This window comes from Lepidochelys olivacea (genome assembly GCF_965140295.1).
Source record: "Lepidochelys olivacea isolate rLepOli2 genome assembly, chromosome: 2".
NCBI classification, from domain to species: domain Eukaryota; kingdom Metazoa; phylum Chordata; order Testudines; family Cheloniidae; genus Lepidochelys; species Lepidochelys olivacea.
This window is the reverse complement of record NC_140412.1, coordinates 215,878,375-217,031,807: the sequence shown is the minus strand read 5'-3', so window position 1 is coordinate 217,031,807 and position 1,153,433 is coordinate 215,878,375. Positions and strand designations below refer to the sequence as shown.

General features: G+C 41.3%; 2 protein-coding genes across 6 annotated transcripts; both read right to left on the bottom strand.

Annotated features, from left to right (window-relative positions):
* Positions 1 to 314,705: 314,705 nt before the first annotated feature.
* Positions 314,706 to 388,692, bottom strand: ETV1 (ETS variant transcription factor 1). 4 transcript variants are annotated; one of them, XM_084620504.1, is made up of 13 exons: positions 388,566 to 388,692; positions 387,987 to 388,121; positions 387,136 to 387,223; positions 385,322 to 385,369; positions 375,334 to 375,387; positions 351,299 to 351,428; positions 349,486 to 349,674; positions 344,542 to 344,789; positions 328,392 to 328,458; positions 327,764 to 327,834; positions 323,505 to 323,674; positions 321,261 to 321,362; positions 314,706 to 317,297 (listed from the first exon to the last, which is right to left on the bottom strand). In XM_084620504.1, exons 2-13 carry the CDS (start codon positions 388,029 to 388,031, stop codon positions 317,076 to 317,078), a joined length of 1,434 nt encoding a protein of 477 aa, XP_084476630.1. In that variant the 5' UTR covers positions 388,032 to 388,121; positions 388,566 to 388,692; the 3' UTR covers positions 314,706 to 317,075. The 4 variants fall into 4 exon arrangements, with proteins under 4 accessions (XP_084476630.1, XP_084476631.1, XP_084476632.1 ...); XM_084620505.1 differs by lacking the exon at positions 388,566 to 388,692 and adding an exon at positions 388,255 to 388,328; XM_084620506.1 differs by lacking the exon at positions 375,334 to 375,387.
* An 83,702-nt stretch (positions 388,693 to 472,394) lies between these two features.
* DGKB (diacylglycerol kinase beta) lies at positions 472,395 to 976,878 on the bottom strand. Of its 2 annotated transcripts, none has more exons than XM_084618553.1 (25): positions 976,715 to 976,878; positions 910,525 to 910,792; positions 865,760 to 865,836; positions 860,928 to 860,948; positions 838,488 to 838,641; positions 830,013 to 830,153; positions 824,285 to 824,334; positions 820,932 to 821,006; positions 819,609 to 819,728; positions 796,707 to 796,824; positions 790,512 to 790,600; positions 790,314 to 790,430; positions 774,977 to 775,075; positions 761,720 to 761,836; positions 752,791 to 752,864; positions 744,332 to 744,406; positions 733,953 to 734,038; positions 730,873 to 730,962; positions 721,207 to 721,367; positions 640,708 to 640,772; positions 576,077 to 576,167; positions 569,761 to 569,956; positions 485,453 to 485,573; positions 481,083 to 481,143; positions 472,395 to 473,618 (listed from the first exon to the last, which is right to left on the bottom strand). In XM_084618553.1, the coding sequence occupies exons 2-25, from the start codon at positions 910,592 to 910,594 to the stop codon at positions 473,511 to 473,513; spliced, it is 2,376 nt and encodes a 791-aa protein (XP_084474679.1). In that variant the 5' UTR covers positions 910,595 to 910,792; positions 976,715 to 976,878; the 3' UTR covers positions 472,395 to 473,510. The 2 variants fall into 2 exon arrangements, with proteins under 2 accessions (XP_084474679.1, XP_084474678.1); XM_084618552.1 differs by lacking the exon at positions 976,715 to 976,878 and adding an exon at positions 912,028 to 912,123.
* Positions 976,879 to 1,153,433: the final 176,555 nt, after the last annotated feature.

Below are 1,153,433 nucleotides of genomic sequence, written 5' to 3'. Positions count from 1 at the left end.
AAGAGGTAGCAAAAACAAGGCAGCAACATAGTACCTGTACATGAAAGAGTAGCCTTCATTAGAGAAATTAAGATTCTTGTGACCCAAAGTTAACCACATTTATGGCTTAAATTTTGGAAATTAAATAAGCAGTACTAGAGCCCTCTACATAAAAGATGTTACTAATGTCTATTCTAAATAGCAGATTTGGGTGCTTATAGGGGTAAATGAACGCACACCTGGGCCATGTGGAAAATTGGGTAATAAAAATCTTTATGAACTCTACTATAAAGGATTAAAAACTCCTGAAGCAGCAATTGTGAAACAGAAAAACACAGTATGAAGAATAACATAGGAGCTTGTGGGGTATCAAGACAACATTGTATAGAAGGGCATAAAGCAGACCCTCCAATTTGAACACCTTTGAATTTTGGGGATGTGCAGCAGCCCCAGAGCTCTGTATCCAAACCTAAACCCATCCTGCTTAAAACCAAAACTTTAAGGGATCTGGTGATGGGGTGTGTAACCCACACAGGGGCTGAAGGGTTAATGTGGGCCTGAGTGGCCAGTTATGGTTCTTGGCTACACTGGAAGGGAGAATCAGGCTTAACTGATGACCCTGCTCCTATCCAGCTGGGCTTCATGGTTGGTATAAAGCCAGGAAGTTGAGAGTAGAAGAGGACTGTAGGAAGGGACTCTGCAGTCTCTTTCTGGTTACAGAGAGGTGGAAAGGAAGACACCCACGGCATGAACAAGCCCTGGGATCCTAGCCCCGAAAGAAAGATCAACCCAGAGAAGTTACAGGGAAGAGAGCCTGAGAGAGGCTGTGTAGAAGGCAGCCCATGGAAACAGCAGCAAGGAGTAGGACTCTGCAGACCTTGGCTGCTGGTTATAGGGTTTTTGGGCTGGAACCAGTGCTTAATTTGTGCCAGGGCTTGGCAGTTCATAGCCCTGGCACCTCTAGGCTTGGCAGTTCATAGCCGTGGCACCTCTTGGCTTGCTGCATCAGTTATGAATGTAAAAAAAAATTACTTGAGCCCCGGCATTTAATTGCTCAAGCCCTAGTACCTTTTTCTGGAACCCAGTGTAGTAGGGAGGGCCTGGTTCCCCTGTTAGCCCTGAGGAAAGTGGCACTGGACCTAGACTTGGAACTGAAGACTAAGACAGCATACAGATAGTTTGTCTGGTGGGACTTTGTTGCCCTGGAATGGGAGGACTATAGCGACCTGGCTGGAGGACTGAGTCACAAAGAGGGAGCACCTGAGTCCCAGAGAGAGAGAGACTACAGAGCAAGTGACAGAAAGGGAGCATTAGACCAGGTGAGAGCTGATCCCCAAACCCAGCTATAAGGAGGCACGACAGCGGTGAGTGAACCCCATTACTCATCTGTTTTCTGATTTAGATATGAATGGAGCCAAAATCTTATGAGAATGTCCAGCCTCTTTCCTATTTGTGACTTTGCGTATGTGCAAACCTCCTCCCCAGGCTGCCAAGCAAATACAAAGGCTGATGACCTATACACCTAATAGGGCCCCTATTATTACTTAAGTCAGTGCGAGTTGCTCAGTTCCTGCAGGGGCATGATAGGGCTCTAGGGTCTCATCAAGTGAAGCAGGGAAAGGGGCCAGAAGTAAAATATCTTTGTTGCTCACTGGCCCATAGATGCAAACCTCAACCACTGAAAGCTGTGAAAAAGGAGTGGTGAAGAGACACTGCAAGATACCAAAAGAACAGATAGTTAATCAGCAGCACTTTTATTGGAGCTGTCATAACTGGGCAAAGGAGTATCTATATGGAGGTGCAAGAACCTATGTAACTGCATAGCTCTGAGGCCAACACTGTCAGAGTTCTTTAGTGCTTCACATTTTTAATAACAATAACCAGGAGGTAAATTGCATGGACAGTCCTGGTAATTTCTACTGTTCAACCACTAGGTGGTGAAGTTAGCTAACAAACAGTTCAGAGACGGTATATTTGCCCACAATACAGTGACAGCAGCAGAACCAATAAAATTTTCTTCCATGTGTGAGGGTGTGTGATTCATTCCTGTGCAGAATTTTTTTTTTGCACCATGTAAATTCAGGGCTTAAACAGAAGATAAAGGGCACATAAGTCTTGTGGTTCTCTACAGTATGGGCAAACTCCACACTTACTGGAAATCAACAAGATCCCTCTAAATTACTATGCATAACTTGTACAAAATAGCATTTCATTAAGCAGTTATTTCTATTTCTCCTGCATTTTAACCTCTTGATAATTTTAGAAGTTCTAAACTCTGTGTACAATGAATTACAGTTGAATACGGTGGGAGAATGAAAGCTAAGCCTATTTCTGGCTTTCTCTGAAATCTCTAATTTAACTTAAATCTCTGATTTAATTCCTCATCCATTAAGAAAATCAAAAGAAAACAAATACAGCAAATAGGAAATGGTTAACCACCTTATTTTTCCTAAATTTCCTGCAAAAATATTTGTTTTTTTTTAAAAGGAACCCCCCACTCCTCCCCAATATCCATGCAAAAACCTGACAACATTGCAGGGCTGTTGGGGTTTTTTTTTTTTTTGTTTGTTTGTTTTTAAAGCCTAAAAAAAATGACCATGAAAAGAAAACTGACAAAAGATTTTGCTGCTGGAAAAGTGAGGGGGAAGGGGCAGAGACAAAACACCAACACACTCTTTTTGTCAGTGGCACCCCTCAATTTTTCTGGCAAATGTACATGTCATTTAAAGCATTGATAGAATAAGGGAACAACACATGCACAATAGCAATACAAATTATGAGTAGGGTTATTCTTCAAGCTTTTAAGATAAATTACTAAAATATTAATTTTTGGTCACGATGTAGCACAACCGACAGTTGTAGAGCTAAAGCAATTTATTTTAAATACAAAGTAGAAAATACAGTAACAAGCTAAATAATAGTTAATATAATTTAGTGACTGTTGTTTCAGATACTTTTTATTCACCTATTTTTGCTGTGGGCATTTTTCTGAACTTCAAAGCAATACAGAACAATTCCTACCTTTTTGTGCTATTGTTTTCTTCCTAGCTTTAAGCAAACTAAAGTCAGCAATTAGGACATCAAACTTAATTTCTTGGACCAACTCTGGTTCTACTGCTGGGGGGAACAAAGAGTGCAAGCTGCTTTGCTGTATTGTAGATCTCAGTTCACATTTTAATGTAGCTATCTTCAAAAGGACCACTCTCCTTCACATTTGGTCACGGGTAGGGTGAGAGAAATTCACAGGGCAATGACAACATTAGGAAATGTAGATTGAAGACAACTGTGCTGTAGCATCTAATGTCATGCATTTGGTGGCTTGGCTTATCTGTCTCATTTTGCACAAAGAACTGAAACAGGTTAAGTCCAAGTCTTGAGGGTAAACTGTAGCAAGTTCTGCTGCACATCTGTGAACTTCATTGATATCCAGTGAACCCAGGTTAAACTGGACTCCAAAGCATTCATACAACAAACACCTTGTAGGCACCTAGTCAGTGATGTCGACAAACTGTAAGTTTGACAATTATGACAAAATGTTTTAATGCAAAATTAATGACTTTCTTCAAGTCCTAGGTTTACTACTTTTCAGGTTGATCCTCACACCATTTTCTTTTATGAGGATGATGCAACCCATGTTGATAGTACTGAGAAGTAGCACTGCACATTTCCTTTGCACTGATTTCAAAATCCTCAAACTGGTCATTCAACACGGCAACAAATGTTTCCCAAGAGGGCAATAAATTAACAGCAGTACTTAAATCTATGTCCATTTCCTGCAGCTGGAAGCTGCTCAGGTTGAACTGCTGAAGCAGCGTTTCAGAAGTGTGCCATGAGAACTGTCTCAAAATGTGCCATGTTCTTCTGAAGAGAAGTTGCATATAAACAAGTGGCGGGAGCCTGACTTGTATCTTTTGACATATCTGCCAAGGCTTGTCAAATATAGTTTTGACACAGTCTTGATAGAATCAGCATGTCTGCAGTACACCATCACATTTCTGACAGACTTTTGAGAATCAACAATCTGTGGCTAGTGTTAGCATTCGTGGAAAATCGTTTTCCATCAATATGCTGAGCAAAAAAAAGGTATAGTGACTGAGTCTGAGCAACCGTTTATGTTGTTGACTCCAACTACATTTAGGGAATGTGCAGCACGGGGCACATACTGTTATACTGGGTTTTTACGTGACATATGGGCCTGCAGACCATCGTAATGAACAGCCGAATTACTAGTATTCTCATACAATTGTCAGTGACAGTTAGATGCATCCAACCCCAGCTTATTTATCATAGTCAGTTCAGCTTCAGCCAGTTTTGCACTTGTGTAATTCTCAAGTGGCTAAAACCCCATCAATTGCTTAATTATTTGCCCCTCTGAATTAAGAAATCAGAAGATAAATGTAAGCTGGTCTACACATGCTACATCAAGCATAGAATTAACCATATTACAGAGAAATACTTGGGTTGCTGTAATTGTCCTGTAGGGATATTTTAAATTTTCTTTCCCATCAATTCAATTAATTTATCTCACATAATTGAGAGCAAGTTACAAGGTTTACCTTTCCTATGTTGTTCAAATTTAGCCAGGTGCGCAGCCAAAAACAGATCAAACTGTATTTGGGGCTTTTGGATGTCAATTTCCATCACTTTCAGATTCTAATAGCTCATCCAGGATAGGAAAGTCAAGCTTGCAAGCACTTAAAAATGGGAAGTGCCACCACACACTGAAGAAATTATCTCTCTCCAATCAGTCCTGGGTTTACAGTGGCTCCATGAAGCGAGGCCCATGCTCAGAAGAGGCCCTGGCCTGGTCCACTTGCACTGCGTCCTGAGACCCTCTGGCTCCCCACACCCACCACTTGCTCCTCTTGGCCTGCCTGCCTGCTGCCTCCTCGGCCCCACTCCTCTGCTCCTCTCTGCCCCCTGGCCGGACCCCAGTGCACCTCCGGCTCCGGGCAGTCTGTGCTTCCCACCACCTGTGGGGCCCCACCTGTCTCCCTGGACCTGAGCTGCTTGGGACTGGTGCAGAAGCCAGGATGAGATGGGTGGGGGAAGTGGGCTGGGCCAACCTGGGTCGCCCCTGCCATGCCATCCCCCATTGCTCCTGGCTGGCCCCTCACTGTGGGGACTGACTTCACCACGCCATGCTCCATTGCTCCCATGGGGGCCCAAAAATAGGTCTGGCACCGGTCCCACAAAAGGTTAATCTGGCCCTGATCTGAATAAACTTGGCATGCCAGATCAAAGTCAAACCTTTCAGATGATTTTGTACTTGTTTATCCAAGACAACATGCAGTTTGTGTTCTGTACCCCTCTTATGTTTGGAGAGTCACTCAGGATGTTTCCAATTGCTAAATCTTTCTGTAAAAACATGCAAGCTACTACAAAGAAGCTTACATACAAAGCAGTAAATATTCCAGTAGATGGAGAATAAATAAGGCAATCATAGAATCATAGAATATCAGGGTGGGAAGGGACCTCAGGAGATCATCTAGTCCAACCCCCTGCTCAAAGCAGGACCAATCCCCAACTAAATCATCCCAGCCAGGGCTTTGTCAAGCCTGACCTTAAAAACTTCTAAGGAAGGAGATTCCACCACCTCCTGAGGTAATGCATTCCAGTGTTTCACCACCCTCCTAGTGAAAAATTTTTTCCTAATAGCCAACCTAAACCTCCCCCCTGCAACTTGAGACCATTACTCCTTGTTCTGTCATCTGCTACCACTGAGAACAGTCTAGAGCCATCCCCTTTGGAACCCCCTTTCAGGTAGTTGAAAGCAGCTATCAAATTCCCCGTCATTCTTCTCTTCCACAGACTAAACAATCCCAGTTCCCTCAGCCTCTCCTCATAAATCATGTGTTCCAGTCCCCTAATCATTTTTGTTGCCCTCCGCTGGACGTTTTACAATTTTTCCACATCCTTCTTGTCGTGTGGGGCCCAAAACTGGACACAGTACTCCAGATGAGGCCTCACCAATGTTGAATAGAGGGGAACGATCACGTCCCTCGATCTACTGGCAATGCCCCTACTTATACAGCCCAAAATGCCATTGGCCTTCTTGGCAACAAGGGCACACTGTTGACTCATATCCAGCTTCTCGTCCACTGTGCAACAACTTGTGCAACAACTTCATCATTGTGCAAAATAAAATAAAAAGTTATTTAGAAAACATTCATTTCTTCCCTTCAATTACCTGTACAGAAGTCAGGAATCTGTGAACATGTATCTAAACCACTGGCAACTCTAAAGTGTTGTTTTTCATCAGATTTTTCCTCACAGTGCAGGATATGTAGGAACTCAGTCAGTAGTAGATACATTTTCCTTTTCTTCTAGCACGACTTTGAATATAGCCAGAAAATGGTGTCCTACAGCCTTTTCTTCCGCTTGCCAACTTTCCATGTTACCAGCACCAGACAGGCCCCAGTGAACCTGCCCCTTTTTTCAGCCACTTCACAACGCTCTCTGTTTTCTCGGGTTTTCAAAAAACATGCTAAAGCTTTGAAATTTTTTTCTAACAAAGCTGCTTTTTTTTTTTAAACATATTTTCTTTATTGTTTTCTGTTGCGGGTGTTTCTGATTAGCACTTCCACTTGAGTAGCAGAGTAATGCCACTCGCTGACACATCTGTCAAATGTGGAGGCTGAAATGAAAGGACAGTGAACTTCACAATAAGGGACAACATACCTTGAAATCAGGGACCTCACTTATTTTTATTCAGCACACTGTTTATATATAAACAAGCATTCACAGGAAAAAGGAGAGACCCAAATCTCTTCCCAGCACCCTGACATGGAAAAAACATGGGTGCTCTCCCCATCCCCACGCACAGGGAACTGGGGGCTGCTGCTTCTTGCACCTAGAGTGACCAGGTATCTGGTTTTTGACCGGAACACCTGGTTGAAAAAGGATTCTGGCAGCTCCAGTCAGCCCTGCTAACTGGATCATTGACTATCCGGTTGGCAGCGCCATGCAGCAGGACTGGCAGGCTCCCAGGAAGCAACCAGCATGTCCCCGCTCCGGCTCCTATGCGTAGGGGCAGCCAAGGGGCTCTGCACGCTGCCCCCGCCCCAAGCGTTGCCCCCGTAGCTCCCATTGGCTGGGGCAGCAGGGCATGAGTGGTGCCTCAGAGTAAGAGGTGGGGCAGGGCAAGGGGCGGGGCAAAGATGTTCAGTTTTGTGTTAGTAGAAAGTTGGCAACGCTACTTGCACCAGGGTTGTGGCAAAGGGATTAAATTTCCTCCCCCAAAAAACTAAATTGCTGACCTCCCTGCAGAGCCCCATGCAGAGAGGGGAGAGGACTAAACCCAAGCCCTGGACCTGCGAGGTCTTTCCATCCAGCTGTCTGGGCCTGGGTCTGATCCCAGTGAGGGAAAAGAAATCAAACCAGCAGCAGCACTGGCCTCCCCTATTGATTAATGTTGGACTGCCAGTCCCCATACTTCCCTTTGTGATTGGCCAGCTCTGTCCTGCTTTTACCAGCCCTAGCCACAGGGGGTGGGGGGAATTGCAGGATAGCAAAGAGGGTGGGCCCTGTATGATATTTCCATTGGCATATTTGTGTGATTGGCCGTACGTTCCGCGTTGTCAGGTAGCGAAACCACTCATTCTGTGATAGGGCAATGGGCAGAGGAGGTTCGGTATGGGAGCTTCCTGATTAGCAAAGGCAATATAATTTTGGCCTTGCCAGCATGAATTTCTAATTGGTGGGTGAGATGTGTTGTTAGGCAGAGTAGCTGGCCCTGGGACATCTCAATGGCAATGGGGGAGAGCAGGCGCGTGCAGTGTTGTCAATTTTGTAATTTTGTTGTTAGATTTAGCGACGTTTTGGGTTCTCTTGTGCAGCGAAATAAGTGTCAAAGCGACCGGCAACAAATCTAGCAACTTTCACTGCCAATTACAGTGATATTGAGAGAAAGAAGCGATCGGTTGCATCACAATCATTCACAAGCAGCTCACGAGCGTTACTAAAATCCATTCCATGCTCTTATTACATTCTGTGGCACACCAAGTCAATGTCATTACATCTAAGCAATCTTAACCAGCCGCAATGAGCACTCTTGCATTTGGGGAGGCTGGACAGGAGTACTGGAAGCTCCCTAGAAGGGGGAGGAGGGCAGCACCTGGACCATGGCCCTTCCCCCAAGACACCCCGATCCCACCCGCCACTTGCTCCTCTCCCCCCCCACCCCGAGGTGAAGAGGAGCGAGTGGCAGGCGGGGGCTTTGGATGAGAGAGTGGAGAGGTGGGTGGGCCTCAGGGGAAGAGGCAGCATGGGAGCTGGAAGAGGTGGAGTGAGGCGGGACAGGGGCGGGAAGAGGCAGAGCAAGGGCCGGGCCTTGGGGGAAGAGGCAGGGTGGGGCCTCAGAGCGGGGGTGGAGCACAGGCAGGGCCACCATCCAGGAGCTGGTGTTCCCCCACATGTCTTGAGAGCTTCTGGTGGTAGCACTCCAAAGGCAGCAGGCCTCCAAAGGGAGGTGTGCCGCATCCAGCATTTCTTGCCCCATTTGGGGAGGTTTAGCTTTCCCAGGCCTCTGATACCCACCACCCATGGCAATGTGAGCGACACTCACCCGATGATGATGGGGGTATTGGTGTAGTTGCCTGTAGGCAGCAGTGGCACTTTGGCAGTTATGGAAAGTAACGCGCAAAAAGCGAAGGAAGGGCTGGAGGGGCAGCCAAATGCCTGGTTAAGAAGTAGGGGGATCCCAGCCCTACCCTGTGTCACTAACTGTTTTTACTAAGCAGAAGATCATAACTTTTCTCCTGGGGCAGTTGTCTCCTCCCCCACTCATTAGATCTGGTTTTTCGCCCCCTCTCTGCCACCAAGGAATTGAAGCTGAGCCCCAGGTACTTGGTAAGCTTTTATTCTGCCACCAGGAGCTCAAGTCAAACCCTTCCTCTCATTCACAGCCTCTCAGCCCAAGCCCTGGAATGCGCTTCCTTCTGAGGACATCCCCAGTTATGCTCCTAAAAACTCTATGACAAATACCTATTGGAATACGACTTACAGTCTAAAAACATTTTCAGTGATTAGTGTGTATAGAAATTCTATAATGTTTTATTTCAGTATTTTCTTTGTAACAAAAATTTATCATCCTCTGTGTGCGTGTGTGTGTATATAGATAGATAGATATAATTCTCTGTGGAATTGTGTAGAAATTTTGTTTATTGACATTTTTGACGCATTTTGAATGCTTAAATAGCGACATCTAGCAACTTTTCAGGGTTTCTCTGACAACTTCCTGCTATGTGGTGCAACGCTGGTATGCATGTAGCTGGGCTGTCCCTCCTGCACAATGCAGGGCATCTGGGAGGTGTGCTAACTGCAGGGGCTTGTATGCCTCTAGTAGTCTGGGGGTGGGGTGACCAGACAGCAAATGTGAAAAATCAGGACAGGAGGTGTGTGGGGGAGGTAATAGGAGTCTATATAAGAAAAAGACCCCAAAATCGGGACTGTCCCTATAAAATTGGGACATCTGATTACCCTATCTGGGGGCTCTGTGAGGGAAGCAAGGAATGTATCGCGTAACAACTGTATTGGATTATTTCCTTTGGGGTGACGGAGCGTTTCTATTAGCTCATTTTCTGAAGTCACACAACAGTGCTAATTGCAAACTTTGCTCTCTTGTCTGTCTTAAGGTACCCAATTTGCACTGCTGGATACTGGGCTTTCCAAGTGAAACTGCTCTGGGTATAATGTAAACTAACCCCCTGCCTGCCAAAAGATGTACAGCCCCCTGCACTTGTGTAAAGCCAGTGGCACTCTCTGGGTATGACTGCACTGCATTATAAAAGCTGGTCTGTGGACTCAGTGTTTCCAAGCTTGCACGTGAGTGTCCATGCTGCATTATAAACCTGGGCTTACAATTGCTGGATCCAGGCTTCACAGACATGATAACACATTCATACTGTACCGTGCAGAACTTCTGACTCATGTCTGTGGCTCGAGCTGCATCCACACTGCAAAATGACAGGGTCTGGATCCAAGTGATGTCAGTGCTCGGGCTCTTACCCTCCATCCCCCCAGCAGGATCCTAGGACCTGGGTCCTGAGGGCTTGCTGACCCAAATCAGACTGATTTGTGTGTAGATGGAAGGAGGAGTCGGTCTCAAACCTGAGTCACAGCCTGGGCTTAGTGTGCAATGTAGACATATCCTCTGTGGGCACAGTTGGGAAGAGGGTCAGCACTATTTTTGCAGGATCAGAGCCTAAATTTTTGTCTTCCAAAAAATGAAATAGTACCCGCATGGGACAGAGTTAGCAGTATTACTTGTGAATAAGTATGATTAATGCCACTTTGGCAGGCTATACGTTATTAGTATTTTATTTAATATTTCTATTGCAATAGCACCTAGAGGTCCCAATAACAATCAGTGTTCCATTGTGCTAGGTGCTGTACAAATCTGTATGAAGACACGGTCCCTGACCCAGAGGATTTACAGTTTCATTGTGATGTCCAAGACGAATTAGAGGAAGGTGTTTAAAAAGGCATCTCCACGGGTTAGAAGAGACAAATCGGAGTGCAAAATCCCACAGAGGCAGTAAGTCAGTATATACACACTTTTATTGCTTTTGTGCTATATTTCTTTTTCAATTTAGATTTTTGCAACCCTAGCACTGAGGGATGCAGGCTAGCCCTTTAAACTGAGGATCCCTTACATTTCAGTCTGGGTGTCAACCCTTCGTATGCTCGAAGCTCCCAGAGACCCTGAATTTCAGCCACAGACAATTTTAAATTTGTGGGAAAGTGGGCAGGCCTATAAACTAATTAGAACTATTGGTATCTATGCAGATATTTTCGTAAAGCAAAACTCAGAGGTTTCACTTAACTCTAATGGATGCACAGTGTTTAAAGAGTTATTACTTGTAGCCTTATGCAAGTTTCTACAAGAAGACTCTAAACTGAATCACTTTCATATCTCTAGAATTGTGGAACTCTTACTAGAAGTTCTGACTTCCAGTTCTATTTTGAAGCCAAAAACTCACACCTCCCAGTTACACATTCACAAATTATTGTGAAGAGCAGGAATGCAGAAATAACCTATAGGATATTTTTTTACATTTGTGTGTTTCAATGTTATGAATTTAAACAATTTATTCTGGATGACAAACTTTTGTTTTGCCGCCTTCTCTCATGCTCCATGAACTGAGCACCACAGAATTTTTTTTTCTGTATAGAAAATATTTGTCTCCCTGTCTTCATCCCAGCATATTAAGGTTTGCAGAGAGTTTGTCTCCAAAGCCTCAATAATACTGTATTAGATATATGGTCCTAGTTTTCAGTGAATGCTGTAGCCACTGGGTGGAGAACTTGTCTAACAAACTATCAGATCAAGCCAGGATGAAATCAATCCAACTTTACTTTGCTGCAAGGCAAAATTTGCTAATACAGGTCATATATTAGACTTTTCTTTTTCAGTGGTCACCGTGGTTCAATTTCCAGCTAGGACATAATTTGCACAATAACCTGAAGTTGAAATTAATACTAAGAAACAAGCTGTACTGTACTTAGGAAAAATCCATTAAGCAGCCCGCATTAGAGGAAGAAGCTGCCCAATGGGGTTGAAGCGCATTTGTTACGCTGTAAGACCTGAACTGTTGAAAAAAGTTTCAGACAAATTTCACAGGAACCAGGAAGACGCTCCAGTGATGTAAGTTTAGGTTTGATCTTAATGGCAAATGCAAGTATTATGATGATGATTTATTTGTACTACTGTAGTGCTTAATGGTTTCAACAGATCAGGGCCACTGCAGGTATGTCTAATCGGCAAGCAGACGCCTACGACAGTGAGTTTCAGAGCCCAGGTCTATAGACTCAGGCTTGTGCTATGGTGCTAAAACTAGCTGAGTTAGTCATTGGGACTCGGGCTATGAAGCCTACCTCCCTTCCTAGGCTTCAGAGCTGAATTCCAGCCTGAGCCCAAACATCTACATAGCTATTTTTAGTGCCATAGCATGAGCCCTGTGAGCCCAAGTTTGTAGATCCAGACTCTGAGGTGGTTTCTGCTTGCCATGTAGACATACTTTGTTTGTAAAGTGCCTAGCCCACTGGGTAAGAGACAGTGCCTCCACTGGAGGCTTACATTCTAAGTGGATAAGACAAGCAAAGAATGGGAGGGAAAAACAAAGGCACAAAAAGGTGAAGTGAGTAGCCCAAGTTTACAGTGAGGTTAGTGAAAAAGCTAGTCTCGAACCCAGGTCTCCTGAATTCCAAGCTGGTCTAGCCATTAGACCATGCCACCTCTCAGCGTGAGATTGTTCTGTACAGCGCATTGCTAGTGAGCATATAAGTTTTGGGGGCATAAACAGGGCTCTTGAGTCTTGCCACAGTAAATCAGGTAACTCTACCAAAGGTTCTCTACTATCAGAGTCTGGGATAAGACAAGCTGATTGTTTGCATACTTCTAGTTTAAAAAAAAAATCAACTGAAATAGATGTTAGAGAACTTCTGTCTCTACTAATTCTCTGTAGCAAGTGGGAAGTGTATTATTTTGGGGAGCACTTTTGTTACTTTTATTGAGCTATAAACAAAAAACAGCTTTGACCAGACTAAAAAATATTCTTTACATGTCATGGAATTGTATTGTATTCTGTGTTTGTGTGTCAGAGTAGAAGTGAAGCAGAAGGTAAAGTTCAACTAACGCTTGTAGCATCAAAATACTGAGCTGAATGATGAGTGTCTGATCAACAGGGCTTTCTGACACAATGCAAAAACTTTAGCAAAAGCAAGAGGATGGCTGGTGCAGGGATGGAATATGGAGAAAGTAATAAAGCTCCCCAAAGTTGCTTTTTAATTTTCGTATAAGCTTTTGTAAATATATCCAATATCTGTGTTTTGGAGAAACCTTTTCATATCATAATTGAAACCAAAGTATTACCATAATAAAAATTGTTTTTCAAAAAGTGTCATGTCAGTGAAAATACTAAATTATTATTACAGGACATTTTTTGTTTGTTTATTGCATTTAAGTTGTAAAGATGTAAAGTACTCTGGGCTAAGTTCCACCACCTTAACTTCCATGAAATAATAAATAACTCTGCAAGAGAATCTGTAACAGAGTAGCTTGCCCCCTTAAGGGATGGAAACATAGGGCCAGCCAACCATGATCACTGAAGGAGCCACCTGTGCTGTATTAGATTCGATGGGGTCTGTCAAGGTTCCTCCCCCACTCTGAACTCTAGGGTACAGATGTGGGGACCTGCATGAAAAACCTCCTAAGCTTATCTTTACCAGCTTAGGTCAAAACTTCCCCAAGGTACAAAATATTCCACCCGTTGTCCTTGGACTGGCCGCTACCACCACCAAACTAATACTGGTTACTGGGGAAGAGCTGTTTGGACGCGTCCTTCCCCCCAAAATACTTCCCAAAACCTTGCACCCCACTTCCTGGACAAGGTTTGGTAAAAAGCCTCACCAATTTGCATAGGTGACTACAGACCCAGACCCTTGGATCTTAAGAACAATGAACAATCCTCCCAACACTTGCACCCCCCCTTTCCTGGGAAATGTTGGATAAACAGCCTCACCAATTTGCATAGGTGACCACAGACCCAAACCCTTGGATCTGAGAACAATGAAAAAGCATTCAGTTTTTTACAAGAAGACTTTTAATAAAAAAATAGAAGTAAATAGAAATAAAGAAATCCCCCCTGTAAAATCAGGATGGTAGATAGCTTACAGGGTAATTAGATTCAAAAACATAGAGAACCCCTCTAGGCAAAACCTTAAGTTACAAAAAAGATACACAGACAGAAATAGTTATTCTATTCAGCACAATTCTTTTCTCAGCCATTTAAAGAAATAATAATCTAACACATACCTAGCTAGATTACTTACTAAAAGTTCTAAGACTCCATTCCTGGTCTATCCCCGGCAGAAACCAGCATATAGACAGACACACAGACCCTTTGTTTCTCTCCCTCCTCCCAGCTTTTGAAAGTATCTTGTCTCCTCATTGGTCATTTTGGTCAGGTGCCAGCGAGGTTACCTTTAGCTTCTTAACCCTTTACAGGTGAGAGGAGCTTTCCCCTGGCCAGGAGGGATTTCAAAGGGGTTTACCCTTCCCTTTATATTTATGACAGGGTCTGATGGAGGACAGTAGATTCTCCAATAAAGGGCAGCAGGACACTGGAGAGGGGAGAAACTCATGAAGAGGCTGCAGAGAATGAGGAAAAGCTCCTACAGGGAAAAACCCCTGACAGGGGAATTGTCCCCACTAGGAGGACTGAGGGTAGCTTGCTAAGGCAGGAGGATGCTGGAGCCTGAGCTCCAGTCAGGTAAAGCCTGGGAGTGGTGACTGAGTTTGGACCCAGCTCTGGGAAGGATGATTGGGAACAAACCCCACCCAACCCACACCCCCAGGGATGGGTGGGGGATGGGGCAGGAAGAGACAGAACTGGGGTTAGGGCCCAGAGAGGGTCAGACTAAATACATTCCAAGGACTAAATAAATTGGACTCCAACAGGGGAATGTTTTAAATTACCTTTAGACTGGTGGTGTGCCATTCTTAAGGGGCCCTGAAGAGGCGGAAACAGAGGCAGGGTGCTGTACAGTTGCCTCTGGCCATGAGGGAGTGTTCAGGAGTTGGCTGACTCTGTTAAAGAACGCAGTGGTCAACTGGACTACTTTCGAAGTAAGGTACTGTGGGAGAAATTCTGGCCCTAAGTCAATGGTAGATTCTCAATAACTTGAATGGGGCCAGGATTTCATGCCATGTCTAAGCAGGCCTCTGTTAGTAGAGGACCCACCCTATACTCTGGGCATTCAGATATCTGCTATGTTTTGTACAAGAGAAGCGGGCAGGGGGAGACAGATTGGAGAGATATACTAGAGAGCTCAAAGAAGATTTTAAAAAGAAAAGCCTTGTAAAAGATGAAGATAAAAAGTACTGGGAAAGGGCTATATTGGACAAACAAAATGTGTTAATGCTGCCATCTCCAAGTAATGAGTTTACTTATAAGTAACCTAGACTGGGGAAGATTCCATAAGTGGTGAGCACTCAAGCAACAATTTCATGAATCTGAGGCCTATTTCCTGATGGAGAAGCAACATGCAAGTATCCTCTCATCCTGATCCCAGTGTCACCTAAGACCCTTTTGTAATTTCTTTACGTAAAGTCTTGTGTGCTAAAATTGAAAGGAGAGTTCAGAACACACAGCATTAACTAAAGGACAATACAAGAAAAAGCTCTTGACTCAACTGTAATCAAGACACTAAGATATAGGAGTTGTAGTATCCACCACAGAGGACATATGCTCTATGGTACTTTTCCAGTGGAATAACAGTAGATCAATTCTCATATATTGATTTTTTCGCATGTGTCTATATCTCATATCTATCTTATCCTACAGTGCACACGACACTATCCCACACATGGGCACATATATTAATTCCAAAGGGATAGATGATTTTTGTGCCTTTGTGGGTTTCATCAAGCTGTGACTCATGCTTCCTAGAAGGCTCCAGCCTTAAACTTTGGCAGGTAAAGATGGGGTAAGTTTTTTTTTCTGAGCTTCCTCCCCAAAATCTCAAATGTTTTCACTTAAAATCAAACCCAAGATTTTCCATCATTAAAACCCCATAATGATTATCCCTTTTTACTTGATCCTCTAATTTGTTGCATGTGAACAGACTGCTGTGCTCATGTGCAATGAATTGCAGAATCAGGGCCCATATTATCAATATGTAACATCACTAAAAGGCAGGATCCCCAACTACTGAGAGCAAAAAATCCCAATATCTTCACTTCTCCCTTTTTCAACAACAGATACTGTTTAAAAACTGGACCTCAGTGCACAAAAAATGAACTGAAAATTACAACAGTGGAGTAAATTTGAGATGTCATTTGAATAATTTTTTACGTAAATGCTACGTTTCTCATGTAGCTCTGTTACCTTTCTTCTTTTTCAAGTATTTCCAAGTGCTGTTGATCACTAGCGCAAGAGCCAAAACAAGAATTAGTGTACGCTTTCAAAGTCCAGACTTTAAATTTAGGTATTTAAATGTGTTCGTAGGTAACTGCATATACATTTTAGATGCCCAGGTATTCATTTAAGCATCCATATCGGGATTAGGGGCTGTGTTCTGCTCCGATTGAGGTTAATGCCAAAACTCCAATTGAATTCAACGTTCTAGGAGTGAAATCCTGGCCCTTTGAAAGTCAATGAGAGCGTTGTCGCTGGCTTGAAGCTAAGATTTCATTTTTACTACCCATGTTTGAAAACTGGGCTCTGCATGAGAAAAGCGAGTTCTGTCTTTCTGTGCACACAGGTTCCCCATTCTTCCACCGTAAAGTTGTCATAAACATTCTGCTGAATATTTCCTCCACCTGCTTCAAAGAATTAAAAAATCATCTCTTAAAAGGAAAAGTAAATGTACCAAATGTTACTATGCCTCAGGGGGTTGAGAATGATGAAGGAAATGTTGTAATGTTTTATATTTGATCTCATGGTATACACATGGAATTTGTGTGTGTGTTATATATATGTGTGTGTGCACCTACTGTCATATAATCAATCCTCATTATTGATGCTGTAGGGTAAAGGTGAGATTACGGTTTCATCATATTTTCTAAATACTCAAACTTTCTCAGTATTATTTTTTGGAGGCTGAAAATTTCTCCTGCTCGTTCTTCAGCCAGTGTTCAGAAGTGCATTTTCATGGAAGGTTTCATTAAAAAAAATTTGTTTTTTGAATTATTAAAAAATAAGAAAAAAAATCACCCGTTGACATTTTCCGAGATTTTTTGTGTGCTTCCACACCACACAAATTGCATGGACTTGGGATGTGGACTAGAAATATGATCTACAGCAATAAAAATGTTTAACTTCTATGATTTTATAAAGAAACTTTTGAACAACAGATTTGATCATTTTACTTTAGAGGGATTCTTATGGTATAATGCAAAAATCTGAATACGTTGGGCCAGATCCACACCTGGTGTAGATCAGCACAGTGCCACAGAAGTCAGTGGATCCTTGTTCAGCTGAATTAGGTGTCTTTTTCAGGCTGAGGGCTAAATTTTGGGAGGTGCTGAGAACCTGCATTCCCCACTGAAGTTGAGGAGTCCTGTGTTAGCCCCTTGGTGAAGGCCAGGTGTTGCCCTTCCACAGTGAAACCTGTGGAAGGTGATTCAAAGAGGGAAAACAAAGTTTCCTTCAGTTTCCTCTGAAGTTTTCCTTTAGTTTGGGCATGGAGCAGAAGACTTGCTTCTCTGGAAGAAGGAAGTACAGTCACCAAACAGTATGATCTGCTAAGATCACTTAGATCTTTGAGGAATTTCTCAGAGGCCAGGGCTATGTACGCTGTGCCATGGCACTGACTGCTAGGCCTCCTGTAGCTCTTTCCTGCTCCTTAGCTCCACAGGACACCTAAAAGATGGTCTCTAAAATTACATTTTCTGTCATGTTAACTTTGTTCTCTCTCTCCTCAGTTCCTTTCACTGATTTTTGTATACACACTTGCTGCTGCCTTTTACAGATGAGATGTTTAGCAGGTTAAGGCAGGGATTGTTTTGTTCAGTGTTTTTTTCAGTGCCTACCATATTAGGGCATGATTCCTGCTCAGGGTTTCTGGTACTACTGGGATAAAATAAATACTTTTTAGTGAGAGACAAACTGTATTTAAACTCAAGTTAGCCATAGCACATAGAGGCCGGATGGTATTGTGTTGAAGGCACTAGTCTGTGCCTCAGGAGACGAGTTCACTTCCCGGTTCTGCTCTGAACTTCCATTGTGATCTATAACATGTCCCTCAGTCTCTTTGTGCCTGAGCTCCCCACCTGTAAAATGGATATCTCATAAAGTGGTTGTGAGGATAAATATATAAATGTTTCCGAGATGCTCACATACTGTGTTAATGAGGCAATATATTTACCTAGACACAATGCAAAGGGGGATGCAGTCTTATACAATGGCAGTGTACAGCAATATTAATGCAATGGGCTTTCTTTTTTATCCCATACCTAGATAATCGCATGTATGCTGCCATCATTTGAATCAATAACACGTTATCCCTTTTCAGAAGAGGGATCATTCACAAATGGAAATGACAGTGAAAGCTAAAGTGGACTCAGCATTCCTGTCAGTGACATTAGGTGAGCGCTCAACAGAAACCTCTTCCTCAGTCTCTTTTGAGTTCCTTCTCATGTTCCCAGAAGACATCAGGCCTCTTGCTAGGTGCTCAGTTTGAAAGCTAGCCAGTCTCTTCAGCTTTCAGGTTTTATTATCTTATTTCTTCAGAATGTTCTACCAACCTGTCTGGGTTGTGTGAAGAATGTAAATAAATTACAAGCTCATAACATTTAGACTTCATTATCAGGTAACATCCTCCTGTTGCCCTGTTCTTGACTCCTGATACCTGATGCCCCAAAATGTGTTGTCTGATGCTGAAGAGTGAAAATGGGGATGTCTTGCTCCTTTTTTATGGATAGAGACTAACTGGTCTATGGGATAAAAAGATGTCTGATTAAAGCACTATGAGACCCAGAGGATCCCCTAATATAGAAACTCTTTGGACCTGATCCAGCTCTCATAGAAATAAATGATAAGATTCCCACTGGCTTTAAGGAACCTGGATAAATCCCTTTTATAGCACATAATTATTCCTGTACTCCGTATACTTTTAGTGTTACAGCTGGCACAGTGGATCTTCCAAAACAGCAAAAAAGCAGAATGGATTTTCATAACCTTTTTCTGGCTTTCTGATGTTGCTAGCAAGTAAGGTTACAAATATTTGGTCCAACTGAAGATCTGATCCAAAGCTTGTTGAAGTCAATAAGACTTTTACCACTGAATTCAGTGGTATTGGATCAGACCCCAGGTAAAAGTCAAAAAGATACTTTTCCACTGGAACAGGAGTGGAGACGTTTAAAAGAAGGGTAAAAATCTGTAGTACCTGATGCTTTAGGATGCATTACTAAATGCACTCCAGCTTCATCCTTACAGGGTTGGCTCCATTTTCTAAAGCTTTTAAATAGCTAACAAATGGCTTTCCTATGTTGCCTGGTTTTCTATTATATTCTTTCTGGCATGTATGATATAGTGGAATGACATCATATCCATTAAATCTGTCTCTATTCTAGAAACTTGTTTAAGGTTAACTGAGGCACAAGGGTTTTGTTTCACATATCTGATGTGATTCAGACTGCACAGCTCTAATTCATAATGCCTTTAAAACTATGAAAGAATACCCAGTAAATGGGTCACTCAGTTTGATACATGGATTCAGCACTAACAATACCCTAATTTATATATTTAATACATATATAAAAGATTGAGGGCACTTTTCATTTCCTGAACTCTTCATAGTTCCAAGGAATCCAATCCGTGCTTTGCTCTCTACAACGTAAGTTTGGGGTTTTAATGAAGGCTGCCAAGTTGGCAATATGTAAGTAAATTAATGTTAACACATGTGTTAACTATCTGACTGATGACAACTACAGGACTTCTCACCATTAATCTTTCATCTTAAAACAGACTATAAACTGGGTTGGAAATAATAATAATAAAAAAATACCAAGAAGTATAACAATAGGAGAAGAATGTTCAAGTGCAACCCCACCATAAAACCCACTGAGCATAACTCATTATAATTTTCCATATCCCCAGTCATGCACAGTAAAGTAGACTAGCCAAAACCTTGAAAATTAACAGCATCATCCATCTGAACCCCTCCATAAAGAACAGTCCAGTTTTTTAAAATATACCTTTAAAAAGATCATTATGGATCTTAAAATTAATAAGAAAATGTCAGTTATAGGTCATATCATTTACGCCTCTCAGACAGGGAATTATAAGTCACAAGGCTGAATCAGTTCCTTTCTTAACTGTTGTCTGTTGTGCAGCATTGCTATACTGTGTTAAATGGCTGACACATTCCCCCTTCCCAGAGATGGCCACATTTCAGAGGGAATTAAGTTATTCCTGTATACACTAGGACACGATGATGTCTTTGGATACCAACAGCAACTCCAGTTGTAGATAGCTAATAGGGCCCGATCCTGATGACAGGAGCAAAGACTTAAGGCTACTGTATTTTACAGCAGCCGCAAATGGCCCAAAGAAACCCAAACCATAGCTGGGCTCAGGGTGGCCTCACTTCTTTTCCTCTAGCTGGGTCCCCTTTCTCCTGTGACACAGGACTCAGGGAAAGATTTGGTTCTATCACATCATGGTATCCAGCCTGCATGAGAATAATCCTCCTGAGGCTTGTTAAGCTAGCACTGTGGCTGAATTCCAACAAGGGTGTAGCACAAATCAGCCACATTTCACCTGACAATCTGCCCCTTTCACTGCAGACACACTAGCTAGACCTAGTCAGAAAATTTCCATCAAAAATGTTTTGAAAGGAAAGTTTAAAAGGTACCTTGAATTATCAATCACCTGATTTTAATAAGTTTCACAGTCCACAGTTTCACCTTATTCCTCTGACGAGCTGGTCAGAATTTTTCATTTAAAGCTTTTTTACCTTTTTTTAAAAAACAAAAAACAAAAAACCCTTACAATTTGTCAACAAAAATCAAAATCTTTTCCATTTGCTTTGTTTTTTGTTTCTCCAATTCCCCTCTTCCTCTCCCCATTGCACTGGCAAATGGAAACAAATTGAGTGGAAGGGGAGAAAAGAAAGGGGAACTAAAAGGGGGAGTGGAGAGGAGAAAAGAATCAAATAATTATTTTATTTTGAAAACCAAAAGAATCATTAAAAATGAGTTTTTTAAAAAAATCTTTTTAATGAAAAACATACTTACTATTTTCCAGCTGGCTCTTTTCCTTAGAAATAGGCATGAATCATGGTGGGTTTTTTAATAGTAGTAATCAGAAGGCTTTGCAACTGAAGCAAGTCAAATTATGGCTTCTAAATGTAGAACTTTTTTGTTATGTGGTTGATATAGTCATTCAAATGAAACATAATGTGATTCGATGGTAGCTAGTGTAGATTGAAGGTATTTTTCAATCCCCATGTTGAGTTGTTGTCTGAAATCCTTTGTTTATTTTATCCTATTTATACACACAAATGAACTCAATTTTAAACTTGTGATATCTCTGAAATAAAGGGTACAGAGAGATCCTGTTATAATTTGCATTGCATGGGTTCTGTGTTCAATTTTGTTTTCTATATCAGTGAGATTTGCAATGAAAGCCAATAACAGTCATTTACTCATATTCATGTATGTCTATAAGGCATACACACAGATTTCATACTGGTATATCTATGTAGAATAGGTGTGCAAATTTTAACCAAAATAGTAACCCCTAGTATTGATACTGTTATAACTTTATAAGGTGTCTTATACTGGTATAATGTATTGCACTTCCCCTATGGGAAGAGCTTACCTGTATCACTGCATCCACACGCTGATCGGGGGGAGGAAGTGGGGGAGGGAATACAGTACAACTTTTTGAGTAGAGATAAAAGCTTAGATCCCAATTTTCCCCCTAATCACAATGTGGATACTAAAGTACAGGGTTCAAGACTTTAAAAACTGGGTACCTAAATTCTGGCTCCTACATTAAGTGACCTGATTTTCAGAAGTGCTGAACACCCGGAGCTCTGACTGGGGTCAATGGGAGCTGCTAGGTGCTCAGTACTTTTGCTAAAATTCATGATGTAAGTATTGAATTTAAAAGCCTGCCTTCAGGCATCCATTTAGGCAAATCTTTGTCAGGACCAGCTCCAGGGAGGTTCTGAACACCTGCGGTAATGAGCAAATGGGAGTCGCCCAGCCTTTCTGTGAGTTGGCCCATAGCTCAAAGGGAAGTCAGAGCAGCTCATGAAAGGATTGATTCAACCTGAATTTATATCAGAAGGCACTCTCAGGTGAAAGGCTGAGAACTAAAATGTGAGGGGTATCATCACTTTCTTCTAGGAAAATGGAGTACACAAGCATGAGAATGACATGAACTGCAAACTAAGGCCCTGGTCCTGCTTACAGGTGTGCTGTTTGGCTGCAGGAGTCTGCCTGCCTATGTTACACTGCAGTATCGGGGACCGGTATCAATGCAAGAGTAGGATGTTCAGTGTCTTGAAGGAGATAGTCAGCACTCTGAAGAGTAGAATCTGAGATTTGCATGTGTCTCGTTTATCTGCTACTTCATACAAATATGAGCAGCCATTTTAAAAAAAATACAACACATCCATTACTTATTACATAGCATATAGTAAGCACAGGCATAATAGCCAGGGACTGAGGGATTACCCCAAAGTGATTAAACAATCCTTTGATCTCCCCTAAAATCTCACTCTACCTGTGGTACACATGGCCCCCACCCCCATAATATCAGAGTACCTCACAATCTTTGATTTATTTATCTTCCTGTAAGGTAGGGAAGTGCTATTATCCCCATTTTATATGTAAAGAACCCAGGCACAGAGAGTTAGGCCTAGCATACACTAGGAAATTAGGTTGGTATGACTGTATTGCTCAGGGGTGTGAAAAATCCACATCCCTGAGCAACGCAGCTAAACTAACCTATCTGCTAGTGTAGACAGCTAGGTTGACAAGAGAAATTCTCTCATTGACCTAGCTACCACCTCTTGGGGAGATCGTTACCTATGCTGATGGGAGAATACCTTCCATCAACGTAGGTAGCATCTTCACTAAAGTGCTACAGCGATGCCAGTGTACTGGCTTAGATGTAGATGAGCCCCAAGTGATTTGTCCAAAGTCACACAAGAAGCCTACAATGGAGTAAGGTACCCCAGGTATCCCAAGGTCCTAGGCTAGTGTCCTAATCACTGACCATCCTGCTTTCTCCTGTGGTGGCAATGAGCTCATTATGCAATGTTGTTAATAATAAAAAGCAAACCCGCTCACCAAGTCTATTCTCAGTCTCTCAGTGCAGCATATCTCTTCTGAGGGCCCTTTCAGGCCAAATCCTGCAAACCTATTACTGAAAGTAGTTCTTAAAACCATGAATTGTCCCACTGAATTCAGTGCTCATGCAAGATTGCAGTATTTGACAGCATTCACAGGCTTGGATCCGTGGATTGTAAACGCTTGGGGCATATACTCTTTTATTTCTCTGTCTTGTACAGTTCTGCATGCATTGTCAACACTTAGTGCTTAATTACCCACCATTTCAGTTAATGTCAATAGGAGCTGTAGGTGCTCAATAGCTCTGAAATCAGGCCCTTGATAAGCAACATTCAAAAATGACATGTCTGGCTCCTTGTTTTTCTCCAGTCATTGAGTTTACATTAATACCAGTCTGTTAGCAAAAGAGAACTTAATGTATTAGGAATTATCATTTGTAGCTATTTGTAGGCAAAAAATAGGCTATTCTTTCGTACTAATGGGAATATTTGAAATGCATAGATTATATTACATACAACTACTCACAGGCAAGGATAGGAGTACAATATATCCATGCACCACTTACCTCCCTCTCCATTCCAATCTCATTGTCAAGTTTATGAGTGGAATTAGATGACAGGGTTGCTTGGGATAGCAGGAGAGTAGACTCAGTGACCCTGGAAATCCCTTCTAGTCCTATATTCCCAAGTAGTGACTTGTCCATAACTCTCACTAGTTTCCATACTCCTAAATCAAAGTGGGCCCCAAATGGAAATACACCAAACCTTTTATTCTGAGAGACCAGACATCTTAACTTTTAAAAAGGCGCCCAGTCATCCACCTTTTCAGTGCCAATTTTGCAGCTGAATAAAAGCCCAACACAGTTGGTTTTAAATTCTCACATGCTAACAGGAAGCCAATATAATTGTATAAAACCACTTTGTTACTCAAGATTTAAAACATGATGGAACACATAATAAATATGCCACAATATTATTGAATTACGAATGTGATGAAGAGCTGCACCTAGATCAAATGCTTGAGAAACAAGTCCTTGATACGCAACAGTTGATGCTAATTTGCTAATACAATATGGGGCAGATTTTCAAAAATTCTGGGGAACTGCATCTGGGGACAGATTTTTCAGAAAAGCTGATCTCCCATTTAGGCACTGAAATGAATTGGCCAGATTTTCAAAGGTGCTCAGCAGCTCCTACTCCTCTCAATGGGAGCTACAGGGTGCTGAGCACATTTAAAAATCTGTCCCATAGCATTTAGGTGCCTGAATGAACTATTTTGAAAATCCAGCCTTATTTGATCAAATATTCTGGAGCATCAGATAATCTATCTAGCCACATACTTGTACTGTCCATGTCGCTGTCATCCCTGTGCTAGAAAAATTGGAGAGTTCAGAGAAGATAAGGTCTGACTTCTGAAATTAGAGGTGAAAAATAATGATTCTGTTAGCCATCAGTGGTGATCCCATTTGCCATCAATTACTGTTTAAACTTCAACTTCATAAATCTTTGGGGATTTTACAAGTGAAGCACATGCAGCATTGAGACTGATTTATTTTATCTGATTATTCACAGCTTGCTAATTTGTAATTGGACTTTTACAACTTGAAAACCTCCAGATTTCAGAAAAACTAATTTATTTTTTTCTTGGGTTAATTGCAGCATTCACACTCAAAACAGTGGAGTGAGATTACTTCTAGTGGGTTGTGTGCAGTGTTCTGGAACTAATAAAAGATATTATTGATTGCCTAATGAAAAGCACCACATTCACACAAATTTACTGTGGCTAAGCATGGATACAACAGCTACTTCTCATTCTGTTTTGAGGATCACCTGCCATTTTACTTGGGTATATTGCTGCACATGAAGTGTGCTTTTAAATTAAGTTAGGGTTGCCTACGGGGCACTATGTTGGGTGGCTCCATTAAGGTGCCCTTATACTTTTTCTTCCATGCAGTGCTACCCATTGCTTTTAATTTAGCTTAAGATCATCAAAATTAATTATGATGGAGTGTATTAAAAGTTGAAACAGCAAGTCAGAGTTTTATTCAGTTAAGTGCTCTTTACTTTTTTTGTTTGTGTTTGGTGGCTTTAGTGTGTTGTTTGTTCATGAGCGTCTAACCTATGCCATTCTGAAAATAATTAGTAAAGTAGAACACAACAGTTGAATAAGACACTCAGGTACTCTCCTTTCTGATCTGGCTAAGACATGGATTTTAAGACCAGAAGGAACCATTATGGTCAGCTAGTCTGAGCTCTTGCATAACACAGACCAAAGAGCTTCACCCATTAATGTCTACATCAAGCCAATAGCTTCCAATTGAACTGAGGTATATCCAGACTTGACTTAAATAAAGTGATGGAGAATCCACCATATCCCTAAACAAGTTGTTCTAATGGTTAATTACCTTCTCTGTTAAAAAATTGTGCCTTATTTCTAGTCTGAATTTGTCTAGCTTCAGCTTCTAACCAGTGAATCTTATTATGCCTTCTTCTGCTGGACTAAAGAGTCACCTATGATCAGAAAACTTTCTTCCATGTAGTTACTTAGTCACCTCAAAACCTTCTCTTGGATAACCCAAATAGATTTGGCTTCTTTAATCTCTCACTGTAAGGCATGTTTGCCAGACATCAGATCATTCCGGGAGATCTTTTCAGAGACTTCTTTAATCTCTCACTGTAAGGCATGTTTGCCAGACATCAGATCATTCCGGGAGATCTTTTCAGAGACTTTTCCAATTTTTCAATATGCTTTTTGAAGTGTAGACACTAGAACTGCACACAGTATTCCAATAACAGTTTCACTGATGCTGTATTTCCTTATACCTACCTGATAGTCTCCTGCTTATAAATGTCTTAAGGATCACATTCACCCTCTTAGCTACAGCATCATCCTGGGAGTTCATGTTCAGCCAGTTATCTGCCTTCACCCCTATACATTGCATCTGGGAGCATGCTTCCCAGAGTAAGTAGATGGATGCACTAGCTCTGCTTGAGCTAGTGCACTAAAAATAGCAGTGTAGATGAGGGCTACATGGGTGGTGGCTCAGGCTAGCCACCTTGTACATACCCAGTGGATCTGGGTTTGTACTCAGGCAGGTAGCCTGAGCTGCCACCCATGCTACCCTCATCTACACTGCTATTTTTAGTGCACTAGCTCAAGCAGAGCTGGCTCGTCTGATTACTCAAGCTGAGAAGCACGATCCCAGCTACAGCGTAGGCATAACCTGAGTTCTTTACAGAGTCACTGCTTTCCAGGATACAGTCCCTTATCTTACAACTGTGACCTACATTCTTTGTTCCTACATGTAAGATCTTGCATGGCTGTGTTAAAACTTGTGTGGTTCAATTGTGAGCCCACCTTTCCAAGTGATCCTTGTCAGACTGACTTGTCTCCATCATTGTTTACTACTTCACTAATAAGTCAAACCTAACTCTGTGATCCACTGAAAGTGAAAGGTGATAGATATTTTTTTCTTTGTAAGTTAATTTAATGTTTGAGTGCCTCATCCAAAACATATTAGACTCAATGGGAATCTTTCTATTGACTTCAATAGGCTTTGGATCAGGTCTTGAGACATTTACAGTGCTGTTGCTTTAAAAGTATCATGACTTTTAAGACTGAGTGCAAAGTATTGCGGGGTTTCACAATAACCTCAAAATTCTGTCCATCAGCTTGGCTTATTCCTGTTTAAAAAAAAACCCACACAAAAAAAAACCCTACTAACAACTTTTGGTGGTTTTGGCTCAGTTTCTCCATATGTAAAGTGAAAATAATACACACCCATCTTTGTAAGGCATTTTAAATTCTCAAATGAAAGGTTCTTTGCAGAGTTGGTCAAAAAACTTTCAGTAGATCAGTTTTGTTGAAATGGGAGTTTTATGGGAGCATATTTATTTCAACAATTTTTTGATTGGGAGTGAAAAAAGTCCAAATGTTTCATTTCAACAATGTCAACATCAAATTCAATATTATGTTAAAATATTCATGTGAATGTATTCTATTTCTGCATAATATGTCTGTTTAATATTTTAATATAATATAAAGGTAAAAACAAAATGAATCAAACTAACTCTATCAAGATGAAGCATTTCAACAATACCAAAACACAACTTTTCAATAGCTCCAAATTGAAATTTTTCAGATTTTTCATTTCATTGGAAATTCCTACATTCTGACTCAGATGAAAAATACCCAAACTTTGGAATTTCCTGTGGAAAAAAAATTCCTGTTCCCGAACAGCTCTTGTTCTATGCAAAGTGCATATTGTGGTTAATAAATATTCTTTAATGAGTGAGAATAGTCTTGTGGTTATGACATTAGTGTAAGAGGTGCCAGTTCAATTCTTCACCTGTGCCTCAGTTCCCAATCTGTGAAGTGAAGATATGACACTTCCTTTCTCTCCTTTACCTGTCTTGTCTATTTATGTTGTAAACTAATCTGTGCAGGGAGTGTCTCTTACTATTTGTATGTATGGTGGCTGGCACAATGGGGCCCAGATCTCAACTAGAGCCTAGATACTACTGTTAAAAAAACAAAACAAAAAACCAACAACCCTAATAACTTTTCAGTACTGATCAAAGCTATTCCAAAAGTATCCAGAAAGTATTTTAAGGTTCCAGTCCGCAAAGGTGGCTACAAGCCAGTGTAGGAGGACTTTATGGTATGTGTTACTTTTGTTTCATATGTGAGTGCTTAGCATTCAACGACAAAAGGATTTTTTGGGATAACTTTTCAAATGATGCATTAACATGTAGAGCCCAAGTGTACAATTTTTAGTATTGGAATTTTAAACAATAGTAAATGGATAGTTTGTGGTTATATTCAGTCTTGTGCAGGGGACAGTGTGAAATCACACCAACACAAAGTTCTGGGAGAGATTGTGCCTCAGGACATAGCGTGATTCCCAGATTTTCCCACAACCGTAATTATTTGGGCAGGGGGAGGGGGCTCCCAGGAACTTTTACATCAGTTTGTTCTTCTGTTAATATCAATGGTGGCTCCTCCCACTGATTTTTCTCCCAGTGACTGGAGACTGAGAAATTTGTTTATTTTTGCTTTACCTGTTCTGATAACTCCAAAGTTGTGCCTTTCAATATTTTGCTTTTATGAGTAAACTATTTAAAATGATCCTGGAAGATGTAATGCTTCCAGTCATCACTGCCTGAGAAGCATGCCTCTTCTCTCTTTCCAATACATCGCTGCAGCCTAGGGGACATAATTTTGTTGAGAATATATAAGGTCACACACTGTATCACAAATTAATGTTGTCCTATGAGATTATTGTGCAGTTTGGGTTCTAAAACTCTCAGTCAAGATTCTAACTAGAGAGTTTGAATGTCTTCATGTAGGAGGGTGACCAGCAAGAGACACCTTAAAAGGTCCTAATTTTCAGAAAGCATTGAGCACCCACTTCTGTCAATTCAGGCCATTTTGTTGTATCTCAGGTTTGGATACGCACAGTCACTACTCGCTCTTGAAAATCTTGGCTCTTTTTAGCGTTTTAATCTTGAAAAATATTGTGTCATGCCTTGTTGGGTGAGTAATGGATTAAATATAACGGCCAGATCTGAGAGTGCAATCCTCAGTGACTTCAGCAGTGGTTGCAAGTGCTTGGCATCTTGTAGAATTGGGCTCAATGTATCTAATTATAGAGTTAGTATTTTGTTAACCTGCACATTTTATCGCAGACAAATGAACTCATATTCTTTCCCATCAGTGTGTAATTATGTTGCTCTGTCTGTAAATGTGTGTTTGCCCTTTAGATACACTTGATTTTTGCCATTAGTCCCATGCAGGCTGTGAACACTGCTATATATAGTCCTCTTTTCCATGTTGTCTATTCTTTGCAATACTTACATCATACATCAACAATGTTTTATTTGGATTTTTCTTAAGTGTTACCAAAACATATTCTTTTCTAGGCTATTATTTTCTGTGAAGCTTTGAGATGTTGGAAAAGAGAAAAAATGCCACAAAACTATGAGGAAACAATTGCAGTTTGGCTGTTCAAAATCCCCATAGGGGTATTTCAGCAGAAACTTCATGGGAGTAAAGCAGTGAGATCAAGAAAGGAACAACTTAGGCAGAATGCCAGGATCCTGTCTGTGAGAAACATAAAGGTCCAATTCTGCAAACACCTTTGTATATTATTTTGGGGAAGTTCTATGGTCTTTGTTACACAAGAGGTCAGACTAGATGATCACAATGGTCCTGTCTGGCCTTGAAATCTATGAGTAACTCTACTGATTTGAGTAGTTCCATTGAAATCAAGGGAACTGTGTACAAAAGGAAAGTAACTGCTGTGCTAAAGTGTTTGCAAGACCACACCCTTAGATTATAGAATGATCTCCCTAGTGAATTAGTTGAAACCCCATCTTTAAAACTAGACTTCACAAAATACTCCAAAATGGGTTGTAGGGTGGTGGTTTTCAATCTGTGGTCCACAGACCCCTGGGGGTCCGCAGACTATGGCTAAGGGGTCTGTGAAAGGTTGTTGTTACCATGGAACAGTGGTTTTCAAGCTATGGTGGGTGGACCCCAGGGGGTCCACAGACTATGTCTAAGATTTCCAAAGGGATCCATGCCTTCATTTGAATTTTTTTAGGGGTCTGCAAATGAAAAAAGTTTGAAAACCACTGTTGTAGGGAACAATCCTGGAATGGCAAAGATATGGACTGAATGATCTAATAGGTCCTTCCCATCTCTCACATCTGTGATTCTAAGTGTATGTCTACACTAGAAATGCTGCAGCTGTAGTGTAGACACTTAGTACAATGATGGAAAAGGGGGTTCTGTCGCTGCAGTAAATCCACCTCTCTGAGAGGTGGCAGCTAGGTCAACAGAAGAATTCTTCCATTGATTTACCAGTGTCTGCATCAGGGCTTAGGTCAGCTTAACTATATTGCACAGGGCATGCAATTTTCCCCAGCCCTGAGCAATATAGTTAAGCTGACCTAACTTTATAGTGTAGATAAGCCATAAAATCTAAAAGGGCAAGAACCTTAAGCTGTAACTTTAGGCACAGCTTAATTTCTATTTTCCATTAACCCTGGTTGAGCAGAGAGTTTTTTCCTTCCCCTTTGTATATTTGAAAAAAAGTTATTGTTTCCCTTGCATTTATTACTAATCTTCACCCTACAACATGAGTACAATATTGGAGCAGTGGTTTGATGGCAGGCTGAAAGCAGCCACTAGGAGGAGCTGATTGCTTTATTGAGAAAATCTGGGATTGATTTACTAACAGTTCTAATAAAAAGTGTTAATAAATTGCGTCCAGTACTAAAAGCAGTGCTAAGCTAAGATAAAGCTGAAGTATTTATGTATTATTTACAACTGTTACATAATAACTTGTGGGATAAATGCTCTGTTTAAGACTAATGTACTTTCAGGCCGCAAAGAAAGTCAGGGGCCTGACCGAAAAAAATTGAACACTTTCCTTTCTAAATGAAAAAATCTGATTCATGTGTGTGCCTTTAAAAAAACCCCAAAACACAACCTATGTTTGATGCACCCATGGGGGATGCAGATGAAATAGAAGATTTAAAAAGAAAAATGAAAGGATACACTTCTGTATGTGGCTGAATATCAAAGTCTGCTAGGGGTTTAGGTGAGTGCATAGATACTGCATGGGTGAGGAGATGTGACCCTTGTTCATAAACAGGGATCTTGGAGAGAATAGCTACTCATTCTGCAATAACATAATAGCCTTTTTTCTGCATTATAATATATTTGTGTATTTTATAACATAAATAAAATAGTGGCCTTGAAGAGAACTATAAATAAAACAGTGGTAGAGAGGGAAAGTGCCAAAAGTAATTTTTCATACCAATTTCTTAAAGAAAAGAAAAGGTCATTCATTGCCATAGTGCATAAATTTGGGGGTGAATTTTGTATTCCTGCTCCCAAAGAGATGTGCTTGTGTCCAAAGAAAGCGGTTGCCAACTGCACCACTCCTAATGATTCCTATCAGTTAGGGCCTCTTTCTCGTGTTCCTTCAAAGTGAATTCAGAGCTGGTGAAAGGTGCCAGATTGATGTCACTGAAACAGCATTAATAGGAGTTTTGGAAAAGGTTGCATATTTCAGCCAGAGAGTAAGCTCTATGAATGAGGTATGAGGTATTGTAAATTAGAGAAGACGAGCAAGGCTTGGAATGAAGAGGTGGGTTTGGCCCATGGTTATAATTAATTATCTACTGTCTGGTAAAGTATAATTCACGGGATGCATGGAAAATGCAAACTAGAGTGGGGGAGACTTTTTACTTATTTAAAAAAAAGGAAAGAGGAAAACATGGGCTAGGTGGGCAAATCTGAGGTAGTAGCATATTTTCTAGCTCTTACTTTTAAGAAAAGAGCATCTTAAAGAAGTCAGAACAGTTTCTACTTATCATAATCCACATAGCAGCCAAAAACATAAGAGAACTCAATGAACGGAGATTCACCAGAGCAAGGATCATTTTAGGGACCTGGAAGGAGAATGGAGGAAAGGTAATCTCAGATCCTCTAATGCCAAATGTCAATGAAAATGGGGAAGGTTGATGTTCGAGAACAGCCAAAGAACATCCTTTGGGAAAGGGCTTTGTGTGATAAGGACAAAACAAGAGGGTATGGCGCTATCATCTATGCTGAACAAAAGATGAGTTTTTCTTGATCAATCATGACATTCCTGTGTAAAGGACACTTTCTTTTAATGCTACAGCAAGATGGATGAATACAGGAAACTTGTCCAATGTCTCTTCATGTTTTTTATAAATAGTGAAAGCACTGTATAATCCTGAGTAGAAACATAATTTCCAGACTCCAGATTTATTTATTTTTTTAAGAAAAACAAACAAACAACTTACTCCCTAGCCAGTGGTTAGGGAATTTACTTGGGATCTGGCAGGCACAAGTACAAGTCTATGCTCTGCCTGATTCAGAGGAGGGTCTTGATCCTGGGTCTCCTACATTTGAGGTGAGGGTCCTAGTCACTAGGCTATTGGCTATTCTGAAGTGACTTTCTCACAGTTTTTCATGAAAACTTTCAAAAGGTCTCATTTTTGTTCTGATGCAGAATAAAAACTAATTTTGGAATCTCAAATTTTTGTGAAACAGATTTGTTATTTTCCAGACAGCCCTATTTATGACCCAATGAGGAGGTCTTACAATTTTGGGTCTGAACTGTAAACAGCCTAATGCACCTGCAGTAAAGGGGCAAAAAACGCTTCCATCAGTTCCTGCAAGCACTGCCAGCCCATATGCTGTGGGGAAAGCAACTGCTGCCAGACTGCTGCTTCCCCGCCCATGCAGGTGGATGTGCAATGTACTGGCAGGATGGGAAAGTAAGGTGTATCTGGAAAAGGGTTGTTACAGCTTGATTCTCCCAGGTCAGCTTTCTGTGACATTCATCCTATGTCAGCTCTGCCTTGTAAATTGACAGCTTCTCCCTGATGACAGAACGCTTCACTGACATTCTCAAAGGAGACTGTGGAGAAAACCAAGTATTAGCAGGAACAGAGTTAAGCGATGATACTTTGCACTCCTTTTCAAACAAGGTTGCTTGATTAGCTGGATTTTGTGTGTCTGTTTATATTAAACTGTTTTTATTCAGTTGTTGATCCAGTTGTATGGATTTTCATATTTCGTTAAATACAGTTTTATTGCTTGTGACAGATGCCAGATTATGAACTCTCAGAGGTCTCCAGGGTTATTAGAGTCTGATGAATGATAGATAAATGAAAACTTCCCCTTCAATGTGCCATAACCATGGTCTGGAAGAACTGCCTCTGATGGTAAGAGAGTAACTAATTCTCTATCGAGACTGCCAATGAGTTGTAATTGTGATGGTATTTTTTTTTTTTTTCACGGATGTGGAAACTACCAGCATATTTTGCCTGAGCCAAGCAAACCATCAGATTGCCACAAACACAGGGCAGAGTCAAACTGTTCCTCTAGAGGTGAGAGTTTTGATAGCCCATAACCAATTCCTGGAGCCATCCAGCTCTTCGTGGCTATGAAGCTGAATAAACTTGTATTAAAAAGAAACATGCTTTTTGGCTTAAATCTGCACCCTATTTGAGTTGAACATTTCTCATGCTGACAGGAGATGACAGGTATCCACTTATAAATCAATTTAATCACAAAATAGTGTACTTTAGTTCCATACTAATTCAAACCAGTGGTCAGTATTCACCATAATTTGCCATAGAAATATCCACAGTCTCATCCGTCTAGTGTGGGTTTTTTTTCCTGCATGAGTTGTTTTTTTCACAAATAAATACCTCATGTTATAGTATATGTATCCTTCCCTCTTCCTCCATTTACCCTTTGGGACACTGCTGTATAACTTGACAAGCTCTGTTGCTTGCCAAAGAAAAAGGCGATGGGCTAAAATCACAAAATTAAATCTTATTGGACTGCAGCATCAACAGTAGTTTACATGCCTTCAATGTAATGCAGGGTTCCTACTATTACCAAGTCCCATTTAATATCTGTTCATGTTTTCATGGCGAAAAACAAAGTTACTTGTTGACGTCTATGATTAAAGTGCCCTTGTCTTGTGAACTTGTACTGACACTCCAAGAAATAAAACTGTAAACAAATTTAACCTTGCCTATGTGAGAGCTACATATTCTGACTATTGGTCCAAATTGCAAATTTCTTATTTGGGCAAAATCCCCATGCATCTCAAGAATGACTGAATCAATAAGCCTAAATCCCGTTGTAGGAAAACAACACAAACTCCCTGATAAATCCATCTGGGAGCCCATGTAGTTCATGGCCTGGGAAGTGCAAACCTCTCCAACAACTGATCCTTGACACCACAGTCAATCAGGCACTCTCTCATTTAAGAAGGGGCTCTTTAAAAGGCGCATGATAGACTGCATTCAAAATCTTTTAGCAGTCATTCCTCTAATGGCACAATGTTTATCTGGTGCAGAGCAGCAGCTATTTCCAGTATATTGTTCTTGGAAGTGAACATGGGCCTAATAAGGGGATCAGAGTTTTTCAACTAATGAGCAAGTTATGATATTGATTATTAGGTTAGGTGGAAACTGTCCAGTCTTTGTGGCTAAATTCAGAACAATGAGTTGATTTTAAAATGTTTATTAATCAGCAGGAGCTCAGTCTTGCAGCCATTAGTGATGTGAAATCAGTGGAACTATTTACAGGAGTAAGGACTGCAAGACTGGGCCCCAGCAATGCAGTGCTCCCCTTTGGCTTCATTAAATCTATTTTGTCCCCTCACGTTTTAGGTTATCATTAGCGAGGAGTAAGTTCAGTCATCTTAACCTCTCCTTTAAGATTTATAAGAAGGTACCAACTGGGAGAATGACTCTTTGTCATCTGAATACTTGTCTAGTAGCAGAGCAGGATGACTTAGTTTGCACCAAACAGGTCGGTGGGAGGGTGGGTGCACCAAAAAAATTACTTTTTTAAAAAAAACAATGTTTTGCAAAACTTTCCAATGTCATTGACTTTTCTGCTTCCCAACATCTGCCAAAATATAATTTAATTAAATTTTAATATAAATTTCTATCAAAATCATTAGCAACATTTTTATTAAAAACCAAGTTTTCAGTACATTAAAAATGTTACAAGTTATTTTGATAAATTCATTAAAAATATTGGAAAAAATGACAACTTGACATAAGAAGAAAATGGGTCCATTTCAAACCCTGCATCTTCTTAATTTCAAAATTTGTAATGGAATTATTTCCCCATTTTTTCACCATTTCTGTCTAATGGCAATTTGACTAGACTTAATTTACAATTACAAAAAAAAGTTAATAAAACACAGTCATTACCAAGCTAGAGTGTATGTCAACTGGGATTTATAGTGAAAGGCTCTGTGGCACATCTCCAATCTAATCTATATACCTAAAAAATGTCATCGATGGGCAATCTTAAAAGTTTTCATCATAGGTCAACTCCTGCTCCTCCTTCATGTGTATGGAATACTCTGGTTGCAGCAAAACTATTGCAGTTCCATTGCACAGTGAAGAAGGCAGGATTTGGGTAGCTTGAAGGCTCTTGGCATGTAGCAAGAAGGAGATGTGAGGGTGGCCGATCCATGACTAGGAGATGGATGGGTAAATGTAATTGACAGTGTGGATTTTCTCCTAGCTTTCTGTTGTGGGCAAGTGGTATTTGAATGAGTCCTGAACATTAAAGATGCACTGATTCACCACTCACAGCACATCTCAAAGGTTCACAACCCTCCCTGATGTTCTGTCCAAGACGTAGATGAATTATGAAAGAGTGAGGCAACTGATGTAAATGTGTTGGTGAAGAACTTCAGCTTTTGGCTGGGGGTGGGGGGAGGCAGATCTGACTGCAAGTAAAATGAAAGACTGCATGATGGCCATTGTCTTGGTCAATGTACCGGAGATTGACTTAAGAACATAAGTTTGAAAAGTTTGAACTAAAAAGCCAGGCTATGTAGCTGGGGGCTGCAATTGACTCTCCTCCTTTGTGGAGAGGGAATAGAGAGGTACATGTAACTCAGATCTGACATGGGTTATGAAGGCATTATTTTTCACTGTAGAATGTTTGACAAATCTTCATTGATTATATAATCACTATATGTACTATATTAACTATTATAAATAAACTATATTATTCTATTGTAACAAATAATTCAGTTGCATGCAGCAGAGGACCAAATGTTTATATTGAAAAACTTTGCTATATGAAATAAAAATAGGTGTCAGACTTGTGATTCTAGAACTATTTTAAAAGATGACAAAATCATGACAAGTCATAAGCTAGCACATAGAGTTACCATAGTATTTAATCAGGACGGTCAGAAAATGTACGGGACCAAATTCCGTTCTCGTTTATACTAGTGTAAATCCAGTGTGACTGGGTTGACTAAGATTGTGTTACTCTGGATTTACACTGGTGTAACATACTTGTCCATACTGTTTATGAATTGGCAGGAATGTGTCATCCTCCCTTCATCTGAGTGTAAGAGAGGGTCTCAGATTCCAGGCCATACTAAGTCTCCTTTCAGAGCCTGCTGACTAGTAATTTTAATAGTTTATGTTTCTCTGACATCAACTGCAGCTCTGCTAAGGCAAAGTAAATGTCATAAAATGTTTTGTTCTTCAGCAGCCATTGGCAAATAATTGGCATCTGTTTTCTGTTGTCTATCTGAAAGAAGACGTTTCCATTTCTCATCTAATTCCTTGTTGATTTAGGGTCCTTGAGGGATTGAAAAACTTTTAAAAGGAAAAATATTGAGAACATTTTCTCTTTGGAAATGTGAAAAGATTCTAAGCAACTTTCATCCAATTATTGTCTGGACGAGTTGGGATCTCTGAAAACAATTCAAAACAACACTCCGGAAATCCTTTCTTTTGTTTAAAAGGTGGTTAACATAAAAACAGGAATCAGACATCTTCATTTGAATGATTCTATTTTCATTCATCATCAACTGCTGGGTGACCCCAGCAAAATATTTACCAGAATAAAACATAAGATTTGTGTGTGCAGTAGGTGTACTTTTCCATAGGATCCAATTAAACATTAAATTAAGGCTCATTTAATTATGATTTGTGTTTTGTTTATGATGGGGGAAAAAACCTCCTTGTTACTCACGTTGAAAAGCAGATAAAATGCCTCTCTGACTTCAGGAATTCTTTTGGCTGAGCATGAGGCCATTAATAGTCATTAACACTCTTTCAAATGTATTGCCAGAGTGGTAATAAAATCAACACCTTCTAATTTTTATATTGAAACTGCGCCAAAGTGCATTTGGTCTTGTCACTACACAGCAATGTGCGTGATACTTAAGATATCAACATAAACACTGAATAAAAACATAATTTCTTTATTAAGCGAAGACATGTTGCAATGTCATCATAAACGAATATTATTCAAGTGTATCAGCAAAAGGCATGATAAGGAATATGAGATGGGCAACAGGTTGGCAAAAAAGGTGCAATCAGCTTTTATTTTCCATGCTTGAACGTTTTCATGAGTGTGTTAAACATTAGCTGCAAAATTGTACTCAAGAAAGCTAATTCTAATGTTTGTATTTTCTACTTACCACTTAGATGCAAGTCTCAATTGGACAACACCTTGTCTAATCAACACAACATCTGATAAATTTTCCCTACTTTATTTCAGAACAGACTGACATATTTACATTGGAATCTTTTTACAGCAAATTTGGTTAGAATAAAACTCAGTTTGAAGGGCTGTAGTTCCAAATTCCGTCAGTGCCTTGAAATGTGGGAAATGCAATTCTAGATGTGCTGAACCTCTCTGATCCTCTGTTAATCAGGCATTAAGTGGATAAAGGGCTGAAAATAGGATATCAAGACTTTTGTTTCTGGGGCTAAGATCTTCCATCCTGCTCTTTGGGGACTGAAGGATCTGCTCATCTGGAGTTCATTACAAGATCAGGGACTGGCTCATTGGTTTGGATTTGGCCGACAACATCAGTGTTTGGCTGTTTAGTGACGTGTAAAATGTTGGTCATCTCGGTCCTTTTCTTAGTGGACAAAGTCCCCATCACTCTAACCGCTATCACACTTTATGATGTCGTTGTTGGCAGTCTTAATAATGAGGCCAAGGATTGATTTGGACAATTAACATGAATGAACAGAGATTTTCCCATCTGGATCATGTTCAGAGGCCTTGACCTTTGCTGGAGAAGCCCGCATTGCTATAGGTCATGGCTGTACCTAGTCTGTGGATAAATGGAAATAGGCCCACTCTACAGTGCTCTAGATTAACATCAATATTATTGGTGGTACTATGGTCTACTTTCACTCTTTGTTGACTTTCTCAAATTAGGTCATTTCCAAATGCAGAGAAAATGTTCTATTCCCTTGTGAGTCTAGTAGCTTGAAAACTGTTTTGCTACATACTTGGAAACTCTTGTCTATCTTAGTTTTGCCTTTCAGTTGTTAGCTGTCTTTCTGAGCTATCTTATCACAGCATGAATGCATCCCATTATCATTCTGTCTGACACTCACAGAAATAGCTGTAGCCAAGCCTCAGGGAAAGATTTCCCTGTAGCATGGTCATTTTATTCTATAAACACACTAGTTAGTTGCAGATGCAGTTGCATATCTTTCTGAAAGGTGTGAAATCACACAGAACAGTTACTACCTTGTGACCCAGTGGCCAATTAACTACAACATATTTAAGATGTGCACCAGATTGCCTTATTTTCTGATAAAACCGAGTCCATGAAAGGAAGCGTCATGTAGTTTAGGTAGTTGGGATTGCCGCAGACTTCAGTAGCAGAACTCTCTTTTTATGGAGTCTGAGGTGCTGTCACCTTCAGTGTATACTGAACCCTCAAGCACATAAGTAGTCTCACTGAAGCCACTTGAAAAATATGGAAGTTTAGTCAAGAATTCTCCTCTGGGAAAATTTAGGTTTTGTCAAGTTACATATTTTTGTTTGGTTTCAGAGTAGCAGTCGTGTTAGTCTGTATTCGCAAAAAGAAAAGGAGTACTTGTGGCACCTCAGAGATTGGTTAAGGTGCCACAAGTACTCCTTATATTTTTGTTAGGAAAATCAAAATGAAATATCATTTTATGTTGGCTTGACCCAAATCAGAATATTTCAATGTTTTGTTTTGAATCAGTTCAATAAAATATTAAAGTGCATTTCCCTGTTGTGGTACATTGCCTTGTGGGAGTTGTAGTTCCAGCCCCAATTTTCTTTTATAAGCCAGGTTTCCTGGAGAATTAAATCTCCCATAAGGTAATGTGCTCATTTCCCTCCCATTGAGCTGTGTGGTGTATCATGGAAGTCACACAACTCTGGGTGGATTATGGGAGATATAGTCTGGTCAGGGAGCCTGGTCCAAAGGGAAGAATGGGCTCATCAGGCTCCCAAATTACAACTCCCGTGAGGCAATACACAGTTATGGGGAAAATCCAATTTAGTGCTTCATAGCAAAGCATTTTGGGTCATTTCAATAAACTAAAATGATACATTTCAATTTTGGGAAATCATTTTTTTCCCCAAAAATGTTGAAACATAACATTTTGGCATTTCTGAATCAAAACTTCTTAGAATTTCTGTTCCACTGAAAATTTTGAAATTTCAAACAAATATTGAAATGTCAGAATTTCCCGTGGGATAGAAATTCCAAAATTCTCTCAGCACTAATTGAAATTAGTGGGAGTAGAGCTCATCAAATGTTTTCAAATCAAGTTTCAATGAAGGTCTGCCACGCCACTGGGCAGGATTTCTGGCTCCTGGATTTGGAATGAAAATAATTTTGGAAATTCAAAATTTCTTGTGGGATGGAAATTCTGCTTCCTGAATAGCTCTAAATGGGCCTACTCACATCCTTAAAGTTAAGTATGTGCTTAAGTCTTTTGCTGGATTTGAAGCTCTAATCATATTTTGTATTGAAAAGGAACCAAACTGAAAGTTGTTCAACTTGAGTATATGCCCTAAACTGAAAACAAATCCAAACACCAAGGTTCAGAGAGTCTTTTCCTTTTTCTATTTCATTTTAATTTCATTCAGTGCAACCATCACAGTTGGACTAGTTTTAACTCTGCATGTGGAAATTTTAGGGGAGTGTCTGTTCCAAAAACTGAATTGTTGTTTTAACACACCTCAATAAAGGTATTTTCATGGGCAGTGTAGGAGAGTGTCAGTATTTACTTCATCTAACATTTCCCCAGATTACAATTGCTCAGTAATTTTGTTAAGATAAAATTATACTTGTTGGCAAATGACAGGAAATTTTCATCTATTTTTTGTTTACATCAGGACTGAGAACAGACGTACCAAAATGCTATGAGTGTGGCTATTTGTGAGCTGAGTTAAGCCTGGCAGTATGTGGAAAATCTTATAAGAGAAGTTTCTATCTCATTCTCAGACCACAGATGTTCAGGTGAACTTGGGCATGCTTTAGCCAATTGTTTGGATGGTCATCAAAATTAAAATGAGCCTTCCAACTTGTTGACATTTACCTATCACTGATCTGAATCTGGTTGCTTGATATATGCAGGAAGCTTCTCTGCTACCCTACGAAATGAATGAATGTGCAACTTCAAGAGAGGAAGGAATTTGCTATGTGCAGAGCTGATGTCATTTTCTTGCAGATCAGAGTTCCAATATGGCCATTTTGTCCAAATGGAAGCATTAAATACACAGCTCATTTATCAATCCTAAAGAGTTTAACTCTGACCTGAATCTTTGCTGCTGCTTGTTACTTTAATTGAAGCTACACAAGATAACTGACCCTTATTCTGTGATCTAGGTATCTATCTGATAATGTTCTCACTTTGTCCCAAGGTTTAACAAGTGTTTACTTTTTAACCAACTCTCTGATTACATGATTGTTTCTCCCTCTCCCTTTTCCTTGACTCTCTTCCTTTATTATGTGATATAGCTTCTTAAGTCCCTGACATTTCAAGTGAGGGTCACTGTATTTATGCAGTGCCAATAACTCGAGAATGTAGTCTTATGTGTTGAGTGTGCTCTTCACCATTGTTTTGCAAATTAGTCAACATGAAACCAAATAGTGATAATGTGTTGTTATGATTAAGGTTAATAAGCTACTGATTATCTCCATAGAATAAAACTGCAGACACATTATTTAAATGGATTGCTTTGTTGAACTAATTGATAAAGGATCCAAACTTATCTCTGTAGTTTTAAAGACGATGGTGGGTGTGGGGGGAAATATTAAAGAACAAAAGCAGTGTGGGTTGTGTAGTTGTAGTATCTGTAAGTCATAGCCCCATGCTGTAGCCCTAAATGTTTTGTCACCCAAGACAGAAAAAGGTTTTGGTGCCCTACCCCAGACCCTGAATGGCTGAGCCAAAAAAAACCCCCTAAAGATTTGCATCCTGGGCATCCCCCATAACAAAGATCAGCCATAGTGTGGGCAGTGTGCCATGCCATAGCTACAGAGCAGTCTATCTAGCAGCAAATGTCTTTGAGGCTACTGGGCTACCCTTGTAAACCACTTACCTCTGCAAAATCCAGTCTTAGAGCAAGTGAAATATCAGATAGCTAATCCTTGGGCGGTGGGTATAATAGGCCTGGGGAGGTTAAGCCTCCCCTGGCGCAGTTGCCTTCAGATGCCTGGGCCATGGTGGCCGTGCCTGTGCTCCACCTCTTCCCCTCCCTGCTCTGCCCCTTCCCCAATGCCCCCACCACACGATGCTGCCTGGTGAGTCCCTCCTCTCCTCTCCTCCACTCCACACCCCCCCCTCCGGAGGTCTCCAATGTCCCTTCTTTCCTCCACCCCCCTTCCTTGCAAGACCCCCCTCCCGCCACATCCCTTCTCACCTATGAGACAGCTCCGCTTGCTGTGTCCCTCTCTCCTCCATCCCCCTCCCCAGTAAGATCCCCCCGTCCACCTCTCACCATGCCCCTCCTCACCGCGTCCCCTCCACAGGGGTGGGCAGGTGAAGGAGGTATGTGATGAGTGGCAGGTGTGGGGGGGGGCTTACAGGGGTGGAGGATAGGAGGGATGCAGCAGGCAGGGGGAGTCTTGCAGGGGGAACAGGTGGAGGAGAGGAGGGATACGGCTAGCGGCAGGGGTCTCGCAGGAGAGGAGGGCCGCGGCGAGCGGGGGCAGCCCCAGCGTGGGAGGGGGTGTAGTTACCACAAAATTTAAACTAAACTGTCTTTTTAATTTAAAAACCTTTATTCTCAATTTATCTATTTCAATATTAAAGGTTGTGGCCCACCCTACAGATTTCTCCAGAGAAAAGCCACTAACCAAGGCCAGCTAACTTTCCCCTTGAAGGACACGGATACAGCCCTCCGATCAAGAACAGGCAGCAAGCCGTAAATTTTTCTAAAACAAAAACCATATTTATTTAGAAGTAAAAAGTTACAATAAAAGAGGAGAGAGAGAGAGAGAGAGAGAGGTAAAAATAAAAATAATAAAACAGTAACGGTTACAGATACAGTGTAAAGGAAGCGGCGGGAGAAATAAAGACACAGTACTACAATCACAATTTAGAACAATATAATCATTTACTTAATGCTCTACACCTTATACCAATATCTGTTACAAATTAAACACATATAACATGTCAATTAACATTCAATGTTAAATACTTAATACTAACATCCAGTGAGCGTTGGCCTTCTGGTCACTGAATGGGGAGGGAGATCTCCCTCAAACCACAGGCATTCAGCTTTCTTTATACTTGAAACCCAGACACTCCAGGACAGTGGGTCTCAGACGTTTGTACTGGTGACCCCTTTCACACAGCAAGCCTCTGAGTGCGACCCCCACCCCCCGCCCCCTTATGAATTAAAAACACTGGTTTGTATATTTAACACCATTATAAATGCTGGAGGCAAAGTGGGGTTTGGGGTGGAGGCTGACAGCTCGCAACGCGCCCCCCCCCCATGTAATAACCTTGTCCCGACCCCCAGTTTGAGAACCCCTGCTCCAGGATGTGACATAGAAAAGATTTTGACTTGCGGAGGCTTTTTAACAATCCCTCTGAACCGTCCAGCCAAGGCCCTTCTGCTCCGTCTGCTGCTGGCGCGCGATGGCCCAAGGGGCGTCGGCGGCTGTGGCGAGCGGGCCGCGCTGCACGGGGCGGCTGTCTGCCGACACCGGGGCAAAGTGTCTCCTCAGGTGAGAGAGCCGGAAGCCCATTGGTCGCTGCTGCTGGGCTGCTGCGGAGGCCTCCTGCTGACTGGCTGCCACGGTGGGCTGCTGCTAGGATAGCTATCCTCCAGGCAGCCGCTCTTTCGCTGGGTTCCGCGGGAGCTGCTCTCACTGTTCTGCAGGCGTCTTCTTCCTTTCAGCATTCCTCTCTGGCTGGTCCCTGTCTCCTGCAGACCTTTAGCCTGCTGGCTCCTGCCTTTATATATGATTTCAGCTCATTAGCTATTAATTTATCATCGCAATTCAACCAATCAGCTTTCAAGGATTTACATATGCTAATTTATATCGCACGTACTGACACGACATTCAAGCTCAGGCAGTCGGCTTCCAGAGATTAGCATGTGTTAATGCTACTTATCATGTGCTAATTAGTTACCTGTACAGAAAGCTCCTCCCCTGTCCCATAGACTTCTATGGGCTACACTGTATCCGGGTGGGATTTTGCTGAATCATTGTGAAGTAGCAGAGGGCTGCTGCCCATGATCCCCATTCCAAGCCTGGCTTGGAAAGCCCAGGTTCCCAGTCCCGCAGGAAACTCCCAGGTGTGTCAGAGTGCCGCTGCTTTGACTGGAGACAATAGCAGCATGAAATTGACAAGAAAGTCAATTTCACTGCCGGTAGGCTCTATGCTGTGAAATTGAGCCAGGGTGGGGCTCACAGCTGAGGCTGTCACCCAGGGGCGGATGGTGGGTTCCAACTGTGAACCCCATACGGCTGTCAGTGCCTCACAATGCTCAACTTCAGTGGGTGCAAGTGCTCCCGGTGAGGACACGCTCCACCAGCAGATGGAGGGTAGTGTGGACACCAACAGCTGATTGAATTACTGTGGTGGCTGTAAATCGACCTAAATTAAGTCCACCTAAATTTGTAGTGTAGACAAGCCCTAACCCTATATATCATGAAAGAAAACTAGCTTCATATAAGGTTTGTCTTCACTGGGAAAGAATGGTGTGTTCTTTGTTGGAGAGAGCCATCTGGAGTTAACTAATTGGAGGTAAAATCCTAGTGAAGACAAGGAAGTTTGTCATATTTATTTCAGTGGGAGCAGAGTTAGGAAAATGCTGAGCATTTTTAAAAATCCAATTATAAGTGTATCTGTTCCATGTTCATTAGAAGACCATCGCTTTTGAAAATTCCACCCTCTATTTTCCTGTAAGGGCCATGCCTCATGCCATTTTCCACTGACTGTGGGAGAGTGTTGTCATAGGCACAAAAGAAACATCAATATTATATTACACTTGGAAAAGATTAGCACTCTCTTTGACTTTCTGGCCCAGAGATGTGAGTACTGCCAACTGGGTCACTACTGACAGTTTTGTCTATTTATGCTTGTATTCCCCCCAAAAGAATATCTGAACATTGAAATAAGGAAGGGCACTTCTGCCAAAATCAAAACAGAACAGTGTGGATTGTGTAAAAGTGACTTTGAAATCTATTAAGAACACACAGATGGCAACTCATACACATATATAGAAATCTATAACCAGTGGATGCTTTATCTGCACGGGTCAGAGCAGACAATGGCAGCAGAGGCCAACCTCAGTGATAATAAAGTTAAGGTAATTAAGACCAAAATTCAAGTTGTGGGCTAACCCTAAGAAGTGAGAGATTTCAAATACAGCTGGATGAAATTTTTGGCCAATTTTTTGGTGAAAAATGGAGATTCCTCAACACCAAAATGTTTTTCAAATTTTGAGTTGATTTTGCCAACTAGCCTCCCCCCCCCAAAAAAAATAAAAATTTGAAACATTTCAAATATTTGTTTGAAATAATATTTTGTTTCAAAATTTCCATTACTTTTGTTTTTTAAAAAACTAAAATTATTTAAAAATTATCAAAATCTGAAGTTTCAGTTTTGTCAAAATAAAGTGTTTCATTTGGCTCAAAACTAAGACATAAGACTAATTTTTTTGACCTTTCGATAGACTGAACACTTCAAAAAAATTTCATTTTCTAGCCAGCCCAAAACTATTTCTTGCAACTTTACAAAATTGCCAGTGAACTGAAAAATCTGTTCTAAATGCAAGAACTCCAATTACTATAGTACTTGGGTTCTCAATCTAGGTGGTCATGAATAGGTTTCAGTGGGTCATGACCACTCTCCTTTTCCTCATGGCTAGATGGGAGAGGGGTTCTGAAACTTTCTGTTGTCTCGTAATGTGAATCACAGCATGGAAGAGGTGAGTTACACATAGTTTCTTTGCCCTAATGTCTCTTACTTGTGTATTAATTTTAGTACTTGCTTGCCTCTAAGCTTTATGTGTGATTGAATAAAGCTTCATTCTGAATACAGAAGGGATGTCCAAAAGACTTAAGCTCTTATTTGCAGCATTGTTGTAGTCATGTTGGTCCCAGGATATTAGAGAGACAAGGTGAGTGAAGACCATCTTCTATTGGTGAGAGAGACAAGCTTTTGAGCTTACACAGTGACCTGAAGAAGAACTCTTTGTAAGCTCAAAAGCTTGTCTCTCTCACCAATAGAAGATGATCTAATAAAAGATATTACCTCACCCACCTTGTTTCTTTGACTCTGACATGCAGATGGCCCTTTTTCAAAGTTTACTTGCTGTCATGGTCTTTTAGTTTCCATTCCAAGCTGAATGTGTATGCAGTTATTCAAATGACAGCAAAAGGGAGCCTGATCTTTAGCTCACAAACTGTGAGAAATATGTTTAACATTAAGGAAAACAGCTCACATGCCAATTACAAACATTTGTGAAAAACTGCTTTTTGCCAAGTGAAATTGGAAGCTGAGTATCTCATTGCTGAGGGTGGAAGGTGAAAAGTAAAATTCAGCTTGTATCATTTAGGCCCAAATTTTCAAATTTAGTTGCTTCAAGTTAGGCACCCAACTCCATATTTAGGCACCTAAATAAAAGTGGTTTTATTTTCATAAAATTGGCAGCAGCTCGGCATTTCTGACCACCTGATTATTTTTATTTGGTGTCCCAATATGGAGTTAGGTGCCAAGTTTTAGGCACGCAAGATTGAAAATTTTGGCCTTTGTCTTGATCCAAGATATGGGAATAACAATGCTTGTTCTGTCACTCACATTTGGGATTAAAAATTATTTAACTGAAATAGAAAACTGATTTTTTAAACGTGTGCTCGGAAATGTTCGTTGTGGAAACGGTATACAGATCACTTCTCTACTTGTACTTCTCTGAAAATGGAGCCCATCATTATTTCATTAACTATATTACGATAGTCACAGATTCCAAGATCAGAAGGGACCATTCTGATAATCTAGTCTGACCTCTTGTGTAGCACAGGCCATAGAACTTCTACCCTCCCCTCCACCCGCCAAAAAATAATCCTAGAACAGATCTTTTTGAAAACCATCCAAATTGATTTTAAAATTGCCAGTGATGGAAAACACACCTTAGTAAATTGTTCCAGTGGTTAATTACCTTCACTTAAACTGTGCTTTTATTTCCAGTTTGAATTGGTCTAGCTTCAACTTCCAGCCATACATTAATGCACAGGCTGTTGGGGGGGGGGGGTGAAGAGGGAGTGAGAGAAACCAGGCATGTTGAGGTCCCTCAGAGTACTGAGCATGGAATCTGCTAGAAGTTTAGAGGGCTGCTAATGCCCAGGATTGAATTTATCTTCACTCTAATGGTCTTCCAACTGAACTTCTTTGGCAGCTAAATTGAATCAGCCCCTTAAAATATACAGACCAATACAAGCCAATCCTCTATATTTTTTCTGTCTAAGATCAGTACCTGTCCTCCTCTGAAAGGAGTAGAGTTCACAGTGGATTTCAGAGGGCAAATGTGAAAAGCAGTTAAAAATCTCATAGGAAGAGGGCAAAGGAAATACAGATATGTATTGTTATAATCTGGCTCTATCACCTGTGAAAACAGTAAAAGATTGTTTTATAGAAAGAGAAACAAAAATGAGGATTGGTGGTAGAAGACTAAAGAAAATAGCTATTGTGTATTTATGTCATTGTCGTGTTTTATTGTTTTAGGGAGGCCATATACAATATACCCTAAAACAATGGGGGAGGAGGGGAAGGATGGTAACTCTTGCCATTATCATTAGTTCTCTGGCCAACTTGTGGGATGGGACAGCTACAGACTGGTCCTTGGGAAAAACTAATAGATTTTAAGGCCGGAAGAGACCATTATGATCATCTAGTCTGATCTCCTGCAGAATGCTGGCCATATAATTTCATCCAGTAAAGTTACAAACTAGCCGATTATGGTTATGTTTATGTATCACAACAATTATCTGTGCCCTTAATAATCCCACAGTATAATAATAAATAATACCATACTATTCCACATTCATAGTCATGAACACTGCAACTTACTAGAGTACTACTAGTGTGCATAGAGAACAGTGTTATTTTTTTAATAAAAGTAAAGGAATGAACTAGATAAATGGGAAGAACAATAGACAGAATCCATCAAAGGCTCCAAACTTAACATGTGTAATAGGAAATGGACAGGGGGTAGGGGACACATGGTAGCGTTATCCTCTTCCACTTTCTCTTTTATTTGTGGGAAGTATCTCCATTCCCTCATGGGAGCTGGCAGAGCCCTTTGCCAAGTTTCAGTGCCAAACGCGTATGAAAAGGGGCACAAAGGAGAAGCAGAAGTGGAAGTATCATTGTGGAATTTGAATGTAGTGGCACTTCTAATTTATTTAGTATTCAGCGTTTTGACTTTAATTAGAATTCTTTTGTCACATCATTCATCAAATGCACTTGAAAGAAATGGAAATTAACACCAAAGTTTGGGTTGCCAGCAGCATGCTTGTAATACTTTTACTCATTTTAGTTTATTGTTCAGTTCAGTTCAGTTTACTTGCGACGGTTCACTTATCTGTGACTGCATTAAAAAAACAAAAGGTTAGAATGAATATACACTCTTTAAAAGTGTTGTTTTGTGAGGGACTCATAGCTCTCAACACCCTCCTAATCAGCTGCCAGTTTTTTTCTGGTTCTTTCGTTTGCTGTTGCATATAGAAAAATAGTACAGAAGCTTCTCCATAAGAATTAACTGTGCAGTTGTCCAGGACACTGAAGCTTCATGATGCTCTTGCAACACTGGGAAGTTATTGACATTTGTGTATTGCCTGAAACTCAGTTAAAGTGTACAGAGAGTGGAATGTCACCTAGTTGCTGAAAGCACTCCTGGTTTTGAGGTGAAGCAGAATAATTTTATGCAAGTATTGTCTGCAGGGAGAAAACGTCCACAGGTATCACTTCAACTGCATGATTATTTATGCACCAGGATGGCAGTATTGCCAACCTCAAGTGCTCAAAATTCATTAGTTTAGGCCCCAGAAAATCATGTAATTGGTTTAAAAATCTAAAGAGTCTTTAAAAAAAACCTACCAATAATAAATTGAAAGTTGTTTTAATTTGGTTTCTGAGCCTCTAGGATACACTGAGGGCTTGTTTTCTAGCTTTTTTTCCGGGTCAGTGGAGGCTAGTTTGTTTTTTTTTAATGGAAATCAAGATTCTCACATAATCTCATGACTCCTGAAACTGGAAGTTTAAGAAAAAACGTGAAATATCACAAGATTCAGTATAAAATTATAAAAGCAGGAAACACTGAGTTGTACACATCTACACTGAGTAACAGGGTCGCTTCTCGTCCCATCTCCTCCCTGATATTTGTCATCCCCCTTCACTGTGTCACACTGCGAATATACGCTGTAAAGTCTTTTGGGCAAGGACAGTGGCTCCTTTTTGACAAAGGGCTTAGTACTAACTTTGGTGACTATAAAATATTTATTTATAATACAAGACCATGTTAATCGAACTAGTTTATGGCCTGATCCAACTCCCATGGAAATCAATTAATCGATTCCTTACGATGTCAGTGAGAACTATCTGTTTGAACACTTATGAAGACGTAGGATGCCTTTTTACACTATAATTCAGGGCCATATACTTTAAGTATCATAGTACTTTCTTCATGCTTATTGAATTCTGAAGTATGTCTGCTTTGCATTTTAGTAAAGGTAAACATTTTAATAAAGTGTATATTTAAGCATGCTGCGATCAATATAATACAGTGTCAAAGCATTCACTAACACTTTGCATCCCCTTGTTTTAATTATAACAATGGTTTCAGATAACTGGCACATCTAACCAATAATAGGGTACTCTGGTTTAATCATTATGGAAACACAGTAACACAAGAAAATGCAATAGTGGCTAAAGGATCCCCATTATAGTGGTATACCACACACACAGATTTTGTGGGTGCCTAATGCCAGCTCTGAGTGTAAATAAATTGCAGCTCTGAGAATATTATCTGTGCCTTGTACTTCAGAGCTGTCAGTCAGTATTTTTGATCATTAGCCATCTGTGATTATTTTAATTTTTGCCAGCAGGAGAAGGAACTCTTTTCCACCAGGGAGCTCTGCTATTACAATATAATTTATATGTAAAGAGCTCATTTCATTAGTGCAAAAAAACTTTTTATATAGTTTTGGGTTTTTAGTTTAAAAGAAACTCCTGGCACTTGTAAAAACACCCACTGAAATATTTATTACACCGCTTATTCTCTTCTATTGATACTTTTGTACATTCTCTCTACAGAAAAGACAATTAGCACCTTGCTGGATTGGATGGCAGTAACCCTGCCACTATAGCACCTTTACTTGTGGGCAAGCAATATAGTACTTTTGTTTCTTCAGTTCCACTTGAAACTACCACATTTTTAGGCTTTGTCTTCGCTCAAAACCAGGCATTAGCCAGCATGTGGTAATACCCTAATGAATACAAGGCAGGTGTTTTTTTAAACACGTGTTAGCAGGTTCACAGAAAGGCTTTACAACTGTCTTTGTCTTTACTGGGATTTTACCATGTTAGTTGGCACATCACATTAGCTAAATTGGAGTAAAAAAACCTCCCACTTACTTCCTAGTGTAGATGCCCCCCTTAGTGAGAGACATATGGGCATTCCTCACTAACGTGCCATTGTGTAGACACTTCCTTATGCAACTGGTTGAAATAAAAAGGTTCCATCTGCTTGATTTATAGAGCTAAAACTACCCCCAGTCGTACAGTAAAAAAGCCTTATTTTTATCACTGTTATAAACTACTGACATTATAAATTGAGTTGGTGACGTTCAAGTTGCTCATACAGATACTTATAGCGAAAATAACTTCTTGTATTTAAAAATCATTTTGTTATCCTGATTTTTTGTGAAAAACACAAACACCTGATTTTCAAAGGTGCTGAGCTATTGTTGCCATTGTGCTCACTGGATTTCAGGCTCTTAGTGCCTTTTAAAATCCAAGTCTCCTATGTGAACCTTAAAGTCGTCATTCAACAATTTACATGGCTGAGGGATGTGCTGTTTTCTACATGCTTCATGTGTGTTTAATGCCCTAAACATGATTTGGAATCATGTGCATACAGACAAGAGCAAAGAATAGATCTTATATTTTGTGACCACATCTTTTGTTTCATGCACTATAATTATAGTATAGATAATGTTAACACTTTTTTCTGTCCTGTAGCAAATAATGTGTAGGATACAGCACTACTTACTTTTCTCCTTCTTACACAACTCATTGTAGTTGCATTTCATTTCATAATCCAGTTTTTATGCCACCATAGCATGTAATTTACACTAATTAATGACCGGTTAATTAATTTACACTAATTAATGACCAGTTGACCATGTGCAATTCATGCCAACATTTGCCTGACTTCTGAATTTGAGCCAATGAATCATAATTTCTATTGCCGAAATGTAAGGGCCAGATCTGCAGCTGGTGTAAATTAGATAGATGCTTTGAATGTACATGTTGAACGAACATATGCTGATTCACAACAGCTGAGATCTGGCCCTTTACTACACAATTATACACTGTACTGCACTTGGTGCAGTGATAGTTCCAATTACACTAATCACCATAATGTAAGAATATTGATAAGCAGTGTAGCAGCTAATCAGATGTTCATGTGACCCTGTTTTGGTGGATCCTCTCCAGTTCTGAACTCAGCACACGTCCACTTCTAGTTCAAATCCGGAACTTAATTTGATTGTTGAAGAATCAGATTTGAAATTAAAAATTATGATAAAAAGGAATAATGTTGATCCTATGATAGAAACCATTCCAAAGTCATGATAAGTTTTGCACAAAATCACACTATAGCTAGTAGAAGACTGCTACAGTTGGTAAACAACTTAAACAGGAAAACCTATTGTATTTAGGTTTTTAGGTCTTCCGGCAAACTGAATTCATGAATGACAGTTTCCATTTAAAAAAATATCCTTGGGATACATGAAGTACAATTTAATTTTTACTTCTCTATTGCCAAACTTTGATTTGATTGAATCTATCTTTATCCCCATGTGGCTGCTGGAGCACTCACTTTACAGCACTCACTACCTTTCATAATTCCAGACTATCAAGACAAATCTGCAAGTAAAACACCTCACTTTTATCAGCAGGCATTCAGAGAATGACAGGTGGCAAATAAAGCACTTAGTGGATTGTTCTAATTACATTTTTCTCCTGCCACCAAGAACTTGAGAAAGTTTCAGGAAAATCATATCAGAGAGGTGGATATATTTGCTGCTTTCTTTTTCTTCAAACACCACTTAATTTCTGTAAGGATTCATAAGAAGAGTTTCAGCCCTGATGTTATACAGTCATAGAATTTAAGACCCAAAGGGGCCACCAGATCATTTAGACTGACCTGCTATATATCACAGTCCACTAACACCATTCAGTAATTTCCTGGTCTTCCATGGAGTTACTCCAAGAATGAACCTGTCCCTACTAAGAACAAAAGAGACAACAATAAATACAAAAAAGCGAGATATTCCAAAAGAGCTAGACTCACTTGGATTTATGTAAACCTAGAGAGAAAGTGAATTTAATCCAAGATCTCTAAAATAACGTTCAGAATAAATCCCTTTCACTTGAGAATTAAAAGAGAGATCATGGAAAATAGTGCTCTCAGGTTTGCTTCTGGTTCTGTGTTCCACCCTGGAGTCACTTCACTGGAGTTATTATGGATATATACCCAGTGATAATCCAGTATTACAAAAGTCATTAGGTTGAGTGCTTGTATTGACTGACTCTTCAGCTCAAATGGGAAGTTGAATTCAGTGGGTGCTCAATACCTTGGAAAAACCTAGCGAAAATTTGACCATGTGAGCTAGGTACCAAATGGCTTCTGTGGCCTCACATGTTTGGTGGTGGAGTATGTTGCATTGCTTCCACCACCCCACTTCTGCAGATTGTTCCGACTCCTTTTTGCTTCCTTGTGTGCAACACAGCTGAGGGACAAATACATACTCCAAATAATAGAGGATCATATAAGATTGGACTGAGATGCTTTAGCAGACCTGAGTGAGCAAACCTGTAGAATACCCCAATGTGTTATCCCTATCTTCAGCCAGTTCTATTAGTGTTTCACTTCCGTGAGCACCTTGTTTCATGATGACCATCTGTAATTATTTTTAAAGCCTTTTGACTATAATCTCTAGCTTGGTAGGGCCACACAAAAGCAGGTGGATCTGGCTACTGGAAGATTTCCCCTGTGTAGGGGATTTCTAGAGTGGTGTAAAGCTGCTGTAGTGGCTCCTACACCACTTTCATCAGGATCCCTGATTCAAGGGGCATATCTAGGAGGCATCTATATAACTGGCAATTAACGGGCGCTGGGGTACCCCACTGGGGCCATTAGCAGCTGGTATAGTTCAGAAAGCTGAGCAGGTTGAGGATCAGGGGTCTGTGATTCTACTCCCAGCTCTGCAAGATTTAACCTGGTGCAACTTCTCAACTGCCTTATTTGTAAAATGGGAGAATGGTAGTTGCTTTGTAAGCATGTGAGGCCTTGAGCAGTAAGGATGGTTGTGAAGAGCACAGAAAAAATAACAGTAGTCAATAGAAAAGGTGAAAATGGAACTTGAGTTCTCCTGGCTTCCAAGCCAGACCATGTTCCCTCAAACTAAAAAGGTACGTAGATTTGGATGATGAGTGCTCTCTTTTTCTAAAAATAAGAGTGCACCAGCATGCCTGTACAACAGTGCAGGACAATCTGCCCAATTTAGAGATTGTCCCATAACAATGAGGATGGTTGGCAACCTTAATTTTTCACTTCCCCCAACAATCTATATTCATCACAGTATCAGCTCAGAGCATTCAGACTTCGACATAAAGTTCGAAACAATATTAGGGACTAAATGTGAGTATTTAAAGCTCTATTTTAATATTACTTTTAGCAATTCCACTAAAGGACTAACCAGGACTCTTCCTGGGGTTTGGACCCTGAAATAATAACCTTGGGAAGTCATGGAAACTCCTTCACTGAAAGTTTTCAAAAGGATACTGGACAGCCATTTGTCTTGGTGGTTTAGACACAACAAATCCCGCATCTTAAGAACATAAGAACAGCCATAGTGGGTCAGACCAAAGGTCCGTCTAGCCCAGTATCCTGTCTTCTGACAGTGGCCAATGCCAGGTGCCCCAGAGGGAATGAACAGAACAGATAATCATCAAGTGATCCCTTCCCTGTCGCCCATTCCCAGCTTCTGGCATGGGTTAGACTAGATGACCCTTGCGGTCTCTTCTGACCCTATGATTCTATGGCACACTTACCAAATGAAGCTCATCTTCTGGCAATGCCTGTGCTAGAACATTCTGGATATGTAGCAGTACTTTATACAAATTCTGTTGAAGAACATAGTCCCTGGGCTGAGTCTGGAGAGGCGCAGACCATACCCTCTCGAGGGCTCCAAAACTGAATTTCATTGTGATGTTTGCAGTAACTCAGAATAGCGAAATAATATTTAACTCAAAGAGAGAAGGGCTGTGCATGGAGAGCTTTCGTATTAGCATTTTCTTTATACTTCCAGGTAGCAGTGTAATTAAAGATGGAGATCTGTTTCCCATGCAAAGACAGATGGATGGTCTAGGGATTAGGGCAGTAGCCTGGAACTCAGGAGTTTGGGGTTCAATCCTTTGCTCTGCCAAAGACTTCTTGTGTGACCTTCAGCAAGTCACTTCACCTCCCTTGTGCTTCAATGCCTCAGCTGTGAAATGGGGTTAATAGCTAATAGCACTTCCCTACTTCATGGGGTTATGAGGTGATTATGAGGTGCTCATCAATTAGAGGTGTATCAATTAGAGGTGTAGCATTTTAGAGTCCCTTTATGGTCTTACTCTGTAGCCTATACTTAAGCTAAATACCTTTTAATTATAATAGAAGTCTTGCCTGACTAAGAATGCAAGATTTGCACCTTTTGCTGATAATTTTGAAGATAGTTTGGTTCCAACCTCAAGGTAAGTGTAGAAATTTAGCTACAAAGAAGACAAATAGAAGCCAAGCATATACATCAGAAGGAAAAATCTTGGCTGTTGGAAATTTAGTTGCTTGAAAGGTGGTCTTTTTATTTTCATCTACAGATTAGTAAAACATCTTCCTCATAAATCACTTAGGTAAACACTTTCAAGTGTGCAACATGCCCTACTCCCATTGCTCACAAGAGAACCGATACAGCCTACGATGTGTATGTGGTATGATCGCTCACAAGAGAACCGATACAGCCAATAGTAAGCCTCAGTGTGTATGTGCCACTAGTTCTTGATGACTTGATCTAATTTGCAGTCATTCTATTAATTGGTTTGCCTCCTAGCACCATCAAATCTTCACATTCTAGAAAAATTTCCCTCCCCCTGCCTTTTTGCTAATGAATTCACCCCTTTAGGGCACTATGCAGTCCCATTTCTCACAGATAAATGAATCCTGAGCTGCTTTGTGAGTCTCTAGATAGAGGAATAAGAATGGCATAAGGTGTGGGGGTTTTTTGGAGGGGGGATGGATATAATGGGGAGGCTTTTAAAATATCTCAGGTTGCTCCATTATCATTATGAGCAACAACAAAGAAAATATTTACCTTACTTTACAATCTACTATGCATGGTTTTGCACATTTCCATTTTTCAGTGTTTCCTCGGCAAGAACACAATTCTCCAGTCAGCTTTCCTAATAGAGTCCTCCTTACTATGCTGGACAAATGTCATGTCCCCTGGCTCTCTCCATCCTGTAATGAAAATAGACCTATTGCCAGCTACACCTTGCTGATTGCTTCCTACCTGCTGCTAAGGATAATTTGTGCAGTGTAAATGAAGACTTCAGTAGTTGCTGAAGGGGAAAAAAAGGTACAAAAAGGAACTGCTGTGCCATATCTACATAAAACAGCCCCTACAGAAACAGTTCTGATTAGTCAAAAATGTGTAAAGTGTATAAAAGATCTTTAAGTTTTCACAATACTAATTACACTAGACATCATAAACAAGTGTTTCACCCTGAAAAATGAATCACATCTGTTGTATTTTTATTTTTTAATTTGCTCAGACCTGGGCCAAGCGTGCATATGTAATTTTTCCCCCATTTATTCTTGCGGCCCTGATTTTGCAATATTTAGTCTTAGCACTTCTACTAGGTGTAGTGCTTACCACACCAAGTAAGTCTTGAACACTACACCCAGTCTTACATGATTGCAGGGTCGAGCACACAAATCGGAACCAAGGCCTTTGAAAATCTGCCAGGTACCACAGTTTAGTTTGTCAACATTATTTATCTCTAAAAAGGGCTCTAGAGAGATCCTAAACTTAACAGTGTAACAAATCAGTGGGGCTCCCTAGGAAGTTTGCCGTTGTTTGCTATGCTGCACACTATGGACATTCAGAATGTCACAGTGTCAGTAAATGTTGCTCTGAGCAGCACTAACTGTCCTCAAACGCTATCTAACAAACCCCTTCCCTCACCAGAGAGAGAGTGAGTCGATGGCAGGATGGCAAAAGAACCAGCTTGGAGCTGGGATCTCAGAGGTGCACACAGTTAACTATTGTGTGTGTCTGGCTTGGGCTGCATGTGGGTTGCCTCACATCTACCATTAAACAGGTCACATGCCTTCTGGTTATATGCTAAGAGAAGCAGATGGCACATAACTTCAGAAGTTGAAGCATTGATCTTGTATTTTTTTTTTCCTTTCTGATCATTTTGATGCAGAAGGGAACCATAAAGGCCCTGGTTGTTACAGTACTGATATTGTACTTGGTCTCAGTTTCTCTGAACACCTTGGATTCACCTGGGAAATACTGGGACCAGAGGAGGAAATAACGAAATACCACAAGAAAAATTATTCCCATTATAATGACAGGTTTCAGAGTAACAGCCGTGTTAGTCTGTATTCGCAAAAAGAAAAGGAGGACTTGTGGCACCTTAGAGACTAACCAATTATGGTTATTATTATGCTCTAATAAATTGGTTAGTCTCTAAGGTGCCACAAGTCCTCCTTTTCTTTTTCCCATTATAATGCTGATCCAACTAATGAGTCTGATTTCTAGACCAAAGCAATCCAGATATGTTTAAATAATTAAGCTTTTATCTGCATACTATCTAGATTCCCCTCACAACTTTTCCACCTTCTTCCTCTTCTGTAAATACATCACAAAAGAACTACTTAACAAATCAGCATATTCTTATATATCCTGTCTCCAGTTCTCTTTATTGTTTGCTAGTGGATCAGGGTTCTCTTCTCCCTCCTCCCTTTGTCTATTCTGAATAATATTTGAAGAATCTGTTATCATTAGTTTAAAATATCCTTTGAAGGTTTGACAGTTAGTATTTCTTTTTGATCCTCTCTAATTATCCTTCTAAACTTGCTTCTCTTTCTTTTCACAGCTCTCGCAGTCCTTCTGAACAAATTGTAGATCCTGCTGCTTCTCACTAATACTGTGCTTTCCATCTCTCTGTTCTCTCTTTCCTTCTCCAATTACTTTACCTTGTGTTGCTCTTTTCACCACCAAAGATCTAATAATACTCTTAATGCTTTCTGTCTGTCTATTTATACAATTTAAACATAGATACACTGAAGCCGAAAAAATGTTTCCAAACAATGAGGCTGGATTGTGAACCATTTACTTACCTGAATATGGCAGTGGGTAACTGCTCACCAGTGTGAGTAAGGGATTCACATTACGACCCTATCTGACTAAGCCTTACAGCATCTCTGCGAGGCAGTTTACAGATCAGGGGAAATGAGGCAGCGAGGGGCTCATTTAGGGTCTGATCCTGTAAGGCGCTAAGCAATGCCTGGTGATGGTCCCATTAAGACCAATGAGGGTTGTTATGCCTATCATTTTTCAGGATTGAGCCCACACGTACAGTCTGGGGCATAGGTGGGAATGGAACACAGAGCTCCTGGCTCCCAGCCCCTCTGCCTTACCCACAACACCATCTTAAACCAAGCTGAGTTTAATGTTCTGTACTTACAGCTTGTTCTTGGTTCCTTGCAGGAAATTTTCCATGTGTGTTAGGATTCCTGTAAAGGTTACTGAAGGCATTTTGAATTTTCCAGTTAATCAACTTTGTTACTCTGTGTTTGAACCACCCAGAATTTGTGCTGTCGTGCTCCAGCTTTCTGCCTGAAAGCTCTCAACCCCAGCAGAGAGCAGGCAGCAGTACCACTGGCAGTCTATGCCAGTGGGACACCTTCAAATTCCAGCTGAGGCACCATAGGAACCCCACTGGGAAAGGCTGCCCAAGAGATGTCCTCAGTCAGCCCTATTCTCATACCTACCATATCGACTCTACCTCATCTTCAGCTGCCACCAATCCTGTTCTGTTCTGACCCTGGGCCTTCTGGGATTATGAAAGCTGACATAAGGGCAAAGTTTCAGAGTAGCAGCTGTGTTAGTCTGTACCCGCAAAAAGAAAAGGAGGACTTGTGGCACCAAATAAATGTGTTAGTCTCTAAGGTGCCACAAGTACCCCTTTTCTTTTTATAAGGGCAAAGGTAAGTCTCCATTGTCTGCTTCTCACTTTGCCATGGAAGGCTCTTGTCTATTTCACTTTTTTCCTGCAGGCAGAATGTGAAAATGATGAGTTGTCCAGGTGGGCAGCTAGAGACCTTTCATTTTGATCATTCATAAGAAAATCAAAATTTTCCAGCAAAATTGAATTTCCCACAGAAAATTTTGATTTTGCAAAAATGCCAGAAAATCATTTCTGCCGGAAAACCATTTTGGTGGAAATTTCCTGATGAGCACTAGATAATATACCTCCATGATGCATGTTTCCTCTGAAGCATAGGGTGCTGGCTACTACTGAAAACAAATCTTGGAGTAGATGGACTGCAGGTATTATCCATTATGGCAAATCCTATGTTCCTATGAAATCTCATGAAAAAGAATCTGGTGAGATTTTCAGTTCAATATTACAGATGTCAGAGACTCAGACACATCTCCAAATTTCCCCCAGAGTCTCATTTATAAGAGTGATTTAGGCACGTAGGAGCCAAAGTCCATTAAAAGTGAATGGCACTTGGACTCTCAAGTGCCTAATGACCAGATTGACAAAGGTATTGAGGTGCTCAAAGATGCAAATATGCAGCTTTGAAAAGCCTACTAGATGCCTAAGTGGTTTAGGTGCCTAGATCCTATTGAAAGTCAATAGGAGTTGTATGCCTGATTCACATAGGTGTGTAGTGGGATTTACAAGTGTCTATCTGCATATTTGGGAACCTAAATACCAATTCATAAATCCAGACCTAAGTCCCTGTTGAAGACAAGTCTTAGGCCTTTCGAAAATTTTGCCTTTTGAATAAGGCCTGAATAAGCATCCAAAGTCCTTGGGGTGTTTATACTTTCTGAACTGGGCTGGGATGATTTAGTTGGGGATTGGTCCTGCTTTGAGTGGGGGGTTGGAATAGATGACCTCCTGAGGTGCCTTCCAACCCTGATATTCTATGATTCTATGAACTGCATTTGCAAGCCTTGTCAGGCTCCGCTCTCAGCATTCACATTTTTTAAACCCTTCACCTCACTTCCACCTTATCTGCTAATTTTACATCACTCAAATCCTTGTAATTCTCCACATCGCCCTCTATTTTTGTAAGTATGGGACAGTGAGTTGAAAAGATCAAATGAAATATACAAATAAGATGGTATAATCTAGCACTGAGCAAATCAGGAACCAAAATGATTTCAAGTAAAATAAAATGTACCGTATAGTAATTCCGTAATGAAGATACTGACATGGTATATTGTGCAAGAGAGATCCAGAATAAGCTTCTAACCAAAGGGAGGGCAAAGGGGATGGGATGAAGAAGCATAGGATGACATAAAGGGAAGTTAGGAAAGTGAAGTGAACAGATATTGACGTATTCCCCCACAGGGCTTGGTGATCTCTCTCATGTAAACACTTGAAAATACATTGTGGACCCAACTGCAATTAATGCTGTACAACAAGAGCCTTGAATATACAGACCTTGATTCAGGAAAGCAAGTAAGCACATGCTTAATTATAAGCATGTGCTTGCTTGAATCCCATTGATTTCAATGCAATTTAGCAACACTTAAGTGTTGTCCTGAATAGGGTTGGACCCTCAAGTGTCCTAAATAGGGATACTTTATTGAATCAGGGTCTTGAATCAGTTTAGAAGAGGAAGAACCAAAGGGAAAGGTCTGTAATGAGAAATTCTGATGATAGTTTTGGAGGCTAATTTTTACCCCTGCCTTAACCATACTTGCAGCTGTTTGCAGCTGCAATTTTGCAGATTCTCTGAAATCAATAAAGTTACTCCTGCAGAGAATTTGGCTCATGGACTTAGAGCGAGCTAAAAGAAAGCTGATTAAATCTGATTTTTCAGGGGCTAAACTGATTGCTGGAGCTGATAAAAAAAATTTCTATCGAAACATTTTCTGTGGAAAATGGCTTTTGAACAAACCTGAAGTTTTTGTGAAAAAGATAGTTTTTGTCTGAAAGTTTTTGGTTTTATACTAAAAACCTGAAAACTGATGATTTTCACTTTTTTGCAATTGTTTTTGACAAAATCCCCAAGAAGGTTAAAGAAAACTTTTGACAATCATTTGAAAAAAATTGCATCAAAGCTTTTCATAGAATAAAAAATAATTTCCTGACCAGCTTTACTGATTGCATTTGAAAGTCAGGAAGGAATTCTTACTCGAATAAAAAGTACTGCAGAATTGACAAGGAGCGCTATATGGGATGGAGGATCATCTATATCAGGTATTGGTCACTGGTAGCTGCAAAATATTGGACCGATGAGCTGATCTAGCACAGCAATACTGTGTTTCTAGTGGTAATATTAGTTTAGGCTATTCTATCTCTTGTTCTGATTATCTCTGAAGTACTTGAACAGTACTACAGACCGAATGGCTAGGCAGCAGTTCTGCAGAAAACGACCTAGAGTTTACAGTGGATGAGAAGCTGGATATGAGTCAACAGTGTGCCCTTGTTGCCAAGAAGGCCAATGGCATTTTGGGCTGTATAAGTAGGGGCATTGCCAGCAGATCGAGGGATGTGATTGTTCCCCTCTATTCGACATTGGTGAGGCCTCAACTGGAGTACTGTGTCCAGTTTTGGGCCCCACACTACAAGAATGATGTGAAAAAATGGAAAAGCATCCAGCGGAGGGCAACAAAAATGATTAGGGGGCTGGAACACATGACTTATGAGGAGAGTCTGAGAGAACGGGGATTGTTTAGTTTGCGGAAGAGTAGAATGAGGGGGGATTTGATAGCTGCTTTCAACTACCTGAACAACACCACCCTATACCGGAAACCTACTGACCGCTATTCCTACCTACATGCCTCCAGCTTTCACCCAGACCACACCACACGATCCATTGTCTACAGCCAAGCTCTACGATACAACCGCATTTGCTCAAATCCCTCAGACAGACACAAAGACCTACAAGATCTCTATCAAGCATTCTTACAACTACAATACCCACCTGCTGAAGTAAAGAAACAGATTGACAGAGCCAGAAGAGTACCGAGAAGTCACCTACTACAGGACAGGCCCAACAAAGAAAATAACAGAACGCCACTAGCCGTCACCTTCAGCCCCCAACTAAAACCTCTCCAAAGCATTATTAAGGATCTACAACCTATCCTGAAGGACGACCCATCACTCTCACAAATCTTGGGAGACACGCCAGTCCTTGCCTACAGACAGCCCCCCAACCTGAAGCAAATACTCACCAGCAACCACACACCAGAACCACTAACCCAGGAACCTATCCTTTTGACAAAGCCCGTTGCCAACTGTGCCCACATATCTATTCAGGGGACACCATCACAGGGCCTAATCACATCAGCCGCACTATCAGAGGCTCGTTCACCTGCACATCTACCAATGTGATATATGCCATCAAGTGCCAGCAATGCCCCTCTGCCATGTACATTGGTCAAACTGGACAGTCTCTATGTAAAAGAATAAATGGACACAAATCAGATGTCAAGAATTATAACATTCAAAAACCAGTCGGAGAACACTTCAATCTCTCTGGACACTCGATTTCTGATCTCAAAGTGACTATCCTTCAACAAAAAAAAATTCAAAAACAGACTCCAACGAGAGACTGCTGAATTGAAATTAATTTGCAGATTGGATACAATTAACGTAGGCTCGAATAGAGACTGGGAGTGGTTGAGTCATTATACTAAGTGAAACTATTTCCCCTTGTTTATTTCTTCCCCTCCCCCCCCTGTTCCTCAGACATTCTTGTTAACTCCTGGAAATGTGCTGGAAATGGCCCACCTTGATTATCACTTCAAAAGGTTTTCTCTCCCCCGACCCCACTATCCTGCTGGTAATAGCTCATCTTAAGTGATCACTCTCCTTACAATGTATATTTTTTCATGGTCTGTGTGTATATATAAAATCTCCTCACTGTACTTTCCACTTTATGCATCCGATGAAATGAGCTGTAGCTCACAAAAGCTTATGTTCAAATAAATTGGTTAGTCTCTAAGGTGCCACAAGTACTCCTTTTCTTTTTACTGAAAGGGGGTTCCAAAGAGGATGGATCTAGACTGTTCTCAATGGTAGCAGATGACAGAACAAGGAGTAATGGTCTCAAGTTGCAGTGGGGGAGGTTTAGGTTGGATATTAGGAAAAACTTTTTCACAAGGAGGGTGGTGAAGCACTGGAATGCGTTACGTAGGGAGGTGGTGGAATCTCCTTCCTTTGAGGTTTTTAAAGTCAGACTTGACACAGCCCTGGCTGGGATGATTTAGTTGGGGATTGGTCCTGCTTTGAGCAGGGGGTTGAACTAGATGACCTCCTGAGGTCCCTGCCAACCCTGATATTCTATGAATATTGCAAAAGGTGTCATAAAATTTAATTGTAATAGTTACCTAAACACATGACATGAAATGTAATGATTCCACGTAATAATGTGATTTGTGAAAGTAGAGTAGTATGAATTGTTTGATCTGTAGTTTAGTCTGGTAGAGTTACTTCTATATGTTTAGAAAGATGGACCTATTGAAATACTACAGAGTTATAACATTGACATTCTTCCCATTTAATTCTAAGTTTCAAAATAGAGAAGAATTGTAACCTTTTTTTTTGTATATCAAAAGAGTAAAGTTATATTTATGCATTGTCTCATAATTCCATAATCTTGTCCAAATTAGGTATAATTAATGGTATCCTAAACTACTGTAAGGACAGTGTTTAACTATTTTCCTTGTCTAATTCTCCATGGTTATCTTATCTTAATTTCATATGAAAGCACATTATAAAGACAAAACTTTATTGACAGCTGAATGGTTGCATTCGATTACAACTTGAAAACAATGTGGAGAATTTTTACAAAAAAAATTTAAATGTGACTGGCTACTTTTAAGTACACCTGACTGAAAATAAATCACTCAGTGCTGTTGCTAGTTACAAAAGAAGCCATTGTCGTTGCTTACAAATCCAGACATGCATATTCCCTTTGTGTAGTTCTGTTTCTGAAAAAAGTGGAAAGTCCTAAGTTACTTGTCAGCAGTAGTCTTGATTTAACTGGAGAATTTCCGTGTGCAAGGAGAATTCTGTAATAAAAATGTGCCAATTCTGAGCTGTCTGAAAATGTGTCCTGTCACTTTGCCAATGAAAAAAATTTTCAAAGTCTAAAATAATGAAAAAGACCAGTAAGCACAAGTTCCCCATTTAATATCTGGTCTATTGCGAGTTTTTAAAGTGTAGAACTGTTGTACTTTTTATGGTCTGAACCAGCAGATTCTCAATACTCATGTGAGTAAGGGTTTTCTGAATCAGACCCATATTTTGTACAAAAACATGCATATGTAGCCTCCCTGGTTTGCATTGATTTGCATCATATTTGCAATTTTTAATTAAGTTTGTAGTCTTCCCCCCCCACCCAAGTACTTCTTAGTTTGTTATTATTATTTAATATAGCCCATGGAACACCGAACACTGATTAAGTGTTGTATGCTTTGTTTTATCTCTGAAGCATAAACTATCAAGTATTGTGAATTTGGCACTGTGTAATGTAACATTTTGCTTGCTGTGCAGCACTAACAAACAACACATCAGTAGTCATGCCTGTCTCTCATTTAAATGCAACCTCACAGTCACACTGCATGTTACAAATATCTGGGAGCTGTGTGATTAGTTAACATCTTGTGCATAACCCTTAAAATTATAGCAAGTTCTCAGGAGATAATTAGCTCACTGTGTACCTCTAGTGAAATGAACTATGGCTCAGCAATGGTAAGCATTGTATGTTCTGTGACTCCAAGGAACAGTGGCAAGGAAGTGCCTTTAAAGCAGAGATCAAGTGACTCCTACGTTTAAAAAAAAAAAATCAAATAGCTATCTGTGCCTTATCATGCCCATTATTGTCTTTCTGGTACAGTCTCGCAAGCATAATGCTACTTAACAGGCAGCTCCAAACAGATAGCACATTTATTTATTGCTTGTTATCCAGTTCCTCTTTGCCTCACAATTTTCTCTTTCCATTTTTGTCTAATGGTCTTTTCACTTCTAGCTGTTCCGCAACTGTATATAATAGGTGCCCAGTCAACACTGGGCTTCTCTCACTGGAGTCAACTCTCACAGCCTCTTTAGAGTTTATATATCAAGTTGATGTGATCTAAGTGGACAGACGAAAAGCATCACAATGGAATAATCAGTCTGTAGAAAGGATACGCAGCAGCCAAAAGGAGGCACATTTAAAAAAAAGAAAAGAAATACCCCACTGCTTTAGTGTCTGGATTTGTGACTCTTTGGGAAATCCAAGCATGGTCTTTGTGCTTTCGGTTTCCGGTCAGATTGAAGTGCTATTATTATTATTATTATCATTATCATCATTATTTTATTTTAGGTTTGCTATTTCCTCTGTATACTAGTTTCCCTTCAAAATATAACTCCTGTTGTAAATGCATCTTGTGCACTCTGGTCTGACTTGTGATCTATGCAAAGTCCCCGCTGAAGATTTTTGAAGGCCATTCTGTATGTGACTGTAGTTAAGTTGTCTTGCTGCCCACTAGCTATCATAATCATTATCAACGATAGTGTAATACACTCTTTGAGATAAAGAGCTATGTGATGTTTGTTACCTATTTCATACAGGGAGATGCGCTCTCCCTCTCCCTTCCATCCAAATTAAATAAATAAGCAAGGTATAAAAAACCCCTAAGACTTCGAACTCCAAACATGCACAAGTGGCAGTGAGGCAAGCTAAATAAATTTAAAAAAGCAAAGTGAAAGAGACCTAAAATGAGATGTAGAAATGAAAAAGAAATATATTTACCTTTTATGCCTTTCACATGGCCTTGCCTAAGACACTCTTGCATGCTATATTCATTGCAAATGTCATGTACCTTTGGCAGCCTCACCTGTACTCTGCACACTGATCTTTCTGTGCTAACTGCTTAAATGTTTCTATTGACACAAAGTGGAATTACTTCCGAAATTTCATTTTTACACAAAATTTCAAAAGCTTTTGTTTTCATTCCAATTCAGAATGTTAGAATTTCCTGCAGAACAGACATTCCAAGTTTTGATCAGCTCTATAGACTTTCTCTGTTACAAAATCTTGTACAATTGGATTGATGGGAGCTGACCTGGCAAAGACTTAAGGGCATGAATATCTTTAGTCATGTGCATCCTCATCCGAAGCCTGTTTATGTCAAAGGAAGGACTCTCGTTGGTCAGGCTGTAGCTTTGGATCAGGGCCGTGCAAAGTGCCACTCTCTTTCACAGGATGGCAAGGTCAATAATAAGCTCATGCACATCCAATGTAAGGCACCTGGTTCAGTTAAACTTTAGTTAATTAGCTTTTATATCCATTATTTCTTGTAAATGAGATGGCTGAAAGAGTTTTTAGAAATAATTTCAGTGATGAGGGAAGCAACTTTATGGACAGGTTTGAGCGAGTGTTGAAAACACAAAGTACATCAAAGGCACAGAGGCATTTGCTGGAGATGAAGGAAAGGGTAATGAAGCTAGTAACATTGAAAGAGTAAGACTCATAATAAATATAAGACAAATATTATATATACATATTGAGTACACCCAAAGAAATAGATATATAGAAGTGCAAATGTGAATGCAACATTGATTAGTGCCTCATGTGAATTCTGCTACAATACTGTATCCAGTTCTGGTGTCCACAATTCAAGAAGGATATTGATAAATTGGAGAGGCTCCAGAGAAGAGCCATGAGAAGGATTAAAGGATTAGCAAACCTACCTTATAGTGAGCTTGATCTATTTAGCTTAATAAAGAGCTTGATCAAAGAGCTTGATCTATTTAGCTTAATAAAGAGAAGGTTAAGGGGTGAGTTGATCAGAATCTGTAAGTACCTACATGGGGAACAAATATTTGATAATGGGCTCTTCAGTCTAGCAGATAAACATATAACAAGATCCAATGGTTGGATGGTGGAACAAGCCTGGAAATAAGACATATTCTTTTAACAGTGGGGGTAATCAATAATAGGAACAAAGATTATGGTGGATTCTCCATCACTGGCAATTTTTAAATCAAGATTGAATGTTTTTCTAAAAAGTTATGTTATAGGTCAGACCGAAATTATTTTGGGGAAGTTCTATGGCCTGGGTTATACAGGACATCAGACTAGATGACCACAATATCCCTTTCTGGCCTTGGAATCTATGGCCTGATCTACACTGGGGGTGGGGGGGGAGGGAATCAATCTAAGATACGCAACTTCAGCTACGAGAATAGTGTAGTTGAAGTTGATGTATCTTAGATTTACTTAGAATCACTTACTTCACGTCCTCGTGGCCTGGGATCAACGGCCGCTGCTCCCCCATCGACTCCGCTTCCGCCTCTCACCGTGGTGGAGTTCCGGAGTCGACAGCAGAGCGATCGGGGATTTATCATGTCTACACGATCCCCGATAGATCGATCACTACCCGCCAATCTGGCGGGTAGTGTAGACGTGGCCTATGAATCTATAAATACACTGGTTTTTAAAAAATGTACCTTGCTTTGAGCCATATTGTGACCTCAGATTTTAAGCAGACCTCCCACTGAAATCAATAGGGAGCTCTGTTTAATTCTCAGTGGCCTAATATGGCCCACTGTTTTTTCATGCACAGCAGTTGGGTTGCTCTTTGATTAGATTTTCATTGTACGGAATGTTGTTTTCCCCCCATAATGTTAACACTGATGTATTGAAGACGAACAGCTTTTTCAGTCCCCTCCTGTGTATTAAAAAATAGAATGCTCAAGAAGAAACGTTATACTTAACTGACAAGCATTTAAAAAAGAGAAAGGGAGTCCAAGACATATATCATGGTTTTACAGCTGCATCTTTCTGGTCTTGCATACTCTTGGTTTCTCTAGAATTCAGTCTGAACACAGCAATAATTGGAAAAGATAGATAGATGGGAAGGGATAGGAATTTTTTCAGTAATAACTCACCTCTTTGACTTAAAAAAAAAAAGGAGGGGGTTCACTCCTTGTTAAAGGTGCTGAATTGACAGCTCTGGAGCTGAATCTTCTGTTAAGGAAAGATGGGATTGTCCAGTGGTTAGAACACTGCCTGGGACTTGGGTTCAATTCCCTGTTCTGCCTCAGAATTGCTGCGTGACTTTGGACAAATCACTTAGTCTCTCTGTGCTTCAGTTCCCTATTGGGGAAAATGTGTATAATAGAACTTCCCTACCTCACAGGGGAGTTGTGACGATGAAGATATTAAAAGATCATGAGGTGCTCAGACAGTATGGTCCCTGGGCCATGTAAGAACCTTAAATAGAGTATTTCCCAGAACAAGGAATAGCAGTGAAAGCTTCAGCACAGTGCACTGCGAATATGCCTAAAACTCAGAGGGCACTCCAAGGCCAAGATGGTTGTTCAATCTCCATGTCTATTCAAAACTTGACCTCTCTATTGAGACTGCCAACAAGGGTGCTGGTTAGAGTGGTGGGACTTTGGTGATGTATCCAATGTCAGCTGATCTGAGATCAGCAAACCCATTTCATATAGGCGAAGAAGCAGCTATGGAACGATGCAATTGTTTTGCTCAGTATTGGCCGGGTCTGGAACTGAACTACTAAACTAAACGCTCTATAATCCATTACCATCCAGTCCTTCCTATTTGTATTTACATGAAAATACAGGGTGAAATTCACCCCTGTGCATCGAGCCAGTATGAAGACTGCCTCCCTAACCTCCTGGGACAGAATATCAACCTAACAGAATGCACAGTGTTAACATTTAGAATATGTGACATTCTGAGCCTACATGTCAAACATGTACGGCCAGGTTCTTGACCCTAACTCTGCCAGCTTTGCATTAGTGAGGCAGAGCAAAGCAGAGAGAAAGCTTCCCTAATGAGGCAGCTGATGGTTTATTCCACTGATAGAGATGGCAGAGTTGTGGGCCGCTGGCTGCTGTGACCAAAAGCACCTCTGTATTCACACCTTACACAATATTGTTGTAATCTTTGTATAAAATATGCCTTGTGGGATATCATTTGAAAACTACTAACTCACTGGTCAATAATATCATGGTGAAATGTATATAGCAACATTATATGTGAAATCCTCCTGTATGAGGTTGTTCGCTTATGGTCAAATCCACACAGCCCTGACTGGGCAAAAGTTGTTAAACAGGTCTATCCTAAACAAAGGTAAACACACATTTACCTCAATTTACATATGAGTAGTAAACAGGGTCCTCAAGACAGTAGGGGGAGGAGATGGCAGAGACAAAGCAAAAGTACATTTCAGCAAATGCAGGAGGAGGAGAAAGACCATGGATCCTCCTTCACCATTAGACTCCATGTTGCCTTCTTTACTCCTTGAATAAACTTTACTTTGAGGCATAACTCTCAGAAGAATCCATTTCAAAGGTTCACTGGACTATAAAAGAAAGGGGCAAAGAGCCCCAAGTTCTCTCCCTTTCACATGAGAAGACAAAGACAGCAGCACCTTTGGGTCTCTGGGAGAGATCCTGACCGAGGAAAGGATCAGCCACCATCTTGCTGGAAGACTGGGGATGAGAAAGGCCATGTTAAACAAAGCCTTGAGCCAAAACTTGCTAGATTAAATTTTAGACTTTTAGATGCGTGTTTTCACTTTTATTTGTTGGTAACCACATCTAACATTTGAATACACTTAAAATTCTATCTTCTTGTGTTAATAAACTTGTTTTATATTTTGATCTAAACCAACCCAGTGCTGTGTTTCAACTGAACTGTTTGGTAACTTCAGTTAAAGAAGCACACACTGTTGAATGTTGACTCCTTACGGGGGTAACAGATCTTAATAACTGAACTGCCCAGGAAAGGGCTGGACAGTGCAGAACACACATTCTGGGGGAAATTCGGGACTGGAAGTGTGTTGGGGTCACCCTGCAAGTAGTACCCAGTACTGGTGGAAGCCAGCATGTGACTGGTGTGTTTCTGACAGGCAACTGGGGTCAGATCTGTTGGGCCGGAGCTGCTGCTATACGTAGGACACTCAGGAAGGGACTAGCATGCTGATTCGCTGGTTGTGAGCAACCCAGGTTGGGAGCTACAACAGCAAAGCATTCAATGGCACCCAAGAGTTCAGGGCAGGTGGTGACACAAAATAATCCACTGGTCTGGATTGCACCCCAGCATGTGACAGCTGCCCATATGGGAAAATGTGGCTCAATGCATCTAATGAAGTGAGCTGTAGCTCACGAAAGCTTATGCGCAAATAAATTGGTTCGTCTCTAAGGTGCCACAAGTCCTCCTTTTCTTTTTGCGAATACAGACTAACACGGCTGTTACTCTGAAAATTGGTCTGGTAAGGTATTGAGTAACTCCAATTACACTTTCAGGTGCTGAATGCCTTCAGCCTGCATTAATGTCTTGACTCTAAGACAGCTGCCAACTTTCATTATATAAAAGTCAAATCACGCATTAAAGTTGAACAAAAATCCTGGCTGGATTCCTAAGGGGGTGGCACGAAACAAAGTTTTAACAGAACTTTTAGAAACTGGGATTAATAGTTGTCTTCTGAATAGGAAGTCAGGCAGAGAAGGATGTGCTTCCCTAATCTCTGTGGGAGTGCTATTGGGACCATAGTCAGCTGGTATGATTTAGCTTAGTCCCAAGATTGCTTTTACCAGAGCAGATGGGGAGCTGTGTCCGTCTACTTGACAAATCCTGTCTTTTTTGCTCCGATTAGAAGTTTTACATGGCGGAGAATCTGGCCCATAATAAACATTCTGTGGGCCAGATTTTCATTTACATGGAGGCCCCATTACACCATGCTGGCAGTGTAAAGTGTGTTTTAATATAGTTGGTCCTTCTCTGTCTAATATTCAGTAAGTTATAAGGTAGGCACTAGTAAGCAGCAATTTTTGTGTGAGCCGGAGCTTTCAGCCGTTTCTTAAAAACATAATGTACAACATTTTTAAACTCAAAGACCTTGCAATGCTATACATTAAATTACAGCTTGAGTGGGCTTTTGGGATAGTTATGACTGCTACAGGGTGCCTTGTCTCACATCAAAAAAATAGTAGTGTGCCAGGTATTCCAAACTGGTCACCAGCTGCTATTCCTGAACAACACTTGTGCTGCTGCAATGGAGATGATGTTCTGGCCAATTCTGTAGGAGATGATTCACTGCAAAGTAGCATTTGTGGCTAATGATCACCTGCAGTGTTAGTGTTAATAAATAAATAAATAAGGGAAGAGAGAAAGAAGTTCCATGCTGGAATTAAAATCCTCAACGTTTTCAACTTTAAATCTGTTTTGTTGTTTGACTTTCAGCGATAGAAGTAGGTGTGTGTGTGGGTGTGTGTACACTTTTTACTCTGGCAATTCAGAAAGTCACACGGCTGAACTGGGAACAAGTTCAAGCTGCTGGAGGAGTTTATAAAGGAGTTCTTGAAAGTGATCTTCCCCTTGCAGATCTCAGCTGTTTGAGAATTGGGCCCCATAAGTCTTCCTTCTACAATTATTTTGGTTTTGTAAATGAATGATCTAAGTGACTTATTATTCAGTTCTTCCACTGATGCTTTATTTCTGTTGATCTTTGTTTTTCTGCTTAATTTCTATAAATTACTGTACAGTTTCCCATAAGGTATAATTAAGCAGAATTGCTAAAGTTTTAATTATTGTGTATTATAGATGTTGAAAGCAACATTAGCACTTAGCTTTTTAAAATGTGATAGTATATTTATAAGAGAGCATTTATAAACACATTTACATATAGTTAAGATGAAAAAGGTATTTGAATTGTAGTCATTAGCATTTCTTCAAACATATGGCATACCAGCGGAGGCCATGGGCCATGCCTTCATTAACTGAACACTGTTTCATCAGTATCTCAGCTTCCTGCTGTGCTACCCTGTGGCGTACCCTTCTGTCCCTAAGGTTTCAGAGACAAGGGACAATATGTCCCCAAGGTGAAAATCTGGAAAATAACGCAGATTAATCCTTAGAGGAGTTGTTATGATTATTTAATCATATTTAGGAAAAAATACACAGTGCCACTAAAGGATTTTTAAGGTTTTTTTTTCTATCAGCCTACTACTTTCTATATCGCTGTGCATAACAGTGTCTTCAGGGCACCATGAATGTATCTACAGTAGAACATGACAGCTTTATGCTATGTGTTATAAGGCTGACCTGTTTCAAATTTGCTGGTGTAATAGGCAAAGCCTACATTGGAACTAATAGGTATCAAGGGTCAATTATCATTCATTGGCTATAATGTTTTTCAGATGATGGCTCAAGATGAAACTTTTCTTAATGAGGGTACGTGTCGCTATTTAATTTTATTCCCTAATAAAAAATGGAAAAGGAATAAAAACATTGTCTTATAAATGTCATGGTCATATTTTATTTGTGCATTTCTCAGGTATATAAAGAGAGCTTAATATGACAGGCAAAGACATTTGTCTTACGGCATTAGTCTCTCTTGTATTGTGCCTGCCATATTCATCACTCTAATTTAAGATCCTTTGCTACAAAACCTATATTTTGAACATTTTTAAATGCCGTGAGATATGGATTTTAAAAACAATTATAATCTTATTTTATCAAGATGATACTCTAGAAGGTTTTTATTTTTTAGAGGCATCTTTTCAATATTTCTTGTTTAGCTTTTCATACTGTTTTGGTGGGTGATGAAGTGCTGGGAAATCCTCAGAAAATCAGAAAATATTGGTGGTGTTTTGTTTTAGACAATGGGCCTGTTTGTTCTTTCACTTATATTAGTTTGAGAATGGTTAGAGCTCCACTGACGTCAGCAGAGTTATTCCTTATACCCCAGGTCAATTCATGTCTAAGTAGTTGCTGAACAGAGATCTTAAGCATGTGCCTAAAGAGCGCTGCTGAACTGGGGCCTTGTCTGGTGTTAGTGGGAGTAGAATCAGGCCTTTATTTTTCATTGCCCCTTTGGAAGCAGCCACATGTAACTCTCTTATGGCAGATGTCCGTGAAATTCAAAACTAAACCATGAGACCTACCATTCTACCAGGAAGCACTGGGTCTGATTTCATACTTATATCGATTTTGCCTGAGCGGAATTACACTGACTTCAGTGAAGTTACTGCCAGTTTAAACCAATGTAAGTCAGATCAGTTCCAAGGAATCCTTCTCGAACTTCTAGATTCCAGAATTTTATATTTGGCTCTGCTACTGACTTGCTATGTTACCTTAGGCCAGTCAATTAAACTCCTTTTGTTTCAACAATGTCTTTACAATGGATATCATAATAGTTACTTCTAAGTGTATTGTTCACAGAGGGTCATTATTCTCAGTGATCAGACTCCAGCTGTGGAACTCCCTTCTGGAAGAGGTAAGACTTAGCCCATGCTTGAAATCGTGGGTCCATTCAAGTCAATAGGAGTTGTGACTTGGTTGAATGGGCCCAGGATTTCACCTAAATATTATATAGGCCATTTTGAGAAAACTTTCCCCCCCCAACAATAATTACTGTAAAACACACATGGTGGCATTCTCAGAGAGAGAGAGAGAGAGAGAGAGAGAGAGAGTGTGTGCATCTGCCCATCTATAAAACACACTTCAATTCACAAACCATTGCATATGAAGGAAGAGAAAGAAATAACATCTCTTCTGTGGACTTTATTGAAATTTTGGTCCACTCTTAGATGCCAAGGTTACAGAAGCTTTAGAGATCCCTTGGATGGAATGGATAGATGGCCAACTGGAGAATATTAAAAAAAACAAAACAAAAATCTACTGATTTTAAGGATTGAATCCAATCCTCTTGCTATTGAAAACTCCATCCATAACTAATCGGTGGCAACATGGAATACCCTCATTAACTGTATCCCACAGACCCTGATATTATTCCAGTGTTTACAGTACTCCTGAGCAAAATCTAAAACCATCAACCAGGATATCTATATTTTAATAGTGTTAATGCATTCACTCTATTATACACAAATGTCAAATATGACAAAAATCACTCATCTTCAGATATATGCATAACAGATTTTGGTACATACAGTTTTTGTTGTTCTCACGCGACAGCAAAATTAAAGATGCAGAGCCAAGGGGGCCCATACCATTTGCAATCTGTAGCATTTCAATGTATTTTCAACACTGTTGTAAATATGTATGGAGTTTTACATAGACTCTATGCTTGCTTCTGTTTGTGATGCATCGACAAGACACGGTAGGCTATCATAGGCAGATATTTACTTTGGGGAATTCCCTTTTGGGCTTTTTTTGGTTGAAAACTGCTTCATGACATACAGTACTGCAAATCCCCAGAAATGTACTATGCTATTATTGCCAGCTGAGTTCTTCCAAGCAAAGATGACATCAGCCATCTGTCATGTTATACTAATCCTGGGAAGGAAAGCCAACTGTAGAGAAAATAAATACCTTTCATATATATTAGCCAAATATTTATGTTAGAAATGAAATGATTAAAATCTCATTAGTCAAGCTAATTATTGTAAGTGAATAGTCCTTTCCAAGTAACCTTCACACCAAAAATGTATTTGTCTTTTTACTTACCTAAAAGCAAAATGTATTATGAACATATATTTAAAATGATGGGCTCCTACCACATATTGGAAGGTGATGAAATATGCCACCTAATAGTGATCTTTTTGCCTGTGGATTCTTCCCTTCTGCCCTTTGCTAGACCTATTCACAAGGGTATGCCAGGTACTATATAGTGGTTATGATTTTTTCGGTATTTCTGTGATTATGGTGAATGGACCCTACATGGGATCTAGCAGAGAAGAAGCTACCTCCTTCCCTCCTCTCCTCATCACAAACATCTCTATAGTTCACTAAGGAGGACTGGTAGATTAGCAAGAGCTTCATGAGGAAATGTTAAGAAACGATTAATTGGCAGCAGGCACCTAATTCCCTAGAGGGCAGGGAAATAAACTAGCATCAGTGAATAAGGGTATGTCTACATTTACAACACTACAGTGGCGTAGCTGCACCACTTCAGTGTAGACACTACCTACGCCTATGGGAAACTTCTCCCATTGGCATAAGTAATCCACCTTTCCAAGAGGTGGTAACTACGTTAGTTTCTTCCATCAACCTAGTGCTGTTTACTCCAGTGGTTAGGTCAGTATAGCTTGTGTGATTTTTTTTCACACCCCTGAGAGATGTAGCTATACTGAAGTAAATTCCAGGCTTAAGACTTACTTTTATGGTAAGTCTCAGGCTGCAGGTTGCCTTTAGATTATATGGAGATCAACCTCTGGTGCGCTATTTCTGTATTCCTTTTGCTACCGTGCCCTATGGACGCATACCCCCAGAAGTTTTTTAAATATGGTTCTGATAGGAACCATTTATAGAGTACCCTCATCACAAACCAATTAAGCACTGTGCAATAAAAATCACCGTCCAAAACATTAAAAGTCAATCAAAAAGAGCCAGCCAGCCTACTTCATGACAACTCAGCAACCTGGCATGTGAAAGAAAACTAATCATAGTGGCCAAAAATATTCCATGTAATAAACAAATATTGCAAAAGAAAGTTGACAAATATACATTCACATTTTTGTCGGTTATTGCCTCCTCTTTGTTTGCTTTCTTCATATTCTAGCAAATAAATTTACTGTTAAATAGAACTGGTCAAAATTTTCTTTTAATGAAAAATAGTTTTTTAACAAAATGGAAATTTTTTCCAGAATTTAGTTTTTTATCAATTTTTTTGGTTTTCCAAAAAGAACAAAAAAATTGAATTTTTTCAGTTTGGTTGGAAAAATCTTTCTTCCTTTCACTTTCTTGCATGTTTTTACTTTCCCTGTTCTTTTTTCTTTCGGGGAGGGAAAAGGTTGAAGGAAGTTGCAAAGAGAAGGTTTTTTTTCTAACTAAAAAAATTTAGAAAGATGTTTCTAAATTGTTTTATTTTTGATGAACATTTTGAATGAAATGGAAACTTTCCATGAAACATACTCCTTATTTTTTTACAAGCTGTACCGTAAAATAATTTTGAATAATACATAAATTAAGACAATCTGATTACATAATTCATGAACAGAAAAAGAGGGGAAACTAAGTAAATAAATAATTAGTTACAATTATTCACCAGTGCTACTAAGAAAGTCAGACCTTCCATTGATTCCAGTGGAGCTACACTGATTTACAGCCTCTGGGGAACTGGGGAAACACATTTATTTTCCTCTCGTCGTGGCGTGTTCTTTGTTTTTCAGCTTGAATGGATGCTTTGGCATATGTCTTTCAGGCACAAGCTTAAATTTGTCACCCTTCTCTCACATTTTCAATTTATATTGGACAGTCAAGGTTTATATTCTCACTGAGGGTACTGTTGCCACTCTAGTATGTGTTGTAACAGCTTACCAAGTCTTAATTCCGGAATTTGTGACAATTATTTAAATATACTAGCAGCTTTGACAAACACGCTTGCAAATATGAATAGCAAAATATTTATATAAATTACATTGATTTAAATATTAAAGGGGGTGAGCCCATGATTATTTCCTCAGAATACAAAAAGTTTTATCTTCTTGTAATGGGGTTCAAAGTTGCATCTAATTTTGCTTTCAGCACAGTCTACTGCAGGCAGTAGAATAACATGCATGAGTAAAACATTCACAGTTTGGGCCCTACTTTCAGATGGTGAATCATCTGTCGAATCCCCGTTTCCAATTCAGATTTTATTATTATCCTGCTAAATCCCTGAAAATGCTAAGATCTCTACTTGTCTGTGGATTTTTCATCAAAAACAAAGTGCTTTACCAGCCTGCACCAGGAAAAATATATTCTACCCCTGAAATTATGAAATAATTCAGTAGAAATGTTTTGCTATCTTAGCAGCACTTTATCTAATAATGCCACAATCAACGATGAAATCACACAGTGCATTTCTGAAGCCACTTCTGCCTATGCTTGACTTTGTCATCACCTGTGAATGTGAGAGGCATTCGACCTCAGACCCAGATTAGTATATATCATGAAATTATGTTAAGCACTCCTCTGTCTAGCTCTGGAACGTGGGCACTGTAGCAGACACTCGAAGCAACTAGAACATTTTCACATGCACTGTCTGCAACTCATCTGTACCATCAAGTGGTCAGACAGGATACCAAACATTGAAGACCTGGACCAGTGTTGCATGACTAGCATTTGAATCCCTAAACATACAGGAGCAACTTTGCTGGGCTGGTCACCTTGTCAATATGGATGAAACATGACTCCCCAAAGCCATATTTTTCTGGACAGTTGAAAACAGGAGCATGTACACTGGGACAGCAATGACAACGATATAAGGAAACTCTCGAATCTCACCTAAAAGCTGGTTAAATTGACCTGAACACATTGAAAGCTTTCAGAGTAGCAGCCGTGTTAGTCTGTATTCGCAAAAAGAAAAGGAGGACTTGTGGCACCTTAGAGACTAACCAATTTATTAGAGCATAAGCTTTCGTGAGCTACAGCTCACTTCCTCAGATGCATATCGTGGAAACTGCAGCAGGCTTTATATATACACAGAGAATATGAAACAATATATGTTTCATATTCTCTGTGTATATATAAAGCCTGCTGCAGTTTCCACGATATGCATCTGAGGAAGTGAGCTGTAGCTCACGAAAGCTTATGCTCTAATAAATTGGTTAGTCTCTAAGGTGCCACATTGAAAGCTGTTGCTTCTGCCGCTGGATCAGAATGGCAGCAGACATGTTGTTCTGCAGTTAAAGGCATTGAGAATAGCAGAACAGAAAAAGCCAAAGAGAAGTGTGAGTGAAGAAACCAGGCTGTGGCAAAAACATGCGGCCATGTCTGTCTGATGTGTGGATGCATCTGCAGATCGCCTATTGGCTTACAGTCACACAAGAAGATGCACCGAAACAAACTGTCTTTTGCACATCGACCATGATGGGAAACTCCAACAACAATAACAGATTTTTCACCATCTCTACTTTTCACTGTACAACAGCACTTTCTCCAAGGGGGAGAATGAACACTATAAAGTTCAGATTTAATATGTTCACATTATGTATTCATGGCGAGAAGTCCACCATCTCTTTGTTCCAAATGTGTCTTTAAGTTAGAGCATTTGTTCTCTCAGCATCTAACTTAAAAATCAAACCTCTGCTTTATTGTCTTTATAGTAAGCGAGATTCTATTCATAGTTCTGAAGGCATTTCTGCCCTTCAGGAATTCCCAGGAAGTAATGCAGTAGAGAACGGGATGCTTTTGAGTTCCTATGGGTGGCTTCTATGAGAGGTTTCCTCCCTTGTTAACCAGAAATTAAACCTAAAAATAAAATTCTAGTGGCTTCTGCTTCTTCAAGAACCATCACAAGATCCCAGCTTTTTACAATAACACAATGACATTATAGAAATTAGAAAACTTCCAGGAGGAAACGTGCGTGCATTTCCTGTTAACATGCCTTACTTTACTCATGACAGGAGTAAGGCATAAGCTTGTGCTTAGGGGCCCCTGTGCCCGGAGTCATCTGCTTGCATCAGAATCTCAGCTTTCTTCCTGTTTAAAAGGTAGTTTCTAGCCATTAGAGTTGCAAAGAAAGCTTTGAAAGTGTGACCCAAATTTACTTCAGTCAGTGACTTCTGCCTGAGTCTGTAGGAGGCCCGAAATAATAGTTCTGAGAGGTGTGAACTGCCACATATGTCTCTACCATCCAAAATTAAAAGGCTAACCACTCTTTAGGACAAGAAAGCCAGACTAATAACTGGAGAAAGACAGTAGAAAAGCAAAGCTTAAAATTTCCATCCTCTTTACCATTTACCATAGTTTTCCGATGACCTGCACAAGCTAAGAAAGGAAACTCAAGTGGTGTGGGCAGAAAACATAATCTGATGCAGACAAAATCCAACAGAAGTATTACTAAAACCTTGCACTATAGCAATTGTAAAGAATGTGAGGGGTTTGTTGTGGTGGTGGTGGTTTGATTTTTTTGTGCCACTGCAGCTAAGACTCACCTTAGAGTACATTCCAGACCATGAATCACTTTGTCAACCCAGACTGCCTCCACAGCATCCCAGACACTAGCTCTGCATAAAGTGCAGAACTGACAATATACTTCTTTGAGCAGATCGCTTGCTTTCTTTGGATAGTAACAACCATATACTGAGTCCAAGATACAATAGACAGACACACTCCAGTTTTGCCAAAATTTGGCTCATTCACAGAGCAAGATGCCAGAGTTGCCATGTATCATAGTTAACACATATGACTGAGACCCTCTGAGGTTAACTAAGAGATACTCTGGATCCTCAAGGCCTCTGTTGACAGATTGTCAGCACATCCTTTGAAGTGGGAGACCTACTGCCTACCCCAAATCACAACTCATTCCCAATAAACCACTAATGGACCCAGAAGCTCTTGTAAACTACCACTTGGTATCCAGACCCTTATTCATAGATTTGAAGGCCAGAAGAGACCATTTGTCCTGTTTGCTCTTGCCAACTGATCAAGTCAGCAAGAGCAAATGGGACAAATGCCTCCTTTTGGAAAAAAAGTCGGGATGGCCAGGACAGGGCTAAAAAAGGGACTGTCCCAGCCAAAATGGGACATATGGTCATGCTACCAGTAAGGGGTAGGGGAGGCTAGCAAGTGCTAGAGACAGAACTTTCAGACTATGCAGCTTATACAGCTCATTCCCACAAGAGTTAAGAATGACTGTGAGACTAATAATTTTCACACAGACCTATGTGGTATCCAGACACAAGCACAAACATAAATAAGAGAATAAACAAAAACATCAAGCTATTTCTCCTACAGGCTGAGAAAGAAGATAATTTTAGGATTATTAATATTTTTGTATGCATGAAAGCACTACAGTGACATGAATCTTATCAGTTCCTAATAGATAACAGCAAATACAAATAATAAAATCTTTGCCTGTACACACTAGGGCACTCTTTGGTCCAAATTTTCACCCCAGTTATCTCACACACACAAAATCATGTCCATTTTTTTTGTGCTGGCAACTTGAATTGTGAGCCTGAATGTTAGCACCTGAATAGCTTGCTACCTGATTGCACACACAATCAGTTATACTACTTAGTGATGCTTCTACGACTAAAACTTAAATTCAGCAAGTTACAATCTTTTCCTAAGCAGATTTCTCACCTATATTCAGTTCCCAGAGACTTCAACCCCCTTGGCTGAAGGATCCAATGTTCTATGATTTCAAGAGCTCTGAACCCTAGAACCCACCAAGTGATGGATAACTATGGGGTTCTCCACCTTTTCTTCTTTGTCCAGTAAACCTTTGAACTGTATTCTTCGAAAAATAGGCCCAGATCAGTCTTGACTCTTCTGCTCGTGGGTAGACATCATGCTGTCTTCTCAAAGTTCATCAACCCTGCTTCAAGAGGCAGGAAGGCTTTCAGGAGGTGCAGTCTCCATCCTTCTGCTGATGTAAATGGGGCTTCCATTATTTTGATTTCACACTGCTTAATTTACACTGGGGAGAGGTAGATAGCTGCCTTCCTTCATGTCTGGGAAAAATCTGTTTCTTCTTATGTTTGGTCACTGACTTTACAGCAAAATATCAGTGAATATCTATAATTCCTTGTACAGTGTTAATAAAATATTTCACAATGCTATGAATCACCAATGTGTCACAGGCTTTCATAAAAGACTTTACTTGATACACTTTTATAATACAGTAATATTGTATACAATCAATAGATTCAATTACTTATCATTTGAGGTTCTCTTGTCTTTATAGTTAAGAGGCTACCTCCCCCACTTGCTAGTTAGATGTCTTTGTATACCTTTTATGTAAATGTTCCTTCGTTGTCTCTGCCTGACGACCAGGCTGGTCAGACAAGCAAATACACATTCCTTTGTCTAAGGCAGACTGGGCTTATGCATTGCATGGCAAACACATTTTAAGAACATAATTCTAGCACATATTTATAACTCTTTGTACATGATCAGTGAGTTATTAGTCTATATTTCATGGCACCTTTTGGGTATATGTCATGAGAACAGTGTTTAAGGTATAATGAGTACGCCATGCCTGACAAGAGTTGCTGACACAGAGTAGTGAACCACCAATGGGCCTCTATGTCACACTAAGATTTTTCAAATGTGTGCAGTGTTGTCCTGACTCTGCTGCCATTGAAGTCTATGGGAGTTTTGCCAATTAGAGCAAGGCTAGGCCACTGCTGAGCCACTTTCAGAAATACCTGCCTGTAAAGTGCACGTTAAGGAGGACTGTGCTACATGTATGTCTGTTGCCAGCTTTGCTGTGCAGTGAAAAATGTACTGAAGGTGAACCTGGGCTATGGCAAAGGATCCACAGGAGATGATGGTCTTCATTCTGGGCTCTAAGATGTACCCAGTACTACACTGCCCTCCACCTCTATTTGTGATGTGTGTCCTTCCATGTTCATGTGGCAGGAGTTGCTGGTCAAGTGGAGTGGACAGATATCTAGAGAGGTCAGTCATTGCTGACCTATTGTCAGAGAGGTTGTTTGAGACAGAGATTGAGTTGAATATGAATAAGTTTGTACGCACAGGTTCTTTGTACTTCCACTCAAAGAATTTGGTGAAGCATGAGTTAGCTGGTCAGGGACATTGCAATACTGGTATATAGAGGCACACGTACCTACCATATATTTACTGTTGTAGGAATTGGGTGGAAAATCAACCAATGAGAGGAGTGAAAGCCAAGGTACAGGCTAACAGTCAAAAGCATTTTGGCCAGAGAGTCAGAAATAAATGATCTGATGTTATCTTCAGGGACTACAGTAGTGTCCAGGAACTTGGTAGTATTCTTTTAAATAGTTTGTGAGCCCTCTAGTGGACCTCTCTCTCCTCTCCATTTCAGAAGCTACCAGAACCCTGTCAGAGCAGCAGTTATGTAGTTAGGCCTTGTGTTTTGTAAGTAAACACAGGCAGTTGGGCCCCACTGTGCACACGTGGATCCTTCCAGTTGCATTTGTTGTGTAGAAGAGAGCACAAAACACAACTAGGTGGTAATAAAATTAAGAAAAATAGCAATGCTTTTATTCCCTAATGTATAAATAGCATAAACTAAGAATATCAGTGTTGAGACCTGCAGTGAGGATCTGAGATCAGCATCTTGCTGTGGCTGTGAAATATATTTGAAATATACTACTTGTGAAGAGAATTTAAACAGATTGTCAACAAAGGGACATCAGTTCTGATTGACTATATAGTTGATTATTTTTACATTAAAATACAGCTTTTGTTTCTTTTTAACTAATTTAACTAATGTTTGTAAAGCATCCTCATGCCCAGAGATTTCCCTACACCCCCCTTATGGGGAGTGTACACCCACTCTGAATTTCCCCAACAGCCCTCCCGCCCTCCCTCCCCCCCACCCAGTTTTGTGAACTAATTACATGCAGTGTTGCCAGTTTAGTGATTATTTGGAAATTCGAATTAAAATTGAAACATTAATACACACTTTAAAAGCATATAAAGTGTATGATAAAATACATGTATCTGAAAAAGTATAATAGATTTGAAAAGTATGAACATAGATTAGCTTCCTTATACAGCTGTTGTTTTTTATGACAATTTCAGTGCATTCATTTCGGTGATGTTGGCCAACCTAATAATTTCAAATTATGATTTGTAAGCAAAGTCTAAATGAACTCTCCCTGAAAGCTAGTGATGAGCTGGGGGGAAAGACTTCAGGACCAGATTGTATTTACATTCACACCTAATCTACCTAGGTATCCAGCAAACAGAGCTGTGTTGCCCAAGTGATAGATTTTGGCTGGGGTTGGGTTACAGATCACTTGAATGCACGGGTGGGGAGTGGGGGAATGAAATGTTGTTATTGTAGGAGTAAAGGGCAATAGAACTGTACTTAGCCTGTGCTGACAGAGGGCATCAAGAGAGAGGGTGGGGACAGGTGTTTTGCTTGATGGCCTGCCTGAGTCACAAGTACTATCTGACCTGCCCCTCTCCACTGTTTAAAGACAGAGCGGATTAGGCTCCATAGAGAGTATTTTGTTTTGTTAAGTGACCACTACAGCTGAAATCACTGATAATCAGGTCTAAGTGTTTAGACCTGCTGTGGGGACAGTGTTTCTGAGGAAGAGACGGCCCAGTCTGCACTAGCAGCGAGGGTCCCCCCCTGAGAGCTCAGCTGAAAACACTGAGAGCCAGGGGAACCTCAAGAGACCAACGAGCAGAGGTCACAGTGGCAGGGGGCAGCAGAAGGTGATGGCGCGGGGCCATTGGCAATAGAGCGGTGGAGTGAACGGTGGCACAATGAACAGCAGTGGCCAGAGTGAACAGTGAACAGCTGGAGGAATGAGCAAGGTGCCTTCTTGCCCCCCACCTGGGAGGTGAACTCATGTGAAAGCACCTCTGAACTCTGAGTCTCCACTGACCAAAAACAACACCAGTCAGTAGTAACGAGGCCGTTAAGAATGCTGGAGACACAATAGTTCATGTGAACAAACATCGCTGTGGCATCCTACTTTCTATTTAAGCAAGAGATACCACACACTACAAACTGGAGGCCAACGTTAAGTGCATTGTCACTGGTTCATCCTGAAGCTGAACACCGGTTCTGAACAAGACCAGCAGACGCTCACTGTCTTTCTGCAAGAAACTCGACTGACTGGCTAGACGCATGTGGTGCAACAGTGAAAGGCTCAACAGTTGAAAAAGTGAAGAACTCTCTCACCACAGTCAAAAAATTTGCTGATGAACGCACCAATGCAAATGGACATCAAGTATTAAGTCATTGTGTACGTTATCTTGATGTCAGTGGTAGGGCAGTAGATGCATTTCTAGATGTTCACCTTATAGAAGACACATCGTCTGCATCTGTGACAACCCACATCTCAGAAGAGTTAAATGCTTGTCAATTGGACCCCAAACAGATGGCTGCTTGTGCATTTGATGGAGCTGCAAACTTCTCTGGAAGACATGGTGGAGTACAAGCTTTGCTCAGAGAAAAGTGTAACCTTAATCTCTCCTATACACACTGCAGAGGCCATCTACTCCAACTAGCGCTAGTACAAGCTGCAGACTCTTCAAAAGACATTAAAAAGCTATAAATTTAATGTCTTCATTATATTCTTTTTTCAGCAAGAGTACAAAAAGACTGAATATCTTGGAAAATATAGAAGATACACTGGGACTGAAGTTCAAATTAGTCCAACCTGGGTAAACCCTCTGGCTTGTTCATGAGCGATCCTTGGCTGTTGTCTTAAAATTACTCCAGCCGTTATTACTGGCTTTGGAAAGTATCTACCAAGATGGGATGGATCTAAGTAGTGAGGCTGTTGGATTACATTTGCTATTTTGTTCAGAGAAGATTCTTGCCATTCTCTCTCTTTTGTAAGTCTACTGTTGAAACCACTTGGGTCATTAAACAATGCCATCCAGGCATCTGCTACAACAGTAGTAGATCTTTGTCCAGAAATAGAAGCTACATTTGGATCAATCAGAGAGCTATCCACTGAAAAAGTATTGGAAGAAGCAAAGACTTCAGTCCAGTAGTTGACTAATGAAGGCATTTATATTGAATCCTTAAGTGAAGAGGACAAGAAGTGTTTGTTAAGACAACTGAAAAAGTACACAGACTTGATTCTTAAAAGTCTACAACAGTGACTTCTAGATTCTACTCAACCTCTATGTAGCTTTTGCAGATCCCTGTCCTATGAAACACCGACAGTTGAGTGGAGTGAGGCACTACCAGCAATAGGGCTGCCATGTGCTCAGGACAGAATAGAGAATTTGAACACAGAGTAGAATAGCATATGACGAATGAATGAAGATTTGACTTCAACTTCTTTTTTTATTATCACTAGTGGCTCGACCCGATCTTCATGCTATGTTTCCTAGGATGAAAGAAGTAGGAATTCATCTCTTGCTACTCCCAGTCACAACAGCTACAGTTGAGCATTCTTTTTCATCATTGAATAAAATTTTGTGTTCTGAAAGAAGTTGCCTTCTGCCTGATCATGTGAATGAACTAATGAGCATATCAGTTGAAGGAATGGAAGTACTAGACACACAAGAAGCCACCAAAGATGAACCCATTTCATTCAAGAAGTTCATTAACAGAGTTGTGCAAAATTATAACAAGAAACTGGAAGTCCTGGCACAGTCAAGGAATTATGATGTGATTGTAATAACAGAGACTTGGTGGGATAACTCACATGACTGGAGTACTGTCATGGATGGATATAAACTGTTCAGGAAGGATAGGCAGGGCAGAAAAGGTGGGGGAGTTGCATTGTATGTAAGAGAACAGTTTGAGTGCTCAGAGCTCCAGTATGAAACTTCAGAAAAACCTGAGAGTCTCTGAATTAAGTTTAGAAGTGTGAGCAACAAGGGTGATGTCATGATGGGAGTCTGCTATAGACCACCAGACCAGAGGAATGAGGTGGACAAGGCTTTCTTCAGGCAACTAACAGAAGTTACTACATCACAGGCCCAGGTTCTCATGGGAGGACTTCAATTACCCCAATATCTGTTGGGAGAGCAATACAGCAGTGCACAGACAATGCAGGAAGTTTTTGGTAAGTGTAGTGGACAATTTCCTGGTGCAAGTGCTGGAGGAACCAACTAGGGGCAGAGCTTTTCTTGACCTGCTGCTCACAAACAGGAAAGAATTAGTAGGGGAAGCAAAAGTGGATGGGAACCTGGGAGACAGTGACCATGAGATGGTCGAGTTCAGGATCCTGACACAAGGAAGAAAGGAGAGCAGCAGAATAGCAGACTCTGGACTTCAGAAAAGCAGATTTTGACTCCCTTGGAGAATTGATGGGCAGGATCCCCTGGGAGAATAACTTGAGGGGGAAAGAAGTCCAGGAGAGCTGGCTGTATTAAACAATCCTTATTGAGGTTGCAGGAACAAACCATCCCAATGTGTAGAAAGAATAGCAAATACGTCAGGTGACCAGTTTGGCTTAACAGTGAAATCCTTGCTGATCTTAAATACAAAAAAGAATCTTACAAGAAGTGGAAGATTGGGCAAATGACCAGGGAGGAGTATAAAAATATTGCTCAGGCACGCAGGAGAGAAATCAGGAAGGCCAAATCACACTTGGAGTAGCAGCTAGCAAGGGATGTTAAGAGTAACAAGAAAGGTTTCTTCAGGTATGTTAGCAACAAGAAGAAGGTCAAGAAAAGTGTGGGCCCCTTACTGAATGGGAGAGGCAACCTAGTGACAGAGGATGTGGAAAAAGCTAATGTACTCAGTGCTTTTTTTGCCTCTGTCTTCATGAACAAAGTCAGCTCCCAGACTACTGCACTGAGCAGTACAGTATGGGGAGGAGGTCACCAGCTTTCTGTGGAGAAAGAAGTGGTTCGGGACTATTTAGAAAAGCTGGACGAGCACAAGTCCATGGGGCCAGATGCACTGCATCCAAGGGTGCTAAAGGAGTTGGCGGATGTGATTGCAGAGCCATTGGCCATTATCTTTGAAAACACATGGTGACCAGGGGAGGTCCCAGATGACTGGAAAAAGGCTAATGTAGTGCCCATCTTTAAAAAAGGGAATGAGGAGGATCCAGGGAACTACATGCCAGTCAACTTCACCTCAGTCCCTGGAAAAATCATGGAGCAGGTTCTCAAGGAATCAGTTCTGAAGCACTTAAAGGAAAGTAATCAGGCACAGTCAGCATGGATTCACCAAGGGCAAGTCATGCCTGACTAACCTAATTGCTTTCTATGATGAGATAACTGGCTCTGTGGATGAGGGGAAAGCAGTGGATGTGTTATTCCTTGACTTTAGCAAAGCTTTTGATATGGTCTCCCACAGTATTCTTGTCAGCAAGTATGGGCTGGATGAATGGACTATAAGGTGGATAGAAAGTTGGCTAGATCATTGGGCTCAAAGGGTAGCAATCAATGGCTCCAGGTCTAGTTGGCAGCCGGTATCAAGCGGAGGGCCCCAAGGGTCAGTCCTCAGGCCGGTTTTGTTCTTCATTACTTCTTCTTCTTCATTCATCTTCATTACTGATCTGAAGGATGGCATGGACTGCACCCTCAGCAAGTCTGCAGATAACACTAAACTGGGAGGAGTGGTAGGTACGCTGGAGGGTAGGGATAGGATACAGAGGGACCTAGACAAATTAGAGGATTGGGCCAAAAGAAATCTGATGAGGTTCAACAAGGATAAGTGCAGAGTCCTGCACTTAAAGGACGGAAGAATCCCATCCACTGCTACAGACTAGGGACAGAATGGCGAGGCAGCAGTTCTGCAGAAAATGACCTAGAGGTTACAGTGGACGAGAAGCTGGATATGAGTCAACAGTGTGCTCTTGTTGTCAAGAAGGCTAACGGCATTTTGGGCTGTAGAAGTAGGGGCGTTGCCAGCAGATTGAGGGACGTGATCATTCCCCTCTATTCGGTATTGGTGAGGCCTCATCTGGAGTACTGTGTCCAGTTTTGGGCCCCATACTACAAGAAGCATGTGGAAAAATTGGAAAGAGTCCAGGGGAGGGTAACAAAAATTATTAGGGGGCAGGAGCACATGATTTATGAGGAGAGGCTGAGGGAACTGGGATTATTTAGTCTGCAAAAGAGAAGAAGGGGGGATTTGATAGCTGCTTTCATCTGCCTGAAAGGGGGTTCCAAAGAGGATGGATCTAAAGTGTTCTCAGTGGTAGCAGATGACAGCACAAGGAGTAATGATCTTAAGTTGCAGTGGGGGAGGTTTAGGTTGGATATTAGGAAAAACTTTTTCACTAGGAGGGTGGTGAAACACTGGAATGGGTTACCTAAATAGGTGGTGGAATCTCCTTCCTTAGAGGTTCCTTAAGGTCAGGCTTGACAAAGCCCTGGCTGGGGTGATTTAGTTGGGGATTGGTCCTGCTTTGAGTGGGGGTTGGACTAGATGACCTCCTGAGGTTTCTTCCAACCGTGATCTTCTATGATTCTATGAAACCAAGAAGGATGTAGATGTAGCACTTCATAGAAGGCTTGAGTAGCCAATTTTAATTTGTGTGATGATTTTAAAACATGAGTTATATCTAATAAAATGGTCATGAAACATTTTTCAGTTTTAATAGGGTGCCATACAGCCCACCTTCACCCTCACGGTCTCACCCTCATCGTCCCTGTCCGCCGCTCCCCCCCCCCCCCCCGGTAAATTCAAACATCCTCCCTAATTTCAATTCCTGGGGGAAACACTGCTCATGCCCCATTTAAAGTATGTTGCATCTTTAAATATGACCTATGGTGATAGATGTCTCAAGTATGTCCTCCTTTGTTTCACTATTCACTTTCCACTGTGCCTGACCAATTGTTTCAAATAATTATGTGTCTAACTGAAAAGGCCTTTTGCACACAATCAAGTAATACTGGATAAATGTGTGATCCTCTCTCTTCCTGATCTTTAAAGATTGTCAAGGCACGAGTTGATAGATCTAAGCTGAATAAAAAATCCTCTTCTGTGCAATTTATAAATCAGGACATTTGGTATTAATCTGTCTTCTGCAAATGGAACCAATCCCAATTTTTGGGAAGACATCCACATTAAACATAGACCTTTTCTGTGTAAGCCACAATATGTGGTTACAGCCAAGTTAGGTTCAAATCCAAATGCTAAAATGCTCTTCATCCAGCTGAAAGGAGGACTTTTATTTAATTCCGGAACATTTTCCCTCTGTAATCTTCACATAAATGTAAACATCAGCTGTTACTATGCCCTGATTTTATTTTAACCTGAACTCTATTTACTATACCTCAGGATAATTCACATGGAGCAAAGAGCCCTAATATTTGTATTTTAGAATAAATATTAAGAATATCTCTCTCAGGGGAAGAAAATGTTTAGATAACCTGCCTTTCACACAGAAAAGCTGGCTCCTCAACCTTCAAGCCAGCAGTTCTTTCCTGTCTTTCTAACCAAGAGACAGTACTACAGTATAAAAATTCAGTGCCTCCTGGCCATAGTTAAGAATCCCCTGTTTCTTTGCAAAAGGGAGAACGTATGGAAGCTGTAAATAAATTATGATTGCCAAAGATCAGAGGAATTTTTACACAAGACCAAAGCAACTTAAGCTCATGCTTTGATACAGCCTGTTAATAATTCAGCTCAATGGTAATCTTTACATCCCTAGAATTCCTAACAATTGAAATGTTCTTCAGGGTATTAGCAGATGATTAACAGTTGTTTTAAATAATTACTAGCTGACCTCTAGAGGTTGCATAAGGTACATTGTATAATTTAAATAGTAAATCTAACAACTATTCCTTCTTAAATAGGTTCTGTAAGTCTCCTTTGAAAACAAAGTGCCCATTTGACTACCAAGACATTAGATATTTCCTTATTTAACTTCTTCTCCTTGCTGTTTTTCCTAGTCACACAAAACAACCATGCTGAGCTGTTCTTATTCTTTTGTGAAATATGCATTTTAAAAATGGCCTTAATTTAATTTCCTTTGCAATTTCAAGCTTGATTCTAAAGCAAAGAATTAAACAAAAGTCATTGTTGTGATCTGTCCTTCCTGAAGCAGGCAGCCAGCTCAAGCTTTGACACATTCAGGAAACTTGCATCATAACACCATCCCCATTAAAATTTTAAGCACACATAAAAATAGTCTTCTGCCTTTATATAATTAGAGATTATCAAATGTTAATATATGTTGTTATTTCCAGGAGGAAAGTTTTTTGCATCCCATCAATATAATTGATAAGTATAACTTAAAGTAAAATGATAGAACCTTCACACATGGACCTATTAACAACCCAAAATTCAAAGCATTACCTGACCAAAATATGGGGTCATTGAAAGTTATTGAAGCTACTCCGATATATACCAGCTGTGGATTTGGCCTGTGGTCATTATAGGAGCTAGGTGATTTCTCTGAAGGTCAGTTATCGGGCCAGATCCTCAGCTAGTGTAAATCAGCATGGCTCCACTGAAACCAGGGGAGTACCTCTGGGCAGCTGAGAATCTGGCCAATTAAGTTTGCAGCACATTCGCAATGTTGAACATTTGCAATGTTGAACCCCATTTTCTCCTTCATTCTAATTATTTTTCTGTAAATCCTGAGTGATCAGTAGTTAAATGAAATCCCAGTTAAGTAAAAGGTGAAAGAATCTTACTGAAACGGCTTGCTTAAAAAAGAAAAAGAAAAAAAAAGAGTAATTCATAAACATAGAAAGTGAAAGTGCACTTCCAGACGTGCATTAGCTTGTATTTTCCAGGGGCGGGAGGTCAGTTAACATTTCTATTCTAGCATGCACATTCACCTTCTGAAGTGCGTGGAAATTCAGCATAACGAATAACTGATCACCATTACTAATAAGCCAGTACTAATGCCGGTAAGATAGACTCTAGTATTTTCTTTGCTCTTTCATAACTTCATAGTGTATATTGCATTTAAGTCCAAACCAGTGAGTTCACATTCAATGAAAGAAAACATCTCCTTCATTCCTTTCACTTTCCTCACCAATAACTGGCTTCATAAAGGAACATAGTCTATTATTCAAGGATGTTTTCCAGCATGGTTCACAATAGGTTAATGAAAGATATCTAATACTCTTATTAGACCAATCATATTAATAACAGAGACAGGCACAAGAGGGTCATAATGCTAATTGCATAGGAGGTCCAGCCAGAAGGCATCTTTATCTTAGAATTCAAGACACACCAAGTTTGACTAATCACCCACAGTGTGTTTGCAATTAAAATAACACTGTGTTAACCCTGCCAATGTGAGGTATCAATATTTTATGTGTGGCTTGACAGGTTTAAGCTGAACATTTGTGGTGCTTGATATCATGTTCACTTGTAAAGAGAGAATTTCTTACTCCGGTTTAGATGTGTAAACAAGAAAGTTACAGAGGAGAAAATATGAAGGAGAATTTTTTTAAAGAAAGCTAAATTGTTCCAATTATTTCACAGAGTTTCATTAGCCACTTTAAAAAAAGAAAGACTTTACAAAAAAACCACTTCTCTTCCTACAAAATCAAAATCTGGGATGTTTGTAGAAGGTGCTGACCCACCTCCCCAGGAAGGAAGGGCTTGATCCAAAACGTATAGTAGGCAGTGAAAAGACTCATTGATTTCAATGATCTTTGGCTCAGTCTCTAAATACAGGAAATCATGAGGAATGTTTTGTTACTTTATATATGACCCTTGTTTGATTGTCTGGCAGCTAAATTTGAGGCTTCTGCATAAATTAGGCTATTTTGAATGGAGGAATATATGATTACTTCCAAATAGCTTATTAGTTTTATGTATGAGGAAATACTCATCTGGTGCAGATCAGTGCAGTTCCCTTGAAGTTAACAGAATTACGTTCATTACACCAGATGAGACTCTAGCTCTGTATGCGTATATTGGCTAATCACCTTGGTATCTGAGCACCTGGTTTGTATTGTATTGTATTGCACAGTAAAAACTGCTAAGGCATTACTAACTTTGTGCAGCAATCGAGCACATTTTGCTTCATTCCTACCATTCTTATTGACCCTGTATAATACATGATGGTTCTGGTTATCTGAAGGTGACAATTGTGGACTCTCTCTCTCTCTCTCTTTCACACACACACACACACACACACACACTCTCTCTCTCTCTCGCTGGTGTACTTCTGATATTCATTTGCTCCAGTGTTGCTAAACTTGTGACAGTCCATCTGTAAGGAACACAGCTGCTGCTCTTCTCTTTGTCTGAAAGCCCACTCAACCTTCATAATTTACAAAGTCAAAAACTTTTGATAAGTGTTGTGGCTTCTGCAAGTGTACAGACTAAAATCACTGCGTACCTTTCTAGCTCCCCTTACAAGAAGCATTACATCTTAGAGCTGCTCTATTCTAGTAAATATGTTCAAAATCAAAATAGAAACTGCAGGACTCTTAAAAATGTATGTGGACTAGCACTTCTATACCGCTTCTTTGTTATATCCCAGATGTTTTATTATAGGTTTTCACTCCAAAGCTTTTTAAAAAAAATTCTAGTGAGTAATATGAACTCCTGACGCTTCTAAATATTTTTCAAATGATGGTCTATAAAAAAACAGGAACAATTCATGTCTAGGTCAGACCTTTAGATTTAGGCACAGTAGCTTAGTTCTTTGTTGCTTGGACTTTTTCATAAAATAGATCTTGTAAAATGTAAATGCTATCAGATAGATTTAAATATTTTTCTCTGAACTTTTGGGAATAGTTCTGGTACTAGTAGATCTTTGATCTGCTGCAGACAAAATTACAGAAAGTCCCTGTAGTACTGAAACAACCTGTTATTGTTTGTGAGACCTAAATCTAATAATATAAATGATAAATGTGGGACTTACCCAACAAAACAAAAGGAATCTCTATTCACTTCCTTAAAATGTCTAGTAAAAATTACTGTACTTACAAACCTAATCAAGTGGGGTTTCAGCTTTTAAAACCCCAGTCCTGAGACTATACATATTGGAGTTTAAAAGCCTGATGGATCAGCAGTTATTTGATCATGCTACTGTATAAATGTAAGTCCCAACTGGTGCTGGATGGATACCAACAATTCCATTTTGCAAAGACTTTTGAGGTCTTGAAATTTGTGTGTGTTCTACAATGACACAAAACTCAGGCCTTTCAAAAGTTTTGTGAAATGGAATTTTAGTGAAATGTCCATTTTCAGTGTGAAAAGATCAGATTATCTATTTGGGTCTCTCTATCTCTCTCGCATTCTGTCTGGAGCTGACCAAAAAAGTCCATCCTAGACCTCAGGAATCTTTCCATTGAAAAAGTCATCTTAATCTGTATGTCTCCACAAAATGTTTGTTTTTAGAAAACTGCATTTCCCAACAAAAACCTGCTTTGTCAAAAATGTTCTCAACAGCTCTAGTCCCAATGCATGTGTACCCAAATCTCTCACTGAAGTTGAGGGCGAGTTGTGGGTGCATAGTCAGCATCTTTGAATTTACATGCCTATCTCTAGGCAGCTAAGTTTGAAAATTTGGGCCTCATCATTGAGGGCCTGATCCTCATTTGCACTAAGGCCCCATTTACAGTTATTTAACAATGTAAAGGAGCCTTCAATGTTTTCACTGCCAGAGTGGTACAAAGAGAGAATCTGGCCCCAAATGTATACAAATTGTAATAAGCTGCTCATTATTATTTTTTTAAAAACCACAAAAATATTAAATGCAAAGAAAGGGAGCCTGTTTCAAAATATAAACAGTACTATAAAAATTTATATAATCCTCAAGGATTGTGTAGTCTAAATTTATCTACTGTTTTATGAAGGATCATATATAGATAGATATTAGTGCAGATAGATAGACAGATATTAATGCCAGATTGTGCGCAGTACTTATGTGAGTAAATAGTTCTGAGGCAAGATGCCATTCCCATGCTGCTTGTGTGCCCATGCAAGGGCTGGACCCATTCACAAACTTTGGGTTCAACCGAGCACAAGGACTACACAGTATTAGCACCTTGGGTGTTGATAGCCATCCAAAAGTGAAAAAGGAGAAGTGGGAGGGAATGGCTCTGACTGCCAAAGCCTGCACTGGCCATCAGAGCTACATCACCACATATATAGTGCACACTGCGGCAGCCACTTAAGAGATGGTGGAAGACTTGCACTCCCAGGAGCTCTGTGAGCTGTTGAGACTTCTTGAGGAAGAATGCCTCCTGGAGCTCCTACTTGGAAAATGGAGCTCAGTATTGGTCAGTGCTTAAGAGGCACAATGCCAGCCAAATAAACCATGGGTCTCCTAATGTGTACTGACATGTCAAGGAAAAATTGAGACTCAGAGACCTCGTCAGTGCAATACGCACATGCAGCTTCCATTGTCCTATGAGGTAAAGTATTTTCTAGATAGAGCTGTACAGTTTTTTAAAAGATTGATTCAGGGCTCTGTTCATTTTTTGGTAAAAGTGTTGTGCAAAAGCCTTACAAGTTATTTAATCTCTTTAGTGGAAGACCCAGGACTAGTAGACAGTACTTAATCCTTCAGCCCATATAGAAAACTGTCAGGTACAACAGCAGACAAATATAGAGCTTCTCATTGTAACCTTCGAGTGAAAGTGTCAATGGGGGGACTAAAAGGCCCATTGCTAATGCATCCACCGTGCCCTTTAGAAGCCTATATTTAAGTTCACAAACGCACAATTTGAATGCAGATCAGGTTAATTTCACGGTAGTTTTCAAGTTACATCCATTAACCCCTCCTTTTCAGTGGCTGACACTTATTGTCTGCTCATCAGGAATGCTAACCAGAATGAGGCTGGTCTGCTATTTAAAATTATAAAGGCCTCAAAAAGGTTGGTCATCATCTCTCTGTTTGAAAAGCTGATAGTTGCTACTGTCACATGCAAGCCCTAAGATCAGGATAACCAAGGAGAACAAAAGGAAAAACCTCCTTTTTTCCATTTTTTTTCTTTTTTTGCTTAACACAGTCATCAATTTCCTGTTTGTTTGCTGGAACATACCCTTCCCCAGGCGCTGCAAGAGCAGTAATGGCAGCAGCAAGCCTGCAGGTGAAACTGAAAACTAACAGGCCGCAACCGGGTACTAGCCCAGAGAAAAGGGAGGGGAAGTGGGACAGATCATGTGTCATGGTGGTGTTCTCATGTTCTTGGGAAAGGCTTGTCGAAAAATAAATGGGGGAGTAGAAAAACCCTTCTAATAAAAATATATATCGGGACATGCTATTTATTTGAAGTCTGCTTTGCCACAAAATTGAATTATTTTAAATAAGACAATTTGGGGGGGAGGGAGGGGAAGGCAAATTGGCAACGTTGCTTTCAACTACCAAAGGCAGAGAGTCCTCCAAACCAATAGAGGAAGAAGTGTCTAGCAGGCAGGAAGCCAGGAGTTTGAGGTGTTTTTACATTTCATTTATTAATATGTACTCAAGCTTCTTTAACCACAACCATCCAGGGGGCAGAGCATATGCCAGCCTTGAGCTAAAAAATTCAGTGTGTGGCTGTTGATGAGCTGATCACACTTTAAAGTGCCTGATGAATTAGGCATAAAGATCCGAATGAAGTGGAGAGCTCATTAGCATGAGCTCTCTCACCCCTGTAGATCGATACATCTACCATACACTGAAGGGGGAAAAAGGTTTCCATGGACCAGCCAACATCTCGCCAATTAGGCTGTGCTGCTGAAGAGCTGAGATCTGCTTTTTCTGTGGCCTTTCATAGTGTAGCAGGCTGTGGATCCTGAGAGATGAATTCAGCCCTCAGTATTTAACCCTATTTTTATAATCCAATGTGGTAAAGCTATGGTGAGGCTGAAAGGAATTGTTTATAATTAAAAGTTTGGTAGGTTTGGGTCCAAAAATATCTAATGAAAATTTACTTAAACCTCTTTGGTCTGGAAACCTCACTGATCAGGATTTCGTCTGTGCTTTGCTGTATTTCCTGTTTCACCAGACCAGAACAAGAACAGTTTGGGGGCTTGAGTCACCCTTGTTGGCAGAGGGGGTGCAAAGTACACTTCCTGCATCAATACCAGTGAGCCCTGGGGGAAATCAGCCCCAGAAACTCCAGCAGCAAATGGCAGTTTAAAAAAGCTGGTGCCTTCCCTACTAGTGGAGGCAACTCAGGAGATGTTTGGACTCAGTTCATCCCTTAGAAACCCTGATCACACACCCCTCTCCTCTAAGTAACAACTACTTTTAAGCTGTGCTGATTGGCTTCAAGTCCCCACCTGAGCAGGGAGTGCAAACACCTAGTGCTGCTGCAATCCCACTCCAGGAAGATAACACCACAGGGACTCTGTACCCTAGGATAACTAAAGCTGTAGCTCACGAAAGCTTATGCTCTAATAAATTTGTTAGTCTGTAAGGTGTCACAAGTACTCCTTTTCTTTTTGCGGATACAGACTAACACGGCTGCTACTCTAAAGCTGAATTAAACTCTTTCTCCCTTTATTTTCCACTTCCACTTCAGTGTCAGTCTGGAAACATTAATTGCACCTAAACAAATACAAAGCAAAAAGTTAACCAAATGTTTTAAAACCTCAAATGTTTGGTTCAAGTTTAGACTGAAGGTCTGTGTCAGACCTTATAGCCAAGTTGGTTTGCCAATCCTGTGTTATATCATCATCAAATTCTGGCAGGGTGTTACATATACAGTGCCTGCCACAGATGTTATGACAGTGTAAATCAGGACTACCTCCAATGAAGTCAATGGAATTATGCAGGTATAAACCAATTTATGAGAGAAGGATCAGTCTCAGAGTGCATTAGCTTATATCTGGAAATAAGCAACTTTTCATCGTGCTATAAACACTTTTTAGAAAACTGGACAGTAAAGGAGAGAAAATTCCAAATTGAAAACATTCAAAAGGGTATGTGAAATGATATGAACTATCAGAGCACATCAGCAACATATGAGAGAACTCTCAAAACAGAATACCCTGCTTACATGTGCCATGTCAGTGCTAAAATGATATAGGAAAAGGAAACACATAAAGGGCCTTTATGTTCCTGGCATAACTTCAGTGGAGTTATGCTAGCTTGGATCAATTTGGTCTCCAAATCAAATCCTCATTAAGATGATCCATTTTGATACCCTCTGAATCCGATTAGGCATATTTGTACAATTTGTATTTTTATGCTACACCCTTCCACCTCATAATATTTGGTGCTTGTCTCCCACTAGCTTCAAATATCACTTGTCATTCATTGAATTGTGTAGGCCAGTTTTAATCTACTTTGATTTATATTGGTTCTGTCAGGAGGAGGAATTGTTATCTGGTGGCTAGAGAAAGGGACTGAGAGTTAAGACTCCTAGATTCTGTTCCCAACCCTTCTGTGACTTACTGTGTACAAACTGTCAGAAGGCACTGACTCTGGCAAATAATGTAGGTTCTTCTCTGTTACACTGGTGTAAATGAGAAGTAACGCCATTGAAATCAATGGAGTTACACGGGTATAAAAGCAACATACCTGATATTAGTAATTAAACCTCTGTTTCTAAATTCACCCATCTGTAAAATATTTATAATTATATGGTAGTAAGTCCTATATTTAGATTACGTAGCATTCTCCATTATAAAGGTTCTTGCAGTCTTGTTCTGGAGCTCATCTACACAGCCCCTCAGTTCAGACTCTGGGGAGTGAATTACACCAGGCGCTAGTGTGCTGCCCTGTAACTCCCTCATGTGCATGCTGCAGGCGCAAACTAAAAACTACCTACTTCACGTTAACATAGTCCTTTTTAAAGAGGCCTACAGTCAAGTGAACTACATACTTTTAGTTCACACCTGCAGCATCCACATGGGGGAGTTACAGCACAGTACACTAATGCATGCTGTAATTCATACCCCCATAGTCCAAATTTAGTGACTATCTAGATATAGCCTTCATCTCCCAAGTAACTAAATCACTTTTGAAAATGGGACTTAGGCTACTAAGTCACTTTGGTACTTTTGAAAATTTTACGCTGGGTGTCTAATTCCCATTAATTTTCAAGGGAGTAGGGAACTTAAATACCCTTTCTGCCACTGAAAATCTTCCCCTTTGGTTTTAGTGTAAACTTAAAACACAAATGCAGTATATAAACTCCCTGCTCTGTGGGTGTTTTTTGTCACTGTGACAGAGTTTATATATTCTGTAGTAGATTCATTTTTCCAAGAACCATGGCCAGTTATAGAGTCCCAGGTTATTTCATGTTGTTTACATTTGGATAGTTTTGTTCTTAGATTTATTTCAGAACTGTTTTCTGAAGTGGAGAACATGGTTGGCTTTTTTCCCCCAATGTGAATTCATTGTGCAAGGCCCTGGATAGAAAAACGTGAACCCTGAGATTTTCAAAATTATTTTACAGATTAGGATTCCCAATTTCCATTCATTTTTAATTGGCATCCAAATTGCTAAGAAGCCTTTCAAAATCTCAGTCCAAAAGTAAATTCCTCTGTTTATCTACATAGCAGGTACATAGAGGGAGCCATGCAAGCCTACCCACATTGACCTGCCGGTGTGCCTCATCTCTGATCCGGTGAATGTCTAGAGGGAGAGGATAGTAGACCTTTCTCTGTGCCCATGAAATCCTTTGTGCATCTGCTGAAACTAAGTGCCAACTCTGGGGTCAGTTTTTGTGATCTGGGCATTCATGATTTCTCAGTGAACAGACAGTGGTAACTTTGCTCACTATCAAAGTTGGGTATGAACCAGAAATCTAGTGGCTCTGTTCCTTCCAGCCTCAAGGGCACTGGAACACTCGGGGCTGCTGTTACTGTATTTAGTAGCACTTTGTTGCTGCAAAAGGAAGAAAGTGGGAAGATGTAACAGAGTTCAAAACCCAAGCTAATTGAGGATAGTTTCTTAGGCGAGACCAACTGAACTCTGATAAAAGTGAGGATGGTGATTTCCATTGGGAAGGTTTCTCAGGTCCATGACAGGGTGGGGAGAGATAGACCATGTCCCAAAACAGCCTCGTGGTTAAGGCATCTGGAAAATTCAGGTTTGAGATTATTGATCTACCTGATTTGGAGCAGGGATTTGAAGCTGGGTCTCCCATATCCCAAGCCAGTGCCCTGACCACCAAAATGGAACAGCTCCAAATCTTGCAGAGCAGGGGCTAGAAACTGGGTTTCCCCCCATCCCCAGCTAGTGCCCTAAACAGCAGCAGTTGGCTTATCTGCTGTGTTCATAGAATCATAGAATATTAGAGTTGGAAGGGACCTCTGGAGGTCATCTAGTCCAACCCCCTGCCCAGAGCAGGACCAATCCCAACTAAATTATCCCAGCCAGGGCTTTGTCAAGCCTGACCTTAAAAACTTCTAAGGAAGGGGATTCCGCCACCTCCTTAGGTAACGCATTCCAGTGTTTCACCACCCTCATAGTGAAAAAGTTTTTCCTAATATCCAACCTAAATTTACTCCACTGCAACTTGAGAACATTACTCCTTGTGCTGTCATCTGCTATTACTGAGAATAGTCTAGATCCATCCTCTTTGGATCCACCTTTCAGGTAGTTAAAAGCAGCTATCAAATCCCCCCTCATTCTTCTCTTCCGCAGACTAAACAATCCCAGTTCCCTCAGCCTCTCCTCATAAGTCACGTGTTCCAGAGCCCTAATAATTTTTGTTGCCTTTCGCTGGACTCTCTCCAATTTCTCCACATCCTTCTTGTAGTGTGGAGCCCAAAACTGGACACAGTACTCCAGATGAGGCCTCACCAATGTCGAATAGAGGGGAACGATCACGTCCCTCGATCTGCTGACAATGCCCCTACTTATACACCCCAAAATGCCATTAGCCTTCTTGGCAACAAGGGCACACTGTTGACTCATATCCAGCTTCTCGTCCACTGTAACCCCTAGGTCCTTCTCTGCAGAACTGCTGCCTAGCCATTCGGTCCCTAGTCTGTAGCGGTGCATGGGATTCTTCCGTCCTAAGTGCAGGACTCTGCACTTGTCCTTGTTGAACCTCATCAGATTTCTTTTGGCCCAATCCTCTAATTTGTCCAGGTCCCTCTGTCTCCTATCCCTACCCTCCAGCATATCTACCACTCCTCACAGTTTAGTGTCATCCGCAAACTTGCTGAGGGTGCAATCCACACCATCCTCCAGATCATTAATGAAGATATTGAACAAAACCGGCCCCAGGACCGACCCGTGGGGCACTCCGCTAGATACCGGCTGCCAACTAGACATGGAGCCATTGATCACTACCCGTTGAGCCCAACAATCTAGCCAACTTTCTACCCACCTTGTAGTGCATCCATCCAGCCCATACTTCTTTAACTTGCTGACAAGAATACTGTGGGAGACCGTGTCAAAAGCTTTGCTAAAGTCGAGGAATAACATGTCCACTGCTTTCCCTTCATCCACAGAACCAGTTATCTCATCACAGAAGGCAATTAGGTTAGTCAGGCATGACTTTCCCTTGGTGAATCCATGCTGACTGTTCCTGATCACTTTCCTCTCCTCTCAGTGCTTCAGAATTGATTCCTTGAGAACATGCTCCATGATTTTTCCGGGGACTGAGGTGAGGCTGACCGGCCTGTAGTTCCCAGGATCCTCCTTCTTCTCTTTTTTAAAGATTGGCACTACATCAGCCTTTTTCCAGTCATCCGGGACTTCCCTCGATCGCCATGAGTTTTCAAAGATAATGGCCAATGGCTCTGCAATCACATCCGCCAATTCCTTTAGCACTCTCAGATGCAACGCATCCGGCCCCATGGACTTGTGCATGTCCAGTTTTTCTAAATAATCCCGAAGCACTTCTTCCTTCACAGAGGGCTGGTCACCTCCTCCCCATGCTGTGCTGCCCAGTGCAGTAGTCTGGGAGCTGACCTTGTTTGTGAAGACAGAGGCAAAAAAAGCACTGAGTACATTAGCTTTTTCCACATCCTCTGTCACTAGGTTGCCTCCCTCATTCAGTAAGGGGCCCACACTTTCCTTGGCTTTCTTCTTGTTGCCAACATACCTGAAGAAACCCTTCTTGTTACTCTTAACATCCCTCGCTAGCTGCAACTCCAGGTGTGATTTAGCCTTCCTGATTTCATTCCTACATGCCCAAGCAATACTCATTATATACTCATATATATATATATACTCATCCCTGGTCATTTGTCCAATCTTCCATTTCTTGTAAACCTCTTTTTTGTGTTTAAGATCAGCAAGGATTTCACTGTTAAGCCAAGCTGGTCGCCTGCCATATTTACTATTCTTTCTATCCATCGGGATGGTTTGTCCCTGTAATCACAATAAGGATTCTTTAAAATACAGCCAGCTCTCCTGGACTCCTTTCCCCCTCATGTTATTCTCCCAGGGGATCCTGCCCATCAGTTCCCGGAGGCAGTCAAAGTCTGCTTTTCTGAAGTCCCGGGTCCGTATTCTGCTGCTTTCCTTTCTTCCTTGTGTTGGATGCACATGTGTTCTGTCTCTCTCTCTCTCTCTCTCTCTCTCCAATTTTTGAAAAAACATTGAGAGGTCGTAGTTTTGTTTTATTATTCCTCACTGGAACAAAAACAATCTCTTACTGGTGAGTATGACAGGCCTCTAATGGGAAGGATGCTCTCGCAGCACTGGATGCATGTCTCAGTGGCAGAATTGACACAACATGGAATTCTCAGTGGAGGGAAAATTGTACGCAATTCCTTACATCCTTATTTTGATTTATTTTTAATTGGCTAGCAGACAAGACAGAAAGGGCCAATTTTTATAAAGCTTCCTTTTGTCTTACAGAAATATATGATCATATCACCAGCATTTCAAAGGTATGTGGATAAGCAAAGAGAGCTTTAAAAGCAGTTGGTGGAATGTAATTCCCAGGAACATTTCCAAAATGGCAGCTACTGGTCATTCACTACATGGTAAACCTGCCTTTGAAAAAACAACAAAAGTTCCTAAAAGCCATTTGAGTTCCTAATTGCGGGGGGCAGGGGGGGCGGGCTGTTCTACTGCAGTCTTAAAATTGCACGAGTCTATGCTCAGATATGTATTTGTATAAGGAGTAGAGCTTTAATTGCTTTAATGAGAACCTCCCTAGCACTCTTCTAGGCCTACACGACTGCAAGGTGGTAGCTATGAGCTTGTGTGGTAGGGGTATGTCTGCAACCACACTCTTAAAGTGATAGCAATTTGTGTTGTCATGAGAGCTATCTGTCACACAATGGCCATGTTCAACCAGTCCAGTTCATAAATGTCTCATCATATGTAGTTGATATAAGGACCCCTCCTACACTTGAGAAAATGAATAGGGGTACAACCATAAATGTTTTTTGGTATTTTTTATAGTATTCTGTGTTTGAAAAATCAGATAGGGAATAAGGAACTTTGTGATTATGGAATTGTGGAAGAGAAATAAAACAGCAAATTAAATCTCGGAGAGAGTGTTTCTTTTTTTATTGTACCTAATACTAGTCAGAGAAAGTGTGATACTTTTATTAAACTAAAGTAAAACAGCATTCATATATAATTCTCAGCTTAATACAATGATTTCAAAGAGCCACAAAGAGTATCTAAGTATTATTTTTGAGTTATCTCATAAAGCACGGTGTTAGTAGTGAGGTTTCTCTCTGTATCTGTGGTCTTAACAAGAGTGGCAGCCTGGTATGATATGTGATAACTTACTGATGCTGTCAAAATACACTCAGCAGGCATATCTTCCTAGCAAAATTCACAGCACAATATTTCTCACTGCAATTTGTCCACTATTTTGTTTTTCTGCATTTACTTAGGACTGAAGAAGGGCAGTATTCTACTGTTATGGCATATTCTACTATGCTACCCCGTTCAATAGTGATGCTGCAGTGTTGTGAGCAATTACTGCTGTATTGGTTTTTTTATAAGGGTATTTCTTATAGTTCAGCTCTGTTGCTTACAGCTCTTGAGTTACAAGCCTGGACCAAACTTAGGGCATGGCTACACTTGCAGATGTAGAGCACTTTGAGTTAAACCAGCCTTCGTAGAGCGCAGTAGGGAAAGCGCTGCAGTCTATCCACACTGACAGCTACAAGCGCACTGGCATGGCCACATTTGCAGCACTTGCAGCAGCATTGGGAGCGGTGCATTATGGGCAGCTATCCCAGCATGCAAGTGGCTGCAACATGCTTTTCAAATGAGGGAGGGGGGAGTGTGACAGGAAGTGTGTTGTGTGTATGTTGGGGGGGAGAGAGTGGGTTTTTGGGGGGCTGAGAGGATGTCAGCATGCTGTCTTGTAAGTTCAGACAGCAGCAGACCCCCCTCGCCCCTCCGCCTCTCTCTCTCTCTCTCTCTCACACAGCATTCCACGCTAATGGTTGCTTTGTCTCAGAGCAGATAAGCAGCCGGATTTCAGAAACTGAGCTTTCAAAGGGCATTTCCATATTCCTTCAGCCGATCCCAAACAATGACAAAAGTGGCCACTTAAGGGGATTATGGGACATTTCTGGAGGCTGATCAGAGCACAGTAAAGCAACACCTCATCCACACTGGCGCCTCTGCGCTCCAGCAAGGGCACAGCAAACGTTATTCCACTCACCGAGGTGGAGTACCAGCAGCCTGTAGCCACGGAGTCAGAGCACTCTACGTGCCTTGCCAGTGAGCTTGTGAGCCCGGGGCTCCTTTATTGCGCTGTAACTCGCAAGTGTAGCAAAGCCCTTAGTTAGACCCAGCATGGAATAACAAAATCACCACATTCTGATCTCAGTGGCGCTGGGATCTGGGATCATTCTCTTCACTTCGGTGGTCTTACATCAGGTGTCACTGGGATCAGAGAGTGGCTGAAGTCATTAACAGTTTGGATGCTCTAGAATTCCCAGATTCTACAACACCAGCAAAAGTTCGCTGAAGTCTGGGAGCGAGGACAATACTGACACTTCCTCTGCTGCTGATGAGAAGGTCAATGCCACTAGAGAACAGTCCAACAAAACCAAAGGCACAACTAGAATTTTGCTAATTAGGGGGCCCAAGTTACCTGCCTAACTACCCAAATTTGAACAGTGTTACTTAGTGCCACTCAGATTTGACCTAGCCACCCCTCCGTGATGCCAGCAGGAAAAGGGTTCCATTGCTATGCCACCCAGCTCCGGTGAAGGGCCAAGGGGTGCAAAACGCACCTCCTGAAAAGGTGCTTAAGCTCAGCCCGAGGCAAAGAAGGTATATAGCACAATGGTTGGTACTTCCCAACATCATCCCTCACTGAAAAAACCGTTAAGAACAAGAGCTGCTGTAAGAAACCAAAAAGATTAAAGACAACTGCCAATATCACATTCAGTTCTTACAACCCTCTCTCTTAGGGTTTCTTTAAGGGGCATGATCTCTACCAGGAGCGGGATGAGGGCTCTGACTGGGGGTGAGGGCTGTGGGGTGGGGCTGGGGATGAGGGGTTTGGAGTGTGGGAGGGGTCTCAGGGCTGGGCAGAGGGTTGGGGTGCAGCAGGGTGAGGGCTCTGGCTGGGGGTGCAGGCTTTGGGGTGGGGCAGGGCTGGGGATGAGGAGTTTGGGGTGCAGACAGGATGCCCCGGGGCTGGGACCAGAGAGGAGAACTCCACAGTCCCCCCAGCCCTCTCCCCGCTGGCAGCAGCAAGTTCCGGGGGCTGGGCCCCTCTCAGGTCCAGGAAACCTCCTCACCTCCCCTGTGGTGGGTGCCGGGGGGAGGGAAGGCTGCCATCACACGTGTACCTCCGCCCTCTGCAGGCTGTGGCTGTGCCCCCCCCTCAGCCTGCTGCTGGTGCCACTCCCTGGGGAGAGACCCAGCCCCGAACACTCGTGGAGCTGGGCCCCCGGGCCCTGAATTTGCTGGAGCACTGGCACCATGGGCCCATATCACTCGCCGCCCCTGACCTCTACTGCTGTCTCATTCTTAAGGCATTTACTGGTCTAGCACTGCGTCCGTACTTCTGATGTGAGGGTATGTCTACATTCCTGGCTTGCATAGATGTTCCCACATTAGCTGTGCTCAAGCTAGGGCATGAAAAATAGCCATGTGGCTGGGGTAGCATAATGGTGGCTCTGGCTAGCTGCCTGAGTGCAAACCCGCCTGGACATCCAAAGTACGTCCTCAGGTGGCTAGCCTAAGCTGCCGCTCATGCCCTTGCCACAGTGCTATTTTTAGTGTGTAGCGTGAGCACACCCAGTGTGGGTACATCGTGAGCTGGGAATCAGCCCTCCCAGCTCAGATGTAGACATAGCTGTCACCATAGCCTCTGTTCCTAAATTCACCCATCTGTTAAATGTTTATAATTATATGGTGGTGAGTCCTATATTTAGATTGCGTAGCATTCTCCATTATAGAGGTTCTTGCAGTCTTGTTCTGGAGCTCATCTACACAGCCCCTCAGTTCAGACTCCAGGGAGTGAATTACACCAGGCGCTAGAGTGCTGCCCTGTAACGCCCCCATGTGGATGCTGCAGGCGCAAACTAAAAACTACCTACTTCACGTTAACATAGTCCTTTTTTTTAAAGGCATATTTAGCAAGGGAGAAAGGACCCTTCATAGCAACTGCTAGTGTGCCTCATGGAGAAACGAGGAACTGAATGGGACGTGTATTAATTGACATACGCTGGGTATTGAAGTAGTTCCTGTTTTAAGTAGCTGTACTGTTGTTTCTAATGTTTACAAATATGTAACCAGAGAGAGGGAGGTTAAGTGACTTGGCCAATGTGGTTAAGTTACTTTGTCACATAATGTGCCAGGGGCAGAGAAGGAGATAGAGCCCAGCTCACCTAACTTTCCATTATAAGCCTTCACCACTAGACCAGCTGCTGTGCTGTTGCTTTACTTTTGAACTCCTGATGTGGCCCTTGGAAGGACCATGTTCCCTCTAACATTTTAAACAGGCAATCGTTTATGAGAAGCATTGTGGTACATTCTTTTATATTCTTCTGTCTGCCATTATTCTGCATCTCACCAGGATTCTCATTTCCAATTTACCCTGGATTCAAAGTTGGATGCGCAGCTGACAGGATTTTTTTCAAGTCCTCACACATACCAGTAGCATATTATTCCACCTGCAGTCATGTTAGTTTTCAATTCAATGTTATGTCATTATTAAGGCTTGTCAACTTCCCTGCATGTTTCTAAGGAGGCAAGTCCCAGGAACATTCTTGGTCATTGATTGACTGATTCTCTGGAACTGCTTTGTGGGTTGCACAAGCTGGTCTCCTTGTGCCAACAGTAAAACACTTTGCAAAGGCGTTTGCTGTCACAGCTTTTAATTCCTCCCCTCCTCAAAAAATATGCTCTTTTCTGATTCTTTACCCATATCTGCCAAAGAGACAAGCTCTTTGAATTGAAATGGTGGTGGGGGGGAATGACTTGTTTTCTCTGGCTTTTGGTTGTGAGCTTAGCCCTTGCTTTGTTTGCTTGTAATCTGATGCTTTGGCATGAAGGCTGAGTGTGCATCCAAGAAGTATATTGCGGGACTTCTTAGTGGCATATCAAAGAGACTATCGTTTGGGCTGTCCATTAGCAAGCAGCCAAGTAATTAATAATACCACACATGGAAGCAAATGAATGTTTTGCTTGTTGAAAAAGAATGAGAAAGTCAGACAAAGGCCTGGGATCCGTGTCCTTGCCCTCAGCAGCAGCAGAAATAATGTTATGAATAGCATTTAACTTGAATTTGTAGCAAACTGCTGCTTTTATCATAAACAATTGCCAGATGGTATACATTATCTTTCTTTTTTCTCCTTTCACAAAAGCAGCATTAATTGCAGAGCAGCCCAGGGCTCCACTCAGCTCATCAGTGTGATAACACTTCATGACCCTGATTAGCCGTCAGTCTACTCAATTAAAAAGATCATTTAGACATTCACCCAATCATTTGCCTATCGAGCCACCTGGGCCTCAACCAGGGGCTCCATTTTTAACATTCTCCTGCCCTCTCTCATCTCGCCTAGCTTTTTTACATATCTCCAAAAGACGTAATTGAATTAAATAAAGCGTCTCAGGGGCAGCTGCAACATCTGCTGTTTGTGGTATGTCAAGCCTTCAGCATTAAAAACAGTTACATATGCTCCAAATTAGCAGGTCGCAGAGATGAAACAGTCGATGATAGTGTTTTTGTGCCAGCGTGCGAAGCAGCTCACAGCTGTGTGCAATTTACAATTAAAGGCTTTATCAGAGCTCAATTGTACTAGTGAATCAAGTGGAGAGAGGTCAGTTAGTGAATTAGACCAATTAGAGCTTGTACAGTTAAATTATCTGTCTTATTACCTACTGATAAACAGCCTTGTCATATCTTCACTCAGATGATGAAGCTGGAAGTGTTTTATAAGTGATATGGTATTTTTTGGTGTAAGGGAACTCATCAGCTCAGCAAATGTAAGGTCTAAGGCAACAAGCAGATAATAGATGACTTTTTTCTTAAAACCCAGAGGAAAAACTTGCAGTTAGAACAATTTAAGCAAAACTGGCTGTGATCATGAGTTAAGATTGCAAATGTTGGCTGAATTTCAGGAGGTATTTTTTCTGCTCAGTAAAGTATAAAGTCATAAAGTTAACTGGGGGAAATGCTATGCTTCTGATTCCTAAGTCTTTTTTAATTATTGTGAATTGCCCAGTGCACATTTCTCTCTATCTTTCTCTCACTCTCTCTCTGTGAAGAGGGGGAGGAGGAAATGGGAGTAAGGGAACGGGGAAGAATCTAATAAAATCAGTACCTGATTTCATATTGTAAAGCAATGCAGAAACTGTGGGCAAGTTTAGGTAAGTTAGCAAAACCTTTTTCAACTGGGGCGGGGGGGGGGAGATTTATGTTGTCATGATGGTTTTGTTTAATTTTAAGTATCTTACAGCTACATACATTTGACTGAAGGGGAGGTTAAACTGAACAGAGGTGAGCAACTAGAGTCTGTAGTTTAGTCTTGTGCTCTGCAGGCTGCGCTGGTTATCACAAGATTTAGTCATGTGGTCATTTATTACATAGCTTGCATGGTAGATGTATCTGAAATGTGGGTTCTGCAACACAAGTAGTTCAGGCCTCAAGCAGATGCACTGAGATCTTATTAATCATCATGTCTGAAAAAATGAAATGAGGAAGGCCATGATTCTAGGCTTTCACCTACTAGTTTCTTTGTAGCAATTAATAGCGTTGGTAATTTTTCTTCCCAGTTCAGTGTTGGTGACTTGCATTTTTCTATTTTAAGCAGCTCTCATCAGCATGGAAGTGACCATCTTTGAAAGAGCAGTTTTAACATTTCACTACTTACTTTAACTGTTTTGAACCCATTGGCAAGCTTCAACAAAGATTTTTTTAACAGTTGAAGAGGAATTTTTGAACTTCACGGGGGTTGGGGGGGAAAGCAAGATAATGTTTGTGGTGTGTGAATCAATGTGTTTTGTCTGCATTCTTGTCTTTTCAGTAATAATGGAAGTTCAGGGCATGAGGGGAGACCAGAACACAGACTTTGATCCTACATTCCTTGCACATTTCAGAATAACTGATGAACCATCAGGCTCTTCGTCTCTCTCCTAAAACTCAGCTAGTTCTGAATGGATAACAATATTTTTCTTTTCTCTTTCTCTCTCCTCCCAGCTTCTGATATTCAGAAATGCTGATTTATTTAATCGTATGTTTTGGTACTAATCAATAGTCTTGTTCTTTTTCAAATGGCAAGTTCCCTGCAGATCCAGTTATGTTTATATTAAATTTTCTTTTGGTGTTAGTAATATATATGAAAAGAAGGATAGTTCAGTAGCTGGGGCACTATCCTGCGTGCTCTGTGACAAGCTCCCTGTGTGACCTTGGGCAAGTCACTTAGAGTGGGATTCACAAAGGTACGTATGTGTCAAACTCTTATTGAAAACAATGGGAGCTAGGCACTGAAATACCTTTGTGAATATTCAAAAGAATCGGGTATGACTTAGGAATCTAAGGCCCTTTGATTTTCAGTTAGACTTTTCAAAGGTGGAATTAGGCTCCTAAGTCACATAGGTGCTTTTGTGACTTTTACTTCTAGTCTCTCTGAACCTCTGTATCAAATGGGGAAAACACATTTAAGATTGTCAAGTGCTCAGAGACTATGATCATGGGGCCATAGAAGCAGGTAGACATTTTTACAAAGGCAACATTAAAAACAAGTCAAACTTTGTATGTAGTATGTAAGAAGAAGGAGCCACAATCCAGGCATCAGCATTGGTGTATGACCAGCACTGTTTATCATCTGATTGCTGAAAGAGGAGGAGAGGTGAGGGTATTGTATCACCCATCAGGCTGTTTAACCTTCACTTGGCAAACCAGGCTTTTCACAGCATAACAATAATGAAGCCAACCATGGACTTGAAAATGCAATTAGAAAGGACACTGTCAGGCTAAGAATCTTTTAACATTTCGTCCTTCCCTGTGTTACTAATAGCAGCCTAAATTATTAAAACTGAAAGAATTTTGAAACTATAATTTATTTCCCTCCGTTTACTTTTTGTACTTCGTTCCGTTTGGATAATGGAACTACACAGCTCTATTTAGTTAGTTTCACTGAGGGTTCACAGACAAATGAGAGCAGCAGCAACCAGATATAATACCTCTGTATGTAAGAATATGTAGCCATAATTGGTTATTGTACTTAACTTTTAAAAAATATAGCTAGAGCCCCCGTGATGAAAAATTTAAAATACTGCCTGCAAACACTTCCATTAACATTAGGTTTTGTATAACCTCCCTCCCCCCCGCCCCCATTTTAAATATCATTGCAGTTTAAATGGTTACTTATTTCTTTATGTGAGAGACCCTTGCAGAAAACAATTTAAGCCCCATCTTTGTACACCTTGCAGGCCAGACACAATTTTGCAGAAAGAGTGTGTTACAGAGAAAAGACTGTTTAATGCCCTGATGGTCTTGCAAAATTTAAGAATGTTCTTAAAATTAAGCATGAGAATAAATCTTTGCAGGATTTGAGCCTAATACTGCCCCATAGCATTTGTCAAATAGAGTTAAATGAACCATCCAGAAAGTGTTGCTCTTATGCTTACAATAATAACTTCTGGTTTTTCAGATGCTGTGCTCCCATCTTAAATCTCTGATCAGTCGTTACTCAGGCACATCTCCTATTGAGGTCATATGTGTGGTACCTAAAAAAACTGGTAATAAAATACAGTGATTCAAGTAATTTGGTTCTATGTGTATTTTTTGGCACAGGAAGGTTTGGATTTCAGATCTATTTTCTTCCACCATACTATATTAAAGCCATATCTTCAATAAACCTAGTTTAGAACAACTATTTTTTCTTGTTCTAAACTCTAGACATTCTTACTTTTCTCCCAGTGTACTTCCCTTTACGTTTTCTACAGTAATTTTGAGCTGTCTAAGGTGCTGTAACTTAGACCAAATTCTCTTCCTCCTATCTAGCTCCCTGTTGCTCCTTTACTTATTCCAAGCAAGTGTTCCTTTCCCTCCTTCATTTCTAGGATAGTCCTTCTAATTTATCAGGTTTTTTTTTTCTAATCTATGGAACCACTAGCCTCTCAAAAATCTTTTTTTCTAGTCTTATCTTGTCAGTGACACTCATAGATTTTGTTTAAGGTTAATGTAAATCCAGGGTATTTAAAAAAAATTCTATAGAATTCTAAGAGGAACCAACGGATATTAATTCAGACATGGCCAGAAAGTCCCCACTGAGTCAAGAAGAGCATGATTCTATAAGAAGTGGAGGTAGAGGAGACAATTTGCCCCCAGATTGTTTTAAAATATTGTAGCAATATTGTGTCTGCATTGTAATGCACTTGCCTACTGATTGTTTTACATAGTGATTCTTTCTAATTTCTTGGTTACTATAGCACATGGAATAGACTGTAATACAGTTTACTTGGAAGTGTTTTTTGGGGAAAAAACAATGGAAAATATTTTATAGTTCATAGGCCAGCTTGATTCCTAGTGTAACTTTTGTGAGCTACAGCTCACTTCATCACTAACACGGCTGCTACTCTGAAACTTGATTCCTAGTGTAACTCCAGTGACTTTGGTGGAGTTAATTGGGGGATGAAATGACCGCATATGGTTGCAAAGTGCTGTGAAAATGAAAAGCATTCTATATATTCTAAGCAGAGGTGGTGGTGTTACTCCCAGTCTCTGATTCTAACTCCAGCTAAAGCTATTGGAAAAGTGATACCTCACTAGCCAGTTATTAAAAGAAACAAACAGAAAACCTAGTGTCATAAAGTGCAAATTGAATCTAAAGAGGATCTTTTGACTCAGAACACACCTTTGAGATCCACAGACTCCTGGATTATAATGGATCAGTTACTTATACCTTGAAAAAGACATCTCCGTTTTATATCATTTGAAGCATTTAATCTTATGGCGAAATGGTTTGGAATTTCACTGTAGATTTTTTCCTAATTTCATTTGCTTGAGAAGGAAATCTCTCTCTCTCTCTCTCTCTCTCTCTAAATTCAGTTGTTTCTTTTGTAGGCACAGCACCAGAGCTTCATATTGCTCATGAAAGATTAATCCTTGATCCATTATTATTTTCACTCTGTGTTAATAATGCATTAGATGTGCTTATTGCATAGCTGTGGATGCATAGATGGGCACGCTTTGGTTAGACCAGTCAGAAGGGTTGCTGAGATCACCCTTACTCCAAACACATTTCTAATGCTTATTGGTTTAATGTTTTAAGAAAAATTACTCAGTGCATGAAGGAGTTTTATTCAAGATCTACTTACCAAATGTAAGCTTAGTGGAGCTTATACTTCGGATATTGATTGAACCACTCTCCCCTGGTGTACAGATGATTAATTCACTATTAACTCCTAAGATATGACTAAACCAAAGAATACATTTTAGCAAGTGGCACTACTTCCTCCAAAGTGCAAATAGAAGCCCCATATTTGAGTCAACCCTGTGTGAGATTTTCTTACCTATTCACACTGTCTTACCTATTCCTGATGTTTGGAATATATTTTTCTTTTCTTAATTTCATCCCAGTGCTCCCAGTTACACTCTTTGTGCTGTACCCAATTACTTTCCACATATGGTTTCTATACACTGGTTGTATTTGCAGATGGCTGTTGTGTTCCCCCAAACACTCAGCACTTCGCCAAGCTATGATCTGAACCATGCACTCAGTTGTGACATTGCCATAGGCCCTGAGTAGTGGGCAATGAATGGGCAGCTGCGCTTGCTCAGGAGCCAGCCCAGAATCAGACTGTGATGCTGACAGTCAGAGTCTGATTCCTGGTCTCCTGCTCCTGCCCCCCGACACACACAGACACACTCCTTGTTGTGGGTGGCAGGGGAAAAGAGCAAGAAGTGAGCTGCACTAGCCCTATGGCTTACATAGAGTGCTCTCCCCCTGCACAGCAGTTCAACTGTACTGGCTGGCATGCTGGAGAAGGGGGACTATTGCTCTGCCCCACCCTCTTGCCTTCCCATCTGCAAAGGAGGGTGAGTAACAACCCCCTCTTCCCTTACCCTGAGCTACTACCTAGGAGCCAAATATGGAGTTACCTTATGTGCTCTCACTCCCTTGTGTGAACATGGCCTGGGAGTTATAATCTCACCATGAATTTGTTAATTGCTCCTCCTAATTCCTTCAACCCCTTCATCGTTTCAGTTTCTCTCCTCTAAACTCCCTTCAGCTTCTGTTAAGAGGTACCCAGGTTTGCAACACTCCATGCATGCTCTCTCCTCTATGTCAACCCCAAAACTGCACTGACTTTTGTTTGTGCCTGATGCTATTGAAAATGTGGATTTAATTTGCTGTCCATTATCACCTTTGAGCTCTTTTGCCATTACAGATTTCTCCCTTGGACTGATAAAGTGTGTTTGACAGGTTTCCTCTAGATGTATTAATCTGGATTTTTCTAAGAGACACATATAGTAAGTAACTTTGCCCCCACACAAGTATTCCCAATGCCTCCAATATAATAACTCAGGTGATTAGAACTACCCATGTGTAAATTTTTGTGGGATCTAGCTTTTAATTTCTAATCTCTCTCTAAGCCCCTTGGTATTATTTCTCTGCCATTACTGTTCTTGGTAATTACCCCCTCACACACACACCAGTTTATTATCTGTGAATTTCAAAAACATGCTGTTAGTTTCCTTTTTGAGTCCAGATGTAAATGAGCCTGGTCCTATCACTGATCCTTGTGGCATCTCACAAGTCATGAATGCACCAAACTCTAGGCAGCTGTCTGGCTCAGTCATGCCTTTTCTTAGGGATGCCTCTGGGATAAGGTGTGCTAAGGTTGCTTTTAAGGGGTGCTGAAAAACTGGCACACCCTATCTCATACACTACATAAGTAATAATCAAGATGGAACTGACAGTAGCACCGGGAAGAGTTTCCTTTTTATTTTAACATATTACTGAACTAAGTGTAGCAGAACAAATCTAGTATCACTAGTTAAGATGCCAAAATTAAAACCAATCTCTTTTCATACATTGCTTACTACTGTCTCCTGGGTGACCTTGGATAAGTCACGTCCCTTCTCTGTGCCTCAGTTTTCCCATCTCTAAAGTGGGGATGATGATACTGACCTCCTTTATAAAGCACTTTGAGCTCTACTGATTAAAAGTGCTATACAAAAGCTGTGTATTATTATCTAACTCTTTGGAAAGTTGCTGGAATTAATAGCTTGGAAGCTACACCTCATTGCCTTATTGGATGGCTAGAAGCCCCATCTTCTCTACAGAATATTTGTTACCCAGGAATTTAAAATGAAGTGTGTACTAGTTATGGTAGTAAATACTTTGGACAGTATTTGTTACATCCAGTCAGAATTCCTTTAAAATACCAGATGTACAGCTAGGCTAGTAATTCAGAACAACTAATTTAGCGGATGAAACACCATCTTTCTTCTGTTTGTGAATTGACTACAGAGGGACTGTGTTTGTCTGTCTTTTCTTTTTTTTCTTTTCACTATATTTTGCCAAATATTTTCTGCAAATAATTCTCAATCTGTGGATTGTTTGAAAGCAGTTCATGGTGAATTTTCAGTATTCAGCTTACTCTATTTTGCGATAGGATGAGCTCACAGATTTTAGAATGAGGTTTCTGGGACAGATACTTACCATTATGAATTGGAATTTAATTTTCAGGAACAATCTGCAATATTTACAAAAATATCAATTTTAAGAGAACATTCCTACCTGTAAAGGAAAAGGCTGCAAAAGAGCTAAAAACAGAGTCAAAGTGAGCCCATTAAAATGTTTGTAAGCATACGTGTAGAATAAATTTTGCAGTATTCATCCAACTTTACCCAGATTTCTCAACAGTGGACTAGGCTGAGAGTGGGCCCTGATTCAGAAAAGCATTCCAATACAAAAAAGGGGGTTAAAACACATGCTTAACTCCATCCCTATTAAAATATGTACGGTATGTGATTTCCTGAACAGAGGTGAACTCAAGTATACACAAAAAGAATAGGAGTACTTGTGGCACCTTAGAGACTAACAAATTTATTTGAACATAAGCTTTCGTGAGCTACAGCTCTGCATCCGATGAAGTGAGCTGCAGTTTATGAAAGCTTACGCTCAAATAAATTTGTTAGTCTCTAAGGTGCCACAAGTCCTCCTGTTCTTTTTGCAGATACAGACTAACACAGCTACTACTCTGAAAACTGTCAGGTATACATGTAAGTGTTTTCCTGAATCAGGGCCATAGACAGTGGAAATAAGGTTTTCCCCACCTCATATACAGTATAACTTGGACAGTATTTTCTTTAACCAAAACTGATTTGTAAGTTTGAAAGGTTTTAGTAAAATAAACTATGCATAAAATGCAAGAACATGAGTACCCATATTTATTTGGAAAACCACAGTTCCTTTAGTTGCAAAGTACCTGAAGGTTGATTTATCTTTCTTCTCTATTGCTGACTTTAACTGAAGACACTGGGAATGTTTCTTTAATTTTGGTTTACTACAAAGACAACAACTATCTTGTTGGGTTTTCTTTTTTAAAAAAAATGCTGTTAATTTGAGTTGTATAGCAATAGTATTCTCATATTTTATTTGACCACAGAATCCAGTTCTACACTGTACATGACAGGTCTGCACTCTGATTCAATCCAGGGGAAGGAATAAGATTTTTTTTCTGTTGATTATTGTCTAAATGTGGAGGCTAACACAAAGCCTAATAGGTTGAGGAAAAACAAAAGCAAAGAAGTAGTTTCATGGTTCTCTGCTTCAAGGAAGCTTGAACAATTTGAGCCTGGTAACCTCAGACATTCCTCTGGTGGGAGTTCAGCCAGGGGGGTGTGTCTAATCTTTTTTGTACTTATAAGATAAGTAGGGTCAGGCTGGGTGAGTACTTTGATAGCAGAGCACTAGAGAAAATCAAGGTGTGGCAGGAAATTATGTTGGTGGTTCAGCAAGTTGGATTCTGTCCTTTGAGCCAGTATCAAAATAATGCCCTCAGCACTGTATTAGGGTTCCCATGCCACTGTTTTAGGTGCCATCTTTTGATAAGACCTAGAATCAATGTCCTAAAAACTTATAGACCATTGAAAATAATATACCACTTTCTGCAAGTATAGCAATGTGGACAGTGGTGGATGACTTCTGCAGGGTTCATTTGCAATAAACAAACTCCTGCAATTTTGTCTGAGAGCTCAGACTCTACATAGTCAAAGCTTATAAAAAGTCCCTCTTCTATAGTTTCACCCTAGCATTCTCTAACAAGACCTGTATCTGGAGGAAGGGGAAATAACCTTTACTCAGGCATTTCAAGAAGACACTTTTCTTTCTAGTGCTGCTGCCGGAAGAGATGAGGGAGTCTATCAATGTATTGTTTCTTCACCGTCCAACCACATGGCTGGAGAGCGTAGGGCTGGGCCATGAACTGCAGAGCTGGCAATGGATGAAAAGCTTCCAAACCAGCAGCCCATTATTTTGCCTGTGCTCAGCTGATATAGTACAAAAAATCTGGAGGGGGCTGCATATTTGCAACAATGAATGTGGGAGCTCCTACAGCACTCCAGGAAAAGATTCACCATGGCAGAAGTATACGGGGGAGGGATAAAAGAGGAAGGAGAACTGCAGCCATGGCCCCTGCTTAGCTTATAAGCAGCATAGGGCTTCCTTTATTAGGAAGGGAGGGGATTGATGATTACTCATTTTTGTCTTTGGCTGCTCTTTTACTATAGCAATTCCTGGCTTTTATTCCCCCTGTATTTTAATAATTAGTACAAATTGCTCACAGTGAGAGAGAGTAGATTTAAAAGAGTATATAGAATTTTGAGGCTATTGTTGGCTATCTTGCTGATTTTAAGCCCCAACCCCTGCACAATGGGGTAGTGTGCATCCTTAAGGGTAGTGGTACTTAGAGGTCAGCCCATCCCCATCACATGGTATAGCCCGTTTAAGATTTTGGTAGGTCTGATATATACAAGGACATAGGACATAGGACATATTGGTAGAGAGGAAGTGGTCCTGGGAATAAATACTGTTTGGGAGGAGATCTTCTTACCGTTCCTTTAAGGATCCAGGTCTGAGAACCTTACAGAGTAGGTTCTCCCAGCTAGTTGGGATGAGATTTAGGAAGGGGACCAGCATACCTGAGAGACACCAGCACAAAGCTGCATGCTGAATCCTCTGAGTCTGAGGACTGACTTGGGGGAAAGGAGCTAGCTGAAGGAGAAGGCCCTGCAGTTGGCCTACATTACTGTTGAGCTCTAGAGAGAAAAGCTGAGGACTTCTGCCTTCAGGAGAGGGACTCCCTATGTCACAAGGCAGCTCCAGGTAAAATTTCTGGGGACTCCTGTTTGGAGAGAGTGAGTGTTTAAAATACAGCTCCAGGAAGGGGGTCTGGGGAGCTTCCTGACCAGCAGCAAGAAAAACCTATCAAGACCAGAGGGGGCGTGAACTAAAGAAATTAATTACAAGCTAAAAAAAGCATTACTATACAGACACTTCCCTGCCACACACACGTGAAAGTCGGGGGTGGGAGATGTGTTCTGAACTACTTGGCTTTGGGTAACTGACTGGAAGAGTCAGAGTGGATGCTGTGAGCAGCACCCTTCCAGGGCCAAAAGGCAGGTGCTCTGAAGGTGGTCACCCCATAACACACTGGTAAGGCAGAGGAATACCCCACAAGCAACCCAGGAGTTTTTGTGCCTAAGGCTCAGTAAAGAGCAGAGAAAAAGAGGGCAGGAGTAAAACATATGGCCTTTATTTTAATTGGAAAGTATGGTCACCCCATGCAGACTTCACCCCCAACCAGGTGCATTCAGAATAGGTTAACTACAGAGTGGAGTTGCATCCTCTAAACTATGATTTTCCTTTTTCCTTCCAAGTATTGTAGCTTGGCAAAAGATTTTGAATGGATGAGCACCTAGGCTGCCATGAAGTCAGGGTAAAGTTCACCTCCCCACCCTATCAGAAGACCAGCAAAAGGCTTATGTGCCACTTAAATCCCATTCAACCTTTCAAAATAATCTTAATTGGGACTAAATTGGTGCATAAGTCTTGTGCTGGCTCTCTATACGGGGTGAATGTCACCAACCATGACCATACTGTAACATAATACACCCTTTTGATCACTGAGACATCTTTTGAAACAGCAAGATCAATTCCATACAGATACCTCGGAATAATTGCTTAGCCTGTTTGTCCCTATTCAGAGCACCTCAGTGTTAAGTATGAAATAAACCAACGTTATGCTGGCAAATCAATTAAATCAAAGGATTTGTAATCTAAGCCTTAATTAGCTTAACCAGAGCATGTATTTCTCTGGAACTAATGAATTGAAGTATTATTGGCTTTGTTTTTTCCAAAGCTTCTGGATACATTAAATTGTCTAAATAAAGAAGAGTAAATATCATATTTGTTAACATGCTTATAAACTAGCTTTACTTTTCTGATCACATTTTATACTTTGGTTGGATTATGACATTCTCATTATTGAGCCTGTGTCCCGTCATTTCCCTGTCTCTGGGATAACTATGTCTAGTCAACTAATTCTTCATTTCATGTTTTGGTTGGGTCACTTTATCTCAGAGTACTGGGGATGTGTAGAGGAGAAGCAATCAAAGTCAGCACTTTCCAAGGTCAACGTTCGCCAATTGCAACAACATAGTTAACACATATCTCCTATACTAATTATAGAGAGGATTATTGTAATCTCAGATACCACTTTGTGGAAACTCTTGGGAAATGCTGATTTTAGGCCTCTGGGCCCAGCTTCCTATAAAGATGGGTGGGCAGCTCAGTGCTCTGGATCACACTTTAGAGTTTGCCTGCAACAGTAGATGTAGCCTCCACCCCAGGAAAAGCAGCATCCAAGTTGCGAAAGAGAAATAACAGACGGGATTGCAGTTGACAAGTCTCCTCCCATAGGATCCTATGTTTGCAGGTTGAGACTGGCTACTGTCTTGTCTTAATGCCACAACTCTGCTTATAGCCAGGCCCTGGAAAAGTAGGAAAAGATGACCCTCAAGCAAGGGAAGAAGGGACTTTTTAGAAGGGAGATGATCTTTTCAAAGATGATGATGGAAGTTAAGGCCATCTTCTCCTATTCAGTTGTTTTTGTCCTTGCATGCCCTTTGGGGGATGCTGCTGCCTTGAATTCCTTGGCTCAATTCAGCAAAGCGTTCAAGCATCTTGTCAACTTTAAGCAGGTTCTTAAGTCCTATTGAATGGGATTTCAGTAGGACTGTAGTATGTGTCTAAAATAAAAGGATGTTCTTAAGTAGGGATGGACTGCTGAATCAGGGCTCTTGTGTGTTGTATATCATTAAGACCTCTGGCCCTCCCTCCAAGCAAGCCCGTATTTATCCTGTTCTAAATATATTAAGCCAAACCTGGGACTGAAACTTTGATTCAGGAAAGCACTTACGTTGATGCTTAAATCCCACTGAAATTAACAAATCATTCAAGTCAAGTGGTCACTCTTCTAGCTAAAGATTTTAACCCATAAAACCCAGGCAGTGTTTTATGGGTTAAAATCTGAGATTTAAAAATCAGTGCATTGATGCACTTAGAGCCAATGCAATAGGCAGAGCATAGAGGTGATGTGATTAGATGATTTAGGCAGCCAGTCTTAGAGATATGACTGAAACTGCTGAAGGGAATGCAGAGCATTTACAGGAAAGTTGGCATGAAGAACATTGCAATAATAAAGCCTGCTCGTGATGAATGCCTGGATGAAGGTCATAGCACTGTCCTGTGTAGCAGAACACCTTATCAGGGCAATAATTCTAAGGTGCTTTTCAGAAAAAGATGACCTAGTGGTTGTAGAGATGTGTTGAGTAAAAAGAAATCGTGTGTATCTGGACACCACCAAGATGCTTTATAGATTTTCCTGGAATAACATTTACTCCCATCAAAATGCAAATATGGGAAGCTCTTCTTATTTATTCACTTAGCCGCCAAGCAGCCTTTTCAGCAGTTAGTCACAGCCAAGTTGTATGCATGTAGGACTTTTCAGTTTTTTCCTGCATCATTGACATAATGCTCCTATGCTGACTTTGTGTCCACTAGAAATTTGGTTGATCCTACCACCGTTACTGATGTGAGTAGTGTCATTTACTTCAGCAAGGCTTCTCACATAAGTAAGGATTACTTATAAGAGTAAAGGGTGCAGGATCAGTCCCAAATTATGTATGTGTGGGTAACAGCTGAACGCAAAAAAACAAAAACAAAAACAAAAAAAACCCCCAAAAACCCAACCCACCAACCAACCCCCACATCAATTAACAGACCTACTTAATAGTTCTGTGAAGTATAGTGACACATAGACGTAATATAGCATGAACTCCTATATGGATAGCTGTGGACTTCACATTACAATTCTGCAGTAGTGGAGTTTTGCTCTCCAAAAGTCACAAATTGAGGCCCTGATCCTGCAATGAGATACATACAGCATCACCTCTGTGCCTGTGCACAGAGATCATCTGTATTTATACCAAGGCCCATGATGTTGAAAATAGCATGATCCAGAAATGACAAATTATCCAGTATTCCAAAATAGTTGATTATGAACTTCATTAAACAGTAGGGCTGAGGATCAGACCGGAATGTATCCAGAAGTGTTTCTTAAATAAAGTCAAAAGAAAAGGAGTACTTGTAGCACCTTAGAGACTAACCAATTTATTTGAGCATGAGCTTTCGTGAGCTACAGCTCACTTCATCGGATGCGATGAAGTGAGCTGTAGCTCATGAAAGCTCATGCTTAAATAAATTGGTTAGTCTCTAAGGTGCCACAAGTACTCCTTTTCTTTTTGCGAATACAGACTAACACGGCTGTTACTCTGAAACCTTAAATAAAGTCCAGGCTGGTTTCCCACCACTTACTGAAAAATCTTGTGCAGAACTCAGAGACTGCCAACAAAGAGGTATCCAGGCAAATAGTCTGAAATGATGAGTTTCTTTAAAAGAATAGTCAAAACTGTTATTCCTAGAGCAGGAGAGACATAACCTCTTAATCACAAATAAACCATGAAGGTCCTGGTCAACACACACATGACAGGATGTAACTGAAAGACCACTTCAGTCAACTCAGCCTCAGGAACAGGGGGGGAAATGTACTGATATGTCAGAAGGCAATAAAGGACCAGAAACGCCATCAGCTTTGGGATGACATTAGCAGAAACCTGCGCTCTGAGACCATTGATCTTGTGTATAAAGGCAGCCAGAAAATGATTGCAGTTGACAGAAGCTGTGAATTTAAAAGACAAATCCTAATCCGGAAATAATTAAACTGATAGTGCCTGAACCCAATGTATTGTACATGTATACAACATCCTCTGATATGTGTGTGGCAGCAAGACAACAGCAGCTGAGTTTCAAATAAACAAGAAAATAATCCTTGATCATGTGTTAGGATGTTAGCAAGCAACATGTTCTAAGTGAAATCCTTCCAAGGGAAAAAATACCCTCTGCTGCTGAGTGACATCTGGAACCTCCATTACAAATTTATCTAAAACAAATTTTAAGATGAACCTAAACTCAACCTGTCATTTTTTATATATACTCAGATGTGGGTACAATAATCTAGGGATGCAAATGACCCAATTTAGGTACCCTGCTAGCAGGCTGAATGGAACAAACAGAAAGTTAGATATCTAGGGCTGGATCCTCAGCTGATGTAAACTGGCATAACTTCATTCAAGTCAATGGTGTTACACCAATGTACACTCAGGACCAAGCCCCTAAAATTTCATTACAGGTGTCCTCAGATGCTCACCCTCAGTTGCTTCCAGATGCAAAATGATAGAGGCAGTTCTGAAAATTTGTCCCTAACTGTTAAAACCAGAAAAGATTTTGAATTACATATACATTCAAAAAAACATAGCAGTCAGATTGCTCAGACACGTCCTATCAGTGCCATCAATAAAAATCCAGGAAATCACTAGTTAATAACCAGACCATCATGAATTTTCGTGTCTTATTACCCAGAGATTATAATACCAAAACATACTCAGTCTTCACAGATCCATAACAAAGTCCTTTCCAGTTCCTATATTCACTAACCAAAATACACACCACCAGTTCCTCACAGTCATACTCAGAAGCATCAAGGATGAGTGGCTGCCAAGGGCTATAGGCAAGAAACAGGAATGTGGACGAGGCAGGAGGGCTATTGAAGAAGGCAGACAGCACGGAAAATGGCAGTAATTAGTGAATCTGTGGTGATATTTTCTGTATGGAGCTTTTTAAGATATGATGAAAAAGGGAACGAATGCCTAAGATGTCAGATTTGAAAAGTAGACCAGAGTTGTCCTGATCCTGTTGCCATTAAAGTCCATAACAAAATTCCCATTCACTTTAATGATGAAGGATCAGGTCCCATGTCTGAGGTACTATGATAATGTGTGTGTGTGTTAAGTTTGGAATTTGCAGTAATTGTGGTTATTTAGCTACAGGGAGCCAAAAATGTGAGATATAAGGCAAAAAGTAAAAGAAGATCATTTATTTTCCAATGGCTCCTCTGTAAAACTAGTAAATATTTTACCATGCAAATGCTGAGGCTAAATCAAACTGTTCCCTGAAGAGGCACTTTGTTAAATATGAGTATAAAGTCAGTCATTAAAATGTGAAGGAGAGGGATTTTAAAATTCCTTGAAGAATAATTTGCAGTCTACCTTAACTCTGGAGGCACTACTGGTTAGAGCTGTGTGAAATTTTTTTCCCTATACTGTTTTTGGCTAAAAATAAAAATTCAGCATCACGTAAGCATTTTGTGACTGTGTCTATCAGTTTTGCTGGATTGTTTATTTTGAGCGAAAGAAATTTGTAAAAAGTTATGAAAATATCAAAACATTTTGTTTCAATATTTTCAAAATGACATTTTAATATTTTGGATTAAAATTACTTTTTGTTTCAAAATATCCTTCAATTGTATTTAAAATTTTCAGAATGTTTTAAAAAATGCTCAAAATTGACATTCAACATCTTGTTTCGTGTTAAATCAAACATTTTTTTCCACTCAAAATGAACTTTTTTTTCTACTTTTTAATTCACCAACGTGTTTTGATTTTGGTCCAAGTTTAAACAAAAAAAATTTCCTGGCTTTTTGAAATTGCCAGTGAAGTGAAAAATCTGTTATTCACCCAGGTTTACTACCAATGCCTCCATAATCTGTGAACAATCTTTGTTAAAAGTCTAACCGGTCACAGAAATATCAAAGCTAGAGAGAGGACCTATTTGGATTAGTAAATCCATGTCACATCCAATGCAGGATTGTCCTCTTTAGTATTGTAAATTTTCTAAGGATTTGTCTACAGGGTAAATTAGTAAAATTAACTTAAATTATAATTTTAAGCACTTGGTGTTTAATACTCATATTATGTACTTAATATATGGTTGTTTAAAAGGAGTTCAGGACAATACTTTTCCTAAATGGGATCCAGTTGCATGACATTTGTGCTTGTTCTCCCTGTTACTGCTTTGAAACATGTTCAGCAAATCACCAGCCCAGTTTTATGTCAAAATGTCTGAGGTTCAGTAAATGTGGAAATAATTGAAAGTGCTGCATGTTTGACTGGAGATGTATGTACTCATGAACATGCTTTCAGTAGTTCTTGTGCATGCATAAAATCTTCTCTGAAACATTTAAAAATGTATCTCAGTATCATTAGGTGAATTTTAATTTCCTTGTTATTAATGCTTTACACAAATACAGTGTCAATAGCACAAAATAGTCAGAACTGAGCCAGCAGAACAAAGTGATGCTTTAATGAAAAGTGTAACACCTACAGATTCATCACAATTGAGTTGAAAAGTGCATTTTAAATACTAGAGTTAAAATCAAGTAATGCCACATTATCTATTTGACTGCTACAGTAAATAAGAAAAAAAATGCAGCCAAATAAGGGAAAATTGAATGAAAAGTAAATATAGAAGAAAGGCACAGAAGATTACAGAAAAATTATATGTGGCATCAAAAGTGATATATTTTACTAGCCTAATGGATTAAAAGCTGCTACTCCAACTCTAAACTTCATCAGGTGCTTGTCATACCAAAGAAACTTGACTGGCTTTCTGCATACAAACTTGGTATAAGCTGTGGGCAATGACTGCAGAACCATTGTCAAACACGATGCTAAAAGCTAATCAACACTGTTCAGCCTATAATTGCGAAATGGAATTTCTAGAGAGAAAAGATGCCACCTTGGAAATTATACAGTTGTGCTCCTTATTGAAAGTGCTGCCATGCATGGAAATAGAAATCTGGCAATACATTTGCAAAAGCAGAAAGAAAAGAAGTGTCTCTTAAAGCAAGATGTCACAACATGGTATCTGGATAAAGTTTCCTTTTCTATAATTTGGATAATGTACTGAGTGCAACTTGCCATGGTGTATGTTTGTGGTGTTTAAAAAAAAAAGGCAGAAAAATGAATACATTGTTTCTGAAGAAGGGGGAAAAGGCAACTTGAGTAGTATCATGAGAAGATAATGATGTTAAATGAGCAGCCATTCTTATCTCTAAAGCTTCCTCCCTGGCTGTCCTAGCTGTCAACATGCTTAGAGAGTCTCAGAAAATTAATTCCATGGTTTGTTTTAATGAGCAAAATAAAGATAGTTTTTAACTCTCAACTTCTAAAACTGACAGCAGTCTTGAAATTCTGCAATTTGAAAACCAATTATAGGTGTTATAACAGACAACAATGTAATTGAAAATGATACAGGTGTAAAGGGATCCCTGTTCAGCACTGAGACTAAAGCCTGAGTTCTGTTTAACTTCACAGTTTACAAAGGTTCTGTCTGTTGAAAGAGGGTTAAATAAGAGCCTGGTATCCTTCGGTTGCCCTGCTGGCTACAAAACTAGAATATTTCCTGCTGCCCTTGCCGAAATAAATGTTTTGAAAACCTTGTAGTTCTCAGCTCTGGTTGAAAGTGATGGTATGGGGAGTCTGGCAGTGATAAAGAGCTGAAGCACTGATGTAAGGGAAATCTTCCAGAAGCCATGAGACTGCTAGTGGGACAGGCATCTTTAAATCATGATTTGAGGACTTCAGTAACTCACCCAGAGGTTATGGGTCTATTCCAGGAGTGGGTGGGTGAGCTTCTGTGGCCTGCAATGTGCAGGAGGTCAACTAGATGATCATGATGCTCCCTTCTGACCTTAAAGTCTATGTAAGAGAAACTAGTGGATTTGTCGTTTTTCCACTTTACATCTTGTGTTAAAACTTGCAAGGCCCTAGAGAAACTCAGAATCTCTGCCTGCTCCTAAGTACATTGAATTCAATGGGAGTTTTTCCACTGATTTAATTAGGCACTGGATCAGGCTCCTAATGCAGGACGCTATAGTCACCAAACCACATGCTAAATAGGAAAAGCTTGAATAACTAAACTAATTTGCCAAAAATATAAAAACCTTCCCCAGCAAACCAGTTGAAATGAATAGCGAAGGGCAACAAAAATAATTAGGGGTCTGGAACACATGACTTATGAGGAGAGGCTGAGGGAACTGGGATTGTTTAGTCTGCAGAAGAGAAGAATGAGGGGGGATTTGATAGCTGCTTTCAACTACCTGAGAGGTGGTTCCAGAGAGGATGGTTCTAGACTATTCTCAGTGGTAGAAGAGGACAGGACAAGGAGTAATGGTCTCAAGTTGCAGTGGGGGAGGTTTAGGTTGGATATTAGGAAAAACTTTTTCACTAGGAGGGTGGTGAAACACTGGAATGCGTTACCTAGGGAGGTGGTAGAATCTCCTTCCTTAGAAGTTTTTAAGGTCAGGCTTGACAAAGCCCTGGCTGGGATGATTTAATTGGGGATTGGTCCTGCTTTTGAGCAGGGGGTTGGACTAGATGACCTCCTGAGGTCCCTTCCAACCCTGATATTCTATGATTCTATGAATCTCTTTTTCCAGCCAAAATATTTGGGGCCTGATTCTGACCTCACTTCCTCTCCATTGACTTGAATGGCATTAGTCCTGATTCTCAGACTCAGACCCTCAGCTTTTATTTATCACCATGGTTATAAAATTTGGAAATTCTAGGATAGTCTAAAATCATGTTGCCAGATTCTGCTCTCAGTTACATCTGTATAAATCCAGAACAACTGAGATCAGACTTTGGCCTAGTCTTTAGGCATACTGCAGTATACCAAAGAACTAATTAAAGGTAGTTGTAAGAGGAATGAATAAATATGAATGAGGCTAAATGGAAAGGAGGCATTGCTCAAATGAACTGGAGATAAGGAGGGAGAGGGGACTTTTTCATAAAGCAGAGTCTAAAGCATACATAATTTGCATGTATTAAAACCTTTTTTTAACACTCCAATTTTTAAAAATTAAAACAAACATACCTTTAAAAAACTTCTGTAACTTCACAATCATTTCACTTCATGACCAGGATTGGAATTAATTCTCTTTTGAAGGTTTTATCTTCATACTCATTCCTCTTGTCTTCTGGCTTTGACAGGACTTCAGTGTGCCAACAGAGGGCAATAGTCAAGCTAGGATAGGCTGCATCTATCATTTTTGCAACTTCTAATGAGTTAGGACGACACATACAATCCTCATCTGCCTTTATGGATATTGCCGTGTAATTGCTGTATAATTATGGCGCACAACAGCTCCAGAAAATTATCTTAGAAGAAAACAGCTGGTTCTCTTTAACAAACAGATGAAATCTTGTCAATTTAAAAAAAATTCCAAAGAAAAAATACTAAAAATATATACCGATAATAAACTGGCAGCAAAAAAAGAAATAACGAAAAAATTAAAATGGATAAATCAGAGCAACTGCTATGAAAATTAAGACTAAAGTACACAACACTAGAAAATTACAATGATGTGGAGGTGCTTTCATGATATAGGTTTATATTCCAAGGCATACTGACTGTTTCTTCTTTCACTCATGTAACATGTAAAGCCTCAATCCTGCAGATGCTTTTGCACATTCTAAACTTTGATAGGGCAAGAAGGTCACTTGACTGCAATGGGATTATTCATACAGTTAGGACCAGATCCCCAGCTGCTATAAATTGGCATAGTTTTGCTGAAGTCAATGGAACTACACCAGCAAAGGAAAGTAGGTGTATTGGGTGTATAATATCTCTGAAATGGAAGTAACAGAAAAGTAAATTAAAATGCTGCAATACACTTAGGGTGAGATTCACAACGAAACATAGGAATGAGAATTGCCACATTGAACTTTTAGGGGCCTAGAAAATCATTGGCATTCACAAAGTCTGAGTTAGGTGCCTAGCTAAGCGAATGGGGGAAAGAAGTACCTCAGAATTGGATTTTAAAAAGCCAGCATGCATGGGATGTGGGAGTTCCCCAGTTCAAGTCCCCTCTCCACCTGAGAGGTACAAGAGATTTGAAGTGGTATCTACCACCTCTCAGGTCAGTGCCCTACGACCTGAACTATGGGATATTCTGAGGTGGGGTTCCCTCCGTTTCTCCTGTTGAAGTTGTTTCACTGTGAATAAATAATGAAAAAAAATATCACTGGGCCAGAGAGAGAAAGCATGAAAGTTACTCTGGAGTCTGGGCGTAGGATAACTCATGTGGGAGACCCTGGATCCAGTCTCCCTGCTCGGATGACTTTTAAAAATTATGTATCCATAGTGGAACAGTTTCAATAGGAAAGATTGGGGAATCCTATATCAGAATATCCCATAGTCCAATGAATATTGTACTCTGCTGACAGGTGGCAGATCCCAGTTCAAATCCCTTCTTCCCCTCCGGTGGAGAGGGGCCCTGAGCCAGGAGTCTCCACTATCCCAGGTGGGTGCTCTAAACACTGGGCTAAAAGTTAGGAGGGAGATCCTCCTCTGGCCATTTTGTGGCTCACCTTTAGGGGCCTGATCCAGTAGATAAGCTCTGAGCACACTTACAGGACTGAAATGTTTCATTTTGAAAATGTTTAAATGAACTGTTTTGACATTTCTGAATTTTTTCTTCTTTCCCTTTGACCAAAACAATTCACCAAAATGGATACACATTCGCAAATTTTTTTGGTCAACCCAAATCTGCATTTTTCTGCCCCCCACCCCCCACCCCCAAAAAGAGTTTTGGCCAAAAATTTTTGCACCATTCTGTTATGAGGTGTTACTTTCTTATGCTACTAGTTGCACAGTGGCGGAACCAAGAATTTATAAAATACATCCTAGAGAAATATGTAGAAAGTGTCAGCTGTATGCATCCTTTCTGATAACGGAAGGTAAGAGAAATATTTATTCATATAGATAAATATTTAATTTTTGCCAAGAGGACAAGAAAAATTAACCAGAATGATGGCCCTATTAAAATACATTTGAAATGATGCACAACTGTTGTTAATATTACTTGAGAGAATATAGGCAAATGGTGTAATTGAATAAAAATCGAAACTTCATAAAACTACACAGTTCTAAAATGTTGACGTCCAAGTCAAATTTTATTGATAAAACTAAAGCACTTTCATTGATAAATTATGATGCACGTGTTCTAGAATAGGGTACACTGGGTATTTGAACAGTGTTGCTTGTTACAATGAAAACCATGAGAAATGTTGTCAAACCAGTCTAAGAAATGATAATTCACTGTTGTGACTCTAGAAGAAGCTTCACTAATGGCAGTAGAATTTTTTAATTTTTTTTAAATTTTTTTCTTTAAAATATGGCATGTGAAAGGTGCCATGTTGATTACCATTATTTATTTCTGATCATTACTTGTTATGTGGTAGACACTTTGCAGATATTCAAGAAAGAACACTTCTTGCTCAGAGGAGTTCACAAGTCACAGATAGACAAGTACAGAGAGGTTAGGTAAGGGGAATGAGAAATTGATAGCCCTAAAGACTGTAAACTTCTGTCCAGTCCCCTGCACTCAAGGCGTAGACAGTTGTGACATACAGGGGTGCATGGGTGCCGACTTTCTAATGTGCTGGGGAGTGCTTGACCCCCTGGCTCTGCTCTAAGCCCTGCCCCCACTCCACCCCTTCTTCCAAGACCCTGACCCCACTCCGCATCTTCCCACCCCCACTCCATGGCCACCCTGCCCCATTCCACCCCTTCCCCGCAGCGTGCCCCATGCTCAATTCTCCCTCCTCCTCCCAAAGCCTCATGCACACCAAAACAGCTTGCTGCGGGCAGGAGGTGCTGGGAGGGAGGGGGAGCTGCTGATCAGCGCAGCCTGCCAGCAGGTGGAAAACACTGGGGGACAGGAAGGAGCTGATAGGGGGGCAGCTGGTGGGTGCTCAGCACCCACCTTTCTCCCCCACCCCCCCATGGGTGCTCCAGCTCCCGAGCATCCACGGCGTCGGTGTCTACACTGGGGCGCAATCCAGATCAATGGGGGGCTGTCACCCCTGCCCTGGGGTGCTTTACAATGTCTTGGTGCAGTAGCTCCCACCTGGGCTGCTCACAAACAGCCTTGCAGCATACAGCTGATACCCTGAGTGTCTGTGTGTAACTGCAGCCTGCTAGCTACACTTGGGTTATGCTCTGGCTTTTACTCCTGCAGAGTAACCCCAACATACTCTCAGTCCTGGATTTTCCCCTCAAATGTATGTTCTGTACCGTCCAGCCCCCTCCTGGACAGTACAAAGATATTAGGTCCGTTGTCCCTCTAAGGGGACAATATACAACAACTTGCCACCTTAAATGGAGTTACCTGGACAATTTAACTTAAACACACTGGATTAGTTTCAGTGAAAGAATAAAATAAGTTTATTTAACTTCAAAGAGATTTCAAGTGAGCACAAGTAATGGGGCATCAACGTCAGAAATGCGTACAAGAAAAATAAAGGTAAAATACTTCCTAGAGCCTAACTTAACACACTATACTTGATTCAAAGTATAGTCCTTACCACATCCTTCTAACAGCATTACTGACCAAACCTTTTGGGTCCGGACCTCTCCCCCAATGTCCAACGGCTGTTTCTTTTGTCTTCTTAGCTACAAAGAGGGAGGTGAACAGGGTGTTTGCCCTCACCTTTAAAGTTCAGCCCCCGCTCATAAAGTTCTATTCAGTTGAGCATAAGGAGACATGGAGTCTAGTAGGAAAGAAGCTTCATGCTGTTTTCTTTGTCCCCAGATTTCCTTTGTCCCCTTTCTTTTCCCTCTCGCTGTCTGAGGACTCTGTTTACAGCTTACATGCAAATTGAGGTAACCACACAGCCCTTTGTTTAAGACCTGCTTGACCAGTTGCGCCTAATCAAGGCTTCATGGGTTTGAACATATCCCTTTAACTACTTCAGTTTGAACAGGTGCCTTTAATGTTGTATAGGGGGAATTTCATAACTTAACATGCACAACTGGGTGACTGGGCAACAAAATGGCAGATGAAATTCAGTGTTGATAAATGTAAGGTAATGCACATGGAAAATATAACCCCAACTATAGAAATAAAATGATGAGGTCTAAATTAGCTGTTACCACTCAAGAAAGGGATCTTGGAGTCATTGTGGATAGTTCTCTGAAAACATCAACTGAATGTGCCGTGGCAGTCAAAAAAGCTAATAGAATGTTAGGAATCATTAGGAAATGGATAGATAATAAAAAACAGAAGATATCATAATGCCACTATATAAATCCATGGTACGCCCACACCTTGAATACTGCATGCAGTTCTCATAGAACAGTAAGACTAGAAGGGACCTTGAGAGCTCTTCTAGTCCAGTCCCCTGCACTCAAGGCAGGATTAAACTTTTAGATGGTCACCCCATCTCAGAAAAGATACTTTAGAAATGGAAAAGGTACAGAGAAGGGCAACAGGGTATGGAACAGCTTCTGTATGAGGGGAGATTTAAAAAACTGGGACTTTTCAGCTTGGAAAACAGATGACTAAGAGGGGATATGATAGACTGGTGTGGAGAAAGTGAATAAGGAATATTTACCCCTTCACATGACAGAAGAACCAGGGGTCACCCAATGAAATTAATAGGCAACAGGCTTAAAACAAACAGAAGGAAGTATTTCTTCACTCAATGCACTCTGGAACTCATTGCCCGGGGATCCTGTGAAGGCCAAACTATAACAGGGTTCAAGAAAGAACTAGATAAATTCATCGAGGATAGGTCTATCAATTGCTATTAGCCAAGATACTTAGGGATGCAACCCCATGCTCGGGGTGTCCCAAGCCTCTGATTGCCAGAAGCTAGGAGTGGACAACGGTGGATGGATCACTTGATGAATGCCGGTTCTGTTCATTCCCTTTGAAGCACCTAGCACTGGCTATTGTTGGAAGACAGGATATTGGGCTAGATGGACCATTGGTCTGACCCAGTATGGCTGTTCTTATGTTCCTATGTAATGTTGCTAAATAAATGTTGCCATGATATTATTGAATATAGGGGTGTATTTGTCACAAAAGTGGCAAGGCAAGCCGTACCATCTCACTGCCCCACCATGATGACTTGGAATGACCATCTCTGGAGGTGAGGGGTCTGGCCATGGAAACTACATGAACTTTGAGCCATTGGTCTGGCTCCAGAAACTGTCATCAAAGTTGGCAACTAATAATTATGATGCAGCTTTTTGCGGGGGTCAGATCTAGTCCTTCAGCAGAAACGTGGGTGCAAGTGGACTTCAAAGGCTTTTTTCACACTTTTTTCTTCCTAGTATTTTATTGTTTGATCATGACACATTCACTGCAGTGGAAAACAAAAGAGATTTGTGTGGTCACAAGTGATATAGTAGCATTTCTGTTCCCTGATTGGATGAACTTAACTCTTATAAACAGGAAATTGTCCGAAGAAGTTGCTGGCTCATAGAATCATAGAAGATTAGGGTTGGAAGAGACCTCAGGAGGTCATCTAGTCCAACCCCCTGCTCAAAGCAGGACCAACGCCAACTAAATCATCCCAGCCAGGGCTTTGTCAAGCCAGGCCTTAAAAACCTGTCAGGATGGAGATTCCACCACCTCACTAGGTAACCATTTCAGTGCTTCACCACCCTCCTAGTATCCAACCTAGACCTCCCCCATTGCAACTTGAGACCATTGCTCCTTGTTCTGTCCTCTGCCACCACTGAGAACAGGTGAGCTCCATTCTCTTTGGACCCCCACTTCATGTAGTTGAAGGCTGCTATCAAATCCCCCCTCACTCTCCTCTTCTGCAGACTAAATAAGCCCAGTTCCTGCAGCCTCTCCTCACAAGTCATGTGCCCCCAGCCCCCTAATCATTTTCGTTGCCCTCTGCTGGATTCTCTCCAATTTGTCCACATCCTTTCTGTAGTGGTGGCACACTGTTGGCTCATATCCAGCTTCTTGTCCAATGTAATCCCCAGGTCCTTTTCTGCAGGACTGCTGCTTAGCCAGTCAGTCCCTAGCCTGTAGCGGTGCATGGGATTCTTCCATCCTAAGTGCAGGACTCTGCACTTGTCCTTGTTGAATCTCATCACATTTCTTTTGGCTCAATCCTCCAATTTGTCTAGTTCACTCTGGACCCTATTCCTACCCTCCAGTGTATCTACCTCTCCCCCAAGCTTAGTGGCTTAGTGGCTCTAGTGTATCTACCTCTCCCCCAAGCTTATCTGAGAACTTGCTGAGGGTGCAATCCATCCCATCATCCAGATCATTAATAAAGATGTTGAACAAAACTGGCCCCAGGACTGAGCCCTGGGGCACTCCGCTTGATACTGGCTGCCAACTAGACATCGAGCTGTTGATCACTACCCATTGAGCCCAACAATCTAGCCAGCTTTCTATCCACCTTATAGTCCATTCATCCAATCCATACTTTTTTAAACTTGCTGGCAAGAATACTATGGGAGACCGTATCAAAAACTTTGCTAAAGTCAAGATATATCACATCCACTGCTTTCCCCTCATCCACAGAGCCAGTTATCTCATCACAGAAGGCAATTAGGTTAGTCAGGCATGACTTGCCCTTGGTGAATCCATGTTGACTGTTCCTGATCACCTTCCTCTCCTCCAAGTGCTTCAAAATGGTTTCCTTGAGGACCTGCTCCATAATTTTTCCAGGGACTGAGATGAGGCTGACTGGTCTGTAGTTTCCCGGGTTCTCCTTCTTCCCTTTTTAAAAGATGGGCACTATATTTGCCTTTTTCCAATCATCTGGGACCTACCCCGATCACCACGAGTTTTCAAAGATAATGGCCAATGGCTCTGCAATCACATCAGCCAATGCATTAGATCTAAATCCATGGACTTGTGCATGTCCAGCTTTTCTAAATAGTCCTTAACCTGTTCTTTCACCACTCAGGGCTGTTCACCTCCTCCCCATACCGTGTTGCTCAGGACAGCAGTGTGGGAGCTGACATTGTCTGTGAAGACAGAGGCAAAAAAAGCATTGAGTACTTCAGCTTTTTCCACATGATCTGTCACTAGGTTGCCTCCCTCATTCGTTAAGGGTCCCACACTTTCCCTGACCTTTTTCTTGTTGCTAACATGCTTATAGAAACCCTTCTTGTTACCCTTTACATCTTTGAGGATCTTTGAGTATGACACAGGACTTTGAACAACTAAAGAACAGATTAGCCCCAATTAATCCCCAATCTTATCTAAAACCCAGTACACACTAAGACAGGAACTTTAGAGAATTAGATAGTTTAGTGTCAATGCCCATCCAAACCATGTGTTCAATATACTTTATAGTTCTTTAAACAATGAGTCACTGAGTTTTAGGGTCAAATTCTTCTCTCAGATCAGCACAAACAACAAGCATCCCAACCATTTATGGGATTACTCATATGTACATTGAAGGCAAAACTTGCAATTGGCCAATGTATATTATTTCCTGGCTTTCATAAACTTGTGCTACTATAAGCTGAATGAAACATTATTGCTGGTTACATGGGAATTTAAAAATTCTGACTTCTCTTTCCAGACTACCTTTGGTGTCACCAATGATAAAACTCCTGGAGCACACCTATTTTAAAAGAACACACCTCTGTAAGCACATAGATCCCCATGGGAAGGTTACTTTGAATCTAGTTTATCAGACCTGGGACTCTGAGGGCTTTTTTCCATTATGCAGGAAGAAGGAATTGTGTAGATGCAATTTTGTCTCTCATGTGATGATGGGAATGTCAGGATTCTGTGGTTTGTTGTTGGCAGCTCTACTAAAATAGCTCTCGGCAGCTCTCAAATTAGTTTAAACATTGTACTAACAATGTAGAGTTTAAAAAGCCTCCTCTTTGATTTCTACATGGTTGTAGCAAGCTTCCAGTTGTGTAACTGTTTCTTTCATGCTTGTATATTTCAAGGTCAAATAGAAGATGGGCTTTGTGTTGAGCAACTGAGATAAAAAGCAGAAAAGAGTGCCCTTCTTTGAAGTCCAGACTTCTATAAATATTTAGCATAAACTTCATAAAGATCAAACTAGTCCATTTTTCATGCCCATACTTAACCCATAACTTCAAAATAGGATTGGCTAACATAAGCAAATCTGTAATCTTGACAGTTTTGTATTTTAGTAACTTTGTTTGGTGCAGGGTAATTCCTTGGATCTTAATGATCAAAGTCTTTTCACTTTGCCATTCTAAGAAAGTACATAAGTTGAATTCCTCCTTTGCTATAAGAATTGAAAAATACGTCATATTTCATTTTAAAGGTAATTTTCTCCAAATTTGCAATAAACTCTCAGACTTGTTTAATATGAGTGCTGGGCAACCTATGTTGCTTCCATATAGCTTGAAGAATCAAGATTTATTCACTGTGAAGCATTTTCTTGTTATTTTGCAGATAAAATTTCTCTCACCCTTTCTGAGCTACCTTCCTCAATGGTAGCAAAGCAGTTTATGTCTTCCCTCCATGCCAGTTCAGTTGTGCTAGCCAGCACTTTGCGGGTTGAGGCTGAAGTCAGAGCATCTCCTATTCTCCACCTGTGCTTGCCCACATCCTGCCAACTTGCGCAGGAGAGTAAGTAATGGCTCCACAGAGCCACTTTCCCCCTTGTACTGTGACCCATGATGTGGGTTGTCCATATAGGGCAAGCTACAATCTTGTCCAGTGTCTTTAAATCACTTATTGCCATTGGATTCTGAAGTTAGAACAGAACAAAAGTACCATACAGTGAAAGGTTCTGTGTTCTCAGGGAATTCTAACCAGTGATAAGAACTGTACTGTAAACAGCACATGAATGTTCTACTGCCATCTTAGAAATCACCAATAAAACTCAAAACATCGCAGTTTCAAGTTACATATATGTTTCAGCTAAGCAAATCTGTTAATTTTACAGTCAGAGTTGTTTTTCAATTAATCCTGGTTATTCAAGGGAACAAAATATGTATGCAGGCATTTTCAGTGTATGCCTGCCACTAAACACCACCTTCTCCAATCCAGTTTTTTAGAAGAGGAATCTATAGTTGGCTATGAGCCCTGTCTCTGAGGGATCTTCTTCACCAACATATGGCTGTGCTCAGAATGATTGCCCTGGCCTTCAGTCTGCTCATTTAAGTCTAATGAGGTCCTCAAAGGTGACTGTATGACTCATACAATGAAGTCATTTTTCCAATTAGCATTCTGACAAATGCATTATAAGTAGAGCTGCTTCAATAGGTCTTCACAGCTGGAGAAGAGATCAGGTATCACAAGATTTTTCAGTTACTTTCTGCTGGTGTGGTCAAAGAAATCCTATTGATTCTGAGTATGACTCTTTGTACAGCTGATGGATATCACATGTCTTATGTGTCTGACCCTTTCTTAAAACAAGTCCTTTCTACGATTCTAGATGGCAGTATTTATACAAGGCACAGAAAATAACTTTTTCTTTTCTTAGATGTGAATGATATCCACTACAAAACATCTTCCCTTTAATCTTCCTTTTAGATTTATAAACAATTAATTTTTAAACAACTAATTAGAAACCATTTCCCTGTATATGCATGCCTCTTTGTTTTGCCATTCACAAACATTCACACAAACAGGTTTATGTTTGCATGAATGTTGGGGGAAGAAGGAATCAGAAATCAGTGGGGGGGTTTTAAAAAAGTATTCATTATTTACTATACAGCATTTGTTATTTGCCCACCATTATTCATTATTCTCCTGTTTTTAAAATTGATCATCCAATGGGGAAACAGCACCAATAGCCTGTGACACAGGTAAACTACCATACACGTCAAATAGTGAATAGTCAAAGTGAACAGTTGGCAAAACAGCCCAGAGACTGAAATTTGGCAATAACAATTTGGGAATCCCAGAACAATTACAAACAATGAGTACACTCATAGAAATCCAAGTCCTTTACCAAATGATTTGCGAACAGAAAAAAAGGAATATATCCTTTTAGATAGTATATTCACTCAGCCAGCTCTAACTTTTTACATTTTACATATACAATGTAAAAAAATCAACTTTGACCTTGTTTGGTAAAAGACTTGGATGTTTGTGAACAGTTTATGTGCCACACGTAAACTTTTGTTCAGCGATATAATCTACAACACTACCAAGTATAATCTACAAAATGTGTACAGTAGCCTCTTCATAGGGAAAAAGTCTCAGAATTTATTCCAAGAGACAATAAACAAGTTTAACCTTCTGCTGCATTCCTTTAAAATTTATTTGGGTTTCAACAATATTATGTTTGCGTTTCTGAGGACTCAAACAAATGCTTTCTCTTTGTTTTATTTTTTAAACTATTATATTATTTTGCTCTTTCCATTTCCATGGTGGAAGTTAGGGTGTAAAGAAGACATTCAAAATGATGTAAAGAGGAAAATAATTAAAAAAAAAATTAATCAAACTTCTTCAAAGCTTGAATAAAGTTTTGTTCCTGTGGGGCAAAGGTTCATGTGACTTCTTGTTTTGTTGAAATCTTTTACCATTCACAAAATCAATAATCAACATCTATAATTATGTGAGGTTGTTATATTTATGGCTAACGTGAAATAGATGTTAAAATGTAATTATACACACATATATATGGTAAAATTTTCCAAAGTGCTTAAGTCCCATTTTCAAAAGTGACATATGCACTGAGAACCCTAAATCTCATTGATATTTTTGTTCAATGTGACTTAGGTTCCTAAGTCAGTTCGGTGCTTTTGAAAATGTTTCTTCTAGTAAACACGTTTGCTAGAACATTTAATGAAAGCATAAAAATGGTCAAAGTGGATTATTAATTTAAAGATTCAAACAAAATATTCATGGCTATTGCTTTGTAGTATACACCTAGCACTACTTACAGCCCACTGATCTCCATGAATGAAGGGCGGAGGCAAACAGATCAGAATTTATGGGAAATGCTTTTTGGAAAGTAAGATTTTCTCCATATAAAAGGGTAGAGTGTGATTTGGACTATGGTGTAAAGGAGAGTAGGAACTCTACTTTTGCCCCTGTATGGGCTACCAGGACCTTGAGTCTGAATGCACCGTAGTGCAGACAGTGCACTTCCCATTTATGGCCCACCTTGATTATCATGCACATTGTGAAGAGAGTTGTCACTTTGGATGGGCTATTACCAGCAGGAGAGTGAGTTTGTGTGTGCGGGGGGCAGAGGGTGAAAAAACCTGGATTTGTGCTGGAAATGGCCCAACTTGATGATCACTTTAGATAAGCTATTACCAGCAGGAGAGTGGGGTGGGAGGAGGTATTGTTTCATGATCTCTGTGTGTATATAATATCTGCTGCAGTTTCCACGGTATGCATCCAATGAAGTGAGCTGTAGCTCACGAAAGCTCATGCTCAAATAAATTGGTTAGTCTCTAAGGTGCCACAAGTACTCCTTTTCTTTTTGTGTGTCTGTGTGTGTGTTGGAGTACATTTTACTTTAGTTTGAAATAATAAATTTTATTACCTTTTTATTGTGAGTAATATTTTATTTTCTATCATTTTTTATTTTTTTGTTTTTGTTTTTTTGCAGAGCAGGGAAAATGTAACCTTTGTTTCTTTGACTCAGCAATACTTTCAAATAAAATGATTTCCTATCATTCCCGGTTATCATAATCTGTTTTTAACGTTGTTGGTTACTGACACAGCACTGTAATTCTTAACAAGCTGGCAATCACCAAATGGCTTTCATGGTGATTTAAGAGACACCTTCTATACCATTTTTTCATTGAACAGTAAGTCCTATTTTACTTTTTCTCCCTTACCCAGATAAATTGATGTATTTGACAGATACAGAAGCCTGACAGAAATATCAGGCTGGAAAGAGTGGAAAGAGTGGAGGAGGAAAAAAAGAGTGATGTAGTAACATTATACGATTCCAGGGCAGACAGTATATTTGATGATCTCATCATGAAGGTTACTAAATAAATGAAAGTAAATGGCTGGTTTAATTCAACATGTGGTGCAGACACTTCCTTCCCATTCCCCCTGTACAGTACATTGGATAACATTAGGCCTGACAATACAGATTGATATAGTGGTTTTCGGATCTGTGTAGTGATTTTGATTCTTTGTGTAAATGATTTACTGATTATCAGACTGTACTTTTTACCTCTAGTTTTTGTTAAGTTTTTTGGAAATTCTTTGCTACAACACACTGAGTACTAATTTTAAAATCTCACAGTTGCTACTTGACTACTATATTTGAACCATATCACTGACTTTTTCACTCAGTCTTTCCATGGAAGCAAAGATTGTACTTGTCAAGGGAAGTAATAGATACCAAAGATACTATTGCATTAAGGCAGGTATGAATTTTAAATTGTGTTTGACTTAAAGCAGGCATGAAATACAGATGCAAATATTCCCTTGTGTAAAATAACGGAAAGTGAAAGGAAATGAACATAAAGTACTGAGTCAACTGCTCACAATCAATGCTAGTGAGGATGTTGGGATAGATGGTTTAGAATTTCTGAAGATGGTTACACAATGTTAATCCACTATCTTGAGTTATTTAATACGTACTTGACAGATACTCAGGCACTGGTGAGGCTTTGCATACATCCTGGAATTAGTGTCATTTAAAGAATTATCAGTTTTTATCACCTCTCTTGCCAGTCAGTACAAGTTAACATATTAGACTATAAGAGACAGAGAAAGATGGAGATTACAAATTCTTTTGACAAATTACTTATAATCATCTTTTCATTTGCCTTTCGTCCTTATTGTTTTATGGCTATGAGCCTTTCCAAATTTATTAATGATAGAACTTTCACTTCTAAAAATTGGTTGACCCAAGTAAGTCTTACAAATTTCTTCAAATTTTTTTTTCTGTATCCGATTTAATTAATAGGTCACTATAGACTTTTAAAAAAATCATTATATCTGGGCTTTTTTTTTTACCATTATATATCTTAGCAGCAAAGTGAATCCATTTCTGGTTTATATTATTAATATTGATTTACCTTCAATTTCCAAAAATATCCATCTGATAGCACACTGCAGTGGGGCTTGTATTACATCAGGTTTAAAGTCAGCTTTGCAAAGAGATTTGATCTTAGTCAGGACTGTTTTGACTGAAGTGGGCTGATAATCAATGGTTGCTGTGCTTTTGGAACATAAAATTGAAATTCAATCTATATTTTTAAGTAGGTAAACCAAGCAACTTCTTCCTAATTTGTTTTTGCATGTGTTGTACAACAGGAATGCATACCACGTTCCGTGGGATATTTAGTTTATCATGAGCATGCTATCTATTCTCTTTTTAGCTAACTTAATTTCTGGAGCACCGATCACCCTTAAGCCCCATTCTGCCACCCTTGCATATGTTGATTATATTAACTCATTCCATCAGTAATTATTGAAGCCAATGGGACTATTTGTGGAATAAAGGACTACTCAGCATGTGTAAGGATATCAAAATCTGCCTCTGTGGCATCTAAGCACCAAACAGGAGGCCAAGTGTGTCTTCCTTAGTCATAGTCTGTAGCACCTGACTGAACAAGCACTCCCATTGCTCTCATCTATTTGCAAAATGATAACTAGGGCTGTGCAAAATGTCCACAATGAATTATCAGACAATGAATAATTACGTGCTATTATGAGAGCTAGGAGAAATTTGGGGATGTTTGGTTCACAGAAGCTTGCATGAACGCTAGCTTTGTTTTTGACTAGCAAGGGGTCATGCCCCTCTGTCAAAAACACCAAGGTTTCATCCAGGTTTGCAAAACCATTAATAGGGCATGCAATAGGTTTACAAATCTTCCCACAAACCCTTGGCTCAAATGCATGCAAGAAATCTTGGCTCAAATGCATGCAAGAAACAAAGAGAATTTTCTTGTTGCCCTAAAACAAACCTGAACCAACCCAAACTCATCTGTTTTCAGATTCTTAAAATTCAGACCAGGGTGAAATCCCGGCTCCACTGAAGTCAATGGGAGTCTTGCCGTTGACTTCATATGAGCTAAGATTTCACTGTGGGTTTGTGGGAAGATTTGTAAACCTATTGTGTGAACTATAACCCTATTAATGGTTTTGCAAACCTGGGTGAAACCTTGGTGTTTTTGACAGAGGGGCATGATCCCATGTTGGTCAAAACCAAAGCTAGCATTCATGCAAGCTTCTGTGAACCAAACCACCAAATTTCTCCTACCTCTCAAAATACAGTAGCAGGAAATTATTCATTGTCTGATAATTGTCTTAGAGCAACAAGAAATTTCTCTTTGTTCTTGCATGCATTTTGGATGTAGGAATATTTAGGCCTAAGCTGTTAAAAGATAGAGACTGTCTCCAATATTGTCCAGGCAATTTTGTACCTGCATAATTGTGGGTGCAAATAAGTCCCCTGCTTGCATCCATTGAGATTACTATCTGACTGCATACACAAAGCATGGAATTAGGCATCTAAAAAAGTGAAACTGAGGGAGCATATTAACTGCAATTTGACACTCGCATGTGACTGTGGAGACTAGGCTGAAGAATGGCTTTAATTTGGAAACTGTGAATGTACCTTTTGCCCCAGGACATCAATGGACAGATTTCATATTTCAGAAATGTAACCTCCGGTCAGAATGAAGACACAACAGAATGACGGGATCCTCTGATATGGTAAGCATGCTCCATTCTGCAGACTGGTGGAAAGGAGAATGACCATAGAGCTGGATTCTGTCTGTGGAAAAAAAAAATGACTGTGAACCAAGGATGTAAGCGCTCCTTCTCTGGTGCTCCCCAGGCAGGGCCCTCCAACAGTTTCCATACTGACACTATTCTGAGCTCAGGGATTTTGTAGATCCCTGTGTGGAGACCACAAGGGAAAGATTCCGAGTATACTTCACTCCTGTCACCCCCTCAAACAGCCACATAAGGGCCAGGCACAATCAGGCTTTATGTAGCAACAAATTCTGCTCTGCCATTCACAAAGGTGATCCCCATTGATGTCAATGGGATTGCAGATGTATGAGCAGTATTTGGTCCTAGGGATATAAAGATTTTCCAGAACTGATTTTAAAAAGTAATCAGAGTCCATGGTCCTAAATAAAACCTTCGTCTCTGCTTCAAAGTTCTTGGTGCACTCACATTACTGAACATTTGAAGAATTATATTCAATTACTACGTGCATGAATTGGATTCATTTGCAAACAGTGAATTAACTCCATCTCTCTCTCTCTCTGTTCTCCATCTATTGATAATTCTGTCTCTATCTTTCAGCATATCAAAAACCTTGGAAATAGAACTGTTCATAAAAATTGAATGAATAGATTTTTACTCCAACAGAAGATATGTAAAGATATTATTTCCACAAGGCAAAACTTATTACCTACCTGGATCTTAAAGCAGTGATTTCCAGGATATGATCTGAAAAACCTGATGTAGAAAAGCCTATGACTCAACTGTAAGACATTTCATTACAAGAGCGCTTCCATGTGCCATTTAGAATGTCTAAGTGTCATCATAAACCTCCCACTCTCCTAAGAATAGAGCTATCGCTGGACCCTGTTATCTCACAACCCCAAGGTACAATATGATAATGATACCGCTTAACATCAGTGCAAAGAGAGAAAAAACATTGGAGATGCCGGAAGCATCTCAACTATAAAGAAAATCAAATTAAAATATTAATTTACTGATTAATATAACATTAGGTGACCCATTTCTCCAGCTTGTTAAACAACAAAGACTTGTGAAACTAAACAACTGCCTCAGAGATAAGTGTTTTAAGAATTCCCATGGAGAAGTTTAGCTCCTTTTTAAACATCATTAAAGCTATGCTTTGCATATAACAGACTGTTTTATTTTCTGCTGCACTGAAAAGTCCTGTTTGTGTTTATTAATATACACTTTTTTAAAGGGTCACAAAGAGTTTTTTGGTTACAGAGTTTGAGCAAGCAGAGTGAATCTTAAAATGCTAAACAATATGGGGTGATGGGAAGATGATGGCCTTGTGGCAAAGAAAGGAAAGATGAGCTGGTGGTCAAGGGATGGGGTGAGGACTCAGGAGCTCTGGGTTTGGTTCCTGGCTCTGTCACAGACTTCCTTTGTGACTTTGAGCAAGCCACTTGATCTCTCTGTGCCTCAGTTCCTTATCTGTCAAATGGGGATTATAATACTTCTTTCCCTGTCTAGTTTATTTAAGTTGTCAGCTGTTTGGGATGGGGGGAAACCCTGCATATGGCTTTCATTTTCAAGGTTCTTCCCTCAACCATTAATTCTAGAACTGTCTCAAAAAAAATGAAAGGTGAGATTCTGTAGTGAATTCTGTGCCCACAGAATCACAGACTTTAAGATCAGAAGGGACCATTATGATTGTCTAGTCTGACCTCCTGCACAACACAGGCCACACAATCTCACCCACCCACTCCTGTAACAAACCCCTCACCTATGTCTGAGCTACTGAAGTCCTCAAATCGTGGTTTAAAGGCTTCAAAGTGCAGAGAATCCTCCAGCAAGTTACCCATGCCCCACGCTGCAGAGGAAGGCGAAAAACCCCCAGGGCCTCTGCCAGTCTCCCCTGGAGGAAAATTCCTTCCCAACCCCAAATATGGTGATCAGCTAAACCCTGAGCATGTGAGCAAGACTCACCAGCCAGACACCCAGGAAAGAATTCTCTGTAGTAACTCAGATCCCACCTCATCTAGGGCATATCTACCGCTAATAGTCGAAGATCAATTAATTGCCAAAATTAGGCTTTCCCATCATATCATCCCTTTCATAAATTTATCAAGCTTAGTCTTGAAGTCAGATATGTCTTTTGACCCCACTGCTTCCCTTGGAAGGCTGTTCCAGAACTTCACTCCTCTGATAGTCAGAAACCTTCGTCTAATTTCAAGTCTAAACTTCCTGATGCCCAGTTTATATCCATTTGTTCTTGTGTCCACATTGGTACTGAGCTTAAATAATTCCTCTCCCTCTGTAGTATTTATCCCTCTGATATATTTATAGAGAGCAATCATGTCTCCTCTCAGCCTTCTTTTGGTTAGGCTAAACAAGCCAAAACTTTGAGTCTTCTTTCATAAAACAGGTTTTCCATTCCTTGGATCATCCTCGTAGCCCTTCTCTGTACCTGTTCCAGTTTGAATTCATCTTTCTTAAACATGAGAGACCAGAACTGCACACAATATTCCAGATGCGGTCTCACCAGTGCCTTGTATAATGGTACTAACACCTCCTTATCTCTACTGGAAATACCTCACCTGATCCATCCCAGACCGCATTAGCTTTTTTCATAACCATATCACATTGGCGGCTCATAGTCATCCTGTCATCAAAAAGAATCCTGGAGTACACGGGATTCTAATTACACATGACAGCGTTAAATGTTCCAAATATGCCATATCTAACAGGAAAAAATTGTTAGGAATATTGTATAGAGATTTTAAAAACTGTATTATTGTCATTTTTCATCTCTCCCCATTTTAGAGCTGGGGGAGGGGAAGGGAGCAAGTCACGTCACCTGTCTGGGCTGAGGATACCCAGCGAGGCAGAGCTGGGTGTAAATATCAGGTCTCCTGAGTCCCAGTCCAGTCCTCTGTCCCATTTGCCACACTGCCTCTCTCATGGTACTATGAGTCCTACTGTACAGATATCGGAGGCATCTCATGGTTTACAAGGGTTAGAAGCAAGTCCTTTTTCCATTGGAACCCTGGGAATCTCCCTTTCCCAGGGATGTAAAACTACCATTTCTATCCCTGATGGGGCATGAGATATCAGCCCTTAAACACTCGATTGATGTCAGCCTTGCACCTCAGGCCATTATAATGGTTTTTGAGCATGTGTGGTTGTGAATTCCAGATTTGCAGGGAAAGAAACAAATATTTGTCTGGGAGTTTTTGCCTGTTTTGTTTTGTTTTTTTAACATTGGTTTTTGGGAGCTACTCAGGCATCTGGAATGCTAGGCCCAGGGAAGAGGTGTGTGTGATGGGGAATGTGTCTTACACACACTCAATATTCCAAGCTTTTGTTTTTTTCTTTCTTTTTTTTTTTCCTTGCAAAGTCCCAATTGCTACTTCCAGGCTGCCATGTCTGCTCTCATGGTAACTGTTCTCTGCTTCAGAAATGATGACTGTGTATCTTCTGCCTATGATCCTCTCATCTGCAAGATTCTATAACATAGATGTTGCCAAGATCTCCCTCATCAGGCCCTTTCTTTTATTTACCAAACTATCTGTTTTGTGCCAGGCCCTGGGCCATATGTTGTCTTCAAATATAGAGGCATAACTTCTATGTGCAACTCCCATCAAAGTAAACATATAACTGCTGGTTGAATTGATCTCTTTCTTTCTTTTCCCAGCACTTTCTCCTCCAATATAATTTTGCTGTCTAGAAAAGGAAAATAGCATTATTATTTTTTAAACATTGTCCTCCCCCATTTCTGTGTCTGGGGCAGCATGAATTGAATAGGAGCAACAATATATATATATTTTTTTTAAAATGAAAATTATATTATGAAAGTGTAGTGTTATGTCTGTTTTAAAACATTCCAACTTGTGCTGGACAAAGATTTTATACAGTTTACATATTCACAGTTTACGTATTTTATACAGTTTACGTATAGAAAAGGCAAGATGTGAATTTAAAAAAAAAATCTGCTGGCATCAACAAATTGGGGAAAAGATTTCAGAATTACCATTTTCTTTTATTGCTGTTTGGCTCCTTAGTATGCTGGAAAGCTTCCACAACACAAAATACTCACTTGGGACTAACATTCAGTTGTGCCAACAAGCCAGTAAAAGCTAACAGTTCAGAAGCAATATGCAGCCATTTAGTAATGCCAAAAGTGCATGGTCCCCAATGATAGAAAACATGGGATACAAATTTGATGATGGTGGGGTGGAGGGAAACTAATGGGGCTGTAATGCAGAACCTGACTAGTATATGTAGCACTAGATGCTTCATTCTGAAGTCCACTTATTGGCTTGTGATCATGATTGTCACTGTTAATGAAGGGATCTTCCTACGCTGCAGTGCATAACCAGATGTTCATTTTTCTATTTCTAAATGATTTGTTTAAAGCTTCAGTAAACTTTCCCCAGTATTTCTTTTTAAGACCATGGACCCAATACTCACTGCTGCTGTGCATTGCAATTCCCATACACCCCAAAGGGAGTTGCAGGTGCTCAGCAGTTCTCAAGACGCGGCCCCTTATAGAGATGGCCTTGCCAAACACCGTTTCACTGAGAAGTAATTAGCCATCTCACAGCCAATCCCTAACCCTATAAAGCCTAAATTATGACTGTGTATAGATAGTGTTCATCAAATGCTAATCTTGTTCAGAGTTCCTGGGTAAAGCTTTAAACAGGAGAGCTTGGCAGCTAATTAGAAAACTTTGAACACAATGTCAAAGGTGATAAAACAAAGGAGACAACACTGGATAATTCACTTAGACACGCCACTGTGACCTTTGGCAAATGATGTAATCTCTCTGTGCCTTGGGTCTCACAAAATTCCCTACTTTGTATAAGTGTTGGTAGGATACATTCATTAGCATTTGTGAGGTGCTCGGATATAAAACCAGATCTTCCGCTGGTTTCCAAAGAAGTTTTGCTGATTTATATCTGCTAAGGATCTGACCTCCTATGTTGATGGAAGGCATGTGAGCACCTAGGTAGAATATTTCCAAGAGAAGAGCTAATCCCATGGTGCCACACCTTCCTGTGAGGCATGAAAACCTCTTGCTAGCTAGCTAGATATAACTTGTTTGTGGTCCATAAGGTTGGTTTAATTATAGCGAATGACAAATGCCTGGAGAGAAGGTAGAAACACGTAAGTCCTGTCTTGTGGCAGGAAGTAAACAGCTCCATTTTTATCTCAGGATCTTCTGATGGTCCATGAATTGAGGCATAAGTGCTTGATCCGCCCCTAAATGTCAATATTATGTCCAAGTCTTTCCCCCATACTCCTGCTTGTGTTCCAGGTGGATAGCTCTACTTTGTGAGTCTCTTGAGACGCAGTTGGTGGTAGTTCAGTGTTGTGTAAGTTTTCTGTGATGAGATTTGTGTTTATAAGCTTTAAATTGCCTTCCTGACAAAATATGCATAACCTGAAAGCTCCTGCTCTTGTAAAATTGTGATAGATAGCATTATTACAACTTATTTTAAATAGCTCTTTCATTTTAAGAAACACGCCCTTTAAATGCCATAAGAAAGAAATGCATGTATGCAGACACAGCATGCAACTGTGGAAGGCTTACTCATATTGCTGAATGTGTGTGTGTGAGTGTGTGTGTATAGACACACATACACACACTCAAGATTTTTTTTAAAATACCATTTTGAGTTGTATTTTTTGGTGCTAAGTTTGACACTTTAAAGAAACCTGTTTTTTCAGTTGTTGAGGACTCAGCCCAGGCCCCAAGCTGAGCACCCAAAAAACACTTATTATATGTATGTGTGTGTGACCACATACACAAATACAGTGGTCACATTTAAAATTTTTCTTTTTTCAAGAGAGATTACAGTATTCCTTATTTAAACTGTAGGGCATAACCGTCAATCCAGTGGAATCTTTCAAACCAGAAGTTACTTTTCAAATGTGTCCGCTGTGTGTGTGTATATTGGGGGGGTGGGGGGAAAGGGAGAGAGACAGAGATGTTTGCAGATGTTTGTCTTCTTTTTTTCTTCCTGACTAAGAAATTTGTAATAAGAAGGGTTAAATGTCAGCTATAATTAGATAATTAGACTGTTGTTTAAAATGCAAAAGAAAATAGCAGGTATTTGTGAAGACTGTCTTTCAGAAACTTGAAAAAGTAGTAGTGCATAATTTATCAATGTTAATAGCCCTAGGTGCATTTGTAAGGGAATTAACCTAAACAGTCAAACTATTTATCACATCACAATACATAAAATGTACTTTTAATTAATAAATGGACATTCTATTGCCTCTATGACTACAGCAAATCAATCTTTTTTTACCTTTTGTCTACAGTTTGGGTTCCTTTAATGGGTTTTAATGGGTTTTGCTCAACACTCACAGAGCAAAGCTTATGCACTTACTTCCTGGAAGACTTTCTGTACTTTGTGGCATAATCTCATAGCCTCTTTGGTATACTTCCATCAAGATATCACTAGATATGTAAATAATAATTATTTTTGCTACTTTAAAGTATCATTCATTACTCTTGAGTTGACCTCACTGGCCCAACTCTAGCTTGAAAGTAATAAAGTTACTGTAATGTAATGTAGTTCTCGTCAATAGCTTAAGTCTGTGAGGTCCTTTTGGTTAAAACCATTATGCTCAGGAAAATAGAGTATATTCAGTTGCTCTGTACTGTTAATAATATTTAGCTCTTATATTGTGTTTTACACCCATACATCTCAAAGCATTTATCAAAGGAGATTTTTATCCCCATCACCTGATATGTGGTTCTATACCTGCCAGAGATCATCTTCGTACAGGTACCATATCTCTGCATATAGAGAGAGAAATTGATATATCTCCAGTATCTACAGATGTCAAGTTATTTTTGTTTGTTTGTGGGTTTGTTTTGAATTGGTCTCCAGAGTACTTCCAAGATGACATCAGAGTATTGTACAGCACTTGACACCCTTCCCAAAAATGCTTATCTGACAAATGTCTCTGAAGTTAATATGAATTCCTAAATCACTAATAGAAATATGAGTGCATGTGTTTTGGAGACAGATGGTGAAATCCCGGCCCCACTGAATTAAATGGCCAAACTCACTTCAGTAGCAACAGGATTTCACCCAAAAGGCCTGATTCTGCATGGCCATCATCTTGTGTAGTCATTTAAACTTGAGCAAAATGTGTGTAAAACATTACCATTCTGATTTGTACAGACTTAAATGGTATCATGAAGTGTAAGGCAGCAGAGAATTGGCACCAGAATCATCACCACTCCAGTCAGACTAACACTTGCTATTTGTGTATTGTCTACTTGTACCTTTTCGCCAATGCACTTGTATGAAGTACAGTATAAGAAAATACTTAAATCTAATGCATCTTATCATTGGAAGATTCCCCTGGTGGCATAGCACTCTGCTCTCTGGTAATCCCTAGCTGCCAGAACGTTGCCAGAAAGTCGCATTTGTTGGTAGGTAAGATCCCATGGGAATCAAGTCTAAGGAGAAAAACAATTGAAGACAGCTGGCTGTTTTTCAAAAAGACATTATTAAGGGCCCAAGAACAAACTATCCCACTGTATAGGAAATATAGGAAGTATGGTTAGAGATCACCGTGGCTTAATCAGCACATCTCCAATGATCTAAAAATAAAGAGTCCTACAAAAAGTGAAACTAGGTCAAATTACAAAGGATGAATATAAACAAATAACACAAATATGTAGGGGCTAAATTAGAAAGGCAAAGGCACAAAATGAGATTAAACTAGCTAGAGACATAAAGGGTATCAAGAAAACATTCTACAAATACATTAGAAGCAAGAGAAAGACCAAGGACAGGGTAGGCCCATTACTCAATGAGGGGGGAAAAACAATAACAGAAAATGTGGAAATGGCAGAGGTGCTTAATGACTTCTTCGTTTCAGTTTTCACCAAGAAGGTTGATGGTGATTGGACGTCTAACATAGAATCATAGAATCATAGAATCATAGAATATCAGGGTTGGAAGGGACCCCAGAAGGTCATCTAGTCCAACCCCCCGCTCGAAGCAGGACCAATTCCCAGTTAAATCATCCCAGCCAGGGCTTTGTCAAGCCTGACCTTAAAAACCTCTAAGGAAGGAGATTCTACCACCTCCCTAGGTAACGCATTCCAGTGTTTCACCACCCTCTTAGTGAAAAAGTTTTTCCTAATATCCAATCTAAACCTCCCCCACTGCAACTTGAGACCATTACTCCTCGTTCTGTCATCTGCTACCATTGAGAACAGTTTAGAGCCATCCTCTTTGGAACCCCCTTTCAGGTAGTTGAAAGCAGCTATCAAACCCCCCCTCATTCTTCTCTTCTGCAGGCTAAACAATCCCAGCTCCCTCAGCCTCTCCTCATAACTCATGTGTTCCAGACCCCTAATCATTTTTGTTGACCTTCGCTAGACTCTCTCCAATTTATCCACATCCTTCTTGAAGTGTGGGGCCCAAAACTGGACACAGTACTCCAGATGAGGCCTCACCAATGTCGAATAGAGGGGAATGATCACGTCCCTCGATCTGCTCGCTATGCCCCTACTTATACATCCCAAAATGCTATTGGCCTTCTTGGCAACAAGGGCACACTGCTGACTCATATCCAGCTTCTCGTCCACTGTCACCCCTAGGTCCTTTTCCGCAGAACTGCTGCCTAGCCATTCGGTCCCTAGTCTGTAGCTGCGCATTGGGTTCTTCCATCCTAAGTGCAGGACCCTGCACTTATCCTTATTGAACCTCATCAGATTTCTTTTGGCCCAATCCTCCAATTTGTCTAGGTCCCTCTGTATCCTATCCCTGCCCTCCAGCGTATCTACCACTCCTCCCAGTTTAGTATCATCCGCAAATTTGCTGAGAGTGCAATCCACACTATCCTCCAGATCATTTATGAAGATATTGAACAAAACCGGCCCCAGGACCGACCCCTGGGGCACTCCACTTGACACCGGCTGCCAACTAGACATGGAGCCATTGATCACTACCCGTTGAGCCCGACAATCTAGCCAACTTTCTACCCACCTTATAGTGCATTCATCCAGCCCATATTTCCTTAACTTGCTGATAAGAATACTGTGGGAGACCGTGTCAAAAGCTTTGCTAAAGTCAAGATACAATACATCCACTGCTTTCCCTTCATCCACAGAACCAGTAATCTCATCATAGAAGGCGATTAGATTAGTCAGGCATGACCTTCCCTTGGTGAATCCATGCTGACTGTTCCTGATCACTTTCCTCTCATGTAAGTGCTTCAGGATTGATTCTTTGAGGACCTGCTCCATGATTTTTCCGGGGACTGAAGTGAGGCTTACTGGCCTGTAGTTCCCAGGATCCTCCTTCTTCCCTTTTTTAAAGATTGGCACTACATTAGCCTTTTTCCAGTCATCCGGGACTTTCCCCGTTTGCCACGAGTTTTCAAAGATAATGGCCAATGGCTCTGCAATCACAGCCGCCAGTTCCTTTAGCACTCTCGGATGCAACTCATCCGGCCCCATGGACTTGTGCACAGCCAGTTTTTCTATATAGTCCCTAACCACCTCTTTCTCCACGGAGGGCTGGCCATCTATTCCCCATGTTGTGATGCCCAGCACAGCAGTCTGGGAGCTGACCTTGTTCGTGAAGACAGAGGCAAAAAAAGCATTGAGTACATGAGTGTACATTGAGTACAGTCCAGTCCAGTTACAGTTACAGTCCTCTTAACTTCTGTTCCCAGAAAGATAATGGAGCAAATCACTAAGCAATCAATTTGCAAACATCTAGAAGATAATAAGGTGATAAGTAACAGTCAGTATGGATTTGTCAAGAACAAATCTTGTCAAACCAACCTGATAGCTTTCTTTGACAGGTTAATGATCCTTATGGATGGGCGCGGGGGAAGTGGTAGACATGGTATATCTTGACTTTAGTAAAGCTTTTGATACTGTCTCACAGGACCTTCTCATAAACAAACTAAGGAAATGCAACCCAGATGGAGCTACTATAAGGTGGGTACATAACTGGTTGGAAAACCATCCCCAGAGAGTAGTTATCAGTGGTTCACAGTCATGCTGGAAAGGCATAATAAGTTGGGTCCCTGCAGGAATGGTGAACCGCGGCCACTGGGAGCTGCGGGGGGGCCATGCCTGCGGACGGTCAATGTCAGCAAAATGTCTCGCAGCCCACAATCAGATTACCCTGATTGGCCGCATGCGGCCCATGGACCACAGGTTGCCCACCACTGGTCTAGATAATACTTAGTCCTGCCATGAGTGCAAGGGACTGGACTAGATGATTTCTCGAGGTCCCTTCCAGTCCAATGATTCTATGAAAAAGAATTATTATTTACATATTTTGTGAGTGTTGAGCAAGGCTTGAGGGTCATTGGCACGTGGTATACTTCAGAGAAATCTTGAGGAAATGAAACTGAAAATGACTCCTTTGCACCCCTCACACCTCTGTTAGCTTTGTTCAGCACATATTAGGTGTAGCTGAGAATCTGGCCTTATCTTTTTCCTTTCACATCATGGGAATCAATCCGGCGCTCCATGGAAGTGAATGGAAGCTTTGCTTGAGTAGGGAGTACAGAATTTAATCCCAATTGGAAAATAACTGAAGTATTTTTCCTCAGATTTTTTTTTAAATGTTGAATCCCCTTTTTTATTGTGAGCAAGCATAGAAAATTTCAGATCAAAAAGGAGAATTTTTGAGAAAGTTGTCCTGACTGGCTGAAAATCAGAGGGTGTTATAATAGAAGTCCCCAAGGAACCTTAACATTGGTCTTTACTATTGCAAAAGCTATAATGCAGTGCTCCAAAATTCCTCTTAATTTACAGGAACAGAACAGATGCAACTTGCATTCTTACAGAAAACTGAAACGCTCCTAACTTATTTTAAGTTCATCTCCCAGACAGCCTCTCATCTCTCTCAGGGAAACTGGCTTTTCTGAAAGCCCCACCCCTCTAGCCCCCCCATTTGTGTCTGGGTCCAATTACCATATTGCTCAATGGTGACAAATGATTAATATGCACAGTGGTACTGCTATTGATGGGAAAGGAATGATATCTACAGAAACATATACAACCAGTACCAGATAAAGCAAAAAATGCAATCTTTATCTTATTATACTAAATAACTAATGACAGAAAAGAATAAACACTCTCTGTTCAAAAGAAGGAGGAGTACTTGTGGCACCTTAGAGACTAACCAATTTATTTGAGCATGAGCTTTCGTGAGCTACAGCTCACTTCACTGTCGCTCACGAAAGCTTATGCTCAAATAAATTGGTTAGTCTCTAAGGTGCCACAAGTCCTCCTTTTCTTTTTGCGAATACAGACTAACATGGCTGCTACTCTGAAACCTCTCTGTTCAGTGATTCCACACCTGAAAGCAGATGCATGTCACAGGTAATCAGGCCCTGACAGCTGTTTCTTGCCTTTCACAACTCCCCTTCCGATATATTTTAAGGTGAAGTGACTGTGGCTCTTTACTATTTATGGAGACTCAAATTTCCCCTACTACTTCTATAGAGATCATTCACTGAACCAAAGGCCCAAATGAAACTGACACCCAAATGGTGATTCACCTGCAAAAATTTATTCCAAGAACTTACAAATACTGTTCTAGAATTTAACCTGAAAAAACCTGGGCAGCTGTCAAGGCAAAACCTATATGTCATCTGAAGAACATTCAGAGCTTCAGATCATATGGGGACCCTGCTATGTTATATGTAGGATACAGGAATAAAATTCATCCTGAAAATGAATTCTTATACTGTGTTCTTCTTTATTTGTCTAGCTATTTATCTTGGGTTTTGCACAGACAATTGTAATCAGAAATTACAAAACAGTATCTTAGAAACAGAGAAATTTTCCCAAAATACAACTAAACATACTATTGACACAGCACTGACAGCCATGATAAACATGGATAAAAGTGGTGGTTTGTAGAATACATTCACCCTGCAAATGAGAACCTTTTGTCCTTAAAGGACCTCAAAGTGCTACTGAGGATTATCATGAAAAGGCTGGTGAGGCCTGTCCACATTAGCAAACATTGAAAGATTCGTCATTATAAAAAGAGGACCAAATGCTGCTCTCAATCCTACTGCTATAAAATCTGGAATAACACACAGCAGACTCCACTAGAATTTGGCTGTTGCAGCCTTATTTCAGAGAAGCACATTTATCTTTACTGCATTGCTTTTTCCTTTAGCGTTTCCCCATTTGAAATAAGTTGCCTCATCAATTTCAAGGGGAGCTTATTTTAGGCTACAAAAACCCAAACATCATTTTCATGAGGATCATGTGAGTAAATTTTCCCCAAAGCCATTTGGCTGTTGGGTATTTCAGTTTTATCCCATGTACACACATAATCTTTAAAGTTAAAGTGCATTATAATGATATTTGAAGATATTTAGCACAATGCTGTTTTAAATGACTTCTTCCCAGTAGCAACTGTAACTAAAAATTTACTTTTCTTAGTCAAAGAAAGTAGCTCCTTTTAATTTAATGTCATTTGAAAGGGCCTTTTTCCCACAGCAATTGATTCAGATATAATTTTTTCCACCAGTGATCCCATCCAGGTGTTGATATTGACATTTCAAAGCCTATTCACTTCTTGTATGAATCACTATATAGTTTTCTTAATGAGCCATGTACACTTTTAGGAACAATTTGGATTATCATTGGACCAAAATCAGCCACATAACACTGTAAAAGAATGTCTCTTCTTTCAAGTTTTTAAACATTAATAAAGAAATTACAAAAACTTATGTTTATTCCCTCTAACCATAGATTAATGCCACTAGATGAATCCTCTCTTGTAAATCAATATTAATTAAAAAATATTATGATCAGGAAGCTAAACAAAGGGCCTGTGCTACTAAAGAAAGGGTATGCCCCAGTGACAGATAACTATTACAACCTCTCATACCATTGGGTGATATTTACCATATGTCCTATGATTGATAGTAAGATTTAATGAGTTCTTACAAGCAATTAAATAATCAAGGGTTCCTGCTGTTACATGGCATAGCTTGATAGAACAGTGACAAATGAGAGAATATCTGCAACCTAATCAAAGGGACATATTTCCTTGGGAACAAAATAATAATATCCACCAGTGCAATCAAAGGACAAAAGAACACAGAAAGGATGCAACAGAATGAGATAAATTTTGTGCTCTTTTCATTATTCTGGACACACAGTTTCCATTTATTGGGTTCTATTAAATCAGAAAGAAAATTAGGCTTGTTAAATATGTTTCATTTGTCATACACTGTTCGTTGGTGTGTACATATCCCTGAGTTTTAGAATGTGTCTACCATTCATTATCCAGTCACATTAACTCTTCTTTCCCCATAAAATAAACCTCTCTTATGTTCTTTGTTCTTTGTTACTGTTTGCTCTTTATTTTTGTTGTGGTAACTGAGGTCATCTTATAATTATGTTCTAGTTTTTCACTTTAACTTGAGAGGAATACAATTACATTTACTGCTCAGTAGCAGATTTGTCAAGTGTCTTTGATTTATTACCTAACTGTACATTCCTTATCATTAGTAAGTCTGTATTAATGTTCACTAATAGTATTTTATTTGAAAACAATAACCTACCCTCATGAAAGAAGGGGGAGGAGAGAGAGCTTATTTCAGAACTGTTTAGATTCAAACATAAAACAGGCCTGTTGAGAACGTTATTACATACACTGGCCAGTTTTCTTTCCGTTTTAAGTGTCGAGTGTTACTGTAATTCAGGCACCAAATATAGATCAGCCTACTTTTGTTTTGTTTTTTGACTCCTTACCTTTTACGGAAAAAATGTTTGATAAAAGGATCCATTTTGACCCTGATTAATCAAGTTATTCTAACTTGTGACTAACTTTCAGTATATTATTATTTGTGGTTAGCCCTATTAAACTGAATGGGTGAAATCCTGGCCCCATTAAAGACAATGGCAAAACTCCCTTTGACTTCTGGGGAGTCAGGATTTCACCCAGTAGGACCATTCACTCACTTTCAGTTAGGCATGTGGTTAAGTACCTTGCTGAATGGGACCTTCGTTTCCACATAATTTGCATGGTAATGATGCCTCCATTTGGCTTTCCCTAATCTTAAAGGGATAGTGCAGTATTTTTAAAAGCAATGCGGTTCTTGAGTACCTGACTAAAAAGATATAATAAGTAACACGTGACAAAAAAAAAAAGATTTAACACTCTTTGCAAGCTGCAGCTGTATCAATATAGCTCTCCTCATCAGAAAATGTAACCATTCTTTGTGGTTGTACTGCAGCTACTACATCCAGTATTGTGTTAGGTGATGTGCAGGTTAAGGTGGAAAGATTGCAAAGAAAATTGATAAATCAAGACTCAACCACTGATCAACAGGTGTATTCAGATACTTATTGCAAACATATGATCCGTTCTAAGAGATGTACAATACATATGTGTCAAATCTTGATTGACAGGTAGGCTTTTCCGGTCTTTAGTCAAGACTGTGTGGGTAGGTAGCATGTATACGCTCCAGTACCATTAATCCACCTACTCTGCTGCCATGTGGGATCAGAGTATAAGCTCTCCCAGGACAGGCTCACTGCAGGAAAAGGTCAGCTCTCTGGAGATTCTGAAGTTCTCTCATATCTTCCTTGGGGGTGGAGCCAGTCAGGAATTTTTGACATTTCATTGGAAAATGCTGATTAATCAAAACCAAAACTTTTCATGGAAACATGCTGGTTTCAATTAAGTTCTTCTCAGGAAGGTTTCTCAGTTCCAGGTTGGGCCTGCATAGGGCACTCAGCTGTGACGTGTGGAATGCAAATTCAAGTCCCTCCTCTGCCAGATTGAGAGCAGGGACTTGAACTTGTTTCTCCCAGATAAGTGCCCTTACCATTGGGCTATTGGCTAGTCTTAGGCCAGTCTCTCTGCTTTTCCATGAAAAGTATCAGTTTTGTTCTGATGTGGAACAAAAACCAACCGTGAAACCTCAATTTTTTTCACAGGATGGAGTTCTTGTTTTCTGGTCAACCCTACTCGAGGGTGAGGGGCACCTCTTATATTCTTTGCACCCTGTATGCCAGTAACACATCTGATGTATTTCTCCAAAGACTGAGCAAAAGCCAGTGTAAATGACTCATATTTCGGATGTTAGTCATGTCACTTAATGCACTAATGGAAGCCATTCAGATACCACAGTGATGAGACTGTATAGGAACCTATATTGAATTGAATAGAATTAAGGGAAAGAAAGAAAGAAAAGATCTAGCTCAATTATTGGTGAATTGGACTTTGTTGTAAGATTCTGGCTCAAAGGCCATGTCATACAACTCCCATCAGTGAATAGCAGACTCACATACAGCATTATGAGCAGTAAGGCCCCAGTCCAGGGAAGTCATTAAGACAATGGTGGTAATCATAAGGGTGGGGTAGTATATGCTTAAATGAAGGCCTATACTTTGGATTAGGGAAGCCCTGGTGAATTTATGTGGGCCTTAAAGGTGCAGCACTTTATCTGTAATAAAGCTCAAGGAGGGGTTTTGAACTTTGTCCAGCTGCTGATTATATAGATTGAGGAACTGTTTAGCATTTCTGAGTAAAGAAGGGTAGTTACTGGGCACGTGAGGCACAGCATGACCTGTGCTGCCATTTGCCCATACAGCCAGAGCATGATTTAAATGAAAGCAGTTGTAGCAGCAGACATGGTTTTACAGGGCCGTCCTTAGGATTTATGGGGCCCTACGCAGTATTATTAAACTGGTGCCCCTCTGCTCCACTGAAGGTGGTCCCCAGCCAGCAGCGCTGACCCCAGTGAGTCGTGGTAGCCCAGCCACCACCTCCGCCCATGGACCCCCAGAACCCTCCCACCCCCCCCATTGCTGACACACACTGAACTTTGTACACAGCAGACACTGCGGCAGTGGCTAAAGGCAGGCTTCATGCTGTCACGTGGGATCTGCATCTTGCCAGAGCCTATGGCCCTCCTGCAGCCCCTAGCTACTCCTGGCTCACCACAAGCATTTTGACAGGAAGTACCAAGCAGTAATAACAACAATAATGTGTGTATGTGTGTGTGTGTGAGAGAGAGAGAGAGAGAGAGAGAGCGTGTGAGATTCTGTGTGTGTGACGCTCTGTGATGGGGGACTGTGACTCGAGAGGTAGAGTGTATGTGGGTGTGAGAGACTCTGTGTGTGTCTGTCTGTCTGTTAGAAGTGTGAGAGACAGCACATTGTCACTTTAAGGCCCCCCCCACCTTCTTCCCTCCCCTGCTCACCCCCCCACCCCACCCCAGCTGACTCAGTGGAAGTTTCGCTCCTCCTGTTCCTGGCCGCAGCCTGGCAGGCAGGGTCCAGGGAGGGACTCCACTCTGGGTGGCAGTGGGCTGGGCTGCTGCACTGCCAGGGACCGGCCGCGCTGCTCTGGGCTCTCCGTGGGCCCAGCATAGAGGGAGGGGCTGGAGATGAGAGGATTCCAGCAGCGGCCAGTGAGGGGAACAGTGCCCCAAATATTCAGGTGCCCTACGCAGCCGTGTATGCTGCGTATGCCTGAGGATGGCCCTGTAGTTTTACATGCTGGACTGGGTCACATCAGGTCTCTGTTTAATTTGGCCTATTTGAGACCAGTGAAATTAGTTTCATGTGTAGTGGCAAAAGTCAACAGTTCATACTAAAATAGTATAGTATGTGTAGTAAGTTCTTCATTAAAAAAAAAAACCTGGGAGAGAAATGCTAAAAATTTGGCAGCCTTTAATTCCTAGGTCTATTCACAATAAATTCGCAAAAATTACACACCTCATTAGGTTCCACGCAGATTGCAAAGCTAGCTATAATGTAAAAACAGGCAGACAGTCTGTCTCAATATTATTACAGGAAGGGTTGGTTAAATTAATAGCTTCTCATTGATTAAAAAATCTTGCATTTTACATGTTCTTAAGTTGGTTCCCACCATTACCTTTCAATAACAGAATATGAGTCTTTTGAGAAATGTGGTTCTATTGAACTACTCTGTCGAAACATAAAGGTAGGCAAAAAAAGTTGTTTACATTAGCCTGTCATTGTTTCCTGTCATAAAGTCCTGTCTACCTGAAAGGAAAAGACAATTCCTTCAGTGTGTCCTAAGGATTTCTTTTATGATCTGTCCTACCCTGCTAAAAATGTATTTAGCTTAGAATGGTCACTAAACATAAATCCTCCAAGCCAATTCAGTAATAATTATAGGCAAAAAATCATTACACCCAGGTAGCATCTCCCATTGTATTTGATAATGTTCCTCCTCTTTTTGTCTACTCTTAACTACTTTATATAATCCCATCATACTATATATGGAATAGGTTTCAGTTATCTGTGAATAAAAATGTAGGTCCTCATGCTGCAATGAGCTCTGCACAGATGGCTCCTGTACAGAGTCCTACAGATTCAGGAACAAGAGCCAATCTGCATAATGTTCATTCCGGGACTGAGACCTTGATAATAGCCATGCTCCCAATACTTCATCAAAAATGATTCTAACAGCTTCCAGAGCACAACAGAAAGAAAAGTGTTCAAATGGCGTTTGCTACAGTACAAGGATAGTGGTGGAAGAATTAGCTAAGTGACACCGAGAAAAACCAAGCCTGATTTAAACTGTACAAGTTATCCAGAGGAAATTTTTTTTAAAAAGTAAAACTACTCTTAGTTGTAAGTTATCAGGCCTAATTCTCCCTAATCCTTTGCACTAAACAGTTTTCCCATCCTGTGAGAATTTATTAGATTTTTGAACATTTTTTCCAAATCAGGATAAAGACAGACTGTCTCAAAATTGTTACAAACTCCATTAATCTATCTATATAGAGATCAACATAAATATTTGTTTCAGTAATTTCAAAATGTTTCATTGCAGTTTCAACTTTTTTTCTTTTTTGAACATTTGTTAGTCTAACTTTACTAAAATTTCAAAACAAATAATATTTCTGACTCAAAAGTTCAGGATATTTTTCTCCCATTTGAAAATGTCATAACAGGCTGTTTCAACTATTTCAAAACATCTTGTCAAAAAAATGTTCAGTCGGGAAATTCACCAAAACTGATCCTGTTTCATGAACTTTTTTGACAAATCAGCATTTTTCATTAAAAAAACCAGTTGGTTAAACAATTTCCAAGCAGCTCTGCCTTTCACCTATGCAAACTGGCTATAAAACATAATGACTCTTCTATAAGGATTCTTAAATCTGCCAGACAACGAAGAAATCAACATACCTTCCAAAATATTTTATAAATATTTTGAGATTTTTTTTGTTCAGACATAATTTTGCTTCCTCTTTCAACATCCACATTACAGCAAACTCTCCCTTTTGTCCTTCATCTCTGAAGACCCCCTGAATTCAGCAGGACCATTGTGAGATCTGTATGGGGAACACATAGGTAACCCAAGTCAGGGATCCTTACCTCGTGGGAAGTCATGAGGTTTTCTTGTTTGCTTGGGGTTTTTTTGTTTGTTTTGTTTTAATATCTTAATATAGTGGTTGTAGCTCGGAGCCAGGAGATCTAGATTCTATTCCTCTGTCTGCAACAGATCTTGCAGTGTGACTTTAGGCAAATCACTTAGATCAATATCTTCAAAGGTGGTCAATGATTTTGGGTGCCTCAATTTTTGAGGACACCAGAGGCTTGCTTATTAGAATAACTGAGCACCCACACCTCCTTTTGACTTCAGCTGGAGTTTTGGGTGTTTACCATCTCTATAATGAGGCTTCAGTGTGGGCACCCCAAATCAGAGGACATATTTGAAAATTTGGCTATTTAATCTTTTGTGCTTCTGTTTCTCCGTCTGCAAGATAGAGATCATTAACATTTGAAAGTGTAAACTTTATCATCACCAAGAGGCAGGGTGTTAACTATGTACCTGGTGAGCCATTTCTATAATGTGCACAGCTTGGATTTGTACCGTGATGTGGGCTTGTGGGAAGGAGAGTCTATATACAGGTCAAGTCAATTTTCCTATCTTGTATCTCTAGTAATAGGTATGTAAATCTATCATGTCATTTGCCTGACACTTCATGGGAACAATTGCTCAGCATGCTGAGTCATTATCCACTTCTGTCAGCTGTCCACTAACATATGCAAAATTTTGCACTGTATGAAAGAGTGACTTTTTCTTCCCCTGAGACTAAGAACCTGCTAAATCCCAGAGCAAGGATGTGTCCCCTTCCCCAGTTACTCCCCTTATTGGCTCAGTCTCTGCTGATGCCTCTTTTTTTCCCTGTCTTTTTAGTGCATCAGAGCCCCTGCTGTGCAATCAAAAGACAGTGCCTGGCTCTCAATGAATTCTGTTGACGTACCAAAAGGCAAGAGTAAGCATCTGTATTTGGAATAAATCTGAACTATTATGAAAAGGGTTTTTGGAAGTATTTGTTATTTATCTGCACAGATCAGGAGCAATAGAAAAGCATATGGGTGATAAACAACGTAACCATGGCAAGGTCTTTCCTGTGTCTGTTGACAAGTAATGTGCACCAGGAGGGCAGTGCCATATGTTTGCATGTACATTACCCCAGGAGGGCAGTGCCATATGTTCACATGTAAGTCACCCCTCTGGCCTGCTATCATAAGGTTGCTTCCCCAGGGACATGCTCTCTTGAAAAAGGAGGAGGAGAGATAAAAACCCACAAATGTAAGTCTTATACATTTTTCTTCCTTACTGACGCATTCTGTAAGACCAGCACCATATTCGTGAGCTGTCAGAACAGCTGCCTAGCCCCAGAGCAGAGGACTATATAGCCCTACAGCTATTCCTTGGAGAGAGTGGCAAAGAACGAAGACAGTCTGCCACAGCGGACTTCTGACTGAAGTACCAAGAGTAGCACCTGGGAGCCTCAACTGAGACTGAAGTCCCATTGTATTAGCTGCTATTCAGACACATAACAAAAGATAGTCTAAATCAACAAAGAATGGGGGAGGGGAAGAAAGACACAGAGAGAAGAAGAGATTTCCCCAAGGTCATACAGTAGAGCTGAGAATAGAACTCATGTCCCTTGAGTCAGAGTTCAATGCCCTCTCCACTGGACTGCATTGTCTTGCTAAGAAATAATGTATCTCTTCTTTTCCTCAAACTTTCCTTTCCAAAGAATAGCGTTCCGATTCTCTTAAGGCAAACGGTGAAATGATGTCCCACTGAAGTCAATGGAAATATTTGCCTTTGACTTAAATGGGGTCTGGATTGTATCCAAAATATTTAACACTGATATTTTATTTTTGATTCCTGATCCTGCAATTGTGAAAGTCTGCCTGAGTGGCTGACTAGGGCTATAGGTCTGAGTAGTGAATATTAAAGACTTGCACAGATCTTTTCATGATCAATCCATAGAGTTAAAATATTTCACACAGAAAAATACTGAATACTTTCAAATAACAAATAAATTAGAGGGGAATGGATATTCTGCAACAGGAAAAAAGGCTGAAATTGGCTAAATTATTTATTGCGAGGCATTTGCTTTGTGGAAGAAGTAGATCATGAGCAGGGATCTGAAAGAGGGGAAAGTAGGTGCTTGATATACCTGGCTAGAGAGAAGAACCCAGGTATAAGAGGCAGCAAAGAAGAAGGTACGGAAGTGGCCACGGGAGAAGGCTGTAAAGAAGTGATTAGATAGGAGAAGTTAGTGGAGCAAAGAGGATGGGTTTGGCAGTAAGAGATGAGACCAGAGATGTAGTTCAGAAAAGAGCTGTGAAGAGGTCAAGGACTTTTAAATGTCATGGGAGCCATCCTGTGGTGGTATTCAAGAAGATAAGTGACAGTCATATCAACATGCATAGAAGATTCTTGGTGGCAACATGGGTACATAGAATCATAACATCTGGAGATGGAGAAGACCTACTAGGTCACCTAATGCCCCTCACTGCCAATGCAAGATTGTTTCCTATTAAACACTAACTAGTGATGTAGTTTTAAATATCACAAAACAAATTTTCCTCTGGGGATTTTTCTCCCTCTACCCTTTTCTGATACATATTACTACAGTGCCCAGAGATTTGTGCTTTTATTATTTATTATGGTGCTTTCTAAAATTTGTTTTGAATGTCTCTGTCCCTAGCAAAGGCAAAGAGAACTGTCATATTATCATATTAGTTTTATATATTTGCAGTTTGAGTGTGTGTGATGAATAAAAGGGTTGTTCAATTCCACACTGTTAAGCAAATTCACTGTAATAATTCATGAATTATTACATGAATGTAATTAAACGTACAGCCCTAACCTCAGTTTGTAATTTTATTCTGAAGTTCTTTAGAATAAGCTTATTTATATCAAAATCTTATTCCAATTTCTTCTCCCCCCTACTAACCCCCTCCCCCCCCCAAACTCATGTTTTAGGCAACTCTCTCTATTGTCTTAAATCAAATTGATAGCATACGTCCTCCCTGGCTAAACAGAGTTGGTGGCCATGTATGCCACAGAGAAAGGACTAAACCCTGACCACATTTCCAAAACACTGATTTCAAAAAGGACAACACACCTGAGAAAGGCAAGCTAGATTTTGTGCGTAGTGCCTAGCTCCCTATAAGGACACATGTCACAATATTATGCTCATGGACACCATCACTAACTCCAACTTCGGTTTTATTCATCATGTCTGGTTTCTTTCAAGTTATTTGGCTTAGGGTCAGAATTACTGGGAGTACAGTCTTTCCAACCATATTCTGGCACTTCCAATTCCAGACCCAGCCACAGCTTGGACATGCAGAGGTAAGCTTAAAACTGCAAATAATACTAATTTTGCAAAGTTAATCTTTCTGGAGCTTCAGAACTGTTTAATTGTGGGATTTGGTTCAAGAGATGAACAAAGATTCAGTAGGTGGCAGGGATTTCCCCCCAACTATAAGACTGTGCCTGGCACATACTCTTCTCATCCCTGCAATGAGTACGGCATAAGTGCTCCTGATCATGTCGGTAACTTGTGATCAAGAACAAGAGATGCAGAAATCTAATGAATAAATTCAGCCTCATCTTGCATAGGTCTTGGCAGGGTCTTGAGAATATACAGAACCTCTGGGCCTATGCCAGCCATGCTCCAGTAGGAGCCAAGCAGATTTGTGGCTTGCCTCTCCACTGGGCCCTAAGTCAAGGGCCTTCTAATACTCCTGTCTAACAGCTCCTCCTCTCCAAAGGGTTCTTTTGGTGACTTGGGTTTTGGTGAGGTCACTTCAGGCTTCCTGTCACCTGGAAGCAGGTGCTGGAGGTAACACGTTTTCCATTTTGAACCAGCAGTAATGATCACTGATTCCCACAGCTCCTCTAAAACCATTCTGTGATGTAGTTAAACTGACCTAACCCCAAGGTAGATAGCACTAGGTCACCAGAGAATTCTCACCACTGTAACATTTTAAGTGTAGACAAGCTACAGGGGGTTCGAGCAGGGGGTTGGACTAGATGACCTTCTGGGGTCCCTTCCAACCCTGATATTCTATGATTCTATGATTCTATGAAGCTCCGAGTCTACCCTACAGATCCATTTCTCCCCACCCCCAGTGCCATTTTGGCAATACACCTGTAAACCAACCTCAACTCTAAATTTGCCCTTCCTCCTTTTATTGTGATACAAGCATAGCTCTGGGGTTTTGCCCAGGACAAAAATGAACTGTCACTTATTCTCACAACTAGAAGAAGGGAAACTAAAAATAACAACCACCTGAATTGGAGAGCTTTGCTCCATGCTTCTATCTACAATAAGATCCTGTATCACTTCTCCATGCAATCTTTGGGTGTAACCACCAACCCTATTTCTGTGATACAGTAGGTGCTCCAAATTCCTAGATGTGTTCTTCAGCTCTCCTTAGTATAATGGTGGCCTGACGTTGATGCAGTTCCCTAAATTCCGACCTCCTAGACATGCCCCCTCCCCACCCCCCAGCTTTAATTACTCAGTCCTTCCACAGCCCACATGTACGCTCCAAGTTTGGTAGCCGTTCTTTGTTTTTCATTTTGCTGTTAGAAGAGATGGGTTGTTAGCAGCAGTAGCCATGCTATTATATTTGTCGGAGTGTGAGATTCCTTTGTCTGTCTGCCTTGGCATTCCTTTGGTTAGTTTGCATAGAGGGAGCCTGGATTGCTGTTTTCGGGATGCAAGTGGCAATTAGTGTTGCTGAGCTATAGTTTTGTTTTGTGACAGAGCTGCTGAGTTTAAAGAATGCGGTGCGCAGGGAAGTGGTGGGAGCCGTCAGAATCTGCCTAGGCAGCACAGGAGCTGCTATTGCAGCGTAGACCATCTCCATTCAATAAATGTCCATTTTAGTCTGGTTTTTGCAGTCAAGTGTGAAGAAAAGTCATCTGTAATTAATAACAATGAAAATATCCACACGGATACAGCCCAGCCCCAGAAATGAAGTGAATAAAAAACAGGACAAGACAAAAGCACCTCTCTATTTTTTAACATAATGAAAGCACATGAGTATTCAGGACATGAGGTGGGCCCAGGTCTTCAAGTACCAACTTTCAGAGGTGATCAGTTTCTGGGTTTACTCAGCCCCATCTGAGGACCTATGTAGATTGACAATATATGATGGGATAGATTCTTCCTGCCCATTGCAGCGTGTATGTATGGGGAAGGGTACAAGGAATCATCTTTCTAACAAGGAATCATCTTTCTAACCCAGGATTCACCAACCTTCAGCACTTGGCCCATTAGGGTAATCTGCTGGCAGGCCGTGAGACATTTTGTTTACGTTGACTGTCCACAGGCATGGCCCCCCGCATCTCCCAGTAGCTGTGGTTCACCGTTCCCAGCCAATGGGAGCTGCAGGAAGTGGCGGCCAGCATGTCCCTGCGGCCTGTGGCTTCCCGCAGCTCCCACTGGCTGGGAACGGCAAACCGCGGCCGCTGGGAGCTGCGGGGGGCCATGCCTGCGGACAGTCAACATAACCAAAATGTCTCACGGCCTGCCAGCAGATTACCCTGGTGGGCCACATGCCGAAGGTTGCCGACCCCTGTTCTAACCGTGTTTAAAGCAAGTCTAGATGATAGGCAGGTAGAAACACCAGTAGCCCCTGGCACCTTTACTTCACTAGCACACCCATCAATTCTACCACCAGTGGAATTGCCCTGTTGGAAATGTTAGGGATAAATGTCTAATGCAGCCACAACCATTGACAGGACACTGATGATGTGGCTTTACTGGCCACTGTAGGCCTATAATTGTTAAATTGTTTTATATTACCTTTCTATTTAGGACCTGTACCTTCCTTCTAGGCCCTGATTCTGCTAACATTTAGACATATAATAACTTTATGCATGCGAGTAGATGCATTGAGTTCATAAAGTTATTCAAATGCATAAGTGTTTGCAGGACTGGAACTTTAGGATTTAATTCTGCTCCCATTTAACCAATGAAAGCTTTGCTATTGACTCTTACTGAAGCAGGATCGGTATCTATCTGTCACATAATATTTTCAAAAAGCCTTTCTTACTGATATTTTTGCTACTGCTTTCTCATCTGATGTGAGACAGCCAGTTTTATTTAATTCTAAAACTATTTGTTTTTATTTATAAGGAGCTCCTTCTACCTGTTTTAATAAAAGATTAAATATAGTAATTTTTCTTTTTTAAAAAAAACCCTGAAATTTTAGAAGGCAGTAGCTTTGTGTGTTAGACTATTGCAGTTAATGGAACATGTACAATCCTCATCCCTGGAGCTCTAAAACATTTCAGACTGGAACCCCTCAAAGTTACCAACTGTAGGATTCCAATTTCCCTCAGTCCCGTTTGACTGTGTATTAGCAATTCTTAGCATGATCTATTGAAACTATCCAGTCCATTCTTAAAGTGTTGTTTTTAAAATGAAAAATGCTATGATCTTTTAATGCCTGCACCATTATAATATGTACTAAATTAGCACAGCCCTGATGCTCTGATCATTTATACCACAATATGCTATTTAAAGCGGGAAGCCCCGCAGGAGACTTTATTTGTATTAATTTAGTATAATTTTAAACATTACAAAAATAGCTCCCTTACAGCTTCCCTGCTGAGTCCTAGATTGTTGCCACAGCCTTCTCTAATACTTTATCAGGAAAGTGACATCACTCTGTAAATATCATATACTTGATTGTGATATCAACCCAGAATACAAAGGAGTGGGAAAGGGAGAGGGAGAGAAAAAAATTAGCTTTTTGTTGTTTTTGTTTTTTACCTTGTAATGTCACATATTCCCCAAAATATGTTACATCCCTTCTATAACTGGAGAGGTGGCTTTACTGATCTAAGTCTGGGGTCTGAGGTTCTCATTCAGTGAAGCAGTTAAACAATGGTTAATGTTAAGCATGTGTGTAGTCCTATTGCTTCCACATGCTTAAAGTTCAGCATATGTGTAGGTGCTTTGATCAACTGGATCCTGAAAAACTAGACTTCCAAGAAATCACTATGCCATTTACGGTGTGTGGGTTTGTCATATACACCTTATAATCTCGGGGGCGGGAGGGGGGAGGTATACACCCATATGCAATTATATCCTCACTTCATCACGTGGACATTGGGCCTCTCTTCTCAAAAATGTAGCCCATAAAATCCAAATAAGGGCAAAGAGTGTACCTTGGCTTTATAAGATCTCATCTATTTTACAAGCCTTTGCTTGACCAACCACCCAGTTTGTACATGCAGCCATGGTATTATGCGCTCAAATATGGGGGCATACAATTATATGCATTTCTGCCTGCAGATCTCAGGTCTCCTTTAAAAAGCTGTGGCCCAAAATATCCCATCAGATTTTTCAAGAGTAAAGGTTTCCACAACATCCACAGCCAAATTTCTTGGGCCCCCCTAAAAACTAAAAGCCCAGCATTATCTCTAGTGTAAAAGCCCAATAAATTGTAAATATAATGATATACATGGAAGCACTCAGAAAGTTAAGGCATATCTACACTGAAAAAATCCACAGCTGGTCTGTGCCAGCTGACTTTGGCTCGTGCGGTTCAAGCTAAGGGGCTATTTAACTGTGCGGTAGATGTTTGGGCTCGGGCTGGAGCTCAGTCTCTAGGATCCTGTGCGGTGCGAGGGTCCCAGAGCTTGGACTGCAGCCTGAGGTCGAACATCTACACTACAATTAAACAACCCTATAGCCTTAGCTTGAATATCTACACCACAATTAAATAGTCCTGCAGCCCGAACCCCATGAGCCTGAGTCCAGGGGCATGGGCCAGCCGAGGATTTTTCATTGCAATGTAGATATACCCTTACAGACCCATTTCCACAGCCCAGCAGCATCTCTGGGGTTTCTTTCATTGAGAAGCATGAAGAACACTTCAAGTTGTGCTGACTTGCACTGTGAGACAATTCCTGCAGTTCTAGGAATAAAGAGTCAGATTCTATAGGATCTTTGCAGACTCTAGCCCTAACCCCCACCGCAGAGGACTCCCTGACTTGTTGAAGTCCTCAGTGTGTATAGATGAGACGTAATTGTTTCCTGTGCCAAGCTCTCTGCAGTCCCTGGGGATGTATTGGGGGCAAGAAGGGATGGGTACGAGGAGTGGCTGGAGTGCTCTGGCTATATTCAGCTAGTGGGATAGTTCCTTAGGGACTGTTGCCAATGGGCACAAATTAGAGTGGCTTCCAGGCTGCTCTAAACTGATCTAGGGTGGGGCAGAGAATTAGAGAGCCATACTGGCTCCTTGACCTTCTATTCACCTTCTCTCCTCTCTGCAATCAGCTGAGTTCAGCAGAAACTCTGACCCAGAAACTGCATTTTAAACTGCAATCAGGTGTTCTAACTCACAATAGCAATCCCAACTTGTGAGGAGTGGCTCTAATTTTGTAAGGATGGCGGGTGTGGCTGCAGACACCAAAGTTCAGGGGTCGTGCTAGATGGCAGAAGGCAGAACAGACTTTGGTTGGCTGGAACTTACAGCAGGTCCTCATTTCTGTGTTACGTTTAGATAAAAAAGTCATTGTTAAATACAAACTCTATGCCTTTATAAGAACACCGCCATGCTATCTCTGGTGTAATGTGTGCTGAGGAAACCTTTAATATCGATATATATTAACATTATAATTTGTATCACAGCTCATTTACATGGCCCATTTATATTTTTACTCATATTATCTACACTGTAGACAATTTAAATGAAACTTAATTCAAAACAGTTAGAGCTTATCATGTAAATATATATTTAGGAGCATTCTTAGCATGTGGATAATTGATTATCATTCAAATCCCTCTTAGCTTTGTTGATCTGATAGAGCTATTGTGTAAATATGATTGGCACACATGCACACTTGGGGGCCTTCCCTTCATAATCTCCTAACCCATATGGGTTAAGTTTTATATAGATATTGATTGAGTGGCATGTTGGCAACTCAACAATCTCCCAGACAGTGACTGCATATAGGTCTGTCTGGGGCACCAAGAAGCAGGGAATCTTCCTCTTTGATGACCCCATCAATTAACCTTAATTAAATCAATAGTATTTTTCTTGGAAGCACATCTATATTGCCTAAAACTCCTCTCCCAGCCCTCACCACATACACATGTTCACTGGCCAACTTCTCATTAATTAGCTAAAACCCTTCTGTACATCTCAAAAGGATGCATTGTAAGGTGAGGGCTGATATATCACTAGTGTCATGTTGTTTGCATTTGTGTGTCCACACAGTGAAAATATTAATTCATTCCGTAAACCTCCTCTTTCTCTGTAACTGCTAAGAAAACATGCTTGGGGTAAGTCCATGCAAGGATATTGGGACAAATGAGGCATGAAATAAAAGCTTTCCTGCACTCTCCACCAAGCCTCATGAATGCTTGGCAACTCATTGCAGAGGAGCACCCAGGCATTAAATAAGGCACTGGGACAGTGAGGGGACTGAGTTCCCTGTGTGACACTCTACTGAAGAGATGACAACATCAATATACTGCTCAGTCATTGTTCTGAGTTCATGCAGTCCAGGTCTCACTTGCCACTCTTCCCTTGGCATTGCCAGAGCAGTTCACCTGTAGACCTGAGAGCTATAAAGACCTGGTGAGAGAGATGTTTGTGCTGGTAGGGTTATAAGTACCTGGGGTTAAGTAATTCTCTCTTCCGGTTTTATTGTTCATTGTATTAATTAAATCAGCTAAGATGTTATTTCAGCTAGTTTCATGTGTTCAGTCACTTAACAAACAAAATCTGAAGGAGGCTGAAACAGTGGAGGGCCTGTACTGAGCAGCTTCCAGTATGAAGTGGGATTTTCTCTCTTACTACTGGGGTGAATTTCCCTGTCATTTGGAGTAATCTCTCCCATATTTTGCTATTTTTAATAGTTACTGTGCCATTGACTGAAGCAGGGCCACATGACATTGTGACATAAATAGAGAACCCTTAACATGTGTCTTCTCTGAAGCTGTTGGTGTAGTAAACTTGGAAGAAAAGATCCTGAGTCAAGTTATCAGACATAGTGAGATCTAGCCCTAAAGCTAACTTAACTGACCAAAGGACGATCACTGCAGTATAATGGTGATCCACAATACGGTCAAATTGTGTGTCAACCAATCCTTGGCTGCAGTTTTTTTTCCCTTTGTGGCTATTGTTAATCCTATTTACCTTCTCCTTTCAATCCTTTCACTGGCCCCATCCAGACATCTTGTTCCAAACTTCAAAGCCCACAGTTGAACTTATGAGACTTCTGCTACCTTTGGGAATAGAACTTTTGTGAGCTAAATTGTTCTCATGAGGCATTTGCCATCTTAGGTTGAAATCTCATTACTGCTTTTGTGTGTTTTCTTCCATATCTAAACTAGAAGAGGAAAATAGGCACTTTGCAATATTGATCTGACCTGAATGAGCTTATATACACAATTCTATTTTGGCTGATCTCTACACCAAGCTAGTTGTCTGTGGCTGTTTCCACTGAAACAAATTGCAAAATTCCCATAGACTTCAAGGAACAACCTTTTGAGAATGTCCCAAACCAAGGATATGTATACGTGGTATCAGTTTTTTAAGCTGCCACCTGCTCTCTCCTATCCAGTTTAAAATACTGCAAAAGGAACAAATGTAAAAGTGGGGGGTCTGAAGAATGTGGTATGGAGCCAGCTTTAAAACCAAGTGCTCACAAATTCACTTTATTTATGTTGTGTCCTTCTTAGACAAATATAAAATAAGTGTCTTTCAGATTTTGGCAAGTAACACCTTCATCCCTCTTTCCTTTCTTAATTTGTTCAGATCTGGATTTCTACATGAGCACAAATATGAACATTATGCCATGAGCTCCACTCCATTCACTATAAAATCCTGTATGGTTTGTTTTAGTTTCATCATTTTACAAAAGAGTTTGATTCAATATATTGCCCACTATAAATATTAGATTATAGCTCCCAAGGAGTAGCTGCGGAGAATAAGTTATATTGTCACTTCACATGAGGTATTTATAGAAGATTTTTCATAAACCTTTTATTTATTAACTATGAATCAGTTTTGCAATAATCTATAAGTAGATAATAGTGTAGATATTGAAGATGGACTGACTTGAATGGAAGTTGGAGTTGAATAAATAGTGTAAGATATAAAAAAATATCCTGGATGTATTACAAACTGCTTCAAACCTTTCCCATTGGTACTTAGTAAGGCACATGCAGCTTTCTATTAAATTATTTTCCAAATGTTATTAAATTTCTTTACCAAATAAAATTTACTACTCTGCAATCCATTGAGCACTTCCTAATTTAATTTTCATATTCTGCATTTCCTGGGATTTACAATTAAAATTGTGATGAGCCAGACATTCACATTCTTACATGTGAGATTTTTTTTTAGCTAAGCAATATCGAAGGAATTTTGTTTTTATCTATATAAAAAATTAAAATAAAAACCACAAGCAAAAGAGACCTTTGATATAGTGACTGTAAAGTTTTTACTAAGTTTGGCAAGCACTTTCCCTTTCTTTTCCCACCTCCCTTCTCACTCACGCACTTGGCGATGTTGACTGCTTATTCCAATACCAGATACAGTTAATAGAAAATAATAGTTCTGACATTTTATACTCTCCAACATTGATCAAATTAGAAAAAAAAAAACTATTCTCCAGAACAGACATTGTCATTAAAATTCTTGCAGATTTTTGTTTGTAGTATGCAGTGGTGACCTATATCATTATGTAATTACTGCAAAATTCAGCATGAATGCCACCAAGTAAGTACAAAATAATGAGCCACTGTTTCCAGGGAGGTCGCTCACATTATTTCTGCTTTATTATCCAGTGGCTTCTGGGACCAGTATGAGTATATTCTGTTTAACAAAACATTTTGAACTTTGTAGTGGGCTTAAAGGTTTGTGCTGATTATATTCTTCATATTTATAAAGGGCTAGATTGTGGTTTTACCACTATCCCAGAGGAAGGGACAGTGCATAGTTAGTGCTGCCCCAGGAGCCGTCTAAGAGTATGTCATCTTTGCTGCTGAGTTGCTGCTGGTCAGTTAAATTGGGTGTTGCCCCCAACCTTGCTCCTGTCCATGCACAAAATCCTCTCACCTGAATTTCATAGTGCTTTAATCCCAGGTTAGTTGGCCTTGCTCTAAGTATAGTCCAAAACTCGGGAGCCACTTTCACTTCAACTGGTAACCCACCCACTTTGCAGACACAGGTTAAGTAACTCAAGTGCTGATAGTCCTTTTGTGCCTTCCCACAATTCTCCCTGTGTGCCTAGGACAGACAAGTTGTTCCACAATCACTAGGAAAGAATCATACAGCTCAACTTACTTAGCACAAAGAACCATGGGCTGTGCCCCCGGAATCCCTAAAGACACACACTGTTGGCTGCAGCACCAATGAGGACACACTAACTCAGATAGGGCTTTGCAGCATGGCTGCTTACACCCAGGTTAGGCTAACCGGGTACTCAGTCCCAAGTGTTGAACACCCAAGTTAACTGTGCAGTGAAGATACACCCTAAGGAAGAAACTGTGAGTTTAAGAGTCTTGGTTCCCCACTCTGCTCCAGGGGTCAGTAATCTGCTATTGGCCTGTATTAATAGCTGATTACTTCCCACTCTGCTGTGCTTGCAGGTGTGTTGGGGAGTGAGGGGTGGACTAAAGCTCCACCTCTGCTTGCCTGCTCCTGACACCTGCCTGGGGGATGCCCTGTGGAAACAGCTGTGCTTTTGCTGTCTTACACTGATAGTAGTCCACACAGGGCAGTAAGGGGGCTGGTACTTGTATGCTCCCTTACTGCCCTGGCCTAGGAGGCTAGGGAAAGAGACAATCTTACCCAAAATCATAGATTTACTTATGTGCTAGAAGGTGCTTTAAGGGTTAATAATGTAGGTCTGACTACACCTGCAAGTAATGTTAACTCTAATGTGTCATTTCTGGAGCTTTATTAAGACCTGATCCTGTCTCATGACCTGTTAACCTGGACCACTTTTGTAGAGTCCAAGTCATTTGGTACTGTGAAAGTACAGACTGATCAGAGCCTAATCAAGCATTTACTCCTCAGTGCTGCAATTTCAACTATGATTATCAGGTGTAGAGCTGGTCTAATTTTTGTGAACAAACCATCAGACAAATTTAGCCCTTTCCCCTCTTCATGAATTGTTTTTGAACCTATCCTAAGTCTTTTCCAAAGAGCTTCAATTTCAACCTAAAGCATGTTTGCGAATTGTAGCCCTGGAGGGCTACAAGTTATGTTACTCTTCTAGTATCCCTTGTGGCTGCTGTTGAGGAGCCATGAGATCTTCAGGCATCTGTCAGTTGGGTGTCATGTATGTTGCATCTTTAAAGAGATGAAATTATATGGGGAGAAATAGTATCCCAATATAGGGGGTGGAGGAAAAACCTAACCAATAAGTTCATCTATCCCTTCGTTCCGCATGAAATATTAGAAATCGCTAAACTGTGTTTAACAAATAGAAGTAATAACAGCTTAACTATATCTATAGACTAGAATAAGAGGAATAGTCTTGTACCACATTCATGCAATTAAAATGAAATACTAATTATTACAAGAAAAGTTCGTGCCCGCAGAGTATAACTCAATTCTAACATAATTCATGTTGTCTTTCTTTATACTGAACAAAAGTATCGCTTTAGTCAACACAGGAAATTTTTATTCACTTCTAGGGTGATATTGCAGTGGCATCATGATTTTCACAGACAGCTTTGTTAATCAGCAGAGTACTTCAGAAGAGAGCTTTCTTGGCAAAAAGCAAAGTCATAATTTTTAAAGCAACCTTGTTCTAAGAGTCTTATGGGTCAAGGATGCCTACGCTACCCTTATTCCTACCATATGGAAGGAACAAGTGTAGTGGAAATTACTCCATACAAAATAACAGTTAATCCAAGCCATTACCATAGCCTCAGATTAAGCCAGAAATTTACTAGAAGTTCAAAAGAAAAGAGAAGTTTGGTTCTAAATGTTCATAGTCCTCTGCTTTTCCTAGTTTTGGCTAGGATTGCATGCAGTAATACTAAAATACCAGGAGGCGTTCATTGTAAAGGGGTGTGTGACCCTTTTAAGAGACAGTCTGGAGTTTACAGCCAAAACAGCCTGGGTGACATCAAGGAGCCCAGTCTCACCATAGCCTGCTAGAGCTATGTGAACAGGAAGAAAGAAGAAGCTGAGCAAGGGAGCAGAAATAATTCTGGTTGCTACTGGTCGCAGGCCCCAGATCAACAATCTGACCTGGGCCCTGGAGACATTGTTTTTCTCACTGTAAGGTGAGTAGTTATGACTCAAGGCTCTGAATCAAGGGCCTTATGAACTTAAGGTTAAGTAGCTTCTCTCCTGACCTGATTCCTAGGAGAAAGGGAAAAAGCCTGCCTGCCTCGTAGCACGTTAAGTAAGCTAGGAAGTCTGCTATCTGGGGTCGGTTTGCGGGCCTTAAAGGGGAAACATTTTTCTGTTAGTTTGATGTTGGCCTTACCCTTCTCAGATCCTGTATATTCACAATACTTTCCAAGTTCCAGTCATTCACAAACAAATCATTTGAGCATCTCACCAATTCCTGGGTTTCACCATTTCCCCCTGTGTGCAATTATGCACATGCAGTGAGTCAGTACCTTGCCAAATGTGACCAGACCAGTACAAAGGAAGGAATGGCTAAATTAGTGTGTGACGTTGATACAGATCACAAAATTGTGAACGGTATATTTTCACTGATTCACTGAGTGAAACCTCATGTTTGTTTTATATTTTCTACTGTTAAGTCTACACGGATTCAAATCAAATGACCTTTCAACTCAGAAATGGGAGGAAAATGTTACATTGTACTGTGATCGTAAGAAAGTACTTAAATATGATTCAGGATCATATAGGAGTTAACTATTTGAGATAGTTTAGTCCAAAGCTGTGAAGAGTTACAAAGTGATCTCACACAACTGGGTGACTGGGCAACAAAATGTCAGATGAAATTCAGTGTTGAAAAATGCAAAGTAATGCACATTGGAAAACATAGTCCCAACTATACATATAAAATGATGGGGTTTAAATTAGCTGTTACCACTCAAGAAAGAGATTTTGGAGTAATTATGGACAGTTCTCTGACAACATCCACTCACTGTGCAGCGGTAGTTAAAAAAGCTAACAGAATGTTGGGGATCACTAGGAAAGGGACAGACAATAAGACAAAAAATATCATATTGCCTCTGTGTAAATCCATGGTACACCCACATCTTGAATACTACATGGAGATGTGGTTGCCCCATCTCAAAAATGATATATTGGAATTGGAAAAGGTACAGAAAAGGGCAACAAAACTGATTTAGGGGTATGGAACAGCTTCCATATAAGGAGAGATTAATAAGACTGGGACTTTTCAGCTTGGAAAAGAGATGACTAAGGTGAGATATGATAGAGGTGTGGATAGAGTAAATAAGTGTTATTTACTCCTTCTCATAATTCAAGAACTAAGCATCACCAAATGAAATTAATAGGCAGCAGGTTTAAAACAAACAAAAGGAAGTATTTTTTCACACAACGCACAGTCAACCTATGTAACTCTTTGCCAGAAGATGTTGTGAAGGCCAAGACTATAACAGGTTTAAAAAAAAAACTAGGTAAGTTCATGGAGGATAGGTCCATCAATGGCTATTAGCGAGGGTGGACAGGGATGGCATCCCTAGCCTCTGTTTGCCAGAAGCTGGGAATGGATGACAGGGGATGGATCACTTGATGATTCCCTGTTCTGTTCATTCCTTCTGAAACCCCTGACATTGGCCACTGTCGGAAGACAGGATACTGGGCTAGATGGACCTTTGGTCTGACCCAGTATGGCCGTTCTTATGTTCTTACTCCTGTTGAAGCCACTGGGGCTCCATACATGTGCTGAAGTCTGCCCAAACAGTATCAGTTAAAGAACATGGGGAAAAGTCCACGACCTTATCCTCCCATCTCGAAACCAGTAAAACCGGGGTCTATAATTTTTTTTATTGCAGTCATAGTCTTATGAAACATCAAGCAGCTATGTCTATAGCCTTCATTGACCTTAGTGATATATTTTTATTTACTATATTTATTAACTCAATTGCAGGTAAAGCAATGCAATTTTTTAAAAAGGAAAATGCATACTTGTGATACAGTGGGACTATAAGTACATATGAAATTGTTTCTGTTTTCTTCACATGGGATTCTAAACATACAACGCTAGCATCACAAATGTAATCTTCTGCGGTATGAGAGAGAAGCTATTTATTTTGCTTCTGTGGGGGAGATTTTCATTAGCACAAATGACTATTTGTCACCTGACTCCTACTGAAAGTCAATGGGAATTATGTGCCTATCATTTGTGCCTTTGAAAATCTCCCCCTGAAATATATCAGTACTGTTTATCTTCAGTCTTCTCTTTGCTATTAAAAAAAACAATTATACATCACTTTGTGTTTTAAAATATATGCAATATTGTTTTCTTAAAGAAACCCATCTATATTTTATGGGTGAAATCCTGGCTCCATTTAAATCAATGGCAAAACTACTATTAACTTCAGGGGAGCCAGGATTTTACTATGAGTATTTCAGTACAGGTTTCTTTGCATCAGTTTGTAGTGCAGTGATTTTGTAATTCCTTTTTTTCCCCCCTTTACTTTGTAACATTCTTTACATTGGGTGTAGTTCTATGGGGGTTTTGTTATCAAACAAATTCCTTTCAATAAAACACTTTGCTTGAAAATAATAGAACGCATGGTGTCTTGGGATAATTGATTTTCTGATAAGATCTCCAAAGTGAGTTGTATTGTTTAACCTGCCAGTCAAGCTTTACATTAGAATAAGCCCTTCTGTGTCTATTCTTTATAAACTGGGTCTCATACTGTGATTGGGTTGTTGGGTTATTAAATAAAGTAGATAGATAAAGTAGACAGTAAAACAAGGTATTTTATTTTACATCTCTTTTCCATGGCACTCCAATTTCTACACTCTCCTACAGAAGAAGATGAGAGTAAATTACTCAGGCAACATGTATTTACATAGTGTTAACCTATTTTAGATCTAGGTAGAATTTGGTCTCTTGCTATACATTTAGTAAGATAGTCCATATGGGATGACCAGAAATGTAATTCTGTGTTCGAGAAGCTGAATCTACCTTAGTGTTCCCCTAAATTTAAGGTTTTAAGAAAAAGCTTTGCACTTCCTATCTTGCCATAAAAGAGAATTAAGGGTTCTGCTTAATTTATTAAAGAAGATGGGCTTAAATTATCACTAGAACACTTGCATTTGTTATAGAAGACAAGGAAGGATGTTTGTTTTATAAAGGCAACTTTTCCCATAATTTGAAATGGTGGTAACAGATAATGAATATTTAAAATATGGTGTTAGTCATCAATTTACATTGTGAGATATGGTAAAAGAAGTTGAACGTCTCACAGTGCATTGATAGGATTCCATGTGATCAGAGTGTAGAAAAAGAAACATCTGGTGAGTTTGCAGTCTACTTAAGTTAAAATATAGCCAAATCTTAGACTTTGTTTAAACTAATAAGCAATCCTGAAAGTGGATGATTAACAAATAGAGGCGGATTAAGATTTCCTGGGGCCCTGGGCCAGAGCAAGTGGGGGCTCCCTCCCCAGCCCTTCTGCCTGCAGCCCCACCTCCGTTCCACCCTTTCCTCCTGCAGCCCCACCCCTTCCTGCTCCTTCTCTGGGACCAGCAACTGTTCCACCCAGGGTGCCCCCATTCCATCCCCCCACAGCAGCCCCACAACCGCTTTTGCTCCTTTCTGTCCCACACTCCGGCCCCTAGACTGGAGAAGCTCTGTCCCCGGACCACAGCCCCTCGGCGCAGTGAGGGCCTGGGGCTTTCTCCGACACTCCCTGTGCTTCTGCAGGGGACCAGAGTCAGGGCACTGGGACTTGTCCCACCTCATCCCCCCCCCATGCTTCTGACAGAGAGCAGGATTGGGTGTGGGGGCTTTCCTTGCCTGGGGCTTCTGGCAGGGATGGGGTTAGGGGCTGCTACCGGGGGGGGACTTCCCCCAGCTGGATACTTCTACTGAGGAGGCAGTCAGGGCCATGGGGGCGGGGGGCTTACTGTGGCCTCTTCCAGGTATGGCTTCTGGCTGGGGCCGCTGGGGGTGGACTTCCCCCATCTCACAGTTTCTTCTGGGGATGGGGTAGGGCTGGGGCCACTGTGGGGGGCGCTTTCCCCGCCTGGTGCTGCTGCCACAGAGCGGGGTCGGGGTGCAGGGTCTTCCCTCGCACACCCGGCAGCCAGGGCTCCAGACTTCCGCTACCAGCAGCGATTTTTTTTCTGGGGCCTCCCGGTTGGCTGGGGCTCCTGAACATGGGCCCTGTCAGCCCAGTGGCTAATCCGCCACTGTTAAAAATACTTCTATTTGATTGTATCCTCGGCATATGACTTGATGTGAAAAAATGAAAAATCTTAGGCTTACCATCAGGAAATTGGAAGGATCCTTGAACTCCTCACTGGTCCCATTTGATTGTTTTAATAAAGTTTATTGAAGACCTGTGCCACTGTCAGACTAGGCTCACGTTTTTGCTCAGAAATAGGTAAGAACGCTTCAATAGCTGCTCATGGGTAATCTGCACTAGATAAGTCATGTTAATAATATGTACGTTTACCAGCTTGTAATTAGAGATCACTGGCTGAAAATGTTGTCAAATAACTGATTGAATCTTCTCCTCTAGAAGTCTGAAGAAGAGAGAACTATGGCTGTTCCACCCACAAAATAGTCCAGGAAATGCGCACTAGAAAATATAGAATTTAACTATCTAAATAGTTTGCTCAACAGTTCAGTTAAACTCTCTTCAAATGTGATTAAGTGTATCAAAAACACCATGATTAGCTGCGTTTCTCCATCCTCTTTAATTAACCAACTAGAATTAAGGCTGGAGGATGAGAAGCTACGAGGCAGCATATCTTGCAGTTGGTTACAACTATTATTGTCCATCAACAATTTGAAAGTAATTGTGTTTTTGCAGTTGTGTTACTAGTATTTCCTGTCCGACTCACTAGCCAATTGAAGTCAATGGGAAAAGGCACTTAAGCCATCACTCTCCCAAGCCATCCAAGTTACTTTTGAGATGTTGTGAAACCACTGCTGCCTTGTGTTTCTCATTGAGCAGTGTCTATTGTGTGAAATCTTGTAAATCCTAATGAAACAGCAATACAAAGATGTCTGAGGTGGCTTTGCTATCTATTGGAATGGTTTTCATGTTTAAAAATAAATGATCTGATCTGGGCCTTAAGATGTTTTTTAATGCTACGTGATCTCAGATATATTTTACTAAATACACTGTCTGATGACTGTCAGGTACAGTCTTTAGGTGCCCAGGAGCTACTGATTTGGGGTACCCATATTGAGAATAAAGAGTCTGATTTTCAAGGGGAGGGTGCTCACCTCTTTCTTAAAATCAGGGATTTTAAAGTCTCTTAAGTTAGCCAACAATAATCAGTGGTCACTTTTGAAAATTCTGGCTTTAGTAAATAGTTACATTTAAAAAATGGGGGGATTTAAGGGGAGGAGAAAAGAAAAAAACCTTTTTAATTTCATAAATTATTATTTATTTTATTTTATTAAACACCCTGGTGCCAAGGGGCACTAATCATGGACTAGGACCCCATTGCGCAAAATGTCTTATATATTACAGTTCTCAATATTAAATTTAATACATTTCTGGATTCTCCTATCAATACCACTCTTGAGTTCTTTCACTATTCAACTTTTGTAAGGCTTGAGTCCTTCTGTAATTACTTTTTCTAGGACCGTTCGCTCAATTAGTATATAATTTTGTGAAGCAAGAAGCCCAAGAGAATCTTCTGTCTGAACAACCTGCTCCCTTCCTTCTTCTTGTCCCCATTTTCCTTACACACGCACGTACCCACACCCCCCCTTCACTCCTGAAACACATCATTTGCTAAGCACATTCAGCCTGACAATAACACTCTTCACTTTTAAAGAAGTGCCGCCTTTAAAAAAACAAAACAAAAAACCCACCACCTTTTCTTCGTCAACAATACAACTTACAAACTGCATGCACGTGCAAATAAACTATATTAAATAACAAAGCCTGCTGTTAGCGCTTCTCATAAAACCTCTGCTTGTAGGTACACAAAACATACATGCTATAAATAATACTAAGAAAGAAAGGAGGCATAGTTCTGTCTATCTATCTGTAATATATAATGTACCAATGAGGAGACGCTCTCCTTTCAAGCCTTCTCATTTGGAGCAGCAGCATGTCTACGTGACACACATTGAACAGGGAAGTCCTGTTAACACATTGTACTTGAGTGTTAAATGAAAGCCCCTATGGCAGCCTGGTGTGTAGAGAAATCACTAGGGATGGCAAAAATCTGGTTATATTATTTTTTTAATGTATTTGAATCTGCAGTGGAAATGTGAACAAAGTTTCTAAATGTTTGGCTATTTTTGGTTTGGTTTGTTTGTTTCATTTTTACCCCTCATGATCTTTCCCTTCCAAACATAGCCAAAACCAGAAATAAAATAAATGTCAGGAAAGAGGCTGTGCTTGTGGGAGTTCGAGCTCCATTTCTACACGGGAAAGGTCAAATACACTTCAGAGAAATATCCTAACTTTAGGGTCCTCTGAGTAGGGTGACCACATAGCAAGAGTGAAAAATCAGGACACTTTTTTTGGAAGGGGGTGAAGGGGGATTGTTGCCTATAAAGTTTTTTAAAAAATTAAAAATAGAACACGCACATACGCCTGCCTTGTACTGTAGATTATACAGCTCTCAACTTTCAGCATCAGCAGTCTCGTTCTTCTTGGATGACTCTTCAGCCCAGTGTGGCAAGGCTCAGGCTGGGGCTCCTTCAACCCTGAGCTGCGCAGCTCGGGCTTCGCCTCCTTGAAGGAGCTTCAGGAGCTGAGTGGGGTTGAATGAGACCAAGCCCTGTGGCAGGGCTTGGGCTCCTTCAGCCCAGTGTGGTGGGGCTCTGCCTCCTTCAGCCCCATGAAAAATTGGGACAAATAATATTCCAACAGTACTTTGATTGGGATGAGGGCAAAGCCCCTAATATTGGGATGATCCTGCTTTTATTGGAACATCTGGTCACCCTATCCCTAAGCCTTTTAAGCTTGCCCCTTCAGGGCTAGCCTAAGAAAAAGTAAGAGACAGTAAGAGAACGCTGGTCCAGGGGTGAATAGCACCTTGAATTTTATTTCTCATTTCTTGATATTTCCTAAAGCCTGCAAAGTCTCAGACCTGTTCCTTTCCACACAGTGCAGCCCTTACAGATGTAGTGCTTGGGTTTGATTTTGGTTTGGATCATAGTAGTTGGGTTTGGTTTATATCATCCAAGTGATATGAATCTCTTTTTTATTTACTTGGATCCAGCTTTTGTAGGTGTGTCATTCCCAGGTCAGTTGTGGCCTGCAAACAAACACAATCAGTGTCATTAGAAGTAAGAGACCGGGGCAGCAGAATTAAAAAGTTAGGGTGTAAGGAGCATCTACAGCTGGGCATTTGAGACAGTTGAAGTGAAGACAAATTTATTAACATCTTTAGGAAAGTGGACTAATCTACTAGTATGATGAGGACAAGATGAAGTTGCCTGAGAACTGACGAGAGAAGTTGTCTTTGGAAAGGAGCAAGAACAGTGCAGGGAGGGTGGGCAAGGGAAATTATTTTGTGTGTGGTATTATTGGGTTTGGAGTTTTGGTTCAGTTCCTATAAGCATTCTGTACTGTGGTACTTATCTGAAATTCTAACCATTGGTCCCCTACATACTCCCACCCACAACAAACATCTCTTTGCTTGGCACTTTTTTCTTAGGAGGAGAGGGCAAACAAATCAGCATCCTGATAACTCCATCGGATAGCCTGATCTTCAGGTGGTGGCCTGATGGTTTACTCCCACGTCTCTGGCATAAAATGTATTTATGGGTGGCCTCAATGGGTCCACTACCCATAATCCAGACAGTTAGTTGTTGGTTTATGTCCTGAAGCCTGGGGGTTTAGATCTCTTCTGACAAGATTGTTTTTAATCCTGTGTAACATAGCTATGGGTGTTCTCATCAATATAAATGTTTAATTCTATTTTAATCCTACTAGCCTCATGGACTCAGTGATATTTAGTAGCAATGGATCCAGGTTAATTATGCCCTACATATAGAGAAAAAAGAATACTTGTTAGTCCATTTAAAATCTGTTGCCTTGCAACTTCATTGAATATCTGCTTGTTCTGGAGTTGTGAAGGAGAGAAAATAGGAGGGCCTGATTTACAATCTCAGTACCAGGCATTATTTTATATACCTCTCTCATGTCTCTTCTAATACATCTCCTGTTTTACCTAAACTACCCCAAAGGTAAGTTAGATAACATGAAAATTGCCTAGTTCTCTACAAATTGTTCATTTTGATTGCTATTTGAATTACAGCACTGATTATCTGAGAATCCCTGCTGAAAGTAATATATAAACAACTGAAATATGGGGACAAATTCATCCCTGCTCCAAAACCCAGTGATATCAATGCTTTTATACCAGGGATTAATCTGGCCTACTAGAAATCATAGAAATGTGGGACTAGAAAGGACCTTGTTAGGTCACCTCGTCCAGTCCTCTCCACTCAAGGCAGGACTAAGTATGATCTAGATCCTCCATGACAGGTGTTTTCTTCAAAATCTACGACAGAGATTCCACAGCCTCCTTAGGTAATTTGTTCCAGTGCTTAACTACCCTGACAGTTAGGAAGTTTTTCCAAATCTATAATCTAAAGCTCCCTTGCTGCCATTTAAACCCGTTACTTCTTGTCCTGCCCTTAGTAGTTAAGGAGAACGATTTATCACCATCCTCTTTATAACAACCTTTTACATAGTTTAAGACTGTTATCATGTCCTCCCTCACACCCACGCACCCACCCCCGTCTTCTCTTCTGTAAACAAACTAACTAAACAGACTAAATAAACCCAGTTTTTTCAATCTTTCCCGATAGGTCATGTTTTCTAGACCTTTAATACTTTTTGTTGCTCTCCTCTGGATTTTCTCCAAGTTGTCCACCTCTTTCCCAAAGTGCAGTGCCCATATCTAAGGTGAGGCCTTATCAGTGCTGAGTAGAGTGGAAGGATTACTTCTCATGTCTCACTTACTGTACTTCTGCTAATATATCCCAGAATGAAGTGCACTTTGTTGTTTGTGTTTTTTCAACAGTATTACTAATACCTTTCCTAGGAAAATGTACCTCATACAGCAGATGCATATGTTTTGCTCTGCCATTCCCCAATTGGTAACAAAGGCTGGCTAGTGACATTTCATTTAAAAATAAAATAAAAGAAGTTTCTCATGCATGGGAGATTTACTGAAACTTTAGAAGATGAGCAGAATAAGCGTGAGAGAACATATCAAAGTTCTTCTGGCAACAGCTTAGATATCTCAAACTATTGTCATCGTGACATTTTACTCTGATAAACATGCTATGCACATGAAAGCACAATCAGTATGAAAATGTGCCATGTGACAGGCCTGACCTGTATTGAAAAAGGCAATCCTCTTTTCCTCTATTTTTTTAAATTGAAAAAAATATAGCAGCAATAATATGAGTAAAAAGCTCAATAAAATCTGTCAGAACTGATTTCTAGTGACACATAATGTCTGGCAATTTAAAGCTTTATTTTGCCAACTGTTTAATCTGCACTACAAGTAAAAGTGTTCCATATGCATAATTTCCTCATTTCAGTGATGATCCTCTTTAAAGATTTGTTCCAGCAGCATTTATTTAATGACCTTTATAAAGAATTTTCTCATTCTTCTACTGGTTATATTTAAACTTAGCAGTAATAAAAAATAAAGTGCACAATAGGAAAAAATACTTCCACTCTACATTACTTAATTTTTAAAAAATTTAATTACTTTTAAAAATTAAGTTAGTATTAATGACAAAGGCTGGGAATACAGAAATGCTAATAGAAGATTCTAGTGTTACCCAGTGGTTGATACTTGCACCCTTATTTTATTAAATTGTATTTGTTTAAAATGAAAACTGGGGGAAAATATCTCAGACTCCCTGCTGTCTTTATGATCTTGGTTCTCTTATTCTATTGATTTAAATATTATTTTGCTTCTCTCCTCCTCAACAGGAAGTATGAGGTCATTGCTGTAGCTCAAACACGTCTTGTTAGAGCACTATTCATCCCAGATACACTCTGTACTTTATTTCATATTTTGAATTATTTATATTTCATGGGAGTTAACATGAGGGGAAGGAGTTAGCTGGGTGATTGAACTGAAGGTGGCAAATGCCTAACATGCAGATCCAGCTGCACAAAATAAGATCATCATGTATACTGATATAAAGGTTCAGAATCAGTGGTAGCAATGGATCGCTCAGTAATACCATAGTAAAGAAGAAGAAAGTATCCTCTTGGGAGCATAAGTAGGGCAAATGGCTTGAGGTTTCAAATTCTATAAACTAGGTGAAATCCAGTGTTCATTTTCTATTTACTGGAGATGAAGGCTGCGTGAGACATATTTAAATCTGACACATGCATACAACCCTGACTTTCAAGGACAGCCACCCATATATAGTATGGAGGAAAAGGTGAATCAAGAGAGCATAAGGAAATGCATAAGGTAGCTGACTAATTCAATTCATATATCCCAGTGACAAAATTCTTTCCTGAGATCCATAATGTCTGGATTCTTAATTATCTGGTCTTTTTTGTGTATTAAAAAATGGCCAATAAAATGTCAGCCAAGAAACACACTGTTCATTCCTTTCAGGTTTATTTTAAACCTATTGCACTTAGGCTACAGCTAAATCAATTTTTCATGAATATCTACCCTAGTAGATTGCACCTCAAGCCAGTTCAGGTCTCCAGAGAATTTTAAAAAAGAGATTTATCAAGTAACAAGTAACACCTCAGGAAAAAGAAACAGGGTTTTTAATTGCTTTGTGCGCTCCATAATTGAAGGCAGGCACCTTCTTGAGGCACTCACTGCCAGGAGGAGTGTGACTCCACTTGGCCCTGCCTAATTAATCCTGTGATACAAACCTTCTGGCTTCAATTTTCACATTTCTGTCTCTTTTTAGAGGTGATAATAAAACTAAAAATTTATGTTGGTTACTGTATGGCTATAACTGTGCCAGCGGCACACAAATAAAACCATATGGACTAAGGAGACCTTGTCTTTGTCCCATTTCTGGCTTTTCTGTTTTGTGGGGCGCACAGGGGTGTACTTCGTGCTAACAAGAAAAGATAGAGATTCAGTAGCAGGAAGGAAGTGCAGGTCAACTGATCCCTGTGATAGTTTGCTCTGCTGAGATGACTCACTGAAGCATATGTCTTATTTGTTTATTGACAAAATCTCAAAATAGAAGTATACACTCTGGAAGCTCCACTGAGCTGGCTACAAATCACAAAACTGCACAACAGCTCTTAATGAAAAACAAATTGTGCAGCTTAGCCTTTAAAAAGCAGTCAGAGCTGCTTGTGCAGATGACTTCAATCTTAATAGCTTACACACTGTGATCAGTGCATAATATCTTCCAGTTCCTACTGAATGCAATGGAAGGATCCATATTTCAGCAAGAATGTAACTGTCCTGCTATCCTACTTTGAATCTTTTAAATGCTATAATTCTTTATCTTAGACACTGTATGTGGCAACTATATAATGCAGTAGGCCAAATTCTGCTCTCGGTTAAATTGGTTTGAATGGAATGCATATTTATACCAGGGTAACTGAGAGCAGAACTTTGTCCAGATTGGTCTGATGAGGTGTTTTTTTTATTTGGGCAAATCTAATTGGAGGGCTATCTTCGAGGTTCCTCTTTAAATATTTCCTCAAAACTCACTTCTTTCCACTTCTATTGTCCAGTCAAGAACTTCCCACTACCATGACCAAACATTGCAACGTTTGGCCACAATAAGATATTACCAAGGCAACTTAGTGAAAATAGAGGAGAACAGAGGAAAATGCTCTCCCAAATGCAATTCTTCTTCTGTACTGGTTTTGTCCATTATACTCCATCCTCATTCCATCCATACAGCATGTGTTGTATAACTTGCATGGTAGCTGTGTCTAACTTCAGGGTACATCTCCATGTGAGCTGGGAGGTGTGCTTACCAATTTGCAGTAGCTGTGCTTGAGGTAGCCCCTAAAAATAGCAGTTTGTCTGTGGCCGCACAGGCAGCTGCTCTGGCTAACCACCCTGAGTACAATCCCATCTGACCCCACTGGCTATGCATCCCATTCTCCTTACCTAGCCAGTTCCAGTCTCCAACTGCCACAGGCTCCTCATCCCAGTTCCAGTCTCCTTGGGCAGCCAGTACCAGTCTCCCACTCCCAGTCTCTACCAGTCATCCACATGAAGGACCATTGATATTCAGGGATAATGAGTTCAATTCCAAGTTCTAGAGGGGACTGTGCTTTAGAGGCTATACACCCTTCTGCTCTTCTCTCCCTAGCCCCTTCCTGTCTCCTTGTGCTCCTATCGCTCCTCCCTAGATCCTGACTCTGTTCCCACCTCTTCTGCTTTCCCTGCTGGCTCCTGTCCATGCCCCCCGCCATCCTATTCTCTTATCATCTCCATCTGCTACCCTTCTCCCTTACCCCTCTTGTTCAGATCTTCCCTGTCTTCTGTCCCTTTTGCTCCTGCACTTGTTCTCTTTTCTCCCAGCTTCTGCTCCTAACGCCTGCATTGTTCTCAGTTCATTCTGTGGCCTGTTGCCACAGGAGACAAGAGGAGCAATTGCAGGGAAAGTCCAGTTCATCCCCCAAAACCCTGAGATAAAGCATGGTCCATCATTCTCTGGTGCATGTACAGTCCAGTCAATACATAGCAGCAGTGGGGGATGGATCATGCTCAGTTGCAGATGGAATCTTCAAAGAATTTAGCTACCAAACTCTAATAAGTCTCTACTGAGCACGTACAATCTGAGATTTTTCAGGGGCTTACAATTTGGACTAATTTTCGCTGAGGTGATAAAAGGCAGAGACATCTTTCAAGTCCTTCCTCCAAAGCATGGAGATGTTGGAGCTTTTCAACTAAATGGTTGTAAGAATTTTTTTAGCAGGGCCTAAACAACGTATTTGTCCCTAACCTTGTTCATGGAAATGGCTTAAATATTTCAGTTAAAATTTTTCCAAAAGCTTAAGCCTGAGGTAGACACCTCGTATGGAAAATCAACCCAGACAGTTATAGTTTGGCACAGTTGTAAGCAACTTCAAGGAGGATGTTATAATGGAAAGTGTTGGGAACATTAACTTATAGGTGGGGCTACACATGCCTCTTCGGGTAACTAGGTATTCGGTTTTCGACTGGAACACCAGGTTGAAAAGGGATCCTGGAGGCTCCGGTCAGCACTGCTGACTGGGACATTGACTGTCCGGCTGGTGGCCCCACGCAGCAGAGCTGGCAGGCTCCCTGCTAGCCGCCGTGCCACTCCCGGGAAGTAGCCGGCATGTCCAGCTCCTAAGCTTAGGGGCGGCTCCATGTGCTGCCCCGCCCCCCCGCTGCAGGGTCAGCTCCCATTAGCTGGGTCAGGGCAGGGGACAAACTAGCATGACTCGTGAGAGCTCAGCAGGTGGCTGTTGAGGGGTCGTGGCGTGCACCTCTCCTGCTGCTGTTGGCCCTCTTCTCCTCCTTGCACTCCTCCTGTGGCTGCTGGGCTCGAGCTGTGGCACATGCCCTGAAGCAAACTGCAGTCTGTTGCCCCATCGCCAGCACCCAGGAGTTAGAGAGGTATGTGTATCCGCATCTCTGAGTGCTGGAAATGGGGCTGCACCCCCATCCCCCTCACTGCATCCCTCCTCATCGCAACCCCCCCTGCACCACCATCCCCCCTGTCATTGCATCCCTTTCTGTACCAACCTCCCCGCACCCCTATCCACCTCACTGCATCCCTCCCTCATCCCATTCTGCCCTGCCCCCACACCTACTCATCCCAGTCCTGTACCCCTTACAGAGCTCTCCCACCCATCCTCTCCACCTCCCAGAGCCACCACCCCCATGTCCCTCACCCCCACAGCCCTGCACCCCATTCACCTCCATACACTGCTACTCTCCCATTATGTCTCTATACACCCCTGTGCTCCCCACGTCCTCATGCACCTCCCCCTGCATCCCCATACAACCCACATACCACCCCCCACTCCGCCTCCTCTCTCCTTCACTGCCCCCTTTCACCTCCACCTTGCTCTAGTCCTTGGCCTTTTTCCCTCCCCATCCTCTCAGCCCACCCTTCTCCCTTCCCGGCTGGGTGATTTAGGCAGCCCCTACACTGATGACATAAAATATGTGTGTATTCATTTCATAACAAGTTTTACAAGAGAAGGGAACTCTAAAAGAAATTTATTATTTCTTAAAAAGTGAATGTTGTTGACTAGTAATTGCAGAAGAGCCAATGTATCAGACATTTCTCTCCACCTTTGTCTCACTACATTATAAACTCTTTGTTGCAGACTCTCTCTTTTTTTGTGAATGTCCAGCACCTACCACCCTGGAGCCCTGATCTTAGTTGGGGTCTTTAGACACTAAATAATAATTGTAATAATAAATAATGGGGAAGTATATGTGAATGCTAGATGTGCATCCATGAATACCTGGGTGTGTCTGCATGTCGGTGTGGGAGTCAGTTTCTTCAGATTTATTTATATAGGGATCTGGATAGGTGTGCATTTCTGTGGTTGTGCTCTATGGGTTTGTATTTTGGCTTCAGGAGTGGACCTTTAATGGACCTATTGCAGATGTGATAATGTGTGGTCCTAATACCACACACAAAATTACAATATAGGCATTTATGAAACAAAATATTTATTGGTCTATCATTTCTACAACTTACCACCATTGACAAATCTGAATTGTAGTCCATTTTTTCATAGATGGAACAGAATTGTTGCACCAATGTTGCATTATACAAAACATTTATACAGATGATGTGACATGAACAAATCAGGTTTTATACTTGTCAAGAGCAATATCTGACAAGTTATTAAAAAATTAGAGATAAGGGTGGATCAGATTCTTAGTTTCCCTTTTGGATTATCCATTATGCCCCAAGAAAGTAAAATAGATCCCCAATTTCTGTTTTACAAGTTAAATTCTTACTAGCTGTCTTACTCACCTGCATTTGAAGCTTAAATTCACTTTGACCTGTTCACCCTTTTATCATTCATCCATTTTGGAGAGCAATACCAGAATGTAGGAATATATGTATATGGCATTGGTGAAACAAATATTGGAATACTGTATCTTTTTCTGGTATCTACATTTTAAATCAGATGTTGAAAAACTGGAGAGGATGTAGAAGAGGAAGAAGTTTAAAAAGTTTAATTTTCCAGTAGTGTTTAAAATCTCTCCCTGATGAGGTGAAGGGTATTTGAATTACACATTCCATCTCCCACATTCAAACTGTTGCAGCTCCTGGCCTTTTCCTGGTGCCTGTTTGGGCCTTGCAGTGAAAATGAGCATGTGAGTGAGGATGGAGGAGAGCAAGTCATGGAGGGAGGGGGGATAGAGTGAGTGGGGGGGCGGGTCCTCAGGAAGGGGGGAGCAGAGGGGAACCTCAGGGAAGGGGCAGGGCAGGGGGCGGGGCAAGAGTGTTCGGTTTTCTGGAATTAGAGAGTTGGCAACCCTACATGCCTCCTGTACTACTAATTTGATTCACCCAACTATATTAACCATTGCACCATAAGCCTGGGGCAAGGGCTTTTTGGGGGGCCATGCTCGGAGACGTAATAGTTGTCTGAGGTAACAGCAGCATGAAGGGGAGTTGGGCAGACAGAAGGTCCTTGCAGAGTAATTGGCATGCATTCAGCAGGCATAGCTGAAGTGGCCTTCTCAGGGGAACAGTTGCTGAGGTATGTCACCAGTACACCTTGGAGAGGATTAATAGCTTGGACTGGCAGCCAGTGTGGAATTGGGAAGGGAGAGACAGCATAAAGGCAGACATTATGGGGGGAAAATGTATCAAACTTGCTGGAGAAAAGATAGGTAGGGTTCAATGAAAAGAAATGATACAACTGGATAAGAATATCTGAGGAAGGGGTGTTAACACAAAATTGGGGACTAATAGTCTCATTAGGTAGGTGGAGCTAGCCCTGTTCTCACCAAATAAATGAAGTATATTCTAGAGTGAAAATTGTGGTACTTTTTCAATAATTATCAATTATCTTTTTCAAAATGCTTTAGGTTTAACTGAATATTAAAATACACTATTTCATTCAATTGTCATGAGTTTTGTAGGTATATTGTAGGCAGTCAGGCTGATGCAGCAGGAAACATTGCTTTGAACTTCCGATGCTTTCAGTTACAATTTTTAAAATGTTTCCTTCTGTCTGCCAATATGTTTTGTATTGAATTAATTGTAAAAAATATGGGAGCCATCTGGTGGCCAGATTAATACCTATAAATCAGGGCTGCATTGCAGTGCTCCTTTCATATGTTAGGCAAACTGAATCCTGCTGTGTGAGATCTGCAGGGGCTTGGCACTGGGCAAACCTCTGCTACTTCACCTAGTGGTTTGGGCTCAGCTACCTTTGCATTCATGTCTTATCTCCTTCAATCAGGCCACAAGACTTCACATACAACCTTTTCCCTTAGATGCCTTCAGGGGCAAGGTGCTCCAACTTGTTTGTGTGAGGTCTGCAGGTTTGGTGCTAGGGGTGGGGGCGTCTCTCTGACACAGGCTCTTTAGGAAACTCCAAAGTGAGTTATTGTTTTTTATAATCCACAGTTGTATTTTCAATGGGCCAGGAGGCAGCCTAGCCCCACAATAAGGCAGAGGGACTCGTCCAGAACCCCACCTCCCAAAATGGCGGATGACCTTTGGTCTCTGGATCCACACCCCACATACGCAACAACAACCACCACTCCACATAGGTGAATTCCTAAAAACATTTCTGTACATCACTAGGGCACACCCAGCAGACCCAGATGCTAGAGAATGCCTTGTCTGTAATGGGTTCCAGGTAGGACCCGCTGATCATTTCCCATCTACATTGTTTTGTTTTTAATGAAAATTTGAGTTTTCAATTAAACAAAGATTTCCACAAAAAGCATCTGCTTTCCACTGACAGTTCAGAGTCCCCAAAACTGAAAAATTGAGGCATCCAAACTACAACTCCCGTGAGGCATTCCAATGGCACTTCCACATTAAAATATTGTCTGTTTTGATTTTTCTCTGAAAAGTGACATTTTCTTTTCTTTTTGGGGGGAGGGAGGGGGGAGAAGAGGGACCTACTTTCCAACCAGCTCTACTTCCAGGCTCTCTAGCTACTTGCACAGAAAGACTATGGGGCTTTATCTGTCCCTAATCAGCAACAGCGTTGCTAGTGGCGGGGTGGGGGTGGGAGGGGATGTGACTGTTGTAAGGCTTCCATAGGCATGTAGGGGGCCCAGGCTGTCTCCTAGCAGGCCTCCTGTAAACTCTGCTGTGGTTTAGGGAAGGCAGTGGCCTAGCACTGCAAACCCCTAAACATCCTACATCGGAGTAAAAGAAAGCAGCCTGCAGCTGCCCTCTGAAAAATCCAGTGGTGAGAGAATTGAACCATGTAGCCTAAGGTACAAGGAAATCAAACCCTCTCCCCTTGAGAATAGCTACATTTTCTGCTGCTTCCAACTGACTTATCTCCCATTGACAGCAATATATCTGTGTCAATTCACACTAGCAGCGAACTTGGTCCAGTGTCTACAGTCAGGGGCACAGGGGTCTCAGAGGGGAAAGACCTAAGGGGCCCACTGTGGTAAGGCATGCCAAGTGTGAAATCTGTATACTCTGCTCAGCTCAGGTCTACCCACTGGAATTTTAAACCCCTGATTGTGGGCGGGTTGAGGATCCTTGTAGAACTTTTCACATTACCCTATTTTAAAATGTCCATGACTGAGAAAATTTGGTGAAGCCTAATGGATAAGATAACTGCATTATATTTCAGATGCTAGAGCTCAAATTCTTTACACTTGTACTTTTTGTTTAACATTTCCACTAACGCTTTCCATCTACGCCATTACAGATTAATGCTTAACACATTTCTAAAATAAAACAAAATTTAACAGACAGTGATGAGCCTTAAGTGTCGTTTCATATGACCATTTAAACAGCTAGCTCTTTCTCACATGGTTCCTTTGTTCTATTAGTCACAACTTTTTAATGACTGTTCTTTCAACTTCTTATTATTTCCATGGACATGTTTTGGAGCATATCATATTGACACCATACTTCAGTGACTGTCAGGGCACTCAGTAAACATTTTAAAGCAGCTGTAGTTGCTCATGTTAATGCAGTAATATTTAGTTTTTATTCGCAGACAAAACTACTTTAGGATGGTCATAAGCTTGAAAGAAGAGCCAGTCAGGAATTTTTTGACGAAACTTCTTTTTGTCAGGAAACACTGATTCATCGAAACCAAAACATTTAGCAGAAACAGATCAGTTTCTGGAAAACTTTTATTGAGAAGGTTTTTCAAATACAGGATGGAATTTCAATGGCAAGAGACCAAAGCTTGTTACAGAATAGCTAAGTGGATAGGGTATTAATTTGGGATGTGAGAGATGGAGATTCAAGGCCCTGCTCTTCCTGATTCAGGCTATAGAGTCAGTCTCTCTCTGGATTGATTAATTTTTTATTACTTATATGAAGTGGAACAGCTTCAACAGGTAAGACTGAGAGAGAGAGAGAGAGAGAGAGAGAGACTGACTCTGTGGTCTGATGAAGTAGACATTCATCCAATTCAGAGCAGGGACATGTGCAAGTCTTGAAAATATTGGGGTGGGTGTTTGTTCTCTCTCTCACCTTCTTCTGTTTTTGCACAAAATTTTGAAAGGTCTCTTTTTTTAAATTTCTTTCTGATATGGAATGAAAACAAATTTTGAAACCTCCAAGTTTTTCACTAAACAGGATTCTTGTTTTTCAACCAGCACTAACTGAGTTACATATAATAATTTAGAGTAAAATACATTACAGGGATGTTGTAATTATCCCACAACCAAGCATTATAAACCCAGGAAAATCAGAGCTAATCTTAAACATAAAAGAAATCTATACATGTTAAAGTATAGAACCACACAGGTTATCTAAACAATTTAATTCTGCCCTAGAGTGACACTATGCAATAAATGTGTAATTACGATAAAGACATTTTAGTGTTTGTGATCCCAGTTTACACTGTGTTTTAAAGATATACTACATTTTTTCTCCTCATGGTTAAAATCATTTTACAAACATGGTCATTCTCTGAGTGCTTTTAAAGCAGCATAGTTCTATTTAATATGGCTTAGTTTACAATAATATACTTTAAAATGTGTGTAGATTAGAAAGTGCTGAAGAGGCCTAAAGGTATTTTACAAATTGTGGGTCCAAATTGTGCCCCATTTGTACATCCATGCAGGGGAGGGGAGTGCAAGAGAGACCCCTTTATTACACACAGCATGGGTAGTTGAAGAAAGGAGAAAGAGCAGCTTTCATAACGCCTTTATAAACATTCCCACCTCTGATGTGTATGGGTGGGAAATGGGTCGAGCCTTGCACTAGATAACTTAGCATGTGCGGGGTCATACAGTCTGGCAATGTATGAAGCAAATGGGTAACGAAGAGGAAGATTCTGATTCTGATTCTGATTCTGATTGTGTGTGTGTGTGATGTGTCTGCTTTCTGAGAAAAAAAGTGGCTATTTTACCAAAACATTTTTGCCCAAAAGCCAAAATATTTCAATTTCAAAATGGTAGCACTATGCTTCATAGAAGTTGTAATATGGGTGTCTTATTGTCCCATTCTCTTGTATAGGCTGGACTTCCTGGTTGGACTACATCTTCCATGATTCACCACTATCTCCCTTCTTGTTGAGGAGAGAAGGTGTGTCATAGGAGTCCATGGCCATGGTGCATCATGGGAGATGTAGTTTAGCCTGAGAGTCAGGCCAATAGTAGGGAGAATAAGGCATGTGAACTACAGATATTTTTGCAGAACATTTCAATTAATTTTTTTTTAAGTTGGAATTTTCCATAGACAAAAAAACCTTTCCAACAAGCCCTGCTCATGACCATGATTTAGCCCTGTACATAAATTATTTTTTATGGACCACGAAATCCAGCTACTTCTGTTGTACTTGAAAGCTAAAATGCAACTTTGATGTGAATCTGTGGTATACCAGGTGATATATACAGCAGCTTAAGGGGGCAATTTAAAAAAGAATTTAGCATGACTGATCATCCACTAATACTGGTAATTGATAATAGCAACATAGAAGCCTAATAAGATTATCAATATATGTATCCAGACCCTTTTTAAAGATTTAGTACTATCAAATCCTGTTGATAATTTGGCTATGTAACTGCATATTTTTATTACAGTAATTCTTATGAATTTAGTGGGTTCTCTGCATGCTTCATGAGCCTGCCACTGTAGAACAGTTTGTGGAGTTGGGAACTTAGACTGTAAGCTCTTGAGGATGGGGAATCTCTCATACTATTGTGTTTGTACACCACGGAGCACAATGAGGCACTAAGCTGACTGGGACTTCTAAGATTAACTGTAATACAAATAATAAGTAATAGAACAGTTTGCCTCTGTGTCTCTCATAAAATCTTGACATTCCTTCAAGCAATGCACTGAGAAAATCAAAGGTATAGACTAGCTGAGCTACAGCCGAACTCCAGCCGTTTGTGAGTTTCTGGTTAGAAGACATAATATATTAATGCCCTGCAACTTGCACTGGGTTCACTTTAAAATTTATATTAAGTAGATTGTTACATTATGGTAATGTACTAAATTACCTACAGCAAAGTAATACAATGATTAACTGACCATAAACATTGCTTTATGGTCAGTTTATAAAGTATTACAAATATTAACATTATGCATTTTAATAACAGAGGAAAATTGCAGGATGAAGTTTCTGTGGATTGACTCATGCTATTAAGAATAATAAAATAGTGGTGTAACTCACAACAATCTCAAGTTACAGCTTGCAAGTAAATTTTGGTTTAAATCATCTTTGAAAACAGCAGAGATATTCATCGTTTAAAAAATGGCCAAAGCTTTCCAAGCATAGAATAATGGTTTCCAGTATATGTGTTCTAATGTATAATATATTACAATGGTTTTTCTCTTTATTAAACATCAGGGGCTAAATTCATACCTGGTGTAAATGCACGGCAATCAAAGGAATTACACCACTTATACCAGGGCAAAGCTGTTCCTCTGTTTATCAAATTGTGTTTTTCCTCAAAAAGCCAGCAGACATCAAAGCACAGTATGACACTTTGGGAGTCATTTTATTTAGCTATCACACAAACACATGGATCAAAATGCTTTTGATTCATTTATTCAAGTGATTGGTTTGTTTGTGGATTTAACTCTATATCTTGCTGTGGACATAGATCCATATTGCTGTGGATATAGAACTGTTAAGAATTCATTTGGTTAACAATACTGTAAAATTCCAATATTTAAAGGAACTATGAATATTCAGTATTGTCAAGTATTCCAAAGTCCTAAATCAAGCTCCCAAGATCAGGAGATTGTTATAAAAATAATGAGTTTTTTTTTAAAATCGGTTCTTTTTATTTGCCTTCTGGTTTCAGAGTTGTTAAATGCGTTCAGTTTCATGTTTGCTCTATAACCAGGAAGGCTAGAAACTCATTTTTGTTTATAAATGAAAGCTCAGATTCTCAGATAATCACTTGTCTCCAGAAGCAGGGGCTTTAAGGAAAACATCATTTACCATGAGATATGTAATAAAATCTCAAGAGTTGACAACACTAAATATTTGTTATGGATTTTGTTTTCTCTCTTTTGTTTTTAAAGTTTATAAGCTAAAAAATTCTATAGATTTTTTTTTCTCTAGCACTAGTTATCCTCCATCTAGAATGTACTGATTCTCACTATTTTGGTAATATTTTTACTTGGTCACTTTTTATATTGAGGTTCCTTTTATAAATAGGTTATAAAGGATTAATAAATATTATATGCATGTGTGCAGTGGTGCCGTAGCTGTGTTGGCCCCAGGATATTAGAGAGACAAGGTGGATGACATAACAGAGCTCTTCTTAAGGTCATTTTCTCTCTCTCACCAGCAGAAGTTGGTCCAATTAAAGATATTATATACAGGTCACAGACAATAATACTACATATCATGGCTGGTTATAAGCACATCAGTAGACTGTGATAGATGGTTACGAACCATGGTGATAAGCAACCTGTTGGACTCTAACAATCTATAACATTTGATTAACCCTTTAGTAAAACAGCTAATAATCGTTTATTAACCCTTTATAAATTGTTTGTGCAGCTTTAATATAAATTTTAGCCATTTATTTTTATCTACCTGTCTGTTGGGCTGACACTAACCCAGATGCCATTTCCTTACTTCTCTGCCTATGTGTTTTGATCTTGCTCCCCCTGAAATCAAGTGTAAACCTCCCATTGACTTCAGTGGTTCAGGATCAAATCCTATGGGCTGTGTACTGCAAGGTGCCGAGCAAGAAGTGGGAGTTGCAGGCGCTCGCACCTCCAGGAGTCACAGTTCCCCCTGCACCAGCAGAAACGTAGCTCTGGATATAGTGTGTGATAGTCATTTCCTTTCTACAGTCAAGAGCCTGAGCCAAAGACTACTGAAATCAGTGGAAACAATCACACCCCAGCAGAGGGAGCTCACACTTTTTTGTTTGTTTGTCACGTTTAAATAATAAATTATTAACAAAAAGATGCATGGATATTGCTGCATTTATTTTTATATTAATTCTTAAATACCAAAATATTACAATATAAATGCAAATATATTTTGAAAGTTACATACTTATTATTTTTATTGGACCAACTTCTGCTGGTGAAAGAGACAAGCTTTCAAGCTCCACAGTACTCTTCTTCAGGTCTGGTTCTGTGGAGCTTGAAAACTTATCTCTTTCACCAGCAGAAGTTGGTTCAGTAAAAAATCTTACCTCATCCACCAGTCTCTTTCATATCCTGCGACCAACACAGCTACAACAACACTACAGACATATTATTTGTCCATCAAGGAGTAATACCATATTATTTTTCTACAGCTGGATTTTCATTTGAGATTCTCTCCTGCCAAAGGTTTGAATAATCTCCCTCAGTAATAAGGGGTTCCCCTTCCCATGTATGGATGCTTTTTTTACTTGATAATGTCACCCCATCTTCCGACATGAGTGTCCCGTTTCTGACTCCATCTTCACCTTTCTGATGAGCAGTAGCAGATGTCTGGGATCTGGTAGGTTGGTTTTCTAGTGGAGGAGAAATCAGTGACATGGAGTCTGGGTATAGTTGTAACATTTTTTTTCTTTACAAATATAAACCAGTTCTGGAGCAGAAGTGATCAAACAGAATGCAGGGAAGTCCCTTGTTTCAGGAACCTCAGCCCAAGATCAATGCCCGGTTCCCAGGAAACAACTTTTCCCAAGAGCTGAATCTAATCAGAGACCAAGGCAGAAACCATTCTCTCCCCATGCTTCCACAGCTCTATCTCCCCAAAGTGGCCTTTAAAGTGAACCTTGCATAATCTAAAACTAGCCACAACAGAGCATGTCTTCCCAAGACTGAACATTTTCTCACACACTAAGAAAAAGAACATCATCCAGCATCCGCCTGTCATACTAGATCTGTCTAGGAGCATCCTACTTTCTGTCCACCCTTTCTGTCTAACACTTTATGGTAGGGATGGAAGAAGTGCATGCCTTAGGGGACTTCTACATCTCAGCTGCTTTGCTTATCCATCAATGGCTTTCCCATAGGGAACTAAGGAATGCTTATGCCTCAGCATGTCTGGGAGATACCCATAAAGCTGGCACCAACCTTTAACACTGCCCCTGTACAGGATACACCACTCACAGCTTCTTTCTGACCACCTGTCTTACTAGAACCCAAAGTTAGAATACAATGAAAAAACTGTAGCGGAACAGTCAGCACCCATGAATTTGGACTACCGCATACATCACACTTGGAAGAGTCATTCATTCAATTTTTAATATTCAGGAAGACAATTCCTAATAGGAAGGAAAAGGAATCCAAATGAAGTGGAATTATAAGGATAAATTTGCCTGTAAGAGAATTTGGTCACATGTTGCAGGCAGTCATGTGAGAGGCCGCAGAAACAGTAGGAGTCCTTCTGAATGTGCTTGATTTTTCTGGCAATCTAGCAAACAACTGCTAAAAAGTGTACTCTACCTGAAATCCAACTGTGGGTGACAATTTTAACCTTTGCAAAATGCAAAGATATTATAGGTTTAACCTACTGAGTGTTGTATTTTGTCCCCAGCTATGATGATGAGCCTGTTACCATCTTGGCCAATACATCTGGTCTTTTATTTCAAGCAGAAGTAGTTCAGACTTTTAGAACCAGAGGTCTCAGGTTCAATTTCCACTGCTGACAATACACCAGGGTTAAGGCATTACAGAGGTAAGACACAGACACATTGTTGGCTTGCTGTTGCCTGAGTGAACCAGGTAGAGTGGAGAAAATGCTCTATTACTTTGAGGTAAGGTTGTCCCTAGGGGGCGTGCGGGGTCCAGGACAAATCAGCCCCTGATGGCTTGGGGACCCTGCTCTGCAACAGCAGCCAGGTCCCTGGGCATGCAGCAAAAACCCCAGGTGCACAGGACAAAAGCCGAGACCCCCAGCACCCTTAGTTCCTGCACCTATTTCTTCCAAGACTGACCACGCTGGCCAATTGCACCGGCCTGCAGGGTCTCCCAAAGCGTGGGGCCTTGAGCAGTTGCCACAATTCGCCTTACCCAAGGGATGGCTCTGCTTTGGGGTCTCCAAGCTCAAATAGCAACGATGTCCTGTGCCAAAGTTACATACCGGAAGTAAAGAATAGAAGCAATATCTCAAAGATGAGGATGGCAAGTAGATGCAACTCCACATGCATCTGAGGAAAAGGAGAATGAAACATCTCCAGAGAGACATTCCACTGAAAGGCCCCAGCTCCATAATGAGAGGTAATGGTCCCCACTGAGTGTTGGCAGAAGGAAGCAATTTTTTGTTACTATCTCACAAGCTAAAAAACTAAAACCTTCACAGCCCTATTGGGCTTCTTCTAACCACTACACACTACAGTTCTTTATTCAGATCTGGGAAAGATTTTTATTCCTCCCCCACTCCCATGCCCCTCACCCTGCATCTAGTCTAAAGTGGGCTAAAACTGTATTTCTACTTTATCTAAACTGTATCTAAACTTTACAAAAAGATACCTACAGTCCAAAGATTTTACCAGAGGAAAATAATAGTTTTTGGTCTGTGGACCTCCACACCTCCAAATGATGATGGTTGTAGACTCGTTATTCAACCATTAAGATCACTGGATGTAAAAATGGTTATTTACTTAAATGACATTTTGATTGCAGCAGAGTCAGAACAGTCCATAAGACTTGCTTGGCTTAGCCACAGATCATGTTTTAAAGGCCTTGGAGTTCTTAATTAACATTGAAAAAAGTGTTCAAACCTTTACTTACTGTTTAGGCTTTGTAGATACCACAGACTGTCCCTAAACTTTCTCTTGTCCAAGAGGGAATCCACAAGAGACATATGTCAGGTGGAGCTGTCTGCTCCCTCCATCATGGAAAGGAACTTTGCAAGGCTTATTGGTTCTCAGTGTTAGAGATCTGTACTATGGGAGCAAAGAGAACTTATTTCTATTCTCACAACTGTATTGAACTTCTGAATGGCACTGGCAAGGAACATAGTAACAACAATGATGACATCCTAAGTGGCTGCAGGTTAGTCACAATATGCCCAGCAATAATTTTCACTGACTTCAAAACTTCCTGAGATAAACACATTCTATCTATGTTTAGGATTAGAATCTTCTCATGCTAATGTTCCACAGAAGTTATTTTAAAAACAAAGTTATATTTATTATCTTTCTGCCACATTACTGGAATTCTCCCTCTCATTCTAGATATTGAATTTGTCAAGTTTTACAGGCACCTTTAGCCTTTTTCATGCATGCATCTGTTCAAAATAGTCCATGATTAGACAGTATTCCCTTTTATAGTGTAAGGAAACTTGAACTTTGGCATGAGGATTCCCTTGGCCCTGCCATATGTCATTTAAAGAGACAGACTATAACCCAAATATAGAAACATAATAGAGGCTCAAATTAAATGTATACCCCAAACAAAAAACAGCAAGATTAACAAAAAAAAAATAAATGCTATCATGGCTACACTACATAGTAGAAGAGGTGATTAAAGACAAAAAGGCATCCTTTAAAAATTGTAAGTTAAATCCTACTGAGGAAAATAGAAAGAAGCATAAACTCTGGCAAGTCAAGTGTAAAAGTATAATTAGGGAGGCCAAAAAAGAATTTGAAGAGCAACTAGAAAAAGATACAAAAAGTATCCACAAAATTGTTTTTAAGTACATCAGAAGCAGGAAATTTGCCAAGCAATCATCAGGGCCATTGGACAATGAAGGTGCTAAAGGAGCGCTCAAGGAAGACAAGGCCACTGCAGAGAAGCTACATGAATTCTTTGCTTTGGTCTTCACTGCAAGGATATGTGGGAGATTCCCACACCTGAGGCATTCTTTTTAGGTGATAAATCTGATCAATTGTCCCAGATAGAGGTGTCAATAGAGGAGGTTTTGAAACAAATAGATAAGTTAAAGAGAAATAAGTCACCAAGACTGGATGGTATTCACCCAAGTGTTCTGAAGGAACTCAAATATGAAATTGCAGAACTATGAGTTCTTATATGTAACCTATCACTTAAAATCAGCCTTTGTATCAGATGGCTGGAGGATAGTTAATGTTACACCAATTTTTTAAAAAGTCTCCAGAGGGGATCCTGGCAATTACAGGCCAGTAAGCATAACTTAAGTATCAGGCAAATTGGTTGAAACTATAATAAAGAACAGAATTATCTGACACATAGATTAACTCAATGTGTTGGGGAAGAGTAAATAAAGCTTTTTAAAAGGAAAATCATGCCTCACCAATTAGAATTCTTTGTGGGTATGAACAAGGATGATCCAATGGATATACTAAGGTTGGACTTTCAGAAAGCCTTGGACAAGGTCCCTCACCAAAGGCTCTTAAGCAAAGAAAACAGTCTTGGGATAAGAAGGAAGGTCCTCTTATGGATCAGTAACTAGTTAAAAGACAGGAAACAAAAGGTACGAATAAATGGTCAGTTTTCACATTGAAGAGAACGAAAAATTGGGGTCTCCCAAGGATCCATATGGGGAACAGTGGTGTTCATCATGTTAATAAATGACCTGGAAAAGAGCTAAGCTGTGAGGTGGGAAAGTTTGCAGAGAATACAAAATTACTCAATATAGTTAAGTCCAAAGATTCATTGAGAAGAATTACATAAGAATCTCACAAACCTGGGTGATTGGGCAACAAAATGGCCGATGAAATTCAGTGTTGATAAATGCAAAGTAATGTACATTGGAAAACATAATCCCAACTATATATATGAAATGATGGGATCTAAATTAGTTGCTACCATTCAAAAAAAAAGATCTTGGAGTCATTGTGGATGGTTCTATGAAAGCATCTGCTCAACGTGCATTGGCATTCAAAAAGCTAGAATGTTAGGAATCATTAGGAAAGGGATAGATAGTAAGACAGAAAATGTCATAATGCCAGTGTATGAATCCATGGCACTCCCATACCTTGAATACTGCGTGCAGATCTGGTCACCCCATCTTAAAAAAGATATTTTAGAGTTGGAAAAAGTACCAAGAAGGGCAACAAACTGATTAGAGGTATGGAACATATGAAGAGAGATTAAAAAGACTGGGAGCTTTTAGTTTGAAAAAGAGATGACTAATGGGGGATTTGATGGAGGTCATACAATTTTGGATGGGGTGGAGAAAATGAATAAGGAAGTGTTTTTACCTCTTCGCATAACTCAATGAAATTAATAGGCAACACGTTCAAAGCAAACAAAAGGAAGTAATTATTTACATAACACACAGTCACACAGCCTGTGGAATTTGTTACCAGGGGATGTTGTGAAAGCCAAAAGTACAACTGGGTTTAAAAAGGGATTAGATAAATTCATGGAAGATAAATCCATCAATGGCTATTAGCCAAGCTGGTCAGGGACGCAACCCCATGTCTGGGTTTCCCTAAACCTCTGACTGCCAGAAGCTGGAACTGGATAGCTAAGGATGGATCACTCTCTAATTGCTTTGTTCTGCTCATTCCGTCTGGAGCATGGGGCATTGCCCACTGTCGGAAGACAGGATACTGGGCTAGATGGACCATTGGTATGAGCCAATATGGCCTTTTTTAGGTTCTTATGTTAAAAATATTGTGTTATTCATTTCAGATATACTAATTCTCCTTAAATTCAAAGGGAATCTTTTTATGACATTATGCCTGAAGAAAGTTCAAAGTCTATAGTTAACTCACAATGATTTGTTCAACTATTACAGTGCTGTTAAATTAACAAGTGATATTTAGTGCACTGTATTTTGTAAAATCCCAGCAAGTGTAATATCAATATCATGGGGTTATCAGTCAGGATATAAACAGGTAGAACTATGCTGAAGTCAGTGGAAATGCACTTGCTTACACGATGTCTGAATTTAGCCTGAATTTAGTTTTCTAATTTAAATTGTGGCAATCAATTTACTGGGAGTTTGTGTGTGAAAGTGTAGTGAGCAACAGACTTCATAATAATGATGGTTTGATGGTCCATAATTGCTCTTTTTTTGATAACTTCCATGTCATATTTACTCACCAGATAGAAGATTTTTCTCACAGTCTGCCCTGCGCACAAATACCAGTCTGTGTTCTTTCTGCTCCATCATTACCAATGATAAAGATTCTTAAATCAGAATGTAGCTGGCAATTGCTTTTTTGCTGAAGGCTGGACTTTTCTCAGAGATGTCATGGGAGTCTGGGATTTCATGATTTACATGTGTTTATAACACGTGTCCATGTCTTTTGACATTCTGGAGTTTTGCGTGTGAGTCAGTGAATTCCGTGAACGTAATTGTACATAGTGAAACAAATTTCATTAAGAACTGTAAAGTTAAAATAGGGCTGCATGGGAGGCTAAGGAATATCCTAGTCTTGTGGACTCCAGCTGAAGAGTAAGCATGATTGTACATAGTGGAACAAATTTCATTATGAGCTTTGAGATAAGCATTTTTAAGAGTATAGTGAACTGGGTGGAGTTTACAAAGATAATGTGCTTGCTAATAAAACATGTCCATGATTTTTGACACTCATCATGACTCCTCAATTCCTTTCTATGCTGACAAACCTCCAGCCCTGTCATGGTATAATTCACCAGGGTCACTAAAGTGTTTTATTGTGCAAAGCATCAAACTAGGTGGACAAGTGCACAACTCCATGCTGACAGTTCTCACATTCAAAAACTCACTGTGGCCACAAACCATGTGCTGTGCTTAGCAGTCACTCTGACCATGAAGAAAAAAAGGTTTATTTTGGATGCAAAGTAATTACAAATAGTCCTCAAAGGGACCCTGAAACCAAATACCCTGAATTTTGTTGGTTGGGAAGGAGGAAGATGAAATTTGGATCTAAAAGCAAATCTGACTTTGAACTTGGACAATTCTCTATGATTAATGGGCCCGAACCTCAGCTACTGTAAACTAGTGTAGCTTCAGTGATTTTTCTGGAGCTAAACAAGCTGAGCATCTGGCCCTCTGTCTAGAATTTGATATTCCCTTTCCTTTTTTTCAGTCTATTTCTTGCCATTTTCAATACAACTTCTTTTGAGATATTCTCTTTTAAAGAGAGAAAGTGAAGATGTCAAGAGTAGGTCTCTGCTTATGATACATACAGTATAACAGAATAGCTCTCTTTCCTGGTTCAGTTGGTCTGGCACAACTGACAGTGATAACAATTTTGTTTTTAAGAGTAGATGAAAGTGATAAGACTCAAACAACAAAAGAAACTAATAACTATAGCAGACATGGCACATTTTAGCTCTGGCTGAACTCCCACTGTCTATTAGTCACCCATCAACCACAGCACAAGGGGAAGGAAAGGTTGTGTTTGGGGTGGGGAACGGACAGGACAAGAATGGGAGGAGCCAGAGTTGAGTAGTGCTCCACTATGCACAATCCTCCATTGGGGTAAGGTCTCTGGTCCCTAACTTGTGCTGGGACTGAAAGGCCCTGACTCAGGAAGCTGGAATTTGCTCCTTCTGGCCATCCTTACTGCTCAACTCAGATGTAGTAAAGAATTGGAGCCACGGTACTTTAGCTCTTAATATAAGACAGGGATGGCCCCATATGCAGTGAAATTGTTCTTTCTTATTTAGTACTTTATATATTACCCTAATAAGAATCAGTTTCAATAATGGAATCCATCCCTTTACAGTAGGATTTGTGGGTGCCCTCTCTCAATCTGAACGATATGCGTAAAACCTTCCTTATGGCACATTCTAGTACAAACAACAAATTATCATAACACATCTCCAAAAAAACAGAGATCTATGCCCAGAAAACATTCTTTCATCCATTCTTTGGAGACCGAGATACTTGGATAATGCATATGCCTTGTGTGCTGTTCACTCCCTCAACACAGCAGCTGGAATGAGACGGTCTTTGTAGATAAAGTAGATGTTATATTTTTTTTTACTCTGAAGGACAACATACAATGTAACTTTTCAATTTTCATTAATTGTGGCACAGGTTGCCATGGGCTAGGCTCCCAGCTATGAATAAAAGTAAAGCAATGAAATCCTACAGAGAAACGTTTTGGCTAAATGCTGGCTTTGTGACTATGCTAAACTTGGATGGGACTAGACTAATTATGGAATTTCCCAGCTGTTCAAACAGTACATAAGAACATAAGAATGGCCCTACTGGGTCAGACCAAAGGTCCATTTAGCCCAGTATCCTGTTTTCTGACAGTGGCCAATGTCAGGTGCCCCAGAGGGAATGAACAGAACAGGTAATCATCAAGTGATCCATTCCCTGTCACCCATTCCCAGCTTCTGGCAAACAGAGACTAAGGACACCATCCCTGCCAATCCCAGCTAATAGCCATTGATGGACCAATCCTCCATTAACGTATTTAGTTCTTTTTTGAACCCTGTTATAGTCTTGGCATTCACAAAATCCTCTAGCAAGGAGTTCCACAGGTTAACTGTGTGTCGTGTGAAGAAATACTTCCTTTTGTTTGTTTTAAACCTGCTGCCTTTTAATTTCATTTGGTGATGTTTAGTTCTTGTGTTATGAGAAGGAGTAAATAACACTTCCTTATTTACTTTCTCCGCACGAGTCATGATTTTATAGACCTCTATCATATCCCCCCTTAGTCGTCTCTTTTCCAAGCTGAAAAGTCCCAGGCTTTTAATTAATTAATCTCTCCTCATATGGAAACTGTTCCATACCCGTAATCATTTTTGTTGCCCTTTTCTGAACCTTTTCCAATTCCAGTGTGTCTTTTTTGAGATTCTGGGATCACATCTGCACACAGTATTCAAGATGTGGGCAAACCATGGATTTATATAGCAGCAATATAATATTTTCTGTCTTATCTATCCCTTTCTTAATGATTCCCAACATTCTGTTCACTTTTTTGGCTGCATATTCTGTATATTCACCAGGAAGATGTTCTCTTTCCCCTGTCTCTGCCCTGCAAGCCCCGACTGACCAGAATTCTTAGTATTTCTCAACTGAAAATGCTAAGGAATCCGATCGGTTACATCTCAGAATATTGGGATGACATTAAGCAAAGGAAAGCTTTGGCTGAATGTTGGGGGGATAAGACCTAACAGGGAGATCTGTTAGAGTGTGAAATAGTCTCCAAAGGCACTATTACATGAGACATTTAAATGTGAACTCTAGAAAGCACTAGCAAATCTCCTGAGCAATTTTGCATCGTGGGGTGTTAGGCTAGAATGTCTGCGATGTTTTTTTCTATCTCTAAGGGCTTGTCTAGATGAAAAGTTAGCAAGGAGCAAACTGGGGTGTAAATCTACAGCGCACTAGCCTGCCATGCACTAAAACTTCCAGAGTGCAAAAGGACTTACTCCTGTTTCAAAGTGGAGTAGGTCAAAGTTCATTAAGGAACTTTCAGTGCGTGGTAATAGGGTCCACATCAACAGTTAGTGCATGGCAGGCTAGTGTGCTGTAGATTTATATCCCAGCTTGCCACGCACTAGCTGTTCATCGAGACAAGCCCTAACTTAAATAAATCTAGAAAGCACCCATAGACATTTGGCTTTTTAAAAAATTTATGATGTAATTGAATTTATATATACAGAATATTGTTGGAGTATCACTGACCTGCACACTAGCCAGGAGACTGATTAAGTCATCTTTCAATATTCAGTATGTAAAGTTTCCTTGACAGTCTATAATCTATAGGGCCTACTAAATTGATGGCCATGAAAAACACATCACGGACCATGAAATCTGTCCCCCCCACCAAAATCTGGTCTTTGTATGCTTTACCCTATACTATACAGATTTCACGGGGGAGACCAGCGTTTCCCAGATTGCAGTTCCTGACCCAAAGGGGAGTTGAAGGAACTCACAAAGTTATTTAAGGGAGGTTGTGGTATTGACACCCTTACTTCTGTGCTGCCTTCAGAGTTGGATGGCCAGGGAGCGGCGGCTGTTGGCCAGGCACCCAGCTCTGAAGGCAGCATCCCACCAGCAGCAGCGCAGAAGTAAAGAAGGCAATACCATACCATGCCATCCTCACTTCTGTGCTGCTTCCTTCAGAGCTGAGCAGCCGGAAAGTGGCAGCTGCTGACCGAGGCCCCAACATTGCAGGCAGCAGCACAAAAGTAAGGGTAGCAGTACTGCAACCCCCTGCCCCCCACCCGCACACGCACAATAACCTTGCAACACCGCCCCCCCCAACTCCTTTTTGCGTCAGGATCCAATTACAACACTGTTATCAAATCATTGCAATTTGTTTATTTTTCTAGTATGATAGTGTATATTTACTCTATTTGGTTGACTTATCTATTTATAATGAAGTATTTTGTTCACAAGCCATGGGGCATTCTTAGAAACATTAGGATTTCAGATTCCGCGAAGTCTGCTGAAAATTAACTATGCCTGTACCCGTGACAAATCAAAAATCTCACAGTCTCTTAGCATTCCATAGCGCAGTTCTCGGAGCCAAAACATGCCCGCAAGATGCAGAGTTTCATATATTCCATAGTGCAGTTCTCAAAAAACTTTCCTCACACCACATTCTGACATGACTTACGATGATATCACACTTTGTATAATGTACTTTGTAATACTATGTATTGTGTATATGTCATGAAATAATGTAAAACTAATCGAAATAACATAAAAATAAAAAAAACCCTAAAGGCAATTTTGTTTTGAAATTACATTTTGAAATTTTTCCAAAATGAAATTTTCGATGTGGAAATGGTTTGGAATTCTCATTTCATGGGACATTTTTTTAATTGTTTTTTTGTTGTGATTCAGACTGAAAACAAATTTTGAAATGTCAAAATATCCCATGAAACAGAAATTCTGAGTTTCAACCAGCTCTAGTTATAAAACCATACCTTGATAATTCATATTGTGTGGGCCTGAGTCTGATCTCACTTACACTGGTGTTGATCACCAGTAACTCCATTGAAGTAAATGAAACAGGCTTTTTTCTGCCCTTCAAATGCTCTGAAGATTCTGCAGCTCTTTCCCACACAATTCCTATCATTGGCAGTTCCAGGCACACAGCAGCTACAGCACTGGGGGAAGATTCTGTGCCTGCAAGAGGTGCAGCTCAGAACTCATGACCTGGGTAAAGACAGGGGCTAACATGAGTTGAAGCCACCTTTCTGCTCTCCTGAGCCTTGGGTGTTCCAGGGGCTGGTGCGTCCGCTGGCATAATTCAGACAGCCTTGATGGCTTGCCTAAGTTACAGTGACAGCCTCCAAGGGCTGTCCTCTAGGTCAGTCAACTGCCTGGAAACCCAGCAATACTGTGCACTACAGATCTGCCCCAGACTTCTACCCCCAAGCCAGATGGCTGTCTTCTGCAGGGCCTGCTCTGGAATAAGCTTCCCCTGTGGATTTTAGAGCCTCTCACACCACTCTGGCCCTTTTACCACCATAAAGGGGCTGAAGCAGGGTTGATGATTTCACCTTTGCTGCCTGAGTTGTTAGTGGCAGAATGGCATTGGCACTGCATTCATCTCTGACATAATTTCTTGGGTAATAGATACAGGTGCCTGTTAACAGACAGATGTCATTTATCAACTGCTCTCCATATTTGCCCTTACTGTATGGCCTTTGGTTAAGCTGAATATTATCAAACATTGTAGAAATGTTAAAAGGGAATTTGTATGAAATATATTAAAATATATTTAAGGTACATTAGGTCCCTGTTGCCTGCCTATGAAGGGAATCCAGTGGTTTAAAAAAATCAGACGCTTTCCAGACATCCACTGCTCTTTCTGAGAGTCTGTGTCCTTGCAGGCTTTTTCAGTAACTATCGGGTTTGTGAAAAATATAAATAAATGGTTCTCCAGGAAGACAATGCCATTCTTTCTGGAACTGCATCAGTGCTGGGTCAGCTTTAAATTACTATGCAGCATGATTTTAATATCGTTCTGCCTTGGTTTAGGTATAATCAAGTCTTCTGTTGAGACAGCTCTTGCAAGGCACAATTAAACATTAGTACTTTAAATTATGTCTTGAAAGTTAAGTATCCGGAATCATCTTAAATCTCACTTGAATTTTGGGTGGTATTGCATTTTGGAATTATACTGAGGTATAAGACAGTCTGGATGGCTTGAAATCTTATTTTTTATTAGTTGTTCTATACACAAGTTAGTAAGGCCACTAATAGAGTCAGGTGATATTATTTATGATGACAGTGTCTGGCTTTCAAAAAGAAAAGAAGCTGAACATTTAGCAGGTAATTTTTAACATTTTCATTGAAAGTGTTGCAGTTAATTAAAAGGTTTCAGGGTATTTTACCACATGTGTACAGTACATGATACTTCCAGCTATTGGCTCAATCGTCTTATTTTCACACTAAGCCTGGAAGAGCCAAGGAGCTCAGGACTGGGATAACACTAAGGGTTCACTTTGTCTATGTCACCTGCCCTATGCATGGGCAACTTTGAGTTGTGTTGCCCTAGGAACAGACTCACGACCAGATTGTGACTGAGAGTAACAACATGGTTCCCACATGAGCCAAGAACTGCCCTACAGCAGCTGCTGTCCATCCTGTTCATACACTAAGCCAGGGATTCTCAAACTTCATTGCACCGCGCCCCCTTTCTGACACCAAAAATTACTACATGACCCAAGAAGGAGGGGGAGGGCAAAGCCCAAGCCCACTGCCCCGGGCAGGGGAGTCAAAGTCTAAGGGCTTCAGCCCCAGGTGGGGAGCCTGTAACCTGAGCCCTGACACCCAGGGCTGAAGCCCTCTGGCTTTGGCCCCAGGTGGTGGGGCTTGGGCTTCGCCTTCAGCCCTGGGCCCCAGCAAGTCTAATGTCAGCCCTGGCGACCCCATTAAAATGGGGTCATGACCCACTTTGTGGTCCCTGCACTAAGCCTGTGCAAGGGAGTAAGAGGGTGCCTTGTTTGCCCATATTCTTGCATAAGGTGGCTCACAGCTAAGCCTTAAATTCAAAATCTTTGGGGCTAGGGAAAGGCTTTGTCCTGTGCAATGCCAAGTAGGTGTTTGCTGGTAAATTTGCTTCGGCATAAAACCAGATCAGTTATTTATGTTTAATGTCCTGTGTGAAAACAAATTTAAGTATTTATATCGATGCAGTTTGGATCACTGATGGGCTTGTTTTCCTATCAGTGTGAAGGAGACTATGCATATCCAAGAGCATTAGATGGGTGCATTTTAAAAAATCCAAATAAATAAATTAAATTAAATGTCAATCCCACTCATAGTAATGGAGGTTGCCTCCCTGTGATGCTCTGTACCTCGGGGGAACACCTTACACTCCCATGTTCATCTTTATAAAATGATTGTGTGGTATCCAATGCAAAGTTTGGAATGTTGGGTGTCTTTGGAAGGCTCATGATGCACTGAGCATGGTTGTTATAGTGATGTTATAGTAATTGTTACAATAAGGTTATACAAAGGTTATAAGGTTATACCTATATATAATTATAGGTTATAATTTCATGTATATAGTTATGAGACTGAAAATATATCCTCATGGCTTAAAGAAAGCCAAGGCAAAAACTCCCCAAGAACAGAGAGGCAATTCACACCTCACCAGGGCATGTATGGGACAAACCCAGCCCAGCCTCACAGGAACAAAGGACGCTAGCCTAAGCAACAACAAAAGAATCTGTTAGACTCTCAAGGGAGTCACTCCCCCACCCCACCCCCCATCCTTTGGTCAGTTTGGGACTGTGATGAGGTAATTCTCACCTGACTCTGAAGGGGGGGCAAAACCAAGAGGGAAGAAAGAACATGATAAAAGGGAGAGACGTTTTCCATGCTGCCTCACTCTCTTCCATCTCCATCTCCAGACACCACACCAAGCGACTGAAGCGCTGTTCAAAGGGGATAGCCTGGCTGAAGAGCAACCAGCCAGCCTGTGGTGAGAAGTTTGTGAGGACATTGAAAGTGTTAAGATCAGTTTAGAATGCATTTTGGTTTTATTTCATTTGACCAAATCTGACTTGACATGCTTTGACTTACAATCACTTAAAATCTGTCTTTTTAGTTAATAAAGCTGTTTGTTTATTCTACCTGAAGCAGTGTGTTTGGTCTGAGGCATGTCAGAGACTCCCCTTGGGATAACAAGCCTGGTATATATCAATTTCTTTGTTAAATTGACAAATTCATATAAGCTTGCAGCATCCAGCGGGCATAACTGGACACTGCAAGATGGAGTTTCCTAGGGTTGTGTCTGGGACCGGAGATACTGGCTAGTGTCATTCAGTTGCAAGTAGCTGGGAGCAGTTTACATGCCAGAGGCTGTGCATGAACAGCCCAGGAGTAGGGGTTCTCACAGTAAAGTAGGGTAAGGCTGGCTCCCAGAGTCAAGGATTGGAGTGACTTAGCAGATCACTGGTCCAGATAACACCAAAGGGGAACGGCACATTCCCTCATAACTTTTAGCCCAGTCATTACAGCACTCATACAGGATGTGGGTGACCTCTGTTCAAGTCTCCCCTCCACCTGCTGAAGAAGAGAGATTTGACAAGGGATCTGCTACCTCTCAGGTGAGGAACCCAACCTCTGCACTATTCAGATGTGGCAGTCCCTCAGTTTCTCTTGTTGAAACTGTTCCTCCTTGTCCCTGTTCCTCCTTGTCTATACACATTGTATAGAATATGGGCTTTAGATCAGACGTGAAAATCTGAGTAAAGGCGCAAATTTCATTGGAAAAAGTACACCCTTTCTGACTTCCTTCTTCCTTGTCAGATACTGCACAGGTATAGAGGAGTGCTTACCTCTATTAAATAAAATAAAATAGAATTTAGCATAAGAACATAAGAAGGGCCATCCAGCCCAGTATCCTGTCTACTGACAGTGGCCAATGCCAGGTGCCCCAGAGGGAGTGAACCTAACAGGTAATGATCAGTGATTTCTCTCCTGCCATCCATCTCCACCCTCTGACAAACAGAGGCTAGGGACACCATTCCTTCCCATCCTGGCTAATAGCCATTAATGGACTTAGCCTCCATGAATTTATCCAGTTCTTTTTTAAATTTTATATTGTATGTATCATTCATTTAAGCAGTAATGACAGGTTATGGTACATGCCACATTGAGACTAGAGGAAAATAATGACATTTCATCAGAACAAAAAAAGAATATTTTTTAAAATATCCTATTTAGGAAAAAATTCAACATTTTGTTTCAAAATGAAAGTAATGTCTAGAATTTTGAAAATGTGTAAATTACTTCTTTATTTGTACATTTCAGGACATTAGTAATATTAGTGCATAATATGACATGTCATATGTCAAGTCTTGTCAAAATATATGGTCATGACATGTGATATAATAGTTTTTTTATATATTTTCTGTTTTATTTTTTAAATAATTAAGGGCAGCTATTACTTAGAACTGATTGAGATATCTTGTTTTATTGTCTAGATCAAAGTGTGTCCTGCTTGTGTTGTAATGGAACAGTACTGACATTTTGAACAAGAACAAGAACACTTTTTCAAATGTGTTTACCATAACTCCATACAAAACAGTCCAGTCTCATGTTATTCACCACAGGACTGCAATAAGTAGGTGTGAATATACCATCAACTCAGCACCCATTTGTTAAAGTTACACAACTGAGGATATATATACAGTTACTTGAAATTTATAGAAGGAAGTTAGGCTGTAGGGAGCTAGGAATGTTCTCGGCAGAGATTGTAGGATGATTTTATTATTTGTATTACTGTAGTGCCTACGAGCTCCTGTCATGGACAAGGACCCCATTATACTAGAAACTGTACAAACCACAGAACAAAAAGATGATCCCTGCTCCGAAGAGCATATGGTCTAAAATAATCTCAGAAAATACGTTTTCTCTCGTATGGTTCTTAGTTCAATGTCAGAAGAAAGTGACTCTTTCTGTTATTCTTTTTCATTGTCACATGACAATTAATATTCTTGAGAAGAACAGGGTTCCACAACATTCTAATGGCATCAAGGTTAGTTGCCTTTGTAAATTGGGGTGGGTGGGGGGGGGGAGAGAAGGACTATTCCTTTAATTTGGTTGAGTTCCTAAACCAAAAATAGAGGGACTTGAGTAGCAGCTCTGTAACCCTTAAATGTCTAGCAAACCTGCAATATTGCTATGAAGCAATGTTCTGAGGCTCTTTAGGCCTGGGCATGTTCTGTTTGTTGATTAACTGAAGCTCAAGAAACAGTATAAAATGTAGCCAGTTAAGTATAATACTGCACATCTCAGATTGTGAGCAGGGGGATGTTTTCCTCCCTGTAGGCTGTTTCCTCAAGTCCTGGCTGCAGTGGAATCGGTACTTAGATGGGCAGAGTGTGGAGAGGGATCCCAATGTAATTCTGAGTCCACCATCATTACAGACCTACAGAAAGGAATCGTGAGGGAATGAGTCAGTGGTAGGGTCCAGTGCTTGGCCAATGGTCTGACCCTGCATGAGGCAGGAGCTAGATTGGTGCTCCAGTGTTATCCCCAGGGTGAAGGAGAGGTTTCCGATCCACCAGGCTTCCACCAACTTCCCCTCATACACCTTACATATTTGACCTCAGGATGCAGAATAGAGGTTTGGTTTGATTCTTTTCTCAGGGATTGTGAAAATAATTCTCTCTTCCCTAAAATCTAGTCCTAAGGTAAAAGAGGGAAGTTTGGGTTGGGAGCTTATGAAAGGAAGTTAAGTACTGTGATTCCTGTAGAAGAAAAATATTGAAACACAGAGTATTTCTCAAGAAAAGGTTTGGATGAAGGAATATTCTCCAGGAAAGTAAATTGTGATTTGCTGAGACTAGCAGTAAATCAGGAGGAGTAAATCCATTAGCGAATATGCAATAGTGTAAATAAGTGAATATGTTCTAGTGTAAATAAGATCAGAATCAGGTCCTAAGAGTTTATTTTTTGTTATGATAAACTGAATAAAACTAGTGAACAAGGAAGTTAAGTTTTTGTAAAAGCAATTTGGCTAAGAATTTCGCTCTCTGACAGTCAGAAAAGGAAAGAGCTATTAGTTGTTTTCTTAGTTAAGTGTTTTGAATTAAAACCTTGCTGCTGATTGTTTTTTGCTTGATGGTAGAGCTGAGTGAATTATTCACAGTGCATAATTTCTTTGACTAATTTGGCCTCTTTTTTTTCCCTCATGGAATATCCATCAGAAGATCATGATTTCCTCAAACTTATCCCTCATTTAAATAGACTTCAATTTTTAGTCTGTAAACTGATTGCAAATACTTGAAATTCAAACTGTGTTGCTTAGTTGTGATTGATCAAACAGGTCATATGATATTGTCTATGTTCCCTAACTGGTTGAGTATGAAAAATAAAATAAAATTAAGTTTCCACAAATATTCATGCATGAGACTTCACTATTTGCTTTCTATGAACATTTTTGCCAGTAAAATTCAATTGCTTGTATGTTTATATTAAGTAAACTCAAAAGGTTTCTGAGTGACAATGGCCAAAGAAAATTAATAACTTTAATGAATATTTGTGGGCATTGTCTGTATTATTAAGGAATCACTATTTTGTAGAGAGCTAGGAAATTAATTAGATAGAAACTACCTGCATAAGTGAACCAAACCACTCTAACTTTTGCCCATTGGCAACAGTCCCTAAGGAACTATCCCACTAGCTGAATATAGCCAGAGCACTCCAGCCACTCCTCATACCCATGCTTTCTTGCCACCAACACATCTCCAGGGACCGCAGAGAACATGGCACAGGAAACAGTTACATCTCAGCTACACTCACTGAGGACTTCAGCAAAGTCAGGGAGCCCTCTGCAGTGGGGGTTAGGGCTAGAGTCTGCAAAGGGCCTATAGAATGTGACTCTTTATTCCTAGGACTGCAGGAATTGTCTCACAGCCCAAGTCAGCATAACTTGAAGTGTTCTTCATGCTTCTCAATGAAAGAAACCCCAGAGATGCTGCTAGGCTGTGGAAATGGGTCTGTAAGGGTATATCTACATTGCAATGCAAATACCTTTGGCTGGCCCATGCCAGCTGACTAAGGCTCACGGGGTTCGGGCTGCAGGACTATTTAATTGTGGTGTAGACTTCCAGGCTTAGGCTACAGGGCTGTTTAATTGTAGTGTAGATGTTCAGGCTTGGGCTTCAGTCCAAACTCTGGGACCCTCCCATCTCACAGGATCCTAGAGACTGGGCTCCAACCCGAGCCCAAACATCAACCCTTAGCCTGAACCCCACGAGCCAGAGTCAGCTAGCACAGGCCGGCCTTGAGTTTTTCATTGCAGTGTAGATATGCCCTAACTTTCTGAGAGCTTCCATGTATATCATTATATTTTCAATTTATTGGACATTTACACTAGAGATAATGCTGGGCTCTTGGTTTTTAAGGGGCCCCAAGAAATTTGTCTGTGGACGTTGTGGAAAACCTTTACTCTTGAAAAATCTGATGGGATATTTTGGGCCACAGCTTTTTAAAGGAGACCTGAGATCTGCAGGCAGAAATGCACATAATTGTATACCCCCATATTTGAGCGCATAATACCGTGACTGCATGTGAAAACTGCTCAAGCAAAGGCTAGTAAAATAGATGAGATCTTAAAGCCAGGTACACTGTTTGCCCTTACTTGGATAGACCAGGGACAGCAATAGGAATTCTTAAAAGAATCCAGAGTTCAAATTGGGAACTTGGAATTCTACAACAAATGCAACAAAAGCAGCAAACTGATAAAATTAAATCACTATATTGTGCACAGTTCTTCATATACTGCACCTTAATAAGCCAAGATTAAGAATCATACAAGTGTAGGACTGGAAGGGACCTTAATAGGTCAACTAGTCCAGTCCCCTGCACTCAAGGCAGGACTAAGTAATAACTGGAGCATCCCTGACAGGTGTTTGCCTAAACTGTTCTTCATAACCTCCAATGACAGAGATTCCACAGCCTCTGTAAGCAATTTGTTCCAGTGCTTAACCACCCTGACAGGAAGTTTTTCCCAACGTCCAACCCAAACCTCTCTTGCTGCAGTTTAAGTGCATTGCTTCTCGTCCTGGGAGGTTAAGAAAAAAAAAATTATCCTCCTCCCTGTAACAGTCTTTAAGTACTTGACAATTGCTATGATGTCCCTTCTCCGTCTTCTCTTCTCCAGACTAAACAAACCCAGTTTTTTCAATCCTTCCTGATATTTCATGTCTTCTAGACCTTTAAACAATTTTGTTGCTCTCCTCCACACTTTCTCCAATCTCTCCACATCTTTCCTGAAATGTGGTGCCCAGAACTGGACACAAATGCTCCAGTTACAGCCTTATCAGTGCAGAATAGAGTGGAAGAATTACTTCTCATGTCTAGCTTACAACACTCCTGCTAATACTACCCAGAATGATGTTCACTTTTTTTGTAACAGTGTTACACTGTTGACTCATATTTAGCTTGTGATCCATTATAACCTCCAGATCCCTTTCTGCAGTACTCCTTCCTAGGCAGTCATTTCCCATTTTGTATGTGTGCAATTGATTGTTCCTTCCTACATGGAGTACTTTGCATTTCTCCTTATTGAATTTCATCCTGTTTACTTCAGACCATTTCTCCAGTTTATTCAGATCATTTTGAATTATAATCCTATCCTCCAAAGCACTTGCAACCCCTCCCAGTTTGGTATTGTCTGCAATCTTTCTAAGTGTACTCTGTATGCCATTATCTAAATCATTGATGAAGACATTGAACAGAACTGAACCTAGGACTGATCCCTGTGGGATCCCACTCAATATGCCCTTCCAGCTTGACTGTGAACCACTGATAACTACTCTCTGGGAACAGTTTTACACTAGTTATGACCCACCTTATAATAGCTCCATCTAGGCTATATTTCCCTAGTTTGTTTATGAGAAGATCATACAAAACACGAGCAAAAGCCACATCTACTGCTTCCTCCCATCCACAAGGCTTGTTACCCTGTCAGGAAAAGCTATTAGTTGCTTTTGACATGATTTGTTCTTCACAAATCCATGCTGACTGTTACTTATCACCTTATTCTCTTCTAGGTGTTTGCAAATTGATTGCTTGATTATTTGCTCCATTATCTTTCCAGGTAGTGAAATTAAGCTGTTTGGTCTGTAATTCCCTGGGTTGTTCTTATTCCCCTTTTTATAGATTGGCACTATATTTGTCCTCTTCCAGTCGTCTGAAATCTCTTCCGTCTTCTGTGAGTTTTTGAAGATAATTCCTAGTGGCTCAGCTATCTACTCAGTCAGCTCCTTGAGTATTCTAGGGTGTATTTCATCAGGCCCTAAGTAATTTTTAACATGTTCTTTCCCTATTTTAGCCGTAGATCCTGTCTTATTTTCACTGGCATACTACGTTAGACATCCTATTGCTACTAACCTTTTTGGTGAAAACTGAAACAAATAAGACTTAGCACTTCCACTGTTTCTACATTTTCTGTTATTTGTCTTTTCCCCCTCATTGAGTAAAGGGCCTGTCTTTTCCTTGGTCTTTCTCTTGCTTCTAATGTGTTTGTAGAATGTTTTCTTGTTACCCTTTATGTCTCTAGCTAGTTTAATCTAATTTTGTGATATGGCCTTTCTAATTTTGTCCCTACATGCTTGTGTTGTGTTTTTTATATTAATCCTTCGTAATTTTAGTTTTAGATCATTGAAGATCTACCAGTTAAGCCAGGGTGGTCTCTTGTCATATTTCCTATCTTTTTCCTATGCAGTGGGTTAGTCTCTAAGGTGCCACAAGCACTCCTTTTCTTTTTGCTTTTGTGAACTTAATAGTGTCTCTTTGAAAAACTGCCAACTCTTTCAAACTGTTTTTTTCCCTTAGGCTTGCTTACCATGGGATCTTATGTACTAGCTCCCTGATTTTACTGAAGTCTGCCTTCTTGAAATTCATTATCTTTATTCTGCTGGTTTCGTTCCTACCATTCCTTAGAATCATGAGATCTATCCTTTCATGATCACTTTCACCCAAGCTGCCTTTCACTTTCAAATTCTCAACCAGTTCCCTCCATTTGTCAAAATTAAGCCAAGAACAACCTCTCCCCTCGTTTCTTTCTCCACCTTCTGAAATAAAAAAAATGTCTCCAGTGCATTCCAAGAACTTGCTGGATAATCTGTGCCCCTGCTGTATTATTTTCCCAACTGATGTCTGAAGTCCCGCATCATCACCAAGTCCCGTGCTTTGGATGACTTTTTAAATTGTTTTAAAAAGACCTCATCTACCTCTTCTTCCTTGTTAGGTGGTCTGTGGTAGACCCCTATCACGAAATCACTCTTGTGTTTTACCCCTTTTATCCTAACCCAGAGACTTTCAACAAGTCTGTCTCCTATTTCCATCTCATCTCTGTGAGGCCATCTATGTCATAGTTGTGTTTATTAACTAGCATGTCTGGTTCTTCCTGCTTATTCCCCATACTTTTTGCATTTAGTAGGCAGACAGCTAAGATACTGGTTCGATTTCCCCTCTGGGTTCCCACTTATCTCTCCTTTGTCCCTGCTATAATTGCCCATGGTCACCCCAGATTCTGACCCTTCACCCAGGTCTCAATGTTTTTGATTTACCTGAGGGCTTTTGTCTCCTGCCCCCATCAAACCTAGTTTAAAGTCCTGCTCACTGGGTTAGCCAGTCTGTACTAAAGATACTCTTCCCCTTCCTTGGTACGTGAGCCCTATCACTACTTAGCAGTCCTTCTTCCCAGAACAAAATCCCATACTCAAAGTTATCGAAGACTTCCCAGAAACACCATCCGCGCAGCCACGCAGCCCTCTCCAGGATGCATCCCTCTCTGCCTGGGCCCCTACCCTTGACCAGAAGGATTGAAGAGAACACCACCTGCATCTCCAGCTCCTTCACCCTTAGTCCCAGAGCCCTGTAGTCACTTCTGATGTACTCAGGGTCATACCTCGCAGTATCATTAATGCCCACAAGGATGAGTAGCAGGGGTAGTAGTCAGAGCGCCAGATGATCCTTGACAATCCCTCTGTAATGTCTTGGATACAGGCCCCCAGCAGGCAGCACACCTTCTGGGATGCCATGTCAGGCCGACAGATGGGTGCCTCCATCACCGTCAGAAGAGAGTCACCAACCACCACTACCCTACATTTCCTTTAGAGAGTAGTGGCCATGATCCTCCCAGCCTTGGGGACACAGAGCTTCTCCTCCTTCACCTTCGGGGGAGATTCCTCATTGCTAGGATAGCACAACGGTTCTCCATCACTATGTAATAGGTTAGGAGCAGGGGTGGAGCACTGCCTGCCACCAGAAGTAACTGGGAACCAGTATTCTCCCTGTGACAGAGCTGTATCCTCCTCTCCCCATGGTGTGACAGCAGCTGTCTCTATGTGGATAGCTTCCTCAGCCTTGGCGGTCTCCATATGAATATTCTCGATGAATTTCTCATGTGCACAGACACTCCTCATCCTATCCATCTTCTTCTGAAGCTCTCCTACATGCTTCGTGAGCTATTCCACCAGCAGACACTTTTCACACTGGACAGTCTCCCCAGCCTGGCTTTCTGTGAGTGGGAAAAGCAGGCCACAGTCTGTGCAAATCCACATCAGGATCTGGGTAGAGGCATCCATGGTCAGGGTCTCTGTCTGTGCAAGTGGAGGAGACGGGGCAGCATAGCAATTATATTATGTCTCCCTCCCACAAACTCCCACTCACACTCCCCTGTTTGCTGTCCCCTATCTGCTAGCTCCCCTTGGTCGTTTGGCCTCTGGCTTTTAAGCCCTTCTTTCTTAGGTCAGCCCCTCGTTAATCACACAGGAGGAGGGTGATCACAAGGCTGATCCAGGGTGATCGAAGATGATCAAGGGAACAAAGGATCAAACAGTCCCCAAACAGACAATCTCAGCTGACACTGTAACTTTAAGTGACCTGAAAGAAAGGAAGAAACAAAACAGTCAAACAAGCGCATTCACCCCAAGATTAGTACTCTCACCATGTTCAGCAGGTTGGACCTCCTCCTCTCCCACTCAAACTCCCCTGTTTGCTGTCCCCTGACTAAGATTATGTCTTCACTAGAGATCTGACAGTGGCACCGTAAGATCTCTCATCTAGCCACTCTATGCCGACATGACTGGCTCTCCCATCAGCATAATTAAATCACCCCAAACGAGCGACAGCAGCTACGACAGCAGAAAACGCTCTCCCGCTGACATAGCCCTGTGCACGCTACCACTTATGTCACTCAGGGGAGGTGGTTTTTCACACCCCTGAGCGACATAAATTTTGCCAACACATGTGGTAGTGTTGACGTGGCCTGAGATGCAATCTGCAGTTTTGTTTTGTTTACATACAGCAAAAGGACTCTGCTTACAGGGGTTCCTAATTGCTAGTCCGTTTGTCAGCGTTCGTTATACTTTAGATGTGTCAATTGTTCTTACATGACAGTTCCATCTATTCAGATACTCCACTGTTGAATTGAGAGTAAGCAAAAGGAAGGAAGGAATTTGGTCATTTATTTTAAAAGAAAGTGGTTTAATTATTATCAGTGTAAACACACATTTCCCCTCTAAAATGTGGATAGCTTGGATAATTCTTTGGGACCCAAGTAGACATTGCATGCAGGCAGTGAGGTGGGAAGGAGAGTTTATATGCAAATGATATGGTGATCAGTATAATAGAAATGCTTAGCTAAGCAGAAAGACACACATTATCCTAGTTCGTAGCTTCTTGGAGCTCTCTTGCCAACAGACTCTCACATTCTTCTTTCTCCCTCTGACCCCCATTTCCTTCCACTACTTGTAAAGCAAACAGTGCCAAAGCGTCTGAACAGAACCACATGACTAAGAGTGTAGTTGAACATGGGGTTGGTTGGGCTTCATAGTTCCACCCCATGTGGGGAGAAGGGTGGAGCTGCATTGTGCCAGGAGGAGCTCCAGGAGGCATTGGAGAGAGTCCAGCGAAGGGCAACAAAAATGATTAGGGGTCTGGAACACATGACTTATGAGGAGAGGCTGAGGGAGCTGGGATTGTTTAGCCTGCAGAAGAGAAGAATGAGGGGGGATTTGATAGCTGCTTTCAACTACCTGAAAGGGGGTTCCAAAGAGGATGGCTCTAGACTGTTCTCAATGGTAGCAGATGACAGAACGAGGAGTAATGGTCTCAAGTTGCAGTGGGAGAGGTTTAGATTGGATATTAGGAAAAACTTTTTCACTAAGAGGGTGGTGAAACCCTGGAATGCGTTACCTAGGGAGGTGGTAGAATCTCCTTCCTTAGAGGTTTTTAAGGTCAGGCTTGACAAAGCCCTGGCTGGGATGATTTAATTGGGAATTGGTCCTGCTTCGAGCAGGGGGTTGGACTAGATGACCTTCTGGGGTCCCTTCCAACCCTGATATTCTATGATTCTATGATTCATTGTGCCTGCTTTAAGCACAGAAGCAAGCACCCTCCCTCCTAGAGTGTCCTAATGCACAGGAGGAACACAGCCACTGCAACATCCCTTAAGAGGGTCTGACATGCAGACCAGTGTAGAGGTGGGGCAAAGATCTGATCCCTCTTGGGACCAGATGCCTGCATGATGGCTGTAATTTTGATTAGCACATGAACACAAGCACAAGAGGGAAAGGATTTTTGAACCCTCCTTCCACTCTCATGCCCCTGTGCCCACAGGGTAGCCCCAATGCTGAATCAGGCTTCTAAAGCCCATATTTTAGTATAAGTGTGATTCATGAAAACAGCTAGGGTGGAGTGTTTAGTCCACTCTACGAAAGCAGTGGTCACAATTATACACCCCTAGTGTAGGTAATAGGGATGGAAAGGGCATCCTGGGTCATCTAGTTCATCCTCCTGCTCTAAGGTCTGCTCCTGTTCCCGCTGAGGTCAATGGCAAACACCCCATTGAGTTCCAAGGTACAGGACGAATCTCTCATACAGGACTGTGCTCTTTCCTGTTCCCTTAATGGTGACATCTACCCCTGTGCTGAGGGACAGAACTGGTAGAATCAATTTTTGACTCAGTGAATTCAGTGGGGCTCCATGCAGGCACAGAGCAGATTGCTTGATCTTGCCTTAGTATTTGTCTACCAGTAAACAGAAGCTTCTTAGCAAATGAAGCCAACTGCATTTTAAAACTATCCCCTTTGGTCCCAATTCAGAAAAGCATCTAAACATGTATGTAAGGCCATCCCTATTCAGGAAAGTACTGAAGCATGTACGTAAGTTTAAGTTCCTGAATAGGAACCCTGGAGAGCATGTAACTTCTTTTGTACACTATTTCAATAGCACAGCTCTACTCCTGAAAAATGTCAAAACTGAGTGTTCAGTCTGTCTCTAACCTTAAGTACTTCTGATGTTTTAAAAAAAAACAGCATTGCAGAAATGCAAATAAAAACACTTCACAGAAAGTCACAATAGAAGCAAATTTTTTTATCAGCATCTCTGGCTTTCACATGTTTTTGCATAATGAAAGGGCTAATATAACATAACAAATCCTAAACTGTTTTCTCAAGGAGTAGAAAAAAGATGTGTAAAAGTATGCTCTGTCTTGCTTCCTTCTGTTCACAATGTATCTAAATACAACAAATGGTGTTCTTGCTCTTTCTGTCTGTTTCTCAATCTGTTTGGATAGTTGCCATCATTCTGAAGCCAACCATAATATTTGACACTTCCTGACATCATGAAAGCCACCATCTGTCTATCATTGAAGCCCTGTACTTTTTAAAGACTGCTTGGCCTGATCTTTAATGAAGCTTCACTGTGAATGCATAGATCAGTTTAGATGGAATACTGGGAACATCTGACAAAAGGAATCTGTGTAAAATCAAGTTTTAGTTAGATTCTGTCTCAAAGCAAAAGGAAATATCAAGACCTGCTTGCAGGCAGGGGTGAGAAAACTTGGGTCACTTTCAATTAGACTGAGGTTCAAATTCACCTCAGAAGGTTTGTAGGATGAAGTTGAGCTCTAGAAACTAGCCTAAAACTTATATCAAGCTGGAAACCTTTCTCCATAGCCACCTAACTGCAGCCTTGCAAAATCAATTACAAAATGCCAGTGTTTATAAAGGATATAAAATCTAGAATGGATTATCAATTTGAAATTGGTAGCAATACTACCACTGATGTTCAGAGTTCATGTTTAGGACTTATATAAAAAAAATCCCTTCACAATTTTTATTTGTTGAATTTTTTCCAAGAAGCTGAAAAATTCAAGAGGGAAGAAATCTGGTTCTAAATTGCAACTATGTTGCAGGAGTGAGAAATGATCTTGTTGACCAAAACATACCTTAAACTGGGCAATGGATTATCTCTCTTTGTAATGTGTGGGGCTACCATGTGCAGTAAGCGTCCCTTACAAAGTCAGTTCAATTCAATTCAAGCTATAAGAGCACAATACTTCTGAATTTCAGGCTACTTTTATTTGCTTCCCTAAGTATGGATTTAGGGACCCAATCTTCTGTCATCTGAGTTTGAAAATTTTGGCCTTTGATCACCCAAATCCAATGTTCTCTTCTGCAAAATTAGAATAAGATTTATTTGTTTGCTTGCTTGGTTAGGGCTAGAGATGCAGAATGCGTCACTGAACTCTCTAGCATGCAGAGGGAGTGTGTCTGCTACAAATCCTTCATGGGGTACAATCTGTCCACCCCTCATGGACTGGTCCCACACAAAGCTGGTGCAGGTAATGGAAGGAAGGTCCTGAGTGGCACCTGGGCACTCTTTTTCTCTATTCCCTTCCCACGCCCTTCTCCCTGCCTGTCCACCCCTATGTTCCTAGAGAGAGATGCTGTACTCACCTGCACATGGGCCTGGCTCTTAAGCAGGCCATGCAGGTGAGGGGAAAGTCTCCTTGTGAGCAAGATGTGCAAAGGCCAGGCAGAATACGACTGTGAACGAACCTCACAGGAGTGCAGTGAAGCCTTATGTATTCCTTAAGGCTTACGTGCTTGAGACCTCAGATGGAGGTGCTATAGAAGAGGTAAGTGATAGTACTTAATTTCACATATTGCCCATCAGGAAAATGATACAATATAGATGTGGTTAATGGCCATGTGCTAGTGATATAATACACCTCAATTACTTCCTATATCTGCTAGTAATCAAAATAATAATTTAATATCCAGTGTGATACAGCATGGCCAGAGGGTATCAGGAAAGTGTTTTTTTTTTTTTGAAGTGGAAAAGAATTTTATTTGTGTAACACTTACAAGGAATCACCAAAAAGGATAAAGCAAAACTACGCAACAAAAGCAAACACAAGGTATAACACAGCAGCCTTCAGGAGGGAGAAGTGTTCAGGCTAGCCTGGGCCCAGAGCGGGGGGGCTTCCTCGACACTCATGGTCTTCCACCCTCCTGAGTTACCTGGTGGCCTAGAGCGGGGGGGAGGGGCTTCCTCAACACTCATGGTCTTCCACCCCCTCGAGTTACCTAGTGCCACGCCCAGTGTCACCGATTATTCCTCTCCTGAGAGTGCCCGACAAGATGGGCACGGCTGCGGGGTGGGCGGTTTGGGGGTGGGGAGGGAGGTACACCCACGTGTGATAGGACCCCTCCTAGGTGACAGTAATGATGGTATCCACAGCGGCAATGGCTGGGGTCTCTCGCTCTTCCCCTCAATCAAAGGGTCAGACGGAGGGAACCGAACGGGGTCACTGAGCAGAGAACCTCGGACAGCGCCCACCACTCCTCGAAGGTGTCAAGGGAGTCGGTGGACGCCGCCCAGAGGAACTCCGCCCGGATATGTGAATGTACTAAGGATCGGAAAACGGCCCTACAATCGCAGGACGCTTCATTAGCCAACCTCCCCTCTCTGGTTTTATAAATGGCTGTTTTCGCTAGGGCTAGGAGGAGGTTAACCGGGAGATCTTGCGATTTGGTGGGGCCACGGATGGGGAGTGTGTAGATAAAAAGGTGAGGGGAAAAGTGTAGCCAAAAGCGTAATAAAATATTTGTAAGGAGCCAGAAAAGGGGCTGCAGCCTGGCACACTCCAAATATACGTGCGCCAGGGTTTCCCTCACATTGCAAAAAGGGCAAGTATCCGGGATGGGGGTGAACCGTTTCAAAAACACGCCCATGCTCACAGCTCCGTGAAGGAGCCGCCAACTAATGTCCCCGACGGGCCTTGGGACCAAGGTGGAATACAGGCTGGCCCACTGGGGTTGCTCACCCTCTAAAGGTGGCAGGAGGTCCTCCCACTTTGTATTAGGGCGGGACACCAGGGTGTGGGCGTGAAGGGTGTGAAGCGTGAGTGTGTATAGATATTTCCGTGGCGCGATTTGGAAGCTGACCAGCTGCAGTTCATGCAGCCGGCTTGCAGTGAAAGGGTGAGGGGTTTGTTGGGATCTATGGGGTAGGGGCCCAATTGAAAGGTCCGGTGGCCTGGGGTAGAGGGTGGGCGGGGTGCTCCTTCGCTCAGGGCTTGGTTGAGATAGCAGCGGGCGTCAAGGTGGCCTTCACCTCCTGAAGTACGCGCCGGGGGGTACGAGGTCTGGAGAGCCCCATGTGCTGAGTGAGCGTCGCGGGATCCAGCCAGTCTCCCCGGTCGTAGTCCAGGAGGTCTCCGACTCTCTTGACTTCTGCCAGGACCAAACTCTGGCGCACTGAGCAGGACTCCGCCGCCTGCACACGGAGCTGGGGGTTGTGTAGCAGGGGCTCCGTGAGGAGATCTGCTCCCATGGTGGCCACCACGGACCTGGTCGTTGAAAACAGTTTCCAGGTCCGGACGAGGTCCTGGTAGAAGACCGGCAGCCCGGAGAGGTCTCGCGGAAAACCTCTCGGACAAAGATAAGGGAGCTGCCAGTCGTATCGGAGCCCTTGGAAGCGGCGCAGGAAGGCGTGTGCCAATATGCTCCACGTCGAACTACCTGCACTATAAAGGAGCCTCTGCAAGGCCTGGAGGCGGAAGACACGGACCTGAGTGTGCAGACACTTCAGGCCCTGCCCTCCTTCCTTCAGGGGTAGATGAAGAACCCCAACAGGGGCCCAGTGCATTCCTGACCAAAAGAACTCTAGAATCGATGTCCGGAGGTCGGTCAGGAAACCCAGGGCCGGGACCAGGGTGTTGAGCCGGTACCAGAGCGTGGACAGGACTAGTTGGTTAAGCACCAGTGCTCTCCCTCGGAGGGAGAGATATCGGAGTAGCCCTGTCCATTTCCGGAGCCGTTCTATCACCCCACCTTCTAAATTTTGCCAGTTCTCCAGCGGAGAAGGGTGCATGGCAGAAAGGTAAACACCTAGGTAGAGCAGTGGACCCGCGCTCCACCGGATGGTCTGAAGCGCGGGGGGGAGGGAGCTCACCTGCCACCAGTCCCCCACCGCCAAGCCAGAGCTCTTGACCCAGTTGACTCGGGCAGAGGAGGCTGCCGAATAGATGGTCTGGCAAGCCTCCACCCGCGCCAAGTCGCCCGGGTCCTGGACCACGAGGAGCACGTCATCGGCGTACGCCGACAGGACCAGCCGCAGCTCCGGCTCCCGCAGCACCAACCCCGTCAACCTCCTGCGGAGGAGACAGAGGAAGGGCTTGATCGCCAGAGCGTACAGCTGGCCCGAGAAGGGGCACCCCTGCCGTACTCCTCGCCCGAAGCTGACCGGTTTGGTCAGGGTCCAGTTGAGCCTAACCAGACACTCCGCAGAAGCGTACAGCACCTGGAGAAAACTCACAAACTGAGGTCCGAATCCAAACACCTGCAAAGTGCCCAGGAGGTACCCATGGTCCACTCTATCGAACGCCTTCTCCTGATCAAGAGACAGGAGGGCGAACGACAGACCGTCTCTACGGCCCGAGTTCCAAAAGGTCTCGGACTAGAAATAGGTTGTCAAAAATGCTGCGACCTGGGACAGTATAGGTCTGGTCTGGGTGGATCACGTCCGCCATCACGGACCCTAGCCGCAGTGAGATTGCTTTCGCTACGATTTTGTAGTCCGTGCTAAGGAGCGAGACGGGACGCCAGTTTCGTAAATCATGGAGGTCCCCCTTCTTCAGCAACAAGGCAAGCACTGCTCACCTGCACGAAAGAGGGAGGACCCCGCCCTTCAAAGACTCAGCCCAGACAGTGGCTAGGTCTGGGCCAAGGATGTCCCAGAATGCGCGGTAGAACTCCACTGTCAGCCCGTCCATGCCCGGAGATTTATTGGTGGGCATGCGATGGAGGGCTTCCGAGAACTCGGCCAGGGTGAGAGGCAGCTCTAGTCGGTCTCGGTCGCTCACGCTGACCATGGGGAGTTCCTCCCAGAGCACCCTGCAAGCATCAGGATCGGTCGGATCCGGGGAGAAAAGGCTTGTGTAGAAGTCACGGGCCCTCCCACACATCTCCACCAGATCCGTGAGGGGGGCGCCATCTTCTGCTAGAAGGCAGGTGACGTGTTTCTTGGCCCCCCTCATTTTCTCCAGGGCATAGAAGAAACGGGAGCCGCGATCCATCTCCCGAAGGAGGCGGATGTGGGATCGAACAAAGGCACCTCGGGCCCGATGGTCCTCGAGGGCCCGGAGCTCCTCCCGCTTCTCCCGGCACACTCCGCAGAGGAACGGGTCCTCGGGGCTGGCGGCCAGACGCCTCTCCATCTCTAAGACCTCCCGTTCCAACTGCTCTATCGCTGCATTTCTCCGTCGGCTGGTGCCCCGGGTGTAGTCACGGCAAAAGAGCTTGACGCTCACCTTCCCTAGATCCCACCATTGCCGTGCCGAGGGAAAGGCACGCTGCTGCTCTCACCAGGCCAGCCAGAACTCCCGGAAGGACGTCACGAAGCCCTCATCCTCCAACAGGCTGTGGTTAAAGTGCCAATAGGCCGGTCCCGGCCTCTCTGCACGGAGGGAGGCTGTTATGGTGGCTAGATGATGGTCGGAAAATGGGGCCGGCCAAATGTTGGAGGAGTGGGCCTGTGAAAGATGGACATGGGATAAATAAATACTGTCCAAACGAGAGTGGTGTGACCGATGGGCCTCCACCCGGACAAAGGTGAACGTGGAAGTGTCATCTGGGTGGTGGTCATGCCAGACGTCTACTAGGGAGTGATGTTCGACTATTTCTCAGAGAATGTTCGCAGCAGCCGGGCTCAGCTCGGCCCCTGAGTGGTCCTGTTCCTCGAGGGTGGTGTTAAAGTCCCCTCCCAGGACTAAGCACTCGTGAGAATCTAGGGTGCTGAGGAAGTCGGACACCCGCTGATAGAATTGCGGCCGCTTCGGGCTCATTGTCGGGGCATAGATGTTAATGAGGTTGACCACGAGCCCCTCCATACAGACTCGGAGATGCAGCAGGTGGCCCGGCATGGCCTCAGTTACCCCTAGCACCTCGGGCCGTAGGTTGGGGGAGAACAGGGTCGCCACTCCAGCTTGTCGAATCATGAAGTGGCTGAAGTAGACCCCGTCCCCACACTCCAGCCGCCAGCTGTCCTCAGCGGTCGGATTCGTATGGGTCTCCTGCAGGAAAACCACAAAGTACCCCCCTTCCCAAAGGTAAGAGAGCACCTGGGACCTGTGGAGAGCCATCCTACAGACCCTGGTGTTCAAAGTTGCAATAGTGAGGGGCGTCATGCGGAGGGCTGGGGGGGTAGGAGTTCCTTGTTGGCGGGGGTGTTCGCAGCCCCCGGCAGGTCATGCAACAATCCATGACCCATCCCGTAAGTGAGTAAATAGTCACGGAAGCTGCGGGCCCGCCCGTAGGCCGCGGCGCCGTGCCTTCCCTTCCCTTTACCCTCTTTTATAAGGGCCCTTGTGGCCTGGAGGATTTGATCAAAGTCCCCACATAGCTGGAGAGCTAGCTGTACCCTGTTGTGGAAGCCACAGATGTCTTCTAAAAACTCTCGCAATGCTTTTTGCAGCTTATGGGGGGGTGGGGTTGCGATATCTGGGTTATTCCCTGGTGGGGCTCTTGGTGCAGCCTCGTGGTCTGCTAAGGCGGGCAGGCAGGGTGCAGACCACCGACGGGGCGTCTGACAGGCTAAAGTTATTAGGTCTGTCTCAAGCCTTGGGGTAGAAGAGGATGGCGGAGGGAAAATTGCAGCTCCTAGTGGGTCGCGGCAGGAAAATGCAAAGACTGCTCCTTTGGGGGGATCCGCAAAAAATGGGAAAGAAATAACCCCAGGGGCAGCAATAGCATTGCAGGAGGAGGTGGATTGGGCAAGGACAGGGGTGGGGGTGGGGGCGGGGGCAGAGGCGAGGCTCTGGGCTTCGGGAGGCAAGCAGCTAAGAGGTGGTGCCTCCCGAACAGATTCGGGGGTTAAGGGGGTGGGGAGAGGGCTCCCAGTGATGCTAGGCGCAGGCTCTGTGGTGGATTTGGCAGCCATGGCTTCAGGTGGTGGACCACCTTCTGCAGGGTGCTCGCCCGGGAAGGCGGTTAGGGGGAGGGAGCATGGGGAAAGGGGGACTGGGGTAAGGTTGCCCAGATCGAGGCCAGCCGGCAGTAGGTCATTCTCTCCCTGGATGACCGGGGTCAAACCTAGGGCCTCGATCTCCTCATATATGGAGGAGAGGTAGTCTTCTGCCACCCCGGGGGACTCCCCTCTGGCACCCGCTACGACGGTCGCTTCGGGGTTCGCAGGGGGTTCGGGTGATATTCGGGCAGAAGGGGCTTCCTCAGGGGTCTCGGAGGGAGGGTCTCCCATGGATGGGAGATTCTACCTTCCAGTGCTATTTTGTCTTCCCCTCCTGACACCGGCGGATGGATCTCTCTCGTGGGCATAGCGGAAGGCTCAGTGTCAGTGCCTCCCTTCCTGGTCTTCCAGGGGGCCTCCGCATTGGATGGGTGCAGCGGAGCTTGAGCCTTCTGCTTGCCTCACTTTCCCTGGACTAGGGTCCAGCCCTCCATGGCATCGTCTGGGGACTGGTTAGCAGGGGTCGTGTCGGGAGGCAGAGGCGATGGTTCAGGGGCTCGGGGGGGTAACGGTGAGGCAACATGGGGGGGGCGGTTCTCCTTGGGGCGGGCCCTCTCCTATGCCTGGTAATATCTTTGCTGCACCCTCCTCCATAGGCTCTGCTGGATAGTTAACAGCAAGGGAGAGGCTCCCTCGCTCGTCTGGGCGTTGTAGGGGAGGTGTCTCTTGGGCCCGAGCAGGAGCAGCGGTGGATCGAGCAGGAGGAGAGGTGGTTTCAGATGTCAGGCGGCCAGGGGCACCGGCAATGACGGAACCGATGTCCTTCCGGGTCTCGGGGATCTCGGGTGCCCCTCCCCGCCGGGCCAAGGGGCAGTCTCTTCGGACATGCCCCACTGATCGGCAGAGGTAGCACCGGGCCTCTCCTGTGGAATAGTAGACCCGATAGCGGGCTCCCTGGTAGGGGACTAGGAAGGACGCCTCGAGCGCCTCTCCGTCACGCACCGCCGGCGGCGGTAGAAGCTGCACTTGCCAGCGGAACGAAAGGACGTGACGGAGGGTGGGGTCCTTGCAGCCCAATGGGAGAGGGCTGATGACAGAAACGGGTTTCCCCAGGGTGGAGAGAGCGGGTAACAGGGCGGCACTGGGTAGAAAAGGAGGGATGGAGGTCAGCACTAGGCGGAAGCCCAGGTCTTCTAGTGGCTCCAGGGGGATAAACAGCCCCCCACCGCCAGGCCCTTCTCCACTGCCTCCTGGGCAGCAGCCTCCGATGCTAAAAAAAAGACGACCTTCCCATACATTTTGGAGGCCGCCACAATGGCCGTGGGTCCTACCACCCTCGTCAACGCCTGCACGTATGTCTCCACGTGGGGCGAGGTGGGCACCAGGAGGCAACGGACGCCATGCTTCCTGGTCATGGTGGGAAAGGGGCCTTGGCCGCTATTGACGGTAGCGGAGGCGGTAGGTGGGCATATGCCCTGGGGGCCGGGGGAGGGACGCTCGCAAAGTTGGTGGAGGGAACAGTGGGGAGGGACGCCATGGTCGATGATGAGGCCACAGCGGTGGGGATAGCTTCTGCCATGGAGGGCTTGGTGGTTGTGGCAGGGCCCTTTCCCTTCTTTGCACCCTGGCCTTTCCGGCTAAATGGGGGGGCTTTCCTAGAATCTGGGGGGGCGGTGGGCGTAGCAGCGGTAATAGTCGCCCCGGTGCCTCCGGCTGCCAATGCCCCAGCGGGGGCGATGGCAGGTGTTTTGGCAGCAGTGGTGGGGGGGGAGACTTGGGGGTTGGGCAGGGGCGTAGGTGGGGGAGGGGCAACTGAGGTTGTTAGAGGGGCCTTACGCCTCTCATACCCTGCCATCGTGAGCAGGGAGAGACGGGGAGACACCGGAAGGAGGAGGGGGAAGCAGATTAACCACTTCTCCCTGTTGGGCTGCAGGCAGGGGCGGGGCCAAATGGGTCAGACTGGACAGGGGAAGGAAACAGGAGTGGGGTCAGGCAGTAGGGGCAAACTGTGGGGTGGGCAATCCAGGGGTGGGGGGGGAACGCGGACCCACGCGCGTTTATCCAAAGAGTCTCGTTTGGTCGGCTATTGTGTCTGGTCTGGATGATGGAATTCAAAGCAAGCAATTGAGGCTAGAGGCAGATGGCAGGTTGCCAGCAGGGACGGACGGCGGGGGGGGGCATGATGGTTGTAGTAGTGTTGGGGGTCACCGATGGATCGGGGGGCAGCTTTCCCAGGCGATGTCTCTGTCAGCTGTCTTCTCTCCCGGTCTTTGTGGAGCATTCCAAAAATGCCAAGATGATTAATTGCGGGTCCACAAACAAACAGCAAAACGGTTGGGTCTGGGGGCATCCACTCCCCTCCTCCGGGGAGCGGGTTGGCAGTCCTCCCCCCTTCTCCGGGGGTTGCAACTGAAGCAATAGCAGCGTCTGAGGGCAGGCGTGGGGGGGGCTAGCAGGCAAGCTGGCAGCCGACCAGCACTCGAATGGCAGCAAAAAAAAAAAAAAAGAAAACAGCAAAAAAAAACAAAACGAAGGAAAAGCATCTGGCCTGGTCGCGGGGGGGGGGGGGGACTGAAGCAGGGGCAAAAAGCAAGGAAAGCCCAGGCCAGAGGGCAGCAGGAGAGTGTAGAAGGGAGCCTTGTTCCCTGTAGAGGGAAGAAAGTTTGCTATAAATTAATTAAAGCACCTGAAGCCAATTAAGGCACTTGAAGCCAGTCACATGATAAAACCTCCCTGCTCCAATCAGACAAGAGGAGGAGTTGAAGCAGAGTGGATTGGTGTTGGAGCAGAGAGCGGTTTGGAGGAAAGCAGAGGAGAGTTTGGAGAAGTGCTGCAGTGGGCTAAGAAGACCAAGACCCTAGGTAAAGAGACACCTGGTTTGTGCAGAGGGAGGGCAGGAAGCCCCACAAGCTGAAGAGCAGGAGAGGGAAGTAGCCCAGGGGAAGGAGCTGCTAGTTCAAGTGGTTTACCACTATCCCTAGGGCTCCTGGGCTGGGACCCAGAGTAGAGGGCGGGCCCGGGTCCCTCCCTCTCCTCTCCCTTCTCTAGGACACTAGTGGGGCGTTAATACCCCAGTTCAGGGGCAAGAAATGGTACCCCTAACCACCCCCCTCCCCCAGAAGAGAAAGCATGAGACCCATTGTAGTAGTGCCGGCAATTTGCCACACCAGGTAACTATATGCATGGTAGGCCCATGCCAGCAATGTTCCCTGTTGCTAGCTTGCTGAGGGGGTGGTATTGCAGTTGCTAGCCCTGTGTAGCTGTCTTAGGCACTTATATGGCTACAGTCTCTGAGCACCTCGCAATCTTTGATGTGCTTAGCCTCACATCACCCCAGGAGGTAGGGAAGTGCTATTATTCTCATTTTACAGATTGGGAAATGAGGCTCAGAGAGGTTAAGTGGCTTGCCCAAAGTCACACAGGAAGCCTGTAGCAGGGAACTGAAGGCAGGTCTCCCAAGCTATAGGCCATTGGATCATTCTTCTCTCTCCTTCCTGTTTGCCTGCTACTATTTTAACTGCTGACACGGTACACTGAGAATTAAATTGTCGGAGCTGGGACTTTGAAGATCAGTTCTTGCTAAGGGCAGGTTTACTCCTTCCTTGGTTTTCTTTCTATTATGTGTTTAAGAATTACAGAATTGTTCACTGTTAATGAGAGATCCCATGCTGCCAGCCATGAGTAGAGACAGGTGGCCCTTGGAGCTGGTTTGACTAGTAGGAGAACCTCACTGTAAGCACACGAGGCATCAAAGTTCAGTCACAAGTAGCCAGTTCAATGAGTGGGGAAGTCTTTCTCCAACTGAGAGTGGAGTGGACACAGAAGCTGATTGCCACATTCCAGCAGTTCCCACTGGCATACCACCTGTACTAAGGATTATGAATTGGGGTGGGGGAAGGGGCATATGCACCAGTCTCTCAAGTTCCTGCACCAAGGGAGTTCTCTCCTAAGCTGCCGCTGCCTTATTACCATCGCTGTATTGTAGCCAGTTGAAACTATAGGGGGATTCCTAAAATGGCATTGTCACTGACACCTTTTCCTCTTACAGAAAGTGCGAGAGGATCTTAAAGGACCGTGAGCACTTGGTCCTTTATTTTACATTTCATCCAAAAAAGACTCTAAGCCCCAAATGGCACATGTGTTGGTTAAGACACATTCTACTGAATCACCAGCACCAGTTGCTGCAGCTTTGTATTTACTTTGTCTAAGGCCTCTGACCCAAGGAAAGGAGGAGGAAGAAAATATAAAAGGTAAATTGAACTATGTAAGAAAGCAAGTGAGTCATCCAACCACATAGATAATAAGTACCCTCATCCTCTATAAACTCTTCATTTCCATCACTCAGCAGAGTAACATTCAGTTGTCTCTAGACTTTCATTTGCAAACCAAAAGTGAGATGTGATTTTTCTACAGCACTTCCATTTACTGTGGAATTAAGACTAATGCATTTAAACATGGGCCCAGCTTTTAGATCAGTAAGCTGCATGGGGAAAAAAAAAGAATGTACATTGGTTAAATACGAAATAAATTATTCGGAGCAGCTGTTCTGTTTTGGAGACACTTTTTCAATATTGATTAAAACCTCTTATTTTGTTTTGTGTGCCCAAAACTGGGGCAGAGTAATCAGTGTGACTCAAAGACCGTTTCATGCCAAAAATGATGTGGACTAATAAAGTTAGTCATGGCCATGAAGGGCTGCCATACCTATAACGCAGCTTTTGGTTACCCAACTGACCACCAGGCTATTGCCAGATTTATCCTCACAGGCTCCTATGTCAGGGAAAAAACAAACAAACAAACCCTTCTTTGTTGGCAGGGGTTTGAAGATAGGCATGAGTTGCCATTAAAATAGAGGCTGTGGGAAGTTATTCAGTTGTGGGTCATTTGATTTGTTAAGAAGGAAATTTAAGTAAGTGCTGCATGTGGTGGGATTGCTAAAACTGAACCCCCATATTATTCTTTTTGATTTCGCTAAAATTCCTTCTTGTTTTTGAAATAGTGATGGCTACATTTGGAACAAAAGCAATAAACCAAGAGAAATTAGAGAAGCTCTTAGAATTATTCTAAATCCTTGCCAGTCAGTCAATATCCAGGGTTTCCCAATAATCTGAAGCACTGTCATTTCAGTATGTTTTACATTCTTTGTTATGTATTTATTCTTTATAGCTTTCCATGGGGAAAAATGCTCCTTAAGGTAGTATAAGACAGTCTTACTCTTAATAGACTACCCTAAAAATACTGTAGCCTGGCTGCAATGAGAAGTTAGCTAATTGTTAAGAAAATGTGAAGAATAGTCCTTGTACAGCCTTCTACCTTAAATTACAGAATGGCTGCACTCATTTTAAGTCTGTCTCCATAGATGAAAAATATCATAGGAGTTTGTTGCTGACATACAGTGGTGTGTATTTCATGTGTAAGAAGAGGTAACCCCCTGGGACTCAGGCGATCTGGGTTCCGTTCCCATATCCACCACAGACTCCCCATATGACCTTGGGCAAGTCACTCCAGCTCTCTGTCACTCAGTTCCCCACCTATAAAATGGGAAATAATACTACTACTTTTCTCTCTCTTTGTCTCTTGTCTGTTTAGATTGTAAGATCTTCAAGGCAAAGATTCTCTCACACTTTGTGTCTATACAGTGCTTAGCACCGTGATCCCTGACCTCACTGGGTTTTGTAGTGTTACTGGAATACTACTACTAATAATAATTAATATAATATTTAAGTTCTGAACATAACATGACACAGCTCACAGAATATTAGGAAATCATGACGAGCTTTTGAGAAGGCTAGTTTTACTGTTCCTTTATAGTAGGGTGGATGGATGGAAAAAATATTAGAATTATTGATAAAGTGATTAAGGGTTCTGCTTTATGGTGTAAGCGTGTCATGTTCAAAGTCTGGTTTTGCTTATCATACCTATGCCTCTCATTGGACAGTCTTTTCATACAATAAGAGAGACTCTTGATGCCCTGTATTGATTCTTAATATAGCTGCTTGAAAAACACTCTTCCTGAATAAACTGTAAATGGGGGGAGGGGAATGCAACTATTGAAGGCTGTAGAATTTTTCTCCGGGGTTTGTCATTTTTGCCTCCATCCCCGCTTAGTGTGTTTCGCTTTGTTCCAGAACTGTAGTTATATTTCACTGAGGTTACTCAGTGGATCAATTCCTGTGATCTTTGTTCTCTGTCTGCCTGCCTTCCTTCCTTTTTCCTTTGTAACTATTCAGCTCGGAGCCTTTGCTCCCATTAAGTCTATGGGGCTAGTACCTGTTTGAATGTTAGAAAGTGAAGGACTTGATCCACATATTCTGAAAGAAAATGTAAGGAAATGCAATGAATACAATTTCCTCAATGGATAAGAGTCAGGTTATCTCTGAGCCCTACCTTCATTTTATACTAACGTTCAATGGTAGTTGAAAGTTCTGACATCAAAATACCTCACAGGATCAGGCCCATACAATGTGCAATATTCTGTATTTACGGATAAGAAACGTTACATCCCATCACCACACTGACTAATCTATTGTATTTCCCAATGAGCCATCCCAGCAGAGATGCATTTATTATCTCTTTTCCTGTTTAAAGGAGTCAGCCTAAATTCAAGCACCTGTCAGCTACCCACTGGGCATGGCTCTTCTCTAATCGTTCATTGTGCCGGCACCATTGATTGGGGGTGCAGGCTATTTGCATAGTCCCTGCTTTGCAGACAAAGAAAGGAGAGGAAAAAGTATTAATTATATATGTCAGACCCAACAAAAGAAACTCAAAGCTGTCTATCAAATTAGCTAAGCACATGTGCTTGACTGGTAATGGTCTACTATATATCTATAATGCAAGGACCAGGACAGTCAAATAAAATAAAAATTGGTTTTAAGTAGTTTGTTTTCAGATTTGTCTCTGATTCTGGTTAGTCAATTAATTATAAATGATGTTCTGATTATACCAAAACCATTCAGGGAAAATCATATCAATAGAAATGTCAGCATTTAGCGCCACAAAGGACAATTAGATCGTCTAGTCTGACCTCCTGTATTTTATGGACCATTCAATTATACCCAGTTACCCCCGCATCGAGCCCAACAACTTGGGCTTGTCATGGGCTGAAGCATGTCTTCCGGAAAGGCATTCAGTCTTGATCTGAACAGGCCAGAATAAGAGATGGGCAAAGCAACTGCATAAAGTAAGAAATGACACAAATTACAAAACTCAGACCGAAACCAAATCAAAACTTTTTTGAGATTTTAAAAAGTGTGACAATTTTAAAGAAATGATTTCTCAGTTGGTTCACCAGAACTCAACTCCATTGTCATGCCCTTGTGAAAGTGAATGGCTGCAGTATACGGTTTTTAGTAAAAAGACCCTTTGTACGTTTTAACAGTGAAGCATAATCTACCCTTCTCCATAAAGGTGGACAACAATTCATGGAGGTCTGGCTACCACTACAAACACAGTATACTAATGCAAGGATGAGCTGCTCGGTTTATAAATATGGCATTTGGGGCATTTCATGTTTACGCTCATACAATTTTGTTAGAACTCAAAAGGACTCTGAGTCAAGGCCCAGCTTAAAATTTCTCCTTTATGATAGTGAGCCATCACTCCACCCAAATGCCAGCAAAATGAAATGAATCATTTTAGCCACTGTCAGAATTAGAATCTGATTCTTTCCAAAAGAACTAACTAAAATAAGTCCTTCTACAGATTCAAAGAACTAAAAGATAAAGCTGTAGGTTCCTAAGTCACCATGAGTAAAAACAAAATATTCTAAGTTTTTACAGGTAACTCCTATGCAACCTCAATGATGTTTCATTGTATACCTCAGATTTGCTCACTTTACAAGAATAAAGATGTTGTTCCTCTAACTGCCATCGCTGCAAACTCAAGCTGGGTTTTTTCTGGCTCATGCATCTTCTTCCATACCCCAGCCCAGTTGGTGTATACACATCATTACAAACTCACTGTAATGACAGTCATAATTTGGTTTTCTCTTCTGTGTTCTATCGGCAGAAGACAAAATATTTAGTTTCCATTCTCTGTCATAATATTCCACAGCAATGTTGAGACATTGATACATGGCTTGCTAATTGTTTGAGCACAGGTGAGTGAGCCAATTTTCATATAATTTGTCTGTCACACACAAGACACTTATAAACTAGAGCTGTGTGAATAACTATTTTGTTGGTTCACTAGCGGTTCCTAATTTAAAAAAAAAATAGTTTGAGGTCAAATGAAACATTAGGTAAACCTGAAACAAAATGTTTCATTTCAATATTGAAACTTTGATGGTTTTTAAAATAAAATTGAAGGACGTTTCTAAATGAAAAATTGTTTTGAATCAAAACTGAAATGTTTTGTTTTGAAAATGTTGAAAGGAAACGTTTTGATTTTTCAGAGTTTTCTTCATTTTTCAACTGAAACAATTAAGCAAATTCTATATGAATTTGAAAAATGTTTTGGTTGACTTGAATATGAATTTTTCACCAAAAAAAAGTTTTAGTAGAAAAAGTTTTGCCCAGGTGTATTATAAACCGTATTGGCAAAAGCCATTCTAACTGAGCAATTGGAATTCTCATTATGATCTATTTTCTTTGTCATTGCTGTACCCCAAATACCCCTAAAGATGTTGACCATTTTGGTTGTGCTTTCATGATTTGACATGGACTTGAGCAAAGGTTAAGTTTTAAAACATTGGTCCTTTACATGTTTATTCTTGCACTTGAAGTGCAAAGCAAACTTTTCAACTTTAATTTTAACAGTTTTACCATAGCAACAACTCATTTTTCCTTTTTTCTTAATTAAATCAATGTGAGCACTTGTGTGTGCGCCTAAACCCAGGACTTGTAGCCATGAGCCTGAAGGTCCACAACTTCCCTTGCCTTCAGAGTGAAATGTAAAGAGTAAAACTTGTCTGTTTGACAAAAGGGTGATGGGGAGAGAGAAACTGTGTGTGTGACTCTTACAATTTGCAAAATATTATCATTTATACTCCTATTAGATAGTGTGTCAGTGTTGACAGCCATATAGTAGAAAAACCACACAATTTTTCCTGCTGAAAAGCCAAATACCATCTAGTTTTAATGACATTGATTTTATTAAACCTTCTTTAATTCAAAAGGCCTTTGTGCCTCTCACTCTAGGTTAGAAAGTGGTATTCTTGAGTAGCCCCTTACTCCATGAGACCTTCCACTGAAGTCAATGTGACAATTCACAAAGTAAGGTGCTACTGAATGTGAGTAAGGGTATTCAGCCTTCTTGATTCTAAAAAACCCTGATTTTATAAAGGTTTTGGGTGTCCCCAAAGGCTTTCATAAACCTAAGGTTCTCTGTCCTGGAAAGCTAACAAAGTTAAAACATATTACAGGAAAGTGTAACAAACTAGGCAACGTTTCTTGCTCTTCCCCCTCCCCCCTTCTTCCCTTTCAGAGAGGACTTGTGGTATTTGTTTTGGTACATGCAGTTTCTTTTTGCAAATCAAACTGATTGTTCATTGAGCTTTGTGTACAATCACTCTGATTTGAAAGAAACTGCATTTTCCAAAATAAAACAGGAGGAGAGCAGAGAAAGAAGACAAGCAGCTGCCTGGAGTTCCATGGTAATAGCTAGTAATAGCAAGTTTTCTCTCCCTTCTCTACATTAGCTGACATTACCTGACTCTTGGCTTTTTTCCTAGATTTTGATTTTTTTTCATTTTTAGAGCAGGAGCAACTGTGGGGGTTGTTCTCTACCCTTAAGGTGTTATCTTTGTCTAGTAAACTTTTTAAGATTTTGTTTTGCTATACAAAATCTCTTCTATTAAATGCTGCAGAGATCAGCTCTTAGGAACTGCTCCAAGAACATAAGAATGTCCATAATGGGTCAGACCAACAGTCCATCTAGCCCAGTATCCTCTCTTCCGACAGTGGCCGGTGCCAGATGCTTGAGAGGGAATGAACAGAACAAGGCAATCATTGAGTGATCCATCCCCTGTTGTCCACCTTCTGGCAGCCAGAGGCTTAGGGACACTCAGCATGAGGTTGTGTCCTTGACCATCTTGTCTAATAGTCATTGATGGACCTATCCTCCATGAACTTATCTAATTCTTTTTTGACCCAGTTATACTTTTGGCCTTCACAAAATCCCCTGGCAATGAATTCCAAAAGGTAACTGTGAGTTATGTGAAGAAATACTTCCTTTGTTTGTTTAATGGGCATCAGGTTTAAGTTTATTGGGTGATCCCTGGCTCTTGTGTTATATGAAGGGGGAAATAACACTTCCTTATTCACTTTCTCCACACCACTCGTAATTTTATAAACCTCTATCTTATCCCCCATTACTCATCTCTTTTCTAAGCTGAATAGTCCTAGTCTTTTTAGTTTCTCCTAATGTGGAAGCGCTTTTATCAATGATGCCAATGGACTACAAAAATGCACAAACCAAGTAAAAAGTAATGGAGAAGATAGGTTTGAGATACAATGCAAGGAAATGTAAAGTCATGTTAACAGGGACAGAAATCAAAATTGAAGAAGAGAAACTGGAGAAGGTGAACAATTTTACCTATCTTGGAAATACCATCAGCCAAAATGGTACTAGTTCCGAGGAAATAAGAAAAAGAATCAGGAAAGCAAATGCTGCATTTGGAAGACTCAAACATCTGGCAATTCAAAAACATCTCCCTCAAGACAAAACTGAACATGTACAAACCAATTGTCATTGCCATCACAACATATAGCAGTAAGACATGGCAATTTACCAAGAAAGATGCAAAAAAGCTGGATGCATTTCATCACAAATGTCTGAGAAGAATATTGGGAGTAACATATTGAGATAGGAAGATGAATGAAGAAGTCAGAAATTACTGGACAAAGCACTCTCATAAATTTGCAAAAGAAGACATCAGTGACTGGGACGTGTGCTGAGAATGGAAAAAGAACGCTTACCAAATACCGCCCTGGAATGGAAGCCAGAAAAAGCAAGAAGAAAGAGCAAATAACATGGAAACGAACAGTTCTGAATGAAATCAAGCACCTCAACATGAAATGGGAAGATTTGGAGAGAAGGGCAGTTGACAGGCAAGGATAACAAATGTGGATAACCCAATGTGCAGCAAAGCATAGGGTGGACTAAGGTTTAAGGTAAGGTCATGTGGAAGCTGTTCCATACCTCTAATCAGTTTGTTGCCACAGTTCGTAGTTCTGCAATTTCATATTTGAATTCCCTCAAGATGCTTTGATTAATAATACCATCTGGATCTGGTGACTTATTACTCTTTAATTTAGGTATTTGTTCCAAAATCTCCTATTGACAGCTCAATCTGGGAGATTTTCTCAGATTTGTCACCGAACAAAAATGGCTCAGGTGTGGGAATCTCCCTGACATCCTCTGAAATGAAGACTGACATGAAGAATTCATGTACTTTCACTGCAATGCCCTTGTCTTCCTTGAGTGCTCCTTTAGTGCCTCGATCATCCAGTGGCCCCACTGATTGTTTGGCAGGCTTCTTCTTTCTGATATACGTAAAATAAATTACAGTTAGGTTTTGTGTCTTTTGCCAGGTGCTCTTCAAATTCTTCTTTGGCCTGCCTAATTATACTTGATTTGACAAATTTATGTTCCTTTCTATCTTCCTCAACAGGGTTTGACTTCCAGTTTTTAAAGGATGCCTTTGTGCCTCTAACTACCTCTTTTACTGTGTTGGTTAGCAATGGTGGCTTTTTTTTTAGTATACATTTAATTTGAGCCTCTCCACTTGTCCGTTCCAGAACAACCTGCTCCAAGAAACAGTCATTAATGATGTCTAGAAATTTTATCTCTGCATCCTGTCCTGAGGGGATATGTTCCCGGTCAATATGGGGATAGTTGAAAACCCTCATTATTACTGGGTTTTCTTTTTCTGTAGCCTCTCTAAAGTCCCTAAGCATTTCACAATCACCATCCCCAGGTGGTCGTTAGTATATTCTTACTACTATATTATCATTCAAGCATAGAATTTCTATCCATAGAGATTCTATGGTACGGTCTGATTCTTTAAGATTTTTTTATTACTTTGACTCTATGCTTTCTTGCATATATAGTGCCACTACCCTACCAGCATGATCTACTTTGTCATTCCTATATATTTTATACCTTAGTATTACAGTGTCCCATTAATTATCATTGTTCCACCAAGTTTCTATGATGCCTGTTATATCAATATCCTCATTTAATGCCAGGCACTCAAGTTCACCCATCTTAGTATTTAGATTTCTAGCATTTGTATACTAGTAATTATAAAAATTGTCAATATTTAGTTGTCTGCCTTGATGTGATGTAATTGAATGGGTCTCTTCCATTTTATTGTTTCTCTTCAACTCCTACCTGTACTTTATCAACTTCTATCCTCTCCTACTTACAAAGACGTAAAGAATTCCTGTTATTAGAGCCTCCCAAAGGGATGTCTCTGTCCAAACTGCATGCTCCTTTGCACTTTTTCCCCCAGACCTTAGTCTAAAAACTCCTCTACAACCCATTTAATTTTACAGGCCAGCAATCTGGTTCTGTTTTGGTTTAATTGGAGCCCATCCTTTCTGTATAGTGACAGGTTTCAGAGTAGCAGCCGTGTTAGTCTGTATTCGCAAAAAGAAAAGGAATACTTGTGGCACCTTAGAGACTAACCAATTTATTTGAGCATAAGCTTTCGTGAGCTACAGCTCACTTCATCGGATGCATTCAGTGGAAAATACAGTGGGGACATTTATATACATAGAGAACATGAAACAATGGGTGTTACCATACACACTGTAACAAGTGTGATCACTTAAGGAGCTATTACCAGCAGGCAAGCGGCAGGGGGTGGGGGGGGGGACCTTTTGTAGTGATAATCAAAGTGGGCCATTTCCAGCAGTTGACAAGAACATGTGAGGAACAGTGGGAGGAGGAATAAACAAGGGGAAATAGTTTTACGTTGTGTAATGACCCATCCACTCCCAGTCTCTATTCAAGCTTAAGTTAATTGTATCCAGTTGCAAATTAATTCCAATTCAGCAGTCTCTCACTGGAGTCTGTTTTTGAAGTTTTTTGTTGAAGAATTGCAACTTTTAGGTCTGTAATTGAGTGACCAAAGAGATGGATGTGTTCTCCAACTGGTTTTTGAATGTTATAATTCCTGACATCTGATTTGTGTCCATTTATTCTTTTACATAGAGACTGTCCAGTTTGACCAATGTACATGGCAGAGGGGCATTGCTGGCACATGATGGCATCTATCACATTGGTAGATGTGCAGGTGAATGAGCCTCTGATAGTGTGGCTGATGTGATTAGGCCCTGTGATGGTGTCCCCTGCATAGATACTAATAAGCGATGGTCACATAAACACCACCCTATACCGGAAACCTACTGACCGCTATTCCTACCTACATGCCTACAGCTTTCATCCAGACCACACCACACGAACCATTGTCTACAGCCAAGCTCTATGATACAACCGCATTTGCTCCAACCCCTCAGACAGAGACAAACCCCTACAAGATCTCTATCTATATCTATCAAGCATTCTTACAACTACAATACCCACCTGCTGAAGTGAAGAAACAGATTGACAGAGCCAGAAGAGTACTGAGAAGTCACCTACTACAGGACAGGCCCAACAAAGAAAATAACAGAACGCCACTAGCCATCACCTTCAGCGTCCAACTGAAACCTCTCCAGCGCATCATCAAGGATCTACAACCTATTCTGAAGGATGACCCATCACTCTCACAGAACTTGGGAGACAGACCAGTCCTTGCTTACAGACAACCCCCCAACCTGAAGCAAATACTCACCAGCAACCACACACCACACAACAGAACCACTAACCCGGGAACCTATCCTTGCAAGCAAGCCCGTTGCCAACTGTGTCCACATATCTATGCAGGGGACACCATCATAGGGCCTAATCACATGAGCCACACTATCAGAGGCTCATTCACCTGCACATCTACCAATGTGATAGATGCCATCATGTGCCAGCAATGCCCCTCTGTCATGTACATTGGTCAAACTGGACAGTCTCCATGTAAAAGAATAAATGGACACAAATCAGATGTCAGGAATTATAACATTCAAAAACCAGTTGGAGAACACGTCAATCTCTTTGGTCACTCAATTACAGACCTAAAAGTTGCAATTCTTCAACAAAAAAACTTCAAAAACAGACTCCAGTGAGAAACTGCTGAATTGGAATTAATTTGCAACTGGATACAATTAACTTAAGCTTGAATAGAGACTGGGACAGGATGGGTCATTACACAACGTAAAACTATTTCCCCTTGTTTATTCCCCCACACCTCCCACTGTTCCTCAGACATTCTTATCAACTGCTGGAAATGGCCCACCTTGATTATCACTACAAAAGGTTTTTTGCCCCCCGCTCTCCTGCTGGTAATAGCTCACCTTAAGTGATCACACTCGTTACAGTGTGTATGGTAACACCCATTGTTTCATGTTCTCTATGTATATAAATGTCCCCACTGTATTTTCCACTGAATGCATCTGATGAAGTGAGCTGTAGCTCACGAAAGCTTATGCTTAAATTTGTTAGCCTCTAAGGTGCCACAAGTACTCCATTTCTTTCTGTATAGTGTTCTCCTTTCTCAAAAGACTCCCCAGTTCCTAATAAACCTAAAACCGTCTTCCCTCCACCTTAGTCTCATCCACGCATTGAGGCCCTGCAGTTCTCCCTGTCTGGCCCTGTGCATCGAACAGAAAGTATTTCACAGAATGCTACCCTGAAGGTCCTGGACTTTAACCTCTTACCTAGCAGCCTAAATTTGATCTCCAGGACCTTTCTCCTTTCCTTCCTTATGTCATTGGTACCTACATGTACCGCGAACTCTGGTTCCTCCACAGCACTACACATAAGTCAGTCTCGATGTCTTGAGAGACCTGCAACCTTCATGCTTGGCAAGCAATTCATCATATCATTCTCCCATTCATCAGAAACCCAGCTAGCTATATTTCTAATGAACAAATTCCCCATTACTTTTACCTGTCTCTTCTTAACAACTGGGGTCCCCTTGCCCGGAAGGGGATCCTCACTGTGAAAGGATATTGTAAGGTTAGCAAAGTTTTGTCTGGTGCAGGCAGGCAACATTAGAATAGTTTGTGGTTTCAGCAAGGACACCTTCAAAGAAGTGTCACTTTTTGTATTCTGTAAACTATCCTTTTAGATCTGTGTGTAGTTGGCACCTATGCCTCCTGAGAATGGTGTACCATCTTTATGGTAGGCACAATGCCATCTGAACAGATGGGCATGAGTGTTGGCATGCTGAGAATCAGTATGTGCATCACGTTTGAGTACAATAGGCCAGCCTCGCATCCAAGAATGTGGAAATGAAAGTGTCTGTGCAAAGCTTCTGTGCCAATGGTTAAAGGATTATACCATCATTCATCAAGCTCAAAGACAAATTCACTTTTACAAATAAACAATGTTTTCCAAAACTTCTCTCTGGAGAATTATAATTAGTGTTTTGCTGGGAGAAGGAGGAATGGGAAGAATAACATTTATAGCTCAGCTTGGGAGACACCCACATATATCAGCAAAGATACTTTTTGGGCCCATCCAATTTCCCTGCTGAATGGCTCATCTAGGTACAAAAGCCAGATCTATGGAAGCCAGCATATAATTTCTGCTGAATAGAGCCCTACAGTATTTGGCGTGGAATTTTGCTCTGGAGCCTTCTCACGGGCTTCCCCATCTTGGAACCAACAGAGGCTAATTTTGATTCAGTAGCAAAAAAAAAAAAAAAAAAAATCCACCTCACCAACTCTACAGAACTTAATTTTTCAAGCATCAAATTAAGTTTTTTATTAGCAATTGTATATGGACGGTGAACCATGCCAAAAGTCATTCTCTGAACTTTGTATGCTCTTTTACCAAGGATCTCATTAAGGAGATCTGGGGCATTTAGGTACTGTGAGTATTGTCTCACCATTACCTTTTCCTAAATAAAATGTGAAGATTTGAAACTACTTGACAATGGATTTGATTGTCAATGCCCTCCAATAGTTTCCTGAGCAAGGGATATATGCCAGTTTCCTTCAAAGGAGACAGCATCCTGTAAGAAGATGTTGACAATAACCAACAATAATAGACCCCTGGGACCTTCCCCAGCCTAGAGGGATATCAAACTAAATCACAAATGGTCTGAAGTTCACCCAAGAACTCCATTGCCTCAGTGCACAGGCTAAAACTCAAGAACTGAATACATTGGTTTACATTGCAATGCATCACTCTATTACAGGGGTCAGCAACCTTTCAGAAGTGGTGTGCTGAGTCTTCATTTATTCACTCTAATTTAAGGTTTTGCGTGCCAGTAATACATTTTAACATTTTTAGAAGGTGTCTTTCTATAAGTCTCTAATATATAACTAAACTGTTGTAAAGTAAATAAGACTTTTAAAATGTTTAAGAAGCTTCATTTAAAATTAAATTAAAATGCTGATCTTGTCAGTTTAGTGTGATCCTTGCCATTGCTTTTCCTTGCTTAGTTTTCCAATGTCTGGCACGTATTTGGATACTTTAAGTTGCACACAGGCTTCTGAGTGATCAGTTGTGAACCGGCTCTGAGAGGGAGAGAGGACAAATTTCATGTTTGAAAATACCTGTTCACGCAGGTATGTGGAACCAAATGCTGAAAACATTGCAATCACAATTTTCTTCAAACAGTTACATTTCACTGGCTGGGACGTCCAGCAGGTCAGAATAGAGGCCCCATGATCTCACTCGGTAGCTTCAAGTGCACTCCGCAGATCTCCAAACTTTGATGCCCACAGTTCTGAGCTTTTTAACTGAATGAGCTGCATTTCGAAATCTTCAACACCCATTCACTGAAATACAGACAAATCCAAGTCGCTTTCATTGAACTTTTTCAGGATTAATTAGAAAAGAAAGCATTGGGCCAAATCGCTGGAAATCTGTCAGAAAATTCTGATTCCAGTTCTTGCACGTACATTCTAATCTCAATGTTAAATGCAGTGCGCTGTTCCATGTGGCGTGATAGTGATGTAAGCAGCAAATCAGGACTTAAAAATATCCCAGTACAGTGGTGCTAGAACAATTTTTAAGGTGGGGGTGCTGAGCTGTGCCCCCTCTTGCCCCTGTCTGCACCCCTCACTGCCCCAGGCTGGGGCCAGTGGGCCACAGCTGGGGGCAACTGCAGAGCCCCGGGCCGGCGGCCAGGACCCCAGCCCAGCAGCAGCCTGAGCGGGGCCGGCGGACGGAACCCTGGCTGGCAGAGGGCCAGTGGCCAGTACCCCAGGCCAGCAGCGGAGCCCCCGGGACCGGTGACCAGGACCCAAGCAGCGTGAGTGCCACTGAAAATCAGCTTGTGTGCCGCCTTTGGCACGCGTGCCATAGGTTGCCTGCCCCTGCTCTATTCTCACAAAAGCAGATACTTTGGCTCAGATCTGAACAGTTAATCCTGCTGTTATCAACTTGAAGTAGATCTCCTAACGGGGATTTTGTGTATGCTGTAGTGAAGACAAAGAAGCTCCTCTTTGCTCCCTGTGTAGTCAGAAACATTAGTTGTTGTGTGTTGTTGTTGTTGTTTTAACCATCTTTGACACAATCATTATTCAGCCAAAGACTTCTGGTACTGGCACTCTAGTTGTTTTCGTGAAGCTGAGTGAGACTCTGACGCTATACCAGGGTGTTTAGGGTACTGGCCTGGGAGGTAGAAAACCAAGGATCAAATTCCTACTTTGCTGGATATGGTGTTATCTGAGATGAGAAACCCTCAGTTCTGAATCTGAACAAGGATTTGAGCCTGGATCTCCCACATATAAAGCCAGTGTCTTTCCCAACCCATGAGAGAGAGAGAGAGAGACACACACACACACACGCCCCCTGGCCCAATTCCATTTTTTCAAAACCATTCAAAGGGTTTTGTTTTCATTCCAATGTGGAACAAAATTAAGATCTAAAGCTTGAATGTTTCCATGAAACAGAATTGTCATCCCCCAGGCAGCACCCATTGCTTTATCCTCATTTAACTTGTCCTAGATGATCTAAGAGAAAGAAGTCATGGCAGAGGACACGTAGAGGCCATCCTGTTGATAACAGAAAAATACTATTTTATATTGAAGTTTAAACCTGAAACTGCTAGACAAGCAAGGATTAACTAGATATCTAAGACCTATTCAACAATATATTTGTACAAGGAAGTTTTACAGATTTATTTAGTGGCAAATGTAATGTAAGAGGAAAATTCACACTTCCACTGCCATGTCTATGGTAGGATGGTTTAGTTAAACAAGAGTAAGTTAAAGTAGATAATTGTTGGCTTGAAATTCCAAGCCCATAGTGCATGTGTCCCAAAGTCCAATCTTAGGTAAAGTGAAACTTCACTAATCCACAGTTCACACTAATGATGGCTAGACTTCTTAGAGACAAGGTGGGTGAGGTTATGTCTTTTATTGGACCAACTTCTACTGGCATAAGAGACAAGATTTCGAACCACTCACAGCTTTTCTTCAGGTCTAGGAAAGAAACTCCCAGTGTCACAACAAAATGCAAGGTGGAACAGATTGTTTAGCATAAATAGTTAGCACATATTGTAAAGGACCAGTTAAAGTAGAGTGGCCCATTAACACCTCTGTCATAGGACAAAAAGAGGGGGGTAGTGAATTACAGATTGTTATAAAAAAAACAAAAATCCAATGTCTGTTCAGTCCATGAATTTTAGTGTCCAACAGAGGAATGAATTTAAGCTCTTGTGAATTTAAGCTCATAAGTATTGTGCAGGTTTCCTGGCCCTTAGAGTTTTGGAGAGAGAGCTAACTATGTGATCTTTTTGTCTTCGTTCTTTAAACTTGAACATCTTTCCTTCTGGAAGGGAAAATATTGGTGGCTGCCACTGACTTGCTGTGAAATTTTGGACAAGTCGCTTACTTTAGTGAGTGCAAGTCACAAAATGCCTAAGTGAGTTTGATGCCTAACTTTTTTTTTTTTAGATACTTTTGAAAATCCCACCCAATATCCCTTAGTTTAGCCATTATTATTTCCATAGTATGGATGGGTATCTACTAGAAACATTGTGCGTTTTTTAATTCATTATGGGCAAGACTTTGACTACTTCTACCATGCCTACATAGGGGATCAAGGGAGAGTAAGGGCTTGTCTACACTGGCAATTAACAGCGCTGCAACTTTCTTGTTCGGGGGGTGAAAAAATGAGCTACATCCCTCTTGAGGTGTGTGTTTTTTTGTTTTTTTAGAGCTCTCCCAGAGCTGCACCACAACCACACAAGGCATGTTAAAGCGTTGCCAGTGTAGACTAGCCGTGGGAAACACACTGTCCTGTATGGCCTCCCTGTATCCCAGGTTTAGCGTATTGGGAAGAAAAAGAAGACTCCAAATGGCTCCTACTACCCCCTGCAAGCTAGTGGGCAGAGAATAGCTGGGGAATGGGGAGGAGCCCATTACTGACTCCACCCCTCCAATGTACAGGCCAGAGCTGTAAGGGGAAGTAATTTGCACCTGGTAAGAGACAGTAGCAAATTGCTTCCTCCTGGAGTGATTTGGGAAAAGGGAAGGAATTTTTGTGTGTAGTTCCATTCTGGGATTGATCGTTGGGCAGCATGGCTAAGCACTATCTGTTTTATATAGTTGTGCCTACAACATAGGCTAGCCTAGAATATTTGGAAAGCACTTTGAAGATTCTTGGAAGTACAAGCCCCAGAGCTAGAAGGTTTAAAGCAGTGTTTCCCAAACTTGGGACACTGTTTGTTCAGGGAAAGCCCCTGGCGGGCTGGGCCGGTTTGTTTACTTGCTGCATCTGCAGATTCGGCCGATCGCAGCTCCAACTGGCCGCAGTTCGCTGTGCCTGGCCAATGGGGGCTGCGGGAAGTGGCGGCCAGTATGTCCCAGTATGTGGACGTGGCAGGTAAACAAACCAGCCCAGCCCACCAGGGGCTTTCCCTGAACAAGCAGCATCCCAAGTTTGGGAACCACTGGTTTAGCGGAATGGATTCTCTGCTTCCTCTGTAAGGTAAAACCCAAGGACTCCTGCTTGCAAGTGGGAAAGAACCACCTGCAAAAGTGACCAAGGAGGTTATGGGCTGGTCTACACTACAGCGTTAGGTTGACGTAAGGCAGCTTCAATTGACCTTATTATGTCAGTGTTGTATACATACTACAGTCTTGCTTCTGCTGATGTAAGTGCCCTATTATTCCAAATATCACAGGCGCCAACTTTTGTCGGTGCTGGTGGGTGCTCGTGCCCCACCCCCCAGCCCTACATCCAACTCCACCCCTCCCCGCCCCACCTCCTCACCAAGCACGCCGTGTTCCCCCTCCTCCTCCCCCCTCCCTCCCAGGCACGCTCAGGGGAGGAGGCGGAGTGGAGCAGAGGCAGAGGTGAGCTGGGTCAGGGAGGCGGGGTAGGGAGCTGCCAGTGGGTGCAGCCCCGGAGAACCCACGGAGTCGGTGCCTATGCCAGATATAATAACTCCACCTCCACGAGAGGCATAGGGCTTATGTTGGTGTAGTTAGGGTGATACAGTATCTTACTTACTTCTACTGGCTGTCATTCTTGTCGATGTCACGGCTCTGAAATTGACAAGAAAGCTGGCTCCAGGCTCCCCAGTCAGACTGCTGCCTAGTATCCGCTCCAAGCTGGGCTGCCACCCAGGCTCCCGGCTCAGGCTAATGCCCAGGCTTGTGGGAAGCCCTGCTGCCCCGTGGGGTCCTAACTCTTCACTTCCAGCCCGGCTCCCCCTACACACATACTCTCTGTTCCCTGCTGCCCACCGGCAATGGGCCAGCCACACCAGGCTTCTCAGCTCCCCACTCCCCACCAGGAACGGGACAGCCTCACCTGGCATCTTGGCTCCTCAACGGGAACAGGGCAGAAAACCAGACACCGGGCATGGATCTCCCTGCTGGGACCCTGGTTGTTGCCCTGGGTTCTTGGCTCCTCCTTCCCCTGCAGTATCATGGCAGCTGATGGACTCCGAGCACAGTTCTCCCTGCCAGGAGCCCAGCTGCCCCCCATGAGCTCTTGGCTCCCCACTGGGAGCACGGCTGCACACGACAGGGAGCTCCGCACCTGGAGTCCAGTCGGCTGCTGTGCTCCCGGCATGGAACAAGGAGCCAAGAGCTTGGGAGGCAGCTGGGCTCCCGTCAGGGTGTGGGGAGCCTGGCTACCATCAGGGAGGTGCATGCAGAGCTGAGAGCCCTGGCTTTCAGCCCTCCACACTGCCCTTCTTAGGTCTTTGGCAGTGCTCCTGGTGAGGACTTGCACCATGGACAGAAGGACAGTGTGGACCTAAATTCCCTCTAAGCTGCAGCATCTTTTTAAGGAGAGGGCTTTTGTTATTACTGCAAGTATCCGCTTTGGGTATAGAACACCTCATCCCTGCTTATTTAGCTAGCAGATAATTAAGACCCTTCATTATCAGTATGCACCATTTTTTCCTAAAAAAATTCCCGGGTTTTTAAAAAGGTCAGTATTTGAATTTTACTGATTTTTGTTCACCTGAATTTTGGCTTTTTTTGCAGGGTGAGCTCAGGTAGAGTCTCTGTCCAGCACAGAGGGCAGTATTCATGGATTTCAGCCTTCAGCATGGCCCCGTTTGCTTTCTGTGCTCAGAGGGGGAGTGAGACTGGTAGGAGTCTGGGTCCCAGAAGCTGAGATCATCCCACCATGGTAGGGAGCAGAAAACTTCCTCAACTGCCACATGGTGAGTACCACTCCCCTCTTCCACATCCGCTGTGAGTACCAGACACCCCTTCACCTCTATGTCCCAGTCCCCATGAGCACCAAACACACACACCCTCCTACCGCCCTTCGTTTTCAGTTTATACTCATTTTCTCCCATTTATAAAATTTTTGAATAAAACCCAAGAAATTCAAAAATAAAAAGTGAAAACGAAGGTAAATAAGGTTACCAAGTTATGTAGTTATTTGACCGTAGCAGGTCTTTCAGTGGTAGTCACGTTATTCTTTTTACGCTATAGTTACTCTGTATTCTATTTTTCATGAGTGCTAAACATTCCTTTCAGACCATGCGGTCTTCTAAAAGGTCTAAAAAAAATTTTAGTTACAGAACCAGTTGAATGCTTACATATGTGAAAAATATGATTAGCTCCATATGATTAGCATCAAGCTAAACTATCCATATGTTAATTAATAGATGTGTGTTAATTGCTAATTTTCATTTCTTGCCACAAAGGTGTAAATTGTGGTATCATCTGACCTTCAGTGTGCACATGGTCCTGGTAATGCTTTTTTTTTTTTTTCATACTAAGTTGTACAACTGCTAAAATTAATTGCCCCCCAGGGCTATCTTAGTATGCATGAATAGTCACCCAAATGACTGACAGTGTTTGCGAGAGAATGAAAGAATAGGGATTTAGATGTGTTCCTGATTGCTGCCAGTAACATGATAACTGACATGGTACCCAATTACAGGATTTCTAATTAAGGCTATCAAAGAGTCACCATATTTTGCCTATCAAGCTTTTTACTTCTACTTCTAGATGTTCCCCCAGTGATCAGAAAACTGTGCTCTCTAAGTGGAGTTTATCAGTATCGTTAGGTTGGTGTCAGAAGATAATTCCCAGTAGGGTTCCAGAAAATAATCACCAATGATTCACCCCTTTCTGTTTTTAGAGCTGAAATTTCAAGACTCTGGCTGAATTGGCAAAGGAAATGCTAACACTACGAAAGCTGCAAAATAAAATGCAGTTCTAGTCCATGGAAGTGGCATTGAGGGGTTCTCTGTTCATTGTGAATTGATCATTTCCGTATCATGTGTGCCACATCCAGAAGTAATTTTATTTTCTGACTACCAGCCTTGCAAAATGTAACCTGACCTCAGAGGACCCATTCAGGGATACCAGGGGCCTATGTTGTCTCTGGCACAGGTCAGGGCAGTTATGAAGGCTGCCCTAATTTGTTCCCTTACCACTCCTCCTGTGCCCAAGGCCCTTAATAGGAAGGCATTTCTGGGGGTCAGCCCTACAGCCTCTTATTAGCCCGTGTGCACAGAGGGGCCATAGTTAACAGGGTGAATTTCCCTCAGAAGATCATGCCTTCTCAGACATTATCAGTCTCTGCCTCAGACTCTCCTCACTGGCAGTTCGCTGTTCCTTCAAGTCAACGGCACTGTTATGGGTACCCCCATGGCCCCACAGTATGCCAACATCTTTATGGCTGACTTAGAACAATGCTTCCTTAGCTCTCCTCCTCTAACGCCCCTACTCTACTTGCGCTACATTGATGACATCTTCATCATCTGGACCCATGAAAAAGAAGCCCTTGAGGAATTCCACCATGATTTCAACAATTTCCATCCCACCATCAACCTCAGCCTAGACCAATCCACACAAGCGGTCCATTCCCTGGACACTACTGTGCTAATAAGTGATGGTCACATAAACACCACCCTATACCAGAAACCTACTGACCGCTATACTTACCTACATGCCTCCAGCTTTCATCCAGACCACACCACAGGACCCATTGTCTACAGCCAAGCTCTATGATACAACCGCATTTGCTCCAACCCCTCAGACAGAGACTAATACCTAAAAGATCTCTATCAAGCATTCTTAAAACTACAATACCCACCTGCTGAAGTGAAGAAACAGATTGACAGAGCCAGAAGAGTACCCAGAAGTCACCTACTACAGGACAGGCCCAACAAAGAAAATAACAGAACGCTACTAGCCATCACCTTCAGCCCCCAACTAAAACCTCTCCAGCGCATCATCAAGGATCTACAACCTATCCTGAAAGACGACCCACCACTCTCACAGATCTTGGGAGACAGGCCAGTCCTTGCTTACAGACAGCCCCCCAACCTGAAGCAAATACTCATCAGCAACCACACAACAGAACCACTAACCCGGGAACCTATCCTTGCAACCAAGCCCATTACCAACTGTGTCCACATATCTATGCAGGGGACACCATCATAGGGCCTAATCACCTCAGCCACACTATCAGAGGCTCGTTCACCTGTAACATCTACCAATGTGATAGATGCCATCACGTGCCAACAATGCCCCTCTGCCATGTACATGGGCCAAACCAGACAGTCTCTACGTAAAAGAATAAATGGACACAAATCAAACATCAGGAATTATAACCAGTTGGAGAACACTTCAATCTCTTTGGTCACTTGATTACAGATCTAAAAGTTGCAATTCTTCAACAAAAAACTTCAAAAAAAGACTCCAATAAGAGACTGCTGAATTGGAATTAATTTGCAAACTGGACACCATTACATTAGGCTTGAATAAAGACTGGTAGAGGATGTGTCATTACACAAAGGAAAACTATTCCTCCTTTCACCCACCCCCCCCCCCCGCCCCACTACTTTCCTCACACATTCTTGTCTGCTGGAAATGGCCCACCTTGATTATCACTACAAAAGGTTTTTTCTCTCCTGTTGATAACAGCTCACCGTACCTGATCACTCTCGTTACAGTGTGTATGGTAACACCCACTGTTTCCTGTTCTCTGTGTATATAAAATCTCCCCACTGTATTTTCCACTGCATGCATCCGATGAAATGAACTGTAGCTCACGAAAGCTTATACTCAAATTTGTTAGTCTCTAAGGTGCAACAAGTACTCCTTTTCTTTTTGCGGATACAGACTAACACAGCTGCTACTCTGAAACCTGTCAGATAATAAATAGTAATTAGTAATAGTGCCCAGCTTCAAATTATTACATGCATTGGAATCACTTCACCAACTGCAGAAATGCAGACACTTCTGGAGTGGAATGCAGCTGCTGTGTAGTAACTCACAGACAGAATACACAACACTTTGAGAGAGGAAGTGGAGAATACCGTATTTGGTTAGAATTTACACAGGCAGAGTGTCATTACCTGAGCTGAAATTGGATCAGTACAGTGGGGTTAAACCCCTACTGGTGCAAAAGGACCATGGGATCTTTAACTGCACAAGTGATCAGGTCTTCAGTTATACACCTGATCTAAAAGGTGTATAATCCAGCATCCCAGTACAGTATTTTAAATATATCCTAAACATTCTAACTTTGTAAAAGAGGATTGTCATACTAAGTTTATTTAACTTAAAAGGTGGAACTAGCAGGTCCCACACTTCTTATTTAGGTGACCCACCATCTGCATTTTTTCTTTTTTAGCGACTCACTCAGGGTCCAAATTCGGGGGAGGAAGGGAAATCACAACACTTTGAGAGAGGCAGTGGAGACTACTGTATTTGGTTAGAATTTACACAGAGTGTCTTAATGCCTTAGCATTTCTTGAGCTCACAGATAAATATAAAAGTTCCCTCCACCTTAAAGCTCCTTTCCCATATCCCTTGCAAATAGTCACATATTTAGTCTGATCCAAGATGGTTACTAAAGCAACATTAAGGTGGAGACCAGAATTTAGAGCTAGATTCTGCTACTTTACTCAGGTTGATTAATACCTTAGTCCCAGATTGTGATACCCTTACACTGAATAGCACCTTATTCCATGAATGCACTGGGGTTGTCACTCAACCTGAGTCAGAGTGGCAGAATCTGGCCCTTAATATGGAAAACTTCAGAGTAATGAAATCATTATACCTGAGAAGTGTAATTGGCCAGAAAGCTTTATTTCCCTAACATATAAGGGAGGAAAGGGAATGATCAATAGTAAGTTTGGAAGCTGCCATTTTAGCAAGTCTAATGGCGTAGTGCAGGACTGAAAAAGTTGGCTTCCCCATTAGAAATCAGCTTCCCCATTAGAAATCGGCTTCAGCGAGCCAGATTCTATCACCCACCTTTTGGCCTCCTTGAGGGCACCTACTTAAGGTTTCAGGCTTGTTAGTCATCACCTCTCTCAGGCAAAGACCTGTCTCTCTCTCCCTCCAGACTGGGGGTTTAGGCTTGTAGTCCCTTTCCACCTTACTGTGATTTCCTCAGCAAGTCTCACCGGGGTCCAGCACTTGTGGTTCACTCTTTCTCCAGGGGTTACACCAGTCATCCTTCACAAATCCAAGGACTCTTATTCTTAGGGCTAAAGAATCACAGAGAAAACATATTAAAACAAATAAACAGTCCTACACACATACTAAAATCTTAAAGAGGTCACCCCTGCTCCAATCTAGGGCTCTGGTAAGTGTCAATCTTTCAAACCTCTCAACCAGGTTTTCTGTCCTGGTTACAAGTTCATGTCAGGTTTTAGATCAAGAACAGGAACCATCTTGGGATAGGTTTCAGAGTAGCAGCCGTGTTAGTCTGTATTCGCAAAAAGAAAAGGAGGACTTGTGGCACCTTAGAGACTAACCAATTTATTTGCTTGCTTATGCTCAAATAAATTTGTTAGTCTCTAAGATGCCACAAGACCTCCTTTCCATCTTGGGATAGTTCAGCTGTCTCTTTATACAGTTTGGGCCTTTGATCTCTGGCCTCCTCCAACAGGTAACCGCAGTCCGTGGCCCTCTGCACAGGGGCCAGAGTTCAAAGGCTGTTTTTTTGTATAACCAGTGTTGGGGAATTTACATTACCCTCCCGCCCTTCTCCACCCCAAGGATTCTCCAGGAAACTAACTCAGCAAACCAGGACTCCAAAAACACGCTTTATACTGATTGTCACAAAAATCCATGTCAGTCTGGCACATTTCAGTATAATAGTCCTTTTAAGACCTCAAGCTTCCCAGGTCCCACAGTGTCACAAAAAGTCTGTAATACAACAATGTCATAACCTTACCTACTTTAAGATGTGCCCCTACTAATAATTAGAGACGGTCAGGACATTTTCAGCTCATTTACTTTTTGCCCAAAATGCTGCTTCATCAAAACCAAAGCTGTTTCCTAACTAGTGTTGGATTTTTCAACACCTCCAACTTGAAACATTTTTGGTGCAGTTCAAAAGAAAAGTTTTGAGATGGTCAGGCTGGAAAGTTTCGGGAGGGGTGGGGAAGGGCAGATTGAGCAGAAACAGCTTTGTGTTTCAAAGTTTTAGTGAATTCACACTAAAAAAAGTTTTTTTTAAAAGGGAGATAGGTTGACATCAAAACAAAACATAATTTCAGAATTATCTAAACAAAACATTTTGATTGATCTGAACTGATATTTTCACCTGTATTTTCATTTTGCAAAAGTTTTCAAGAAGACTTTTCATCCCAGTTCAGGAGGGGAGAAGCTTTTGAAATGTCAAACAGTCTCACAGGATGGGAAAACTGTTTCCTCCCAAACCCTAATAATAATAATCCATATAATAACTGCTAACTCAGCTTATTCAATAGCTTCTGTAAAGGAAAATGTACAAAATAACTAAGGGAAATTGCAGTACCTGGTGGCAATTACTTTAATCATTATTATACTTATCTCCAATCTTGTCCATCTACTTTATTACTTTATTATTTATTATTTTGCCCTTCAAACCCTCTAACTGTTGTGACAGTTCCTTTAGATGTGTTGGGATCTTGTAGTTCTGTGTGTCCTCGTAGAAAATAATTATCTCAAATGTTTTTGTCATATACGTTGGTTAAAATAGACTAAACTAACTGGTGGGGAAATGAGGTTGAACTCTACGATAGTTTATGAATAGCATTTATTGGTTTGCAAATTTAACTGTAATATGAGTGCTAAAAATGGTGGAAATCATTAATAAGTTCCATGTTCATCTCTGTTTACTTATCACACTGCTTTGTATCTCCACACTCTCAAAGGCAAGCCAACAACATTTCTCTCTCACCAGCTTCTGTTGGTCCAGTAAAGGCTATTGTCTCGCCCACCTTGTCTCTATAACATTTCATCATGTCCTACTTCATTCATTCACTTTGGGTGGTGGCACATCAAAGGTCAGAGTATTAAAAAAAAAAAAAAATCTACCCAAGAACAGTAGATTGTAATATCGCATCTCTGTTCAAAGAAAGAAAGAAAAAGATAATTAGTGGATAGGGTAAACAGAAGTTTTTATCTCTAGAGAATCCACTCCTCACAGATCTCTAATTAAATCAGAAGAAATTGCCCCATGTGCCTCTGCTGCTCGTGGGCTGGTACAAAGTGGTGTTGTGGAGTAGCAGGGATTTTTTTGTTTGCTTGTTTTTCATCAATCCTCGCTGAGGCTTGTACTACTCTTGCTCATCACCATGGCTGTTTTCTGTTTCCACATGGTTGATCTGGTATGGATCCTTTACTCTAGGGTGACTATACGTCCTGTTTTGGCCAGGACCATCCCTTTTTTAAGCCCTGTCCCAGACGTACTGACTTTTTTGGCAAAAGTGGGCATTTGGCCCGTTTGCTCTGGGCAACTTGATCAGTTGAAAAAAGCAAATGGGACAAATGCCCACTCTTGTCAAAAAAAAAAAGTAGGGTGCGGAAGAACGTGCAGAGGGATGAGCGGCAATGCCAGCCCCGCACAGGTGGGGGAGGCCAGCAGGGCTCGATCAGCAGCAATGCCAGCCCCAGCCTTTGGGAAATATGATCACCTATCTAGTATATGCTCACTGCTCGCCTGAGCCCTGCCGCCCCCGCTCCCCACCCCAGGGTATCCCATTTTCACTTTGGGAAATATGGTCACCTCAAAACATGAACCAGACTCAGACCTCAGCTACATCCTCTTACTTCTGTTCTATGGTTCTTTAAATATATTTTGTGGTATGTGTCAAAATGACTTAGAGCTAGATTGTGCCTTAGACTATGTGGATGTACATGGGAGTACGGATTTTCCTTTCACCTCTGCATGGCCTACCTGGACCTAGAGAACAGGCGTTTGGGGTAAGCAGGCATTTTATTTATAGATTGTTTTTATTATTTGAACCAATGTGATACCTAGGAGCTTCGGTCATGAACCAGGACCCCATTGTGCTGACAAAAAGATAGTCCCTGACCCCAAAGAGCTTATGGTCGAAGTAGTATGTCGTGCATACCTGCTTACTTCTGTTGCTGGAGATGGTGGATGGGTGGTGCTCTGTCTCCACTCCTGCTTGCTGTCTAGCACAGCTGAGCGGACACAGGGGTCTGTTGTATTTTGTTGTTGTTATACGCCAGCACCAAATTGCTAAACGCCACCCCCCATAAACAACTCTGGAGCAAATAGGAAGCTGGGGAGGAATTATGCCTCCGACGGGTAACTGTGAATCAGAGCGCTTAGCATAGCTACTCCTGAGGTGATGCATCTTATCTGCCACCCTGTGTTAAGGCTGTGCCAAACGTCACAATCAAACCCAGTATGAACAGATTTTAAAATGACTCAGTTGAACTACACATTCAGGTTTTCATTCCATTTTTTATGTTCTGTCTCTGCTATGTCCTGGTTTCCTATCTCTTCCTGTCCTCTAAAGGTTATGAAGTTAATTTATCAAAGTGGTTTTGAACCAGACAATGGGTAATGAATATTTACACACATTATGGCTCTCTTTGATGAGACAAAATACAAGGATTTATTAAGTAATTTTCCAACTAAAGGTGAACTGCAAAGAAAAAGGGGGAATATAAGCATTGTTGGGCAAATTGAGACATTTTGCCACTGTGTAGAAGACCTGCAGAGCTGCCCATCCCATGAGAATATCAGGGACTATGGGCCTCAAGAAGACACATCTTTTCTGAGTGCCCCAGCATGTGAGGGGACTGCACAGGCTGTCCTGTCTTTGGGAATACCACAGTCTGTTCCCCTCTCTATGGGCCTGTGTTGTACCCTTTCCTTGACCCCATAGCAATCAATCCCTGCACTTCCCCAAAAGCTGGGACTGCTATTGTGCCAGATCCTGGAGAGGAGGTTCTCAGGATGGTCTCCACAACCCCATGCACCCACATGAAGGTAATCTGGGCCTGTGGTTCTTTTGTTACATTAGAAACCTAGACCTTGTCAATTCCATCTTTCCTAAAAGACACTGGAGACAGCTGGAGAACGAGTAGGATTATGATATTACATTACCAAGGCAGTGAATCCTGACTGACAGAGTAAATCAGCCTACTGAAAACCTGTAGATTTCTATTTGTTGTTACCTGCTTGACTATGCTAAGAGCTGAAGTGGAGAGCAGCCAGTACAAAGCAGCACGTTTTATTGGCCCGACAAAATAAAGGAACAATGCTACATATTCTTGAGCTCCATCTACTGGCCCCTCATTTATTAACTATTAGCATATACACAGAGATAGACCACTCCTGAATCACCTTTCCTCCTACCATGGACCCTGAGTAATGTCAATTAACTATACACTTTTTCACATAAGTAACCAACGTCATACCGCTTCCATTTTGCTTGGTTCCACTCTGAGTCTCTTCCTTCTACTCTTTATCCTCAGGAGATTTCTTTGTCACTAGATTTTTCTGGCTTAACTATTTACATACACACAGATATACAGCATTCCTGTAACACTTAACAAACAATTAAAAGAAAATAGATTTTCTGTTAAATATCCAACACTCTCCTTGTTGACTAAGGGCTGAAAACACTCCCATTCCACCTCTGTAGGCCCTCAAAGGAAGCCACTGCTAAAAACAGGAAAGATAAGACTTGAAAATCCTGATTTTTCTTTATATATCATAAAGAAGCAAATAAAAGGGTAAAATTCTTTTTTTCCCCCTCCTTTGTAGGTCTACTTTAAACAACAGAGCCTTAAATATGATTAATACATTAATTTTTATTTTCAAATCTCTGACAATTGATCATGACGTGAGTTTAAGTAGAAATAAAGTTTGATTCTCTTACAAAGGTCGTCCTGGTGAAGAGAACCATGTAATTAGAATTCTTTTAAAAACAGGTTTAGTCTTTTCCCCCCTTATTTTCAGCCAGTAAAGGCAAAATTCTGATGTCAAATTGGCACATGCTTGTCTGAAGGGGACTTAAAATAAACCAGTTATAGGCTCTGGGTGGAAGAAATACAACTAGACCATCTGGCTTTCTGTCAGTTGTGGATGAAACCCTTAACTGATGCCATTCAAGATTCATGTACAATCCAAAATGTGCTTATATCTAGATTCACTTACAGGTGATGGAGCACAAAATGAGGTCATGATTTTAAAAGGGTTATTTTCAGCACAACGAATAATACTTGCACCTTCTACCACCTTAAAAATGGCTTAAAAGAGGTCCATACACCATTTCCAGTGCTCAATTTAATCCACTCCTAAGGAGAAGTATATAACTCACTCTACACTGTCAGTGGGGAGACAATTTTCAACCTGTGTTTGTACTAATATATTTACTAATGTAAAGATACCAGGACAAATGTATGCACTCTGAAACCTCACCTGGAGTTGGGATGAGTCCTGGAGGAGTTTGAGTCTATGGAGACAAATGTTAAACTGTGACACAGACTACCCACTATCCTGTCTCAGGGTATTTGCCTCAGGCCAGCACAGTATGAATCTCACTGCAGGGTTATATTCCAATACATAGTAATAGAGGTTGCTAGCATTCTGTGACAGGCAGAAATCAGAATAGGCTTGGAAGGATTCGACTTTTATCGGTAATATCAGTAAATGCCCATTTCACCATACACACACAAACCAACAAAAAATATTTCCGGGAGTAATAATCTAAATGTACAACTAGGGAGATTAAGAAAAATACAGCTTGATTGAGTACATATTACAGTTTGATTTGATATATACTTTGTATTTTTTGACACGTGAATTTGACAATTTGTGTTTTAACATTTATACAGCTTTACCTTTTGAATCTCCATGTCTACTGTTATTAAATAATTATTGTTTGATTCCCTCCCCCTTTTGCCAGACTCTGACAATTTAAACAGATAACAAAAAATTTAAAATGCTTAACACCCCATAATTTGCACAACTGTGAAAATTTAAATACATAAAAATAAAACATTCTTAAAAATAAACATTGATATTATTTATCAACATTATTAAAAAAAAATTGAATTCTGCCCAGCCTGACTCTGAGAGAGAGAAGAGGAGTGAGTTAATATCTTTTATTGGACCGACTTCTGTTGGTGAAAGAGACAAGCTTTTGAGCTCCATGGAGCTCTCCTAGAAGTTAGTCTAATTTCCTGGGCCCAACATGGCTATATGGCCGAAGTACAAAACGTGTTACATGCCTGTTTTTCAGCTACAGCCACTTTCAGATGACATCTTCTCGCTGCTAATTTATAGTCCACATTTGAGAAGCAGAAGACTGACCTTTCTCGCACTGTAATGACCCCGTGCCTCAAAATGCAGCACAACTTCTTTATTTCATAAATCACCTTTTGTATAAAAATATTAATATGTATAAACGTATTAATAGTAATATTAAATATCAATGCTAAACAAATGGAAATAATGTCTCTTTTTAGGTACAATCAAAGAGACTTGAGAATGAGTCCAGTACAAGAGTTCTCTGATACTTGACTTTCCTATGATATATGACTTTTGGAAACTATCCTCACAGATACTATCATTATCATCTAGAGTCTCCATTGGGAAACTCTTCTTTCAGCAGAAACATAAATATGCATGAGATTGTATTATTCCAAACAGGGAAGATTATTGTCATTATACTTCCAGGTAATGAGGTGTACACATGGGGCCAGATTCAGCTGCTGAAATTCACAACCAACTCCTCCAATTCAAGTCAATGGGGCAGCATTATGTTGTGCCAGAATCTCCATGGTTCTGAGTGGGTTGGGAGGGGTACAAAGGATGGTCTAGTACAGGGACCAGCAACCTTTGGCATGCGGCAGGCTGAGGGATGTGCTGGCTGCCACTTCCCCCATTGGCCTGGCATAGGGAACCATGGCCAGTGTGAGCTGCGATCGGCCGAACCTGCAGACGCTGCAGGTAAACAAACCATCCCGGCCCGCCAGCAGATTTCCCTGGCAGGCCGTGTACCAAAGGTTGCCGATCCCTGGGCTAGTAGATGACAGGGAACTGGCATGTGACTCGAGAGATCTAAGTTCAATTTCTAACTCTGCCACAAACAACCTTAGTGACTTTGGGCAAATCACTTAATCTATCATGTGCATCATTTCCTCATTTTCAAAATGGGAAGAGTACTTCCTGGCTTCACAGGGATATTGTTGAACGGATAAAATCCTTAAAGAGTGTGAGACACTCAGATGCCACAGTGATCGGGACCATATAAGAACCTAGATAGAGTAGAAAATCACTGGCCAGCTGGCCTTACACCTTCCCTGTCCACAGCTTGTCTCCTCACAACCACTCTCCCTGCTTTTAACATCCCATCTGACTAGCTGTGTCCACTCAGAGTCTCCTCTGTTCTTATTAGCAGAAGGAAAGATTGGGTCCAGAAATAGAAGTACAATCATGTATCCATTGAATTCAATGGAAATATTGCCATTCACTTTGGTGGGTACAGACTCAGGCCCTAATATGTTTAGTCATATATTTAATGAGAAAACTCTAGATCCTTGTGATGCATTGATACAGTTTTTTGCATATAATTTCCTAAGGTTATTAAGGAGAAGAAAGAAAGGAAGCATCTTTGCAGCTCAGTCATCAGAGAATTGAAGCTCCAATCCTGAAAGACTTCTAAGCTTAACACACCTGGAACATGTCTGCCGCTCAGGGGATCAGAAGTCTTTAATTTAAGTGCATTAAGATAGTCCAGTCTCGCTAAATTGCTTTATTTGAGGCCTGGGATTGTTCCTGAGCCACTTAAACCTTGAGGACTAGCGAGTACAGGTTAAAGAATAGAAGGCAGGCCAAGCCTGATTGCCACCTTCTACTTTAATTTGTTTCCAAAGGCCATACCCATATAGGTCCATGTATATCTGTTGGGTCATTTGCCCATCTGTATATTTAATTTATTTTAAATTACTGCTCCTTACTTTGAAAGATCAAAACCAATTTTGTTTCAAGCATAGCAAAGCATAAAATCCACGTGTTTGTGTCAGCTTTTAAATGTCAGCTGCGTTCCCCCCCACAGCCCTGTTCAACAGAGGATGGTCAGTATTCTTTTTAAGTGGGAAAATTGTGCTTTGCACTTAATCTAGTATCCTTCATTGGAGCATCTCAGAGCATTTTACAAACATCCATTCAGTTTGCCTCATAACATCCCTGCAAAATGTATATGTAATTATCCCTCTTTTACAGTAACTTTCTCAAGATCTTTCAGGAAGTCAGTGATAGGACTAAGAATAGGACTGCCTAGTCATATGATACATCTACCAGTAACATGCAATCCTCAATGCTATAAGACATTCAAGACAGGACAAAAAGAGGACACTGGATACATATATAAAGTGTGAATCTGTCAGTCTGTTCTTTCCTGATTTCCCCATTTTTGGCGGAAGTTTTTTTTTTTTCAGCCTTTTCATTGTAGTGCTTGGAAAAACGTATGTAGGAAAGTAAAAGTTTCTTCTGTAACAGGCAAATATTTAGCAAAGTGCTTAAAGCAACTTCGGGCTCCTGTAAATCTGACTGAAGCTGTTCTAGCATTAAGTAGAGACTGTGGAACATGAAAGCATTAGAGGCATATATCTTAGCAACTTGGGTTTTTATCTTTTGAATTATTCCTCTAAACTGATGAGCATATTCCAGAGCACTCAGGGCGGACTTTTTTGTTTCCTTTGGCGGGGTTTATGGGTGTTCTTTCTGTTATTGTTTTTTTCTGATTAAATTGCAGCTGAAACAACATATCGTTAAAATAACCTGTGTAACCTGTGGTTCATAAATGTGTTTAATAATTTAGCATAGGGATTTCTATCTGCAAGGGACACAGCGTTTTTCTTAACAGAATGTTAGTATCCATTTTTCAAAAAGAGTTATCATAGGTCGGCAGCTAGGGAGTCACTGAGCTCTCAATTTGTTATATCTATTGTATTACCTGTACTTCTCTGTGCTAGTAGCGAGGTTTGCCAGCTGCTCCAGCTACCTTTGGGTAGCTGCATGCACAGCTGCTATTAAATACAGTTAAATTAAAACTATTTTCCAGCCTCAATCACACGGTCTCCATCACGTATCACCCAAATAATACAGAATTCATTAACATATTTTACAGTGCAGTCATGTTAATGAATATTAAATAAGTTTTAATAAAATCTTTAAAAATAACATGTTAGATTTAATACCGAAACCGAAAAAGCTTGAAAACAGAGTCATCTGCCTCCTTGTCACTGTGTGAATATGAATATTCTGATGAAACTGGTATAGCTGTTGCTTTCTGTTGATCTCTGTTACTCAGTGTTTTCCAGGCCTGGGAACAGATGGTGCACCACCTGACTCTGAACAGTCTAATGTAAGATTCATTGTGCTTCACAGGAAATCAAAGATCAAGCAGCATTGCAGAAGGTGAAGCAGCACCTCAGCAACCAGCCACACAGTATGATACAGTCAAGTGGTGGAGCGAGAAAGAGAGGGAGTGAGAGAGAGCACAACTAAAAGGAAGCCAGAAGCCAGCGAGACTTAGCTTTCCTTTTCTTTACAAGGATCTAATTTTGTTAGTTAAAGAACATTTGGTTCCGAAGGACAAACCTTTACCCTTAGAAGGTTGGAATTTCCAGCTGGCCAGGCAAAACCCAAATGATTAGCAAGGGAGTGAGGCAGAACTATTATGTTTTTGTTCCAGTTTAATAAATGCCTATTTGGAGCTCTAGGTGCTTTACAAGTATAAACATATATACAAAATTTCTGTCGGATTCATAGCCATCAAGTATTATCCACAATTAATATTCACCCCCTAACATTCACTTACTAGTCACAAAATATTGCCAAAAATTCCCCACCCGCTCAATTCACTCCTAGCCTAACCAACCTGCCCCTTCAAGGACAGTCTGGGAGATTAGATAGGCCTTACAAATAGGTCAACAAATCCAGGCTCTGGGAAACCAAAGAGGGAAATTAACTCTATAGCTGAGGGCCCTTAACTTAAAACACTCCATCACTAGCTCCTTCTGTTTAAAACTGAGGGCTTTTAGTTTGGTCCCTCAGCTTATATCAACTGTCAACGATGAGGACACAGGCTGTCACCAAAGTAATGTAACAGGGTGGCTCACCCCTTAAGGGATGGAGGGCCCAGGGCTTGCCAACCCAGCTTACTAAAGAAGCACAACTGGGTCTGGACCAGGTGATTCCTTTATAACAGCATCAGGAAGCTGCATGCAGTCAGAGAAGCTCCTACAGGGGAAAGCCCTGACACGAGGAGGATTTGGGAGCCAGAGCCCAGCAAGCAAGATGCTTCTGTGGGGAAACCTGGACAGGATTTGGGCCTAGAGGGCAGAGTTAGATGGCTTAGCTAGAGTTTGGAGGATGGGCTGTGAGAACAGAAGAGCCCTAGCTGTGAGAGAAGACACCAAGCGAAGTATAGATTTTTTTTATGTGGTAATGGTCTGTATTTTGGGACTCTGAGGAGTGTTAAGAAACACTCGTGTTATTAAGCTAGTCCCAGGCAAAGGTGGCAGTTTTCATGTGAAAAAGCCTGTACGCCATTCTTAAGGGGCCCTAGGAGGAGGTGGGGAACAGAAGCAGGATGCTGCCGAGTGACTTCTGCCCAATAGAGGATGCTCAGTAAACAGCCACCTTGCTACAGGTAGCGAGAAGTCAAACCATTTAAAGGGTTATTTTAGGGGTCAAAACCAATACCTTAAACCTCACTCAGAAATTTGATGCCAATGCTGACTACAGAGTAAAGGTGCCATGTGCATGAAATGCCATTTAACAAGCATGCTGTCGTGTTTCTACCCCACCTGAAATTTTCAAACGCTCTTAAAATGTAGCATAGGGTTGCCAACTTTCTACTTGCACAAAACCAAACACCTTTGCCCCGCCCCTGCCCCACCCCTTCTCCGAGGCCCAACCCCCACACACTCCATCCCCCCTCCCTCTGTTGCTCACTCTTCTCCACCCTCACTCAGTCATTTTCACCATGCTGGCTCAGGGAATTGGGGTGCAGGTAGAGTGAGGGCTCCTGCTGGGGGTGTGGGCTCTGGGGTAGGGTCATGGATGAGTGGTTTGGGGTGCAGGAGGGTGCTCCAGGCTGGGACCGAGGGGTTCAGAGGGCAGGAGGGGGATCAGGGTTGGGACAGGGGGTTGGGGCATGGGAGACGGTCGGGGTGCAGGGTCTGGGCAACGCTTACCTCAGGAGGCTCCCAGAAGAAGCGGCATGTTCCCTCTCTGGCTCCTCCATGGAGGCACAGCCAGGCACCTCTGCGCGCTGTCCCATCCACAGATGCCACCCCCGCAGCTCTCAATGACCATGGTTCCTGGACAATGGGAGCTGCAGAGCCGGCGCTTGTGGTGGGGGCAGCGCACGGAGCCCCCTGGCTGCCCCATGCATAGGAGCTGGAGAGGGTACATGACGCTGCTTCCAGGAGTTGTGCGGGAGCCACGGCAGGCAGGGAGCCTGCCTTAGCCCCACTGCGCCACCAACTGGACTTTTAACAGCGAAGTCAGCAGTGCTGATCAGAGCCACCTTTTCAATCGGGCATTCTGGTCGAAAACCGGACCCCTGGCAATCCTAATGTAGCCCCATGTAGGGCACGTTGCACCCAGTCTGGAAGTCACCAGACATGGATAAATGTGACATGGTCAGCATCTCATAGTGTCACCCCCTATCTTTGCATCACATGAAAAAGTACGTAGTGGAAAGTAGTGGAAAGCATTATGCAGAAAGATAATTTTTTAAAATACACACTCGTCCCCTTGTGTAAAAAGACACCTAGAAGCCTGCACGGCTGATCTAAAGCCCAGTGGCGTTAATGCATAGCCTCCCTATGTGTATAAAAGGTCCTAGGGTTGTTGGTTTTAAATGTGTATAAGTTGTGGTAGCACCACATGTCTGAAGACAATAACCACAGTAAAAAGGGATGGGGACCACAAGGTAGGGTGGAAGGATGAGGTATAGAGCTAACAAAGTGAATATCAGGTCAGTAACATTATAAAAGACCATCCAGTAATATACAGAAAAAGGTATAATCACAGAGGGATGAAGCAAAGATCCATGATGAACAGACATAGGTGCACTTATGAAGTGACATAGCTACAGACATGGGGAAATTGTTTAAAGGGGAGAACACAGCTACTTCCAGTTCACATAGCCACACATTAGACGCAAGACTCATGCAAGTGGAAATTGCATTAGCTTACTCAGTGGTCACATTAGCACACCACAGAAATCAAAGAGCACAGAGCAAAGCATGAGAGCACCTAGGCGGAGGAAGCGGAGACAAAAGCACAGACAACAGGAGCGTCAAGACACACTCTTGGCCACAGCAACAATTCCAAGGCACAGAAACAACTGCCCATGGGTATCAGATCACTCCCGTACTGAGGAAGTGACCACTCTGACCACAGCCCACACATCACAATACAGACACAGGAAATGGATAGTACAAATCTGTGGTGCTTAGAAATTACAGTGATGAGGGCAGTATAGAAGAGAATGGAAGCAAGAACAAGTGGTCACAAGAAGAGCAGGTGCTGACAGTGAGAAACCCTATTCCAGCTGTGCCAAATCCCTCTTTCAGGCATGCTGTTCATTCCTAGCTGTATATTTTACAGATGTTTGTGTCTGCTTTATTGCATGCTGTTCTGGCATCTTTATAATACCCACATTTGTGGGAAGAGCACATCTCTCTCACTTAGTATTGTGCATGGATTAATTGCTGTTAATGTGTTGTGTTGTCCTCACTTCACTGCACATGGGTTGGATTTGGGATACAGCATAATAGTGTAACTGGCCATCTATTTCTGCCAAGTGATGCAACATGTGCCAAGGTACTATGTAAATCCAACATTATTTGCAGATGAATCACTGCTGTATGTCACGAGTAGCAGAAACAATATTTCTGCTACAAAGAGCAGCAGACTTGAAACTCAGCCTTCAACATCAAATTGATGTTACCAGTGCACATTACCTAATACTCTGTATGCTTTTCACTCCAGGCGTATGCAATTATAGTCCAGGATTTTCAAATAGCACTTTACAAATCACAACATACATGGGTCCTTGCCTCTGAAATGTTACAGGGTTGAGATAATGATATTTGTGTATTTTAATAGCAACTGAAGAATAAAAACTTGAAATTTATAAGGATTCGAGATGAATTTACTCTGGCAAAATCCAAAACATCTGGAACTACAGGTTTCTCAAGCACCTGAACCAAGTTTTGGATCGCTCTTTTTTTTTTTTTTGGATCAGTTCTGATAAAACGTTTATTACTTACTTCTGGTGTCTTGGCAATGACTTAGTTTGACTCCAGTAACTGAAGAGGATATCTCATGAGCGAGGTCATTCTAGGTTGAGCATTCCAGTTGTTGCATCATTTAGGAAGAAAGGTGGGTGAGGCACAGAGAAAATTTTACAAAATCTCTTCAGGTTAAAAAAATCAGAAGACTAACAAACCGAGGAAGGGCCAGGAGCCCAAAGGGATGCAAAGAACTAATTAAGAGCCTGATTGTCACCTTTATTCATGTTGTTTCTACCTTACTCTGCAAGTAGCCCCATGGTAATAAAGGGGAGTACTCATACAGTATGGTACTACTCTATATGGCCGCAGGTGCTTAAAAATATGCCTCACTTTGACAACATGGGACTATCCATGTTAGGCACCCATTTAAGTACCTCACTGACTCAACACCAATATGGGCAAAGGAGGCAGAATCAGGCCTTAAATGAAGAAGCATCCCTACCTCCATCCAGTCCCCAAAGGAATAATTGTGGAGGGACTCTATAAAGAAGACTTTGCAGAAATTGCCTCTCTACTTGATCCCTCCTCCAGAAAATCAGGACCTGCTTTACCACTATCCTATTTCTCCTATCAATTCTGATTACTCCAGAACTGTTGGTTCCAGCTGATGCAGATGGTCTGTCTCTATTGTTTGCCACTATATTGAGTGGGGGGAGAAGGAATTAGGTCTTGATTTTCACATGTCAAAATGAGAATAATATTTACTGTATCTTCCAGTTAAGTGTTTCTGTTCTCATCCATCTTTCCCTATTATATGGCACTCAGTACTCATACTAATGGATGTATTCTCATGCCAAAGATGCCAATTCTCAGTGAGTCCTTGCTCAGGTAAGTGTGGACCTCTGGCACATTGGTATGGATAATAGAAAATAGGGGGAACTCCTTGACCAACTCAAATTTCAAAATGGTGGTTTTTCAGCACATGCTGGTCATAGCACCTTGTTCAGTACTGGCCATATATCCGTTCAGAGCTCTGGGAAGGACTTACGAATCAGTATGTGCTCTTTTACCAATCTATATTTAAAACCTAAGAATATTAAAGGACACTGATAGTTTACAGATTGATTCACAGCTCCTGAACTGTGTTCCTGGAAACAACAGATTTTTACAAAACTACCACATAAGCTCAATCACTAACCTCAACTTTCAAGTGGAAATTCATTTACTTTCCCCAGTTCTGACCAGGAATATATTTATTACCACTGCAAAGCAATTTGCACATATCAGCTTTAAAGTGAGTACAGAGAGGACTGGACTTGCCAGAAAGCAGTTGGGCAATTGTCACCGGCAGGAATAGTTATTCAATCCAAGGGTGGGGTTGTTTTATCCTTATTGTGGTCTATAAAGATGAAGCTTAAGTGGTAATAGGACCCTGGTTTCCTTTAAACTAAGCTGTGTATGCAAAGGATAAGATGATTATAAAACAATATGCTATCATGTTGCCTACTTGACCCAGGTATATATCAGGCGCATCCTCTTACTGTGGTACCAGGGGATTGACTTTGTATTAGTTTACACAATTATTTCTGAAGGGACTGCTGTGTAGAGTGGCTAAAGTGGAAGCCTGTTAGGCTGATGCTGGATTGACAGTGAGAGTTCTTGAAGAATGGAGTTGGAACTAAAGAATTTTTGGTTATGGAGCTATCTCTGTTTCCTTCTTCCTGAAGTGTATTAGGGGTGTGTGCTATAGAGTAAGGCCTTCAGGAAGTGCAGGGATGCCACATGTCCTGTGCATTCTTTGGTTTCCTGGGACACTTTGTGCTGGGGCAGATGCAAAGCATTCCACGACAGGGCACCGTAGGCTGCAGCTACACAAAGTATTAGTAGGTTTATGACCTCACTTCTGTACCTAGTTCCAGTTCCTAATAAAGGGTTTAACTTGACACCTCTCTGCTTGTCAATAAAACATTAGCATGAGTGCAGAGTGCTGCACCCAAAAAACCAATGCAATGATACTGAAGAATAAAGAGAGCAAACATGGACACTGCATGTTCCACAGAGTTTTGCAAGCAACTGTAGTCTCTTTTGCCATTGGGCGATCAGGGCAGACCGACCTCACATTGTTTTGCACTAGGAGAGGAGCACTATGGAAGAGGCCTCCGTCTCTTTTCTCACGTTATTGGCAGACACTTGGTTTACCTGACCATCCTATCAGCCCAAATGCCGCCCTCCTACCCACACCCTATCTCATCCAGGATCCCACTGACACTAGCACTGCTCCTCATTTTCCCCTCCCCATGATAGCTTCCCCCGGCAGTCTGTCTATCCCCTCTAGGCCTTTGCATTATCTGACTCCTCTGTGCCCTATCAGTGACCCACTCCTGGCTTGGACATAGCTGGCTCCAAACATTATCACTCGTCCTCCGCCCTCTCTTCAGACCCTGTACCTCAGGTCCAGCTTTCTCCTCCAACTATTTGCCATTCTCCCCATCTTGCAGAGCAGAACCAGTTTCCTTCTCTAGGACCTTAGCACCTGTCCTGTGCTGTCCTGTGATCCCCTGCCCTGATCCAGATCCTCACACCTGCTACGTTCCACTACCATACCCACAACCCAGATTGACTCACCTACCCAGGTTCCCAGCACCTGCATTATGTCGCTCCACTCCCCACCCTTGTAATAGACCTGGTCAGCTCTTCCCAGGTATTAGCACTTACCCATACCATTCCACACCCAAGCCCACAGCTCAAGCCAAGCCATATCTCAGGGCTGGTCTAAGTATGTCTCGGCTGGTATCAGCCCCAAAGGGTAGTTAAACTGGCTGGGTGTTTCCAGGGCAAAGTGGCACTCCAGCTGTATCCCTGAACATTCCTCTACAATGAGGGCTATACCAGCTCTGTGTCAATCAAGGAGTTTCTCATGTGGTTGGAATATTCAGCTACCTAGTTAGGGAAACTTTATGGCCTCTTTGCTCTATTGGAGCAGTGCAAAGGCAGGATCTGGTCCAATTTCTTGTACTCATGTTACTGTTGATGCAACAGCTATTGTTTTAAAGCCAGACTAAAGCTTCCTTTTTCATATATGCTGGCCTTGGAAAAGGGATGTCCAGTGGGGTATAACCGTAATGCCAAATTCTAGGTCACTGACATCCACATAGTTCACAGCCCACAGGTTTTCGAGGACTAGGTCCATGAGAGAAGTGTTCTAAGGTGAGACATGGAACTTTGTGAGAATGGGCTGTGCATTTTGGTTTGAATTCTTGTTGACCTTCCTGCCCTTTTCTCATACAGATTACTTTTCCCCTGTCAGGAAGAAACTGCACTAATTGAAGATGGAGGAGGGAGAACTCATGCCAGCAACAAACAGGCCAGAGCAGTGGGAGCCACTGGAGTAAAGCTAATGTAGCCACACTTGTGTGGATCCAGAACTCATAAGCTTCACATAGGGAGTGTGAGGTTGGGAGCGTGGTGAGTGAATTTTATCCATAGAGAATTCATTCCTGGGTACGTAATGACAGCAGTCAACCAGATGTCTAAAGCATGGCTTCACACAATGCTCTATAACCTAAGGGTATAAATATCCTGATCCTTTTTAGGAGTAAGGGCTTTTCAGAATCTACAGCCAGAAGCTAAGATTTATGTTCCACTTTTCTCTCCTCTTGTTTTATCAATTCTCTTTGCAGTATTCAAGGTTGCAGTATTCAAGAATAAAATTGTTCCAGAAGAAGCTTCTGTTTCCATGAACTCCAAGACATGAAACTGCTGTGAGCAGGCCTTGTATTCAGACTTCAGTCACTTTGTCTGAGCTACAGAGAACAGCTACTGTAACCAAAGTTTATCTGTTATGACAGTTTTTTCTTGGGGATTTTCCCCCCAGTTTCTTTCATCCTTTCCTTGCAAAGATTTGAAATGAAAATACCTACCATCTCTTATTCTGAAAGCCCCTGTCCGCTTGAGATTGCAGTTTAAATCTTGACTTTGCTAGTTATGTTGTCACTGTATTCTCAGAGTTGAGTGGAGACTTGCCAATTTTGTTTCTTGGGGAGTAATGAAGGAAAGCAGCTGAACAGCAAAAACAGAGCTCATGATGAGATGGCCATTTGAGTTTACCAGCAGGGGCCCTGAACTTGTTAATCATTACCACTGTCAAATCCGCTACATGTGCTTCAGAAGGCTGTTGGGCATATAGCTAAAAGGGCATAATAAAAATGATGTCGGGGTTTTATTTTTTAAAAAAGGTCAGTGTTTTTCTTTGATAAATGGTGCTGGCCTACTAAAAGCACTATGTGTAGCTATGCTGGAATCCAACCTTTTCTCACAACAAAAAAATAGCTATTTGAGCCTACTACAAGTTTAGAAACTCATTGAGAACACTTGGCCCTTTAACCATCCAGAAAGAGTTCAAGTTATGTGCTTGGGATTTTGCTGCATGACTGCCAACAATGTTAATGAGAGAGCTGGTCTCGCCTCTGAAAATATAGGCCTACCTTTGTACTGAAGTAATTTCCTCCACCATTGGTTTGAATGCTTCATGCAAATTTTTGTCCTCAGTTAAGTACATAAAAACAACGTCTATTTGGCTTTGGATCCATTTTTTTAACGAGCCCATGTCTGCAGACAAAGTTCAAAGATAAACCAGCAAAACTGGGACTAGTGCCTTAGTCTTTATTTGCTCCTAACACACATGTTTTTACCACTAGAAATCTCTATATTCTCTAAGTGAACCACTAGAGGAAGACATCACACACACACATACAGCATGTTAGGACTCTGAGAAATAATTTTGCTGACAAAACAGAAGTGACAAATATGGGGACTGCCAGGTGACAGCACAGCGCCAGTCTGTAAGATCCCATTTTCCAGTGCTGTTCCTCAGGTGCGGCTGAGCATCAAAATTTCCACCCCATGGGAAATTCTGATGTTTCCACTTGTTTTCATTTAAATTCAGGATGAAAAATTGAAATAATTTTTCACAGCTCAAAGTATTCTGAAAAACGTAATTCTGAAATGTCAAAAGGAAACATTTTGACATTTCTGAAACCAAAATATTTCACTTCCATTTGTTGAGCTGACCCAGAATGTTCAATTTCAAGTCAATTTAGCATTAAACTTCATTTCCATATGGTGCTGAATTGCATCATGGGAATTGTAGTTCAGGAGCCTTTTGCCCCATTTTCCGTTATTGGCTAGGGTCCCTGGCTGAACTACATCTTCCATGATGTACCACACAGCTGAGCTTAGTCAGGGCGAGTCTGCATTCCAGAAAAGGAGATGGGATCCCAGCCCACAGAAGAGAATGGGGACCTGAGATGCCCAAACTACAGTTCCCATGAGGCAATGCATTACAATAGGGAAATGCAGTTTAATGTTGAACTCACTTGAAATTGAACCTTTCGGGTCAGTTAGGCAAAAGGAAATATTCTGATTTGGGATGAACTGACTGGAAATGAAATATTTAATTTTGTTTTTCCTGCAGAAAATTTTGACTCTGCCAAAACTGCATTTGCCTTCAGAAAATTATTCCAGTGGAAAATTCCCATCCAACTCTAGCTGATGTGCACTAAGGGCTTGAACCTAGTGAGCTGCCTGCACTCCAGCAAGCGCTTGAGCTTATGTTTAACTTTGATGAGTTTGAAGTCGTCCTACTGACTTCAAGTGAGTTGATCCATCACGGAATTAATTAAAAAAAATTGCTGGGTTTTGAGTTTGACAAGTATCTGCACAATAGCTCAAACTTTGTGGAAAATTTCATACTCTGTGTTCATTTTTTAGCAGAGGAAGTAGTCAGGAAGATTATTTTGGCAATAGTGTTAGGAATGGATTTAGAGGTGGGGTTGGGTTTCAAGATGGCATTTGCAAAGGCCAGAAAAAACATAACATAAGAACGGCCATACTGGGTCAGACCAAAGGTCCATCTAGCCCTGTATCCTGTCCTCTGACAGTGGGCAATGGCAGGTGCCCAAAGGGCATGAACAGACAAGTTATCATCAAGTGATCCATGCCCTGTCACCCAATCCCAGCTTCTGGCAAACAGAGGCTAGGGACACCATTCCTGCCCATCCTGGCTAATAGTCGTTGACGGACCTATCTTCCATGAATCTATCTAGCCCCCTTTTGAACCCCATTATAGTATTGGCCTTCACAACACCCTCTGGCAAGGAGTTCCAGAGGTTAATAGTGCGTTGTGTGAAAAAATACTTTCTTGTGTTGTTTTAAACCTGCTACCTATTAATTTCATTTGGTGACCCCTTGTCCTTGTCTTATGAGAAGGAGTAAATAACACTTCCTTATTTACTTTCTCTATACCATTCATGATTTAATAGACCTCTATCGTATCCCCCCTTAGTCGCCTCTTTTCCAAGCTGAAAAGTCCCAGTCTTATTCATCTCTCCTCATATGGAAGCCATTCTATGCCCCTAATCATTTTTGTTGCCCTTTTCTGAATCTTTTCCAATTCCAATATATTCTTTTTGAGATGGGGCAACCACATCTGCACGCAGTATTCAAGGTGTGGGCATACCATGGATTTATATAGAGGCAACATGATATTATCTGTCTTATTATCTATCCCTTTCTTGATAAGTCCCAACATTCTGTTCACTTTTTTGACTGCCGCTGCACATTGAGCGGATGATTTCGGAGGACTATCCACAATGACTTCAAGATCTCTTCCTTGAGTGTTAACAGCTAATTTAGACCCCATCATTGTATATGTATAGTTGGGATTATGTTTTCCATGTGCATTACTTTGCATTTATCAACATTACATTTCATCTGTCATTTTGTTGCCCAGTCACCCAGTTTTGTGAGATCCTTTTGTAGCTCTTTGCAGTCTGCCTGGGACTTCACTATCTTGAGTAGTTTTGTATCATCTTCAGATTTTGCCACCTCTCTGTTTACCCCATTTTCCAGATCATTTATGAATATGTTAAGTAGGACTGGGCCCAGTACAGATCCCTGGGGGACTCCACTATTTACCTCTCTCCATTCTGAAAACTGACCATTTATTCCTACCCTTTGTTTACTATCATTTAAGCTGTTACCAATCCATGAGAGAACCTTCCCTCTTATACCATGACTGCTTAATTTTGCTTGAGAGCCTTTGGTGAGGGACCTTGTCAAAGGCTTTCTGAAAATCTAAATACACTATGTCCACTGGATCTCCTTTGTCGGCATGCTTGTTGACCCTCTCAAAGAATTCTAGTAGATTGATGAGGCATGATTTCCCTTTACAAATCCATATTGACTATTTCCCAACAAATTATGTTCATCTATGCGTCTGGCAATTTTGTTCTTTACGATAGTTTCAACCAATTTGCCTGGTACTGAAGTGAGGCTTACTGGCCTGGAGTTGCCAGGGTCACTGCTGGAGCCCTTTTTAAAAATTGGCATCACATTACCTATCCTCCAATCATTTGGTACAGAAGCTGATTTAAATGATAGGTTACAGATGACAGTTAGTAGTCCTGCAATTTCATATTTGCGTTACTTCAGAACTCTTGGGTGAATACCATCAGGTCCTGGAGACTTATTACTGTTTAGTTTATCAATTTGTTCCAAAACCACACCAAATTGGGACAGTTCCTCAGATCTGTCACCCAAAAAGAATGGCTCAGGTTTGGGAAGCTCCCTCACATTCTCAACAGTGAAGACCGAAGCAAAGAATTAATTTAGTTTCTCCGCAATGGCCTTATCATCTTTAAGTGCTCCTTTAGCATCTTGATTGTCCAGTGGCCCCACTGGTTGTTTAGCAGGCTTTCTGCTTCTGATGTATTTAAAAAATGTTTTGCTATTACTTTTGGAGTCTTTGGCTAGCTGTTCTCCAAATCCTTTTTTGGTCTCTCTAATTACATTTTTACACTTCATTTGCCAGAGTGTATACTTTTTTCTATTTTCCTCATTACGATTTATTTTCCACTTTTTAAAGGATGCCTTTTTGCCTCTCACTGCTTCTTTTACTTTGTTGTTTAACCACAATTGCTCTCTTTTGGTCTCTATGTTTTTTAAATTGGGATATACATTTAAGTTGAACCTCTATTATGATGTCTTTAAAAAGTTTCCACGCAGCTTGCAGGGATTTTACTTTTGGTGCTGTACCTTTTAATTTCTGTTTCACTAACCTCCTCAATTTTTGTGTAATTCCCCTTTCTGAAATTAAATGCTACAGGAGGAGGTTGCAATAGTCAAAGCTATCATGATGAGGGGAAAAGTTATAGTGTATAAATTGAGAAGAAAGGCTAGATCTTAGTCATGTTGTACAGGAAGACACAGCAAGATTTTGCCATGGCCTGGATATGTGGGTCTAGATAAAGGGCACAGTTAAAGATGATGCCTAAGGCCTGAGTGACACAATATTTATTTATTTGTATTTTATCATTTAGGAGCCCCAGTCATGGACCAGGAGCTTTTGTACTAGGTGCTGTGGAAACATAGACCCAAAAGACTGTTTCTGCACCAAAGAACTTGCCATCTAGTAGTGGGGTCCACGGTGAAAAAAGGGAGAATCCTACCATGTAATGTTGCTCAGCAAATTTTTTAGGTGGGAGAACAGTGATACTAAACTTGTCAAATAGGGAATCTGCATTCTGCCACTTTCTTATCTAAAACGTGAAAATACAAGTCAAACAGTTCTGAGCCTGGCAGCAGAGGGACCATAATGTCCAGAGGAGGAGGGTGCCTTGTACCTACTGATGAAAGATGAGATCTTTGGTCTCTGGTCTTTTTAAAGTATGTTATTTATGATTTTCTTTCATGTCAATCCTCTTATCTCATCAGGTTTCACATGAATTATTCACAGAAGCTCTGGCTATATGATCTGATTGCTTTTCTGGAATGTATGTTGAATATAGTTGCTCTGCACTTCTCTTAGTAAAGCCTTTATTACTGAAACTCTCTGGCTAGAGAGATACAGTCTTCTGCCCCTCTTTTACACAATGCCACTACATCGGTGCCTTCACTTTATAATAAAACTACTTTTTTTATCCAGACTTCTGCATCCCTGACTGATATTATCTCTTGAAATGTGCTTTATTAAAGGGTATTTCTTGCAGGATGCCAGGTGCTTTCCTGGCATTAGGCGTGGATGTTGAGGCTAACACTATTGCTAGCATCCTTAATGCCATCCTCATAACCCTGACCTCCAAGCTGAATTGAAAAGTATGTTGTAGATTATTCTTGTTCTGGCCTTTTTGAATACATGCTCCTTTGTCACTGTTGATTGTATTGTGTTAGATAACTGAGCTGATTGCTGTTACTCAGAAATTTCATGACTTTGCATGCAGTGGCTTGCTGTCTTCCTTTCAGGACAATTGATATCATCAGATGTTATATATCCAAGACTGTAAAAATGAATGTGATTTTAAGATGTTCTTTCCAAAGGTGAAACACAAAGACTATGTGGAAGGGCCTAGTCTACTGACTGACCAATGAGCATCTTACGCTGCCAAAGTAACATGTTAGAAAGACAAGGTGGGTGAGGTAATATCTTTTATTGGACTAACTTCTGTTGGTGAGAGAGACAAACTTTCGAACCACATAGAGCTCTTCCTCAGGTCTGGCAAAGATACTCAGAATGTCCCAGCTGAGCACAAGATCAGATAGGTTTCAGAGTAACAGCCGTGTTAGTCTGTATTCGCAAAAAGAAAAGGAGTACTTGTGGCACCTTAGAGACTAACCAATTTATTTGAGCATAAGCTTTGGTTAATCTCTAAGGTGCCACAAGATCAGATAGTTTAGCATAAGTAGTTAGCACATATTCCAAGGGACCATTCAAAGTGAAGTGGCCCATTAACATCCCTGTACCTATAGGAAAAAAAGCGGGGTAGTGGGTTACAAGATTGGTGTCAAAGCCATAACTCCAGTGTCTTTATTAACACCATGATTTTGTGACTAGCAAATTTAAGCTCCCAGGCTCATCTTTTGAAAGTGTTGTGCAGGTTTCCTTTGAGGATGGGAACTGACAGGTCAGTTATAGAGTGATCACTTTGTGAAAAGCATTCACCCGCAGATGATGTGGTGTTTTTGACTTTTATCGTTTTCCTGTGTGAGTGCCTTTGAGAGTGTCGTGATTGACTGGTTTTACCCAGAAAGTTTTTATTGGGGCATTTCTTTCCTGAACCCCCTCTTCTGGCCCTCAAACCACCCCCCTTCACACACACCTCTTCAACCACGTCATCAGAAGGAAGCTCCCCACAGACCAGCACACACCAAGTCAAAGCAGCACCAGACCCTGCCAGAACAACAAATGCAAAACCTGCAGGCATATCTCCACTGCTACAGTGATCAACACCCCACCTCTCAAGATCCAAGGGTCCTAACATGGGTCCTATGCTTATCGTAACGGCGGTGTGCCTCATCCAGTGCACTGAATACACCAATAAAAATGATGTGGGTGAAACCAGACAATCACTGTGTTCTGCAATGCACTCACACAGGAAAATGACAAAAGACAAAAACACCACATCCCCAGTGGCATCTTCATTAAGCGCTACAGTGGCGCAGCTGCATCGGTACAGCTGAACCACTGTTTGTGGGGACAAGCCCTTTGACAGCAGCAATACGACACACAAGCTTTGGCCAGGAAGCGGAATGAGCGACGTATCCAAATGAAACTGCAGAGCCAATTCAGGTAGACAGAATGTAATCCACCGCTGGAATTGACAAAGCTCTGGCTGGGACGATTTAATTGGGGATTGATCCTGCTTTGAGCAGGGGGTTGGACTGGATGCCCTCCTGAGGTCCCTTCCAACCCTGATATTCTATGATTCTGTGATTCTATGAATTTGAACGGCTGATCAGACAGTTAGCCATCAACCTAATGCTGTCTATGGGGCATAGGTTGGTATAATTGCATCACATGGATTTTTCATACCCCTGAGTGATGTAGTTATACCAACATAAGCGTGGAGTGCAGATCAAGCCAAAGAGAGACTTTGGGGTGGGGTTGGGGGGCGGGGAGAGGCGGCTGTGTGTGTTGGATTTTTTCCTTAAAGAAAAGAAAAATTATTATGTACTGAAAAAACATTTTGCTCTTTGAGAAAAGGTAACAATTTACTGTGAAAGCTGCACGTAGCAATTCACTTGTAATTAATAGCAGAAGTCTTTAACTTTATCAGCAGTGATTGGAATATGGTGTGTTGCAAAGCTGTTTGCAAGACCTCCAGGCATCACTACCCATGTCGCATAATTAAAATGAATTATTACTGATTATAACAAAACTGTTTAGCATACCGACACATTTGGGTTTTGAATGCTGGCAAAGTATAGAATTATGAAGAAATAGATAATGCCCATCAAAAATGCCACCTGAAACTTTCTTTGGTTTAAATTATTTAACACAACTTTCTTTTGTTTATAATTCCAGTTAGAAATCATGAACATCTACAACCCCAAGCATCAATGCTCTTCAATATCTAATTTCACAGTTTTCTTAACACATATCTCATGTTATTTATTATAGTCAGTGTCATCCCAACACCTTTGTCTACTCCTGCTACATTTTAAATGGTTTAGCTGGCAAACCATCAATCATAAGTCATGAAACATATTTTAACTTCAAGTAAGATCAGTTTAGAAAGAAAACAAGTCCTGTATGGTCTAATTGGATACATTACTCACATCTATAAGTGATAAATGCCTGTCCTGGGAAAGAATTTTTTTTCCAGAGTCTTAGTGTATAATATGGACAGAATTAAAAATCTCCAGTTCCCTTGTAACCTGGAGCTACCAAGATATTGATAAATCCAATGCCTTTAATGGGAGAAAGGATCTTCAGAACTGAGTCTCAAAGTTCAGAAGTATATTTGGTGTTTCACCAATAAAATAAAAATATTTTTGTCCGACTACATTAAGTAAACTGAGAAAGAACTTGTGCACATTTTGCCGGAAATCTGTAATATTAGTGGGTATATAATATAATTATTATCTATAATGGATCAATATAATTTTCCTCTCTCTTGGTGTAAAAGGGCAAGAATGAGTTTTGTGGGGGTGGGAGGTTAGGCTTATTTAGGATATGTTAAATCCCCTCCAGAAAGTTTTCATATCCAGAATATTTCTTCAGTTGGATCTGGACTAAATTTATTTCTGATACTTGACAAATTATATTTAATACTGTTATTTAAATATGAACCCATAAGTGCATTGATCATGTGGTTTTTTTCTGCATGTCATTAAATAACAACAGCAACATTACATTAATAATAAAGTCACAGCAGAAACTTGTTTAAAAAAACCAACCAATTAAATCACACACAAAAGAAGGAACCAGAAAGTCTGCATTTAGCAGAGATGTAAATCATTTCTTTAATGTCATTTTAATTCAAAAGAAAATAGATAATTTCACATATTCCATGAGGTCAATTGCAATAACCACATTAACCAGGTGATGTTCATTTCACTTTACAGGTAATTTATTGTAGCTGCAACACGGACTCTGAGATGGTTCACACAAATAATTTACCTTAAGTAAACACCATTTGCCACTAATGATAGGGCAAAACAAACGTAAGGAGCATTTATGAAGAGTAACGTCTCTCTCTTTCAGTACCCATTTGCAAACCGATCTCTGTTGTTTGCAGATGAATTAACTATGGCTTGAAAAATCATTAAAGCCATCTGCTTTGATGAGAAAAAGAACTGCTGTGATCATTTTATTGTACTCACAGAGGCCAGGGACCATTTTACAATATTGTTAGCATCATTTACCCTAAATTTGACAGGCTGTATAAAAAATGAGCAGTATTATCAGTTCTCATTGTGCCTATTTAGAAATACATTTACAGAGAAACCAGCTTATACAGGTAACTTGAGGTAATTGTTTTGTTGGTCTCTAACAGATGGATGACCCTGTTTTTCAACCATTAAAATCTGTAGTTTATGGTTTTCAAGGAAAGCTTAATCTCCCACTGAAATATGGTCTAATAAACATAAAAATATCATCACTGTTTCACTTTCAAATTAGTTTCTGTGGTCCACTTAAATAAAAACGAAGTCTTTTTTTAGAAAGTCCTACAGTAAATAAAATGTAAGAAACCATTTGGTTAATACTACTATTTGTTACTTTTAAAAGGCTACATACTGTACTCCTTTGACCAAAGAAGTCTCACTTAAGAAGCTGTAAGTCTTAATAACTTTCTGGATCATACATGTTCCCTTTGGCCCATGTTTTTCTCTGCCTTTTAAATCTCATTTGATCTTTGTTGTTTTCTGTAAGTTTTACTCAAATATACAATCGAGCCTTTTACTGATATTTCAGGTACTGACCTCATCTTGAATGGCTCAAATGCACAATTGCACCATAGATATAATATAGCATGTCTCCCCCATAAATAATATACCATTATATCAAGTACCGAGCTTCATCTTAAAACTCCTCTACTTACTGTACATAAAAGCAACTACAGGATCTTGTCCATGCTTCTGTAAAATGGGACAGAGATTTAAAATATAGCTACTGTGTTGCTGATAAAACACAAAAATTGATCAAAAGCATTGCTTAGAAATTATTAATCATTTAATGTGTGCCACAGGGAAGTATTGCAGGCTACTTCTTTGGCACAATGGGTTGTAAAATTGTTCTAACTGGGCCATTGAGGAATAGGGTGAACAGACAGCAAATGTGAAAAATCGGGCCAGGGGGTGGGAGGTAACAGGAGCCTATATAAGAAAAAGACCCAAAAATCGGGACTGTCCCTATAAAATTGGGACATCTGGTCATCCTATTGAGGAATCCCCTTGTCATAGGGGAATCTCCCATTATTTGCTGTATATGTGTATGGGACATGTCATGGATAAACAGAGTCAGGAAGGGAAATAGCAATTGTAATAGTCTTTAGGACTGTAACTGCTGGGACAAATTAGAGCAGCCCTGGGCCTACTGTGACTTGTGTAGAGGGCACCATTCCAGGCATAGGGGGAGCATGAAGGTGACATATAACCAGCATTTCCACCCCCTTGGGTCCTTCCGAGATGTAGCTCAGCTAGACTCCGAGTCTGGGGTCTGTTTATTGTCATGACTTTGTCATGGCAGGAGCCACCTATTGGTAATGGTATCAAGACAAAAAGAAAAGGAGTACTTGTGGCACCTTGGAGACTAACCACCTTGGAGACTAACCAACTAACCATAAGCTTTCATGAGCTACAGCTCACTTCATCAGATGCTCAGATAAATTGGTTAGTCTCTAAGGTGCCACAAGTCCTCCTTTTCTTTTTGCGAATGCAGACTAACACGGCTGCTACTCTGAAACCTGGTATCAAGTCTTGCCGTTGAATAGAGTCACTATTAAATGAAGAGTAACAACCATCACAGTAGTGCACTGTTTCAGTTGGAAGCTTTGGAAGAGCTGTTTAGTCACAAAGTATTTCCTTGGGAAGGTGAATTAGAAGATGTTAGAAGACAATACCGAATTTACAACGAAACCAGATAATCCTTTGATTGGTTTAACACAGCTTGTAGTTTTTATTTTAAAGTATGGGAAAGGAAACTAAATATTCAACAACAAAAAAGCTGATCTTTAGCAAGAGCACATTATTTAATTAAAAAAAATCTTGCACTTCCCGCATTAAAAAATTCAGGCCTATTGACTCTGGCCAGATATTATTGGATACTGAGATTGAGAAATCCCATATTTTACACTACTCTGAAGTTTAATAATTCCATGTTGCAGGTAACCACTCCCAACACAGAAACATGTAGAAAGTGTCCATTTGCCAAAAAGGAATATCTCCTTCATTTTGTGGGTGGGTAAACTGAAGTCCAGAGAGATTAATGACTAGCCCCCCTCAAGTCACAAAATAGGAAATTAAATCCAGGTACCTGACTTTCAGGTTATTTTGTTATTTTTCAAAAAATATCTTAAATTCTTACGGGAAATATTTTATAGTACTTTTAAAATGTATCTTGTCCTTATAAATATAAAACAAAAGTTACTCATGCAGACCAACACACATGCAGGTGAAAATATATCTTTCAGAGCTCACCTCCAGTCTCTGGTATAAAAACACATACTGCATCACAGAACCATGAGAGTTAAATTGACAAGGAACCCAATAAATCAACCATACCCACTTATGTTTCTGCAATAAGAACTGATCCCCCAATCTCGTTCACTGTAATCCTTTCGCAGATGTTTGACCTATAATTGGCATCATTCTGTCTTCCAATCAGGAGAAAAACATCTGCTGACACACTCACACACAATGTTTCTTGAAAGGTTTCATAACCTTTTAGTCATATCTTTATGTTTACAGAGGACAAGAAAGAGATCACTAGGGACGTCTTTGGTTCCGTAACAGACCACATGAAATGGCTGATGACCACGTAACAGAGGATTTGACATTTATCCAAAAAATGCTTGTAAATAGCAGTTGAATTCTTGGCAGCACCAACTGTATTAGCACAATGATTTCTACACAATATTTACTACATGCTCTGTACTACTTCTAAGCACTAGATACCATCCTCTGTACAGTAACATTCTCAGTGGATCCCTCACCACAATTTTAAAAAGTCCAGATGTTAAAGGATTGCCTTCTACATTGATGTATTTTTTGCACTGATTCTCTTCTTATATGCATGTACTTTATGCTTGTCTAGCACAGACATCTGTGACTAAAATAGTCTTCTCTGAATAGCCTTTGACTGAGGAATAGTCGCACAAGACAAATGATGGAAACACCATTCTTGGGAAGCTTAGAACAATACTTTGCAAAGAAGTAGAAATTGTACTGAAGGGCACACCCAGGCAGTGGGAGGTGGTTGAATGACCATCTCTGGTTTTCCGTCTCTCATTATATATGTTTCTATGACCATGCTTCCATCCAGGCTGGCTACATAAAAAAAGGGTTTGTTTCCCAAAGATCTTAACCTAGCTGTGAAGCTCTAACAACTATAATAATTAGGTGAACTATTTTGGACCTAATTGCCCTTATCCCACAGCAAGCACTGAGAGGGAGATAGTCTCACTCTTCTCTAACCTCTCACTATGCACTATTGTCCCATAGAGGAGGTGGTCCTTACAAAACCTGGGTCTCAAAATCTTAGCAGAAATCAGATCTACAGAAAGCCAGGGCTGTGTATACATAAGTCCTGTACATCTGTACTACTCTGAGACATTGTTCTAGGGGCAGTGGCTTGTGTGGGAGATGAGTGGTCCATGCAAAAGTTAGTCTGTTTCTCTCAATATTAACTGTGCTTTAGAACCCCTTAGGAGTTTATAAGGGGAAAATGGGCCTAACACCTCCTCAACCAGTCTCTTCCTCATGAACAGATCCCACCATCCTAAGGAAGACCTGCTTCTGGGAATGGGGAAACTATGCTGCAGAGGCAACAGTCCCATCTTCTTGAGTCCCAGGCGAGGATCCATAGGGTTTTGCCCCATTGGTCCAGGAGGCTTTTGGCCTTTATTGTGATTTAATTTTTCTTCATTAACTAAGCAGTTAATATGCTTCCTCATTCATCCATCCAGCATTATATGCAGATTCTCTCTCCAAGTTTATGTTCAAAGCCAAATTTTCTGGTCAGTAAAGAATTTAAGAAGTACTGCCAACACGTCCTGATTCACAAAGTGATTTTAGTCTCTGCTTCTTATTCTTGTCCTTTTCATTTCCCTGTGCATTCTGTCAGAAGCAATGGCCTTTTGCTACCCTTGCATATTTGATCTGAGAAAATGTTGCTGATGCCTTTGATGGTTACTGGAGGTTGATTTACCTTGAAATATTTATTTAATCTTTGTTTCAGTAACAATAACTGTATTCTGTTTACTTCTTTTTCCCCATCCTGATTCCTTCCTAGCTACCCTTCAGCAACATGCAATCACATGAATGCAAGTTGGGCTCACTTTTGGGAAGGATATGTCTGAAATTTCCAAGAAGTGATGTAGCTTTTTCCATCTCCTACTCAATTACTTTAATCACTGTTTTCATGAGAGGGATTTATGACTATTGTGAAAGGAGAGCAAATGTTTATGCTACTGCTGTCATGGGCTTTGGAACCCATGAACATTTAGTGGGGCTAGCATAAAAGAGAGCAATATAACTTTTATGAGTTCAGGCAATTGTGTGAGAAACAACAATGAGTAGAGCTCTGTGAGCAGTAGGGAAAAAAACTACCCATAAATATTTAATCCTAGTGGAAAGTGAGCTCTGTGAACAGCAGGGAAATACTGTCCACAAATATTAATTCCTCTTGGAAAGTGAATGTTCATTCAGTTGTATTTGTGATCCTTTCCTATTCACTTTTCACAAACATTTACGCAATTGAGCTTTACTAGTGTAAATACTTGTGAAAAGTTTCAAAGCCTGAACATTCTGTCATCACCAAAAGCTCATTTTGAATTGTAGATTCACTTTTAAAATTAGCAGTTTGCAATTCCCGGAGTGGTGGTGGTTGTGTTAATTTTATTACAGTAGCACCACCGAGATTAGGACACCCCTGTGCTGTATAGCTGTAATGTAACAGGCAGTCCCTGCATCAGATGTTTTACAGTTTGAACAGAAAAGGGCAGTTCCAGCTCTCATGAAAGTCAATGGAAAGATTCCGATTGATTTCCATGGGAGTTGAATTGAGTACTGTACACTGGAATTACAATGGCCACTGCTAAACTGCAGCCACATCTTGAGTGAAACAAGGGTTCTGTTAGCAACACTAAGACAACGAGACAGATATTGAACAATATGAATCCAACTGAATTCCCAGTGGGAATTTAGGAGGGAAGAATGAAATTTCCTGTGCTGGAATCTGTCAGAGGTACTGGAGTTTACAATTCTACGCTTATGAACTGTACCTGGAATAGTTAATGGCTACAAGTGGTCTGAACCTTAGATACTAAGGTCAGAAGGGACTATTATGATCATCTAGTCTGACCTCCTGCACAATGCAGGCCACAGAATCTCACCCACCCGTTCCTGCGATAAACCTCTCACCTGTGTCTGAGCTATTGAAGTCCTCAAATTGTGGTTTAAAGACTTCAAGGAGCAGAGAATCCTCCAGCAAGTGACCCATGCCCCATGCTACAGAGGAAGGGGAAAAATCTCCAGGGCCTCTTCCAATCTGCCCTGGAGGAAAATTCTTTCCCGACCCCAAATATGGTGATCAACTAAACCCCGAGCATATGGGCAAGATTCACCAGTCAGATACCCAGGAAAGAATTCTCTGTAGTAACTCAGATCCCATCCCATCTAACATCCCATCTCAGGCCATTGGGCCTATTTACCATGAATAGTTAAAGATCAATTAATTGCCAGAATCATGTTATCCCATCATACCATCTCCTCCATAAACTTATCGAGTTTAATCTCGAAGCCAGATAGGTCTTTTGCCCCCACTGCTTCCCTTGGAAGACTGTTCCAGAACTTCACTCCACTCCTCTGATGGTTCGAAATCTTCATCTAATTTCAAGTCTAAACTTCCCAATGACCCGTTTATATCCATTTGCTCTTGTGTCCACATTGGTACTGAGCATAAATAATTCCTCTCCCTCTCTGGTATTTATCCCTTTGATATATTTATAGAGAGCAATCATATCTCCCCTCAACCTTCTTTTGGTTAGGCTAAACAAGCCAAGTTCCTTGAGTCTCCTTTCATAAGACAGGTTTTCCATTCCTCGGATCATCCTAGTAGCCCTTCTTGGTTTTGTATGTCATCTGACATATGGGAGCTGCAGCATTAGCGCACCCTCTGCGCTTTGGTGCTGACTCTGAGACAAGAGCACCTCCTATTGAATCACCAAACACCACTAATGTAGCACCTGCCGTGTGTGAGATCCGATGAGCTCCAAGCTTAAGTCTCTATTAAGGCAAATAGATTCTATGTCTATTACTGTCTTCATGATGATCAGTGCCTCTTGGGATTAGGAACAGAGGATATTCCATTCTTGACCCTTATGGAAAAGAACTTCATAGACGTTTGAGTACCATCCTATGGAATTCAATACAGAATTATATTCCTATTATAGAAATGTAAACAGTTTAAAAACCCTATAGCCAGGATTTCTTTCTTTGTTACATTATAACATTTGTATATTGTATTAAGATCTCTAGAATCCCAATGGTTTCATCCTGGTTAAATTCTATAGGCTTTTGAATAAGGAGAAACGTTGTCAAATTTGTCTTTGAGAAATATTTAAGATTATTACAGTAGTTTGCATGTGGCCACATGAAAATGTAGAATGTGGTTCATGCTTTTTCTACCTAAATTTCAAAAGGTAACTCTCTAGTCAGTAACTTCCCTGATTTCCCTTCCCCCCGCCACGCACCCAGCTAAATGATAGAGGTGTGAAATTTCTGAACTAAAAACTATAACTAATTCTAGTCAAGTAATTAAAATTATTTTATTACAATTAAGAAAATACGTAATTTCAAGTTCTCAAGTGACTATGGGTTAAACATTCTGTGCATCTTGATTTGAACTAAATGTTACACTTAAATACACCTCTGCAGTTGAGTTGATTTAATGAGCAGGTGGCTTCACTGGGGTTGCATGACTGTATATGAGAGCAGAATTTGGCCTTGCAACTTACAGAACCTCCTCTGAGTAACTGTATTAGAGTGTTTATATATAGTATGAATGGATGTTTATTGAAGACTGAGGGCCTGATCATGTAAAGTTTTGTATCAGACATGTCTTATAGGGCTTTGCAACATGACAGCAACCACAAAAACGATTAAAATCCCTTTGTAACACACACACACTCACATACACACAAATCAAACTTGAAGAGGTGCCCTCAAGAACAATCAATACACACTCGTACAGCAGCATGTAAGATGCGTGAGCTATTTTAAACCTTGTTCTGTAAAATTCACAAAGTGCTGTTGCCTTTCATTTTTGCTGGATTGTGCCAAATGACGATGTATTTTTGAACAAATTGCCAGGGCAAACATCAGTTACCCCTGTGCAAATTTTGCATTCAGTGAGGTTGTATAGGAGAGTATTTGACTCATATACTACCAGACATTGTTGAAGAAGGTGGATTTTGTTTAGTGTGTTGAGACTTTTGTGGTAGTTTTATTATAGATCTCTGGATATTCTTGTGTTGTATTTTGATTCTAGTACTCAATCCAGAGAGAGCCTGGTGTACTACAATGATCAGCACAATGAATTCTAGTAGGAGGTTTCATCTGTCTCTGTATTATTAATTATCAGCATTAACTCAAGCTACCATTGACTAGTAAATCCAAACTTTTCCCAAGATTAGGGATGTTTGGATCAGGCTCACCTTCTATCTTAGGGTTTCTATTGTGCCTATCACCATACTTTCAATACACATGTATTGTGCAAGAAATTCTGCAATAATTTTCTGTTGGGTCATCAATAAATCAGTAATTGCCCCCAGTTCACTGACACCCTAGGAATTTGAGAAGTGGACTAGTCCAGCTCTTAGTTGCATCCAGATACTCTTAATCTGCTTTATGAAAGTTCTTTTTTCTGTTTAGTATCCCTTGAAAACAGTCCAAATGAAATCTATAAGGATACAAAGCACTGTATTAACCTAAGTGGGCATCTGTGGCAGTCACTAGTAATAAGAAACAGAGACTAAGCAAAATGCTCCACTATACCAAAAGGGCATAATATACCTGCACGTACATTTAATACAAAAAGACATTTGATAGGATGTTTTAGTAAAAATTTAAACAGTGTTCTCTCATTCTTGTGCTACCTTTCTTTGTGCAACAGACACCAAACACTGTGACTGAAACAAAATCCAACAAATTCTCGTCCAAACAAGTCCAGTCAAATCAAAATCCCTTTCATGGAAATCAACCTTCCAACCAAATAGGCATCTGCATGACATTGTAAGTTAGTACATTAGCCTTTCAGCCTGAGGAGGAGAGGTTTAATGCCTGGCATTACGTACAAAGGCAAACAAATGTTGAGGTCTCTTCCAAGTCCGTATGTGTGCACACAAACAAAACACACCATACATTTGATCATTAATGTTTAAGGGAGGGCCGGGCCTGGAAGAGCAGGCTTGATGCAAGTAAGGACTGAAGTGCATTGACAGACCTCTGTGGGGCAGTTTGCATAATGCCTACAGCCATGCCTGGCTCACATCAATGTTAGTTAGTCCCTGATTTTGGTGAACACTAAATTCATTCACTCGTTGATTTAAAATAAGCTAAAATCAAAGGACCAGATTGACTCCTCCTCCTTCACAAATGAAGAGCACAGAGAGGCAGCAGATCCCGGTCTGGGAGTCACTGAAGGTGTGGATACCACCTTTTGCAGTATCATTCTGCCCTTCCTTTGTCTCTACAGAAGACCTACATAGGGCTTCAAATGGGGATTACGAGCCACTGGCATAGGTGCTGGAATTAGGGGTGCTACCACACCCCCTGTCTTAGAAGTAGTTTCCACTATATACAGGGTTTACATTTTGTTTCAATGGCTCGCAGCACCCCCACTCTACAAGTTGTTCCAGCCCCCCTGTCCACTGGTGGTGAAGGAGTGGAGCAGAAATGACATGCTGACAGTATTGTCTATCTCATGAAATCCACAAGACTTCTCTAAATAAGTTTACGTTGATCCTGACAGCATTAACTTGACCACGCTTCTCTGGGACCTCAATTTAGGAATAAATTTTGAGGACAGTGACCAAGAGCTTCAGGGGAAAACCTGTCAACACAGCCCTTGCAGAAAACATGCTGGCAGATCACCATAGAGGGGTTAGGATTCAGTGACAGGCCCTAGGTCTCTGCATGAATGATCTGTACTTCAACAGACCCCTGAGATACTCCTGGGTCTTGCCTGAGGAATGCACTGGAGACTCTCTGAGGAGAAGGTAGGAAGGATGGCCTACTGAATAATACACTAAACTGGGACTCAAAATCTGGATTCAACTCTTGGCTCAACCACAGACTTCCTCAGTGATCAGGATTAAGTTATTTAATCTTCCCAGTGACTTAGTTCCCTCACTGTAAAATAAGGGAAATTATTTCCAATCCCATGGGTGTTGGGAGGAAAAAACTGTGAGGTGCTCAGATACTCCAGTGATCAGGGCCATATATTCCAAGATAGGATAGGAGAACTTCACAGAGTTTCTTGTCTCTTGAATGAGAGTAGCTTTCCACAGTACCTTTGCATTTACCATTGCAAATCTAAGATTTCTGCTACCGTTCACAGCTATTATAGTTAGCCTACACTTTCTTTTCCCATAACTCTTAGGAAAATATAATTTTCTTTGCTTTTAAAGCCACACAGATAGTTGAAAAAATGTCCTATTACTCTTAAAAATCTTGGAGCAAATAAGTGGATTGTCTCACTGTGGTAACAGGAAACTTTTACATGATCTTCACTTTAAATATGTTTCTATGTCCTTTTCTAATTTCCACTACCATTTTTTACCATTGGACAAGGGATGAAGGAAAAAGTTGGATTTTTAGTGTGAATGCATGATACATTTTACTTGTGCAGTAGCTGATCTATTCTGTTCCTGGAAAAATTGATTTTTATTACCTTATTTTAAGTTTAAGTGATCCAGTTCCAGATCTTATATACCTACCTCACCACCAGATTAGTTTCTGATACTCTTTTTGACACTGAGATTTTATTCTTCCTTTAACTGCTCCTGAAATATGAATTATGAACATGATTGATTTCATTTTGTCTTTTTGTCTAGTTTTGTCTGACTTCAATAAATGTCTTATTTTGAATACCACCCTGTGAAATTACATGACTGAAATTATTAGATACAAACATTAATAGAAACACTTTTATGTATGTGTGGCAATGTATAATATATAATGCACATGTTTATATAAATTTGTTATTACATCACATCCGTGAGTGTGTGGGTGTGTAACACACAGTTCTGTGATTTATCACATGGACAACACCTCCCTATAGGTAGAGTGTGTGTATCTGTGTGTGTGTGTATATATATATATGTGTGTGTGTGTATATATATATAAATACACACACACACACACACACACACACACACACTACCTATAGGAAGGGGATGTCCATGTGATAAATCATAGAGCTATGTGATAAAAACGTTTATCATACATCTTTGACCTTCTCTCTCCCCTTCCACTAGAACATCTCACATTCCAAAACACTGGACACTGACAATCTGCACTGACAACCAAATCGCTGCTCTGCAGATCTCCTGAATAGGGACCTGGGCCAAGAACGCTGCTGACAAAGTTTGTGACCTTGTGGAATGGGCAGTCAGGATAGCTGGTGACGGAACACCCTCCTGTTTGTAACGTGCGAATGCACAATGTTATCCAGGAGGAGATCTTCTGAGCTGAGATGGGAAGGCTTTTAATCCTATCTCCTCTTGCTATAAATAGCTGAGTGGCTCTATGGAATGGTTTGGTCCTCTCGATATAGAACACCCGGGTGCATCTGACATCCAGAGAATGGAGACGTTGTATGGTTTTGGGTAAAAAAACAGTAGGAAAATCACTTGATTACTGTGAAACCACTTTTGGGAGGAAGGCAGAATGAGGGGGCAATTGCACTTCATTCTTAAAGAAGACCATGTATGGTGGCTCCAATGGAAGGGCACGGATCTCTGAGACTCTTCAAGCTGAAATAATGCCCACCAGAAAAGTCACCTTCCATGAAAGGTATGACACATTGCCAGTGGCTCAAACGAGAGGCCCATTAGCATCAACAGAACCACTCGGGGGGGGGGGGGAATGGAATGCAGAAATTGCTGTGAGATGTACCTTAATTGATGATAATACTAAACTTTGCTTTTCAGGTGTAGCAAATACTCAAGAACAGTCTGCAGAGATGATTGTGTGGGCAAGAGACTTTGCTAGGAAGACCAAACTGAAAAAATGCTTCCACTTGGCAAGGTACGTAACTTTGGTAGAGGGCTTCCTGATACGCAGTGGAACTTGGCAGACCTGAACTGCACAGGCCAATTCTGTGCTCTTCAGCCATGGAGCTTCCATGTTGTCAAGTAAAGAGCACTGAGGTTCGGGTGGAGCAGGCCACTGTGGTCTTGGGAGATCCAGTCTAGAAAAAGAGGGAGCGGCATTGGCATCGCTACAGAGTAGTCCAGAAGTGTGGTGAACCTGTGCTGATGGGGCCAGGATGGGGCTATGAGAATTACTCATGCCCTGTTTGATTTTCAGCAGGAGCTTCTGTATGAATGGAATAGGGGGGAAAGCATATAACAAGAGTCTTGTCCATGGGACCAAGAAGGTATCCAATATTAAGCCCAGGCTGTGGCCTTGCAGGGAGCAAAATTGGTGACACTTTCTTTTGTGTCTGGTCACAAACAGATCTACCTGGGGAGTCCCCCACCTCTGGAAGACGACCTTTGTGATGTCTGGGTGAAAGGACCATTCATAGTGATTGGAGAAAACCCTGCTGAGGTGACCCACCAGTTGGTTCTATGCCACCAGCTGGTGTATCGAGTAGGCTATACAAACCTCCCATAAGTTAATTGCTTCCTGACACAGGGGAGAGGCATGAGCTCCTCTCTGCCTGTCTAGTTAGTACATGGCCATGGTGTTGACTGTGAACTAAGACAATCTTGCCTGGAATGTGAAGGAAGAATGTTTGATAAGCCAGGTGAACTGCCCTGAGTTCCCTGACATTGGTGTGCAACAAAAAACTCCTCTGAGAACTACAGGCCTTTGGTTTTGAGGGACCAGATGAGCACCCCAGTTTAGGGCCAAAGCATCCAAGACCAGGGATATGGAAGGTTGAGGCCTTGTGAAGGAAACATCTTTGCTGACCCATAGATGGTCCCACCAACAGTTGAGGGAGGCCAGGACCAAGGAAGGTACTATGAGCACTGAGTCCACATGGTGGTAGTTTGGTGAGCCGAAGCTATCCAAGCCTGAAGTGGCCAGAGGTGTAGCCCTGCATGCTGCACCATGTACGTGCATGTGGCCATATAACCTAAATGTCTGAGGCAGAAACAGGCTGTCGTAATGACATGTGATGTTCCTGACATGCGCTATTAGTGATACCATTGTCTGAAACGGGCCCTTTGGGAAGAAGGCCCTGGCCTGGGTGGAGTTAAGCACACTCCAATTAATTCTATTCTTTGCACTAGAGTGAAAATAAACTTCTGATTGTTTATTAACAGGCCCAGAGCTTGGAAGGTAGACTGTATAAGGCGAATTTTGGATTCTACCTGAGCCATCGACTGGCCTTTGACCAACCAGTTGTTCAGATACAGATAGACTTGCACATCCCATCTTCTCAGGAATGCTGCCACTACCGCCATGTACTTCGTAAAGACCTGCGGGGCCACCAACAGGCTGAACAGGAGAACAAAGAACTGGTAGTGGGCTCTATTCATGACAAACCTGAGAAACTTCCTGTGGCCTTGGAAAATTGAGATATGGAAATAAGCATCTTTTAAGTCTAAGGCGGCATTCCAGTCCCCAGGATCCAGGAAGGGGATGACGGAAACCAGGAAAATCATGCAGAACTTTAGCCTCCTGAGGTAGCAGCACAGGCCTAAACAGCACAGGCCTAGAATAGGTTGGAGACCACCCTTCGCTTTTTGGATTAGGAAATAATGGGAGTAAAACCCTTTCCCTCTTAGGTCCTGTGGAACCTTTTCCACAATCTCCACTCACAAGAGGGCTTGCAACTTCTGCACTAGAAGTTGATTATGAGAAGAGTCCCTGAAGAAACCATAGAAATGAACGGGAGCATGTAACCCGCCAGCACTATATTCCGCACCCAACAGTCCATGGTGTTGAGAGACCACAGTGAGCTGAAATGGGACAGGCAGTCTGAAAATAAAGGGGACACCGGATCCGATAATGCAGGAACTGGTATAATGTTCTCGGGTGTACCATCAAAAGGGGTGTTTCAGGCCTCCTGAGTGCCTGGGAGGGCCTGACGAGAACACTGAGGTGGGCAGGGGGCCTACCTATGCCTAAAATCCCTGTTGCATTTCTTATGCAGGCGTTGGCAGGAGAAGCAGTGCCAAAAAATGGTCAGGCTGCTGAGACCTGTAACGCTTCCTCAAAGTTGAGAGAATATAAGGTCCAGGGACTCAGAGGCACTGGGGGCCCCAGGCCTCATCCCCATTCCACCCCTTCCCGCAAGGCCTCACCCCAACCCCACCCCTTCCCACCCCCACTCTATCCTGCCCCGCCTCTTCCTGCCCTGTTCCACCCCCTCCCCCAAGCATGGCACACTCTCGCTCCTCCCCCTCCTTCCCAGCACTTCCTACATGCCGTGGAACAGCCGATCACTGGCAAGTGGGAGGCTCTGGGAGGCAGGGGAGGAGCTGATCGGGGGGCTGCCAGTGGGTGCTGAGCACCCACGATTTTTTTCTGTCAGTGCCTATACAGGGACTTGAGGGTATCTCTGGAGTCCTTCACCCATGGAGCTTTGTGTCCATCTGCTCCGAAAAGAACAATGTCCCTTCAAAGGGGAGGTCCTGAAGAGATTGCTGGACCTCAGCTGGGAGACCAGAGGACTGTAGCCACAAATTCCTACTCATGGATACTGCTGAAACCAGGGATCTGGCTGCCAAGTTGGCCGTATCCAGGGCAGCTTGCAAGGAGGCTCTGGCAATCATAGAATTATAGAAGATTAGGTTGGAAGAGACCTCAGGAGGTCATCTAGTCCAACCCCCTGCTCAAAGCAGGACCAACACCAACTAAATCATCCCAGCCAGGGGTTTGTCAAGCCGGGCCTTAAAAACCTCTAAAGATGGAGATTCCACCACCTCCCTAGGTAACCCATTCCAGTGCTTCACAACCTCCTAGTGAAATAGTATTTCCGAATATCCAACCTAGACCTTTCACACTGCAACTTGAGACCATTGCTCCTTGTTCTGTCACCTGCCACCACTGAGGACAGCCTAGCTCCATCCTCTTTGGAGCCCCCCTTCAGGTAGCTGAAGGCTGCTATCAAAACTCCACCCCCCCCCCAACTCTTCTCTTCTGCAGATTAAATAAGCCCAATTCCCTCAGCCTCTCCTCATAAGTCATGTACCCCAGCCCCCTAATCATTTTCATTGCCCTCCGCTGGACTCTCTCCAATTTGTCCACATCCTTTATGTAGTTGGGGACCCAAAACTGGATGCAATACTCCAGATGTGGCCTCACCAGTGCCGAATAGATGGGAATAATCACTTCCCTCGATCTGCTGGCAACACTCCTACTAATGCAGACCAATATGGCATTAGCCTTCTTGGCAACAAGGGCACACTGCTGACTCATATCCAGCTTCTCGTCCACTGTAATCCCCACGTCCTTCTCTGCAGAATTGTTGCTTAGTCAGTCAGTTCCCAGCCTGTAGCAGTGCATGGGATTCTTCCATTCTAAGTGCAGGACTCTGCACTTGTCCTTGTTGAATCTCATCACGTTTCTTTTGGCCCAATCCTCTAATTTGTCTAAGTCACTCTGGATCCTATCCCTACCCTCCAGCATATCTACCTCTCCCTGCAGCTTAGCGTCATTCGCAAACTTGCTGAGGGTGCAATCCATCCCATCATCCAGATCATTAATGAAGATGTTGAACAAAACCGGCCCCAGGACCGACCCCTGGGCACTCCGCTTGATATCGGCTGCCAACTAGACATTGAGCCATTAATCACTATCCATTGAGCCCAACAATCTAGCCAGCTTTCTATCCACCTTATAGTCTGTTCATCCAATCCATACTTTTTTAACTTGCTGGCAAGAATACTGTGGGAGACCGTATCAAAAGCTTTGCTAAAGTCAAGGAATAACACATCCACCGCTTTCCCCATATCTACAGAGCCAGTTATCTCATCATCGAAGGCAATCAGGTTGGTCAGGCATGACTTGCCCTTGATGAATCCATGTTGACTGTTCCTGATCACCTTCCTCTCCTCCAAGTGTTTCAAAATGAATTCCTTGAGGGCTTGCTCCATGATTTTTCCAGGGACTGAGGTGAGGCTGACCGGTCTGTAGTTCCCTGGATTCTCCTTCTTCCCTTTTTTAAAGATGGGCACTATATTTGCCTTTTTCCAATCACTTGGGACCTCCCCCGATCACCACAAGTTTTCAAAGATAATAGCCATTTGCTCTGCAATCACTTCAGCCAACTCCCTCAGCACCTTCGGATGCATTAGATCTGGACCCACCTTCCCCTCTTCTACCAGTGAGGAGAACTCCCATCTGGACTCCTGGAGAAGCAAGTTTTTGAACTTTGACATGGAGTCCCACACGTTAAAATCATATCTACTCAGCAATGCCTGCTGGTTGATGATACAAAGCTGTAACCCTCCCATAGAATAAACCTTTCTGCCCTAAATGTTTAGTTTCTTGGAGTCTTTTGATTTAGGAATTGCTCCTTGCAGGCTCTGCCTTTCCCTTTCATTAGCTGCTGAGATCACCAGGGACCCTAGAGGCGGGTGCGGGCAGAGGAAATCACACCATTGGGTGAGCACAAAGTACTTAGAATCATAGAATCATAGAATATCAGGGTTGGAAGGGACCCCAGAAGGTCATCTAGTCCAACCCCCTGCTCAAAGCAGGACCAGGGCTTTGTCAAGCCTGACCTTAAAAACCTCTAAGGAAGGAGATTCTACCACCTCCCTAGGTAACGCATTCCAGTGTTTCACCACCCTCTTAGTGAAAAAGTTTTTCCTAATATCCAATCTAAACCTTCCCCACTGCAACTTGAGACCATTACTCCTCATTCTGTCATCTGCTACCATTGAGAACAGTCTAGAGCCATCCTCTTTGGAACCCCCTTTCAGGTAGTTGAAAGCAGCTATCAAATCCCCCCTCATTCTTCTCTTCTGCAGGCTAAACAATCCCAGCTCCCTCAGCCTCTCCTCATAACTCATGTGTTCCAGTCCCCTAATCATTTTTGTTGCCCTTCGCTGGACTCTCTCCAATTTATCCACATCCTTCTTGAAGTGTGGGGCCCAAAACTGGACACAGTACTCCAGATGAGGCCTCACCAATGTCGAATAGAGGGGAACGATCACGTCCCTCGATCTGCTCGCTATGCCCCTACTTATACATCCCAAAATGCCATTGGCCTTCTTGGCAACAAGGGCACACTGCTGACTCATATCCAGCTTCTCGTCCACTGTCACCCCTAGGTCCTTTTCCGCAGAACTGCTGCCTAGCCATTCGGTCCCTAGTCTGTAGCTGTGCATTGGGTTCTTCCGTCCTAAGTGCAGGACCCTGCACTTATCCTTATTGAACCTCATCAGATTTCTTTTGGCCCAATCCTCCAATTTGTCTAGGTCTTTCTGTATCCTATCCCTCCCCTCCAGCGTATCTACCACTCCTCCCAGTTTAGTATCATCCACAAATTTGCTGAGAGTGCAATCCACACCATCCTCCAGATCATTTATGAAGATATTGAATAAAACCGGCCCCAGGACCGACCCTTGGGGTACTCCACTTGATACCGGCTGCCAACTAGATATGGAGCCATTGATCACTACCCGTTGAGCCCGACAATCTAGCCAGCTTTCTACCCACCTTGTAGTGCATTCATCCAGCCCATACTTCCTTAACTTGCTGACAAGAATACTGTGGGAGACCGTGTCAAAAGCTTTGCTAAAGTCAAGAAACAATACATCTACAGCTTTCCCTTCATCCACAGAACCAGTAATCTCATCATAAAAGGCAATTAGATTAGTCAGGCATGACCTTCCCTTGGTGAATCCATGCTGGCTGTTCCTGATCACTTTCCTCTCATGCAAGTGCTTCAGGATTGATTCTTTGAGGACCTGCTCCATGATTTTTCCGGGGACTGAGGTGAGGCTGACTGGCCTGTAGTTCCCAGGATCCTCCTTCTTCCCTTTTTTAAAGATTGGCACTACATTAGCCTTTTTCCAGTCATCCGGGACTTCCCCGGTTCGCCACGAGTTTTCAAAGATAATGGCCAATGGCTCTGCAATCACAGCTGCCAATTCCTTCAGCACTCTCGGGTGCAACTCGTCCGGCCCCATGGACTTGTGCACGTCCAGCTTTTCTAAATAGTCCCTAACCACCTCTATCTCCACAGAGGGCTGGCCATCTCTTCCCCATTTTGTGATGCCCAGCGCAGCAGTCTGGGAGCTGACCTTGTTAGTGAAAACAGAGGCAAAAAAAGCATTGAGTACATTAGCTTTTTCCACATCCTCTGTCACTAGGTTGCCTCCCTCATTCAGTAAGGGGCCCACACATTCCTTGGCTTTCTTCTTGTTGCCAACATACCTGAAGAAACCCTTCTTGTTACTCTTGACATCTCTGGCTAGCTGCAGCTCCAGGTGCGATTTGGCCCTCCTGATAACATTCCTACATGCCCGAGCAATATTTTTATACTCTTCCCTGGTCATATGTCCAACCTTCCACTTCTTGTAAGCTTCTTTTTTATGTTTAAGATCCGCTAGGATTTCACCATTAAGCCAAGCTGGTCGCCTGCCATATTTACTATTCTTTCGACTCATCGGGATGGTTTGTCCCTGTAACCTCAACAGGGATTCCTTGAAATACAGCCAGCTCTCCTGGACTCCTTTCCCCTTCAAGTTAGTCCCCCAGGGGATCCTGGCCATCCGTTCCCTGAGGGAGTCGAAGTCAGCTTCCCTGAAGTCCAGGGTCCGTATCCTGCTGCTTACCTTTCTTCCCTGCGTCAGGATCCTGAACTCAACCAACTCATGGTCACTGCCTCCCAGATTCCCATCCACTTTTGCTTCCCCCACTAATTCTACCCGGTTTGTGAGCAGCAGGTCAAGAAAAGCGCCCCCCCTAGTTGGCTCCTCTAGCACTTGCGCCAGGATATTGTCCCCTACGCTTTCCAAAAACTTCCTGGATTGTCTATGCGCCGCTGTATTGCTCTCCCAGCAGATATCAGGAAAATTAAAGTCACCCATGAGAATCAGGGCATGCGATCTAGTAGCTTCCGTGAGCTGCCGGAAGAAAGCCTCATCTACCTCATCCCCCTGGTCCAGTGGTCTATAGCAGACTCCCACCACTACATCACTCTTGTTGCTCACACTTCTAAACTTAATCCAGAGACACTCAGGTTTTTCTGCAGTTTCGTACCGGAGCTCTGAGCAGTCATACTGCTCCCTTACATACAGGGCTACTCCCCCACCTTTTCTGCCCTGCCTGTCCTTCCTGAACAGTTTATAACCATCCATGACAGTACTCCAGTCATGTGAGTTGTCCCACCAAGTCTCTGTTATTCTGATCACGTCATAGTTCCTTGACATCACCAGGACCTCCAGTTCTCCCTGCTTGTTTCCAAGGCTTTGTGCACTTCTTCTCAGCCCTTTTTGAGATGGGAGGAAGGGCAGCTGGGGATTGCCACAAGGCTTTTACTTGTTCCATAATGGCCTCATTCAGAGGAAGAGCTACTTTAGATGGTCCTGCAGTGGCCAGAATGTTGACAAGGCTATGGGAGGATTCTTTCACTACCTCTGCTTTCAAGTCTACGTTTGAGGCCACCCTCTTTAGTAATTCCTAGTGGCCCTTGAAGTTATCCTGGGGAAGTGACAAGCCCACAATTGACACTGCCTCATCCAGGGAGGAGGAGGTGAAGGCCAGCACCAGTAGGGAGTCCCCATCATCTTCCTCCACACTGACTGGATCCCTGAAGTCCATATCTGGAAGGTCGGTAATGGGCTTGGTACCAGAGTCCAGGTTGGGTGCCACCCAGTGGTATGGTGGCATCCTTCTATCCAAGGACACCAAGAAGGAGCACCTCAAATGGGTTCCTGGCGTCCGTCTAGAGAGTACCATTGGGCCTCTAACTGGAGAGCAGCTAGGGGCCACACCTCTTCCTTTTCACCCACTGGTACCACCACCTCTTGTACTGCTGGCGACAGCAGAACCGGGAGCACCAGTAGGTCTCTGGCTGCACCAAATGCCTCCGAGGTAGATGGCACCACTACAGGGTTGGCACCACATCAACCTTCTGGTACTGATGGCTCATCAGGGACCAGACTCAATGGAGGCTGTGAAGAGCCTGTAGTGCTGCTTGCGGAGCTGAGGCAGAGTCATGGCCTGACCTAGGTCGCACTGCAATCTGCTCTTCATGCCCAATCTTCTCCTGGCTTTGGGAGCGGCCCCTCTCAGCCCTGGACTACAGTGTGGGAGGGGATTGGGCCGGCTCCAGGCACCAGTGTTCCAAGCGGCAGCAGTCAGAAAGGGGAGGCAGAGTTTCTGCAGCAGCGGCAATTCAGCGGCAGCTTCTCTCTCCTGCCATCCGCGACGACAATTCGGCGGTGACAGGTTTTTTTCACTGCTTGGGGCAGCAAAAAGGGTAGAGCCGGCCCTAGGGGGGATTGATCTAAGTTACGCAACTTCAGCTACATGAATAACTTAGCTGAAGTTGACATACTTAGATCGACTTACCGTGGTATCTTCAGCGGGGTGAGTCGACTGCTGCCGTCCCCCATCGACTCTGCCTGAGCCTCTCGTGGTGCTGGAGTACAGGAGTTGACGGGAGAGCGCTCGGGGGTCGATTTATCACGTCTAGACTAGACACGATAACTCGATCCCCGCTGAATCGGTTGCTGCCCACCAAGCTGGTGGGTAGTGAGACATACCCTCAGTCCACTGTTTCTTGTGTTTCTTTCTTGACACCGGGGCTGAGATTCCTGCCTGGCAGGAGGAGCACTCTGCACCAATGTACTCAGTGCCGAGTCTGACTGGTTTGGCTCGGAGGAGGGTCTGAATGCCACTTCCATTAATAGGAACATTAGCCACTTCTGATGTGAACCTTGCCCAAGCACTTTAGGCAGCTAGAGTGCAGCTCACTCAAGGGCATAGCCTTGCTGCAAGAGGCACAGGGCTTGAAGCCCGGTGACCAGGGCATGCCTCGGCAGTGAACAACACACCACTACTCGACAAGAGGTGTCAACTATGCTAACTATTTACACTAAAAGTATATGAAATTTCAGAAAAAAATAAAGTCCACTGAGAACAGCTTGCCACAGCAAGGAGAGCAGTTCCAGTGACTGTCACAGGTGGTAAGAAGGAACTGAGGGGGCGCAGGGTCGGCTGGGCCCTCTATGGCGGCACTAGGTGCACATGGTACCAGAGGGCACCAGAGCCACCTCGACGGATACCATAGAGCAGGGGTCGGCAACCTATGGCACTCGTGCCAAAGATGCACGCAAGCTGATTTTTAATGGCATGCTGCTGCCTGCCGGGTCCCAGCTGTCGGCCACACTCAGCCCACTGCTGAACCCAGGCAGGCAGCAGCATGCCATTAAAAATCCTGCCCGCCCACCCTCCACCCCCCTGCGGGGGTAGGGTGAAGAAGCTTGGTTCTGCTGGCTGCTGGTGCAGGGCAGGCAAGCTCCCCCTCCCCCGCCTCTTCCCCAAGCATGCTGGGTTCCTGCCCCTCCTCCTCTCCCTCCCTGCCGCCGATCAGCTGATGGCCCTTGCGAGGGAGGCGGAAAAGTGAAGCCACAGCCTGCTCGTTGCTTCGGGGAGGAGACGGAGAAGAGGTGGGCACAGGGCCTTGGGAAAGGAAGGTGGAATCAGGGCATATCCCCTCCAGCCCCCTACCGTGAGCCGCTCTAGGCAGGGGGCTGGGAGCACCCCCATGACCATAGCCCACACCCCCAGCCCTCTGCCCTGACCCCTACACCCCCCCACACACCCCAGGCCTCTGCCCTGACCCCTCCACCGCCTCACACACACCCAGGCCTCTGCCCTGACCCCTGCAGCCCCCACAGATACCCAGCCCCCCGCACACCCCATGCCCTGATTCTTGCACCCCTCCCCACATTCCCACCCCCACCGTGAGCACCAAATGGGAGCTCCTGCACACACACACACACACCACATTCCCACCTGCACCCCTCGCACCAAATGGGAGCTGCCCAGGTAAGTACTCCACACCTAAACCTCCTGCCCCAACCCTGAGCCCCCTCCCTCATTCTAGCTCCCGGCCACACCCTACACCCCAAACCCCAGCCTGCTCGTTCACCCCCAGCCCTGTTGTCAGTGCACTCCCACCCTCAGCTCAGTGCAGAGAGAGAGGAAGAGAATGGGCTAGAATCAGGGAGAAGGTAGGTACCCACTCTACGTGGGCAGGGCCGGGATCCCAGACCAGCAGCAGGGCTGGCAGCCGGGACCCTGGCTGGCAGGAGCCAGTGGATGGAACCGCAGACCGGCAGCGGGCTGAGTGGCAGTGGGCTGAGCTGCTCAGCCCACTGCCGGTCTTGGGTCCTGGCCGCTGGCCCTGCTCAGCCCGCTGCCGGCCTGGTGTTCTGGCTGCCAGCCCCTTGCCAGCCATGGTCCCGGCCGCAGGCCCCCGCTCAACCTGCTGCCGACCTAGGTGAACAGAACCCCAGGCTGGCAGCGGGCTGAGTGGGCCGGCGGTGTAAGATCAGCATTTTAATTAAGTTTTAAATGAAGCTTCTTAAACATTTTGAAAACCTTTATATATGACAATAGTTTAGTTATATAATATATAGACTTATAGAGAGAGACCTTCTAAAAAACGTTAAAATGTATTACTGAAACGCGAAACCTTACATTAAATAAAGTGAATACATGAAGACTTGGCACAGCACTTCTGAAAGGTTGCCGACCCGTGCCATAGAGGGAAAAATTTCCAGCAACTGTGCTCCAGGAGCACACACACATGTGCAAGCACCCAAATAAGAAATGTCATATCTTTGGGGGGGCTAATATTTCACAACCCTTTAGTCCTAGAAGCAAAAGCTTTAGATCATGAGGAAGGGGAGGTAGCCTTTAGTCCTGGAATGTTCCCAGATTACAGACTTCAAAACGCTTACACTTTTAAGGTATAGAAAAGCAAGTCAGGAGAAGATCGGGCTTGGAGAGCAGAGGCCTCTCTGCTCTGATGACAGAGGGACTCTGATGGCCCCTAGACTTCCAATTTTGTGCATTGCCCTTTTAGAGGCACAATTTAGACTCTCACCCTTGCTAACCGAGGGTATGTCTACACAGGAGCTCAGAAGTGTAAATTCCAGCTTCAGCAGACATACTTGCATGCGCTCTGATGAAGCTAGTACACTAAAAATAAAGGTGTGGTTGCAGTGTTATGTACGCAGGATGCACTAGCTACCCCAAGTACAGCCCTGGGATTTCAGAGGGGGCTGTACTTGGATTGGCCACCCTGTCCTCACCACCTCAGCTGCACTTCTACTGTTAGCTCACTCAGAGGTAGTGCACTTATGTCTACCCAAGCTGAAAATTATGCCTCTAGCTCCAGTGTACACATAGAAGCATAGGACTGGAAGGGACCTCGAGAGGTCATCTTTTGCAGTCCCCTGCGCTCATGGCATGCCCTCCGGCACCTGACATTACAGGTAGAGACATACCAGAAATTGCTCTAATGCCCTTATTTTAAACTCTTAAACAGTCTGAAAATAGTTTTTCCTGGGACACACACAATGTATGCTGGCATGGGGTTGTGTGTGATCTAAAAGTTCAGTTGATTAAGAGGCACTGTATAACTCACTCATGACATTGCAAACAAACAGCATGGAAAGACCAGTGAATACATGTCTGGAGCTCCGAGGTCACTTGTTAGCATGCACATGTGAGATGCTGCTTTGCCAGACTTCACGTGTGGCCCTTTCCCATAACGATGGTAGCAGTACGTGTACACCCCATCCAAACATCACATGAACAAGAGAGTCCCAGTCCTACTCAAAGCCTTTTGAGCCCCCCATTTGTTGTCTGGCCCTAGAGACTGTATGAAAGGGAGTTCCTGTCTTTGCCCCCATCCTGATGGTGACACTCATCACAGTTGCCTTAGGAACAGGTTGGGGTGCCCACTTGAACCATCTGCCAATACAGGAGACCTAGGCCACGGACAATTTGAAATTGCACACAAGGGAACGTCTATGCTGCAAATAAAATCCTACAGTACCAAGCCCTAGAGCCTGGGTCAATTGATCTGAGCTCTGATCAGGAGTGCAAGTAGGGTGGTACGCTCCAGTATGCAGTACTGGCCAGAGCATTTTAGCAGGTACAGGGTACCGGAAGGAGCGGCTCCCCCGCACCCCACCCCAGAGGGTGTGTGTGAAGCTGCACTCTGCTCCTTAAAGGAGCAGGATGTGGCTAGGGAGGGCATTCATTCTTTATATGGGTTTAACAGCACAATACATATGCTAACAAACTTAAACAAAGGCTTTGTTGGATGGACTAGGCTGCTTTTGGATGCTGGCACTGAGGAAGAATTTCTGTTACTCTTTTTCTGATGAGTACCTGACTGCCTTTCCTTTACCAAGCTGAAACTAGGGACCAGCTGCTGGCTCTCTTTGCAAATGGACTCAATCATGTTGGTAGTGAACACATACCCTTAGATAAAAGTAAGCTGGCAAAAGCTTAGTTTAAGGGAGGTACTGATAATGTTGTGGGAAAGTGGGGTGATTGTCCTTCCTATCCCTCTTTCATTTTATGGAGTTTTCAATTTGGGGTACTGCTGGATCCTCACTGACACCTGGAAGTACAGGTGGTACCAGGGCCCCAAAGCATCATTTTATAACTGCATCTATTTAACAGATGCAGTTGTAAAATTTTGGACAGGTAAGGGGGGGTGTCGGAGGGGAGGGGAAAAGCATGGGGGCCCTGGTCTGGGGTGGGTTGGGGAGGAGTCACATGGAGGGACATGTAGGGTGGTCATGTGCCCCTCCTTGTGTCCCTCCCATGAGTGCAGTACCAGCAAGAAATTATTTCTGCTTGCACCACTGGCTCTGATGCTCAGGGCTGCGGGTTTGTCTTCGCACTGTAGAGATACCTTGAATGTCCTGGAGGTCAGGGCCATCTCCCTGTTCTGTGGCGCTCCTAAGTGCAGATACCGATGGACAACACCTCCACAATGCATTATATAAACAAATGAGGCCAAACTTGGTCATCCCCTTTCTGCCAGAAAGGCATCAGGCTGCGGATTTGCTGTCATCACAATGGGGTAACCTCACTAGCTCTGAACCTTCCAGATGTGATAGTGACCTGCCACACTTCTTAAGCAGCCATGCAATAAGCAAACACAGGTGGTCACTGCTGAAAGCCATAACTGAACCAAAATATTTGCCACAGAGGATGGCACCAACTGCCTGAGTTACTGCTCCAGAGGAGGCGTGAGCCAAGTCTCCTTATCAGAAGCCTTACTTGCTGCAGTTGTCGGCAGGCTTTCTATATGCCTCGTTTCTTGAGTAATAGTCAACATCTGATGGGATGTGTGTGTGGGGGGGGGGGGGGCACACAGATCCTGATAGATCCCTATTGGTTGAAATAGTTCTGGCTGCCAGACCTCTTGCACATGCCCTTTTGGCCTCCAAGTCACCTCCCGGTCTGCACAGACATGTCATCTGAGAACATGGGAAGCATGTGAACCTCCCTCCTTTCAGGGAGGCTAGACCCCAGCCCCACCCGTTCTGCCCAAAGCCCTGCCCCTCTGCCACCCCTTACCCTCCCCCTTGCCGACCGGAGCTCTGAGCCTCTCTCCGTGGCTGGAGGAGCCCTGGCCAAGCAGCGCCAAGCCTCAGCCTGCCTGCCTTAGCCACCCCAAGTCCTGGGCCATCAGCCGGCCCAAGTACCCAGCCACCCCGAACCCTGAGCTCCAGGCCACTGAGCTGAGCTGAGCCCCCCTGCTAGCATCAGGGGAGAAGCAGAGCAAGGGTGAGGCCTTGGGGGTGGAGAATGGACGGGGCTATGGCCTGGGTTTGGGGAGGTTTAGCTTCCCCTGGCCTATTATACCCACCGCCCATGCCTAAGCATGATGGTGAACTACTGCCCCCAAACCTGCAGATGCTGCACCTGATGGCTAGGATGTTCGCTGGTTTGACAGACACTATTCTCAGCTGATTAAAGAAATTCTCATACAAAACAGGAAGCCCAAGTTTTTCAAATGGCAATAGTTCTCCTTGTGGGCAGTCCAGCATTAGCGGGACCCAGGGGAAGCCCCAATACCAACGTTCCTTATGAAGCCTGCTGGACTAGCAGCTAGTTCAAAGGCCACCTTACAGAAATACTGGTGTGTCATGTGCCAAAACAGTCAAAGGGTTTACCTTGAAGCACAAGTTTGAAGCTGGGTTATATGTTGTATTGTATGCCATATGAACGTGGAAAGCCATGCAAAAGTTTTTCTTCTGTAACTTTTTATTTTTCTGCTTCTGCATTTTTGGAGGGATGGGGTATGTCCTGTTGCAGCTGTAGCTGCCACTAAATTTGTGTGTGTTGTTATAAGGTGTTGGAGTTCAGGATGGCTGTATTACTCAGAAGTGGCTCTTGATTTTTGTGCAAAAGTCATGCATTTCCCCCAATACATAAATGCGGCAATTTCATTTCCCCATAAAAATAAATTTAAAAAACCCAATGTCAGCAGCTTAGCAATCACGCACAAGCTTACAATAGACCTTTGTAAGGACAGCATTTGATATAAGGGGGAATCAGTAATGAAACAGATTCTAGTTTAAAGTTTGCAAGTACTTAATGAAAAAACAACATTCCACAACAGATTTTTGTGGAAACTTCCACTGTTAAAAAAAAAAAAACAAAAACCTAGATGAAGAAAGCTGAAATCCTGCTTCTTCCCCCCTGACTTTTGCTACCTGATCTGTTTTTTTGCCTTCTTCTTCAGTCTTTTATAGTCCCATCCCCTCTTCCCCCTACTCCCCATTTCTAACCTATCAGAGGGTCAGGAGAAGATCCTATGGTCCAAGAAACCGTCTTCCCCATCATTTATGTTAACTGCCTGACCTAAAGAAATAATGGGCCAATGCTGAAGTGGTGAGTTTGTGACTGTGTCACTTACTGAACCCAAATTATAATTTTAGGGCTTGTCTACACAAACACTTACTGTGTGGCAAGCCAGCCGCCAACTGTCTGTGTGGACCCTGCTGCTGTGCACTAAAAGTTCCATAAGGAGATTTGATCTACCCCGCGTTGAAATGGCAGTAGGGAACTTTTAGTACATTGCAGAAGGATCCACGTGGACACAGTGAGCAATAAACTAATGGGGGGGGGGTAGCTTTATGCCTCAGCTTGCTGCGAACTACATGTTTGTGTAACCAAGCCCTTAGAATCCACCCTTTTAAAGGACTTGTGTAGCTGAAAAACAACCTATCCTGTTGCTGCTGTTGCTTGGAGAACGGCAGCTTACTTCCTCCTGTGTGTATAGGTAGCTACTCTGGCCCATGAGTGCAAAGTGGAGGGGGCAGGGCTCCTCCTACTCTCTAACCCCCTCCCTGCCCACCAGCTCCCAGTGGGCAGCCTTGGGTGAGCAGCCCTGCATACCCCTGCAGCCAGAGTGGGGATGCGAGGAGGAGCTTAGGGGGTTAGTCCCTGTGCAACCAAGCTGGCTACTCTAGCCTGGCATGATGGTGACAATCTAGCCCTGAGTAAATAAGTTTGTCTGGGTAAGCACTGTACAAAAATAGTGTAAACAGGACTTGGTCCACAGCTAGCAAATGAGATTCTTAACACCATTCTTTGCTGTGGTGCAGCATCTGGTCTTGTGGCTTCATTTCAGCTCTTGGGAGTTGTTCTGCACTTCCTCTGGCGTTCGGACCCCTATGCTGACCGCTATACTCAGCTATCTGTAAACCTCTCCCTGACTGCAATGAGAGGTTTGTTTGAGCAAGGACTTCATGCCTGAGCCCATTAAGTTTGTTATTTTTGTGGCAATTTAGTCCTGTCAGAAATGTAAAGGGAAGGGTAAACCCCTTTAAAATCCCTCCTGGCCAGAGGAAAAATCCTCTCACCTGTAAAGGGTTAAGAAGCTAAAGGTAACCTCACTGGCACCTGACCAAAATGACCAATGAGGAGACAAGATACTTTCAAAAGCTGGGAGGAGGGAGAGAAACAAAGGGTCTGTGTCTGTTGGTATGCTGCTTTGCCGGGGATAGAACAGGAATGGAGTCTTAGAACTTTTAGTAAGTAATCTAGCTAGGTATGCGTTAGATTATGATTTCTTTAAATGGCTGAGAAAAGAATTGTGCTGAATAGAATGACTATTTCTGTCTGTGTGTCTTGTTTGTAACTTAAGGTTTTGCCTAGAGGGATTCTCTCTCTTTTGAATCTAATTACCCTGTAAGGTACCTACCATCCTGATTTTACAGTGGTGATTCCTTTACTACTATTTACTTCTATTTCTATTAAAAGTCTTCTTGTAAGAAAACTGAATGCTTTTTCATTGTTCTCAGATCCAAGGGTTTGGGTCTGTGGTCCCCTACGCAAATTGGTGAGGATTTTTACCAAACCTTTCCCAGGAAGTGGGGTGCAAGGGTTGGGAGGATTTTGGGGGGAAAGACGTGTCCAAACTACGTTTCCCAGTAAACCCAGTTAGAGTTTGGTGGTGGCAGTGGATATTCCAAGGACAAAGGATAAAATTAATTTGTACCTTGGGGAAGTTTTAACCTAAGCTGGTAAAAGTAAGCTTAGGAGGTTTTCATTCAGGTCCCCACATCTGTACCCTAGAGTTCAGAGTGGGGGAGGAACCTTGACATGGTGGCAGAGTGATGGGATTAACCTGAAATCATTTTGAGGTCAATTTGAGATTTTTTTGAACTAGAAATACAGATTTTAAAAAGGAATATTTTTTTCCTTTGGGGCTGCTGGAAAAGAGTTCCAGAAAGCAGCTGAAACTGAAAGCAGCTTGTTTTTACTCTGCTTTGGAGCCAAAGGAGAGACAAAAGGGGATTATCTTTGTGAATTGCAGGTTTTCTTTGCCTGGAGGCAGGGTACTTAACTCATGCAGGGAAATTCACAGTCTTCCAAACCAGAAGGGTTTTTTTCCCCCTAAAAGTAAATGGGGGGGGTGTTCTACCCATTTGCCTGGAGACAAAAGTGGCAGGGTTTTGTTTTTTGGGGTTTTTTTTAGGATTTTGATATTTTTTTCTACAAGGAGCACAAGTTTGAAAAGAAATTTTTCCTTTGGGCTGCTGGTAAGCATGTTTCCAAGTAGTTGGAGGTTTTTTGCTTTGATTTGGGGCCAGAGCAGAGACAAGGGAATTGTCTTTTTCTGTAGGCTGACAATCACTATCAGAGAATAGGTATTGTATTCCAGCACAGCAAAATTTTACAGCCAAGTTTTGTTGGTTTATTTCTAAACCTCGGGTGTAAAGTTAGTTAAAAAACAGAGAGGTTAGGATGACAAAATCCACGGCTTGACAAAAGCTGGAATTAGCCAGATTTCAGGCGAAGGAAAAACAAAGGGAACATGAAAGACAGATAGAACTCATGCAGCTGAAGAAGGAGGAGAAGGAAGAAGAGAGGAAGCATGTGGAAGAAGAGAGGAAGCATGTGGAAGAAGAGAGGGAAAAAGAGAGGAAGCATGCACTGGAGATGGAGAAGGTAAAGGCTCAGCAGAATATACCAACAAACCCCAGCAATCCTTCTCCAGGTACCACTCCCTATCCCAGAAAGTTCCCCACCTACAAGGCAGGCGATGATACTGAGGCCTTCCTAGAAAACTTCGAAAGGGCCTGCCTTGGGTACAACATCTCTACTGACCAATACATGGTAGAGCTCAGGCCGCAGTTCAGTGGACCCTTAGCTGAGGTGGCAGCTGAAATGCCTAAAGAACACATGAACAAGTATGAACTGTTTAAATCCAAGGCGAGAGTCAGAATGGGAATAACACCCGAGCAGTCTCGTCAGAGGTTCCGAGCCCTAAGGTGGAAACCAGACGTGTCATTTACCCGACATGCCTACCACATTGTGAAACATTGGGATGCCTGGATATCAGGAGCAAGTGTTGAATCTCCAGTAAATTTGCCCTTCCTAATGCAAATGGAACAATACTTAGAGGGTGTTCCTGAGGAAATAGAAAGATACATCCTAGATGGGAAGCCCAAAACTGTAATTGAGACAGGAGAGATTGGAGCCAGATGGGTGGAGGTGGCCGAGAAGAAGAAAACTGGTCGCAGTTGGAGCGGAGACCAGAAGGGACAACCCCAGACCACACCCTATCACTGGGGGCCACTCAAAGCCCCACCTAACTCCCAAAGAACCCTCCAGACCCCTTATCATCCCACCACCCCGTTCTCCAGCAACCCACCTCGCCCCAGTGACCCGTCAGCTGCATGATGTTTTAAATGTAACAAGCTGGGGCATGTAAAGGCCAACCGCCCCAAAAACCCCAACAGATTATAGTTCATTGCACCGGGATCACACCAGAGGTCCTCAGGCCCAGATACCTCCCAGATACCCTTGGAGTGGAGGGAAACTGTGAGTGTGGGCGGGAAGAAGGTCACCGCGTGGAGGGACACCGGAGCACAAGTGTCAGCTATCCATGCTTCCTTAGTGGACCCCAATTTAATCAACCCAGAGATCCAAGTGACGATTCAACCCTTCAAGTCCAACTCTTTCAATTTGCCTAGAGCCAAGTTGCCTGTACAGTACCAAGGCTGGTCAGGAACATGGACTTTTGCAGTCTATGATGATTATCCCATCCCCATGCTGTTGGGGGAAGACTTGGCCAATCATGTGAAGCGGGCCAAGAGGGAGGGAATGGTCACCCGTAGCCAGGCTAAACAAGCCGTGGGGCCTAGCTCTATTCCAGAAACTTCTATCAGGACCCAGCCAGAGGTGATGGACCCGGACCCCAGGCCAATGTCTGCAACAGCAGTAGTGGATTCAGTCCCAGAGACCCAGACGGAACCAGTCCCAGAACCGGAACCAGCGGAACAACCAGCACCAGACCATTTGCCAGCACTGAATCCAACTTGCAACCTCAACACCAGAGGGCCCCACCGAACCTGAACCGGCAGCAGCCCATAACCCTACACAAGAGGCTCAGCCGGAGCCTGAACCCCAACATAGTGTCCCAGCAGAGAGCGGTTCACAGTCAACGGAAACAGCTCCATCCCCTACATCACTTCCAGAGGGACCAAGCATAGGTCCACAATCCAATGAGGAACTGATGTCTCCAGCATCAAGGGAACAGTTCCAGACCGAACAGGAAGCAGATGAAAGCCTCCAGAGAGCTTGGATGGCGGCACGGAGCAACCCACCGCCTCTCAGCTCTTCTAATAGATCCAGGTTTGTTGTAGAAAGAGGACTTTTATACAAGGAAACTCTTTCTGGTGACACCAGGAAGACTGGCATCCTCAGAGACAGTTGGCAGTTCCAACTAAATACCGGGCCAAGCTCTTGAGCTTAGTCCATGATCACCCTAGTGGCCATGCTGGGGTGAACAGGACCAAAGACCATTGGGGGGGGTCATTCCACTGGGAGGGAATGGGCAAGGATGTTTCTACCTATGTCTGGTCTTGTGAAGTATGCCAAAGAGTGGGAAAACCCCAAGCCCAAGTCAAAGCCCCTCTCCAGCCACTCCCCATCATTGAAGTTCCATTTCAGCGAGTAGCTGTGGATATTCTGGGTCCTTTTCTGAAAAAGACACCCAGAGGAAAGCAGTACATACTGACTTTCATGGATTTTGCCACCCGATGGCCAGAAGCAGTAGCTCTAAGCAACACCAGGGCTAAAAGTGTGTGCCAGGCACTAGCAGACATTTTTGCCAGGGTAGGTTGGCCCTCCAACATCCTCACAGATGCAGGGACTAATTTCCTGGCAGGAACCATGGAAAACCTTTGGGAAGCTCATGGGGTAAATCACTTGGTTGCCACTCCTTACCACCATCCAACAAATGGCATGGTGGAGAAGTTTAATGGAACTTTGGGGGCCATGATACATAAATTCGTAAATGAGCACTCCAATGATTGGGACCTAGTGTTGCAGCAGTTGCTCTTTGCCTACAGAGCTGTACCACATCCCAGTTTAGGGTTTTCCCCATTTGAACTTGTATATGGCAGTGAGGTTAAGGGGCCATTACAGTTGGTGAAGCAGCAATGGGAGGGATTTACACCTTCTCCAGGAACTAACATTCTGGACTTTGTAACCAACCTATAAAACACCCTCCGAACCTCTTTAGCCCTTGCTAAAGAAAACTTACAGGATGCTCAAAAAGAGCAACAAGCCTGGTATGATAAACATGCCAGAGAGCGTTCCTTCAAAGTAGGTGACCAGGTCATGATCTTAAAGGCGCTCCAGGCCCATAAAATGGAAGTGTCGTGGGAAGGGCCATTCACGGTCCAGGAGCACCTGGGAGCTGTTAATTATCTCATAGCATTCCCCACCTCCAACCAAAAGCCTAAGGTGTACCATATTAATTCTCTAAAGCCCTTTTATTCCAGAGAATTAAAGGTTTGTCAGTTTACAGCCCAGGGAGGAGACTACGCTGAGTGGCCTGAAGGTGTCTACTACGGAGGGAAAAGTGCTGGTGGTGTGGAAGAGGTGAACCTCTCCATGACCCTTGGGCGTACGCAGCGACAGCAGATCAAGGAGCTGTGCACTAGGTATGCGCCAACGTTCTCAGCCACCCCAGGACTGACTGAACGGGCATACCACTCCATTGACACAGGTAATGCTTGCCCAATTAAAGTCCAACCTTACCGAGTGTCTCCTCAAGCTAAAACTGCTATAGAACGGGAGATCCAGGATATGTTGCAGATGTGGGTAATCCGCCCCTCTGGAAGTGCATGGGCATCTCCAGTGGTTCTAGTTCCCAAACCAGATGGGGAAATACTTTTGCGTGGACTACCGTAAGCTAAATGCTGTAACTCGCCCAGACAACTATCCAATGCCATGCACAGATGAACTATTAGAGAAACTGGGATGGGCCCAGTTCATCTCTACCTTGGGCTTGACCAAGGGGTACTGGCAGGTACCGCTAGATGAATCTGCCAAGGAAAGGTCAGCCTTCACCACACATGTCGGGCTGTATACATTTAATGTATTCCCTTTCAGGCTGCGAAATGCATCCGCCACCTTCCGAAGACTTGTAGATGGTCTCCTAGCGGGATTAGGAGAATATGCAGTCGCCTACCTTGACGATGTGGCCATATTTTCGGATTCCTGGGCAGACCACCTGGAACATCTACAAAAAGTCTTCGAGCGCATAAGGGAGGCAGGACTAACTGTTAAGGCTAAGAAGTGTCAAATAGGCCTTAACAGAGTGACTTACCATGGACACCAGGTGGGTCAAGGAACTATCAGCCCCCTACAGGCCAAAGTGGATGCTATCCAAAAGTGGCCTGTCCCAAAGTCAAAGAAACAGGTTCAATCCTTCTTAGGCTTGGCCGGTTATTACAGACTATTTGTACCGCAATACAGCCAAATCGCCGCCCCACTGATAGACCTAACCAAAAAGAAACAGCCAAATGCCGTTCAGTGGATCGAAAAGTGTCAGAAGGCCTTTAACAAGCTTAAAGCGACACTCATGTCTGACCCTGTACTAAGGGCCCCAGACTTTGACAAACCGTTCCTAGTAACCACAGATGTGTCCGAGCATGGTGTGGGAGCAGTTTTAATGCAGAAAGGACCTGATCAAGAATTCCACCCTGTAGTGTTTCTCAGCAAAAAACTGTCTGAGAGGGAAAGCAACTGGTCAGTCAGTGAAAAAGAATGTTACGCCATTGTCTATGCTCTGGAAAAGCTACACCCATATGTTTGGGGACGGCATTTCCACCTGCAAACCGACCGTGCTACACTGAAGTGGCTTCTCACTGTCAAAGAAAATAACAAAAAACTTTTTCGGTGGAGTTTAGCTCTCCAAGATTTTGATTTCAACATCCAACACATCTCAGGAGCTTCTAACAAAGTGGCTGATGCACTCTCCCGTGAAAGTTTCCCAGAATCAACTGGTTAAAATCGTCCTTGAGATGTGGAAAATATTGTTAGTCTTTATGTACTTGGTAGTATATTTAGAGATGCATGTGTCTTATTAACTCTGTTTTTCCTAGAGCTCCAGGAAGAAATCCCAGCCAGTGTTTCACCCTAGCTGAGATTTGGGGGGCGTGTCATAAATGTAAAGGGAAGGGTAAACCCCTTTAAAATCCCTCCTGGCCAGAGGAAAAATCCTCTCACCTGTAAAGGGTTAAGAAGCTAAAGGTAACCTCGCTGGCACCTGACCAAAATGACCAATGAGGAGACAACTTTCAAAAGCTGGGAGGAGGGAGAGAAACAAAGGGTCTGTGTCTGTTGGTATGCTGCTTTGCCGGGGATAGAACAGGAATGGAGTCTTCGAACTTTAGTAAGTAATCTAGCTAGGTATGCGTTAGATTATGATTTCTTTAAATGGCTGAGAAAAGAACTGTGCTGAATAGAATGACTATTTCTGTCTGTGTGTCTTGTTTGTAACTTAAGGTTTTGCCTAGAGGGATTCTCTGTTTTGAAACTAACTACCCTGTAAGGTACCTACCATCCTGATTTTACAGGGGTGATTCCTTTACTCCTGTTTACTTCTATTTCTATTAAAAGTCTTCTTGTAAGAAAACTGAATGCTTTTTCATTGTTCTCAGATCCAAGGGTTTGGGTCTGTGGTCACCTATGCAAATCGGTGAGGATTTTTACCAAACCTTTCCCAGGAAGTGGGGTGCAAGGGTTGGGAGGATTTTGGGGGGAAAGACGTGTCCAAACTACGTTTCCCAGTAAACCCAGTTAGAGTTTGGTGGTGGCAGTGGTCATTCCAAGGACAAAGGATAAAATTAATTTTGTACCTTGGGGAAGTTTTAACCTAAGCTGGTAAAAGTAAGCTTAGGAGGTTTTCATGCAGGTCCCCACATCTGTACCCTAGAGTTCAGAGTGGGGGAGGAACCTTGACAAGTCCATACCCCAGCCCCCCTCAAGAGAAAGCAACAAACTTTTTCTTTGATCAGCGGCTTAAAATGTTTGGGCTAGATCCTTCATGCTCTATGCAGGGAGAGAACGGAATGCTGGGGCCATTGGTTAGGGAGCTGGGGCTGTGTGGGGGATCAAGTGTCTGCTCTACCCCAGACTTCCTGGAAGATCTTGGGCAACTCACTTAGGGCTCGACCTACAAAGGGACTCGGGCAGCTTTGTACATATCCACCTGTGAAACCTTAGGTGCCTACAGGGTTGGGTTGCAGCTGAGTGGGGGTTATGAGGATCTCAGTTACCCCCAAAGTGTCAGTGAGGCTGTGGGACTTAGGTGCCTATCTGAGCACCCTAACCACTGGATCATTGGTCATCATGGAGTGGCTGTCTCTCTAGGTATGCCTACACAGCAGGAAAAAAAAGACCTGGCCCCGAGAGTCTCAGAGCCTGGGTCAATTGACTCAAGCTCGTGCTGTAAAGCTAAACATAGCAGTGTTGATGTTCAGGAGCAGGCTCACCCGCCACACCAGGTTTCAAAGCCCAGGCTGAATACACTGACCAGAACTGCATATCATAGGCCACAAATAGGGCCAGAACCTCAGCCAGTGGCTCTGTTGACTTCACTAGTACTAAGCTGATTTACGGCAGCTCAGCATCCGGCCCACTGTCTTTGCTGACTTTTTTAATACTGTGTGACAATAATTTCTCTGCATTTACATCCTGTAAGTCGAGGCATATGGCAAACTCTCATTTGCTCTTTTAACAGCTACCAAACACTGTGCAGGGAGGTAACTACATTACCATTTTCCCGCTGATAATAGCTCATTTAGATTAATTAGCCTCTTACAGTTGGTATGGCTACTTCCACCTTTTCATGTTCTCTGTATGTACACATATATCTTCTTACTATATGTTCCATTCTATGCATCCGATGAAAGCTTATGCTCAAATAAATTTGTTAGGCTCTAAGGTGCCACAAGTACTCCTGTTCTTTTTACATTATAAACAGTCACTTCAAAGTCAGTTCTCATCTTTCTGGCCTCAGGGCTAAAGTTACTGGGCCAGACTCATCATCCTTACTGTAACTCTGTTCATCACAAGAAGTTTGGCCTACTGACCCCCAAGCACACTGCTTCGAGTTATCTCCTCCCCGCCCCTCCCTCTGGCTCTTACCTTGGTTTACTGCTTCAGCACTTATCTGAGTCCTCTACATCCTTATCTAAAACACCACCAAGATCCAGCTCCCCTAATGTGTGTCATGGTTTTACTGCTGCTGAGCTCATCTACTGTCACTGTCCCGTTCTGCATTTTGCTGTCTTTTGTGATTCCCTCTCATTTGCAAAGCCCTGCCTGTGGCCATTGGTGCCAGAAGTTCATTGCAGGTTCCAGGAGCCTCTTGCTTGCCAGCCCTTCCACTGTGTCTCCATTTAAGAAAACACTCCATTTAGGAAGGAACAATCTGTTGCACCCATGCAAAATGGGAAATGATTGCCTCGGAACGAGTACTGCAGAAAGGGATCTGGGGGTCATAGTGGATCACAAGCTAAATATGAGTCAACAGTGTAACATTGTTGCAAAAAAAGCTAACATCATTTGGGATGTATTAGCAGGAGTGTTGTAAGCCAGACAAGAGAAGTAATTTTTCCGCTCTACTCCACTCTGATTAGGCCTCAACTAGAGTATTGTGTCCAGTTCTGGGAACCACATTTCAAGAAAGATTTGGACAAATTGGGGAAAATCCAGAGAAGAGCAACAAAAATAAGTAAAGGTCTAGAAAATATGACCTATGAGGGAAGATTGAAAAAATTGTTTAGTCTGGAAAAGAGAAGACTGAGAGGGGACATGATAATACATGAAAGGTTGTTACATGGAAGAGGGAAAAAAAATGTCCTTCTTAACCTCTGAGGATAGGACAAGAAGCAATGGGCTGAAATTGCAGCAAGGGAGGTTTAGGGTGGACATTAGGAAAAAATTCCTAGCTGTCAGGGTGGTTAAGCACTGAAATAAATTGCCTAGGGAGGTTGTGGATTCTCCATCACTGGAGAATTTTAAGAGCAGGTTAGACAAACACCTGTCAGGAATGGTCTAGGTAATATAGTCCTGCCATGAGTGCAGGGGACTGGACTAGATGACCTCTCAGGGTCCCTTCCAGTCCTATGATTCTATACATGTTCCCCCTCACCCCACCGGCCGCACCATCCTTCAGTAATTAGTTAGATCAGGAAAGCAGATGTACACATCTATTCTCCCATCTATATTTTCTTCTATTTTCCAGCACCTTCTACTCTGGATTTCCAGCTGGTAAGGGCCAGATTATAGCTGACCCCCTGCTAGGGAAGGCAGGGAAACAATATAGCATCCCCTTTTGTCCCGCCACCCCAGAACAGGGCTAAGATCAGGCCTTTTAGTCTTCTATGTGCAATGACTGCTCTCTGCTAGATCTCCTGGGTCACAATTCACCCCCAGGGGAGCAGGTGCGAGTGATGGCCCCCACCTTACCTCCCCACCAGCCTTTGGTCTTGGTTGGCCCTACAGTGGAGCAAATGTTACAATTTCTAAAGTAGGTGTGCTCCCCCCTGCGTAGAGGGGAGCTTTGGGAGAGCAGTGACTCCTGGTGGTCCCACTGCGGTGGTGTGGCAATTTAGGTACATGCCATTTCCAGTGGAAGGCTTTGGATGAAAGTCACAGCATAGTTCTTTGCAGTATGTTCAACATGCTACTGAAGTGCAACTGCTTGGAGTGCCATAAATGCCACAGCACTGGCAACAGAACACACTACTCCGTGAGAAATCGTGGGAGAATGAAGAACTACCTTAACAAGACTTGAATAGACAAATGGATCATCAGTCAGAAAAATTAATGACCGAGATCCCTCAACTCTCTGCTTCTAGCATTCTTTCCCCAAGTAACGCTTTCAGTAGCATAGCATATACTGCAGATTGCGTAGTAATCATATTAATTAGGTCCAGAGGGGAGGACTTTGAAATATCTGTGGCCCCAGGTGTCATGCTGTTCTGCCACCTTCTCCTCAGGGTAAGGCAAGGCTGACTGTGGTGTCAACTGGCAAAGGGCATGGCCTATGGAACTAGCATGGAAAGCAAATAAACAGTGACTGAGAATCACCAGGAGGAGCAAATGCAAGCCCGGATGCTCTCAAGCACCATCACTGTACCTCTCAGGTAGCTTCCTCCTAGCACTATGGCAGGCTCTATTCCTCTGCTATCTATGGTGTTGACTGCATGTTTCTGACTCCCCACAACAGGGCTGAGTAACAGAAGATAATACTTTCTGTAACAACATTAGTATAAAGTAGGTTCTCACAGTAAGAGATGAGCTAGTGTTTTTTGAGGGTAGACATATAGCATTGGTCTGAGACGGACACCTACCCCTTGCAGCCTACGTATGCCCTCTTTGGCAACTCCACTCTGGTCATCTGAATGCAGGGGATGGCTCAATGGGAGCGTACCTTGGAGGCTTATTACAGGGATTTCTTGTAACAAGTTGTTACAAAATTCTTCTTTCCACAGCAAGGAATGGGGCATCCCATTTACTAGGGAAGTGAAATGGCCCCAGCTCATGCAGTAAGACAGGAGAGTAACAATTTTTTTAGCTACCCAACTCCGACGCACTGGCAAGAACTGGTGGGTATGTGCACCACTTCAAAGATAAAAATAATAAATTATATTTGGCACATCTAATGCCGTACATTTTTAAAGTGCTGAAGTAATGAAACTTCATCATCCCCGTTCAGAAAAACACTTTTGAAAACGTGCACAGTACTCCCTGAAAGTGTTAAGTAGGACTATTGAGCAATGGTTGCACTTACATGAAGAACCTGGCCTAACATCCTTCATGAGAAGCGACAGTCGACACGTAGAGCCATTAACTAGTCAAAGACTTACCTGTGTCTTCCCTATAGTAGTTCATCTTTTGCACATGCCACCGAGGTGTTGTCCGCTATTGAAAAAAAAAACAAGCAAAAAAGATGCACTTTAATCACTGCAACTGTTCTTTAAGGATGGACTTGACCCAAGTGCAGTCAGGCATTTCCCCACCCCTCTGCCAAATATACTTGCTTTGGCATCATAAATATTGGTTAAATTTCATGATATAATCACATACACACTGCCTGCTCGCTTTTTTTTTTTGCTTTAACGTTTTGTGAGAAGCAACGCTAACCACTGAAACAGACCCGTCAGTTCCTTTCTTCCAAAAGGAGAACTTTATACCACATTGCAATAAGCTCCTCTCCAATTAAAATACACAAGAATCTTGCAGAAATCAGCTGCCAGATTTATTAATCTACCTGAAAACAAAACAAAAAAATGGAATAAAACCAGAACTTTAAATAAGCCTTTTAGGTACAATTTCAAAAGGGTTAATCAGTTCAATGAAAGCCTTTCTTCTTTTGCTGGGAGATCATGTAATGTTGGGCTGAATGCTTGTTTTGTTCAGTGAGTCACTACCATACACTGTGTGTATATATATACACACACACACACATACATATATATTCTCTTTAAATATTACACATTTGATGCAATGTCCTCTTCTTTTTTTTTTTTTTTGACCCACCCCCTCCCACCAATGCCCTGCTCCAGACAGGAAGTGCTCCACAATGACATTAATGGAATCAAAATGGATCAAAGGACTTTTAATCAAAACGTGTTTCCTTCGAACCTTATCTCAATGGAAGCCACAATGTTCAAAGTTCTGACTTTTCCCCTTCTTGGTGAAAGCTTCAGTGGTCTTGCTTTGATTTTGTTGGGTTGATCATTGAAATTTTAAGTGCCATTGAGACCTATAAATTATTGACAGAACAAGTTGGCATATTAAGGCATATATACACCCATAAAATATGTTGCCCTATGGGATTTAGGTGAATTAGATGCATGCCCAGAGAGTTCTTCTGCACCTTTGGTCTCTAGTAGTCGCTGCTTTTTAATTTTGAATGAATTGCATAAGATATCATTTATAGCTTACTGGTTTCTTGATTGACATTGAGTGGAAAATTAAGCCACCACCAAGGGGTGTCTTTGAAATCACATCTATTGCAATTATTGTCGTTTTATGTTTATGAGTTCATCTTTCCTCCCTCTCCTAGATTTGTTACAGAACTGGAAAGTGAGGCACTCCTGTGAAGTAACAGCGTTTTTAAATTTCATTGGGCTGTTCAAATCCTGGTTTTCACCCTCTTCACACTTGGAAATGTTACATTTCCGAAAAGGTGCTCATAAATATTTAGAACTTATTTTTTTTCTTTTTGTTTTACACGTAGAATAATGTGTCTTGCTTTTTCACGATTACCCCCTCCCCTAAATAGAATGATTTAAAACAAAACAGAAAAACAAACCTCGAAACTTTAAATTGTCTTCCAACCATATCCGATCACATTTACATTTAGTGTCCCAAACAAGTTGGTTGATAACATCAGTGCCAGCACTACAATGTCATACAGCGACTTCATTGTGTTCTTTGACAGTTCGCGGAAGTCTCCGTTCCACCGAAAGTTACAAAAGGTTCCGCAGAGCTTCCCTTAGCAAGCTGAAGCTTACTATTCATTTGTCGATGCGCATAAAAGCTGCTTATAGCACAGCTATGGCGTAAGCTATTTTCTAAGCAATAAATGGTTCAAGTCATCTATTTTGTCCTGAAATGCTATCTGTAGTTACAGCATTGCTTATAAATGGTCATAGTAAATTCAGCATCAAAGAGAATATTACAGAAAAAGACAGCAGCAGAAGCATTAGCGTTATCTAGTATTTATATATGTTATCAACATAACACAGCAGTAAAAGGTTTAAATGCATATTAATGGGTACCGTGTCTAAAAATTACTAAAGTACCTATTTAGTGTATTGGATATTTTTCTCAAGGAGTGCTTGCTGTGTCTAAACAGCATAATTAGATATGTGACTTAGTACAGTTAATTCCTATTGATTAAATAACTTATTTATGTTGCAAAGGAAATGGAAGGAAAGAAAATGTTTTCCCCCTGATCATGATCCTGCATTTAACGCTGACATGATCATGAGAAAAGTCCACCATATGTAATTACTACTCTCAACTGGACTTTGAAAGGTCGAAAATAATAGGATGGCCTGTATTTGCATAGCAAGGTGGCACTAGATCAACATGCTATGCTTCAAGTTTGCAACTCGCAGTGTGAAGTCAGGAATTGTGCTCCTTGGACACCAGTAATGGTGTGTGCTCTGCCTAACATCCAAGTAAATGGGCATCTTCTATAAGGCAGGAAAAACAAAAATATAAAATGCAAACAGAATGACAAAAAGATGTTCAAATGTGTAAATGAAAGATGGACAGTGTGTCACGTCTAGCTTCTACATTAAATCCTGCAATCTATGCTTTGATCCTCTTTATAACTGCAGAAAGACAATTAGGAATGATCAGAGACAAATGCCCAAGGCATGTTACTCTGATAATAATATCCAAACAGTTAATTTACACAATAAGAATTAACTGTACTATGGATACCCAGAGAAAATGTACAATATCTTATGCCAATATGAAACAAAACAGACGATATAGCTTCATTGTACTTAAAACCTGTATGTTCCCTTCCCAAACTTAGGTAAAAAGTAAACCCACCCTTTTCCTCCTGTTGCACAGAATAAATGTTTAGATTCCAACCCTCTCCTTTCAAATAAAGTGCGCTGTCCATGGCAGAACATAGGAGTAATGCAACAGGAAAAGCCCCTTTTAGTGTACTATTTAAAAAACAAACTGAAGTGGATTCTGCTCTCCTCTGGATCTTGTGATAGAGGAGAAGCACAGGGGAGGATGCCCCCTTTTCTGTCATTGCTATTAATACACATAGCCTTCGTTATAGGGGTGGGTGTTACAGCAGCCACCCTCCTGCATGTAGACCATGCTCTCGTCAAAGTGGGACAGTGGCACGGTATCCTCCTCGTTGATGTGCCGCTCCATGTCCGTCTTCAGCAAGGGGCGCTGGTTGTCTGGAAAGGCCATGGAGAAAAGCGCTTCGGGATCACAAACAAACTTGTAGACATATCTCTCTCCGGCAACCTTAACACAAGGTCAAAAAGGAGAAGGAAAGAAAAAAGAATAGTGTAAGTTTTAGCACTTTAACAACTTGTAGTTACAGATTTCTGAGGAATCTGCTTTCACTAGACCATGAAATACTGTGCCATGGGAGTTCTTGGGCACCAACATTAGGAATGAAATCCTGGTCCCATTGCGACTAGTGGGAGTTGTGCAAAAGCAGACTACATAAAACACTTTGGGCTTCAGGACACAACACAACCCTGATTTCCTTTGGGAATGGGGGTGCAATGAATTAAAAGATTCTATTTCTAAAGCCTATAACCTGAGATCACTTTCTGTACTTAACCAATGGCCAACAATGTTGTTCTGTCTGGGGAAAGTAAATAGCTTTTTACCACAGTAGTACGATCAAACCACAAAGTTACGCACCCTGTTGTGTCAACTAAACTATAGATAATCCATGATAAAACAGAACTGAATTTAGCTTGATATAAGTCAAGTCATACTCAAGTTATCTCAAATATACATAATTTGTAATGTATTGAGTCACAGCACATGTTGGTAGTAGAGGGACTGCATGCAAACAAGGTGTCTTCGTGTATTAAGCAGCAGCTCCTGCAAAGGCTAAGACATTTGGATTTGTTTACTGAGTGAAAGCCTGTTGGCCTAAGACACTTGGGTTATCCTTCTTTTCCAAAAGGTGTTGCGGGCATCTGACTTCTATCTGCATAGCAATCAAATATGGGCAAAAATGTGCTAGATTTAACATCTTACTTGAAAAGTGGGCTTACCTCAATCCCTATCAAGTTTACAGTGCACTATTTAAAAATTCCTTTCGAATTTAAACTATATATTTTCCTTTAAAAATGTAATGTTGTTTTTGAAAGTGAATAGGAACATAATCCTCATTACATCCATCTTTGCTTGGTTTGGAACAAACGGTTTTAATTTAACAGAGATGCATATTGAACATGGAAAAGAGAACACTGTCTTAAGTCTGCAAGTACCCACTACAACGTAGGGCTTATCTTCACGAGTTTTACCTCAAATTAGTTGATTATCTGGGGTGATCCCCAGGGTAAATTACAAACATTTTTACCCTAGAACAAAGAAGCATCCAGCCTTTACAAACTTGTTAAATACTGTCCAAAAAACTCTAGTGGAGGCATACCTGTGAGGCTGAATGGAATCTGGGGTATTTGAGGATAAACTTGATGATATTATCAATACCAATATTATAAAACTGCAAGGCGTTATGCTAGATAGTCCAGGTAAGATATCTGCAAAAATGTTATAATTTTCCAGATATAATCATCTAATTTATGTGTTTGTATCACCTTTGCATTTTGGGTTATAGATATGTATGTCTGTATTTCAAAACTTGTGCTATGCTTCTGGGTGACACCCCCAGACAGTTTGGCAGCAGCACTGCCTAGCCTGTTTGATGGCCCGTTGAGGACCATAAGCTATACAACTGACCCATTGAGAGAAGGTAGATACACCTGATGACTCAGCAAGGCATGCAGGGGCATGCCTATGACAGAACTCTAAGGCTTTCAAGCCATGTGCTGGGAAGCTTGTGTTTGAAACAAAGGAAGCACAGACCACATGGCAAAAGACTATAAAAGGCAGCTCCATCTTCTCCATATTGTCTTCAATCCTGCTTCTTACCTCTGGAGGAACTTTGCTACAAACTGAAGCTCTGAACAAAGGACTGAATGACCCATCCAAGCTGTGGATGTGTTCCAGAGGGACTTTCAAGCCAGCAAACTCACCAATACTGCTTAGAACCTGATATATGGACTTTGGAGTCTTTGCATGTATGTGACTCTTTTACCATTTAACATCTCTCTTCTTTTTCTTTCTTGTTTCTTTTTTTATAAGCCTTTAGTTTTTGGCACTAAAGAATTGGCTGGCAGTGTTGTATTTTGGGTAAGATCCAAACTTATACTGACCGGGTAGTGTGGCTGACCCTTTGGGGTCAGAAGAACATTTTGTATAGTGTACAGAGTTTTTAAAATAACTTCTCACTGTACAGGACCTAGGTGCTCATTGGGCCAGAGAACTGCAATGCAATAGAGGAGGACTATGTGATTTCTTTTTTTGCTTCTTGATAACCAGTATGGGGGATCAGAAGCACAGTCTGTGACTGGCTGGAGAGTTTAACTTCAGTGTTACTCCCAAGACTGGTCTCCCAAGACTGGTCTGCTCTCCCTTTTGCAGCCTGCCCTGACCTTGGCATTTCCAGTGAGGACTGTCCCAGGCACCACTGGTCACAATACCCTTAAAAGCACAATGTGCATATGTGCAGTTAGGTAAGTGGCTAGCCAGCTAGCTGCCAGAACGCTTGTAAACTGTGCTAAGTGGACCAATAGCAGATGAGGAAGAAACTAATATGTTCCACTGGCCAGGCCAGTAAGGTGCACAGTCTAAGCTAGGACTATACAAGCTCTGCTGGGAAAGCAAGTTTATAAATTGTTTGGGCGAACTGCCTTTTCTTCTCTTCCCCTGAAAAACCCCCAGAAACACCTAGAAAAGTAAATGCTAGCACAAATTAATGGAGTGAGCTCAAAGGGTCAGAAGTCTGGAAATTCCAAAAGTGACGTTTGTTCAATTATACTATCTTCTGCGCAACATGGCTAAGTAAAGTGTCCTATTCATCTTTGCTTATAAAATATGAAAGTTAGCCGTGGTTATTAATGGATACTGTAAAACAGACAGGATGTGCAATGCAGGCAAGTTAACACTGCTGTAGCAGCTTATGGGCCCCCTCTGGTGAAGCAGGGGCTGAGCACCTCCTGTGAGGGGCTGAATTGAATTAACTGAAGCTGAGGGCTCTCGACACTTCACAAGAGGCACTTATGGCCAGATATTTGAAGGTATTTAGGCACCTAAATATAGAGAGACTCACCTAGTGGGATTTTTAAAGATGCCTATGCACAATCCTCAGTTACTTAGGCACCAAACTGCCACTGGAATCAATGGAAGTTAGATGCCTAAACACATCTGAGGATCTAGGCCAAAGTACCTACCCTTATATCTAGGCTCCTAAACACCTTTAAAATCCTGAACCTTAGTACTTCACAGAATCAGTTCCTGACATTGAAACTTCCCAACTTTGGAAAGCTTGATCTCACAAGCTTAATGCCGCAATAACACAAGTGTTGTACTTTGTAGTTGTAAAAGCCCTCTCAGATCATTGGATTGCACAGTGCCAATTCCAGGTTTAAACTTGTTATCTGTGTGGATTCACAAAGTTAATGTGAATAATAGATAAGGAAGCAAGTAATGCAAGAAGATAATTAGGATCTTTGGTAACATCAAGGAACACAAGAGCCTGATTCAGCAGCTGCTGCAAGCAGGGAACTCCTATTGACTTCTGAGTTGAATGCACACAACAACTTCAAATACAATCAAGTCCACAGGAATATGGGAGTGGTTTGCCACTGGGACCATACTACTGCATATCAGTTATTTTAAATATTAAGTGTTTGTCAGTATGGTTGTTACACTACATTCCAGAATCCATTAAAAATCACTATCACTGTGATACCGAACCAATAATATTGTAACTATCGATGATTCTTCTATTTTGCAGTTACTAAAGTATCTATTTGCTGGACAGGTAATTTAGATCTGCAAAGCACTATTCATAGTATATTCTGTACTTTGCCTCTCTCAGGTTCCACAGGCATCCCTTCACCTATTTTTTGCATGCTGGTTTTTATCCTTGCATTATGATCAGCTCAATGTGAATGATCAGAAAACATTTGTACAAACAATGACACATTAACACAGTGTAATAATTATATGTATACACATACACACAGACCTGTAGCATGTAAAATTCAAAATCTCAGCATATGTCCAAAAGAGTGAAAAACCTGCTTGAGCAATGCAATTACCAGTGTTCCTTCTTATAACATGACTTATGGATTAACGTGCAACATTCCAGTGAAATTTAATGCTGCATTAGCTGCTCACCTTTTGCATGATTCCCTTCTCATAATAATAGCGAAGTGAACGGCTAAGTTTATCATAGTTCATAGCTGGTCTGTTTTTCTGAATCCCCCAGCGACGAGCCACCTGCCACAGAAATGGATTAGCAGTGATCTGTTAAATGCATTTAACAAGCAGACCTTAGCATCAGATTATTTTTTTAATACAAAAACAACCACTGCAGGTGGGAGGCATAAATAAAGGAGAAAAGGTTCGTGTGATATCTGAATTTCCTGTGTCCTAGCATGATTTTTAAACCATGCATGCAATCTTTTTACTATAACACGACAACAGGTCTCTTTATTTATCAATCTGGTGGCTTAATTAAAAAAATAAAATAAAAATGAAAAGAAATAAAGAGAAACACATTGAAGAGTGGGTAGACCGAGCCTCCCAAAGACAAGGAGAAAATTCTTCTTTCATGCTACTTTGTAGATGAGCTTCCTGCTTTTCCTGCATCATTTTTGTTACTGAAACGTTGTATATCACAAAACCTTTCCACTTCAGTTCAGGAAGTCATACAGATTGCAGCTGTAACAGCCATAGTAGCGAGGCTATTAGAAGATGCATGATAAAAAAAACACACCTTTCCCCATGTACATGCTACTATAGCTGAAGAAGGCAGAGAAACTAAAAAAAAACAACCCCTATTCTGCTACTAGAGCTGGTTGGATAACCAGCTTGGCGAAAAAAATAGATATCAAACATAGGCAGCTCAGACCACACCCTAGAAACCTGCCTGTTTGTTTATTTTTAGATGAATTGCAGACAACTCATGGAAAACTATGGAAGCTATTCTATGGAGAGTGATATGCCTGCTGCTGTCACCTTTACTTTTTGTCTGTCTTTATGCCTCTTGTTTTATTACCAGATGCACTTCCATGAAAGCAGGCTTTTTGTTACTCGTTCTCCACCTGAAGTCATAAGCCACTGTTTGTGAAATCACAATTACTTGCTGGACAGGTACTCCACATGAGGCATAAGAGCAGAGCCTCAGCACACTCGCTGCTCTGGGGAGGAGGAGGAAGAGAGGAGAAGGGAGCATGGCCTTGGGGAAGGGGATGTAATCAGGGCATACCCCCTCCAGCCCCTGCCATGAGCACCCCCAGCCCTCTGCCCACCCTGACCCCTGCACCCCCTCACACACCCCCAGCCTCCTGCACCCCCTCACCCCCCCGCCCCTGCCCTGACTCCTGAACCCCGCTCACACAAACCCAGCCCCCTGCCCTGATCCCTTCCCCAGCGGTCCCCCCCACACCTTCCTTTTCAGCCCACAGCTGTTTCGGCGGGGCAGCACTGAGGAAGGAGGGTTTGTTTCCGCGGGGTAGGTGGCACTGGGGGGGGTTGTTTCTGCGGGGCTGGGCAGCACTGGGGGGGGTGTGTTTCAGCAGGGCCGGGGGGTTTCGGCTCTCAGCTGTCTTCTTTGGAGTAATATGGCCCTCGCCGCTTTACGAGTTGTGCAGGCCTGCTCTAGCTAGTGAAAAGAAAGTTTATTTATAAAACAGCCTATTAATTATTCCTGTTCCTTTCGTTCCACACATGATTTAAGCCCCCATTCAGCAAATATTTATGCATGTGAGTAATGTTATATCCCTGACCAATCCTGATTTCAGTGGAACTATGCGTGTGCAGAAGCGTTCGCAGGATTGGAGCCTCAGCTGGTGGCACATGGGTGAGGATTTTCAAAGGCGTCTAACTCGTACTGAAACTGAATGTAAGTTTGGTGCCCATCTCCTTTAAGCTTCTTTGAAAATTCTAGCCAGAGACTTTGGACCTCCCAGGTTAAGGCCCAAGCCCTTTAAAGTTTCCTTAGCGTTCTTCAATTCGAAGATACAGGGTTAATAACCTTGCATTTCATAAACACACGGGGGTGGGGGAGCACATTTTCAAGACAGCTCAGCACCCAGTAGCTCCCATTATTTTCCATGTAACTCATCTGAAATTCTGGCTTCCAACTGTGAGTGCTGAGTAGTCTGAAATACGGCACTTAAGCTTCCATTTGTTTTAGGGATTGTCTGTGCATGATTAGTTGAATCAAGACACTTAAATTAATGTGCACCTATTCTAAACCTACCAGCACGTACAGTACCTGTCCTCTCTATATTCCCAAAGTAAAGTTTCAGAAGGAGAGGAATGCATCTCTCTAGAAAAGGAATACAATTCATTTGTAGGACGCATAAATCTATTTTGAGACGTGTTGTCCTTCAAACAGTAAACTTCCACACCCACCTCTTCTGGCTCAATCAGTTTGAATTCCATGCCTCGGCCAGTCCAAGCAATGAAGTGAGAGTTTGATGGGTCATCAAGAAGGGCTACCAAAAACTGCCAGAGCTGAAGTGAGCCCCGCCGCTGATATGTGGGTCCCTCACGGTACATCCCTGGCTCTTGTTTGATGTCACCTACACACACACAAAATAATGTCAAATATTCATCAGTGATCAGTTTGTTAGATGAAATGCCAAACCAACCAGTACAGTTCATAAAACGGTACAAAAAAAATTCTTATCACCTTACAAGTCTGCATATACTACCTTCCCTTCTTCTTGCTGATTATATATAATACATTCATACAGGTAATTTACTAGCAAATTAAGACAAAAAAGTAGAGTACCTAAATTCAGTCACGCTTCATGTCAGTCTTTGTTGTTTTCATCTAACTCTGATATATGCAAATCTCACTTGCAAACAACATTTTGCAATACCCTATATCTGAAAGAGCATGAACTGTTTTTGTAAACAACTCTGATGCCTGAAGAATTTCATTTGTATACAATACTTTGCACAACCCCATTTTGAAGATTTAATGTATGCTTCAGATAGCTGCAAAACCCCATTGACTAAAACTTCTTTTGCATGCAAATACTTCTAAGGGAAATTTGACAGAGCATTTGACTTGGACTTAAACAGCATAGGCTTTATGTATAGGCATGCAAATCCTGCAGATATGTGAGTTCCTCTGTGGCATATTGGACTTGCATACAAGATGGTTCATCTTTAGCACGCTTTATATTTACTCATACCAACATATGAGATTAGCATTTCCCCTTGAAGTGCTCTACATTATTTTTGCTTAAAGTTCAGACCCAAGGAAATCTATCAAATAAACAACATTCTGTTAACTGCTCTGCACAAATTGCTAATGAAAAACTGTTACATCCATACTGTGTATTTGCTTGTTTTTAAATTGTATTTCTACTGAACAGCTCATGGAAACAACAGCTAAAAGGTCTGGGGCTAGAACAGAGATTTAGTTTCTGCTAATGATGACAGCAATCCTCGGTCTACTGGTAAAACTCTATTCCCCACTTCACCACCAGAACAGCAACTTTTGCCAAGCAGCCTGTCCTGGCTAGTGCTGTACACAGCAGTGTTGTAGCTGTGTCTGTCCCAGGATATCAGAGAGACAAGGTGGGTGAAGTAAGACCTTTTATTGGACCAACTTCTGTTGGTGACAGAGACAAGCTCTTGAGTTACACAGAGCTCTTCTTCAGGTCTGGGAAAGGTACTAAAGGTGTCACAGCTAAATACAAGATGGAACAGTTTAGCATAAGTAGTTAGCACATACTCAAAGGGAACATTTAGGACACTGGATTTATGGTTTATTACAACCATCTGTAACCCACTAATTCCCCTTTTTGTTCTATGACTACAGGGGCATTAATGGGCCACTTCATGTTTAATGAAAAGGAGGACTTGTGGCACCTTAGAGACTAACCAATTTATTTGAGCATAAGCTTTCGTGAGCTACAGCTCACTTCATCGGATGCATTCAGTGAAGTGGACTGTAGCTCACGAAAGCTTATGCTCAAATAAATTGGTTAGTCTCTAAGGTGCCACAAGTCCTCCTTTTCTTTTTGCGAATACAGACTAACACGGCTGTTACTCTGAAACCTGTCATTCATGTTGAATGGTTTCTTAGAATATGGGCTAACTACTTATGCCAAACTATCTGTTTGAACTTATATATAACTGTGACACTCTTAATACCTTTCTCAGACCTGAAGAAGAGCTCTGTGTAACTCAAAAAAGTTTATCTGCCTCAGCAACAGAAGTTGGTCCAATAAAAGGTATCACCTCACCCACCTTGTCTGGCTAGTGATGGAAGTCAGGATTTTACATTAACCAAAAGCATAAGGATAGCCTCCTTGCCAATATAGAAGGGCTCAATGTAGTCAAAAGAAAAAAAGAGTATTACAAATAGAATACATCCTTTTATAAAAAGGAAAGAAAACTAAGGCAATACTTGGCAAAAACAAATTAAACAACCCTTGGCTCATTGATTTGTGTTAAATCCTGATCCTGTAACCACTTATTTTTCAAGGACAAGACTTTTCTACTAACTATAGTTGAGTAACATGTAAACAGCAAGTGCAGTATTCCTGAGGACCCGATTCTTAGTTAGTGTAAGCTGGCAGAGAGTGATCTACTGATTTCAACAGAAACAGCACAGAATCTAGCCCCAAAACTTGAGGCACATTGCTGGGTCTATCCCACTTTTACCCTATAGGCCACATGCAGCGAATAGTCAATACCATTTTTAGAACGATGGGCGATTGTGCTCGTTTCTCTGCACCCACCACATTAGAAATATGTACAAACACACAGATTCTTATTATACCTGAGCCTGATCTCGTGAAGAGCACTGCACTGTCCACCTACAGCAGCTTCCAGGCAATGGCTTCTCTTGGAAGAGCATACGTTATTTCCAAAGATTTATTTTTTTGAAGCAATTTGCTCCACCTTTCGATTCTTATTTTTTTAACATAAAATGTGCAGCTGTTCAGGAATGAACTAGATGGATGTTGCTCCTACAGATCATTTTAACTGTACGAAGTAAAGAAACAGAGGGCCCAATCCTGTTCCCAGTGATGTAACCAGAAATTTGTCACCGGTGCCCATGGAAGTAGGAGCAGACACATAATGTTTCTTGTTTAGAAATAAAGATCTGAGTTGATGTGCAAAATAAAAACACAATTAGCCTATGTTTCATCACCCACAGTACAAGGATGACTGTGAGTAAAACCATTCCTTCTGCGAAAGCATCAACCCCGTAACACTACTGTGCTGGATTTACCAATCATCAGAGCTTAGGTCTAATAGCACTCAGAGTCCTCCATTTGCTTCTTGCTATTCCACAGCAGCTCTGATATGCTGGTGGCACCTCAGTTTCAAAGGTACGTAATTCTTCAGGTTGATTTTAATTTGAGCCCTCCCATTCATAAGCAGATGCAACCAGTGTTAGACATGCAAAGGTTTGATAACAGGCACAGATGTCCTAGGGAAAAATTTGAGCTCTCCAAACTCCATTAAGAAAGGTTCAGAGAGCCTTTCACAGTCAATTTATCAGAAGGACATCCCCTCAGTCCTGTGAAACAAGCAAAGATGGATATACAGAGACTGAGTCAAAACAGCAACTGCAGGAGAACCTCAGAGTTACGAACACCTCAGGAATGGAGGTTGCTCGTAACTCTGAACAAAACGTTATGGTTGGTCTGTCAAAAGTTTACAACTGAACATTGACTTAATACAGCTTTGAAACTTTACTATGAAGAAGAAAAATGCTGCTTCCCCTTTATTTTTTTAGTACTTTATGTTTAACACAGTACCCTACTGATGGTTTTTTTGGTCCCTGATGGCATACTTTGGGTTCCAAATGAGGTGTGTGGTTGACTGGTCAGTTCATAACTCTGAGGTTGTCCTGTAAAACAGTTAGCTGTTCAGTCTGCAAATCACTTAGCCAAAGTTGCAGACCATCACATACTGGGCCTAATTATTCCTTTGGTTACAATGGTACAGAACTATAGTAAATCAGAGTTGCCCCAGGAAATCCATATACTGAGATGACTTTGGGTTATTTTATCTGACATGACCCCATTAGTCATCTTTGGAAAATGTTTGTTATACTGGCCAGTGCTATGAAAAGGTAATTCTTTTGGTATGAAACCCTTTCAACAATTACCAAGTAGCACAATGTTTAATACAGACATCTCTCTAGACAAAAAAAGAAAAAAAATACATCAAAACCTGAATTGCTCTGTTGCACTTATGTTCAATAATTCAATTCTTCATGGACAATGAGACACAACAGGCTGCATTAGTCATCAGTAAATCCAGAGGAGCTGCTTTCTGTTCTGCTTTGTTAATTACAGGATCAGCTTTCAATAAATCTCTAATAACAAGCTGTATGTGATCATCAGTGCAATGGAAATCCTCCTATTACTTCTCAGCACAGCCAGAATTGTGCTCCTCTAACATATCTCTGGATACAGAATCTCTCACTAGCAAAAATAGACTAACATCCTATTGAAAAGGAGACTTTGGTTTCAAGAGGCAAAGGTCAGCTTTGGTTGGGTGCACTGCAAATGGTGTGTTAAGGAATCTTAAATTGGAATGTTACTGACCTTTTTGATCAACAACTCCCTTTCCAACTCTCCACACCAGGAGTGGGGGCGTGGGGGGGGTAGGAAACAGAAATATGGAATACATACCATCAAACTTCTCCGGAACAACACAAGTGTCATCATAAAACTGTCTAGGTCCCTTTTCATACATACAACCTGTAAATTGAAGAGAAGAGTTTATTTGCTAGATGTATGAGTAATGAAGGGAGAAAACACATTGTATACTATCTTAAAATATGTGTTAAAGCAGAGGACTGGGAAGCGAAATATCTGTCTTTTCCTGGTAATTTCTTCTAGTTCTGGACTACTTTCATTACATGTATGAAATGTCTTTACTGCGCACTAACAAACTTCATTTTGACAAAGGTGCCAAAGCTGCACCTAGAAGTCAGAAGTCTGCCACTTTAAAATTTTACCAGGCAGGGTGCAGGGGGGCAAATTTATGAGAAGTGCCCATTCAATAGCTAGTGCCACTGGAAAGAATGTTGAGCAAGACCACCTTTCAGCTGCTTGTATCCTAGCTAACCTTTGGTACTAGTCCAGGTTGCAATGTTTTTGCACATCAAAAACACAGGGATAGAGCAGGGGGAAGCAGAGGATGGAGTTTTCCAAGCAGGACAATAATTCGTCGTGTGATCTTCAAATTTCTCCACTAAAAAAAATCCCAAAAAGTTTCTCTTGTACAAAAGTGACATAAAAAATAGAAAACTTAACTTCTGTTCTGTTTGGGTGAGCCAGGAAGCCTTCTTGCCTCATGTAAATGGAATGGCAGCTAGGCACTTCTGAAAGAAGAAGACGACAACGCTAGTCAAAAGATTGTCTGGAATTGAAAGTGCGCAGGTTATCAATGAGACAGGCGACAGACAGAAGAGTAACAGAAAGGGACATAAGTCACAGTGAGGGGGAACCTGTCAACACATAGTTAGCATTTCAGAGCAGCATGCACAAAGCATGGCAAAAAAGAAAACCATATTGCATGGAACATTGATCTTGTCTAACACAGGCATTTGAACTCAAATTTTTATCATAATTAACCTTGTTAAAGGTCAACTCCCAGGGCAATCACACTTCAGTGTGATTACAGACCAAAATACACAAGTCAGAATTAATTTTTTAAACCCCACACTTATGCATCTAGGTCTTTTGGTAACCAAACTGACATAGCAATGATTTTGAAATCAATAGCTTGCCAATCATAGCAGAGACTAATAAACCACAAAATATGGCAGAATTACCACAGGGAATGCCAGGCTTCTGAGCCTGGGTTCCAAGATCTGAAAGTTTAAAGGCATTTTCTCTAATTGTTAAGACACTTTAAAACACATTTAAGGAATTCAGGGGCATTGATTACCACTTTTTACAGCACTGTGCACTTTTAAGGCAATACAAATGCATACAGAGTTTATAATTTCTACTGTCTACATTGCCAATGTTTCTTTAAGCAATGAAGAGGAAAGAGAAAACCAAACAATACTAATTAAAATGGTATGCTCCATGCAGGCACCCATCTTTGTACTTCCCCCTCACCTGACTCTATCCCTAGTTATACCCCATGCAAACAAAACCGGACCACAAATGGTTGCCCTTCTAGTCCATTTTTTGTACCTGCCTATTGAATACTGAGAGTCCACTTGATCTTGTGATAAACTCCTACCCTAAGCCATGCAATCTTATAACACATCACTCTGGAAAAGATGCAAAGAGAGGTCAGGAGAGAGGGACATTATTCTTCTAACATTGTCTACAAACTCTTTTCAGAATGCAATTCTAAATTTCACTGCTCACTGACTGGTGATGAGTATCAAGGGCTTGGCAGGATAAGAAAATGAGGTTTTACACTGAATTCCCACAGCAAGCACAGCACAGGATAGTAATAAGTTTCCTCTAACTGTCTGAAAGCCCCTCCCTCCTTTATTACTTGTTTTCCCTATCAAGCATTCAATACTTGTCTCCTTGGGCTCTAGTATTTCAAGCATCTTTTACAACTATGCTAAGTAATCACAGAAATCAGTGATTCAATGTTCAGACAGGTCAAGTGTAATTTTGTACACCAGAAGTCAAAGCTGCAAGCAGTGGTTCACAAGCAAAGAATCACTCGGGTTACCAAACAGATTAGATTGTAAGAGAACGGAAAAAGAATCTATGTAAAAGGAGGAAGCCTGAGAATTGAAACAGACATTTTCTATTTTAGGTAAAAATTCACTAATATTGGCAGCAAAACCTATTTGCAACTCATGATGCTGGCTCTTGCAAAATAATCAAACTGACAGCACAAGGGAGCTATGCATGTATCTATCGATACAGTTGTGTTTTTAGCCAACCTGGGTAATATCTCTTGTGCGCCAAAGTCAATTATAATTAACATCTGGAGACTATTTTTTTTTAAAAGACAAGTCTTGTTTGTACCAACATTGTTTAAATGCAACCGAACCCTAAGATTAAATACTCCGTAGAGGACTGAAAAATATAGCAGAGAAGAGTCTATTCCTCATAAAGTAACTAAAGTCTTGTTATTCTAAAGTGCTATCAGTTAATTTATGACTATCAGAGTGGGTCAGACTCTAATCAAATTGTAGAAACATTTCCAAAGTGATTATTCAATCAAATGACTAACATGGTTAATTAGGAGCCATAAACATTGCTCTGAAGTTCATCAAAGTAATGACTTGCCCAGAAAAATTACTCCTAATTAAATTGCCTGCTGCTTTCATTTCAACCTTATCTAATAAAAAGTCCAACCAATGAAATTTAACATTGCAGTTTTAAATTGTACTAAATGCTTAACTAAGACCCAGAAGTATTTTAACTAGCTAAGCGGAGTTACTTCAAAAGCAAACATTTTAGAGCAGAAATTGCAGAGCAATTGTGTATTTTCTTCTTGTTAAATTATGGTCTCAAGAAGATAAACGCAATAGCACAAAGGCATGGAGCTACTTTCAGGGCATACTGCAAATAGCTGAGGTGAACTGGTTGTATCACCTTCAGATCTTTTAGTGGATTATAGTAATTAAATAAATATGCCTGGCTTTTGGATATGCAACACACATATGGCACATTCTTAGCTCACATTATAAAGTTATATCACCTTATGAAGGGCAGAGTCCAGCGAAAAAGTAAGGATGCATAAGGAGTGCTATTAATCTGGAACACTCTGAGGTCATGCTGGTCTCCCTTAACCCTAAGAGCAATTGAGTAGTCATCTTAAAATTGTGAAACTGGACTTATTTCATATTGTCCTGACACCTTCCCCCCCCCCCCCCCGTAAGTGTTATTTTAAAATATATAATCCAGAGACTGCAGCAATGCCTGCTCTTCGGGGCATGCCAAGGAGGAACTTGATGAAGTATGCTGTGCTTTCATCAAGAAGTACAAAGTAAGAGCCCAATCTTCCTCCCACTGAAAACAACGAAATCAACTACTAACTCCAGTGGAAGCAAGGTCATGTCCTAACTGAGCAGCTCATACTGGATTCTGGATTCTATACTCGAATAGGGCATAAGATTAGACCCTCCTTGTTTAGCACAACTCTCATATTAATATACTGCAACCTGAGGGACTGTCACAGACACAAGGGGAGTGACTCAGCGCTCTTGAAGTCCACTGCTCAGACCATGACTCTGACTGAGATGAGGAGAGTAAGGGCTACTTGCCCCCAATACTCCCTGTTGTGAAGAAGTAGGCAGAGTAGGAAGCATTCTAGCTCCACCCTCTCCCGCAGAGTAGTTGGCCTGCTGTACAGGGGATTGTAAGGTTTGCCATGAGAAAGGATGAAGTAACTTCTCCCTCCCACAGAGCAAGGGGGAAGCAGAGGAGGAACTGGGAATTCGAATCACAATTCATTCTCAGGTCTCCTCCTGGCACACTGCAACTCCACAGCACCCCTTACTCAGGGCAGGCTGCAAAACTGCAATCTAGCCCCTAATGATTATTACTACCTATCCCAGAATAAATGGATTTCTGGGACAAAATGATAGTGCTATTAGAAACGTGAGGTTCCAGCTTTCCTGGAAGAAATACTCTGCGCTGAGCTCCATTGCTCTAAAAGGGTCAGACCATCTGGCTCACACCTGTTTACAACCCATGGCAGATAGGGGCCTGGTGACAACGATAACACAGCAGGGATTAAATTCTGTACAAAAAACACAAAGCAAGGAAGCACAGATGTGATTCTGCCCCCAGTGGCAGTCACTTATATTGAGCCTGCAAACAAGTCTCTCGCTTTGATCAATAGACCCCATCCACAGACAAAACCTGTTTTCTTCCTTAAAGACAGAAAATAAAATGATAGTATTGGCATTGGGACCATGCTCTTGTCTTCCTGTTTACTTGCCTAGTTCTTCTCTCACTTACCCTCTGGGACTGAATAGGATACTATTATAAGAATAGGTTTCAGAGTAGCAGCCGTGTTACTCTGTATCCGCAAAAAGAAAAGGAGGACTTGTGGCCCCTTAGATAAATTTGTTAGGCTCTAAGGTGCCACAAGTACTCCTTTTATTGTAAAAATGGAAGCGAATCACTAGAATTTCAAGGGGTCTGGCTAGAGAAACAGCCAATCATTTAACTTGACCTGACAGCATTTCCTTCTGAACTGTCCTTTTGGTCCTTAAAATAAATATAAATCCATCAGCCCTTCAAAAGAAGGGCTGTGATGTAGGTCAAATCCCAGGCTTCCATGACAAGGGCTCAATACACCAAATCCGTAGCTGTATTTGGTTTCACAAGTACACACACACACTCTGTCCCTCTGCTCCGCCTGCCGTTCTCATAAGTGGGCAAGACAGAAAAAAAAATCAATAGAATCCTGTTCACCTTTTCTTTTCTAGGCTCAAGAGCCAACTTAAGTTTTTAAAGAAAATGTTAAAAGTTAGGACAGGTTATATTTTAGGACTCCCAATCTCAACAACATCTCATTTTAATAAAATAATAATGTACAGTATACGTATATAGCATTTATCATCTCTACTGAACCAGGAGCACTTAAAATTTAAATTAATATACTGCCTATGCACCAGGGTCATTACATCCACCACTAAAATGCAGCCAGCTCCAGGATGGAAAGTAACATCTGTTTAATACAGCAACTTAACCCAGCTGTTTAGCGTGTGAGGCGAAGAAGAATACAGTAATCAGCTGAAACCACAAGGGGAATTTTTAGGTAGGCAGCAGGGTGGATTTGATTTAAATCACTAGTCAGGAAGACTCGATTTAATAATGTTTTTCTACATAAAAGTGCATTCTTGTTGGTTGTTATAACCTTAATACATATTCTTCACAACTCAGAGATAGATGTAGGTTTCATTTTTAGAAGGTACACATTATACATTTTTAAACAGTGATTTATTTGGAAAATTTTTCAGATTTGTTTTACAGCTATATCAGAAAATGAATGAGTGTTTGGTTATTTCATTTACCAAAGGTAATTGAAGTAGATATTTATGAAGTCATTGGGAGGTGAACTATCTCCAGTTCAACAGGTTAATCATTAATATGTGGAGGATTTTCTTGCCACGCTGTATTAGGAGGAGAACATCACCAGACAGATATTTAAATTGTTTTATTTAACTAAAACAACAACGTTAAGTATTCTGGATTTTTTTCTCCAACAGCAAGCATATAATATTTTAACAAAACAAGCATATGTCCCTCGCTTCTCACATTTATCTCCATACTACACCCCCAACAAACTTCTATTCATGAACTTTTTGAAACTTTGCACTTTTAGAGAGGTAAAGCATTGACTCTGTGTACACAAATTTGCAGAGAGACAACAGAGTTGAGGTCTGTTATTTCTCATCTCTATATATTATTTATTTTTTAAAAAACATTTTTGCTGTTAACAAGCATGTTACCTCTGGAAACACAAATCCATAGTTTGAGACGTGCAAAACTAAGGATCTCTGATAGTATCTTCTAGACCAGGAGTCGGCAACCTTTCAGAAGTGGTGTGCGGAATCTTCATTTATTCACTTTAATGTAAGGTTTCGCCTGCCAGTAATACATTTTAACATTTTTTAGAAGGTCTCTCTCTATAAGTCTATATATTATATAACTAAACTATTGTCCTATGTAAAGTAAACAAGGTTTTCAAAATGTTTAAGAAGCTTCATTTAAAATTAAATTAAAATGCTGATCTTACGCCGCCGGCCCGCTCAGCCCGCTGCCAGCCTGGGGTTCCATTCACCTAGGCCGGCAGCAGGCTGAGCGGGGCTTGTGGCCGGGACCCCGGCTGGCAAGGGGCTGGCAGCCAGAACCCCAGACCTGCAGTGGGCTGAGTGGGGCCGATGGCCGGGACCCCAGACCAGCAGTGGGCTGAATGGCTCAGCCTGCTGCCACTCAGCCCGCTGCTGGTCTGGGGTTCCGTCCGCCGGCTCCTGCCAGCCAGGGTCCCGGCTGTCGGCCCCGCTCAGCCCACTGCCCATCTGGGATCCCGCCTTGCCCACATAGAGTGGGTACCTACCTCCTCCCTGGTTCTAGCCCATTCTCTTCCTCTCTCTCTCTGCACTGAGCTGAGGGTGGGAGTGCACTGAGCACAGGGCTGGGGGTGAAGGAGCAGGCCAGGAGCTAGAATGAGGGAGGGGGCTCAGGGTTGGGGCAGGAGGTTTTGTGTGTGGAGTGCTTACCTGGGCAGCTCCCATTTGGTGCGAGGGGTGCAGGTAGGAATGTGGGGGGGGGAGGGTGCAGGAGCTCCCGTTTGGTGCTCACGGTGGGGGTGGGAATGTGGGGGGCGTAAAAGTCAGGGCACGGGGCGTGGGGGGGCTGGGTATGTGTGGGGGTGCATGAATCAGGGCATAGGGGGGCTGGATATGTGTGGGGGTGCTGGAATCAAGGTTGGGGTCGTGGGGGTGCAGGGGTCAGGGCAGAGGGCTGGGAGTGTGTGAGGAGGGTGCAGGAGTCAGGGCAGAGGGCGTATGAGTGGGTGCTGGAGTCAGGGCATGGGGTGTGGGGGCTGGGTATGTGTGGGGGGTGCTGGAGTCAGGGCTGGGGTCGTGGGGGGATGCAGGGGTCAGGGCAGGAGGCTGGGGTGTGTGGGGGTGCAGAGATCAGGGCAGAGGGCTGGGTGTGTGTGGGGGGGGGGCAGGGATCACGGCAGAGGGCTGCGGGTGTGTGCTGAGGTCGTTGGGGTGCTCCCAGACCCCTGCCCAGAGCGGCTCACGACAGGGGGCTAAAGGGGATATGCCCTGATTCCACCCCTCTTCCCCAAGGCCCTGTCTCCACCTCTTCTCCATCTCCTCCCCGGAGCATGAGAGCGCTCCGGCTCCGCTTCTCCCCCTCCCTCGCAAGGGCCATCAGCTGATTGGTGGCAGGGAGGGAGAGGAGGAGGGGCAGGCATGCAGCACAGCGGGGGAAAGTGGGGAGCTTGCCTGCCCTGCAGCAGCAGCCGGCAGGACCAAGCTTCTTCACCCTGCCCCCGTGCCGGGGGTGTGTGCAGAAGAGCGGGCCGGGGTGGGCAGGATTTTTAATGGCACGCTGCTGCCTGTCGGGATCCTGGCTTGGGTTTGAGCGGGGCCGGCAGCTAGGACCCGGCAGGCAGCAGTGTGCCATTAAAAATCGGCTGGTGTGCTGTCTTTGGCACACGTGCCATAGGTTGCCGACCCCGTTCTAGACGGAGCACTGAGTCCCCATTGGCTAGATAGAAAGATTAACCTAAATAATCTACACAGAAACCTGTGGGACCCCACACGACTGGGTCCCTAGTCCATGAACTATTGGAACTCATTTACAAAACTTTTCATTAACATTACATGACTATATTGTCTCCTACTATAGAATTAGAATTTATAATCCTTATTCCATGATGAGATATCTTTGAGCTATACTGTATTTTAATCAAAACTATCTTTACATAGGTTTTTTCCTCAAAAAGCACTTAATCAAAAAAATCCAATTTAAATTAAAAAAATCCGATTTTTTAAATTTTTATCCACCTTGGTAGGCAGAATGCAACGATTCCAGCCGCAATACAGCTACATCACCTCTTGCTTTTTGGGGCCTTCACATACCACAAGTGTGTAGGGCTTCAGTTTTACATCTCATCAGATGGACAGCACTTCCAGAGTGCTGTTTAAGGGACAGATTCTGGAAACAGATATACACATGTGGACCCCAACTCTTGCTGCCCAGCAGTAAAGATCCTTGCACACAGATCTGTTTGAGGATCAGCTGCTAACATCTTACTTACTGTGGGATTTGTTACAGCGTTGAATGGGGCCAGGATTCAACCCAAAATGTAGACATGTTGCAGTTCAGACAAATGCCTGATGTTCTCTCTAAAATCTTCATTTAAAATGACATAGATTACTTTCATCTGACAATTCTACTACAGCGCTTCAACCCGATGTTGTTTGGTTTGGGCAAAAAAATTGCACAAGAGAACAAAGTAATTTCGTTAAATGAGAGCCTCTGCATTTCTAGTAGCATTGTTATATATCAAATAAGTGCTGTATTTGCTCCACCAAAAAAAATCTAATTTCAGAATTTATGGTGACTCACTGTTACAATATTGTTTATAATGCAATTTAGTTTTCTGGACAATGAAGACACACCAAGTGGAAAACATAATGAATAATTTTTTCATTCTTCATTAGACAGATGGTAATTGCAGAGTAAGCTCTTCCTCCCCACCCCAGTCTGTAGCTTATCTGTCCAGGGATCTCACTTATATCCTGATCCTGCAAACACCTGCGCACAACCCCATAACATTCAATGGGACTACTCTCATGCACAAAGCTAAGCACACAGGCAAGTATTTGCAGGGTGCCACCACGGTGCTATGAATAGGAGCAGGGATAGCAAGACTTAAATCTGTGTGCAGAGCTCACAGGATCCTGTTTGAGGAAGATTCAAAGAAAGGCTCATTTCTCCTTCATTTTCCAAGGCTCTACATTTGAATTATTCATTATTTTCCACTTGTATCCCAGTATTACAGAAACACTGTTATGACACACACAAAAATCTTCCTAAAAGGTAGCCATGGCAAGATTAATTCCTATCTATAACCCCTGACATAAACCTACCAGCTAGAATCAGATTTAGTCCAAGTAGTTTACACCTAAGCAAAAATAGTTAAAAAAACAAACTCTAAATAAACATCTTCCTTTCCCCTCTGAAATGCAGCAACTTTGGTTTCTATAGTGAAACGGGGCTTCACTATGACAACATCATGACATCTGGTCTCTGAAAATACATTTTTAAGACAACAGTCTGCCAGGGCAACATGTAACTTTATACATCAGAACAGAAAACAAAGGCTCCGATATTAAAATCGGAATTTAAATTCCACATAGATCCGGTCTTTGAAGGATACTTTAAAATCAGATATTCATTTCTATCACTTTCATTAACTTTAAAATTTGTTTTGAGTTTAAGCATAACTTTCCCTTTAAATTCAACGAAAAAGCAAAACGGATTTTTTCTCTTTTTTTTTTTTTTTTGGTGAGCTTACTGCAAAAAATGTCTGTGTTGCTTTTTCTCCCCCGCCTGGTTCCCTGCCTGTAAAATCTAAGTTGGACAAACACTGCATGGCTGAAGTGACATATTTGAATGGAATTCAGACCAACCAGTTCCTGTTTATGTTTCTGATTTGAGAATGTAGCCCTCTCATTCACTATACATTAGAAACACACCAAGGCCATAAATGGTGTCAGGTTACATGCAGGCAGGGCCAATGGGCATTAATCATTACTTCAAGTCAACTGGCAAAAGCAGCAGCTGATGGAACACTACACTCTTTAGTTCTATATAAATGAACATTCCAGGGTTTGTTTTTTTTTCCCCCTTCAGCATCCATTTTATGAATGAAACTTCAGCCTGTACAGAGTCCATTCATATAAAAGCTGCGCTCACAGGGTTCAGCCCCGAGGGATCAATTGGTCTTGGGTAAGGCTGATGTGATTGGTTTAAGACAGGCTTCAGCCTTCCATTACTGATTTAAAATGCAGCCTGTGTCCATCTGACCTGCGTTAATGCACAAAGAGTAAATCCAGACTGTACTCTCAATTCTCAAATCAAATCATTAGCCACTGCCACTTACTGTAACTGTAGATTTAGAGGATATTTATCCATTTCTTTGAAAAACAGCAGCCAGAGGACAACTTTTGAGATTTTTGTTGTCTGCTTTGAAATGAAAAAAATACACATTTGATATTTTGCTGTACACAGGAGAGAAATATGTTGCTGAGATTTACCTTATTTTATGAAGAAAGAGTAGGAATAACTTAGTAAGATTAGCTCCTAGCTTTTGAAAGACAGAAATAGCAAATATTTAGAGGAAAATAGCTACCCAGAAAGCAAGTGAGACAGTAAATCTGCTGCTTTAACAATGACCTCTCAACAAGTCCAAGTATTTCCTGCACCTCAATTAGGTCATCACATTATTTTCCACTGTTGTACACATCCGACTGAGGATATGGGCACTCATTGTTTTAGGAGCAAGTTCTACACAGAGCATTTAAGTAGGAGAATGAAACCCAAGCTCATTTACTTAAGCAACACAGCAAAGACGAGCTCCTGAAGCAAGAGTGTCAGGTATTTTAACCATGGTCATGTATTCCAGGAAGACACTGGGGAGAAAAGCAGCAATGCTGGAAAATATATCGGGTGAAATCCTGGTGGCAAAACTCCACTGGGGCCAGCATTTCACCTGGAGCCATGGTCGTGAACTGAACATTATATATGTTGTTGCACAACAGTACGGTGATTAGAAAGGACATAATTTTGAGCTGCACATTCAGAAGCATTACATCACATTCTAGGAAAGTATTACTTCCACTTTATGGAACACTGGTGAGACTATGCAGAAAATATTGCAGAGTTGTGCGCAGCATAATAACAGAAGGAGGGAAATCATAGCATATTTGAGGAAAAGCAGGATTAAGAGCTAGAGGATTTATAAGGCAAGATTTCAACAACTAGAAACACAGACAGACTAGGAGAATACATGCAAATTGCCTACAAAGACTTAGAGGTGGTTTGTTAATACCAAGGAATTGTTTAATATGATTCAAGGAGGTATAACTTGCAGCAATGGAATGAAATTGAACAAAAGAAAATTTAAGCCCATTATTAAGAAATATTTATTAACTGTGAAGTCTGTTAGACTATGGAATAATTTCCGAAGGGAATGAAAACAACAGTAGTAATAATATTTAACACGTATATAGTTAGGCTTGGCAGAATTCAATTTTTATTTTTTTATAATTTTGATGGATAGTATCAATATTTATTTTTAAACATTTTTCCCCGATTTTTATCCATTTAAATTTTCACAGTGGTGCGAAAATATGAAGGTGAGGTGTGGCAATCATGGGGGGCGGGGTGTGTGTGTCAGATAATAAATTATTTAATGACAGTAAACAACATTTACTATCATTAAGATTCAAAATACTTAAGATTCAAAAAGTTAAAGCTTTTGATTTAATTGGGGATCGGTCCTGCTTTGAGCAGGGGTTGGACTAGATGACCTCCTGAGGTCCCTTCCAACCCTGATATTCTATGATTCTATGATAAAACCATTAAAACACAAACTGCCAACGTCACATGTCAGAATATACACAGTAAATATCCTCAAATCAAAGTCTAATAGGTGAAGTAAGAAAAGTGTTATTGGAGCACTTATCTATAAATTTAGATGATTATTGATGGAAATCAACAATATCATTTAGGGAAGTAGTAGAAATCCCAACAGTTGTGTCACTTAAAAACTAGTCTGCACAAAGCAATTGAGAATATCTTGTAGGGAACAATCCTGCACTGGCTTAGATTGACAATTGGATTTCTCTCCTTCGCTTCTGTCTTCATCTCCAAAGTGTTCACAGACCAAAATCTAACCCAATTTAAAAAACAACCATACAGTAGAAACACATAAAATTATTATTTCTTCCCCAAATAAGTTAAAAAAAACCTAGACAATAAAATAAGTCCCCAACAAATACATTTTGCTTCAAAATTTAATTCAGCATCTCTACCAGTGTGGCTCAGCAGACCTCCAAATTTAAACAATGTCACCAGCCCTCTCCCCTTCCCCAGTGATGGCCACAAATGCTGAACAAAGCATGGGAAGGAATCTTTTTCGTTTCACTCACATTGACCTAAGTCTTTTAAAAATGACAGTGACACTTAAACACTATTTGGGGGGACGGGGAGGATGTCTAAAAGGTTTTATTTTGTTCCCATTCTATCTTTAAACACACACATATAACACTGTAGCCTGGCACAAAAAACTAAGTTAAAAGAACATTCAGGTTGTAAAGTCAAGCACTCAAAAAGTTAGGACATGTCAGAATTAAGGTTGCCCCTTCTGCCCTGCTACCTCCACCCTGTCCCTATTCCACTCCTATCTCTGACCAGCCGCTGGCTCTTTGTCTCAATCCCATTCTCCTCATCTAGCCAGTCTCAGTCTCCAGCCCTCAAGCTTCTCATCCCAGTCCCATTCCCTCCCTTCTCCAGACACTCATCCAATCCATCTCTCTCCCCTACAATGGCTTCCAGTTCCCCGCCACCCACAACCTCGCTTCCTGTCCCCATTGGCTCCCAGTCCCAATCTCCTTCTCCAGGATACTCATCCAATCTCTGCCTCTCCATGGCTCCTTGTCCCAGTTCTTTGCCCAGCCAGTCCCTGTTCTCCCCCTACAGCCTCATCAGATCTGTCTCCCCTACTCCTCTCACCTCTTTGCCTCAACACATTGGTTCTCACTCCCCATCTCTTTGCTCAGCCAGTCCCAGTCTCCCTCAGGCTTCCAGACCCAGTCACTGCCCCTGACTTGGACATCTAATCCCAGTCCCCTAGCCCACCCAGTCCATCCCCACTCCACATCCCAGTCCCTGTCTCTTACTGCTTCCTTATCCCAATCATCTCCCTATCCTATTCATAGAGGTCATAGACCATCAGAGTTGGAAGGGACCTCAGGAGGTCATCTAGTCCTATTCTCCGCCCTCTCCCCCCCTCGGTCACACACACTTTGCAGGTCCAGCTCTTATCCCCTCTGTGTATGAATCAGACAGCTTCCTCCTCCACACTGCCTGGGCCCAAAGGAGTCATTGAGAGCACATGAAAGATAGGTTCCCTGCTCTCAGTTCCAGTACTTGCACCCAACCTGGCCAACAGCTGCCCAACGCTGCAAGTGCAGGGTTGCTCCAGGCTGCTGCATGCCCAGTGCTAACAAAATCTTTGGGGAATTTAAGTGCTAAAATCTAAGATGTCTCCATTGAGATATAAACTGTGGTTTTTCAAAAGCTTATAACGTGGCCAGCTTTGGGCATATTTTCACTTGGATGGCAAAGGCACATCCGTGACTCAAAGGCCACCCCTGACAAATTGAAACTCCCTGCTCCACAGCATGGAAGCACTAGAGCTTTTCAAATAAAAGATTGCCAGATTTTTTTTTAACATGGCCAAAACAATGTATTTTTCACTAGCTTTCTCTCTCAGAAATGGTGGAACTGTTTTAGCTGAAACATTCAGCCTGAGGAAGACACCCGATATTGAAAATTGCAACCCAAACAGTTAAAGTTTGGCAAAGCTATGGAGAAATAAAGACATTGTCTTATAAGGGTAAGTGTCAGGCAACCTTAATAAGAATACATTTTGTATGGCATCAGCATAGCAGGCAGCATGACAGAATGAACCGTGCTCACACTTATTTGTTTTCTTTGAATAATTCACTGGGAGTAGAAGGTGAAATTTATATTATTTTGGAATTGTAAAAGGAATCATTTTAAAAGCAGATATTTAATACTGCACACATACGTAGGCACAATTGTGGTCATATTCAGTGTACCTCCTGGTATACCACTTAGGCTGTGCTGTTGTCATATTTCATAAGATAAGAACAGGGTCATGCCCTGATGGAAACTACCTAGAAATAATAAGGCCAAGTTTTCAAAAAACGGACATCGGCGGCTAGACTCCTCCATCTATATTTGAGTACTTATATACATGCTTGGTTTTAAAAAGGGACAAGCACACAACAGAACCCATTGAGATGCCTATATATATATATACACACACACATATACAGCTTCTAAAGCACACTGGGGCAGAGTCTCAGCGGATGTAAATTGTCATAACAAAATTGTCATAGCTCCTTTGACTTCAACAGAGCCGTGACAACTTATACCAGCTAAGGGTCTTACTCTTTGAGTTAAAAGGTGCTGTATAAAATGTACAATATTATATACATCTATTAAGTGACAGCCAGAAGATTTAGACTTAATTTTCTGCTGCAATTCAACATATGCGAGAAACTGTATTTTCCAAGAGGAGGAGGAGCAGGGGGAGAGGAGAAGGGGGGGAGGGGGAAGGGTAAAGAGCTTCTGCTCTGTTGACATTTTTCTTTTTTTCCCCCCTCTTTCCATTATCTCAAACATTCTGCAATAGAAATTGCATACCTGCAATTATAATTACAACTAATTGGTCTGCCATTTCCCATGTCATAATTAATGTCATGTTTTAATAGAGTTATAATCATTCCATAATAATGCTTTTCATTCACCAGATTTCCACAATGTATAAAAGTATAGTGCACAAAAGCAATGAACTTTTATGAGGCTCCTTTAAAAACATCCCAAAAGGAACATCTTCAGTGAATTGCAATGAACTTTTTAAATATGTTTCAGTATTCTTATTTGAGCTGCAAGGAAATATCATGCAAAAAAGATTTTCCACTATGGCATTTGCTCCCCTCAACATCCATAGGTGAAAAATGAAATCAATGATTCAGTGACAAATACATTATGTTTCCTAAGGGGTTATTTAATGTACTCTTAGCAAAGATGGGAAAATGATGGTTTCTAGAGAACAGATGGCAGCAAGACAAAATATCAACAGCCCACAGTTGTTGACTGCAATTTATGGAGTGTACAGATGTGTCAACTTAAATGCAGTGATTCTAAGGCCAATAAAAATACTTTCTGATACCAAGAGATTAATTTTTCATGACCACTGGTTACACAGCTATTACATTTTTAAAAATCCTAATTATTCATCTACAAACGAAACAACAACTTTGCTTGAATGTCATTACTCTAAAATGGAACATTTCTGTCACTGGCAGTGAAAAAAAGAGAGAGGTAAAAAACTGCACTTCTTTCAGATTAAATTTCACTTTTCATCTCTAAAAAGAAAATTTGGAACAGAAATGAAAATTAACCCTGCCTCAGATTTAAAGTAACAGTATGCAATAAGGAGATCCCTTTCCCTTGCCGAGTATGAAGCATGCATACAAAAGAGCCTTTCTTTAACCCTTTAATTTAGTAGGCTGAATAATAGTGCTTTAGAAGATTGTAAGGGACTTGTGAAGTCCTCTATTATCCGTGGCCATGTTAACTGTGCAGACAGTCTCTCTCGTGCTGCTCTGATAAGAACAGAGGCACATCAGAACCAAAACCAGGGATCTCAGCAACCCCCCAATTATGGAGAAGTTCAGAGCTGGATCTGATCCTTTGAAGTTCAAAGTGTCTCTACCTTGTGCTAGTTGACTGTTTGCTCTAGCCCCCAACTGCCTCATCCCACAGTTTCTCCACACTTGTCCCGTACATCTCCATCTCCTCTTTGTACCTGCTGTCCTTCTCACCAGTCCCTTCTCTTGTCTTTCAGTTCAGCTAATCCCTTCCTAAATAAACCCCATCCCCACCCACCCCTCAAAAACCAAAATAATCCTGGCACTAGCATGATGTCTTCATATTATTCACTTTGCTTGTGTTTTCTACCCCTTCCCCACCCAGTGTTAGTCTTGTCTATTTAGACCAGTGGTCCCCGAGCTGTCAAACTGTGGGGTGCACTCCCTTAGGGGGTGTGTGGAGGAACGTCTGGGGAGGGGCGCAGCAGGGCCTAGGCCAGCCCCTATAGAGGGGTGGGAAGGTAGCGCCACCCAGCCCCGCTCTGCCCCCAGTTTCGTTCCTTTCTGACCCCGCCCACGGCTCCACTCCCTGCTTCCGACAGCAGCCCCAGCTCTGCTCCTGGCCACAGCCCCGCTCCTGGCCCCAGCTCCCAACCCTGGCCCGGGCTGTGGTTCCACAGCCACGGCTCCTGACCGCAGCTCTCAGGGTAGGCACGGATAGGTTGCATTATGGGTTAGGGGGAGGCGTGACAGAAAAAGTTTGGGAACCACTGATTTCAACTGTAAGCTCTCCGGGGCAGGGACTGTCTGCTACTATATCCCATGCCTGGCACAATGGGACCCCATTTGTGGTTGATCCCTAGGCACTACTGGAATAAACATGATTAATAACAATTTATCTTCTACATCAGCAAATTGGCATCCACAGGTTATTTGCTTCCACAAAACACAACAGTTTACACACAAATTGAGAAGTCAGCACTGATTTGCCTAATTCGTATCCCTCACTGGTTTTATAGTAGTGTAAACCCCATTGGACTTTAATGGAGTTACTCCTGATATAAAGGAGCATAAGTAGCAGGAGAATCAGGCCCCTATTCTTGGCAGACAAAAATGAATGTGCTCATAAAATTGTGAGCACAAATTTAGAGGCCATTTTTGAAAGTGTGATTACCTATAGCATATCACAAATAAAACCCATCAGAGGTAACCCACGTAAGTTTAAAAACATCAGTTTCTCCTCTGCCTTTCATATTTAATTTCTAGATAGCTCAATAAACTGAAGTCTTTTACAGACCAAACATGAGAAGGCAATTGCAGTGCAAGGTTCACTACACTGCTTTATCAGCATTATTATCTAAGGAGGCTACTTTGCCAAGCCTAAATGAACGAAAGGGGTTTAAAATCCTTCAAAAAGCAAGTCTGAATTCAGATGCATCTAAACATCACTGAGAATAAAGACCATTTGGCCTAACCCTTGTTAGGCTTTATTATTTTTTTCACAGAACTAAAGAAAAAAGTCTTACCTACCTGAATCATATGCAAAATCTCTAGGTTCCTGTTTAATCATCAGCGGAGGGGGGAAATTTTGATTGGCTGCATTGCCAACCATGGCGTTGTGTTCATAGACTGGATCATGGTACTCCTGCTTAAAACCTTGAGGTGGGAAAGGGATGTTTGGCTCAGACATCTGGCGTTGGTATATTGGGCGTCCTTCCCTTGACATTGCAGGCAAAGGCGGGAAAGAATTGCAAGGTTCGGAGAGCTGGCGGCGAAATCTATGACACAAGTGAGAGAAGTCACTCAAAAGTGCAATGGCAGAGTGACTTGGTAACTCAAGAGACAAGATGGTAAAAAAAAAAAAAAAACCAAAACCCCAAACCAGGTATAATTTTTAAATTTTTATCCTTAATCAACAAAAGATGGAATTAAGAAAAAAATAAAAAAAGAGCTCAAATTTTCTGGGCCCAATTCTCAATTACTCTGTTTCTAAAAACAGGACAGGAATTCAGAAGAAGAAAGATGGGTTTCAACTGCCTTTACATTTTCCATACGCTGGGGCTGTTTATGGTCCTGCCTATTTCCAGCATAAATTAGAGCCGCCAAGGGATACTCTCAGCTATACTCTGCTTCCCAAGGCCCTCTATGGGACATGGGAAGCAGAGAATAGCCCTATCATTTTATTAGTAGTAAATATTTATATTATGGTACTTCCCAAATGCCCCAGTCAGGATCTGAGCTGGGCATTGTATAAAAAGACTAAAGACAATCCATGTCCCAGAAGGATTACAGTCTAAAAAGATACACACTTCCTCTGCTATTCCAACAGGGACTGTGCCTTACACCAGCTCTCCACATGCTGAGGAAGGGGGCAGGCCTGCATAGAGGACACTCTCATGGGGGTGGCCCCTGTATGCTGCCAGCACGGCATAAAGGCACCTTAGCAAATCAGGTCTTATGAAAGAATAGAGAGTTGTATCTGTTTGCTTACAGATGCCATCTCCAAACAAATAAAGATGTCAGTGGTAAGATCTGGGCATCATTCCACAAAGTTAAAAAGCCTCAATTGTCTCCTCATGGTGAAAAAACCAAGGAGCTTCACCTTGCAGACTTGATGTCACATTCCTGTCTCAGTGGGGAGGAGTTCTCACCCCTCTGGAAAAAGGAATGGTGCACCTTGCAAATCCCACAGACCTAACAGGTTTACTGGGAGACAACACCCAAAAAAAAAAAAGAACACAGCCCCAAGGATGGCCTTCTACTCATACTGCTGTCATCGAAACAAGGTGCTCATAAGAGTTCACTGCTCCCCCAACCATTTGTACACAGTCTTCCTCTCCAAGGGAAGTGGAAGCTATGGAGGGGAGTTAGTGCTCCATGTAATGCACCAGAATGGAAAGGAGCATGGTCCACGCTCTCCCCTCCCCCAGCTCTGGCATGTTTCCCCTCACAAAACCTCAGAGCCCCAACTATGTGTGCTGAATTTGAGCAGTTGGGCTTCTGCACGTTCAGAGGTATGAGGAAAGAGAGGCTCAGTGGCATGCTTCCCTGGTGAATTATACATTTTCACATGGCTTCCCCACCCCTACATAAAGGGAAGAGATCAGCCAGCCCCAGGTGGCTTGGTTTTGAACAATTGTGGTGGAGTTGGGACCTATTGCCTCTGTGCTGATCCACAGAACAGTAACTGGGATATTTTTGAAGTAAACTGTTTGTCCTGCCATCCCTCAACCACAGATATGTCTATACTTGGAAATGGGGGTGCGATTTCCAGCTCGAGAAGACATATTCACCCCTGCTCTGACTGAGTTAGAGCACTAAAAATAAAATGTAGCCACGGCAGCACAAGATGGGGAGGGACTAGCTGCCCCAAATCCCTGCCCATCAAACACCCTAGGTATATACATGCTGTGGCTAGCCCCTACCGCTGCTTGCACTTTTCTGGCCACACTATTGTCAGCACACTAGCTTGATCACAGCAAGCACACAATTGTCTTCCTGAGCTGAGAATTACACCCCCAGCTCCAACTGTGGACACACCCTAAAAGAGTAAGACAAGCTGTTATTTAACACAACCATCTTCAAGAGAGAGATGGAAGTTTCCCTCTGTCAAAATATACACGACCAGGAACCAATGATTTTTCAGTTTCTTGTACTTTGGGAGTGAACTGACGCGGTTCATGCAAGTAAAATCAGATGCTCACTTTGAGAAAATTGGCTGGAGAAGGAGAGTAGGATTTGATCGTTAGGTCAATACATTCTTCAATATAAATCTTATGAAGTACACATTTCAAACACAAATTTTAACATCTATTCAACTTTCATCAAAACACTGCCATGAATCCAAATATTTACTGTCATGTGTAGAAACAACTGAAGAATAAGATAGCAATGGAGACTGAACTTTAATTAGTTTAAAAAATTGAAGAATATTCCACTCTGGAGTGGCACACGGTAACATTAGGCTTTGCAATTCCACCTACACCTGCACAAAATAAACTTAGAAACTCAAACATATTATGAAATAGTTAGGCTGACTGGCACTGCATTCATTTCCCCTCTCTTCCTTTTTTCATTAGCCAAAAAAAGAAGCAGAAATTATCATTAAGAACTGTCAAGGAGTGAATCAGAAAATTGCAACTTGAAGTTAAAATAAGAAACAGGCTCACTTGCAAAGCCTCAAAGGAAGTTAATAATACTTGTTGTACTGGAAGCTTTGTATGGAATCAAGCCATTTGTTTATACAAGTGAATTTGATTCCTTTTGGTACTTGTTAGGACTATTTGTCCCCCATACACTCATGCCTTGTATGAAGCTGAATGTTCTTGAGGCTGCTGTTATCCTAAGCCACAGAATGTATGGTCCAGAGAAATGTACACACATTTTATATAGATGCATATAATCACATTCAACCATAGAACTGATTTGTTTAAAACAACAGTATTTTTTGAATACACTAATAAAGGAAGCCTGCCTCTCTCCTACCAGACCTGTGCAGAATGCAACAGATCATACTGCAATCCAGACCTTTCCATATTCTTCTCACAAAAATATTTACAAGATCTGCGTACACACCACTGAGTTCAGAAAGGGAAGCAAGGAATGGTAGGAGGAGACCATGAAACAAATTCAGGATTAAAAACAAAGGAAAAAATACCTTCCACAGCAAAATGTACCATTTTTTGGAAATAAAGAAGAATGGAATTTTTAGCCACACAACATTAGCCTTACTCTTTGAGTTTATTACTTGGGGCTTTGCTAAAAGGTTGTTCACTAATTATTCCTTCAGTGAAGGGAAGCATAATGCAAAATGTCCTTAGGAGGGTGTGCATCAAACCATATGGTAAATATAATGAAAACATCATGTGACAAACCTATTATAAAGCGAAGTGTCATGAGAAACTATACACACTGGAGAAAAGGTATATGTGAGCCCTCCAAATGTATATGTTTAGGCTGAAATGCAGCTTCCGCTATAACCTTCCTTTTCAGTTGCTCCCAAACAAAAACCTGTTAATCTGAAATAGTCCATCTTGCTCTCTGAATAGAGACCAATTTAATGTTTAGAAAATTTCAGACAAACCTGCTCAGCCATCTGAGTTTGGTGTTCTTACAGAAATACACTTGCCCGATGTCCTGCAATCAAAACCACAATCTGCCCTCTATTGAGGGCCTGCACAGTTCCAACACAGCCCAAGAAGGATGGGGCAGGATCTTGGTGAAGGCAACTGAATGTGTTGATTCAGTGCCGCCTTACTCCATCTCCTGCCAGTGAGGCTCATATAGTCTCATGCAGAACTTAAAGTTTCCCCAGCAGAACCCAAAATAGGCAGCAGGAATGGAAACACCACCATCTCTCCCTAGAAATGAGGCGAGGGACCTCTGCATACAGCTGAGCTTGCTGGTGCAGGAGCATATAAACTGCATCTCCTGGCACAGCAGGGGTGAATCTGAACCCATATGCTCTATGGAGTAAGATCTTAATTTTATTTCAACATGGATTGTTTTTTTAAATATATTTTTGAAGCGCTCATGTGTCACTCTGAACATGTGTGTACTTATGGGTATGCACGCTATTTAACAAACAAAACCATGTTCAAATAATAAGGTTAAGATCTTACTTATACTCGCATGCAAGCAGGTAAACTGACAGTTGCAAAAATAAGAAACTCCATCCTGAGCATATGTGTTGCAAAACTTAGGCAAAGGGGAGTGAGCTAAGAAAGATCATCCATTGTCGGGAGACCTCTAAAACAGCAAAACAGAACAGGGTGACTTAAGGGCACAGTTTCAGTTTTAATTCTGGATTTTTTAGCTTTTGTGAGTTTTATTCAGTCTAATATTGTTTGAACATGGTTTATTTTGGCAGCTTAATTTCCTTTTTATAAGCTGTTGTATTTCAAAAAGCTCTCAAAAAATAATACTCACCCTTTCAGGGAAGAGTATGCAAAGTGACACTACACTCTCTAACAGCAACTCCAGAAGATACCCATCCTTCTATTCAGATGTGTATTAGACAATCTTACATACTTATTTGTTAGCATGGGGCCAGATTCTGATACCCTGGTCCATGCCAGGTAGTACTTCACTCCTCAGGTAGTTCTGTTGGCTTCAGTGGAATTACTTGAGGAGTACGGTACCACTCATGGTAAGTAAAGGTGGCAGAAATAGGCCCTGATACACTGTAGTTGCCAATCTGAGCTTCCACAGCAGAAATCTCAGGCTGACAGACCCCTATAAAGGAGTTCTAGAAATGCAATTACGAAGGATGCTTCTGCCACTCTTAGCCATTACTGACTAGTATCCTGGTCCCACTGATTTCAATGGGAATAGCTACAGAGTCAAGTACTACTCAACCCAAAGAAGGGTAGCAGAATCAGACAACAGCCTTAACTATCAATGCCAATATCTTTTATTGCCAACCCAATATCTTTTATTGTGGTCATTAGGGTATTGGTTTTCTGTTTTTTTTACCTGTGATCCATAGGGAAGCTGTTGTCTTGAATGGACTGGGATGGAGGGAGGTGAGTAGGAAAAGCCCGGTCGGGTTTAGGAGTCTGAGCTGAGTTTGGGGATGCATGGTGAAGCGGTGACACTGGAGTGCTGGATGGCGTTGGTGGGTTAGAGGGCCTCATTCCAACTTGTGGCTTCTGGTCATAGGCACTAACAGCAGGGTGAAAGGTGAGAAGTTAATTTCTCTGCAAATAAAATGTAGTACCACAGAAACATTATCCTATTCATCTTCCTTTTATTCTGAGAGCACCTGGGGGAGTTCTGGGGGAGTTCTCTTTTCTGTACATGGAAAAGCACACAGAAAAGTTAGCTAGCAGTTACACATGGAGGTCATGTTCTTTGCCTCTGTGGGGCAGAGATGTATTTTTAAAAGGATTTGGTGTTACAGTGAGACACTAACAGGAGACAGGCACAAAGAAATTTTCAAAGCATAGGCAGCTGGACCAGAGTAGAAAGAGCCTGCCCTGCTTTCCGTGGTCTGCACAGACCTCAGAGTGAGACAATAAAGAATGCAACTGGAGAAAAGGAATCTGACCCAGAAAAATACAGCTCTGTTAGTTTATCTACCCACACGCAGATGTTAGCAGCTTCCACTGACGGACTTTTTCCTCTCTCAAAACTGAAGCACTGATCCTGCAAACACTTATGCGTGTGCTTAACATTATTCACATGTTTCCTGATTCTGGAAAACAATAAAGCATGTACACAAGTCCATTCCTATTCAAGAAAGGACTAATGCAGGTGCTTAGAGTTAAGCCCATGCATAAGTGTTTTCCTGAATCAAGACCACTGCTAGTCCAGCTGAAGTTAGTGGAATTACTTGCCTGCTCAACGTTTCAGCACACGAGTAAGCATCTATGGGGGATAAAACAATAAGGGGGTCTAAAAGGGTACCTAATAGGTAACAAGGGTCACCTTGGTAAGTAAAGCAGAAATCCCCAAGATCATTCCTCTGTGACTGAGTTTTATCACGTTTGCAACAGGGGTGCCCTGTCTGTCACATGAAGAGGCAGATCTAGATGGTTTTGCTGATACCTATAATGGTAGTGTACTTATGAGAACAAAAATTCTGTGCTGACTGGGTTAAAGATTCCCAAATAGACTAAAACATCAATAAGACACCCAGCAACTGCTAACATTTGAGGAGAAAAGGAAGACAAAAATCTGAACCAAAATAACATGCATAAAGAATGAAATGATACCAAACTCCATTTTTATCTCCTAAAATAATTAAAACATTTACTGTCTATCCTGATTATCAGAGGGAGACCACTTCCTTCTAAAAAAATAAAAGTATCTGCAAAGCCTAATAAAATACTATTTGTACACTGTAATTGTCCATGAATGCACACATATATCATCTGCAAAAGTTGTCAAATACCTAAAGTGTTGCTAAGACCTGCCAATCTCTCGCCTGTTACCAGGAGCTCTCTCTCAGCCTAAAGTGCATAATGCATTTTAAAAGTACTTTCAACACAGCTCGCAGTAAACAAGACTCCCTCCCCCATTTTTTAAACTATAGCTACATCCAGAGGAGAAGTGCAGCCACGAGTATTTCAATGAAAATTATTGCTTTAAAATGATTAAGTGCTTGATAGGACTGTAAACAGTTCCATCAATGTTCAGCTAAATGCATTATCTCATGAGTGTTATCTGCTGAAGAGGTAACTTTTATAAGATCTCTATTTTGGTTTTATTTCTCTTTAATCGGTCCTCATTTAAATCTGCAGTCCTACTTCTGAAGCTACTATAGAAGTACTCCTTGTTGCTTTACCTGACATTGTACAGGCACTTTTCCCCATAACTGAACTTGAATGGCTGTTCTTGACTACAAGCAGAGCCAAGTTCCGAACATGGACTGTGGGGTTCTTTCTTGATTTTCACTGGGAGACCATGAAAAGCCACTGGAAAGGAGAAAAAACAACAACAAAAACATGGAGTTAGAAACCAAGCATGGCATTAAACAGTGTGCAGTATCAAGCAAGTTAGATGCTGCTAATGAAACACAATTAATTAAACCACTGTAATAATAGACACAGTTGAAGAAATGAACATTTCAGGCATTTCTTTGGGTGTCAAATTGAGAAACAGACACCAGAGATCCTTTGCATTGGCTATTAGCACTTTTATTGTTTAACAGAATGATGGCCAGGCTCCCATCTCACTAGTAGGAAAATAACAGCCCACTTCTTTTTGGCTTAGCTACTGTAAATGTTGTCAGAGGCAAAATACTTCCCAGGCACAAAATGCTTCTAAGTAATATTAGCGTGGTAGCTTTCAGCTGTAAAGGCATAGTAGTTCACTTTAAAGAGTAACACACCTATTACTGCAAAATTAATTTCTTATGTATGAGCCTCAAATACAGGACCTCTAATTTTTTTGGTCTCACAAAATATGTGAAAACTTGTAATAAAATTTACAAAATTAGCGGATTACAGGCTTAAGAGTTGATGTTATAATAACAAAGTAATGTCAGAAACGTACACAATAAAAAAGCCTTATATAGTTCACTAAAAGATTTATTAGCTGAAATCCTGGCCCAGCTGAAGACAATGGGAATTTTGCCATTGACATTAATGGGACCAGGATTTTACCCAGTGTATTCAAAGGCAGCAAGAGGAAGGGATGGGACAGAAATGGAATATGAATGAGAAGCACAGGTTTATCTAAACTGGGCAAAGAGGTCAAAGTCAGGATAGGGCTAGCTTGTTAACCTCAACCTTTTCTGTAGTTCAAGGTCGACCTTAGCCAAAATGAAGGTAAAAGATGCTCATCTGCATCTACATTGACAGCTCAGAATTACCTCAACCCCTTTTGCTAATCCAATAAGGGGCAACAGAATAGGGCTATGGGAGTACAAAAATGTTGGAGAAGAGCAGTCCTAAAAGACAATTTTTAAAAAAAATATTTTTAAAATACAGTCCAATACACAGCGAGGCTACAATTCCATCTCTGGACTCTGTTAGCATGCCTAAAACCTTTCATCTTAACTCTTGTGGTCGATGATATCACCAGAACATCCTGTTGAAATTTCAGCTTTCGACACCTATATCACATTGGGATCCTCCTACAACCCTGTACGTCTGGGGAGTTTCAGTGACTTCTGAGGGACTCCCCACACATTCTGGGGTCCACATTAGCAAATGTCAGTGCAGCATCAGAGCATTATTATGTACCCTTAGGCTTTACATCATTCCTTCACTTGCATGTAATCTTAAAAGTGATAGTTTGACATATGATAGCTCCAAAATGTGGGGGTGGGGAGGTTGTTGAGCATGTGCACACACATATACATTTTCCTAAAGTAATATATATTGCAACAGATCATGCAGTCTTCTTAAAAGTGAACGTGCACTGGAGGAAAACCAAGGGAAAGTTTGAATGGACCTCTTCAATTAAGGGCGCCAAAATTTAAATGAGAGGTCAAAATGTGGTCCATGGTCAGGCTTTCCCTGTCATTGCGGGGTAGAACAATGCTGATATCCTACAGGATTTTATTGCTGGTGTACTGTACTTTAACCACAATTTCTATGATGTAAGTACAACAGTTGTGTACATTTATTTTTAATCAAAGGATTTGGGGCCAAATCTAACTCTCATTAATCAGGTGAGGAGTTGGAGGAAATGAGACTCCATGTATGATTATGATGAGCAAGATCTAGCCCTTTATGTAAATATATATGCAAATTAGTTGTGGCCCCAGAGCTCCTGATTAGTTGCCAATTCTCCCCACTCTATCACAGAGCTCGGACAAATCTGTCTTAAATGAAAAAAACAACAACAAGAAACTCAATATTTCTTTAAATACAACTTTCTCCCCCTCTTAAGGCTTGACTCTTCTCTCAGTTACTTACACAAGAAGAAACTGATGTAATTCCGTTCACTTCAACAGAGTTACATCTGAATTTACACCCATGTGAGAGCAGGATCAGATCTTCAGCTGTGCCAACTCCTACAACCACCTATCCACCCACCAGGAGTCAGCATGTCGGTTCAGACTCCACGTATGTCTCCACCACAAAAAAAGGGTGTTCGCAACTCAGGTTAGCTAGCCCATGTTAGCTAATTCCAGTTAAAATAGCAGGGAGGACACAGCAACTTCGCTTTTAACTCGAGTCAGCAGCTTGAGTTCAACCCCAGGCTTCCCTATATAACTCTAGCTGCAAACCCAAGTTAAAAGCTGAGTCGCTGTGTCTTTACCACTATTTTAACCCATGTTGCTAACCCAAGTTAAGGACAGGGTGCAAATTAAACTGCAATTAAAACCCATGGCTAACCCATGCCAGCTAACTCTGGCTCATGGGACTTGGGCTGTGGGGCAGTTTAACTGAGGTATAGATGTTCGGGCTTTTGCTGGAGCCCAGGCTCTAGGACCCCGCAAGCTGGGAGGGGCCCAGAGCTCAGGCTGCAGCCCAGCTTGCCCAGACATCTACTCTGCGAGCCTGAGTCAGCTGGCACGGACCAGCCACAGGTGTCTAACTGCACTGTAGACATATCCTGTTTGTCCTGGCCACAGAGACTGTGTTCCCCCTCTGACAGGCCCAGTATCTCTGGCTCTTACCTTAAGTCTGTGACTTGTTCTGATTTGAATCTATTGCAAGTTAACCTATGAATGCAACAGGTTTTTTTATTTTAAAAGCCAACAATTGCATAGTCGCACAAAGGCCACACGCTGCTCTATTTTCTCTTTTTGACTTTACTGCTTCCTCAGAGTTAATCTGTTATGAAAAATGACTTCCCTTATTTATTTTGAAATAACGGGAGTACAGAGACTCCCACACCGCAGCCCTGCATGCAGAACGGGTTGGGTATTTCATCACAGTGCTGAGAGCCTGAACCTCGGCAAACAGGCAGTTTTCCAGCTCACCGGCACAAGCACAAGTGAAAGCAGCACATTCATTTTGTGCAATTTGCTTTACCTTCCCACACGGAGTTGGTGCATGTAAAAGGCTGTTAAGTACTAAATTATTCCTTATCAAATCACCATCATCTGGAGTCATGATCAACACTAATTAAATTACTTTCACTGAACACGGCTCCAGCCTGCTGCCTCCACTGAGAGGTACATTTTATTTTGCTTACAGTACAGTCCTAGCTAGGCCCAGGGCAGAGCACTAGAAGGCATCTGTGCTATAGTTTTAATTAAAGTTTACCCCACCTTCTTCCAAGTTTTATGAGCTAGGGTGAAGTGTATCAAATGAAACAGGTTAACTCCTTCCTTTCATGTAGGGAACACAGTTCAGTCCATAGCGATTTTATATTAGATCCATACCTTAACTATGGCCAGGACAGATAACATAGCTGTAAAATGTAAAGCCCTCCTGAGGAACACCCCAGATCCACTTGTCATGTAAAACTCCATCCACCACTCCTTAAATGGGCACTTTAAGGGGAAGGAAAGGACAAGAGATCCTGAGAATATACTTGTTACATTTTTTCTGTGATGGCTACTTGACCTTTCAAACCACCCCTTGAGGCTGGCTGATGAGGACTGAGTGACCACAACAGACACATTTTAAAAAGAAAAGGAGTACTTGTGGCACCTTAGAGACGAACAAATTGCATCCGATGAAGTGGGCTGTAGCCCATGAAAGCTTATGCTCAAACAAATTGGTTCGTCTCTAAGGTGCCACAAGTCCTCCTTTTCTTTTTTGCGAATACAGACTAACACGGCTGCTACTCTGAAACCAGACAAATTTTAAGCATTCAAAATGCCAATACTTATTTATCTTCACTGCCATTCCTTCCCCCCCCCACACACACACACACTACAGTTCACTGTAGGTAGCAACATTTTTTTGTATCTATTTAATATTATTTGTTGTTTTGCTACACTGAATTTAAGTTTTTTTAAACCATGAAGTACTTTTGGGGAAAGTGGGGTTGCTTTTTTTTTTTAAATATTTGTATTCTTACTGGAAAAGAGCAAGGTACCCATACATCCAAGTTAAAAAAATAATGGTATTTAAAATAACCAAGGCCTTTTCTCCCCAAAACTCACCAGGTAAAATCCAGAAATCCTGACCCCATTGAAATAACTGGAAATTTTGCCAGTGACTTCAATAGGGCCAGGATTTCACCCCAAATACTTAATTACTCATAGATGGCCACCTCCAAACTAAAAAAATAAAAAAATAAAAATGACCCTTTATAAAACAAGGGCCCAATCCTACAAACTTTATTTGGATGAGTTGCTGGGATTCTTTGTGAGCAACTGGTCTACCTGTGAGAGTAAGGTTAGTCCGGATTAATCCTGCTCAGTGCACTGCTCATGTTAGTAGTGGTCCCTTTGAAATTACCATGACTGCTGACATAAGACAAGCATGATCTGGCTCATTGTATTTAGCAGTAAATGGATCACTGTGTAAGTCTGGTGTGCCTTTATGTGCCTTATAAAAAGATACACGTTTTTGATATGTAATGTGCTAATTTGTATTCTCTTTATGTTTGCATTCTATAATGTATCCCTGGGGCGGGGGGGTGTGTGTTAAAAAGTGCTTTTTTTGTGGAAAAGTTAGTAAAGCAAACAACTCCACTGTGCTATAAACTCATAAATGGCATGCATATATAAACATGCACACATATACACTACAGGCCATCGCCACTAGGTCTGAGGCACTGTCTTCCTTTGACTATTGTCAGCAATCAACACCTTGATCCCGACTACCTTACTCATGCAAACTCGCCATTCAAGTCAATGAGGCTTGTTCTGAGTGAAGTCTTCGTGTTAGGACCCAGTGGAGACTTATTTTATTAAAACATCTGTAAGTGATTAGAAATCACCTTGCCTTGACTAAGACTTATATGTTGGTATCTTTAGTGCCCTGCTGCCTGAGATAAATAGGGCGGTAAGCTTCTCTGCACATGGTCAAACTGTAATTAATTTGGGCCAATTTGGTACAATAAGTTACTTTTCTTGGGAAAGCCCAAGGAAGGAGCTGTGTCAGATAGCAAGCGCTGGCTATACAGACAGTGCACATTAAGCTGGACTGTGAATCTGCAGCACACTAGATTGCCATGCACTAACTGGCCACGTGGACCCTGCTACCATGCATAAAAGGTTCTGTACTGTGCACAAGCAAGGTCCATGTGGCCAGTTAGTGAGTGGCAGGCTAATGCTCTATAGATTTATAACCCAGTTTACTGTTCACTAACTGTCCATATAGACAAGCCTTTAATTACTTCTATACTACGTGAAACCATTGATTCAAGTCAATCGTGAGTTGAATACTTGAGATGAGGAAGAACTGGGAAAACACCTCATGAAACTGGCTGTAAGTCTTTCACCTTTGAATGCAAAGCTAATTTTTAGTTTGCAGAGATGAGACTCCTGCTGCGATCACAAGGACAAAATAAGTATGCTTTTCAGGAAAGTTGTGTGTTGAAAAAACCCTCATAAAGCGGGTAATTGTAGGGTTTTCGCTTTCAGCTTAGTGTCTAAGTGTTCACTTTCACTCTATAGACCAAAGGTTATCACTTTATTATCCGCATGTGTATGGAGACAGTCATGTACTAGCTGATGTAAAATGGTGTCAGGATCAAATCACTGACACCTGCTAACTCGCATGCTTTAGAGAACTTCCAGTCATTTAGTAATGCTAGACCCATATGTATAGGTTAGAGGATTTTGTGCACCACCAGAAAGATAGTAATGGAGAAGTCACAATAAGTCATGTTCTGGACATACCCACTGAACACATTTTTGGGTTGCTTCTCACCTTAATGTCATACAATCATCTCGAAGTGTATGTCTACACTTGGAGCTGGACGGTGTAATATCCAGCTCCAGGAAACACATCCATACTATCTCTGATCGAGCTCGTGCAGTGCGAGCAGCAGGAGAAGCTAACCATTCCAAGTATGATCCCACCTGAGGCCCAGGTATGTTCTTGGGTCAATCCGCCTGTCCCACGGCTAGCATCACTGCAGCTACACTTCTATTTTTCGCATGCTAGCTCTAACAGGGCTAGTGTGGGTATGTCTCTTTGAGCTAGAAATTATGCTTTCCAGCTCCAGTGTAAATATACCTTCAATCAGATTTTGTATGTGATCTCATTCGCTTTTAGGACCAATGAAATACATGTATAAATAGGTGGCATGGGGTTTTTCACACCAGCGAGAAGATGAAAACCCATTCACTTTAAGTTAAGGTCACTTCAATTCCAGGTGATAAACTGATTGAGATGACCTCAGTTAGTAGTCAGTTAAATTCCAGAAGCAAAGGGGAAGGCCCTGTGTACTGATAAAGCCAACAGTGTCACAGACTCTTTAAATTCATCTTCCCATACACACACAGAAAGCAGCAAACACTTCAGATACATCAGAGCCTCTCAAAGATTCTTTTCCAGTACATTTACCTCTGCCAAGCCCTCCCCATCCCCCAACACACAAGACTCCATTACTAAAGGGTCTAATCTCAGCTATCAGCAGAGAGTGGCTTTTATGGAGCTATTAAACCATTTCTCTTGTTTACAGTGCCTGAAGAAAGATGTGAATTATGTCTGTGACAAAACAGGCGATAACATTTCTAAACTGGTATCAAAATGCAAACTGAAATACATTTAAGGGCAGGGACCCTACTTTGTGTTTTTTGTGATTTCCCTCATCTCCTGGAGAAGCACTCACCTGATGATTCTAAGAAGGGACTTATTCTGTCACATAATAGGTAGACTTTTTTGAGACAAAAAGATTAAAGTCTACTAGTTACAAAATGGTACACTCAAAAGAAGGCAAAATGTTAGTTACTTCTCAGCTGAGAAGATGTTCTACAAAGGCTCTTACTAGCAGACATTAAAAACAAACAAACACTGGGTTCTCATGAGGACTGTAACACTATGATGCTCCAACAGCTAGCTACTTACTGTTTAAATACACAGCCGGTAAACTCAGTATTCATAGTCCCATATCAAGTACAACAGAACACAAAACTAAAAACTTATTGGACAGCATTCAAGGTAGGAATGTCAGTCTTTATAAATGTTTCTTTAGTATCTGTGAAGACATGAGCTTCACCTCGGAACAGTAAGTGCCAAAATTCTGGATGGGTGAAGGTCACATGGCAAGTCAGAGATAGAGATCTTTTTGGATAACTTTGGTCTTGGCCCAGTTTGTAGATAGTGGCCCAGTAGCTGACGGGGATACAGTGCAGACAGCAGATCCTACTTGTGGTATGCTCTTATCCCACTCTGCACTAGCTGAAAGGGTTTACAGTTAGTCTAGTTTAAAAGGTGTAGATGACAGAGGCAAGATCTTCATCTGAGAGGACTGGGTGCAATCTCTTGGAAAAACAGAGATGAAAAAAAGTGTTTCTGACCACTGATACAACTGTGGAGAGCAGAGGAAGTGACAGAGATGAGCCAGGTCCCAAGATTGTGGATTGCTCGGAAATGGTTGAGCAGATAAGATCAATATAAATTTCACTAGATTCTCAAAGTGCCTGCCCATCAGAATCATCTCTATCTGATCTCATCTGAGCTCCAGTCAACTGGATTTCATTTAGGTCCCAATCTCTACCGGATATCAGGCGAACATAGTCAGAGACTGGATATCTAACATACTGATGAGTTATATCAGCATAATCTCATGAGCTTCATATAAAAATTGAACAGAAGAGATGAAGGACTGAGCCGTGTGGAACTCCACAGCTTAGGAAAGGAGTTTTCTAAAGCTACTTTGTTGATGGTTCTTAAGTAAATTTGTAGAACTCCATACGGTAATTCTTTCCACCCTGTGGCAGTATCTGCAAAGCCTCATAAACAGCAGCATCAAAACCCACTGAAAAAAGTAAAGCAACAGTACTCAGGACATATGGCCTCTGTCCATTCCACTAGGGTGGTTACTGGCCATCATGATTAGCTCTATTTCTATGCAGTGATCCAGTGTTAAGACAAACTGGAAGGGAACTTGAGGATATCCAGTGTCATTGGAGTTGACCTACCACCCCGTTCTCAATGATCTGTCCCAGAAATGGGACCTTCAAGAACTGGGAATTGCTTGGCATACATATTAGATATTATCCCATCTGATTCAGTTTTGCTTTGGCTTCAAATCCAATCCCTCCAGCCCTCACCCAGTCCAGTGGATAGAAACAGCATGGGACCTCATTTTTGGAAGCTAATTCTGTATGATGAGCCCAAGCAACAGATTTCAGAGCCAACTGGCAATAAGGAAATATGTGGGCAAGATGGAGCTATTAGAGAACCTCATCAAACAAAAACGAAAATAACCAGCTTTGAAGTGAGCTGCCACCTTTATACAAATCACAAATGCACTTTAGCAACATTTAAAAATTCAGTCTATATGACAAAGCACATGACTATTCTGTCTCCCTGCCTATAACACATAGTGTAATGCACATTGATTCATGGTCCAGTGGAATATGCAAAACCATTTTAAACACTGCATTGCATAAATGCTACATAACACAGCAAGAAGCAGACTAAAGCAGTCATTAAAGTCCTCTTTGGACAAAAAAAATGTCAGAATACATGGGAGTCTCTCTTCTATTTCTACCTTAATTGCTCTCACCATGACAAGGTATGACAGGAGAAAAAATGTTGACTATAAATCTGACCTAGATTTATAACAGATCAAGATAAAAATGCATTGTAAGTGAAAGTTTATATCTGTTCCACTGAAAGACTTGGGAAAGGAGAAAAAACAGAAAGGTAATTTCCTCTGGTTCTGATACCTATGGAAATACTGAATGCTTATGGCCCTCACTAAAATCTGTAGTACCAGAGGAGTTTACATTAGAAAACATTGTCACATTAGAATCATTTTCTCTAGCTGCAAGGGTGACATTTTAAAAAAAGAATTGCAAAGAAACAGGAGATTAATGACGAAGAAAGGTATCAGTAAGCACTTATTTAAATTAGCTAATTAATTACATTGACCTTTCCCCTCTAGGACATTATAGTTCTAAATTTCCACCACAGTTATTCCAAATGTTTCAGCATGAACTGTCATGAACAAATAGCCTTTGAGTAACACAGGTCCAAGACTAAAAAGAGGTTTGACGTGCAGTGGCTAAAGAACGGAGTGGGGTTTAGTGGAGCTGGGCACCACAGTTGTGCTGGATCCTTTGTTGAACGTTATGGCTCATCACCACCTTATGCACTGAAAAGAAATGCCACGTTACTTTCCATGGAGCTGATATATACTATGGCTTGTCTACATGAGGAAACTGACCGGCACAGCTATAACTGCAGTATAATTATACAGCTATAGCAATGCTCGTGTAACTCCCCATGTGAACACTCTATTCCGGAATAAAACTGACTTTATTCCAGTACAATTACAGCAGACCTGTTATACTGGAATAAAGTCAGTTTTATTCCAGAATAGAGAGTGTCTACATGGGGAGTTATATTGACATTGCTATAATGGTATAATTATGCCGCTGCTATAGCTGTGCTGGTCCCCGTGTTGACAAGTTCTTATTCACCAATTTCCCTGCGTATCAGGCTGCTGAAAACAGCCCTCCTGTATCCTTTTAGCAAATAGGATCTTTTCTGCATTTTTCTATTCATGGGAATAATATAACTGATTAATTACTTAATATCTTGCTTCTAAAGCATGGATGTGAAGGGGACACTTGGAAAGGTTTGCTGGCTTAACTACACTGGTATAGCTAAACCAGCAAAACCCTCCTCCTGTGGATGCAGTTATATCAGTTTCTGGCATAAGCTATACTGGTATAAAGCGCAGTTACACCAGAACAATTTTGTCCACACTAGGGCTTACATTAGTATAGCTTAATAGATTTCTTTTAAAATTACAACATTAATAGACTAGTTGTAATTTTTCTAGTGTAAACAAGCCCCTATCTGTATGACCATGCAGTCACTATAGTACAAAATGCTACATTCAGAATTAGTGGAGTACACCTGCAATGTTCTGATGATGTAATTCTACCGAAGGCACGACTGAGATCAATCCAGATACATAGCTTCTTGTTCAAAAAAACCCATCAGTAGCCAATCAAAGTTGCAAATATTTTCTGAGTATCAAAACTAGGTAAGCTTGCCCAAAGGGGAAGCCAGCTGGGTGGGTGGGGTGGATGGGGGGGGAGGGGGGAGAAGGAAGTTTTCAGTAAATGCCAATAAAAGTTAACCTGTTTCTAAAATAAAGACTACGCAATTACATAGCAAACTTTTCAATGGCCTGCCAGTAAACACCTTGTTAGGACACTATTAGTCATTTGGTCTAAATTGGTTTAGCTACAAATAGGCTGAAAATCCACATTATTTGGGGAAGATTCTGTCAACACTTAAAAAAAAAGAAATTATTAATTTGGCACGTGGTTTCAGTTAGTTTACATACCCCTAGCGTCTCACCCCCATAAGGTTTCAACATCTAGTCCAGAAATGCATTGAGATATTTTATTCAGTATGCGCTACAGCTGTTGACGCAGTTTGCTAGTCTCTGAACACAGCAATCTTGCAGAAATGCTGTCACAGGCAGTATTTTACACTGATTTATGTTCCCCCTTCATGTTTCATTCGAGACATTTACCTGTCTGAGTTTATGAGACTTGCAATTGCAGGCGATGGAGGGAAGAGCATCGGTACTCGTGGCAGATGCCCTGAATTCAGTACAATAATTGCTCCAAAGCAAACATCTTTGGAGCAAGTTAACTAGTTGCTAAATACCAGAGCGCTAGAGAACTATGGGGCTAATGCAGCAAATTTTTCAGACTGTTGATAGGAAGGAAGGGACAGAGTATGAAGCAATTAGGGCCAAATTTAGGCCTTTGGATAAATAGGAGCTGCACTGATGGATCCCCTTATGGAAAAGTCCTAATTTAATTGGTATGAAACCAATTGGGTTCTACATAAATTACTCTGAAGACCTATGGAATTTAACAGATAATGGATTTATTCTTTAGAATGATTAATTCAATGGTACCAGGATGGCAGCCCCCAAGACTATAGAAATACAAAAGACTCTTCTTTTTGCATCACACTAGACCCAGGTGCAAAATCATACATTAAGATTTAGTGTAATTACCCCTGACAGTCATGCTAGTATGTGGGTTAAATGAGTCCAGACAGGGAATGAGAGTGTCTCTTTGCGATTTAGGAAACAAAAAGAATGTCCTGGACGAAAACCTTCGAAACAGCCAAGCTTGAGGAGGAAGTTTAAGCTCTTGTGTTCTTGTTTGTGAGTTATCAATAAAGCCAAATCCCAGGGAAGAGAGGAGTTTGGGCACTAAATCAGGGCCTGTGTACTCTGCTGAGGACAGGATAGGTATCCAGCCATTCACACTAAGCTAGAGAATGTAGTAGGCATTCAGATATTATGATGATGGAAGCCATAAGCACATCTATACAATAAAGAGTCTAGAATTCTCACCCGGAAGCCTAGAATGTCTGTTGAGTCAGTGTGAAACCATGGACACAGCTACAAGCATGGTTGAGAGCTCTGTGAATCCACTCAAAAAAGGTACTTGACCAGGTTTGCTCCATTCAAGTCCACAAAACTCCTGCCAAACCCTGTAGCTCCTAAAGTCACCTGCTAACTAAGTGTTCAGGGTAAGAGTTCCCTAGGCACCTACGTTTCTGTCTCTGAGAATGCCTACAGCTGCCTCACTGTAGGCATCTAGATGCCTATCTCCAGCTTAAGTCCATTCGTAAAGTGGGAGAAGATAGGCGCTTGCCTGTCTCACATGGGTAGATAGATAATATCCCTGCTGCAGTTTTCAGTAAGTAGGTTTATCATTTCTGTATTTAGTGCTATACATTTCTTCCAGAAGAGCTTTAGGGGCAAACTTGGCAACTTGTTATTTTTTCTAGGGACAACTGGTGTCTGAAGGAAACTTTGGGAAACTTGGTCGAGACTTTCACCTGAACCCCTGAACTAACCAGAACGTTTCCTATATTTCTCTTTTTAGCACATCATTTAATGAATAGATCACTTAAATGCAAAACCTATAAAAATTATTATTTTAAAGAGACACTGTCAACTTAAAATTTTGTCAATTTCCCTCCCTCCCCACCCTCAAAAGAAAAAACAAACAGCAATTAGCAGGACATAGAGCAGGACCTACTCAGGCCTGCCAATTCTGGGGAGTTTCCAATCACATTTTTCTAGTTTTTTTAAAAAAAAATGTTTTCTCACTTCCCAGTAGCTTAGTGACAAATCCACATAAAGAACAGGGCAAACGGGAGAGGGAGGCTGATCTTGTATGTAAGAAAGTGGACTGGGAGTCAGGAAACTAGACTCAGTTCCTGGTTTTTGTGTAAACCTGAGCAAGTCACTTGGACCTACATTTTCAAAAGACGGCCTCTGATTTTGGGTACCTCTGTTTTGGTAGCCCATCTTGAGAAATCTTAATCATTGTGTGTTAGTTCCCACACCTGAAAAATTGGAATAACAATATTTCCATATCTCACAACCATGTTGTGAGGATAAACACATTCATATCTGTCAGGTGCTTAGATACTATGAAGGGAAATGCCACAGAGAAACCTATAAACAGTAACATTGACTACACAAAGTGCTGCCCAAGGCACAAAGTAAACTAACCGGAAACAGTCTTATTTTAGCCTCTCTCTGTTGTAGAGAAGTATTAAAAATAACAAGAGAAAGTACATTTTCAAAGTATGATTTTTAAATTGACTGTGTCTTTTTAATAGCGAGATAAAATAAAATATGTGTCAACAAAACACGCTGTAGCTTAACTCTAAATTCTACAAACATAGGGTTGCCAGGTGTCCAGTTTTCGACCGGAAAGTCTGATGGAAAGGGGACCTGTACAGTGACCGGTCATATGTACTGACCAGACCCCAAAAGTCCAGTTACCACAGGAGGGGAGGCCAAGGGAGGAGCCGCTGGGTCATCAACCCATGCCAGCCCCTACTCATCTGGGGCTGCCTCCTACCTGCATCTTGTGGGCGAGCAGGCAGGCTCCTGGAGCAAAGGGAGCCCAGCTGGTAGGGGGGAGGGAGGTAGACAGTACTGAGCGAGGGGGAGGGGGAAGAGCAGTGAGTGACAGGGGTGGGGCCTCAGAGAGAAGAGGCAGAGCAGGGGTGGGGCCTCGGGGGGAAAAGGGGGAGGCTCCAGCTTTCCTGCTGTAGGGTCCAGTTTTCAGAAATTAAAAAGTTGGCAACCCTAAGCACACAATGCACATCAAGTTTTATAAACAAACATAAAAGTAATTAATCAGATTCTAACCCGGTTAACCTTGCTCAATCATATACTGTAGTTCCAAGAAAGAGAACAAGAATTCCTGAACTTGGTATGCATTTTTTTTTTCAAAATTTGCCAAATCACTGAGGCCTGTATGCAACGCAGCAGTGTCAATTTTGTTTGCTGACTTCGAGTGTTTAACTATTACTCTCTAAGGATCAGCTACACCCAGGTAAAGCCCAGGCAGAAAGTGGCTGCTCTCTTTGTACTCCAACAACACATGGTTCCCCTCCCTTTTGCACTGGCCAGCAGAGCTGATCAGGTAAGTAAGATACAGTCCACAAAGGGATGTAAGTAGTGGGTGTGCTGCCTTTGCATACCTAGGAACTCAGGAGTGTGTTTTCCTTGCACAGTTAACCCATTAATTGGCACCAAGATTAGCCTAGCCCAGATGTGAGCATTCCCCCAGCAATGCTATATTCACATAACTGTGTCTCCACTCACCCATAGGTATCTGGGGCTTATCCCTTGATTCTTTGTGATGAGTAACAGCCATTTGTATCAACTGCAGGGGAATTGTGGGAAGGGCTATTTGGACAAGTGATTTTGCCTACATCTTCACTGCAACGTGTGTGTGTTCCAGCCCGAGATAGTTGAGCTAAGGCTCTAATCCCCACCCCCAGCCTAGTAAAATAACCTGGGCTTAAAGCACCTTCAAACGCAGGTCAGAGGTTTTTCTATGTGAATGGAAGGCAGAGTTGAGCTAAATATGCAATGAAGACATATCACAGTGACTAACCTCCTGTGAGCTGTGCATGCAAGGTGGTGTTGGGCTTTTGGTGGTTAGACTAACCTACCATTTTATTGACATCCTGGAGGGTTGCTGATCCCACCTACAAGAAATTGGGGGCTCTAGTGGCAAGTTTGTATAGAGTATTAGGATTGATTATATGACAGTTTACTTCCTCCAAAAAAATAGAGCACTATGGAACAGAACCATAACATATGCATCAAGTCATCATTAATCCTTGCACTGTTCCATAATAGTATTGTTGCACATCTGAAGCCTGTGCATTCTTCCAGGAGACTAGGAAGTTGTCAAATAGATTTTCCCCTGAAATCAGTCTCAGCCTTAAATCAATGGGAGATCTGTTTACAGACCTCACTTAGGAAAATGTGCAAACATTGTAGACCCATTACAAATGACACATGAGCAAAAATACTCATCCTTTAGGCCGGGGTGGCCAACCTGAGCCTGAGAAGGAGCCAGAATTTACCAATGTGTATTGCCAAAGAGCCACAGTAATACATCAGCAGCCCCCCATCCGCTCCCCCTCCCCCAGTGTCTCCCACCCGCCAGCAGCGCCGCCGATCAGCACCTAACCTTCCATCCCTGTGCCTCCTGCCCGCCGCGATCAGCTGTTTTGTGGTGTGCAGGAGGCTGAGGGGGTTGGGGGGGGAGGAGGAGCAAGGGTGCAGCAGACTCAGGGGAGGGGGCCTTGGGGGAAGGAGTGGAGCGGGGCTGGGGCCTGGGGCAGAGCCAGGGGTTGAGCAGTGAGCACCCTGTAGCACATCAGGGCTGGAGCTACAGTCGCCAACTTTCCAGAGTCGGCGCCTATGCAAGGAGCCGCATATTCACTTCTGAAGAGCCGCATGTGGCTCCGGAGCCACAGGTTGGCCACCCCTGATTTAGGCAATAACTCAACTTAAACAACACCACATAGTAAAAAGGAAGACTGAAGCTCAAATCTATGTCTGTAGTCCATTCTGTATTCAAGTCTGTTCTGACAGACTGTAAAAGTCTAGCCATTGCCAAAACAATCTATTTAGTCTCCACTGGACAAGACGTAGGTCACTGCAGTGACTCAGGAGAACTTATTGCCAGCTGATTATTACTATAGTTGCATAAGCAGTTCAACAAAGAAGCCATCATGAAAATTTTCAGAGATACATAAAATTAGAAATTTAAATAAGCGTTCTGATCTTCAGAGGTGCTGAGCAATGAGATCCCATTGAAGTCAATAGACTTGCGGCTGCCTACAGAAAAAGAGGCCTAATTCTCATTTAACTAAGGTCACTTAAGACTCCTTTACAAGCCCAGAATAGTGTAAAATGACCTTAGTGTAAATGAGATTCAGGTCTGAATTTACACTTATATTTCAACATATGCCTGAATGCAGTTGCTTCTTAAGCTGCATGTTAAACCTTTGCATGCAAACTCACAATGTACATAAATACATCAGGTATGTACTGCATACATCCAACAGTCCCAAATAGTTTCAGCTGTGAAACTTACTGAGGTAGTTAACACCTTAGCTTCTGCTAGTGGTTTGGCTGGATGAAATGTTCTTCAAGGCTGGATTAATAAGAAAACATCACATCAATTTCCATTCTGAAGATTTTCTTTGCAGTGGGATAAAAGTCAGAAACATTTTCTTTTTAAGCCAAAAGTTAGTCTGTAGAAAAGCAGCAACATTTGCATAAAGACCCTAAAATTTGCAAAATTGGCAAGTTTCTTGCACATGCAAATTTCCAGCATCCTTGATCATGACCCATAATGCTTAAAGTTAAAATCAAAGAAGACAAACCCGGCCAGTAAGCAACCTGCCTGTTTAGTGACTCCATGACTTGGCAGTAAATGCTATTACTCTCAAAATATTTCACCACATTAACTTACTGGTAACTACATTTCCTGAATAAGTTCACAAACAGCAAAATAGCAAAAAGGAGGAAGATGACCAGAAATAAAGTTGCTAATGGTTCACTCATTTCTAACACATATAGCCCTAAGCATAGAGAACAGGTAGATACACAAGAATGAAAATGTTCTACATTGCTCTAATTTACTCATGTCTTCACCTTCACTCAAGGTCAATCTAACAGCAGATAATGCTAAGAGGTGATGTGCGAAAGACACAAAGCATGAGACGGGGAAAAAATTGACCTAATCCTTTCTCAGGCAAAGCTTCCATTCACCAAATATAAACTACGAGTTCAGAGTCTCTCTCTTTAAAAAGACTCCAGTATTCTGTCCACAAGTTTTAAGACAAATTTTATTTCTACAGCTTTAGACTGTTAGTATACAAGTATTCAGGACTGATGAAATGGACGACCACTTAATTATACTTCCTTCATAATATATGTTCAATTGTTATATACCAGTGCCATTTGATTTATCAATCCAGTAAGACTACTTCCCAATAATGTGAAGAAAGAGATCGTAAATGAAGGGACATGGAACCTTGAAATCAGGGATATTATGTGTATTTCATGGGCTTTAAGGGTTGTCCTGAGAGGATGTGGATGCATTGTGCATCTCAGCCTCTCCAAGCTGTCAATACTTAATGTATCTGGGATATTCATTCTTTCCTTTTCCCTTTCCCTCCTCCACTTTCCTATGAAAAACTCAGATTTGACTGCTGAGGACTGTGACATTTGTCTTAAATTGCTGATGCAGCCAACAGACGGAAGAACAAAATGAAATACATTTTAAATATATATCTATTTTATCTATGGAAACAAACACAGTAGTAGAGGTGGGCCCAAGTTCCAAAATTGGATCTGGGTTTCAAACACCCCAAAAAGTTAATGATGTTCACATTCAGGGGTTTAGTTTGGGCCCCTTCTCCAACACGAAATATGTTCTCCAATGAGACTGTATGGGAAGTAGTTAACTTTAAGGAGCACAAATGTTTGTGTCAAAATAGATTGACAGTGTCCCTTTAATTTGCCTTTTTGCTTTGTTTGTGAAAAAGACAGGAAAACAAATCAGCCACTTTTCAACTTACATTCATTAACACAAACAAGATCATAACAGATACTTCATACGTTTAATCCTATACACAAATGACTGTCCTTTTAGACATCAAAATAACTAACTGTCAGAAAGACTCTGGCAGGGGCCTAGAAGTTGCACTGTGTGGATGACTTGTGTATTTCCCGAACTGGAAGATCGGTAGAATTCTAGACGAAACTTCCTCAGAGAGGGAACGAGAGTTTTTTGTAAAACTGAAAATTCCTCATTTTGAATAAAATATGTGGGTTTTTTTTAATGTAAACAGCCCTCAGGAAGTTATTTGACAGCCTTAAGAAATTACCATTTCAGAGGGGAAAAGGTTACATGCTTCACCTTTGACCTAGGAGACAGCTTTATCACAGGATGGGAAGACTGAAGTTTATTCATTAGCTGATAACCTCCACATGCAACTCAAACCATTAATCTGCACTAAAACCATGAATGAGAATGGGGCTTTGAGGAAGAAAAATTGGGTTGGACTGGCCTGGAAGGGACAGACAAGTGCCTGGAGGGCTCTAGAGGGAGCCAAGACAACATAGAGATGCTGTCCATTTACTTGGATTGTGCTCCCGCCTCTAGCTCGATGGACTATCAGGTCACTTCACATCTGGGCCCCACTGCCAAGCACTACAAAGTCAAACCACCTCAACATAATAGGACTGCACTCTCCGCTGGGATGGTGAAAGGCAACCTTACGCAGCAGTAACTGTTCACTTCACCGCACAAAGGCCATTTCAAAAGCAACAGCTCAAACTTAAGAGATTTGGCTGCAGCAAAGTCCATCTCTGGAAAAGAGCTAGCTACTTGTTTCACAAGACTATTGTCCCAATTGTACTGACTTAATTTATTATCAATATCACTGCAAGAATACATAATAAGGCTTTATTATTCTTCAGAGCAAGAAATATAGTATAAAAATACAGTGAGGTGAGAAAACAAAATCTACTTACTAAAATCAAAACAAATCCATAAGCTTTCAAGATTTTATAAGGCCCACAGACGAAAAGCATTACGGACTCAGAAAGGCCTCATGGTAAAACTTTTCCAAGAATTAAATTTAGTAAAAGTGAGAACAGGCTGGGCTGGGGTAGGTTTGAATAGTCCCAAAAATCCCCTAGAGGAAGGAGAAAACCCTGCTTAGCACAGGCTAATTCCCAGGGCTGAACCACAAATGAACCCACAGCGTTCTCTAAAAGGCACCATTCACAAATAAATTTATTTTAAATGATAATCTAAAAAAAAAAAAAAAACACAAACACAGCATCTAAAATGTAATGTTAGTGAGTTCCAGAAGAAAGTCATTGTGAGGGAGAGACTGAAAGAGGTGAGGACATGTGGGGAGGCACGAGGTAAGGGCCAGTCAATAACTGTTAACCTGACTCTGTAATAGAAATATAGTAAATAAATAATAATAATAGTAACAAATGCTTTGTGCTACATAAAGCCTTTTATTTGGGAATCTCCAATCATTTTACAAGAGATGATTAAGGGAGCTGTTCCACCTCACTGTGAGGGATGCATGCGTTTTTGTATCCACTTCAAACTGTGGTAACAGCAGTTAAGCAACTTGTCTGAGATCAGAGAGAGCCAGAGGCAGGAATAGAACCATGGAGTCCTGATTCCCTGACCTTTGTTCTGATCACCTAAAAATATCCCTCAGAGTTACGTTCAAGCTAAACAAATAAATTCCATCAGTGTTTTGACAAAAAAAAAAAAATCTGACCTAACAGAGGAAGTAGTTTATAGCAAAGCACCAAAAAACAAAGCAAAATCGCTACAGAAAGCATTATTAGTAAGAGTTATCTGAGAAATCTGGGCTAAGACAGGAAAACTCTTAAAGCCCTATCATCTAGGGTATTTGTCAAAGTGTTCCAGTACTGTGCCTGCAGAACTACATTGAAAGAAAAGGCATTTCTAGCAAGATTGATATATCGCAGGAAAATTGTGCATTTGTGTTAGCCATCTAGTCACTGCACCTTGAAGAACCAAAACACTAGCAACTGCACTTTCTAGGACATCTTGTTCTAGTAATACACAGTTACCAGCTGCCTAGGCAATGAATCACCACTTAAAATCAGGGGACATAATGTTGAACTTAAAAAATTGGATTTTTTTTTCAGGCCACTAATGACTTTCTTGAGGATGCAAACTTACACGCCAATAAACTACACAGCATCATCAATATAGACAAAAATGAACACAGGATATAGTTGCTCCTTACAAAGCTCTTGTTGACTTGGATGGGAGCCGGATCGGGCTTAACATTGGAATTTACATTACACTGATATTTCCAATTCTGATTTAAAAATATCTTTCGCATCAAATAGCAGAGAATGAAATGATAATTAAACATCCAGGAACTGCGCTCACAAGATATGCAAGGGTACATAGGAAAGTGTTACAGTTGTGTAAACTGTAGTTTGTGTAATTTGCTTTTAATATTTAATTCACCAAAAGCACAAGAAGAAAAAATAGTTCTCATTTCATGGTGCAGAAAAAAACTAACCATGATTCTGTGTATCACAAACATGGATGCAAATATTTTAGTACTTCTCCGACTTACACAGGAGATAGAAGACACTGTGCCTTTGCTTAAAATGATGGAAGAACACAGCTACCTGAAGCCTATGTAAAAGATCTCTCTTTAACAGGCTTTTAAAGACTGCAAGCTGGAGAATCTAAAAAGCACAGTCCCTGAATAATTTAAGGATCCTGGCATCTGCAATGAAAGAACTTCTTTGCTAAACCTGGGGGAAAAAAGGTCTTGAAAGATCACATGCAAAATCATTACTAAAGAGTATTTTTCTTATCTTAAAGTTTAATCGGACACTGAGTAGAGAGAATTTTATAGCCAGCCTTACCGATTTACTGTCAACAGCTGAGGTCTAATATTAACATTTACCCCTTGGCAGTATTAAGCGAAAGCACTGAACAGTCAGGGAAAAAATACATAATCAAAAACAAAATGAAGAGAGAGCCTGGGCCACCTGATAAAGCACAGCACAAATTCTCATTAGAAGAAAATTCAATAATAGACAAAAGAAAAGTTTATCATGAATCTACATTTTAAGGGATAGAGAAACACCAAAAAGCAACAATGTAAATAAAAATTCTGAAACAAAAAGCCAATGACACAATTATGGCATTAAGGGACCAGACTTCCTAGTTTGATGCAGCAGTAATCCCTGTTTATAATCAAATGAACCAGGTTACTTGCTGACAGTATGAGTTTTCACTGCCAGCTACATCCTTTAGCCATCTGACAATTTTATCAAAGCCTGCCTACCTCCTCTTGTGTCTTTCATAGATAACATCAAACAATGGGAGGAGGCAGGGTAAAGTTTTAAAATCTCCACTCAAACGAAACAAGCTTTCAAGCAAATACAATTTTAGCTCCTACAATGGCAAGTCTGGGGCCCACTCTCCCTCAGCCTCGCATCTCTGAGATCTATACCATTAATTAAAAGGGTTGCAGGATCTGGCCCCTGTCATCAGTACGTGTCAATGGACTTTAAACAATAGGAAATCTTACCCCAGAGAGATAACAGGGGCCACTTTTTCCTGGCATGTAATTACACATTGGAGGTCAACACCAAAATAGGTTTATTGAAATCTGAGGAGAGCACTAGTCAAAAATATAGACAACATTTACAGAACACTGGGTGGCATTTTTCTCATTTTTGGAGTATTTTTTTGTATTTTTGATATATGCTACTTCTCATACACTTACCTTAAATCAAGCCACTGTTCCTCAAATATAGAATAAGCAGAAGAGCTGTGCAAAATACTAAGTAGGAATTTCTCTGGTGTTGTATGAAGCAACGAAGCAGGACACTCAAGCTTAGCTGTAGACATAGTTGCAAAGCAAATAATTTTTCAACTAATTTTTTTAATGAAATTTGCCTGTTTCACCCTGTTTTTTGTGAACAGACAGTGACATTCTACCGTGCTGCGCCATGGCATGTAGACATGCACTTATTCAGGCGAGGTGGGTTGTGTATCTACAGCAGTGTATTTTTGACAAAGTTTCCCACTGTCATAAATACCAGTGCAGTTTCAGCAGCAGTAGCCCTAACAAATAGAGGGATGCAGGCACCCAGTGTATTTTAAGTGCCATGTCATCTAAGCCTGCTTAGAATTGGTCAAAAGACATGGTCCTTAAAAACACCAGCAACTGCCAGCATCTCTTCTACATTAGCGCTTCCATCATTGCCAACACTGACGTTTTCAGCACTAGAAGAGTTTTGCCATCATGCTACAATCTTGGGGTGTGGCTGGGAATAGTTTCCCCATCTTGCTTACTGCTGCTATTTGATTAGCAAGTGTTTCTCTCATGATGGAGTTAACACCACAAGTTGATACCATATCTGAGGGCTATCTTTGAGTGGAAAAAGCTAGAAAGAAAATGTTACTACTTCTTGCACCTAAACTGTTCTCCTTTCTACTATCTGTAGATTATAATTCTGCAGGTCAGAACCTTGGAGGTTTTTTTTGGTTTTTTTAATGTTTTCTAAGCAACTTGGATGAAATTCTGTCTCTCTCTCTCTCTCTCTCTCTCTCACACACACACCCCCTTTGGTATAAAGCCTAACTAAAGAGGCTTTGTTCAAGGAACCTCACTGAAGTTAGGCCTATGAAATCCAAACAAGCATGGGGCAGCTGCCTCTGGGATGGCATAGTGGCCACGACCTCCATTCCAAAGGCCACATCTCTGTCCTTCACCTCCACTATTAACTCAAACTACATACCTGGCACAGAACCTACAGCTGACTCTACCTCTCGCACACAGTGAAACTTGGGTGCTCCTGCCTTGCTCGGGGGGTTCATTATAGAGCTATAAACAACAGAATAAATACATTGTAAAGGCAAGTTCTGAACCGAGAGGAAGTAGTCATAATTGTGGGGGAGTGATGTTTCGCAACTGTACTTTTCTTCTGACTTTGCTTATGCTGTTCCCCATTTCTGTCTGAATAGCTCAAAGCTATGTACATTATATCCAAGTCTATGTTTGAAACTCTGTAACCTTTGCTAGAGTACTCTCCAGGAAGCTTGCCTGACCTTTACTTAAGATAAAGAAAACAACTGAAATGAGGAAATAAATGATCCTTTGATAACACTGTGTAAGCTGTGGCTAAAGAATTCTGAAATACAACAGCATTAATGAAGTATCCATGTTAGGTGAATTTCTTTATCACCAGAAGCAGTGACAAACTTTGATGGGGTTTTTCATTCACAGTTAACAAATTATTCTCCAGGAATCATTGACTTATTTTGGAACAATAATTGTGGGTTAATAGAAGCCCTGGCAGAACTTTGCACTCTTATACAAGAGATCTGTGCTGTGCAAATTTTATGTGGACACAACAGTGTATGTAGGATGAAATTTATAGACAAGTTTTGCACTGGTATTATACTAGACAAATTTGCTATACGAAGAGAGGGGGAAAACTTCATACAAATAGTAATTTCAAAAGGATTATTATCCATATTCATTTGTGTGTCTTTAGGAGTTAGTGCGAGGAATTATTTGAGGCAACTTATTACAAAAATAAAAGCAATTTCAGTGTTGGAATAAAATCAGTCCAGGAAAATAAATCCTGTTTTGCCAGATATGTATGTTATGTGCACTCGATGGAAACTATGTTAAGGAAATGTATCTAAGTATCTTGAACAATCTCAAGAAGTGCAGGGAAATTAAGCGACTCTGGAACTACATTACCTTTACTGTCCTTTTTTAAAATTCTTCTAATTTGTTTGAGATCTCTATTATAAAATTGCTCATGCCTTCATTTATTACTACTTTTATGAACATGAATGTCAGTTTTAACAGGTATTCAGTTTAGCTGATTGCAGCAATTTTCTCTAGTAGGATCAATAACAGAAGTTATTTAGCTCAGTGGAAAAGCAGCCCTGAACTCTACTGCCATAAGCAGACAAGTGTCTAGAAGTGACCTTTGATGGAGACCAGACTTGCCATAGATGAGTGATATGTGTATGGTGGGGACAGAGAGAGGATGAGAGACAGTATTGGCCTCACCAGGCAATGTCTCTCATGCCACTGCCTTCATGTATCCTTTACCAGTCAAACCTCAGAACAGCACTAGTGGAAGGGACTTCAAAAAGGAAAGCAGAAAAGTAGGACACTGGGAACTGCAGCAAAGGAAGAGTTGAGGGTGCATGTGTTAAAAAATAAATAAAAAGTTTCTGGCATGAATAAGATAAGTGGCAAACCAGACAGAATGCCCATCACACACAAAAAGGCTCAGAAAAAGCAGGTGGATTAGCACAATATAGGACTAATTCCTGTTGTTCTAACTCAGGTAAAACTCCTACTAACGCCAAAGGAAATTTTGCTTGAGATAGGAATGCAACATATGGTTCATGGAGCCATGCTGTATATATTAATATAACTTAACATACTATGTTGACAGAGACTAGCTGTATTTGGTAAATACAAAACAAGAGGGCTGTTTAGAAAACCCATAGAGAATCTCAAGTAATTTTTATGCGAGGGACTAGTTGCTTATATTTTACACTACTTGGATCCATACAACGCTTACCATCCTTCTCCCTCTATTCAAGAGACACAGAAAGCTCCGCTATCTTACTGAGCTCATGAGAGAGAATTTCTCTGCTTCAGTGACAAACAAAAAAATGGGGCCACCTGCTAAAGGTTACACCTTCAGCAAAAACAACCTTTGCTGGCTGCACTTCAGAGCCCTACTTGCTTCATCTATTCTTAGTGCTGATGTCACTGACAGGCAAATAGAATGGCCACATGACTGTCACATGACCATGAATACTAGAAATTGAGACAATATATATATATATATATATATAAATATATATTTTAAGAAAGCGATGAATCATACTATACTTACAACTTTCAGCCTGATAGTCTGGCACAAACTGCTCGTCATTGTCAGGTACCTGAGCTGAAGAAAGGGGGAAAAAAAAGGGGGGGACAAATTAAGAGAAGCCACTAAAGCATAGTGAAGATTATTGTGCTAACCTTGAAGCACAGCCAAGGTCAAAACTAGGATTTTGTTGGCTCAACTATAATTAGGACTGAAATCAGGCATGAGAACAACCTCAACCAGTATTAAAACCCGTTAGCATCAATTTTCAAAGTGGTATTTGGGACTTCTGCACAAAAATAAATCCCAGTGTTTAAACCATCTTTGTACATTTAACCCCCTTTGTTTCTTCTCCGGGAGAAACTGGACTCATTTACGGGTAACGCTTGCAGCCAAAATAGCAGAAAACATTTTTATTTTGTTTTTTAAAGGGTCAAAAGAGTCTTTGGCTGGACCATAGAATTTTCATTTCAATCTTTATTTTCAGATGGGCTCAAAATACGTACCTAGCATGAGAACCATAACCAGAGTCCCTCTGCCTTCTGTAATATCTTTACTTTTAGGAAACTTTATGACTCAACTAACACTATAACTCCAACTGCATCTGAAACATCATGGTTGTCACCCAGTGATAATACAATGCCATTTTGTTGCATAGTCAAGATATTAACAGTCTCCCCAAATTATCTTAATGCCTTGTAAACATCCAAGGCTTTAGCACAGTTTAGACATATAGCTGAAATACTGTTTAGTTTAATTGTGTAAGGTGGAAACTAGCAGAAACCAGGTCATGGGACAGCCATGGTGTAACCTTTCTAGATACCTCCATAGTTAGCAAAATCTCAGCTTACCATAATTTAAAAATACCGCTCTTTTGTCAAACTACCTCATCTAGAACTTCCATGGCAAAGTGACATGAAATGAACAGTTTGAAAGTATGTAACAAGTCTTGTCCAAAGAGAAGTAAATCGAGAGTAATCTGCAACTGAAAAAAACATCTTCCATGACCTGGTAACCCAACACGCTTCATCAAAAAGTAAACAGTGGTTATATACCTATTTATTGGAACACTGAATATCAAACTATTAAAAGCAATAAAGAAAAATATGTTGTTTGATCATTTTAGAAAGCTTTCCAAGTTAGGAACTATTAAGGGCTAAGTATATGTATAAAAACAAACCAAATACCCGCTAATATCAATGGGAATTACGCATGTGAGTCAAAAGGTAAGAATATCTCTTTAAACTTAGCCACTCTTGATCCTTTAGTGCAAAGGTATAAGATATTCTGTGGACCTGATCCTAAACTCCTTAATTCCGGAAAAATTTCCACTGACTTTACTGGAAGTTTTTCTTCAGTAAGTATTTCAGGATCAGGCCCATATTGCAGTAAAACAGTACTCTCAAGATTCCAAAGACTATGTTTATAATCTTACCTAATCTATTACAGCAAATGCACCTTAAAAACAAAATAATTTTGGGTAACTATAAACAAGGGTGTAGCTCAAGTGTTAAGACAAATATGTGAATGGCAATTAATGTTAATATGAGGCAAACACAGATGTTGGAGTTTTTTCTAGCATTTACATTACCTAAAACTAGCCCTTTAAGAAGAAAACTGTATATATGAAGACATTTTAAATTAAATAATAAACAAGAATTAAAGTTCTTCATAATGCACATCAGATTTACCAAATCAAATACTCAGAGTAATTTTTTGATGAATTAAACTTGTCCTCCCTCCAAAGAAACCTCAGCATCCTTACCAGTGATGAACTCAAGGGCAATGCAAAGCCCAAGAGAGGTAAAGTCAAACAAAAATTAACACTCTGTAAATTTCAGTTGGTTCATTCAGATCAGTGCATGTAAGAACTTTAAAATTTTCCCTTCAATATGCCAAATATTTGACTGCTACAGGAAACTCCAATCTTGAAGTCAAGCTCTCCCAGTTAACAAACTTTACTATAGTGATCTTTTACTTTCCTAATTTTTTTTTAAATTTTGGAGCACATATAAACTTGTAGCATTTCTATTCATTAACTTTATTGTTTATAAATAGGATATATCCATGTAATATCCCTTGTCCATGAAATATATATATATATATATATATATATATATATATATATAAAATTTTATGTCATATTTAAATGCATCTAGCAGGGGGTTAAATATCGGTCTAGTTATGAAAATAAATGGGCTCTCCACATGTGAATATCTCCACTTAAGATTGATCTGTGGTGGTTGCAGAAATGGGCCCACCATATTTTACATTCTTCGCAGCAAATTACCAACTCCAGCCTCTGGGCCTGATTCACCACTGCTTTTTGCCAGTTTGATTGATTTCAGTGGAGTCACCAGCATAAAACTGGAGTAATACAGTTGTGAATCAGGTTTCAGAGTAGCAGCCGTGTTAGCCTGTATTCGCAAAAAGAAAAGGAGTACTTGTGGCACCTTAGAGACTAACCAATTTATTAGAGCATGCAATTTATTAGAGCAAGTACTCCTTTTCTAGTTGTGAATCAGACTCTTTGTTTTCCTATCCAGAGAATGAGAAATGTAGGACCAAAAACTTCTTTTAAGGTCCAGTTCTAGCCGCTACCTGTAAACCAGCATAATTCCACTGACTTCAATGGTTTTATCCCCCCTAATTTGCACGGGGGTGAAGGAGAGAAGGATTGGATCTGACTACTGAAAGGTACTACTGAACACCTAATAGTTAAAAGAACCTAGTTAAAAAACCCAAACAGACCGCTTTAGAAAAGAACAGTAAAAATAGGAGGTGACTAATGTAGCCAAAACTATAATAGTTTTAAATACATTTGCCGGTATGCGCTTCTCGAAAAGCTACTACGCAGGGTGGGTGGGAGGGGAGGGAAGAACATAGCAAAGCTGGCAATTCCTTTTAACATAAAAAAAAATGCACAAAAATTGTCAGACACATAGTTCCGTACATTTTTCTTGGGATGCTTAGAAAAACCACATAGCACCAAAATAAAACAAATGCTGTAGGAAATAAATCTGTGAGCCCATCCCGAAAACTACACAAATAAGAGTCACCGATCCGCTAGCCATACGACCCATGGCAATCAGAACTGTCAATTTATGCCCCTTTTTCAACTCTGTTTTTTAAAAAAAAAACAGAGCAGAATTGAAATGCATGCATTCATATTACAGAAATTCAAGCAACTGTCCACCCAATACACGGACTTTTTACAACAGTAGCTAGCTATGAGAAGGAAATGGATTGAGTGCACCACCACATTACTCAAACAGAAGAGGACTTTTGTTCCCTGAGTTTTGATAATTAAAGGGAGTCTTTGAAACAAGTTAAACCAGCAAGTACACAGTTAACGTCAGCTTAACTTGGATCTCTGAAAGGAAAATGTGACTTGGGAATGTTGCAACTTCATGCACATTTATATATATATATGGATATATCATTCGTTTCTTCTTTTCGTTAGTCATAGACACTGCAATTCGACAAGGCTCTCATAACAGCTACAGCGGTCTTCTATCACCACATTCAGGACAAGACACAAGTCAACAAAACTTCTTCCCTCTGCATTTAGCAGACTATTAGAAAACATGTCTGAAATGACCACGCAGAGAATGAGACTATTTCCCTACACTACTTAATTAAGGAATCTAGAGAAAAGGAGGAGGGGAAAAGCCCAATAAAAGGCTTTTAAGGAGATTAAGCATGTAGATTTTATTGGTAATAGCAGAAGCAGCTCTATCAGGTCATTCCACATTAATAGACAAGCTGCCATCAAGTCTCAGACTCTCATACTTGAAGTGGGCAACATCTGTACTATCAGCCAGTCGCCTTAGCTGAGATTATTACCCAAAGTTTTTTTTCTTTCTGACTACAGCACTATGTCCCGGGGTGTGTGTGTGTGTGGGAAATGCACAATAATGTTAATTATAATCCTAGTTTTACAGGGAATGTATCCGTTTGGATTGTATAGTCTCATCACCTACTCAATTAAAATCAACTTGCCAATAGCAACTGTTCAAAGCACAGAAATACTTATTACCTGTTTTTGATTTTCAGAGATAATATTAACACGTTACTTTACAAAGCTAAACTTAGAATATATCTTGCAAATGGAAAGCAACTTGGAAAAGCAATTTAACCTGACACTGGAGGGCAATTTCCTCTCTTTCACTGCAAACAAAAATTTTTTAAAAAGTCACCACCAACAAATATCCAGTACAAAAGGAGTTAATATTTAATTAAAACCAGCTCTAGCCACTGTAACAATGACCTGGAGCCAAACAAGGAAGAAGATGTATGAGTCATTCTTTCTGCCAGTGAATGAGACAGCTGATCTCCTAAGCAATTCCTCAAGACAAGCAGTCAGAACTGGAGTTCTGCCTCCATTCACAAAAACACAGTCCAGCATGAACCATGTGGCCTCAATCACAATCTTTTCATGTCACACCCTTCCAGAACGCAACAGCAAAGTAAACTTGAACTTTCTGCATAAACACACCAATTCCATTGCTTTGTCTCAGAGGTAGCACAAACCCACTAAGGAACATATTTAATAAACGAAAAGGCAATAAAATTTAACCCTTCATTTCCCAACCAGAAACTTCTGCCAGAAATTCAGCACTGCATGCATGTAAGGTTGCTGGATAAGTAGAGAGCTTGCCATTTCTTCTTGAGTCACTTAAGAACCTTATTTTAGATATTCTAACATTTCCTATACTACTCCCCTCTCAGAACTTGAGGCTCACTTTTGACTTAGACACAATTTGTTTCAAAGCAACAAAGATTTACTCAGTGTGGCAAAATAATCTGAAATTGACAGGAAGAAATCTGAGTCGTACTATTTCCAGTTTACCCTAAAATAAAGTTTTAGGCCCCAAAACAAAGTAATGAGGCCCCTAAGCTTTGTTTCATTCAATATCTGTTTTGAACATTTAGAAGGTTATATAAAGTACAGACATTAATACAAAAAGCATATTTTTATTTAAAAAAAGATGAAAAAAGGATCAACTGTTGTTAATATAGAAGTACTCATAAGGCATGACAATAACCATTTTTTGAATACTAAACGGCAAATATCATTACCAAGTGAACACTAGATGTGCTGTCAAAGCAACTAAACTTTTGTTTTTTTCCAAGTGACCTGCTCTGACATATAAACGTATGTGTAGCTTAAAAACTAGGGGCCAGATCCTGCAAGCCATTCTTGGTGTGAATGATCTATACTAAGATGAAGAGGGGTTTGCAAGATCTGGCCTTTGTTTTTGACTTCAACTTTTATGCAGGATAATATAGAAGTTGGTTTAAAATGCACATTCACATTTTACATCTGCTATGTCCTTCATAGTCAGTAAGTAACTATGCAGTGGGACAAAATTACTAATCTGTTTTTTTCATCGAAGAAGAAACCCCCAGATTAGTAATGGGCACACCTTTAGGACCAACAATTTTATAAAAGATTAGCACCATTTTGCCAAATCCAATTTTTCTCCATTTGTTGTGCAGAGATTTTTGAAATCGGGCATTCACTTCAAGTATTTAAAAGTCAAATCCACTAACTGTCCAGAACTCCAAAAAAGGGAAATGATTCACTGTGCTACAAATCTCATCTTTAACATGTTTTTATTCCCTTTCAGAACATTCCCTAGCTGGCAAACTTCAACCAAGATGTGAAGCGGTTTGACCATGTTCGTTCACTAAATACATACATATTCAGATACAGTACTTAATGGTTGTATACCCGACAGTCAGATTAATGTTCTTACCAAAGGTGGGGTTCATTATAGGGCAGCAGACAGCTAAGAAGCCAGATCCACAGCTGGTGCAAATCAGCATAGCTCCACTGAAATCAATGGAGCGACTACGATTTATACCGGCTGAGGGTCAAGCCCTAAAGTTTTATATTCTGTTAAAAATGGGAATTTGAGCATTACTGAACAATGCAGATTAAGTGATCGCTTTCATATATGTGCATTTAGGGATAATTCATTGGAAAACACCAAATCATGTGTACACAGACTTGACAATGGTAGCAGAGATCACGGAAACCATTTCTTGGGAGTTCATCCCAAATTTAACCATTAATTGGTAGCAGAAATATAAATGTTTTACAGAAATCAGTGTGGGGTGCCTTCTTCAGTTTGGAAAACTTGGGAGAGACACCCCTGCTGTGCCTGGCTAGCTAGAAACTGCGGTGAGAAAACAAACCCGTTACCTGCATCTTTTATTGTAAAGCTATTACCTTGCACTAGATCAAAAAATACAATAAATATTAATGAGTTTTATGTGATAAATTCTCATTGTTACTACCAAAGAAGGGACTCCATCATATAGATCTATTGTTTTAAAAAGTTAATCTATTGAATAGCTTAGTTACCTATATTGATTTTGGAAGCCTTTTACTCGTCTCTATCAAGTTTCGGCCAGGAATTAGTGACAGAAATACTAGAATAGCCATTTTTAATAAATACTATGCTTTTCTGTTGTCTATTATTCTCCCACCCCAAGTGCTTCCACAATGCATAGCAGGATTTCCGTGGCGAAGAGTTTCTTTTCTTTCCTGTTTGTTCCAGAATACATAGAAGCAACCATGATGAGATAGCATTAGATTAATATTTGAACCAATTTATCTCAAGTCACTGAATAATTGCTACCTGCCAACTGCAATATAATTCCAAATATACAGAATCAATAAAGGCATTATACAATATTATCATGACAAAATGTAGCTGCCACAGTACTTAAATAAAAAAACAAAGACATTATCTGAACAATATTTGTCTTGGCTGGCAATAAGCAATTTTAACTCTTCGTTTCCAAGTTTAATAGTGGAAACAATTATTAAAATCCTTCCACTTGCAAATTATGGCATCAGAAAATAGTTCAAAATTATTTTCCATCCCCCATCTACTGATTTTGGGAAATGACATTCAGTTTAAATTTTACCTCAGAATAATGCGGGTGTTCTTCCTGATGCATTTAATAGACCATGAAGAAAAAGCTACTTATTTTGTAGAATTCAAGTACTGCAGAAGCAAGTATAACACATCATAACTTTTCTACAAGTGGCATTTAGTTTCTGGGGTTGGGGGTGGTAATAAATATATTACATAAACAAACTAATACAATAATCTGTTTACATTTTGTACTTTGGATTATTTTTGTCCTTTAATATACATTTGCAAATCCTGTTATTTACCATAGAAGTTGTGTACAAGTACTGAGAAGAGAATAAACCCCTTTGTGTTTAGTTGTTTATTACTAAGATTCTTCACAGAAAACAACAAAGCACCCTGTTCCATAAAAACATGCTGGCTAAAACGTCCCAAGTTCAAAAGGCGCCTTGATAATTTTTTGCAACATTCTTCGCGTGTGATACATTGTAACTCCCTTGATACATTCTAACTCCCTTGACTCTCTTTATTTTCTGACCTGGTTACTCCCCAATGGGGTTCTGAACTCGCAGGAGAAACCTGGTCAGTTGCCATTGCTCTTAAAATTTCATGGTCACTTTCCTGGCTACAGAGCATCATGAAAAGAAATATGTAAACATTACTGATGCTGCCAAATTGGCAGATTTCTAGTTTATGAAGGTCCAGGAGGACATAAATGAACAAATCTAGCAATGGGTAAACAAGTCATCCATGCAGTCATTTCAGCAGAGCTAAAATATAGCATCCTTAACACCGGTATATTGTAAATACTAGTGCAAGTTTACAAACTTTTATTTATGAAGATTTTTTTAAAAACATCATAATTACAAAAGGCGTCAGAGGCTATAAACAGGATCAGAAACAGGGTCCTGATTTTTTGTCTTAAGCTCTTACAGATTCTCTGCAAAGCCTGTAAAGCTGTGGGGGGGGGGGGGAGGCAGATTATTTTAAATGAGAATTAAATGGTAGTGGTCTGAAATTTATAGTTTTGCTAAAACATTTTCATAATACTGGAATACGTATAATATGTAAGTTTAATACTCTGTAGAAATATATAATTAAATATAAATGTAAAACTCAGCAGTCTGGGTATTTCTTTCCTGATAAAAAGTAACTTTTTATACTTACCGTATGATATTAACAATATTTACAAGCTGTCCTCAGCCTAACTTACAAAGGTCTAGACACCTCACTTTGATCTGTCAAACTAGTCGCTGTTTAAAAACATAAGGGAAAACTTAAGAGCACTGAAAAAAATTCATTTACTCTTAAGAAACAAAAGTAGTTCAGAAGTAAAAATCACCACTACAACCCTTTGTATACCGACAGAAATGACATAAGTCTATCTTGATTTCCATTTTTTTTTTCTATTTACTAAACGGCTCTGCACATACATTACCAACCTGCCAAGAATCTTTTTGATTTAGAATAATTTTTTTTTATCATTTCCAGGAACAAAAAGAAGTTTCATGCCACCAAAAATAAAACTAAAAGTTGTTTTATCATAAAAAAATCATACTTTTTAATTAGTGTTTTGACAACCTTCTAGACTGTTAAAATGAATGAGATTAGACACAGTAACAGATCCTTGATAAAATTACCATTTAAGATAGACAGTCACTGTTTTATCTGATGATTATAGTATAAGACTACCCTGTTGCAATACACCCTATTTTCAGTGATTTAAAAAATATACTAATACTTATATTCCAACTCCATTCCATAACTTCATTAAAGAATTTTTGATTCTATCTTGACAAAGACACATACTAAAGGCAAAAATTCATGCTAAGAGAATTAAAACAATCAGTAAAACAAACAAACTTACAGGCTAACAGCTTGACCAACAACATGCATGGTTATCAAAAAATCAGCCTGATGCCAAGTAGCCACCAGCAATATTTCCTTCTTTCCATGGTAAGCAGTCGTGTGCAATTCTCCCCTCTCCCAGAGAAACAAAACATCTATTCAGTAAACAACAATAGTGTATAATCCTAGTATAATATGCTAAAAATAAAACACGTGCACACCCACAGTGCCTAAATCAGGGTAAATTCACAGAAATTATGTTAGTTCAAATCAAAATCATGTTCAATTTGGCTATAAAAGTTTTCCATTTAAAGTTCAACCAAAAAAAAATCTTTAATATAATATGAGACAGACAATGCATAAGAATCTTCATACTCAAAATAAACAGTATTAAATAATAAACATAAATTACTGAAGTGAACAAATACACCTCGAGCAGCAGAAAGCTCCTCTAAATTTTGTTGAAGTTCTCCTGTAACAGTATGTCCTCCTTTTTATTACCCATATCTCAATAGCTAATCTAAATTCAGATTTCAATATTAGTGTTTTTAAAACCATCAATCTCAATCAATATCATGAGCCTTGAAGGGTTACTTGAAATATCCAAAAATGTAAAATGACAAATCTCAGATTTCCAATTAGTTCCCAATATACAGTCCTATAAAAAGTAAGACATGAAGAAAAAAAATTAACTTATACACAATATCAAAAGGCTTATGAAAAAAGAAATCTTTCCTTATTAAGTATTTGATACACACCTAATGTTCTGTGTTGTGAACAAGGTGGAAAGAAGACACTTGCACTTAAATCTTGAAGCATCCCGTCCCGATGAACCCAGAGAAACTAATTTCTGCCATCAGAAAAGTACTCCACCAGAACACCAAATAATTATATGTGCTGCTGTAAAGGAAACAGCAAGCCCAGTTCTGGCTGTATGCAGTCTCTCGAGGTACAATAATATAAACCTGATCAATTGCAATTAAAATCTGAACAGAGACTTAGAACTTGAAGTCTTGGTGCATTAGTTCTTGCCAAAAGCAGATGTGATTGTGAGCTGGAAGCAATTTCTCCTGGTAATTTGTGATGACACTGGGTAGAGCAGCCCCAGAGTCCCCAAAGACAAACTCATCAGAGGCTCTAATGTATGCATGACACATGAGGTGGCTCTTTTAGAGCTCAATTAATTGGGCTGAACATTAAGACAGCAAGTTCAGGACTTTTTTTTTTTCTCCAGAGTTGTTTTTCCTCTTTTTACAAGCAGTTTTCCCCCTTACCTTCTGCAAGCCATGTCTCCTGTAATTGGCTCAGATCTTGAAAGAGTTCTGAAGAAAAAGAAAGACACATATAAAAGATGCACACCTTTAATCTTCCCATAAGATGAAACCACACTAGAAAAAATATTTTCCTGAAGAACAATGTCTGTGAATTTTACTTTGGCAACCTTACATACTGATAAAAAAAACAGACCCTGATTGCAATTAATGATTATTCTACTCTTTTTTCCATAAGAGGTATACACACTACAGTAATATTTAATTGACTCCTGAAATAATAATCACAATCTTTTAAGTTTGCTTTTATAGCAAATAACGCCTATTAGTAACTCAGAGAGAAGTTAAGATGATAACCTCTCATTCAAATGATCTATTTCTCCTTACACAATACAGGCCTCTTCCTGCAATCTTCACTCCGGCAAAACTCTAATTGACTTCTCTGGGAATTTTGCCTAAGTAGGGATTCGATTTTTTAGAACACCATATCCAAATAAGTAAAGGGCAGAATACAGCAAACAAAATGTAAAAGGAAAGACACCTAACAGCTCTATTAAACATGGAGTTAAGTAAGGTGTTAGTCTTTTATGTTTTAGTGATAATTCTGCTTTGATACATATTGATTCCACTATATTAGCATCATACATAGATTTGAAATTAAAGTGGCACCACCTCGCCCATGGACAAAATGTTATGCTGCTTTACATCCCATGCAATCGTACTGACATGCATGGGGTCATACTGGGTGTAAGTCAGGGCGGAATCTGATCCCATTTGTGGTCCCTATTTTCAGAGATTTTAGCAACTCAGTATGAAAATTTACCCTGAGCTAAAACTTAGCATGATGTCTGAACCGATGAGCCAATGTTTTTGAAGGTTATTAACTTTTGGAAAGATACTTCCTTTTCCTATGATATTGGCAGATATGTGTTTAAATGTTACAGGCTATTAGTCCACATGAGGGGATGATGCCCTGTGTTTATTTTGGCACTAAGGAAAAACAGCAAGTGGTTTTGCTTTAGATGTGTGCTGTGAACGGGCATTTTTGCAGGGATTTTAAGCACACCGATGCAGGGGTCTCTGCTCATCTTACTGTGAGAAAGGTTACATGGGTGCACACAGTGTTTGGCGAGTGTGTGTGGAAGCTACACTGACCCTTGTCAAGTAGGAATACATCACGCTCACCTTACTCACGCAACTAGTGCCACTGACTTTAACATGGCTGTTATATGAGTGCGGACTACAAAAAGTTGGGCCCTCCCAAGCCTGGTCCAGACTAGACTTTCTTGCTTAAATTTCCCATGGATGGAAGGAACCACCAGCACCAACTCCACTGGTGGTTTCAACAGTGCAAATGCCAGTGTAGGGGACAGGCCAGAAGAAACGGCTGGTGTTCTGTCTTGCCCTCCAGCCCGGCACAAGCACCGTGGTTAGAATACCAGCTGCTGGTCTACACTAGTGCTGGCCCTCTTGCTATCACTAGTGGAATTGCACAGTGGTGGAAAATGTGAAAGAAGCCGAGGGTAGGCAAGGCCTGAAGGTGAAGATGCTGGGTTGTAGCGTATCCTTCACTTGTGGTACTGTGTCAGATACTGCAAAATTCTCACCTCAGGGAGTGACATTTATGAGCCATATGTGCAACAATATCTAAAACAGAACAGGGTGAGTCAGGAAGGAATAGCAACTTTACCAGTTAATTGCCTTTGCCAGTTTGTGTCACAACCGTAAATGCAATTTTCTTGTCTTATTTAGCTTCTCTGCATTATTAAATTAATCATGGGCGGGGTGGGGTGGGGGAGAAGGGAGTGAGCCCTCACCTTCTGAATCATGAGCCAGGTCTCTGTTAATGAATTTTCTTTTCCTGACATTTGTTGGTCTCTCATTGCAGTTTCTCCCACGCGGATTCTATAAACAGGAAAGATCAGTTACTTTAAAACACGCACACACACAACCCTCAGATTTCCACATTTAAACAAAACCTACATGGATTCTTTACATATTCCACAGAGAAAATGACTATCCTACAGTTTCTATCTTAATTTCTACAGACAAATTTACAGCACAGGATTATGCTGGGTACCTAACATCCTTCCTACTTGTGCCTAGATGCAACACATTCTTATTTATCCATGTATACCTCTACCAGTATAGATACATTTGCAATATGCTCCGGCTGCAACACAGTACTAAAATATATATTTAGCAATCCGGCACCCAATAGCATAAAAATGCCCTTTGCTTAAACTGTTCAGGAGAATTCGGATAAGGACATTCTAGCAGGCTGCTTTGTTTCCAAACGTTATTTGTAAAATAGCTTGCAAAAATCCTGAAAACAAGAAGTGTTAACGTTTGCCTCAACTTCATTCTTCTCGGTGTTGCAGGCAAACACAGCCAGAAACTTTGCATGCAGCTGCTGCCGGTGCCCTCCTCTTCTACTGATCGTGTGCATGGTTTTACTTTTTTGAAAAACATGATCCAAAAATTGGCTTTAAAGAATATTTTGCGTTATTCAAATAACTAGACGATAAGCCCATCTTGCAGGCACGACCCCTAGATGAAGAGTCGTCCCTACAGCGGTAACAAAGCAGATACTATGGACGCAAAACTCCCCCAGAGAAATAAGTCGGAGTCAAGTTAATAAACACCAACTTTTGAACTGATCACTCACGTTGGTGACCATGTAAGGCACTTGCTGGTCATAAAATCCATCCATTCTGCGGCTCTTCCACAAGTCTTAGCTCAGTGTTTTTATTTTCTGGGCATTTGCCCTGAAGATTTCCTCGGGATCTGCTCTCCAATCAGCCTAGAGGGGAATACAAGATGGCTTTTAGATTTAAAAAAAAAACGAAACCATGAATGAACTGCTTGAATTTGCATAGCTAATTAACCTCAAAGAGTCCCATTCATAAAAACAACCCTCCCTTCCCTGCTTTCACCTGGGTTCTAAGCAAGTGCCAGGTTAAAACACGGAGCAAAACCCACTTTTTACAGCAGCGGAAAGCAAAACAAGAGGCTAGGTATTTATTTACACTCCTGCTGTATCCCTAGAGCGATCTGTGTAACTGGCAGCTCTGATTCGCAAACGGGTGCAGAACTAGTAATGGCGAACAACATGACTCGCTTTGCACCTAACGGGAGTAGCGAGCGAGCGAGCGAGCCACAGCTATCCTGGTTTAAAGGATCATTTTTGCAACCCACAACCATGCAATTATCTGGAGCTACGTAAAAAGTTGCTGGAAAGACCCACCTGAAGGTAACGCAAGGCGATCGGCTGCAAAAAATTCCCTCCAAATTTAATAAAAACATTAATTATTTCCCAGCACTTCCCCCTTGGAAGCAGTAAGCGCCACTGACAGAGCTCAATTCGGTGGTTTTTCCTCTGGTTCTCCTCCAGGGGCCTCCAGTCCAAACTGATGGATCTCTGCCTCCCATTGGCTCTCTGTGTCTTTCACAGGATCAGATTTCTGCCTGTCAGTCAGGCTGCCTCTCTCCCTCAGGGAAAAAGGTAAAAGCTGGATCCTGCCGGATTTTGGTGGGTCCACCCAATTTTTGGTCCTAGCTCCCTTAAAGCTACTACATAAGTAAAGAACAAGTGCAGCTGCTTGTTTTACACTCAGAAAGAATCCAGAGCATCCCAGTGCAATAGTGCCACAAAAACCCATATCCTGCACCTGGTTCCAGACAGTTTTTTGCCCCCAACCTGCAAATGCCACTGCTTCAATAGAGAGCCAATTTGGTTCTCTCTTATTCCAGGAACAAAAAACATTAGATGCAAATATATCCCTGCACAGCAGTGCCACAAAAACCCATGACCAGCATCTGGATCCTGCTAAATCCTGCCAAGACTTGGCCTCAAACCCCTGAATTCTACTGCCTAAATACAGAACATGCTTGTCCATTTCTATAGCACACCAAACACCAACACCTTCCAGTACAACAGCAGCACAAAAAGCATCAGATCCAGCATTTGGATCCTGCCAAATTTTGGCCACAAACCCAGAAACTGTACCATCAGATTCATACATAGGGATCTGGATTTTTTGATGGATTAGGAGAAACTGCATGTGTACTAAATTTAGACTATAAGCAGGGTATGTAGCCAAAACTTAGCTGGATACAGCAAGATATCAGCGCCAAATTAGAGTTTTTGCATCTTTCCTTTATCGGGATTTATCCAGGTCCAGATTTTTCAGTTGATTAGTAGAAGCAACACTTGCTTTTTATTTTGATGACACCATTTCTGGGATTTGTAGCCAAAATTTAGCAGGATCCAGGTGCCAGAACTGGGTTTTTGTGGTGCTGTTGTGCTGGGATTTCTGAAGTGTTGTAATAAAGACTCTCTTTAGGCAATGGGATTTGGAGGGTTGGAGTCAAAAGCTGGCCAGATCTGTATCTTTGCTGTACCAAGATCCATTGGCATTCTGAGAGCGTCAACACTTGTTCTCTACTGAGAAAGTTACATTTGCAGAGTGGGGGGAATCAACATTTTCTGGTATGGCAGGAACCAGGTGCTAAATCCAGTTATCTGTGGCACTGCTGTGGTGGGATGCATCATGATTCAGACTTTTAAGGTTCAGTCAAAGCAGCTAAATGTATTCTCTATTTAATTAATGGAGCCAAAATCTGGAAGGATCCAATATTTACCCTGACTCCTTTCTCAGGTTATTCTAGATGCTCTGGTCTTCCTGCAATTGGTGTAAATGCAACCAGTGAAAATGGGTTTGCACAAATAGTCTGCAGTTATTAACGATTTGTATGTTACTGCTTCCATCTTAGTATAGTTTGTTCTGAAAGTTACTGTAACTTTATTATACTCTACTTTGGGATCAAGAAAATTTGTCTCACTTTTCTGCACAACTCTTTCCCTCTTTCTTCATTTTTGTATTTCTTTGGGATTCTCTTTGGCCTTCTCTCTCTTGCTTCTGAGAGAAAATATACTATCACCAGCAGATTCTACTTCCAGACTTTTACTGCTTTGGAGTTTTTGTTTATTTTTTGTTGTTGTTTTTTTAAACAGGCCTGGGTTATAGGAAAGTACTTTATGATATTGTAAACAGTTTATTTGTCCACTATAAGAGGATAGTCTTGTGCAAGTGCTCAACTTGTTGCTGCCAGTTTAAACTGCTTCAGTGACATAGTTGTGAAACTGATCACTGGAGAATAATCTGGTATAAGTGGGATTCCCTGGTGAGTGTAAAATCAGGAGAATGGTTCCACCATCCTCCTCTGCAGCCACCATGCAACAGCCAATAGATTGGGGATCATACTAGAGGTGTGGCCAGGGTGGGGGTGTGGCTAAGGTGCTCCAGGTGTTGGATTTTGGAGGCCCCTTTGAGGCCATTTCAGCTAAGCATAAATTAGAGCAGCTTTAGGCAGGGCCTCAGCATGACTGAGAAGATGGGGAAATGCAGATATGGCTTAATGCCACATTCCCCTCCCCCCTCCACAACATGTGCTAATTCCGTATCAAGTGGGGCTCACTGCAATTTCATTAACTATTAAGAGAGAGATACTCGCAAGCAAGAAACCAACTTTCCTTCAGTAACACACACAAACATCCATGCGTGGTGATGCAACTTCATTAACAATAGCCAATAATATATTACACTTAAAACTGGTGGGACAACACTAATTATGTTTATAAGGTTTTTTTAATTCCACATTTTCTTTTTAATTTATTGTGTATTTTTTAAAAGTTTTTGGACAACTACATGAAACCAAAAAAAATTTGATTGTCAAATACCATTTTTGATAAATACTTCAGGTGTGGGGATTTTGCAAACCTTTAATGAAAAATTTTTGGTTTCCAGATTTCTGTGAAAACCCTGAAAAATTTGAACAAATTGAAAATTTTCCACAACAATTTTCAAATTGGTAAAAAGCCATTTTTGTTTTTGTTTTTTGGTTTTTTTTAAGTTCTACAAAGAGAACTTCAACCCAGCTCTAATTACAAGCTTTACAGTGAAGACATTCAATATTCTTTTGGAAACATGCTCTCTCATATTCAAATACAGCTTCATTAAGTATTGCAAATTATATATTATTTCCAATATGTAATGAAGCTACTCACTTCACACGTGTGTGTAAGGATGCGCAGGACTGTGTGCCACTTGTTTATTATAACACACTGTGAAAGCACAAATCAGTACTCTAACATAAAACACCCCAGTACAATTAAAGCAAGGAATTTGATAAACACCAGTTTCTTCTGGCTAATTTGAAAAGAATTTAAACACATTTTAAAAGAAGAAACAAACCCCAGCAATCATGAATGACAAAATCTGTACAGAATATGGCAAAATAATCCAAATTGCCTTGAGAACAAAAACAGACAATTATATCTGAGGACACCATTAAAACTACCAACCCACCTGGACACCCTTATTACAATACGGAAACTAAAGAAAATCCTTCAGAAACAAACACAGAAAATTATGGCTTAAATAAGATATCAAAAAAGATTTTGAAACAACACTGAATACAGTACATCCAGTTGCCCTTCTGAAGTTATTTAACCTAACTCTCCAATCCAAACACTTACCTGATATATGGGCAGAGGGACTAATTAACTCAGTAAATGCAAGCATAGATACCCAGAACCCAAACAATGATAGAACTATCTGGGTTAGCAGCAACATCAGAAAACTACTCTGTAGCAGCCTCAATAAACTAGTAATACAATGTCTGACCGACGGTAGTATAGTCCATGAAAACCAAATTCAATTTCTCCCTGAGAAATGAACTGCCTGCCACATTTTTAACCTACCAATGCTTGTGTCTTCCTGTGTGGACACAGTGCTTAGCACATTGTGATGCTGCCAGAATACAACAAAATGATAGATAGATAGATTAGATAAGATAAAAACAAAAACTCAGGGAAGATATTTGCCTGCTTTGTAAATCTGTATAAAGCTTCTGATGCAACATGGCACCCAGGATTGAACCTTAAATTGCTACATAGTAGTATTGGTGGGAAAAATATATGACAATTATATCCATATGCTAAATATCAAACATAGGTTTAAAAATAAACAACATCCAAACAGGGGTCTTCAAGAAAATAAGGAGAGAAAACAGGGATATAATTGGACCATTTTCATACATCAGTGATCTAATAACCCTCCTGGAACAATCCCCAAACATGGGACTCCCACTAAATGATTGCTATGTACTGATTACCTGGTCATATTAACACCCATTCAACATAGCCTTCAGGGAAACTTAGATGTACTGGAAACATACAGCAATATATGCTAGCCAGGAAAAAAATCTAAATATTTCAGAAAGAATCCAGAAAATAACCAGCGCAACCTAATATTTTACTACAGAGAGTTGGAAATTGAACACACTTGAAATTATATATATCCAGTCCTTATAATAAAGATATTAGAAAACCTAGAATGACGCTAAAAGCATAAAAAGAAAAAAAGGCGTGTCAGCCCTGGAATAGTGTGGTCTAGTGAGAAAAATCATTGGACCGGAGCTCAGGAGACATACCACTGGCCTGCTGGGAGACCTTGGGCAAGTCATGTCACTTTTCTGTATCTCAGTTTCCCCAACTGTAAAATAATACTGAGCTCCTTTGTAAAGCACTTTGAGATCTATCAATGGAATCACCTATATAAGAGAGCTAGGTGTGGCTATTATTAGTTATTCAGAGTGAACAGGCTTGGACCACAGGCACTCTTCAGACAGCCTAGAAAAACAGGAGCCTGACCTTTGGGACTTCCAGCAAGCCTCAGATTCCCTCCTATCGATCTTTCTACCGACCTATGTATATGGCTTTCATCCTCATGATATCTGAGCTACAACGGGTCAGAAAATGTGTGTGTGGGAGGGGAACTGGGGGGTTGTTTGTTCGTTTGTTTTGTTTTGTTTCCCCCCTTGTGGAAAATTTAGACAACAAACAAACAAAAATATAACTTTTGTCAAAAATTTCCACAGAAAAATGGAAAGCCGAAATATGAAATATATTGATTCTGAAATGAGGCTACAATACCTCATGGGAGGTATAATTCAGATGTCTCATGCTCCCATTCTTGTCTACAGAATGGGCTCCCTGGTCAGATTATATCTCCCATGATGCACCACACTCTTTCCTCTTGCTCCTCCGTCTCACCCAGAGAAGCAAACATTTCCTCCACCGCAAAATACTAGAGAATAATTCAAATGACAGCACGTTCCACTCCTACATGTAATTACTTCCCAGGCTCAACAACACAAACTTCCTGACCCAAGAGCAAAATGTAACCAAAAATGAGAAACAGCTCAAGACACTAGACTAACACCTAAAACAAGTAGGTAAGCGTTAATATTACCACTTCACAGAAGGGAATAATGAAGCTCCTGCCTTAAGCCAGGGGTTCTCAAACTTATTGCACCACAACACCTTTCTGACAACAAAAATTACTACATAACCCCAGGAGGGGGAACTGAAGCCTGAGCCTGCCTGAGCCCCGCTGCCTCTGGTGTAGGGGCCAAAGTCGAAGCCCAAGGGCTTCAGCTGCAGGCAGGGGGCCTGTAGCCTGAGCTCCGCTGCCCAAGGCTGAAGCCCTCAAGTTTCGACTTCAGCCCAGGGCAGTGGGGCTCAGGCTTCAGCTTCAGCCCAGGTGAGTCTAAGACAGCCCTGGCAATCCATTAAAATGGGGTCATGACCCACTCTGGGGTACCAACACACAGTTTGAGAAACACTGCCTTAGACCATGTACAGGCCAGTGACAAATCCAGTTGATGTGGCAAAACTGATTTCAAAATTGAAACTTTTTTATTGAAATAAAATAGCCAAAATGGGGTCACCATCCAGAAATGAACAGCGACTCAAAGTACACCCAGCCCAGAATCATTAACAGATGCATATTTTGTAGTGCTGAAAGGACTGCAGTCATGTTCCATGACTTTGCTGCTTCCGGGACTCTGTTGTGATGGGGTCACCAGACCCAGCTGTAATTCTGAATGAGCCTTTCTACGGAAAGTGCACAAGGCAGTGGGGTTCAGTGATCCAAGCTAAGGTTATTTGGAACACCGTGTTTCATTCTGCTCCAATGTTTCCAGGAGGAGGGAAGACAGGTGGGAAAGGATAGTCTTACCTTTCCATTTCAGATGTGTTTTTTAATAAGACTGTTTTATTGAGGTATTTTTCTTTTAAATTTTTGATACATAATTCCGTCTTCATGGACCTAAATTCCACCCTAATGGTATTTAGTTTTTAGTCTGGGAATAATCACATTTTAAAATCTCCTGCAGTCAAACGGTCATTAGTCTTTCCCCCCATCTCTGTGTAAAAAAGGAACAAGTAGACCCCGGGAATTGGAGGAAAAGGGTAGTTGGGAGAAAGGGAGAGAGAGAGATTTTTTAGGTCTGCACAGCTACTGAATTAATTAACAGGGGATTCATTTTCCTTCATTATACAAAAAAATCACAGCCACGTATCATATAGTGCAGATTCTTCCAAAATGCTACTGCTTTTTACCAGCTAACAGCATAACTGATGGGGATTCCCCAACTCAGTACATCACCACATTGCTCCTCTTCAAATCAATGTCACAAACTTCAGGCTGGAGAGAATTCTCTCTACAGTTAACATCAAAGGCTTCTTTTACATAAGGAATTTCCCATAAGCAATTCTGCTCCAACGCTTTCCATGTGCATATTATTCTAGCTATTCAATTTAATCATTAAAAAAAAAGTGAAAAATGGTGATCTCATATATTAGTAAAAGCAGAGAGATGAAGCCAAAGTCTGCACAATCTCTTGTTTTTCTTTCAAAAGGGGACGGGGGAGGGTGTGGGGAAGGGGGGTAAGATTTTAACAAACTTGCCACTGATCTTATTGACTCTGTTGATTATAAGTTTCTCTTTTCTCGGCTTGGCATGGGAGTAAATTGGCTGGTACTGGCTTTTTATGCATGTTTGGCACCATAGAGAACCAAGATTAAAAAGTGGTTCCAAAGTTTTTTTGTGGGGGTTTTCAGAGTATCCATAGGACAAAATGTACCATTATGAAATAGATCCACAGAGGCAGCTGCTCTTAAAATTCCATGCATAAAAACAGCAAAAGTTGCACAAAGTTTCCACTATTTTTGAAAATAAGTGTTAAAGAAAAAAATCAGTTCAGCAAATGCCAGTCAGTCTGAATGGAAATTTTCAGTTTGGCAGAATTTCAGACATGGAATGGCAGAACAGAGGCAGAAAGGATTTGACATTTATTTGCTTGTGTTTCAAAATCACATCTTGGTTGTGAAAGAGGAAGCGAGGAAAGAAATAAACATCTCTAACAAAAATACAATATAAAGTTGCTGTTCTTATTTGGTAACATTTAAATTATGTACTTGCATTATGCCATTCCTGTCATGGTCCCTTTCATTTTATTTTTTTAGAGATGGACCCAGGTAACAAGAGAATCAAATGCCAGTTTTCATCACCTCAGTGTTCAGGGGTGATCAGATTGTGGATTTTGGTTTGGGTCCATCTCTAATTATTTTTAGTTTCAAATGCCTTCTCTTAGTTTATCTTGCTGTGTTTATTTAGCTTGTTTGTTTTAGAGGTTTGTGGTATAAAATGCAAAATTCTTAATGCACAACTCCATTCAATTTGGGCCAAGGAATTCTGTTTAAATTAACTTCCTAGTAAAGCTGATTCTAACATGGTATGTCTGGCCCTTGTGAATGGGGCCAAATTGCATTTAGAAACCATATTTCAGCTGAGTTGGATTGCAGGCTTTCTGCTTCAGCAACAACACATGTTCAGCCAACATGGAAATACCTGGTGTATTATGGATTATAGACTTGCCTAGGGTAAATCATAAACATTATTTTAACCAGCTAGGAGTCTAACGGTAGAAAATTTTCCAGTGTCCTTTGTCATTTCTTAAAGGGCTACTCTTCTCAGGAGGTGCCTGATCCAAAGCCCACTTAAGTCACTGAGAATCTTTCTATTGTCTTCAATGAGCTTCAATTGTCTTGGATGACGCTCTGCTGAAGGAAGCTGACTTCAGCTTGCCTCATCTGTCTCCTAGGTTGGAATATCTGAATCTTCCAGGGATATACCCCAGAACCTCCACTGAGATATTCTTTCCACAAAAGAGGTACAAAAGTATTCCTACTTTAAAATGTTTTGTGGGTTTTTTTATATGGACTCTTTGAAGTATTACTTTTTTCTGTGTATCTAAAAATAGCTTTTTTTAGGAACATGGAATCATAGAATTGTAGGACTGGAAGGGACCTCAGAAGGTCATCTAGTCCAGTCCCCTGAACTCATGGGAGGACTTAGTATGATCTAGATCATCCCTAACAGGTGTTTGTCTAAAGTGGGGGGAGGGATAGCTCAGTGGTTTGAGCATTGGCCTGCTAAAACCAGGGTTGTGAGTTCAATCCTTGAAGGGGCCATTTAGGGATCTGGGGCAAAAAATGGGGATTGATCCTTCTTTGAGCAGGGGGTTGGACTAGATGACCTTCTGAGGTCCCTTCCAACGCTGATATTCTATTATTCTAACCCGCTCTTAAAAATCTCCAATGATGGAGATTCCACAGCCTCCCTTGGCAATTTATTCCAGTGCTTCACCATCCTAACAGTTAGGAGTTTTTCCTAATGTCCAACCTAAACTGCCCTTGCTGCAATTTAGGCCCATTGCTTCATGTCCTCTCATCAGAGGTTAACAAGAACAATTTACCTCTCTCCTCCTTGTAACAACTTTTTATGTACTTGAAAACTGTTATGTCCCCTCTCAGTCTTTTTCAGTCTTAACACACCCAATTTTTTCAATCATCCCTCATACATCATGTTTTCTAGATCTGTAATCATTTCTGTTGCTCTTCTCTGGACTTTCTCCAATTTGTCCATATTGTTCCTGAAAAGTGGTGCCCATAATGGAACACACTACTCACGTTGAGGCCGAATCAGTGCATTGGCAAATGCATTCATGGATTTCACATATTGTATGTTGTAGCCTGAGCTTTGTCCCCAAACTATGTAGCAATGACAATTCCCACTCTCTACGCTGGCTTCATTGAATTTTGAATTGAGTTCAAGGCCTCTGTCATTGTCTTCTTGGGGTTCAATGACCTGGGCCCAAGGTTAACTAAGGCTTCAGGATAAAGACCATTACCGACAACTCACTGCTCTGGCACAGTGGAACTCTCTATATTAAGAAAAAAGCTAATTTGTGCATGAGATAGAACTACCTTATGGGCCAGACTGAGGCTGTGGAACGAACTCCCCCAGGAACTAAAAAATATCACAAACCTTCCACTGTAAGTGCAAGGCCTATTTCTTTGAGCTTGCCTTCTCTAACATAATCACATGGCAACACACACACACACATCTCTACCGGAAAAACCAAAACACTACACATGCACAACTCTCCCATTGGGGAAAGGCTAAGAGAACAAACCACACATGACAGATGTGAGTCACGTTGCTTAATGCACTACTGGAAGGCATGCAGATACTACAGTGATGTGAGTGGTGTAAGAACCTATATAGACTAGAAATCAATAGGAGTTTTGCTATTGACTTCAATGAGTTCGCGATCTCACTCACAGAAGCCAAATTATTTTGAGAAACCATCAAAAACTGTATAGCAGAAAATACTGAAATATCTAAGAATTTCCTTTTGACACCATCTAAACCACAAAAGAAAAATATCAGCCTCCAAGCAAGATCATATACTATTCCAGAGGTAAATATTGGAGTCACCATTGTAGAAACAAAACCAGACAGAATACCAAGAGTTCTGGGAGGCCTGCATTCTGGAACCAAAGGATGCATCTCTGGCATGGAAGTTGGTCTATCTTACACATCTGGAGAAAAATGACTATAGAGAAAGGACAAAATGTTTTTTCCTGGAAATCACATCCTTCCCACATTTTGTCATACAGTCTCCCATATCAACACGTTTTTCAAACATCAAACAGCTGAAATTCTCCCATATAATCCTCCTAGGAGCACTAGAATAAGTATGTCCACAATAAATGTTTTCTGACTTATCCTGTGTATTCTTAATAGACCAAAAGAAGGGAGGGATAAGAGCAGTCTAAGAGCTTATCTACATGAACGTTTAGTTCATGGCAAGTGAGTACTAGTGAGCAGCAGGCTAGTGCAGGTAGATTTACAGTCTGGGCAGGACAAGGGAATTCAGAGTTAGAGACTCTCAACAGCTCTAAATCTAGCCTTTGATGTCAAAGCATTGCAGCAGCCCACCTCGATCACCTGGTTTTGGTAATACTTACCATGTATTCTACATGAAAATGGTAGAACAGAGTTCTCATTTGTTGCAATGAATAGTGTCAAGGAAAATAAATTCAGACAATATACACTAAATGTCTCAGGAAGGGCTTTCATGGTCCCACTGTTAAAACAGTTGCGATATGGAGGCATTCTTTTTCTAGATCACCTGCTAGAGACTGAGCACCTCTTCGACAGAGGCTCAACTTCAGGGCCAGGTGCTAAAGAAAATGAGCGGAGGCACTCAGTCTAGCGCCTAGTGGACAGGTTCTTTATGAAGAAACCCACCAGCAAAAGTGGTGTGAACCAATTGTTTGTGTAGGCAAGCCCTTAGACAGCAAACAGATGAAGATATGGACATTTAGGATAGAAGGTGGGATTTTTCAACAGTGCTTAGCTGGGTTAGCTTTTAGGATATTAGAGAGACAAGGTGGGTGAGGTCTAATAAAACATATGACCTCAGCCACCTTGTGTCTCAAAGTTAGTTAGGAGCACATGGGTACATCTTTCAAAGGCACAACTAGGAGTTTGGTGCCTTTGAAAAATTCTTCCACAAGTCCTGTTGATTTGTACCTCTAAATCACTTAGTTGCCTTTGAAAATCTCACCAGGAATCTTAGCTTCCCTCTGAACTGATGTATTTCCAAGACATTTACTCATATGGTTAGACGTTGCAGAAGCCTAGCTACATATACAATTTTCCTGTGCCACCATCATTTTCTAAGGCTTTTGTATGGAAATCATCAATACAAGAACTTTCCATTTGAATTGTCACCAGTCCCCAGGATCTTAACCCAAATATTATGGCAGGCTTCATCAGGTTAAGGTAAAAGGAAATTCCTATTATCCCTTTCTCTATAATATTCTGATCTACGCATCCTCTCTTCCCAATTTGCAAGAGCAGTCTGTCTTCTACGAATACCCTAGACTCATGCTAGATTTCCAGAGCATCTAAAGCTTTCCAAATAATAACCCATCTTGGGACATTGCCTATGGAGCAAATTCTTGTACTCATAAAAGAGAAATTTGAGCTACAGGCATACATTTAACAAATAAATAGAAATCAAGTATTGTTCATTCATCTTCACTCACAAATCTTAGGCGCCAGAGACTCCTGCATCAGAATAACGTTTTGTGTTTGGCTTCATATGAGAGAAAAAGAAAGATTTCTTCTTAAAACTTGGAGCCATTTGTATCAGTGGTGTACAACCTATTCAAAGTTCCCCAGGCTGTCAGTGGTGGACGAGGAGGTGAGATAGTCTCTAAATATTCTGGATTACAAAACAATCATAACAGTCTCTCTGGCTGGGGACCTCTCTTGGAATTCCCTGTGTGAACTCAATGTTAAGTTTGGTTTCTGCATAGTGACCCCAGATTTCCTGTATTGCAGTCTAGTGCCTTAACTGCAAAGCCTTCCTTCCTCACCAAATAAAATTTAGGATTAAAAGTGAAATTTAAACCTGAAAATGAACCCAGAATAAAATTAAGATTAAACACAGAAAGCCTCAAAAGCAGAGATGCTACAGCACAGCTCCTAATTCATCCTTTTGAGTTTAGCTGTGGGACACTGAATACACTTTCCTCTGGAGCCAAACACCTACTGGTTTGTCAACTGATCATTTCTTTTGCCTTTCATTCTTTTGTTAGACTTGTGTGAATACACACTGAGTATTAGAACACAATGTACCAACAAAGCAGGAGCACAGTCTACATTTCAAACACTGCTATAGTCCCAGGATAGGAATTGCACATAAGACTCCTGCAGCTGCCAATCTGCTGGTTCACATCCATGCTAAATCACCACCCCCTGCAAGCAGCACCTGTTGTCCACCACCATGAGTGGCTGATGATGATTTAGCACAGCATGGGTTTTTTTAGTCCAGTGGCAGTAAGGTAGGAAGGTTTAAAATACATAAAGGAAAAAAGTTATAGTGCACTAAAGAGAAAGGGGAAACATAAGAAAAAATAAGAGGAGAAAAAAAGCGACTTTAATATGCCTTTTCTCGCTCACTTGGCCTTTTCTGATTTTTCCTTCCTCTCATTTATTAAAAAAAACTTCAGTGGTGGTGAACTGACAGTACTAGAGAGTAAACTCAACTGTTAATCCCCTTTGCAAGGTTCCCCACATTATCCTCCAAAGCTGGCCTGCTTTGACCCACAGGGGTCACAGCTTGGGATAAAGGTAACTAATTCTCCTACATTCATCCAAGCCTTGCTTCTCTACTGAAACTGTCCAACGATGCCACTTTTGCTGGTGGGTTTCTTCATAAAGAACCTGTCCACTAGGCGCTAGACTGAGTGCCTCCGCTCATTTTCTTTAGCACCTGGCCCTGAAGTTGAGCCTCTGTCGAAGAGGTGCTCAGTCTCTAGCAGGTGATCTAGAAAAAGAATGCCTCCATATCGCAACTGTTTTAACAGTGGGACCATGAAAGCCCTTCCTGAGACATTTAGTGTATATTGTCTGAATTTATTTTCCTTGACACTATTCATTGCAACAAATGAGAACTCTGTTCTACCATTTTCATGTAGAATACATGGTAAGTATTACCAAAACCAGGTGATCGAGGTGGGCTGCTGCAATGCTTTGACATCAAAGGCTAGATTTAGAGCTGTTGAGAGTCTCTAACTCTGAATTCCTTTGTCCTGCCCATTTGTGACTGCTCTTAAACCAGACTTCAGAGCTTAGCCAATTCACAGTATTTATTCTGTACAGTCTCTCAAGCAATTATATTGTTTCTCTGTATTCTCCACAATATTTTAGGGTCTTGTACTCAGTAAGGGGCAAATACTGCCTCTGCTTCCATGGTAGCAGAAACTCTCTTAGCAAAGGAAACAGTACAGCTCTGCTACATAAGCGAAGGGGCAGAATGGCACAGAAGATGGCAGGGTCACCAGTGCATCATTCTATAGGGGTAGATGGGATTATTGCTGGGCAGGTCCTGAGATTTGCTAAGTGATCCTCCTGTCCTCTCCCTTCTCTGTATTAAGAGACCCTAGCCATTCCACAACCATTCAACGGCATGACTGGGATACAGATTCCTCAACTAGCCCTCCTGGAACAGTACTCCTGACTCTGTTTTGTTGCCCAGGATTTGTGCCTAGAAGAGGATGCGTTGGAGAAGGATTGCATGGATTGACTTGGTGCATCCCTTTTAAACGCATCAGGGTGGAATGTTCACACTGCAACATCAGGGTGGACAGGAACACATCTGGTGCCTTCTACACTCAGCACATCTTATATCTATTCTCAGGCCAGTGAATTCCAACATGTCTGAAGCATCTACCCCTAGTGAGCAGTTGCTGGAATCAGGGATTTTAGGATATTTTCCACATACAAGGAATAGCAATGCAGGGTGGAATTGGGAGGATTGGTGCAGCTGCAGGTGTTTTGGCTTCTGTATACACTGGAGATAAACCATTGGAGACCACATTGTTTCATTCAGACCTGAATAAAAGACTTGTTTGCCGGTGTGGTAGTCCGTCCATCAGTACAGCCAGTACTTGTAAAATGCCTGGAACTACAGTTGCAAAAGCACGGTACTGCACAAGTGATCTGAACTCACCATATCCCAGCCAATGGTTTCTTCCAATGGTTTATTATAGCACAGCAATACTTTTTGTATATATCAGGTGAGCTTTTGTCCCTCCAATAGCCCATCTCTGCCACCTTGTCTGCAGTAACATGGCAGGCCAAGAACTTTACAGATAATTTGTTATAACTCCCAGATGTTTGTTCCTTTACACTGTACCATGATTTAGCTCCCCTGAGCATGAATGCATCACATCCATCTTCACTTTTAAGATCAATAAGTAAATATCAAAATAAAGACTAAAAAGTTTGAGTGTAAACCAAATCAGTCATGTCAAGCAATTGTAAGGGAGTCAAGGAGTTTACCAGTTTCACTGCATATCCATGCAGACGGACATTGGTTGGTTGGGTGTGATCAGAACTAATTTTGTCCACTCCCCTTTATTTGGGAGATGAGACAGACCCAGAGAAAGGCATTCATTGGTTCCACTGGCCACATCCAGGGTCTCACCTTGAGAACATGGTATGCTAGCTGATGGAAATCCTGCTCTTTAATTCATGTTTTGAAATAGAAGGTCAGTGGCTAGTAAAGTAGCTATCATCTATGTTTGAATGGTAAGTTATTTAATTAGTGCTCAATAGCAATTTTTAAGCCACCAAGACTAATTGTCCTGTTGTGGCTTTAATTTCCATGTGGATGACAATTCCTGTGAATCAGCTCAAGCTCTCTGGGCTAGCATGACAACCATAGGGCTGTCCCAGGTGATTTCTGGCTTAACTCATATTCTTGGAAAAAGAAAAGGAGTACTTGTGGCACCTTAGAGACTAACCAATTTATTTGACCATGAGCTCACGAAAGCTCATGCTCAAATAAATTGGTTAGTCTCTAAGGTGCCACAAGTCCTGCTTTTCTTTTTGCGAATACAGACTAACACGGCTGTTACTCTGAAACCTGTCATATTCTTGGGGCACTCTAGCTCTTGATGTGGGATTAGAGGTAAGAAAAATGGAAAATGTGCCCTTGGCATGGATAAGCCATTATCAAGTCTGTATGGAGGCCAACAGTCACCTTTCCTGTGGGCGGTGACAGTCCCAGGCCAGATCTGGGCCTTTACTGTAGCCCTTTTGTGCCACTGACGCATGGAAAAGGGACCATAAGCTGTCCTAAACGAGAAAAATGGAAGAACAAAACCTCTCCCCCCCACACACTCACAGTTCTTTTCCACGAGCAGAAGAATGAAGCAAGAGCTACCTGTGCCAGATGCTAATCACATTGTCTCATGCATTGTCAGACATGGTGCTGGATATGGTATAAGAACCTGAATTGAGCAAGAACTGCTTGAAAGCTTTCAAATTTGAAATTTCACTGAACATTTTCATGTCGACTTTGAAATTCCAGTGAAAAAACGAGGGAAATATTTTAATGAAAAAATATAGAGGAATATTTTCATCCAACAATAGAAATGCATTTGGATAAATTTTTAAATTTCACAGAAAAGAACCTTGAAAATTTTACATATTTATATCATTATAAAAGGCAGCTCTGATTAGAGAAGAGGATAGGATGGTGGCAGTGTCTGGAGTGGGGGTGAAATTTTAGAGTTCTGTTTTTCTTTTTACATTCTGCTTGATCTACTGAGATGAGTATGTACTTTAACTGGCTTAATATTTCTAAAGATTGGGATAGGTAGACATGTAATATCAAACTGAATATATTTGTAAAATAAATTTAAGGATGATATATAATATGGTAGGTTATGCTCCTACCATATACTATTGCTGGAAGGAGTTTAGCAACTTTGAGACATAAGGAGGCCTAAAGCAATAGTATTTATTTGACTGCCTGTTGATCATTTCAAACTGAGCATACTCCCAGGATTTTATCACCATTCCTAGACTCATCCTAGAACTGGTAACCTGGGATAAGGCTTTGCTGGGACCTAACATTTAAAGGCGGTGGCATTAAGGTTCATTCAACAGTCAAGCCATTTTTAGGACACTGCATACTCTAAGGTAGTGTCTGACAAGAGATAACCCAGGCACACATTCTTAGATGTAAATTTATTTTCCTGCATCTGTGGGGCTTAGTTATAAATTTGCAATTGTGAATGTGTCTGGCTGATGGGCAATTTTCAAGCCTAAGTCATATCAGTAACTGGAAAAATGGTAACCCACAGAACAGCCACTTTAAATGCTAATATGTCATATGGTGACTAGATCTTAGTAACCCTGCTGAGTGTTTTAGATGAAAATTGGCTGCCAACAGTTGCTGAGCTTCCACTGACAGTTTCAGATGCTCAGCACCTCTGAAAAGCCATCATTTATGCCTCAGTATGGATTTCAGTTGCCTAATTTTTAACATTTTTGCTTAAGCAACTATTTAGGGTCATTAAAGTCTATTCATCTGACAGAGCGGGAAGGTCTGAAGTGAAACTGCCATAAGATAGAAAAGTTGGATCCAGGGTAGTTGTAACTCTGTTGGTCCCAGGAAGAACAACTCTGTTGGTCCAATGAAAGATATTACCCCAACCACCTTGTCTCTCTCATAAGACAGAGAAAGCATTTGAATGACAATCCAGAAGTATGGTATTGTTCCTATTTCTATCCCTGGAGAAATAAAAGGGAACACACTAGCAGAGAGGCACAACTGCAAGGTCTGGGGAAACACAATTCCCATTTTGGGGCAGAGAGAGAACAGAAGGAGTTGTAGGGCCAGAGATCCCATCTGCCATGGAAATGGATCAGAAGTGACCATGTTCTCAGCCAAGTGTAATCCCTAAAGAAGGCTAATAAGGGGCAGATCTGTAAAGGTATTTAAGCACCTAAAGATGCAGTGGAACACTGAGTGGTATTTTCAAGTGTCTAGTGCCATTGGAAGTTAGACGCCTAGACACTTTTGAAAAATTCTACTAGATGTCTATCTGCAGCTGTAGGTACCTAAATACCTTTAACTATCTGGCCCTAACTGCCTTTATGTAGGTTTCTTTTCTGTAACTTAAGGCTACACTTTCACAAACCATTATTGGAAGGAATAAGTGGTATGTTAAAAAAATCTATGCTATTCTATTTGTTTCCTGTAATCTTTAAATAAATAATAATTTATTTTTATATTCATTAAATTCAATCAGACTGTTGTATCTGGGGACAAAGAGCCATATTCTCTAATGCTAGTCTATTCCCTTTGTGGCACCTGTACACAATGTACAACCCATTCTCTGCTGAAAATAATCAATGCAAAAATCAATTGTATGCTGTGATATTCATCAAATATTACTACAACAAATTATTTTGACTAAAAATTATGACAGACTACAGCATAAAGAGAAATGGTTACAGCTCAGTATTCAAAAACCTGCACATTAATAAACTTTAAAAGTAGCCCACGGCTTGGATTTTGGAATAATCTACAAGCGACATCAAAAATTGTGTCAACAACTCAGTCATCAAAGGTATTTAGTAACAAACATTGCCTCAAATCCATTTGTCATCATCTCAATATTGCACATTAAGATCTGCTAGAGGGATCATCCATAAAATAGTGAATAGGATTTCTGTTTAAATGGTCATCTTTAAGTTTGAGCCAATTGCTACACTGAGATGAATGGGACTGTCAAGGTTCTTTCCCCACTCTGAACTCTAGGGTACAGATGTGGGGACCTGCATGAAAAAACCCCTAAGCTTATTTTTATCAGCTTAGGTTAAAACGTCCCCGAGGTACAAACTATTTTACCTTTTGCCCTTGGACTTTATTGCTGGCACCACCAAGCACCTAACAAATATATAACAGGGAGAGAGCCTGCTTGGAAACATCTTTTCCCCCCAAAAAAATCCTCCCAAACCCTACACCCCCTTTCCTGGGGAAGGCTTGATAAAAATCCTCACCAATTTGCATAGGTGAACACAGACCCAAACCCTTGGATCTTAAGAACAATGAAAAAGCAATCAGGTACTTAAAAAAAGTATTTTAATTGAAGAAAAAGTAAAAGAATCACCTCTGTAAAATCAGGATGGTAAATACCTTACAGGGTAATCAGATTCAAAACATAGAGAATCCCTCTAGGCTAAACCTTAAGTTACAAAAAGACCCAAAAACAGGAATATACATTCCATTCAGCACAACTTATTTTATCAGCCATTTAAACAAAACAGAATCTAATGCATATCTAACTAGATTGCTTATTAACCCTTTACAGGAGTTCTGACCTCCATTTCTACTCTGGTCCTGGCAAAGGCAACACACAGACAGAGAGAACCCTTTGTACCCCCCCCCTCCCACCTCCAGCTTTGAAAGTATCTTATCTCCTCATTGGTCATTTTGGTCAGGTGCCAGTGAGGTTGTCTTAGCTTCTTAACCCTTTACAGGTGAAAGGGTTTTTCCTCTGGCCAGGAGGGATTTAAAGATATTTACCCTTCCCTTTATATTTATGACATGCCCCCCAAATCACAGATAGGGTGAAACGCTGGGTGTGATTTCTTCATGGAGCTCCAGGAGAAAACAGAGAGTTAATAAGACACATGCACCTCTAACTATACGACCAAGTATATAAAGACTAAAAAATTTTCACATCTCAAGGACGATTTTAACCAGTTGATTCTGGGAAACTTTCACGGGAGAGGGCATCAGCCACTTTGTTAGAAGCTCCTGAGATGTGTTGGATGTCGAAATCAAAATCTTGGAGAGCTAAACTCCACCGAAGAAATTTTTTGTTATTTCCCGTGGCGGTATGAAGCCACTGTAGCACAGCATGGTCAGTTTGCAGTTGGAAACACCATCCCCAAACGTGTGGGCATAGCTTTTCCAGAGTGTAGACAATGGCGTAACATTCTTTTTCACTGACTGACCAGTTGCTTTCCCTCTCAGACAGCTTCTTGCTGAGAAACACTACAGGGTGGAATTCTTGATCCGGTCCTTCCTGCATTAAAACTGCTCCCACCCCATGCTGGGACGCGTCTGCGGTTACTAGGAATTGTTTGTCAAAGTCTGGGGCCCTTAGCACAGGGTCAGACATGAGTGTCGCTTTAAGCTTGTTAAAGGCCTTCTGACACTTTTCGATCCACTGAACGGCATTTGGCTGTTTCTTTTTGGTTAGGTCTATCAGTGGGGCGGCGATTTGGCTGTATTGCGGTACAAATAGTCTGTAATAACCGGCCAAGCCTAAGAAGGATTGAACCTGTTTCTTTGACTTTGGGACAGGCCACTTTTGGATAGCATCCACTTTGGCCTGTAGGGGGCTGATAGTTCCTTGACCCACCTGGTGTCCACAGTAAGTCACTCTGTTTAGGCCTATTTGACACTTCTTACCCTTAACAGTTAGTCCTGCTTCCCTTATGCGCTCGAAGACTTTTTGTAGATGTTCCAGGTGGTCTGCCCAGGAATCCGAAAATATGGCCACATCGTCAAGGTAGGCGACTGCATATTCTCCTAATCCCGCTAGGAGACCTTCTACAAGTCTTTGGAAGGTGGCGGGTGCATTCCGCAGCCCGAAAGGCAGTACATTAAATTCATACAGCCCGACATGTGTGGTGAAGGCTGACCTTTCCTTGGCGGATTCATCTAGTGGTACCTGCTAAGTCCAAGGTAGAGATGAACTGGGCCCGTCCCAGTTTCTCTAATAGTTCATCTGTGTGTGGCATTGGATAGTTGTCTGGGCGAGTTACAGCATTTAGCTTACGGTAGTCCATGCAAAAACGTATCTCCCCATCTGGTTCGGGAACTAGAACCACTGGAGATGCCCATGCACTGCCAGAGGGGCGGATTACCCCCATCTGTAACATATCCTGGATCTCCCGTTCTATAGCAGTTTTAGCTTGAGGAGACACCTGGTAAGGTTGGACTTTAATTGGGTGAGCATTACCTGTGTCAATGGAGTAGTATGCCCGTTCAGTCATTCCTGGGGTGGCTGAGAACATTGGCGCGTAGCTAGTGCATACCTGCTTGATCTGCTGTCACTGCGTACGCCCAAGGGTCATGGAGAGGTTCACCTCTTCCATGCCACCAGCACTTTTCCCTTTGTAGTAGACACCTTCAGGCCACTCAGCGTCATGTCCTCCCTGGGCTGTAAACTGACAAACCTTTAATTCTCTGGAATAAAAGGGCTTTAGAGAATTAATATGGTACACCTTAGGCTTTCGGTTGGAGTTTGGGAATGCTATGAGATCATAGAATCATAGAATCATAGAATATCAGGGTTGGAAGGGACCCCAGAAGGTCATCTAGTCCAACCCCCTGCTCGAAGCAGGACCAATTCCCAGTTAAATTATCCCAGCCAGGGCTTTGTCAAGCCTGACCTTAAAAACCTCTAACGAAGGAGATTCTACCACCTCCCTAGGTAACGCATTCCAGGGTTTCACCACCCTCTTAGTGAAAAAGTTTTTCCTAATATCCAATCTAAACCTCCCCCACTGCAACTTGAGACCATTACTCCTCGTTCTGTCATCTGCTACCATTGAGAACAGTCTAGAGCCATCCTCTTTGGAACCCCCTTTCAGGTAGTTGAAAGCAGCTATCAAATCCCCCCTCATTCTTCTCTTCTGCAGGCTAAACAATCCCAGCTCCCTCAGCCTCTCCTCATAACTCATGTGTTCCAGTCCCCTAATCATTTTTGTTGCCCTTTGCTGGACTCTCTCCAATTTATCCACATCCTTCTTGAAGTGTGGGGCCCAAAACTGGACACAGTACTCCAGATGAGGCCTCACCAATGTCGAATAGAGGGGAACGATCACGTCCCTCGATCTGCTCGCTATGCCCCTACTTATACATCCCAAAATGCCATTGGCCTTCTTGGCAACAAGGGCACACTGCTGACTCATATCCAGCTTCTCGTCCACTGTCACCCCTAGGTCCTTTTCCGCAGAACTGCTGCCTAGCCATTCGGTTCCTAGTCTGTAGCTGTGCATTGGGTTCTTCCGTCCTAAGTGCAGGACCCTGCACTTATCCTTATTGAACCTCATCAGATTCCTTTTGGCCCAATCTTCCAATTGGTCTAGGTCCTTCTGTATCCTATCCCTCCCCTCCAGCGTATCTACCACTCCTCCCAGTTTAGTATCATCCGCAAATTTGCTGAGAGTGCAATCCACACCATCCTCCAGATCATTTATGAAGATATTGAATAAAACCGGCCCCAGGACCGACCCTTGGGGCACTCCACTTGATACCGGCTGCCAACTAGACATGGAGCCATTGATCACCACCCGTTGAGCCCGACAATCTAGCCAGCTTTCTACCCACCTTATAGTGCATTCATCCAGCCCATACTTCCTTAACTTGCTGACAAGAATACTATGGGAGACCGTGTCAAAAGCTTTGCTAAAGTCAAGAAACAATACATCCACTGCTTTCCCTTCATCCACAGAACCAGTAATCTCATCATAAAAGGCAATTAGATTAGTCAGGCATGACCTTCCCTTGGTGAATCCATGCTGGCTGTTCCTGATCACTTTCCTCTCATGCAAGTGCTTCAGGATTGATTCTTTGAGGACCTGCTCCATGATTTTTCCAGGGACTGAGGTGAGGCTGACTGGCCTGTAGTTCCCAGGATCTTCCTTCTTCCCTTTTTTAAAGATTGGCACTACATTAGCCTTTTTCCAGTCATCCGGGACTTCCCCGGTTTGCCACGAGTTTTCAAAGATAATGGCCAGTGGCTCTGCAATCACAGCCGCCAATTCCTTCAGCACTCTCGGATGCAACTCCGAGACCTGGACCGTGAATGGCCCTTCCCACGACACTTCCATTTTATGGGTCTGGAGCACCTTTAAGACCATGACCTGGTCCCCTTCTTTGAAGAAACGCTCTCTGGCATGTTTATCATACCAGGCTTTTGGCTCTTTTTGAGCATACTTTAGGTTTTCTTTAGCAAGGGCTAAAGAGGTTCAGAGGGTGTTTTGTAGGTTGGTTACAAAGTCCAGAGTGTTAGTTCCTGGAGAAGGTGTAAATCCCTCCCATTGCTGCTTCACCAACTGTAATGACCCCTTAACCTCATGGCCATATACAAGTTCAAATGGGGAAAACCCTAAACTGGAATGTGGTACAGCTCTGTAGGCAAAGAGCAACTGCTGGAACACTAGGTCCCAATCACTGGAGTGCTCATTTACGAATTTATGTATCATGGCCCCCAAAGTTCCATTAAACTTCTCCACCATGCCATTTGTTGGATGGTGGTAAGGAGTGGCAACCAAGTGATTCACCCCATGAGCTTCCCAAAGGCTTTCCATAGATCCTGCCAGGAAATTAGTTCCTGCATCTGTGAGGATGTCGGAGGGCCAACCTACCCTGGCAAAAATGTCTGCTAGTGCCTGGCACACACTTTTAGCCCCGGTGTTGCTTAGAGCTACTGCTTCCAGCCATCGGGTGGCAAAATCCATGAAAGTCAGTATGTACTGCTTTCCTCTGGGTGTTTTTTTCGGAAAAGGAACCAGAATATCCACAGCTACTCACTGAAATGGAACTTCAATGATAGGGAGTGGCTGCAGAGGGGCTTTGACCTGGTCTTGGGGTTTTCCCACTCTTTGGCATACCTCACAAGACCGGACATAGGTAGAAATATCCTTGCCCATTCCCTCTGTCATAAATATAAAGGGAAGGGTAAACCCCTTTAAAATCCCTCCTGGACAGAGGAAAAATCCTCTCACCTGTAAAGGGTTAAGAAGCTAAAGGTAACCTCACTGGCACCTGACCAAAATGACCAATGAGGAGACAAGATACTTTCAAAAGCTGGGAGGAGGGAGAGAAACAAAGGGTCTGGGTCTGTTTATATGCTGCTTTTGCTGGGGATAGACCAGGAATGGAGTCTTAGAACTTTAGTAAGTAATCCAGCTAGGTATGTGTTAGATTATTATTTCTTTAAATGGCTGAGAAAAGAATTGTGCTGAATAGAATGACTATTTCTGTCTGTGTGTCTTTTTTGTAACTTAAGGTTTTGCCTAGAGGGATTCTCTATGTTTTGAATCTAATTACCCTGTAAGGTATCTACCATCCTGATTTTACAGGGGTGATTCCTTTACTTCTATTTCCTTCTATTTCTATTAAAAGTCTTCTTGTAAGAAAACTGAATGCTTTTTCATTGTTCTCAGATCCAAGGGTTTGGGTCTGTGGTCACCTATGCAAATTGGTGAGGATTTTTATCAACCCTTTCCCAGGAAGTGGGGTGCAAGGGTTGGGAGGATTTTGGGGGGTAAGACATGTGCAAACTACGTTTCCCAGTAAACCCAGTTAGAGTTTGGTGGTAGCAGTGGATATTCCAAGGACAAAGGATAAAATTAATTTGTACCTTGGGGAAGTTTTAACCTAAGCTGGTAAAAGTAAGCTTAGGAGGTTTTCATGCAGGTCCCCACATCTGTACCCTAGAGTTCAGAGTGGGGGAGGAACCTTGACACCCTCCCAGTGGAATGACCTCCCCAAACGGTCTTTGGTCCTGTTCACCCCAGCATGGCCACTAGGATGATCATGGGCTAAGCTCAAGAGCTTGACCCGGTACTTAGTTGGAACTACCAACTGTCTCTGAGGATGCCAGTCTTCCCAGTGTCCACCAGAAAGAGTTTCTTTGTATAAAAGTCCTCTTTCTACAACAAATCTGGATCAATTAGAAGAGCTGAGAGGCGGTGGGTTGCTCCGGGCTGCCGTCCAAGCTCTCTGGAGACTTTCGTCTGCTTCCTGTTCGGTCTGGAACTGTTCCCTCGATGCTGGGGACATCAGTTCCTCATTGGATTGTGGACTTAGGCTTGGTCCCTCTGGAAGCGATGTAGGGGATGGGGCTGTTTCTGTTGACTGTGAACCGCTCTCCGCTGGTGCACTATGTTGGGGTTCAGGCTCCAGCTGAGCATCTTGCGTAGCTGCTGCCAGTTCCGGTTCTGGGACTGGCTCTGTCTGGGTCTCTGGGACTGGATCCACTACTGCTGTTGCAGACATTGGCATGGGGTCTGGGTCCATCACCTCTGACTGGGTCCTGGTAGAAGTTTCCAGAACAGAGCTAGGTGGGACGGCTTGCTTAGCCTGGCTGCAGGTAACCATTCCCACCCTCTTGGCTAGCTTCACATGATTAGCCAAGTCTTCCCCCAACAGCATGGGGATAATCATCATATACTGCAAAAGTCCACGTTTCTGATCAGCCCTTGTACTGGACAGGCAACTTGGCTGTAGGCAAATTGAAAGGGTTGGACTTGAAGGGTAGAATTGTCACTTGGATCTCTGGGTCGATTAAATTGGGGTCCACTAAGGAAGCATGGATAGCCGACACTTGTGCTCCGGTGTCCCTCCACGCGGTGACCTTCTTCCCGCCCACACTCACTGTTTCCCTCTGCTCCAAGGGTATCTGGGAGGTATCTGGGCCTGAGGTCCTCTGGTGTGATTCCAGTACAATGAACTGTAATCTGTTGGGGTTCTTGGGGCAGTTGGCCTTCACATGCCCCGGCTCGTTACATTTAAAACATCATGCAGCTGACGGGTCACTGGGGCGAGGTGGGTTGCTGGAGAACGGTGTGGCAGGATGATAAGGTGTCTGGAGTATTCCTTGGTGTATAGTTGGGGCCTTGGGCTGCCCCCGGTAGTAGGGTGTGGTCTGAGGGTGTCCCTTCTGGTATCCGCTCCAACTGCGACCAGGGTTGTTCCTCTCTCCTCCCTCCACCTGTTTTGTTCTGGCTTGCCCCGCCTCTCTGGCAGTCTGGGACTGCTCATATCAATCAGCATAAGAAGCAAGACTTTCTGCTGAGTCCATTTCCTTATCCCATAAACACTGTTTAATTTCCTCCTTGGACATATTCAGGAATTGCTCCTGAGCTATCAAATCACACATTCCATCAAAGCTAGTGACACCCCTTCTTTGGACCCATTTATCTAACAGATCCTTCATCTGGTTTAGATAAGCAACATTACTTAGTCCAGGCCCTCTCTTAAGGGTTCGAAATTTTACTCTGTACATTTCAGATGTAATTTGAAATTGCTTTAAAACAAAATCCTTGAACTTATTATAGTCAGAAGCCTCATCAATAGGCATCTTATTGAATATGTCCAGAGCTCTTCCAGTTAATTTTGGGACCAATATGGTCATCTTGTGAGCTTCAGGAATTTTATGGAGAGTGCACAGTCTCTCAAAGGTGAGAAAATATTCAGCAATATCACTGGATTCATCATACTGTGGACATAGTCGCTCCCATTTGTGGATTGTTGGGGAAGGATGGTTAGGATTATCCAGTAGATTCCGCTCAGCCTTTGCCTTCTCCATCTCCAGTGCATGCTTCCTCTCTTTTTCCTTCTCCTCCTCAGCATGCTTCCTCTCTTTTTCCTTCTCCACCTCACCATGCTTCCTCTCTTTTTCCTTTTCCTCCATTTCTTTTTCCCTTGCCTCCATAGCTCTCCTATGGGCAGCCTCTTGTTTTTTTTCTACCTCCATAGCTCTCCCGTGGGCAGCCTCCCTTTCCTCCTCAGCATGCTTCCATTCTTTTTCCTTTGTCTCCATAGCTCTCCTGTGGGAAGCCTCTTGGGCTTTGTCCTTTTCCTCCATTTCTTTTTCCTTTGCCTCCATAGCTCTCCTGTGGGCAGCCTCTTTGGCTGTTTCCTTGGTTTCTGTCATGTTTGCCTCTCTGTTTTTAACTAACTTTACACCCGAGAGTTAGAAATAAAACAAACAAACAAACAAACAAAAAAACTTGGCTTGTCCAAAAAAAAAAAAAGAATATATATATATAGGTTGTGCTGTAATTGGATACCTATGTTCTCTGATAGTGATTGTCAGCCTACAGAAAAATCCTTTAAAAAAAAAAAACTAACACCTTTGTCTCCAGGCAAATAGACAGAAAACCCCTCTAGATGCTCTTAGGTAAAAACAACTTCAGGTCTGTGAAGACTTGTGAATTTCCCTGCAGGAGGTTAACTACCCTGCCTTTAGGTAGAGAAAACTCCAGCTCACAAAAGACAATTCCCTTTTGTCTCTGCTCTGGCCCCCAAGCAGAGACAAAAAAACCTCTAATTGCTTTCAGCTTAAAACCTGCTTTCCAGCAGCCCAAAGGAAAAAAAAAATTTCATTTTAAAAAATCTGTGCTTCTTGTTCAAAAAATCTCAAATTGATCTCAAAATGATTTCAAATTAATCCCACCACTCTACCACCATGTCAAGGTTCCTTCCCCACTCTGAACTCTCAGGTACAGATGTGGGGACCTGCATGAAAAAACCCCTAAGCTTATTGTTACCAGCTTAGGTTAAAACTTCCCCAAAGTACAAACTATTTTCCCTTTTTCCCTTGGACTTTATTGCTGCCACCACCAAGCACCTAACAATATATAACAGGGAAAGAGCCCACTTGGAAACATCTCCCCCCCAAAAAAAATCCTCCCAAACCCTACACCCCCTTTCCTGGGGAAGGCTTGATAAAAGTCCTCACCAATTTGCATAGGTGAACATAGACCCAAACCCTTGGATCTTAAGAACAATGAAAAAGCAATCAGGTTCTTAAAAGAAGAATTTTAATTGAAGAAAAAGTAAAAGAATCACCTCTGTAAAATCAGGATGGTAAATACCTTACAGGATAATCAGATTCAAAACATAGAGAATCCCTCTTGGCTAAACCTTAAGTTACAAAAAGACCCCAAAACAGGAATATACATTCCATTCAGCACAACTTATTTTATCAGCCATTTAAACAAAACAGAATCTAATGCATATCTAACTAGATTGCTTATTAACCCTTTACAGGAGTTCTGACCTGCATTCCTGCTCTGGTCCCGGCAAAAGCAACACACAAACAGAGAGAAAGAACCCTTTGTTTCCCCCCCCCTCCAGCTTTGAAAGTATCTTGTTTCCTCATTGGTCATTTTGGTCAGGTGCCAGTGAGGTTATCTTTAGCTTCTTAACCCTTTACAGGTGAAAGGGTTTTTCCTCTGGCCAGGAGGGATTTAAAGGTTTTTACCCTTCTCTTTCTATTTATGACAGGGACAATTCAATGATCTCAGAGCTCCCTTTCACCCTAACTGGAGATCCAGGCAACAACACTGCAGACGTTTACATGTAGTTCATTTTTGCAGGGTTTTCTTTACAATGATGAGAAACATTTTTAAAAATTAAAGCTTATACTAATAATCTTACATTTGATGCTTCATCTTTTTATCACTGAATATTTTTACCTACGATCACTGTGAAGAACATAGCAATCGGTATGAACATTTATATTAATAAAAACACTATTGCACTTGAAGTCATGTTTGAATTTTGTTTATTTCTCAACTGTGAGAAAATTTGTCTTAAAAAAATCTGAATTCCACATGTGGGCCTTAATTCTTATAAACCAATTAAGTTTTATTTACAAACTTTCAGAAAAGTCATTCTGTACTTGGTATACGGGCCAGATTTTTCAAGGTATTTAGGTGCCGAAAGATACACATAGACACGTAGTGGGATCTTCAAACATACTGCAGTGAATAAATCTTACAATACCCATTTGTATCTTTAGATGCCTAAATATCTTTGAAAATCTTTGGCCCTAAATTATGTAAATTCAGGAGGATGCACAATGCTATCTATACATGACAAAGAGGTTTAATATCTCCTTTAGAGGCTTGATCCAAGTCCACTAAGGGTATGTCTACACTACGAAATTAGGTCGAATCTATAGAAGTCGGTTTTGTAGAAAACATTTTTATACAGTCAACTGTTTGTGTCCCCACACAAATGCTGTAAATGCATGTAGTTGGCGGAGTCTGTCCACAGTACCAAGGCAACCGTCGACTTCCAGAGCGTTGCACTGTGGGTGGCTATCCCACAGTTCCTGCAGTCTCCACCGCCCATTTGAATTCTGGGTAGAAATCCCAGTACCTGATGGGGCTAAAACATTGTTGCGGGTGGTTCTGGGTACATATCGTCAGGCCCCCGTTCCCTCCCTCCCTCCGTGAAAGCAAGGGCAGACAATCGTTTTGCGCCTTTTTTCTTGAGTTACCTGTGCGGACACCATACCACAGCAAGAATGGAGCCCGCTCAGCTAACCGTCACCATATGTCTCCTGGGTGCTGGCAGGTGTGGTACTGCATTGCTACACAGCAGCAGTTTATTGCCTTTTGGCAGCAGACAGTGCAGTATGACTGGTAGCCATTGTCGATGTAGTCCTGGGTGGTCTTTTAACCGGGTGCCTGGGCAAACATGGGAGTGATTCAGCCAGGTCATTTCCCTTGTTTCGTCTCATAGCGATAGAGTCCTACCAGTAGTGCACTGTCTTTTAAGCTGCAGCTAGCAGAAGACAATGGCCAGCAGTCATACTGCACTGTCTTCTGCCGAGCACCCAGGAGATGACGATGGCTAGCGGTCGTACTGCACAGTCTGCTGCCAGCAAGATGTATAAAGATAGATGAAGTAGCTCAAAACAAAAAATAGACCAGATTTGTTTTGTATTCATTTTCTCCTCCCTCCCTCCCTCTGTGAAATCAATGGCCTGCTAAACCCAGTTTTGAGTTCTATCCTTGAGGTTTTGAGTTCTATCCTTGAGGGGGCCATTCAGTTTCTCACAAAGCCACCCCCTTTGTTGATTTTAATTCCCTGTAAGCCAACTCTGTAAGCCATGTCATCAGTTGCCCCTCCCTCCGTCAGGGCAACGGCAGACAATCGTTCCTCACCTTTTTTCTGTGCAGACGCCATACCACAACAAGCATGGAGCCCGCTCAGATCACTTTGGCAATTAGGAACACATTAATTTCCCTGACCGGGAAAACCGAGAAGTCTGCTGCTTGCCAGGGGCTAAGATTCGTGATGTGACAGAGAGACTGCCGAGACTCATCAAGCCCTCGGATCGCTACCCCTTCCTGCTTCTCCACGTGGGCACCAATGATACTGCCAAGAATGACCTTGAGCGGATCACTGCGGACTATGTGGCTCTAGGAAGAAGAATAAAGGAGTTGGAGGCGCAAGTGGTGTTCTCGTCCATCCTCCCCGTGGAAGGAAAAGGCCTAGGTAGGGAGCGTCGAATCGTGGAAGTCAACGAATGGCTACGCAGATGGTGTCGGAGAGAAGGCTTTGGTTTCTTTGACCATGGGATGGTGTTCCATGAAGAAGGAGTGCTGGGTAGAGACGGGCTCCATCTTACGAAGAGAGGGAAGAGCATCTTTGCCAGCAGGCTGGCTAACCTAGTGAGGAGGGCTTTAAACTAGGTTCACCGGGGGAAGGAGACCAAAGCCCTGAGGTAAGTGGGAAAGCGGGATACCGGGAGGAAGCACAGGCAGGAATGTCTGTGAGGGGAGGGCTCCTGCCTCATACTGGCAATGAGGGGCGATCAACAGGTTATCTCAAGTGCTTATACACAAATGCACAAAGCCTTGGAAACAAGCAGGGAGAACTGGAGGTCCTGGTGATGTCAAGGAACTATGACGTGATCGGAATAACAGAGACTTGGTGGGATAACTCATATGACTGGAGTACTGTCATGGATGGTTATAAACTGTTCAGGAAGGACAGGCAGGGCAGAAAAGGTGGGGGAGTAGCACTGTATGTAAGGGAGCAGTATGACTGCTCAGAGCTCCGGTACGAAACTGCAGAAAAACCTGAGTGTCTCTGGATTAAGTTTAGAAGTGTGTGCAACAAGAGTGATGTAGTGGTGGGAGTCTGCTATAGACCACCGGACCAGGGGGATGAGGTGGATGAGGCTTTCTTCCGGCAGCTCACGGAAGCTACTAGATCGCATGCCCTGATTCTCATGGGTGACTTTAATTTTCCTGATATCTGCTGGGAGAGCAATACAGCGGTGCATAGACAATCCAGGAAGTTTTTGGAAAGCGTAGGGGACAATTTCCTGGCGCAAGTGCTAGAGGAGCCAACTAGGGGGGGTGCTTTTCTTGACCTGCTGCTCACAAACCGGGTAGAATTAGTGGGGGAAGCAAAAGTGGATGGGAATCTGGGAGGCAGTGACCATGAGTTGGTTGAGTTCAGGATCCTGACGCAGGGAACAAAGGTAAGCAGCAGGATACGGACCCTGGACTTCAGGAAAGCAGACTTCGACTCCCTCAGGGAACGGATGGCCAGGATCCCCTGGGGGACTAACTTGAAGGGGAAAGGAGTCCAGGAGAGCTGGCTGTATTTCAAGGAATCCCTGTTGAGGTTACAGGGACAAACCATCCCGATGAGTCGAAAGAATAGTAAATATGGCAGGCGACCAACTTGGCTTAATGGTGAAATCCTAGCGGATCTTAAACATAAAAAAGAAGCTTACAAGAAGTGGAAGGTTGGACATATGACCAGGGAAGAGTATAAAAATATTGCTCGGGCATGTAGGAATGTTATCAGGAGGGCCAAATCGCACCTGGAGCTGCAGCTAGCCAGAGATGTCAAGAGTAACAAGAAGGGTTTCTTCAGGTATGTCGGCAACAAGAAGAAAGCCAAGGAATGTGTGTGCCCCTTACTGAATGAGGGAGGCAACCTAGTGACAGAGGATGTGGAAAAAGCTAATGTACTCAATGCTTTTTTTGCCTCTGTTTTCACTAACAAGGTCAGCTCCCAGACTGCTGCGCTGGGCATCACAAAATGCAGAAGAGATGGCCAGCCCTCTGTGGAGATAGAGGCGGTTAGGGACTATTTAGAAAAGCTGGACGTGCACAAGTCCATGGGGCCGGACGAGTTGCATCCGAGAGTGCTGAAGGAATTGGCGGCTGTGATTGCAGAGCCACTGGCCATTATCTTTGAAAACTCGTGGCGAACCGGGGAAGTCCCGGATGACTGGAAAAAGGCTAATGTAGTGCCAATCTTTAAAAAAGGGAAGAAGGAAGATCCTGGGAACTACAGGCCAGTCAGCCTCACCTCAGTCCCTGGAAAAATCATGGAGCAGGTCCTCAAAGAATCAATCCTGAAGCACTTGCATGAGAGGAAAGTGATCAGGAACAGCCAGCATGGATTCACCAAGGGAAGGTCATGCCTGACTAATCTAATTGCCTTTTATGATGAGATTACTGGTTCTGTGGATGAAGGGAAAGCAGTGGATGTATTGTTTCTTGACTTTAGCAAAGCTTTTGACACGGTCTCCCATAGTATTCTTGTCAGCAAGTTAAGGAAGTATGGGCTGGATGAATGCACTATAAGGTGGGTAGAAAGCTGGCTAAATTGTCGGGCTCAACGGGTAGTGATCAATGGCTCCATGTCTAGTTGGCAGCCGGTATCAAGTGGAGTGCCCCAGGGGTCGGTCCTGGGGCCGGTTTTATTCAATATCTTCATAAATGATCTGGAGGATGGTGTGGATTGCACTCTCAGCAAATTTGCGGATGATACTAAACTGGGAGGAGTGGTAGATACGCTGGAGGGGAGGGATAGGATACAGAAGGACCTAGACAAATTGGAGGATTGGGCCAAAAGGAATCTGATGAGGTTCAATAAGGATAAGTGCAGGGTCCTGCACTTAGGACGGAAGAACCCAATGCACAGCTACAGACTAGGGACCGAATGGCTAGGCAGCAGTTCTGCAGAAAAGGACCTAGGGGTGACAGTGGACGAGAAGCTGGATATGAGTCAGCAGTGTGCCCTTGTTGCCAAGAAGGCCAATGGCATTTTGGGATGTATAAGTAGGGGCATAGCGAGCAGATCGAGGGACGTGATCGTTCCCCTCTATTCGACATTGGTGAGGCCTCATCTGGAGTACTGTGTCCAGTTTTGGGCCCCACACTTCAAGAAGGATGTGGATAAATTGGAGAGAGTCCAGCGAAGGGCAACAAAAATGATTAGGGGACTGGAACACATGAGTTATGAGGAGAGGCTGAGGGAGCTGGGATTGTTTAGCCTGCAGAAGAGAAGAATGAGGGGGGATTTGATAGCTGCTTTCAACTACCTGAAAGGGGGTTCCAAAGAGGATGGCTCTAGACTGTTCTCAATGGTAGCAGATGACAGAACAAGGAGTAATGGTCTCAAGTTGCAGTGGGGGAGGTTTCGATTGGATATTAGGAAAAACTTTTTCACTAAGAGGGTGGTGAAACACTGGAATGCGTTACCTAGGGAGGTGGTAGAATCTCCTTCCTTAGAGGTTTTTAAGGTCAGGCTTGACAAAGCCCTGGCTGGGATGATTTAACTGGGAATTGGTCCTGCTTTGAGCAGGGGGTTGGACTAGATGACCTTCTGGGGTCCCTTCCAACCCTGATATTCTATGATTCTATGATTCTATGAAATACCACACACATTATCCAGCAGTATATGCAGCACCAGAACCTGGCAAAGCGATACCGGGCGAGTAGGTGACGTGAGCACGGTGACGAGAATGATGAGGACATGGACACACACTTCTCTCAAAGCACAGGCCCTGGCAATGTGGGCATCATGGTGCTAATGAGGCAGGCTCATGCGGTGGAACGCCGATTCTGGGCCTGGGAAACAAGCACAGACTGGTGGGACTGCATAGTGTTGCAGGTCTGGGACAATTCCCAGTGGCTGCGAAACTTTCGCATGTGTAAGGGCACTTTGTGACTTGATTTCCCCTGCCCTGAGGTGCAATAATACCAAGATGAGAGCAGCCCTCACAGTTGAGAAGTGAGTGGCAATAGTCCTGTGGAAGCTTGCAACACCAGACAGCTACCGGTCAGTCGGGAATCAATTTGGAGTGGGCAAATCTACTGTGGGGGCTGCTGTGATGCAAGTAGCCAACGCAATCAAAGATCTGCTGATATCAAGGGTGGTGACCCTGGGAAATGTGCAGATCATAGTGGATGGCTTTGCTGCAATGGGATTCCCTAACTGTGGTGGGGCCATAGACGGAACCCATATCCCTATCTTGGCACCGGAGCACCAAGCCGCCGAGTACATAAACCACAAGGGGTACTTTTCAATAGTGCTGCAAGCACTGGTGGATCACAAGGGACGTTTCACCAACATCAATGTGGGATGGCTGGGAAAGGTTCGTGACGCTTGCATCTGCAGGAACTCTGGTCTGTTTCAAAAGCTGCAGGAAGGGATTTTATTCCCAGACCAGAAAATAACCATTGGGGATGTTGAAATGCCTATAGTTATCCTTGGGGACCTAGCCTACCCCTTAATGCTGTGGCTCATGAAGCCATAAGCAGGCAGCCTGGACAGTAGTCAGGAGCTCTTCAACTCTTCAGCCTGGACAGTAGTCAGGAGCTCTTCAACTCTCTTAGACCTCAGCGAAACCAGTATTCCCACAGTTATTACTGCTTGCTGTGCACTCCACAATCTCTGTGAGAGTAAGGGGGAGACGTTTATGGTGGGGTGGGAGGTTGAGGCAAATCGCCTGGCTGCTGGTTACTCGCAGCCAGACACCAGGGTGGTTAGAAGAGCACAGGAGGGTGCGGTGCACATCAGAGAAGCTTTGAAAACCAGTTTCATGACTGGCCAGGCTACGGTGTGAAAGTTCTGTTTGTTTCTCCTTGATGAAACCCCCCGCCCCTTGGTTCACGCTACTTCCCTGTATGCTAACCACCCTCCCCACCTCCCTTCGATCAACGCTTGCAGAGGCAATAAAGTCATTGTTGCTTCACATTCATGCATTCTTTATTAATTCATCACACAAATGGGGGGATAACTACCAAGGTAGCCCAGGAGGGGTGGTGGAGGAGAGAAGCACCTGGAGGGGTGGTGGAGGAGGGAAGGACAAGGCCACACAGCACTTTAAAAGTTTAAAACTTTAAAACTTATTGAATGCCAGCCTTCTGTTGCTTGGGCAATCCTCTGGGGTGGAGTGGCTGGGTGGCCGGAGGCCCCCCCACCGTGTTCTTGGGCGTCTGGGTGAGGAGGCTATGGAACTTGGGGAGGACGGCGGTTGGTTACACAGGGGCTGTAGCGGTGGTGGTGCTCCTGCTGCCTTTCCTGCAGCTCAAACATATGCTGGAGCATATTAGTTTGATCCTCCAGCAGCCTCAGCATTGAATCCTGCCTCCTCTCATCATGCTGCCGCCACCTTTCAGCTTCAGCCCTCTCTTCAGCCCGCCACCTCTCCTCCTGGTCATTTTGTGCTTTCCTGCACTCTGATATTGTCTGCCTCCATGCATTCGTCTGTGCTCTGTCAGTGTGGGAGGACAGCATGAGCTCAGAGAACATTTCATCACGAGTGCGTTTTTTCCGCCTTCTAATCTTTGCTAGCCTCTGGGAAGGAGAAGATCCTGTGATCCTTGAAACACATGCAGCTGGTGGAGAAAAAAAAGGGACAGTGGTATTTAAAAAGACACATTTTATAGAACAATGGGTACACTCTTTCATGGTAAACCTTGCTGTTAACATTACATACACAGCACATGTGCTTTCGTTCCAAGGTCGCATTTTGCCTCCCCCCACCACGTGGCTAGTCCCTCCCCCCTCCTCCCGGCTAACAGCGGGGAACATTTCTGTTCAGCCACAGGCAAACAGCCCAGCAGGAATGGGCACCTCTGAATGTCCCCTTAAGAAAAGCACCCTATTTCAGGTGACCATAAATGATATCACTCTCCTGAGGATAACACAGAGAGATAAAGAACGGATGTTGTTTGAACGCCACAAAACATACACTGCAATGCTTTGTTCTACAATGATTCCTGAGTATCTGCTACTGGCCTGGTGTGGTAAAGTGTCCTACCATCGTAGATGGAATAAGTCTGCCCTCCCCAGAAACCTTTTGCAAAGGCTTTGGGAGTATATCAAGGAGAGCCACGAATGCCAGGGCAAATTAATCATTAAACATGCTTGCTTTTAAACCATGTATATTATTTTAAAAGGTACACTCACCAGAGGTCCCTTCTCCGCCTAGCAGGTCTGGGAGGCAGCCTTGGGTGGGTTTGGGGGGTACTGGCTCAGGTCCAGGGTGAGAAACAGTTCCTGGCTGTTGGGAAAACCGGTTTCTCTGCTTGCTTGCTTGCTGTGAGCTATCTACAACTTCTTCATCATCATCATCTTCCTCGTCCCCAAAACCTGATTCCGTGTTGCCTCCATCTCCATTGAAGGAGTCAGACAACATGGCTGGGGTAGTGGTGGCTGAACCCCCTAAAATGGAATGGATCTCATCATAGAAGCCGCATGTTTTGGGCTCTGACCCGGAGCGGCCGTTCGCCTCTCTGGTTTTCTGGTAGGCTTGCCTCAGCTCCTTAAGTTTCACGCGGCACTGCTTCGGGTCCCTGTTATGGCCTCTGTCCTTCATGCCCTGGGAGATTTTGACAAATGTTTTGGCATTTCGAAAACTGGAACGGAGTTCTGATAGCACGGATTCCTCTCCCCATACAATGATCAGATCCCGTACCTCCTGTTCGGTCCATGCTGGAGCTCTTTTGCGATTCTGGGACTCCATCATGGTCACCTCTGCTGATGAGCTCTGCAAGGTCACCTCTGCTGATGAGCTCTGCATGGTCATCTGCAGCTTGCCACGCTGGCCAAACAGGAAATTGAAATTCAAAAGGCTGCAGGCTTTTTCCTGTCTACCTGGCCAGTGCATCTGAGTTGAGAGTGCTGTCCAGAGCGCTGACAATGGAGCACTCTGGGATAGCTCCCGGAGGCCAATACTGTCTAACTGCTTCCACAGTACCCCAAATTCGACCCAGCGAGGCCGATTTCAGCGCTAATCCCCTTGTCAAGGGTGAAGTAAGGAAATCGATTTTAAGAGCCCTTTAAGTCGAAAAAAAGGGCTTCATCGTGTGGACGGGTGCAGAATTAAATCAATTTAATGCTGCTAAATTCGACCTCAACTCCTAGTGTAGACCAGGGCTAAGTAAGTAGAAAGACCCCCATTGACTTCAGATTGGATTGGGTTGGATCAGATCCCAAGTACAAATCTTAAATCATCTTAAACTGTAGCACTATTACAGTGCCATCATCATTGTGTGACTGCCTGTAAATGCCTTTAATACTTCCACAGCGCTGTGAGGACACTGCATTAGAGGAGAAACCTTTGACAAAAACCTTCAAAATCTGCCAACAAAATTTGCCAATTTGGGGGGAAATGAAACTGCTAAAAGAGAGGAAATATTATTTGAACTTCAGATTGTCACAGTGGTTGGGCTATAAAAACTGAAGAGCCGCTTTGAAAGTTATATTTTAGTATTAATTACTTTTAGAATGTTCGTCCCTTTGCTTGAGACTGCTTTTCCAACAGAGGAATGACTCTTTGGAAGGTCACTAAATATAACATACAACTGCAAATACTTGGCAAGCATTCCAGGGAATTTGCTGTGGTGCGCTTCCTGAACTATGCAGGCATATCAACGGCTCGTGAGGATTTTAAAGGTTCTTAAAATCAATACCTGAGTTTTTGTATGAGCATTATTATCTCACTTGTGGTGGATTATAAGGTCTTTAAGAGACGGACATTGTGTGATGCTTCAGAAGAGTAACTCCTGTTGCTTTCAACGTTAATAAAGACCCATCCAATTTTAAAACAGAGTTACATAATAATTCAAACACAAGGTAAGTGATTTATGTCCTAAAATAGAGAAAACTATCAAATAACGTCAATAAAGTGGACAAAGTTTCATTATGGCTGAATGATATAGATGTCATGCATGGGTGAATAATTTTTAGCTGTAACGTTAGTGATGGTGTTCTGGGAACTGCATAATCTCTGCACATTTAGAGCCAGATCCAAAGCCCAGGAAAGTCTATGAGAGTTTTTTTACTGACGTCACTGGATTTCAGATCAGTACCTTAACATACTCTGACTCCAAGATATGCAGGAACAATCCTTATTTCTCATTTTTAAAATTATTTCCAGTACCATGACATTTTTTTCCAACGGCACATTTATTCAAGGTCATATACAGTGAGGTGCATACATATTATCTTCTGTTTTCATGATAGCGCACTGTCTGGTTTATCTGTAGCCTCTAAGCAGGTATTCTCAAACTGTGGCACATGTACCGCTGGTCATACATAAGCTTGTTGCGAAGTGAATTGGTAGAACATAACTTTTTTTTTTAAGTACTGGTACATAGACCAATAAAGGTTGAAACCACTGATTTAGACTATATCTTGTAGTCATAGTTTTTTTTTTTAATTTAAAATTATCTAGCACTGGCAGTGGGTGGGTGGAGTTGCTTGTTTTAAACTAAATTGGAACAGAAAATATATTCTTATGAGAATATTAAACTTTAGTGGTCGATTAATAATTAGATATAAAGGACTCAGTGTTTTTTTTAAGTTTCACACTGTGCCTAATTCATGCTGCAATTTTTTATTTTCATAAAAACATGAGTTGAAGATGGGAGGATCAGCCTTAGCTTTGCTAATTCTTGTTTAATTGGTATGGTACATTAGCCATAATGATGTGAAGTGTGTTGTATTATTATTCCAAAACTTTGCTCCTTTGGAAGAGCCATTTTGACACACAGAGATTCTCACATTCAGAAAGCAGTTCAAGAACGTTCTGCTGCACTGGGGGTGAGGAGAAAGGGCTAAAGTGGGCCCAGCTGGCAGGGCCAGCTCTAGGTTTTTTGCCGACCCAAGCTCAGGTGGGGCTGGGGCTCGCAGGCAGCAAAAAACCTAGAGCTGGCCCTGAGGGGGCGTGATGTCACCTTCTCCCAGTGCCTGCCGGGGCTTTACCCTCTCCCCTGCCTGGCCACGCTGGGAAGTCCCGCTATAAGGGGTGGCACAAGGCAGCGCCGCAGCCAGGGCGCAGATGTGACGGCACAGCCCCGGCTCCCGGGCAGGACTCGCCCTCTCCTCCCCAGGTAGCGGCTGGGCCCTGGCAGCTCAGCATCCCGGGGCTGGGGCTTCCCCTTCCTGCTGCGGCCGGGGGCGCGGCGCCCTCGCCCCGTCTAAGTGGTGCAGCTCCGAGAGCGCAACTGCCCTGAAAAAAGGATGGCCGGAATGCCGCCCCTGGAAATGGGCCGCCCCAAGCACGTGCTTGCTTTGCGGGTGCCTAGAGCTGGTCCTGCCAGCTGGGACCAGTGGACACTGATTCTTCTTCTTGTCAGGGCCTCAGACTGCTTGCCCGATCGTTGCACTCCACCAGGTCACTGTAAGAGCATTCCTGCTCAAGCAGCTGGCACCACAGGAGAGTCTTCCTATGTTGAGGCTTTCGGCGGCAGTCACAAGTACAGTGATGTAGCCCCAGTTGACCATTGCATCTCTAGACCAGCCAACTCCAGTGCAGATTAAGGCAATGCTATGTAGTCCAGGGCTGCTCTGCACCAAGTGGTAGGTGCTCAATTGGTGGGAACTGGCATACACAGGCTTCAGGGTCATTCTCTACTTTTGTTTGCCCTAACTGAACCCTTGTCTGATGGGGTGACAATCTTAGGGGTTTAACGGTGTCAGGAAAACTGTGTTTTGATGTCAGTCAACTTAGCGTCAGTGTTATATGATATAGCGGATGTCGGGGATCTGGGCATTGCCTTGTGCTCCCAACTCGACTAGCAACTTCCTGGGGTATATCAGGAGCAGCATTACCTGATGGGATGTAGAGGCTGTTGTTGTGGGTAGCCTTAAAGCATCCTGTGATACAGTGGTAGGCAATGTTAAGCACAGGGCCTACCTTCTTTGTATAAAGGGATTGCTTCCACACTGCACAGTATTCAGCTGAGTTGTAGCAAAGTGCCTGTCTTGCTGATCGCAGAGTGGACAGGATGTAACTAGCTTGCTGAGACTGTAGTTTTGTATGCTAACCTTGGCTTTAGTTTTTGTGATGTGGACTCTAAAGATTGATAGAATGGGTGAGTTTTGTCCCAGGCCAGCTGATGCTGGGTTTGCATTTGGCCTCTCAATTTTTGAGATGGAATGCATCGACTTGCATCTTTGCTGGGGTTGCATGCAGTTGGTTGCCTGCATAGTCTAGGGTGTTAAGTGCATTCACCAGGGTATTTTCTAATATGCCAAACTCCTTGTTCTATTTGGTGACGCACAGATCATCTGCACCTGTGCTTGGCTTGTTATTTGTGTAAATGGGCACTGATGATGTCATTCTACCATTTTTACCTTGAACTCTCTCCTTCCCCGGCCCCCTGCTGATTGGCTGTTTGCTCTATCCCCTCCTGCTTCTCCCTCATGGTCTCCATTCCCCACCCTTCCTTTGTCTTTCTGACTAGCTAATCCCCTCCCAACATAACCCCCACTGAAAGATTTCCATAACAAGAGAAAAAACAAAATAATTGCAGAACATGACTTTACAGCCATCACATTGTGCACTCTGCTTCTATGTTCTATCCCTTTCCCCTACCCTGTGTCTGTCCTACCTATGTAGACTGCAAGCATCTGGGGGAGGAGATGAGCTCTGATTCTATGGTTGTACAGTGCCTAACACAATGGGGCCCTGCTCCCAGCTGATCCCTAAGCACTATTGTAATATACATGATTAACAATAAAAAGAAATTGGTGACCCATCAGCTGCATGCACCAAGTGCTTCTTGGTTTTTACCATGGTATCATTTATATTCCTTTACCCCATGGCCCATTCAACCACTGGGCTTGCCACCTGTATAAATTAGAGCAGCTTTAAAGCTGCTCTGTTTTACAATGGCTGCTCCTAACTCCAACAAGTGATACAGCAAGCAAGCAGAGTTATAGACAAACAATCTTTATTGAGCATGCATACAGGCCAGCGTTACATGCTGGGAGGGCTGTGTTTGTCTGGTAACAGCCTAGCCCAGCTTGCACGCTTGAGGCCCTGATGTCACACCGGACTAGATCCCTCTTGGAATGTGATTCTCTTTCTAGTTTGACTCTTCATAGTACTGTACATGGACTTTTTTATTTCCCATTAAAACTCCCAGCTCCTTTCCTGAGAAATAACACACAAAAAAGAGAGAGAGAGAACTCTAAAGTGAATTTAAGTTTATTTCTTCAGTAATTCACAGGTATAACAATTACACTGTCAGACTGGTACACCACCATGCAAACCAACAGATCCTGGCAGTTATATTATAGTAGGTATATTTTAATCCTCTTTTTTGTTCTATTATGCTTAAATTTCTTTTCTGCATTGACTGATGCAAAACAATAGAAAATCTTTCCATAATATACTCTAATGTAAATGACACACGGATAAAAACATCACAATTGATTTTTATACAGATTTAGTATACAGAAATGAATGGTTCTACACACAGAGATTAACACAACAGTTCACACAGATTAACACAACAGTTTTAAAGTAGCGCTTCCTGAGTAACCAACATATGAACCATAGCTAACCTGAATGCAGAATAACACGTTTACATAACAAGTATTATTTTTGGATTAGAACAATAGAATGCCTACAAAATAACTGGTCTGGTTTAAGTGGCTTGCTATGATTCATGCCAAATGTGCAGGAGTAGAGCTGGACAAATAATTGATTTGTTATCTCACTGGCAGTTCCAAAAAAAACCTTTTTTAAAAAAAGATCAGTTAGGGTTGATCCAAATCTGAATTTTTTCATAATTTTTGAGGAATCAAAGAAATTTTCTTCAGGCCTTTTCCAGAGCAGGGATTTGAACCTGAATCTCTCATATACCAGGGTGCAAACTGTAACCAGTGGGTTAATGGCTCGGGGAGGGTTGTTCAGGGAAAGATGTCAGTGTCACTACCACTATCTCCTTTTTCTTGTCCTCTGGCTATTTTGTGAATGATCAAAACTATTCAAGTCAAAATAATCACAAATTTTGGGGTTGACCAAAATTACATTTTTTGTCAAATAAACTATTTGTCCAAAAAAATTCATCTAACTCTACACAGGAAGCCAATAGCCTGCCTAAAGTTCTTCTATTTGGAATAGGATACATAAAAAGGAACCCTAGGTTTACAGCTGTGTGCCTGGCTGATGGTATCTTGAGAAAGCTACATCCTATAGCCCAGTGTCCTGCAAGGAAACTACAATCTATCAACAAGGGTGTATATATTTGTGCAAAGTGGGTGTAAAACCCCACCCAATGAGAATGTAAGGTAAAGTGTGTCTAATGAGGTGAAAGGCAGGTGAGAATCTGTCCTAAACACTGTAATGGGCTGTGAGGAAACTTAAGAAGCTGGGAATTGGAATAAAATAGGCCACATTGTGTGTTAAATTGGCTTCAGGGGGTTAAGAATGGGTCTCTTCCTGAAACTCAGAGGCTGGCATTGACAGAAGAATACGATTAAGCTAGGGAAGGATAAGGTTATCTACACACACCCTAGCATGTACCAAACCAAAATAACTTGTAATGCAATTCTGATTTTTTTCTTTCAGTTATTTTTGTTAATGAATGTTCTTGTTGAAAGGGCAGGACTCCTTGTGGACACTTGCTTTTGTCCACAAAAGGTACACCACTCACCCAATAGCCTTAGTATAGGAAAAATAGATGCAAGTTGGATCCTTAAAAGATGCTCTCCATTTTCGGGTTCGCTAAAAAAGAAGCAGACTTGAATTGGGGGACATTTCTCCTTTTGTGTTTGTGTTAGGAATTTTGTACATCCAGCCAAGACAATTTGTTCTTGGCGTTTTTTCCCCCCGTTAGCTTTGGGATGGCTGCCATGCAATGCAACACTTCCATTTCTTGGAGGACAACAAAAAAACTCATCTCTACGCATTACAGATAGCACCCATTCGATTGTAGGACCAGTTCCTACTCCCTTCTCTGCAATTGCAGAGGGCCACAAATGAAGTCAAACTAGCGCAGATCCGTGTGGGGATAGGAGAGGTTATGTGGAGCCTACACAGGGCAACTGAAATCCCTCTATGCCACGGAGTGCTGCTCCATAGGGACTCCTCAGCATTCCACACTGTGAGGTTTAAGGTTAGTGGCAGACCAGGAAAGAAACAACAACAACAGGGCTTGTGGAATCACTACATGCATCCCCAGGCAACTGCTCCCAATGTAAGAAATGAACAGAAGTAGAAGGGGCTATAGCAGAGGCATGGCTCACCTTCACTGCTGTTCTGTGATTTGGGTGTGAAGAAGATTCCTTATCCCTCCTGAGAGGTCAAATATAAAGTAATAAAGAGATCAATATGGAAACTCTTAGGAAAGAAACACATCATGAGTGATCAGTGACAAGAGTTAAGAATAAAAAAGCCATCAAGCCACAACCACAAGAAAGCCCTCTGAAAATATTCTAGGTTTTTTAATAGATGAGCAAAAGTGGGTGTTTATTATAGATGGCCAAAGAGAATGTAGTGATCGTCCTAGACTTTAGCAAGGGTTTTCATACAAACTAGTTTAGCAACTTTATAGGAAAATTGGAAAGCTGCTGTTTGGTTAAAGATTGGCCGAGAACAAACCGAGTAATTTTGAAGGGTACATCATCAAATGAGGGAGAGATGTGAGGTGGATTACCATAAGGATTAATATTGGGACCAGTATTATTTAGTATTCATAAACATAAAATCAGCTTTATCCTTCAGAACATTGTGTTCAGATTTGCAGATGAGATAACAACCTAGAAGGGACTGCAGCACCCCCTCTGAACTACAGAGATCTTGAAAATAGTTCAGAGAAAGTGACCAAAAAATGAAGGAAGGGGTAAGCATTTCCATGGATCCCATTGCTGAATTGTCTCTGGGCCTTGTAAGCCTCAACATCCCTGTGGCTTAAGGAACTATTGTTATCCCCATTGTACAGAGAGGGAAGTTGAGACACAGGGAGGACAAGACCAACACTTTCATTATTCCATGCTGCCCAAAGATAGGCAGCACAATCTATACTTAGGGAGCTGGATAAAAGTGACCTGACTTTCAAAGGTGCTGAGCACACAAAATTGCCAGTAATGTCACTTTAGGCACCCAAGTTTAACTTTTTTTGGTCTGGGCAATGTCCTCAAACACTGGAGTGATCTATTGCAAAGCTGGGAATGAGCCCAGATCACTTGCCTTAACCACAAGGCAAGATTACGCTTCCACTGAGGATGCTTCCACTGCTGGATGCAGTGCCACAGAAATGACAAAGGTTCAGTGTCTCCTACACTTCCTTTGATTTCCAAGCCATTATGTAGTCAATGGAAAAGTCTTATATCTCCTACCTGAAAAGAAAGGGAAAGAAAAATGGACATTATTTTTAACAGCATATTTTATATTTAATGTTACCTGTCCATTTAATGGAAAAAAGCCAGGATGTATTATCCATGATAAGAAGCTAAAGAAGCTTAATGTACTGCTTAGACAAAAGTCGACCTCACAAACATTTTTAGGACAAAATATTTCAGATGTAAAAATATAATGGAGGCCCAGAGGTTATTTACAGCAGCTGAGAACTGCATAACCGGGAACTACAGTTTGAAACTATAAAACCATAGGTTAGTCATTAGAAAACATTGCTTAACAGCAGGGGCAATTAGAAAATGGAACGACCTGCCTAGGGAGATCATTGGGGTACCATCTCTAGCCTCATCTGATTCCGCGGAAGGTAAAATTCATAGTATAAGCTTCGCTGCACTTGAAGTTTACCCTTTAATATTATAGCAGCTTCAAATCAGAGTGAGTTGAAATTTGACATGTAAGTTATCTGTCACAATGGGTTTTTTTCTAATGTGATCATTTGGATAATTTTGTTTGATTGTGGAGCAGCCAAAAGTAGTTTTAGATTTAGTTTTACGACTAGCTCCAACTAAAAAGCTGTTGGATTCCCCCCCCCACCACACCCTCTCTTCCTCTTTTCTTGAGAATTTTTTAATCACATAATTTGATTGATGCCCCCACAGGGTCCAGTAGTGAAACCACCATTGAATGTGAATAGGTTTATTCATGTGAGTAGTCCAATTAAGTTCAATGGGAATACTCATGAAAATAGCTACTCATATAAATGTTTGAAGGATCAGTCCTTGAGTAATTAAACACAAAAATGTTATGAAAGCCACCCTAGCACACTTTGAAAAACAGCAACTACACAAGCACTGTAGACACTTTTTATAACTCTTTTATGGGTTATGTTATTTCATTACCATCAAAGACAAAGACTAACAATAAAAAATGACATTGAATCTGGTCCACCCATAGAACTATCCTATGCATGTCAATGAACAAATCTCGCATTCGTATAAAGTGACTTCTAAATGTCCATTGAAGATGCCAATTGCAGTGTTTCATACACTTCCACTGATATTATAATGGATTAGTGTCTCCTGCATTTCCTTTGACATCTGAGCCATTAGGATGTCAATGGAAAAGTCTTATATATATTCTCCTGCTGGGGAAAAAAACCCAAAGGACATTATTTTTTAAGATCTTATATTATATTTAAATGTTACTGGCCTACCTAAATGGCAACAAGCCATGAAATTCAGCGTGGCCACTTGTTTTATATGTTTCACTTATTCTGCTGTACTGAGGTATAGAACACTTGTATTGTTTTTGGTGTTTTTGGCAGGGAGGGGTTGCCTGAAGAGTACAAACATTGAGTGAATTTCCATGTCCTGGAACGCTAGGGCATGAATTGTGATTTGGGCTACATGCTCATGCAGAAAAAAAGTAAGAATGCTCCACTAGTCTGGGCTCCCAGACCTTGAGGCTGAACGTGCTGCACACCTCCTTACTTCCTCCACCCACCCAGAGCAGGTGGGCAGAACCTTGGCTTTGTTCTCTGCTCCTACAATGTACCATGTCACACACCTGAGCCAGTGTAAACCAGCAGCGAATCTTACACCCTGGAGCAAAAGGGAAGCAGTGAGGGAATTTTGCTTCTGAAGCTCAATGTCTTCCAGGGCCTCAAGGCACAATCTAAACATAAGTGATCCTACATATTTTAAATGCTGCAGTACTTTGCCTTGAAAGGATGAGCTAAGAATGCTGTGGCAGATTGAACTCTGAATCTCCTTGCTTTTGTTGGTTTAACTGTGACCTTTAATTTCATTTTAATTTAGGATTTTTGGTAGTTAAAGGCAGTATGCTAATAGAGAGCTATGTGGAGATCTTTCACCACTGCAAACCTTCAGATATAGTCCTTATACTTCAGATGCTAATAGTCCTGCCTGCCTCTTAATATCCAGCAGCCTTAAGCACTTTGAGGTGATAACATACATGGAGACGGAGGTATGACTGAAACTTGAACCATGGTATAGATCTGTCTGCTTCCTACCTTATTGTTAGTTTTTCATGTCTCAGTTCTCTACTCTTCAGAATGTATCTCACTAGACTCTTACTTTCTTTAGATTGATGGAGACCATGAAAGCCAAAAACCACTACAAGGGCAGGAAATGCAAAGTGTGGTCACTTTCTGCAACCTATTATAAAACAAAATTGCTTACCATCCTTTGTGTAACATGAGGTTTCAGTTATTGATTTGGAGTATGCATCACTATACTAGCAAATACTTTAATATACTGTGACCTTTCAAAAAAAAAAAAGACAAATATGGCCTGTTAGAGAGCTTATTCCTTCCCTCTCCCAGTTCCCTGGTCCTTCTTGCATGAACAGAGAGCAACAATATCCGAAGTCCAAAGATGCAAACAATTCAATGTTTATTGGGGTGAACTTCCTACCTTCACTCTCCCACTTCCCTGGTCCTTCTCGCATGAACAGAGAGCAACAATACCCAAAGTCCAAAGGTGCAAACAATTTGATGTTTATTGGGGTGAACTTCCAGCAAGTGTAAATCCAAGTTCCTTTTCCCGTATTTTTGAATCCCCACTTACTTCCTGTTTGCCCCTAATTTATATAGTCTATAACTTAACCAATCGTTCTACTGAAATTTACCTAACCAATCCTAACATATTGTAACATGATTAGCTAACCAATTATATCTCACCACCTTAATTAGTTTACACCCAGCAAAATTAATTATACAGCAGACAGAAACAATCACAGAACCAGACAGAGACCATGCCAATAAACAATAGCAAAGAGGGAACTATAATGATAAAACAATATAGAACTGAGGCTTTCACAACTACATCTATAAAGACATAAGGATTTCCCAGCTGAGTCTATTGATAAGTGAGTTGTTACCAAACAGAAAACTATCAAACTAAATTTCCTTTTACATCCTCTAGGCTCTTCCCTTTCTCTGGAGTTGATAGATCAGATCACCCTTCTAACAGCCCCAGATTGCCTTATTTCAATGTGACTAGTTTGGAATGTGAGGATGTGACCGTACGCTTCCCGGCTTATGGCTGCCTCTGCTGCTTGACCAAAGGCATTAGCCTACGAACAGGGCCTCAGACTGTCACAGTGAAAGAAGGCCCTTACACAGATTCTTTCTTTTATACTTCTATAACTAGCTAAATGATAAACATATACCTAAATTCTTAAAGTATAGGCCTTTACAGACAGGCCTGAATATCTATGTTCTAACATGGCCTTGTTCTCCCTTTATTTCCTATAAAGAATTATCAACCCAGACATGAACTTTTCTTTACCTCATGCAGACTTTACCTTCCTGTGGATAGGCTGCAAAAGGATATGTCTAGTGAGCTCGTCAGGTCATATCTTGATTATTCTATTGAAACCTAGGCATGTTATTCTACATTCACATCATATCCTGTATGATCAAGACACCTGTGGAGGTCAAGAAATACTTCAAATCTCAGACCTATTTCACTGGGCCTCCTCTGTTGTTCCATAGAACAATTTACCCCATCCTGGTCCATGGCTAGGGCTCCTAGGCATTATGTGAATACAAATAATAATTAATACATAACAAAAATAAGATGCTATAATAACCTATAATGATTCACGGTGATAAGCAGAGTAGATAGGGCCCTTCATTTGTCTCTTATACATCAGGTGCCAGAAGACACACACAAAAACACCTTCAGTTAACATTCTAAAATCATTTTTTCACTAACTCCTTTCTCCTCCTCCCACTACCAAAGAGGCCCTCTCCCTCCTTGATGGATAAGACTCTGAAGATTACCTCTTCAACTTAATCTTCCTTTGCTTTGTCATCGCTGATGCTTATATCGTGACCAGCATGCAATCCAAGGAGAACAAGACAAGATTCCCTTTGGGAGCTGCCCTAAGACTAATGGAAGAATGGTCTTGTATAGGGCACTGGAGAGCTGGGTACAATTTTTTCCTCAGCAACAGGCTCCTAGGGTGTCCTTAGTAAGCTCATTTAGAGCAATAGCATCTTGTTGCTCTTGTTCTTATAATTTACCTACCGGTAGTTCAGTTCCTGAACTAGAAAATGGGGATAGCACTTCCCTATCTCATCATTTGAAATGTTAAAATCCACTAATGACTGTCTTTCCCATTGCCACCAGAAGTGCTGAACATTTTGTAATGCTCCTGATGCCTGCCAGACAAGGACCCCACTCATTTATAAGAGCAAAATTATTAAAAACGGATCATGCACTGCATTGACCTCAGTTATGCAATTTATGGTACATAAAGTTATATCTTGGCTGCAGTGGCTCAGGACCTTTCTGTATCCACGTGATTTCCCTGCTGGGGTTGGAGTGGGGAGTGGGCTTTTCTAAGATAAACTACTAAACGCATTTCTGTGGAGCAGACGTTCAGGATAGAAGTTTTGATGCTGATTTTCAAGGAAAAACATAGATGTGCTCTAGGCAATGTCACACTTGATGTATAGAAGGAGAATAAATAAGGTGTCAGTTTTGTATTCGGTAGCCAAATCAACTTACTGTGAATCAAAACAAATCCAGCACCATCTATACAGGTATGTATTCACACACAAACACACACACACACACACACATACACACACACAATTAGTTATTGGTTGAAGCCTGACCCTGTGCTATAGGAGTAGTCAGAAATCAGAAATTCCCTTTCTTCATCAAGAGCCTCTTAGCAACTTGTGGGGTTGGACTTATTTTTACTATCATGCTTCCACTCAGCTCTACAGAGAATATGGAAATCCACCCACTGGATCACACTGACAGAAGAATTTAGCCTTGTTTTGCTTCCTCAGCTATAAAAAGGGAAAGATGGCTTTATGGCTAAGCACAGGAGGAGATGCAAAGAGTTCTGAGTGTTTCTTAGATTTCTACTGTGACCTTTAGCAAGTCACCTTACCTGTCTGTGCTTTAGGTTCATTATCTGTAGAATGGGGATAATAATATTTACCTAGGTGTTTGCACTTTAGAAGTGACTAAGATAGATGTAACTGCAAAATATTGTTAGTATTGGGAGTAAAGAAAGGGGGAATCGTTTTTGTCCAGTATGAGCCAAAGAGCATTAAGGACACATTTATATTGTTTCAAGAACTTTTAATGAATAGTTCAAAGTGGTGTGTGGGATTTTAGCATTAGGACTCCCAATGAGTGCCATGTGGCTAAAAGCTGCTGCATGATGCCCAATGGATCATTTGGCTAAAATCTCCACAGAATTATTTTGAAAAGGTTCTCTTTAGTTTTTAGATTTTGCTGTTGTCTTTACCACTAACCCATAATTTATCAAGATGTTCGTTGCAGTCTTACCTAATGTTGACCTCATGCCTGAGGTTTTATCGATTAGCAATGTTTATTCACTGAAAAGTATGGAGATGAAACCATAGTTCCTTGCAAGTTCTGTTCCTGTCTCTGACAGCAGTCAAATGTACCTATGTCTTTTGGGGAAATATTCAAGCTTTATATTTCCCCCCTTTCCTAACAGATAAAAGCTGCTTTGAAAGCATTTATTTTGTATTTTTCATATTGGGTATACCATTATCATCCACTTGGCTTATGGGGCAACTACAAATGCACATCTCCTGATTCTTCTAATTTGAACTGCACACCTAATTCCCTATACACAATGAGGGAGCACTGACCTATGCACTATGCATCAGTGTCTGCATTCAGTCATACAATGCATATAAACCTTAAGTATAGATCTCTAGGCTATTAATCTCTTGCCGTTCATATAAAATACATAGGTTAAAAAGATAAATACTGTGCCATATGTAAAGGACTAGCAGAAAATAAAACAAAATCCTTGTAATTATCATGAAGTTATAAAAGTTACTGAGCACAGTTCCAAAAAGTTGTTTCCACTTGGATAGCAATACATGCTACAGTCGTTGCTTTCTAAGCAGAGGGCACGTGACCTTTCCAGTGAATAGAGTTCACTAAATTGCTTCCTGTTTTGGATCTGTGGAACCACAGGGCGTGTGTCCTCAATCAAGCTGTGTGGGTTGAATGTGGACAAAGTGGATGCTTCAGAAGCTGCTCGTACTAGAGGAAACATGGTTTTTAGCTGAGTAGGGGTTGAAAGATCAAAGATCATGACATACAGACAAAACAATAGTACAAATAATAACTCTCCTGCTTCAAGAGTCACAGACCCGAAAAGAACAGAAGATATCTCGATTCATCTCCTGTATTGTGGTTAGAAGTTTTATAGTGGGAAATGTTTCTCCTTAAACTAACAATACTTACACAGGGGGACAAAAAATATGCTAATCTGTTACTGAATCTATAGGATTGAAAACAAACTCCCTTGCATGAGCAATGGAATAAGTTGTAAATGCACTAGTGAGGTTTAAAGATACAGGAAAAACATATTAAGTAATTATGAAACTGAAGTTTCACGTATTAAATAAATTCTCCTGGGGGTTTGTGCCTCTCTGTGTGTTTTGATGGATGTCATGTGAACCATTAAATGATAACCATCAAAACATATGGAGAGTTCATAAAAACAGAAAGTTGAACTGTAGGTCACAGTCTGCATGTAAGTGAATGAAATGTTTTCTTTTAAGGCACGTCCTTTTGTTGTTAGCAGATAAGCTTTTTTTGACCACAGCCCAATTCTCTGTATAGAAGTCCGAGTGCTGAATGATACCCAACTCTACAGAAATATTGGCAACATCACAGAGTGTTAAAGACCAGCAGACACATGCATAGTTGTATTTAGATAATTCAGAATCTCTTATTTAAATATTCTGACACAACATAAGGACAGGTTTCAGAGTAACAGCCGTGTTAGTCTGTATTCACAAAAAGAAAAGGAGTACTTGTGGCACCTAAGAGACTAACCAATTTATTTGAGCATAAGCTTTCGTGAGCTACAGCTCACTTCATCGGATGCATATCGTGGAAACTGCAGCAGACTTTATATATACACAGAGAATATGAAACAATACCACATCCACCAATGTGATATATTCCATCATGTGCCAGCAATGCCCCTCTGCCATGTACATTGGTCAAACTGGACAGTCTCTACGTAAAAGAATAAATGGACACAAATCAGATGTCAAGAATTATAACATTCATAAACCAGTCGGAGAACACTTCAATCTCTCTGGTCACGCAATCACAGACATGAAGGTCGCTATCTTAAAACAAAAAAACTTCAAATCCAGACTCCAGCGAGAAACTGCTGAATTGGAATTCATTTGCAAATTGGATACTATTAATTTAGGCTTAAATAGAGACTGGGAGTGGCTAAGTCATTATGCAAGGTAGCCTGTGTCCTCTTGTTTTTTCCTACCCCCCCCCCGATGTTCTGGTTTAACTTGGATTTAAACTTGAAGAGTGGTCAGTTTGGATGAGCTATTACCAGCAGGAGAGTGAGTTTGTGTGTGTATGGGGGTGGGGGGGATGTGAGAAAACCTGGATTTGTGCAGGAAATAGCCCAACTTGATTGTCATGCACATTGTGTAAAGAGTTGTCACTTTGGATGGGCTATCACCAGCAGGAGAGTGAATTTGTGTGGGGGGGTGGAGGGTGAGAAAACCTGGATTTGTGCTGGAAATGGCCCACCTGATGATCACTTTAGATAAGCTATTACCAGCAGGACAGTGGGGTGGGAGGAGGTATTGTTTCATATTCTCTGTGTATATATAAAGTCTGCTGCAGTTTCCACGATATGCATCCGATGAAGTGAGCTGTAGCTCACGAAAGCTTATGCTCAAATAAATTGGTTAGTCTCTAAGGTGCCACAAGTACTCCTTTTCTTTTAACATAAGGACAGACATTTGCAATGGAAGATAGAAGTTTGTGTACTGCTAAGTGGGGATATTTAGGCAGGTATTTAGTTTCCATGTGTTAAGCAATTGCCTCTAGCAATGGGGATAGCAAGAAAAAGTATCACATTACATGAATATAGGTACTCAGTTGTTCTTGACTTGTTCACTTACAAATTCATTTTCTCAGTTTATGTTGATAGATGAGCAAGGTCCACAAAGTTCTCAGTCACTGAGGACAACTTATTCACAGGTTTCAGAGTAACAGCCGTGTTAGTCTGTATTCGCAAAAAGAAAAGGAGTACTTGTGGCACCTTAGAGACTAACCAATTTATTTGAGCATGAGCTTTCGTGAGCTACAGCTCACTTCATCGGATGCATACCGTGGAAACTGCAGCAGACATTACATACACACAGAGATCATGAAACAATACCTCCTCCCACCCCACTGTCCTGCTGGTAATAGCTTATCTAAAGTGATCATCAAGTTGGGCCATTTCCAGCACAAATCCAGGTTTTCTCACCCTCCACCCCCCCACACACAAACTCACTCTCCTGCTGGTAATAGCCCATCCAAAGTGACAACTCTCTTCACAACTTATTCACAGAAGAAAATAATTCATTTCATTGTTCATCAGGTAAGAAAGCATCCTTTTGCCCAATTTTCCAACTTTTTAAATTTGCTATATTAAAACCCTCACACATCTATTAAATTCTTTTCTGCTAAGATTAACAGAGGAACTGAAGTGCTTGTTATCATTTGGATATGGATGGCTAATGTGTGGCCAACGCTAAGAAACTGAACTTTTCTTCATTGGTACTTTTGACCCAATGCCTCTAGGATCTCCTACTTGGGTGGTGCACATTCCACCTCCCCCAATTATGGATTGTGGCTTAAAGGCACAACTGAGCCCATAAAGTTTCTTGAACACAACTCTTGGGCTGGATGCTTGTAGAATAAGAAATAATTAATGTCTCTTCTCTAGACAAGGCATAGAATTTACTTTAAAATTGTGAGACTCATTTGCTTGGAAGTTGTATGCTAAAATGATAAAATTACATTTTCAAATGTGGCTGCTTATAGTTCAGCCACTAAAGTAAGGTGGACTCAATTTTAGAAATGCTGAGTACCCTTAACTCTGCTTGAATGACCGAACTCCTGGTAGCCCTGATGGGAATTTCCTCCTTGAAATTCTCTAGCATAGACACCCAAAGTGGCATAGTCAGTGGCTTAAAGGGCACTTCCAGTCCCATTGGCTAGTATATACACGCTTCTGCTCACAGAATCAACAAGGATAAACTTGTGTTCATCTTTATGCCCTGAGGAACCCTATTCTGGCTGGCAGGATTCCTGAAGCAGAGGAAGGTCTCTGCAGTGCGCCTGTTCCTCATCACTGAGTTCACCCAAGTAGGCCTAATGCAACTTCCATTAAAGCCAAAGGGAGTTTTTCCACTGACTTCAGTAACAGTTGGGGTAGGTCTTTAGCCCATAATATGCCAGAGGCATATGTCATGCATTGCATATTTAGAGCATGTTGTCTATGGATCTCACTGTATTATGCTACTCAGTGCACTATCTGTCCCTAAATGAGAAAGCTATTTTGATAGGTAGTAAGATCCTTTGTCCTTTTCACCTGTTACATTTTGACTGTACGCTATGTATCGTTCTCATCATGAGTAAGAGTGGCTCTAAGAGGTGGGGACTACATTTAAAGTGTCATTATACTCTGAAAACTAACTGTGTAATGTTGCCATCATGTGGTCTGTCAGGTTTGGTCTACACTGAAAAGTTACATCGGCATAGCTACGTCTCTCGGGGGTATGAAAAATCTACACCCCTGAGAGACGTAGTTAAGCTGACCTAACTCTTGGTATAGACAGTGCTAAGTCAATGGAAGAATTCTTCCATCCATTTAGCTACTGCTGCTCCGGAAGGTGGATTACTGAAAGCGACATGAGTACTCCTCCTGTTGTTGGAGTAAGCGTCTACACTGAAGCGCTTCAGTGATGCAGCTGTCATATTTTAAGGGTAGACACAGCCTCAGTAACTTCCAGGTCAAGTTTACTTACTTAGACTATAAAGATATGGCATATTGTAAACTCAACTAGGGATGTGACAATCAAGCTATGTCCTGTTCAGTTCACAACTCATCACCAGTAAAAAAGATGTGATAATCAGATTCTGTTGGTATGTGACCAAGAAAAGAATTCAGCTCACTGTGCCCTAACTGTGTTGACTATGCAGCACAAGCTGGAGTTAAAAAAGTATTCTTTGGGCAGGTCTACACTACAAGGTGCAGCTGTGCTGCTGTAGTACTCCTGGTGAAGACGCACTAAGCTGACAGGAAAGAGGTCTCCTGTCAGTTTAATAATTCCATCTCCATAAGAGGTGGGAGCGAGGTCAGCAGGAGAAGCCCTCCTGCTGAAATAGTGCTGGCTATATTGGGGTGGTGGTGATTAAGGTTGGTATAACTACGTCGCTCAGGGGTGTGGATTTTTCACACCCCTGAGTGACATAATTATACCGAAGTAAGTGTGTAATAAGTGGATATGTCTGAGTTTACAAGGAGCAGATCTGTTGAGTTAGAAGTTATCTTTCATGTTTACAAAGTTATAGTTTAGAAGCTCAGGTTTGCAGTAAGTACAAATAAGGTTGTAGTCCTTCAAAGCAGAGGTCCTATAGCAGAGTTACTGGGAAGGGTCTGAAAACTTGGTTCTGGAAATTTGTGTATCACCAGTGCCACCAAAGAATGTAAACCTTTCATAATGTTTTAATTAAATCAGAAATACAATAATCATAATGGTTTTCCATTCTTATTTTAACCAAAAATACCTTGGGTTTTAGCTCTTCACCTGTTTAAAAGTTACTATAAACTAAGCAAAACTGAACTGGTCCATACGCTGTGCCATTTGAAGATGAAATCAAACCATCATGAAGAGAGAAAAACGACTTGAAGGAACACTATTTGGCAGCCAATCAGAATTGCCAGTTAAATATCCCTTTGTTTACCAACAGAGTAAAAATCATTAGGGTTGGGAGCTGTGATGGGTTCCGGGATTTAGGAATTATAGAAGACAGACAGGCAGGCAGATTGCAAAGAGAACTGAGGAAACTCTTAAGAAAATGGGAAGTGAAAAGTTGTGCCCTGATTTGATTTAAGGTACTTAAGAGTTGAACCTTCCATGAGACTTTAGACTGAAATTGTATACGTCAACCATGGTGGTTTATGATATCAAGACCTGATGCATTTCAAGGGAAAAATCTTGATCTGGAATTTTGTAAAATACTGTGAACTTTGTAAGTTATTAAAGTTCATATTCAAGGTACATCATTCCTTGTGGACATTTGCTTTTCATTAAGAAAGGACGTGTTTGCTGCCAGAAGATTCTTGAACCTAGTAGAAAAAGGTTACAAAACATTTGACTGAAGAAGAAGAATAAAGAGTATTTTACTGAATAATAGAGAGCTTCCAAAGATAGTGCAGTGTGAATTACTGTGTTCTTTACAATAACAGGCATGTATTTAATGCAAAGAGTGAAGGTCAAGCTTACATATTAATGTCAAACATTATCTACAGCTGCATATGTAATAGAACTTAGAAGAAAATAAAACCTGAGCTGCCAGTTACAGGATTCTTTAATTAGGGATAGAATAGATTGCAGAATAATAAGGGATCTAGTTAGAGCCTGATTGTTAAGAAAAACAAATGTAAATGCAAACAACATGGAATTTTCAGAACATCAGAAATTAGTGATCTTTTTGATTAAACTGCTAAATGAGCTAAGGACAGATGTCAGATCAGTTCAAGCCAGATCACCTGACATGAAGAAAATATATGGAAAGGTATTGGCAACATGTAAATCTACGTATAAATCTACTTATAATCTACTTATAAATACAGTAAAATACATTAGTTTACAACGCAGCTCAAAGTCACCACCATGGCACATTTGATGGCCTTGTTGGCCGTCACAAAATAGAGGCCAAAGACTGAACTACTCTTCTACCTTAAAAGTGGTCTCCGAATGGAATCACAATTGTGGGTAGTGCGAAGATTGCAATGCTTGTTGCCTATGCGGTAACAAACTACTCTAGGGATTAATAGAGGACTTAATTTTCTAGGGCAGTCAAGATGACACCTTTCACAAGCACTAAATTCATGCACACAAAAAAACAGAGTAAACACTCTGCACCACTTAAATCTGTGTTAGATCCCCAGTAAAAAATACAACAAAATGTTCATTTTACTGAGTCAGGCCAATGCTCCTACTGAGATCAGAAGTACACGGTGTGCAAAATTAAGATACAGATGAGTGAAAATGTATTTTTTCCCAAACATATTATAAGTGCTGGAAGGAAAAGTTTGAGAAAGAATGGAGATCAGATTTGGAAACTGAAAATTCAATAACAGATTTTATATTAGATTGAGGGATGTATTGTAAGTAACAAAATGTCCAAAGCACTGATTGGTTAAAAATAACACCCCAGAAGAAATCTCAAGTAAACTAATTTGCCACTCAAAACATAGCATAAGGTGAATCGAAAACTTCATTCTGTTGGGGTGCTACAAAATGTTTTAGTAAATGCCACATAATAGAGACTACCTGTATCTATTATCACAGACGTACTGGGACAGTAGCAGTCACTGCTGTTCCTACAATGTCTGTGTTCATACACGCACATATTGAGCTAGCAATGCCTAGCCCAGTCTGTCCACACTCTCCTTGAGCCCCTTCATACCTGTGGACCTCTACATCAGGCCAACACTGTGGACTCCTCCTCTCAACTGCCTCCCTAGCCCCAATCTCCCGACTACTACAATCCACCTCCCATCTGCCTATCTGGCATAGGACTGCCCTATACACACTGTCTTTCTCATCACTGAGGTCCACCTCATTTGGCCCTACTCTAAGTGTGACTACAGCTACAGGAGGACGAGAAGTGACTATTTGCCTGATATGCACCCCTGCTAGCAAGTGGGCAGGGAAAGGCCCAATGGGCAGGGAGAACGGAAGGAACTCTGGCTCTATCTCCACTCCTTCCTGAGCAGAGCGGTTGGCCAGATGTACATCAAACATAAACTGCTCCACAAAAAGGAGTGAAGTTACTCCTCCTCCAGAGCATGGGAGAATGGGGAGGAAATTATGACTCTGGGTCAAAGCTGGGGTTTTAGTTTGTTCTGGGGGCCATCCAGCTAGCTACGTGCTGCCCCTTACTCAGGGCAGATTGTAAAGTTATGATCTAGAAGTGACAGATGGACAAAAAATTGGCCTGAGCAGAATCAAAACCAATAGAATCATCAGCCCTATCACCTGTCAGGATACTTCTCTGTATGTATGTATGTATGTATGTATGTATCTATCTTCTTATTCTATGTTCCATTCTATGCATCCGATGAAGTGGGCTGTAGCCCACGGAAGCTTATGCTCTAATAAATTCGTTAGTCTCGAAGGTGCCACAAGTCCTCCTGTTCTTTTTGCAGATACAGACTAACACGGCTGCTATTCTGACACCTAACTAGGGTGACCAGATAGCAACTGTGAAAAAACGGGACAGGGGGTGAGGGGTAATAGGTGCCTATATAAGAAAAAGTCCCCAAAAATGGGACTGTCCCTTTAAAAATGGGACATCTGGTCACCCTACACCTAACTAGTTCTGAATACAGTCCCTTTGTAGGATTTAACCAGGTGCATGTGGTGTAGTATGTAGGCTGGGAAGATAGCAGCTGGCATGGACTTTGGCTCTCTAGAAATGACTGAAGAAAACTGTTCAATTTTAAAGCAGAAGCAAGAGTGAATCATATCATAAACAAACTCATTAACACATTTCTTAAAGGTTGGTCAGAGAAAAAAAAATCTGCAGCTGATTCTGAAACAGAGGCGTACTGAACAGAGATGAAATAAGCAGCTGATTATTGCTGAAAAGAAATGTGTTCCTATTTCATTAGGTTCTAATGGCTGAATGAGAAAACACAGTTTCCAAATGTGGTACCTGTAATTTAAATGTGTGAAGGAAAAAAGAAAACCTCCTGGCCTAGAAAGTCCACAGCAAGAGTTTCTTTTTTGTTGGAGAAGAGCAACTACCCAATAAGTAATATCTTTTACATTTATATAGACACATCATTCAAACTTTGGAATTTTCAACCTTTAAATAATCATGTTCATTCGCAAAATGAAACATTTTGCATGTTGTGTACTATCTGAGAATTTATCAGGTAATGTTTTTCACAATGCCAGCAATAAACACCATAATTTATCAAGAAGATATTACCGTATATACTTGTTCATTAGCCCGTTCGTTTATAAGCCGACCCCCCAATATGGATAGGTAAAAATAGTAAAAACCGTATGACCCTTTCATAAGCCGACCCTATATTTCAGGGTTTGGCAAACTTCGGCTCCCATCAGGGTAAGCCGCTGGCAGGTCAGGATGTTTTGTTTACCTGAAGCGTTTGCAGGCACAGAGCTCCTCAGCTCCCAGTGGCCGTGGTTTGCTGTTCCCAGCCAATGGGAGCTGCGGGAAGTGGTGCCACTTCCCGCAGCTCCCATTGGCTGGGAACGGCAAACCGCGGCCATGGGAGCTGAGGGGCTCCATGCCTGCGAACGCTCCAGGTAAACAAAAAGACAGCGTATTAGATATTCAATTCAATGATTTCATAGAGTTTAAAATCATCAAATTTTGGTGTAGACCCGTTTATAAGCCGACCCCCCGCTCTTTGATGCGTCACTTTTTTTACCAAAAATATTCGGCTTATGAATGGTACGGTACTTTAAATACAGTACAAGTTAATCCAGATGGAAGATAATGTCCGAGTGAAACATGTGAACTACAAAGACTAAGGCCTTGTCTACACTGACACGTTACAATGCTGCAACTGTCTCGCTCAGGGGTGTGAAAAAACACCCCCCTGAGCACTGCAAGTTTCAGCGCTGTAACATAGCTGTAAGGTAGACACTCCCCTTGTGGAGGTGGTTTTTTCAGAGCTCTCTCCCAGCGCTGGTGCCACGGCTACAGAGCCACGTTAAAGCACTGCCACTAGAGAAGACATGCCCTAGGTTAAAATAATTTATAAATGACAAGGATCCATCACCGGCTTTACCGGATGTGAAAGCCACTCCGCGGAAGGACTCAGTTGTCTACTTTTCTCCATCTGAAGCTGTACCAGACACATTTCTACCACAGAAAATCATATTTGTTAATGTTAGCACCAGCAGGTTCACAGGTAAGCGATAAATTGAAAACCTTTCAACACAAACCAGTGCAGTCCTGTACAAAAATTGCTGAGCTCCACTTCTACAGGGAGAGGTTCTGAGCCTGAACAGTGGAGATGATAACACATGGAACTCATTTGCAGTGATTAAGTAGCTCAAGGAAACTTGTTGTTTTACCACAGTGAAATTCAATTCCATGAACATCTGAAAACATTGGCGAAACACGTTAAAAAAACCTTAGATTTATTTTTGGAAATACAAGGAAGTGGTGCTCAAGACTGACAGCCTGAACGTGATGAAAATGTGATAGTTAATCGCTAAGTTTTATTTCCAGATGTTAGAGAACTGAATGCTTCCAGATAGCATGACAGAGAAGCACCTATTAAAATAAGCAGAAATGTCATTTAATAGTAGCTTCTTACTCTTCCAAAGTCTGAATGCATCTTTGCCTCAGTTTGCCTTCTGCTGGTCAGTCTGCCCTTTGTTGGAGGTTTATTTGATATGGTTTGAATATTTGGACTTCCAACCAAATAAAAATTTCTCCCCTTGCCAGAAGCTTTTCCATTGCCCCTCCTGAGTGGATTCTCTCTCTCATTAAAGTGTCCCCACCCCAAGGCTTACCTCATCCCTGGTCTCAGCAGTCTAAGAAAGACGCTTGCATTATGCAGTCCTGCTTTTCCCAGCATTCCTTGCTGTCCTAGCTCCAATTCCAGTCTGATGTCAGGAATGTGGAGCCAGTACACACTATACAGAGATTAAAGCAATATCTATATTCATGGAATAACATGAAATTAGCCTGATGATAAATATATTTTTCCATACAGCTACCTCCCATGGGCCCAAAAATGCCAGGACCTCTGCCTCATTGATCCTGCATTAATCAAATGTGACCGATAAGCTCTTCACCATCCATTAGCTTATCTCTCACAAATCACCAACCTGGTCTGCATCACAGAAACCAGACTATCATTGAAGAACTTGTGGTAGCTCATTTCATCTCATCGAGATACTGTGTTCACCACATGCCGAGACCTAATAGGGAGGCCAAAACTGGAGGCAGAGTAGCTATTCTGTTCTTGCTTAAGCTCAAATGCAGGGAAAGCTCACTCAAATCAAAGTCCTCGGAGAGTCCTTCAATCTGGAAGACCAGAGGAAAGATTAACTTGGATAGCATTTTGCTAATCTCTGAACCCATAGACACCAAAGGCTTCCTAGAGGAGCTAACACAGAGACATGGTCTGTCTGATGATGAAGTTCACTAGACTCATTGTTGTGGGTGACTTTAATATCCAGATGTATGCCAACTACTCACCTCACACAAACAAGAAAGCAAATAATAATAAAAAAAGATAAATGAATACAGCAATTTCTTTGTAAGTACTCAGAAGGCAATCAGATACTACAGTGATAGGAGCCTTTGAATTAGCTAAATACATAGAGTAGAATCCACCCAGAAAAGCAGCTAAACACGTGCTCAACTTTAAGCAGGTTAGCAGTCCCATTGTCTTCAATGGAAATATTCACACACTTAACATTTTAGCATGTGTTTAGGTTCTTTGTTGGTTGGATCAGGGCCATAAATAGTATCATTTATATAACTACAAATTTCACAAAGCTTAGAAAAGGGGAATTTGGTGTTTTGGTTTTCTCGTCTCTCTAATTTTTCAAATCAAAAAGTGCAGATGAGGTTTATACCTATATTAAAACAGTCTTGAAACTAACAGGAGTGCAGAGTTTTCCATTCATAGCAGACAATTTCCAGGACTATTTCCAGAGTTTATGAATGTATAGAAAAGATCACCCATAAGGTCTCTGTATTTTGTGGCTCACCAATTTAATCTTACTCTTGATGAGACTTGCAAATTCAACTCTGGCCCTCAAACTGTTGTCATTCTTTGCAGTGTTAATTGAGAAACCCTGCCTTTGTAATACCCCAAGAGATCACACAGGCTTCTAGATGGACAGCAATTGTTAGGATGAAAGCTGTGAGCAACTGAATAGTTATGTGAAACACAAACAGAGGAGGGTGAACCATCAGTTAGTTTCTCCAAAACTCAGTGATCCAGCTGTGAACTTATCTGTTGGAGAATTGTGGCTCCTTCAGCACATAAAAATCACTGCTGTCTCATATCATTTTCTAGGATTTACTCAGGAGCATTTATCTGATTTTCACCATGATGATGAAAAGCAATTTTCAGTCGATCAAAAATGATCTCAGCACATAAAACAGACATTCTTCCATAAGAGATATGAAATATAATACATAGTACCCTACAAGATGCCACAGTATCATGCCTACTCACACACTACGTTTTATTGACAGGACAAAGTTTATAGTTAATTAGCTGTGGAAGCAGTTGGAGTTCCAAGTGAAGGGAAATAAAAAGCAAACGATAACAAATAATATTAATACATGAAACTGAAAATGGCTATGAACTCTCTTAGAGAGAGGACTCTTTTGAAAGATCAGAGGCACTGAAAAATGTTAAGGGGGAAATCTCTTGAAGAAAAGGAAAAATAAGAATCAAGATGGGGACAATTTTATTGCCATAAAACAGACAAAATATTAATTAGCAATAGGTATATTTTCTACTCTGCCCTAACTTAAAAATCCAGTGTGAATAGACTCTTGTGAGAGTCACTGACTCCACACCACAATTCTAGTGATGATCTAGTCAGAGGCTGAACTGAAGGTGAGGCCATTGAGCAATAAAAGTAGGTAACTTATCTCAGCAGGCTCCAAGGACACCCATTGCACTTAACTCTTCAGTCCCTCACAGCTTCCCCCCTAACAATTGCATCTACAAAAACTTCTGGGATCTCCTGGGATAGTACAAAAGAAATATTTCGCAATTACACTGAGAAGTTGGCACTTGGGTCAAATCACTTAAGCAGCTTTAAAAAAAAATCCCAGATTCGATGTATTTATTTTTTTATTTTTGCCAGCCCTACAGGGTATGTCACAGTGCAGAAAGAAGTGTCCCAAATTCCATATCCAAACAGTTTCAAATGGCTTCATCTGTCACTTGCTTTGACTATTGGCATTGCCACAGCAAAAAGAAGCCTTCCTGCCATGAGATGAGTAAGGAATTGGGTCCAATCGAGTATGCTAGCAGACTGATTTTCTCTCTCTCACACGCCTTCATATTGAGTGGGACGTAGTTGCCAAACCAAATTCAGAAGAAACTGTGGATCTGAATGTTAAAGGAGAAAAAAAAAAAACCACACACCACCATTTAAGCTGTCTGCAGTTCTAACCTCTTTTCAAATTCTGAGCATTTAGTTCAGGTATTTTTTGTGATGTATTTTCTCTATATTAAAGAAAAAAATATGCACAGCTTTTCTTTCCTTACCAATGAAGTTAATGACAATATTTTAAGGATGAACTGAAGGAGGGAATAATTGGATTTAAAGGTTAGTCAAACGGTCACTTCAGCAACATTACTGACTCTAAAGTTCGACTTCATTGAGCTCCTTCTCCTAATTGGATGTTACACTTAAGCCCATAATAATAGGTACCTATATACCACTTTATCTTCATAACCCTTTACAGATTTAACTTTTCTGCCATGTGTTGTTGCCAGCAAAATGGGCCAGGTTCTGCTTATTACCAAGCAGTTCCTTCTGAAAATGTAACAAATACCACCAGAGCTGTCACCCTGAAATGTGGGAAAACTAAATTCCCTTCTGGGTATTTCCTTGATAGGCAACACTTCCCAACTCACAAGTAACGAGTCTCAAAAAGGGAAAACTTTACTGGGGGCGGGGAGGAAAGAGGACACAGAATAAACTTGGGAAAGCCAGTAATAATCAATCAACAATATATGTAATAATTATAAGAAGACACTTTCACACATGCATCCCAGGGGGTCTTGATAATAGTTTTAAATTTAGTCCTCCACTTGCAGTGTGACTGCTCAATAAGGCAGAGTGTTCTGGCAATAGCCACTTCCATCCTCCCTATCCCCTACTTTACCTCCATTCACTGTTTATTGTAGAGGGTTGGCAGAGTCCAGAAGGTTCATATTCAGCACCAAAGAGAAGTGCTCCCTGATCAGCTCTGAGGGCTGTACCACCTAGCCCAGCTGCAGTGAGAGCAGCCTTATTAATTGGTAGAGAGGCCTTCATCAGAGTTCCTCAGCTATGCTTCTGCCTTCTGCCACTTCAGCAAAAGCTGCCACCACAACACTGCCTCTGCACCATTGTGCACCTTCACAACATCTTCTAAAAAGACTCAGTGCATGTAAGACACTGATCAGTTATCTTGCCACCAGGGATACACTTCCACCCTTTATCCTCTTGCTTTTAGCTTTGTCCAGGCTCTGCTCCGCAACTATTACAGAAAGTGGTTTTGGTTAGGGTGAACTCTCACCCCAGGCACATTTGACGCAGTTTTCTTGCCCTTTTGTTCTCGGACAGCAATAATGATGTTTTATTACCTCAAACTTGAACCTTAACTTAATTTTGACCAAAATGCCCAAACTGTGACTTAACAGATATGCAAATGAGACCTGGCCCATTCAGTTGTTCCCCCTTGCTCCCTTCCCTATAGGGAGGCCACTCATCTAGTTTTGAACCTCTTTTTGGGTGGTTTGTCCCACATCTAGTTCTGAGACAAAACCAGACGTGGATTTGTCCGGTATTAGATGGTGGATGCCATTTTTAAGAGCACACTGCTCCACCCCCTCCAGCGTGATCTCACATGCATCATGTGTGTAAGGTCACACTGGCAGGGATGGGGAGGCCTATGCTGTTCCCAGAAGTACTGGAATACCCAGTATGTGGGGAATGCATAAGTTGCCACCCTACTCCCCTACAGAAACTCTGTCCACCTGGATGTTCTGAAATATCTCTGGGGTGTTCTTCCTCAACAGGTGTCAATAGAAAGCTCTCTATTCCCTAAGGCTTTAGGCCATGGGGATTACACAAACAATAGGTAATACTCAGCAAAGAGATGACAGAGGTCAGTATAATAATAAAAATATAAGTTACTTAGGTAATGTTAGATGGGGTGGGACCTGAGTTACTACAGAGAATTCTTTCCTGGGTATCTGGATGGTGAATCTTGCCCATATGCTCGGGGTTTAGTTGATCACCATATTTGGGGTCGGGAAAGAATTTTCCTCCAGGGCAGATTGGAAGAGGCCCTGGAGGTTTTTCGCCTTTCTCTGTAGCATGGGGCACAGGTCACTTGCCGGAGGATTCTCTGCTCCTTGGAGTCTTTAAACCACGATTTGAGGACTTCAACAGCTCAGACATAGGTGAGAGGTTTTTCGCAGGAGTGGGTGGGTGAGATTCTGAGACCTGTGTTGTGCAGTAGGTCAGACTAGATGATCATAATGGTCCCTTCTGACCTTAATATCTATGAATCTATCCCTTCCCCACTTTAAATTAGCTGTTCTTCTTCAGCCCAAAAGTAGAGTTATAATAAAATACTAATACCTATCTGTTATCTAGCACTTTTCATCAATAGATCTCAAAGCACTTTACAAGAGTCATTATCCCCATGCTACAGCTGGGGACAATCTAAAGGTGAAGTGACTTATCTAAAGGTCACCCAGCAAACAAGCTGCAGGACGAGGAATAGAACCCCCCATCTCCCAGTGCTCTAGCCACTAGCCCACTTTGCCTCTATGAAAAGCTTTAAATAGTAGCAAAGATGCTTATTGGGAAGTTGAGTACTGATCTAAATGCAAATACTAGGTGGTATTAACTAGCAGCCAGGATAATCTGTCTTTATTCTTGTCAGGATTATTACATCTGTACTCACAAACTGCTCTTAACTTTATAGTTTGTGCATTTTTCCATGTATTGGAAAAGGCTTAAAAATGAAGCCCTAACCATTGTATTTACTGGAAATACTACAGGTGTTTCAAATGAGTAGAAACATTATAGTTGTAGGGCCAGTCCCTCAGCAGATATAAATCAGTCTGGCTCTGCTGATGTCAACTGAGCTATGCCTCCTTTCCTTACACGATAATATGGCCCAAGTGCAGAATTTATTGAGGGCCCAAGGCCCTCTGCAGAATCTGTTGAATATAACGTTCATCTCCATTTCCCACGCTAAATTGTAGTACAATGTTGCTAAGTTGTATTAAACATTTGCTGTGTTTCTCTCCAGAGGAGGCTGAATTCCTTATTGTATAGTTTGTGTAACAATTTAAGTTTGTTAAGGCTGTTTCGGATACTTCAAAATGAAAGGTGGTGCATAATGATATTATTATCAAATCAACTTGACTGGCTAAGAAATTTGATTAACTAGGTAATAGCTTTAAGAGAAATCATTAAACACAGCTTTCTCCCTCCAAACTGAGCTGCGTGTGAATGTGTATAGTAGCACTCTGCAAATATTTAGCTTCTTTTTTATACTAATGTCAAAACACCCATGCGTAATTCTAGAAATTATGCATCACTTACAATGTCAGACATATATTTCACATCTTATTTCAGCTGAAGTTTAATATCCGTTCAGAGTGGCTTGTTTGGGCTGCATTTATAAGAGGGATTTGATATTTATCTTTATTTTTAAAACTTTTTCCCCTTTATTAAGGAACCTGCTCTTGAAAGTGATCTCAAAAGGCAGCAGAAATTAATAGTAATGAGGTCATTTAGCTAGAGAGGGGTTTGTTATCATGCTGACTTTAAGTTCCCTTTTCAGTAATCGCTCTCGTGCATTATTTTAACATGTTTTGCTTTTGCAATGTGTTAAGCACAGTTTTTCACTAAAATAAAGTTTGTGGGCTATGGACAAAAAGGAAAGGATTATATTATGCAAAAAATTTAATCTTGCAGCTACACCAGTAGAGTAGGTTTGTACAGCTTCTTCTTCGTCTTCTAGATCTCTACCCTTATGCTCTGTCTAGATAGCAGCATGTAGAGTACAGGCCCTACACCTGACATGGAGAAAGGCAGGCTTCAGCCACACACTTCCGTGAAAGGTTCCAGCAGTGGAGAGGCAACAGGGAAAAGCTCGGGGAGCGTGGAGCTGCCAAAGCCTTTCACTGTGGTGAGGCATGGCTGAGACTGCAGGGAAAGGGTCCAGCAGTTGCAAGCTGCCAAGCCCTTTCCCTGCTGCCTCCTATCTGCCAGACTTTTTCTCCGCTGACTCCCCCCTGCCAGAGCCTTTCCCAACTGCTGGTGTCTTTCACTGGGGCAGGGAAAGGCTCGGGCAGCAGGGAGGCAGAGGAACACTGCAGTGCTAAAAATAGCAGTGTGGATGCGGGAGGCCCTTCTTGGGCACGAAGAGAGCTGTGTAGGGTACACAGCCTGGGGATGCCGGCATGTGGGGCACTCCACGCACCATGCTGTTTAGACCTGTGCTAGCTGGGCATGCAGTGTCTGTACTCGTTATGCTGCCCTAAGTGTAGATGTAAGCTTAGTTGGACCCCAATCCAGCAAGGCACTCGAGCACCACTGTTCCTAGACATATTGCCTCTCTGATGTCAATAGAAATAAAAATAGTTTTGGTCAGTTAAAGTAAATGGATGTAACTCTAAATACACCCAGGGAGCAGAACTTTTGATTCTGAAGGCCCCATTTTTGAAGTAATTGCTTTTCTTGACCATAATTGCACTTTAATGTAGTAGGTGCTACCTGCATCTGCTAGCAACAATGTCTCATACACCCCACTAAAAAAGAGTATGATCTATTTTTAATGTGTAGGGTTTGGCTTTCTTGCTTGAAGGAAGTTATAACAGAGTGTGTTACTACCAGGCACGATAAAATGATGTACTTCATAAGTAATAGATTGTGCATATTAAGGGCTAATCCTCAAGTCCTTAGTCAGACAAAAACCTCTGTGATTTGAATGGGAATTTTGCCTGAGTAAGGATTGAGAGACCCAGATCCTCATACGTATTCAGGTACCTAACTCCCATTGAAATCAGTGTGAGTTAAGTACCTAAGTATCTCTGGGCCTGCCTCCCCACCTCCCCAGCACTATTCCTCCTGTTTGCCGTTATAAGATACCTTTAAGCTTGTATGCTATTCTAATAGCTCTCCTGTTAAACTATAGAGCAATGTGAGTTGTTTTATGCATTATGTTATATTGTGGAAACATTAGTAATCAAATAAATGTGAATTTGGCTTTCTGGCACTTAGAAGAAGAAGAAGAAAAATTCACTTTGAACTCTAAATTATTTATGGCACTCAAAGAGACACATAGTAAATAACAGGAAAGCATGAGAAATCAAATGCAGATTGTGGTATTTGGTTTTGTCTTACCATCTTTAACCATTGCATTCCCACAACAGGCCCAGTGAATCAACTGTGTCATTTGGACCCTTCTCCTGAAGGAATTAGAAATCAGCAGAAATAAATGAAGCTGTCTGCAAGTGACAGCTACAAAGGGAAACCCACGGAAAAAAAAGTGCTCCTGTGAGCAGATGATAAAGCAGATGCTGTAAAACAACAGGGGGGTAGCACCATTTCTTCTCCAGAATTGATGATTGTTTGATAAACAGCCAGTCATGCTCCTGGAAAATCCTGTCCATCAGCGCATATCAGTACAAATTAATGATGACATGTCCTGATTAAACTTGCTGTGCTGTGAAATCCATTGCATTATCTGCATGACAGTAAATGAACAAATGCTCACAGGAAAAAAAAACCCACATATCTCAGGTTAGGGCCATATTCCTAGCTGCCTGTGGTGAAGTAGTTGTTTAACTGGCAAAATAAATCTCACACTGCAGGTTTTATAGGCAATAGATTTTGTTTTTAATATCAGGAAATCCTTAAACTTTGCATCATGAACTACAAATACTGCGACAATGGCATCTCTGTACAATTATAGCACATCAAATTCAGAGGTACTGAGTCAAGTGTCTTCCCCATCCATCACCAGAGCAAAGTCTCAAAGGAGCCAATAAGTCTGAATCTGGTCTCATGTTGGTGAGACTCAAGTGAAGAGCTGTTGAAGTCCATGGAGTACAAAACTGGTGAGAGATCACATTTTGGCCCAGTGAGAAGTTTGCCTAAGAACTAAGTAATTGCTGAGTAAAGATCGCAGAACACAGCTGGATAGGATTAATTTACAGTGACCATGGAAAGCCAATAAATATAGACAGGAATAGCCAAAAACAGATACTCATGGAGTTGTTCATTTTTATTAAGATAAGATAGCGTCCTTTCTAAAGTCTTCACTTCAGGGGAAGAGTTAAGCCTTATTTGTTTAGGCTTTAATTTGATTGGGCTTTTTCTCCATCTATAAAGTGGGGACAATGATACTTATCTCCTTCGTAAAGTGCTCTGTAAAGCACTTTGAGATCTATTGATGAAAAGCACTATCTTAAAGCAAAGTATTATTATTTTAAAATTAAATCTACAAATTTTACAGTATTTCAATTTACAAAAACATCCGATGTATAAGTGACAAATAATTCTCCATCCAGTTGAATGAGCAGGGCTGTTCAATGAAAAGGCAAGCTGAACAGAAGGCCTCTTCCAGAAAAGGAAAATTCGATGTTAAGGGCCAGATTCTATCACCTGTACTCATTTTGAATTCAATAGGATTACTGTATAGGAGGCAGAATCTGGATCTAGGGGTCCAATTCTGCCCTCACACAGTTGCAGCCCCCATTAATATAAATGGTGGATCCATGCAAGATATGGCAGAGTTGGTCTTTTCCAGGGCAGTTCTGTTTTATTTTACTTTATTTACACAAAATATTCCAGATCAGATTCCAATCTCATTTACACCAGTGTAGACCTGGATTAACTCTATTGTACATCCGATGAAGTGAGCTGTAGCTCACGAAAGCTTATGCTCAAATAAATTGGTTAGTCTCTAAGGTGCCACAAGTACTCCTTTTCATTGTACACTACAGTAAGTGAGATCAGAATATAGTCCATCTGCTGTAATGGAGCCGTGCCTATCCAGATTTAGGGCTACACTGTAGCTTGACAATCTTTCCTGGGAAGGGGTGTCGCTACTCTGGACCAGACCAAGGAATTTAGGTTGGTATAACTACATCACTCAAGAATGTGAAAAATCCACACCTCTGAGTGACACAGTTAAACTGACCTAACACTGTCTACAACCACAGCCCGCCTCTTGGGGAGATGGATTCCCTATGCTGACAGGAGAACCCTTCCCGTTGGCCAAGGTAGTCTTTACTGAAGCACTACAGCATAACAGCTGTGGCGTTTTAAGTGTAGCCAAGCCCTTAGTTTCTGTGTGGGGTCTGTAAATTCCATCACAGCTCCCTATGCAATGAATGGGGAGGTATACACGGTTTAGAATGCGATCCACTAAAGCCAGCAGACAGGGCAGGGAGCCACCTAAGTAGTGAATGGGAGATGCAGAGGAGAGAGGTATGTACTAAATCCTACTGCTCTGATGGAGTTACGTGCCTAAGTCTAGGTGGTAGGGAGGCACCTATCTTTGCTAGGGATCCGTTAAGAGAAACCCCTTGTCATAAATATAAAGGGAAGGGTAAACACCTTTAAAATCCCTCCTGGCCAGAGGAAAAACCCTTTCACCTGTAAAGGGTTAAGAAGCTAGGATAACCTCGCTGGCACCTGACCAAAATGACCAATGAGGAGACAAGATACTTTCAAAGCTGGAGGGGGAGAAACAAAGGTTCTCTCTGTCTGTCTGTTGCTTTTGCCGGGAACAGAAAAGGAATGGACTCTTAGAACTTAGTAAGTAATCTAGCTAGATATGCGTTAGTTTCTGTTTTGTTTAAATATAAAATAAAAAATATGTAAAAATATATCAAATATAAAATAAGCTGTGCTGAATGGAATGTATAGTCCTGTTTTTGTGTCTTTTTGTAACTTAAGGTTTTGCTGAGACGGATTCTCTATGTTTTGAATCTGATTACTCTGTAAGGTATTTACCATCCTGATTTTACAGAGGTGATTCTTTTACTTTTTCTTCTATTAAAATTCTTCTTTTAAGAACCTGATTGCTTTTTCATTGTTCTTAAGATCCAAGGGTTTGGGTCTGTGTTCACTTACGCAAATTGGTGAGGATTTTTACCAAGCCTTCCCCAGGAAAGGGGGTGTAGGATTTGGGGAGGATTTTGGGGGGAAAGATGTTTCCAAGAGGGTTCTTTCCCGGTTACATATCTGTTAGACGCTTGGTGGTGGCAGCAATAAAGTCCAAGGGCAAAAGGTAAAATAGTTTGTACCTTGGGGAAGTTTTAACCTAAGCTGGTAAAAATAAGCTTAGGGGTTTTTCATGCAGGTCCCCACATCTGTACCTGAGAGTTCAGAGCGGGGAAGGAACCTTGACACCCCTCTCCTGGAGTCAGGCAGCTTAGGCGTCTAAGTTGTTCCTCATGATGAATTAGGTACCTGCCTCTGTCTACACAAAACAGCTAGCAGAGGAGATGGCTGCCTTCTAACTTTTAGCCCAGTGGTTAGAGCACTCACCTGGGATGTGGGAGAGCCAGATTCAATTCCCACCTCTGCCTGAGAAAGGATTTGAACAAGGGTCTCCCACGTCTCAGGAGCCTGCCCTAATGAATAAGCAATGGGGTATTCTAATGTGGGGCTCCTTCTATCTCTCCTGTTTAAGCTGTTACACTGTGTATAAATATTTAGAGTCATTGTGTCAGAGAGAGAGAGAGAGTGAGTGTGAAGGCTCCAGGCCCCCTGCTCCAATCACTCTTCAAATATTTACATACAGTGGAACAGCCTCAACAGGGGAGATTGAAGGAGCCCCATAACAGAATATCCCATAGCTCAGTGGTTAGACTAGAGCACTCTCCTGAGAAGTAGGAGACCTCTGTAGAAATCCTCTCTCACCCTCAAGCAGAGGAGAGAAGTGAACCCTGACTCTCCCACATCCCAGGTAAATGCTCTAACCAGTACGCTAAAAGACTGCCCCTCCTCCTGTAGCCAGATTTTGAATTGGACCCAAGTCTGTAGGCAGCCTCTGAGCATGCCTACTGGATTGGGCCCTGCACTCGGGATAGGTGGATGAATGCTTATGTTCCCCTCGTTCATGGACTGCTCTGGGGCTTAGGCAGGAGATAGGTGTCTGGACACCTAGGGTGAAGCAGCAGTGTGCATACTCAGAGGCAGAAACCTGACATTAAAAACGTAGGTGCTGAATGCGTTTAAGTGCCTACAGGGTGTGGCAGGAATTTTGTGCATCACAGTAAAGCCTAAAACTGGGATTTAGGCACCCAGTAGTACCTTTGTGGATCTGAGTCTTACTCCTCCTCAGTCCTCGAAATGGAGGAATAAGGGCCGTAACAATATAGGGGGAGATCAGTGGTGCAAGTAGAGTGGTCCGGTCCGGTATGTCATAGCACTAAGATAGCTATAGCTGGTACTCTGTACCTTAAAGACACAGGAGGAGCAGAACATGGGGCCACCAGGCAACCCCATGCTGGCAGCTCCTCTGGAGCAGCTGTACCGCCCTCAGCCCTGTTGTCCAGTGGGGCTGCTGTACAGACCCCAGACAGGACTCAGAAGATGCAGCTGCATGGACCGGCGGGGGGAGTACAGCCGCATTGGAGGAGCCGCCGGCATGCCACTGCAGTTCCAGAGAGCCCTCCTGTAGTTCAGAAGTCTCCGGTGCGGCAGGAGGAGGCCAGAGCCTCCCCAACTCCCAGGTAATGTGGGATGGATCATGGGGAGGGTACGGGGAGAGCATGGAGACCCCGCGAGCTATGGGCGGGGCCAGGAGGAGCCACATGGGGGGGTGTCATGCAGGGAGATCAGGTGACCGCCCTTTCGCTGGTGCCCCCCCCGCCCGTTGTCTCTCCCCCATGAATGCAGCATACCAGTAAGAAATTAATTCTCCTTGCACCACTGGGGGAGATCCTCACTTCTGCTCCAGCCCCAGTGCCCTAGAGTGGCGTAACCTGTCCTAAAAGCCCAGAGGCCCCGACTCTGTGATTTTCCTGGAGGTTCTTGACCCCTGCTTCGCCCCAGGTCCTGCCCCAACTCCACCCCTTCCCCCAAACGCCTATCCCTGCCCCTTTCTGCCCCCGTGCTGCCCTGCCTCCGCTCTGTCCCTGCCCTGCCTCTTCCCTCTCTGTTCTGCCCCCTCCCCCGAGCGTGCCCTACCCCTCTCATCCCCCCCCCAGCGCCTCCTGCACGCTGCTGAACAGCTGACAGCAGCAGGCGCTGCGGGGGGGGGGGGGCGGAGGAGCTGATCTGCAGGGCTGTGGGTGGCCCTGGAGCACCCACGGAGTCAGCACCTGTGTAAAAGCCCTAGTCCAGTTTGGGAAGGTTTTCCCGAACACAAGCACTGTGGCAGAAAGCCGTCAGGCTGTCTTCTGAGGACCCCTTCACAAGCCCTGGCATGGGGGCATGTCAGGAGTGGGACTGGAACAGAGAGCGCTGTGGAGGTCCCAGGTAGTGCAGCAGCCCATAGGGCAACTGGAGGAGATGGCAGTAAGTTAGACAGCCTAAGTTATGCATGGGCCACTGCTCCTCAAGCAGCCCAAGATCCAGAAGGCACAGAGGAGGCTTAAAGCCACCATTGCCCTGCCTTCCACCTGCTGTGAGGTTTTTGTTGCACCTCGTAGCAGCACAACACAGAATCTCACCTTGAGCCCTTAGACTCTCTCAGATACAAAAATGCAAGACAGTAGATAATACCAGCTCCAATGTTTTTTTTTTCCTTCCACGTGGGCTTCAACCTAATTTTTCATTATTTCTGAAATACAACTTTTAATTAAAACCACCCTCCATTCAATGTGCTGCACTTCAGCTCTGTTGCAAATAACATATTAATTTCCCCTGACTCCAAGTAATCTTACTCTGTTTTATCCTGTTAACATCATGTCCTGGCAAACACCAATGGGAAATAACAGGTGTTAGTAGGAGAAACAACAGAGGCAGCTTACTGGGAGTTACAACAAACTTTGCTCCTTGTTATTTGTCCCCATTATTAATATTTTTTTATTCTTGCAAACGCCCTCCCTCTCAAGTCCTGACTTGTGCCTTATAGACACAGTTCTCCAGTGGGGTGATCCAGAGCCACACCACCTCAGGATACTCCCCACACAGTTGGGGGAGGGGGAGCACAACCGTTACTACACTGTCAAAGGAGACAGCACCTGTTCCCTTCGGGAACTGGCCAGCACTGCCTGCTACTGTGGAGGCCAAGCTATGGATGCCTCTTTGCCACTCCTTCTGGGATGCCAAACCCCATGCAGTCCTCATGCTCTCACCTTTCATGGGGGTAACATGGTGAAGGGAGACTCCTTGCACCTGCCAACCAAAATCAGAGCCATTAAAAGTAATCCCTTGGTCTTTCAGTTAAAGATTGACTGGGGTTAAGCTTGTTTGACAGGTTCTTTGTGCCTGTGTCAGGTGTAAGGTATCCTGGAGCTTGTCTGCTCACCCTTTGCAAGAATGCAGCATGCACTCCCCTTGCCAGGTCAGATCCCCTATCTGGGGCATGTAAGGATCGAGTGGAGCAGGAGTTGGCCTTTCCCTACCTTTCAAATTTGGGGAAGCTATTGATGCTGCTGGCTCTGGGCTCATGCTTGAGATTTGAAGAAGGGCACAATATTGGCCCAGCTCTTTTGGTTCTCGCTCCAGTTAAAGATAGTAGGGGTTTACCATTGACTTAGTGAAAGCAATGTTAGGACTTCTGCATGCATAGCGCCTTCCAGTGACAGGGAGGATGAGAAAGGCTTGGGCAAAATTCCATCCAAAGTTCAGATGGAAAGAAAAATACTCAGAATATTTGAAAACTGCCATCTCAGCCAACACACTGAGGATGGAACTGAGGGCCTCCAGAGCTAAAAGCATGATCTACTATAACATGCATTAAAGCCGAGCTCCGTAGATAGACTCATAGCCCCTGCTAATTTGAGCACAGAGGTAGACCTGTAACACACCCAGCAGTGGGTTACATATATACTTGCCAAACAGACACTGAAGGTACAAGAAAGGGATCCACAGGAAACATCAGCCATTCTCACTCTCTGAAAACTAAATCCATATTATTAAACAAGATTCTCAAGTCCCTGGCACTTCATTGCAGCACTAGTAATGGGTGATGTTGGAAGAAGTCAACACCATTATAAGCACTTAGCTGACTTTGCCTATAACATTTCTTTGGCGAAGGAGTAAGGACAGTGGCTTTTTCCTTGTGTCTGGGAAGCAGCTGCTACTCTTTCTTTGGAGAATGTGTCTGGAAAAAAACTGAGCACCATACATATGGTTTACTATAATATTCTATCCCACGTTATTAATTCACAACCTAATAACCTTGAAATGAATAGTAATTACCAGGAATGGAACTTGTACCTTAAGATATCAGAAGCGTAAAGAAACACACTGGTTGTGCAAGGATGAAAAATAGCAGTCAGAGTGCATATGTAAGCGCTACGGTAAATGAGAGGCTGTATGTCTATACATAATAATGAACACAGATGCTGCTCAAGGAAATCTGCCACCTTAGGCAACACTTTTTGTGCTGCCGCCCATGCCACTCAAATCTGGCCTGGCCATCCCTCTTTCATGACACAGAGAGGCCAAATCTGAGCAAGTGGCTTTGTGACCTAGCCCACGGGGTTACAGCACCATGATCATGATGGAGGGGCAGCAAGGCCAAATCTGCAGCCATAGGTAGCTGCCTAGCTTCCTGATAGCCAGAACAGCCTCGGAGTGAACATTTTGTGAGTGAGCTTGAGAGTTTGTAAGAATTTTGCACACCCCTTACATATTGCATGCTAAATCAGGGTTTGCATGTGTCTGGCTGTCTGGTGTTTCTATATAGCACCTAATATCACTATATAAGCACTGACAATGCACCTGACTCACCATTGCATTACTGCTGTTTTAAGCATATAAGACTAGGAATCCAGGAACTGCAGCTACTCTAGGCAGAAATAATCATGGAGGGAGTGGGTTGTAGATGGGACTGTGTCTGGCCACAGGATCGTCTGGGCATACTGCACATAATGCTGTTTCGGCTGCACCAATATGCATCTGTTTAGGGGCCCTTAAAGCAGAGGTATAGAATTGGACCCCAAATCATACCCTGTAGAACACATAAGAGCTAAAATACCATGGGTGAAATCCTGGTTACAATAGAATCAATGGGGATCATAGAATCTTAGAATCATAGAATATCAGGGTTGGAAGGGACCTCAGGAGGTCATCTAGTCCAACCCCCTGCTCAAAGCAGGACCAATCCCCAATTAAATCATCCCAGCCAGGGCTTTGTCAAGCCTGACCTTAAAAACTTCTAAGGAAGGAGATTCTACCACCTCCCTAGGTAACGCATTCCAGTGTTTCACCACCCTCTTAGTGAAAAAGTTTTTCCTAATATCCAACCTAAACCTCCCCCACTGCAACTTGAGACCATTACTCCTTGTCCTGTCCTCTTCTACACTGAGAATAGTCTAGAACCATCCTCTCTGGAACCACCTCTCATGTAGTTGAAAGCAGCTATCAAATCCCCCCTCATTCTTCTCTTCTGCAGACTAAACAATCCCAGTTCCCTCAGCCTCTCCTCCTAAGTAATGTGTTCCAGACCCCTAATCATTTTTGTTGCCCTTCGCTGGACTCTCTCCAATTTATCCACATCCTTCTTGTAGTGTGGGGCCCAAAACTGGACACAGTACTCCAGATGAGGCCTCACCAACGTCGAATAGAGGGGGACGATCACGTCCTTCGATCTGCTTGCTATGCCCCTACTTAAACATCCCAAAATGCCATTGGCCTTCTTGGCAACAAGGGCACACTGCTGACTCATACCCAGCTTCTCATCCATTGTCACCCCTAGGTCCTTTTCCTCAGAACTGCTGCCTAGCCATTCGGTCCCTAGTCTGTAGCTGTGCATTGGGCTCTTCTGTCCTAAGTGCAGGACCCTGCACTTATCCTTATTGAACCTCATCAGATTTCTTTTGGCCCAATCCTCCAATTTGTCTAGATCCCTCTGAATCCTATCCCTGCCCTCCAGCGTATCTACCACTCCTCCCAGTTTAGTATCATCCGCAAATTTGCTGAGAGTGCAATCCACACCATCCTCCAGATCATTTATGAAGATATTGAACAAAACCGGCCCCAGGACCGACCCCTGGAGCACTCCACTTGACACCGGCTGCCAACTAGACATGGAGCCATTGATCACTACCCGTTGAGCCCGACAATCTAGCCAGCTTTCTACCCACCTTATAGTGCATTCATCCAGCCCATACTTCTTTAACTTGCTGACAAGAATACTGTGGGAGACCGTGTCAAAAGCTTTGCTAAAGTCAAGAAACAATACATCCACTGCTTTCCCTTCATCCACAGAACCAGTAATCTCATCATAGAAGGCGATTAGATTAGTCAGGCATGACCTTCCCTTGGTGAATCCATGCTGACTGTTCCCGATCTCTTTCCTCTCATGTAAGTGCTTCAGGATTGATTCTTTGAGGACCTGCTCCATGATTTTTCCGGGGATCTCGTCATTGATGTCAGTTGAGCCAGGATTTCACCTCATGTTTCTATTTCACCACTGCATTAATCTTGTTTTAATCAAGGTTACGACATCTGAACGCTGTTTTACAGAGCTATGACTTAGGGTCACATTCTGTACCATGCCTTTAAGTGACCTCAAGTGGGTGCACCTTGGTGCAGCAAAAGCAGCACGGTGCACAATATATTTAGCTAGCTGCAGGTCCGCAAAACATTCACCCCATCCATGCTGATTATTCCTGCCTAGAATAGTAGCTATTGCTGTACTGTGCGTCTTGATGTGGTAGGACAGTGCTTAGGAGATTGTGGGACCTAGCAGAATACAAATAATGGCAATAACTGCATGAACACACAGGCTACACCTTGGCATGTACGCCTGGTTCTAGAATGTCCCTCTTGTTAGAGAGGCTCTTGCTAGAGAGACCCTGCAGGTCTCTGCACATTTTAGAGGAATCAGAAAGCTTTCAGGCCTCACTCCCGCTGCTGTGTGTGAGTTTACTATGTGCAGTGCCCGCTCCAAAATTTACCTGTCACAAGGTACAATGAAAGGATCAAGAGTACATGCACCCTACTGATTAGTTAGGTAGAATTCACATCTGTTGCAAATTAATACCGAGTTCAGCTGGGAATGATGATACTTCAGCCTTCTGCGGCATCTCTTAGATCTCCACAGCCACCCATGGCCAGACAGTATTGCAGGGTTCTTGGGACTGTATTTTACTGCATTTTCAAAAAGTGCATATCTTGTAGGAGTCACCAGGGTGCCCAGATGGACATATACAGTGTCAGTCATTAAAAGTAAGCATTTACCAAACAATACCACAGTATAGTTGAGATAGCAAAGTACACCCCCTGTACTCCGAGTATGAATTAACAGTGGTATCTCTTTTTCACACGGTTGGTGATTTCTCATCCATCTAGGTCCTTATACTTTCAGTGTATGGATTATCAAAGTTTAATAAGTATCCAGGGTTCTAATGTTTTGGTTGTTCTTTCCTATGTCAAACTACCACTTTTCTGTGTGCTCTCAGCTACTCCATTATGCCATTACTGTTAAAAAAAACATTGTTATTGCTTTGACTAGCTATCATATTATTAGATATCTCTAGAGTCAAACCAATAGGGAACAACTGGCATTTGCCATAAGTTATATTTTTATCCAAGATTCAGAATGCAGCCTAAGGGAAAACTAGAAATCATTTCACATGGACCAGGAGCTGTGGCAGAGAAAGCAGTTGTGTCCGATAGAGCAATAGGATTCCCATCAGATGGAACAGAGCCTAGTCTTGCATTAAGGGGACGTAACATTTTGTCAGAGATCCATTAACCTTACTCCCGTCTAGTCATCTCCTGTCCCACGACGGTAAAAACAAGGCTGCTGAATGGCTTTGCCCAGTTTCCTAAAGCAATGACAAATCTAGGTAGCCAGTCTAACCTTAAATAGTGATAATGTTACAGCCAGCAGAAGAGAAATGAGAAGAAAAATTAAGCAGTCATAAAAATTTTAGGTCACCCTTAAGCGAATGGACACATTCTCATATCAGCTAACAAGAAGTAGCACCTCATTAATTCACACAAAAGAGCCACTGAGCACCAGAGTTTATACAATTCTGATTTCTGGAGAGCAGTAACTGCTCAGATTCACTTGCAACCTCAGCAGCATTCAGCCGTACAGCTGAAGGGAAGCAATTAGCTTAGCCATGATGCTCATTGCCTGCCTCATTGGAATTAAAACATACAAATGAGCAGGGTGCCACTGTTGATACCGTTAACAAGTCACTTCCCCCCCTTTAAACTCTCTGAATTTAAGGGGATAAAATGACAGCCCTGGAGACTGAACTCTTCTACCAAACAGGTAGAACCTGGCTGGTAGCAGCAGAGGGGCCACAGGGGGGCGGGGTGGGGTGGGGAGCAAAGAGGAGCAAAGCTCCCCTCTGCTTCTGACACATTTGGTAAAATTGTGTTCCCTGGCTGGTAGTGCTGCTGCAGCCCCAGAGGCAGCCCAGTGCCCACCTGTAAGTCTCCTCCTTCTGCCCAAAGAGACTGGCAGAGGCCGAGCAGCTATTCCTGCTGGCCAGTGGGGGTGCTGCTGCCTCTGCGGGTCTACCCACTGGCTGCCTGGGTTGAGAGGGGATGCTGGCTCTGGGGTGCTATGGGGGAGGGGGGAGACGAAGGAGCTGGCTTTGGAGGTGCTGCTTGCAGGGAGGCAGCAATGGTGGCCTGGGGAACGGCATTGCCACTGCCAGGCCTGTTGCACTGCACAGCCTGCGCAGGCCCCATCCAGGAGCCCAGACTCTGCCACCATCTCCTAGTAATGCCTGAGGCTGCGTAGGGCAGGGCTCGACTGGCTCAGTCCCAGGAATCTGGCCAGAGCGAAAGGCCCAGGCTGGGCACCAAGGGCACTAACGTGGAGTGGGGTGATGGCACAGAAAAGCACCAAGTCCACCCAGCAATTTAACTGCATGGCTCTGGGTCAGATCTGGTAAGGCCTGTCCTCCCATCCTCCTTCACCCACTTGACTCCAAGCTCCTAATCCCTCCCTCTCCTCAGGGTGTCGACCACAATCTTTCCCTCTGCACCTGATACTATTTGGTAAAATTTTAGGAAACGATTGGTACATTTTTTAGACTTCCATCCCACTCCCCCACTTGAGGCCCCAAGTGGTACCCCTGGATAGTAGTGTGCCTCAGCCACAAAGAGGGAGGAGTTCCTAATCCATGCTCATCCACTCCTTGGTCTCACTGACAAGACCACCAACAAGGCTGCCAGTCAGTGCCAACTGTGTTGTAGTTTCTTGTTCCGTCGTTTATCATTGGAATGGGAACACAAAATTTATTTCAAATTGACCATCGATCGGATAGTATCAACTTCCAGTCACTAACAACTTTGGTTAGATTCAAACTGGTGACCTAGAGGTGAAAGACTCTAAATCTTATTTCCACTTCCGGAACCATCCAGTCCTGGTGAATAATGTCCCAGGTTTATTTGAAATTGAATTGTGCTGCTCTATCAACATGGGTACAGTTTTTCTATAAATAACAAAAACAAATAACAAAAAAGAGCATTACTTAATCTTTGTCTGAGTCATTCCTGAAAAGCTCCCCATGGTGCTTCTCAGGTAATCTCTTTGAATCATGAATCAAAGAGAGAACTCAACTTCTGAAATGCCACCATAACAAGAGATTCTAGATATCTAAAGAGAAGAGGCTATTGTCCCCTATCTATAGCTTCAGGCTGCAGGGCAATTTGACAAAAGGGAAATGAATGATTATGTAGAAGTTTCTCTGCCTCAACTGTTGTTCTTGTTGAAAGGAGAGGGTCTGAGCACCCTGTTTCTGTTACTTGCTTGCAATTACTACCACACAACACATGCATTGTTCAATACTAAACTCCTGGTACACAGCTTTATATATCTTTAGTGTACATGTTTATGAGCCATAAGCTCGTTTTCCATTCTTCAGAACTTTCTGAAACTGGTCTCCAATTTTCCAAGTTTTCTGCCTGAAAGGAAACTACTTCTCAAGGTTTAAGCAAAACCATGTCCAGTGTTTGAATATGACAATATGAGAAATACACATTCCCTGTTATAAAATAGATGATCAGCAACTCTTTTTGAGTAGCTGTACTGCTGAAGTGACTACGGGTAGAAGGTGGAAATTCAGCATGAAAATTGCCCTCAGTGTGGAGCTGTGTCTTTGCATGTTCCAGTGAACACAGGGTTTTATTTAACTGAAGCCATTGTCTACACTGGCAATTGAATGACAAAACTTTTGTCTTTCAGGGGGGTTTTTTGTTTTTTTTTTTGCCGGTGACAAGTGCCACTGTGAACAGTGCTTTGTTGGCAGGAGCGCTCTCCTGCCAGCAACGCTAATGCCACTCATTGGGGGTGGCAGGAGAGCCGACAAACAGCGGCTACACTGCGTGACTTTTAGTGGCACGGCTGTAGCGAGACAGCCATGTTGCTAAAAACTGTGTAGTGAAGATTGCCTGAGAGGCACCACGAGCTCTGCCTTAGCAAGGGGGGCCTGCCCATATTTTCTTTACAAATCCTATTTGCAGAGGTTTATCACTTGACTGTCATAGGGCAAACTGTCTCTTTAATAAGGGTTCAAGCCCCAGCTTTGACCTATGCCTTGCTTCCTCCTTGTCACGAGAATTGTAGGGCTTTTACCCTCTGGAGCAAACATGGGATTGCAGGCTATAGCAAAGCCTTCTGGGAAAGGGGGCAGGGCTACAAGAAGCGCTAACTTCTCCTCAGAAAAAAACATCGGGGAAAGGAGCGGTTACCTTGCAAGCTACTGCCAAATGACCACAGTCCAGACAAGACCAGCATTAGTTTCCTGTAGAGAAAGAGCTATGTTGCTTACCTCTCCCCATCCGCATGTGTGGCTGTGCCTCAGGTATCCCACCAGTGCATCAGGTTTTTTTTGCCTCTGCTGCTGATTCAATGCTTTTGGCCTTCCAGCCAAGGCAGGAGTCCTCCTCTTTCAGCATAACAAAGTGTCCAGAAGTAAGCAAAACCCCACAGATTTTCCACCTTCCCCAGCCAACCTCCCAGTCTTTATGAAAGCCCTTCCCTTTGCTTGCAGGGGTTACCAGAGTCCCTTTTCCCCTTGCTGGTGGTTCTTCACTCTGTCTGGGCTAAACCTCCTATGCACTTTTACCCCTAAGCAGCAGGCATTTCCAAGGACAAGGGTCTCTACACCATCCTGAGCTGGCACCACTGGGCCTAGGCCTGTGCTCTTAACTACAAAGGAGATGAGCGTTCTCAACCAAAACCCAACCAACTTCACTGTTTCTCAGTATTCTTTCTGCAGTGCCCATCTTTTCTAGCCTTTCCCCTAGGTTTCTTCAGCACAGCCCTTCCAGGCTTACTTTTAGAGCCCCTTAGCACAGTCCTCCTGGCCTCCTACCCTGGTTCTCTCTCTGCAGGTAACCACTGTTGATCTTGTACCGATCCTGGTCACCAGCAAGCTCAGCTCGCTCCTCTCCCCTCCACTGCTATATTTCCCTTAGTGACTTTCCAAGAGAGCATGAGGAAGCTCTTTGTATGGACCTGATCCTTTCCCAGCAAACCTTGTTAGCCTGCAATCACATGCTTGCTCTGGGGACTACAAGTCCCAGAATTCCCTTGGCTTGGGAGAAAGCAAGTCACAGATTAGAGCCGGCACTGAAATTCTCTTAAAGCACCATCTCATTCTGTGAAATTGCTCATAAAAAGGTTATCAATCTATAGGCTTAGCCCACAAGCCCCAATCTCTGGATCAAAAATATTTTTCCTCACTCAATTTGCTTTAAAGTGGCTCTATAATTTTTATGTGGTTCAATCAGTATCAAAACTAGACATTTTCTGATTTTAAACACCTTTTTTTACACCAGTATATCCTTCAACATCCTTAACTCATGCTGTGGGCCTGTCTGTATTCCGGCTTTGAAAAATGGGCACTCATTGTTGATGTCTATCTTTCTGAAATACACTCTGGCACAAATCTGAGAAGGGTGGTAGATTTAGTGTCTGCTCCTGTTTCAGAACCTAACAGTCAAGGAAATTTCAGTACTTTCTAGCATATCAGAGCCCTAGGTGTAACACCCAAGTGTCTACCAAACACAGGGATACAGAGTAACCATAAAATATGAGTAATAATCATGTAGTTTTATGAATGGATTTGTAAAATATAGAACAAGTTAAACATTGGATTAATTCTATAAGTATAGGTGGCCTATTGTTAATCTCAGTGCTCAGACTGGTTACCCTCTTGCTTTTCACTTTCTTGGACACAGGTGGACTCAATCAGCCAAACTCTAAACTAGATTTCTCCCTAGAGTATTATAATGAAATGTTTCCTGTATACATTACCCTGCAGTGCTTCTACCAATGAAATCCAGGGAAGAAAAGAGGTGAGTAAAGGAAGCAGTGAGTGAATAAAAGATGTCAAGAAGAGGGAGAAGAGATGTTTTTGACTGAACATTGCTTTGAGCAGCTGCAACGTTCTAGCAAGTCAATGCCAAATTTGCAAATCCAGTGCGAATATTCAGACAGTCTCACTTCATGTATTGCATATCAAGTTAGTTTGCAAAAACCATCATAGATTGATTCCTACTCTGTGCCCACTGAAGTCCATGTGAATTTTGTCATTGATTTCAATGCATGCAAAATCATCTCTGGAGTCTCTGTGTGTGTGTGTTCACTATTTGAAGATAGCCCCATTTATTCTTTGCTCCAATCGCTATAGCACACACCATTATTTTATTTCATTGGGGATAACAAAGAAGATACTGAAGGTTTGTGTGACATTCTATACCTTGGGGGAGCGTGCTGTAACCCCCATATTCCTCATTTTCATATAATCATGATCTTACGTATAAAGCATGCCTTGTAAGGTATCAGGGGAAATGTTATATGGATAGAGAAATTACTTTCAGCAGATCATATGTATATCATTAATGCATATGAAGTTATGAGAATTATGTAGTATGGTTGTCACTAAAACATGCTGTAAGTTGGGGAAATCAGCCAGATATTAACTCTGCAGAGGCAACAGCAAGGAAAGTAACCAATCCCCGGGTGGGGTGTCAATCAACCCATCAACTATTGTCCAGCAAGGGAGCTACAATACAATGACTCACCTGCATGAGGCCACACCAAGGAAATTGCTCGACTTTGCTTGGAGAGACTCAGTAATGTTCACTTGACTCTGAAGGGGGCATGGGACAAATCCAAGAGGGGAGAAAGGACACGATAAAAGGAAGAGACATTTGCCATGCTCTTCCTCTCTCTTAAACCTACACCTACAGACACCACCACCACCAAGCGACTGAAGTGCTGATCAAAAGGGAGAGCCTGGCTGAAGAGCAGCCAGCCTGTGGTGAGAAGCATCTAAGTTCGTAAGGACGTTGAAAGTGTTAAGATCAGCTTAGAATGTGTTTTGCTTTTATTTAATTTGACCAAATCTGACTTCTTGTGCTTTGACTTATAATCACTTAAAATCTGTCTTCAGAGTTAATAAGACAGAGTTAATAAGACTGTTTGTTTATTCTACCTGAAGCAGTGAGTTTGGTTTGAAGAGTGTCAGAGACTCCCCTTGGGATAACAAGCCTGGTACATATCAATTTCTTTGTTAAATTGACCAAATCATATAAGCTTGCAGCGTCCAGCAGGCATAACTGGACACTGCAAGTCAGAGGTTCCTAGGGTTGTGTCTGGGACCGGAGATATTGCCTAGTATCATTCGCTTGCAAGTAGCTGGGAGCAGCTTACACGTCAGAGGCTGTGTGTGAACAGCCCAGGAGTGGGTGTTCTCACAGCAGAGCAGGGTAAGGCCGGCTCAGAGAGTCAAGGATTGGAGTGGCCTAGCAGATCACCCGTCTAGATAACACCAGAGGGGAATGTCAGAGTTTGACAAAAAGTGTTGTCCATTATTTTTTCATCAAATACATTGCCTTCACTTCAGGTCATCTTTCAATTGCTGCAAGCTTTTATCCTTGCCTTCAGACTATCATATTCTTTCAATGCCCAGAAATCACAACACAGTATTAAATTACCAATAGGCTACATTAAAAATCCCAAAACTATCCCTATGATTAATACATAATACATTAATACAAAAACTATCCCTATGATTAAAAAAAACAAACTGATAGTGTAAGTATCCATGTACAGTGAAGAGACTGTTTTGTTATATTTATTTCATCAATGAGAATGTCAGTCATGAGTTAGCCTCTTGAGCACAGATACCATGAGAGATATCAGCTGTTCTGACGGAGGTATGTGTGGGGAGCGTATATATGAGCCCATCCATCCCTCTATATATGGAAAACCGTATAGCTGACAGTTACCTAGTCATCAGGCACATTAATAATGGCATCCATTGTTAAAGAATAGCCTATGCACCATTTTATTTGTTTTTCAGAGAGACAGTGTTCAAGAGATAATCATCGGGGGCACATTATATAATGGTATCATTCAACATGTTTTGACGTAAAAGGTTGAATAGCAACAGTAGAAAATTCTATGTCAAGTCATGAGCAAATATTTATTACCTGTAACCATAATTTCAGAAAGCCAGTGTGCGCATTATGCCAGCAAGGTCTTTCTTTATGCAAATACTTCTTAGCTTGTAATTACGGAAATCTGCAGTCACTAATGCATCAGAATTTTTTGTGTGCGTGAGAAAGTGCATGTAATATACAAGAACAAGGGACATTCAAATCCTGCTGTAACTGTTAATATCGTTGGACCCAGCAATGGTGAATTATGTCTTAATTTTAAGGAATAATTGTCATCTCATTTTTCTACCTGATGCTGAACTTAATGTTGGTCTTTGCCTAGAACATTGAGAGCATATTTCATATACATAATCCTCACCAGCACTATGCTGCCTTTTTCTTCAGGATCTATTATATACAAAAGAGATGCTGAATACTCATACTAAGGAACAGAACGGTAGCAGCTTTACTTAAATCCATGCACAGTACCGTGCACAACAGAATGATTAAATGCTATTTACTTTTTAAAGATGAATGAATCAATTAAAAAAATAGATTGGATAACTCATTGGCACTTTAATGTATCAATAAAGGTGGGAGGAAACTAATAAATCATGCATTTCAAGCAGTTCCCCGCCCCCCCGATGGAATGTTTGAGAACATAAAACATGCAGCGAAGATGTGCAGGTTATTTTGTACAACGAACAATGTCAAGACTGCATAAAAAAGCATTTTACTGTAGACCCATATTGTAAATTTATTGCAACACTGAAAAAGGTTGCCATTCTTGGACCTAACCATTAGACAGTCTGACAGTACCATGCGAGCCGTAGACAATAAAACCTGTGCTGTGATTTCCAAGCTGTTAAGAAGTCTCTCAGAGGACTGAGAAAATGAAGACCTAAAAAATTGCCTCCCAAATTATTATAATAGGAATTGTTTTGATTTCAGGTAACAATGAATAGAAAGGGAACTGATAAGAGCATGTCCTTTCCTGAAGGAGACTAATTTAAAGCATGAGAAAATGAGGGATGTTGCAAATTTATAAACAACAACAAAATTAGAAATGGTTTTAATTGTGAAGCAACAAGTTTGTGTGTCAGTCTATTAACGTATGAAACAAATGAAAGGTGAGCATGAAAACTGTAATTAATAGATTGTTTTTCCTATTCCAGCATTAATTTGGACATTGCCAAGGTAATCAAAGAACCGTAAATTTTCAGAAATAAGTCTGCTACAGTGTTCATGATTAATTATGCATTAAACCATTTCTCTGAAGCGTCCTTCACTAGATCTTTGGTGGGAAATGCAGTTTATAAGACATGTGGTTTGGTTATTTGTGTGCATACATACTGCACTCTTGGCCAATATGCAAGATGATTTAAAGTTTGGTATATTACAAAGATTTACCGTTGAGTAAAATGTTTTAATGTTTCAACAAACAACACTGCTGACTAGTTTTGCAAGTATCATTACCTTTATTCGCTGTCCTTTAACCTTTAGCCCTGTAGTCCTCACTCAGGCAATCCTGCATTGACTTCCCATCTTGCAAAAACTTACACATGTGAGAAGTTATCTACATGTGAGTAGTACCAGTGATCCAGTGGGACTTTTTGTGTCATGCCTCAGTGTTTGAAAGATGAAAGGTATTTTAGCAAAGAAAAAGTATTTTAATACTCCCCAGTGGGGTTAAATTGCTGAAGAAAAATATTCACAAGAGTGGAAAGAAATGTTAAATGTAAAAGGCCAAGTTAATGGGACCTGTGAACTTCCAAGCTCTGTGATACAGGTCAAATCAATTGCTGATCTGAAGATGCTTGGGTTCCAGGGGCAACTACAGAATCTCTGGATTATGATCACTGCATTAGAATTAACTACAAATAAAATCTTATGAAATAAATCAAATTACCAAGAGCATTCCCTCCTCATGTTCCATGGCAGAATTATACCATAAATTAGTAAATGGTAATGCATGCAACAAAAATATGCCATATCACTGTATATAAACATCTGCTTTCCTCATGCAAAATTGCCTTAAAAAGTGACAATAAATTTTTCTAATAGCATAATTTTACATTTGCTCAGTCACAGAAACTGTTATGCCAAATTCCAGAATTTTGTGAGTCGAGGATATTCTAAAACTTTTGAAAGATTTCTGGCATAAATATTCCAAAGCCCAGTGCTGCTAATTTGTTTTCTCAGAACTAAACTACAGAGGCTTATTCCTTGCTGTGGTTCCTTGTTCTTCTGATAATGGAGGAGAATAGACCGGTTTTTGGAGGAGGTCCCACCAGTATTGGGGCTTGATTCTTGTGGGTAATTTTTATCTGAGGGGAGGGAAAGAAAAAAACAAACAGTTATCCCTTTAGCTAACTCAACTTCTTTATCATATTTTTTACAAATATACAAAGTGACTGAACCATTTAAAATCTTAAAATGTAACTTCTGAAACTTCAGATGACCAAGGATTGAAAAGTAGCTATTGAAATAAATTTTGTTACAACTGACATTTGCTTATATCATAAACAAATTCATTTATAGTCATAGTTACAACACATACATTGTAATCATACAGGAAATCCATATTATGAATCATATATAATAGGAACATAGCAATATGCTCTCTTACTACAGGAGCATGAGATTTATAACCTGCCCTTTTATCACTGCTTGTCACTTGAATATTTTGTGTATCCACGTAGTAAAAAGGAATTCAAAAGCAGGAAAGGACACACTGTATGTTGGGGACACCAAGCTGGTTTCCCATTATTAAGATATACACTGTATCATAACATGCCTTATTTATTTCCCTAATCAGATGGTTCTTCTCTTTTAACACGAGCCATGATACTTAATTTCAAAATAACCATTAGGAATAAAAGTCAAAAGTTAACATAGAAAAAAAGGTCAAAAATGATGAACTAGCATTCTAATTTGTTAATTAATTGGTAATAGAATAGAATCAAATATTGAAAAGCCTGTTTAAAACACTTTGAAAGACTGCTCTAACGCCACTCATTTTGATTTCTTTGATATAAAACTACGAATCACCTTAAATGAGACAACCTTAAAGTATATTATGTCTGCAATTTTCTCTAATTCAAGTCTAAATTAGAGAAGACATTTTATGAATGTATGCTATGCTCAAAGCTAATTGAAAGCAATTATCAAAGTGGCATTTTGTCTGTGACTTTAAGATACATTGTAAGATAATAAATGATTCTCATTATGTAATAAAAAGGTCACATCTTGCCTTTGGGCTAGTGACACTAAGGGTTTTTCAAAAGCAATCTGAGACATTTTCTTTAGTGAACTACAACTAATACAAGAACCATCACTTATTAAATATCAGTTGTCACCTGCATAGTATCCACATCAGAAATGGGTATTTCTTTCAAAAGAAACACCGCCTCATTAAAAACTGCAAAAAAACCCTCTCTCTTAAAGTGCATACCTGACATTTTCAAGGTAAAATGAATATTCTTCACTTGTCATTCACTAATAGTAATGAAACAAAAATGTACATCACGTGGAGAGGCTCATTAAAATCTAGAACAATCCTTTTCTTGGGGGTGGAAATTTACTTTACAATCTAAGGAGACAGAAACATACAAATCTCAACAGGATGAGGGGGTTTATTTAACTCTATGGAAATTTTAGCTTACTCTTCACAAGTTCATTGCACTGCGCCCTAATATGTAACTTTAGTATGTTATTGTTCATTAGCATGAAATTTAGTTGTATGATTCTCTTTCCTCACAGTCAACCTAGCTTCAGGCACCAATTTGGGGACCAGATCAGCATAGCTCCATTGATACTAGCTGATGACCTGGCCCTGTGAATTTATCTCATGGGTTGCTGTCACTCATACATCATATGTAGGTGTTATGTTTAATAATGGGGGCGGTGGGATGGCCCCTTTTAGGAACACACACTGCATCTGAGACCCAAATCCTCTTGACTTTCACGGAATGCTGCAAATGCTATTTTCTCATGCTTTCCTGGAGACCATGGGTTCAACATGAACTGAAAGCACTGAGTGGAGAAACCATTTAGTTATGTTGGGTTGGGAGAATTTAATATGACTATTGGGTCAATTTGAATGTTTTTGTGATTATTTTGAAAAAGCAATGTACGTGGAATGATTATCAGAAAATTAAAGAAAAATATTTTTAAAAGATGCAAAGTTAAGTTGCAGCTATAGGAAAAACATGAGAAAATGTTTCTGCTTAGAAAACATTATAGTTTAAGAAAAACAAAAAACAACAGAAAACAAAGCTCCACCCAAACAGAAACTGCAAGCAGCCAAAAGTATTCCCAGTAGTTTATGATGCATTTGATGAAAGGTCAGTATATAACACTATGGGTAAAATTCTGACTCCACTGAAATCATTGGCAAAACTCCCACTCAATTCAATGGAACCAGGATTTCACCCTGTAAGTTTGTAGTCCTAATGCAGAAGTTTTACAGGGCTGAGACATCAATAAATGGCTCCAGGGAAAATGTAGCATTAGAAATTTTAAAATAATTTTTGCAGCCCTAAGAAGTGCAGCTAATGATATACTTGCTAAAAGGAAAACCATACCCAATTTAAAGAAGAGCATAACTCTTAAAATTAGAGATAGTAATTGCTCCTTATTTGAAGATAGGTTTCAGAGTGATAGCCATGTTAGTCTGTATCATCAGAAGATAGTAATGTTTGCTAATACATGAGAAGTCTGAGTCTGTCATATTAAAAATGTTTATAAATGCATAAAATGGACATTTATTTTTTCAGGAGCACGTCAGAGCTTCAAAAAGTGCCTTGAAGCCACAGTAACACAATGCATGCAGTAAATGAAATGCACTAGGGAGTAATAAGTTTAATGTATTAACTATGTTTCTTAGATCAAATAGTTTTCCTTTTATGTTATTGGACTCTACAATGTGTGCTAGTTATATGTGTGTTCCTAACATCATAGTACGCTTAAATAAGAGGTCATCGTTGCCCTTCCAATGAAAACAGAATATGGTGTTATAAATACAGGAGCTAATCAAGATGCTAACTAATAAGAAACTATAAATGATACTCCCAGTTTATGTTAAAATATTTCGATTAACAGTCAACTCTACACCTCAGAGGATACAAAGTTAAATTCAAATATGAACATACTGAGCCATATACATGGGCAACAGGTGGCCACTTGGCTTCACACTATCAACAGGGAGATTCACAGGATTACCCACAGTCTAGAGGTTTGTATGCCACTCCTCTCCCTGCTGCTGGGGCAGGAGTGACTGGGGCAACACTACATCATAACTATCCCCCAAAACGACTGAGGCCAGATGCAGATGTGCCAGAAAGAACAGCCCTTAAGGGTGCTCTAACACCATGGGTGGTGGGTATGATAGGCTGGGGAAGGCTGAGCCTCCCCAAACAGCCAAGTGTGGCCCCACCCACGCTCTGCCCCACGTTGCTTCCCATTTTGCAGCTTAGTCTTCACCTGTGCCATGGCCCAGGGGGGGCACCACCCACCCACCCAGTGCTGCGGGGACTGGGGCCGTGCTGCCCACCCATCTGGTGCTCCGGAGCTGGGGCAGTCTGGGGTGGGGGGTTCTGGGCTCTAGGGGCAGGGCTTGGGGGCTAGCCTCCCACAAGAGGCAGTTCACACGCCTCCCATGTATAACACAGTGCAGAGGACTACCTTGCATAGAGAAGCCATAGGATAAGAGAAGTGCAAAGGTGAGTTTTAAGCTCTCTTTGTGTCCTCTCTCCTGGCTTGGGCTGTGTACATTTGGGCCAAACCTCTCTGATCCAGCCCAATGGTTTTAAATAGAGCTGTATGTGGCAGTCCTTTTAAACAATTTCTTAACAATATTATTGTGCAAAATGCAATCACATCTAATCAGTCTGGCATTAATTAAGCTCTAATAATAAACTCTAGTATCTCTCTTAAGTAGTGTGATCTGTTTCCCCTTCACACTGGTAGATTGGAAAACATTATGGTGTCACCATAATTCTTAAACATACTGTGAAAATGACAGAGCTGCAAAATTAAAATAAATGATTAATAGCATTTTTTTCATGTTTTGTACTAATAGGTATCACTGAGCTTTTAAATTAATAGAGCTGTCAAGCTCAGGGTTGTTACAGATCCAGCGCAGAACTAAAATGGAAATTATGTATTCCACAGACACCTAAAGATGACACGTTGGAATATTTTAAATTTTAATTAGTAGGTGCAATTGTTCCCCCTCCCACAAGTTACTGCAAATTAATTGGCAATTAGTCACAACTAATTTTTTCTTAACAATTTGAACTGGAAAGATAGGTGCATTATGGTAGCATACTTGTCTGAGGTGCAGAAAGCACACATGCAGGAAATTGCATTGTCAATTACAAAAACGACTATTGTGAAATTAAGAAAAATTATGCATAGGTAAACAACACTAATGTGCAGTGTAGCAGTGAACGGAAAAAAGAACACCCAACTGCTGCCCCTGAACCAAAAACACAACAGCAGCACAAAACAAACAAACAAAAACCAATCTCCCCAAACCTCAGGGCTAGAAACAGAAATTCATGCAAGTTGTCATTATAACAAGAGAAACTTTTTACAGGCTGGCATCAGTTTCTATGTTAACTATTGAACTACTGCTGGACAGTTTCCCCTATCATCAACTGCTATATAGAGCCAGGACACAATCCTGCTGCCGCGGAAATCAAGGACAAAAGTCCCATTGCATTCAGTGAGATTAGGCCCGAATGGCTTGAGAGATTTATGGGATGGAGTTGCAACTAGAGCTCCTCTGTGCCCGCTGCCAGGGGTGTTGAGGCCAGTGGATCTATGTAAAAGCTGGTCTGTGGCCCCTCTCTTAGCTACGCATAGACTCTTTCCACAAAGAGTAAGAGGCCCAAGCTGTTCAGCCCTCAGTCTCCCTGCCCCTAGGTGGGGGTTAAGTAATGAGGTAGACCTTGTGCTGGCTCTCTGCACAATGGTTCAATTACACTCTTAAAGAGTATGAGAAAGGCCAGGGAAAAAATTCATACATAAATTCATTCAAACATAAATATTCAAACCTCTTTTCCAGGGATGATAAAAGCACCTGTATAATTTTCTGGTGCCATGTATTATGAGTTTTTCTAATAGGAAAAAAAAATCATGCCATTGTAATAAATGTCCTGTTGTTAAATAAACCTTATCAACACCAATAGACAGAAAGTATGTCACATGTTTTGTGACAAATACCAATGATATTTTTAATTTCTTGCATTCCATAAAATGGCCCTGCCAGTGGACTAGCATTTCCATTTCTTCACAGAGGAAATATTCTTGCATCTGCCATAAATGTCTCTTTTTTCCATTTTTAATCTAGTGATACTGGCTGCTTGAGATTCACACTTGGTACTTACCAAATCAAGAACAGACGAAAGAAGTGAAATTGCAGTTTTTTGTAATTAAGACAGATATTCTTTGAGATTTTTCAAAACAATGCTAAAGACAGTTGTAGGTAAATGGAAATATTATTTTTCTTAAAGAAATACTGGTGCCTGAAGACAGAAGTTTATCAAATTAACTCGAGAGCCTTTGAAGATTCTTTACTATTAATGACCTGTTTGGAGATCAAGTGAGACCATAAATATATTTTATGTCACTATATTTTGGCTGGGTGAGCTGTGATAGAATTTCCTCTTCAGCTAATTATCAAAGATGTTTAATGTAACCACTCACGTTATAATTTTTTCTTCACAAAAAGAGTTCTATATGAAAAGATGATGAAAGCAATAAAATGTAGGCCTCGATCATGCAACTTGTGCTTTTTGGGCGGCCTGCAGTGGATCTCCAGATAAGCATAGCAGCCTGGCTATGTGCAGCATAATGCTGCAGAATTGAGGCCTGAGATTGTAAGATATTTAGGGCAGGAACTGTCTTTTTTTATGTATGCATACAGTGCCTAGCACAATGGGGCTTCCATACTTATTGGGAACTCTAGGTGCTATCACAATACAAATAATAATTTTTAGCTTTCATATTCTCTATGTTATTAGAGCTATAGGGTGAAATCCTGGCACTATTTAAATCAATGGCAAAACTTTCATTGACTTCAGTGGGGTCAGATTTCACCAAAAAGCCATTGGCCCAAATTTTAAAAGATATTTAGGTGCCTAACTCCAAAGGCTCCTAAATACCTTTAAAAATCTGGGCATAAGTAACTCAGATGGCTAAGTCAGATTTCAAAAGTGACTTTGGCACTTAGGATCAAAAGTTAAAAGTATTTAAGTGCCTAAAGACGCAGCCATGTGCCTGATGTCAACGCTGGAGGGATGGGACTCACTCTGTGTGTGTGTGTGTGTTGAACTCCTCTTCATCTTAAAAGAAATGATAATTTACTTTTGGTTAAGTCAGGGGGACAACTTCAAGGCAAACTTTATTGAAGTCTGTAGTATAGGCAAAAACTCATGATTTCTATACTAGTCTCCTGATATTTTTTTCTGAAGTTTACAATCCTGGGGCTCAAACAGTTTGTTCACACAGTTACAGTCAGTAACACTTTTTTTCGTGCACGTGCTTGAATAGAGAAAGCTACATAGTCCATGAACAAATGCTCTCTGATTTCCAAAAAAAAAAAAAAAATCTTTCTGAAGCAGAGCTTTGGAAATATGATCTCAAAATCAAACAAAGATATCTAAAACTCCTTCCTCGAATGTTAGCCTTGGATAAATATTTGACCACTTAGAACCAGGACAAGGAGAAAGTCTAAGAAGATTTGTAAATTTTGTTTTTGGTGCACAAGTATTTTCTGTGCATGGAGACAAAGGCAAAAATTATGAAAATGCAGGGAGCAACAGTACTCTTTCAGCAGAAGAAAAAGGGAAAATATTTCTTGTAATATAAATGTAAAAAATAAAATCAAATAGAATCATTCTTCTGTGACTAAATGTATAGAGATTCTGCAGATACTCGCCTTTATGAAGCTTAAAGTCTGTGGATTAGTCTGCCCACAAAAGGGAAATAAACACGTTCCATAGTGGGTTTGTTATAGAGGACAGAGTAGTTTATTTTAGGAATGATACAGTAAATCTGGGAAGGGGCTGCACACAAGAACACATGCATTTTATGACCACTTTTAAAGGGTAGTTTGACTAGGCAACAAAACGGACTATGGTGTGTGGTGTTCTTGGCTGTAACCATGGGTCAGATGCTCCATGGATCAGACATTGGGGTGATTGTAAAAAACAGTATGGCCAACATCCTTCCATGGGTTCTGCAAGTCCAGTGACTGGGAAATCACAGGTCCTGTTGCTCTATAACCACAGATTTATGGCTGCAAGAGGTTATGCACAACCTCTTCACTCCGAAAGATTTTGTGACAAATCTCATGAGATTTCCCACTGTTCTGTGCTCACACATCCATCTATTTATATGGCCCTCCCATCACTATAGTATCTGAGAGTCTCCCAAGTATTCAGAATAAGAAATGTAATAACAATCTCTTTCTTTTTCTTCCATCTCAACCTGTAGAAGAAATAGCATGATTAAATTACAGGTTTTGTTTCTTTATGTTCGCGTGAGAGAGTGGGTGTGCTGTGTATCTGTGTGGGTGTACAGAAATTATGGAGCATAAGCTAAGTCAATGTTGATAGCTACAGTTGTCTCTAATTGAAAAGGAGCAGTTTCTAACATTTAAGGAGATCCGAAATGAAAGTTTGATCATTAAAACTGATTGCCATTTTTTATCATAGAAAAAATATTTCCCCCTCAAATTTCTTTTCCAGTTCTATTGGATATGTTGATAAAAGCATACTTACTGTACAAGGAGTCTGCATCCATGGTTCTCCATCAATCTGCATGGGCAGCGACTTGCTGGTTCTAAAGTAAAATATTTAATTATATGAATAAGAGTGGCTGGACAAAATTCATCAAACTTCTATTTTGAACAGAGATCTATGAGGACAGAACAGATGTGTGCAATCATCAGGACATTTATTGCCTACAAGTGTGCATGCAACTTCCACTGTTATTCCACCATAGATCAGGTATATGACCCAATGCCCCTACAAAAAAGTAATGCCCTTATTTTAAGTACTCTTCTGTAATGTTATGTGCAAACATATATACTGTCATTCAGGAACAGTCCCAAGTGTACTTTTAATATGCAAAACAAAAGTATAACAAACAGGCACAATGTGCTAAAAATATGCAGCTATTCCTTCATGACAGAGCAGAGTGCAGATAGTGGAACTTGACTTCTGCATGAACTTAGGGTATGAACCTACTTTATTGAATAAGAACACAGTGAAGCTCTTTGGGGCAAAGAGTACCTTTTTGTTACATGTCTGCACAGTGCCGAGCACAATGGGACGGGGTGCCTCGATGTTACCACAATACAAATAATAAAGAGAAGTCCATGCTACCCATAACAATTTTCAAACTACTGTTTATGAACCAAATAAGAAAACTCTTTCAGCCATACTAGTATTTTTATTAGCACTGGGAGGATATTCTGTTGTTTGCATCTATTCTGGTACCCTGCTCATACTCATATAGCAGTAAAGTCAGTTCCAAGGAGGACTGTGTTCAGAGGCTTTGCCTTTAAGGATAAAACAGTTAGAATGTTTAGTGCTCTAATATGATTTGCAGAATAACAGTTTTATAGACCCAGCACTACTGGAAATGATGCACATCAGATAATTACATAAGCCTACAGGAATGTAAAGGCAGGAATCAAGATAATAACCTTGGGCACATCCAATTCTGCACCCATTTAAGTCAAGGGAAATGGAAGGCAAGTGCAATACCCTCAGCAGAAGGTAAACTTTCACCTTCAGAAATACCTACACTTTCAAGGGAGTAACTGCTGTAACTTATGGCCAGGGTGCAACATGTAGAAACAGAAACGGAGACCATGCAAGTGGCCTCACCCAAAAGCTGAGTAAAAGTGTCACATTTGGAGTCCCGACTTGTAGGAGAGCATAGGTATTGTTTCTTTGGTGTGCACCCAGGCACATGGCACTCCAAAAGAGGGAGGGGAGATGGCAAGCATTTCTTCTCTGCATCAACCGAGATTGGATGCTTGCTACCCCAAATCGGGAGCCATCCTGAATTAAACACCATGGGTAAGATTTTCAAAATCACCTAAGGCACCTTGGAAAATCCCACCTTATTTTCTTAATGTTTCTTAATGGTTTTCTCTCGCACATGAGGTGAGGTGGGATGAGGCAAGCTTCACTGGGGAAAAATTGTACAATTTTGTAAAATTGTCAAATATTTAAAAAAACTTTTTTGGAAATATAGAGATTTTTCTGGTTCTGTTCAGCACTTTGTCATACCAATGAAAACTGTGTTCACTTTTAGCTCAGTAAGTCATAGAATCATAAAAATATAGGGCTGGAAGGGACCTCGAGAGGTCATCCAGCCCAGCACCTTGTACAAAGGCAGGACCAGGTAAACCTATACCATTCCTGACAAGTGTTTGTCTAACCTGTTCGTAAAAACCCTCAATGGTGGGCACTCCATAACCTCCCTAGAAGCCAATTCTAGAGCTTATAGTTAGAAAATATTTCCTAATACCTAATTTAAACCTGCTGCGTGGAAGATTAAGACAATTACTTATTTTCCTATGTTAGGAGACATGGAGAACAATTGATCACCATCTTCTTTGTAACTGCCCTTAACATATTTGAAGAATATTATCAGGTCTCTCCTCAGGCTTCTTTTCCCATCACTAAACATGCCCAGTTCTTTTAACCTTTCCTCCTAGATCAGGTTTTCTTAACCTTCTATCATTTTGGTTGTTCTCTGGACTCTCGCCAATTTGTCCACATCTTTCTTAAAGTGTGGTGTCTAGAACTGGATGCAGTGTTCCAGCTGAGGCTCACCAGTGCCAAGTAAAGTGGGACAATTACCCATATCTTAGGGTATGTCTACCCAGCAATTAAACACCCCTGGGTGGCCCAGGATTGTAAAATTGCAGTGTAGATGATTTGCCTCAGGCTGGAGCCTGAGCTCTGGGATCCTGTGGAGCGGGGTTGAGGAGAAAGGTCCCAGGCTCCAGCCTGAGCCTGAACATCTACACTGTCATTTTAAAGGCCTGCAGCCCGAGCCTGGCAAGCCCAAATCAGCTGACCTGGGACACCTGGTGGCCTTTAACTGTCGTGTAGCCATAACCTTACATATAATACACGCCTTTTGCAGCTCCACCTTGCTGCCCCCCCAACCCCCAATCATGGGATCCCAGAGCTCAGGTTCCAGCTTCAGGCAGATCATCTACACAGCTGACCTGGGCCAAACCTGATCTAGGTGGGAAAAGAAGACTGAGGAGGTGCCTGATAATATTCAATTTGTGACTGACGATAACTCCCAGATTTTTTTATGAAGTACTACTTCCTAGTCAGTTAGTCCCCATTTTGTAGTTGTGTATCTGATTTTCCAAAGTGTAGTACTTTATACATTAGAGTGACAAGATGGGTGAAGTAATATCTTTTATTGGACCAACTTCTGTTGCACATCTTTATTGAATTTCATCCTGTTTATTTCAGATCAATTCTCCAATCTATCAAGGTTGTTTTGAATTCCAATCCTGTCCTCCACAGTGCTAGCAACCCCTCCCAGCTTGGAGTCATCTGCAAACATTATAAGTGGACTCTCTACTCCATTATTCAAGTCATTAATGAAAATATTGAATAGTACCAGATCCAGGACAGAACCCTGCAGGATCCCACTAAATACATGCCCCCAGTTTGACAGCAAACTATTAATAACTACTCTTTGAGTTTGTTCTTTCTACCAGTTTTTCATCCATCTTATAGTAATTTCATCTAGACCGCATTTCCCTAGTTTGGTTACAAGAATGCCATGTGGGACTATGCCAAATTCCTTACTAGAATCAAGGCACACCATCTCTACAGCTTCCCCCTATCCAATAGGCCAGAAATGCTGTCAAAGAAGGAAATTAGGTTGGCTTATGGTGGCTATTACTTATGACTCCATTATCCCTTAGGTGCTTACAAATTGATTGTTTAATAATTTGCCACATTTATCTTTCCAGGTATTGAAGTTAGGTTGACTAGTCTATAGTTCCTCGAGTCCTTTTGTACCCCCTTTTAAAGATAAGTACTATGTTTGTCCTTCTACAGTCTTCTGGGACCTCACCCGTCCTCTATAAGTTCTCCCAGATAATTGCTAATATCTAGTTCCTTATGTACCCTTGGGTGAATTTTGTCAGGCCATGCCAACTTGAATGCACCTTACTTATTTAAATATTCTTTAATCTGTTCTCTCCTTATTTTGGCCTTCATTCCTTGCCCCTTCTTGTTAATATTAATTGTGTTGAATATCTGGTCACAATTTACCTTTTCTGTGAAGAGTGAAGCAAGATAGACATTAAACCCCTTAGCCTTCTTGATGTAATCCATTATTAGCTCACTTTCCCCACTAAGGAGAGGGCCTACACTTTCCTTTGTCTTTCTCTTGTTCCTAACGTATTTATAGAACCTCTTCTTACTGTCTTCTATGTCCCTGGCTAGTTGTAATTCATTTTGTGCCTTAGCCGTTCTGATTTTGTCCCTACATGCTTGTGCTATTCTTTTCTACTCACTCCTAGGAATTTGACAATGTTGTCCAAATAATACAGCCCAATCAAATTAGCCAGTTCTCCTGTTTCATGGCTAACTCATACCAATGCATTTGTTCATGGTGACTTGTCAGTGCTCAACAGACAGTATAACAATAACGTGTGGGTTTTTTTGCTCCTGAGAATCTTAAAGTGCTTTACAAATACTAACGGCAATTTATAACTCCCGGGTGAAGAATATATTAGGATACCCATCTTATGAAGAGATTGAAATGTGTCAAAGAAATGTAAATGACTTGTCCAAGGTCACTCAGAGTCAGTGAATAATAAAACCCAGGGGTATCAACTCTCAGTTCTCTTCTCTCACCACTAGATAAAACCTCTTCTCACAATGAGGTGAGAGATGACTATAAGGCGAGAAGACTGAAGTTAAGAATTTTCCTATTCACCCTATCATGTATTTTAATGAAAGAAAAACACTTAAATACATGAATTCAGTAAATACCTACAAATTCAGCAAATTTTCATGTGCATTTAATATCTGATTTTTATTCAATATGTAGCAATACAAAATTTTATAACTAGAAGGTACAATAAAGTGTTTACCTGATGACAACAGACGAGCACTGTGCAAGCCGCCTGCCAGCACTTTTCAATCCTGTGTATATCTGACCCATCTCCATGGCTCCCTCCAGACCAACCACTTCCATCAGCTGATCACTCAGATCTGAAACAATTCAACACACTTCCCTTTAGGAAGACATCAACTCTTCAACTAGAAATTAATTCTGAAATGGTGTAAGAGCTAGGACTGACTAGTAAAAATGACAGCAATAGGAACTACTAGCATAAGAAAAGATAAAAGGTAGTAGGAACATTACTGGCAGAGAAGTAATGGCAACATTATTTTCTAAACTGACTAACAGTTGTCAACTTTCAGGATTACTATACCTGGACTCACTGTCATCTCATTCCAAAACATCATGACAAAAATGTCTCTAAAGTCTAATAATAAGCATACACAGGTCTGGTAGCAACCTCTATATTTAGATTGCTTAACATCATAAAAGACTCCTTCAACCTTTTTTTTTGAGAAGCTCTATACCTCCATTGTTTGTAGCAGGTCTTTGAAATTTAAGAAGGGAAAGCCCTTGGGCTAGAAAAGTGCCTTTTATTTGTCCCATAATCTTCCATTAAGTGGCCTAGGCAACTTTAATTTGGCCTCTTTGTGCTTATGCACTTTGATACAGACTTTATTTACATGATCATACACTATTTTTTTCCACAGGACTTTTGCCTCATTCATTGCACAGGTTGAATGCTCAAGGGGATATAATTAAAGTATGGGCATTAATCTGGCATTTCCTATTTTGATCACTTGTTTACAATGTAAATATTTTTCTTCTCATGTAGTTCAGTGCCAAAATATTGTGTAATAAAACTGTAAAATATCATTTAAAACAGTATTATTCAAAAAGAAAAGTTAAAAGTTAAATAAATACTAGTTGCCTTGATCTCAAGGAACAAGTATAATATAAATTCAGAGTCTTCAGTTTACAAGACAAAAAGAGTCTCTAACCATTAATACATCAGACTAGTTTGAGGGGCAACCAAAGTGAGTTAAATCCTCTCTGGAACCCACTAGGCTTGTTTTTGTGTGAACCATTTTACAAGTTCTAGTGAAATGTATGCTGCCAAGAACAGATGGACAAGGAACAGAAACATTTTCTTTCAGCTGTAGATTATGTTTAAATGTCCCTTGCTTTATAAAGTGGCTGTTAATATCCTTGTTTCTCAGAGATTTGCTAGCCAATGAACTAGAGAGAGGAATGCTAAAACCTCAGGTGCAAGAATCATGACATTGACAAAAGAAAGGAGAAAATATTGACATGTGTAGCTCAACCTTCACTGTAGGTGGAATTTCATGCTATTTTTAACTATGGGGTTGAGCGAAACTGTCAAAGGGAGTTTTCTGTTGATTTCATTGCGCCTTTGGATCAAAGTAGTTAACTGAAATCTATGTATTAAAGAAGAAATTGAATAAAGAGTTGGAGTATAGTTGGGGTGTGGTCCTAACTATTCTGTTAACACCCAGAGAATTTGCTTCTGTCCACCACGCTCATTCTTATTTTCCTCCCTTTCTTTATTTCCTTGCTATTTTCTTTTTCTCAATGCTAAAATGAGAGAGAGAAGTCAGTATCATACTATGGAAACTAAACAAAAATGAATAAAGTTCCCGACTATTATGGGGGGAGGGAGGACATTAGGAGGGAAAATGGACAAGAATGTAAGTTCTTTGACAGCTCCTAACTCTGTATTTCAGTATTTTCCATTCTTTAAAAAAAGTGTACACATAACTTTGATAGAGAGTAAGAAATACAATTGATGTGTTAAAAGGACAACATTCTTAAACACCTACAAAATCTCTATCAAGCATTCTTAAAACTACAATACCTACCTGCTGAAGTGAAGAAACAGATTGATGGAGCCAGAAGAATACCCAGAAGTCACCTACTACAGGACAGGCCCAACAAAGGAAGTAACAGAACGCCACTAGCCGTCACCTTCAGCCCCCAACTAAAACCTCTCCAGTGCATCATCAAGGATCTACAACCTATCCTGAAGGATGATCCCTCACTCTCACAGATCTTGGGAGACAGGCCAGTCCTTGCTTACAGACAGTCCCCCAACCTGAAGCAAATACTCACCAGCAACCACACACCACACAACAAAAACACTAACCCAGGAACCTATCCTTGCAACAAAGCCCGTTGCCAACTCTGTCCACATTATCTGTTCAAGGGACACCATCATAGGACCTAATCACATCAGCCGCACCATCGGGAGCTCGTTCACCTGCACATCTACCAATGTGATATATGCCGTCATGTGCCAGCAACGCCCCTCTGCCATGTACATTTAGGGTGACCAGATTGCAAGAGTGAAATATCAGGACACCTTGGGCAAGTGGGGGGGCGGGGAGGGAGAGGAAGGAGGAGAGCCACAGGTGCACAGCCCCGACTGGAGCCATGAGAGGGGGTGCACAGCCCTAGGAAGCTGCAAGAGGGGTGTACGGCCCCTGCTGCAGCCCACACCACAAGCCATGGGGCAAGGACTCAAGGACTCTTGGCCCCAGCTCCAGCCCCAGCCCCTGGCTGAAGTCTCAGGACAGGGGCGCAGGATCCTGGTTGCAAAGTCAGACCCAATTGCAGGGCAGGGGAGCGAACCATCCCAGATCTAGCCCTGGCTCCAGCCCCAGCTGCAGTCACAGAGGGGAGGCCCACCATCCTGCCTTCAGCCCCAGCTTCAGCGTTACACCTGAAAACAACCTGGAAAACCACAATTGCCAGTAGATAACAGATCACAATCAGGTTCAATGGGACATTCCCAATCGACTAATTTTCTATTTGACTACTAAATTTAAAATGTTACCTGAATTCCGGGACAAATGGCGTCCCGATTGTACATCGTGCAGATGTCCGCCGCCAGGTGCAATCCCTGCTTGCCAATGTGGGTAAGTGAACTGGGCAGCAGCTTAGCAGTGCGCAGCCCCGGCCTGCCCTGGGGGAAATCAGCACACGCAGAGGCAGGTGCCTCCTTTCCTCGGCTCTGCCATGAGCTAGGTGGACCAGTCTGCACAGACTTTGTTGCGGGGAGCCCACTGCTGGCTCAGCCCAGCGACACTCACCTCAGGGACCTGCCGGCTGCTTCCCAGGAGCCGCCCCAGGTAAGCACTGCCGGGACCTACCCCTGCACCCCCTCCTCCCGCCTTCAATTGAGGAGGTGAGCAGTGGGAAGGGCGGGGCTGGCCAGGGGCAATGGGGTACACTGGTCTGCCTGGCCCTGTGCTACCAGCATGCCCCATCCTGCTGGGGGTGGTCCCATGCTGTGCCACACATCTCCCCTGCCCAGCACCCCCTGGATCCACTATGCCCTGCATCCCCTGAACCCACTATGCCCAGAGGGCCCCCCCACCCACATTTCCACCACAAATGCACAGTGTGGTGCACACCACCACCCCTCCCCAGCGCCCCCCCCACCCACAGCCCCACCATAGCTGCCCAGCACCCCATACAGAACCCTCCACTCACTAGTTTCCCAATACACACAGATTTCTCCTCCCTCCCTCCCTCCCAATGCCCTTCCCCACAGCCCCATCACCACAACTAAACTATGCCCCACACAGACCCCCACTGCCCAGTGCCCTGACACATACAGATCTCCCCCACTGCCCAGCACCCCCCAACAGGCCCCGACTGCCTAGCACCCCAAAACACACAAACCTCCCCCACTGCCCAGTGCCCTCCACACCCTCACAGCCCAGCACCCCACACACATCTCCCAGACACTTACTCCATCACACCCTGCCCCCTTCCCTGGCCACACTCACCAGCCCTGCTGGGAGCTCTCTGGCTCCTAGGGTCAGAGCAGTGAGGGGGGGTCTCCAGACTCCCCACGTGCTGTGCCTGCCACAAGCGCGAGCTCCGTGGCTTCCATTGGCTGGGAAAAGCGTCAATGGGAGCTGCTGGAGCCGCAGAGTGGGGCTTGCAGGCACCAGCAGTGCACAGAGAGCCCCCTGCCCCCGCCCCCCCCCCCCCGAGACCCAAAGAGCCAGAGGGACCTGCTGGCGGGTAAGGTGGGGAGTTCCGGCGGTGTTTACCTGGGGCGGCTCCCGGGAAGCATCTGGCAGGTCCCTCTGGCTCCTAGGGTCGGGTCGGGGGGCGGGGGGGTGGCGGAGGGCTCTCTGCCCGCTGCCGGTGCCTGTGAGCCCTGCCCCCGCAGCTCTGATTGGGCAGGAGGGAGCCAGTGCAGCACACAGAGACCCCCTGTGCCTCTGTGCCGCCCACACTGCAGGCTCCTGCTGGCGGGTGGGCATTGGGAGCTGCCCAAGGGAGCGCTGCCAGCCCTGGGACTTTGGTGAGCGCGATGACTCATGGTGAGCAGTCCCCGATATAGGGACAAAGGGCGTCCTGACCGATGTGTGGTTGGGACACGGGACAAATGTCTTAAAATTGAGACTGTCCGATAATATCAGCACATCTGGTCACCCTATGTAAATTGGCCAAACCGGACAGTCTCCGTGCAAAAGAATAAATGGACACAAATCAGATGTCAAGAATTATAACATTCAAAAACCAGTCGGAGAACACTTCAATCTCCCTGGACATTCAATTACACACCTAAAAGTCGCAATTCTTCAACAAAAAAGCTTCAAAAACAGACTCCAACAAGAAACTGCAGAGCTGGAATTAATTTGCAAACTGGACACCATTAAATTAGGCTTGAATAAAGCCTGGGAGTGGATGAGTCATTACACAAACTAAAAACTATTTTTCCAAGCTAATTTTTCCCCTACTGTTACTCACACTTTTTTGTCAACAGTTTGAAATGGGCCAGCCTGATTATCACTACAAAAGTTTTTTTCTCCTGCTGATAATAGCCCACCTTAATCGATTAGTCTCGTTAGAGTTGGTATGACAACCCCTATTTTTTCATGTTCTCTGTATATATATCTATCTTCCTACTGTATTTTCCACTGCATGCATCTGATGAAGTGGGTTTTAGCCCAGGAAAGCTTATGCCCAAATAAATTTGTTAGGCTCTAAGGTGCCACAAGTACTTCTCGTTCATTTTCCCTGAAGTTACTCATACATATTTTCAACTTGAACTCTAAGCTTAAACATATTATATTTTTCTCAATTTCCACACAGTTTTAAAAAAGAAAAGTCTTACTCATTTGCCAAACTTCTTCGATTGTAAAAGGATACAGAATTTTATAGACTATTAAATTGTTTAAACATTTCTGGCCAAAGCAAACATCAAATTCTCATCCACGCAGAAAAAAAAAATTAAATGGAAGAATAATTAAGAACAGATTTGTATTACTGACAGCTCATGAAACATATGCAAGGATTCAGTATAGTGATTTTCAGTGACTTAAATTTGATGTGTCACTTTTCAGTTGCTGTAAACTTAGTGCCAGCTAACAGCAGGTAACTAAAGGCCAATTCCTGCCCTTTGAGCCACTTTGAGCCACATACCAAACACTGTGGTATGTTAAACATTTGAAGAGATGAGAACAATTCAAATGCGTATACAGTACGTTAGAATCCCACAATACACTTCTACCCTACAAAAAGTGGGGCCTCTTCAGAACCCTCACATTTGTTATGGCACATTGACAAGTCATGTGAGCTTAGGGCAAACATGAGAAGTTTTAACAGTAAGCTTAAGTCAGTCATAGTCTACCTTCAGAAAAATCGGAGCTAAAGCCAGCTTAGTGAACATAACATAGTTGGTTTTGGAATGCTTAATTTATGCTCTTGACCCTGCCTCATACATTTGACCAGTAGGGAGCTGTATGGTTACATGCATTTCAATATATTTCATGTAAACTGACTTTGATGATGGCTTAGCTTGAAAAAGAACCGAAAAGGGAGTGAAAGTTTTGGCCCCAGGTCTGAAGGATGTCACATGGATATGTGATACTCCCCTTGAGGACAAAAGGTCCAAATGTCAATGAATGGATTACACTAATTGATAAACTTTTGGTTTGATATATAAAAATATTGATATTGTCATTAGAACACCATCCATGAAAAGAACCACTATGGAAATTGCTTAAGTGAGGTGGTCGAACCATTTCATGGCATTTATGGGGCCTCAAAGGGAAGTGAAAAGCATGTCACATATTGACTTGCCGACAATGCATGACCACTAAAGTCGTGTTTTGTCAAAGCAAAGGTGGTAGCCACAACAACAAGGCCAACACTGGGCATACATTCCCTTTAAAGAGACACATTCTGAGGTCTTAAAATGCTGCATGCTTCTACTTCTGCAAAGATTCTGAATGTTACTCCAAAGAAATAAATGTTTGCTCTTTAACAATCAAACAAAAAAACCCTCCATCATTTTGAGACTAGATTATAATGTGGCTCTTTGCTACATGATGTGTCTGAACTGTAATGTTAATCTAATTTAGAGTGTAATCTTTTTGGGACAGTGGCCACATTAACCTTTAAGTTATGTACTGCTGCATGCACGCTGATAGCACTCAAATAAATAATACAACAAATATTTTCAGGTATATTGTATTGCTGCTGCATTATATGTATTTTGTAACTGCAAAAATGACAATCAGAAATGCCAAATATATTAACGCAACATTTTTTGCACTCTAGATGCATCCTTCATTCAGTAGAGCAGGCTTTAATCAATGCTAAGAGGTTGAAGATCAGATTTTCAAAAGAGCTCAGCACCCAAAACCTCCCATTGAGATTGAGAACTGCCAGGCACTGAGGACTTTTGCAGTTCTGGCCGCTTCATTTAGGTGCTTAAATGGGAGCTGAACTCTTATAGCAAATGTGGCCTAGAGAGTACTTCAGCATCAGTGTGTGAGAAGAGTGTTTTTTAACTGTTGCCTTTGGGTTCTTGAGTCAGTTTGTTCTATTTTAAGCTTTGTGGAAGAACTGAAGGTTCCCACTTGTTTTCTATATCAATGAGCCAGTAGTCTGTGTGGGAATGTTTTCATAGCACCATGCCTCTCCTGCCCTCTTCCATAAACCAAACTACTTCACGTGTCTCCTCATATTAGTACCACCAGGAAACAAAGCCAGCTCTCACGATGGAGTGCTGATGTCAGCAGATTCTGAATAGCATACACAGGGACTTCTGACCCCTGGCACTCATTCCTGATTGGGGGGGATAAAGTCACTAGGGAGATTGCCAGCCCACTTCTTATGATCAGGTTGGGAAAGGGGGAGAGGGGAAAGAAGCCCAAATCAAAATCTGCTCTGGTGATAGACAAAATGACATATGTGAATATGAGCCCTTTATGGTACTTCTCAGCCCCAGAAGATACATTCCTGAAGACCTTAACGCTATTTAACAAGAAGTTTATATTGTCCCTTAACTCAATATTTCAATATTCAAAGTGAATGTACAATAGAATAATACATTTGGAATTCATCTATGCATTTAAAGCAAAGAAAGCAAACTGGGAGAGGGGGTGGGGAGGTATACAGTGTGATTAGAAAAAGTGATTTACATAGAGAACTTTCCCTCTGTAATGGAACTGTTTTTGATGTCCAATTTATCTTCATAATATATAAATATTGCAGTCCTGGAAAGAGATTGAAAGACACTATTATATTTGGGGTTACTGCACTTACTCAGGCAGATTTGCATAAAAACATTGTTGGTCAGTGGTAAATCGGTCTCTGGCGGCAGTTTGTCTTTGGAAAGAAGGGACTACAGGGCTGACTAAATTTAATTAAATCCTAGTAATCATCATGCTGCATATTTTTTGGCTCCAAAGTTAAAATATAGAATAAGAAGTTGAAAACTGGTGACTTGCCAGAGATCCTTGAAAACCTGCTGAGTTCAATGCTCCACATGACATGAGTCTCTAGTATCTGCTCAGAACAGTGCATGTATCAAAAGTACAATTTTCCATTGCGCAGGAATGTGAGGACACTTTCATATACAGAGAGAAGAAAATGCTAAAGATATGTTGTATAAAGTGCTAAAGATATGTTTGATGTCACAGAGTATGTATGATTTAAGATGATCAGTTACTGGATTACTTGGTGTATGTTAAAATAAATCACCAAAATCATTGTAAGCTGTGCTTTCTGATTTTAAAAAAGAAGCCAACAGCAGCTAGTAGACAGACATACCACAGCATTTATAATTATTTAGATGAGAGCCTAGTTATTCTAGTGCTTGTACAGAGAGACAGCCCATGCCTCCAGGAGTTCATAATCTAAACAGACAAGATAGACAAAGAGTTGGGAAAAGGAAATATTATTACTCCGATTTTATAAAAGGACAACTGACACACAAACGGATCAAGGACCTGATCCTGCAAAAGATGTATATATATATATATATATATATATATATATACTTAAATTTACAAACCATGAGTTGTCCCACCACAGTCCACAAGGTTATTTACCCTGCACAAAGTTAAGCACATTCAGGATCAGGGCCTAAATGACTTGACCAAGGTCACAGCCAGGAATTGAATCCAGTTCTCCAGAATTCTAATCCAGTGCCTTAACAAGACAATATTGATAATATTCCTCTCAATATTGACGTCATGGGACTACTCATGACAGTAAAGTTATACAACATGCATATCTGCAGAATTTGACACAGTTCTGGCTATCCTGTGAATTACTATGAATGTCTTTAATACACACAAAGACTCAGGTGCACATTCTACGGTATCCAGTCCCGGGGATGTCCTTTTTATTTCATGAAGATATGGGTCGTAAACCCATTTTTTTGCCCAAGATTTTGTGTAATAGTATACAACCATATATAGAGAGAAAGTCTTTTTGAGAGCCTCATGCTAGTCTAGAAATGTTTCTACACACACACATGCACACAAAGACCCCTAGAGAAACCAAGAGAAGAGGCAAAGAAAGAATATATTTTTGGCTTACCATGTTGAACTGGTGTTGACCTAAAAATAGTTTTATTGGTATAGGATTTTAAAATTAATGTAATTTGTATATACAGTACTTTAAAGGAACGTAATGAGTGAAATCCTGGTGCCACTGAAGTTAATGGCAAAACTTCCATTTACTTCAGTGAGCCCAGAATTCCACTCAATATTTTTGTCTTGCATCAGGACAGGTTTCAGAGTAACAGCCGTGTTAGTCTGTCTTTGCAAAAAGAAAAGGAGGACTTGTGGCACCTTAGAGACTAACCAATTTATTTGAGCATGAGCTTTCGTGAGCTACAGCTCACTTCATCGGATGCATCCGATGAAGTGAGCTGTAGCTCACGAAAGCTCATGCTCAAATAAATTGGTTAGTCTCTAAGGTGCCACAAGTCCTCCTTTTCTTTTTGTCTTGCATCAGTTTAACACAGAGATTCATTCCTCAGATGAAATCACGTAGCAGATCAGCCTACAATTGTATATTGGACTTTCTGTACATAAGCACTTCCTGACTCTTATCAATCAGGCAGTGTGACAGACTTCCTAAGAACTAGGTGGTGAAAGAAGGAAGAATACAGCTTTATAATCAAATATTTTGTGAATCATTTTAATGTGCACAAAAAGGTCTTTATAACATTTTTTTCTTAAGTGAACTTTTTTTTTCTTAGATAAGTTCTTGATTAATATTAAAGGAGAAAAAATGCAGGATTCTAATTAAATCGCTCTCATCCTCAGTCACTGCAAATAGGACATTCAGAACAAATACCAGCATTCACATTTCTAATATTTTGAAACAAGAGATGCCATCTTCTGCTTCAGGAGATCATTATGGAAAAGACTTTCATGGTAAAGCTTGGCAGACAAAGTGTATTCTTTTTAGAGATTTATTGTTTAAATAGTTTGAGGTACAACGGCATTGAACATATCAGTGCAGCAAAAAACAAAAACAAACAAAACCCCCAGCTCACCCTATTATTTTAATCTGTATACTTTAAAAAGTTATTTGTTTAAAATAATTTCTCTGTGTTACTCTTGTATCCCCTTCATCCAACAGAACAAAAGCCATTCTATGAAAGGAGTCTAAACTTGGACAAACTGTAAAAAAAGCAAAGTTCCTCTCTGTTTTTATCAAATTTGATTGCTGCAGCTGTTCCCAGTTTCTGTATTTTAAAAATAGCCTTATTCAGTGCCTTGTTGGCTAAAGGCCAGAATACCATTAGAACATGCTGTACGGAAAACCTCTATTCAGTTACAGATACAGAAATATATTTAAGATCAGTGGGGGTCATCTGCAGCAAACACTTGTAGGGGGAACATGGAATTTTAATGTGCTTGGACTGCTCACCACTTTTAACAGATATTTAAGAACTTCAAACCGGATATCCTTCCATTTGTATTGGGGCTATCAACTTACTGGGCATCAGGTACAATATGAACAAGTCAAGATCATTTCAACTAACAAAAATAGATCTAATTCTCAGATTACTTTCTATGTAATTCTGGCATTCACTTCAAATGGCTCCAAGTAATATTGGATATTTGATTAGCCTATAAAAATGCCACTGCCCAGAAAGGACAGATACAGTAATATTGATGGAACAGTAGAAGTTTGATCAATGTAATCCAGCTTTGATTTGTACATTTCTAAGACTACTACATACTAAGAAGGGGAAAAATGTTTCCCTTCCAAAAAATGTACAAGTGTAGTTACTGCTGCATCTTCTTCTCAGAGGAGGGATTTTATAGTTTTGCACATGAGGTGAAATTCTGGCCCTACTGAAATCAATGGCAAAACTCCCATTGATTTCATTGGAACAGATGCACAGCACAGAACCCCACAGCACCAGGATCCCCATCTCTCTGGTGCATAGCTCTTTGGTGAGACACATTCCTATTTGTGCCCCCTGCTCCACATGCACTCTGTGATGTTTGGAGCTCTGAACCTCAGCAATTTCTGAGGCACTTCCTGGTAGAAAATCCACTTGCATTGCAGGTGAGAAAGCCACATATAACATGCGCTTAGCATTTCAAAAAGTTTTGGAAGCAAGCCGCGAATGACATATTTCCAAATCCAGAACTGTTAGCCATTTCCAGCAGTGTGAAAATTCCATGTTAAGATATTTAAGGGGGAAAAAAATCTGTCCATGCCTTCTTGTGCCCAAGAAGAGCCACCAGGCAAGTTAAGTCTGATCTATTACCTAACACTCAACAGAGCATGCTGGACACTCTTCTGCCTAGCTCCTGTACAAGGGATAGATCTTGCAAGGTGATGAGCACCTTCACTTCCCACTGGCTTCAATGGTAGGTGAGGGAGCTCAGTACCTCTCAGAATCAAGCCCTGAGTAGACTAGCAACAAAGACAGATTTCCCACACATTCTTCCCACCTAGCATGTCTAGGAAGTGGCAGCAGAATTTAACTGCTAATTTGTTCCAGACCGATTATTTACTGTTGTGCCTTGGGTTTCTTTTGTTGTCTAGGCCTATTACAACATAGCTGCTATTCCCATTAATTTCTAAACTGAATACCTTGCAAGAGATCACTAACGTATTACTATCAGAGACATCTGCAACAAATCTGAGGCTCAGAGACGGATATAAACATAATTTGAGAAAACTAGAGTACTTTGAAGTATGATTATATTAATTTTCCAGAATTCGGATATGTGTAGGAACCTCCTTTCTTTGTCACTGAATTTAGAAACAAAGGGATAGTGCCTTTGGAATGAATACTAAACATCTGTCCAAACGTGTTTCATTTGGCAAGGAGCTAAAGAAACATCTTTAAAAGGTTCACAGAGAAAGGAAAAATGAACTTCTTTATAACCTATTCAATATTTACAGTTTTAATTATTGACATAAAGCTACCTTATTATAGAGAGGTATTTACATAGGCCAAAGAAAAATACCAACAACAAAAATATCTATCTCTCTGTATAACCACAATCAAGTTAAGGTTCCAGATTTCTCCTTCCCTAGGACCAAAAGAAACACCATCAGCTGGAGTTGGCTTAGCAGATAGGCCATTTAAAGTTCTTTCCAATGCCCAGGTTCTGGATACTACTAACAAATCCAAATACAAAAAACAACTATTTCATTCCAAACACCCAAGGAAACTTTACAAACAAAACTTGATTTGTTTGATTGATGGTCTTCCACAAATGTGAAGTTTGGTTTTGTTTAGCGAAGATGAGATTTTAGTACATATTATTTGTTCATAGTGCTGCTAGCAATGGGAGAAACACAGATGAAGGCACAGCCCTTGCCCCAAAGAATGCACATTCTAAGGCCCTGAACCTACATGGGTATCCATGGGCATTGACTGCTATGCCCATGTGGGTTCCCACCAACTTTGTCTTCAGTGAGATTTGGCATGGGCACAAGGGTCCATACCAGTGGATGCTGATGCAAGACAGGGCCCTCAAAAGACTGAGGGCCTGATTCTTATTTACATTAAGACTTCAGTACACAATACAGCACTTAGATGGTGTGAACAGGCCTTAAAGTAAATATATATATTTTTCTGTATAATATCATTTACACCAAATTTAAGGTCCCTTTGCATTTCCAGAGAAACATACAAACAGAGACATGGAGAGTAGGGGAAAGGGAACAACAAACCCATAGGTGGTCAGGTCTTTTTTAATGTTACAAATATGTATGCATTTTATTTATGTGCGTTATATGTACAAAGAAAGGTCATGAAAATAAAGGATATTTCAAATGAATAAAATACAAATCCCACCTCAACTCTGATATCTGCTAGTAGCTATAATGGTCAGGTTGTAGGGTAATTTGAGATTGTCTGCACATTTTGGACCTAATTTTCATTTACACTAAGTCTGCTTTATACTGCCTTGGCAATATACAGATGCCCTAAAGCCAGTACAACTGTAATTTACACCAATTTAAAGGATCCTTTAAACTGTCAGATCAGACATCTTATATCTCAACTGAAATTAATCTATGATCATGCCATTACAGTTACTTGTAGGCATTGTGATATAGGCGGGTCTTCAGAAGGAATTTGTATTTTACAAGACAACAGTCAGTTCTTTTTTATTAGCTTGCTTTTGTTTGCATTCCTTTTCTATTTCTCTCCGTATCAAGGCCTACATTGTAGGCCTAAGTCTATATATAGGATATATATTGCCTTTTATTGCAAATGTATTTGTTAGTGCTTCTGAGAATACATGAGGACCTGAGGCTTTGGGTAGAGCACAATGGGACATTCTGTTGGGCATATCAGCTGCTAAAGTAGTGTATACTGTGATAATTTTTAAAATATACCATTTACTTTACATGGTAAGCCATGCACAGTAAAGTTAGATTAATATTTTTACCTTTTGTTCCTAGATCCTGTTTGCCTGCACTAGGCTCAGCAACGTTAAGGGTTGCAATGCATTAAAAAGAATTAAAGAAAGTGGAAGATGCAGGTGCACTAATAAACGGGTGGTCTTTGGATTACAGTATTTATGTGTACTATGCCAAGCTAAACAGAAACCTAAATGCTATACATACAAAGTGGTACAACAAGCACATCTGTGTTGGGGGACTGAACTGGCATGGCTAATACCTCCAGTGCCAGGTGCAAAGGAAATTTCAGCACAGCTTGAGTAATCTTGACTGCCAGCATCTGCATGCATCAGATTACCTCCTGTGTTCCTAGTTCACCAATACCCACTAGAGTATTTATATTTTACATCTGGCTCTGTAATGGCTATAGGCAGGTTGCAGTCCTTCCATTACTGACTCTGAGAATGATGATGAAGAACAAACTCTTTTTTCACAGGACTATTAGCATTACTAACATTTGTATAATGTTTATTGCACTGTTGGGAAGACGAAACTTTTTGCATAGAAAATAAAAAAATAATGAAATGAATGACTCTCCCTATAGAAAGAATCATTCATCTTTTTATTTATTTATTTATTTTTATTTTTTATGCAACAAATGGTCATCAAATCAGTTTTTTCATTGGCATTTACATTTTCCTGTGAAACCATATTTCAATTTTTGCAGAGGAAAATTGTGATGAAATTATGAAAGTTTGCTTTTACCACATTTCAAAATGAGCTAAACCTATCATTTAATTTTTACCTAAAATATCATTTCTAATGAGTTTAAAACTTCCAGTGGGAAAAATCTCAATGATTGCCAGAGGATGTTGTGAAGGCCAAGACCATAACAGGGCTCAAAAAAGAACTAGATAAGTTCATGGAGGAAAGGTCCATCAATGGCTATTAGCCAAAATGGCAGGGATGGTGTCCCTAGCCTCTGTTTGCCAGAAGCTGGGAATAAGCGACGGGGAATAGATCACTCGATGATTCCCTGTTCTGTTCATTCCCTTTGGGGCACCTGGCACTGGCCACTGTCAGAAGACAGAATTACTGGGCTAGATGGGCCATTTTTATGTTCTTATTTTTTTGTCTGAAATTTCTCACAAGAAAAATGTTGGTTTTCAAACAAGTCTAATTTTTTTTTTTACAGAAAGAGCAGCTACAACCTCTATATTTAGAATTTATAATATTGTCCCTTAAAAAAATTCCTCAGACTTTTTTTTTTAAAAGAACGTTCATGCCAGTTTGCAGCAGACTTTGAGATTTAGCAACAGAATACTGGGGTCACAGAGGTGCATCCTACAGGTCCTATGCCACACACATAGGACACAAATATAGTATGAAGTGATGTTGCTGTCATGTTAGTCCCAGGATATTACAGAGACAAGATGGGTGAGGTCACATCTTTTACTGGACCAAATTCTGTTGGTGAGAGAGCCAAGCTTTTGATGTTACACAAACCTGAAGAAGAGCTCTGTGTAAGCTCCCATGCTTGTCTCTCTTACCAGCAGAAATTGGTCCAATACAAGATATTATCTCACCCACCTTGTCTCACAAACATAGTAAACAGACAAGATGCATCTTCCCCGCCCCCCCTCTCCATTCTTGCTGCTTGGATGTAGGAGACCAGGAGTTCAAGTCTCACTTCTCTTGACTATTGCTGATATAAAAGATATAACCTCACCCACCTTGTCTCTTTATTACTGAACATAAGAATGGCCATACTGGGTCAGACCAAAGGTCCATCCAGCCCAGTATCCTGTCTACCAACAGTGGCCAATGCCAGGTCCCCCAGAGGGAGTGAACCTAACAGGTAATGATCAAGTGATCTCTCTCCTGCCATCCATCGCCATCCTCTGACAAACAGAGGCTAGGGCCACCATTCCTTACCCATCCTGGCTAATAGCCATTAATGGACTTAAACTCCCTGAATTTATCTAGTTCTCTTTTAAACCCTGTTATAGTCCTAGCCTTCACAACCTCCTCAGGCAAGGAGTTCCACAGATTGACTGTGCGCTGTGTGAAGAATTTCCTTTTATTTGTGTTAAACCTGCTGCCCATTAATTTCATTTGGTGGCCCCTAGTTCTTATATTATGGGAACAAGTAAATTACTTTTCCTTATTCACTTTCTCCACATCACTCATGATTTTATATACCTCTATCATATCTCCCCTTAGTCTCCTCTTTTCCAAGCTGAAAAGTCCTAGCCTCTTTAATAAGGCATTCTACTCAATATGCAAGAAACAGAACTCTAATCTAACCCTGCTTATTCATATGGCAGACCCATTTAGCCACACTGCCTCTCAGAAATCTGCCTTACCTAAGTATTCAACTATGCTGTCTGTAAAATGGGTCTGCTTATGTGTATGTAACCTATTTTTTCAGAGCATTATGCATCTCCCTCTAGTGGCTGATCCACAGAGGAAAACAGACTACTCTTGCTGCCCCTGATGTAGTTAATCCTTCAGGTCCAGTTGTAATGGTCTGTGCTGCAGTGCTGAAAGTTCAGGGTTCAAACGTTGCTGTTGATAAGAAAGAGCAAAGCCTTTAGGAAGGATGTATGGCATGTAGGAATGAAATCAGGAGGGCCAAATCGCACCTGGAGCTGCAGCTAGCGAGAGATGTCAAAAGTAACAAGAAGGGTTTCTTCAGGTATGTTGGCAACAAGAAGACAGCCAAGGAAAGTGTGGGCCCCTTAATGAATGAGGGAGGCAACCTAGTGACAGAGGATGTGGAAAAAGCTAATGTACGCAATGCTTTTTTTGCCTCTGTCTTCACGAACAAGGTCAGCTCCCAGACTGCTGCGCTGGGCATCACAACATGGGGAATAGATGGCCAGCCCTCTGTGGAGAAAGAGGTGGTTAGGGACTATTTAGAAAAGCTGGACGTGCACAAGTCCATGGGGCCGGACGAGTTGCATCCGAGAGTGCTAAAGGAATTGGCAGCTTTGATTGCAGAGCCATTGGCCATTATCTTTGAAAACTCGTGGTGAACGGGGGAAGTCCCAGATGACTGGAAAAAGGCTAATGTAGTGCCAATCTTTAAAAAAGGGAAGAAGGAGGATCCTGGGAACTACAGGCCAGTCAGCCTCACCTCAGTCCCCGGAAAAATCATGGAGCAGGTCCTCAAAGAATCAATCCTGAAGCACTTACATGAGAGGAAAGTGATCAGGAACAGTCAGCATGGATTCACCAAGGGAAGGTCATGCCTGACTAATCTAATCGCCTTCTATGATGAGATTACTGGTTCTGTGGATGAAGGGAAAGCAGTGGATGTATTGTTTCTTGACTTTAGCAAAGCTTTTGACACGGTCTCCCACAGTATTCTTGTCAGCAAGTTAAAGAAGTATGGGCTGGATGAATGCACTATAAGGTGGGTAGAAAGCTAGCTAGATTGTCGGGCTCAACAGGTAGTGATCAATGGCTCCATGTCTAGTTGGCAGCCGGTGTCAAGTGGAGTGCCCCAGGGGTCGGTCCTGGGGCCGGTTTTGTTCAATATCTTCATAAATGATCTGGAGGATGGTGTGGATTGCACTCTCAGCAAATTTGCGGATGATACTAAACTGGGAGGAGTGGTAGATACGCTGGAGGGCAGGGATAGGATACAGAGGGACCTAGACAAATTGGAGGATTGGGCCAAAAGAAATCTGATAAGGTTCAATAAGGATAAGTGCAGGGTCCTGCATTTAGGACGGAAGAACCAATGCACAGCTACAGACTAGGGGCCGAATGGCTAGGCAGCAGTTCTGAGGAAAAGGACCTAGGGGTGACATTGGATGAGAAGCTGGATATGAGTCAGCAGTGTGCCCTTGTTGCCAAGAAGGCCAATGGCATTTTGGGATGTATAAGTAGGGGCATAGCGAGCAGATCGAGGGACGTGATCGTCCCCCTCTATTCGACATTGGTGAGGCCTCATCTGGAGTACTGTGTCCAGTTTTGGGCCCCACACTACAAGAAGGATGTGGATAAATTGGAGAGAGTCCAGCGAAGGGCAACAAAAATGATTAGGGGTCTGGAATACATGAGTTATGAGGAGAGGCTGAGGGAACTGGGATTATTTAGTCTGCAGAAGAGAAGAATGAGGGGGGATTTGATAGCTGCTTTCAACTACCTGAGAGGTGGTTCCAGAGAGGATGGTTCTAGACTATTCTCAGTGGTAGAAGAGGACAGGACAAGGAGTAATGGTCTCAAGTTGCAGTGGGGGAGGTTTAGGTTGGATATTAGGAAAAACTTTTTCACTAGGAGGGTGGTGAAACACTGGAATGCGTTACCTAGGGCGGTGGTAGAATCTCCTTCCTTAGAAGTTTTTAAGGTCAGGCTTGACAAAGCCCTGGCTGGGATGATTTAATTGGGGATTGGTCCTGCTTTGAGCAGGGGGTTGGACTAGATGTCCTCCTGAGGTCCCTTCCAATCCTGATCTTCTATGATTCTATGATTCTATGTGGACAAACTGGAGAGATCTGAGAGGAAAGCAAGAAAAATGATAAAAGGAAAACCTGACTCATAATGAAACACTAAAAACCCTGAGCATGTTTAGTCCTGAGAGAAGAAGAGGGTGGGGGGGACCTGACAAGTCTTCAAATATGTTAAAATCTGTTATAGAGAGGATAGTGATCAATTGTTCTTCATGTCCACTGAAGGTAGCATAAGAAGAACTCGTCTTAATCTGCAGCAAGGAAGATTTAGTTTAGATATTACCCAAACCTCTCTCACTATAAGGGTAGTTAAGCTCTGGAATAGGCTTCCAAGGGAGATTGTTGAGCCACACCTCTCTTATTGGAGGTTTTTAAGAACAGGTTGAACAAACACCTGTCAGGGATGGTCTAGGATTATGTGGTCTTGCCCCAGCGCAGGGGGCTGGACGGGATGACTTCTCCAGCCCTGCTGTACTACAATTACAATTGCACATAAAGTAATTTGTTTTCTCTTTTTAAAAATCTAAGACATTACATAGAAAAAAAGTCAGCAATGACTTTACAACCTAAAGAACAAGCACACAAAAGTTCCAGAATTAAAGCAGCAACATCACATTAGAAGGCAAAATCATCAAGAAAGCAGAACAGTTCATCTACCTGGGCCACACCATACTAGCCATAGGAGACCTCATGAAGGACATGACATCAAGGATAGGAATGGCATCCACACTGTTCACTAAACTCAACAAGGGAGGTAAGTCAAAGATATACAATACTGGAACAAAACTGAGAATGTTCAACTCTAACAAGATCTTAGTGTTAACACACCACTGCGAAAGCTGGAGATCTGCCAAAATGTTCGACAGAATACTGTACACCTTCAAAAATAAATGCCTCTGAAAGATTCTGGGCGTCACCAGTGAAGAAATCCAAGAAATCACCAACAAGTAGCTCATCTCCACCAGAATCTGAAAGACGCTCTGGATATATTTGGTGTATATACTGCAGATGCCAACACACAGACTCCCACATGAAGCCATCACATGGAAACCATATGATGTGAGGAAATGAGGGCACCCAAGAGAAACCTCAAGAAGAACCCTCAGTAGAGAGGGCAAAACAACTGAGCCCAACACCACAGAGCAGATGGAAGCAGTGTGAAATAACAGGGAGAAATGAAACAGACTTGTTTCTCCACCTTGCGTACTGACATTGGCGTTGGAAGGATCTGTGCAAAGTTAATACAGCCCCCTCATGTGTAATGCATTGGGATACAGTATTTAATTGCTTGATCACACTCTATTTTTTCCACACAATCCCTGCCTCATTCAGTGCATGGTGATAAAATGTTAGGTAAATGCACTATTGTCAACTTCAAGCATTCAAAAAAAAAAAGTCAAGTCCCCCAAAATCATGAGACCCTCTTAAAAATTATGCTATTTTTGAAAAATAATACCTTTGGCTGTCTTTTTCTTTGCCTTCTTGTTTCTCAGCCACCTTTAGGGTGAGCTCATTTTATATTTTCAAGCTTTTCTTCCCAACTACAAGGGCTATAAACTTATTTTTTTAAAAAAGAAAAAAGAAAGATGAGATTCTCATGCAATCTCGTAATTCCAGCAGATGGGACTAAGAAAAACATGAACTATACAAAGACTTAAAAAAATCATTGGATTTGGCAAAACTGTAGATGGATAAAATGATTGAAAAAGGGAGGACTGGATGGCTCTAAGGATTGCTATAAAATGCAGAGCCTTTCCCTTCTGGATTGCTCATCTGAATCCAGTCCAAGGCTCTTTTCCTACTCCTGCTGAAAATCAATGAGAAATTCTCATTGAGTTCATTGGGAGCATGATCTGTTCCTCCATCAGTAGTGACAAGGGTCCCAATCCTGCACTCCTTACCCAGGCAAACTCTCAATGGTTATATGGTGGAAAATGTTTTTAGTCTTATGCCTTGTCTAGGCTTATGGCACCATGTAGAGTATGGGCACTACACATGTAGCTACATGACACATTAAAAGCAGGCTGCATGCGTAGTGACATGATGCAATGAAAGGCTCCGGCAGGGGGCAGGCAGTGGGGAAAGGCTCCCACATGAGGGAGGTGCCAGAGCCTTTCCCTGGTGCTGGACCCTTTCTTCATTGCAGGAGCTGTTCACTGAGATGAAGAAAGATTCCGGCAAGTGGGAGGCAGCAGGACACAACACTAGTGTAGAAATGGAAGGAGGCACTGCTTGGGCCTGCAGAGAGCTGTCTAGGGTATATACCCCTTGGTGCAGGCACTCTACTCACCTAAGCAGTGCGTCACTGTCTACACTGCTATTTATACCCATGCTAGCTGGATATGCAGTGTATGTCATCTACACACTGCCATAAGTGCAGACGTAACTTTAGGACATTCTACATTACAAAAAACCACCACTGCATTTGGCACCCTAGGTGGAAATCAGTGGCCTGATTCATACTTGTGACTTCAATGGGAGCTGGATCAGGCCCCAAGAGAGGCTAAAAAGTGACTGAACGTGGGGAGTAAGCTATGCTTTAACCTTGGCAGAGTAGAATGACGGGGCAGGGCTGGAATGCTTGAACTGCTGCTGTCCACATTGTATTTGTCCTATGGATAAGTTGAATTCTGTTAATCCAGTACCTTTAATAACACTAAATTACAATTAAAGACAAAGAAAATGTTGTCATCAATACAGTCAGACAGTTTGAGCTTTTAGTGAATTTCTTCAGAAACATTTTTTTTGAAAAACTATTTCTTTCTCTTGGCAATTAAAATTCTACAGCTTCTTCCATCCCGATCGCAGATTAAGCTTCTCACATATTTCCAATAAATAAACTAGCAAGTGAAGGTCCAATTATTGCAAATTATTTTTTCTGGGGATTTGGAGCATGTTTCATTGCCTCATAAAACAATCTTTTATAACTGTAACAAGGTGTGGCAGAAATGCCATAAATACAAATAAATCCACAAAAAAAACCCACACCCAACATCAAAAAATGAAACAAAGAGTTGCTTTATAAACAATTGCTGTTGCAAATTTGTAATCTCTTGTTACTCATCTTTTCTTGTTACTTCAGTTTTAAAGCCAGATTCCTTCATTAGTTTCTGACCCGATATGAAACACCATCTGGAGTGAGCATGTTGAGATTCTACATGAGTGAAATAGAATTATTTTTCTTGAGATATATTTTTAAAAAATCATTTGAGACTATTAAGATTAGTGTTTAAATGAATTTTAAAATAGGCTGCAACAAAACGTGTGTGGAGGTAAGTTTAATCTTTTACAATTATCAGTAATAATTAAAATATTGTATAAATGTCTTTCAATAGGTCTATGCCAGAGATCTCAGTGGTATCTACAGTTCAGAATAGAGATATTTCCTCTAGTGTAATAAGATTTCAAGTTCTATGAGCTTATATCTATTTTACACGTCTATTATTAATTATTATTATTATTATTAATCAAATAGGTTATGATACTGCCTCGGTCAGAGCCAAGGCTTCATTCGGGTTGGCAGAGCACAGATATATAATGTAGGGAGAGTTTACAGTCTAAGGCAATGATCCTGTAATCGGATCCATGCAGGAGGACCTTTGCGAGTGCATAAAGTCTCATTGAAGTCAATGAAACTCTGGATAGGTGCAAGTGTTGCCCTGCACAATTCTTATTGCAGAATCGGAGAGTAAAAAGACAAAGATGAAGTAATAGACTAATTGGACACGTATTACAGTGTTGTTGCTCGACAAAGTCTGACGAGCTTGGCCTTGAACAATTGGTAGCAGAAAAGCAAATGCTTAGTATGTGATGAAAAGGTACAATACATTCTTTATCAGCGCAGAAATACATCTTGGACAAACATTTTGCAATTATAAAAAAAACCCAACTATTTTGACTGATTAAAATGAAAAACTGGGACATTTCAGGATTCCTGAAAGAAGATCATTTTCCCACAGATTGTGAGATAGTATGAAAAACCAGGACTCCCCTAGTAAAACTGGGATATATGTCCTTTATCTATAGGTCTTTTCCATCTCTGATTTCTGTGACTCTACAATTCTACTGAAAATTATTTTACTAAAATAAATGAAAACCCACTCATGGTAATTTAAACCAGTTTATATTCCTGTGACAAAAGAAGTCACTTAAAAGTTTCATTTGATCGTTCATTACAGAAATAAAATATTTGTTAATTGACACTGGAGTTATAAAAAAAAATCTAGCAAAGTTTTAATCCTCCTTGCCATAAATAGAACACATTCAGGGGAAAGGTAACTCATGCTGATTGATGGATATGGGCAGTGCAGACTGATGTACTTGAAGAAAAAGCAAACAATACCAAGAAACTGTGAGCGAATATGCCCAGTGAATATTTAACTATGCCATCAGTTTTTGTTAGTCACATTTTAGGAGTTGGGTTGAACATGCTGTAAATTGTGTCATCAACCTACATGAATAAAAGCTTTATTTAATAATTGTAAAAGCTGCCATTTACTATGTTTTACAATATCTCATTTCTCATAGCCTTTTATCTGATAATGGTCACTAGAGTTACAAAATGCTAAAAATATCAATGGTCTTGAAAACCTTATTTGAGTACTTATGGGTGAAAATGAAATATCTATAAAAGTGTATAGTAGACTGTTATTAGCTTGTTGCAATTTCTGGGAATACTCAGTTAAAAAAGCTTTTAAAAATGCAAGTAAAAACTACTTTGTATACAATTCAATTCTGTTTTTGTTGTAAAACTATCCCCAAGCTCTTACAAAAAAAGTATAAGTATTTCAGGTATTTTATTTTAATTTGAATGGATTTTTTTTTAAACCCAAACAACATACCTTCCTCTGCTTTGTTTGCAGCTCAGAATTGATAACATTTTGCTAGTGCCTGAGAACCTGACCATGAAATTGACTAGAAACTGACTAGAAACAAAAGTAAAACCAACTAGTCTAATTGTATTGTCTAGCTTGTGAGAAATGCAAAAAACAAACAAACAAAAAAAAAACAGTGGGAAAGAGAGGGGGAAAAAATTGAGCATCAATGTATAGTTAGTATAAGGAAAAAAACAAAACAAAACTCTTCCCCTTCTTGAAATACCCAGGGAAAACAAACAATTTGACTCATCTGGTATCCTCTTACCCAGCCCAGGCTGGCTGGACAAGATGACTGGGACTGGGAGTTCATGAAGGGTGGGGAGTTTCTGCCTAGCTGGAGAAAGAGACTGGGAGCCACTAGGTGAGAAGACAGATTGGAGGAGGAGCCAGGGGAAACTGGGCAAGGAGATTGGAACTGAGATCCAGTAGGCGTGTCAGGGAAGACAAGTTCCATAAGGAATCAGGGTGAGGAGAGAGAAGTGGCACTGGCTGAGACAAGAGACTTGGACAGGAGTCCATGGAGGGAGGGACACAGAGTAGATGAGGCGCCTGAGAAAGGAGATTGGGACAGGGGGGCAACTGGAAGCAAAGGTGGGGAGAGAGTAAGATCAGTTGCAGAATCAGGTGGGGCAGACTTGGGACTGGGAGTCTGGAGGAGTAAAACTAGGACTTGCTGTCAAGGAGATTGATTCATAGATTCCAAGTCCAGAAGTACCATTGTGATCATAGTCTGACCTCCTGTATAACACAGTCCACAGAACTTCCCCATAATAATTCCTAGCATGTAGCCACTAGGAAAATCATAGAATCATAGAATACCAGGGTTGGAAGGGACCTCAGGAGGTCATCTAGTCCAACCCCCTGCTCAAAGCAGGACCAATCCCCAATTTGTGCCCCAGATCCCCAATGGCCCCCTCAAGGATTGAACTCACAACCCTGGGTTTAGCAGGCCAATGCTCAAACCACTGAGCTATCCCTCCCCCCCAAATATCCAATCTTGATTTAAAAATTGCTAGTGATGGAGAATCCACCATGACCCTTGATAATAGGGAACATTATTGCTGTTCTCCCGACACACACACTTCAGGAGCCTGTAGTGGAAGAAGTTGCCAGTGCGGTTCCCTCATCCTTAACATCTGTCCCTCCCCATCTTAGCACTGAGGTTGAGATTTCGTCCTTGGTCACCAGCGGGTTGACTTTATGACTGGGGGGCTTCCCAGACAGCTTGGGGGAAATTGGAGCCCTGGGTCTGACAACATCTCCTGACCCAGGCAGGGACAACTATCTCCCCATGGCCCCCAGCCTGAGCGCTTAGCTTATTTTGTTGCCCCCACCCATTCACCTTCTGCCCTTGATCCTGCCCCCAGCCCAGTCAATGACAGCTCTGACCTCTTAGCCATCAAGCCCAATGTGCCAATGGTATTGACTGGCACACAGCATCTAGGTACTGAGCCTTTTGGAGTGTCCTCTGAGACAAAGAAGTTTGGCCCTGGGCCCGTTCAAAATCTAGGCCTCGGATTGTAAACTTGCTCAGGAGAGTGCTAACACTGGGTTGGCAGGCACCAAGCCTGTTGAGGTTGCCCTAGCCCCTGATGTCAAGCCACTCAGCCACATTGTTGTGGCAGAGAAAGTTGGAGCCATTAGGTCTGTTGAACCTGCCATGGTAGTTTTCAGAGTAGCAGCCGTGTTAGTCTGTATTCGCAAAAAGAAAAGGAGTACTTGTGGCACCTTAGAGACTAACAAATTTATTTGAGCATAAGCTTTCGTGAGCTACAGTCTGATGAAGTGACCTGTAGCTCACGAAAGCTTACGCTCAAATAAATTTGTTAGTCTCTAAGGTGCCACAGGTACTCTTTTTCTTTTTGCCATGGTAGTGTTGCCCTTTTGAGAGGTTTTACCTGGGGGGACCTGGACTCTCTACTTTCTCCATAACTCTTGGGGAAATCCCCCAACTGTCATGTGGGGGTGAGCCCCAGGAGATGGTACTTATTGTGTCTTCCCTTTCCTCTCCCTCTGGGGAGGAGTTCTCAGAAGCCCAGCATCTGATGCCCACCAACAAATCTCTGGGCATCAGCAGGCTGACCGTAGAGTTCTACTGTGCATTCTGGGACTCCTCATCCTGGACTTCATCTTCTGGGCCGAATCCCTGGGGATCTGGGGGTTCCTCCTGTTATGCAAGTGGGCCGTGCTTGCTCTACTGCCACAGAAGGGAAACCTCTGTGACCTGAGGACTTGGCACACAGTATCTCTACTCAGTATGGACTATAAGGTTGTAGCAAAATCCCTCTCACTGCGGCTGAGGTCCTTGCTGGTGGATGTTATCCACTCTGACCAGATCTAAACTGTCCTGGACTGGATTATCCTTGATAATCTGTATCTCATCTGGGCCCTTCTCTATCTGGTACGTAGACATGATTTGTCTCTCATCTTCCTGTCCTTCGACCAGGAAAAGGTGTTTGATAGGGTGGATCATGGGTATCTTATGGGAACCAGGTGGGCATTGGCTTCGGTCCTTGTTTCGTGAGGTGCCTCCAGGTGCAGTATGCCTTTGCAGAGCGTATGGTCAAGCTCAACTGGGCCTTGACTGAACCTGTCATCTTTGGTCAGGGAGTGCATCGGGGTGCTCTCTTTCTGGCCAGTTATATGCAATCACTGTTGAGCACTTCCTTTGTCTCTTACACAAGCAATTGACGGGATTGGTGTTTGGACCACCCCAGCCTTCCGGCTGGTCCTGTCAGCGTATGCCAACAACATGCTTTTCGTGGCCCAGGACCCAGAAGACCTGATGCATATGCATGCCTGCCAAACCATCTACTTGGCCTCCTCTGCCTGGGTCAACTGGGTCAAGAGCTCTGGCCTGACTATTGGGGATGGGTGGTAGGTTAGTTACCTCTCATCCGTGCTCCATGCCATCCAATGGGGCACAGGTTTGCTGCTCTAACTGGCTGTTTACCTTTTTACCACAGATCCCTGCCTACCGGAAAACTGGATTGCCTTGGAGGCCAGAATGCCTCTCTAGTTATGGGCATGGATGGAGCTTCTCCAGCGCCTTTCTCTTTGGGGGAGGGTGCTGGTTGTTAACCAGCTGGTCTTGTCATGGTTTGGCACTGGTTCAACACCCTGAGCCCAGCCCGCTGTATCCTGGAAAACCACCAGATAAAGGTTCTGGAGTTCTTTTGGCTGAGGGCAGGGTCTGGAAGAGGAAGGGCAGGGTATGATATGCATTCTCAGATAGGTGCATACTTTCTGTCTTCAGGCCCTGCAGTGGCTCCTTTATAGTGGTCATAGTCCAACCTGGAACCAGTTAGGGCATACCTTCCTACACCATCTCTGAGAGCTCTGATATGTCCACCAGCTTTTATATCCTTCCAAGAGGTCTCCCTTGAGACCTCCCTGAGCAGCCAGTCTTTTACTGGTACCCCCTCAGGAACTGGAAGTTGGTCTCCATTGCCAGGTCTGTTATGGCCACTGAGGGGGCAGACTGCCTTGCTGAACCTCAGTTCCACAATCTGCATCTTGTGGCACAGGTAGTAGAGGTCCCCTCAGTGACCTGGAGATTGGTCCTACCTGGTGTCACCAAAGTTGGAGACCTCTTGGACTATTGTTGGCAGATTGGGTGGACCCCACGCAGCTTGCTGAGCATATGGGGCTTCCCACCCCACGCTCTAGGAAGTAAAGGCAGTCCTGCCCCCTTCCTCTATAACTTTCCTCGAGTGAGTCCTGCAGCAGGTGTTTCCCATCTGCTCTTTCCTCTGGCCCTCCAGAACTTGATGCTGAGCCTCTGCCCCATAAGCTCCCCTGGCTTCTTCAGACCTCCCATCTGAACTGACTTAGTAAGATCTAGCCAGTCCACTTCTAGGCAGCATCCTGGGAACAGCTATACATGCTTGGGCTCCATATTCTTCATTTCCTGCCCTCCTGTCCTGCCCTGATATGAAATGGTGAGACCTGTTGCCACCTATGGAAGGCAAGGAGCCCAGGTTTGTCAACCTGTATTCCACCTTGGTACGATGGCCCACCGGGGATATAAGTTGGCAGCTCCTTCACAGGTCCATGAGCTTGGACATGTTGTTAACATGGCTTTCGGATTCCCTTGATCTTTTTCTTGTGGTGCTGCATATAAATAGTGCAGTAGGAGACCCTGGTGCATGCATATTTATAATGCACCAGGTTGCAGCCCTTATTCTGCCTCCTCCAGAACCTCTTGTTGAGGTTCTGGCTGCACTATTGTCCATATCTTTTTATGTATGCACTCCCTATCTGTGACCTCAGAAAGTCATGGGACCTCCTTGCCAACCTCCTTCTGGCATTAGACAAGTTGGCCATATAGCAATCAAGAAGGAGGAGGGTTGGATGGTGGGGCTCTCTGTAACCATGACTGTGAGGCTCAATTTTGTATACTTGTCCAGTCACGTCTCTGGGCAGAGTTTTTCTGGGTGGCATCCACTAACTCCCTAGACTCTTTCAAGGAGCAGTGGGCACTTTCCGGGGGTCTCTGCTCAACGTCCCCTTCTGGAAACCGATCCTCACTCCTGTTTCTGTTTTTAAATTTGTTGTCCCCTGGAATCAGTTGATCTCTATGTTTTTTTCTGGTCTTTCACATCTGAAGAGGGGAGGCCCTTTCAGTTAACTGGATGGATCTCTTTTGGGATCCATCATGTTCCATGGGAACCAAATAGGCCTGTGCACTGAATGAGCCAGGCGTCCTATGAAAAATATATCATGTGGTAATGTAATTAAAGACTGCATATGCACAAGGCGGGTTGCACAAGCAACCTTAATTTTGGCATTTCTTATCTTAGACTTCTTGACTTGGCAACCTTAATAATGTTCTTTTAATAGTTTGTGCATAATATATAAATATATTTGTAGGTAAAATAATATCTATGGATGTATAGATCACATATATACATTAATTATATTAACTATCACTTATTACTTTCTTTTAAACATTTTCCCCATCTTTTAAATGGTTAAATTTAAATACACAGTCTTGGTGGTATAAGTGTCGGTCTTCATTTGGGAACTGGTCTAATCCTCATTGGTTCTTTAGCAATGGCCCACCTACCACTTGTTTGGCATCTTCACTTCGTGAATGGAGGAATAACTAGTCCCTGAAAGGAATGGACATTTGAACACATTTTAGTTTTATTTTGATTTAAAAACAAATTGCTTCATGGAATGTACCACTCTTGGAAACAAGTGAAAATAAGGTGGCCTCTAAAACTTTGTTTATGAGAACTGTCTTTGTTCCAGCAATCTGTGTGTGAATGAAGTGGAAATATGTTTCCCATTATGTCCTAAAGATGTGTTTCCAAGAGTATAATTCTCTTTCAAATATTCCATTGATTCTGGAGTATTTTTAGAATTTCTGCTTTCTACTAACATGTCTTTAGTCTTATAGTTGACTTGCACCTCTATCAGCAAGATGTGCAAATGCTAGATAAATGGCAGCAAGGTTCATATGCACATTAGGGGAGGAATGTCTAGTGGTTAAAGCACAAGGATGGAAGTCAGGAAACCTGGGTTCTGGCCAGCTGTGCCATGTAACTGCTGTGTAAGCACTGTGTAACTTTGGTCAAGTGAAGGTAAACTGTAATAGGACTGTTAGATTTGTTGTGGGTCTGGATTTTTCTGGATTCATAGGACTGAAAAAAGTGTCAGTTCATATGCATTCACTTGGAATTTTCCAGTACCACATTTTTCACACAGGAAGTCACTGATCAGCAATTTTAAGATATGTGCCAAGTAGCTTGTGAACCCCAGGACTGTCTTTGTGTTATTTGATAGCACAGTACTCAGACACCTGATTAAGGACCATGGGTGCTACTGAAATATAAAGAAATAATAACAAAAACAAAAGGAGGTAACATTTTAAAAAAATGATCACTGTTAATCCATTTCTCAGAGACTTCGAAGTAAGGCACACTCCATATTGGTGAATACTAATGTGTGGTGCTTTTCAGAGCATATCTGTCTGTCTGTCTGTCTCTCTCTCTCTCTCACACACACACACACGTTTGTGTAATGTTGACCCATTAACAGCAGTATTCTTATCCCATACTATTGGACAATTTACTCTGTACTTTATATTTATGGCCACCTTTTCATGAAGCATTGCTTGCTTTGGCTCAGTCATTCAGTCCGGTTGCAGGAAAGAATCAATGAATGCTTGCTTATTTTTCACAACCATTTTTCCACCCACAAGAGTTTCAAATAAACATGAGTGGACGAGGACAATAATGAAGGACATTCAAAATGCACAGGAAATCTAACTAAGCACCTGATGCTTCCAGCCTCGCTCATGCTGGGTAAGTCTTACTCCCTCAGATAATCCCATTGAGCAACTTCCATGCAGACCACCCGAGAGTCACTTTTATACAGTATCATGGCTTTTCTCTGGTCTCCTGAATGGTTCTTCAGCTCAATGGGCCTATTCACATGAACAGATGTTACTCAGTGTGAGTACTGCCTGCAGAATTAGAAGGAAGAGCAAGCACAGGGCCTAACTGCAAATATCAGCTGCTCAGCCATGCAGGCTCTTTGCTTTATGGCTTTTTGCCACTGGCACCATTAACTACCCATCCATGTATTGTATGTAGGTATGTAGACAACAATCTTCCCCATTTTTTACCCTCCTATCGTCAACTGGCACTTTTAGAGGAAAGCTCTTTCCATATATTTTCTGCATCAATGTGACAATAAAATAAAGACAGAGTTAGTTTTTTGGCATTGAATGTTATGGCAGCCACTGATAATGAGAGAGATATTTGTCAGGACATCTTTGGAGTATATATTTGTCTAAGTGTGGGATATACAATAAACACAGTGATTTTTATTTTCATATAATAGAATCAAAGATAAGCCTAGAAATGACTTCTTGATTTATATATTCTATCATCGTTACATGACTGTCTTCTACACCAAATTCATAAATGCATTTTAAAATTATCTAGAATGGACATAATGCCCTCCATTCTGTACTACTTACTTACTTATCCTGACTTGTTCAATTCTCTCATAATTTAGGCCCTGATCCTGTCTTGACAACTGCACAGGTGGACCCCCATGGGCCTGCACAGATCCCCAGTGATTTTAATGGGCTCTTGCATAGTGTGGGGACAGTTCTCTGTGCAGCCCTGGAACCTTATTTTGCTTTTCCAAGTACCAATTCTCTCTTAATATGAGCTTGTACAATGCCAATACAAAGGGACCCAGATGTGACTGGAGCCTCTGGATGCTACAGGGCTCAAAATACACTTCGAAATGTAGAGTTAAAACAGAGGGAATTGTTCAAAAGAGGCTCACTAAGAATCAGACAGAGCCTGAGGACACAGAGCTCCACACCTTGCAGCTAAAAGCCTGCATTTAAAGCCCCAACTGGACTGCTTTTGCTTTTCTGTTTATGTAAAATCCTTTAGTTGTTTCACTTCGTTGCAGCCAAAATCTTGAGAATAAGTTCTGGAAGAAAAACTCTTAGTGAAAGACACTTAGTTGCTGTTTGCCCAGGTGGTCCAATCTGCCAGTTTACACCTAATTGGTAATACATTTGCTCTTCTTCAGTCCTCCGGTACATCACCTGTTCTTAATAAGTTGTCAAAATTATGGCTAGTGGCTCCACAATTTATTCTGACAGGTCTTTAAGAACCCTTGACTGAACATCATCTGGCCCGGCTGATTTATGTATATATTTAGTTTGTCTAGGTGTTCTGTTACCTCCCTCTTACCAATCCTCACCACTGCCTTGCCCAGATCCTCATTAACTATTAACTCACTGTGCTTTCCAGTCTTTGTAAAGATTGAAAGCAGAGGGAAAGAGAGCTGAAACACTCACCTATCTCTGAACCCGCTGTTTCCCCTCCTTGTTTAGGGTGAAACTGTGCTGTTTAGGCAAAGCCCTGAATCAGGGAAGATACACAACATACTGTCCAACAGGGACCACCAGGAGCCCCCACTGTGCTGGGTGGGAGGAGGAATTTACTCCTCTCATTTAGAGGGTGTAGCATATATTTACCAGCATATGGGGGCAGAGCCATGGCTCTGACTATTCCACACCAATTGTAACCCAGGAATAGCACCTACACTCCTCCCTCAAGCACCAGGCCTGCAACTGTGGTCATCTCTTACATTGCCATGCAAGCAGGAGGGAGAGCTTCACTCCATCCTGCTTCCCTGCATGGCCACAATTAGGCTACTCCGAACTGAGTCCTTATCGACTACCCTGTCCCTTCTTCTCTTTATCCCCTGATTTATACAACTTCTTTTTGCTCCCATTTGGTAGTATTTCATGATGTAATATTTTCTGCTTGCAGCAATCCTAATTACATCCCTCCCCCACCCTTCCCATTACTCTTCTCCTTTTTCCTATTTTGTATATAGTTCGTTCTTACCCTTTAGCTTCCTGAGAGCCATATTGGTATTTGTGGTAGCAGAACTGCCATCTGCTGTGCCTTTATTATTGTATCCTTTACACCATCCCATCTTCCATGTACTACTGCCTCTTAAGAACACTACATCCGTTCCTGCCACGCTGATTCTGTTAATGCCACAAGATTTTCCTTTTTGAAGTGAAGCACATTTACCCCAACCTTGCTTTACAATTAACTGACTGTCTTTACAGGGATTTGAACGGATTCTAAAACTGATATTCTGCTATAACTAGTTTAACAATTTGGGCTCTGATCTTGCAATGAGGATTGTGTTAGTAGACTCCCTGCCCTTACAGAGCCCCATTGATTGCAGGGTCTGCTGACGTGGTTCTCAGTGCAGGCATGGGTTATAGATCAATGAATTTTAAAAAATCCGTAATTAAGCTAGCATCCTTAATTAAAAATAATCAGTGAGCTTATCGTGAACTACACCAATGCAAAAATAAAATAAATCAAAATCTAAAACCAAATTGATACTTGTTATATATATATATATATATATAATACATTTTAAACAACCACAATGTTTTTGTTGTTCTGTTTTGTCCTTACAGAACCTTCAATGTCAAATTCTGGTCTGTGGGAATTTCTGCATCCGGATTATAAACCCTGAAGGTAGGGTGATGAAAATGCTGAATGACTGTGTTATGCACAGTGATACTATAATATACCAGTGATCCCAAAGAGCGCCACACCCTATGTTGTAAACAAAACCACTTCTTCACTAAATACTGAATGAAAAAAATAAATTACACTGATCTCAAAGACACTAGGAGAGCCATGCTGGAAGTCAGTTTCCCATGGTAATGTGCAGGGCATGAGGATTTATCTTATTTCAAAGCAATCACTCACAGATATTATCTTTTAGGTTACCTGCACTGTTTAATGTTCTATGTTTTTGTATCATTGTTCCTTGGGCCCAGTAAGGATCCAATAAATTCTACATTATGTAGCTACTGTACTGTGTATATAATTTTTCTTTTCCTAAATGGATCAGAATGATCCATTTGCTCAGAAGACATAGGGCCATATTCTGACTTTGAATTCATGCACAAAACTCCCATTGAAATACATGGGAGACACTGGTATGTTCAAAGCTAGAATATGACAGCAAAGCTTTATTTTACAAGAGCATCCTGCAGAGATGGAAAGCTGATCTAAAAGAAGCACTTACATAGGATGGGTGTATTCATTTCATATGGAAAATAATTCACAAACTTCTTGAATTGGAAAGTCGTTACAGAGAGTAGTGAGGGGGTAGATGGCTCCACTTCACTTTCACAAAAGAAAAAGATTTCAGTAAAGAAAAGAGGTTTGATCTCCTGGGTGATCTGGGAAACAATTCAATTAAAATAGTCATTGTGCCAGATCTCCCTTCCTGATTTGCTTAAGTACTCTTGTATTTGCAATAATAGAACTAGTCTGTGTATATATGCAAGTTGTTCAGCAACCTCACTTCCTCTGAGAACATTCAAACTTCTAATAAGTCATTTAGCAAATGACACAGGGCTTTAAAAAAAAAAACCCTGAATATATGACTACATGATGTACAAGCATTAAGGGCCAAACCTGGCCCAGAGTTAATTAAGTCATCTTAACTGATCAAGAGTTCAGTGGAGTCAAGTGCAGAGTTGGGCAGGAGCTCTTGACTTTACTCCACAGTTGCTGTTATTATATTAGTTATTGTTTTATTATTAAAACTTGCTTGCAAGAATCCAAAAGTGGAGAAAATCTCTGTCCTGAGGGGTCAGAGCTGCAGATTTCCCGGTTTTCTCTGCCTTTGAGACAACTCCCTTAAACAAAAGGACGAAAAATTCATTCTATTACATCTGCCTTCAAAATGACTAAATTACTCACATCCACACGCAAATACAAAAAGTAAACTGCCTACCCACATCTGGAGAATGAAACATGGTGCATGAGCATTTCCTCTAGTTTATAACTTTAAAAAAATAACATTTCTTCATACTTATTCAAGGTCTATGACATCACTGAGGACTAAGCTCATGGTGACAGAGAAATTAAAATGAACCAGATCTAGTTCATGCTCTGTAATGGAAGAACAGAAAGGTATAGAAATAGCAGCTAGAGGGTGTGCAGTTCAGATTGCTGTGGATAACATTTTTCATGCAGAACACTGCACTGTGCAGACCTGGGAGCTATTTTCCGCTAGAGCAGAAGACTCAGCAGGAATAAATTAGGAGTTTTGTATGCTTTACGCAGAGTTGAGTTTTATTTGATTTATACTAGAGTTAGGAGAGATTATAATAGGGGACCGCACTAGAAGAATGACGTGAGAAGGACTTTGACAGGACAAGGGGCATTGAGGTATGGCTATAAATAGAGCATGGGGAAAAATGAAACCAAAATTACATGAAAATTTTTGAAATTTCAAAGTGATCAAAATGGATCAATTTTTCTGAACTTAATATTGTTTATTTAAAATGCTATCAAAACCATTATCAACAATTTCTGTTTATTGAAACTAAGGTTATGGTTTATCCCCAAACCTGGTTTTCAGTAAATGAAAAGTGTTAATAATTTCCATGATGTTTTAATCATGTTTTGATAAAAATTATATTTAGAATATCTCAAACTTCATGAAAAATGTTGACTACTTTTTTAGTTATTGGAAAAAGGCCATTTTTCAAGGGAAAAAGAAACATCTTTTGATTGAAAAATTGTGACCAGCTCGAGTTATAAACAAGTGTGTTATCGTGTGCTAATAATGTTAGGAAAAACTCATCTGTGGGCTGGAAATTTCCATGGTCTCTGGATCAAGGTGAATTTTACTAGGAAGTTTGAACAAAATCCTATTTGCTGTTTTCCCATTTAAGACCATTAATAACCATTGATATTTTTAGATGGCTACAACAAAAACAGCTGAAGATGTAAACTTGAAACTTGTCATAAACCTTGTCCTCCCCTTTGCTTGGTTTCAAACAAAGACAGAATTGAAAATTGAGTGCCAACCATAACAGTAGAGAATATATTAATTAAATCTACAGATGTGCTTAAATGTGCACTGTGAATGCACGTACAGCTAGTTATGGACACGGCTAATAGAGTGCAGACAGTTCAGCCTGCAAGCTTCTCAAGGGCCTGAATACAACCTCCTCATCTCCAGGTGTGGAGACTCTGCCAGTCAATAGAACAACTGTCATTCCACTGTTCAAGGTGAGGGCAGGATTCTTTGTATCCTGCGGGTGTTAAGCTCAGTTCTGTGATGCTCCCTTCTACAACTGTGCACAGAAAAAGGGGAGGTGCTTTAAGAAGAGCTGTCACTCACAGTCCAGACTTTCCTGTCTCCTCTGGCAGTGCAGGAATGCAACAGGGACTGTGAAAGTTTTGTCCTGCTACCACTGGCAGAGGAACAGGGAAGTTTGTAACTCAGGACCTGTCTACACTACAAACTTTTGCCACCGCAAGTTATGTTGGCATAAAGCCACCTCTGTTAATCTATCGCTTGTATGCACGTATACTTGGCTCCTTTCATCGGCACTGCACATACCCACCAGAAATGCTTGTGTTGATCCACAGTGCAGTGCACCATGGGTAGGTACCCCAGTGTGCAACTTGCCACCTTCCAGTACACTGCCTTTTGGGAAGTTTTGGCAATACATGATGGGGCAGAAACAATCCACGCAGGAGTGACTAGGAATGCGGGGTCAAGTTACCATCATGCATCCCAGTCCCATAATTTGGGTGCCTATTTTTAAAATGCTAATAACCTGGGTGGGACAAGTCACTGTCCTCCATCTCTGACAGAAGCATGGGCCAGAACAGCTCTGCACTATTGTCATGGCGTTGCAAGCACAGGACGCACAATCCTCCAGTACTTGTGGAGCCACAAAAACAACTAGAGGAAGAATGAAGATTTCCTGGAGGATAGACTGAGTGGGATATAGCAAGAACGAATTCAAGGTTGTTGTTGGGATTCACAGAGCAGCAGCAGATGGTGGAGCGCTGCTTCTGGGCTGCAGAAATGAGCAGTGACTGGTGGGGTTGCATTGTAATGCAGGCTTGAGATGATGAGCAGTGGCTGCAGAACTTTCAGATGCGCAAAGCCAAGTTCCTGGATGGGTGTGCTGAGCTCACCCCAGCCCTCCAGTGCAAGGACGCTAAAATGAGAGCTGCACTAACAGTGGAGAAGCAAGAGCCAATTGCACTGTGGAAACTTGCAATGCCAGATTGCTACCTGTCAGAGGGAAATCAAGTTGGAGTAGGAAAATCCACTGTGGAGGCTGTTGTCATGTGAGTTTTCAGGACCATTAATCATCTTCAACTATGCAAGACTATGACTCTCGGCAACATGCAAGACATAATAGATGGATTGGCAGCAATGAGGTTCCCAAACAACGGTGGAGTGATAGATGGCATGCACATCCCTATTTTGGCAACAGACCATCTTGCCACAGAGTACATCAACAGAAAGGGCTATTTTTCTTTGATTATGCAAGTATTGGTGGATCACTAGGGATACTTCATTGACATCAGTGTTGGCTGTTCAGGGAAGGCGTATGATGCTCACATCTTTAAAAACACAGGACTGTTCAGAAAGCTACAAGCAGGGACTTTCTTTCCCGACCGACGGATTACCACTGGTGATGTTGAAATGCCAATAGCGATCCTGGCAGACCCAGCCTACCGTTTGCTTCCATCGTTCATGAAGCCATACACCAGCCACCTCCACAGCACCAAGGAAAGATTCACTACCACCTCAGCACGTACAGAATGACAACTGAATGTGCTTTTGGTAGATTGAAGGGATGCCAGTGTTGTTTACTCACAAGATTGAGTGAGAAGAATATTCCAATTATTATAGCTGCCTGCTGTGTCCTGCATAATATCTGTGAAAGAAAAGGGGAAAAGTTGCCATCAGGGTGGAGAGCAGATGTGGAGTGATTGTCTGAGCTTAAACAGCCAGACACAAGAGCTCAGTGTGGAGTTCACTTCCGATGAAGTGAGCTGTAGCTCACGAAAGCTTATGCTCAAATAAATTGGTTAGTCTCTAAGGTGCCACAAGTACTCCTTTTCTTTTTGCGGATACAGACTAACAAGGCTGCTACTCTGAAAACAGCTCAGAGAGGCTTTGAAAGAGCACTTTAGCAGTGAGCCACAGTCATGCATTGTGGTGTACTATGCTTTCCCTAGCCCTGCAATTTGGGGGCTGTTAGGAATTGCATGGTGCTTGGTGTACCTCTATGAATTTAACATTAACAATGCATCTATTAATTTTTGTTGTACTTACATTTATGATTATTACATTGTGTATCAGTCATCCTGTAAGTTGCATCACACTGCACAGCAACAAGTAGTGGGTGCTTTCACTATCACTAGTCATTTTGCAGAATATGTTGTAAACCAATAAAGATGAATAATTTTCCAAACAATAGAGTTTTATTAGTAACAAAAGTACTTCAAAAAATCTGTGCAAGCTAATAGCAAGTACATTAAACACTTAATAAATTTATGGAGCAGAGCTTAAGAAGGGGAAAAAACATTCATATCCATTTTGTGGCTCTCACAGGTCAGCGTCTGTGAAGCTGTAGTTGTCTTTAATGTCCCCAGAGGTGGAGTGGTAGGTATAGGGTTGCAGCCCCTGATGCTATGTGGACTGTCAAAGCAGGTGGAGGGAGGTTCTGTGATGAAGTTCTCCATTGCCTGCAAAGAGAGGTGATCCTGTCATTGAACCTGTAGGTCCTCAAGAGTCTGCAACATCTTTGTTTGCTGCCAGAGAAGCCCACGGCCATCTCCCTATCTTTTTCCTGCTGGTACTTTCTCCTGTCCACTCCTTCCTTCTCCACACAGTCCACAATGTTCATCCTCCAGGGGTTTTGCTCATAGTCTGATGCAGCACTGGCTTGCATGATATCACTGAACATGTCGTCTCGAGTCCTCCTCTTTCTCTTCCTTTCTGACTCAGGCATTAAGAGGGTGCAGAGGGGGAACCCCCTTAAGGCTGCAATGGAAGCAGCCACAGATAAAATACACACAGGTACCATTCTGAGTATAGTCACAGCATAAAGTGAAACTTAAGATTCAGAACTCCCTTCCCTTGCTGCCCTAAAGTTTTAAACAAGACATGATTATTCACACTCCTGCTTGCGAATGCTTGTGCATGGCTGTACTCACAGCACTAGCCATGGTGAGTAAGGGCCACCAGTGGTGATGGAAACGAGGAGGAAATTGCTTGGTTGCATGAAACTATGAGTAGAGGGCAATGGCACTGAATACTGGCACCATTTTCCATAAGCAGTGGTGATTTTAGCTGTTATCTCACTCCTGAGGGTAACAACTGCTGGTGGTGTCCCAAAGCCAACTGGACCCATATGGTGCTAGCCTGTTTACTGCAATGGTACCTGCCAAAGTTATCGCTGACTGATATGGGAAAGTGTCCTGTGATGGAGGAAGAAATAAGGCTGCCATACCTAGAAACCTTTGGGAGAGGACGGCAGGGTACCTCTATGAATGTTTTGTCAAAGCCTCTGAGGAGGATTCAAGGGACATCCCTGTGTACATGAACAAACTGCTCTGCGTGCTCCTCTTGCCTCCTGCCTAACTCTAGAGGGGAATAAAAAGCAGATAATAATGGTACCTCTTTTTTTGCACCGCTACCTCTTCTAGTATGAGTAAATTAATTAAAAGTCAATAGTTGTGTCCTTTTAAGTTGGGGACACCATCACTGTAATGGGAAATAAATTTATACACTTACCCAAGGTTGTTTCCCCTGCATTGGGCACGCCCGTGATCAACTGCTGGTACTGACTGGACTGCGGTGGAGTCTCAGACGGGTCCTGGCTTGTGTCATAGCTGGATCCCCTTGGTTGCATGACCCCCATTCTCCTCCTCATCGTCACTATACTTGCCAGGGCCTGTGATGTGGACTCCTCAGAGCTATCTATGGTGGTGTGCTGGGTGGTGACGAGGTCTCTGCCAAGTGTGGCATGCAGCTCTTTTGTAAAATCGGCAGGTCTATGGCTCAGCACCAGATCAGTTGTTGGCCTTCTGACATGCCTTCTGCTTTCACACAGCACCGCTGATGGTCCATCTCCTGAGCAATCTGCTCACAGATGCCGGCATTGCTACGGCTGGTTCGGAGCTGTGTTTGTACAACCTCTTCTCCCCACAGGCCCAATACCACTACCTCCTGCGTACTCCAGGCCACAGCGCGTCTGGATTGTGTAGCTGGCGTGGTCAGCTGGGCAGTTGCGTGCAGCAATGGAAAGCTGCTGGGTGTGCGCTCACCAAGATAGGCAATCAGGAAAAGATGTTACAAAAATTCACAGAATGTTAAAGTGGGGGGAGAATTCCAGTCTTCATGACCCCTGGGCAATGGAGTTCATAACTGAGACCAGAGTGGTCAGTGTCGGGCATTATAGAACAGCTGCTGGAGGACTGTTACAGCCAACATAGGTAATTCAGTGTCTACACTTTTATTCTGTCAATCTCATGACATCAACCATGGCTCAACACTACTTGAGGAGCTGGTGTTACTGTGTTGGCACAATGGGGTGCTTATATTGGTGGGAGACAAATTTAAGTGTAGACACCTGCACAACTAGGTCAACCTACCTTTGTAGTGTAGACCACGCCTTAGATTCTGAGGGAGCCAGTGATGGGTTTTGTTAAAATACAATGCTAATTCTGGATCAAATTATGAATTTTAGCCAGTTGTCTCAGTAGAATGTGCTATGCGTTACCTAGGGAGGTGGTCGAATCTCCTTCCTTAGAAGTTTTTAAGGTCAGGCTTGACAAAGCCCTGGCTGGGATGATTTAATTGGGGATCGGTCCTGCTTTGAGCAGGGGGTTGGACTAGATGACCTCCTGAGGTCCCTTCCAACCCTGATATTCTATGATTCTATGGAGTCGCACACCCAATGGAACACTTGGGGAGGGAATGTGCCTCACAATCTCCTCTCAAGCAGCCCAGTGGGAGTGTGGGGCTGCATGGCCTTGCTCCCACCAGTATAGCTAACCCACAGAGAGCTGGAAGAAAGGGCCAGGACCTCGCCTCCTCCTCTACAATCCCCATTGGAACATCCTTAGGAGTGTTCTAGGGAACAGGCCTTCCCCTCCCCCATGCAATTGTGGCTTTGGACTCGCAAAGAGGGGTAAAGGAGCCTTGTGTGCTTCCCCTGTGCATCATGTAAAAGCCTGTCATAGTCTGGTCCTTCAGTTTTAAAGCAATGATTTCCCTCCACATAACTATGTCATTTTAATTTTCAACCTAACCTATACAACATTTTTGGAGTGCAGTTCACAAAACTATGGACAAGGACTCCAATTAAATCTACAAGATTTAGCTCCGGAAAATTTATAATCTCAGAAACAGCTGTCACAAAGTAACCATCTCAAAGACATGAGAATTATTTGTGCATACAGTCTAGATTTTATAAAAACAACGAGGAGTCCGGTGGCACCTTAAAGATTAACAGATTTATTTGGGCATAAGCTTTCGTGGGTACACTTCAGATGCCTTCAGATGGTGGTTTCTTACCCACGAAAGCTTATGCCCAAATAAATGTGTTAGTCTTTAAGGTGCCACCGGACAACTCATTGTTTTTGTGGATACAGACTAACCACGGCTACCACTCTGAGTCTAGATTTTAATGGTCCACTTCTAGATCTGGCCAGCGTACAACTTCTGGGGTGCTTGGGAGTTCCACATGCAGAAAAACTCTGTTGGGCTTTAAAAAATATTTACCACCAAAAACTTCAGATACTGGTCATGGAACAAGAGAGGGAAACTTTTACCATTTTCTGTGTACTTTATTTTTATTTATTTATTTATTTTTTAAATTGTAAAACAGAACTCAAACCTCCACTCGTAGTATCTTATTGCAGGCATGGACACTTTTATGTGTTAGAGCAGGAGAGAGACAGTAAAAGGTACCAGGTTTTCCCCATCAAGCAGAATTTCTGTTTTTAAAGCCATACTGTATTATGTCATAAGCTTCTGTGTTTCACTAATTCCAATGACGGCAGGCTTATTTGTGATTTTGATTTTGCAATTGAAACTGATTGGCTGAAAGACAAAGGAACAGAAACAGCTGCAGCTGGTATTAGTGATTATTTCCTCAATTTGAAGGAAGTAAACTAGGAGGCTAACAACATTGGAGGACAAAGGCTAAGTTGTTGCTCTACATCTCTGGCTAAGCTAGCCACTGCCCACTGCAGCTTGCACTGAATTAATTCAGAAAATGTAGCCCTTATTATTTAATGTGTAGACTTCCGTAGAAGTCATAGGGCATTGTCTGTTGTGATGGGAAGTTTTTAATCTTATTACTGTTTTAGTAAAAACTGAAGCCTCTAATATGAAAAAGACAGTAAATCCAATATAAACATTCTGGAAACAGGTTTTGACTTATATTATCAGTTATATTAAAACTTTATAGCATTACACTGTGCTCATAATAATTAATGCCACCCTGAGAGTCTGCCGTCTAAAACAGAATTGTGTTTTTCCACAGAAAATGAATAAAGATGCTGTAAAGCTGGCAGACTGTGGTGATCCAGGGCCCCCCAAAATGTATCACATCCGGAGAGGGCACGTGAGCAAATTTACAAAACAAATGACACCAAATGTTATTTGTTGTGATCCTCTTCTTGTCCGCACCCACTCTTTTAGTGTTGACAGGCACTAAATAAGCCATGAAGGAAATTTGCATCAGTGTAGTTGCCGTGGTGGAACCCCCTGAAGTAGACAAGCTGTACTGGCATAAAATAGAACTTGCACTGCTCAGACTCCCTGAAATGAGTTACTGAAGTAAGACCTGGACTACACACAAAGTTGCACCAGTTTAAGAGCTTGTCGACTCTTGAAACACAGCACTTCAGTGTAGACACTTACTACAGCGACAGGAGGGGTTCTTCTTTCACCATAGTTCTTTCACCTCCCCAAGAGGCAGCAGCTAGCTTGATGGAAGAATCCTAACCAGGGGTTAGGTCAGCTTAACTATGTTGCTCAGGGCTGTAGACTTTTCAAACCCCTGAACAACATAGCTGGGTCAACTTAACTTTTGAGTGTAAACCTGGGCTAACTAAAAGGGTGATGTTGCACTGATTTAGGCTTGGTCTACACTTAAAACTTATACTGGCATAGCTATATTGGTCAGGCTTGTGGAAAAACCAAACCCACTAGCAACACAGCTAGACCAACTAAATCCCCAACGTAGACTCAGCTATGCTGACATAAGAATGCATCCATTGGCATCGCTGACATCGATCAGAGAAGTGGTGTTCCTACACTGGCAGAGAAGTGGTGTTCCTACTCTGAGTCCACACTTGGGTAGACATCGCTTTGCTGGAATAAGCTCTGTAGTGTAGACATAGCCTTAGTTAAACTGGTGCAACTTTGGGGCAAGTTAAACCAAGGTAAGCATGTCCACACACAAAGTTACACTAGCTCAATTGCATCAGTGCAACATCACACTTTTGGTAAACCAGTGTAACTTCTGTGTTTAAGGCATTATCATGCAAACCCTGTTTTGGGCCAAAACAGCCCATTTTACAATACAAGTTGGCACGAATGTAGTCACATCGGTCTAGCTACACCAGTGCAAATTTCCTTAATGTAGATAGGGGTTCTTTGGGGCAAAAACATATCTAATAGTTTTGTAAGAGGCTGTATATACCCATAGTGCTGTACAAATAAGAGGAATCAAAAAGGTGTAGCCAAGATTTTAATATCTCCTTTGCAATCTACATCTTTCCAGTGAAATCTCAAAAATATCTGATCTGTATATTTTCAAAGTAGTGGAGAGCCACGTTACTCACTGATGTTAAAGTGAGTCTAGCACCTTGATCACCTCATACTTTTTTGAAAAGTTACCTTCACATAATATCCAGGAGCCAAATTCTACCCTGAGTTAAACCTGTGCATTCCTACTAACATAAATGATAATATGCACATTAATGCTACTGAAAGATTTCTTTCATGTGGCTTTCTTCAGTCAAAACTCATTTTTTAATCAAAGGCTCCATCTACACTACGAGCTAGGCTTGTGATTCCCAGCTGATGTAGACATACTCATGCTTGTGCTCACTGAGCTAGCATGCTACAGATAGTAGTGTACCCGCAGCAGCACGGGCAGCAGCGAGTGACGGCATTGGCTAGCAGCCCTGAGGATGTAGCCACAGGGTTCAGGCAGGTTTGTTCTTGGGACAATTAGAGCAGTTCTGCCACAATCTGTGCTACCAGAGATATTACTACTACTATTTTCAGCATGTTACCTCAGATGAAAGCTAGCATAAGTATATCTATGAGAGCTGGAATTCACATCCCTTGCTCATAGCGGAGATCAGGGTAGTCAATAGGCGGACCGAGGGCCAACTCAGGATCGTCATATACTTTTGAATGGACCCCGAAATCTTTTTATTTACTTACGATTATCATTATTGTTTTTATTATTATTATTTTCTCTGGAGTCTGGACCTTGACTATACCTTGACCGAGAGACGTGGACCTTGACAACAAATAATTGACTACCTCAGTCATGAAGGAAATTTGCATCAGTGTAGTTGCAGTGGTGTAGGTGTAGCCAAAATGATCATGTTAGGCTGAAAGCATTCCAAAGACTTCTGCATTAGTTTTTGGGGTGGGGGGGGGGAGGGCTAACTGTTTATACATGGAAACATTGAAAAGGAAATAAGCACAAAGTGCTATAAAATGTACAAACTAAGGAAGCTGGAAAAATGGGACTACTGATGTGACTAAAGTTAAGCATGTGGTTAAGTCTTTGCAGGACCTAGGTCTACGTTGTTACTTAGAAATGGGTAAGAAATTTTTTAGACAGAAAATGTGATTTTCAAGTTGACACTTTTATTTTAAGTACTTCATTTTTCTTTCTTACTCCTAAAAGTATTGTCCCCTATTTGCTCTATATTAAATAGCATAATTTACACTTCCTTCCCTACTGCACCTCATATAAGAAAAATTTAAAGTTCTCTAACCAGAAGTTCTGATTCCACAACTGAGCAAGGACAATTGTAGTAGAGGACAAACAAGCAAAGAGAAATATCCAATCTTTTTTCAAGAAGGTCAATACTGAGACTCATTAAGGCCAGGAAGCATCTCCTTTTCTGCTCTTTTGGATTCTGGTGCAAGGCTATTAGACAGCCTGCCAAAACAAACAACATTGTAGTGTGGTAACAGATAAAGAGAGCCAGCCACAACCACCACAATATGTCACAACTGGCTGCTGTCTTTGCTCAGAAAAGGCAAAGAGCTGGCACAGCAGGGTTGTTTCATGTTGGGATTAAGGCACATTGGCAGGGCTGAGGAGAAAAGCTCGTGTGCTGGGAGCAAGCTTCTGAGACCAGATCCACAGACTTGCTTTAGCACTCTAAAAATAGCTGTATAGACTTTGCAGCTCTGGCTGGAGGTCAGGCTCTGAAGCCTGGTGCGGGCTTGAGAGACCGAACTGCTATGTCAAATCACTGTCTACACAGCTATTTTTAGAGCAGTAGCATGAGTCTGTGGACTGGGGCTGGGAGGCTTGCTCCCAGAGGCAGTGTAGGTACGCTCTGGCTGTCCTCACTATGCATGCTTGCATATGTCGAGCGTCACTCCCTGTTATTGGCACCAGAATTCCCTCCTCTTGAGAAAACAACAGAACCAGCCAATGGCTCTGTTATTCTAGCACTTACATGTGAAACTGAACTCAAAAAACATACTGCAGCTGAGTGATTTTTTTCACTGGAACCGCGACAGATGTCATGAGGCTACAGCTTCCCTCACAAATTGCAAATGAAAGACCTGATAACATAGACATGCCGCATAAGCAAACAGGAATATCAAAATTATTCTTCTTCTTTTTCTTTTTTTAAACATCCACAACTTCTGTGGCTAAAAAAGGTTAAAAATCTTTTAGCACCAGCTTGTTTGAATTTTGTTCCAGGGATCAAAAGTCTTTGGACAAAAGAACTAGGCCTGCGATAACTGTTGCATCCCTCTGATTACAAGTATTAAGTTCAACATACTGCATTACATGCGTTAGATAACTTGAAGCTGTTGAGTAATTCTTTAGTTTCACAGTGGAAAGAAGGAGAAGGATGGGTGAGTGGCTAGACCCAAATATATGTTCAACATATAAAACAAACTCAATATTCCAGTCCAGAAAACACTGATCACTTAAACACTGAACTAACCTAATTTCCATCCTTTCCTCTCACTCAGTGGAGAAATCTTCAGAAATGAGAGAACCTCCAGAATATAAACATTTTTTCCATCTCTGTTCTCAGAATGCCAGAGCTCAAATCAAGGGTTTTGAATGGAGTATGCCTGCTCTGTCTCACTGCATTTTCTACATTATAACAGCATTTTGCTTCAGTGTTTCATGAGACAGTTAAGAATTATTTATGCTATTTTCCAAGAATTATGTAATTTACATAATAACGTAAATTGTCATAATTACTAGAAAAGGCCAAAAAAGCATACAGCGCTTTGGGAATTTCAGATTCAGTCTTTGCAATCTGTTGCTAAACCCAAGGGAAATGCCTTTCATGGGGAAAAAAAACCAAAACATTGCTTTCTGTGAACTAAAAAGTCAGTAACTTAAGAAGAATTAGATACAGTCTGGTCACTGCCCAGGAAATGGAAAGGAGCTGGAATCTGGCCGTAACTAAAAATTTCACTGGCGCAGGAGGGCATTCTCAACTGGTGGAAAGCTCCTACAACAACTACCACCCCCACCTGTTTCAGCAGGGAGTGTGTGTGTGTGTGTGTGGGGGGGGGGGGGGTCAGAGAGAATTTTTTGAGGATGGGAAGGGGCAGGGCAGAACACCGCAGTACTCCACCAATTTTCAGGGCACCCAGGACTGTGGGTTTCCCCCCTGCCACCAGTGTGAGGGAGACTTTTTTGTGATTAGCTCCCTGACACCCCCAGCTTATTAGACACCAAAGCATTCTCCTCTGGGCACTGCTAGCCCTTACTTGGCCTTGGAGGTTAACAGCAGGTGCAACCCTGACCATAGCTTCTTTGAAACATTCCCATGTAGTGTCCAGGCCCTTCTCCACTGAACATTCACAGAAATACCAGATCTGCTGTCCCCAAAGGAACAGTGTACACCCCAGCTTGTATGATTCAACACAGGATCGGCACCTTATATAATACCACAGCACAGAGATATATTTATAGTGAAAACAAAGAAACTTATTACCAAATATTCAAAATTCAAGAGATAGCGAGTAAGGATAATGGAATTGAAATGCTACGGATAAAGCAAAATCATAACACACTTTCTAGAGACTACACTGTACAGGTTAACCTCCTGTCTAAAGAAGTTTACCTCACCCCCATAGTCCTCTGCAGCATTTCAACCAAGGCTGGCTGTGACCCTGTTTTCATGAAGGAAAATGCACTGCCTGTTTATTTCCTAGATGCAGGATGATGGGGTTTCTTCTTTGTTCCCCAAATATAGTCCAGCAAATCTCTGATGTGTATCTCAAGATAAGGTTCTCTTCCCTTGCTGTGTTGAAATACCTTTTAGTTCCTCTCTGAAATTCTTACAATCCTTCATTTGCATTCAGGTAGGATGGGTGATGGGAGACCCATTGGGAATGAGATAATACTCTATTTATATTTCCACAAACAGGTGAATAAACATCCCTTGTCTGGGTAACAGAAAACCTGTTTGTCAACTCTGCCTCGACCCAGACTTCAAAACATATTTTTGGTCTATATATGTAACTCCTTCCATAGTATCTGTACATACTTTTTGCACCAATATTAACGACCCAGGTGACCCCAGCTTTCATTTAAGACCTCACGTGACATTCTTTGGTGAACTAAATGTACACACCAGAATCAGGACGTTCCTGTAACCTCCTTGCCAGATGGCACTGAGGGGTTCTTGAGTCACAATCATCCCTTTGGAATCATATGCAGCTGGCATGTTAGAAATAACAGAAAAGACTCTTCTAATTTGCACCAGGACTAGAGGAAGGGCTGGAACAGTTGTGGTTTTAATCAGGGAGCCAAGTCGACCTTGACATAGGAAAGAATCTAGCCCAATATATTGACACATTGTACATCCAATCTTCACTAACAACTCAGTCAGGAAGATGGGGCTAAATCCTGTGACATGCTAAGTGCTTTTAACTCCACATTTACCAACCTGAGTCCACCCTGAAATAAAATGAATGACTGAATAGATTCAGTGGATCAAAGGTATCATTCAGTACCCACTGAAGTGAATGCCACAACTCCCCTCGATTCAGGGGCAGGACTGGGTCCTAGGTATATATGCATGTGTGACTATAGCTTCCTTTGTTTAACTATACTTTCACCTCTCCTGGAAAGACATAATCTATTCTTGCATACTTAAAGAGGAATTTATTAATGTTAAGCTTCCTGTAGCTAATTTGCCTACTCTATGCAGCTATAAAATTTTATGACAGTAAACATGAGAGATGTGCCTTAAATTGCATAGAAATCTTTCTGGAATGCCTGGCTGTTTTATTTTTCTTTCATAGTGTCAGTGCTATTAAATTTCATAATGATGCTAATTTTACACCAAACTTTGTGTCAAAATTATTAGGATGACAAATCTGCTGAGTCAATTATTTTAACCATATCTGTTATAATGACCGCATACTGTAGCCCTGCTCTAGGATCTGAACTGTATATGTGCTGAAATTCTACAGCAAAGGACTGCCATGCTTCTCAAATTACCACAATCATTTGAGAGACCAATAACGACAGCAAGAGATCGTTAAAATAGCATTTTAATTGTTCACATTTCAACCTGACCTCCCAAGCATGATGCCTTTCAAAACAGAAAAGCTGCTTACTTCTCAAAATCTACAATAAGCAGAGAAGAGAAATAGCTATTTTAATGTAAAATTGAGCTGAATATTATACTACAGAGGTAAGAAGAAAAATCAACTACTGGACCTTCCCAGGTATGAAAGCAAAATAAAAAGCAGTGCAATTACAAGACTCACGAGAATTACAAGAAGAGCTATAAACCATTTCTGAATTAACCTCTCCCAGCACAGATAATTTTCTATAACGTTATTGGAGAGGGATTAAGATTCGGAAGAACAGAAACGGAACAATATGTTCTTAGATGAAGGAAAATTTCCATGTGTTGAATCAAGGCTAAAACCTGAATCAAATTGGGGATTAAATTTTATACAGCCTGTTACAGCTAACATAGAAGAGTGCTTTCCGTGCACCTTTAGACGAGCATTTCCAGCCTGAAACTCCTTAACTGAAAGAAATAGTATAAAGTTCAACAAAGTTTTGTACAAATCAAAGCACTTTCTTTACAGACTTATTCTTGAGACAGGGGTGGTACAACTCCAAATTCCTTCTTCCTGATAGTCACAAAAAGACATTCCAATTAATAGTTTGACCTAGTCTAGTGCATCCTATTGCTACACAAAGCAATACAAGCAATGCAATCAGCTTGCCTATAGCGCAAATGAACTGAACACAACAGCATGATGGAAATAAAGATACAACTCAGTACATCAGGATTTGAATTAAGTAATTCTCTTATTTCGTTTATCAAGAAGTCCCCCCCTCCACTCATCCATTATTTTTCTACCTCCTTCCGTTATGTTTCTGTCTATCCTCTTTTCGTTTCTCTTCATGCTTTGCAGTGCTGCTCATGCAAAGGAAACGGTACTTGCTGCAAACCCGTGCCAAAATTTGGGTAATAACTTCTATTATCGAACATCTGACTCTCACTTTTCAAATACCAGTTACTCAATTAGCAGATATGACCATCCAGTTACCCACAAGCATTATTCTTCAAATCCTGGTAAAAAGGTTTTGATTTGTCTCAGTTTCATAAAGCAAGCCCTAGTTTAGGGTACATCTAACACTGCAATTGAAGACATGATTGCAACTCAGGTAGGCTTACCTGCACTAGCTTTAATCTACCTAGCATGCTAATAATCACATCGACAACCTCCAGCCCTGTCTTCAGTATGGGCTATACAAGCCCGCCCAGTCTCCCAGGGTATGTACTTGCATTGCTAGCCCATGCTGAATTCCTCACCACTGAGTCTTCATTGCTGCTTTTAGCACATTAGCTAGGCAAAAGCTACCATAGGTATGCCTACCCGAGCTGCAAATTATACTTCAACTGAAGTGCAGACGTACCCTTAGTCTAAAAACTCCATTAGATTTCTGTTCCACAGTTACTCAATTTTAAAAAAGTTCTCACTCATGTGTAGTTAGATTGTCTTCTCTTTGTGAGTATCGAAAGTGGATAGATACTTGGAAAGGAATGATTATATGAGAATAAGGAGAGAGATTTGTTCTGTCAGCAGTAGAGCATCTTCCCAAAGAAAGGATTACATACTCTCAGTGCCTAACTTTCCAACTCCTTGCTGTTTGCTTCCCCTCGTTCATTTTGCATTCATGTTTGGCTTGCATCCACTCATGTACTATTCCATTATTTATCTACACTGTAGCTGTCTAGCAGTCATTGCATCTTTTCATATCTTCGCCCCAGCTTTTGTTTCCAACTTGTGTTTTCTTTAAGCTCAGTCAAATCAAGCAAGTATATAAACCCATAAAAAAATGCAGTTTGAACATCAGGCTTTTATAATCCACATAGCTCAAAGGTATGATAAATGAGAAAAGCTAGGAATACAAGACACAACAAAAATAAAATAAAATAAAATAAAATAAAAATCCAAGAGCTCTCCACTGCAGAAGGCAAGGAATTTTAATCACACTCATGTTTGTCTTTGTATTTTCATGTCAAATTATGAGAGACATGAAAGCCTGGACCCAGATTTTTCCACTATGCCACAGACATTTTGCCTTGTGCTGCCAGGGGGCTGTTGGGAAGTCGGAGTCAATACAGAGGCAGAGGGCCTCTCTGGGGATAGCCCTGGTCTCCTGGCAGTCCCCTGGGATCCATGTGGACCTCTGGGAATCCTGTTGTTTATGGCAGGTCTAGAAGCCTATGTTTAGTCAGGGCAGCAAACCATGCCCCCCAACAGAACAAAGGACAAACTCTCTGAAGGTTGCAGAGATTGCCACCTCCTCACCTGAGTTCTTCCACAGGCAGCTATTTGGAATCAGTAGTAAACAACAGTGATCTTACAGATCCTTCAGTCTCTCCATTCATAACCTCCTTCCATCAAGAAAATGGGCCATTTATTCATATTGTTTTTCTCTCTAAGATGTTATTGCTAACTTTTTCTCTGACCACTCATGACATCTTAGCTTCTTTACTAACCCTGTACCATTTCTCATAATTCAAAAACATACACACAATTAAATGAAGTGAAAACAGACAACTTATGTATAGAATTAACCTATGGAACTCACAGCCAAAAAACAGAGGGAAAAAAAGCATATTAGGATAAAAAATGTAAAAATATTATCCATTAATCTAGTTACAAAGAACTATCATACTTCAGAACATAAGCGAATCACTAACTATCTCAAATAAGGAAGAAACCTCCAGCTTAGGTGTGTTTGTGCATAAATTGTCCATTATGGAAGGTTTATACCTTTGACTGAAGCATACCCTATCTCTAGACACTCAGAGAGGTGACACAAGATGGACTTATGGCCTAGATGGGTCTGTGGCAATTACTAATGTTTATTTCTAGACACTTGGTTTACCACATCTCAATTCCACTGTTATTACTATTTCCTTATGGGAGAAAACACATTTCAGAAGTAGAGTAGAAAGTGTTCTGTTTTGGAGATTTAAATTCTGTTGTTTTTTAATAACTGAAGACCTTTTGCATAGATGTTTCTTTATCCCAGAATGTGCTAAAATCAGTGACATTGACTAGTCATTGCTTTAGGAATGTTTAGAGACACCCCACCACAATAGCATTGGGATCACACATTCAAAATCTATGAAGGAGGAGAGGACAACCATATATTTGGGGAGGAAGAATGCCATACATCTTCCAAGTACACTAGAACAAGAAAAAAATATAAAGGAAATAATTAAAAAGAAAATATGGTGTACTGAAGTACATTGTTATCAGCAGATATAACATAATTAGACAGAAAAATAAAACCAATTGCAATGGGTTATTGTACTGTTGCAATTTGTATGTTTCAACACACATCTACATAGAAGGCCAAGTGTGGGGCAAATCTACATTCTCCAGTTCATATTTATCAAACAGAGAGTATGCAGGCAACTAAACATCTGTCTGTCAAATGACCTGCCTGCAGGCTGACATAATTTTTCAACTGTTCCCAGTCTCTGGTGTATACCAGTCTTGATCTCATCTACTAGGGTGAGGTTTCTTTGAATTACTGATCAGTCCAGATGTGCGTTAGGCTGGATAAATCAGCAAAATTGAAAACCAAAACAGTGCAAAGAAATAGAATGGCACCTGTCTTTATAGTGCCCTGACAGTGATCTCCAATTTGACTTTTCTATAGGGGAAAGTTAATCCAGTCTCCATGCTCCTTATACTTGCACCACACACAGTATAGATGAGCTGCTATGACAACTGACTACACTTGTGGGGTGAAATCAGTGGCAAAATTCCCATTAATTTCACTGTGACCACAATTTTACTGGAGATACAGATTACTTCTTGAGAGAGGTCTGAGAGCCATGAAGCTTGTTTCCCTTAGGAATCTATGTCAGGCTTTATCCAGTACGTCACCCAGACTCTTCAAAATAATATCTTATTGGAATAAACTAAACAGTAATAAGTCACCAGGACGAGGTGGTATTCACCAAAGAGTTCTGAGGGAACTCAAATGTGAAATTGCAGAACTATTAACTGTAGTCTGTAACCTATCATTTAAATCAGGATCTGTATCAAATGACTGGAGGATAGTTAATGTGACGCCAATTTTTAAAAAGAGTTCCAGAAGCAACCCCGGCAATTACAGGTCAGTAAGCCTGACCTCAGTACCAGGCAAACTATAGTAAAGAACAAAGAATAAAATTGTCAGACACATAGATGGACATAATTTGTTGGGGAAGAGTCAACATGGTTTTTGTAAAGGGAAATCATGCCTCACCAATCTACTAGAATTCTTGAGGGGGTCAACAAGCATGTGACAAGGGGGATCCAGTCGATATAGTGTACTTAGATTTCGAGAAAGCCTTTCACAAGGTCCCTCACCAAAAGCTCTTAAGCAAGGTAAGCTGGCATGGGATAAGAGGGAAAGTCCTCTCATGGACTGGTAACTGGTTAAAAGATATGGAACAAAGGGTAGGAATAAATGGCCAGTTTTCAGAATGGAGAGAGATAAATAGTGGTGTCTCCCAGGGCTCTGTACTGGGACCAGTACTATTCAACATATTCATAAATGATCTGGAAAAAGGGGTAAACAGTGAGGTGGCAAAATGTGAAGACGATACAAAACTACTCAAGATAGTTAAGTCCAAGCAGACTGCGAAGAGCTACACAAGTATCTCTCAAAACTGGGTGACTGGGCAACAAAATGGCAGATGAATTCAATTTTGATAAATGCAAAGTAATGCACATTGGAAAACATAATCCCAACTATACATATAAAATGATGGGGTCTAAATTAACTGTTACCACTCAAGAAAGAGATCTTGAAGTAATTGTGGATATTTCCCTGAAAACGTCCTCTCAATGTGCAGCAGCAGTCAAAAAGTGAACAGAATATTGGGAATCATTAAGAAAGGGATAGATAATCTGACAGATAATATCACATTGCCTCTATATAAATCCATGGTAGGCCCACATCTTGCATACTGCATGCAGATGTGGTCACCTCATCTCAAAAAAGATATACTGGAATTGGAAAAGGTTCAGAAAAGGGCAACAAAAATGATTAGGGATATGGAACGGCTGCCATATGAGGAGAGATTAATAAGACTTGGACTTTTCAGCTTGGAAAAAGATGACTAATGGGGAATATGATTGAGATCTATAAAATCATGACTGGCGTGGAGAAAGTAAATAAGAAAGTGTTATTTACTCGTTCTCATAACACAAGAACTAGGGGTCACCAAATGAAATTAATAGGCAGCAGGTTTAAAACAAACAAAAGGAAGTATTTTTTCACACAGTGCACAGTCAATCTGTGGAACTCCTTGCCAGAAGATGTTGTGAAGGCCAAGACTATAAAAGGGTTCAAAAAAGAACTAGGTAAGTTCATGGAGGATAGGTCCATCAATGGCTGTTAGTCAGGATGGGCAGAGATGGTACCCCTAGCCTCTGTTTGCCAGAAGCTGGGAAAGGGCAACAGGGAATGGATCACTTGATCATTACCTGTTCCGTTCATTCCTTCTGAAGCACCTGGCATTGACCACTGTCAGAAGACAGGATACTGGGCTAGATGGACCTTTGGTCTGACCCAGTATGGCCATTCTTATGTTCTTATAATGTGAGATATGAACAACTGTCAGTATTCATTACTGGTATAAGTTACATCACAAATGGAATAAAAAAGATTACCCATAAAGCTTAATTGGTGACCTCAGAACAGTTTAATATCTGAAATACAAACAGTCCTCTCATGCCTTCCCAGACCAATAATAATGTCCGAATATTTATTTAGACCTTCTAAACTCAATAGAAGTGTCAGCAGCAGTAAATTTAAAAGAGCCTCATTCCCAAAGATATGAAAGCGTCTCTATAAACAAAAACAAGACAAAAAAATACCTGTTGATTTGTCCCATGTATTGCAGTGTTGCCATCCCCAATTGTTCAAAAATCATAACTCAGGCCTCCAAATATTGTGAGATTAGTTTAAAAATCGTAAATTAAAAAATAATAAATTAAGATTCTATTTATTGGGCGTTTGAGCCTTTGAATGTATTTTTTCTAAGTTTTCCTCCACACCATTCAGACTAGAAACGTACTTTTAAAAAAAATGAAGGAGGAAAGATTCTCAAGAAATCATGTGACTCTAGAATCTGGGGATTTAAGACAAACACCAAATGGCTTGAGGGTTGGCAACACTCTAAGTGTTACAAAACAAGTCCCTGAGCCAGCTAGACAGAGAGATGCTGGACTCACACAGTTGCTACAACATAAAGACAAATGTTTAAGTTAAATGTCTATAGTACAAGAAAGCCTCCTCTGACTTCAGATGTTTATATGAAAAACACGAGGATAAGAGCAGGTGCTATGCTATATAATGTTTAGGAATACAGCTCTCATTGAAAAGATTCCCTAAGAGGGAGCAGCGAGTAGGCATAGCCCTGGCTCTGTCTGCATTATTCTACAGCCCTCAGATCTGGATCGCAGCTTGATGGGCACTGGTAGAAGTTGGAGGAACGAAGCATAATGCAACCCCTTAAAGGCATGTTGCAGTTTGACTGTGCCCCTGTGCATTGAGGATCTCTGAGAAGAATTCTGCTTCTCTCAGGCAGAATGCTCCTGCTTGCTCTGGGTAACTGCTGCTCCATGCAGCTCCCAGTGCTGAAATGGCACAGTCTAGATCTATATGGTTCTGTGAATCTATGTTGCACAGAATTTTGTTTCAGTATATGTGGAATGGGAGCACCAGCTGCTGTCCTTCAGTAAAAACTATATTAACTCTTAAGCATTTCCTAAAATGCATGTTACAAAAATGCAAATGATATTTCCTTTTAATAAGGATATTTAATTCCTGTGTTTGATGACTTGAGGCCAAATCCTGCTCCCCTTACTCACATGAACAGTTGGTATTAAAATCAGTAGCACTGCTCACACATCAGTAAAGTGAGCAGGGTTTGGTTCATCCTCTTGTTGACTGAAGATCTACTAGATGGATTTATAGGCTGTGTTACAGCATAATTTATTTGCACTTTGTTATACTGATTGTACACTTGTACCTGTAGTTACAATAAATTTACATGCACTACTTTTGAAAGGCAATTTAGACCCCAATTCCTAACATATCAGCCATTTTAATAACCAAACAGCAACAACAAAAATTAAAAATAAACAAATTAGAATTATTGTATCATGTATATCAATTTGTACATCATTGTTTTGGAGTGAAGGGAGACTTGCCCTGGATTTGGGCCATTTCACGTGTACAAGTTGACAAGAAAAAGGTAAGTTAGCAACTAGAGCTGGTTGGATAATAGAATTTCCACCCTATGGGAAATTCCAACATTTCAAAATTTGTTTTTGTTCCAAATAACACAAGTTGAAATTTTTCATGGAATGGAAATTTTGAAAAATTTTGATTCAAACTTCAAAACATTTTGTTGAGATAATGTCAAAACATCACATTTCAACAGAGTTGAAAAAATTGTACTATAAAATTTTAATGACCTATAAAATATTACAATTACATAAGTCTAAAAATAAATCATTGAAAAGAAACAAGGAACTTGAAAGGATTCATTTAGACACTTTTCCATCAAACAATTTGTCAAAATCTATATGATCCCATGAAACATTTTGATTTTGACAAAACTGCATTTTCTGATGGAAAATGGTTATGTTGAAATTTTTTTGACCAGCTCTTCTAGTAACTATGGTTTCACTAGTTTTATTAACAATCTAAAGTGTTTTGTTAGTAGGTTTCTTAGTGATATGATGAAAAACAGGAAGCAAACGTGTCTTCTTTTATCGTCTGCTGTTGATCACTCTAGAAGATACTTCCCTTGCTGAGTTACTTTGATCAACTTCATCTGGTGATAACTGCCTATACTCAGAGAAGAGAGAAAATGTTGGAGAAGCAAGTTCATTTCTTTTATTCTAGAGAAGTAGTTTATGGCCCTTGCTATCAAGCACCACAGTATAGCCTCATCACAGAAAACACTCTGGACTGGATCTCATGTGAACTACAGTCTAACACTGAAGTATTTAATAGCTAGTGGATAGCACTAGAATAGGACTCAGGATATCTGGGCTCTATTGCTGGATCTGCCACAAAACAGATCTTGGGCAAGTCATTTCACAGTTCTATGCCTCTGTTTTCCCATCTGTAAAATGGGGATAATGACAGTGACCTCCTTTGGAAAGCACTGAGATCTACTGATGGAAAGTGCCATGTAAGAGTTAGGCATTCTGCAGACATAGTGTGTTATTTTCAAGTGACATCAACAGGTTTTCATCTCATCAGATTTTCTGAGGAAGGAGGGATTCAGCTACACTTCTACACGTTAGAGATCTTTTATTTTAAATTAGGCATTAGATCAATAATGTGTAGTCAGAACTATGCTTGTACAACTAGATATCACTAATGATCACACAAGGTCTCACAGACTAAGGCACCAATTCTGGAAACGGATAGTCAGACCTTCAATGCTCTCAATCCACTGCTGATGTCTGGCTAAATCTAGAAATTCTGACAGGGCCTTAGCAATCTGTGGGCTGCCCGACTGGTGTACTGGTGGTGCAAGTCGTGGGTCTCTTTTGTTGCAGTAAGGCCCAGACATGGTGACTAGAGCGTGTGAAGTTCAGACACGCTGCGACACCGGAATGTTATCACCGGTCTGTTGGCCTCCTGCTGCCACCAAGAAGAGTATCCCCTGGGGCTTCCAGGAAGAATACACCCCCTGCTTCAAATGAAAAATTGAACCCAAGAACACAGATGTCACTGGAAAATGTTCTAATGAACAAAGTTTCAGAGTAACAGCCGTGTTAGTCTGTATTCGCAAAAAGAAAAGGAGTACTTGTGGCACCTTAGAGACTAACCAATTTATTTGAGCATGAGCTTTCGTGAGCTACAGCTGTAGCTCACGAAAGCTCATGCTCAAATAAATTGGTTAGTCCCTTTGGTGCCACAAGTCCTCCTTTTCTTTTTTCTAATGAACAAAGTGCATCAAGATAGGTCACCCTCTTCCACCTCCTCCCCATGTCATCCAAGCACATTCTGTCAAAGTTTGTACAAGGGCAAGAGAACTAAAATGTCATCTGGGAATAAAAGGGTCATGAAAAACAGCAAGACCCACAACAGCAGCAATCTCTCCATCAGCAACTTGTATTGCATTGTACACCTGAGCAGGGGATTTTTGCTATCAACGCACAGTAGAGCAGCATTTTTGCAGATTTAGGCTGCCCATGTTTGCATTAGTTTAAGAATGTATGATGAGCCTTGACTGGTTTACCAAAAAAAAAAAAAAAAAAAAAAAAGACTCTTAAATTGGGAAAGCACCATATAAGTAATTCACCCATTCATGAGAAAATCTTACCAGGGCAGACCTACAGCAGCAACTCTGTCATCACCTCTCAGACTCTATGGAATTTTTGATTATTTTGGAACTAGAATGTCCATGAAAGACACCTTAGACTGACATGTTACATATTGTGCTTTCTAAAAATTTCTACAACCAGCCCTATGATGTAATGGTATTTCAAAGCAGCTCAGATACGTTTTGTTTGGAAATTAATGTCTTGACTTTCAAACTTCATGGTAGATAAAAAACACGGATTATAAAAAAAAAACAAAAAAACCACACTTGAGTTTACTTAGAAACTCCAAAATAAATAATTCATGTTTGGATGGACTGAATTCTAGTCTTTTAGAAGGTGCCAACAGATGGTTTACATTTATAGAAAGCACACTTGCTGACTTCCAAACAGAAATTAAAATTCATAAAGTATATCATTAGTACTTCTTTAAAGCACCATTATGCTTATAATGTGAATTTGGATTTTCCCTGGTGAACAGTTTTCAATCATAATTTTACTTAGGAAAAAGTGCAACAAATTACCTTCTAGCTACTATCTTGGGCTTGCAACTGCTTTGGTGATCAGGCCATAGAATAAACTGATAAGCAATGGAAACCAGAGGAGGCTAGTATTTTCAGCTATTCTCAGTTTAACAGTAATTTAATTCCCCTTCTCCCCCCCCCCCCCCCCAATTGCTTAAATGAAGGAGCCTGTACTGTCAGTCTTAATACATTAGAGAGTCTATGGCCTCAGTTTATAACACCTGAAAACTGTAACTGACTATAATGAGTTTGCAGCTCATGAAAAGGCAGGTAAGTAACTGTTCCCAGTTAGTTTTAGTAGCCCCTGGGTATAAGTACAGCCAACATAATAGTCTGGTATTATAGCAACATTTCATTTTTAGCCAGACTTGCTGCTAACCGAATGCTAACATTTAACGTTTGTAGGGTTATGATTAAGCTTTACTTTAAGCCTCTAAAACATACAGCTACTAGCTTTCATTAAGTGCTGCCATAAATCTCTCTACTCTAACCTTACCAGATTTAATGTTTAATCTTTTCCTCGGATACAGCTGCACAACCCAAGATTATAGCTAACCCTCCTCTAAAAGGATGTGGGAAGAGTCTGCAGTCATAGTACCAGATGTGGGGGAGAAGTGCCCGCTTTCCCAGAAAAAGGTTGATGAATTAGAAAATATCCAACCCTTTCGTGAGTTTCATATTGTACCAAGTGGCCAAAGTGAAGCCTGCAAGCTAAATGTGCCCACCCTTCTTTATATTACAGAGATTTTACTAAGCAGCATCACATTCTTATCTAAATTGAACCCACTTCAATTTAAATTAGACATTGCCTAGTAGGAACTATAATTTCCAGAGATGCACAATCACCTTACAACTGAGGGTGGCTGCAATCTATTTCCTTTCCATAGAAATCAGGTAATCTCTTAGACCTTTGTAAATAATCAGCGCAGCCCTCGGTTGACATAGTTTGTATGTCCTGTACATAAACCAGATTTCAATTACTTTATTTATCTGTATTGCCCAAGTACTTATAAGCCCCAGTCATGGACCAGGGTCCCATTGTGCTTGGCCTTGTGCAAACACAGAACAAAACGACAGTCCCTGCCCGAGAGAGCTCACAATCTAAGTATAAGACAAGAGACACCAGATGGATACAGACAGATGTGGGAATACAAAGAAATAAGGAGATGATATTGGTCAGTATCACAAGCTGTCTCAGCTCACCAGCAGCCTAACTGTTGTTAAGTTTTTTGCAGCCATCACAGCAAAGGAGAGTTTTGAGAAGGAATTTGAAGGTGGAAAATGAGCAGCTTTGTGATTGTTCAGCAAGTGAGAGGTGGCTGCAAGAGTACACGCACAAATGTGCTTGTTTGAAAATATACAAATAGGTGATGGAGGCTGGCATCATGGGCTGATTGTATTGTGTTATTATTGTCATAGGCGCAGAGTTTCTAATCTGCCGGCGGGGCGAGGGGTGCTCCCATTGGCTCTGCCCAGGCCCCGCCCCCACTCCACTCCTTCTCCCAATGCCCCTTCCCCGTGCTGCTTCTTCCCATCCCCACTCCATCCCTGCCTCTTCCTTCCCCATCCCACTCCGACCTCTCCCTGGAGTGTGCTGAGCCCTCACTCCTCTCCCCTCCCCTGCCAGCGCCTTCTGACGCCACAAAATAGCTCATCCATGGCAGGCAGTTGGTGCTGTGGGGAAGGGGAGGTTCTGATAGGGGGGCTGCTGATGGGTGCTTAGTATCCACCATTTTTTTCCTGTGGGTGCTCCAGCCCTGGAGTACCCACTGAGTCGGCACCTATGATTATTGTATTCATGCTGTTATTGTTGTTATTAATGGTGTGTTCCAGGTTAATGGTACAGTTGGTGCTGTACAAAGAGAAAAGGGGCCTGAATCAGCTTTCACACCAGCGTAAATCAATGTAACTGCACTGAACCCTTCTTCTAATCAAAAGACTCAATGGCATTTGAGCTACTAAAAATGAGCAAATAGAGGCATTCCACACTTAGTTGAGAAACATGCTGCATACTGTTTGAAAACAATCTTCCTGGTGTTTTTATTTGACTAAATTTACATAGAAATAATGAAAGATGTCAATACAAATCTCTATTGAAATTCATACATATAAAATTATGCTATATTTAAGTCTACCTGTTCCACCCAATTTTGGGCAGTGAAGAAGTGGTGCTCTAAACATGCATATCATATATGCACATGTTTCAACTAGATCATATGCACCTAATGCTTGGCATATCTATCTGTGCTCTGGAGTTATGCACACAGCATGAGTAAGGAAAGGCAGGTGAGATGCACACTTCCCCTGCATGTGGTGCACCATGTTTGTCTGTCACTAGGACCAATTCTGCCAGGTAATATCTCATCACTGAATTTTGTCTGCATTTTACGAGTTTTTTGGGCTAGAGTTGGTATTTTTCTCCCCTGCAAGTTTATTAATTGACACTGCTCTAAAACACATATTCCATAATTCACACACACAAAAATAGTGCCTCTAAAGTATTCTGGGGCTCTGTAGCTTATGGGAACAGAAAAAAAAATGTTGATTCCCCTCTGCAGGAGAAAATAGTGTAGGGAACAATATGGGCCTCAATAATTGGCAATGGGTTTCCCAGTCATTACTGTGAATTAGTGAGGTTCTACTGTATACTGATACGGTATATTGATCCCACTGAACATTAATCCACCTCCCACAAACAGGAATGCCTGAAACATTGTTTTGCACACTTGAAGGATTTATTAGCATTCCTTTCAGTTGGACAGTCAAACAAATGGAAATGAAATACCGACACATTAAAGAAACGTACCTGGGGAAGGGGGATTACTACAAGAAAGTCTTCAAGGCTCACCAAGGGCACATTTTATCAGACTGCCTAGTCACAACTGCTTTGGGGGTGTGATTATTACAGCACCCTTTGTTGTTGCCTTCTATTTCTGAGTAAACATTTCTAAAGGCAGCTCTCTATCAAGAGCTAACCTCAAATTCCCCAGCTATTCTAACTCCACCTCTGTTTCAACACTCAAATTTTCCTAAATTTTATCCAAATGCAGTCTCATGTTCTGGGAGCATTATAGGTCTACTAGTGGCAGAAGGGGATAGAGTGGTCCTTAAAACTGCTCTGATTCACTGTTGTGCTTTCATTTAAATAGTAATAGTAAAGGGGGGGGCAGAATCTATTTGCGGTTATTCTGTTTTTTAACCGTCACCAAAGTATTCACAAGGCAAGATCAGTATTGGTTTGAATGTGGAATTTAAGTAGCTTGATGGAAAAATATTCCTTTGTACTGGATATTAAATTTGGATCTGGATGGCACATAGAGGACTATAAATTATTCTGAACTAAAAGTTGTGTGAAATGGTTGCGATGGTACCCATTTCCACACATTCTGCCAAAAGTCCTGTTAACAGATCCAATTGTTCATTGATAAAATACAAATTAACAACAAAACTTTGGTATTTTAATTGATATATATTGCCTCTACTTAGAGAGACACTGTGTTCTGGAGGACACGGCCCTGGACTGTGATTCAGGAACCAGTGTTCTATTCCAGACTCTGCCTCTGAACTATTGTATGAGCTTGGGTAAACCTTTTCACATCTCTGTCCTCTGTTTCCCTTCGCACTTTTTGTCTGCCATGTCTAGTTAAGGTTTGGCTAGAAAAAAAGTGGTTGAGTTTAGATTGGTGTTACTCCACTTCCAACTTGATCTTCTCTGTGCTGATGCAGGTTACCTTCTACCTCAGTTTAGCTTGTTTAAATTAATATTAGGGAGGGCCCTAAAACATGATAGCTAATCTTGACGTAGCTTTTCCTAGTGTAGACACACACTTAGATTGTAAGTTCTTTGGGACAGAGACTATTAGTGCTTGATCTATTTAAAAATAAGAATGGTTGGTCACAATATAACCAAATTGCTTACGTGTTTATTGTTTGCTTACTTTTATTTGTACATATGTCCACTGTGAAAGAAATGGCAACCCCTGCCTTTCGGGCCCCTTCATAATTCCTTAAACGCACAGCTATAAAATACACCACTCTGATAAAGGCACCATCCTGTTCAGTTGAAATCATTGCATTTGCCTTTGTTTTCTACAAATCTTTTACTATTTTGATTCTTAGGGTTCTTTAACACACACCGATTCACACATTATACAAACACATACACACACAAGATGCTAACAGAGCATCATTTAGATGCAAAAGTCTGTGCCAATATAAAGAGAGAGTGACCCCTGAGCAATTCACTTTCATACCAGTTTTAATAATTTGAAATGACTGCCAATATCTTAATTTTGAACCAAACTGTTAATTAACATACAGGCCAAATCCAGTAGTCCTCACTAAAGACATAATCCTGCGTAGACTTCACAGAGGTGCTTAAATTTACACACTGTGATTAATCCCATTGAATTCAATGGGACTACATATAGTTAAGCATGTGGGTAAATCCTTGCAGAAGCTGGCTTTACTCCTTAATCGGGCTAAACTCCCATAGAAAGCAATTGTTTAAACCTATTAGGAAGACCTAAAGCAAGTTTAGTTTGAGCTTTGTCTGAATATGGAGTAAAAAAAGCAGGAGATTGGGCTGTGTGAGTACATGTAATGTTATCTCCATGTATTTGCAAAATTTAGAGTTACAAGACAAATCATACATAAAACCTGATAATTTCAAATGTTTTTGATAAATCTACATTAGCCTAAACTAACCAAAAAATCTGTAAGAAAAGGTAGTACTGTTTGTAAGTCGTTTGCAGATAAATGGAGTTTTCTGAAGTTGTGTTTCCACACAGTTGTTCAGAGACCTCACAGCAGTTGCCAGCTAGATTGTCTCTAACTACTGTCATACCCTTAACTGTATCTACTGACATCCCACTTTTGTCTTCAAACCAGATGTCATCCATTACTGAGAACATTCTCACCACAGGTGCATTAGGGGCTCCGTATGCCAAAACAAATTCAGTAAAGAGCAGGAGATTTTAGAACGCATGTTATTTTTTTAAATTATTTAAGATTTTTCACCCATGTTTCAGCCAGCTTTCCTCAGCCAAAACCCCATGCCTGAGACACAGAGAAAAGACTCCAGTTAAAAAGGGGCTTTCATTTCAGACAGTATAATGGTTCCATTATTTAAATAAATAAGAATCTGCAATCCCTGTAGTTTTGAGGCGGTGCTCTGGCATGTGATCGATAGGAGCATCGTGCTCTGTTCAAGAATGACCTGAAGTCTCTTTACCGCGTCAGTGGCACTTAAATGCTGCAGAGCTGATATATTTGGTACTGAGAAGAAAGTTTTGATGGGCAGGCCTGTGTATATCTATGTAACTAAGGCTGCACTTAAATGAGTTTCAGTGCTACAGCTGAGGGTTGAAATCGCCATTGCAATGCAGAGGATCTGAAACGCCGTTATAGTTAATCAGGCTGCTGCTCAGGCAGCTAAATCAAGTACTTTAATTAAGCAGCCTTAGTGACATTAGTATCTTAAACACAAGGGGGGAAATCCTCAGCTGGTGTAAGTGATCATAAACCTATTGAAGTCAATGAAGCTATGACCATTTATATCAGCTGAGGATCTGGCCAATTGTGCTGTAACAGGCTTGCTCATAAGTATCTAGTTTCCTGTTCCCTCCACTTTCTGAGCTGCTAGAACAGTTACTTTCTGCGTAGAGGCCTGGGATTTTGCAGCTATTGCTGATATTTGTGATCTCTGTATGAATGTGAGCATAAATTGTAATTAGAAGATGGCTATTTCTGAGCAAGTGTTTTTTTCTTGCTGACTGTCAGAGGCAGGGCTTTAGAAATCTCAGCACAGCAGTAGGAATTTCTCAGGTGAAAACTGGCAATTTCACCTTTCATTAAAATAAGTGGTAGCCCATATGGTTGTGAAGAAAGCCATCCGGAATGTGAATGGAGCATGCACTGCTGTCTTCCAAAATCTGCAGAAAGATGCTCGCTTCTCTTTTGTTGCTACTTATAGGTTTATTGAGCAGCACCACAGACAGTATTACCAACCCCAAGCTTTCAACAATAATAAGGTAGCACCTCTCCCAAAAATAAATGTTGGGGTTTTTATGTGCCTTCTAGTTTCAGCGTTTAGGATTCACCTTTTCCAAGTTTTTCACACTGGCTGTGCACCCCCCTATCTATGCTACTTTTGAGCCAGCTGAAAAACATGCTGCCTAGCAAATACTTTACTCTAAGTGGGTAAAATAGGATTAACTAAGTAGTATTAGAGAATAAATATTTGATTTTTATTGCCCTATTTATTTTTTTAAACTCCATCTTACACTTTAACTTTGTGTTGCTTTTGCTCACTCAAATCTGAAATGTATGGCAAATTTTAAAAAGCAACCTTTGTTTTCCAGTAGTATTCCCAATTGTATGATGATCACTGTGTCAATGGCTGTTATGAGAGCTCAGGAGTAAAAGACGGGGCAAAAGTGGCCGCTGAAATGACAAGATGGTGTTTCTCAGAACTCATCTCGACTGGTATTCAGGACATGTGTGGCTGGGGAGAATGCACTACTTGATGGGTACCTGTATTTATACATTAGTCAGGTTCTTTGGATTCTCAAGTATGTATGAAATATTTCTTGGGAGGTTTTCTGATGATGTCCTACAAAAGCATTACTATAGGTTTCATAACATTGAAGAAAGAAATGTAGTCTATTTATTGGTTTAATTAACATTTCAGATTAGGAGAACCTCCACGAGATTCAAGTTCCAAAGAGAGCAACTGTAAGCACACACAATACAGCTTAACATCTTGCATCATCATAATCATGTAAATCTATCACAACAACAAAATCCAGACCAGATTTAATGCCTTCCTGGGGTCTTAATACACTGTATGAAGCACTTTCTAACGAGGGGAAGAAGCACACACTTGGCTGATTTCCTATCCCTCCAACATAACCCAACTCTGATACTTTACGTACTTTCTATCTTTTTGGTGTGTGTGGCTAGATATATAACAATGTTATTCAGCATGCTGTACAAGCAGTGCATGTTAGTTAAATGGATTTTTTCTTTTTCAATTATCTAGCAACACTTTTGTCAATTATCTAGCAACTCACATTGTCCAAACTTGTCATAATCTTCATAGATCTGTCAGATTCCTATAATGATGGAACATATGTTAAGAAGACCCCCAAATCCCTACAAGAATCAAACATATGGCCCAGACCAAAAGATATTTAATGCATGTGCCATGAAAGGAATTGAGTGATTTTCTGAATTCAGTGGTCACAATGTCACCTTCCCTTTCAAGTTGCTGCGAGTAGTTCCTTCTCTTATACAGCTAAAAGACCACCTTCTCTCCTATTAGCTTTTGTTTTAGTACAATCCTTTACTTCCACAGATGAGCTTTGCTTTTCCAATGTGCTGGATTGCTAAATGAAAGTCTTTTAACAGCCTTTCTATGAACTCAAGCCAGATCCTAGAATGTTACTCTAAAAGAACATCTGAGAATTATGGGATTGTCAGATTTTGACAAGACATGCTATTCTAAGACAGGTCTTAGAAGAATTCAAAACAGATTCCACACAATCCCCTTGTTAGGCCTCATACAGGGCAGATATAACCTTCAAAGACAAACAAACATAAAACACAATCAACAGAGGCAGCCCAGGGAAAACGTCTGTGAAATACTGTTTAAACAAAAATATGCAGTTACACAACACATTTTGTTGCTAAATTACCTAACATTTCCATATAGTTTTGGTGGTTCTGTTTGAGCAAAACTTAAAAAAATAGTAAGCGCTTTTTCTGTGAATTTAGTGCTTATGAATACAAGCCATACAGAAAGCTGAGAAGACAAAAGGCCTGAATGACCATTCTGTTACACCAGTTTTACACTATTGATTTCAGTTGAGTCACACTGGTTTACAGGGGTGTTGAATCAAGGTCTGGAATATCTATTTACCCAAAGAACAAGTCCTATATAGATGCTGCTCCTCTAATGCACCTACACCCTGACCTGGAGGGACTTGTGCCCGGGTATTCAGTCTCCAGACCCATCCAATTCTTGTCCTCCCTGGTAAGACTACTAACAAGTGTACAGTTGTGGCATCATTCTTTGTGACATATGTCTACGAAAAAGACCACAAAACACATTTCAGAGACAGAAATGAACAGCCCAAAAGACGCTTCAAACAGACACTTAAGAGATGGATATTAAAAGAATCGAGTGGAGCAGAAAATGTTTCACTGGAGCACACTAATGAAAAGAATAGATTATTTCAAAATGTTAGGGTCAAATCCAAGCCGTCCCAGTCAGGTGCATATAACCCAAGAGCTGTATTTCAGCTTCTCAAGAGTCAAAAATAGCAGAGACCCTGAGCAGCACGATTGCGCCCTCCTGCACACTGCAGTGATCACCACAACTGGTCCTAGCTGTTCAGCTTGGAGGGTCAGCAGAAGTAATTTAGATTGGTTTTGTCAGAACTTTTCAAGGAGGGAGGAGATACAACCTGAGGGCTCAGAAACGACAGGCTACCATTCCTCTCCCCAAAGACGACAATACAAGGTATTAGTCTGTGAAAAGCAAGGCCTTTTATGAGATCTGGTGCAAGGAGGGGCACTGAGGAGATGGAAGGCCCTGGTTTCAACCTTCCAAATCCAGCTGATAGTATCCCTGTAATGAGATGGTCACTTATCAAGTGTTCCTTCATGGCCAGAGGTCACTCTGCAGTTCCCTGCTACCAATTACTCCCATCTGCAGGGCCCCTTAATAATTCACAGTGAACATGTAATTAAAACATTCCCCTCCTGGGGTTTCATTTATTCAATTCATTTATTCAAACTGGGCTCCCCAGGCCCCAACCCTAGGTCATTCACTCTCCCTGGGAGGCGGGGGGAGGGGGGTGTCTACAGCCCTTCTTCCCAGAGCTCGGTCCCAATACTAAATCTCATGATTTACCTGGATGGATTTCAGCCGTCTTCAGCTCTCTGGCTTCCAGGCCCCCAAAGCTTTCTCCCAATAAGGGTTTCTAGCAGGAGCTTGGACTAGAATTCTCAGGCTTTCCCTGGCTGAAGCTCAACTTTCCTTAGCCCTCTGGTTCTGTCTTCGAGGTCCAAATCCTTCTCTCATTCTGGAGCCTCCTGCTCCATGCAGCTCCTCTCTGTCCAGGGTCGGCTCCAGGCACTAGCGTTCCAAGCAGGTGCTTGGGGCGGCAGTCAGAAAGGGGCGGCAGTGTTTCTGCAGCAGCGGCAATTCGGCGGCAGCTCTTCTGCTGTCCATGGCGGCAATTCGGCAGCAACAGGTTTTTTTCACTGCTTGGGGCAGCAAAAACGGTAGAGCCGGCCCTGTCTCTGTCACAGCTCCTTGATCTCAAGGCCTTCTCTACAGGAGCCTTTCATACTCTCTACAGTCTCACCACCATTTCCTGAGCTTCCCCCCCTTCATTGCAGCCTTCTGCTGCTCTTTACAGGGCAATCATCCTGCTCTCACTCAAGTATGGCTTATTCTGTGATCAGGGTTGGCTACCCTCAGCTCTCCAGCCCTTATGGGGTGAGCCACCCTGTTACAGTACCTCTCTCTCTCATTCTTCAAATGTGAGTCATCTTTGAAGATTGAAAGCTCTTCAGCACAGAGAGCCTTCCAACCAGTGTGTTTATACAGAACCTACCCAAATGGGACTCTGATCCTGATTCGGGCTTCTGTGTGCTATTATAATACACACACTAAATAATAAATATTATTCAAACGTTTGGATGCTTTTCTGAATTGAACTCCAGGTGTTTTGAGTAGGAAGCCAATCCAGGTAACAATTAAGGCAACAGCAAATGTCACCTTGGCTTTCAGGGGCAGTATCAAGCCCTAGTTTTTACAGTGGTGGATGTTGCTTTACTGCACACTTTAGTTTTGCGAAGTTTTTATATCTAATCTTGATTTAAACCCATAAGAGTTCAGACTAATATCTCCATTGCTTTGTCTCATACACGGCATGGAATGTAACTTATTAAGAAGTGACTATGGCTATATTACAGGTCCAACATACTGTACAGTTAGGGCCAAATATGTGCCAAGCATCACTTGACTGAAGATTATTTAATACACAAAGACATGATCTGTGCTGCAATTCTTTTACTAAACAGATTATATATATATATATGTCTATAACTCTAACTGAGAATCCTGGACTAATGCACTGAAATGCCTTAATCAAGGTCACCATCCAACATAAAAATAATCGAGTCATCTTTTACTTTAAGCATTGTAAATATTTCATTTCTTACACTGCTCATCACAGCAGGAACACTTGGTTTTGGATTTGTAGGGCTTCATCTTTCATGAAGAAAGACTTGCAGAATGTTCTGACTAAAGAGCCTTTTTTCCCCCTTTTGTGTTCAGCTCATTTCTTTTGACATAATGAAAGTCACTTTTAAGCAGAGAATTCATCCAGCAAAAACACCAGACCAGATTATGTAACTTTTACCTTGCGTGGACACATCATTATGTCATACTTTTCCTGTGGGTTTACTGTCATCGATATAATGCTCTCTCTTTCAAGCGATGGTGAGCCAGCTCCTGAGTTCCAAACATGGGGCAGAAAATGGGTGGCACAACCCACTACTCACTGGGTTATATTTACTCCTGTGCAGAGAATGCACATGAAGCCTAAGTTCCACTGAGTGCCATTTAAGTCTTATCCTGAGAATTTTTACATGGGCCTTCAGCACAGAGGTGAATTTTACCCAATGTGATGGCTTTTGAGGCTTTTGCCTCGGCGTGGATTGTGGTAAAATACTTTTTTGAAAGATAAATCAGTGTTATACAGTGTGCCATGTCTTAATTTGTGTGCATGTTCACCCAGATGCTGTTTTGCCAGGTGATGGACACCATTTAAAAAAATATAGATACATGTAATTTTATATGTGTTTTAACGGTATTACAGTGATACTACTGAACCCATGTTTCTCACTTCAGAAACTTGAAACATTCACAGTTTTTAAAGGAATTTTTCCACACAACTTGTAGGAAATTGTTGCCCATGAAAACCTTCTTCCCCTGACTGTAGTTGGTCTTACAAATTCAAAATAGCTTGTAAGGCAAAAAGTGCTTGCTACTTTTTCAATGATTTGTGCACTGTTTCTTGGAATTAAAAAAAGCAGTGACTGGACTAGGAAAGAGGAAAAACAAGAATGAAACAGTAGAAGTGTGGTAGAGTACAGATAGCTGAATAGGACATATGCTACATAAAGGTCTGATTTAGGAAAGCACTTTAGCATGTGCTTAGCTTTAAGCATACAATTAAGTTCTATTGGCGCCAATCAGATTTAATCACATGTTTAAGTACTTTCCTGAATAGGGGCCAAAGAGAGAAGGGAAAGTGTAGAGAAGAGAGTATGGAAATAAGGCAAAGAAAATATAAAGAAGAGAGAACACTGTTGAACCTAGCACCAACCTAGATTTAGACACTTAACTTTAGATTTTAGACTCTTCAGCCAGGAACGATATTAGTTACGTATTTATATTGTACCCAGCGCTATGGGTCCCTGATCCATGATTTGGCCTGCTAGTGCTACCACAATACAGATACATAATAATCACTAGATGCTGATTTGTCAAACATTATCACTCTTCCTACAACTTGTTACAGTTCATGAAGTATTCTGAGGAATGGTTTAATCAGCCTCAGTAAAGTGTCACTTGGGCTTTGAAAGACTTGTTTTATTTACTTATCTTGCCCACCTCCGCCCGCATCCCCTATTTTTCCCCCCCATACCAAATGAGACATTTAGTGCCACACAAAAAAACGACCAATAGACTGACAATTGATTTATTCCAAGTCTGGTCTCACTTCTACTTTTTAGAAAAGTTTTCTTATTGGTTATCAGCAGCTAAAACTACTAAGTTTCAGAGTAGCAGCTGTGTTAGTCTGTATTTGCAGAAAGAACAGGAGTACTTGTGGCACCATTACAGCAGATGGACTATATTCTGATCTCACTTACTGTAGTGTACAATGAAAAGGAGGACTTGTGGCACCTTAGAGACTAACAAATTTATTCGAGCATAAGCTTTCGTGAGCTACAGCTCACTTCATCGGATGCATTCGATGAAGTGAGCTGTAGCTCACAAAAGCTTATGCTCAAATAAATCTGTTAGTCTCTAAGGTGCCACAAGTCCTCTTTTTTTTTTTTTTTTTGAAACTACTAGAAGTCAGCAGCAAGCAAGAGCTTTTCTGAGAAGCTAGAATTAAATCAGACTGGGAAGTAAGCAGAGTCAAACATGAAGCCAGACAGGCAATTGGAGTCTATTATTCAGCTTTATAGGACAAGGAATCTCTCCCAGAGGAGATAAAAATCACACCAGCCAAGTTACAAAACATGGATTTCAATGTGATCACCAGTAGGATTTTTTAAAAGAAACTAAAAGAATGCTGTTTTCATGGCTGTAACTCAGCAAAGCAAGCACTTCTATTTGATAACTGCTCTAGTGAGAAAAAAATAGGGACTTTCCGAATAGTGTACTTAGAGAGCAGTTATTAACTGAAAAATGCTATAGTGCGTTTCGTGTCTATCATCTTTCAGTGATGTCCATTCCAAATGTGCTCAGTTTACAAGTCAAAAGAAACCTCATAAGCCAAAATGAATAAGTAATTGGAGATCTGAAAGTCAAAATGTTCTCTCTTTCTGGTCATGCACACAAAACAAGGATTCTGCACTCAGAAGTTTATGGACGATTCTACTGAGGATGTGTGAGTCAGAAAAGAATCCTGCTTACTCTCCGATAGGCGTGCCAGCTCCGTATCTAACGCTAACATCTAATAAAGGAGTCAAAATTTATTGTCAGTAAAATAAGCGATGTGACTAAATACATAGCGGGAGCAGATCCATTGTGGGAGATGATGATGAGCCAGTTCCTCGGCCCTGCTGTAGCCCATTTGAACTGCTCCAGAGCCACAATGGGGCTGTAAAGTTGCTTAACCAGCCTCCTGAGGATTCCTCCAATGTGTTTAAAGCTGACTTAGCAGCTCTAAGTCAGCCCCTTCTAATTTCAGAGACAGGGACGTAGCTGGAGGAGCTCCTCACTCCAGGAATCCCTGGCTGCTGGAACAGCCTGTTAGGGCCACAGATAGCCTGGCAAGGTTTAGCACAATCACAAATCATGGAGTAGACAATAAACGGGAAGATCAGTACCTCCCTGGATTTTACAAGCACGCATACATCTCTGCATTACTGAATTTTTTGTAAAGTCCAGTTTCAAGGACTTCTGATGATAAAAATGTCTTCTGTTGACATATATGAATGACACCCAATATGTTAGTGTCCCTGTTGTCTGGAAATAGTTGGTACAGAAATAGTTGGCACGAAACTTTAACTAAAATTATAGAACTCTTTCAACCTTTCCACTCTCACTGTGTAAATGTGAAAATATTGTAAATCTTGTTGACAGTTATTGCCATATCTATTGGCACACAGTCAGCAGCAGTTTGAAAAGTATGTGCAGCATTGCTAGTGCCCATTACCTTTCTGCCTATACTTTTTTACAATTTATATTCACCCCAGCAGGCAGCTCCTCAGAGCGCCATTAATTTGTTAGGCGGCTTATACTTTCCAATACTACCCACTTTATAACGTGCTCTTACAAACAGCCTGGTGGTTTACTGGCAACACTTTACAGACTTAGGAGGGAGACCACAATTTAAAGGCAGCAGGTAAAAATGGAACAGGTCACTGAAGTGACATAGAGGGCCTCATTCTGGTCTCACTGAGGCTGGCTTATCTGTGCAATTGCATTGACTTCAGCCAAGTGACTCCTGATCTATGCCTGGTCTCTGCAGAGGGAGGATGGAGACATTATCTAAATGCTCCCTTTTTTGGTGACTGCAGTGGGACATTTGCTTACCCCCACTTCCCAGACACAAAACAAGCTTTGCAGGGTCTCTACTTGCCAAAAAATAATAGAACTAGATATAAGAAATATTTGTATGATTAAATGGGCTTACATTTGGTGAGCCTGATTCTTTCCAAACAAAAGAAAATCCAAAAGAACTCAACTACTCAATAAAAGAGAGACTTAACATATGTATGTGCATGCTCTCAGTCTCTTCCCCTGCTCTCCCGCCCATTCTTCTCTACAGTGTTGTGGCAAGTGAGCAGTGCACTAGCGAGAAAATAGCACCTAACTTGCAATTTTACAAGACTATAATAAAATTTGTTCACATCACCAGTATTTTCAGATAATTGTATCTATTTTTTTAATGATTGGCATCATCCTGTATAAAATCTGAAATTGTTACTCAGAATTAAACTGCTGTCAATATGACACCTTTCACAAACACTCAAAGAACTGGACATTTTCTATTAACAAGTAATGAAAAACAGTAAGTTTGTACACGAATGGATTGGAGAACACGATTATGTGAAATAATAGCCCAAAAATGATCTGCTGGGCTACCCTATTTGTATTTCTGAATGTTTAGCCCTACGCTTCAGGCATCTAGGGCAGGGTTAAATGGGAAAATGGTTTGGGTAATATACTATTGGATGTTCAATGTCTGCTGTTAAACAAATTGAACATGAAAGATGGATGTTGCTGCCTTTTCATATAAAGATCACCATGAAAAAGCATCTATTTGGCAGTAGAAAATATCAATGTGTATTTTAACCATACCCACATACACCTGATTGCACTTATGTCATGCCTTTTTAAGGCACTTTCATTAGTAACAATTATCCATAACGTTCATAGATCGCACAGCCAAAAAGACCTAGAAAGGGTTAACAAAGTCTCAGTCGTAAATTTATCCAACCTTTCTGCCTAAAAGCTGCATATGTATTATTTTCTGTGCACTTGCAGTGTTTTCGAACAACAGAACAATTCCTTAATTCGCAAAGGAATCTAAATTACAATAATCAATATGCATTCTTTTCCACAAGAAAGGAAACACCTGTTATAGTTAGTTAATTGCTGACTTTTTTGTAAGCATTTGGAAGAAAAGTAAATTTTACAAATAATTTATATCTGAAAAACTTCTGAATCAAAGACAAGTGTATTATAAAAATGGTATGAAACCAAAAGAGCTTAACAGAGAAAGCAACAGATGTTTTCATTTTGTTAATTAAGGGAAAAGTCCTTACCAAAGCACTTGATAGAATATGGTTATTTTACAATTAAGACACAGATTGGGGCCTTTTTCTATTCTCACACTGATTTAATGTTACTGCAACAGTGCAGTTACTCCTGTTCTCCATGAGTCAGAGATCAGATTTAAGCCCCAGAAAAAGAGTGGAATGGAGCAATTTTTTAAAAAAATTACATTTTATTATTAAACAAAGAAAACCTCCATCAGAGATTTTTTTGATTTATCTTAGAGTCCTCTATTCCAGCAATAGCCCCATTTCAAAAACAGGATTTTGATGGGACTACAGCCAGAGTAGGGGGGAAAGTTGCATATTCATGGGTTTATCAAAAATATCTCTATTAAAGAGACTTCTTATATATTAGCATTTCCTCAGCTACAACTTACCAACTTTCTCAGCTCCACATTTAGGAGTGCAGGATGTGCAAAATTCTGCTTTTAGTTAACGTGCTGCATTATTCGTCTGTGGTATAACTCTGGTAATTTCAATGGAGTTACACCAAGGGGAGTTACATCCTAGGGTGTTTACATCACACATTACTATACAAATATCTACACGGCACAGTAAATTTTAAAGTAACAATTATTTGTCTCTTATTTTAGCTCACTTAATTCTAGATTGTCACTACACTGTTCTGTATTTCCCAGGCTGCCAACCTACACCACTGAAATGCTGTCAGAAAAAAAGACTGGTGTGTGGAAGAAACAGGAAAAGAATCTCAGAGCTAAAATTTAGCTTTCCCTGGGTTCCACTGAAACATGCAAGAGCTAAATATGAGACAGTTTCACATTCTGCAAAGTATGTTCTCAACTCAGAGCTCAGATCTTCACATGGATAAATACCAGCAATGCTAGTGTCTCAGAAATGGGGGGAGGGGGGGAGGGAAAAACAGGCCATCTAATTTATCCATCTTCACATGGATAAATACCAGCAATGCTAGTGTCTCAGAAATGGGGGGGGAGGGGGGAGAGGGAAAAACAGGCCATCTAATCCATCACCCTGCCAATGTAGGATGAACTGTGGAAATTGTAGGCATCACTGATTATGCATCACAAGTACAATATATTAAAACCCTTTGGAGATCCTGGACATATATTATATTGCATATCCCCTCTTAAGTATTCATTTGGCTGTCAGTTTAGAAAATACTAGTTTACTTAGAGTGATAAGGCATAAGAGTCATGGAAGGCCTCTTTGGCATATAGCCCTCTGCAGGGGGAGGAAATGACTTGGTCCATAATTACAGAAAGCAAGTGGCCACATGCCTTTGCATAGGATGTATATAACACTTGCATCCCCTATTGCAGGCCAGAGTCTGGAGTAGCTGATTTAGATCATAAAGAACTGCCTATTCCCCATTTTTGGGTTGGTGCAGCACATGGCTCTCCCATTCCTGCCTAGTTCCCATTTACTTCCGCTTCCTTACAGAGTAGCTAGAGTGAATTTCTGTTTGAAACCATGGGAGCTATGCATGCAAATCCCTGTACTTAGAAATAAGATAGTCCTTTATGCCATTTTAATCAATCTCTGCCATATGTGTTACTTAATAGCTCTGTCTTCCTATAGAAAATGAGCAACTTAAGGGAAATGAAACTTTTCAACGATACATTTTCCTTCTGGCAGCCTATGAAATACACCATAATTATCCTCTTTTCGATGAATAACTCTTGAAATAAAAGGAACATTCTGTGGGATAATACAAAGGAATAATACAATGGTAATCTCAATTGCCTTGTAAATAAAAGGATTTTTTATAATTATAATATATACTACCCAGAAACATATATACATACTTTATAAATATAAATCCAAATCAGATTGTCATTCTAATTCTTAAGAGGCTACTACTTCCCAATAATAAGAATAATCATCACCATTTTGCAATTATCACAGATAAGACTTTTCATTCTATGGGATTCAAAAATGTGTTACTCTGGGCTCAATTCCTGAGGTCTGTGGGGCTACTTGCATGAGTGAAAACTACTTAATGTGAGTAAGGGCTGCAGAATCAGACTGCATAAATACAGTGCCACAGCAGTGAAAAGTTGGTTTCCAGGAGGAAAACTGGCACACAGCCTATTGTACAACAATGGAGAGGAAAGGGGGGAAAAGATATTTTCAGCAAGGACCCCAAGACATCCCTTTCTCTTATGAAGACGGTCATCCTATCTTTAATGTCCATGTAAAGCAGACAGGATTTTGATTTTAAGAACTCACCAGATGAAGCACATGGTATACAGTTTAGATATGTCAGCAGGATAAAGGACTGAGTCCTCCCTGTTGGTATTTTAAGCAGTCATTCTGGTGAGTGTAGGCATTGAAAAAACAAGATGCTTAGAACACTGGGCCATCAACTCCAGCTCTTGTGAAACTGCTGAAAAAAGATCAGACTGCAAAGGTTTACACATTACAATAATTATTTGATTTTAACACTAAGATCTTTTCTGACTTGTCACCTTCAAGTATGTCCATGATTAAGCATTCTAATGAAGCATGAAAATCTCTCAAAACAGTGATAAACCTGGAAGGGACAGCTCTTAAAGGGAAAGTTCTAATTTCTAAATAAAACCTCAGAGTTCTAAATAAAATTGTTATTTTGAAACTAGTATTTTGAATACTAAAAACTGAGTTTTGTTACTCTAGCCAGTCTCTCTCAGTAAATTCTCCCAAGACCCGTCAAGGAAAAATACCAGGAGAGTCTCAGCTGGAATCTCCTGCTTTGAGCGGGTGGTTGGACTAGATGACCTCTTGAGGTCTATTCCAACCCTAATATTCTATGATTATATGAATCCAGGCCTAACCTGAATGCAATATTGGATAAGGAATTAAACTTTTGAGTTACACCATTAGATGATGATGATGTTGATGTTTTCATTACTGTGCTTTTTGTTCTCATACTCTCCTCCCTCCTCTTCCAGCCAGCCTTTTTCTGTCTTTTTCTTCTCTTCTGCACTCTTCTTTACACATTTTCAGCACTATACATTTATTGACCCTGGGTTAATCCTCGTCTTACTTACTCTGGGTCCAATTTAGATCAGGACTCTCCCAAGTTGAACATTTCTGAATTTTTACCAATTTCACCAGGTTTTATTTTAAATTTTAAGTTACAAATGTATTTTGAATGTGCTATGTTTGTTGAAGCCCTTTAGTTCCTATTTGAGACTGTTGAAAGTAGAAACTTACACACACATCTTTAGAGATGGGAAAACTGGTTCAAATAAAATTAGAACTAACTAAAATGAACTCAAATCTTTTATGACATCTGAAATACTCATGTATCTATTTGGGGGAGTATTTGGGGGAGGAGAGGGCTATTAACATATATTGATTTTCTGTTTGCTGAGTATTTTTGCATTCCTGGTTTCACTCAGGGCCAGAAGCTGAAGTGAAAAAAAAAATCAAAAAACCCATAAGAAACTATTTCCTTAATAGTATTTTCAGAACAGCTGAAACTAGAAATAATGGAAATCTCCTGACAGATTAATTTGTGAAATTTTCAAACCAAAGAGATTCAGAGAAGCATCCAAATCAAATGGTTGTTTGAGCCACACCTTTCAAGCTTTTGAAGTTCATGCAATGATATAACATATTGTATCAAGTGCACGTGTGTGAGAATTAACTGCACAGAAATAAGTTCTACAGGAGGTGTGCAACACCGTGGATATCATATATTAGCGTTTCCCTTGAAATACTCACGGCCCCCAACACTGAATTTCCAATCAACTGATTATTTAACCACTCTACATTCAGTCAATGAAGCTAATCCAACATCAGTATGCATAGCTCTTCTATGAGCTGAGACACTATCTGCCATAATCCTTTTTTTCCCAATATTTTTTTACATTAAGGAATAATATGCAATTCTTTTCTTGCTTCAACATTTAATTGATTTAGTCACTGAATTTAAATGATTGGAAATTTTTCTGCTTACTGGAAATTGGATGCCAAGTGTATCATTTACGGTTCTGAAACAGACACTTGAGTTATATTTAGCCAATTTAAAACAAGTTCCTCTAAATTATTTCCTCTAAATAACCCAGAAAACTGACTAATAATATTGGTGAAATAGACAACAGCAGGTGTGTCTATTTCTATCAATCCATATAATAAGTGTATGTTCTAAAGTACCTAGATAGGAGAGTCAAGTCATATATTCAATTAGCTTTAGCATGCAACAAGCATCTTCATAAAGTATCTTCATCTCATTTTGTAGCTGAAAAAATAAAAATAAATGTAACAAGTGGAAGAAAACAGAAGTTGATAATAATTAATATAAACTGAAACTAGGAATTGTAGAAAATTGATAAGGGAATCAAGGAACACAAAATGAAATCTATGGCCAGCAGAGTTAAGGACAATAAGAAGGATTTTTTAAAAGTACATTAGGAACAAAAATAATCCTAACAATAGTATTGGTCCATTACTAGATGGAAATGGTATAATTATCGATTATAATGCAGAGAAGGCAGAAGTGTTCAATAAATATTTCTACTCTGTATTTGGGGAAAAACTGATGATGTCATTGGATTATATGATAACAGTCTTCTATTCCACTAGAATCTCAGGAGGATGTTAAACTACACATTTTTAAATAAGCAGATCTCGATAACTTACATTCCAGAGTTTTAAGAGAGCTGGCTGAGGAGCTCGCTGGACCATGAATTCTGATTCAGTAGTCTTGGAACACTGAGGAAGTTCCAGAAGACTACAAGAAAGCCAATATGCCAATATTTAAAAAGGGTAAACAGGATGACTTGAGCAACTATCAGACTGTCATTCCCCTTCAATCCCCATCAAGATAATACAGGACTGATACAGGACTTGATTAATAAAGAATTAAGGGAGGATAATATAATGTCAATCAACATGGATTTATGGAAAGTAGATTCTGTATCTTTTCTTGGATGAGATTACAAGTTTGGATGATAAAGGCAATAGCGCTGATGTTATATAATTAGACTTGAATAAGGCATTTGACCTGGAACCGCATGATGTTTTGATTAAATTAGAAAGATATCAAATTAACACAGTACATATTAAATGGATCAAAAGCTGTCTAACAGATAGGTCTCAACATGTAATTGTAAATGGAGGCTTATCACTGGACATGTGTTTCTAGAGGGGTCCTGCAGGGATTGATTCTTGGCCCTATGTCATTTCACATTTTTATTAAAGACTTAGAAGAAAACATAACATAATTAATGATATATGGGGCCCTACCAAACTCATGACTGTGAAAAATGTGTCACAGACTGTGAAATCTGGTCTCCCCCATGAAATCTGATCTCCCCTGTGAAATCTGGCTAGTGTAGGGGGGTTCATGGTATTGCCACCCATCTGCTCTGCCTTCGGAGCTGGGAGGCCAGAGAGCAGTGGCTGCTCCCAGGCATCCAGATCTGAAGGCAGCGCCGCCACCAGTAGCAGCACAGAAGTGAGGGTGGCATGATATGGGGGGGGAAGAGGGTCATCACTTTTTTGCAGGGGGGCAGGGATTGCCTTATGAGTGGGTGACATGGGTGACTGCCCAGGGCACCATGGTCAGCGGTGGCATTGTGACACACAGAGGCAGCCCAAGGATCCTTTAACCCCTGAGTGCTGGGGAGGGGCAGGGTTGGGGTCACACCAACCGGGGGCTCCTACTGTGTGCCATGCTTCAGCTGCTAGTCCCAACCCGCTTGCAGAGGGATGGGACTTCCTCTTCATGGGCCACTCCTGGAGCCAGGTCAGATCCACCTCTGCTGGGAGCACAGAAGTAAGGATGGCAATATCATACCATACCACCCTCACTTCTGCACTGCGGGTGGCGGCAGCACTGCCTTCAGAGCTGGGCTCCCATCCAGCATCCACCACTCTCCAGCTGCCCAACTCTGAAGGCAGCCCTGCCGCCACCAGCAGTGCAGAAGTAAGGGTGGCAATACCATGACTCCCCTACAATAACCTTGCACTGCCCCACCCCCATAATCCCCTTTTGGACCGGACCTCCATGGTTACAACACTGTGAAATTTAAGATTTAAATACCTGAAACGATGACATTTAAGATTTTTAAAATCTCATCACTGTGAAATTTACCAAAATGGACCGAGAATTTGGTAGGGCCCTAATGATAAAGTTTGAAGACGATACAAAAATTGGGGGAGTGGAAACTAATGAAGAGGACGGATATAGAGTGATCTGGATTGCTTGGTAAGGCAGGCACAAGCAAGCACTATGTGCTTTAATATGGCTAAATCTATGAACCAAAGAATGTAAGCCATATTTACACGATGGGGACTCTGTCCTGGGAAGCAGTGACTCTGAAAAAGATTTGGGGGTTGTGGTTGATAATCAGCTGAATGAGAGCTCCCAGTGCAATGCTGTAGCCTACAGGGCTCAAGCATTCCTCGGATGCATAACCAGGGGATTAGGAGAGGAGTAGGCATAAAGGATTTTACTGCTGTATTTGGCACGGTTGCAGCCACTGCTGCAATACTGTGTCCAATTCCAGTGTCTACAATTCAAAAGGATGTTCATAAATTGCACAGAGTTCAGAAAAGAGCCATGAGCGTGATTAAAGGTTTAGAAAACCTGCCTTACAGTGACAGACACCAGGAGCTCAATCTATTTAATTTAACAAAGAGAAGGTAAAGGGGTGACTTGATCGCAGTCTATAAGTACCTACTTGGGGAACAAATATTTGATAATGGGATTTTTGATCTGGCAGAGAAAGGTAAAATATGATCCAATGGCTGGAAGCTGAAGCTAGACAAATTAAGAATGGAAATAAGGCATGAATTATTTGAACAGTGAGAATAATTAACCATTGGAACAACTTTCTGATCCAAAGTCAACACTCTGATTCAAAGCTTGAAATTCAGACAGCACTGAAAATAGCCATGCAGTAACTTAAAATTTCCCCCCAAAACAAGGCTTGTTGAGGATTTTGTAGACCCATTAAGCGTTCCAAGCTTACCGTTGAGAATTCCTGCCATTCCTAGCTCTTTTGGATGCTTGGATGGGTTTGTTACCTTGCTGTTGGCATGTTAGCTGTACTGAGTATTCTTTTTTCTCTTTTTATGGCTTACAGCAGGGCCGCCTTACCTGGTCTAGCTTCAGACTAGCTATTGCCTCATCTTCCCCTAAGTTCAAAGAGCTAATCGCTTGCCTGTATTCTCCACCACATGTAGGCTGCTGTCCTATCTCCCCGTCCCATTAAAGACTCACTGCCACACAGAGTCTTTGAGGCTCTTGCTCCAGGGCACTACTGTATTAATTCAAACACAAAACAAAGTAGGTTGCCAGGACCCAGAGGCCTTTCACTCTGCTACCCACTTCCTCTGCTCCAGAGCTACTCACAGGAGCCAACTTTCCTCCAACAACCTGGGTCAACTGATCCCTTTATAGAGGGCATATAACCCCTTCTCATCTGGGTCTGATAATCAAACAGACTGGCCAGCCCCAGGCGCCCTGGCCCTTAAAGATGCAGGCCAGCATGTTACATGGCTGCTGTTGAGTTCCCCTGCGGCCTTGTCACTTTCCCTTGCTTCAGCATCTTCCCATTTTTGTGACTGTGCATATGTTGTCTTGGCAGATGTTGCTCCATTTCTATGGCTTCTGCTTTTCCATCCAGAAACTCATAATAAAGAAAGCACATCAACACAAATTTTCACCCAGAGTTATTGAATCATAGGCCATGAGCTTGGTTTATATCTAAATGCTGAATTAAGCCATGAACATGCATTGTCTTAAATTTAAGAAGCCTCTGGCTAGTAGCTCACTACAGTTTTGCTGTCAAGCTGTTCAATTTGATTTCCCTTTTCTTAACATTTTGTTAAACATCAGTATGCGGGTTGCTGTGCAAGGTGCACAGAAAGAAATGATCCTATCCTGAAGAGTTTATAATTTAAGACCTTAATCCTGTAAAGACTTATGCTTATAAACTTTGCTCACATGAGCATTCCCATTGAAGTCAATGGGACTCCTCATGTGAGTAAAGTTATATGTGTGTGTGCGCGCACGTAGGGTGCGTGTGTGTTTGAAGGATTGGGCCCCAGGGTGTGATTCAGTGAGGTGCTTAACATAATCCAGCACCAAATTAGGCTCCCAATAAACTTGAGCAGTTGGGACTGGTCTCCAAATAAGATTCAGCAAAGAAAACAAATATTTTTCCTCACCCAAAGAAAACTTTGGCAGTGCAATTCCTATAATAATATATTTCCTTCTGTCAGAAATACTAAAGAAAACAGGGAAAGGTTTGAGAACTTGATTTAACATTTCTGGCAGGAAGAGAATTTAATATATAATCATTGTTGTTTTATCACCTAACAGAATTGGTGTATCTTTCATGGAAAATATAGTGTCTTAATATAATCTATATTTTGAGAGAGTGTCATTTGCTAAAAAGCAGGTAGCTCAGTTGTTTAGTGTTATACGTCCAAGCTCATATTTTAGTCTACATGCCATAGGTTCACCTTTTGTAAAACACTGATTCTTGGCTTTTATTAATATTTGTGTATATTCATAAAGAAAAATCTTGGCCAAATAATGTTAAAGGATTTTGACTAAGCTCCAGAAAGAAAGATGGTTCACAGTTACAGCTAAAATGCTGTCCTTAGAATAATCAGTAATGTGTAGACATTTCACAGATCTGTTAATGCCTGGGGATCTGATTGGTAAAATATTGCATATGAAAATTTTGCCAAAGCAAACTGTTCACCAAATCCTCTAGCTGTTCTAGACTGCCAACTAAATCGGTATTTAGGTCTTCATAATAAAATGGATTTTGCACAATAGAAACTATAATAATTATTTCCTAACTCTATCATGTATTAATAAGCATGTGCATTTCTGCTCTAGAAACTTTTCTTGAAATATGCTATCTATATCTATCAAAGCCAGTTACAAGTAGAAAATATTAGTGCCAAATGTCACTTTCTGACATCCTTGCACAACTCCCATAGAAATCAGTGGGAGTTGCACTCATGCACCCAAGTGAAGAACTTAGCTTTTCAATTTTTGTTTCATAGATTTTAATAATGGGACTGTTTTGCAAATAAATTGGAGAAAGTCCAGAGGAGGTCAACAAAGATGATAAAAGGTTCAGAAAAATCTGACTTTTGAGGAAAGGTTAAAAAAACTGGGCATGTTTGGTCTTGAGGCAAGAAGACTCGGGGGACCAGTCTTCAGTTAAGTTAAAGGCTGTTATAAAGAGGATGCTGATCAATTGTTCTCCATGTTCACTGAAGATAAGGCAAGAAGTAATCAGCTTAATCTTCAGCAAGAGACATGTATGTTAGATATCAGGAAAGACTTTCTAACTCTAAGGATAATTAAGCACTGAAATAAGCTTTCAAGGGAGGTCGTGGAATCCCCAAAACAGGAGGTTTTTAAGAACAGGTTAGACAAGCAATGGTTAGGGATGGTCAAAATATACTTGGTTCTGCCTCAGCACAAGGGGCTAGGCTACATGATCTCTCAAGGTTCCTTCCAGCCCTACGTTTCTTTGATTTTCTTCTTCTTTCTAGTTAAGGGGGCAAATTATGGCCTGGCTAGTATGGCAGCACACAAGTAGTATAAGGTGACCCCTTACTCCCTTATGCTGGCTATCTCCATCACAAGTAGCAATGCAGGAGAGGAAGCAGTCTCCACAGAATAAATACATCCCCTCCACACCCAGTGGGCAGGAGGGGCCAGGAGTAGGTAGAGCTTTGTCTCCTCCCCCTTCAATAAGTGGTGTTGCTGCATGCATGAGGCCACATATTCTGCACCAAACAAACCTAATGCAGTTTAGTCCCACAATCTATCTCCTGGCCTGCTTCAGGGTAAGTGAAGCAATTCAGGAAAGATTGGACAGTCACAATCCAGTCTTAAGTGTTGACAGTGTTAATCGTTCCAGGATTCAGATTGTGTGCGCCAAGCTTCAGCCCAATGCACATTTTTATGGTCAAGTTATAAAATCACAAAAGCAAGGATTTATAATGAAACACAGATTGATCCACAGTTTTAGTGACACAGTTGCATTGCTATTATTTGATAATACTAAAAATGAGCTTCAATACTGCTCAAAAGTCCTAATTAGGAGAATTAGATTTTCAGGAAAATCAGATATGTATCCTTATAAAAGCCTTATGTTAGCTAATATTTTCATATAAAGTGTGGCTGTTTAGTTATGTCTTGTGATTAGATGCTGTGTTTGGATATAAAACCAGCTGAAAGGATATTTATTCAGACTAAGTAAATTAATGAACAAAGATTAACATGCAGGTGTGTATTTGGTTCTCAAACTACCAGTACACACTTCAGCAGAAGTCTAACATTTTGTGAAATGTTTCCTCCAAACTAAAAATACACAAGCCTTTAAGTAACTAAAATGTATTTAAAAAAAGACACTAATCTAAGACAAGATGTGACTCAAGGACATACTATTTTCAAGCTAGCAAAGGAATCACATTATCTGAGAACAGACAGGAAGTCAGCTGTTTTGATAGCTGATTGACTTAAACTTTTCACCTTACCTAACCAAAGCTCTTTATAAATTCTAAATGTATAGTCAAAGTACTTCTTCATACACTTAAAAAACCCTGTCCTTTAAAAGAAGCTCTTTGAAACTTGAAAATACATTTGTTCACCTCACAAATTTGTTTTTTTCCTATCTGGTAACCACTAGGGTTTATCCACTAACTATTTACCTTAGACTTAAATGTTTAAGTTAATACAAGGCTTGGGAAAGGTACTCAATTGAGATTGGAAGCAGAGTCACAGAAACAACAACACAGCCAGTGACATTCCAAACTTCTTCGCACTACCCAGCAACATTCCTGAACATTGACATGGAAGGACCACCTTTAAAGGTAACTAGTGTTCTTCATTCAGTCCTTGATATCTCTGCTGAGACTGCCAACAAGGACGTAAACAAAGGGTAATAATTACTATTGTAACATGGAGACAAATCCACCAGTCACTAGACTGAAACTGCTATCCCATTCGATACAGATCTTCAAACACCTGAGAGGTTACTACAGTTTTCACCCATACCAATTTGAAAGGCATGTGAATTGCTGCCCTTGATATGAAATCCCTTTGTTTGTTAGGTTATGCCTACACTACGGTTGGACCTTACAGTGGCACAGTTGGACCTTACAGCTGCGCCGCTGTAAGGTCTCCTGTGTAGCCTCTTTTTGCTGGCAAGACGGCTCTGCTGCCGTCATAATTAAACCACACCCAACAAATGGTGTTAGCTATGTTGGCAGGTGAGCCTCTCCTGCTGGCACAGCACTGTCCACACCAGCACTTTTGTTGGTGAAACTTATGTTGCTCGGTGGACCAAGCACACAATTGTGATCTTTTTTTTCTTGGTTTTCAAGAAACAAGGGATTCTAGGATTGACAGCAGCAGTAGAAACTCTGTAGTTGGTAGGAAGGTGTGGTAGCACCATGGAGCTGTCCCAGCTCCACCTGGACTATCAGAGCAGCGCTAAAATGAGTACGGGGTGAAGGAAACATGCTGCACCCTGCTAATGGGCACAGGAGATACCATTGTTGTGGCCAGTCCCCCAGCAATCCCAGAGTCCTTGTGCCTTCTTCAAAGACAATGCCTCAGTAAATTTCTGCCAATACACATTGCCTTCTCATCCCAGTCAGGTAGTGGTTTAAAGCTACAATATATCCCATACTAGTGTCATGAACAAACAAGGACTTAAAAAAAGTTTGATGTCTGAGTACCAGATCTGGGGAAAAAAACCAGATATTTAGAATCTTTAGAGAAGCAGCAAAAGTAAAAGGATTGAAATAAAATCAGAATGTAAAAATCCTGAGTTTTATCAAGCTTACCGAGAAATACACCTTTTGAATGTTTTAACCCATTGGGGTAAGGGATCTTTCTCTTTGAAAATGAAAAATACAAAGAGAGCAAAAGAAGGAGTACATAGATAACTGTAGGCCAATAGTATCATACTGTGGTCTGTAGAACCCTTCCATGTGGTCTGTACCAAATAATATTTTAGACCAAAATGTTGGAGGGTTGTGTGGGGAGGTAGGTTCATAAGAAGTTCTCTTTAGAAAGTGGTCCACAAAATGCAAAAATTGGAGAAAAACTGATTTAAACTTCTTAACTTGTAATATTTAATGTTGTGTTACAATGAATGCTGTCCAGCTCCCACCAAGTAAAATGGACACTTATTTACTACAATGATTGTCAGAAATAACTTTTAATAATGAAATCTTAGGACTGAATCCTGAGATCTCTATAAAAATGAGTAATGACTAAATAGAAGGGAAAGCTGGCAGGCAAACTGCAGTGTATATAATCAGGGAGTGCAGATAGGATCCAGGTATGGTAGCAGATCCTCATTATTACCATGATGAGACAAGCTCAATGGCTATGGAGGACAAATTCTGTCAGAATAGGGGCATGTCTGTCCCTGAAACCAAATTGTATGTAGAGTGTTATTCATGAGTAGCTTTTATCTGGCTTCTGTAGCATTAAGCACTTTTTCTACAGAATAGAACAGCAGTGCTCCATGTTGTTGTTTAGTCTGCTTCACATGTGACGTCCTATCTAGGTTTGCACACAGATCGCAATTATCAGTGTAGATGTGTTTATGCCAGTGCACTGCTGCAGCATTTTGTGTTTGTGTGTGTGTTTTGTTTTTTTAAGCCACACTTAGTTTCGATAAGGAGGAATATAGCATTATAGTTTTATAAGTTATTTGACTGTCTAGAACGAGCTACTCATTTTAATCTGAAGATTACCTTGACATGCAACCTTCAATTCCTTAGCATCTGTGACAATGGTTCTTTTATCCAACCTCTTCTTTTCAGTTCGACGATGGCTACGTCTTTTCTTCGTCTCTCCCCAAAGATTTGATCCACCGTGCATGCTTGGAATATTCAGAATGGCAATTCCTTCCAGAGAAATATTGATTAAGTCTAGCTGAATTCCATCACACTGATTAGCAAAGGAAACAAAGAAATAAAGAGAGAAAGCAGTAAGACAGAAAGAGAAACCAGAATGTTCTACCTACCAGTTTTTTTTCCTTCATCATTCCTCCTACTGTCAAATACATACTCCTGTTTAATACTAAAATATATATATCATACCTGGAAAGGAACTATGAGCTGGGAAGAAGAGTACAAGGTCCTGGTTCAGAAGGTGGAATGTGGATATGATTACTATTCATCCCCAGGTTGCTTGCTTAAACATGGAACTATTTGGCAATGAAAGGTTGTTATCTGATGGTTATGCATTGACTGATGTGAAATGTGTTCATGATCTCACTACAGCTCTTATTGGACAAATATCCATATGGCAAAAACTACCTTCACAATAATCTGTCTGTGCCAGAGAAACACTTTTTCTATTTTAGGGTTTTATACTGCTGCCCAGCACCATAGTATCTGAGCACTTTCCATGTAAGATCAGTAGCAACTGTGGAAGTCCCTGCGTAGACTTCATGGAGTTTCTGACACCTCCACTGCTGGTAATCAAAACCCTTTTCTGAACATTAATTTACTTTTAAAATTTAAATTAACCTTTAGAGCAATGTTTCTGAAACTGGGGTCTGCGGGCCCACCTGATCAACTCTTCCCTTTTCCTCCCTCACCTCCTCCCATCTGTCCCAGCGCCTTCTGCATGCCAGGGAACAGCTGTTCAGCAGCATGCAGGAAGTGCTGGGAGGGAAGGGGAGTAGCTGGGATGGGGTGGAAAGAGGCAGGGAAGAGGAGGGACAGGGGTGGAGTGGGAAGAGGTGGGGTAAGGCCTTCAGAAAGTGGGGTGGGGCGACGGCCTGGGGCTGAGTGGGGGAAGACTTGGGGGTCCCCAAATTTTTAAAATCAAAATGGGGGTCTTTGGGTTGCTAAAGTTTGAGAACCGCTGTTCTAGAGGACTTAAATTTATCACCACATCTGACAGACGAATAGCACACACCTGCTTAGCACTATACAGCAGTCAAATCATTGGGAATGAGCCCATGTTGGAGATAAACCAAAGATCTTCTTGGCCAGGAGCAAAGTGCTACCAGTAGAGCCATAAGGAAACTTCTATTCTGCTTTAAAAATCAGTTTCTTCAATAATATAATAGCTTTCCTTGAAAGTGATATAAGGAGTCCCACTTTGGCTTCTTTGCTATCTCTTTAGGAAAGTTAGTGCTGATGACAGATGCCAGATGGAAAGTCCTAAACAGAAAACTCCCCCTATCCAGAGAACAGGAAACCTATTTAGAACAGGAGTCACTACACACTGTCCTGTTTACATCTCCTAAAGATGAGGTAGATTGAGGGGTGTGAAGATAATTTAGTTTCTGTGCTCATTCAGTCCTTGGCCTCTCAGCTGAGACTTCCAATACACATACAATGTAGTGCCGGTTTTCCTATACGGACACACATTCCCTTAGGAACCAGACCGAAACCACTAACCCATTCCATCTACAGCAAGGAACTGAACAGCAATCGGATAGAAAACAACCAACTTTTGGTTACTACAACTTGGATTATATTTGCACCCATTACTAGGGCAAAGGCTTCATATCCATTTATTAATTCATTGAGTCATCCAAAGTCCCCAGGATCCACATTCCCATATTGGCTGAAGTTATTTGCACACTAGCCTCATGCCTCACAACACATCCTGGCATAACCACATGCTTTATTATATATTGCATGAATATGTTAGGTCCCGGTTCTGTAATTTACAGTATGCTAGGGGATGCCTGCACTTTCATCAAGCCCTTTCAGTGGGGTTCTGCATAGCTACAGGGACCCACTTGTACATTTTAAATGCAGGATTATGGCCTGAATTTGGAATGCCAATATATAATTACCAGGAAGAAATCTAGAAAAAAAATATATGGTTCAGTGAGAGTTCATTGACATCTGGTAGCTCACTGCTCTACAGGCCACTGTCATTTTCTTTCTCTGCTTAACATTAAGCCTTTATTAAGGCTTTTACCAAGAAAAAGAACCCACTACATATAATTATGATCATCCCTGCCCCAATTGTTCACTTATCCTGTAACTCACCCAAAGCACAAAACCAAACCATACTTAGCGTATACCCCTCTGTCTCTTTCAAATGCTTTTAACAATATTACAAATCTAGAGAAGAGACAAGAGCAATCACAATAGAAAGGCTTCCTTTCTATATTTTCTCACACAAAATTAAAAAGTTTAAAGCCACGTAAAATATTCAGTGAGGGAAGCTGGTAAGATGCAATGACGTCTTGAAATGACTTGGCAGTTGTGGAAACAAGTATAACAGAAATGGCACATTTTTATTGACTTTCCAAAAAAGGTGATGAGTGTCTTCAATGTCATTTTGGAAGAAAACTCATGGTTTTTCTATATTTTATATGTATTAAAGATAAAGATTTATTTTACTAAAAAATTCTGCTCATGTGTATACTTACTTACTGCTACACATTCTAGATAAACAGATATTAATTTCATAATTAAAAGTAATCTTGTGTAAATACCCTGCAGGCCTCAATGAATCAAACACATACTGTGTGTCAGGCCTCCCACTGTCTTCAAGTGGAATGTACTGGCTGGATAATTAGATAGTACATATTTTTTAACCTTATTTGCATGCATATTATATCTTTTGCACACTGACAAGCAGCAGTAACAACAAAAGTCAGATTACCACAGGGAATTCCCACAAAGAAGTCTTCATTCCTTATAATTTGCAGCCTAAATTAAAATAATTTGATCTTTGACAAGGATGAAATGTCAAGCAGAAGGGGGTCCTCTACAAGCCACGGCCTGTGGCTTCTGAAATCTGCCTAATTTATGTCAGTCACTTCTTAATACATATTTAAGTATTACACGAAAAAGATGATAAATATGCAATCTGACACCTTTGGTATTTCCCTGCTGTTAATTTATAAAGGTCTGGCGTCCCCCAAACCGACTGGAATTATTTAAATAAAAGAAGAATTGTAAAATAAGATGGTGCCGGGGCCTCACTTCCATTTTCACTCAATATTGAACACAGCAGGTAGTACACTAAGACAATTATTTGACTAGGCCTCAGAATCCCACTGTGATGAGTTACTTTCGGAATTAGTAAAGAAGGATTTCTTTTGTTCATACACAGAGAAGGAGTTTGCTCTATAGGTAGCTTTGTTGCCCTAATACATTCATATTCTAAAATAACAGATCACATTTGTATTCTGTTCCTATTTTTTCTGTTTCATATAATGTAAAGGTATTGTTAATATAACAGCATGCTTTTTAGATGTATATCTTGTCTATATCAACTAGAAAATAGTAGTTTTTTTCTGGTTCCTTTTGGGTCCATTCTTGGATGCAGTCTAATTTTCTGTGTTAGCGTTTCTATTACATTCATTAGCCTGGAACATTTTAGATCTGTCTTAGAGTGAAGCTATCAAGTGTGATTTAGTTTACTGAAAAGAACTGAGAATGAAGGCTATAGAATCTGAATAAGTGCAATACTGTGCCACACCATACTGTCACTTAATCTTGCTCATTTTTATATAAAAAGGTATTTATGGAGGAGAAGCTGATAGCCCAGGACACACTATAAAGGTTTAAGTCTAATTTTGGTAACGACTCAAATTACAAAGGAAAGAAAACTAATTTTACAGATTGCCATTTTCCTCCATAAAATTGCTTTCCTTCTCATTTAGAAGACTTGTCTTTTGGGGCCCCGATTCAGAAAAGTATTCCTATTCAGGACAGCGCTTGAACATGTGCTCTTTTCCTGAACTACTCACTTTTCCTGTCACCTTCACATGGATTTTCATGTACAAATTTGAGGTTTAAAATGTACTATTCATCTTGTACAGAAAAGAAAGTACAGGACTTAAGAAATCAGAGTGCAAATTAGGAAGGCTAGGCTTAATTAAGTTAGAAACCAAATATAAGGATGAACTAATATTTGCCTGTAAAATGCCTGATTACATTCTCCCAGCTCAGAAATACACATCCTTAATCTTCGTGGGCTTTGTTCACGCAACATTTGGCTCTGTAGCAAATGCACTCTTTGTGTGTTTTATTCACAAAGTGAAATGTGGTATTATTCATCAAGGTCTCATTTGCAGTGAGATCCTTGAGCAAAGGGCAGCAGGTAACAAACCAGATGAAAACACATTGTAACATAAATGCTTATAATATAAGAACAAAACAGAAGAAAATACAAATACATGGTTAGGTATTATTAGTGTAAGAGAAACCTATTTTTCAAGGTAATAGCTGTGCATAATTTATTCCCACTACCCAATTTTAAGGAGTCCATTTCTATTTGATTTGCTCAGGTACCTCTCTTGAGCATTAATTATATTAACCATCATGCAGTAAGTGAATAAAAACAAGCACACACAATATAATGAAACTCTAATGTCTTGAATTTAATAATAATAATTTAAAGACTCCAATTTACCACCATTTTGAGACTGGATGGAAATTCATTTAACTTTGAATATGTGGGATGTAAAAATATATGATCACCTATATAGCTTCTGTGTTTAAGGAGATCACCTCTTACTAGGCACAGAGCTCACGTAATGGCTGGGTGGAAAGTTGTTCATTGGACAAAAACCTGCTCCTGTGCTTTATATTCTGCTAAATTACAGTATATCTGAGATTTAGATACCAAGACCCACATTTAAAAATCAAACCTGCTAGTCAGTTCCCCAAATATTTAGGAAAATGTTTCTCAAGTTAATTGTATTTAGAACTGAATATGAAGCACTTCCTTAAAAATCAAAATTAGGTATAAAATATCCACTTCAAGAGCAAGATATAAATACTCCTAATTTCAGGAGAAATGGCAATTTGGCAGTAACATCCAATTTATTTTTCTGAAGCAAAAAAACTTTCACGAGCAAAAAATCTGCCTTTCAACCTAACAACAAACTAAGCAAGTCCCAGGCCTCGTAAGCCTCAGAAATTCAGTCTTAATCTTTGGTGGTGTCCTGTAGACATTTGCTACAGTGATGGAAAGGACTTTACCATCACTGTAATAAATTTACCAAGAGGTGGTAACTAGATCAACAGAAATATTATTCTGTCAACCTAGTGGTATCTATACCAGGGCTGAGGTCAGCTTAACTATGTGTCTCAGCGGTATGAAATTTCACACCCATGAGCACCATAGCTAGGTTGACCTAAGTTTTAGGTGTAGATAATGTCCTAGTATTCAAAGCCCATTCAAATCAAGTCAATGGGAGTCTTTCAATTCACTTCAGCAGGCTTTGGATCAGGCCCTAATAACCTTTCATTACACATTTTGGGCCCACGCATCCTACCATCAGTGGCAAAATATCTCATTGACTTCGCAAAAAGCGAGTCTGGGCCCTTTGCCATTATTATCAGAATAGAAAAGGGGCTCAATCCTCTTGAGGAATGTTTGAATTATTATAACTTACATCCTCAGGTTTATATTTCTAATTATATTATTTTTTTTCACCTTACTTTTGTAATGTGACTAACAGCCCCCATCAGTCACTTACACCATAGACTATCGAAACTCCCTGATCTAACATTTTTAATGCCTATTCTGTCCACATCTATCAAGGGTGCCTTTTCAGATAACCTTGGATGTATAATGGTAAGATGGCCCCTTGTGCAAAGAGGAAAAAGTAGTTAATGAAGGGGAATGATTAAAAAAAAAATGTATTCTTTAACCTTTATCCAGGAAAGCAAGTATAATTTTAGTGAATTGAGTTTTAAAGGTTACAAAAACTTGGGACCTAGAAATAATAAGATTTTTTATTTTAATGCTGCAACAATTCTCCCTCCCTCTGACAATCTTTCATTTTTCTATCTGACCCAGAGATAGTAACTTCCCTATTGATTTCTAATGTTATAGTTCCCCTCTTGCCCTCTTCTACTGTATTAAGACCTCACTAATCATCAAACTGAACTTTGTCCCACACCACAAATAGACTTGACAAAAATAATATTTTGGGATCTGAGGTCAAAACCTTGTGCATTCCTTTGTCTTATTGCATCTGGGCACTCTGCACTGCCCTCCCCACCCCACCACCCCCTGCATTCGAGTCAAACCAGAAACATTTTATAGCGTAACATGCACTAATTAGTTCCTTACTTCTATTTCTACAGATTCGTGCAGCTTCTTGCAGGTGGCCGAGAAAGTTTCTGAAGTGCCAAATTCAAAATACCAAAATTTGTTCTTCATTCTGAAACAGGAAAAAAAAAGAAGAAGAAGAAGAAGAAGCTTATGCAATATCAATATCTGAACAAAAAAGTGATCATCCTGTCTCCCATCATAAGTAATGGCAAAGTCTTGGGAACATGTGCCATCCCATTTGAAATAGATGAGCTCGTAATTTTCAAAGCTTAAATGTTGGTGTCAAGTTGTATGATATCCCCTAAAGCGATAACAGGAATGAGTGGAACTGACAGGTTCAAATGTTCCTTTGACTTTTCTATTTTAGTGACAATCAGAATTTTTTTTGTCACTTAACCAGTGACATGCCTCAGAAAATTTACTGATTCTTATTTCATGTCTTACACTCTGGTGGTTTAGAGTTCAAATCCCTATTCCACAGAATTCTAGCATATGGAAGTAGCGGAGATCCTCAGGATGAAACAGAGGTAAGACAAGAATTAAGTCTGTCCCAAGCCACTTGAGTGATTCTAGTTCATTATCACAAATAAGATATTGAAAGAAAATCAAAATTCCTGCCCTAATATCTCCTCAGATATTTTGCTGTTTGACAGCTGACACATAAAATGGGGCATGGAATTTGCATTTTGAAGTTAATTACTGGATTCTAGGGTAAAATAAAAGCAGATGAAAATCTATATTGAAAATATACAGGATAGCATGAAACCTGTGGGGACATTACACCTGTGTAGCCTCCCAAATGTATAATGAAGCTCGCACTTCTATTTTAATAGTTTTATTGTACAGTGTTAAATATAATCAGTACATCAGTAATACCACTTCATATAACTAAAAGCAGTTTTGTATAACCAGAATGAAACTTTAATTATTCTGTGACAAAAAGAGAAACTATCCTTCTAAAAAAAACCCCAAAACCCAAGTTAGACTTCATTATTCACATTTAAGAATCAGACATGAATATAGTGCATTCAGCTGTAATTGTCATTCTTTGGTACAAACACAGTACACTGCACTTTGAACTAGAATTTGGCTAATCCTGCATCAGTGCAAAAGTCAGAAGGTGGATATAGATAGATCAAGTTATAAAATCTGCCAGCTATAGTGTTGCTCTCACCCGACCAGCTCCGTAGAAAGTGACAGCCAATTAAAGGCAATGTGGAGGGATACTACATTAGTTGTCATTCCCAGAAACCTGCTGATAAAAGTGTTAGACAGAATCCTGCCTGGTGCACCAGGGGAGTGACACAAGAGTGTCCCTACTAGAGTCTGGAATAGGGTGTAGAGATCTACTCCAAGATACCAAACTATAAGGAGAGCGAGCTGACATATTGCTGTAAAACAGTGTAACCTTTTTCAAAAAGGGCTTTTACATGGATGATTTGAAAGTCTTGGAAAACAATTTTCAGCACTGAACTCTACATTAAATGTCAATCTGCTCTGTCTGTGAGAACAGAGACATGCTTCAAAGAGCAACTCTAACAAGCAGTATGAAACTATTTCAGGTGACAGTATTTTCAGAAATAGCTATATGGCTAGATTTTCAAAAGAGCCCCTATTTGGTACCCTTGTTTGTAAGCACAAATGATAGATAATAATATCCTCAAAATAATACCTGTCTCTTACATAGCACTTTTTATCAGTGGCTCTCAAAACGCTTAACAATCTTTAATGTATTTCTCCTCACAACACCCCTGTGACGTAGGGATGCCTTTTGTGAGCCACAATGGGGACTTAGGTTGGTTTAACAATGTCACTCGGTTGTGGATTTTCCACACCCTTGAGCAACATAGCTGGGTTGATGTAATTTTCTAGTATAGAACAGCCTTTAGTTTCCCCACGTAGTCAAGCCCTTTCTCGCCTTTGTTCCTTGGAGCCTCGCGGCTGGTGAACACCCTTAAGAGACATAGCTATGCCAGCCTAATCTCTGGTGTAGACAACAATAGGTCAATGTACGAATTCTTCTGTCAATCTAGCTATCACCTCACAGGAAGATGGATTAACTACAGTGATGGGAGAACCTCTCTCGTCACTTTAGTGAGTGTCTACAATTGAAGTGCTCCTGTGGCACAGCTGAAGCGCTGCAGCTGTGCTGCTGGAGCATTTTAAGCATAGACATACCCTAGTACTGGAACATGGTGTGATAAGTGGGACCATCTTCTAAAACATGTTTGAAACAAGTTGGCAGCACAGCATGGGAAAGCTCGCACTGACATCACCTGTACTATTCTTGTACTGGAGATAAATCGCAGACTTTTGTCTCTAGTTCTCCCAAGCCAACACCTTGCACAAGAGCTACATTCACTTAATTAAAAAAGAAAAAAGCACAGAGCACTATTTTCATCCAAGAATCTAGTGAGTTTGCTTAAGCTGGCTATGCTACAGCTTTGCATTATTATCAGTTAATTAGAAACCCCCAATTGCTAAAATTATTTTATGTAACCTTTCTGATTAGGAAATTACAAGGCATATTATTGGGAAAATAGCCCTATATCTAAATATGGAAATAATACATGTTTTATTATACACCAGAAGAGCACATGCACTGCATCTCATTATGCAATCAGTCAAACAAAATGGATTAATACATTAATTGTGTTCATAAAAAGGGGTCAGCCAATGACAAAGTATATCTTCAAATTAAAAAAAAAAATACAAAAACCCCATTCTCTGACCTAAAAAGTATTATACACAAGGCTATTAGCCTTGCCTATTATTAAGGTTGCCTAAGAATTCCCATTATAAGACCCTATTTTTAGTTGCTTACAACTTTGCCCAACTTTAACCATTTGGACTGAAATTTTCCATACTGGGTGTCTGCCTCAGGCTAGTATTGTTTTGTTTTTTTATTTCAGATAAAATGGTTCAGCTTCTGCCAGTGAGGCTTGGGACAAGACGCATTTTACTCATGTTAAAAAATTCTGAAGACTTTCTCCTTGAAAAGCTATAGTATCTTTCTTTGGAGCAGGGGCTTCAAATTTGTCACAGCAGTTGTCTTTGTGGCAGGAATGTGTCTTTTGCCATCTCCATGAAAATCCACTCCAAATTTGACCAAGTTATAAGCATCTGAAAAATTGCAGTTTGCACATGCTCAGTAGAAATTGCTTACCTTTTCGCAGTTATACTCCCTGAAGATTCCACCTACACTGAGCCTAGGGCTGAACAGGACTTTTCTTGAAATTAAAGCTCTGGGATGCTGTGGCCAAAGCCAATCAAGGAACCTGAACTGAGAGGAGGGAGACTCTCTGTCATGAGCTCTCAGTGGCCCCTCTGCTGGGGCCAGGCAGTCTGAGGGAGGAATTTTTCTGATTCAAATGCAGAGGGAACAAGAGCTACTGAAGTGGAAGGTGGCAGAGTAAACAAGAACAAAGAGGGGGAGGAGGAGGGTCAGAAACTTGTCTATGTCTAGTTGGCAGCCGGTGTCAAGTGGAGTGCCCCAGGGGTCGGTCCTGGGGCCGGTTTTGTTCAATATCTTCATAAATGATCTGGAGGATGGTGTAGATTGCACTCTCAGTAAATTTGCGGATGATACTAAACTGGGAGGAGTGGTAGATACGCTGGAGGGGAGGGATAGGATACAGAAGGACCTAGACAAATTGGAGGATTGGGCCAAAAGAAATCTGATGAGGTTCAATAAGGATAAGTGCAGGGTCCTGCACTTAGGACGGAAGAATCCAATGCACCGCTACAGACTAGGGGCCGAATGGCTAGGCAGCAGTTCTGCGGAAAAGGACCTAGGGGTGACAGTGGACGAGAAGCTGGATATGAGTCAGCAGTGTGCCCTTGTTGCCAAGAAGGCCAATGGCATTTTGGGATGTATAAGTAGGGGCATAGCGAGCAGATCGAGGGACGTGATCTTTCCCCTCTATTCGACATTGGTGAGGCCTCAACTGGAGTACTGTGTCCAGTTTTGGGCCCCACACTACAAGAAGGATGTGGATAAATTGGAGAGAGTCCAGCGAAGGGCAACAAAAATGATTAGGGGTCTAGAACACATGACTTATGAGGAGAGGCTGAGGGAGCTGGGATTGTTTAGTCTGCAGAAGAGAAGAATGAGGGGGGATTTGATAGCTGCTTTCAACTACCTGAAAGGAGGTTCCAAAGAGGATGGCTCTAGACTGTTATCAATGGTAGCAGATGACAGAACGAGGAGAAATGGTCTCAAGTTGCAGTGGGGGAGGTTTAGATTGGATATTAGGAAAAACTTTTTCACTATGAGGGTGGTGAAACACTGGAATGCGTTACCTAGGGAGGTGGTAGAATCTCCTTCCTTAGAGGTTTTTAAGGTCAGGCTTGACAAAGCCCTGGCTGGGATGATTTAACTGGGAATTGGTCCTGCTTCGAGCAGGGGGTTGGACTAGATGACCTTCTGGGGTCCCTTCCAACCCTGATATTCTATGATTCTATGAAACTTGTACTGGAAGGTAGCAGGGGGGAGAAGGAAATTGGGACTGGAAGTTGGCACATGAGGGAGACTGGGACCAGCTGGGTAAGGAGACTGGAAGCCAGAGGCAGAAATGGAGATTGGATGATGAGCTCCTGGGAGACCTGGACTGGTTGTGCAAGGAAACTGGAGCTTAGAACCTGAGGGGGCAGCAGAGGAGGTGAGGGGAAGAGGAGACAGATCTGATGAAGAGCTGTTGTGTGTGAGGAGAAGTAGGGCTGGCTGGGCAATGAGACTAGAATAAAGAGCCAGAGATGTGAGGGAGACTGAGAATGAGACAGAGAGCCCGGCAAAGAGCAAGAGGATACGAAGTGGCAAATTTCCATAAACGAGACACCTACTTGAGAGAAGTAGAGCTATGGCGGAGCATTGTGGTGAAAAAGTGGAGGCCAGAGTGAGGGAAAGAGGTGAATATCAGTAAGAGATAAGAACTCCAAAATAAATGTAAAAAGAAAAGGAGTACTTGTGGCACCTTAGAGACTAACCAATTTATTTGAGCATAAGCTTTCGTGAGCTACAGCTCACTTCATAAATTGGTTAGTCTCTAAGGTGCCACAAGTACTCCTTTTCTTTTTGAAAATAAATGTACACAATTTATATCATATTACAGAGAGAAAACAAAGATAAAATAGGGAGAGGGAAAAAGGCTGAACCAGGGAAGTTAAAGAGGAGGGAAAAATAAACTGAAAAGACTGAAGTATGAAGAATTTTTGTTTTGGTTCGGTTTGTCTTTAAGGTCTGAAAAGTGAGAGTAAAACATTAAAAATTAACATGGGAATATAGAAATTGCCATACTGCAGCAAACCAGTGATAATGTATCCCAATATTCTGTACTTAACAGCGTCCAGTACCAGAGGCTTCAGAGGAAAGTCCAAGAATCTCTCTAGTGGACAGTTACGGAATAATTTGACTATAAGAGAAGTTTTTCCCTAACTTCAGGCAGATAGTAATTCGCTTCGACCATAAAGCATGAGGGAATATAAAAAGAGATTGTAAAAAACTACGGGCAATCTTTAATTTTATATTTTTTTGGAAAATTTGTTACCAAGTGATAATCTACGTGCGTGTGCACCTCATGCAATTCCGCTGACTTATCAGAATTTGGCCTCTTACATCTCACTGTATTTTTATTTTATGATATCTATTGTGAACATTAACACCACCCATCCAGAAACTGTAGTGCTGGCCCCTAACCCAAAGAAGAAGAAAATTCTGAAACCTAAGCAGCTGCAAAACCTTCCATCCCCAAACGTGAAGGTTATGGGAAATGCCGAGGGCCTCAAACATCTGAATGTACTCAAGATTCTGCAAACGCTTTCCAGCTGCAGTTTAAGGTGTTGCAGGTTTGGGATCGGGCTACCCGAGTGACTGGATCTGATAAATTAAAATACATACATGGATAAATAAGTAATATAAAACCTACAGCTAACACTGTATGACACAACTATCGTGTTTTATATTTTTGGTAAAATGACTTAAGTGATCATTTTTATTTCAATAAAAAAACCAAATACTCTTCAGCTGCTAAAAATTAATCAATATTTGGTCATTTCATACTTATAAATGTTAAGGATTTTTTTTTTAAAATAGTCCTGACTTTCTTATAGCAGTGTTCAATAGACAACATATTTTCCATCTTTTCTCATTGTTCATAGATCTATTATCTAGGTAATTTTATACTTAGGTAAAATGATTTCATTGTAGCACATAATATATATTAATAAGATTGTATGACTTTTTCTAATGTTCTTCTTTCCAGTTCTGTATTAACAATCATATAATTCCTGTTCTCCTTTATAATGAATCATATGCAAAGGTAAGGAAATAGCCAGTGGAGATGCACATCCATAAAAGATTTATGGGTGTCTGGCAAGATTTTAATAGGTACCTCTTTGCCAACTTTTTCTTTCCCATTACCAACTACACTTATGGCAAATCAGTGTTAATCTCCTACAGTATATAGTATAAGCATAGATTGTACAGATACATAGCTAAATTCCTAAGCACTATGCAGGGACAGCTGCAAACTAGATTTGCACAGTACACAAATCAGTCTAAGGCATCCATATGATCACAACTATATTATAGATGATCAGATGTAAATTTACCATATAAAAATGGCTATGCCATTCAAAAAGATTATGCCATTGACTTATGCTATCACTAAGTAGTCCCACAGCTGCTTTTTCAGCAATTTATCAGTATTTCACTCCATAACTATCTTACATTGCAATTTATTTTGTTCTGTAACCTGCATTTGTATATTCTGCTCTTTGACAATCCCTGCTATACTATGCACAACCCTGTCATCTTCCCACTTTTTCCAGCTCTCTGCCCATCTCCCTTCTGTTCCTGTGATCCACACCTCCATATATCACCAATTAACATCCATTTTCAACCTCCTTACTGATGGAGGAGGCCCTGCCTCCATGCTTGTTCTCACACCCAACCATGATCTTCCTCTCCATCACTTTGCTAACTCCAATAGCTTCTTGGTCCCATACGTATTTCCTCTTTTGTTATTTTACTCTGAGTTGCCTATTCCTCCTCAAAAAGCACGCTGCCACCTGTGACCTCCTCCCATCCCATTCCTTCCATCACTAGCCATATCTGAAACCCAACTGTTACCCTCTGTCTTACTTATGAGGCTTCCCACATATTCTGCTCATCCTATAGTCTGAGAGACTTAAGTGGTGGATAAGACCAATGCTGGCCTCTACGTAGGAATGAATTTTATCCTAAAATACTATTCAGAAAGTAGGTATTTTAATAGATAAGCAACATGGGTCAATCATTATAAGATTTGTTGTGCAGGATACTGGAACTTTTCTAGTCACCGGATGGCTTGACGATTTCAGAGTCATACCTCTGAATACACCAGTGCTGTGTTGATATGCAACATGACACATTGTGTTGTTTAACTGGGAAAAAAGATGACATCTTTCTCCAAGGATTATAGAGATGTGTTACTCTCAACTGGCATAAGTTAATAGGAGGTTAAACTAGAGCACCTGGCATATAAACCTGTAATGACAAAGCAGTATGGTATCTAAATGATAGGATTTTAACAGAGACTCCCCACATAACCAAACTGGCTTTCTGATCTGTGATGTTACCTTCAGAAGCAAATGCCAGGATTCCTCATTTCAGTCAGATATTTATTTCAGCCTTAAAAACAATGATCAATGTGGTTGAAAATGTGTGTATATATATATATATATATATATATATATATATACACACACACACACACACCAATAATCAATACGTTTACTGTGTTTATTACTATAAACTATATCATACACCTTTACCACACTATAACATGCTCTAACTATTCTGGGTCTGTTACCCACCACGAAGATTCCTACGCCTTACAATTTATATATATTTATCCTGATATTTCCTGTTACTTTCTCTCCCAATTCCCTAGTCTTGGGAGCAGATGCTGATGTACCAATGACTCATTAATCTGAAGAGGTTTTTAATATGAACAAAAATGAAGTCTGTAAACTAATTCACATTTAACAGGCCTGTCTATACCAGAGAATCAATAAAGCACTGTTTGAAAACCTCTATGTGTATGTTATAATAGACCAAATAGTTTAGAACAAGGTACAGAACTACACATTTCATCTTTAAATTATGTCAGAGGACTAAAACAATTTTCCTTTTTTTCACCCTAATATCCTGGTATGTAAAAGCAGATATGACACTGAGTACTACTTAAATTCATGAAACCATTGTTATAGTTCTCCAAAGGTTTAGGGACAGGTTTATAGGAAGAATCTTGTGGCTGGCTGCTGCAGCTGCATGAAACTCACTATATTCTAGAATTAAAAATGCATAAAGCAGTTTTATGAACTGCTTCCCTGTAAAGTAGGTCCATATGGAATTCATTATTCCGTCCCTCTGCCCAGCCGTGTTTAACTCTCATTGATGAATTTAAGTAGCCCAGTGATGTTCAATTGGGAAGAAAGGTTAAAAGATCTGAAACACCTTTAAAAAGGATTGACAGTCCTTCCAAATAGAAAACAGAACAAGAAAGAAAAATTACTGAAAGGACACAAAGCAGTTACAGCAAATTCCAGGACCTAGAAAGAACCCCTTCCATATACACAAGGGGGCATCCTCCTCACGTGTACCTCCGCCAGCCTGTATAGAAGAGGAGGAGGGCTGCCCATGGCACTATCTCTCCGCTTTAGGATCCCTGCAGAAACTGCTTTGGAGCTTGACAGGGCTCGAATTCTGCTGGGCTTTGGTGCAGGCCTAGGGACGTAGCAGGAGAACCCCCAGCATTCTGTCTGAGAGTTAATAGACCCTTAGAGCTCCATTATTCCCTTTGGTCCCCTCTTGCCCTGCTGCAGGGGAACTCAGACAATAGTGAACGACTTCCGCAGGAGCGATGCAGCCAGGTATTGGAGGGAGGGGGGAAATGTTGCTGGAGTACGGGGCAGGTATCCTTGTGGATGGGTCCTGCACCACTGGACTTAGTGAATGTGTCCTTCTCTGCAGATTGTGTGGTTATGTGGGTTTGGGAGGGTCCATCACCTTGAAGCTCCATTGCCCCCAGGTCTGATCCCCTTGAAAAGATGATTTAAGGCAGTGGTTCTCAACCTATTTATCATTGTGGGCCACATATGCAGCCCACAATGTGTTATGTAGGACACAGGTTGAGAACCACAGCGCACCCCTTTCCCCCCGCTAGTTCCTCCCTACAGAGACCCATATGCCCAGCACCCCGCCCAGAGACCCCTCCACAGAACTGGACTAGGAGTATAGGCCCAGGTGTGGGGCCAGACAGCTGGTCTCCGCACCCCACCACTCAGAGCTGGGCAGCCGAGACCCAGACCACAGACATCCAGGATCCAGATTTTTTTAAACCACACAGCTGGGCCACAGCCATGTGTTAATTGGGCCGCATGTGGCCTACAGGCCGTGGGTTGAGAACCACTGATTTCAGCAAATCTCTGCAGATCAGCTATGCCACGGTTCTTCACTATTTGTAGTTTGGTAGCACATAGAGGCTCCAGCTAAGATCAGGACCTCTTTGAGCTGGACACTGTACAGACACATAGCAAGAGACAGTTCTTGCTTTGAAGGTCATACAGTCTAAATACACAAAACAGTCAAAGAGTGATAGAAAGGAAGAATTACTACCCGCAACCCTCTTTTACAGATTGCATACTGAGGCACAGAGAGATTAAGTGATTTATCACAGAAGGCATCTGAGGCAGGGCTGGAAATTGAACCAAGATCACCAGAATCCTAATCCAATGCTTTATTCACTTCCTCTCAGAGCTTTTCTTCCTCTCTAGCTTTCTCCCATGGGTTTTCCCAAAAGGGGGTGGGAGCTGACCCTTATGTTCTGGGAATTTATGGGTTGTTTTGCTTTACTGTTTCCTAGAACATAGTTTTGGCTATTTCTGAGATACAGAACACTCCTTACAGGAATGACAAATGAACCATGTTAGAAAGACATGGCTACAATAACACTGCATACAAATAAACCATGTTACATATAAAAGTATGTCATATAATTCACATGAATTTCTTCAGAAACAAGCAAACATTATCAATAGATACCCCTTTGAGTAGTGGGTCCCAATAATTTTAAGCAATAGTTTATTCTGCAGTAATTTAAATACTCACTGTGTGGCCAATTGTGGCCCAAAATACTGTTATATAAATATTCCCCACATGCAGAGTTATTCTGGGCATCTTCAGTATGACAGAAGGTCTTTACTTAGTGAAACCAAAGCTTAGCACCATATGTGTCCATGGTGGCTATATAAATAATAAATTCTTCTACTACAGCTCTTTACCACATCACTGTTTGAAATAAAAAATCTCAAAAACTTCCCACACTTAAATGGACCTTATAGGATGAGGTAAAATGACAAGGAGGGAGTAAAGCACAGAATACCACAGTTTCTCTCTCTCTCTCTTTATGAAGCTAAATGATTATTAGTGATTCTCTCTCTTGAAAATCTAGTTGTTGGATGGTTGACAAATACATGCTCAAACAACTGTCCACTAGATATGCACAGCTGTACATGCACCGCTGTTAATTCCTCTACAATCTACACCATTTCGCTATTGCTTTGTTGTTACGTAGGGTGGGCTTGGAGGGTATAACAGATATGTAGCCACCTAGTATTTCACAGTTGTCACTGTAATGCACCACATTGGAATCACACCCAGATACCTACACTCCCTCTGTGTTCAAAGAGAAAGGAGGACAAGCCAGCTTCCTGATCACGCTCTACCCATTCTTCTTCCCACATACACATCTGGTGGGGGACAGGGAAGGGGAAGAGTCATAGAAATCCCACAGAGGCAGACTGCTTTCCCCTTTGCACTGCTATGCAGAGCATACGCATAGGGAGCACACTCTTACTTTACGAGTGTGCATGCATAGGACATGCCACATCCAAGATATAAATTGAGCCCTGGTGCTTATCAATTATCATCAATCTATAAAGTGAGGACGTTCATTAACCCTTCTGGCTAAGAAAGTATTAAAGAGACAATGCTATGTTTATCCTTATGAAAAAACTCTATAGAATGTGAGAGATGAAACCAATGGGGCTCATGTAAGATGGTGGCCAGATCTACCTGCCCAGCTACAGTTCCTTTGATCTGGGGTTTTCTTTCTTCATTTAGTAACACTGTTTCAACCAAAACCATCTCCCAAAAGTCCTCATTGTCCCCAAAGGGTCTTCTCTTAGCTCTTAGTCCCCCGGGTTTCTCAGCCTTCCCCAGCAGAGGCTTCCACCCGAGCCAGCTCCTTCTCCCTCCAGATGTCCTCCTCTCAGGCCTCCTGCCTGACAGGTGCAAGAGCCATCTTCCAAGTCATTCCCCAAGCTTGGGTCTCTTGTATCTGCTCTTCTGCCTAAAAGCCAGGTAGGTTTATAAATGATTTCCTGTGGGGCACATGACTAAGAGTAAGCAGATGATCGGAAACTAGAGTTCCCAGTTTTAAAAGGCCATCACAGGATCACTGGGGCATGGATATGCACCCCGAAGCCCAAGCTCTGCTATAGTACCATAGAAATGACTAAAAAATAGCCCTATATAAATTGCACAGGAAATGATATCTTTTCCATTGAAGTCTTATACCACCCTACAGAATGTAATAGGGAACTACCTCCCTGCTATGGAATTGTATAGGCTGGTGAAACAATTCTATACTCTACTGAATTCTTCAGGACTTTTCCACAAGTATACAAACAAAGATCAATTTTTAGAAAGCTACTATACTTCTAACTTTTAGGTAATCATATACTGAAGGAATGCTAAATGTAGTTTGAGTGTCTAATGGGACTCTTTTTGCAGCCAGAGTACTAGTGAAGAACCATCCTTTGTGAGAGATAATTCTAAGCTATCAAGTAAGCCTAGTAATTAGACCTGTGCTTCTACCTAAATTATATTTGTCTTCTTCAGTGCCTCTGTGGTTTTACTTCTTGTACTGTAACTCCATATTGCATTTCTAATCATTACTTCACCCCTGCTTTTTAAAATGTATCACAGCTCTGTGATACCAGCTGTTGTTTTCTTTCCTAATGAACTTCACTTGCAGAAAAGGATTTAAATTTCTTTGAACCTCATACTTACTCACTGTGAGTCTCTCTTTTTAAGCTCCCAAGACAAAAGGAAAATGAGCTGTCTCACACTTAGCCCTGAAGCCAGTGATACTTTGGGAGTTAAACTTGATAAAGAACTCATGCATTAGGTAATGGGGCCACAATCACCTTTTAATTCTTTTCCAGCTTAGGAGATTTAAGGTTTATTTATATGAAATTTATATGCACTGGTGTAACTTAAACTGGTTTTTAAACCGAAATAATTAAAGCAGTGCAAAGGGCTGCATGGACATACTTAAGCACTGATCCTGAATGGAACTATGGTACTACACAAAGTTAAGCACATGCTTAAGTGGGGAGGATCAGGGCCTTATTTCAGTGGAAGAGTGACTTGTTTGGTTTAGTTAAACCAGTTCCTAATTGACTTAAGCTAAACCAAAACCAAACAATTCAAACCAAAATTAGAGTGTCCACACAGTCTTTTGCACCAGTTTAATGATATAAGTTTAAATAAATACATTAAGTAATTCTGGTGCAACTTTCCTGTTTAGACAAGCCTCTGTCCACCACAGGATAGAACCACATACCAGTTCCTAACATACATAGTTCTTAGTGAACAGTCGCAGATAAGCAAGAAAGCGTAAATTATCAGCACATAAATTACTGCAGTACTGGCCCCACAGTAATTACATGAGAGATGCAGCAAACGGTCCCACTAGCAAAAATAGCAGTGCAAAGCTCATAGAATTTAGCTTGCAAGCTTACAGGTTTGGCCTTCTTTCAACAAGTCAAAGCTCAAAAGGAAATAAGTATATATCATCTGAGCCTCTAAAATAGCTCTAAGATATTTCTCTCCCCATAAGCTTTTGAAATAATTGTAGAAAGTTTGTACTTCTACTCTCAGGTGTTCAAGGGTGCACTATTGTTATTGTTTTGTGAGAGAGGTGCGGGTTTTTTTTTAAAAAAAATATGGGTCTTCCACCATTAGCATTTAATGGTGGATTGGTTGATGAGTAGGTTGAAATGTATACTCAGATTCTTAGCTTCTCTGTTGGTGCTTTGCACCAGCCCACGGGTGCAAAGGGACTGTACGCTCAGCAGAGCTGACGATGGGAGGATTCTTGTTGAAAGCAACTACTCGAATGGCTTCTAGGCCATACAAATGCAACTGACTGATTATGTGGGCATAGACAGGGAAAAGGAGTATGGGTGAAGCATGTCTGTGCTCTGGCAATCCCCAGTTGACAGATATGGCTGTAGGGGACTGCTCTAAATTATGTTAGGGATTGGCCCATCAAATGAATGGGCCCAGGATCAGCAAGAGAGGGGTGTGTGTGTGTGGGGGGGGGAGATGGTGAACTTAGCTTAAAACAGTCAGACACAGACCAGGATCTCAGCTGTAATTCTTAGATTAAAAGCATCATAATTCACAAAACTTGCTTATGTTTAAGCCTCAGAAGTGGCCAATCCTAACTATAGACTTCAGGTAAGCGAAACTCTTGTGTTATATAGCAGACATGGAAATAAGAGACAAATCACATTGGCAAAGATGGTTTAAAAGAAAGTTAAGAGTGAAAACTGGAGTGAGAAAAAAACAAACCAAGAGCACTTCCAGGAAAATAGAAATATTAGACGCTTCTTGGGAAAAGAAATAGTATTTAATGGACTGCAGGTGGAATATTCACAAATTACTTCCTACAAGCTTTCCTAAGTAGAAATTGTAGGCTGTGTGTGTGCTATTAATATAGAAATAGGAGATTTGTATATTAACATTCATGCCAAGCTCCATAATAAAACTTCAAAGAACTTTTTTCTTCCATTGACTTTTCTTACATACCCTCTATGTTCACAATAAACTTGGCAGTTTTTAAATAAAGCTGATTCACTTGCCAGCCATGTTCTCTGTAGCTTTTCCAGTGCTTGAAACAATCACCACACTTTTTTCTTCTTAAGAGCATTCAGTGCTTTTACAAACTTCGTGCTCAGTGAGAATTTTTTAAAATTTGTCTGTGTTAATGTTTGGGTCCTCAACCTCATCCCACTTTTTGTCTGAATTGTTCCTTTCTTAGAGTTACATATTTTCTGTATGTGAGTCTGAACTATCATGGACAACTGTCATTTTTGTGATAAATTACTGTTTTTATCCATCAAACATTAAAGTTCCTCAATGCTAGCCTTGAACACAATTTTTGCTATCCTATCCAAGGCCCTTTCTAAGTCAGCAGGGTGCATTTGGCTCAAAGTCAGCTGGACAATCAGGTTTATATTAGTCTGAAAAACTTGAGACTTTTCAAAAGCGCTCTGTCTCAAGTAATACAATTAGAGTCTTGGCCATTCTTTGGAAAGGTGTCTGACACCTGACTGTTCCTTGTGAGCTGTATTACCTGCTCACATTGATTTGCAACGAAGTATTTCTCAATAGGTATTTCCACTTAACATTTACTCTCAGGGAACTTGTGTACTTGGAGATATTTACGAGTTGCTTTCATCTTAAAAATAAATCACTTCTAATTCCTCTAAGCGAAATCAATCAAAGTCTGTAAAAAATGGACTGGTTGTTTGGTCGATTCTGGCAGAAAAGTAAACAGCACTTCAGCTTTTCTCCACCATTAAGGTCTAAATGGCCTAGAAAGTAAATCAATATCTCCAGTCAGCCTTCTGGCTATTGTTTAGCCAGTAGATATGGATTTTCTCTGGCTTACTGCACTCCTTTGGGACTAAACTACAATCCTCAGAGAGTAATAATAAGTTCGTTATCTAGTTCAGCTCTCTGTTGTACATTTAAATGGACCACATCCATCAGCAGCACTTGTTAAAGTTAAAGGATGATGATATCCCATTCAACCTATTTCACAGTGAACAGTTGCAATATATCGCGGGGAAAATGAAGATTAAAGTCCTATTTGTTATCAGATTATTAAAAAACAAAATATCCAAAGTGGGGTCAACATGGAAAGGGGGTGGGGGTTAAATCCCAATTTCTAGATGGAAAACAATTTCTTTGTTAATGAGTTAAATTGCGGTGCAGTTTATTTTTGTCATACATCACAAAATCTTTCATTATTCATATCAATCTGTTTCAAATATTTCTGGTTAAATACTGCTGTGAAGCAGACAGCTGTCAGAACCAATCAGTACTTTTTTTTCCCCATTCCTGAGCTACCAGATGTTTGCTGGACCAAATGTTTTGCCCTCCTCCCATCTAGAAGTGAGCAAAAAGCTCGCATATGGTAAGACACTCTGAAGTATTACAGGCTCCACTCCGAGATAGCAGACACTTTACTATGTTCTTTACTAGAGATAGTTATAGGCCATGACACTGAGTACTCCCTTTTGTGGGGTACACACATTTTCTTTGATTAAAAAAAATAGTCCATCAAAATATGACAAAACCACACTTTTTTTTAACTATCAATAGTTTGTTTTGTTCTAAATATTAAAAAGTCCCAATACCTAGTAACTAAGCTGCACTTACTTGCAGAAGTGAGCACATAGAAAACAGCTACTTACCATGGTTACTGTAGTTCTCTGGGAGGATTGCCTGCATGGATGCATGCTATAAGTGACACACTCCTTGGGTACATGAGCTTGGAGCATTTGAATAGCAGTATCTGCTGGGGATGAGAATGCACCTTGTCTGTGTTCTCACACCCAGCCCCAAACACCACCCAAGTCCTTCCTGTAATTCAAGAATGAATAGTAAGACTCTGAATGAATAGTTGGGAAGAGGGGTAGGGGAGTGGCACCAATGAGGCAATCCTCTTGAAAAACAAGAGTTACGATGGTAAGTAACCATTGTGTCTTCTTTGAAAACTGCCTGCATTTATCCCCACTGTACATAGGCAATTGACAACACAGTCCTCAGGCCAAAGGGAGGGTCAACAGAAATAAAGATCGGAGAATTGCTCTCCCAAACTGAACATCCACTAGGCAATATGGTATAAGGGGGGGCACCACCACCATCTGTTCCTCATATTTTGTTCAGCTGGTAGGCATGCTCTAAAGTGGCCTCTGAGAATGTCTACTGGACTAAGCCCTGCAGGCAAGACAGGCAGGGGAACACCTAACCTGAGGATCTTACCAGGGCTTCAGCATGAGCTAGGCACTGAGCAGCTTGGAGGTGTCAGGACTCAGGCAGCTTTGTGCATGCTAACTGGCAAAAATTTAGGCACCCACGGGACATTACCCGTGGAAACTTAGTCACCTAGGGACTTTAGAGACCTACAGGGTTACACAACAGCTGAGCAGGTGTTTTGAGGACATACATTTTGGATTCAGGCATCTAAATGTCTTTGTGGATCAAGCCTTTGGGAGCCTACATCTTGCTGAAGACCAGTGGGCCTTAGGCTCCTAAGTGCCTTAGTCACTTTTGAAAATGTGACTTAGGCCTTACAATGCTGAGCAGAGCACCACCTAAATCATTTTAAAAATCTAGGCCTTCGAGCCAGTCCTCTTAATGTGTAATGTAACCTAGCCTCCTCCTGCAGTGAATAGGGCTTTGTGAAATGCCTAGGCAGGTTGAATATTTTAGGTGGAAATCAGAGCCACTTCAGGGTATAGATGAAGAACTACCCTATCCTTACGAAACACTGTACAGTAACATCTTCAACCTGTTTTTGGCCAGCAAAACATAAAATGGTGAAAAAAATCACCCCCCTGCATACTGAGCTCTGTGGGATTTGTGTCACTGGTTTGGTTTTCTGGGTGGGTATGCTGATGTAGGTGAGGGTTCATGGGATGGTTGCTTGGGAATGCTGTGCCCTGCATTGTGGCACTGAGTGTTTGTGGAGGGGAAGCTCCTGTGGTAGTGCAGTGGGGAAAGAGTTGTTCCAATGGTTAATTACTCTCACGGCTAAAACGTTGCTTCTTATTTCTAAACTGAATTTGTTTAGCTTCAGCTTCCAACCAGTGGATCTTGTTATGCTTTTGTCCGCTAAATTAATGTTTGTCTGCTATCAGAAATGTTTTTCCTATGTAGGTACTTATAGAATGTGATCAAGTCACATCTTAAATTTCTCTTTGGTAACGTAAATAGACTGAGCTTCTTTAGTGTCTCATCTAAAGGCAGGTTTTCCAGACTTCAAATCAGTCTTGTAACTATTTTCTGAACCCTTTCCAATTTGCAAACATCTTTTCCCCCCTCATTTGTTGGTCTCATTAATACCATATACAGTGGTAATAACATCTATTCTATTATTCCCCTGCTTATATATCCAAGGATCGCATTTGCTTTCTTTAGCCATCACCTCGCACTGGGAGCTCATGTTCAGTTGGTTATCCACCATAACCTCTATGTCCTTTTCTGAGTCAATGTGTTCTACAATATGGTCCCCCATTCCATAAGTGTGAACTACTTTCTTGGTTCTTAGATGTATGACCTTGTATTCCCCTGCATTAAAATACATGCTGTACAAGTGAGCCTAACTCGCCATGTGATCCACATTGCACTGTAGAACTGACCTGGCATTATTGTTACTTACCACTCTACCAATTTGTGTGTCACATGATAATTATACCAGCAATGATTTTATGTCTTTTTCCAGATCACTGATAGAAATGTTGAACAACATTGTGAAGATTAGCTATTTAATATCTGTAAAGTGCTTTGGACACGTAAGGCATGATATTAATTATTATTATTATGGATACATAAATTTCAGTGGCTGCATTCCTCTGACTTCCTTAGCGGGTTTTTTTAGTATGTTCATAAGAAAGTGGAAACACAAAACACAAAAAAAACAAAGTTCAGCGCTTTGGTATGGCATATTATAATATTCACTTCAATCAATATATTTCTAATGTCCTGTTACATAAAATACATTAAAACATAAAAATGAAACTAAGGTCTATAGAAAAGTGTTTGTAATCAATTATGTCTTTAGTGTTCTTCATATTTTTTATCTTTATGTTACCTCTCTGGACTATGTTCACATGTAGAGCATAAAAACGCAAAATGAGATAAGGTTTATTTTTAATTTGGTAATTGAAAATAAACATTCGTAAAGTGTCTGTAACTCAAGTATCCGGGCTCCTTGGATAAAATCTGGCACCACTGAAGTCAATGGCAAAACTCTCCTTGATTTCAATGGGTCCAGGATTTCACCCCTAATAAAATATTTAACTGTAGCGCTATTGAATGTCTGGTTTTAGCTGTACTCTTTTTATAATGCATATGTTTGTGATCACATTTTGGTCTTAGCCTGAGAGCAAATTAAAAAAAAAATCAATTTGGCTATTTTAATATGTGGTTATGGTAAGAAAATGAACTCTGTGAAAACAGTATGTTGTTACTTAACTTATCTGCTCCCTGTGTACCTGGGGCCAAGGCAAAGTGGCCGATCCAGACCAGAGTAATTTTCCTAGCTTTGCCACTTACCTGATCTATGACCTTGGGCAAGCAACATAGGCAAAGTTTTTTGTTTGTTTTGGTTTTTTAAGATGGATACCTAAAGTTATCCATATTTAAGCACCTCAATAAGTGGTCTGATTTTCGGAGGTGCTGACATTCACAATTGCCAATGAAGTCATAAATAGACAAACAGAATCCCTGTAGTGCTATTAAGGGAATCAACAGAAACCTCAGCATCTCTGAAAATCAAACTTCTCACTTAGACGCCTAACTTTAGGCACCTAAATTTGAAGAAAAAAAAAAGACCCTTAATTGCTCCATATCTCATTTCACAATCCATCAAATGAGGATGAAAATTCAATTCTACAAAGTGTTTTGAGATCTATAGATGAAAAGCACTATATAGTATCAGTCCCAACTATTATCAAAAGCAATGACAATACTCCTTAAATGGGAGCAAGGTATTAAGACACATAAGGGCCATATTCTAGTCTGCACAAAGAATGCATAGCAATGTTTTAGAGCTGATATAACCAGATTTGCCCTTGTGTGAGGGACTTCCAGAGAGGTGTAGTCAATTCCAATCCAAGACATCCCTCTTCCCCTTTAGAGTGCTTAGTGCAGTGGGCATGATTGGCACTTAGCCTATGGAAAAGGTGGTATGTTCCCAAACTCTGCAACCGCCTGCTGATCAGCTGCTGCTGGAATGGTCTCCCTTCTGGCTGAGCCTATGCAATGAATCATGAGAGTACCATGACCATAGTGCATAATGGGATATGTAATCTGGCTTGGTAGCCTGGCCCATAAGAAAGAAAGGTGGCATGAGGCATTCAAACTACAAGTCCCACGAGATACCATGCACCTCAAATATATACAGTTTAATAGTGAACTAAACCAAAATGAAAAATTTCAATTCAGGAAGGTTGAAACATTTAGTTTGGATTGAAAAAGTCAAACTGTTCCAAACTGAAAAGTTTTTGTTCAATGTAAAGTTTTGATATTTCATCCCAATTGGGAAGGAAACAAAGGTCAAAATATTGGATTTTCCTACAGGATAAAATTCCCATTTATGATCAGCTGTAACATCTATCTTTGGTATTTATATGTCCTCCATTACCTTAGTATCTGAGCACCTCACACTTTTAAATGCATTTAGTCTCACAAGCCACTTGTTAAGTATGGAAATACCATTCTTCCCATTTTACAGATTGGGAACTGAGGCCCAGAGAGACCAGGGTCACACAGGAAGTCTGTGGTGAAGCAGGTAATTGAACCTAGGGGTCTCACAAGTCCTTAGCTAGTGCCCTAACCACTCGACCACCTTTCTTCTCTGATTGTTGGGCTACTTTTTAAACTAGTAAATTGCTTTAAATCTGAGGTAGCAGGTTAAATTGAGATCGTAAGTCCAGAAACATTTTTATTTCTGAAAATAAAGTTGATGAACACTCCCATAAAATAACCTGAAATCCAAAAAGGTGTAGATTAAAAGGCACATTAGGAAAATCCGGATGGCGAAGTGAATCCATCAGTGTTACACATTGATTAGGATCAACTGTTTATAGAAAACAACATTACCAGGATGTAGCCATGACCTTCAACCTCTACTAGAATTGCAACAGGAAAAACTAATGACAAAGGAAACATCCAATATTACAGCAAATAGACTGCTAATCAAAACATTATTGATCCCTCATTTTTGTCAAGGTCATTTAGTGTTTTTAAAAATGATCTCACACTAAACCTTTATAGAAAAACCAGGCTAATTTGATTTACAGAGTAAAATGCTATTAATTATGGAAGACAGTCAATAAAAAAGCTGATTCTGTTAAACACCAAGGCAAATCTTATGGTGTATTTGATTTATGATGATGGTTATGACGATAAAATATTTGCAGTTCTCGACATCCTCTCACTTTTGTTAACTGGACAAAAAATTCAGGTAGGACGGTATAACCAGAGCATAAGTAGAAAAGAGCGCAAGAAAAACCAGCATCTTCAGAGCAGTAACTGGTAAACATTTCGATTTAGGAGAGTAGACAGAAAGGAACATAATTGGCCTATTGTTTCTCTTCCATTGCATAGTACGTGAACCGCTACTTTTTAAAAATCATGGCCAGAGTTCTGTCTTGTTGCTGCGTGCTTCTTTTCTGCATCAGCATCACTGAATGTCTACTTTACTTAAACTGACAATTCACCAGCCCATAGTATATATTTGAAAGGTTGTATTCATTACAAGATTTCCCACTGTGAAGTATGAATTGATCAGTAAAAAACTGCTATTGTGTACTGTAATTAAGGCAACCCAGAATTACATTGCAGAACATAATTAAAGACATTCAAAGGCTGAACTCACACACCTTTCACTTTTTATTGGTTGAGACAGGGATATTGTAGTGCCTTTAAGATTAAAATATATAATACGTCATTCATAACCTTTAAATAAAAATCATAATAATATATCACAAAACAGCATTCTTGCGCACGTGGAGGAGCTTCCCCACAAAAAATGACTCCAGAAAACCAGAGTCTGGGGCCAAGACTAGGCATAAGGAGGCCTACCTTTGCATCTCTCTTTTTGTACCCTTTCGCTCCGTGATATAATTTGTGGTACATGGGAAGCAGGACAGGTGTGTGCATGTATCATGACCCAGTCAAGTAATGCATACACTAGCACTGTCTTTTGTCCAACTGCAATGGTGCACAAGTCTCTCCTACTCCTTTTCAGTGCTGCATAAAGTGATGCAAGATCACACCCTTAAAGGGACAGTGTCAGGCTAAAATGCATGTACTACTTAAAATAAAATTTACTTTGTAATCTAAGTGTTTTCATAATAGCTAAGAAAAATGAGAGAACTGGAAAAGTCAAATACATCTATCACTCTCCTCCCTACACCCCATCCCTTATTTAATTAAATTAATTTATTTATTTTCATTTCTTAGTTTGGACAGTGGGAACCAGGCAGTTCACATTTTTCAGAGCTAGTGTCTCAGACTGTCTGTAAACAAAGGTAACTCAGTGTAACAAAGTAACAAAGTGTAACTCAGCATTGGTTACACTCGGGTCATATTTTCAAGGCTTTTCTTCGCAACCACAGCAACTAGAAACTGGCTTTAAAAGAAAGAAAGCAAGCTTAGATGCTGATGCAGTCAAATTATTCCAGAAATCAGGGCCCTCAGTATGGGCCTATACGGCTTATGCCTTCATTTGGACCTGCCTACAGCTAGCTTCTGTGACAATGGACAGGTTCCTTTCCAGTCCTCTCTGCTGTACTGTTTCAAGGCAGCAAAGGATGCATGTTTGAAAGAGCTGTGCAGATTCTGGTCACCACAACCAATTTTTCTGCAAACAATTGTTTCAATAAAGCATTCAATAAATACATAGTTGCAAAGTGCAAGTAAAACAGCCCAAACCAAAAACACTGCTATCACAAAAAGCTTTCATAATGCTTGCTCTTTCCGCATGTGAACAACATGGCACTTAATTCTGACATTCTGTCATTTTTCTAACATGTTTAGACGCAGTCAGAAAGGGCAGTACTTTTATGCTTTCCATCAAAAGCCTTACGATGCAGAACTGCTAGTCTTGTATTAAACTCCTTGTCAATCCAGTGAGCAGTTAGGCTGAGGAAGGATTTGTCTCATATTGCTCTGAGTCCATACGTCAGCAAAGAACGATATAGATCTAGTGGTTTCTATCAGCATTAGTGCTTGCTTGTGCACTCACATACACCATCATTGTTTGCAGGAAGGGATTTGATAATGTGGCTATGTCAGTATGAGTAATCCAACAAAGCTTCCATTTTCCAAACCATTAAATGGCTGCATGCCTGATTCTCCACCACTTGCACCCTGAGTAGCTATTTACCCTTGTAGAAACTGAGTAAATGGTTGTACAATGCTGCCAAATCAGAATTGTAGCATCTTATATAAGTTTGTTTGCTTTCCAGACTATTATTCATTAAGTCTTTCTTATTATGTGTAGGTCTCATGGTAAACTATCTCGTACAGTAAATTCAAAAATGGTGATTTGTTTTCACTCTTGAATCATATCATCATAGAAATGTAGGACTGGAAGGGACTTTGATGGTCATCTAGGCCAGTCCCCTGCACTGAAGCAGGACTAATTATTATTAGACCATCACTGACAGGTGTTTGTCTAATCTGTTCTTAAAAACCTCCCATGAGGGAGATTTCACAACCTCACTTGTTAATTTGTTCCAGTTCTTAACCACCCTTACAATTAATTTTTATTTAATGTCCCTGGCTGTAATTTAAGCCCATTACTTCTTGTCCTGTCCTCAGTGTCGTGAGTAACTCAAAAACAAGTCACACTGTTTCTACTGAGACTTTCCACAAAAATTCGATGGAAGGCTCTTTCCAACTATGTGACATTTCAGCCCCAAAACAAATCTTCTGAGATTATTACCAGCAACTAGAAGTGGGGATGTACATCAGTTTGCTATTCTCAGCCTTATCAGCTAGCTGCAAAACAGAGGAGTAGGGAATTGTGTTTAATGTCAATTCAAACTGCCACCAGTAACTATGCAATTCACAACCTAAAATAAATGTTGTACTGAGTATGCACCACAGCTAGTTTTTAATTACTTATAACTTTTTCCACTTAAAGCTTACTAGACAACTGTTCTTGACTGGAATCTTGTCATGTGCAAAGTTGTGAATTCTCTGTGCCAATCATTTTTAGTTATATATGGGGGGGAAGAGGGGTGTGTGTGTGTATATATATATGTAGATAAAAACAACTTTATCTACAATTATATTCTAATTACATGTTTTTTGTCTTTTCCTGGAGATCTGACTTTTTAACAGTATTGCCCAGGTATAGATATTGTAAAAAGGCATTCAACTATCTTATAAGTAAAAGAGAAACCAACTGAGCTTGCTATAATCAAGGCACACTGGGGTCCAAGGACACCTTTGAAAATTACTCCATCATTACTAAGAAGCCTAAAACTACATAATGATTTTGCATTATTTATCTAAATAATTTTAAAAAATGTTATTTTCTGGCAAATATATAGCCGTTTTTGGCTTACCACCAGAAATAACATTAAATTGAAATTCATAAATCATTCTTTCTGGTGTTAAACCTCTGTTAATAGCCTTTAATGCACAGATGATACTATAAGCTAACTTAAAACCAGAAAACCCCATCTGGCTTTAAATCTTTGTGAACCAGAGGCCTGATGTTAGCTATCATTTGCTGATGGGTTTTCTTTAAAGTGCATAGTAATCAATTTAAATTAATTGTGTAAAGATTAAAGCAGGTAGCACATGTTAAATGAATTGATGTAGCAGTTAAAAAGTGCTATATGTTCCCAGGTTCTAAGTATCTGCTAGCCACAAATTACTCTAGGTTGACATGATGTCTCCATTGGTGCAGAGCAGCTCCTTAGTATAGTGATGAGTTAATTTAACCTTGGATACATGCTCTCCTATTTTTGTTTGCCCTTATAAAGAAAAGTGTACACCTATGCTTCAAATGGATGTACAACAGAATTCTGTAGGGAATGGGAAAATGGTTGGGATTCTCTCCACAGGGAATACATTCATTCCATAGCCTCTGAGCTGCATCCAGCCAGAAGAGTGGAAGCAGAGATTTTGGCTGATGCATCATAGATCCACCAGCCATGCCTCAAACTCACCCCTAAAACACCCCTCTGTTTTCTGTCCAAACAGAGCCACACAAAACTATGTTCAGGGGTTGCAGATGCCCTGTATCTTTCTCTGCAGAGCGGAACTACACTAGATTTAGTATATCAGGCCATACATGTCTGCAGGGTGGGTGTATACTACCGAAACAAATGGTGTGATTTTCAAAGCGGCCTGACTTTCAATGGGAGTTGCTGAGTACACAGCAGTTTTAAAATTGAGGCCACTTATCTAAACACCTACATTTCATTGTATAAGCCTAATTAAGGAACTCATTTTTTTAAATGGTGGCCCTAGCTTTTCGATAGGTCTCTAAGTCATGACAATAACTCTCAAGTCAGGACTGACAAGAATTTCAAATGTTCATCTGTGCATTACTACTATTATTTTGGTAGCACGTAGGCAGCTCAGTTGTGGACCAGAATCCCTTGTGTTAGGCATCAGGCACAGAACAAAAAGACGCTCCCTTCTCAAAAAAAAAAGTACAATCTAATAGACTCTATTGTCCCACCTCATTGGTCAGAGAAGAGGGTGCTATTATTTAGAAGGACGGAAGATTCCTGAGAGAACGTCAATAGTGTTTCTTATACAATGATGTTTTCCAATTCAGAAAAACACTACTGCCAACCACAATGTTCAATGAGATTTGCAACAAAATTCATTTTATATTCCTTGTATTGGTCCTTTGGTGTTTAGCCTTAGGGGTGCAGTTGGGTCAAGTGATGCCTTTCTTCACAACCAAGAGGGGTAGAAAATTAGGTTGTTGTTTTTTAAATGAAAAACAGATTTTATACACAGACCAAATCTTAAACTATAAAGATTTCTCACTACTTCATATTCCCAGAGCAAAGGGCACTCAACTAGCCCGCTCCAAGAACAGCTAGCCTTTTAAAAGTATGTGAGATTCCCCATCTCCTGAAATATTACTAAATATTGTTATTTGGTGTCCAGTTTATTCATGAAATCAAAGCAAGCATCTGCAAGCTGGAACATGCAGAGACCCAACAGTAACCACAGTAAATAAAAAGAAGCATGTTACAATGTTATGCCACATGCACTGGTTGGCATTCGTTCAGCTCACTGTAGCTGAAAAATAACTGTGAGCATCTCTGCCCTATTAACACTATGTTAATTATTGTCATTGTCTCCTCAGTGGTTTGTTTATGACAGCTCTGGGTGTCAGGGATATTGGGATGTTCTGTCAAAGCCATCACCTGATGCGATTTTTATTGGCACAAGATCTTTCTTTCCTCTAGCTAGCTACGTTACAGAAAATGGTGTGTTTTGTTAAATCTAAATGCTATTGCTTGCATTGAACTACTCTGTATATATTTCAGATAACTGGTATAATAACCCTGTTCTGGCACTTGTGCTAACCAGTTTCCCCTCAAAAAAGGGATGATCTCTCTCTCTTTCTCTCTCTTCTGAAGAAGTTCACACTATGGTAGTAAAACACTGAGATGGACATAAAGAACAGGAGTACTTGTGGCACCTTAGAGACTAACAAATTTATTAGAGCTTAAGCTTTCATGGGCTACAGCCCACTTCATCTGATGCATAGAATGGAACATATAGTAAGAAGATATATACAGAGAAGGTGGAAGTTGCCATACAAACTGTAAGAGACTAATTAACTAAGGTGAGCTATTATCAGCAGGAGGGAAAAAAAGACTTTTGTAGAGATAATCAAGATAGCCCATTTAGACAGTTGACAAGAAGGTGTGGGGATACTGTTCTTTTTGCGGATACAGACTAATACGGCTGCTACTCTAAACCTGAGATAGACATGTTGATTTTCCTTTGGCAAACCTTTTATTGTTGCTGAGATTTCTATCTTGTGAATGAATAATGCAAAACAAATTGCCACTCTCTGACCCAAAATAAATTCCCCAGAAAAAGCCAGTACTGAAGGGGTTATGACTCATCCTTCGTGACTGATCAGTTAAGCTAGTCCCCTCCTTAAAACACAGGGTTCGGACTCTTTTAATGCAAATTAATTCACTGAATATTTAAGGTTTTACTTAAAGAAACAACTTGAGAAACATGCCATTTAATTGAATTGCATTCCTGTAACTATTTAGAGACATTTACATGGTTTGCCAATAAATTATCTTAAAATTTTGTCTTTTTTTAACTTTGAATTACCCATGTTATTAAATGGTTGTGTTGTAATATCTGAACTGTGATAAGGAACTGACAGTACTGTAGTGCAGATCATTTATCCAAATCATGTTCCTAAAAAAGCCTATTTATTAAACTCCCACCTAATTTTACTTTCTTCTCTCAAATTTGGTGTTCCTTTTATCTATATTTATAAATGAAGATTCTACAACAGCAGGTAGCTGCCATGCTAAACTCTAGTATGAGCTTCCTCTCCACAGTGCTTGGCAATGAGTTTCAAATAGTGATGTTATCAATTTAAAAGTTATTTTATTCTTAGAGCCACTTGCATCTCTTGAACTGGCATTTAAAATCTGCATTGCTCCACTAAAGTCAATAGATATGTGCCATTTTATATCAACTCAGGATCTGGCCCAAAGTTCTAGTTCATCATCAAACATAATGGTTGTCCCAACAAGTGCCTTCCCAATGTGTGTGCTCAGGAAAATGTCCATGAGATCAATTAATTAAAAGTTTGGTTGTTTCATTTGTTCACACCTATTTAATATTACATTATTCATTGTCTCACATCAGGGGAACTTGTCACAATCAGTATTGCAAAAAACTTCCTTTCTTGAAACATACTGAGCATTTCAGAACCCTCACAAGAAGGTAAGAGTGGCCTACATGGTAAGCAATCTATTTAATGTAACCAGGCTTTATTTGCACTATGTCCTTGAAAGGGTCAGTGAATAACAAAAACCTACATGCAGGTTCCTAAGAAAATATTAGTATTAGAGCATTTATAAAAATCAAAACAACAATGCCACTTAAATAAGACAGGTTTCAGGGTAGCAGCAGGTTAGTGTGTATTTGCAAAAAGAAAAGGAGGACTTGTGGCACCTTAGAGACTAACCAATTTATTTGAGCTTAAGCTTTCAGGAGCTACAGTGAGTGAGCTACAGTGAGTGTAGCTCATGAAAGCTTATGCTCAGATAAATTGGTTAGTCTCTAAGGTGCCACAAGTCCTCCTTTTCTTTTTACTTAAAAATATATATGCTTTACAATTGTTAAGGTTGGGAAAAACCCAGAAGTTACACCACAAGAGAAAGGTGGTGTCAGGAACCAGAGTCTGCGGCAGAGTCAGTCTCTGGGTAACATAACCAGTGCAGCCGGCCTGCAGTAGGCTGCCTGATTGGCTACACCACCTAATTGGTTGGAAGACTCAGCAGACCATCACTTAAGCCCAACAGCAGCAGCTCTAAGCCTTCACTTGTGGTTGTGACAGCTCCTGTGCCTTGCCGCCACACTCCATGTTACCTGATCCTGACCCTCAGCTCCAATTTCTGACTGACTTCAACCCCTGGTTCTGGCCTCTGGCTCCAGTTCTGACATTGCCTGTGATTCCTGACTACCGACTCAGGCTTTAACCACTAAACGTGACTGCCCACATCCTCGTCACTGTCAGGAGGGATCCAGAAGACATGTGACATTGCACTGGAGCCAACTACAAATGGAAGTATTTGCTCTCCCTACCAGTACTCTCCTTACATATATTTCCAGGCACTGGGCTCAGGTTACATCAGGAATCAGGTTAGAAGAAGGCGCTAGTATGCTATCCAATTATCACTGAGTTTACATTTGTTGACTCATTCTCATGCTTCTTTCTTCATTCTGAACAGTGGGTTGCAAGTTTTCCACTTTACCTTTGGCTCATATTGAAAGCACCTCAACTCCATTTTTCACCATTATTTAGTCTTACATGATTTCATCTGGTTGCTCCCTTTGGAGGATAAATTCCACTCTTCGCTATGCCATTCTAAGACTAGGGTTACTCTAGTGAATTAACCAATGAACTAACTCCAGGTGCAGAAAGTGGGCAAAGTGCTCATTTGACTTGGCTTTTTTGTGGCTGAGCTCATCATTATCTAGAGATAATAATTTGTCAACAACTTAAGGGTCTAATCTGCACCTTTGAGCTCTATGGAAGCTTTGCCATTGACTTCCAGTGACACAGGATCAGACTCAAAAAGAACACGAGACTATTATTTTGACAACCCGAATCTTAAAAGATTTCACCGGCACCTGTGATGGCAGCTACAAGTGGCTGCAAATGATATCACCTTTTCTCATGTGCAGAAATACAAACATACCTATATACACATAAATTCTCTTGGTATTGACGTGTCAGATGTGATCTAGTGTAATTAAGAATGTGCAGAACGGCCTAAGTACTAAGAAAGAGAGACTTTGGCACTGTTCCAAAGTCAAATGAAAGACACCCATTGCCTTCAATGAGCACTGGATCAGGCCCTTTCTGAGGAAGACATGACATTCCCAGATTGATGTGGTCTGTCCTTCTAAGCTTGTTATTAAGACAGGTTAAAGATTCATGAGCAACTACAAAGCCAGTCTGAGATTCTGGACTGTCCAATAGATTAAATTGTCTCTTTCTCTCCTCACAGCCCTGCAGTATTCAAAAATGTATCGGCACTTTCTTCCATGGGGGCCTGTGATGGGGTTGGGACTCACCACCGCAGCATCTCCTGCTGGCGCGTCTGGGAATTAGCTCAGTCCATGTGGAGCACCCTCCGTTGGTGGCGTCCCATCCATCTTTCACCCTTTGTTGGCATCTGGACCCACGTTGCTCCCTTCTCTCGCGGCGTCCTCTTTAGGACACTGGCCTCCGGCAGTGCCCCCTAGTACACGCTCACCCCTTTCTGGGGGGGAGGAAGGGGTTAACAGCAGTCCTTCCACTTCACCCCAGCCACAGTGGCCAACCACCCCACCGAAGTCTAACCCCTTCTGTCAGGGGTCGGGTGCAGTCTTCTATGGCTGCTCTAGACATTGGGTGTAATATAAGGGGGAACCCCGGTCCACCCTCTACTCTGGGTGCCTGCCCAGGGACCGTCTGGCAGCAGCCTCCCTGCCCTCCTTCATTCCCCTTGTCCACCTCTCCTCCCTGGGCTGCTTCCCCTTTGCACCTTGTGGTCCCTTCTATCAGGGCCTGCAGCCTGGCAGATACATTCCCATCTGCTCCCCTGAGCTTACCCAGCACTGCGCTGTCCCAGGTGCTGGTCTCCTTGCTCAGGAGCCAGATCTTCCCCTTTGAAGGTATGGGAGAGACTGACTCCCTGCTTCTCTCCTGGACAGCCTTTTTATAGGGCCTAGCCTGGCCCTGATTGGCTGCCGTTCCGTGCAGCCGTTCTGGCCTGTTGTAGTCCAATCTTACCTGGGGGTGGGGCACCGCCCCACCACAAGGCCCATTACCATTTTAACTGAGCTACTCCATGGATGACCAGGGATGACCATATACTGCCTTTGGTACAGAAGGAGCCCAAACAGATCCAAGTACCCAGACTTGTAATCCTAGGGTTACAAACCTGATTTAAGTATCTGCTGTCAAGAACCCAGCACCGGACAATGGTAAATTATATTCAAATGTTTAGCCTTTAATATAAAGTATATTGATAAAAGTTGTGGGTGTAGTTTTACTCTACTTGTTTTGTATGCAAAAATATCTAATTTAATTTATCCAGTTCTGCGTTAATGATTTTTTAAAAAAATTAACTTCTTTATAACATTTTATTGGCAAGGGATGGTTTTTGAGTTATGAGGGTTTTTATTTATTTTTGTAAATATACAGTGAGATTTAAAAAATATGAAGACCAACATAAAATAAGCCACCCCAGATTTTCATTCAAGCTCCCAAATTCTACCGTTCTAACAAATTAATATTAGAAAGGGAGCAAGTAAGTAAAAGCACATATTTGAAGATTGACCCAACCTGCTGCAGGATTCAGAGGGTTTAGGGGTGGATCCTGTGACCTGTTTTGCAGGCAATCCCCAATCCTGATGAAACAGTGTGGAGGAATTTCAGTGAGCGGAGCCTGCTGTAGATTTCCTTTTCCAAGCCTTCTCCCATGGCTTTTACTGTGTAATTGACCAATCAGTTTTTGAATCCAAATGTATAAGTCTCAGAGGAAGATGCTATCTGTGTTTTCTCAGAGGAAGATGCTGTCTGTGTTTTCATAGGCTTTGAATATATGGTTAGCTAGGGTTAACAGTTATATGTCAAATGGACAATCAGAAGAGAGTGAGAGAGAGAGAGAGAGAGATGCAAATGTGTTTACTAACCATCATCTAATCTATTTATAACTTATCCTAAGGACTGTTGTAGCTTTTTCAGATTTCAAGTTTGAGCAAAAAGTGAATTTTATGGTCCAATTATAAACCCATTAAAAAGGAATTTTACTATGGAAAAACCAGCAGATGTGTATTTCCAGCATTACAAAAAAAGAGTTTAGGACTCCTGTGAGAATGTGTTTTGTTTAAAGAGAGTCAGTCTTCAGTACAATTTGGCATTTTTTCCAGGAACTCTATATTCTGTTTCTTACATTTTCTTCAGGTATATTTGTGCTCTTATAAAAGTGCCATTTGTCCAAATACACTCTAGTGAAGGTCTGTCTGTGTTTTCATTATCAATAAATTCTTATTTTTAGCCCTTTAAAATGTGTTTTACATTTAAACTTGCCACTAAAAGTTGGGCTTCTAAAAATTTGTTTGCAAAATTTAATAATGAAAAATATGTAACTATTTTTGAGACATGAGTGCAATAAAATGTTGGAATGAATGGCTTAAAGACAAAAAAGAATTGATTTTTTAAAATGGATTTTTGGAGGCAAATAATTTGTAAACTGGACTAATTGATTTGCTATTTTGGAAAAAAAGAACAGATGGTTGTTATTAAAATAGCTAGTGTGTATAAGCCCTCTGTCATTGAAAACAGTGACATAACATTATTTTGTGTGTAAATAATTGTCAGTCACTATACTGCACTTGTAAATCATAGAAATAAAGACTGTTCTTACTGTAAATGTGTCACGCTTACACTGAGCTGGACTATATTGACAATGAAGAACCACTACTAGTCATCAGGTAATACTTTACTTTGGTAAAACTTCCATGGAGTTTAATAGTAGTTTTGCCCTGAGTTGAAATTGATGAGGACTCACAGGCAGACAAAACACAGACACAGGAATAGATTTCAAAGTGAGAGACTATAACTTTAATAACTTTAACCAAAGGTGTGGAGAGAGGCAGGGGGAATGTGCTATTAGGCCTCCACCCTTCTGTCCCCCTCTCAAACACCAGGTGTTTATTTTGTCTAGTGTGGGGTTAAATGGCCCCACATCATATAATCCAGCAGTGGGCAAACTACGGCCCATGGGCCAGATCCGGCCTTCCCATGCCCCAACCCCCTGCCCCAGCCCTGCCCTCCGAACCCCTCGATCCCACCCTGGAGCACCCTCCTAAACCCCAAACTCCTCATCCCCAGCCCAACCCCGGATCCCACACCCTACCCCCTGTCCCGCCCCAGCCCAAAGTCCACTCCTGCCCCCTGAATTCCTCATTTCTGGCCCCACCCTAGAGCGCACACTCCCAGCCAGAGCCCTTACCTCATGCTGCACCCCAACCCCAATTTTGTGAGAATTCATGGCCTGCCATACAATGTCTATTCCCAGATGTGGCCCTCAGGCCAAAAGGTTTGCCCACCCTTGATAGAACCAAACCACTGTTGGATTCCATTTCTCCTAGGATGTAACCACCTCTGAATCTTGTCACTCCTCTTCCCATGAGGGGAATGAGGGTACTTTAGTCTGTGAAGCCCTAAATTCACTCCTTTTTCCTACAGGCTAACAGGTCCACTAGCCACCTCCCAGTGCTCTTACTCATGTTTACCTCTGGCCATTTTAATCTTTTATCTGCACTGGCCACAAGCTGTGAGAAACCAGACATGCCCATATTACATCCTAACATTAAATTCCTATTCTTACAAATATAAATTATAATCCAGGCCTCCAGGATAATGCAAAGTGAAACCCCCTGGACGTCCTGCCTCCTTGGCCAAGAGGGGAAAAAAATCCTTCCTGATCCTCAAATGTGTTCTGGTCTGACCCAAGGCATCCTGGAAATGCAGCCAGCAGTTCCTCAAACATAGGAAGGGAAGATGGGCAGCAATAGTGGGATGATGGCCGTTGAACACCCAGGATCAGTTTAAGTACTAAAGTGAAGAGCTGAGAGAGCAATTGCCTGCCCAAACCCTGACTGGCCAATGGGAGGTGGAGAAGGGTGGAGAAAAAAACCTGCTTCCCTTCCCAAAGCACATTCACCATAAGCATTCTGAGGGGAAAGATTCTAGGCCATCTGATTACAAGTGCTCTCCTTCCCAACTACCATCAGGACCCTAAGGATTGGCCATCCCACTACTGGTCTAACCAAATTCCCCCCAACTGAGATGGGTGTACATCTCTACTTTCTATATATCACTCTTTTGTACAGTCTCTTTGCAATAGCATAGAAAAAACAAACAGTCATCTTATGACAATTAAATTCAAGAGTCAATTATTTTCAGGCCTTACAGTTATATCACATATAATACGTACATGGCACTGCTTCCACATATAATACATACATGGCACTCCACCAACATGGCACTCTTTCCACATATAATACATACATGGTCCTCCACGAACACACTGCCTGCATATAAACAGTGTAATAACTGCAGTTTAAAGGGAGTTGTTTTGCATGTTGCTTAATTGTAACAAGGCCCAGAAACCTACAGCTAATGCAATATAGAGTTTTGTATTTTTAATTGATCATTTAATTCATTATAAACATATTTCCCACCATCTGCATGCCATCTTTAACAATTCTGAACAGCATGCATGCATCTAAATTTACTATGTAGTGTGAATGAAATATGCCACTAGAGGGGTATGTTTACTGCCCTGAAAGGCTGCAGGAATGTCATGCTAGGTAGTTCTATTTTTTAGTATTGAGTTTATCTATGAGCATGCAGTGACCCACACATTTTACCTAATATAGTGACACTATAAATGATTTTTCTTAATAGAAGTACAGTACACATGACTGAGTACTTATAGTCCAATAAAGGATTAATGAGACTCTGTAAATGCACACCAGATGTATTATTTACAAATGTTATATCTTGCAACGTCTTGACATTTGCCAGTTTCTAAAGGCTATGACGGTTATATCTCAATGGATAATAAAATCACTTACTCCTGTACCACTAAAAGAAATAAGATGACTTACTAACAGGAAAGATTGTAATGGGTTATTTTTCATCTAATTTCTAGTTATGTTCAATGTATTTCCATGTTTACATTACATTTGGGTTAGTGGAAAATAGGATCTAAACGACTAGATCCTCAGCTGGTGTAAACTGGCATTGCTCCGCTGAAGTCAAGAGAGCAATGCTGATTTGTAGCAGCTGAAAAGATGGCCCAAACAATAAATCAAAACTTACTTACAATGTGACCATACCTCAGAGGGAGGTGGTGTCCCCATGGAGCATTTCTGATTTTTGAAAGGGATTGTTCGATATTTTGTAGTAATCCCAGCATAAAAAAATGGCGTGTTATTAGCTCTATGTGCCATGACTCAGATAAAATTTGAAACTTGATTGACTCATCCACATTTTATCCAATTTAGTTTCTGCAACTGATAGGAACAAAGCAGCCAAAACAAGAGAGTGCAACTTTGTAAATAAACTGCATGCTGGTGGAAGTTGCCTGTAGGCAGTTGTGAGAGGCAGGAAAAAAATACTCAGATATTTAAATGACATGAGCGAAGACAAGGATGATTGTCAGCTGAGTTGATGAAAGAGTGATTAGATGTGAACAGGCATTTGTTGTAAGGAACACTATGACATCCTGCTGTAAAAGAATGGTATTGTTACCTGAAGTTCCTTTTCATGGATTCAGAAAGCACATGCAATATTCATGAGCAGTGGCAGCAGAGCAGTTTTCATTTTGGAGGGCTGACCCCCCAAAACATTATTTTAAGACATCTCATAGACTACAAATAGATGATAATTATATTTCAAGCATCACAATGAGCCTATGTTAACCTACAGTCCTATTGTCAAGAGCAGTGTACTGTTGCCTTGTGCTGGGTGTGTTCCATCATTTTCATTTAGCACACCACTTCAGAAATTCTTTGATAGACCCATATCCCCACAACCCCCACCCCCCACCCCACTTCTTGGTTCTGCAACCAGATCGTTCTGTGGATCGCCAATGTTGGTCGAGGAACAAAAATAGTAGGACCACTACCCCAAATTGTTTTTCCTCATGTAATTTTGCAATGATGTTTTTTGTATCTACAATAAAAAGAAAATGAAAACTACGGGCTTTGGGAGAATATAATTCTGCATACCCTGATTCAGCCATCTATGGGGAAGGTGAGGATGGAGACCAAAAAATAGATGTGAATAGGACCAGTGTAAAACAAAACAAATAAAATCTCTTTAATCATGGCCTGTCTTCCTAGAGAACACATACATTGTCTATTATGTAATGCAAAAGGAAAACTATTCACCTCTCAATATAGTCAGCCACTCCTTCCTACTGGAATCAAAGCTTGTATTGCAGCAGCCTTATTAAGAATCCTCCTCAGCGTCTACTAGAAATCAGCTTTCCATATCTGAACCAATAATACACTCCACTGATAATGTAAGACAACCCAGATTACAGTCTGCCTTTGACACCAAAATAGTGCATATTCTAAATTGCTGTTTAAACCAAACAAGATATGAGAGGAGAAGAAAGCACATTTTTCTAAAATTATTTAAAATCAAACTTATTTCCTTAAAAGGAAAGAAAATAAAAAAATATCATAAGGGTAGAGAATTCACATAGCAATTCTGGCTTGGCTTAAGCAAGGAAATGCTGGGTGAAAATTCATGAGAAAGCCTGTTCTCAGATGTCCAGCCTGGTTTATTTTATATCCAGAAGGCTTAGAGGGACAGACTTATGGCCAAAGAGAGGAGAAACAGGGCCTTGAAACAGGGCAGAGCCTGAGGATCTGTGGGAACTTTCCTCTCTCCATGGATCCCAAGACATTAGTCTGGAGATACTGCTCCAATGCTTTGCCTTCCCACTGGCTACACAGATCACTTAGGAGCTACAGCTGTGGTTCTCAACCTATTTACCATGGTGAGCCGCATCCAGTACTACCTATATAGCCCTGAGGATGTCACATGGGCCACATCTCTGTGCTGACTGGGCCGCAGGTTGAGATCCACTGAGCTACCGTGACACTGTGCTCACTTCCAAGGCTGTGCACTATCCTCTCTCTCCAAGAAGCATCAATAATACCTGCATGGATTTTGGTCTCAAAATGAAGGCTCCTAACAGAAGTATACAAAATACAATGGCTGCTCTTTTTGATATGCCCCTCTTCCAGAATTGACATGCTCCCCCAAAACTCATAGTACCTCCATCATGATGTCTGCTTGGAGAATCTTCTATAGACTCCTCCACATGTCCTGCTTGGGCCATTTCCAGAGCAATTCCTGCTTCTTCTCCTCCCTTTGTGCTATGCAGAGTAAAGGAGAACTTGGTTTTTAGGTGGGATGTTCTGCTGTATCTATATTAGAACTGACTACAATCTGAATTCAAATCTACACTCAGCAAACCTTGTAAAGTTCCTCATTAAGAAATATTTATTATTTACCAAATGTGATTGCACATGCACGCTTTAACTAGTTTTATTATTTTGATTGCATACCTCTGAAATATGTTTTCAGCAATGGTAATTGTGTTAATTTGCATCTTGAAAGGGCATCTTTGCAAAACTGAGAATTTTATCAAGGTTATTTCTGCTGAATCAAAATAAAACCACATACACAGAGCTGTAATTATTACCTTCAATATTTAACAGTCACTAGTAAAAGAAAAAAACCCAACAATCTTTTAATACTAGTGCATACAAATTTTAAAAGGCTAACAGGTTCTCAGCACAATATTAAAATAAACCACCTCTGGTTTTCAATAAATTGGAAAAAAGAAGGTGGAGGAAATTATCATATTTTTATGTCTATGTAAAGTCTGAGTATATATTTTGATAGCAGGGCAAAGATAGAATGCTTTCACCCCATTAAGATCAGAGCAGCTACACATCTAGTCCAAAGTTGCTACTTCAGTCTCTAGGTATCTGCAACTTATTCCACATCCTTAAAGCCTGCACTACACTGCTTTAACTAAAGAAGTGCTCTTGCTCCCATTTACTTAAATCTCAGCAACTTGTGTGTGAATTCTTATCGTTTAACTTATCCCAACAGGTGGTATTTCAGCTGTATGTCTGGCATTCTTTTGATTCAGCAGAAATAACCCCTATACAATTCTCACTTTTTCAACTGAGGCAAGCTAACTGACGTAAGACAACTTTTGACCATGTGAGCGTGTCCACACACAAAGTAGGACTGGTTTAACTAAATTGGTAAAAACCTTTAGTTAAACCACTGTGACTTCTGCATGCAGACAAGTCTACGAGACAATTTTGATGAGTGGACTGCTGCCAGAGATGGTGCTAGCCCACTGGGAATATTTTGCCCCCCTAACACATACTAAAAAAGTGAATAGGGGGCCACCTTGAGCTGCTCAGGGCCCTAAGAAATTGCTTAGTCTGCTTATGCATAGTGCAGGCTCTGACTGCTATTGCCAGAACCACTGGTCAAATCCTTGCTCCCCCTCCCATCCCTGTGCTGCCATGGAGAAGGCAAAGAATCTACTAGCTCACAGCACACATGTCCTTCTCTGTATTTTGCACACTCATGCACCTCCGTGCAATAGAACTACAGCAATTACACTGATTCTTGGATTTTGTGTGCCCAACCAAGATTTTTTGGGGGTGGGGTGGGGAAGGGATGGGACACAGGATTCTCTTTTTACAGAGTAAAATTTTTCATTTCAGTAAAGAAAGTACAAGAAGACTATTTTAACCCAAGAAAAACATTCACAGAAATACACAATAAAAATCCAATAAATATAACTTCTCACTGACAAACTCAAGAATAAAAGTCTAATTTGGTAACACTAAGATACCTGAATCTTCTGGATAATTTTACAGGTGACTTTTTAAATTAAATAAATAGAAAAGGGCACTAGTACAAATTAATTCACATTATACCAAATTGCTGATCAGATTTATCAGTATAATGCTAGTCCAGTCAGGATTAAAAAAATGGGGATGTAACTGTCTGCCTTGTTATCAGCATGTATGTTGCCACAGCTCCTCAGTGAACCGAGACTGAGATGTATTAGTAGGTTAAAAGGGCAAAGCTCTTCAATTTTTTACAGTCCTAGAAAACAGATGACATTCAATGAAGAGCTTAGTCATAGCAGGGGACCAACCAAATTGTTTTTTTCCCCACCCTATATTCTAAAAGAGGGGGAAAGAAAACAAATACAAGCTCTGTTATTAAAAGACTCAACTTCATGCCAGGCTTCTGCTATATGTTTATTGTGTAAGATTTACTGCCTAAACCCCCTATAAGGTTCACATAATGATTTGGATAAAACCAGAAAGACAAGTGCTATGAATCTTGCTTCCTGGAGTGGCAGAGGTTGGGCCAGAGGTGAGGATTCAATGAATTACACTCACAAGTACCCATGAATTATAGATGACAGCATAGTTAGAGGCATTATTTTATCTCAAATTAGGGCCATGCAATTGGGTATTCAGAAGAGCTCTCTCCAGCAGCCTTATGCAGGTGTTGGCAGCTGAACCAGGTTGGACCTGACCATATCTTCCTTGAGGAAACATAATTAAGTATCTCCTAATCATCTAGCTTCTCTTTCTGCCTTTTCAAAAGGTTAACACTTGAAGGCTTAAAATCCAGATAATAAGAAAAAGATGTAGTGACCTGATAAACTTTTTAACCTTTACCACTCTCTATGCTATTTTTTTAACATTTAAAACCCCATAATAATTTTGCTAACCCTGAATATTTCCCCCTCTTCAGAAGAATATTCCTCCTGTACTCAGTGGCAATGTGGAGACTCAGGACAAGAAAATACAATGTAATATATGTAAGAGCTGCTTCAGTAACTGGAAAGTTTGTTGCAACAGAAGAAGGGAAATGACTGGTTAGTATTTCCTTTTTAGCAACCACAGTGCCTATTGCTCTATATGGCATGAGATTCTAGCATTCATAAAAAGAGGAAAGACTGGGTAAACCTCTGGACTGGGATTCAGGAAATACAGTGTTAGTTCTACACTCTGTCACAGACTTCTTGGATGATCTTGGTTAAGTCACTTAGGCCTGGATGCACAAAAGGAGTAAGTCATTGTGACACTGAGCACAACAAAAATCACTGAAATTCACAAAGCCTGAATTACGTGCTTAGGCTCTCTATAAAATGACTGAGGAGAGATAGGTGCCCCAAAATGTGATTCACAAAAGCCATCCATCCAGGTAGGCAGAACTGAACTAGCTGATGAACATTCCGATCAGAGGGGTGTGGGCTAAGTCTTGCTCCTCGCACAAAGTTAGGCACCTAAGTCTGGGCTGCAGAGAGATGCCTGCCTCAGCCAGGAACTCTGTGTGGAGTTAGATGCCTATGCCATTTTTGGAAGAAACCAGAGGTGGACGGGGCTCCCTTATTAAATAATAATTGGAGCAGGGGAAGTGGATCCTAGATCTCCCACATCCTGGGTGAGTGCTCGAACCACCAGGCTATAGTGTCATTCTCATGTTTGTGTTCTCTCGCGCTCTCTCTGGCCCAAATAACTCTTTAATTATTTATCCACAGTGCAACAACAGAAACTGAGGAAGCCCCATGTATCCTCAGATCAGGATTTCCCAATGGTTAGAGCACTCCTCTGAGAGGTTGCAGATACCTGTTTTTAACCCCTTTTCCCCCTCAAGGTACATCCATCTTCTGGTTTGCGGATTGCTGCGGGACTTCAGTAGGAGATAGCGGGTCCAGGCGCCTAGAGTGAGGCAGCATATCCCCGGAGGCAGGAACATAAACACCTAGGGAACTTTTACTGCAAAAACTTAGGTGCTGGGTGACTTTAGGCATTTACAGAGTTCAGAAGGAGTTTTCTGAATCACAGTGGAGCCTAAAATAGGACATAGGCACCTAACCCCAGCCCTAAGTACTTTTGTGAATCTAGGCTTTACATCTTTATATGCCTCAATTTAGCTATCTGTACAATGGGGATAATACTACTTCTCTAAATAACGACACTAACATTTATAAAGTGGTAGGGTGAAGAGTGCCAGAGACTAGTACATAAAAAAAATACATGCAGGGTATTTGCAGGGCCCTATCCAGCTCATAGCCACACATCTATAGCACTGGTCAGGGGGTAAAGGTGCCTCCTTATCTACATGCTACAGAAATCAAGGACATTTAATTCCTGCTCTCTTATGTTGGTATGCATTGTTTTTATATGGTATTTAAGTGCAACATATTTTAAAAGTGAATTTGTAACCACACAAGACAGGTAGCATTAAAACTATAAAACCAGACATTGGGAGGCAAAAGGAGCATCTTTTCCCCCATCTGTACCTCATTAGTCATCTTCTCTTTCTGCCCAGTTCCCACCTACCCTAGCTCATGAGAGTGCAGCTCAGAGATCAGAATATTTGGTCCTCCTTGGGTTGTGTCTTCTGACAAGTATTTCATGTCAAACCAAGAAAATCTGGAATGAAATACCCGGGCAAACATGCCATTTATTGAAGCAATCTACAGTGTTGTTTGACATGAATTGTCTATTTGGAAAGGAAAAGCTGTGGTCAATTGTTTTTAAATTACTGACCTGTAGGCTTGTAGAGTCATTACTGATCAATTTCTGGAAAACAGCACAGGGTAATTTTGGTCATGTGATTTATTTAAACAGACTGGAATATTTGGTTACTATCCAAGGATGACCGGAAAAAAAGAATTAGCAATATTTTAAAATACATATTTTATCAACCCCTTTATGATTTTAATGGTTAATTGCAATCAAAAGAAGTCTATCTACCATCCCTTCAAGTGAAGGACTGTACAGTTGTCACTTCTGATAGGAATATTTTCCAATCCAGACACAAACTATATTCCCCCCACCCTTTACTATCATGATAATGAAAAAATAAATAAATTTTACTCACTCATAGACAAAATTAGTCATCAAAGGCAAATAGAATTGTGCAAATAGAATTGTGCAAATTGTGCAACCTGGTGAACAATTATCTTCTGCTAACATAGTACAGTTTATTCTGCAACCAGTAGTTAGTTACTTTGGGCCAAATTCACTTATGGAGTCAGAGGATGCAACTCCATTGATGGTAATGGGGATGAATCCTCTATCTCATTGGTGTGGTGGATCCTCATCCTTTGTATATATACTGCCCATAAAAATTGTAACAAAACAACTCATACTGGGTGTTTATAATCAAATGAAGGAATGGAAAAAAAATTTACTTGTGAGAAACCTTTTCCCCACTAGAGAGGTCCCTTTTGTATCGAACTAATTTCACGGTGTTGCTATGTGCTTCAAGTACATAAAACAAATTCTCAAACTTATTAAAAGTAATGGAATAACAGCATTTGAAGCTATTTGCCATGATCTTCGCCTGCACAGTGCCCACCTTGGTTCAGGTCAGGAAGTTAGTTTTAAGAAGTATATAATCCCAAGCAAAGGAAATTGGCTTTAGTGACTTAACACTGAAGATACAGCGGATACAACTCTGATCCAGTACAATACAGACAAACTTTAAACTTTGAAGACTTTAGACGTGAACAACTCTCACATTCATTGTTATTTTTCTGCTGACTTTATCCATTTCTAAAATTGTCACGCAATCCTGCACAGACTCAATGAGCAAGGTTTCAGCTGTAATATTATGTAGTTAAAATTAAAAAAAAAATAATTGGCAATATCTTTTTTATAGTACTTCAAGTCTGCAGCAGCATTAGAAAATGATTGTTAATTTACACATACAAGCTAATTTCATGTAACTTAAGAAAGATTAAATGGAACAATCAGCAGTGACAGTGAAAGAAATTAAATCAGGATATGAATGAATGCTGTGTTATACTGTAGGTGTTCCAGCAAAACCCAATGCTAATGCTTAAACTCATCAGTTAATCACTTTCCATATTCTTTTTTAAATATTAACCTTTTAAAAAGTTGAATTATCTTAAGAATAACTTGATATATTATTAAGATTTGTTTGAACATTCTATGCTGAAAAAAGAAAGATTCTTTTTTTAAAAAAACAGGTTTTAATTATTACAAGGCTTATATGAAGAGGAAAATATATTTTAACAAGCACCGACACAAGTGGTCTGATTATGTTATTCTAATCTGCAAACCTAATTATCACCTTCTTATGGAGTTCAAGGAACTGCTTTAGAAGCAAATTATTGTATCCGATCAGTGGGACAGTTTGTCACTTTATTAAATAATCATCTTCTTTGCAAATAAAATTGTTAGAAGCTTCATTGTATTAAGGAAAAAACTAAACCCCCTCATAACCATTTCATATTAAAATTAACTTCCCACCATTTCTTGAATGGTCTATTAAGCTTTCACTGTGGTGGATCATGAAGCATAAATGAGGATATCAACAGTTTCTAAAACGGTAAGAAACAAATATGTTCCATGTGCATTTTATATTACTCTGCATTATAATTTAGCAAACACTGAAATTATTTCCACTATTTCTTGATCCAGTCAGTGTATATTCAACAAATACAGTGTGGATTTTTTTTTAATCAACAACCAACCAGTAGAAACTGATTTCTCTATATCAAATATTTCTGTAAAACTGGCAGTTCCTGTTCTACACCTCATCTTAAGAGTCTGAGAAAAATGCAATCAGAGGAGTTACCACAGCCACTCCTAGAGATCATCTTTAGATGGTCCCATGGGATAGTAAAATAGGGCCCTGAAATATATAGTTTGGTAATGCTATTTCTGAAAATCTATAGAATCTCTAGAGAAGAAATCCCACATCTGAATCTGCAAAGGATCCCTGCCCCTGTGGCAATCAGTGCTGTCTGCTGCTCAAAGGGATAGGACAGGATTCCAGCCATGAGTGCACCTCTCCTTCAAGGGACAGCATGACAGTGTGACTTCTACTGAGTCCACATATTATTCAAGGTTTTCTTCCACTGAGATGAACACTTTGCATCCCAGGACTGCAATGCATTTTGAAGCCTATCCATGTTTTGTTTTGTTTTTTGCATGACATACATCATTAAGTCTCGTTTTCCCATCCCAGAGGATGCAAATCCTTTCCCTCATGGATAGCACAGAGAATTTACATTTAGGTTTATACTCTTTTCATGGCTTCACTGAATGGAGCTTTCTCCTGCTCTATATGGCTGGATGTAAGTCCTGAAAAAGTAAAGCTTTGAGCCTTCATAGAAAGTTTCTTACATCAGTCTGAAAACTTTCAGACATCCTTTCTTTGTTGTTAATGGCAATAAGACCACATCTGTGATGACATCCAATTTTATGAAAATATTTACTACATAAAATGATTTTCACTACTTCCAAATTTCTTTCTAATGAGGAACAGTTTTCAGCTACAAGACAAACTTACCACCGTTAAGTGCTTTCTGACACTTCTGAATGTTGGCCTCTGTAGCTCCAGGCTACAGATAAATCCTGTATGCCGCTACCAGGAATGTCCACATTACGGGACAATGTAATGTACATAAAACCCCACTCACGAGGAACTTTATTAGCAATCTGTAAAACCAGACATTTCCTCAGCCTAAAATATTAGGTTACTTAATTTAGGTAGTACAAGTTTGTACTTGAGCCAATTAAACATATCTTAAAGTCAAGTTTTAAATTAATTCTACCTCTTTGCATTTCTTTGTGGTTATATATGTGGAAACTAAAATCATGCCTATAATATAATAATATAATATAATATAATTAATATAATATAATATAGATCAGGATTTCTATGGAAGTACAGCCTGATCTACTAGAGCTAATTTTAAAACCAACAGATTCAGACTTAGTCCCAAAACTAAATTCTTGTAGAGCAGAAAAAGATACTTTTCATACTTTGGTATCTCAAAGTGCTTTTAAAAAAGCTAAAAATTAGTGATTCTGTGGACAAATGGGACTGTAATTATGTAGTCAACAGCAGCTAAGACATAGCCTCACACTTAAGGCCTGGTTTTACTAACAGAGCGAAGGCTTGTCAGGAAACTGGGGTTATTTTTCCTTACTCTTTTCAAAAAGTACATTGGTTTCTTAACTTCCACCTGCCCAGACAACAGGGATAGGTCAAAAGTATCTTATTTTGACATCAAGTCTGAAGAATGCCATCTCCAATAGTACAGTCAGCAGCTCTGGGCGTGGGTCTTCAATGTCAGAACTGGGCATGTTCTCAAGTCCTGATATGGAACTTGAACGTGTGACCTTTCTGCCCAGAGGCGAGAGGTCTACCCACTCACTAAAGTAAATCTGTTATTTTATCACTTAACCTCAAATTGACACAAGAAGTCTGTACTAAGTATGTAAAATACAGCTGTATTGTTAACATTTAATAGTGAATAAGAACTTAATGACAAAAGTATATACCAAAAGATAAAGACATGAAAAAAATAATAAAAAAAATAGTCCAAACACCACAACACTTTAAACTTCAAGTAGCAGACATGTTCATTACAGCACTTCCCTCTGGCTCTGTCGGCTTGTCAGTTTCATTTTTTATTAAAACACTAAACCAGGAGCATTAAGTAGCTCTTGATTTAGTATTATAATAAAAATCGAAATCCTGCTTAGCCCACAGTGTAGTTCTGTTGAACCTTACAACCTTGATTATTCTATGGGGTCAAGTAACAAAATAAAATCTAGAAAGGCAACAGAAGGAGGGAGGAGTCAAATGGAGTGGGTGAAGAGAAGAAAGGCAGGCTATAACAAAAAGAGAAGAGAAAAACAGCAGAATAAAGGTGAAATACATTTTGAGCATATAGCATATACTACGTTCAGGAACTGATTGCTATATTTAATAAGATTATAATTCCAGCTCTAAAACTTCTCTCTTTAATAAGTTGTAGGTATCATGAGAGAAGCAAAACACTGACAATGGTCAGGAAGTGGTGTGCTGTGACTGCTGCTGGGTGTTAGCTTGTGTTCCCATGTCTGCTTTCTAACCACACTGGTGGTATTTTCCCCCTATACTTAGGTTCCTATCCTGCAATTAGTTAGCCATGGGCACAGACACACCTGCAGAGATCCATTGAAGTCAGTGGGGCTCTGTTGTGCCTATGTAGACTGCTGTTCCCACACAAGTTGCAGGATTAGGACCTTATAAGCTCTTTAGAGCCGGGTTTATGTTTTCATTATGTGTCTGTATAAAGGTTAGTACAAATGGGTCCTGATCCCTGAGGTACTATTCCCTGATCCCTCTAGGAACTATTGTAATACAAATAAATAACACCACCACTGATTTTCTGAATGGGTGTATTCATTTGTATACTACATTTTGCAGTTATGGAAATTCATAGTAAATGAGAGATTATGTATTAAAATCTTCTGATCTTCCATTAAACTACAAACTGATTTATACTCTCACTGAATGTACAAAAATGACTTGCAATCACAGCAGATTTTGTAGCTTACATACTGCAGGTAGATTCGTTATTATTTAACTTCAAAAATGCACAATTGTAATTTGTCCTCCAAAATATAGATTTTTTTTTTTTTACTTTAGAGATGGGGTATTTCTTCATTAAAAAAGAATGACTGGGACAGCAACTCTTGCCATCATATTATCTAACAAGCACATACAGTAAGATGGTTCTACGCTGCGTGTTAACAAACAAGTAGTGTACAAGGTGAGGAGACAGAGTGCAATGCCAAAAGATTAAAAGTAAAATGAATCCTTAATGGACTGTCTAACCAAACCATTTAATATGAATTTAATTGAAATAAATTTAAATTTCGGAGGCATCAGGAAGATATCACTGTAATTTCTGAGATTACAATTCAACTGAGTTAGGTTCAGCTAACAGTGACTAGAAAATCAAACTATATCTCAGAGCTTTATGTAGTACCTGGGGTGAAGTTCTGGTCCCACTTAAGTCAATGAGAGTTTTCCTATTGACATCAATGTGATCAGAATGTCACAGCTCCGACAAAGTTGAAGCACAACTAAAAAAAACCCTCTTATTTCCCAGAGCATTCAAGATTATAAAGACATATTGATGGAAGACTTTTTCATGCATTTTTGTCCGATATTTAAGCATGAGCATGAAGAGGGAAAGTTGTGGGGAGAGTACACCGATCACTTGTCCAAAAGAAAGCCACTGGTTCAAAGTGGTCTTTCTTGTTCTATAAACTCATAGTTGGAGATTGAGGCCAATATAACTGCATCTGAGACTGCCAACATTTGGCATATGTTTGGAGAAACTCTCTCTTTTCCCTTTTAACACTTAATTGTTTCAGTGAATATTTTACTGCAAGGCTGGGCTAGTAGATATTTTTTCTTGACAATTTTGCAAGGACATCTGTTTATTACAGAGAAAGCTGAGTAAGTTCTGGAAAAGATGATTGAAAATATCTATTTGAATTTGTGAACACACATTCTTTTGTACACACTCAATACTGAATTTTCACATACATGATTTTATTGAGAGGAAGGCTTGATCAAAAAGCAAATTTTAAGAGAATATTGTGGAATATTTGTGGAAAGATATTTGAATTCAAAAGCATTAATATTTATTCCAGAAAACTATTTATCAGAAAGCTAGTTAGGGTATGTCTACACCTGGTGCAATAAAACCTCCTGATTGCAGTGTAGACATATCCTTAATGTTATGATGTGTAATCTGTGCTGTTAGGTATCTTCCTATACAGCATATGTATATGGCTCTACATATAAAAAAATAGTGGGCTCACATCCTCCAAACATTTATACACCGAGTACTTTTACTCTCATGAACAGTGCTATTGGAGTAAGTGACTATTTGAGTGCATTAAGTTATTCATCTAAGTATTTGCATGATTAATCTATGTGTGTATCTTGCTGGTCCCTATTTTCATTTTAGTACACCATTTTCTTTAGATCTGCCTTGTTTCTGTGATATTACAAATGAAGAACTTTTGTTTTTGTGGTGATCTAGGAACATTTCTTCTGAATTCCCACCCTTTAAGTTCACTTACATTTATAAAATAATCATATTCAATATTACTTGTTTATATGCTTTTCAACACAGCTCCAGATTTACAAGGGCACGTGCAGAAATACTGATGCGATCACAAAGCACATGGCAGAAGGAAATTTGTTCTCAAAAATTGTCCAAGCAACAACTCAAGTTCATCAAGTACTAGCCTTTTCAGACCATGATAAAAATGATGAGGTGAATGTAAATACTAATACAGGTAGCTTTCATTAGATGTTAGACCTGTCGACAATAATGACAATTCTAAAAAAAAAACTTTAATTCAATTTAAAATATTCCGTATTGCTCTCCTGAATCATAAAATGAAATGATGATGTATTCTGTGAAAGAGGTAGAATTATGCCAGCCCTGCTGTTTGTGCTCTGCTATTATATGTGAGAACCTTCTCACCACAGTCTCTTGTTCCCTTTGCTAGTTGGTATCAGCATCATTGGTAAGAAAGGAGGAGCTTTAAAACTGGTAGGTATGGGAGCATCCCTCATTGCTCCATCAGGAATGCATAAGATACATCCCCTCCTTCCAAAAAAGAAGTGAAAGAGTTAATAGTAAATTAAATACATGTGAAAATTAACTAAGAGAAAAGGGTAAGAGAAAACTGCTGTGTTCATGAAATGTTTTACAAAAAGTATTTATACTAGAATCCTTTGACCAAACCATGATCTTCATGATGGTAGGTCCATTCAAGAAGCTAGGACTGGGTGGGCTGTGTTAAATGCCAAGAGTAGATACGCTGTAGCCTCAACAGATCCATGTTGCCAGAGGTACAGCTCCAACTTATATTATCTTTCCTGCAGAATCCAGCTGAGCTGGAAAACTACAGAGATTCCAAATGACTCTAAAGCCAGTAGACAATCTAGTAATATATTTCAGTTGCCCTGATCTTCCTGAAGAGCTCCCAGACTTCACCTGCTCTAGAAACAGACCCACAGTTCATTCCATGGGGGGCCAGCCCTAGCCATCCAAAATGATTTGGGGAAAACTCCATGAAGGCATCTTCTTATGGTCTCTACCTACTCTCCTTACCCAAAGGTCTTCTCCCATCAGCTTTTTTGCTTAGAAGGATTATCTGGCCCCCTTACATTCTGCAACACAGAGCCTCTGGATGCTAAAAAGGTATCACTATACACAAAGATCTCTGCGGTAATGAATTAGGTCAGATTTACAATGGGATCTATTTCATGAAGGTCCCTTAAATGTCATAAATCTTTTTTGTTAAAGACATTTTTCCTATCATTAATGTTCATTGTTGGGCATTTAAAGTATATAACCTAGTAGTTATCTATATTTATATGACTAATACAGAATAACTTTTTCTATCATAGAGTCAGTATATTGTATGTTCTCATGGTCTGTTAAATATAAATAATTCTTAGTGACAAGACAAAAACAACAAAGAAACAAAAATAACCCTTACAAGTGGAACCTACAAAATGGACACAGACTGTGCCCAACTGGTAGACTTAATTAAACCAGTGTCAGCTAACTATGATAATGTCTATGTCTTGAAGAAATGAGTGATGTTGAGACAGTTTACTTTCAAGACAGCTGCTCTGCACCCACTGATTTTTATTTTTGCCACTGTTACTGGGAACAGTTTCAGGGCCTTCGAGAATTGTTAAAGAAGACAGAGGGACATGGTTCTGCCATCCTGTCGAAAAAAGTCACTGGAAGTGATACTCCTTGTGAGTGAAGAGAAAATATTCTTGATGTGTTGTGTAAAACTAGTTTTTGTGTAAAACTAATTTTTCAAAAGCGCCTAAGCCCTATTTTCAAAAGTGATAGGCACTTGGGAAACAGAATTCTACATATACGTAGGCACCTAAAGATTCAGACTAGTTGAATTTTCAAAACGATCTACGTGCCTAACCCACACTTATGCTGCTAAATTCCTAAGTTCCTTTTGTAAATGGGACTTAAGCGCCTAAGTCAATTAGGCATTTTTCATAATTTTACCTTCGATTTCTTTGGACAATCAATATTGAAGATTTCATTCAGAATGACTTAAATGACATTTCACACCAGCAAAAAGTTCATGTTTCTATGTTTAACATGTCTTTTTCCCTTGGACAAACAAAATCATGATCAAGAAGCAAAGATTACCAGTTTAATACAATGCTAGAGGCTTTATCATCAAAATCTGAATCATTCATAAATTTAAACTTCTTCTATAGTATATTGCTACTGTACTAATTAATGTCACCATAACTAGAGGAGGCAGAAGTCCTGGAAATCTGTTTAAACTATATAAAAAATCCTCAGGACTACCCTTGTTTATAATATGTTGTAGTACAAAATATTCCAACTACTGAAAAACTTCTTTAGATGTCCATTATGCTCCCAAACCAGAAATTACTGTTCCAAAGAGCATTCAAAGCCTTTAGAATCTCCACAACTGGCTCAGAAATAGCATGATGCAAGGAAGGCTACCAGACCTTGTTCCTCATATGGATTTTTTTAATAGTTCCCAGAAACACTAAAACTGAAAGGTTTTCAAGAATGAGGAAAATATGTTACTAACTGCTGTTCCCTAAGTCTCATTTGAGCAAACAATGGCAAAACTAACACACAGACTCTTCGTCTGAATAGCAACCGTAAATAGTTTGTGACATATCCACCTTTACTACAGAGAGTCAAATAATAAATTCAGGGCTTCACGAGAAATTTTTTTCACAAATTAATTATATATTTAAAATATGTAGGCTTGTAAGGATTAGATTTTTATCAGTAAATGTTGATAAATATCGATTCTGCCATACACACACAGACAAAAGTATATTTCCATCGGTAATGATTGAAATGTACAGATAGGCAAAGTAAGAAAAATGCTAGCTGACAACTTATTAGAGTCAAAATCCAGTACTGAGACTTTTGAATTAGACTTGTTACAAATGTACTAGAGAATGAATAGTAAAAAGGTATGATTTGTTGATTTAAGTATATTTACTTTGTATAGTTTGACATATGAGCTCTGGATGCTTGGCATGTGCATTCTGTTGATTTATTGCTAATAAATACAGATTAAGGGTATTATTGTGTGAAGGCTCTTTCACTGGAAAAAGGTCCTGCTAACCCCTAGAGGGTCACTGGACAAAGGGAAGGGGAAGGGCCCTAAATTGTGTGGGTAACAATATGATGTTGATAATCTGTGTTTTAACTTTTTATAAAGCTTTAACTTTTTGAATCTCAACATCTACTGTCATTAAAGAGTTGTCTTCACAATTGCATAAAATTATGGCAAGGTCATATTTAAATAAATACAAATCTAAAAAAATTCTTAAAAATAAACCTTAATATTATTCATCAAAATTATAAAAAAATAAATATTGAATTCTGTCAAGTCTAAAAATATGTATCTCCACGTTATCAACTTGTTTGTCCTGCACTCCAGTAATGGTATTAGCACTTCTATGGCATAAGGATATCAAAAGTATACCCGATATGTCATTTCTAGTGTTTCAAGTAATACATTATTTAAAGTACATGGAAGAGTTAATAAACTCTCAGAAATTGCTAGGTAACAGAGTTCTGACCTCAGTATCACTTCATAGTCAATGAGAGTTTGTTTACATGATTTAAAACTTCCATCTTTTGTTTTCTTGGTTTAGTGAACTGCCATTCCATAGCCTGGGGTAGGAATTGTGGCTACAGAATGCAGAGGGAGAGCAGATGCTGTCTCAGCAGGAGGCCAAGGTAGTTGACATCACCCACAAGATGACAGTGTATGGGACTGGTGGTGTGGACACAGTGAAGATCAAGTTTCAGAGTAACAGCCGTGTTAGTCTGTATTCGCAAAAAGAAAAGGAGTACTTGTGGCACCTTAGAGACTAACCAATTTATTTGAGCATAAGCTTAATAAATAAATTGGTTAGTCTCTAAGGTGCCACAAGTACTCCTTTTCTTTTAGTGAAGATCAAGGTAATGTAAATAAAGTATCCCTTTTCTGTGTCAGTGTTAAAATAAATGGATATAGCCGTCAGTATCTTCCCTCAGGCTCAAGAATGCAAGCCTTAGTCAAATGTCAAAAGCCAGAAGCAGGCTATTTCTGGTTCTTTAACATTTTCCATTGCTTTTCTGGGAATGACTAGACCTGCCAGTCAACATTCTGCCCCCCTTGATGGAATCAGTGACCAACCATTGAATTCAGAGGCTCCACCAGTCACAGTTTCTTGAAAAACTGGAAGATACCATCAAAATGATGACATGGAATTCCATACTATTCTCTTTCTCTCCAATCTCCTGTTGACCTTGGTCAGCTTGAGAAAGGGGGAGAGACAGAGAGAGAGAGAGAGAGAGCGAGAGCGAGTTGCTGATTCCCAAACCAGCAATCCATAAACCCCAGAGCATGAATTTCACAGTTTTATGACTCTTTCAGAACTCCAGCCCCACAGCAGCACGAGTGTTATGGAGCTATAGAACCTGCCAAGAGGGCAGGAATAGATGACATTTTTGCACTACAAGAAGATTCTGCAGACCTGCGTAGAAATGAAGGAGGAGTTTACTGAACTGAGCTGGCAACATTTTGCAATTTCCAAGAAATTCCTCATTTACACCATGTAAGTGCGAAAGCTCAGACTAGGATGGCTACTTCCCTGACCACTGCTAGAATACCATCACTAACTCCTTTAAGTTGTTGATTTAGAACCAGATGCAGCTCAATGTCTCTCAGGGGCTGTCATTCATGAAAAGCTGGCATCAACTTCCATATAGAGTGGTGAGGACAAGAACTGAAGGGAAAAGAGGGTGTAATGGCCCTAATGAGAGTTCATAAATAACTTTAGCAAAAAAGGAACCTTGCTAACCAAACACATTTTTACTTAAGGTATTGGGCCCAAGACTGGGGTTCTTTCTCTACCAGACTACAATGATAAGACTTTATAATGTCAGTGTGTCAATATGGTATTGTATATAGATGCTTTCTGGAACAGGGTATTGTGAATGTTTCTTTACAGATTACCTAGGATGAAGTGAGCTGTAGCTCACGAAAGCTTATGCTCAAATAAATTGGTTAGTCTCTTAGGTGCCACAAGTACTCCTTTTCTTTTTGTGAATACAGATTAACATGGCTGTTACTCTGAAACCTAGGAAATTTTTGAAATTATCCAAGAAAAATTTTCTTCTGGAGTGAACTGTGCTCCTTAAAAATGACAGCTGATAAAGGAACATGGTTATAAGAGAAAAATAAAGAATGCCATTTGTTCAGTGACATATTAGGGTATGGAAATAAATCAGAGATGCGTAAGACTCTTGTGGATCAGCTGCTACAGCAGCTAGCAATTTGGAAGGAACTAAGCAGTTTGCAGGAGCCAATTTGATAATGTCTGGCTGAGATGGACGTTAGTTACAAACTTTTCTAAAAAAGTCACAAATGAAAACTGAAGTGTCACTAACCAACTAAAATAGGAGATTATACCATGCCCAGACATTGTATGTTATTAAAATTAATGTCTGAAGCCTACAGATAGGCCAAATATAAGGAAACCAAAGAAAGAAGTACAATACCATATATATTAGGAGCTTTCTATCTTCTGAGTGTAAGTATATAAAATCTAGTTTCATTCTTTATTACCTATTCTCCTTAGAAACCATAAGTCTAACTATACATTGATTTTTAAAGATAATGCTAAGAGGAGCTAATTTGTTTCAGTGTTAGCTATATAGTTATGCTTTTTTATGACTGCAATAAAAATAATAAATACTGATTAAAATTCATCTAAAGAAGACATGATCACCTGTATGACTGTAACAATAAATACAGCACACAAACATATGAATTCACTGATATATATATATATATAGTGGCAAATTGCTGGCACTACTATGATGGGTCTCGCGCTTTCTCTTCTTGAGGGGGGAGGGGTGGTTTAGGGCACTGTTTCTTGCCCCTGAACTGGGGTATTAACTGCCCCACTAGTGTCCTAGAGAAGGGAGTGGAGAGGGAGGGACCTGGGCCCACCCTCTACTTCGTGTTCCAGCCCAGGGGCCCTAGGGATAGCAGTAACCACTAGAACTAGCAGTTCCTTCCCCTGGGCTGCTTCCCACTCCTGCCCTTCAGCTTGTGGGGCTTCCTGCCTGCCCTCTACACAAACCAGATGTCCCTCTACCTAGGGTCTTGGTCTTCTTAGCCCACTGCAGCACTTCTCCAAACTCTCCTCTGCTTCCCTCCAAACCGCTCTCTGCTCCAACACCAATCCATTCTCCTTCAACTCCTCCAAACCGCTCTCTGCTCCAACTCCTCCTCTAACCGATTGAAGCAGGGAGTTTTTATAATGTGGCTGGCTTCAAGTGCTTTAATTGGCTTCAGGTGCTTTAATTAATTTATAGCAAACTTTCTTCCCTCTACAGGGAACAAGGCTCCCTTCTAGCACTCTCCTGCTGCCCTCTGGCCTGGGCTTTTCTTGCTTTTTGCTCCTGCTTTAGTCCCCCCCAAACGGACCAGACACTTTTTCTTCGTTTTGTTTTTTTTTTTGCTGTTTTTTTTTTTTTTTGCTGCCGTTAGCGTGCTGGTTGGCTGCCAGCTTGCCTGCTAGCCCCCCCATGCCTGCCCTCAGACGCTGCTATTGCTTCAGCTGCAACCCCCGGAGAAGGGTAGAGGACTGCCAACCCGCTCCCCGGAGGAGGGGAGTGGACGCCCCCAGACCCAACCGTTTTGCTGTTTGTTTGTGGACCCGCAATTAATTGTCTTCTTATCTTTGCTTGGCATTTTTGGAATGCTTCACAAAGACCGGGAGAGAAGATAGCTGACAGAGACATCACCCGGGGAAGCTACAAATCATCGTGGAGAGGGCCGTAAGACTGAGTAACTTTTGAACTGTACTCTCATGTAGGGGGAGTTTGACTGTATCTTAACTGCGTTTGTAGGGGCACAGGAGATGTGGCACGAAGCTGCCCCGCGATCCATCGGTGCCCCCCCCAACATTACTAGAATCGTCACGGCCCCCCTGCTGTCTGTCCCTGCTGGCAACCTGCCATCTGCCTCTAGCCTCAATTGCTTGCTTTGAATTCCATCATCCAGACCAGACACAATAGCCGACCAAACGAGACTCTTTGGATAAACATGTGTGGGTCTGCGTTCCCCTCCCCACCCCTGGATTGCCCACCCCACAGTCTGCCCCTACTGCCTGACCCCACTCCTGTTTCCTTCCCCTGTCCAGTCCGACCCATTTGGCCATCCCCTGCCTGCAGCCCAACAGGGAGAAGTGGTTAATCTGCTTTCCCCTCCCCACCCTCCTTCTGGTGTCTCCCCGTCTCTCCCTGCTCACGATGGTGGGGAATGAGAGGGGTGCGACCCCTCTAACAACCTCAGTTGCCCCTCCCCCACCTACCTCCCTGCCCAACCCCCAAGTCTCCCCCCCCACCACTGCTGCCAAAACACCTGCCACTGCCCCCGCTGGGGCATCGGCAGCTGGAGGCACTGGGGTGACTATTGCCGCTGTTACGCCCACCGCCCCCCCAAGATTCTAGGAAAGACCCCCGGTTAGCCGGAAAGGCCAGGGTGCGAAGAAGGGGAAGGGCCCCGCCACAACCACCAAGCCCTCCATGGCAGAGGCTGCCCCCACTGCTGTGGCCTCGTCATCGACCATGGCGTCCCTCCCCGCTGTTCCCTCCACCAGCTCTGCGAGCATCCATCCCCCGGCCCCCAGGGTGTATGCCCGGGCGGTGGCAGCCCCCCCTGCCTGCCGCCTTGTCATCTCGCCCACCCACTGCCTCCACTACCATCAATAGCAGCCAAGGCCCCTTTCCCACCATGACCAGGAAGCATGGTGTCCATTGCCTCCTGGTGCCCGCCTCGCCCCACGTGGAGACATACGTGCAGGCGTTGGCGAGAGTGGTAGGACCCACGGCCATTGTGGTGGCCGCCAAAATGTATGGGAAGGTCGTCTTTTTCTTAGCATTGGAGGCTGCCGCCCAGGAGGTGGTGGGGAAGGGCCTGGTGGTGGGCGGGGGGTATTTGTCCCCCTGGAGCTGCTAGAAGACCTGGGCGTCCACCTAGTCCTGACCTCCGTCCCTCCTTTTCTACCCAATGCCGCCCTGTTACCCGCTCTCTCCACCCTGGGGAAACCCGTTTCCATCATCAGCCCTCTCCCATTGGGCTGCAAGGACCCCACCCTCCGTCACGTCCTTTCATTCCGCCGGCAAGTGCAGCTTTTACCGCTGCTGGCGGCACGTGATGGAGACACGTGAACACTTCTCCCTCCTGAAGGCTCCTGTGCTATACCTTGTGTTTGCTTTTGTTTTGTTGCATAGTTTTGCTTTATCCTTTTTGGTGATTCTTTGTAAGTGTTACACAAATAAAACTCTTTTCTGTTTCAAAAAAACACTCTCCTGCTGCCCTCTGGCCATGCTGTATCACAATATATATGTATGTAGATGCGTGTACAGATGTTTTCTATTTTTATGAAAAAGTTAATATTTTCACAGCATATTTATTGGAGGAATATGTGTTAAATCTAAGTAATTTATCTGGAATCTTCAAAAGCTTTGATTGAGGGAAGTCTGCAGGATTTACTTTATAATTCCTTCACAGATTATTATTTGCTATACATTATATAATAGGAAATGGTTTTCATTTTGCATATATCAAATTTGAAAAGCCATATAAAAATAGTCCTGATGCTGTGGAATTATAAACTTGTAATCAAGTCAGCAAGAAGTCTGGTTATTTGCATGAAAGTGATACATGGACTAAAACAACATAAGCAAGGCAAGTGCATTCAAATGCAAGTAGGAAGAAAAAGGAAAATGTTGTATAAAAATGTGGCAGATATTCACATAGGGGTTGGTGGGGGTGGGGGTAGTTGTTTTGTTTTTTTAAGTAAATTTTAGGATATGTCAAATACCTAGAATGTCTCATTCACATGGTTAGCAAAGACAAGAGTTGCAGGAAATTGAGTTAGGATCGTGGCACGCTGGCTAATATGAACTGGTTTTCTGGCAATCTGAATAAACATACATGCTGAGCACTAGTGATTGAGAAATGTTAAAAGGTTAAGCGGTTAGGGCTGGATCAGCACCAAGTTTTGGTTGTTATGTGAAGTTATAGATACCGCTCCAGTCTGAAAAACTGGGTTGCAAATTTAGTAAAAACAGGTTGTCTGAGATTTCCAGTTCTTCAGCATCTAGGGTCTGATCCAAAGCTGTCTTGCTTATGGGCTAGGTCACAGACCAGGATTTAGGCTGTATCTCATGTCAGTCCAACAGCAGGTGGTCTCCTCATTACCAGCATCTGCTTAAGAGCTGTCCTGAATAGGATGCTTTCCTGAATTAGGGCCTTAGATACTGGAATCAAGGTAACAAAAATAATCCATAAAACATCTATGGATCAGAGTTAAGGTTCTGTGTAGTGATTAAATTTTCATTTCTTTGTACTTAAGAATAATGTGTTTATCTGAATAAGATTCCAGGATTGTCACCTGTCTGTGTGTCACTCTGAAGCCTAGAACGTCTGATGAGTCAGTAAAAAGCCATAGAAACAGCAACAAACAGGGTTGAGAGCTCTTTTTGTTCAGAATATTCCCAGGCTCAACCATCACTGGGATCCACGGTCTGTTACAGTCCAATTGTTAAGTTCTCAGCCATTTTTGACTTAATAAATTATACCTGTGTGACAGCCAAACACGTATATATGATATGCCAAGAGCTCTAGATCATTATGATATTAGTGGTAATTCGACCATTCACCACCCTTACTCTACAGCTAATTTGCATGCAACACTTTCATTGTTTGTCTGAGGGAGACTGCATAGATGGTGGATTACTTGGCCCAACTGCCACACCCATGTAACAGCATGGACTTTCAGCTACTAATATTTATTAAATGGTAAGTGTAAAAATTATTACATCCTTAACAATTCACTTCATTTTGCTTTTAACAGCATAGGCTTTGTGATTGGTCAGACTATTGTATTCACTCAGAAATCTTAACCGGTTTTTTACATGAAAGTTGGCTGTTTGGGCTTTTTTTTGTTTTGTTTGGAAATATATATCAGAAATGGCTGCTATTCACCTCTTTATGCAGCTCAGGAACGGATATAAACGTTTCTTCCAAGACATAACCACTCTCATCTTATCATAGGGATGCAGACTTTATTTTGCATATCTGCCAAACTAGCTTCAGAACCAGTTTTGTACCTCCGCTACACTATTCATTGACTCAGATGTTCTATTTCTCTCCCTGTACAAAATCAACAGCCCACCCCCCCTCCACTAAAAAGATATTTTACCAAGAATTGTTAGCACAATGTTGGTATATTTGATTCAAAGTAGACACTTGAAAGCTGGGCAAAATCATTTTATTAATTCAAACAAAAAACTGCAAATATGTTTTATCAGCAGGCAACAATTGTCAAATTAAAGCCTTCTGGTTGTGGTACACACTCTCATATGTTATGTGAGAGCTTTGGGTATCATTTTCTGTTTTATTACTTCTCATTCCAAATGACCAGATTATAAATGAAAAATTCATAGATATAGTTCCCATATGCTGATCTTCATTTAATAACTGAGATCAGCCTTAAAACTACTATGCAATAAGAGGCAGTGGTTTTAATTAATTAAAGAATGTACCAAATATCCAATTGGTATTTCAAAATCCATAAAAATAGGTTCATGACCTACTCTGAATAATGAAATATCTTCTTCGATAAAATAAGTTGCCAGCTTGACATCATTTGAAGAGAATTAGATTTTATTGACCTTGGCCTATAGCACATGGATAGATCTGTTATGAATCAACAGTTTCTTACTTGTAGAGTGTGTGCTGGGCCATTTTCTACAGTTCAGTATCATAGCTTGCTAAATAATACTGAGATGCTAGATAGCTCATACAGCCTGAGACTTTATCTCTCTTAATTTCATAGTTATTATTTTATACATGTTTCTAAGACAACCATTCTTCTAATAAACTGGATGCCATTATATATATATATCAATTCCCTCAAGAAAAAAAACCTCCTATCCCCTCTCACAATTAACAGCACACAATTTTCTAGAGCACACAGCTGGAGACACTTCAGAACCAACGTCTTAGGTGAAAGAGATGAGTCTTACATTGCATTATAAAAGTGGAAAACCCTAGCTCACCCTGATCTCCAGCAGTAGTGAATTCAAAGCTGAGAACACTACAATGAGAGTATGAAATCCACTCCTGTGCTGAGGGTCAGCATACCGAGTACATACTGCTTAATTCCCATCTAAGTCATACAGAAGTGATGCGGGGGGAGAGGCAGCTCATGCCATCATGCTCCCCAGATTTCTGCCAGGGTTTGCTGGCCTCTCTTGGTCACATGGTGTGGCTGGGCCACCTCCCTGCATGCCGGAGCCAACAAGCTGTACCACATGGGGAGAAACAGGAGCAACAGCTGGGAGCTGTAGGGAGGGGCTGCTGCTTTCCAGGAGGAAAGACTGAGGGTAAGGGGGGAGACCAGCTTGGGGAGAGGTCTGATTTGAGCTGTTCCGGGGCAGCCGAACCTTTAAATTGTGATCCCCACTATCAGCAGGTACAGGTCATCTGTGAAGCCATATTTTGAAGTCTTAGGTAGAGCAAAAGACTTGTGCTGGCCCTCTATGTGGGTGAATTTCCTCCCAGAGTATGCTGCCAGCAGCCCCCACAAGTTTGACCACAAGTTCCATCAATTTCAGCCTCCCAGATACCCTCTGCAGCAGCTGTGTTTAACAGTGAGAGGTTGTCTTTTAAGTAGCTCGTCATTAGCCCATTAGAACTTCCAAGACAAAGAACAGAATTTTGAGATGGTCCTGTCATGGGGTGTATGTACCCCACACTGGCCCAGCAACCAAAGTGTTAATATAGGCATTGCCAGCACTGCTGATTGGAAGCCCCGCAGCAGCTGGGAGGATCAAAGGGATGGGAAGCAAAGGAGTGAGCAGGCTGGAGAAAGGGGCTCCTGCCAGTAAGCTACTAAAGAGCTGCCCAGAGGCAACAGCTCAAGAGGGGATGAACTGATCAATAGGCTGGAGAGGCTGCAGAGACCCAGGGGAAGGTAGGAAGAAGCTCAGGGGCTATGCCATGCTTGGCCAGAGAGTGGATTCCCCTGCACCACCCCGTAGACCCCAATGTTTGATAGATAGCCACTAAAAGGTGCAGAACATTGGTGACATATGCTTAGATAATTATGCCCTTTAGAAGTTGGGCAGCTGCATAATGAACCAGATGTAGGTTGCATATGGATTCTGCAGAAAGTCCCTAGTGGAACAGCACAGTTTTCACCTCCATGATGTGAGAGAAAGAAGGCCCTTGGTAGTAAGGGATGGCCTTGTTGTCTGATCAGAGAACTTGATGGTTAAAAAATTACAAGCACATTTGCTATACCATTGATGTTCTGACCCAAGCAGCATAAACTGTATCCAGCTTTGTGACTCAGTCTGGAGACTATCTGAGAAAACCTCATCTTAGTCATTGTGAACATCAGATCTTGGTCTAATGTTTTAGAAATGTTATCTGTGCTAATGTTGATGTTCTTTAAGGTGAAGAAACATGAATAATTACTCAATAAGTTCCCAATGGAAGCCAGTAGACCTGAAATATAGTCTGGATGGCACCAGGATACCCACATTGTCTTTGTCCTAGGCCAGTGCTTGCATAGCATGTGAGTGCACCAAAAGTATTTGTTCGGGGGAGGAGGGCATTCCTGCATTTGAGGTCAGATGCAAGGGGGCTGCCCCTCCTCCCTGGCCTAAATTCATGTTATAACCGGAAGCCAACTGGGCCAAGGTGGGCCAATACAAGCCAGCTTTTGATTGTATATAAACATTTCCGGTTCTGTGTCAGAAAACAGATTCTCTTGCTCTGCTTTTGTTGAGGATTGCTATTACATTAGCAATTATGAGCCTGAGTTCAGAGGCGTAGTTCCATGGAGTCTTATCCTTTTGTGAAAAAAGTAATCAGGCAGGATCAATGAGACAGGTAGTAGATGTCTGCAACCTGCTCTCTGCATTGGGCTGGTGTCTTCTGACAGAATCTTCTCATCCAGCCATAGCCAAAACAGGGAGAAGAAGAGAGTTCCTAAAGTGGTTGTAGTACTTGCTCTCAGGAGCAATTGTTTTTGCTCTGCTTTCAAAGCTGCAAGAACAGCAACTGTGTTCCGTTATCTTTGCTATCAGGCAGGACTGGAGCCCACAGAGGGACATACTTTCATAGCAGGATGCCTGTGTAAGATAGCATTATTAATGGGGTGAGAGACTTTTTTTTTTTTTTTTACAAAGGATATCTAAGGTGAGATAAGGTGATGTGCTATGCTGACCTTTGTATACTGCAGTACTGGACCAGGAGGAAGAGGGAGAACTGGCTAAAAATTCAGTTATTTTCAGTATCCGCTTTCTCTTTCTTCCCAGAATAAGTCCACGTCATATGGTTTACAGGTTATAAGCTAATCACAATTATGTGCATATTATTCATTAATAGAGGGCTTATTTTCTTGGAGGTCACTTGCACAAAGTAAATTTGTATTTAATGGGTTTTTTTTAATACCAGTGTCTTTAGAGGTTAAGTGCATAGATACTGGCACAAAATAGAAGCATAATTCAACACGATAAAAGTAAATTTGTAAAATATAAGGTCAAGTATTCTACACTAATCAAGTTATTAGGAATAGGAGATTGTTTTTGTTTTAGGATTTCTTCATCATAAAACAGCTATACATCAAGAAGAGAAACTCGTGTTTGAAAATCTCTAAAATGATGTACTTAGAACTGTAAATGCAAGCTATAAATTCTACTTTAGTTTGCTGAACCTCAAAAATATCTTGTGCGCTATTTGGTGCCAGATGGTATGTCCACACTACAAAGAAAGTCTAAGCGGCTCAGGTCAATTGACTTGGGCTTGCAGGGCTCGGGCTGTGGGGCTAAAAATAGCAGTGTGACCATTCCCATTCACACTGGAGCTTGGGTTCTGCCAGCCTCCCCCTACACTGGGTTTCACAGTCCAGTCTCCAGTCCAAGCAGGAACATCTACACTGGTATTTTTAGCACTGCAGCCCAAACCCAAGTCAATTGATCCAGATTCTGAGATTCAGTGCTGCGGGTTTTTTCCTTTGCAGTGTAGACACACCTAAAGAGTCATGTTAGCAAACTTAATTTAATCAAATACTATTTTAGACTATTTAATATGGACTTGAATGATTTTAGTAAAACATTTAGTTTGTCTCCATATGCAGGTTCAATTCACATAAACCATATATCTATTTTTCTCAGCACCAGTCTATGATGTATACACAGATTTCCCTGCAGGGGCATTCTGACCAAACTAGATTACTTTAACAGCATCCCAGTTTAGTGATACTGTGTTACTTCAAATGCTGTCCTCTGCAAGTTTGCAAGGGTTAACTACTAGACACTTGCTCACTGAAATCAAGAAATTTGATCCTGCTCTGTACAGGAGGTACTAGGAATTGAACCATGCTTTCTCAAGTGCAGTAATCTCAGCACTTCAATCCACTGGTGTTTGGCTACTATGACAACTCAGATTCTAGTAGTTATGAATGCATTTAAACACTTACCTCCTTAAGTGTCTGTGGAATGGTAACAGTATGTATCTTATCAGTAAGACCATGGGACACACTTGATCATTGAAAAGAAAAATATCACACTAAAGGACGCAACTCTAGGTTTTTGGAAGAGTAACTTTAAAGATTACTGTATATCTATTGCATACATTCTTTAGTTATGTGCATTTCTTTATTTGCTATGTATTTAAGTTGAGGTTTTGGGGGGAATTGGGTGTCCAAATCCCTTGGGTGACTTTGAAAATCTCAGTCCTACCTTATTTTTTGTACTTTTGAGAAATTAGCAATGTTAAAGCTTTGTATGAAAAAGAAAATCATTACTCCTGTCACATGTTGAATAGAGGAAGGAGTTCCTAATACTTAATTCTATTACTTTGAAAGCATTTTATGAACACTCACTAAACAATCCCTCCAAATCCAGTGAAATAGAAACATTTTTTATTTCTATTTTATACACGGTGAAACTGAGGCAGCAAAGTTGTCCTCTGAGAAGTGACAATAAAACTGGCATGGGAGGGGCACTCCCATAGTGGTTGCATCTCCGTGATTTCATTTTCCTATCACATCTGCTCAGTTTACAAGTAAAAATGGCCAGCCCTACCAATATAACCTGGGTTCAGACTGTCGAGTTGGATTCTTTCCAGCTTATGAGTCATCAGTAGTTCATTTAAAAAAAAAATCAGGCCAAAATCTGCCCTAATTTACACTGTTGCAGCTACAACCTGTTTTAGTTTCAATGGAATTGAACAGGTGTATTAAATGAGGGAAGAATTATCCTTCAATGTGGATCTTAGTTATCAATTTTATTGAGGTGCATGAGCGAGGATGGAATCCAGCTCACACTCCCCAACCTGTACTGTCTGTTTAAAGTAACAAAAACTTATTTTTGTCACTAAAGTGATATTCAGAGCTTATTCCAGCTATTCTAGAAGAGGTTTCAAAGAGAGGTTGTGGAATCCCCATCATTGGAGGTTTTTAAGAACAGGTTGCACAAACACCTGTCAGATATGGACTAGATTTACTTGGTCCTGCTTCAGTGCAGGGGAGCTGGATTTGATGACCTCTTGAGGTTCCTTCCAGCCCTACACTTCTATGATTCTATTCTGTATAACACAAAAAATCAGATTCTGTTTAGCAAGGAATTCCATCTTAGTTGTGTAACAGATTGTTACATAGGCATTTCTGAAAGTAGAACTGCAGTGCAATGGTCTGACTTACAGAAATGTTTAATCTCTCACTTAGTTTAACAGGAGTTCTTGGTGCTCATCGTCTCTGAGAAATCAGAACTTACTAAGCGAACTCCAAGCCTGAGATTCTTGATTCTTTTTTCAGAGACAGGATAAGAATTTAGGAATTCAGGGTGAGATTTTTTCAAGAAGCTAAATGGCTTAGGAGTACAAGTCCCTTTGACCTTATTGGGATTTGTGCTCCCAAGTCACCGAGATGCTTTTGAAAATGCCACCTTCTAGTAAATTACAAAGTTTATAGCCACTGGCTCAGTGGAGTTCTAAAATGGGATTTGTTTTCACATAATATCTTACAGCATCATTATGGAATGTCACCATATGCAAACTGCTGTTAACAGAACAAACTACATCTGAGATAATTGTATGTAAAATTACATTAGCAGGGTTTGTCATTTTCCCCCTGTATGCAAAATAAAACAAATATTTTTAAAATGATAAGCCTGTAGCAAAATGCTTCAGGAAACTATCTGAATAAAGATATGTACTGTCTTTGTCTAAAATATCATACTTAAAGATAGCACTCTGGCTATCTACAAATGACTGGGTTGACATTAGAACTTCTCTATTATAAACATGCTAGCAAATTATAACTTTTAACAGTTAATACTTAGATTTATTTTTGATAAATATTATATCATCTGAATGAGAGCTCTTCTAACCCCTGGAAATATCATTACCTTTTCAAGTTCTTTCAGTATCTCAGTAACAAGAGGTGTAAAGATTGGAACTATATATTTTTGTAATTAATTTCCTTAAGATAATGTTAGAAACATCAGAATCTTTAAAATATAGATGAATTTCAAGGTGAGCCTGCAGCAGATGTTATTAATGGCATATAATTTATTGTGACATGAAATCTGATCTGAAACTCATATTATTAGCTGAGCTTTTTATAAATTAAAATTTCCAATTGCTGAAAATACGCAGAAGGGCCACGGATAAACCAGCTTCACCTTCAGAGTCTAGAAAACCTGCATTGATAAGTGTCTGATAGCTCCAGCAATATGTCTTTATGAACCACTGTATTCTCTTCATTATATATTTCTTGGGAGTGAAAAATATATGAGCTTTATGAAGAGGAGCGATTATAACAGTGGTGGGCAACCTATGGCCGATCAGGGTAATCTGATTGCGGGCTGCAAGACATTTTGCTGACATTGATCGTCCACAGGCATGCCCCCCGCAGCTCCCAGTGGCTACGGTTCACTGTTCCCAGCCAATGGGAGCTACGGGAAGTGGTGGCCAGCACATCCCTGCGGCCTACCGCTTCCCACAGCTCCCATTGGCCGGGAACGGCGAACCGTGGCCACTGGGAGCTGCGCAGAGGGGGGCGGCATGCCTGTGGATGGTCAATAGTTAGCAAAATGTCTCGTGGCCCGCAACCAGATTACCCTGATGGGCACCGCATCTTGCCCACCACTGTATTATAACATGGGCGCTTATTGCAGAATTTATTGTAATATATCTAACCCTGGATCATGATAGATCCTCACAGATGCTGAGGGGTACGGAATGTGTAAGAAGCCTCCTGGTGTATGGCTTGTGACAACCTCAGTCCCTGTGGTTGGGTGAGCACAGTGTTTTCGGCCACACTGCAGTGGTTAATGGCCCCACTCACATCACTCTGTATTGGTCCACAAAGCAGGACAGCCATACTAGGGAGAGCATATCCACTATCCCATAGAAATGGCAGCCTGTGTAACTCTCATCCATTAGGGCAGCTTGCTTACCTGAGGCACAATTGCTCCAAGATCTCCCTATGGAGCATAGCAGCTCCACATAGGCCCCAATTCCAGTCAGTGGGTAAATGCCACAATTTGGCCCAGAGAGAGAATATATTCATAAGTATATAAATAAATATGTGCAGTATATATTCCTATATATTGTATTGATTTATTTTCCTCTCTTGTGCCTTTAAATGTTACTTAAGACTTCTGAAATGTTGCCATTCCCCATCATTGTTGATCTGTTAAATTACCCTAATATGAGAGACAAACAAGCATTGAATTATGGATTTTATCTACTCAGTAAGCAGTCTATTGAGGAAAGATGTATTTAGAGTACATGTTAACACATTTTACATTTCCAAAAAAACTTTGGAACAACAGTCCATATCAAACTCAAAAAGGAACACATGGATATACGCAAAGTTTCAGTTCGCACATTTTAGACATTTCCCAAGCTTCTTAATGATAAGAAGTATATATTTATAAAACAGCATTCAGTTGCCCTTCCTCACAAAGAATATATATGGAAGAGTCCCCTGTCAACATACCAGTGTGTATGTAGGAACGAAAGATAAGGACCCCCAGCTGCAGCTGTCTAATAAGTGCTCTGCAGTTCCTAATGGCAAAGTGTCAACTCAGGGATCCTCAGATACCACAGTGCATCATCTCTATCATGCTAATCTTAAGAGTCAATCATTTTGGATGTGAGAACACTTTATTTATAATGCTGCTCACTTCAACTGAGATACCAGATATCGCTGATTTTAATCGGAATAATCTGGAACCAGATATTTAAAGTAAGATGCAGTGACATTCTGTCTTGTAATAATAATCAATATATTGAAGGAAAATGCAGAATTTACCTCCTCATGGAACATACATCTTACCCATTTGAAAACAACCTATTCACATGCAAATATTGTTTATGTTCTTACCTACTGTTGAACTTCTCTGGATGTTTTTCTCGCATGATGTGGAATCTGTGGGCAATTGAAGCATCCTAACAGGAAAAAAGAAATGTGTAAATCTATCATCATGGGTAAAACTGCAAAATATAAAATCGAAATTCTAACCGAGGCACATAAACCACAAGATGTTTTGTGTACTATCATTATACCAGAGCAGTACCCTGATAATTTTGAAATCTCAGATATACAATATTCCAACAAGCAGATATAGCTCCAAATCATTCACCTACTACACATTTTACAGTCTGTTACATCTTTTTATATGAATGGAATGAGAGAGTTATTTTTGCTGAAAGTATCTCTAACTGTTGTGCAACATACAAGCATTTGTTTTCAGTGAAGGTTTACTATCCACATCATTATTTTTGCTGGACTACAGAATACATCTATGAAATCTCTTTATTTGGTAAAGTAGGATGGAAGACCCAGTCAGGTAACCTCACCTGTATACAGCCTGAGCATTTGTATAGGACCATTCAACAGTCTTGTATATAGAGTTCTGTGTGGTCTAGGTCACGATCTGGCTACCCAATATTATATACACATTTAAAAAAAATAAGTGGATTCATTATATAGGAGAACCACCATCACTGCCATTACAAAATGACTGCATGCTAAATCTCTAAATCAGATCCCTACATAAGGCATCTCCAGAGCACAGCCATTCCCAGCCTTTAGATACACATGTCCTATTACCTCATAGACACCTTGGAAGAAATGTGTAGGGGGGGTATATTTTTTATTATATATATATATATATTACGAAGAGGATATAAAGCACTTTAAAATCATAGATTAAAAATAACAAATAAGAGGTAAGCTTTTATACACAATGTGATGGACTGGAAATATCTCTACTGATTCTTTATATGGTGCAGGTGTGACGCAGGAACCTCTCTGTGCCAAGAGGGACAGGAGTATAAAAGGGTTACAGGGATCCCCAGTTTCTGGTGTTTACCTACTAGTCCACCAAAGAACGTCATGTAAAGTCTGTAATGGAAGCCTGTGTCATCCTGGTCATCAGAATCATTGCGAGTTGCACGTGTGGATAACATGTAAGAAGATAGGCAGGTATATTGGAAATTATGTTCTTAAGGTCTTGTAGTTAAAGGCAAGTCACTCAAAGCTAGCTTTCCTCGTTCCTCGAGAAAAACTTCTCCAAAGAGGAGGTGAGAAACACTTATCTCCCTAGCTAACGGTTATGTGTCTTACAACAGAAGTCTATTAGCATATCAAGTTAAATAGTAATGAAGAGCTTGGGGGCACTTTAAAAGAAAATGAACAGGAAGAGGTAAACAGAGGGAGAGGGGGAGTTCTCAGGTAAAGATTAAAGGTCTGTTCTGGTATATCTGGGAGTGAAAGAAGCCCTGGCATCCTTCACTGAAGAAGTAAATTGCCAGTGTGTTTGCTTCATGAAAAAGGGATCTTAACCAGGCTTGGTTGAAAATGTTGGGAAGAACTTTGGGTGAGATAAACTTCTTTAAACAGGAGTATAATTGTCAATTAAGTTGATGCCATAGAAAGCATGTTACGACTGTTTTATATGTAAAACATATAAATATTTCAATATTTCAATTTCGTTTCAATATTTCTGTTTGCTATCAGATGAATCTCTGTTCTTTGTTAAAAAAAAACAAACTTATACTTGCCTTCTCTACACAGACATTTAAGTGTTATGTCTTAAGCAAAGCTGTGCTCTAATGTGAACACTAGGAATTATAGCTCTATGGCCTGTGTTGGGCAGGTCATCAGAATAGATGATCACCGTGACCCTTTCTGGCCTTAATCTATGAATCTATGAACTAGTAAGCTGTGGTGCACTGTTCCTTTGGGAACATCAAACCTGGTAATTCTGTAAGCGTCCACTGGAGCAGGGGCTGGACACTGGGGATGCTAGGACGACTCGTGGGGTGAAGTGTGCCCAACACTAACGTGTAAAGAGAGAGCGGGGCCTGGAGGAGAGGTGCTTGTGTTGCCAGTAGCTGGTGGAGTCTGGGAGCTGAACCCAGCAGGCACAGACAAAGCTCACTGATGCTAAGGGTATGTAGTAGTGACTATGGCTCACAATCCTGAGTACCCCCAGGGAGTATCACACAAGGCCTCTCTGTGTTTGGCTATAATGGGTTATTTGCTATGGAGGCACATCAAAAGGGGTTGTTTAAGGAACCAAGCAGGAAAGGTAAAACAATAACACGTGTGAGAATCCACGAGAAACAATGGCTGAGCTATCACTGGGGGATAAACTACCTGTCTGGCTCCATCCAGCTTAGAATGATTTACTCTTTCCAAAGCTAAGCCTGGATCAAAGAATATCTAATCCCCAAAGATCCTAGAAAAGGGAGGCGGGGTTGGGTGAGCTTGAAGAGGCTGCGTACAGAAAAGCTGACACCCGATTGACAGAGACAGAGGTAGAAACTATAGAGGGGGCAATCTGTTTTTTCCCTGCCAGAGCTGGAATTGGCTTGGTTTAAACTTTAGGGGAACATACAAAGGTGTAAGTAAAAAAGTGTCTAGGCTTTTTATTGTATTTTTTCCCCTTTTGCTCTAAGTAGTTTGTACCTCTGAGGAATGAATTAATAGTGCTTTGTTTTGAAGATACTGTTTCTTTGTCGTTGAAAACATATGCTATCACGGACTCTCAAAGGGAAACTATTACAGGTGTCAAAACCAAGTTGGACCTGTGTTGTTAACATGGTTGGAAACAGAAAGGTGCAGCCCAGAGTCCAATCTAAGAGTGGTTGGGCCATGTGGTTCCACCCAGAGTGAGGCACAGGAAGCCAGGCATGTCCCCGATAGGGTACACTCAAGAAGCACTAAGAGGGGTCTAAGTCACAGTTTGCCTGGTGCACACGCACGTGTGCACACACACACAACCATCATACATGATGATGTGGTATGGAATAAAGATTTTAAGCAGTATGAGTTTGTGATGGCTAACCAAATTACTCCCAAGCAGCTTCAATACTTACAAGTTACATATATCATCCCCGATGTGTGTCAGTAAAACCTTCAGACCATGCCACATTCACATCATGTATTTAAGTGCCATGTATTTAATAGAAAAATAGAAAATTATTGATGCTATTTTTCATATTCATCTATCTGTAAAATCAGTACCATTTAAGTTCAGCTGTAGTGGCCTACAAGCAAGATAAAAAATACAGAGAGAGAGAGAGAGAGAGAGAGAAACTGTGCTAACCGTAAACACATCCTTATCTGCTTCACCTCACTTGTAACTCCCACGTGGAACTTCCTTGTCTCAGTGGAGTATTCCCAAACTCATTGTCCTGTCAGTCTCATCTGCTTATCATTCACGTATTATTGTATTTATAAGAAAGTTGAAAAGTAATTTTACAAGGCAAATATTCACTATTATAGGTAATCCCGCAGTTACAAATACTTTATCCTCAAAGTGATGCTGGTAGTAAAACTTGAGCTGCCAATCTTCCATGTAAAGACAGCCAGTAGATCAAAATCAACTCTGCTATCTAGAAAGCACTGTTTTGGGTACTTTATCCACATGTTAGACACTCCAATTAGTGAAAGTATATTTACTAGAAAAAAATAAACAGAAAGGACCACCGTTGTACTTAAATTGTTAACTTTCCTCTATATTAAGGCAAAAGTAAAAGGAAGACCTAAAACAAAATGAATAAAGAAGTAGTACTGTCTTTGACAGAAACTAGAAAACACTAATCAAGGACTAACTGTCTAATGAATGAAATGAAAAGGCTAATGTGCTTACACATGCATAACAAATGCAAGGCATAAACAAGTTAGGGATCAATGCCTACTGCAGATGACAGATAGGCAGTTATTTTTCCATGGAAGGTTAATTTGCTTGAAATTTTCCCCTACCTGAACATTTTCTGACTCCAAAACAGATCAAGCAACTTAGTGAGCTGAGAGATTAAAAAGGACAATGCATAAAAATCTATTTTGATGAGCACAGCACAAGGCAGATGCATGCCACACAAATTTAATACAAACATTGCTGAAAGGGTACAACTTTGTTTATAAAAAATATAAACGAAACCAATCACTGGTACCCACACACATATATGCTTTGAAGTAGAGGAGCTGCTCTTCAATTGACTGGCATAAGACTGGCATCAATGGTGCATCGAATCCGGTGACTCCAAGATCCATTGATTGGCACTTAGATTCTTTAGTTTTAACCTGCACCCAGGCCTGGCCAATTTACATAGGATTCCATGTCACTGAGACACTGGAAGGGACTCACATGGGACCCTTGTTAACAGGGCAGCCCTTTGTTCCCACGAAGACTCTCAGCTTTCATGTAAAAAAATATTTTTAGCCCATTTCTTTGTGAAGTTAGCGTTACATAAAATGGTCTAAACAAATGCAAACTAATTGCAAGGCCCAAAACAAACCAGCAGCAGGAATCTGGAGGTCACGATGAATTTAAGATCCACCCTCTAATAAATATAGAAGCTAGGGATCACCAGACAACATCCTCTTTACCTTGGGGAATCTATTACGAGCTTCACACCACCAGAGAAGTAGACCAGAGAGCTGGTCCACACACCTTTTAAAGTTTTCAGAGTAGCAGCCATGTTAGTCTGTATTCACAAAAAGAAAAGGAGTACTTGTGCACCTTAGAGACTAACAAATTTATTTGAGCATAAGCTTTCGTGAGCTACAGCTCACTTCATGGGATGCATTCAGTGGAAAATACAGTGGTGAGATTTATATACACAGAGAACATGAAACAATGGGTGTTACCATACACACTGTAACCAGAGTGATCCCTTAAGGTGAGCTATTACCAGCAGGAGAGCCAGGTGCAGGGAGGGACGGGGGGGAACCTTTTGTAGTGATAATCAAGGTGGGCCATTTCCAGCAGTTGACAAGAACGTCTGAGGAACAGTGGGGGTGGGAGTGGGGATAAACATGGGGAAAAAGTTTTACTTTGTGAAATGACCCATCCACTCCCAGTCTCTATTCAAACCTAAATTATTTGTATCCAGTTTGCAAATTAATTCAAATTCAGCAGTCTCTCATTGGAGTCTGTTTTTGAAGTTTTTTTGTTGAAGTATTGCCACTTTTAGGTCTGTAATTGAGTGACCACAGAGACTGAAGTGTTCTCCAACTGGTTTTTGAATGTTATAATTCTTGACATCTGATTTGTGTCCATTTATTCTTTTACGTAGAGACTGTCCAGTTTGACCAATGTACATAGCAGAGGGCACATGATGGCATATATCACATTGGTGGATGTGCAGGTGAACGAGCCTCTGATAGTGTGGCTGATGTGATTAGGCCCTATGATGGTGTCCCCTGAATAGATATGTAGACACAGTTGGCAACGGGCTTTGTTGCAAGGATAGGTTCCTGGGTTAGTGGTTCTATTGTGTGGTGTGTGGTTGCTGGTGAGTATTTGCTTCAGGTTGAGGGGCTTTCTGTAAGCAAGGACTGGCCTGTCTCCCAAGATCTGTGAGAGTGATGGGTCGTCCTTCAGGATAGGTTGTAGATCCTTGATGATGCATTGGAGAGGTTTTAGTTGGGGGCTGAAGGTGATGGCTAGTGGCGTTCTGTTATTTTCTTTGTTAGGCCTGTCCTGTAGTAGGTGACTTCTGGGAACTCTTCTGGCTCTGTCAATCTGTTTCTTCACTTCAGCAGGAGGGTATTGTAGTTGTAAGAATGCTTGATAGAGATCTTGTAGGTGTTTGTCTGAGGGGTTGGAGCAAATGCGGTTGTATCGTAGAGCTTGGCTGTAGACAATGGATCGTGTGGTGTGGTCTGGATGAAAGCTGGAGGCATGTAGGTAGGAATAGCGGTCGGTAGGTTTCCGGTATAGGGTGGTGTTTATGTGACCATCGCTTATTAGAACCGTAGCGTCCAGGAAGTGGATCTCTTGTGTGGACTAGACCAGGCTGAGGTTGATGGTGGGATGGAAATCATTGAAATCACGGAGGAATTCCTCAAGGGCTTATTTTCCTTGGGTCCAGATGATGAAGATGTCATCAATGTAGCACAAGTAGAGTAGGGGCATTAGGGGACGAGAGCTGAGGAAGTGCTGTTCTAAGTCAGCCATAAAAATGTTGGCATACTGTGGGGCCATGCAGGTACCCATAGCAGTGCCGCTGATTTGAAGGTATACATTGTCCCCAAATGTGAAATAGTTATGGATGAGGACAAAGTCACAAAGTTCAGCCACCAGGTTTACATTATCGGGGATAGTGTTCCTGACGGCTTGTAGTCCATCTTTGTGTGGAATGTTGGTGTAGAGGGCTTCTACATCCATAGTGGCCAGGATGGTGTTTTCAGGAAGATCACCGATGGACTGTAGTTTCCTCAGGAAGTCAGTGGTGTCTCAAAGATAGCTGGGAGTGCTAGTAGCGTAGGGCCTGAGGAGGGAGTCTACATAGCCAGACAATCCTGCTGAAAGGGTGCTAATCCCTGAGAGGATGGGGCATCCAGGATTTCCAGGTTTATGGATCTTCGGTAGCAGATAGAATACCCCAGGTCGGGTTCCAGGGGTGTGTCTGTGCAGATTTTAAAGTGAATGGAGTCAAATACTTTTAGGGCTGTATCTCAAACCTCCCCAGATTCCTTAGGCTGGTTCTGTGCACAGTGATATGCTCATGGTGGACAGTAAGCTCATGCTCAGCTCATGGTGGACAGTAACGGGTTAAATTTGGGTTGGGGTCATTGTTTCAAACTCCCTCCCACAATTCTGTGGCTGGGCATGTTAATGTTTCCAGCCTGCTCTAAGGTTGGGGAAGAACAAGCTGCTGCTGCTCATTCAGCCAGATGCTGAGCTGTGAGTGGAGCTCACTAGCAACATAGGCAAGTCAGCCACTTCAAGAAAAATATTCCTGCATCTCACACCAGTACCAGCTGGAAAACATGACAAGTGCACCAATAAATAATAAAAATAGCAAATCCTGCAACCAAAGTACTCTCTACTCAGCCCCACCAGTCACTCTGGCATGTCAAAAGGAGGACTACTACTGCTGTACTTAGAGGAAGTCCTGTATTCACCTCTAACTGCCTGCCCAATCTAAGCACAGAGTTTGAATGGTCAGTATTGGGAGGAAGCCTGGAGATCCATTCCCCACAGAATCCGGGGAGAAACCAGCTTGGAGGGAGGGGAGCACCAGCCGGAAGAGGAGACTCAATGAATTGCAGAACCACAGGAGACTCATTTGACAACCAATGATCCAGTTACCAGAAAACAGTACTGTTCCTCCATCCCATCCAATCACTCCAGAGCCAGGGACCAGAGGGCAGTTTGCCTGCCTCCAACAGCTTCTGCTACTGAGGAAAGCTGCCAGGTAGGTAAGCCATCAAGAGTAGCTTCTATGAGGTACTGGGCAAGCTTGGTGCATTGAAGGATATTGAGATGGGGTGGAGGATTAATGGATTGGGATGATGTAACTCAAAACCTCCTCAGTGCCAACTAGCAAGGGGGTTACTTGAATATTGTGATCCTGGTATGTACATTCTGGATCACCAAAGCACATTATGTGAGGTCTTTAATGAAAGCTAGGGTCACGCTGCTCATTAATATCATTGTGAAATGGATGGATAGAGACTATGCAAAAGTTACGTAAGTAAACTGAAAATGTGTTTTAAAAGTTGTTCAAGGCAGAGTTTACAAACAGGTTTTCTGTCAGACAAAAGATATTTATTCATTGGTCTCTATATTGTCTCTATATTGTCATGAAAATTAAGCATTGTAAGTTAACACAATGACTACACATCTACATAGGAAGTCAGAAGGGGCGCATGAAATCAACAAGGTAGCAGCATGCAGGAAAATAAGCCACAAAGGTTATCACCCAGAGTACAGACAATGAACAATTGGGAATATAAGTAGAAGGCAAAATGATACCCCTTTATTCTAGGAAGTAAACAGACAGCACATTTACATTCATAAAAACAGGATCTCCACCTACCTTAGTGAAAGATGCTGCAAAGGACTTTGGGTGAGACAAAACATCTTTAGACAGGTAGTTAGCCTGTAAAATTTAGTCTTTAAAAAAGTGTGTTATGATTTTCAGAGTAACAGCCGTGTTAGTCTGTATTTGCAAAAAGAAAAGGAGTACTTGTGGCACCTTAGAGACTAACCAATTTATTTGAGCATAAGCTTTCATGAGCTACAGCTCACTTCATCGGATGCATACTGTGGAAAGTGTAGAAGATCTTGTATACACACAAAGCATGAAAAAATACCTCCCCCCACCCCACTCTCCTGCTGGCAGTAGCTTATCTAAACTGATCACTCTCCTTACAATGTGTATGATAATCAAGGTGGGCCATTTCCAGCACAAATCCAGGGTTTAACAAGAACGTCTGAGGAGGGGGGAGGGTGTTAGGAAAAAACAAGGGGAAATAGGTTACCTTGCATAATGACTTAGCCACTCCAAGTCTCTATTCAAGCCTAAGTTAATTGTATCCAATTTGCAAATGAATTCCAATTCAACAGTTTCTCACTGGAGTCTGGATTTGAAGTTTTTTTGTTGAAGAATTGCAACTTTCATGTCTGTAATCGCGTGACCAGAGAGATTGAAGTGTTCTCCGACTGGTTTATGAATGTTATAATTCTTGACATCTGATTTGTGTCCATTTATTCTTTTACGTAGAGACTGTCCAGTTTGACCAATGTACATGGCAGAGGGGCATTGCTGGCACATGATGGTATATATCACATTGGTGGATGTGCAGGTGAACGAGCCTCTGATAGTGTGGCTGATGTGATTAGGCCCTGTGATGGTGCCCCCTGAATAGATATGTGGGCACAGTTGGCAACAGGCTTTGTTGCAAGGATAGGTTCCTGGGTTAGTGGTTCTGTTGTGTGGTATGTGGTTGCTGGTGAGTATTTGCTTCAGGTTGGGGGGCTGTCTGTAGGCAAGGACTGGCCTGTCTCCCAGGATTTATGAGAGTGTTGGGTCATCCTTCAGGATAGGTTGTAGATCCTTAATAATGCGTTGGAGGGGTTTTAGTTGGGGGCTGAAGGTGACGGCTAGTGGCGTTCTCGTTATTTTCTTTGTTAGGCCTGTCCTGTAGTAGGTGACTTCTGGGAACTCTTCTGGCTCTATCAATCTGTTTCTTCACTTCCGCAGGTGGGTATTGTAGTTGTAAGAATGCTTGATAGAGATCTTGTAGGTGTTTGTCTGAAGCGTTGGAGCAAATGCGGTTGTATCGTAGAGCTTGGCTGTAGACACTGGATCGTGTGGTGTGGTCTGGATGAAAGCTGGAGTCATGTAGGTAGGAATAGCGGTCGGTAGGTTTCCGGTATAGGGTGGTGTTTATGTGACCATAATTTATTAGCACTGTAGTGTCCAGGAAGTGGATCTCTTGTGTGGACTGGACCAGGCTGAGGTTGATGGTGGGATGGAAATTGTTGAAATCATGGTGGAACTCCTCAAGGGCTTTTTTTCCATGGGTCCAGATGATGAAGATATCATCAATATAGCGCAAGTAGAGTAGGGGCGTTAGGGGACGAGAGCTGAGGAAGCGTTGTTCTGAGTCAGCCATAAAAATGTTGGCATACTGTGGGGCCATGCAGGTACCCATAGCAGTGCCGCTGATCTGAAGGTATACATTGTCCCCAACTGTAAAATAGTTATGGGTAAGGACATGTGCTGGAAATGGCCCAACTTGATTATCATACACATTGTAAGGAGAGTGATCACTTTAGATAAGTTACTGCCAGCAGGAGAGTGGGGTGGGGGAGGTATTGTTTCATGCTTTGTGTGTATAAAAGATCTTCTACACTTTCCACAGTATGCATCCGATGAAGTGAGCTGTAGCTCACGAAAGCTTATGCTCAAATAAATTGGTTAGTCTCTAAGGTGCCACAAGTACTCCTTTTCTTGTTATGATTTTGTTTCATATGTAACCCTTTTGTTTCCATTATCCTAACTCAGTAGCTCTTGCATCTTTGATAATAGACTTATTTCTGTTTCACTATAAATATATCTCTGTGCTGTAGTATTAAGCAAGGTGCTGATCCTCAGTTGAATCCTACAAGCTGGTGTATACACCATTCCCTTGGGGACAGCAGCCCTGGTATTTCCTGTGAGTATTCAGTGGAGGCGGGGCTGGACACTACCAGAGAATGCTTCAAAAGGGCTTGGGGACTAGGGTACACCTATTGTTAACCATAAGGCAAAGTAAGGACATTTGCCCAGAGGAGGGTGCTTGGGTGACTAAGAGGCTGCTGGTCTCAGGGAGGCTCTCTTTCACTGGCGGCAGGGGGGTAACAAGGAGACTCACAGCTCTGGGTCCCCCCGAGAACCATCACAGGTGAGAGAATATACAATTAGTGAGTTATGAGACTAAGAGTATGGAATTGATGGGTTTTCTGAAGAGTAGAAAAATGTGTGGAATTGATATTTTATGGTGTGGAGTAGGAAAGAAAGTATGGGATTTGTGGGTTTTTTTTGCAAAGGAGGTGAAACAAAAGCACTTCATCTCAGGGAATGTCACATATATAACTAATTGTGATAAAAATGTTTTGGGAAATCCCTTATTATAATTTGGAAATACATCACTGTTCCACCATGGTGTCACTTAGTGGACAGTTAATTTCTTTTCACGTGGTAGAAGTTTTATCCAGTTAGGATACAACTGGTGGGGTGCCTGTTGGGAGGTGGAAGAAAGAAACAAGGAAAGGAAGGGCTTATGATTGTTTTAATATGCAGCCACAACATCTAAAAATGTGAACGTGCCCAAGCACAAGGACCATTATTAAGCTACTGCTTTTAACGGTTCTGAGTCAATGCAACATCAGTGAGTGACTCCAAGAGGAAAAATCTCTTGCAAGAAAACAAACGTTTTTGTCTCAGATCTATAGCAACTCCACTGCAGATAATGCTGAATATCAAACTTTTATTATCAAGTTATTCTAACTAATTAGTTGATTTATTGCATGATGCTTTGAGAAGATCATTAAAAAGTCTTCAGTAATAGGATGCTAATAATCCAATGTCTACTACTTCCTTTAACATATGCGGTTTGTTTTACAGTCATCTACACAGTATATTAAGATAGTTGCCCAGAATGATGATGTCTTTTCTCTGCATCTCTCTTTTTCTAGACAATGTCACCCATCTAACCTGAAAATATCATAGGTTTTCCCTTGTATTTCTCCTGTCCCTTAATTTTTTTTCCCCCATTTACTGCCCAATCACTGCCTCTGCTACCTTGGTATTTTGGAAGCAGAGATGAAGTAACTGATAAATACTTGATAAATATAACTCCTAGTTAATCCTGGCTTTAACAAAGAACATGAATTGTTCGACAACATCTGAGGTAATAACCTCAAAGTACACTTCTAACAGAATGGAAGCCCCTTGTTCTCTTTAAGAGATACTAGCCATACCCTAACACCCACACTAGAATTTTAAATGGCTGGACAATCCTTAGTCACTTCTTGCTCAGGTTTGTTTTAAACCCTGACAGTGAAGATGAGAGAGAGACAGGACAGAACACATCTGTATCTGCTCTTAGGAAATGGAAAAGATATTTTAATTGAACTGGGACATTTCTCAAAGTGACCTGCCAAGAAGAAAAGAAGCTTAAGTTGCTATACCTCTTTAATACCTTATGATTGACTTACACACATATATATTCATCTTTTTAATGGGTATTAGCATTACCGGAAAGCAATCTGAAGCAGTCTTTTCAGAGGAGTAACCTTATACATTGAGAATAACCTTATAGAAAGATTAATGCATTTAATATATGTCTGTCTATAAGCTTGCTGTGATTAAAATCTCTATTAAATAATATTTTTATGCTAATAAACAACCACATGACCGATATGCACCTTCTTTGGATGCAAACAAGCTGATTATTTTTCTAAGATGCTTCTTTAATTAAGGTTAAATGGATCTACAAGGCTAGGAAGTTTAAGGGGTAATTCAGTAACCTGTAATCTTTGGGATCAGAATGAAAATCTAACCTTAGCAATGAGTTTGCTCATATCAACTCAGTTGTTAACATAGATTAGTCTAGATACACAAAATCACAGAAAGCATAATTAAGAGAGATTTGCTTTGGTGAATTCAGAATAAAATTTCATTTTTTGATAAAGGGATTCTCTTATCACAGTTGCTCTTTATACATTCTACTGTACATGCATATTTCCTAAGGAGCAGAAAATCTCTTTGCCTATACCTGTCAATTTTTTCAGTATAAATAATTACACACATACCATCCCCACATCTTAAAAGAGCTAATGAAATGGAACAATTTATATTATATAAGCTATTCAACCATTAAAGCTTAGTGAATGGTTTTAGTGAAACTGAACCTGACAAACTAAACCATAATAATGATATTTATTTTTAAGTCAAAAATTGCTGGAATCTTTCTTGGATTAATAATCTTGTGTGTCCCTGTTCTTCTAGGACAAATTTAGGAGTGCTTAGATAATGCTATTCCTAGTGTCAATTATATTCTTTGCACAATCCGCACTTAGATGGACACACCTAAGAAGAAAAGGAGGACTTGTGGCACCTTAGAGACTAAAAAAATTATATTAGCATAAGCTTTCGTGAGCTACAGCTCACTGCATTGGATGAAGTGAGCTGTAGCTCTCAAAAGCTTATGGTCAAATAAATTTGTTCGTCTCTAAGGTGCCACAAGTCCTCCTTTTCTTTTTGCGGATACAGACTAACTTGGCTGCTACTCTGACACCTAAGAAGTTCATTCTGTTTCTAAAGATATTATTGATTCAAGTGGTGTTCCATATTTTAAGTATACATAATATCTCTAATACCAAAATGAAATTTATGTATTCACCCAGTTATTTATGAATGATGGATGAACAGAGAAATGTGTATTTGGAAGTCATAACCAACAACACACGCTTAAGGCTCATATTTAGGGCTAGCTTTTTGTTGAATCCCTGGGCTTCATGTTTGAGTAACAGGGAACTGGAATATTTCCCAACACCACAAAGTGAAATCCATTTTTCAGAAAAGGAGGTATTTGTGCAATATTTGCTGTCCTGACTATGTAGAGTGATCTAAAGGCAACAGGAAGACACGCATGTGAATCTTCACAACGACACAACTTACCATAGAACTGAATTATCTGTGCAGATGAACTTGCTGGACCCAGACTGCCATGCTGACTGATTACATGGTCAGCAAAGAGAAGAGTAGAGCAGTGATCACATGCTAGTCAGCTAGCTTGACCAAATAAAGACGAAGGAACTACAGTATCATCACCATCATATGTTGCTCAGAGATCTTTATTTAATACACTAAATATTTCTGTGGTAAACATTTCCAGGTGTTTCTGATAACTGCCGATGGGGAACTGCTCTGAAATTGCCAGAAAATATTTTACAGTGACTGAGCAGAATTCAGTCAAGGTCATTGCCTGAACTGGAAATCAGTGTAATCAATACAATGCAATATACATGACTGCTACTGCAGATGATTTTCTGGCACATACAGCAATAGTTCATATAAGTAAAAAAGCAGACAAGCAGCTTCAGATTCAACCTGGTTTGAAACAAGCATCCAGCACTTCACGCATGGTTCTAGGTAGTTTTGAACATTAAGTTGGGAGAGGAAGTGGGTGGCCCTCCAGTAAGTTCCATTAGTAAGCACAATTTTACTATACTGTGAAACAATTCACAGTAACAAAGAAAATTGTGCGAGAACTGTCATTTACTATGTGTTTATACAATGCCTATCACAATGGGCTCAATCTGGCTGTGGCCTTCCGTAATATAAATGTTCAAAAATAATAATAAAGTTGACGCCTGAACAAACAGCATATTTTAGTGTTTTGAAATTTTTAAAAAGGCGTGTACAAGCCTTTTCTGACAAAGAAAGACTGATATTTTTCATCATCTTGGGTAAAACTGACACTGAAATGTCCTGTGTAAATTATACCCTACATCTTCATAAATTATATATACTTATTTCCTTGATAGGGACGGAGTCATAAACTCTTACCTGACTTCTCCTTAGAAATTTCACTGTGTTGCCAAAGTTAGTCAGAGCTTTAGCAACACAGCCCATCGTTTTTCTATGCATATGTATGTTATCAATTTGTTTCCATAGTAGATATATATTTGTATAAGAACTATGCAAACCACTGGGACATCTCTTATTGATTAACTGTCTGAAAGGATATTTTTCTCTTAATTGAAAAAGGTGGCAAATCAGTCACTGGTTCCCACATTCAGTGGTATTTTTCCATTTGAAATTCAAATATTTTATGTTGTAATATTATCTAGTATAATCAGGTCATCTCGTTCTGTGCCAACAACTGTTAGAATGTAAAAATCTTAATATAAAAGAAAGTTCCCACAATTCTTAAATGTATAATTTTGCATTGTGTAGTTCACTAAAAAAATTACACTCCTAAATTAGGGCTGGTTGTTAGACATTTCAAATACCAATGGTCTCTTACCCCTCTGCTTCACTTCAGACTTCCAAACCCCACTCTCTTCTTCACAACCCTTATAGCTCCCCTTTGCTCTTAGACTCTGTCTTTCTTTTTGTATAATGACCCTTGCTTGCTCTCTTGCTACACGGCTCAAAATTCTACCTCTACCTAGGCCACTCTTCTTCATTTTGACCTAGGCCTTTCTTTTTTCTCTACTGCATCTTTGTCTTGTATGCTATTATTCCTAATTCGCCAGACCTTCAGTATTAGGGCATGTCTACACGTACAGCACTGCAGCGCCGTAGCTGTGCCGATACAGCTGCACTGCTGCAGCACGTGAGATGAAGATGCTCTCTGCCGACGGGAGAGAGCTCTCCCACTGGCATAAAAATACCACCTCCCCGTGCAGCATAAGCTATGTCAGTGGAAGGAACTCTCCTGCCACAGTGTAATCTAGGTCTGTTGGTGGGGGGGGGGGTAGAGCGTGAAATATTCACAACCTGAGCAACACAAGTTTTGCCAACATAGGTTGTAGTGTAGACATAGCCTTAGATATAGGCCCTCTTCCTTTCCTCCTGACTCACTCCTCTCACTACTGCAGGCCCTCCCCTTGTATTTCAAGCCTCTTTCCTTAGGAAGGTTACTAAGACCTTATATAACTGCTCTGATCATCATTGTTTAATTGAGCTGCTCTGATTAACAATCTTGATACTGCTCTTTGCCTTTCCCACTGTCTGCTCTAATGGACTGGTGATTGGCGAGCCAAACATCCATTTTGTCTTAAAGACAGGATAGAATAGGGAACTTCATATAATTCCCTGATACAAACTACATTAAACTGCAATTAAGGTTGAATATATGAGTAATTTAAGAGTAAAAATATTACAGTATGTTGTAAATATCCCCCCCAAAAGTTATAAACCCAGGGAATCTAGTGTTAAGATGAAACTTGAAAAGAAAACCCCAAACTGTAATAAGAAAAGGAGGACTTGTGGCACCTTAGAGACTAACCAATTTATTAGAGCATAAGCTTTCGTGAGCTACAGCTCACTTCCTCAGATGCATATCGTGGAAACTGCAGCAGGCTTTATATATACACAGAGAATATGAAACAATACCTATTCCCACCCCACTGTCCTGCTGGTAATAGCTTATCTAAAGTGATTTCCAGCACAAATCCAGGTTTTCTCACCCTCCACCCCCCCACACAAATTCACTCTCCTGCTGGTGATAGCCCATCCAAAGTGACAACTCTTTACACAATGTGCATGACAATCAGGCTGGGCTATTTCCTGCACAAATCCAGGTTCTCACATCCCCCCCACCCCCATACACACACAAACTCACTCTCCTGCTGGTAGTTTGTGTGTGTATGGGGGTGGGGGGATGTGAGAACCTGGATTTGTGCAGGAAATAGCCCAGCCTGATTGTCATGCACATTGTGTAAAGAGTTGTCACTTTGGATGGGCTATCACCAGCAGGAGAGTGAATTTGTGTGGGGGGGTGGAGGGTGAGAAAACCTGGATTTGTGCTGGAAATCACTTTAGATAAGCTATTACCAGCAGGACAGTGGGGTGGGAATAGGTATTGTTTCATATTCTCTGTGTATATATAAAGCCTGCTGCAGTTTCCACGATATGCATCTGAGGAAGTGAGCTGTAGCTCACGAAAGCTTATGCTCTAATAAATTGGTTAGTCTCTAAGGTGCCACAAGTCCTCCTTTTCTTTTTGCGAATACAGACTAACACGGCTGTTACTCTGAAACCAAACTGTAATGACTCCATAACCATGCAATTATTATTTTAGTGTGTAGTCCTAGATTAAATTAAAAACATTTTAAAGACACATTTGATTTTTTCCGTTTTTCATCATGTCACTATAGGGTGGAGTTAAGATTGTTTGAGTGCCTCAAACTCTCCTTCAAACCATCCTCTGAGTATTCAGTAAATCTGTTGCAACAAGTAGATTTCAAAAAACTGTACTAGAGATTAATGGTAATTTTTATCATTATTCTTCATAACTGAAAGCTTCTGCTTCAGCAGGGGCTGAAGAAAAATGAGCATCTAACACAGAAACTTATGAAGACCTATTCTCTTTCAAAATGTATGCCATCTCCTGTTATGCTCAATGGGGACTGAAGCCACAAATGTCCTCATCTTTGCCATCTTTTAAAATGGCCACGGCTTCCCATTGGGAACAATGGGAGCATAACCAAACTACCCTCAGAGAAGATGGTGGCCCCTAATAGTTTCCAGGGTCTCCTTCATCCTGATGTCACCTTGGCTTCACTCCCATTGTTCCCCAAACTGTAGTTTTTAGGAGGACACTGTCTTTTTGATATGTAAAAAATCCTTGTTTTAAGTGCAAAACTCAGATGAACCAAACACCATAAATCCATAACTGGCACTTCCATAAAGGTATGAGTTGAAAATTATATGAAATATTTCTCACATCCCTAAGGTTAATTCTTTAACATACGGGACACATGGAAGACACTTCATATCAATTCCTCTTCAGTAAAGATAGCCAGTGCAGAAATGGCTATTTGAAAAATGGGACTGAATTTTTTTAAAATCAGTGTAATTAGATTTCATTACATTGAGCATTCAGGGGCAGAAAAAGACCCACAGTATGAAATCCAAGTCCCCTATTTCCAAAAGATATAAAGCATATGAAGAATAATTGAAATAAGTTGGTATCTGGATAAATGGCAACAGGTTACAGCTCGCGACATTGCTAACTAGTCAATAGCACCAATAATAATAGATATGTGACTTGTACTTTGTGATCTGTATAGTCAAATTCTCTATAATGAGTCACACACATTTCCCTGCAGAAACATAACCATCTCTCTTTATATCTGGTTTGAATAAATAATTTAGTTATGCAAATTTTTTTATAGGCAGTATCTACACAGTGTATGGAGTGCAGAGCTATACAGTACATATTTTTGTCATCTCTTGACATTAAAAGGTTTTGAGGTTAAATATTTCTATTTATTCTGCAGACAGATTCTATTATGTGGTATAAAGGCAATAAGTCACAGGTTATTATCTGAATGTTTCTTAAAAGGATATCAATTTACCTTCACAGTCTCCAATTGGCTAATAACTAAGTATTGTGAAGGGACAACATTAGAATCTATTTAAATTGCTCTCTTTGGCATCAGTTGCTAAAGAAAAACATAGAGTGACTTGTGTAAACCAATTCCATATCTCACCTCCACACCTTGCAAGGCAACTTCACGGCTGGAGAGGGTCACCCCAAAGGGACTAAGTTAGTCTGAAATACTTGTGTGTGTGAATTTACAGCCAGAATTTGGCTCCAATGGAGCAATCTCCTGACTAGAAAATGCCCAAATTTTAGCAGAACCATTGTGAAGAGTGTTATGTATAGAGAGGGTGGCTCTGCTGCCCCATGTGCCACAGAAATAAGTTATGTGGAAGAGCTACGCACAGGCCTAAAAAGGAACGAGAGCATGACCAGTGGGTCTCTGAACTCGAGTAGATCTAGTAACTAAGAACCCACATCTATTTACTGTCTATGCATTTACACCATGCTCTGCAGTGGGCCTAGGCTGCTCCAGCAATTTGTGGCTTTTGTAGTCACTTAGGGCACTGGTGTAGCAGATTCAATTTTCTGGCTCCAAGTTTTTTGGGAAGATTCCAGTAATGAAACCACATATTAGTCCCCTGTGCAAGGCTGATATACTTGAGACGAGCATGTGGGATGAGAATTCTCCCACAAGTGAATAAGATAATCAAGTTATCGTACCCAAATTAGTTTGGTGTTTGGTACAAGTTAAAATAATTGCCGAAGAGTATACAATTGCCAATACAATGACTGGGCTTGAGTTCCTTAAGTACACTTGTCAAGGAAAGAAAAAAACCCATCTAATGTTTTGCCAAGGCTTCCCCTCACTCTCATTCCACCCCACTTCGCACACACTCTTTATATCTAATTATATGGTGCCCGTCCCAGAGACCAGTGAGTGCCAATATAGATGCATTTTCAAACTGGTGCCTGAGAATAGGTGTCTAAATTCATATTTAGGTGCCTACACGCCTGTTAATAATCTGTAAATACACCAGATTTTCAACAGACCAGAAGCCTGGGGCCGTATGACTGAATGTGCAAATGGCCGACTAGATGCTAAACTGGTCATTTATCTGTGTATTTATCACTATTTTTTATGCATGGCTAGAGGCTTCTGCCATTTTGAATATCTGAAATGAAATGCTGATTTCAACTGTTATGCAACAATTCAGCAGTCAACCCATATACAAGCAAAGCATTTAAGCCTATGCTTAAGTAGAGTCACATGCTTAAGTTGCATTAAGTTCGATGATACTGTCCTGAATAGGGTGGTTTTCCTGAATTTGGGCTAAATATGTATTTTATGCATATATATTATAGAGAGTTTCAGAAATATACTTTCCTGTAAACTGCAATAACTTAATTTGATTCATCTAATCAAAAGTTCTAAGTGAACTTTTGGTCTAAACATAAACTTAACTAAACAAAACACCCTTGAACTTTTGACCTTAAAAAAAGTACAAGGCTGAAAGATGCTACTAGATTTTATAAATTTGCAAATCAAAATGCACCTGTTTGTAAAGCACTGTTTTGCCTCAGCAACTCAGATAGTTAAATAATGTAATGAATGTTAAATGACAAGCTAGTAGTCTCAAATTTGCAGCACAATAAGCAGACACTTGGCTTGACAATGCTTGTAATAAAATTATCTTTGTAATTACAGTGCAGATAATTTTTGTTAATGTTCATTTTTATTCAGACTAAAGTATCACAGTCATACGAGGGCAACCATACCATTAGACTACCGTATACGAACAATTAAATTGTTGTAACTATTTGGTATACGATCAGCATTAATGACGACAATCCAGAGGAGTTGTATGTTTGTTTACTGGAGTGTTAGATACCCCAATTAACTTCTAGAACAAAGCCAGTATAATTTAGAGATCAGCCCGCTCCAAACACCTATACAATCTGGAGAAGTCTGGATATTAACCTGAGGCTTAGGACCCTCTCTAGTTTCATGATGAACATACACTACTCTGCAGTGTTTCTGATCCCTCAATTTGAAATGCACATGACTGACGCACTCACCTTAGTGCTAGCTGGAATATACACAGACATTTCTTTCTGACAAGCACAATGAAAATGTTCAAGTTACAATGACTTTAACTGAAAAGAAGACTTCATGTCAACATTCCCCAAAGGGAAATCTCATAATGGGCTAAGACTGCTTTTCATTCATGCATTATTTGTCACTAAACACTGTCACTGGAATAAAACATTTTTTTTTGCTCTTATGTTTCTTTCAGTAAAAATACTTACATTGTTAGAAATTACTAAAGTATCATCCACAACAATTTCACTGTTATTGTACAAATTGTCAATTATGCCATCTGAATTATGGATGGAATTTTTAAAAGGCTTCCATTTTTGTAGTCTTTAGAAAGGACAATGAAATCTATAAAAAACCAAGATTACAATTTCCGTATTTAAAATGTACACCAAGTAATTCAAACAAATGTTATGACATTTAAGATAATGAAACCCTTCATTTATGCCAGGGTGTCCTATTTCACATATAAGGAGTCACAACAGATGTCCAAATACTGTAATGCCAAAAGAAAGCTAGGGCATATCTTGATTAATACCCTTAGAGCAGTCCATGGTGTCTCTTTAAAACTGGCATGCATTACTTCAAAACATCTATTCAAAATCCATTCTAGGAAACACAGCTAGACAAAGTGTTCCCAAGACAAAAGGAAAACAATAAAACTCTGTATAACCCTTTTAGCAATGTAAGCTGCATATTATTGACAGACCATTCATTGCAATCAGCAAATGATTAATTGCAAATTTGTTGCTAAATTGACCACGGAAAAAGACCAGCTTCAGGGTACTGTTAAAGAGGAAAAACTTATATTAAAAATGATTGGAGACTTTTTGTAGTGAATTAATTCTAATCAATACACTGGTTGACTACACAGTGGAATAATGACTTCCTTAAATAGCATAGGTACCCATTATTGTAGACATTCAAATTAATATTTAACCTCGTGCCTTTCTTTTTTTTTTAACCTTCTGATACAGCATTATTCTAACCTCACCTTTAATAATTAAACAATCCACCTATTATCTAATGCAGAACACAACAGATTATTCTAATTTTTAATATAAATCAGTTTGGGAGGCATAATATACATAGGAACATTTGAAATCTAACAGAGCAAGCAACAGTGTTTCTTAGACAATTTTGTAGGTAGTGCTCTGAGTCTTTTTTAAATAAGGGTACTAAGGAAGCAACGTAAAATTCTGAGTTTCTTAGTCAACAGCGTAGCAGAGAGTTACACATAATTTGAAATATTCTGGCAGTGATTACCATAAAGCACATATTCAGCCTAAACCTAGCACAAGAAAAAGATGTGTTATGCCACTTTCCCTTTTGAAGCAGAGACACTGAGGATCTCTTATTTTGATGTGGTTTATGATTGTAATAGGAAGAAGCAAAGTGAGGAAATTTATTTCCTCAAATACAGTACATAGACTATATACAGTATTTCTTAGTACAGAAAGTAGGATCAAAGCTACACTTCACTGTAGCAGAATGGTAAGGCAGGGCTAGCCTTTCATTTTAAAAACCTGTTTGGGGATAGTTTATAGCCTCATAATTTGAAAATCCACTAACAGAAAGGATTTTGCCAAGGAAGTTCTCAAATCTAAAATGAAAGCTCTAATATACTGGTTGGGATGTCACAGGATGACTGGCCCCATTAAGGCAAGATGGGATCAGCCCCACTTCCCCCCACCAATGCATAGCCAATTTTTCTCCCCAGATGAGGAGAATGAGGAGGGTCAGGAGAACCAAGCAGCCCTGGGGTAGATCAGGAAGAGGCCTGGAGGGAGAAGTGGCTGCAGGTGGATGTTGGCAGGTGCCTCCAGATACTGCACTGAGTAAGAAAGCTTGTGCAGGGCCCTAAATTAGCAGTGGGGAAGCCACCATCAGGGAAGGAGAAGGCCAAACTCCAGGCCAGAAATGCTGGGAGAGGAGGAACACAGTTCCTCAGGGAGGAAGGACTGTGCCCAGCTTGGAACTGGAGCAGAAAAGTGTTTGAACTCTGGAATGCAGACAGACCTCAGGGAGGAGGGGTGTACCCAGAGTGAGACTGGGATGGAAGAGACTTTATTTTGAGTATATTTTATGCTAATAAGCCAGCCCCCAAAAGAAAGCATTATTATTGGACACAAGCCTTTGTTTAATTATCAAGCAGCCTGAGAGAAGGGGAAACTGAGGCAGTGACACGCACAACCACCCCAGGCTACAAGGGGGAGCAGGGAGAAGGCATCCAATCCTATTTTGGGGAGGGGGATCTTTAGAAAATTTGGAAAAATAAGTACTTAATCTTATTAAAGGAAATATTTAAGTCTCCAAAGCAGATCTTGGTATGAGACGGACTTACGTCTCTTAGGTTTCACAAATTTCCAAGTTTGTTGTAAGCCCAGTTCTGAAGTTCTTATTCAGGTAAAATTCTTATTGACTCATACAAGAGTTTTATTTGCGAGAAAACTGCATGATTGAATCCAAAATCATTAGCAGTCGGGCCCCATTCCAGGAAAACATCCCTATTCAGAGAAGCAATTAAGCATATGCTTAAATCCTACAGAAGTCAATGTTTCCTGAATCAGGGCTTGTTCTGTTGTAATACCGCAATTCACCAAGGTACCTAAGCGTGTGCTTAACGTGAAGTATATCAGGAACCCCTGATACATCACACCACCTGATTATAAAACATTTTATAGTGCACCGTAGAAGGTGCACAACCACCTTTGGTGCTGCCTAGTGGTCAGGCAGGGACTGGCAGGACATCTCCCGACTGAAGCACAGTCCTATCCGTTAATGCCCCACATCTGTGAGATTCCAGTTCTCCCGTTTAGCACTGGGGCTTTGAGGGATGAGCCCTTGAACAGTCACAGCCTTTCCCCGCTGGCCTCTCACCGGCGGTGAAGGCTCTTGTTGTACTGTCCTCTCGGAGTGGGTAGGGGAGCCTGGGCCCGCCCTCTCCTCCATGCTTGGGTTCAGAGCCCAATGATGGGCAGCTATACCCAACATCTGGGGTGCTAAGCCGTTGCCCCCTGAACCACTTCCTATCCCAGTCTTCTTCAGCTTTCCAGAGTAAATCACTCCAGTCAAGTCTCTGACCCACACACTCTATCCCCTGCTTATCTTTTGTGGGTTTGCACGAGTCTGTGTTGTCAGGTCCCAGGCAATGAGCTTCTGTGCAGTATTTTCCCCTCAGAGCAGCCATCTGCTCCCTTCCACCACCTGTCTCTGAACAGCTGTGCTCCCCTTTTTAAAGCCCTACCTTCAGCTTGTGCAGGTGTGCCTGGGTGGGGCTGCCTGGGCCCAGAGATGTTCTTTAGAGTGGGGTTTGTATACTCCATCACCTACCCTACCCTCCAAAACAGGGCCTGGGGTCTTATTCTTCATCCCAGGTCCCTGCCATCTAGTAAAAAGAAATCTGTGTTCTGGTGGTTCTTTCCAGTGCAGTGATGTACCTGAAAACTATATGGTTGTAATGAGATGTACCACCATATAATCTTGGGGTTGGTATCCTTCCCAATGTTCAGACAGTGCAGGGAGGCATGGTCCATCATGTGAAAAGGGATTTCCTAGTAGATCTGAATGAGTCTGCATCCCATTTCACCACCAACAATTCTTTCTATATTACCAAATAGATTATTTCTCGAGGAAATGGTTTCCTGCTTATAGAGAGCACTGGATGCTCATCTCCCTCAACTTCCTGGGAAAGGACTGCCCCCAACCGTACCCCAGTGGCATCTGTTTGTAATGTAAACCCTTTTTCAAAGTCTGTGTAAACAGTAACAGCTCCTGACACAGATGCTCTTTTAGAGTCCTGAAGTCTCTGTCGCAGTCTTCTGACGAAATGACTTTCTTGGGCCTAGCATCCTTCACATCTAGGCTATATTTCCCTAGTTTGTTTGTTAAAAGATCATTCAAGATAGTATCAAAAGCCTTACTAAAGTCAAGATATAACACATCTATCGCTTCTCTCCACCCACAAGATTTGTTACCCTGTCAAAAAAAAAAAAAGCCACTATGTATGTTTGACAGGATTTGTTCTTGACAAATCCATGTTGATTGTTACTTATCTTCTAGTTGTTTGCAAATTGATTGCTTGATTATTTACTCCATTATCTTCTCCATGAACTGCAATACTCTTCCACCTCCCCCAGGTCCAACATGGCTTGCAGCTCCTCTCACACAGGATCTCACATTTTCTATAGGAGGGGTCAGGGGTTCTTGCAGACCCTCTGTCCTCGTTCAGTGGCTATATGGTGATGTGTCAGGCATGTCCATCCCGGTAACAGTGAAAATACTTCTGGGAAGGAGTCAATCAGCGCCATTTGTGCTGTCTGCTCTGGTAAAAGCTCTTCTCCCATCGATACGGTTAGAGGTCCTGTGGTCACTGATGTTATGAGAAGCCCTTCCTTGGCTTTTCAGGCTTTCAAAAGGTTAACATGGTACACTTGCATTTCCTTTTTCTCCCTGGTTGTTGGATTTCATAGTGAACTGGCCTCACGCATTTCACCACCTTGAATGGCTCCCCGGCCACCAAGCTAATAATTTCAACTCTTAATTTGGCAACAGTAATAGTACCCTGTCACTAGGTCTAGATTCTTGTAGGCAGGCCCCTTTGTTGTAGGCCCTCTTTCTTGGTTGTATTTGGCTTTCAATAAGTTTTCCTTTGCAAAATCCCCTAACACTTTAAGCTATTCTCGTAACTGGAGTACATGCTGCATCACATTGGTTATCTTTGGTCCTCCCATGCGAGGTCTAAGATCTCGCGAGGCTGTCTCCCATACAGCAGTTCAAACAGGAAGAATCCCATGGACACCTTTGGAAACTCCCTGATGTCAAACGGAGATGGAAGCGACTAGTTCCAGTGGCGAGGATCTGATTTTATGAATTTCCTCAGCATCTTTTTCAGCATTCGGTTGAAACATTCAACTAATCCACCTGTCTGGGGCTGGTAAACAGACACCCTTAATTTCTTTACTTTTAACAGAGCACGTAGCTTCTTCATCAAGCGTGCCATAAAATTAGTTCCTTGATCAATCAGCATCTCACTTGGTATCCCGAATCAGGCGAACAACTTCATAAGTTTTGCCTCCAGCTTGTGCAACCCTTGCAGGTGTGCTTGGGTGGGGCTCCCTGAGCCAGGAGATGTTCCTTAACTCCTTGCTGTACAGTGTTGGGTTTGTATACCCCATCACATGCACCCACATGAATGCATTGTGGACAATGCTGTCTCATCATAGCGTTCAAAATTAACCTATTTTCAATCCACACAATGTTGATTAGATTTCAGTAGGAAGCAGGTTCCTTATTAATGTGCTTTAGGCAGAACAGCAGTGCTGAACTCTTCATATGCACTGAATTGGATGTTGTCGAAAATACTATTTATAGGAACTTTAAAAAATGTATTTAAAAATCTCCAATCAGGTAGCATAATCTCAAGTTCTGTTGTATTTTAACCTTTGTAAAATTAGTGAGAAAATATTTTCCAACTTCAAAAGATCTGTTTTTCCCCACTCCACCTTTACTTCAGCCAATCCATTTTTAAGTAAACATTATTCTGAAGAAATCAATTTAAAAACATACACGTTCTCCACTGAGTCCAAAACAAACAAAAAAAACTGTCTCAAACCTGAAAACAGATGAGCCAGGGAGGAGTCTAGAATCTGAAAGTCAAGTTATATTTTTTTCTTTTCTAGATAAATGCATCATCACAGTAACAAAAGACTTTGCAGGCCAAAGTTTGCTCTCAGTTAAACCATAGTTCCATTGCCTTAAAATTCTCACAAGCAGATTACATCTAATGAGGCAGAATCTGGCCTTTCAACTCTAATTTAGTTAACAATTTTGTTAATATGACATGATCTAAAAAAGATTCCAGCTCACTTCTCCTGGCATGTGCAGGATTTACAAAGATAGCAGGAGGAAAAAATAGTAAATATGTACATTGTCACCAAAGGAAAGAGAGTCCAAATGCTCAACAGCTCCACTTCTTCTGTGTAACAAGGTGCCTTTTTTATTTTATTATGTTTCAGGCTAGTATTGTTCTTAAATTTCAGGCCAACTAAAAACAAAGGGGGTGTGTGTGTGTGAGTGTGACAGAATATTTAACCAAACTGACAAAATTATCAGAGAATTAAAATTCACTTTCAGAGGTCATTATAAACATACAATAACAAAAAACTATAAAAAATGTGTCCTTTCAACTTTTCCCACACTCAAACTTCTGCCTTGAGAAAAACTGAGCCATCTTTAGTCTCTAATTAATTCTGAAAAATCTTCCCTTTGTTTGAACAACATAGAATCAATAAGACTCGTTTGTTTATTTTATGGGTGCTACCATCTGAAGACATTTTCTGAGGGTATTTGTTTGGTTTCTTTAACAGAGGATTGCCATGTTCTGCACGTACAGTACTGAGGCTTTCATTATTTCTGTTCTCTCTCCCTAACACTCCACATTTAAAAATACACACTGCCCACAGGTAGAAATGGTCTTTGGGGATGCTATCTCTAGAAGTTAAACACAATCTATTACAATAGTTGTGGGTTGTTATTCTTTTTTGGTAAGGAACTGATATCATCAAAGTTCAGCAGCTTTCCTTTCCAATCAATAAGAGAAAGTGGCAATGTGTTCTCAAAAGTACTAATACAAAACACAATAAAAAGATGTTTTCTTAACTGAGAAATTATGCTGTGCAGTTATGTTTGGAATCAAAATGCAAATCTTACACAGGCGCCATTAAATGAAGAGTTGTAAACAGCAGTAATATAGTACATCATAGAACAAAACATTCATATGATAAAATAGCCTTCATTTGGCACAATAATTTTAAACTTGGCTTTTAAACTAACTCTTTATGTAGATTCTAATTTTATACTAAACATTTTCATGGGAGCATCTTGTAATTCTGATATGTAAACCAACAAACTGACATGCTATGTGTATTGAGTAGCCTCTTTGGATACCAGCTGGCTTGGCTGTATGCCTTTCTAATGGTAATGAAGTCACACAGCTGCTAGGACAATCAGCTGGAGTTCAGATCATCACTAGCTAAATGGATATCCACTGACTGGCTTCTTATCAGGACTCATTGAAGTTCAGTGTTGACAAACTGTAGCGTTACATAGGTTTTCATGGTTACAGCAATGTGTCTTTTAAAAATGAACTTGTTGGAACTGAAAAAATCCTCTCCTTTTTTGTCTATAAATATTACTTTGTGCTAGTCAACTCAAGAAGGTCCAATTCTGCTCCCAATTAAGTTAAAAGAAAACTCCCATTCATTTGAATGGAAACAACTTAGATCAGTTTCCAATGTTTAAGGAATTTTTGAAGTATACTACCGTTCAGATTTCTTCAGAATGATAGGGCTACAGAGTAACCATGTATTCAGTAATATCCAATTTTCAACTTTGAATGAATCTACACAATAGAACCATGTGAATATATCAATTTTTGCTTTGCTCAGCTATGCATGGGAAACAGCATGTATCTTAATGAAAAACTGCACAGTTGTATGGAGAAATTTTCCTGTTTTCACAAAGGGACAATTTTCCATGAAGAAAATGGATCAGAGAATAAAATGCAATTCTTCACACATCAGCACTAAAGTTTCAGTTCATACCTTTGGAAACTGACTCTCCTGTGTGAAAAATTTGAAGGAAACCCAGACAAAGTTTTCATTTTCAGAAAACCAGCAAAAGCATTGTTTTTATCTACTTTTATCAGTACACTTTTTGTTTCTGCACAATTCTGTTGTACACATCTGTTGTAATATTTGTTTATAGACATAGGATTTTTTTTTCCACTGTGGAATACACAATATGCCTTGTAGCATATACTGGAGGGAAAAACGATTCTAGCACCTATGAATTAACGTGCAGTGACTGATGTTCTGAAGTACCCTCCACATATTAAAAAAAGATAAAGCCCTTAAGTAAACTTTCAATCACTATAAATTATGGGCTAGATTATACAACCCTTATATAGGTGAAATTTATATGAATAGTGAAATTTATATTAAATATATAAATATATTAAATATATAAATGTATATGAAATTTATATGAAATCTTTAGCCTATTGAAGTCAATGTGAGCTTTACCATTGATTTCAATGGGGCCAGGCTTTCAACCACCAACTTCATATTCATGAAGACACTCACCAATGTAAAAAGCTTGCCCAATCTAAATCTATATCAGAAAAAATGTCCTTGCCTTAAAGGACGATCTCCTGAAGTCTGAATTTATGAAAATTTATAAAAGCAATTTTTTCAGCCAAAAAACTCTGTTCTGATCTGTTATCTTGCCTTTTTAAGGCTTAGCTGGCTTTTTTTTCCTATTGGATTCCCTGTAGGAAGCAAAAGATAATCAGTGTTACTTCTGTGAAATTCAGACTAAGGTTTTGGCAATATCTCCAGATTAACAATCAGCAAAATATCATGCCTCCCACAAACCAATATATGGAAACTCACCCACGTAAATGATATCATACTGACTCAACTAAGCATGCTCAGACTGAACACTGACATTCATACACAGGGAAAAGATCACAGCGGAAAAATGACAACACTCCTACGGTTAATTACACTTAAAGGGATACATGCAACTAGTTCCTTTAGTTTTGCACATACTCTGGAATTTCCATTTCATACTGTGGAACTTGCTTGGTGCAACTCATGTTATTTTGTTTTTTATTTTAAAGTGATTTTAATAACTGAAAGCTGGCAACTTGACAGTGTTGGTAAGTAAAGTCCTATATTCACAGAACAGGTGCACAACTGACAGTAACAGTGCAAATTTCTTCACACTGCACTGCCAATTTCCTTCATCTTTTGACTTAGGACCACTTACTCTGCTGAAAAGTTAGTTCACTCTCCATGCCAATTTAGTCCTTGGCCTCTTTGCTGAGATTGCCAACAGAGGTACCAACTGAGTGCTGTGACCATCTGTCCACTCAGCAAAGGACCCTGAGCACTAAGTGGCACAGCTATTCAGTAGACTTTATGAATGTAATTTGATAATAAGTTTTGGTCATTACAGCCCTTAGCTGAATTTAAACCAGTGACCTAGAAGTGAGAGTCTCTGCATCCCATTACTAAGCCCTGAAGCCATCAAAGTCCCCAGTTGCAACTTGTTCTTGAGCTGATTCTATCCATGAAAAGTGTGAGGCTAGCAAATACATGATTTAGTGCGTTTTATGATGCCACTCCAGTGTCCGCTGAAGTCAATGGAAAGACTCCTATTGACTTCAATGAGATTTGGTTCCGGCCGTATGTCACTGACTCCGTGACCCACAAAAAACAACAACAAAAAACAAACAAATAAAGAAATGGTTTCTCAGATAAAAAACAAGGAAAAATCTTGTAGTTTTTGTTGATTTTTAAGGGGTTTTTTTTTTTTTTTTGAGATTTGGGAAAGGTTACCTTATTCCCTGTTAATGAGTTGTTATACTCTTGGGTTCTGTCTACAGCTAACTGTAAACACCATTCTTTCTGTTCTTCTTTTTCCATGACAGGGGGTTAGGTAGGTGACTCAAAGAGGCTTTTACATCTCTAATCTCAGGTATGTTTGTGAGGCCCCATATTGTGTTAATATTGTGTCCAAAAGTGAGGAACTTCCTACAGAAGAGATGCCACTTACAGTGTTTTCTAATGCAACCACCTATATCAATTGCTGTTGGCACAAGTCTCACCAATTTGTGAGTGGGCACCATGCCATCTGAACAGACGACATGAGGTAGAAATCCAAATAGCCATGTATGTGCATCACCTGTGGGTAGTGATAGCACGATTCCCAGCCATGAAGGTCTAAACAGTGGACCACCATGATGTTACATGCTAAAGTTTACAGAGAATTGTCACCAATAATCCAGCATTATAATAATCCAGTATTAACTTTCAAATACAAAATAATATTTCTGTAGCAGAATATATCAGATACCTAACTTTTAAAATTCAAACGACAATTACTCCCTGTCTTCACTTTCTTGTTACTCCACGAGACAATGGAAAAGAAGGACCAAACAATGAACCATATCCTCAGCGCCATTCTGCCTGCTTTAGGCTACTCTAACAGCACAAAGCATCCAGAAACTTGGTGAATCTGGCCAGCTGAGAATTCCCCCCAGTGAAGAAATTCCTGTGTGGTACAGAGTCTCTGTAACTGGCTCTACATCCTCACTACCTTCTCATTCCCAGAATAAGCAAATTTCCAGGGAATAAGGTCCATAATCAGAATACTCTTGTAATTTCCAGCAATGGTTCAAACGGCAAAAAAGCATCCGTTAAATTGTGCTAGGGAGCTAGGACATCCCCTGGGTATCCCTACACCATGGAGCTACAAAGAAGGCTTAAATACACTTTTGTGCCACATCCCTACAGTGAGTGTTTCTCAGCCAAAGCTGAGGATCTAGCCCAATGATTTTGCTCAGGCATTTTTCATGTAAGTGGATCAGCAGAACAGCTAGGCTAATAATTCATAACTAGCTGTTTACTCAAAAAGTATGACCCTTTCTGCTGTTTGCAAATTGCCCACACGCAGATTATGGTTTTTCCATATTAATTTGTTACTTGAAATTATTTCTTGAATCATTTCAGTGAATAGCTTTTAACCTATATTTTGTGCACAAGCAGTTTATCATATACATTTGGTATTCATAGTTGCATTTGATTACACACACAGGTTACTTGTTATTTTTTTCTGATCCCTGCTTGGATGAGCTTAATTCTTGTTATCAGGATTCTAGTGCAAATGGTTAGTTTTTTGTTCAAAATTTGTTTCTTCAAATACTTCTTATTTGTCTCCATAAAATGTTTGTTTCTGTGAATCTTCCTGTTAGTAAACTCAATTTCCTGAAATTAATGGAAACCCAACATTTACAGAGCCACAAAAATAAATGACTCTGTTACTTTGCTTTCTAAGGCTACATATACACTACAGCCGGGATCGACGCTCTGAGATCAATCCACCAGCGGTCGATTTAGTGGGTCTAGTGAAGACCGGCCAAATGGAGAACAGATCATGCTCCAGATCGACACCTGTACTCTACCCCCAACGAGACGAGTAAGGTAAGTCTTTCCCATGTCGACCCCCCGCGGCAAGTCAACCTAAGGTACGTCAACTCCAGCTACATTATTCACGTAGCTGGAGTTGCGTAGCGTAGATCAACTTACCGCAGTAGTGTAGAAGTAGCCCGAGTCTACGGCAGAGCAGCAAAAAGCAACAATTCCATAAGCAGAATAAACAAAAAATGTTGTTCTTCTGTTAGGTACTAAATCATTTTTAAGCTTCATTTTTAAGCCCATTGATATCTGTCGATGGTTGTGATGCCATGCCAAACGGTGGATTCCGAACCAGCATCTGCGCAAAGCTGGTGACAGAACATTTTTTTTTAAGAACATTATAGTATCATCTTTAAGGGAAACAGCTGCTGTTCATAAGGTTTGAAGCTTCTTCAAATGATAGTGCAGGTTTTAAAATTGTATTCCTACAAATTGACCAAATTAGTTGATTCTGTGTGGTGAACTTAGGAACAAGTTCCAGTATTGCAAGAGTGAATCTGACTGTGTTCAATGAGATGTGCAAGAGACCATCAACTAAACTAACATCAGCTAAGTCAGCTTTTGTTCACAGATGCTCATTGTTTATGACAGGGATCGGCAACCTTTGTCATGCGGCCCGCCAGGGTACTGGCTGCTGCTTCCCGCAGCCCCCATTGGCCTGGAGCGATGAACCGCGGCCAGTAGGATCCGCGATCAGCTGAATCTGCGGATGCGGCAGGTAAACAAACTCACCCAGCTTACTAGGGGGCTTACCCTGGCGGGCCACATGCCAGAGGTTGCCGATCCCTGGTCTATGCCAAGTAAAATGGCAAACAAGGAAGGCCAGTGTTGGTCCCACCCTAGTTAATGAAAATAATTATTTCAGTGGGACCAGAAATTGGCCTATATGTTAGCAGGGGTATGAAAGTAATACAAATGTGGCTGCTTTTCGAGGGGTACTTTCTGTGCCCCCCGCAACTGGAGGAGCTGGTTCCCATACAACCCGCGATCAGAGGAGCTGGCTCTCCCTTCGCTCCCACCCCCCAGAGCCAGTGGAGCTTGATTTACCCCGACATCCGGAGGAGCTCACACTCCCCACCCTGAAGGAGTCCTGTGCCCCTTCTTGCTGCCCTTTGTGCACGCCCCTGCATGCTAGCAAAATGAACATACAGTACAACATCAAGAATTTTGGGAAATAATTGTAGAGACAAAGCAGGGTGATTCTAGGTTATCTTGAACAAATGAATATGTCTACTGCTTTACTTGGAATACACAATGAGCACAGTGCAAGTGATGCTCTCAGATGGAAAATGGGTAGATTTGCTGGAGCAGACATATGAGATCCAGTAAACAGCTAACTGTGGTATGGTCCCAAACAGATCTGTGGTTGTTAACAGCCAGCTGGATAAGTGGGAAGCCACTGGCTTCCATTTCAGCAACGTTAAAATGCAAAGGTCTTTTCGTGTTCCATGCACCTGCAACTCACCTCACTTTCCCACACCATTCATGTGAAAAGCTCCCTCCACAATTGGCCATTCATTCTGTGCAATGTAATGCCTAAATACTATAAACTGACTTTATTTGCAAATTTGTGCTAGAACCAATTGTCAAACATTTCTCTAGTCTTCTATTTTTGAATGCTTGGTCTTATTTTGCTTTTCCATTAAGCTTTGATCACACATGACTTTTTAACCCTACACATACAGGCACTATTGGTATAGCTTGCTTATTTTTGTATTCACTATTGCATTTTCCTTACATCTGAAAACATACCTCTTGCGATTAAGGGGCATGTCATAAATATAAAGGGAAGGGTAAACCCCTTTGAAATCCCTCCTGGCCAGGGAAAAGCTCCTCTCACCTGTAAAGGGTTAAGAAGCTAAAGGTAACCTCGCTGGCACCTGACCAAAATGACCAATGAGGAGACAAGATACTTTCAAAAGCTGGGAGGAGGGAGAGAAACAAAGGGTCTGTGGGTCTGTCTGTATGCTGGTTTCTGCCGGGGATAGACCAGGAATGGAGTCTTAGAACTTTTAGTAAGTAATCTAGCTAGGTATGTGTTAGATTATGATTTCTTTAAATGGCTGAGAAAAGAATTGTGCTGAATAGAATAACTATTTCTGTCTGTGTATCTTTTTTGTAACTTAAGGTTTTGCCTAGAGGGGTTCTCTATGTTTTTGAATCTAATTACCCTGTAAGATATCTACCATCCTGATTTTACAGGGGGGATCTCTTTATTTCTATTTACTTCTATTTTTATTAAAAGTCTTCTTTTAAGAAAACTGAATGCTTTTTCATTGTTCTTAAGATCCAAGGGTTTGGGTCTGTGGTCACCTATGCAAATTGGTGAGGCTTTTTATCCAACATTTCCCAGGAAAGGGGGGGTGCAAGTGTTGGGAGGATTGTTCATTGTTCTTAAGATCCAAGGGTCTGGGTCTGTAGTCACCTAGGCAAATTGGTGAGGCTTTTTACCAAACCTTGTCCAGGAAGTGGGGTGCAAGGTTTTGGGAAGTATTTTGGGGGGAAAGACGCGTCCAAACAGCTCTTCCCCAGTAACCAGTATTAGTTTGGTGGTGGTAGCGGCCAATCCAAGGGCAACGGGTGGAATATTTTGTACCTTGGGGAAGTTTTCACCTAAGCTGGTAAAGATAAGCTTAGGAGGTTTTTCATGCAGGTCCCCACATCTGTACCCTAGAGTTCAGAGTGGGGGAGGAACCTTGACATGGTGGCATAGTGGTGGGATTAACCTGAAATCATTTTGAGATCCAGTTGAGATTTTTTGAACTAGAAATACAGATTTTAAAAAGGAATTTTTTTTCCCCCTTTGGAAAGGAAGTCCAGAAAGCAGCTGAAACTGAAAGCAGCTTGTTTTTTCTCTGCTTTGTGGCCAAGCAGAGACAAAAGGGGATTATCTTTGTGAATTGCAGGTTTTCTTTGCCTGGAGGCAGGGTACTTAACTCCTGCAGGGAAATTCACAGTCTTCCAACCCAGAGGTTTTTTTTTTCTTTTCTTCCTAAAAGTAAATAGGGGGTGTGTGTTCTACCCATTTGCTTTTCCTTTGGGCTGGGTAAGCAGGTTTCCAAGTAGTTGGAGGTTTTTTGCTTTAATTTGGGCCCAGAGCAGAGACAAGGGAATTGTCTTTTTCTGTAGGCTGACAATCACTATCAGAGAATAGGTATTCTATTCCAGCACAGCAAAATTTTACAGCCAAGTTTTGTTTGTTTATTTCTAAACCTCGGGTGTAAAGTTAGTTAAAAACAGAGAGGTTAGAATGACAAAATCCGCAGCTCGACTACAGCTGGAATTAGCCAAATTTCAGGCTGAGGAAAAACAAAGGGAACATGAAAGACAGATAGAACTCATGCGGCTGGAGAAGGAGGTACAGGAGGCTGCCCACAAGAGGGAAATGGAAGCAAGGAAGCATGTGGAGGAGGAGAAGGAAAAAGAGAGGAAGCATGTTGAGGAGGAGAAGGAAAAAGAGAGGAAACATGTGGAAGAGGTGGAGAGGATAAAGGCCCAGCAGAATATACCAACAAACCCTAGCAATCCTTCTCCAGGTACCACTTCCCATCCCAGAAAGTTCCCCACCTATAAGGCAGGTGATGATACTGAGGCCTTCTTAGAAAACTTCGAAAGGGCCTGCCTTGGGTACAACATCTCTACTGACCAATACATGGTAGAGCTGAGGCCGCAGCTCAGTGGACCCTTAGCTGAGGTGGCAGCTGAAATGCCTAAAGAACACATGAACAAGTATGAACTGTTTAAATCCAAGGCAAGAGTCAGAATGGGGATAACACCCGAGCAGTCTCGTCGGAGGTTCAGAGCCCTAAGGTGGAAACCAGACGTGTCATTTACCCGACATGCCTACCACATTGTGAAACATTGGGATGCCTGGATATCAGGAGCAAGTGTTGAATCTCCAGTAAATTTGCCCTTCCTAATGCAAATGGAACAATTCTTAGAGGGTGTTCCTGAGGAAATAGAAAGATACATCCTAGACGGGAAGCCCAAAACTGTAATCGAGGCAGGAGAGATTGGAGCCAGATGGGTGGAGGTGGCAGAGAAGAAGAAAACTGGCCGCAGTTGGAGCGGAGGCCAGAAGGGACAACCCCAGACCCCACCCTATTACCAGGGGCCGCCCAAAGCCCCACCTACCTCCCAAAGAACCCTCCAGACCCCTTATCGTCCCACCACCCCATTCTCCAGCAACCCACCTCGCCCCAGTGACCCATCAGCTGGACGATGTTTTAAATGTAACGAGCTGGGGCATGTAAAGGCCAACTGCCCCAAGAACCCCAACAGATTACAGTTCATTGCACCGGAATCACACCAGAGGTCCACAGGCCCAGATACCTCCCAGATACCCTTGGAGCGGAGGGAAACTGTGAGTGTGGGCGGGAAGAAGGTCACCGTGTGGAGGGACACCGGAGCACAAGTGTCAGCTATCCATGCTTCCTTAGTGGACCCCAATTTAATCAACCCAGAGATCCAAGTGACGATTCAACCCTTCAAGTCCAACTCTTTCAATTTGCCTACAGCCAAGTTGCCTGTCCAGTACAAGGGCTGGTCAGGAATGTGGACTTTTGCAGTCTATGATGATTATCCCATCCCCATGCTGTTGGGGGAAGACTTGGCCCATCATGTGAAGCAGGCCAAGAGGGTGGGAACGGTCACCCGCAGCCAGGCTAAACAAGCCGTGAGGCCTAGCTCTGTTCCGGAAACTTCTATCAGGACCCGGTCAGAGGTGATGGACCCAGACCCCAGGCCAATGTCTGCAACAGCAGTAGTGGATCCAGTCCCAGAGACCCAGATGGAACCAGTCCCAGAACCAGAACCAGCCGAACAACCAACACCAGACCCAGTGTCAGCACTGAATCCAGTACTTGCAACCTCAACACCAGAGGGCCCCACCGACCCTGAACTGGCAGCAGCCGATAACCCGACACAAGAGGCTCAGCCGGAGCCTGAATCCCAACATAGTGCACCAGCGGAGAGCGGTTCACAGTCAACAGAAACAGCTCCATCCCCTATATCGCTTCCAGAGGGACCAAGCCTAGGTCCACAATCCAATGAGGGACTGATGTCTCCAGCATCAAGGGAACAGTTCCAGACCGAACAGGAAGCAGATGAAAGCCTCCAGAGAGCTTGGACGGCAGCACGGAGCAACCCACCGCCTCTCAGCTCTTCTAATAGATCCAGGTTTGTTGCAGAAAGAGGACTTTTATACAAGGAAACTCTTTCTGGTGGACACCAGGAAGACTGGCATCCTCAGAGACAGTTGGTAGTTCCAACTAAATACCGGGCCAAGCTCTTGAGCTTAGCCCACTATCACCCTAGTGGCCATGCTGGGGTGAACAAGACCAAAGACCGTTTGGGGGGGTCATTCCACTGGGAGGGAATGGGCAAGGATGTTTCTACCTATGTCCAGTCTTGTGAGGTGTGCCAAAGAGTGGGAAAACCCCAAGACCAGGTCAAAGCCCCTCTCCAGCCACTCCCCATCCTTGAAGTTCCATTTCAGCGAGTAGCTGTGGATATTCTGGGTCCTTTTCCGAAAAAGACAGCCAGAGGAAAGCAGTACATACTGACTTTCATGGATTTTGCCACCCGATGGCTGGAAGCAGTAGCTCTAAGCAACACCAGGGCTAAAAGTGTGTGCCAGGCACTAGCAGACATTTTTGCCAGGGTAGGTTGGCCCTCCAACATCCTCACAGATGCAGGGACTAATTTCCTGGCAGGAACTAAGAAAAACCTTTGGGAAGCTCATGGGGTAAATCACTTGGTTGCCACTCCTTACCACCATCAAACAAATGGCATGGTGGAGAAGTTTAATGGAACTTTGGGGGCCATGATACGTAAATTCGTAAATGAGCACTCCAATGATTGGGACCTAGTGTTGCAGCAGTTGCTCTTTGCCTACAGAGCTGTACCACACCCCAGTTTAGGGTTTTCCCCATTTGAACTTGTATATGGCTGTGAGGTTAAGGGGCCATTGCAGTTGGTGAAGCAGCAATGGGAGGGATTTACACCTTCTCCAGGAACTAACATTCTGGACTTTGTAACCAACCTACAAAACACCCTCCGAACCTCTTTAGCCCTTGCTAGAGAAAACTTACAGGATGCTCAAAAAGAGCAAAAAGCCTGGTATGATAAACATGCCAGAGAGCGTTCCTTCAAAGTAGGAGACCAGGTCATGGTCTTAAAGGCGCTCCAGGCCCATAAAATGGAAGCATCGTGGGAAGGGCCATTCACAGTCCAGGAGCGCCTGGGAGCTGTTAATTATCTCATAGCATTCCCCACCTCCAACCGAAAGCCTAAGGTGTACCATATTAATTCTCTAAAGCCCTTTTATTCCAGAGAATTAAAGGTTTGTCAGTTTACAGCCCACGGAGGAGACGACGCTGAGTGGCCCGAAGGTGTCTACTACGAAGGGAAATGTGGTGGTGGTGGTGTGGAAGAGGTGAACCTCTCCATGACCCTTGGGTGTATGCAGCGACAGCAGATCCAGGAGCTGTGCACTAGCTACGCGCCAACGTTCTCAGCCACCCCAGGACTGACTGAACGGGCATACCACTCCATTGACACAGGTAATGTTCACCCAATTAGGGTCCAACCTTACCGGGTATCTCCTCAAGCTAAAACTGCTATAGAACGGGAGATCCAGGATATGTTACAGATGGGTGTAATCCGCCCCTCTGAAAGTGCATGGGCATCTCCAGTGGTTCTAGTTCCCAAACCAGATGGGGAAATACGTTTTTGCGTGGACTACCGTAAGCTAAATGCTGTAACTCGCCCAGACAGCTATCCAATGCCACGCACAGATGAACTATTAGAGAAACTGGGACGGGCCCAGTTCATCTCTACCTTGGACTTAACCAAGGGGTACTGGCAGGTACCGCTAGATGAATCTGCCAAGGAAAGGTCAGCCTTCATCACACATCTCGGGCTGTATGAATTTAATGTACTCCCTTTCGGGCTGCGAAATGCACCCACCACTTTCCAAAGACTTGTAGATGGTCTCCTAGCAGGATTAGGAAAATATGCAGTCGCCTACCTTGACAATGTGGCCATATTTTCGGATTCCTGGGCAGACCACCTGGAACATCTACAAAAAGTCCTTGAGCGCATAAGGGAGGCAGGACTAACTGTTAAGGCTAAGAAGTGTCAATAGGCCTAAATAGAGTGACTTACCTTGGACACCAGGTGGGTCAAGGAACTATCAGCCCCCTACAGGCCAAAGTGGATTCTATCCAAAAGTGGCCTGTCCCAAAGTCAAAGAAACAGGTTCAATCCTTCTTAGGCTTGGCTGGTTATTACAGACGATTTGTACTGCACTACAGCCAAATTGCTGCCCCACTGACAGACCTAACCAAAAAGAAACAGCCAAATGCTGTTCAGTGGACCGAAAAGTGTCAGAAGGCCTTTAACAAGCTTAAAGCGACACTCATGTCTGACCCTGTACTAAGGGCCCCAGACTTTGACAAACCGTTCCTAGTAACCACAGATGCATCCGAGCGTGGTGTGGGAGCAGTTTTAATGCAGAAAGGACCTGATCAAGAATTCCACCCTGTAGTGTTTCTCAGCAAAAAACTGTCTGAGAGGGAAAGCAACTGGTCAGTCACTGAAAAAGAATGTTACGCCATTGTCTACGCTCTGGAAAAGCTACGCCCATATGTTTGGGGACGGCGTTTCCACCTGCAAACCGACCATGCTGCACTGAAGTGGCTTCACACCGTCAAAGAAACTAACAAAAAACTTCTTTGGTGGAGTTTAGCTCTCCAAGATTTTGATTTCGACATCCAACACATCTCAGGAGCTTCTAACAAAGTGGCTGATGCACTCTCCCGTGAAAGTTTCCCAGAATCAACTGGTTAAAATCGTCCTTGAGATGTGGAAAATATTGTTAGTCTTTATGTACTTGGTAGTATATTTAGAGATGCATGTGTCTTATTAACTCTGTTTTTCCTAGAGCTCCAGGAAGAAATCCCAGCCAGTGTTTCACCCTAGCTGAGATTTGGGGGGCGTGTCATAAATATAAAGGGAAGGGTAAACCCCTTTGAAATCCTTCCTGGCCAGGGGAAAGCTCCTCTCACCTGTAAAGGGTTAAGAAGCTAAAGGTAACCTCGCTGGCACCTGACCAAAATGACCAATGAGGAGACAAGATACTTTCAAAAGCTGGGAGGAGGGAGAGAAACAAAGGGTCTGTGGGTCTGTCTATATGCTGGTTTCTGCCGGGGATAGACCAGGAATGGAGTCTTAGAACTTTTAGTTAGTAATCTAGCTAGGTATGTGTTAGATTATGATTTCTTTAAATGGCTGAGAAAAGAATTGTGCTGAATAGAATAACTATTTCTGTCTGTGTATCTTTTTTGTAACTTAAGGTTTTGCCTAGAGGGGTTCTCTATGTTTTTGAATCTAATTACCCTGTAAGATATCTACCATCCTGATTTTATAGGGGGGATCTCTTTATTTCTATTTACTTCTATTTTTATTAAAAGTCTTCTTTTAAGAAAACTGAATGCTTTTTCATTGTTCTCAGATCCAAGGGTTTGGGTCTGTGGTCACCTATGCAAATTGGTGAGGCTTTTTATCCAACATTTCCCAGAAAAGGGGGGGTGCAAGTGTTGGGAGGATTGTTCATTGTTCTTAAGATCCAAGGGTCTGGGTCTGTAGTCACCTAGGCAAATTGGTGAGGCTTTTTACCAAACCTTGTCCAGGAAGTGGGGTACAAGGTTTTGGGAAGTATTTTGGGGGGAAAGACGCGTCCAAACAGCTCTTCCCCAGTAACCAGTATTAGTTTGGTGGTGGTAGCGGCCAATCCAAGGGCAACGGGTGGAATATTTTGTACCTTGGGGAAGTTTTCACCTAAGCTGGTAAAGATAAGCTTAGGAGGTTTTTCATGCAGGTCCCCACATCTGTACCCTAGAGTTCAGAGTGGGGGAGGAACCTTGACAGGGCATCAGAGGGACTGGTTACTAGGACTAAGAGACTGATCAGGGATATAAAAGGGACACAGAATGCTCCTTGTGGACCCCTGTGAAGATTACACAGCCCTGGGTCTGGGTGCGCTGAGATAAGCAGGCTCTGGCACTTGCTATTCTCCACTAAAGCAGGTTGTGGACTCTGGCCCAGACCATATCAGTCAGGGGAGCCAAGTCAGAGCAAACGTTGTCATAATTTCCTGCTCCTATAGGGCAGCAGCAAAGTATCTATTACCAACCAAGAGCAAGGGTAGAAATTTAAGCCCAGAGGGGTGTCCCATAAGCACAATACTTCCCAGGGCTGCTCTGATGGGAGTACATCTTATGTAGCACCTCTTACTCAAGGCTAGACCTAAAAGCACAATATAACCAAAGATGAGGCCCTTTTTCTTTCAGCTACACAAGTACTGGTATGCTTAAGGGCAGTGCCTTGCCGCTTTCAAGAAATCAAGATGGGGATGGCTACACAAAATCCTGGTAGCACTGAGTACGGTTAACCAGTCCAATAGTGGGACTATAGGTAGCTGCTGGCTCCTGGTGTATGATTTGTGAAAACTCTGAACTTGAGAGGGAGGGAGAGGCTGGGTGTGAAGGTTGAATAGTGCCACTGGACTGCTGTGTAGGATCTGTGCTCCTACAGGCAGCTTGCTGGTACCTCGTGACAAAAAACAGCTGTGCCACATGGATTATTAGTGTAATTGGTTCACCCTCATTAAGGACCACCTGCCTAGAATCATGTCTATGTGACAGTTCTATGTTACTAAAACTGGCCATTTTACTTGTCTCTGTTTCAGCATTGTAACTGGCAATGCTGTCACCTGACCAGCCAGTGTTATTCCTATAAAAATCTTAAAACTAAAGCAGCAGCATTTCCTACAATTAGATCATAAATTACTATGCCCAATTCCAATATCATCTCAGAAAAAGGCAGGGTAACTTGTGGTTATAGCAGCAGGTTACTGGATGTCAGAATTCCTTTTTCTGTTAGTGACTTGCTCTGTGACCATGGTCAAGTGAATTAAAGGGACACTGCCAACTTAAACCACCCTCCCACATACACACTTCTATTTCAAAATGATTTCACTTTTGTTATTACCAAGTAACACCCAGATTTACTACAGTTAAGACAGGTGAGGGAAAAGAAAACAGTTTTTTCTATTTTCCCCATTTGTTTACTTTGTTAATTCAAAAGTATTCTGTCTATAGTCAGTTTTAAAGTCTAGCAGTGGAGTTAATAACTTTCCCCTTTAGATAATGGGTATGCCACACAACAAAAGGGGCAGCACAATAAATAAACCGTAAATATTCCTTCCCCTTCCCCTGCACTTCCCTGCAGAGGGACTTAAGGACAGGTATAGTACCTGAAACTATTTTAAAGTCAATGTTTTAAACTTACCAGATTTCAGGTTGACAGCACCTCTTCAACCTCGCTGTGTCTAAGTCTGCCCAGGAATAAAAGGGAAATAAATAATGTGTGTCTAGCTCTTGGGGGCATGGTGAGGCTTAACTGTAAAGTATCTTGATATCAGTGCACAAAAGGTGCTAAATAAGTGCTATTATACTACAATGTGCTGTTTCAGAGTAACAGCCGTGTTAGTCTGTATTCGCAAAAAGAAAAGGAGGACTTGTGGCACCTTAGAGACTAACCAATTTATTTGAGCATAAGCTTTCGTGAGCTACAGCTCACTTCATCGGATGCATTCAGTGGAAAATACAGTGAGGAGATTTATATACACACAGAACATGAAAAAATGGGTGAGACTCTCCTTACAGTGTGTATGATAACACCCATTTTTCATGTTATGTGTGTATATAAATCTCCTCACTGTATTTTCCACAGTATGCATCCGATGAAGTGAGCTGTAGCTCACGAAAGCTTATGCTCAAATAAATTAGTTTGTCTCTAAGGTGCCACTAGTACTCCTTTTCTTTTTACAATGTGCTATACACACAGTAGCTATATAAACCACAAGATTGATACAGAGAGTGGAGTGCAATGTGTACATAACAGCTCTTCAATATATTTCTGTAGTTTGGGGAATTCTGCATAATACAGCCAAAGAAACATCACTGATGTCCATCTCGCCTATATACACTGTCAAAAAAACCTAAAACTGATCTACATCTCAAGCTCGGCAATAAAAGGGTCATTCTAGTATCTTACACACCTACTTTTGTGATTAGTATTTGAAAGGAGATGAGGCCCAAAATGACAGGATTATAACAGTTATTGTTAATGACAGTGTATTAATGTTTAATAATGCAGAGTGATTAAGACTGTGTCCGTATTTTAGTATTCTATCTTCTACATATGTCAGAATGGGTTGAACACCTTTTTGGCATTATATTTAATTAAAAGTAAAAGTTAATTTTTCTCATTCATAACGGATATAGGAGCTATTACTTAAGATTACACTAAATTTCCTATAATGACTTTTTTTGTTTAATTGATTGTTCACAGTCAGCTTTAATACAATTTTATTTTGGATACTCTTTTTTAGCTGTACAAAAATATCCAGGCAAAACTAATCTAATTGTGACTGAACATGGCTGTTTCAATACCATTACAGCACGGTTTCTAAAGAATAGTGGATACATAATGGGTGGGATTTTCAGAAGTGTTTAAGTGAGTTTGGAGCACATATCATACTGACTTTCCCTTGGACTTTTGATTCTCAAAGGGGATTAGACAGTTAGACACCCAACTTTCATTGAAAATTCAATGTAAGTTGAGCACCTCCTTCTAAACGTCCAGCCTGTGACCTTAGCTCAGTTAGGCACTTTTGAAAAATCCACCTAATTTCTTTAAACAAGTATTTTGTGGATGAATTTAGTACTCAGCATGGTACTATTGGTTCAGCACTGATTTCAGCTTTGCAAAGAGGGGCTTTCTTAATGTACTTCCAACCTGATCCACAGTATTTCATCAATGCATTCCTACCCAGAATCTTTCTTGAGCAGACACTGATAGCCATGCCAAATACGTGCAATGTGAACAAAAGAGAGCTCCAGTAGACTGCAAAACCCAATTGAGTTTCTGTGGTGCTTTAAGATTCAACCCAGACCAGTACACCACCTGCCCGGCAACTCTTGGTGTCTCAAATGCTGTGCCGCCGTGGCTCACAGCCCTGACACCAACAGCCAGCATACAAGCATGCAGGTCACACCCTGGCTTCTGCCACCCAGTTGCTTTTTGCAAAGTGACCCCAACACCCTCCTGGTCCTGAATTTCCCCCAAACAATCTGCCAATGTGACAATCTGCTGTGGTTCCCAGAATTGTGAGTTACTGTGTTACTTCTCTGAGCCTCTGCAAGTGAGAGGGGTAACAGTTCTGCAGACAGACTTCGTAAAAACTGAAGAACCACTTACTGCACCTCACATACACCTCAAACATGAAATCATCACATTTTCCCTCACACTGGAAGAAAAAAAAACAGGAAAGTTACCTGGAAATCATGCAGAAAATCCAAAGTAACTATTTTTAAAAAACCTGATGGTAGCCTTCCAACACAAATACAAAAAGTGGAACCAACTACAACTACTCCACAACCCACAGAATACCACCTCTGGGAGAAACCATGGCACCAGTGCCCACCACATGGACACTACACAACACCTGAACATCAATTTATCAAGATTACCCTTAACTGGAACTGAATTATCTGTATTTTCTAAGGGACTGAACTTCTGCTACATTACAGAACCCGATACCATACTAACATGTGAAGAAACTAGATGAATTCTTCTGCTGACTCTGCCTCAAAGAATTCTTTCACAACAATAATGACACCACTCACAATTATCATGTCCCCACCAACAATCATAAGAAAAAAGAATCATCTGATTGGACACCACAGAGTGGACAAAACCACACACTTGATCATTACTTTGATTGCTTCAGGGGAAAAAAATGGACTGTGAAATCTTTAACAAACATCACATTCACCACCATAGCTCCATTGCCAAGAGGACTGTCCCTGAAATCAAACTACTAGATAGTGATCAGCAAACAAAGGGGGCACCATCATAGTCCTCAAACGTGATGACTACATTAATGAGGCCAACTGACAACTCTCCAGAACCACCTAGTATAAAGAACTCAGAGAGAACCCCACACCACAATTTACACAGGAATTTAAAGATATCATCAAATCCTTCCCCAAACAATTCCAAGAGAAACTTTACAAACTCAGCCCGCACAAACCCACCTCAGGGACCTTTTACATGCTTCCTAAAATACACAAACAAGGGAACCCAGGCAGACCCATCATATCTGGCCACAGCACTCTTACTGAAGGAATAGCAAGACTCATAGAAACCATCCTCAAACCACTCACCACAAAAAGGGCCAGCTTCCTTCAGGACACAATTGACTTCCTCCACAAACTCTGCAGCATGAACAACCTCCCTCAGGACATCATCTCTATCACCATGGATGCCACTTCCCTATATACCAACATCCCTCACAATGATGGCATTGCCGCCTGCCTTAAATATCTATGAGACAATGCACAGCCCTCAGATATCCACCCCAAACACACCATCAAACTCATCCATTTCATCCTCACCCATAACCATTTTACATTCAACAGCACATACTTTGGCCAAACCATTGGAACAGCCATAGATATTAGGATGGCTCCCAAAATATACCAACCTCTTCATGGGACACCTTGAAGAAAAATTTCTAGACAAATGCACCACACAACTAACGATATACCTGAGATACATGGATGATATTTTCATCCTCTGGACAGACAACAAACTCCCTCTTAGATTTCCACCACAACTTCAACAACCATGACCCTCCATTAAACTGCCTCTGGAACACTCCCACACCACAATCATCTTCAACAATGGAACCCTACTGCCAATTACATACAAGAAACCCACAGATCACAACACTTATCTTCACCACTCCAAATACACCAATTCTGGGAACCTCAGCAGATTGTCACATTGACAGATAATTTTGGTGAAATTCAAGACTGGCAGAGTGTTGGGGTCACTTTGCAAAAAGTAAATGGGTGGTGGAAGCCAAGGTGTGATCTGCATGCTTGTAGGCTGGCTGTTGGTTTCAGGGCTGTGAGCACTGAAGGCACCTAGAATTGCTGGTTGTGCAATGACACGACTGTGGACTGGTGTGGTTGAACCCCAAAGTATCACAGTTCCAAGTCTACATGTGAACTGAAGACTCCAAAAGTTAAAAGACTGGTGGACTGGCTTATTGCATCACCAGACCCCTATATATGGACAGTAATTTCTAAAGATAGTATAGAATATCAGGGTTGGAAGGGACCTCAGGAGGTCATCTAGTCCAACCCCCTGCTCAAAGCAGGACCAATCCTCAATTTTTGCCCCAGATCCCTAAACAGCCCCCTCAAGGTTTGAGCTCACAACCCTGGGTTTAGCAGGCCAATGCTCAAACCACTGAGCTATCTCTCCCCCAGATATACAATTTTAAATTGCATGCATGTTTGCAATACAGGACAGAAAATCTGAACAGGCAGTCAGAAATCCAAGAGTGACCCAGATTGCAACAATGTTAGTAGGTCAACGTACTGATGTGTCTAACAGGATTAGATGCAGTTCATACAATTTCATCTTTAACCTCAAAATATACTTTTCTTCATAACATACTAAATTTCTATAATTAGATTCTTTAAACTCCAATGTAACAACTGAATGTAAAAGGTTTTACTACAAAACACTGGGGCATAGTCTAATCTCATATGAATAAAGTTACATCCCTGCTTAGCTAAGTAAATCCTCTTTTGAGCATGCATAAACAACTGCAGAAGAATTATCAAGATAAACTGATTTTTCAAGTGGTGAAATGACAAGTTGACTAATGGTATTGTTGACCCTTTTTGACCTGAGCAGCTAGTCAAAGTTTTGGGTCCTGGTGGGTGTTCCAGTTGGAAGCAGAAATTGGTAATAGGTATTTCTTTGATGCAGCTTTGTTCATTGACAAGAATGTACCAAGACCTGTGCCTCTGAACACAGAAAGAACCAAGAACAAAAGAAGCATTTCTTAGTTTACAGCCGCCTCAAGCCTTTTCAGTCAACACCAGACCCCAAAACTCTCCCTCTAGCTATTTCCAGTCTCACATACTGTGCATACAGGCCACTGGTTGGTTCTTCTTGCATCTTTCCCCCTGTTTTTCTATTTTGTTTGAACCTCAATATCTGTGTGTTCTCTTGCACTCCCACATACACCTACCCAAAACAACAGTCCACCCAAAAGCTTTAGGGTGGGTTCACAACTTTTGTCTTTAATGGGGCTTATGGTTACTGTTAAGTTAATTGAAGGGTGAGTTCACACCTGTCAATCTCAATGGGGGTTTAATCCAACTCAGAACAAGATTTCTCCCAACTCAGAACAGTATCAAACCTACGCAGTATCTTTTCATCACATGACACAAGGATTTATATACACACCTATTATGAAAGTTAGTTGCTCAGATCCAAACATACAAAGGAATGTAGAAGATTCAGGGCTTGATTGTCATTCCTGGGACAAATGTAAATATATACATCTAGGAACAAAGAACGTGGGCCATACTAACAAGATAGGGGACTCTATCTTGAGAAGCAATGACTCTGAAAAAGATTTGCAAGTCATGATGGATAACCAGTTGAACAGAAGGTCCCAATGTGACGCTGAGGTCAAAAGGGCTACTACAATCCTTGGATGCATAAACAAGGGATTCTCAAGTAGCAGTAAAGATGTTAATTTAACTCTGTCTTTGACCCTGGTGCAACTGCTGCTGGAATACTGTGTCCAGTTCTGTGGTCCACAATTCAAGAAGGATGTCAATAAATTTGAGAGGGTTCAGAGAAGAGCCACGGGAATGATTAAAGGATTAGAAAACATGCCTTGTAGTAGACTCTAGGAGCTTAACAAAGAAAAGGTTAAGGGGTGACTTGATTGTAGTCTGTAAGTATCTAAATGGGGGATAAATATTTAATAACAGGCTCTTCAATCTAGCAGAGAAAGGTATAATACGACCCAGTGGCTGGAAGTTGAATCTAGGCAAAATCAGACTGGAAATAATATATACATTTTGAAATGAGGGTAGTTAACCATTGGAAAAAATTATCAAAGATTGTGGTGAATTCTCCATCACTCGCATTTAAAAACCAGGACTGGATGTCTTTTTTTTTTTGACAGATTTGCTCTAATTCAAACAGGGATTATCTTGGGGAAGTTCTATGGCCTGAATAATACAGAAAGTCAGACTGCATGATCACAATGGTACCTTCTGGCTCGGAATCTATAACTAGGAGTAGGCTACTCCTACTGACTTCATTGCGGGTTGGGGTGCCTAAATCATAGCCACGGAAAAAAAATTAGTGGATACTTAGCACTCACCGGCAGCCAGCTCCCCCTCCTAACCACAGCGCCCCCTGCCCACCAATCAACTCCTCCCCCTCCCTTCTTCCCAGCACCTCCTGAATGCAGTGGAACAGCTGTTTTGTAGCGTGCAGGAGGCTCTGGGGGAGAGGGAAGGAGCCAGGGCCGGCTCTAGGCGCCAGCAAAACAAGCAGGTGCTTGGGGCGGCACATTTCTAGGGGCGGCATTCCGCCCCACCTTGCCTCCACTCCGCCTCCGCCTGCTCCCCTGAGCGCGCCGCCGCCACTCCGCTTCTCCCCCATCCCTCGCAGGCTTGCTGCGCCCGAAACAACTGATTCGCACGGCAAGCCCGGGAGGGAGGGAGGGAGAAGCCAAGTGGTGGCACGCTCAGGGGAGGCGGTGGAGCGGTTCCTCTACCTCCCCCCATTACTTCCTGCGCGCTCCCCCCCACCCTTGCTCACCTCCGCTCTGCCTGCTCCCCTGAACGCGCTGCCTCTCCCTCACCTGAGAGGGAGGGGGGAGAAGCAGAGCGGCGGCGTGTTCGGGGCAGAAGTGAGCTAGAGCGGGAGTTTGCGGGGGGAGCCACAAGAAGCAATGGGGGAGGGGAAATGCGGCACGCCCGGGGGTGGAGGCGGGGCCGGGGATTCGGGAAAGGGGTTGGGAAGGGACGGAGTTGGGGCGGAGCTGGGGGGGCACAAAAAAAAAGCAGGGGCGGCCAAAAATGTTTTTGCTTGGGGCAGCAAAAAACCTAGAGCCAGCCCTGGAAGGAACAAGGGCGTGGTGCGCTCAGAGGAGGGGCTGGAACTGGGCGGGGAGAGGCAGGGTAGAGATGAGGGCTTGGGGGAAGTGGGCAGGTGGGGGTGGGACTGGGGTGGAGCAGGGGGCAGGGTGAGCACCCCCTGGGCCCAGAGGAAGACGGCTCTTGTGGCCTAAAGAATACAGGATTGGGCCCCCAATAATTATTTTGCAATAAGAAAATTGGCCTAATTATTACTCTTTTCAAAATGCCATTCCTAATTATAGTAATGTTTACATGCATTTTATGTAAGTATTGTAGTATCACAGTCTTTCTTTAGAATACTTATATTTTCACAAATGCAATGCCCCTACATTTTCAAAAGTGACTAGGGGATTTTGCCTTCTTCAATTTTGGGTGCCCAAACTGGGACCCTTTAAAGGTTCCTAAATTTAAAAAAAAATGCTGTGCACCCTCCTCTGAAAATTGAGCCCCTTTTAAGGTTTCTTAAATTGGGCACCTACAAACTGAGGCAGCCAAAAATCACCAGAAAAAGCTTATAAAGGTTCAGGCCATGATGTAGGCATTTTTTTCTTAGTGTGCATTTTCACAAGTAGATATCATATGGGGTTGAGTTACAAAAGCATGATTTAAAAACAAGAAATAAATGAAAGGAAAGGATGGTTTGTGGTACTAGCATTGGACAGGGTCCCTGGAGACCTAGCTTTAATTTCTGGCGAGTATATCCACACTTATTAATATATGTTCTCTCCTAAGACAGGTCAATCATTACAGCCTGCTCATAACATATATACATCCCAGTCTCAACCATCCTAGTGCTACCCCACTAAAAGCTTACAGTAGGCTGAGTCCCCTACGGATATTGACCTGACCTAAAACAATGGAGAGCTTTGAGGTGGGTCTGAAATGGGGATAACAGCGGGCAGGGGGAAGGAGTAGGATGGGTGTGTGTTTTGAGATGTCTTAACTTGTGTTTGGCTGAGCTACCATTTGTAATACTGCTCCTGGCTTATCCCTGGATGCCACCGTAAGTGGGCTGGTGCAATCACACAACACACCCCACCTGGCAACTCAGGCCATTTCCCGATATAACCACTGCAGAATTCTGCCATCTAGTATTGAAAATCATGCTTCTGCCCCTCACACACAAACAATATATACGTACAAACAAGTTGTCCCAAACTTTTTGTTATAATTTAATTAAATGTCATCATCTGCCCATGACAGACCCAACACATCTTGAGCCCTGATTACATGCCAAATCAACATAGCTAAATCCATATAAAAACCACTACATCTTGGTATCTGTAAAATTATGCCTTTTTATTGTAGTGTATATGTTCCAGAGTCCTTTAGGTTATAATTCAAATTATGAAAAGAAAGATGAATAATTGTATTTTCTTAGGATAATGGAAGAATAAGCATGCTCTTATCAGAATCGTACCACTAAAAACAGAAATCTGAAACATAATAATAATAAAAAAACAGGATGAGTTTACAACAGTAATCCTCGCAGAATGGCTGTTGATTGAACCCACATGCACACCAAATTATCCTCTACCTTACAGGTGGTCCTCCAGAATATGACAAGGCATAATGTCTAACCTAATCAATGTCTAACCTAATCATCCATCTAGAATTTTATGCCAAGCTGATCACCATCGTATCTGAGCATCTTACAAAATTAAACAGCCCTAGTGAGGTATCTGCACAGAGACCTGGTTTTTCACTTATTTGCCTCCAAAGGCAGGCAGAGTTAGGTAAAACTTCGATTCTCTCTTTGTGTCTTACTATTCGTGTTCTTTTTCTTTTTGTTCTTTTTCTCCTCATTTTCTCCCTTACCCCACATTTTTTGAATGCAAACAGAAGAAGAAGGGGTTATGGGGATTTTGTGTGTTTATGGGGGTGCATGGATGGATGAGGATGTGGGTAAATAACAATGTGTGTTATATGAAGGAGATGGGGTCCTGAAGGTGTTAAATTCATTGTTAACCTTACCTCTTGCGGAAGGGAGTATGGAGTGTGGGAAAGCTTGAGGCCAACATATTTCACGAGCAATATATTTATTAGAGAAGTATTTTAAAATTGAGTAATTTTGCGTACATTACAAATCAATTTTCCTTTCAACAAGTTCAAGTAATACTATGGCTGGAAATTCAGCTGCTATAAAATAACCCAGTGGCAGCTTCATAAGATGGAAATGACAAAAAGTGAAGGCTTCAGTTCTTTGAAGGTGCTGGTTGCTGCAGAGCTTTAAAGTTGGTAGTTCTTCACTTATTTAAATCAGAATAACAAGAGTGTAAAATTTGCTGGGAATATAAAGATTTTTTTCCTTTGATTTCTCCCTTGTTCCCCTTTCCCTGAGCACCTCCCCCACCCCTCAAAGGAACGTTAATCTCATGGAGATTGATAGGGTTAAAGAGCTGGAAGCTGATAGTAATGCTTTCATTTTTGTTAACCAATCAGAATGTTCTATTTTCCAAAAGCATTTTATAAGATGATATAATTCTGACATTTATATACAAATTATAGTGTTTCCATGTATCATAACCCTTATAATCGTGAACAGCTTTAGTAGAATTCTCAGTCGAAGACAGCTTTGATAGAAAATGATTTCTGTTCTCCCAGTTAATTACTGATTTTTCCACCAATTAAAAATTTTGAACACAATCCCACAGATTTATAATTTATAATCAGTATCAAATGCATATAAATTATTCTTGGTGTAGTTTTAAACAATACTATAAGGTCAATTTCTTGAACTTTAAATCATTTGAAATGTCCACAATGAAATGCTGAATAGTAAAACCTCTCGTCACCACTTAAAAATACAGAAATATTTATTAATTTTAAATAAGTAGCCTTAAAATCTAACAAAGATTTTTCCAATATGGATAAAAATAGATTTTTTTTGGTCTATACAAGTGTTCAAAGCATAAAGAAGCCATTTGAAGCCCATTCTCCTCTCTCTGTCATACTAGATTTATATTACCACTTTTAATTTTCAGTCCATTTAAACACTAAATACACTTTTGGCTGCTTCAATACAACCAACTAAATAATAAATAATAATAGTAATAATAATAATAATACAAAGAAGAACTGAAAATGTTGATTATAATCAAACAATTAAGCAGCTAACAACAACAGGACAAGGAATAAGTCAGTCCCTTATGGTTCCTGTCTTCAAAATTCAATTACAAATAAATCATCACTAATTGTAAGTATGGTCATGCAAACAGATAGCACATCTAGGAATATCTCCAAAGTTCAGTGCTGGTAAAGGGTAATGCAATCTCCATGAAATCTCCCTCAAAGTCTCTTAAGACCACATTAACAGTCCTGATCAAGGTGTTTGTGAGTCCCTTTTCCAACTATTAGTAGATCAGGGATTAGGAATGCTAGGTATAACTAAATTAATTGAACAGGACTGACTTAGCTGTATTAAAGTTAGGGTAACCATCCAAAGTGTATTTTAACAGATATCACTTATTTCATGACTAATGTACCACAAATCATATCTATTGAAGAACTACTAAAAACACTTGATTAGACAAACAGTTTTCAAGCAATTATGCTGCAAAAAATAATAATCAAGTAATGGAATGTAAACAGGAATGATTTTGTACGATGAATAAACTACTGCAAAGTGGAATGCCTTGAAAACAATGTTTGTTCTGTACTTTACATAGGGTTGTCCTTTACTTCCTTGAACATAAGTAGTCATCCTACTTAAATGAGTCATGACAGTACGTTTTAAATCTGTGAGGAACCATCTCTTAGACTTGAAACAATGATCTGTAATTCCAAAGGTAGAAGAACCTTTAACACTGATTAAGGGAGAATTTCCAGTAATGCTGCTTATTGACTGCTTTACTCTTTTGGGGATTCTTCTGGGAATAAAGACCATTTCAATGTTAAGTATATATGAGAAACAAATGATCAGATCATTAATAGACTAACAGTTCTCTTTTCAGTATTGGTGAATTAGACTACTGTATTCCTCTAGTCATCTTGGAGCAGTATTTGTCACTTTTATAATCCAGGCAATCACCAGTAATGTGTTCCAAGATTCTCCTGTGAGCTGCCACCAGTTAAATGTTCTGCCATCCAGAGAAAGAGAAGTCTGGACACAGCTTCAAATTACACATGTTGAATTCTGTGCTATTCTTTCAAAATACTCAATATAATTTTCCAGGACAAATTCAGAACATTTTTCCACCAAAGATTATCTTAATATCTTACCTTATAAATATCCAACCAGCTTCAGATAGAAATTTCCTTTCATTATAAAGGGAAAAAACTGGTAGAACTAGTAAAAGCTTTTGCAATGGTAGAAATATTTTAAGTGCACAGTTTAACATAGGATTATTATTCCCCCCACAGTTTAGGGGGAATATTTTTGTGGGAGCGCCTTTTTAAAATTTTGGTAGCATTTTACTAGCAAGTTTGATTGCTTTTGCAATAATTCTGAAGTAGCCATGAAGCTACCATAGTAAAAGTGGAATGCGTACAACATATGAATTGCACGTATGCTTCCAGTGAAAATATGACTTCTTTCCTAAAGGTGTACCCAATATTGGCCTTTATCACTCACAAAAAAGAAAAGTTAAAGAAATCTCTCATCAAAGATGCTTTCCAATGATGCCTTAATTTTTTTATCTATACTAATGTTCAAAGCATAAAGAAGCCATTTGAAGCACACTCTCCTCTCCATATTTGGCTTTTTAAATACATAAAGCTCAACATTGGTAGAATTAACATACAAAAATGCTTGTATATTATGTTAAGAGTACTGCATATCACTAGATTTGCTAGTTAACACTTTTCTTCCAGGTGTAATGGAAGTAATTCTTTGTTCCATTTAGTTATTGTTTTTATCACAAATTAGACAAGCATGGTAATTCTTAATATTTTATTCATATTGGTTTCTTACAGGAATTGACTTCATTATCTATCTTTCCTGTCCTTGCAAAATGAAGCAGAAAGTGAACTGAATAAACAAAGTGAACACAACAAGAACTGGGCATCCATAAATTCACATGATGGGTGAACCAAAGGTAGAGAAATTCAGAGAGTGGTTATTTTGTAAATGTGCATAAAAGTTAAAAAAAATACATAGGAATTTAAATCCTTTTTCAGTGTTATGGCTAAACAGAGAAGTTGAATCTAGTAAGTACTTTGCTGGTAACATGACATTCTAAATTATTTCAATTTCTGTACATTTTTCAAGTGATTGCTTTCTGAGACTTCACACTGTTTAATTTTCTCCACATTGTAAGTTCACAGCTCCCAAGAAACATGAATGAATTTTATTTTTTTAAATAAAACAAAAAAATAGCATCAATACTAATAATTTCTTTCACGTACCACGTTTTAATCTACAGCTCTCAAAGATTGAATTCATTGAGCCAGAAAATCAATGGCAAGACTCCCATTGACTTCAACAGGGCAAGACTTTCACCCTAAGTGCTTTACACAGGTCGTAGGCATTATTATCCTAGTTTTACAGATGGTGAAATAGAGGCACTGAGCAGTTTCCTTAGGTCACACAGTGGCTCAAAGGAAGAGTAGGCAAAAGAATCCAGACCTTCTAACACCCAGTCCAGTGCCCTACTCACAGGACAATACTCTCATTTTCTATCAAATAAAGAAAAGTTTGCAAAAATCACACTGGATAGTAAATAAGTAAATAAAATCACTTACCTAAGCCAATGGAGACTAGTTCCCTGCTACATCCCAGCATTCTCCACTAAAACCAAACTATTGATTTTAACTGCAGTTACTGGAATTTTGTTTGGGTAAGGAATGCAGATTGGACTGTCCATTGTGACTGTGATGTTTCCAGTGTAGGAATAATGGGATATCTCCTAATGCATTAGCTAGAGACCCACAGTTTATGGGGGGACACTTCAAAAAAAGGCAAGCATAAAATTACTTATATAGATCTTGCCTTTCCTATTTGGGGAATTCACCTCTATAAATTCATTACTTAAAAACATACTTGCAGGTCACTTTTCAATCAAAACTAACAGTTCATAAAGAATTTTTCTCACTTGGTCATAATGATTTTTTAACCCGCTCTTTTATTACTCCAATATGAAGTTCCTACAGTAAATTCACTCTTGAAACTATGCAGAACTCAGTTGTGAGCACATAATTACGTAAGTACAACTCAACAGTTCAGAGGCACTGTTCATGATTAAAATATGGAGTTTCAGTATTAAACAATTTCCACCAAATATAATGGCCTTAGGTTGATTAACCATTATTTGTGTCACCGTGACACACATTTATTTTCTCACTGACATTGCCAGATCCTGTTGCCATGTTTCCAAACAGCAAGGAATACTAGCTTCTAATGTTAGAACCACAGGTTTACAGAGAGACATGTGAGTCCAAATTAATCCATAAAAAGGCTGGAAAAATTCAGATGCATTTTCCTTCAGCCGCTGCGTCACCAAATTGCAGGATTAAATAGCATGTAAGTTAATTCTACCTTCTAAGTGATATTCTGGATAAATTCCATCTGGTTAGAAGTCTAGATCTGATCACACAGAGCAGCACAAATAGTCCTCCACGGCTACCTTCTGTTGCTGAGTACATTGTGTCCACAAATATGTTTTGTTCCTGGTCCTACATCAGGACATTTGAGAATAGCAGGGATAAAACATTTACACTTGGCACAATCCCTCATATCTGCATTTGTTCTGTGAGTGTGCTTTTGCTGCATATACCACATATGGACGTGCTTTAAGTTCATGGGAAACCCTATGTTCTACAGTGGAATATAACAACAACAGCATTTACACCAATAGCATTTCATCTGGAAAGACAGATAGCTTGGGAGGTAAAAGTTTAGTAAACATTCATATGCAGCTTTATTGTGGATTTGATAGTGGTAAGTGCAATTTTAAAGGCAATTGTTTACCCAAGCCAAAGATTCTCAACCCCATCCAGCCCCTTCATGCCAGGCGAAAGGGCCAGTGCAGGCTCTAAAAGCTGTGGATCCGCCAAAAGGAGAATTCCTTCGGTATTGTGGATGTTGGGGACCTTGTCACAAGACGTAGCACATGGGGCATTCTGGGAATAGGTCTAGGAGTGAAAAGCCTCAGAGTTGAGGCTGTGTCACATATTACAGAGATTCTGGGCAGTGCTGGACTGAGGGCAAGCTGCCATAACTTAGGGCTTGTCTACACTTCCAGCTAAATCGGCACTGCTGCGATGAATGCAGTGGTGTCAATTTAACAGCCCTGGGGAAAACAAGCCAAGTCAAGGGGAGAGTGCGCTCCCATCGACATCTGTACTCCACTTCCCCGAGATGCGGCAGGTAAGTTGGTGGGTGAGCGTCTTCCATTGAAATAGCATGGAGTAGAAACCGCTGTACGTCAACTTAAGTTACGTCAACTTCAGTTATGTAATTTATGTAACTGAAGTAGCGTAACTTAGGTCGATTTACAGTGTTCGTGTAGACCAGCCCACAGGCAACCTCCAGAGCTGTCTACTTAACATCCAGGGTCTCTTGAGTCCCCAGAGCAGCCAAGAATTGGTAAGGCAAAGGTAGCTTAAATCCATCTTAATCCCTCCTCCTCCTGGACTGAGCGTTCTGTGCTGTGCCTCTTCGAGGTGCAACACAGAGAGTCACTCTGAATCACCACACCTTCTGGAGTTCATCTGTCAGTAATAAAACCTTTTTAAACAGAGTTTGCTGCAGTAATTTCCCTGATTATGTACAGAATACTTTTGGGAAACAAAACCCAGTTATTTGACTCCCTCAGTAATTCAGTGAACAGTTGTGTAGTTATTTCAATACTTCTACAATTAAACAAGTTTAGTAGTTCAGTCTGACAAAGAATTACACAGATGAAGAATTTTCTTCCACCATCAAAAAAGTTGCCAACTATTAAACTAGGAGACTAATCAAAGTCAAGGGCAAAGTTCCCCTGCCCAGTCTGCATGGCAGATCCTGTGTCCATTAGTCTGTTTTCCCTGTCTACAAGGGTCTCCCACTAACATCAGTAGTTTGGTACATTTAGGTAGAGCTGAATATTTTTAGTGGAGAGGCTTTACTTGGAGAAGGACATGCTGAATTGGAAGGAAATCTTTTCTCCAACCCTACCATCCAAAGTTGGGTGCACCATCACCCATTACTCACTATTCTAAGGGTGTGCATATACTGACATCACAGGTGTGATTACAGCTGGAGTAGACACACCCAAGATAGCTTTAATCTAGCTAGCTCAAGTACCAGAGCAGTGAAGCTGTGGCAGCACACATCAGAATAGGCTGTGCAAACCCACCAGGAACGCTGGTAATTAACAGCAGGGCTAGCCAATGCCAAAGCCTCTGCTGTTGTAGTTTCACTGCTGTGCTACCTGAGCCAGCTAGATTAATGCCAGCTCAGGTGTGACTGCACTATAGATGTATTCTAAAAATGGGCTTTGGCCACTGGCCACGCACTGGCTTGCCTGCAAACCCTATTCCAATTTTCCCGCAATATGCCCCGGACTATCGAGTCCTCCTGTGTAGCAACTATGCCCTCTTGCCCCGGGAATGGAACGATGCAGTTCCACTACCACCAAGGGGTCCAGTGCACTCTCCCTATGAAAATATAATTGTACCCACCAATAAAAAAAAAGAGGGGAAGGCTGAAAACGTCACAGTTGTGAATAATTTTTGATCAATGAAGTAGTAACCCATTTCAAAAAAGAGCCATAGTAACTAATGCCACAATTTTACCCTGAAAATGATTTGTTATTAGTTTCTCTTTGGAGACAGGTGACTTTGAGTACATGTTTGTAAAACTTAGATTTCATCCTGCTATGGAAAAATCAGTAAATCGGGATTCACGAGATGCAATAAACTTTCCAAATATTTAATTTACCCAGTATTAATTTCATGGCCTCCTGAATTATTTTCATAATCCTTTAGTAGCTATGGTTCACTCTCTCCATATTGTTAAAGAAAATACAACCTTTTGAAACACAAAGCTGGAGATTTAAGTCAGATACATAATACTAGATATAAGACATGTCTCTCTCCTGCCAATACGATGTAGAACTTCTAATTTGAAACCTTTAGTAAAAAGCTACGGTCAACATATTATTTGGGATCCATTATGATTATCTGTCTCCTCTATCAGAATGGAACATCACCAAAAACGTCTTGAAGATACATTTACACTTTTATAATGTATGTGAATATTTCTTTACATTCCATAACCTTGGCTTTTATATTTTTTTCTCTACCACAATAAGCACAGCCCATGATCAGAGTGCATCACATGCAAATTCTCACAGCTGTAACTCAATACTCTTGTTCAACAAATGAACAACTGTATTGGGGGTCTTCTCTATCAAAGTGGTTTCTCTATCTATCAGCATGAGCCAGGTCCATATTGAAATTAAATTTCTAGGTGGGAGCCCAGTTCTTCAGTGGCTGTATTTGTACCTCATTCCACCATTAGCTATGTAAATGCCTTTACTGTTAAAACAGAGTTCAGACTGAGGTCAACTCGGTATTGTGAACTACTGTCAATAATACATTACGGTACTTGAAACTTAAAAAAAAAATGGAGAGATTTCTCTATCATTTTTGGCTCTCTGGTGCTGCCTGCCAGCATTAGCAGTTACATAACAGTTTCCTCCAGCCTAACTATGTATAAGGTTAGCCTGAAATGTTAAAAAAATTGTGACTCAGACATATGAGCTTTAATGCATGTGACTGAGCCATTCTTTCCCGTTGTTTGAATCTCCTGAGGTTATGGGAACTAACCTGACAGTGTTTAAAAGCAGCTCATGTCAGTCAATCAGTTTATCTCAAGAGACAGCTGTGAAACTTGATTTGGATTCAACAAATACTGTATGCCATGTGGATAGATGCCTAAAAAGCAGCTAGAATAGGCTACTTAATTAAAGCCATATGTTCCCATCAGTTACATGCCGCGCACAGAAGCAGCTGGTCGCAAGTTGTACAACTTACATGCAAAAAAGTGCTAGTAAACCCCTTATGTGGGAAATTACTGCTTAGGTGGCATGCTACTAGCACTGTATGGTGCTCTTAAGAGGTATATGAATACATAGCAATAACATCACACAGGGGGCAGTCAGATGCAAGGTGGGAGGAGTCAGTTTCACAGACTATTTTACTACCTGATATAATCAACCAATTAAAACAAAAACAACTTTAAAAGTTAGTGCTACATGAAGCAGCAATGTACTGACTAATTAACACAGGAGCTAAGACTTCAAGCACTTAGTCTAATCATGAGACTATCAGGTATGTGAATATAACCACTAAGGCCCTGGTCCTTCACTGAAATTTGCATGGACGGAAGCCTGCACAGAGCCCTACAGGACTGAGGTCTAACCTACCTACAACTCAGCAGTGAATTTGCTAATTAGATGATGCTGTAATCACCACTGTTTCAGATGCAGAGCTGCCTCTTTTAAACCCTGTATTCCCAGGGGACGACTCAGCAGCTATGCTGATCCTTTTGCAGCAGTTTTCACCTCCCTCCTATCCCTCAGCCACAAAGCACTGTTCCCTTCATTCGGCTAGCCAGCCAAATCCCCTCCCCAGACCTACCACCCGCTTAAAAGTGCGGTTCTGTCAGTTTAGATTGTATGTTCTCCATAGCAGGGGCTTTCCTAGCACATTTGGAGTACTCCAGTAGTATAAGTACAAATATCTCTGAAATCTTATACGTACAAGAATAGACAAAGTGTGACCCACAGAGTTCTGCAACATGGCCCACAATATTTCTTATATCCAGATGTGGAAGCTGCAGGGACCATGGTGCTCATTCTCACTTGCCTTTTGCCCCATGTAGTCATCTTTTACACCCGCGGAAAGTGGACATAACATTTACCAAGTGAGATTTATACTCACTTTGCACAGGTGTAATGACTACAAAAGGTAGAAGGCAATGGAGAATCAGGCCCTACATGTCCCAGTATGCAATGCCCCAGCTTGATTTGAACAGCTAGGCTGCATTACACATGCTGGAACATAGAGTCTCCTCAGCAGCAATTTCATACTAAGTATGAGAGGGGCATGCTTTCTAACTAATTTTATGCAAATTAAGTGCAGCCCAGGTCTCCCAGCAAGTTGCCAGTGTGGTCTTTAGGTAGACAAACTTGGAGATTTGTTGTGCCCAAACCACTTCTAATTACACAAATACCAAATCTGTGATATCTTCCTTGTGTTTTTATGTTAGAAAACCAACCAACCAACCAAAAAAAAAAAGCTAAATTAAAAAAATATATATATACTGCATTTAAGAGAATCAGTACTTCAAAGTAGCAGACCGTAAATTAACAGAACAGGGCTATTAATAAACAGATATGTTAAAACTCAATGAGCATAGCCATCAAAATAGTCATTGGAATATTCATATTCTGTGAAACAAGGGAATTGTAAAAGCTGTCATTCTGTTTGACAGAAAAGAGGCAATATGAAGAGAAAAAAGAAAAAACACATGCTGTTTAACTTCAAATATAGTTAAAGAGATATGGTGCACAAATGAAAGGATCCACACAGTGTGAGCAGCGAGCCAAGGGTGAGGCAGACCTGCTCACAATTCTTCCATGTTGATTCTAACTGAATTCCACATATGTACATGCTCTTTTTTTCTGCAAGATTTTCAGTTTATTCTTTTTCTCTGAATTTAATATTATTCTTGCCTTCAGCCTCTCCTTCTAAAATGCTATTTGATTCACCAGATACGTTTAAAGCCAGCATTCTTGCAGTATCTTAAATGAAGCTCTACATAACACATGCCTAAACTCCAATTACTTCCAAAGAGAGTACAAATAGAAAGGAGGAAAAGAATTAAAAAGAGAAGAAAGAAATCAGAAGAGATAATGTGACTAAAAGAAGACGTTTGAAGAGGAATATGTTGTTTTAGTTAAAGGTTTTTTTTAGTTTAAAGTGTACCTGTTTCAATTGCAATGGAAGAATCATGCAATGCAGAAGCCCATAATGGGGTTCAAATCAAACTGGTCTGCTGCTTTAAATATCAAATGCTGTATGTTTTAGCTTTGTAAGAAATGGAAGACTTGCATAATGCACTTTTCTCACAATTTAATTGTCATAAAATCTTCTCCTCCCAAGGGCGAATGGTTGTAGATAAAAATGGATCTCATCATTTTATGTATGTGGAGAAAGTGTTACTTAACAAGTAACTGATATTCTTCTGCTGTATTGCTTCCAGAGGACCATTCCCCCTCTGGTCCTCTGGAAGCACATGCATCTGGCCATAAGCCTGGAATATTTTACTAGCACTAAAGTGAAGCCATGAACCATACAACCATGGAAGGCTATAAACATGCATGTCTCCCAAGCACCTCCTTTCTTTTCCCCTCTCATAGCTTCAGAGGAGGAAAACCTGACTCAATTAAAATAATCGGCAAAGCTCCCATTGACTTTATTGAAACTAAGATTGCATCAATAGATTTTAAGGCCATAAGGGACAATTGTAATAATCTGACCTCCTGCATAATATCGGCCATAAAATGTCACCATTTGATTACTGCATGAGGCCTATAACTTCTAGCTAAACTACAGCATCTATTTTAGAAAGGTATCCAATCTTGATTTAAAGATTTGAAGTACTAGAGATTTTACCATATCCTTAGGTAATTTGTCCCAATGGTGAACTACCTTCACAGTTAATATTTGTGCCATATTTTCCATGTGAATTTGTCTAGCTTCAACATGCAGCCAGTGGATCTTGATATTCCAGTGCTTGGTTTTAAAGAGCTGAGCACCCCCTAGTGTTAGCAGACTACTTGCCTTCCCCTAGAGAAGGGATTTTAAAACCTCAGCACCCAAGGGGTTTTAATCAAAGTTGAAGAAATTCCTTTTGGTACTCCAGTACTTTTTGCTGCAATGCGTGAGCTTCTGATTCTGGTGTGCCCTCTCCTCAGCTTCTAGTCTTTCCATGCATCTTTGGTGGCTCTTTCCTCTGCCTCCTCAATTTCATTGGTCTCCCTGATCTGAAGTTCTGCCATCAGTCTCACATTCTCACTCTCATTCATGCTCACATTCTTCTTGGACTGCCAGGTGCTCTAATCGGGCCAGTTCCCTTTCATGGTCTCTGTGTCAGCTGGGTAGTAGGGTGCTCAGACGCCTGGTCAACATTTATGAGCAAAGCTCTCCGTTCTTGATCGGTGGTTTTCCTTTTTAAGGGATATTCCCCTCTCCTTGTTTAAATGTTTAAGGTCTGTTGTGTCAAGACTATCATATGACTACGATTCACTCATTGTGACTAATCTTTAAAACTCTCAATATGACATTTAAACTTTTAGCAGTGTTGGGTTATGATCTATAAATTCAACTGAATTTCAAATTCAACTGTGGTATGTGAATCCCACTAATATTACACCGATGTCAAACTGTCCAGAGTAGCTCACAAACGTGAGTGCCAACCTCAGGGCAGACTCTCGAGGAACGGGGCACAAATCCCAAACTGGCTGTATGTTCTATAACTAGATTTCACCAATCAAGTAACAAGTGTGAACTCCTAAAGCACTACAATACCCTTTACATGGAGTCACAGTCAGTCCCCTTGGGAAGTCCGGTCTATCTTGCCACCCAGGTAAGCTTCCCTTTATGACAGATAGTCCCTTACAGCACAAATCACAACAATATTCAGGTTACTGCCAGTCCCAAATGCCCAGACACCTACTCTGGATCAATTGTACCTTAGATCTCAAACCAAAGACAATGCTTGTACCCAATCCTATAATACTAACTGAAGATTTATTAATTAAGAAAAAGACATAAGAGTCATTTACAAGGTTAAAGCAGGTAAACATAAACACATAAATGAGATACAGTCTTAGGTTCCAAAAGGTAATACTAACTGCTATAATATGCAAGATCTATATCTCTTTAGGGCTAATCCAAGCCAAGCAGCTTGGAGATTCCTTGTTTATGCTTAGAAATATTGCCTTCTCCAAATTCCAAGCAGCATAGTGATAACAATTCCACACTGACAGGGATTTTTATGCCCTTTCCCCAGTGTTTAAGCTATGATGGGATGAGGGCTTGTGCACATACCCTCTTCATGGGTGGGGGGTAAGCAATCAGCAAAATCTTTTGCCCACCGGTGTTCCACAATCATTTGTCTGGGTCTAAAGGCCTTCTTTTGTTAGGGAGGAGATGACATCTCTCGTGGTAAACTAGTATTTCATTCTTGGTAATGCTTCTCCCCAGACTGTGGGGTGTTACTGTTTTAGCAAACACTTTTATAGTCACAGAATAAACTGTTAAATATAACCTTATAACATGGGACACAGATATTATAAGTAAGATTAATGCATGCAACATTCTACAAGCACTTCATAAAGTCTAAACACTAAACACATTCTTTTAACTCTAATATCTATTTTAAAGATACTACCACACAGGCGAGCCAGACTGGTTTCCAGTTATGAGTTTCTCAGTGTTCAGTGAGGACCAGTGACCTTGACATGAGCTGGAACCTGGTCTGCCAGCGTCATAGCCACTATCAGAAATCTTCTCTCTGAGTAGATACTTATAGACTGATTAAGTCACCTCTTTGCCGTCTCTTCAATAAACTAATTAGATTGAGATTCTGAAGTCTCTCACTGTAAAACAGGTTCCCCAGACCTTGAAGCATTCCTGTAGCTCTTTTCTGAACCATTTCCAATTTTTCAACATTGTTTTTGAAATGTGGACACCAGAACTGGCCACAGTATTCCAACACCTACTCAGTATTCCCATTTGTAAATCCATGGATCACATCAGCCTTCTTAAAAGTAACAGCAGACTGAGAGCTCATATTCAGATAGTCATCCACCATGGTCCCCAAGTCCTTTTCAAAGTCACTTCTTTGGGGGATACAGGCCTCTGTCCTGTAAGTATAATTTACATTCTTTGTTCCTAGATATATGCAATTGCATTTGGCACTATTAAAACAGAGAATTCTGTTTCTTAGAGTGATAAAATTTGTTCTTGCTGAGAAGAAGAGGGCAAGGTGGTGGGCAAGAGGGCTGAGAAGCAGAGGGCAAGGGAATCCACTGGAAGAACATCAGTTATTTGTTAAGCACTCTTTTCTTATTCTCTGAGAATTGGCTCACACAGATTTCCACTGCTGGGTGATAAGCAAGCAGTGCTAGTTTTAAGAAAGGCTGGGGTGTACACTAACTAACTAACGATTGCATCACACTCCAAAATTGCACTTTGCTCCTCAATTCTGTGACAAAAAAATAGTGCTGTGTAAAGATATGATCAGAGGTCACAGCTTTACATATTCCATCTAATAGGACACTTCTTAAGCAAGCCACAGAAGCTGCTTAAGCTCCAATTGAATATGCCTGTAATCCTACCAGACAGCCACCCTGGATAACTCATAGCAAAAATTAGTTCTATCCATTTGGAATAAACAATTGTAACAAACAGATAAGAATTCACCCACCAAAAAATGGAATGTAGAAGAAACTTCCAGAGTATAATCCAGAAGCAGCCCAGTCCAGAAGACAAGGCACTGGATTAGTGTGAAAATGAAAGATACTGTGTAGGACATGGAGAGAAGAATAGGGCAGTTAAAGGAAGAAAGAGGTTAAAGTATGGTCTACATATATAAATTGCACTGATTTAACTAAATTGGTTTAATTAGAATTAGTACACCTTGCTTGTGTGGGCATCTTTAAAGGGGTCTAAGAGTAGCTAAAATTGATTTAGCTTAATTTGCTTATGCTAAAAACTAGTTTAGACACTTTTAAACTGAGCCAAGTGTCTATATGAAGCAGTGGGCCTGATTTAGTTAAATCAATTTAGAAAATGATTTAGTTACATAGGTACAACTTATGTGCATAGACCAACCCAATGTGAAATACTAAGCAAAGGAGAGAGAGAGAGAGGTGAAGATGAAGTCAAAATGAATGTAGGTTATGAAATGAATGAAGTGGAAGGAAATAGAGGGAATGAGTGAATGAAGGAGTAGACAGAATGGGGATACAGACAGAATAAGAGAGGGAGAGGTTGCACTCATGGATTTTAAATGTGCAATTTAGCAGCCATTCATTCTCCAAACAAACAAAAATAAAAACAAACACTGACAAGGAGCAGTTAAAAAAAAAGAAAAAGAAAAAGAGAAAGAAAGAAAGAAAAGGGGAGGTTTGTAAAATGTATTTTAAAAAGCAACTCTGAGCCTTGCTCTGGCAAATCTCCCATTAATTTTTGCCTGCGTAAGGAGTGAGCCTCTAATTTGGATCTAAGAGTGGAAATTTACTAATTCTTCCCATGTAACATCTCACTGAAATATTGTAAGAAAAGATGCTTATTATGATCTTTCAGTAAGATGCCAGGTGGTAGCACTTATAACCTCTTGCTGTGGGAGTGGGAAAGAGATTTATTTTTATTATTTATGAGTATAGGTTTTTATTTCTCTTTCTTTTAAAGGGATAACTAGTAGCATGAATGTAACTCTGAATAAAGAGGCATGAGGTGCATACATTTCATCAATTACAAAATGAATCAAGGTAAGGTAGCTATCGTTATGCAATCATTTTCACCAGGGCTCCAAATCATTAGCCAAATTATTCTCCCTGTTATCAACATGTCATTGAAAATTGGTCCTCCGTAGTTAAAATCATCAGGAGTAAAACTGCTGCTCCACGCTTATGAATTAATCTCACTTCTCATTGTAAGCCTCGTTTTAAAACCTCATCCATAACTTCCACAAAAAAGAAAATGACCTCCCTGAAATGTTCCATGTCACACAGAATTTTTACTTAGAAGTTTAGTAAAAGTGAGAAAAGGGGTTTTAAAGCTAAGGGACAAACTTTTCAAATTTGGGTGTCTAAAGTTAGCACATAAATCTAAATTGCCTGAAATCATTGGGAATCACAGGCACTCAGCATCTCCATAAAAAACAAGCTGAGAATGCAGTTAGGAAAATTTTGGCCATGGTGTTTTCAAATTTTACCTACAGTTCACTTACTATATTTTCTCCTCATCATCTCCCCAAAATGGCTTAGCCTAGAAACCTCAAACTTCTTTTGAGGCACTTGGTGAGAAGTGTCTTTTGTAATTTTATTTTTCCCTTTTCTTTGGCAGCGGTGTGCGACTAGGGAAAAGAAAGAGGCATTACAAAGGTATATACTATAGAGCTATACAAAATATAAAACCCACACAGTGGTAAGAAAGGAAGGTTTTAATTAGTACAGCAGGTATGTAGACATAGAAGGCACACAAACACCATCACAAAATATTTGGCTCTGATATCATAGAATATAGAGCTTTTAATTTCAAAGTGTTTTGCAAAGGAAGGTAAAGCTTATTAATTCCATTTTACAACTATTGGAAGAACCCTATTCCTTGAAAGGGGAGCCAGTATTGTCTACTGGACAAAGCACTGAACTAGGACATAGAAAACCTGGGTTCTATTCCCAGTTCTTACACTGGCTTGCTAGATGACCTTGTGGAAGTCACTTAATCTCAGTAAAATGGGTATAGTGATCTTTCTTTCCTGTGTAAAGTGCTTTGAGACCTATAGATGAGTAAGGGCTAGGTATAATTACTATTTAAACCCCCCTGAACACTACAATGTCTAAAACTGAACAGATAAGGAATCCAAACCTGTTTCCCATTGTCACATAATCCTTCCATTCTCTCACCTTACCCATGATACAGCTCTAGGGTCCCCTGGCGCCAGGAGACCAGGTCCTCTAGAGCAGTGAGTCATTTTTGTATTACCTCCCCAGTGTAAATCTGGCCCTAAAACAAGCTTAAGCAGACCGGGAAGGACCACTGCAGCATAAGGGTGATCTTCTGGTAATGCAGAGCTGAATCAGGGAATCATTTGCCTTTCTTACTTTCTGCTGAAGGTGTGGTCAGAGGAAAAGGCAGATGCATTTGTGGCCCTCTGTAGCCTTTGCAACCTATCGTAAGAAACAGTAGCCCTCGTTGCTCTAGCATAGCATGTGGGGGACTGCCCTGCACAGAGCAGCAAATCAGGTAACTCCAAATGTGAGCTTTAAGCACCCATCACTCACCACTGCCTTGTGCTCTGTGCACTTGAGTCATAGATGAGGATCTGACTTAAGTTTGAAGGACATAAATCCACACCGTGTAGAGGTCAAGCACAGGAGTTTATTACATACAGCGCTGATGGAGTGTCACCTTGTTTATTAGGCTCAGAGACACTGTTAATCAATTGATTACAATGGAATATATGGATTTTTTATGGGCAGGGAAAGTGACGGGGTAGGCAGTCCCACACCCCCGGATAGGTTTAGCTGCAAGACATGATAGCACAGTAGCCAGTGGTCAAAAGGTTACATGGTCTTAATGTTAACAAATTAACATTTAGCATTTAATTAGTACTTTAATAAATGTATTAGTATAGAATATATGTTGAATTTAGTTTGGGGTTTATAGGAATGAAGTAGCTCCTTTGATTGTTTAACAGATACATATCTAGGGGTAAAAGCAAAGAAACAGTGAAAGTATATGGCAATAAAGATTGTCTTTCAAGTTGCTTATTTGTGTTTTAAGGCAGGCATTGGTTCCTGGGAAAGGGAGGTGAGAGGAGGCCATATCTTATACTGACATGTTCCACACTTTTCATAAATTCAAGGTTGGATGTGTGGGAAGAATATCTCCCTACAGAAGAAACTAACACAACAGAAACAGTGCTTCTTTGTTCTATTTGCAACTTTGAATAAGTCACAATTATTGCCCCCAACATCTGACCAGGTTTTGCTGACCAGGCATAGCTTAACAAAAACAAGGTTATCTTTGCTTTCTCTTAGCTAATTACTATTTGCTAGGCCTCTGACCTCTTGACCAAACTCAGGACTTTGGGCCTGTACACAAATCCATATACCAGGTTATTACATCAGCAATGGCTTTTAACCCATCAGGTTCTACAGTCATTTGTTTCCCAACACACTTTTGCATGGGAGAGGAATGTAAGGCCCACTACCATCGAATCAAACATTGAAAATACTGTACATTCAACATGAGTAGCAATTTTTAATATCTGAAGTGGTATGTATCTCTTCCATGGGATTTGTCTGGGTGATGGATTAAGTTACATTGTAAGACTCAGCTTCAAACATTATCTCATACAATTAGCCAGACATAATTAGACAGTAAAATGAGAGGTTATTAGTAGACATTCACTGATCTTGTTCATCTGGTAACCTGTGCAGTTTCCCATAAGGCAAAGGCCAAAATGGACTACAGCATTTTATTTGACTAGCATTTGTGAATTCATGTATCATTATCTAAATATTACTTTTGATTGAGATCTCATTTAAGGCCTCTCGGTCTCATATCAAAATGTCAATAACCCTCCTAATTTGGGAAATGTCATCTGACGAAGGCTGTACTTATTAATCTAATAACTTCAAAAAATGATCACAGTTGCTTTCAGAAAATTATTTTTCTCATTAGACCCCCATTGTTAAGTTTATTTTTTCCCTTCAAAAAATTAGTCCACATTCTTCAAAGATATATAATAACCTGAGTCTGAGAAAGCTACTTTTTGAACATATACCATAATCACCTGGACCTAGGAAACTTGTCCTGGAAATACTCTCTCCCCCACCGTCTTTAGAGGTTTAAAATAGCTTATTACTTTCAAACATTTAAAACACTTGTGGTATTTCTCTCTCTCTCATAACATTTTTATTTAAAACTGCAGAAATGATCGAATAGAAAAGTAATTATACTGTTACCTGTAAAATCAATAGTAAAACTCCTACAGTGGGAGTAGGAACAATTTCTAAGTCTAAGGAGAAATTTTATATTGTTACCCAACCAACAGATAGGAATCATGGGCTACAGCAGGGTCTGATGCTGACAGAGCAACTGCCAGCTCATGCCAAAGTCACCATTGTCTCAACCGAGTATTAACATATATATAGCTGGAATCTGTCCAGCTCAGGTGTGGGTTAATATTGGTAAAACAGGTACTCGAATTATAAGAAAACGTTTACTGTTTGGACTCTATCAAATGTTTGTGAGTTGCTGCCTGCATTAATCTTACTTGTAATATCTGTGTTCCATACTGTAATGCAATAATTGAACAGTTGTATTGTGAGCCTCTGTGACTGTATGACTCACCATACAGCACAGGGACGTTAATTATCACGCAGAGCTGCTCTTCTACAGAAATTGTTGTGCCCTTCCTGAAAGAGGAGACTAATGGATACCAGATGGGTGTTGGGTGGATCTCACAACTGGAAACTCCCTACATCTGGATTGAGAAACCATCAACAAAATGACTAAAGACGTCTTATTGTTGTTCTGCTCCACTCCCCATGAAAAGAAGTCAAGCCAGTGGGCTCCTCCCATTAGCTGTGTTTTCAGTTCAGAGCACATGGAAGGAAAGGGACAGAAACCCCAAATCAAAGGAACTAAGGCTCTCTACGTTACTTGGATTCTGGGGGGACCGGGTGTTTCTTGACTTCAGCAAGAGATCCCCAGCTGCTTACCGTGGGTTAGTCCTAAAGGTCATATGCAGCTTGCTGATTAGAGAAGTCTGTATTACCTTTTGAAATCTAAAACTAACTCATTTGTGCATCTGTTTGCTTGTCTTAATCCTGTAAATAACTCTAATTTCCTTTTCCTATTTATAAAATCTTTATATAGTTTACTATATAATTGGCTACAAGTGTTGTCATTGTGTTTGGTGTGAGACCAAAAGCGCACCTGACCTGAGGTAAGTGCCTGGTCCTTTGGGATCAGGAGTAACCTGAATATTGCTGTGATTCTTAGCATAACAAGCCATCTACCACAAAGATACACTAACACGGGTGACAAGACAGACTAGAATACCTAAGGAGACTATAAGTGACTCCATGTGAAGGCTGTTAAAGTGCTGGAGGAGTTTGCACTTGAGGCAGTTCGTTGCTGAAATCTGAGCTCAAAACAAATTAGAGGTTTGTGTCTCATTTTTAACAGTCTGCCTTGAGGTTGGTACTCCTGCTTGTGTGTCGCCATTGGGAGCATTACAGAGGATATATTAATTTGCCTGAAGATTCCCTCTGCATTGTGGTTTATTAGGTGAGGATGCCTCCCACCTCTCCCCTACCCCATCTTAGTAGAGGTGGAGGAGGTCTACTGGTCCTGCAAGGAGATGGGCTTTGTTAGATGGGAGGATGTGCCTTTGGTGTTCTGGGAGCCTGTGCCACTTCCACTTCTTGCTGAGAACTCACATGGAGCTTGCCTGTGGGTGGGGGAAAGGCTGAAGGGGAGAGTCTCCATCTCTTTCAGTCACATATTAAGCTAGTTCACAGGAGGAGAGGTAGCTGACAAGCTCCCTCTGAGTCCTCTCCATCAGTTAAAACTCTCCTGGGCCTGCATTAGGTGCCCAAATGCTGCCGTGGACATCAGAGCTGGGCTTCAAGGCTTGCTTTGGGTCTGACCAGGAATGAGGTTTTCTCTCTAGCGAAGATTGGCAAGATGTCTGGTTGTTGGTTTTTTCCTTTCCTCTCAGAGGCCTGGTTGGTTAGGATGATGAGGATAAGGGATAGTAATGATAATTGAATAAATTAGGAAGGGGTAATATACATAGTAAGTTAGTAAGTGGTAATTACATTGAATAATATTTTTGCAACTTGTGGCAGTGATGGAAAGAAGTTTTAGATGGCCAGTTCCTGGGGTAAACCTGAGCACAAGACCCAGGTTTTGGCTGGCATAGACCCCATTAGCTTGTGGAGCACAGGGAGATCTTACATTTTTCACTGACTGGAGCACTGCTAATCTACACCCTCAACCCCTCTTGTGTGGGAAATTAGGAGGATTCAACATTAGAGCTGAATCCTGTCTTCAGTAATGTTATAAATATGTAAACAGGGAGATTTAGTTAAGGATGCCAGCTCTCATTTGTTGTAGTTGTATGGCTTAAGGCACACTGCAGCCAAACAACATATACATTACAGGGGAGGGTCTCCCACTTTTAGTGTGATTAAAGTTAATAAAGTTTGAGCCTGTTGCCTTGATTCCACCCTTGGGACTCCTTGGGTCTGTGTCTTCATTCTCTTGCGTCTCCTGATCAATTGGCCCTGCCCACTGTACTGTCCTCTTCACACACGTGATGATGGTAGTAGCAGTGATGGGGGATGCTCAGATGCAAAAGCAGAGTATGACCTTTCCTTAACTGATTAAAATTCATTCTGCACCCAAGAAGTGTTGTAATTTTGGGGAGGATATGCTGTATTCTTCAGATATATTGGAGGGATTCAACCACAAAACTCAGATCAAAGCTATCTATGGAGCTTCCATAAAACATAATTCATGATATCGTACTCGTATGGTGCCTGGCAAAGATACAGTGCTTAACCTATTTATATTATTATTCTTATATTCACATAGATTGCCCTATATTTACCTTCTTTTGACTCTTTTATGCACCTCATTCCAGCTATCCTTTTTAAAATGGTCTCTAGATTTTTTAAAGTCAATGTAACATTGTTTAGCATAACAATTGAAATTAGCATTACATTAGTTCGAGCAATCTTTGGCTGAAACTTTAAGAGTCCAAGAGTTAGAGAATACGTGTGAGAAAGAAATATATCCCTCCTCATATTTCTCTTATGCCATATAGTGACAATGTAGACAAAGCATAGAATTACAATATATCTGACCACTGTGAGCCAAAGCATTTGCATTAGAAGCGGCTGCACTTTTGTGCATGCGGCATAATTCTGAGTGAAGCATGTCACATAATGATTATTAATACCTGAATTTTAAGTGCATGTCATAATTTTGTCATAACAAAGAAGTGCAAGTTTTGAACATATAGACAGCTAGGAGGAGGGAAATGGGAGAAGTTTTATTTAATATAACATTAAAAATAATGCATCCTTGTCACAATTAGAACCATATCTATCTATCTATCTATCTATAATTGTAACCCATTATTGGTTTTATGGACCTTTAGTCCTCCAGGAATTGTCACAAATACAAAGGATGTGATAAATTTTGCATGTGGATCTCTAGTTTAACTAAAGGAGCTGTAAAATCACATACAGCAAGGCAGCTCTCTAATGACTGCGAGTCTGCAGAGTCTCCTGAGCACAAATTGTTCCAACAAGGGCCTGGAATAAATTATGTTCAGTAATTTGCCTCTAGATCCACCTGGTTCAGATGGTAGCATACAACTAACTGTTTCTTGGCTAAATCTGCCCACTTTTAGTTAAATCATGTTCCTTTTGGGATTTCGCCATAAAAATGTAGAAAACATGCAGTTCTGGAGATATGAAGAATATTTTTGTACCACTGGAACTTCAGTTAGAATGTAAACTCCTTAGCCATGTAAATAATGCAAATGTCAACAAATTCTAGGCCCTTGGAGATTTTAAGACAATAGGGTATATTTATCCCCATTACCCCCACGTAGTATTAATAAAAAAATCAATAATATATATAATTATACATTTTGTGACATGAAAAAAATCCTCACATATAAAAAATCTCCCAGGGCTAAATCTTTCTTTCTTTCTTGAATAAATTTTCTCTGTTTCCTGGTTCCCATGTCTGTTGGGTTTGTACCATTCCCAAAGTTCTGTTTTAGATGCTGTTCTCACCTATGATATCCCCCCCCTTTTTTTTTTTCCCCTGAGGGCTCAATCATGCCCATTTCAGATGTCACAGCTCTATGTCTGTTTCTTTTACCTCTTTCTCTACATGCAAAATCTCAAGGTTCTCTTTCTCTCTCTCTGGCCAGTCTGTCTCTTTCAGTTCGGTTTTTCATCTTCTATTTCATCATGACTAACTCACTTTCTGAACACCATGCTCTTTTCTACAAACACATTGCCTTGAGCTTAATTTCTCTACTTCACCTCCATTTCCACTCATATTTTCTCCCACAGTCTCTGCCTCCCTCTTCAAGGCCATTTTCTCTATTATCTGAGCCTCTTCTTACCTACAGCTCAGTGAGACTCAAGACCAAACTCCCTGCTTAACCACAATATTCTTGACCTTGATATATACTATTGTTGGTCCTTCACTTTATCGTTCTTTTGGACTCACAAAATTCATGCCATTACTAACAAGAGGAATTACGAAATCAGCCTAAGGACTTTAGAGGAAGATGCAATGTCCCCTGATTTGATACAATTCCACACACTTTTCTTCTTATATATATGAAAAAAAACCAATCATACATGCTATATATGGAAGGATCTCACATTTCCTTCAAGAATTACTAAGAATAACATTAACAAGAGGAATATACATCATACATTATAATACTATGAATGAAGTACTATGATAAACTGGTAATCTTTACTTAGTACCTTACAAATTTCATACGGAGATAACAATACCTTACATATATAAAGAGTAATATTGTACTTAGACTAATATATATGTAAGTTAATTATGCACTACATAGCTGATTTAGTTGCATTTACCTAAGGATGTGTTCTAATCTTGTTGCAGATTAATATCTTTAGCCATCCACTCTCATTTATCATCGTCACTTGTGACACTGTAGTTGCTGGCTAAATTGTTTTGTAACATCTAGCTTTAAAAATACAAAACAAAAAACAAAAACAAAAAATCCAAAAACCCCAACCCTGCACAATACAAAAGGACTTTGCAAGTTTCAAATTTTCTACCAACTAAATTAAAGTTATATATAAAAAACAGTAGGAAAGCTTAGGTTTAGTTTTCTACACTTCTATCCACAACATCTCTCTACATTTAATTTAATGCAATTAAATGTATCAATCATTAAATTTAATATAAACCACCTCAGAAAAATTCTATAAAATGTATTTTCAAAATTCTTTACAAGTTAAAGACAAGGATTTAGGAGTATGCTCCATATTTTTCCAACAGTTCCACTTATAGATTTTACTAGTTATAGGAAACAACTCACCTTCTTGTCTTTGCCTCTGGGATGCGAGAATGATTTTACATGACAGGAATGAGCAATCAATGATAAAAATTGCCTACATTACTCATAAATCTGAAAAGAAGAGACTTCCATTTTTCGTTCAAACTGCAAACCAATATATTAATCTACTTGTAGAAAGTTAAATAAAAACAACAATAAGCAAATATTGATCATTTCTTTAGAATACCAAGGGAAAAGTTGGTGTCAGGAACAGTTTTTTAAACTAATTCAGGATTGAGGGGTTCATGAAATAGAAAATTGCATAAAATTTAACATCTCAAAATTATGGTAAATGTGGTACATAAGTTGCAGTGTGGTGCACTGCATCACTTTCTTCCTGACTGTTAAACCACTACAAAACAATTTTCAATGCACTGAAGCATCAAAATGTGAAGGGATGTTGATTTGTTCTTTATCTACTTCACTTCTGATTATGAGATCTTTTCCACGCATTGAGAAAAATGGTTAGGTATAACTGGTCATTTGTAAGACTGGTATTTGTAAAATTGTGGTTCTTCTGTATATTTATGTGCACATGAATGCGTGTACGCACACACACACACAAGCTCTCATATATGTATCTCTTCTGTTATTCAATCCACCTCAGTGCTAGCATGAAGGGGAATAACAGGAATTATAGGCACACACTGGTCCAGTTAGCCCCCCAGGACAAACCTACAATACTTTTCAGGTAATTGTACTGTGTACGTGACAGCACACAATATGCATGCACACACAGTACTTTGGGACAGTGGGGAGAGGAATTATTGACTGTGATAGAGATTTATGAAGGACCAATGGTATGTAAATAAAAGGTGGGAAAAATTGGCAAATTTTGTGGAAGAATATCCTGCTGGCAAGAAAAATAAGCAATGGAAATGGTAGAAGTCCAACTGCTTGGGATTTTTTTTTATAATAAACTGTCCAAAAACACTAGAAAATGTGCTGTGGGGAATTATCTTCTTTTGCAAAAAGACGGACTGACAGTCTAAAAGGTCTTGACCATCCCTATCTGCTATAATGATCTGCGGTTCCATATGTTAGAAGTAGAGCTGATTAAAAAATGCCAATTTTTGTGTGTGGGAAATTTTAAAAAAAATATCCTCAGAATTTACTACATTTTTGGGGTTTCCAAAAAACACCACCACTTTTTTGGGTGGGGTGTATAAAGAGCCTTTATAGTTCATTTCTTCTTTTTGTCTGACAAAACCTAACATATTTATATAAAAAAAATTAACCAAAAACTGAAAACGTCTACTGAAGGAATTCAGTTTTCAACTTCTATTCTTTTCTTGTTGGGAATTTTTTTTTTTTTTGCGTAGGTCAAAAAGGCTATTTTTTGTTAAATAAATGTAAATTGATCAGCGTAGTGAAAAAGCCGAAGTGGAGTAAGGACAATTCATCCAACCAAACAAGTGAAATTTGTTAAATGAGTTAATCATTTTAATGGTCAAATTAAACAAGCCAGTTAAAGATCAGACTAATACAACTGTGTATTTGAGGCAATCATTTCAAGGCTCTACCCTATAACAGGATCTGTATGAATGGTCTCCGGGATCACGTCAGAGCCCCATCTCCATCAACAAGACTCTGCATGGATGCAAGCGGTTCACTCATGAAGATTAGGCTGCAGGATTTAGGTCTAGCATATGATTTACCCTTTACTAATATGGCACTTTTTATAAAAATCCACATTTGTTAATAGATGAACTGTTCTTTTTCTAATTTAGCTTTCTTTCTTTTTTTAATCAGAAGTGCGTTGTATCAGAGGGATAATATTGTTTATTTTGTAGTGTAATCTTCTTTCTGATAGAGAAATAATGCAAAATATCATAGCATTCTGTTAGCAACCGGTACACATTTTGGCCCTGATTCAGCAAACACTAAAGCACATGTTTATGTTAATTCCAATTCAGCAAAACACTTAAGCACTGGCTTTAAATTAAGCATGTGCATGAATCTCACATTCATCAATGGGATTTAAGCTCACACTTGTCTAGCTTCAACTTCTAGCCATTGAATTGTGTTAGACCTTTCTCTGCTAAACTCAAGAGACCATTATCAAATATTTGTTCCCTATCTAGATACTTATAGACTCTAATCAAGTCAACCCTTAATCTTCCCTTTGTTAAACTAAATAGATTAAGCTCCTGGAGTCTACCACTACAAGGCAGGTTTTCTAATCTTTTAATCATTCTCGTGGCTCTTCTCTGTACCCTCTCCAATTTATCAACATCCTTCTTGAACTATGAACACCAAAACTGGACACAGTGTTCCAGCATCAGTCACATCAGTGTCAAATATAAAGGCAAGAAAACCTCTCTAACTCCTGCACAAGATTCTCCTGTTGCACAGGGAGATCATGTTCAGCTGATTATTCTCTACCCCCCCTCAAATCTTTTTCAGTCACTGCTTCTGGGGATATAGTCCTCCATTGCCTAATAAGTATTGCCTAGTATTTATTTGTTCCTAGATGTATACATTTACACTTAGCTATGTTAGAGTGCAAACTGTTTGTTTGTGCCTAGCTTACCAAGCGATCCAGATCGCTCTCCGTCAGTGACCTGTCCTCTTCATTATTTGCCATTCCCCCAATTTTTGTGTGATTTGCAAACTTTCAGTGATGATTTTATGCTTTCTTCCAAGTCACTGATAAAAATATTAAATAGTGTAGGCCAAGAACTGATCCCTGCTGGACCCCACTAGAAACACTCCCACTCGATGAAATTCCCTGTGCATGGTTACATTTTGAGACCTGTCAGTTACCCGGCTTTTAATCCATTTAATGTGTGCCATGTTAATTTTATATAGTTCTACTTTTTTAATCAAAATGTTGTGAGGTACCAAATCAAAAACCTTACAAATGGCTAAGTATATTACATCAACACTATTACCTTTATCAACCAAACTTGTAATATGTAACACATTTGTTTGACAGGAACTATTTTCCATGAACCCATGTCAAGACAAACCAAAAAATAATACTGTACCTGAATATTATGAATGACAATATCGTACTTTGTAGAAATCAGTATAGTCTGAAAGAGGTAGGTGGAGTACAAGATTGAACAGTATACTGTGAGACCATTACTGTCAGCTAGATGACTATCATATTTAGACTCTGCCATTATTGACTAAAATCTATATTAGCCCTTTGATTAAAACTCCTGTCTCTACATAAATGTCTCATAGATGTCAGCAGGAAGTCCGCAGATAGAACAAGAATAAAATATGCCCCCAAGTTGTTTTAACTGAGATTTTCCTTCACTTCTGCTGAAATGAATGAAGAAAATGTAATGGAAGAGGATGCTGACAACTTAGGAGATAGTGATGGGGAGCTAGAACCATAACTGCAACTTTATGATTATAAGAAGTAAGCAGTCATATTTTTTTTTTACATTTGGCGGAATAAGAGGCTGTTAGTAACTTGCTAAAGCTGAGGAATAGTAAATCATGACCGTGCAAATATCTATTTGATAGTGCATTTGGTTGGTAATATATTATGTATCGTAAAAGTACACTTGTCTTTGTTGTGAACCTTTGCTACCTTCTGACAATTTTGCAGGAAACACATACTGATTTCAGTTCATCAACAGTACTAATATGAATGAGGCTTCCACTCATTATGACGACTTTTTTTTTCTCTTTTTTTTTTTTAAACAGCATGTATTACTGAGTTGTTTCTCATGGAACCTGGAGAATATTTCCAGATATTTTTGAATCTTCTCACTGCCTTACTCATATATACTTGCAATGCAGATTTTTTTGGTTGAAAACTATCCAAATTAGAATTAACTAGGATGATTAAGAGTTGTTAAGAAATCAATATTGCATGTTGTGAAAACAGAACGGGGCTAAGGTGCTTGACTAGCACAAGCACTGTTTTGGCATTAGGGCTGAGTATCTATTGGTATTAGCAAAGAAACCTGATTCAGTTTGATTGAGTACTTGCATTGCCGTTTGCACATGGACCATTAGTTCTACACCTGGAGATAAAGTCACAAATTTACCAGTCTTCTGCACCTGTACTTACACTGGGGCTAAGTGTGTTTACAATGCCACCAAATCAGAATGGTAGCACTTAAACATTTTTGCATTGTCGCAAGGTTCCATTTGGACCTCAATATACCCTGTGTGAAAGGAAGGTAGCCGGCCCTGCATTTCAATTAAATGCAACTCTATACAATGGTTGCCACTGTGCTAAGTGTGCTTTTGGAATTCCCAGTGTAAGAGTCTAATCTTAGCATAAATCTTAGCACAATTTCCTACAGTAGCATTATATACATAAATGCAAAATAAAATAACGGTGTATGAAGAGCTACAACTGAAGTCAATTGGAGCTACACAAATGCATACACTGAATTTATGCTTGTTTAGGCTGCTGTCATTTATGTCACTCTAAGAAAACCCTATTTGTTTACTTACCCACTTCTACAACTTCACATTGTCTGCATAATAAATATAAGATACCAGTGAATGCAAAATTCCCTTTGATGGTCCAACAAAACTGGATATTGCTGAAGGATACTCATTCCGAAATCAATTGTGTGTTTGAGATGGGTATGGTGATCCTTGTTCCAAAGAGGGCTGTCACCAGGAGTTCTTAGTGTTCCAACTGCTACACACCTTGAGGAAGCAGAAATGTCTACTCCAAAAGTTGAAAGATCTTGAGTCAGACCCCCAAAATTATGAGATGTTTGGGTTTTTTCTTAAATAATGTTATGTTTCTGATCTGTCTTCTGATTTCTGAACTCCCATTGCTCATCCCCAGCATGTGTAGGGTATCATAGTATCATAGAATATCAGGGTTGGAAGGGACCTCCGGAGGTCATCTAGTCCAACCCCCTGCTCAAAGCAGAACCAATCCCCAACTAAATCATCCCAGCCAGGGTAGTTACAGTGTTGCCAACTCTCCAGAATAAGGTGGTTTTGGCCCTCGCTCAGGAGTTCCTGCTAGAAGACCTGAAGGAGATCAAATTACAAAAATCTGTATGAAGTGCTGCCTAATGGTGTGGGGCTTACAGCTTCCCCAAAGTCCCAAAATGCCAACTAATTAATTCATAGACTAAGATCAGAAGGGACCATTATGATCGTCTAGTCTGACCTCCTGCACAACACAACAAGGCCACGGAATCTCACCCACCAACTCCTGTAAAAAAACCCTAACTTATGTCTGAGCTATTGAAGTCCTCAAATCATGGTTTAAATACTTCAAGGTGCAGAGAATCCTCCAGCAAGTGACCCGTGCCCCACGCTGCAGAAGAAAGAAAAAACCTGCCCTGGGGGAAAATTCCTTCCTGACCCCAAATATGGCGATCAGCTAAACCCTGAGCATGTGGACAAGTTTTACCAGTCAGACACCCAGGGAAGAATTCTCTGTAGTAACTCAGATCCCACCCCATCTAACATCCCATCACAGGCCATTGGGCATATCTACCGCGAGGAGTCAAAGATCAATTAATTGCCAAAATTAGGCTATCCCATCATATCATCTCCTCCATAAACTTATCAAGCTTTGTCTTGAAGCCCGATATGTCTTTTGCCCCCACTGCTTCCCTTGGAAGGCTGTTCCAGAACTTCACTCCTCTGATGGTTAGAAACCTTTGTCTAATTTCAAGTCTAAACTGCCTGATGGCCAGTTTATATCCATTTGTTCTTGTGTCCACACTGGTACTGAGTTTAAATAATTCTTCTCCCTCCATGGTATTTATCCCTCTGATATATTTATAGAGAGAAGTCATATCTCTTCTCAGCCTTCTTTTGGTTAGGCTAAACAAGCCAAGCTCTTTGAGTCTCCTTTCATAAGACAGGTTTTCCATTCCTCGGATCATCCAATGACACTCCACCAGGCTTACATCTGCCCATCCTCCAACCCCATATCAATTAATGATAGCTCCCTGCCCATATCGATACTGTACCCCTTCGGAGCTCCATCAATTAATTTGTGTGTCCCCAGCCCCACATCAACTTTGTCCATCCATCCTCACATCAATTCTGCACCCCCTGCCAACCCCCCACCATCTGTTCCTTGCTGCCTCTACATACCTTTGCTCCTCTACAGCTCCAGGAGCTCTTTAGGCCAAGTCTATACTATATGCTTACATCAGGATAACTATGTTGCTTGTGAAAAATCCACACCCCTGAGCGACGCAGTTAAACCAACACAACCCTTGGTGTAGACAGCGTATGTCAACAGGAGAGCCCCCCTGCCCTGCTCCGGTCAACATAGCTACCGCCTCTTGTGGAGGTGGATTAACTATGCCAACAGAAGAAGCTCTCCCATCGCCATAGCAGTGTCTTCACTATCCCCAGCCCCAGCCCTGGAGGAGGCCATTTCCAGGAGCTCTTTAACTCCCAGCCCCAAACCTGGGGCAAAGAAACTCCAGAAGTGGCTCCTTCTACTCCTTCCCAGGCCTGATATTGAAGGATTAAAGGAGGAGGGAGGAGGAGCTGACCCACTTTCCACAAGAGGGAAGAGGGGAGAAGGGTGCAGAGCCACCATGAGCTGCTGGGATCTTTTCTGCTGTCTCCTGTGAAAATGGTATGCATTCAGTGTTCAGGCTTGAAAAGAGAAAAAGCCAAGACAGTGCAGCATTCAGACTTGTTTCCTTCCTCCACATGTGCTATTCTCTCTCATCAAGCATTTTCTGAAAGTAGAGTTCTAAGTTCCTATACATAATCACACTATATCACCCTTAATTGGGAAGCTGTTTATCTTAATATCCCTTTTGTCACATTTATATGAGGTAGCAAAATTAAACATGAATAGCATAACCTGCTTACATACTTAACATTCTCTTCTGTCCCTATGATGGGGTGGATAAACACCGCACCAGGGTGGAAGGGGTTAAGGAGCTGATTTGGGCTGGAGCAGCACTGCTCCTCAGTAGTGGGGAGCCCTAGGAAGGGAGCCAGCTGTTGAGCTTCTGAGTCCCAGGAAGAGGCCTGGTAGCTAGCAGAGTCTCTGCCCTCACAGAAACAGAACACAGATCCCCTGTGCTAAAAAGGGGAGACCCAGAAAATTTGAGATCAGACTGTGGACCATCCAGGGCTCCTCTGAAGAAAGAAAGGCCAAATATCCTGGGTCACTTATCAGGGAAGCTGTTGCATTATCCAAATAATGGATAACTTTGCCACCTTGACTGACATTCGTTTAAACCACTGTGAAGATGTGGGAAAAATCAGACTTAGCAGTGCCTGTACTAAGAATGAACCTTTCAGAACAACGCATACCACCTACTGGTGATCCAATAAACCTAGGGACCAAATCCTACTTTCAATAAAGCCAATGGCGATCTCTCTCCCCCACCCCACCCCCCAACTTTGACTCCCATGGAGCAGAAACAGGCCACAATGTGGAAGAAATGAAGAGTTGTGCAAAGTACTTTCCAGAATGGAAGATTCTGTGAATTCACATGTATGGGATTGAACCAAAAAGATTCTCTTTATTTGAGAACTACCCTGATGATCTGATAGCAGAGTAAAGGAGAGGGGAAGGGGAAGAAGCAGCAAACTTAAATAAGTACTAATGAACCCCTCCCCCCCACTGTTCTTCAGTATGATTTTGAATGTGTGAATATTAACAGACAAGGTGACTAAGAGGGGTTAATAATGCTTAGTCTTCTTTTATATTTTATGGGGTCTTTATAGTGACACTCCTAATTTAGTACTGCAGCTGCTCATCACACCATTAAGAACAACATGACTTTCTCCTCTATACATAGGTGGGTGGAAGATTCTGAAAAATAATTCTAGTTTGAATGTGAAAGTAAATTTATGCAAATCGTTGTCAGTCACCTATGTATTCATTTTACTAGGAAAATGACATCATAAATGATCTCTAGCCAGTCATTCTTCACTCTGAGACACGCATGCATACATTTATTCAGAACAGAAAAAAATATCACTGAAGGCTAAGCATGACTTTCTTACCACGCCAATAGAAAAGTAATTATTGATGATGCTGTAAGGCACTGGGTCGCCTTTCTCATCTTTATCATTGGGTATGACTTCAAATTTCCATCTGTCCAGCAAGATCTCTGTGCTGTTCTCAATGTCTTTCAAGATCTTCATCAGATTCTCACCTTCATATCCTAGCAAAGGGTGAACATGATGATTTTTAATAAATGTGACAACTCTGCTGATGTTACCCCCATTCCTAGTTAGGAAAATTGTATCTGCACATATAAAACCTGAAGCACAGAATTATATTTTTCTCCATTACCAATCTTCCAGTAACTATAATTAAGGGAAATGTAAATACAATGCTAACTTCTGCACTCAGCCATATCAATATAAACTTAAAATGACTTCACTGATTTCAATAGACTTTGGATTTACACTCAGTGTAACTGTGAGCAGATTTGATCTACTAACTGGAATTTTCCAGCAGTTACCTGATTGTATTCAGACACCACCAAGCTAAACTTTGCAGCATGTTTATGCTATACAGTGAATGTTAACATGTAAAATACTTTCATTTCAAAATATACGTACAGAGGTTAAAAGAGCAGAGGCAGTGCCCTAAGAAAGTATGACAGTATGCTGAGGAGTTAAAACTTCTGTTCATGTGTCTATCGCTTTTGTCAAAGTTTCCAAAGAGATTTGTGGTAACACAACCAAATGCCTGGAAACCATTCCGAACTGAGAAGGATAGTGATCAGCAGATTAACTGGTTTTCCATATTTTGATTACAGTCTGGAAAGTTCATCCAGACGTTGAGTCACTTTGCTGTTGGTGTGCTCAGCTTTTGACAGCAGCAATACAAGTCCCTGTGTGTTTTCTAAATAGAAATCTGTGTTTTCTAAATAGAAATTATAGCAGTGATTTTTCCCGAACATAGGGTTACTTAGCATAACCCTAATAAAGTGTGGTGTTAGTATAATAAATGAAGTGTGGTGCATCCACTTTTATTCTATGCATCCTCCCTTCCTCTTCCCAATGGGCCCCTTAGGCCTGATCCTGTGGATATAGAAGTCTACTCCTATGAGTAGACCACTTGCCTGGCACTTCTGGTAACTAAATAGGCCCTCCACTAGAATACTGACTGCACCATACATTGTATTGGGTAGAAATGGACTTAATTACCATCTGCAGAGCCCCAAGAAGCTACACCCTGCACAACAGGAAAAGGGGACTTCATTGACCAACTTTATATGCTGTTCAGACAAAATGGCTGTGCAGCAGCAACCCTAGATCCATGGATTTACTCCTTCTCCAAAGCAAGATTAAGTACATGTAGACAAGAATATGTCCATGCTGGGTCACCACCAGTGTCAGCAGTAAAAACGTATGTCCAAACCAAGCAATGGGTCTACTTGCTGTTAAAGGTATGGTAGAGGGTGACAAGTACCAACAGTTATTTTTATCTCTGCAAATACATCAGATCTGAGACCCCCATTAGTTTTAAAACCAAGTAGGTGTGAATGTTTTGAACCAATCTGCAGATAGTAGTTGCCATGAACACAGGCAACCACATCCATTGATTGGTGCAAAGTCCTACTGTTGCAATGAGTGTGTCCAAAGCCATTCAAACCCCTCCTAGACTCTTTCAATTGTGATCTACACTGGTATGTAGTGGCATAGCTACATATTGCCACCCTCCACATACAGCAGCAGTGCATCTGATTCTCTGAGTACCATAGTTACTTGTTTCACTATTTATACTCCATGCCTGGAGTCTGTATCTTTGAGAAGGGAAAATCACTCACCGGAAATTCAGTTTGCAGAGGTCTCATCTTTTCTCCCATCCTATGGATGGTTCAGAAAATCAGTGTTATGGTGCTGTTTACCAGGAAGCTAGGAGGCAAAGAATAGTGAAAGACCGAGAATAAAGAGCATTGACTCTTCCCACCATCTGATCAGTAAATTTCAAACTGATATCTCTCAGTCCAGATGGGATAACTCAGAACAAGGGAAAAGAGAGAAGGTTGCCAGATGGGAGAAGAGGAGGGAACTTGACAAATTTAATCACAAGTGAGTAATTTTCCATTGTCCCCATCTTTGTCTCCATCTTCTTCCATCTTGCAGGAGATTCCAGACAATCATCAGACATCGTACACAGATGCGTCAGAGGGGGTTGGTTTGGGGAGCCTTACAAGCTAAGTTTGCCTCTGCTGTTAACGTTCTCCTAGTAGAAGGCACTCACACTCTGGTGATGGGTATGTAAGATAGACAGTATATGATTAAAGTGGAAAGCAAGAACCATGTAATGGCCTTGCACATTTCCACTGAAATTATGTTGGCCTTTTCAGCACAGGAGGAAGAATATACCCAGAGTACAGTGGGCTTTCACTGGCAGAGGTGGAGTCTTCCCCATCTACAAATCAGATTAATAACTGATTTAGTCAACAACTGTCAGCTGCATGGAAGCCAGAGACCTATGCCTTGGTTCATGGGAATGGACAGACTCTTCACCCTTCTCATGGGCTATATATGGTGCAGGTAAAATCTAAAAAAACCTCTTTTTACATCCAGAAAAAGTTTCTTCTCAAAGGAATTGGAGGGATTCAAACAGAGGGTTGGCAAGACCACAGACTCATTCATGTGGAATTCCAAAATCGATCTAGGGCTAGTGACAACTGGACAGTGATAATTAGGAAGAACAATAATTATCCAATACGCTGAACAGGGGTATAACAATTAATAGAGCCACTTTCACAGTCAACAAATGCAAGAAAACTTTTCATACATATCCCAATTCTGGACCACAGTTGGCAAGTCTCATTGAGCGCTAACATTTCTGAAAACTAGTTCCCATAAGAAGAGGGCATTTTTAAAAATGGAGGCATCAGTATGGCATGAAAAATTCCATTTAACTCTGGCCAAGATAGCTGAAACCTGAATACAGAGAGGGGAATTTCAGGCACTGATGACCTCAGATAAAAAAAAAAACTGTGAGACTTTTTGAACAGAAAGCTTGAAGGTGTGGTATGCCTGCATGCACAGCAATTAAATAAGGCCATCAAGACCCATGATTAATGTTCTTGATCAATGGCTTGCAGGTATTAAAGTCAATATACTTCCTTTCTCTATGAACTTGTTTCATTCATCCTCTAGACCATAAAGTAGAGGAAGATAGAGTTGAGGTAGGGGACTAGACCCTAGAAGAGGAAATCAGGGCAGATTGAAACGGTCCACATGTGCACCATCACTAGATCCAGGGACTTGGAGGGCAGAATCTACAAGGCCAGGTGGGGAAAAACCTGAATAGTGACTGCCTTGTCCACTCTAAACTCTGATCTTGCATAACTTCCAGGGAATTAAAGGGAGTTTAGGAAAGGGATAAACTCTTTTTACCTGTCCCACAGAAGGGATCCCAGTAAGAGGGTGTAAGGTCTAAGACCAGAATACTTGTCATGGGATCTGGAGACAGATCAAAACACTGAAAAAGATCCTTACAGATGGCATAAAAAGAAAGGATGCCTCTTAATTTAACTTCCTTTCCCCAAGGATAAGGGAACAGAAGTCTAAACTGGATCCCCTTTCATTCCCTCTCACACTGGAGAAAAAAAATAGATTTGAGAACTGAGACATGGGGCTGCACTCAATGCTTTTGAGGAAAAGAGTGTCTGGAGCTCGTAAAGTGAAGCCAACGTCTGATTCTCTATACAGACAAAGTCATGAGCCATATAAGGCTCTGTCGCAAGCAGCACTGCAACATACCTCCCATGAGACAATGGGCAAGTTACCCCACACATCCATGCCTCATGCTCACCATTGACAAAACAGGGACACAATAATCTACCTCTGGGTGATGTGTGAGAACTGACTCATTAATATTTGAAAAAAAGTTCTCTAAGATGCAAAGAGAGAAGGTGCTATATAATGCAAAATAGTATAGAACAAGACATTGACCTACTAAGAGCTTTGCCATAGCTCTCACTGCATCACAGATAAAAGCAGTTCTCGCTCTCTTCCCCTCCCCCCCCCACAATATACTCAATGCTGATCTGGAAAAAATGACGGTTAGGTCTGAGATCTACAAGTAAAGAATCTAAGAGGAGAGGTAAGTCCAACCTCTGTAGAAAATCAACAAGAGCAGCAAATCTAAGGGATAATACAGAGACCTCAAAAAATCTATAGAGGAAGTTTTGGCTATCAGTAAGAATGGTCATAGAAGCTGAGAGAACAAAATGTCTGAAATGTGGTATTCCATTCCTGAGACACAGCAGCATGAGATATGCATACTGTCTCTAAGTTTGTAGCAAAATGTTTCGCTGAAGGGGGCTGGGTAAGGTTTTTGAGAAGTCTAATAAAACTTTTTTTATTTAAAATTGCACCTTCTAGACAGTTTCTCTGGTATTCTTCCCTACTGATACCTTAATGATGTTCTGCTTACTTATATAGGACCATTTATCAAGGCTTCCATTCCTTCTCCAGACCTTTGCACACTTGGTAAAAACATGCTGATTCATGTATCAAATCCATTTTGGGGATGAAATGTTCATCAATATTTTTAAACAATGTCATAGTTATTTTTACCTCTTTCCATTAGCAAAGGCAAATGATTTAAAAATATCTTCCATCAAGAGGGACTGTCTAAGCAGGAATTAGGGAGAAGATAAGCCTGACCTACCAGATTGTTCTGTCTAAGGCTTGGGAAGTGGACAGTTATCATGCACTGAAAAGGCACCAGAGAGGAAGCTAAAAAGTCCCTGAAATGTCTGGATACTCAACAGACATTGTAACTCAAAAGGGAGCATTGTAGCATGCAAGCTATTGAGATTTCTCCAGAGAGCCTTCTGATGGGGAGAGATACCACAGCAAAGAAACACACACACACACAGTTGAAGGGCAACCTGTCACCGTGGAGTAGAAGAACTAAAATGAATTTCACCCAGTGACTGACAAGAGAACAGCAGTTCCAAATGAACCAACAGACAATACAACCTGCCTGAGCTACAACAGAAAAAACAGGAGGGAAAACAGCCTCTAAGGAGAGAAGGATTAGGAAGATGAGCCTCCCCCCCCAGTATCAGAGACCAACAGAAATTCCTATTAAACAAAGGAAAAGAGGATGGAGAAACCTAGATCCAGGACTTAGGCGTTGCGACGTTCAGTGTCTGGAGCATCACAGGAAGAACACTGTCATCCACAAAGACAGAGTCAGGCTTGTAAGCTCCATGTAGAATCAATGAGGAGAGAAGGGCACCTTTGAACTGCCAGCACACTAGGCGGGGAGCTGCCCAAGCTAGCCAATTTGAGATGCTGATGAGAGGAGTGTGTCCTAAGCCCCGCCTCCCTCTCTCAGAGATAGGCACCCATCTCCTGGCTGCAGGGAGGTGCCTATCTCTGCTAGCGATCCACAAACTACAGGAAGATAAGTGTTCCTCTGTCTAACTTGCATGCAGGTCCTGACCTGGTATGCACGCTCAGAGGACACCTAACTCCACATAAAACAGGTGAGAGAAGAAAGGGAAGGGAGGAGGATCTCCTTTATAACCTTTAGTCTGTGGTTAGATTGGGATTGGGAGACCCCAGTTTATGTCCCCCCTTTCCCTAATACAAAGGGATTTGAACAGGGATCTCCCACCTCTTAGGTAAATGCTCTGACCAGTAGGCTATAGGGTCAATCTCACTCTCTCTCTGGCCCAATTAATATTTAATTGTTCAATTATTTAATTAAAATGGAACAATGTCAATGGGAGAGATTGAGGGAGACCCACATTAGAATGTGCTATAGCCCAGTGCTTCGGGAACTCACCTGAGAAGTGTGAGACCCATGTTTAAATCCCTTCTCTTCATCAGGCAGAGGAAGGACTGGGGGTCTCCTACATGCTAGGTGAAGTTCCCTAACCACTGGGCTAAAGATTATTAGGGAAGTCCCCGCCCAGCTGTGTTTTGTGGAATTAGGTGGCCTCTACGTAAGCATACATACTGTATCAGGCGCTGCATGCAAGTTAGGCAGAGGAGCACCTGTCTTTCCTTGGTTTGTGGATCAATTACTGATCAATTACTGGAGATTACTGGTTCTGTGGATGAAGGGAAAGCAGTGGATGTATTGTTTCTTGACTTTAGCAAAGCTTTTGACACAGTCTCCCACAGTATTCTTGTCAGCAAGTTAAGGAAGTATGGGCTGGATGAATGCACTATAAGGTGGGTAGAAAGCTGGCTAGATTGTCGGGCTCAACGGGTAGTGATCAATGGCTCCATGTCTAGTTGGCAGCCGGTATCAAGTGAAGTGCCCCAAGGGTCGGTCCTGGGGCCGGTTTTGTTCAATATCTTCATAAATGATCTGGAGGATGGTGTGGATTGCACTCTCAGCAAATTTGCGGATGATACTAAACTGGGAGGAGTGGTAGATACGCTGGAGGGGAGGGATAGGATACAGAAGGACCTAGACAAATTGGAGGATTGGGCCAAAAGAAATCTGATGAGGTTCAATAAGGATAAGTGCAGGGTCCTGCACTTAGGACGGAAGAATCCCATGCACTGCTACAGACTAGGGACCGAATGGCTAGGCAGCAGTTCTGCAGAAAAGGACCTAGGGGTGACAGTGGACGAGAAGCTGGATATGAGTCAGCAGTGTGCCCTTGTTGCCAAGAAGGCCAATGGCATTTTGGGATGTATAAGTAGGGGCATAGCGAGCAGATCGAGGGACGTGATCGTTCCCCTCTATTCGACATTGGTGAGGCCTCATCTGGAGTACTGTGTCCAGTTTTGGGCCCCACACTACAAGAAGGATGTGGATAAATTGGAGAGAGTCCAGCGAAGGGCAACAAAAATGATTAGGGGTCTAGAACACATGACTTATGAGGAGAGGCTGAGGGAGCTGGGATTGTTTAGCCTGCAGAAGAGAAGAATGAGGGGGGATTTGATAGCTGCTTTCAACTACCTGAAAGGGGGTTCCAAAGAGGATGGCTCTAGACTGTTCCCAATGGTAGCAGATGACAGAACGAGGAGTAATGGTCTCAAGTTGCAGTGGGGGAGGTTTAGATTGGATATTAGGAAAAACTTTTTCACTAAGAGGGTGGTGAAACACTGGAATGCGTTACCTAGGGCGGTGGTAGAATCTCCTTCCTTAGAGGTTTTTAAGGTCAGGCTTGACAAAGCCCTGGCTGGGATGATTTAACTGGGAATTGGTCCTGCTTCGAGCAGGGGGTTGGACTAGATGACCTTCTGGGGTCCCTTCCAACCCCGATATTCTATGATCACTCTGGGACTTAGGCAGGAGACAGGCATCCAGACTCCTAGAATGAGGCAGCAGTGTGCATGCCTAGAGGCAGGAACATAGGTGCCAGGGAACTTTTACTGCAAAAACGTAGCCGTTGAGTGAGTTTAGGCACCTACACAGTTAGGTGGCAGCCAAGCAGGAGTTTTGTGGATGTCAGTTGTGCCTAAAAAAACGGGTTTAGGCATCTACCTCTTAGGTTTAGGTGCCTAACTCTGTGGATCTGGAACCTAGAGTTCTAGATTCCTGCTCTCACTGGTCAGAGGGCAAGAATGTAGAGACTTGAGTCTGTGGACCCAGCACTTGCAATTAGTAAGATGGAAGGGAAAGTGAATCTGAGCTGCAACCCCTGTGGAGATGGAGGCAGCTAAACTTGTGAAACCTAAACTGTCTCGCTCTGTAAGACAAAGCTGAGCTGCATCAGGCCCACTGGAAGCTGCAGAAACTCAGCACATCTGAAAATCAAGATACTCATTTATTGCCTACTCTTTTAGAAAACAGAAATAGGATCCCAAAGAAAGATCAGACGTGGGAGCTGTGCTCACAGCGCCCATTATATAAAGGAATGCAGGCAGGAGCTAGCAATGTGCATGCTGTGCTGAAGGGGTGCCTGCTAAGGAGAGCTATTTTTGACAGCAAATTGACAGATGAAGTCTAGGTTTAGGGGTCATGAGATCTGAGGGAGTCATTGTCCCACAACTCACTGCCTACTTACATACCTGTTAGAGGGCACGAATGATAAGCTTGCCTTGGATTTCATAAGTAGGGGTCCTGTTTCCTGCTCCTGTGGAGGAGGCCATGGTTTTCTGAGGTTTTCATAAGTGGAAAATATTGGGGGGGGTCATGCACACCCAGTAATGAGGAGGAAAACCCAAACAGAAATCAAGATAGCCTTCCACCTATGACCAATTTTGCAGAAGTGAGAAAGACAGCTGCAGGAGGCAAAGAGTGCCTAGAAGCACTCTCCACAGAGCAGGAATAAAAGCCACTGCATTGCAGAAGAGTTTGCCAACACTGGAATGGGGTTACAAAGATCTGCACCCAGGAACCAATGAAGGATACAGAAGAGGGGGAAGATAAAATAATCCCTGTAAATTACTTACATTTTAAGCATGAGGAGTGAGGGAAACAGAAGGAAAGAGCAGCAGAAGCTGAAAGAGCACCAGAAACAGGGCAGCATTCAGACTGAAATGACTGAGGGAGAGTTGAAATGGAATCAGCATTGGATCCCAAACCAAATCCACTGGACACCAGCAGGTTGAGATCAAATCCCTGAGTCTAGAGGGAATAAGAAATTTGAGCTAGAGCTATTAGTCCCCTGCTGAGAGAAAGTTTGCACAGCTGGATCCCATGAAGGGGTCTCTCCAACATTCTTTCTGATGTTGTGAGCCTGTGCAGCTGGGATACAGCCACCAGACAGGTGCCTAGTCTTGGCTGAATCCTTTCTATTCCTAAAAAGAAAAGGAGGACTTGTGGCACCTTAGAGACTAACAAATTTATTTGAGCATAAGCTTTCGTGAGCTACAGCTCACTGCATCGGATTTTCCACTGAATGCATCCGATGAAGTGAGCTGTAGCTCACGAAAGGTTATGCTCAAATAAATTTGTTAGTCTCTAAGGTGCCACAAGTACTCCTTTTCTTTTCTTTTTGTGAATACAGACTAACACGGCTGCTACTCTGAAACCTTCCTATTCTTGTCCCTCGTCTTCAGGTTGTGCTTGCTCTTCTCTTTTCATCCTGCCATGGATGGAAAGCAGTTATTAAAAGAGCTGAAAGGAAGGTTCCATGCTTCCAGGAAAAGATTTACATATACTCTTGCTTTCACTATTCTTTGCCTCCTTGCTTTCTGGTAGATGGCACCAACATGCTGATTGTCTTGAATCTTCACCGGGATGAGAGAAGAGGCAATGAACAACAAAGACTAGTCATATCAAAGCTACTAGTTTAGTGTGGCCTGACACTTGCATTTTTCTTTAATGTTTCTGAATATATTGAAAACAATAAACTATTAGCCATTTGAAGTAAACCCTCTCCCTACATTTAAGTTTACTCTTTTACCAGGTACTCATCATGTGAATAAATGCAATAAAGGTGATACAAAGCCAGGCTACTTTAAACCTTCATGATCATATTGTACTCTCCTTCAGTCTATAGAGCTCTGATTGACAGAAATGGGAGTTACAAGCAAAGTAATAGAATATGGACCTTATTATCCATTAGGAATTTTGATGTGCCATTTAGAGACCAAAATCTAGTTTTACTCCATATTTACACTCAAAATTCATTCCAAGAGGCAAAAGAAATAAAATTGACAATGGGTCTTCACACATCATAAGAGAGAAATCAATGTTGCAAGTAGATTTTGTCAGTAAACTTCTGTTTCTTTTTTAACAACATAATGCAATATATTTTAACTCATGTTTACCTCCTCCCCATCTCAGACATCTTGCTAAATCATTGCCAGTCCCAAGAGGCAAAATAGCAACTGGAGGATGTTTAAGCAAATTTGCCTTCTCTGTGAATAAAGAAAAAAATACACAATCAAAGCGATAAAAAACTGATAAGCCAAAATTAAGTTGTACATGTACTACTTAAAATTATGGATAAGCTAACCAGGTTAGATTTTGATTTAACAGTTCAGTGAAACATGCTTTGCAAAGGAAACTCTACCCTCCACAGACAAGCATTTTATTGGCTGCAGTGCAGCCCCTCCACAACTACTACTATTCCAATCTATAATTACATTATTATTATTATTACAGGCATTTTTGGCACCCATGAATATGGTATCTGTCTTAAACAGAGATACTGAAGATCTCATTAAGACTGAACACCATGCTCCCTGTTGCTTTCAGCTTTACCACTCAGCTAGAAAAGCAGAATTTAATCAGCTGAGAATGTGCAAAGAATTGAGCCTTGTAGATTTTTCTTACAGTGGCCAAGTTTATGTTTAATTGTATTTCCACATGGAGCGAATTCCACGAGGCTCCACCACCCAAAGTGCCCTGGAACCAGCACCCGGAAGCTTGGGAAATCAAGTTCCAATATTCAGGATAAGCACTGATTATGTGTTCAGTCAGATATGGGTAATCAGGCCTCTAAGTTAGTCTGGGACTAAAATGTTGAGGGCTTTATGTATGAAAACCAGTATTTTGAAAGTTTACAGGCTGGAACACAAGTAGTTTTTGACTCCACACATACCCCTTTCATTGCGTCCATAAGATATAAGCATAGATCCAGCAGTCCCACCCCAAACAAAGTTCCATGCTCCACTCACACCCACACCCCAACAAAGGGTTATCACAGAGTGGACAGGCTTTTGTGGCCCTTTGAAATGGAGTAAATTTCACTCAGAAAGAATATTTAAGATACACATATTTCAAATACACAACTACAGCAACACAAAACAACAAATAATTTCAAATAACAGTGCACAAAACACATTTAGTAGTAATGAACAGCATTATTACTAGCATTACGCCTAGTCCTAAACCGATATTTGCATGAACAAGGTAAAGGCAACAAAAATAACGTAAAGGCAACAAAAGCGGAAGGCAACAAAAATGATTAGGGAACTGGAACACATGACTTATGAGGAGAGGCTGAGGGGACTGGGATTATTTAGTCTGCAGAAAAGAAGAATGAGGGGGGATTTGATAGCTGCTTTCAACTACCTGAAAGGGGGTTCCAAAGGGGACGGATCTCGACTGTTCTCAATGGTAGCACATGACAGAACAAGGAGTAATGGTCTCAAATTGCAGTGGGGGAGGTTTAGGTTGGATATTAGGAAAAACTTTTTCACTAGGAGGGTGGTGAAGTACTGGAATGCGTTACCTAGGGAGGTGGTGGAATCTCCTTCCTTAGAGGTTTTTAAGGTCAGGCTTGACAAAGCCCTGGCTGGGATGATTTAGTTGGGGATTGGTCCTGCCTTGAGAGAGGGTTGGACTAGATGACCTCCTGAGGTCCCTTCCAACCCTGATATTCTATTATTCTAATCAGCTATTTGATTACACAGGTTGAAGTGCACACTAACAGTAATTTTCACCCAGTTCACACATCCAGTAGATCTGAGGGGAACACGGTGTTATTTTACCAATTTATCTGTCATCTTTGCAGAAAGCTTGTGGAGGATTTGGTATTTACAAGTGGAATTTAAAACCCTAAGCTTTTTAGAAAAAAATAAAAGTTCAGTTTAAAAGGCTCAAACTGCTTAGATAAAGATTTGGGATTTTCTCTTGCTTTGATCCAAACTATGATTCTCCTTTTTATGTTGGGGGCAGTGAGATGGGCGGGGGGGCACGAGAGGGGGAAAGAATTTCCAAATGAAGAGGATATTTATTTGTGGCTTGTGGCTATCATAATCTCTTTCTGGCATTTGTGAGCTTCATTGAACCAAAACCTGCTTACTAAGACTGCACTACTCAAAGCTGTGGAAGCCAATATTTAGCCAAAATACAATATTTTGTTGAGATAATTCCACTATAATAGAAGGGAAACTGCATGGAAATCTGAGGCATTCCCCGTGACTACCTAATGACAGGAGAAGAGTTTAGAAACTTTACACTTTCAGCAATATGTTTATCATTGAGGTACAATGGTTTATGGCTATTAGGCAATTTTGTTTTTACAAAACCTTTTTATCTCGTTTAGAAAGGTGTCTTCTCTACTTTGCCCTTAACTTCAAAACGTTCTGTGGTCCATTTGCCTTACCCCACACCTCCCAACAGCACACACTAGCCAGAACGCCTAATCAAAACTCCAACTGACTCCCTTATGCCTTCCCCCATCAACACGCACTCTCTTTTCATGACCTCCAATACCACATACCTCCAACTCTTTTCTCTGGAGCCTTCCTAGGGTTGAATAACCAATCACTTGGTGCCAATAGTCTCAATTTTCTCCCATAAGCCTTGAGTGGTTCACAAAGTTCACATTTCAGGGGCTCCTTCATTCGATCATTCCAAAATGTACAATATTTGACTGACTATAGGAATCTAAACTTTTAAATAAAGCATGTGCCAGTGAGGCATTACACAGAGACTGGAGACCTACTCTACCATGAAACAGACCCTGTCAAAGGTATTTGGGAGGTCACAGAGAGAAAGCAAGAATATGGTAATAGAAAGGAGGGGATGACCAAAGGGAACTTGCAGGAACTGCCATAAACTTTGAAAATGGTTCCCGTTCGATTCAGGTTGAAGAAAGGAGACAGAAGCAAAAATTAAACAAATTCTACCACCCCTAATCTGTAGATACCCAAATAATACCAGATGGGAATTAGTGACCCGGGTATTCTAGATGTTCTTAATTATTTTCAATTATAATAACTTTTAAAAGCTAATGGATTTCATACTTCAAAGAGTCTGACCATCAGCATTTAAAGTGACTGAAATGTTGTTTTGAAATTGTTGGCTCCACAAGCTGATAAAAAAGATATATAGTCTTATAAAGAGATTTCCAAAACATAACAGCTCAAGAGCAAGTATAAATAAACCTCCTCATTACCTATGCAATCCAAAATCCAACCCACTGTTCCATCTCCACCACATGCCAGTACCTGGAAGTCAGGAACATCTCGGAAAAAATTTAACCTGCAAAATAATAAGTAAATGTACTTGTTTAATTGAAATATGAGCAGTTATACATTGTGAGTCTTTCAGTTTTATGATGCCTAATCTTTGTGATTTGTCATATAAAAGAAATACATGCTTCATATAATAAAAACTGGGAAGTTTAACAGTTCCCAATAAAAATCAACTGTATCCATAACACTGATTTTTTTTCTTTTGAGGCAGAAAACAAATACGATCCAACAAAAAGTTATCCAATAAATCTAATTAGATTATTAGAACACATTAATTCTTGAGTTTAGAACACTGCAGTATTTTACAAATCGAAGAAGTCTGAATATGAAACATTTGAATCAGTCTGTCTGTGGAAAGAATGGGGAATCCATGGGTCTAAAATTCTGCATTTCTCCTATTTAAAAAGTGATTTTTATCTGAGGCACGTGGTTAAAAAATGCCTTTTCTATATCTACTTTGAGACTCCTAGGCAATAGCTATGTGCACCCCCAGACCACTGCAAAATAAAACAAAACAAAACTTTAAAATAGCTGTAGCTTAACAATCGAAGAACATCCACGTTCAATGATTCATACTTGTAGCAGCTTTTTGTTTATCACATCATTTTTGCTGGTGGTATAGCTTATTCTTTGCCAAAGTACGAAACACAAACAATGTTTTGTTCACTCATCAAAAAATATCCTGCACATACTCAGGTTTCAGAGTAGCAGCCGTGTTGCTTCCGATGAAGTGAGCTGTAGCTCACGAAAGCTTATGCTCAAATAAATTGGTTAGTCTCTAAGGTGCCACTAGTACTCCTTTTCTTTTTGCACATACTCAATAAGTCATCAAATACATAATTTAGAACAATTACACATGAAAACAGGCAGGAAGACTCAAATATCCTAGATTTGTTTGTTTTTAAGGGCCCGATCCTGTAACCTTCACTTAGTCCTCCAAATAAATCATGGCAGGACAAATGTTAAGAAGCTACAGTGCTAAAGTGTTTGTGCACATCACAAACGTTAATGAACAGGTTTAATTTTCAGTTTTGCTTGTAACCTCCCCAAAAACACACAAATATAAATAAATATAACTGGAACATATAAATTACAGAAGTATTTTAAACCAGTCATATTCTGAATGAATGTTCAGGTCTACTCTGAAGTATCTTATATCGATACACAGAACTTCTCCAAACAGTGAACCTTTACAGTTATACCCAGGAACTTCCCATAATGTTTCTTCTGGCTTTGGATAAATGAAGCATACATACAGCCCATTAACTACAAATACAATTTTCAATCCTGCATTAATGGTTAATAATAGTTCCCATATGGTTCCCATATGGTTTCACTCAAACACAGTAACAGTCATCATTGTAAATAAAGAATTGGATGGATTTGCTAACATAGCTTGAAGGAAGGTATAAATATGGTCTATCAAGATTTCTCTAGTCAATTGGCATATTTCTTGCACCTATACCCTCCAATTCACAAAACAGATTTTTTAAACAGTTTGACGGAAATGTTGGGCCTGATTCTCATTTATACAAAGGCCCCTTTACGCCACCGTGGCAGTATAAAGGGGCCTTAAAGTGGAAGTAAATTTACACTTAATTTAAGTGTACTGTGCACTGTCAGAACAGTAAAACAAGCCTTACTGTACATGAGAATCACATCTATTATCCTTGATTTGCTCAGAAAATTGTCCAGTTATCATTGCTTTACCTATAATAGCCACAGTTATATAAAAATATAAAATAATTTATAATGCATCTATGTTTTCCAACAAAATTGCATATGTATGTATTGTTTCAGCCATTTCAATTCTCTATGTTCAGACTTACACAACCATTGTATCGAGCAGTGGTGGGCAAACTACAGCCCGGGGGCCACATCTGGTCCTCCAGACATTTTAATCTGACCCTCAAGCTCCTGCCAGGAAGCAGGGTCCGGGGCTTGCCCTGCTCTGGTGCTCTAGCCGGGGAGCGGGAACAGGGTCTTGCCCCACTCCACATGGCTCCCAGAAGCAGCGGCATGTCCCCACTCCGGCTCTGATCCATAGGGGCAGCCAGAGGGCTCCACATGCTGCCCCCTCCCAAGCACTGCCCCACAGCTTCCATTGGCTGGGAACTGCAAACAATGGGAGCTGCAGGGGCAGCGCCTATGGACAGGGCAGTGCGCAGAGCTGCCTGGCTGCACCTCCACATAGGAGCTGGAGCGGGAACATGCCGCTGTTTCTGGGAGCTGCTTGAGGAAGTGGTTCATTATATAATGAACATTTCAGATGTAATGGCCTTTAAATACCTATGACACAGTTCCTGCTCAGCTCCTGGAAGTAGCGCTTTCTGCATGGAAACTTCACAAGATCAGCAGTGCAGTATGGGATAATAGCTGAGGACTACCACCAGTCTGCAACCATAATGGCAGAGAAGTTGCTGAGATTGGAATGATGTAAGATCAGATAGTACTGACCCTGATAACACACAGTCTACTTGGCCTGGTACTGAAGAATTGTGCGTATGAATGCAAGGTGTGTCACAATCAACTATTAAAGTAAAATGTTAATTAGCATGCTATATCTCTCTAGTGCAGAAAAGGTCAAAGAGCCAAAAAGAGAATGAAATACAAGGGCCTAGTCTACAAAATTCCAACCAATTTAAAAACTGGTTCAGCTCTTTTGGCTCAAACCATGGTGTTCCGAACAGGTTTTAAAAACAGTTTTTCCCAGGGCAGATGTATGGAAAAGGAAAGCAATATTAAATACTCATTGCAGTTGGGTTGTTTTCTAATCATATTTTTTGCTTTGTATTATTATTATTGTCATCACTTTATCCGTTTTGTGTGTGTACTGTCAGCTACAGCATTAATTTCTAATTCCAGATAATTTCAAAAATCTGATAGATAGAAAAACTGTTTTTAACATTATTAAAACTAAATTACTAATATTACTTTCACTCGGAAACCTGTACAAGCAAGGTACTCTAAGATCTGTACATTCATGGTAATAAGGAGGCTGGCTTTACAGGTGGAGGGCTAATAAAATAGTACTGAACTAACAAATGTTTGAAAACTCTAATATATTCTCTAAAACAACTAGTCTCTAAAGTCTAGCATAAGCCACATACAGGAGAACCTCAGAGTTACAAATATCTCAGGAATGCAGGTTGTTCGTAACTCTGAACAAAATGTTATGGTTGTTCTTTCAAAGTTTATCACTGAACATTGACTTAATACAGCTTTGAAACTTTGCTATACAGAAGAAAAATGCTGCCTTTACCATTTTAATTTAAATGAAACCAGCATAGAAACAGTTTACTTACCGTGTCAAATCTTTTTTTAAAACTTTCCCTTTAATTTTTTAGTAGTTTACATTTAACACAATACTGTACTGTATTTGCTTTTTTCTTTTCTTTCTTTCTTTTTTTTTTTTTTTTGGTCTCTGCTGCTGCCTGATCGTGCATTTCCGGTTCCAAATGAGGTGTGTGGTTGACTGGTCAGTTCATATCTCTGATGTTCGTAACTATGAGGTTCTACTGTACTCAGATTTTACCTGCACATATCTCAGATGACCTGTATAGCTCTTTCATGTCTTTGCTACTTGTAAGTAATGTAACCTAATATCTCAGTCACATACAGAAATACAGTTGGCGTTTTTACCTTGATGCAGTATATGGATGGGAGAGGGTGGAGAGGGGAAGAAGAAGAAAGCTCACCCTTGGCACTACTTCTTCAGAGTAAATTGGAGACAGATTTTAGTAGGTTTCCATTGAAGCAAAAGTATGACCCCATCGGTTTCTCCCCTTTCCAGGTGATCTCAGCCACTTACTTGCTTCTCCTTCTCTATACACAGAATCCTCGGATTAATTGACTAACCCAACTGATGTATTTTTTCTATCTATCTAATTCATCATTAAACCCCCTTAAACCAAGCACCCACAGAGTAGAACAGAGACCATAGACATAGCAATTAGGTTGTGGAAATATTTACTTCTTAATTATATTTATCATCCCATACAAAAATTGGATGCTAACATGAATATCAATGCCTGAAATTGCTTATTTTCTGGACTCTGTTCTATGAATGGAAAACTAAACACAGCTTTTCTCTACGTCCAGACTGCCAAAGCTGGCTCGAGTTGGCCGTGTAACTGGACAGCACACACTCCATCCTCATTATAACACTCAGTTACAATGTTGTCTACACTGAAAAGACGCTATTCATGAGATGATAATTACAGTAAATCACTCTAATAAAATCACTTTAATTAAACATGCAGTTTATTACAGTGAGGGGCAAAATATTTCTCTCCTGAGGACTATATTTTAATGTGAGAAGATTAACTGGTATGTGGGTGCCAAGCAGCTGAATAGTTGAAAAATACTGATTTTCAGACAGCACTGTCTGCAACCTAAGGGTGCAACAGTTTTCAACACAACAGATTAGAGAACTAATTGAATAATATATTTGTAAATATATAACCCCAATCCTTCAGTGCATTGTGTACAGGGAGATCTTTGTACTTGTGTGGAGCCCCACTTAATTCACAGGATTCCACACAGATGAAGGCTTCTGCTCATGCAAAATGCATTTTAAGGTCAGGACCTAAATTCGTATTTTGGTGGCCAACATAAGGCATCCAAGTTGAAAATGTTGGCCACTGATGTGGATACTATACCAGTCCATGAATATACTCTGCGTTTTCCTTAAATCAGATTTATGGATTTATTTAGGAATCTATCACACAAAACAAAACAAAAACAGTACAGACCAGTATATGATAATTAGTGATATACCACCAGTCAAACATGGACATGAAAGGATAACTCTGATGTAGAATCAATGACCTCCATTTGAGTGAAATTAGTTTAACCTGATTAATGCCTGAGTCCAAACACACAGTAAAGAGGCACTGTACAAATATGTAGTAAAAAGACACCACATATTATAATTAGCCTACAATCTAAGTTAATGACAAGACACAAGAGGTGGATGAAACAAAGGAGTATGAGTGGAAAGAGGGAAACTGAGATAACGTTGGTATGAACATGTTACATATAGATTAGGTGTGTAAACAATGTAGCTCACCACCTGCTTTGCCATTAACAGACAGTGTTCTGAACACATCACAGCATATATCAGTCTTAAGGAAGGATTTATTAAAAGGAAAATATCACTTTACAAATTTTGGAGAGAAGTTTATAACACATGGAAGAAAGTATGGAGTTGCTTGTGGGAGGAGATTAATGTACTGCAGGCTGGAAAAATAAGTTACTGGAGTGAAGATGGTGATTGATGATATGTGAAGGTAATGGGTCTACTTGGCAGAGCGCAGCTCAGTTGTGAAATGCCTTAAAGGTGGAGATATTCAGTTTCTATTTATATTTGATATGATGGTGAAAAGGAACTAGTCAAGGGTCTCAGAGAGCAGGGTGGCAGAATCGAAGCAATGAGTCAAATGATTTTGGCAGTAACTTTTTTAATGGACTTGAGACTAACAAGGTTACAGTAGTGCAGCCAGAAAGGAGATTACAGTAATTTTGATGTTAGTTAAAAAAAGCCTGAATGGGAGCTTTGGCACACTGGACAGACAAGAAAGGGTGGCTCATGATTTGGTTAAAAAAAACTTTAAAATAAACAATTCAGTTTTCAGGTAACACAGGGTATCCATTGCATATTTGTGCATTTAATACTTTATTGAACAACAGGGCAAACACGTTGTTGAAAATATACACGTATGGACAAGATTTAAGTTACACCTGTTACCATTCATTCTGAGTCTTTATCCACTTGTATTATATTCTTAGGGTTTTAATTATGACAGCAGCAGGGGGCCATGGCAGGCTACAGATTTTCTTTGGGTAAAACATAACTCTTTTTTAGGAAGGAGTCCTTCAGAAAAATCATGGACTCACGATTTTGTTTTGAAGGCTGTGTACCACCACCTTTACTGGCAACTTTTGCCTTCTAAGAAACAGTTCTAGAGTGTATATCTACTTCTCTGAAAGGCTTCACAGATCCCTGGATTTGTAACAGCAAAATGAGCATGAACAGATTGTGATAATGGACTTCAATAATCAAGGAAAAACTGTAATTCTCAAAATAGCTCTGTCATTTGTGAAGTCACAAAGGTCAAGTTGTATAGATTTCCCACTGCACTACAGAGAAAGTTGTGAGGATTCATGCTGCAGACTTATGATGTTTTTTAAGTGGATGGAAGGGAAATTTTTTGTGGTACAAACTTCTGTATGAATTCCTAAAAATGAGATTTTACCAAATTAAGTACTTAAGACAGTTAACACATATACAGTTTTTGTGGACATAATTCCCATGATCAGGTATAAAATAATATAAATTAGACATTTCAAATAAAGTACTTAATGTAATGTGAAGTCTTTTCAGATGGCCAAAGCCTTTGAGAAATGGTGACCTCTCCGCAGTGTCAGTGGGTCTACAGTTCAACTCCTATTCATCCAACTAGTATTTGCCTCTCTGTAAGGTGAATGATGACTGAATTTCAGATTCTTCAAGATCATTAAATCCATGATAACAGTTATTGACAGAAGTAGAAGACTCCTATAGAGATATAACAACCAAACACGGAAACTCTTTTCAAGGCTAAAAACACAGGTGCTCGTCACAAATTGCACAATGTATCAGGCTGGCAATTTTCATGTCAATTTGTTAACTGTGGCAGTCTATAACTGTGCAGTACCTTTTATGCTTGTGTTTATACTTCAGCTGCTGCATTTGCAGGGTTCTTCTAGTGCACCCGTATCTTTCTGCTCCCAAATAAAGAATTTCTAAGCCATTAATTCAGGTGCCAGTGCTTAGAGCACTGCTGCTGAGCAGCAGTTGATTTTGGGACCCTGCAGCTGGTCTTTGGTGAGAAACTAATATCCCCGACTCAGATGCGGAAGATTTGTTTAATGACATCATGTACATGTTTTTATTTACACTATGTACATGAGTGCTCTCAATTTTAAACTGAGATAGACCCAACCACACGCAGCTCTGAAAACCATAGCTTAGCCAGTCTGAGAAGCCACCAGGATGTTGTAGTCTGGGACGCAGGCAGTTAGATCTAGTAGTCAGAGCAGGGGTGATCATTTCTAGTGCTCAGATCAGTCATGGTCAGAAGCCAGGAACCAGAGGTCAGAAATAGAGACAGAGTCAAGTCAAGGGTCGGAGACAGAGTCAATAGTCAGGGGTGGGGCACAGAAGCAGGGATCTGAAACAAGCCTGGAGGGCAGGAACCAGGAACAGGACAGGAAGGCAGGAATCAGGAACAAGGCAGGGCTCAAGAGTCAGGCAAGAAGGCATCATTCAATGTAGCAGCCACCCAGAGATTTGCCTAGTTGCTAAGACAACTTCCTGCGCCTCTTTCTGACTTAAATAGTGAATCTGAGCCAACTGAAGAGGCCGTAAATCTCCTCCAATGGGGAGCTTGGTGGATGGTGCCTATGGTGAGCTCTGGTCCACTAGCCCACACTCTCTGCTGGTACAAGCAAGTGGCCGAGTGGTGGCTGAAGACTGCTTGGGGACCTGTGTTTGAGACCCCTGATCACTTACACAGGAGCATCTGCCTTTGTCTCAGTCCCTCCAGATCTCCATCCATTCTCGGAACTGCTACAGAATATCTCCCTCCGAGATGACCTGACCATTTCCCAGTCAGGATACAGACAGCAGCAGCAGATTCAACACATTGACCTCTACCAACCTGTTACTGTTCAGCAGATTCATTTTCATATGCACACTAACTGTCGTTCTAAAAGGTACAATCTCCTTCTGAAATGCTTTGTTGAATAGGAGAGAATTAGTGGGGAAAGTTGAATCCACTGTGTCCAGAATTTATTTAAACTCTTCAAAAAAATGACAGATATGATTCCATTAATGGGCCAACCTTGCCCCTGTCTCTGTCTGGGCTGAGGCTCAATTGGTACTGCAGCAGCCTGTTTCTGTGGATGGGCCCTCTGCGGCAATATGCACGGGGAAAAGGCTCTGGGCATTCCATCATAGAGGTGAGGCTGAGGGACCCAGCCAGTGGGTTCTAATTGCTTCCATGGAGTGCTACAGTTTCAGACCTGTTCTGCAACCTGGGGTTTTCCTACTCTCCTGGTTCCCCTGCATATTTGTTCAGTGCTCTCAACAGCACAAAGATCCCCTTCGAAAATAAACTGAAAACTTTCAATTAACTTTAACTGAACAGAAAACAACTAAAGTGCACAGTAATAATATAAACAATACATAAGTCCAATAAACATATCTGAAGTGAAATTAAATGCTCAATAAAATAGTCTCAAGAGAGACAATTTAAATGGATTATGGTGATCATGAAAAATGTGAATAAATAATTTAAAAATAAATATTTATGTTGCATTTATATAGCCCTTTTCGATTTAGTAATAGTGGTGGGAAGTGCATACTTCTTGATTATTTCTCGTTGTGGTATTCAACTCCCCTCCATATTTCCCTTTACTTGAAATGCAATATATGGTGAAATTTAATAAATGTAAAGGTTTGACTGACAATCTCAAATAACTGGCTTGTGTTTGATAAAACGCCTATGTGAAGACAAACAAAAAATGGGTAAATGAGTTAGACAATAGGTTTATTCAACTGTCTGGAGTTTCACAGAACCAACTTCCTGTAAAAGGGACAAATTATACACAATCCACACTCTAGTGCCTGAATGAAGAAGGGCTGGCAAGAGATACCTGGAAACATACGAGTATTCATTTCTATGCAATAAATAAAAAAAACTTGATTAATTAAATACAATAACTGCTTGAAAATTGATTAGAAATTTCTTCAAAGAAACACTAAGTAAAACAGTTAGTTTCCTAATTAGAAGAGAAATTCAAAAAAACCTAAAAACCACTGTTATGGTTCAAAGAGAGAGAGTGTTTGAAAGTTGAGACTCCCAGTTTAGGGCTTTGAGTCTGCACCTAATACTGCCCTCTTGTGCTTATGCCTTAAAACACATTCTCTCTTTATATCATCACAAGTTATCTGACAAAATGTTACAAAGTAAAATATAAACTACAATTACTGTCAGTACACAGAGGTTCCAGACTTGCTTTGATTTTTAAGTCTCAATAAAATTTACAAAGTAAGCTAAATTTGAAGAAAGCTATTTCAGTAGCTTTAAAAATTGTCAAGTTGGTACTCAGTCTGAAGTATGGGGTCTGAAGGATTATACAGTTCATAAAATGGTACAGGGTCATGCCCTCGTAAGATTTAGCAATAACCTCTGACATAGCATGCTATAATTTCCCAATCTATTCATTCATGTTTGATCTATGCCCAAGGTGAGTTTAATGAAACACAAAAAAATCCCCAAAGTCCTCAAAACAATAAAAGCAAAAACCCAAAACCTGCCTTTGCATCGGATGCAGGAGAATATCATAGGCAAGAAAAAAATATATCATGGATCCCATAGTTTCAAGGTTTCTCAATATATTTTTTTCCATTCCACAGATTCTAAGTTTCTATTTTCCTTTAGAAGACACAGCCACCACAATGCAACACACCTTGAAAATCCAAGTCGTAAAAAACCTGAGCCTGATTTGCCCTCACTTTCACCAATTTTACATCAATATAAAACTGCAATGATATTAATGGATTTACACCTGATTTACATGGGTATAAAAGGAGATTCAGGTCCTGAGTCTCCAGCCTTCATTAAGCAGCAATAGCAGAAACTCTTTAACATACCATTCTTAGTGACTTAAAATCAGACTAGTTGGTTATATGCTACCCATTATGCTCCTTCCACTGGGAGCCTGTTGGAAGTGGGAGAAGCAGGGAAGGGGCATGCTGGAAGTAGAGTGGAGAACCAGTGGGATTGCTGCAGCCAGCATAACCTAGATACGCCCTTAGGCTGTTCTAAATTACATCAACTGCCAATTTTGCTCCCGGTGGCTCCATGATCTATAGAATGAGTAGGTGTGTTAGGGACAATGTCATTTTTTGGGGAAAATATTCCATAGTTAGAAGACAGAAGGAAATATTTCTACCACAAGTAGCTTATTGAGGCTGCTCAGATATATGGTATATTAGAGGCAGTCGACAGGTGAGGGTGGAAATCACAGAACAGATCTGACACACTGCACTCGGGGCTATCAATACCACATATATGATGCTTTTATATGTGTACATTCACACATAATTTTTGTCATTTCTGCAGTTAATACATAAATATGTGCTGCTGACACATTCAAAAACATACTATATCTATGTGTATCAGGGTGTTTATTTAATTATGCAGTATTTTATTAAATGAGTTCCTGGTAATGCTATTAGCCTTTGACTTACCCTGGCATTGGTCCATTTCCAGCAAGACTGTAAACTTGACGAGGATTTAAAAGGTACTGAAATTTTCTGTAAATTCTGCAAAAGAGAAAAAGTTAGGAGAAAAGTGTTTAGTAATTTTTTTTAAATTAATAAATTATGCTTTTGGATTTTTGAAAAAACAAAACAAATGGAAGAAATTTGAATAAAATAACGTAAGCGGTTAACATAAATTGTACCTTAATACATTTAATAATTTAAGATAAAATCTCACATTATTACAATAAAGCAAATCAAATATATGATTGTTTCTATTACAATTTATATAGCTCTGTATATGTGCATAGAGTTTTGCAGGTATAGCATTGAGACAAGGTTCAAATACAGAGTAAATAAGTAACAGGTGAGTAGACATCACCAGCATGTGGGTGGGATAGGTATGGTGACAAAGAAAAGGATGAGGCAAAACAGCACCTGGGAAAGCATTTGGGTACAAAATTTTAGAAGCACAATTTTATACCTGCAATTAATTATTGGCACAAAATTAATTAAAATAAAATTAATTGTGGAGGCAAATGCTAGCATTTAGACATCTATTTGATTTGAGGGTGCAATCAGATGGCAAAGTAGTAGTGTTTTTACCCACCAAAAATTACAAAATCATTTTTATTTTTCCCAGTGTTTTATATATATGGGAATTTTGGCTTATAATAATTGGAGCTCTCATGTTCTGACCATTTATTAAAAATATGTAGGAATGCAAATGGGGAGCACCTGATAGGGCACGCTGATCCAGAAACAGGAATCATCATGAAAAAAAGGTGTGGAGTCATCACTAGGAGACAAAATTAGTATGGAAGTGCTGAGCAGAGGGTGTGCGAGGAGAGTACAAGCATAGTTGGAGAGTGGAGCAGAGATTCATGAGGCAGTCATGAAAAGCCTTAGTTAAAATTAAATGTTTTCCCCGAATATCAATGTCACAATGGGACTTATTGATACAGTTATACAAAGATTTGTCATATCCCATAACCAAAAATAGCCATCAAATATTTATTAGGATAAAGAAAACAATTTGCAAAAGGGTTGGCAAGACTTTTTTTTATTGTAAGCTTTGTGGGGCTGGCACCATCTTTTTGCTCTGTGTTTGTACAGTGCCTAGCACAGTGGGGTCCATGTGCATGATTAGAGGTTTTAGGCACTATGATAAATAAATAAACAAACAACAAACAACAACAACAACAACAACAATTTTCTGTTAAAAATTAAGGCTATGTCTCCTAAAACTAGGATACGTTTTGTTTCACAGTATTGAATTGTTTAAATAATTCCTAGTAATGACAACGACTAGAATTGTTTCCTTGTCATAAATCTTCTTTTCCACTTCTCACTCATGGATGAGAAAATTCCTCATGGAGTGACCCTCTGACACGGTGACTGGGATCTATCATACTAATTTGAGTTCATAAAGCCTTTCCTCCTTCTTGTAATTTAAATGTATATTTCCTCAGAATAATTGACATTTTGGCATCACACATTTTAATACTGTATTAGTTTTTTCACTGTAATATCTCTCTCTTCCTTATCTGTTCCTTTTTAAAAATCTCTGTTTAGTTGTTGTTTTTTTCTCCCACTCTGCTCCATTTTCACCCTACTTTTCCATTAGATTTTTCCTCTCTGCTCCTTTGTCCACAGATGTTCCCCTAAGCAAAATGGGAATCTAATAACATCTGAACTGAACTTTTGAACTTACAATGTTTGAATGGTTTCAAATGAGAAAAAAACCAAAGTTGCCTGTACATAATATCTATGTACTTTTTTGGTAATAAATGTGTAATTTACCAGGGTAGGAGAGGGAAAGGCTTTATTTAAACAAACCTCTTAAAATATAGTCATCTGTAAATGACCATACTGAAGATTTTCTTTAAAGTCCAATCATTTATCAATGCTTGTCAGTCCCTTGATAAATCACCCCACCCACTCTCACTCACTCATATTACAACAGCCCTAGTACCAGTCATGAGAGAAAGTCAATGTGTGTGACTGGCTTCATCTTGCAGATGGGCAGACTACTCTGAATTATCATGATGATTACTAAACCAGATGTGTGACAGGTGGATTTTAAAATGCTGTCTGTCTTTTCACAAACATTTAGCTATAAAGAGTGCAGTATCTTATTCATGAGAAGGCAAAAGATTGCACTTCCAATTTGCCGGCTGGTGTACATATGTGCCAGCCCTCTTTGACGGACATAATCTCTCTTAAGAGAGCACCAACCCAGAATAGCCAGTAGTCCAGTTAGGACAAAACAGTCAATCTCTCTTTCAATTTCTGCTGTCAGACCTGCTCTACTTTGTGTAAATAATTAAATATTCATTAGGCCACAGACTAGGAGACTCTGACACTTTAGCCTGGTGGTTAGGGCACATCACAGGTGACTGCCTTAAATGTTCATCCATTAGCTATTTGGGGTGGGTCATAACTCATCAGTCTGAAGTGACTGAGTCTGATAGTGCTGATTTTAACTACTACCTGGGCACAGTTTACAGTGAGTCAAGTGACATTCTTACTCAATATTTTCACCACACTAATAATCTTCACCCGATCACATTATAATGTAGAGACTAGCAAATATTCTTATCACTGCCCTCTTACTTGAACATATCCTATTCCAGCCAGTAGATATGTTCAAGTCAGCACTATCAGAATCATTCAGTGATGAGTCATGGTGAGCCCACACATCCTGCTTTCTACTATTGTAACGCTAAGATTTACTCTTTGTGCAAAAGCCAGAACTCGGGAATGATTCATTTCAGTTCATACGTTTACTAAGAAGAAGGAAGAAATTGCCTGTAAATGTTTCCCTTTATGCTAAACTGTAACTGTCTGAAACAATGTGAGTGATATGCTCAAGATTGGGAAATGGACAGTTAAATAATTTCTCTGCCCCAGTTTGAAATGTACAGTAGCAAACAGCAATTATTCTGACATGTTGCTTTTTCATGTAGAGGAGGATAATTAATGCACCCTGCCTTGTGACTGGGTTTGGGGGATGGAGGACCGCAGACAGAATCACGAGGCAGAGTGGCAGGTAGCACTACTGCACCTAGCTCATTGGGCGGACTGCTACGATGGGTTGGGCTGATTTTCTTGGGATGAAAATCAAGCCTTTAAAAGAAGACAGACGATATACTGGGAGGCTAAAAATCATCTCTAAAGGAAAGGTGGCTAGACTGGGAGGAGAAGTCGGTCGTAAGAGTGGTCCATTACGGGCATTCATATTAGGTGAATTTAGCTTTAAACCATCCATACTGACATGGAGAAAGGAGTAGAGCATACTGCATAGTGAGATGTACCTTTCCTTAAAAAAGGGTAAAAGGAGCAACATTTCCTGCTAGGACAGTCTGAATTCAAAAGGCATATTTTTGAGACATGGCGCAGAAACAGCTGCAATGCCAAATGAGAGTTTATGAACCCATAGCAGTCATAGCTGGGATCTTGGTTGGGGTAGCCACAGTATTTTTTAAATCACATGTTATGATTTGGTTTAGTATGTGAAGGCTCTCTTAATATCATTATGAGATTTGCTGCACTTCTATGTAATCATTTTTAATGGGAATATATGTTTGGTACACAAAAAACTTGGATTCGTCAGTTTAATCTTAATGCTATTTTCCTGTTATTGTATACTGTATTTAATTGTATTTTTTTCTAATCCTTTATAAACACTTTTTCTCTACAGCCGTAGCGTATCCTTGGTCCAAGTCAATGTTAAAATGTTGTAAACAGAGTCACTATCTAGCCCACCACCTAAAAAGAAAGTATAATTGGAGCAAGTTTCATAGTATCCTTTATTTTATAAATATATCTACTAGTTGTTCAACTTTTTTTGTTTACTACTATATGGATTTCTTTAAAATCTCAAGAATAACATTTTATTAAACTATATAAATTTGCCAAGCCACTGCTTATTGAAAATAATTTGGATTTTATTACTTGTAATAAAGATAACACAAGACACTGCTGAAGAAAAAAAGAGGCTACTAGCCATAGTAACTTTTGTTCTCTGAATACGTTGCCTCAACAGATCAACATGCTGTGTGAATGCACTGTGCCAATATTCAAGAAGATACCCACTTGCCCTACTCTAAACTATTCCTCAGTCTCCTTCCCTTCAGTTTCAGAGGTGTGGCTAGAATAAGAAAGAAACTAAGGGAAAGATACAGGTATTTATAAAATTAGTTCTATAATGCTGAAACAGAAGGGTATGTGTACACTTCCCAAAAGGCTAACTGCATTGAAATGGGGTGGTACAATATGGAGGGGGGTAGAATCTCTGAGCGTGAACTTCTACACTGCTATTTTTTGCCTGACAGCACAAGCCCTGTGAGCCCCAATCAGTTGATATGGACTCTAGATTCACTGCCATGGGCTTGGGATTTTTTTGGTTTTGTTTTTTTGCTGTGTTCATGTACCCACAGTCTCACAGTGGAGATCCGCAGAGACAACATCATGAAGAACTACCGGATTCTTAACAAAATCTGTCACAACCTTTCTTTATTGAATGAAACTCGATTAAAAATTGTAGCTCAGCTCATCATGATACATCAAATAAAGAAAATCCTAAGTAAAGTCTGTAGATCAGCTTTCAGTAAAACATCACCTTAATGTGCATGAGCCAAGATAATGAAATTCTAGTCTATAAAAATTAGGTGTTTTTACACTACTGTAATTTCTATTTGGGGAATGTGCCATAGCTCATAAACCTTAAATTTCAGCCACTTGAAAAGTCTACCGCTGTTGCTGAAATAAGTGCACACACTACGATGGAGTCAGTATGACTCAGAAGAAAATGTTCTCACTCTGGACCAGAAGTTTAGGGGTACAAGGCTCATGCAAGGACCTAACCTAACACAGTAGTTCCCCTTACCTCCTTCAAGTTCTTAAAAAACAAAACAAAACAAAAAACTACAAAACCAAACCAAAAAACACTAACTACAAAAACACACCAAAAGCACGTTTCTTCCAAGGGACCTAAAATCACTCGTCCTCCTTTCAAATACTACTTTTACTAAATAACAAATAAATCCACCCTCAAAAATCCTGGGACTAACAAGGGACAACAACAAACACTGCTGGATAGTCATTGTGGTTTTGTTACATCCTATCCTCTATCTTTTAGCTATATAGTGTCTGGGGCAGAAACCATGCACATGATTCTATATTGCCTCATGCTTTGAGTAGTCACATTTACACCTGTGCAAAGTGAGTGCAAAGTGGGTGTAAAGTGCTATAATTTCACTTTGCACAGGTGTAAATGACTATATAAGGTGCAAAACAGTAGAGAAAAATGCCCCGTTTTGCCCTGTGTAGCCGCTACAGTCTATAATTATCTGTTACCTGTCCTTGGTTGCTGTCCAGATAGCAATTCAAAAAAGGCATTCCAAGAAAATTAAAAAAGTAAAATACTATTACTATGACCAGGTCCTGAAGACTTATTCACACTTAAGAATTAATCCTTTAATACAACATGTGCCCTTAATTACATTCTTGTTATTCTTCTGAAATGTTACTTGCACTGAGATGAAATGACCACAGCAGTACACCTTAAAGGTATAGAGCAAAATCGTCTTCAGAGGATATTCTGCCTATGGGCCAAGAGCACATTTCTAGCCACATTAGGTCTGCCTATGGTGAAAAGATAGTTCCAGTCTCATTTATGGACAGCCTCCTTGTGGTGATTGATTGGGAAGTCTCCATGTTGGCTATTTTAGATCAATTACCTGCTTTTGACACAATTAACCATAAACTATTGTTAACATCTGTATGGGTTATGCCAGTGATTAGCTAATTCGCTTGAGTTGCGTCATTTTTCTTTTCCCCTGAGCATTCAGATGGTAGTTTTAGTCCATTACTTTTTTGCTCTGAGAATCTCTCCAGTGGGTGCCACAGGGTTCTACTCTGTTACCTTTGCCAATACAAATTAGGAGAGACCATTAGGGGACATGGTGAATTAATTGGGCTGTTGTGCCTTAGAATGCAGACAACACTGCATCATCATTTCATTAGACACAGAAAGAACAGCTGATCAGCCTTCTCAGTATCTAGCCAAAACCTGGGAGTGGCTGAGACAGACAAAATTAAGGTAATGTTGGTGTTCGGGAGTGTGAGGGGGGGAATTGGAGAAAAGTAGCAGTGGTTATATTTACTCCTTCCCTTGACTAACAATTTGGGAGTCCTGTTGTAACCTTTGCTGCTTCTTGATATCCAAGTAGCTGCAATGCCCAAGAATACTTTATTTAGCACTTGGCTAGAAGACTGCAACCTAGCCTTCTGGGAGTGTCAAGGCCAGATTAAGACATTGGCACTACAAGCATTACACTAGCTCCTGAAGTTGCATGACGACACCAGAATTTCAGCTTTAGTTGAAAATAAAATTATATTTCTAGCACTCGTGGCTTTGAAGGAAATCTCGAAAATATGACTTGAGAGTAACTGATACAGTGATTTCTGTGCGCGTTGCAGACAGTCTGACACAATAGTTTTAAGAGGTCTGCGCTTCCCCATGCATCATAGTGGGTGTTAACTCTCAAACTTGCTGCTTCGCAGGGGGGTCCAGCAGACACAAGCTCAGTAGAGGAGCTGGGGGTGGGAAGGGGCTCCCTGCCACCACTCTGTCATAGCTCTGCTGGGGTAGTGTGACTACTAAGCTACACTTACACACACGTTTAACTTAACACTTGTGACTAGTCCCATTAAAGTCAATGTGATTATTAACATACATAAAGTTAAGCAGATATGTAAATGTTTGCAGGATCAAGACTTAATATGCTTCCCTTTTGTAGTCCTCATAATACTTGGCCAGTGTGGCCAGTATTATAATGAGGGTGGAAAACTTTTTTTATTGTTCATATTAAGGGTAGATTTACATCAGAACAAAAAGTATGTCTATTGCTCTTTGATAGACCATTAGCCTAAATGGCTAACTATTATGGGAATTATAAAGAGAATTGTTAAAATATCAGAATTAGTACAAGAGATAGAAGAGCAAATTAAATTATAATACTCCTGAGGGAATTCTGCAGGACTGCGCTTCCGCAGAAAATGTCCCTCCGCAGAATTCCTGCAGAAAATGGCAGGGAAGCAAAGGGATGCCACATGAGGTGGGGGCGACCATGGGCACAGTTTTTGGGTGGGATTGCCCCCCTCCAAACAGAGAAGAGGCATTGGGGGGCAAACGGGGTTACATGCCACTGCTCCCCGCCACTTTTGCAAGCGCAGAGCTGCGTCTGAGCTCTGCTGACTCTGGAGCTTAATGCCGCCTCTGGGTCCTAGTGCCAGTCATGCTACCTTTCTGTGTACAACAGTGGGTAACCGCAGTGGGGCTGGGTAAGAGGAGATGGGGGATATGAGGGAAGGAGAGCGAGGGGGAAAGACAATGGGAAAGAAATGGGGGAATGGAGAAGAAAAGGAGATAGGGGAATCGCTGGGAGAAGCAGGAGCCTGGCATGTGGCATCCCCTTGGCATCAATTGGGGCTCTCCCATTAAACAGGCCCATTGAATCCTCACTCTGACAAGCCCTAACCCCCTACACATGGATCCCTCCAACGAGCCCCCCACACCCAGACCCCCACCCCACTGATCCCAACCAGTTACACATGGACCCCTACTCCATCAAGCCCCACTCCCCCAGCACCCAGACCCCACCACTGAGCCCCACACACCCAGACCCGCCCTCCTGAACCCCAACCACCTTCACCTGGATCCCTGCAGAGTCCCATTGCCCCTGTACCTGGAACACCGAAATGAGCCCCTGTGCATCCAGATCTCCCACTGAGCCACCCGTACCCAGATTGCCCCACATGGAAACCTCTCACCTCATACCTAGATCTCCCCACACTAAGCTCTCCACACTTGGATCCTGCTGAGCTGAGCTTGTCCACCCACACCTGGTGCATCTAGTGCAGAGGGCCAGGGCCCTGGGGTGTTTCTGGGGCAAGTGCAGCCCTTGCACTGTGTCACTGTCAGGTGCAGCCTCACTGCCGAGTCCCTGTACCAAAGAAGGTGGGAGCTTCAGGGTGATCTCCCACCTCAATGCTCCCCACTGCCATGCTGGAGCCACATTTATTTACTGACAAATAAAATTTGCAGAATTTTAAAATATTGTGTGCATAATTTTTAATTTTTTGGCACAGAATTCCCTCAGGAGTAATTATATACATAAATCACTGGATATAGTTGATATTTGGGGTCTTGAACCAAGAATATTGCAGAGAACTCACTCTTATCACTAACTACCGTACTAATACCTCTGCAGAAAAGAATACTAGGGATGTCCAAATCTAAGGCATCACATTTTTAAAATGTACTCCAAAAGTCATTCAAAACTAGTTGCTCTTCAGGTTGTCAACTGCATTTTGACACAAAGGATCAACATATCAGAAAGACTGACAAACTTTTAAAACAAAAGAAGAAAAGAACATACCTTTCTCCTTGTTTCCCCCCACTTTTAGGGTTGACAAAAACTAAAAGTGGATGAGTTCCTGGAACTGGAGTGATCTAAAAGTAGGGAATAAAACATGCATTCGTTAATGTTGTGTGTTGCATTCAATTTATCCTACAGTAGACAGAAAGCAACAAGCTTAATGCAAACTCAGCCTGTGCTCCTGTAACTGTAATCCAGTTGAAATAATTCCACAATTTGCAATAATTCCCTTTTGACTGATTTTTTACAAATTTTGTCATTTATTATTCTCTCTCTGGCATACTGCTGTGCTGCCATTTTAAACATAAGTTCCACTGAAATCAATTCAGCCTTGGCACATCTGCTGATGCAAGAAACGAATAACTTTGATCTGAGAGAGCAGGTATATGCCATGGCAGACAAGCAATAAAGAAAACACAAGGTCTCAAGAAAGAAGTGTCTTTTTAAAACAAAGTAAAACTAGCATTCCCAGTCCTTTGGCGAATGTTTTCAGCCAAGTCTCCAGGTGTGTCTGAACCTAAACTATGTGAAATGTTGAACCTAAAGGTGATTTCACAAGATGATCCGTATTTTTTTTCATGTTACTAACCCTCACTAATTGAAATGGCATAAAACCAAGTATTTTTTGTAAAAAGTGTAGCAATCAGTACCAGTCAAAGATAGAAATACTAATATTGGAGAAGTGAATGCTCTCTATGTGCTTCCCCTCTCTCAGCTGGGGATGTAACATAATAGATATTGACAGGTTTCAGAGTAGCAGCCGTGTTAGTCTGTATTCGCAAAAAGAAAAGGAGTACTTGTGGCACCTCAGAGACTAACCAATTTATTTGAGCATAAGCTTTCGTGAGCTACAGCTCACTTCATCGGATGCATTCCAATGAAGTGAGCTGTAGCTCACGAAAGCTTATGCTCAAATAAATTTGTTAGTCTCTAAGGTGCCACAAGTACTCTATAATAGATATTGACATCAGTTTTTAGCTTAGAAGCAAAACTATCACCACCCTAGCAGACAATATAATTGCTTTGTACTTTCAGATATTATGAGGCACATCCTCAGCTGATGTAAATTATCATAGCTTGAGTGACATGAATGAATTTATGAATATATTCACCAGCTGATGATCTGATCCTGTATCCCTTTTCAATCCATTAAGCAACAGTTTTACATTAAAGTTCTCAACACCATTTTATACAAACATTACATGAAAAAACACCTTGAATGCATATTAAGGTTGTAAAGTTGAGCACTCACAAATTAGCAAAAGCCAGAATTAAGAGTGTCCTTGCTCTCAGCTGTTCTGCCTGATCCCCATGGCAAAGTCCTGCTCAGCTCCTGTAGCCCTGGGCTGGAGCATATTCAGTACAGATGGAATCTTCAGGGAGTTTATCTGCTAAACTCTAGCAAGTCTCCACTGAGTATGTGCAAACTGAGATTTTTCAGAGGTTTATAAATTGGCCGGATTAGGTTGATTTTTGATGGAGACAGCAAAAAGCACATAATTGAACAAAAAATTCAGTTTCTATATCAAAATTCAAGTGCTTGCTCCAAAGCACAGAGGCATTAGTAGTTCTCAATAAAATAACTACTATTTTTTTTAATATTGTCAAAATAAAGTATTTCTCCTTAATCTCATTCTCTCTCAAACTTTTTCAGTGAAAACTTCCAAAATACTCAGTCTAGGACAGACATACGCCATGGAAAAATTCAGTTAAAGTTTGATAATGCAATAAGCAATTGAAAAAAAGTCTTAAAATGTAGTGTCATGCAATCTTACTGATAGACAGCACTACCAGTTCCACCTACAACTGTATACAGAGTGGTTCTGATTCTGATCTAATTTACACCAGGGTAAATCAGGAGTAAGTACAGTGAAGTCAATGGAGTTAGCCAAGTGTAAAACCAATACAACACCAGAAGCAGGCCAAATATATCTATACAGAGTATGCACTGGATGTTTGTGCATCAGTATACTTTGGATATAAAATTGCAGGATATATTAAGGATTGTCATGTATTTATTTCTTATCTATAATTTTAATCAATTTTAGTTGTTTAGTCCAATTCCAATGATGTTTTTTCCTGTGAACTAAGTGTAAACCAATGATACTCATTGTGACAAAGATGGACTACCTATCTGAAATCCCTTAGGACTCAGGTTAATTAATGAGACTCATCTTAAGGTTACACATGATCTATTACTTCCTCTAATTAGAAATAATAATCCTGATCATTATGCTGGTTAACTAGAAAGAAGTAAGATTAATGTGCTTAACTATTATTAATAGTCTTCTCTAAGTAGCACAGATCCTCAATGCCACTGAGTTACCTGCACTTTCTTCTGTGATTATGTTTTTTTTTCTTGATACTTTTCTAAACAAAAAAATAAATCTCATAGATGCAATTATTTCCCTTTCAAAGCTTTTATATTTCAAAGTCCAACCATATTATCATAGGTAAAAGTTCTTGGACCATCTAAATAGCCTAATAATCAATTTCTATTCTATTCCATTCTGAAAAAAATAAGGTCTCTTTCAATTAATTTCTTACAGCTTTTCTAAATGACTTTTCTAAATAATGTAGACATTTCCAGATAATTCAAAATGCAACCTGAGATTTAGACTAAATTAGTGAACGTTTTCATGCCTTAATTTAATTTAAAGAAGGCCTTCCTGAAGTCATAGAACAGGTCACTCAAATGATCTGGGCCCAATCCTGCAACAGAAGTCTTGCCATTGTTTTCAATAGAAGACCAGACATCTCTTTACAATGAGGACCACACTACCAATCTCACAGAAATGTTGTGAGGATCTGTTAATGTTTATATAGTGTTTTGAGACTATAAAACAGTAAATAAGTGCCAATTATTAAGTTTTCTGATCCAAATATTTGTCTTCCAAGTTAAACTGCCTGAACACCTGTTTTGAGTAAATTACTGATGGCAGTTTATATATTTTATAGGGAGATGGCAACATTATAAAACAAAAATCTTGTCTTGGATTATTATTGATCCAACAAAGTATAAGCATTTGTTATTTTACTGTGTAATTAAGTAGTAAAAATACACATTAACCGTAACTACAAAAATTTAGCATCAGAGTGTCTTATACAGAAAATTAGGACACCAATATGAATGGACAATTTACTATATTTACTGAATTTATTAACCAAATCTGAGTCCTTATATAAATGTTGTTAGGAAGAACTATAAAATAAGTTCAAAAACTAAAACCCTCACAGATCTGGAGAATCTCACAGACCCATAGACTTTACAACCAAAAGAACCATCATGATCATCTAGTCTGATCTCCGACACACCACAGACCACAGAACCTCACCCGTCCACCCTGTAATAAACCTATAACCTCTGCCTGAGTTACTGAAGTCTTCAAATCTTTATTTAATGACTTCAAGTTATAGAGTGCATCATTTACTCTGGTTCAAACCAGCGAGTGACCTGTGCCCCATGCTGCAGAGGAAAGTGAAAACCTCCCAGGGTCTCTGCCACTCTGACCTGGGGGAAAATTCTTTCCTGACTCCATATATGGTGACCAGTTAGACCCTGAGCAGATGGGTGAGACCCACCAGTCAGAAACCTGAGAAAGAATTCTCTGTACTAACTCAGAGCCCGCCCCATACTGTATTCTATCTCCAGCCATTGGAGGTATTTGCTAATAGCAGTCGTGGATGGACCATATGGCATTTTAGGCAAGCTCATCATCACCATCCCCTCCACAAACATACCAAGTTCACTCTTGACACACATTAGGTTTTTGCCCCCACTACATCCCTTCAAAAGCTGTTCCAGAACTTCACTCCCCTGATGGTTAGAAACCTGTGTCTAATTTCAAACCTAAACATATTGATGGCCAGTTTATATCCATTTGCTTTTGTGCCAACATTGACCCTTAACTTAAATGACTCCGCTCCCTTCCTGGCGTTTATCCCTCTGATGTATTTATAGAGAGAAATCGTATCTCCCCTCAGCCTTTATTTTCTTAGGATAAAAAAGCCAAGCTCCTTAAATCTCTTCTCATAAGGTAGGTTCTCCATTTTCCTAGTCATCCTAGTAGCCCTTCCCTGCACCTGTTCCAGTTTGAATTCATCTTTCTTAAACACGGGAGACTAGAACTGCACACAGTATTCCAGATGAGGCTGTGACAGGTTGGACTCCTTAGGATGCCACCTGATGTGCTGACATACCACTGAGCCCAATTCTTATGCCAGTTTGGGCACCCTTTTTACCTGTCTTGCTGAGTCAGGCTATTAAGCCTCCTCCAGCACACACACAGGCAGGGCTACACCCAACTGCAGAATGAAACAGACATTGAGATCAGTTCTGGGAAGGCTCAACTTAAGGGGACTTGCCCCCAGCACACAGGTGTTCACCTCCCTTGGAGTGCAGACCGAAAGATATATTATAAAATCCGCCTCTTCCCTCCTCCCCCACCCAGTTAGAAATTACACAAACTGGGTTTAATAATAAACAAAACAAATTTTATTAACTATAAAAGGCAGATTTTAAGTGGTAAAAGGGGTAGCAGACAGAACAGATCAGATTACTAAGCAAATGAAACCAAACACGCAAACTAAGCCAGTTTCACTAAAGAAATTGGTTACAAATAGTATTTCTCATCTTACATATTGTTGCAGGCAGATTACAGAAAGTCTTGAAAGGCAACTGCACTGGTCTCCCTCTTGAGACCTCAGGTATTATTACTCACAAGCTAGATGCTCTTCCAGCTTGGGTTCAAACCTTACAATTCTTGACAATAAATGGGCATGAATCAGACATCAAGCATTGTAACATTAAAAAACCAGTAGGCAAGCACTTCAATCTCCCTGGACACTCAACAACAGACTTAAAAGTAGCCATTCTTAACAGCAAAAAATTCCAAAAACAGACTCCAGTGAGAAACTGTAGAACTGGAATTAATTTGAAAATGTGACACCATCAAATTAGGCCTGAATAAAGTGGCTGGGTCACTACAAAAAGTAATTTCCCCTCTATTGATACTCACACCTTCTTGTCAACTATTGGGAATGGGTCACATCCACCCTGATTGAATTGGCCTCATTAGCACTGACCCCCCAATTCGTAAGGCAACTCCCATCTTTTCATGTGCTATGTATTTATACCTGCCTACTGTATTTTTCACTCCATGCATCTGATGAAGTGGGTTATAGCCCATGAAAGCTTATGCCCAAATAAATTTGTTAGTCTCTAAGATGCCACAAAGTCTCCTCACTGTTTAAGCTCTTTCACAGTCCATTTTCTCTGCTAATGGCCCATTAGTCCTGTCTGGCTTTTCCACTGTTGTACCTGAAGGGCTAGTTGGGGTTGACTCCCAAAGTAACACACACAGGCATACAAACTGGATAATTACATTCAGTCAATCATAACCTTTCTAATGATATCTTACATGAGCCATCTTGCATAAAGTATATCTCAGTTATGTCATATTCATATCATAAGCATATTTTCATAAAGAATATGGAGTGAAACATCACTGAGGCTAGGGCCTTGTACGATGGTAATAACACTTCTCTACTGGAAATACCTCTCCTGATGCATCCTAGTATTTCATTAGCCTTTTTTCAGGCCCACATCATACTGGCAGTTCAGAGTCAGCCTGTGATTGACAAGGTCTTTCTCCTGCTTTGTCACTTCCAACTGATATGTCCGAAGTTTGTAGCAAAAATTCTTATTGTTAGTCCCTAAATGCATGACCTTGCATTTTGCACTAGTAAATTTCATCCCATTTCTACTCCAGTTTTAAATGTCATCCAAATAATCATGTGTGATATTCTCATCCTTCTCTGTATTGGTAACACCTCCCAGGTTTGTGACATCTGCAAATTTTATTAGCACACTCCAACTTTTTGTGCCAAGGTCATTAATGAAAATGTTAAATAAGATTGGTTCCAAGACTGATCTCCACTAGTAGCCTCCATCCAGCCTGACAGTTCCCCTTTCAGTATGACCCATTGTAGTCTTCCCTTTAACCAGTTCCTTACCTACCTTTCGATTTGTATGTTTATCCCCACCTTCTCCAATTTAACTAATAATTTCCCATGTGGAACTGTATCAAATGCCTTACTAGAAATCCAAATAGATTAGATCTAATGCATTTCCTTTGTCTAGAAAATCAGCTTATCTTCTAAAAAAAAAGAGAGATCGGGGTTGTCCTGGCCTGACCTTTTGTAAGGTCATGTAAAACCATGTTGTATTTTATCCCAATTACCATTTACCTCTGTGTCCTTAACTACTTTCTCTTTCAACATTTGTTCCAAGATGTTGCATACAATTGAAGTCAAACTAATAGGACTGTAGTTTTCTGGATCGCTTTTTCTTCCTTTCTTAAACATAGGTACTATATTTGCAATTCTCAAGTCACAACCTCCGAGTTTACAGATTTATTAAAAATCCTTGCTATTGGATTTGCAATTTCATGTGCCAGTTCCTTTTTAATATTCTTGGATGAAGATTATCCAGGCCCCTGATTTGGTCCCATTAAGCTGTTTGACTTCCGCCTCAGATGTAGTGATTTCTACTTCCATATCCTCATTCCCATTAGCCACTTGCTACTGCCCCCCCTCCCAAACTCCTCATTATTCTTATTAAAAACTGAGGCAAAGTATTCGGTTAGGTGTTGGACCATACCTATATTATCTTTAATCTCCACCCCACCCTCTGTCCATAGTGGTTCCACTTCTTTCCTTGTTTTCTTCCTATGGCTAAAGTACCTTTTATTGTTGGTTTTAATTTCCTTTGCAAAGTCCAACTCTGCTTGGCTTTTGGCAGTTCTCACTTTTCCCCTACACTTTCTGACCTCCAGTAAGTAGCTTTCCTTTATGATCCATCTCTTCTTCCATCCCTTGTAGGCTTTCTGCTTTCTCTTAATATTTTGTTTGAGAAGCTTGTTTATCCAGTTTGGTCTGCAACTCTTCCCTACAAATTTTTCCCCTTGCTTGGGATGAAGGCTCTAGACAGTTTCTGCAAGTTTGTCTTAAAGTAATTCCAAGCTTTGTCCACATTCAGTACCTTGACTTCAGTCCAGTTAACTTCCCTAATTCCCTTAATTTTTTTTTAAATTGCCCTTTTAAAAGCAAGGCCCCTAATTGCAGATGTAATTTTAGCTTACAGTGCATTAAGTCATGATCACTCAAACCAAGGTTGCCCTTTAAGTAATTCTCGCTACTTACCAATACTAAATTAAAATAGCATTCCCTCTTGTTGGTTCAGTGACTATTTGGTGAAGAAATCTGTTGGCTATCACATCCAGGAATATCTGGGCTCTATCATTATTGGTAGCACTTGTCCTCCAGTCTATATCTGGGATATTAAAGTCTCCCATGACCACACAATTTCCAGTAGTATTTATTTCATTAAAAATATTAAAGAAGTCTCTGTCCTTACCCAAATCTGATCCTGGAGGTCTGTAGCAGACCCCAAGCACTATATCCCACTGTTGCCTTTCTTCCCCAGAGTGATTTGACTCAAACAGATTTCATTATATCCCTTACACCAATTCTAATTTCTTTACAGTCTACCTCACCATTAGTATACAATACTACTCCACCATCTTTATCTTTATCTCTGTCTTTCCTGAGCAGCACATACCTGTCAGTACCTGTATTCCAGGCATGACTACTATTCCACTGTGTTTCCATTCGCCCTATAATATCTAGTTTTACTTCCTGCACCAGTAGTTCTAGTTCCCGCATTTTGTTACCCAGGTTCCTTACACTGGTGTATAGACATCACAGTTGTCTCTACTTGGCTTCACCCAGATTCCTTGCCCAAGTAGGTACAGTCATTTTACTGCCAACTGCTGCAGCATCACATGAGGAAAAAGGGGGACTTTGAAGTACACAGGATGATCCAAGCCATTTAAGACTTTAAAAGTTAAACCAGCACCTGAAACTGCACCTGAGTGCTTCTGAAAATTCCAATGGAAACACCCTAATGGGCTATTTGGGTCACGTAGATTCCAAGAAACAGCTTCCGGGCCAAACAAATAATAAAAGTACTTTTCATCACTAGCACTAGCAGGGCATCCTAAAGTAGTAAAGAATCCAATAAATCCACCAAGCTTTGAATCTGTCTTACAAAATGCAGGCAAACTCCCTCAACCAAAGGCATAGATATCACTTTTGCCAAATCTTCTGGTTGTTTCCCTGACCTACTACTATAAACTCAGGCTCATATGGACAAAGCCACAGCAATCTTGCCTTCAACCAAGCTTGAATCCTGGTAAGAAACAAGGTATTACTCTATTATTGTTCATATAGTTCCATATGGAGGATTCTCTGCTCCTTGAAGTCTTTAAACTACGATTTGAGGACTTCAATAGCACAGATATAGGTGTGAGGTTTTTTGCAGGAGTGGTGGGTGAAATTCTGTGGCCTGCCTTGTGCAGGAGGTCAGACTAGATGATCATAATGGTCCCTTCTGACCTAATTATATATGAATATGTGTGCATGGTGCTTTACAAAATAAATAAAAATGGAGTACCTTCACCATGTATCAGATTAATGGAAACACAGAACTTAGTGTTATCTACAAAGTATGGACAACATAAGCTGTACAATCAGCTGTTGAAGGGCCTGAATCATGCTTTGGCCCGTTACTGGTACATTTTTGTGGCTAAAAATAATTTAAGAGTTTTGGAAGTTCCACCAGTCTCATTCTAGAGAGCTGAGAACCAGGAGTGAGAATCCTGCACAGATGACATTCTTAGAGAAGGGAACATTTACATTATTGTAAGGTAAACTGTAGTATTTTCTAATACTTAGAAGTATTGGGAATATTCATATCGTACTGTAGGAAATGGTTCCTTTTTAAGGTTGCTCAGTGTGTTTTCTTCTCTTAATCTATAAATACCCATATAAAAAACAAAACAAAACAACAAACCCACAACAATCACACCTGAAGTCCTTGTCCATCTACAGTGACAGAATTTGCTCTTTGCATCTTAGTCCGTTCTCCCAATTTGTTCATTTGCTGGGGACAGCTCTTTTCCTTTTTCACAGTTGCCTGTCTTTCCTAGAAGAAAAGTATAAAAGGGCATTTTAACATGGAATACAAGTTTATTTTAGCTGACAAAGTGGAGCTGCGTACGAGCTTTTCCACTAGACGCAAAGATTCAGATCTTACATTAGTGAAAATGAGACCTCAGTCAAGTCACTACGTGACGTTTGTCTACTTCACACAACATCTATTTATGTGCCTAGACGTGCCACAGAGGCTAGGCAATAGATAGATGACAACTGTCCAATCACAAAAGAAATGCAATGGTGTGAAAGATAATCTGATATTGTATTATCCCCATCTGCCAGGTCTAGGTTCTCTAACATGGAAGCTAATCACATAAATTCCTAATAATTTAAAATGAAATTCTTTAACAGATCACTAATCTCTATAAAACTGTTTCTGATGCAGGACAGACAGTTTTTTAAGGGCACTTTCATTGGGCACTGGCAAAATATACTCATACTTTCAGGTACTGTAATAAATTGACTATATAGATTTAAGAGAAATATTTTCTTTTAGAAAAGATACATTTTGTGGAATAGGGAAACAATATACAGAGAGCACAGCTAACCTACATCAGACTTCTAAGAGGTTGGCAACTTCTGATAATATTGATGCACAGGGCATATGGGTGTGTGAAAGACAGAGAAGATACAACTCTGTAGAAAGAGAAATACTGTGAGATTTGACAACCAGACTTTCAACTGTTATCAACTAGTTTCACCAAACTTTGCGATACCTTTAAAATTAAAAAGAGGGAGAATTCTACTTGTTCTCTGTATTATTCATTTATTACTCTATTTATAAAATAGATCCATCATGTCCTTTTTCACATGTCCACAAAATACAATGCAAAATTATATGGAAGATCTTGATTACGTAAAACCTGTATCCCCAATCCTGGGCTCTATTAATTTTATATCACTCCAGACATACAAAGGGGCTTTGAACTAGCCAGGGGATTAGACTGGCACAGAACTACTTCAGCAGGAAACCACATGAAGGGCACTTTTGTGCCACTCCCCCACTCCCCCCAACTGTGCTCAATAAGCAATGTATTAAATGCCACAGCTTATGTTACATACTGGGGCAAATCAATCCCTGGAGTACTTGCAGCAAAGCCAATGGGGTTTCACTGCAATTATTTTATCCCATTCTTTCTAAAGAAGTTTAAACTAATTAGTAAGAGATTTTGACACAGATTCTCTGGCATAGCTGACAGGCATTCGACTTAGTACAATGCCTGAACAGAACTATTGTTATTGGGGTTTACTGGGGGGCAGCAGAGGCTTTATACTATCATTGTGTTCCCCAAATCAGGGTCTGGGCAGGGGTCATTCTTGCCCTGGCAGAAATTAATGCTCCTAGTTGCCTCTTGATGCCCTAAGTTGTACCTGGCTGCTTATGGCCACAAAGAGACCCTTTCAGCAGCCAGGGATTGCTGAAGGACAGTAGCACTCTGACCTCCAATAGGAGCCTACGGGTGTATAGCACAGAACAGATATGGCACTCTATACTTGCTGGATATTTTCCCTACACAGTAAGAACCTTCAAGAAGACAGTTAAGTTGGCCTTTTGGATGCTTTTCACTTCTGTACCAGTACAATAGGATTATAGTGGGCTGGGAAGGGGCTCCCTGGACTGCCCCCCGCTTCCTCCCCCAGGTCCCACTGTCCATTCTTTACCCTCTAGCACTTGGGGAAGCTTTCTGAGGCAATTGCATAGGGACGAAGGATTGGCTCCTCCTCTTCCCTTCCCCTTGTGAGAAAGGAGGATCTGTCTGGAAAGAGGGCTAGTCTCTCAGACAGCCCCTGGATATCCAGCTCTAAGGGCTTAGTCTCCCAGAGTCTATTACCCCTTCATGGGGTTTACTTTCTACCCCTCTTCCTGGGACATATTGCTTTGCTTCAATCAGAACGGTTTCCTACTCTGCTGGACTACCTCTGTTACCCTCAGTCTCTGGGTGGAGCAGCCTTCTTCCTGTTCACTACCCCTTCCAGTGGTAAATTCCTCCTTTTAATCTCCTGCTCCTGCAGACTGAACAAGCCTTCACGGTACATCTTGTTAGTGTGGAACATGCCCTGAAGAGCTTGTTAGTCTCCTCCATACCAGTGTGAGGACATGCCCCTTCACAGGGCCCAAGAATCTGGCATGTAACTTAGTTGTTTTAAATATCAAAGTACATTTAATGCTTAGTCAAGGGACAGATTAACAGTGTTGGCCAGGCATTGTACAAGCTTACCTGAACAGCCTTGGCAATGCATCTCAGCACTGACCTACAAAACACACACATTCTCTGTGTTGCCCCGAGACTGTCAATAGTGCATGGCTTTTATGATTTTTACAAATTGGGACCAGGATGAGACAACCAATCTGATTTTCATTTTTTATCTAACACAAGAGTTAAACTCAGATATGCTTTGCACAAACCCACTGTGCCACTCACTCTAGTATTTTTAAATGGGGAATCTGGTAGTGCTATGAGCGAAGAGAGACGATTTCAAATATTAAAACAAATTCCGCACAACAAGAAACATTCTAAACAACTTTGGAAATAATTATTATCAGCAAGATTAATTACTCAAAAATTAATAAGAGCTACATGAAGAGAAAATACATGAGTTAAGTAGGATTTTGTAATACCTTGGTGCAAAAGATCAAATATGGCTATTGATGTTGAAGTATTTTCAAAGCTCAAATCATGTGTGGCTGACATACAAAAATGGTTTAAGGACACAAGTCAGGGAATTGGGGAGAATTCAAACTCTAAACAGTGTCAGATTGAACAACACTGAAGATAAGGGAAAGGGGTAAAATCCAACATATAAAGGGGGAAATAATTTTAACAGAGAAAAAATAAATTATTTAAAAAATAGGTCTATTCCTAATATGTGCTGTTAAAAATCTCTTTTTACACCATGCTGTTTCTCAGAGAAGTAGTATTTTTACATTGCTGAGAATAGTCTTCACAAAAGCGATGTTTACCACAATACCCAAATCTGCTGTTATTGATCATTCACAAACTAGAAGCAGCAAGTGATGATTACCTCAAGCACAGTTGTTGTTGTTTTTTTTAATCCCAGCGTGAGACCCAGATAACAGCAAAGCCCCTCACTTGGCACTATGGCTGATGCTTCCATTTCCAGCAATATCCTTTATCCAGCTTGTATTACTTGTAGTCTGGTTTAGACAACAATTTGCCTAACTGAACAAGAAAGCTTCTCCTGCACAGTTATACTGTAAGATTTCTCCATACACTGGAAACAGAAAAATCCTACAGGCTTTAACAGAAATATAGGAGTTTTCTATAGCATATCTATACCCTATAGAGTATAACTGAAAAATTATATTCTTGCTATAGAATTCCATTAGATGTTATGAAAATCTACAGAACAGACATTATCTACTATAATCTATTGTTTTACAGGGATTTCTAAAAATGTATATTTATTCTGTATTAACTTCTACAGGACTTTCCCCAAGGGACTGCCGCAGTGAATCTAATGCCTGCTTCAAAAATGGTGTTGCAATACATCCATCAATCCCAACTGCAACTCTAAACATCTCAAATGTACAGAACCGAAACAGTGTTTCTGTATTATGAGGCACCTGCTGTCACTTTTCCAACTGATGGCGGGGTCACGTTGCTGGGGCAGGGATGGAGTGGCAGAACCAGAGTTAATGGAGTGTTGCAGTGTGCTTTGGATCATGAATTGCCTTATTTTGGTCTGGCACATACACTAGCCTATACTCAGCAATATCTGTACTTCCTGCCATCTATCTTAGGTACATATAGGACACCAGAGTATGTCATGGGCGGGCCAGAAGAGTGTCCTCTCTGTAATGTTTTGAAGGGGCAGATAAGGGACTGTCCACCTTCTATTCCACATTCTGCTGCTAGGCACAGGTTTTTTACGTGCATTGCACCAACAAGGATCTGGCCCATAGTACAGATACATGTATACTATGATCGACATCTTGACTGTTTACTGTATATTTGCATTAATACAAATACAGAAAGAAATTTACATTTTGTGGCCAAAAAATCTTCTCTCAGATTCTCTAGCACTGATGTTTTGTATACTTCTATCGAAGAAAATCTAAATGAAGGTTCCTTTCTAATTACAATTAAAAAGGGAAAGTTTTCAAGAATTGGGATGTTACTATGATATCCAAGGTTTTATCAGAAACTAAAAATGGCAATTTAAAGAGATAATAACAATTTAATAAAAACATTTCTGAACAATGGTGCACAACTTCTAAATTAATGTTAGGCAAAGCCGATGCTTAAAATAAATGAATTTGCAAAATGCAGACATTTATTTTCAAGATGGGAGACATTTATACTAGAACTATGTTCTATTCAATGATTTTTTTTTTATTGCATGAATGATGTAGCTGTAAATTATTTTGTCTGATGGACATGGGTGAAGTTGAGTGAGAGTTACTCAATGTAGCACTTTGAAAAGTTAATGTACATTTTGATGGCTTACAGAATGAAATTGTTCTGCTCTTCTGTCCATTCTTCAGGTTGATAACATTCAAAACAACCCTTGTTACACCAAGTGAGTATTCTAATTCTACACATTTTCCCATCTTTCATACCCCTTTTTCTCCCCCTCACATTTCCCACTTTGTCACACTATCCCTTGGCTGTTAGATAGGATGGAACTTGGATCACTCAATATCACTCCAGGGAGTCACTGTTGAGTACTATGAAGCACTGCCTCCAGATAAGAGAGAAAGAACCTGAAAACTGAAATAGGGCTTTTCAACTGACAATGTAGACCTCCACCACAAAACCACTAGGCCAGCCCCAAAATGCACTTTATCACAAGAAGAATGTTGCAATATCAAGATCCTTTTACACTTATGTATATGTGGACACCTCTATGTTACACACCTCAGGGATTGAAACTCCTAAAGTGGGTAGTTTCTGTTGGAAAAAAAAAATTTCCACTAAAACATTAGAACAATAGGAGGGGGGAGGGGAAATCCACTAAAAGGAACATTACAACAGTCATGCAGAACAATTAAGTGAGCTGCTTTATTCCTATTTCTGACACTCTTGAACAAAAGTATATTCTCACAGCATTATGGCTACCACATCACAATTCATATTTCTGAGAATGAGACTGAGAACACTTGGTTATAGATTCAGAGAAAGAATGTGGAAAGATTGTCTGTGTTGCCCAAAATAGTTTAAAGAGACACCTTTTGCTTCTTGTATATATATATATATATATATATCGGTCCTTTGAATCCTAGTCCAAAGCCAGGAGCTTCTGACAAAAGATCTTTTTCTACTGATTGGTTAATACAGTGTGCATGTACAGAAAGAATTTCCATTTTCTGTTGATAGGCAAAGGTATACACTACTACACCTTTTAAAAAATGAAATTGTGACATTCACAAGTACAGCTCTGTTTACTCCCACTAGGGTGTGCAATAAACTGTATTGAAGGCACCTGATCGAACTAATAGATACATGGGCATCTGGTCTTCATGAATCTCCACGAGCAGACCATCATTCAGCAAAAGCTGTCTCTGTGCCATAAGCATCTTGGAACTCAGACTAAGAAGGGTCAAGGAAACCTGAGTTACCCATTTATTGTGAGAGCGGTTTTATTACAAGTTTTTCAATAATATTACACAAACATTGAATGAAAGTAAGAACAGATCAAACATGGGAGAGATTGTTGACATCCACATCGACATATTTTTTAAAAGCAGGCTGCTCTAATCTTGCACCAGCTGCCCTCATTCCCAAGGGGCTATGCCAGCAGCCCAGGATCAACCAGGTACATGGACATTTTGGCCAAACCTCTTTGCCTTAGTTATATGCCTGCACTGAAGGCCAAGAGAGGGGACAGCCTCAGAGCTGCTGTGGAGGCTCTCTCTATGCCTCCCAAGGTTTCCGTCAGCTGTCTGGTTACATTAGATATAAGACTGCTTTGCCACAGGAGAGTACCACAAAGCAGCTGGGCTGTACCGGTGAATATAACCCAAAAATAGCACAGGTAAGTTGTTTAGAACTTTTTCTCTATTAATTACTCTTTCCCTTGTACTGTATTTTGTGAGCTATTTTGAGAACAAGGGTATATTTGTGCAGAATATGGAGCCTGATATTTTTGTTAAACATTTAGATATCAAATTAAAAATATAAAAGAATCCTACTAAGATCACAAACAGATTTTTTTTTTCTGTGCTCACATTTCTGGATCACTGGTGCACTTCTTGAGCAATTGAAGACAGTTGGCCTTTGATCTCACAACTCACAGTGCACTCAAAGAATGAATCAACAGTAAGGCCCAAGACAGCATGGCTTATTACTTACATTTAAAACCTAACATAAATGTATACCACAGTAGCTAATAATACGTGATCCTCTAAGAAAGAAGATACAAACAGAAAAAGTCGATTTAAGATAAACGTGTATTAAAGTCCAATGGAAGATGATCTGAGAAACAAATTTAAGAATGGATAACAGTGATGGGGTGGGAAGGCAGCAAGGTATAATTCAAAATGATTGAATGTCTGCCATTTCAGTTTATCAGCATCTTATTCATTTTAACATTGAACTGTGTTTGCAATACAGATAATTAGTTGGAAAGATACATTCTTTCCTCCAGGGCAATTATTAATTTCAATCTGACTTCAAAGAAATGGAAAAGCTTTTGCTGTAGATAAGAACACCATTGTATTTCGACTGTTTTAGATTTGCAGAGAACTGAATCTGAAATTTGATACAATGTGTTTGAGGAAAATACCTCTCTCTCTGATTTAATCTCACGGTTTCATTATATGGTGTGCAACACTATTGTATAAATTTTGCAGTGCAAGGACATGCATTAGTAAGCATTATTTGTGTAAATGAAAGTTACTTAAATAGGGTGAAATTTACCCCTGTGCAGAAGCCTTAAACAAGCCCTATGAACCACTTACCATCTTTTTTGAGGGTTTAAACGGTGCATAGGCCTTGAGCTGACTCTCTGCACAAGAGTGAATTTCACCCATACACTGTACACAAGAAGAACAGATGAATAGTCTTAAGGTTAAGGCACAGGAATAGGATCCAGGAGAACTAATTCTCAACTCTGTTACACATTTCCTGTCATGCCATTGCCAGGTTACTTACCTTTCCTATGCATCATAAAGCTTGCTTTTATAATGTGTATTTTCACCAGATGAAAAACAATCTGAATTAATTTATGCAACAGAATGCAAGATAGTGTGATGTATTCGAAGGTTTCTATTGCAATAACTTTTAGGAGTGACCAAATCACTCAGGAATGGCCCAACAATGACTTAGGCAGATAATCCTAACTACTGGCAATAAACCCCCACACCACCAAATGCTGACTTTATGGTCTATTTTATCCATTTTATTTCTTTCACTTTTTGATAAATCTTAATGTCACTCCACTTTCTCTTTCTGAAATTGAGTAGTTACTATGGAAACAATGACGTGTGGAGTTTCATAATATACCCAATGTAAAGTCAATGTACATAATGGTTTACAATGTGTACCTTGATTTGTAAATACAAAGTTTGGATTATGGTTTTTAAGATCACTTATGTGGATTGAAGTAATTATATGCTGTAACTCCAATGAAGTTTCACCGGAGTGAAAGTGGTAAGTGACAGTAGAATCAGACTCATTATGTATTAATCATATTATGCGATTTGGTTGGTTTGTTGTTACACAAACGAACATATATGATTGAGAGTGGATAGAGAGGAAAATCGAATTGTTCTATTACTTGTTTACACTGACAGAAAGAATGGTGTGGTTGTGCACTGAAAAAATGAAACAAAGAGAGAGAAGGCACCAAAATGGAGAAGCCAAGATGTCAGGCAGCCTTACTCCTTTTTCGCTTCGTATAACAAGCCATACTGCAAAGAGAGGGCAGCTTTTCTTTCTTCGTGGAGATTCACTCATCCCATTCTAATACTCCATTTCTAACCTGGTTATAGTCTAATTCTATACTCATGCTAGGCTAGGATTCAATTGAGTTAAAGACTTTTAAACTCACTGCCAGTCAACTTTATCATGAACTTTCATTATGTGCATGTAATTAATTGGGTCCAATGAACAATATCAGCACTGAGTTATAGACTTTTCCCCCCACCATATAATTAGAATATAATTACCCACAGGATATCAGAATGATGCAAAACCTTTCCTCTAAATGTGCCCTCATTAGGAAACAAGTCTCAATGTACATTTATTCAATCAGTGTGAATTAATTAAAACGTTACTGAAATAAAAGAGGGTAGCAATAAAGTGTATCTGACATCTATTAAAAGACTATCACTTGAGATCTGCATGCACAGTTTATAACTAAACTCATTTAAGTCAAGCAAGAAACTTCACCATAAAATATACAATATGTACAATAAACTGGAACTGTGAATATGGCCCATTTTAATGTAGACAAAATATGTCTTATTAAAACATGTAAAAATTACCGATGAGCCATGTACAAAGTGCTGGATCTTTGTATGATATGGAAGCATGCAAAGTTTTTGTGTATCTATACAGTTGTTTTAAAGAATACACAGTGGCAATTCCCCCAAAGTGTGTGTTTCCCATATTTTTCAGCTGAAAGTTTTGCCTACTGAATGTATACACAGACTCTGGTAGGCCTCGTTTTTAACATTTTGAAAGATACTTCATGTCTGGATGGGAGATTTGAATTTAATATGTCCCCAAACCCTGCTTCTTTAACTGTCTGTTAGAGTCACCTGTTAGAGGTGACAGTCTTGCATTCTCTTTGGGAGTAAGTATTTTTTTTGTTTGTTTACATATTTAACAATCTTAACATTTTACTGTTACTCAGAATTGGAGGTTTTATGAACCTATAAAGTAAATGTTATACCAGAGCTTAACATTATTATGACATAATTTGGATATGTGACAGAGAATGTGTCACTGAAAGCCTGTTGATTAGAGAGAGTCAGGTCATGATTCTGAAAGGTATTCTCCACGAGTGGCTCCATCAGCTTGATGGTAGCTCCTCTAAAATCAGTGAGGTTATATGTAGGTACAGAGGTCTGCCCATGTATTGCAACTTGCAGGATTGAGGCCACAGACTGTAACCCCTTTTGCAATAATAAATGGAGGGCTATGATGTATTACAAAGGACATAATTCACATTAATGAACATACATACATCATACGGAAAGTTTGTAAAATGGCCTGGGTGAAATCTGTGATCTGATTTGCTGATTTCCTAATATGTAAAAAATAAAAAAGCAAACTGTATTATTTTGAATGCAAAAGAGTGTTATTTTATACTGATGTAATTCACAAACAGCAAATGGATTTATATCAAACTTTCACAAACACCTAATTTCTGTGCTGAGAACAAGCATAAGAAATTTAAGACCAAAGGACAGTAGATGAAAAGAGTCACAAGTGACCTAAAATAAGGAGTTTAACATGTCATGTCAATCTTGTATATAGTGGTGCTCACACAGCACAGGGCAAGATTTTATTTACTGTAATATCAATTATTAGAAGTTTTATCATCTTAGCTGGTGCCTGTTTCCATCTCTTCCAGCAGGCTGGTGATGTTCAATCCATGTAACATATCTGGATAGTTTGCCCCCTTTCGACTCTACCACCTCTTCCCCATTTTGAAGTTGTATATTTGATTTTTAGCTCCTAAGTGAAGTACTTTGCACTTGTCTTTACTGAATTTCATCTTGTACATTTCAGACTAATTCTCCAATTTTCAAGGTCATTTTGAAAGCTAATCTTGTCCTTTAAAGTGCTTTCTACCCCCTCCCGGATGCTGTTATCCACCAATTTTATAAACATACGCTCCACTCCATTATCCAAGTCACTAATGAAAATATTGAATAGTGCCATACCCAGGACTCACCCTGTGGAAATCCAATAGATACAATCTCCCAGTTTGACAGCAAACTGCTGATAACTATTCTTTGAATAGGACCTTTCAACCAGTTATGCACCTACCTTATACTGTAGTAATTTTATCAAGACCACATTTCCCTAGTTTGCTTATGACAGTGTCATGTGGGACAGTGTCAATGGCAATAACAAAACTGTACGATTGCTAAAAAGGCACATGGGTAAAGGGAATGACCTCTAAGAGAGAAGGAATATTCCAGGAGTGCCAGTTTGAGGTTCAAGAACCCAGGTGTTTAACTCTCTCTAGGGACCAATATACTGCTACCTTGAAATGAGGGTGATGCAAGGCTTCTCTCTTTCTCAGCCACTAGGGCTTCTGGAATTTGTAGGCCTTCCCAGACAGACATGGTAGCAAAGGGGACCGGATACAAACTGCCTCATTCCCTCAAAAAGGACATATTGTGGAAGAGTCTGACCTGCTGGCAGTCTTTCCAAGAGACAAAGAAAGTGTCTGTCCGCTTTGAACTTTGACTACCAGATACCAATACCCAGGAGGGAGGGGCTATTTTCTTTATATGAACTTGATGCACGAGTTTTCAGTTTGTTTGGTCTTTACCACCAGACCTCTAGGGAGAATCTGGGTTCACTGGAGGAAGGCCAAGGAAAATGAAACCTCCAAGTCATGGATGATATTGGATGATCTCCATGGGCACGGCCTTCAACAAACAGCAACCTATTATGATGTTTATTTGCTTTTTCTTTTTATGACACACTAAACTTCTACTTACAAGCAATAATGCAAAAAACTGCTTTCTCTAGTGATTAGTGATACACTACTTTGGTATCAGATAAGAGATCCTCCCTATTCCTAGTACATAATGTACTGTCTCTGAAATGCAACATTTCTACTGATGAACAAATGAATATGTTTACTACTGCACACTTAGAGGATGATGCCCCTATGGTTCTTCCTGCACGCAGGTATTCACTGCTTTGCTGCAGTTATTGATAGAGCTGGTTTCATATTCACTGAAGTATTACATTCATCAAGAGCAATCTCCACAACAAAGGAAGTGGGAGAAACCAATTTTAAAAATTGCCAAGACAAACACCACATGCACTGTAATCAATCATATCCAGGAGGAATTCCTGTTATCCAGGTCAGCGATGTTCAATCTGTAATGTGAGTGTACATAGTGCTGTATTATTCCACATTTTTGGAAGGATCAGCTGGATGACCAAACACACTGCACTGTAGAGCAGCAAAGTTTCAGTGAAACACACTGCATCAAAGGCAACCACCTCCTTCTCATGACAATGTACATGGCCAGTACTGCAATGCACTGTCCAAATTAATTTACCAGTATGTAGTCTGAGTCAGATCTGTTTACTCTAGGTCAGAAATATTTCTCAGTACTTTTACTCCTTTTAAATTTGCAGATTCAAAAAAAGCTATGCAAGGATGAACTAGGTTTACATATCAACAGAACTGCTAACTAAATTTCAACTGCAGGACAAAAGTCTGCCAAGTTTGCACTTGCAAAACAACATGGAAAAATTGAGTTGCACAAATGTAACCAAAGGTAAAATTTCACATGCAGAAGTTTTATTATTGGTGAGGATGCATAAGTAGTATGTATTATTTATTATTATCGGAAATCCAAGTTGGCTTTCAGATCTCAGGCTGAGTTTGCAATAGTGGTGTTTTAGAAAACAAAAAGAAAAATATCTTTCTACAAAAAAACGTGCATAATCTGCAGTCAGCAAAACACGATCATAAAATCATAGAATATCAGGGTTGGAAGGGACCTCAAGAGGTCATCTAGTCCAACCCCCTGCTCAAAGCAGGACCAATCCCCAACTAAATCATCCCAGCCAGGGTTTTGTCAAGCCTGACCTTAAAAACCTCAAAGGAAGTAGATAGCACCAACTCCCTGGGTAACCCATTCCAGTACTTCACCACCCTCTTAGTGAAAGAGTTTTGCCTAATATCAAACCTAAACCTCCCCCCACTGCAACTTGAGACCATTACTCCTTGTTCTGTCATCTGCTACCATTGAGAACAGTCTAGATCCATCCTCTTTGGAACCCCCTTTCAGGTAGTTGAAAGCAGCTATCAAATCCGCCCTCATTCTTCTCTTCTGCAGACTCAACAATCCCAGTTCCCTCAGCCTCTCCTCATAAATCATGGGTTCCAGTCCCCTAACCATTTTTGTTGCCCTCCGCTGGGCACAGAAATCTAAACATCATTACAGATAATCTAGGAAACTACCATTTTGCAATTTAAATTACTAACACCAGCTTGACATAGCTTTAACTCCAGTGTCTGCAATAGAGTGATTCTTGATTTACATAGGTGCAGGGTGAGACTCAGGCATTAACAAACAAATGGCAAAAAGAGAAAACAGATAATTTACCAATCATTACAGAATATTTAATAAGCAGAAACATTTTTAAGAAAAAGTTTAGAAAGCCACTTTTCCTAATTTTTCTGACTACTGTATATTTTCTCAAATTCAATCATTACTTTTTTGTTATGAAATGTATTTAAAATGAAATGTCCAAGTATACCACATCTGTTATTACCATTAACATGATGATGCTGTGACTTTCATAAACACAAAAACCCAATTTAATGTATTAATACAGACATTAATTTTGAAGGTCTCTTTCACATGACAAACTGCTCAGCCTTTTCCAGCCGTACCTATGTACAGTGTACATTTCTATTTCTATTTTCATTGAACTGAGTAATTGTTTTGTGGACAGCGAAATTTACTGTCCACTCCTGCAGAATAAAATACACCATAATGTTGATGCATAGCTTGCTGCAAGGCCAATGTCATCATTCTAGGTAACCTCCGGCTGAGATGAGAGACCTCAGCACGGCAGATATACAATGTGCATCTGAAGCAAAAACTGCCCATAAGAATAACTTCATTATTCTGGGAAGTTGGATCTATAAAAGATGTAAAATGTAGAAGTGTTCTGCCTATACAATTTCTGGTAAGTACAGCATGACTAAGTAATAAGACCTGAGTCAGCTTCAGTTATAGCAAATCCCACAGAAAGTTCATTGTCACATGAAGGAAAATGCAATATATTGGGCGGAAAGCATGTCTGTAAGTCATGAACTAGAATTATCTGTTCTGTTTTGGGCTTATATAGTGCTGTCAAATTAACAAAAAGCTAAAGCAGTCAAACATTCATTCAGGTTGTTCCAGTGTCTATGACACAAGGCTATATCAGAATAGAGCATATGAAGAACTCACCAATACTACTGGGCAGATTGCTGTGGGTGGTAAAATATGGTCCTTCAAAGGGCCACAGTCACATTCAGGCTTTAGATGTGAAGCACATTTATTATGGAGCTGTGGGGAAAAGAGAGAACATTAATAATCATCACCACAGTACCTCACTAGAATATTTCTATAAAGAATCTTTCCCCCATCTGGAATAGTGTAAATATGAATATACTAGATCAGTACAGGACTTAATATAGGAAAATATTTAAGAATTGTTGTCAAGTGACAGAATTATTTGACTCACATACAGTATTCTAGGAACTCACTTTGCTTCAGTTTTATTCTCTTTTTCTAGTTTTCAAAATTCTAAAAGTTAATTCTCTCTGTAGATTAACCAATCTCTTGGAAGAACTATAAAGGGGTGGCACGAGGACCCAGTTGCTGCCTCCCCTCCTGCGCACCATGTGGCCTTGGAGAAAAGTTCAGAGAAGCCAGATAGATACTCCAGCTAGCAGGAGCAAAAGCAGCTAAACCAGGGACCCTTTTTACCTTTGGACATTCCATTCTGAACTGTTGAATGTTCTCTTATTTTCCCTGCCCGGTGCTGACTGGATGTTTGCACCAGCCTGCCCTGTCTCACAGTCTCTTCACCTCAGCTTCACTCTACACCTGCCCTGTCCCCCTCATTCCCACTCCTTCCCTTTTCCTTCCATTTAGCTCGTCTTCAAAAATATTGTAGAACTAACATGCAATTTGCTGCCAACATACTATTTGCTCTCCTTGTGTGTTCCACCTCCGATTCCTCCATCTTGTGTCTGTCTGGTCTCATTAGATTATACTATTTTTGGGGCCAGGGACTGTCTACTACTCTGTGTCTGTACAGTGCCTAGCACAATGGGGTTCCATTTATGGTTGCCCTTTAGGCTCTATTGTAATAAGTATGATTATTATTATTAATAATATACTACATTATAAAATACTACATCATTATATATTCTGTACAGACCGTATATTGTCCAGAAAACTATTTTTCAAGTGTTTAGAGAAGTACAAAAAATGTAATTGAGACTATTCTTCATACAACCTATATATCCATTTACATCTCACTTTGTTCTCTTTATCCAATTGTTCAATTTCTTTGCATTTCTCATTCAGATTTTATTAATATGCATTTATTCTTTATTGTTTTATTGTAACTTCAGGGTTTTTTCCAGTGGTTTTACTTTTTTTCTTTCAACCATCAGAGCAATGATTTCATATGTTATCCATGGGTTTTTCTTAGTTATTAACATCTTCCCTTAATGTTGCTCTGCAGCTTCTTTGATAGCTTGTTTCAGACATTCCCAAATCATTCGGTCTTTGTTTTTATTAATGATCTGCAACACTTCATCTTGGTAGTAACTTTTGTGACAAAGTTCCTCCTCTATCTTGGTGGGTCTTGTGCTTATTGGAGGATTTGCTCACCTTGGAGCTTCACGGCAGCCCTCAGTTTGGCCGTTTTTGTGAACCCACAGTCCAGGTCAACTCCTTCTGTGTCTGACCAGGAGTTGGGAGGTTTGGGGGGAACCCGGGCCCGCCCTCTACTCTGGGTTCCAGCCCAGGGCCCTGTGGAATGCAGCTGTCTAGAGTGCCTCCTGGAACAGTTGTGCGACAGCTACAACTCCCTGGGCTACTTCCCCATGGCCTCCTCCCAACACCTGCTTTAACCTCACCATAGGACCTTCCTCCTGGTGTCTGATAATGCTTGTACTCCTCAGTCCTCCAACAGTATGCGTTCTTACTCTCAGCTCCTAGCGCCTCTTGCTCCCAGCTCCTTACATGTGCACCACAAACTGAAGTGAACTCCTTTTTAAACCCAGGTGCCCTGATTAGCCTGCCTTAATTGATTCTAGCAGCTTCTTGATTGGCTGCAGGTCTTCTAATCAGCCTGCCTGTCTTAATTGTCTCCAGAAGGTTCCTGATTGTTCTGGAACCTTCCCTGTTACCTTACCCAGGGAAAAGGGACCTACTTAATCTGGGGCTAATATATCTGCCTTCTATTACTCTCCTGTAGCCATCTGGCCCGACCCTGTCACACTCTGTATTTCTTGATTCCTCAGAGCTTCAAGGTTCCATGCTAGATAACATTTGGCTTTCCGTATATCTCTCAGTTTATTATTCATTCCTACCACTACCAATCTATGATCTGATCTACAATCTGCATTTGGCATAATCTTAACCTTCCTAACACTATTTCTATACCTATGGTTGATCGTGATAAAATCAATCTGGTTTTTATACATCCCTCCTGGTGATTCCCATGTAGGCCTTGCATTTTCTTTTTATTCAAAATAACTATTGCAGATAATGAGGTCATGTTTCTCCCAAGAGTCTATGAATCTTTCTTTTCCATTGCTTCTTTCACTAAGGGCAAATAAACTAACTGTGACAGATATTCTTTTCCCTCCTACTTTTGCGTTCCATACAAGTCATATAAGGATGACTATTTTTCTTTCCACCATTGATTTCCATTACTTCAATGTTTAAATAGAATGTTTTGACATCCTCATCAGAATGTGCAGTTGTTGAGCCATATACTTGAATAATCATATCTTTTGGAAGTCTTTGTATCACTATTATCATTGCACATTCAGATGATATATTCACTTGTTCTATCCTTCCAGTTACAGTCCTGTCTACTATAATTGCCACTCCTTACCTACTTTGACATCCACCTGCACTGATAACTATGTATTCTTTAAAAAGAAAAGGAGTACTTGTGGCACCTTAGAGACTAACCAATTTATTTGAGCATAAGCTTTCGTGAGCTACAGCTCACTTCATCGGATGCATACTGTGGAAAATACAGAAGATGTTTTTATACACACAAATCATGAAAAAATGGGCGCTTATCACTACAAAAGGTTTTCTCAGTAGGAGAGTGGGGTGGGGGGAGAGAAAACCTTTTGTAGTGATAAACACCCATTTTTTCATGATTTGTGTGTATAAAAACATCTTCTGTATTTTCCACAGTATGCATCCGAAGAAGTGAGCTGTAGCTCACGAAAGCTTATGCTCAAATAAATTGGTTAGTCTCTAAGGTGCCACAAGTACTCCTTTTCTTTTTGCAAATACAGACTAACACGGCTGTTACTCTGAAACCTATGTATTCTTTGCCGTTCAGAAGACCTGCAACAAAATCTAGACCTCCCCAGAACGCTTCACTTAGTCCCATTATGGTAATATCTAGCCTTTCCATTACTTTGCATATATTGGCTAGGTTCCTGTGTTGATTCAATCCCCTGACAGTCCATGCAGTGATCCCTGCAGTTGCCATTTGCACACATCTGGCCAGGCAGTGCACGAGTTCACACTGAGGGCCAGTCATTTGTGTGGCAGTTGAGGAATGGTAAGTCATGTTATCTGATATAACTTTGGGGTTAATACTGCACAAGGGCCCCAATAATTAAGTGCAGTCAGTTTGGGTGGGGGTGGATGGGTGAGGTTTGGGATTCTAGTTTTTAGCCAAAAGGCATAGCCCACAAGGCAGCAGGGATTTTGGCAACAGTCTTATTGAATGATGGCTTGCATTTGCCATGTCACAGTGCCATCTTTGGATATTTGGAGCATTTGCCCCACCACTCCCTATTAGTACCGTCATCAAATTGTTCAAGACTGCTTATTCTACATGTTTCCCTGCTTATATCATAGCTAGCCTCTTTATCTAAAGGCCGTAACATCATCCTCAGCCTGTGAATGTGCTTGATGGCAAAAGACACTGCCCCTGGGAAGTTTACCCACAACAAAACAATTGGATTAAGAGAACAAAGAGAGATGTACCAGAAGATGAGAGTCTTCAATTACAAAAGGTGACCAATGTGATCCTTAAGGACAAATATGGACAATACCGTATTTGACGGACTCCAAAGATAAAAACAAGAAATGGGAAGAATATATCAAGGAACTACATGGTGATAAACCTCAACTAGAGATTAATCCAGTAAGCCCACAAATAATGGATGAAGAAATCACAGCAGCAAGTTGTGTTTGAATACAGACTGAATTGTAAAAAAGCATAGGGGATGAAGGCTTGAAAGTGCAGTCAGAGGTAACAAAGAATGTGTCTGAGACAGAAGAATTGTCAGAAAACTTTACAACCTCATTGTGTATCCAAATCCAAAAACGTTATGTATTGTAAAGGCTACAGAACAATCATCCAAGTATTGCATCCCTTTAAGGCTGCATCTTAACTGGCATACTTTCCTGGGTACTTGTCCATGTACCATTAGTACACATACCTCGTACTTATGCCAAGTGTCCACATTTGCTGTGCTGATCATGGGTATACACTGTTCACAACACATGACTGTGTCCATACTGCCCCTTTTTCGTATGCAATGGTAGCACTACCATTTCAGGGATGGTATCCCAGTCCTTTGTGTCACAGGAGACACTCTGGGAACCATCTTGCTGGTGTTGCTGCTACTATATTCAGCCTTCACACATTTGATGATAGCAGCTCCCAGTCATCTTTCCCTTCTGTCAAACTGCATTGAAGACACGGAGCAAGTCCATGATGATGTGGTGCTGCTCCTGCTACACCTTATGGGACAAATGTTCATGCGGTCAAGCACTGGATACTGTACAGAATGAGTCCAGAAAAATTTGAGATGCTGAAGATGGAGGGACCACTTCTTTTCATCCCAAAGAACCAGCATGGTGTGGTGGGACTACATAGAACTGGAAGCCTGGAATGACGACGAGTGGTGCAGAACTTCTGAATGAGGAAGCAGACCTTCATGGAGTTGCGCATGAAACTTGCACCAATCCTCCAGCACCAGACCACTTGTTTTCAGAAACTCGTACCAGTACAGGAGTGGGTAGCTATTGCCCTTAGAAAGCTGGAAACACCTGAAAGCTATCCGTCAATTGCGAATCAGATCAGGGTTGGAAAGCCAACTGTCGGGGTGGAGTTTGTACAGGTTTGCCATGCTATCAATATTGTAATCTACCCACAAGTGGTTGCCATAATAAAAGTCTGTGAAATTATAGTGGGATTTCGAAGGATGGGGTTTCTGAACCGTGCAGGAGCCTTTGATGAAACACCCATCCCAATACTTTGCCCACTGAAAGAATTACTGTTCACTTATTCTCCAAAGCTTAATGCACCACAGGGGGTCAGTTCATGAACACTGACACTGGACACACGGGAAAAGTACTCAAGAGGTTGGGATGGTACCAGAGAGGAGGAGAAGGGATTTGATTCTCAATGAATGATGTGGTTATGTATGGTGTTTCTGTTCCAACATTTATTTCAGGGGAATCCTACCTATCTCTCCTAACGTGGCCCATAAAGCCATACCCTGATATCACCCACACAAGAAAAACAGAGTGTCTAGAGGGAAAGAGGTGGTGGTGGGTCTTTGCACAACCATCACTGTCACAAAACTGTTCTTTCCCCACTGGTCCCTTTCAGAACCTATTGACTCCCACCCTCCCTCTCCCCCGAAATCTTCACAGCCCAGGGACTATGGCAGCCAGAGTGATGGCTGAGAAACACACAGATACAGGAATACAATAACTGCTCATTAGTCATCTGTTATAGCAGTGGTCCCCAAATTGTTGGGCATGCCCCCCCAGGGGGGCATGGAGGAATGTTTAGGGGGGCACGTGGCAGGGCTGTATTATAACTTACCAGCCTTGGGTTCTGGTTCTTGCAGTGGCTTGGGGTCCTCCTCAGGCTCCTCAGTGGAGCTTCTTCAACTGGGTCCGCTAGGTAGAGGTGCAGAAACACATGCTCCTCTTCCTCTGGGTCTGCCAGGGTTTCCCCTTGGAATTCCTCTGAGGTCCCTGCTGCCTCCTTGCCCTGCCCCTCATTGATATCCTGTCATACAGTGAGGCCGGCTGGGTTAAGAAGGGGATCATGAGCCAATTCAGGTACTGTACGCGGAGCCCTGGAAAGCACCTGTCCATTCCATCATAGCATGGACATGTGCTAGGTCCCTTCCCAAACAAATTGTTGGAGTCCTTCACTCTCCGGTACAGGAGCCTCAGGTGCTTTATATGCTCCTGGCACTGGGACGGAGTCTGGTGAATGCAGTCCTCCTCAAGCGTCTTTAAAATCTCCCAGTACAGGTGCACGTTCCTGCTATTCTGGGCAAAGTTGTGGAGGACAGTGTACTCTGACCACACATTGATCAGCACCCAGGTGTGCTCCAGAGACAAGGTGGCAGCACTTGAAACATGAGCCATGATCACCTCTGCAAATCAATAGCGTTCACGGGAAAACTGATCTGAAATGTTCAGCATAAGTAGCTGAGAGGGCAGGGACTGTTATATCTTTGGTAAGAGTCAGGCAGCAAAGAGATCAATGCACTGTGGTAGTGGCCCTGGAGGACTATTGATTCCCAGGACCTGGTACACACCTCTTGCCCCCATCCACACTGCACAATCTGCATGGGGCCATGCCATGGCAGAGGCATGTACATACCCCCCCGCATGCATGCTAGCTTTTGTGCTGAGTGCACTCTTTCAGTGCTTCAGACTGAACAATGGGGGTAGGGGGTATGGCAAACAACGCATATGTAACTGTACAGCAGGGGTGGGCAAGCTTTTTGGCCTGAGGGCCACACCTGGGTGGGGAAATTGTATGCAGGGCCATGAATGTAGGACTGGGGCAGAGGGTTGGGGTGTGGCAGGAGGTGTGATGTGCAGGAAGGGGCTCAGGGCAAGGGGTTGGGGTGCAGGAAGGGTAAGGGGTACAGCAGGGGACTCAGGGCAGGGCATTGTAGTGCAGGAGGGGTGTGGTGTGGGACTCAAGGCAGGGGGCAGGAGGGGTTCAGGGTGCAGGCTCCGTCCTTGTGCCGCTTATCTTGAGTGGCTCTGGGGTGGCAGCAGCGCACAGTGGGACTAAGGCAGGCTCTCTGCCTGCCTTGGCCCCGCACCACTACCAGATATGGCCAGCATGTCTGGCAGTGGCTCCTGGGAGTGGGGTGGGGCAGGTGGGTCCACCGCGTGCTGCCCTCACCTGCGGGTACCACCCCCGAAGCTCCCATTGGCTGCGGTCCCCCATTCCCGGCCAATGGGAGCTGCGGGGGGCGGCGCCCGCAGGCGAGGGACATGCACAGAGCCCTCTGCCCCCCGCCACCGCCCCAGGGGCCGCAGGGATGTGGTGCCAGCCGCTTCCGGAAGTGGCACTGGGCCAGGGAGCCTGCTTTAGTTCTGCTATGCCACGTGGCTGGCAATCCTGAAGGCCAGATTGAAAGCCCTAATGGGCTGGATCTGGCGGCCGTAGTTTGCCCTCCCCTGGTGTACTGTCACAAGATATTTTAACATACTTTTGCAAGTTGTTCAAGACCAAATGTGAAGATAGATTCATAAGGAAATAAGAGAACAACAATATGGCTTCAAACATGGAAAGGGTATGATGAACACCATTTTGAACTGAAGCTCATATCAGAAAGATCAACTGAAATGGGGAAGACAGAATACTTTTGTTTTATTGACTTCCAAAAAGCACTGATGGAATCTACCATCTACCACTATATTCAACATACTAATATGTGTGGGTATGAACTCCAAGTAATAAACCAATTATATTGGAATCAGAAGGCAATATAATAGGCAATGAAAATGAAAATCTAGTAGAGATCAAGAGAGGAGTAAGATGTGTTTGTATACTGTCACCATCTTTATTCAACATCTGTAGTGAATGTTTGATTAAATTAATCGAAGAAACAAGAAGGTATAAAGATGAATGGAAAATGAGTGAATTACAATTCTCAATGCAAGCGACAGTGCTACTGGCTGATTCAGAAGAAGGTCTGATGAAGTTAGTGGAGATTATATATGAATATGCAAAGAAAATGCTCTAGAGTTGAATATGGACAAGACAAAAAAATTAATAGTATGCCAGGATCCTGGGGAAACATGCAAGATTCCAGTGAATGACACAGCCATACAGTAAGTGAGAAATGATTGCAACTTAGGAAGTATCATTACAGAAGATGGAAGATTGGCTGCTCAAATCAGAACCAGAACTGCAAGAGTGAAAGAGACATTCTGGAGGAACAAACAGCTGATGAGAAGGGACATAAATCTAATGACTAAATTCTGACTTTTAAAAAACTTACATGTGGTCTGTATTAAATTACGGCTGTGAAACATGGACATTAAAACAATCAATAATAAACTACAATCCTTCAAATTAGGGGGCTATGAAAGAACTAAAAAAATATAATGGAGAGACCATGTTATCAACAACAAAGAATTGGAGATGATTAGCATAGGCTAGTCAGAGATCTTAAAAAAATAAACATTTGCTTTACGGGCACATTTTAAGAGGTTCAGCAGGCAATGCATGTTTATGGGAACTGCTATCAATTTTCCCTTCCATATGAATACAAGGCAGAAAAAGAAGATCATGGATAGATGATGTGGTGTCCTGGGTGGATTAGTAAGTTTCTAGCCCTCCTGGTGGGGGACAAATGTTTGAAAACATAGAGAAAGTGTGACCTAAAGGCTCAGAAACCAGAAGACAAGTACAAAGAACCTAAAATTGATCATTTTTATTTAAAAAAAACCAACAAACCACACACCTTATGCTTTGTGTATGGTACAGACTTATATCGGTATAACTACATCACTCAGCCGCGTGGAAAATCCACACCCCTGAGTGACGCAGTTTTATCAACCTAACCCCCAGTGTAGACAGCACTATCTCAATGGGAGGACTTCCTCCACCTCTCAGGGAGGTAGAGTACCTACACTGACGCAAGAAGCTCTCCCATCGGTGTAGGGAGCATCCTCACTGAGCGCTGCTGCAGCGCGGAGCAGCTGTGTCACTGCAGCGCTGTATGTGTAGACAAGGCCTTTAGGAATTTGTAGCTAATCTCTTGACTTTTGGAAGGCCTAACTCAGGATTTTTGAACACTAGGATTCCTTCATACTTCATTTAACGTGATCTGACTATACAGGGCTCAGCAAGAGCCATAAAAATCTTCTAAAAATAACCTAAAATGCTTCTGTACCTAAGTATGCCCATCTGTAAAGTCTATTATCCTTGGGAACATGTTGTTACAGGGGTAATCATCTCTTAGAATATACCCAGATTCTGCTTCACTGACCACCTGCCCTGGGAAGTCAACCTGCAAGGCCCAAGACATCTTCCACCACATGGCAGAGGGGCAATGCTGGTGTCAGAATGGGTCAGATGTGCCAGCAATTGCAAAAGTAGTCTGGGAAAATTGCTTTAGATCTAACTGAATATGCCCCGATATGTAACTAACAAGTTTTTGAGACCTCTGAATAACTTCTGTCATAGGAACGAATTGTGGTTTAGCGTCTCCCATTTCAGCGCCCCTTCCTTCAATCCTTCCCCCCACCCTATTCACCTCTATTTTCCTCTCCCAATTTTAATCCCCCTATTTCTCTCACTCCCAATTCCCTTCTTCTCTTTTGTGCTCCCTCAATTGAATCTCTACTTATCTGCTTCTCCAGTTCCCCTCCTTGACTGACACTGCAGCAGCCACTACTGGATGGGTAGTGGGTGTGGCTGGGATGAGTACTAGGGCAGCTGGGTGCGCTGGTATTGGGGATACCTGTGGTGGATGCTGGAGCAAATGGATGGGTGCTGCATGTTCCTGGGGTAGCTGAATGGTTGGCGGATGGGTGCATGGGATGGCTGCTGGTTGGCTGGGTAACAGGGTGTGGAAAGGGTGGATTGAGAAGTACAGTCCCAGGGCTGAGTGATGGGGGAGAGCTTGTTTACAGCTGACAAGGGTGGAGCACACTGCCACCAGTGGACACCTCCTCCTCTTTGCATAGCCACCTCTGGCCACTGCCTCCTGGCTGGGATCCAGCAGCAGGAGGAGCTAGGGAAAGGGCAGACACACCTAGCTAAGGTGGCACAGAGGTGCCTGAGGGTTGGGAGGAGCAATTACATGCAAATGCCAGCTGCATTCCACAGCTCAGCAGGATGCATGAGAATGCAGGTGAGATGAGGGCAGACATGCAAGGAGGCAAGAGTATCACTGATACTGCCAGGTGGCTGAACACTTCTCACATCATAGCAATCATGTATGCATAGCTTAATTCATCTGGCCAGTTTTTGTGCTATTATGAACTAAGCCCTGGATTTATTCCCATTTGCCTCAAAATGCTCAGGAAACGTGCAGATTAGTTTGGTACTTAGATAATAACTAAAGGCCCTCAATGTCTAAAGCATGATATCTAACTTCCTCCACATGTGGTGAAAGCTTCGGGAAAGGTACAGGCAGGTTAATGACCTGACAGGTGAAACTAAAAGACAACTTTAGACAAAAATGCAAGGTAATAATACAGAAACAAGTTGTTCTTACAGTGAGTTCTATAATGGAAATCAGTCATCAAGGCTTCAATTTCCCAAAACCACTGAGCTGATATTGGTAAAGGTAATTAACCACTGGAACAATTTACCAAGGTCATGGTAGATTCTCCATCACCGGCAATTTAAAATCAAGATTGGATTTTCTTTTTTAATTTATGCTCAAATTCAAAAGGAATTATTTTGGGGACATTCCATGTCAGACTAGCTGGTCACAGTGGTCCCTCGTGACCTTGGAATTGATTATATTATAGCGAAGAGGAGCCATAGTTTTTAAAATCCCTCTAATGGTAGAAGTGGAGCAGTTGAGCCAGACTGCAGAGCAGGCGCAGTGCTCCATGATGAGGAAGGCAGCACATCACTGTAGCATTGTCAGTGGTCACAATCTTTATTATGGAAGATATCTCCTTGATCTATAAGTTCATCAGGCCAGGGACTGTTTCTTACTATGGTTTGTACAGGGCCTTGCACAAAGGATCCCCATTTCTGGGTGAAGACTTCGAGAATTTCTGAAATACCACTACTACTTCATTCAATTAATAATGCCATCAATACTAAGAGGATACCAAGAGTGACAATGTAATACATAACTAAGGGAACATCAAACAAAGCTCTAAAGGGCATAAGTGAAATCCTGGATCCATTGAAGTGAATGGCAAAACTGCATTAGGATTTCACTTCTCCATTTTTTCCTAACATGGAGATTCTTTTGAGAGCAATGAGAATAGTTCAACTCTCAGATCATTTACTAAAAAGCACTGAGTTACTGCTATATTCAAAAAGAAAGGGAGGGATTGTAGAAGTTCAAGCCAACATAGAATATTAAGAAATACAATTAGTGATATAAAATGTTGGAAAAAAATAGTTTGAATTAGATAGACATCTGGGTTTCTTGTTGGTGCCCTAGAATTTAACTTAATTCAAATTTCCCTCAACAACATATTTTAAATATACGCACCCAAACACAATACAAAGCTATAATGTTATCTCTGGTTTATAGAGACAGATGCAATCCACTCAAGTTTCATTTTCATGGTTTACAATATCAGCAATCACAATAAAAATATCATTTTATAGTGTGGAATTTGGTGCAGTTTATGATCTCTACATTGGTTTAATATACTGCATATTAAGTCTGTCAGATAGTGTGTGCATGTCACATAAGAGCATGATTCCAAATTGATGTGTTTTACTAGCAGCTATGTATATTTTAATTGATGGGGGTACCCTGGTGTCCTAAGCATCTAAAACTTTAGGAAATATATCTAATTTATTTATAAAGTGGTTTAATAGGTAGCAGACAGCATCTAGTTCAATCGGTGATATTTCATTCAGAAGGTGATGTAAAAATATGTACTTCAACAGTTGCTCCTATAAATCATATTTTTCCAGCGAGCAAGTGATTCATTTTTCTTTAGATGATTTATCCATGTTGGCATTAACTGTATCAAACTTACAATATAATCAATTCAGTAGGTGATATATACACTTTACCAGTAACACACTTTTGATAAAAGTTATCGAGCACAGTATAATGTAGACATAATAGTTCTGAATTTGGAAGTGAATGACACCCAGTATTAGTCTTGTCCGTATTCATTTATACTGCAAAGTTACCATTTCAGGCAGTTACTTAGCAACAGAAAATAAAAGTTAATGAGTTTGGATTTACTCTGAGTATTAAAGCCTTATTTACCCTGAGGGTATTTTGGTAGCCCTGTAATCTAAAGCATTTGTCATGCTAATTCCCTGCCTCAGTGGTAAGGCTACTTGTACCATAATTAATGCACACTAGGCCATGTAACATCAAATAAAAGTATCTTCGCACACTCGGTGATAATTAGCAGCTCTGCTACTCAGTGGCATGCAAACTTATCTCTAAAAAAATAGCTTAATCTTCTTATTAGTCTCTGCTGATCTTTGACAACAGAAGTGAGGTGTAGGAAACAAAAGGAATAGCTTAAGATGTGCATGCTATAGCTAATGAAAACAACAGTGACAGAGTAATAAACTAAGCACCTCATATTAAAAAATAATTGTTTTATAAACATTTTTGTATCCTTCCTCCTGCAATAGTCCCATGTCCACAAAGCTAGTTAGTCTACATTACTTATCTCACAACCGGATGCCTAGGAGATGTGGAAATGAAGAACTGTAGTGAAAGCCAAGAATTTGTGGAGTAGCCTGAAGTAGGATGACTTTCCTTAGGGAAAAGGAAGGAAAGTCTGGAGGTCTGTGAAGAGCCTTGAAAAGAAGACCAGCTCTAAGGCAGGACACAGCTGGATAGGGAATTTGGAAGACAGTCACAAAGAGCGAACCAGTAGCCCAGGGAAGCAGGTCTTATTAGTCAAACTCATACTGAAACTCTGAAAAGTTTGTGATTTGGTCTGGAGGTAGAGCTGATGTCTAAAATGGTTCTTATCTTGTAAGAATTAATCCACACATCTTTACTCTTGCTACCTCCAAAAATAAAAAGAAAAGGAAAAAAAAGCCCTATAACAATCAATATTACAAAACAGTAAAAGACATATTGTATCTCCATCCCCTTCCACAAGAGGGGAAAATTTGCTTAGAAAACTCCAAAGTGAATGGCATGAAATTTCTGAGCCAGCAACCTCTCTGGGGAAGAGTTTGCTGCCACTTGGAGGGGATATGGACCTCTAACTGCAGAGAAACCCCAGAAGCTGAAATGAAATCTGGAGATCCATGCAGAGACAGAGAACCGTATTCTTCCTCCCAGGCCAAGGATGCCGGAATGGGGCCGGGGGTGGGGGGAGGAGGTGTCAGGGGACCATGGCCCCATCACTTTTAAAAGGTCAAGAAAAAAAATACATTGAATTAATCACTCAGCTTCTAGAACAGGGATAGGAACTCCTGCCTCTCCATGGATGTTTTGCTATAAAAGCAAGAGACGTGATTCAAGTCACTTTTTAAACCTATTGCCTGCTGAGAATTGGGCCAAAAGAGAGAGATTCAGTGTAGCTAACTGAGTTGCAATACAAAACATACAGCAGCATTGGCTTGCTAAAATGCAGTGCTTATTAAAGAGCATTATTACATATTGCCAAATTCTTTTTCTCTGTGTGTTTCTGTTTATTTATTTATAAAAAAGGCACACATTTTAAATAGATGCAAGGTAGGTTTTACAAGGCAATTCTGAATCTGACAACTGCTCACACGGCAACTAAATATATCAGCAACAAGCAGCAGGAATACTGTATATAAGCAGGTGAAAAGATAGGATTGCAAAGAGTGGTGATAGTTTTAATATCTTCAATATGGCCATTCAAAAGTCATTTGTGTGTTTGTTACAAATATCTGGGTTTTGCTTTGGTTTTAAGCTGGTAGCTTTAAGGCATTTCAGCAAGTTTTTATACCTACAGTGATAGTTTTGGAAGGAGAAAGGGTTAAAAAGGGCTCTGAACTGGAATTACAAGGAAAATGAATATTACACGAGAAGTGGTATAAAAATGAAGCAGAAATATTTTTAAAGGTTGGTAAAACTAGTAGGTGTTTTACTAATGGACCATCTCTAATTTACACCTGAAATCCTAGAAGAAAATTGAAAAGATGAGTACACTGAATTTGAAAACAGACCACATTATTTTCAGAAAAACACATATAAATCCTTAAAATATTGGCAGATAAAGAGAATCATGGTTGACAGATCTGGAAACTCCAGGGCTAACATTTTCAAATTTGGAGATCTAAATTTAAGGATCCAAAAGTCACATTTTAAAATGCATTTAGGCATCTAAAGATGCATCTAGGTGCCTGAGGGATTTTCAAAAGCACCTAAGCTCTTAACTGCAATAGGACCGAGGCACCGAGGAGCTTTTGAAAATCCTCCTAAGTGACTAAATACCTTTTAAAATCTGACCCCAAGTCTATATTTAAGTACCTAATTAATAAGAGTATGATTTTCAGAGGTGCAGGGCATTTGCAGCTTACTTTCACTTCAGTGGGAGTTTTAGATGTTCATCACTTCTGAAAATATCATACCACTCTTATTTAGACACCTAAATGAGATTATAATGGCCCGACTTTAGTTACTTACCCACACTGAAAAATTTGGCTTAGGTGTTTTACTCTCAAACCAAACTACCCAAATCATGACGGCAATCTGGGCTATATATTTTTCCTCCCTGAAATATTGCTAGATCTGTAGTCCAAACATATATAATAGAAAATAATTTGGACCTATTTTCTTCTATGATGATTCAAAGTCTGTACTAGTCCTATGTTTAAAAAACTGTATCTTAAATTACCCACACATTCACAAGTGATTGTCTCACGATATTCTTTAGAAGACTGAACAAATGTTTAATCTTTCAGAATTAAAAAAATAAATACAGTACTGACTTTCTCCACATTTAGATTCAAATCCTGGAAGCACAGTGACTGGGAGTAGAGATGCTGGATGTTGTTTCTTCTATCATAAAGATCCCACCAACAAAATCAGTGTTCCGTGAATGTTCATACAGTTGCTGCTGAATACACATTAGCTAGAGGAAGACTGGATTTGGTGCATGGATTTCCTGGCCCTTTATTTTTACTAATCTCATGTGCTATGAAAACATTCTGCTCTGCTGTTTATTCAGGGGCCAAGATGCAATTAATTACCTCTATTCCACAGTGCAACATAGGGTATGATTTTGCCCTAACTTCACAGAGACCTTGCCTTTTACTTTTATCCACAATGAAAAACACTTATGATCTTTCTATAAAATACATACGGAAGCACTATAATGAATTCTATTCTTCTGCAGAAATGTGTGTACAGCTCTCATTAAGTTTAACGGATTCACATATTGGCACAGAGGAGATAATATCTTTCAGTGTGTTTAGGCTATACATCTAAAGACGCTCATAAGTATTCTGAACGTGTCAATCTCATGTGCACACTGACCATAATTGATGGTAAAATTGAAACAGACCTTTTGCATTAGGTGTCTGTAAAAGGAAGCTGCAGTGTTTTCAACCTACCTTATCAGTGCTAATGTTTTCACTGTAGGTACTCACTGTGATCTGACACCAAACACAATGAAGTCCAGTCAGGCCTTGGTAACATTTTATATTTTTGTGACACTTATCACATTTTGTCGGACAGTTTCCTTCTACCCAGTAGTGGTGCATTACCTATGAAAGAAAAGTACAGGCGTAAGTAGGATTGCCAGCTTTAACAGCTACATGCCAAAGTAAAGGCTACCACAGGCTTACATCAGTGTTCTTTTTGGATTTCACATATGTTTTGATACAAGAGGCAGGGGCTCTTGAAACGCAGCGTTCATGGACTGTGTACTTGCAAACTGAAAAGAGAAGCATGTTAAGACTGAGTTAATGCTGTTGCTGACTACATTTCTATGAAAAAATGACATCAGTAGAACTAGGTTTCATATCTACTACTATTTAATCAATCCAATCAGTCAATAAAAACTCAAAGTAGGCTGTTTTTTTCCATGCAATACAAAAGACCAATTAGTACAGGAAATATTATGCAAGTGAAAAATCCAAGAATGCTCTATCATGGCACAGCAGGAAATGCTTAATTAAATAAGTCCTCACTAAAATTTTTCACAATAATTCCCAAATGACAATAATATTAAAGACAAATTGATGACTGCCAAATGGTTTGGTGTCATTTGCTAGTAGGAAGAAATCTATATTTTACAAACTATAGGCAAGAGAGCAGCTTTTTATGAAAATAAAAGCCAATGAGTTTATGTTATTCTCTCTATTGATTTATAAATCTTAAATGGTTGATTAGTTCATTTCCAGATAGCTATTGTTGTCATGCATTTCATGTAATCATCCAAAGTTCAACTCTTGCTTGCCATAATGCTACTCCTATACAGAGAAGCTTCCTTTTCTAAATCCACTACCATCAGTTTTACATACTTGTCTTTATTGACAAACCTTGTCTATAAAGATCACACTAACTATAATGGGGGAATATAAAAGTGCCAGTTTATGATGCAAAGCTCCCCTGACTTCAATTATAAAACTCTACGCTCATATTTCTGTGATGATTGAATAGTTACCATTAGTGCATCCCTGTGCGTTGATGCGGAAATAATGCTAGTGCTTATAATGACAGCATTGAACAGATTCAACTATTTAAACCTAAAGATGAATGTCTGCCTGCATTAGACAAGTCTCATGCTTTTGGCCTTGACAGCAATTAAGCACAAAGGACTTCTAAACACCTTGCTTGCACCTATTACACAGACCCAGTGGGAGGTGCAGCCATTAATCAGACAAACTGCAGGGAGTAACATTGTTGATTGTGCCATGGAGGGATGGTAGGGCCCCCTGCAGTTCTCTAGCTGTTGTTTTTTCCCCTCCCTACACAATTTTAAACCAAAAAAAAAAAGTGCAATCTATAGCAATGCTTCAAAAATATGTGGGAGGGGAATCATTTATTAGGTGGAAGGAATGGAGGAGGGATTCAGGAAGATATGGAAGTATAGGAGTGGTTTAGTAAGAAAACTCAGGCCCCTTCCTATTTGCGCACTTGTAGAAACTGAAAGGAACCCATAAGTTCCCTACAGAGTGATGATCACTACTGAAAAATGGCCAATTTAGTGTCAAGCAACATAGCAAGTAAAGAAAAGAGAAGGATATGGTAGCAAAAAGAAAAGGTCATGGTAAATGCAAAAGAGGAAGTTTACAAACAGGAGCACTCTTCTTTTCCAAGGAAGTTTTATGTTATAGACAGGGAAAATCCTATTTTCATACTACTGATATCTACAACAGAACAGAATATACCTGTCATATGCTGGGACGTAGGTGGTCCGACCTAGTGGTCAGAACAGGAGCCAGGCCTAGTCGTCAGAAGAGAATTGGAAGGTGGAACTGGAGTCACGGTCAGGAGACAAGACTCAGAACAGAAATGGAATTGTGGTCAGGAGACAACCCAGTGATTGGAGCCAAGAGCCAGGGGGTTCGGAGGAAGATAGAGGCTAGGGCCGAGGTGCAAACAGGCACGGGTTGGCACAAAGCCAGTTACAGGAAGCAGATGTGACCACTTACAGGTGTAGAACATATTGAGCAATTGATGTGCTACTGTATCAAGGGGTAGCCGTGTTAGTCTGTATCCACAAAAATAACGAGGAGTCAAGAGGCACCTTAAAGACTAACAGATTTATTTGGGCATAAACTGATGTGCTGCAGTTGCTACAAGGCTTAAATGATGTGCTGGCTCTTCTGTCCAACCAGGAAGCACAGTCACTTAGTGAGAGCTTATTGGGCTTAGTCATGCTCGTTGTGTTGCCAGGAGACTGCGTCCGGAGCAAGCTGAGTTCTTGACTTTACCTCCCCCAGCTCATCCCAGCCCTGGCTTGTCAGAATATCTTTGGTGAAACTCTCAGAAGAGTTTGGGAGTGAGAACATTTTTTTCTGGCTCTGAGGATCGCTCCTCTGACCCAGAACCTCTTCCACTCTATCAGATACTGGAGCTTCCATCTGACCCATTGGGAATCAAAGACCTGCTGGATTTCATATTCTTCCTGCCCCTGGACTATTATGGGGAGTGAAGGAGGGTCTACCCAGTCAGGGAAGGGGTCGTTAACGAACAGCTTGCAGAAGGAAACATGAAAGACAGAGTGAATCTTGATGGGTTCTGTGCTATGAACTTTAAAGGGCACTGGGTTTATTTGTTCAATGATCTGAAAAGAATCCAAGTATTGGTGATCGAGCTTGGCGGAAAGGAAGTCTGTTCTCAAGTTTGGGACAAGAGTCCAACCTTTAACCCCATGGCAAGTTTAGAGGCAGCTTGTTGCTTTTGGCTGGCATAATGCCTATAAGACTCTTTAGATGCAAGTAAGTACTCTTTGAATTCTTGGTATACTCATTGAAGGTGAAAAGAAAAGGAGTACTAGTGGCACCTTAGAGACAAATAAATTGGTTAGTCTCTAAGGTGCCACTAGTACTCCTTTTCTTTTGCGAATACAGACTAACACGGCTGCTACTCTGAAACCTGTCATTGAAGGTGGAGGACTGGGTCTGTGGCGGCTGGGATGGCACAGCCTTCTGGTAGGTCTGGATGAAACTGGGGATGAAAACCAGAATTCACAAAGAATATGGTCTGTTGAGGTGAAGTGTAGGTTGAATTGTTGTATGAGAACCACAGCAGTGGAAGCTAATCATCCTGATGGAAATTCTAAAAACAGTGGCAGTATTGCTCCAAGGTCTTCTTGACTCTTTCAGTTTGGCCATCTGCCTGCCGGTGGTCAGCTGTCAAGGTGAAAGGCTCAGTGCCGAAAAGGTGGAGGAAATTCCTGCCAGAAAACAAGAAGCAATCCCTATGATAGAGGAGGTCTTCTTGCAGGTGGAAGCTTGAACTGGGGCGACAGCAGTGTTTCTTAGAAACTGACAGACTGGGGCTGCAAATGGATCACCTGGGAGCAGAATTAGGATAGTGGTTGTCAGATGACATTGATGGCCCCACAGACAAAGGATGGTGTGGTGAGAGCTTCCTACTCCACTTCATGATACTCGTCCTTGCAGGACAGGATGTCCACCTTCCTGCTTGTAGTCCCAGACAGTAAGTAACCATAAAAAGTCAAATCAAGAGAGGAAAAAACCCAGCCAATCTGAAATTCGTTGAGTCATCAGGTTGTCTGATGTTCCAAATTCTTGTGATCTGTACAGACTTGGACAGGACCCGCCCGCTCCCCTCCCCAAGGAAGTGATGCCATTCCTCAATGGCGGACCCAATGGCCAGAAGTTCTTTGTCCCTGTGATGGTGTCTCCACCCCACACAAGGACTGAAGGATTAAGGTGGCTAGTTGGACCAATTAACTGCCCTGGCTGCACCTGAAGGAGAAGTAAGGGAGCAGGTATTAATTAGATGACGCTCAGTTGGATGAGAACAGGAGGAGCCTGTATAAAGCCCAGGAGCTGAGAGCAGAAAAGGGGACTGCAGAGCAGTCAGCAGTCAGGCCCTGGGAAAAGGGAGTTGCTAGATTGCTATTTGTTTAAAATGTTTGGAAAGAAGAGGGCTATTTTACTCCAGTGTATTTGATTATTTGATGTGGAAACCAATACATACAGGATTAATTTCCGAAATGGGACAGTGTCCACCACTGAAAAAGGTAAATGTCCGATTCTGCCACCTTTATTCACAATTGGTAATCACAAATTCATCAGTAGGACTACTTGCTCAGAAAGATATAAATCAATATACCTTTGATGGGCTACTTTTGACTCAAGGGAAGGAGAAAATGTTTTACAGTGACAGACTTAAAGAGCTCAATCTGTTTATCAGAAAGAATACTAAGAGGTGACTTGATTATAGCGTATAAGTACCTTCACAGGGAGAAAATACTGGTTACTGAAGGACTCTTTAATCTAGTAGAGAAAGTTATAACAAAAAACAATGCCTGGAAGCTAAAAATTCAAATAGGAAATCAGGCACTGTTTTTTGTTTTGTTTTGTTTTAAACAGTGAGTGATTAACCACTGGAACAAACTACCAAAGCAAGTGAGATTCTCCATCTCTTGATGTCTCTGAATCAAGACAGGGTGCCTTTCTGGAAGATGTGCGTTAGCCAAACACAAGTTATTGGGCTCAATATGGGATAACAATGAAATGTAATGGCCTTTGATATAAAGGAGGCCAGAGTAGATGATCCAATGGTCCCTTCTCTCTTTAAGCTCTATAAATGTATGAATGTGAGGACGAGTGACATAAATCAAGCCTTATGATTAGGGTTGCCAGGCAGCCAGTTTTCGACTGGAACTCCTGGTCAAAAAGGGACCTTGGTGGCTCCAGTCAGCACCGGTGACCGGGCTGTTAAAAGTCTGGTCAGAGGTGCAGCAGGGCTAAGGCAGGCTCTCTGCCTGCCCTGGCTCCACATGGCTCCCAGAAGTGGCTGACATGTCCAGCTCCTAGGGGGCTCTGCACGATGCCCCCCACGCCGAGCTGCGGGAGCGGCACATACAGACAGAGGCAGTGCATAGAGCTACCTGGCCCCCCTGCCTGCGGGCTGCAGGGACATGCCACTGCTTCTGGGAGCCATCTGAAGCTAGGGCTGGGAGCCTGCCTTAGGCTCCAGCTTCACTGTGCTCCTGACCGGGAGCCACCTAAGGTAAGCACCACCAGGCTGGAGCCCACACCCGGAACCTTCTCCAGAACCCCAACTCCCTGCCCTAGGTTGGACCCCCCCACCCTAACTCCCTCCCAGAGCCTGCACCCCAAACTCTTCCTGCACCCCAGTCCCCTCCTGCATCCAAATGTCCTCCCAGAGCTGCACCCAGCACCCCCTCCTGCACCCCACCCCCCTGTCCCAGCCCTGAGCCCCCTCCCGCATCCAAACTCCTTCCCAGACCCCGCACTCGCTCCTTCACCCCAACCCCCTGCCCCCTGCATCCAAACTCCCTCCTGGAGCCCACACCCAGCACCCGCCCACACCCCAACCCCGTTTCAGCCCTGAGCCCCCTTCTGCACTCCAAACCTCTCATCCCTGGCCCCACCAAGGAGCCCACACCCCCCTCCCTCACTCCAACCCCCTGCCCCATCCCCGAGACTGCATCACCTCCCTGCACCACAAACCCCTCATCCCCAGCCCCAAGCCAGAACCAACACTCCAACCCCCCTGCCACAGCCCAGAGACCCTTCCTGCACCTTGAACTTTTCATTTCTGGCGCCAAGCCGGAGCCCGCACCCCCAGCCAGATCCCTCAGTCCCTCCCACACCCCAACCCGCTGCCCCAGCCTGGTGAATGTTAGTGAGGGTGGGGGAGAGTGAGCAACTGAGGGAGGGGGGATGGAGTGAATGGGGTACGTGGCCATGGAGAAGTGGCAGGGCAGGGGTTAGGACCTGAGGCACGACAAGTGTATTTGGTTTTGTGTGAGTAGAAAGTTAGCAATCCTATTTATGATTGAAGAGGAACTCATAGCATCTATGTAAATTGACTGCCAGTCCTAGGAACCTGGTACTTTGAAAATCAGGCCCCAATATGCTAGACAGAATGAATGATGAGGAAGATTAGAATAACTAAATATGGCTATACAGTACCTGGGCTAGTTGATGACTAAGGAAGAATATGAATGACGTAACTATTTACAATTATTTAAAGGGAGAAATACCAAAGAAGGAGAACAAATATTTCAGGTCACACCACAACCAGGATGTACAGGAAGAAATTAAGCAAAGGTATATTTACGCCAAATATAAGAGGAAAAGCCCTAATACTGAGGTCATTATAATACAGAATATTTTCTCAAAGGAGTTTTGAAAGTCTCACTGTTTCAAGAATTTAAAACTGGTTCAAACACTCAAGTATAAAATACAGGGAAAATAATCAATGTGGCAGCAGGAGTCTGGATCCAGAGGATCTAGTAGATCTACTGTGAATGTAACACTTAGCAAGCAGCAGCACGAGAGAATGCTCACTGGAATACATATACTCACAGGAACAGCAGAGACCCTGCTTGCCTACTCCTATTAACATGTTCAAGCAAAGATTACAGTAGGCAGGCTTGTTAAAGTGTTTCAGTCTCCATACATGCTGCCCATCATCCTTCACATTCTGCACAGGGACATAAAAGAAACAGATTCCGTTTAATGACATACACAGTGAAACATATAAGTGCCAATAAAAACTGGAGATTGACTCAAGTACGTAAAAGACAAGCTGTTACTTCATTTATTACTTCACACCAGATCACAACATAATCCTTCTAAATACATGGAAACTGATGTGCTAATAGATTCCCCAGAAGCTCATGGATGCCCATGCATTTCCAAAGCCATGAAGAAAGGTAGACACCAGTAGTTAAGACTGCAATAGATTCCTGTCAGTAGATGTAATAAGGCAACTATTTAACTAGACAGGAGTTAGTTCTAAAATATATATTGCTCCATCTTAACAGCTACAGAATTGTTAACATTTCAACAGATTTGCTTGAGGGGCCTTCAGGGTGTAAAATACACTCCCTGTGGAAATCATATGGTCTGTGCTAAGCAAGAGGTCAGACAATGATCATAATGGTCCCTTCTGGCCCTACATTCTATGAATCCACATCCTTCTATCAAAGAACTGATCTTGACTGGGCCGACAGTGGGATTTATATCCTGGATCTTCACCACTAAAAGAATGAGTCCCTAGTACTTGATCCAAAGGACTAAATCCTTCAGCTGGAAGCAGTAGCAGACTCATAAGTCTTGTGTGTGGACCAGCCACTAGATGGGGATAGACCTACAATCTCCTAGTATCGATTATACTTGCCTTTAAAACGTGAATGAAAACATGAATATTTAAAAGATTTCTTTACGTTTTAATCAACATAAGCTCCCATTTACAAAACACTCAAACACTATCACTGAGGGTTTGGTTTTTTTTTTTATATATATTGTAGCTGTTTTTTTAAAATGTTTGCTTTGTGCTACTTTCATGGTTGCTAATTATAGTTTGCAACTATTTGTGTAGATCCCAGGTTCCTTGGCTGGTGTGTTGGCAGGCTTCTTTATTTTTCTAAAATTAGTAACTATTAAACTTATTTTAATAAGCAACAGATTCACCTAACATATACCAACAGCCTTATTAAAACTACCTTACGTTCTTTTTTGGGACACTAGATGTCAATCTGTATTTATAAGTAAAACAGTATGTAACATAATAAAAGTAGTGAATCTCCATCAGTTAAATACAAACAGCAGGAATTTTTCAAATTTTTGTTCTTTGATTTTTGTGTTCTGTGTGTTCCTATATTGCTGTGCGTGTCCTGGCCATTTCTTTATTAGACATTCAGTACTAGCATTCTAACCAAGATTACAACTATATAAGGAATACATAATTTCTGACTGAAACTGCAGTGTCTGGACAAATGAATATTCAGGTGACCCAGAAATTTTACTTGTGTGTGTGCAAGAAAAAGCAAAACTGTGCCTAATATTTATGAATTGCTCCAATTTTCATCCTAGCTTTACAACCAAACCCAAAAAAGGTGTAGCCCAACAATACCATATACCTGACTAAAATATACCACAACACACTGAGCCAAATTCAGACCTGGTGTAGCAGGATGCAACTGAACTTGGCCAATACTGCTTAAGCATTTTCCACTCTGTTGTGTTTTGACACATACAGATGCATTCTGAAAAAGTAAAGTAAATGAAGATCATCCTCAATATATTTGTCAGACATGAAAAAAAAAATAGCTATACACATGGCTGGTTCTTACCCAGTAATTGATTTATGATATCAAAGACCACAAGAATGGGTCTCACATATAACAGCCCTGATTTTGAATGTGCTGTGTGAGGCCTTAGTCATAGTACTGTCAGCATAATTCAAAGAACATAATGCAACTCAAATGTCATGTAGCTCTATTAGAATTTACTTATTAGAGTCTAACTTTACTAGTTAAATTCTGAAAAAACATAGTATTGTTCTATTCTTTAAACTCAAGTTATTTCTCACTGATGAGTCAAAGTCCCTGAGGATTTACTCAACATCATGAAGATAACAATGGCTTTGTAATAAAGAGCGATACATCAATGAAATAAGAATTTCTGTATCTGGTCCAAAGCCAAACCCTACGAAGAACACAACTTTCAATGATTTCTACAAAATACCTACATCAACTAAAGTCAACAGAAGTAGAAATCAGTGGGAATATTTTTGCCTATCTGGACACTTCAGGATCAGACCCTGTGTGGTGCTCCCCTAATATCATCATCAGGAGCTCAAATGCCATCTTTGACAGCTGGGCACTGTCAGGGCTTCCTTTCTGTAGAGGGAGCAAGAAAGATGCTTAATATGGGACTTTAAGGCTGACAAAGAGTATGGACGTTTTCCAATATTCCCTGAAGAATCAGAAATAGATTCTGCAGCTGTGGAGCCCCAGAGTCCTGTTGAGCTTCTTCAGGACTGGCAGCTGTATACTGCATGTTTTGTTAGACACAGCTCCATAATTTTAACCCTTATCTGAATACCCCACTCAACATATATTTTTTTTAATAGTGTTAAATTTTATTGTACTAAATACATTGCAAGTCTTCTAACAGAGTGACTAGGCACTGTAAAATAAAGATTATGTAAATGTTTTTTGAGATAAATAATTACAAACTTTAAACACTTTAATTCTAAAACATATTAATGTGGTCAATATGTACAGCAGGGGCCGGTAACCTTTCAGAAGTGGTGTGCCGAGTCTTCATTTATTCACTATGTTTTAAGGTTTCGCGTGCCAGTAATATATTTTAACGTTTTTAGAAGGTCTCTTTCTATAAGTCTACAATATATCACTAAGCTATCGTTGTATGTAAAGTAAATAAGGTTTTTTAAATGTTTAAGAAGCTTCATTTAAAATTAAATTAAAATGCAGAGTCCCCCGACCGGTGGCCAGGACCCGGGCAGTGTGAGTGCCACTGAAAATCAGCTCACGTGCTGCCTTTGGCATGCGTGCCATAGATTGCCTACCCCTGATGTACAGTATTAAGCTAAAAAGAACCTAAAATCCAAACTGATCTTTTTTTCTCAAAAAGAAAACTATTTACTCTGTATTAAAGTTCACATAAAATAAATTATAACAAATAAATACACTTTTTTTTCACGTTAGTTTCATTTTACTTTTTTCAGTTTTAAGACTGGCCATTCCATGTGAATGTGCCTCTTCTTATTTGAAGAGAACATATGGACTAACTTAGCTGGCATTTTCCTTATCAGAAAAACAAACAAGTCTTGATGTGGGTGTTCTGCCAATTAAAACACTTAACTGTGTTACAGGCTGCAACTGATGCAGAAATCCATTACATAAACACAATGCACTTTTAGAAAATAGCAAATTAAATTTTTGCTCTTGTGCACTGCCAAAAATCAGCAATAAAGTACTGCAGATGATCATGCATGTACATAACTTTTTAAAACACTGCCTGAGGGGGAGGGGGAGAAAAGCCCACACAACGTGAAACAAACCCCCTCAGTGTAAGACTTTAAATATAAATAAAATCCACATTACTGACACATAGTGCATTGAGTGTCACTCAGTCATTTTACTTCCATATCCTGAAACAGAATTTAACAACAAATAGTCATTTAGAAGATCTCAAACCAGGGCAGCTTCAATACAAATCTCGTCCTCAGTTCATTATACTACACTTAAAATGAATCCTCCATATGGCATACACAGACGTTAGCACACAACGGTAACAGTAACATTTTTTCACTCACACCAAGTCTCATGACTGACTATGGTCCTGATCCTACTTTCACAGAAGTCAATCGGAGCTTTGTCACTGATTTTAAGGCAGAAGAATTGGACCATAAATAAGCAACAAACCAAGGAACAGCCAACCTTAAAAATGAAAAAGTTGCACACAATCACTAGCTATACCACCCTAGACTAGTTCAATATTAATGCTCATTTATTTTAGTTTTTCAGATATTTATTAATAAATGTAATTGTGATTTTGATTAGGAACCCAGACACAAGGTTACAGTTTATAAACTGAATTTATAGGCTCTATTCAGGGGGAAGAGCTGCCTCTTTGTCTGCTGGCACAGACGCCTCGGAATTGTCAGACACATAGATGAACATAATTTGTCTGGGAAGAGTCAACATGGTTTTTGTAAAGGGAAATCATGCCTCACCCATCTACTAGAATTCTTTGAGGGGGTCAACAGGCATGTGGACAAGGGCAATCCAATGGATACAGTGTACTTAGATTTTTCAGAAAGCCTTTGACAAGGTCTCTCATCAAAGGCTCTTAAGCAAAGTAAGCTGTGATGGGACAAGAGGGAAGGTCCTCTCATGGATTGGTAACTGGTTAAAAGATAGGCAACTAAGGGTAGGAATAAATGTTCAGAGTTTAGAATGGAGAGAGGCAAATAGTGGTGTCCCCCAAGGGTCTATACTGGGACCAATACCATTTGACATATTCATAAATGATCTGGAAAAAGGGGTAAACAGTGAAGTGGCAAAATCTGCAGATGATAAAAAACTATTCAAGATAGTTAAGTCCAAAGCAGACTGAGAAGAGCTACAAAGGGATCTCACAAAACTGGGCGACTGGGCAACAAAATGGCAGATAAAATTCACTGTTGATAAATGCAAAGTAATGCACACTGGAGAACACAATCCCAACTATCCATATAAAATGATGGGGTCTAAATTAGCTGTTACCACTCAAGAGAGATCTTGGCGTCATTGTGGATAGTTCTCTGAAAACATCCACTCAATGTGCAGTAGCAGTCAAAAGAGAGAACAGAATGTTGGGAATAGTGATAGATAATAAAACAGAAAATATCATATTGCCTCTATATAAATCCATGGTACGCCCACATCTTGAATATTGAGTATAGATGTGGTTGCCCCATCTCAAAAAAGATATATTGGAATTGGAAAAGTTCAGAAAAGGGCAACAAAAGTTATTAGGAACACTTCCGTATGAGGAGAGATTAGTAAGATTGGGACTTTTCAGCTTGGAAAAGAGACAACTAAGGGGGGAGGGAGTATGATAGAGGTCTATAAAATCATGACTGGTGTGGAGAAAGTAAATAAGAAAGAGTTATTTATTCCTTCTCATAACACAAGAACCAAATGAAATTAATAGGCAGCAGGTTTAAAATAAACAAAAGGAAGTATTTCTTCACACAACGCACAGGCAACCTGTAGAACTCTTTGCCAGAGGATGTTGTGAAGGCCAAGACTAAAAACGGGTTTGAAAAAGAACTAGATAAATTCATGGAGGATAGGTCCATCAATGGCTATTAGCCAGGATGTGCAAGGAGGGTGTCATAGAATATCAGGGTTGGAAGGGACCTCAGCAGGTCATCTAGTCCAACCCCCTACTCAAAGCAGGACCAATCCCCAATTTTTGCCCCGATCCCTAAATGGCGCCCTCAAGGACTGAACTCACAACGCTGGGTTTAGCAGGCCAATGTTCAAACCACTGAGCTACGTCCCTAGCCTCATTTTGCCAGAAGCTGGGAAAGGGCAACGGGATGGATAACTTGCTGATTGCCTGTTCTGTTCATGCCTCTGGGGCACCTGGCATTGACCACTGTCAGAAGACAGGATGCTGGGCTAGATGGACCTTTGGTCTGACCTAGTATGGCCATTCTTATGTTGTTATGTAGGACCTCTCCCACTATGCAGCAGTAAAGGCTATTTATGATTCTGAGGGAGTATTTCCTCCTAGGTAACAACAACATAGTGCCAGAATAGGCATTATGTTGTGCCTATTATCTTTCCTATGTACAAATTCTTTGGCAACTAGACAGAGAAATGATGTGAAGGGACATAGTAGGCAGGTTATTCCCTAGCTGCCTGCAGTTGTTTGTTTGGTAGTGTGTGGTTTTCTGTTTATTTTTTAAATGACCTACACAGCCTAAAGACAGAGCTTTTCATGACAAACCTCTCTGTGCCTGTCAGCCAAAGGTTAGGAGGAAAGGGTCTACCATGCCAAGGAACTCCTCTTTTTAACACACACACACACACACACACACACACACACACACGCTTATGTTCCGGGGAAGGCCTCTCCCCACCCCCGGACTTTTCAACAACTGGGAGGCTCCCCTTGTCATTCTGCTACAGTTAGGGCAAGATCAACATCCCCTGCCAAGGAGATGGGTGGGAGAGGTGCCCATTTCCTACTCCCAACTAATAACGAGAAAAAGAAAGCAGAGATGACCCACCTTGTGCAGTTCTTTGAGATGGGTATACTATGGGTGCTCTGCTTGTGGTGTGCATGTGCCCCAGGCATCTTCAATTGGAGATTTTCAGCAGCAGTGCTTGTTCAGTCTGTGCATGCACCCTCACTATCCTCATGCCCCTTATCAAAAATATATAGGACTGCGATAGATGAACTGCCCTCAGTTCCTTCTCTACCAACCCATGGGGATTTGATTGCAGAGCCATTGGCCATTATCTCTGAAAACTCATGGTGATTGGGGGAAGTCCCGGTCAACTGGAAAAAGGCTAACGTAGTGCCCATCTTTAAAAAAGGGAAGGAGGAGGATCTGGGGAACTACAGGCCAGTCAGCCTCACCTCAGTCCCTGGAAAAATCATGGAGCAGGTCCTCAAGGAATCAATTCCAATTAGAGGAGGGGAAAGTGATCAGGAACAGTCAGCATGGATTCACCAAGGGCAAGTCATGCCTGACTAATCTAATTGCCTTCTATGACAAGATAACTGGATCTGTAGATGAGGGGAAAGCAGTGGACGTGTTGTTCCTTTACTTTAGCAACCCTGATATTTAGCAAAGCTTTTGAACGGTCTCCCACAGTATTATGGCCAGCAAGTTAAAGAAGTATGGGCTGGATGAATGGACTATAAGGTGGACAGAAAGTTGGCTAGACTGTCGGGCTCAACGGGTAGTGATCAATGGCTCCATGTATCAAGCGGTATCAAGTGAAATGCCCCAAGGCCTCGGGCCGGTTTTGTTCAATATCTTCATAAATGATCTGGAGGATGATGTGGATTGCACCCTCAGCAAGTTTGCAGATGACACTAAACTGGGAGGAGAGGTAGATATGCTGGAGGGTAGGGATAGGATACAGAGGGCCCTAAACAAATTAGAGGATTGGGCCAAAAGAAATCTGATGAGGTTCAACAAGGACAAGTGCAGAGTCCTGCACTTAGGACGGAAGAATCCCATGCACCACTACAGACTAGGGACCGAATGGCTAGGCAACAGTTCTGCAGAAAAGGACCTAGGGGTTGGGTGGACGAGAAGCTGGATATGAGTCAACAGTGTGCCCTTGTAGCCAAGAAGGCCAATGGCATTTTGGGATGTATAAGTAGAGGCACTGCCAGCAGATCGAGGGACGTGATCGTTCCCCTCTATTCGACATTGGTGAGGCCTCATCTGGAGTACTGTGTCCAGTATTGGGCCCCACACTACAAGAAGGATGTGGAAAAATTGGAGAGAGTCCAGCGGAGGGCAACAAAAATGATTAGGGGACTGGAACACATGACTTATGAGGAGAGGCTGAGGGAACTGGGATTGTTTAGTCTACAGAAGAGAAGAATGAGGGGAGTTTGATAGCTGCTTTCAACTACCTGAAAGGTGGTTCCAAAGAGGATGGATCTCGACTATTCTCAGTGGTAGTGGATGACAGGACAAGGAGTAACGGTCTCAAGTTGCAGTGGGGGAGATTTAGGTTGGATATTAGGAAAAACTTTTTCACTAGGAGGGTGGTGAAACACTGGAATGCGTTACCTAGGGAGGTGGTGGAATCTCTTTCCTTAGAAGTTTTTAAGGTCAGGCTTGACAAAGCCCTGGCTGGGATGATTTAATTTGGGATCAGTCCTGCTTTGAGCAGGGGTGTCAAATATAAAGGGAAGGGTAAACACCTTTAAAATCCCTCCTGGCCAGAGGAAAAATCCTCTCACCTGTAAAGGGTTAAGAAGCTAAAGGTAACCTCACTGGCACCTGACCAAAATGACCAATGAGGAGACAAGATACTTTCAAAAGCTGGGAGGAGGGAGAGAAACAAAGGGTCTGTGTCTGTTGGTATGCTGCTTTTGCCGGGGATAGAACAGGAATGGAGTCTTAGAACTTTTATTAAGTAATCTAGCTAGGTATGTGTTAGATTATGATTTCTTTAAATGGCTGAGAAAGGAACTGTGCTGAAGAGAATGACTATTCCTGTCTGTGTGTCTTTTTTGTAACTTAAGGTTTTGCCTAGAGGGATTCTCTATGTTTTGAATCTGATTACCCTGTAAGGTATCTACCATCCTGATTTTACAGAGGGGATTTCTTTACTTCAATTAAAAGTCTTCTTGTAAGAAAACTGAATGCTTTTTCATTGTTCTCAGATCCAAGGGTTTGGGTCTGTGGTCACCTATGCAAATTGGTGAGGATTTTTACCAAACCTTTCCCAAGAAGTGGGGTGCAAGGGTTGGGAGGATTTTGGGTGGAAAGAAGTGTCCAAACTACGTTTCCCAGTAAACCCAGTTAGAGTTTGGTGGTGGCAGTGGAGATCCAGGGACAAAGGATAAAATTAATTTGTACCTTGGGGAAGTTTTAACCTAAGCTGGTGAAAGTAAGCTTAGGAGGTTTTCATGCAGGTCCCCACATCTGTACCCTAGAGTTCAGAGTGGGCTCTTTGACATTCAGGAATAGGTTGGATAACACTTTGATGAATCTGGAAGTTACAAGGTGAACAAATACCAAGAAACCTTCCACAGCAGAATGAAATACTGTGATGGCTCCTAGGTAAACTTTAATGGAACTCAAAAGAGATCTCTTTGCTTTAGAGTGAAAAGTTATTCTTAGAATCTCCAAGAGAGTCACGTCAACAGGAAATAGGTGATGGTGAGTGTACCAGTGGTAAAATCTTTTCCATTCCCAAAGGTATGTTTTTCTGGTGGATGTCTTTCTATTGTTCAACTGGACGTCTTGAACCTCTCTGGAACAGGAAATACCGTCCTCTGAGTCAGAGTGGACCGGGGTGACAAACATTCCCCAAATCCTTAGTGGGAAGAATAGGCATCATTGGGAGATAGCTGGCTAGGAGAAGAGACAGAATAGGTGGAAAAACCACATCTGTCTCAGCCAGGTTAGTGAGATCAAGATTACAGTGGCTTTGTCCACTCTAATTTTTTTTAGAACCCTGAGGACTTGAGGCATTGGAGGAAAGTTATAGAGGACACTTCTTCACCAAGAAAGGAGGAATGTGTCCCAAAGGGGACGGTGACCAAGACGTCCCCTCAAGCAGAATTTCACACATTTCTGGTTGACAGCAACAGCGAAAAGGTCTATGTTCAGAAAACCCCAGGTAAGGAATATCTGCCTGAGATGGAACTGTCAAGTTCCCACGCCTGATCTTGGGTGAACTGTCTGCTGAGATCTTTGGGTATAGTGTTGGAGGCCAGACAAACCAACTGCTAAGATAAGGATTCACTGGGCTCTGTATTAGTTCCATCCCTGAGAGTTTATGAACAGAGGGAAGAGGATCTTTTCAATTTATGTAGTACATACTGTGCCACCTCACTTTTGTAAACACACTGAGTGTGACAGAGTGTCCAACAGGGAGTACTCAATACTGATAGAGGGTCATGACCTATGAAAAAGCATAGGAATATCTTGTGAGAGGGATTTACCACAACAAGAAAGTACATGTCTTGAACGTTGATGGTCATGAAATAGTCTCCCAGATCCAGGGATGGAATACCAGCTGTAAGTATTACCATCTTGAATTTCTGTACCTTGATAAAGGTATTCAGCATCCTGAGATCTTTAATTGGCCCTTGTTTTTGGAAACCAGAAAGTATTGAGTGGAAACTGCTTCCAAGGCTTCTAAGCAGAGGAGGGACAGAACCTCTTGCCTCTTGAGATGGCCTCTGAAAAAGGATGGGGAAGGAGGGTGGGAGGAATGGATGCAGTGAAAATGGATGGAGTAGCCTGATGTTATAATCTCCAAGATTTGACCTCCAAACTCCATCTGTTGGAGGTCATATGCTCCCATGAGCTGTGGAAATGGGAGAGACAATCCCCAAAAGGTAGGTGAGGGCAGAGTGGTACAGCACTGGATCTGGATTGCAGTGGTGTTCGTGGCCATCAACCAAGGTATCAAAATCAATACTTTGCAGATGATGGCTGCTGCATCGATCCAGGTGCAGTGGTTGAGAACTTTCTCCTTTTGATTCTGGGTTTCTGGCACCATATTGTAGGTGGGAAACTGGGCTGGGAGAGATCTCCGAGCTTTCTGAGACCAGTTAAATCTCCTCTTATTTGCAGGTGTATATATGTCCAGTGAGTGAAGAGTCACCCTAGAGTCATTCCGAGAATGTAGGGAGTCATCAGTGGATTTGCCAAATAATTTAAGACCACTAAGGGGAGGTCCTTTATAGTGTTCTGGACTTTATGTGGAAATCCTGAAGATTACAGCCATAAGGCTCAGGGCGTGACTACAGCTGTGGAGATGGAGCAGGCTGCTGTGTCAACAGCATTGAGAAAAGCTTGAAAAGTTGTCCTTGCAAGAAGCTGTACCTCTACATCATTCCCTGTACTCTTCTGGGAGAAGTTCAATAAAGGAATAAAATTTGGAATAGATAATTTGGTAATACTTTAATAGAATTGCCTGGTGATTAGCAATTCTGAATTGCAGGGTGGCAGACAAGTAACTGTTGAAACCATGGAGAAAGTGCTTTGGTCATTATCATATGGGGTAATCTTTGAATGTTTTTGCCTTTTGAGTTCATTTACTGCATCCACAACTAAGAAGCTAAAGGTAGACCGGGAAAATAAAAATTCTGAACCGCTAGCTGGAACATAGTACTTTTTGTCTGCCCTCTTAGCTGTTCGGAGGGCAGTGTCAGGGGTCTGCCAAATTGTCTTGTCAGGTTCTAACAATACTTCATTTACAGGAATGGCTACCTTTGCTGAAGGTGATGTGTGAAGAATGTACAGCAATTTGTGCTGAGTCTCTAGGATATCTGTTAATGGGATCTGAAGAGTGTCTACCACTCTTTTGATCAAAACCTGAAATTGTTTAAATCATCTACTGTATATGGAGGTGGCATAACAGCTTCATTCGGGGATGATGAAATATTCATCCTTGGCATAGCTTCTTCATCAGCTCTCCATTCTTGTTCCTCACAATCACCTTCTGCAGTGGAGACTGCTGAGAGGAAATGGAGGGAATCAAACAGTGCTGACCCTCGGATTCCCTGACAGCACTGAGAACCCTGGAGAACTGCTGGCAGTAAACAGCCAAGGGTCCCAGTGTGGCCACTGGGGAGGACCATAAGAGAATGGGGGAGGCATCCAGGACTGATTGTAACAATGCGCAGAGCAGGTTGAGCTCACCTTAGCTCTGAAGTGTCCCTCAAAGGAGCAGATTCAGATGAGGGTGGTCTACACAGATAATAATAAGACCACTGAATAGAAATCAGAGTCTGAAGAACTCTCATGTGCATAGTCTAATGGAGGAACCGGGAGATAAGAAGTGATGGTTTATCTCTCCATATGCCTGGGTACAGGGGAATCAGGCAGATCCATCAGTAGATGAGGTACTAGAGGTCTGAATGAGTTCAGGAAAGGATACTGAGGTACAACCTGAACTTCTGCAGTGCCAGATGCCATGTCTGCAGCCTACTAGGCTCCCACAATGAGGTCTATGGTACCAACAAAGGTGTGAGAGGTTCCAACAATTGCTAGATGGTCAGTCAAGGTGCCAAAGATGCAGTCAATGTAGCTGGAGGTACCAACTTCTTCAGTGTATGGAGTCCCTGGAGTTTTTACCAGTTCAGTCATGTTTCAATGGTACCGATCGCTTTGGTATGGATCGTCGGGTACTGTGTGATTGAGACAAGCTTGAGGACTTCATTTTAGCATTCTCAGTACTGAGGCAGCTTGAACTATCCATGGAAGCCTTTGAGGAGCCTGGGGTCTCCCGTACAGCAGATCTCTTAGAGGTATTCTCTTCTTGAGGAGATTTAGTACTCATCTTGGTGGACGTCTTTCCCACACCACTTGCAGATCTCTCGGAGGCAGAGGAGGCACTATGGTCACTTGGAAGCCACTGTACTGAGCGGGGAAAAGAGGAGATCCAAGGGAGGACTTCGTCATAAAGTTGAATCGCCCTGTCCCTCCTGAAGCAACTCTTAAAACTAGTGCAGATTTTGCACTTTGAAGACACTTGTGTATTTTGGAGGCAGCAGAGAGAGCATGAGTGGCTGTCACTAACTGGGAAGGAGTCCTGGCAAGTGAGCTAACATTTGAAGCCTGGGACTTAAGCATGCTGCCAAAACAAAACAGTTTTCTTCTAACAGTAGAGAAAGGGAGTGGGAGGCAAAAACCTCCATCAATGGAAAAACTAACCGCCAAAGAAATAAAATATGAAGTAAATAAAAGATTAAAGACTTAATTATAAAATAAAACAAAACTATAAAAGTAACAAATAAGCAGGTATCTGTGAGCACTATGAATGGTCCTCCACTAGCCAGGGAACTCGAGAAGGAATCAAGGGGCAGTTCATCTGTCATTTGAGGCATGAGAATAGCTAGGGAGCATGAACGGATCGAATGAGCACTGCTGCTGAAAATCTCTGATAGAAGGCACCTGGGGTGCATGTGCACCTCAAGTGGAGCACCCACAGAGACACTACTCAAAGAAGAAGAAAGCCTCATATTAGGCTGGACCCAAGACCATCTACCGTCTTCAGGACATGCAGGGGAGCCACAGGCTTTAGCGACTGCCAGTTCAAGAGCAAAATAAACAGGTATATAATAGACTGGGGAGAACAGGAGGGAGGGAATCTTGCTTCTGTGAGCTTTGCTCCCTCAAAGGCACAACCACAATTCACCACTACACCACCATTTTTAAATAGGTGCAAAGCCAGTATCTAGCAGCCCTCTACTGTCCACATGGCTTGGAAAGCTACAGCTACTTTTTAATGCATAGTACAAATAAAAGTGAGTTGTTGATACAATTTGTATATTTTATTCACAGAGAATAAGCTAGAATTACTCCTGGTTCTACAACAATTTCTACCACCATAAGCCTTGGCAGAAGGCTCCCAAGAAAGAAAGTCTTCCCGGGACAAGGCTGTAATAGTGGAATGTGTCTGCAAACTCCTTTGCAAAAGGCTCTGAGGTCTTAGTGCAGGTGAAAGTGGGCAGCACTGACAAGAAACAGTGCATACATTTTTTCCCAATAGTTCCTGGTAAAGTCTCCAGGAAGGAATTGAAGCTACTCCCTCTGGTGGTAAATCTAAGAGATAGCAGTGACAGAAATAGCACCTATTGTCTCTTAGGGTGAACCCACCCCTCTGACAAGAAGATTCATGGGCACTGCATGTGTGAGAGTTAATGAACTTAGTTCTGTATATGGAAATGGTACACAGTCCATCTATGCCTCATTCTTTTAAAAACTCAACTGATCGTTGTGACCTCACAGTCACGAATTGCACATTTAATGTTGATATAAAAAGCACAATTTATCTTAGTTCTAATTAAAGAAAAGGGCAGAATCTTATAAAATCATAAATTGTTGGGTATCATCCACAAGCATTTTTGAATTTCAATCTAAGAAGGACCACTCACAATACTATGGACCCCAAACAATTCACAACAAATTTGGCAAGATGTACTGTAACGAATTGTGAGAGTTCCAAATCCGGTTTTTGTTCTACATATGTAGGGCTCAAACAACAGACGATCATAACATGTTAGACATCACAATAGGAGGCATTTCACACAAAGAGAATGAACTCAGACTAAAGCACTTGATTTCACATTTAACCAAAAAAGGGTAAAATACTCATCTTTTAAATTCTCTGTGGTAATAGCATAATACATTAGATGTATGGGGATATGAGTGAATCTCATTCACAAGGAAGTGTCCTTATAATTAAATTGTAGCTTTGTCACGCTTGGGTTGTATAGTATTTACCCCACTGAGATGATTAATTCTATATTTTACAGATATTCAGTGTCTGCTTCATGAGTGTAGGTGTAATGGGTTAAGACTAAAAGGGGTGATTTAAAAAAAAACGTGATTTGTGTCAGATTACTTGTGATACAAATAAATATAGGTTATAAGTAAGGCTACGATTTAGTCACGGAGGTTGCGGAAGTCACGGAATCCGTGACTTCCAGCAACCTCCATGACTTCAGCCTGCAGAGGTTGGAATCTGCTGGGGTTCCCTGACGCCTATGGGGGCAGGGAGATGTGGGGTCCACCTGCCACCTCTGGCGGCCCAGGGAGCTCCAAGCCGCCACTGGCTTTGGAGGTACCCTGCAGCTTCCGGCTGCCACAGGCAGCAGGAGAACCCCCAAGCTCCCGGCCACTGTGGACCCCCAGAGCTGTGGACGGTGGGGGTACTGCACAGCTCCTGGCCCCTGTGGGTGGTGGGGGGACCCTCAGAGCTTCTGGGGTACCCCACAGCCCCTAGCTGCTGCAGGCAGCAGAGGCCCCGCAGCTCTCAGCTGCTGTGTAGCTGCCCCGCTGCAGGTGGTGTGGGGACCTGCCTATCCCCATTTTGTCACAGATATTTTTAGTAAAAGTCACGGACAAGTCACAGCTTCCGTGAATTTCTCTTTATTGCTCATGACCTGTCCGTGACTTTTACTAAAAATATCTGTGACAAAATCTTAGCCTTAGTTAGAAGGCATTTGTTCCTGTTGAATTTCTCTCTTACTATAGAAAAGCAAAGCAGATTCTTTCTGAGCCACAACAAAATAGCAGCTGTGGTGCAATTATGACATCTAGTGGCAACCAAGAAGAGAGCAAATGTAAAATATTCAGCTCCAAAATGCCTTGGCTCTTGTATGCAGTGGTGGTGTAGACATGTTGGTCCCAGAGAATTAGAGAGAGAAAGTACATGAGGTAATATCTTTTATTGGACCAAATTCTGTTGGTGAGAGAGACAAGCTCTTGAGCTTACACAGAGTTGTTCTTCTTCAGGTATGGGAAACTTAGAGTGACACAGCTGATTGTTTAGCATAAGTAGTTAACACTTATTTTAAGGGACCACTCAGGGTGAAGTGGCCCATCACACAGGGAGAAAAGGATGGGTGGGAGTGGAAGCAGCTGGAGTGTGGGGGGTTGGTTAGTGGGTTACAGACTTCTATAATAAGCCATAAAACCAGTATCTCTATTCAGGCCATGATTTTTAGTGTCTAGCAGAGTTATACATTTATGCTTCCAAGCTCATCTTTTGAAAGTGCTGTGCAGATTTCCTTTGAGAATGAGGACTGATCGGTCAGTTATAGAGTGATCACTTTGTGAAAAGTGTTCACCCATAGGTGACGGGTTGTTTGTCTTTTATCATTTTCCTGTGAGTTCATTAGAGAGCATAGCGGTTGTCCAGTTTCACCCACATAGTTGTTATTGGGGCATTTAGTGCCCTGGATGAGGTACACCACATGTTGTGATAGGCAAGTATAGGAACCATGGATCTTGAAAGGTGTGTTGTGAAGGGATGTTGATCATTGTAGCAGTGGAGATATGTTTGCATCTGCTGATTTGGCAGGGTCTGGTCCCACTTTGAGTTGGTGTGCTGGCCTGTGGGGAGCTTGCCCCAGATGATGAGTTTGGAGAGGCTGGGGGTTGTTTGAAGGCCAGAAGAGAAGGGTCAGCTGTGTTGCTGTAGCTGTGTCAACTCCAGGATATTAGATAGACAAGGTGGGTAAGGTCATATCTATTATTGGATCAACTTCTGTTGGTGAGAGAGGCTAGCTAGAAGAACTCTGTGTAGCTCAAAAGCTTGTGTCTCACCAACAGAAGTTGGTTAAATTAAAATATATTTCCTCACCCACTTTGTAACTTAGCTTTTGAAAGTAAATCTAGTGTTTGTGAAAGTTGTTAGCCTATTGGCCTTCCTTTTGTGGGTCCCTCCAGAGAACTGACAGTAACCCCCTGCCCACAAAAGAAAAGGCACCAAACACAAATGGGTGTAAACTGACTGAGTGACAAATCAAAAGTGATGTCATGGGGATGCGAAAAATGTGCTAATATGGGACAGCAAGCAGAATATTCCAGACAATGCCCACTGCTCTACTCAGAGTTCCAAGGAGTAACTGGACACCATGCAATGGAATCCTGCCCCGATGTCTGAACAAATGAGGGCAAGGATAATTGTCTCAAAATTACACAGAATCTCCCTGTGACTGACCTTCCTTATTATGGAATTATGTATGGCAAATGGGAACACAAGAAAGTGGTTAACGAGGAGGTACCTGATCTCGGTGGGGTCTTGGATGGGTCAGAAGAGGAAGGGGAGGAAGATGGGGAGAAATACAGCCCGAAACTCAGAAGGGAGTACTGGAGGAGAAGAATAGGGGCTTCTGCCTGGACTTAGGAAGTGTGTGTGTGTTACAGGGTCCTACTCTCACTGCAGAAAGAGTAGGTATCAGGGTACTCTTGTTCTGTGAAGGAATCACCAACTAACTGCCCAGCAGGTTGCAGAACAAGGCTGGAGTGGAGGCACGCCCACAGGGGAATCTTGCTCTCCATGAGAGACTGTCAGGGCCCAAGATAGAGGCCCTGATCTTGGCACAGCAATGGCCCACCCCTCAGTCACAGGCGAGAGGCCACAAAGCAAGCAGCATCAAATGATCAGGACACATGAAACACAAAAGTGTAGGGCTGGTAGTGGGATTAAATGGTTAACAACATTGTGCAAGTGGAGGATACTAATCAGAGAACCACAGATGACACTCACTGCTCTGAGAAAAGTTCACAGGGATCAGTGGATATAGCTCAGTGGAACTCTGCTCAGATATGGAAATGGAGGCATGAAAGAAAAATGGCCCTACAGACCCAGAAATGCTCCCTAGACTTGAGCTTCTAGATGGAAAACTTGGCCAAGGCCAGGAAGAAGTTCTAGAGACACAGTCCACCTTATGCTATCCTGAAGGTGATGAAGCTACACTGTCTGGACCTGTGAATTTAGCAATGTGTTGTTCCATCTAAAGTATCTCTTATGTAAGGGACTTCCACCACTCCACTTTGGAGACTACTCCAAATCCTAACTGATCTTAGTGGTCAGGAAGCTGAAAATCACTGGCAGAGCTAAGAACAGAACCCATGGCCGATGACTACATTCCCGACCTTTGATTTCTTATAGCTTTTCATACACTATCAAATCAACGTAAGAAAAGTCTTGTGGCTAAATACTAAGTGTAGACCAGGGTCAGGTCTACAATATAACTACCTCATTCAGGGGTGTGAAAAATCCAGAGCCGAGTAATGCCGTTATCCTGACCTAAGCCATGGTGTAGACATTGCTACATCGACAGGAGGGCTTCTCCCATTGACGGAGTTACTGCCCTTGAAGAGGTGAATTAATTATGGCAATGGGAGAAGCTCTCCCATCGGCATAGTAGCATCTTCACTGAAATGATACAGTGGCGCTGCTACAGCATTTTAAGTTGAAGCTTAAACCTGCCCGAGGCACCAGGAGATCTGGATTCTTTAAACAGCCCTGCAACAGACTTCCTTTTGACCTTGGACAAATCACTTAAACTGTCTGTGCTTCAGAATCCCTATTTGTAAGAAAGGGATGAACATGCTTTGCTACCTCATGGTGCTGTTTTCAGGCTTAATTTATTAGTGTTTTTAAAGCACTTTGAAATCCTTTGAAATGGAAAGCACTATATAAAATAGGTGCAAAATATCATATTGTGGTAGTAGCAGCAACCATTAGAATTAAGGCTATATGGTGGTTTCCATTCTAACTCCCTTTTTTCTAATCACTCAAAACATCCTGAATTTTCATTTAGTCAGAACCAGAGCTACTTTACTATAACATCTCCAAGGGAAGCAATTTAAGCAAATGTTATTGAATAATTACTATTGGTGTTTAATGGGAACAGTTTTAGTAGATATGATGCTTGATGGATGCATTCAGCCAGTGCTAAAGGGTTAACTGGTGATTAACCAGATATAATATTCTTAGATCTGGCCTTTTAATACATAAATTACAAAACAATATTTGTACTACACAACATTCAGATCTTGCTTTAGATTTTCAAAGCATTGTATAAAACAAGAGATAATTAATTAGCAATTAAAATTTAATTGCATTGTGTTATAATTGTTTGTTCAGCATGCTGATTGCCTTGGCAAGAGGCGTCATACAAATACAATTACTGGTCTTCATTTTGCAGCTGCTCCACAGGAAAAACTCCCATTTATTTCAATGAAAGTTTTGCCTGCAGTGCAGCTGCAGAATCAGGCACTAAGAAAAAAAGAACAAAGGGATAAAGCAAATAAAGGGGAAAAAACAGAGAGATCATTTTTTAATTCTTGCAATTTATGTAATATAGTTCCTTGTCTCATTTTAACTACTTTCAGATGGCTATTCCCTTAAGTGGGGCAGCTATATAGTCAGTAAGAAAGACTAATTAAAGGATTGTTAGTGATTTAATATCTTAAATCGTTTTTATGTTAGCAATTCAGTTTTCTTTTAAGGGATACACACATTATAGGTGTAACACAGAGGTGATAAAGGTATCAGGGCAGATCCTCAGTGGATATAAACTGTCATAGTTCCATTGAAGTCAATAGAACGGTGACCAAATACACCAGCTGAGGATCTGTCTCACTGATTGATATATGAATGTTTTATACAAAATGAGAAAGAATATCTCAGCAAAGAGATAAAACCCCTGTAGACAGTCAAAAATGAACCAAGCAACTCCACAACCCCACCCCTATTTGTCCCAATATCAAACAATTAAAACACTGTAGGAGCTTATTGAGGGATGAGGGGGAAAGGTTAAGAACTGACTCAATCATGGTCTAAATATATCTACAAAGGAAGACTATATCTGGCAGAAGAGGACTTATTAACCTCGCAGGAAAAGATATAACTAAATCCAGTGGTTGGAAGTTGAAGGTACACACATTCATAGTGGAAATAAGGCACATATTTTTTAATACTGAGAGTAATTAACCATTGGAACAACTTACTAAGGGATCGGGTGGATTCTCATTCACTTGTAATCTTTAAATCAAAACTGGATGTCTCTCTAAAAGATATGGACTAGTTCAACCACACATTATTGACCATGGTGGAGGAATTACAGGATGAAACGGTGTCTTTGTTATGATGATCACAATGGTCCTTTCTGGCCTTAAAATCAACAAATTAAGACAATCAATACACCATTTTCTTTCAGAACACGGGAGGCCTGGCCCAGAACCAGCCGCAGCCAGGGCAGCACGCCCCGCATGCGCTGTGGCCGGGAAGGCCGGGCAGCCCAGCCCAAACCCTGTCATGGGGAGCCCCAGCCCTGAGCCTCTCATCCCCAGACCCCCACACACCAAGCCTCACCCCCCACACAAACCCAGAATTCCCCCACACAAACCCCTACTCCCCTGCATCCAGCCCTCCCTGCTGAGCCCCTCCCCCCTGTATCTGGACCCCGCCCCTGCTGAGCCCAATCTCCCTGCACCTGGACACCCGTCCTCCCTGCCGATCCTATCGCCTGCATCAGGACCTCTACCCCTGTACCCAGACCCCTCCTACTGAACCCCAACCACCTTTACCTGGACCCCTCAGCAGAATCCCATTCCCCCTCCACCCAGAACCCCCCCAACAACCCCTCCTGTGCATCCAGATTCCCACCTACACCTGGACCCCCTCACTGAGCCGTCCGTACCCAGATTACCCCCCACACAACCCTCTCAACCCAGACCTGGATCGCCACACACACTAAGACCCTCCACACTTGGATCCTGCCAAGCTGAGTCTGCCTATCCACACCTGGTGCACCTGGCACAGAGGGACAGGACCCTGGGATGTTTCTGGTGCAGGCTCAGCCCTTGTGCTGTGTCAGGGTTGAGTGCAGCCTTACTCTCAAGTCCATGTCCCGTGAGTAAGAGGGCTGCAGGGTGATCTCCCACCTCCTTACAGCCAGTGTCCTGTGCTCCCCACTGCCATGCTGGAGCCTCCACATTTATTTCTTGACAAATAAAATGTGCAGAATTTTAAAATATTGTGCACAGATTCAGAATTTTTATTTTTTTGGCACAGAACTCCCTCAGGAGTATTATGTAATGTCACGATTATGCAGTGTCTTTATCAAATAGAAATATTTCTCATACCATTCCCACAATTATGTCATCTATCATTCCATCATCTATCTTATGTTCTCTTCGTAAATTGTTCCGGAGGACAGAGACAAAAGAGTTTCATATTACTTTACTTTTCAGTATCCAAAAAAATATCTAGATTTGACCATTCAACATATACACACAAATTGTAAACCTAACAGTAAAGGCAAAATAACTTTTTGCTGGTTCCATGGAAAATGAGAAATAGTGACTTTCCTCTAGAAACTGCTGTATGATTCCATTGGACCAAAAGACCTCTAAAAAAAAAAAAAAAAAAAAAAAGAAGAAAAAAATCCGGGGGGGGGGGCAATGTTAGAGCCTTTCACCATTCCTGTGAAATGTTACACTACTTTTCCTGGTAGACTAATGATGCAGCTTGTGTAGTCCCCCGAGTTGGTGGCCTAATCATTCACGAACAATAATATAGCGTAAAGCACTACAGTTCCCATTAGCCACCTATACTAGTCTTCAAGAAATAAAACATGGAGACCCCTCAATATTGTTTTGTTAAGTAATCAAAAATAAACTTCATATGAGTTATATAAGCGTTTGTTCAGAACTGTGTATTTTAATTTTTCCCACATAAATCCAAATATTCCTGGATAGACAAAGCGCTGATGCACAGCCACACCGATAAGTACTTCAGAATGCTAGGGAATTTTGATTGTTGGATTGGCTCAGGAAAATATTCATTATCAATTTTTTTTCCTTAAAAGAAATATTTTTAAATACATTATGAAAGTCTAGAAGTCATTTGGTTTAATCTAATTTAGTATTTTCCAGGCCTATGTTCAGTATGTGCACCACTGGAATATTTCAGCTTCTGCCTTCAACATACTCATGACATAATGTTATAGAGAAGGATTTACATTAATCTATAGATGGAATTAGGCAGATACAAATTCTAAAAAAGTGAAGTTTACCCACTGAAAACTATAGTTTCTTATTACCCCCCAAAGTAGCCATTCGATATCGCAATAAGAACTAGGGAAAAGCAACATATAGACTTTCTATATCCATTATATGAGAGGCAGCATTCCGAACTATTCAGTTCAGCTAAACAAGAGCTCCCAGTCTGACGCTGTGACCAAAAGGGATAACACAATTCTTGGATGCATAAGCAGGGGAATCTTGAGTAGGAGTAGAGAGGTTATTTTACATCTGTATTTGGTACTGATGTGACCTCTCCTGGAATACTGTGTCCAGTTCAGGTGTCCATAATTCAAGAAGGATGTTGAAAAATTGGAGAGGGCTCTGAGAAGAGCCATGAGAATGATTACAGTATTAAGAAAGTATAATAGTGATAGACTCAAGGAGCTCAATCTATACACCTAACCATAGGGTATGCCTGCACTGCAAAAAAAACACCTACAGCAGTGAGTCTCAGAATCCAGGTCTACACACTGGGGCTCACACTATGGTGCTAAACACAGCAGCCTAGACATTCCCACTCAGGCTAGAGCTCTGGATCTGAAACCCAGCAAGAGGGGTGGGTCTCAGAACCCAAGCTTCAGCCTAAGCAGGAACATCTGCACTGCTATTTTTAACACTGTAGCACAAGACCTGCAAGCCCAAGTCTAGAGACCCGAGCTCTGAGACTCACTGCCGGCGGTGTTTCAGTTTTTTGTTGGTTCCCCCCACCCAGCATAAAGATACCCAGAGAGAAGCTTAAAGGATGACTTGATTACAGTCTTTAAGTACCTACTTGAGGAACAAATATTCAATAAATGGGCTCTTCAAGCTAGCAGAGGAAGATATAATACAATCTAATGGTTGGAAGTCAAAGCTAGACATATTCAGACTGGAAATCAAAGGTAAATTTTTAACAGTGAGGGTTATTAACCACTGAAACAATTTGCCAATGATCGTGGTGGATGCTTCATTACTAACAACTTTTAAATCAAGACTGGATGTTTTTCTAAAAGATCTGCTCTAGGATCTGTTTGGGGGAAGCTGTATGGGAGGTCAGACTAGATCGATACAATGGTCCCTTCTGGACTTGAAATCTATGAATCTATCTAACTACGAATCTAGGAATATGAGTCAGGAAAAAGGGCAACCCATTTCTGACAGTGATGTCTTCTGTGGTATTGGGCAAGTAACAATCTTTTTGTGCCTCAGTTCCACATATGTAAAAAGAAGAAAATAATATTTACCAAGGAATACTTCCTTCACTGGCTTAATCAATTAATATTTGTGAAGAATTTTGAGATCCTGTGATTAAAAAGTCTTACACAACTATTATATTGTTATATATTTAGCAATAGAAAGTGCTAAACTTAACCAACCTTTATAAAAATATCGTATAACTGATTGCATAATTGCAACACTCTGGGCTTGATTTGGGGTGGAGGAACTTCTTTAATATCTCCATTTAAGTGTCTGTGAAGTACTACAGAAAGTTTTCAATACAAATATTTTTACATCAAAATCACACACCTGAGACATGCTAAAAGAGAGGTGCCCAAAGTTAGCTCAAATGCAAGAAGGCAGATGGCATTGGCACTTTGCCAACAATATAACAGCTGCATCTAACTGATATAAAATTAATATTATTACAGCTGTTTTCATCCTTTATACGAAACTGTGGCCTATAGCAATAATAGGTCTCATTATGTAATTCTCCATCCTTGGCTCAACTGCTCCCCCTGAGGTAGCCACATACTGGATAGTCTCTGCATGTCATAGTTCCATAGTTAAGATGAAGGTGGTGGCAGATTGCAAATATATTAGTTTTGGGGCCACATCTGATCCATAAATTACCCTTTGGACATTGCTAGATTAATGCTCACATTCTCTAATCCAAGGAGCACCAGGAGTGGGATTGTCGTCATTCCGCCCTGGATCCATTCCTCCAGAGATACTGTGCCATCATGGTCATAATCAATTTCTTCCATCATTTCATGAAGGATCTGTAGATTTAAAAGCAAAAACAAACAAAAACCTATAAATTGGATGTTCTAAGAAAACAAAAATATGTATTAACCCTGAGCCACCCACTTTCTGAAGGAAAAAGCAAAGTAAAATGTATCCTATGTGGCAACTTTGGAAGAAATGTATTTAAAGTCATTTTACCCCTCACCTCGCCCCCAAACCATACTTAGGTCCTTATTAGAACTGGTAAAACTTTTTTTTTTCAATTAAAAAAGCACATTTAAAATATTTTTGTGGAAATTTTTTTCAACATTTTCAAATTTTGAAACAAAAAAAATTAAATACCCCAATTTTTTCATTGACCCTTGTATTTTCTGTATTCCCCTCCCTCTTTCCTCCATTTTGTTTTGGTTGGGGGGAAGCAAATAAATAAACAGGCAAATAATGGAGACAGGGAACCGGAAATATTATATTTTCCAGTTTTCAGCAAAAACTTCAAGAAAATGATTTTTTTTTGTGACACACTCTTACTATTTTTATTCAGCTCTAGAAGTGACATTATATATCATAGTTTCATATTACCATCCTTGTAGCGTTACAGATTCTTAGAGTTCTATGGAAAGATAAAGCTTAGGGAAAAAATTCACCCTGAGTCAAGGGTAGCACAAGGCCATATGCATCACTTAAATTCTGTTTTTATGGCTTCCGATTTTAGCTTTTGACTGATAAGCACCAATAAAACACCACCAATAAAAACAAATTAAAAAATTAAATCAATGTTTAGCTAATAAATCCAAGAAAAACACCAGAAATGGTTGCTTGCATTTAAGGGTTTGTGTACATGGAGCAGTAATGCAGACTATGGAGTGGGTCATGGAGATTTCTAAAGTGCAGTTTGGGGCCCATTGTACTAGGTGTGCTGTACACAGATGATAGTTCCTGCCCCTCATGGGTTTTGGGTAGATATGTGCCAGGCACACTGAGAAGGTGAATTACTAAATGTAATGGTGAGAAAGCCTTAAACTTCAGTGGAGGGCATATATTTCAGACTTATGACCATGGTGCTACGTTGTCCTCACTGGAAAAAAGATTAGGAAAGGGCTGAATGCCAGCCCCAGAAAGAAGCAACAACTATTATTATTTTTAGTACTCAATATATGTATTAATATCACAGATATTCATGGGACATTACAGAATGTTTTCCAAAATTAATTGCATCAATGATCTGACAAAATACTTACTGGACTGAGTTCAGTGACATCCCATTCAAGATATTCTGCAACATGCATCATTTGAGTGATGATATTTTCTAGCTCCTAGGCAGGAAAAAAGAACAAAGATGTTTTAATGCGGTACCATACTGGCCGATTTTCTTACAATTCAGATATATAGTTTATAATTGTTTTAATATAGACTGACAGCGTATTTGGATGCATCATCTCTACGGATGAAAATATTAAATTTATATTTTAACAAAACCATTTAAACATCAAACCATTTAATACATCAAAGTATAAGGTAAAAATATTCAATCAGCAGTTATATGATATATATTTGAATATCAATATAATTACTAACAGAAGTTAAAATCAGAAATAAATATCCATTGGAGACTCCATTAAGCAGAATAAAAGGATTACTTTTAATTGTTTTAAGAAGGGAATATTTTAGGGTGAGGTTTGTGTGTGTGTATATGTTTGGCCTTGGAGAAAGAAAATCTTTCATTGAAAAAGGAGGACCTGAACTCACATTTTGCAGGTTGCTTTGGTCAGGTATAACTTATGCTCATCACTTAACTGGGATGATTTGTGCTGTTGGAAGCGAGACTAGTAAGGATTGGCTCTCACTGAACCATCTTCTTTCAAATTTGCGGTGTTATCTCCACCGTGCTGATTTCAGTTCCACAAAATGTCATTAATTTAAATCCACGGGTTTGGTTCATCAAGGTATGCTTGAGTGTTTCAGGATCACAGGAACTTACTGTATGCAAATGATATTTTAATATTTTTGGGTAATGTATATTATGCAGATATGGATATGTTTTAATGTAATTGTAAGTTTGGTACACTTCCATTTAGATATTTGTACAAACCTGGGGGCAAATCCTCAACTACTGTAAACTGAAATCAATGGAGCTATGACAGTTTACACCAGCTAAGAATCTGCCCCTTTGCTCTAGGTTCAGCACTCAGGCCCAGTATAAATTGCATCCATAAGAAAAGCATGCATGTCGGGGCGGGGGGGCGGGGAGGAGGGGACACATTCAGGCCTTCTTCACTACTGCTCTCAAACTGAATGCAAGTGAATATATACTATTATTACAATTATTTCTATGGGGCCTTTATTTTCAAAGGGGCTGAGGACTCAACTCCAGTTGCAGTCCAAGTTGTCAGTACTTCAGAAAATGGCCATAATGTGAAAGGCTCAACAAAAATGGCATTATTTTGCAACATTATTCAAACCCCCAGAGTTCCTATAACCGCCTCCCTCGCCACCGCCACCACCACTTCCTACACGTGCAGCCAACAAGTAATGCCAGCAAGGAAGGGCACACAGGGGTTCAAGGAACACACACTTAAAGATACTATGCTTTCTGACCTCAGATTCCTCCTGGAATGCATCTATGGAGTGTGTATTCCATGGGTTTTAGGGGAGCTAGGAATAAGGTACAAAAGTTGTACCATGCTTACCCTCCTTTTTTCTTTCTTATGAACAAGAGGCAACCTGAATTTGGCCACAAAATTTTTGAAACAAACTCTCAAACACTGGCATCAAAGTTGCACCTGCAAAATACATACACACAAAATCAGTAGTTGTGCATGCAACTGGATGCATGCTTGGATGCACAACTGCTCACATACACACACAATGGGAGCTACTCATGGTGATTTTACAGGCACACTTTAGATGTCAATGTTTGAAAGAGTTCCCGTCAATATTTTTCTGCAGTTATTTCTGTTTTCTGCAGAACCCAACTCAGTGAAGGCTCTCTAATCCTCTCTCCAGCCTCTTGTTTTGTGTGCGTGTGCTTGAAAAAGCTTACAAGAACAAGGCGGAAGAAATAGTGTGGAGAAACAAGGACACTGCATTCCTGAATAATCTTACTTTTGCTTAGTCCTTAAAATGTGGACTTTAAAATGTGATTTTTACATTCCAAAAACTCTTCACATTGTCATAATTAAAATTTTTATTAACATCCAAGAGTGCTTTAATAATCCTTTATGAAGGGTGATGTTTTAATCAGGGATAGAATTTCTTCTGAGTTAAATTTAAAGATCAACTGTATATCATGTTCTGACCTGTATATTAGCATTGGGCACCACAACTTCTCTCCTTTGAGCTGTCACTGATCCTTACTTAATTTAATGAAAGGCATATTTAAATTGGTTCTCTCTTCTGAATTGTGGTAACATGGTGTTCGCCCACTGGAAAATGTGTGTTCATATCACTGAGTCAAATCCACTCCAGCACATAAAGTCTGAGTAGGTAAGTGGAGGAGAGGGGAGTGTAACACAGCTGGGGAGATGAAATCTAACCCTACAACCACTGTTACAGCCTGTGAACTGAAATAAGAAAATAGAACCTCTTCACATTCATTCTACAGGATGCTAGAAGCTTTGAGAAACTAATCTACCTTCTATCCCTTATGCATTAGTTGGCTGATATTTGTTAAAACCCCCTGTTGCCTAGAACACTATCAGTGCCAGTTTAAGTATATGTATATCCCCTTACCTTCTTTCCTCCTATATGCCAATCTCTCTCTTTTCTCTCCCCGCTTTTTTCAGGGGGGTGGGGGGAAGTGGAGGAAGCAAAAGACAAAGATGCCTGCCTTATCCCCATTTCCAATAATTTGCGAGTCTCTGCTCCTTCCCAATATCTGAAAACAGAGCCGGTGCTAGCCTGTTGGGGGCCCAAAGCAGGAATATTTTTGCTCCCCCCAAACACACACTACTAAAAAGGCAAGGTCTTATAATTGAAAGTGAACAGTGGGTCCCCTTGAGCTGTTCAGGGCTCTAAGCAATTGCTTCATCTGCTTATGCCTAGTGCCAGCTCTGCCCACAAGCCACACACTTCGTGAACATCTCTCTGATGTTCTCTTAATTGTATAATCAAGCATTACTCCTAAACTTCTCCTTTAACCATGTATCCTCATTTCTGGCCTCTCTGAACATGCTGGCCTTTCCCCTTCATCTTCTGCTATTACCTTCTCCCAGAAAGTTGAGCCGCACCTTTCTTCCCTCTCAATACAACCCTACAAATAGCTCTTTCATGTACAGCTCTCAATAAGTACAAAGGGGTTTTGGGAGCTGAGTTAAGTTGCCTCCTGCAGTAAAACGTTACAACTAAAAATCAGAAGAATGATTTCACAGTGGGAGATTCAACATTTGACTATCTCTATAGTTGAGGGGGAAGTGGATATGCTCAGCAGAAGGACAAATTGTTCGGAGTAGCCTCAAAATATCCTGGATGACAAATATTTTTATTATACCCAGTTATTACTTGTGTTTATCCAAAGTGTGCATTCTGCATGGATTCATACAAATACACTGTTACGGTTCATGCTAGCATAATATGTCAATAGAAATAAAATTACCGAACTGTCCAAGTACCCATTTCCATCTGTGTCATACAAGCGAAACATAACTAAAAAAAAAAAAAGGACCATTAAATTAGAAAAAATGTAAGATGTACATCATTTTCCTTTAACTCGAGAGCAAGACAGAGAGTTACCGCCTGACTCGAAACTGGGATCCTGATTATATCTACAGAAAACAGGATCCCTGTTAGAAAATTTGCTGGCCTCCTCTTGCACTCTCTCTGTGCTTTTAGTCCACTATGATGATAGCAGTTCTACAAATGCTTACTCATTAGCTAATTGTACCCATGGAAATTATTGAAATTAGTTTTCAGGTCAGCTGAATGCAACAGTAAATATACTTTCCATACCTGCAAAGTAAAATTTTCCCTGGTTTCACTGAGTTCACAATACTGGTATATAATTAGGACTCTACCAAATTCAGAAATCTGGTCTCCCCCATGAAATCTGGTCTTTTGTGTACTTTTACCCTACCCTGCAGGGCCAGGTGTCTGGAGAGTGGCGGCTGCTGGCCAAGCGCCCAGCTCTGAAAGCAGAGCTGCCACCAGCAACAGTGCAGAAATAAGGGTGGCAATACTGCTGCCAGCATACCATGAGACCCTTACCTCTGAGCTGCTTCTGGTGGGGGTGCAGTCTTCAGAGCTGGGCACCTGGCCAGCAGCTGCAGCTCTCCACCCACCCAGCTCTTAAGGTAGCGCAGAAGTAAGGGTGGCAATACCGCAAACCCCCTCCCCCCCATACAATAGCTTTGCAACCCCCTTTTTGGTTGGGCCCCCCAATTTGAGAAATGCTGAGTCTTAAGGACTTTACATGTTTATATTTTGCTGTTTTAAAAATACATATTCTTGGTTTTTAAACCATGAAATTTAAGATTTAAATATCTTAAACAATGAAATTCAAGATTTTTACAATGCTATGATGGTGAAATTTACAAAAATGGACAATGAATTTGGTAGGGCCCTATATATAAAATAGAGCTATTGGGCACAATTCTTCTCCTTTTGAAGTCAACTGTAATGGTCTCTTAGGCTACGTCTACACTGCACACCTCACAGCAGCAAAGCTGGGCCACTACAGCAGCGTTGCTGTCAGGTCCACAGCGTAGACACTCTTTGTCGGCAGGAGAAAGCTCTCCCGCTGACAAAATAAAACCACCCCCAACGAGCAGCAGTAGCGATCTCTCCCGCCTACAAAGCGCCAGTCTACACCAGTGCTTTTCGTCAGGAAAACTTTTGTTGGTCAGGGATGTGTTTTCTTCACACCCCTGACCGACAAAAGTTTTACCGATGAAAGTGCAGTGTAGACAGCTTTAGAGCATCTCCCTGGTCTTATTGTCTGAAATTTTGTTGACATATCTAGGCCCAATTCAAGAGCTCATTCCTATTCAGCACTTGATTACATGCTTAATTTTAAGTGTGCACATAAGTTAGTTCTACTACAGAAAACAGAATGAATGTAAGCATGCATGAAAGTGCTTTCCTGAACTGGTGCTCAAGGCCATTCTGCCCCATAGGTAGTACTTAATGTATACTGTGTGGCCCCTTGTGAGCGTAAGTATCTTAAGGGCAGCACCTCACATATTCTTTTCTGTAACTAATGGAATATTTATTATAGCGAGTGTAAAGACACCGTATACCATCAACCTCTTAAAAGGTACAGTGCCTATGCATAAATTTGTCTGTCTTTATTGTCTCATCCATTGAGCAGCCACTTGTATTACATTTGAGGAAACTGATTTACTTATGAAACCTTTCAGAATCTCCCAAACTGAAAGAGACTCATCAGATAATGTTTAAATTAAAGAAAAAGATATCTTCTTAAAAGTTCTCAGTTCAAAGTAAGAAAACTGTTTCACCATCTCCCTTCTCTTCCCAGAATGGATTTCATACTAAGTCCTGCAGTCTCTAGCAGTGCTGTCAGCTGGGGAGTTTTATACAACACCAAAGTTTTAACACATGGTACTAGAGTAAAATGCACTAAATCATGAAAATATGTATCTCTGTACAAGATAGCTATTGATATACAAGCATCAATAAATAGCTATAATACATAGCAAAATCCCAATAATGTTAGCAATTTTAAACAATTTAAACAATTAAATCAGGCCCATGCATGATTTAGTTCCCACTTAGGTCCTCAAATTAGTATTTAAGTATCCTCTGCACAGGGATGAATTAAACTGATTAACACAAATATATTCAATATGAATCTGTACAGCTTCAATTCTTCAATCAGTATTATATTCCTCTCCGATCCACCACACAATTTTGGATAACACTTTTTAGTAAAATTCCATTTATAAATAGTTTATAAAGGGTTAATAAATGATTAATAGATGTTTTAAGCACATCACAGATATGATTAATAGCATTAAAGATGGCTTTAAGTACATCAGTAGAAGGTGTTATAAACAGTCGTAAGCCATGGTTATAAGCAACCTATTGACTTGTTGGACTTTATAACAATCTATAACAAATGATTAACATTTATTAATCATTATATCATACTTTTATCTCTCTTCCTCAATGGGTCTCCATCGTATTTCAAATTCTATCTGAAAGCATAACTTCTCCACTCCTTTGTGTGTCTTGGATCTGATTTTCAAAAGCATCCAGTTTTGGTCTAACTCTGCTGACACTGAAGACAATGGGAGAACCATTGACTTCTTTATGGTCACAGTTAGATCAATCCACCTCTTAATTTCTTGTTTTTTCTGCTACTCTTTTTGTATTGAATTCTATCACTGCATTATTTAACTCTAAAATGTTTTCACTTTAGGAAGTACTTGGTTCCTGATTCTGGAAACAAGACTACTCATGTGCAAAGTTACTTGAGTACTTAAATGTTTGCAGGATCAGGACCTCATTTAGTAAATACCATTAATTTACATGGTGAAATACACTGTGACCATATGGACACATTTTTCCTCTGTTGAAGGTGATAACCAAAAATACATAATCTCAGTGTTTGCTGTATATGCTTATCTGATGCAATTAATTTTAATTTCCAAAGGTCATCAAAAGTATATGTAAACTACTTATTTACAGGTTTTTGTTTTGTAAATTAAAAAAAAAGTTGAATTATGTACACTGTCATTTTCAAATGCTACTAATTTCGACAAATCTCTCAATCAGGTTCACTTATGCGCCAGACTTTGTAGTAGAAGAAAAACAGAACAGCAAATAAAATCTTGATAATCAAAAAACAGCATTTCAAGGAAGCAAAAACAGTTACACCTACATTAGAATAGATTTTTGAGCGGTTTTATGTAAATATTGTAATGTGTATGAGGATAACACTCCAAATAACTTTTAACATAAAATGCAAATGGACCTGTTTTTAATACTCTGTGCTTTTCCACTTGGACTCTGTGTTTTATCAAAGCACCTCTTACAGCATTATAGCAAGTGATTATATTCTGCATGATGCGTCAGTTGATGTTCATTAGGATTACACATTTATCTCCATTCCAAATAAATTATCACAATCAAATCTCTTCAGTATTAAGAACAATTTTATACTGCAAGGGCTGTGATTGAAATTATTGCACTGCATTGTGTGGCAGAGGGCCCCAGGGCATGAAATTTCCACAAAAAACCCCTCACAGACAATTCTCCACATTGTCCAGTCAGGGTGGGATTTCTTCTGAAAGCTGGTAGATACCAAGGGACTGGTGAGAGGACACCACCATCTGGGCAGGGGTCTTGTGCCTCTGGAGCACCTCTGGTTCCTGACAAATCCCTTTTCCTTGGCAGCAGGGCTCCATGGGAGTCTTAATACCAGGGATTTCTCTGACAATGCAGCTTCTGGAAAGGAGACTGCATACAGAAGATAATACGGCCCCAGACTGCAACATCTTTTATGGAGAACCTCTGCAGGACCTAAGGGAGATGTGCATCCTTGACCGGGGTCTTGCTTAGCACCCCAGTCACTACCCTCTCCCACAATCCAGATCCCTAGGATCAGTGGAGGCAGCTTTCCCACATTCTGAATGTGGATCTGAAGGTGAGGATCTGGGCTTTAGGATTCTGGAAGGGCCTTCACAGTCTGCCACTTGGATGGGCTCAATGTATTGTCTGCTGAATTAAGACCTAGGAATTTAGATTTTCCTATTCATGGGATCAACACATAATCCACAGATTTTGTTTTGGGTTGCAGAGAAGCATCCAATACATCATTAACCTTGGAATATTGTAGCACTTATACAGTACCAGTGCTATGATATTGGCAAATTTGGGGCAGTCACTACTCAGGCAAAACTCCCACTAATCCTATGTTATCAGGACTAGGACCTTGCATGCTGTAGTTATAAGCTAGCTATAGTCTAGAAAACTTGGAGGCTTATAAAAGACATGGTCATTAAACTTGCAATGAATATAAATTTCCAGCAGATAGAGTCTAGTGCCTGTATTTTTACAGCAGTGATACTGAATATTTACCTTTGGTACACTATCAGGGCCTGGGCCTGCATTTCTTACAGAGACAAACCTCCCATCAAAATCAATACAACTTGTGCCTCAGTAAGGACAGCAAGGACCTTAGTCTACACTTGGAGCTGGGGGTGTGATTCCCAGCTTGAGCAGACATACTTGAACTAGCTCTCATTCAGGTAACACACTAAAATTAGTAGCATAGCCATGGTAGCATGGGCAGTGAGGAGCGATGTGGCATGGACTAGCCACAAGCAAAAACCTGCCTGAACCACACAGGTACATATTCAGGGCAGCTAGACAATGCCCAGGCTACCCCAGATACCTTACTATTTTAGAACACTAACTCAATGAGAGCTAATACGAGTATGTCTATTCAAGCTGGAAATCACACCCTCAGCTCCAAGTGTAGATGTAGCTTATGTGTTAGTCTAACCCAAGAACTGACTGTAAGCATGACACTGTGGGGTTCTATATTCTTTGTGTTTCATTGATTTCCATATCAAGCTTTTCAGGTCCTGATGGAGGAAAGCATTTCTGTTCAGGAAAGGTGCTTAGGCACATGCTTAACTTAAAGCACGTATTTAATAGCTTTTCTGAACTGAGGCCTTTGTTTGTAAGTAAAGACATATTTTCTAACTGCTAGCCCTACAGACTCACCTGGACACACAACTGGGTTCTTTCCATCTTGCTGATAACCACTAGCAACATAGGATATACAGGCCATATTAACATCTCAACTACATCTGTAAGTCCTATGGTCTACACTCACACTTAAGCATCCCTAGGCATCCTCGTTAGCCTTACGTGGATTTTCAAAGGTATGACTGATGGAGATAATGTGGTCGTGCAAGTGTATCTGAGGGGATAATTTGGACTGCAGAGCCTATACTACTAGTGATGATGTGCAAGATGGAAAGAACCCAGTTTGTCAGAGTCCAGGGTCAATTACTGAGGCTGGAAACTGAAAAAATACATCTTGTAACTTACTGAGCAAACTTGATAAGGAAATCAGCTAAACACAAGAATGCAGAACTCTGCTATGCCATTTTTATAGTGTCACTTTTTAAGAAAAAAACATACTTCATTAAGTCTTAAATTTAGAGCCAGAAATTTCCATTTCAAAATTTCCTCAAGATTGCGTACAGCTCAGGTTTGCAAAGCTGAAAATAAAGCAATGTCTGTTGTTACTAGCATTATAGTCAGGTGGATGTATTAGCAAATTATTAGGGGCTTTTGTTATTTTGTTTTAATTTAGCAGCTTTTTCCTCAGATACGAAAAAATATATACATACATTCTAGTTTGTCTTCAGGTCTTCCTCTTTCAAGCAGAGACAAATAGCAAACAATGTCTTTCAACTGGATTACATCTGGTACATGTAAATTGGCAGGAGCAGCAGTTCGTGATGTAGTGGTACCTTTATTAATTCTCAAACCTGGAAAAAATACATATGGTTTGTTATCTTTATCAACAACATAAATTGAGAATCAAAACCACTATTTCACTTAGTGGATATGTTATTCGTTTTTTCCCACTGTGCTGTCACAATCCAGCCCAAATTTGCCTCCATTCCAGCGGGCCTATAGAAGCTCCATGGGCCTCCTAAATTATGTAGCTTCACATGCTGCTCCCTGTTCAAAGATGCTTGTTGCCACATAATGCTCTTTCATGCCACCTAAATTTGTACCCTAGCCAGTAGCAGAGTCATACACGTAATAATTAATTACTGTCAAAACAATTAAACTGTCAAAATCCCTGCCACTAGATATTATGAAAATAAATATCCCAATTTTAATATAAATATTTCAATTATTATCGAGTCAAACTAATGCGAATACATTTGTAAAATACAAATTTCAGCACCGCCAATCCTCATGCTTCAATTCGGAAGTTAGTTGGACTGTTCCCAAAGATGTGTGAGTACTTGCAGGATCAAGCCCCAAGTTAAGATGTGAACAACAGGAGGACATGACAACCCAGAGAGGAATCATAAAAGTTTCTGATTAAGGAGGTTTATTATGTCTCTCACTGACCTTAGCAATGTTTAAAGAGAATCTTAACAAAAGGATTAACTGTTCTTAAACACTTTGTGTAATTCATTCAGAACAGGTTCTTCACTGATAAGCTGCCTACATAATTTCTCTCTCTCTCTCACATATTTTTCCTTGGCTAAAATATTTGCTGTAGCCAATGGAAACAGAATCCCGCTATCTTCTACATTCATCTCACAAATTGTATTCCATGCTTATTTCAATGGGATTACTGGAGTGAGTAAGGTGAGAAGGATTTGCCTTTCAGCAAACAGAATTTGGGCATGCAGAAGCAATTAATTTAAATCAAGTTTACATCCTGCATATTTTTTAGGCAGATAGTAAGAAAGATTAAGAAAACTAAAATAAATAAAAGGGTGTTTAGAAGGCAGTGTGCACCCAAATAGAAATGCCAGGAGCTCCTCAGCGCTAAATATGAATTTACCTCTGAATTACTTTAAGTTATTCTACATGGGAAAACCAGTACTTCCCAATAGTGCAAGTGTTGCCGGCACCAATAGTGCAAGTGTTGCCGAGAGGCTGAACAACAGCTTGAGTGGTTCGTTACCCGGTGTGCTACACCCAATAATCACAACGGGGTGGAGAAACAGAAAAGTTTATTTGCAGCTGCAAAAAGGTACAGGGAGAATAAAATCTCAAATCCTGCACCACAGAGCAGGAAGTTACACAGGCTTTTATACATCCTTTTTCTCAGCATACTTATCCAATAGCAAGCTGCCCTAAGTATCCATATAGCCAGCCAATCCAGTTCCCAGCTAGTTCCCTGATTCTCTGTATCATTTGTTAAACTATACATAAAGCTGCTTTATTCAGCATTGTTCTTCCATATCTCCCCTGTTTGGCCTTGCTTAGTTTCAGGCAGTCTGACTCTGCAACATACTGTTGCAGATTCTCAGCATAACTGCTGTGTGTGCCTCCAGGCAGGGGGGGGCCAAGGACACTTGGGCCTAGTACGCAGAGCTGCTGAGAGTGCCTCCAGGCAGGAGTGGGGGCCAAGGACACCTGGGCCTAGTGCGAGGGGGCTTCATCGACACTCGTGGTCTTCCATCCCCTCGAGTTACCTAGTGGCCATGCCCCAGTGTTCCCAACACAAGGGTCTTTCCTATGAGAAATCTGCAAATATAACAAATGGAAATCATTAGACTAAAAAAAATGCTTTAAAATTAACTCTAAAGTAACTCCTTCCTCTGAAAAAAGAACAGGAGTACTTGTGGCACCTTAGAGGCTCACAAATTTATTTGAGCATAAGCTTTCGTGAGCTACAGCTCAGTTCATCGGATGCATAGGGTACAGACTAACACAGCTGCTACTCTGAATCCTTCCTCTAGTCTCGGTATCTGTCTTCTAGAATGAAAAACGTCATCTAAAATGTAACATCTATGGGGCAAGGAAAGTCTTGCTAGTTGCGTTTTAGACCAACACCTGAAAATGTTGTCATTTAATGAACAATAAAGTAATTTCACATAGCAGATGGCCAAGTACAAAAGAAATCAAAGGGCAAAGATCAGAAAACTATAATATATATACATGGTAATTATGGCCTTGTTCTTGCAATTGAATCTGCACTTGAGACTGAAGTGAGTCTGGGCCATGCAGAGATGCATGTGTTTCTCCCATGCAGGTCTAGGACCTAAACTGATAAGATCACAAGGCTTAAGTGCTAATAAATGCCTATAAAATTAAATTCCCATAAAATAGTAATCAAAAAGATGTTAAATCTTATCTAGTAAGGAATAACAATATATTTTTCAGCAAGTGAAGTCCACTCTTTTCTTGGTTGAAAGTACTCTGCCATTCCGTGGAGAACTAATGCAAAAGTTTACTTAGTTATATTTAAAAGAAACTACCTAAATAACATGGCAAAAAACCCTAATATTTTGTGCAAACAGCTATTTAATACTATCATGTGTTACATGGGGATGAATTTTGAAGCTTAAAAGGTAAAATATGGCCTTGTATTCTATCCAGAGAAATAAAAGGAACTAAAATACTGGATCCTATTCTGCACTCATACATATATCCCTCACACCCACTGAAATCAGAGGGAACATGGCATCTGTATTGCAAAGTAGAATTTGGCCCATTGTCAAGTCAAAGGTGTAAGAAAGCAAAGGCATTTCTCAGGAAGTTGAGAAAAGCCAATGCTCATTTTCTGAGCAGCAGCTTGCCTGACAGAGTGGCCAGTTTCTCTTCAGGCCGCTAAGGGAGAATAGAATTTATAAACAGATGTGATGGGGGCGCTTGCAGAGAGCAACTACCACCACCAAATGGGCTCATCACACAGCTGTCTCTGGCAACATTTGTCCATTATCCTTTTATGAGCTCCCCTCTAGCTCCTACATGTCTGCCCAGCTTCCAGAAGAGTTTCAAATGCATTTGAAATATTTTCTCTACTTTTGCAAATCTCTGTCCTATACTAGTTACAAAATATACTAGTTATATAGCATAACATAAAATTATTCAAGACCTTCGTGTGGCCTTTTGCACCTTTTTACATTAAAATTTACAACCATAAAGTTATTTCACGTTGCATATTACCTATTATAAGTGCTGTTGCTATGTAAAATCATATACATCAGTCAGAGATTGTATAGTTTAATTGCAGTCCCAAATTACCCATAAATCTATTATGAGGTCAATGGAATTATCTAACAATGTTTTTTCACCACAGCATTTGTATTAGGCATAATACCATTGACTTCACTGTGAGTTTGAACAGTATTATAACAGTTCCCTTGGCATCATATTGAATCCAAATGACTTAACTCAATAGAGTGAGAATGAAATTGTCTCATAATGAGTGGATCATAAGGATTTTATTGAGAGAAAATAGTCTCATGATGCTAAAGACCTGAAAGGTAGAGTGAAGGGGAAAATATTTTATATAGTACTGTTACAATAAAAACCACACACATACGATAAAAACAAGCTAAGGATACACTGGCAGAAATAATACTGAAATTCATTTCTGCTTATATCAGATAACATTGTTTTAAAAGAGGCTGTGTGTTTTAACGGTGGGGACGGTGGGCAGTTGGCCAATGTACATGGCAGAGGGGCATTGCTGGCACATGATAGCATATATCACGTTGGTAGATGTGCAGGTGAACGAGCCTCTGATAGCGTGGCTGATGTGATTAGGCCCTATGATGGTGTCCTCTGAATAGATATGTGGACACAGTTGGCAATGGGCTTCTTTGCAAGGATAGGTTCCTGGGTTAGTGGTTCTGTTACCCTATCCTTGCAACACCATCATAGGGCCTAATCACATCAGCCACACTATCAGAGGCTCATTCACCTGCACATCTACCAATGTGATAGATGCCATCATGTGCCAGCAATGCCCCTCTGCCATGTACATTGGCCAAACTGGACAGTCTCTACATAAAAGAATAAATGGACACAAATCAGATGTCAAGAATTATAACATTCAAAAACCAGTCGGAGAACACTTCAATCTCTTTGGTCACTTGATTACAGACCTAAAAGGGGCAATTCTTCAACAAAAAAACTTCCAAAACTGACTCCAACGAGAGACTGCTGAATTGCAATTAATTTGCAAACTGGATACAATTAACTTAGGCTTGAATAAAGACTGGGAGTGGATGGATCATTACACAAAGTTAAACTATTTCCCCATGTTTATTTCCCCCACGCACGCACGCACACACATGCTGTTCCTCCCTATTGCTTGGCATGTTGAGCAGGTCTAGCTGACAAGGTGATTAAAATACCAAGTGCTTTCAGCTACTTGTCTACACTAGTGCTGCTACTGGTGGAGATTTATAAAAAGACAGCTTCCTTTATTGCTATTGGGAAGGTCTCTCAGTGTATTCAATGTCTATGAAAGTATGTGTATAAAATATTGTGTTTAAAATGAGCAGGTGATGATAGTATAAAAATATTCTGTACAACCTAGGACAACAGAATAGTAACATGTATGTAGAGTAATAGACATGAATGGCTATTAACTAAGCAATGATATCTTTATAGCCAGAGATCATAAAGCAAAGAGGCAAAAACAACCACTGGAGATTAAAAAAAAGGTGAAAGATATTTTATTCAGTGCATGTACAGTAGTGAACAAAATATATTACCCACTATAGGAACTACCAAATAGGTAAATTTAACAAAAAACAAGTCAATTTCTGCTGGCCAAGACACATGTGGGTAAGCAGAAGCTGTTTCCTTGGCAATCAGCATGTTTGTTGTCTGATTCATTGCCTGATGCTAGAAACCAGCATTGTCCCAACCACACAGGAAGACAGACCAGAGGCAATGGATGTGGTCTAATTAGGTTGCAACTGTATTCATTTAACATATTTGGGAATAGGTGGCAATAAATTGTACAATGCAGGTCATCATTTCCTTAATTGTTTCTATCTATTTGGGAGGTTGCTGTCAGCCCTCCTGCTTCCCAACCTGGACCCAGTCAGCCTGTTCCTGGGACCCCTACCACTCTGCCCTAGTATGAGGGATTAGAAATCCCAACCCACCTTTTTTAGGCTTTCTTAGGGGGCGCCTCCCACAAAATCCACTTCCAACTCCTATTTATCAGGGAACTGTATCCCCTCCGTAATGACTACCTGCACTGGACACCTGCCACACCTGTTACCTACTAAGTTGCAACATCTTGACGTCACCAACCTATTGTGGGGAAGACAAAAAAAAAAAAAAACACTCTGCCTCAGTCAATCTGGTGATCACATAAAAATTTCTTCTCAGTCCTCCCCAAAAAGGCAACTAGTGCAAGCACAGGGAAGATCATAAAATCTGGTTCTACCCTGATCCCCTGGGTAGGGAAAAGGGTGATTCTGGTCAGTGATTGAGAGAGTTCCAGAATGCAGGGGTACAAATACCTTCGTCCCCTTTCCCAATGTGGGGGTGGGTCAGTGCCCCTCCGTAGTCCAGCTACTTCCTATTTCCCCCTTGGCTCCATCAGGTAAGTCTATCTCCCTTTCCCACTCCCTTGTAATCCAACAGCAGTAGGAAGCCTTAAAGGTGTCCTGTCCTCTATTCCTGACACCCAAAGAATCACCACATTTTATAGATTTCAATGCCAGAAGGGACCATTATGATCATCTAGACTGATCTTCTTCATAGCATCCACATCTAAAATTTCACCAATTGGCTCATGCATCAAGTCCATAACTTCTGGATGAGCTAGAGAGTATCCTTTATAAAAACATGCAATCCCAAACTAAAGACTCCAAAGTGATGAAGACTCCATCACATCCCTAGGTAAGCAGTTCCAATGGTTAATTACCCTCACATTATTTCTAGTCTAATTTTATCTAGCTTCAGCTTTGGATTGGATTTATGATGTCTTTGTCTGCGAGATTACAAAGCCCTCAATCAAAAAGTCTTTTCCTCTAGAGATATTTATAGACCATGATCAAGTCACGTCTTTATCTTCCATTGGATAAAACAAACAGCTTGAACTACTTTAATCTCTGTAAGGCAGATTGTAAAGACCTCATATCATTCTTGTAGCTCCTTCCTGAACCTTTTCCAATTTGCCATCATCCACTTTAAAATATGGACCCAGGAACTGGAAACAGCATTCCAGTAATGCTCTCACTAATGCCATATACTCCTTCCAGCCAATGAATCTCAATTGCTTCCACACTGGGGAATTTGCGACATTAGAAACCTCGGATTATAACGCCACTGTAAAAATCAGGCAGGAGCAAAAGGCTAATTACACAGTAGAAAACTGCTTACACTGTGGGATCATATTAAAGAAGTTCTGTATTAAAATCACAAGTAAGTATGATTCCCCATAGTTTAAATTCCAGGGCATTGCTAATTAAGAGATCTCTTGTTTGTTTTTTTTTCTTTTTTTTTTGTTACTGTTTCTCTCCCTCTCTGTGTGAAACTTGCAAGCTGCTAATTGTGTTAGTACATCCTAAGACAGAGAGAGACTCAGAGCAGTTCTTTGTAACAACATAAACAGCACACAGAGACTCCCCACCCTTTTGTTGTATTTATCTTGCTTTGCTAACAATTGTGATTAAAATAGAGATAGAGGATGTATGTGGATGGATGCTTGGTGTAGGATAATAAATGAATGATCAGGGAGGTGCCAGCCTAGGATTTCAGTGTCCATCGGCTGAAGAATGCACAGAGTGGAGACAACCAGAGGACCCCCGGAGGGCAGACTGGAATCCACCCAACAGCCTCAAGGATGGGAGAACCGAAGAACAGATAACATCTGGCAGCACGGAGCCGTCAGGAATGCGCCATCTGCTGATTGATTCAGCAACAGCATGAGGAATCAATTCCCATAGACTGGCATAGGAATAAATTCCTGTAAAAAATGGACTCTAGAAACTGAGAACTTTGAGTCTGGTTCTGCTACCACCCTCCAGGAGCATCGGATGCACATCTGGCAAAGTCTCGGCTCCACCCTCATGCCCAAGTTACCTGACCAGTAACTTGGCATGAGCAACCTCTAGGCTGGTACCTATAACAAATTTGCAGAACCTCTGTGTGTGTGTGTATGAATGAACATGTGAATGAATGTGAAACTGAATGAAATGTTATAGCTATAACTGACTGCCTACTATGACTCTTTTTGTATTCACAATAAATGTGACATTTTGTCTTATCCCCTGTAAGAAGATCCTGCTGGTTTTTATTTTATTGGTATAACACCACAAGCATTCTGATAAGTATCAATGATGAGACTAAAAGGCACTTAATATAGCATTATGCTAACGGTTAAAATTATATTAAACAGTCCCCAATCTTGCATACTCTGACACACATGTAACTTTACTACCATGAGCAATCCTATTGATTTCAATAAGCATGTGAATAAGTAGTTTCAGGATTGGGGAACTTATTTCGTTTCTCCAGGCAGTTATAAGTTCTCAAAATAATTACTGTGTGCACTGAAACATCTCAAGCTTATTTTTACACTAAACCTAATTTTTCTTGCCAAGTTTAGTAAAAGTCTATCTGTTTTTATTGGGGGTGGGGAGTGGATGTTTGCTGTTTTGTTTAATTTATTACACTTTTCTGTTTTTATATATTTTTGAGATGCTCTATCCTCTCTGAGAACTCAATCATATTTAATAAAAATCTGCAAACTGGCAGAAAAACTTCAAACTACTCAATGAGTACAAGGGCGTTATGTTGCTTGAGGAAATATGGCAGATCAATCGTAACTACAACTATCTTAAATAGCCAATGCAAAGGATGGGTAGGAGCAGCAGCACAACCAGTCAATTACAGGGGAGGAAGTAATTGGGCAAGGAAGCTTCAAAGCATCAAGCAGGAGTTGTGGGAACCTGCTACAGGAACAGTGGTTTCCTAAATGGTGTGTAAGTAACAAGGAAAATAGTCAGCAGTGCCACATAAGATTGGAAATTGAATAGGTTTTAATTTGGCAAAGTTAGTCCACTTGGTGCCTCAGCTGGATGGTGACTGTGGATTAATAAAGTGCAAATACTTAATTTCATTCTCTCTTCACAACACAGCACAGCCTTGAAAAACAGGTTTTAATGGAATACTCCCCCCCCCCCCAGTTCTGCAAACACCTGATCACTACATGAGTCCTGGATAAAAGCATAAGTTCAATACACTGCCTAGAACTCTATACTTGTATGGCTCTTATAAACAAATGTTACTGCTATACTTTCAATTTCTCATGTAGATATTTTTCTTTGAAATAGATCAGTCTTCATTACACCAGTATTATTTTGATTACTTACCTCCTGATAGGAGTTGCGGCTTGTTTTTTACTAAGGGACTACAATGGGAGATTTTGTTGCTGAATGATGTAAAGAGATGCTCACTGAAATCATCGGGCAGCTCAGCTTCCAGAAAGGTCTTCATGAACAGCCTGAAACCTTCTAAATCAATTGTCTAAAGTTTAAAAAAAAAAAAAAAACACCTTTAACTTCTGGCATTTCAGGATAAGTCTAATATTCAATAAATGTTGGTTATTAGTTGAAACAGTAGAAAAACTTCAATAATATACATTTATAAAATATGGCAATCACACTGTTTTAACTCACATAACTACCATTTTTTATTAATGTTTCAAAAATTCACAGCCTTCAAAACTCCACCTACAGTATTTGGCCTTGATTCTTATTTACTCTAAGGCTCATTTATACAAATCTGGTAAATTACATTCACTCTATGGCTCCATTACACTACCAGAATGCTGTAAAGGGACCTCAGTGTAAGTGAGAACCAATCCCTTTGTCTTGAGGACTTCCGACAGCAAAATTTTTCAAGTTGACTATACAGCATTATATAAACAAAAGTTTCCTTGTGTTTTTTGCCATTTAATTTAATTTGTTCTTGTATTCTACAGCAAAGTAAAATGGAGAGACTAATCAGCCTATATTACTGCTTTCATTTTGGTGATACAGTAATATCAGTTATTAAATGAACAGTAAAAGCTCACAATTACATTTTATCCTATTAAGCAATATAGAGTGACTCTGAGATAAAAGATGGCATGGAACAGATCAAAAGATTTTGAGATATTACAATTACTGTGTCATAATTGTATACTTATCACTGGAGTTACATTATTATGTCAGTGATAATATAAAAAAAGCAGCTTATCATTTTTTAAAATTAATATAAAGGATAGATTATGTTGCCTGCCTTTGTTTCTATATCATAAATAAGGCTGCAAGTCTGTCATAGACATCACGGATTCCATGACTTTCTGGGACCTCCAAGACTTCTGCAGCAGCCGGTGTGGCTGATCCAGGGACCGACTTAGGAGCTAGGGCAGCCCCTGGACCAGCCACATTGACTGCTGCAGGGGCATTCTTGGGCCACCACGCTCTCCCCCCTCCACCAGCAGCAGGAGAAATTTGGGTGCGGGAGGGGGCTCAGGGCTGGGGCAGAGAGGGTGAGGGCTCTGGGCAGCACTTACCTTGGGGGGCTCCCCGAAAGCAGCGACATGACCCTCCCTCAGCTCCTAGGCAGAGTTGCAGCCAGGCAGCTCTGCGTACTGCCTCTGCCCATAGGCACCACCCCTGCAGCTCCCATTGTCCATGATTCCTGGCCAATGGGAGCTGCACAGCCAGGGCTTGGGGCAGGAGCAGCGCGCAGAGTCCCCTTGTCACACCTCTGCCTAGGAGCTGAGGGAGGGACATGTCGCCACTTCCGGAGAGCCACGCGGAGTTGGGTAGGGAGCCTACCAGCGCCGCCAACACTCCCCAGCAGCAGCAGCAGGGGTCCTAGGCCGCACGCTCCCACCCGCTCCCCCAGCACCAACACCAACTTTTCTCCTCTTCAGTAAGTTTTTGTTGTGCACATTTTTCAACTCTGATTGCCTTTTCCAGAGCTGAAGAGATCTATGTAGCTTGAAATCTTGCCTTCTTCAACAGAAGTTGGTCCAATAAAAATTATTAGCTCACCCACATTGTATCTCGCATAACCTGGGAACAACACAGCTACACTAACACTGCAAACAACTTATTCATACCTCTAATATGGCTGAAGTCAACAGGACAAATAACCTAGAGATTTTTCACTAAAGTACTGAAAAATCAAGCTATAATGTTATATAATGATACTTTGGTGCTGCAGAAGTCATATGTAACTAATGTAGCACCTGTGGTTGGCAAATCTACTAGCCCCCAAGAAAGTCCCTTCATCACATACTATATTGCTATACGTCTGCCAGTAAGACATCCTGCCTCTTTCTGAAATAATAAAGATAAGCAGACACTGTTGTTTAAAATAAACCAGTCTGTATAAATATTTTAAGCAGCAAGGTTCTAGATTTACTATGAACAAATTACGGTGAGCCTAAGGACTAAAATGCACTGCTGAGATGTGGATATTAAGGGTCATTCATTGTTGAGATGTCAACTACCACCTCCAACTGGCCCAAGATACCAGCCTCCATTGCCAAATTAATTTTCATATAAGCACCCTGTGCTTTTCCCCATGTTGCCCCTCATGCTTGGGAGGCTGTGATCACAAGCACACCTGTATTCACACCCTGTACACTGTTGTAATAATCTTTGTACAAAATATGCCTTGTGAGGTATCATTTGAAAACTAATAATTTGCTGGTCAATAATACCATGGTGAAATGTATGTAGCAACATTATATGTAAAGTTATGAAATCCCCCTATATGATGTTATTAGCACATGTCCAAAACCACAAAGCCCTAGAACATAAAAACAGCCATACTGGGTCAGACCAATGGTCCATCTAGCCCAGTATCCTGTCTTCCAGTTGTGGCCAATACTAGGTGCTTCAGAGGAATGAACAGAACAGTAAATCATCAAGTGAATGATCTTCCCCTGTCACCCAGTCCCAGCTTCCGGCAAAACAGATGATAGGGACACTTTTGCCCAGGCAGAAATTGTTAAACAGGTCTATCCTAAACAAAGAAATGTGTGTTTATCCCACTTGACATATGAGTAGTAAACAGAGTCCATGAGACAGTAGGGAGAGGAAATAGCAGGAGACAAGCCAAAATTTGCATCTCACCAAACACAGATGGGAAGAAAGAACATGACACCTCCTTTACCACTTGACTTTTGCTTCAGAAGAATATACTTCAAAGTTTGACTGGATGATAAGTGAAAGGGGCAGAGAACCCAGAGATATCACTCTCTATTTCTAAGAAGACAAAGGCACCAGCACCTTTGGGCTTCTGGAAGAGATCCTGATCAAGGAAAGGGTCGGTCACCATCTTGCTAGAAGACTGGGGGTGAGAAAGGTCATCTTAAAGCCCTGAACCAAAACTTGCTAGATTAAATTTTAGACTTTTAGATGTGTGTTTTCACTTTTATTTGCTGGTAACCACTTCTAACTTTATCTCATACTTGAATTCACTTAAAATCCTATCTTCTTGTGTTAATAAACTGTCTTTTTTTTAATCTAAGGCAATCCAGTGCTGTGTTTAAACTAAACTGTTTGGTAACTGCACTTAAAGTAGCGAACTGTTGAATATTAACTCTTTAAAGGAGCAAGAAACCTTTAATATCTGAGCTGTCCAGAAGAGGGATGAACAGTGAAGAACACACAATTTTGGGAAAATTCAGGATTTGGAGTGTGTTGGGGTCATCCTGCAAATAGTAACCAAGCCTTGTGCAAGCCAGCATGTGACTGGTGTGTTGCTGGCTGGCTGCTGGAGCCAGAGCTGCTGTACCAGGTCTGCAACTATACACAGACATTCAGGGTGAGACCTGCATGTTGGGTAGGCTGTTTGTGTGTGGCCCAGGTTGGGAGCTACAACAGTAAAGCATTGTTAGGCACCCAGAGTTGTGGGGCAGGCAGTGCCACAACCCCTCACTGACCTGGACTCTGCTCCGGAATGTGACAGAGGCATTTCCTACAAATATCGACAAAGCAACCTCACCATTCTCCTTGAAATCCTTCCTCAAATTCCCAGCACAATGGGGCCCATGACCAGGGCCCCTCGGCACTATAACATCATCATCCTGGATGCATGATGTTATTGGCACATGTCCAAAACCACAAAGCCCTAGAACATGAGAATGGCCATACTGGGTCAAACTAATAGTCCATCTAGTCCAGTATCCTGTCTTCTGACAGTGGCCAATGCCAGGTCAAAACTATTTCCGGGTAACATGAAAATAGTGCAAGATAAAAGATACAATAAATAATTATACATACATTAGGCTAGCGCCTCAGTTCCAGAGCTCAACTTGTCACAGGAGCTTCCAGTGCATCAAGTGCAAAAAGAGGAATAGTGTAGGGACAGCTATGCCAGTTCTACAGCACTGAAGGACAACCGTATGCTAGAGGAATCCTCAGGTAGGCATTTATGCATGGAAGCAGTGCAAATCAGATTTAATGAGGCCAAGAATCTGGCCCATATTATTTACAGTTGCCTTACAATAAGGCAGTAAGAAAACCATTACCAGAAAACTAAATTACACTGGGCAATAAACATACAAAGCTCCGCCTTGATCCATGCCACATAATATGAAAATAAATTAAAAACTATATTATATAGTGCCCACATTTAAGCTAATTTCTCAGATACTGTAAGACATATGCAGTTGTAAGCCAATTTATCCTCAATGCAAACATATAAGCTTTACACGACTTCATACCAACATCTTCCAAAGACATTTATCATTACTACAGGTGATTTAAGATGAGCATGCAAACTTTAAATACAGATCTGTGCTTGTCTTGCAATCTCGTACATTCCTACGGTCAATTGAGAGATCTGTTCATAAGATGTCAGATGCTATTTTCTGCAAAGACTATTTTTATTTGAGGACTCGTGGGCTGACAAATTTCACCTGCACTCTAGGGATCCTCCTTCCACTGTGCCACCCTAACAGACTAGTGAATTGATAAAGTAGGAGTGTCGGACATACATTGGCACAATTTTCAATTTATTCTTTTTTCTCTAATGTTACTCCTATCTCTTTTCTTCTAGCTCATCAAGTGACCTACTGGTATGTAAAAAAAAAAACCAATAAAAAATATTCCGTACTGAAATATTATGGGACAACATTTTCATACGGAAAAGGAAACAGTGCACCCAAAAGTCAGCATGCAGCTGCTGTGCTTACAAAACTAATATTTGCAGACAACTTAGTATCTGATAGGTCTGTGAAACACTAGTGGAAGATTTTCCACAAATCTTTGCACTAACATTTCCATTATTTCCTTTCCTGTGATTTAAAGTACTGAACATTCCAAGGACTCAATTCATTGTTCAGACACTGGCTACTCATACCCACCTCAAGCTCATAATTTCATGTTTCAGAGTAGCAGCCGTGTTAGTCTGTATTTGCAAAAAGAAAGGGAGTACTTGTGGCACCTTAGAGACTAACCAATTTATTTGAGCATAAGCTTTCGTGAGCTACAGCATCCGATGAAGTGAGCTATAATTTCATGGTTTCACCATTTTACACTTTCAAAAAAATCACAGAGAAGTGATGATGCAGACATCTTTGAAGATTTTGGCTTGTGAAGAGATGACAGGGAATTGAAAATTGAACAAAGCACCATGTTGTCACACACATGCATGCGCACACAACATTATATACAAATATGCAGGAATGGAAGTGTCCATGGTTAAATGTATTCTGGTTCCACACACCAGAAGAACACCAGAATCTGTATTAGGTACTGTGGCTCCAAATTCCCTATGAAGCTGTCTAGCCATGTGAAAGGGCCAAGCAGGAGCTATCAGTGCAACTATTACAGCTGTCAGATATTTCTTTTAAGTGGAAATAGACTGTGGTACAAATGACAAGTTTTTTGGGAACTACATAAGGGCTAGCCTGAGTTCACTATGAAAGCTGAGATAAGACCTTGAAGGAAGTCTCTCTACAGGGATCCTGACAGAAAGCCTAATATGTGCAGAAAAGGCTACCCATGAGAAAAGTTGTGTTCTCATCCTTACCAACTTGCTTGAAGCTGGACAGGCCTCTGGTGGTTGTAACCATGTGTTCTGAATTGCTTGCTCATTTTGAATCTATATTTGTTAAGAAAGCCAACTTTGTGTACAACAGAGCTGTAAAATTAAAAGGGATGTTAGATTTCATAGGTATTAAAAATCCCTAGCCACTTTCAATCATATTCTCAAGTTACTGATGTGGTAAACAATTCCATTTTTCAGTTCTCTCTGAAAAGTATATATATGATTGATAAAATCTGACTTTCCCTCCCTCTTTTTTAAAATCTGATGCATCATTTTATTTTTACTTTATTTTAGTGCTTTCATAACAAAGGAGGTTATGTGAATAAATGTGGAGAGGTAGCATGGTTATATAAAATAATAGGATGCTTCCTCATTATAAAAATTACAGTTCAAGAAAAACAACCTTCTTAATAACCACAAGTTTATAAGGAGCAGCTCCTTTCAGAACCATACAGTCATTGGCTCCTCATTCTACATCTCTGTAGCATATCCTTCTCTGATAGTGAAGACACAGAAATTAACACATCTTTGCCCATTAACTTCATCATTGGTACCTGCCTGAATACATGTGGGTCTCTGAGGGCACGTCTTCACTGGCAATGTTAAAGCGCTGCTGAAGCAGCGATTTAACGTGGCTTGTGTAGTCGCAGCATAGAGCTGGGAAAGAGCTCTCCCAGCGCTCTAAAAAAAACCACCCCCACGAGGGGAGTAGCTCCCAGCGCTGGGGCACTGTCTACACTGGTGCTTTACAGCGCTGAAACTTGCAGCACTCAGGGGGGTGTTTTTTCCTACACCCCTGAGCGAGAAAGTTGCAGCGCTGTAAAGTGCCGGTGTAGACAAGCCCTAAAGTGCAGCACACAACATACAGTGGCTGAGCCCTTGTCCCTTCCCTGCATCTATCCCCCATAGAGCAGAACTGATAATAGGGGCACTTCCACAGGCTCATCGGAAGGAGGAAACATGATGCTTTAGCTCTACCCCTTCTCTTGCTGTTTTGTAGCTTGTCTGTTCCATTTTACTTTTGCTCCTCTCCATGTCTCACAGCACACGGAAGTGTAGAGCTCAGAGACATTTATTGTTCCATTATATGAGAATTTATGTAAGTGACTCCAACTAATATTAACAAGACTTAGCCTGACAGAGACTCCTGCACTGAACAGATGCCACAAGGCTCTCATATTCATACAGCTTTAGCTATATCCGGATATTAAGCATACATAACTCCTGCTGACTTAAATGGGATTTCTACTTTCAAAACACGATATGGCCATTAGACAAATTTTGCTCCCCTGTGGAATTTTTTTCTTTAATGACAAATAATAAGAGATTTTCATCATGGCATAGAACATTTAATATCTGACAGTTACATATTTGTACACAATAGGTAATTTTATTGGGGCTAAATGGACTTGCACTGGATCCAAACTGCCCCAGAGGGAGGTAAAATAACTCCCGGAGTTCTCCCGTTTGCTTGTTGTAGCATTTGGTGTAGGGACATGTAATGGCATGCCTACACTGAAAGAAAAAGGTGTGTTCTTTGTCAAGTTGTCTGGAATGGCTGATGACCGTGAGCACTAACCTCAGGGCAGACTTACAAACCAGGGCACTAATCCCAAAGTGGCTGTGAGTTCTATACTTAGATTTCACCAACCAAGTACCAGGTGTGAACTCCTCAGCCATCACAACAGCCTTAACATGGAGTCATATGGGCTCTTGCCACCCAGACAAGCCTACCTTTGTGATAAATGATCCTTTATACCAAAAATCACAACAATATTCAGATTACTCCCATTCCTAAAGGACCAGTCACTTAGCCCAAGTTCACCCTAAATCTCTCACCAAAGGCTACACTTGTAGCCAATCCTATATTAAAGTAACTAAAGGTTTATTAACTGGGAAAAAGAAATGAGAGTTATTTACAAGGTTAAAGAGGGTGAGTATACACACAAACAAATGAATTGCAGTTTTGGGTTCCAAAAAGTAATAAAAGTTATTGTAAAGCACAAGCTCTATATGTCCTTTAGGACTAACCCAAGCTAAGCAGCTTGAGGATCCCTTACTTATGCTTAGAAACATTGCCCTCACCAAACATACCCTGCGAGGGAAAGGGCAGAGGAGAATCTTGTCAGTTGTCTTTTGCTCACCTAAGCACAAAAGCTACTATTGTGGGTGGGCTGCAGAAAGGGCTGGACAATAAGTTCCCTCACTCTTCACCAACTCACTGTCCAAGTAAAGGGAATTAGGTACAATCTACTGCTTCAGAATTCATCATTAACACAAATAATATTTAAAATATCATCATACTCCCTTGGTTGTTTGTTTTTTTCAAAACTGTATGCAGCATTTCAACATAAGCCCTTTGTATCCATTGTCATGTAAATGGAAAATCGAAGTCATTACACATTCCATCCTATTTTCATGAAATATAAGTTTATTTCAGTAAATAAGATAATTCCAAGTATAATTAGGACAACGATGTTAAAAATACAATTTTCAGTTAAGTGCTTGTTTAATTATACATTAACCTGCCTGTTCTCCAGTTGATGCCAACCACATACAGTATAATTGGTATTAACCTACTGATGGTGATAGCATTTTTTTTTTAAACACTACATGGGCCCAATACTAGAAAAATGTTGTGATGTCACAGGACAAGACTTTGCAGGGTCTAGGTGCACTGCTATGCACAGACTTAGTACTCTCAGAAGTACTCGTTATTAAAGCTGGAGCACGAGTCACAACTGTAGTTAAGATTGCCTATGCATTTCCAATATAAGCCCAATTTTTAAATCATTCTTACATTTCCACACTTTGGGCAGAGCCTTGGTCTGGAAAAGATGCTAAACTTTATTCTATTGTCCTGGAGTATGAAGAGAGCTAATAAAATAGACATTACCCATTGACATTACCCATTGAGACCTAGGATGCGGTGCTAGGGTCCTAGGTCCCAGAGATGGTGATCTAAGTCACTGGATCGCAGGCAGAGGGTGCTCCATTGACCTATGGGATGGTCCGATAATCAGCTTGCCCTTAGGTGTTGGGGTCTTAGCTGAGTCAACCGCCTGGTGCGGTGTCTGCGGTGCCAGTTGGCATACATGTTCTTTAGCCGCCAGGGCTGCTTCGGGCAATGAGGGCCTTAGAAGAGTCCAACGTTCCCTGCCACTCCCAGGAGTCGGAGGCAGATCCCTGGCTGGGCTGGGAGGGTCCAATCTCTGTGGTACCCCTGTGAAGCCCAGGGGCGGGCACATGGCCTGACATGGGCTTTGGGCAAAGGACCTCTTTCCCTTCCAGTGCCAAGAAGCTCTTCTTCTTTTGCCGCTTCTTAGGCACCAGTGAGGGGGAAACGGTGCTGGGTGGAGCCCTGTGCCAGTGATGTGCTCCACACTGATGCCAAGGTGCTTGGCATGTGTTCCGAGTGGGAGGGCTCTGATGCAGGGCAAAGCGCAGCCTCCAGGAGGAGGGCCCTCAAGCAGATATCCTGCTACTTTTGCGTTCAAGGGTGAAAGTTTTTACAGATTCTACATTTGTCCTTTCTCTGGGACTTCCCCAGGCACTTTAAAAAGCTGTCATGGGGGTCACTAATAGGCATCGGCCTACTGCATGCCAAGCATGGTTTGAAGCTGGGAGAGTTGGGTATGCCCTGCTCCTGGGCGAAGTTCCAGCTGGGACTCTAACTATAAAATTAACCTAACACTTAACTTAATCGCTAACTAAGTACCTACAAACTATATACAAAGAAGACAGACAATGGCTGTAAAGAACCGCTAATGCTCTTGCGATGCAAGACTAGGAGCTCCAACCAACCGTCATGGGTGGTAAGAAGGAGCTGAGAGGGCATAGGGTCAGCAACGCTTAATATACCGATGCATGAGCACGGCACTCATGGAGGCTCCACAGCTGACCCTACGGAAAACACTAAAGCAAAAGTCTCTGACAACTGTGCACGTGGGCGTGCACACACCTAGAATGGAATCAACATGAAGAAGCACTCGAAGGACACCAAAGCTTCACAATGTTTAACGTAAATGGTTTGTCTCCTCAAAGAAGTCAATTCAACAGGATGCACTAGAGTAGGATGGAAAATTTTCATAGTTCCAGTGACGCAGGGTTCTGAGGACTGGTCACACTGCAACCCTATGCCTGAATTATGTTTAGGCAAAAAAGTGTCATTACATTACAATAACATGAGAAATGAGAAAGAAACAAATGATGTAGATTATAAGACCTGATCTCAGAGGTGCTGGTTTAAATCTCGAGTTACATAATCAACCTCTGTGGATTTACATCATGATCTGCTTAATTCAGAGAAGAATCTGGCCAGTAATAATTATTTAAGCACATGAGATTTATAGTTTTCAGCAGGAAAGGTAGAGTTGCTACACTAATACATGATTTAATTAATCCATCCCCAACCAACAGCAGTAGCTCTGTCAGTGGGAGAAGCTGTCAGCCAACATAGTGCTGCCCACAGCATTGTTTAGGTCGGTGTAACTTATGTCACTCGGGAGGGTTGCTTATTCACACAGCCAAAGTGTTAACACAAATACAATTATCATGTGCATACATAAAGGGGAGAACAGACTGTTTGCAATGGAGACAGCTAGAAATTACAATTACCATGCAGGATTGGGAAAGGGGGATAATATATTGTTTTAGAATAACTATGATTGAAAGGGATTAAGCTGATAACAGTGGAATCTCAGACTGTTTCAAACCATTCCCCTGCCTGTGAAGGCAGTGCCAAAATCCAATGATAGCTTGAGTTTGGATAAATTTTAATTTAATTTCATTTTGATAAAATTCTTGAGAAATTTCATATTATAAAAACATGTTATTACAGCCATATTATCTTGCATACTAACTGTAATGAAACTTCCTTTACAGTGAAACCTGCATAGATGATCCACATTTTTCAGCCTTCTTCAGTGAAAGGTTTGCTACCTCTGATTTTTAATGAAAAATAAATATACAAATAAGGTATGTGAATAGTTATATTTCTTCCTCCTGCCTTGAAAATTGCTAAGACTTACAAGTTGGCAAATCACCCTCAGTATTTCATCTTGTGACTGACTGATTTTCTGGGAGCTTTAAATAGTCTGGGCCCAAATTACCATTATCCTGCACCTTATATGGTAATTTATAACAGTGCAAAGTGAGTGTAAAATGTTACCACTTTGATTTGGCAGTAATTTACATCCACTTTGCACTAGTGTAAAACAATGTACAAGGTTTAGGGCAGTGGTGAATCTGGACCTTTACTCCTTGCTTTGGTTCCCTTCACATTCAGAAATATATCCACTTCAAATCAGTGGAGCTATGTTAATCTGATCCAATTGGGGTTGGGCTTTTTTTTTTTAATATATTTTCTAAGACAAATTATTGTATTTGAAATAGATAGTAAAAGGGGTGGCTTACAAGGCAAGTGTGAAATATATGAGTGATGGCATGTGCCCAACAGTGATGTTCCGGGGTGATGCCAGAAAAGATGGCTTCTTGTTTGTGTTACTAAAAAGGGCCCCAGGTCACATCCAATGGTTCACCAATGACTGCAAGTATTATGATTGGAGGGAGTGTTTTTCCTATGTTGTTTTACTGGGAAAATATTTAAGTATCACCCACATATCATTGCACAAGTTCAGACCTGCAGCACAAAGCCATCATCATGAAAACAGAAAGGGATGGAATATATTGTACATTAGAACAAAAAATAGAAAAACAACAATTTAATATATATTGGTTATAATACTTTAACCAGTATTTCCTAATTCAACCTGAATAAACCTTAATTCAATTAAATGAATTTAGAGATTCTACCAAAGTCTGGTCACTACCTGTAATTTCACAGATAATATCCATTAGAGGAAAATACAGTAGACCTACTGTGTATCTGAGCAGAAAATACAGAGGCTTGTAGAATTGCTTACAAGCACTGAACAGTCCTTTTTCAGCCAACAGGTATAACTGGATATAAATAAGATATCATAATACAGCACCAGAGAAACATCTGTTTAGTGTCTTCAGCTTTCTCATTTTATAGAAGAAATGTTTCAAAATTAGGGATGGATTTTTTCTAAAGAATGCAAATTTATGAAACTATGAAGCAGAATGAGTGGGAAAAAAATCCCCTGCTGACATCTTCCAACCATTCTCAAAAGCATTCTAAAAAAAAAAAATAATTGTATCATAATCTTGCAAGATGTTCATGTTCTCTAAGAATCCCAAAGTCTTTTTCATTTATTATTAGTAAGAAACAAACAATGCTGCAGGATCGGAGAAAAATATCAGTAATATCTTACAAGTACAAACGGGCATGTCAGAGGCTCTTTACAAACACATATTATGTGACAATATTATCTGTCACAGTTCAGGGCAACTGCACCTATATTCCTCTTCTATAGTCCAGAAGTACACCCACTCTTGGCTCCTGGCTCTGACCTCAGATATCACCTCTTTTGGGCAGAGACCCTCATCTCTCTCCCTTCTGATTGTGGTATTTCCAGGATGAACAGTTCCCTGTCTACATGGTGATAACCTCTAGTAGGGCAAAATGCCTAAATGGCCAGCATCTGCAGTGTCCTTTTTCTTCAGAGACTAACAAACAGTGTATTTACCAGCAGTTAAGTTACCACACAGCCCTTTATAAGAGACCACATTTATTCTTAAGTTGAAGCTGAAGCATTACAGAGCACACACATTAAAAACAATAAGAGAACCTACATACATACTTAAAAGCCTGTCAGAGATCACCACCTCACTTCAACAAGGTTGATTAATCCTTCAAACCACAGCACAAGGGTCTTTTTTTTTTCCTGTGGTCACATATTAATCACAGCTTCAGCTCAGAACAGGCACCCTCATGACTCTGAGAGTCACTCTTTTATCCTGTTTGGGTCTTTGAAGCCACCAGGAATAGGTAATCAGCCAAACAAAGGTCCTTCACACTTAGGGTGAAGCTTCAAAAAGCTCAGTTCTTGCATAACCAGAGGAGATTCATTTGCATTCACGTCCCCTAGAGATTTTCTGGGAAACCGACTTAATTTTAAGAGTTCACTCTTGAGGCTTGGCTACACTTGCGAGTTAGGGCACATTAAAGCAACCCTGAGTGCCCTAGCTCACTCTCCGTCCACAGTGGCAAGGCATGTAGAGCGCCCTGACTCCACAGCTAGAGCGCTCCTGGTACTCCACCTCGGCGAGAAGATTAATGCTTGTTACGCCTTGGCTGAAATATCTGGGTTTCAGTGTGAACGAGGTGTTGCATTACTGCGCTCTGATCAGCCTCCGGAAATGTCCCATAACCCCCAAGTGGCCACTCTTCTCATTGTTTTGAATGCGGATATGCCCTTTGAAAGCTCCGTTGCTGACAACCGGCTGCTTATCTGCTCCGAAACAAAGCAACCATTAGTGTGGAATGCTGTGTGTAAGAAAGAGGCGGGGGGAGGGGAGGTCTGCTGCTGTCTGAACTTACAAGACAGCATGCTGACATGCTCTCAGCCCCCTCAAAACCCACTCTCTCTCCCCCCACATACACACAACACACTCCCTGTCACACTCCACCCCACCACACCCCCATTTGAAAAGTATGTTGCAGCCACTTGCATGCTGGGATAGCTACCACAATGCACTGCTCTTGGTGGCCGTTGCAAGAGCTGCTAATGTGGCCACGCCAGTGCGCTTGTAGCTGTCAGTGTGGACAGACTGCAACGCTTTCCCTACTGCACTCTACGGAGGCTGGTTTAACTCAAAGCGCTCTACATCTGCAAGTGTAGCCATGCCCTTGGTTTAGGCCATTGTTCAAGCTCATTGTTCAAGAGATTCCTCTGAAGTTCACAATACTTCAACATTTACATCAGTCAAGTATTTTAGATAAATTACATACACTTCACCTGAGAAGTAGATCGCATCATGAAACAGCCCTCCCACCCCCAAATACACCAAGAGAACTTGCTTCAATACAGAAATAACCCTCCCATCCTCCGACTGCACACCCCTACTTGTCACCTATCATCCCATTCTGAAACCTATATAGGGTAAAAAATAGCTACAACCCATACTCAATAAGGACCCCTTTCTGAAAGAAATCTTTCCTGAACCCCCTCTTCTGGCCTTCAAACAATCCCCCTAACCTCTCCAAGCTCATCATCACAAACAAGCTCCCTACAGACCAAGACACATTGATTCAAAGCGGCACCAGACCTGCCAGAGCAACAAATGCAAAACCTGTAGATATATCTCTATTGCTACTATAATTAAAAATAAAACCTCCCACAACAGAACTTTCAAAATCCCTGGGTCTTAAGCGCCTGTCATAACCTGTGGTGTACCTCATCCTGTGCACTAAATGCCCGAGTAACAACTACGTGGGTGAAACCAGACAATCACTACACTCTCAAATTTCACACAGGAAAATGATAAAAGACAAAAACACACCACATCACTTGTCAGTGAACACTTTCAACAAAGCGATCACTCTATAACTGTGGGCTTGGCTACACTTGCAGATGTGGAGCGCTGGGAGTTAAACCAGCTTTTGGAGACTGCAGCAAGGAGAATGCTGCCGAGTGTTTACACTGTCAGCTGCAAGCGCACTGGCGTGGCCACATAAGCAGCTCTTGCAACACCACAGAGAGCAGTTCATTGTGGTAGCTATCCCAGTGTTCAAGTGGCTGCACCGTGCTTTTCAAATGGGGGTGTGGTGGGGTGGAGCGTGACAGTGAGTGTGTTGTGTGTATGTGCGGGGAGAGAGTGTGCATTTTGGGGGGCAGAGAGCATGTCAGCATGCTGTCTTGTAAGTTCAGACAGCAGCAGACCCCTCCTTCCCCCAGCCTCTCTCTCTCACACACACTCACAGCAGCAGCATTCCACAGTAATGGTTTGCTTTGTCCCGGAGCAGATAAGCATGCGGGCTGTCAGAAATGGAGCTTTGAAAGGGGATATTCGCATGCCTGCAGCCGAGTTCAAAACAAGAAGAAGAGTAGCCCCTTGACTTCAGGGGATTATGGGACGTTTCCGGAGGCCAATCACAGTGCAGTAATGCAACTCGTCGTCCACACTGACATCCGAGCGTTTCAGCTGGGGCACAGCAAGCTTTATGCTTCTCATGGAGGTGGATTACCAGGAGCACTCCAGCTGCAGAGTCCAGGCCCTACGTAAAAGGATAAATGGACACAAATCAGATATTAGGAATGGCAATATACAATATACAAAAATCTGTAGAAGAACACTTCAACCTCCTGCAGCAAAAAAACTTCAGGACCAGACTTCAAAGAGAAACTGCTGAGCTTCAGTTCCTTTGAAAATTTGACATCATCAGCTCAGCATTAAACGAAGACTGAATGGCTAGCCAGCTACAAAAGCAGTTTCTCCTCCCTTGGTGTTCACACCTCAAATGCTAGAAGAGGGCCTCATCCTCCCTAATTGAACTAACCTCGTTATCCCTAGCCCGATTCTTGTTTGCATATTTATACCTGCCTCTGGAAATTTCCACTACATGCATCCGACAAAGTGGGTATTTACCCATGAAAGCTCATGCTCCACTACGTCTGTTAGACTATAAGGTGTCACAGGACTCTTTGCCACTTTTCATAGAATCATAGAATCATAGAATATCAGGGTTGGAAGGGACCTCAGGAGGTCATCTAGTCCAACCCCCTGCTCAAAGCAGGACCAATCCCCATCTAAATCATCCCAGCCAGGGCTTTGTCAAGCCTGACCTTAAAAATATCTAAGGAAGGAGATTCCACCACCTCCCTAGGTAACGCATTCCTGTGTTTCACCACCCTCATAGTGAAAAAGTTTTTCCTAATATCCAACCTAAACCTCCCACACTGCAACTTGAGACCATTACTCCTTGTTCTGTCATCAGCTACCACTGAGAACAGTCTAGATCCATCCTCTTTGGAACCACCTTTCAGGTAGTTGAAAGCAGCTATCAAATCCCCCCTCACTCTTCTCTTCTGCAGACTAAACAATCCCAGTTCCCTCAGCCTCTCCTCATAAGTCATGTGTTCCAGTCCCCTAATCATTTTTGTTGCCCTCCGCTGGACTCTCTCCAATTTTTCCACACCCTTCTTGTAGTGTGGGGCCCAAAACTGGACACAGTACTCCAGATGAGGCCTCACCAATGTCGAATAGAGGGGAATGATCATGTCCCTCAATCTGCTGGCAATGCCCCTACATATACATCCCAAAATGCCATTGGCCTTCTTGGCAACAAGGGCACACTGTTGACTCATATCCAGCTTCTCGTCCACTGTAACCCCTTTCTGCCTTTTTACAGGCCCTCTATGTGCCTTGCCAGTGTGGACACCTCAGAAGTTAGGGAGCCCAGGGCTGATTTAATGTGCTCTAACTTGCAAGTGTAGCCAAGCCATAGCCTATCAATCCTTATACTCAAAGGAAACCTGCACAACACTTTCAAAAGATAAGCCTGGGAGCTTAAATTCATAACTTTGCTAGACACTAAAAAACATGAACTGAATAGACACACCAGATTTATGGCTTATTACAACAATCTATAACCCACTAACAACAACCCCCTTCCCGCCCCCAGCTGCCTTCTTCCTCCCATTCCTTTCCTCTGTGATTGGGCAGGTGTTAACAGGCCACTTCACCTTGAATGGTCCCTTGAATACGTGTTAACTGCTTATGCTCAACAAGCTGCTCCACTTTGTACTGTATTGAGCTGGGACACTCTGGGTATGTCTACATAGCAAAGAAAACCCCATGGCTGGCCCATGCCAGTTGACTTGGGCTCCTGGGACTCAGGCTGAGGGGCTGTTTCCCTGCACTGACTTTTGGGTTTGGGCTGGAGCCCAGGCTCTACGACCCTGCAACGTGGGAGGGTCTCAGAGCTCAGGCTACAGCCCAAGCCCAGAAATCTACACAGGAATGAAACAGCCCCAAAGCCCAAACCCGACAAGCCTGAGCCACCTGGCCTGGGCCAGCTGCGAGTGTCTTGTTGCTGCATACATACCCTCTGCGTACTTTTCCCAGTCCCGAAGAAGAGCTCTGTGTAAGCTCAAAATCTTGTCTCATAAACAGTTGTTGGTCTAGCAAAAGGTATTACCTGACCCACCATCTCTCATAGAATTCCACAACAACACACACACACTTTTTTTTTTTTTTTTTTAGAATCAGCTCCTAAAATATTTAAATTCAATTCAATAAGCTTTGACTGAATTCTTCGAGGTTTGTCCAGTAGCTCTCACAGTATCATTTTTGCCATAATTATCACAGTATCGTTCTTGCTTAACCCCTTAACTCGCGTCACACACTTGGTATGACAAAATGTCCAATGGTGTGACAACATATACTACACACATCACTGGACATCGGCAATACCAGGAGGGATGAGGTAGAGTGCCGATGAGAAGCGCAATCAGGAAAGTAACAAATACTTTCCTCATGGATTGTATTTTCTAAATGGACAACCAACCTAATTCTCAATTACTGAGGGACAATATCACTCATTGATATATTTTGCTTTCCACAACCAAATCTCTGTACAAGTTTTCATGAGTGATGTACCCGAGTATTCGGATTCTAATATATAAACTGTATTGTTAAATCTACTCTCCTAAATTTGGGTTATCCTGTATCTTGGAGTGAAAGCAATGGCATTTTGCAAACATCAATAACCCAAGCGAAACTGCTACAGTCATCAGTTAAGTATTTTAAAATAATAATACAATATCCCTTTAGGCCATGGTGACCATATTGGGGCAGAATGCACTAGAAAGACACTAATTATTCTGTATTGTTTAAAAGTGAATTGTCATTTCTTTTATTTATTGCAGCTAGACACTCTTCAGCTGTATCACCCCTGAGATGGTAAAGATTTGATCAGTACAAAAGGTCTGTCTGAAGCAAATGTATGGGCAATTGAAGATAGTGTCATGACACTCCAGCCTTTGGATGTTTGATACATTCTTTTCTGTATGCTCAAATGTAAATAGATTTAATCCAACAGATACCACATGCAAACATCATCCAGGTGCTTGTCCTGCTGGGACAGTCTCATTCTTTTTCCTCCCTGTACTCCCTTATGACTATCTCCTGTGCTGGTATCTGGGGAAGGACAAGAGGAGTCTAAAGTGTATCTACAGGTGTTCTTTAGCCCATAAAGGATTTTGTTACCGTAGAACCTCAGATTTACGAACACCAGAGTTACGAATTGACCAGTCAACCACACACCTCATTTGGAACTGGAAGTATGCAATCAGGCAGCAGCAGAGACCAAAAAAAAAAAAAGGCAAATACAGTATAGTGATGTGTTAAACATAATCCACTAAAAAAAATAAGGGAAAGAAGTATTTAATTTCTGGATAGTAAAGTGTCAAAGCTGTATGAAGTCAATGTTCAGTTGTAAACTTTTGAAAAAACAACCATAATGTTTTGTTTAGCATTACAAACATTTCAGAGTTACAAACAATTAGTAACTCTGAGGTTCTACTGTATTAGTAAAATGATTTCTGGCTATATAGTATGAATAGCTATACAGTATGGAACCAAATGTTATTTCTACCTTCTTTTGTGCAACTTAAAAGGTTCTTTTACACCATGCTTTCTTATCACGAGCACTGTGCTGCATACCACAGGGTCTAATAAACAAAATAATTAGCTTCGGAGCCACTGCTCGCTCCTTCCTCTATAGAGATTTTTATACTGTGAATGTCATTATTTTGTTATATGCAGTGTTGTAAATGTCTTGTTGTAACCATCTTGTCCCCAGGACTTGGAGAAGAGCTGTGTGTAAGCTAGAAAGCTTGTCTCACCAACAGAAATTGGTCTAATAGAAGACATTACCTCACCAATCTCGTCTCTCTATTATCTTGTTAATTATACAATATAAACACTAGGACTCGCAAAAGAGTGTTGTGATGAACATGACCACAAACTTCTGGTGTGTTTTACAGAACACCATCTTGGAACTGGAGTTAAGGGATGTTAGAAATCACTATAGAATCTTCTTATAATCATCCAGACCACACCACACTATCTATTGTCTACAGTCAAGCTCTACGATACAACCGCATTTGCTCCAACCCCTCAGACAGAGACAAACACCTACAAGATCTCTATCAAACATTCTTACAACTACAATACCCACCTGCTGAAGTGAAGAAACAGATTGACAGAGCCAGAAGAGTACCCAGAAGTTACCTACTACAGGACAGGCCTAACAAAGAAAATAACAGAACGCCACTAGCCGTCACCTTCAGCCCCCAACTAAAACCTCTCCAACGCATCATCAAGGATCTACAACCTATCCTGAAGGACAACCCATCACTCTCACAGATTTTGGGAGACAGGCCAGTCCTTGCTTACAGACAGCCCCCCAACCTGAAGCAAATACTCACCAGCAACCACACACCACACAACAGAACCACTAACCGAGGAACCTATTCTTGCAACAAAGCCCGTTGCCAACTGTGCCCACATATCTATTCAGGGGACACCATCATAGGGTCTAATCACATCAGCCACACTATCGGAGGCTCATTCACCTGCACATCTACCAATGTAATATATGCCCCTCTGCCACGTACATTGGCCAAACCGGACAGTCTCTGCGTAAAAGAATAAATGGACACAAATCAGACGTCAGGAATTATAACGTTCAAAAACCAGTCGGAGAACACTTCAATCTTTCTGGTCACTCGATTACAGACCTAAAAGTGGCAATTCTTCAACAAAAAAACTTCAAAAACAGACTCCAACGAGAGACTGCTGAATTGGAATTAATTTGCAAACTGGACACCATTACATTAGTCTTGAATAAAGACTGGGAGTGGGTGTGTCATTACACAAAGTAAAACTATTTCCCCCCACACACATACACACACTGTTCCTCAGACGTTCTTGTCAACTGCTGGAAATGGCCCACCTTGATTATCACTACAAAAGGTTTTTTGTTTCTCTCTCTCCTGCTGGTAATAGCTCCCCTTACCTGATCACTCTCCTTATAGTGTGTATGGTAACACCCATTGTTTCATGTTCTCTGTGTATATAAAATCTTCTCACTGTATTTTCCACTGCATGCATCCGAAGAAGTGGGCTGTAGCTCACGAAAGCTTATGCTCAAATAAATGTGTTAGTCTCTAAAGTGCCACAAGTCCTCCTTTTCTTTTTACAAAAAAAGAGGACATTATCTGCCCTGAAGAACACCTTGTTTCTCATGGTTTCTTGCAGCAAGTAATTTCACAGAAAAACTGCTTTTCAATTGGTGTTTCAGCATATCAATTTAACAACTGTCCCACATTATCAATCAGAGAAAACTGATATAAACTGAATTGCTGTAACCCATAATCAAGTCCAAAACAAAGACTGTGCTTCTCATTCTACTCGTGAACTTACAAATGCTTTACCTTTAAAAATTCATCAATAGCCATATAAAAAATCAATAGTTATCTGACTGAATCTTGCTTCCAACAAAGTGTTTATCTCACTTTCATTTTCAAGTGAATCACTAAACAGTACTTTGAAATACTGTCACATAAAAAGGGATAATGTTTATCCTGCCTCTTATCATCAATATCACCATCCACAATTGCTACTGTATTCATATATTGTTTCCATTATGATCCTGATTTTGGAGAGGCTTAGCATTTCAATCATTTCAGCTTCTCGCTTATAAAAGCTGAATCTTGTGCACACATAAAATCATATTTAAAAATAAGTCATATGTCAGTCATAAGTCAGTTTGTAACCAAGGCTGGTGGAAGCCAGTGTGACTGGTGTGTTGATGACAAGCTGCTGGGGTCAGAGCTGCCAGATCAGGGTTTCAACTACACACAGACACTTAGCGTGACCTGCATGCTGCTAAACTGAGAGTGGCCCAACTGAGAGTGGGAGCTACAACAGCAAAGCATTGTAAGGCACGCTGGGTTAGAGTGGCAGGCAGTGACAACCTCTCATTGGTCTAGATTGCACCCCAGAATGTGAAAGATAGTAACTAATTAGTACAGGGGTGGGAAAACTACGGCCTGGGGGCCCCATCCAACCCTTCAGATGTTTTAATTTGGTGCTCGAGCTCCCGCTAGGGAGCAGGGTCCAGGGCTTGCCCCACTCCGGTGCTCCAACCGGGGAGTGGGATGGGGGCTCCCGGAAGCAGCAGCACATCCATCCTCTGGCTCCTACACGTAGGGGCAGCCAGGGGCTCCGCACACTGTCTGTGCCCCAAGCACAACTCCCATTGGCCAGGAACCTGCCCTAGCCCAGAGCCCCTTCCCATACCCTCAACTCCTCATTTCTGGGCTCACCCCAGAGCCCGCACTCCCAGCCAGAGCCCTCACCCCCTCCTGTACCTCAACCCCCAGTTTCATGAGCATTCATGGCCCGCCATACAATTTCCATACCCAGATGTGGCCCTCGGGCCAAAAGGTTTACCCACCACTGAGTTAGTATGTAATATTTGCTAGCTGACCTGTTCTCTAGTACACCACTACCCTGATATAACGCTGTCCTCAGGAGCCAAAAAATCTTACCGCATTATAGGTGAAACCACATTCTATCGAATTTGCTTTGATCCACCAGAGCGCGCAGCCCCGCCCCCCGGAGCACTGCTTTTCCACGTTATATCCGAATTTGTGTTATATTGGTTCACATTATATTGGGGTAGTGGTGTAGTTGGAAAGCTGAGGAACATAATTTTCTGAAATCCCTTGCTGCCACTGTTGGCAGAGGCTCTTCAAACATATTGCTGCTTGAGCTGTTATTGTATAATAAGCCAATTAGATGGAGCATTCACTCCCTCTTCTCATGGTTTCATATCCCAGATAAATATCTTTCATTCACTGTTTTGGGGGTCTGGGAAATGGATGAACTTGGTATAAATGAAAGCTAAGGAAGAGCTGCACTGGATTTTTAGAGGTCAGGAACAGTGTTTGACTGCATTACTCAATATTTCTCACAGACACTTTGTTCCTGAATATAAATCCTGATTTTTAACATTCCTATTCCAAGCACTGAGCCTCTCTAGAGCCATGGCTACTAACCATGTTGCATTGGACATGGTTTTGTTATGTGGAAAATAAATGCTCTTTGGATATTACGGAAGATTACGAAATTCATTTTCAATTGTGAACTAAGCAGGATTTACAAACCTTAAGAGTCACATTGTCTCTGGCCCTTGCATAGATGTGCAGAGGGAAGACAAGCAGCTTTCAACTTCCAGATTCATCTGGTTAGCTAGCTACTGTAGTGTGGATATATTTTGTTGTTTTAGGCTCTGAGCACAACAGGGTAATGTTATTATATAGCTAATTACACTAAAGTTTATATTCTACTCAAATTCTGAAATGTAGATAGTTTATGGGACTAATTGGCTTTGTATCACACAGCAGTGTACATGTGAATGACACAGTCTGATCATTAAAAGATTATGTGATCACATTAATGCTTCTCAAAAAATAATAGCTCACAGGAACAGAAAACATTTACAAGAGCTCACTAGAAATTACACATTATCTTGTGGCTGATTACCCGACCTCAATTTTCCATGTTGCTCTTAATTACACTTTTAGCAAAATTTTGGACAGTCACAATGATACAAGTTAAATTCACCTAATGAAAAACAGCATGCTGTTTTAGTAAGAATACACCTTGTTCTCAGCTTCAAATTATAATACATTACCTGAAAGAGTGGCCACGTGAAATATTTATCAATATATGAATGTTTCAGTGGAACCCTGCAAACATACAATCACTGTTCATATTAGCAATAACAAAAAATCTAATAAAGAACGATTACTTACTTGATTAAGAATGTCTTGTTTCTGTAGTGCATGCAAAGAAAGAAAGAGAGAACACACATATTAATGCAGTATATATAGTAACACTCAGACTCTGTTTTTATAATAGGACTATTTTAGTTGAAAGTTTCGTTTTGTAGATAAACAGGTTTGAAAGAGAACAAACATTCTATTATTTTATGTTAGAATAGTTGTTAAAAATGGGTCTAGTCTTGATTAGTTAGACAGTGCAAGCATTTGGTTTTTAACCATGCAATGATAGATATCCAAGGAAAAATAACAATGAAAACAATGTCTTGCAACTTTCACCATCAGCCCAATGTAGTTTGTGTAAGTTATCTGTGGTCAACAATGGATGTCAGCAACCGGTGTTGCTGAACCAGTTCTGAGCAGTTTAACTACAAGCGCAAAGGATAGTCTCTGGTCAGCACCATTTAAAAACCTGTGATGAAATGCTACGTTTCCTATCATTTGTACAATAAGTAAATCAAAGCAGTGCTTTGGATGAAGGGATTGTATTAACTTTTGCCATTTATCTACAAATGCTCAAAACTACTTCAGAGCAAAAATTACCACTCTAGATGTATCTCTAGAAGCTGTGTTCTGGGTATGAATTCTATCTCAGATCTCTCTGCCTGTTCGTACAGCCTAGTTCTCTCTTCTGTACTGTCCTCCCCAAGAAGAGGCAGGCATCAACATGAGACCCATAGGCTGAGCAGAGGATATGGGAACAAGTATGGAGTCAGTGGAGATATTTTTTGAAGGGGGAACGGACATTGTGGGTGATCTGAGAGGAAGGGTGGTCCAGGATAAGGACATGGGACTTAAGAGACCCAGGTTTAATTCTTTGCTCTGCGACAGACTCCCTGTGTGACCTCAGTCGAGTCATTTGGACTCTCTGTATCTCAGTTTCCTATCTGTAAAAGTGGGGATGACAGCACCTCCCTACCTCATGTGGGTCTTGTGAGGGTAAATACATTAAAGATTGTGAGATGCTCAGATGCTATAGTGTTAGGGCCATATTAGTACCTATCATTGTTTGATTGATGTATGTGGGGGATGTTGGAGACAGAGCTGCAGACCCGACAACATCCTCCACTGCACCTCTCTGACCCCTTCTTTCCACCACACACTCTTCTGCACAGTTTCCACACCACCCCTCACTTGCTCTGACTCATATATTCCCCACTAACTGCCGAGATCACTACTCCGCTACGACTACCTCATTCCCTCCAACATGCTTGTTATTCCAAGCCACCTCCATGCACACCTACTACGCCAACACCCCCCCACACACACACCAGCTGCTTTGAGTACACCCTACACACACACACACGCTCTCACCAACTCCATCTTGCCACTTCATGCTACCAGGCCATACGGAGGTGGGAAAGTGGTGAGTCTGTGAGGTGTGCATGTACCAGAGGCAGGGGGCAGAAAGAGGCAGGAGAATGGAGTTGCAGAGTCACTACCCCAAAAATCTGGGACAAGCATATGCAGCATAGAAGGCTTATGGTGTGACTCAACTGACTCAGACTCGTGTGGCTATAACATTGCAGGGAAGACTTTCGGGCTTGAGCTGGAGCCTGGGCTCTAGGACCCTGAGAGGTGGGGAGGGTCACAGTACATTACAATTTTATATGCAGCCTGAGCTGAGTCAGCTGACCTGGGCGAGCCACCAGTCTTTTATTGCAGAGTAAACATAACCTCAGAGAGATGAAGTGGCCCATTTCATGTTAATGACATGTTCTCAGCTAAACGAGAACACCCCAGGGAGATCAATACAGCTTTAAACAATAGCTCTGAGACATGTGAACTGCTCTATTAATCTCAGTGGGTGTTCTTATTCCTCTCCCCAATGACTGCACTTGTGAGTCTGTGCTGTGCACCAAGCATGCCCATGCCCAAGACTCACCTTAGTCTTGGCACTAGGTGCAAGTTCCACACATGCTTATTCTCAGCTTCCCACACAGAGGGACTAGGCTCTTCCAGACCCCAACTCACATGGGGGGCATAGAGAGGGGCCTCCCAGGAAACAGATACCCTTGTAAAGTAGCTTTAATGAGGGCAAATGTCCCCAAAAGTATACGCAACATGGCTGTTACTCTGAAACCCAAAAGTATAAAATCCCCTTGACACAGGTGGATAGTAGCAATACACCCACCTAGTGCTCTCACGTTTCTGACAAAGACAGGATCTCAAACTCACAGTTCATAGGTGCAGCTTAGATCCAATGGCCACAGCATGTCCCCTTGAGCCACACAAATTGCTGAAACAGCCTGCCTTGAAACAGTCTTGTTACAACAGAGCCCTGGTCTTGCTATACATAAACATTTCATTGTCTTTGGCTCCATCTACTTTCTTAACTTAACCTTGACTATTTCTTCAATATAGCTCTTCTAAAGGGCCAGTGGGTGCCATGCACTAGCTGAGATAAATCCTGAATAACGGAGATGAGTTTTAGGAGCTCATCCCCTAGCAAGTCTAAAAGGTTGCTCCAAACTATGCCAGCTGACAATGACCACAGTGAGACTGAAATGATGTCTGGGAATCAATGGTCTTTACAGAAGCCACAGTCACATTCCCTACACCAAAAGCAGGAAGAGGGAGTGGCATAGGAGCTGCTACAATCAGGTCCATGACACTTGAGGGTCCCCTCCTATGTTGGATAACCCTCTGATGGCCAAGTTCATCATCTCCATTGCTGAACTAACCTCCCAATCTGACCGCTCTGCACAGCTTTATGTGACTCTACAAGGTGAAAGACAATGAAGAAACAAGACCCCATGATTTCAAAACTCAGTTTTGAATGTCAAAAAGGTAATAATTGTACTGGAGCAATCTGATTATTAAAGTGGCATATAATGAATTGCACTACAACAGCACTAGAGTGGAATACAGTGTTGAACCCACAGGACAAGGAGAAATCTGGAACATGAGATTGTTTAGGCTCTTTTATCTCCATAAATATAGTACACTACAAAGTTTCATAACATAACTCCAGGCATAAAAATAATGCGGATTCAAGATGATCAGCCAAGGATAACTCATAGCTCTACGGCAATGGTTCTCAATCCGCAGGTGCCCAATTACCACACAGCTGCAGCCCATGTGACATCCTCAGGGCCATACAGGTAGTATATATATTGTGTGCATGTGGCCCACAATGATAAATAGGTTGAGAACCACTGCTCTACAGATACATACAGATCCAGAGGTCAGATAAAATTACTTATTATTGCATTTTACCACCACAATTTGAAGTATCACAGAAGATCTCAAAGTTCAAGGGGCTTTAGTTGCCAATGTTTCTTGTCTTTAATATATACAATACAAAGTAATATATATGGGAACTGATTCACAACAAAGTTTACTTAGCACAAGTGCTCTCATATTATGAATTCCATATAAGTCACAGAAAAATATGCCAAGAAGGAAAATACATATTGAGCTAATTAGCTGTTTTGATATACATTATATGGATGTGCTAAAGAGTAGTATGTGGCTTTATTCCATAGGTTTAAATAGAAAAATACTTTTAAAGATAAACGGAAATGCTTTTTCTTAAATATATATATTTATTTTAAATACTGATTAAGATCCCATATCCATAGATAAGAACTCCCTACAAGAATTGAGGGCAATACCAAAAGCAGCATAAATTTTGCAGCTCCCTGTTCAGCTAAGGATTCCCTACATATTACTAAAGAAAGTTAATATTTAAAAAAAAGTTTATTAAAACCAGCCAAGGTCCCACTTCTGCATATATTTTAAGGCCTGAATGGACCAATGTGATCATCTAGTCCAATTTCATGCACAGCACAGCCCATAGAATTTCACCCAATAATTCCTGCATGAAGCCTAGTAACTTGTGGTTAAACTTGAGCTAACACAACCTTAATTATCCTACACTGATTGCAATAGGAACTGGTAACATCAGAGTGCGCCTACTCCTCCTAATAATAATGGGCATTATATCCGTGTCCGCCATAACTCCAAATCAGAATTCATATTCAAGGCCCTGTAGTAGCTTGTGTAGCCGCACTGATACAGGAATCATGCTGGACACACTGAGCTACCTCTCCTTATTGGTCTAACTGCACTACTGCAATTACAGAACCTAACAATACATTGTAGAATTTCCTAATATTACTCTCAGGCAATTTGCAATTCAAGCAAATATTCCTCACTCCCAAAATAATGATACAACAAGGTGTTTGCGTCCTTATGTGGCTAGGATTAAGGTTGCATGGGAAGCAGCATCACAAGTAAGCATTGCCTGAGTTTCCTAAGTTTGTTTTTTCTAACCTAAACATTCCTTCATGGATACGTGAGGAGATCTTACCTGAGCATTTCTAGGTTTTTTTTAAATTTGAATTTGGTGTTATGAAGTCCCACATCCCAAAAGAATATATGGAGCAGAAGGCATTGTTCTGTGGCAACATCTTAACTTCACCACAAAGATTTTTGTAAGTGATTTTTTTTAAATAAAAGAGCAACTGTAACTTTGTTTACACAAATAAATTATTCATCAGAATAAACATGAGTGTTCTATGGCTTTTGAATGATGGACTAGATCACTTCTTGAGGTCCCTTCCAGCCCTACATTTCTATGATTCTATGAAATGATCATATTAATAGATCCTTTTAGTTAAATAAATCTTTTTTTTTCGTTCTTCAGTATATGTTTTACTTTCAAAAGCACAAAGCATCACTCCAAACAGCAAATTTGTAAATAATTATCTATTTATAAATGCTTATTCTGCCACGTCATTTTTTAAAACATTTTTTACATTAATCACATTTTAAACCACTGAATAAAAAAGAAGAATTACCCCTTCAGGATTATATTTTGCTAGCACACCGTTACCATGGAATTCTTCCAGAACATCCTTAATCTTCTTGGTGGAGTCTAGAACAAAACAGAAAAAATAACAGTAAATTGATTTATACGGTATGAACCGTAGTCAAGAAAGGCATTATTTGTTTCAGACTGGGTTTGTGCTGTTGAGAATATAGTCTCTTTTCAAAGTGCATGCGTAATCTCCTCTAGGAGTATGGGAATTACGAGTGCAGTAAGAAGAGAACATATTGTACCCTCCAATTTAATAAAAACAAAGACAAAAACATTTGAAAAATTGTACCTGACCTAATCTTTGACTGTGGTTGAATAACACATTTCAGAAAAGGTCGTTTACATCAGCAACTTTAAGTCACTTTTGCACTCCCCTGATACTGTGCCAGCAGTGGATCAGGCTAGTCCTCCCCAGCGTTTCTAAACTAGATGTTTTCAGGCATAGGTCCCAATGGACACAAGAGTCATGAAAGCAGCCAGGACACACCAGAATGCAAGGAAGACCAGGGCAATGCTCCTTCTCCGCAACCATGCCCTCTACACCAGCCACAGGGAAGGGCATAGAAGCCATTGCACCAACTCTACACCACTCAAATATTCTCTTACCAGGGCCAGCTATGCAAGTGTTAAGAGTTATTTTACCCCAGCAGAATGGCGCAAAGCAACACTACCGCAGCAGCGGTATGGCTCTTTAACATTTGTATTCTTTTTCCCCACAGCTATAATTCTCAAACTGAAATTGAATGATTTTAAGCACTCCACATGCAGGAATGCTCTGCAGGTATTGACTCACAACTGGTAAATAATTTTCAACTGACATTCTGATTGCTCACTATTAATACAAAAATTTCAATAACTATTCACTATACAAATCCCTGGACTCAGATTCTTTCAAAGCACGCCATTCACTTACACATGACCATCTCACGTTATTTCAACCAGCTAACAGAAACTAACAACTCAGTCATGTCTTAAAATAGCTTTCAGCAGGCACTTTAAGTTACAAATAGCAGGCCTAGCTCTGTGTTTTTTAAAGTTATATCAGCAAAATACAATACTGTGGTAGCTTTTTAGAGTTCACCATCTGCAAACTGATTTAAAAAAAGAAAGTGCATCTTTAAATCAATAAATAGACCTGAAAAGGGAAATATGACACCAAGGAGGAATGTATGTAATTAAAAAAAAAAAGTCTTGGTTGTAACACATTACAAACTGAGGGGAAATAATTTCAGAGTAGTTCAAGCACTGTAAGAACTAATGCTTTCACAGTTATATAATAATGAAAGCTCTGGACAATATAGCTCTGAGGGTCTTTAACCCAAGCAAGTCTCTCCACCATGACAATGTTGCAATCCATCAGAGAAGACTCCTCAGCCCCCTAAGAACCCACCAATGAACCCCCTTGGCAGACATAATCTTTGTATTGAGGGATAGTCGAATAAGACACTATGATGAGCAGAGTGATTTAAATCATGATTTAAATCACTAGTCAGGAAGACTTGATTTTGGTTTTCTACATAAAAGTTTTCTACATAAAAGTGCATTCTTATTGGTTGTTATAAGCTTAATACATATTCTTCACAACTCAGAGATAGATATAGGTTTCATTTTTAGAAGGTACACACTACACATTTTTAAATAGGGATTTATGCTGAAAACTCTTCAGATTAGTTTTACAGCTGTATCAGAAAATGAATGATTGTTTGGTTATTTCATTTACCAAAGATAATTGAAGCAGACATTTATGAAGTCATTGGGAGCTAAACTATCTCCAGTTCAACAGGTTAATCATTAATATTTGGAGGATTTTCTTGCCATGCTGTATTAGGAGGAGAACTTCACCAGACAGGCATTTAAATTGTTTTATTTAACTAAAACAACAACGTTAAGTATTCTGGATTTTTTTCTTCAACAGCAAACATATAATATTTTAACAAAACAAGCATATGTCCCTCACTTCTCACATTTTTCTCCAGACTTCTTTTCCTTGTCCAGATCTATTCCACCCCCAACAATCTTCTATTCATTGAACTTTTTGAAACTTTGCACTTTTAGAGAGAGGTAAGCGATTGATTGTGTACACAAATTTGCAGAGGGACAACAGAGTTGAGGTCTGTTATTTCTCACCTCTATATATTATTTATTTTAAAACATTTTTGCTGTTAACAAGCATGTTACCTCTGGAGACACAAATCCACAGTTTGAGAACTGCAAAACTAAGAATCTCTGATGGTATCTTCTAGACTGAGCACTGAGTCCCATTGCGTACATAGAAAGATTAACCTAAATAATCTATACAGAAACCTGTGGAACCCCATAAAATTGGGTCCCTAATCCAGGAACTATTGGAACTCATTTACAAATCTTTTCATAAACATTACATGAATATATTGTCTCATAGTATAGAATTAGAATTTATAATCCCTATTCCATGATGAGATATCTTTGAGCTATAATCCTATCTTTAGATAGGTTTTTTCCCTCAAAAAGCATTTTATCAAAAAAATCCGATTTAAATAAAAAAAATCTGATTTAAATATTTTTTTTTATTTTTTTAAAAAAATCATTGATTTTTATCCACACTGATAATGAAAGACTGTTGCTAATTGCTGTCTTGTTCCATGATCTATGGTGTGTGAATGCCCCACAATCTGAAATGCACCAGACAAGTTCACTTCATTTTCTAGACACACAAAAAAATCTTTGTAATAAGGAAAATAGTACCATATAATGTGAGTTATACAATATGTTAAGAACACAGATACAGGGCAAAATTAGCCCTATTTGTATTATTAAACATTAATGTGATTGCAGTGCCCAAAGGAGGCCTCAAATCAGTATTAGGGCCCCAATGTGCTAAGTGCTGTAAAACTCATATTCCATGCAGAGAAGCACTTCAGGCTCTAAGGCCCCGATCCTACAAACATTTAGTCATCTGAGGAATTTCACAGAGAAAGCACTCAGTTGGATGAGATCCTTCCCTTTGGGCCGCATTCAGAGCTTGCTGATGGACAACTTCTCCTCTTTCACGAGACCCCTCACAAGGATCTATTCTACTGACCATCCTGCTGAATAACCATATGAACACACCTGCACTATATCCTAATCACTTCCCTTGCTGATAGCAAAGTCATCCAACTATCTGAGAGCCTGACTGAGATCAGCAAGTGTATGAAAGGTGGATGGCTGAAACTAAATCCGAGGAACACAAAGCTGATGTTGGTGGGAAGACAGGTAGGTAAAATAGAGAAATATAAAAATTCCCCCTTTCTGGGCCAGAAGCTACCCCCAAATAAAAGCCTCCCCTCTCTGAAGTGCTATAAGATTGAGTCAAGGCTTTTTATTAGAAATGGCTATACCTCTTCCTTCTTTTGTTTTCCCAGCGGTATTTTATTAATCTTTAAACATTATATACATATGTAACTGTAATTAATACAAACTCTATTACCAACAAGTTGGATATGTTTCTTATAACTTCTGAAAATTTTTAATTCTGCTCCCAGCAGTGATGCTTTAAAAAAATCTCAAGTAGAACTAAGATGGGGAAAGTTTCAGCAATAGCATCTCTACCCCTTCCCTTTATCCATGCCAGCTGGACCCTGTGGTCTAATGACATACTTCTCCCATACTCTGCATACCTGTAATTGAAAAGGAGGGATGAGGGTCTAAGTTCTGCCTAGGTTGCCCCAGCTCCCCAGGAGTCTTTTAGACACAACACAATATACCTTCCAACAACTGAGGCACGGTCATTTATAATTTCCCCTTGTTTATAGTCTTTCAAGCAGTTTTCAATCCATAGGACAGTATTAATATCCATGCCAACTTGAATGAATTTTTAAAAATGTCATGAGACAATATATCTTTTTTTTTTTTGTAATCCAAATATATTACATCGATTGCCTGCCCTTCATTCACTAGGTCTATCAGAAAAGAAATCAAGTTCTCCTTTCACAGTTTCGGTAACATAAACCAATACTGGGAGCATGTTCAGCCCAGCTCGCTTTAATAGGTTTCTGTAACAGGACTTGAATTGTAAGATCATTTCCAAACTTCGTTGCTACATGAAGGCCACATCAAATAAAATAAGAAATATTGGTTTGGAAAGTTATAAGCCAGTGAAAACGGGAAGATCCAACAAAACACCTTCTCAACCATACTGATAATTAAAACAACTAATGAGTAAATGCTTCCTGGGAAAACTAAACAAATTGCAAAGTATGATGTGGATCAGGCATAATACAAAAAGGAAACAAAGTGATTTATCATCCAATGACTAATTATTATCCTTCTTTGTGAGGAAACCATTGTAACAAGTAATTACCCTGGAAAGACTGTTTCTACAAGCAGGACTATGGATTGATCCAAAGTAGGCAATTTCAACTTGTGTCGGGTGTGTTTCTTTGGGGATAGGTAGGGTGACCATACATCCCACTTTGACCAGGACAGTCCCTTTCTTTAATCTCTGTACTGGCTTCTTTTTTTTTTTTTTTTGGCAAAAGTGATGATCAGGTGGCAAGAGCAAATGGGACAAATGCCCACTTTTGCCCCAAAACTGCGGCACGCACCCTTAGCAGGATGCAAAGGAATATGAAGGAGGGGCAAGTGGTGATGCCAGTTCTGCAGGGGGGTGAAGCGGAAATCAGGCCTCCAGCGAACAGCAACACCAGCTACACTGGGGGTGGGGAGGGAGAGGCAGGGTTCAAGTGAGCAGCAACAGCCATGTGGGGAGAGTGGTGGGAGGGAGGCAGGGCTCTGAGCAATTCCATCCCCATGCAGGGGGCAATCTGGGCTCAGATGAGAGCCCTCTGTGGCAGGAGCGGGGGGCAGGACACAGGCCAGCCCATATGTTGGCGGGTGGTGAGGGGGACAGGGCATGGGTGAGCGGCTTGAGCCAGACCTACTCAGTGTCCCATTTTCCCTTTGGAAAATATGGTCACCCTAGGGATAGGTTATCAGGGGGTTGGATGGATTTAAGCAGGGCTCTGGGGGTTATCTGGGGGCTATGGGACAGAGAGGTTTGGGGGTCATGGCGAGGAGAATGGGGTGACTGTGGGAGGGGTTTATTTGGGGGTCTATGGCAGGAGGGGGTTGGGAATGCAGGGAATGGTGTGGCGATGTCAGCGGCCACAGCTGGCTGTCGCTATGTCTGGCTTCCTCCTGTGCAGCCTCTTCACCTCTCCTCCCTTTGACTCCCTTACATCAGCCCCAGCTCTTCTTGCAGAGACCAGAGATGTGGGACAGACTTGCCACCACCACACCATGGATGGAGCAGGCTCGATGGCCACACTGGGGATGAATTCTGCCTGCAGCACTATGCCAGGGCCCAACAGACTTGCCTCACCAATTGCTGCTGATCTCTGGGGACTCTTCCTGCTTCTCCTGCTATTGGGCAGCCAGACAGCTCAGTGCCAAGCAGGCCCTGGTGCCACCAAAGGCTCTGGGCTTTGTGCATGGGCAGTGGGGTGGTTCTGATTTGGGGGGACCGAGTTCCCTCTAGCCCTAGCTACCTGCTGCCTACGCATAGAGAGAGACAATCCCTACCCCAAAGACCTTACAATCTAATTCATCAGACAAAGAAGTCATCTGATTCATAATTTACAGATGGGGAACTGAGACTCAAAGAGATTAAGGATCTTATTCTGCACATTTAACCGAACAAACGAAGGGGCCTGAGTGACTTTAATGGGACTACTCACAATATATAATATTAAGCACATGAACAAGTCTTCAGGAATGAAGCCGGAACAACTTGCCCAACGCCACGCTCTCAGTCTGTAGCAGAGCTGCAAACTGAATCCAGGTTTCCTCAGTCCTAATACATGATCTTAAACACAAGACCGCCATTTTTCTTAAATACATACATTTACGCATGAAAATTCTAGTATGTAGAGGTGAAGAGACTGTGGTACAATGGCATTACTCAGGAGAGGGGGGGAAAACAATAAATCATCCAAAATGAATACCAATCTAACCACTCTGTGGTTCCAGTACATACTATTATGGCCATAGGAAGCCCCTCTGGAGTTTAAACATTTGCACATCAGACTTTAACTGTTGAAATAAAATGAGCATGTTTAGGTTTTTAATTATGTTTTTAATTAGCTTGTGGCTTTTAAAAAAAATTATGGCCAGTTTTGTTTTTCTGTTTTTATCATTAAAACTAGTATGCAGTAATCCCTTTATTATTTATTTTTTTCCATGTGTTTTGAGACCTTGGCTGCACACTGTTTTATATCCCTGAAAATATGTTCTCTTGTGTTTCTTTGGACTTTGTTTTTTCTCTTTATGGATGTACAGCTTCCCTATTGAATTTGTTAAAAGAAATAATGGAAATACAGTTTAAAGATCCCAAGAAACAATTTATCCAAGCTTCGACATTACCTTCCCCTGACACACACACAGCAGTGACCTCGTTATGAGCCAGATCCTCATGTGAGTAAAATGAGAAGAAGTCTTACTGATGTCTGTGAGACTAGCACAGCACCTACCACAATAAGATCCCGGCCTATGACTAGGGCTCCCAGGTGCTATGGTAATACAATTATTAAAATATTATTATTGATGATATCCAAATAAGGGGGGCAAGCAGGATTTGGCCTTGTACTTTTGTGGGGCAGAAAGGGGATGGGTACCAGGTAATGTTAAAAAGAAAATCACAAAAAGAAAACAAACAATTATTAAAATTAATAATTCAGAGAAAACAAATCATTAGAATTAATTGCTTCTCCTACAACTAATTCAGGAAAATAAATCAAGAGATAGAATTAATTATTATTGTTATTAATGACACTGCATCACATAAAAGTTACCAAGGATTCTTTCTCCATTAAGGAATGCCACACAATAAACAAATGAACTTGACTTTGAAATCAAATGTTTATTCAAGTATTCAAAAATGATAAAAGAAACCAAACAATTAAAATAAGAAGTATGCAAATGAGCTTCAGTAACTCCTCACTTAACGTTGTAGTTATGTTCCTGAAAAATGTGACTTGAAGTGAAACGATGTTAAGTGAATCCGATTTCCCCATAAGAATGAATGTAAATGGGGGGGGTGGGCGGGCGTTAGGTTCCAGGGAAATTTTTTTTTTGCCATACAGTACAGTACAGTACGATAGTTCGGAAGTGCCCCTGCCTTACCCTACACAGGCACAGCCCACTGGCACTGGAGACAAAGAGGCAGGCAAGGAGGCTGAAGGTGCTGTAAGCTAGGAGAAGCACGTTGCTCAACAGCAGCAGCAGCTTCCCCTACTCTGCAAGCACCAGGGGTGGGGGGGCTCAACCCTCAGCCCGCCCACTCCCCGCCTTCCCCCACGCCCCCACCCTTAACCGCCTCTTCTTCCCCCAGCTTCTGCCCCTTTACTCTGCATGCCGCGTCCCGCTTCTTCCCCTCCTTCCCCTGCTTCCTGTCCGCAGCAATCAGCTGGCTTGCAGCGTTCAAGAGGGATGGGGGGAGGAGCGAGGATGCGGCATGTAGGTTCCCCATCCCCCCTCCCCTGCTCCCTGAACACCGCAAGCCAACTGATTGCCGCGGGCAGGAGACAGGGGAGGGAGGGGGGAGGCACACTGCGTTTTCCCTCCTCTCCCCTCCCTCCTGCCTGCGGCAATCAGCTGGCTTGCGAGGTTCAAGGTGCAGGGGGGTGCAGGGAGGAGTGAAGACTCAGTGCACAGCCTCCTCCCTCCCTCCCCTGCCTCCTGCCCATGGCAATCAGCTGGTTTGCAGAGTTCAGGAGGCAGCAGGACAGGGGGGAGCCTGCGCACCAAGTCCTCGCTTCTCCCCCCTCCCTCCTGAATGCCGCAAGCCAGCTGATTGCCGTGGGCAGGAGGCGGGGCGGGGGAGGAGGGAGAAAGCGCTGATCCACAGGGTCTGCCAGCTGGCGGGAGGCACTGTCGGGGGGCATAGGGGAGCTGATGGGGGACTGCCAGTTGTGGACAAAGCAGACAGCCAAACGATGTTATAGTGAAGCACTGTACAACTTTAAATGGAGCGTGTTCTGTAATTGAGCAGGGACATAAGATCGAAATAACTTTAAGTGAGAGGACATTAAGTGGGGTGTTACTGTACTTCAAATAAAAAGAAAAATACTGACTGATACAATGTAGCAACTCAAAGCACCCTCTTAATTAAACTTGAAATTCTAAAATATAAAATAAAATTTAAACAAGGTTAGTTAACAATATTGAACAAACTAATAGTTTAAACTGAATATAAAATTCAAAAAAATATCAGCATCAACCACCATGGTATTTACTCGGTTATTTAAGATATTAACAGCATCAACAGTTTGTTTATCCTAATTAAGGTTAACTAGTAGCTGAGAATTTTTAACATAATTAAATGGTTAAATTGAAATAAATAGAATCAGATAATGAAGTATAATTTTAAATGAAGTAATCAAATTACAACAACTATAATTCAACTTGATAGCAAGACTTAATGAAAGAACAGTTTAGGACAAAACTTAATAGGACAATATAATTGAAAGTAGCCAATATAAAACAAAAGCTAGATAAATCATTACTATTTCTTTACTTCTGTCTTCAGAAAAAAAATATTCTGAGAGCTAAGTATGAGTCTCAGGCAAATTCACAGGCATACAACCATTACTGCTCAAAATTAATCAGTATTTAGATACACAGACCCTAGTTGAAATGGTTACAACACATAACAAAAGCTGGGGTACAAGAATCATCCAATGTGATTATTATACAACAGTGCAGAGCAGATAGGAATTAGCTTTGATTTGGTGGAGTTAGTACGCTAAAGGTTGGCAGTGACAAAAAGATCATAATACAGCTAGTACATAAGGTTGCAAGCTGAATTATGGGCAAGGTGAACAGTTTAGAAAAGTAGAGTTAGATGTAAGGGAGCTATTTTTGTCTTTCAGTTAATTTGGAGAAGGGACTTTTTAGATCAGGAGTGGGCAAACTATGGCCCGAGGCCAGATCCAGCGCTTCAGCTAGGGCACAGGGTCGGGGACCGCACCATGCCGCTCCTGGAAGCGGCTGCATGGCCCCGATCTGGTGCTCCAGCTGGAGCCCAGAGTGAGTGGGCTGCTCCACACGGCTCCCGGAAGCCACAGCACGGCTCCCCTCTGGCTCCTACGCACTCCAATGGCCCTGCTCCAATGGCCCCCTGCAGCGCTCCAATGGGAGCTGCAGGGGCAGCACCTGTGGACGGGGCAGCATGCGGAGCTGCCTGGCCATGCCTCTGCATAGGAGCTGGAGAAGGGACATGCCACTGCTTCTGGGAGCTGCTTGAGGTAAGCGCCACTTGGACACAGCACTCCTGAGCCTCTCCCCATGCCCCAATCCCCTGCCCCAGCCCTTATCCCCCTCCCACCCTCCAAACCCCTTGATCCCAGCCTGGAGCACCCTCTTGCACCCCAAACCCCTCATCTGCAGCCCCACCCCGGAGCCTGCATCCCTAGCAGGCAGCCTACCCCTTACCACACCCCAGCCCCCCTGCCCCAGCCCTGATCCCTCTCCCACCCTCCAAACCCCTTAGTCCCAGTCCAGAGCACTCTCCTACACCCTAAACTCCTCATCTCCAGCCCGACCCCAGAGCCCGCATTCCCCCAGCCAGAGCCCTCACCACCACCCCTGCACCCCAACCCCAATCTTGTGAGCTTTCATGGCCCGCCATACAATTTCTATTCCCAGATGTGGCCCTTGGTCCAAAAAGTTTGCCCACCCCTGTTTTAGATACAGATGGTCACAGACAAAGCACACATACATATATTGTATAAACACTATCAAGAAAAGTAGGATATGCAGAAAAGTAATGAAAGGAGCACAATACTTAGTAATTGGAATAAACACAGGCAAACCGGTAGCAGTTACCATCCACACAGAAAAATGGAAATAAGGCTAGTTTGAAGTGTAAAGAATTAAAACAAGGGTGTCCAAACTTACTGACCCTCCGAGCCGCACAAGATAATCTGCAGAAGTTTGAGAGCCACAGGGCATGCCTGCCAGGGCTTGGGGCTTCTGCCCCGTGGGGCATGCCTGCTGGGGCTTCAGTCCCACTCCTGCTGAAGCCCCAAGCCTCGGCACACCTGCCTCGAGCCCCAGCATCCCCCCACAGGGCTAAAGCCCTGAGACTCCCTTCATCACAGGGCAGAAGCCCCTACCCCCTACCACTCTGGCACAGGACGGAAGCTCCCCCCAAATCTGGTAGATGGAGAATGGGGGCGGGGACGGGGAGGGCTCCATAAGCCGCATGTTAACTGTAAAAGAGCTACATGCAGCACATGAGCATGCCTGCATTAAAGCATTAGGCAACTATGGACTGGGCTACACTTCCACTTAAATCAATGTAACCTGTGTTGCTCAGGGGTACGAACAGGATACCCTGAGCAACGTAAGTTACATAGAATCATAGAATCATAGAATATCAGGGTTGGAAGGGACCCCAGAAGGTCATCTAGTCCAACCCCCTGCTCAAAGCAGGACCAATTCCCAGTTAAATCATCCCAACCAGGGCTTTGTCAAGCCTGACCTTAAAAACCTCTAAGGAAGGAGATTCTACCACCTCCCTAGGTAACGCATTCCAGTGTTTCACCACCCTCTTAGTGAAAAAGTTTTTCCTAATATCCAATCTAAACCTTCCCCACTGCAACTTGAGACCATTACTCCTCATTCTGTCATCTGCTACCATTGAGAACAGTCTAGAGCCATCCTCTTTGGAACCCCCTTTCAGGTAGTTGAAAGCAGCTATCAAATCCCCCCTCATTCTTCTCTTCTGCAGGCTAAACAATCCCAGCTCCCTCAGCCTCTCCTCATAACTCATAACACATCAACGTAAGCACTGCCCACACTAACGCTATGTCATCAGGAGACACTTTCCTGCTGACATAGCTTCCGTCTCTCACAGAGATGGAATAATTATGCCAATGGGAGAACGTTTTCCTGTCTGCATAGCATGTCTTCACCAGATGTGCTGCAGCTGTGCCAATGTAGTGCTCTAGTGTAGACTTGCCCTCTGTAGTTAGAAAAATATGATAATTAAAGTTAACATAAAAGTATTCTAAAACTTATATCACACACCCCAAAAACTATTGAAGTGAGATTCTGAAGTTAAAAAGATAACTTTTCTCACTCACCCATATTACAAGTGGGCAAGATCTAGAGATGCTTCTCTCATGGCAGGTAATTCACACATGCAAAAACAGCATAGCTACAGAGGATAAGTGCGTAAGATACAGGGCAGAGCAAAACCATAATTTAATGAAGTTACTAGTTCTCAATAGTACTTAAAGTTAGGAATCTCGTTGAAGCAAATCAAAACAAAAATTAACCAATGATTTTTCCCAATCTGAACACAACAAGAAGTACAAATTAGATTGCGTTATGTATTTATCAAACCAAAGATTTTAAGGGTAGCTCTTTTAAGCAGTAAGCCAGATAATTTAGTAAATCAAGGGAAGGGAGTTTAGCATGATACACAAGATGTAAACAATAACTCTGACAGATACAGGTGAAAACCTGTAGTTTAAATCAGTATCAAGTCAGTTTAAGTTACAATGTTGTCAGATTCAAATGCTATAAAAAACTTAGTCCAGTTACATTTTTAGGAGAATTTTTCCCAATTTAAAACAATTTTAAGGTTCTATTTCTTTCCTACTTCTAGTATAATTTTTCTTGGTCTCTATTTGGGATCAGGATATCTTTACAGTATCTATGGAATATATTAAGTTTATTAATTTAAAGATTCAGAAGAACGGTCTGAATTTAGGAACAAGAATCTGAACTACAAGCGAACGCAGAATTCTAGAAAGGCAGTATTTATACTTTCCCAGGCCAAATTCTGCTTTCCTTCAAAACACAAAAATTCCCCATGGAATCATATCAGTAAGTATTGACTTAAATCTTCCTATGCCTTCGATCAAAGTGGGAGCTACTTTGACAAGAAGTAGTTGACAAGAACGTCTGAGGAACAGTGGGGGGTGGGGGGGAATAAACATGTACATTCATCAAACTGGACAGTCTCTACGTAAAAGAATAAATGGACACAAATCAGACGTCAAGAATTATAACATTCAAAATCCAATCGGAGAACACTTCAATCTCTCTGGTCACTTGATTACAGACCTAAAAGTGGCAATCCTTCAACAAAAAACCTTCAAAAACAGACTCCAACAAGAGACTGCTGAATTGGAATTAATTTGCAAACTGGATACAATTAACTTAGGCTTGAATAGAGACTGGAAATGGATGAGTCATTACACAAAGTAAAACTATTTCCCCATGTTTATTTCCCACCCCCACCCCCACCCCCCACTGTTCCTCAGACGTTCTTGTCAAGTGCTGGAAATGGCCCACCTTCATTATCACTAGGAAAGGTTTTCTCTCCCCCCCCCCCAACCCCCTGCTCTCCTGCTGGTAATAGCTCACCTTAAGTGATCACTCTCATTAAAGTGTGTATGGTAACACCCCTTGTTTCATGTTCTCTATGTATATAAATCTCCCCACTGTATTTTCCACTGAATGCATCCGATGAAGTGAGCTGTTGCTCATGAAAGCTTATGCTCAAATAAATTTGTTAGTCTCTAAGGTGTCACAAGTACTCCTTTTCTTTTTGCAAATACAGACTAACACAGCTACTACTCTGAAAACTATTTTATTGTATCATTACCTTATAACTGTCAAGTAAAAGAATATCACAATTGCATATTCAGGGTCCAAAATCAGACCCTTTGGACACCACACTTCTGATAACGTTCCTTCTATGGAAGTGTATACACAGAAAGATTGACACATATACTAAATAGTCAAGAGAACTCTAAGCAGGAAACATTCAGTATTATTTATGTTGAACTGCCTAAATAAATAAAAATCAAATGGGATAATGTGCAGATGGAACCAAAATTCTGTCCACTCCCTATATTTTTTCACCCAACTGCTCAAACAAGGGATCCAGAATCTCTACAGTACCCCCATACACACACACTGGACAGGAAGGAATTGTACACTGGCCCAGGGAAGTTCTCTGTAAGAACATCACATAAATTTTAGAAATGCATGGATAATGCTGAACAAAGTGTATATTTTGTACTTTAGGGAGACAGCTTTACTCCTTATACTGAGAGGAAAATGTCAGTCATTCTTAATAATTCTTCCTGGCATCCTTTACTGTGGACATGAGAAAAAATGCATCATTTGTTTAGAAAATCAAGGTAGCCATAAAAAAGGTCTACTCAGGTTATCATAAATGTAAGCAGTGGGATGATTTTCAAATTAGTACTCAGTAAACGCTTCACATGACTCTCACTGCAGGTATGATTAGTGATGGCAATCACATAACAAATTTGGAGCTGAATTCTGCTCTGTTACAGAAGTGCCTCTCCCACCGACTTCAATTGTCGTTTCACCTGTGTAACTAAAAGCAGAATTTACTATTAATAATTATTTGTGTTATCATAGTGCCTAGAGGCTCCAATCAGGACCTGGGTCCAATTTGCTTGACAAACAGTCCCTGTATCTACTAATAAAAAAGTGATATTATGAACAACATTTGAAACACTTTTCCAAATTTATTTAATTAATCCTTAGGGTAGTTCGTTGAGGGAGGTAAGTAGTATCCTCATCTATAAAATGTTAATATTAATGCAGAGGGGTCTGTTAGCCAATACATATATGTTAGGCGTAGTATTACATTATTAATATGATATTCATTGTATGCGTGTGCATTGGGAGGTTATATTAACTGAAAGTTTTATGCTCTTCCCACAATTCTGCTTACCCATGTCAAGTATCCCCTGACACTTTCATAAAACTGTAGCATTAGTACACAGGAATCCTGTCAAGGACAAGAAACATGAATGGTGTGTCCTAGCACAGGTTGGGACGCGATTTCTAAAACAAAAAATAAAGAAGGCACACCATGGTACCTAAAAATAAGTTTAAAAGCTGATTGATGAATTTTAGTCCCAGGTGACAGTGCTTTTTAACTTGCAAAACAGCTATGGTATAAATAGAGGTAGTTTTGTGGGTGTTTCTTTGAAGCACACCTACCGTAGAAAGTCAACATGCTGCGAGACAAGAATTGCTTCCCAAAAAATGAGGTATGTATGTCTCATTTTTGTACTGTACTGTTTTGCCTTTAGCCAATAAATTGGCTTGCTTGGTTATTTGGTCTCTTGAACACTGCTAATAGCAAACCACAAGTGTAGTGAAATGATTGACACTACATTTTAATCAAAAGGTCATATAACTTGCCCAAGACCACTCAGGAAATCAGTTTGAGAGTTGAGATTAGAACTCAGGGCTTCCTGATTCCCAGTCCTCTGCTTAAAGCTCTCAATCACAAATCATTCTCAAGTAACAACTGTAAATAATATTTATAATTCTAAACCACTGAACTGCCAAAATTTAAAATAAAGCACCAGATGTCAACCTGTCTCTCTGACACCTCCTTGCAGATGTCTATCTGAAGCTCAATATTGCTAACACACAGGTTTTAATCTTACCCCTCAAGCCCTCTCTGCTACCTTCTTTAGTTGATCACTGTGGACATTACCACCATCCTGCCTGTCATGCAAGTATATAAAGTGACCCTTGTCATGTTCAACTCACACCTACCTCTCTCTTGGTACTAAAACATCCAGGTTACATCTAAATCTTGCAGATTATTTCTGTATAATATCTTTAAGATATGGCCCTTTCTGTTCATCCACACATTTAAAATTCTTTTCCAGGCTCTCATAATCTTACATCTCGACTACTACAACATTCTTCTCTGATCATGACAAATGCACTCTTGCCCCACTCAGATCCATTCAGAATGCTGCTACAAAGATCATTTTCTTAGCCCTTCATTTTCACCATCACCCCCTCTTTGCATTCCTCCATTGGCTCCACTTTCTCTATCGCATAAAACAAATTAAATTGTCTTCATTTTCATGGCTCTCCATGGCCTATCCCCACCGTAGACATCATCTGTCACTCACTATCAATGTCAGCTCCTGCCTCCGGTTGGCCCATGATGCCAGTCTCCATCACCCACTTATTAAATTATCAAACAAGCACCTTTGTGCTTTCTCTCATGTTTCCCTTCATTCTTGGGATATGTTCCCTGTAAACATCTGCAGTGCTCTCACTATCCTCCTTCAAAATCCTCCTTAAACTCTCCTTTTCCATGATGTCTACAAAAAGCTTGATAAGAGTCAAGCCATTGGTGTACTGACAACACACTATCATATTGACCAAATTGCCTCATTGTTTCCTTGTATTCCTGTCCATCTATAGCCAACTGTTGTCATTTGCTTTATACTTCAATGTAAGTTCTTTGGGACAGAGACAGTCTTTTTCTGTGTTTATACAATGCCTACCACACTGGGGTCCTGATCCAGGATAAGGACTCCAAGGCATTAGGAAAGTATAAACAATAATAAATAGATGCTAGTCTCATTCGTGGCATGGATGGCTGCATTGCTTGTGCACTCTGAGAAAGGGAATCTACTAATTGTCAGAGCCTAGAGATGGAACCACGCATCTGAATTCAGAGTCTGCCACCCAACTGATAATTTTGTAAGCATAAATATTCAGTTCAATTTAATAATTTATTCAGAAATCTTCTGAGTAAGCATGGGTATATTTTCAAAACAGTACAAGATAGGTACCCGACTGATCTCCACTTAGCTTGTTCGTTAGCTTCTGACGAGACATGTTTCAATACAATACTCAACATAAAATAATTGGTGAGGTCTAAATAATACATGGTACACTCTTTCAATTCTAAGCTCAAAAAATAAATCAGAAAAAGCAGAAGAATTCAATAAATATTTCTGTTCTATATTTGGAAAAAAGCCAAATGATGTATTCATATCATATGATGGTGATGAAATAATTTACATTCCAACATTAACACAGGATGATGTTAAAACATCAGCTACTAAAGTTAAGAATTTTTAAATCAGTGGGTCCAAAAAACTTATACCCAAGAATTTTAAAAAAGGTGCTCAAGGAGCTCTCTGGACTGTTAGTACTGATATTCAATAAGTCTTGGAACACTGGGGAAGTTCCACAAGACTGAAAGAAAGTTAACATCGTGCCAATATTTTAAAACAGCAAATCTGATGACCCAGATAATTACAGGACTGTCAGTCTAGTATCAATCCTGGGCAAAATAACAGAACAGCTGATATGGAATTCAGTTAATAAAGAATTAAAAGGAAGATAATATCATTAATGCCAATAAACATGGGTTTATGGAAACTAGATCCTGTCAAACTATTGATCTCTTTTTGGGGGGCAGGGGTGGAGAAAGTGTAGTTGATAAAGATATTTTTAGACTTTTGTAAGGCATTTGGCTTGTACCACATGACATCTTGAAACAAGAATGATACAAAAATTAATATGTAACACATTAATGCATTTAAAACTGGCTAATATATAGGTCTCAAAAACTGTTAACAGGGAAGTGTTGAAAGTGTTAGGATCAGCTTAGAATGTGTTTTGCTTTTATTTCATTTGACCAAATCTGACTTCTTGTGCTTTGACTTATAATCACTTAAAATCTATCTTTGTAGTTAATAATTTTGTTTGTTTATTCTACCTGAAGCAGTGCGTTTGGTTTGAAGCATGTCAGAAACTCCCCTTGGGATAACAAGCCTGGTACATATCAATTTCTTTCTTAAGTTGACGAACTCATATAAGCATCCAGCGGGCATAACTGGGCACTGCAAGATGGAGGTTTCTAGGGTTGTTTCTGGGACCGAAGATATTGGTTAGTATCATTCGGTTGCACAATCCAAGGAGCAGCTTACATGCAGGAGTCTGTGCATGAACCGCCCAGGAGTGGGGGTTCTCACAGCACAGCAGGGTAAGGCTGGCTCCCAGAGTCAAGGATTGGAGTGACCTAGCAGATCACCGGTTCAGATAACACCAGAGTGGAACATCACAGGATGATTGCCACGACGGTAGTGTGGGAAGAACACTGCTATAGTGCCACTGCCAAGAAGGATGGTGTAGGTAGAATGGGGGATGGAAATGCAGAAATGTTACTTTAGAACAAAAAACAAGGCTTCAAAGAACAGGGTATACAGTAAGGGTTGGGCTAAAGCAATATTGTTTCAGAATAGTTTAAAGACAGAATAAATAAATCTACAACAATAGAAATAGTAATATTGAATATGCTACAGTGCAATTTTCAGACTCAGAACCTTTGTTAAAACCAACTTTTTCAGATTTAACAAAGATTCTAGTTCTCACTGAAGACTAATTGCATGCTCATTCCAAACCATATTTGCTGTAATCCACATTTAAAAAGTACGGTTCCTGTTTTTTGTTATGTTTTAATTCTCTCTCTTCAGTGAAGCATGGTTTTGATGCCAAGAGAAAATGTGTACCTAAGAATTGGATTCAATGTATTGTTTTTCCATTTCCAGATAACACAAATATGATGGAAATTTTGATCAGATTTTCCTTTTCTACCCCCCAAAATAATAATAAAAAAATCCTTTGGAATGAGAGCAAGCAAGAAATATTTAAGCCCCAAAAAGAGAATAATGTGGAAGACAATGTGAAAACAAGGGGCTATATAACAGAAACTATTTTGCAACCTGAACTGCAGTAGTTTCTACTGAACAACAGCTAGAGTACGAGTCATGTCAATTAAAAATCCAGATGTGTACTTCAATTTTTATGAGAACTGTTCATAATCAAGTTCCTTATTGGATTGTAACTGAATTTGACACCTACAATAAATAGGAAATGAAAAGTCATTTTCTAGCCCTGCACCTCCATTCTGTAAGCCTAATACAGCAGGGACACAAAAAATTTCAGCAACCTTCCAAAATCCCGAATATGTGGAGGTGAGAAAGCCTCCAAAGAATTTTCAGAAAGATTTTCCAAACATGGCACTGGCCACCATATTTCATACATATGAAAAGGCTTCCAAATCTTACTACATCAAGCCCAACAATCTTTGTTTTCATTATATGTACTCAAAACAATTAGAAGAAGCTTTTTTATACTGCTAATAGGATGAACAGTGAAAAGGAGAATATTAAATGAAATTGTTTTGGAGAAACAAGTATTCCAGAATTCTGGGAAACCTCAGGCTCTCTCTGTGCATATTTTGTTAATTAACAAATTTGAGGCTACATTCTCCACTAAGATTGCTTTGGCAGTGTAAGACAGCCTTACCCAGCTTCTTGTGAATTCCCTGGCATGGAGGAAATTTCTAGGTAGGTTAGGGCTGGAACAGACACAGATTCCTCCAGCAGCAATGGTTCTTTGGTGGCCAAAAGTAGCAGACATTTGATAATGCAATCCTTGGGACTAAAGACTACACATCCCCCATCATCCAAAACACATATAATATTATTATTTATAACAAGAACACTGTAATATGAAAAGAAGTTCAAGTACTTGCAGATTTATTAATTGGAGGGGATACGAGCATGCTTGCACACCTACACCTGAAATTTGCGATGAAAGGTCAGTGACTCTGTGGTGCTCTCCCTAAGTCACTTTTCTCTCATTCTCTGTTCATTTGTGTCCATGTTTCACAGTACTTGTCTGTATCTGTAAGATAAAGCTTTATAAAAAGGCAGAATGAGACAATCATACCACCATTAAATCATGGAGCCATGCTATTGACTGCATAAATAAGGCTGTGAGCCAATTTCCATTATAAAAGCCCAGATACTTATCTTTACACACATCCTAATTATTTTTTTAAGGGAAAAATTTTTTTTCTTGAAATTTGTCATTTATGATTTCTGGTTAAAAAAAAAAGGTTTTTTCTTTTCTTTTTAAAGAGTGTGAGGTTCATTGCACTGATTGTCCTTGAGATATGGGTCTTAGAAAAACTGTTTTGTTTCTGATTTTTTCAAAAGTTTTCTTTGCTGTTTCAGTGCCCTCTCTCCCTCTGACCCCAACTTTCAGAACTGCAAAACTGACTGTCTAATATTTAAGTGTGACTTATGAAGAATTAGTGAATAGGATTTTCAATTATATATATTATAGAGACAAACACACACGCTGTGAGGATGTGTAAAAAAAAAAAACTGTAGTAATTAAAATTCAGATTCTTGACCCCTGGGATGAAATGAAGGATTATGTGGAACTATTCACCTGCTTTCAGTTAAGTATGTGTGTAAGCATTTGCAGAATAAGCTTTGCACTGGCACACCATACCCAGGTGAATTTCACTGCATATTTAAGTTCCACCAAAATAACCATGGAGATTAACCATGTGTGTAAACGTGTGAAATCCTGACCCGAGTGAAGTAAGATAGGAGTTTTGCCATTGACTTCAGTGGGGCCAGACCTTCACTCTGTATTTCTCAGCAAGTGTTATTTATTGTGTGTGTAACAGTAAAAATAGATAATTGTGTTGATACTAAAAATTACACATTCAAAAATATATTTCAGATAACTTCCTCTATAACAGCATTTTCATTACAGTAGTTTGAGTCCTTCTCAGCTGCCAAACAGAAATCACAAGTGTTCCCAAACTCTTCATTTTTCTCCAGGTAATTCTGGGTTTTCACAAGCTGATCTGTTTTATCCCTCCTTTGGGATAATTTCTCCAATAAAATGTTATTGTTTTAAATGACCATGTTACCTTGATTTTAATTAGCTATGGTTGTTCATCTTTAAATCAAGTACATTTCAGAATCTTAATGATATAGCAGAATATTTTCTCACCAAAAAATATTCTCTCAGTTCTAAAAAAGGAATAAAAATTCCTTACACTAGATAGTAAATAATAAATTATGTCCTGTTATGTAAAGTAGAGCTGATTGGAAATTCTCCTGTGGAAGGTTTGTCCCATCAGAGAATGTTTATGTGCCAAATCAAAATGTATAATGAATACAGTCCCATTTTGATGAAGTTGTGACAGAACCAAAGCTCACCGCTCCCCTTCAGCCCACCAGGTGGTCTGATGGGGAGACAGCTCTTGGCTCAGCGGATTCTTACAGGTTCCCATCCCGTCAGTCCTCCTGGAGCTGAGGCTGTAAATAAAATATCTAATATCACAAGACGATAAAATCGCAAGAGTTGGCAATGCTGGTATAGGTTAGAGTTCCCTTCCTCTCCTTGTATCAAGGAACTCAAAGAACATGACCTTGTGACAATGGCTAGATTGACAAATGCAGTGGAATTCCCAAATGTACCAAACTGTATATTCTGAACCTGGTCAACCACTGAATTTTTCCACTTTTATGGAATTGATAAAGTTGAAGTAACACAGTAGTATATCAGACCCTTTATGTCTATTATTATAGTACTGAAAAACCCCAGAAGTACATAGAGGAAGCTGGATTTGCATTAAACAGACACCCAGATCACTCTTGTTGCTTATGATATCAACAAAAGCTTTTAAGACATATAGGATATATATTATCCTTAAAATAGATGAAGGCTTGTTTTATGAAAGGAAGCAATTGATAAATCATGTGCTATTCGTTCATAAAGTTATAATCCAACATTTCGGGCTCTTACTAAGTATTTGTATGTTTTTGCTGTTTTAACTGTTCTGTCTCCCCCGAGATTTAAGCATGATTATTCTCTGTTCATAGAGACAGCAAGGAAATCAAATTCCATCCATGTCTAGCAAAAGAAGGGAATGAGAAAAAACAACACTATCTACTTTCTAGAAACCACTTGCTTGCCATATATGGCTCTGTTAAGACAATTCTCACTGGAGGAAAATGAGCAAATGAATTGCTTTGCTGGCAAGAAATTTGCACGACCAATTAGCCGTAAGTTGATTAATTTGGAAACAAACCCACTTCTGACATCTTGATCACATTTATACTGTGCAAGCAGAAGAAAATTCAGATCAATAATATATACATTTCAATAGGTACTTTAATAGGGCTAATTTCACAATGCTGAAAACAATTATGAGCCAAATCAACTGGGAGGAAGAATTTAATCAGCAAAATGTGCACGATCATTGGGAATTGTTTACCACCATCTTATTAGATACCCAAAAAAAGTCACAATCAAGGAAGATGGCTGTGCTTGTTAAGAAACTGACGTGGTTCAGAGGGGAACTGAAAGCAGCTATGCTATATATATATATATATATATAATATAACCTCAGAGTTATGGGCACCAGAGTTACAAACTGACCGGTCAACCACACACCTCATTTGGAACCTGAAGTAAGCAATCAGGCAGCAGCAGAGACAAAAAAAAAGCAAAAAGCAAATACAGAACAGTACTTTGTTAAATGTAAACTACTCAAAAAATAAAAGGAAAGTTTAGAAAAAGATTTGACAAGGTAAGGAAACTGTCTCTGTGCTTGTTTCATTTAAATTAAGATAGTTAAAAGCAGCATTTTTTCTTCTGCATAATAAAGTTTCAAAGCTGTATTTAGTCAATGTTCAGCCATAAACTTAAAAGAACCAGAACATTTTTTTCAGTTACGAACATTTCAGAGTTACGAAAACAACCTCCATTCCTGAGGTGTAAGTAACTCTGAGGTCTACTGCATAATAAGTGGAAGAAAAGGCAAGTTGATAGTATTGAATGTAAATCAGAAATGAGGAATTGCAGAAAATTGAAAAAATAAAAAAAAATAAAAAGGGACAAGAGAAATCTATCACCAGCAGAGTTAAGGACAATAAGTAGTTTTAAAAATATATTAGGAAAAAAAAGAATCCTGACAATGATGTTGGTCCATCACTATATGGAAATGGTAGAATTATCAACAGTAATGCAAAAAAGGCAGAAGTGTTCAATACATATTTCTGTCTTGGGAAAAAACAGATGATACAATCTCATCATATAGTGATAATAGCCTTTTCATTCCACTAATATCTCTGGAGGATGTTAAATAGAAGCTATTAAAGTCAGACATTTTTAAAACCAGCATGTCCAGACAAACTTGCACCGAAGGATTTTAAAAGAGCTGGCTGAGGAACTTGCTGGATCATTAATGTTGATTTTCAATAAGCCTTGGAACACTGGGAAAGTTCCAGGAGCCTGGAAGAAAGCTAATGTTGTGCCAATATTTAGAAAGGATAAATGTGATGAACTGGGTAATTACAGGTCTGTCAATCTGGCATTCAACCCATGCAAGATAATGGAACAGCTATGGGACTAGATTAATAATTAAAGGAGGACAATGCAATTAATGCAAACCCACATGGGTTTATGGATCACTTTGTAAACTAGGTGCAAGCCAACAATATGCAGTCTAATATAGTTAATATAAATGTATGAATCTAGGAACAAAGAATGTAGGCGATACTTGCATAATGGGGGTCTCTATCCTTGGAAGCAGTGACTGGAAAAGACTTTGGGTTGTGACGGATAATCAGCTAAACATGAGCTCCCAGAGTGATGCTGTGGCCAGAACTACTAATCAGATCCTGGGATGCATAAGCAGGAGAATTCTGAGTAGGTGTTGAGAAATTATTTTATCTCTGTATTTGGCAGTGGTGCACCCACTCCTGGAATACTGCGTCCGTTTCTGGGAAGAAAAAGGGATTATTTTCCCCTTTGTTTTTCTAGCTCATCTCTCCCTTTATCTGTTCAATTCATCTCTTTCTCTCTCTCTTGCTCTCTCTCTCGAAAAGAGGGTTATCACTAAGGAGTCATATAAGACACAGCCCTTCAGCAATGCTAAGTCATTTATAAAGACCAAAAAGGAGAGCAGGAAAATATATCACATTTTAGACCATCCAGCCCCCTAAAGTTTCTGGAGGCCTCATTTGTCCCTGTATCACCTATCTTTCTGATGTTCTAAAGGGTTATGCTTTATTAAATTAAAACAGACCCCCTTCTTGGAATGAAAATACTACTATAACAAAAAAATGCCCTACTATGCATGGTAAACAATAAGGTTTCATGTGTAAGCATTCAAAATTTAGGAAATTATGATTGTAAAAAGAACCTCAACTCTGCACCAGTATTTGCATCTTGGTGGATTTGAAGCTGCTGTGCAATAATTTTTGATTATATATTCTATATGTTTGTCTAATTGTAAGGAATGTTTACTGAATGAATATATTTGTTTAGTTTAACAGCAGCTGTTGGGCAAAAAATCAGGAAGGCAGGACAATGACTTGGGATAAGATTTCCCTCAGCAACCACTTGGGGTGTGTATGTGTGTGCAGGGGGCCTTACATGACAATGGGAGAGCAACTCGCCTGGTGGAGATGATTCCACCTCCCGTAGAGCTCAACAAATTGTGTTTTGGACAGAAGGTCCAAGCCCAGGGACAACTGAGTACAAAAAGCTTTGTCTGGATTTAAAGAAAGACTCTCAAGTACATGTCAGAGAGACCTAAGTTAAGGCTGGAGGAAAGTTAAATCTGCCCAGGGTTTAGGTAAGACAGAAATGAATTGTAGACGTTTTGTTGTTTTTAAAATCCATTTTCTCTTATGCTATGCTTTATTGTTTGTTTAGCTGTAGGAACATTTTGGTTTCAAGAAGGCTGTTTTGGGTCAATACAATTCATGGGTTACAAGCTCCCAAAGAAAAGGACTGCAGATCCTGAACCTGATCAGACCTGCTGGAGTAATCCACACCAAATCATGGTCAATTCAGTAGACTGGGACCCAGTCTAAGGGTGGGAGAATTGCATGAGTCTACCTCAAGAAAAGGTAAGGGCACAAGGCCGAACATCTCTAGGGTGCAAGAGAAATCAGCAAGGGATCAGAGACAACTTGCCCTGTAACCATGATAGCATGTGTTATGATATAGTCCTGACTTGTGTGATTACATACTGTTGCTCAAATAATTTTTTATTTTAATAATGGTCCAGCACACATCTTTATTCAGATATGTACTTTAATAACTTAGCCAGTGGCAAAGTGTTGTACACGTTCAACCAATAAAACATTAGGTGCTATTTATCAGAGGAGGTCCCCTGCATGCATCCAACGAAGTGGGTATTTACCCACGAAAGCTTATGCTCCAATACGTCTGTTAGTATATAACGTGCCACAGGACTCTTCAGCTGTTAATGTAGATGGCCTACATGAGCTTAATCATGCAGTCTGTTCAGCACTGTTGCAAGATGCTAACTTTCAACTTTCTACAACAACATTTCAACTCAATGTTTTTTTTACAGGGAAAGTGCATTTTTCTCCATGCACCTTGTATGCCAAAAGAGTTGAACCATTTTTATTAAAACCTTCCCCAAACACATGCACTTCTGGACAGAGACCAAGCCTGATAAATTTCAGGCAAAAAGGTGAAAGAGTTTTTGAATATTTACGATATAGAGGGGGATAGAATGAAAACTCTTATATGACTTTATGGCGGTCACTACTGTGCCCCCTATAATTCTTCATGTTGTATGGCATGTATACAATCCATACTCCTGAGGGCATTCTGCACCAAAAAAATTAAAAATTCAGCACACAATATTTTAAAATTCTGCAAGTTTTATTTGTCAATAAATAAATGCAGAGGCTCCAGCATGGCAGTGGCCAGCACAGGCCACTGGCTGCACAAAGGTGGGAGATCATTCTGCAGGCCCCCCGCCCCTGGGACACCGACTCAGCAGTCAGGCTGCACCTAACCCCGACACAGCACAAGGCCTGGGCCCTTTGTAAAAAACACCCTGGGGCCCTGCCCCTCTGCACCGTGCACACCAGGTGTGGGGCAGGTAGGCTCAGCCAGGCAGGATCCAAGTGAGGAGGGGCTCAGTGTGGGGTGAGAGGATTCTGTGTGAGACAATCTAGGTGTAGGCAGGTCAGTGTGGGGTCTAGGTATGGGGGGCAGATCTGGATGCACCAAGGCTCGTTGGGGGGATTCCAGGTGCAGGGACAACGGGACTCTGCAGGAACTTCCAGGTGAAGATGGTTGGGGCTCAGTGGAGGGGTCTGGATGTGGGGGGGGGGTCTCAGTGCTGGGGGAGTGGGGCTTGTTGGGGTGAGAGAGTCTGGGTGCAGCTAGTTCAGGGTCAGCGGCATGAGGGTCTGAATATGTGGGCTCAGTGTGGTGCAGAGGGTGGGGCATCAGGTGGGAATTTGAGTGCAGGGAGCTCAGTGGGGATACAGGGGTGGGGGTCCAGAGGCAGGGGGACTCCAGATACAGGGGTAAAGGTTCGGTGGGGTTCGGGTATGGAGGGCTAGGGGGATTCTGGATGTACTGGGTGAGGCTTGATAGGGGTGACTGGGTACAGGAGGTCTGGATGTACTGGGGTTGGGTAGATGGGGGGAGCAACTACCCGTACAGTGACCCTTCCCCCCACAGTTGAGGAGTGATGGGGGCAGGAAGCAGGGGAGGATGCTGAGCTTCCTGCATCTGGGAGCGGTTTCTGGTGGTGGGTCTGACACAACCCCAGCCACTCCTTGCAGGGGAAGAGGAAGTCCCATCCTCTGCTGCCTCCAGCCCAGCCAGTTCTAGCAGATGATCCTGGCTCAGGGTAGGAGCCACTGCCTGGGGTGTCCCAGCCCTGCAGTGATTTACCTCTCCGCTGGCTGCTCCAGGTGCCTGAAACGATGTACCTGCTCCACTAGGGAGTGGTGCATGACCGCTCTTGCAGCTTCCCTTTGCTTCCCTGTCAGAAAGCCATTTTTCTGTGGGAGAGCAAAGAAATCTGTGGGGAACATGAATTCTGCTCATGTGAAATGACACAGAATTCTCCCAGGAGTAAACCCATAGCCACATCCATACCTCATTCTGGCACTAGAGTAATGCATTAATTTATACGTTGATTGCATGCAGACACAAGGTACATTTGAGAATATGTGCATTAGAACTGACAGAGTAAATTATTTATTTGCTTGCAGTGTTCGTGCTGTCAAGGCTTTAGCATATCATATGTCATGCAGATTCACTCTGCTGAAAGTAATGTCATCCCCAACCCTTTAGCTGTACTGTTAAGAGATATGCCAGAACCTTGTCAAAATATCTCAAGTCTGTGGTCATTCACAAATAGCAAAGACATTAATTTGTCTACATTCATACATTACCTCACTAAAACAAAACAAAAAATAAAAAACCCACAACCTTGTTTCTTCTGAGAACTCTAATTTTAAAAGAAATAAAATGATCATCCAAAAGGTCAAAGTAAACACATAAATGGCATAGTGAGGAAGGACTCCTCCTGAGGGTCGAAATGACAGTCTGGACCTATACATTGAATGCTTCCGCCGATGTGCACAGGCAGAAATTGTGGAAAAACAACATTGCTTGCCTCATAATTTAAGTCATGCAGAACGCAATGCCATTCACAGCCTCAGAAACAACCCTGACATTATAATCAAAGAGGCTGATAAAGGAGCCTGCCAGACAACATGGAGTCATCATAAACAGGTCTGACTACCAAAAGGAGCCTGCCAGACAACTTTCCAATACCAAATTCTACAGGCCACTTTCCTCAGATCCAACTGAGGAATACACTAAGAAACTGCACCATCTACTCAGGATGCTCCCTACACTAAGACAGGAACAAATCAACATAGAATAACCCTGGTCGGGGCTCTATGGGTATCTACTACCCAAGATCCACAAACCCAGAAACCCTGGACACCTCATCATCTCAGGCATTGGCACCCTGACAGCAGGATTGTCTGGCTATGTAGACTCCTTCCTCAGGCCCTACGCTACCAGCACTCCTAGCTATCTTTGAGACACCCCTGACTTCCTGAGGAAACTACAATCCATTAGTGATCTTCCAGAAAACACCATCCTAATCACCATGGGTGTAGAGGCTCTGTACACAAACATTCCACACACAGATGGAATACAAGCTGTCAGGAACAGTATCCCTGATGATGCCACAGCACAACTGGTTGCTGAGCTCTGTGACTTTATCCTCATGCACAATTATTTCAAATTTGTTGACAATATATACCTCCAGACCAGTGGCACTGCTATGAGCACCCGCATGGCCCAATATGCCAACATTTTTATGGCTGACCTGGAACAACGCTTCCCCTTCTCTACCTACACTACATTGATGACATCTTCAACATCTGGACCTATGGGAAGGAAACCCTGGAAGAATTCCACCATGATTTCAATAGCTTCCACCCCACCATCAACCTCAGCCTGGACCAACCTACACGGGAGGTCCACTTACTAGACACCACTGTGCAAATAAGTGACGGTCACGTTAACACCACCCTATGCTGAAAACCCACCAACCACTATGCCTACCTTCATGCCTCCAGCTTCCACCCCGGACACACCACACAATCCATTGTCTACAGCCAAGCGCTGAGGTACAACTGCATTTGCTCCAACCCCTCAGACAGAGACCAACACCTACAAGATCTTCACCAAGCATTCTCAAAACTACGATACATACACAAGGATATACGGAAACAGTTAAGGACATTGAGGTTAATGGTAAATGGGACAAAATACAACATAGTTTTACAAAACATAGATCATGCCAAACCAACCTGATCTTCTTTGAGAAAGTAACAGATTTTTCAGACAAAGGAAACGCACTGGATCTAATTTCCCTAGATTTCAGTAAGGCGTTTGATATGGTGCCACATGGGGAATTATTAGTTAAATTGGAAAAAATGGGGATCAATATGAAAAATGAAAGGTGGAGAAGGAATTGGTTAAAAGGGAGACTACAGTGGGTCATACTGAAAGGTGAACAGTCAGGCTGGAGGGAGGTTACCAGTGGAGTTCCTCAGGGATCGGTTTTGGGACCAATCTTTTTATTACTGACCTCGGCACAAAAAGTGGGAGTGTGCTAATAAAGCTTGCCGATGATACAAGCTGGGAGGTATTGCCAATTTAGAGAAGGACCGGGATATCATACAGGAGGATCTGGATGACCTTGTAAACTGGAGTAATAGTAATAGGATGAAATTTAATAGTGAGAAGAGTAAGGTCATGCATTTAGGGATTAATAAAAATTTTAGTTATAAGCTGGGGACGCATCAATTAGAAGTAATGGAGGAGGAGAAGGACCTTGGAGTATTGGTTGATCACAGGATGACTATGAGCCACCAGTGTGATATGGCCGTGAAAAAAGCTAATGCGGTCTTGGGATGCATCAGGCAAGGTATTTCCAGTAGAGATAAGGAGGTGTTAGTACCGTTATACAAGGCACTGGTGAGACCTCACCTGGAATACTGTGTGCAGTTCTGGTCTCCCATGTTTAAGAAGGATGAATTCAAACTGGAACAGGTCCAGAGAAGGACTACTAGGATGATCCGAGGAATGGAAAACTTGCCTTATGAAAGGAGACTCAAGGAGCTTGGCTTGTTTAGCCCAACTAAAAGAAGGTTGAGGGGAGATATGATTGCTCTCTATAAATATATCGGAGGGATAAATATCGGAGAGGGAGAGGAATTATTTAAGCTCAGTACCAATGTGGACACAAGAACAAATGGATATAAATGGGTCATTGGGAAGTTTAGACTTGAAATTAGACGAAGGTTTCTAACCATCAGAGGAGTGGACTGAAGTTCTGGAACAGCCTTCCAAGGGAAGCAGTGGGGGCAAAAGACCTCTCTGGCTTTAAGATTAAACTCAAGTTTATTGAGGAGATGGTATGATGGGATAACATGATTTTGGAAATTAATTGATCTTTAACTATTCATGGTAAATAGACCTAATGGCCTGTGATGGGATGTTAGATGGGGTGGGATCTGAGTTACTACAGACAATTCTTTCCTGGGTATCTGGCTGGTGAATCTTGCCCACATGCTCAGGGTTCAGCTGATCACCATATTTGGAGTCGGGAAGGAATTTTCCTCCAGGGCAGATTGGAAGAGGCCCTGCGGTTTTTTCGCCTTCCTCTGTAACATGGGGCATGGGTCACTTGTTGGAGGATTCTCTGCACCTTGAAGTCTTTAAACCATGATTTGAGGACTTCAATAGCTCAGACTTAGGTGAAAGGTTTATTGCAGGAGTGGGTGGGTGAGATTCTGTGGCTTGCATTGTGCAGGAGGTCACACTAGATGATCATAATGGTCCCTTCTGACCTTAATATTTATGAGTCTATGAGATCAACAGAGCCAGATGTGTACCCAGAAGCCTCCTGCTGCAAGACAAGCCCAGGAAAGAAACCAACAGAACTCCACTGGCCATCACATACAGTCTTCAGCTAAAACCTCTCCAATGCATCATAAGTGATCTACAACCCATCCTGGACAACGATCCCTCACTTTCACAGGCCTTGGGAGGCAAGCCAGTCCTCGCCCACAGACAACCTGCCAACTTGAAGCATATTCTCACCAGCGACTACTCACTGCACCATACTAACTCTAACTCAGGAACCAATCCATGCAGCAAACCTCGATGCCAACTCTGCCCACGTCTACACCAGCGACACCATCACAGGACCTAACCAGATCAGCCACACCATCACCGGTTCATTCACCTGCACGTCCACCAATGTAATATATGCCATCATGTGCCAGCAATGCCCCCTCTGCTATGTACATCGGCCAAACTGAACAGTCCCTACTTAAAAGGATAAATGGACACAAATCAGATTCGGAATGGCAATATACAAAAATCTGTAGGAGAACACTTCAACTTCCCTGGACACACAATAGCAGATTTAAAGGTAGCCATCCTGCAGCAAAAAAACTTCAGGACCAGACTTCAAAGAGAAACTGCTGAGCTTCAGTTCATTTGCAAAGTTGACACCATCAGCTCAGCATTAAACAAAGACTGTGAATGGCTAGCCAGCGACAAAAGCAGTTTCTCCTCCCTTGGTGTTCACACCTCAACTGCTAGAAGAGGGCCTTATCCTCCCTGATTGAACTAACCTTGTGATCCCTAGCCTAATTCTTGCTTGCATATTTATACCTGCCTCTGGAAATTTCCACTGCATGCATCCAACGAAGTGGGTATTCACCCACGAAAGCTTATGCTCCAATACGTCTGTTAGTGTATAACGTGCCACAGGACTCTTTGCCACTTTTACAGATCCAGACTAACATGGCTACCTGTCTGATAGTGAGGAAGGTAACTTCCATTTTAAATACAGATTTAAAGGCTGAGACATTCCAAGCTGCTTAATGAATTTGAACATTGAAATCTCATTCAAATTTCCTTGGGCACCCAAATTCCCTAAGGCAGCTTTGGAAATCTCTGCCTAAATGTTTTAGCTATCTTTTATGTTGTTACATCTAAGAGTCAGTAAACAATTAAGATATCACAATGGAGGATATTAATACAAAAGTGTATTTCTTTTACAATGTGTAACTATTTCTGCAAATCAATCCCGGATCCTGCAATGAGATGTGAACACATGTAACCCTGTACCCAAGCAGAATTCCACTGGAATTAATGGGGCTCCAGGTTGGTGCAGGGGTTCACCTATGTTTATCCCAGCAAAATCAATCTCACAACTAAGTTCTTAGGCCAAGATTCTCAACATGGGTACCTAATGTTCCCATTTGAGTCAGCAAGAGCTCCCTGAGTGTTCCAAATTTCTTACAATTAGGTCATTTTGAGGGGTGCCTAAAGATAGACACTTAAGTTTGGCCTTAGTATTTCAGTAAGTACCTATATCTAGAATAAAACTATTACTGAAGTCCTTTATTTTTATCCCCTATTGCACCGTACTATACAACTTACAAGTATGCGATGATCCTTTTATTGGCAGTTTTCTGGCCCCTTTTACTTAGATAAAAGACTGGCTCACCTGGTTAGTATAATATAGATGCTGTCATGTGCATGCCTTAATCACAAAGATGACTCATCATGCACTATATGTGCTGTTCTTTGTCTTGTAAAAGCTGGAAAATTAAGAGGAAGAATTCTGATTCAGCCAGTTGTGTCTTGTGGGGGAGTGATCCCTTTGTAAGAATTAAGGACTGGATTACTATTAATCTCTTTAGAATTCAATGCCAGTCAAGTCTTTTAGAAGCCTGCAGATGATTGTGTGGCTAATTTGCATGCAGCAAAACAAATACATTCATTGGATAACCACATGGTCTCAGCAAGGTAAAAAGCATCCAGGTGCATTTCTCAAGCTGTTTGTCTCTTTCCACCCTATCTCTGCTTTCGCTTCCTCCCTGGTTCTGCAGCCTCCTCCTTTTGGTCTCTTCCTTCTTTCAACTCACTCACAAATCCATGACTTGCACACATTACCCTGTTTCCTCTTAGTCTTCTCTCTCTGCCTCTCCTTCCTCCTGCCTCTTGTCAACTGCCCAATCCCAACTGCAAATCCCAACTGCCACTGCTTTTCTCAACTACCCTTCCTACCTACACATCTCCTACTCCTAAACTGCCATTCCAACATGTCGTGGAACCTTCCAGAACCTTTTAATTCAAAAACTCCGTTTATTTTCATTGTCCAAAACATTCGGCTTTGAGTCTGAATAGTTATACAGAGAGAGAAAGATACTCAGTTTCACTCAGATTGATCAGTATATAAAACCTAAGGCTGAATATGAAAATTAGACACCCATCTTAGCTGCCTGGTGAAATCTACTGAATGGGATAAGAAATAAATTAAATAGATTATTTGCTTTCCCAGACCACTACTTTGCTAAGTGCTCTCCCTGCCTCGCTTAACTAATGGCACCCTATAATTCACACCCAATGGAAAGTGGAAAGTAAATACAAGCCTCCCAGTTTAGTTTCTTTGTTAATGACTCCAAATGGCAATTATGGTTACCCCCAAGGAACACACATTATTACTGCTCTCCCCAATGCTCAGTGTTGGCCATAACTGCCACTAGGGACATTAACCATTACATAAGGTATTCACTTTCAGCCTTCCATTGGGCATGCCAGTGGGGCGATGCAAATCAGACCTGATCAGTATCTTGTTTTTCAGGAAGGGGGATACAACACAATCTCAGTTCAAAATACAGTAACTCCTCACTTAACATCATCCCAGTTAACGTTATTTTGTTGTTACATTGATCAATTAGGGAACATGCTCGTTTAAAGTTGCGCAAAGCTCCCTTATAACGTTGTTTGACAGCCACCTGCTTTGTTCACTTCTTGCAGAAAGAGCAGCCCTTTGCAGCTAGCTGGTGGGCGATTGGAACCAGGGTGGACCAGCAGCCCCCCATCAGCTGCCCAGCAGGCTATCAATTGCCGGGCAGTTCAGGTGTCCCTCTCCTCTCCCCCCCCCCCACGCCACATGCTGCTCCTGCCCGCTACCTTGGAGCTGCTCCCGGGAGCCTCCTGCTTGCTGTACAGGGGATGGGGGAGGGGAGGGAAGGAGGGGTGCTGATGTCAGGGTGGCCCCCCTCTCCTCACTCCTGTACCTCATCTCCACAGAGCAGGGAGGGGACACGACAGGGCTCAGGATGGAGGGAGCTTGCTGGCAGCAGCTGCTGTCTCAATTTGCTGATCTATTTAAAAAGGCAGTGTACTTAGAGTGGGGTCAGTGTACTTAAAGGGGCTATGTGCGTCTCTCTCACACACACACAGGGTGTGTGAGTGTGTGTGTCTCTCTCTCTCTCTCTCACACACACACACACACACACACGCACCCCCCAGCACTTTGGAAAGTGGAGGGAGTGGTGCACTCCAGTGGGATAGTGTGGGTTCATCATCACATTCAATTTCCACAGGGAATGTTTGCAGCCACTGCCCTGCTGTGTCTCCTCCCTCCATTCGTGCTGCCTTGTAGAGATTGAGGTTACATTAACAACAATGTGTTAACCCTTGAGGGCTCAGCCAAATGCTAGTTCATCATTTAGCAGTAAGGCATTCCCTGGGAAATATCCCACCCTCTTCCACCCTCTGACTCCACCACCTCAACCACACTTCACAATCATCACTGCTGTGTACAATATTAAATTGTTTGTTTAAAACTTCTACTGTGTATATGTGTATGTATATGTAGAGAGACAGACAGACTTTTGTCTGGCAAAGAATATTTCCCTTGAACCTAATCTCCCCCATTTACATTAATTCTTATGGGGAAATTGGATTCACTTAACATCATTTTGCTTAAAGTAGCATTTTTCAGGCACATAACTACAACATTAAGCAAGGAGTTACTGTATAATCCATTCCAATGACAGTAAATTAAATCAATACAATTAAAAATGGGGACAGTCAAACTGGAGATTTAAGTTGTTTACAGACAACAAAATTCACAACTAGCCTGGATTTATAGAGAACAGTTAGGTATTTTCAGTTTAAAGTCAAGCTTTGGCACAATATGTGGTTCTCCTCTCATGCTGGAAAACCGAAATGCACACAGTGTGTAAACTACTGAAGATACATAGATGTCCAGTTTCCTTATTTACTAGGCTCATTAATTTAATTCAACACAGTCATTTTGAGTAATTTCTCCAGCTTTAAGCTACTAGAGGTGATGTACAACTCAAAGAGGTCTGACTCAGCCCCAAAATAAAGACTTTCTGTAATACAAAAAGGGTATTACCAGTTTCCAGGAAAAAAAATAATTGAGGCTTGTGATTACATTGGATCGTGCCTAATTATGCAGAATTGTGTGTAACTTTTTGATTTTAAGACAGATCCTGAGCAACAGTTTACATTTTCATGCCTGGAATAATTGAAAGGCAATTCAGACGTGTGTCAGGAAGAGAAGGAGAGGTTCTGTCTGCTAACTTGTTTCGACAGTTGTCATGTTGTTTTTGTAAGTTACACATAGTCGATACAGCTATCACAGGTTTTGTGGGTAGATGAGACAACTGATGCAGTGTGGAGGGAGAAGAAGGAAAATTAAAGCAACCCCGGGTCTTGTTTGGCTCCTGAGTAAAGGGATAGCAGGAGAGTTGAGCTAGATGAGAAGCAGAATAACTTGGGTTATTCATGGCAAAGGCAATTGGAGCTGCTTATTAATTGCACCACATGCGTGGTTAGCACCCACTATGTGTTCAGTGCTGCAAAGTATACAGTAAAAAGACAGCACCTGCTCTGAGGAGCTTACAATCTAAAAGAAAGGTCAGCATCCCTCCTGTAAATCACTCATTGTACTTAACTAATACAAGTCTTGTGGGAGTGCCATAAAATCAACTACTACTCTGAAAGTCCCTGATAGAGACTTTGACACCAATGCAGCAAAGAACATAAGTGCATGGTTAACTTTAAATCACATATTTACAACCATCCACATTCAGCAAAACACTTCAGAAAGTGCTTAATTTTAATCATGTGCTTAACTGTTTTGATTAATCAGGGCCTATATGAATTGGTTGGAAAGTATTAGAGCGCATTATGAAAGAAGTGACAACTTATTACAAATGCCATTCTTTTAAGGGTCTATATCAAAACTGCAACATTATTTTAAAGCATTTATTATTTAAAAGCCATAGCAGTGTGATTGCAATCCTGTTTAGTAATATGTTTTAAAAAGAACATGTGCTTGACCATTTCTACAGATTACTGAGCTTGGATTTAAGCAGCAACATGACAAGATTCAGCAAGTCTAGCTTCATGCAAAATTCATAGGGTAGGGACACATGGCTCTACATTTATGATAAAGCCATGAAGTTAGAAGTAAGCCATCATTCTTTTACCACAACTACTAGCTAATTGCTAATTAAAATAATGTTGATTGCGTTACTTAGTTAACAGCTTTCAGTATGAAATTTCTTTTATACACTTGCAGAATCTTTACAGAGAACTTCCACAGAAAATGCAATAGCTCTTGTAGAGCTGTTTACCCTATCTCTACAGTTTTCTTCTGTTCAGTAGATGTCATTTGGATTCCTTTCATCTGATCCGGCTCTTTGTCACAAAAAGAAAAGGAGTACTTGTGGCACCTTAGAGACTAACCAATTTATTTGAGCATGAGCTTTCGTGAGCTACAGCTCACTTCATCGGATGCATACCGTGGAAACTGCAGCAGACTTTATATACACACAGAGAATATGAAACAATACCTCCTCCCACCCCTCTGTCCTGCTGGTAATAGCTTATCTAAAGTGAGGTATTGTTTCATATTCTCTGTGTGTATATAAAGTCTGCTGCAGTTTCCACGGTATGCATCCGATGAAGTGAGCTGTAGCACTTTAGATAAGCTATTACCAGCAGGACAGTGGGGTGGGAGGAGGTATTGTTTCATATTCTCTGTGTGTATATAAAGTCTGCTGCAGTTTCCATGGTATGCATCCGATGAAATGAGCTGTAGCTCACGAAAGCTCATGCTCAAATAAATTGGTTAGTCTCTAAGGTGCCACAAGTACTCCTTTTCTTTTTGCGAATACAGACTAACACGGCTGTTACTCTGAACTCTTTGTCACAGTCATTCTGTTTCATACCAAATGTTTACTATTCATTGTATACAAATGTTCATTAAAAGCAAAAATTTCTGAATTAAGTGTTATGAGCTTTAGCTAAGCTACCTTGCTGGATTGCCTCTACTGCTCTTTTCTCTATAAACCTATTCCAACACTATTCTGATTTTTTTCTAAACTCATTCCATTCTGAGGTCTGATCTCTCTCAGCTTCCTGACCTCTCCAGTAACTAATTTAATATCGGAGCTGTAAATGTACCAGGCACCCATGGGTCTTGGTCTGCAAACCCTTTTAAAAACATGTTCTGAAATTCAATATGAAGCCATTTTCATATTTTCTGAAGAGTGATATTCTTCCTTTCAGTCCTTTTCCCCTTCGTTTTTTCTTATTTAATTTAATTTTTTTTTATTTGCTTTCTTATCACTCAGTTCATTCCATGAACCATTGTTCATACTTCAATCCACTTCCTTGGCCTATGCTCCCTTACTGTTAAAAGTTCTTTGGAGAAACTCCAGGGACCATGGTGACTTCCCCCAGTACAGGGGAGCCCAACCTATGGCCCGTACACAGCCCACCAGAGCATTTCATAAGGCCCTCAGCCTGCTTCAACACAATATACTAACAGCAGATTAATTAATGGGTTTTTTTTTCTGTTTTCTATCATTCTGATACACAGTTTATGCACCGATTTCTTTATTTGTTTTTAAACGGACAATACTGTATATAGGTTGTTTCTATCTAAATACATACAAAACAACCTGAACTTAAAATATATATGGATACAGGTGACTTTAAATCTTATTAAAATATGTAGAATCTGTTGGTACACACAAGGTTGTGCTTAGGTTTACATGACCCTCTTGTGTCATAAGGTTGGGCACCACTGCTCCAGTACACACTTCCCCTTTCCTCTTCCAGCTCTTCCATTTTTCTTCCAAAACAGCAATGCTTTTCTTCCCTCATTGAGGCTCACAATTGCACTTCCAATATCTATTTGCAACCACTGGCATAAAACTGGACTAATGCAGTGGTAAATCAGGCACGCATATTTTAACTCCCTTAACTGCTCTGGTCTCTGTTTTCTGGGATGTCCCAGGTCCTAAACCCAGGCCTGATGGTTCCTAGACAGCCATCACATCCTGGCCTCCATCTAATGTCTGGTAAAACCTGGTGGACCAAGAATCTAGTAGGACTACAGCCTGAGCCAAGGCACCACTCACAGGAACTGGCTCCACCGATTGGCCCAACCTCACTATTTAAGCCAGAAGGAGACACAGGAACTTGTCTGAGCAACCAGGTGATTTCCTTTTGCATTGGACTCTGCTTCTGCCTGTTTCCTACACCCAACACTGTTCCTGCTCTGCTCCTGTCTCAACCCGGCCTTCACTCCTAATCCCACTGTGCTTGCTCCTTGCCTCTCCTCCAGCTCCTTCCTTACATCTTGCTTCAGTCATCAGTTAATAGTCCTGGCTCTGACTTTTGACTCTGGCTTGACCCTTGCCTCTGGCATTTGGTATCTGACCCAGCTTTGATTCCTGACTCCGGTAAATCAGCAATTAACTCTGGTACTGACCCTTGGCTTTGTTTTTCAAACTACATGCCTGCTCCGCCCCCTGGACCTGACTCCTGCTCTGACCACCAGGCTAAACCACCTACATCCTGGTCCATAAAGCCCTGACCCCTTTCCTTACCTATTCAATCCTCTCTCATCCTCGTTAGTGTCATTTTAATAATTTCCCAGCTACTTAAGTGCTTCCCTGGGGAGCATCCAAGTACATGGTTAACTTAAATCATGTGCTATCTAAAGTCCTCATCCTTCTCTTGTGACACTCCAGACTATCACTACTTTTTTCCCTTCATTCATTTGAGTTTTCCTTACTTAAGGATACATGGTGCTTACTTCCAAGCAACCATGACAACACCTATATGCCAAAAATATTCTCTATTAACTAATATTCTGATAAAAGAAAGGAAGCCAAATTCTGCCCTTACCACTGTGAAGAGCCATTGATATAAAAGAGAAATTAAAGGCCGGAGTTGTCCACTCTATCAATTTCATATAGTATTCAATTAATAAAAAAGGAATACTTTTAAATTTCAACAGACAAGCAAAGTCTCAGAATTCCAAGGCTATTCAGTGTGTCTTTCTGGGTAAAACCACATTATCTCTGAATAGACCAGTTAGTGCGTCCTGACCTATTACATTTTTCTAAGTAAATCAATTATCAACAGCTACCATCACAATTACATTCAATCCAAGATATGGCACCTTTATCAGACAACAAATTGTTTTTAAACATGATTCAGTTTCAATATATGCAAGGTTTCGTATAAAGTGATCTGACCCTTAAGCAAAAATGAAACTTATTATTTTGTTAACCATATAAAAGAGTACCATATTATATAATATTGGCATTTAATGGCAGTATATTCTTCCAGTATATTCCAAACTGCTTTACTAAGCAATAAATTATATACTACAGTGCAGTGTCTTTCTGCAGACAATCTATAAACTCCCAAAACAGCCAATAAAATTTGCAATGCTGCCAACAGAACTACATAGTGGTACTCCTTAATGTCCCAATAAAACTCTTCCAAAGCAACACAATGAGCAGTTTATTTTCAGTATTTCAAAAACAATGAAAATGCATATAACCGTGAACATATTAAAAATATGACTCAAATTGTTATTTAAATGAATAAGTCAAATTGAATGTGAACAATGGTAGCTTTATTAGCAGAAAGCATAGCCAGAATAAGGCAATCCAGGGCCCTTGTACCACCTTGATATGCGGGATCCATCATGCAGCCCTGCTGCACCCACGCCCCATCACAGAGGCAAAGAAACAGCATAGGGTCTCCTTCTCCCGACACGGGACAGCAACAATTCCCCTCAGGAGCAGCAGGGATGGGAGCTTTGCCCGATTCTTGAGAGGCAGAAGTAGCAGCAGAAGGGCCCACTCAGCAGTAGGATATATCTGTTGAGTGGGTTGGCCAGGATCTATGCACACCTCTCCTCCTGCCACAAACATTCCTCTACTAGGGTGATGTTGATGGGCCTTCCAGCCAGTGGACCCTGCAGTAAACATCTGATGGAGCCAAATAAGGCAGTTCCCACTTCTCAGAGCTATTGTTTCAGGTTGTGTGCTGACTCAAGACAGGACTGTATTGCTTACACTTGGATGGGATACATTTTCAAACATTTCTTCATAACCAAGAGGGCTCACAACTTTAAAAAAAATTAAAGCTGATATTCTGTCATAATTACACAATTCCAGGATTTTTTGTTTGTTTCCTCTCAGCTTGCTGAACTGACATTGTAATTCTTTGTTTGTGCCATCATAATCAATTCCACCGAAAGCAGTTATATTTATCCCCCTGTATCCTCCATGTAGGGAATGAGCAACAGGAACAGACGAACTCTTAAGAAATGAAAGATTTTGCCTGCTTGCATGCAAATGTCCATAAGAAAAAAAAGTAGATAATGAGAAAATAAATGCAAAAAACATGACAGAGGCATAATTAGTTCTCAAATAATGTTTTCTATAATAAGTTGTTGGTTAGGGGTTTTTTTTAAATAGCCAAAGCAATTTATGTTCAAAGGTAGTATCACTTGATGCTGCAACACCTTGGCTGCAGTAGTAGGCAAAGTCCTAGAGGTTTCTTTGGGTTTTCTCTTAGCACATCTGTTCAGACAGACTTCCCTCTCAGCCTAGAATATGGGAAGAGTCCACTGCGCTAATGGATCAAGCCTCAATAAGGGATAGGAAACACCTTTTGTCCTTCAGGATTCTGAGGATATGTCTATGCTTCAATAAAACACCTGCAGCTTGCCCGGCTTAGCTGGATCAGGCTCGCGGGGTTTTGGCTGCTGGGGCTATAAAATTGCAGTGTAGGCATTTGGGCTTGGGCTATAGCTTGGACTCAGGAAGGAGGGTCCCAGCACACAGGCTCCAGCCTGAGCACAAACATCTAGACTGTAAATTTGATAGCCCCACAGCCTGAGCCCTGCAAGCCCAAATCAGCTGACAAGGGCGAGCCGTGAGTGTTTTATTGCTTTGTAGATCAGTGATTCCCAAACTGGGGTTCATGAACCCCTGGGGATTCGTGAAATGTTACAGGAGGTTCGCGGGAAAAAATTCCCTAATGGCAGACAGAGCAGTCCGTAGAGACCCCAGGCAGCACGGAGCCAGCAGCCCGGAGCTCCTGGACTTGCAAGAGCTAAGCAGATCAAAGCACACCTATCTATCACACTGAGGAGATTTAAACTTCAAGACTCCTTTTAAGAAATGGAAAGGGAGGTGGATATTTTTTGCTGTTTTAAAAATTAAATAGGCAGCTAGTATTGTTTTTAAAATGACTATGAAGAACAAGTTTAAGCTTTGTTGTAACGTGAGTTGTTTGCCTGGACTGCTCAAGACCTGAATGCTTGTGTAGGAGGAACTCTTTGAGTTGGCTTCTTAAATATCTTTATGCTGTTTCACATCTGATACTCCTTGATGAAACATAGGAGCCTTGTCTTAAAACAGGCTCATTCAAAGTGATACAAGCTACGAAAGTGAGATCTTGGAAAAGTGTTGCCATTTTCATAATGTAATAATAATAAATAATAAATAGTGTGTAATAAGCATGTCATAAGAAATAAATTTTATATTTCCAAGATCACTGCTTTTATAATTTATACTCAGGTAAGGGAGAAAATCCCTGGAAATATTCATTTTTAGGAGGGGGTTCGCGAGACGACATTTTATTGAAGGGTTTCACAGGTTGTTAAAGTTACTGAACCACTGGTGTAGATATACCCTGAGACATGGTAAGAAACAATACCAGCTTTTAAGGCCTGTTAATCTCAAAACCAGAGAACCCCTGATCCAGAAGAGCTAGAAATATCAGCACTCGTTTCCTCTTTCTCTCTCTTTTTTTTAGGAAGTTTCTAGAAGTGTTCCTGCCAAAGATATAGAATCATAGAATATCAGGGTTGGAAGGGACCTTAGGAGGTCATCTAGTCCAACCCCCTGCTCAAAGCAGGACCAATCCCCAATTTTTGCTGCAGATCCCTAAATGGCCCCCTCAAGGATTGAACTCAAACCCTGGGTTTAGCAGGCCAATGCTCAAACCACTGAGCTATCCCTCTCTTGAAGATATAAAATTTATTAAAACCAATTTCCAGGACTAAAAGTTTGTCACTGTGATTTTCCCTAAAGATTATAGGTTATTCATACTCCCCCCATTATTGCCATTTAGGGCTGGGATTTGAGGACCTGTGGCTTTGCTATTTTTAGTACTGCTAGATCAATTTGCAGCACTGACTCAGCTGCCACTGATGGCACTAGGGTGGTAGCAAGCTCCCTCCCAACTGGGTGCCTGAGCAGCCACTGTGCCCTTTGGTCACAAAGAGAGCAGCTCAGGAGCAAGACATGCTGTATGATTCAGGAGAGCAAGATCAGCCTAAGAGCAAGGCACTGTTTTCTAATCCTGCTTCTGGAATTAAACAAAAGGCCATATTTTAGGATGATTAAATCAATGACAAATCTCCCACTGATGCCCTAGTTTCCCCTTCTGAAAATGAGGATTCTAATACCTAGCTCACAAAAATGAGATGTCCCATTGAGCACTGACCCTCCCAAACCAGTCCTGCACCTAGTGATGTGATCACAATGGAGAGTTACATCACCCCAGCTTCACTGACATTTCTCACTACCCTAACTATCCAGGCTGCTATTGTTATTAATAATATAGCATCACACATGCACCTGGCACTTTAAAAGCACTCAAGGAGGCAAGGTCTCTCCTTTTGGACTAGGGGCCTGATCCTGCACACAGAATACCCACCAACTTCAATAAGAGCTTTTCATGTGCAGATCTTGCCGTTTCAAGAATACAGTCCTGATCCAAATTCCTCTTTTATTCAATGGAAACACTGCCCTTGATTTTATCAGGAACTGGATCACTCAGTTGGACTAAGAAATAAAGAAACAAACAGTAAAAGGTTCAGGAGCAAAGAGAACAAAGACAGGGGCAAAGAGGTGATCACTTGTGAAGGTTTAATAGGAAGAGGTATACCTTGGTCTTCTACTCCGTGAGTTATAACTTGTACGCATTTCTCTACGCTTTGCTCTTCAGGATTTGGCATCTACTCTATTTTCATAATCATAACATGTTCAGAGAATAGTTTTTTTTAATTTTTCTTTTATCTTCAGTGTTCTAAAACCAATAAAGGACAAGCCCCCCACAACCTTCCACTACCCCTTCTTCATAAGAGTAGCAGCTATGAGAATTTAACTTGATCAGACTGGAAGAGACAAAAGAATAATTATAATCTGGAACAATTATTATTTTTTAAAAGTCATTAGCTACTGAAGAGCCAAATCTGAATTAAAATGTACTTTCACTTCCACAAATTCACTTTCCTTCTCTTTAAATGAAAGTTTGTGTTGCTCCACAAATAGACTTTTGAAGCAGAAAATTAATTAAAAATGGAGACTGTAATGATCTTGGGGTTCATTAAATAACAAACTAGTGAATGAGAAAGAATAAAACTTTAATAAAACAAACTGGAGAGCATCTCTGGTGACCTCAGCCATGGGGTGTCCCCAGCGCCCACCTTCAGGGCACATCTCCAAATTCCTATGTTCAGAATACTGTCCTTATGAGGGAGCATCTCTAAATTATAATCTTCTACAAACATCTCTCTACAGACACCAGGAGAAGGAAAGATCTTAAACTGGAAATAAAGTGTTGTCTCCACATTGGGAATTTCTGTAGCTACTCTTAGTCTATTTGTTTTTGTAGTGCGGAAAGGAGGCGTTCAAAACTGTGAAAGTCACTGGCCCTGCATGACATCATCCACTAAAAAAATTTTAATAGATAGTACAGAAAGCATTATTTTAATCTGATACCACATTCCTTCCACTATATTGCAATGACGGCAATCCCCAATGTGCTACTTATATAGGTCCTATCCACAGTTGGATTCTAAGGACATGACAGCTATAATCATATTTAAACATAGTAGTTGAGAGATGTACACTTATTTCCAACTTCTGGGTAACTTTAAGTGACATTTCTTGTGATTGTGAGCAAATGAGGAGGAATCTGGGTGAATACTCTCCTTTACCCTCAATCCACACTAATAGAAACTGGGAAAGTCCTTAAGGCTCAGTCCTTGAGGAAGCAGGGCCTTTGTTTTAGGGACTACATTCACTGAGCTATCAGTCCTCACCTCTAACAAAGCTAGGATCAAGCTATAAACTAGACCTAGGTGAAATTTTTCATTCAAAGCTTTTTTTCAGTGAGCAAGACAGTTCAGGTCAACTGAAACATTCTGAAAATGCATGTCAATTTCACCAAATTTTTTACATTTAAAAAAAATCTAAATGTTTTCTTTCAACCATTTTGAAATGAAATGTTTTGATTTTTTCTATTTGTCAAAATTTCTTTCAATTATATTTAAAAAATATTAAAAAATTGATATTGAAATGAAATGCTGAAGTGCTTTAAAAGGTTTCTTTCAATCTCCTGGTGCATGTAATACACTACCAAATATCTAAAAGGGTTTAGTGTACCATACCAATTACGCCAACACACTGCAGTTAAAATAGTCTAAAGCATGATTTTATATTATTGTTCTCAGCCAAAAAAAAAAAAAAAACACCCTCCCAAAAAAAAAACAAAAAAACCCCTGTTCACCCTGTTTTGCTGTGGAAGCATTAGCCTGATCTCAGTGAGGATTGGTAAAAGTGTCTGACTGTCCTATCAATCACTAATGGCTTGATCCAAAATCCATTGACCTCAATGGGCTTTGAATCAGGCCCCAAAGGAGTACTATATGCATTAGCACTAACTGAAATAAAAACTGTAAATGTTATCTTTCTCGATTACAAACTACTATACCTGTTAAGAGTTTTCAGAAAAGTTAAAATTATATATAACATAATTTAGTTAAGATTTTAGAAAATTAAGCTTATACATCAAATTAAATGCAAGAAACTGCAAATGCTAATCCCATGTCATAGTCTGTGGCTGGCAAGTGAATCACTGATATATTTTATAATTTTCATAAATAACATCTCAAAAATATGATGTTATTCATAAAAATGTTTAACATGCCGTTTGAAAAAAAAAACAATTGGAGCTTGTTTAACCCTTTCTCAGTTCCCATGGAGATATTACAGTATCCAATATGTGTTTTCATTTCATATTACAAATATTATTGTGGATCCAAAAGCACGTAGCTCTGGCACTATTAATTTGATTCTTGTGCTGACTGACTCCCTAGAACTCTCACTGTGGCAGTCAGCATTGTTCTAACTATATATATATATATAGCGGTAATAAAACCCTTTAATATATATATTGTATCATTCCTTATTACTGTTACAATATTACATCTGCCAGCTCATCTAGACTGTCAAAATATTTGTGTATGTTTCTATTCTTATTCCTTCAGTAACTGTTAAATCCATAAGCCCAAACATTCACCTTGTTTAAAGCTCAGTTCTTTTACAATTTTTATCCTTCTGAGAGTGGTATTTGGTACAAGACTCATATTTAGTGTGCACTGGAAACATATCCTGTAATCTATTTCTGCCATAAAATATCTCCTCCTCTTTTCTCAACATTAGTTTTACTATTTTCAGTAGTTGGATTCTGAGTGAAATGGTTCAAACCCAGTCAAAGTTGTGAGATACTGTGAAAATATTGTACCGGATATTTAAGTAGTGTTTCTTATGAAGCTACACATTTTAAATTAAGAACTCTTGAGCACACTTTGAAAAATGTTCTTACCAGTGTCCTCATCCAGTGAGAACACTTTCACCTGGTTAGAGTTTCAAACCAAGGGTTGTATCTGGCAGACCCAATACTCTCTTGAATAAATTATCTTTACTGTGTGAGAACTTTTATTACTGATACAAAGCACCTGGAAGACATAACATCCTTTTGTTCCATACAACCTCAGATTGGGTAAAATAATTTACTTTATAAAATCCTAGTCCTCCCACTAAGGCATGCAAACAGATTCCACTGAAAACAACAGGAGTCACACACATTCCTATTTTCAACACTTTCAAATCCCTACTGTATCTTCATGTGTCTCAACACTGGAAACCATCCTCCTGGTAAAGAACCGGATATGCTCCTTTTAAAATGAATCAATATTTCCCTGCATCCACCAGAAGCTAATGCAATAGTACAAGCCAAAATGCTTGTTTCACTGATGGCTGAGCATGCTCTCTCTACACCACTTCCAAATCCTACATGCCTGTGAAGTGAAACAGTAAGCTTAACACCACATGGCAGGCAAATTGGCTTCCAGATAGTCCACAGTCCTTTTGGCAGAGGTGTTTCATACCCCATCCATGAATAATCAGTATAGGTAGATCTTCCCAAACTGAAAACCCTCTATGTTCATAAAAAACTTTTTAAGCCATCTATGCTAAAAAGATAATTTACTTAGAAACCAAATCTTTGGGGACAAAGTCTAATTCAAGCTCTTACATGGTAATGAATAAAAAATAAATACAATTCAGTCACCGTAGAATACAAATTTAACATGCCATCATACAGCCTCAGGACAATCTTTTGTGTTACATTTCAATTTGAATTAGACTTAATGTTGAATTAACAGTGAAATTATGTAGAAAATTTCAAACAACAAGTACTTACATTCTGCATACTTCTGAAGCTGAGAAAATTCTGAAGGACTGAGGTTAACCCACTTCTCCCGGTTCATCATATTGGCGATAAGGCTCCTTATTAAATATCAGAAAAATGTGCCATTTGACCCAGGTGTTAGTCGCTTGCAAATTCCACGTAGTTTGGTAGTTTCAATTCACAGTGCTTAGAGAGTTTATGAGACATAGAATCAGTCTATATACAATGTTTGATGGTATAAACTGTTTTGAATATGTGGCTTCAATGACGAATTACAGCACTGTTAAAAGAAGAGGGGAAAATAATTAAAATATACATACCAAGTACAAAATTGGTACAACTTTTGCTAATAATGATGAGATTAATAGTTGTTCAAATATATTAATATTCTAAAATTACTACTATTCTATTTGTATTTCCAAATCTCATTTTTCAGTAGCTATGTAAATGCTAATTAATTTTTAAAATTATGATTATAATTAGGGTTTTAATCTTCATATGCCATCTCTAAAAAAACAATTGTTAGTATAAACATAGTTACACTACGATGGTTCAATTCAGGCAACAGGATAAAACTACTGCCCAGTCTCAATCCAACTTTATGCAGTTTTCATCCCAATCAGACAGGATGGCATGCTTACTAATGGGGGGTACACTGGATGGGTAACAGTAGTATTAATTGAGAGAGTCGGGCTAAGGTAATGATGAAGATGGAATTTAGACAGAAGAAGACCACTCTTTCCCTTTCATCATGTCAAAGAAGAAGAGGAAAATGAAAGGAAGGACAACATCAGGAGAGGTTGGTGCACTAGAAAAGAAAGACAAACAAATGTATCTAACAACAGACAGCATCTCTTTTCAGTCTCAGATTTGATTACTGTATCTGGGTAAACCAATTCAGAAATCAAGAAGAGAAATGAGCAAGAGGGTAGGTCTAATTCACCTAATGTAAGATAATTTTTTTAAAAGTAAGGGTCATTCCTAAATTAAGTTATTTTTATACATTGGTGCAACACCATATCACCTTGAAAAATTTTGAATCCTGAATTACACTGCAGAATGTCTGATCACATTTAGGGCTTGTCTACACTACAAAGTTAAGTCCACAAAAGGCAGCTTACATAAACCTAACTATGGAGGTGTACACACTACAATGTTCCTCCCACCACTTTAACTTGCCTGATACGCTGACCTAACAAAACCATCTCAAGGAGAGGTGCAGAGCTTAAGGTAACATGGTTAGAGCGACACAGTGTCAGTGTAGACACTGCATTGCTTATGTTGCCCTAAGTGGCCTCCAGGAGGTATCCCACAATGCCCACTGAGACTGCTCCGATCACCGTTTTGAACTCTACTGCCCTGCAGCCAGGTACACATGTAGACGGCTCTCTCTTTTAAAGCCCCAGGAAGTTTTGAAATTGCTCTTCCTGTTTGCTCAGTGTGAAGAGCTCACATGGCAGGCTCAGCTGGGCAGTAGCTGGCTCCATGCAACAAACAGGCTCCTGCCTGGAGTACCCGGGTGGTAGTGGTGGATCTGCTGAGTTTGTGGGGAGAAGATGCTTTGCAGGCACAGCTCCACTCCAGCTGCGGGAACTTGCTCAGGGCATGGAAGAGAAGGACGACGATAGGAACACGCAGCAGTGCTATGTAAAAAACAAAAACAAAAAAACAAACCCAAAGAGCTGCAACAGTGATAGCAGAAGGCAAGGGAAGCAAATAGTCACTCCAGTGTTGAGCTGCAGACAAGCTGCTTCTACAAGGAGGGGACTGGGGTCAGGTGTTGGTATATGGGTTGGTATATGGATGGGGGCTCTGGGGGAAGATAGAAGTTGGGGTCAGGGTGGTGGTATGGGAGGGAAATGGGGAGGAGCAGTCAGGGTGGGGGCCAGGGTGCTTAGCCTCAGGTAGTGCGAAAAGGGGGCATGGTTTTAAGGAAGAATGAAAAAAAAAAAGAAAACAGATTTAAAACTTCCCCTGGAACAAGTAAAAATGGATACCACTGGCATTCACTTTTTCATATAGATGTAAACTGCACAGTGTTTAATTATTGATGGAGGGTGGGAAATTGGTACAATTTTTGTACACCTACTGTACATTATTCATTAAAGAAGAGAGATTTACTTATCCTGAGGAAAGTTTTTGTGTTAAAACAAAATCCAGTTTAGAAGATATTTTTAATTTAGTAAACATGATACCTTAAAATAAATTGCAGCATTACATGACTCTGTACAGTGTTATTAAAAGTGAGTCAGTGTCATGTGGAGAGATACTGTATTTCCATTGTATTGCACATATTCAGAATTGGAATGAACTTTTGTTATCTGGACAACATGACTCGGATCTCTACCTCCACAATGATCACAGTGGTCTCTCACCTCTTTCAAAGGAAGGAGACTGAAAAGCAACCAGATGTCAGAAAAAAACTGAACCAGTGCCTCCAGTTTCAAGAATCTCTGTCTTCCCACTACACCTGTGGTTACATTTGCTCTGATATACTCTTTGGAATCTATTGCCTCAGTTCTCTATTGGAGTGGTAGTACTGAAATATATTTACAACAGAATTCATCAGAGCTAGTAGCTGCAGAGAAATCATAAGGATTTATTCCCCTTTGCTTTCTCTTTGCATAAGTGCACATGTCCTGATATAGGATCGTAGGGAGGGAGGAGGAGAGAAGTGTACTGCATGTGAGTTACAACACTCAACAACAAATCATTAGATAAAAATGTAAATAATCTCTATCTGAAACAAATTTGTGTGTTTGAGGTTTGTTTTAATTCTGACTGAAACATTCTTCAATCATACAAAGCTTAATTAGAAAAGAAAAAGCATTCCAGAATCCAGAACCTCCCGACATTCTTCCGCTCCCCCATTCCATGCATCTTCCAGGGCTGAACCAGTACCCAAGGCACTCCACCCCGCAGGAGATTAAACACAATGGACAGCCACACCTAGCTGTGAGCGCCTTGTTGGTGTATGTGCTTGTGAACTCCCTGTTCCCTCCCCTTTAAAGATACCTTCCTCTGCATGTATGAAGTTTACCTCAGAATTACATAGGTATGTTTGCATGGGTGTGAAATTAAAAAAAAAATTACTTATGAAAACTGAATTTATCTTTATTATTCTCCATCACATGGTGGCTGCTGATTACATTCACTGGACAATAGCAATAGGTGCATGTGCATTGTTATAGTCAGGCACACACAGCCATCATTACAAGGTTCATAGCATGGTGCAAACAAACAACGTCAGGCTCAGGTCAGAAACACACATTACTGTGGCTCATTATTAAAATGCTCCTTCAAGGCCCCCTCAGCCGAATAGCCCCCCATTGATCTCCTCTTATATCCCTGTGGTCATAATGCACAGCACAATACTGAAGAGCAGTGCAGGATCCATGCTTTGTGATAGAGATGGCTGGCTTGCAGGTAACCAGGGCAGTTGAAAAGCAGCTGGATGCCCATGGAATGATGGGATTGAGAAACCTGCATCATGAGATCCTGAACCTGCCCCCATGAGGCATTGCAAACGCTTCCCAAAACAGCCTGCGGCCAGTTGAAAAGTGGAATACCTTCTCACCATGCACTACTCTCTGTATCCATGCAACAGCTACTACTGTGGATGCGCTCTGCCAAAACAAGGAGCGTAGTTCAGACATGCAACCCCGGTTTAATTACGGCGTCAGCGTAACTTAAGTTGACTTAACTTTGTAGTGTAGTCAAGGCCTTAGTGTCACCTAAATGGCAAACTGTGTAGCACTATGATATCATAGAATAACAACCAGGTAACAATGTCTGTCCCTTTGTTACACAAGTGATCAAAATGTATTGACTGATGCATAAGTGATTTACTTTATGGGTATCTAAGAATAAGTATGTTAATAGCCCTAAACATGCTAATTTTCTATCTGGGGAAAGTTAGAAAAATAAGAACAAATGCCAAGAAGCTACTGTCTAAATAGCATAAAAAGGTGTTTTGTTTTCAATTGAATTGTTTTTCCACCTGTGCTCAAGAAACAATGGTGCAAATAATCACTTTGTATGGAAAAATATTCAGGAGAATAAACATGCTCTAGAAACGGCAGAAGTTTATCTATGGGCAGTTTCTTTTGTCTCTCAGGTTGGAAAGCAACCATGGGTAGAGGGTATCTGTGCAGATTCTGGACTCTTCCAGAGATGGCTGGGAAATCTATACGAAATGCAGGATCCTCTCCCCAAAAGTATCATGGTTCTCTTCATAGCCATGCTGCCACTGGCTGACTCCTTAGCCAGCCCAACCAGTTCACCATACAGAGGAGTTAATGCTCCAGCAACATTTACTCAAACATGGACTTCCCATCAGAAACCAGCCATGTCCAGGGGAACTTTGCTGCTGAGTGCATTTACTCCTTGGTCCTGTTCCTTGCTGTCATAAATATAAAGGGAAGGGTAAACACCTTTAAAATCCCTCCTGGCCACAGGAAAAATCCTCTCACCTGTAAAGGGTTAAGAAGCTAGGATAACCTCACTGGCACCTGACCAAAATGACCAGTGAGGAGACAAGATACTTTCAAAAGCTGGGGGGAGGGAAAAAACAAAGAATTTGTCTGTGTGATGCTTTTGCTGGGGTCAGAACAGGAACAGAGTCTTAGAATTTAGTAAGTAATCTAGCTAGATTGCGTTAGATTATGGATTTCTTTTAATGGCTGAGAAATTAAGTTGTGCTGAATAGAATGGATATTCCTGTCTGTGTGTCTTTTTGTAACTTAAGGTTTTGCTTGAGGGATTCTCTATGTTTTGAATCTAATTACCCTGTAAGGTATTTACCATCCTGATTTTACAGAGGTGATTCTTTTTATTGTTACTTCTTTTTTACTGTTTCTCCTATTAAAATTCTTCTTGTAAGACCTGAATGCTTTTTTTCATTGTTCTTCAGATCCAAGGGTTTGGGTCTGTGGTCACCTATGCAAATTGGTGAGGATTTTTACCAAACCTTCCCCAGGAAGTGGGGTGCAAGGGTTGGGAGGATTTTGGGGGGAAAGACGTTTCCAAACAACACTTTCCTAATAAAATAAACCCAGATAAACGTTTGGTGGTGGCAGTGGAAGTCCAAGGGCAAAGGGTAAAATAATTTGTACCTTGGGGAAGTTTTAACCTAAGCTGATAAAAGTAAGCTTAGGAGGTTTTCATGCAGGTCCCCACATCTGTACCCTAGAGTTCAGAGTGGGGAAGGAACCTTGACACCTGCCCATCAAAATAGACCCATTAATCATTTGGAATTTCAGCAGAGGGTGGCGGGAAAGGGAAGTGGGGGACACATGCCACAGTGACACACATGGGTGGGCAGGATCGAACCTGGGACCTCTGGAGCTTAGTGCATGGGTCTACTGCATGAGCTAAAAGGCAACTGGCTGTCAGCTAAGGCTATAGAGCAGACTCAATCTCATTCTCTCTCACAGTGGTCTCACTGCCACTAGATAGTACAGAACACCACACCCAGGAGGTATATGGGTTACATTCACACCCATGACAATATGCAATGGAAGATCAAGACAAGCGCAAAACCAACACTATCCAGAACTGAGGCAGACTGGAGTAGAATATGCCCACAGGGTGCAGCTATTGATGCCAAATACTTAATATCCTAGTCCTGAGTTCCTCGGTAGAACATTTTCAGAAACAAAGTATTAGCAATATTGATTATATTGACATGCCTGCTTTTTGAAGCATTAGCCAGTTTAAATCCTGCACAACACACTATACACAGCATAGTCTGAAGAGCCAAAGAAAACTAATTACAGTGAACAAAGGCTAGCAGTGCTAAGAAAAAAAGAACTAGTAGCTACTACAGTAGTGAAAGTTGAAGGAATTGTTCATGCAAGCAAACAATATGAATTTCAATATGTTCAAATATAAAGCTGTATCTAAGAATAAAGAATGTAGGCAATGCTTATACAGAATCGAGATGCTATCCTGAGAAGCAGTGACCAAAAAAAAAACCTTGGTGGTGGGGGGGGGTAAAATCAGGGTGGATAATAGCTGAATATGAGCACCCAGAGCAACACTGGGGCAAAAAGGTGAATGTGATCCTGAGATGTATAAACAGGGCAATCTTGGCCAGGAGTAGAGAGAGAAAATTTAGGCTTGGACAGATCTAAATTAAATCGATAGCTGTCGGTAAATGTCGATTTCCACTAACACACTGAAATCGACAAAAACAATATCCATCAGCAGCAGCTGGTGGAAATGTAGCCTCCTCTCACACATGGCTTCTGCCGGGATTGCATTCCCCCAACCTTGTAGCAGAGCAAGGAGCCCTCTGCAGCCTTGCAAGGCTGTGACAGCAGAGCTGCAGAGGGCTCTCTGCATGACCATGGGGCTGGTGACACTGGATCCATGCAGATGTAAGGAAGGCTGCGATCCTGATAGGGCAGAGCAGAGACTGCTGGACCAGGGCAGAGCGGAGGACGAGCCCCCATCCATAGGGAGCTGAATGGCTAGGACAGGGGCGGGCAAACTTTTTGGCCTGAGGGCCACATCGGGTTTCCAAAATTGTATGGAGGGCTGTTTAGGGGAGGCTGTGCCTCCCCAAACAGCCAGGCGTGGCCCGGCCCTCGACCCCTATCCAACCGCCCCTGCTTCTCGCCCCCGATGGCCCCCCCGGGACTCCTACTCCATCCAACCCCGCCCCACTCATTCGCTGTCCCCTGACAGCCCCCTCGGGACTCCTGCCCCATCCACCACACCCTGCTCCCTGTCCTCTGAGTGCCCTCAGACCCCCCCCGCCCCTGACTGCCCCCCCCACCCCATCCAACCCCTCCTCTCCTTCCTGACTGCCCTCCTGGGACCCCTGATCCCATTCAACCACCCTGTTTCCTGCCCTCTGACTGCCCAAACCCCTATCCACACCCCCGGCCCCTGAACACCCCCCTCGAACTCTCCTGCCCTCTCTCCAACCCCCCGCCCCCTTCCCGCGCTGCCTGAAGCACTGGTGGCTGGCAGCACTACAGCCGTACAGCTCAGAGCACCGGGTCAGGCCAGGGCCCTGCAGCTGCGCTGCCCCAGGAGCTCACAGCCCCCACACCCAAAGCATTGAGCCAGCGACGCAGTGAGCTGAGGCTGCATGGGAGGGGGAATATCAGGGGAGGGGCTGGAGGGTCCCGTGGGCTGGATGTGGCCTACGGGCTGTAGTTTGCCCACTTCTGGGCTAGGACCAGAGCCTTCCCCATACTTTGCACTGCAGGGATCGGGTGTCACTAGCCCTGCAGCCATGTGGGGAGCCCTCTGCAGCTCCACTGTCACAACCCTCACTCATTCACCAGCCAGGAGTGGGAGGGTAGGACATCCCTGGGCAGGAACTGTTCAGCAGGAGGGTGGCCTCCCTTGTGGCTGGGGGACCATCCTCTTAGCATCATAGAAGATTAGGGTTGGAAGAGACTTTAGGAGATCATCTAGTCTAGTCTTCTTTGCAGCCCTGGCCAGGAGTCTCTGATCTACTGGACCAGGACCGCAGCCTCCCACAAGCAAAACTTTAAACAAAAAAAAATATTTTTTTAAATCTATATTAATCACCAATTTTTATATGTAACACCTCTGTATTTTGCACTGGTGAAACCACTACGGGAATACATTGTATAGTTTTGGTGTCCACAATTCAAGAATGATGTGGAAAAATTGGGGAGGAAGAGGATTCAGCGAAGAGCCAAGAGAATCATTAAAAGGATGGGAAAACATGCCTTATAGTGAAAGACTCAAGGAGATCAATCTATTTAGCTTAACAACGAGAAGGTGAAGAGTTGGCTTCATCAGTTTCTAACTACTTACAGGAAAATAGAAAAAAAACCTCTTCAATCTAGCAGACACAAGTCAAAACAAGGTCCAGTCACTGGAAGTAGAAGCTAGACAGATTCAGATTAGAAATAAGACATACATTGCTAATAGTAAGGGGTAATTAACTAGTGGAACAACTTAGAAAGGGTTGTGGTGAATTCTCTATCACTGGAAATTTTTTAAATCAAGATTGTCTGTTTCTCTGAAAGATATACTCCAGTACAAACAGGAACTAATTTGGGAAAGTCCTATGGCCTATGTTATGTTCACAATGGTCCCTCCTGGCTTTATAAATCGATGAATCTAAGAAATATAGATTATTGATATGGACATGGAAACAAAGAGATACAAAGCTCATCGCATGGTTAAACGTGGAGGCGGCAACTTTATTTAAACCAAGTTAGGTTAGCCACCCCAAACTACATGGCACAGTTGTTCCAGTGTGGTTCTCAGTGAGTACCAATGTCTGTGGTACTGCCAACCTGAGAGCACATATGAGGGCCAGGTCCCTATGTCGCCATCCAATCAACCAAGGGATCCTGACTGGAAACCAGAGTTCCAGCCCATTCCCCTCCTCGACGCTGGAAGTAGGAAAGATAAGTGGAGCCAAACACGGTGTGAGACATAGAAGCAATGCCCTTCTCAGGACCAATGCCCAAGCAGACTACTGGGTTACAAGACCTCAGACTGGACCCTTTCTAACACATCAACTGCACTGGAACCCTCCAAAGTTGTAACAATTGTAACTTATACCCCCCCAAAACCCAGCCCTCCTGGATGCCAGATGGAAGTTTTGGCAGCAGCAGTTTGGCAATTTTGGCATATGGGAAAATCTCTTCCAGACCCCAGAATTGACAGTCAGTCTAGCTCTCAGCATCACAGGAGATCAGATCCAGCAACTAGATTAAGGATGGCAAGGGTGGGGCTGAAACAGGGAGCCCACAATGGCTACTTCATCAAAGCAGTAGCACCCTCTCTTTCCAGACACTCCAGACACTAGTCAAACACTTCCAGCACTTAATGGTAGCAGCAGTGAGAGATTCCAAAGTCTAGGCTCAGATGCAGCATGTGACACTCCCACACATGCCCCCACACCATGCAGCACAAGGAAGGGGAAAAAGGGAGAGGAGAAAGAAGCAGTCCCTCTCCCCCACCCCATGCATGCTAAAAACAAGCAGAAAATGGAGGGGCAAGCAGAGGAAGTACATGGAGCACCACCCCAGCTGATCCTGATTGAGATATTCATTCTCTCTCCACTGCTCCTGGCTCACCAAAGCTACACTCGGGTTAGTGAGGTGAGCATTTACGCATGGATCAAGAAAGAATCATTGCCATCTGATGAAAATAAAAGTTATCTTTGTTCATGTAAATCTCTGCTTGGACTGCGTCCTTGTCCTGTTCAATTAAAAACCAGAATCAATACAAGCTTTACAAATAAGACACATTAAAGATAGATTACTGTGTCGTTCATATTCTCAAATTAAAATAAAATGTGGGATAGAAGTGAAAGAGATGGCACTAAAATGATGATTGAACAATAGTAAAGATTGGTTGGAGCAAACACAGTGGAATGGAAAAATAGCAAAATAATTGTGGATGATGGCAGTTAATGGTAATTTATGTCAGCTCTCACAGAAGCCAGTGCTAAATAGTAATGAGTCAACTTCAATAGCAAAGAAAAGGGGAAGAACTACATTAGGCGGAACTGACATTTTATAAGATAGCTACAATTCTAACTTGGGAACTTCAGTCATTGTGTCCGATGAAGTGAGCTGTAGCTCACGAAAGCTCATGCTCAAATAAATTGGTTAGTCTCTAAGGTGCCACAAGTACTCCTTTTCTTTTTGCAAATACAGACTAACACGGCTGTTACTCTGAAACCTGTTTTATTTATATGTCAAAAAATAACTGAGATCATCAGGGAATTTTTCATTAAATGACAGACTGGTTCTGATTGATTAGGTTTTACTGAAGACAGTTTTATTTTTAAATAGCTGATTCATGTAATTTATTATGCTGTTATCACATTACTGCTGGTTTTCTGAATTATATTAAATTCTTCATCTGTACAAATTAACATTAGTGTATGTTGTATCATCGTAGCTTAGTTCAACTATTTAATAAAGATACTTAATTTGAAAAATCTGGCATTAGCATTAGTGCCCATGACAAGACAGTGACTAATCAGGGATCTTAACTAATTGCTCTGTCCCTGTGCAACTAGAATGACTTTATAGTTGAACATTCTATGAAGGGGGATCATCATGTGCCCAGTCCATGTATGGGGGTACCTTTCACATACATACATCTCCCACCTCATATGTGCAAGAGGTCTCTGCCATCTCTGAGACAGCATGCCATTCTCCCAAAAACCCCTGAAAGGCTCTCCACTGATTGGAGACTAACAAGGGAGAAGGGGACAGGAACTGAGCAAACAGGGGGAGCAGTGGGTAGACCAGGTGTGGGGCCTGGGGAAATGCACTTGGTGCCTATCCTGGGGCCAGCAGAGTTTTCACGGAAAAGCTTTTAGACTTTGGGGCTATATCTTTTCGACAAAGCCCTCTCTGATCTGTTTTAAGGAGAGGGCCCCTGAGGCAGCTAGGACCAATGAAACCAATTTGCATGGGTTGAGTGATCCTGGGGAGGCAAATCAGAGGTGCAAGGTCCCTATAAGTATGGCTCTGCCCTCCTGCGGATTCCTAACTTGGGGTCAGGTCTTACAGACTATCACATGGTGCAGCAGAATAACATGGAGGAATCTCTATAAGGAGAACCTCATGGAGATTTCCTCTCTCAGTCCTCTCGCATGGGTTTCACTCAGAAGGAGCAATCCAGCCCTATATAAGGAAAGGTAGCATTCCTGCAGCTCTGTTACTCTGTTTTCATTGTTAAGTTTTTTACAGTGAAGCCTTCCATTAAATATAGATGATGTTGCTATAAAAATCTTGTGTACCATAGATTATACAGATAGTGGAAACCTGCCAAATATCCACTGATGCACACTTCTCCTCAGTTGTATAAGTCAGATCAGATATAAACATTTCCGTTCAACAAGAAATTTATTTCATACAAATGGGTTGGGCTTCAGTAATATAAATCAACATTTAATTTACATTAGCTTTCTTGATGAAGTTTCAACCAAAATACATTCTTTGTACTTTGTTTTAATGTTGTTCCCCGAGGACCTTATAGAAGTCATGCAATGAGAGAAATCTATCCTAGTTTACCAAGTGGAAAGCCATCACAGTGACAGCACAACAACAAATGGGAAAAGAAAACAACCAAAGCATTAATCAAACATGACCCTGCTTGTTGGCAAGCAAAATACTGATTGCCTGCATTTTACAGATATAAACAGTGCATTTACTTCTCCATGCAAAGGTGAATTACTTCGAAGAAAGCAATATGGTATACTCTTAAAATATACAGGACGTCAAATACTAAACTCTACCGATCCTCTAAGAGTTTGACCTATTCCAGAATACATGGATCTCTGCCATCATTTTGTTCACATAAAATCTTTGTTTAGGTAACTTCCCAGTCCTCCTTGACGAAGAGCTTAGAGACAAAGCAGATCCTACAAATAAGACAAATTGAAGACCTAATATTACTAAGGCATCCATTTTATTACAATACAAATACAAAAAACTTCCTCTGGTATCTCCTGGTCACAACGTATCTTAAATTATCAGTCTCCAAATAATAAAATGTCCCAGAAATTGGCCCTTGAATTTACTCTGTTGTCTCTATGACTTTCCGCTATATGGAAAGTCTTCCCATCTTCCGATGATGCAAATTCTCTCACACAACTTTATTCACAAACTTTCCAGTCACTTACTCTTCAAAGGGGAGGGTGGGCTTGATGGTAATAGAAGAAAAACATAAGATAACATAAGAACAGCCATACTGGGTCAGACCAAAGGTCCATCTAGCCCAGAATCCTGTCTTCTGACAGTGGCCAATGCCGGGTGCCCCAGAGGGAACGGAACAGGTAATCATCAAGTGATCCATCCCCTGTCTCCCATTCCCAGCTTCTGGCAAACAGAGGCTAGGGACACCATCGCTACCCATCCTGGCTAATAGTCATTGATGGATCTATCCTCCATGAATTTATCTAGGTCTTTTTTGAAGCCTGTTATAGTCTTGGGCTGAGTGAATGGTTTGGTCAAGAACATAAGATTTTACAACATAAGGTTTTACAGTGTTGTAAGTAGGCATCCTCCAAGTTATAGGAAAAGGAAAGAAGTGGGATGATCTAGGTCCTCTGCAAACTCATTTCTCCCCATTCCTGCAAACCAGTGAGCTCCAACACTACCCCCCCACAACTAAAAAGGAAAATGACTCCCATTCCTTTAGCCAATCATAGAAACCTATTCCAACTTTATGCTTTTGAAAGAAAAGAAAAAAAGAGAGAGAACACACCACAGAGGGACAACAATTTCTCTCTATGAAACCAGTTACTCCCCCACAGCATGACTGATTGGTGGCTTTCTTGAGTAACAGGAACAAATAATATATCAGCAGAATGTTTCACCCCTTAATTGCTATGGAGGCTGAAACAATTATGCATTTCAAGAATTGAACTTCTCTAAACAGGGCTGACTCAAAGTTACTTGAGGCCCTCTGTGATACCATTGTATTGACCGCCCCAACTTCACTGTCCAAGATTCAGTGTGAAACATTTTCATTCACATCCTTAACATGCCTGCTGGGGGGCAGCCTTCTCATAGAGGCTGGGCTGTCAGGGATGGTTCCAAACTGATGTGTGTGTTTGTGAAGAAAGTCATAGAAACAGCAATCACGTGTTTCTTGCTTCACAGGAGGAGACATGGTGGGGTGGGGGGGAGCGCAAGAGAGATGATGAACTTGTGAAATGTCTCAGGCAAGGCAACAATAAGGGGAAAGAAATCAAAATCCCTCCAGTGGCTCAACATTTTCACCACAGTATACTTGGTCAGCACAAAACAGCTTGTGTTCCATGTCACACAGCAGTGGAGCACAACCAACAAACATCACGCTGGTCTTTTAACCTGCTCGTAGGGCAGGGCACCTATGACCCGTGAGTCCCTTTGCCTGCAGGTTTGCCAGCACTGTCTGAACCAGCCAAACCTCTGTAGAGCGAGGCCTGGACTACACAAGGGTATTTGCAAAGTCCAACCGTTTACAAGAACTTCTATTTGCGGGGGAGGGAGGGAGGGAGCTGAAGTGCTCCAATGGACTCTTCAAAATAGTCTTCCATACCAGTTTAAGAATATCTATTGGCCAGCAGATGCTGGCACAGATACATTCAAGAAATTATCTTCTATACTATTTCAGACAAGTCAGTTGAGAACACAGAGAATTTCCTTATACAGACAGTGTCTAAGCATTTTTCTTTAAGGAATAAAGATTACCATTTGCAGGTTTGTCACACAATAAAAAATTGCATATATAATGAACAGTAGAGGAGTGATTTAGTCCTGAATTACTATAACTTCCAACTCTGAAGCATATTAAAAATGTGCAAGGTTACCGATTACATTATTTCTGCTCTATTAATTAAGCAATATTGATCAAAGAAGGTGGTATTTCCTGGGAATGAATGACCAGCTCAGAGGGGTTGATGCCTCACTATTAATCACCTGTGCCCTGCACTGAGGTTGTTAGTGCCATACAAGTTATACAGGGGGCGGGGGAAATGTTAACAATCCTTGAAAAGTCCTAGGAGTTCTTTCTGGATTTGTGTATGTGAAATCACTGATGAATGCATCACACCTTACAATTCATTTGGCAGTTTCTAGAAAATTCATGGCTACAGTGTTGATGAGACTTCACCTGCCAATTACTTTTACATTATGCGCTATGAATGAAATACTAATCAAAGGCATTTACCACTCCTCTTTTTGAGGCCTGATTTTATTTGCCTTTTTTTTTTTGTAGTCACAGTTTTCATAACCCCTAAGTGAACACACAAATGTTAGAAGCTGCAACTTTCTCTTTTGTTATTTATAGAAGAAAACACATTAAAGAGCATTCACTCATTTCAGTAATACATACCCAATGTACTGAGGTATGGAGTGAGATACACAGCTGGTATGAATTGGAATTCCTCTACTGAAGTCAATGGAGCTTTGCTGATTTTTACCCACTGAGAATCTGAGCCATAAAATTTATCTGAATGCCTTTGACACAATTAACAAATGTGCATATTGCCTGACAAATGTACACCCTGGAGTGTGTTACTGAGCTTGTTAAAATGTCCGTTTAAATTTTTAATATTACAAAAAAAAACACCCACCCAGTGTATTCCTCAGAGAAGCAATTACTCAAATGCTCTTTCTTAAATTATTTATTTGCAATATATCCAGTAACACTGGAGACACGTGACATAGAAAACATATGTGACACGTTAAGAAGAACATTTGAATTGGGGAGAAAATATTGCACTGTTATAGTCCCCATGGTTAAGAGGAATACTAACCAGAGAGACCCTGATCCTCCACTCTAATATATCAAGTTTTATGTCTGTGAGGAGAATCAGACCTGGTATGATGAATAAAATCATTTAACACTTAATTACATTTTAAATGTAGAGGTGCATATTTACAATGTATCTTTCCCATTATGGTTATAGTGAAATAATTTGGGGTGCATCACGGTACAAGTTTTGTCTCTCTAAGCTTCCAAATATTTTAAAAGCTACATAAGCCAGATCCTAAGTAACCTAAAAAAGGTTTTCCACTTCCATTTATTCTTGCTATGTCCAGGGTGTTAAGGTAAGCTTTTTGCTAGGTCAGGAAGACTACACCTGAATGCCTAAGGATTGCTGCAAAATATAAAACATTTTAAAAAGAAAAAATAAAATCAAAGGAGGAAACTTCAGAGGAACAAAATAAGCACATAAATGTACTAACATTGTTATAGATTCACAAAGCTTCTCTTGTCCTTTGGCTGGTCTTCCTTTTAGACAACACAACTGACTCAAATAAATATAATTCCAGCATGAAAGATGCCAGTCTAAATCCCCCTCAGCCCCCCATTTTACAGGCAAACAATACTTATTCAAAAGCTTTTCCAAATAAGCCTCAAGGGACTTGTTTCCCAGAGTTCAAACTCCTGGATCAGAGTTTAAAAAAAAACATTTATGTAAATATGAAAAGTGAAAGCATGACGTTTGACGAGCAAGTCATTTTTTTTTCCCCATTTGTAGGCAAGTGCCAGTCCCATCAGAATAGGTACTGTTCACTACAGGACAAAATTCTATGCAGTTGTAGCTGTTTTGGTCCAAGGATATTAGCGAGACAAGGTGGGTGAGGTAAGATCTTTTATGGGACCAACTTCTGTTGGAGAAAAAAGTTGGTCCAATAAAAGATATTACCTCACCCACCTTGTCTCTAAAATTCTCTCACTCTCACACACACACGTTCTCTCCTGATTTAACTTTTTATATGTAATCAGTGGGTCTACAGAGAGAAAACACAATGGGATTCAATCTCACCAAAAAGTGGATAATAAATTATTTAGACCAAAATCTGTTAATATACTGCAAACGACCTATTTCAGAAACGTGGGATATGCTGGCTGGTTCAAATGACTCTTAAAATGAAAGACTGCTGAAGCACAAAACTTATGACCCAGCCTCAGTTAATGAATGGCTGGCTGCAAGTGATTTCTGATTTGCCTGTTACCAATGACATAATTTGATAGGTGTATTATAAAACTGTTGTCATACAGAGTGCTTTGCACTGCAGAACATTAAATAAAAATTTCTGTTGTATGGACCAAACATTTTTCTATGTTATGAGTTTGTCACTCTTTCCCTAACCCCAAAAATAAAGTTTCAAAAGTACAGAAATACTGGGAAATAAATATCTTGGGGTCAAATTCTGCCTTCAGATATATATGTGTATAGCTCTTCTTTAGGTCAAAAGGAACCACCCATGTATATCCAGGGAAAGAATTAACCACATATGACAGATATTAGTTACACTCAGTGGTGAAAGTGAGGCGGTACGGGCCGGTACGGCGTACCAGTAAGAAGCCCGTATGTAGCCACGGCAGCGCTTTAATGTTGCTGCCCCTTTTGCACCCCACCTTCATCGGCGGCCCTGCCAGTAGAGTTCCTACCTGCAGGGCCACCAACGGGGGGAAGGGAAGGGGCAGCAACATTAAAGTGCTGCCACAGCAAAGGACCCTGCTTAAAGCACTGTGGGGGGCAAAGGGAGCAGTTGCCCCAGGGCCAGCGATTTAAAAGGGCCCGGGGCTCCGGGCGCCGCTGTTGCTACCAGGCCCTTTAAATCACAACTAGAGCCCCGGGTGGCGCGGGCCAGGCAGTGTGGAAGGGCTGGCTGTGGGGGACACTCACCCTCAGCCCCACCCCTTCCGCCCGAGGCCCTGCCCCTTCCGGGACCCAGAGCTGGCCCCCGTACTGGTAAGTCTTCGGAGTTACTTTCACCCCTGGTTAGCACTGCTTAACATACTATTAGAAGGTAATGAAATACAACAGCAATGTAGGTGGTAGAAGAAGCTATACAGAATTCAATCTAAATGCTAAATTCTCTCTCCACTCCTCCCATCCCCTTCACAGGGTGTAAGTGTGTGCAATGCAATATTTTGCTTCAGTAGGTTTTTGCTGGTGGTGTTTTTTTAGTTTGTTTTCTTGGTTTAATTTATTTTATATGTACACACTGTTGGGTGTTGATACTGGAGAAAGTTAAGTTGAACAAGTGTTCCTTGCACTTGGTGTTCCACAGTGTCAGACCGACCCTCAAAAAAACCCCACCTTTGTCTCCTGCATAGTTGGGGTTAGTCCTTCTTTGAGCAAGGGGTTGGACTAGATGACCTCCTCAGGTCTCTTCCAACCCTGATGTTCTGTCATGCCTGAGGTGCAGTGTTGTTAACTACACTCTTCATCCCAGAGCTTTCAGTGATCTTTTAGACATCATAGGCCCAGGCCACTAACTGCCTTGAGGATAAGGCCTGAGACTCTAACCCAGATTTGCTAGTCAATGGGAAAATGTAGTCAGAGGTAGTCCTTGTTGCAGAGGAGAGGTGTTGCAATGTTCTGTACTAGTTGGATTTTCCTAAAGGGTGATGGCTCCAACTAGGAGGAGTCCGGTGGCACCTTAAAGACGAACAGACTTATTTGGGCATAAGCTTTCGTTTATGTCCAAATAAATCTGTTAGTCTTTAAGATGCCACAGGACTACTTGTTGTTTTTGTGGATACAGACTAACACAACTACCCCCTGATACTTGGCTCCAAGTATAGTGTATTGCTATAGTCCAGAGTCAAGATGTGTATCACGGAGGTTAGATCGTTGTCTGTTGGGATAGAATGGAATCTCAGACAGCTGGAGATGGTTGAATGCGTTACTCAGGGATGTTGCTATGAGAGAGCTTATTGACGGTACGGACTGGATTAACTAATTGTGGGTGTGTATCTTCAACCCAAGGAGATGGCACTGTGAAAGTAGCACCTCAAAGTGCTGTTCACTACCCACCAGCATAACTAAGTCTTGCTCGGTTTCAGCTTCAACCAGTTGTTCTTCATCTGAGTTGATCTCATCCAAGCAGTGGGTTATCTTGGTGGGAGTAATATGGACATAGGTGGTGAAGACTAAGCAGAGCAGTGTCTCATCTGCATATTGCTGGCACTGGAGCCCATGTCATCTTACCAGTTCATCTCTCTAGTTTGGATCTTTTAAATTCTATTTTTTTTCCCCTGTATGTTTTCCCAGTTGTGTGTTTATCTCAAATATATCTTATGATTTTGTTATTTTCTAATTTTCCCAGACAGACACAATGGAACTGCAGTTTAAGAGTGTTGCAGGGCTGCTTTACCCAGTCTGGCTTCAGACTTTGTCAAACTGTCCATTTAAATTTTTAATATAAAAAACCACCCAGAGCATACTCCTCAGAGAGCTTCTGCCTTAGTTTCCCTTCAGTTCCAGCAGCTTATCACCTGCTCATGTCTCTACCACATGTAGACTGCTGGCTTGTCTCCCTAGCCCATGGAGGACTCACAGCTACGTTCAGAGTCTTTTTTCAGGTTCAGTTTTATTCTCCAATCACAAAAATAAGGCAATATCAAACACCAAAACACTTCTTCAGCCCACACTGGGATACAGCTCCCAAGGGCTTTTCCCCTTTGCCTTTCAGTCCCTCCTACTGCAACAGCCCATCTCCCTCCTTCATCTCCTCCTGCCACTCCATCAACTGAGCGCTCTCAACTCATTATAGGGATCACTTGTCCATCCCTTTCCCAGCTGAGTCTGATAAATTGAACAGAGCTGGCTGGCCCCAGGTCCCTTGACCCTTAAAGGGACAGGCTACCCTGTTACAAGGAGTTAGTGCTTGCTATTAGCAGGTAACACATATAAAATGCACCTCCCAGGCTGTTTTATGAGCCATCAATTGTACTAGTCTACTTCAGTATTTCTGCCACTATGCAGAACCTCTGTGGGCTAGTGGAGAGATCTCTTGTAATAAGAAAACCTTTCAAAATCCAGTGCACTTGGGAACCTCCATTTCACAACAGAAAAGGTTTAGTCCAACTCTACTATACTTTCATCAGCATAAATGCAACCATAAAGGATTAAACCAATAGCTGTTGCCAAAATGGCCAAATCAAGTCAATCCTAGCTATTAAGATGGTGTATAAGATCTACCCCATCCTAACTCATTTTTTCCCTGGCTTCTTGTCTGTCAACTAACCAAGAATTGACATGATCTCTCTCTATCTCACACATACGTATAGCTAGATCTTCCACAATACTTTCACACAGGTGGAATTCAGTCAGGTTCAGGTTAGAATATGGAAATGAAGGGGGCGGGGGGGAAAGTAACTCAAGATTTAGGCCTGCCTTTCATTGAAACCCAAGTGCAAAGCATAAGGCACCTTGAGTCCCAAACTCAAAACAAAACTTTTTGTGGCTCCTGAATAAACACAAAGATTGAGAAACCAAGTTTTGTGGTTTGTTCTGCTTTCACTGTGAAACTTTGTGCAGGATGTCACATGGTGCAATACACATGCTAGCTCCTCCTGATCCTTAATTGGCTGAGTCTACCATACATTATCAGGACAGCAATAACAGTTGAGTGTAGGCTAACACAGTGGAAGGCAGTGTTTAGAACACTTCTGTAATTCCACAGTATCCATAAGCATCAAAAAAGTCCTAATTTTAACTATTTGCAGAGTCATTGTCTTTGTACAGAAAGGAGGCAGGCATGGACTGGAGATACAGAGGCAGAGGATCTGACTGGACTTTGCCTCTGACAAAAATTGCAACATGTGAGTTAATGTTTTAACACTACTTCAGGATCCTTGAACGAAAGATGCTAGCAGTACAAAGTATTTACTCACATCATTACTGGGCAGGCCTGAACACAGGCTGTACAAAGCATAGGCCTAAAATTTCAGTCTGTTAGGTTATTTTTTCTAATCTTTTCATAACTGAGGTAAAATTTAAGTGCTCAACAAGAATTTAAGTGTGTCAGCAGCTGCATGGGAAGCCCCGCACTCAAAAGCCATAATACATTCCTCATAGAGAATTTATTTTGTGACTCAGTGAGATAACTACATTGACAAAAAGACAAATCAAGCTATGTTGTAACTTGTGTGCTTTCAAAGTTGACATACAGCATGATGCACCTACAAGGAAGTCAAAACCAGACTTTGGGACAGATGTGACATCATAGAAATGTAGGACTGGAAGGGATCTTGATAGGCCATCTAGTCTAGTCCCCTGAATGGAGACAGGACTAAGTATTATATAGAACATCCCTGACAGATGTTTGTCTAACATCCAGTAACAAAGATTTCATAATCTGACTAGGTAATTTGTTCCAGTGCTTGGATCTCCAGCATCCATCCCTCTAACAGGCACTTCTGGTATCTCCTCATAAAACATGCCAGAGCTGCTGAAGAAAAGGTCAATTTGAATTTGAAATGCTTGCCAGGAATAGACAGAAGGAAAGCAGGATCAGACTCAGCTAATGAACTGCTCAAGAGAGAAGCTGATGCTGACTCTGGTGACATTATGATGTCGCCTGACGAGTGAAGCTGATGAGTAGACAAGTATAGAGGATACTAATAGTTAAGGTGGTAATAATGTATGGCTAAAAATATGATTGCTCTCAGGAGGAAACAAGTGAACTGGCTACTCTTTATTGCACTATAATGTTTTATAATCTCCATCTAGTCTGAAAGGAGGACAAGGGCAAGAGAAAGACTAAACTAGGAACAGGTAAATCAGGTAAGATGCAAGGAGAGAAAAGATAGATAATTGCTATCAGTATTGCATGCTGAAGTGGGAGGCACAGCATACCCAAACACCAAAGCCAATAAAGACATAATAGATGTAGACTTTCCTTAGGACCAGATTCAGCCATCCTTACTCCACAAATATTTCCATTGATTTCAGTTAGTGAGTGATTACTTCGAGTGAGTAAGGGTAGCAGAATCTGGCCCTTAATGATGATCCAGTATCCAATCAAAATAGTTGATTGCTTGGTTGTGTCTGCAACAGATCAGCCAAGATGTAGATTAAGACTGCAGGGGCTTCATGATTTTAGTCAAAACTTACGGAGCACATATGCTGCTGCATGTTGGAACCCAGCAGAGAGATGAGGTCCTTGGAGAGGAGAACCTTGCTAATAGATAGGAGGGCTGGGACTAACTATGGAGGAGTGGGGGTCTGATGGCAGCTGAAAACTATTAAGGAAGGAATCACGACCTGCACTGTATGAGTTATTGCCGGTAGTTCCCAGATGAGTTAAGTTAATAAAGTCGAGGCCTAATTAAACCACATCTCTTGCATCTTGTCTTTCTTCCCGCACATCTGGGACAATAGCATAAATAACACCAAATGGATGGCAGTGTGATACTACTACATTGATTCTTTTGTTAAGTGAAGAATTATATAATTCACCCTTCTAGACCCAACTCCCACGCAGAGTATCAGGGATAAAAGCAATACCCAATTATTACTATGTATATGTTACCTACATTATTTATGTGTGTATTTCTATAGCAACAGCACTAGCATAGCTGCAACCACAAACTCATTTCTGTTTCACTAGGACTATCACTTCTCTCTCTCTCTCTCTCTCTCGGGGGAAGGAAAAAAAGAAAAAAGAAAAACTTTCTGCTTCCAGTCTGGGCTCCATTTTCTTTTTAAGATGAAATGTTGGCATGTGTCCACTGCACTTGACATATCACATTCAACTACAAAAAGTCAGCATGACAGAAACAGAGCCTACACCAACAGCAACTGATTCAGAGAGTCCCTGCTGACTCAAAGAGCATGGCAGCTTTCATGCTTCAATTCATGACACACTAAAACTAAAATACACTAAACAAACTAAAATACAGAACTCTATTTTAATGAATGTCACATAAGTTTTAAAGAGTGGTTTGGGGGCTTTTTCCCCTTGTTTTTTTCTTTTGGGGGATTGTTTTGTTTTCCTAATTAAAAAGGTCCTATTATAGGAGATGGTTTCTAAAGTGGTACTAGATAAGGTTTGCTATTAAAGTCTAACATAACAAAACTTTCTCATTACTGCACATTAGTTCAATAATTACATTATTCCAAAATTCTACAAGAATAAGGCATCACTAGTTTTAGGAACTGGATTTTGAGCCCACTCCACATGAGAGCATCCAATCACTTTACACTCATAAGAGTGCTTAACAACATTTTCCACAGCAACATGCATAGTTTCTTTTGCCTTACATTTCATTTTCACTGTAGGAATTTAAAATCATAGAAGATTAGGATTGGAAGAGACCTCAGAAGGTCTCTGTTATTTTACAGTTAAACTGTTTAGTACCAATCAAAAAAAAAAATGACAAATGGACATTTATTTCTATTTTTTGAAAAGGCCATGTAAGATGGACGGGGGAGAGACTTTGGAAGGACATACTGGTGATTGAAGAATCTGGTAGGTACATGGCACAGAAGGTTACAGAAGATTGGCTCAAATTATACTTTAGTGAATACTGTTTCATTGCACTGTATCTTACAAATAGGGTTGTTGTTTACAAATTCAGTTTTGGTCTTTGTATCTAAAGAGAGATGCTAACTATGAAGACCTTGTTACTTCAAAGCTAGCCATTATACCAGTATGTTGTATTTTATTCTTATTTGTTTTTCATGTTAAGACTTTGTGTAGTTCAGACTATACTGAACACAGTTACCACTGTGTGCTTCTCTCTCATTCCACCTCCACTAGGAAGTTACTAAAGGTTGAGGTGTGTAAGGAGAAGGCCATAATTGAATTGTATATTACAAATATTGTACATAATTTAAATCTTACAGAAGAAAATATAAATGACATTGTCTAGTCTGAATAGTTGTTGTCTTAACAAGCGGATTGGTTTATAAGCATTATTCTCTACCATTTGTTCCTGACTGTATCCATAGTACTCTATCACTATAGAAGTTTTCAAATGAAATGATTCTTGAAAGGCCATTTGGATGGTCTATTTGCTTATCAATATGCACAAATTTGGCATGCATAACTCCCTTACAAAATGATTTAACCGTGTAAAGCCCTTTTCCACCAATGGGAGAATAAACTCTCATGTGTTCATTTATCATAACAATTAAAAGAGGGGTTTGGTGCTGCTTCATACAATGATTTGTTAGGAATCAAAGCTTCAATTTCATTTTTTAACATACTGGAATATGCAGAGTGGATTTCTACTCTGTATAATAAAAGAAATAAACATACCACAATAGAGCTTCCTCTTTCATTCTTTGTATTTTAATGAAAATGAGGTCTGGGTACAGAAACAGCAAGAAACTTATTTTATTAATAGCACCACCTGTTCACAATTTGTGAACAAACATTATAATTCTCCCATATTTACTTGTTATTTGAAACACTTGCCAAATAACTCTGATAAGTAATTCTTGTCATGCAGATTGTGCACAAACTAGGGAGTGCACAAAATATGAGCTGTACAGAACACATAGGTCAAACAGTAGGTTTCTTCTGCCTGGCTGGATGAGTGTCATTTCATTTTCTGTGAATGTTCTCCAAAATTCACTAAAAGTTTGCTGTTTTTGTAAGCGTCCCTAAAGTAAATCTGTCTGCTATAATGTTTCTGGAAGGCAGCCAAAAAAGGGACAAAGCACACAAAGTGAATTTATTTAAAAAGTTCAAATGATTATTCACAGGAAAGTTTTTGCTGAGCCTGCCTAGCTGTGGTAATGAGCTCCCCTCTTTATACTGATATTAGAAATAAACAAAACAAAGGGGGATAGCTGACATGGAGCTAAGAGCCTGGAGGATTTCACTGTCTGAAAAACTGGACATGGACATAGAGAGAGGAGAGCAGCCCAGGAGCATGAGCATGACATACAGGATGAGATGCTGTGGATTATGAAGGACCAGACACATTGAGGTGTCTGGTTGAACTTCATGAGAAAGAGCTTGAGGCAAGAGTCCCTCTGGGGCCCCTGCAGAACGGCCTACAAACATCACCATATTCCCCATTCCCCAAAACATTCCAGGAGGCGATGCAGTGGGGAGTTCAGTACCCCTTCTGTAGGGGCAAGGTTACGGAAAAGTGGTAGACTGAGTATGTGACTGGATGTAAACGGAGGAGGCGGGCAGTTTCAATTAACTTTGTCTGACAGACCTCGCCAAAAGATATTGTAGCATTGCTCAGCACATTTTTGCCTGTAAACAAGTCAGTTTATGTAATAAGCATAGATCATACATGTAAGAATGTAACTGGCTGTTGATCCTATGTAACCCCAAGATAAGCATGGAGAATATAGTGCCGCAGAGGACTCCCCCGGCAGAGTCCTGCCTGGTCAGCTGTCCCGAACAGCCAGAGTCCCCTGCAGCCCCTCTGTGTGTCCCCGCTCAGATTGGAGCGTAAGTTCTTCCTTCCTTCAGTAAAGCATAGTTTAGGCCTGAGTGTCCTCCTTTCACTGGTATCTTCCCCCCCACCCCACCCCACCCCAGTCCTTGCGGGCACACCTTCCATTCAACATCAGCAGAGGGTACAAAGGACAGAAGGCGGCCATTTGAAGACCTTTGATGGGCAAGAATACTGTACTTTCATAGACAAGCTGACTTGGTTTTTCCCTCCCAACATCATCACATCATCTGTCCAAGGATAAAGAAACTGAAAGACCAGGAAAATAATTTATGTTTGTGCAGTAAAAGTCAATGTTTTGAAAATGAAATACTCTATTTATTCCAAGCACGAGGGCTTCAGGGGGAAGGAGGGACAAAGGGAGATTCAGGGAAATGATTCAAAGGAGGGGATAGTATGGGTTATTATTGCCCTGGTATATGGCTGCTCGTAATTAGCAGACAGCCTAACCACCTCCATGCCCTACTCCTGCAGAAACTTCTCTTTGCCTCACAGATATTATGCAGCACACAGGAGGCAGCTATAACTATGGGGATATTTCTTTCACTGAGGTCTAGCCTAGTAAGCAAACGATGCCAGTGATCATTTAAATGTCCAAAGGCACATTCCAAAACCATTCTGCACTTGTTCAGACTATTGTTGAACAGCTCCTTACTGCTGTCCAGGTGGCCTGTGTACAGCTTCATGAGCCATGCGAGCAAGCAGTAGACTGGGACTCCCAGGATCACTACTGGCATTTCAACGTCATCAATGGTTATTTTGCAATCTGGAAAGAAAGTCCCTGCTTGCAGCTTTCTGAACAGACCTGTGTTCTGAAAGATGTGCACGTCATGCACCTTTCCTGACCAGCCCATGCTGATGTCAGTGAAATGCCCCATGATTTTTTCCTGACTTTTGAATGTTTTACCATGCACCATAATCTCCTTTTAGCAGTTATTTGTGTAGAACACTATAATACAAAGATGAAACTTGTTAAAAATGCAAGCAACAGTGCAAGCATCTTCACAACATTTCACCAATGTGCCTCCACTCAGTTCAGGAGTTACCACCTCTAAGGGGAAGAGAGTATTTGAGGTGTGACCTCAAAAAAGGTGACTTTAAAGTGTTGTTTCAACAGGCTACTGTGATACATGTAGCTGCCATTCTCTTAACCTTCAGATAAACAAACCATCAAAACAACAAGGAGCTATTTAAGGGGAAATAGCACATATGCCATTAGGTTATTTAACATAAAATCAACTTAACATGATGAAGAGGTTAAGTGAGACTATTACCATTATATCATTCTTACTTATTACCCTTTTAGGGAATATGGATGTGACTCATATACTTAAGATGCATATATCTCTAAATTAACAAGTATATTTCCATATCTACACCTGTATCATGTGGCCTCACAGGATTCAACAAAGTACTTAAACATGGACTTTATTTTAATCTAGTGATATTCTCAAACTAGGCATTTCCCTGTCCATCTTGCCTGTAGAGCCCAATCCAATAGACATGTTCCAAACACCCCTACAAAAGACAGCCAGTAGCAAGAGTATGTGTGTAGGTTGGGTTGTGGGAGTCCCAAGTTCAAGTATTTAATGGAGCTGGGGCTTGAACCAAACTCTCCCAGATCCTCACTGAATGTCCTAACCACAGGGTACAGTCAGTTCTCATCTTTCCTTTCTCTCTGGCCCAAAGAATATTTATTCATTTGTTTATACAAAGTGAAAAGCTTCAACAAAAGAAATTGAGAGAGCCCCACCCCAGAATACCCAATAGGCTGGGGTTAGGGCACTTAAGTGGGATGTGGGCCACTTGGGTTCATGTCCCTGCTCCAAATCAAAGCAGAGAAGAGATTTGAAAACAAGTCTCCTACACTGCATGGGAGTGCCCCAAACATTGGGCTATTAGCTATAATGCAGCAGGTCTCTCTCTCTTTTTTTTTTTTTTTTTTTTTTTTTTTGCAAGAAAGGGATGAGGTAGCTTGGGCACATTACTCCAGAAAAGGATTCATAGCTGGGAGCCCTGAGCAGACATATGTGCCTCCCTCCAGCCTGTCATTCAGATGCCTAAAGCCCAGATCAATGGCACCCATGTATATTTAAAGATGTAAGCCCTACGCTCTACTCACTTTCCTCTGAACTTTACTCCTGGCTCTCTCAGGCAGCTCCAGCTCAGCTTGCTGGCTTTGGAAAATCCAATCCTTAAGCACCTAACTCTCCCCATATATTGTATGGGGAGCCTAGGAGCCTAACTCAGGGCTTCACTGCTCCAATGCCCAAGATAACTAGATTAAAGATAGCTCAGATATGTCTACACATGCTGCACAGTATAGGCATATCCTAAGTGACCTACCTAAGATCACTCAGGAAGTCTGTGTCAGAGCATCTTGTGTTTTCTTAAACTAACTCAGCTGAACTACTGAAGTTAGGTTTTGCAGTGAACTGGAAGTATAGATCTTCCTTCAAAAAATTTAAAAACACAGGTTTTGCATATCAGATTTCTTACATATCTGTAAGTATATTTGCAACATAATTTTAAAATTCCCTTCCCCCCTTTTCTATAACATATTTTATCGCTATTAATATTTTACTAGAATTTGAGAATTTTTGTTCATGTGCCATTTGGAGTTCATAACTTTAAATATTTACCAACTGTTCATAAATAGTTACCTAACAAAATTGTATGACGCATAAACTTCCCTTTATATTGTTTATGCAGATCTTTTCCCCTTGTTTTTTAATGGACCTTGAAATTAACATGGCTTTTGTTTAATTATTTACCAGTATCATTAATGTCAGCAGACTTCTGAGGCTATTGTCATTTAGTTAATTACTGAGGCAGAGGTAGCAAAGGGTACAAATAAGAACAAAATGTTATTTTTGTGTTGATTCACATCAACAGACTAGCGGATTTTTAAAATAACCTTTTTTCCGAACCCATAAGACATTCCATGCCAACTATTAAAAATTTTAAAAATTGTTATTCTGAGCATAAATTGATAAAGTACTATTAAGTGATGGTTACATGTTCAAATCAAGCCCATATATTCCTCTCCAGTGGAAACACCTACAGAAGAAAGCTCGGGGGGGGGGGGAATCTCCATGAGAAACACTTTGTGAGGATCAGCCCTCGTTTTCCCATTGGAGTGGCCTGGTTTTCTGCCCTCATCATGGCAGTAAGGCTCCTGGCTGAGGCTCCATGGAAAAAATACAGTTCTGGGCTCATCAAAATAAATATAACAAATAGAGCTGATTTGATTTACATAGTTTTATTTTTCTTGGGCTATCCTTAGGTTATTTACTGCATTAAATGTTATGTTAAAAAAAACACTTTTCATGCATAAGAGTCCTATAGAATGAGAAATTAAATGTATACTGTAATGGCAAAGTAAATTTATTACCTATCGTTTTAGAGAAAATCAGCAGCAGTAGCTGGGAGGATGTATCTAGTAGGTTCCCACAGGAGTCAGTCCTAGGTCCAACACTATTCAACATTTTCGCTAATGACTTGGACAATGTAGTGAAGAGTATGCTTATAAAATCTGCAGATGACATCAACCTGAAAGGGGTTGCAAATGCTTTGAAGGACAAAATAAGAATTCAAAACGACTTCGACAAATAAGTGAACTGATCTGAAATCAACAAGTTGAAATTCAATAAAGACCAGTGCAAAGTACTACAGTTAGGAAACAAAAATCAAATGCACAAATACAAAAGGGGGAATAACTGTCTATGTCAATGGTTTTCTAACTGCGGGTCGTAACCCAGTACTGGGTCGCAGAATGGAAGGCACTGGGTCACAGTGGCTCTGGTCAGCACCGCCAACTGGGCCGTTAAAAGTCCCGTGGGCGGTGCTGCCCAGCTAAGGCAGGCTAGTCACTACCTGTTCTGACACCACGCTGCGCCCCAGAAGCAGCCACCAAGTCCAGCCCTAGGCTCCACGCTCTGCCCTCACCCCAAGCACCAGCTCCACACTCCCATTGGCTGGTTCCCAGGCAATGGGAGCTGGGGGTGGTGCCTGCGGGTGAGAGACGTGTGGAGATGCTTGCTTGCCTCCGCCTAGGAGCCAGACCTGCTGCAGGCCGCTTCTGGGGCGCAACACGGTCCTTGGTCCCAGGACAGGCAGGAAGCCTGCCTTAGCACCCCCGCTGCGCCACTGACCTTGAATCACCCGAGGTAAGCCCGCGCCCAAACCTTGTGCCCCAATCCCCTGCCCCAGCCCTAAGCCTCCCCAAACCTGGAGCCCCATCCTTCATCCCAAACCCCTCATCCACAGCCCCACTCAAGAGCCTGCACCCCCCAGCCCGGAGCCCTGACCCCCTCCAGCACCCCAACCCCCAGACCCCAGCCCAGAGCCTCCTCCAACACCCTGAACCCCTCATTCCTGGCCCCACCCCGCAGCCCTCACCCCTGCACCCCAACCCTAGACCCCTCCCACACCCATACCCGTTGGGTTGCAGGCATCAACAATTTTCTTCAACTGGGTTGCCAGAAAAAAAGTTTGAAAACCACTGATCTATGTAGCAGTACCGCTGAAAAGGATCTGAGGGGATCACAAGTTGAATATCAGTCAAACAACATGATTCAGTTGCAAAAAAGGCTAATATTCTTGATTGTATTAATACGAGTATCATATGTAAGAAATGGAAGGTAACGGTTCCACTCTTTTCAACACTGGTGAGACCTCAGCTGGTGTACTATATCCAGTTCTGGGCAATGCACTTTAAGAAAGAGGTGGACAAATCAGAAAGAATCCAGAGGAGAGCTACAAAAATAGACTGTTTAGAAAATCTGACCTATGAGGAAAGGTTAAAAAAAATGGGTTTTTTTTATGTTTAGTCTTGAGAAAATAAGACTGAGCAGGGACCTGATAAGTCTTCAAATACATTAAGGCTGTTATCAAAGTATGGCGATCCCTATTGACTGAAGATAGGACTTGGCATAGAAGGTTTAATCTGCAGCAAAGGAGATTTCTGAAGATTTCTGGTCCACACTACAAACTTAGGTCGATGGAAGCTGCCTTACATTGACACTACCAGATCCCTTCCACCAATGTAACTCAACTGTTACATTGACTTAATTACTCCAGCTCTGTGAGAGGCGTAGCGCTTAATTCAATGTTGACAGGTCGACACAGAGGCAGTGTAGAGGCCGCGTTGTTTAAGTCAACTGAATTGGCCTCCAGGAGGTGTTCGCTGTGATCACTGTGGTAAACATTTTCCACTCTGCTGCACAGCAGCCGCCATGTACATAGGAAACAGCCCCTCCCCTATTAGTCCTGAGAACTTTTGAATTCCTATTTCCTGTTGTATCAGTGCAGAGAGCTCAGCAGCCCAGCTCATCATGACAACTCAATGACCCAACCATACTCCAGGCTGGAGCACACAGGAGGTGGTGAATCTTATTGGTCTGTGGGGAGAAAAGTCTGTGCAGGCACAGCTCCAAACCAGTTAGAGAAACATTGACATATATGAGAAGATCATGCAGGGCATGGGGGGGAAAAGTGTTACACCTAGGACACGCAGCAGCATCTCTTGGAAAATCAAAGAACCTCAGCAGGCATACCAGAAGGCAAGGGAGGCAAACAGTCATTCTGGTTCTACACCATAGCCATTGCACTTCTATAATAAGCTGCAAGCAATTCTTAGCGGCGATCCCACCACTACTCCCAAATGCAGTATGGACACCTCACAGGAGTCTGAGTCCCAGGCCATGTAGGGCAACACTGAGGAGGACATTGTGGATGAGGATCAGGAAAATGGGAGACAGACTAGCAGGAAATCCATTCTCCCCTAGAGCCAGGAGTTATTTTTAACCCCTGGGCAGTCCAGGCAATCGTAGGACAGTGTCGTGGCCAAGTGTGATGACAGGGAAGGCAGCTTTGGTGAGTATGCAATTCCAGTCAAACTGTAGGGATTACATGCTCTTATATTTTATGTTTAATATGAAAAAAAAGTGAGATGCAGGGGATATCTGATTCTCAGTGGTCGCTCCAGCTAGGCAGAGGGCACCCCTCCAGAAAAGAGACTGTTTATGTGCACAGGGATAGCCCAGGAATCCTCCATGGAGATCTCCAGGAAACTTTCATAGAGGTACTCTTCAATTCATTGCGGAAGGTTTCTGGGGAGGGCTGCTTGGTTTCTTTCAGTATAGTGGAACATTTTCCCACACCACTCCAGTATTAACTCTGCTGGCATCATTGTGGTACACAGCATAGCAGCAAAAGGACGAGGTCTGTACCCAGACGCTTGCAGTATCTGCTCCCTTGCCACCTCTGTTACCCTCAGAGACTGATATCACAAAGGGTCACCTAGGAGAGATGGTGGTCGGTTTCATTACAAGTGCTCGTACCGCAAACGATAGAGCATGTGATCCCACACCCATGGTGATTTCTGGGTCTCTCAACCACTAACATGTTGGTGGTTTGGGTGGCAGGGATTGGCATTAACCTATATCTGCAAGTCCAGAGCAACTGTTACCAGCAGCATTAAAGGAAGGGGGCAGAAGGTTTCCCTGGAGCCACCTCAGACAAAAGATCATATTTTGGGAGGCTCAACACTGATCCCTGGTCTCCTCACACCATCCATGTTGCTAAGAGGAGAGGGCATTGTACACCGGCCCACCTGTACTCCCAACACAGGTTGCCCATAAATTGCAGCACAAGGCTCATCACTCATGCCACGGGATCATAGTCACCATGGCTGGAACAGCAATTGGTTCACTGAATAGCTAGCGATACTGATTATGTTCTGGCTTGCACTTCAGTGGAATAAGGGGAGTGATATTTAAATAGCAAGTGTGTACAAGACCCAGGGTAAACACTGACAATGGTTACCTTGTGCTTTGCATGCCTTACTGTGGAAGACTTGGCCTTTAGCTCATCCTCCACACCACCGGAGGACTTCCAAGATTAGAATATGGAAAAAAAGAATTTGAGATGACAATGTGTTCAACGAGATAATGCACACCTCTGGTACAGCAGAAAAAGAGCTAAGAGCCTGGAGGATTTCACTCCCTGAAAAACTGGACATGAAGAAAGGAGAGCAGCCCAGGAGCATGAGTGCAGCTTGCAGGATGAGATGCTGCAGATTATGAATGACCAATTCGACACGTTGAGGCATCTGGTTAAGCTTCAAGAGAAATAGCTTGAGGCGAGATTCCCTCTGTAGCCCCTGCAGAACAGCCTTCAAACATTGCTGTATCCCCCTTCCCTCCCCCTTAAACGTTCAAGGAGGCAGGGGGAGATATGGTATCCCTTCCACTCAACACCAGGGGAGTGTACTAAAAGGAGGCCATTCGATGACCTTTGAAGGGCAATACTACTCTGCTTTTACAGACAAGCTGACTTGGTTTCTGCCCTCCCAACGTTATCTGTGCAAGGTTAAATTATTTTTGGTTTCTTTATATGTGCAATAAAAGTCAATGTTTCAAAAATGAAATATTCTTTATTCAATCCAAGCATAGGGGCTTTGGTGGGGGTGGAAGGAATGGGAGGTACAGGGAAATGATGCAATGGAGTGAATGGTATGGGAAGGCAAAACACAGATAAGCAGCATGCATTACTGTGGGTTCTCAAAGCCTCCTGGAGTCGCAGTGTACAGTGTACCTCGCTGGGCTCTTCTTATTGCCCTGGTATCTGGCAGCTCAAAATTAGCAAACACCCTATCCGCCTCTGTCATAAATATAAAGGGAAGGGTAAACCCCTTTGAAATCCCTCCTGGCCAGGGGAAAGCTCCTCTCACCTGTAAAGGGTTAAGAAGCTAAAGGTAACCTCGCTGGCACCTGACCAAAATGACCAATGAGGAGACAAGATACTTTCAAAAGCTGGGAGGAGGGAGAGAAACAAAGGGTCTGTGGGTCTGTCTATATGCTGGTCTTTACCGGGGATAGACCAGGAATGGAGTCTTAGAACTTTTAGTAAGTAATCTAGCTAGGTACGTGTTAGATTATGATTTCTTTAAATGGCTGAGAAAAGAATTGTGCTGAATAGAATAACTATTTCTGTCTGTGTATCTTTTGTGTAACTTAAGGTTTTGCCTAGAGGGGTTCTCTATGTTTTTGAATCTAATTACCCTGTAAGATATCTACCATCCTGATTTTACAGGGGGGATTTCTTTATTTCTATTTACTTCTATTTTTATTAAAAGTCTTTTTGTAAGAAACTGAATGCTTTTTCATTGTTCTCAGATCCAAGGGTTTGGGTCTGTGGTCACCTATGCAAATTGGTGAGGCTTTTTATCCAACATTTCTCAGGAAAGGGGGGGTGCAAGTGTTGGGAGGATTGTTCATTGTTCTTAAGATCCAAGGGTCTGGGTCTGTAGTCACCTAGGCAAATTGGTGAGGCTTTTTACCAAACCTTGTCCAGGAAGTGGGGTGCAAGGTTTTGGGAAGTATTTTGGGGAACGACGCGTCCAAACAGCTCTTCCCCAGTAACCAGTATTAGTTTGGTGGTGGTAGCGGCCAATCCAAGGACGACGGGTGGAATATTTTGTACCTTGGGGAAGTTTTGACCTAAGCTGGTAAAGATAAGCTTAGGAGGTTTTTCATGCAGGTCCCCACATCTGTACCCTAGAGTTCAGAGTGGGGGAGGAACCTTGACATGGTGGCATAGTGGTGGGATTAACCTGAAATCATTTTGAGATCCAGTTGAGATTTTTTGAACTAGAAATACAGATTTTAAAAAGGAAATTTTTTTTTCCTTTGGAAAGGAAGTCCAGAAAGCAGCTGAAACTGAAAGCAGCTTGTTTTTTCTCTGCTTTGTGGCCAAGCAGAGACAAAAGGGGATTATCTTTGTGAACTGCAGGTTTTCTTTGCCTGGAGGCAGGGTACTTAACTTCTTCAGGGAAATTCACAGTCTTCCAACCCAGAGGTTTTTTTTTTTTTCTTCCTAAAAGTAAATAGGGGGGGGGTGTTCTATCCATTTGCTTTTTCTTTGGGCTGGGTAAGCAGGTTTCCAAGTAGTTGGAGGTTTTTTGCTTTAATTTGGGCCCAGAGCACAGACAAGGGAATTGTCTTTTTCTGTAGGCTGACAATTACTATCAGAGAATAGGTATTCTATTCCAGCACAGCAAAGTTTTACAGCCAAGTTTTCTTTGTTTATTTCTAAACCTCGGGTGTAAAGTTAGTTAAAAACAGAGGTTAGAATGACAAAATCCGCAGCTCGACTACAGCTGGAATTAGCCAAATTTCAGGCTGAGGAAAGACAAAGGGAACATGAAAGACAGATAGAACTCATGTGGCTGAAGAAGGAGGAGAAGGAACAAGAAAAGGAGGCAGCGAGAGAAGCAGAACAACACCAAGCGGCTGCTCACAGGAGAGCTATGGAAGCAAGGGACAAAGAACTGGAGGAGAAGGAAAAAGAGAGGAAGTATGTGGAGGAGATGGAGAAGATAAAGGCTCAGCAGAATATCCCAACAAACCCTAGTAATCCTTCTCCAAGTACCACTTCCCATCCCAGAAAGTTCCCCACCTACAAGGCAGGCAATGATACTGAGGCCTTCCTAGAAAACTTCGAAAGGGCCTGCCTTGGGTACAACATCTCTACTGACCAATACATGGTAGAGCTGAGGCTGCAGCTCAGTGGACCCTTAGCTGAGGTGGCAGCTGAAATGCCTAAAGAACACATGAACAAGTATGAACTGTTTAAATCCAAGGCGAGAGTCAGAATGGGGATAACACCCGAGCAGTCTCGTCGGAGGTTCAGAGCCCTAAGGTGGAAACCAGACATGTAATTTACCCGACATGCCTACCACATTGTGAAACATTGGGATGCCTGGATATCAGAAGCAAGTGTTGAATCTCCAGTAAATTTGCCCTTCCTAATGCAAATGGAACAATTCTTAGAGGGTGTTCCTGAGGAAATAGAAAGATACATCCTAGATGGGAAACCCAAAACTGTAATCGAGGCAGGAGAGATTGGAGCCAGATGGGTGGAGGTGGCAGAGAAGAAGAAAACTGGTCGCAGTTGGAGCGGAGACCAGAAGGGACAACCCCAGACCACACCCTATTACCGGGGCCGCCCAAAGCTCCACCTACCTCCCAAAGAACCCTCCAGACCCCTTATCGTCCCACCACCCCGTTCTCCACCAACCCTCCTCGCCCCAGTGACCCGTCAGCTGGACGATGTTTTAAATGTAACGAGCTGGGGCATGTAAAGGCCAACTGCCCCAAGAACCCCAACAGATTACAGTTCATTGCACCGGAATCACACCAGAGGTCCACAGGCCCAGATACCTCCCAGATACCCTTGGAGCGGAGGGAAACTGAGTGTGGGCGGGAAGAAGGTCACCGCGTGGAGGGACACCGGAGCACAAGTGTCAGCTATCCACGCTTCCTTAGTGGACCCCAATTTAATCAACCCAGAGATCCAAGTGACGATTCAACCCTTCAAGTCCAACTCTTTCAATTTGCCTACAGCCAAGTTGCCTGTCCAGTACAAGGGCTGGTCAGGAATGTGGACTTTTGCAGTCTATGATGATTATCCCATCCCCATGCTGTTGGGGGAAGACTTGGCCAATCATGTGAAGCAGGCCAAGAGGGTGGGAACGGTCACCCGCAGCCAGGCTAAACAAGCCGTGAGGCCTAGCTCTGTTCCGGAAACTTCTATCAGGACCCGGTCAGAGGTGATGGACCCGGACCCCAGGCCAATGTCTGCAACAGTAGTAGTGGATCCAGTCCCAGAGACCCAGACGGAACCAGTCCCAGAACTGGAACCAGCCGAACAACTAACACCAGACCCCGTGTCAGCACTGAATCCAGTACTTGCAGCCTCAACACCAGAGGGCCCCACCGAACCTGAACTGGCAGCAGCCGATAACCCTACACAAGAGGCTCAGCCGGAGCCTGAATCCAAACATAGTGCACCCGCGGAGAGCGGTTCACAGTCAACAGAAACAGCTCCATCCCCTATATCGCTTCCAGAGGGACCAAGCCTAGGTCCACAATCCAATGAGGAACTGATGTCTCCAGCATCAAGGGAACAGTTCCAGACCGAACAGGAAGCAGATGAAAGCCTCCAGAGAGCTTGGACGGCGGCACGGAGCAACCCACCACCTCTCAGCTCTTCTAATCTATCCAGGTTTGTTGTAGAAAGAGGACTTTTATACAAGGAAACTCTTTCTGGTGAACACCAGGAAGACTGGCATCCTCAGAGACAGTTGTCAGTTCCAACTAAATACCGGGCCAAGCTCTTGAGCTTAGCCCACGATCACCCTAGTGGCCATGCTGGGGTGAACAGGACCAAAGACCGTTTGGGGGGGTCATTCCACTGGGAGGGAATGGGCAAGGATGTTTCTACCTATGTCCAGTCTTGTGAGGTGTGCCAAAGAGTGGGAAAACCCCAAGACCAGGTCAAAGCCCCTCTCCAGCCACTCCCCATCACTGAAGTTCCATTTCAGCGAGTAGCTGTGGATATTCTGGGTCCTTTTCCAAAAAAGACACCCAGAGGAAAGCAGTACATACTGATTTTCATGGATTTTGCCACCCGATGGCCGGAAGCAGTAGCTCAAAGCAACACCAGGGCTAAAAGTGTGTGCCAGGCACTAGCAGACATTTTTGCCAGGGTAGGTTGGCCCTCCGACATCCTCACAGATGCAGGGACTAATTTCGTGGCAGGAACTATGAAAAACCTTTGGGAAGCTCATGGGGTAAATCACTTGGTTGCCACTCCTTACCACCATCAAACAAATGGCATGGTGGAGAAGTTTAATGGAACTTTGGGGGCCATGATACGTAAATTCGTAAATGAGCACTCCAATGATTGGGACCTAGTGTTGCAGCAGTTGCTCTTTGCCTTCAGAGCTGTACCACATCCCAGTTTAGGGTTTTCCCCATTTGAACTTGTATATGGCCGTGAGGTTAAGGGGCCATTGCAGTTGGTGAAGCAGCAATGGGAGGGATTTACACCTTCTCCAGGAACTAACATTCTGGACTTTGTAACCAACCTACAAAACACCCTCCGAACCTCTTTAGCCCTTGCTAGAGAAAACTTACAGGATGCTCAAGAAGAGCAAAAAGCCTGGTATGATAAACATGCCAGAGAGCATTCCTTCAAAGTAGGAGACCAGGTCATGGTCTTAAAGGCGCTCCAGGCCCATAAAATGGAAGCATCGTGGGAAGGGCCATTCATGGTCCAGGAGCGCCTGGGAGCTGTTAATGATCTCATAGCATTCCCCACCTCCAACCGAAAGCCTAAGGTGTACCATATTAATTCTCTAAAGCCCTTTTATTCCAGAGAATTAAAGGTTTGTCAGTTTACAGCCCACGGAGGAGACGACGCTGAGTGGCCCGAAGGTGTCTACGAAGGGAAATGTGGTGGTGGTGGTGTGGAAGAGGTGAACCTCTCCATGACCCTTGGGCGTATGCAGCGACAGCAGATCCAGGAGCTGTGCACTAGCTACGCGGCAACGTTCTCAGCCACCCCAGGACTGACTGAACGGGCATACCACTCCATTGACACAGGTAATGTTCACCCAATTAGGGTCCAACCTTACCGGGTATCTCCTCAAGCTAAAACTGCTATAGAACGGGAGATCCAGGATATGTTACAGATGGGTGTAATCCGCCCCTCTGAAAGTGCATGGGCATCTCCAGTGGTTCTAGTTCCCAAACCAGATGGGGAAATACGTTTTTGCGTGGACTACCGTAAGCTAAATGCTGTAACTCGCCCAGACAACTATCCAATGCCACGCACAGATGAACTATTAGAGAAACTGGGACGGGCCCAGTTCATCTCTACCTTGGACTTAACCAAGGGGTACTGGCAGGTACCGCTAGATGAATCTGCCAAGGAAAGGTCAGCCTTCATCACACATCTCGGGCTGTATGAATTTAATGTACTCCCTTTCGGGCTGCGGAATGCACCCACCACTTTCCAAAGACTTGTAGATGGTCTCCTAGCGGGATTAGGAGAATATGCAGTCGCCTACCTTGACGATGTGGCCATATTTTTGGATTCCTGGGCAGACCACCTGGAACATCTACAAAAAGTCCTTGAGCGCATAAGGGAGGCAGGACTAACTGTTAAGGCTAAGAAGTGTCAAATAGGCCTAAACAGAGTGACTTACCTTGGACACCAGGTGGGTCAAGGAACTATCAGCCCCCTACAGGCCAAAGTGGATGCTATCCAAAAGTGGCCTGTCCCAAAGTCAAAGAAACAGGTTCAATCCTTCTTAGGCTTGGCCGGTTATTACAGACGATTTGTACCGCACTACAGCCAAATCGCTGCCTCACTGACAGACCTAACCAAAAAGAAACAGCCAAATGCCGTTCAGTGGACCGAAAAGTGTCAGAAGGCCTTTAACAAGCTTAAAGCGACACTCATGTCTGACCCCGTACTAAGGGCCCCAGACTTTGACAAACCGTTCCTCGTAACCACAGATGCGTCCGAGCGTGGTGTGGGAGCAGTTTTAATGCAGAAAGGACCTGATCAAGAATTCCACCCTGTAGTGTTTCTCAGCAAAAAACTGTCTGAGAGGGAAAGCAACTGGTCAGTCACTGAAAAAGGATGTTACGCCATTGTCTATGCTCTGGAAAAGCTACGCCCATATGTTTGGGGACAGCGTTTCCACCTGCAAACCGACCATGCTGCACTGAAGTGGCTTCACACCGTCAAGGAAACTAACAAAAAACTTCTTCGGTGGAGTTTAGCTCTCCAAGATTTTGATTTCGACATCCAACACATCTCAGGAGCTTCTAACAAAGTGGCTGATGCACTCTCCCGTGAAAGTTTCCCAGAATCAACTGGTTAAAATCGTCCTTGAGATGTGGAAAATATTGTTAGTCTTTATGTACTTGGTAGTATATTTAGAGATGCATGTGTCTTATTAACTCTGTTTTTCCTAGAGCTCCAGGAAGAAATCCCAGCCAGTGTTTCACCCTAGCTGAGATTTGGGGGGCGTGTCATGAATATAAAGGGAAGGGTAAAGCCCTTTGAAATCCCTCCTGGCCAGGGGAAACTCCTCTCACCTGTAAAGGGTTAAGAAGCTAAAGGTAACCTCGCTGGCACCTGACCAAAATGACCAATGAGGAGACAAGATACTTTCAAAAGCTGGGAGGAGGGAGAGAAACAAAGGGTCTGTGGGTCTGTCTATATGCTGGTCTTTACCGGGGATAGACCAGGAATGGAGTCTTAGAACTTTTAGTAAGTAATCTAGCTAGGTACGTGTTAGATTATGATTTCTTTAAATGGCTGAGAAAAGAATTGTGCTGAATAGAATAACTATTTCTGTCTGTGTATCTTTTGTGTAACTTAAGGTTTTGCCTAGAGGGGTTCTCTATGTTTTTGAATCTAATTACCCTGTAAGATATCTACCATCCTGATTTTACAGGGGGGATTTCTTTATTTCTATTTACTTCTATTTTTATTAAAAGTCTTTTTGTAAGAAACTGAATGCTTTTTCATTGTTCTTAAGATCCAAGGGTCTGGGTCTGTGGTCACCTAGGCAAATTGGTGAGGCTTTTTACCAAACCTTGTCCAGGAAAGGGGGGTGCAAGGTTTTGGGAAGTATTTTGGGGAGAACGACACGTCCAAACAGCTCTTCCCCAGTAACCAGTATTAGTTTGGTGGTGGTAGCGGCCAATCCAAGGACGACGGGTGGAATATTTTGTACCTTGGGGAAGTTTTGACCTAAGCTGGTAAAGATAAGCTTAGGAGGTTTTTCATGCATCTGTACCCTAGAGTTCAGAGTGGGGGAGGAACCTTGACAGCCTCCATGCCCCACCCCTGCAGAAACTTCTCTCCCTTTGCCTCTCAGATATTATGGAGCACACCACAGCCAGTGATAACCGTGGAGATATTGCTTTCACTGAGAACTAAGCTTCAGCAAACTGCACCAGCAACCCTTTAAATGTCCAAAGGCACATTCCACCACCATTCTGCACTTGCTCACCTTATTGTTGAACCATTCCTTACTGCTGTCCAGTGTACAGCTTCATGAGCCATGGGAGCAAGGGGTAGGCTGAGTCTCCCAGGATCACTATTGGCATTTCAACATAATCAATGGTTATTTTGCAGTCAGGAAAGAATGTCCCTCTTTGCAGCTTTCTGAACTGATCTGTGTTCTTAAAGATGCGCACGTCATGCACTTTTCATGACCATCCCATGTTGATGTTGGTGAAATGCCCCTGTGTGATCCTCCACACTTGCAAACACCATTGAAAAATACCCCTTTCTGTTCATGTACTCTTTGGCAAGGTGGTCTGGTACCAAGATAGATTGTATGCATATCCTTATCACACACACTCACCCAACATACACACACACACAGCTAGTGAACCCTATTGTGGCAAAACCATCCACTATATCCTGCATGCTGCCCAGAATCACTACCCTTCTTAACAGAAGACAATTAATGGCCCTGCACACTTGGATCACAACTCTTCCCACGGTGGATTTAACAACTCCAAATTGATTTCCCACTGACCGGCAGCAGTCAGGTGTTGCAAGCTTCCACACAGCAATTGCCATTCGCTTCTCCACTGTCAGAGCAAGGTCTCATTTTAGTGATGCTGTGCTTCAGGGCTGGGGAAAGCTCTGCCCAGTTCCTGGAAAGTGGACTTCTGCATTCAAAAGTTCTGCAGCCACTGCTCATAATCCCATAACTGCATTATGATGAGATCCCACTAGTCAGTGCGTGTCTCCCAGAACCAGAAATTGCACTTCACTGTGTTCAGCTGCTGAGCAACTGCCAGCAGCACCCAGGAATTGTTTCATTCTATGGCTTGAAGCGGGGCTGCTTGAAGAACATTGCAATGTTTCAGGCAGTGGCTTCTGTGTTGGCTCTGGAAATACTGTAGGATAAGACACAAGGTGTTTGTAATACTCACAACAAAAGTGCACAACTGAATGGGGTCCATGCTTCTCAGGCTATGGCATATGCGTAGCTAAGCCAGCCTTTTGAAAAAAGGCATGAAAAAGTATGGGGTTTTTGCCGTTGAAATCAGGTTAGGGAGGAAACTGCATCATGGGAGGTCGAAGCCATGTTCCCATTTCCCCCTGTGACAATATTTTGGTCCCATGAGGTATTGTAAGCCCTTCCCAAAACCCCCTGCAGCTAGTTGCACTGAGAGATAGCTACCCATGGTGCACTGCTATCTGCATTGATGCAAGCACAGCTAGCGAGGATGCACTCCACCAACACAATGAGCGTGGTGTGGACACGCCCAACCGACTTAATGCTGTGGCTGGATGTCGACTTAATTAAGTTGACTTAGGGCATTTCTGCACTACAAAGTTAACTAACTACAAGGAAAGTTAAGTATTGGAATAAGCTTCCAAGGGAGGCTGTGAAATCCCCATCACTGGATGTTCTTACGAGCAAGTTAGACAAAAACTTGTCATGTTTACTTGGTTTTGCCTTAATGCATGGGGCTGAACTAGATGACCTCACAAGGTTCCTTCTAGTCTGACATTTCTATGTCTACACAGCAAAGAGAAACCCATGGGCTGTGGGACTGTTTCATTGCTTTGTAGACTTCCAGACTTGTATGGGATCCCTGGCTCTAGAACCCTCCCACCCTGCAGGGTCCTAGACCCCAGGTCCCAGACCAAGGCTGGAAGTCTATGCAGCAATGAGACAGGCCGACAACCCTGAGTTGGCTGGCACAGGCCAGCCACAGGTTTCTCTTCCCTGGGTAGACAAACCTGGGGAGTCTACAATCATCATCATCGTGGCAAATCCCAAAAATGGATGTGGCCGCCTTGAAAATCAAGTGCCATCCAGACCAATCTCTGGCAAGGTACTTAAGGTTGTCTGCTGGTGATGGACATAAACTGAATATACCACCAATCTTGTTATGCCATCAAAACTTTTGGCACTCATGTTATCCTCAGCTGTGTACTGGCATTCCGTGGTGCTCATGCTTCAGAATTTGTTGGTCTCCTGTTTTTATAATACCCTACCAAGAAAGATGCTGAAACTGAACCACTGCCAATGGACAGGCCCACCGACTTCAATTCCAGGCCCCAGCACAAAAGTTAATGGGCCCTCACGCACACATAAGATGCGCCCATGTGGACGCAATCCACCTGACGTTAGGGTGGTGCTGCGTCTGCCCTGGCTGGTGCCCAGTGAGCTACCAGCTGTGCTGCTGGGCACGCTGTTCCAGCACGACCAGGGTTTCCACATGCCTGCCCAGTAGGGTTGCCAACTGTCTAATCACACAAACACAAATACCCTTGTCCTGCTCCTGCCCACTACTTCCCTGAGATCATGCCCCTGTCCTGCCCTTTCTCCAAGACCCCGCCCCCTGCTTACTCCATCCTCCCTCCCTCCATCGCTCACTCTCCCCAACCCTCATTCACTTTCACCAGGCTAGGGCAGGGGGTTAGAATGTGGGATGGGGTGCAGACTCTGGGAGCGAGTTTGGGTGTAGAGTGCAGGCTCTATGCTGGAGCAGGGGGTTGGGGTGCAAGAGGTTAGCACTTACCTCGGGCAGCTTGCAAAAGCAAATGGCACACCCCTCTGGCAGCAACTCCTAGGTGGGGGGCCCAGGGAATCTCTGCGCACCACTGCCCGTAGGCACCACCCCCACAGGACCCAGGAACTGCAGCCAATGGGAGCTGCAGAGTCGGCGCTCAGGCAGCGTGCAAAGACCCCCTCCCCAGGGGCTGCAGGAATGTGCTGGCCGCTTCTGGGAGCGGCGCAGAGCGAAGGCGGGCAGGAAGCCTGCCTTAGCCCCACTGTGCTGCCAGCAGCAGTAGCTGCCGGGGGCCCTGGGCCCTTTTAAATCGCTTGGCCCCTTTGCCCCATCCCGGTCGGCGGGCCTGCCAGTGGAACCAGTTGCTGGGTTTGTCTTCAAATATCCTAGTTTCTGATCTTACCCTGTCAATTAATATGGAGCAAATCATGGAGTAGACGAGAATCAATAATGTTAATCCAGTGTTCTTCAGCCTCCCTCACTGCCCACCTGGTTCTGTAGATCCACAGCTTCTTGGAAGCTTGATGTCATGATGTCCCCACAGAGGCCCAAAACACAACAGCAGCTGCTGCTATACAAGCATCCAAGTCTTCTGGACATTCCCCAGCAATGTCTATAATGCAGTCCAAATATTTGACAGCTGTCACCTGCTCAATGTCCTGTCTGAACAGGTAAATATTGATCTGATTGTTATCTGGAGCTAGACGCTGTTTGAGGGTAATAGCCAGGGACATCAATTCTTTTTTGATTAAATACCAGACCAATGAGCTTTGCTTCTTGACTGACCAGAGTGGCCATCAGCTGCAGCAATTCACCAAACTGAGCCAATAAGACACTGTCAGCATCAAGGCCAGCCATTACACTGATGACATTTTACTCCAAATAAAGACAAACAAAAACAATGAGACAGTCCCAAGGATCTAGCTGTCTATATTTTTTTCCAAATTCAGAAGTCATGTAAAGTATATTATATTTAATTACTTTGAGGCCTTTGGTATGAAGACCATTATTTCTTTATCCAGACACTTAGTCAGCCCCAATCCCTATACTATCACCCCACGCTACCATTACAGTAAATATGCTAAAGATCAACAAAAACTTCTATTTTGGACATCAAAGATTTTCTCAGTTTACTAATATCGGATTTTTCTAAGTGCCATTTTTCCTACTATCTGACACTCAAAAGGTAGTCCTTGGATCTTCCTCACTGTCACTAATGATAAAAGTTCTGGAATTAGAACTTAGCTGGTAGTTGTGTGTGTTTAAATGAATGTAGAATTGACAGAAAGAAGCCATATAGGTAGCACGAGAGACTCAAGTTCTCTTCTGTATTCACCAACAGATATACTATGGCAGTGGTTTTCAAACTGCGGGTTGCGACCCAGTACAGGGTCGCGGAATGTCAAGGCACTGGGTTGTGGCGGCTCTGGTCAGCACTGCCGACCGGGCTGTTAAAAGTCCCATTGGCATTGCTGCCTAGCTAAAGCAGGCTACTCCCTACCTGTTCTGACATTGCACTGCGCCCTGGAAGCAGCCACCAGCAGGTCTGGCTCCTAGGCAGGGGGGCCACAGGACTCCATGCGCTGTCCCTGCCCCAAGCACCAGCTCCGCACTCCCATTGACCGGTTTCCAGCCAGTGGGAGCTAGTGGGGCGGTGCCTCCGGACAAGAGCCACGCAGAGGCACTTGTGTGCCTCTGCCTAGGAGCCAGACCTGCTGCTAGCCGCTTCCAGGGTGCAGCGTGGTCCACGGTGCCAGGACAGGCAGGAAGCCTGCCTTAGCACCCCTGCTGCACTGCTGACTGGGAGCTGCCCGAGGTAAGCCCACAACCCAATCCCCTGCCCCAGCCCTGAGCCCCCTCCAAACCCAGAGCCCCTTCCTGCACCCCAAACCCCTCATCCCCAGCCCCACCCCAGAGCCTGCACCCCCAGCCCTGACCCCCTCCCACACTCCAACTCCCTGCCCCAGCCCTGAGCCTCCTTCCACATCCTGAACCCCTCATTCCCAGCCCCATCCTGCAGCCTTCACCCCCTCACACCAACCCTGTGCCCCTCCCACACCCAAACCCCTCATCCACAGCTCCGTTGGGTCATGGCCATCAACAATTTTCTTCAACTGGGTCGTCAGAAAAAAAGTTTGAAAACCACTGCTCTATGGCCAATAGAATTACAAGCTTCTTTGCACAAATGTGCTTTAGCCCTCACCTGAAGAGACCCAACCTTAAAAGTGAGATGACAGTTCAGTTTCCATGTCTATTTCTTGTCCCTTCTGCCAAGACTGATAATGAGGATAGCAACTGTGATGTTCGTTTTTGCACCTATCCACTGAGGAAGGTGGTAAGAGCACTAACTTATTTCACACTGGCCAACAAAAACTGCAGACGACGACAACTTTTGGTCACTACTAATATGATCTAAATTCAGTGACCAAGAGATGAATGATCTATATCCTTTGCCACTTTCCCTAGTAGTCCGTCCCCCCATGCACCCACCCACCAACCCCGAAAAAAAAAGCTGAGGAGAGAACTGAACAGATACAAATAATATTTTATTATGGCTATTTGCTCTACAACACTGACACAGAAATAAAAATGTCATCAAAATAAGTAGATGTGAATATAAAGATACAAAATGCAAAAATCTGTCTTAATTTACACCTGTGCATCTCCACTGACTTCAATGACGGGACCTGGATTAAAGACGAAAATAGCATGTTTTACCCTATAGTCTGTTCTCTGCTACCCTTACATAAGCAGAGAAGGAGGAGGATCTGGGGAAACTACAGGTCAATCAGCCTCAGCTCAGTCCCTGGAAAAATCATGGAGCAGGTCCTCAAGGAATCAATTCTGAAGCACTAGGGGAGAGGAAAGTGATCAGGGACAGTTAGCATGGATTCACCAAGGGCAAGTCATGTCTGACTAACCTAATTGTCTTCTATGATGAGATAACTGGCTCTGTGGATGAGGGAAAAGCAGTGGATTTCCTTGACTTTAGCAAAGCTTCTGATACGGTCTACCACAGTATTCTTGCCAGCAAGTTAAAGAAGTATGGGATGGATGAATGGACTATAAGGTGGATAGAAAGCTGGCTAGATCATCGGGCTCAAAGAGTAGTGATCAATGGTTCCATGTCTAGTTGGCAGCCAGTATCACGCGGAGTGCCCCAAAGGTTGGTCCTGGGGCAGGTTTTGTTCAATATCTTCATTAACGATCTGGAGGATGGTGTGGATTGCACCCTCAGCAAGTTTGCAGATGACACTAAACTGGGAGGAGAGGTAGATACGCTGGAGGGTAGGGATAGGATACAGAGGGACCTTGACAAATTAGAGGATTGGGCCAAAAGGAATCTGATGAGGTTCAACAAATACAAGTGCAGAGTCCTGCACTTAGGACAGAAGAATCCCATGCACCGCTACAGATTAGGGACCGAATGGTTAGGCAGCAGTTCTGCAGAAAAGAACCTAGGGGTGACAGTGGACGAGAAGCTGGATATGAGTCAACAGTGTGCCCTTGTTGCCAAGAAGGCCAATGGCATTTTGGGATGTATAAGTAGGTGCATTGCCAGCAGATCGAGGGATGTGATCATTCCCCTCTATTCGACATTGGTGAAGCCTCATCTGGAGTACTGTGCCCAGTTTTGGGCCCCACACTACAAGAAGGATGTGGATAAATTGGAAAGAGTCCAGCGAAGGGCAAAAAAAATGATTAGGGGTCTGGAACACATGACTTAGGAGGAGAGGCTGAGGGAACTGGGATTGTTTAGCCTGCAGAAGAGAAGAATGAGGGGGGATTTGATAGCTGCTTTCAACTACCTGAGAGGTGATTTCAAAGAGGATGGTTCTAGACTATTCTCAGTGGTAGAAGATGACAGGACAAGGAGTAATGGTCTCAAGTTGCAGTGGGGGAGGTTTAGGTTGGAGATTAGGAAAAACTTTCACTAGGAGGGTAGTGAAACACTGGAATGCGTTACCTAGGGAGGTGGTAGAATCTCCTTCCTTAGAAGTTTTTAAGGTCAGGCTTGACAAAGCCCTGGCCAGGATGATTTAGTTGGGGATTGGTCCTGCTTTGAGCAGGGGGTTGGACTAGATGACCTCCTGAGGTCCCTTCCAACCCTGATATTCTATGATTCTATAGAATCCATGACTACTACTTCAAATTATTGTCCCCATCAGTGCTTCGCATCAGGATGTGTGCACCTGTGCGCTTTTGATTGGAGATTTTTGTTAGCCCACACCTGCGCTCCACAAACCTCAGTCATCTCTGACTTCAGAAAGAGTGTGTCGTGGTGTGCCTTAGCTAGCTTGGTTATTTTAATTTTTGTTTAGTGTTTTATAACACAGGTTTGTGCTTTCACGGGGTTCCCACCCTCTTTCCCCCCCCCCCTTTTTGTGGTCAGGGCCTCCACCACTCTCAGTGGTAGTCCTACATGGGTTATGCCAAAGACCCCAGGTTTCAAACCCTATTAGAACTGTCATAGGTCCTTTCCCTTCAGCTATGGGCATTCCAGCTGCCTTGGAGAGTCTCTCATCCTCTCCAATTGTCAGGTCTGCTCTGGTTTTAAGAGCAAATCAAGAAAGCTGAGAGAAGTTAGGTTGAAATTGCTCGTCATGGAGTGCTCCCTGAGATTCTTTTCCCCCCCGCAATCTCTTAGTATGCTCTGGCGATGTCTTCAGCTTGGACTCCAGTAAGCAAAGACCAGGGGGCAGCTTTGGACTCTTCAAAGCCTTTTAAGAGGTACATACTCCATTCCCCTGATAGAGAGAGCCCAAAAGAATGGAAAAAAGTCACCTCTAAGAAGACCAGAGAGCCAGGAGACCTTGCATCCCTGTACAGGCATTACTGATGCTTCTGCCTCTTCTGGTTCTGAGATGCAGGTACCACCAGAAAAGACTTCCAGCACATTGGGTAACGAGAAGTCTCAGTAAGCAGCCATCAGAGCCCTCCAAATGCAAGGACTCTTTGAAGAGCAAGGATTCCTCAAATAAATTGTCCTTGGCCCCTGATCTGGTACCACCTTCCTCAGGTTGTGGCCTCAAAGAGCCTACAGACTGTTCATCCATATAGTCTCTGGTACTGCTCGATGCTCTTTACCCTGAGAAACAGTGCCCAGGTTCACTGGTATTGACCATGTTCCTCTCCTATGAGGATCTCCAAGTCACAGAAGAGCCTGAATCCCTTCTGCTGAGGGGCAAGAGGGATTTCCTGCTGGTACTGACATACCCTCTGGAGTTAGCATACCCTTTGGTTCTGAGACACCTGCACATAGTCTTGACTGCCGGTACCAACAGTAGTGACCCCTGGAGCACCTTCTCTGAATAAGGGCAACAACACTGTTCAGGATTCCACCATGTTCCCATTTCAGCCTTCTTCCCTTGAGATATTTCCCGAGGATGAGACCCCATGGGCTACTTGACAACAGACCTGTCAACCTTGGCAGGAACATCTTTTGGGGTCTTTCTCCTTTTCTTTATGTCCCACCATAGTGGGCTTTTTGGAACCTTTGGGCCCTTTATAATGACCAATTCTACAGGGTGCCCTCATCAAGGGGACCCACCTAAATTAACTACCACTGGCACTTTTGAGACCTTTTTCCTCAGGAAGACCTTTCAGAGGAGTATGAGTTAAGAGTAGGAAGAGGAGACATCACCATCTAACAAATCCTTCTCTTCCTCCTCACCGGAAGAGGCAGTTATGCCCCTTCCACCATCCTATGTGGATGACTTCAATACTTTTCAAGATTGAATGAAAAGAATAGTAGAGGTCATGCAGATCCTCTTGAAGGAAATATTAGAGCCTCCACATTCCCTGGTGGGTATTTTGCATACCTCCCCTTGAAGCAAGATAGCCTTGCCCATCAATGACTCTTTACTATCACCAGCCGGTAGGACATGGCAAACAGTGGCAACCATCCCACCCAAATCCCAAAGGGCTGATAAAAGTGTCATGTACAGGTTGCAGAGTACCTTTTTCTCCCATTCCACCCCTAACCATTTGGTCATCAGTGCTGTCAACAAAAGCAATAGGCAGTATCAATCCAGATCGACCCCCTTCAATAAGGAGCTTAAGTGTATGGACCTTGGCTGTAAGAACTATTATTTTGAAGCTGTACCAAATTCAGGGTTGCGAACAATTAGGTCTTGATGGCAAAATATGACTAAAAATTACAGTATAGTCTCACATTTTATTGATCATTTGCCTCAAGACCAGAAAGAGCAGTTTCAAGCTCTCATTACAATGGCTTCCCCACAGGCTTTTCTCGGTGTATTGGACAAAGCTTTTTGCTCTCTGGTAGTTGCCACAGCCATGCATCGAGCCTCATGGCTCCAATCCTCTGGCCTCCCCAGAGAGGTACAAAATATTGTAAAGGACCTTCCCTTTTGAAGGGCCTAAGCTGTTTAGTGATGCCAAGAATAGATCCTTCCACTTCCTCAAAGACTCTGGGGCAACTCTGCCATCTTTCAGCATGTGCACACCTACATCATCCAACAACAGTATTATAGAATCCATGCCTTCTATGATATGCATGGCAAAAGTTCAGCTTTGTCAGGGTTGCCAGCCTTGTCAAGAAGGGCGGTGGTATGGGGATTTTGTTTTTTTGTTTTGGTTTGTTTTTTTAAAATTATTATTGTAATGGATTTCTGAATAATTTTTTGTTGCATCTCCTAAACTTACAATACCAAAACAAATAGAAGTGAGATGAATTATGCATTAATTCCTTGGGATATATTAACTAGACAATCTGGCAAATGCATAAGAGCATTGATAAAGTTATGAAAACTCTTCACACCCCTAGATAATGGCTTTATGATAAAGTTAGTGAGGAAGCTAAGAGGAACTTTAGTAAATTATGGATGACACAAATGGATTTGTTCTACTTAGGTCTACGTTAGTGCGACAAAGAATAACTAATAGTGTCTAAAGATTTTTTTGGTCGTAACAGTTGGCATACATGTGGATTGCCTTCATAGATTAGGTTGTTATTCTACAGAGGGAGTCCAGACCTTTGCAGTAGATATTCTTATATACATATGTGCTGTGATGATGCTTTTGTACAATGTAGGTACAGTTTCCTCTTAAAATTTAAGTTCTCTATTTTTTGTGTTAAATCAGAGCCTTAACTCTTTAATTTAAAAATTGGTATCATTGTGGGGAGAAAATCTTCCCAGCAAATAGTTGTCATTTAGTAAAGCTGTCTCTCTGCTTCTTACCTTCATGCAAAGTGGAGCTAGTTTGGCCAAACATGTCACCGTATCTACCACTCCTCCTAGTTTAGTATCATCCGCAAATTTGCTGAGAGTGCAATCCACACCATCCTCCAGATCATTTATGAAGATATTGAACAAAACCGGCCCCAGGACCAACCCTTGGGGCACTCCACTTGATATCGGCTGCCAACTAGACATGGAGCCATTGATCACTACCCGTTGAGCCCGACAATCTAGCCAACTTTCTACCCACTTTACTGTGCATTCATCCAGCCCATACTTCCTTAACTTGCTGACAAGAATACTGTGGGAGACTGTGTCAAAAGCTTTGCTAAAGTCAACAAACAATACATCCACTGCTTTCCCTTCATCCACAGAACCAGTAATCTCATCATAGAAGGCGATTAGATTAGTCAGGCATGACCTTCCCTTGGTGAATCCATGCTGACTGTTCCTGATCACTTTCCTCTCGGGTAAGTGCTTCAGGATTGATTCCTTGAGGACCTGCTCCATGATTTTTCCGGGGACTGAGGTGAAGCTGACTGGCCTGTAGTTCCCAGGATCCTCCTTCTTCCCTTTTTTAAAGATGGGCACTACATTAGCCTTTTTCCAGTCGTCCAGGACTTCCCCTGATTGCCATGAGTTTTCAAAGATAATACTGTTGTAGGATGGGATTTATATTTTTTATGTAGGTCGGTGGTATTTCCATGTCTCATTGAGTAGGTGGTTAGATATGATAATGAACAATGGAAGAAAGTATGTGTGTGTCACAAAGTGAAACCATAAACTACATCTTTAGCTTTCTGTGGTATTTCTAATGTGCCTGTTGCCATGGCATCTATGCAGCATTTAAAAAGTGAATATATAATCACAGGTGGCTAATAATGTACAACAAACTTCAGGGACAACATTGCAGAACAACAAATGACCAGACCTGAAGATTCACAGTGAGAATTTTAGTTCCCCCAGGAAGCTTGAGGTTCATTTCTAACCACTGTCCTTTTGGTTGTACAATAAAAATGTTAGGTTTCAGAGTAACAGCCGTGTTAGTCTGTATTCGCAAAAAGAAAAGGAGTACTTGTGGCACCTTAGAGACTAACCAATTTATTAGAGCATAAGCTTTCGTGAGCTACAGCTCACTTCCTCAGATGCATATCGTGGAAACTGCAGCAGGCTTTATATATACACAGAGAATATGAAACAATACCTCCTCCCACCCCACTGTCCTGCTGGTAATAGCTTATCTAAAGTGATCATCAGGTGGGCCATTTCCAGCACAAATCCAGGTTTTCTCACCCTCCACCCCCCCACACAAATTCACTCTCCTGCTGGTGATAGCCCATCCAAAGTGACAACTCTTTACACAATGTGCATGACAATCAAGTTGGGCTATTTCCTGCACAAATCCAGGTTCTCTCACATCCCCCCCACCCCCATACACACACAAACTCACTCTCCTGCTGGTAATAGCTCATCCAAACTGACCACTCTTCAAGTTTAAATCCAAGTTAAACCAGAACATCTGGGGGGGGGGGGAGGAAAAAACAAGAGGAAACAGGCTACCTTGCATAATGACTTAGCCACTCCCAGTCTCTATTTAAGCCTAAATTAATAGTATCCAATTTGCAAATGAATTCCAATTCAGCAGTTTCTCGTTGTTATTGCTAGAAATCAGAGTGGGTTTGCAAAGACATCTCTTGCCCAAATATGCATATTTTTCTTTTTTATTTAGACCAAAGTCTAGTGCTGTTCTCAGGGGTGTACAAGCATCTCTCTAAAAAGTGACTTAGGAGATATGTATTGTGAGAAGAATCATTCAACTGCAGGATGTAAAAATGCTTAACACCACATCCACATATATCTCTTGATACTGGAACTTCAACAGTGATGTAGTTTGGACTAAAACAGGCATTTCAAGTACAACTCACTACTTACTTCCATTTTACTGCCTGAAAAACCATTTACCATGCATGAATGGAATTCACATTAATATCAGTGGCAGACCCTAGAGAATGATTTAATCCTGGTTTTAGGTGAAAATTTACTTTCTGTACCTCCCTCAGATGTTTAGCAGGTCGGGAACTGGCTGTTGAAGGGGGTTTACATCTCTGCTAAAGTGAAGGCCCTAAGTTAAGGCAAACATCAGTGCTCAAGAACTTTATGTAGCATTAGGATAAATTGACAGAACAAATGGTTCCATTAAAAAAAATTTTTTTTTGGCTGTTGGTGACAGGAAAAAAAACAAAAAAAACCCAACAACTCATGCATATACATTTCATGCTATTTAGATAACTTCCAGCAGAAATTAAGTCTTGTCTTAACCCTAGTGTGAAGTTTTGTGACTGCCACAGTCCCCATGATATCCCACACTTTAGTGCCTGTAACAAAATGCATGTGCAAATGGACATCTATCCATTCATTTGCAGATTCAACATTCCACCCACAAAAGTAGAGACCCCTTCTGAACATTTACACATTACACGGTTTCAAGCTTTGTATCAATTTTTCCTCAAATCACCATTCTGAAAGTTCAAAATATAAGCATCACTCAGCATGAATAAATTCAAAAGTGAACTGAAAAATAACTGTACTTTGAAACAGTGAAACCAGCAGATTTGGAGTACTGTAATTTGATGGGGCTATTTGTTTTCTTCACTGGTCCCATTCACCTGTCCATGGTTCATGTCACAAGGTTAATATGTCATATGACAGAGATCAGAATTCAATGAATGCAGTGGCTACTGCTGGATACGTTGACATTGGATGTATCTGAATTGCAGCATTTTATGGCTCTGCATACATGTCTGTGTGTTAAGGCATAGAGTAGGTTGCAAGCTACAGCTGAAAAGTGGCAGATAAGCATTGTATTTCACAGCCATGCACACAACATGCCACTAAATTATATGACTCCTACTGAAAAGGTTAAAGATGTTATGTAATGGTAGATTGCATGTGTTTTATTACTTATAATTAAAGCTGAGTGAATATTTAATAAAAAATAAATTATGATACACAGTACTTTTTTGTCTTTCAGCTAATTGTGAGCAGATCACAGTTTTCTCAAATGTATTAATGATACGAAATGAAATTAAAATCCAAGTTATTTTGATTGGACAAATACAGGTAGGTATTCTTCTGTTCCTGAATGGAGTAGCATAACCCTTAGACTCAGACTTCCAGTAACAAGTCACATATATTAATGTTGTTTCCTCCCAATAGTCTCTAAAATTCACTTTAAAAATGTTTCTAAAAAACAATCTTGCCAGTAACTCTTATTTGCTCAAATAGCTGCAGAAAGAGAACACAAAAAGGATACAAATACAGTCAAAGTGAATTAGTTTAAAATTCCAAATTAAAATTAGTAGGTTGATTGTGCAGTATTAACCTAGCTCTATTTAAAAGTATCCTAATTGTCAGATGTTAAAAACAATGATGGGTCTCTGCACTGCTGTACTAGTTAACTAAAAAATAATACTACTACATTTACTGCTTTATCTTTCTATAGATATTTTTTCAAATTCCTTAACCCCTGTAATTAATTACAAAGTAGCTTAAACTGTAATAACTTTTTGGAAGTTATAAATTTTAATCATGATTGCAGTATATGATGAATGCTTGATGACATATTCAGGCTCTAATCAACAATAAAAATTATACTCATCAGAAAAATGTTTAATGACCATTTAAAATTACTTTAACTTCCATAATCAAGTCCAGAGCATTAAAATGTGTTTTAAAGGTAGCAAAAGAAAAAAAAACTAAAAACTTTAAAAACAAAAAACTTTTTAAACAAAATATTTTGTTTTTTAAAAAGATTTTGAAAATAAAGAAGCTAATGATTTCTGCCAGGGAATATTGATGTAATCATAAAAGGCTGCTTCTTTTTTTAAAACTGCCCTTGAAACTAGTTTGAGTCCACGGCATATTTTACCCAAATAAAATTCTGTCTCTGACTTGCTCTGATTATGTAAGTACAAAAGTGAGATTCTTCTATTTCCCATGATCTACATACCAGTGGATGTCAAGCCACCTGTCACGTACAAATGATGTCAATTAAAGTTCCATGTACAGAGCTAGCTTAATGTGTGTCAGATACCAGTGTCTAAATTACCAGCTGGGATAGATACAGCAAATTTAACACATGAAGAAGTTACTACAAAAGGTGAGTAACAAGGGTTCTTTGAGAGCTGTGTCCCTATGTGTGCTCCACTGTAGGTGTGAGCCCCTGTGCTGTCGATCAGAGAATTTCAGCCACAGTCCATCCCACACTCATGGCTCCGATAGCGTGTGGGGCATTTCTCCCTCAGTTCCTTCTCTACTGCAGAGTCAACCAGTGGAAACTCTGAAGTAGAGGGGAGGAGGGAGGATTGTGGAGGATCCATAGTGACACACATCTCGAAGAACCATTGTTACGGAACAAGGTGAGTAAATTCTTCAAGTGCTGTCCCTACGGGTGCTCCACTGTAGGCAATTCCCAAGCAGTACCCAATCAGTACCGCTGGAGGCTGGGACTTCGGAGTCAAGACTGATACAAATGATAGTACAGAGGCCCCAAATTGGGCGTCTGAAGCCAAATTATTCAAAATGGCATAGTGTTCTGTGAAGGTATGTGCAGATGCCCATGCAGCTGCTCTGCATGTCTCCAATATGGGAATAACCTTAGAGAAGGCTATCAACGAGACCACCAACCTTGGAGAGTCTCTAAGTGGAGATCGCCACACCTTTTGACCTATCCACAACTGAAAGGAAGAGCCCCGGAGATTTTTGGATGGCTTTTGTCCTGTATGAGAAGGCCAAAGCTTGCCTCACATCGAACGTATGGAAGATGGCCTCTCTTATCCATATGAGGTTTTGGATAGAATGTTGGGAGCTGAATTAGTGGATTCATGTGAAATGCAGTAGTTATTTTGGGAGTCATCTTTGGGTGTGGTCTGAGTGTGACCTTGTCCAGAAAGACCACCATATATGAGGAATGTGCCATCAAAGCTATCTTCCCTATCCTTCTGGCAGAAGTGATGGCGATGAGGAATGCCATCTTCATGGAAAGGTGAGTTAACCAACAAGTGGTCATGGGTTCGAATGATGATCTTGTCGGTCCTGTTAGTACTAGGTTGAGGTCCCATTGCAGAGTTGGGGTCCTGGGTTGTGGGGAAAAGTATGCTATACCTTTTAGAAACCTCTTCGTAGTCAGGTGAGAGAAGATTGAGTTGCCCTCTACCTGTGGTGGAAGATTGCAATTGCTGCCAAGTGAACCTTCAGAGAGCTAATAGGGAGACCAATTTCTTTAGGGACAACAGATAGTCCAGGATCACCAATAGGGTGGCTGAATTAGGGGTGACATCCTTGGATTGGCACCACATCTGGAATCTCTTCCATTTCTGTAGATAGGTGCAATGAGTAGCATCCTTCCTACTGTGCAGTAGTACGTCCTGTACCACCTCTCAGTAGGATGCCTCTAGGTGCTAGAACCATGAAGGAGCTTTGAAATGCTTTGAAATGTAGGCTCCTGGATTGGTATGAAGGGTGCAACCCTCATTCTGTGATGGGAGATAGGGAGTGATTGGTAGGGTCACCATTGGATGCAACACCAGCTGAGACAGGTAAGGGTACTATATCTGTGTGGGCAATCAGGATGATGTTTGCTTTTTTCCCGCCCTTCTTATCTTCAACAGAGCCTTTAGCAACAGAGGGAATTGAGGAAAGGTATAAAGAAGGCCCTTGGTTCCAAGGGAGGAGGAGAGCATCTCACCTGAAGAGTCATCCAGTTCCCACCCTGGAGCAGTATCGTGGACATTTCTTGTTCTGGTAGGTAGCGAACAAGGCTATCTTTGGCATATATCATGTAGAATGGTTGGCTCTACTTCCCATTTGTGGTCAAGCGGGAACTTCCGGCTAAGGCTATTGGCCTTCATGTTGTGTACTCCTGGTAGGCAGGCCGCTGATATTAAGACATTGTAGAAGATGCACCAATTCCATAGCTTCAGAGCGTCTGTGCATAAGGAATGAGACCTGGTACCGGTTTATGTAGTACATACAGGTTACGTTGTCCATCATGACCTTTGTGTGGTTGTCCTTGAGCAGTGGGAGGAAATCAGCACATGCATTTCAGACCGCTCAGAGCTCCAGCAGCTTGATGTGGAGACATGTCTCTGATGGAGATCATTTGCCCTAAACAGCGCAGCCATTGAGATGTGCTCCCCAGCCTATGAGGGATGCATTGGTGGTCAGAAGAGGGGATGGGTAAGACTCAGCGAATGGGATCCCCATGCAAATGTTCATTGCGTCCTTCCACCAGTTCAAGGATTGCTTCACTATGGTGGGCACCAACAGGATCTTGTTTACATTGTCTTTGGTTTGTACACTGAGCCAAACATGCTTGGAGGCACCTCATGCATAGTCTGGCACAAGCAATGACTGATATGCCTGCAGCCACATGCCCCAGAAGCTGAAGGCAGTGTCTGGCCAAGAGCTGAAGGCTGGATTGTATTCTCTATATTAATGAGGAAAGACTGAGAAATCTGTGATGTGGTAGGAGTGCCTTTGCCTGAACAGAGTCGAGGTCAGCTCCTATGAACTCTAGTTTTTGAACTTGGGTTAAAGAGGATTTTTGATCCTTAATTTGTAGGCTCAGCCTCAGAAATAAATCTCGTGTGATCTGAGCAATTTGTTGGGTCTCTGCAAAAAAGACCGCGCCCTGAGAAGGCAATCATCCAGGTAGGGAAAAATCATAATACCCTGAGAATATAGATGAGCCACCACTTCTGAAAGGACCTTTGAGAACACCCAGTGGGCTGATGGAAAGCCAAGGAGAGTACTCTGCCCTGGTAGTGGTCCTGGCCTAGGGTGAATCTGAGGTAACGCCTGTGGTTCGGTATGATAGAGATGTGAAAGTATGCATTTTGAAGGTTGAGGGCCAAGAACCATTTCCCTTTTTCTAACGCTGAGATAATAATTTACAGCATAACCATCTTGAATCTCTTTGCATTGGCCTACCTGTTGAGAGCTCTAAGATCCAGTATAGGTCTCCAACCTCCCTTTTTCTTCAGTAACAGGAAGTAACAAGAGTAGAAACTTTTGCCCCGGAGATGTGAGAGTACCCGCTCTATAACTCCTACACTGAGGAGATGATTCACCTCTTGGCATAGCAGACTCTCGTGAGTGACTCTCTAATGTGTTTTTTTTATTAATTTGATAAGTAGTATGTAGATCATGTAATTAAATCACGTAACAAAGCAATCATATAAGGGAGAACAGTTACTGTTCAATCTTAACTTTGAAATTTCTGAACCTTTAAGTCTTTAACTATTGTTCAACTTTAAACTTTTTATATCCTATTTTATATGGAATATGCACAATATTTGTATGCCTCTGCAAATGGCCTTTGAATTTCTTTAATTAGCTATGAAATATGTAAAGAGATGCAATATTTATTCATTAAAAATAATTCTTTAAAATCATTTAGGTTCTGTAAATATCTGTGCTTTAAAGATGTAAAACACAATATATGGGTGTATGCTTATTATTGGCTTACTTTCTTCTCTAGACATCTATCAGCATGTTAAAATGTTAGAATATGATTTTTTTTTTAAATATTGTGGAGTTTAGAAAAGTCCGTTTCTAAGGTTCAACAAATCCTTCTTTCTTTCTGTCAATGACAAAAGACATGCCTGTGACCTTATGTTCATCCAACCTAAGTACAAATTCACAGAAATTCTTGGTAACAAGGCTAGAATTTCCTCTTGTGCATTAGAAATACAACTGGAAATATTGGGTCATCCATCAAGATTATTTTTCTCATCACCAACCGCAACAAGTAAAAACCTCCGAAGTTTACTAGTATGTTGTATAACACAAACTGAGCTAGAAAAGTATCTTGACTGGTCATACAATTAACCACATGAGCTCCTTTTGTAGTCTCTGGATGCCGCAACTAAATTACAAAATATGGGGAGGTTTCAGTCTTTGGTACATAGTTCTTAGTGATTTTTCAGAGAGATAATTTCATAACTGATAACTGATTATAACTGATTCATAACTAATTATAGTGTTTTACTTCTTTTTCAAGCATCCAACACTGAGCACTCATTTCATGTTGTTAAACAATAAGCACACTGTATCCATTAGTCGTTCAGCACTCTAGACTACTATTCATCTGGGATTTCTGTACCCAGCCTCCCCTGCTGCATGCTCTTCATATTTCTTCCCATTGTGGCAATGAAGGGGGTATATCCATGGCTCACTGGAGCCAATCTTAAGGCCATGTGAATTATTGAGAGCTTCTCATTCCAATTCTTTCCATTGTGTTTTACCATTTTCCATAGTGCCTTCTTTCAGGGGCAGTTAGTACATTCCACTAATCCTGAAGACTGGGGGAGCCCTGCAATGTGGAAATGTTGTTTAATCCCCAGAATATCTGTTGTGCTTTGCAAGCATTCATGGGATCTCTCAAACCTGTTTATTTTTGTTCTGAAAGAGTTCTTAGGAATAGTACAGTTGCCATGATATGAAGGCTAGTAGAAGATTTTATCATTCCAATTATGTAGTACACAAAGTTATAGAATCTGTAAAATATCCTACGAAGCAGCCATGCAACTGCTAAGGGAAGGAGGGTTAATTCCTTCTGTGTCTGCTTTGAAAAATCAGGTAGGGACAAAAAGGCCCCACATCTCTAGGACGGTTGGTTTTCTACCGATTAAGATGAAATTATAGTAATGCTGCACTCATTTTCAGACATATCATATAAAATTAATATAAGTCTGCTCACTGCCATGTTTATTTTCATTTTATATAGGATGTAAATAATAAAGAAATAATATTATGTAAAATAACTGAGTAACTCTTGGCAGGACTTAATAGAGTAAATCCAAGCTTAATAGAATAAATCCAATATTTCAGAACATTATAAAAGGGTTTTAATTTTTGTTCTAATAAAATACTTTTTGAATGTCTTTTATTGAGATGGAACTCAGAGATGGAGAAATTTTTTTTAATAAAATAATACATTTTAACAAAAAAAATTTAAATGTCTGACAAAGTCCTTATTTTGTGAAGGCAATTTTTTTTAAAAGGTGTCCTTTCACATTTTCTATGGCTAATAATTAATTCAGATGAAAATTTACTCTATTTTTATCAGAGGATTTTACTTAATTCATTTTTAATAATACTTGAAAATGTATTTTATATATTATTAGGATTTGGATTCTCCCAGATTTTTCTAGTTATGAAGATCATTAATTATATTTTGAACCACCACCAATTCAACTTAATTGCTCCATCCACAATGTTAAAAAACAATTAAAGGTAAAAATGTAGTCAAGTGTCTGCGGTGCAAGGAAAGAGGAATCATTAACTTTTAATATTTCATTTTTGTAAACCTCATTAAATTTCTATAGAAGCCTATTGGTGTCATCTCTTTATATTTTCCATAAGCATAGAACATTAACTATTATTTCTACCTTTCCTTTTTACTTCTTTTTCTGCATCTCTTCCCCATCTCTAATTTGTAAACTCCATTTTTAATCTGTTTTCCTCCCTATCCATCTATCTTCTTTGCTCTTATTTCCTACTTTCTGTCCCTCCCTTTTTTTGCTCTGATTTAAAATGTCCTTCTATTCTGCAATAACAATATTTCTTTCCCTTCTGCTTGATCAAAAGTTGGCAGGAGACATGTAAGCACTGGAATGGGGAGGCAAGGAATTCCAGGTAAACAAGAGGAGCCCATGGATTGACTGGGTAGTGGTGACTCACTGTACCTGAATGTACCCTTATATTCACACCCTACACATCACTGTAATAATCTTTGTACAAAATATGCCTTGTGAGGTATCATTTGAAAACTAATAACTCACTGGTCATTAATATCATGGTGAAATGCACATAGCAGTAATGTACATAAAGTTATGATCATAAACTGAAGTTATGACTAAAATGTGTTTAAGAGACAAGTTTGGGGAATGGGTTAACCAGTTTCTCAAAGACAGAAGATAAACTGACACTTCTAGCCACGGGTCATCAAAGTTGGTTGGCAGTCATTGGTCAAGTGGCCATTCTTTGGCAGCAGAGAGGGGCAGGAACAGATCAATTTGCATTTTATCAATAACATGGAACCTCTCATCACAAGACCCCACGGCTTCATCCTCACAGCTGGAAGGAGCTTTATATAGGAGTCACCCTCAGGAAAATGCATTTCAAAGAGTAAATGAACCATAAAAGGGAGGAGCAAAAACATCTCAGGTTTTCTCTCTTTCACCTTACAAAGAAAACAGAGAGTTGGACTTTGGGAGGGGCTCTGACTTGAGAATTTGGTCAGTTCTGTAGCTGGGAACATGTAGTAAGGATTTTACCTTGAACCAAGTCTAGTTTGTTAAGTTAAATGCCTTTACTCTTTATTTCTCTTGTAACCATTTCTGATTTTAATGCCTTATACTTGTATTACTTAAAACCTATTGCTTGTAGTTAAATAAACTTTAATCAAAACTAATCCAGTATTGTGTTTAAACTGAATTGTTTGGTAACTCCAAATAAAGTAGCAAACTGTTGTATATTGACACCTTACAGGAGCAATGAACCTCCAATATCACTGTACAGAAGAGGACTGTACAGTGCAGAACACGTTTTCTGAGAAAAATCCAAGGTTGGGAGTGTGTTGGGGTCACACTGCAACTGGTAACCAAGGCTAGCGGAAGTGTGACTGGAGTGTGCTAGCAGGCTGCAGCTATACAAAAAGACACTCAGGGTGTGACCTGCATTCTGTTTGGCTGTTTATGAGGAGCCCAGGTTGGGACCTAAGCAGCAATGTATTGTAAGGCACCCAAGGTTGCACACAACCCTTCACTGGTCTGGATTGCAACCTGGAATGTTATACTCTTGTTGTGCTAACTCACGACCACCACTTTTAGATCCCAGAGGTATGGAAACAGACTTTTCTCCTTTCACAGAAAGGTCCTGGAAAGACTGCCACCATCTTGTTGTGATTCTTTGGAGGGCTGAGCTGCCTCAGTGCATGGCTTGCCACAGGTATTGCTCTCCTGCCATTTCCTGTCCCTAGTGTTTGAAATTAGCTCACTATCATGCTATGGCCCCCATCCTGCAAGCACATAAGCACATGCAAAACCTTACTTATTTGAGTAGTCCCTTAGTGTTCAATATGGTTACTCACATGCACACAGGATTGAGGCCTTTGTATATGTTATGGGATACCTCAAATCACCGCTATAATACAAACACAAGCAGCAGCAGAGGTCAACTAGAGACAGCCACTAGCCAACCTGATTCCCGCATTCTGCGTCTCTTGACTCTACTCTTCCCCAGGGATGCCTCCCCACAATGGATCCCTGAAGTCCATTCTGAGCCTTGAAGAGCTGAAGATGAAAAGCCCTGGAGACTCTTGCCAATTTCACAAAACAACTCTTGAACACCTAAAGACTTATACATTTGTGGTAGAGGGAAAATGACTTGCATTGGTCAGTTTCCTTTGGCATTAAATTATTTAGATGGTAAAGACTATATGTCACGATCAGGATTGCACAATCCTGCTAAACTTCCTTCACATTCTGTTCCCTGTATAAATCACCATTGCAACTGAATACTTCATAAACTCACACAAGAGAAATAACTGGGAAGTGGAGCAGTTTTTCATGGTGGGTGGCCCACAGTGTGTGATGCAGAAAGCATGATATATACTTTGGGGGGAAATTTCTTTGGACACATGCACTGATTTTTTTTTTTGTCTCCTACTCATGTTGTACTAGTCCCTCTTTAAAAGCCAGACTGTGAACCCCTTATTCACATTGATTAACTGTTGATCACACAAGTAGTCCCATTAAAGACAATAGTAAAACTCAACGTTTTCAGTGGGGCCATGATTACATCCAGTGAGTCTACTAATACACATAACTGCTCATTAGTGGGACAAATGAACATGGGCTCTAACTAAATCAGTGGTTCTCAAATTTTTGTACTGATGACCCCTTTCACATAGCAAGCCTCTGAGTGCGACCCCCCTTATAAATTAAAAACACTTTTTTATATATTTAACACCATTATAAATGCTGGAGGTGAAGGGGGATTTGAGGTGGAGGCTGGCAGCTCGCAACCCCCTGAGGGGTCCTGATCCCCAGTTTGAGAACCCCTGGACTAAATGATCTACATGACAATAAGTGCCAGCATTGCCCACGTATCATGAAACTAGTCCACTAACCTCAAGTCAATTTCCCCTTCTATCTGTTTCATGGAGATTGCATAATTATGAAATCCAATTTTTTAGTATATACACAAAGATTCCAGCCTAATCTGCAAGGAACCTGCATACATTTCAGTCTGACTAGTTTTATAGCCAACATTACAAGCTTACAGTAGAACCTCAGAGTTATGAACTGCCCAGTCAACCACACACCTCATTTGGAACCGGAAGCACACAATCAAACAGCATCATATACCAAAAAAAGAGCAAATACAGTACAGTGCTGTGTTAAACGTAAACTACTAAAAAAATAAATAAAGGGAAAGCAGCATTTTTCTTCTGCATAGTAAAGTTTCAAAGCTGTATTAAGGTAATGTTCAGTTGTAAAATTTTGAAACAACCACCATAAAGTTTTGTTCAGAATTACAAACAACCTTCATTCCCAAGGTGTTCATAACTCTGACGTTCTCCTGTAATTATTTTACAGTGTATCTGCATCGTCATACCTTTGCAGTACAGAAAGAGGAGAAAATGATTAAGATGGGAATTTGAGCTTTTGGAAACTCCGATCAAAATGAGGCACAAACTCTTTTGTGCTTAAATAGAACAGTAATTTTTTTTTCTTTCAAGTCTAATTTATAGTCTTATTTTTGCCAAAAATTGTCAGGTGGAATAAAATATAGATACCAAAAACTTCTAACAATTCTGACAACAACCTGACAATATTCATACAGCTTCTGCAGAACTTCCTATTAAACACACAAAAACTATTACTACAAAAAGAAAAAATATTGTCAAAAAAATCCTCAAATGAAGCTGAAAAGCTTCAAGACAGACATTTTTATAAAATTTGAAAATAACTGGGGAGAGGAGAAGGACAGAAAATCCCTCTGCTATTAGATGCAGAAAATGTCATTTCTGCTCCCTATGAAGTTGCATGAAATTCAAAAGGATCATACTGAGAAACTGAGAAACACTGAGAAACTGACATTTGTGGCACAAAAATGTTTTAGACACAGAAAAGTTTACCTAGATGTCATTTTTCAAAAATGTATAGTTTATTAAATAATAGAAACACTATTTAAAACAGGAGAACATTTATGTGGGGTGGAGGAAGTTACTGAATTACATCAACTAGAACTCTAATTAGTAACACTGAAGTGACAGATATGTTTGTAAATTCTCTCTTTTTTCCCCGAAAAGTTTAGGACAGCGCAATGGTGTCACAAGTTGTTTACTTGCATCCCAAACTGCTACTAATGGATCAGTCACAGAATAATTAAGCAACCACAAAGTGCTTACATTCTTTAAAATTTCAAATGTGTGTCAAAGTAACTAAAGAAAAAAGCATATCCCTCAGGCCCAATATTGCAAGCATTACTCAGACAAAGCCTCCATTATCTTCATGTAAAGGCAAAAAATAATTAAAGGAGGAAAATGTTTGTTTTAGATTGTATAAAGCTGTTTTATTTGATGATTTGGAACTATTAAATACGGATTTTAAAAAGCATGTACACTGCATATATTCCTTTAAAAATGAGCAGACAGTGTACTCAGCAAGCCTGGCTGATAGTATTATGTTAAATCATTTATCTTCAACAAATCATTTATTTTCATCACAGCATAATTAAACCATCAGCAATGGTGTTAAAAAAATAGGTAAAATTAGACAAACTAGCAATAACAGTTTCAATGCCCAATATATGAATTTTCTGAGTGGCTTTTTCTCCCTGTCAGAGTATACAAGTGAGAACACATGAAAAATAACTTTAAAAAAGTCACTTCCTTAACTTTTTAACAGCATTATTAATTGGTTTGTCCAGGTAGAAAGCTATCATACCATGCCAACCATTGTATAGAAAAATTACTGCGCTGAAGAGCTATGTTACTACAAAGAATGTTTTTGATGGTGTGTAGAGAATTATAATGAGAAAACTCCAGGTTATTAATAAATAATAATAATATAATATACCACCACAGGTATTCCTTGAGCATTACAACAAATAGAAGAAAGTTCCCAATCCTAAAGAGCTTGCAACTAAAGAACCAATCCATCCTACAATTGTGATTTTCCTGCAAAAAGGACTACGATTTTTCTTCACTGCCTTTCATCTTGTGTAGTAATTTACTACTAAAAGTACAATGTATATATAAATTGCTGGCATTATGAGTAGGTAGCACTTTAGACTACTTTGCACAGGTCCACATTTTTTTCAGAAGGCTGAAGAGAATCAGTTCCATTGCTGCTTTTCTTTTTGAAGAAAGGAGATAGTGATTATCCCCACTGAGAATGGGAGCAGAGTTTAGTGGAACAGAGAAGGGGTTTGACTCTAAAACCAATCGATCTCAAGAGGCCACCAGAGGTCTGTGCCTCTGAACTGCCTCCTGTCCACCAGGGAGCCATATTCCTACCATATTCCTACCTACTATTGCATCCGATGAAGTGAGCTGTAGCTCACGAAAGCTCATGCTCAAATAAACTGGTTAGTCTCTAACGTGCCACAAGTACTCCTTTTCTTTTTGCAAATACAGACTAACACGGCTGTTACTCTGAAACCTGTCATATTCCTACCATGTCCCTCAAATGTTGTCACCCTCCACACTGCTCTTCAGGGGGATGGCATATCTCAGTGAGGGAACAGGTCTGAATTCCATCCCGTTCCCATCTGTGGAACTTGTCTGAGTTTCCTATGCTTCTGGACAGCATGTCACTGAGCAAGAACTGTCCATACATACCACATCCCTCTCCTCTCCCTGTACATATCTTATCCTGCTTCCTCGTTTCCACAAGTGGAAACAGTGGGGAACAACTGGCCATAGAGTGGACACAGCAGACCAAGGAATGACAAAGGATACGGAGTTACAATATGTGCGTAGCTTTCATTATAAAATATGTTCTGTGTGACTAATTTAATTATAAAAACAGAGAAAATGACAGAAATAATGCCTGCTAAAAACAGACCTGTTAAAATTATGTGTGGTGAGAATGTATATTTCACACACCAATGCACTATAAAGGTCATGCGAATTCAAAGAGGAAATGAATGTTATACTAACATTCAAACAAGCTTCCCTCTAGTTATTTGATTTCAAATAACTCGATTGCAAAAGTATAGTTTGTTTTAAAAGGGAAATTCAAAAGCATTTAGAGATGCTACAATGTAAGCAAGCACGGAAAGCAGAAATCCAGTTCTGTCACCTAGCTGACTGTCTTTACAGTCTTTAACAATGTTGTCTTACTACCATAGGCTTAGTCAGCCTATTATAAATTTGTTTGTAAAAACATCAATCAAATCTACTTCCTGCTTTGTCCACATGCTGCTCTAGCAGCTCTCCTACAGCTAAAAGAAAAGGAGTACTTGTGGCACCTTAGAGACCCCTACAGCTGTTTCACTATTCTATTCTTTCCTCCTCTAGCAATCTCAGCAACTGTCAAGAGTGTCCACCTGCATCCTAAAAAGGCACCACATGGATGACATTTTGCCTCATAGGAGTGGTGGTACAAAAATCCTTGTACACAGTAAAACCACACAATTTACTTTAATCTGTAATAGCTTTGCTACTCACAGAATGTTTAAACTCTTAAAAAGCAATTTATCTATCCATCTAGGTATTAATACTGACCCAACATTACTTCACCACCAGTTCTCTCAAACATCCTGGGGCCAACATAGCTACAACAACACTGCAAATACCATATTCTATTAGCTTATGAAACAGCCTCTGCAAGTAGCATCCTGCATGTATTTCCTCCTCCCAGACAAATAAAAGAATCTGTATTCTGTTAGATGCATGCAATCCTACTAATTCCAAAAGGGTTACTAGATCTTGGCCCAAAATATTTAAAACTTGAGGTGGAGTATTAGTCCCCTAATAAAGCATTGTTTGAGGACTTTCATTTCCTGATAAACTGCTGTTATTTTGCATGTCCCTGTTGTTCCTCCCCCACAAATGAACATGGGGCATCATGACAACCCTGTAAGAGATTCTGCTTCTGGATGTCAGCTATTTCTTAGAAGCTGCTGTCATTCTGTACATCCTATCCTTTTAACACACGATGCAGTATTTCTGGATTGTCATTTCTCTCTCTGACACACACACACACACACACACTCTCTCTCTTAATCTGCAAAGCCTGTCCAGGCATATTTTTCACATAGGTCTGAGGCACTCCTTGGAACCTACAGCACTTCCTAGAATTTTCAGAGACAATGGTGATCGTGTGGTTTTTGCATATGAAAAAAAAATCCATTTAAAAAACAAAACAGGGAGGGGGAAAAAAAAACAGGTTATTAAACCTCAACAGGAGTGTGGCATTTCTTTTTAAAAAAACTGGGTTTTGAGTTATGGCTTCCCCCATCCCAGCCCCCGTCTGCCTCCTCCCTCACTTGTGGAAATATTGCTACCTCTTTTCATTCTGTTGCCATGCCTTTTCTTTTTGCTGACATATTTTTACAATGTTGGCTTTTGGAAGCTATACTAACCTGTTAAAATTGTTTGTTAAAGATGACTAAAACGTCTCCTTTCTTCCAATACTGCAAAAGGTCATTGGTTTTCCTCTATAAAACAGTCTCCATGAGAATTATTACCAGAGGAACTCAAAGACTGCCTGTTTGGAAGAGGAAGAATATTCATGATGTAATGTTCTGAGGAAATCCCTAATCCACCTCAAAAAAGGTGCACTTGTCAGAAATTTAATGTGAACACTTCTGACATTTAAAAAAAACTTCACACTTCTTTCATACAACAAAATGAATCAAAGCACAACTGGACTTTGTAAAACATGAACGAACTGAAATTAAGTTGGCCTCAGACATCTGAAATTTTAGACAAATAAAACATTGCAATATTTTTGAATTCCTTCTTGGAAAGCTATTTAGACACACAGGCTGCCACCTCAACAGAAAGTTTCAGGAGATGGGCCTTGGCAGTTCAAGTTTCCAGTTACATGTTTTGTTTCATCCACTCACTACTCTATTAGTCACACTGAATGCTTAAGAGGCCAAGTTTATTGAACCAAACAATTGATGAAAAGCCAACAGGCAACATGACATTTACTGTGGCATGAACAAAACGATATAGGTCAGCGAGACAAATGGACCTGACATTAAGTAGGAACTAACTGAAGATTAATGAATCATGAAACATCCAATGCACTCATGGCTGCTACAACTTTCTCCCTAACCCCTCCCATGTATACACGCACATATTCCCCTCAACTAAGCTTTCAAGACTGCAATCAATCAATCTAAGCACCCGGTGGTTTGCTAACTTACTGCAGTGCGATGCAGAACGGGCAAAGGTGCACCTCTGGAGAGAGAGAGGGATCAGCACACCAGAGAGCAGCAGCAGCTGATCGTCTATCCGGCTCATTGCAAATACACAGTCTCTGCCACCGCCACCTCTCTCGCAGGCTGCGGCAGCAGAGCCCCTAACCTTGCTCCCCACTGAAACAGCACAACACCGGCCTCCAGAACAACTGCTAACCGCAGCTTCTCTCCCAGCCCCGGCAGAAGATGAACCCACCTCTCCAGTTAACCGCGCACCTTCACTGCGCTGCTCTTGTCCCGGGAACAGGCAACCCCAAGCCCTGCCGTGCATTGTATGCGGGCTTTGTACCAGCAAAACTCCCACCCCCTTTGGTGGGGGGGGGAGGGTCTCACCCAGAAGCGCCCAATAAAGCCCAGGGATTGCTCAAAGCCAGCCCGACACCAGCAAAGCGGCGGTACCTGTTGGCCGGCAGCGGCGTTTCTCCTCCGGCGCTGCCGGGGCTGGCGGTGCGCGCTCGCTGTGCGGAGGCTGGGGGGCTGACCTCGGCGGGCGAGCCCCGGCCCCGGCGTCTCCGGCTGCTGGGTCTCCTCAGGCGGAGGTGCGGGAAGGACTCCGCACAACGCCGCCGCCGCTGCTAGTGAGGAGGCGGCGGCGGCGGCGGCAGCTGCTCAGTCCCCTCCCCCAGGTGAGAGGAGCGGCTGCCGCGGCGTGGGCAGCACTCACCTAAACTTCACCGCTTCTTCCCGCCGGGGGCTGTCGCTTCGCTCCAGCCGGGGGCGGCGGCAATCAGCCCCGTGCCGGGCTCCCCTAGGGAGAGGCTGCGGACTGGCGCGGCGCACGGGGGTGCGCGGGTGTCGGTGCCTCTCGCCGGGCATCTCCGTGGGGCTCCGCGTGCGGGCTGGCGCCCTGCGTCCGCGTGCAGCCCCGGGCGTTGGCTGCCGGGGGGCACCAGCTATGTCGGGCAGCGCGTGCGTGCAAACGAGCAAACGGTGTCAGCCACTGTGAGCTCACTGGGCAGTGGCCGTGTGTCTTGTCAAAGGTGGCATGCGTCTGTTTGGCTACCTCTTCCAGCGTGTGTGTGTGTGTGTGTGTGTCGCTCCCTTCCCCTACGCTGGGACCTCAGGCTTTCTGCTCGCCCCAGGCTCTGGCTACTTGCCTGCAGCCAGACCGAACATTGCACCTCTGCCCAGTGCCTCAGGACCAGCTCAGTCACCAACGTACCTTCTCCTGCCACAAGACCCCCCCGCCCGTCTCAGCCTGACCTACCTTGCCCTTACACTGGGGGATGTAGATACCTTCATCAAGCTTCCTCCAATAAAGTTCTGCCATGCACTGCCCCATCTGTTCCCCCACTTCCTTCCCTAGCCATGGGTCTCAAGTCAGCACCCAAGGGGGTATTTATTTATGGAGTGGTAGGCAGCAGTAAGGACTTTAGAAGAATTTGTGAATAAATTTTGAGAGAGACAATGGAACGCTTTTCAGAGCAAAAATTAGACTTAAAGGCCAGCCTTGTCATCCCCACAACCAGAGGCCTTCTTCCTTTTCTACCTACTTCACCTTCGGACATCCTTATTTCCCACAACACACACCCCTACCTCCCTTAGTGAAATAGAAGCTGTACAGAAAGTGTCTCTTCGTTAATCCCAGAGCATAGTTTATTATTAAAACATCTCTCCCCCATCCTCAGAACCAATGCCTAAAGGACAGGAAATAGATTAGGGTCAGATCTCACACTGAAGTTAATGAATCTTTCCATAACAAGAGCTAGACCTGGATTAAAGGACTTGATCTGAAAAGGTGTTGAGACCTCTGAGTGATGCTAATACCCTGTTCTCCCATGTGAAGTAACTCCCACAACTCATTCTGAGCATGATAAGGTCAGGCTGATGTAAGCAACTATTTCCAACATGCCAGAGCACCCCCACCACACACACAAAACTGGGGGGGGGGGTGAGTCTCAATGAATTTGGTGACAGTCTCAGTCAGACTAACTTTTCAACTGCAGCCAGTGATGCAGATAAAAGGTGGCAAAAACTGAAAGTAGACATTTCCTATGTCCATACAACAATTTACCTCAGGTACACTGCTAGTCCCTGTCACCTCTTCTATATTCAAGACATTGATTTCCATTTTAATACACTATTTCAAGGAGATTTTTCTCACTCAAAAATGGAATTTGGCCCTGACATAAACCAACCGAAAGGCAAGAAACCTAGCTTTAGACAAGCCGTATGAGTTGAACAATTGCCTTCAAACTTCTCAAAAAGAAAATGTATGCAATCATGCAGACAAGAAACAAAACGAAGGAAGACAGAATGAACACACCATTCACAAAAGATGGAGGGGCAGACTGCTTGTGACAGAAGACAGTATGCAACTAACAAATATTATGTGGATCTACTTAATGGAAAACCCTTGATAGGCTGTGAATGATCATTATAGATTGCCACCTCTTCTGGCCCAGAGTCTTGGGCTAGAGACTGCTTACTGCTCTGCCCTGCTCAGAGGGCCAGAGCCATAGACTGCTAATTGACCCTTTGTTGCCTGACGCAGTGAGACAGAGTGGCCTCCCTCCAAACCTGAGACCGGGGGACCACTACAGGAACACATGACTGTTCAAAGCACTAAGAAATTAAGCATTGTCCCACTGCATGAAACTATTGTAGAGTATTATAGCCACATTCACTGAACGAATAGCAGAGCCCATTCTAGGAAAGCAGCAGTTTGGTTTTAGAAAAGGGAAAAAGGATAACAGATCATACGGTCAGTGCTAGATAGTTGGTGGATAAGAAGCCAGAAGGAAACATCGAGCACAGTTGGGCTTTCCTCAATTTGGAAAAACCATTTGACAAAGTACCTAGGTGACTGCTCATTCCTCTGCTACAATTGTATAGGGTAGCAGAGGATCTTGTCCAGATGTATGATGGTTCCATGAAAAAAAAAAGTGTGGATGCCCTTTGGCATCACAGAGGTTTTTGAGACGAAGATTGGGCTCCACCAGGCACCAGCACTTAGCCCAATACTCATCATTGTGATGGGCTTGATAAATTAGCAAATCCAAACAACAGGAGGTATGAAATTGATCTATGCATATGATATTACTAATGACCCATTGTGAGGAAGATTTGGTCCTGGTGATGGATGCCTAAAACAATGAACTAACAAACTATGGTCTCACAATGAGGAAAGAAAAGACTGAAGTGTTTGGGGCAGAACCAAGACAGATGAATATCAATATGAGGGCCAACATCTAAATCAGATTTCTGTGTTTAAGTATCTTGCAGGCTGGTTAGCAGCAAATGGAGAAAATTGACAGAGAACTGCAAGCAAGGCTGATGAGCGCCTGGTGGTTTATGATAAACAGACACCTAGACTACTTAAGGGACAACTATACAAAACTCTGGTAAAACAAGCTCTTCTGTAAGGATCAGAAACATGGGCAACCAAAGAGGTACTTAAGACCTAAAGCCATAAAAATGAGAAGTTTGTGGGCAATGAGAACAGTGACTTTGTGAACCACAAGCAGAATGATGTCATCAGAAGTCAGACCAGGTGTAACAGTATGGCACCTACCTCTCACGAGTACCCCTTCTGGTCAGATGTGTCTGCAGTCTTTAACAGTTCCAGCTCTGGTATCAGGCCATACCCCCTGGGGTTCCTCCCTGGAGGCAATGATTTCACCCTCTCTGGGCCCTTCTGGCCCCAGCTCTCCAACTAGGCCACTAAGTAATTCAGATCCTCTTCTGGGGGTTTATCACTGTCCAAATGTAGGCCACTTCTCCAGTGGCCTATGGGGGTGATCTGGGCCTGCCCACTACTGGGTCCCAGCCCAGGGACCCTAAGAATAACAGTCACATGCCACTGTGTCCCTTTAATGAAACTGCTTTCAGCCCTGGGCCACTTCCCTGCAGTCCCCACCTTCACCCTTACCTCAGGACTCTTCTATGTTCAAGTTCAGCAGCCAGCCAGGAGCATTCTCTCACTCCTCTGGTCCCTGCCAACACTGAGCTGTCCAAGGTGCTGTAGTCCTTCCACCCACGAGGAGCACCTGCCTTCACTCCTCAGGCTCCAAGCAGCAACTGACTCCGGTCAGCACTGCAGCTCCTTTTATTCTAGCCTGCAACCCTCTGACTGGCAAGCCCTTGGCAGCCTCCCCTGATTGGCTGCTTCCTATGCAGTCTCTCTAGGCCACTTGAAGGATTTAATTCCACTGCTCCTTTCCTGAGATGGGTGTGGCAGGGACCTCTGGGCCTAGTCCACCAGGTCACACCGGGGTCTGTGGTATCATACATAAATTGCATGAGAGGAAGCTGAGATGGTATGGACATGGATGAAGGGAATCCAATTTTAAAAAAACTAATGGGAGCTTAGGTCCAAATGATCATGACTTGATCACGTTTATAATGTGCAAACAAAGTCCAGACCAATAATATATATATTTGGTGCTTTAAAATGGTCAATTTCACAAAACTGAAAACAATTATGACCCATATGAGCTGGGAGAAAGAATTTAATCAGAAAAATGTGAATGATCATTGGGATCGGATTAAGAAAACTTTACTAGATGCCCAAAGTCACAATCCTGCAATCAAAGAAGAAGGCTGTCTTGGTTAAATGATTGACCTGGTTTAGAGGGAAAGTAAAGGCAGCTATAAAAATAATATATATAACAAATGGAACAAAGGAGAAGTTAATAGTAATGAATATAAATCAGAGACTAGGAACTATAGAAAATTGATGAAAAAGAGAAATCCATGGCCAGCAGAGTTAAGAACAGTAAGCAGGAGCTGCTTAAGTTATTAGGAACAAAAAGAATCCTAACAATGGTATTTGTCCATTACTAGATGGGAAAGGTAGAACTATTAATAATAATGCAGATAAGGCAGAAGTGTTCAATAAATATTTTTATTCTGTATTTTGGGGAAAAACAGAGAACAGAGTCCCATCATATGGTGATGATAACCTTCTTTCCATTCCACTAGTATCTCTGGAGGATATTAACCAGAAGCTACTAAAGTCAGACATTTTTAAATCACCAGGTCCAGATAACTTGCATCCAAGTCTTTGTAAAGAGCTGGCTCTGAGGAGCTAATTAATGCTGATTTTCAATAACTCTTGGAGGAATGGGGAGGGTCCAGAAGAAAGAAAGCTAATGTGCCAATTTTTTAAAAGGATAAACAGAATGACCTAAATAACAGGTAATTATAGGCCTGTCAGCCTGCTGTTGGTCCCAGGCAAGATAATGACACCGCTGATATAGGACTTGATTAATAAACAACTAAAGGAGGGTAATGTAATTAAGGCAAATCAACAATGGTTTATGGAAAATAGATCCTGTCAAAACAACTTCATATTTTTGATGAGATTACAGGTTTGGTTGATAAAGATAAAAGTCTTCATGTAATATACTTAGACTTCTGAGAGACATTTGACTTGATACCACATGATGTTTTGAGTTAAAAAAAATTGGAAAGATATTAAATTAACATGGCACACAATTAAATGGATTAAAAGATGGCTAACTGATAGGTCTCAAAATGTAATTGTAAACAGGAAATCATCAATGGGTTTGTTTCTAGTAGAGTCCCAGATGGATGGGTTCTTGGCCCTACATTATTTAATATTTTTATTAATGATGTGGAACAAAACAAAATCATCACTGATAATGTTTGGAGAGGTCACAAATATCCGGATCGCCTGGTAAGCTGCATGCAAACAAACACTATGTGTTTTAATATGACAATGTAAATGTATGCATCTAGGAACAAAGAATATAGGCCATACTTACATGATGGGAAACTATCCTGGGAAGCAGTGACTCTGAAAAAGATTTGGGGATCATTTCTGGTTATCACCTGAACATCAGTTTCCAGTGTGATGCTGTAGCCAAAAAGGCAAATCCAGTCCTTGGATGTATAAATGGGGACTTTGAAGTAGGAGTAGAGAGATCATTTTACCTCTGTATTTGGCACTGGTGCAAGTGCTGCTGGAATACCATGTCCAGTTTTGGTGCCCACAATTCAAGAAGTATGTTGATAAATTGAAGAGGGTTGAGAGAAGAGCCACAAGAATGATTAAAGGATTAGAAAAGATGCCTTATATAGATAAACTATACAGATTGAGCTCCTTGAGTTAACAAAAAGAAGGTTAAGGGGTGACTTGACTTCAGTTAACTATAGAGGGAACAAATATTTAATAAATATGTCTTTCTCTGCTAACAAGATATAATGGTTGGAAGTTGAAGATAGACAAATTTGACTGGAAATAGGGCATACATTTTAAACAGTGAGAGTAATTAACCACTGGGGCAAATTACTGAGGATTGTGGTGGATTCTTCATCACTGATCATTTTAACTCAATATTGGATTTTTTTTTTTAGGGCTGTCGATTAATCAAGGTTAACTTGCCATTAACTCAAAAAGCATAATCACGAATAGAAAATTGTGATTAATCGCACTGTTAAACAATAGAATACCAACTGAAATGTATTAAATATTTTGGACGTTTTTCTCCATTTTCAAATATGATTTCAATTACAACACAGAATACAAAGTGCTCACATTATATTATTATTTTTCATTAAAAATATTTGCACTGTAAAAAGATAAAATAATTAGTATTTTTCATTTCACCTTATACAGTACTGTAGTGAAATCTCTTTATTATGAAAGTGCAACTTAGAAATGTACATTTTTTTCTTGTATAACTGCACTCAAAAACAAAACAGTGTAAAACTTTAGCACCTGCAAGTCCACTCAGTCCTACTTCTTGTTCAGCCAGAGCTGTAGCTCACAAAAGCTTATGCTCAAATAAATTTCTTAGTCTCTAAGGTGCCACAAGTACTCCTTTTCTTTTTTCAGAAAAACAAGTTTGTTTACATTTACGAGAGATAATGCTGCCCACTTATTTATTTACAATGTCACCTGAAAGTGAGAACAGGTGTTCCCATGGCACTTTTTTTTGCTAGCGTTGCAAGGTATTTCACCTTGAATGGCCCTTAAAATGTGTGTTAAGTGGCCTGTTAACACCTATCCAGTCATAGGGAGGAAAAGAAGGGAGGGTGTTAGTGGGTTGCAGATTATTGTAATGAACCATAAATCCAGTGTCTCTATTAAGCCCACGATTTTTAGGGCTTGTCTACACTGGCAATTAACAGCGCTGCAACTTTCTCGCTCGGGGTGTGAAAAAAACACCTCCCTGAGCGCAGCAAGTTGCAGCACTGTAAAGCGCCAGTGTAAACAGTGCCCCAGCGCTGGGAGGTGTGCCCCTCGTTGAGGTGGTTTTTTTAGAGCCCTGAGAGAGCTCTCTCCCAGCGCTGCACCGCGACCGCACAAGGCACGTTAAAGTGCTGCCATGGCAGCGCTGTAGTGCTGCCAGAGTAGACTAGCCCTCAGTGTCTAGCAAAGTTATGACTTTAAGCTCCCAGGGTCATCTTTTGAAAGTGTTATGCTGGTTTTCTTTGAGGATGAGGACTGAAAGGGTAGATAGTGATCGATCTGTGAAATGTGTTTACCCACAGGTAATATGGTGTTTTTGTCTTTTATCATATTCCTATGTGAGTTCATTTGATAGCATAGTGCTGCGGTTCTCAAACTATTGTATTGGTGACCCCTTTCACATAACAAGCCTCTGAGTGCAACCCCCCTTATGAATTAAAAACACTTTTTCATATATTTAACACCATTATAAATGCTGGAGGCAAAGCAGGGTTTGGGGTGGAGACTGACAGCTCGCGACCCCCCCCATGTAATAGCCTCACAACCCCCTGAGGGGTCCCAACCCCCAGTTTGAGAACCCGGTATAGCGATTGTCTGGTATCACCCACATAGTTGCTATTGGGGCATTTACTGCACTGGATGAGGTACACCACATCTTGTCATAGGCATGTGTTGGACTCATGGATCCTGTTGCTCAGTATTTTTGAGACTGTTTATTTAGGTGCTTAAATATGGACTTCAGATACGCATTTTTAAAAACTTTTTCCCAAACCTTTTTTTACTACTGAGAAGTTGTGACCATATAATTCACCTGTAATTATGGTGAATTACGGATACTCTTAGAACCCTTGGGACAGATAGGCCCAATCCTGCTTGCCATCACTTCAATGACAGCATGATCAGGCTTAAAGAGGCAGATCTACAGCTGATACAAACTATCATTGACTTCAGTGGAACTATGACAAATGACAGTTAACACAAGCTAATGGTCTGCCCTATAGTGTCTATTTATTAGAGCTTGGCATATGCCACAAAACAATCTTTCATAAATATATGATCACATTTTAAAGCTATTTAACTTTGGCCATTCTTCCACACATTGTGTTCTTTTTCTGCAAACTTTCAAGCAATTGAGGTATACTCACACAACAGTTTGCAGAAAGTAGATGTTAAGCTTGTATGGTCAAGTATTCTCACCAGAAGTAGTGTGTGGTATAAACTGAGTAAGGAAAGGAAGGAGTAAAGCAGCAGAATAAGAACAATGGACTTAAAAAAAAAGACTTTAACAGACATGGAGGACTGGTAGGTAAGGTCCCATAGGAAGAAAATCTAAGGGATAAAGGAATTCAGGAGAGCTGGCAGTTTCTCAAGGAGACAATATTAAAGGCACAAATGCAAACTATGCGAAGGAAAGATAGGAAGGATAGTAAGAGGCCAGTATGACTCTATCAGGAGCTCTTTAATGACCTGAAAATCAAAAAGGAATCCGACAAAATGTGGAAAGATGACAAATTGTTAAGGAGGAGTACAAAAGGATAGCACATGTACATAGAGACAAAATCAGGCAGGCTAAGGCACAAAGTGAGTTACACCTAGAAAGGGATATAAAAGGCAATAAGGCTATGGCTACACTACCAGGCTTTCAGAAACACGGCTGTGCTGCTACAGCCTTGCTGCTAAAAGGCATGCAATGTAGCTGCTGTTTGTCAGCAGGAGAGAGCTCTCCTGCCGAAAAAGCACTAATCACACGGGCCTCAGTGTTCAACAAGTGATCTTTTGGGTAAGATCAAAATGACCCAAATTTTAGAAAAGCCCCTAATCCTGCTTATCTGTTACTTCTGCCTGGATCATTAAAAACAAACTAATTTCAGATCCTCCAGAGTTTGTTAATCAATCAGTGAACAAAATCAATAATATGTGACTTGTGACCAATCACACTTAAAAACATATTTTGAATACTGATTATCAAATACTTATAGGGAACTGTTCTTAGATAAAGCCACAGAAGTGAGGGGGAAATTTGAAAAAAATGGTATCTGCATTTGAGGGAATCATGACCTGCTACAGTATATTCTGTAAGCCAGAAAAACATAATCTAAATTCTCCAATTAATTTGTTGTGAATTATTTTTTCATCTTTAAATGAAATAATTCTAAAAGAATTCTTTAGATATACTTTGGATATTAGAGTGCAGGTACAGTACAAAGAAGTGTTAAAAATCTGCAACCATTGGGTTGTTACTGATATAAAAGCATGCGTTTGACTCCCTAGCTGGTCTTTACATTCTAAAATCATCAATAGTGGAACAGCTGTTTGATAGCAACTATCAAATAATAAGAGAGTTTGTGGGGAGGCAGGAGTGAAATTTCCATGCCTAATTACTGCCCATATAAACAAGGAATTTAAAACAAACTTCTATCATTAAATTAATACAACAAAGTTATTGCTTTGTTTGACAGGTTTCAGAGTAACAGCCGTGTTAGTCTGTATTCGCAAAAAGAAAAGGAGTACTTGTGGCACCTTAGAGACTAACCAATTTATTTGAGCATAAGCTTTCGTGAGCTACAGCTCACTTCATCGGATGCAGTGAGCTGTAGCTCACGAAAGCTTATGCTCAAATAAATTGGTTAGTCTCTAAGGTGCCACAAGTACTCCTTTTCTTTTTATCTAAAGTGACCACTCTTCTTACAATGTGTATGATAATCAAGTTGGGCCATTTCCAGCACAAATCCAGGTTTTCTCACACACACCCCACCCACACACACACATAAACCCACTCTCCTGCTGGTAATAGCTTATCTAAAATGACCACTCTCCTTACAATGTGTATGATAATCAAGGTTGGCCATTTCCAGCATAAATCCAGGGTTTAACAAGGTAACCTATTTGCCCTTGTTTTTTCCTCCCCCGCCCCGATGTTCTTGTTAAACCCTGGATTTGCGCTGGAAATGGCCCACCTTGATTATCATACACATTGTAAGGAGAGTGGTCACTTTAGATAAGCTATTACCAGCAGGAGAGTGGGTTTGTGTGTGTGTGTGTGTGGGTGTGGGTGGGGGGGTGAGAAAACCTGGATTTGTGCTGGAAATGGCCCAACTTGATTATCATACACATTGTAAGGAGAGTGATCACTTTAGATAAGCTATTACCAGCAGGAGAGTGGGGTGGGAGGAGGTATTTTTTCATGCTTTGTGTGTATATAAAAAGATCTTCTACACTTTCCACAGTATGCATCCGATGAAGTGAGCTGTAGCTCACGAAAGCTTATGCTCAAATAAATTGGTTAGTCTCTAAGGTGCCACAAGTACTCCTTTTCTTTTTGCTTTGTTTGACAATACTCTGATTCGATAAACACTACCATGTTTTAAGGAAAAAATATGGTCACTATACAAATGGTCAAACTAAAATTCCTTTCAGGTAAACTAGATCTGGGGACAGATTTCAGAGTAACAGCCGGGTTAGTCTGTATTCGCAAAAAGAAAAGGAGTCCTAGTGGCACCTTAGAGACTAACCAATTTATTTGAGCATAAGCTTTCATGAGCTAGAAGCTGGGAATGGGTGACAGGGAATGGATCACTTGATGATTACCTGTTCTGTTCATTCCCTCTGGGGCACCTGGCATTGGCCACTGTTCAAAGACAGGATATTGGGCTAGAAGGACTTTTGGTCTGATCCAGTATGGCCGTACTTATGAGGAGGGTCATTCCCACTGAAATTTGTCTATGTTGTTTTCCTTTTGTATCACTTCTCCTCTCCACTTTTAATTTTTTAATGTCATCTGTGTTTTTTGGTTTCATATGTATTTTGCCATCATGTTGCAGACACAGTGTATACTTACATTCTGTCACATGACTGACCATACAGGACTTGATTCTACTTGCAAGCCCCAATCCAATGCCCACTGAAGTCAATGGAAAGCCGTCCACACACTTCAGTGGATCAGGACCATACTGAAGTCCAAGTTAAAACTTCCATTAGAATGTAAGAACGTAAGAGCTATCATATTGGGTCAGACAGAGATTTAGGATCACTCCAAGCATGGGGTTGTATCCTTGACCATCTTGGCTACAAGCCACTGATGGATTTATCCTCCTTGAATTTACCCAGTTTGGTTTTTTCAACTCAGCTGTACTTTTGGCAATGAGTTCAACAGATTAGTTGTGTGAAAAAATACTTCTTGTTTGTATTAAACCTGCTGCCTATTAATTTCATCAGGCGATCCCTTGTTTCTGTATTGTATGCAAGGATAAATAACACTTCCCTATTCAATTTTTCCACACCATTCATGACTTTATAGACCTCTGTCATATCCTCCACCCCCCTTAGTCGTCTCTTTTCTAAATTGAACACTCCTGATCTTTTTAGTCTCTCCCCCTTGTATGGAAGCTCTTCCATACACTCGATCATCTTTGTTGCCTGTTTCTGAACCTTTTCCAGTTACACTATATCCTTTTTGAGATGGGGTGACCAGAACTGGATTCAGAATTCAAGGTGTGGGCACACCATGGGTTTATACAGTGGCATTATGATATTTTCAGTCTTATTTTTTTCCTTTTCCTAATAGTTCCAAACATAGTGGTAACCTTTTTGACCACTGCTAAGCACTGAGCAGAAGTTTTCAGAGAACTAGCCACAGTAACTCCAAGTTCTCATTCTTGGTTGGTAACAGCTAATTTAGAACCCCCCCTTGTATATGTATAGTCGGGATTATTTTTCCAGTGTTGCATTTATCAACATTAAATTTCATCAGCCATTTTTTTGCCCATTCATCTAGTTTTGTGAGATCCCTCTGTAAGTCCTTGCAGGCTGCTTTGGACTTACCTATCTTGAATAATTTTGTATCATCTGTAAACTTGGCCACTGTACTATTCACCTGCTTTTCCAGATCATTAATGAATATATGAACAACACAAGTCTCAGTACCAATCCTTGGGGGACCCCACTGTTCACCTCTCCCCATTGTGAAAAATGACCATTTAGTTCTCTCTTTTGTTTCCTATCTTTCAACCACTTACTGATCCATGAGAGGGCTTTCCTTCTTATCCAATGGCAACTTACGGTAGTTTCCTTAAGAGCCTTTGGTGAGGGATCTTGTCAAAGGCTTTCTGAAAATCCTTGTCCACATACTTGTTGACTCCCTCAAAGAATTCTAATAGGCTGATAAGGCACAGTTTTTCTTTACAAAGCCGTGTTGACTCTTCCCCAAAAATCATGCTCATCTAGGTGTCTGATAATTCTGTTCTTTACTATAGTTTCTACCAATTTGTCCGGTACTTAGGGTAGGGTCATCAGCCTGTAATTGCCAGGATCTCCTCTGGATCCCTTTTGAAAAATCAGCATTACATTAGCTACCTGACAGTCATCTGGAACAAAAGCTAATTTCAGTGATAGGTTACATAGGTCATAGTTCTGTCATTTCATATTTGAGTTCCTTCAGAACTCTTCGGTAAATATCGTCTGGTCCTAGTGACTTATTACTGTTTAGTTTATCAATTTGTTCTTAAACCTCTGACACATCAATTTGGGACATTACTTTAGATATGGCACCCCAAAAGAATACTTCTGATAGAATCATAGAATATTAGGGTTGGAAGAGACCTCAGGAGGTCATCTAGTCCAACCCCCTGCTCAAAACATGACCAACACCAACTAAAGCATCCCAGCCAAGGCTTTGTCAAGCCGGGCCTTAAAAACCTCTAAGAATGGAGATTCCACCACGTCTCTAGGTAACCCATTCCAGTGCTTCACCACCCTCCTAGTGAAATAGTGTTTCCTAATATCCAACCTAAACCTCCCCCACTGCAACTTGAGACACTTGCTTCTTGTTCTGTCATCTGCCACCACTGAGAACAGCCTAGCTCCATCCTCTTTGGAACCCCCCTTCAGGTAGTTGAAGGCTGATATCAAATCCCCCCTCACTCTTCTCTTCTGCGACTAAATAACCCCAGTTCCCTCAGCCTCTCCTCATAAGTCATGTGCTCCAACCCCCTAATCATTTTTGTTGTCCTACACTAGACTGCATCCAATTTATCCACATCCCTTCTGTAGCAGAGGGACCAAAACTGGACGCAATACTCCAGATGTGGCCTCACCAGTGCTGAATAGAGGGGAATAACCACTTCCCTTGATCTCCTGGCAACGCTCCTATAACACAGCCCAATATGCCGTTGGCCTTCTTGGCAACGAGGGCACACTGCTGACTCATATCCAGCTTCTCGTCCACTGTAATCCCCAGGTCCTTTTCTGCAGAACTGCTGCTTAGCCAGTCAGTCCCCAGCCTGTAGCGGTGCATGGGATTCTTCCTTCCTAAGTGCAGGACTCTGCACTTGTCCTTGTTGAACCTCAGATTTCTTTTGGCTCAATCCCCCAATTTGTCTAGGTCACTCTGGACCTTATCCCTACCCTCAAGTGTTTCTACCTCTTGCCCCAGCTTAGTGTCATCTGCGAACTTGTTGAGGGTGAAATTAATCCCATCGTCCAGATCACTGATAAAGATGTTGAACAAAACTAGTCCCAGGGGCTGCCAACTAGACATCGAGCCGTTGATCACTACCCATTGAGCCCGACAATCTAGCAAGCTTTCTATCCACCTTGTAGTCCATTCATCCAATCCATACTTTTTAACTTGCTGGCAAGAATACTGTGCGGGACCATATCAAAAGCTTTGCTAAAGTTAAGATATAGCACATCCACCACTTTCCCCATATCCACAAAGCCAGTTATCTCATCATAGAAGGCAATCAGGTTGGTCAGGCATGACTTGCCCTTGGTGAATCCATGTTGACTGTTCCTGAGCACCTTCCTCTCCAACTGCTTCAAAATGGATTCCTTGAGGACCTGCGCCATGATTTTGCCAGGGACTGAAGTGAGGCTGACTGGTCTGTAGATCCCCGGGTTCTCTTTCTTCCCTTTTTAAAATATGGGCACTATATTTGCCTTTTTCCTATCATCCGGGACCACCCCGAGGTATTCCGACAAATCCTCTGCAGTGAAGAGTGAGGCAAAGAATTAATTTAACTTCTCTGCAATGGCCTTCCCTTCCCTGAGTGCTCCTTTACCACCTTTGTCATAAAGTGGACCCACTGCCTGTCTGGCAGTCTTCCTGCTCCTGCTGTACATCTTTTGTTAGTTTTTACATCTTTTGCAAGTTGTTTCTCAAATTCTTTCTTGGACTGCCTTATTATGCTTTTATATTTTACATGCCAGAGTTTGTGCTATTTTCCTCATTAGGATTTAACTTCCAACTTTTAAATGATGCCTTTTTGCCTCTAATGCCCTTCATTAGTCTGCTGTTTAGCCATGGTGGGATTCTTTTGGTTCTCCTGATTTCTTTTTTTATTTGGGCTGTACATTTAGTCTGAGTCTCTATTATGGTAATTTTAAGTAGTCTCCCTGCTTTCACTTGATTTCAATGGGTGCAGGATTAAGCCCATAGTGGACTCAAATTCAGAAGTGAGCAAATAGTGGAAACAAATTCATAAGTGTTGTGCCACAGCACAAAGGATTCCATGTGGCTTACATTTACCTCAGAAGCAGATGGCCGATAGCTCCCCATGTGAATGCTGTGGGATAATGACAGCAGAGTACTAGCTCCGTATGAGTTCGTTAGCTCTGGCTGCACAGTAGGCAAACGTGTAAATCACATTCCTATATATTTCTTGGTGTAGCATAACATCATGCATACTCTTCCCCTCAGTGACATGTGAGATTTCTTTTTATTGCATACTATGTTTTCCTTCAGTATGTGCTACGTAAAGGGAGTATATGGCCCACAGACTTTCCAAAAAAGTATTAAATTTATGTGAAGTGTCTCAAATATGGCTCTAATGTATCATTTAAAAACTGTCTTTTAAAATATAATTACCATCTGTATGTTTACTGAGGTAAGACAACTATGTGAAAATATGTGACATCACTATAAACCTTTGCTGAACCTTAAAAAATACATTCTTGGTAATCACTATTTTATTAACATTCAATAGCAAATGTAATTTTGCAGCATGTAGTAACAACTGAAGCGCAATATGTTTCCTGGTGGCCAATGATCATTTCAGAATAGTTGATGGCCTGTAGTCAAGGATCATTAACCCCCAATGAGCTATTAATTCCCAGAAAGTGCCCTATGCAGAGCTCATTCTTGCTATTATAAGAACATACACAAAACTTTGAAATGACCATTTTTGTTGGTTGTCTTCTTCCCCTTATCTCTTCCCCGGGCCCCCAACAGTTTTCTTTTGAATTTTGGGATGTTTTGTGCATGATGTCACCACTGACAGTTGTTTGCTGTTTCCCTCAGAGTCCATTTCAATGAGCCACAGGAAGAGTGATGCCTGCTGGAAGCTATTGTGGGTTATCCAGCAAAAGCATAATCACATCTCTAAATCTAAATATGTACAGGAGAAACTGTTAACAGCCTGCCTTTTCCCTGCTCTTGATGAGTCCTTCCCAAGGGGAGAGGAGCATGGTAAAACAGGGAGCATAGATTTTTTGCTAAGTGATGTATTTTCTATTGGCTAACATACAGAGTTTTTATAGATAATTATTATTAAGCAACTATATACTGCTGCGTATGTGCGCAACATTTTACAAGACATAGAATAAAGATGCAAAGCTTATAATCTAACAGAGATAAGGCAAAACAGAGGACAACAGTTCAGAGATAACTGAAGGCACCAAGGTATCAATAGCAAAGAGATAAACATAAGAAGTAGGGTTTAATTTGTGAATTTCAAGAACATGGGCGGAGATTTGAACATACTTTGTGGAAAACAACTAGGAGAATGTGTTACAAAAATTCCAGGTTGTCATAGAGGAAGGCACAGAGCTGAGTAATAGGAGGAGATGAAGGGGGCAGGACTGCTATTTCCCCAAACTGAGTAGAACACCTAAAAATCATATGTTGGGGGGGAAAGAACCACAAAGTGGTGATGAAATGAAATTTTTTAAAAAACCCACACACCTATGTGATTCACTGCTTAAGTATCTCTCTTCCTCAAACATAAAATGGTCATAACAGAGTTCATAATAAGAAGTTTGCAATTCTGTAAACAAAACAACACCACAAAAATTGGGAGTCCCCAGTCTACTAACTAACTGGTTTACTTAAATTGGGCTTTTTACAACCCTTGTCAGGAAATAAGATTTTGGGGAGAAAGGTAAGGATAGACAGAGGTGGAGGAGTAGGAAAAGAGGGCGGAGATACACACCTTGCTGTGCCAGCTTCAGTGAATCTGGCCAAGGGAGAATAGGAGAACAGTCAACAACAATGGGGCCCCGATCAGGACCTTCAGGTGCTATCGTAATATAAATATCTATTACTGCTATTATACTAAGACTGGGAAAGCGAAGAGCATTTAAGAGGAAAGATAAGCAGCTCAGGTTTGGAAAGATGGATCTGAGAAAGCAGCATGACATTCAAGAGGAGATGCCTGAAGCACATCTGGAAAAAAGGGAGGAAGTCAGGAGTCAAAAGGCAGACGCTGGAATCATCCACATATAAGAGCTGGATAAGAGCAGAATGGACAAGGTTGCCTCAAGAAGAATACAGACAGAGAAGAATGAAAGCCACGGACAGAACCCTGATAATCATCAGTACACACGGGAGGACAAAGGTGCTGTCACGCTGTCTGGAGTGGCTCACAACTATGAGTGCCAATCTCAGCTCAGAAAACAGGGCAGCTGCCCCAAGCTGGTGGTATGTTCTATAATTAGATTTCACCAAACCAGTAACAAATGTGAACTCCTGGATCACTATACTAGTCTTACCATCGAGTCACGGACAGTCCCCTTAGACTCTCTAGTCTATCTTGCCACCCAGACAAACTGGACTTAGTGATAATGGTCACATAAACCAAATATCACACCACATCAGGTTTCTCCCACTAGTCCCATGAGATTAGTCACTTGCCCCAAATTAACTGATACTCGAGATCTTATACTAAAGGCAACTCTGGCAGCAAGTTCTTTAGTAAACTAACTACGGGTTCGCAAAAAGAAAAGGAGTACTTGTGGCACCTTAGAGACTAACCAATTTATTTGAGCATGAGCTCAAATTTGAGCTCATGCTCAAATAAACTGGTTAGTCTCTAAGGTGCCACAAGTACTCCTTTTCTTTTCGCGAATACAGACTAACACAGCTGTTACTCTGAAACCTAACTACAGGTTTATACACTAAGAAAAAAGAATGAGAGTTATTGAGAGGTTGAAGCAGATAAAATATAACACGTTAATCATAGTTTGTAACTCCAAATGGTGGCAACCATGTAATAAACTGCCAGTTTACCAAATGTCCTCCAGGGCTACCCAGAATAACTCTGAGGAGCTCTGTCTTCTCGTTCAGTTATTCTGCGCTGTTAGAACCCAAACAATCCAGAGACAAAGGATCTCTCTTAGAATCAGTACTTACACCTTCTTGTCACAGACAACAGTCTGACAAGTGTCTGTACCCATACAGGTTTCAGCTCCACACTGTATTTTCCACTTTATGCATCCGATGAAGTGAGCTGTAGCTCACGAAAGCTTATGCTCAAATAAATTGGTTAGTCTCTAAGGTGCCACAAGTACTCCTTTTCTTTTTGTGCCCATACAATGGCCAATTGCTTTGAATTTAGCACTCTTTTTCATTTGCATTCAATGAGTTATTTAGTTACAGGAATATACTTAATGTAAATGCCTGCCATTACATTACAATAGGAATAGATACATGCAAAAAGCAGGAGACACTTCACCAAAAGGGAAATAGAAAACGAGTACTTGTGGCACCTTAGAGACTAACAAATTTATTAGAGCATAAGCTTTCGTGTGCTACAGCCCACTTTCATTGGATGCCTAGAATGGAACATATAGTAAGATATATATATATATACACACACATACAGATAAGTTGGAAGTTACCATACAAACTGTGAGAGGCTAATTAGTTAAGATGAGCTATTATCAGCAGGAGAAAAAAACTTTTGTAGTGATAATCAAGATGGCCCATTTAGACGGTTGACAAGAAGGTGTGAGGATATTTAAGGAAATAGATTCAATATGTGTAATGACCCAGCCACTCCCAGTCTCTATTCAAACCCAGGTTAATGGTATCTAGTTTGCATATTAATTCAAGCTCAGCAGTTTCTCCTAGGAGTCTGTTTTTGAAGTTTGCTGTTGCAAAATTGCCACCCTTAAATCTTTTACTGAGTGGCCACAGAGGTTGAAGTGTTCTCCTACCAGTTTTTGAATAATATGATTCCTGATGTCAGATTTGTGTCCATTTATTCTTTTGCATAGAGACTGTCCGGTTTGTCCAATGTTCATGGCAGAGGGGCATTGCTGGCACATGATGGCATATATCACATTGGTAGATGTGCAGGTGAACGAGCCCCGATGGCATGGCTAATGTGATTAGGGCCTATGATGGTGTTACTTAAATAAATATGAGGACAGAGTTGGCAACAGACTTTGTTGCAAGGATAGGTTCCTGGGTTAGTGTTTTTGTTGTGTGGTTGCTGGAGAGTATTTCCTTCAGGTTGGGGGGCTGTCTGTAAGCGAGGGCTGGTCTGTCTCCCAAGATCTGTGAGAGTAAGGGATCATTTTTCGGGATAGGTTGTAAATCTTTGATGATGCGCTGGAGAGGTTTTAGTTGGGGGCTGAAGGTGTCACTCATCTTAACTAATTAGCTTCTCACAGTTTGTATGGTAACTTTCAACTTATCTGTATGTATATATCTTACTATATGTTCCATTCTATGCATCCGATGAAGTGGGCTGTAGCCCACGAAACCTTATGCTCTAATAAATTTGTTAGTCTCTAAGGTGCCACAAGTACTCCTGTTCTTTTTGCAGATACAGACTAACACGACTGCTACTCTGAAACCTGTCAAAAGGGAAATGCCTCTTTAAATCAGTAAGGAAGAGGTAATTAGTGACTTTGATACTGATGCTGCCAATGGAGTGGTGAGAACAGAAGACGAATGGAGGAGGAACAAGAATGAATGGGAAGGGTTGTCATAGAACAGCTGTCTCTGAGTGCCTGCCCCAGCTGGAATAGGGTATTTTACAACAGTTTGGCCCATTTACTCAGTGGGTATAGGGGTTACCCACTGTCCTGCTGGTAATAGCTTATCTAAAGTGATCATCAAGTTTGGCCATTTCCAGCACAAATCCAGGTTTTCTCACCCTCCGCCCCCCCCCACACAAACTCATTCTCCTGTTGGTAATAGCCCATCCAAAGTGACCACTCTCTTCACAATGTGTATGATAATCAAGGTGGGCCATTTCCAGCACAAATCCAGGTTTTCTCACCCCCCCACCCCCATACACACACCCACAAATTCACTCTCCTGCTGGTAATAGCTTATCCAAAGTGACCATTCTCCCTATAATGTGCATGATAATCAAGGTGGGCCATTTCCAGCACAAATCCAGGCTTTCTCACATACACATCCCCCCCAGACACACACACACACACACAAACTCACTCTCCTGCTGGCAATAGCTCATCCAAACTGACCACTCTCTAAGTTTAAATCCAAGTTTAACCAGAACGTCTGGGGCGGGGGGTAGGAGTTTGGGGTGGGGGGCGGCGGAGGGTGAGAAAACCTGGATTTGTGCTGGAAATGGCCCAACTTGATGATCACTTTAGATAAGCTATTACCAGCAGGACAGTGGGGTGGGAGGAGGTATTGTTTCATGGTCTCTGTGTGTATATAATGTCTTCTGCAGTTTCCACGGTATGCATCCGTTGAAGTGAGCTGTAGCTCACGAAAGCTCATGCTCAAATAAATTGGTTAGTCTCTAAGGTGCCACAAGTACTCCTTTTATTATTTCAAAAATACTTTCTGATTACATTTTATGTTCCAAAAAAGTCATATTGCTGTCCATGTCCCATCATAATTGTTCCTCTCCTCTCATTTTTTACAAAAGCTTTCAGCTCACCTTTAAAAGATGACCAAATATGTCATTCAAAATTCATTAATTACAAGGTTGATTTTAATATCACAGAAACTAAAGCATATAACAGATTCTTGATTAACTAATCTACATCTAATTTATTGTGAAATGTTGTGCTTAAAAAATTTGTCTGTAGCATTGTTATAAGTGCACTTGTATTCCTTTCCCCTGATGATATTGCAGTAACTGTTGATTTGCATTTGTATATTCCTCTCCATTACATACTTCTTTTTTAGTGCATGTCTTTTTCAAACATAATTATGTGGCAAGGATTGTTCTAGTGGAACCCTTTTGGCTTTAGCACTATTGAGCACAATTGCTTTGTCTATCTTCTTTTATATTAAAATATCAGAAAATTGTTTCAGAGTCTATTACAATCTGGGCATGCAAATACAAGCATAAAATTTAGATTGTAATTCATAATATGCTACAGGTAGCATCCGTAGAGCTAACAGAACACGAATGAAGAAAGATACAAAAGCTAAGGACTAGGTAGATAAATGAATACAGGACAACTAGGAAGCAGGATGTGATTGTTTTAATTAGATATGTATGGGAATACCTTAGTGCAGTGTTTAAAATAATAAAATAATACAATTAAGAGCCACTGATTCACACACACATCTGCCTTTCATTCACACACACATCTATCGTTTTCAGAAGAAGTTGCTGTAGGGTTTAAAAGCAGCATAGAATCATAGAATCATAGAATATCAGGGTTGGAAGGGACCTCAGGAGGTCATCTAGTCCAACCCCCTGCTCAAAAGCAGGACCCATCCCCAATTAAATCATCCCAGCCAGGGCTTTGTCAAGCCTGACCTTAAAAACTTCTAAGGAAGGAGATTCCACCACCTCCCTAGGCAACGCATTCCAGTGTTTCACCACCCTCCTAGTGAAAAAGTTTTTCCTAATATCCAACCTAAACCTCCCCCACTGCAACTTGAGACCATTACTCCTTGTCCTGTCTTCTTCCACCACTGAGAATAGTCTAGAACCATCCTCTCTGGAACCACCTCTCAGGTAGTTGAAAGCAGCTATCAAATCCCCCCTCATTCTTCTCTTCCGCAGACTAAACAATCCCAGCTCCCTCAGCCTCTCCTCATAAGTCATGTGTTCCAGACCCCTAATCATTTTTGTTGCCCTTCGCTGGACTCTTTCCAATTTATCCACATCCTTCTTGTAGTGTGGGGCCCAAAACTGGACACAGTACTCCAGATGAGGCCTCACCAATGTCGAATAGAGGGGGACGATCACGTCCCTCGATCTGCTGGCAATGCCCCTACTTATACATCCCAAAATGCCATTGGCCTTTTTGGCAACAAGGGCACACTGCTGATTCATATCCAGCTTCTTGTCCACTGTCACCCCTAGGTCCTTTTCCGCAGAACTGCTGCCTAGCCATTCGGTCCCTAGTCTGTAGCTGTGCATTGGGTTCTTCCGTCCTAAGTGCAGGACCCTGCACTTATCTTTATTGAGCCTCATCAGATTTCTTCTGGCCCAATCCTCCAATTTGTCTAGGTCCCTCTGTATCCTATCCCTGCCCTCCAGCATATCTACCACTCCTCCCAGTTTAGTATCATCCGCAAATTTGCTGAGAGTGCAATCCACACCATCCTCCAGATCATTTATGAAGATATTGAACAAAACCGGCCCCAGGACCGACCCCTGGGGCACTCCACTTGACACCGGCTGCCAACTAGACATGGAGCCATTGATCACTACCCGTTGAGCCTGACAATCTAGCCAACTTTCTACCCACTTATAGTGCATTCATCCAGCCCATACTACTTTAACTTGCTGACAAGAATACTGTGGGAGACCGTGTCAAAAGCTTTGCTAAAGTCAAGATACAATACATCCACTGCTTTCCCTTCATCCACAGAACCAGTAATCTCATCATAGAAGGCGATTAGATTAGTCAGGCATGACCTTCCCTTGGTGAATCCATGCTGACTGTTCCTGATCACTTTCCTCTCATGTAAGTGCTTCAGGATTGATTCTCTGAGGACCTGCTCCATGATTTTTCCGGGGACTGAAGTGAGGCTGACTGGCCTGTAGTTCCCAGGATCCTCCTTCTTCCCTTTTTTAAAGATTGGCACTACATTAGCCTTTTTCCAGTCATCCGGGACTTCCCCCGTTCGCCACGACTTTTCAAAGATAAAGGCCAATGTCTCTGCAATCACAGCCGCCAGTTCCTTTAGCACTCTCGGATGCAACTCATCCGGCCCCATGGACTTGTGCACGTCCAGCTTTTCTAAATAGTCCCTAACCACCTCTTTCTCCACAGAGGGCTGGCCATCTATTCCCCATGTTGTGATGCCCAGCACAGCAGTCTGGGAGCTGACCTTGTTTGTGAAGACAGAGGCAAAAAAAGCATTGAGTACATTAGCTTTTTCTACATCCTCTCGTTTCCATATCCTATTGCATATCGTTCTTTGGCTGTTCTGGAAGAACAATAATTGTACATAGCTTAAGTAGAACAGTGAGGTGTATATATTGTAAAGAGAGAATGTATGGACTTAATTGAAGAGCTGCAGTTTTTGTTTTTTTAAATCAAGGGTAGCCTTATCAACAAAATCCCATTTGAATGGGATGTTCTGTGAAAAAGTATCATTGACTTCACCTACTAATCTAATCTAACAGTAACAGTATGCAGAGTGGGAGGGTTCTCTTTATTTAATAAACACTCTCATTCAGGTTTGGGTCTGTTGTTGTTTGTTTTAATTTCTATTTTCTAAACAAAAAGAAGTCCCCTCACAACCCTCCTGTGCCTACGTTTTTAAAATATGATGTTTGGATAATGGACCAAATTAGGCTCTTTACTGCTTTTTATATCCCTTCTTTGTAAACCAGCTGGGTAACAAAAGAAGCACCAATTTTCCACCAATGTTTAAACAAAATATCAAAGGAATAGAAAACATTTATACAAGAAACAAAAAATAATCAGGCTAGCAAGCATGCAAACTTTACCCTACTACCAGCTAAACATAGTAGAGGCAAACTCCCTGTTTTCCGTACACCAGTATCAGTTTTTAGATGCTTGTACCTTCTCATAAGCTTTCCAACAATTATTCAATCCACAGACTAAGATTTCTCCATTGGGATTTTGCTTCTCTGTGGCTCTACAGAAACTATAAATATACTGATTACCAATTCCTGTCATTACAGTTCAGTCTCCAAAATGTAAACAGAAATAAAATATCTGGAATACAGTGATGTTTGTTCATGAGCTTTATTAGCAGTGATAATATTTAAGAACTAATTCACAGGTGTACTCGATACTCCATCTCTCCTGTAGAGAGTATTCAAGTGCCCCTCATCTATGAGAAGGGCAAGAATAGAAGTTTGGTCCTAACCTCACCACTATATAACTCCTAATATTGTCAAGTAAACCATGTAAGGACATTAAGTCAATCCAGTCCCTTCAGCCCACTCTCCAGGATTTTATTGTTCTGCTTAGCTATGAAAGAATCCTATTAACCTTTTCTCCTCCCCTGTCAAAATGTAAAGAGGAGAGAAAGAGAGAAATGGAAAAAGTGAAGAGAACACCCTGATTCTTCTTAAAGTGTGATTTTACTCTGTAAAAGTTAGTCTGTAAAAATGGGATTGTGGAATTTCAGTGTTCTGTGGCTCTTTATTATTTCCATATCTGTTGCGTTCATATTAAAAGCAAATAGTTTTTTTGTTGTTACTGCAACCTCAGCCTTGGATCTGAGAATCAAATTAGGTTCATCATTCTCATGCATCATTACCAGTAATAAATGTTCTACAAGCAAAATTAGGCTTTCAGTTACACCTGTGTGACCCTACTGTCTTCATTATATCCTCTGCATCACTCCAGTGGCCACAATAAGTTTACACAGATGTAACCAATTAGAAAAACAATACTATAGAAGATACATAGGAAAGAAGAGAATCCAAGCTGATTCACTCTCAACTAACAGGAGTAAAGGAGTTTTAAAAAATTGTCACAAAAGGAAGGAGAACTGAATCTGAGCACAAAGGGAGTATAGCTGTTGATTTGAACAATGAAGGGACCATTTTTCCAGTCACTTGAATACTCTCTACAGGAGAGATGGAGTATCGAGTACACCTGTGAATTAGTTCTTAAATATTATCACTGCTAATAAAGCTCATGAACAAACATCACACTCTGCTTTATGTGAAAAGCTGTTTCACTTAAAATATTTTTCTTGCTTCCAGATAAAGAAGAAACCCTTTTCACCAGTGACCATCAGGTTCTCTTTTGCATGCTAAAAGGCTGGTTTGTGGCCACATTTAAAATGGAAAGTGTTCTCTCATAGCCTAGTCTGCCAAACTCCCCCATATTGTCTAAAGCAAAATTTCACCATTTATGGCAAGGCTATGTCTTGATACCCTTGGGGTGTTGGAAGGTGTGTGGAAGGGCCATGCTCTTAATATCAGAATTCCTCCTGGGACTCCCAGTCATCAAGTGCTAGCACGATAATAGCGATATCACCTTGCAAATTCTTCAATCCGTCTGTCCCCTCATACCTCTCTCCCACACATCCCATGGCAGGTCACCAGGGTGTAGGGAAGAGCCCTTTCTTCAACTTTCCTTTCAGGTATGTATAGTAATGGTGCAGATGCTAAAGGTGAGAAGGGCTTGGACTGCCAAGCCACACTGTGGCTGCCCACTGCATGGCATGGGTAGGTTTTGTTGCACACTTCCCACTCTTGAACACCCATCCAAGGATCAGATACAGTCAGAGCCTTAAAAAATGTATTTAGATCAGATTCATGCATTCTTGTGAATACTACTGAAAATTAGCATTTCACATACAAATATTTACAAGCTATGATTGGTAGCTGCGTGCAACTCTCGCCCATCAACACTGGAATGTTAACTGCATTATTTCTACAATGCTGACAGTTTCAGATGATGGTTGCATGGGGGAGCAAGTTCTAAAATGGGAAAATGGAGCCAATGTCTTAGTCAAACTTCTCATGTGCCATTGGATACTGACTGTATTCCAGATATTTTATTTCTGTTTACATTTTGGAGACTGAACTGTAATGACAGGAATTGGTAATCAGTATATTTATAGTTTCTGTAGAGCCACAGAGAAGCAAAATCCCAATGGAGAAATCTTAGTCTGTGGATTGAATAATTGTTGGAAAGCTTATGAGAAGGTACAAGCATCTAAAAACTGATACTGGTGTACGGAAAACAGGGAGTTTGCCTCTACTATGTTTAGCTGGTAGTAGGGTAAAGTTTGCATGCTTGCTAGCCTGATTATTTTTTGTTTCTTGTATAAATGTTTTCTATTCCTTTGATATTTTGTTTAAACATTGGTGGAAAATTGGTGCTTCTTTTGTTCTTCTACACTTTCCACAGTATGCATCCGATGAAGTGAGCTGTAGCTCACGAAAGCTTATGCTCAAATAAATTTGTTAGTCTCTAAGGTGCCACAAGTACTCCTTTTCTTTTTGCGAATACAGACTAACACGGCTGTTACTCTGAAACCTGTCACAATATGAAAATAAGCATGTGACTGATGGTGTTGTAGAAGAGAAGGTAGACCAAAAAAAATTTTTTTTGGAAAGAAAACAGAGAAAGAAAATGACGTGTTTCAGCAATCAGTCTGGACTGTGCTTTGATTAAATCTGATGAGTTTAGCAATTATGGATCTAGAGGAGTTTTTGAAAAGCAAATAATACTGAGAAAAGCATACAAAGAATGGTGTTCCTTGCCATAGTTGGACCAAATAAGTGAAAGAAGTTTCCTTGGCTAACAGAGCTCATGGCACGGGGGGAAAAAGGTGAAATTAAGTTTAATGTTCTCAGTGAAGTGTTGAGGGTTTTATTCACTTATGAAAATTGTCTTCGCTGAAATTTATAGTTTCTGAAACAGCAGACAGCATCCAGGTGAAAAGTTGCCTGTATTTATAGCACGTTTTAAAGGTCTAGTTTCCCTGTGGAGGTTTAGTGCTGTGTTATGACAGCTGAGAGAGCAATTTGTGTATGAAATTAGCAGCAGGGAGAAGCACAGCAAGTAATTAAGAGGTGCCTATTGAGAAAATGTGTTTTGGGAAAGGACCCTGGACATCATGAATAATTTTGAGATCATGGCATGTTCCGTGAAATATTTTAACTTTTCTCAGACACTCCAAATTGACCACATGGCCACAAAGATTCAATTCAGGTGGGACAACAGGTAGCTGCAATAAAAGTTAAGAATAGCCAAGCTGTAAAGCAAGTGGAAATTTTCATGGTGTTTCTTCTGTTGTTTCAGGATTATCAAGGGGAAGTGTATAGGGTACTACACTAGGAATCAAAATTCCTGGGCCCTGTTCCTGGCTCTGACACTGCTGGGCAAGCCACTTCACTATTGTCTCCTGCCTGTCTGTCTTGTCTACTTAGACTGTAAGTTCTATGGGGCAGGGACTGTCTCTTACTATTTATATATACAACGCCCAGCACAATTAGGTCCCAGTCTAGGTACTATTTAATATACATAATAAATATAAACCTCCATTTCTGTGATGAAGGTTAAGAAATTCCAGAGTGACATGTTCACTCAGGAATCACGCTAGAAAAATCAATGGAATAAATTTTACGCTTACGCACTTGATAAGCTACACAGGGACATATAATAATGACACCTCCCAGCACTTTTAAGATATCTTGAAGCACTTTACAAAGGGGGTAAGCATCATTCTCCATTTTATGGATGGGGAAGGCAAGGCAAGGCACAGGGAAGTAAAGTGACTTGCCCAAGGTCACCTAGCAGGCTAATAGTTGAGCCAGGAATAGAACCTAGGTGCCCTGTGTCCCCTCTATCCACTATATAAAGTGGATAGTCCCCATATGAACTAATCAAATTGATCTCCCCGACCACCTACCCTCCCGCCCCCGCCAGGCTCCAAAGAGGTCATCTCTAATATTATGTCTGCTGAGGAACTAGAGGTTGCTACTCAGTTGGGGCATGCTATTTTGTAACCATTTTTCTCTTTCAGGTAGGTTTCCAGACCAAATTTTCATGAGATTTTATGATTGAGAATCTTTTCTGGGTAGGAAAGACAGAAAATATCTCATTAAAAACAGAAAAGGGGTAGAGAAGACCTACACCCACCCTTTCCAGTAAATAATTAAAAGCTTTTACAAAACAGCAAGATAAGAATTTAAGAAGGAAAATTTATTCATGAGTATACTTACTAAGACTAGTAGCTTTGTTTTCAAAGGACCCTGTGGTTTATTGTACTTCAGTACCCATACGTGGGCACTGAAGGGATTTCAATTTCTGGGGCCAGAGAAGGGAATGTATACAAGAATTATAAAATACATTTGCTGGTGTCAGTGATTTCCTGCTTTAAAAAAAAATTATATTGTGTACACACACACACACCTACCTCACACAACAAAATGTAAGGAATGTGTTTAGTATTATTGAGGCAGTCTTCGTTCCAGTAATCTCCTTTCTGTGTGTGTGTGTGTAATAAAACAGAAAGCTTTATATTCTTTTAAGCTGCCATGCTAAAAGACATCCACTCTATTGCTCCACTTGTGTGCAGTGGTTCTGACATTTTCAAATGTCTTGACAATAGCCTTTCTTGTGTTATTCTGGTGTTCAGGCATCCTGATAGAACAAGGAAGTACAGAAACACTCCAACTAAATATCTCAGAAAAGACTATCTAAACTTTTGCAAAACTCCATAAAAGTTTGACTTGGGTTAATTTTGAGCAAAAATTTGAGTTAGCTCTTAATTTACCCTCTCAAGTCACCTATTCCTAGCTCCCAAATCTACTTAACTACACCAAACACAAATTGAAGATTTGCAAATTAGATTTCCCAAAAGAGCTAACCAAACCAATATCTGTCAGAAAACCTCTAACCCAGTGGTCTCCAAACTTTTTGGCTCGCGCACCCCCAGGGTGACCTGCTGCAGACGCGCCGCCGACGGAAGAAGACTGGAAGACCTGCCGCAGGCGGGCCGCCAGAGGGGAACACCAGCCGCGGACGTGCAAAGCTGCCGCCGAAGAAAAACAACAGTGGCGAGCCATCTGGCGGCTCTACGGCTGCCGTGCACCCCCTGGGATCATCTCGCACACCCCAGTTTGGAGATCACCCGTCCAATCTGTCTTATTCTCTTTCCTCTCATTTAAGAGTCTCCCAATTGTGCATTATCAAAATCATTAATATGCTGTTCATTAAGAGCCTCATACAACTTTCTTTGTGCTTAGGATTCAGTTGCCATAATAAAGACAAGATACATGAACAACTTACATTTCCCATGAATCAGTCTGTGCTGGCAGTTGCCGCCTTCTTATCCAGAAGCATTGTAGGGCACCCACACTGTAACAAGTTTCCTACCCACCCCTGTCTAGTTAACTATGTGCATCCCCTCCAGCCGAGCCCCTGCCCCTCGTGTGGATTGCAAAACCCAATTAAGTTTCCCTACAAAATGGTGGTAATACAAAGGCAATGGGGCACCCTTTCTCAGAGGCAAGAGAACAGCCATGGGGTGGATCACCAAGGCAAGATCTGACTCTCTCTTTGTTTTTCCAGGTAGCATTAAGTACTTATGCTTTGCCCTCACTCCTCCCATGTATCTCCAAACCACACCTACTTTAGAAGAATTTATAAATAATCTGCAGATCTTCTGCATCGGTTTGTAATAAGTTGCTACTCTTTTCAGCATGCAAGTCATGAGAGCCTGTGACCATAACAACATGCATTTTGTACTAGGTGAGAACACCAAGGAAATTTGATAATCTGTATTACATCAACTTCATTATCTCCCCACAACTGCTAAAAAACATGTTCTCCAAAACAAATCCTCAGCCTAGCAGAATAAAGTCACTAGATGATCACAATGGTCCCTTCTGGCCTTGGAATCTAATTGTGGGGTGTGGATAGAGCAAATTCTGGTCTTAGTGACACCTGTGTAAGTCAGGTGTAAACAGAGTAATTTGAGCCGGATCCATGTCAGAATCAACGAGTACAGAATTTAGCCCCATATGCCTGAATTCAAGTCCGCTGGAGCTTTTAGGGTAGAGACTTTTATAAAATGAGGAGGTCTGGCTAGAGCCAGTTGAATAGTTAATTATGAATGATATTTGTTAATAATTTAGTCTCCTTTTTGATTTCTTTGAATTTTCTCTATTTTCTTTGAATGTATTATTTATTCATAAGTATAAGAAGAATAATTTGGATGAATAATTTCAACATAATGGGGTATCTGTGAACTTTTCTCTTAAACTTATTTTGTTATTCATGGTATGTGATTGGCCACCCAAGTTACATGGAATTGATATTGCTCCCCGACTTGGATAACGGAAATGGCTCAAAACAGGAAAATAAGTAATCATGCATTTCTGGTAGGATTTTTTGTGGATGAATTGTCATTTGTGATTCATGAAACTTTACCACTCAGGATAATTTTCATTCATACTCAGCAATTCTCCTAATACTTGTAAATAATATTATTCCACAAAACCATAAAAACCAAAACTGGATCCCTATATTTGCAAAGAAATAAAATATAAATGATTGTGATAGTAAAAATAAAAACCCTATGGGATTCCTATATAAGCACAAGATGCATTATTAGTCAGGAATTAAATCAGACACTTTAAAAATTAACAGAAAGTTTAAAAAAACGGCTTGCATAGCATCCCTAAGGAAAATGAATATTAGAGATGGAAGTATTCCTTTGATAATAGATTGTAAAGGTAGTAAGGCTATTAGCCAGGATAAGCAGGGATGGTGTCCCTAGCCTCTGTTTGCCGGAAGCTGGGAATGGGCAACAGGGGATGGATCACTTGATGATTACCTGTTCTGTTCATTCCCTCTGGGGCACCTGGCGTGGCCACTGTCAAAAGACAGGATACTGGGCTAGCTGGACCTTTGGTCTGACCCAGTGTGACCGTTCTTATGCAGTAAGAAAGGAGTGTTAGATTTGTTGCTTCTGTCTCACAGCAGTATGCACATTACTGTGCATACAACTGTCTGTAGAGTACTTTTGGAATATGGCATAATGAACCATATTCTGAAATAAGCAAGTGAACTTAGTTTGAGTTTGAAGTTACTTTTTATTTAACCTCAGTCTTATCCCTGCTGTTCAAAATGGTAGATTACTCTTAATTCATGAATGAAAAATTGGGTCTAGATTCTGCATAATTGCTCCTGTCCATAACACAGGGCATAGAACTTCCCCAAGATAATTCCCAGAGCTCACCCTATTAGAACAACATCCAATCTTGATTTTAAAATGGACACACAACCCTGGGTAAATTCTTCCAATGGTTCATTACCCTCACTGTTAAAAAATATGCTTTATTTCCAGACTGAGTTTGTCTAGCTTCAACTTCCAGCTATTGGATCATGTTATACCTTTCTCCACTTGAAGGAAGATCCAATTATGCAATATTTGGTTCCCATATCGGTACTTATAAACTGTGATCAAGTCACCCCTAAACCTTCTCTTTGTTAAGTAAAATAGATTGAGCTCTTTCAGTTTGTCATCATATGACAATCACTCTCAATATATTAATGTCCTTCAATTGTGAACATGAGATCTGGACACAGTATTTTAGCATCAGTTGCACCAGTGCCATTCCAGAGGTAAAATAATCTCTCCATTCCTACACAAAATTCCCCTATTTTTGCATTAGCTCTTTTGTCCACAGAGCTGCACTGGAAGCTCATGTTCAGCTGATTATTCAGCAAGATCCCCAAATCTTTTTCGGATCCCCTGCTTCCCAAGATAGAGTATCCCACTGTGTAAATATGGCCTACGTTGTTTGCTCCTAGCTGTATACATTGTCTGCTTGTGCCCAGCTCACCAAGTGATCCTGATTGCTCTCAATCACTGACCTGTCCTCTTCATTATTTACCACTCCCCAACTCCTCAAACTTATAAGTGATGATTTTATATTTTCTTCCAGGTCATTGATAAAACTGCTAAAAAGCAAGGGCCAAGAACTGATCCCTGAAGGACTCTACTGGAAACAAACCCGCTCAAGGATGAGTCCCCATTTACATTTTCAGACCTATCAAATAGCTAGTTTTTAATCCATTTAGTGTGTGCCATGTTAATTTTCAAACACTATTACTATTGTCAACCAAACTTGTAATCTCATTTAAAACAAGATACGATGTTAGTTTGACAGGCTCTATTTCTGTACACCTATGTTGATTGACATTAATTATCCTCCTTTAATTCTTTATTACTCAAGTCCCATATCAACTGCTCCATTATCTTGCCCAAGATCAATGCCAGACTGACAGGTCTATAAATATTGGCACAGAAACATTTGCTTTCTTCCAGTCTTCTGGAACTTCCCCAGTGTTTCATGTTAATGAAAATCAAGATTAAAGGTCCAGTTTGCTCCTCAGCCAGCTCTTTTAAAATTCTTGGATGCACGTTATTTGGACCTGCTGATTTAAAAATGTCTGACTTAAATAGTCATTTCCACTGATGTAAATCAGGAGTAGCTCCCTTTAACTCAATGGAGTTACATTGTCTATGCTAGAGACAACTATATAGTTATCTGGCAAACCTTACTCGGTTAGACCTATTTTATACAAACAAAAGAGTGTTTTTGCCAGTGCAGATTATACCATTTACTGAAATGACACAAAATATATCAACAATAGCACTTTTTTGCCAGACTGCTTCTTCACAAGGGATTTTGCCAGTATAGCTATGCTGGTTGGCAGCATGACTTTCTCCTCATTCCTAACCAACATAGCAATGCCAGTATAACTTTAAGCATAGCTCAGGCTGCTAGTATGAGATTAGTGTGGCTGTTAGAAGAATCAGATCCAACAAATCCCCAGTGCTTTGAGATACAGTGACTTACCAAATGCTTGATTTACCTATGTGTTCTGCAATGGCCATCTGAACAATGGCACTCTGGAGGAGGCGAAAACCCTTCCAGTGGTTGTTTATTCATACTATGCTTAAAATCAGTGTATATCATATCTATATCTGAATATCTTCTATTCTTTTATAGCCATAGACAACCCAGTTATATCCTGAAGGCCAAAGAAATATTAGAATTACCTGTCAGATACGAGTTGGGCAGAGCAAGGTTTCAGTATGTTGTCCCTGTGTCTGGCTTCAACCTCCATTTCATCTGCAGGTGTTACATTTAGATTAGAATGTCTGGAGCTCTCACTGAGGTGTAATGCATTTATATCTACAACGGTTTTGAAAAGAGTTCAAAGCAAACATGGCTACATTCTGAGTTTAAATTGTTGTTACCATCTCCTTAAACAAAAACAAATGCAGCAAAATTTGTGTAATCCCATTGAAATCAGTGTAGTTTCATCAGCTATTAATTTATTCCTGCCATTGATTAATAGCATGCATTGTTTGGGCTAGTTAGCCAAAAGCAGCCAGGACCAAATTCAGTGGTGTCTTAATTAGGTCATATAACAGGCATAAATGACAAATTAGAATAGATTACACCAATTTGTTATTCAATGGGTATACAAAATGAGTGTCCCGATGGGAGACATAGCAGGAAAATCAAATAGCAGGAAGGTATGAGATACGAGTTTCTCCACCCCTAATTTAACTTATGCCCACACTATCCCCAACATTTCTGGAGTCATATTCAGCACGGCCATAAGAAGGCACAACTCCTATTAGATTTAATGGGAGCTGTGCCTAATTATGCTTTTTGCTAAATTTGATTCCACAGAATACCAAACCAGTCTCATTTTGTACAGCCACTCAATGCCAAATCATTACACATACACTATTTAACCACCATACTCTGGCTAATTTACACTGGATGTGTAATTTATGCTTCCATTTATGTCACAGTTGGTGTGACTCTTTGTCTTAGATCTGAAAAGAAATGCTGTACCTCAAATCCACATTTGACCATACGGATTGTACTTTAGACAAACCATTTGTAATGAATTCAGAAAGCTTTCACCCACTCACACATTTCCGGATAATTCATTTTAATTAAATACACACCCTTTTTCTCTTCAGTAAGAAAAAGTTTACTCTGTGAAGATGATTTCACTACAAGAGAACTCTATAATCAGTGTTTTGAATGAACATCAATTGAACTATAAGAAGCACAGAAACAAAGAGCTACAAGAGGTTATGTCTGCCGTAGCTACAAACCTGTTTTACTGAAGATATCGTACCTATTAGCTAATGATTCTTATGGAACTTATTGCTTGTATTTTGCAGGTAGTCATCTTCAGTTTTTCAAAATGTATCCAATGAATTGCACTTTAAGAGTGTATAATAGAATCTCAATATGAAGAGAATGGTACAACTATGATTTATTTTAAAGGAATGTACAGTGCTATCCTTTATTATTCCATTTGTGTTATCAATACAACAGGGTCTTAAACAGACTTCTCAACTTTTTTAAAAAGTGTAAGCATTTGAGTGGATTGGAAAACTATTGAAGCTTTTACATCACCCTGAAAATATCAGTTAACAAATGGTTGGTGAGTAATCTGCTTTGTGTGCACTAATGATGCTGCAAATAGCTTTCCAATTTAGAGTGGCCTCAGGAGCACTATAGATCCATGTACACAGGATATGTCTTGAAGTTAACCAAAGGGAAAGACTAATAGAGGGGGAAAAAACCAAAGAGTACTTGTGGCACCTTAGAGACTAACAAATTTATTTGAGCATAAGCTTTCATGGGCTAAAGCCCACTTCATCAGGTTCATTAGCCCACGAACGCTTATGCTCAAATAAATCTTTAAGGTGCCACAAATACCCCTCGTTTTGTTTTTTTGCTGATACAGACTAACACGGCAACCACTCTGAAACTAGTAGTGAAGACATTTAACATTTTTTTAAAACAAAAATCCACTAACATGTGCCTGATATTTCTATTAATAAAACAATTGCCATTCTTTATAGCAATAAGAACAAATCATTCCCAAGTATGTGATTATGCTAAGAATGTAAGCCCTGCACATAAACAATATACCTATGATGTCTGAAGTATATCTATGATATATAATTTTAAGAGTGATGAGAAAATGATCATACTGTAGTTAACGAAAGGAGTGAAATATTGTAAAGACTAAGGAACTACATTCTACCTTTGATACATTTATTTCCATTGATCTTTCTTGCACATTGCATTGCTAAGTATGAAAACAAAAAACAAATTGTATCACATAGCAGCAGCACGAAGGACTTAAAATGCTGTAGCCATAATCTCATAGTCCCTTTCTGCTATCAATTCAAAGGTCAAACAGCATCATTTACCAAGCGGGCTGTCAGTGGGCTCCAGACATGAATCACTTTAATTATTTTTAATGGAGTGATTTTGTTTTTGTTTTTAATTGATTATTCAAGGTCACTTTCTGGTTGAATGGATAAGAATGGGATATGATTAAGGTGTCACTCTGTGTCATTACAGCCTCAGTCAGCCTCTCCTTCAACTTGATATCCTACCTCGTAATGACCTGGAGTGGCCAAAAATCTCTGGCTTAAGCAATAGCACCAGTGCCAATGAGGAACCGAATGAGGGAATCTTAAATTGCTGCATGAAGTGAGCTCTTTGATAAAAACTGCATTTAAAACCTTTGAAGCAAGAAGAGAAATTGTAATCCTTAGATCACAAAAAAGGAGGGTCATGAACTGAAGCTCAAGAAAATTCTTCAAATGGTCATGTCTGAACATCACCTAGCACAGTGGAGTCCTGTCCTGGAAAAGGCCTCTAGAAGCTACTGTAATACAAATAAATAATCCCAATAAAGGGCTAATATTCCTATATTAACAGTGTGATGGCTGAGTGAGTTAAACCCTTCACCGCTCCATGCACGCACAATGCACTGTGAGAGTAAAAGCAGCGACAGAGTCTGAGACTTATGGACATACCCTATAAAGCTGAGCATGCACCTGAGATTTCATGTAATGAAGTAGGTGCAAAGAAAACCTTCTTGTACCCTGAGTGTGCATATAACATTAACGAGAAATTTTTTTTAGCGACCATTGCAAAATATTTACATATCTCTGCTATATTATTCTTTCATAATAAATTTTGCCTGATCAGTTTTTGCACAGGCCTACAGCAAAAGATATTCTATTATTGTTTATGGATAAAAATGCATTTGTTAGACAAGGTAGTGCCAAACTTCAAATGAAACAACTTATCAACTTTATCAAACTAAATAGACTCTTTCTCACAAGTAGCACACAAAGGCCAAACCTTGAGGATCACAACCTCCACTCCTCAGTCAGACTGAACTCCTATGGAAGTCAACTGGAATTTGGTCTGAGTAAGGACTATCTATAGGGTTTGACCATGAAGGAATAGAGAACCTTACACATATATAACTGACTGGTATAACACACACAGTATTAAGCAGTGCTTTGAGAACCTTTGGCATATAAACCACCCAAGGGCTCTTGAAAGGATTAAATTTTGAGTGATACTAATATTATAACTTCAAAAGAACTGTGTGATATTCTGGCCTTCCTAATTTTCCAAGCCGTTTTTGAATTTCATGCTGTTTGATCCATGCCAAATAAGAAAACAGTGAGATGGGAATCCAATTAAGTGTCTTATAGCTAAGGCTTGATTTACACTACAGACTTAGGTCGACATATTGCAGCTTACGTTGACCTAATTATTTCAGTATACACATTACAAACTTGCTCCCACCGGTGTAAGTACCCTTACGACACTGACATAACTCCAGGTCCACAAGAGGCATAGGGCTTATGTTGGTGTAGTTAGGGCAATGCAGTTGTCTGCGGAGACACTGTGGGTTACTCATCGGCGGCGGGTGGAGCTCCCTTTCAGGGAGGCTAGCCCACCTGGCCCCAACCCTTCTGCCCGAGGCTCCCCCCCACCATGGCGGGAGGAGCTCCGGGCCAGCCGGAGCCCCCACAGCTGTGCAGCACCTCCACTTCTGAGACCCCAATCCACCCCTGTGGGAACAATCGCATGACTCTTCACAAAGAACCTGACTTGATAAACCAAGGAAGCTGAGTAGCAGATACTGCCTCCTCAGCCACCCTGGAACCTGCCTGGCCAAGAGAAGGAGGTGGGTGGTGGTGGTTGGGGACTCTCTCCTCAGGGGGACTGAGTCATCTATCTGCTGCCCTGACCGGGAAAACAGAGAAATCTGCTGCTTGCCAGGGGCTAAGATTCACGATGTGACGGAGTGTCTGCCGAGACTCATCAAGTCCTCGGACCACTACCCCTTCCTGCTTTTCCACGTTGGCACCAATGATACTGCCAAGAATGACCTTGAGCGGATCACTGCAGATTACGTGGCTCTGGGAAGGAGGATAAAGGAGTATGAGGCGCAAGTGGTGTTCTTGTCCATCCTCCCCGTGGAAAGAAAAGGCCTGGGTAGGGATCGTCGAATCGTGGAAGTCAATGAATGGCTACGCAGGTGGTGTCGGAGAGAAGGCTTTGGATTCTTTGACCACGGGATGGTGTTCCAAGAAGGAGGAGTGCTAGGCAGAGACGGGCTCCACCTAACGAAGAGAGGGAAGAGCATCTTCGCGAGCAGGCTGGGCTTTAAACTAGGTTCACCGGGGGAAGGAGACCAAAGCCCTGAGGTAAGTGGGGAAGCGGAATACTGGGAGGAAGCACGAACAGGAGCGTGTGAGAGGGGAGGGCGCCTGCCTCATACTGAGAACAAGGGGCGATCAGCGGGTTATCTCAAGTGCCTATATACAAATGCACAAAGCCTGGGAAACAAGCAGGGAGAACTGGAGGACCTGGCAAAGTCAGGGAATTATGATGTGATTGGAATAACGGAGACTTGGTGGGATAACTCGCATGACTGGAGTACTGTCATGGATGGGTATAAACTGTTCAGGAAGGACAGGGAGGCCAGAAAAGGTGGGGGAGTTGCACTGTATGTAAGGGAGCAGTATGACTGCTCAGAGCTCAAGTATGAAACTGCAGAAAAACCTGAGAGTCTCTGGATTAAGTTTAGAAGCCTGAGCAACAAGGGTGATGTCGTGGTGGGAGTCTGCTATAGACCACCAGACCAGGGGGATGAGGTGGACGAGGCTTTCTTCCGGCAAGTCGCAGAAGCTACTAGATCACAAGCCCTGGTTCTCATGAGCGACTTCAATCATCCTGATATCTGCTGGGAGAGCACTACAGCAGTGCACAGACAATCCAGGAAGTTTTTGGAAACTGTAGGGGACAATTTCCCAGTGCAAGTGCTGGAGGAACCAACTAGGGGTGGAGCTCTTCTTGACCTGCTGCTCACAAACCCGGAAGAATTAGTAGGGGAAGCAAAAGTGGATGGGAACCTGGGAGGCAGTGACCATGAGAGATGGTCGAGTTCAGGATCCTGACACAAGGAAGAAAGGAAAGCAGCAGAATACGGACACTGGACTTCAGAAAAGCAGACTTTGATTCCCTCAGGGAACTGATGGGCAAGATCCCCTGGGAGAATAACATGAGGGGGAAAGGAATCCAGGAGATCTGGCTGTATTTTAAAGAATCCTTATTGAGGTTACAGGGACAAACCATCCCGAAGTGTAGAAAGAATAGTAAATATGGCAGGCGACCACCTTGGCTTAACAGTGAAATCCTTGCTGATCTTAAACACAAAAAAGAGGCTTACAAGAAGTGGAAGATTGGACAAATGACCAGGGATGAGTATATAAATATTGCTCGGGCATGTACGAATGGAATCAGGAAGGCTAAATCGCACCTGGAGTTGCAGTTAGCAAGGGATGTTAAGAGTAACAAGAAGGGTTTCTTCAGGTATGTTGGCAATAAGAAGAAAGCCAAGGAAAGTGTGGGCCCCTTACTAAATGAGGGAGGCAACCTAGTGACAGAGGATGTGGAAAAAGCTAACGTACTCAATGCTTTTTTTGCCTCTGTCTTCACGAACAAGGTCAGCTCCCAGACTACTGCACTGGGCAGCACAGCATGGGGAGGATGTGGCCAGCCCTCTGTGAAGGAAGAAGTGGTTTGGGACTATTTAGAAAAACTGGACGTGCACAAGTCCATGGGGCCAGATGCGTTGCATCCGAGAGTGCTAAAGGAATTGGCAGATGTGATTGCAGAGCCATTGGCCATTCTCTTTGAAAACTCATGGCGATCGGGGGAAGTCCCGGAAGATTGGAAAAAGGCTAATGTAGTTCCCATCTTTAAAAAAGGGAAGAAGGATGACCCTGGGAACTACAGGCCGGTCAGCCTCACCTCAGTCCCCGGAAAAATCATGGAGCATGTCCTCAAGGAATCAATTCTGAAGCACTTAAACGAGAAGAAAGTGATCAGGAACAGTCAGCATGGATTCACCAAGGGAAAGTCATGCCTGACTAATCTAGTTGCCTTCTATGATGAGATAACTGGTTCTGTGGATGAAGGGAAAGCAGCGGACATGTTATTCCTCGACTTTAGCAAAGCTTTTGACACGGTCTCCCACAGTATTCTTGTCAGCAAGTTAAAGAAGTATGGGCTGGATGGATGCACTACAAAGTGGGTAGAAAGTTGGCTAGATCGTCGGGCTCAACGGGTAGTGATCAATGGCTCCATGTCTAGTTGGGAGCCGGTATCTAGCGGAGTGCCCCAAGGGTCGGTCCTGGGGCCTGTTTTGTTCAATATCTTCATTAATGATCTGGAGGATGGTGTGGATTGCAAGTTTGCGGATGACACTAAACTGGGAGGAGTGGTAGATACACTGGAGGGTAGGGATAGGATACAGAGGGACCTAGACAAATTGGAGGATTGGGCCAAAAGAAATCTAATGAGGTTCAACAGGACAAGTGCAGAGTCCTGCACTTAGGACGGAAGAATCCCATGCACCGCTACAGACTAGGGACCAAATGGCTAGGCAGCAGTTCTGCAGAGAAGGACCTAGGGGTGACAGTGGATGAGAAGCTGGATATGAGTCAACAGTGTGCCCTTTTTGCTGAGAAGGCCAATGGCATTTTGGGGTGTATAAGTAGGGGCATTGCCAGCAGATCGAGGGACGTGATCGTTCCCCACTATTCGACATTGGTGAGGCCTCATCTGGAGTATTGTGTCCAGTTTTGGGCCCCACACTACAAGAAGGATGTGGAGAAATTGGAGAGAGTCCAGCGAAGGGCCACAAAAATGATTAGGGGTCTGGAACACATGACTTATGAGGAGAGGCTGAGGGAACTGGGATTGTTTAGTCTATGGAAGAGAAGAATGAGGGGGGATTTGATAGCTGCTTTTAACTACCTGAAAGGTGGATCCAAAGATGATGGATCTAGACTATTCTCAGTGATAGCAGATGACAGGACAAGGAGTAATGGTCTCAAGTTGCAGTGGGGGAGGTTTAGGTTGGATATTAGGAAAAACTTTTTCACTAGGAGGGTGGTGAAACACTGGAATGCGTTACCTAGGGAGGTGGTAGAATCTCCTTCCTTAGAAGTTTTTAAGGTCAGGCTTGACAAAGCCCTGGCTGGGATGATTTAGTTGGGATTGGTCCTGCTCTGGGCAGCGGGTTGGACTAGATGGCCTCCAGAGTCCCTTCCAACTCTGTTATTCTATGATTCTATGATAATAATAAGCAAAAACTTCCCCTTGCAAACCCCACAACTGGAGTCCAGTGGCTGCAGCTGCGCCAGGGGAGGCTTAGCCTGCCTTGGCCTATTACACCCACCGCCCATGGGGTTAGTTACATCAGCTATTGGCTGTCATTCTTGTCTGTGCTGGAGCCATGAAATTGACAAGAAAGCCAGACTATCAACCCAGGGTGGGTGGGGTGCTCCACCTAGATCTGGGCTGTGCCCACCCGGCTCCCTGCTCCCCATGAGGAGCCCAGCTGTACTGAGGTTCCTGGCTCCCCATGGCAAGTGGGGAGCTGAGATCCTGGGGGGCAGCCGGGCTCCCCGCAGGGAGCTGAGAGCCTGGAGAAGCAGAGAGCTGAAAGCAGGAAGGGTTGGTGGCAGCCATGCTCCTGGTGGAGAGCGGGGAGCCAAGAGCCCAGGGGAGCAGAGAGCTGGGCTTCCACTGAGAAGCTGCATGCCCTGACTCTCAGCCCCCCCACACTGCCTTTGGTGGAAGTGCTCCTGGTGAGGACACTCCCCGCTGATGCAAGGAGGGCAGTGTTGACATGAACCACCACAGTAATTATTTTGGGGGCTGTATGTCAACCTAACATAGGTCAACTTAAGTTTGTAGTGTAGACATGCCATTTGTCTCTTGTGCTAGGCGGTATGGGGCAATAATTGTTCAATATGAAATAAAATATAATTAAATAAAAATAATTACATATTAAGGCTCCAAAGTGGTATCTGACTAATCTCCAGAAATCCTCAAGAGGAGAAAGGTATTTATTTATAAGCAGCAGAAGTATCACCTATATGAAATACGGTTCCCCATAAGTCCGAGAACTGTAACCTCATGTCTACACAGCAGCTGCTAGCATTGCTTGAGTAGCATGCTAACAATAGCATCGTGCCTGTGGTGGCAAGGGCGGCAGCTCATGCTAGCTGTCAAAGTACATAGTCAGTGGTTAGGCAGGAACGTACTCAGGTGGCTAACCCAAGCCACTGCAATCACACTACTATTTTTAGTATGCTGGCTCAAGCAGAGCTAGCATGTCTGCCTGTCCAGGCTGAGAAGAACCCTCCCAGCTTATGTGTAGACATACCCTTAAGAATGTCAAACACCTTTTCTTCTATATAAACAGTTCTCACTTATGAACCAGCAGAATCCTGCTGCTGAAATGTATACAGGGCATCCATGCTGAGATTTCAGAGGGAGATGGGGGTTTAGGTTATGCTTGGCTCCTTAGTCTTTGTCAGCCTTGATTTATTTTCACAGTAGAAAAATCTCTCCGTCACTATAGTTCATTTAAGGCCTGGTCCTGCAAGATGTTGAGTGACTTCTGAGACTGTAGTTTGCAGGTTGAAAACTGTAGCCATAAAATTAAAAGCCATTGCTGAGACATCTCTAGCCTTCATCCCAGTAGGGATGTGGATGTGTATGGTTGTATTGAGAGTCTTTCTATTCCTGCCATTTGCAAAGGTTTTGATTGGAAATGGCTAATCACTTTTCAAAACTAACACATTTCTTTTAAGAGAGACAAGGTGGGTGAGGTAATATCTTTTATCATACCCACCTTGTCTCTCTAATATCCTGGGGCTGACATGGCTTCAACTACACTTTCTTTTAAGTGATGATTGCCTAGTTTAATTACTACGTGTGTATGTAAAGGAAAACTGATAAAACATGAGCTTACAAATATACATTTAGCTGTAGAGCAGTAACAACAAAACTTCTTACTAATCCTCAGTTTTCAGACAGTAGCAAAAAGAAAGCAGAGAACAGGCAATGCAAAATAAGAAACTAAAGTTTAGATTAAGTTAGTCTCTAATGGACCATTTGACATAGAACAATTTAAATTCTAATTCCAGTGGAAAAAGTACAACATTCATTTATGCCAATTCTCTTTGCTTAAATATTGGCTTCAGTAGCTTTACTTCATTCTTTCTGGCTCATAACAAATACGATTATAGCACCCGCTATTTAAAAACCACTAACTCAATGAGTTTGATAAAGAGATGTTAATATTACAAAAATATACAGTATTAGATTCAGAATGATTAATCTCTTTTGGTTTCAGTTCACTATGTGCTGTTGAGATAGGTGATCTCTGAACCAGGCTTCCCACACTTTCAGCTGCTCATTGTGAGCAGGAGTGGCCACATGCCCTTAGGGTTACATGTGCAACATGCCCCACAATTTACTAAATTTGCGCTTATGGCAAACCGGGCCCAGCGGAAGTGATTCCAGAGGTGCTAGACTCTTCAACAAGGTGGGCTCGTGGGTCCAGAAGCAGGGAGTGAAAGAGACAGTGGAACAGACTATGTGCCATGGACTAGATTTAGGTGCCTAAAGCCAACCTTTGGGCACTACTGGCATTCACAAAACCATCACTCAGCTTCACCTGAAGTCCCTAAGCACCTAAGTTTCCATTGGTGAATCCTCCAAATTTCTGCTGGTGGGCACATGCACATCCACCTACATTCTAACACAGCCTAGTTGCTCAGTGCCTAGCTCATGCCTAAGCCCTGCCTGGATTCATAAACTGTACATTTCCCTGCCTCTCTAACTTGACTTAGTAGATGTGCTCTGAGCATGCCGAACACACATGTTGTCATGCCACTGCTTCTACCTAATAGTTCAGTGGTTAGGGCACCCATCCAGCAGGTGGGAAAGCCAGCTTTGAATCCCTGCTTTTCCTGAATTGGTGCAGTAACTACAGCTTGGGTCTCCCACCTCTCAGACTGACGGCAGGGGGGGGGGGCATGGAATAGATCACTCTCAGCCTCTCCTGTTGAAACTGTTCCACTTTGTATAAATAATTGAACTACAGAAAGAAAGCCTCTTTCATCCTGCGAATATTTTTCTGTTTATGGACTTGAGCCTCCCTCCCCATCCCCTTTTTTAAAAAATGGGGACTTTGTCCATCAATTGTACCTACCTTGATAGTCTGTGTTGCAGTAATACTTTGTTTTTGTACATGGAGGACAAAATGCAGAATGTACAGTATCTGTAGTACAAATACAGTTAGTCTTATGTTAGCCATATATTGTGAAAGCCTGACCCTACTGAAGTCAATGTCAAAACTCCCATTGACTTCAAAGAGGCCAGGATTTCACTCATAACATGCATTTGTTATGCAGCCTTTAAGTTTCTTGTTAAAGTTTGATAGGTTGCATGTGCATATCCTCATTGAGACTCTGTGTAGTACTGAAATCAATCGCATTCTGAAAGCTATCATTTTACAACACTTACATAGCAAATTTGCAAGTGTAGAGCTGTGGAACAGTTTTTGGCACGGAGTGTGCAAATTTGAGAATGGGGTATCTGCCAAAGGAACTGGCAGTGTATTTTCACAGCTGACTTCTTATTTAGCTGAAAACAGCTTGGGTAGCAAACATGTTTTCCAAACTTTTTCCAAGAATATCAGAGCTTATTTTTGTTAACTGAGTCTTTTAAATGATCCATTTTGTCAACCATTTGTGACTGACTACATCTTATTGCAGTCACTCCATCTGCATTCCCATGAGTGTCTAGTTTGGAACGGGGGAGGAAATGGTATTGAGTTAAGCTTTCGTCAAACAGCAGCAGGGAGCTCTAGCGGTTTGGCATATACCCCAAGACTGGGTACTGATTCAAATTCCTGTGTTTTTTGAGAATGCTACTAATTGGTCATGTTAGTGTAAAATGTGGAAACAAATGTTGCATAATTGGACAGAACGCTAGTTAAATCTGAGATTAGGAATGTACTCCTTTTGGTTTTCTTTGAACTTTTTAATTGTCAGGCTTACGGAAAATGTGCAAAATTGGTACAGAACTATTAAGTGAACTGAGATGGTAGGGCGCATGGTTTTAGTTTATATAAAAACCCTGAGATGTTACTTGCATGAAATCAAAAACCAGAAAGATTGTGTTTGTCAAAGATGGGTAATTCAAGTGAAGTATTGTATTAAAAGTTCCTGAAAACCAAAACACATTCACAGAAACTCAGTACTTCAGTTAATGAGCCAAATCCTCAGATGGTATAAATCAGCATAACTCCATTTACTTCTGTGGAGCTAGGCCATGCACATCAGCTGAGGATGTGGCATGTGGCCCAATGGGCAGATTTTTAAAGCTGCTAAAAGATGCAGATACGCGCTAGTAGAATTTTCAAAAGTACCTACCTTCCACTGAAATCAAATCTGGCCCTAGGTCACTTATTCTTAAGAAGTTTTAGGACCTGATCCACAGCCTGTTGAAGTCAGCAGAATGTTCCCCACATACCCATTGACCTAAGTGGTCTTTGGATCAGGCCCTTAGACCGTTCAGAGAAACAGTCACTTTTTGAAAGCCGAATGGAATCTGTTAAAATGTTGAACTCCATACATCCACTCAGGTGCAATCAGCTAGTTCATTCCCTTAGGGTTCAATCCTGCAAGGTGCCAAGCACTCTGGCCCCAATCCAGCATTGCACTTAAATATTTGTTTAATTTGGGTAGTTCTGTATAGTCAATGGGACTACACACATGCTGATAGCTAAGTGCTTTCCTAGATTGGAGGCAGACTGTTCAGCACCTTACATGATCAAGCCCTCAGAACTAAATTTTGCCCCTTGATACATACATGCAACTTGGATATATCTAGAACAGTTAGACTCAATGTTAAATAAAGTTTTAGGAAAACAATTTAACAAACATATTTTTAATGAGTTAGACATCAAATCTAAAGTAATAAAACAACCCTGAACCCATCTTTTGGCCCTTCTTGAACTTTTCCCAAGTTATTCAAACTTCAAATGAAGGTCTTCCCTTTATTTTTAAATTTTGAATGTTGTCATTAACATGTTCAAAAGAAAAACACTTAAGTCCACAATCAATAGGCTTTTCCATTTGTATAGGGTCAAAGAGTCTCCATTACTCAATTGACCAACCCTTTTCATTTTCCAAGATCTATCCTAAAAAACAGGGGTTAAACTTGTTATAACATTGAAAGCTAAGCACTGTTTATGTTGGGGCAAACTGTCATCAGATGGTAATGATTTTGGATCGTTTCCTAATTTCATTTCCTGAATTGGTGACTCACTGTCGAGATGAAAAGTTTTAGCCAATCCCTACATCATCCAGAGCCCCCGCTCCCCCCAGTGTGACTTTTATAATGCTAGCAAATGTTACCCCTTGATATACCATATTAATGCTTTTTATCTGGAGTCTAATATGTTCAGAAGATTTTTTTCTGGAATAATTCATGTTCTTACACCTAACGGTGAATATTAAATGTTTAAGCACATGCTGTCCCAGTTTGAGTTCTATATGTCTGCACATTGATTCTGAGCTCACAACAAGATTTTTATGGTAATTTGTTATGTATGCCAACTATTGCTATGGTTTCTAAAAGCTTTAAAGATTTCTGGTTAGTCTGGAAGTCTGTTCCAATTAAGAAATATTGTTATTTGGTGTCCAGAGGTAAGATCTTTTAAATTAAATTTTTTTTGCTGTACTCTGGATAATTAAAAAACCCTGTAATTTGTAAACAACAAATATGTTGCTAATCTATCTTTTTGGATCCAGTCAGTGAGTGGGATTTTCAAAAGCGCCCAAGCATGTCTTTACTCTGTTGCCACTTTACACAATGGGAGTTTACCATTAACTTCACTGTGAGCAAAAAGGCCAACGTGGAACACTTTCGAAAATGCCACACAACATGTCTAACATTTGTTTTATACATATCATGTTAGATTGCAGTTCTAGAGAGAGCTGCTGGAATGTAGATCTGAACAAATATTCCCTTCACAGTTTTAGTCAAACGTTTCCCTTTCTGGTCCATAAAAAATATCTATTGTAATATTTTCATTCAACAGTATATTGAACGGCTTGATACAATATACTGAAGATCTTGATACAATACACTCCTTTCTCTCTCTCTCTCCCCCATCCCCCTCTACAGCTTTCTTCACACATACCTGCATAGGAACCAGATAGTCACTATTACATGCAAAAAGTTGCACAGGGAAACAGTTGTGCCCCAAAATAAATTTATGAACTTAACATCTTAACGTCCCCTAAAGCAATACTCAACAGCCCTAGCTAAAGCTGCAGTAGGCATGTCTAATAAAAATGCTTCATGGTTAGATGAGGGGATGGTAAGGCAATAGTGACTGAACTCACAGGAAACATCCATGAAACACTACTGGTTAGAAGACCTGTCATTATTGGCTTACAACGGCTGCAAGACAAAAGATCAATACAGATGCAGTACTGAGAGTGAGGTAGTGCAGGACATCAGTGTGAAGGTAGTTTTGATCCAGAAACCCTGCAGTACAGCAAGAAGGCTGTTAGTTACTCACTGAAGGTGCACTTCCTAACATGCTGGTATTCAGTGCACTGTCCACTCAATACCTGTCAGGCTACTTTATATGTAGCTGTCTTGGACTGGGGATTGTGTTACAAATGTGGATCCATAAACCTGATCAACACCACATATCAGGCATGCAAAGGTACGGTATGATAACAGCAAGTGCTCCTCAGAATCAATTAGGTACTTGCATGACTAGTTATGCAACCCCGCGCATGCCCAAATACTTTGTTAGTCTCCAAGGTGCCAGAAGTACTCCTTGGTTTTTTTTGCACGACACAGTCATATATCAAGTCATCAACTACTTTGCGTAGCCTTATAGCATACTTGCCACATTCAGAGCAGCCTGTTTCAAACAGGATGCCATGTGCATTTTAGGCACATCAGGGAGTCCACTTCAGTGTTTGATGGAAGAATGAAACTTTTTATTTAATATCCTTTGTACTGCTTGGAAATGTAATGCATGTTTATCCCTCAGGGTTTGAGCCCAGAAACTTCAGTACCAAAACACCATCCTCTACCACTTGAGTTAAAGGAACAATTCCATTAATTGATAGAAAAGTAATAGAAAGTTATTCTCAAGTGGACCAGTCACTAGAGAGCAATGGGATATACATGATGCAGGTTACATACGCTACACAACAGATGGAACAATCAAAACACAAAGCGTGGAAAGCCTAGGGGACAGTATGAACCATGGGATTGAATTATGTAATGAAAAGCATCAGCAAAGACTTACATTTGTGAAAGATAAATTTTCTTTTTTGTCTTTCCTCCAAAGGAAATGTTTTATTTTTTTTTGAAGTCTCATCTATTATACACACAATTCTAGGAAAAATGTTCATATGTTGATCAATTTTTTTCTATAAGCGTATTAGCTATGACTCCATCTGATTCTGACTATCATTGCTTGAAGATTTCATAAACTAAACACCACTTTTCATATCATCATGTAATTTATCTATTGAAGTTGTATTTGTTGTTGAAAATAAGCAATGGAATATTCTAAGAAAGATTTCAGGCAGGTGTTTCCCCTCAATCCTGTATACTTTCACAAAATTTTATGTAATATTTTAATGCAACTTGAGACACTCACATCTCCAGTTTTTCATATTTCCAATGATATTTCATCTTCTCCATCACATTAACAGCTTTTCATTATTAAAAATACTGGATTTTCAGAAAATACCAGAAAGATTGATTTATATGAATGATCCAAATGTGTTGTTATTAAAGTAATATAAACAAAACAATTTTCCTTACCTGTATGCCAGCCATCACCATGAGCTATTAAAATACAATTTACCTTTCAATATTAAACCTATTTGTTTTCTTTTGCCATTTTGCCCTGCCTGGACACTGAAATTAGATATACAATCTCACACTTGTTTTTAGTTTGGTTCTAATTCTCCCCTCTATGTTGTGCAATGCAGGGAGGTGTGTGGTTCATTCTGTCTATAGAATTATTTATGTATTTTCATAGCATTATTTTTAATTATCCTTTCCTGCAACAGCCTGGACTATTTGTCTTCCTTAATTTTGCCTGATCCTACAAATCCCGAGAGCTTTCCATTTATAATGGGATGTGTCCATCACTCTGAAGGATCAATCCTTCAGGGAATGGATTTCTTTCATTTATTTTCTGTTATTTTTAGATAGACCTTCCCAAGTTCCCTTTCATTTCATTCCTACTTGTTTTGTTAATGCTTATGGCCACCCTCCTTCTGACTTAGAAAAATTGGGCACCGTCTTTCTTTAGCCAGCCAGTGCGGACCTGAAGGCCATCCAGAGTGGTCTCTTGAGAATGACACAAGGGTCTCCCTCTCCTTAAGTATGCTTTCTCTTGTAATGTACTAGATAATGTGCATGTACAGTGCTGTATGTACACTACCATTTAGTGAGGAAAGACAACATGTTCAGGTATGCATGATCAGTGGTAGCTCATGGAGATTCTTATTCAGTTTCAGTGGTTTTGGAGGAGAAAGTCCCTATGCCATGCATGCAGCTGACTGACATCTGCAGTGTGTGTAGATGTATGAAGTCCTTACACTCAGCAGTGCTCCCAATTCTTGCTGTCCTGAGAAGCTTTGCTTTGGACCAAAAATTTAGAGCCCTTGCATTCTATTATGCCATAAATACATTGTTGGATGAGTCCTATGTTTGTGTTTAAAAAAAAATACACAGTAGAACTCATTAAAGGATAAATTGTAATACACTGACATTGAGTAGTAATTTGCTCTTCAAATAGTTCTATTGATTTTAATGGGATTAATTAAGGAGTAAGGTACTACTGAATGTGATTAAGGGCATCAGAATCTGAACTTAATATGAATATATTCATGATTTTTCATGGGTCAACATTAACTAAACATAATGCACAACACTCACAATGGACAATCTTCACAATGCACATAGGAAAGACAGTGTGAAAAAAAAACAGAAGGTTTAGTAATAAAAAGATTAAATAAGATTGGTCCCAAAACAGATCCCTGAGGAACTCCACTGGTAACCTCCCTCCAGCCTGACAGTTCACCTTTCAATATGACCCGCTGTAGTCTCACCTTTAACCAATTCCTTATCCACCTTTCAATTTTCATATTGATCTCCATCTTTTCCAATTTAACTAATAATTCCCCGTGTGGCACCATATCAAACACCTGACTGAAATCTAGGTAAATTAGATCCACTGCGTTTCCTTTGTCTAAAAAATCTGTTACTTTCTCAAAGAAGGAGATCAGGCTGGTTTGGCACGATCTACCTTTTGTAAAACCATGTTGTATTTTGTCCCATTTACAATTGATCTCAATGTCCTTAACTACTTTCGCCTTCAAAATTTTTTCCAAAACCTTGCATGCTACAGATGTCAAACTAACAGGCCTGTAGTTACCAAGATCACTTTTTTTTCCTTTCTTAAAAATAGGAACTATGTTAGCAATTCTCCAATCATACGGTAGAATCCCTGAGTTTACAGATTCATTAAAAATTCTTGCTAATGGACTTGCAATTTCATGTGCCAATTCCTTTAATAGTCTTGGATGAAGATTACCTGGGCCCCCCGATTTAGTCCCATTAAACTGTTTGAGTTTCGTTTCTACCTCAGATATGGTAATATCTACCTCCATATCCTCATTCCCATTTGTCATGCTACCATTACCCCTAAGATCCTCATTAGCCTCATTAAAGACTGAGGCAAAGTATTTGTTTAGATATTGGGCCATGCCTAGATTATCCTTAACCTCCACTCCATCCTCAGTGTTTAGCGGTCCTACTTCCTTCTTTGTCTTATTTATATGTCTATAGAATCTTTTACTATTAGTTTTAATTCCCTTTTCTGACTTCATAGACTGTTGAAATGTGAAAAAGGATTACAAATCATTCAGCCAAGCCCTTGGAGCATTCAGGGGCAAGGAGTGGTGATTGGATATATGACTTTATGAATTCCTGAAATTCTAATGATCCGACCACCGTAGACTCTTACCACTGACAAACTGCTATGATATACAATGTTTGCAGTGTTGGTCCTAGAATATTAGGGAGACAAGGTGGGTGAGGTGATATCTTTTATTGGATCAACTTCTGTGGGTGAGAGAGACAAGCTTTTGAGCTACATAGAGCTCTTCTTCAGGTGTGGTGGTACACAATGGCTTGCAAAATGCATAGTTCTTCACTGGTAAGCAAGATGTTAATGATATTGCAGATATCTCTAGCTATTTTGAAGAAGCATAAAAAGCTGCATTTGGCCCTGAAAAACATTCCATGTAATCCATATGTAGGTTCTGCAGTGTTATTCTTGATCACTCACAAGAATCACTCACAAGGGTGGATTAAGATCTGATCTGGTGGTGCACTCAGCATCTACTGATGTACATTCTTTGTCAAACTTTTGAGGTTTGGTTATCACCATTCGGCTGCCAAACTTTGACAATGCTCTCATTTGAGCCATGCTTTGGATAGACTAAATGCTGCTCTTTGAGCTTTCTAGACATGCCTGCTTGAATGCCCCATAGTATACACCCCTCGTGGATGTGAAGCTTCTCTTGCAAATTATAGAATGAAGAGAGAGTACTTGTGTGTTCAGTGCTCTGAACCCTCACAGTACCACATACCTAGTTGCTGTCTTGTGCTGAGTAGTAAAGTGTCTATTTGAGCTATATTAAAGCCATGTACATAGTATACTCTGGAAGAAATGTTCTCAGCAATCCAGCAGCAGTTGGTACAAACTGTCAACACTTAAACACTTTGCTATGTTTTCATATTTAGTTGTGTATTGGTACCAACTAGACTACAAAGCCCTGCATTGTAGACCACCAGCAGTTATTAGAGGAATACCTTTTCTGTGACTGAAGCTGTCAAAGGATGATGATCTGTTTTTAAGAAGAAGCATCACCTTTACAAATAAAGAAGATATTTCTTCAGCCTCCACACCAAACTTTATCTACTTATGCATAATTCTTTTCAGCTGTCAATGAATGAGATGCAAATGAATCTGGTCTTTCACATCCATCAGATAGAAGCAATCATGATGCATGTTCTATGAGGAAGAAGCATTAAAAACCAGTTAAGTGCCAGGTCATAATGCGTGCACTCTCTATCTGAAGCTGTAAGTCTTTTGGCTTCATTGAATACTTCTTCATATGCTTCTGTCCACTGATATTTTCTAGCCTTCTGGAGAAGCTCAGTGAGACTGGGCATAATTAGTGCAACAAAGGGCTATAACACACAAGTCCTAAAAAAGAATATAGTTGAACACTTGTAGGATGAAGGACATTCTCTGCCACAGCAATTTTATCTTATGAGTTATGAAGGCCTTTTGTGTCTATCTCATGGACACAATACTCAACATTATTGTGAAATAACTCAACCTTGGCCTAGTTTGATTTCCTCTCAAGTCTTTGGCCTCAACAACACTCGGCTTAAATTTGATAAGTGTTTTGCCTCAGTTTTTGCTGTGATGATATCATGGAAATCATCATATCACAGACCTGGCTTCCAGGTATTCCATAATTCTTTGCTATACTGTGGGGATTAATGCTATTCTAACAGGAAGTCTGTTGAGCTGAGATTTTCTCTTATGAACAGTGCATGAAATTCAAGGCCTACCTCCAATAAATAAAGATGAACTAACTTTACCTCCTGATCTTCTGTCCAGCTGTTAATGTAGCAAAAATATATTTTATACATGGCAAGGGCTATTTGTCAACTTTTAAAACTGGATTAGTCACCACAAATTCTCACATCTTGATTTTTCTTGACAGATACACTTGATGTTGCCCACTCTACATTTACTGACAATTCCTTACAATCCTAAAACTGCTGAGCAGCTAAAAATCCCACGGAAGTCAATAGCCGCTGTTGGCACTCAGCATCTTCAAAAAAAATCACATCACCTTTACTTACATGCCTATATATGGAGTTAGAAACTTAACTTTATCTACAGGGCATTCTGCCACCCCCCAGCACTCCCCTCTTTATTTATGTGTCACTGCTGATCATTTGATCAAGAAATGCAAGAGAAGACGTGTACAGTCATCTACTGTGAGTAGAATCTTGCTTTACTATCCCAGGTCTGTGAATGAACACTGGTGCCTGGCATGAATTTGGAAGAGTACCACTACTATCTCTTCTGCTCCCAAAATATCTGAACCCTGAGCACCCATCCACTAGAATTTAAATTGTAAGGGATTACTCCTTAAACACTGGATGGGTCATAGCCACTTGTGTAGGAACCTCAGACGAAGGTATGCCACATACCTGCATGGTGGATAGCAGTGCATGCATCTGCCACTTCCCCCCTCCCATGCAGGTGGGCATGGAATGGGCGGAGCTTTGTCCACCTCATCCCCCCACAAACCACCACATGATCTAATCTTCATCAGCTGTAGGGCTCATGTGAATGATTTTACCCTCCACTCCCTTAAACAGGGGGAGGAAGTGGGAAGCCAATGCAGCACAGCCCAGCCAATGCAGCAATGCACTCTTTTAGTGATCAATGGTTCCATGTCTAGTTGGCAGCCGCTATCAAGAGGAGTGCCCCAAGGGTTGGTCCTCGAGCCGGTTTTGTTCAATATCTTCATAAATGATCTGGAGGATGGTGTGGATTGCACGCTCAGCAAGTTTGCAGATGACACTAAACTGGGAGGAGAGGTAGATACATTGGAGGGTAGGGATAGGATACGGAGGGCCCTAGACAAATTGGAGCATTGGGCCAAAAGAAATCTGATGAGGTTCAACAAGGACAAGTGCAGAGTCCTGCACTTAGGGCGGAAGAATCCCATGCATCGCTACAGACTAGGGACCAAATGGCTCACTAGCAGTTCTGAAGAAAAGGACCTAGGGGTTACAGTGGGTGAGAAGCTGGATATGAGTCAACAGTGTGCCCTTGTTGCCAAGAAGGCCAATGGCATTTTGGGATGTATAAGTAGGGCCATTGCCAGCAGATCGAGGAACGTGATCGTTCCCCTCTATTCGACATTGGTGAGGCCTCATCTGGAGTACTGTGTCCAGTTTTGGGCCCCACACTACAAGAAGGATGTGGAAAAATTGGAAAGCGTCCAGCGGAGGGCAACAAAAATGATTAGGGGACTGGAACACATGACTTATGAGGAGAGACCGAGGGAACTGGGATTGTTTAGTCTGCAGAAGAGAAGAATGAGGAGGGATTTGATAGCTGCTTTCAACTACCTGAAAGGGGATTCCAAAGAGGATGGATCTAGACTGTTCTCAGTGGTAGCTGATGACAGGACAAGGAGTAATGGTCTCAAGTTGCAGTGGGGGAGGTTTAGGTTGGATATTAGGAAAAACTTTTTCACTAGGAGGGTGGTGAAACACTGGAATGCGTTACCTAGGGAGGTGGTGGAATCTCCTTCCTTAGATATTTTTAAGGTCAGGCTTGAGAAAGCCCTGGCTGGGATGATTTAGCTGGGGCTTGGTCCTGCTTTGAGCAGGGGGTTGGACTAGATGACCTCCTGAGGTCCCTTCCAACCCTGATATTCTATGATTCTATGAAGCCAATTGTAACTCTGGGTCACAATTTGGTTCTCAGTCTCCTATTGGGGCCGTGCAACAATGTGCTGCCCCTCTGTGGTGCGTCTGGTCAAGCCACAATTTTGCCCTATATAATATTGCATGGCAAACATGCAAAATACAAGCAAATGATTAAAAAAAATAATACCAAAACATCATCTAAAATGGGGTCTAGGTGAATGATAATACAAATAAGCTGTGACTATTAGCAGAAAAATATGCTGTGATAAACGGGATTGGCGCTTAAATCATTTTAGGGTCCATTTTCTTCCAACACAATTGTACTCATCTAACACTACTGAACTGGTTATCAGCCAAAGAAAAAGTCAGGAGTCTCAAAAGCAAAGGATGGGCAATTCTACAGATTATTAGATCATGTCCTATTTAGAGATCTAACCTTTTTTGCCCAAAAGAAAGGCAAACAGAAAGGCAGTGCAGTGTCACAGATACAACCCCCAAATTACAGTAATTTGGTGCTGTTACTGTATTTTGCTAATCACAGAGACTCAGCAAAGTGTGTCTGAGTCACCAGTAGTATGAACAACATTTTCTTATCAGGTTAAATGAACAAGCTATGGTTGAACACTAGTAAAAAACAAAAGTCTGAAAAAGCTTGTTTGTTTGGCTTGTGTTTTATCTCCAGTGTATGGACATCATTTGTTTCCGTAACTGTTTAAACAACAACAAGCTATACCACTATGAACACTAAGCGGTGTATAAACCACACCTTTTTAACATGAAATTATTGCCAGGGTCAAAGGTAGTCAATTATAAATGAAAATGTTCTCATGCATTTCTTCCCCAACTTCTTTTCCATAAATTAAAAACTTAATTCAAAAAAGATTACGGTAGAGTACATTTTTAAAGGTCATAAATTTTAATTATCTTATTAATGCACATGGAGTCAACCTGTGATCCAGCTACAAAGGGCATCAGCATCCCATTAGTCATGCGTGCAAGCTACCTGTACCAGAGATTGCAGTGTATGGCAGGAGAGTGGGTTCTGCGCAGCAGCTATGCACCTACCCTTAACACAGGTGGGTAACAAGGAGCTGGCCCCTTGCTCTGGAGTCATAGCAAAGCCACAACTGAGCCCAAATAAAGTAACATTTATTTCAAACCGCCCCCTCCACCTCCTGAAAATTCAATCTTCACCAAAAACCGATGTGCTGTAAATTTTGGTGAAGATACACTGGTTTCCTCCTCTGAAACAGAGAGCTTGAATCTTCACTCTAAGTGGAAAGCTGAAACCGCCTTAATAGCAGAGGTGCCACCTCTTTCATGTCCTTAATTTAACACATGTATGATTATAATTCTTTAAAAGAACACTTTAAGGTGTCTTGACAGAAAAATCAGGTCACCTGAATAGTACTAGATATTTAAATAATCAGCACCTGTGTGTTGATAGTAAGTTATAAAATGCCTTCATTTTGCAAGCAGAAAAACGGTTTTATAGACAGCAGCTTTTGTTACGAAGCTGCTTTATTAGCATATCATTTACTAGGGCTGCATGCAAGAAGAGTATTCAGACTGTACATAGTTGGAGTTCACAGGGTTTGGGGACATGAAATCCATTGCCCAGCCTACAGCTGGGATGCAGGGATTCTGCTCAGCCAGTCCCATGGCTACTATTCCAGCTTAGCATCTGCAGCCATTCTACACCGATATCACAAAGCATCAGGGCCACCTGTGTAAGCATGGCCATTCATCCCCTCCTATGAGCCACCGTATTATTGCAACTTTCATCACTGACTTAGGGGACCAACATACAGACCCTTTCCTTGGCAGACAGGGTGTGCACACAAGTATGCCTGAGTAGCTGCTCAAACAAGTCCCTGAACTGCCCCTATGTTGAGGTAAAGTAGAGCAGAGGGCATTGTGCTGGCCCTTCCCACCATGAGAGATTTCCCCCTTAGCTAGACTGAATAGACCACAACTGTGTGCACAAGTGCACATTTTTGGTACAACTGTAAAGTAGAATGTGATAGATTTCAGAGTTTTAATCTGCATTTCTTCATAACACAGAAGCAGCAGCCCCTGCAGCAAGGAACTACATTAGTTTTCTTAACAGAGATCCTTCCATCTCATTCTGGAACAGCACCAAGTTCTGAAGCGACGTCAGACCTGCTGGCTAGAAATGATAGGTACATGATCTGGAGTTTTGTTAGTTGAGAAAGAGATGGTGTAAAAATGTGGGCGTGTGTCAGTGGAAACTTGATGGGGAGGTTACTCAGGGCTCCGACATGAAATGCAGAGGACTCTGGAAAAAAATAGTTCTGACATAATATATTCTTTGAAAAATTTGTGGCACTGAAATATAATCCCAAACCGCATATACAAGTGTGTTCTCTAGGTTTAACCCAATCCTCAAGTACTGTGCCTGCAGAACTACCATAGGAGTTCTACGCATGGATTGCTTGGATCCAACTCTCAGGGTAAGGATAAGCTATATAATATTTTGATTCACATATAGTATAATACCAAGAAAACATTTATCCTCTCAAGTCAGGTGAACACAAGAAACTAATCGTTGAATGTGTAGAGGAATAAATCACTTTACATGGGTATACAGAAAATGTCAAGGAATTATGCAAGGAAGTGTTTGTTTTATGTCAATGAATTAATCAACGTTTGAATACACTAAGGGCTGATCGTGCAAACCATTACTCATGCTGGTGAGAACTTACTTACATGAGTAGTTCCACTGCCTTCAGCGGATTTACATTACTTTTCAATTTGTTATTACAACCAGCTAAAAAGGCTTTGTTTTTGGCAACTGAGAACCTAGCAACAACTGGGTTGTTCCATACAGGCTGTTTGCTATTTAAACAAACCTGTTTACATAAAAAGGTACAATATCTGTCTGACTATTATGAATCTTTTTGACCACTTGTCCACTTGACCTGAAGTTCATTTATTTCACTGCAGCTTTCTGCAAAGTGAAGGCTGTTTATTGGATCTGCTGTACACAAATCCCTGATATCTTCATACAAATATTGGGCTTGATCCCACTGAAGTACAGAACAGAAATCCCATTTGACTTCAAAGGAACATGACTGGAGTCCTTTGAAGACCCTGTGCATGTTTAGACTATTGATTTAGAATGGGCAGGGAATCCCTATTCACTTCTAAAATTAAATCTGTGTGATCTCGTGACTAACTTTTTACCAGCAATGTGCACAGCTAAGTATACTTCGCTTCTTTTATTCCATTTCCGAAATGAACTCTGCATGTTGTGGATGATTGAAAAAATTAAACTAACCACGGAAAATCTATGGCTGCAGGAAAATAAGATACAATCTTATTGTATCTTAAGAAATGGAATGCACTCCTGTATTCACACCCAACACACTACTGTAATAATCTTTGTACAGATATGCCTTGTGAGGTATCATCTGAAAACTAACTTGCTGGTCAATAATATCATGGTAAAATGTATGTAACAACATTATATGTAAAATTTATGGACATAAGCTGAAACCATGACTGAAGTGTGTTTACCAGACAAGTCTGGGGAGTGGGTAAACCTGTTTCTCAAAGACAGGACAAGTTGATGCAGGTGTTGGGCCATCACCTATCAAGTGACCATTCTTTGGCAAGGAAGAGGGGCAGGAATAAACAGATCTGATCTAAGCAGACAACAGCATGAAACCTCTTCCCCACCTGACTTCATGCCTCTTTGTTCTTAGCTGGCAAGAAGTTTATCAGGGATCACTCTCAGGAAAATACATTTCAAAGGGTGACTGAACTGTAAAAGTGAGGGGGCAAAAATACCGCAAGTTCTCTTCCTAACCATCTCTCTCTTTTCACCTAAGACAACAAAAGAAACAGGCCATTGGACTTTGGGAGCAGGTCCTGGCCTGAGAGTTTGGCCAGCAATGTACTGAAAACACGTTGCAAGGGACTTCAACTTAAACCAAGTCTAGTTAGTTAAGTTTAGAAAATGTTTTCTCTTTATTTTTTCTTGTCACCATTTCTGACTTAATGCCTCATTACTTATGCTCACTTAAAACCTCTCTCTTTGTAGTTAAATAAACTTGTTTTATTCTTTAGTCAAAACTAATCCAGTGTTGTGAACTGTGTGGGTAACTTCATTTAAAGGACAAGCTGTTCTATCTTGATCCCGTTGGAGGGGCAATGGGCTTATTATATCTGAATTTTCCAGGAGATGGCTGGAATGTGCAGAGCACATGTATTCGCGGGGAAATCCAGGACTGGGAGTGCAATGGCGGTCACCTTGCAAGTAGTAAGCAAGGCTGCTGGAAGCCAGAGTGTGGCTCATGTTTGCTGGCAGGCTGTTGGAGTCAATGCTACTGGACCAGGCCTGTGGCTCTACACAGACATTCAGGATATGAACTGCATGCTGTTTGTGAGAAGCCCAGGTTGGGCGCTACAGCAGCAAGGCATTGTGAAGCACCGCAGGTTCCACGGAAAGTGGTGACACATCGCCTTACTGGTCTGGATTGCACCGCAGAATGTCATAGTGTGCACATATAAAGATCACTTTTTTTTTTACATGCAGTAGGGTAGTTATATGAAACCTGTACTCCACACATGTATAACAGATAGAGAAATAATGAAAAATACATACATCTTTTGTTTTCCTAGCAAAACAACAACTGATATTGTGTATTACTACGAATTTTTCATCTGATCCCTTCCAAAGCAGCTGCAGATAGAGTGAGTCTCTGGTGGCACAGGTCCAATGGAGCCGCACTGCCAGGGAGCTAGGGAACCAACTGGGACCGTAAGCCAGCATGGAGGCATAAGGCCTTGGCTGCCACAGAAACCTGAAAATCAACATGGATCTTTGAGGATCTCCCAGATTTGGTGGTAGGTTCCTTTGCTGACTTCAGATGGATGGTGTTGGGAAAGGAAGGAAACAAAGCTTGCCCAAAAGGAACAATGTGCATGGTGTCATTCATTGCAAGGGGATATGCATAGAAATTTTCTCCTAGGACAAGCCTCATAGGATTTTTCCCCACTGGGAGGGCAGGGTGACCACATCCTGTATTAGCACCAGATCCTGCAAATGCTTATTCACATGAATAATTCAATTAAACTGTAAGCTTGATTCCCTTATACAGTAATTCAGACCTTTCATCAAGTTACTTATTTTAATCCACATTAAAAAGAATTGGAGAGCGAATAAAAATCTCTAAAAAGATGTAGCAAAATGATTATTTCTTAGTAAATTAAATTATTCCAAAGCAGCTAAGCTTCCAAAATGCTGATACATGCTTGAAAAGAGAGACATCAAGGACATTAAAATGGGCTCCTCTCATCTACAAAACAATCAATCAATCAGGGTTTTGAAACAAGAAATATTCTAGTTTGTCATAGATCTTTGAGAACTATTTAAGTTCATCAGTGGTTTAAGCCTTACATAATTATTCACATAGCAGCATAAGTCAGAAGGATATATCCATTTTTTTTCTTAATTCCAGCTTATCAGCTACAGCCCAGTAACTTCTTTTCCCTTAATGACAGGTAGAGAACTTGGGATGTTGAATGTAGGACAAGGAATAAATTAGAACATGTCCCTTCAACCGTATACACCAAGTGCTCGTCTGATGACTCAGACACTGTGCAATTATTTTAGAGAAGTTTATGTCTGTTCCTGTAGTCCTAAGGGATGTCACTATAGGGAAGAACTGTGCAAAAAAAAAAAAGCCTTTCTGTAGCAAAAAAGAGAAAAAATTCCATCATCATTAATAAAAATTAACAAATTTTGAAAGTGTGTTACTTGTCTGGTTCTGTCTAAAATGAACAAAAGCAGGGAACATTTTTACATACATTTCAATAAGTATAAAACCTTTAATAAGAGTCGTTTGCAAGCACTGCTATGATAGTGGCTCAAGCTGACTATTAAATAAAGATGAGGCAATTAATTAACTCAAACACTTCTGTACTGCAAACCACTCATTACAGACTCTCCACTGCCCTCTTTTTCAATAGAGGTTTCCACAGATTAACTACACGATGCACACCACCTAGTGAGCTAGCAAAGAATTACGTAAAAGAATAAATGGACACAAAGCAGATGTCAAGAATTATAACATTCATAAACCAGTCGGAGAACACTTCAATCTCTCTGGTCACGCAATCACAGACATGAAGGTCGCTATCTTAAAACAAAAAAACTTCAAATCCAGACTCCAGCGAGAAACTGCTGAATTGGAATTCATTTGCAAATTGGATACTATTAATTTAGGCTTAAATAGAGACTGGGAGTGGCTAAGTCATTATGCAAGGTAGCCTGTTTCCTCTTGTTTTTTCCTACCCCCCCCCCAGATGTTCTGGTTTAACTTGGATTTAAACTTCGAGAGTGGTCAGTTTGGATGAGCTATTACCAGCAGGAGAGTGAGTTTGTGTGTGTATGGGGGTCGGGGGGATGTGAGAAAACCTGGATTTGTGCAGGAAATAGCCAGACTTGATTATCATGCACATTGTGTAAAGAGTTGTCACTTTGGATGGGCTATCACCAGCAGGAGAGTGAATTTGTGTGGGGGGTGGAGGGTGAGAAAACCTGGATTTGTGCTGGAAATCACTTTAGATAAGCTATTACCAGCAGGACAGTGGGGTGGGAATAGGTATTGTTTCATATTCTCTGTGTATATATAAAGTCTGCTGCAGTTTCCACGGCCTGCATCCGATGAAGTGAGCTGTAGCTCACGAAAGCTCATGCTCAAATAAATTGGTTAGTCTCTAAGGTGCCACAAGTACTCCTTTTCTTTTTGCGAATACAGACTAACACGGCTGTTACTCTGAAAAGAATTTCAAGTTATCATCATGGGTTCTCTCAAGTCAAAAATAGGGGGTTCCTTTTTCTTCTTATTTTGCCACTGAGTTTCTTCATCTCACACCAAAACCCTTCCCAGGTTTTTGTTTGAAAACTTTGGTCAACCTGTAAGGGGTGGTAGGAGGCGAGGAGGGTTGCAACTCCACCTCCTACTTTGGGCACCAGCCTCCCCTCGCATACCGTCCCTGGCGTGTCTGTCAGACTCTTTGGGGCAAGGACAGTATTTTGTGTCTTGTGTTGTACCTACTGCATGTTCAGTCGTTAACAGATATAAATGATACTAGAGATTTATTTCAAAGCATGGAAGTACAGGAGGCTTACAAACCACTAGCAGCTAATGCTTATCTGGTTTTAGCATCCAGTTATTTTCTTCCCCACTCCTCTAACACAGTGAAAAAAAATCTCTCTCTCTCTCACACACACACAAAACTAAACATCTGCCAATACACTGATTGCCAGAGAACAGTTTGCATGAGGCTCAATATTCATGGCTGTGGGAAAAATCAGAGCAAACAAACAACAAAACTCTGCAATCACAGAGCTCAATACGTTCTCCCTTTAAAAGCAAAGAAAGATATATTTAGATAAGTTCCAGAACACTGGATGTTTCAGGGACACTGAAATTTTGAGTCACTCACCTCTCAGCCACTTGTTCAAATTGGACCCAAGTAGGTAGTGAAATTTGCTTCCATCTGATAGTTGATCAGTGATCTATATTAAAGGAGCAGAGGGTTTCAATCCAGTCCCCCCGGGGGAAGATGCCCAAGGTAAGTGGCATGCTTGCTAGCATGATCAGCTGAGGTGTCAACAGCTGACCATTTACAGACAGCACTACCCGTTCTCCCTTCAAGATGCCCCCTTCAGACTAAGGTTGGGGCACACAGGCAAGGGAAGCCACAACATAGGGAAGCTTGCACAGAGTCTGCTCTATTATATTGCCAACCAGGCAGATATCACTCATACTAAAAGTCACTTGAGAGAAACAATTGTTTAACTGGCTTTTAAGAAAGTGAGATCACTTAAAATGAAAGAAGAAAAGGACAGATATTTAATCAAGGATGTCAAAATAGTCAGATATAGTATCAAATACGGTATATATTGTCACTAAGTGTAAGTCTGTGATGATTAGGAAAACAATTAGAGCTTATTTAGCAAAGAAGATTTTAAAAATCCCATTTGTAATATTTAAATAGTTTTGCCTCAGTAGGTACCAGACAATATAATATCATAGGTCACTTACACCTTTCAGTCTTCATAAGGTAATCCCCCTTGCACAAGAATCAAAACGGTCTTTTCTTTGGTGGTGGCCTTATACTCCTACATTGATTGAAGTATTATTATACTGCACAATATGTATCAAGCATTAAATTGATAGTATAGTCTTGTTCTATTTAAAATAAGGTGTTTCATCTTCTCTTGATACATACCCATAACTCCCATGAAATAATATATGTTCCTTGATGGTGAAGTGTCTACAAATACATAAACCAATTATTACATCTCGGATGATATATTGTTCTGTTTGGGGCCTTTAAATAACTCTCTTCTCCTTGTTCCCCACTGGTTCTCTAGGGTTTGACACTCTCGTTTCTCCTTTTTTTATTCTTGCTTGCCATCTCCTGAAGTTTACTTTGATACAAAATATTGAGCTTCAGCAGTATAACATTTTACACATAATGAAGCATTAAGGGAGTGCAACGTTTCATGAAGACTCTCCCACAGAGATGAGAACCAGCTAGAGAGAATGAGATAGGGAATACAGGCTCGATTATAGCAGCATCAGTGCTGTGTTTACTTTACATGTTATTTCCTCTTGTTAGCAAAGTGAATCAGTTTTATTAACTTGCCTCAGTCACTATTGACATATCTGCTTCCCTTCCTACCCTTAAATGGTGCCTTCTTCTCTTCCTCTCTTATCAGTAGTGGTCATGCTCTTACGTCCCCACACAGAGTGAGGCTGATGCTGCTTAGGAAGAAGGCGGGCAATAAAATAGAACATATTCCTTCATTCCATTCCTCTGCCCATTGTGCTACCTCATCCCTCTGCTGGTGCTAAGGGTTTGGAGACAGGTTAGTGTTACTCCCTTCTTTTCCTCCGTAGATGCCAGAAACCAGCAGCTGAATCTGCTTCTTTATTTGAAATGGCCCCATGTGGCCAGAGGCCATGTTGACTTTTGTACTGAAAGAAGAGAAAAGCAGTGGTGATTAGGAGAGAACTTGCAACAGCTCTAGAACTATCAGCAGAAGCCCAGGAAGCTCCCCATCAGCCAAAAAAGTCAGTCAGGGGACACCCTATCATTAGGAAGAAAGAAAAAATAAAAGAGGAGCCATGATCCTACTCTGAGCTTCCCAGTACACACAGGAACAGGAGAGGCACAGACTATAGCATTCCTTCCCACATGAGCCAGACCCACTCCACAGGTTGGTACTGATTGGTAGCAGTGCTAAGGACTCAAGCACAGCAGACAGTAATTTTAGCTGTGCCTTAGGCAGGCCACAGAATTATTGATGCCATCAGACATCACTTAACTGCACAAACAAGCTCCACTATCCCTGTCTATCCTGGGCTGCTCTTTATATGTCTGTTGGGTTAAATCCCATACTTTTCCCCTCTGAGTATGTTCGATGGAGGGATTATTTCAGTCAGCCCCTTTTGTGCATTCTCCTAACTGCCCAACTGCGCATCTGCCATGGCAAACTGTGGCACGGTCCCATCACAGAGCACACCCCCTTGTGGCACGGCATGGCCATACCGGCAAGACATCCTCAGTCACAGGCTTCTCCCTAACAACTTGTTCACAGCTCAGATAGTATCTTTATTTAAAGACTTAAGAAATTGGACCCAAGAAAGGGGACTATCTCGTTTGGTCTCAGGCACAAACACACACTTTTTCCTTATGAAGGAATGCACAGCCCTACTCTGTAGGGTTGTGCAGTGCTTCCCTCAGGGTAAAGAATTCCACAGCCCACCTTCCTGAGGCTGTACACTGCTTCTCCACAGCCTTCCCTCATTGATGTGCAATGGTTCAAGCCAGCACCCCCAGCTCATTAGTAGCTGGGTTCCAGCCCTGCTTCATGGAGTCTCCCTTCTCTCTCCTCCTGGCTCTCCAGAGGCTGTTTTCTCACCACATCAGAAGGCCTGATTTTAGCCACATGACCTGCCTGTCATAGGACTTTATTTTCTCCACCTAGGGAGGCAAACCAAGTGTGTTACAGGTTGAGCTGCATCCATCACCCCTACAAGGGTCAGTCCCCCTGGGTGAGGTCCACATAGGAACTTAGACATTGCATCATGACACCTAACTTTTAGGTATCTAAAAAGTCCCAGGAACAACACTGCAATTCACAAAGCTTGAGTTGGATGCTGAAGCTCCCTCTACAATCAATGGGGAGAGATAGGTGCTAAAAAATGCAATCCACAAAAGCCATCACAAACAGGCAAGGAGTTGCCTAAACTAGCCAATGGAGATGTGAAGAGAGGGGTATGTGCTAAGTCCCACCCCTCCCTGGGAGATAGGCACCTATCTCCAAGCTGCAGGAAAGTGCCTAGCTCTGTGTGCAAACCACGAACGGGAACCTTCTGCCTGGAGTCAGGTGGCTTAGGTGCCTAAACAGTTTCTTGCGGGCATGAGATAGGTGCTTGCCTCACTGCACACAAAATGGCTGACAGAGGAGGAAGTGGTGGTGCCCATCTGATAACTTTAAGCCCAATGATTAGAGCACTCACCTGGGATGCGAGAGACCCAGGTTCAGTGCCCCCATTCTCTCCCAGAGGGGAAAAAAAGGTTTGCCCACCTCTGAGGACAGTAGTCTAACTATTGCCTATGGGATATTTTGATGTGGGACACCTTTAATCTCTCCTGTTAAAGCTGTTCCACCATGGATAAACGAGTGAGAGTCATTTGAGCAGGGGGACTGGACCTGAGGTCTCTCACATATTCTCTCTTATGCTATTGCCCAAAGGACCCCACCACCAAAGGAGAAAATTAAACCTGGGTCTCTCACATCTCACGTCAGTGCTCTAACCACAGGGCTAAGAGTTATAAGAGTGGCACCGCCTCCTCCAGCCAGATTTTTAATGAGACCTGATTCAGTAGTTGTGCTGAGAGGCTGCCTACTGGATCAGGCCCTCCACAGGAGCTAGGCTGCCACATGCCTGTCTTCCTAGGTTCTTCCTAGGTTCACTCTGGTGCTTTGGCAGGAGATAGGTATCTGGGCTCCTAGGTGGAGGCAGGTGTACACATGCTCAGACAGAAACTTAGGCGCCAAGTGAGTTTAGGCACCTACAGGGTTTGGTGGGAGTTTTGTGGATCCAAAACTGGGATTTTGGTGCCTAAGTGCCTTTGTGAATCCCACTCCCTGTGACATACTTGCTCTGGTTTCCTTATCACCACATGTCCCAAATATTTCTATCTTCTCTTCTGGGTAACTTTAGAGATAAGAAGTTGTATGCTGTTACAAATTCATTCAATTTAATATCTAATATATTTAAGGCATTTAGATGTCTGTCTATACCTCAGGTGGATTTTTAGCTTTCATATCCATATATTCATAGTCTGGCCTTTAGGTTGTATATTTTCTATGACCAAATCTTGTTGAAGCTGGTAAATGCAGCTGCCACCTTCCCAGTGTGACATTATTGCCTTTTGGAATCTCCACTGGCTTGAATGTTACGGTCACCATGTGCAACTCAGTTCTTGTATTCTTTTGCCTTGTAAAGTAATACTTAGGATGGGAGTTGCTCATTAGATATTTTTTCTTCACAACTGATTATAAACCACAATTCTAGACAGTGTCTTTCTTTACTTGTATGTTGGTTAAGCTGCCACTTAGAGCTAGTTCCTCAGCAAAATCTAGTTCTTTCAGTGTACTACTATTGAGCCATATGATGGCTGTGTTGTATCTACACTTTCTCATAATGAAGTCAATGGCAATGCCAGAGAGCAAAGGTGACACTGCATCCTTGTTTGATGCCCTCTATACCGGACTACTTGCCCAAGTCTGTCTTTACTTTAAGTGTGCATGCTGCACCTTGATATAAAGCCTTAATTATGTTAATTATTTTTGTTGGCATATCATAACACTTTGAGATGTTCCAGGGTGAATTGTGATTGGAGGATGTCAAATGCTCTCTTGAAATCAATTAAGTTTATGATGAGCGGGTTTCTTGAAATCATCAGTGATTTTAATCAATAGTCTCATAATTCTGGTTTTTACATTCTGGAATCTTTAAAAAAAAACGAACAGAAGCATTGTTTCCATTTTGTCTGAATTTTACACTCTGGATTTAAATTTAGCCTCTTTATATTCTTTGGCTTATTAGAGAATATTACTTTAAATATACAGAGGGGTCCCTCCCAATTTCTACTGCTTTAAAAAAAATTGTTAGTCAGTAAATATTCAGTGGAGAAATTATTATACATTTGGTTGTCCTTTATAGAAATAATTGATCATGTGTGTGGAATTTGCCTCTCTTGTTGGTTCAGTGAATCAACTGAGTCAGTATCTTTGGAGAAGAGACTTGTTGATACTCTTGTATTCCCTAAGTTTGTTTTATCAGTACTCTTGTGGGAAAAAAGTTAAGCTTACTGCCATACCCCTGGAGACAGTTCCTTAGCTTGTATAAGTTTACGATTTACACCAGCTGACGCTTTGCTCCTAGGCATTTTCCTTCCGCTAATGTGAAAAGCTTTAACAAGCTTTCCTCCTTTCATACTAATGAAGAAGTGAAAAGAATGTTTTAAAATTAATTTGAGGTTCATTTCATGCTCTCCCATTCCTCATTCTTCCATCTTCCTCTGTGATTTTTCTTTTCTCAAAATGAATTTTAAAATGATTTATCTGGCAAAAATCTAAGCTCTTCTCTCTTTTCTTTGTTCTTCAGTCTCTGGATTTTAAAGAAGAGCATTTTAAAAGAGCTGTTTCCAATATTGTGGAGGCTTGTAATAGTCTCCACTCAGGGTCTGGTTGGGAAGCGTGCCCTAGTGGTCATGGCCACAACCCTGGACTGCTAAGGGGGTTGTGGGGAGGGGAGCCCAGGCCTTCCCACTCCATTAGGCTACCAGGATCCTGGCAACCAAAGCTACTTAAAGCTGTCCTTCCTGGGCCTCTTGCTCTCATCTCCCCTCCTGGGGTCATCTCAGTCCAAGGCCTTCACCTGGTGGGAAAATCCAAATCTCAAGGAAGCAAGAGGGAGTCGCCACTGTCCAGGGCCACAGGATACTTCCCTCTCTGCTTGCCTCTGTGGAGGGTCCTCCCATTCCTTATGGGGGGCTCCTTTGGGCAGCTCTGCTCTGCTAGCGTAGGTCTGCTCACCTTCAGCACTGCTCTCCAATTGAGCTAATTCGCTGCCTTTTAATTCCGCCAGTAGGTGGAGCATTTGCTGCAGGTGTGGCAGGGCGGGGCTGGCTGAGCCCAGAATGAGCCCTTAAGGCCTTGTTGCTCAGTGTGTGGTTTGTATACCCCATGACAGGACTCAATGAGCATCTTTCCTTTCTTTTCCCCAAGCACCAGTTCATCATTGGCTTTTCTTCCTTCTATGGTGGGGAAGTCATCTTCAGAAGGAGATCATGGGTCAATTATCTTTTTCTACACCTGATCATTATAGTCAGTGATTTTTTCATAATCCACACTCTCAAAACTGTGTGTGTCTGGGTAATCTGGGATTCAAACAGCATTTTCCTCAAGTCTTGCACCTTGTGGCAAGCCTAAATGATACTTTCAGGTTCAGCATTGAGGCAGCCAAACTACTGCAAGTGTGAAACCCAAACACTTTTTTCATTTGAACTTCTCAGTTCTCTTTTCAATTGACCTTATGTATTTTGCTGAATCTGATATCTACCTCATGTTTAGTCACCTCCTCCAATACTGAGCATACTCAGACCTATAATTCCTTGGACACCATCTGTTAGAATAGAGATATTCAGGCCTGTCTGTAAAGGCCTATACTCTAAGAATTTTGGTGTATTCTTATCACTTGGCTAGTTATAGAGGTATAAAAGAGAGAATCAAAATCACTGTCTGCCAGTGTAAGGTCCTTCTCTTACTGTGACAGTCTGAGGCCCTGTGCTTAGGCTAAGGCCTTTGGCTAAGCAACAGAGGCAGCCATAAACTGCGAAGCAACCGGTCACATCCTCACATTCCAAACTAGTCACATTGAAATAAGGTGCTATTGGGCTGTTAGGAATACAATCCTGTCCTGATAATGCCTATTGCCTCCAGAGAAAGGGAAGTGTCTAGAAAATGTAAAAGGAAACTTAGTTTGATAGCATCCTGTCTGGCAAGGACTCACTTATCAATAGCTGGGATGTGAAATCCTCACTTCTGTATTGTTTTGTCATTATAGTTCCCACTTTGCTATTGTTTGTCTGTATAATCTCTGTCTGGTTCTGTGATTGTTCCCATCTGCTGTATAATTAATTTTGCTGGGTGTAAACTAATTAAGGTGGTGGGATATAATTGGTTACATAATCATGTTACAATATGTTAGGATTGGTTAGTTAAATTTCAGGAAAATGATTGGTTAAGGTATAGCTAAGCAGAACTCACGTTTTACTATATAGTCTGCAGTCAATCAGGAAGTGGGGGGGTAGGTGTGGGAGAAATGGGAACAGGGAATGGGGATGGGGAAATTGGAATCATGTTTTGCTAAAGGGGGAAATGGGAACAGGGAATGGGGGTGGGGAAATTGGAATCATGTTTAGCTAAGGGCAGGAATGGGAACAGGGCCACAGGTAAGGCTCTGTGGTGTCAGAGCTGGGAAGGGGGACACTAAGGAAGGAAACTGGAATCATGCTTGCTGGAAGTTCACCCCAATAAACATTGAATTGTTTGCACCTTTGGACTTCGGGTATTGTTGCTCTCTGTTCATGCGAGAAGGTCCAGGGAAGTAAGTGGGTGAAAGAATAAGCCCCCTAACACCACCATGGAAGTCTGAATTTCAAGACAATCATCTTTGTTTCATTTTATGGCTCTCAGGATTCTCTCTTTTGTTGAAGGATTCATGATCTCCTGTTTCTAACTAACAGGATATTGCTGTCTCTAGCAGCAATTTCTACCATCCTCTGTCAGCATTTGCTCTAGCCTGTTGCAGCTTCATTTGTCACTTTTTGTCATTTCCATTTGCCCATTATAGCATGGAACTCTTCTGTAATGGTTTTATAGAGGATTTATTGACCACGTCACAGTTTGTGCAGATCATCGTATTTTTCTCTCCCTCGTTTTCTGTCTGAAAGACTATTCACTTTGAAACTTATGCTGAGTTCTCAAATACTTGATCATATTTTGTCTGAGGGACTTTTAAAATCCTCCATTTTGAAGTCAAGATTATTTATGCATGTCTTTAAATGCTGCATTTCTTTTCCCAAGGTGACAAAACATTTTATGATTTTAGAAGGGCTCTTTTCTTCCTTATTCAGTTAATCAAACTGCATTTCCTTCCCCCCATTTTGGATTATTTACTTTCATCTCTGCTTGTTTACAGACTGCTGTCTGATAATAATATAGCATGCAATACACTGTCTAGAGACAACAATATCCTTTGCATTGTACCAGCAGAGGAAGACATGATCCCTAGCTCTGTCAAGGTTCCTTCCCCACTCTGAATACTAGGGTACAGATGTGGGGACCTGCATGAAAACCTCCTAAGCTTATTTTTACCAGCTTAGGTTAAAACTTCCCCAAGGTACAAATTATTTTACCTTTTGCCCTTGGACTTTCGCTGCCACCACCAAACGTCTAACACCGGTTACTGAGAAAGAGTTAGTTTGTAAACGTCTTTCAAAATCCTCCCAAACCTTATCCCCACTTTCCTGGGGAAGGATTGATAAAAATCCTCACCAATTTGCATAGGTGACCACAGACCCAAACCCTTGGATCTTAAGAACAATGAAAAAGCATTCCGTTTCTTAAAAGAAGAATTTTAATAGAAGTAAAAAGAATCACCTCTGTAAAATCAGGATGGTAAATACCTTACAGGGTAGTCAGATTCAAAACATAGAGAATCCCTCTAGGCAAAACCTTAAGTTACAAAAAAACACAAAAACAGGAATATCCATTCCATTCAGCACAGCTTATTTTCTCAGCCATTTCAAGAAAACAGAATCTAACGCATATCTAGCTAGATTACTTACTAAGTTCTAAGACTCCATTCCTGTTCTGTCCCTAGGAAAAACATCACACAGACGGAGAAAGAGGCTTAGTTTCTCCCTCCCCCCAGCTTTTGAAAGTATCTTGTCTCCTCATTGCTCATTTTGGTCAGGTGTCAGCGAGGTTATCCTAGCTTCTCAACCCTTTACAGGTAAAAGGGTTTTTCCTCTGGCCAGGAGGGACCCCAAAATGTGTCTACCCTTCCCTTCACACCCATGACAAGCTCAAAGAGCTTATCCTCTAAATTAAAAGACAATACAGCTACATGTCCCAGAACAGATGAAGGCCCAATCTGAAATCATTGTAGATTTCTCTCCAATTCCCACTCTGGCGGATTACCATTGAAAGGCTTCATGGAACTGTTTTAGAAGGACAGTGCTCTATGAAGAGAAATGCCAATGAATTGATAAAGTTGCCAACCCTCCAGGATTGTCCTGGAGTCTCAAGGAATTAAAGAATAATCTCTAATTAAAGATAATGTCTTGTAATAAAACCTCCAGGAATTCAGCCAACCAAAGTTGGCAACTCTAATGACGTACTAACATGCTGAGCCTAGTGATTATTTGTCCTATATTCTTGTACAATCTTTCCTATATTCTTGTTCTCAACCCTCCTACCCCCGCAAACAAGCCCTGGCTGGAATCATCTCTATAGGATCTGAGTCTACAGGAGCTGTCATCTGTATATCCTGTAAACAAACAGTGAGGATGGAGAATCAGCCCAGTGAGTTTCCATAAATAGGTGCAGTATGATTGTTTCAAATATTGGATTCATTTGATCTGTCTCTCTCAACTGTTTTAGTCATTTGTATTTCTGTGTATGAAATAAAAGACAAGCTATATTGTATCTTTTACTTTGCATACAGATAGATTGCAATTTTAAAATTGGATCCAATCATGCTCACCGTAGTCATGAAATCAGTCCATTGAGTTCAACAGGACTAACTGCATGATTAGGTAAGCAGGATTTGACGCAGATTGGACCATAATAGAATACTCTATTGGGAGTAACTGAATGCTAACAAGCTGGTCTGATAAGTTACTGGGCTAGAGTTTGTTATGGGATACTTTGACCTTCACTGTTCTGTTCAATATGGACAAGGCCAATCAAATTGCTTGAAATTCTCACAGATACAATTGCCCACCACACCCTTTCACATAGTTAAATGCCTAAATTATGTTGAATATTAATACATCTCAACAGCAGATGCCATATTTTAATTAGTTAACTCAGTAATGAAAAATTACATATTTATGTGCATTTTATATCTGTATAAGTTATACAACTTTAAGTAGATCCTGACATTATCTACTGTATATAGCACATAACTTTGCATTGCAGTGAGACAGTTATTTGAAATGAGACAATTCAGCAATTTACCTGACAACTGCTGTTGGTTCAGAGTTAACTGTTTATTTTTTTATAGGAAGTCCAAGTTGGTGTATAGTTTTGAAAGAAAAAATTGAACTCTGCAGGAAAAAAGTCACTCAGGAAATTAAAGCTGAAAGAAGCTTTCACTAACACAAATGAAGATAAGTGAACTCTTTGATTACCTCTGCCACAAATATCTGAGGAGAATATGTTTCACAACTTAAGCCATATGTAATTTATTCCTACATGAAAACAATCTTCTTAGCAGTTGAAGGGAAACTTAGCTGTAAAAGATGAGAGAACATGGCACAGCCTATGTGGCAAGCTAGTTCACTTCTAAAACAGAAACCTTTAAAGTTTGCAAGCTTTTGAAGCTAAGTAAAGTCAATGGAGAATTTTAAAGTGCAAAATAAATTAGCATACAAAGTCATTTAACAGGCTTGATAACACTGAAAATAATGACAGGTTTCAGAGTAACAGCCGTGTTAGTCTGTATTCGCAAAAAGAAAAGGAGGACTTGTGGCACCTTAGAGACTAACCAATTTATTAGAGCATAAGCTTTCGTGAGCTACAGCTCACTTCCTCAGATGCATATCGTGGAAACTGCAGCAGGCTTTATATATACACAGAGAATATGAAACAATACCTATTCCCACCCCACTGTCCTGCTGGTAATAGCTTATCTAAAGTGATTTCCAGCACAAATCCAGGTTTTCTCACCCTCCACCCCCCCACACAAATTCACTCTCCTGCTTGTGATAGCCCATCCAAAGTGACAACTCTTTACACAATGTGCATGACAATCAAGCTGGGCTATTTCCTGCACAAATCCAGGTTCTCACATCCCCCCCACCCCCATACACACACAAACTCACTCTCCTGCTGGTAATAGCTCATCCAAACTGACCACTCTTCAAGTTAAAATCCAAGTTAAACCAGAACATCTGGGGGGGGGTAGGAAAAAACAAGAGGAAACAGGCTACCTTGCATAATGGTACCTTGCATAATGCAAGGTAGCCTGTTTCCTCTTGTTTTTTCCTACCCCCCCCCCCCAGATGTTCTGGTTTAACTTGGATTTTAACTTGAAGAGTGGTCAGTTTGGATGAGCTATTACCAGCAGGAGAGTGAGTTTGTGTGTGTATGGGGGTGGGGGGGATGTGAGAACCTGGATTTGTGCAGGAAATAGCCCAGCTTGATTGTCATGCACATTGTGTAAAGAGTTGTCACTTTGGATGGGCTATCACCAGCAGGAGAGTGAATTTGTGTGGGGGGGTGGAGGGTGAGAAAACCTGGATTTGTGCTGGAAATCACTTTAGATAAGCTATTACCAGCAGGACAGTGGGGTGGGAATAGGTATTGTTTCATATTCTCTGTGTATATATAAAGCCTGCTGCAGTTTCCACGATATGCATCTGAGGAAGTGAGCTGTAGCTCACGAAAGCTTATGCTCTAATAAATTGGTTAGTCTCTAAGGTGCCACAAGTCCTCCTTTTCTTTTTACTGAAAATAATGCAGATAGTCTACAAAGGCTTGATGTCCATCATTATTCATGTGCTATTAGGGGATATCAGTGAGGAAACTGTGGGAAGCAATAGCAGCTGACTCAACCTTCAAACAACAAAGTATAGATAATAATGTAGGCTAGGCTTGTGATTGATCACTTGCAACTAGCATTTACTGGTAGAAGTACTATAAATATTATAAGTATGAGTTTACTTACAGACCCCATTTTATCCCTTTGGCGAAGGAATAATCAGAATTGGGAATCAGGTGCTTCCAAGTATTAATCTGGACTCCATCACTGACTGATTGTGTGGGCTTGGACAAGTCACTTGACCTCTCTGCTTCATTTTCCCTTCCTGTAATATAAGAATAACGCGTGCCAACCTACTTCACGGAGGTGCTATGAAGATTAGCAAGTGTTTGTACAGTGCTTTTAATGTGTAAAGCACTATATAAATGCTACATAGCAGCCAAGCAATTTACATAGCAAAGAATCTCGTGAAGAGAAAAAACAATACTGTGTTTTGTTGTTTTAAACAGCTGGGCAATATATTGCTGTCATACCTAAGTTGGGAGCAATCCATACAACTATCATATATATATTAGGAGGAATAGGAAAAAGATCAATAGAGAACATCAAAATAAAGATGTGAGGAAATAAAGGAGAGGTTTCTTAATTGGACAATGATCAGCTGTTGTGCAGAAGTACAGGTGGCAATGTAGGAGAAGCTGGGACACGGCACGCTCAGGGGAGGAGGTGGAGATGAGGTGAGCTGAGGAGGGAAGCTTGGCTGCCGGTGGGTGCAGAGCACCCACCAATTTTTCTCCCTGGGTGCTCCAGCCCTGGAGCACCCACGGAGTCAGTGCCTATGGGTGGCAATACCATACCATACCATACCATGCCACCCTTACTTCTGTGCTGCTACTGCCAGCAGCGCTGCCTTCAGAACTGGGCTCCCGGCCAGCAGCCGCCACTCTACAGCTGCCTAGCTCTGAAGGCAGCGCCGCCGCCAGCAGCAGAACAGAAGTAAGGGTAGGAGCACTGCAACCCCCTCTGCAATAACCTTGCAACCTCCCCCCCACCCATTCCTTTTTGGGTACTACAATTACAACACTGTGAATTTTCAGATTTAAACAGCTGAAATCATGAAATTAGCAATTTTAAAAATCCTATGACCATGAAATTGACTAAAATGGACTGTGAATTTGGTAGGGCCTTACCCATGAAACTACCAGAACTACACTACTATTTTTTGCATGCTAGCTCAGTGATAACTAGTAGGTAGTTCTACTCAAGTTGGGAATCACCCCTCCACCTCCAAGTGTATGGAGCCTAAGTTTCACTTCTCTCTCTGTCAGGGCTCTGGCAGATCAAAGAATGAAATACGGTAAAACTCAAAGAATAACAGAAAATGTGCTTTCCTTTTCAGTCAGCCAGCCTCTTTTGAAAATAAAAAATGCTTAAAACCTAATTGAGCTCTCCTGTAGTTGTCACCTTTCTTCCCCAAACCCACACTTCAAAAAACAACCAAACTGCACACACCATATCACCACCAACCAACCAACCAAAAAACAGATTTTTTTTTAGCCCATATGGAAATGTTTAGTTCAGCCAAGGCCTTGGCATTACAGTTGGATAGGAACTCCATGCTGGACACAGCCTCCCTATTTGTTCTACAAGAGACAAGCCATTCTTTCCACTGACAAAAAAATGATCCCAAGGAAACTCAAAGAAGGAAAACCCGCAGTTCCTTATCATCTTTGTGGGTTATTCCCCCGTAAGGGTTGATCTGAGAGTATATGAATACCATAGCAAAAGTTGAATTCATTTACAATTAAAGTTATTGCAGTAAATCAAAACCCTTATTTCAAAATATACAACACCTAAGATAAAAATTTTAAAAACTACTAAACCTTAAAAAGTATGAAAATGACCAGCTGAGGAGTTATATAAATATTTTATCCATACATCAGTTAATGATACCAGCTCACACACACACAACATTTAAACTTATACACGCTAATAACCTTATCCTGTTATGTTTATTATCATGGATTTATAGTTTCCAAGGCCAGAGTGAACCACTTTCTAGTGCAACCCATATTCGTGGTTGAACTAGAGTGTATCTTTTTCCTAACAGATCCACTCTTGATCTAAATTGCCAGTGATGCAGAATGAACGACAACCCTCTAGCATAATTTAATAAACAAAAAAGACATCAAAATTTTGATTTTAAAACTACAAGTGGTAAAGAAGCCACTATAAGCCTAGTTAAGTTTATTAATTAGCCTCACTGTTAAAATGAGTGCCTTGTTTCTAATCTAGGTTTGTCTAGCTTTAGTTTACAACCATTGGAATTTATATCATTTTCAGCTAGATTAATGAGCTGTGGGCTATCAGGAATCTCTTCCCCATGTAGATCATGGTTTACAAGTACCGAGTCACCTCTTAATCTTCCTCATGGATAAACTAAATATCGATTGAGGTTCAGTCTCTCCCTGCAAGATAGGGTTTCCAGACCTCTAGTCATTTTTGTAGCTCTTTTCTCAACCGTTTAGATTTTCTAACATTCTTTTTGGAGTGTACCATCACTTTATCCTATAAAGGTATCATTAATGCCATCTCCCTACAAGATATTCCAAGGATCACCTTTGCCATCTTAGCTATAGCACCACAGTGGAAGTTCATTTTGAATTGGTTATATACCCCAAACCCTGAGTCTCTTTCAGTCACTATTTTCCAGGATACAGCCCCCTTCTTATGTAAGTGTGTGTGGTGGGGCAGCTGCCCCACCCCATGAGAAAAAGGGCTGGAATAGGCCAGAGAGGCTGCACAGACCAGCAGCCAATTGACAAAGGCCTGTGGAGAGCCAATCAGGGCCAAGGAAGAGGCAGTCAATCAGGGCCGGGCTGGGTCCTATATAAGGCTGCCTGGCAGAGGAGAGGGTGGTCTCTCCTTGACTAGCAAGGAGGTAGCACCTTGGACAGAGCACTGCTGGGCAGGCTTGGGGGAGCAGAGGAGAACTCTGGCCCAGTTACCTGCCAGGCTGCAGCCCCTGCTAAAAAGGATTGAGAAGGTGCACAGGGCCAAAGGGGAAGTGGCCTAGGGAAGATAGATGGACAAGAGGGGAGCAAAGGAGGGCAGAGAGCAGCTGCTGCTTGGGTCCTGGCCCAGGGACCTTCTGAGTAGTAGGTTGGCTTGGGTTCCCCCCCCTTCCCCCGCACCTGGCCACAGCGGAGTGTGGCTGAGACAGATTGCAACTTGCCCCTGAGGTGAGGGGCTAGACTTTGGGGTTGTGGTTGGCCACCGAGGCAAGTGCTAGCCGAAGGACTTATCTTCCCACCCCTCCCCTAGAAGGGGGTGAGACTGGAGTAGCGGCCACTGCTGGAGGGTAGTGTCCTGAAGAAGATGCTGCCGAGTGGGGAACAATGTGGGTCCCAAGGCAGCAGAGCAGACAAAGGATGAAACATCACATGTCGAGGGCGCTCCACAGTTGACAAGAGCTAATTTCCGGAGCAACCAGCTGGAGGTGCCAGCGGTGGTGAGTCCTGACCCCATGACAGTGTGACCTACACTCTATTTCTAGATGTATGACCTTGCATTGTGTGTGATAAACCACCATATACAATTAATCTCTGAGCAGTAATTCACAGCAGAGGTACTTACCACCAATCTGCTTTAAAATCATCTCTACACTCATAGGGATGCCTAATGAAACTGAAGCTCTTTGTTTGCATACCATATTGTATGTAAGAAAATGGAGGACATGATTTATCCCAATAATAGCACAAATACATATTTTTCTGTTGAAAGTGAATTTAGTGTTCGTGAAAGGGATGAAATTACTTTTGTACAATCTTCTCTATGCAATTCACCCCAAGCCTGCAACATCTCTGATAATGTGATGCTGATTTTCTTTTGAGCAAAACGTAGTAGCTAGAGCCCTGCACATATACAGAATTTGTATCTGCATCTGATCTGCAGTCTCAAACATGGTCCATGGATATCCGCATCTGCAGATATAAAGTGGATATCTGCAGGTTTGCAGGACTCTACTAGTAACTCTCTGGTTCCTTTGTGGATTGCACAGAGAAGAGCAGGATGAGATCTGCTCAGATTTACTTTTGCAAAAATCAAACCAGGATTTGGACTCAAGTTTAGAGGTATTTAGGTTTTCAGCAAGTGCAAAACCCACCTCAACACTTAGCCCCTAACAGTTAAGACCTTATTTACCACTGATGTAAACTAGCATAGCTTCATTCAAGTCTATGCTCATTCACAGTAGCTCAGGATTCGGCTCAAAGTGTTCAAATCTAGGTGCCTGATTTGGGACTTTGTGTAGAAAGTGGAATCCACTTCCCATTAGCAGCTGGCAGGGCTGCAAGCACAGCTCCTGCAAGGCTGCTATTCAAGCCTATGAAACGGAAAAGCAGTGTCTGTGTAACCCACATACCTCCTGGGTGTGGTGCTCTGTCCCACTGAGACCACTTAAAGATTAATGAATGTGCTACCGTCTTAGCTAAGTTTCAGAGTAGCAGCTGTGTTTGTATTCTCAAAAAGAAAAGGAGGACTTGTGGAACCTTAGAGACTAACAAATTTATCTGAGCATAAGCTTTTGTGAGCTACAGCTCACTTCATCGGATGCTAAAGGTCATGTGGCTTTTCATTCATGCAGTAGAGGTCACAGGTGCCAACTCCGTGGGTGCACCCACGGAGAAAAATTGGTGGGTTCTCTACACCCACCAGCAGTCAAGCTCCCCTCCCAGTGCCCCAGCTCATCTCGCCTCTGCCTCTTTCCTGCCTCCTCCCCTGAGCACGCTGCATCCCCACTTCTCCCAGTGCTTGTCGCTGCAAAATGGCTGTTTCGGGGCGTAACAAGCTGTGGGAGGGAGGGGAGAGGAAGGAACAGGAATGCGGCGCACTCAGGGGAGGAGGCGGGGAAGAGGTGGCCCAGGGATTTAGGGAGGGAGCAGAGTTGGGGCGGGGACTTTGGAGAAGGGGTTGGAATGGGGCGGGGCAGGGGTGGAGTCAGGATGGAGGCGGGGGGGCAAACACCCACCGGGGCCAGGAGAAGTTAGCGTCTATGGTAGAGGCTCATGCATTTAGCTCCAGAGGTCCCAGGTTTGATCCTGTCCACCGCTGACTGGGATCTGTCAGTGTTAAATCTGCTTCTCCACTTCTGCTATGTGGGGTGATTTCTGGATACTATCTCCAAATATGTATTTCCCCCCGATTCAGGGGAGCACTGTCCACTACTAGCCCATTCAGAACAGATGTAAAAGCTACCATTGTTGTGTGCATGGGATGGATAGCTCCCATCCCTACATGGTCACTCTGCCTGAAACCTTCTTTCCACTGCTAGCATGGGTGTGCAAGCCTTCCAAGAAGGGAGGAATTTCACACTACATGAATATGATAGGGACCACTCCCAACAGGAAGGGGGTCCTTGTGGCTTCACTGAGAATTTTCTGAGCTATGCAGCTATGGAAACTGCTTCCAAGTCAAAGACAGCACTTCATTCTGGGCTTCTATGGCAAACGTGGAAGGGGCAGAAATCCCAGGAGCAGGGTCTATGACTCCGTCTAGCCAAACCCTCAGGAATGACACTGAATTCAGGGAGATACAGAAGTGGGCTTCTAGGCAAGACCTTGTAAGTGTCCACATCCCAAAATCATCAGTATCTGCCAACAGCTCCATTTTATCAACCAGGGAGGGGCCTATGCCACCACAGCCAATAATGAAGCCTGCCCAGTAGCCTGAGGATCAAGTCTGGGACTCCTTCTTCAAAGAAGACTGACAATTAAACAGTAGACAGAAATTTTCCCCACAAACCCTGCCAGAACGCATTTTCTTTGTGGTGTGACCAAGCCGGAGAGCAAGTAGCAGCAAAGGTAGTCAGTCTTACCTCACAGGGCTCTCTGTAAATGATCAAATTTCTCATAGTTTATCTAGCTGTATGGCTGTAGTAACTTGCCTGTGCTTGCAATCCCCAGAATAGGAGAACCAAAGCTAAAGTAGAAGGTGAATCACTTCCATGGCACTTCCATGCAGAGCCAGTTCCCCCTCCTCAGCAGCATGCTGACCTACACGCTGGATAGCGCCCAATCTAGTGTTAGCCTCTTACCTCAGAAGATAAAAATCACTCATTACGACTTGTAAATTTGTGAAGAACTCAGTCTTCTATCTAGGAATAAAAAATTACTCAGCTGCCAACTTCATAAAACACATAGAAAGACATGCATTTCTAGCCACTATTTTGCTAGTTCAGCATGATACAGAAACACCTTAGCGCAGTAGAATAAAAAAAAAAAGAGTCAGACCTAATTCTAAGCAATACAGAACCCTTTATGCAGCCACAGTGAATGATTTAACTTAGGATACTTGTCCTAGAGAATAAAAATGCATGTCTAAAAACCTTTGTTGTTTGACAAATGTTTTAAAAATTTAATGGCAGAGCCAAAGTTCAACACCATTAAATATGTCAGTGATAAGGTTTTTTCTGCAGCTTAATTTAAATTTTCCTAGTTTGCCTGACTCCTGTTTGTGCTAAACATGCTCTTTGAAGTAGTTTCAGCTGACAAGTTTAATTCAGTCAATCTTGATCGTCAGCCATAGAGGCTTTTCATTTGCCTATCCACTTTCATTTATAATTATTTTGTTCAGTTTTCCAAGAAGTTAGAAATGACACTGTCAAAAGCAAAAAAATTACTCTTGCTACCACCTGACTTCTGTGTTTACATAACTTATTAGACGGTAATGATAATAGAAAATGCAAGACTGGTCACTAGTATAATATAGTGATCTCCCTAGCAATTAGATATTAAACGGATTCTATATCTCTAGGACATTATTAGATTTCACAATTCAGGATTTTCATTTGCAAATATGATTGCACTGTTTACTTATTTCTATCAACCATTACAAAAATTGTTGGATATCTTTCTACATATATATATCTACATACATATATATAGAATATATAGATAGAATATATATATATATATATATATATATATATATAAATAACTAAGCACTTTCAAAGCACTGGGAAAACATTAAATAATCAATCATCCCACCCTTTATACATGCATAGACACCTGGGATACTTGAAACACACAGAAGGTGTGATTTACCAAAGGCTATATCGTGAACAAGCCTCGGAAGCAGGTCAAAACTGCAGAATGACTAATGCATTCCTCACCCCATGAATATTCAACCTAGGAGGTTGCTACTCCCAGGGAATCACAAATAAATGTAAGGGGTCACAACCAGCCTACTTTTCTTCATCCCAACATAGTAATTACCATATTACATCAGACCATAGTCCATCTTCTCCAGTAGCCTCTCTTTGACAGTAGCTAACAACAGAGGAAGCTACAAGAACCCCACTGTAAACAATCTGCCCCCACCGAGGTCTCATCCTAATCTCAAACAGTTAGAGATTAGTTTAAACCTGAAACATAAAGGACTTTTTAATGCCTTCTCGATGAAGGGGAGTCCAGAAAGGATTTCTGGTATAATAGGTTTACTCTATAGAAGAGGCTGAGAGCCACTTCACTAGACCATAGTGCAGTGGTGGGCAATCTGTGGCCTGTCAGGGTAATCCACTGGTGGGCCAAGGGACAGTTTATTTACATTGACCACCCGCAGGCATGGCTGCCCACAACTCCCCGTGGCCACGGTTCCTGGCCAATGGGAGCTGCAGGAAGCGGCGTGGGATGCAGGGACGTGCTGGCTGACGCTTCCCGTAGCTCCCACTGGGAAGATGCGGGCTGCCACGCCTGCAGATGGTCAATGTAAACAAACTGTCTTGTGGCCTGCCAGTGGATTACGAGGGCGGGCCGCATGTGGCTCGTGGGCCGCAAGTTGCCCACCACTGCCATAGTGCCTTGTCCCAAGCATGTGGGAAGAAAAAAGATACAAGGTATGTGGTTTAATTAGTCTGCAATTTTATTAATTTAACTCATCTGGGAATTATCCAGCAATAACTCATCAGTACATGTCATGATTCCTTCACCTGCCTAGCATCAGCTCCCGCCCCCTCCCCTCAGATGAGGGTTAAGGGGCTGGGGAAAGGGGACTGTTTCCCTGCTGTACCAGATATTAGGAATTCCAGCCCTGTCCCCCAGCTTCTTTAGGGGATTCCTTCTCCCAAGTCTACTTCTAAATCCGGTTTATCAGGCCTAGGGGTGCTGGTTCCACCACTACCTGCCCTAGATACCTGCTTCTTGCTAAACTGTAACAACATAAATGTTACCTCCTCACCTAACTCCACCAGGTCCCTGAGCTGCAAGGAAGAGGGTAAAACAATCCACACACACCCCAGCTAATCTGGCAGTGAAGGAAAAATTCCTTCCCAGTCCCAAAAAAGGCAACTAGCACAGTACCCACAGCAGAGCAAAAATCCCAGTCTTTGCTAATCCGGGGGCAGGGTGTGTGTGTGTGTGTAGCTAATCCAGGCGTGAGAATGGCCTCAGGCTGCAGGGGCGGGGTTTATATACTCTCCCCCAGGTCACAGGGGCCAATGACTTTTCCTGGTTCACTGTCCCACCCACCCAGGTGATGCCTTCCCTCACTCACCAAACCCCAAGTGGGGAGGAGACCCTTAAAGCATCCTCCACCAGTTCAAACAAAGACCTGCCTCCCTGCCTTTGACGTTATGGGGGCACAGTCTTCCCTCTTCTTAACATTGCTCCATTTATCCAGCGGTCTAAGAGTCACTTGTTAAGTTATTATGCTTCAGATATCTTTAGATAAACTGCACTTAGACAATATGATACATTCTTCCCTAACTGTGTGTGCAAGGGGAACTAAATCAAAACTACTTAAGTCAGGCTTTATAAAGAAATTGAAATGATATTCTATCATGCTGGTGCTTTAAGTTAAGGATAGAGAATACACAACTATGGTTGGTTTCATGGAGAGTGACTTAGCTCCTTGAGTAATTTATTTTAGAAACAAGTATTCTTTCTTTTCTACAGTGTTCTTTGGGGGAAAGCTTCTCCTGTCCCCATTCCCTCATTTCCCTCCCCCCCTTTTTTAAAAAAAAAAAAAAAAGAGAGAGAAGCAGCAAATTTTTCAGTGCAGCAATTCATCTTTCTCCAGAGAGATAATTTACTAAGATGCTTGTTCCAGTTGCTTAGATGTACTCTAGAACAGCAGTTTGGCCTGTCTGTGTGCATTGCTAGACCTCAGAGTAATAATCTTTGGCAACATCACAGCTTTATTTATTAAGCTTACTGCCAAGGTTTTAATCTCCTTTCCCCCCTTTATCTGTGTGTTTGGTTTTTTTTAAGACTGACCATTCATGCACATCCCCAAAGTCTAATTACACAGATATTGCTTAAATCGTGTACATTGTTGAAGTTTCATTTCAAGATGAATACGACGTGAATGACAATTTTTTGGCTTCTATTCCTTTCCCATTCACTTGAAATAACCTATCCTCCAAGTAAAATAAAAGAGAAACTATGGATTCATTAAAAAGTAATCCTATTAAATCTTAATCACAAATGTAATTGCTTTTGTTCCTGTAGGGATGTTTGAATAATAAGTGTCATATCTTTTCACTACTTATGCTGGTTTTGTAGCAAAACTAAAGAAGGTCACTGTAAGCTGTCCACATTTAGAAATATTCTCCCATTGAACTTATTGTAATAAATAAGTGAAATCAAGATGGAACAAGCCAGTGCTATGGAATTGGGCTTGTGTGAAGACAGACAGAGATGACATGCAAAGGATCCCCCTGAAGAGTTTTGGATTTGGATCTGATTTAATAAGAACACCAATACTGACTGCTCGGGAAAATACTATTTGGTTATATTTGCATGCTATTATGATGTTGTGTTGCATATTCCTAAAGAGTTAATGTCATAATTTTGGCTCTGTGCTGTGGAAAACTGGAACAGCTGCAAAAATGCAACTAAAAGATTTTGCTAAACTCGTGATATTTCTAATGAGTAAGATCTTCACAAGAAGCTTTTGCCAACAGCAGCGTAATATTTCTGATGTGGGAAATGAGCATTTAAAAATGAGATAGTGGAAGCCAAGTGATTTGAGGAAAGAAAATCTAGGATTATGGATTTTACAATATATGACTGAAGTCCAGTACATCAAAGGCCCTGTGGCTAAAACTAACATGGCTCAAAAAATCTGAAAGTCATGCAGCAATAGAAAAGAAGAGAATGAAAGATGGTTTTAAATGACAAAGGTGAAAACAGAAAAACAAATTGAACTACAATTATTTCACTGCAAAAATGCTAGTACTTCCTCAAGTGCACACTCCTACTGCACTTGTAACAAATTTAACATTAAATGATTTTTCTGCATTAAAATAAAGTTATTTATACCAATACTATGAAAATATTCCTTTTCTCTTTATTCTGATTGGCTGAAAAAGTAAAAGCATATACTGCTTGGATAATAAATTGTTCTTACCTTTCCTTTCATGACAAGTTAGCTTGTCTTTGGCTTGAATACACCTGGATCCAATGTCTACATCAAATCATCTAACCTTACCATGACTAAAGGCTTGTACTAAGCAAGATGTTCTCAGTTCTATTACTTTTTATACAAAAATATAGATGACAGATCCTTTTAGAAGGTAGCCTAGAGTGACTAGTTCTTGTCATAATGTTGTCATAGTGACAGTGACATCAATATACTTCATGACAATCAGTGCAGTAATTTATCGAAAGAAATCGGCCGCATTGATTCCTCAGTGTATTTTATACTGATCTCCTTTTCAAGTCTTATTAGATTTTTACTATGCTGTTCTTTATTTCTTAATTCAGATTATACTACACAAATTCTTCTAGCTGTTGTGACAGGGTCGGGCCAGATGGCAACAGGAGAGTAACAGAAGGCAGATATATTAGCCCCAGGTTAAGTAGGTCCCTTTTCCCTGGGTAAGGTAACCGGGAAGGTTCCAGAACAATCAGGAACCTTCTGGAGACAATTAAGACAGGCAGGCTGATTAGAACACCTTCAGCCAATCAAGAAGCTGCTAGAATCAATTAAGGCAGGCTAATCAGGGCACCTGGGTTTAAAAAAGGAGCTCACTTCAGTTTGTGGTGCACATGTAAGGAGCTGGGAGCAAGAGGTGCTAGGAGCTGAGAGTAAGAACGCATACTGTTGGAGGACTGAGGAGTACAAGCATTATCAGACACCAGGAGGAAGGACCTATGGTGAGGATAAAGAAGGTGTTGGAGGAGGTCATGGGGAAGTAGCCCAGGGAGTTGTAGCTGTCGCACAGCTGTTCCAGGAGGCATTCCACAGGGCCCTGGGCTGGAACCCAGAGTAGAGGGCGGGCCCGGGTTCCCCCCAGACCTTCCAACTCCTGGTCAGACACAGAAGGAGTTAACCTGGACTGTGGGTTCACAAAAACGGCCAAACTAAGGGCTGCTGTGAAGCTCCAAGGCGAGCAAATCTGTCAATAAGCGCAAGACCCACCAAGGTAGAGGAGGTACTTTGTCACACTGTAAACAAGCTCATTTTTTTATATGCAAGAATATTTAAAACCTAAGTTTGTGCCAAAATGTCAAACATATCAAAAACTGAAAGTTATTTATTAGCGTAACAAAAACCATGTGGGGCCTAATTCTACCACCCTGCCTCACTATACCTTACCTCTGCATATAATCCCATTGAAATCAGCAGGGGCTGCTTACAAAGTAAAATACTACTCAACATGAGTAAAAGCAGCAGAAAAGGGTCCTTTATTAGGAGATGATGGTTGAGAATGTATGTTTTTGCTTTGAAATGCTGCATATTAGCTAAATAGCCTTTCTTCAAGACATAGTAATTCTTCACATAATTTTAAGTGAGTTTTTGTCTTCATGAAAGGTGTCAGATTAGATGCTGAGAGCCCCCCTTTATTGACAAAGAAAATGGAACATGGAGAGCAACAGTGGGAGTTTCCCATATAACATTACCAATATGCCCCGAAACTGCCTTTAGTGGCTTTTATCTGTTCTAAGTGGGCTATTTTCCCCTCTCAGTACTTTGATTTCTCAACGCTACTTGCCTAAAGTCAGTTGCATAAAAATGACATCAAGGAAGAATGTTAATGAGGCTTCCCCCTCACCCAACTTTCAAATCCAGGGCAGATTCTTCCATAGAAAGACAGACATGGACAGCGATCCAAAGCAGCCTCTCTCTTGTTGACCTCCAAAATGGAGATATCAGCAAGGGACACAGACAACTACAGAGGCCTAAACATTACCTTCTCTTCGCTGTAAACCTGGTGATTGCTCAAGAGCAGAGCAATCATTTACAAGAGACCACCACATTGCATTGTGGGCCTGTTTTTCAGAGGTGTTGAGCATCTTTTATCTTCAAACAGAGTTATGGGTATTCAGCACCTCTTTAAATGCTCTGATTTATCTCGCCAGCATATCTTTACATTAATCATACCACATAAATTATTTTTCTGTATTACTTTAGCGCACAATATGAAGGGTTATACAGGAGCCTCAAAAGAAAAAGGTGGGACATTGGAACTTATATAGGGAACCCAGAGAGGAAGAGGAGGATTGGCTGGGCAAGGAGACTGGACGGGATGAGAAATCTGAGGCATGGAGACAGACTGGGTAGGCAAGGAGAATGGGACTGGGATTCAGAGCCTGGGGTGGGGAAGAGACAGGATTGGGACAGACTGGAGGGGTTGGAGCAGAAGGAGTCAAAGCTCTGGAGAATGGGCAGAAGAGTCAGCACCCACTACAGCACTCTTCTCCCTCTCCCTCCCCAGAGAACAGAATGAAATCCAAGATTCCCAAGTGTCATCATTCCTCTGCTGTCTGCAAATGTGTGAATCCTGCTGTCAAAGTAGGTATCTCATCTCCCTCTTGCACTGCTGCTGATAAAGGATGATGACAATCTACTACTATCAGTTACTCCATTAGCTCAAGTCAGAGGTGGATCTAAAGATTCCAACCCTGATGAACCATGTGGGTGTAAATATGATGCACCTGATGGAATTTGTGGGGTTTTTCTTTCAAGCTTCTGGAGGGGTTATGTGGAAAATGTGATCATGTGTTTAAAGTTTGTTTCATAATGTATATGGACAAAGGGGCCAAATTAAGATTGCACAGGCAACCTTAACTTTGCAACCTGACTAATGTTCTTTTAACATTTGTGTGTGGCATTTCTAAGTGTATATACTTACTTTTAATAGTAAGGCTCCAAGCTTCATAAGCTATGAAGTTGCCAGGCTGATAGCTCTGGAAAATGAAGCTCTCTTAATCCACAGAAGTAAGACAAATCCCAGACAAAAACCATGGCAAGATGAAGTGAAAATTAGAGAGAGTACATATCAATAATTTGGGGTACCATGAACTATAGCTATTAGTGATGTGTAATTATTCAAGAAGTAAGCTTTATAACTCAGGAAATGCAGAGTTATGGTTAAATTTAATGAAATAAGTTAGGATATACAAATAGGGCACCCAAACAACTTTAACTCTGCCAAAAAGGGACCCTACCTGCCTACCAGTCACAAGTTTCCCTGCTGAGGGCAGCCTAGCTTCTCTGCCAGTGGGAATAATGGGAGGTGGTAGCACACTCAAAGAGTACACTTCTAATACTACTTGTGGCATCTTAAAAAATTAGAAAGAAAGCAGTTCATTAAATTCTCTGAAGATTATTCACCAGTCCCAAATGAAGGAGAAATGTTTACTTATGAACAGCAAAACTGACCATTAATCCTAAAAATATTTCTTCAGATGTAACTATCTACAAGATATCAGTGAGTTAACTATATAGGAGTTTAAAGGATCTGTGTTTTGCCATTGAGAAAATTAGGGGGGAAACTGACGCTCAGTACTAAATTTCTTAATGGACCAATTAATTTTAACTCCTTAACCAATTAATGAATCTCCTAGTGAATTCTCCACAAATTCATTCTGTACTCAAAGCTCTGTAATTTTTGGGGGAAATATACTGTATTTCCCCCATACAACAGCACGGGGAATTCTTGTTTTAATGGAAAATTCTACTCAACCATAACTATAGAATTGTAACAGAGACAAAATACAGGCAGTGGCAGTTTCCTCACACTGGCCTAGATGTACAATTCCTAGGATGGTAGAGATAAGTTCAGTCTTCATGTCAGTTTAATCCTTGACCTCTGGTGTGGCCAACTATGATAGATAGATGTGATGCATACTATCTCAGACCACGTCTACATTACCAGCTAAATCTGATGTCAATTTAGCGGGTCTAGTGAAGACACTCTAAGTCAATGGGAGAGTACTCTCCTGTCGACAGCTGTACTCTACTTCCCTGAGAGGCAAAACCTATGTTGATGAAAGAGCATCTCCCATTGACATAGCACAGTGTAGACACCATTGCCACTATTGCATAAAGGCAAGCTCCTACAAACTCCAATCTTTGCACGAAGGTCAAGGTGGACTTCTGAATGTTTAACTGCAGTCCCAGGATGAAAAATAGTTTCATGGCCTTCAGAGTGGCTACCCAGGTTTCGCTGTAGGAGTGTCCCTTTAGCAACCAATTGTCAAGATAGGAGATATTAATATTCCATCTCTGAAAAGGTAAGCTCCTAGCACTGACAGAACCTTCAAAAAAACAAAACAAAAAAAACCAACCCACTCTTGGAGCAGAGGAGAGACCAAATGGAAGCAATTTGTATTGCAAGTGGTTCTGACCTAGAATGAAATGTAAGTACCTTCTGTGGAAAGGATGGATCGCTATATGGAAATACGTATCTTGTAGCCTGAGTACTGGGAACCAATCCCCTAGGTCCAATAACGGTAGTATTGCTGCAAGTGTTATCATTTTGATCACCACAAACCTGTTGAGGAGCCTTAGGTCTAGAATGGGTCTCCACACACTGTTTTTTGGAACCAGGAAGTACCTGGAATAACACCCCTTACCTCTATATTGTACAGGAACTAGTTCTATAGCACCTAAGTTCAGGAGGAAATCTATTTCTTGCTTCAGAAGATGCATGTGAGAGAGGTCCCTGAAGAAGGAATTAGAGTGGATGGAGTATCCTACTGATATGATCTCTGAAACCCACTTGTCCATAATGTGATCCTAAGCTTGTTGGAAGTGAGAAAGAAGGTCCCTAAAGCAAGGAAGACATGCGAACCATTGCATCTGGTAAAGAGAAGGAAGGAGGTAACTCAAAACCTTGACCACCCCATCAAAATTGGTGTTTTGATGAGAAGAGTTGTGAATTTGAGGTCTGTGTAGCAAGTGGTTTCCTTTTCTGGAACCTCTGCCTCTTTCATTCACGTTCATAAGGTCTCTGGAAGCTGGAGAATAGGACAAGATGAGATCTCTGCCCTATCTAGGACTTACTACATTTCCTTTTATGTGCAAATTTCCAGAGAATGCAAAGTGGCCATGAAATGCTTTTAATGTATGGAGAGACTCATCTGTTTCCTCGAAAGGCTTTAAATTGTTTGTGGAGAAAGGTCCGGACTGTATTCTGGACCTCCCTTGAAAATCCTGAGAGTTGAAACCCATCACATGACCACCGCTGTAGAAACAGAGCAAGCAGCTGTATCAGCAGCATGCAGAGATGCCTGTAGAGATGTTCTGGCAAGGAGCTGACTCTGTAATGATTGCCTGGAATTGGTCCCTCTGCTCTGGAGGTAGATGCTCAAACAAATTGAACTTTGAGTAGTTGGTGGGATTATATCTCACCATCAATGCTTGGTAGTTGGTGATTCTAACTGCAGAATCACCGATAAATAGGATTTGTGACCAAATAAATAGAGACACTTCTGATCTTTATCTTACAGCACTGATTTAGTGTGGTGCTGCCTTCCATGTCCATTTACAGGTTTGACAACTAGGGAGTTGGATGAGGAATGAGGAAACAAATTCCAAATATTTAGATGTAACATAATATTTCTTAACAGCCCTTTTACAAGTGGGTACTGTTGTTGCTGGGGTATGCCAAATTACTTTTTCTGGATCCAGCAGGGCCTCATTAATAGGTAGCACAATCCAGGCAGATGATGCTGTATGCAGAATATTAAGCAGTTTATGTTGTATGCAGTGTTGTAGCTGTATTGGTCCAAGGATGCAAGGTCACAGCTAAATACAAGATTAAACAGAATATGTGCTATCTGATCAATCTTGTATTTAGCTGTGACATTCTGAGTACCTTTTCCAGACCCAAAGACGAGCTCTGTGTAGCTCGAAAGATTGTCTCTCTCACCAACAGAAGTTGGTCCAATAAAAAGATATTACCTTACTCACCTTGTGTCATAAATATAAAGGGAAGGGTAATCACCTTTAAAATCCCTCCTGGCCAGAGGAAAAATCCTTTCACCTGTAAAGGGTTAAGAAGCTAAAGGTAACCTCACTGGCACCTGACCAAAATGACCAATGAGGAGACAAGATACTTTCAAAAGCTGGGAGGAGGGAGAAAAACAAAGGGTCTGTGTCTGTCTGTGTGATGCTTTTGCCGGGGACAGAACAGGAATGGAGTCTTAGAACTTAGTAAGTAATCTAGCTAGGTATGTGTTAGATTATGATTTCTTTAAATGGCTGAGAAAATAGCTGTGCTGAATAGAATGAATATTCCTGTCTGTGTCTTTTTTGTAACTTAAGGTTTTGCCTAGAGGGATTCTCTATGTTTTGAATCTAATTACCCTGTAAGGTATTTACCATCCTGATTTTACAGAAGTGATTCTTTTTTACTTCTATTAAAAGTCTTCTTGTAAGGGAACTGAATGCTTTTTCATTGTTCTAAGATCCCAGGGTTTGGGTCTGTGGTCACCTATGCAAATTGGGGAGGATTTTTACCAAACCTTCCCCAGGAAGTGGGGTGCAAGGAGTGGGAGGATTTTGGGGGGAAAGAAGTTTCCAAACAATGTTTTCTCAGGACCCCAGATAAAGTTTGGTGGCAGTGGAAGTCCAAGGGCAAAGGGTAAAATAGTTTGTACCTTGGGGAAGTTTTAACCTAAGCTGCTAAAAGTAAGCTTAGGAGGTTTTCATGCAGGTCCCCACATCTGTACCCTAGAGTTCAGAGTGGGGAAGGAACCTTGACACTTTGTCTCTCTCTAAGCAGTTTATGTCGTGACTCCTTAACCTCTTCAAATGGAATTTGTAAGTAGTCCGCTGATTTATAGCTGTACACAACACCACATGGTGGCAGAAATGCAATATTGCAGACTCCCATTGAGATGAATGGGAGACGGCAAAACAGTTTACTGTATGCTTTTACTTTTCTTCTTTCACTCAGGGCCCACACTGACAATCATTGGCATCCTAGGCAATATCTTTTGACAAGCCCTCATGATTCTGCCAGAAGAAAATATTTAAAAGAATATTCATCTGGTCACATTCATTCCTTTTCTTACACCTCACCCAATCAAATCCATTTCATATTCTCCCCAAACAGTGTTTGTCCTTCCTACCCACAGTAAGCCAGCATTTGCCCACACCATCATTTCCCATGCTAGAATTATAGTGTAAGAAGAAAAATGTATTTATCTTTTAGACTAAAATTTCTCATGGCCCAGAGGTGGCGGGGGCGTCTCCTTCTTGGAACATTTGAAGAGAAACAATTACAGTATCTTTTTGTGCTTTATTAAAAAAACAACATTTATTCAATACTTCAAAAACCATCTTTGTTTTAAAATTTCAAACTTTTTATGTCTATTTCTGTAAAGGAATATGGGCTTTGCCTAGTTTGAAGAAAAAGTTATAAAAATTTGAAAAAATCATACCATACGTGTGCAGTACAAAATTGCTTCGGTTAATCAAGACTACAGAAGACTGAGGAACTCCAGAGGGACCTATCACATCTAAGTTAATGGGCAGCATGACAGCAGAAGATATTCACTGTTGACATATCAAAGTAATGCACACCTTGATTGACTCTCTGAGCTGGACTTTAATTTCAATGGAAATATCAGCTCAATGCTTTGCACTGGGTCACAAAAGCAAATAGTGTTAAAATATAAAGAGGGGATAGAAAATAAAACTGGACATATTATAAATACATTACATAAGTTATGTAATGTTACCTGCAAGACAGAGTTCAGTTCTGATCACCTTACTTTAGCAAATGTACTAGAAACAGTGTGGTTGAGAGACAGGCAGATAGATGCAGGGAAATACTTCCATATGAGAAAGGAATGAAAGGATGGGGATTGTTTAATCAATTTTATATATGTCTGTCATGTTCTCTTTATGCTAGAGAAGGTTAATTGAGTATTCCTATTTGTAAAACAAAGATACCAAAAAAGTTACAAACAAGAGGAAATACATATGTATAAGAAAAACCAAAAGGTATAATTAGCCTGTACATCACATTGCCTGAAGCCAAGAGCTTAGCAAGATCCATTCATATGGACAGTAAAAACATCCATCCTTTTACTAGATAGGATAAAAATGTACAAGGAAATTAAAATCTTGTTGTTTTAGGTCAAAAATAAACTACTCACTGCTGGATAACAACGTTCCATTATAGCGTTTCTTGCACTTTCTCCTGAAACATCGGATACTGGCCACTGCTGGAGATGCAATATTGCACTAAATGGACCATTAGTCTGACCTAGTGTGGCAATTCCTCTGCTCCTGTATTTCATGACTTAAATTAATAAGGACCCAATCCCTGAAATACTGACATTGTGCTATTTACTTCAAATGGAAGCAGGAGCAGGTCCTAACAGTCCAATCCAATCCAGTGTTGTGACCTCAGCTCACACTGAGTTCAGTGAACATTAGTAGCCTTCATCACCTCTCACGATCAGGCTCTTCAGCACAGAAAAAAATATTTTCAGATGCAAACATTTTATTTATGGAGAGAGAGAGAATAATGAGGAGTAGTTTAGAGCTGTCAGTCTTTCTGCTTTGAAGAATTTTCCAGGTATTAAAAGAGCAAATTTCTGAAGAGCTTGGACCTTTTAATCCAAGATGATTACTGCTCAGTGCATTTTATTTGGGACACCACCACACAGATGCTCCTTAATTTTTTTACACCTGTATATAGCTTTAGCACTTCATAAGCCACTAACAGTATTACAAGCTTAATAATGATATTGTAGCCATGTAAGTACATCCTGGGATTGATAACTAATATTTGAGTTTTTTCTAGATTATAAGTGATTCCATTTAGGAGATATATCTATATTGCAGAGTTAACGCAGGCTCTTACTCAGATGCTGCCCCAACCCTCCTCCTGGCCACACACAAAGAATCTTCTCACTTGAACTTGGTGGTACTTTCCACTTGAGCTACCTGTCCTGGAGTATAGACTAAAGCCAGGATGCTGCTTTCACTCAAGCTGGTAATATGCCCACAGTGCAGTGAGGACACAGGCTAAACCACTTGAGCGATGGTAGTCCTCCAATGCCTTCCCACAATTTCCCCTGTATGCTCAGAAGGACAGACACGTGCTCCCTCATTTCACTGGGAAATAACACAGCAGCTCAGTTTAGTGCAGTTCAATGACCCAAGGGTGTACCCCAGAAGTACTAGCAACAACACATGGGTTAGCACAACTCCAGTAAGGACACAGGAACTCAGGTATGGCTTTGCAGCATGCCTGCTTACACCATGTCTAGGGTAACATTTTTAGGATTAGCAGAGTTAACTTTGAAAATCTCAGCCATATTTTCATTTCAAAGGGACCGTCAGGAGTTAAGTGTCCAACTCCTATTGAATGACACTGGAATTTGGAAACTTAAGGTCTTGCTACACTTGAAATGTTAGAGTGGCATAGCTGTATCCCTGTAGCTCTACTACCTATGCTGATATCAAGGATTCTTCCATCAGCATGCATAATCCACCTTCGAGAGTCAGCAGCTAGGCTGAAGGAAGAATTCTTCCACTGACCTAGCACTGTCTAAACAGGAGGTTAGTTTGGCTTAACTATATCACTCAGGGGGGCTGATTTTTCACACCCCTACACAACGTAGTTAAACCCATTTAATTTTCTCGCTTAGACTAGGCCTAACACTTTGGGCCCTTTGAAAAGCAACTATTTAATTGTGAAGGCTCATCCATCCCAATTAAGCAGACATCCCATTAAAAGTTTTTCTAGGCCACAACTCATTTCATTCAGCAAACACTTTTGTGATCTTTAATTGCACATTAACACCTCTGATTTGAATTGATGACTATTTCCTGGATACCCTCAGGTGAAGCAAAGAAAAGCAACAGTCATGAGCAATTTCTGGCTTTTACCCATCATATGGAGCAAAGACATAAGGTATCTGAAGGGAAAAGCTCAGACTTGCAGATGGAAGCGGGACTGAGAAATTCTGAGGGGAGACTGGGTGAGGAAAGTGGTCAGTGGAAGCATGTGACTAAAAGAACCAGGCAGAGGAAAAGACGGGCTAGTGAAGGAGAAATAGAGCTCAAGAACAGGTTTGCAGAGTTGGAAAATGAAGAAGAGGCTCAGCAGGTAGTCACTGAAGGTGGAAGGGCAAGGAAGAAGAGAAGAGCGGCTAGTCCTATAGGAAAAGGGGAAGAGTCAATGGAGACTACAGCAAATATGAGCCCCAGGAGGATACAGGATGGGTTGAAGAGGATTACAAGGGAGAATAGGAATGGAAAGAACTTGCAGCCAGAGGGAACAGGGGATAGACTGGAGAATAGCACCGTCATCAGGAAAAGGCAGATCTATGTGATCGGGGAGTCTTCACTGAGAAGAATAGACAGGCCTGTAACCAGAGCTGATCCAGAGAATAGAAGGGTGTGCTGTCTTCCAGGTGCTAAGATAGGTGATGTAGACCTGAGGTTGAAAAGGATCCTAAAGGGAACAGGAAAGAATCCCCTAATTATCCTTCATGTGGGAACAAATGATACGGTTAGATTCTCGCTGGACAGTATTAAGGGAGACTTGCTAGGCTGGCGAAGACGCTTAAGGAAATCAAGGCTTAGGTAATCTTTAGTGGGATTCTGCCTGTTCCTAGAGAAGGGCAACAAAGGTGTGACAAGATTATGACTATCAACAGGTGGCTTAGGCAGTGGTGCTATAAGGAGGGCTTTGGGATGTATAGCCACTGGGAGGCATTCATGGACAGAGGACAGTTCTCTCGGGATGGACTTCATCTGAGTAGGGAAGGAAATAGACTTCTAGGATGGAGGCTGGCACAACTGATTAAGAGAGCTTTAAACGAGGAATTTGGCGGATATGGTTGGGAGATGTCCAGGTAAACTCCATGCCGGATTTTAGCATTGAGAGGGAAGAAAACAAAGTAAGAAAGGATACAGCCGTGGGTAGGAGAATGGACATAAGAAGGAAGGGCAGTGTGAATACCAGTCTAATAGGTTATACTGGCTGTAGAATAACCATGCCTAATCGGGTACAGAATGTGAGCGAGGCCAAACAGCAAAAATTAAGATGTTTGTACACCAAAGCGAGGAGCCTAGGTAACAAAATGGAGGAACTAGAGCTACCGGTGAAGGAAGTGAAACCAGATATTATAGGGATAACAGAAACATGGTGGAATAGTAGTCATGACTCAACTACAGGTATTGAAGGGTATTTGCTGTTTAGGAAAGACCAAAATAAAGGTAAAGGTGGTGGAGTAGCATTGTATATCAATGATGAGGTAGAATGTAAAGAAATAAGAAGCGATGGAATGGATAAGACAGAGTCTGTCTGGGCAAAAATTACATTGGGGAAGAAAACTATTAGAGCCTTCCCTGGGATAGTGCTTGGGTGTGCTATAGACCGCCGGGATCTAATTTGGATAGGGATAGAGCCCTCTTTAATGTTTTTAATGAAGTAAATACTAATGGAAACTGCGTGATCATGGGAGACTTTAACTTCCCAAATATAGACTGGAGGACGAGTGCTAGTAATAATAATAGGGCTCAGATTTTTCTAGATGCGATAGCTGATGGATTCCTTCATCAAATAGAAAAGGAGTACTTGTGGCACCTTAGAGACTAACCAATTTATTTGAGCATGAGCTTTCGTGAGCTACAGCTCACTTCATCAGATGTATGCCGTGGAAACTGCAGCAGACTTTATATATACACAGAGAATATGAAAAAATACCTCCTCCCACCCCATTGTCCAGCTGGTAATAGCTTATCTAAAGTGATCATCAGGTGGGCCATTTCCAGCACAAATCCAGGTTTTCTCACCCTCCACCCCCGCCACACAAATTCACTCTCCTGCTGGTGATAGCCCATCCAAAGTGACAACTCTTTACACAATGTGCATGATAATAAAGTTGGGCCATTTCCTGCACAAATCCAGGTTCTCTCACCCCCTCACCCCCCTCCCAAAAACCACACACACAAACTCACTCTCCTGCTGGTAATAGCTCATCCAAACTGACCACTCTCCAAGTTTAAATCCAAGTTAAACCAGAACATCTGGGGGGGGGTAGGAAAAAACAAGAGGAAATAGGCTACCTTGCATAATGACTTAGCCACTCCCAGTCTCTATTTAAGCCTAAATTAATAGTATCCAATTTGCAAATGAATTCCAATTCAGCAGTTTCTCGCTGGAGTCTGGATTTGAAGTTTTTTTGTTGTAAGATCGCGACCTTCATGTCTGTGATTGCGTGACCAGAGAGATTGAAGTGTTCTCCGACTGGTTTATGAATGTTATAATTCTTGACATCTGATTTGTGTCCATTTATTCTTTTACGTAGAGACTGTCCAGTTTGACCAATGTACATGGCAGAGGGGCATTGCTAGCACATGATGGCATATATCACATTGGTGGATGTGCAGGTATACGAGCCTCTGATAGTGTGGCTGATGTTATTAGGCCCTGTGATGGTGTCCCCTGAATAGATATGTGGGCACAATTGGCAACGGGCTTTGTTGCAAGGATAAGTTCCTGGGTTAGTGGTTCTGTTGTGTGGTATGTGGTTGTTGGTGAGTATTTTCTTCAGGTTGCGGGGCTGTCTGTAGGCAAGGACTGGCCTGTCTCCCAAGATTTGTGAGAGTGTTGGGTCATCCTTTAGGATAGGTCGTAGATCCTTAATAATGCGTTGGAGGGGTTTTAGTTGGGGGCTGAAGGTGACGGCTAGTGGCGTTCTGTTATTTTCTTTGTTAGGCCTGTCCTGTAGTAGGTAACTTCTGGGAACTCTTCTGGCTCTATCAATCTGTTTCTTTACTTCTGCAGGTGGGTATTGTAGTTGTAAGAAAGCTTGACAGAGATCTTGTAGGTGTTTGTCTCTGTCTGAGGGGTTGGAGCAAATGCGGTTGTATCGCAGAGCTTCGCTGTAGACGATGGATCATGTGGTGTGGTCCGGGTGAAAGCTGGAGGCATGCAGGTAGGAATAGCAGTCAGTAGGTTTCCGATATAGGGTGGTGTTTATGTGACCATTGTTTATTAGCACTGTAGTGTCCAGGAAGTGGATCTCTTGTGTGGACTGGACCAGGCTGAGGTTGGTGGTGGGATGGAAATTGTTGAAATCATGGTGGAATTCCTCAAGGGCTTCTTTTCCATGGGTCCAGATGATGAAGATGTCATCAATATAGCACAAGTAGAGTAGGGGCTTTAGGGGACGAGAGCTGAGGAAGCGTTGTTCTAAATCAGCCATAAAAATGTTGGCATACTGTGGGGCCATGCGGGTACCCATAGCAGTGCCGCTGATCTGAAGGTATACATTGTCCCCAAATGTGAAATAGTTATGGGTAAGGACAAAGTCACAAAGTTCAGCCACCAGGTTAGCCGTGACATTATCGGGGATAGTGTTCCTGACGGCTTGTAGTCCATCTTTGTGTGGAATGTTGGTGTAGAGGGCTTCTACATCCATAGTGGCCAGGATGGTGTTATCAGGAAGATCACCGATGGATTGAAGTTTCCTTAGGAAGTCAGTGGTGTCTCGAAGGTAGCTGGGAGTGCTGGTAGCGTAGGGCCTGAGGAGGGAGTCTACATAGCCAGACAATCCTGCTGTCAGGGTGCCAATGCCTGAGATGATGGGGCGCCCAGGATTTCCAGGTTTATGGATCTTGGGCAGTAGATAGAATATCCCAGGTCGGGGTTCCAGGGGTGTGTCTGTGCGGATTTGATCTTGTGCTTTTTCAGGAAGTTTCTTGAGCAAATGCTGTAGTTGCTTTTGGTAACTCTCAGTGGGATCACAGGGTAATGGCTTGTAGAAACTCGTGTTGGAGAGCTGCCGAGCAGCCTCTTGTTCATATTCCGACCTATTCATGATGACAACAGCACCTCCTTTGTCAGCCTTTTTGATTATGATGTCAGAGTTGTTTCTGAGGCTGTGGATGGCATTGTGTTCTGCACGGCTGAGGTTATGTGGCAAGTGATGCTGCTTTTCCACAATTTCAGCCCGTGCACGTCGGCGGAAGCACTCTATGTAGAAGTCCAGTCTGCTGTTTCAACCTTCAGGAGGAGTCCACCTAGAATCCCTCTTTCTGTAGTGTTGGTAGGGAGGTCTCTGTGGATTAGTATGTTGTTCAGAGGTATTTTGGAAATATTCCTTGAGTCGGAGACGTCGAAAATAGGATTCTAGGTCACCACAGAACTGTATCATGTTCGTGGGGGTGGAGGGGCAGAAGGAAATGTGCTGGAAATGGCCCACCTGATGATCACTTTAGTTAAGCTCTTATCAGCTGGACAATGGGGTGGGAGGAGGTATTTTTTCATATTCTCTGTGTATATATAAAGTCTGCTGCAGTTTCCACGGCATACATCTGATGAAGTGAGCTGTAGCTCACGAAAGCTCATGCTCAAATAAATTGGTTAGTCTCTAAGGTGCCACAAGTACTCCTTTTCTTTTTGCGAATACAGACTAACACGGCTGTTACTCTGAAACCTTCATCAAATAGTTGCTGAACCAACGAGAGGGGATGCCATTTTAGATTTGGTTTTGGTGAGTAGTGAGGACCTCATAGAAGAAATGGTTGCAGGGGACAATCCTTGTTTAAGTGATCATGAGCTAATTCAGTTCAAACTGAACGGAAGGATTAACAAAAATAAATCTGCGACTAGGGTTTTTGATTTTCAAAAGGGCTGACTTTCAAAAATTAAGGTAATTAGTTAGGGAAGTGGATTGGACTGAAGAACTTATGGATCTAAAGGCAGAGGAGGCCTGGAATTACTTTAAATCAAAGCTGCAGAAGCTATCGGAAGCCTGCATCCCAAGAAAGGGGAAAAAATTCATAGGCAGGAGTTGTAGACCAAGCTGGATGAGCAAGCATCTCAGAGAGGTGATTAAGAAAAAGCAGAAAGCATACAGGGAGTGGAAGATGGGAGGGATCAGCAAGGAAAGGCACCTTATTGAGGTCAGACCATGTAGGAATAAAGTGAGACAGGCTAAAAGTCAAGTAGAGTTGAACATTGCAAAGGGAATTAAAACCAATAGTAAAAGGTTCTATAGCCATATAAAGAAGAAGAAAACAAAGAAAGAAGAAGTGGGACCGCTAAACACTGAGGATGGAGTGGAGGTTAAGGATAATCTAGGCATAGCCCAATATCTAAACAAATACTTTGCCTCAGTCTTTAATAAGGCTAATGAGGATCTTAGGGATAATGGTAGCATGACAAATGGGAATGAGGATATGGAGGTAGATATTACCATATCTGAGGTAGAAGCGAAACTCGAACAGCTTAATGGGACTAAAGCGGGGGGCCCAGATAATCTTCATCCAAGAATATTAAAGGAATTGACACATGAAATTGCAAGCCCATTAGCAAGGATTTTTAATGAATTTGTAAACTCAGGGGTTTTACCGTATGATTGGAGAATTGCTAACATAGTTCCTGTTTTTAAGAAAGCGAAAAAAAGTGATCCTGGTAACTACAGGCCTGTTAGTTTGACATCTGTAGTATGCAAGGTCTTGGAAAAAATTTTGAAGGAGAAAATAGTTAAGGACATTGAGGTCAATGGTAAATGGGACAAAATACAACATGGTTTTACAAAAGGTAGATTGTGCCAAACCAACCTGACCTCCTTCTTTGAGAAAGTAACAGATTTTTTAGACAAAGGAAACGCAGTGGATCTAATTTACCTAGATTTCAGGAAGGCGTTTGATACCGTGCCACATGGGGAATTATTAGTTATATTGGAAAAGATGGGGATCAATATGAAAATTGAAAGGTGGATAAGGAATTCGTTAAAGGGGAGACTACAGTGGGTCATACTGAAAGATGAACTGTCAGGCTGGAGGGAGGTTACCGGTGGAGTTCCTCAGGGATCGGTTTTGGGACCAATCTTATTTAATCTTTTTATTACTGACCTCGGCACAGAAAGTGGGAGTGTGCGAATACAGTTTGCGGATGATACAAAGCTGGGAGGTATTGCCAATTTACAGAAGGACCGGGAAATCATACAGGAAGATTTGGATGACCTTGTAAACAGGAGTAATAGTAATAGGATGAAATTTAATAGTGAGAAGTGTAAGGTTATGCATTTAGGGATTAATAAAAATTTTAGTTATAAGCTGGGGACGCATCAATTAGAAGTAATGGAGGAGGAGAAGGACCTTAGAGTATTGGTTGATCATAGGATGACTATGAGCTGCCAATGTGATATGGCCATGAAAAAAGCTAATGTGGTCTTGGGATGCATCAGGCGAGGTATTTCCAGTAGAGATAAGGAGGTGTTAGTACTGTTATACAAGGCACTGGTGAGACCTCATCTGGAATACTGTGTGCAGTTCTGGTCTCCCATGTTTAAGAAGGATGAATTCAAACTGGAACAGGTCCAGAGAAGGGCTACTAGGATGATCCGAGGAATGGAAAACCTGTCTTATGGTAGGAGACTCAAGGAGCTTGGCTTGTTTAGCCTAACTAAAAGAAGGTTGAGGGGCGATATGATTGCTCTCTATAAATATATCGGAGGGATAAATACCGGAGAGGGAGAGGAATTATTTTATTTATTTATTTATTTATTTTATTATTTAAGCTCAGTACCAATGTGGACACAAGAACAAATGGATATAAACGGGTCATCGGGAAGTTTAGACTTGAAATTAGACGAAGGTTTCTAACCATCAGAGGAGTGAAATTCTGGAATAGCCTTCCCAGGGATGCAGTGGGGGCAAAAGACCTATCTGGCTTTAAGATTAAACTAAATAAGTTTATGGAGGAGATGGTATGATGGGATATCATGATTTTGGCAATTAATTGATCTTTAACTATTCATGGTAAATAAGCCCAATGGCCTGTGATGGGATGGGATCTGAGTTACTACAGAGAATTCTTTCCTGGGTATCTGGCTGGTGAATCTTGCCCATATGCTCAGGGTTTAGCTGATCGCTATATTTGGGATTGGGGAGGAATTTTCCTCCAGGGCAGATTGGAAGAGGCCCTGGAAGTTTTTCGCCTTCCTCTGTAGCATGGGGTCACTTTCTGGAGGATTCTCTGCACCTTGAAGTCTTTAAACCATGATTTGAGGACTTCAATAGCTCAGACATAGGTGAGAGGTTTTTCGCAGGAGTGGGTGGGTGAGATTCTGCGGCCTGCGTTGTGCAGGAGGTCCGACTAGGTGATCATAATGGTATCTGACCTTAGTATCTATGAATCATATTAACACCCCTGATTGTAAATGATAGGACAGTTAAGCCCCCAAAAAATCTCCCTAATGAAGTGGCTTGAGAGATTGATTGTCCCAGTACCACCACAGAAAGCATATTCTGTTTGATGGAGGCAGAGAAATGGTTTCCTGTGGCTTTCGTGTGATTTACATCCCCTGGAAGCGGCACTGACTGTACATATTTCATGAGAGTATGTTTTGAAAAAAAAGGGTGGTGTGTGGTACCTTGCCAGCTGAGCTAGTTGTAGTACCCTGCATTGATATATGAGACCCACGTTTGCTGCCTCATCCCATTATCTTGCTCCCTTGTGCTTCAGTGAACATAAACAAAATCATTAGACTCTTGCCATACCACTGCGGGCTTTGAGCAAGTCAAATCTCACAGGCTAAGGAAAATGTGGGCTACTGAATACTTGGATGGGAGAGAAAAGGATTAATATCTTCTTGTGCGCAAGAATTCTGTTCTGGGCACCCAGTAATCCTCTCATAGAACAATACACTTTAACTGGAAGCCACTCCAGGAGTACACAAAGATCAGTGATGTGCAACTTATTCTAAGCACAAATTTCATAGGAACATTATAACCACCCTGTAGAATAATCCTCTTCTCTGGATAAATGCCTGTAGACCTGGAATCAACAAGGGCTCAAACATCAAAAGCCAGAGTCTACCAATTATAACAGTTTACAGATGGGTCCTATAGGCAAGCATATTCTAGCTTCCCCAGAAATTCACACTTACCCCCTGATCTGGCTCCTTTCCTCTCCTGCAGAAAGATCCTGTCCAGCTCCTTGTCTCAAGGCAACATCTGGTCCAGTCTGGGTATAGTCCTAGGCATCTGATTCCAGTGATTTTTTTTCCCACTCTTTTGGATCCTATGGCATAGGAGACTGTACCGAGGAAGCTCCACTCCTGCCTTCTTGCACTACAGAACAGTGCTGAGAGTCCAGTGGTTGGATATCCTTACTGTGCTGTATATTTATGTTCCCTTCACCAACACCTTTACAGCTCCATGCAGCAATGCTATTTACAGCATTCCTTATATCCTCAGCCCTTCTTCCAGGACATAGGAGGCGAAGAGGTCTCCCTTCCTGGAGATATCTCCGACTCTGGGCTCAACTAAACCTGCTCCTCTTTCTTGCACTTCCTTCCTGTGCTTTTCTTAGCTGTCTGATGAGCTCATTAGCTCACTGAGCCACACCCCACCCAATTAGATAATTATCTCCAATTACCACAAACAGCTTTCTCCAGGGGAACTAATTGGTGTGAGAGTGACCAGAGTGCAGGTTCCCGGTTAACTCTTGGTATGCTGTCCCAAAGACCCATCCCTGGCAGATCTATCTACTCCTGTAGCAATTATAAACCCATACATGTTTTAGCCAAGAGACCTACAGTCCACAAAGAGCTCAGACTTCTCACAAGTTTAAAAAAAACTATCAGAAATAATTCAAAATTATAGTACCAAAGGTTGTATTTATTTCAAATGCTCAGACACACTAGTCTTTATTAGGGAATACAACGTATCTGGAGGTCCTATAGACCAGTGGTGTCCAGCCTGTGGCCCACAAGGGCAACTGTATTAATAAATTATGTTTATGAATTGAAAAATGTGTTCTGAGACACACCTTGTGATATTTACATTGAAGTGTATGAATCAGTCACATCCCTCAGATTGCCAATGCTTCCCCAGATGCCCTCAGAGCAGCTCTGGCTTGAGCCTGGAGCATTCTGTGCAGCCGTTGGCCCTTCTCTTCCATAGCTGCTCAGCAGCTTCCTAGCTCGCAGCATGCTATACTGCAGCCATGGAGAAACAATTATTGATCTTCATTGTATGCTTCTTCTGAGAAACCTAGGGAGAGCAGGACAGGCACTTCGCTTGCTCTGCCTCGGCCAAGGGAAGGGCCTAGCAAAAGATGGGGAGGATCCCCCATACAATCACCCAGAACAGTCCAGGAAAGGAGAAACACTGAGAACCAATTGCAAATTATGGCTCCCTTATCCTCTGACCTGACCCTGGAAGAGAAGAATGAGGGGGGATTTGATAGCTGCTTTCAACTACCTGAAACAGGGTTCCAAAGAGGATGGATCTAGACTGTTCTCAGTGGTAGCAGATGACAGAAAAAGGAGTAATGATCTCAAGTTGCAGTGGGGGAGGTTTAGGTTGGATATTAGGAAAAACTTTTTCACTAGGAGGGTATGACGCACTGGAATGCATTACCTAGGGAGGTGGTGGAATCTCCTTCCTTTGAGGTTTTTAAGGTCAGGCTTGACAAAGCCCTGGATGGGATGATTTAGTTGGCGATTGGTCCTGCTTTGAGCAGAGGGTTGGACTAGATGACCTCCTGAGGTCCCTTCCAACCATATTCTGTGATTCTACGGTGCAGGTTAGAGCAGCCTGGTGGAGCCAAGGGATCATGTGCTAGGTAGGGACAGCTGCAGCATAGTATGATCCATCTACATCCCCTCCTATTGAGCACCACCTTTGCCAGAGGTTGCAGTGAAGGAGACATCAGAGCTGGTTCTGATGGCTCTGCACCCACTGATTCCCCCATAATAGGGAAATACATAGTAGGAGACTTAAAGGTGGTTTCTGCCCTCTTTGCACCACCTGAGAGGCTGAATGGCAGAGACTCTACCCCAAAGTATTGACTGTGACCCCTTGACTTTTCTGTAATAACATTTTAGTTCATCGGGATGAAAAAGTTGGCTACTATAGACCAAAACATTTTGTCATGTCCTTCAAAACCAAAAATTGGACTTTTCAGAGAGTAAAAAAAAATGCCCACAATGTTTTTGAAGCAAATATTATTATTCCATATAAATGGTGTTAAACTGTGTTAGCAATGGGTTAGATAAATCACCCCCTGGAGAGTGGGCAAGGAAGCACATGTGGCAGATGCTAGACATAGCACTTTATGCATTGCTCAGATACCACAATATAAGCACCAGAACACAGAATCTAGCTATGAAATCTATAACACACAGATTACTAAAGCTCAATCCTACAAATTTGTACTCAGCTGAGTAGTCCTTAAATACATGAGCCACCCCATTGAGTCCATTTGAAATCAATGGTACTACTCACAGGAGTGAGGGTTTGTAGGTTCAAGTCCCAGGTTTATGCAGCTATGAACAAAACATTGTACATGATGTCTTTGTACACAGAGATGTCCAGCTCTGAGAGAAGCCTCTAACCTGGTTACTGATGTTAATCAAATCACTTTAAAAACAGTACTAATTGTACTTTCTTCCTCGTTGCCCCTAATTAGATATGTCTGTCTTAATGTATCTGTCCGGCTTTAATACATCTGTCTTGTAGTGGGAATACACAATTTCCTGATACTGCAACAGTTACACAAGCTTGATGAAAAAAAATAAGTCATTAAGAGCTAACAGGAAAGGTCTAGTTAGAGTAAAAATCCTAAATTGTCAGCTTCTTGGGCTACTTTATATGTCAGTAAAATCAATGCTGCTATATAAATAATGAGATTGGCATAAAGCACTAAGTAAAGAACAAATTGAGGCCCAAATCTATGAAGTGTTCGGCTCCTTTGCACCAAGTAGCATCAGACCAATAATGTCCACACATTTTTTTTCCGGCCATTGTGATGAGATATAATAAATTGTTGTTGTCTTGTTAAAAGGAAAAGGGAAAAACTAAAGAAAAATTCACTTCAATTAGACAATGATTTACAGGGAGGTTTAAGTGGGATCTCCCCCCGCCCCCCACCACCGCTGCTTTCTGTGCCTTACCTCTATTTAGTATGAGAAAGTTTAGATGTTATAGCTTCAGTACAGCATAAAGATGACACTGATACTTAGTCTGTTGTAGAGTCTTTGTTATAATTGTTTATGATACATAAAGAGTTTTTGCTCCTTTATTAATTTCATTTCTTTAAAATTTATTTTGGACATTAGTAGAGTCTTAATTACAGGGAGCAGTAATTATTGGCTGCCCTTTTGGTCTTTAGATTTTGTAAATTTGCAACCATCTTTTTTCCTACTTCTTTGACTTACTCTGTATTATAAAATTAAGTAATAAAATTATACTGTTGCATCTTTTGCTCTTTACACAACAAAAACAATATGAAGTATCACAAGGAGACAGTTGGGTCCCAGATAACTATGTTTATATGCAGGCATGCAAGACATGGGTACATACATACTGCTGCTCTAACTCGTTTCTGGAGGCTTGTGAAGTACAGATCATAGTGAGCACCACTGGAAGCACACTTTAAAGGGATACTACCCTATTCCTACACACTACAAATGTATACTAGAATTCATCTAACTCTCTTTTAAAAGAGTATATAAAGATACTACTCCAAGGTAAGCATTGGCGCCAACACCATTATGGAGCTATAGGAAGGATAAATCTGGCTCTTAGTGTAAATTGGAACATCACGGTCTTAAAAAAGTGCTGTGGGGAAAATGATCATTTCCTAACCAGCTCCATTTCAGATATAGTGATTTTGGCAATTAATTGATCTTTAACCATTCATGGTAAATAGGCCCAATGGGATGTTAGATGGGGTGGGATCTGAGTTACTACAGAAAATTCTTTCCTGGGTATCTGGCTGGTGAATCTTGCCCATATGCTCAGGGTTTAGCTGATTGCCATATTTGGGGTTGGGAAGGAATTTTCCTCCAGGGCAGATTGGAAGAGGCCCTGGAGGTTTCTCACCTTCCTCTGTAGCGTGGGGTACGGGTCACTTGCCAGAGGATTCTCTGCTCCTTGAAGTCTTTAAACCATGATTTGATGACTTCAGTAGCTCAGACATAGGTGAGAGGTTTTTCACAGGAGTGGTTGGGTGAGATTCTGTGGCCTGCGTTGTGCAGGAGGTCGGACTAGATGATCATAATGGTCCCTTATGACCTTAATATCTATGAATCTATACCTTAAAAGAAACTGAAAACTAGCCAAAGGTGAAACGGAATCCTTCTGCCACTCTCAGCCATTGGAAAGGACAGTGCTAGGCTTCCTGGAAGGATAGTGTGAATAGCCACTGTCCAAAGTTCTTTCTTATCAGCATATGGCCCATAAATATCAACTCTGAAGAGATAGCCCCCTCGTCTTCTGGAAGAAAGAAATACATCTGTGTCTTTTCCCCACACCAGAGTCTCCTGGCTGTTGTGATGGGGAAGGATGTCCAGTACTTCATCCCTCTCCTAGATCCTATTGCTGCTTCAAGGGAGTAGGTGAGACACTGACTTCCCAATACCTTCTCAGCCTTCTTTTTAAGGTTCTTCTCCCCATGAAAATGGTTTTTAAACCCAGAAGGGACCACTATGGTCATGTACTCTGATTTCCTGCAAATAAATTCGCTCAGTAATTTTTGCATTGAGCTCATTAATTATGCCTGAGTTTGAACATATCTCCTAGAAACAAACCCAGCCTTGATTTAAAGACCTCAAGTGAAGGAGAGTCAACCACATTCATGCCTGATAACTCTCCCTGTTAAAAATCTGCAACATATTTCCAGTTAGATGATTTTGAGCTTCAGCTCGCAGCCATTGGGTCTTGCTATATTTTTGTTTTCTAGATTAAAGAGCCCTCTTCTATCAGATATGGTCTCCCCATGTAGGTACTCACAGACTGTGATCAAGTTGCTGCTACTCTTTCATAAGAAACATAGACTGAGCTCCTTAAGTCGTTCCTGTAAAGCATCTTTTCAAGACTTTTAATCCTTCTTGTAGCCCTCTTCAGTTTTTCAGCGTGGTTTGCAATATCTCCAATGCTTGTCTCTGCTGCTGCTTGTCTTTCCCCAAGCAGATGCAGCATGAAATTGATGATTCTTGACAGCTTCCTTCTCACATGGTTTTGACAAGCTGACTTGATGTTTTCTAGTTCACTCTACCATTGTTTGGCAATTAATCTGTCTTAAAACCCAGCAAGACAACATTGCGTTAGTTTACAATTTGTTCATGTGGAAGCAACTGGAAGTATTAGTAACTTTTTTCCTAATAAAAATTTAATTCTGAACAAAGTGATTATGTAGATACTGCCATACCTCCCACACTCAGCAAGTGTGGACTTTATAGGTCCAGGTGGAAGCAGCACTGTTATTTCTTTTTAAATTATGCTGAATAATAAGATGCAGTTGATGGGAAGTGTGACCCAAACCACAGAGCCCTATGATACAACTTGGCAGAGTTTTGAGGTACAAACATGCAAAGGAAGCAAAGACTGAAACCGATTCTCAAGAATTAATACAAGGCTGTCCCTCCTCTGCCCACAAACTTGCCTCTTTTTTGTATGACTGAGAAGGGGCCTATGCCTTGTCAGATTGGGATCTGGTTCATTGTGCCATCTAGTAGGATTTGGCTTTCCTTTCAGTCCATATCTGAATTACCATTCAGTTTACTGATCCCTGCCCCTGAGCTATGCTTTCTTATAGTAGGCCAAACAGAGAGTCCGGAACCAGTAATAAGGAAAACATCAATTCACATCATCAATGTACGGGAATTTCCTCATTTAATTATATACAATGGGAAATAAAAGCAAGAACTGTATCATACAACATACAATCATAACTCTTAGACAGATCCACATGGCAAACTTTCATTCCAGCAATCATTTTTTATTCCAGATCTTTATGATCTGTTTAGCTCATTATGATGAAAACAAGAGCTACTAAAAGTGTGCTGGATTGGTTATGATCATATTCTAATGCCCTCTTCTCATCACTAACACAACAAAGATGTTTTCTCTCAGCCTTTTCCCTCAGTTGCAGTGTCCTTTAATGGTCTTTGTCTCCCCACTGACTTTTTATCCATTTTTTTCCCCCAGAGTCTCTTTTCCTTTCCTGACTGTAACTAACTAGATTTCTCAGTTCCCACACTCTATCAAAAACGTGACCCAAATGCTTATTTACAGTCCATGCCTGCATTTCCAAAGCACTGACAATGTGCTGGTTTGGAGCCCAGATTGGCAAATCTTTTACAGCCAATCTATTTTTCTTCATCCTAGTTTGAATCACTTCTATCCTGCTTCAGGTCATGAAAGTTAATTTCTTTTTATGAAGAGAGTATGTGTGACGGTTCCTTAACAGCTAGTCATTCAGACTCCTGCATGTTAAGTTAAGAATGGGCAGAGTCCTTGCCTTCTCTCTCCTTCCAAATCTAACTGCCTCTGTTGCCTTTTATATTCATTCAGCAAGGTTGCACATTTGCTAGGTTGGCTGCTGCAGTGTGGAAGTTTATGAATGGATATCTGGGATCAAGCTTTGGTTTGTACTTTATCCTTCAGGCTGGTCTAACTGCTCTCGCATGCCAATTACTTGCTCCCCCCCCCCTTTTTTTCTTTTAATACTCTGTCTAGAGCAGCAGAGCACATTTTTCACATTGAGAAAAATATGCTCCTGGTTCAAAAGAGCCTTGAGTAAGAGGAGAAGGGTGCCCGTTACAAACCCAGTACAGCTTTTACACTCATTTTCTCTATCCTTTGCTACTGTGGGAAATAGGAAGCATATATAAACATTCGGCATGCTGAACATTGAGGAGCGCCAGGTGAATATGGAAATAGATCCTGTTTACATTCAACAGACCCCAGAACAGGAGGTTCCAGCACTGCTTAGGAACATAGGAATTGCTAAACCAGATTAGCCCTGTAGTTGTCTTACAGCACCATTGCCAAATTATTCAGGGAAGGTGCAATAAACACTCTGCCCACAATGGAACTTGCTTCCTGTCAAGGTTCCTCCCCCACTCTGAACTCTAGGGTACAGATGTGGGGACCTGCATGAAAAACCTCCTAAGTTTATCTTTACCAGCTTAGGTCAAAACTTCCCCAAGGTACAAAATATTCCACCCGTCGTCCTTGGATTGGCCGCTACCACCACCAAACTAATACTGGTTACTGGGGAAGAGCTGTTTGGACGCGTCTTTCCCCCCAAAATACTTCCCAAAACCTTGCACCCCACTTCCTGGACAAGGTTTGGTAAAAAGCCTCACCAATTTGCCTAGGTGACTACAGACCCAGACCCTTGGATCTTAAGAACAATGAACAACCCTCCCAACACTTGCACCCCCCCTTTCCTGGGAAATGTTGGATAAAAAGCCTCACCAATTTGCATAGGTGACCACAGACCCAAACCCTTGGATCTGAGAACAATGAAAAAGCATTCAGTTTTCTTACAAGAAGACTTTTAATAAAAATAGAAGTAAATAGAAATAAAGAAATCCCCCCTGTAAAATCAGGATGGTAGATATCTTACAGGGTAATTAGATTCAAAAACATAGAGAACCCCTCTAGGCAAAACCTTAAGTTACAAAAAAGATACACAGACAGAAATAGTTATTCTATTCAGCACAATTCTTTTCTCAGCCATTTAAAGAAATCATAATCTAACACATACCTAGCTAGATTACTTACTAAAAGTTCTAAGACTCCATTCCTGCTCTATCCCCGGAAGAAACCAGCATAAGACAAACACACAGACCCTTTGTTTCTCTCCCTCCTCCCAGCTTTTGAAAGTATCTTGTCTCCACATTGGTCATTTTGGTCAGGTGCCAGCGAGGTTACCTTTAGCTTCTTAACCCTTTACAGGTGAGAGGAGCTTTCCCCTGGCCAGGAGGGATTTCAAAGGGGTTTACCCTTCCCTTTATATTTAGGGCACTTCCTAACTCCCATCAGTTAGTGGTTGGTTTATGCCCTTGTTACACTCCCCAGGGCACTCAGATCTGGGAGGCACTGCACCACCTGATAGGAGTTGCTGTTACAGAAGAGTGAACCCTTTTGCCAGCTGGCATCCAGGGGCTCTTAGGGTCGCAGCCCTGAAGCAGGATATATCCATAATATTTTTTTTCTCTCATCTTATGTAACTGTGGATGTTCTCATTGGCTATATAAATGTTGAATCAGTTCTCTTAAGGTGCCTAACTCTGAATGAATGAGAACTGAGAGGTATCAGGCCATTTGCAGTTAGGAAAGAGGGGTGGGAAGGCAAGGATCAGATGAGGGTCCATATCAGGGGTGGGGCAGAAAGGAGGGCTACGGTTCTTGCAACTAGAAGCATGGAGGGAATTTACAATTGGATGGACTGGGGAAGATTTGGTAGATAGAAAAGGACCAGGGCACTTGTTACTGAGCAGAAGGAAGTTAGGAGGAGGAGTGTGTCATGTCCCTACCATCTGGGAGCAGAGAGTTGGGCAGATGGTCAGGGAGGAGAAAGTGATCTGTCTGAGGGTGGGGAGTCACATCTCTTACTACATGGGGACTTGGGTTTGACAGCTGGGAAGTCAGTCTGGCATCTGTCATTGGGAGGGGAGCAGGAGGAATCTGGCCACAGGAAGGAAAAGTAGAGTAGAGTAAAGAGTGTTTTTCTGTGATATCTGCTTCCCTCTTCCCCTCTGACCCATGCTCTAGAAACAATGCCCCAGAGCACAGGCTCCAGAGCTACCTAATGCCCAGTGACCAACCTTGTCCTACTGCCCACCTGCAAGAGTTCTACCACCATTGCAAACCATCCTTAAAAAACCCCAGCCACTACTGTGATATGTTGATATCTCAGCCCCACAGGTCTCAGCACAGAATAATCAGATTTTCAGTAGTAGTGATGAGCTTTTCAGCGTGCATCAGCCTCCTTGACATACACTGTAGTTGGATCACTAATATTTTACAGCTTCTGATTCAACTTTTTTCACTATCAAATTTAAAGCTAAACAGCAAGAAAGGAAACCACAAAACAGGAGCTGAGGAGGTGGAAAACAAGTGGATAAAAAGAGGAAAGCTAATCTAATTAAAACACATTCAGTGTTAAGAGTTAAGCTGTCTTTAATTTTAGGGAATTGTATGAAGTTTGTTTATATTTTGTTTGGCACTATTTTCAGTGGTGTAAGAAAACCTTAACAAAATGGAACAAATCATTGTGTGTTCTTGTTAAGAAAACTGATACAGAGATATACAGTAACTCCTCACTTAAAGTCGTCCCAATTAACGTTGTTACATTGCTGAACAATTAAGGAACATGCTCCTTTCTAACGTTGTTTGGCAGCTGCCTGCTCTGTCCTCTTTTTGCTTGCAGAAAGAGCAGCCTGTTGGAGCAAGCTCGTGGGGGCTTGGAACCAGGGTGGACCAGCAGCCCCGCCATCAACTCCCTGTTCCCCTAAGTTCCCTGTGCAGCAGCCGCCCAGCAGACTATCAGTTGCTGGCAGTTCAGTGTCCTTCCCCCCACTACCATGTTCTGCTCCTGCCCTCTGCCTTGGAGCTGCTCCTGGGAGCTTCCTGCTTGCTCTGCAGGGTGGGGAAGGGGGTAATGTCAGGGTATCCCTCTCCCCCTTCCTCCTGCCCCCCGCTTACCTCATGTCCAGGGAGGGTGGGGACACGACAGGGCTCAGGATGGAGGGAGCTTGCTGGCAGAAGATACTCCCTCAACTTGCTGATCTACTTAAAAAGGCAATGTACTTAGAGTGGAATCAGCATACTTAAAGGAGCAATGCGCAGCTCGCTCGCTCTCTCACGCACACTGTGTGTGTCTCCATCTCTGTCTGCCATGCTGTCTCCCCTCCCTCCATTCGTGCTGCCTTGTAGAGTGTGAGGCTACATTAACAACGTGTTAACCATGAGGGCTCAGCTGAGTGCTAGTTCATCATTTAGCAGTAAGGCATTCCCTGGGAAATATGCCACCCTCTGACTTCACCACCTCAACCAAGCTTCACAATCGTCATTGCTGTGTACAGTATTAAATTGTTTGTTTAAAACTTATACTGTATGTCTTTTGTCTGGTGAAAAAAATTTCCCTGGATCCTAACACCCCTATTTACATTAATTTTTATGGGGAAATTGGATTCGCTTAACATCGTTTTGCTTAAAGTCACATTTTTCAGGAATATAACTACAACGTTAAGCGAGGAGTTACTGTAGTTTGCAATCAGAAAATCCTGAGTGTGTTGCGGTTTCGTGCTGAGGTATTGCTTCTCTGCCTGGGAATTTGTAGCAACTGGGCTCCTACCTAAACTCTATGTGGCTTGGTAATAGCTCAGAAAACCAAGCACTCAATTATGTTTTACTGCTTAATAAATAAAGTAACTTTACACTTCTCTAACACCTTTCATCCAAAGATCTTAAAGCACTTTACAAACAAGATCAAACTGAGTACCCTTAAAAGGTACTAGAAAAATTTCCTCCTACTAGCAACTAAAAGATCAACAGAAGCCTTGCCTGTATTCACTAAGCACTCCAGCAAGTGCAGGACACTATTAGCCACAGCTTGGTCAAATTAAATTTCCTAGAAAATGTTCTTTCAAAGGGGATAACTTGGAACTGGATCTTAAAAATCTTGAGTAATCTCTCGCAGTTCATGCGGACTCAAAATTAAACTAACTAGTCTTCTCTCAGATATACCTTTTCAAGGATTGTGTATTAATATATGCCATTTGCAAGTATAACGTCAAATTAAAATTTATTGGCCAAGACTTGCAAAAATAAATCCCAATGTGTACTTTAATTCACACACTGAAATTTCATTTCAGACTCTCCCTCTCTCTCTCTCTCTCATAGTCCTATGACCTCATTTGGCTGGGTGTGATTTAAGCTACTTAATTTTTTTTTTGTCAATTTAAAGTTTGTGATGCATTATCCTGCCTAGAGGTCTCAACATATTGCTGCAAAAACGTCAGTGGAAGCTTTCGATTTTCAATGGTGTGATAGGGAGTTTTGCTCAAAGAATAGATTATATTCTTATTAGTTTTCAATGAAAAAGAATCGGGACTGCAGTTTACCACTGAGACAAATGGTTGGACTGAGGACTGTTGGTCCTTACGAAGTGGGGAAAGAACCGACTGGGGCACAACTGGAGGCCTGTGCACAGAAGAGGACAACGTGGTCCGGGGAGCAACACAGGTCCTTGGAGTTGGAGACAGACAAGACGGCTGCAAAGACACCACCTGGAGGAGAGTGCACTGACAACCCCGAGCTAATTCCCAGGACAGCCACAGCAGGAGGTGCCGCGGTGGTGAGTTGAGCCCGTCACACATGGTGAAGAATGGGGGCACATGGTCACCCCTGATACAAGGGGAAGATAGAAGACTGTGGAGACTAAGGGATACATAAGGTGGAGAATGGAATTGGGGTATTGAGAGTCCTTCTTTGCTGAGGGTTCTGGGGCCTTCCCAAACTGGACTCGCGAGGAAGGTGCCGCAAGGGCAGCTTCAGATTCTGCTACAGCCTGGTTTTCTGTGAGTGGGAAATGCAGACCACAATCTCTGCAAATCCACACCAGCATCTGGGTAAATGAATCCATGGTAAGATTCTCTGTCTGGATACAGGCTCAGGTGGAGGAGACAGGAGCAGCGTTGACACGGCAATGCGGCCCCTCCTAACCATAACGATTATATTATGACTTCCTCTTACAAACTCCCTTGGTCGCTAAGCCTTTGGCTTTTAAGGCCTTCTCTCCTAGGTCAGCCCTACCCCCTCATTTATCACACAGGGGGAGGGTGATCACAAGGCTGATTGAGGCTGATCAAAGATGATCAAGGATGATCCAGGGAACAAAGGCTCAAACAGTCCCCAGACACACAATCCCAACTGACCCAGTAACTGAAATAACTGAAATAACCTGAAAGAGAAAGCAAAACACAAAACAGCCAAGCAAACTCACTCACCCCAAGGTTACTAGTCGCACTTGTTCGTTCAGTAGGGGGATCTCCTTCTCCCCCTCTCAAAGTCCTCTGTTTGCAGTCCCCTGTTCACTAGCTAGGAAGAGGAGGAGGAAGGGAAAAAAAGGGTGGCAAGGGGAGGGGAGTTGGTAATTTTTAAAAAATTATTTAATAAAATAAACACCAACTCATTCTGAGGCTATCTGGTCTACACCAGGAAGATCCTTTTAGTTTTTAAAACAGACCACTGTATCTCTGGGTATCTGTTCTGAGCAGGCTAATAGTCTGATGCTGGACCCACTGACCTAAGTGCAGGATTGGACCCTACTGATTCCAGTGTCTCTTTGCAGTGGATTGCTACTGATTAGGTTAAAGCAGTCTAAGTGGCTTTGGCTTGCAAAGTGCTATTTCACCTTATCATTATTTTTTATTCTTGAAACTATGAAACTATATAAAATTGGCCTCCAGCTCTGGCTGATAATTTTCCAGAGGTAAAAGCCTGCTGCCAGGCAAACCTTTGATTTTAAGCTGCTGGTTCACAAAGGCACCTATTTAATAGAATCATAGAAATGTAGGGCTGGAAATGACATCAGGAGGTCATCCCTCTGCACTGAGTCAGGATTAATTATACCTCCCTAACTTTCTGCTGGTTCCTGAGAAGGGCTGCCATTCTCAATTTAGCTACTTTGAGCTACTTTTCCATCTTTCAAAAGATCTAAAATAGCAATGGTCTCACCCTTAGATTGGTGCAATAAACGCCAATACAAATCACAACCAGTCACAATACAACCAGTCAGCCTCACCTCAGTCCCTGGAAAAATCATGGAGCAGGTCCTCAAAGAATCAATCCTGAAGCACTTGCATGAGAGGAAAGTGATCAGGAACAGCCAGCATGGATTCACCAAGGGAAGGTCATGCCTGACTAATCTAATCGCCTTTTATGATGAGATTACTGGTTCTGTGGATGAAGGGAAAGCAGTGGATGTATTGTTTCTTGACTTTAGCAAAGCTTTTGACACGGTCTCCCACAGTATTCTTGTCAGCAAGTTAAGGAAGTATGGGCTGGATGAATGCACTATAAGGTGGGTAGAAAGCTGGCTAGATTGTCGGGCTCAACGGGTAGTGATCAATGGCTCCATGTCTAGTTGGCAGCCAGTATCAAGTGGAGTGCCCCAAGGGTTGGTCCTGGGGCCGGTTTTGTTCAATATCTTCATAAATGATCTGGAGGATGGTGTGGATTGCACTCTCAGCAAATTTGCGGATGATACTAAACTGGGAGGAGTGGTAGATACGCTGGAGGGGAGGGATAGGATAAAGAAGGACCTAGACAAATTGGAGGATTGGGCCAAAAGAAATCTGATGAGGTTCAATAAGGATAAGTGCAGGGTCCTGCACTTAGGATGGAAGAATCCAATGCACCGCTACAGACTAGGGACCGAATGGCTAGGCAGCAGTTCTGCGGAAAAGGACCTAGGGGTGACAGTGGACGAGAAGCTGGATATGAGTCAGCAGTGTGCCCTTGTTGCCAAGAAGGCCAATGGCATTTTGGGATGTATAAGTAAGGGCATAGCCAGCAGATCGAGGGACGTGATCGTTCCCCTCTATTCAACATTGGTGAGGCCTCATCTGGAGTACTGTGTCCAGTTTTGGGCCCCACACTACAAGAAGGATGTGGATAAATTGGAGAGAGTCCAGCGAAGGGCAACAAAAATGATTAGGGGTCTAGAACACATGACTTATGAGGAGAGGCTGAGGGAGCTGGGATTGTTTAGCCTGCAGAAGAGAAGAATGAGGGGGGATTTGATAGCTGCTTTCAACTACCTGAAAGGGGGTTCCAAAGAGGATGGCTCTAGACTGTTCTCAATGGTAGCAGATGACAGAACGAGGAGTAATGGTCTCAAGTTGCAGTGGGGGAGGTTTAGATTGGATATTAGGAAAAACTTTTTCACTAAGAGGGTTGTGAAACACTGGAATGCGTTACCTAGGGAGGTGGTAGAATCTCCTTCCTTAGAGGTTTTTAAGGTCAGGCTTGACAAAGCCCTGGCTGGGATGATTTAACTGGGAATTGGTCCTGCTTCGAGCAGGGGGTTGGACTAGATGACCTTCTGGGGTCCCTTCCAACCCTGATATTCTATGATTCTATGAAATCCATCCTGTTTCATCTCACAGAAACAGCTGGTATGTCATATAAACTTACTGCAGAGGTGGCCCATATAAACTTTCTAGGTTTGACTTAGAAAATGGTCCCTCAGTAGCTAAAGGATTCACTGTACAGCTGAATTTTCCTATCTGTAGTATAATATAACGTATTTTATAATTTTATTATTGCAGATGTGCCCTTAATGTGTTAGGCATATTCCAAATATAAGGTAAATATAAGGCCCTGCTCCAAAGAGTTTACAAAAGCCACACAAAGAGTTGGAGCATGCAAGCAAAGTGGTCATAATGAAAGGTGCATAGGCCCAGATCCTCCAAAGTATTTAGGTGCCAAACTCCATTGATTTCAATGGGCCACTTAAGTCCAATGAGAATCTATCTAGACTCCAATGGACTTTGAATCAAGCCTTTAGCTTTTTCATTTCATACCTTCACCCCCAACTCCTGAGTCACCCGAACATCCTCCCACATCCTGCTTTATTATTGTTTGCTTTTAACTTTTTTTTAAGTTTTGGTTGAGATTTTTAAAAAAAATAGGAACCTAAAGTTAGACTTCTAAACTCCTAAAGTTAAACTCCTAATACTTAAGCACCTAACAAGCGGCCTGATTTTTCAAAAGTGTTGAGTCCCCAACAGTTTCTATTGCTTTAACTTTCTTATACAAATTTTAAATGCAGCGGGGCAAAAACAATTTTGGCTGCAATTTTTCCCCCAAAAACAACAGATCTGGGTTAAATTCACTAAATTGTTTTGGACCAAAAAAAATAGAAATTGCCCAAAACAAATGTGAAATGAAAAGTTGAGATTCTAAACTATCTTTTGAAATTTCCTTAAGTTTTATTTTAAAAAATTAAAAACCTTTAAAGAAACCTCAATGTTTTAATTAACCCAAATTAAATTATTTTGCCTTTTTGGTTTGCTAATTTTTTAAAATTATTATATACCTGAAATTATGTTTTTCCAGAAGTGCCAGGAAACTAAACAAATCAATTATTCACACAGCTCTAATTTTAAGTCAAAAGGTGAGTGCTCATCACTTTTGAAAATCAGATTGTTCTAGGTTGGGTTTAGGATCCTAATTTATTCTTACTTTTTAATATCTTTACTTTTAGTTTTAATATAAAATTAATCCTAGACAACACTTTTCTTTAACTCTGTCTGTTTTATTTTTTTGTAGAAATAAATCTTTACTTATATTTTCCATTTATTTAGGAACTCATATTCTGACTGAGACATCAACATCTTTTACCTACTCCCTATCTAAGTGCAACAGCTTCCCCCATCATTCCCATTCCCTCCTGACTTTGGTTGTAGATGATGCACACAAGTCTACTTTGGGAAGAAGGAAAAAGCAGTTCTGCTGACCCCAAACTAGGGTGACTGAAATTCTTGCTTTGCTGTGCTCTGCTGATGCTTCCAAGCCTTTAAAGTCTTCTCTTGGAAGGAGGGAGCCTTTGAAAAATGGAGGAAATATTGAAAATACTGTATTAACATTATCTGTGTTGATATTAAGGCAAAGTGTTTAGGGATGACACTGTGGAGTTGTAGGAGGCGAGGATAAGGCTGCATCCAGTGATGACATAAGTTTACATATAGCTGGAGGTCACAAACATCAAGTGAAGATAGGGTAACTAAAGGGGACATGAATAGAAGTGCAGCAATGGAAGAAACAGAAGGAAATATCAGGAAAACCTTCCTGATAATGAGAGTAGTCAAACTAATGTCCCACCCAAACCAGTCCCTTCTGTTTTCATCCTTCACTCATGTCCCATATCCAACTTTACCTTAGATATCTTTGGGAAGCCTGGTGGTCTGATTCTCCCCCTTGAAATTGTGGTCATTTGTCCAATAAGTTTCAGATACCTCCAAGCAAACCTTCATTCACAGAGCCGGACCTTCCAATCTGTTATGACAGGATACATTCATGTGAATTACATGAAACAAAACCTAAAGAGTTCAAACAGCTGCATTGTGAAGATTATTATATTTGAAATCTTAAAATCCTGATCAATGTGTGGCTTTGAGGATAAAGCAACTTGCCCCAAGTTATTATTTAAGTCTTTCTATGTTGGCCTTTTTGAATGTCAACTATAGATTTGTATATTTTAAGGCCTCTTCATAACAAACCATAGAATTTCACTATTTCTGCATGATTTGTGATTTCTGCATCAAGTCCACAACTTCTGGTTGAGTTCAGAATACCTTCTAGAAAAACATCCATCCCTTGGATAAGTTATTTCAATGGTTAATTACCCTCACTGTTAAAAAAATCAATTCACACTCAGAGTAAGGATTCAACTAATGTGCCCTTTACTATCAGAAACCTTCTCCCTATGGATTCCGGTAGCCTTGACACATAGAAAGTTTACCATAGGCTAATGGTTTATTGAAAGTAATACACTAAAGGAGATGCCATGATCAGTGCCTTTTCTAATATAAAGCCATTAACCTCTCGAGTTGAGTAGTGTTCATTACAGTTTTAGGAACCTTGGCAACCTTTTTATTTATTATTTTCCAAATCAAGGAATAATTTAAATATGGACAAAAGAAAATGTTGCATAACAGTTTCAATATTACTTGAAAATCCCCCAGTGATATTGTGATTTGGTTTCACAGGAAAGGAACCAACTAAGCCACAGATATGTTATTGAATGCATTTGTCTCTGATGTATGAGCTCCAAGGATAGGAACTGAATCAATCTGCTTGTTTCTTAGCCCTGGTCTACAATGGGGGGGGAGGGGAGCTTGATCTAAATTATGCAACTTCAGCTACGTTAATAACGTAGCTGAAGTCGACGTACTTAGATCGACTTACTGTGGTGTCATCACAGCAGTGAGTTGACTGCTGGCGCTCCCCCATTGACTCCGCCTGCACCTCTCACGGAGTTGGAGTACATGATTGACAGGAGAGTGCTCAGGGGTCTATTTGTCGTGTCTAGACTAGACGCAATAAATCGATCCCTGCTGGATCGATCACTGCCTGCTGATCCGGCGGGTAGTGTAGACATATCCTTTGTCTAAAGATAGAATAGCATATAGGGCTAAACCCTGTGATAAACCTGGGGGGGGTGAACATGTGGGGCTGGCAGCCACACAAAGGAGCTTCACAGTACCCCTTGTAGATCGTGAAGATGGGTTCAATACTGGTCCTAAGTACGCCAATAGATCAGACCATGCAGGGCAAACTTGATAGTTGATAGTAGTCCATAAAGCTAAAATGTAGAGTGGATAGTTGCATTACAGATGAGCTCAACAGCCTGCCCACATACTAAGAAGATAGATTCTGTCCCTCCCACCCCACGCGGAATCTCCTGCACAAGGCCTAACTATTCTAGCTTTGTGCAGGCGCAGGTGAATTTCATTCATAATATATAACTTTTAACATTCACAGCAATCAAAGAGTATATCTTATGTTAAGGTTTTGGGTAACCAAAGGACTGTCTCCTCATGATTATTTCATAAGCTGAATATGAAATTAGAATTATTCTTCAATCAGGTTGCCTACAGGTGGATGCCCAGAATAAAAGTGAATTTTTCTGTGGTACTGAAGCAATAAAGATTAATTCAAAAGAAACAGTTGTTTACAAATAAAACAGTATTCCCTGCTCTTTTGGCTTCCAGGCGTGCAAGCTGAACCTGACTCTCTATTCACAGCTTTTTGAAGTGTATGAGCTTGGGGGCCAGGGAGTGGGGGAGGAACCCTTACTTTCCATGTTGGTAGTTGAACTAATATTTAATATCATAACTGGAAGCTACATTCTCAGTGACTCTTTCACTAGTTTTTGGTAGAGCACAATGATCTATCACAGTTCAACGCAGTGTTTGTTCCTGTGTCCTGTAGACAGTCATCCATATTACAGTATTAATCATGCTTGGAGCAGATCCTAGTTTTCTGTGAATTACCATGTGACAGGCTTTTCTACCAGCAGTTTTAAAAGAAAGATTCTGAAAACATGTTGAGCTTGTCTGCTGTTAGTAATCTCAGCTGTGCAGACCTAGCAGCATAGTAGGCATCCATCCAACAAATTTTCCATTTAGAATTAACACGAACTTTTTTGGGGGTGGGGTGGGGGGGGAAATGACACTAGTTGGCAAGATTACAAAAAGCAGACCGCCCTTGAAAAACTGGAGTGTAACAGTGGTGAATTACATTCACTAGGTGTATCGTGGGCAAATTAACATTACCATGAGAATCAAATTTCCTGACCTCTTGGAATTTAATTTCACAACAGACATTACATGGGCAAAGCTGTTTAAAAGACAAAAATCCAGACAACATTCCAGAGAATATTTCTTATGCTGCTGATGTAAAGAGAAATATATTTGTTAAGGGGAACTGCAATTAACAGAAGATAGGATATTTGGTGTTGAGATATATTTAGCAAGTCAGTTACCCAACCTTGCATTTGCATCAATCTTGAAGAAAAACAAGCAACAGAAGCACAGTTACTTTAAACCCAGTACAGATCTTTCTACCTGTGCAGAAAAGATGTAACTGACCATTAATTTGGGAGGATATAAGAGGGAAGATGAAATAGGCAATTCCATAGCATGTCATCATTAGCTTAGCCAGATGGCAAGGCAATATTATCCACCTGAGGACTTCTACAAGGATGGCTTTTAAGCATGATTCATTTACAACTTTGAGAAGTGTATACAGAGACTGAAGAAATCTTCATTCCTGACCCATTACATCATCTTAGTCTCCAGGGAGTCAGCAGTTTTGCTGACCATTAACTCACAATTGATGACTTCTGTGCTTCAATAATGTGTAGACAGATATATAACAAAAATAATGAAATTTAGTTCAATTATCTCCAAAAATTTGCAAAAAAAATCAACTACTTCAATGAAGTTACACCTGGCATGAATTTGGCCAATAATATTATAATTAGCAGTTAACATTTTGTTAGGATTAGAACTTGGTGCCAAACAATGACAATTATTAATCCCCAAGGAGAGATTTTCAAAGTACTTTATGGTAGATAAGTCCACAAATACTATCAGTTATGTTTGCCTGCTGTGAAAAATGAATCCATATGTCTATAAACTCTTGTTACTGTGTCTAACTGTGGTTCCTGGGATACTTTTAATCTAGTTTGCAGTGATTATGCAGTTTTGTGCTCTGCAAATGTTTATTCAGATTTCATCTTTAAAACAACAAGTTATTTGGGTAAATTTCTGATGTCCACCCAAAACCAGCTAACAGGTATTTGCACAGAGGACCAAAATGTGTGTGCAAGGGAGAAGTGATTCATCTGTTCTATAGATATTACTGCATCTTATTTTAGCATTATCCACACCTCCCTGACCTGTGTAGATCCACCTTCCCAGAACAATAGTAGGCAATGGACCTACACATTTCAAACACCTTGGCTACCCTACTGCTGCTGTCCAAAATCCACTGCTTTCCATGCTCCTCTAGCACACAGAGGGCTGCCAAGTCTTCAGGCTGCAGAATCACTTCCCAACCCCCACTGCAGCACACTGCCACAGTGGATCCATGACATTATGGGCCTCCCACCATGGCAAAGGGGTTGACACTATTTCTATAGCCTGTACAAAATTGCACTGATTTATCTAGGGGAGACACAATAATATTTAGGTTTCTTCACGGCTGAGCAAAGATGCTGAACATTGGACAAGAGCAAAAATAAGCTGAAAGTTTAGAAGGTAAATCCACTTAATTAAAAAATTCTGCTAGACCTCCCCTCAATACTTTTATTATTTGTAGCTACCAAAATTATGTCCTATAATGACTATTGAGTCCATACAGAGAATTATACTGTTGTATATCGAAATACTTTACAGGCTAGCAAGTCTCCAACATCCATAGCGCCAACATCAAGTCTCCAACATCCAGTCAAATGCTCAGACAATGGAGAAGTTCCCCTTAGACAAGAGATATAGGGCCAGATTGAGTCAAGGTGTTAGCAAGTGTTGATCCACTGACAGTCTGGCTGTGGAGATGTGCCCCCCTATACGAAGACTGAATTTGACCCAATCTGCTTTTCTTTGACCTTCATTGTTCACAAAGGAAAAAACACTGATCTCCTCCAACCTTCTCTCAAGAAACTGGCAAATATTTAAACACACATTATCAAATGCCAGATACAACAAACAAATACAACACACAGAGACACATTAAGTAAAAATGAAAGCAACACAAATCCTGGCTTGTAGCCTCATTAAAATATATATGGGGAAACCTTTGCAAGTCAAATAAACAAGAGCTTGTTTTCTTGCAACATTTGGTGCTTTGAAGAAAAAAACAACAACTGCAGATTTTGAAAAGTTGTTTTTGATTATGGTCTGAGTTGACTCAGCCAATAAAGGTCTCATTAGGGAATGGACTGTAGAACATAAGGCCTGACTTGCATTTCTTGAGCCCCTAAGACCTCCTGCTGACATTTATTTTCAACACATACTGAGTTTGTGGGCTGAAACGTCCAAATTTATGGATGGTGCCATTAGGGTGACCAGATGTCCCAATTTTATAGGGACAATCCCGATATTTGGGGCTTTTTCTTATATAGGCTCCTATTATCCCCCACCCTCTGTCCCAATTTTTCACACTTGCTATCTGGTTACCCTAGGTGCCACAACAAGAACGAACCTCTCTGGTTTCAGAAAAGTGGCAAGCATGGAAGGAGTGAGTGGGGAAAAAAGGTGGAGAGAACTAAACTGTACTGAAAATAGCCACTGCCATATGGTGGTGGCTATTTTGTGTATCTGAAACTTAGAACTTTTCAGGTTCAATATTACTCAAAGATGATTTGTTCCACTATGGAGTGTGTATTTATCATATCCCTGTATAAATAAAAAGCATTATTAAAATTTGAGCCAAAGAGCACTCATATTTAACCTAAAGAAAGTGGACTTCAGAATTATTAGTCTGTCAGGTGACACCACTAATACAATTAACCAAATATATCTCCAGACATTTTCTGATTATTGTGGAACCTTGGTCACTGTTTACAGCAGGCACTCTCATAAATACTTCGCTGTACTTTGCGTCCTACAGAATGTGTGGTTACTCATTAGGACCAAACCAAGAACCAGTAAAAGCCTTTCTTCCAAAGATTAGTTAAAAGATCAGGGTGTTGGATAATTTAACATAACCCGGATATATGTGCATGATCTAAAATACAGTTAAGTCAATGAAAGACTTTCCGTTGATTGCAATGGCCTTTGGATCAGGTTCATACAGTAAAACAGTGTGGGCCAGATTCTGCCACCCTAATTCACATGGTACTTACTATACTTTAGTGGTGAATACTTTTCTGAAGTACTGTAAGGGCATGTCTACACTTACCGGTAGATTGGCACTGCTGCAATCGATGCAGCGAATGTTGATTTAGCAGGTCTGGTGAAGATACACTAAATTGATGGAAGAGCACTCTCCCATCAATTTGTGTACTCCACCTTCCCACAGAAGCATAAGAGAAGTTGATGGGAGATGCTCTCCCGTCGACACAGTGCAATGTATCCACTGCGGTAAGTGGATCTAACTACATCGACTTCAGTTACGTTATTCACGTAACTGAAGTTCTGTAAGTTAGACTGATTTACCACGGTAGTGTAGACCAGCCCTAAGAGTGACACACTCTGGCCCTTTGTTATGTAATCTCTTATAACCTGTTTGACAACAGATCACAATGTGCTTATCTTGTATATTTTGGAAGGGTGAAGCGGCTGACTGTGTGTTTTAAATTCTCACTACAATACTCTATAGAGATTACCAATTTGGTTTCAATGTGAAGAATTCTAAAGATACAACTTTTACTGGCAAATTTGGTAAAAGCATATTTCCACATCAATATTATATCTTATACATATAAACCCTGCTTCTCTCCTTTGCTAAGCATGCAAAGCACATGCTTTGCTGAATCCAGGCCTAAGACTATAAAAGAGTATAAATAGCAGAGTGGTTGCTATTCAAAGGTATTTACGACATTGTAGTGTTTTCCTACTCCTGTCCCTATCACTGCATAGTCAACTCATTCCAAAAAAGTGTGTGGTCATTTGTGATGTGAAGAAATGGGAATTGGGAGAACATCATTTTTTCAACATGTGATATAAGCCAGGACTTGAATGCAGGCATCAATATGTGAAAGCCACTGTGCTTAAAGTCCCCCCCTTACTCCACATGTTTAAAAAAATTAAAGGTCAGGTAAGTTCAAACAGCTCTAGAGAAGAAATAATTTGTAAGTCAGCAAGATAAAATAGGAAAGTAATACACAGCAGTTCAAACTGTTCTTTGATAGGAAGTGTATATTTACCTGTTATGGATGTCTAGATCCCACTACACAGATGGTACTGTATGTTCTGTATAATGTATTTGATCCATAATATTATAGAGCATGTAAAAGAAAGCCAAGTTAGAAAGAAGAACAATTCAGCTACCCAGAGTAGTATGTGATAATAACGTGACAGAGTAACTAGAGTATATTTAGGGTAAATATTTAGAGCCAGACATTCAAGACACATTATCTGAAACTTTAGAAAAAAATAAGAGGTAAATCATACTTTAAAAAAAAAACATTAAACTCTTATTACATCCTTGGAATAAAAGGGTGAATGAAGAACAGTGTATGTGGATAATGCAGCCTAAAATGAATCCGTTAAGCAGCAGCAGTCAAGTGAACAAACTGTGTGAATGAAAAGAAATGAGCTAGCCTAGTGTAATGATATTCTCTCAGATAATCAATCTGATAGACCTACAGCTGAGAAGTGAAAACAGCTTGTAAATGCTTTTCATGATGTCTTTTTGACAGTCGCTTATAGATTGTAATAGGAAGAGAGTCAGGTAATGAAGACTTCAATATAAATCAATAGACTACTTACTGCATTGCCTTCTACTACAGGCATTATTGCAGGAATCAACATCCACTTGTCATGAAGGAGATTTTTAATTACACCAAACATTAATAATGTTCAAAGTGCATGTTTACAGTAGCTTTAAAATCACTGATGATGCTTGGCTTTTTTTCGACCTAGACAGAATTATTGTTTTTTTTTTCCTATTTAAGACCAAGTCCTATTTTTAAAGGAAGAATATAGTTAATACTGATTGAAAATGAAGAAGCTGGATGTCTTCAACTTCATAGGCAACAGATGTTTGGGAGAAGGTTCAACAGCAAAGGACATGGGTGAAATCCTGGCCCCACTGAAGTAAATGACAATTTCCTTTGGAATGGGGTCAGGATTTCATTTCTCCTCAACAAAGCCAATATTTGTGGGGGGAGGGGCGGAGGTGGAGGGGGCGGAGGAAAGAGAAGTTCTGTGCTTCTCTTCCAAAGCATCTAACTTCATTGGTAACATCAGGCCTAGAAACAAAGCCCAGCAGCCTCCACAATATGCCCAGCTTCTTCTCCACTCATATCTCCTGCTAAGTCTCTTCCCTGGTGGCATCTCATGTCGCGCCACACCCAAGTCCCATGCAAGACAAACAGTTGCAGTAGAGCCTCATAGAGAGACTGCCAGAGATCAGCAAACATAAGGCATGGTTATGGGGATGGAGAAAGAAGAGAAACTGAATCATTCCCAAACCTCAAGAAAAGTTTGCGCTTGGGCAACAGGTAAAGGTTTGTGCCTGTTCTTATCTGGATTAACTCATTTCCCCCAATGCTTCAAGTAAACAACCACCTGAAGCTGCTTTCCTGCCCTTGCTTGAAGGGTACCATAGCAGAGGTCTAATTTATGAAAGATTGGATTGGAGAACCCTGACCAGAAGGCCAGGGCTGGGTCACTTGTGCATGATCCCATGATGGGAAAGAAACTGAATTTAGAGGTAGATATTTGTGCTGTTTAAGTATTTGATCCCTATTTCATATTACTTAGATCATAACTGGAGGGATAGTCAAGTGTCACACAGGAGTTGTGTGCGGTTGGGGAGCTTCATAGGAGATGAAGAGTGCACTCCTGCTAAAAGAAATAGGACTGATAAAGCTATTGCTTCTTAAAATGTACATTAATATGTGCTTTACACTATTTTTACCTTTGAACTTTCTGTTATGCAGTTTTTCAATATGACCATACAGAAAAAATAAGAGGTAAATAAAAATCTGCTTTGAATTTTTTCGGCTGTAACTGAAGACATAGTATAAATTATTTAGGAAATCAAAGCAGGGTAAAATACAAACCTATAAATGAAGGAACAGAGAGGGAAGGAGATCATTCATCTAGAAACAACAATCAATAAAAATGTCAGTGCTGGGAAATATGCAGGTGGCTGTTGAAAATACTGTAAAGTTCCACTGGGACAAAGAATATGTTTTCGGGGGTCAAAGAAAAAGTAGTGGCCTAAGAATGAAATTAATTATGGGCCAGTGAATCCCCTTTTGGCACTGGCACATTAGATTCATGGTAAAAATGAAAATGTAGTAGTTTAAAAATGTAGTAGAATGCAGAATGCTTAAAAGTCTAGATTAAGAATATAGTAGAACGTAGTTGCTTAAGAATGCAACTAAGAATGGGCCAGTGCATCCCCTTTTGGCATTGGCACATTAGATTCATGGCACAGCAAGTTCCCTTCTCATTAGAAAAGTACAGCACTTAGGTATTAAGTAGACCAACAAGTGTGTCCGAATGCTTTGAAGCAAAAATATAAAGTTATTCATTTCGGCCTTTCTTTGAGGAAATGGAATACATTACGATCCTTGTGTTGGCAGTGCACATCCTCACTACCAGCGCTTGCATTGATGCAGAGACCAGTGCACCGTGGGTAGCTATCCCACTGTGCAACTTGCCACCATTTAGCACAGGGAAGGGTTTGCAATGCCTTATGGGGGCAAACAAATTGCATAGGGGTTGCTAGGTACATTGTTTCAATGTCCCATGATGCTGTTTTCTCTATCCCATAATTTTATCCACATCACATAATGTTCTGCACCTCTTTTCAAAAGCCCCGCAAACCCATGCGTCCACCGCCTCTGTGAGAAGCATGGATCCTGCACAGCTCTGCACTATTGTGCTGAGCACTATGAGCACAACACGCCTGATCCTGCGGTATTTGCAGAGCCACCAAAGGAGCCATGGGGAACATGATGATTCTTTGAAACACAGAAAGAAACAATTCAAAGTTGTTGGCATTCATGGAGCAGTTGCAGATGGTGAAGCGCCAGTTCTGGGCCCAAGAAACAAGCACTGATTGGTGGGATCGCATCGTTATGCAGGTATGGGATGATAAGTAGTGGCTGCAGAACTTTCAGATGCACGAGGCCACATTCCTGGAACTGTGCAGAGCTCACCCCAGCCTTCCGGCACAGCGACACCAAAACGAGAGCTGCACGGACCGTGGAAGAAGCAAATGGCAATCATTGTGTGGAAGCTTTCAATGTCAGATTGCTACCACTCTGTCTATAATCAATTTGGAGTTGGAAAATCCACGGGTTGATGTGATGCAAGTGTGCAGGGTCATTAATGGCATCTTGCTACAAAGGACGGTGACTCTGGGCAATGTGAAGGACATAGTGGATGGTTTCTGCAGCAGTGGGGTTCCTGAACTGTGGTGCGGGTGATAGATGGAACGCATATCCCTAATTTGGCATCAGGTCACTTTACCACAGATTACCTCAACAGAAAGGTAATCTGAAACAGAAAGGTAATTTTTCTGGGGAATTGCAAGCACTGGTAGATCACCAGGGATGTTTTACCAACATCAACACAGGATGTTCAGGGAAGGTGCATGATGCACACATCTTTAAGAATACAGCCTGTTCAGAAAGCTGCAATCCAGAACTTTCTTTCCAGACCAGAAGATTACCATTGGGGATATTGAAATGCCAATAGCGATGTTGGGAGACTCTGCCTACCTCTTACTCCTACGGTTCATGAAGCTGTACACCAGCCACCTCAACAGCAATACTTCAACTACAGGCTCAGTAGGTACACAATGACATTTGAATGTGCCTTGGACCATTTGAAAGGTGGCTGGCGCTGTCTGCTCACAAGATTAGACCTAGGTGAAAAAAGTATCCCAACGGTTAGAGCTGCCTGCTGTGTGCTTCATAATATCTGTGAAGCAAAGGTGGGAAGATTCCACAGGGGTGGAGGTAGAACAGCAGAATGCTAATTTGAGCAGCCAGACACCAGGACTATAAGAAGAGGTCAGTGGGGAACTATATGATTCAGCAAGGCTTTGAAAGACCATTTTAATAGATAGCCACAGTAATGTGTGTTGCTGTAGTGTGTTCTGCCTGGCATTGTTTTTTTTTGCACCCTGGTATGAACCTAGTAATGAGTTCAGTGTATAGTAATATAACATCGAAATGCACCTATTGCTATTGTCTGGGAACGATATCAGCCCCAGCCAGCATATGTTGTGAACTAATAAAGATGAATTAAGTTTCCATAAATAGACTTTTATTCCAAACCCATGCAAACAGACATATTTGTAACTGAATTAAACTTTATAAATACAGGGAAGAGCCATTGAAGGGGAAAGAACAGTCATTTTCGTTTCACAAACTCATACACCAACCGTGTCTCACAGGTCAGTTTATGTGTGGTTTCTCTGGGGTGGATTGATAGGCATAGTGCAGCAGCCCCAGATACCACATGGAATGTGTGGGAAGCGGGGTGTATGGAGGTCCTGGAATGTAATTCGCTGTGGGCTGCAGAGGCTGGTCTGTTGAACCTGAAGATCAACAAGAGTCTCCAGCATGTCTGTTTGCAACTTGAAAAGCACTAGCATCTCCTGCTGCACATCTCTCTCCTTTTCCTGTGCTTTTCTCCTCTCCGCTCTATCCATGTCCATTCTGTCCATGAGGGTGATTCTCCAAGCCGTGTGCTTGGTATACAAAGCACCAGAGGCTTGCAGGACTGCTATAGAGCATGGTGGCAGTCCCAGCCATGGTGAGTATGGCCCGGGGCGGGAGGGAGCAAGTGAGTTGGGAAAATGGGGTGGGGGAATAGCTCACAGACATGAGTATATGCGGATAGGGTGATTGAACTGAATACTGGCACCGTTTTCCACAGGCAGAGATGACTTTAGCTATCATCTCACTCCTGAGGATAATGGAGGCTGAAAGGGAACAGCTCTTGCACGGGTCCATATGCTGCTAGCTTGTGTGATGCAGTGGTGCCTGCTGAAGTAATTGCTGGGTAGTGTGGGAAAGTGTCCTACCGTGGTGGAACAATAAGGAGCCCTCCTAGAAACCTTCAGCAGAGGATTGCAGACTACCTCCAGGAAAGTTTCCTCAAGATCTCTGTGGAGGATTCATGGGACACCCCAGTACACATAAACAAACTGTTCTGCAGGGCCCCCTCTGCCTAACTGCACAGGGGAATGAGAAGCAGATAGCGACTCTACCTCTATTGGTTATTTCACTACCTCTTCTAGCCTGATTAAAAAAAAGTGAATGAACAGATGTGTCCCTGCAAGATCAAAGCAAACTGCATACTTACCAGAGGTTCCTTCTCCTGCATCAGGCTCACCCATACTGGACCTTAGGCTCGACTTCTCTGGAGTCAAAAACAGGTCCTGGCTCTCTGTGCCACTAGATCCAGTTGCCAGTCCTTCATACTCCTCCTCCTTATCATCCAACACCTCCTCCTCCTCACTGTTCACTCCAGGGGCCTTTGACTTGGTGGTTGTGGTGGTGGAGTCTCTGCCGAGGATGGCGTGCAGTTTTTTTTATAAAAGTGGCATGTCTGCGGCTCTGCACCAGAGTGACTGTTCGCCTCTCTTGCCTTCTGGTACGCCTGCTGCAGCTCCTTGACTTTCACATGGCACTGCTGCATGTCCCTCCTGTAGCCTCTCTCTCCCATGTCCCAAGCGATCTGCTCATAGATATCAACATTTCTATAGCTAGATCGGAGCTGTGCCTGCACAGCCTCGTCTCCCCACAGACCCAGGAAATCTACCCCCTCCTGTGTTCTTCCAGGCAGGAGCACGTCTGCAGCGGGGAGCTGGCATGGCCAGCTGGGCAGTAGCTAGGTGAGCTCTCCATGCCGAGCAAACAGGAAACGGAATGTCAAACATTCACAGGGCTTTAAAAGGGGAAGGGTGCGTACCTGCATTCCTGGCTGCCCAGCAGCAGAGTTCAAAACAGTGACCAGAGTGGTCAGGGTGGGGCATTGTGGGACACCTCTCAGAGGCCACTAAAATCAATGTAAGTAATACAGTGTCTACACTGACACTCCATCAACCGAACTACTTTAACATAAGCACTACGTGTCTCACAGAGGTAGAGTTATTAAGTCAGCATAGCAGGAAAGGTACACCATCAAAAGTGACATTTTAGTGTAGATGCTTACAGAGTTAGGTTGACATAAGCTGTAGTGTAGACCAAGCCTTAGTTAAAGCCAAGAGATAGTGCCATAAGCATGAGAAAGTGAGGGAGGGGTCAAGGTTTCCGTTTCTTTTAATTTTAATGAGAGCTGAGACTATTTAGTGCTGTTTTGACATTACCCAAACTATCAGGATGATGACAAGCAGTCTAGGCTTGGAAGACAAAATTGATGTTTGTTAGAGGTACATAAGAGAACAATGAGTTCTGGATGTTATCTGTTCTTTGTTGCTTATTATTATTATTACATTATGAGAATTAACCTAATTAGTTTTTAAAATAAATGTTTTGCAAAGCATATCTGTGATTTTCTATGCATGTGTGTTCAAATGCTTGGTCTACTTTTATGTGGCTTTTATTTGATATAATTAGATGAAAGGGTTACTTCCTTTTGTAAGTAACTATATGGTTCTTATTCCCACAATTATTAACGCGTTGATCTTCCCCACAGCCTTATGAGATAGGTAAGAAGTATTATCCATATTTTACAGATGGCGAACAGAAGCTAAGTTACTTGCCCAAGTCACACAGGAAGTCTGGAGCAGGGACTTGAAATGCACAGTGAATTTCTCTTCCCCCTGCATTCAATGCTACTGTAACTCACCTCTTAGTGAATCCCCCTCTGCTTCCAGTAGACTGAATGACTAAGAATCCCACAGTACTATGGTGATGGGCCCTATAGAAGCCCCAGGATGATAAAGCTTTCTGCATATATCTCATGTAAAACTTTCCATTCCATTCTTAATCTCAGTTTTCCTAGTCTCTTGAGCTCAACTTTGTTTCTTCAGTTTGGGAACCAGCCCTTGACACTACACTCCAAATAAGTAAACTTTACGAAAAACTTAAAGTTCATTCTCTTAAATTTAACAGAATCAGAAGGGTTCTGTAGCTCACTTACATTTCCACTGAGCCTGGGAGAGAAATCACTTTGAGCCTTTTTTCAGTGCCAAATTTGGGGTTAACTTTAGTTTAGGTGGTTTGATGAGAGCAAATTAAAAGGAATTGGAGAATCATTTCAGCCTCAAAATGAAATCTTCTCTTAAGGCCCAATTCTGCAACTCTGTGGAAGCTGAGCCTCCACTGCAGTCGGCAGGAGTTGTGCACTGGGAGTGCTTGCAAGTTCAGGCCCTCAGCCATGAAACCTGCTTACTTTGCAGTGCCAAAATAACAAGATTATCTACCTATTATATGCTCCGTATAAAGAAAATACAGAGAATGCTAACTCAGAAAAATGGAATGATTCATAATAGTTGAATCATAATATGCTGGCACCGATATAACCCTTTGTTTGCAGCAAGATCTCTCTTGTTCGCAAGATGGGAGCAAGAACTACAGCTTTTCATTTCTCTTATCCTTAATGGTATCAATAAGGAAACAAGACTGTTATACTCATAAGCCTCCACTCATTTTTAGAACAGATTTCACTACTATTGCACACCCTCTCATTCGTATTTACTGTTTTACTTCCAGAGCTTTATCTACCATGCTGTATGCAACAAGGGATAATGTTAGAAGCAGAATTATTTCCAAAGGATCATACAGTCCCCTTCATTCTGAAGCTTGGAATCAAATACACATTAATCAGCATGGAGGGGCACGTGGGCAGGTGAGAGGGGGCCCAACAGACTCAGGGAACAACAGTTCTGTGAAGCGCTGTTGCTCCCATGGCAACCCAGGTTAATTAATATGACAAATTACCACACAAGTTAATGTAGAATGTTCTTGTATTACCACCACCTCTTTTGGTCTTTGAATGTCACAGAAAGGAAAGGAGCTTGCAGCAGGTGGCAGTTCAGCCAATGGCAGCATAGCAAGAAAAATAGCAAATACTGGGGGAAGGGAGGGACTGATCTAAGTGGATGACAGACATCCTTGGGATTTGCCCTTTGATGCACTGGCTCCATGGAGTTGGCAGGCTATGCTTCCTGCTCCTTCTGATAAATCAGGGTGCTCTGTTGTTGTCCAAGAGATGATACAGCATAGTTTCCTCAGGACACTTGCACAGTTCAGAGCTCTCAGAGGTTTGCATGCTACCTTCCATGGAAGGTAGAGTCTGGTCCACAAAGTTTGTGTACCTCTCATTATTGCAAGTGTGCTGTAATTTAGCCACGAAGGAAGGTACTGTTCCCCTTTTCCTCTCAAGTGGCTAGTCGAAGTTTGGGGATATTCCAGTTGGGAGTACAAATTGGTATTAGTCAGATATTTCTTTGATACATTTTTGTTTATTTACAAAGAATGAACCAAGTCCTGCATCTCTGAATGCAAAAGGGATCAAATAGCAGCTCACACCACCAAGAACACTCTTTTCAGCCTGCATCCCTACCCCAAAAACCTCTGCCCAGATTTCTTCCAGGGTCAAATACTGTGCTCTCAGCTGTTCCTTCCATCTGTCTGTCTCTCCATATCTCCCAGTATCTGCCTGTTTGCGTGTTCTCTCTCTCTCTCTCTCTCACACGCGCACACCCCCCCCCAATACTCAGCAAAACCCCTCTGTTCACTCAGTCCAATCTCTTGGGCAGGTTCATGACCCCTTTTTTTTTCTTAGTTGTGGGGGGGGCTTCTGATTAACTTATCCTCATAGTAATGTTAATTGAAGAATATTGGTCACACCCAGTCTCAATGAGGATTGTGATGCAGCAGTCACCAGCACCTCTCAGCACAATAGTATTATATTGTGTCCAAGTAATGATGAATGTTCTATTTTTTTTTTTTAAAGAAAAAAGCAAAACAATGCTATGTGCTGGATATCAGGGGACCATTGGATGCTCCTCTATGTTTCTGATCTTAGCTACAGACAGATCCAGAAACACAAAGGTTTTTATGACATCTGCAATCTAAAAAAGTAGCTGAGTCTGAAAAATTGAGGTCTTGTGTACACATACAGTGCTGTAGCGGTAAAGCAGAGCCACTGTAGTGGTTAGTGAAGACACTACCTATGCCAACGGGATAGCGTTCTTACTCCACCTCCCAGAGAGGCAGCAGCTCTGTCAACCGGAGAAGCCCTCCCACCGACATAGCGCTGTCTACTCTGGGTGTTTGGTTGGTATAACTGCGTCGCTTAGGGGCATGGATTGGTAGTTATACTGTCATACGTTTGTATGTCATACGTTAGACCAGGGCACAGTTATTCCTAACTTTTATGGGCATATTTACTGCTATCTTGAAAAGGAAAAAAATAAAGATGATATATTAGTTTCCGTGTTGCAAGGTTCAGTCTGTGGAGTCCATGACCACCATTGTCACTAAAAGCACATATAAAAGAATTAGTACCTGCCCCAAAGGGTCCAACAGAAACAAACAGACCTGCACAAAATGGTGAAGAAAAGATTCATATGTTGATCCATAAAAGTGAAACCTCTGCCTTCATCCTGCCCAGTGCCCAAACACTCGCTCAATAAGAAGTAGAAGTTTGTATAATATCACACTTTACAAAACCAGCAGCATTTTGCCTGAACACTTCAGTAACCCTTTCGTACAGTGGAATACATAGGACCATGGCTGCACAAAAAGGAAGAGTTTTGAATGGTGTCAATGTGCAAATCTTTGTTTATTCTCCTAACAGGAAGGATAAATAAGAAGGGCTTCTGGCCCTCTCAGTCTCTGTGTGGAGAAAACCACACTAAAGAGAATTTATTTCAATGGGTTCAATTAGTTTGAATAAGGGCTTTAACGCCTTTATAGTAACAATTTATATTTATATATTACTTTTCTTCAAAAGGCATTTCAAAATGGTTTTGAAAGGTATTATCAGCTCCATATTAGAGCATGGAAACCGAGGCATGGAGATGTTGTGTGACTTATTTAAAGTCACAAAGACAGTCTGTGACGGAGAACAAAAGAAAGCATGTCTCCTGAGTCCCCAGCCCAGGGTTCAAATGCAGGCTCAGGCCTAACCCCTCTCCATCTACACACAAATTGAACTAACCCCATGGGGATCGTGGGGGTGGAGGGTCTGAGCCTGAATCAAGCAAAGACCCAGGGTTCAAGCCTCATTGCTTTTCAGTGCAGAGACAGCCCCTCCTGGACTTGTGCTGTGGGAGACCACCAAAAGTAACCCACAATCCCAAGGGCCAACTTTCTTTGTCCTCTAGACAGTCAAATTTTCCAACACTGCATCATGAACAAAGGGCTACAGTGGTCACACTTTGGGCGGGCTCTGGGAAGTCTGGGATACGGTGACTGGACTTGGGCCCACATAATGCAGTGTAGATGCTGGAGCCCCAGGGTTCAGCAATTCCTAATCTAGGGTTACAAATGAGTGTAGATGCTCAAGCTCTAGGTTAACAAATCCAGGGTCTGCTACTCACGTTCTACTAATCCTGGGCTTAGATTGCAGTGTAGACAAACCCCAGTTCTGTGCTCTAATTATTTGACCACATTGCATTCTTCCCAAATCCCATAAAGGAAGCTAATAACACCCTTAGGGTGTCTAACTTTTATCAGTCTAGCAGAAATGATTGTACAAAAGGCTGAACCCCAAGTCTGAAGAAGTCAACATGCTTAGGAAAGGTCAGTAAATGAACCCTTATGGTCCTGATCTGTGATCCCAATGAAAGAGAGGGAGAGATTAAAAGTTGACATTCTTGGGTCTCTTTTTCTAAACTCTTGCATAGTTGATAAGATTTCAGCCACACATGAGAATAGTCCTGGGCTTTCTGAGTAACCCTCTGGGCTTTCCTGAAGAACTTTATCTAGTTAAATCCCACCTTTCTGCCTCTTATATAGGCAAATATTGATCCTTCAGAACACCAGAACCTAGGCTGAACCCTTAGGTACTCAGACACAAGGCTAGTTCAAGGCACAATAATAGGCATGGTCAAAATAACCTGAATACAATCATATAGAACAACAACAACAATCTCTAGAAGTGTTATGAGTGGCTATAACACAAGTTTCAGAGTAGCAGCCGTGTTAGTCTGTATCTGCAAGAGGATATTTATATACATACAGAGAAGGTATGGCAACTTCCACCTTCTCTGTGTATATCTATCTATCTATCTTCTTACTATATGTTCCATTCTATGCATCCGATGAAGTGGGCTGTAGCCCAGGAAAGCTTATGCTCTAATAAATTTGTTAGTGTCCAAGGTGCCACAAGCAGGGGTGAAAGTAGTCTAGGGACTTACCGGTACAGGGCTGGGCTGGGGCCGGCTCTGGCCCCCAGAAGAGGCGGGGCCTCAGGTGGAAGGGGCAGGGCTGGGGGAGGTCAGAGCCAGCCCCGGCCCACCCTGTACCAGCAAGTGCCTCCTTCCCCCTCCCCGGGCTAACAGTGGCATCCAGGGGCTCTGGCAGCGGTTTAAAGGGCCCTGGGCGATAGCGGCGGCCAGAGCCCTGGGCCCTTTAAATCGTCCCCGGAGCCCCACCACCACTTCCCCAGGTATCCAGCCGCCACTACCGCCCCGGGCCCTTTAAATCGTCCCTGGAGCATGCCGGAGCCGCTACCGCCCTGCACCCTTTAAATCACCGCTACCCCAGGGCTCCGGCAGCAGGGGTCTGGCAGCAATTTAAAGGGCCAGTGTGAGAGCTGCAGGCCCTTTAAATTGCGCCTGGGGAAGCCGATCCACCCCAGTACGGTGCACTGGCTCTTACCGGTACACTGTACCGGGGCGTACCGGTTTACTTTCACCTCTGGCCACAAGTACTCCTGTTCTTATAACACAAGGTTATTCTAGAGAAAGAATGGATGTGGCTACTGCCACACTAACAGAAAAGGCAGAACACAGTTGTACTGTAACATTGTTCTCTCTTCCTTTATAGATAAGCCCTATCAAATTTAATAAATATTAAACCTATAGAAATTACTTTTAAAACCTACAGAATATAATAGAGAATGGTAGTCTACCTCTAGATTCCTAGAATTTACGAGAGAAATATATCCCTGCCATAGAAATTCTAAGGTTTGATATGTTGGTTTAAACATCCTTTAGAAAATTTATCAGTCTCTACTAATTTTTATTGGGCTTTTCCATAAGCTTTACAGAAGGCTCTATTTCAAGGAGACACTGACTCCTACTCAGAGATCTGCAACTTTACATTCCCAGAGAGTTGGATTCAGACAGCCTCACAGAAGAGTATGAAATAAATGTAACAATCCATACCCCTTTTAAGCATCAGTTGACCCTAGGGGGCATTGCTCTAAACATGGTCATCTTCATCTTACTCAGCTGCACAAAGCAGCTAGCTCTTTTTCTGCCACTCGTTTTAGCAGGGAACCTCCAAAATTGTTAACTCAAGAGAGTTACTGGGAAGTAGTTAAAAATGTTCTGCAGCCCTACTTTTTCTGCATTATATATGTAGAATCTTCTCAAAGCATCACTTCCAGTGGAAGCCTAGCCTCAGGCTGAACTTACCCTATTGCACAGGGAAAGATTAAGCATTACTTGTATTACTGTTGGTAGAAGGCAACCGTATTATTCCTGCTGAGAGACTTATAACAGTATGTAATGAATGCAAGTAAGCTTTGTTATCAGTCCATAACCATACGCACAGGTACAATTTGAGTTCTATAAAGTGAAACTAATCCTAAATAACCTCTCTAAAGCCAAACATTAGAGCTTGGTTTCTGACAGACAAAGCTGAGGGAGGGAAAAAATAATCCTGGTCTTGGCTTCATAAAACGAAGACATTTAAAAAACTTCTGCCTGTTACAGAAATAAACCATTTAGCCCCCAATGTTGCCCTTGTTACATATTATGAATTTCCCATGGAGTCCCCCACTTTGGTGTAATTTTTGCCAGTGCTTTCCAGATTTCATCACATTTCATCGATAATTAGTTTCAGTAAGGCCCAAGAGGTGGGACTGGGAAAGTAGGAGTTTGAGGAGGTGGCAATTAGAAGGCTACAGAAGGAATTCTGAGAAGTTTCTAAGAAAGAATGATCTCCACAACACACATTATAAGGGAACCAGATTGGCTTATGTAAAAAAATGGATCCCATTTCCTAGGTGAATTCTGGCTTTATGTTTACCTCAGGATCTGAGCAGCTGAGGGAGAGCAGCACCCTGTTCCTCAGAGGAATAGCAAAACAGCTTGCAGAGCTATTCTGTGCACAAATGGGCATATCTGAATTCAAGGGTGTGATATATTAATTGCTTAGTTCTTGTAGGATGGAAATTTGAAAACTTTAGTTTTCCTGTCTGTCATAAATATAAAGGGAAGGGTAAACCCCTTTAAAATTCCTCCTGGCCAGAGAAAAAATCCTCTCACCTGTAAAGGGTTAAGAAGCTAAAGGTAACCTCGCTGGCACCTGACAAAAATGACCAATGAGGAGACAAGATACTTTCAAAAGCTGGGAGGAGGGAGAAAAACAAAGGGTCTGTGTCTGTCTGTATGATGCTTTTGCTGGGGACAGAACAGGAATGGAGTCTTAGAATTTAGTAAGTAATCTAGCTAGGTATATGTTAGATTATGATTTCTTTAAATGGCTGAGAAAATAGCTGTGCTGAATAGAATGAATATTCCTGTCTGTGTGTCTTTTTTGTAACTTAAGGTTTTGCCTAGAGGGATTCTCTATGTTTTGAATCTAATTACCCTGTAAGGTATTCTCCATCCTGATTTTACAGAGGTGATTCTTTTTTTTCTTCTATTAAATGTCTTCTTGTAAGGGAACTGAATGCTTTTTCATTGTTCTAAGATCCAAGGGTTTGGGTCTGTGGTCACCTATGCAAATTGGTGAGGATTTTTACCAAACCTTCTCCAGGAAGTGGGATGCAAGGGTTGGGAGGATTTTGGGGGGAAAGATGTTCCCAAACTACGTTTCTTCAGGAACCCGACAAAGTTTGGTGGTGGCAGTGGAAGTCCAAGGGTAAAATAGTTTGTACCTGGGGGAAGTTTTAACCTAAGCTGGTAAAAGTAAGCTTAGGAGGTTTTCATGCAGGTCCCCACATCTGTACCCTAGAGTTCAGAGTGGGGAAGGAACCTTGACACTGTCTGATTTGGGAAGTGTATTGTTTTACAGATATAAGTGTAATGTTCATATTTATATAATAATAATAATAATAATAATAATAGGGATGCCCAAATCAATTATTATGTTCGAATTTCTAGTGTAAATTAAGTATATCAGCTTGTCTGGGTACTTAGACCAGTGTACCGTTCTGATATTTGCTTCTGATAAAAGTTTATTTATACATACATCAGTAAGCACACATCTTCACTGAAACAGTTACATTATATTCCACCTACAAAACATGTTTATACAAAATGTGGTGCTTGCTTTGCACTGCGTCAGGTAAGAAATTGGCCTGAACCACAGAGTTCAGATCTGGATTTGACTCCCAATCCAAATTTCTGAAAAGATTTAATCTGGACTACACCAGTGTTTTATCTTGGCCCATTACAGTAATATAACTAAATTGCAAGTTTGGGATTTGAGTGTAAATCTGAACTTTTGGATCTGGCATCCCAGTTTGAGAAAAATGGTTTGTTAAGATTTTTCCCTTGGGTATCACACTGCTTCCTACCTAGGCATTTCTAGAGTGCCCTAAGTTCTGTACAGAACAACAAATTCAAAGCGAAGAGTTACTCTTGTTTACTACACAAATGATTATTTCATGCTTGGAAACACTGTGCCTACAGTATTGTGTATAATTAGTTCTAATTCAAACACCACACAGGCCTTCTGGCAGTGTGAAATGTCCTGTATGAGAGCCTCTCAAATCCCATCAATCCTACACTCAAGTTAAACTGAAAAATGTTCTATGAGTGGGCTGTTCAGTTAAGTGTTATGCAGGAGATGGGGCACAATTTATGAATCTCATGTACAGGCTAAAATTAGTACAAAATACCAGCAGCTATTAGAGGAAGAAAGTATATTATAGTAAATAGGAAATTTTGTCTATAAATAATGCTCTTTTTGCAAGACAATCTTCTGGCTTCCACGCAATTTTTTCATTTTCCATCTTTTTTCTCAAAATATTTTTGCTTAAGAAATATGGCAAACTATATTATATCCAGCATTTCATTCCAGCACTCCACCATATGTTGCAATGGTATGAATCTAGAAGAAGGCAGCTTCTGCTTCAATATTAAACAAGACTCCACTTTGATTCCTCATGCTGACAGTGTGATCATTCATTTCACAAGCTAAAGAGGCTGATTTTTTAAAGTTAATTAGATACTGCCTACAAGCTCACAGAAAGATGTGCTTCTTTGGGAAAGCCAGTTTTGAGGCAAAACAAAACTCAGGATGAATGGCAGTTGATCACAAAAAGAAGAATTTATATTGTTTAAACCACAACATGAGACACAGGGCCTTTCCAACAGATTAATGACAGGTTGGAAGAGTTAATTGCTAGAGGGCCATTTAGTACAGCTGAGAATTAATTCCTTCAGGAAATGCCCTGTGTTGGAAAAGTTTCTTGTACAATAAGGAAGAGGAACAAATGAAATTCCAAACACTCATAAGACATAATTTTCCCCTGCCCAGTCCCTCCAATGCAGTTTGGTACTGACTGTATTTGTGTCACCACGGTATGTTCTCTCCTAAGTGAACATAAAATTGTTCTGAGAGTGGTCATGGAGCAGACAGTTTATTAGATGGAGGTTTTCTGGACAACTAAAAATTGCTGCGTAAGTATATAAGAATGCCCATACTGGGTCAGACCAAAGTAAAGCCCAATATCCTGTCTTCCAACAGTGGCCAATGCCAGGTGCCTTATAGGGAATGAACAGAATGGGTAATCAAGTGATCCATCCCCTGAGGCCCATTCCCAGTTCTGGAAAACAGAGATTAGGGACACCATCCTTGCCCATTCTGGCTAATAGCAATTGGTGGACCTGTCCACCATGAACTTATCTAGTTCTTTTTTGAACCCTGTTATAGTCCTGGCCTTCACAACATCCTCTGGCAAGGAGTTCCACAGGTTGACTGAGCATTGTGTGAAGAAATACTTCCTTTTCTTTGTTTTATACCTGCTGACGATTAATTTCATTAGATGACCCCTCATTCTTGTGTTATGAGAAGGAGTAAAGAACGCTTCCTTATTTACTTTCTCCACACCAGTCATGATTTTATAGACATCTATCATATTCCCCCCATAGTCATCTCTTTTCCAAGCTGAAAAGTCATAGTCTTATTAATCTCTTAACAACTATATGGAAGCAGTCCCATATCCCGAATCATTATTGCTCCCCTTTTCTGTACCTTTTCCAATTCAAATATATATATTTTTAAGATGGGGTGACCAGTTCTGCACACAGTATTCAAGAGGTGGGTGTACCATGGGTTTATATAGAGGCAATATATTTTCTGTTGTATTATCTATCCCTTTTCAAATGATTCCCAACATTCAGTTTGCTTTTTTGACTGCTGCTGCACATTGAGCAGATGTTTTTAGAGAACTATCCACAATGACTCCAAGATCTCTTTCTTGAGTGATAACTTCTAATTTAGACCCCATTTTATATGTATAATTGGGATTATGTTTTCCCATGTGCATTGCATTTATCAACATTGAATCTCATATGCTATTTTGTTGTCCAGTCACACAGTTTTGTGAGGTCCCTTTGTAACTATTTGCAGTCTGCTTTGGACTTAGCTATCTTGAATAGTTTCGTATCATCTGTAAATTTTGCAGCCTGTTTACCCCTTTTTCCAGATCATTTATGAATATGTTTAACAGTACTGGTCCCCGTGCAGATCCTTGGGGGACACCACTATTTACCTCTCTCCATTTTGAAAACAGACCATTTATTCCTTCCCTTTGTTTCCTATCTTTTAACAGTTACTGATCCAGGAGAGGACATTCCCTTTTATCCCATGACAGCTTACTTTACTTAAGAGTCTTTGGTGAGGGACCTTGTCAAAAGCTTGCTGAAAATCTAAATACACTATATCCAGTAGATCACCCTTGTCCACATGCTTGATGACCCCCTCAAAGAATTCTAGTAGATTGGTGAGGCATGATTTCCCTTTACAAAAACCACATTGACTCTTCCCCAACAAACTGTGTTCACCTAATAGGTCTGATAATTCTATTCTTCACGATAGTACCAATTTGCCTGGTACTGAAGTTAGGTTTACCAGCCTGTAATTGCTGGGATTGCCTCTGGAGCCTTTTTTAAAAATTGGCATCACATTAGCGATCCTCTAGTCATCTGGTACAGAAGCTGATTTAAATGATAGGTTGCATTAGTAGTTCTGCAATTTCACATTTGAATTTCTTCAAAACTCTTGGGTGAATACCTTCTGGTGACTTATTACTGTTTCATTTATCAATTTGTTCCAAAACCTCCTCTAATGACACCTCCATCTGGGACAGTTCCTCAGATTTGTCACCTAAAAAGAATAGCTCTGGTTGGGGAATCTCTCTCACATTCTCAGCCGTGAACACTGATGCAAAGAATTCATTTAGTTTCTCCACAATGGCCTTATCCTCCTTGAGTGCTCCTTTAGCATCTATATCGTCCAATGTCCCCACTGATTGTTGAGCAGGCTTCCTGCTCCTGATATACTTTAAAAAAATTGCTGTTACTTTTTGAGTCTTTGGCTAGTTGTTCTACACATTCTTTTTTGGTTTGTCGATTTATATTTTTACAGTTCACATGCCAGAGTTTATGCTCCTTTGTATTTTCCTCAATGGGATTTAACTTCCACTTTTTAAAGGATGCCTTTTTGCCTCTGCTTCTTTTACTTTGTTGTTTAGCCATGGTGGCACTTTTCTGGTCCTCTTACTATGTTTTTTAATTTGGGATATACATTTCATTTGACTCTCTGTTATGGTGTCTCTGAAAAGTTTCCATGTAGTTGCAGGGATTTCACTTTTGTCAGTGTACCTTTTAATTTCTGTTTAATTTTCTCATATTTGTGTAGTTCCACAGTAGCATTTAATTTCAGAAAGGGGTGTTTCCCGACCCTCCCAAAGGGATGTTACATTTTATTATGTTATCATCACTATTATCAAGCGGTTCAGCTATATTCACCTCTTGGACCAGACCCTATGCTCTGCTTAGGGCTAAATAAAGAACTGCTTCTTCTCTTGTGGGTTCTAGTTCCTCCAAGAAGCAGTCATTTAATGGGGTCAAGAAACTTTCTCTCTGCATCCCATCCTGAGGTGACATGTACCCAGTCGATAGGGGGACAGTTGAAATCCCCCATTATTATTTAGTTTTTTATTTATAGCCTCTCTAATCTCACTGAGCATTTCACAGTCACTATCAGCATCCTGGTCAGGTGGTCAGTAATATATCCCTATGGCTATATTTTATTATTCAAGTATGGAATTACTATCCATAGAGATTCTGTGGTACAGTTTGGTTCATTTAAGATTTTTACTTTATTTGACTCTACATTTTCTTTCACATATAGTGCCACTCCCCCACCAGCACGACCTGTTCTGTCCTTCCAATATATTTTGTATTATCTTATCCCATTGATTATCGTCATTCCACCAAGTTTCTGTGATGCTATTATATCAATATCCTCAGTTAATATGAGGCACTCTAGTTCACCCATATTATTTAGACATCTAGCATTGGCATATAAGCACTTACAATTTGTCATTTTTTAGCTTCCTAATACATTGCTGGGCTTCTCTTTTATTTTTGTTACTAAACATACACACTCACTGTAACATGTACACTGCCTCCTGCTTAATTGTGAGCAATGAAGTCATTTTCTATATTCATTTTCTATAGATAAGAAAGCATTGTTTACTACTTCTCATAACAAAAGAACTAAGGGTCACCACATGAAAGTAATACGCAGTAGGTTTAAAACAAATAAAAGGAAGTATTTCTTCACACAACACACAGTCAACCTGTGGAACTCCTTGCCAGAGGATGTTGTGAAGGCCAAGACCATAACAGGGTTCAAAAATGAACTACATAAATTCATGGAGGATAGGTCCATCAATGGCTATTAGCAGAAATGGTGTCCCTAACTTTGTTTATCAGAAGCTGGGAATGAGCGACTGGGGATGGATCACTTGATGATTACCTCTGCTGTTCATTCCCTCTGGGGCACCTGGCACTGGCAACTGTTGGAAGACAGGATACGGGGCTAGATGGACCTTTAGTCTGATCAAGTAGGGCCGTTCCTTTGTTCTGCTTTGGAGCTGGTGCCCATATAGCTAACAAGGAGAATTCTGGGAGATGTCATGCTTACAACAGATCACACTTCTTAGATGTTCTAGAATTAGCCCATATGTTCCCAAGTGTACTTTATGAAATTACTTTAATACAGCCCAATGGAAAACAGGGGGTGTTTTAAAATCTCAATCAACAGAAGAAATTAACCTTCAAAATAACCTTTCCATCTGAACAAAAAAGATGTCCAGAACTGACAATTGGCTTCACACCACACACATTGTGTTTTTCCTGTTCTAATATTTAGGGTACTTTTATAATTGTTATTTTTTGTATTTTTCTAGCCTGTAGGCATTTCATAGGCAAAATTTCCCAATGACAATGCTTTCAAGTGCCTGAGCAGGAGCTAACAGTGATTTGGGTTCCTGTCTAGGGTCTTATATAGGAGTTGGGCACTCAAGAGATATTTCAAACTGGTATTTGACTGCACCCACTGGCTTGAGCACTCAGAGTGTGGGTCAGGGCCTTGATCTGAGAATGGCTGACCAAACAGTAATTTCAGAAGCCAAGGATGCTCAAAGTTAGTCATTTCTGAAGCATGACTAAGTCAGGCAATAAAGCTAAGATGCTCAAGCAGAAGTCCCTCGTTGGTCGCTCAGACTACCAGGGTATGATCAAACACCAGCTGATCACCCTAAAAACAGACACTACAGAGTCTCAGTACTCTGCTTCTCCCTGCCCACATCCCCAAACACAACTAAGAGAGGTAAAGAGACTGATTAAAGGTAGGAGTGGGGGGTGGGGAATAGAAAGTTACAGATACCAGGGTGATGGGGGCAATTTAAATACCTCAAAACACAAAGATGACTTATTAAGAGTTTGTGGAATTAGTAAAGGTAACAGGGTAGGTAGTTAAGATGAGAATAGGGGATAGGAAATGCAAGGGGTTAGAGGTGGAGGAAAGGGTTGGCAGCATACATTCTGGGTCCCAGAGAAGTTGGTGGACGGAGGAACAGATTAGAAGGTGGCTCAAATACAGTCACTATCCCTGTTGGCTCCATACACTGGTTGTAATGCATGTAAAAGACAAAAATGATGAACCAGGACAAGGCTCTGAGGAGGAGATACCCTTATCTTTCTACCCTCACCTATGCACTGTCAGTCCCATGCTACCAGAACTCCTAATGGGGCCATAGGGAGCCTGACACAGATTAGGAGGTTTTGCTTTTCACTGGGGACCAGAGTGGCCCTCAGTGGGCTCCAGGATCAGGGGGCTGCACAGGTGGTAGAAAGACACTCTACCCATCACCAGTCCTATACTAAATACAGCTGAACTGAAAGAAGTTAGTCTAATAAGAAATCAAAATATTGGACCTGTTAAACATATATCTTACTTTCCAGAATGTGCAGTGTATGAGTTAATGTCCCTATAAGATACTTAACTTTCATGCATCCTAAATGTTTTGTGTTCCCATTTGTAACTTCATAATGAATTAATGTGCTTCTTGCATTTATCTATCACACTTCCCAACCAAAAAAAACCCCACAAAAAACCCCAGAGGAATCTTCTCCAAATCCTTTGTGTACTTCAACACCGACAAGGACTTGATTTTCAAATGTTTGGTACATTTCTTTTTAGAAAAACATAACCCCAACAACACCCAGTTGTCACTGTTTTTTGATGTGGGAAGATATTCACTTTTAAAGGAAATGTCAGTAATAAAAAACAGTGGTGGAGGCAAAAGAGATTTTTTCCCCCGGCATTTATAAACTGATAAGTGAAGTCACATTTACCAATAAGCAACAAATTGTCCTGTAAAGAAAGGAGTCAAGGCAAATTTGATCTTAACTCTATTATGAAATAATTCTGTGGAAAAATGACTTATCTGTGTAAGTTTTTTTAAAAAAACCTCTCTGCAGTATTTAATAGATTCTCCCTCTGATAGCTTTAATCAGAGGATTAAAAACCCCAGAAAAAAGGACATCATCTTTTGTTAAATTCTTTAGGTTTTGAGAGTAATTTTCATAGACTCCTATTACATTTCTATAGAACCCTATTGGTTTCTTCCCTATTAAATTCTATTTGGCTTTCTTATAAGGGCTGCTTTTATTCTTAACTATCATGTTTAAAGATCAGGTTGCTGTGCACTACAAAAATAAATAGGTTTCCTCTGAAGAGCCAGAAAATGAAAGATTTTTTTCTTCTTCTTCAATCATATATTTAAATAGATATTTCCAGTCATATTCTCAGCATTATGTCTTCTCTAGCAAATTTTATGTTTGAAAGAGCAGATAACCACTATGGCTAGTTTATGAATATTTTCTGGGCCTTGCATCCATAGAGACTAACCATGATTTACAGGAGAAATGCTATTAATTAGGTATTTTATTAATTGGGATTTATAATGAAGCCAAAAATAAAATCCAACATACTCTACTTGCCCTTACAATATTTAAAAAAAAAATCACAATACTGACCTTGATAAAGTCACAAACTGCCCCATGCCACCATATTTTTGCTGCTAGATAATCCTAATCTCAACACATCCAATTCTTAAATCTTCCAAGACATCGCCAATAACCTTTATCCTGTCTCACGCTGGATGGAGAAATAAAATGAGCCTGTTAGGGAGTCTGGAAGGTTAAGAAGTCAGAATTCTGGAGAACCAAAAGGCAAGATCCAAAGTTAAAAGGCCTTCACAGAAAACTCCTTGCAACAGTTCCCTCATGATTTGGTTGGAGTGTGCCACTGAATTTAACTGTGCAAGTAGTAAACAAAAATACCATCTCCCAGCTTTCGAGGTCTCAAATCACAACGGGCTTTATATTACGTAGGTTAAAACATAAAATTCCACCTGTAATTCAGAAGAAGTCAGTAAATTTCATAAGCACTGATGTTATGTGCCAATTAAAAAACAGGTAAATACATCATGCACCAACTTCAGGAAGGCTGCACAATCCAGTCCCAGGTGACACTGCAATTCTTGAATGTCAAAGTGACAAACAAAAGGTCCTCATTCAAATGAAATGGTGTCTCTCTCTCACACATACACACCCCTTGTCAATTGCAGAGGGAAAATGTGCTCTTTACTCCACCAAAATCTGAGCAATAAGTAGCAGCCCCAGATCAAGCAGAATGTCTGAAGTGTAAATTTGTGTCACAAATGACCGTCAGTCAGGGTCCTGAAATAATAGTACTGGCTGTGTTTAATATTACCTTTCTTTCATCCAGACTGGGCCACAACCAGCTAGCATATGTAAAAGCCCCAATCTCTGCTATTCCACTGCCTCAGTAGGATCAAATGAGAAGGAAACAAAGGTTGTGTGTGTATATTGGAGACTAACTCATGCCTTCTCTGTAATCCTCCTAACGGTCTTCCACATGTATTAAATAGGAAAGGGGGAAAGATAGAACCTTGTGATAGTTCACCTGTGAGACCTCTCTATGGGGTAGAAGAGTAACTTCCTGAAAGTCAGCATCTCTCACCTTCTATCGGAAGAGGAAATGAAGTCACTCAGGAACTATTCTATTCACTCCTGCCAGGGACTGCAACTCTATTGATACCCACCACCTTTTGGTTAATGGCACTTGTTAATGGCACCATGACTGAATGCCCCCTTGCAGATAGTCGCCTGTCTGCAGCATTGGACCCAATTCTTGAATCCCACTTGCTTTTAAGCCTACTGGTTCTGAGCAACATCCAGACACAAGTCCAGCCTCCCTGGCACACTTCTGGAATACGCTTCTGTTTAGTATCTCCTTCTTGGAGCGTGGGGTCCCACTGTCCAGCTGCCCTAGCACCAAGACCAGTGCTGACTTCCGAGTCTCTCCAGTATCTTAAGCACACCCTCCCAGAGCTCCACCCTCATGTGTATTCCGGTTTATTGTTAACTGTTTGGGGACCTCAAGATTAGAGGGAATTTATAGATTCTACAAAGGAACATCTAAACCAGACAAAAACACACAAGTTACAGATCTATGGAAAAATAAACATCTGCGCATAAATCCTCTTCCTCCAAGAGCTTTCTGGGTTTTGATGGTGTTCTTTCAGGTTTCGAGCACCTTCTTGCACTGCACTCCTCCTACTTAGTCTTTTTGTTGTCAGCGGATGTCCGGCTGGTGAGTGCGCCCCAGGCCAGGAAGATGCATCCCTTAAACAGAGAGCTGGCCTCCTATATAAGGTGATCTCCTGCACAGCTTCAAAAACCCTGTCTGGTGACTTTTTGTTTAGCTCAGCCCCATGGAGAAAAATGGCTCCTTGGATTGCAGCCAGACTATTATCCTAAAGTAGTCCCATTTGAATGGAGCACCATCAAGGTTGATGACTCTTGATGGCACTCTCATTGTTGGCTTGTCTACTTAATGCCTCCTTGGTATCCTTGCTCAAGATGGAAGCTACAATACAAAAAAGTAAGGGCACATACCAGTTTAAAATCAAAAAGGTATTCACAAAACAGAATGGGGTTGGCTGATTGTAGATATATACAGCCATATACTAACCTGTTACTGTATCAAAGGCTGATGATTGATTTTATTAAATCATCACAGATATTGAATTGTTACCCATTTGCAAAGAGATAAGCAAGGAGGCTCTAGGCCCAATGTTAGGTAGCCAAGACAAGCATGGATCCAGCTCTCAGGATGTGGTCCAAAGAGACATCAATATCTCCAAAACTACAATGAATTACACTGGTGGAAACTCACTGGGGCTGCATTTGTCTCCTCAGAAAAACCATAGCAGTAGACAATTTGCTAGGGATATGATCAACATTCTCCATGAACCAACATGCACATTTCTGACAATGTAAAACCCTTGATTATGTAATCCAGTGCTATCACTGTGGGCTTTCTAGTTCTAAACCCAACCCCAGCAGACTGCTTTACTCTGCTCGTCCTGGTAATTAGTGTATTGAGAATTATATTAGCATTAAACGTCAATAAATAGACGCATAGAGTAATGGCAAGACATCAAATTAAGGGTGTAGGCTCTTTCCAGTCTGACTATCCAGAACTTTAAAGAGGTCACTGTCTTATCTTTTTTCTTGACATTTTCCCTCATTAATAGAGAGAGACTGCTTTTGCTAGCTGTAACAGTATCCTGCAATATCCTGGACAAACTTTATTGAATTGAGTTAAACCTTATTGAACTGAGTTTAATATCTTTGGTGTCCATTGTATTAAAAATGTGATTTTCTATGTGTTATTGACGGATTGTATGTATTTCCATGGGAAGGGTAAACAGGAGAACAGCAGAGAGAGTAAAAAAATTCACTCAGGTTGTCACATCTCTAGAGAAACACCACCCGTAGAGAGGTTTGCATTTACTAATTCAAATGGGATTCTCCAGGAATCATCTGACAAAGAAAGGATAAATAGCCTGGTTTTAAACTGGTGCAGGGCCTCGTTTCTGATTCAGCGAATAGGCAGGATTTCTGGTCAAGGTGGGCCCCAACCCTAAGGGAATGGTTGGAAGGATTAATCGCCAACCAGAACTCTTATCAGAGTGTGGGATGTCTCGTAAGCTTATTACTGTGTGTAGGTTCTTATATTGTTTTTAATGTTTTCTCTGACATGTTTTTACCCTGAGAATTAAAAAAAAAAAGGCTTGCATAGAAAGAGCTGTGTGATATCTATAACTGTGAGCAGTCATACTGTTAACCATCTCTAAAGGGAAAGCAAGCAGGTGTTCTTGGGCAGCCTGTATCTGCTGGGAATAACAGTGAAGGCAGGGAACTGTGCAGCCTGGAAATACCTCAGTCAGAGGACAGTGAGACATGGCTCTTCACCCAAGAAAAGCAACAGCTAGGAAGCTAGAAGCCCGAGAATAGGTGCCCTTGCTGGATCATAGAGGGGGAATACACGTCCAATTGCCCTGAACAGTGATATCAGCCATTTACTTCCACATCCTCTAGCATCTTTGGGGAGACATCACCTAACTAGAACAGGGTAAGTGGATCTCCATACCAACCTCAGCAACAGCCCATCAGTCAGAGAAAGTCAGAAAAGTGACCAGGTAACCAATCAAAACAAATTTGTATTCAGGGATTCTTCCAGGTCTCAGAATGGTCTCAAATAGGCATTTCCTGAAAATAGAATCCCACTCATTCATAACAAAAAGCAGAGCACCTCAGCTTTTCTATGTACAGCAGTTTTTCCAGTTTTGTTAGTTAATGATATAAGAATTTCAATGTATTATTCAGGTTATGCTCTTACAATGTCTGTCTGATGGTCTTGTGCCTTTCCAATGACATTTTGTCCTCTGACCCAGCCAGTCTACCACTAGATCTATTGGCAAGAAGTGGCCTTTCAAAATAAACACAAGCAGTGCAAGAAGCTATCAGAAACCAAGAAACAAGATGCATTCTCCCATTAGATACTTTCCTCAAGAGCAATTGCACTGAATTCAATGTGTCAGTGCGGAGGAAGAATTTGCTTCAATATCTCTAGCCTTTTCCCTTGGCATTCAGCTCCAGATAACATAATACCACACTCAGAAATAAATGACTTTCAAAAGGTTTACATGTAGGTGACTCATTCATTGTACACTTAGGATTTAATTTAACTTGAGCTATCAATACTTGCTCAATGGCAGTTCTTGCTATCCTACAGCTCAGATAATATACTTGTATACTACCAATTCTGACAAGCACATGCTTTCTCTTCTTTCTTCCAATATGTCTCCTTAGTTTTAAGGGGAGGGCAGAGGTTAATGGGGCTGATTTTTTGTTTTGGCAACAGTTTTATTACAATGTATTCATTATGTATATTATGATAGCACCCAGAGGCCTCAAAGGACTGAGGCCCCATTGTGCTGGGCACTGTATACTGATATAACAAAGAGATGGTCCCTACCCCCAACAAGTTTGCGATTTAACTATAAGATGGCTTCAGCAAACATGTGATAGAAGGTGGAGCACCAGAGATAATGGTGAGACAAGTGTGATTTGGGTAACAAGCATCTTTCACAGCACATCAGCTGCCTTGCCATTTTTGGGAGTTGTACAACAGCAGTTCATGCAGGCTTGTTTGTGATGAGAAAATAAAACCTTGGGAGTGCTTAAGGAGGAAGAGAGTTGCCACAATTTAACCCTGGCTGTTGCCCATGACTGTAGATCTCTACAAAGTAAAAAGTGAACTGTGAGGTGGGTCAGAGGCACGTCAGTATAGCTAAAGAACCACTGATCCAGTAAAGGCTGAATCTGAAATCATGTTTTATAACTGGCAGTTGGTTCTCGATATCTGATATAGTCCCCAGGATGCTATCTAACATTTTTAATGATATTGGTTTGTATTTAAACAATTTATGTTGACCTGGTGATTTAGAAGGTATAATTCCTTGAACAGGTCACCGGTCCATTGGACAAGAGGGAAAAAAACCCAACAACCTCAAAACAGACCACCATAGGCTATTTAACAGATAAGCCAAGGTGCTTTCCAAGCATTTTGTATACGTCCAATCCTGAATACACCATAGTGGCATTAGCTACAGCAGTAAAACAAATTTCCTTACGTTCCATTTACTTCCAAGGCAATGAGGTATTTTCCCACCTCAGGAATGTGTTTCAGATAGTTTGGAGACATTTGTTTTAACTGATGAAGAACTTATTTCAGATTGCTTTGAAAGCAAGCTCTCTTTTCAATATTCATTGCATTCATTGCTGATAATATGGTCTGATGTATTTGGCAGAGTAGTTAGTTGCTTGGAGTGAGTTTAGAATTTCATAATAACTTGGATAAAATCCCTTAACCTTTGTTATCTTTCTAAACATTTGATTAAATAAAGGGTATTTCACTAAATGCAAAAAGATATGCAGACATACTTCTGTGTTTGCCCTGAAAAATGCTATACTGCTTCGCAGTCCAAGTGAATACAGTAATATTCATAGTTTACAGTAGGTAGCCTACCTTGAAAAAGATTGTGTATTTGATTCTCCAACAGTATTCTAATTTGCTGAAGTGAAAGCATCTTATAGCAGGCATATTATTGTAATTAGCAAATCTATAACCCAATAACCCCCACTCCCCCTTCCTCCCTATGACTGGAGAAGTATTAACCAGGCCACTTCACCTTGAATGGCCCCTTGAAATATGGGTTAACTACTTATGCTAACCAATCTGTTCCATTTTGTATTTAGCTGGGACACTGAGTAAGTTTCCCAGACCTGAAGAAGAGCTCCGTGTAAGCTCGAAAGCTTCTCTCTCTCACCAACAAAAGTTGGGCCAATAAAATATATTACCTCACCCACCTTGTCTCTCTAAGACTGTGGCAGCCACAACCATAAGGATAAAAGGTAAAATGCATTTAGCCATCCATAAATTTGACCTGCCCCTTGAAGAGACATGAGAATGCCTTTTTCATTTATTTAGTTATAAATATTTATGGAGGCAAGGGATGGTAATGACAGGGGTGGGAGGAGGGAAGAGAAAAGCAAAGCTAGGCATGCACTCTCATGCTCAGAGCCCCTTCCTCATGCAGTAATGCTTTGTGACCTTTAAAGCTTTGCTGAAATGGTTTTACAGCCATGCAACAACATGGGGTATTTTCCTCCCTTACTGTTGACATTTTAGTGCAGGATCAGTGTCTTTTGGATCATTTATTGGAACTGGCAGCCTGATGGGGTAAGCAACTAGAAGCTCTGAGCATTGTCGCTTGGATGAAAGCAGTTGTCAGGCTCAAGAAAAAGGGTAATTAGACCAAGCTGCACACATGAAGGGCCTGGAGCACCAAGAAACCAGGGCGATCTGCAAAGCCAGCTCATGCTGTTAAATTCCTTCTCCAAAGAGCTTAAGTCTAGCCTGCCACAATGGTGTAGAGTTGGGGTAGGCACATTATTGTGCAGATGGGCTGCGGGCAGGAGCCCCTTTGACCTTCACTAGGCCTCTTACATTGCTGCGATTTCTCCTCAAGTAGCCATTTCCGGAAGATGCCTTTCCTCCAGAGATCCTCTCCCTGCCAAGGGGGCCACTGAGGAGAGGGAGAAAAACAAAACAACAACATCAACAGCTCTTGTCTTGAAAGAGAGAGAGAAGAGGTCTAGGGCAGCAGTTCTCAAACTTTTTTTTTTTCCCGTGGACCACTTGAAAATTGTTGCAGGTCTCAGCGGACCACTTAAATGATCTTTTCAAATGTTGTTTGTACCGTTAGCTAACTATTGTAAAGTGCTTTGGATAGAAGTGTTATATAAAAAAATGTAATAAACAATTTTTTTTTCTACAAATAAAAGCACACAACTCATTTTTCATATCAGTAGTCTTATCTTTCTAATGCAATGGATGTACCCTCTCTCCCCCACCACAGCAGCCCCCAAGCTGGGGCTGGGAAGGAGAGGGGGGTCTCTCCCTCTCACCTCTGGTGTGGCAGCCCCTAAGCTGGGAAGGGGGGGGGTCTCTCCCCTGCCACAGCAGCCACAGCCCTGGAGCTGGAGAAAGTCGCTTCTTTCTCTGGCTGCCACAGCCCAGCATGTCCCAAATTCCCCCCACCCCCTCTTCTCACCCCACTGCCCCCTCCCACCTACCCCTTATTCCCCTCAAGCCCAACACCTCACCTTACATGTGCGTCTTCTCCAGAGTCCAGACACTTAATTAGTGGAGCGACCCCTGCGTGGCTCCATTAATTAGGTGGATGGTCCTTCATTCTCTTGTGTGCAGCCGCCCAGGTGCGCACCTTACAGGGAACTATCCGTGGACTGCCGGTGGTTCACGGACCACAGTTTGAAAACCTCTGGTTTAGGGAAAACTCCTGTTTCTTCAAGCTGTGTTTGAAGAGCAGTCAGTTCTCTGAGCTGCTCCACCTTTTGGCAGTCCCTTGAGAACATTGACAAGTTTAAATAATTAAATTAAATTAAAAACCAGGAGCCCCTCCATGCTGGAAGATGAGAAGGAATAGTCCAGTTTTAACAGATTGCAGAGTGCCAGGATGGGAGAAAAAAATATTCAATGACTTCTTCATTGACTGACCTCTGTCAATCCTGGCTTCCTGTCAGACAGCCATTGGTCGCTAATGTCTCTGTGGAAAGCCAGCCGGACCACTCTCCATACACTAGTCACTGAGCCACATAAGCTCTTACAGCCAATCAGCTGGTCCTAACTCCAGCTGTACTTGCCTGGCTGCTCCATGATTCCAGAAACCTTCTGCTTCCACTTCCCTCACATGTTGGCCTACTAGACCGCTAATTTGGTTCCAGATAAATTGGGATATTTATCTCGCTGAAGGGGCAGCACAAGGGCACTAATGCCAGATGAACATTGTTCAAAGTAAATGATATTTTAAATGTTCTATTTTACAGCAACCCAAAGGCGTGCTAGGCTCTGTATAGAAATACATAAAGGACAAGGACTCTGTCCTAAATAAACTTATAATTTTATTTTAGATGTGAAACAGCAAGGAAGTGATAAATTATAGGGGACATATGTGTAGACCCTTGCAGGGTAGACAGGATATACTGTCATTTGCAATAGTGCAACACTCCACTTTGACACCACAGTAAACTGCACTGGTGCAAATCAGAGTTTACCTCATCTATCCTATGGGTCTGCATGAAATAATTTGATAATTAATTCAGTTGCCATTAAAAAGTTCACATTTACCAGCAGTTAGCTCACCATAATATGTGAGAAAGAACATGAAAAAAACCCTGCTTCTTAGATTCTCAGATGTTGTGGTGGAGTAAACTTAGTAAATATTGACTTTTGAAATACACTGTGATAAATTGGAGGTTTCTTAAAGAAATGGTTCCATGGCTCAGGGGCAGGACATATAATATATGCTGCAAAACCTGCAATTTTTAGTATGCAATTTGCATTCAATACAATTGAGAAATATTTAATTTGTATACTAGAGGTTCTACGCCAGACCAAAGCAGCCACAACAGCTAGAATTGGGGCAAGGCTCTGGTATAGACAAGGTGTAGGGAGACTGAGTTCTACATAAAAGCTAAAGTAAGGCAGAATTGCTTAAAGAGAGCTAGAGAGGAGTATGATTAAATTTTTAAAAATGTGTATCTAAATATTTCACCAAGCATAATACATAAAGCCATAGTTTTGATTTTTACTGAGGAAACACTTCACTCTCGCACCTATCTGAGCCACTATCCTTTGTCTTTAAAATTTTACTTTAATACAGAAACAGTCAGAGGACACACAAAAATTAAACAAATTCTACAATCCTGTAAAGCTAATAAAGAGATTTAGACATTTTCATGTAGTTGGATGAGGCGTAGCAAACAGGAAAAGTAGTAGGATTCTTTATGAGACATTTAAAATACTTTCCAAGGAAACTCTGTAGAATAATGTGTATTCTGTATAGCATTGTGGAGGGGGGAAGGGGGGGGGGAGAGCTGTTAATGAACAAACAACATTAACCAGAGCCAGCCAATCCAATTTGCATAAATAGTCCCCTTTGCAACATTCATTCATTCACAAACAATGAAATTACATCAAATATATTACTGATCAAAGTAATTCAGCTGCTAGAAATTCAGTTTTCTATCCTTAGGGGAGACTTCTTATGACAATCCCAGAGCTGATGTGTAACATATGTGGGAAGTAAAGTACACCAATATCACTGTGAATGTTTAGATACCCACTGCAAATAAATATAGTTTGATGATAGATAACCTAATTAATATTTTAAACCTCTGAGCAAATGCCAGGCATTACTACTATTAGACTAGAATATTATGTACCTGTAAAATTAATAGGGCTGTTTCGTGCATTTATATTTAACTTTTCATGTGCACACATCAAAGATATTAAGTGTTCTGTGCTTGCTGACCTGTCTGTCACTTCTAAGATAATATTCTGGAAGTATTTAAAAACCTTTGCTGACCCAGCTTCTTTCAGCACTTCCTTTTGCAAGTATGTATTTTTGATACTGTTGTACCCTGCGGCCTTTTTTTTTCCCCCTCTCCTTCACAAGTCTGGATGCACACAGGTAATTTTTTTTCCGAGGGAACCAAGAAACACCCAAGAGTATTAACTGATCATAAATATTCATAAGCTATTAATGAATTCCAGATAAGTTCATGATTATTCATCACCCGTTCATACTCTAGATTTTCAAATTAATTATTCATAAACTTTGTTTATGGCTTGAATATCTTTAACTGGTTAATGACAAATCTTGGATGAAGTTTTTTGAACTGTTCAGGTCTGGCACATCCTTCATAATTAATTAAACTATACACTGTGTTTCAGATTTATATGAGATGAACAGTTAAATCCAGAGGGGGGAAATAATTCAATTTGCAATTGTTTGGTTTGGATTTGAGAGCCTACATGTTATTAGCAATAAACTGAAAATCGTCCTACAGATTAATACTGGTATGGTTAATATTTAAAGAAGAAAGGGGAGCGTCCACGTACCAGCAACGCAGATACAGGGGGGAGCGTCCATGTACCAGCAACGCAGATACAGGTAAGCAACCGTTTTCATAGAATCATAGAATATCAGGGTTGAAAGGGACCTCAGGAGGTCAATTAGTCCAACCCCTGCTCAAAGCAGGACCAATCCCCAACTAAATCATCCCAGCCAGGGCTTTGTCAAGCCTGACCTTAAAAATATCTAAGGAAGGAGATTCCACCACCTCCCGAGGTAATGCATTCCAGTGTTTCATCACCCTCCTAGTGAAAAAGTTTTTCCTAATATCCAACCTAGACCTCCCCCACTGCAACTTGAGACCATTACTCCTTGTTCTGTCATCAGCTACCACTGAGAACAGTCTAGATCCATCCTCTTTGGAACCCCCTTTCAGGTAGTTGAAAACAGCTATCAAATCCCCCCTCATTCTTCTCTTCCGCAGACTAAACAATCCCAGTTCCCTCAGCCTCTCCTCATAAGTCATGTGTTCCAGTCCCCTAATCATTTTTGTTGCCCTCCATTGGACTCTCAAATTTTTCCACATCCTTCTTGTAGTGTGGGGCCCAAAACTGGACACACTACTCCAGATGGCCTTACCAATATCGAATAGAGGGGAACGATCACGTCTCTTGATCTGCTGGCAATGCCCCTACTTATACATCCCAAAATGCCATTGGCCTTCTTGGCAACAAGGGCACACTGTTGACTCATATCCAGCTTGTCGTCCACTGTAACCCCTAGGTCCTTTTCTGCTGAACTGCTGCCAAGCCATTCGGTCCCTAGTCTGTAGCAGTGCATGGGATTCTTCCGTCCTAAGTGCACTTGTCCTTGTTGAACCTCATCTCTCTTGTTTTCACATTCTCTCCACAGGTACTAATGCGGAGAGTGAACCAGATGATGCATCTGAGGGAAGGGAACAGAAGGAGACTCCGCCGATTGGAAGGCATGAGATGCACTGTCCTAGGGACGGGGGTTCCATGACCATCGCTCCCAAGAGGAGGAGGCAGGTGGTGGTTGGGGGACTGAGTCATCTATCTGCTGCCCCGACCAGGAAAACCGAGAAGTCTGCTGCTTGCCACAATCTAGGATTCACGATGTGATGGAGAGACTGCAGAGACTCATCAAGCCCTCAGATCGCTACTCTTCCTGCTTCTCCACGTGGGCACCAATGATACTGCCAAGAATGACCTTGAGCGGATCACTGAAGACTACGTGGCTCTGGGAGGAAGGATAAAGGAGTTTGAGGCGCAAGTGGTGTTCTCGTCCATCCTCCCCATGGAAGGAAAAGGCCTGGGTAGAGACCGTCAAATCGTGGATGTCAACGAATGACTACGCAGGGAAGAGCATCTTCACAAGCAGGCTGACTAACCTAGTGAGGAGGGCTTGAAACTAGGTTCACCGGGGGAAGGAGACCAAAGCCCTGAGGTAAGTGGGGACGTGGGATACCGGGAGGAAGCACGAACAGGAGAGCGCGAGAGGGGAGGATTCCTGCCTCAGATGAAGAAAGCAGGACAAACAGCAAGTTATCTCAAGTGCGTATACACAAATGCAAGAAGCCTGGAAAACAAGAAGGGAGAACTGGAAGTCCTGGCACAGTCAAGGAATTATGACGTGATTGGAATAACAGAGACTTGGTGGGATAACTCACATGACTGGAGTACTGTCATGGATGGATATAAACTGTTCAGGAAGGACAGGCAGGGCAGAAAAGGTGCGGGAGTTGCATTGTATGTAACAGAGCAGTATGACAACCTCAGGGAACTGATGGGCAGGATCCCCTTGGAGAATAACATGAGGGGGAAAGGAGTTCAGGAGAGCTGGCTGTATTTTAAAGAATTCTTATTGAGGTTACAGGGACAAACCATCCCGAAGTGTAGAAAGAATTGTAAATATGGCAGGTGACCAGCTTGGCTTAAGAGTGAAATCCTTGCTGATCTTAAACGCTAAAAAGAAGCTTACAAGAAGTGGAAGATTGGACAAATGACCAGGGAAGAGTATAAAAATATTGCTTGGGCATGCAAGAGAGAAATCAGGAAGGCCAAATCACACCTGGAGTTGCAGCTAGCAAGAGATGTTAAGAGTAACGAGAAGGGTTTCTTCAGGTATGTTAGCAACAAGAAGAAAGTCAAAGAAGGTGTGGGCCCCTTACTGAATGAGGGAGGCAACCTAGTGACAGAGGATGTGGAAAAAGCTAATGTACTCAATGCTTTTTTTGCCTCTGTCTTCATGAATGAGGTCAGCTCCCAGACTACTGCACTGGGCAGCACAGCATGGGGAGGAGGTGACCAGCCCTCTGTGGAGAAAGAAGTGGTTCAGGACTATTTAGAAAAGCTGGACAAGCACAAATCCATGGGGCTGGATGCGCTGCATCTGAAAGTGCTAAAGGAGTTGGCTGATGTGATTGCAGAGCCATTGGCCATTATCTTTGAAAACTCATGGCAATCAGGGGAGGTCCCGGATGATTGGAAAAAGACTAATGTGGTGCCCATCTCTAAAAAAAGGGAAGGAGGAGGGGATCCTGGGAACTACAGGCCAGTCAGCCTCACCTCAGTCCCTGGAAAAATCAGGGAGCAGGTCCTCAAGGAATCAATTCTGAAGCACTTAGAGAACAGGAAAGTGATCAGAAACAGTCAGCATGGATTCACCAAGAGTAAGTCACGCCTGACTAATCTAATTGCCTTCTATGACAAGATATCTGGCTCTATAGATGAGGGGAAAGCAGTGGACGTGTTGTTCCTTGACTTTAGCAAAGCTTTTGACACGGTCTCCCACAGTATTCTTGTCAGCAAGTTAAAGAAGTATGGGCTGGATGAATGGATATAAGGTGGACAGAAAGCTGGCTAGATTGTCGGGCTCAAAGGGTAGTGATCAATGACTCCATGTCTAGTTGGCAGCCGGTATCAAGTGGAGTGCCCCAAGGGTCGGTCCTCGTGCCAGATTAATATCTTCATTAATGATCTGGAGGATGGTGTGGATTGCACTCTCAGCAAGTTTGCAGATGACACTAAACTGGGAGGAGAGCTAGATACGCTGGAGGGTAGGGATAGGATACAGAGGGCCCTAGACAAATTGGAGGATTGGGCCAAAAGAAATCTGATGAGGTTCAACAAGGACAAGTGCAGAGTCCTGCACTTAGGATGGAAGAATACAATGCACCGCTACAGACTAGGGACCGAATGGCTAGGCAGCAGCTCTGCAGAAAAGGACCTAGGGGTTACAGTGGACGACAAGCTGGATATGAGTCAACAGTGTGCCCTTGTTGCCAAGAAGGCCAATGGCATTTTGGGATGTATAAGTAGGGGCATTGCCAGCAGATCAAGGGACGTGATCATTCCCCTCTATCTGACATTGGTGAGGCCTCATCTGGAGTAGTGTGTCCAGTTTTGGGCCCCACACTAAAAAAGGATGTGGATAAATTGGAAAACGTCCAGAGGAGGGCAACAAAAATGATTAGGGGACTGGAACACATGACTTATGAGGAGAGGCTGAGGGAACTGGGATTGTTTAGTCTGCGGAAGAGAAGAATGAGGGGGGATTTGATAGCTGCTTTCAACTACCTGAAAGGGGGTTCCAAAGAGGATGGATCTAGACTGTTCTCAGCAGTAGCAGATGAAAGAACGAGGAGTAATGGTCTCAAGTTGCAATGGGGAGCTGTAGGTTGGATATTAGGAAAAACTTTTTCACTAGGAGGATGGTGAAACACTGGAATGTGTTACCTCAGGGGGTGGTGGAATCTTCTTCCTTAGAAGTTTTTTAGGTCAGGCTTGACAAAGCCCTGGCTGGGATGATTTAGTTGGGGATTGGTCCTGCTTTGAGCAGGGGTTGGACTAACATCCTGGAGGTCCCTTCCAACCCTGATATTCTATGATTCTATGAAATTGAAAAAAGTTGGAACAAATATAAAAATGCTATAAACAATTATATGGTCTTTTTAATTCTGCATTTCTCTCTTTCCAAGTGGAAGCTTCAAAACATGAAAAGTGAATGTATCCTTTTAAAAATAATATACCTAAGTAAAAAAATTGCAGTGACATCTAAAAATAGAGACATTTGTCTTTCTAGAAAGTACAGCTTGTCAGAGAACGTGGTGTGCTCACACAGCATGCAAGGTTTTCTCTGTTTATATTAAATCTGGATTATTCTATTTTATTTCCAGAGACCATCAGTCATGATTTACATCCAAAACACATGTGGAGAGCAGAAGGAGGGAAAAATGTCGTTGTCCCCCCACACTATAAATCTCCATATGAAACACACTATAACCTGAGAAAGGAAGGAATGCTTCAGAGTACTAGGTAGTCTGTTTCTTTGCATTACGTCTGTTTGACATAAAATAGATAGAAAGTCTGATTGAACTGTAAAATCAATAATGAAAGAATGTAGATCATGAGTTGTGAATGTATCTGGTAATGAAAAGGATTAATTAGTTTCTCAATATTGCCAGAGTGAATTAGGCCCTCATCCTCCAAGACAATGGGGCTTGGCAGCACATCTAATTATTTTACTATTTTCCTGATTGTCAACTATTAACAAGCCTTTCCTTAATGGAGTATCTTGTCAGCTCAGGTTTCCAGGTTCACTTCCTGTTTTGTCAACCAAGTGGCTGATGAAATTCTCTGCGTTACCCCACAAAAATTATCTCCTGACTGAAATTGTATCTACAAATTGTTTCTATTGTGCAAATCCTCAACTTTATAAACACTGAAGTATGTGGCTCAATTTAGCATTGCTTTTCTTGCTAGAATCTTAAAAATATACTGACAAAGTAGTTCCTTTAGTAGTCATTTAAGCCTCTTCTGTATGTAGAATTTTAACATTAACAGTAATATTTTATGTTCCACATTTGAAGTTAATTGCTGGTGAGGAACTTTTTAGAAAGTGAGCAGCATGGATAGAAGATATGAATAGTGTTGGGTCAACCATGCAAAAACAGCAAGATGGTTAGTCCTAAAATGCTGACCAAACAGAAATCAACCTGACTCGAAACCAGGGGTCGGCAACCGACGGCATGTGAGCTGATTTTTAATGGCACGCTGCTGCCTGCCAGGCCCCAGCCCGCTGCCGAACCCAGGCCGGGATCCCGGCAGGCAGCAGCATGCCATTAAAAATCCTGCCCGCACTGCCCGCCCCCACCCCCCTCAGCGGGGGCAGGGTGAAGAAGCTTGGTCCTGCCAGCTGCTGCTGCAGGGCAGGCGAGCTCCCCCATCCCCCGCCTCTTTCCCCAGCATGCTGCGTTCCTGCCCATCCTCCTCTCCCTCCCTGCCGTCCATCAGCTGATGGCCCTTGAGAGGGAGGGGGAGAAGCGGAGCCGCAACACGCTCGCTGCTCCGGGGAGGAGGCGGAGTCTTGGGGAAGGGGGGTGGAATTAGGGCATATCCCCTTTAGCCCCCTAGGGTCGTGGGGAGCACCCCCACGACCCTAGCCCACATCCCCAGCCCTCTGTCCTGACCCCTGCACTCCCCCACAACCCCAGTCCTGACTCCAGCCCCCCACACACATGCCCAGCCCCCACACCCCATGCCCTGACTCCTGCACCCCCCATACCCTATGCCCTGACTCCCGCACCCCCCACATTCCGAGCCCCACCCTGAGCACCAAACGGGAGCTCCTGCAGCCCCCCCCCCCATTCCCACCTGCACCCCTCACACCAAATGGGAGCTCCCCAGGTAAGCACTCCACACCCAAACCTCCTGCCCCAATCCTAAGCCCCCTCCCTCATTCTAGCTCCTGGCCAGGCCCTGCACCCTAAACCCCAGCCTGCTCCTTCACCCCCAGCCCAGTGCTCAGTGCACTCCCACCCTCAGCTCAGTGCAGAGAGAGAGGAAGAGAATGAGCTAGAACCAGGGAGAAGGTAGGCACCCACTCTATGTGGGCAGGACCAGGATCCCAGACTGGCAGTGGGCTGAGAGGGGCCAGCAGCCGGGACCCTGGCTGGCAGGAGCCAGCGGATGAAACCTCAGACTGGCAGCGCGCTGAGTGGCAGCAGGCTGAGCCGCTCAGCCCACTGCCAGTCTGGGGTTCTGGCTGCCGGCCCCTTGCCAGCCGGGGTCCCGGCCGCAGGTCCCGCTCAGCCTGCTGCCAGCCTAAGTGAATGGAACCCCAGGCTGGCAGCGGGCTGAGCGGGCCGGCGGCGTAAGATCAGCATTTTAATTTAATTTTAAATGAAGCTTCTTAAACATTTTGAAAACCTTGTTTACTTTACATAGGACAATAGTTTAGTTATATAATATATAGACTTATAGAAAGAGACATTATAAAAAACATTAAAATGTATTACTGGCATGCGAAACCTTAAATTAAAGTGAATAAATGAAGACTCTGCACACCACTTCTGAAAGTTTGCCGACTCCTGCTCTAAATCATACTCTGATGTCTGTGGCTTGTATACTACTAGGTTTGGTCAATATTTACCCTTTATATCCTATGTTCTTGTGCTTTTAAATGTATTCAAAGGTGCCCAGACCTTGGATGGACACTTTTTGGCATGGAGTTTGCATAAAACGAAAACCAAAATAAATAATCCCATTATATTAATTACGTAAAGTAGTTATACACAAAGTAATAAATGCATGATAGGTATGCTTGGCAGAAACATCACAGTTTGCATCTTACCTAATAATGTAGATAATGTGATATATCAAGTTATAGGAAGAATATAACTAGAGAATTGCCATTAATAATCTGCTAATAGCAACTAGACAGACAATCAGACTGGTAACTCCTGAGATCTTTACTACTCCTTTGTACACAAATCCCAACTATCTGTAACTAACCACATGTCAGAGCTACACAGAATATCCCGGCCTTGCAAGCTATAACTATTCTCAGTTTCATAATTATACATTTCAGTTTTAATTTTTCCCTCAAACCCACTTTCTGATTGGTGAAAAGTTACATAAAAGAAGTCTAAAATTGCTCCCCAGGACAACAGAGCCTCTGCTGTGAAGAATTCCTGTTAGTCAAGTTAGAAATGTTACAGCATTTACAAGTTACACAGTATGTTTAGAGGTTGGAATTATTGACTGTGCATTGTAAAGACAGGAAAAACAAGTTCAGGGTAGGAACTTGGTAGGTAGGAATAGCGGTCAGTAGGTTTCCGGGATAGGGTGGTGTTTATGTGACCATCGCTTATTAGCACCATAGTGTCCAGGAAGTGGATCTCTTGTGTGGACTGGTCACGAACAAACACCACCCTATACGGGAAACCTACTGACCACTGTTCCTACCTACATTCCTCCAGCTTTCATCCAGACCACACCACACGATCCATTGTCTACAGCCAAGCTCTACGATACAACCGCATTTGCTCCAACCCCTCACACAGAGACAAACACCTACAAGATCTCTAGCAAGCATTCTTACAACTACAATACCCACCTGCTGAAGTGAAGAAACAGATTGACAGAGTCAGAAGAATACCCAGAAGTCACCTACTACAGGACAGGCCCAACAAAGAAAATAACAGAACGCCACTAGCCATCACTTTCAGTCCCAACTAAAACCTCTCCAACACATCATCAAGGATCTACAACCTATCCTGAAGGACGACAAATCACTCTCACAGATCTTGGGAGACAGGCCAGTCCTTGCTTACAGACAGCCCGCCAACCTGAAGCAAGTACTCACCAGCAACCACACACCACACAACAGAACCACTAACCCAGGAACCTATCCTTGCAACAAAGCCCGTTGCCAACTGTGTCCACATATCTATTCAGGGGACACCATCACAGGGCCTAATCACATCAGCCACACTATCGGAGGCTCGTTCACCTGCACATCCACCAATGTGATATATGCCATCATGTGCCAGCAATGCCCCTCTGTCATGTACATTGGTCAAACTGGACAGTCTCTACGTAAAATAAATGGACACAAATCAGACGTCAGGAATTATAACATTCAAAACCAGTTGGAGAACACTTCAATCTCTTTGGTTACTCGATTACAGACCTAAAAGTTGCAATTCTTCAACAAAAAAACTTCAAAAACAGACTCCAACAAGAGACTGCTGAATTGGAATTAATTTGCAAACTGGATACAATTAACTTAGGCTTGAATAGAGACTGGGAGTGGATGGGTCATTACACAAAGTAAAACTATTTCCCCATGTTTATTTCCCCCTCCCCGCCCCCACTGTTCCTCAGATGTTCTTGTCAACTACTGGAAATGGCCCACCTTGATTGTCACTACAAAAAGGTTCCCCCCCACCCCAGCTCTCCTGCTGGTAATAGCTCACCTTAAGTGATCACTCTCATTACAGTGTGTATGGTAACACCCATTGTTTCATGTTCTCTATGTATATAAATCTCCCCACTGTATTTTCCACTGAATGCATCCAATGAAGTGAGTTTAAATAAATTTGTTAGTCTTTAAGGTGCCACAAGTACTCCTTTTCTTTTTGCAAATATAGACTAACACGGCTGCTACTCTGATACTTGTACAGTGATTGTTAACTCACGTATATTTTATTTAAAGGTCTCTTGGAAACTAGCCATCTTCACAAGCCCTATCACAGCAAAGATGAAACAAAGATGATATTCAAAGCTTTTGTTAGTTTTCTAGTTTTGCTAATGAGGCATTTTCAGTTTGGTAACATCCTGGCAATCTTGTTACCTAACTAGGGAATCAGAGATAATTGAACAAAACATGTATTTTTATTACTGAGTCATTGTTTCATAACACATTTTCTATTCAAAATATTTTTAAAAAAATCTAAAACCAATGTCATTCTAGCAGAGAATTAAAATTAATTCCTGCTTGAAAAAAATTGGAAAAATTGTCTATTATTAGATGTGCACTGATTTCTAATCACATTTGTGAACTTTTATTTTATTAAGGTCTGAAAATCTAATAAGTCTGTGCTACATTAAGGGAAACACACGGGATCTCACTTTCACCATTTGTTTTGTATATAAATGAAATTTAATACCTTCTGGGGAAAGTAGATTAAATTAAGCAAAGAAAAAAATGTTTGTCTCATTTGTCTGGTACCACATACTACAGGATATTTTAGCTCCATCCAGGGATAAAACTGTTGGAGAATAGTTTTTAGAGTAAAAAAAATGGACCATACAATATGCACATTACTGTTATGACACATTATGCTTGACTATTGAGAAGAATTGCATTTTCCCCATCAAGAGTGAATTTATGGATTTTTTTATATGTGCTCAATGAATATTTACTACAAACCAATTGAGTTTGCTTAGTTACTCTCTTGCATGTAGATGTTAGCTGATCTGTAAAAAAACATGAGTTACTGCTTCATTGCATTCTGAAATGAGTGTGAAACACTCCTTTACTTGCCAGAAATACTCCAACCAATACAAATCCACCAGTAAATCATAAATAATATTCACTCTTCCATTAAGGGGATGCATCCAATTCTAAAAGATTTAATAATACCAGAGGGTGAAGGTACCAGAGAATCTCTCTGATCCTTATTAAGAGAGACTCAGAACATGAATCGGTTCACATTTAAAGCAGAACTTTATTATTAGTTATGTTCCCTATGAAAGAAATGTACTCCTGTGCAGAGGACTGGTGGAAGCCCTGTGCCTTACATAAACCACTATTTGAGGGGAGCAGGGTTTCATGCCAGCTCAGAAAACAAAGGGTATAGATAGAAAAATTATGGGCTGGGGTAGGGAAGAAAGCAAAGAATATATGGCTAAGAGGATCCAGTGGCCCAAATCTCCTACATAGTGGTTCTGGATGGGCAGCAACCACTATTCTAATCCATAAACTGTAAAGACTGTACACCACCACAACCTCTTTTTAGATCAGAGGTGGGTGAATTCCATCCTGCCAGCGACCCATCCACATGGAATTCAAATTTCAATCGAATTCTGGTTACTCTGAGTAGGGAATTTCAATTCAAATGCAGAACAAGCTCATTTTTGCTCCAGATGTGTCCTTTGCCCCCTTTTGCACAAGGAGAAAAACCTTGGCCCAGTGAAGTCAATGATAGAACTCCTACTAGTTTCAAAAGAGCCAAGATTGCACCCAAGAGATATATTTGCCCCCTTTTCTTCCTTCACAGAACTGTAATCCATTATAATTATACTGGCATTATTCAATTTAAATGTGTTTAAAACAGACAAAGTGGGGTGGGAGAAAGGAATATTTAAACTGTAATAAGAACTGAGTGAAACATTCTTAGTGAAACCCCAAACCAGGCCCAACTTACTTGGTTTCAACTTTCATGAAGGAGCTGATTTGGGCTGGGGTTTGGTAAATTTGGGAGGAAAATCATGCACAGCTGGGAGCTTTCTTATGGTTCGGACTGGAAATCAAGCAGAATCTGATGCTTTAAGCTGACTTCTCACATTCATTTGAACCCAAAACTCTCAGCAAATTTAGGTGTGTGAACCAAGGTGACCCTATATTTGTATATATGTTTCACACAAATCCCTGTGAACCGAAACCACTGAGTTTCTCAAAGATCTGGTTTCATAGCAAGATGTTGCCATCAGTGTTGCTTGACTAGGCAATGCTATTTCTGTGCCATCTACCCTTGCAACTGTACTCCGGGTTAAATAAGCGTATAACTACCAGAGCAACTGTATGGTGTAAAATGAAGAGCGATGAGCAACCTTCCCCATTGATTAGCTTCCCTTTAAAACAGACAATTAAAGCCCAGCCTCACATTTTTTGTCTGTGAATGTTTCTTTTTAGTCATTTTTTCTTGCTTTATCCCCTTTTCACAAGCTGCCTCCCATACTGATCTTCTGGGGTACATTTACACTGCAGCTGGGAGGTATAATTCCCAACTCAGGTAGATGGATGTACCCTAGCTTTGATCAAGCTAGCATGCTAAAAATACCACCAGTGTCATCAGAGCAGCATAGGTATCAGGTTGGGCTAGTCACAAAGGACATACTCAGAAAGCTCATCAGAGCTGTGGTGGCCACACTGCTTTTTTAACATGATAGCTAGAACAAAACTTGTTCATGCAGGTCTACCTCAGCCGGGAATTACACCCCCCAGCTGCAATACAGATATACCCTTCATGTGAAGGTACACAGTGTTAGTGCAGGGCTGGGTTAACATCCTCTGTTCAAGCTCCCACTCCGTGCACTATAATGGCATAGGCTGTCAATGTGCTAAAGGTTACAGGGAGGGAGCATGAACCATCAAAGTGCCAAGCTCGTCTATAAACCCAGCATGGTTGCGCAACTTCACACAAAGGTGACAAAGACAATACATACAGGCAAAACATTTAACAATAAAATCTACCCCCAACTCTTGCTCATTAGCTAAGTACCTGTAGCCATTGGTGATGAGGATGCACAAGGAGAGTCTAAACCGATAGTTGGTTGCAGGTTGAGAGGACATGCATTTCTGCAAGAACAGCCTTGCCCTCTTTAGGGCCAAATAAGTACGTTTTGAGCACAGGATTTATGAGAGGTTTGCCAGCGTAGGCCTCCCCAAAGCTTCCCCATGGCCTGAGGTGGAAAGCTGAAGTTCCTGTATGCCATTTATATGAGTAGGCTTAGACCTATTGTTCTGCCCATTGGTTGGTCAACTGCCCCAACCATGCTGCCTAGCCCTTCCTCCACATTTTCATGGGAAGACACCATGTAGCTCTGCATTTCTCTCTGCTACATGGGGATGGCAGAATAACCATAGCTGGCCTCTCCATGAGCTGCCCCCTGTGTGGTGTATCCATAATATTTCCACTGCATCACCAGCGTTCCACAGAGGGACAGAAGAGGTTATCAGCATTTGGCCCTAAAATAATGGTGTCCTTTTGTTAAGCTGTAGCAGATTTGGGAGCCTCATAGGTCAGTTTCTTACTTTGAGAAGAAATTGGTGATGCAGAGTTAGACATTTTCATAATGTAATTTGTTTATTTACAGTATGTATGCAAGTCCTGTTCCCTTAGCAGAGGTGGGGATAAAACACGTATAGTCTTAACCAGTTTTCTATTCTAGCTCCAGTCCCTGAACTTGACAGCTAGGAAACCCCTTGTCATAGGGTAGAATTGGCCTGTTAAGAAGGAAGAAATCAGTGCACTCATCAGCTGCCCCAATTGGGCTCATAAGAGGGTACCTGTGCCCTGTGAATCAGAGCTGCCTGAAGACATGTCTACACTGCAATGTAAGTCGTGCTTGCGCCCAGGCCAACCCTCCCTCCCCACTTGTGCCTACACTGCAATTGTGCTAACCCAGGGTCCCAGGACCCTGCTGGGCTAGAGGCTCCGAGCTAGAGTCAAAGCAAGACCCAGGGTCTAGTCCCTATTGCTTTTCAGTGTAGAGATACAGTCATGCTTGACTTGGGTCCCAGGAGTCACCCAGAAGAATCCCACAATTCCATGGGACAACTGCCTTAGTCCTCTCCATCCCAACAATCTGCAATTCACTCTATTGAAAATGGAAGACCCCTACCCTCCTTGGCAAATGGCAACAGCTCAGGTCAGCATTAACCCATTATGTTCTGCTCACTGATCTGCGAGCACACTATCAGATAGCCTCCTGGGTTTGCAATGGTGAGTGAACCAATTAAGCCTTTTGCAAAGGGAGGTGAGTCCTGGTAACATGCAGGGCAGGCAGTAAAGTTTTCCCATAGTACACCCCATTCCTAGGGCTAGAGCAGTCACATTTTGAGGGGAGGGGGGCGCTAAGTACTCTAGGATATGGTTACTTTGATTTGGGTCTGTACCTTGCAAAATGGATGCCAGGGCCCTAGGTTCGAGCATGGGTCAGAAAATTCTTAAACTAGGGTTAAAATACAAAGTAGACCCTCAAACCCAGGGTTCCCGAACATGGGTCAGCTGACTTGGTCCCACTAACCCTGGGCTGACATAGCAGTGTAGACATACCCTGAGAGAGGCAGGCATAAAAGAGCAGGTGAGAGTTGTCTGAGGAGAAAAGAGATCCAGGGAGAAGCAGCAGCAGGAGAGAACAGCTGGTACTGAGAGCCACTTGGAAGAGCAAAAGGTTGATGGTGAGGACTGGCCACAGCTGGGGAACCCTCGCTGAGTTAAAGGAGAAGTCCTTAGGAAGAATGGGAAGAATCAGTGCCCGATTAGGAGAAGCTGAGCCCAAAACAAGACGGTCCATGCTGGAAGGTGGATCCCAGGAGCAAAGGTAGGGCTAACAGGCAGATAGCCCCAGGTGAGAGGAACACTGTTGGAAGCCCCCTTGCAGAAGGCCTGAGTGGAGGGCTGCAGGAAGATGAGCCCAGAACAAGGGGTTAGCCCTGGAGGGAATGTTCTCTGAGCAGGGGTAGGACTCACAGTCAAGAAGGCCTGGCTGAGTGGAACATTGTGAGGAGTGCTCTTATGGGAGATCTGACTTGGGCTTTGGGAGAAGACTCGTTTTGGAACTCTCAGATAAAAGGCCTTGAGATTGCGGACTGGAACAGGAGCCAAAGCAACTGAGACAGTGTGGTTAATGACTCTTGGGTGGGTGATGGAGGAAAGCTGACCTCTCAGTGGAATTAAAGAGCTGCAGCTTTATAACTTTGTTTTATTTTGGGGATTTGAGAACGGTTTTTACTACAAGCGATCTGTAGACTGTCACGTTACATTAATAAAAAAGAGTTTGCATTTGCCACTAAGACAATACTCCCTTGTACAGGTGGATTCCTGGGGAAACGGAGGTAAGCATGTGTATAGTGTCATTGCCTGCTGCTGTCTCCAGGCTAGGCCACCCAATTATAGCCCTCTAGTTTAAAGCTCCCCATTTGGACCATAGGGTCTTCAAGGAAGAGCCTGGGCATCACTCTCCTTTTGTACAGCTGCTTTGCAAGACAAAGGAGCATCAGAACTTTAAATGTCTGAGTCCTTTAAATGACAGCCTGTTAACCCACACAATTTCCTTAAGCAGGGTCTGGATGCTTATACATTAATGACTCCTAATGAGCATGTTATTAGCACCTTTCAACATTACAAAAACAGAGGAGGCTTACACAGGGTACTGATCATGTTACAACAACAAAAACAAAATGCATCATAATCCAACATGCAGTGAAGTATCCATTGATTCTATATTTGATCTGAATTCAGAAGGCAGACAAAAAGGAAAAATGGATAGAAAACGTCATTTATAAATTAGCAAACAGAACAGGTCAGTGGTTATCAAAGTATTCAAGGTCGATCATCTATATTGGAAATATTAAAGCAAATTCTAAATTCATCATTAGCAAATGTTGAGGATTGTACGGTAGTTTTATTTTCGAGCATTTACTCCTGCCCTCCAATATGGGAACCCAGGTTTGTAGCAATCTGGGATCATAGATTTTTTTTTAAATGTTTCCATGTGTTCAAATAGATGATTTCTCTGATGCCCTTATTCATGCTCATTTTATATGATCCAATCCCCTTACACCCTATTGATAATTGAAATTAAACAAAATTGATTTGATTTCAGGATTTAATTTGCAACAATTAGAGCCAATTCAATTTCTTCTCTTTTGGTTTTAGAAAATAATCTAATTTAATACACCTTGCCTTATGTAGGGCACAAATGACTCCAAGTGCTTCATGCAATCTAATAAAAATTGAGCTGTTTTGAAGGAAAAGTCAATCTAATAAATGTGTCAGCCTGCTAGCCTTAAACCTCTAAATGTTTCACATTCTGAATTGCATGCTCCTGAGAATCTAAAAAGGTAGAGAACATAGCAGCAGAAAGATTTGCATTCACAAGAGCTAAGCCATAAAATGTGGGCTGTTTAAAAATTACCCTGATAGTACCCATGATATAAAGTAGACATTGAGGATCAGTCATGATGGTAGCTTAATTATAAGGTATCAAATTGGTATGATGATATTTCTCAGGAAACCAGTTCAAGGACTTTTCAACACAGAGTGATGCAAAGGCTCTGGTTCGTTTTAGAAAAGCAGAAATGTATAATAAAAGAATAAATCTCTAGCAAACTAATGAATGAAGAACTGCAACAGCAAAGCCTACTGGTCGAAATTGCTACAAAAGCTTGCATTAAAATGTTACTGTCTTCATAGGGTGGGGTCGGGGCCTGTGAGGGAATATCAGCTTTAAATCTTGAACTATTTTTCACACTATTTAAAAGAATCTTCGAAACGTTGTACAATACCAACTGACTTCAGAAAAGACAACTAATATAAAACTAGGCCATGATTTCCACTAACCACCTGATAAAATAGTAAAGGTTGTATTGGGAAAAGTGCAAATAGGTAGGAAGGAGATACCACAAGAAACATTGTGTGCCAACTGCCCTGTAGCAGCATGTCCTTCTCATTCCCGAACTTTTCAGACACTTAGCTATCATCTAAATGAGTACATTTCACTAACACCGAAGTGATGACTCAAATCTGAGTTTAGTATTGCCCAATGCAACCAAGACTTTTGAGGCTGGAGATTTATTTAAGTACAGTCTGCTCCAGGCTAGCTGTATGGAGAAACATTTTAAATGATACATTTATTCAATAGTCAACCTCTCAGAGTGAAATGGCCAGATCAAGATGCAGCAAGGCAAGAAAAGGAGACAGAATTGTCAGGCAAGGGGATGGAGCTGGAGAAGATACAAACACAGATAATATGGTCAGAGTAGCATGCCAGAGGGTGTGGCAGCACTAGTTAAGAGAATGAGCAAAATATAATAGGAAATGGATAATTTAAGAAAAGGAAGTGGCTTCCTTTGTTCTCCATCTCATTACTACTCTTTTCCCTGCTCTCACCTCCTGTTGGTCCCATCTATTCTCTTCTTTGCCCTTCCCTCTATTCCCTAGCTTTTACCATTAACTTTACCGTGCCCACACCTTTATTCCCTGTCTACTTTACTTCATTTCCTTATTCCTAGCCCATGTCTCTTTGTCTAGGCTCACATCTACAAACATCTGTTTAATCCCCTCCCATCTCTTGGGATTTTCACCCACTCATGATGCTCTGCATATTAGCAAAATCAAGCCACTTATTTAGGTGCCTAAACTTGAATTTAGGAGTCTGCACTCAGGTTTGAAAACGTTGGCCTGAATTCATGTCATTTGACATATTTTTATATTGCATTAGTGTTTTAAATACACAGAAACTAATACTAACTTCGGAAATATGGCTAACAAGAAGTAAGAGAAATGTAATAACTTACTACCTTAATAGCTTAAGTGATCTATTTGAGACAAAAATCAGTGTAAGTTATTAATAAAAAATAAGAGCAAGTGTTTCTAAAACTGACAAACTCCCCTTTTATTTTATTTTCAGGAAAGATCATACAGTACCTTGGACAGTAACCAATGAGCATCTAAATCAGTGATTCTCAACCATTGTGGACCTCATATGCAGCTCTCTGTGTGTTATGTCGGAACACTACACACACACACATTTTTTATATATATACATACACACAGACACACACACACCCTGTATGGCCCTGAGGATGTCACATGGGCCGCAGCTGTGTGCAGATTGGGGCACAAGTGTCTCAAGAGCCAAGGGTTGACAACCACTTATCTAAAGTATCTGAAATACATTTATGCATGACAAAAATTCAAATGTAAAGATTAGGTTGCCACATGTCCCTAACAGGAACTTCTGATGGAGGATCAGAAATAACTCAGAACCTATGTTTGATTAGAATTCTTTTTTTCATATGCTAACTCTTGAAGTGGTTTTGCTCTACCTAGGTATCATCAAGCATTTATGAAGCGCCTAGTCACTGATATAGTATTTCAAGTTAAAATCCACTTTCATTGGGAAAAGTCACAGTGGGCAGCTAATAAAGAATTTTCCAATATCACTAATAGTCCTCTTTAAATTGCTGACAAAACCAGGCTTGTCTATAGGTTTGCAGTAAGTTCTTCCCATGTTAAAAATAGCTTCTTGAAAATTTTTGGTTTGAAGAATTGGTCTCTCTTACTTGCTATTACAAAGTTTGAGAACATATTTTTACACATTTGGTGTAAAATCACATGAGATTTATTTAAAGGTCCATGGAACATGGAGAAGAGAAGCTGTGCTGCTGTTCTCAATTTCAACATGCAATTCAAACAAACCACCACATTTCCAGCCACTATGTTATGTGGGCTGTTTGCTGAGGATGCTGAATCACAAGCCAACCAAAAGGTTACTAGCTAAGATTTTCATTGCTGGCTTCTAGCTAGGTTGCAAATAAAAGAGCTTAAAATTGGCTAATGAAGATCTGCTGCAACCACAAAAGATGCTACTTGAGTTTTCATGCCTTAGCTGATACCACAGCTTTGCAACAGCAAAGGAGAGAGTCAAGGTCCTTCCAGCACCACCTGTGTGTAGCCCTTGCAATGAATGTAAATATTATTTCTTAGAAATTAAAGCAGCCTTTTAATCAATCAACATAAGGAATGCAACTGTAAAGCTCCAACTGATTATTCAAGTAAACTCATTACTGTAAGATATGTACTAATATTTTTTTAACTCTTGAGATGAGTAGGGTGACCAGACATCCCGTTTTTAAAGGGACAGTCCCGTATTTAAGCCATCCTGAATGTGTCCCAAATTTTTCTTAAAAATGGGGAAATTGTCCCATATTTTGTCTTCCCCTCCCCCATCAGTACTGGTGGGTCCTGCTGCTGGCCAGATCCCTGCTCACCAGCCACCCACCCACCAGCTGTGAGTGCAGGGGTCCAGTGGCTGACAATGGGGATGGGTGTGCAAGGCTGATGGCAGGGCTGGCCGCTTCCTCCGCTGCATGCCAGCTCTCGGCCAACATGCGCCATCCTCTGTCCTGTTTCCGGCCGGCGCTAGCTGCGCGCTATGGTGGCTGGTGAGTGTGGGCAGACACCAGGAGGCAGCCGGTTATGTGTTGCCTCTGCTGCCCACCAATCAGCCCTTTATATGCTCCCCCTCTTGCTGACCTCTCCCTGCTTTGCCCTTCCAGCCCTGCTGCTACTCCATATCCCCCACTGGCAGGGCACGTCCTGTTCCCAGCACTGTGTGGAGAACTGGCCCCTAGTCAGAGTGCTCAGCTCACCAGCAGCCTGGTCTGCAGGCTCCTTCCCTCCCTCACTGCCTCTGGCTGGGCTGACGCCCTGGGAAAGCCCAAGACCCTCTGGCCCAGGGCACTAGCCAGGAGGAGCCGAGCCCTGCATGTGCCGAGCCCAGCATGTGCCAACCTCCCTCCCCACTGTAGCCAGGGGGACAGGAAGTGGCTAGGTTATGTCCGTGGCCAGCAGTAGCCTGGATGTGTTAGCTCCCTTTCAACACTGGGCGGGCAGGAAGCGACAAGTTGCTTCCAGTCACAGGGGAGTGGCAGCAAGGTAGGGGGCAGCCACAGGGGAGTGGCAAGGAGCTCTGCAAAGACACAGGCCAGGTCATCCCTTCCCACCCCTCTCCTTCCCTGAGGCTGGAAGCTGCTCCCATCGCTTCCCTCCCTCACAGTGCCAAAAGGCTGCCGCTGGACACATTCTGGTGTGAACCCTGGCAGAAATCTGGGAAAAGCCGGGGCACGTGACCATGGTGCCCCACCCCTCCACATGTTGTCTTGGGAAGATGCAGTACCAGGAGAGGTGGGTCCATCCCAGGGTCCCAGCTAAGCATGGAGGGCAGAAAGGGCCGGGCAGGGAGGGTCGGGTTGGTCAGTCGCCCTCCCGTGTGAGAGAGGTGTACGGGAACATGTGTGTAACCTCTCCCCGTGTGAACTCTAAAGCCTTAAAGATAAGAAGGTAAATAAAAAGAATTCAACTATGCAGTATTTCTTTTTAATGGGGGCTCAGTCAACTTGATTTTAATTTGAATGTTTGTATTGCGTAGTTCTGATTGCCATTGAACTTGCTTGAATATGAGTAATTTGATCAGGTGTCCCGTATTCACCATGGGGAAATATGGTCACCCTAGAGATGAGTGATTCTTATGCTTGCATAACAGCACCAACTTCCACATAAAACTTGAAATCCCTCCCAAATTTTAAATTTGAAAACTAATATTTTTACCTACAAAAAAGTTGAAATTATTGTGCTATTATTTCATCTGATTTTTGTTTTTAAAACCTCACATTCCAAAATTTACATAGTTCTCACAGTGCCATTTCTCCCACATTGTCATCTGAAACAAACTCCACTTTCAATATTAATTATCTAGTCTTCCTGGTTAAATATACCCAATAAAAATACTATACTGAAATACTATACTGACAAAATATGAGATTAAATTACTTGAAACTCCTACAACTAACTCTTATTACAAGAGGATCAGAATTCATTTCTAAAAAAGCACTTCAGATGTTTATGATTATATCTTACTGGACCCTTATAATTTTGCTCAAATCTCCAACTAAAATCTTATACTATCATTTTGTCATTAACCCAATAGGCATAAAATCACCTCATATAATTATTTCTGGGAGCAAACCCCTGCAAATCTTTTCTCAGTCCATGTAATGCTGTTTTCTATCTGGGCCCTGTGTGAAAAGAATAACCAGAGATTGATAACATTCCCCTACTAAGTAACAATTAGAACTAACTGCGCACACACATACATAAACACATATAAACCTCAGTAGACCATAGTGGGAATCAAGATTAAGCAACATTTCATATATATAAAGCCCCTTATTCTCCCTACATCATCTCCCTCTGAACAATACACTTCATGCGAGCAGCATCCTGCAGCCTGAAATTCTAGGGAAGTATAGAAAGAGAGGAGATTGTGCTTCTCAGCAGGGAGTGTGTGGGCGATGAATTCATCACATTGAACAGCAGCAGCAGAGCTATTTTTAGTCTAAAATTGGCCAGACAGCCCCAGAAGTGCAAGAAGTCAAGAAAAAGAAAAAAAATGAAGAAAATAGAAGAGTGACTGCCGAGATGTTATCACAGCATATATATAGTTGCTATTAATAGCTTGGGAAAGAAAGAATCTGCAGTTAAACCTCCCCTGCCCCCCAAAAAGGAAGGGAATTTGGAGGAGATCAATTTTCAGCAGACTTTTTATTATTTATTTACAGGAGCTATTCTCTCCTTCTGATAGGGTGACCAGATGTCCTGATTTTATAGGGACAGTCCTGGTATTTGGGACTTTGTCTTATGTAGGCAACTATTACCCCCATCCCGATTTTTCAACACTTGCTATCTGGTCACTCTGTCCTCTGAGTCCTGAGTCTAATTCACACAAGTCATAGCATTAAATTTTCCTTAACATAAAAGGGAACAAAAACAACAACACTTCCTCTTTAGAGAGGACTTCACATTTTTTTTCTTGCGTTTCAATAGGAAAAACAAAACAAAAAAGAAAACAAAAAACAAGTCAGTCATGTCCTGAATCACTAATTTATTTTTATTTTAGAGAACATGGGAGGAGTCGTTCAAATAATTAAGTCAATCAAAAATTCAGATACAGAAATTTGTTGCTTTAGAGTGTTTATAAGAACATATTGAGTCAGAAAAATGGTCCATCTAGCTCAGTGTCCTGTCTTCCGGCAGCTGCTGGCATCAGATACTTCAGAGGGAATGAACAGAACAAGTCGATCAATCAAGTGAATTAATTTTGTTGTCCAGTTCCAGCTTCTGGCAGTCAGAGATTTAGGGACACCTGGAGCATAGGGTTGGATCCCTGACCATTTTGGTGAACTTATCTAATTCCTTTTTCAACCCAGTTATACTTCTGGCCTTCACATCACCTGGCAACAAGTTCCACAGGTTGACTATGATTTTGTGTGAAGAAGTACTTCCTTATGTTTGTTTTAAACCTGTTGCATATTAGTTTTATTTGGTGAACCCTGGTTCTGGTTTTATGTGAAAGGGTAAGTAATACTTTCTTATTCACATTCTTCACACCATTCATGATTTTATAGACCTCTATCATATCCCCGTGTCTCTTTTCAAAGCAGAAAAGTTCTAGTCTTTTTAAACTCTCCTCATATGAAAGGTGTTCCACCCCCTCATCAATTTTGTTGCCCTTCTCTGTATTTTTTCCAATTCTAATATATCTTTTTTGAGATAGGTCAACCAGAACTTCACACAGTGTTGAAGGTGTGGGCATACCATGGAGATTTACATGGCATTAACCTATTTTCTGTCTTATCTATTCCTTTCCTAATATTGTTAGCATTTTTGACCTTTGGTGCACATTGAGCAGATTTCTTCAGAGAACTATCCACAATAACTCCAAGATTTCTTTGTTGAATGGTATTAAACTCAATCAGTTTTTTATATATATTATTTACACACACACACACACACAGAGGTGGGGTTATGTTTTCCAATGTGCATTACTTTGCGTTTATCGACATTGAATTTCATCTGCCATTTTGTTGCCCAGTCACCCAGTTTTGTGAGATCATTTTGTAACTTTTTGTATTCAGCTTTGGACTTAACTATCTTGAGTAATTTTATATCACCTGCAAACTTTGTCACTTCACTATTTACCCGTTTTTTCCAGATCATTTATGAATATTTTGAGCAGCCCTGGTTCTAGTACAGATCCTTGGGAGACTTGGTATTTACTTCTCGCCCTTATGAAAACTGATAATTTACTCCTTCCCTTTGTTTCCTATCTTTTAACCAGTTACTGATCCACAAGAGGGAAAGTCCTCTCATTCCATTACTACTGACTTTACTGAAGAGCCTGTGGTGATGGACCTCATCAAAGTCTTTAATAAAGTCCAAGTATACGATATCCACTGAATCATCCTTGTCCACATGCTTGTTGGCACGCTCAATAGTTTGCCTCTTTGACCAGATCCTGTGCTCCACTTAGGACTAAATCAAGAATTGCCTCTCCTCTTGTGGGTTCCAGGACTAGCTGCTCCAAGAACAGTCATCAATGGTATCTAATAATTTGATTATAGAACAAAGCTCATCTACCCTGACTGAAAGGAAATGAGGCTTTAAGGGCTTGTCTGCACAGGGGATTAACAGGGAAGATAATGCAAAATAATAGAATCACCACAATACTAGGCAAGGATGCCTATTGGCCCAACAAGGTCTTCACCTCACCCTCCTTCACATTTAAAGCTGAACACTGTACTGTATCGTCAATGTGAACAGAGTATCTTCCAGGATCAAAGTATTACCACTTTCCATGAAATGCACTTAATATACGCTTATTTTTCAAGTGGTGCTACCTCCTTATTTGGGGTCAGAACATAGCCATCCCTCTGTATGAGTTAGGTGTGTGTGTGGGAAGGGGAACACACAAGAAACCTCTCCCTCCCTTAAGCCATGTGTTGAGGGGCCAAACAAAATAATAGCCTTTGTCCTTCACTGGATTTAGAGACTGCTCCCTGAGGGCACCCCTGGTGGTCAGACAAGGGAGGAGAGGAGTCCATGGTGGCTACATTGCACCTTCTGAAGAAGTGTGGCAAAGGTGCACTCCATATTTGCATTGGGGAGCCCCAGTAATCATGCCATTTAATAATGGCTACAAGACACAGCAGAGCTCTAAAATAAAAAATAAAATAAAAAATTAACTGATTCTCAAGACCCAATTCTGGGAAAGCACACGCACCTTAATATATACATCCCAGGAAAACTGATAGCATTTCTGTGAGAGCCCCTTGCTAAAACACTAGCAGGACATCACTGTACTCAGAACAGAAAATGTAATTCGCTTGGGTGACCTTTTGGGTGAAATCCTCTTGGTATGTGTTTTTTTTGCTATGGTTAAGATGGAACAATTCTTATCACTATATGCAACATAAGCAAATAATGAATCAAAACAATGACATGTCGGAAGTATGTACTGAACTAATTCACTCACATTTCTAATTCATAGTCAGATGATCGATCATGTAGTGCCAAAAAAGAAGAAATTACTAGGCACGATGCAGGAATTATTATGTAAAACTTGTGTCCTGTAGGAAGCCAAACTAGATGATCATAATGATCCATTTTGGCCCTAAATTCTATTTTATCTTTTTAATTGAAAAAGTGAAAAACAAGACTGAAGAATTTCATCTTGCCATTTTGAGAAGCATCTATAGCAACTTTCATGACAAAACACACTTGTCTATTTTTTTGGGCTGAATTTTGAAGTGAGAATACCCTAAGAACATTCACACTACCCTTTCAATATTTTCTTCCTAATCTCAATAAAGTTGCCAAAGAAGAATCATCACAACACAGTTTTGAAGCAAACAACAAATGACCGGGCTGGTGATTTTTCTCCGCCAAGAAAATAGGCTAATTCAGAGGCAGTAACAGCAGCATCACTCTCACTATTAGAGCACCTTAGAGCAACACCAATAGCAAAAACTTACTCAGAATACTGTATGTGTTCTCTGCTCTTTAGAGATTTGAAAAGCTGCAGGATGCTTCTTTGTAACTGCTTAGTTATAACTATTACGTTTGGCTACAGAAATACAGAATGTGGGCCATTGACATCAATGGGCTTTGGATAAGGCCCCAAATGGCTAAAGACTAGACTGTAATTTTATAGTCTATGAGTACATACACTGCCCCAAGAATAGGCCAGTGGGAGGATCCTTGTTTTATCTGTGATTGGTTTTAATACCTCTTCCTTTAATTTGACAGTCTATTGAAAAAAAATAAATATATGTCCAGCGAATTATCCAAGGTAACTCCAAGATACATTAGAAGGCATTAGTT

What these genes read in the sequence shown, in the direction of transcription:
- ETV1 (XM_084620504.1), bottom strand. Translation starts at nt 388,031, where the DNA reads ATGGATGGATTTTATGACCAGCAAGTGCCTTACATGGTCACCAAC. An exon ending in AGACTATCAGGCTGAAAGTT is followed by an intron (nt 351,429 to 375,333) that starts GTAAGTATAGTA and finishes TCTCCTTTCCAG; the next exon opens with TGGCTTTTCATGGTCTCCCA. An exon ending in TGTTCCGGAGAAGTTTGATG is followed by an intron (nt 323,675 to 327,763) that starts GTATGTATTCCA and finishes GTGTGTGTGTAG; the next exon opens with GTGACATCAAACAAGAGCCA.
- DGKB (XM_084618553.1), bottom strand. Translation starts at nt 910,594, where the DNA reads ATGATGAACCGGGAGAAGTGGGTTAACCTCAGTCCTTCAGAATTTTCT. An exon ending in GCAGGGTCTCTGCTGTTCCT is followed by an intron (nt 790,601 to 796,706) that starts GTGAGTATATGT and finishes TTCTCTTTTCAG; the next exon opens with TTTGCAAGTACACAGTCCAT. An exon ending in GGAAATGGACCAATGCCAGG is followed by an intron (nt 734,039 to 744,331) that starts GTAAGTCAAAGG and finishes ATTATTTTGCAG; the next exon opens with GTTAAATTTTTTCCGAGATG.